At 42.9% G+C, this 1,137,811-nt stretch overlaps 5 protein-coding genes and 1 long non-coding RNA gene across 10 annotated transcripts; 4 read left to right on the top strand and 2 right to left on the bottom strand.

Moving 5' to 3' along the window:
• Positions 1-33,606: 33,606 nt before the first annotated feature.
• Positions 33,607-82,264, top strand: LOC137164152 (uncharacterized). 2 transcript variants are annotated; one of them, XR_010922954.1, is made up of 5 exons: positions 33,607-33,744; positions 57,438-57,529; positions 80,643-80,777; positions 81,609-81,660; positions 82,052-82,264. It is a non-coding gene; the product is annotated as an uncharacterized lncRNA (long non-coding RNA). The 2 variants fall into 2 exon arrangements; XR_010922953.1 differs by lacking the exon at positions 82,052-82,264 and having other exon boundaries at positions 81,609-81,725.
• A 20,694-nt stretch (positions 82,265-102,958) lies between these two features.
• Positions 102,959-111,450, top strand: SAYSD1 (SAYSVFN motif domain containing 1). Its single transcript, XM_067564767.1, has 2 exons — positions 102,959-103,137; positions 103,505-111,450. Exons 1-2 carry the CDS (start codon positions 102,973-102,975, stop codon positions 103,835-103,837), a joined length of 498 nt encoding a protein of 165 aa, XP_067420868.1. The 5' UTR covers positions 102,959-102,972; the 3' UTR covers positions 103,838-111,450.
• Positions 111,451-115,082: 3,632 nt separating this feature from the next.
• GLP1R (glucagon like peptide 1 receptor) lies at positions 115,083-233,464 on the bottom strand. The gene is made up of 14 exons (XM_067565374.1): positions 233,242-233,464; positions 180,174-180,270; positions 178,615-178,725; positions 149,955-150,064; positions 149,465-149,473; positions 144,355-144,461; positions 140,332-140,485; positions 138,514-138,673; positions 128,076-128,136; positions 124,086-124,155; positions 122,558-122,646; positions 119,269-119,407; positions 118,353-118,394; positions 115,083-115,250 (listed from the first exon to the last, which is right to left on the bottom strand). The coding sequence occupies exons 1-14, from the start codon at positions 233,317-233,319 to the stop codon at positions 115,083-115,085; spliced, it is 1,395 nt and encodes a 464-aa protein (XP_067421475.1). The 5' UTR covers positions 233,320-233,464.
• A 13,243-nt stretch (positions 233,465-246,707) lies between these two features.
• DNAH8 (dynein axonemal heavy chain 8) lies at positions 246,708-809,925 on the bottom strand. Its single transcript, XM_067565373.1, has 93 exons — positions 809,811-809,925; positions 801,547-801,681; positions 784,446-784,530; positions 768,487-768,635; positions 754,752-754,941; positions 754,212-754,375; positions 746,857-747,033; positions 740,350-740,463; positions 725,628-725,735; positions 711,723-711,824; positions 699,787-699,933; positions 693,404-693,601; positions 678,802-678,878; positions 678,337-678,436; positions 666,645-666,764; positions 664,784-664,919; positions 663,395-663,582; positions 657,224-657,304; positions 654,758-654,874; positions 640,642-640,761; positions 621,593-621,720; positions 621,026-621,033; positions 618,189-618,301; positions 598,851-598,957; positions 595,178-595,274; positions 579,644-579,839; positions 577,937-578,133; positions 566,955-567,081; positions 560,016-560,251; positions 557,104-557,208; positions 556,419-556,532; positions 554,449-554,511; positions 552,011-552,111; positions 541,730-541,867; positions 531,744-531,984; positions 519,564-519,763; positions 519,043-519,196; positions 518,778-518,941; positions 516,905-517,007; positions 516,428-516,532; positions 515,929-516,090; positions 503,130-503,354; positions 494,300-494,472; positions 481,354-481,532; positions 473,650-473,837; positions 464,133-464,219; positions 463,871-463,978; positions 460,554-460,688; positions 459,780-459,941; positions 453,237-453,483; positions 438,985-439,226; positions 437,520-437,660; positions 433,202-433,439; positions 417,933-418,075; positions 411,894-412,028; positions 399,189-399,311; positions 397,377-397,590; positions 392,158-392,267; positions 384,135-384,298; positions 377,902-378,094; positions 362,202-362,324; positions 355,028-355,158; positions 354,464-354,617; positions 350,192-350,356; positions 349,459-349,685; positions 348,850-348,968; positions 347,505-347,608; positions 341,266-341,442; positions 336,653-336,820; positions 332,067-332,279; positions 329,742-329,879; positions 329,017-329,144; positions 319,536-319,707; positions 316,600-316,755; positions 314,242-314,397; positions 312,540-312,722; positions 311,928-312,033; positions 309,574-309,826; positions 309,278-309,468; positions 305,427-305,548; positions 301,713-301,831; positions 293,067-293,269; positions 291,713-291,786; positions 288,683-288,835; positions 288,157-288,312; positions 271,682-271,798; positions 266,768-266,869; positions 265,908-266,068; positions 263,648-263,804; positions 255,537-255,689; positions 255,248-255,437; positions 247,749-247,870; positions 246,708-247,095 (listed from the first exon to the last, which is right to left on the bottom strand). Exons 1-93 carry the CDS (start codon positions 809,874-809,876, stop codon positions 246,808-246,810), a joined length of 13,821 nt encoding a protein of 4,606 aa, XP_067421474.1. The 5' UTR covers positions 809,877-809,925; the 3' UTR covers positions 246,708-246,807.
• A 6,217-nt stretch (positions 809,926-816,142) lies between these two features.
• On the top strand, positions 816,143-839,274 carry GLO1 (glyoxalase I). Its single transcript, XM_067564766.1, has 7 exons — positions 816,143-816,306; positions 827,286-827,526; positions 829,696-829,778; positions 831,965-832,105; positions 834,282-834,349; positions 835,625-835,714; positions 837,376-839,274. The coding sequence occupies exons 1-7, from the start codon at positions 816,302-816,304 to the stop codon at positions 837,462-837,464; spliced, it is 717 nt and encodes a 238-aa protein (XP_067420867.1). The 5' UTR covers positions 816,143-816,301; the 3' UTR covers positions 837,465-839,274.
• Positions 839,275-846,449: 7,175 nt separating this feature from the next.
• On the top strand, positions 846,450-1,136,827 carry BTBD9 (BTB domain containing 9). Of its 4 annotated transcripts, XM_067564763.1 has the most exons (12): positions 846,464-846,482; positions 850,651-850,744; positions 861,086-861,296; positions 864,000-864,363; positions 865,790-866,054; positions 868,430-868,649; positions 874,711-874,830; positions 1,019,968-1,020,077; positions 1,059,699-1,059,888; positions 1,068,168-1,068,275; positions 1,113,662-1,113,740; positions 1,132,759-1,136,827. In XM_067564763.1, the coding sequence occupies exons 3-12, from the start codon at positions 861,112-861,114 to the stop codon at positions 1,132,951-1,132,953; spliced, it is 1,836 nt and encodes a 611-aa protein (XP_067420864.1). In that variant the 5' UTR covers positions 846,464-846,482; positions 850,651-850,744; positions 861,086-861,111; the 3' UTR covers positions 1,132,954-1,136,827. The 4 variants fall into 4 exon arrangements, with proteins under 4 accessions (XP_067420863.1, XP_067420866.1, XP_067420865.1 ...); XM_067564762.1 differs by lacking the exon at positions 850,651-850,744 and having other exon boundaries at positions 846,450-846,482; XM_067564764.1 differs by lacking the exon at positions 850,651-850,744 and having other exon boundaries at positions 846,454-846,534.
• Positions 1,136,828-1,137,811: the final 984 nt, after the last annotated feature.

The following is a 1,137,811-nucleotide window of genomic DNA, read 5'->3' as shown; positions in this document are numbered from 1 at the left end:
AAATGCCCAGGTGACAGGACCTTTAGAGATCCCCTGTATTGATGTCAGGAATTGTTTCTGTTCTGTGCTGTATAAAACACTAAATTTAATCCTCATTATGAAACAAAGGTGACGTCAAGCCCACGTTCCTGTGCTGAATGCCTCCACTAACCAGACTTCTAACTAAAGGCTGAGGTGTATGCTTTTCCTGGTGGATGTACCCTCCTGTTGTGGGGCAATCAGTCAGCACAGTTAGAGTCCTTTGAATTTGGTAGGGGCTTCCAGTGGGTTATCTAGTCATCTCACTTGCTTCATGGCAGAACAGAGTTCATTATCCCTAACTAAGGAACAAAGAGCCGGTTCAAGCGTATCCCTGTGGACCACCTCATTTGGGGTCCTATTAAGAAATAGCTTCTTATCCTACCCTCCCATTAATTCATAGTGTCTTATTTAGTTATTTTATTTAATACAAATACTTATAACTTCCACAAATTAGGACAGGTTACCTGGGGCTGGAGAAGAGAGGGTACAGGGCAGGCTGCGTGAAGAGGGAAGACTTGGCTGGGGAGAGGCTGCCTGAAGGGAGGTCAGCTCTTGGGAGCGGACCAGAACGCAGCAGGCAGCATGAAGACAGTGGCCCATGAAAAGCCTCATCAGGGTCAGCATGAAGTGGTCAAAATGGGAGTGAACCAAAGGAAGCAGCAGCAGCTGGTAGGGGTGGGAATGAGCCCTGGAGAATGCCTGAAAAGGGGAGGCGGAACAGGAGGAAGTAGCTGAGAGGGGCATTCTCCAGTAGGGAGAAAGAATAAGGCAACTTGGAAGCCAACTGGGAAAAAAGGACCCTGATTCCCACCACTACTTCCCAAAGCAAAACATCTAATGATCTCCTTTCCTGCCGCCATTTCCTTCTCACCTGCCTTGCCTCTCACTGGTGTGGGGTGGACATTCTCTCAGGGCAACTCTAAAATCTAGGAAGGGCCTGGGGACAAGCAGGCTTCGTGTCTAGGAGGTGTAACACAGACTCAGCTTCCTCACACTCACTCTTTATGTGGCATTTGGAGGAGCGTGTGCAGGCTGTCTCCCTGTGAGGACCCCCTCCCCCACTCATAACCCCCCTTGCAACCATGACCTCTGTCTGAGCTGGCCCTGACCATGAGGGGCCAGCCTTAGTTGTGATTAGTGCCAGTGATGATGTTTCTACCACCTCCGTTGACCGGTTTCTCCGATGGACGTAATTGTTCTTAAGTATTTCCTAATAGAAAATCTCAATTTTTCTAACTGAAGTTTAATTTCATTATCATTTCCTGCCCTTGTTAGAAAGGGGAAATAATTGGTTCCTCTCCTCATTCTTATAATTATAACTTTCAGTTTCCGGCCACCCAGGGCCTGGAGGCCTCAGGGCACCAGAAAAAGAAGGAACTAAAAACAGAACTCATCAAAACAAAGCAGCATGGTTGAATACAGATCCCAGATCAGGAACAAGAAACCCTTAAAGCCCCAACCCTCCCTCCTTCAACATATAATGTGGATGACACAGGCTTTTAAAAGAAAAAAAAAGATTTCTTGTTCCCAGTTCTGACCGATGGCTGTGGAGTTGTGTTATGTATCTTAAACATTCATTAATGTACGTGTAGGCAATTATCAAGTGTGCCTTCAACATAGCCTTAGACAGACTGAAATATGTCCTCACTGTTTAAGTGATCGTGGTTAGTCAACGTGCAGCTACATAACCCACTTCAATGTGATCATATGGTTGATATAAGCACTCTGCTGTCAGGTCCTTCATCCTACACTGGTGCTGTATCTGGCTGGGATAAGCAAAACAGCTATCTGAGTGCATCTCCTGAGATTCATAGTGCTACAAATTACTGTGTCCCTTTTTGTTCGCATTCACAGGGTGTTGTGGGGCAACTTGTCTGCCCACTCGGGATTGGGAAAGGAAATAAAATAGGTCCAGGAAATGAATTTCCTGGAAGGACCCAACTTGTGTGGTGGTGTGCTGTTTCTGCTTGCCCCAATAAGCCAGGTGGTGTCAATGTTTCTTTCTTTTTTTGTGCCTTTACAGAAGCTTCTGCCAAGGATGGTGGACAGTATTTCAGAGGCTGCTTTTAGACCAGAGAAGATGGAGGCAGCAGAAGCACAACAATAAGAGCTGGGCATCATGAACAGATGGAGGCATGGACTGAGCAGATGCAGTTTCCCATGAAAGATGCTCCCTATGCAGATCTCTACTTCTAAATTAGGACCAAAAGCACACATTGTGATGGAAATATGGGATGAACAGCAGGGGGTCCAGAACTTTTGCATAAGGAAAGTCACGCTCCATGGAACTATGTGAAGAGCTTGCCCCAGCCCTTGAGTAGCAGAACTTCCAGATGCAAGAGACAATTATGATCCAGAAGTGTGGTGCTACTGCCCTGTGGAAGTTGGCAACCCCAGACTGTTACAGATCTGCTGGTAATCAGTTCAAGGTAAATTAATCCATGGTCCGTACTTTGGTGATGGAGATTTGCAAGGCAATTAATGCTGTGCTTTCCCCCAGGATGGGAAAACTGGAAATATTTCTGAAATAATTGCGGGGTTTGAACAGATGAGATTCCCAAGCTGTGTAATGTGATTAATGGGATTTATATACCTATCCTATACTCACCATGTCAAGCAATTAAGTACATTAATAGGAAAGGACACTACTCCATTTTGTAGATCTTTGTAGACCACTGTAACATATTCATGGACACCTACATTGGATGCATAAGGATCCATGATCTTCTGGAAGTCTGGCCTGTTTCAACAAGGACCCTACCATCTGGATTTACCCCTATGGCTCCTGGACCCAGATAGTATCTCAGATATGCCCCTTTCAAACTCCATGTCTTGGTCTCTCATCTCACAATCATAGTGAAGATACTCTGTCAGCAGTTTCTCCTCAGACTTCTCCTCCTTTGTTTCTCTTCTAACTTATATACCTTCCATCACTTCTTCAACTCCATGGGCTTTTTCTGATAAGATGGAGCAGTCCTTATGCACCTCCATGATTGTCATCTCTGGTCCTCCATCACTTTGAACTCAATTTCTGAAGACTGTCTGTCCGATGCTGAGTGGTCTCCTAGTTGGCCTCCCAGCCCTCAGTGAGATTAATTCTGTCTCACTTGATCTTGAGAGAGGAAAGAAAAGACTGTGCATGTCCTTGACTCCCTATTTTCATAATCGGTGTACACAGTCACAACTAAAAAGTAGCAACTGTTATCTCAAAAGAATGTCATTCTCTTTGCTGAGTCTCTCACTCAATGAACTTCTGCAAGCTGTGAAGCTTTCTAAAGGAGTTTTCTCAGGAGAATAAATGGTGAGTTGATTTTACCTTCCAAATCTCCCAAAAAACTCTTTTTGGGAAAGGGGAGGTAGGCATGGGAGAGTGTACTATGTCTTAGCAGACAGAATGGCAATTGGGATTATGTTAAACCTCTTTCAGGCAGCTGCAGCCTTACAAGATGTCGTTCTGCTTCATATTCCAGAATGCAATAGGGACCAGTTATTCCATACCTCAGGGAGGAGACATTCTCTACATGCAAAGGAAATCTTTCTATGTCTTGTGACAGATGAACTGATAAGTGACTGGATAGGGACTGCAAGTTACAACGGTGGAAGAGGGAGGCTTGCCTTACCGAGGAATCTCATAGACTGCCTGTAATATTTACTGAGCCAAAATAAATCCATTTTATTACTCTCCAGGAGCAGACCAAATGAAGATTAGCAATAAATTGACTTCTACACTAGTTGGAGTGTGCCTGTAGCGAGGCAGAGTTAAGTGGCCTCCCTCTGAGGCTGACAGGGAGGAACTGTTCTCCTCCATCTGGTGGGCGGAACCAGGCCAGGCCCACACCTCATGCTGGAAGCGGAGGCATGGAACAGGAAGTATAAGAGGCGGGGCCTCCATCTCAGTTGAGCAAGACCCAGGGAAGGAGCCAGACACCTCTGCCTTGCTGCTGGCCCCTGCACCAGGGGCCAACCCATCCTCTACCCATGGAAGAGCACCCCAAGAGAGGGGAACTGTGGGTACTGCTGGCTTCTGAGTACCCTGAGGAGACTGAGGGACCCACGAGCAATGGAGCCCTACAGACAGGTAGGAGTAGAAGTACTCCAGAGAAACCAGACATTAGTCCGGTTGTGTTGCTACAAGCACAGTCAGTGCATTTTGGCAGGATCCCTGCTGACCCAGTGGTGGAATCCCCCACCCCTGTTAGGGCCCTGGGCTGGGAACCAATGGAATAAGGTGGGCCTGGGTCCCCCTATCCCTTGCTGCCAACCCCACCCCTGGGGTGGCGCCAACCTCCCTTAGGCTGGACGGCTGTATTTGACTGTTGTCCACCCCAGCCAGGGAGCTGGGCTATAAACTGCTACTGCTCTGCCCCTCCCAGGGGGCTTGAGTCTATCTCTGTCTGCTCCAGCCCAAGAGCTGGGATGAAGATCGCTAATTGCCCTGCTCCACCACAAGCGGCCAGGACCCTAGACTCTTGCTGACAATTACTAGGCTAATCCCTTGTTAGTTGGCTCTCAGCCACTAGGTGGCATAGTGAGGCAGAGTGGCCTCGCTCTGAGGCTGCCAAGGAGGACCCATTCGAAGCCACTACAGTGCCCTAACATGACGGTACATTTCGATGGTAGCGTGTTGAATGAGTGTGTTCTGGCAAGCTACATTTTGCCTGGACTGGCTACAGCCAAGAAGCTTTTTACTTTTATATTAATGTTTTTCCATTAAGAAAATGGTATTGCATTCAACTGCTGTAAAATTGCTAGTTTGCAAGGGGAGAGGGTGTTAATCCTCTTCTACACCATTTTAAGCAGCATGGTCAGGAAAGAGTGAGGGATGAATGGATGGATGGACAGGTGTAATGACAGCATTTGCCACCAGTTGAAGCAGCAGCTAGGATTAGAGGTAAAACTCATCCAAATATTTTGTAATATCCTTCATAAAAACAAGAGATGGCTGTGCCCATCTTACTTGGCAGCGATACTAAGTCCTCCCCTAGTTCTTCTGTGTGATGCCCTTCCACTCCCCTGTGCTCTTCCTGGTCTGGATCAGGAAACAGTTCCTGTGGTGAAGGGCTGAGATAATCTCTGAACCTAGTGTCGTTCCCCACCTAGGGCTGTCCAGTGAGGTGGAGCAGAGCATGTATTCTTAGACATCTAAGTTCCAAACATACACCTATCCCAGCTCCAAAGAAAAGTCCATACTGAAATCAGGCTCCATACATGGCTCGCTTCTCAGAACACAGTCCAGTTCCTCATGAAATAGACAGGTTGTCAGGTAGCCCTGGATTTCTCATACTTGGCCTTCTGATACCTCACCTTGAGCCCCTTTATATTCTCCCTGCACTGCTGTCCAATCCATTTCTTCAGCCAGCAGCTGAGATATACTGTCATACAGTTCGAGGTGCTTCTTTGAGGAATTAAAGTCATGATTTCTCTTCTTCAGTCCAGAGCTGTATCAACATTCTGGTTTGATTATCCTTCCAGTTGATTGTACACTGATACAAGGACTTCTGAGTAGGCACTGTTCTGCTGTATCAAACACTGAAGATGGATGAAGCTAGAGAAACTGCAAGCAGGGTAGACCGAGTATGCTAAGCAGAGGCCTATGAAGGCAGACCACTTCAGGTTAGGAGTCTGATCACAGATAGATGGCAAAGATAGTGCAGAGGAATGGGTGCCCCAGAGGCTTGTGGGAAGTAACTGGAGGACCATGGAGATATCTATTCTTATAATTGGTTGTGGCACATTTTCGCTGCAGATATCTCAGGTTACCAATATGTAGAATAAGCTCACTCAGGATCTGGCCTGTACCTCAGGTCATGGCGTGTGCATTGCTATGCAGTAGAGATAAAGGCATGTGGATGTGGGAGATCGGAGCATGTTAAGGGGAAAATCCACTGTTAAACTCTAGTTAAGTCTGCAGCAAAGACAAGGCCTAAATTGCACAAGTCTAGGTTCTGCAATTTTTCCTGCAACTATGTTTTCCAAACCGCTGATAATTTTGCTGCTCTTCACAGCAAACTTTTTTTCTTTAATGTGGTGCCAAGAGTTGAATGCCAAGAGTTGAATGCCAAGGTCCAGTTAGGGCCTTCCCAGTGCAACTAATTACCTCATTGTTTTAATACCTTATTGTTACTCCTAACCCACTAATAATTCACATTTAAAGCTCATCGAGTCAATGAACAAAAGTTACTATCACTAGGAAAAAGAGAATCCAACCTCCCTTTGTATAGTAGTAACCTGCTGCAGTTCAGTGCATTTATTATTTGTTTTTGGTAGTGCCCACAATTAGCTAGGCACTTTTCAAATAAAAGCGAGAGCACAGTGCCCCATCCCGAGGACATTACAATCTAAAAGACAATGAGACAAACATACAAAAAATGTTTTTCATCAGTGTGGTTAGGATTAAAGACCCAATGCTGCAAGCACACTGAAGTCTGTAGGAGCTGCACACAGAGAGTTTGAAGAATAGAGTGAAATGAAGGACAATGGTATGAAAAAACATTGGACAGTTATTCTGTGGGGGGGCATCTCCCATTGTTTTTATTCATAATACAAAATCAGATTCTTATACCACAGTGTGTGAACCTTTGCATGTTGTTGGAAAATGAACTCTACTTTTCAGCAGATCAAATAGTTTTTAATAATTCCCCTACTGGAATCTGAACAGAACGCACAAACCAGCAGATGTCTCTTTACATTAGTGGTTACCCTCTGCTAAATACAAATAGGCCCTAGGTTAGTGTTTTAGGATGTTATACATTTTGTCATAAAGTAGGTTTATTCATTCTTATAAAACTAACTAGAGGTTAATGTTGGACTTTTGCTCATGCAGAATTTCCTAGGTGCATCATTCTATTGAGATATTTGTACTTTAAAATGAAACATAAACACATAGCAAAATATGACTATTGCTGGTAAGTGCCAGGATATTTCAACTGTTTTTAAGTCAGATCCAAACCAATACCTTGAGTCTGAACACCCTGAAATTCTGAGCTGTTCAAAATCCAGATTTGCACTCTGCAGCTTAAGTCCACTTCTAAAGAGGAGGTTGCCCCCTCCATGCAAGAGTCCTGTGCTCTCTGTTTAAGTACTGAGAAAACCTGCCTCAAGAAACTGCTCACTGCCCAGAATTGTCAGTTTCACCTGTCAGGGTAACTTACTGGAGTTTTGGAGAATTTTCCTACTGGGTCACAATTTTTGCAGGTAGGGGAAGGAGAGATGACTCGGTTTTCACACAGAATTCAGATCCACCTCCAAACTTCATCAACTCTTATACTTCTGTCATCTTCCTAGGAGGAGGTAATAACTTTCCTAGAAAAAGTGATCCCTTCCATCTGATTCCATTACTAGGGGTGTCAAACATCTGGCCCACCAACCTTTTTGGTCTGACCCCTGGCGGCAGCACGTGCTGCTGCAACATCTCGTGTCGTTGTAATCTCTGGAGGCGTTGCACGCTGCCGCCAGAAGGTATGACGCCATGAGAGCTCACGGCGTTGCGCGCTGCCACGAGAGCTGTGTGCTCTGGCAGCAGTGCGTGAAGTGCTGTGTGCACAAGACACAATGCTCCAAAAGTGCCTAGTATTATGGTATGTGTGGCCCACCTGAAGTATATCTAATTCAAATCTGGCCCGCCATAGCAAATGTGTTTGACAGCCCTGCATTACACTGAGAAGCTTACTCAAGAGTTTCAATTGTGCAAGTAAATGTGCTCATAAGATTATGAAGAAGAGCTCCGTGTGGCTGGAAAGTTTGTCTCTCTCACCAACAGAAGTTGGTCCAATAAAAAGTACTACCTCACCCACCTTCGCTCTGTCTCACATTGTGTAAATTCTTCACTTGGAACTGTCTGCCCTCTACTGGAATCCTATGTAACTACAAGAAGCATTGAAGGCAGCTGCTCCCTTTAGCTCTTCAAAAAGGACAGCATATGTCTATGTTGCAGGGGCTGCACAGATTGATGTAGCACAGGGGTAGCCAACCAGTCAGAGATGAAGAGCCAAAAAATAGCTATTGATAATGCTAAGAGCCACATTTTCCTTACCCTCCACATACAATTCGTGCTGATCCCTTATTTTTGGTAGCAGCTTGTCAATTTCACTTCTCCATTGACAAGCTGTAAATTTCACTTTCCCCTCCACTCTTACCCTTGGCAGACAATTGGCACTGATCGGTCAATTTCAGCGGCAGCTTGTCAATTTCACTTTCCTCTCTGCAGCTGCTTGTCAATTTCAGAACAAAGAGCCCCAAACACCAAAGAGCTGCGGGTTAGGGTTAGGGTTAGGATCGACTGAGTGTGCTGTGGAGACCCACTCAATTGATCCTGGAAGTCCTCTCCGGTCAACACTATTAATCCATCCCGGCCCCGAAAGAAGTAAGGCTGCATAGACAGGAGAGCGTCTCCTGTCGACACAGTACAGTGGAGACAGAGCAGTACAGCAAGGTAAGTAAGTCAATACATAGCATGCGTATCTCCTGTCAATGGCAGTATAGACCAGGCCTCAGAGAGAGACTTATTGCATCTCATGATCTCATTGAGTCTCATGATGATTATTGTTTTCCTTAAAACCCCAGCTCCTGGAGTCAAATGGATATGTGATGATTTCAGCCTTCATTCTTAAAGAAAAAGAAAGTTTCTAGTTCTTGTGGCTGTGGAGAAAGCTTCAAAAGGTGCCCTAGTGCACCCTAAAGGCTCGAAAAGCAGAAGGAAAATAAACAAACACCAAATCTTTTATTTTTACATAATCTCATGATTTTAAAGTCTATCTCATGAATTATGGTGAGCCTGACTCATGATTTTTGAACATTTGGGATTTGCAATACTGAGTGAGCAAGGAGATTTAGATAGCCGTCCACTATGAGACCACTCTCTCTGGTTACTGAATGAGAATCCTGAGAAGAAAGTTTGGTTCAAGTGGTGTGATGTCCTCAGAAACTTGGCACCCATAACCCTGTTTTGTTTCCTTGTAGCGGGATAGAACAAGGACATTTTGAACTGCTCCACCCCCAACCCTGCTCAGATTTCCATAAGAGAAAAATTGTGTGGGGGGAAGGGTAGTTTTTTTGTTTGTTTGTTTTTTAAATTGTGAGGTCTGATTACAAGATAGTTATGAACAGATCATTGCTGGATGGTGGAGGTAACTGCCACTTGTATTTCATACTGTTTCTTTCCTTTGTCTGCATAATGCAGTCCTATTGGTGAATGTGATGGTAAAGGAGAGATATCTGGGTCAATGATCAGTATGGCTCAAGATGTATTTGAGAACAGATCAATAATTCTATATAGCACTTTTTGTCCCGAAGGATCCCAAAGTGCTTTAACAAACTATAAACTTGGATCACTGCATTCACTGCTGAAATTAAGTGCCTAGAGTAGAATGCAGCTGCTGTTTAATAGCCTGTAGCAATAATACACAGCAGTTTAGGACTAAAAGCAAAGATATTCTTATCCATGTGAAACTACATGGGTAATTTAGGTTGACAGTAGAATCGCGTGAGTATATATAATAGAGGTTAGGACACTGTTTTTTGTGAAAATCCAAATCCCAGTTCAGATTTAAAACTCTGTCGATTCCCACCCTACAGCAAAGTTTGGAAGGGTTTCTGGATCCTGGCTTTTGGTTTGTGGCCATCTCTATTAGATACATTTCCCAGATATAATATACGCTGTAAAAAGAAACAGACAATGGCATGGGACAGTTTGTTTGTATAAAATGTTTGCAACAGTGAGAAGCTAATCTCAGTTAATTCCCTAGTTATTTACTGCAATCTCATTCATTTTAAAAAGAACTATTTAAAAAAGAACCACTTGCCCTGCAACTCGGGGTGCCTTACAATGCTATGCTGCTATAGCTCCCAGCCTGGGATGCTCACAACCAGCCTACAAGTCCCACACTGAAGTGTCTGTGTGCTAAATAGTCCTGATTCAGCAGCGCTGATCCCAGCAATCTGTTTACAACCCACAGCCCCACTCTGGCTTTCACTAGCCTTGGTTACAACCAGCAGGGTAACCTCCACACACACTCCTGGTCCTAGATTTCCCAAAATCTGCAATGTCCTGCCCTCTCCTAGACAGATCAGAGAAATAATAAGGTTCATTTGTTCCTCTAAAGACACAAAAGCAAATAGCCGCTTATTAATGTAATTGAGCTCAATACACCTTTCCCTTTAAATACAGCACTCAATTGGTTTATAGTAAACATAAAACAACCTATGTCCTATTGTTAATAAATTTAAGTGATGCCAAGTAAAGAATAAAATTAAAAGATTAAAAGCAAATAAAATGAAAACACGTCTAAAACTTAATCTAGTAAGGTACAAGCTTGACTCAAGTTGGTTTCTCCCATCAGTTCTTCTTCTGCCCAGCTGTGACTGAGTATCCCTCAGTTAGGACCTTCCACAGAAGCACAAGATGCCATTTTTCCTTGTCTTCCTAGGTAAAAGATCTTTGCCTAAGCAGGTCTCTCACCTACACTGAGTTCCCTGAGTCTTCAAACCCCCCCACTCACCACTGATTGAAGGATCCATCTGTCATGCTGTCTGGAGTGGCTCACAACTGTGAGTGCCTACCTCAGGGCAGACTCTCAGAAACAGGGCAGATACCCCAAGCTGGTAGTGTGTTCTATAATTAGATTTCACCAAGCCAGTAACAAATGTGAACTCATGGATCACTATTCCAGTCTTACCAAGGAGTAACAGACAGTCCCCGTCACCTCTCCAATCTATCTTGCCACCTAGACAAACTGAACTTTGTGATAAAAGATTAAAATAAAAAAATCACACCACATCAGGTTGCTCCCAGTCCCAAAGGACCAGCCACTTATACCAGATCAATTGATACTTCAGATCTTACACCAAAGATGTGGCAGCCAATTCTATAGTAGACTAGCTATAGGTTTATTAGCTACAAAAAAGGATGAGTTATTGAGAGGTTTAAGCAGGTAAAATATAATAACAGGTAAATCACAGTTTGTAAATCCAATGATAGCAGAGATGCAGTAATCTGCCGGTTTCCCAAAAGTCTCTTGGGGCTACACAGCATAACTCTGGGGATCTCCATCTTCTCATTCAGTTATTCCATCCTGTTAGAATCCAAACAGTCCAGAGACAATGGATCTCTCTTTGAATTGGCATTTATAGCTTCTTTTCCCAGACAGCAATCTGACAAATGTCTGTACCCACACAATGGCCAATTGCTTTGAATTTAGCACTCTTCTTCGTTTGCATTCAAAGTGTTAATAATCAGTGAGTTATTAGTTTTCAAATGATATCTCACAAGGAACATTTTCTACAGAGATCATTACAATAGTGTGTAAAGTGTGAATACAAGGGCATTTAGGGTCACAGTAATAAAATAGAATTTTTCATTCGGTAAACATTTCAGGTTGTCTTAGATTCCTTGGTAAGGCAAGCCTCCCTCTGCCACTCTGGTAGCTTGTAGTCCCTCTTCAGTCACTTATCAGTTCATCTAACACCTGACACAAAGAACTTCTTGGCATAAATGGAGGGTGTCATCCCTGATGTCTGGAAAAAACATTCTTTCTTCCCTTCCCTTTTAAAAGGTTGCAGCAGCCTGAAAAAAACCATGGAACATAATCATCATTGCTGCAGTGACTTGTGGCACTATGAATCTTGGGATGCGCTCCATGAGCTGTAGTGCTTGTCAGGGCCACAGACAGTGCCAGTGCAGATGAGGGACACCACAGCAGTGTAGGTGTATGGAGAACATGTCACATAGTTGGTCAGGCCAGTGCTTCTCAACCTGTGGTCAATGGACTCCTGGAGGTCCACAGACTATGTCTAACGCAGTGGTTATCAACCGTTCCAGACTACAGTACCCCCTTTCGGGAGTCTGATTCGTCTTGTGTACCCCAAGTTTCACCTCCCTTAAAAACGACTTGCTTACAAAATCAGACAAAATACAAAAGTGTTACAGCACACTATTACTGAAAAATTGCTTACTTTCTCATTTTATCTGTATGAAATTTTAGTTTGTACTGACTTAACTAGCTTTGATTGTAGTCTATTGTAAAACTAGGCAAATTATCTAGATAAATTGATGTGCCCCCTGGAAGATCTCTGCCTACCTCCAGATATACATGTACCCCTGGATGAGAACTGCTGGTCTAAAGGGTCTGTGAAAGATTGTCATTACCACAGAACAGTGGTTTTAAACTTATGGTCCGTGGACCCCTGAGGGTCCATAGACTATATCTAAGATTTCCAAAAGGTTCCACACATCCATTTGAAATTATTTAGTGGTCTGCAACTGAAAAAAGGTTGAGAACCACTGGGTTAGGCTACTGCGTGTTGACTGACCCATGATTGTTTAACCCCTGACTAACATACAGTGAAGCTGGGCATGACAGCAACATGATAACATTGGTAATGTGGTCACAAAGTAGCAAGGTGGGCTACCACACATTAACAAGCACATGATTACTTATCCTGTGCTTAGCATGCAGTGAAGATAAGACATAACAGAGTAAAGCAGAGACACTAAGATCTCATCTTCACTGCTAAAAAAGGTGTGTTTTTTACATCAAGGTAACTAAAGGTACGTCTATACTACAGAGACTAAATCAGCGTAGCCCTGTAGCGTAGTCGCAGCCTACACCAAAAGAAAGGGTTTTTTTTGTTGGTGCAGGAATGTCAGCTCCCCAAACAATATTAGCTAAGTTGATAGAAGTACTCTTCCATTGACAGCCGCATCTACAGTGGGAATTATACTGGCACTGCTATGCTGGTTGGGGGGTGGTTTTTCAACACCCCTGACTGATGTAGCTTTGCTAATATAACTTTCAAATGTAGACCAAGCCTAATGTGCATGAGCTATCCCAAGTTAAAATCACAGTGAAGACAAGGCACTTTATTTTTATCATGAGGTGAGGGATATAGGGCTGACCTCAGTAAGCTGACCTCACAGTGAAACTAAAGTGCCTGGTTTTCACTGTGTTTTTACTTAGGATCGTTCACAATTGTTACTTACCTTGAGTTAAAAAACACAGAGTTTTTAGCAGTGAAGAGAAGTCCTGGGTCATATTCAGCCATTGCATATGCAGACCCAACTCCTGTTGTCTTTGCAGAGCTAAATTTGCTCCATAGTACGTATCCTGAGAACGGAGTCATCCATCTCATGCTATTTAAAATCATCATAAGTGAACAAGGCCTTTTTCGGTCTCTAGTGGATGGAACACAGGACTGGGATTCAGGAGACATAGGTTCTATTCCCAGCTCTGACTCACCATGTGATTTTGGACAAGCCATGGCATCGTTCTATGCCTCAGTTTCCCCATCTGCAAAAGAAGTATAATACTCCATATTCACTTTGTGTAAAAACACTTTTAATTCTACAAATGAAAAGTGCTGCATACGTGCAAAGTATTATTATTTATTCAACTACAAATGCATCAATCACCTCTACACTCCATTTTAATTCATAAGAACATAAAAAGTGTATATATGTTTTTGTCCTCTGGTTGCTTTTCATTCCCTTTACAATGGTGGCCCAGCTGAAGTGGCTGCCCCAGAACAGGCAGGGTGGGCAGTGCTTATCCAATTTTTCAGTGGTTTCAGAGTAAGATGAAAAGGAGATGAATAAAAGAGAAGGGGCCGGATCCTGAGGAAATAACAGCACTGTCAGGTTTGCATCCCCACTTTCAGATGTCATTAGTCTCCACTGGCATTTAGACATATGTCTGATCTGGGGATTAGTTGTGAAAAAATTTAACTCAGTTGGGAGATTTAGACTATTGTATCAATAGCTCTTGTTCCTGTGTATATGATAATGCAGCTAAACCGGTATGTATCTGTCACAGGGTGACTGGCCGCAATACACCTGTGACTTGTCAGTTCCTAACAGGGTTTTAAGAGAGGGTACTTGGGCCAGATAAATGGGCGAGCCTGACAACAGATGGTATGAGTTAGGAGATTGGCAGGCAAGCTGCCAGAGATTGGGAAACTGGAGGATATCTCTGGGAGAAAACTCTGCAGGCCACCACTAGCGATAGGAAGGAATTGTTAGGAAGCCAGTTGAAGAGCTAACCTGATGACCTTTATGAGCCAGAGAACCAGGAGGCTGAAGAGGGCTAAGAGACCAATGAAGGAGCTAGCTTGTTGCCCTCCTTGAACTACAGACCCATGGCCAGAAAAAGTTCTAGAAAGCTGAAGGCTAAGAGCAGTGAGTATCAGAGGCAGATGTCTGCTGGCTCTCTGAGCTGGAAAGTTGAAGCTGGGGGGCCAGAAAGGACTGAAGGCTGGGTGGTGAGGTTTGCTGGGAGATGCTGGAACTTTACTAGAGAGCCTGAGGATGGTGAGAAATGCTGGGCTGTACTTAGTGTATTGATGGACTGTTGGGACTTGAAGACTGACTGTACTACTTGTACTATGCTGGAGAATGCTGGATTATGGTTGTGGGACTCTTGTGGTCTATATGCATGAGGCTTTCTGTGGTAACAAATTAATGCTGCAAGGGATATATATATATATATGCACTTGGAAAGCCTTTGTGGATTATTTTTGGAAACTACTGAAAGGGAAACTGAGGCAGGGGCATTTATTGTGCTGTAGCATGCTGCTGATGGGTGTCCTGGGTGGTGGGCTACCCTGTCACAGTATCATAAAACAGGATACTTGCACATAGCTTAAACTTGCTGTTCTGTGCCATCTGAAGTAATAATTACTGCACTGTATGTTGTAAATATCAAAGCAAAGGCATATGTTGTACATGCCATTAGTAACTGTAATATTCAGATGTGGCATATGGTGAATGAATTGTAGTGGGGCTGTAACTTCTCACAGCATTAACTAAAGCACATTCTTTCATAGGGAATCCTAAGAATAGCAAGTCAGAAGTACCATGGTACATGGTCGATGCAGGAAAAGATCATTGCAACATTGGACCAGTATTCCTGGCATAAGAGTTGAGCAACTAACTGGGTTGCTCATCTTAGTTAATAAGATAAAAAGGAATGAGACAAGCATTACTGATAAGTGAATTCCGACAGCCCCTGAATTACTGTGGTATCTGCAATATACTGGGATTGTGGTTGGAAAAGCTAGTCAGAAATCTTTGTGTTTGCTCTCAGAAGTAATGTGTTGGCCAACAAATATTGCATTAGGGTGGCTATGTATACGGAGTCAAATATTTATATTAATTTAGGATATAGGGACCAAAATTTGCCAAAAAAATGTAATGTGACAATCAAAAACAGTTTTACTTAAACAAATGAATTTACTCGCATGACCTTACTTTCCTCTGATTTTATTTATTTATTTGCAACCTAGTATTCAGGAAAACTTTCCCCAACCTCAGACTCAGTCTTTTTTAGTGTGAATTGTTCATGTTTTGAAACTATGTATTTTGACTAACTCTCAAGTGTCTGTTCATTGCAATTGACTGACTCCAACTCATTTCTGATGTGGCATCCTACATCAGCATAGCCCTCCTTCAGCTGCTCTGGTCTTCTCTCTGTGACTATAGACTTTAAGGCCAGAAGGGACCATCACGATCATCTAATGTGACCTCCTGCACATCACAAGCCACAGAACTTCACCCACACACTCCTGTAATAGAATCCTAATCTCTTGCCTGAATTACTGAAGTCCTTAAATACTGATTTAAAGACTTCAAGTTACAAAGAATCCACCATTTACTCTAGTTCAAACCAGCAAGTGACCTGTCACACACTGCAGAGGAAGGTGGAACCCCCCCTCTCCTCCCGGGTCTCTGCTAATCTGACCTGGGGGGAAATTCCTTGCCAGCCCCAAATGTGACAGTCAGTTAGACCCTGAGCATGTGGGCAAGGCTCACTAGCCAGACACCTGGGAAAGAATTCAGTGTAGTAATTCAAAGCCCGCCCCTCTAGTGTCCCGTGCCTGACTGTTTGGAGATATTTGCTAACAGCAGTCATGGATGGGCCATCTGCCAGTGTAGGCGGTCTCATCATACCAACACTTTCGTAAACTTATGAAGCTCAGTTTTGAAGCAAGTTGCTCCCCTTCCACTGCTCCCCTTGGAAGTCTGTTCCAGAACTACATTCCCCTGAAGGTTTGAACCCTTTGTTTAATTTCAAGCCTAAACATGTTGATGGCCAGTTTATATCTATTTGTTCTTTTGCCAACATTGGCCCTTAACTCAAAACGTCAGGGAGGGACAGGAGTTATTTATCCTTCTGATGTATTTATAGAGAGCAATCATATCTCCTCTCAGCCTTTGTTAGGTTAGGCTAAACAAGCCAAGCTCCTTAAATCTTCTCTCATAATGTAGGTTCTCCATTCCTCTGATCATCCTAGTAGCCCTTCCCTGCACCTGTTCCACTTTGAATTCATCTTTCTTAAATATGGGAGACCAGCATTAAACACAGTATTCCAGATGAGGTCTCACCAGTGCCTTGTATAATGGTAACAACATTTCTCTGTTTCTACTGGAAACACTTCACATGATGCATTCTAGGATTGCATGAGTCTTTTTCACAGCTGAATCATATTGGTAGTTCATAGTCATCCTGTGTTTCAACAATAGACTCAGGTCTTTCTTCTTCTTCTTACAGCTTTTCCTGCACTAAGCAGGGTCGCCAAAAAGGTTCATTATGGTCCTTCTCCATCCGATACGATCTTGTGTATCTTCTATCTTAAGTCCAATACTTTCCATGTCTCTCTTCAGCACATCCTTCCAACGGGTATTTGGCCTTCCTCTCTTCCATGGTCCAGGGGGCTCCATTTCTAACACTCTTCTCGTCACATGGTCCTCCTCCCTTCGCATTACATGTCCATATCATCTCAATCTCTTCTCCTTCAACTTTGTTGCTACCTCTATCACTTTTAGAGTCCCTCGAATGTACTCGTTCCTTATCTTATCTTTCTTTGTTACACCACAAATCCATCGCAGCATCCTCATTTCATTCACATTCAGCCTAGTCTCCTCTTTTAACGTTGTCGCCCACGTTTCTGCATCATATGTTGGAGCTGGTCGCATAACAGTTTTGTATATCTTCCCTTTCAGTTTAACTGGTATTTTCCTATTGCAAAGCACACCTCTACATTTTTTTTTCCAGTTGTTCCATGCTGATTGTACTCTTTGCTTTATTTCTTCACCCATACCACCATCCTCTTGTACCATAGATCCAAGGTACTTGAAGCTTTCTACCTGTTTGATTTCTCCTCCTTCAGTTTTCACTGGTGCCTCCCATTCCCTATGAGTTCCACTAAATTGACAGTTCAGCAATTGGGTCTTTGTTCTGCTGATCCTCATTCCTCTGTCCTCTAGTACTTTTCTCCAACATTCTAGGTTTTCCTCCATGTCGTCAGCAAAAAGCATAGTCCACGGGGGATCCTTTCTCACACCCTCGGTAACCACATCCATTACTATCAGAAATAGGAATGGACTCAAGGCAGATCCTTGGTGCAGTCCCACTTTTACCTCAAAGTTCTTCCCTCTTCCTGCTGAGCATCTTACCGAAGTCTTGGTTTCAGAGTACATATCTTGGATCAAGCTGATGTACTTCTCAGGAACCCCTCGCTTTCTTGCACATCTCCACACTTCCTCTCTTGGCACCTGGTCATAGGCCTTTTCGATATCTATAAACATCATTCTCAAATCCCTTTGTCCTTCTCGGTGCTTCTCCATTATCATTCTTAGTGCAAAGATAGCAAGATAGCAAAGACTCAGGTCTTTTTCCTGCTGCCAATTAATAGGTCTCCAGCATATAGCAAAAATTCTTGTTGTTAATCCTTGAGTGCATGATCTTGCACTTTGCACTATTAAATTGCATGTCATGTATATTATTCCAGTTTTCAAGGTCATCCAAATCTACTTTTTGTATAATATTCTGGTCCTCCTCTGTATTGACAATACCTCCCAACTTTGGGTCATCCACAAATTTTATTAGCATGCTCCCACGTTTTTTGCCAAGGTCACTAATGAAAATGATAAATAAGACTGGTCTTGAGTAATCTTTGAAGAACTCCACTAGTAAAAACCATCAGTAAAAATCATATTTTTCCTCGTGGCAATTGTTTGTGAATGCCGGGTTGTGAGAAAGGAGTCACACAAGCAGCCTGTCAGATAGATCTACAGCTGCTTGCCTTAAAATTGCCACAAGAGAACCCAAGTTGCAAAATTCAGAGCTGGATTTCAAATAGCCCAGTGTTTGTGGGGCTTGAATCTGAGGTGGTGGGTTTGGTTCATCCTCTTGTAGAGCTAGGGGGTCGAGTGAAAAGTTTACATCCCGATTTCAACCCATCCAACTCAAATTTTTAAGGGAAGGGGGTTAGGAACCAGTGTTTTAGCTCAGGCTGATCTCTATGCATAACATTAGTTAGCTTATCCTGTTAGCAGTCAAGGTCTGCCTGTTAGTTAATTATTAGTTAAACTGGGGAAGATAAGGCAAGCAGCTGTAGAATAAAAACAGGCTGCTATAAGTGAACTGATTAAAGGAGAGACTACAATGGGTCATGTTGAAAGGTGAACTTTACTGATGGTTTTTAGGCAGCTTTACAAAAAATAACAGTTCAATATTTCAATTGAAAAAGTTTTGTATTGGAAAGTGACACAATGGAAATGGAAATGAAGATGTATGTGAGAGGTTTCCATTTGTTTTGCTAGAGATGAAGACCTATATGTGTTTTTGCAGGATAGACTGGTATCTCCTGTTCTAATGCACTTTCCCCCTGCCCCTTCTGCAACTGCTTTGGAAGAAATAGTCAGAGCATAACTGCTGCTGTAATCTTAGTTGTGCAATGACAATAGATAAATATCATGTATGCAATATACCTCCTTCCCTCTCCCACCTCAGTATAGACTAGCCTCCTTCAACTCACTAATTACTGTGGAGAAACTTGGGACACACAAATCCCACTCCTTCCAAGGAATATACTATTTCCACCCAAATGGAAAGGAGGATTATTCTGTGGTGAGGGTGATTCATAGGATGGTGGCAGTGCAATCCACCTTTTAATGACTAGTTTAAACAAAGAAAAGCCTGCAAGACATACTGATGTCTTGCACTGCAGCAGAGAATGTTTATGGTTAACAGTGTTACCAGACACTTACATGAAGTTTTCAACTCACAAGTGTAACCAATTTATGCATGGTGGCAGCATTTTTGCAGGAGAGAGGGAAGATGCAAAGTTCTTGAATGCTTTGCCCCTCCATCACCTTTCATCTAAGAATGGACAAGCGCTTCATGAACATTAATGAAGCTTCTCAACACCCCTATAAGTAAGCATTATTAGTCCCATTTTAGAGTGGTAAATAGAGATACAGAGAGGTTGGTTTCTCAAGATCACATGTCGCTTCAGTGCCAGAGCCAGGAATAGAACACAGGGCTGACCCCATCACCACCCTTGATCTAACAACTAGACAACTCACACTAGGGATGAATTTAGCCCATTTTTAACTCCAATGATTTCAGTGGAGTTGTCAAAGGGACTAATTTGTCAGCCAAAAATATCGATATCAAGCTTTTTAAACAAAGACCAGTTTTGTATCTACTTGGAAGGATATCCATTTAAACCTGAAATAAAACTAAAAGAATTAATTGTTGGAGCTAGCTTGAAATTAGCATCGGTGAAAAACAGTTTTCCAATCCAATGCAAATTTTCTAGATGAAAAAAATGTCCTGTCCCAATTTGGAATGAAAAATCAATCTAAAAATATTCATAAACTGAAAATCTGGGGTGGGAAGAGGTCAACTTGAAACATTTCATTTCAATAATTTCAAAATGTGTAGTTTAATTTTTTTTAAAATTGTAATTGAAACTATTTTAGTTTAAATTCAAAATGATTTTGAACCAGAAAAATTACATTTTTTTTGTTTTGTTTTGGAAACTGAGACAAAACTTTTTGAAACTTTTATGAATTTATATATTGAAACTGATCCTTTCCTATGAAATGTTTTGATTTTTGACAAATTGGCATTTTCTGATGGAAAAACACTTTGCCAATTTCCCAACTGGTTGTACTTGAAATGTGGTTCTACTGTATTAATATCCACATGGAATGAGGAGCTCATGGGAAATGCTGCTGTAAAGTTCTGTCATAACTAGGGAAACGAATGAAGTTTGTTGGACCCCTACCAAATAATTAGTCCCACATGGAAAAAAATAAAATAAGAAACAAAAATGTTCTCTTTTAATTGATTATTCCTAATCTGTTACAAGAAAAGCTTTGAATCATAAAAAGCTCAAAGAGTAAGTGCTCTGTCTTTATATGATTCTTAAAACCTAAAAGAACAGTTGTATAACTGTATGAAGAGGTTAAGGAATCCAAAGGCTGGATATGTCAGCTCTTCCACGAGAGACAAGATAGGTTTTTTATTGCACCAACTGAAGAAGAGCCCTGTGTAAATTCTAAAGCTTGTCTCTCTCTCCAAAAAAGGTGGTCCATTAAAATGTATTATTTCACCCATTTTTGTGTCTCTAATATCCTGGGACCAACACAACTACAGGACTGCATACAATTCTTCCCTGACTCACCTTCAACTGAAGAGATCCCTCTGCACCATTAAGAGCTTGAGAAAGAAACTTGCATATCTTTTCAAAATATCTAGGAAATTGAAGTCTAATTCAGATTGTATTCTGGGTAAGAACGGCAAGTCTGAAAACTCATCCCACAGGAAGTTACACAGGATTTTCATTCAAAGCGTATATTTCTGAAGGAGCCTAAATGCTCATGATGGTTGTGCACTGTGAATAAGTTGAATTATACTTTGCAGTGAAGCAATCTGATCAAGCCCACTGCTGATGAAACACAATGGCTGAGAAAGTCTTGCAAAAGAAAATGTCAAAAGCAATTTAGTGGCAGGGATGATTCAACTTTTACAGTAAGAATAAATGGTCCAGGAATAGTCTATGCTAGTTGTTCTTTGTCTTTTGGAACACCATTACCAGTTTATAATACTGAGATCTCAGTTGTACAGCCATTGCCCACCACTCCCTATTTAACTGTGTTTGCTTTGTCCCACATCCTCCAACGCTCAGTCCTGTGATCAAACCTCACTGAATGGAGGTGGGCAGTGGCTGAGTATCACTAAACATTGTTAGGGGCCTGACTCATGAGGAGTAGTACTCGGTCATGAGATGGTGAGTAAGGCTGGCAGAATCATATCCTGTCAGAGTGGGGTGCCCCAAACTTTGAAATACTGGGCCCCAAACTCTGAAATACTAGCTTACTCTGTATTTGTATCTCCTGGAGTTAATGAGACTGTTCTTCTATAGTTCTTCATTGCTAGTTTGTTTTTTGTTCGATTTATAGATTTGGTCCAAAATACTGTGGGATCCCTTCTCTGGTCCTATCCTGTTAGGTGCTTAGAGCCTTCAAGTGCTACTGACTTTAGTGGAAGTTGAATGCATTCAATAGTTTGGAAAACTGGGCCCCTAAGTGAGTGGCAGCTGATACTGGAATGACTGAAACACTCATTCTGTCTCAGATCTGTAACCACTGACCGTTTCTGTGTGATTTCATTGTTGTCTTTTACTAGAGTTGCACCAACTGCATTAAAGAGACCAATCAAAACATTGTGGGGAAAAATGAGCTAATAAAGATTCATCACTGGGTCATTAGCATTGAAATGGCAAGGATGTTAAGTTAAAATTCAAGCATATAAGATTCTGGCTGAACAATGTGTTCCCAACAAATGCTGCTATTCAGTAGTTTGTAAGTTCTATTTGCATAGCAGCAATATATATAGAGTATCCAGCATAACACAGATATATATTTCATTACAATTGGAGACAGATTTGGTACTCTGCCCTACAGGAAGTATAACCCAGGGAGAGGGAAAACAAAGATGTTTTATGACCTCAGTCTGTCTTGGGCTGCTGCACAGAACCTCCATAACTCTGTGCTATGAACACTCCCTGGTTTTGCCTCTGCCATGCTCCCTACCATGGGGTTGTAAGAGGAGCAGCACAGGGCTGCATATGGCAGCTCTATGCTTCCCCTTCATGGAAGGAATTCTCCACTTGTTTACAGAACCTTTACAGCCCATGTTCACTGCCGGAGCACAATAGAGGTACAGGGCTCAGAACTGGCCCATTACATTTTTATTCAAGCAATTCACAGATCAGTAATGTGGAAAAAGATGGTTTGATTGATGTTCTTTGAGTTTTGCACATATGGGAAGTAAAATAATAAGAGAGCCTTGGTGTATTTTGAGAACAATCTAGACACACCATTGCAATAGAAATGCTGCTTTCTCATCTGTTCAAATGTCCCCTTCTCCATTTCAGTAATAAAGCAATCTGGATTAAACTTTCTTTTTAGGTGGGTTTTAGATGAGTTCCATCTTTTTGTAATGATGCATTATTATTATTTACAGTGTTGTTGTAGTTGTGTTGGTCCCAGAATGTTAGAGAGGCAAGGTGGGTGAGGTAATATCTTTTACTGGACCAACTTCTGTTGGTGAAAGAGACAAACTCTGAGTAGCTTGAAATGAAAGTATCTTTTTCACCAACAAAAGTTGGTCCAGTAGAAGATATTACCTCACCCACCTTGTCTCTCTGCATTATCAGTGGCAGTGTACTATATAATTGGGTCTTCAAATCACAATAGCCCTGGGAAACCAATGTATCCACGATCTCAATTCTCTGGGCATGCCTACATTGCTTTCTTAAGTCAACTTATGTTAGGTTGACTTTCAGCCATCATGTGGTGGCTGATGTCCACACTACCCTCCTTCTGTTAGTGGTTCATATTCTCACCAGGAGCACTTCCACTGACTAAAGAGGGGCAGTTTGGTGGGGCTGAAATACAGGGCTCTCAGCTCCAGGAGCCTAGCTGTCCCCTGGGCTTCTCACCTCCCTTCCAGGAGGAGGGGGGGAAGTTGCCAGGAGCTTCTTGCCTCCAGCAGGGAGATCTGCATCCAGAGGCCGGTTGGCTCCTGTGCTCCTGGCAGGGAGCTGGGGCAGCAGAGCTCCCAGCAGGAAGCCCAGGGTGCATCCCTAGCTTGGTGCGGAGAGACAGCAGCAGCCCAGCTGGGGAGCCATTTCAGGACTCCAGCAGAGCCATGAAATTGACAAGACCCCAACAATTGCTGTAAGGAATGCACTGTCTACACGGATACTGAGTCATCCTAACTACACCAACATAAGCCTCTCATGAAGGTGGAGTTATGTTGGTGTAGTAGGGCACTTACAGCATCAGGAGCAAGGCTGTAATGTAGACGCTGACATAGTTACGTCGATATAAGGCAGCTTATGTCAACCTATCTCTGTAGTGTAGACCAAGCCTCTATCAAGAAGTCTCTTCTATTACTTAATATTAATAACTTCTCTGTGTGCTCCAACCTCACCCAGTCTGGGTCTAACTACACAAGGGGGTATTCTATGGAACTTAGTGACCTGCAACCTCTCCAACATCTCAGGCTGTCTACACTGCCACGGGAAGTCAACTTTGTTTAATTCAACTTTCAGCAGGCAATTTTTAGAAATTGCAGCAGAGTGTACACACTATGGTGTTTGCACTGGTCTCTTGTGTTCACATGGACCAGCCTTAATTTGAATTAGAAAGCAGTGCAATGTGGGTAGCTATCCCACAGTGCAACTAGCCACAGTGGCTGTTGGGATGAGTGTCTTCATCCCAGGATGCAACGCTGCTTTCCCCACCCTTCCCCGCAAAAAAACAAACAGGAAAAGTGTTTTCGCATCCTTTTTTTACTCCCCACGATCACCATTGCTGCAGAGACATGGAGCCAGCTCAACTCTGCATTATAATTGTGAGCGTGACATAAGCCGCGATGTATTTCAGCGTTTATTTTCAAAATAGAGCAAGAAGTTGAAGCAGAGACAAGACCAATGCCACCGAGGCTGCCCTGCTAGAAGACATCGAGCAGAACAATTCCCAGTTGCTGCAGGCTGTAATGAGTCATCTGCAGTCCATGGAGCACAGGTTCTGGTGCAGGGAAACAAGCACAGCCTGTTGGGACTGCATCATTATGCAGCTGTGGGATGATGATCAGTGGCTGCAAAACTTTCAGATGCGAAAGGCAACTTTCCTGGAACTGTGCTCAGAGGTGGCACTGTCCCTGAAGCACGTGAACACTCACTTGAGACAAGCTATGACGATGGAGAAGAGAGTCGCCATTGGTCACTGGAAGCTGGCAACCTCCGACTGTTACTGCTCAGTTGGGAATCAATTCGGAGTTGGTAAATCTACAGTGGGCATAGTAGTGAATCAAGTGTGCAGTAGCATAAATAGACTTTTTCTACGAAGGCTAGTGACTTTGGGAAATGTGCAGGACATAGTGGAGGGGTTTGCCATGATGGGCTTCCCAAACTGCGGGGAGGCCATTGATGGGATGCACATCCCCATTTTTGCACCTGCCCACCTAGCAACCGAGTACATAAACTGCAAGGGGTACTTTTCCATGATTCTCCAGGGGCTTGTGGATCACAGGGGTCGTTTCACAGACACCTATGTGGGGTGGTTTGGGAAGGTACATGATGCTCGTATATTTTGTAACTCGGAGCTGTTCTCTAAGATGCAGGTGGGAACTTTCTTCCCTGACCAAAAATTCAGATTGGGGGTGTGGAAATGCCCATAGTGATCCTAGGGGATCCTGCTTACCCCTTGCTCCCTTGACTAATGAAGCCGTACACCAGTCACCTTGACAGTGACAAGAAGTGTTTTAATAAGAGGTTAAGCAGTTGCAGAATGGTTGTAGAATGTGTCTTTGGGTGTTTAAAGGGCAGATGGAGGAGTCTCCTCACTAGGCTGGACATGAGTGAGAAGTACCTCCCTTCTGTGATATCTGCTTGCTGTGTTCTTCATAATGTGTGTGAAGTGAAGGGTGAGCAGTTCCCCCAGAGTTGGGCTGTGGAGGCAGAAAGACTGGCCGCCAGTTATGAGCAGCCAGATGCCAGCACTATGCTGAGAGCTAACCGCAGAGCACTTTGCATTAGGGAAGCTTTGAAAACTAGGTTCTGCAATGAGATGCAGGACTGATTTTGGTTCCTGTATGTTGTTTGCCTTTGGTGTACCCTCCTCCCCCCCCTCCCCAGCAATATCTGTGCCCACCAAATCAAGATATGATTTAATAAAGAAACATGTTAAAATGATGCAAAACGTTATTTCTGAACATTCAAGTCAGGAGGAAGGGGGGGTGGAGTGTCCATTCACTTATCAAGGGGTGGAGTGGTAGCTTGCTGGCCAGCTATCAACATGGCCGCTGCTGCTTTCTGCTTGCCTCCACCGGGGTGGAGGAGAGCATGTACTGCATCCTGGATAATCTCCTTTGAGACCTCTTGGGGGCGTGGGAGAGAGAGGGCGGCAAAGCCCTCAGTTGAGAAGCGTTATGGAGGGGCTGCAGCAGGACTCTGTCCTGCCTCCGCTCCTCCTGAAGCTCCACAAGCCGCCGGAGCATCTCTGCCTGATCCCGCATGATTTGCGGCATTTCCTGCGTGGTGCTGTGATCATGCTCCATCATTTCTCGCCGACTTTCCCTGTCCATGTTCTGTGACAAGGTCAGCCTTCATGCTTTTTGCTCTGTCTCTGCGGCTGTTGACGCGTTCATGAGCTCCGCAAACATGTCGTCTCTGCTTTTTTTTTTTTTTTTTTTCCCTCTTCCTAATCTGAGACAGTCTGTCCGCAGCATTTCTTAAGGGTCGGTCCAGTGCCCAGGTGTCTACAGAATGAAAGAAAAGTAACAAGGGAGCCACAATTATCATAGTGAAGAAAATGAAACAAATGTAACAATTTAGATAATGATCCCCTGAAAAAATGTAGCAAATGTTTACAGAGAAACAATGTACACAATGTTACCATTAAAATGTTGCAAATGGTTCCCTTGATACAATGTAGCATATGATTCACACTCTGCTTGTATTTTAAACCATTATAGAGAGTAACTGTGGACAGCATGGTGGTGGGGGGAAGCTATGCTTAAAACACATGAAGCCATGATGCTGGCTACCTTGATTGCAGAGAAGAATCCTACGTGGAGGGAGGAACAAGGCAGCCCTCCTCTGAAAAGTTTTTCTCGGGATAACAGATTACATACATTACATTTTCCATGAGATATCAACTGATGATAAAAGTAGATTTCTCATCACAATACATTTTTTTCCCCTGGGTAACCACCCAGTACAGTCAAAGAAACGCCTGAGATCCCCTTCGTGTTCCCCCCCTCCCCCCAATGTACAAGGACAGAAATGCTAATAAGAAAGAAAACTCACCAGATGTGCCTTCCCCAGGATCATTTGTGCTGTCCTGTGTGCTGCTGGACTGCTCTGGGGTCAGGAATAAGTCCTGACTTTTGGGGAGAATGGACACCCTGCTCTCCTGCACCCTGCTTTCCTCAGCTTCCTCGTCCATGGAGTCCTCATCGTTGCTCATGGACTGTGACCTACCGGAGGCATCGATGCTGCGGGGAGGCACCGTAGTGGGATCCTCACCGAGAATTGCATGCACTTCATCATAGAAGTGGCATGTTTTGGGCAAGGAGCCAGAGTGGCTGCTAGCTTCCCTGGCTTTCTGATAAGACTAACACAGCTCCTTGATCTTCATGTGGCACTGCTGCGCGTACCTCTGGTGTCCCTTCTCCAGCATGCCCTGGGATATCTTCCCATAAATGTCCAGATTCTTTTTGCTGGCTCTGAGCTCCGCCAGAACGGACTCCTCGCCCCACAGCCCGATGAGATCTAAGACCTCTGGTCTACTCTATGCTGGAGCACGTTTGGGCTTTGCAGTAGCCATGCGGAGAACAATGAAAATGCTCTCTCCATGCTGGCAGCACAGGAAATGAAAATTCAAATCTTCCCTGGGCTTGAGGGGAGGGGACTTTTCCTGCTAGTGTGACCACTGAACAGCACAGTGTGACTGTCCAGAGCAGTCAAAACGGGGCATTATGCAATACATTCCCGAGGTCAATTAATTCAAATTAAGTTCTGTTGCGTCTACACTAACACTAAATTGACTTAAATTCAAATTAGATGCTATGTCACTTGCGGAGGTGGTCTTAAGTCGATTTTACAGGCACCTTAATTCGAATTAAGAGTGGTGCCAGTGTAGACATGGGTGTAATTAATTTGACTTAAGTGACTTTAAGTTGACCTAAGTTGCCAGTGTAGACGAGGCCTCAGATATTTTCTTTTCATGGGAGATGAATCTTTACTCATCTGTTTCAAGCAGGCACTAGTGGCACTGTGCCCAATACATAGCTTGGTGAGAAGCAAATATTTCTCTGAAGTTTCAGTTTTCAACTCTGGCTTTACCTGGGGCTTGTCTACTGAAGTAGCAAAACCCCAAGCTGTGTTCAGAGAAAGCAGAACATCAGCTTTGTTAGGCCCTACTGCAAATGAGGTAGCGCTAGTAGCTAAAGCTGATCGGCAAACAGGAGCTTTTCCCACTGAGAATGTCCCCCCCCAAAAAAAAAGCTTTTTAAAAAAATCATTTTCATCAAAATTTTCCATTTAAAAAACAAAATCTTTAGTCCAAAATCTGAATGTTTTCAAAAAATATTTCAGCCCCAAACCAAAAAACTGAAAATTTTCCATGAAAACCAGCCACTTTTTTTACACACACTTTTTGTTTGTTTGTTTGTTTGTTTTTTTGTTTAATCAAAAATGCAAACTTTTTAATGGAAATTTTTGACCAGCCCTCCCACTATCCCCATTTAATATAAACAGCCAAATCCTCTCCCCAAAGCCATAGTTTTAGGATCCCAGTTCTACATAAGAAGAATGAGCTTTCACTGGAGATTAATGAGACAGGGCTTTGCAAAGTGACAGGTAAAGCAAACAAGCATCCCCACTCCAGCTAGTTTCCTGCTCTGTTCCCCTCTGATCCTAGATAGAAAGTATTTGCAGCAGCAGTTCCTGTTTATTGTGGGAAATAAGACAAGCTCCTGATAGAGAGGGAATTTGTCTGATTCCATTACATGCCAGAACAAGTTCTCACACACATGCAAGTGACTTCATATGCAAACTTTATGTAACGGCAGCATAGGACATGACTTTACAGTCCACAGCATGCCCACCCTTGAGGATTTAATTGCCTGAATATTATTTCCTGACATTGTGCATGTCTCCATTTTTTTTCAGGGGCTTTTTCCTCTGTTGAAATGATTGTAGCTTTTCTCTGCTTTGAAGGAGAACAGCGTGTGAAATGCAGCACGTTTTGGAAACTGGGCAGTAACATATGGTATAAATGCTGTATACAGTGATTCTGATCATTCTGGGATCAGGTTCAATTTTAGGCTGTCAGGCCCATTGAGGCAGAATCCGTTCATAAAGTACATTTAGCATTAATGTGCCTTCAGTTCAAACTTCATGAAAGGGATGGCCACAGAGCCCAGACTCCAACCTGAGCCTGAATGTTTAAACCCCAATTTTACAGCCCTGCAAGCCCAATTCAGTCGATACAGGCCTGCCGCGGGTGTTTAATTGCAGCGTAGACATACTCTTAGAGACTGGAGGCTGATCATCCCCAGAACAGATAGATCATGGGTATGCATTCTTTGGGTAGCTCTTGGAGATAAAAATGAAAACTGAGCATGGGAGTGTTATCGACACCATTGTAGGCAATGTGACGGTGCAAAGGAATGCCCAAGGATCTTTGCCCTTTTAAGTTCTTGGGTGGAAGGGGTGTGCCCTGCCACAACCTTAACAGTCACTAACTATAGTTTGGGAAAATTTTTCTAAGCTTACCTTTAGTTTTAACCCCAGAGGTCCCAAAAAATCATGCTGGCTGTTTCCATCTCTACTGTGGTGTGTGGGAGAATGCACTGTTCTGTGATGTCAGAGCCACCATTAGGCCCCACTGTAGAAAGAAGCCAGTCATAAGGGTCAGGTAAGAGGCTCTTTTCTTCTTTTACTATATACCCTGGCTTTGAATCTTTTAAATTATTGCTTAATGCTCTTTGGTTGAATGATGAAGTTCACCAAGTTCTGGTATGGCCAGCCTCATTACAGACTTTCCCAGTAGCAATGCTGCTACTCTGGAAATAAAAAATCCCCCATAAAGAACTTAAGCTCCATGATGCTTATGCAGGCAAAACTTTCACTGAAGGGGAGGCAAGGCACTGAGGCGGGATGGTTGCTGTGGGAGTTTTGCCTCCATGAGGAAACACAGTATAAGGCCCATAGCAGACCATTGCTCAACTAAACCACAAAAAAGTTTTGTTTGTGGGTTTCTTTATAATGTGATGAGGTGGTAACTTATTTCTCTAGAAATTACTCTAGTCCATTATTCAGCACAGACATTAGCCCAGAGCAGTAAGAAAACTGGACACAAGGCTGCGGACAAACCTTCTAACAGAAGCAGCCAGTTTGAAAGTAACCCATGTCACTAGTGACTGAAAGCACTGACTCCTAACAGATGTCTACAAAGCCTGTGGCAGCAAGCCTCCCAGCTCAGGCAACAGACTTGGGCTAGTGGGACTTGCGCTGGAGCTGTAAAAAAAAAAAAAAAAAAAAAAGCTGTGGAGCCCGTGCTTTGAAGTTGAAGGTCAGGGTCAGGCTTGAGCTCTGAAGCCCAGGGAGGGGGTTGGGTTTCAGAGGCCAAGCTTCCAGCCCAATCCACAACATCAGAGCACTGCCCATGCAGCTGTTTTTAAGAGTGTTAGCATGAGTCTGTCAACCTGAGCTGGGAGGCTTGCTGCCTTGGGCTGTGTATAGGCACTCTGTGTGACATGAGTTGGTGGTTTTAATCCAGTCTGCAGTGGACAAGTGTCCAAATTACCAAACTGACACTAGTTTGTCACACTTTGCTGACCATCTCAGCAGAGGATTAAAAGAGCCATGGAGACTAAAATCCCCTCTCATCCTTTGAACTGATCCCTCCAAGTTAAGGCATATTGTCAAAGGCTGCGTATGAGAGAGAGAGAGTCTGTGTGAGAGAGAGAAAGAGAAGCTTGTACCACTTGCCCATGGTCTACCTCATCTGTGGATGGCCAGAGGCCTTGACTCTCCAATGCTATCTGTCCAGCAGCTTTCACCAGCAGTAAACCACTTGGAAAAAACTATTTTTGAAATGTTTAAGGATGAAATGCAAATTCAAGGTCAGCTGCTTGAAACAAGTTCTGATGTGGTGGGAAAGGTAGGAGAAGAGCATTAATAAGCAAATTTGTAGGTGTCAGATTTTTTCTGGACGTGTGTGGGATGCTGGGAAGGTTTGAGAGGGAACCACAATTTGTTTTGTAAGTTTTGTGCGGGCAAAAGAAGGAAATGGCTATTTTAGAAGCCAAACACATCACTAGCGGGAAGGAGAGAAATAAAATACCCACACCATGGAGACTTTTCATGGCAAAAGGCAGAAATGGGAAGTGTTTCAAGAAGCAAAGAGTCCAAGAAGAACTGCAGCTGTAGTTGGTGTTCCATTCAGATCAAGAAGGCAGGCTCCCACCCCAGGTCATATCCCCTTTCTGCCCTTTTCTCCCTTATTAGAGCAGGGAACTTGCCTTCTAAATGGCTAGCCTCTTGCTACATTCCATGCTCCCAGCATGTAGTACAAGGCACAGAATCTTCTGACCCTACTTCTTCCAGCTCTGGGGAGCAGCGCCAAGAATACATAAGTCTTCTGTGTTCAACTGGTCCTTATTCCACTGTTGGCAGGGATCCTCTAGCTGGCAGACTAGCTGGAGTCTTCTTTTCCATTCACCTGGCAGAGGTTGTGAATCTTGTACAGCATGTAGTCTATAAAAGTCTCTGCTGCAGTTAATATGCAGGACACAGAAGGTCTAGCTGTTATATTCCCTCCTCCCACTAGAGTGTCTGACCACCAGCTGCCAGCCCCATTTACTTCCAATAGATCAAACTAAGGGCATGTCTACACTATAAACCACAGTAATTGTTGCAGTGGCTGATGTCCACTCTACCGTCCTTCTGTCAGTGGTGTGCATCCTCACCAGGAGCGCTTCCACTGAGTGAAGAAGGGCAGTGTGGGAGGCTGAGAGCCAGGGCTCACAGCTCCCAGCCGGGAGCCCAGCTGCCCTCCAGCTCCTCGTCCCTAGCAAGGAGCAGGTTCCCAGCTGCCTGGGCTCCTCACTCCCCCCCGCACCTCCCCTGCCTCCCGGGCTCCTTGCTCACTCCCATCCAGAAGCAGAGTCCCCACTTCCCAGGCTTGTCACCCCCTGCTCCCAGCTGGGAGTGGGGTCCTGGCTGCCCAGGCTCGTCACAACTCTGTTCCCAGCTGCGGTCAGCCCTGCTCCCAGTATGGAGCAGAGAGCCAAGAGCGGGAGAGTTGGGAGCGGGGCAGCCGGGCTTCAGCATGGAGCGGAGAGCTGGGGACCTGGGGCAGCAGGGCGCAAAGTGGGCAGCCCAGGCAGAAGCCAGAGCCAGGCAGCACAGCTTGGAGCAGCAGCATAGCTAGAGAGCTGGCTTTCTTGTGAAATTGACAAGAATGACAGTCAGCAGCCGATGTAAGTAACAGCAGTGTCTGCATGGACAGTGTGTTGCCCTAACTACACTGACATAAATCCTATGCCTCTCTTGGAGGTGGAGTTAGGTCGACATAAGGCAGCTTATGACATAACTTTGTAGTGTAGACCAGGCCTAAGGGAAGGGGTGGAAGACTCTTTGCTTGGGCCATTTTACATCTGGGCCTAGATACAGGCCTCAAAAATATAGTGCAGAGAACAGTTCTACATTGGTAGGGGACAGCCATCACAATAACACAAAGTTTTTCTTCATTTCTAATTTATAGGATTCAATCAAAAAGACAATTTGAGAGTGACTGGGAAAATCCACGTGAACTGAGTAACTAAACCTGTAAATGTGGGTGCTGGGGGGGGGGGGCGGGTTGGTTTTGTTTTGTGGCCTTTTATTGGTAAGTCTGAAGAATTATATGATACATCAGTTCTGAGCTGCTGGAAATGTCTAGCACCAATAGGTTTTTGTTATTTTTTAGCCTTTAAAAAAAGTCATCTACAACTCTGCTTCCTGCTGGAAATGGATAATGCAGATGAAGTTTTCCTACACCTGATGATCGGTCTATTGATTACATATTGAAAACCATATGTATGAATGTGCAACAAATGAGGCTGATGTCTATGATAGAAAAGCATGTGAGGAGGATGGAAGGAACAAATAAAAATACCAAAGATGTTATAAATCAATAATGACAAATAGAAATGTAAGACCCTGGCCTGGAATAGCAGAGTGGGCTGCCAACCAGGATTGAGGTGTCTGTGTCCTACAGGGAGGAAGAGTTCTGTCAGATGGGATGTGCTGTAGGTTACCTGATCCAAATTATGTGACTGCCAGAGCTAGAACAGAATAAATTGTATTAGCACATGTGCAAGTGAGGAAGGCTGGAAGCTGAGATGCTATCTGTGATGGAGGGCAGAACTGTAAAGTTATATTGCTGTAATCTAACAGCAGTTGCCTCTGAAGCAGGAATGAACAATCTGGGTTATAAATAGTGGGATATGGTCACTGGTAAAAAGGAGGGATCATTTGAAGATTAGCAATATAAATAGTGGTGCTGGGACACTTGCAAATAAAATGACGTGATGCTCAGCAAAAATTAGGACTGCCCTTCTCGGTAATATGTGATGTGCCACTGAGGACAGAAATGGACAGAAAACATTTTCCCTGCCCTAGAGCAGCTCAAGTCTCAGCTGGTTACACTGAACCTGGAGGAAAGGTTTTACCTTAGACATTAAATAAACAAGTTCTTCCTTGCCTATCTCTCAGCCTGGCTGCTTGGTGTTGGCTGAGAAGGAAGCTCTGCCACTGTGGGGCCAATTTCCATTCCTCTGTCTGATCATGCATCCGGGCAGAGTTCCTCTGGGCCATGTCTGCTGATTCCTTAGATAATTTTGAGGAGCAGTGGGCACTGTCTGGAGTTCTCGGCTCAGTGACCCTTCAGGTTCCCTCTGTTTAACCCTTTGACTTTCACACCTGTTCCTGTTCTCTCATTTGCTGTCCCCTCAGTTGAGTCCCAGGCTCAGTAGCACCTCCTCTTAGGCTACGGGAGAGGCTTTTAGCCATGGGTGGGTGTCCTAGAACCCAAATAGGAGCCTGGCTGCTTGGTTTAAAGAAATGTGCTGAGTCAGAGTGGATGCTCACCCTGGTTTGGATAGGGCTTATTCTTACTTATCCTTTAGTTAGGGGGCTGGATTCACCTCCCTGCACTAACCTGGACATCTTCTCCTCAAGGGATTCATCCTGAGGAAGGGCAGGAGGTCCTTCTCACTTTGAGCTCTCCCTGAGGAGGACAGTGTTATTTTCTGCCTGGGTTTTCATAAAAGTCTTGCCTACAGATGTGATGAAATAACATAACTATTGCTGTGTCACTTCCTAATCAGTGCTGCCCCTTTCTGGGCTGCCTTTTATAGGTGTAACCATCATACCCCTGTGGGGGTTGCTGGCAGACAGGAAAACCAGGACAGCTGGATTTAAACACACCAGCCTGTACTGTCGGAGCTAAAGGTCTCTTAGCAGAGGCTGTAGCAGGCTCATCAACCTCTGTACGTGGCCCAGCTACCACTACAGGGGGACAAAGTGGTTTACACAGGCAGCAGTATTTTGTGCATTCAGCTTTCTGCTGATTATCCATCTGTCTCCTCTTCATTAGCTGCAGCTGGGCCTTGCCTCTGCTTAGGGATAATGACCATGAGGAAGTAGCTGTTGGTTTTGAAAACTGAGACTCTGACCCTTCCTGAAAGGGAGGAAGCTGCTGTTGCTTTCCTGATGGAGGGACACACATGAAAAAAGGGCTGTTTTCCCTATACTGCTGTGGAGTAAACTGTAGAAACCAAACTAGTGCAGCAATTTGAAGAGACAAAGGAGGGACAGGTAAGACTCAGCCCCTCCTCATCCCTATTACACTGATAAGCAGAAAGTTTTCCAGAGCTGAAGTGGCTACAGTGAAAGGGGCACATCCCCCCAGAGTAAAGAACAGAACTCCCCTTTCTGGGGTTCCTCGGTCATAGGTTACTACAGACGTATGAATGGGGAGATGGCAGGAATCTTCTCTGCTTCCTTGCTCTAACACATCCCTGGGAGTCGTCGTCCTCGTCAAGAGACCAAAGGCATTGAATTAAAAAAAACAAACAAAAAAAAAAAACTTTCCAAGGATCATTCATGCTGTATGAGAAGCTTTTATCCTAATATTGTGTTGTTCAGATAGAAAGGCTTCTGGGCCAGAATTGCCCCTAGCTTGACTCTTGGTTTTGCAAAACTAGGTCTCCTCAGTGCATTTCTAATGTGCTTAAAAATGAGGGACTAGATCCTCAGAACCAGCCTTGAGACCATTGCTCCTTGTTCTCTCAATGGAGCAATGGCCTCAAGTTGCAGTAGGGAAGGTCTAGGTTGGATATTAGGAAAAAAAATTTCCCTAGGAGAGTGATGAAGCACTGGAATGGGTTACCTAGAGAGGTGGTGGAATCTCCATCCTTGGGGGTCTTTAAGGCCCAGCTTGATAAAGCCCTGGCTGAGAAGATTTAGTTGGGGTTGGCCCTGCTTTGAGCAAGGGGTTGGACTAGATGATGGCCTGAGTTCTCTCCCAACCCTAACCTTCTGTGATTCTACAAACCAGCCAAATGAAGTTTGGGAGTAGGTAAGAGTGCACAAAGGTGGCTTTAACGTTGGCCAGTCTGACGGCATAACACAGAGCCATTCCAGCTCTCAAAGAGCACTCTAGCCATACCTACTTCCCTCTGGACATGATCCTGCACAGGTGGGGGCTGTGACAAAGAGCTATGTGATCTGGGGAGTCCCTGAGCAGGGGAGTGCCCTCCAGGAGACAAACATGCATGCTTTAGGACTGCTTGGTGGTGCCATAAAGGGACTGAGGCTCTGGCTCACATTTCTTGGCTTCATTTTCTCCAGCAGGAGGGCAGAGTCACTGTGCAACTATCTCTTGGTTTTGAAAGTGAGTGCATGTTTGTGGTGGCAGAAACTAAGCTCCTGTTTGTGGGGAAGCAGCTTTCAATAAGAAACTGTTAGAGTCAAGGCCAAATTGGACGCTCTGTGGTTTTCGGGTGGTTACAATCTGTCTCTTGCCATGTTACTTGCTGTAAATATCCTCAGGTGCTATGTTCTTATGATGCTCATTATCAAATATTGTTACTGAGGCTGCACATGAACTGTTTCCGTGCTCAGGACCCACTTTGGCACAGTACTTAGACACGTGAATTGGCCTGGGTGATCTAGGGCCTCAGGCTGTGAGGTTCTGAGTGTTCTCAGCTCCAAGCCCTTGCTGAGTGCACTTATCTGGAGAGACCCAGCCCGCCCTTGACATTCTGGTTCGTGGAAAGGGCAAGTCACGGAGCTGTTTGTGAAACTGTTGTCAAAACTCATGCCCACACTCCTTGTAACAAAAAGGGAAAATACCACTCAAAGGGCTGAATCTTGCAGACTGCTGAGCACCATTGAGGGATGCTGAATGCCTTCCACTCCCTTTAAGGCTAATGGGAGCTAAAATTCCTCAGCACCTCTCCAGATCAGGCCCAAAGAGTTTAAATTTATCCAAGAACAATGAGTATTTTATGATATCAAGCCCTTTTTTACTTTTGCCATCTTTGCTGAGAACATTGAGTGGGAGTGCTTCTGTTTGTGGGTGCATAGGCTTATTCTGTCTGTATCTGTGTTACAGTTCAACTCCAAAACCATCCACTGTCAGCTGGTAATTGCTTTAAACAGCAGCTATTTTCTGTGTTTCAGGGGAATCATTACAAAACCCTCTTAGGATGTGCAGTGATGGGTAATCTTCCCTCAATCCTATTTGTTTGAGTGGCACTGATACAGTGGATCAGACTCCAAGAGAAAGTCTTGATCACTAAGAGCACAGCTTTCTTTTAGATGGGGTCTTAAGGAACAAGCAGTAGTTTTTTTTTGTTTTGGGGGGGGAGGTGTAAGATTATAGCCTTGGAACTGCGGAAATTGATTTTAAAACTGACTACTTGGCTATCAAGAGGGTATTTTGATTTGCTGGTAACACATTATATTTTAGACATGTATAATTCCTTATAAAATGCAACTGCAGCATTCTAAAGTTCTGTCTCAAAACATAGCAGCTTACAGTGCAATGTGATAACTGCAGAGTACTGTAGTACTTCCTTTTTATAAGGGATGTTTTATATCTAAATTTAATCTTATTCCCCACTCATTTCCTCAAGTGTGTGCAAAACACCATCTCCTAGTCAGTAAGAGACCATAAGAGAGAGAGTTTCAAGATCCTTACAGACCTTCAGTTATTCTGCAGTTATTGTGAAGCTGCTATCATTCCTTGTCATATCTCCTCTTTGAGACATTCTTCTCTTATCATCAGCTCTTGATCTAACAATGTTATGCCTGTGCCTTGACTACTATATAATTTGACATGCTTGTTGCCATTGGAAGTTTTGCTATAAATCAACACCTGAAAATAGACTTCTCACAACTGGTTTTGAAATGATTGATTGTTTTATATCCTAACCTAAGCTGCCTTCATGATCTAGTAAATTTTACTAAGGTTTCATGAAGTCCATCAGGCTAAAGTGGTTCCTAGTGCTTGTGTGCCCATTAAAGCAAAAATCTATATTGGTTACATACACACACGATGTGATTGCAATTTTTTCTTAGAGCCATTGGATGTCATTTGGATTCTTACTTGAAAGTATCTAGGGATCTAATATTTGTTAAGCATGCAGACACTACAATATCAGTGACAGGCCAGTTCAGCTCTGAAGCTGCAGTTGTTAAAGCAGTGAGAGCAAGTTCAAATTAATTAGCATAATATCCTTATGAATTTCCTTTTGAGTTAATAATTAAGCTGGGGTTCTCAAGAAGGAAAGAGAGAATGCACTGAATATGTTTTTACAGAAGTAGTTTGCCTCTGCAGTGACAGTGCTTCCAACCGCAGTGAATTCCCAGAGGAGATACAAGTCTTTAAATAATAATAAAAAACAACAAAAAGGAAGGCTCCTCTATTTCTGGAGGCCGGTTAAAACACTCAAAGTTACCAGTAAATTTAAACCAGATGCTGTTGGTGAAACCAATCAGGCAGTTGGCACTATATATAATTTGCACTGAACATTGTATAACTGAACTTGGACAAATTTATAGCCTCTCCGAGAAATGCATTCATTTTTCTACACAATGTGAAATCTTGAGTGTCCAGAAAAATGTTTTCCCTGCTCTTCAGTCTCCTTTTCCCACAGGACCATTGCATTGTTAGATAGAAAGAATCCACACACCCCTACCATGGTTGAGAATTGTGCACTATGGCTCAGTGAACCTGTTTGGGGGTGGGAGGGAATAAGCTAGAACTTCATTTTTTTCCCCTCCCCACATCGAAGTTCATGTTTGAATCAGCTTGGAACATTGTACAGCCTCCTCTCCCACAAAATGAAAACAACTTTTTGTAATTTATCCACCTGTCCGCTACTATATGGGGAAGGCTGATTAGATGAAATCGTATTAGTAGGACTTGCATGCAAGGGGAAGCTCCTCCAGGTCAGGGCCAGCCTCGGGGGGTCCCCTCCCATTCAGCTGTCTCTTGTAGCTGTTCCCATCAACCAGGGCCTGGTGGCCCTTCCCAATCACGAAGGCCCAGCAGCCCAATCCAGTCAGTAGGGCCCAGGTAGGCCTTGGAGGCTCCAATCAGTCTGAACCACCACAGGGCCTGGGTCAGGTCTAGGCCACCACTTCAGAGAAGGCACATCCTTCTCCAGCAACAGCTTCACCCTGCCTGAGCTGCTAGGCCAGCATCTTGTACCTCCCCTTCCTGGCCTGACCCCGCCCCTCTGCTCCCGGGGTATTTGGTTTGTGGGGCCTTGATCTGCCCAGCAGAGGGGTTGCAGCTTGTCCCCAGACCCAGGCTCTGAGGAAGGCCACAGCGCCTTGCTACACTGCCCTTAATGCAATTTTAGGCCATTACTTCTTGTTCTGCTCTCTGTGGACAAGGAGAACAATTTATCCTCCTCTTTATAACAACCTTTTACATACTTGAAGACTATTATCACATCCCCACCCAGTCTTCTCCAGACTAAACAAACCCAAGTTTTTCAATCTTTCCTCATAGGTCATGTTTTCTAGATCTTTAATCATATTTGCTACTCTCCTCTGGACTTTCTCCAGTTTGTCCATATCCTGCCCTAAGTGTGGTCCCAGAACTGGACACAGTATTCCAGCTGAGGCTTTATCAATGCTGAGTAGAGTAAAAGAATTACTTTTCATGTCTTGCTTACAACATTCCTGCTAATACATCCCAGAATTATGTTTGCTTTTTTGCAATGACATTATGTTTTTGACTTGTATTTAGTTTGTGATCCACACTGGGCTCCAGACAACCAGATCCTTTTTTAGGCAGTCACTTCCCATTTTGTATTTATTCAATGGATTACTCCTTCTTAAGTATAATACATTTCATTTGTCCATATTGAATTTCATCCTATTTATTTCAGACCATTTCTCCAGTTTGTCAAGATCATTTTGAATTCTAGTCTGGCCTCCAAAGCACTTGCAAACCCTCCAAGCTTGGTATCATCTGCAAACTTTATAAGTGTCCTCTCTGTGCCATTATCCACATCATTTATGAAAATATTGTACAGAACTGGACCCAGGACAGATCCCTGTAGGACCCCATTTGATATGCCCTTCCAGCTTGACTGTGAACTATTAATTACTCTGAGTACCCTTTTCCAACCAGTTGTGCACCCATCTTATACTAGGTTTGTCTAAGGTATATTTCCGTAGTTTGCTTATGAGAAGGTCATGTGAAACAGTATCAAAAGCCTTACTAAAGTCAAGATATTTCACATCTACTGCTTCCCCCTATCCACAAGGCTTGTTAGTCTGTCAAAGAAGGATATTCGCTTGATTTGTTCTTGACTAATCCATGTTGACTGTTACTTATCACTGTATTTTCTTCTAGGTGCTTACAAATTGATTGTTTATTTGATTCATTATCTTTCTGGGTTCCGAAGTTAAGACGACTGGTCTATAATTCCCTGGGTTGTCTTTATTCCCCTTTTTATAAGTTGGTACTATATTTGCCCTTTCCCTGTCCTCTGGGATCTCTGCCATCCTCCATGAGGTCTCAAAGATAATGGCTAATGGCTCAGAGATCTCTTCAGCCAATTCCTTAAATATTCTAGGATGTATTTCATCAGGCCCTGTCAATTTGAAGACATCTAACTTGTCTAAATTCTTAACCTGTTCTTTATCTATTTTAGTCTTCAATCCTACCACATTTACACTGATATTCAATATGCTTTTGTCAGATCACTGCTAACCTTTTTGGTGAAAACTGAAACAAAAAAGGCATTTAACACTTCTGCCATTTCTGCATTTTCTATTATGGTGTTTCCTTCCTCATTGAGTAAAGGGCCTACTTTGTCCTTGATTTTCTTCTTGCTTCTAAGGTGTTTGTCAAATGTTCCTTTTGTTGTTGTTGTTAGCTTTTATGTCCCTAGCTAGTTTAATCTCATTTGGTGCCTTGGTTTTTCTAATTTTGTCCCTACATGCTTATGTTGGTTTTTATATTCATCATTCATAATTTGACCTGGTTTCCACTTTTTGTGTTGCTCTTTTTTGACTTTCAGGTCATTGAAGATCTCTTGATTAAGCCAGGGTGGCCTCTTACCGTGAGTCCTATCTTTCCTTTGGGATAGTTTGCTCTTGTTCCCTTACTAATGTCTCTGTAAAAAACTGCCTGCTTTCCTGAACTTTTTTTTTTCCCCCTTAGACCTGCTTCCCACAAGGTCTTAACTAGAAATTCTCTTGAATTTTCTGAAGTCTGCCTTTTTGAAATCCATTGTCTTTATTCTGCTGTTCTCCCTCCTACTATTCATTAGAATCATGAACTGTATCATGTCATGATCATTTTCAACCAAGTTGCCTTCCACTTTCAAATTCTCAACTATTTTGTCAGCATCAAATCTAGAACAGCCTCTCCCCTAGTTGCTTTATCTACCTTCTGTAATAAAAAGTTGTCTTTGGTCAATCCAAGAACTTGTTGTATAATCTTGCTGTATTATTTAAATACTTTCTGAAAACTCATTTCTTCCCTTTGCCCCCAAGCAGTGAGTTCATAATAACAAATTAAAATAATTGTTTGCTCTTCCTTTGGATTATGCAATGTGTCCTGTCTCCTCTGTATCTGTCTGCTAGACTGGAAGATCTTTGGGGCAGGTATTATCTTGGTCTTTGCGTTTTGAACAATGCTGCACACACTGCTGATGCTAGCCAAAAAATAAGACCAACATCCTCCGTTCAGAACCATTGAGTGGATCTCCACTCTAGTGTTCTGCCTTCCATGCATGTACTTTTATGGGAGGCCCTGGCTAGACTAGGACAATATGCTGTGTTTTAAGGCATATTAACTCACACATCTTCATTCGCACAATATTATAACTGACTTTACACCTAATGTAGAGGAGATAAGTTGTGTTTAAAGAGTCAGCTGGTCTTGATAAATCCCCTGGGTGTATAATCTTGTGTAAATCATGTTGGTTAAAATATGTTAGCTAACACATCTTAAAACACCTCTTTTCATAGTCTAATATGGCCTGAAAGGCATGTATGGAGAGCAGAATTTACAGCTGGGATCTGCCCTGTAGATCTGAAATGTGAATTTTGTCCTAACTTGGTGAGGAAAAAGGAAACTAATGTTGTTGCACAATACACTTGAACTTCCGTACTGGAATAAATATGTTGAAAATCCTTAATCAGGGATTTGCATTTTTTTTAACAGGCTTGTAAAAGTCCTGTGTTTGCAGATATTGCTGGCACTCCCCATTTGCACACACAGAATTGCCTTGAATTTGTCCATAAAAATAGAACAAATACTGAGATGCAGGTCCAAATGCAGGGGTTTACATGAATGGACTGGTTTGCTTGTAATTTCTGTAGCATATTGTTAGAAGCAAGTTTGAGAGTGTCTTCCTCACATTCCTGGTCATTCAAAATCCATCTGTTCAGGGTTTGACATCATGTCAGACCAATGTTCACAAGAAATGGTTGTCATTGTCTTTTCTATAGCAGTGGACTAACTCACACACCGGCATACTCTGGAGCTATTCCTGTAAAAATCAATGGAAATATTTCAGATTAACAATGGTGTGACTGAAAACAGAATTTGCTCCATTGCTTGTATATAATGAACATGGGGCAAATGTTGCTATAGGATGCATACATGAGGCACCCGTGGAAATCAAGGGGTGTTTTGCCCACACATCTGAGGAAAGAACATGGTGTGTTTTCACAAGTGATGGAAAAGCCACATCACTTTTGATTTAAAAGACAAAAATTATGAAAAATGTAAATACATTGACAGATCCGTAGATCCAGATCCTCAGCTGCTACAATATAGCTTAGCTCTGTGGAGCTGATTTGCACCAGTTGAGGATCTGGCTTTATGGATCTATTTATTTATGCAAAGCATCCATAACTCTAGTATTACTGAACAACAGAGAATTGAAATAAAAGGGGCGTTTAGCTCTCTGACGATAGGTACAGGTCACCAACCTCATTATAACATGCTGCAATAAATTTCCCAAGCAGTAACTGTTCAACAGGATATGTTTTCCAAGATCTTAATTATCCAGCTTCAGGGAGAGAGAATGGACAGTTCTTCTTCAATCCTGAGAAGCAGAGAATAACTATAGTGTAGTGCACTCCTACCCCAGCCTGGATCTATCCTTTACACGGAAGGCTGGGAGTGGGGTCAACATATAGACTTAATGCCAGTTCTATACCGTCTAGGGAGGCCTTTTGTGGAGAGGGTATTCTGAGGGGTTTGTTCTTCCCACCTGAAGGCCCCTTATGTTGCCTGAGTGGCATAAAGGGACATTAATTTAACTGAGAATCAATATCTTTATCCTCAGCACTAAATCTACCATGTTGGAAGCAGCTAAGTGATGTGGGACTGCCTCAAAAATATGAAATGGATTATTTCTTTTTCTCTGTACAGAGAAACTAAAACTTCAGGGGGGAAAAATATCCATTGATAGCAGCCCATCATAAAACCAAGATTAGAATCCAAACAAAACTTTCTTTATAGTCACAGTTATTCTCACTCTTTAAACAAGAAAGTTACCAGCCCACACAAACCACTCCACAGAGAGCTTCTAACCAGGTAATTAAGAAGCGAAATGCTGTTTTCAAGGTTTTGTCATGTATCACTCCCTGTTTGTTTTTATTGTGCAAGCTGGGTTGGTGCGATAATAAACTGTTTGCTCTATGGCCTTGCTGTGGTACATGGAAAACTTTCCATGACTGAATTGCTGTAGAACAGAAATAGCCAGGCATTTTCCAAACAGCTTTGTGAAATCCATTTTGGATCCTGACGGAAAGGGGGTTGTTCAGAGGCTCATCAGTATCCCATACATCTTAGTCGTTTTGTACAACTTCGGATTTCTTTAATAATAATAAAAAAAAAAAAAAAAAAGTTACAGACCAAGGGGTATGAAATATTGGGAAAAATGATACTTTCTAATACCGTATAATACTGTGATACTTTGGAGAATGGTCTTTTGCTTCCTCTGAATATCCTGCTGTGCTGAAGTAAGTGTCACTTTTTTCCCTTCTTTTCAGAAAACAAACGTTTCTGGGCTGGAGGCAGCTGATAAACAGACCTCTGTGAATCCAAACGTATCACAGGGTCTGAGGCCCAGACCTTTAAACATATTTAGGCAATAGTGTGCTCAGCATTGCAAAGCCTAACAGATTTAGGAACTGAAATCTCTTTTTCAAAAATGATTTAGGCAATTAATGCCATTGACAATTGGTGGGATTTAAGATCCCAGATTCCTAACTCCCTTTTGAGAGTGAGATTTAAGTCTTGAATCAGTTTGGCTTTGCAGTGCTGAGAGCAGCTATGCCTAAATATCTTTTGGATCTAAGGCCTAGCCTTTTATCATTGTTTCAGAAAATGCAATATTTAAATTAGACAAGCCTCGTTTAAAGTGTATTCATAAGGCAGAGTTCTCCCTCAGATATGCAAGATGATGCCCACATTCTCAACACATTTTCTCTCCCCTTTCCTCTCTCTGTCAGGAACGCTCCTGGGGAAGAGATCAAGAATGGGCTTATGGTTAAAGCACTGGACTGAGACTTGAGAGATCTGGGGGCATTTCCTAGCACTGCCACAAACTTTGGTATGACTTACTCTCTCTGTGAGTCAGTTCCCTGTCTTAAATTGGGATAATGATGCTCCCCTTTCTCTGACCCTTCTGTCTTGTCTATTTATACTGTAAGCTCTTGAGTGGGTGCATGAGGGGGCCAGTGACTATCTCTTCCAATGTGTATGTACAGCACTTGACACATTGGGATCCTGATCTGAGAGGAAGGCTTTGTTCAGAGAATTTAAGTTTTATAAGTAAAGAAAGTAAACTTCTGGATCCTGACTGTGGCTGCGCTTCTTCAGTGGTCTCTGACAAACTGATTGCTGGTGTGACAGGAACCAGATAAGAACTACATAACTTTGGCTGAAGGGAGAAAGAAGAGTTTGTGGTAAAGGGTCAGGAATAGGAGTGTGACAGAATGCTGAGATCTGACAGGTGGCTCAGCACTCTGATCACTGTAGCCTCAATTCGTTCCCCCATTAATGGCTGATTGAATAACTAGTTAATCTGGAGGAGAGGCTGGGGAGGTAAGGAACCAATTAGCTCTCGGCTGACCAACCTAAGACAGGAAGGAAGTGTTACGGGGGCAGGAGGATGGGGCTAGCTGGACTGGAATGAAGGCACTCCCTATAGAGGGGGAGACTTCCTCTCCCTTCTAGGGCCCGGCAAAGAAGGGCTGAAAGGAGGAGAGGTTAAAACGGTGAGGTTGCACTGTACTAGTGTTGGTGGTGGGGTTTAGAATAAAACACAGTCTGCACACATGACAATCTGGATTCTTAGCATCTCAAACTTCAGAATGTTTATCTGGGTTGTAAGTACCATTTTGAGTGGAAAGGGAGGAAAAAAATCATTGTAAATTTATTCCTTTGCCCCAGAACAAAGAGTGAAGTTCAACTTTGTTACACTGGTAGAGACCTGGACTAACTCCACTGAAGTTGAAAGGAGTTACCCTAGTACCATTGTACTGTCACTATGGTCTGAATCTGTTTTCACCAGCACGCACTGCTTTTAGGCTGGATTGTTACAAACAGAAGAGAGACAAGCCCCTGAACTGTGAGTTTCCTTTGGCAGTGGCTATGCCTGAAGTTGATACTACATAAACTGTAGTTTTACTAGGGATGTAAAAGCCTAAATGTTTAAACAGTAATCAGTTGTTAAATGGTTTAAACAGCTGATTATCATTTAGACTTGGGGAGGAGGCTGGGAGCAGCTGGACTCGGCTCCCTGTGAATGAGAGCAGCTGGGCAGCTCTTGCTCTGGGGAAAGCGCAGAGCCCAGCGGTGGGGGGAGCTGCAGCTGGGCTTGACTCAGCTCTGCGCGGTGAGAGCTGCCCAGCTACAGCTCTGCACGTGCGGTGGGGGGGCAGCTGCAGCTACAGCTGGGCAGCTCTCTCTTAGCAGTGAGGAGCCGAGCCAGCGCGGCTCCCCACCTCACCCGTTTAACCGTTCTATTTTTAGAACGTTTAAACGGATTCTTAATTTAAACAAATGTTTGCATCTCTAAGTTTAACCCTGCCTTGCAGGGTTGGGTTAAATGAAAGAACCCAAGGAAAAGGATTTAGTGGCAAAACAAGTCAACAAAGCCAAAGGCACAAGTGAGAGGAAATTACATCCCTGTCAAGACCTGAGATGTCATTAGTGAATTGGAAGGGACATGCTTTTTCACTGCAGCCTCACTGGAGAAATGGTGCTGCCCCTTCCCACCACCACTGGGGTACCCTGTGCGCCCACCACCATCGGGGACCCTGTGCTTCCCCTTTCACTGACCCCTTCCTTGCCTGCCCCACCGCCAGAGACTCTGCTCACTGCCCTGCTACTATTGGATGGGAGGATTGTATCCTCCTATTGTCTCAGTTGCTGATTTAATTGGTGGAGGCAGAGAGGGGGATGAGCCCCAGAGAAACACGGACTCCTGGAGCAGAAGATCTGGTTGCCCAGTGCTGCTGCTAAGAGTTCTGCCTGGGGTTGGGCATGCACTGGGGTATGAAACTCAGAGGAAGGCAGATGCCCCACCCTTTCCTCCCTATATGGTCCCCCTACCCCAGGGTCAGCATAGCTCTGGGGGACGGAGGTGCTCTGTGCCCCTGCTGATTGGGGGGAGGGGCTGTGCTTCTGCCTGCCCCCCCTTGTGCACACCCCTGAATGAAATTAAACTTGGATTTCTGTTCTGAATGGTCTAACCTGACTGTAAAAGGCGTCCACAATGAAAATATCTTAAAGGTTAGTTTAAAAAAAAATCCCCCCCTCCACTAGCCACTTTTTGAAATTTACTGGTTCTGTTGGTCTTCTCCAAATGGCATACATTGGACAAAGTCCCCAAAATACATCATTCAAGGACGTTAAATTCTGGGATTTCATCAGTGAACCAGGAAATACCAAGAGATGCCCTTACTTTTCCTGCACCCAATTAATCGTTTCCCTGCACCTTGTGCTGTCAGCTAGATCAGTGCAAACCATTCTGATTTGGTAGTCTCTTATACCCACTTTGCTCTGCACCTGTATAGTAATTTACACTAGTGCAGAGTGCATGCAATTGAACTAGGCCCTCTGTGTACAGCTGAGTCATACTACTAGAACCTTGTGTAGGCTGAGTCCACACTCCATGCAAGTGAAGAAGAGGAAAACAGTATCAGGAAAGATAAAAGCTCCTTGGTGAGGGGTGGGTAGTGAAGCAGTGGAACCATATTGGCTGGGACAGGAATTTAGAGATGGAAGGGAAGAAGTGGAGGGGGAGGGATAAAAAGATTTGAGATACTGGACATTTTTTTAAGTAACGTGGATTTTAGAGAACTGTCATCGTGGGGCTGGGGAATTAAGCGTATAATTTATTATTTGAGTTATTTGCTCTGCTCTTTTATTCTCTGGAGAGAATTGCCTCATTCACCAAGTTGCTCATAACATTCCTTTCCCCAAAGAACCTGGGAGCTCAGCAGTCCCCACAACTTCAACTTATATAAAAATGTCCCTGAAAATATTTTCTTAATAGGGCCTCTGTATGTAATCAAAAATGCAGGGCAGCCATTCTCTTATAAGCTCACATGAACACACAACTAACAGTCAACCTGTGGAACTCCTTGCCAAAGGATGCTGTGAAGCCCAAGACCATAACAGGGTTCAAAAAAGAACTAGATAAGTTCTTGGAGGATAGGTCCCTCAACAACTATTAGTCAGGATAGGCAGGGATTGCTGTTTGCCAGAAGCTGAGAATGGGGGACGGGATGGATCACTTCATGATTACCTGTTCTATTCATTCCCTCTGAAGACCTGGCATTGCCACTGTTGGAAGACAGGATATTGGGCTAGATGTACCATTGATCTGACTGAGTATGACCATTCTTATGGCAAGATTTTTGACACCTGCAAGAGAAGGTGAATGTTAATCTTTGTAAGAGGCTGAAGCAGTAGGGAGGGGACAGCTAATGTAAAGGACTTCTTTTCCTTGGACAAGTTGAATAAATGTTCATCCAGGATCTCATCCTGAGAGATGCTCAATACCTGCAGCTCCCACTGAAGGCAGCCAGGGTTAGGTACTTGGTACTACACAGAATGGAAAGTCATGAACTGTATATTTTGAAGAAAGCTCAGAAGCTGTATTGTAAAGCGGTATTCTTTATTGTAAAGAAAGTGGAAAACTACCAGCTTATGCCAAAATAATGCTGCAGCTCTGAGCAGGTGCTCGGTTGGGTGAGGGTGAGGGAAATGAAAGTTTAACCTTGAATGAAATTCTATCTAAGTATGTTATTGACCTTCTGTGGCAAAATCTTACGTCTTTTATGCACTTAAAAACAGATGGTCAGAAAGCTTTCTCCTTTTGGAAAAGTTTTGCCTGGAGCTATTATGTTTTTCCAAACAAAAGGAGTAACTTTTTTTCCCCAAAGACAAGAAAGTTACAAGAAATATTTTAAGCCTTTTTATAGTGGGCTTAATTTTCAGAGCTGTAGCCATGGAGGTCACACGCTCCAGTGCTGTTACAATTAACCTCTTCTCTACTGCCAGAATACACATGAATCTTGACAGCAAGGTTTTACAATAATGGCCAAAATTCTGGGCTGCATCTGCCCCTTTATGCTGCTCTAGTGGTGGATACCAGCCAGATCATCACAACAGGGAATATCTCCAATGTAAGGGGATTCCCTGGCACTTTGTAGGGCCAGTAGAATAGTTGTATACTACCTTGGGTGCCAAGACAAGCACAGGGGAGGGAAGGGAGACATTGAAGGAGGGAGGTACAGTAGTTAATGCTAACAAACATTGTGGAAAGGACATTAAACCTCATACTTCAGGGCTTAAGCCAATCTCTAACTATTAGAGATCAGGATCAGACTTAATATGAGGGGCATATTAACCCATAGCTGCCTATTGCAGATTTCTTACACCTTCCTCTGAATCATCTAACACTGGTCACTGTCAGAGACAGGATGCTAGACTAGATGGACCTTGGATCTGATCCAGTATGGCAGTTCCTATGCTCCTACTAAGTGGAGTATGACTATGTCATTAGAGACAAACTGGGCAAGTTCTAGTTGGAATGAGCGTAAAGAGAATTTACTGCATTACAACTTGGTCACTGCTTCCTAATGTGCTCAATCAGTCCATGGCATTTTAGCACTGTATTGTGTCTATTTACACTTAAAAAAAGAAAGAAAAGACTCTTCCTTGGAGTCACAGGGCCAAATTCTGCTTTTGTTGATTGCAGTGAAAGTTGGAGAAACTCCATTAAGATCAGTGGAGTTACTCCAAATTCAGACCATTCTTAGTGAGAGGAGGACTTGGCCCATAGACTTTGTTGAGTTTACTTATTGATTTTTTCAGTGGGATATATCTTGTGGTATTATCTGAGCATGCACACCTTTTGCAGCAAATGCACCTTTTTCACACACAAACTCTTATCAGAATTATGTCTTTTTCTTGCTAACAGGACAACAATGAAATAACACCCTACTGGAGTTGTCAAGAAAGGGACAACTGAACTAAGTAAGAATTACCCAGCAGTCCCTAATACGCAGTGAAGAAACATTTCTGTAAAGAGCATAATTTATTCAGAGTTCTATGACCTGATTTTTGCTCACTTCATTTAAGCTTTTATCAATCCTGCTCAAGGGGGACACACTAATGGAGACAAAACATTAACACTCTGAATCCGTAATAGAAGTTATCCAAACAAAACTTTTGTTAGGATGTCTGAAATCTCTTTCACTGATGGTCCAAGAGAAGACATTCAGGACTTTACTTTCACTTCAGTCTAAGAATTACGTTTTCTGAAATTAAAAAAAAAACAACTTTAAAATGAAATTAGGTCAAAAACTAGAAATATCTTTGGTCCCATTTTTAATTTTACTGTAGGAAAATTTTGTTGCCACTGCATGCAAACTGAAGACTTCTTCCTACCCCCAATCCTGTAGTGCCTAGTTGTACCCATGCAACAATCAGCAATTAGTGTTTGACGATGATGCACAAATCCAGCTTACTCTCCCACATCATTTTGAAAAGCAAGGACAGTAAACCAAGTAAATCATGCTGCTCTGGAGTTGTGCAGGTATCCGCAGGGATAGCCAACCTCAGTCCGGCTGTGCTCAAGCCTGAGCACTTCTCAGCAAGTTTCAGCTGGAGCCCCACTGGACCCTGTGGTGGAAAGCTTTGCCACTATTAGGGCCCTGGGCTGGGACGCAATAGAGTTGGGAGGGCCCATGTCCCCCTCTTCCCCTAGCTACCTCAATCCTCGGACGACCACTTCACCAGGCCTGTGAAGCCTCACAGGACAATAGACAGTTTGCTTGACCCGCCCTGCCTGAGGGCCAGAGCTATAGACTATTTACTTGCCTGCCCTCCCTGAGGGCTTGGGCTCTAAACTGTTTCCTGCTCTGCCCTGCCTGAGGGCCTGAGTTCATAGACTCCTTGAGAGTGTGCCTGAATACAGGCTAGCCCATAGCGATTTACTGCCCTACCCCACTGAGGGCCTGGGCATATAGACCTTTGAGGGGCTGTGTTGCAAAGTGGTGCACCTCCCTCTGAGGCCAACACTGAAAGTCGATCCCAATCTGTTACATGGCCCCAGACTAGCTTGTGATGGAGTACATCAATAGAAAGGGCTACTTCTCTATGGTATTGCAGGTGTTGGGTGGATCACCGGGGTCATTTCACTGATATCAACATGAGGTGGTCAGGAAACATGCATGACCCATGCATCTTCAGGAACACTGACCCATATAGAAAGCTGCAAGCAGGGACTTTCTTTCTAGACCAGAAGATTCCAATGGGGGATGTTGAAATGCCCATAGTGATTCTGGGAGACCCAGCCTACTCTTTGCTCCTGTGGCTCATGAAGCCTTACACCAGAAACTTTGACAGCAGAAAGGAGTGCTTCAACAACAGGTTCAGCAGGGGCAGAATGACCTTTTAATGTGTGCTTGGCAGATTAAAGGCTCACTAGTGCTGCCTTTTTTCCAGGATAGACCTGAATGAGAAAACTATTCCCATGGTCATAGCAGCCTGCTGTGCTCTGTATAACATTTGTGAAGCTAAGGAGGAAAAGTTTCCTAGGGGTGGAGCATTGAGGCGGATTGCCTGGTGGCTGATTTTGAGCAACCAGATTCCAGGGCTATTAGAGAGACTCAATGGGGGGCTGATTGAATCAGGGAGGCTTTGAAGCAGCATTTTGTCAATGAGCCCCAGTAATGTCTTTCTGTAATCCATTCTGCCAGGCTTTGCTTACTTGCCGCCTGGAATGACCCTTGTAATGATCGTGAATTGTAGTCTGCACATGTACCACTTGCCACTGTGTATGAATTCCAGCATTAACCAATGTGTGTAGGACAAAAAGATTCATTTTCTTTGAGTGCATTTTTATTAAACAGGAACACCTAATACACAGAATTCATTGTCTTAGAAGAGACATGACACTGAGGAGCAGTCTTTCCATGGAGGTTCTCATAGCTGTATGTAAGTCCAGCTGTCATTAGGGAACCTGTCTGAAGGGGTGGAGTGCAAGGGGTTCTGCGATGGGCCAGGAACATTCAAGGAATGTGTGTGGGGAGTTTTGGGGAGGGCATGGCATGCAGTTCTGTATGGGCTGCATCGGGAGGCAAGAGCTCTTGTGCTCTGACTGTAGCGCAGACAGGGTTGAGCATCTCAGTTTGGTCCTCTATCAGTTTTATCATCTGCTTCTGGCCCTCTAAAATTCACTCCTGGTCATGCTTCCTTTCTTGACTGTCTATTTTTAATTTTTCATTAATTGTCTCTCTCCATGCCCTGTGATCATGTTCTTTGGCATCAGACAATTGGGGCACCTCCCTAAACATGTCCTCCTTACTCCTCCTGGTTCGTCTCCTCATCTGGCAGGAGGTGCTCTGCCTGTGTGAAGGGGGTTCCCCTCAAGGGCACATCTGCAGAAGCCCAGGAAACAATAAACAGAGGTAGTATTGTGAGTGCACTCACAGCATTGAATCATAATAGTTTAAATACACCTCTTTCTCACCCTCACTTGGCAAGCATACAGCTCAGCAAGTGCCCTAAACATGGTGTGGTCAGCCCCGGGGTGTGGGGAGGGGCAGAGAAGAGCCAAGATGGGACAAAGGGTGGTTTCCAAAGGGGATCACTGCAAGCACCTAGGGACACTATTGTAAATTCTGGCACCATTTTCCACAGGCAGGGGTGATCAAAGTCAATATCTCACACCCTTGCATCCTTGATTACCCTCAGGAGTATCTCCTGCATACATACGGATTCAGACCAAATCCATGTGCTGCTCGCCTGTGTGCTGCTTTTATTACTGCAGAATAATTGCCAATTTGTGCAGCAAAGTTTCCTACAGCATGGAAGAAACAAAGCAGCTCTGCCAACGAACCTTCAGCAGAGGATTGCACAGTACCTCCAGGATAGTTTCCGAGAGCTCTCTATGGAAGATTCCTGTGAATCCTGGCCTGAATTAACAAACTTTTCCACAGGGCCTCCACTGCGTAGCTGCATAGGGGAATGGGAAGCAGACGCAAACCATGCTAGTCTGTTGATTTCTATCCCTTATCCCACTTCTAACATAACAAAACAAAAGACAGCTCTATCTGATGTAACCCAGCAGTATCAAATCAAAATGAGCACTTACCAGAGCTCCCCCTCTCCTGCATCATGCGTGCCAGAGTGTTGAGAGTGGCTTGAACCCTCGCCATGCTACTGGATGACCTGGTTGTCTGTCCAACTTCCTCCTCCAACTCCACTTCCTTGTTCATCATTTCATCCTCGGGATTGAGTCTGATGTCTCCAGGCTCCCAACTCCGAAGTATCCCCAGGATTCTTGGGGGTGGAGGTGGGGTCGCTGCCAAGGATGGCATCCAGCTCCTTGTAGAAGCGGCAGGTCTTAGGTGTAGCACTAGAGTGACGGTTTACCTCCCTTGCCTTCTGGCACTCCTGCCTCAGCTCCTTGATCTTTGCATGGCACTGATGCATGTCCATTCATGGCCCTTCTCCATCATGCCATGAGAAATCTGCCCATATATCAAAATTCCTACAGCTGGAGTGAAGCTGGGACTGCACAACCTCCTCTCCCCACAGACCCAGCAGATTCACAACTCTGGTATGCTCCAGGCAGGAATGTGTTTGCTGTGTGGAGCCGGTATGATCAACTGGGAACATGCTATGTGAATTCTTCAGGCCAAGCAAACAGGAAGTGGAATTTCAAAAATTCCTGGGCCTTTAAAGGGGGAGGATGCCTGTGCATCTGTTCGCAGGGCAGCGAAGTTCAAACTGCTCACCAGAGTGGTCAGAATGGGCATTGTGGGACACCTGCTGGAGGCCATTTATGATATAAGCAAGGGCAGTGTCTATACTGACACTGCGTCAATCAAGTTTTGTCGCAAAAAGCTCTGTGCCTCTCATCGAGATGATTTTATTTTGGCGTGGTCTATAGTAGAGGGTTTTATCGACAAAAGTCAAATGTTGTTGCCAAAACAGTGCCAGTGTATGCACTACAATCACCTCCCCACCGACAAAACTGCTCTGTTTTTCTGACAAACTAAAACCACCTGTATGAGAGGCGTAGGGCTTTTGTCGGCAGAGTTAAGGCGACACAGTGTCAATGTAGACATTGTCCCCTTAGAGCGGTGGAGGGGCTGTCATACTTGTCAATTTCATGGCTTGCTAGACCCCAGAAATTCACAAGCGGACCTGGCAAGTTGCTACTGGCTGCCAGCTGCGGGAGGCTGCTGCATACTGCGACCCAGAACTGGGAAGGCTGCTGCCCAGCTCCCAGTTGCGAGCTGGGACCAGGCAAGCCATGGGCAGCTGCTGCCCGCTGTAAGCCGGGGCGCAGGCGGCTTCCACCCTGCTGGTAGCCCAGGACGCTGGCAAGCCGTGGGCGGCTCCTGCCCAGCTGCGAGCCCAGGCACAGGAGACTGCAGCCCCGCTGGCAGCCCATGACACCGACAAGCTGTGGACGACTGCTGCCCAGCTGTGAGCTCAGGTGCAGGCAGCTGCCTCCCAGTTTCTGGCTGCGAGCTGGGACCAGGCAAGCCATGGGGGGCTGCAGCCCACTCCAACTCATATCCAGGACTAGGCAGGAGGCTGCAGCCAGTTCCTGGCTTGGGAGCAGAGAAGTCCCTGCGCCCTGTCTGAGATTGGGAGTGGTGGGGGAGGGCAGCCCACAGGGAGCGTCTCTCAGCTCCCCCCACACTGTCCCTTAGGTTGGTGGAAGTGGTCCTGGTGAGGACGCACTCCACCGACCCAAGCAGAGCCGTGTGAACATCAGCCACCGGTAGCTGAAAGTCGACATATCTTATGTCGACAAATTTTTGTAGTGTAGACAAGGCCTTTGTCGGCATAACAGGAGAGTGAAGTCGGGGGAAAGAGCATTGTAGCATGTACTGACTTTGTTGACAAAGCGGTATAGTGTAGACAAGGCCATAGGGACACCCAGAGCATGGGTTGCATCCCTGACCGCTTGGCTAATAGCCATTGATGGATCTATCGTTCATGAATTTACCCAATTGTTTTTTAACCCAGTTACACTTTTACACTTCGCAATATCCCCTGGTAATGAGTTCCACGGGTTGACTGTGCATTGTGTGAAGAAGTACTTCCTTATGTTTGTTTTAAACTTTCTGCCTATCCTACTTCATTTGGTGACCCTGGTCTTTTTGTTATATGAAGAGATAAATAAACACTTATTTTTTCAACACTAGTCATGATTTTATAGACCTCTATTATATATTCCCCTTTAGTTATCTCTCTTTTCCAAGATGAACAATCCCAATCTTCTTAATCTCTCCTCATATGGAAGCTATTCCATACCCTTAATCATTTTTGTTGCCCTTCTCTGTACCTTTTCCATTTCTAATATATCTTTTTTTGCCAGAAGCATCTGTGGCCACTCTCGCCTCCTCCCCACCCCCACATCTATGTGGGGCCAGAAGAGTATGACCTTTTCCCTCGATTGTGGACCTTGCACCACGTCCGTGCTTTGAGGTTAGTTTATTGCAACGCAACCTATATAAGGTTACACCTTAAATCAATTTGTAAGTCTAGTTTGGGGCAAAATGCAACTGGCCCTTTAACTGGGGTATCCCACTTTGATCTGCCTATCCATGGACTTCCAGGTGGAGCTTGAGATGTTGGTTTTGGCACCTGCATACCTCAGAGTCTGTCTCTTTCCCATGCCTTCCTGCCATAGATGCAGTCAGTGAAAGTACTCAAGCTGAAGCCTCCTCAGTTTAAAAGAGTAGGAGCTTTCTGCAGAGCATTCTCCATGAGGACACCTTGACTATAGTGTTCACTTCCCACCTTGGTCTGAAATAGTCATAATCTGCTGCCCTGGCATTTAGAGATGGTGAGGGTAGGGAGATGATAGAGATTCTGCTGTAGGATGGGGACGTCTTTGGTTTGTTGCTTTGAGCGGATTGATTATTTTTGTTGGGATTTGCTGAATGGAATGGCTCTTTCATGCGTTTTTAAAAAATGTGATATTTTAATTGGGATTGGGGCCTGTAGGGCAGCAGGGAGAGTACTTTTGTTGTTTGATTTCTAAATCTCAATAACAAACTTTTAATTGCCAGAGTTTGACCCTAATGCTGTAGGTCTACCAGTAACTCCTTCCACAAGGAGAAATGTCTTTTCTTCTAACCCAAGAAAGCTTAGGAGAATGATTCTCCTGTGGAATACATGTCCAGCCCTTGGATCACAACAGACCATTGAGTATTGCAATGTAAAACATTAAGCTTGTGACTGAGTTAAATGTTACATTGGCTGATGAATAAAATAATTTTTTCCCAAGAATTATTTTTCCTTTGGTAATTACTGTTGGCTGGTAAGAAAATAAACAGAGTATGAATACAAAAGACCAATTCTCAGAGGACTTAATATAATTCTCATATTACAGATGCCTTAGTGTTCTTTCATAGTTAACTCCTTGCTTGGCTGCTTTCTTCAAAGCTGCGTACACTTAGGATGTATTCTTTGACATTTGAATGTAAGGAAATGGAAAATTAAAAATAAGAACATAGGAAATTCCCATTAGAGAAATGTGGTATGTGCTTGGAGCACCTTTAATTGTTCATTGCATGTTACTGGCTTAATATATTGTGTTTACAGCTGGATCTAAACTGCCAAGATTGGGGGGTTGTTTTTGATTTGGGGCCATCTTTATCTTCATGCATGTCAATGTTTTGGGCCTGATGGTGGTTGACTCCTGTGCAGATGCACAGTGGAAGGAAAGGAAGCAAGAAGCCTGCCCTGCACATGCATCCTGGCACGGTGGCCAGTTATGATTCCTACTCTCTTCTGAGCATAGGGACTGATCCTTGCAAGTGCCTCCTGGGGCACAAGCTGTCCCAAAGGAGGAAGGAAGGGCATGGCCCTAACCCACTCTCCATTGGCCACTGGAGATGGTCTGTTGTACAGGGGGATATGTGGTTCAGCCATTGGAATGCTTTGCTGTTAAAACTGTTCTAATTTGTATACATAATTAAATGGCCATTGGATCAGAGTCTTGAATGTGGGTCTTCCTCCCACAATGACTATTTAATTCTTTATAGCTTTTGACAGTGACTGAGAGAAGAACCCCTCACTGGAATACTCTCTAACCCAGTGGTTAGGCCACTGTCCTGAAAGATGGGAGACCCAAGTTCAAATCCCTTCTCCACGTGAGGCACAGAAGGGAAACTGAAGCTGGGTCTCCCCCATATCAAGTAAGTGCTCTAACTGTTGAGCTAAAAGTAATAAAGGGAGATCACTGCCACCCAGAAGAATCCATTCTGGGTCAATTCATTTGATTAATTGCGGATTTTTTTTTCAATTCACTAAATTTTTTTGTAAATGTTTTTGTAGCTTTGGATTGGGTCTAACTGAACTCTTAGAATCATAGAATATTAGAGTTGGAAGGGACCTCAGGAGGTCATCTAGTCCAACCCCCTGCTCAAAGCAGGACTAACCTCAGCTATATCATCCCAACCAGGGCTTTGTCAAGCCTCAGCTTAAAAACCTCTAAGGATGGAGATTCCACCACCTCCCTAGGTAACCCATTCCAGTGCTTCACCACCCTCCTAGTAAAAAACTTTTTCCTAATGTCCAACTTAGACCTCCCGCCCTGCAACTTGACACCATTGCTCCTTGTTCGGTCATCTGCCACCACCGAGAACAGCCTAGCCCCATCCTCCCTGGAACCCCCTTTCAGGTAGTTAAAGGCCGCTATCAAATCCCCCCTCACTCTTCTCTTTTGCAGACTAAACAAGCCCAGTTCCCTCAGCCTCTCCTCATAAGTCCTGTGCTCCAGCCCCCTAATCATTTTGGTTGCCCTCCGCTGCACTCTCTCTAACTTGTCCACATCCTTTTTGTAGTGGGGGGCCCAAAACTGGACACAATATTCTAAATGCGGCCTCACCAATGCCGAATAGAGGGGAATAATCACTTCCCGTGACCTGCTGGCAATGCCCCTCCTAATGCAGCCCAATATGCCATTAGCCTTCTTGACAACCAGGGCACACTGCTGACTCATATCCAGCTTCTTATCCACTGTTACCCCCAGGTCCTTTTCTGCAGAGCTGCTGCCCAGCTCGTCGGTCCCCAGTCTATAGCTGTGCATGGGATTCTTCCTTCCTAAGTGGAGGACTCTGCACTTGTCCTTGTTGAACCTCATTAGATTTCTTTTGGCCCAATCCTCCAGTTTGTTTAGGTCACTCTGTATCCTATCCCTACCCTCCAGGGTATCTACCACTCCCCCCAGCTTAGTGTCGTCCGCAAACTTGCTGAGGGTGCAATCTACCCCATCCTCCAGATCATTAATAAAGATGTTGAACAAAACCGGCCCCAGGACCGACCCCTGGGGAACTCCGCTTGTGACCGGTTGCCAGCTAGACATGGAGTCATTGATCACTACTCGTTGAGCCCTATGCTCTAGCCAGTTCTCTATCCATTTTATAGTCCATTCATCCAACCCATACTTCTTTAACTTGCTGATAAGAATACTGTGAGAGACAGTATCAAAAGCTTTGCTAAAGTCAAGGTATATCACATCCACCGCCTTCCCTACATCCACAGAGCCAGTCACCTCATCATAGAAAGCAATCAGGTTGGTCAGGCATGACTTTCCCTTAGTGAATCCGTGTTGACTCTTAAAATATTTTTTGTCAGAAATGCCAGTGAATCAAAAATCAGTTATTTCTCCAGCGCTAGTAATAGCTACCCTTCATTCAAAATAAATGTAAAAAGGCAATTCAGTTCCTTTATGGAAAAGAGAGCTGAAACATTAGGAGCCTGAACCCAAAACACAGGCCACATGCAAGGCCATTGAGGAATCTTAGCTGTGTGGGTGGAGGGTTGTCTGGGGGTGAACACAAATAGCGGGGGAGGGATATTGTTTTACAGGGACGTGTGAATGAGGCAGCACAGGAAGCACCACAGAAGCACACAGAAAAGAAAGCCCAGGGATAGCCAGAGAAGCAGTTGTAGCATGATGCTGAGAAAACATTGAAAAAGAGAGCTTTCGGGTTGGGATCTGGCTGGAAAGAAGTTTGCAGCTGTGAGCAAAAAACCTGTTTCCTGCTGTATAAATCTTTCTGTGTTCAGAGAAACAGGACTTTGTGTATATTGTTTGTAAAAAAACAAGATTGCATCAAAGAAATACCTGACTCAAACAACAGTTCTTTTTCTAATGGGAACAACCTGCAAGACCCAGATTATTGGCTAACCACTTGGGCTGAAAGAGATAACAGATGCAACACAGGCACACTTCACTTGTGAACCTGTTTGCTCTAAGAGCTATCGTGCTTTCCAGGGCACCCTTTCAGGTGGGTTGCTCTGCATCATCCCCGAAAAAGGCTGTGGTGAAAAGCCACAACAGAGCATTTGAGACTTCTAATAGTCCCTACTGTCTGCAGGTCATGGACAGTTAAGTATCTGCATTCATTTAAAAGCAATTTTTTGCATCATATGACACCTTACTTTTACTTTGTACTGCCAGGTTCCGGAAACAGGGAGTGTCTCAGGTTTAAGAGTGACAAGAAGCTAAAAGTTTACTTTCAACCCTTCTCTGCATTTAGTTCAATTTCTCTGGTAAGTCCCTGATAATTCTAGATCTTTTGAGGGATGGGAAAGCTACATGTTTCTCTGGAGAACCTTGTGGGTTACAGCATATGTTTGAAGTTAAGTGGAGTTGTTCTACAGGAAATTTGCTCCTTCTCAATATTTGCATACTTACAAAAATATGATTAAAAACAACAAAAAATTTCTAAAAATGAACAATCCAGTTAATCCAATTATTCCTTACTGGAATACAGTGCTACGAGATCTTTCTGGTTGTCCTATCGGTTATATGAGAGAGAGAGAGAGAGAGTGTGTGTGTGTGTGTGTGTGTGTGTGTGTGTGTGTGTGTGTGAGCATCGCAAGTGGCAAGATTTAGTCTGTATGTTGATATCCTATAAAATGAGCTCTCTCAATCTTTGATCTTGTTGTGTTGGGGGTTTTCAAACAACATCACTGGGTTTTTACCTCTTCTGTCTCAGGAATTCCTATGACCTTGATGTTTTTTCTGCCTCCTTTGCTGTACAGATCTTCAGACACGCTTGACAGACATTTATTTCATCTGTGACTTTACATCCCTAAGTATGTCTACACTGTGCTCAAAAAACGCCCCAAAAACCACCAAAACACCAACCTGCAGCAGTGACTCTCAGAGCCCTCAACTGTCTTGGGCTCACGGGGCTTAAACTATGGGGTTTATAAACTCAGTGTAGACATTGCCACTCAGGTTGGAGCCCAGACTCTGAAATCAGGTGAGCTGGATGAGTCTCAGAACCCAGCCTTCAGACCAAATGAGTACATCTACACTGCTATTTTAGCCCTATAACCCAAGCCATGCAAGCCCAAGTCAGTTGACCCAGGCTCTGAAACTAGCTTCACTGGGTTATTTTTTCTCCCCTGCAATATTGATGTATCCTTAGTCAGTCTCATTCAAGCATAGGATCTTTAAGTCAGATGCTTTTCATTTCATATCTCTCACAACTGTTAAAAATTGAATGTATGTTGTTCTTGATTTCTTTTTTCCCCTCAAGCCTTTCAAATCTTGGGCCAGATCCTGAGCTGATATAAATTGATCAGGAAGAGACCCATCAGCTATCAACCTTTGAGACAAAGTATCATTGTAAAAAGTTTGGTTTAATTTTGGAGTCAGGGTAAGAATGAGCCCTTCCAAAATGCCACTACCCTGCCATACTCTACAAGTGGCATTCCCTGTCCTGTGCAACCAGATACATGTTTAATTCCACAAGCTGTTTTGATGGTCTTAGAAATCAGGTCTCCCCCTAGTTTTGCATAACTCTTTACTGCAGTCAAGATAGCAGTGTTGCTGTGTGTTTGTGTTTGACCCTTTTGAGAGTATTGTAGTTAGATGGAATGAGCTCGGTTGAAAACTGACCCAGAAAGTCAAATGTCCTTAGTAACATTTTCCCTAACAGTTGAAAGAAGATCTAGAAAAATCCTATGGGAGACACTGTCAAAGCTCAGAGTTCTGCACTTTTCTCTCAATCTCTATCATTGTCGTGCCAGCTGATTGCTGCAATAATTGGAATTGTCCCAACAATACTTTTATGTAGGGGATAAAAAAGGTATATTTCCCTCTTCTGTAGCTGGATAAGCCACTCATTTGTTTGCAAAAATTATCACCTCTTGGCAGTTCTGACTTCTTTGTTATTTTTTCCCTCCTAGCTTACCTGCAACCACAAGAATCTCTCTGATTGAGAACCACTAAATGTTAACGCCCCATTACAGAGCAAGTCATGTACTTTTGTATTCCTTAAATTTTGTGAAATAACCTAATCAGGCTGTGTGCCCATCATACAGTCACTGTGGACTTTACAAAGGGGCACAGAATACTACATACATTTCTGAAGGCCAGTGGAGCAGAAAAAGCACAGCAGCTGCTCAGAAGCGCTGTTGGATCCCAGATTGGTTGCATATGTGGTGGCTTAGTAGTTTCAGCTGGTTCTTTGATTCAGTGCCTAACACACTTCTCTTTAGACCAAACTCTCCTCTGACGTACACTTGTGCAACTCCTTCAAAGTCAGTGTGATAGCATTCATATAATGAGGCTTTGTCTACACTACAAGTTCTACAGCAGTCACAGCTGTAGTATAGACACTTGCTATAGCAATAGAAGGGATTTTTCCTTTGCTGTAGTAAATCCACTCCCTCCAGAGGAGGTAACTAGATTGACAGAAGAATTCTTCTGTCAGTCTACCAACTATCTATACTGGGGCTTAGGTTGACTTAATTATGTCTCTTAGGGGTATGAATTGTTCATATCCCTGAACAATGTAGCTGGGTTAATATATTTATTTAGGTGTAGAACAGGCCTGAGAGAATTTGGCTCCATTGTTTGATAGCTTTCATGAGTGCAGCATGGTTATCCTCTAGTTTCTTTGTAAAATGTTATCATCCCAAAGCAAAATACAATATTTTATTTCTAGACACCAACCCCAGCATGTAAGACACTGAACAATATTACAATAAAGATATTAACAGGCTAAAATGTTGCCAAAGTCAAGACTCCCAAGGTGGAAAGTCCTGGTTGGGGAAGGCTGCAGCAACACAAAATGACCACAACCTCCCTTCCACTGAAAGAGTCAATGCAACTGTCTCTCTTCCTTTTTCTTATAAAGTAATGTCCAGTTTTTTGCAGTTTGTCTTTAGTGGAAGATGTCTGTTTGCCAATGGTGTGGAAAAGGTGTGAGAGGATGGTCGGAGAGGGAAAAGCACAATATACTGGGAGCTACATATCCAAACCTGGCCTGGGCTTCTGTTGATTATCTTTATTACTTACTTACCATATTTGTAGATTTAGAATCTTCCACAAACCCATCTCTCTACATATAGATATGGGAGTCAGGACAGCCATTCACCATCTGCTATAATGCACTTCCTCGATTATGTTTGTATTTGGATCTTTGGAGCAGAACAAGAAGCTGATTTCTTGATCATTTCTTTTCGTTTCCTCCACAAAATGGTTGGCAATTCGATAGCATTTCACATTCCCTGTTTACATAGATGATTTGCTTCTTACAAGACTATTTATTTTATTGTTTGGAACATTTCATGAGACACATTATTGTTTATTCAAGTAAAGGTCTGGGGCACAATTTATCAGTTTACATGCTATATTAAATGAATATAAACAGCTTATTTTCTTTCAGCTATTCCTTTCTTTAACTTTATGAAAAAGTCTCATCAAATGATACCATGGGAGAAGAACATTCTCTGGATTCCTTAAATAATCATTATATCCTAGCATTACACAACCATAATGGCTGAAATTCTCTGAGCAACTGTAATGGCACTGTGATTGAACATCATTCATAGAAAATAGAGGGAAGGGGCAGAAATAGTCTACACTTTTCCTCTCTAGGTGCTTTTTTATTCAGCTTTTCATTTTCACCCAGTGAAACCCAATGATATTTAATAGAGCTGCAGTCAGCCACTTATCTACCAATTTATATAATCTCGGTAATGCAGGACTAGTTTGTTTTTCCTGTAGAGACAACCAGTTAAAGTACTTGCCTTGTGGCCTGCTAGTGCGCATGCTCTAGGCACAGGTAGGAAAGCACATTGCTAACTACAGGAACTTTTTTTAATTACTGTATTTTCCTCATTTTTATCCTATATATTTTGAACTTTTATGATCATGATTACACCCTTGCAAAATTCTATGCAACTATTTACGCCAGATAAAAGTTTGGTTGGTTGGTTTTACTTGATAGGCGATTAAAATATTATTTGTGTGAGTCCCTGCCTCGAAGACTTATCTTTCCATTTTGTGTTTGTACTGTGCCTAGCACAATGGGGCTTTGTTCCATGGCTGGGGTGCCTAGGTGCTACTACAATACAAATAAATAATAATTTTTGTTCTCTATCCTCATCCACCTTAATGTGGTGATGTGGTCATGTCAATGGGTGGATGAATAGATTTGATCCCAGAAAAAACTGGGAATAGAACAAAAACAAGAACACTCTTGCAATATAATATGTATCTAAATTTCAGATCCATGCACATAACATTAACTCTGGAGCTGAATTGCATTTCTCTGTCATCTGTGAATTTTATAGATGGGGAGACTAACTTGTTTATGGGAAGATTTTGTTTTTCATACACTTCATCTCAGGTGACAGAATAATCAAATCGCCTAGTACTTGGTCGCACACAATGATGCTACTGATTTGGTTTCCCACGCGAGCTTTAACTACATGGTTCGCATGAAACTAAACTTTGAAATGCATCATCCAAAGGGTTGCAAAACCTTATTGTAAGAGCCAAATACTTCCAGCTGTTGTTGTCTCCTATTTATTTCCCACAGCATCTTGGCTTAGGTCTGCTAGTGATCATTCTTCCTCAATGGCATGAGATATAGCAGAGTCATTGTTTATGCTGCAGAGAAGGATATTCCTCAGGCCTTACTTCATTAACAATTTTAAAAGCTTGTTATCCTGATTATCTTTAAAGAATGGAAACTTTTTTCATGTGGAAAAACTTGGACAGCCTTTATGTAGCTCTTGATAAGGAGGACAGAATACCAAGAGGCAATCTCTGTTATAAACTTGGAGATGTCATCCAGACTTCAGTTGCTTTACTGTGTTAAGAGACGAGAGATTATTCTATATATTAAAAATATATTTTTAAGAACTTTATCCCTGCTTCCTCCAGCCCATTGAGTGGTTTAATGTTCAGAATCTTCAGAAGAAAACAACCACAAAGAGATTTGATGATGATGGATGAGCAGAGTGGCCACTAAATTGATGAGAGGATTGTGGTGTAATATCTACCCAATCAGTGATGTGAATAGCTCAAAACAACAGTGGATGTCTTGGGATCAGCTATTTGCTATCATGAAACTTTGAAAATGGTGCTGATGAAGCACATATGATAAGCAATTGCATAAAGTTTAATTGTACGTGGTTTCTGTAGATCAGTCTAAAGTACTTTCTTAACCAGATGCTGTCAGGTTAACAGCACTCTTCAAAAACAAATTTCTTCTCTACTTCAAACAACTCTTTAGATTAGGTTATTAAAATGGTAGGATTTTTCTATCACTTTTGATGTGTGTTTACATTTTGCATCTTTTCTACATTGGGCAATGAAAATAGACTAGTCAGTCTAACTTTTATTTATAATTAGCATTTATATAGCATTTTATAATTAAATTTATTAATTAATTGTATCCACCTGCCACAGGAGGTGGATATTGTTTTTACGCAATTGAAATGTTAGGCCCAATTTTGTTTGACAGTGAATTTCCTTTAAAGCAGGACCAAGAGATTCACTATAAAGGATCAGTCACAGAAGTCAGAACTCTCAAGGGTGAAAATTTCTACCCCAGGAACTAGATGTGGAGGGAGTATTGCACTCATGGATTTCCATCTTCTTGTGTGGAAAATCCCTCATGGCACCTCCTCCCCCAGAACCCGTATAAGGTCTCTCACGGGGTCAGTATGCAGAGAAGAGCCGGGGCAGCAGAACCAGGAGGATATTGTGTCCTCTTCTCCAAACCTCACAGGGAATCAACCAAAAAAATTAACGCAGCCTCAGTCCTCACTACGTGCATCCTTTACCAAGGTCCTATGTGACTGCTAGAGAGCCAGAGCGGGAGCAGGGATTTATGGAGCCAGTACGGAGACACAAGGCCTTTGCCCAGATGTTCTGTGCCTCAGATCGATTACTTGGAATCCACATAGATTTGGGAGGGGTGGGGAAGTCAAACATCATGCATATTCATCAAGTTGAAAAGAGAAAATTCCATAAGGAGAAAGTGCCTTATTACTGATAGCAATAGGCAGATTCTGCAAGAGTCAGAACAGGATGTGAGTCCCTATTGTGTCCTTGGGTAGTGAGAGGTTGTGGTAGGAAGAAGTAGCTCTCGAGGGTAAAGTACATAAATTATTAAGTGCTGAGTGTGAAAACAAAATACTACTGCCATTTAAGCTCCCTGGTCTAGAGAGATCTCCAGGGCCTGGATTTCCAGCCTGGTCTTGACTTCTTCAGTGCATTTGACTATACTATTCCTGACAAATTACTCCTGGGACTGTTGTTTCCCTCTCTTCTTCAACAAACACACCATTTGGCCTGCCTGCTAGAGTTGATTAGTCGACTAAAACTGCTAGGTAGGGGAAGAGGATGATTTTCCAGTTGTGCTCATTTCCCCCACCCTCCCTTCCGCAACCTAGATGTAGCTAAATGAAATCAAAAGTTTTTGAAGAGGTTGTTTGTTTAATTTATTTACATTGTTCTGTTCTCTTCATTTAAAAGCTATGTATTTTTTGAAGTACTATTGCCAACTAGTGGTCAGATAAAATAGTCACCTTGTGACAAACCTGAATATTTTGGGGAAAAAGCCAGGCCTTATTGTTAATAAAAACTTGGATTAATCATAATGTAAGCCCTATGACAGCACAGTCAGCTAGATTTCATTTAATTTCATTAAGTGATTGATAGGGAAAAGACTTTGACACCTCTGGGCATTTACAATAAAATATTTGTTACATTGTTGTGATGTGTAAGTTATTACAAATCTATTATAAAATTAACATCATTATATATTGACCATATATTGTTCTATCATTACTATTTCCCCTCTTTTGCAATTATTTAAACCATAACTTGATACATGTATATTAACCATTCATATTAACTTTTTAAAACCTTTATCGTGAAGCTTACTGTTTTCAGGGGACCTAGTCTCAGAAGAGAGGAAGTATGAAAATTTAAAGAAAGGAGGAGGATGTAATTCCTTTATGTCCTCTTAATTATCGAGTTTATATCAAAGTATTTCAATGACTTCGGCATTTCTGTTGTGGTGTTTTCCTGTGCAAGATATACTATTATTTTTTATCCTTTTTTGGGGTGTGGAAAGGGTAGCAGGAAGTTTGTCTGGCATTTTTCTACAAAATATGTTAAGTCTTTCATTATTGGATATTTTGCTAACAGATTTTTCCAGTGAGCCAGAGTAAAACTGTTGCCTGGGTCCATAAATTTAGGATTGCTGCTCATTCTCTCCCACTCTCCCCTCTCACTCCAGTCCCCACACCATAAAGAGCAATAATAAAAATAGCTTCCTTATTTCTGGCTTAAATTTTTTCAACAGGCCCACTCCCGAGACATGTTTTTAAGTCTTATTCAAATTCTATCTCTGGTGCTTTTTATTTCTTTTAGGAGGGATTTCCAAAATATTTTTACCATCTAGCAGTCCCATGTCATGTGTATGAAAGAGACTCTAGGTATTTTTGCATTTTATACAAACATCTGGGGCGATATTATGTATTTTTACACAGAAATGGAGAAACATACATTCTGTGAACCAGCAATACAGAACTTATCTGCATTTTTTTCATTCCAGTCTTTTGTTGTTTTCATATTTACAGTCTGTACTCTCTAATTTAATAGCGTTATGCAGTGTGTCTTTTAAAAAGATAGTCATGAAATTATACATTCTAGATACAATCTTGATTGCTTAATTTATTTAAACAAACTTTCAGAAAAAAAAACTACATTAGAAAATATGTGGGTTTGACGTTTCAGCATTCTGTGCAATATAAGTTTATATTTTCTTCTTTTTTAATATATTGCTTACATCTACTTTTTTAAAGGGTTTTTCAACCTTCTTTCCACTTATTATTGTGTTATTACATCTTAAGTCCTTATTTAGCCCAGGTATGAAAGTGCTAATATTTCTTATTTTTGATATTATTGAGAGATGCTTTTTTTTTTTTTGGTTGGTTGGTTGGTTGAGTGCCTCTCATATGTCTAATTAGTAATTGCAGTTGTAAGTAACAAGTGATGTTTCAGAGCCAGAATTTTGGAATATGGGTGTAACATACATTTAAGAGCATAATTATGTAACTGGGTTTGCCAGTTTTTGTTCTGTCTGTATGCACAATGGCTTTTTGCCACTAGGCATTCATTCCAGTACTAGCCTGATTTGTGCTACCATATAGTATCTCTTGAAATTTGCTAATGCCCGTCTCCCATCTCAGCTGGATGTTACAGCCATTCTGTTTTGATTCTTGATTTCCAGCTTGACCATAGGAATCTTTGAATAATTTTTTTAAAATTTCTTCAAAGTTGGTGTGACGGGAATTATAAGAAAAGGACAGAGGACTCTGGGCAGTACATCCATTAAATACTACTAATCAATGTCCATGGTAATAATGTATGCAACACTGCTGTAGCTGTATCAGTCCAAATACAAGATCAAATAGATAGCTAAATAGCTTAGCATGAGACAGTCTGAGTACCTTTCTCAGACCTGAAGAAGAGCTTTGTGTAGCCCTAAAGCTTCTCTCTCACTAACAAAAGTTGATCCAATAAAATATATTCCCTCACCCACACAACTTGTCTCTCTAATGGTGGTAATGTCCACCTGTCTAGGTCATTGTAAATAGCTTTCATTAATGGCTCCATATTTAATTTAAACAGCTCCCCCCACTACAGGTGATATGTTAATGCCTAAGTATCTAATTTTATTATCCATTACATTCAGTGGGTATTTGTCATCTTTTAAGTATCTTTTTGGAGCTAATTTCAGGTAGTTTAATCTGTATGCAGATTCCTGACCAAACGCTTCAATCATTTCTTATAACAATGGCCATATTTTATCTATATCTTATATAAAAAGCATAAGTTTGTCAACATACAAAGAAACTTTGTTTTCTATTCCCAATACACTTATTCCCTGAATTTCTTCAGTGTCCCTGATCTTTTGTGATAATGGTTCAATAATTTAAAACAAATAACAAAGGTGATAAGGGACATCCTTGTCTTGTTGCTCTGTAAAATCCTATCAGCTCAGTTTCTTGCAACATTCCCCCAGATACGTGCATTAGGATTTTTATAGATTACTTTGAACCACATCTGAACGTGTTCCCCAAAACCATATTCCTTCAACATTCTGAATAGAAATGGTGTTTTATTGAGTCAAGAGATTTTTCTGTATCCCTGGTTAGAATGTAGGCCTTGTTGTTGTTAGTGCTCCTGGAGTGCTGTACCACATTGTATTAGTTTTCTTATACTACTTAAGGGGTTTCTTCCTTTTTATAAAGCCATTTTGGTTCTGGTTCATCAGTTCAGGCATGTTGTCTGGATGCCAGTATTTTAGTTCGAATCTTACTATTTATATTAAAGAGAGAGGCCTATAAGATGTTGGATCTGATAAGTCCTTATTTGGTTTAGGTAGCTAACCTATATCTGCCTGATAGAAGCTGTCCTATAAACGTTCTGTTGGCTCAAACTGAAGTGCCCTCACTAATGAGGGCACCTATGCTTTAAATACTTCATAGAATTTAGAGATGTATCCATGTTATCCAGGACTTCTCCCCACTTTCAATAATGAAATTGCTATCTCTTTTTTTTTTTTTCTTCTTTTATTGTTGGGCCAACTAGTAGAGCTCTTTCATTATGTATCAGTCAGAAGTTTTAAGATCCTGCAGTACAGTGTTCTATGCTTACGTATCAGCTAATATAGATCTCCTGAAAATATTCAGCTAGTATCTTGTAAATGCCTTTGTTTTTTGGAGTACCCCATGGCTATTCTGGGTCTTCTATTAGAAATCAGTCTGGGTAGTAACCTGCCTGACTTGTGCCCCATTTGATTAATAGATTCCAAGGCCAGAAGGGAGCATTGTGATCATCTAGTCTGACTTCATGTACAACACAAGCCATAGAACTTCCCCAAAATAATTCCTAGAGCAGATCTCTTAGACGAACATTCAGTCTTGATTTAAAAATTGCCAGTGATGGAGACCCCATCACAACCCTCAATACAAACTTTCTTTGACAAATAAAAGCTCTGGATTTTCCTGTTATCAGTGCTTCTAATGCTATTTTCACATTCCTAATCTTGTGGAACAAGTCTGCATTATTAGTTATGTTGTATTGCTCCTGCAAACCATAAATTACTTTGTCTGCCTGTTTTTTGCCTTTAGTCTCTCCCTCACCCCCCAAATAACTATTGTATGAGATAATATTCCCTTGCTACTGCTTTAAAGGCCTCCCACCTAATTCCCTGGGATATATCATACATGTGATTGTCCTTAATATAATTATCAATGTGGTTTTCCATTTTATTCAAAAATTATTTGTCTTCTAACCCTATATTACCAAATCTCCAGCTTCTTTCTCTTCATCCTGAATTGGATGAAGTGCATGTTCTGAGATGTATTATTTCAATTCCTACATTAAGGATTTTGTGTAGAAGATTCTTGATTATATTAAAAAAAAAAAAATCTTTGTTGGATTACCGTAGCAACTATTCTACTATATGTTTTGGCAGGTCAGGGAAAAAAGTGAAGTCCCTTCCAATAGGGTGTAGCAAGCCTCCAAATAGCCCTCACGTCCTGTTCTATATTTGCTGATTACAGTATTTTGAGGGTTTTTTTTTATTTTACATGGAGCTTTTTGCCTCTCTCGTAGCCCATTCTACAGCAGATTATGACAACTATTAAGTCACCTGCCACTCTTACCCATGAGTTCTGGATCACTGCCAATCTTTCCAAAAATATTATTGAAGAAAAAGGTATCCTTCTCATTTGGAGCATAAATGTCATATACTTAACAGACTTACACATCCCTGCAGCAAAATATTAAGCCCTCTAAATCTATTTTGATCTTTCTATATTGACATAGGAGAGATGGGGAGACTGCTGATTTGTAAAAGTCTTTCTGGAATCCAATTTAAAAGAACACAGTTCAATAGGCAGTCCAGGTGTAGCGTCTGTTCAAGTTCTTCCATGAGAATTCCAGGGTAATCGAGGGTAAACCTGGAGACCTCAGTTTTATGGCTTAGACCTTCCCTGTTAAAGTTTAATCAGACCTGAGATTAAAAGGATGAAGCCCAAAGCTTCCTTTATATTTGAAGCGGTTGGGTGCTTACAGGCAACTCCACCATATGGGCTTTGATGAAAGTGAGCAGACAGTTTGTGATATCTGTTCAATGGAGCCTTTCTCAGAAAATACATTAAGCAATAGTCATTCAAACTATCAAGACAGTTCACAGGTAGTTTACTATGTGGAATTACAAGATTTGAGGAGAGATTAGGACAATAACATTATTACACCACAAGTCCCATCTAAATGATAATATCCCCTTCTGATCCGAGTCAATAAAATATGATGATAAAGAATTATAAGACAAGAATAGGATTTAGCATCTATAAGATAATCAGATCACATTGTTAGATTTCTAATAGGATACAGGTAAACATAGACACATTTAACATTTGCTCTTTAATTCTCTTACAATACAGGCAAACAGGTTAAAAATTCCAGTCTACTTAACATAGTTTTGATCACTGTCTACAAGGAATGGCCCTCTTTACCATTACAGTAACCATTTGATATATCCTTAATGGTTGCTTACAGGACACCTAGCTTGCTGATTATTTAACCTTTGCTTGCTCAGTGTTACAACAGCATTTATCAGCTTCCCTGCAATTGCATTCAATATCTCTAATTATAACATAAAACCTAAACCAGATGGTAAACATTCTAACTTTCTCTTTCTCTTTGTACTATATTCTGATATCCTTTATTAATAGACAGATTTTCTTAACATTTAACTCCCACATCATTATTTGTTGAAAACTACTACTCAACAATATCTTCATTGATCTAATAAAAAGAACGATTCTGTAAACTTCTGCTGAAGCAGCATTTGTCTTACAACACATAACCATTATATTTTCATCCCCATTCCTCTTCCCTGATACTGAGTGAACCCTCAGCTGATATATACTTAACTTGAGTTTCATCAGTCTAACTACTTCTTGGTCTACTTTGTTTTGGTTCAAGCACTGAAGTCAAGAACTTCTGGGTTTCTCCTAGCATGTAGAAAGTGTGGCTTGACCCATCTGATATATTTTTAGTATTACTGGGAATATTTGTGCAAATCGAAGTTTCTCTTTCCTATGGAGCTGCTTGTGGACTTCTACAATTCAACCCTTCTCTGTACACCTATAAAATAATCTTGATACAAGAATACTTGGTTAAATACTAGAATGGGTGAACTTGAGTGCCTCTCATTAAATGAGGATATTGATATAATAGGCATCACAGAAACTTGGTGGAATGAGGCTGATCAATGGAGGACAGTAATACCAGGGTACAAAATCTATCGGAAGGACAGAATAGGCCGTACTGCTGGGGGAGCAGCACTACATATGAACAAAGCATAGTCAAATGAAATAAAAATCTTAAATGAACCAAACTGTGCCATACAATATCGATGGATAGTAATGCCATGCAAAGAGCCCCAGCAGATGCAGGAGTAGAGAGTGTTGGAGGTCCAGTGCAATTTGAGTTGCCTGACCACAGTCCTACAGGCCTAGCGTAGCTTCAGTTGCTTGCTTGGCTATTCTGACCCCTGTAGCATGACCTCTTTTGGCTGGCAGAAATGAATAGGATTACTAAGTAACCTTGCAGATGACTCAGTTTCTGCATACCACGGCACATAACAAGACAAAACACACAGCATGCATGCTTGCAGCTGCACATAGATAACGGTAATGAGAACAAGTAGTTATCCTTGAACATCTGGGGGTACACTTTTTCATTGCCAAGGGGCATATTTTTACACCACCCCTTCTATCATTAGATGTTGTTTTGACGACCCCAATTATCATGGTGAGAATGGAATGTAGTTAAGAGTGAAAACTCAGTGTAGGTAATTGGTATATATGATAACGAGTAGAGAGATAATTAGGTGAAAGCTGTTTATGGAAGGGTATAAGAAGTCACTACTTAGACAAAGGGGCACGCTCCATCAACACCTGACTCTGCGGGAGGTGCTGCCGGTCAGACCAGAGGCCACTGACTCCCTGGTGGCGCCCCTGAAGAAAGCCGTTCCTATATACAGCTTTCTGAGTGACTGCTTAACTCTCCAGGCGTAGTGAGTATGATATATTGTAGTTAATTTTAGGCTTTGTATTCAACTAGTATATCTATAGAAAACCTTGCACATTTAAACCTTATTAATCTGTAAATCGAACGTACTGTGTCTCACTGGTATTCACACTGATCACTAAGTGTCCGGTATCAACAGAGTTGAGGCTGTGGAAGCAGAGCTGATGTGGGAAGTGGGAGGACAGGCAGATATAATGCCCATCTTCAAAAAAGGGGAAGAAGGAGGAGCTGGGATACTACAGACCGATCAGCCTCACCTCAATCCCTGGAAGAATCATGGAGTCAGGTCCTCAAGGAATCCATTTTGAAGCACTTGGAAGAGAGGAAGATGATCAGGAACAGTCAGCATGGATTCACCAAGGGCAAGTCATGTTTGACCAACCTTCTATGATGAGATGATTGACTCTGTGAATGTGGGGAAAGTGGTGGATGTGATATACCTTGACTTTAGCAAAGCTTTTGATACGGTCTCCCACAGTATTCTGATCAGCAAGTTAAAGAAGTATGGGTTGGATGAATGGACTATAAGGTGGATAGAAAGCTAGCTAGATCATCGGGCTCAACAGGTAGTAATCAACCAGTCTAGTTGGCAACCAGTAATAAGCGGAGTGCCCCAGGGGTCGGTGCTGGGGCCGGTTTTGTTCAACATTTTCATTAATGATCTGGAGGATGGGGTGGATTGCACCCTCAGCAAGTTTGCAGAGGACACTAAGCTGGGGGACGTGGCAGATACGGTGGAGGGCAGGGATAGGATACAATTCTAGATAAATTGGAGGATTGGTTCAAAATAAATCTGATTAAGTTCAACAAGAAGTGTAGAGTCCTGTACTTATGACGGAAGAATCCCATGCACTGCTACAGACTTGGGACTCACTGGCTAGGCAGCAGTTCTGCAGAAAAGGACCTGGGGGTTACAGTGGACAAGAAGCTGGACATGAGTCAACAGTGTGCCCTTATTGCCAGAAAGGCTAACAGCATATTGGGCTACATTAGTAGGAGCATTGCCAACAGATCAAGGGAAGTGGTTATTTCCCTCTATTCAGCACGGGTGAGGCCACATTTGGAGTACTGTGTCCAGTTTTGGGCCCCCCACTACTGAAAGGATGTGGAAAAATTGGAAAGAGTCCAGCGAAGGGCAACAAAAACGATTATGGGGCCGGAGCACATGACTTATGAGGAGAGGCTGAGGGAACTAGGCCTGTTTAGTCTGCAGAAGAGAAGAATGAGGGGGAATTTGATAGTAGCCTTTAACTACCTGAAAGGAGGTTCCAGGGAGGATGGAGCTAGGCTGTTCTCAGTGGTAGTAGATGACAGAACAAGGAGCAATAGTTTCCAGTTGCAGTGGGGGAGGTCTAGGTTGGATACTAGGAAAAGCTTTTTCACTAGGAGGGTGGTGAAGCACTGGAATGGGTTACCTAGGGTTATCTATCTTTAGAGGTTTTGAAGATGTGGCTTGACAAAGCTCTGGCTGGGATGATTTAGTTGGGGTTGGTCCTGCTTTGAGCAGAGGGTTGGACTAGATGACCTCCTGAGGTCTCTTCAAACTTTAATCTTCTATGATCTGATATGAGATCTCCTGCAGGGGTAGAGCCAAAATCACCTTAACAAATTTGGGAGCATTGGCAACACTAAATTGGCCACACGCATCCACTGGGATGGGCAGGGGAGTTCAAACATCAAAAGATAAGATTATATTGCGGTTTTGGTTTCTATTTCTATTTTTTTACTTTCATGAGTTCGCAGCCTTTGGGGTTGGCAATACTGCTATGTATATGCCAGTGTTTAGGTAAATGGACCTCTCAGCCCTCCAGTGCTTCTGACACTATCCCAGTGGGTGGGAGCCTTCAGTCCACTCATCAGCTTCTTTGCTCCTGCCTCCTGCCTTATTCTTACTGGCTGTCTGCTCTTTGGGAATAGGGCAGTATCATCAAGCTGGGAGCTTTACTTGCCACATTCACTGTGATGAGGGAAGAGGAGAGTGGGAGCTTACCAAGTCTGCTTCCTCACTCTGCCATGACAGTCACACCTATCAGCTTGATATGTTAATACATGTATAGACACGCATGGACAGGCAGCATAGTCTAGTGGATGAGGCCCTGGGCTGGAACTCAGAAAATAGGGGTTATCTATTCCCAGCTGTGCCACTGATCTGCTATGTGGCCTTGGGGAAGTCCCTTCCCCTCTGTGCCTTAGTTTTCACTCCCAACCATTGTCTATTTAGACCCTGTAAACTCTTTGGGGTAGAGACTGACTCTTACTGTGTGTATGTGCAGCACCTAGCACAATGGGGCGCTGAGTTCATTTGGGAGCTGTACATGCTACTGTAATACAAATAGAACCACCATAGGTTTATTAGTATCAGTCTATTAAAGCTTGATCCATCTTTAATGTTATGTGAACCATGTTTCTGCAGAGATGGTTCACATAGCTGTTGGATTGGCTCAGTCACTATGAATTCAAAATATTTGTGGCATTTTAAAAATTATTTTCAGAGATTATATCATTGATGAGGCTCTGAGGGTGGGAGTTCCAACTGTTGCCCAAGCAAAGCATGTGGATGCACAATGAGCTACTATGCAGTGGAAGCAACCCCGGGGATAAGGGCAGATTGCAGTAGAATCCTTGGGATCCAGGCTCCAAGGTTAGAAGGGTCCTGGAGCAGGCACTGAATCAGAGACTGATTATCAGGCAGCAGCGATTGCAGCAGGCTGTTTGGTTGCTGGAGCAGAATGAGTGGGCTGATTCACATGGAAGGAAGATCAAGGATTTAAGAATAGAAGGATAACAAGAATCCCCATAGGTAGGGGAGGGGGGAAATTTTGAGGAAGGATCTGAAACTACGGTAGATCCACTCCCACCCTTCCATTTGGCCTTAATCTGTCATCCTGCTTAGTTTGAGTCTGTGAGACTTCATGTTCTTCTTCGAGTGCTTGTGTATGTCCATTCCATTGTAGGTGTGTGTGCACCTCCCTTTCTTCCCTTTAACAGAACCTGTAGGGCTGGCTCCAGCCCCACCTGGAGCCCCGCGCACATGCCGCGGGATATGAGGCGCTGCCAGCCCTACGCCCCCTCAGTTCCTTCTTTCTGCCTGTGACAGTTGCTGGAACTGCTATGACTTGCATCGCAAGTGTTCTCAATCACTTTTGTTCTCCTTGATCGTTTGTTGTTTGTCTTAGGTAGGTAGATTAGTCCTTAAGTGTTGTTAATAGTGGTAGTTAGTCACTTAGGATAGTCCTGGCTGGGACTTTGCCGGGAGCGGGGCATGCCCTGGTCACTGGGCTTCAAACCTTGTGCCTCCTGTGGGAAGGCCTTTCCACTGAGCAACCCCCATGATCATTGCCTAAAGCACCTGGGGGAAGCTTATTGTAAAGAAAAATACAAGATTTGTAAGGTTTTCAGACCTCAAACCCAAAAAGACAGAGATCCACTTGAAAGCCTTACTAATGGAGGCAACACTCAGACTGGCCTCCGAACCAACCCGTTCTACCTCGGTACGGAGTGTGGCATCGGTACAGAGCATGCTGTCAGCACCGGCCCCACCTCAGCACCGGACTTCTTCCTCTCTGTCGAGGAAGAAGCAGCAAAAGCAGCATGCAGAGCGAGGCCGTTCCCCTGCACCATCCAAGAAAGCAGGGTCTAGCACAGGGACACACCGAGGTCAGACAGTGAAGACTTGCTCACCACTACCGGAGCCTATGTCTCCAACCAGAGATCCACCCCCGACTCCTGGGGGTGGGAGGGCGTCTCTGCACCTGCCGGTGCCATCGACACCGGAGGCGTTTCATGCAGCATGGACCTTGTTGGCCTTGCCCACGTCGCCCCGGCCTCTGCCCAGAAAGAAGGTGTCGGTGTCGCAGGGGAAGCCCACGTTGGGACCCCCTGGTTGGCTTAGGCAATCCCTGAAGCCTGGGGGATGATCTCCAACAGCCCGGTCACTCTGAGTGGAAGGGTCAACATAGCACCATTCCCCGAGAAGTCGCTCCGGGTCACAGTCACTGGAGCACCCCGCATCAGTGGGGCAAGGAGCAAGGTTGCTCTCTTAGCACTGGGCTAAACTCATTCCAGGAGGTGGCACCTGTCTGGGTCGCCTGCAAGAGGCCACTCCCCAGAAGGAAGTCGGCACCTCTCCCTGGCACCAAAGATTTTGCCCGCACCAGCGCGGCGCAGAACCCAGTTGCCAGAGGCAGACTCGGCACTGAGGAGGAAGCAGTGCCATAAGTCATTGGTGCCCAGGCACCACTCCAGACATTCCAGTTCACAGTTGGAGCATGATTCCCCAAATTGGCACCGGTCGCGGCACTGGCACCGCAGCTCCTCCTCATCACGACTGCCGCCACCGAGAGGTTGTTCTCCAGAGTGCTAGAGCACCCACAGATCAGGTCATCACTCCCCCTCCACGCGGCACTGTACAGCAGAGCCTCCAATGCAGCCCCACCATGGTCATCTAAGAGTGAGTTGGTGTCCTCATGAGAGGACAGCCACTGGGAGAGTCGTCACTGCCAGCAAAAGATGCTGGAGCACCCCTCTGCTCAGGCAGCCCTGGGATGGCCTCAGGCAGTGGCCGCCCCAATGGCTGTATTGGGGACCTTGGGGGTTTCCATTAGGGCCAGGTACGCAGTCGTTCAGGTCATCTGGGGTGCAGTCTACACTTCACGGCATGGAGGCTCCATGGCTGAGCGCAGACGAGCGAGCCTGTTCAGCGCAAGCCCTGCAAATCCTGCTGGGTAACAGGAAACCTTCCACAAAGGTCACGTATCAGGCAAAATGGAAGCAATTTACCTGTTGGGCAGAGTCCCAGGGAATTTCACCTGTGGTGTCACTGATACAGGTGATCCTGGAGTACTTGTTGCAATTAAAACTCCAGAGACTAGCCGTGGCCTCCCTGAAGGTTCACCTAGCAGCTATATCGGCATTCCAGCAGCCTTGGGGGGAGATCAGTTTCTCCCACCCTAAGACAATTAGGTTCCTGAAAGGGATGGAGAGGTTCTATCCTCAGGTCTGTGACCCGGTGCCTCCCTGGGATCTCAGCCTGGTCCTCTTGCGGCTCACGGGGCCCCCCTTCAAGTCCATGGCTACATGCCCTTTACTGCTGCTGTCTTGGAAGGTGGCCTTCCTGGTGGCCATTACCTCAGCAAGGGGAGTCTCCGAGATTAGGCTGCTGACCTCGGAGCCTCCTTATACTGTGTTCTATAAAGACAAAGTTCAGTTGCGGCCACACCCGGCCTTCCTGCCTAAGGTGGTTTCCCAATTTCATTATAACCAAGATATCTTTCACCCCTTGATTTTTCCCAAACCGCATGGTTTGGAGGAGGAGAGGAGGTGGCATATGCTAGATGTTACACGGGCGTTCGCATTCTACATCGAGTGCATGAGACCGTTCTGGAGATCTATGTAACTCTTCCTCGTGGTGGCTGATTGGATGAAAGGCTTACCTGTTTTCACCTAGTGCATTTCATCGTGGATAACTTCCTGCATCAAGTCCTGCTATGAGCAGGAGAAGGTGCCGCTTCCAGGGATAATTACAGCCCACTCAACCAGCACTCAAGCTTCGTCCACAGCCTTCCCAGCGAGAGTGCCTGTGCAAGACATCTGCAGGGCTGCCCCCTGGTCATCTGTACACATCTTCACGTCCCACTACGCCAGCGTCCAGCAGGCGCGGGACGACGCAGGCTTCGGCAGAGCAATGCTGGAGGCAGCTCATCCGTAACTCCGGCCCACCTCCAAGGTATTGCTTGTGAGTCACCTACAATGGAATGGACACAAACAAGCATTTGAAGAAGAAAAGTTGGTTACTTACCTTGTAACTGTTGTTCTTCGAGATGTGTTCCTCATGTCCATTCCATGATCCACCTCCCACCCCACTGCCGGAATTGACAGCAAGACTGGAACTGAGGGGGCGTAGGGCTGGCAGCACCTCATATACCACGGCATGTGCGTGGGGCTCTAGGGGATGTCGGAGCCAGCCCTATGGGTACTGCTAAAGGGAAAAAAATTCCGGTAACCATGCACAGAAGCGCACACACCTACAATGGAATCGACATGAGCCACACATCTCAAAGAACAACAGTTACAAGGTAAGTAACTATCTTTTGCCATGGGGAGACACATAGTCTCCTGCTAGTGGGAGCAATTTGACTGGTGCTGTATGCCATTTTTCCTAACAGCTTCAGAAGTAAAGCATGAGCACAGAGGCTAACTCAGGTTATAGTGAGGAAAACAGTTGTCCCCAATGAAAGGCTTAAGTGAAAAATGAGACCTCACTCAATTAGTCTGATCTCCTGAGTCCCTCTCTGGGGATTACAAGATTCTTCTTGGTTTATCTTTATTTGGGACAATGTATGTTTAGAAGCCTGCTTTCTTTGACAGATAAAGGAAACAAGTTTTTTTAAAATTACAATTACATCAATATTTTATTAATGCCAGCAGCAGAACTGATCAATCATAGTTGTACTGTAATGAACAGGGAGTGAATGGCTGTACTCTATGGGATAGATTCAGAAGTACACAAATGTCAGCCGCTGTATGCCAAATAGCTAATAGAGACTATGTACAAATTGTCAATTGTGACAAATTTGCTGCCGTCTGATTTTTTTTTTTTTTTTTTTTTACGGTTTGATTGAGCAGCAGTGAAGACATGCTCAATCAATCCGGAAGTCGATTTAATATAACCACCTCCCAAAAAAACCTTGCACTGCATCGACGGGAACGCACTTACCATTGGCACAGCGCAGTGAAGACACCATGCTAAAGAGAAGTTAAAGTCGATGGGAGTTACGCAAACTATGCAGCGTCGACTGCCGCTGAGTTTTGCCGGCAGTGTAGACCTGCCCAGAGAGTCTCTTTTAACTCAAGCAGTATAAATTGGATTTTGGCTATAGGGTTGGTTTGTTTTGAACAGGAGGATCTGAATTCTATTCACCCTGACATAAGTGCTGGGGGTGCAAGAACACTCTTTGGTTCTCGTAGTGGTTTCCATTATATACAGGATTTACATTTTGGTTCAGTGGCTCTCAGCACCCCCACTATACAAACTGTTCCAGCACCTATGTCATGGTAGGCAGCAAAGGGACAGTTGTCAAGGCCTAGGTAGCTATATGTTGTTTGTATCTTAAATTATTGATGTTAAAAATTGAATTTCATTTTCATCATTTATGCTGTTTGTTGGCATTCTGCCTTTCACATACTTGGCGGTATAACTAGACAACACAGTTCCACTTTCTGGTTCTCCTGGCATAGCACCATGTGGCAGTGTTTGTGCTGCATGCATTATGGGGAAATGGTTACATTTTACAAAGCTGAGTTGCAGTGTTGATCTTTATTAAATTATCTCTGTTGCCACCGTGTTTTGATAACTTCCTTTCAGTAAAGATGGGCTCAATCTTGCAATGTTTGGATTTGGATCTGAGTTCAAAATTCACCAAAGGGCTGGAGTTTTTAGGTCTATAGTTCTGGTTTCAGTTAATCTCTGCCTCTTCAGACAGAGACCTATATGGGAAAGCTCGAAATCACTAGAGTGACTCAAGAGAGGCTTGGGAGGTGGGGAATAACAGAGGAAAGAACAAGCTTTTTGAAGCCCAGCACTATGGTAAATCCAGAATTACCTCCTCAAACTTCACCAACACTTCAGGCAATGTGTGAGCCCAACCTGCTCCAAGGGCTTGTCCACAATGGGGATTTTTCCACAAGTGAACTACACTAACATAGCTGCATCGGTGCAACCCCCTAGCAGAGATGCTGTTGACCTATGTAAAAAGTGACTTGCATTGGTAAGTCGCACCAGTGCAAGTGACTTTACACCACTGAAGTGCATTTATACTCAGGGTTTGTACTACTGTAGCTACAGTGATGTAGTACATTGGTGCAAAAATCCTCTGTGTAGTTCCATTAAAACATTACTGGTGTTTGTGTATTGAAGAAGTGGTAATTTGAGAGAAAACAAGCAAGACTCTTTGTCAACACAAATGAGACATTTATGGGAATGGGTAAACAATCTTGGGAAACATCTGGATTCTTTGGGGAAAAATGTTTGCATGTTCAAAGTTTTGTTCATTCAAAAAGATTCAGAAATGGGATCCTGTCATTCAAATACCTTTTGCTGCCTACGTGATAGTTAATGGATCAGTCTGTAAAAATCATGCTGACTGAATTGTTCCTCTGCATTGACTGGTATGCTGAGAAGGTTTGGCTAATATCTCACTGGATTTCAGTAATTTTCAGTGATAGAAAAGCACCCCAAGATATAGTACTAAATATTGCATACCATTTTAGGATGCTGGGCATGGAATAACTTTCCATCACTATCATAATATCCTGAAAATAAGGTTGTGCTGCTGAAAGTTCTGTTTTCCCCAAGACAATGTATACACTGTTTGCAAGCTTTTTGAAATCCAGAATAGGACTTTACCATTACAGTTCAAGCTTTAGTGGCTTGACTCATAAAAAGCTGGGGCCTGAGAATTTTCTTTGTTTTTGTGAGTGGACAGAACCCAAACCTGGTGCATCTGAGCTGTGTGGAAGAGAGGAATGCTTACTCTGTGATCCTCTGGAAACCCCTCTGGGAATGTGTTGCAGGTTTCAAATTCCAAGGGTGAGGGGATGGCTGCTGTCTGAGACATTCTTCCCTGCCTTTACCCTTGCCTTTAGCTCTGTGGGGGTAATTTACATACGATTATGTGGACCCAGCCAACATTTTTTTATACTGTATTGTATCCTATTCTAACTAAATCCACCTAAGGAGGAATTTGGGGCAGTGGCTGTTCAGAACCACATGAGAGCACGGCTCCTGAAGTAATGAGGAAGGACAGGCCCAGCGTTTCAAGATCTGAAAATAGAGTACAGAGGAGCCTCTTCCGCCTCCAATAAAAAGATAAGGTGGAAGCCTGTGAGTTGAAGCCAGTCATGGAGTTTCTTGTCCTCTATTCAGGTTTTTCCTGTTCAAGGAAGAATTGGACTCGTGATCATTAGCACATTTCTTTCAAGTAGGACTAGGGCTTTGTACATGTTCTCTGGGATGTTGCCATAATTCTGAAGCACTTTCTGTAATCTCAGTCATGATTTCTTGTTTCTAAATATAAATTCTGGTCACAATGGAGGGTAGATAAGAACACTTCAGTCCAGGTTTGTGTACATTCCAATGTTATTTGTCTTTACTGGAGGAGCAAATAATACTTTGCCTAAAAATAAAGTTGTTGTATTTTGTTAAGGCCTCTCTTGGTAACTTGACGTAGGATGTGTTTCAAGAAGTCCCAGAAAAGAATATCATAGAAATACAATAACGACTGAGCTCTGCAAGAAACCAAAGCAGTCACAGGTACTTGGTCATGTGACTCTGTCAGGTCACATTGGGAAGCAACATTTTAGTTTTGTAAAAACAAGATTTTACAAAACCTAAACTTAATAGGAATATTTTTTTTTCTTTTCATTCTACAAATTGTTTTTTAAAATAAATCAATATTCCCCTGCAGTATTTGGAACCCAAGCATGACAACATTGGATTATGTGATGGGGTATATATCGTCATCCTGCCTTTAAAAGGGTTTGTGTGGGATGAGAGGCCAATTAACTCACTGGCTACACCTGGAATGTGGACCAGCCCCAATTAAAAATGAGTCCCAGCTGGGAGAAGAGCGGTGTGGTTGCTATAAAGGCAGGGACTCTGGAGCAGAAGGGCGCTATAGGGAGAGAGGGAAGAATTTTACAGTGTCTCTGGGAGTAGAAAGTGGAGAGATGGGCATCAAAAAGGAAGCCCAGGGGAAAGTTAGCCCTGGGATCCTCTCCTGAGTAGCAAAGTCTGGCAAGAAGCCAGGAGAGACGCAGAGGAGCCACCAGAGTGGAGATAGCTCAAGGAGGTGGTCAACGAGGAATAGAAAGGGATGGAAGGGCAGGCCTGAGGGGGGCAGAAGTTGGTTTAAATTGACAGTTTAATTTGAGATTTATTAGTGGATTCCAAGAGGGAGCCCCATGAGTCCTAGCCCTGAAAAAAGGGTGAATTTAAAGAGACTGTTGGAAAGGCCTGTTCACAGGCTTAGTAGAACGGAGACCAGGGAGGTAACAACAAGAAGTCTGGTGCAGTGAACCTTGACTGTCCATCCTACAGTCCCTAGTCTGGAAATTAGTGCATAGGCTGGGCCTGGGTTCTCCTACCCAGATCCCACCCACTGGTAAGGTGGCATGAAGATCCAGAGAACGAGGTGGACGTTATAATATTTGTTGGACTTTCTGTTGCCCCAGGAAGCCTATGGACCAAGTCATGCCACCATGGGATTGGACTGACCATCCGCAGGGGGTGCTAGAGAGAGGAGCTCCTAGGCCAGGCCCACCTATGAGGGAGCACGCCAGTGATGAGTCCACCCTTCTACACAGTAGGTGAGAATCTGCAAGAGAAACCGATTGAAGTCTGACTAGAAACAAAATCAACTAGAGAACAACAAAACAAGAAAATGCCAAAAACTAAAGCTTGAGGAGAGAGCCCAGTATGTGTGTCTCCTGAGAGTCTAATCTAGACTGAAAAGAAAACGGCAGCCTGTCACAGATACACAGGATGAACTTGCCTCTGACAGCCTTTCTGGGAGGATACGCCTTTTAGTGCTAGGCCTGACTTTTTGGATCTCTGGCTTCAGCATCGTTGTTTCTCACCATGGCTCCTTCAGTGAGTCCAAAAGAGTTTGAACCCCTGTTGGAGACTTTACTCCTTTAGGAGCAATGCAATCCGCAGATGTTTGAAGTGACATGCGACAGCCTTTTTAAAGAATACAGCATTTATTTTAGTCAACTGGAATACAGTATGTATGGTTCTCTGCTTATAATGGGAAAGGAAATCTTACATGCCTGGACATGCTGGCAGCAGAACCTGCCTCTCTTGCCCAAAAATGTCTAGGATTTAAAAGTCTGCTCACACTTCAGTTCTTTGTTTCAGTTGCTCTGTTTTCGCATGTTCTGTGTCTCTTGGCTGGCAGTCATTAGTGACCAGTGCTTAGTCTTTCATTGTCTCTCCAAGATACCTCCATGTACAGGTTCTTGATAGTTCATCCCAACCCAGATGTGCCTATCTGACCAAAACCCCTCTTATTCCCCTGCCCCAGGAAATACATTACCTACTGGGAGGGAAGGAGGAGTTAACAGTACAAAAGTGAGTGGGGGAAACTGAGTCCTACTTATTTTTCATAAAAAATAACAGAGGCTTTTTGCACATTGCAGAGACCGGCTATGTGGAGAGAGTCTAAAGTTACAGTATGCAGAATACAAAGGTGTAAGTCCTGCTTTGAAACATTATTGGCATATCCTTTTGGGTCACTTCATTTAACTTCTTAAACCACTGAGAATGGTGCATACTGGTATTTTAAGAGGCTGGCGTAAAATTCTCCATGGATATGTTGCTTGCAGTGGATAATGTAAACAAACCGATGCACAGCAAATTTAAAAAAAGCAGAGCCTACTAGATGCGTTTGCAGAGCAAATGCTCCTGTTTGAATTACAATTCCCTGTGCAGTGAGGACATACAGTTCTATCCACTGCAGTAATTCCCTTCCAACAGATTGCATCCAACTCCTAAAATATACCAGTGTTGAAATTCTTTTGCAAGGTAAGAAATGCTGCAATCTCTCTAAATATCAAATTGATTGTTTTTGTGTTTATTTTAGACAATAGCAGCTATAACCATTAATACACCATTGCAAATGGCATTGGTTCAGACTGGACAGATCTTCCTTCTTCAAGTATGGTTAATATTTCAGCAGGAGACTAGGTTCTTTTAAGACAGAGACAGGTACCTGATCTTGCTCAAAGGGCAGGTTGTTTGGAATGAATCAATGTGTCTAAAAAGACAGTATATGCTCTGTGGAAAGGAAATAAAGAGGCTGGAACAAAACCACTAGATGTGAACAACCCTGAACTTTGGGATGTTTGAAAACTACATCCAGATCCACATTCTGTGTAAAATCCATCCCCCTGCATCAAGTCGTGGTATCTAGTATAATAGAATGTGGTAATTTAATTAGCTACATGTTCTTATTAACACCTTCCATGTGAGGATCTCAAAGCACTTTAAAAAACATTAAGTAATCTCTCACATTTCTAAAATGTCCTAGTGTCATGCACTGAGGTGTTGTCAGAATTCATATCCAGAACCCCTGATTCCAGACTCTGTCACTAGACAATTTGCCTTTTAAAAACAAAATATTGCCATTCATGTAAAAATGCAGGTAAGATTTCAATTACGTGCTCTAAAGGTATAAAATATTGAATATCCCAGTATGTACCTATATCTTGTGTTGCACTAAAGGTCAGAATGTTGATAGGGAAGACAAGATCAGATATTCAAGGTAGCAGTGTGAAAAATGCTCAAATAACTTCCCCCATCCCCAAAATCTTCCTAGTAAAATTCTCATTGATGTCAGTGTAAGCAGGATTTGATTTCAGAAGAAAATAAGTATTTTGGAATGTTTAGTGCTCCGAATAAAAATGAAAATCCCATGTCACTAAAACAATAAGTGCCCTTAATATAATTAAAGTTAAAATTAGGTTCAGGGAAAATCCCCAAAATAGAAATACAAAGAGTTTATGCTTCCACGAAGTAAAATATGGAAAATTAATGTATCACTGCCAAATTCTGCCTTCAAATACACAAACATTACTTTGATTGACTGAGGGTAGTCTTCAGGCTTCATTGTGCACAACACATTGTGGAAATGAAATGAATGGAAAACACTGAAAAGGTAAATTAAATGGAGCTCAAGATGGAAATATTTGGCAAGCAAAAAATGACCAATTACCTTGTTTAAGTTGAGGGAGTTAAAGCTAAGACACAGTAAAACATATGAAAAACAGGATCAATGCAACAGCAGAAAGTTAGAGAAGTTTACAAAAAAATAGGGGAGAGTGTGGGGGGAGACAGAAAATGATCAACAAAGCCACAAGCAAAAATGATGGGAAGGCAACAAAAGATGTGAAGATAAACAAAGGATTTTACAATTATGTCAAGAACAAAAGGTTTGTGGGAGACAGCTGAAGCCTAGGGGAAAAGAGAGAGGAAGTTGGTCATGGAAGAAGCAGATAATGCTGGGAAACCGAAAATTTTCTTTGCCTCAATGTTCACCAGGATGAATAGGGGAAACTTGCCAGAATCAGAAAGGCATTTCCTGAGGACAGAAAATGAAGAATTACTAAAACTAAGGGTCTCACCAATAGCAGGTGAAAAAGACATTAGAGCAACTAGAGAGAATGAGTTCCCACAGAAAACGGCCTGCATCCCAGACTCTTAAGAGATGGTAAATGAAGAAACCAAGAGAAGAGATCTATAACGCATTTCTAAGAATGGGAGAGGCACTTCTGGGACTAGAGAGAGCCTAGTGTGATATGTACACAGGAAAGGAAGAGACTGTGGGCATGTCTACACTGCCCACAGGAGCCAGCCTTCTAGCCTAGGCCAACAGACTGGAACTTGTGGGACTTGCACTACCACACTAAAAATAGCCATGTAGACATCGCAGCTCAGGCCGGCGCCTGAATTGCAGGAATGGGGATGGGCTTCAGAGTCCAAACTGCAAATTCAAAGCCCTGTCTATGCAACTATTTTAACAGTGTTAGCATAAGCCCTGCAAGCCCAAATCTGTGGACTTGAGCTGGGAGGTTTGTTGTGTAGATGTATCCATAAGGGCTCCTACACAATACCTTCACTTAGCTGTCCTCCTCTCCTGCTCCCCCACTTAGTGTTTTGCTTTAAAGCCTTAAAGGCCTTAAATCAATGTTGGATCCTTCTATTTCCTCTCAACAAAGGAGATTAGGAAGCTTGCTTGGTTCCGCTCAGTCAATGGAGCGGGGTCTGAAGACCTTTGAACTCTGCACTCAGAGCTAGCATCCTAAATCCTTGTTAGCCAAAAGCTTCAGGTGTCATCTGATCAAGGCTGTATTGTGTTTCTGAGGACAACCTTGCATTTACAAACCTGTACTCCAGTCCTCCAGAATGGGGAAAGGTTAGAGAGCATTAATTAAGGACAAGAACTAGGGCCAGCTGTAGGTTGCAGATTTATGATGAGGGAGAGAGACACAGTCCTGGGGGATGCATATGAATTTATTGGAGAAAAGGTACTGGATTTTGTCAGCCCTGGAGAATAATATTCTCTATTTAACACAGAACAAGTACCATACAGGCAATAACAGAGCAATCTCCCCCTTCCTCCCATGCCATTCTGCCCATATGCCTCAGCCCTGATTTGGAGAAAGCACCTCTAGGAACGCAGAACATAGGACTGGAAGGGACCACTTGGGGCATCGAGTCCAGGCCCCTGCTGTTACAGGCAGCCCCGTCATATGATCACTCAGCGTTAAAGGTGCGTGCAAGCGGTCTGGTTTATCCTGTGTCCAGTTCCAACAACTATGCATAACAACAAGAGCTTAACAGCACCCTGCCTAGACTCTCTGTCTGGGAAACTCAGCCCTTAAAGGCACACTCACCATATCTTCCCTTCCAAACCAAAACTTAATAGCAATTACACTTAACACCCTATATCAATATACGTAACACAAAATTACAAACACTTAGTACATCTATTTATTAAGCTGGTTATAACAATGTCCTATTTTAGCCTTTGAGGTGCCCTGAGTTATCACTTGGACCTGCAGGGTCCCCTGGAACCTCAGCAGTACTGCTGTCAGTAAGCAGCAAGTCCACGTGTTTTCATTGTTCCATGTCCTGGGTCTCCAATACCTCAACCAGCTGTGGTGGTTGCTTTTCTGAGACCCTCTTTGGCAAAACAGTAGACTCAATGCCTCTTATTTCCTTCCCTTCTGATATTTGGAGGAGGCGTCATCTATTTTTCCACAGTACGTGGCTGGCTGGGATGACAGCCTCATATGGCTGCAGGGCAACCTCTTGTGACACTACTGCTGTTGGCAACCATTGATTCCCTATAAGAATGGTGCACAGTACAGCTTCATTTTCATGAAGTGGTGGCAGCTCCTGTGACCCCCAAATCATACTGGGTTTTTTTATTTTATTTTGCCTTATCTGTCTCTCTATACATCTGAGTCCACAGTGACTCCAACATCAGTTTCTAACAGAGCAGGGAATCTTGTTTTCAGTTTTCTGTTGAATAAAATGTCAGCAGGTGACAACCCGTGTTTCATTGATGCTGTTCTGTCATTTAAGAGTACTAAAGATCGAGCAGACTCAGACTCGTTATGCTTTTTCAGTAGGTGTTTTATTATTTTGACAGTTTTCTAGCAAGCTATGGAATTGGGAATAATGGAGCCTAGCAGTTACAAGTCTGTAGCTATGTCTACAATGGAGACAATACAGCAGCACAGATGCACTGCTGTAAGGTCTCCTGCATAGCTGCTCTATGCCAACAGGAATGAGCACTTCCACTAGCATAATTAAACCACCCCCAACAAGCGGCGGTAGCTGTGTTGTGGGAGAGCATCTTCCACTGACCGAGCACTGTCCACACTGGTGCGTCTGTTGGTGAAGTTTATGTCCGTCATGGGGTATGGTTTTTTTCACACCCCAACCAACAAAACTTTTACATACAAAAATGCTAGTGTAGACATAGCCTAAACCTATTCTTTGCTGCAGACTACTTAAACTCATGCCCATTCAAATGTGGCCCATTGTCAGATATCACTATGTCAGGTGGACCATATCTAGCAAAAAAGATTTGATATGCACAAATGTGCCTGCCACAAGGGCAACTACTTTAGCAGCATTGACTGCTCCTTTGTGACATAGCAAGACCCATAGGGCTATCAATACACCCCAGTACTGGTACCTCCTAGAACCTCTGAAAGGGGATAGGACATTACAACCATCTTAGTACCCCAACAGCTAAACCTCACCACTCAGTACTGACTCCAGGTGAATGATATCAGAGTCCTCCATGCCTTTCCAGGTTCCTTTCTTCAGAGGATCTTATCTCTGATGAACCTGAATCACCTGTTATGGGAGGACCTACCAGCACCACCTTCACGGAACTGCCACAAAAGCAACAGGTTGTAACTGGTTTAAACCTCCAGGCTTTGGTATAGATTAGACCATTCGAGCCCCCACCACCACCCAACCTTAGTTCAGAGGAAGACTCCTCGGACTCAGAGATGTTGCTACAGGGATCCACCCTGGTACTGTACTAATCTATTCCCATGAGCCCCTTGTATGAAGATGAGCCTGGGGAACCAACTAGAGGCCACTGAAATAGGGTTCTATTCCAATTACTTCTTGGTTCCCAAGAAAGGCAGAAGGTGGAAACCAATTCTCAACCTTAGGAACTTGAACAACCAACTTCAGAATGATGGCACTAGCCACCATAATTCCAACCTTAGACTTTGGAAGCTGGTTCACTGCCCTCAACCTTCAGGATGCCTACTGCCATGTAGCCATCCACCCACCACACAAGTGTTTCCTAAGATTTGTGATAAGGGCAGATCACTATCAATACTGAGTTCTCCCCTTTGGACTCTCTGCATCCTTGAGGATGTTCACAAAGATTCTCTCAGTGGTAGCAGCTTGTCTATGTCAATGAGGAATATCAGTGTTCCCATGTCTGGACAACTGGCTTCTCAGGTATCTGTCACTTCAAGATGTCCAGGAGACCATATCCAGAACATTAACATTATTCCAGCCTCTCGGCATCTGCTTCAGACAAAACAGCTTTCCTATCTCAAGTTCAGAGAATAGACTTTATAAAAGCGATTCCAGATTCCACAACAGCAAAAGCCTATCTACCCAGGGAGAGATTCTCCACCCTATGCAACCTATTCTCAACATTACAGTGCAGCTCACAAACAACAGTAAGTACCTTCCTACGTGTCTGCCTCCATGTATGTGATTCCTCATGCAAGGATGCACCTCAGATGCCTCCAGAGATAGATAAGAACAGCGTATACCCCAAACAGACCCAGCCTCTCCAAATGTATCACAGTGCCTCGAAAGGTGTTAGACTCCCTTACATAGTGGAAGAATCCAGAGAAAGTCTATGTTGGAACTCCATTCTTGCATCCAGCAACTTCAAAAATTCCTGCAACAGATGCATCTCTGTTGTGACGGGTAGCTCACCTATGAGGAGACAAGGCAAATGGTCAGTACGGGAATTAGTGCTCCATATCAACGTCCTAAGACCAGTATAATATGCTCACTTCCTTCATGTCCTACGTGGAAACTCAGTCAGAGTAATGCTAGACAACAAGGCAGCAATGTATCATATCAACTGACAAGGCAGAGCGAGATTGCAGTCTTTATGCACAGAATCGCTAAGGCTGTGGAACAGGTACATCACCCATCAGATACTGCTGGTATTTCTATCTACCAGGCCTCCAGAATACAATTGCAGACTCCCTGAGCAGACACTTCTGGCCGGTTCATGAATGAGAGCTCAAGGACTCCATCTTCCACAACATCTGCCAGACCTGGGGTATGCCAGAGGTAGATCTCTTTGCCACCCCAAACAATGCAAAATGTCACCTGTTCTACTCCCAGGGAGATCACGGCCACAGCTCTGTAGGTGACACACTGGAAACACCAGGGCCCAGGACCCTTTTTTATGCCTACCCACCTATACCATTAATCCTCAAAACCCTTCCCAAGCTGAATCAAGAAAACCTTAATTATGATGATAGTTTTCATTCTAAGATTCTGTCACAAGTATTTTTACTAAAAGCCAGGGACAGGTTGCAGGCAATAAACAAAAATTCACAGAAGCCGCAACCTGTCCCTGACTGTTAGTAAAAATACCCTGTGGGAAGGGGGAAAACAGAGCTGCTGGGGCTTGCAACTGCTCCAGCCCCACTGCTCTGCTGCCCTGTGTCTGGCATGCCAATCAGCTGTTCAGTGGCAGCCCCACCCATCAGCTGTTCGGCAGCGGCCTGGGTGGTAACCCAGCCAATCAGTTGTTCGGGCCACAGCTCCGAGGCTGGCTGGCTGATCAGCTATATAGTGGCAGCTCCAGGGCAGACAGCCCTGCCCCCGAAGTAATTGAGGTCCTGGAAAGTCACGGAATCCGTGACCTCCTTGACCAAATTGTATCCTCAATCATAGTATTTGCTTGGTCGAGACAGGTGTGGTATTCAAATATCGTCCACCTCTTGGAGGTAACATTCTTTAGGCTTCCTATCACAAAGGATTTGTTGACACAGAACTCAGAGTCCCTTATTCATCCCAAACCCACCTCCCTGAATCTGCGAGCATGGCCCTCAGTGGCTTTCAGGCATGGAATTGACCTTTTCTAATAGAGTTCAATCTGTCCTCATATCGGGCAGAAAGCCCAGTACTCACAAGACTTACCTCCAAAAGTGAAAGCACTTCCAATCCTGGTGTTCCCTCCCATCTTCTCAAGAATCAGAAGTTCCACTTTCCAAGATCCTGGACTACCTGTTAAAGTTCAAGATACAGTCTCAATGAGCTCTATCAGTGTACATCAAGCCCCTACCACAGCCTTTCACTCATCCATCCAGGACTTCTCCATCTTTGCCCACCCTACAGCAGATAGATTTCATAAGAACATAAGAATGGCCATACTCGATCAGAACAATGGTCTATCTAACCCAGTATTCTGTCTTCCGACAGTGGCCAATGCCAGGTGCTTCAGAGGGAATAGACAGAACAGGTAATCATGAAATGATCCATCCTGTTGGCCATTCCTAGCTTCTGGAAAACAGCAATCCCTGCCTATCCTGGCTAATAGCCACTGAAGGACCTATCCTCCATGAACTTATCTAGTTCTTTTTTTAACCCCGTTATAGTCTTGGCTTTCTTGTGTGAAGAAATACTTCCTCTTGTTCATTTTAAACCTGCTGCCTATTAATTTCATTTGGTTCTTGTCTTATCAGAAGGAGAAAATAATACTTCCTTATTTACTTTCTCCACATCAGTCATGATTTTATAGACCTCTATCATATCCCCACTTAGTCAGCTCTTTTCCAAGCTGAAACCTCCTGGTCTTACTAATTTCCCCTCATATGGAAGATTTTCTATACCCCTAATCATTTTAGTTGCCTTTTTCCATACCTTTTCCAATTCCAATACATCTTTTTTGAGATGGAGGTGACCGGATCTGCAAGTAGTATTCAAGAGGTGGATGTACTATGGATTTAGAAAGAGACAATATGATATTTTATATCTTATACATTTCTTCAGGGCCCGTTCCTCCTGTTCGACAACTGGCCCCCTAATGGGACTGCAGCCTGGCTTTGAACAACCAAAAGAACCCATCCTCTTCAAACCGATGGTGACCTGCTCCTTCTTCCACCTTTCCCTCAAAATTTCTTTTCTAATTGCCATCACCTCAGCAAGGCAAATGGAAGAACTGGGCATGCTTATGGTGGACCCACTGAATACCACTTTTTACAAAGGCGAGGCTATATGATGTCCCTATCCTCATTTTGTCCCAAAGGTCTCTTTGCAACATAACATTAACCACGAAATTCACCTATCAGTTTGCTACCCCAAACATCAGGCCTCCAGAAAAGAATCAAGCCTTCATTCTTTGGATGTCAAGAGGGCCCTTGTCTTCTATCTGGACAGGACTAAACCATTCCATGCCTTTACTAGATTATTTGAACCCATCGCATATAGGATGAAGGGCCAACTGATTTCCACACAAAGGCTGTCCCAAGTGGCTTTTGGTTGCATCAAGACTTGTTTTGAGAATGCAGAGATACAACCCTCTTCAAGGAGTGAGAACACCTTCTACTACAGCTGAGTTCACATCTACAGCTCTGCTGAAAAATGTTCCCATAGCAGAAATCTCTGCTGCTTGGTCTTCTGCCCATACCTTTGCCAAACACTATGCCATCTTACCTGCTTCCAGAGATTATGCCACCTTCAGTGATGCAGTCCTTCGAACAGTCCTGGTTCTGAACTGAGCTGATCCTCCTCAGCATCCACCTCTTCTCTGACTTACTGCTTGGGGGTCTCCTACTGTGGAGCACACACAGTGACCTATACTCAAAGGAGATGTTACTTACCTTGTAGTAACTTGGGTGCTTCAAGATGTTTGTCCCTATGGGTGCCCTGCAACCCACTCTCCTTCTCCTCTGCTGTACAGTTAGGTTTATGGTCAAGAAGGAACTGAGTGGCGATGGGCTCAGACCTCCCTATATGCTCTCATTCATATGCGTTCTGCACAGGCCTGAGAATACTACTTTGTAGTCTCTAGTCAAGAGCACATGGGAGCATGCACATCCTACAGTGGAGCATCCAGAGGGACAAAACATCTTGACCTCAAATTACTGTAACATAAGCAACCTTTCCATCTGGTTGAACTAGAGCATGACTTTAGAAAGACATCAAATTTTGATTTAAAGAATTCAAGTGAGAAAGGATCCACTGCGTCCACAGGTAAGATGTTCCAAACAGTTTACTCTCATTGTTAAAAATTGTGTGCTTTATTTCCAGTCTGAATTTGTCTATCTTCAGTCTCCAGTTATTTATTGATTCATTGGTCTCTGTGCTGAGATTGCTAACAAGGGGACATGTTAGTTCCTGTTGGGCTAGTGGCTAGGTTGTCAAACAGCCATCAGGTTGTAGCAATTGAAGGCCAGATTCAAAGCAGCACCCTAGAGGTTAAAGGCCCTGTATCCTATTGCTCGTCTTCTGAGTGAGAACTTGTATGTAACAAATGACACTAGTTTTGCAGAGGTGACCAGAGAAGACTCAATTTTATTGGACTCCAGAAGTCTTTTGACATAGCACCATATAAATGTACTTGAGGTTAATTACATGATGCTTTTGATTGTGAAATCTTAAAATAGAGAAAGAGATGGGTTAGTAACTGAAGTGAGAGAGCAGTGATAAATGACTACAGATCGTATAGCAGGGAAGTAGGACGGCTACAGAGATTGGTGATTGAAGTCTGTCTTCTTTACATTATTTATCTGGGGAAAGGCACATGCAACAAAATGTACATGTTTGCAGAAGGATCATAAAGAACCAGGGATTTTTCTTGCATTGGCCAGATGAAATGGGTTTGTTCAAAAAGTAAATAGTTAAAGAAAGCCTGGAATGCCTGATGTTCGAGAGGCCTGTTTGTGGTTAATACACTGGAGAAATTGTTCAAGAACAGTTTATCCTTATGAAAATACTACCCCTGAGATGTTGCTACGGTCAGCAAAAATGAACGTGATTTCTGCCTTGCCTGTAAGCCGAACTTCCGAGCAGCCTCTGGGGCAGAAGGTCTCATTTGGATTGCCATACCTGGTGCCTTAGTACAGTTTCTGAATCTTTTGCTCTTGAGTCAACCATATCGTGTTGTTCTTAACAATTCCTTCCCTCCTCCACCCCCACTTTTCACCAAAGGCCAAATTCAGAGGTGGGCTGCATTGGGTGTAAATTGCAAGTTGGTAAGATTATCTAAAAAAGTCCAACATGGTGTAATTTATCCACTAAAGGGTTGAACTGTGGGTGTGAATTACACCAATGTATTTGTAACCTAGCAGCTTGGCACAAAGCAGCTGTATAGCTATTCCACTACCCCCTCTACTGAGCTTTAATGGTAGCTGGGACTTTACTATGCCCTTTTGTAATACTGGAAATGGAGGGGAGGGTTAAATATATGGATCAGATTTGTGCACCCACATAGCGGTGGATCAACTAGCCATTCTTTTGCACTGCCCTTCCCATGCCACCAGACTCCTCTGAATCCCCTTGGACTGCCTGTCAGTGCTACACAGTTGAATCATGGCTGTTTTGCTGAGTTGAGAACTCTTCAGAGCTTTTGTTTCTGTTTGCTTTTGTTTGATGCAGCCTGGTCACGAGTCCAATTCAAAGCAAGATCTTCACAACCATGAGGACTTGAAACTATTTAAAAACGAAATCTAAGATTCTGCAGAAATGGGTGGGGCATCCAGAGCAACGTGAACTGGCTCAGTCCTGCTCTTTTCTTTAGCCTTTTCCAAAATGCCTCATAGGGCTCACCTTACCCTTTGTGAGGCCCTGCAAAACACTGTGGCCTATTTCAGGAATGGCCCCTTTCTGTACAACTAACAGTGCACCTAGGGAACAGGACTGGAAGAGGCTAAAGGAGCCATGTGAAGGGGCTTCCTTATGGATTTTAAGACATCTCTAGTTACAAAAGACACTATCATTGCCCATGCTATGGCCCATGAACCTCTTCTTTCCCAAGGAAAGAGTCCCCTTCTTGGCAGAAATTCAGAGGCTCTTAAGATGCAAAATGTTTGCTGTAATTTGTCCTTGTATAAGTTTTTCCCAGCAAAAGGAGCATTTGCCCCTGGTAGACCTAAGCCAGTGGCTTTCAACGTGCGGTCCGCAGACTATGTCTAAGAAGTCCACAAAAGGTTGTCGTTACTATAGAACAGTGGTGTTCAACCTGCGGTCCATGGACCCTGGAGGGGGCAGAGACTATGTCTAAGATTTCCATAGAGGTGTGCACCTCCATTCAAAATTTTTTAGGGGTCCACAAATGAAAAAAGATGAAATCCAGACCTAAACAATCACTTTTACATTCTAGAAACACTTCATTGTTCTTTCCTCTGAAAATTTGTAAAAGGACATTTTCCTAGATGCCTCAATTTCAATTTAGTGAAGACAGGCTCTGAAATTCCATAGGATGCTCTTAACCAAATTTTTCTTGCCAATAATATGCCACCACTGCCACCTTGTGGACAAATATATTGTAGCTGCTGTGAGATATAAATGTATTTTGTTGTATATAGATGGTTTGTTTTCGGGCCATCTAGTTCTACTATCTACAGAGGTTTTCTGTATAAGACTTTACACAGGTGCTGCTGACTTGTCCGGAAAGAGGTTCAGATGGGCCCTGATCCTGTACTTTTTACTACTGCCATACTGTGGAGGCATAGATCTCAAAGAAAATAGAGAAAACAAGCCTCTAAGGTAGTCTGGGCAGCCCTAGTTCATGGCCTAGGGCTCATGGAGATTGGTGAGGATCTTTTCTCCCTTCAGATAAAGAGCTAGGAAGCACTGCTGTCAGTGTTTCATGTTGCAATTTTCTTGTGGGCCTATCTGCACTAGAATTGCCCCATATGCTGCCCCCTGTCAATTTTTGCCTATTTCTATTTAGCACAGTACTGTGCCATTCATTATGGGGTGTCTCAGATCCCGACTGATTATGCATAACACAGCAGCATAATAAATTCAAACAGTAGGGCAGCCAGGGCCAATAACTAATCCGTAGCATCTACAGGCTTCAACTGAGTCAGAGTCTCACTGTGCTAGACACTGTACAGATAGTAAAAGACAGTCTTTGTCCCAAAGAACTTACCACCTAAAAGACGAGTGAAACACACAAGCAGAGGGGACGTCTTTAGCACAGACTAGATGTATGTAGTTGTAATAAGTCAATCAGTACCAGTAATAACAGTAATCACAACTTGCCCTATCAATTATCAGCTGCCAATGGTCTGTAGGCATCACAGCAGTGGTGAGTTCTAAAGAAGGATTTGGAGGCTCAGATGGGGAATTTTCCTTTGCCTATCAGGCAACATGGGAGAACGTGCAAAAGTGCTTGTGGAAGAAGTGGTCTAACAGGTGGTAAAGACTAACGTTGTTGGCAAAGTGAAGACAGAGGGTGATATTGCAGTAAGGATAAATAGGTAGGACAGGGCTTGATTGTGAATGGCCTTGATGGTAAGGACAAAAACTGTGTCCAGTGCATTGGAGCCGGGGAACCAGGGGAAGGATTGAAGGGGGTGGGGGTTAACTTAATTAAAGAGACAGGCCAGGAGGGTGACGATTGCAGTAGTGAAGATGTGAGATAATCAGGATCTGTAAGACAGTGTTTGCAGTGTGAGCAGAGAGGAAAGGTTGGAACTTGGAAATGTTGCACAGCCTGAAAGCGTGGATCAAAAGAGAAGACTGAGTGAAAGGTGAAGCTCAGATTATGGGCCTGAGTGATTAGTAGGATGGCAGTGCTGGTCAACTGTGGTTAGAAAACAGGGATAGCTGAGGAGCTGAGTTTTGGTTACATTAAGTTTCAGCTGACAGCTGGATACCCATGAGGTCATGTTAGAAAGAGAGGCTGAGCTGCGAGGTTGACTAGAAATACCTATTTGTTTTATATTCTAAAATGAGGTGAAGGAATTTCCTCTGACACACACATACTTGGCGTTGTTGCAGGTTTCCGACTAACATAAACTGCCTCTGTACAAAGTTTTGAGTTTTAAACAGACTCTCAGAGAAGCTCTTTAATCACACCCAGCTCATTTAATTCAATGGATTTCCTCCACCAGCCTTCTCTTCTCAGGCTCCATTTGCCGCCATCATCACCCTCTGGACACCTCTAACATAAATGCCAGCCATCCCTCTTCAGGAGAGACAATCCCTACTTGTTAGAAAAATATTTAACATTTTCCCCAGTTACGTCTCTCTTAAACTCTATGTATTTCACTGGTAGTAGATAGCGTATTCCTATTTATAGTTTTCAGATATTAGCAGGCCAGTTTTCTGTCCTCTGTCTGAAGAAGCATTGACATAACAGTGCATTCTGCTCTGATTCTTCCAGGCCTTTTCCTACACATAAGGTCAAAAGAAAGAACTGCATATATAGTGCTCACTCTTATATGTTCCACTGACCAAAACATGGGGAGCACTTGCAAGCTTTCATAACAGTGTAGTATTTTACACCTGTTCAGTTCAGTACTTCTGCGGAGGACCATGGGACAGGTTCTTCTGAATTTATATCAAATAGGTAATAACCTACAGTAAACATGGCTGTAGATAGTAGAAACTGTTTATTTTCTTCAATCTGCAAGTTTCCTTCAAAGTCAAGAATCAACTGCAGATTTAATTCAGAGTCTTGTTTTGGCTTAAAATGTAAATTCTGAATAAGAAGGTGTCAGGGCCAGATTCTCAGCGGGTGCAAATTGGTGTAGCTCCACTAATGTCCATGGAGTTGCACCAATTCATACCAGCTGAGAATCTTGCCCTTGCTGTTTGTTTTAATTTGCATATTGCTTTATTTCACTGTAAATTTTTTGTTAAATGTGCCAGATAATGTTCTTGAAGAACATGATTTATGTGCTGTCATTCCAAATTACTACTACTTTGGAATCTCTTAATTTGGAGGCAAAATTTCCCTTAAGTAGATAACAGAGACATAGGTCAGATCTGTCCTTTTAGTTTTTTGCAAATAGGACGAATAGTTTGGGATCCTTGGGATCAGTTGTGCTAACAGCAACTATGTGCATCACAGGAAGCATGTCGTGAAAAGATTCTTTGCTGCAGATTCAGTGAGTTTACTATTGTATCCCAACCTTCTCCATCCAAATACAGTCCACAGATATATGCCCTTTCCTGTATATATAGAGAAAAAGTAGATTATGCCTAAGAAATTCTGTTAAATGATTGATTTTAAGACACTCAAGGCTAGTATATGCTAGTTTAGGCCCCAATTATGCAATTTGGTCCATGCAGGCAGACTTCTATGCCTCCACCGTGTCACACTGAAGTCTGCCCACAACGATCTCCTCAGAAGATCAAGGCCACAGTTAGATGCATCTGAGACAGAAAAAAGGGAGGTATAGTCTAAAACTAAATAATATGTACAATCTACAAAGTGTAATACAAATGAAATGAGTAAAGGTTGAAGCTCTTTAGTGCTTGAGTTCACCAATCAGAGGGTATTTTATAAAAATCATTCTGAAGTATTCCATGTACGTGAAGAAAACATTTGTCAACTGTTTCTCCAGCAGTTTTAAAATTAAGGAATTTGTATATAGAAAGGTTTTTGTTTGTTTGTTTTGTTTTGTTTTTTAAATAATCTTTTCATAAGAACATACATAAGAACAGTCAGACCAATGGTCATCTATCCTCAGTATCCTATCTTTCGACAGTGGCCAATCCCAGTGCTTCAGAAGGAATAAACAGAATAGGTAATAATCAAGTGAGCCATCCCATCGACCATTTTCAGCTTCTGGCAAGTAGCAATTCCTGCCCATCTTGGCTAATAGTCATTGATCGATCTATCCTCCATGAACTTATCTAGTTCTTTTTTTAACCCCGTTATAGTCTTGGCCTTCACAACATCCTTTGGCAAGGAATTCCACAGGTTGACTGTGTACTGTGTGAAGAAATACTTCCTTCTGTTCGTTTTAAACCTGCTGCCTATTAATTGCATTTGATGACCCCTCATTCTTGTATTATGAGGAGTAAATAACACTTCCTATTTATTTTCTCCACATCAGTCATGATTGTATAGACCTCTATCATATCCCCCCTTAGTCGTCTGTTTTCCAAGCTGAAAAGTCCAAGTCTTATTAATTTCTCCTCATATGGAAGCAGTTCCATACCACTCATCATTTTAATTGCCCTTTTCTGTACCTTTTCCAGTTCCAATGTATCTTTTGAGATGGGGCAACCAGATCTGCATGCAGTATTCAAGATGTGGGCATACCATGGATTTATAAAGAGGCAATAAGATATTTTCTGTCTTATCTATCCCTTTCCTAATGATTCCCAATATTGTGTTAGCTTTTTTGATTGGCACTGCACACTGAACAGATGTTTTCAGAGAATTATCCACGATGACTCCAAGATCTTGTTCTTGTGTGGTAACAGCTAATTTAGACCCCATCATTTTATATGTATAGTTGGGATTATGTTTTCTAATGTGCATTATTTTGCATTTATCAACATTGAATTTCATCTGCCATTTTGTTGCCTAGTCACCCAGTTTTGTGAGATCCCTTTGTAACTCTTTGCAGTCTGCTTTGGACTTAGCTATCTTGAGTAGTTTTGTATCATCTGCACATTTTGCCACCTCACTGTTTACCCCTTTTTCCAGATCACTTATGAATATGTTGAACAGTACTGGTCCCACTATTGATCCCTGGGGGACACCACTATTTACCTCTCTCCAATTTAAAAACTGACCGTTTGTTCCTAGCTTTTGTTTCCCATCTTTTAACCAGTTACTGACCCAGGACTCTTATCCCATGACAGCTTACTTAGCTTAAGAGCCTTTGTTGAGGGACCTTGTCAAAGGCTTTCTGAAAAATATAAGTACACTATATCCACTGTATCACCTTTGTCCACATGCTTGTTGACCCCGCTCAAAGAATTCTAGTAGATTGGTGAGGCATGATTTCCCTTTACAAAAACCATGTTGACTCTTCCCCAACAGATCGTGTTCATCTATGTGTCTGATCATTCTATTCTTTACTATAGTTTCAACCAATTTGCCTGGTACTGCAGTTAGGCTTACTGGCCCGTAAATGCCTGGATCTCCTCTGGAGCCTTTTTGAAAAATTGGCATCACATTAGCTGTCCTCCAGTCATCTGGTACAGAAGCTGATTTAAATGATAGGCTACATACTATAGCTAGTAGTTCTGCAATTTCACATTTGAGTTCCTTCAGAACGCTTGGGTGGATACCATCTGGTCCTGGTGATTTTCAGATATCAGATGACAACAAAGGGAGCTGCCATTTCTTCTTTAGTTTGGTTTAACACTTCATTATATATTGTAACTGAATCTACAACCCAATCTCTTCGTGTCTTCTTGCTATTAGGAATCCTGAAAAGTCAAGTCATAAAATGTAGTGAAATTAATTTGAAAGAGTTAGGTTTGGTGTACACTACAGCATTAGGTTGACATTAGACAGCTTATGTCAACCTATTTATGTGCATGTACACACTACAGCCTTACTCCCACTGATGTAAGTGCCCTACTATACCGACATAACTCCACCTCCATGAGAGGTGTATGTTGGTGTAGTTACGGCGATGTAGTGTCCATGTGGACACTGTGGGTTACTTACATCAGCTCTTGGCTGTCATTCTTGACAATTTCACAGTTCCATGCTAGACCTGTGAAATTGACATGAAAGTCGGAGGGGTCAGGGGCTCCAGCTGGAGCCCAGATGTCCTCAGCCTCCCTGCCAGGAGCCCAGCTGCCATGAGGGGCCTGCTCCCTGCTTGGAGCTGGGCTACACCCACCCGCTCACCTCTCCCAGCGAGGCTGTTGCCAGGATTCCCAGCTCCTCTTTCCCCATTGGGAGCTCAGCTGCACTGAGGCTCCCTGCTGGAGACCAGGTTCTGCCCCAAGACTCTCAGCTTCCTCCCACCCGACTCTTGGCTCCCCTGCACTGGCTCTCAGCTCTGCACCGGGAGCATAGCAGCCAAATCGAGAGCCCGGGAGGGAGGGGGCAGAAAGGGAGTACCATGCTCCCAATGGAGAGCAAGGAACCTCAGGGCAGTGGGAGCCAGGAGCCTCGGGGCAGTACCTGGGCTCCCAGCTGTGAATGGGGACCGGGAGCCTGAACAACAGCCCAACTCTGACCACAGAGCCTGGAGCCTTGTGGCAGCACCGAGGCTCCTGGCAGGTAGCAAGGAGACGAGAGCCCAGAAGGAGCTGGGCTCCCGGCAGGGAGCCATGGGGGCAGCCCAGCTCCTGAAGGGGAGCTGTGCGTGAAGCGGAGAGCCCAGGCTCTCACTGCTTCTCTGATGTTGGTGGAAGCGCTCCTGGTGAGGACACACACAACTGACAGAAGGGCGGTATGGGCATGAACCAGTGCTGTAAGTCAACCTAATAGGATTTTTCATGACCCCTGAGCAATGTAGTGACATTGATATAAGTTTATAGTGTATACCTGGCCTAAGACTGTAAGCCCCCCCAGTCTAGGGAGAAGTATTACCCAGTGTGAAATACTATTTTACCACAACAGGTGTTATCTCCTTCCCAACAAAAGAAGGCCTATAGCCACCAGAGGAGCCATTGTGGAACATTAGTGGACAAAAGACATTGCAGATTGCTTCCCCCACGCTCCTGAAGAAGGTATGTGCGCAACTCCTCATTCCATCACAGCTTGAATGCTAAGGAAAGGGGGAAAAATCATGTTAAGGTGAAATTGTTATCCCTGTGGTGCTTTAACTGTGAGGGGTAAAGATGTCAAACAAAGCAAGAGGTTCCCAGTTCAGCTTGGGTTATCCCTAAAGGACACACAGAGCTTGTATATTATAGCAGCTACTATCATCTTTTGGAACCTAACACTATATCTCATTTGTGTATGTTTACTATTTTGATCTTTTAAATTATTCTTATTCTTTTTTCTTTAGGTTTATTAACCTTTAATAAATTTATTATAGGATTGGCTACAAACATCTTTGTTTTGAGATCTAAGGTAGCATTGGGGTAAGTGACTGACTGGTCCTTTTGGACTGGGAGTAATCTGAATATTGATGTGATTTTTTTGGTGTAAGGAACCATCTATCACAAAGGCAAGCTTGTCTGGGTGGCAAGATAGACCAGAGTAACCAAGTGGTCTGTGACCCCATGTTAAGGCTGTTGTACTGCTTGATGAGTTCCTACTTGTTACGTGATTGATGAAATCTAATTAAAGAACATGCAACCTGTTTGAGGTTTGTGTTCTGTTCCTTGACAGTCTGCTCTAACGTTGGCTCTCAGGTGTAGCCAGAATTCATTTTTGGCAGGGCCTCTGGGTTGACACAGGTGAGCACAAGCCTTGTGTCACAAGCGAAACAGAGGCTGATAAAAATGTGGGATGAATTGCTTAAAATCTGATTGGGTGGGCCTGCTTTCAAAGTGCTTTTCAAAGGCCCACCTCTAGCTACGCCACTTGGTCTAGATAGCTTGACAATGACATCAAACCAGATCTCAATGAGGCAGGCAATGTATGGTGTTTCATCCAAAGTCAGATCATGAATGGTTCTGGTTTTGTTCACTGCCAACATTACATTCATCAGCAAGCGATTGAGGCGGTCATCTTCAGCTTCTCTGCTTGTTGGTGACTATGTTGAGTGTGATATGATGTCTTGCCATATCAGAGACACAAGTGATCTGAGAGGATGAAAAGAGTATTGTCACAGATCCCTTTGGAGGTTCCACTCCTCCAAAAACTATCATTTTACCAAGAAGATTTGCATGGTGGTCCTTATATGCATGGATCTAGTTGTAGGAGAATACAAGAGTGGCACATCAGTGTATGTTTGTGAAATTGAATAAAAAAAAAATAGACTAATTGTAAAAATTGGTGGTAAAACAAACAAAAAAAAATTGGCAGGAGGACTCAGGGGCAGATGTAGTACATTAAATACTCATTTAAAAAAATCAGCTAGATGCAAGTTGGTGTCCTTTTAACAAAAGACTTCTGAAAATTGTTTGTTTGATAAAACCTACATTGCTGCTTTGTCCTTTTGTTTGTTTTCAACATACAGTAATTTTTCATGTGAATAATTTGCATTTGTATAGCATTTAAGTGTCTTCAGAGTCAGAGAAGGCCATGGAAGAGAGATGATATAATGGTCTAAACATAGGATTTGGAACCAGCATCTCCAGAATTCTAATGCCTCTTCTGATACTCGCTCTCTTTGTGGTTTTGGAACCTCTCTACCATCTTGTTTTCCCCATCTGTAAAACTGGAATGACCTTTGCCACCTGATCCTCTACAGCTTTTCCACCTTGGAGTGAGCCAATCAGCCTCTTTTCTTCTACCTATCTACATTGTTATGTTGTGTTTAAACAGACTATTCTTTTAAAAACTTTGTTTAATAATTATAGAACACTTTTTTATGTTTAACTATTTATTACCACATCCTTGTGAGGCAGGAAAGCAAAGTATATTTTTCTCCCACTAGATATACTTTCTTCAAAAAGGAGGAAAAGCAATATTCTAAACCCTTAAAAGTTTATAGCACTTTGAATCACATCAAAGCTATGAGGAGAACAAAAATGTTTATAGAATATCATTTGAAAGTAATTGAATATTTCATCTTCTTTTCCTGTTAAAGCAATTTACTAGAATATCATCTCAAACCCTTACTAGCAGTACTGTCAGTTATAGTGTATTTGTCAACATGTTTTTCCTCTTAAAGGTGGATTCTCATGAAAAGTTAGCTAACTTTTCAGATTGCAGACTTATTGATGATTTCATCTAAGCTATGTCCCTAATGTTGAAAAACATACATTATTTCTTTATACACAAATACTGTTAAGTGCTCATATATTGCGTACACAAATACCTTTTTTTTTATATGCACACAATCCCAGCCACCTGAAATTTTGAAAAGCAGTCTCCGATCTTCTAATCTAATAAAAAAGGAACCAAAAATCACTGTCTTTAAAAGTTAAATCCCCCAATGCTGGAATTTTAAGAGGAAACATTTAATCTAAATTACAAGTTTTACAAAACAAGTGTTTCTTCTCTCCATTTACTAATCAGCTCTAAATAACCTATGCAAAAACCACTGCAAGGAATTAGACAAGCTCAATCCACCCCCTCCATTCTATTTAATACACGTTCTCATAACCCTCAACAACTAATGCTAATGCAGACTATTCTCCCTCAGCACTCTAGAATTAATAGTCAAGATCATTATATTAATAATCAGTTGCCTTTGTCTGAATTAATGGCACTTAGCTAGTCAGCATGAGTGGATGTTGATGTCATAAAAGAGAAAGTTCATATCAATTACTGAGAGAAAGTCACCTATACTCAAAAGAATTAATAGAATTTGATCATCAATATTTCAGAATAGCATGGAATGCACAAAATTAGACATAATTGATACTTTGTGGGGATGAAAGCGCTTTTGAAGCAGAATTTCCATAAAGAGTTGGCTTCTATTGAACAAAAGCTCTGATTAAGGCTTTATTATTGAAGAAATGAGTTGCGGCTCCTGTGGTGTGCTGATACTGTTTTAGTGGTATGTGCCTGTCTCAGAAAGATCATATCACATAAGTGTCCAGGGCATAAGTGCTTCTCCCTCCCTTTAGGTCAGCAACACCATGGTGTGGCCCAAGTGCTCCCAGGCACCAGGTGGAACAGATGAGGGACCTTCCCTAGAGGAGGTGCATGGCATGTTGGCTGTGAGCAGAGATGGGGCCCATCCCTTCTTCAGAGACCTGCCTGGTACTGAGCCCCACACAGTTAACTGTACGAGGTGGCTTCTGCACCCCTGATCATCAGGGTTTGCTGTGTGCATCTGGCTAAACTCTTTGCCTCACTGCCAGAGCGTGAGTGCCCAGGACTTGCCAGGGTTAGTCTTGGGCTCTGTAATGAGCTGCTTCCTTTGGTGGTTTTTTTTTCAAGGGGAAAAGGCACTTACACACACACACACACATTGTAAAGTTTGATATAAAACTTGTAATCACATCCATGCAAAATTTTAGCTAAGTTACTTATTTACATGGGTCAAAAAAATCCAGTTCTAACAAGCTTCTTTGTGCACATGCCAGGAGCATAAGCTTAGGGGTTCCAAAATTGTGGGGAGGGCATGAGCACTGCACAGGGCCAGGGTCAGGTAGGGGCTCTATCCAGCTGGGGAGGTGGACAAGATTCTGTGAGCCCCAGGAGGACAGAGAGAAACCCCTGCTGACCTACGTGCCAGAAGCCTGGGTGGCCTCGCTCCCCGGGACTAGAGACCGATCTCCAGCCGCTACCGGGGCGTGGCAGTGAAAGGAACCCGAATTCCACGCCCCCTCCCATAGCTCCGCCCCTATAGCTGGCGGGGGGCGGGGCTGCAGAGGGCTCCTCCCTTCCGAGCGTGTCGCGCCGAGCGACGTAGCTGGTCCGTCCTACGCGCGGCGCGAGCTCTCTGAGCGCGCAGCTGTGGGCGCGCGCAAAAGGGACCGTTGGTCTTCATGGAGCGGAGGCTGGCGCGGTTCCGAGCCGCGCGCACCGCGGCCCAGCGCGCAGCACCAGCGGGAACGGCCGCGGCTCCGGCTGCGGAGCTGGACCTAGACCTAGAAGCGGAGGCAGGCCCCCAGGCCAGCCCGCGGGTCCGGGAGCGGGACCGCCCCGCCCAGGTGAGATGGGGGCGAAGCGGGGGCCCGCCCCAGCCGCGCGCGGGAGAGGCGGGCTCGGAAGCCCGGCCGGGGTTGGCGCCAGAGGCCCCCCCCGAGCCGGGGCAGCGCTGCTGGCGGTAGCACGTGCCCGCCGCTGGCTCGGGCCGCCCGCCCTGCCCCGGGGTGGGGCCCCGCAGCGGGACACCTCGGACGCTGCCCCCCCCCCGGCTCTGGCTGAGCGGGCCCGTGCGCGCCGCCGCCTCGCCAGTCGGGCCGCTGGGGCGAGCGCTGTGTGGGTCCGTGGGGGCGGGGCGAGCGCAGCCGGTCACAGGCAGCGGGCCGCAGTGCCCCTCCCCCCGCACAGCCTGGTTGCTCTTCTCCCCCACAGGAAGGTCCTCGCAGGCCGGGACCCCCCCCGGACGCCGCTGCCGCCGCCGCCCCGTGGGGCGCCCGCGCTCTCCTGACCCACGTGGCCTTGCTGAAGTTCCTGCTCTGGCTGGTGCTGCTGGGGCTGGCCGCGGAGCTGCAGTTCGGGCTGCCCTGCTTCGTCCTGTCGCTCTTCTACTGGCTGTACGCCGGCACGCGCGGGCCCGGCCGGAGGCGGCCGGGGGAGATGAGCGCCTACTCCGTCTTCAACCCGGGCTGCCAGGCCCTCCAGGGGACGCTCACCGCGGAGCAGCTGGAGCGGGAGTTACGCTACGCGCCCGCGGCCGAGAGGTAGGGGTGGGCGCCTGGCCACCTGCGCGCACCTTCCGCCTCCCGGCACTTTCCATGCCGCTTTGGCTGTGTTTCTCCCGCTTCTGACGTGCGGCCTCACCGTCTCTTCAGAAACAACCGTTCCTCGCGGACTGAGCTCATCGCGCTCCCAGGGAGTGAATAGCGGTGGCTCGAAATAAGAAAGTAGCAATCTCGGTTCCAGGTGAAACGCCTTAATTGACGAGCCCTGCCTTGAAGTAATGGCCACTTCTGTAAGGTGATGTCGATTCTCATTGCCGTTTGAAGAAGGCTGCCTACAGCGGACTGATGTTGCCTTGTACATCACTTTTGCACACTTAAGGCTTCTAGTTCAAGCCTCTCCTCAGAGGGCAGTCCCTGACACCTGGCCTTTATTTTCTCATGCTTCTTGCCCATTAGTGAGAACACAATGTGTAAAAATTGTCATTTTACTATTAAGCAGCCTAAACAAGCATTGAAGCCTAGCCTGTCTTTTGGAGACTGAAGAAATGTGTTCTGGAGAGGCATGTAATGAGGACCCCATGTTCTCTGGGACCGAATTCCCCAAAATGTTAATTTATTCTATTAATTAATGTTAATTATTTTATTCTGCTGTCCCTGTTCATTCTTGTTTCTTCCCACCTACATATAACTGTGTCTCATAACAGAAAATATAGACAGATTAAAATTTGTTATGATTATTTTCACCGATATTTTTTATTTTGGGCAAAGGCTTTTTCTTTATGGTCTGCCTGGGGCCTGACACTCCCTCTCCTCCTCCTCCTCCCCCGGCATTTTTCCTGCCACATCCTCTCCCACGAATGTATATAAGGGAATGTGAGAGCAGACTGACATCAGTTGCTTTCCTGCATGGAACAGTGTAGAGAACATGTGCTATAATCCAGTTAATTCTCTGTGGTGGGGAAAGCTGGATCTCGAGGCTTTAGCAGGCAGGTACAGTGGAGGCAGACCAAATGTTGGGAACCTGGCTGCAGCAGCATAGCAAATTCCACTGCAAAAATGCTGTGTGTTGTAATATATTGGGGAAAATTCTAAATTGCAGGCCTGCAGAATCCCCAGGGCCCTGATTTCAATGAATAGGGTAATTCACATCTGTCAAGCTTTTTGCATCCTCAGGAAGACACTACTGCATTGCATTCCATTCCATTCATGTTTTGAAGGTTCTCTTTGTCAGAAACCAATGCTGTTTTTTAAATGAAAGTTAAGATTTGGGAGCACAGTTATGCAGCCAGGAGTAAATTTAGCTGCTGTGGAATCTCAAAATGCCCTGCTTGTCAGTAAGAACTGATAGAACTTTTATTTAGCTCTAGCTAAGTCTTTAATAGTATGATTGACTACTGTTTCTTCTCACCTGTATCATTGTACAATAGAACCTCTCAGAGTTACAAACACCAGAGTTATGAACTGACCAGTCAGCCATACACCTCATTTGGAACTGGCAGCAGAGACCAAAAAAGCCCCAAAAAACTGTACAGTACTGTGTTAAATGTAAACTACTAAAACAAATAAAGGGAAAGCTTAAAAAAAAATTATAAGGTAAGGAAACTTTCTATTCCTGTTTCATTTAAATTAAGATAGTTAAAAGCAGCATTTTTCTTCAGCATAGTAAAGTTTCAAAGCTGTATTAAGTCAATGGTCAGTTGTAAACTTGTGAAAGAACAACCATAATGTTTTGTTCAGAGTTAACACCCTGCAAGTGTTCGTAACTCTGAAGTTCTGCTGTATTTGCATTTCACCAGGCTGATAATGCTAAAATTATAAAGGGATGATGGCTGTAAATGAAGCACAGAACTGGTGATGGTGAGGGAAAGTCAGTTGACGTAATATCCATAACATTTTGCTGTACATATTAGCTTCTTAATTGTGCAGATTAAGGAATACATACTTGAACACAGGTATTGAGTCCAGCACAACACACTTCATGTGAACTCCCAGCCACATCCAGTGATACCTAGCCTTTTTTATAATGCTGCAGGGGGAATGGGCTGCTCTGATAGTCTGCACCCAGGCAAATTTACTTTACAGTCTGTAGTGTAGGGTTTGATTATCCATCTTCTTACTTAGTCCTTATGGGAATGTGATTTATCATCATAAAATAACTCATCCTGCTTTAGGATCCAGCCCAAGAGTTACTTATGGTTTCACAATAAAATGTGAAGTGTTTTGGGCTTCAGGAGATGAAAAATAACCATTAGAGAGCTTCAAGCTCTGCCAAGATTGCCTACTTAAAGAGCACCGATATGGTCTGTATTGTTAGACTGAGTTATTCACAACTGCGGGGGGAGCGGGTAGACCTAATGTAGGAAAAATTACAATAGTGCTATTTTGTCCTAGTTCATAATAATCTCCCATTTCAATAAATCATTTTGGTTTCTGGCTGGACAAAGACAACTTTTATCATCATGGGACATTTAACTTGAATTGGTGGAGATTCTTGCCTCTGGCAGATGCTGTACTTTACTATCCCTTGAGCTGTGAGAGATTCTTCTAGTACAGTGGCTCTCAACCTTTCCAGACTACTGTATCCCTTGCAGACATCTGATTTATCTTGCTTACCTCCAGGTTTCACCTCATTTAAAAACTACTTGCTTACAAAATCAGGCATAAAAATACAAAAGTGTCACAGCACACTAACTGAAAAATTGCTTACTTTCTCATTTTTAACCATATAATTATAAAATAAATCAATTGAAATATAAATATTGTACTTACAATATAAATAGTATACAGTATAAATAGTGTACAGTATCTACAAGTTGTTGTCTGTATGACATTTGTTTGTATTGACTTTGGCAGTGCTTTTTATGTAGCTTGTTGTAAAACTAGGCAACTATCTAGATGAGTTGATGTACCCCATGGAAGACCTCTGCATACCCCCAAGGGTATGTGTACCCCTGGTTGAGAACCACTGCTCTAGTATAAGTCTCCATGGAGGGGCTAAGGCAGATAATCTGTGCCATGGCTTTGCAATACTGGCTGATGTTAGTATGTTTGCCTCAAATGTATAACACTACGAGGAACCACACCAATAGAAAAGAAAATCAAAAGTTGGTTTTTCAGTGTAATTATAATTTATTTCCTCTGTGGAAAAAAAATGATGTAGTAGAATGATCCTTTGCAGTCCAAAGTTAGCAGCAGGAATTGGGAATGAAATAAGAATCCTTGAAGCATTTCTCCATTTGCAGAAGATAGTGAGATGCTCTCACTGAGTTAATCAAAGTGGAAGGACACTATTAGTAAGGATACCAATCATGCCTGAGCTACTGAGGATCTTTAAGCTGATCTCCAGCTAGCTTTTAGGCTTCTAGCATTGGATTGTGTGCTATGATAATTAGAAGACTGGTTTGATTTGCATGAGATATTAGTAATTCTTTCTAACAGCTACTCTACACTACAGAGTTTGTTGATAAAAATCAGCTTTTATTGACAAAAGTGTAGGTGTACACACTGCTGCTACCAATGTAACTCTGCTGCTATGCCAACATAATAAAACCACCTCAACGAAAGATATAGGGCTTATGTCCATGTAGTTAGGGCAACGCAGTGTCACTGTGTTCCTAACACTGGTATTTGGCTGCCCCCCACTCCTTTGGAGAGCTGACCCACTGAGAGTGGGGAGGGGAGAAACCCTAGGCTCCTGGGACAGGAGTAGGGGGGGTAGCTGGATCCCATGCCTGTGGGGGCAGTTAGACTCCCAGCAGGGAGCTGCCTGCAGAGCTGAGAGACTGGGCTGTCAGCTCCCCACACTACGCCACTTAAGTTGGTGGAAGTGCTCCTGGTGAGGACACACACAGTTGACCAAGAAAGGTAGTGTGGACATCAGCCACCACTGTAATTAATGTGGTGGCTGGCAGTAGACCTAATATAAGTCAACTTAGGCCTTGTCTACGTGACAAAGATAAGAGACTTTCTTACTATATGTGTTACTGCTACCTCAGTCAAACATCTTTTCTGATTCACACATCCTTCTGTTCACTTTGTATTCTAACACAGTAAATGCAGAGATGAGGGGGATCAAGAAAGTTATTAACACTGCAGGAGTAGAACATGTTTTTTAGGCAAACCAGTGGAGGACAGATTCTCAGTAAGTGACAATATCCACTATATAAAGGCTTTTCTTTTTCTTTGAGAGAACTATAACTTGTCAGTTCTCCTTGAAAATATTCCACCAAGTACTGTATAAAATGTAGCCAAAAGAAAGAAACAAACAACACTAGTAACAGCTTTATTGGCCAGGGGAATGAGATTCCAAGGAAAAATAAAACATCCATTTAAGGTGTACAGGGAGCTCATATAGTCTACACATGCATCTTCTATAGCTGCCTGTCTTTTTACATGCAAAGAAACCACATTCAAATATAAATTAACCTTTAAACATTCATGAAAGAGTACATATTCTTTGTAGCCGCAAGGATGGACAAAGCTTTCACTCAGTAAAACCTTAGTTACATAATCTCTGTGCATTTAAAGTCTGGCCTTCAAACACTTTGAAACAAATTATAACCAGCGTGAGTGAGCATGTTGTTGCAAGGCTCAAAAATACACATTCATGTGGCTTATAAATGCAGGTTAAAAAGATACTACAAATTATGAAGCATAGGCAGCACTCATACAACTGAGAGTAGCAAAAGTATTTTATTGAAGATGCCGCTCAAACATGGTGTAAAAACTCTTCTAGGAGCTGGTTGAAAAATGTTTATTTTTTTCCAAAGAAAGGATTATAAATTAGCCTAAATATTTGGAAAGGTTGGATCACTGATAACTAGGCTGGCCTGAGGATTTTTTTCATTGTAACTTGTTTTACCAGCAACTTCTCACAAAACTAACTTCATGCCTCAGAAGTGATTTGATTTTTTTTTCCTGCAGAAGAGGTGAAGGACTGAGCGCTTGTATTTTTTTTTTAAACTACTATATGACAAATAAGAGGATACTTGAAAGTTTCTCCAAAAATTATTTGTTCTTGCTTGTATTTCACCACAGAAGCATCAGGCATGATTCTCTGGTTCGCTGGTATTCCTGGTGGTTTTTTTGGAGTGCTCCCTTTAACAGTAAGAGGGAGAGAAGTGGCTATGGAACTTTCTCAACCCTTAATTGAGAGGGAGGTTTCTCAGTCTAACAAAAAGCACATTTCTTCCAACTGTTTGTCATCCTTTTGCATTAAACACAAAAATCTGCCTGCCTGTAATCTCTTTCATCACCCATCTCTGGACCCTTTCCAGTTCTGCTGTGTATCTTTTGAGAAGGCTGACCAGAAATAAACATGCTATTCTAGGCAAGGTATACTATTGAATTTGACAATGACATTATAACATTTGTTACTATAATTTTCTATCCCACTCTCTAAATAGCCCAATTCTCTCTCTCTTTTTTTTTATATGGCTGCTGCATAATATGTTGAAGTCTTCACTAAATTGTCCGTAACAACAGTCAGGTCTTTCTCCTGAGATGTAACATTGAATTTAGAACACAGTCATGCATGAGAATAGTTAGAAGATATTGCCCAGTGGAAGGAATAATTTATTTGTCCATGGTGAATTTCACCTGGCGTGATGCTGCCTATTTGCTTTGACCTTCATTTCAATCCATTCCTGTTCATCATAGTACTTAAGCATGCACTTTGCTGAATTAGAGCCTTTGTTAGGACTCTCTGAATTGCCTCCCAGGGCTTCGAAGTTGGGTGGTGAAAATAAGGCATGGAGAGACTTCCATATGAGGAGAGATTGGAGGACTTTAGTTTTGAGAGGACTAAAATAAAAGGGAGCATGATGGGTACACAGAAGGTAGATGGGGTGTTTCTGCTTATGTTTCCTTAAAGAAGCAAGACCACCACCATCAATGAAATGGAAAGGCAACAAATTTAAAACTGATACAGTGCTTTCTTTTCTTTTCCATGTAGTGCATAATTATTCTATGAAACTTATGCTCACAAGATACCATTCAGGCCAAGAGCTTTTATGGTTTAATTAGAATAACCAATTATATTACATAAGATTTTTTTTAAAAAAGGATTTAACATTAGGAAGGGCTAGAGTCACAAAGGTATTTAGGTGTCTAAATCTGAGACTTAGGTGCATAAAGCCCAGTTTTGCCTCCAGTGCGATCCGCCAAACTCCGGGCATATTCTCATTTGGTGCTTACATTTTCAAAGTAAAAGTTCCTTTGGTTCAGCCTCAGAGTGTGCACACTGCTGCTTTCTTCTAGATAGCCGGACGCCTGGCTTCCTGCCTATGCACCAGGACAATTCACAAACAAAGGAAGATTGACATTTGGCCAACTAAGTCACACACCAGGCCTGATCCGGTATGTGTCCCCAGAGGCTGCCTAGTGGATCAGATCCCATTCAGAATCTGAGCAGGAGGCACAGCCACCCTTATAACTTTTAGCCCAGTAATTAGATCACTAACCTGGGGTGTGGGAGACTCAGGTTCAGTTCCCCCATCTGCTTGAAAGGATGAAATGATTTGACTGGGGTCTCCCATACTTCTCAGGAGAGTGCCTAGTCAACTAAGCTATGAGATATTCCAATAGTGGGGGTGGATAGATGGGGAAAAAGGGGAGACAGATCCTTCAGTTGAAGCTGTTTCACTATGGATAAATAAGAGACTTTGGAGCAGGGGGACTAGACCCTGGGTTGGTGGATGCCCTAATCACCAGGATACAGTGTTGCTCTCGCTCAAGGACACTCTTATTTATCCACAGTGGAAGAGCTTCAACCAGAGATACACCCCTTCCACCTCCCCATCCCAGTCTGCCTGTCCCACAGGTCAGTAGTTAGCTCATTCTCACAAGAATCACTTTAGGCAAGCCTCAGCTGCCTTACTCCAGGAGAGAGGTTGCTGGGCTGTGCATCACTAGCAGAAATAAGTCTCTCCTTGCAGCCTGGAGTTAGGTGCCTATCTCAGTGAGAGAGGCAAGACTTAAGCCAAACCCCTATCATCAGCCTCTCCCATTAGCTAGCTTGCTTAGGCTGCTCTTCAGCTGCTGTTTGTGACTCGCAGTCTGAGGTGCTTATCTCACTTTGTTCATTGTATAGCAAGCCTAGGCACCTAACTCCGGCTTTGAAAATTGCAGTGTCCTTCCTATGCTTTCTAGGCATCTAAAGGTAAGCTTTGGGAATCTAACCTGAAGACACTTACCCTTTGGAGATGTTATTCTTTAATTGTGCACTATGAGGTTTCTTGCACTTTTCTTTGGAGCATCTGGTATTGGCTCATACTGGACCACTGGTCTGAGCTTATATTGCAATTCCTTTATCTTGACTAATCCAAACAATTCCACTACTGCAACATTGTTACCTCACTGCCACCTCGCTTTTTCAGCTCATTAGTAAATATATTAAAAAAAACCCAGGTTCTAACATGGAAACTTGTGGCATCGCTGTATTAACTTTTTGTCATGTTGAAAATCAGGTCCATTCTCTTCTCTCTGGATGAGAATTTCCCATATGCATGTAAACAAATGTATATTAATAAAGTACATAGATTTTTTAAATGTTTTAACATAATGCACATTTTATTATTCTCAGGAAGTAACAGCCACTGTGTAAAGGGAGACTGTAGCAGTTACAGCTCAACCTAAATAAAATTTTCTTTGAAATTTGCTATATTTTATTTTTTTCACGGCATGCGTGCAGAGGACTTAAATCACTGATTTATTGGGACATATCAAATGTGCTTATCAGCTATCTTGCAGCTATTTGTATGAAATAAATACAGTTAAATCATAACAATTTAATCCATGTTCACTTATGAACTCCATGAAGGACTTAGTAAAATCTCCATCGCACTAGAGATGTCCACTTTTATTACTACTCCCACCTTAGGAAAAAGTGAGCAGATATATGAGCCTTCTAGCACGTCCTGAGCTCAACAGACTCTGTTTTGCAGACAAGCTGAGAGAACAAAAGCAGAGTCTAAAGGTAGAGTCACAGAGGACATAGGTGTCCAACTGCCACTTCAGGTGCCACTGACATTCACAAACCTCCTGTTCAGCTGCTTTCTAAACTTGCAAGTGCCTAACGTCCCATGACACCTACGTTTCTACCAGTGGGCATACACAAAACCACCTAAGTCCCAACATAGCGGAGCTGCTTCACACCCTAGCTCATGCATAATACTGATGGGATTCTTAAATTAGGTGCATACCTATTGGTTCAGGCCTTGCATAAAAGAGAGTCACAAGCTGGCAGACCAATGGCTAAGGAGGTGGGAGACCCAGTTTTGAATCCCCATTCTGCCTGAGTGATTTGAAGCAGGGAGCTGAATCCAGGTCTCCCACATTCTTGATATATGCCCTAACCACTAGGCTGTTGGGTATTCTGGGATGGGTCTCTCTCAATCTCCTGTTGAAGCTGTTCCACTTTGTATTATTAATTATTGGAGCAGGGACTAGCAGCTGACTCTCCTATATGCCAGGAGCATGTTGTAACCAACAAAAAGTCATTCTCTCACTTTTTCTTTCTGGCTCAATGAATATGTATTTATACACAGCAGAACAGCTTCTACAAGAGAGAGAAACACCCAAGTCCTGACTCCAAATCAGGCTGAGCCGGGATTTTAAAACAGGTCTTCTACATGCAGGTGAGTGTCTTAACCATGGGCTTCTGGCTATAATGGGGGCAGGGTGTCTTATGAGAAAGGGCTCTCCTGGTTAAGGGATTTAACTCCAGGAGAAAGTTCACAGCCCAGAATTCTGATCAGAGGGAGGCATGTCCCTTTAGATCTTTCAGTCAGGTGCCTTTGGCTCAGATTATGAGAACTAGGTACCTAAGACCCATGTAAAACAGCAGCCGCAGGAGGCGGTTGTACCTTTATCTTAATGGTTAGAGCTCTTACCCAGGATGTGGGAGAACCAGATTTGATTCCCCCTTCTGCCTGATGTGGAGCAGAGATTTGAATTTGAGTTTCCCACCTCACCGTAACCACAGAACTATGAGATATTCTGGGGCATATTTCTCAATCTGCTTTGTTAAAGCTCTTCCACTTTTTAAATAAATATTCATTGAATCCGGGAGAGAATGACTCTAAACCGCAGTGGTTAAGGCACTCTTCTGGGAAGCAGGAGATCCAGCTTCAGATCTCAGCTCTGCAATTATGCAGAGGGGAGGGTGGAATTGAAGCCGGTTCTCCCACATCCTGGGAGAGTACTCTAGCCACCGGAATAAAGGTTATGGGGAGTTGGTTCTACTACTGTTACTACTTTTCCCCTTTGTGAAACTAGCCCCAAGACTGAGAAGGCCCTGCCACCTGCAGGGCATTTACACCAGGTTCACATTAGGTTGGGTATCTTGGCTGAATTCCACTGGCAGTAAACAACACAAGAAGAGAGGCAGGCCCCTAAGGCAGCCAGGAGTCAAAGTGTTGATCCTAACCAATACAACCAAAGCTTATTTACAGTCAAAGAGAATGAGTGGTATCTAGGGGGATCAATGTAGGGGGAAGAGGAGTATTTTTGCCAGCAGTGCAACATGAACTAAGTCATTAGGCTATTTGAAGCCTAATACATTTAAAACATTGGGCCTGATCATTCAGTCCTATACATACAAAAGTCTCAGACTTCACTGGGCTGTTTGCCTGAATGAGGACCACAGGAGTAAGTCTTTTCACACTAAGGGCAAGTCTACACCACAAACTTGCAGATGCAACTGTGCTGCTTTAGTGCTTCTGATGACGCTCTAAGCCAATGGGAGAGAGCTCTTCCATCAGCTTTTAACTCCATCTCTCTGAGAGATAGTAGCTGTGTCAGTGGGAGAGCTATGCAGCTGTGTAATGCAGGAGGTTAAGGTCGGTATAACTACATCACTTGGGTGTGTAGTGTAGACCTGGTCCAACTAACTGGAGCGAGGGGTATTAAGCTTCTCTTACTGTTCTTAGGTAGGCTCTGCTCTTCATAATGCTGAGCACCTTCAGCTCCTGTAGACTTCAGTGGGAGTTGAGGGCAATTAGCATCTTGATTAGGTCCTTGGACTGGATTCACTCATTTTTAGAAAGAGCTTTGAATTTACTATTTTTTTATTCATTCCTTTCCTCTTGCAACATTGTAAGTGCTGAGATTCTAAAGACTCATTTAGAACATAAATTTAAATAGCTCTAGCACTGAAGAGAAAGTACAGCAGGGAACTGTCCTCAGTGCTGAAAGCGTAGATACTAAATAAACTCAATTAACGTTTTAGTTCCTGGCATCATGAGTAAAGAACCTTGAAGATATATCATGCCAAAAGAAAACAAACAACGCAAGAGACAATGAAACCAAGAGACTACACTAGAAAACTCCAAGGATTCTATTATTTCAAAATGAAGAAAATTTGGCAAGATGTGTAATGGCCACAACATAACTTTTGCATGTTTGTACACCTATGAAGTAGAACATATCTTCAACAAAAAACATTATCCACTGCCAACCACTTACTCTGAGGTGCAACTCATTATTTCCATCCATATTAATATTTGTGCAGCCACTTGAAGGTGCAGAGTGCTATGTAAAAGCATAAGCTAATTTGTTATCTACATTAATACAAAGAACACAGCCATTGACAGAAAGATAGGCCCTTTTATACACAGATCATACTTCTCCAAATGAAGCTTTAAAAAAACCAAATTCAGGCATATGCAGAAAAAGCAGGACATTACTGTTCACCGTCATGGGCTTTATGGATGCCCCATATTTGCCCCTTTGCATCAAGCAGTTAACACATCTCCAGCCTTGATTTTGGGATGCTTTTGTTATTTAACTGTTGTGGCCCAGTGACAGTATCACAAAGAAATATGTTCAAGCTCCACTAATGTCTTTTTCTAAAAATAGTATCAGCCTCACCTTTCCCAGTAAAAGTACAAACATGGTTTATTGACAATAGTCATGTTCTGTATTCTTGTAATTTAATCAGTGGATCTCAGCTCACCCACCTACAGTAATAAGCCATTGACCCCATGGTTTGTGACTAGATCAATGCACTGCTTTAGTTTTGGCCACCTGGAGGCCTCAGGTGTTAATAGGAAGAAACTTTAAACTTACTTTAGACATGCTCAATTTATCCTCTGATGTGTTGATTACATTAGCAGACTGCTTTCCTTAGAAACTTTGTCCAGCTGCCTGCAGCAATGAGCAACAGAAGTTTAAGTCTGGGTCCAGCAGGTGTTTTTAAGCTGCTTGCCTGGGTGTTTGGGGGTCTTCAGGTGACAACTACAGTTCAGTTTGGGCGATCTGGCTCATCTGTATTTTCATCTGTAGAAATCCTAGCTGAATGTGGCTTGACAAGTGGCAGCATAGACACTGCTGCCTACTGTGCCTCCACTGCTTAGGCTGTTGGCCGGACATTTCAATGGTTTCATACTGCTGTCTCTCTGGACATAAAAATGTTCCAGCCTCCAGCGTTCCCAGCTTTTCCGAAACTCTGTTTGAACCTTATATGAGCAAAGGAGAAAACAAAAGCATTTAATATAGAAATAATCAGGTCTTGAAATAATCCCATTTTGGGGCAGGAAAAAATATAATGTAACACATTATTGAAGGACACTGGCAAGGTTTTAAGGCCCCCTTATTATTGCTTCAAATAGTTTCCCTAATTACTTTATTGGTCCATCACAGCATCATTTCATAAGTCAAATAATGGCAGCACTTACTCTTACCTCTATAAATAAACCTGTTTATGCTACACAGCAGGCACCAGCATGCCTTGTCTATATTACCTTGCTCCAAACAGTGCTCAGGTGCAGTTCTGAAACTGTTGAATGTGGTCTGGACTTGTCTGCACTTTGTTAGATAGTTTTTAGCACCAGTTCAGCAGCAACTGTTGCACATACCCATTGTCAGAAATGCATGCATTTTCTTACTGTAAACACAGCCAAAGTGTCCAAGGACTTGTCTACACTTACAGCTATTGAAGAACATTACATAGTACCTTTGACTATGCTGTCTGCAGTGCAGTTAAGCATAAAAATCTATCTGCATAATATAATAAACCATTGTGCCTAGTACTTTCATATGTTGGTTAATTGTCACATCTTAAATTGAAGTAGGGGATCAAAATGTGTCACATCCAGGTGTGGCAGCTCAGCATGCATGAAACTCACTGCTCCATGTCCCCTGTAATGGACTAGTTTTGTGTGTCTGAATGAGTCATGTTGCCCTCTAGTGACTGGGCCACAAAGAGCATAAGAAATCTACCAGAGGGATTAGTTAAAAGAGTTGTTGACTGAGACATCTGAGTTGTACCTGAACTGAGTTTTTGGATCTAAAAGGTAAGGATTCCAGTTCCAAATTCCTCAAAATGAAGCAAATCTGAGGCACTGTTTCAGGTAAACTACTGAGTCAGCAATAATCTTAAAAGGTAAAGTTCCAGCACTGAGATTTACCAGGTCCACAAGGTTTCTTACATATTCTTTTATAATAATATATAACAAATGGAAGAAAGGGGAAGTTGATTGTACTGAACATAAAATCAGAAGCTAAGAATTGTAGAAAATTGATAAGGGAAGCAAAGGGACACACGGAGAAATCTCTGGCCTGCAGAGTTAAGGACAATAATAAGGATGCTTTTAAGTATATTTGGAACAAAAAGCATCCTAGCAATGATATTGGTGCATTACTAGATGGAAATGGTAGAATTATCAACAATAATGCAGAAAAGGCAGAAGTGGTCAATAAATATTTCTGTTCTGTATTTGAGAAAAAACATGATGTTGTCATATAACACTGTTTCAATTTTACTAGTATCTCAGGAGGATGTTAAAAAGCAGCTACTAAAGTTAGACACTTTTAAATCAGCAGGTCTGGAAATTTGCATTCAAGAGTTCTGAAAGAGCTGGCTGAGGAACTTGCTGGACCATTAATGTTCATTTTCAATAAACTTTGGAACACTGGGGAAGTTCCAAAAGACTGGAAGAAAGCTAGTGTTGTGCCAATATTTACAAAGGGTAAGCAGGATGTTTCAGATAATTATAGGCCTGTCAGTCTGGCATTGATCCTGGGCAAGAAAATAGGGCTGCTGATACAAGACTTGATTAATAAAAAATTAAAGGACAGTAATATAATTAATGGCCATTAACATGGGGTTACAGAAAAAAGATCATGTCAAAACTTTTTTTTTTAATGAGATTACAGGTATGGTTCATAAAGATAATAGGGTTGATGTAATATGTCAAGACTTCCGTAAGGCATTTGACTTTGTACCACAAGACATTTTGATTAAAAAAATCAAAACGATATAAAATTTACACACCACATATTAAATGGATTAAAAACTCGCTAACTGATAGGTTTTAAAATGTAATTAGTAAACAGTGAAGGTTCACTGAATGGATGTATTTCTAGGGGGGTCCTGCGGGTACTGGTTCTTGGCCCTACCCTGTTTAGCACTTTTCTCAATAACATTGATGAAAAAATAAAATCGTCACTCCTAAAGTTTGCAGATGACAAAAATTGGGAGAGTTGCAAATAATGAAGAGGATAGGTCACGAATACAGAGCAATCTGGATTGCTTGGTAAGCTGGGTGCAAGCAAAAGTATGCATTGTAATATGGCTAAAAGTATAAGTACACATCTAGTAACAAAGACTGTAGACCATACTTACAGGATGGGAGACTCTATGCAGGAAAACAGTGATTCTGTAAAAGATTTGGGGATCATGGTGGACAACCAGCAGCACATGAGCTCCCCAAGTGTGACACTGTGGCCAAAAGGGCTAATGTGATCCTTGGATGCATAAATGGGAATCTCGAGTAGGTGTAGACAGGTTATTTTACTTCTATATTTGGCACTGGTGCAATCACTGCTGGAATACTGTGTCCACTTCTGGTGTCCACAATTCAAGATATTGATAAATTCAGAGAAGAGCCACAAGAATGATTAAAGGATTAGAAAAAGTGTTTTACAGTGATAGACTCAAGGAGCTCAATCTATTTATCTTAACAAAGAGAAAGTTAAGGGGTGACTTGATTACAGGCTTATAAGTGCCTACATGGGGAACAAATATTTAATAATGGGCTCTTTAATCTGTCACAAAAAGGTATAACACAATCCAATAGCTGGCAGTTGAAGCTCATTCAGACTGGAAATAAGGCATACATTTTTAATATTGAGCGTAATTAACCACTGAAACAATTTACCACAGGTCATGGTGGATTCTCCATCACTGACAATTTTTAAATCAAGATTGGATGTTTTTCTAAAAGATCTACTCTGGGAATTATTTTGGGGAAGTTCTATAACCTGTGTTATACAGGAGTTCAGACTAGATGACAATGGTCCCTTTTGGCCTTGGAATCTATGAATAGGTCGCATCAAGGAAAGTCACGACTCTTTTCCCACAAATACCATCCCTAAATTATGTAGCCTGAATCCTTTCCCATAGTCTATGTGATGAGAAGTTACCCTCTAATTCCCTCTAGTGAGTCGTTACTGTATGCAGGAGCCTAGAACAAACCCTGAACTGGTACAACTAATAGTTTGGGCCCATTTTCAATTTCTTTTTCTTCAGTAAATGATGTTCCTTGTGTCTCCCTTACCTCATTGTTGATGAAGCAGTAAAGAATTGCCACCATCAGTCCCTGAAATCCAACAAGACAACAAAAAAACAGTCAGAAAAACAACCCATACAAATGCTCCAAGTTTTGCTAATCAACCCTGCGGGTGAGGGGGAGAACATCTCACTCCAAAGGGGAACACTCCACAGTTAGAGAAAGAAAGAAAAATGGAAGAGTTTATTCCTCTCTGTTGAGAAAAATCTTGATGACATGACCCCAAATAGCTCCCACAGGACAAGTACATTTTTAGATTCCCCCAACCCTTGCTCCTTAAAACTCCCCCCAGGCTATTAATACTCCATACATCAGTAATTGATGTGGACATTGAAATGCAGGCTGTAGGTGGCTGTGGGGGCAGGGAGTTTAGAAGAATAATGGTCACCCACCACAGATTCCTATAAAGTGGTCACATGTGAGACAACAGCTGAAAAAGAATCCCTACAGAATCACCCACATCCTTTCTATCTATACTCCTTAACTATCTCCTCACATGCACAGTTACAGTCCTACAGAGGTGCCTTTCCAGGGTCAGATTTCCAAAAAGGTATTGTAGCAGGCATATGCTTTGCCCTAGGTGACACCATTACACTTTCCCAGGAGACCATAGACTATTTCTGTTTTTAAGTCTTGCACACAACCAAAAATTAATATGCAAAGGGGCCAGATCACTGCTGGAGATCTAGGAAGCACTGAAAAGGGGGAGTGTGTGGCATACCAGGAACAGGACTCCGGCCATCTGATTTTAGCCCTCTGGCTACCCTGCTTTTCCTAGGTTCATAAGCTAACATCCAGATCTGAATTAGTAGAGAAATTTAGGGAAGCTGCCATGAAAGACAATGTGGTCTCCAGCAGCATTTATCATACAAACTGGGCTGAATGAGTGTTTCCTGGGTGTTACCTGGAAGGAGGTGAAGGAGAGTTCACAAAATAGTTTCACATAGCGTAGCATCCCTCTGGCGTGCTCATCAGTAACAAAGGCAAAGATGACCTCATGGGTCCCTAGCAGCGGGATCAGAGTCAATGTAGACTTGGCCAGTCTAAAGTAATAAAGAATGGAAAGTCTCATAGCAGGCAGTATAGTGGCTACAGATTAGCGCTGAGATCTGGGAACCTGGACTCCTCAGTTCTTGTTTCTGACTCATCAGGTAACCTCAGCCAAGTCACTTCACCATGATATGCCTCAGTTTCCCCCTCTGTAGAATGGGGATAATATTTCCACATGACATATGGGGTTATGAGGATTAATTCAATAATGTTTGTAAAGCATATTGAGATCATTGGCTCAAAGGCACTATAAGCATGCAGAACACTATAAATTATTGTATAAAGAGAAGTACTGATTGCATAGCACTTTGAGATCATTGGACTGCAAGTGCCAGCAATGGCCAAAGGATTATTTAGCATTCCTTAGCACTTACATAGCACATTACATCTTCAAAGCACTATGGCTAACATTAACTGTAAATCACTGAGCTTTGTAAAATGAGAGACGTGAACTTAAAATAAAAGGGAATGATAGCTGATGATGTTTAAAAGGCAAGCTCCAAAGACCAGGGACCTGGGTAGTGAGGGAAAAACCCAAGTAAAATATCTTCTCCCAATGAAAGAGCAATGAGCAAAGATATGAATACACAGGAGAATGCCTCCAGAAACAATGGTTCTTAACTCTGATGAAAGGAGTAAGACACTGAACACCACAACCTGGTAATGAGATGCCTGAACCCTAAGATGGGAGTTCCTAGGCTGCCTGGGGCCAGAGAACCTTCTAACATGTTATCAACATCTCACGAGGAGTTGTCATTTGCAGACAAGATGCAAGTTGTTCCTCCAGCAAAGGGGACACAGAGGCTCCAGTGGAGTCACAGGACTCTCTGAGTCTATTGAATGCAGATTCCAATGCAGCCTGCTCGATTAGCTTGGCATTCTGTGTGCTGTGGTTCAAAGTGGCATGCAAGCAGAGGGGGATGGAGAACCGAAGCAGCTATTTACATCAGTGTGCACTTACAGACAGAGGGGAGATGCAGGATAACCACAGACCTAGGCAGGGGTTCCATGGAGTGGCTGAGAGGGTCGTTTAAAAGGGAAATCTAGCAGCCCCACTTGCCTTGTGATTAGGGCTCTGCACTGCCACCTGAGGGAGCCAGGGTCAAGCTTCTTGTTTCCTCATATGGTAGAGGCTCAACTTGCTCTAGGGACACCCATGGGGGAAAGGGAGGAGCACCTAGTGCAGCTGCACCTCTGGTTAGCCTATCAACAGTGCTAATGGGCTCCGAAGGGAGTCCCACATGGCTCTACTCAGCTAGGAGTCTTGCACAAGTATGGGAAAGACCCTTGTGGGAAATAAAGGGCCAATCTCCCAAGATAAAATTCTCAGGGACAGGCAGGAAGTTTCCCAACAACCTCAGACCCTCCACAAAGGAAAAAGCATTTGCTGCCATCAAGATCTCTCTCCATCAACAAGAGGCCTGGCAGGGAGGAGAAAAGAAAAAGTACTGAGAGGGACAAGGAGAACCTATCCTGCCTGACTCCAGCACAGATAGGCCCAGTTGCTTTCCAAATACCCTTGAATCTAATGCAGTGTATATCTAGGGCACCTAGCCTGGGTGTATTTAACTAGAGAAAAACAGCTATAAAGAACACAGCAAAAGTGTATAGCCTTTCAAACTGCATCAGTGCCCTGCAGAACAGAGGAGATGGCAGAAATGAAACGTTACCACTAACTTTTTGGAGAGGAGTGGAGAGGAATCCCTGGCCTTCAGTCTTGTTCTCATCACAGAAGCCGGCCTGATCTTGCTGGCTCTTGTAGTGAAGATGGAGCTTTCTAGGGCTCCCACCCAACAACTGTCAATGCACCCTCAAGCTGCATGAAGAGGAGGGGATCTTTTGCAAGGCAAGTCTTCTCCTGTTATAGTGAAACTCTGCTTATAATGAGTGTGTTGAGGGGTGTGTTGCCACAAAACCAAAACATCACTCAGAGAGGGTTACACTGTATTAAAGTTCATGATCCATAAACCTCCCTATTACTAGGGTCACAGATGTTGTCACAGCAAGAGATGATGTGTACCCAGATCCATCTTATCTCTCTTAATCCACCAAAAGGAGCCCCTTCTCCCATGCTGAGCACCAAATACCCATTAAACAGCCATGATTTCATGTACAAAGAGGCTGGCAGCACATAAGGATATCAGTGATTGCTGCAGTGAATTGTTATAGCAGAGAGAACAAAATGTGATTAGAAATGGCAAGGTCTTTAAAATTCCCATGGTCTTAGACTTAGCCACCCATCACATCAATGTTTGGAGATTCCTCTAAGTGGAGGAGAGAGTCTAACAATTAAGGTATCTGGGGCATACTGGGGCAAATCCAGACTAGTTCGGGGCTGGGTCCCACATTTGTTTTGCACTCTAGAGTGTCATGATGCTGCATCAACACATCATAATGTTCCACCAAAACGACAGTGGGTCACAGGATATTGTGACGACCCACGCTGTCATGCATCAATGCAGTGTCATGATATGCACATCATTAGGTGGGACAAGTTTGTGGGCCTCCCAAGATTCATATGTGGGAAGTATCTTAAAGCCCCAAAGACACAGAAACCAAAGGATGAAGAATATGCCTGTGAATGTTGGTGGAGTGAATAGCTGTCCAGGTGCAAAGACAGTCCACATGGAAAGAAGTCTGCAAGATATTAAAATCATGCAGTTAAAATTAAAATCATGCAGTAAGCCTGGCATACTGCATCAGACAAAGAGTCACACAAATATGCTCAGAAAACTGTGGACACAGGTCCTGATAAAAAGGGCACAGTAACTAGTGGAGAGGGGAAGTAAGAGGAATGATGGAAACATGGATAATAGTGCTTTTCTCTGTCTATATTTCTTAAAAATAATTGACTAATGGATTTTTTTTTTCAGTGCTCATGGAAGATTCTGGATTGACAATCCCAGAAACCAAGACCTCTGTTTTCCATAGAACAGGTACAATAAAGGCATTGACAGGGCAGGTTTCCCATAAGCTCTGCACCCATCACTGGACTTCATCTGTGGCTAGTTGTTCTGGACAATCATGGTGCCTCCTGCATACCACCCAGTGCCTGAAATCTTCACTCTCCTATGGCAATCCACTCCTGCTTGTGTCTCCCTTTTCAAAAAGTACAGAAAGTGTTAGTTCACCAAATAACTTACCTGCATTTTGTGTCAGTTTTGCACATCAGATTTGCTTGCAGCTTGGAAATGATGATACATATAACTCGGATAAAGATCAGGAAATTAACCTAAAAAAAAAAAAGAAAGAAGCCACTGATGTGTATGTGCAAGACACTGTGTGCATCAAAGCATCCATAGACAGGGCCCTGTGTATTCCATGATTCTGCAGCTGCAATTTGCTATGGAATGCAGCTCTTGTCACGGAACCATACTCCATAATCTATGTGTCTAGCTTTTATGATTGGAGAGTTCATCTTTAATATGTAAACTGAGCATAAATCTAAGTAGTGATCCCTGCCTGAATGTGCAGACTGCTGGAATCAGGAGTTCTACGTGGTATAAACTGTCCTATTCATCCCAATTGGTGACCTGTGCGCTCCATAATTCTGTGACTGAGGAATCTGGATTTATCATTTTGCTGTAGCCGTGTGTCTGGCACTGGGTTTTCTGCCTCCCTGCCCTACTGCCTTTTGCTCTCTAGTTTTCCTCACCAGGGGAGCTAATGGGATTCCAATGCATGTTCCCTGCTCCATATTCCATGGAGTCAGGCAGCAGTGGTTGGGGCGTCAGAGCTGGAGTCCAGCTTGTAACCAGAGAGCAGGGGAAGCCCAAAGGACAGACTAGTTAGCTGGGATGCTTGGAGAACAGTGCATTAGCTGATGCTCAGAGTACTAAGGAATGAGCTGCTGAATTGGCTAAAAGCTCCCCCCTTCTCTGGAACATGAGAAGGATGTTCTGGGCTGGGTCAGGTAGACCACAAGATGGGGCCAGGCCTAGAGTGCCGGGGAATATGACTGGGATGCCTGGAGATCATCTCAAAATATAACTATTATCAAAAATAATCAGCAATGTGTTTGACATGAGTTATTCTGAACTCTGACCAGAACTGTGTGTGTTGTGTAAGGGTGGAGGGATGGGGATGAAGTGTATTTTGTGCTGATAGAAAAGTCAATGTTGCTGCAGAATTTGATGCTACTGTGCTGGAGCACATTGGAGCTCTGTCTATATTTAAACCTTTAACATCAGATCATTTAAAGTTAATTATAAACACTGAATACAAGTCAGATTAATTATTTTCTAATTTGTATTCCACAAGCATAGCATGACAGTGTTTGCAGTATGTGGTCAAATTAAAGAAGTATAACATCATTTGGGAGTTCCTTTGCCAGAAACAAAATTGGTTTCACATGATTACGTTTCTGAACTGAAGTGAGGACCAATAACTTCCCACTTTTCCTATAGGACAGTGACTGATGAGCACCACCATTATCTTTCATACTGATTCTCACATTCTGTCTCAACCTTTAACCCATCCATTATGCAATCTCTCAGTTTTGGCCCACAGACGCTCCTTATAGTTTTTTCCCAATTGTTACTTCTGAAGAGCAGAGCTGCTGTACGGTAGCTTTGTTAGCAAAAGTGTATCCTCCAGCACTGGCCGCTCTGGTCTCTCCATCTGTACCATTGCATGCATGCTGAATCCCTATACCTGCTCCTGATCACTCACCCCAATGGCGATTAGAATGGGCAGTCTGATGATCAGCCAGTAATTCATGTTATGGTTTCTGGTCCAGCAACTGGGAAGGCAGCAGGGAGGTGAAACACAAAACAAAAAATTAAGAATATGCAGTAAGTCCCTTTTCTCTCATCATATGTCTCAGTAATGCAGACAAAAAACAATATAGAGAACCAGACACCAGAAAGGCAACTCATGCTGACATGGAAAACAGTGCAGATACTTAATTCTTAGAAACATTTGAATGCCTCACACTAAATTGCAGCACCCAACTGGGTGCTGTTAGCCTGCCTCTTTTGCATTATGATGACTAATCCCCCTACACAATTTTCTATAATTGAGAAGATATACAGCATTAAATCCAGGGTCCAAATATGTCATCTCCTGAGCAAGAATTGGTTAAAAGTCAAACACTTTGCTGCATTGTAGCTACCCTAATCTTTCCATTCAATACTATTTTTTATTCATCTTAAAAGTGCCAAAGTCAACTCTTCTTGTTACTTAGCTGTTTATGAAGATCCCATAGAAGGGAACTGCATTGTGTTGATCAGATTTCCAGCCTCCCTCTCTCATTTTTTCCTTCTTAGTGTTAAGATAAAGCATCTATATTTAAAAACCACAGTTCACTCACTCCAACCTGGGCTGTTTAATGGAGATCAGGACAAAGGGCGTATCAGTATATGCATAGGTTTCAATTCACAGAAATTTGAGAGAGAAAGTTATGAGCAAGCAGCATGAAGAGTTCCTAACATTTGCATAAATTGGAGTAAATAACTTTATTAATCTCCTGCCAAACCATACAACATTATTCAAAGGCACCAGTTCTTATTAAGACTAACAGATTAAAACATGGTGTTTCTAGGCCACACAGTTTTTGAGATATGACAGGCCACAAAGAATATAAAGACATTTCCCAACAGGTTAATTACACTTCAAGTCTTTTTCAAGTCTTATCAGCCAAAAACTATAGTAATCACATCTTTTATCCATGGCATATGAACATGCCAATTAAATTTTGGGTGGTGGTAGTGGGAGTAAGAAAAGGAAACTTACAATGGGAAAGCTATGGGTTCAACTTTAACCATGGAGAGCCTAGCAAACCACAAAACATTCAGTTGCACCTAAATGTCACTGTAATGGAGACATTAAAATACCACACAGAAAAGTGAAGCAGCTAAAGCTTACAGCATCGCAAATGTCCCTATCTTGCAGGTGCAACAGGGCTCTATTTCAAAGGGCTCTGCTGTTTTTCAATTATATTTCATTTTGGTGCACACAACAAACATATTTTTTCAACTCATCTGTTCTACTGCCAGACCCTGTTCTACTGTATTTTAGCCACTGGTGAATAGGAAATGTGTATTTTGAGAATAGTCAGAGCAGTTTAACTGGGACTTGGTTAACAGGAGAGCCACTTCAATAGTATGGATGACTGGGAACCAACTTCATGTAGCCTTTAAAATTAATTTTATGTGGATGCTCCTGAAACATGCTGGATACAGGCATAGCTGGAAGCAGAGTTTTAATTTCTCTGAGTAGCTGCAGTGGAAGCAGAGACGATTTTTAAAGTTCCCAGTAATGACAGAGGCTGAGAAATGGTTCTTTACATGAACTCTGCTACATTTATACATGTATTAATTGATTTCCACAGCACAGAGCAGCTTTAACTATTTTTAAATTTATACAAATCCATGTAATAAAAACATCATTACAATGCAATTAAAGTACCAGCACAATTAAAGTGTCCAGAAAATAAAACTGACATCTGTAAATTATTTCTTATCTATTTGTACTTTCTGGCATTGTTACAGTAATAGAAACATCACCATCTATTGTGACTGGGATCTATTCACTGGGAAATGAGCGTGCTCACCATCTCTTAGACCGTGTTTAGCAACTCACAGCATTGGGTCCCTAATGGGGAAGTGATCCAACTAACCGAATACTGCTGTAAAATCTGTTTTTCTTTCCCAAGCTTGTTTTCCTTTTTAAAAAAAATCTTCAGTGCACTTCTGTCTTGGTTTGGTGCAACTGAACAGCCCAATTATAAAAAAAGCTGCAATCCAGCCTGCCCCCCCCCCCCCCCCATTTTGCATCCGCAATTAACTTACAGTGCAGACGTGGGTGTGTGGGATGACTGTAAGTACCAGATCTGTGGGTACATTCCTATAATTAAGAAACATATCCTGTCTTTACTTTCACCCATAAATAACTGGACCCACAAAAACAAAGGTAGATTAAAAAAACAGGGGAGTCGAAATTGTCTTCTTTTATCAATTCTTTTTAACGAATGGCAGGTTTTAGGGGAACTCCACAGTTATAACCACAGTTGTGGCAATCCTGGTGAGGCAGGAAGGAGACAGTTTGCAAGTAGACCTCCTGTCCTCGCAGGTTACAATCCTTTATTCTGAGTGGTTACATTCTCAGGATTGCCTAGAACATTGAGCCACTGTAGCCCTGACCTTATTTATTTCTAGTTATGCCTCATAACTAGGGAGATAGTTGAGTCACAAATGAAATTTACAGCCTTCTGCACATCCACAGTGGCAGCACTATGGCAAATGGCATGAAAGATATCCCTAGACGCGCTAACAAATGCCAGCCTGAGGCCCCAGGCATAGAAATCTTGTCCTTCAGAGAGGAAGCTGCACAAGGTTATTTATTACAGTATTTTACAAATATTTATACAAGATTTAGAAAACCTAATAAGATGCAAAATTGCCCTTTTAGGGTCTGCTGAAGGCAGCAAGCAACAGTTTTCTTTAATAGAAATCATAAGTCAGCTCTGAGCATTGCATAATGCAGAAGGCTGAGTGAGAGCACTCTGAATACATTTTCCATACCTACAGAAAGATAGGCCTGCCGAGTGCTGGCTGTTCACGTTCTTAAGAGCTATACTGATCATCTGAACTAGACTTGCAACAGATCATTGGACCCAATTTCTTATTACAGAATACAGTAGAGACAGACTTGGACAGGATAGACAGAAAACCCTAGGATTATTTTAGCCTGGAAAGGAGAAGAGTTAGAGGTGCCTTGAGCAAACCATTTCGTATTATGAAAGACACAAATAAAAATTGATTCCTGATAACCAATCCCCTGAATACTAGTGAATTTTTACACCAGATTGGTACCTGTCTAGTAAGGAGTGTGTTTAAACAAGGTTTTCTAGGAAGGTGCCAGCAGGGCCCGAAAACTGAAATAGGGCCCAGTGAGTGGTAAACAGAATTGTAGAATTGTTTATCAGCACAAAGGACACTGGTCATGCATTATGTTAGTTCCATGCTCCCAGTCAGTCCCTATTGGAGGAAAGATGCTACTAGCCTGTTGCTAGAAATAATCTTTGGGAAAATTAAGTGATGCCACTAATTTTTCAAATCAGCCACTATGGTGAAAGTTAACAGAAAGCAAGTATTTCAAGCTCTACAGTATTTTCTTATGCAATGTAGTCAACCTGTGCAGTTCTCTACAATGCAAGGGCAGCCAGACAGAGAACATGGTTGTATTTTATAAAGGACTGAATAATGCAAACTAAAACAAGAATTGATAATCAGATGTCTGCTGCAAGGCATAAGCTGATCACTACAGGGGTCAGGAAGGAATAATACAAACATATAGAATAGTGTGGGAGGTTTTTGCCTTCCTCTGAAGCATCCTGGAGAGGCTATTGCCAGAGGCAGAATATCAGAGATAGTTGATTAGATATGACGACCTCTACAGTGGATATTGTAGCTGCTGAAAAAACAGATACAAATGACCAGCAAAGGAACAGATAAACTTAGACATACAGAAAATTCTGACCAGGAATGAGCTTGTGTGCCTTTCAGAAATGTTATGCAAGAGCTTCATACATAACACGAGCAACTACATGGAATTTCAGCATGTCAGCCATCGCCAAAGCAATCAAATCAAATAAAAATGACCCCCCAACACACACGCCCCACAAATGAGATGTCAGCTGGATATTTGAACTGAACCAACCCCTCATCTTCATAAAGGTACTTGACAATTCCCCAGAGGATAACAAACAGCATTGGTACACCTGAGAAGAGAGAAGACAAGATAGATACTGACAATCAGAGACAAGGAAAAGCAGGAAGAACTAAAATCTCATATGATGAAGAGCAACATAATTAGCCAGTGACAGGGAGTTGCAGTTCCCATCCAATATACCTACTCATCATTGTTCCAGGTTATTCCAGCCGCTAAGTTACCATCCTGCAGCTATTTAATGGCCTATATAAAATGAGTTAGGTTGACCAGTCTAATTCCTAGTGGATAGGTGTTCATGTGATGAAAAATCACCTCCAAAATTGGCACTAATTGGACCTCTTGTTGGCAACTTTCACTGAATGGGCCATGGAGACTGAATTCATGAGCTCCCTCTCGGTTAGAGTGGGAGGTGATATGTTGAGGAAGTTTGCAGTACTATTATTTGGTCTCAAGGGCCATCAGTCCAACATCTTTCATTTGTATTAAATTCACCCACATTTAAATACATGCTTTTAAAAAGTGCATCTGTCAACTGATACTCAGTGCTGGAAATGTGCAGAAATAATGCAAAGGGAAGAATGTTTCTTTAAATTAGGGAAGGAATTTCCAGAGAGGGATGAAACATTGTCCCAAGAATGAACCAGATGTCACATTTCCATAATTTCCTCTGTGAATCTATCCCTCCTTTCATACCCTTTCAGGTTCTGTACCCACATTAATGCCAATTAAGTTAATCAGGAATGATGTTGGTTTTGCAAGTGCAATGATTAGCTATCTTTAGAGCTACCATGAAAATTAACCACTGTATGTTCATGGTAGTAGTAGCATTGGCTTAGTACAGCCTTACAATGGGTAGCATTGTGGAGATACTGAAATGCTGTTCTTGACAACAGGTGCTGCAGAGAAGGCCCTTGGATAGACTGTAATGAGGCAGTGCAGAAGAACAAAGGAAGCCACTGCCAGGCAAGTAGAGGAAACAAAGAGAGAAGGGGCAGGAGATACATAGTGCATGAGGTAAGATGGGACAAGTCCAAGGAGTGCATTAATATGTGCTGGGGGGAAGTGGGGGGGAAGAAGTAATAAAAGTGTTATGATCCACAGAGGTCTAGAAATCTCAAAACAGTATCTGCAATGTGAATTATGCTGTAATAATTTTCTGTTGTGTTGTACTTTATTCTTTCCCAGCCATCCAGGAGAGCAGGCTGTTATAAAAAGACAAAGGGTCAATTATTCACTCGTCAGTAAGGACAGAATGAGAAGTAACAGGCAGCAGCAGCAGCAAGGAAACTTTCTGAAGAGTTTTATAACTAGACTAATCGTAAGGACAATGGAGCAAGCCGGCTAAGGAGAGGTTGCCTAGTCACCATCACTAAAGGTATTCAATTCTGACATTGCACAGCCATCTATCAGGATGGGCTAGTGAGAACTGTCTGCATGGCCGTGCAGTTCAGATTACGCGTGCGGAGGAGGAAATTGCAATGCGCACTTAAGTGCTGCCCTGTAACTTCCCCATATGGATGTTGCGGGTGCATTAACATAGTCCTGTTCAAACAGGATTGCATTAATGTAAACTAGAAACCTGTTAGTTTGCACCCCCAGTATCCACTCGGGAGTCACAGTGAAGCATGCTAGTGTCCGATGCAATTCACACCCCCCACTGTCCAAACTGCAGGGCCATGTAGACAAGTCCCCAGTTGTGCTATGATGCCTAGGAAATGGATTAGGTGACCCACTGAAGAACACTTCCAACCCAAAATGAGTCTTTGATTCATGGAAGCTATTTAATTAGACTTTGAATTTTTCCCTTCTGATTTTGCAGGGAATTAAGGCTGGATTAAAAGTCACCTTAATATGAAATTTACAAGATGAGACATGAACACTCTGAGAGAACAAGATGTATTTTAGTAAAGGAACAGATGTGTAGAGTGATGAGTACTGTGATTTGTGGAGATCTCCATATTTAATTGCATTACTTGACATTTGGATTCAGTGAGATTCAAATTATTAGGGATATATTTTAAAAGGGCCAAGTTAGAAAAAACCTGTCATTGCTGAATAACTTCAGTATTCTGATTAGAAAGTACTAGTTGAATTAAAGGTAACATGGTGACTAGCATCTCCTCCTTCTCCTTTCAGTTGCTATCCAGTGCTTGTGCTACTACATCAGTCATGTCCCATATCATTGCACCTTAATCCAAGGCCCTGAGACTCAATAGTATTGTGTATATTTATGAGTTTTTATTGATATTGTCTGTAGTGTGTGGATATACATGCAGCACTGAAAATACTTCCAAAGTTCTGTTCCAGGTGCTGCTAGCTCAGTATATAACCTTGGACAGACTCTCAGGATGGGTTGGGGGAGGGGGCGGAAGGGGTATGAGGGATAGAGTCTCTTTTATTGTTCTAAAGCCCTGGTCAGGGATCTAGTCAGGAGATGTCCCCAGGACATTACTTAATCCACATAAATTCTGTTTACAATAGACTGTATAATCTGAAGCGATGACTCTTCTGTGATTTATAGCACAGAAAAACAGTAAAATCTCCAACATCTCTGAAATGATTTAGTTTTCAAAGATCACAAAGGCTTTGTCTAGACAAGAGTTTGTGGTCTGGTCTTGATTGCTAATTAACTTGAGTTAATTTACATGATTGTGAATGTTAGTCTAGGTACTCCCCAAGCATCTGTGGTTTGCTCCAAGACTCAGCCTAGAGTAACTTTAGTGTAATGTACCAAGAGTGGCTGTTCATAGGAGGGAAACCCTAATTTTACATGATTTAGAAACCTCTACCCAGTGGAGAGGTTTTCCTTGTCATACAAACCCATGAGGTATTTTGGTGTGTGTATGTAGTTTATCTAGACTAAGAAAAGGAGTCAAAGTGAGTTCAGGGTTTCATAATGTGTTAGCACAGGGAACATATCCTTTTCTCCCTCTCCTTTTCCTCAAAATGTCCATTGGATCAGGGATGTAAAAGTTGTGAATCTTTAATTTTACCCACACATTTCTAAGATTACATGTATCACAGTACTCCATGGCAGTAAATCAACATTTACCAACAGATGCCAACCATCTATTCTCAGTTCAGAGGAAAAACTGTGGTCTCTCTCATCTTACTATGTGGTAAATGATGACTTTTTAAGTGGCAGCCACAAGATAAGATGACTGCAAATTCTATTAAAAAAGGAGATAAGCTCAATGGTATCTTTTATTAGATCCATAGTTACACTTTACATTAACATCTGTTTTGCTATGGACCCAAAAGTTTTTTTCCAAAAATAGATCTCTTAATTTAAACCACACTTGACCTATTATTCAGTTAACATTTCTTTCTGAACTGTTTCCATCAATTTGGTGCTCATGAAAGTGAGGGGTTAATAACACTGGGTTGAGTATTAGAATTTATTTGTATTACTGTATATTTTAGAAGCCGCATTAATGGATCAGGATGCCACTGTGCTAAGCGCTGTAGGCTATGAAAGCTTCTTACACACAATTCCACCAATACACTTTCAGCCTGACCTTCCCACGCACCCCAACTATTCTAATCCTAGGCTCCACATACAATTTCCCAAAGCAATAGATTTCCTAAAGATCTATCTTTTGAAACTTGAATGTCAAGCTCTTCTTGGTCTCAATCTGTCCCTCATATCACTAAACACTTCTGGATAGAAAACCCTGAGACAGTTCCTTTTCCATACTAAAAATTCTGAGGCCTTTCTGTCACAAGTTTGCAACAGTAATAGCTAATTTCATCAGTTCTTTACCAGATTTGGAGCAAGTGATACATTGCAATAGTCTGTAAAAGTCTGTGCCATCATATTGCCTGCAAGCTGATAATTGACTAAAAACAGTGAACGCTATATTTCTGGAAATGAGATCTGTCAAGCGTGCTAGGAAAGAAGCGTACTGACAGCCTGAGGAATAAACGTCAACGTCCAAATGTTGGGGCTTCAGAACAATGGGCTTCAAAAGGAAAGATTGTGGCTCAGGAGAGAGATGCCAAATTAACAGACAAATATTCCATTCAATAAATGCACATCTGGACCTACTGGTTCCACTCCATCTCACCTTTACAGATGTTCAGTCATTCTGAAGAGATGTAATTCACACCGGGTCTGTGCATGTCTGAGACATTATCCATATAAATACCTGATTTCCTTTTGAATCCTACTAAGCCCTTGAATTCAAATACCTTGAGGCCAAAGAATAGCACGTTAATACTATTTTATGCAGTGCTGAATTTCCGTTTAATTATTTCAAAATTTGTTGCTTTCCAGTTTAATTGAATATTGCCTTGCTTTTGCATTAGTAGAGGGTACACAAGAGTGCAGGGGCAGAAGAGGAGGGAAAAGGGACACACGCACGCACACATACAGCTTTCTGATGCAATCTTGACTTTTGTTCTTTCTTGTTTTGATGTCTTCTTAGGCCTGGTCTACACTAGGAGTTTACTTCGGTATAGCTACATCTCTCAGGGGTATGAGAAATGGACATCCCCAAAAGATATAGTTAAGCTAACCTAACCCCCAATGTAAACAACGCCAGGTCAATGGAAGAATTCTTCTATCTAGTTATCACCTCTCAAGGAGGTGGATTACCTACAGCGATGGGAGAATCTCTCCCATCAGTGCAGGCAGCGTCTACACTGAAGCACTGCAGTGTTTTCAGTGTAGACATGCCCTTAATCTAAAATAAAAGCATTTCTAATTTAAAGTTTCCAATTACTCTTTGTGTAGGGAAAAACACAGTGGCTGAGAGTTTCAAAGTCAACCAGGGGATTTAGAACACAACTTCAGTGTTCCTAAATCCCCATATCTGTTGGGAAAGTCACAAGCAACAAGAGCAAGGGTCCAAAATGCAACAGCTTGCAACAGTGTTATGTACTGCAGGACTTGTGGCCACTAGTGCAGAATACTTCAGTATTTTTAATAACGCTTTTGATATCCCTGTTTCTAACAGTCTTTTACTTGAAAAGAAGCAAGTTAAAAAGGAAATGGCTAATGAAATGAACACATCTAATTGCTACACTGAGTTTATACAAGGCTTTGATAGAAAGCGTTCCTCCTAGATCTTTTTCAATCAAATCTTCCTTACAATCTGACTGTAGACGCTGACAGCCTAGTTTGACTTCCCATATTTGAGAGCTTCATTCCCTCAGCTCTTTCTTCCTTGGAGTAGGTTCGGGTTGTCAGTTTTTCTGAATGACAGCTTCCCTACTGCAACCACAGCTGGGTGTAAAATTGCTGCAGGAGCTCAGAGAATCTGTTTGGCTTTTTATTACTATTTCCCTATTAGTCTTTAGTGCTGCTAATTGCCTCGTTGTGTCATTCTGCCTGCACATCCTGAACTCAGGCTTCATTATTTTCCACCCTCTTCTGAATGTAGAGTTTCCTGATCCAGTAGCTGCTGGTGGGCATATGAATGGGTTGAAGCGTAATATGCTGTTCTCAGAGGCTATTTTATACAGTGCTAATGTAGTTGCTTGGGGTTAGTTGGGGTCAGTGCCTGTTCACTCAGACGCTGACTAAAAGAACAATGTCTTGCTGCTTTGAATGCTATAACTAGAAATCTATGTATTTTGAAAAACAAAACACAAACACAAGTACTAATGTGTTCTCATCACCTTGACCACTTTACAAGTTTGGTGTCCCTTTTCCCCCTGCATTCCATGTTTGTTTTGTCTTTTGTGGATCATGAGGACTTTGGGACTCTTATGCTTATGGAACATGCAGTTCAACAACATTCTCTTTTCCACTGCAAATGAGCCTGCTGCTTCCACGTCAATATGCTGCTTAGCTACTGCTGTGCTGCCTTCTAGCCTGAAGGAAGTAACTCATGTACCTGTCCTGCCATTTGCCCAATATGGTCCATCAGAAAGTTTCTTTCTTGTTGATGATGCTGCTGCTTCTATTCTTGATACAGTATAATTTTTCTAGCAGCTTTGTATGTTAGTGACAAGGGAAGACGTGTGCTTTGGTTTATATATAATACATTACATATGTGAGTGTGTGAAATCACAAAAGGCAAAATGTTTTGCACAAGACTGTAAGCTTGTTGGGGTAAGGACTGTCTTTTTGTTCTGTGTTTGTACAGCACCTACCACAAAGGGGTTCTGGTTCATGACCGGGGCTCCTAGGTGTTAAGGTAATATAAATAATAATTCAGTGAAAGTAGCAAAAATATAATACTGCCCTCTCCACAAATTCCACTTTCCCCACTATTTTTTACAAGGATGTGGCCATTATAAAAAAGGAGATTCCTGACCCCAAAAAAAAAAAAAATCCAGGGATGCTTATGGAATCCTGTAAATATAAAAGTGATGTTCACATAAATGATTCCCAAATTTGTGAAACTAGGTGAAATTTTATCCTGCATTGTAGTTTACTTACATCATTCAAGAAAGGTTTTACATTTTTCCAGTTTTGCTATATTTGTTTAATAAAAATAAACTGAACAGAATTTTTTAAAATCAATGACTTTGTTTTTAACAGCAAAAGAAAAAAATTCAAATCTGCATTGATGTGAATGGAGCACATCATAATAAATAGTAATAGTAACAATAATCCATCCACATAATATTCAAATATTAACCTTTGGTTCAAATGTACTTGGAAAATTCTTTTAAAGTTGTTTGTAATTTACATTTTACTCCCTGTTTGTTAAGTTTTCCTAGAAACATAAAAGAGAGATACCCCACTAAGACTGCTTTTTCACTCCATTTGGAAAGCAGTTTCCCCCTGTGTTTTGAACAGAAACTAAATGAACATGATATTTTTAATTTAACAACCACTTTATATTATCACCCTGAAACCGCATGAATGACTCATGTCAGTACATCTCTGGGAATCATGTGATTGTTAGCTGCTGCTGCCAAGCCAACAGAGAAGAATGAAATGTTTTGCAGACCCTACCAAAATAGTAATGAAGGTTTTTTGTGTGTTTGACAGATCAGTAATAAGGAATTTGTTTCTAACGGCTATTGAGAATTAGGTAGATGTTCCTCACTAGCTTATGACAAACTTTAATAAAGCTCAGCATTTGGGCACAAAAAACTGGGCCAGATCCACTACAACAATTTACACCAGATGAGGATTGGCCCCTAAGTGCAGTCAAGTTTATCTAGGGTGTAAATTCCTTTATCTTCATATACATGAGGATGAATCTGACCTAGCCTATTTAGCTCTTATTTGTTCTGTAACTTCACACACACCAGTTGCCAAGCACAAGAACTACAGCAGGGCAAATACTGCAAAAAAGAGTATTTGCAAACATTCAGGGGAACAAAATCAGTGAGCTGGATTCAGTGGTTGCTCAAACACTCCAATGGTTCTGTTAATGTGGATGTCTGGGAGAAGATTAAACTCAAATACATGTGATCATACATAAATTAGGAAAGTTAGTGTTATAGCCAACCAGGAAGCAGAAACAATACCATGTGTCTTCTGTGACCAATCACATAGCTTAATTATAGTTATAACTAAAAAAGGGAGAAGTTGCTAATAAACAAATATTCACAGCAAATAGTTTGTGAGCAATCTATATATTGAAATTTGATGTAAAAACATTCATTGAACAATGGTGAGTGGTGAACAAATTAGCAGAGATTAAATATTCAACCAGCTCTGGTGAAAATCAGCAGATATTTGGTTTTTGGTTCAGCTTTTATCAGGTGTGATTCATCATATGCAATGTGCACTGCACTGGTAGATAACAGCAACCTTTGAGACCCTGGCCCTCAAGGCCTTTGCATGTCCATGATCCATGCCTAAACTCCCCCTTGTTAGATGGATGACATGAGGGAATAGTAACTGAACACACATCACTTCTATTTTTTTTTCCACTCCATTAATCTCTATCTGTTGCTAGGGTGATATTTTAACAATTGATAAAATATTTCAAGCTATACGACTCTTTCATCTAGAACAGGAGCATCTTGTCTCATTGGAGCAAACACTGAACATTACATCGAGAAAATCAATCTATTCAGATGACCTTCTGAGCACTAATGGCATAAAGAGATCGGAACCAGGATTCCATAGTCACAAAGAAAGAATAATAAGCAAGGCAGAGAGAGAGAGGAAGAAAAGCTATTCTTGCTTTATTTTGCCAGTAGTTACATTCACAATTGTTAACTCGTTTCTACATCAGCCTTATAAACACTTCTGAGGGCTTCCCAGGACAGGAATAGTAAAGACTGCTGTATTTGAGAATGAAGGTACATTGGCAGTGTTTTGTGAAAGTACCCAGGTTGGAATAGTAAGGGACTTTGCAGGTCAGGAGTCAACAGTGATGGCAGGAAGCTTGGATGAAGCCTAAACACTGCATGCCAACTCTGGCATTATCAGTCATTTTCACAAACTCAAAAATTAAATAAATCGACAGTAGTAAAACTTGAAAATGAGGCAGAACAAACAGGACTGTGTCATTTTTCTTCATCATTTTCCTCTTCTGTTCTTGCAAGAGGCTGAACTGAAAGCAGACATTTTCCAGACAAAATAAAAAAAAAACTATTTCTTTTACAAGATTTTTGGCATTTTGCTGAATATAATTTTGTTTTTATTTTAGTTCTGTTTTGCTCCCTGTGGTGAGTTGGATGCCTTTGGACTGGTGAATTTTATGAAGGGCAGGACTGCTCATAGGATTTGAGCTATGTATGTTTTTAATAATTATTACACATCATGTAGGTGCTGTTGCTATGTACACTATGTAAGACAGTAAAGAAAGGGATACAGCAGATATTTTTTGGCTTAAACAGTCCAGCAGGGATTTGTTATTCCTTACATTTATTTATTCCCATCAATACACCAGAATGCTTTCACCCTTCATATATCACTGTGTATTCAATAGAGGTGGATGAGTTATTTGCAATGGATCATTTATATGAATCTCACCAGTAAACTCGTTTGCTAGCATATTCACAGAAGGCAAACACAGAAAGAGGGAAGAACACAGTCTTTCAACAGCAGCTGTGGAAGCAAATAACCTAATTAATTTTAAGAGGGAACTAGAGAAGTTTATGAACAGGAATATATGATGGGGTTGCTTGTGATAGCAGGGGACTGGACTCAATGACCCAGGAGATCCCTTCCAGTCCTTTATTCCTATGTAACACAATCAAAGCTGTTGATAAATTGGAGAGGGTTCATAGCCGAGCCACAAGACTGGTTAAAGGATTAGAAAACATGCCTTATAATGCCAGACACAAGGAGCTAAATCTATTTAGTTTAACAAAGAGAAGATTAAGGGGTGACTTGATTCCAGTCTATAAGTACTGACATGAGGAACAAATATTTGATAATGGGCTCTTCAGTTTAGCAGAGAAAGATAGAACAAGATCCTACGGCTGGAAGTTGAAACTTGACAAATTCAGAATGGAACAGTGAAGGCAATTAACCACTGGAAAAATTTACCAAACACGTGATAGCTTCTCCATCACTGACAATTTGGAATCTAAGGATTTATGAAAGCGATTTAAAAATTCAAGCTAATATTTATGAAAGCGTTTGCAGTATTCACCCATTTTTACGATTCAGTTTTCCAAACAGTTAGCTTGCAATCTGAAAGAAAACTTGGGGGAATGGAGAGAGAGCACAGACAACAAAGAGATATGAACAAGGACAAGTTCCCTGTAAAACGACAACAACAACAAAAAGTCTTGCACACTAATACTGTTATACCTTAGTTGGACAGAGAGACTCCAAGCTTTAGCATTTCTACTACAGACACCTCTGCCTCAAGGGACTGAAACTTATCCCACCCATCACAACCCCTAATCTCTCTCACACATATTCACAACAAACAGTCACTGAACATCCCACTGCCCTCCAGAAGATAACCACTTGTTCTGCCCATATGGTAGAGCTGACTTATCATAGCCTTCATTTAGCAGCCCCAGTAATATTCCACATAGCTCACACAATCAACATGTATATTCCTGCACTGGTACAAGGAAAACCACTCACTTGCACCCTCGAGTGGCTAGTGTTTCCTCCAGGGGGTGCTGGTGTCTTCAAATGACAACAGCTGTTATGTGAAGTGGAAGCTTGACACAAGGGCTATTCTTGATTGCCCTGTTCCATCTTATTACAATTATACAGCACAATGTCCCATGGAGCCTGAGGTGTGAATTTACAAGATTTATGCATATTCATCACTTTCAGCAAAAAGCTCTCATATAAGAAACTAAAATAGTGTAATATCTATAAAGGATTTTAAAAGCATTAGTTCAGGGATTAGAAACAGAAAAGGAATGGGAAACAGGGCTTGAATTCAACAGGTATAGAAGAGAATATGATTAGACAAACAGCTTTTCCTATTTCATCTGTCCCAAAGCAATGAGATAAGAGTAGTCACCACAGCGACTGTGTAAGCAAATGAAGTCAGCAACCAGTAGATAACGTGAGAAAGAAAATGAGAGATTGACTTACCCCAGCCAATGCAGAGATAAAGCCGAAAAATTCTCTGTTCAGAAAAGACCGACAGGACCAGCAGTGTGTACAGGTACATGCCTTCCACCAACAGCCAGTAGTAGTTTGCAGCCACACAATATTGCATCATCACAAAGACCAGGCGACAGCTGAGTGACTCCTGCGAGAGCAGAAAATACAGGTCAGTGAATGTAGCAGGAGTGGCAAAAAAAAAAATAAAGACAAAAAACAAGTTCTAGTAACATGAGCGGAAGAACAGGATTAACTGTACACATCTCCACCAAGCCAAAAAATATCTTGACTAAACGGATCACATCTAACCGCTGGGATGATAAAGGGTCAGCTACTGTACTTCAAAAACACAGCATGTGAATTCCAAAGCAGACAGTTGTATAGAAGAACATTCACCCTTGTTTCTTTATGCATTCACTGCTCTGTGTATTCCCCTGTATATACTTCAAGTGGTAGTTTGCCAGTACAGCATAGAAGAAAGGAAGAGGAGAGTAGCTACAATATCCTCTCTAGTTACTAAAATCAGTCAGTGAAAACTTTCAGGTGACCCACAGCTGCTATATTCTACATACAAGAACTCCACTACTTCAGAACACCCCATTGATGCCACAATGTTGCCAATTCTTCAAAGACAAATGACCTGTGATACCAGAGCAGTATTACCCTGATGCATCATTTCTGACTGCAAAACCCTCCTGGCCATCTCTCCGAATCTTACAAGCCATCAGGAATCTAAACAAATACAATTAATTAATTCACTTGACCATCAAATCATGAAAAAAATCTGAACTACATAGCAGTGTTTACACAGAATGCAGAAGTACTTAGCCTCCCTGCTTGAAGGAAGGGACTGATAAATCCAGGAGGCCATTGCCAATCCTCACATTTATGATTCTATATCAGTTTGTTGGTGCACCCCAAAGTCTGTATGTTACAAATCATAAGAAACTGATCATCATATAGAATGCACCCATCTGGTCCCAATAGGTTCAATGGAAGCTGAAAAATGCCCAAAATTCCTATCACAGTGCCCAAGGAGAGATTAAAACCCCTTCCTGATCTTACATTTTCCAGTGCCTTTAACCTCATGCACATAACTGTGTCTGCTGTGATACTAGGTCAAGTATCTAGTCCCATTTAATTTCCAAATCACTTTCTCCCATGACTTGGTCACACTTTACATATCAACTCTCAAGGGGAAGAGAATAGAGGGAAAGAAAGAAAACAGTTCTCTGGTTTCAGCATAGTCACAGAATATTTGCATACTTTCTATATTCAGATTAAAGACTTTAAGTGACCTGTTTCTTTAGAGCTCCTTCCAGATTTGGACTTGCATTCAAATCAAATTACCATAGTACCATAGTACTACAGAGCACCCAAGAATGACCAGCTCACTGGATCACTTGACTCGCTGGACAATGTCACCTGCTGCAATGGAACATCTGTCAGAATGTTCTGTTGTCACCATTGGAAATAGTGAGTGTGGAGTGAGAGGAGGAGGCATGGGGCATTTACAAATACACAGGGGGGAAAAAACCCTGCTCTCTATGTTTCCTCTGCCTCATGGGGACAAACCTCCAATAGGACAAGACACACACTGGGGTAGCAGTTAGTGATTTGTAACAAGATTGGGACTGCATGATTAGAAATGTATGAAGTGTGCCAAGGAACGCAAAGGAAAACCCAGTGGAAGTGAAGAATATATTCTGGACAAACCCCAGTACATAGTTAAACTGCAGAGTTTCATTCAGATGATGGACCACTGACCTAAGAAGCAGCATGGCTCCTAGAACCACCATACACTACCTGGTAGGAGATGAGTCCTTCCCACTGGTGCTCATGTGTAGCTGTGTTGTACATCCACTTCAGCACAGAGTCCTTAATGAAGACAGATACAGCACGTAGAATAAAAGAGGTAAAGAGATTCAGGTGAATGTAATTCCTAGTGCAGTGCAGATGCCTGTAACAAGAAAGCAAAGCCAGATTCAGCGACTGTGTGTAGGCTGTAATGATACCATGGGTATCAGTGAGGGTGGAAATGATGGATTCTGTTCAAAATCAGTGGATACCCATGCAGATGAGTCACTGGTAACCCATTACTTGAGAATGGCTGCAGGGATCTCAAACTCTCTGTATGAAATATTCACCTTTGAGCAGAAGCCTGACCTGGAAAATTTCCACCCAAAAAGTGAATATTTCAGAACAACTGGAGTGTGCGAAAAATGAGGAGTTATAATGAAACATGATTTACAACCTTAATTACAGTGATCCCAGCTGAGGGAGCTAAAAGATTGGACTTTTTACACAATGTTGCATCTAAACTATTTAAGTGATTTTTCAGCAAAGCAAACAAAAGTGCACCAGGGTTACTTTGGAAGGGTTCATGTGCTGGTGTGCAGCACAGCAACAGACTCTGTCCCAAGGAAGGGAAATCATCATACACATTAATTATCACTTAGACAACAAGAGAAGACAACATTCATCTGTAGTATCCTGAGAAGATCAAACGCCTTCCATGAGTCTAAAAGAAACACGATTTTCACCTTTGCGGTGACGATAAAAAACAATGACAAAAGATCATCTTCTTTGTGAATTTCAATAGCCAGCTGCACAGACAAGAAAATTGCTACTTGTCAAAATGTGTTTTGGGTGGGCAAAGGAAATGGGAGTCATGTGACAAACTCAGCAATGAAGCGCTGTCAATATTTTACCAAAGTTCTCCCACTAATATTGTCACAAGCTGAGGGAGGAAAACTCCGTGGAAGCACATATATGCTGCAGAGAGGAGAGATGGGGGAAATCTATTAATTTGTTTTTTCATTTAAACAAAGACGCACTCTCACAACTAGGATCAAGAAAGTAGGCAGTGCCACTTGGAAAATTCACAATAAGCTACGCTCTGATGGAAGGGATTATTTATTATTCCTGAAAAATATACTCAACATATTATAGAGAAACCATGGTTGCTCCTATATTTTAAAACCCTATTTTTTCAGCCCTGCAACTTTGGCTTGGAAAATAGGTTTGGCCTGAAAATTAATATATTTATTCAGAATACAAAGAAGAACATTTCTGCAAAGCTTGAAGAAAATTCCTTAAGCCATATTTGAGTTACAGGTCATTTCACAGGTTAGTCATGTCTAACTTTTGTCACCCCCTAGCTCAAAACTAGCTTGTTGCTACCCCTTCAAACTTTCCATATTCTTAAATCTGCTTGAAAACTCATACACCATCTCTCTCCCTCTCGCGCTAAAGAAAATAGTTTGTAAGTAAATATAGTTACTGATTATCTCTATTGTGGGTAGTTTAGGTGCCCAATACTGCTCCCATTGATTTCAATGGGAGTTATGGGCCCTATCCCGTTTCCATTGCTGCGCATAGAACAGTGGTCCCCAAACCGTGGGGCAAGCCACCTGAGGGGGTGCAGAGGAACAGTCGGGGGGTGCGGCGAGGCCCAAGTCAGAGCCCACGGGGGGCGGGGAGGGAGTGCCATCCAGCTCCACTCTGCCCCCAGCTGTGCTCCAGCACTGGCTGCGCCCCAAGTCCCACCCCTCAGCTCTGACCGTGGCCCAGCTGGGGCTTTGCTTCTAGCCCCGGCTGGGGCTCTGTCCCCAGCTGCAGCTTCCCAGCGAGGCCCCCGGCCCTTGCCCTGATCATGGCCTCACTCCTGGCCTCAGCTCCCAGCCATGGCCCAGCCCCAGATGGAGCTCTGGCGTCAATACCCAGCTCCCAACCATGGCCAGGCTTGTGTCCCCAGACGCCGCTCCATCCCCCAGCCCTGACCACAGACCCGCTCCTGGCCCGGGCTCCTGGCTGTGGTCCCAGCTGCAGCTCTGGCCCTGACCGTGGCATGGGCAGATTATATTAGGGATAAGCCGGGGTGCGACTCAAAAAGTTTGGCGACCACTGACATAAAAGGTTTCTCCCATTGACTTCAGTGGGAGCAGGACTGGACAATATTTGTTTGTGAGCAGGTTGCCCTCTATTAGCTGGTTGCACCTTAGAATTAATACAAGGGATGTTCTATAACTAACAGAGATCTTCCTTTGGTTCAAGGGGAAAATCTATGTTTTGAAACTGTCGAACCAGGTTTCTACTCCCCGCTCTCTGAGCACGCAAAGTTACTACAGACAGTTAAGTGACGTTGCAGTCCGAGTCCAACTATAACATGGATATGAATTCCAAGGGAAAAGAAAAATCATGCTTCCAAATGTTTACGGTTAAGTCCTACTGACAACTAGAATTTGCCCTGATAATTATTCATAAATTGAACAAATACTTTCTAAAATTTTAAGACTTTAAAATGGCTCCTTTTTATGTTTTTGTGAAGCCTGTAACATTGATGCTACTCAACTTTTCATTTTCATATGTTACAGTACTCGAGTTTTATAAATGATGCAAAAGGCAAATTCATTTGTCACTTAGCACCTTAACTGTTTTTTGAAACTAAAGGTATTTGTTCTTGGATTGACAGCGGAACACAGTGCTCAGTTGGTGTAATTTGAACTGTGGAAGATTTTGAAAACACCAGCCATTTTGGCTCAATCCGCTCCATTTCAGCAGCAAAATAAATTGCTCCTCAGAAGTATTTTTATGAGTTCTAGGAGGTCATCTCTAGCAGGGGTGAGTTAGTGGTATCTAGAGAGCTATGATTCAGATTCCCTAAACTGTACTAGTGCCTAACATGTGAATCATAATAATCCTCCCGTGGCATTGATGGAGGCTGAACTTGTCTTTCAGCTCCCCACAAATCTCAGTTCAGCTGTAGTCGTAAGCCCTCTTTGGCATGCAAAGTGCAGTGACTGGTCCCATGTTTCTCAGCTGGAAGAAGGTATAATACAATAGAATGAGATCACATCTCTGCATCTCCTGCACTTTCTAGATGTCATTCCAAATGCCCACAGATCTGCACCTGCTGTGCTCCATATCCCCAAAATTCAGAGAAACCAGGCTAGAATCAGTGAAATTGCAGTAGGCATGCATGGTGCATTTATTGAAAGATCTATGATCTAGATCAGGCTGTCAGCATTTTTTGATCAAACCTAAGCAATCTAACATACGTTGCAGGATCCTTTCAATGGCTTCTAAATCACTAAACTGTTAATTTCTATCCCCTTCCAGAGAATTTGATGGAGTCATAATCCAGAGGAATCTAGTACATAGAGCTCACTGGAGGACAACAATTCTGTTTCATGGCACCTTTAAGCAGTTTTTGAGAAAAAAAAAAATCATTCCACAGTGGAACAAAACCAAAATCTGTCAAATATGTTGGTGAAATGGAATTGGATTGAAATGTCTGTTTTCAGATCAAAACCTTCAGGTGTCCATGTGGGGAGGCTGGTAGTGAAGGCACTGGTCTGGCAGGTTGGAGTCCCTGATTCTGAGAGATCTGGGATGAAAAACAGCTCTGAATCAGGCAGAGCAGGGACTTGAACCTGGGTTTCCTACCTTTCAGGCCAGTCCCCTCAGCACCCTAGAGTGTGATAGAGTCCAGTCTCTCCTCTCCTCCCTTCCAATGAAAATTTTGTCAAAACCAATAGAACTCCACAAAGCATTTCAGCTTCGGCAAAACAGCATATTTTGACAATTTTCATTTTGTCAAATATATTCCAGCCAGAGCTCCTAGTAGGGTCTAGTAGTTTAGAAGCTAAGTAAGTTTGAGAGAAATACGATGCAAGAGGGGACCAGGGAGGGGTGAGATGATGAAAACAATAGAATGAGGAGATGGTAGAAGGGACAAGCTGAATGTTTCAGTCAAAGCCTCGTGCTATTCAGACTGGGAGAATAGCATGGCCGCTTTGACTCTGCTTTGAACTGCATCAGGATTACCTGAATCCAAGAAGGATGGCAGTTGCTATTACAAGGGCAGAGAACGAAAGAGCATATCCAATGTTGTAGATGATTGACAGGTACAGGAGTTGTTCCTCTGGTGCATCCTGACAGCATAGAAGGAAAGAAAAGACAGCACTTGTTGGACCTGTTTCTCTTCTCCCATCTCCCCATTACTTTCCCTCCAACCCTACTTTGATGACGTACTATTTTTCCACATCTTTGTTAAAAATACTCAGGTACACACATTACAAATCAGAATCTGCCACCTTTTACATTCCCCAAACAAAGAAAAATCCCCCCCAACTTCCCATTCAAACACATGGGCTTTGCAGCAAGCCCAGAAGTCAACAAACCTGGTCTATTACAGAATAAGGCTGGAGGGAGTGAGGAAAGGAGTGAATCCCAAACCCAAGGGACACTGCCCTCCCATCTAGATTTCCATACAGACACACATCAATTCTGCAATAGCAGACGTAAATTCTGAAGCCACCATTTTCAAGCGGGGGTGCCTAGAGTGAAGTTCCTTAATGCCATACGTAGAGGCTCCTTTTATATCCAAGTTTGAAAATTTTGGTCCAAATCTTGAGGAGAAAAGATTTTTATGAAACATGCAATAACTAGGGAGAAGCCTGAATTATGATGTTTGGATTGGGGGCAGGATTTAGATCCTGTATGCTGATTGTGGCTCATCTGTAAACACAAACCTATTTCCAAGACTCATCCATTTTACTTCTCCACTTTGGGTTGATGACTCTACAATTACTGAGCAGTGTGCACTGTACTGTACTAAGGAAGAAACTTTCCCTGCTTCAGACACAGATAACACCATTCAGAGGCACATGGCAAAGCATGTGAGGGTTCAAACTGAGTGTAGAAGCCATCGCTGAAAGGTTTTGTGGAATAAGAATGTTTTAAAATAAAAGATTTGAAGACTGCTTAGTCAAGGAGGAGAGACCTTATCAGGGTCACAGTCTGGAACAACTTCTGAGACTCAACAGTTTGAAACATCTACACAGCCCAAACTGTTGTTTAATGTTTAAAGGATATGATGCCCCCCTCACCCATCTTGGAGGATGTTACATTAAAACAAACCTTAGAGTGATGGCAAAATGCTATCAGCATGTGATCTTTGTACAGAGCCTCCCTCCAACATTCCCAGTGGGCTTGTGTTTGGGGGATGCCCACTCACAACATGAGACAGTGACCTTTACCCAAACCAAGCCCTTGATGGTCTGAGGCATGTTGTGATAATTGGACCTAAAAATTTATCCTAATTGTGAGCTCAACTGTGAAAAGTATGTGAAAATTCATAAGATGTCACAATAACCTCTGCTAACATACATTGATGGGAAAAGATATGAAAGGGAGACAGAAAGACTGAATTAGTCCAAAAAGGTCTACTGATATAGCTCAAGGACTGTGTTAAGATCATGCCTGGTAAACAAAAAAACATGGAACCAGAAGTCAGTAAACCAAAATTGGTGTGTTGGGAACTAGGCCTCATTGGTGGACAAAATAACGAGGGGATGGACTGTTCCACCCACCATTCCCTTGATGGGTCCTTAAAGAAAGAAACTTTGGGGAGAAATATGGGCTACTGAACAGAGCTTTATGACCACCACCACCTCCTGGGACCCCACGCCTTTGTCATCCTGATCCTCAGAGATGTCTTGACCAGACTGGGGTCAGAGAGAAGAACTCAGATATCACTACCCTCACCAGCTCTATCAGAATCCCAAACACCATCTGAGATGAAACAGGATTGGACTTTTAACAGCAACAATAGCAACAGCAGCAGCTCCAGCCCATCTCAACTAACTTCTTCTTTTTACCCCAAAAGGACAGTTATTACCATCTTTGATACCATCTAAGACTGCCAAACAAGAGGGTTTTTCCTTCTAAAAACTCTCCAGCTACAGACAAAGGGAACAAGGGATGCTGTTAAAAAAATAAAAGCCTTAATACTTTATATTTCAAATGCTTTAACTATTTTTTCTTCTTTTCTTGATCTTTAATAAGAGGTTAAAATGATTTTTAATGGTGTGTTTGCCATGATATTAAGCAGACTCAGGTCTCGGTATACTAAATCCAAAACGTATTTAAGACAGTTTAATGTTGGTCAATGACTGGGCTGTGTTAACATCTTTAGTCCATATATTCTATCTACATTAGTACAACATGCATAAACATATCTGAAAAGCAGGCAATTAGGAGTTCTGCATCTGCTAAAGTGGAAAACAGAAATAAACATAGCAAGCTATTTACATGTCAGAAGATAACTATGTATTTTGGGTTTAACACCATTGTCCCCAGGCACCATTTTTTATGGAGATGAGATATGTACCAAGTGCTGCCATAAGGCATCTGTCTGCTTGGCAGCTTTCAATATATAATTAAGGAAGAAGCCTTAAACTGAAAGTGGGATAAAAATGGTCTAGCATGCAGTCTGTGTTAGGATAAAGCTGTGTCTTCTTGATGCTCTCTCTGGGATGCTATAGAGCTTTGAAGGAGTGGGATGTGAGATATGGCTGCAAGTTAAGGGAGCACTTACATTTCCTAAACTTTCCTTCAGATGTGCTGAATTCCTCTTCTTCCCTCTTGTAGCCCTTTCCCATTTACAAACAGCCTACTCCCTATGACGGGTTGTGGCATTGTAGAGCAGGGAATTCTGGGGGGAACAGTCTCCCGACAGTTTTGGGGATCTCCTATGTCTGAACTGTTTTGTCCATGTCTGTACTAGAGCATGGAGCTCCTTGGACAGGCATGGTACACTCATTAAATAGATTAGACGCAAAGGCCTACTCCTGTAGTGTGTGAGGGCTCTTTATTCCTCCCAAGATCTAGTGCATTACAGCCAGAAGTGAAATTGACCAGTTTAACTTTACTGCCCAAGTTCAGTTAAAGATGTAAAAGACATAAATCATAGAATTATAGAAATGTAGGACTGGAAGGGACCTCGACAGATCATCTAGTCCAGTCCCTTGCACAGAAGCAGGACTATGTATTCTCTAGACCATCCATGACAATTGCTTGTCTAACCTGTTCTTAAAAACTACGGCGATTCCACAACCTCCCTCGGTAATTTGTTCAGTGCTTAACTACCTTTACTGGAGGAAGTTTTTCCTAATGTCTATCCTAAATCTCAATTTAAACCCATAACATCTTGTCCTGTCCTCAGTGGTTAAGGAGAACAATTTATAACCTTACTCTTTATAACAACCTTTTACATATTTGTAGACTGTTATCACATCCCCTCTCCATCTTCTCTTCTCTAGACTAAGCAAACCCAGTTATTTCAATCTTTCCTCACAGGTCATATTTTCTAGACTTTTAATAATTTTTGTTGCTCTCCTCTGGGCTTTGTCCACATCTTTCCCAAAGTGTGGTGCCCATAACTGGACACAATACTCCCGCTGAGGCCTTAGCAGCACTGAGTAGAATGGAAGAATTATGTCTCATGTCTTGCTTACAACACACCTGCTAATACATCCCAGAATGATGTTCACTTTTTTTGCCATTGGATTGAATTGTTGACTCATATGTAGTTTGTGATCTACAATAAACCTGGACTCTTTCCTAAGCAGTCCATTTCCCATTTTGTATTTGTAAAAGTATTCCTTTCAAAGTGTTGTACTTTACATTTGTCCTTATTGAATTTCATCCTATTTAATTCAGACCATTTCTCCAGTTTGTCATTTTGAATTCTAATCCTGTCCTCTAAAGTGCTTGCAATCCCTCCCAGTTGGTTCCCTCCACCAACTTTATAAGTGTACTCTCTATGGCATTATCCAAATCATTTATGAAGCTATTGAATAGAACTGGACTCAGGACAAATCCCCTGTGAGACTCCACTCAATATGCCCTTCCAGCTTGATTGTGACCCATTGATAACTACTCTCTGAATACAGTTTTCCAACCAGTGATGCACTCACCTTACAGTAGATTCATCTAGGCTATAATTCTCTAGTTTATTTATGAGAAGGTCATATGAGACAATATCAAAGTCTTACTAAAGTTGAAATATATCACATATACTCCTTCCCTCCTACCCACAAGGCTTGTTACCCTGTCAGAGAAGGATATTAGGTTGATTTGACATGATTTGTTCTTGACAAATCCATGTTGCCTGTTATTTATTACCTTATTTTCTTCTAGATGCTTACAGATTGATTATTTGCTCCCATTACCTTTCTGGGTACCAAAGTTAAGATGACCAGTTTATAATTTCCCATGTTTTCCTTATTCCCCTTTTTATAGATACGTACTATATTTACCCTTTTTCAGTCTTCTGAGATCTCTCCAACCCTCCACAAGTTCTCAAAAATAATCACTAATGGCTCAGAGATCTCTTCAGCCTGCTCCTTAAGTATTCTAGGATGTACTTCATCAGGCCCTGCCAGCTTGAAGACATCTAACTTGTCTAAGTAATTCTTAACTTGTTCTTTTCCAATTTTAGCCTCAGATCCTACCCCACTACCTGATGTTTGCTATGGTTGTCATCCAGTCATTGCTAAACTTTTTTGGTGAAAACAAACAAAAAAGTCATTTAACACTTCAGTCGTTGTGTTTTCTGTTATTGTCTTTGTCTCTTTGTGGAGTAATGGGCCTATCTCGTTCTTGGTCTTGTTTTTGCTTCTCATGTATTTGTAAAATGCTTTCTTGTTATCCTTTATATCCCGAGTTAGTTTAATTTCATTTTTTGCCTTGGCCTTTCTAATTTTATCCCTACGATTGTGTTTTTTTTTACATTCATTCTTTGATCTAGGTTCCACTTCTTGTATGACTTTTTTTTAGTTTCAGGTCACTGAAGATCTCCCACTTAAGCCAGGGTGGCTTCTTACCATACTGCCTATCTTTCCTATTCATTGGTTTAGTTTGCTCTTGTGCGCTTAATAATGTATCTTTAAAAAACTGCTAACTCTCCTGAACTCTTTTTTCCCCTTCAGACTTGCTTCCCAGAGGATCCTACCTAACAATTCTCTGAGTTTGATAAGTCTGCCTTCTTGAAATCCACTGTCTTTATTTTACTATTTCCCCCTTAGAATCATGAAGTCTGTCATTTCATGATCAATTTATCCAAGTTGCCTTCCAACTTCAAATTCTTAACTAATTCCCCCTGTTTGTCAGGGTAAATGGTGAAAAGGATTATTTTTTAACAGTTCAGTTCATTTTAATCATGCTGCTATTAGCAACACAGGGAAGGACACATATTGTTTTTACCATGACAGTGTTCTCTTGTGGAAAGAAAACAAAAGAAATGAACATTAAAGTCTTCACCAGAGTGAGTTTACACTACTATATTTCAGCCTTGTGCAGAAAACCGAAGCAACTCGGTTCTCTCTTAAGGCTTTGCAGCTCCTAGCCTGGTACCACTGCGTGGATCAGCGTTATGCTAGGCTGAACTGGGCTTGTTTGGATAAGCTCTTTCAATGCTTTACCAAACACTAAGTCAGATTAAATGGAGAGCTTAAAATGTCTTACTGTTAGACTCACTGGTGCCAGTTAAAGAGATTGGGTTGAAAAAGCTGATTTCAGTAGGAATAATACAAAAGTGTTGACTTATTACAGTTTTTATAGGAAAAACCTCTTCCCCTTACCCTGTCTGATGCCTCACATTCAGAAAGGTTCCTCCATGGCAGGGTGGAATTCTCCTTCAGCAGCCAAGTGCCCTCAGGAGTGCAGAAGCGATAAACTTGTCCATGGAGCACTGCCAAAGACAAGGAGGAAAAGAACAGACTTATTGGGGAGAAGAATAGAACAATTGCAAAGCCTAACTTAAACTCCCTCCTTACCTATCGCCTTATTACAGCTGTTCCTTCACCTTGCTCCTTTCCTGTAACTAACACTTCCATTAATTCATTCTCACAGCCACTGTACAGATTCCAAGAACAACATTACAAAAAATACTCCAAAGAGCTCACCAGCTGTTCAGCAGAAGAAACCACCTACAGAAATTGTAGGTTTTGAAATTGAAACCTACAGAAAACAAACCTCCGTTCAGTGAAGAAACTGTGTGTATTTTGTTAGCAGAAGAAATGGATCTAAACTGAAAGCCCAGATTCAAACAGTCCAAAACTTTAGGAAAGTTTAAACTTGACCTTTGTGGCTTAATTCTATCTGTAGTGAGTATTCATATGTGCAGGTTCCTGCCAAAGTCTCTCTGTACGAGCCATTGCAAAAGGTAACAGTGGCAACAGGGAACACACAAAAAGAATATCCTAAAATGATCACACAAAAAAGTGGATGGCTGTCCAAACCTCTGCTCTAAAAATTGAGCCATAAGTCTCTCTCAGCTACCCACATATTTTTCGCTAATGCAAGAAGAGTAAAACCATTAACAAATCAAGAGTCCTTCAGAGGCTGTTAGCAGCCTAGTGCTATAAAAAGAGAAGATTAAATGGCATAAAATAAAATGAAACTATATTGAACTACCAAAATAAAAGTAGGAAGAGGGGTGAGCTTTCAGATACACTGCAGTAAAGGGAACTTTTACCAGCACAAAGTCTTATCCACGTATTTAGAATATACTTCCTCACTATGGTATGCAAACACACTGGAAACTGAAAAATTACCCACAAACAGGTACAGCAGCAGTGCTAACTGCTTCCCAAATATTGTAGCTTGCCTCAATCTAGAGACACAACCTCTTGGTTGAGAAGGTACCATAGTTTGATCACCATGGCCAATTCAGCCCTTGGCCTCTGCTGAGACAGCAGTGTGACATGGGCATATATTCACTAGAAACTGAACTGAAAGCAGAGATTCATTTTATACAGGTCATCAAAAATCCTTTTTATTACAACTTTCACTAACTACCAGTCTGACCCAGATTGAATCTATATCCCATTGCCAATACACTGAGCAAACCAGTTCCCTACTTACTACAAACTAGAGCTGGACGAAACTCCATTTCTGTTCTGTGCTAAATTCTGACATTTAAAAAAAGAAAGTTAGTTCCAAACTGCAGCACAAAGTCAACATTTTCTGTGAAAGAAATTTAAACAAAAAATCATCTTGAGTTAATCGAAACATTTTGATAAAACCAAAGTGTTTCAATTTCTACTTTTTAAATTTTATTTTAAAATTAGGATTTAATAATTAATTGTTGGTACTATAAATGGTAAATACTTGGTAATTGGGATTGTAATAAGTATTGTAATTGGAAATTGATATTCTAATTGGCATTTGGTATTTTATTTGGTCATTGGTAACTGGTATTGTAATTGGTCACTAGAAATTGGCATTCTAACATTTTAAAATTGGTAACTGGTTTATCCTCTAGTAATTGGTGTTCCAACAACTAGTAATAGATAATTGGTTTAGTACTTGGTAATTAGTATCGTAGTTATATTATATTATTAGGGCTAAAAATTAATCACGATTAATCATGAGATAAATAGTTGTGATTAATCAGTTTTAATCACACTGTTAAACAATAATAGAATATCATTTATTTAAATGTGGGTGTTTTCTACATATTGATTTCAGTTACAACATAGAATACGAAGTTTACAGTGCTCACTTTATATTATTTTTTTGCAAATATTTATCTTTTTTACAGTGCAAACAAAAGAGATAGTATTTTTCAATTCACCTCATATAAGTACTGTAATGCAATTTCTTTATCATGAAAGTACAACTTCCAAATGTAGAGCTTTTTGTTACATAACTGCACTCAAAAACAAATGCAAAACTTTACAGCCCACCAGTCCTCTCAGTCCTACTTCTTGCTCAGCCAATCGCTAAAACAAACAAGTTTGTTTACATTTACAGCCATCAATATAAACAAACTTCTCTGAGATAAGTGTCTCTCTCTCTCTTTCTCTGTGTCTAGGAAAGTGACAGAAAAAGAGGAGGCCTGTGTACAGAATATATTTCATATTCATTAACCACTTAGTTTGAATGCTTTGTCATCCACTCCCTTTATTTAGAACCTGTGAAAACTATTTCCCTCAGAGGGGATGTTGCTACAGTGTCAGAGATTTCTTGTTAGGTGAATAGTAGTGAACATAAAGGGTTAATGTTCCTCAAGAATTAGTGGATGACAGATTAGGCAGATGAATTGCTACAGAGGACATTAATGTGAGCATTGAAGAACATCTCCAGTGCTACTAAATTTAATCCAGAAGTCAGAATAATGGCTGAATAAAGGAAAGCACAACACCAAAATGAGGCAAAAAGCTGATGAAGTAGAGACCCTGGGGCTAAAGTATGAAGGGACATATGGTCCAGAGATTCTGTACAATTCCGTCACTGTGTGGACCAATAGATAACAGACAACAGGGAATTAAACTATTAAACCAAAAAGTACAATAGGACAAGACTGTTAAGAAATAATCATCTGTTATAAAAAGAAATTCCACTATATTCCTGAAAAAGACTTGCTTGATGATAATTGACTTTTTTACAATGTTATTTTACATTCACTAGGGCTCGGTCCTGATGGCCATGAATTCTTATGCTTCTTACTGTCAGAGTCTAGTTGGGATGAAAGTTTAACCTCCAGATTTTAATTTTCCCCAACTCCATTCATGTGGCAGTTTAATTTTGATTTTCTTGTTATTGATCAAACCTCCTTTGCATCAAGCAGAATGGGCAGGAGAGTTTATTTCAGGCTGAAGCCCAGCTGTAAATTGGAGTATGTTCTAGTACAAGAAGTTCCAAGGTAACTGGAACTTCAAATTTGCCTTCAAAAAGAAAGTCAAGTGGCTCCTTAAGAACAAACATTTTCCATCTTAATTTGTCACATTAGTTTGTAATTTTTGCTTTTGTTACAGTGCAGGCACATGAATTTAAAATAAAAAACAATAAAATTTTTATAACAAATCAAATAATTTTCTAAACAAGAAGTAATTTTAAAACAAAACAAAAAAATCAAAAAGGTTCTGTTCTGATAGGGACAAAGTAGAACTTTTCAATCTTATCAAAATGCTTTGTTTGTTTGTTTTTAATGAATTTTCATCAAAATTGTTATGTTCCTGCAAAATGTTTCCATGATGAAGCAAAATTTTACATTTTTGACCAGCTCAACTACAAGCACTTTATAAAGTTGCTTTTCTCCCACTCTAGAGAGGTGAATGTTTATGTTTATGCACCTTTATTTCCTCCTCTGTGTTTCCCCAAGAACATCCACTTAAAGCTTTACAGCTCCTAGCTGTCACCTCTCCTGGGCTGAGATCCCATGTGTCTCACTCCCTCCTGACTGGGGGTTTTAAGGCTACACAGCTCCCTGCCTTACCCCACAATATTTCTAGCAAACCAGGCTGTCTATGGGTACATCTACACTGCAATAAAAATCTTGCAGCATCAACTCTCTGAGCATGGGTCAATTGACTCCAGCTCACAGGTTTAAAAATAGCAGTGTGGACATTCAGGCTCAGGCTGGAGCTCGGGCTCTGAGACCCACCCCCCATCGCAGGGTTTCAGAGCCAAGGCTCCAGCCTGAGCCCAAACGTCTACACTGAAATTTTACAGCCCTGCAACCTGAGCCATGCAAGCCTGAGTCAATTGACCCTGGCTCTGAGACTCAGTGCCGTGGTGTTTTATTATACTCAATAAGACTGGTGCCTGTGTTTTGCTTGCTCTCCAAGAGCTATGGCCCACGTACTGCCAGCAGTTACAAGTTACCACTCAAATCCTTCTAAACCAGTGTTTCTCAACCTGGGGGTTGTGACAGTTTTAGAGGGGTCGCTGGTATTGGGGGTGGCAAGAAAGGCAATTGCCTGGAGCCACAGGGGCGCCATGAAACTAAGTTACATGCCTCAGCCCCGTGGGGGTGGGACTCAGGCTTCAGGGGTACAGTAGTTTGGAAAGGTTAAGAACCACTGTTCTAAACAAACACATTTATTCTGAAGGTAAAAGCATTACAGAGAAATCTCAGAAAAATAATTTTAAAAATTGACACACGCTAAAAAGCTTACCAGAGGTCACCCCTAACTCCGACATAAGGCTCTAGTAGGCGTCAGTCCTTCAAACCCCACAACTGAGTTTTCCTTGTGGCTTATATCAGTCTTTATATCAGGAACCAGAACAAAAGCCCCATGGCAGTTTAAGATCAAGCTATTTATCAGAAGTCCTTTCTTTGTCTATTGGTCTCTGGAGAATCCAGTTTGAACCAGAATATGCAAGCCTCTCCAGGAATTGGTACCTTTCCAGAGGTCTTATAACCTGAGTGATTTGCCTTTGTCATCCTCTACTGTTTTCACTTCTGAGAAGAGCTGTGGTAACCCTTCCACAATGGAGTGCATACAGTCCCTAGCCCACAATGATATATCAGCCATTCATACTCTTAATACAATATGGTCCCCGCAAAGACATTGAAGGAAGTTGCCCTGTCTGTCACAGTTTAGATTTTGATTAGTGACTGGCATGGATTTCCAGGAAATAAACTACAACAATCTGGTACATGCAGTTCTCTTCGGGCCACCAAAGAGGCAGCACGTGTGGGAGGCATGAGGCTGTCAAAGGCTGCCAGACAGTGCATTGCCCATATAAATACAGTGAGAGTCTTGGACAGCAGCAGAGTAATTAGGAAAATCTGAGAGAGCCATGTGTGTGGTTTGGGGACGGGGGTTTGTCTTATTATGAATCTTTCACTTATCTGGTTTTATTTGATGAGAGGATCAGAATTTAGACTAGAATTTGAAGACTGTATATACACAGAGGCATGTTTACCTTGGATACAGGAGACTAGAGAAAGCACACCTTGTGCAGGTAACAGTATTGTTGTGCCGAGGACTGTGATTCCTGGTCAATATTGTGAATGGAAAAACAAGTCTCATCATCATGGAATCAGATTTTATTTAACAAATAGTTAAAAAGTAAACAAATTGCATCAGCACATGGTAGAATTGCTGCCACTGGCCATAATTTCAGTGCAGACTCACCCTGCATTGCATTGTTCTAGCCCCTCCTAACTGTTTAACTAGGTTTCCTAGAAGTATTAGGCAAGCAGCCAGCAACCACTCATCTCTCTGGCTGCCTGACTCCAGTACAGACAGCTATAGGCTGCTGCTTCAGCTATGGAACAGGCTTCTTGATTGGCAATTTGGAGGAGAGTCCAGATTATTTTAAAGCTCTTCACATTGCTATTCCTGCCAGACTGGTGACTGAGACACAGAACAAAACCAATGCATGCCAGGCTAACTTTGCCTCAGCCTATCTCCATAATGATCAGCAAGAAGAACCTTAAATGGAGATTGCAGGTCTTGTTAAAAAAATGTGTTTTGGTGCAAATCACTAACAGCACAAGGGCCAAATTCTGCCCTTGATTATATGAAAGCAGCTCCCACTGAAATCAACGCAGGTGCACTTGAGGCAGTACTTAGCCCTTCACATGTAAATGTTAAGAGAATTGAAAATCTGAGTAGGTATCCCATATTCATATTGAATATTTTTCATGGAACACCTGAGCTTTGCCACCCTTAAGGGGCACTAAAATATTCCTCCTGGTTAGTGCATTGCAATGTGCACATTTTATTTAGTTTGAAAAATAATTTTCTTCTTCACTGACTCACTAAATCACGAGCTCAAGCCTTTATGAAGCCTCTGCTGGATATTTTACACTGCTTAAAATGTCTGGCCTTTTCCACAGTTAATGCACAATCCTGAACCTGAGAAGTGGGAACCAATTTTAAAATATTTTGTTTTAAAATATATTTGTATTTGAAAGCTTTACATTCTACACATAGTGTTAGTAACTTTGGATTTAAACAAAAGAGCAATTCACCTTTAAGATGCTACAAGTTCACCTTTAAATTATTATAAAACTCTCTACTCAAGTCATTTACAAGATGAGGAGTTAAAACATGAGGTGACCAATGTGCACCCACAGGCCAATGGAGTCCCACAAAGAGGCTCAGGCTCCTCTTATCTTTAACACAACACACTGTGAGATGCAGAGACTATGAGACCCAGCATGTGATGAGCAGCCTTGACCCAAGCAGCTTGGTACAGAGCAAGTATACTATCTTTTTAAAAAGTTAGATCTAAATGGTGGTGCCCTTTTGCTTCTTCAGGATCCCATTTTTGGACTGTAATTATATAGAATTTAAGATCAAAAAGGGTATGTCTACACTGCAGCTGGAAGTTGTAATGCCCTGCAGGGGTAGATAGGCAACTAGCCCATGCCACCACCAGTTCCACAATGTCCACACAGCTATTTTTAGTGCACTAAACTCTCCTTGAGCTAGCACAAGCCTATGCCCAAGCCCACGCAAACCCCTGGATCTGAACTCAGGCGGCTACCCCGATCAGCCACTTATGCTGCAACATCCACACTGCTAATTTTACCATACTAACTCAATCAGAGCTCATATGAATGTCTACCCAGGCTGGGAATCACACTTCTGAAGTGCAGTGTAGACCTTTAATGTTTAAGCTCTCACAAAGAATGTGAAATTCTAGAATTAGCCACTGTCATGCAGACTCATTAAAACCCATAGTCAGTGTGGATGAAACTTTGATTTATTCAGCTTGCATGTTAAATGAGTTCACTCAGGAAGTTACAAAATCTTAGAAACAGGTGCTTAACAGATCTTGTTTGTTTGACTTGTGTCAATTTCACTTTATTAAATGTTAAAAGATATGATTGGTGCCTAAAATTCAAACAGTCCCTGAATGCTGCAAAAAGACTGAAAGGAGAGGCCAAGAGTTATAGATGAGAACTTTATTGTCAGTTTTCTTATTCCTGGATGAGCCCGTAAATCAAATCATCTACTATATCTTGCTAAACACATATATACATGGGAAAATATGTTCTCACATGCCAGGAGGCTCAGAAATATTTCATTAGCTAGCTCCTTTATGCTGGAAATAAAAACCAAACTAAATGCTTTCCCAGTTTAAAACAACCAACCTGATCTGCATTTTACTACAGCTGGGTGTCAAGCACAGTGTGAGATTAGTCACCCAATTGTCCTTTATGATAAATTACCACATCATTTATCTTTTAAACAAACTACAGCATGTCTGAATAAAAGTGGCTGGATAAGACAGGGAGAGACAGAGAGAGGAGACGTTGAGGCAGAGGAAAGCACAGAACAGGAGAGAGAGAGAGAGAGAGAGAGAGAGAGAGGAGCTTTGCCTCAGTGTTGCATGTGAAGTGCCATAAGTCTTTCCTTAGTAAATAACTCTTCTTAATTCCTAACAGGGGAAATGTTCTGGAAAAGGTAACAGTTTTCTTCGCAAGGCAGCAGTAACTTTGTAGTGAATAAGTAATAACAGAACAATCTGTGGCAGCAAATCAACTTGTTCCCTGATCAAGTGACTCGACCTTTGATGGGGAAGTCAATACATTTTATTGGAGGAATTTCCCCTCCTCTGAAAAACTTCTATCAGCTCATTTCTAGCTGGGTTTATCATTCAGTGTGGCCTAAGCACACAGCTCTTTGGATTCATATATTCAGTCAGTTATTTGCTGTGGATGTTGCTGTTTAAATGTCTCTCACTGTCATACTTGGTTTCCTTTGCAATAAACATGCACTAAGTCCAGGAATCCTGCATTTGGCTTTGAAGTCCAAACTGCAGCTGACAGCATGGAACCCATGAGCTCTCTCAATTTGTTGGAGAGCAGGAGGGGTTCCAGCTTTTACTGCAATCCTATTTACCCAGATATATATTAAGAACATAAGAAAGGCCACAATGAGTCAGACCAATGGTCCATCTAGCCCAGTATTCTGTCTTCTGACAGTGGCCATTGCCAGGTGCTTCAGAGGGAATGAATAGAACAGGTAATTATCAAGTGATCCATCCTGTCAGCCATTCCCAGTCTCTGGCAAACAGCAATCCCCGCCTCTCCTGGCTGATAGCCATAGATGGACCTATCCATCATGAAATTATCTAGTTCTTTTTTGAACCCCGTTATAGTCTTGGCCTTCACAACATCCTCTGGCAAGGAATTCCATAGATTGACTGTGAATTGTGTGATAAAATACTTCCTTTTGTTCATTTTAAACTTGCTGCCTATTTATGCTGGACTCATCATCAGAGTATCCTAAATTATATTCTTAGCTCCTTCACCAGAGATATTTAAAATTGGGCTGAATAGATGCTGAGGACCACTCTTCCATTGGTCAGTGGAGATGCAAATGATCATATAACCTAGTGGCTCCCAACCCATGGCCCGGGGTCCAAAAGTGGCCCATGGGGTCTTTCAAAGTGACCCACCACTCCCCTCCTGCTGGCTGCAGAAGGGAGCTGCTGCCTAAGGACCCAGGCAGAGCACGTTGTCACGGGGCTGTAAGACTGGTGCAGGCTCCTTCTGCATCCAACGGGACGGGAGATCAGCGCTCCCCTCCCCTGGCGCCAGCAGGGAGCATGGCAAAACACTCTGCCTGGGTCCTTAGGTGCTGGGGTCCCTGCTGGAGCCAGAGGAAGGGGAGCACTGATCTCTCTTCCCCCTGGCTGCAGAAGGGAGCCACTGCCTAGGGACCCAGATGGAACACATGGGGCTACAGGGCGTGTGTGGTTTCCCTCCTGCAGCCAGGGGACGGGAGATCATCAAGGAGTCAGCCTCCTCTTGCTGAACTCCTTCCGTCTGGCTGCAGTGAAGGGAGGGGGGACAGAGCAGCCAGGACCCACCATGCTTGAGGAGAGAGGCAGGACTCTAAAAATCAGTGCCTTCCAGTTTGGCCTGCACTTTGCCGGCCACCCATTGTGCTTAGCTGCCAGGCCATGTGCTTCAGTGTGTAGTGACAGTCACTCATCTACACTAGTGCTTTGTCTGTGAGTGTGTGACACACTGAGTAATTTGTAGCTGTAAAACAGTGAATGTAAAAATGAGCACAGTAGCATCAAAATGTTTACTTTAATTATGTAGTGATTTGTAGTCCTTAATAGTTAATCAATACATTTTTAGGAGTTGATAGGCTGTTGGCCCTTCAAGGTTATAAAAATTATATTTGTGGCCCTCAAGCCAAAAAGGTTGGGAACCACTGTATAACCGATAAGGAATTTCCCATCACGTACTTCTGGCTTTAAAGATCCAGTAAGGATTTGTTTTACCTTGAATCTTGTATTCTATTTATTCTGTCTGTATATTGTAAAGTTCTGCTGTGAAGGGATGGGTGATCAACAGAAATGAATCGTGCTGCCTGATCAAGAGGAGGTAGCTGTGGATAGGAAGGGCCTCCTCCACAGCTTCATGGAGCTCCGTGATAGAAGCTCACATAGAACAATGAATGTTCTAACTGGACTAACCCTGTTCCCCATCAATAGCACATCAGACTCCCTATATGTGGGGACACAGTCTTAGTTCCTCAGTGGATCTTGTATTTTATATACACACACACAATATTATTATACCCATTAACTACATTAAAAGACATTAAGGAGGAAAGTCAAGCACTTGAAAGTTAAGAAATGCCAGAATTAAGGTTGCTCATACAATGTTTTAATTCAGCCTTCTTGTCCATATATATCATCATTCAATTTTTAATTACATGATCATTCACTGTTTTCCCATATGACCCTCCAGCCTCATTCAATGCCCCAGATGGATGGTGCTCATGGAATGGGTAGCTATTCCATATTTCTTTTTTTTTAAATCACTCAGTGTGCGTCTCCAGGCCTTATTTAACCACCCCATACAACCTCTGCAGGGAACACAGAACTATTAATTTTCTCATGGACTTGTTTATGGTGCTCTCATTGTAGTATCTTAGTTTTTTACAAAGATCAATGAATTAACTTTCACAACACCTCAGTGAAGTGAGGTGGTATTACTATCATCCCTATTTGGGTATCCAGAAAATGAGGAATACACAGTGGGCACCTATGAACATTTCGGTTGAAGTGACTTGCCAGCATCACACAGGAACTCTGTGGCAGAGGCAGGTATAGATTCCAGTTCTCCACCACAGCATTCAATTGCCTAAACCAGAGAGCCCAAACTGGGGGGTGCGCCACTATGGGGAGGCATGGAGGAATCTTCAGGGGGTGCAGCGGAGCCTGAGCCAACCCCCACGGAGAGGTGGGGAGGAAGCACCACCCAGCCCTGCTCTGCCCCATCTCTGCTCCAGTCAGGCCCCTAGCTGCAGACTCGTCCTCAGCTCGACCCCAGGGATGCAGGTCCTTATTCACAGCCTGGACCCCACTCCCGATCGTGGCCCTGGGCCCACTTCTGGCCACAGCCTGGGCTCCAGTTAAAGTTTGGCAAAGTTATAACAATTGAAAATAGGATCTTAGAAAGTGTCAGGCAGCCTTAACTGTAGGTATTGCTACCTGCACGGACAGCAATTATGGGCAGGTACTAACACCTCCAAGACAAACTTAATTTCCAGCCTAACTTCACTAAATGCAAACCTATCTTACTGAAGTTTTCCATCCCACATCCTCAGCCTAAGGCTGGATTCTCCTGTGAGATTCTATACCCAGTGTATTCAGCATTCTCTGCCTTTCATCTCATCCATTCTTCATTGTTTGTATGTAACTAGCCTCTTTATGGCTTTGAGAGCTTCTTTTCTCCTGCTGAGGCTAAAATCCTCTCTTTAAACATCAAAATTCACAGCTAGTGACTGCTCATGTGTATAAACTTGGAAGGGTTTGTTGTCACTCATCCACAAGGGTGAGGACAATCTCACAGGAGTTTCCGCATTTGTATTTAACATGACAGAGATTGTTTCCCCACTTCATTAAGCCCCAGGGACAGTCATCAAGCAGGTTTTGTGCATGCAAGCCAGTTTTTGCTGTAAGAGCAATTATACCGATTGAGCACTTGCTCCTGTTTTTCCCTAACTCACCTCTTGTTATTCTGATTGTCAGAAAGCAGAGTAAATTAGCTCCAGAAAAAGAAGATAAAGCTGGCAACAAGCCAGCACCACTGTCATTATCTTCATGGAAGGAGCCATAAAACTGGGTTCCCTGGTAAACATACCACCTATAAGGACTTCCTTCTTTTTCAAACAAAATTTAAGGAGATGAATACAAATTCTAAAAGTCAACATTTGGAGTGTGTTTGAGGAGGAGTCTTTATTTGCCATACTTCCAAAGTAAGTGGCAGGATCTCTTGGTGGGGGATTTCACCTATCACAGAAAATTCACAGGGGGGATGTTCCCAGCAAAATATGAGAGGGAAAGGGTAACAATGCAGATAAATAAGAGAGCCTGTGTGCAAAGCTTAAAGGAAAATTGCAGCCATTTTGCACAGCCTAGCACTTCGAAAGTGTTTGAAACTGTTTTGAAATGAAGGAGGATTGGGTTTTGGTTTTCTAAAAAAATTTTATAAAATAAAACTATTACTTTGTATTTTTCAATAAATATTCTATAGTAACATGTAAGGAATCCAACAATAAAGATGAATAGCACAACCAATAAAAAAAGGCAAAGAGTTCCAAATTCATTAAATCCTGGGCAATCTATAGTCACACAAGATCTGATTCTGCTCTTACAACTATGTAACTTTGTCTGATTTCAATTGAGTTACTTTTGTTTTACATCAGTGAGATCAAAATTAGAATCTCTGTGTGTATGTGTATGTGAGAGAGAGTATATGTATGGCTCAGAGGAAGACAAACTCTTAGAATTCAATAGTATTTATCAGCAGTGTTTCAGTTTAAACTAAATTTACATAATTAAAACAATAATCCAGTCTTTGGGGCTTGGAAAGTCAATCTTCCAACTAGTTGGCAACTTTCAGAAAAGGAAAATGAACAGTTAGATAACAGCCTTAGTCCCTTTTCAGCAGATCACTTGCTATACATGATTAAAGCTAATGAATGGAATAACATTCTCTCCCCTGAATACCTAGCAAGAGCATACTTTGCTTCTATTAATAGCTGTAATAGTCCTACCATGTATATAAGAAAGTACTGACATTCCAACAAACATACTCATACCACGCTGGTGCAGTTGCCCTGAATTGAGACACACATATCCCTCCATTGTGTATCTGATAATGGAATTTCTGCTGGTTTATTCCAATAGTTCATATTTCTATCCTTGAAACAAGAGTCCCATATATCTAGAGTTTACTGTCTTATAAAGAGATGTAGGTTGATAAATAAAGTCAGAGATAAACTTCCTGTCTGTACATTATTTTTCATATTATTAGCAAAGTGAACTTGTTGATTAGATTGAGACAACTTTTAGTTCAGAGAAGGAAAAACAGGGTTACTTACCAGTAACTGTTGTCCTTTGAGATGTGTTGCTCATATCCATTCCAATATAGGTGAGTGCACACCCGCCACCATGCACTGGTTCCCGGAACTTTTTTCCCCTTATCAGATGCCGTAGGGTCAGCGTAGGCAACCCCTGGAGTACCACGCTCATGCCGCGGTACATGAGGCACTGCCAACCCTGCGGCCCCTCAGTCCTTTCTTTCTGCCGACTCCGACAGCGGGGATGGAGGGTGGGTGTGGAATGGATATGAGCAACACATCTCGAAGAACAACAGTTACTGGTAAGTAATCCTGTTTTCTACTTCGAGTGATTGTTCTTATCCATTCCAATATAGGTGATTAAATAGCCATACCTTGGAGGTGGGTAGGAGTCAGTGTCAAGCTGCTCTCATCAGTACAGCCCTGCCGAAGCCCGCGTCCTCTCTCGCCTGCTGCACGATGGCGTAGTGGGATGTGAAGGTGTGGACCAACGACCAGGTAGCTGCTTTGCAGATGTCCTGCAGGGGCCTCGTTCTAGGAAGGCCGCCGACGAGGCCTGGGCTGTGGTTGAGTACGCTGAAACAGCTCCTGGAAGCGGCATCTTCGCCTGCTCGTAGCAGCTCCTGATGCAGGCGGTGATCCAGGCGGAGATGCGCTGGTGGAGACAGGTGAGCCTTTCGTCCGGTCCGCCACTGCCACGAACAGCTGTGTCATCTTCCGGAATGGCCGTGTCTGCTCAATGTAGGCCAGGGCTCGTCTCATGTCCAGCGAGTGCCATCTCCGCTCCTCCTCCAACCGTGCGGTTTTGGAAAACACACGGGGAGGAAGATATCCTGGTTATAATGGAACTGGGAGACCACTTTAGACAAGATGTCTTTATACAAGATGGTGTAGTGGGGCTCCGAGGTTAAATCTCTTATCTCGGAGACCCTTCTAGCCAATGTAATGGCCACCAGGAAGGCTACCTTCCACAAGAGAACAAGCAGCGGGCATGTAGCCATGGGCTCAAAGGGGGGTCTCGTTAGTCTGGCAAGGACCAGGTTCAAATCCCAGGGAAGCACCGGGTCACAGACCTGTGGGTATAGCTTCTCCACCCCTTTGAGGAACCTAACTGACATAGGGTGAGAAAATAATGACCTCCCTTCCATCAGCTGGTGGAAGGCCGAGATGGCCTCCAGGTGCACCTTCAGGGAGGCCAGTGCTAAACCCTGGAGCTTCAGGTGGAGCAGATACTCCAAGATTGCCTGTATGGGCGAGCAGCTCAGCGGGACGCCCTGGGACTCCGCCCAACAGGTAAACCATTTCCACTTGGTGCGGTACACCACCTGAGAGGAATGTTTTCTGCTGCCCAGCAGAATCTGTTGGACCTGTATCGAACAGGCTCGCTCTCTCTCCCTCCGTCAGCCACAGAGTCTCCAGGCCATCAGGTGGAGGAAGTCCAGGTCCGGGTGCAGCAGGCAACCCTGGTCCTGGGAGAGCAGGTCATAATGCCTCGGGAGTGGCACTGATGGGGCGATGGACAGGTCCAGCAACATGCTGAACCAGTGCTGTCTCGGGCAGGCTGGGGTGATCAGTATCACGTCCGCTTTGTCCCTCTTGATTTTCAAGAGGACCTTGGGCAGGAGCAGAATGGGGGGGAAACGCGTACACGAGGGTCCCCATCCAGTCAATGAGGAACATGTCGGAGATGGAGCCCAGCTCGCGAACCCAGAGTGAGCAGAACCTCAGGCACTTCCTGTTCCAGGATGACGCAAACAGGTCCAGCTGTGGAACACCCCACTTGCGGAAGATAAAAGTTATCACCTCTGGGTGTAGTGACCAGTCGTGTCAGGGTAGAAATGACCTGCTAAGGCGGTCCACCTCATCATTCCTGACCCCAGGGAGGTGAGAGGCAGATATATGGAAGTCGTGCCTCACCGCAAAGTCCCAAAGTCGAATGGCCTCCTGGCAAAGGGCCGAAGAGCGTACTCCCCCCTGCCTGTTCATATAGAACATGGCTGCCGTATTGGACGTGAGGACCTGTACCATTCTGCCCCTCAGAGCCCCTGAGTGCTCAGGTCGCTGCTATTGTGGGCCTCCCGCCCCACATTCAAAGCTGCCGTAATGAGGGTGACCGACGGGGTGAGATCCCGGAATGGGACCCCTCTCAGAACTTCCCCGGGAGTCCTCCACCAGTTCAGGGAGGTCAAGACCTGTGGGGGAACTGTGACCACCCTGTTCAAGGAGTGCCTGGCTGGTGCATACACCGAGGCTAACCATGCCTGGAGAGGCTTGAGTTTGAGGCGAGCCAGCCTCACCACATACGTGCAGGCCGCCATGTGCCCCAACAGCTGAAGGCAGTGCCTGGCCGTTGTCGTGGGGGACCTGTGAAGTTGTTCAATTATGGCAGCCATCACCTTGAAGCGAGGCTGTGGGAGGAAGGCTCTGGCCTGGGTGGCGTCCAGGGTGGCCCCGATGAAATCTATACACTGCACTGGGGTGAGTGGACTTCTGCTCGTTTATGTGCAGGCCTAGTTTGGTGCATGTCACGCAGGTGAGGGCTAGACTGTTCTGAACATGGGCCCTGGACCTGCCCCGGATCAGCCAATCGTCCAGGTAGGGGAAGATCTGCACCCCTCTGCAGCGCAGGTGGGCTGCCACCACCGCCATGCACTTTGTAAAGACCCTGGGGGCGGACGAAAGGCCAAAGGTCAGGGCCGAGAATTGGTAATGGAAGCCAGCTACCATAAACCGGAGAAAGCACCTTTGCCTGGGAAGGATGGAAATGTGGAAGTACACATGCTTTAGATCGAGGGCAGCATACCAATCTCCCGGATCCAGAGCAGGAATAATGGAGGCTAGGGAAACCATGCGGAACCTGAGACGCCTAATAAACTTGTTCAGTCGTCGGAGACCTAATATGGGTCTCAGGCCTCCTTTTGCCTTGGGGATGAGGAAATATCTGCAGTAGAATCCCCTCCCTATTTCCTGGGGGGGGACTGCTTCCTCCCGAGGAGGAGGAAGGAATTCACCTTCTGCAAAAGGAGTTGTTCATGAGAGGGGTCCCTGAAGAGAGACGGGGTGGGGGGAGAATCTGCAGGGAAGGCTGTAAACTGAAGGGCATATTCCCTGAAAACTATGCCGAGGACCCAGCAGTCTGATGTAATATTCTGCCACTCGGCGTAGTAGGGTCTGAGCCTTTCCACAAACAGAAGTAGTGGATCCGAGAGAAGGGCATTGGTGCCACACTCAGACGCACCATCAAAATTGCCTCTTAGCATTGGGCCCTTTAGAGGGTCCCTGTTGGGAGGCCACGGATGACCCCAAGCGGTTGCTGCGCCCGAAGCCCCGATTTCTATCATGGCCCCTCCGGGGCTGAGATGACCTGAGCGATGGCCATGGGGGCGGTTGGGCCTGGCGCTGGGGTTGTGGCCGAGACTGGTGACTCGAGGCCTGGGTTATGTTTAGACCCAGCGACTGGAGCGTGGCCCTAGAGTCTTTTAGGGCATGCAGCTTCTCCGCTGTTTTATCAGAGAAAAAGGCCTGCCCCATCAAAGGGCAGGTTCTGGATGGATTGCTGCACCTTCTGGGACAGCCCGGATGACTGCAGCCACGAACACCGCTGCATGGCAATCGCAGAGACCATGGCTCTGCTGGCGGTATCCACAGCGTTGCTGGCGGTCTGCAAGGCTGCCCCAGCGACCGTGGCACCCTCCCACAGAACCGTTGCAAAATCCTCCACCTGGTCCTGGGGCAACCCCTCTGCGAACCTGCGCATTGAGTTCTAAAGGTTCAGGTTATACCGACCTAGGAGCGCTGGTGGTTCGTGATCCACAACTGAAGGGCCCCAGTGGAATATACCTTGCGGCCAAATAGGTCAAGTTTCTTATTATCCTTATTTTTTGGCGTGGTGCCTTGGCCACCTTGCCTAGCTTGTTGGTTGGCCCCGTCAACCACCAGGGTCCCAGGAGCTGAGTATATAGGAATTCAAACTCCTCGGATGGTACATAGTATTTCTTCTTGCTGCCCTTTGAGGTGGGGGCAACCGAGGCAGGGGTTTGCCAGACAGCCTTGGCCAATTTGAGGACTCTCTTGTGTACCAGCAGGGCCACTCTAGATGGTCCCGCCAACCCAGGTATCCCAAAGAGGGGGTCCTCCTCCTCGGAGAGCTCCTTCATCTCAGTGTTCAGGTTGCTGGCCACCCTCTTAAGGAGCTCTTGATGGGCTCTGAAGTCAGGGAGGGGCACCTTATGATCCCTGGTGGCCTCCTCATCGGGGAAGAGGAGGAGGATTGTGGAAGGGGCCCCGTGGAGGGTCCTTCCTCAGGGTCCGATTACTCCTCCGAGAAATGGCCCTTCGCCGGTTGGCTCGGTGTGGGGGGGTACCGGGTGTGCTACTGAAGATGGGATAGATACAGTGCCCTGTCCCGTCTGTGCCCTGCATGGGCCCCAGTAAGGCCACTGCCACGGTCCTTGCGACCAGCCCAGTACCGGTATCGGTGCCGGCTGTGGTGCGGCGGTGCGAAACTTGCACTTGCGGGATCCTAAGCCACTAGAGCGGTGCCAGTGGTGCCTGGGGCTCCTGCTCGCCTTCGCCGGGGACCTGCCCCGCGACGACCCCAATGACGTGGAGGAGCGTTGGTGCCATCGCAAACGGTGCTGATGGGTGGAGTATGGCTCGACAAGTTTGAGGAAGACGACCTCTGTCTCGGTGCCGAGGACTTCCGGCATCGCTTCCCCTTCGAGGACCGGGAGCAGTGCCACCCATACCACCTTGGTGCCGAGCCCGACTCCGAAGATCGCAAGCGGTGTCGAGTCATGGTGGTCTGCCCCATTGGTGCAGGATCCTTCGGCACCGGAATCCACGCTGGACTCTGTTCCGGGGATCGGGACTGGTGCCGTGGAGGTGAAGGGCTCGGTGCCGGGGTGCGGGAGCTGCGCACACCGCGTGAGGCAAATCTGGATTGGCACCGCCTTGAACGCAAAGCCTCCGGTGCTGTGGACCTTCCTCAGTGCCGCGGTGAGGAGGAGCTCGACGACTCATAGTCGGAGCTATGAGGGGAGCCAGCCTGCTTTACCCTCTCGTCTCCCGCCAGACAACCATTCACCCCTGATGGCGGTCTCAACCACCCACCTGAGGCACCCAGCACGGGTTTACCTCAGGACACCGGTCCCTGCACCCTTGGCCAAGGGTGGGGACGGAGGTGTAGGCATGGCTATCAGGGTGCATGCTGTGTGCAACACCTCCAGCATCGACAGTCCTTGCAGGAGCACTCCCCCTCCCCCAGGAGCCGGGGGAGGCTCCCCGCGCGGAGATGCAGGCGCTGGAGTGGACTCAATGGGCCGTGGCTGGTACATCTGTCAACTCAACCTCAGCCGCACAGGCAGTGTGGGGGGAGTCTTGGCGCTTGGTGCCCTGGCGCTTCGTTTTCTTCGGCACCAGCAACTGGCAGCAACGGGTCAAATCCGGTGCCAGTGGAGCGCTCCGCATTGAGGAGACGCTCGGTGCCGCAGGGGAACGCGCCGGTTCAGAGTCTGGATGGAGTGCTGCCTCCATTAAGATAGCCTTCAGCCGGATGTCCCTCTCCTTCTGGGTCTGCGGCTTGAAGGCCTTACATATTTTGCACTTCTCCCGACAATGCTGCTCACCCAGGCATTTAAGGCAGTGATCGAGGAGGTCACTCACAGGCAAAGGTTTGCCACAAGCGGCACAGGCTTTAAAACCTGGAGAGTCAGGCATGGCGCAGCCCTAAGCCCCTAAGGGCGCTTATCTATTCTAATTCTAAACTATCTACACGTAACAACTATTTAACACTAAGTACTTAACTACTAACAAGAACAGTTCAAAAGGGGAATGCTGCTTGCTAGAAGGCAAGAAGCAGGACAGTCCAGTAACCGTCATGGGCGGAAAGAAGGAACTGAGGGCCTGCAGGGTCGGCGGTGCCTCATATACTGCGGCATGAGCGCGGTACTCCAGGGAGCGCCTAGGCCAACCCTACAGGGTCTGCTAAGGGGAAAAAAGTTCCGGGAACCAGTGCACAGTAGCGTGCACTAACCTATATTGGAATGGATATGAGCAATCATTCGAAGTAGAACTTAAAATTTGAATTGGTTAAGGGGCTGGCAAATGCAAATTAACATCACTTTTGGGGAGATAATCTGGCCCCTTTCCAGATCATGCTAACATATTTGAAAGCCTACTGCACTGTTAATTATATTGGTGTAAGAGGGGAAGGAAGTGTAATGAACCTTCTTGCCCACCTTTACTTTATGTCGTATTTGAAATGAAACTCCTTTCAAAGGGTATTTATATAATAAAGTGGTTCTTACTTCTGTAGAGGCCTAAACCAAAGAAACTTCTCAGGGAAACACCCTGCTCCATCCAATCTTATAATTTGGAACATCTATTTGGTTTCTACTATATAAAAAGGCTATGGGTGCCTAAAATGTACTAACAAGCACTGTGTGTGAGTTCTGTTTTTATGCTATCATCTTGACTGATTACCAGGCCATTGCAGAGCCTGCTGCTATTAGGCAGCCCACTGAATTAAATTAAAGTTATCCAGGATCACAGTAGATTAAGAGGCCATCTGAATCAGACGGCAGGTACCCCTTAGCTAGGAATGTATCCTGAACCAAAATCCTGGATATAATCTATCTATAAACTTCAGGGGAGTTTGGCTCCAGTTCTGAATTTTGTGAGCTAGTGTCATCTCTATTTATAACTACTAACCACCCATGTACGTATCAGTAGCAACCAAAAGATCTTTGATGTAGTGTTTCATTACAATCTACTTAATGCTTATGTTTCAAATAATGTAATTTAAATCAACAGACACACGCCCACAGCCACTAACTTCTGATCTACCTGAAACAATTAGAAGAGCGAGAACACATTAGCTGTCATGTAGTTCTGAGCCATGGCTATGCTCTACCAGGCTGCAGCTAACCTCTGCATGCCCCAGTATACATAAAAACAACTGATGTGATTACTGTGCACATAAGTTATGTTTAGAACTATCATCTCTGGAAGATTTTCTTTTTAAGAGGATTTAGTGCCATTAAACAATAAAATATCAGAATCCCAAAGGACATATAAATGTAAAATAAATTGCAGTAGCTGTTCCAAGCTTTCCAGGTCTGCACGGCATTATTGGCAACTGGCCTTAAATTTTACAGAAGTAACAATACCAAGATGTATAGCCAGTGACAGTAATTGGAAGTGGATGCCTTCTCTCAGAGGCACTGCTATTTTCCTTTAGTACTCCTAACTGATGGGACATCAAGGTACATATTTGCCCTCAGGTGTAACGCCTTGACTTCAGTGCATTCAAGAAATCACAGTATCTTCAGCCATGTTTTATGGTTACGAGTTTTCAACAGAGTTGCTTGGATGTTACTGCATACAAAATGTCACCTGTAGGTTTACTAGTGAGCAAATCTCAAAAATTTTGCCTCAGGCAGGAAGGCAGAAGTTTCTCTTAAGTCTTTGTGTTCACAAAGGGCCTGATCCAAAGGCTACTGGATCACTGAAAGCCTTTACCTTGGCTTCACTGACCTGTAGAGCAGGTCTAAAACTGAGTAGGAAACTTTATGGAACAGGTCCTCTAGAACATTTTATCAGGACCAAAGAAAACCACAAGAGCACTGTTTCACACTCTGTCAACATTTCCATTTCTTGTCTGAAACCAGGAGATGCAGAGGCTACTACAGAAATAAAAAACCAAGGGAAATATCTATCCCAGTATCTTCAGATTTTGAAGATTAAGTTTTGAGCAACAGTTCAGGTTAGGTTTTATTTTATTTGAAGTGGCTCAATAAGCACTATTACATGGCTCTTGAGAAGACAAACAGGTCATGTCTACAAGCACTGAAAATGAATCATCGGAAGGAGAAAGGATAGTCCAGCAGCTAAGGTGTTAGGTTAGGACTTGATACACCTAGGCTCAATTCCCTGCTCTGCTACAGACTTTTTGTGTGACCTTGGCCTTTCTGTTCCTCATGTAAAATGGGGATAATAGTACTTCCCTAGAGCACAGTGGTATTCTGAGGTTAAATCCCTTAGAAATCATGAGGTGCTAAGATGATGGAGCTCATACAAGTATCTAAAACACATGGGAAATGGAGATGGTTCCAGATTATCAAAGCAATAAAAGAGTTAGCTAGAGGGACTCCAATATGGTGTCAGGAGGCCCAATCAGAGCTTCATACAACAGAAATTTAAAAGCAAACCATGTAAATCGGATGCACATTTGCTATACAGGCTCAACAGGATAAAAGTTAAATTTCACGTAATTTTAGAGTATTTTGACTGAAATGCTGCAATCAGCAAATTCTCCCCATAGCAGACTCCCCTGAGACTTGCCCACACCAAGAACAGAAAACAGGTAAGCATCCCCCAAAGCATGTCTTGCTGTCACTGCCGCACACAGTCCTAGAAACATTATCTAGACAACTGCAGTATAAACAAGCACAAGCATATGCCCACAGTGCCATCTTATGCTGAGGCACTAGGGGACGCAGATGTTGGATACTTCATATAATGAAGACATGAATAAAGGTAGTACTTTAGTGACTGGTATGCTTGCCTCCTCATCCCTGCTGTGATGGGATGTGGTGCACAGCAGCTGCTCACCTTCCAATCAACATGCAACGAAGCACGGGCTGTCCGTCTAGCCAAGGTACTTGTATGGCTTCTGTCAGAATAGTATCGGACCCCCTCAATTTTTAATGCATTTTATCCTCATAAGCGTCATGTGAGGTAGGGCAGAACTGTTATCCCCATTTTACCGATGAGGAACTGAGATACAGAAACACTACAGCCCAGATTCAAAGATACGTAGCACCTAAGCCCCCGTTTTAGCCTCTGCTGCTATCCAATATATCCCTGCTCAGCTGCCACCTAACCCTGTAGGCAACTTACACTCACTTGGCACCAACATTTCTGCTGCAGAAATTCCCTAGGTGCCTGAGTTTCTGCCTCTGTGCATGCACAGGTGCACTGCTGCTTCACTCTAGGCATCTAGACACTTATCTTCCGCCTAAGCCCAAGAGCTATGCAGAAACCAGAGGAACACAGGCAGGCAAATGCCTATATTCCCCACCGAGCCCAATCTGGTAAGTGTGCCCTGAGCACATGGGTCAGGGCCATTCAAAATCCAGCTGGAGAAGGAGGAGGTGTAGTAGTGCCCAACTTGTAGACCATGGTTAGTGCACTCAGCTAGGATGCAGGAGACCTAAATTCAGTTCCCCTTCTGCCTGAAGGGGAAAATGGATTTGAACAGGAGTATCCCACACCTCTCAAGAGAGTGCTCTAATCAACTGAGCTCTGGGATACTCTGACGCAGGGGTCCCTCAAACTCTCTTGTTTAAGCTGTTTCACTGTGTATAAGTAGTCTCTGGAGCAGAGGAACTGGACTCTGGGTCTCTCACCTCCTAGGTGGGTGCCCTAATAACCAAGCTATAGAGTCATTTGCACTATGTCTGGCCCAGTGACTAATTATTTATCCAAAGTGGAAAAGCGTCAACAGGGGAGACTGAGGGCACTCCGTATCATAATATCCTATAGCTCAGCAGTTACATGTGCACTCGTTAGAGGTGTGGGAGGCACATGTTCAAAGCCTTCCTTCCCTGCCTCTGGCAGAGAGTGGGGAATTGAACCTAGATCTCCTCCATCCCAGGTGAATGTGCTAACCACTGAGCTAGAAGTCACAAGGTAGGCATCACTAACCCCAGCCCATTTCGGGGGCACAATATAGGTGTCTCACTCCTTCTCCCAAGAAACTATTTAGACACCTAAGCCCCTGTACTCCAAGAGAGATTCTGGTGGTGGATTGACAACAAAGATAGGTGCCTCCCTGCAGCTTGGACTTAGGCGCCAAATTCTGACAGGGTCAGGGCTTGGGACTTCCCTTGTTGTTGGCATATCCCATTGGCTAGCTTAGGTGGCTCCCCACCTAGCATGCTGGCCATTGTGGATTGCATTTTTGGTGCCTATTTCTCCCCATTCATTGTATAGGTGCCTCAAGTTTTGCGGATTGCAGTGTTGCAACACTAAGTGTCACAACACCTAGGCCTGGAACCACAAAGGGACTTATGTGACTTGCTTAAAGTCACACAGGAGGTCTGTGGCAGAACACAGACCTGACCCCAGGTCTCCCAAGTCCTTGACTAGTACTGTACTCCAGTGCTTCCTCCTGGCTCAGGATCATGCGTGACAACCCCACACTATGGGTTACAGCAGATTCAGCCAGGACCTTACTCTGATCAGCTGACATGTTAGCCTAGACAGCTTGGGACTGGGAGCTGTTGGTTTAAGTCTGGCAGAGGGCAAAAAGCAGATATGAAGTGTGGCTTTGTACTTCCCAGATTTGGGCCACTGTTGTTTAATTCACTGGAACTGGGGTCCTAATTCTCTTTGGCTCCTCTGAATGTTCATGGCTTGATGCCTAAATATAGATTTAGGTGCCTAAGTTTAGGTACATGGGTTTGAAAATGTAGGATTTTGTCTTCCCTCAAAGACTGAAGAATTTTCTTTCATCCCCCTATTTGCCCTGGAATAGAACAGCAGCTTGTTCAGACCCTCCCTGGACTGGGCTCTACAATATAGGCCACCATTTTGATGCAGGCAGAATTTCAGAAGCTACCGTGCTGTGGGACACAGTTACACCTCCCTGAGGAAAGTGAGTGGCTGCAGACAGTGAGAAGAGGAGACTGCTGACAGCAAAAGGGATTGGGCTAATGGCACAGCCATGTCTTCACTAAATGGATTAAAAACAATCTTCAAATCATTTTCAACTCCCCTGTTCTGCTAGTCACCCTGCGGAGCTACATCTATCAGCAAAGCCATCAGTAAGGCTAGTGCTAAGACTGATAGCCCACCAGAGTAGAGTGATGGAGGGAGAACAGACCTGTGAATGAGAAAAATAGAGTAGCTGCTCAAATACAGAGCTAGTCAAATCTGCAGTATTAACAAGAAGAGTTCCTGCATTACAAAATCTCAGTGCAAGCACTCAACAGTTTGGGGGCTTTTTCCAGCCCTCTACTCTCACTGGCACCAGTTCAGGCTTGTTAATGTATCTGGCTAAAAGGAATCCAGTTACCTTTTAACACAAATGATCATATTTAGCAATTACTTGAGAAGAGAAAAAAAAAAAAAACATCATATATCCCAACCCCTAATCTGATAACTATCTAGGTCAAACAGTACTGCAGGTTTTTTCCATTTACTTTGCTTTATATGTTCTGTTCCCAGCAGGAGCAACAATTCACACTTTCCATAGTGTCTGCAATGGCTACGGCCTCACTGCATGAATTGGGAACATAGGAATTGCTGTGTCAGATCAGTAGCCAGTAGCAGATGTCCAGACAAAGATGCAGAAAACCCTGCAGTTGACTGACCTCTTGATAAGAGAAGTTACTTCTTAAGGGTCAGTCCACTCTGAAAAGTTACACAGATATAGCTACCTTTCTCAGGGTATGAAAAATCACAACACTGCAAGATGTAGTTAAGATGGCCTAACCCGCAATGTAGACAGTGCGAGGTTGATCGAAGAATTCTTCTGTCAACCTAGCTACTGCCTCTTGGGAAGATGGATCAACTACAGCAAAGGGAGAGCCCCTCCCATTGCTGTAGTGAGTGTCTACACTGAAGCACTACAGAGGCGCAGCTGCACAGCTGTGCCACTGCAGCGTTTCTAGTGAAGACTAAGGCCTTGTCTATGCTACAGAGTTTTGCCGACACAAGTTATGCCAGCATACAGCCACTGCTGTAATTAAACTGCTATTGCATGGCCTTGCTATGCTCCTTGTGTCAGTGGAGTGCATTCACAATACCAGCTCTTGCATTGACACAGGGAGCAGTGCACTATGGGTAACTATCCCACTGTGCAATTCCATGCAGGATGCTTTGGGAAGGGTTTGCAATGACTCATGGGACAGGCACTGCATCACATGAGGAAGGTTTCTGAATCCCATCATTCCATGGGCATCCTACTAGACTGACAGCCACTTTTCAACTGCCCTGTCAGCCAAACTGACATTGCTGAATACAAACACAAGAAGCCCACAGAAGTGTGTGAGCCGGGGTGTGTGGGTGACAGGGTGTGAGTGTGTGTGTGAGAGAGACAGACACAAATAGAGTGTGTGTTGGGGGACAGTGAATATGTCCATATGCTGTCTCTAAGTTCAGACAGCAGCCAGAAGCAACTAATCCTGAGGCAGAAGCTGGTGCACAGACACCTGGTGACCCCCTAACCCCCCTACCTCAGCTCAGCAGAGACCTGTACATTGGCTGAGGGAGGGGACCCCCTGACATAGAATCATAGAAGATTAGGATTGGAAGGGACCTCAGGAGGTCATCTAGTTTAACTCCCTACTCAAAGCAGGACTAACCTCAGCTAAACCATGCCAGCCAGGGCTTTGTCAAACCGCACCTTAAAAACCTCTAAGGATGGAGATTCCACCACTTCCCTAGGTAACCTATTCCAGTGCTTCACCAACCTCCTAGCGAAAAACATTTTCCTAATGTCCAACCTAGATCTCCCCCACTGCAATTTGAGACCATTGCTCCTTGTTCGGTCATCTGCCATCACTGAGAACAGCCTAGCTCCATCCTCTTTGGAACCCCCCCTTCAGGTAGTTAAAGGCTGCTATCAAATTCTCCCCACTCTTCTCTTCTGCAGACTAAACAAGCCCAGTTCCCTCAGCCTCTTCTCACAAGTCCTGTACTCCAGTCCCCTAATAATTTTTGTTGCCCTCCGCTGGACTCTCTCCAATTTGTCCACATCATTTCTACAGTGAGGGGCCCAAAACTGGACATAATACTCCAACTGTGGCCTCACCAATGCCGAATAGAGAGGAATAATCATTTCCCGCAATCTGCTGGCAATGCTCCTACTAATGCAACCCAATATGCCATTAGCCTTCTTGGCAACAAAGGCACATTGCTGACTCATATCCAGCTTCTTGTCCACTGTAACCCCCAGATCCTTTTCTGCAGAACTGCTGCCTAACCAGTCAGTCCCCAGTCTGTAGCAGTGCATGGGATTCTTCCGCCCTAAGTGCAGGACTGGGTAACTCCATTTGGGGGGACAAGTTGTGTACATATTAACAACGTTGTGTTAAATCCTGGTTCTCTCCTGCAGTAATGGTTTCAAGTGGTGTTAACAGTCACATGACTGCATATAGTGTCTTAATATAATAAATGGGTTTGCTCTTGAGAAGGCGTTTAATCCTATAAGTAGGTTATTAGATATCCAAAAAGATGATAGTTTATTGGAAAGAGTTCTGGAGCATCTGATGGGCTTTTAGGTCAAATAATTGGGAGGTAAACATTCATTCTATGCCAGCAGTTCCTAACCTTTTTGAGAGTGTGGACCCCTTTTCAACCTCCAAACATTTCGCAGACCACCACATGCTACTAGCTGTTTTTAGAAACTATATGAAATTATTTTTTATTTGAAATTGTACATTTCCTTGGTGAAGATGTTATTTTTCTTTTCCGCAGACCTCCTGTAGTAGCCTCACGGACCACCAGGGGTCTGCAGGCCATAGGTTGGGAACCGTTGTTCCATGCATTAGCAAAAGAAAATCTTTAAATAGCTTTAAAGATTAAATATCTGTTTATGTCCTCCAGCTCATTAACGAACAGCCTACTAATTCACAGATGATACTAAATTGATAGTTGCTATCCACAACAGAGAAATAATACAAAAGGGATGTAAGGAAGTCAGAAATATGGACAGTAAAAATGATATTCACCTTGGACAAATGCAAAATAAACATCTTGGGAAAAAATAATCTCCAACATTGATATTTAGCGTGAGCAATGTATGGTAAAGGAGTAATGCAAAAAGTATAAGAGTCATTGCAGACAGCAAGGGAAAAAGAAGCAACTGTAACAGAATATACTCCTGTTTTCACATCCTACACACTATTGTTATCATTTTTGTACAAGATATGCCTTGTAAGGTATCATTTGAAAACTCATAATTTGCTGGTTAGTATTATCCTGGTAAAATAGATGTGGCAACATTGTATGTGAAGTTATAAAATTCCCCTATATGGCATTATTACACATTCCAAACCCCACAGTCCCACCCAAACAAGCTGGCAAACAGGTCTGTTCTAAACAAAGGAATGTGTGCTCTGCTTCATTTGCATTTAAGCAGTAAATAGAATCATCAAGTAGGAAGGGAAGACAAAGGAAGTTCAAATAGGTGAAAAAACCAGCAGGGAATATCCTTCCACACAGACTCTTTGGCCCCTGGTTCTCAGCTGGAAATGTTTTTCCAAGAGGGGGACTGAAACTATAAAAAGGAAGGATAAACACTCCATCCACCCTCCCTCGCATTCACTGCACCTGAAGAGACAAAGGAAGCAGATGTTGGACTCTGGGGGAGGGGTTCTGACCTAAAGAGTTTGGTCAGAAGACTGCTGAAAGCATGTGGTGAGGAAACTTTGCTTTGAATCTAATGTAGTTTGTTAAAACGCTTACTGATGACTAACTTCTTTATTTCTTGTTACCATTTCTGACTTTTATGCGTCATTACTTGTATTAATTTAAAATCTCTCTCTTTGTAGTTAATATACTTGTTTTATTGTTTTATCCAATTGAGTATGTTCAGGTTGAAGTATCTGAGTAATTCCATTTGGGGTGACAAGTTGTGTACATTATTCCCTTAAAGGAATAACGGACTAATATATTTGTACAGTCTAGGAAAGGGCTGGGCAGTACAGGCCATATGTTTCTGTGGGGGAAAATATGACATTGGGAGTGTGTTGGGGTCACCCTATGGAAATTTTTAAGACTACTAAGAGCCAAGGTGTGGCTGGCTTGCTGTAGCATACACACAGCTGGGAGTGACTAACATGCTGGACGCTGTTTATGAGGAGCAAGGCATTGTAAAGGGCACCCCAGGTTACAGGGGAGGGTTGACATGGCTACTCATTACTCTGGATTGTACCTGGTATGTCACAACAACCCACTACATGGCAACAAAAATAATTTGCACCTCTGGGCTGTTCAGGCAAATAGAATGGAATCTGGTCATTTCTCCCCAGCCGAGGATTTTCCCCAGAGTGTGAGGAAATCCCCAGACCCAGTGCAGCTAGATCATATATCACCACCTTGCAGCCCCAATGTAGGATACACTCGACACAAGCAGGTGTGCAAGCTGTGACCCAGCAACTCCCAGCTGGTAGACGGCTTTTTAGTAATTTACCAATTGACAGAGTTTAAAGCAAATCCCCCAATTATTCTAAATACCACTAGGACTGCTTAAAACTAGCCAGAGAATCAGTGGGATGCAACGATCTCTGGTCTCCCTCCCACTTTTCCCCACAATCCACTGTACCCAGAATCTGAATATTTTTGAGTGTTTCATCTACTGTACTTAATTCAACAGAAAGGATAATTTAATTATTGGAACAGATCATCAAGGGAGGTGGTAAATTCCCAATATTTGGACTCTAAATCAGAGTTGAAGGTCTTTCTAAAGAGACATGCTCTACAAGTCATTGGGCGCAATACAAGAATAACTGGGTAAAATTCCATGCTCTGTGTTATGCAGGAGATGAAACATCATCATCATAATGGTCCCATCATAGATTTTTAAAGCCAAAATGTTCCCAGTGACAACTTCCTCACTGACCACATTCTAACAAACCAGACAGCAATGAACCCCAGAAATTAATGCAAAATGAAGGAAGGAACATTAAACACTTTCTCCTCAGTCTCTTTCTATTTATCTAATATATGTTGCTCTGTCTTTCATCTGAACAGTTTCTATCTAGGTTTCTAGGACTGTACCCACTTAGCTCTTCTTCTCTGAGAGGCATCACGTTTGGTTAGTACAAGGTATTACTTGATTATTAGCTCCTTGCCATTCAGTTGCGCACATACTTACTGGGACACATGATCCAATCAGAGCATAATGCTTTTTCTTTAACAATTTCCCCACCCTCCTCCTCTACTGCCAACCACAAAAGGGAAATGGCAAAGTACTTTGCAATAGTGGGCTAGGATCACTATCCTTGTATCGGAACCTTTAAATGTCCTAGCTACACTGACAATGATCTGAACCAATCCTGTCCATGCAATAGCTGTGTAAATTTAACAGGCTTCTGAGAGACAAACATCTCACGTTTGGGATTGGATTTGCCCAGAAAGGACAAGCCCTTACCTGTGCTGGCCCAAGGGAGGTACCAAGGGCAGCTCACATTCACATAGGTCCCAGGTAGCCCATCAGGCCAGCAGGCATAGTCATCAAATGTCCTGTTGCAGAACTTGCCTCCTACAGAGAGATGGAGAATGAGGTCAACCACTGGCCTTGAACCATCATCACTGTGAGAAGCAACCATGGGAGAACAGGAGGAATGAAGATGAAGCATATGCACCACATAATTGTAAAATATTGTGTTTTATTTTAGGAAGGGGAAGTAAATACCATGTATCCTCACCCTATACAAGGATAAAGGGAAGGGACTGAACCCCTGCTAGGATGCTCTTTCACTGACTAAACAAATGGGCAGATTTAATGTGGAGGTGACATCATAAAGATTCCATGCCATGGTGCCGCAACAGCTGCAACCAGAGGCTTCCATCCTGCCCTAGTGCCAAGTATCCTTCTCATCTTTCTGCGCTGGTGTAGCCCAGTCTCATGTTGGTTCTCTCAGTAGCTCATATTCTTGTTCTGAATGCTGTATGTAATCTTTCTCGGAGAACTGGTTGCTGTCACGAGGTTGTGAATTCTAAACTAATACATTGATACATTGCTGAAATACCCACACAAATGACCACAGATCAGCATTACAGCTTATTCAATGTGCTAATGCTACAGCTTCACATTTATTAAACCGTCAGCCTTGGACGGCAATGCTCTGAGCATAATGGAACAAAGGGAGATGAATGTCTCCCTCCCACTATTGCTATCACTATATTGCTATCACATCACACTCCATTGTAGCAATACAACTAACAGATGCAGCTAAGGGGAAATAAATAACATTTTTAAAAACAGTGTTTTAAAAACATAACTTGAGACCTCTGCGGTCCTTTTCAGAGCTTTGCCGTAGCACGAGGTACTCTAGCAGCACCCACACTGTGTCCAGTGGTGGGCTGTACTGGCAAATGGCTAGAATCCACTGACCAGCATAATATCAAACAGACTGCAGCTGCCCTTATCATTCTGCAAGATTCAGCCCACAAAGACCATGACCTACATTCTCATTTACATTAAGGCCCCTTTACACCATGCTGGCAGATAAAGGGCTCTTGGAGAGAATGTAAATTAAAGGGTCTCAGTGTAAATGGAATATGGCCTTATATATATATATCCAAGTGCAGGACTCTTCTTGAAGATCCCTGTAGAGCACTCCTTGCTAGGATCCACAGTCTTCCTCAGGCTGCTTCTCCGTATTAAAGGCTGCAAGCCACATTTCAGAACTCCACGGGTGGCATTCATCTTGCAGGTTGTGCTGGAGATACCACTGCATAACACTTCGGGCCACGGCGATGAATGGTTTTATAGCTAATCCATTTAATGTAATCTCCTCTCCCACGGCCTACATAGAAACCTATTACCCCAAGAAGCAGCCCAACACAAGCGGTGGACTGAAGAGAGTGGGAATAAATGGAAATGGAGTTATGGAGAGGGAGGACTGTCAAGCCCATAAGAGTTCCCTGCCAAAGTTAGCAGATGTTTTATAAAGTAAACATCCCATTCCTGCCAAGCAGGCTTACCTGCCTCAAGAGGGGGTGTCTCGTAGAGATACTTCAGGCACTGGAGCTGATATTCTTTCCACTTCTGCATCACTTCAGAGAGGGAACCATCTGTACTCTGTAAGAGAAAGGTCTCCGGTATGTTAAGAGCCAAACCGGCTGCTTCACAGATAAATAAAATAAAGGGTAGATCTGTCTAGGCTAACTGGGCTACAACTGCAAGTGCCAGAGCAGCGTTTCCAAGAGCCCTATGAAGAGGGAGGAGCACATACATGTTTCATGGTCATAAAGAGCATATGTTTCTGTTGCATGTTTGTCTCAGGACCACCAATGATGTGGCCAATTAAAAACACACAACTGAAAACATTTTTGTACCCTATCTGACATGATGTGGAGATTTTCCATGAAAAGGGCACGGTCAAGAGTGATGCTCATTATCTGATTCATTATCTCCAAACAAACCTTTCCAGTGAGCAGGGATACCAGTGAGCCTCCTTGGAAATGACTTCTAGCCAACAGCAACCTTCTGTGATCCCAAAACTGAGGTCAAGATAACCCAGTGCATTCAGCTGACGTTAGTCCTGCTTTGGAAGAATACGTGGACAAACTTTTCCCTCTTTAACTGCCTCTTGTGCATGGTAGCTTCTGCAACATCAAGCATGCTTCTCTTAGGGTGGGGGAAAAGGCAGGAATCTCCCTCTGCACATCCTAATTTGCACAGACACCTACTGCCAGCTACTCAGAATCTAAGGAAGAGAAGTTTGTACATTTGGTCACTGATGATTCATGTAACCATAGTGAAGCCAAATGAAATAAGTAGTAGGCATCCTAGCTGGCTTAGACTGGCCCAACTTGCTGCCTGCATTTCCCCGCATTGTCTTTTAAAAACATCAAACTAGGAAAAACTGAATTATGAACGCAAGAATTATCCTGTAAGAGACCAATGGTCCATCTCGCCCATCATCCTGTCTCAGAGAATGGCCCAGCACGGATGCTTCAGAAGAAGGCATAAAATCAGCAGCATGAACCTAATTGCGCAATACTCTAATATTGGGTGGGGAAAATGTCATCTAACCCCAGCTGTTGATCAGGTTATGCTTTGAAGCATGAGGATTAAATAACCCTTGTAATTTTATCCTAGCTGCTTTAACTGCCCTTTGTTTTTTATCCCTTCACATATCTAAATCTTTTTTGTGGGAAGGGAGAGATGCCAAGGGCCTGCAAAATATCATTTTAAGCTGGCAAACAAAACCAAAAAAGCCATTTTTAATTATACAAGAGTTTAAAAAGACAATGGGGCTGGATTGCTTCCATTACACCAGTGTGACTCGACTGACGGCAATGGAATCATCCTGCATTTTACACTAATGTAAGCAAGAACAGAGTTAGACCCTAAATTTCTAGAATATGGAGCTTTCAGGGTACCCCCACCCTCACAGTACTCTTTCCTATCATTCAATACATTTAAAATGTTTGTAAAGAAAAATTTGCACATCAAACCTCTGCCTTGAGCAACTGACCCACCCAGAATAGGGGTCACTAATGGGAGCGCATCACAATCAAGCTCAGACATACAAGCATCTCATAAACATGAATTATGTGAGGGACTGGGGACCTTATTGGCCAATGCATGCATCTAGGTGCTCCTCCAGTCTTGACTAACACATTAGTAATGTTCATGAAAATCAGAGCTCTTGACAAAAACAGCGGATCAGACTGAGCTCCTCATGAAAACAAGCTACTCTTCTGTGACAAACACCCCAGAAGCCCAAATGAGCAGCCAATAAAGCTATCATCATTACATTCATTCAGAAAGATGCTCTCAGAAAGCATAATGAGGAGTGGGACTGAATTGCCAGAACACAACACGGACATTTATTAAGTAACTTTATTTATGTGTAGATTTTAATAGCAGTTACAGTCTTTGTCTAGTTGATGCACAGCACCCTGATCTGCATCTTGCCAACGAGGGCTGTGTTGCCAGTCAGATTTCACCCATAGTCCTAACTGAAGGACTAGAATTCAATCATATGGATTTTTATTTCATACATGTGTCTATAGACACACAAAAGTCTGTACAGGACCTTACATGCTCTGGATGTCTGGGGGGGGGGAGGCGGGAGGAGGACAAAAAAAACCCCAAACACCACTTATTTGGGTGCTTAAAGTTAGAAAAATCTACCCTTCTCCTTTATTAGGCTAGAAAGCCATTCACAAGCCAGAGCTCATTTTCTTCAATTGGATTAATTGTTTCCGAGTATTCACCAAATAACCTGCTGAATGAGTCATTTTCAGACTATGGGTTGTGTACAAGTTGTTCATTGTAACCAGTCACTATTCTTGTTGTGTGGTTTGCCTACTAAAAATCACATGGTATTGTTTCAGCTCTTTCCAACTGCATGGAAAAGATTTTAGAAACAGAAAATGTAGCATCTCCAAGATAAGCTTTTGAACAATAATCATTTGCCCTAAATTTGTGAAGCTACTAGGATTCATAAATATTTTCATGGAATATTTGACAATCATCCATACACATGACCCACACCCCCAAAATCACAGCAAACCAAATTCACTTCTTTATATTGGAATAAAAGTGCAATTCATTTTAAAAAAAACTGAAAACCAGTTGTAGTTAGTTGTATAAACCCAAGATGATTCACAGTAAGGTCGTTAGCTTTTCCAGAACACACTAGGGTTTTTTGTTTGTTTTTATTAAAGAAAACAATCATTTTGGAAAAGAAAAAAAAGAGGGGGTTTTTTTTGGTAGATTTAAATCATTGTTTTTATAAAACATAGGAATAACCACCTTTAATAATGACTGGGCGAACTGAAATTTCTGTCCACCTGTTTAATCAGAAGTAGATGTTCTATCTGCAATGATTTCCAATCCTGTGCTAAGGCAGCTCTAACACAATTATTAGCAAAATATAATAGGAAAACAATCAGACCTGTTCTCTTTAGTGAAGACTCATTTTGGGGATTTTTTTTTTTTTATTACCAACATCCTGCTGCAAAGTACACAATCAAATATAATCCATTGTACAGTATCTTTATTGCTCTAGCCACTCAGTAGTTCATAATCTGGTTCAGCAGAATACCATTTCTCGTTACTCAGGTGAATGCCAAATTAGTTACTGTATGTTAAATTTTGTACATGCCATCTACCCTTTCATTAAGGGGTTTAATACCAGGTGAACAATAATCAATATGATTTACATAGCACTATAGAAGTGCAGTGTAATTAATTACTCAAACTGGAGACACTAAATCAATAGATTACTATTATTTGCATAGCATCAGTGTGTTAGACACTTTATAGACAGGTATGAAGACAAGGCCCCTGCTCGAGGAGGCCTATACCTAAATAGACAATGCATACAGTGGCAGGCAACAAGTAATGTAAACAAATAATGTAATTAAGCACGTCTTGTAAGTATCAAGATTTTTATTATCAGTTTGTTGCCATCTTGCAATTATGATTTTCAGTTCTTTACTAAGTACTTAGCAGCAGAAGGAGAAACACTAGAGGTAAATAGCCTCTCTGTGGAAGAGATGTGTACTAAGGAAAGATGGAGGAGAAGACAGAAGCATTACAGATTAGGTTGAGGTGGTGGGGCTTCAAAGCATATGGAGGCTGCATGAAGTATGAATGGATGAAGCACATAAAGGAGGCAAGTCGTGATGAAGCTTGGGTGGCATGAAATGGATTCAGGAGAATTAAAAGAGACAAGTGGAGTGAGCCATCCATCGCAGTAATATAATTAAGTGCAATTAATCGCTGGTGATAAATCATCCCATTCAGAAAAGGTTGAGGAATGAATTCTTTATAAATCAGTGATGCCTTTATATGAAATCCTTCCCATGATCACAATTTGTCTCAGCAGTTTTCACTGCACAAAGACGCATTTTTATAACTTTCCAGTATCCTGGAGGCTACTCCTGCAATACCAGGTAATTTCATCTATTTGACCCCAACGCAATTCTTGCTACGCAAGTGCTCTTCCATGGCATAAGAGACTGAAACTGCAGGGTGCTCAGAAAGCTCATTTCTCGTTGAAATCAATGGGAGCAGAGACTGCTCAGAATTTCACAGAACTCATTGGTCATTTTGCAGGATGGGGCAAGTTCTCTCCCAGTCTGACGCGGCTTGGAAAAATGGGGCCTTTTATCAGAACCCTACTGAGCTCCCTACTTTCTTGTCTGTGCATTCCCTGCCCCAGCCTTTTGTGTGAAAACAAAAGTCCTTCTAGATGAGTAAACTGAGGCCAATTCCATTCAGCTGTTTCCCATTCCAGCATGTGAAATGTTCCCAATTCATCACCAGGGACCCAACTGTTATAACATGATCCAATGCTGGAAAATAAAGCTAGACAAATTCAGACTGGAAACTGGCATACATTTTTAACAGTGTGAGTAATTAACCATAGGAACAATTTACCAAGGATCACTGTGGATTCTCTATCACTGACAATTTTTAAATCAAGATTGGATGTTTTTCCAAAAGATCTGCACTAGGAATTATTTTGGGGAGGTTCTATATGGTCTGTTTTATACAGGAAGTCAGACAACATGATCACAATGATCCCTTGTAGGTCGGAAATCTATCAACTGTGATGACAAAGACTAGGTGCTAAGAGCTGCCAAGTTCTAATCTCATCTCCCAAAGCGACTCACCAGGTGACTGTGGCAAGTAACTTCACTTTCCTGCTTCGGTTTCTCTATCTGTGAGACAGGAACAACGGGTAGGTCTTTACTGAACAGATAGATTTATCCAGATCAATTGGGCGGAAGTGAAGACGCAATCAATCAATCCAGAAGTCAATTCAATAAAACCACCTCTGAAAAAAGAGTAATGCTGCATCAATGGGTATGCATGTCCTGTCGGTGAAGCATAGTGGAAACGGCACGCAGAATGGACTTTAGGAAGACAACGTAAGTTATGCAAGCTACATAGAGTAGCTTGCGTATCTCCCGTCAACTGCCGCCAGGTAAGTGTAGAACAGACCAATATCATACTTACGTTACAGTGGGATTGTGTAGATGCATATAGGTTTATGCTCATATAGTTCTTTGTAGATGTGAAGTGCTAATAATAAACAGTATCAATATGACTACCCTTACAGTAAAATGTTCAGGAAAACAGGTTCCCAGCAACACCTAATTTCCAGGCCATTTTGTTCATCCCAGGTTTGGGGGACTGAGGAGCTTATCTGTGAACCTTTTAGAGATTTGCCCATTACTAGTTAGGTTTTTTAAAAGAGGCAAAGAATGACAAGCCAGAGTAAAAAGTCTAATGAAAGGGTCTCTAAATCAGCATAAGCTAAGTGTCTGCATTAGAGAAGCTGCCACTCCCTGAAATGGGCAATTTGAGCCTGAGACAATTTGAGTCTATTAATAACAGATATAGGCTTGAATTTACAGCACTGAGCTTTGTCCTCTGATCATATCCCTAAATGAGCAGAGTATAGCAATGCAGCCCCAGAAAGTCCTCTGTAAACAACTATCATCTTGAATCCACAGGGGATGAGAGTCTCCTCTCTCAGGGGAGGGCAGTTCTCAGGTTTCATTTTTGTTCTCAAGTTTAAGTGAATTTGGTGGTGAATAAATCCTTCCAACCACAGATCAGGCTCCAACACATCAGCATTAGCACAAGCTTCCCTCAAAGTGCCCCCCACCCAACAACATGCCTCGGCTAAGACCTGGACACCGTTTCTTGAAGCATGAAAGTAATTCATCCTCTGCTCTTTTCCTGCCTACGGCTTCATAGATAATTGACAAATCGGGTTGCCACTTGTCCGGGTAAAACCCGGACAGTCCAGTTCTTGGTTTCTGTGACTGGGTACCATATATGGTTGCCAGGTGCCTGATTTTCAACTGGAAAATCCAGTCAAGAGGAGGACCTGGCAGATGTACTGACTGGACACCAAAAGTCTGGTTATCGCAGGGTGGGGGAAGCGTCAGGTCATTAATCTGTGCCAGCCCCTGCTCAGCCGGGTCTGCCTTCCACTTGCAAACAGGCTTTTTGTCAGGCTGCAGCAGCTCCCATCCCAGCGCCTGGAGCAGAGGGACTCCAGCTTTGGGGGAGAGGGACAGGGAGGTGGAGAAAATCCAGCAAGCCATGGGGGGGAAAAGACTGACATCCCTACCCACTCTCCAAACTCATTTAACACAGGCCACCAAACAACCTCCAGCTGGTAATAGCTTTTAGTCACTACTGGCCTGGACTGGATTAAATCCAGTGGTTAGAAAGCAAGAGTGTCAGCATGCCCTTACTGCTTCCCTGTGTCAATCTCTGCCGCAGTTCTCAGTTTCTCTCTAGTGTGGTATTGTCTTTTTTAGACCCAAATATGAATATTTTTCTCTTAAGATTTTAAAAACCATTTCTCTGAAAGAGATCAAGGGTTTGTGGGTTTTTTGGGTTTTTTTTGCGCGCAGACCTGTAGCGACAGCGTAATTAAGGATGAACTCCAATTTCAGTAATAAGGCAGATTTCCCCCCCCCTACACCTTTACCTTTCATGAAAAGGTCAACAGATCCCCTGATAATTGGTTAGGAGGCTCCTGTGCCAGGGTATAATAGGTCTTGAAAGTCTGAGAAAAAGTAAAAGAGGCAATGACCTGGAAAAAACAAAATCTTCACAGATAAAGTTTGCAGATGATACAAAAACTGGTGGAGGGTGTTAAATAATGAAGAGGACAAGTCACTGATTTAGAGATATATGGATCACCTGCTAAAGTGGGTGCTAGCAAACAATATGCATTTTAATATACATAAATGTAAACATTCATCTAGGAACAAAGAATGTAGGCCATACTTATAGGCGGGGAGACTTGATTCTGGGGAGCAGGGATTCTGAAATTTCAAAGATTTGGGGGATCATGGTACATAATTAGCTGAATGTGAGTTCCCCAGTGTGATACTGTGGACAAATAAAGGATTAAAAAAAAACCATTCCTTATAGTGAGATTGGAAGAGTTGAATCTATTTAACATAACCTATTCTTTGTTATGTGGTGATTTGATCACAGTCTTTAAGTATTTGTATGGGGAACAAATATTTAATAATGGGCTCTTCAATCTAGTAGAAAAAGGTACAACACAATCCAATAGCTGAAAGTTGAAGCTAGACTAATTCAGACTGGAAATAAGGTGTAAATTGTTAACAGAAAGAGTAATTAACCATTGGAACAAGTTACCAAGGGTTGTGGTGGATTCTCCATCACTGCTCATTTTAAAATCAAGATTGGATATTTTTCTAACAGATCTGCTCTACGAATAATTTTGTGCAAGTTCTGTGGCCTGTGCTATACAGGAAGTCAGACTATATGATCGTAATAGTCCCTTCTAGCTTGGAATCTATCAATTTCTAGTAGTATTGAGGAAAGCAATACTTTGACCGCTTTGTCATCATTCATGGGATTTGTAATACACCAAATTTCATGTTCCTTTTGCAGACAGATAATGAATGGATCAGAGGGTGGGCTGTAGACATACATTATCAATGGAGTGTCCCATAGCAGATTTATTAAGTGCAGTCCTGTAGCTCTTATTTTCAGTGTTGGAGAGCTGCTTTATCTGACGACTGTGTTATCTCTTCATTTTGGATGAAAATACAGGGCAGAATTAAGGGCATTTAAGAGATTAACTGTGGTTTTCCATGATTTCACATCTTTTAAAGCATAATTTCATTTTAGAAACCATGACTTTCCACTGTATTATTTCGCCTCCTTCCTCAGGTTACGATGTGCCTTCAGTTTTTTTTCCCTTGGAGTTACGACGCCCACTTTCAATTTTCACTCCAATTTAATGTGGTCTTCTTGATTTAGGCAAGACGCAATGCCTCTCTGAGATGAAGTAATTATTATTACCCTGCCTTTGCAACTGCTTCACTGATCAAATGAGCTAGCCTTAATTATGCCTCCCAAGTCATATTTTACAAGTTACTTGGTTGGCAGCTGGGTCATTCTGGATGAACCCCTCAGAAATGACAAGCACTGAATCAGAGCAGCCCTTCATTCAGAGAAAAGTCTTTATTGCCAGCTTTCAAGAATGTTTTACACAAACATTTCTGGTTCGTTAGTAATCAAGGAAAAATGACTCCAGTAGCTGGAGAGCTAATTTTTTTCCCCCCAATGTTCTCCCTTTCTGATTTCCTCTCTTCTCTTGCTGGGAGCAGTAAGTGATGAACACATAAAGGGAAAGCACTACAGGAGTTACTGTGAGATTTCTGCAGCAGCTTCCTGCATACACCTGCCATTTGGCTCCTCTGAGAAGCAGAAGCTCAGCATTCCTCCAGCACTTAGTCTTTTCTTCTCTTCTGTAGCACACTGGGCTCCAGGGGATATCCTTTTCTATGGGATCTGTCTCCTGGTCCCAGATTAGTTGCTGGATTAGGGACAACACATCTGGCATTCTAAGGCTCTCAACAAAACAAAACATTTCATTTCAGTTTTCTGCATGATTCTTATTTTCACTGAACTAGTTTACTGGGCCCAACTTAAGTGGCAATTCAATAAAGTATTACCTTACTAACTAACTGCACCTTCAGTTTCAGCACAGTCTAGAATTAAGAGATATCCTCTAGTAACGTATGCATTGAATGCATCTCCTCTGATAGGTCAGGCTACCTCTGATAGGTCAGGCATCTCCTCTGACAGATCAGAGGTAAGAAAGCTCTCCTCTGCTACATGGCTTTGTACTGGGGAAGTGCCATTTTCTATTGCAACTGTCCTCAGTGATGGATAGGGTTGGGATGGAGAAGAATTACCAGAAGTCTTTACTCCTGCTCCTTGAAATGTCCTCCGGCATTTAGGTTGGGATGGAGCTCTGCCCACTGGTCACCATGGGAACCAAGAATCAATATGCTTACAGTGGAAGTGGACACAGATTTAGTTTGACAGCCATTGTTACCATCAAATGTTCTTTTCATTACAACTTCTTTCATCTGTTCTGGCAAATGTTCCTGCTGAGGAGTTATTGCCTGGGCTAGTAACAAATCCAACACAAGAAACGACTGTGCACTTAAGCAAAGGCACAAAGGAAAACCTCCAAATAAGCAAACCCCCTTCCTTGGGGAACTCTGGCGACAAAGACTCAGAAAAAAAGATGCAGCCACAGCTATTAGGACTCCAAAAGAAAAGAAAGTAGCCCCATGATTCCAGCCGAGTGCTGGACATTTCTGCGGCACTCCTCTCAAAAGGGGATGATACACACCCCCTATAAAAAGAAGTTAGCATTACTGAGCTGCACTTGGCAGTATAATCTATCCACAGACCAGGTTTATGGAGTACTTTACCTGCACTGTAATTCTTATTTTAAAGGAGTTGCACATTTCTCTGGCCCAAGGCTGTAGTGTTAGCAAAACTGTCAAAGGAAGAGGGGGAGAAATAAGAGCTCTGCCCCAATTCACTTGGCTGGACTGTCAGAGGTTAGGAGAACTGTAATTTAAGGCCTTGTCTACCCTATGGAGTTGTCAACGCAAGTTACACTGATGATCAAAAAGTGCTAAAATTACAAGGCTATAATTACATGTTACAGAGCATACTGTGCTTCTGTTAGCGGAGCACATCCACAGTTGGTGCTCTAGCATCAACAGTGAGAGAAGTGCACTATGGGTAGCTATCCAACTATGCACCTAACCACCTCCTGTAACTAGGAGTTGTGGGAAGGCAGAGTGAACTGCAGTGCATCATGGGTGTGGGCTCAATGTCTTGAGATGCAATTTTTCCATCCCATGGGTTTCTGACTGCGTTTCAAGCCATTTTTTTCAATAGCCCCTGTTCCCTGTGCGCCTGACATCTGTGTGTGAAAGGATGGATCCTGCACTGCACTCCACGGTTATGAACACATCACAGATCTTCATGCACTATATTGTGAATTCCCAATCTGAACAGGAATCATAGGTGCCTGACTGGCTGTGTGCCATAGAAAGAAAAACACCAGATTACTTTTGGCATTCATGGAGCAGCTGCACATGGTGGACCGTCGCTTTTGGGCTCGGGAAACAAGCACTGGGTGGTGGGATCACATCATTATGCAGGTCTGGGATGAAGAGCAGTGGCTGCAGAATTTTTAGATACAGAAAGCCACATTCCTAGAATTGTGCGCGGAGCTCACTGCAGCACTGTGGCGCAAGGACACCAAAATGAGAGCTGCCCTCCCAGTTGAGAAGTGCATGGCGATCGCTGTGTGGGAGCTGGAAACTCCAGACTTCCACCAGTTTGGAGTCAGGAAGTCCACTGTCGAGGTTGCGTTAAGGCAAGTGTGTAGGGCCATTAATCACGTTCTGCTACAAAGGCCTGTGACTCTTGGAAATGTGTGTGGAATAGTGGATGGCTTTGCAGCAATAGGATTCCCTAACTGCAGGGGGAAGAGATGGCACACACATCCCAATATTGGCTCCAGACCATCTTGCGATGGAGTACATCAATGGAAAGGGGTACTTGTTTATGGTATTGCAGGTGCTTGTGGATCATCTGGGCATTTCACGGACATCAATGCGGAGTGATCAGGGAAGGTGCAGAACATACGCGTCTTCAGGAACACTATCCTGTACAGAAAGCTGCAACAGGGACTTTCTTTCCAGTCCAGAAGATTCCAATGAGGGGTGTTGAAATGCCCATAGCGATCCTGGGAGACCCAACATACCCCTTATTCTTATATGGGAAACCTGGACGGCAGCAAGGAATCCTTCAACAATAGGCTCAGCAGGTACAGAATGACCACAGAATGTGCAGTCTGCAGATTAAAAGGTGGCCAGATGTCAATTTTATAGTGACAGTCCCAATATTTGGGGCTTTTTCTTACATAGGTGCCTATCACCCTCCAGTCCCTGTCCTGACTTTTCACACTTGCTATCTGGTCACTCTAGTTGGTGCTGCCTTTATGGCAGGTTAGACCTAAATGAGGAAAATATTGACATGGTCATAGCAGCCTGCTGTGCACTCCATAATATTTGTGAGTTTAAGGGTGAGAAGTTTCCCCTGGGGTGGGGCATGAAGGCGGATCACCTGGCAGTTGATTTTGAGCAGCCAGATATCAGGGCTATTAGAGGGGCACAACAGGGGACTTTTCAAATGAGGGAGGCCTTGAGGTACGATTTTGACGATGAGCACCAGTCGTGTCTTTCTAGACAGCACTCTGCCATGCTTTGTTAACTTGCCACCTTGCATGAAAATACTGGTGATTCCTAACCGTGATTTGTAGTCTGCAAGTGATCCAATTGCCACTGTGTATTAATTTCAGCAGCAACCACCATGAGTAGGAGACAAAAATGATTGATGATCTTTCAGAGAGTATATTTTTATTAAATACCAATTAACAAAACACAAAACACTTGGAGGGAAGGGAGATAACAGTGAAGGGCAAGGTAGGCTCTTATAGCTGTGTGTAAGTCCAGCTATCATTTTGGAAGCTGTCCAAAAGAGTGGAGTGAACGGGGTACTGAGATGGGCTGGGAGGTTGGAATGAATGGATGGGAGGAGCTTGGGGAGGGCATCGCAAACAGTTCTGTATCAGCTGCAGTGGAGGGTGGGGGGGAAACAAACATGAATTCTTTCTGCAGCGTGATTAGAGACTTCAGTATTTCCGTTTAGTCCTCCATCACTTTTATCATCCACTCCTGGTCCATGAAAATTCACTCCTAGCTTTCCTTTCTGTCCTGCCTGTCTATTTTATAATTTTCATTTAAAGTCTCTTTCAATGCCCTGCATTCTTGTTTTTTGGCCTCTGAGGTTTGGAGCACCTCTCGAAACACGTCCTCCTTGCTCCCCCTCAGTTACTTCCTTATCTGGTGGAGGTGCTCCACTGGTGTGTAGGAGGGGTTCCCCTGAAGGCCACATTTGCAGAAGCATAAGAACCAACAAACATAAGCATGATGGTTAGTGCACACACAGCTTTGAATTATTATAGTAAAATACACCTTTTAAATACGAATCAGTTTCTCACTGTCCCTTGGCAAGCACACAACTTGGAAAACACCCTAAATATGGTGAGTTCAGCCTAGGGGATGGGGGCGGGGGAGAAGGAGGTTGCTCAAGATGAAGCAAAGAGTATTGGTGGTTTTGTGAGGGGATCACTGCAGGTGACTAGGGACAAAACTGTAAACTCTGCCATCATTTTCCACAGGCAGGGATCATAGAAGCGGATATCTCACTCCTGCATGAACTCCAGCATGTGAGTGGCTTCAGACCGGGTCCATATGCTGCTCACCTGTGTGCCACTTGGTCTCCACACAATTGATTGCAGATTGGTGTGGGAAAGTTTCCTACAATGGGGGAAGGAACAAAGCAGCTCTGCCAAGGAACCTTCAGCTGATGGTTGGCGAGTACCTCCAGGAAAGTTTCCTAGAGATCTCTGGAAGATTCCCATGAAATCTCCGTGTGTATTAACACACTTTTCTGCTGCACTGCTTAGCTGCCCAGGGGAATGTGAAGCACATGCAAACACAGTTAATCTTGTACATTTCTATCCCTTCACCCATTACTACACTATAACAAAGCAAAGGACAGCTCTACTTCATAACTGAGCAGCATCAACGCCCAAAAAAAAAAAAAAAAAAAAAAAAATCTTACCAGACCTCCCCTCCCCTGTGTCATGCATGCAAGAGATGGCGTGCTGGGACTGGCTCGAATCCTCTAGGTTTGAGAAGAGGTCCTGGTTTCCCATGGTAGCCAATGACCCTGTCAGCTGTCCCATCTCATCCTCTAACTCGACCTCCTCGTCCACAACTTTCTTTGGGGTTGAGTCCACTGTTTCTTCGGGGTGGAGGTTGGGTCGCCGCAGAGGATAGCGTCCAGCTCCTTATAGAAACAGCAGGTCTTCGGCGCAGCACCAGAGCAACAGCTTGACTCCCTTGCCTTCTGGTACACCTGTCTTAGCTCCTTTATCCTCGCATGGTACTGATGCGTGTCCCATTCCATAGCCTTTCTCCAACATGCCACAAGAAATCTGACCATAGGTCTCAAATTTCCTAAGGCTGGAGTGCTGCTGGAACTGCACAACCTCCTCTCCCCATATACTCAGCAGCTCCAATAGCTCCAGCATGCTCCATGCAGGAGAGCGTTTAATGCGTGGAACCACCATGGTCAGCTGGGAAGATGCAATGTGAGCTCTTCACACCAAGCAAACAGGAAATGAAGTTTCAAAAATTCCCAGGTCTTTAAAGGGGAAGGGTCAGATGCCTGTGTACCTGGATGCAGGGCAGTGGATTCAAACTAATGACCAGAGCAACCAGAATGGCATTATGGGACACCTCCTGGAGCCCATTTACCGCGACATAACCAAGCATGGTGTCTACACTGACACTGTTGATATAACTTTGCTGCAAAAAGCTCTATGCCTCTCATCAAGGTGATTTTATATTGTTGGCAAAGCCGGAGAGTTTTGTTGGCAGAAGGAGTCTTGTAGTGTGTACACCTCCACTGTTTTATTGACGAAAGTTGACGTTTGTTGGCAAAACTCTGCAGTGTATACAAAGCTTAAGTCACACACAGACCCACCCACCCCAAAGGGAGGTAAACCTAGTCCTCTATCAGAAGGGTTATTATAACATGGAATCTTTGAAGGAGTGCAGCAGGGCAGAGGGAGAAAGGGAAAAGATTGATGAACAGAAGAGGTATTTGTAGCAGTGCATCAGTGGCGCTGTAAAGTGCAGAGATCTGTGAAGTTGAGGTCAGCAGCTTCATGTGACAGAGAGGAAAGGATGCATCTAACCAAGTAGGATCTTTGTTTCTTTTTGCTGTGGTTTAAAAATGCAGTGAGTCAAATAAATTCGTGGTGACTTCAATGGGCATACACCCTGGAAATATCTAATCCAACACCTTCTGAAGTATGAACATTTAAAGCACCTCAGCCACAGACACAGAAAAGCCTATGCTGATTAGTTCGTTCATTTGTAACAGCCACCGTCTTTCTAAAGTGATACAGGCTGGCAGGCCATCAGGGAATAGGCAAAACAAGAACAGATAAGGAAGCTATAATGATGTGCTGCAGGCCACCCCCTGTAGTTATGAAACTGAGACATTGAGTTGGGGCGGTAGGGGATTCCCTGAAAACATTTAAGTTTCAAGAAGAAGAGAGTGTTCCCTTTAGGAGACAATATGCATCTCAGTTCCAAGAACTGAGAAAATTTGCTGCTACACAGTAGACGCCTATGGTGATTTAACAGGACAAGGGCCCTCAATTTATTAACTGTTTGCTCTTTGCTAGTGCTTTGCATCCAAGAGTTTCAAGTGGTCTAACAAACCATTAGCTAAACCTCACAAATACCATTGTAAGGTAGGCAATATTCCCATTTAGACAGATGGAGGAAAGGGATGCACCGAGGTTAAGTGATTTGCCCAGGACTGCAGCAGCAGAAACAGATACAGAAACCAGGTCTCAGTCTTTTACTGTCATTTCTAGAGTCAGATGCTTAGTGGTCAGGGGGAAAAAAGAAATCACATCAAAATCTTAACACCCTTCTTCCACTCTAAATACACACCCCAAATTTGTCTTAAATAAACAGTGAATCTTCAGAGCTGAGTCACCAGTTTTGATAAGAACACATCAAAAATCTTACCTCTGTTGTTGCTGGTTGCTCAGGTGCATGGATATGAACTTTGTTTCCAATTTAAACAAGTGATTTGAGACAGTAAAAGAATAACCACAAAGCTATTAAAGAAATCTCTGGTACATAATTTCATGGCTCCTGCATCTACTAATCGTAACTGATTTCAAGAGAAGAATGTGATTACCTCTCTACAGTTTTTACAGTTCCAGCTGAGGGAAGCTAGTTATTTCTGTTTTAATTAACCAGTAGCAGGGTAACTCGTTTGCAGCTCGTCACCACATTGAAGGTCGGCTGTCCAATTATCTGCTTAATTTATTTTTCGTTGTTAACCATCCCTCTCCCAAAACTGCCTACATGCAGTGGCTTTGTAAATTTTCAGCCAAGAATTTAGCAATTACAAGAATGACTTGCGAATGGCGCCCACAGAAGCAGAAGTCTCCAAACTACATTCCTCTCAAATTCTTGGCTCTATTAATGAGAAGTATCCCCTTGGACAGTCCACTGTACTTCTTCCCAATATAAAAATAGTACAGGCCAGCCCTTACAGCATACAGTGGCATGGGTTTATTGTACAGAACAGCATAGCAGACTCTCAGGCAGGCTTTGCTTATGCTGGAGCATATACACTAGATTCCACACATATTTGGATGCATGCAGTGTTTGCATTTTACAGGTCAACATATACATTACACTGTGCAGGATGTAACAGACCTGGCTGCAGTTTCTACACTCCAAAAGACTTGTCTTGTCAAAATTAGGAATCAGCAAACTCAATCAGGATTAAAAACAAAGAAAGAGCCCTTCATGTCAGTTTGCTTCCCAGCTTCCACATGGTCCCTGATCCAGCCTACAACAACCTCTTAGAGTACCTCTCATGGAGTGAGGTGTCTTAGAGGAAGGACAGACAATCAGAATGGACCCACAGGCTTTCCTCACTCTGGAACTTTACCTGCAGCAGTTGTGGGGCAGCACCATCACCACAAGGACCAGATGGACTTTTTCAGACTTGTGAGAATTCCTATCTCAAGGAATTTTACAAACAGAAGCATCATAATGCCTTTGTCAGATAGACAGCTATTATCCCTCTTTCACAGAGAGATGTGTTAAGGCACAGAAACATTAAGGGAGTTGACAAAGGTCACACATTGCATAAGTGGCAGAGGTGGGAACGGAATCTGGGAATTCTGACTCTCAATCCCCTATTTTTTCTGTGTTGCTTATGAGATAAATGCAACACCAATTCCCTGAAGTCACTGTTAGGAGAAAAACTTTTATGTATATACAGTCCTTAAAATAATATTGAAATACTCTATGTTTCAATGATGAGCTTTAAAATAACTTTTCTATCAATGATACAGATTCCAAGAGATAAGCTTTTTGATCTATAGTCTAGTTCAAAAATAGGAAAGTAGAAGGAGAATTTGAGACTGTAATCTGTATTTCTGAAAAACAAGTTGTCAAACTTCTGCTTATCAGGATTGATCTGTTAAAGCCTGTATAATATCATCTCAGTTTGGAGTGGACAGGAGGGAGAAGAAAGGGTTAGCCACCACATAAGAATTGTATTCTAAAGAGGAAGTGTAAAAACTCTCTGAGTTTGTGGTTTAGACATTAGATAATAGTTTGGTTTCAATATTAAGATACTTTCCCAAGTTATAGATTTGATTGACTTTGCTTGTGAATCCCAACTAAAGAGTTTTACCAAACAGACAGCCTCTTTTTTACAATCCTTCTTAGAATTTAAGGATGGATTATTTTTGTATTAGTTTGACAATTTAATTCATTTGACTATTTAATTAGATGATTTAACTCCAATCTAATAGAGACTCACTCATCTGATTTGATCTTGATTATATTCTGATTTGACAAGGCTTAATTTTTAGTTTAATATTAATAATTTAGTTTTGTAATATGTTTTCTTGATTTGATTTTAGGGTTTTGTTTTTTTTTAAAAAAGGAGTTCTAATAGATTTTGTAGACGCTTACTGAAGTCATATTTATTTCAAGCTGCAATATGGGTCTAGAACTTTTGAGGGCTTGGGTGGAGGATACCATCTGGTCAACCTAAATGCCTGACTAGCTGCCCCTAATGAGTATGTCTACACAGCAATAAAAATCCCATGGCACCAAGTAGTAGAGCCCAGGTCAAGGTGTGCCTGCTGATTAGAGAACTTTGGTAGTAGTGTCCATTTGGCCCGCACATGCATTACTCCTTGCTTGTGTTCTGCCACAAGGCTAACCAGTGCTGTGCAGGCGAACCCCCCTCAGTTCCTTCTCAACCACACCTGGCTAGAGACAGAGCCATAAGCAGTCTGTTCATCAAATCGTTCTCTATTAGAATTCAAATTCGAATTAGGGCTGGTCTATACCACAGAGTTTCGTCAACAAAACAGTGGAGGTGTACAGACTTAAATGTTCCTCCCACCAGTGTAACTCCCCTGCTATTTGCTGTCATAATAAAACCACCACCACAAGAGGTGTAGGGCTTATGTTAGCTTAGTTAGGGCAACGCAGTGTCAATGTAGACATTGACTGCCCCACAGCTGACATAAGGGATGCATTTTTGTCAATTTCACCACTCAAACAACAAGAAAGCCCACTGGAAAGCTGAGTGGTGGGGAGTGGGATGAGAAGCCCGGGCGGCTGGTCTCCCTCCACTCCTGCCTGGAGAGCAGGAAACGGAGAAGCTCTGGGAAGCTGACCTGCATTGCCCTGCAAATCGGCAAATATCTGGGGACCATTTTTGCAGATCGCGGACGGATGGGATCCAACTTTTATATCTACAGCCCTGCAAATCTGCAGATAACCGCAGATCATTTTTGCAGATTGGCTGTGGATACAAATTTTGTATCCATGCAGGCCTCTATTGACCTGAGCAACTTCCCCCAGCAGGAGCCAGGCAGCCTGGTCAATTTTATGACTCAGCCATGAAACGTAAAAGCTGCCCAGCTCCCAGCAGGGAGCGGGCTAGAGGGAGGGAGGAGGGGAGAAGAAGCCAGGGCAGCTGGACCCCACTCCCCAAGAGAAAAGACTCAGATGGCTTCCCCTGGCTCTTGGTGGGGAACAGGGAGAGGAGAAGCCTGTGACTGGCTCCTAGCAGTGAGCTCGAGGAGTTAAGGGGGAGCAGCCCACTGGGAGCCCAGGAGCCTCTGGGGCTCCTGGCATGGAGCTGAGAGACCAGGCTGTCAGCTCCCCACACTGCCCCTCCTAGGTCGGTGGAAGTGCACCTTATGAGGACACGCCCCACCAACCCAAGAAGGGTAGTGCGGGCATCAGCCACCACACTAATTATGTGGTTTTTAACCAATTAGGTGGTTTTATTATGTCGGCATAGCAGGAGAGTTACACTGGTGAGAGGAGCATTTAAGTCTGTACACCTCCACTGTACATTGACCTATGTTAGGTTGACTTATTTTTCTAGTTGAAACAAGGCCTTAGTTTGAGTTTCTCTAGTTTTTTTCCTTTTCTCTTAAAAAAACTCCCAACCCCCCCCCCCCCCCCAAAAAAACCCTTATTTTCCCTCTGTCTGGGGTTTGCCTCAACATGGGGTATGCTCAGTTCATTAGGATTTAAGAGGTGCCTCTCATGCAGAGAAGAGACACTTCTAGTAGCAGACAAACATTCCTGCTACATCCATTGCCTTGGGGAAAGCCACATTTCCCAAAAGTATGGTCTCTGCCAACAAATCCAGATCTCGGAAAGACCGAGAACTGAGACTAAAACTCTTCCTCATGGAGGCAGCCCTTCAGTCATCCCCAGACCTGCGGCAGGAGTCACCCAGATGTCAAGGGCTGTGGGGAAGATTCCTGTCATCTCAGCACTATGAGTCGAAGAAAACCGCCACGAACCCTCACACGGAAGGCTTTAAATAAAGAGAGAGCTGAGAGTCCCAAGTGAGCCCCAAGCAAGCTGAAAAAGAATTCCAGCACATTCAGTATCGTCTGGCACAGAAGCCATCAAAACATGGTACCCATGGCTCACGAGGGTCTGGTGCGGCAGGTACCATTGATACCTGAAGTACCTCAAGTAATACCATACCATGCCATCCTTCCTTCCTTCCGCACAGCTGCTGGTGGCCGCACTGCCTTCAGAGCTGGGTGCCAGGCCAGCATCCACTGCTCTCTGGCCACCCAGGTCTTCAGGCAGCACAGAAGTAGAAGTGGTACTACTGTGACCACCCCTACAATAGGCTTGCAACCCCCTTTTGTGTCAAAACTCCCAGTTTGAGAAATGCTGCCTTAAACCAAGGAGCCCCGCATTTGTGGAAATGCCAGATGTGAGTCATCTATGAAGAGAAAACGAAGCAGCTATTGCTTAATTTTGTCACGAACTGCAGATGTGGCTGTTCTGAAATAATTTTGTGTTTGTTGTTTGGTTTTCAAAACCAGTTAAACAGCCCCACAACGACAAAAGCCATCCATCAAGTTTCAGAACATCCTTAAATATATCTCAGGGACACGTCATGGAGTCTTACATATTTCATGCCCATCGGTGCAGAGATAAAAGGGATGTTTGTTCCTTAGAAGTAAGCTAGATAGGCTAGAGCTTACTCCCACATCACTCTAATATGCCTTGTGTTTGGTTACAAAATAGCATCTAGTGAAAAGGTCCCCAAACTGAGGGGTGCATCCCCTAGAGGGGCACAGAGGAACATTTGGGGGGAAGGGAGGCACACAGCAGGGCCCAGGCCAACCCCCAGGGGAGGTTAAGAGGGAGTGCCACCCAGGCCAGACTCCCCCAAACTCTGCTCCAGGCTCATCCCTCGGCCTCAACCCTTGCCCCGTCATGCAGTCCCTGGACATGGCCCAGGGCCTTCCCACTCCCAGCCTCATCCCCCAGCTGCCGCAGGCCCACTCCCTGCCTCATGCCGGGGCCCCCAGTCCTGGCTGCCCTACTCCCAGCCCTGGCCTCCGCAGCCCCGCTCCCACTCTCAGCCGCCCCACTCCCAGCCCTGGCCTCCGCAGCCCCGCTCCCAGCCTCGGCCTCAACCATGGCCCTGCTCCCAGCCGCAGCTTGGAGGGACATGGTTAAAGTGGGGTCACAGGGTAAAAAGTTTGGGGACCACTGATTTAGTGCAAAATGATCAGTCATCAGCCCCAGCACCCTCTAGAACAGCGGGGCCAAAGCAAGGGGGCACCAGGGCTCTGGGCACCAGGACTTGGGGAACCACAGACCCCTGAAACCAGCTAGTTGCCCCCAGGGGGCCACAGATCCTCACTTGAGAACCGCTGTTCTCGAGCCCTGCACCAATACAAACAATACAATCAGAGATGCAGGTATCCACGGATTTGCAGGACTCTATTCATTACCAGATTCCTGAATGGAAGAAAGGGCTCAATTTTGGAATTTTTTCCCCCGTCTCTCCTTGTATGCCCTCAAGCGTGCATGGGGAGTATAGATAAGGTGCTGAGATGAGCAAAGCCAGCCCTGGAATGGAGTCCTACTTGCCACAAATGGTCCATTCTTTGTGAAATGTGCACAATGTGCTCTGAACAGAGGCTTATCTGTCTTCTCTGTTCTCCCTGCCAGGAATTGGAATGCACTTAACTACACTCTTGCTGGAATGTTTGGGAAGGACACCAGAGCTCACTATCTCATGTCTCACCTACTGCCCACTGGAAGAGAGAAATTCCTCTTTGTAGCCTGGGGCACAGCAGCCCTCCAAAGTGAGGGTGAGGAGTGACTCCACCTGCATGGAATCCTTAAAGTGATTAAGGTTCTCAAAGCACTATCTTCTCTCTAGAGATGTTAAGCAATTACCACCACCAAACAGAAACATGCATGCAATATGCATTTCACTGCCCAGCATGGGCCTGGGCTTAGTAGCGGCACAGCCAATTCTCTCTTGATTGCAGGGCCACAGATTCCAAGCGCTAGCATCACAGGCCAAGGAACTGCCCGAACAGATGTCGGCAGCCCTGTGGAATCTTGGCTGCTGGAAGCAGCATCTGCAGCCCAGGGAGTATGTACACCACACACCATTTTAGCTTACACAACGGCATTTGAAGAAGTCCAGGCATTCAGAAGGGCTGTGGGTCTATACAGAGCCTGATTTATACCAGAACCTCAAATCTGGCAGTTCCTGGTCTTGCTATAGCTACCTGGTTAGCAGGGGTGGCCTTTTACTGCAGGTCTGTATGGCACCTGGACCCATCAGGATTCATGGTCTGCAGGATAATGCAGGGTTGGACCCAGGCTGCCAGGATATGGAGCAACGTCGAAGTCCGTGACCTTCAGGTCCTTCGGCAATTAGTTGAGGATCTTCCTCAGGTCTGCTATTTGGGGGTGGATAGGAGGAAAAGGGGTGGAGGATGCAACTTTCAAGGTAGCCTTTCTGTTGGCTTTCTTCAGGGCCTTCTATGTCAGTGAGATGGTCCCTTCAGTCAAGGGAGACTCTTTCAACTACAGAACGTGCAGTGGGTAGGTGACTCTCTCTAACTCATGGTTGTCAGGTCAAAGACCGATCAAACTGGAATTGGCAAGGCTGTTGCTCTACACAGCTCTGGCGAGGTGGACCCGTGTCCTATATGAGCACTGCGGGCATGTGTGGCTCAATAACTACCCCAGGATGGTCCCTACTCCTGTAGGGGGGACCGTTCCTTCCTAATCAAATTAGTTTGTGGACGTGTTTGGGAAGGGGCTGTCTTCCTTGGGCTTGCCACCACTTGTTCTGTACAGGGGCCACAACAGTGGCTACTCAATTGGGTCTGGGTACATCAGAGGACCAAGCTATAAAATGCTGGTAATCCAGGGCCCATAAATCCTACATGCAGCTGCCTGAGGAAAGGCTGACGGAAGTGATGGGCCATAAGTGCCACTGGTTTTTTACCCATATCTGCAGCTTTCCCAAGTCTATCATATAGAATTTATCGGAGCACGTCCACAGCTGGGAATATGAATTTGCAGACACAACATCATGCACTAGGCTTACAAGAGAACATGTAATTTAGCGAGAGGCTTGCAGCTGGGCCTTAAGCTGGACACCATTCTGTTTTGGTACGACAGACGAGGTGTGAGCTGGGACTACGTCATGCCTCAATTGCATGGGCAGCTGCCATGAGATGACATGCTGGACATCTTTGTTATCTGCCTAAGGGAGAACAACTGGGAACGTTCTCCAGGCTCTAACTGATTTAGAAGATAAAGCAAAATATTGGACTCCTGGCAGACAAGTCAGAAATGCTGGCCCACAGAGTTTGGTAGACGGCTGTCCACCCACAAAAGGTGGTCAGGGCCTGGAGAAAGGCCAACCCGAAAGTATCAGCATGGCTGGAGTCCTGAGGTTCTCAGTTATCTGACATGGCTGCATAGCCCAGAGTATGACTGAGCTTTAGCGAGAAGATGGAGTGCACCTCTCTGGTACAGGTGCCAATATGATCCTGGAAGATCTTGGTATTGGGTCAGGCAAACTCCTAGGAAGCCCATGCAGCGTGGAGTGGAGACAGCCAAGCTGATGCTGACACCTCCTTGTGGCAGGTGCCCACTGCAGGACCTCACTGATTTAGGCTCCAGATCCTAAAAAGATAACATAGTAGGCATCCCAAGGGAATCTCCTTAAGAGAAGGGCAACAGGTCTCATCCACCTGGGGGGCAAATGTGAACCCCAGGGGACTCCCACCAATGTGCTTTATGGTGGGGCTGGCTAGCAGGGTCAAAGTCCCCTTCTGGGATGCTAGCAGGCAGATGGAGGCATCCAGAGAACCTCCTAATGTGACTGGCTCCCCTGAGGTCAGAGCACCCCTAGACTTGGCAAAGGTTCAGTGGGATGAAAGTGACTGCACTGGGTTGTCCCCCAACAGGAATCTTGGATGCAATTTGTCTAATAAAAGTTGCAGCCTGCTTAAAATCCATACCACGCATCCTGGTCTTGCGTAGGGTGAGCACACAAAATTCTCAATTTTGCTCCACCAACCACATTAGTAAGTTACTCCAATGGTTAATTGCCCTCACTCTTAAAAACTTGAGCTTTATTTCTAGTCTGAATCTTAACCCTTCTGGCCACAGATTTTCACTTATACCTTTAGTTTCCAATATCAATTGCCTGCATTTCTTAACTGTTGATTTGTACTCATTTCTATCAACTTCCCCATCTTTCCATTTGGTATATATTGGATTTGTAAAATTATTTTAGTTGCTCTTTGCACTTCCTCGCTTAACCTGAAGATGCTTTTTTTTTTTTTTTTTTTTTTAATATATCTATAAAATGAGATAGTTTGTGCGCTTTTGTTTTTAACCTACGAAGCCTTCTTATGAGATTGCAGAATTCTGGGATTTTGGAGCATCTAATAAAGCATTCTTAGAACTCCCTCTTATCAGACATTTTTATATTACATTTTATTTCTCCCACTCAATTTCAATAATATTTTTCCTTCAGTTTTACATCAGATGATGGCTTGTGTTTCCTTCAGTGTATCCAGTACTTTCTATTGTGTGTATACATGAAACTCTGCGAATGTCAATGTTATGATACTGGTCCTGCATATGCTTTCTGGTTCCTGACATCTATAAGAACTTTTATGGCATAGGAGATCTTCTCAGCAAGTTGAATGACAACTCCTTACAGCTAGTGATGTCATGTTCAGTGTTAGACTGTAGGCAATCTGGATTGTTAAAGCAGTTCTCCACGTTTGGGCATGTTTTGACAGTTACAATGAGGGGGAGCGGAGTCTTAGCTTTTGTAACAATTACAATATAGGCTTGGAAAAATTCTTTGCACTTCATTCTGCCCCAGCCCAGTTTTGCCCCCAGCACTGATGCTCTAGTCCCTTCCCTCATCTTTTTACCTGGAGGATGCAAGTCACTCAAAAACCATGACAACAATCAGCACCTCTTGCCCAAAGAAAAATCCAAATTCTTCTTCATATTTTTAAATCTATTGCAGGTTTTACCAGAAAGTTCCATTTGGTATTACTGCTAGTCAGCACAACAAGGCACTTCCAGGACTTAGTTTGCCAAATTATTCAACATGTTTTATTCACCCTGACAACAGCAGAAGCCATTAGCTCTATTCACACAAAACCATACAGTATCAAACCAACCACCACATGCATGCAGTTCCTATTAACATTGAGAATCTGGTTCCATCATCGGGCTGGGTGTCAGCTAGGACTTCTACCCACTGATTCACTGTGCGACCCGGAGAAAGTTACATCTCTGTGCCTCATTTCCTCAAGACACACCTACCTCTGATATTGGGAATAATATTTAGCCTGTGTGTTATGATTATTTCATTGGTTATTGTTAAGCACTCTAAGATCCTTTATAAGGAGTGCTAAAGACATGCAACATATATTATTGAGGGAGAAGACTTTTTCTGTAAGTATCATACACAGAAACACAAGCCACTTGCTCTAGTCCTGTTTGACACTCTCCAATTCTGCCCTCAAGACTGATCCCCATTGAGCTGTCTGGGAGATGTTCTTGCAATATGATTGAAAGACCTTTTATTTTGTTTTCTTTATTTTAAGCTATTCACTTGTACAGCTTCTCTTCCTTTCATTACTCACTGAGCCCATACTTTTGCTTTCAGCCTGAGAGCTAGCCAGGAATATTCCTGGACTAATTTGTTATGTTAAGTCTTATCACTTGAAGGAAAAATCCTCAGCATTTCATCCTGGTTTATATGAATTAACACTTAGAGATTAAACCATTTGATTATCCGGACCAACCCACACCATGGACCACAACTTCATGGACCAGACCTAATTCTACTGAGAATGAAATGCAGGTAGTGAGCAAGTGATAGATATAAAGAGTGGGGGATAACCAAACACACCCAACCTATTACACCCATATTTCCAAGGAAACACATGGAATCTTCCTTCACACTCTGAATGTTCTTTCTAACATTTAGATAACATTACAGGAGACCTCAAGCACAGAAGATAGGCAAGAAGTGGTCAAGAGTCTCAGAGCAACAATGTTGAAACTGGGTGGGGGGGCATTCCCCCCACCTTTTAACAAAAGAAACGTGCCCCCCCCCCCCATATTTCTGCCAGAGTCTGTGGCCAGCAGCAGCTTTTCAGCACTGTGCAGGCAGGAAGTGATGGGAGCTGCTTCTAGCTGCAGAGGGGAAGGGGTGACCAGGCCTGTGTCTTTGTAGAGCTCATCCCTTCCCCCTCACTCCCCCCTGCAGCTGAAGCAGCTCACGTCCCTTCTTGCCCGCACAGTGCCCAAAGGTAGCTAACACCTCCGGGCTGCTGCTGGCCACTGTAGGAGGCTATGAGAACTATGGTTAAACCAGTCGGAGAACACTTCCATCTCCCAGGACACTGTCTCGGACCTCAAAGTTGCTATACTTCTACAAAAAAAACCTTCAAAAACAGACTTCAAAGAGAAACTGCTGAGTTAGAAATTATCTGCAAACTTGACACATTCAAACTGGGTTTAAACAGGGATTTGGAATGGCTATTACAAGAAGTAATTTGCTCTGATCACCCATTCTCACCTCCTACTCAATGGTTGTCATTAGGCCTCAAGTATCCAGCTTTCATCCACCTACCCCATTGTTGTCTATGCTTTTGGATACGTATATGTTGCCTCCTCTATATGTTGCCAAGATTTGCTTTATTATTTCTACCAACTGCATCTGATGAAGTGGGCTGAAGCCCACAAAAGCTTATGCCTGCTGAAATTAAATGTGTTAGTCTTTAAAGTGCTACAGGACTCTTATGGTTACCAGAGAGGCTTGCGCAGAGCTAGCCCTGCTACATGGCGAGTGGTGAGCAGGCAGGGGCAAGCCTGGACTCCGCAGCAGCATCTTGTGGTTGGGTGACACTGTCAGCAGCAGGTCACCGTTTGATTCGGCTCTTTTACGTTGAGCAGCAGCTGGTCCTTGGGTTCACACTTCGGTTAGTGAGGGCACTGCTCTGGGATCGTTGCTGGGAAGCAGCTTGGCAAAGGGTGGGGCAAGCAGAGAGCCGGGTTTTTGACTTCCTTCTAAGCCGATGGGTCAGCGGTGGGGCTGCAGGAACTGTGGGGCAATGGTGCCAGAACTGGAGTGGGCAGGGGGCCATGGTCCTCCCACTTCTACAAAGGTTCCTGTGCCCTTGCCTCAGAGCCTACAGCACAATTCATGATATACAATGGAAGTAACAAGTGTGAGAAAAAGCAAGATGTGCATTCAAGCCCTGAACGAAAAGGCCCCTCTTCAGATCTTCCTGGTCGGATATCAGCAGTAACGGAGCATGATGATGATCATATTATTAAACACACAAAAACTAATGTCAATGCAACAATAAGGTTGCAGAGTTAAAACCTGGCAGTGAAAAGATGCTGACTTAACACTGCTATTGGAATCTTCCACGTTATTATTATTAATAAACCATATCTGTAAAGACTATTAGAGTTGTGCCTAGAAGCCCTGAGATCAGGACCTCTAGGCTAATGCTAATGTGATGAAGGGATCTCCTGGTGCCAACTGGCAGAGGGCATGGGATATATAGAGGTACCAGGATCCCTTGGGTTTGGTGGTCTCTACATCGTGTTGCCCATGGCTGGTGGAGTTGGGGAGCTGACTGGCAGCAGGCACAGACAAAGCTGCCTCACTTAAAGGCAGATGGTAGTGAGATGTCTCAACACCCTGAGGATCCCCAGGAAGCATCACAGATAGACACAGTACAAACACATATTAAGCATCAGTCCCTACTCTAAGATCTTACAGCCCAAGTTACAGATGTGCAAGAACAGGAAATTTTGTGCTTAAAAATGCATTTCTGAAATATTTTTCATTCCAAATTGCAACAAAAAGTCGGAAATGCAGAGTTTTCCCTGCAGAATTGGAGTCTTTCAAAACATTCCAGGCAGTGAGCTGGCCAGCCGAGGGAGGAGTTCGGGCAGCCTGCCTACTGGCTGGCTGAGAGTTTCAACTTTTAACAGAATAGACATGTTCCTACAAACTGTTTCTACCCTGGCAAATAAGCATTTTCTGACAGAGAACCAACTGATCTTTAGAAAAGGGGGAAAAGGAGGAGCAGGGAAGCTATAGAACAGTCAGCCTGACCTCAATACCGGAGAAGCTACTAAAGCAATGTATAAGACATTCAATTTGCAAATACCTGGAGGATGAAGGGGTGATCCTTAGCAGCCAGCATGGATTTACTAAAAACAATTCATGCCAAACCAGCTTGATTTCCCCTTCTTTGACAAGGTGACTGTTTGGTGGATGGGGGAATGTGGTGGACATAATATATCTGGACTTTAGCAAGGCTTTTGACACAATCCCACATAACATTCTCATAAACAAACTGAAGAAATGTGGGCTCAATAGAACTATTAAGTGGATACATAATTGGTTTTAAAAACCACAAACCAAGAGTAACTATTAATGGAATGATGTTAGATTGGAAGGTCTCAAATGGGTGCCACAAGGATCTATTTTGCATCCAGCACTATTTAACATCTTTATTAATGATCAGTATGTTCTCTATTCCTACATCCAGGTCAAATTTGCAGATGACACAAAGCTAGGGGGATTGCAAACACTTTGGAGGATAGACCTAAAATTCAAAGGGATCTTGATAAATTGGAAAACCAGGCTATAGACAACAAAATGAAATTCAACAAAGACAAATGTAAAGTGCTACACAGAGAAGAAAAAACAAATGCACAAATAGAGAATGGAGGATAACTAGCTTGACAGCAGCAGTGCTAAGATCTGGGAGCTGTGGTGGATCACAATCTCACATGAGTCAACAATGCAATGCTGTTGCAAAAAAAGCAAATGCAATTTTGGGTTCCATTAACAGAGGCATAACATTCAAGTCCCAGGAGTAGATAATACCACTACTTGGCATTGGTTAGGCCTCAGCTAGAGTACGGTGTCCAATTTTGGTCACTGCTGTATAGAAAGGACGTAGAGAAATAGAAAGGATCCAGAAGCAAACGACAAAGATGATCAAAGGGATGGAATGCAAGCCATATGAGCAAAGGCTGAAAGAACTGGGTATGTTTAGTTTAGCAAACAGGAGATTAAGGGGCGACACGATGACAGTCTTCAATTCAAATAACAATTTTTCTCCTTTTTTTTATAGCCGCCTTTTAAGTTCTCTCTTGCCACAGAGGGCAGCACAAGCGCCAATAGGTTCAAACTACAGCATAGCAGTTTTAGATTACATCTCAGGAAAAACTTCTTAAGTGTAAGTATACTTGGACAATAGAACAAACTGCCTAGGGAGGTTGTGGAAGCTCCTTCACAGGAGGTTTTCAAAAAGAAGCTGGATAACCATCTGTCTTGGCTGGTTTAGATACAACAAACCATGCATTTTGGCAGGGGTTAGACTAGATGACCCTTGCGGACTCCTTCTAACCCTGATTCTAGGATTCTATGACTCAGTTCATAGATTCCAAGGCCAGAAAGGACCATTGTGATCATCTAGTCTAACCTCCTGTATAGCACAGGCCACAGAACTTACATAAAGTAACACCTAGAGCAAATCTTTTAGGAAAACATCCAATCTTGATTTAAAAATAGTGAATGATGGAGAATCCATCATGACCCTTGGTAAATTGTTCCAATGGTTAATAATTACTCTATCAAAAATGTATACCTTATTTTCAGTCTGGTAAGTTTATGACCAACTCTAGCCTAATCAAACAAGGCAGAAAGGATGAGAGGAGAAAAAAAGTCAGAGAGGTAAAGTGGCTTGCCTAAGATCACACAGTAATGCCATAAAACAGACAGCCTGCACCATGTAGCAGATTTAATGCTAGATCAGTTCATTGCACTGCGACCCCTTTGGGACAACAAACATTACTACACAACCCCAGGAGAGGGGACCAAAGCTTGAGCCCAAGCCCTGCCGCCCTGGGTGGAGGGGGAAGCAGGGACAAAGCCGAAGCCTGAGCCATCAGCCCCATGCGGGGGTCGGGGAGGCCATAATCTGATCCCCACCACCCAGGACTGAAGCCAAAGCCTGAGCCTTGCTGACCAGGGCTAAAGTCGTCGGGCTTTGGCTTCAGCTCTAGCCCAGGGCCCCAGCAAGTTTAACGCCAGTCCCAGCGACCCCATTAAAACAGGATCGCGACCCACAGTTTGAGAACCACTGCATTGGAACCCAAGCATTTCAGTTCCTGCCACCGTGTACTTGACAGCATTCAGACTATGAACAAGGTTTGTAATAGCAGCGTTCAGATCTTCTCAGAACCCAGCGCACCAGGCTGCAGCTTCTCCAGCCAGGACCTAAACGCTTTCCTCTGCCGTGATCCCAGTTGTTCATTGAGCAGAATGCAGGCACACAGGCTCAACAGTGTAACAAAAAACAAACATGCATTTACTTCCAGCAGCTGCTTTTTCTCCAAAAAATTCAGGGGGCAGCGGGCAGGGGAAAGAAGAAATAAGTGAGGATGTAGTCATAAAGCGTACACAAAGCCCATCCATTATTTGTATTCCTGGAGAGCCCAGGGTCCCTACTCACGAACTAGAGTCCACTGTGCGAGGCACCTAATAGCATCACAAAGAAGATGACCATCTTGCCTGGGTGCAGTTTGAACAAGCACTAGATCACATTCTCTTGCTATACACACAGCCCTAGATTCCCAAGTAGGGATTTGCACTAAAAATGCCATTGAATGCTGTACATGATAGTGAAACATTCAGAGCTGCTTCCCAAGGATGGATTAGATGTTTGTTGCCTCACTCATTGTTTGACTTTGCACTGCCTGGGGGAGGAAAGGAAAGGTGAGAACAGTGTCAGAAAACAAGCCAGAAGCTCTTTCTGCTGTGACTCACTGAGAGGAGGACTGCATATTCTCTGCTTTCCTCTCTCTAGCTATCAGGTGTTTCTAAGGCACCTGTCACCTTGGTAGCTAAGCACTGAACAGTTACGTGCACAAGCAGCATCCTAAAGGTGTTATCCTGTCTTCAGCGCACCATGGTTTCTACATTCACTCTCCCTCCCCTTGTTTTTAATGCTCAAGGGAAAAAAACAAAAACATACTCCCTCTCCCAACAAGGGAAGGAGCAGTGATAAAACATGCACTCAAGGTGATATCATGCGTCTAACGCATGTCCTTTAATGTGAGAAAACAGCTATTGCTGAAAACATTGTTGATTTTGGCCAGGTTGGGCAGGGGTCATGGAACAGCACATGACTCTCCGGATTCCTTGTAACAGAAAGCTCAGGCAGAGCAAGAATAGATCTTGAGCCTCTCCTTTGAAGTTTCCTGCCATTACAAGCTTGCCGCTCCAGTGGCGTTCTCATGAGAACCAGCCATATGTGAACTGATGCACTAGATGTACATGGAGATTTGGCATGCACATAAATGCTCCAGTCATGCTCTGCTTCCTTCCACACACTCTGTACCATCCTCTCCCCCGAAAGGGCATCGCTGTCTGCTCAGTTGAGGGCTGTAATGGGGTAGATGTGGGACCAGTTGGATATAAGCTACAGGAAACAGGAGAGAGAGATTCAAATAGTCTTGTAAGCGAACAACCTTGATGGCCCCAGTGTTACTGAGGAGCCCTTAGATGGAACTCTAAGCAGTTGCTTACTTGATTATCTCACCTCTCTTACTAAACGTCTGAACCATCGATAAGAGTTGCAGTTCTACACCCATCTTCCCTCGCAGAGGCTTTGCAGAAAGCTTTAGCAGCCATCTCTTAGGATGCTCTATTGCATTCTTTCCCTGCCTGTCCCAAGAGGGCAGAAACTGGGCCTGCCTCCTTTCCTGAAGGAGTCTTCCACTGGGCTTGTAAAGAGAACTGATCAGAAAATGGATCCCCTGCTATCCCTCAGAACATTTAGAATTTTTGCCAGTAGATTTGAAATATTTCAATTCAGAAAAGCTTCTGTGGTGCTTTCTGGGAGCTGTAGTTTGTTACTTACTGCTCACATTCTCCTGTATAGGCTGGGTTCCCTTTCCCATGATGCACCCTGTTCTCCCCTCAGAGAGGGGAGGTGGGGCATTAGGGAAATCCCTTTCTGCAGTGCATCATGGAACATGTATTCTGGCTGGGGAGTCTACCCCAGAGAGAAGATCTGGGATGAGGCACTGTTCCCATGAGGCATGCAGCAGCAATTTTTAACCAAAATACTTTGGTTTTCAAGGGTGGGTATGTGTGCATATAAAGCAGACAGATTTCATGAAAAAGTTTCAGTGAAGCCCAACTTTGTCAAAAAGTTGGCAGAAGATTTTTGACCTGCCCAACTGTGAATGACCTCAGCACAGTCTTGGTGAAATATTTCTTCTGGAAAAGCCAAATGCATTAGGAATCTGTTTTGCTTTTGTTTTTTCCAATAAATCCTCTGCGAATGCAGTCTCATTTCTTTAATGTGCAATTTATAACCTGCAGTATCACTGAAGACAACGTTTAGTATGTTACCTGTGGGAAAAGAGTTGGACAGGATTATTCTGCATGCAGCCTCATATAGTTAACCAGGAATGCTGCTTTTATTAGAATGATCCATTTAAAATAGCACTGGATCATTTGGTTTGTTTTCTTAGTTAAGAAATTGTATATGAAAGGGACAAGTCAGGGGACAGACATCACAGCACCTGGCAGAAGCCAAGGCTCAGATATTTTCTTGATAACCAGAGTACTTCAGGCAAAACACTCATCACTCATCAGCAAGAAACAGAAGCAGCAGAAGATCCATTCTGACGAGTCATGTGGGGGAACTGAGCCAGGAGGAAGCACAAGGAGGAGGATGCAACAGTGGAGGCCTCCTGATTCATACTGAAAAAGTAAGGCAATTGGCTAGTTATCTTAGGTACCTGTACATGAAAGCAAGAAGCCTGGGAAACAAGCAGGAAGAATTGGAAGTCCTGGCACAGTCAAGGAACTATGATGTGAGTGGAATAATAGAGACGTGGTGGGGTAACTCAGACGACTGGAGCACCGTCATGGATGGGTATAAACTGTTCAGGAAGGACAGGCAGGGGAGAAAAGGTGGAGAAGTTGCACTGTATGTAAGAGAGCAATATGGCTGCTCAGAGCTACAGAATGAAACTGGAGAAAAGTCTGTTGACAGTCTCTAGGTTAAGTTTAGGGGCGAGAGAAACAAGGGTGATGTCGTGGTGGAAGTCAGCTATAGACCACCAGACCAGGAAGATGAGGTAGTTGTCTGAAGAAAGTTGTCTAACAGAAGTTTCCAGATCACAGACCCTGGTTCTCATGGGGGACTTCAATCACCCTGACATCTACTGGGAGAGCAATACATCAAAGCACAGACATTCCAGGAAGTTTTTGGAGAGCATTGGAAACAACTTCCTGGTGCAAGTGCTGGAGGAACCAACTAGGGGCCGTGCTCCTCTTGACCTGCTGCTCACAAAAACAGGGAAGAATTGATAAGGAGTTATAAGTGGATGGCAACCTGGGCAGCAGTGACCATGAGATGGTCAAGTTCAGGATCCTGACAAAAGGAAGAAAGGAGAACAGCAGAATACGGACCCTGGACTTCAGAAAAGCAGATTTTGACTCCCTCAAAGAACTGATGGGAGGATCCCTTATGGGAGGATCCCCTGGGAGGCTAATATGAGGGGGAAAGGAGTCCAAGAGAGCTGGCTGTATTTTAAAGAAACCTTATTGAGGGTGAAGGGACAAACCATCCCGATGTGCAGAAAGAATAGCAAATATGGCAGATGACCAGCTTGGCTTAACAGAGAACTCTTCGGTGAGCTTAAACACAAAAAAGAAGCTTACAGTAAGTGGAAGCTTAGACAGATGACTAGGGAGGAGTATAAAAATACTGCTCAAGCATGCAGGAGTGAAATCAGGAAGGCCAAAGTACAATTGGAGTTGCAGCTAGGAAGGGACATGAAGGGGAACAAGAAGGGTTTCTACAGGTATGTTAGGAACAAGAAGGTGGTCAGGGAAAGTGTGGGCCCCTCACTGAATCGGGGAGGCAACCTAGTGACAGATGATGTGGAGAAAGCTGAAATACTCAATGCTTTTTTGGTCTCCATCTTCACAGACAAGGTCAGTTCCCAGACTGCTGCACTGGGCTGCATAGTATGGGGTAAGCAGCCCTCAGTAGTGAAAAAACAGGTACAGGACTATTTAGAAAAGCTGGATATGCACAAGTCCATTTGGCCAGATGCAATGCATTTGAGGGTGCTGAGAGAGTTGGCTGATGTGATTGCAGAGACATTGGCCATTATCTTTGAAGACTCGTGGCAATGGGGGAGGTCCTGGAAGATTCAACAAAAGGCGAATATAGTGCCCATCTTCAAAAAAGGGAAGGAGGAGCAGCCAGGGAACTACAGACCAGTCAGCCTCACTTTAGTCCCCAGAAAAATCATGGAACAGGTCCTCAAGTAATCCATTTTGAAGCACTTGGAAAAGAGGAAGGTAATCGGGAACAGTCAGCATGGATTCACAAAGGGCAAGTCATGCCCCACCAACCTGGTTGCCTTCTATGATGAGATGACTGGCTCTATGGATGTGCGGAAACCGGTGGACGTGATATACCTTGACTTTAACAAAGCTTTTGATACTGTTTTCCACTCTACTCTTGCCAGCAAGTTAAAGAAGTATGGGTTGGATGAATGGACTATAAGGTGGACAGAAAGCTGGCTAGTTCATTGGGCTCAACCGGTAGTGATCAACGGCTTGATGTCTAGTTGGCAGCCAGTATCAAGCCAAGTGCCTCAGGAGCCAGTCCTGGGGCTGGTTTTGTTCAACATATTAATTAATGATTTGGAGGATGGGGTGGATTGAACCCTCAGCAAGTTTGCAGATGACATTAAGTTGTGGGGAGTGGTAGATACCCTGGAGGGTGGGAATGGATACAGAGTGACCTAGACAAATTGGAGGGCTGGGGCAAAAGAAATCTGATGAGGTTCAACACTGACAAGTGCAGAGTCCATGCACTGCCACAGACTGGGGACCAACTGGCTAGGCAGCAGTTCTGCAGAAAAGGATCTGACAGTTACAGTGAATAAGAAGCTGCATATAAGTCAACACTGTGCCCTTATTGCCAAGAAGGCTAATGGAATATTGGACTGCATTGGTAGGAGCATTGCCAGCAGATCAAGGGAAGTAGATTATTCCCCTCTATTCAGCACTGGTGAGGCCATACTTGGAGTATTGAGTCCAGTTTTGGGCCCACCCCCCACTACAGAAAGGATGTGGAGAAGTTGGAGAGTCCAGAGAATGGCAACAAAAATGATTAGGGGGCTGGAGCACAAGACGTATGAGGACAGGCTGAGGGAACTAGGCTTGTTTAGCCTGCAGAAGAGAAAAATGAGGGGGGATTTGATAGCAGCCTTTAACTACCTGAAAGGGGGTTCCAGGGAGGATGGAGCTAGGCTGTTCTCCATGGTGGCAGATGACAGAACAAGGAGTAATGGTCTGAAGTTGCAGTGGGGGAGGTCTAGGTTGGATATTAGGAAAAAGCTTTTCACTAAGATGGTGGTGAAGCTCTGGAATGGGTTACCTAGGGAGGTGGTGGAATCTCCATCTTTAGAGGTTTTTAAGCTGTGGCTTGACAAAGCCCTGGCTGGTATGATTTAGTTGGGGTTGGTCCTGTTTTGATCAGGGAGTTGCACGAGATGACCTTCTGAGGTCCCTTCCATCCCATATCTCCTATGATTCTATGAACATAGTAACCTCTCCTCCAATGCCATAGAGCCCTCTATATGAAATCCACATTTGTTTGCATGAAGGATGGGGAGCTTAGTATAGGCATGACTAGATAAAGCAGTGGGGCACTGGGCCTGAGGGAGCCATACTGCCATGGGACAGGAGGTACCTGGGCAGCAAAGAACATCAGCCTTCTTGAGGTGTTGCAATAACTGCAGAATATCCTCCGGGATCTTGGGATAGCTGTGGCTTAAAAGTGCTGTGTTTCCCACCTCTTCTGATGAGGTTGAAGCGAACATTTCCTTTTCTTCACCCTCCCCCAGTTGGAGGATGTAGAGTAAACTTCTTGAGCTGAATCCCAGTTTTCCTTGCCTTGAGGAGGCATGATTTGGTCCTCAGTATGCAGAATTCTCACAGTTAAGACCTCTTCCTGTTCAAGACTCACGGTCTGCACTGAAGTCTGACTATGGTCACATAACAGATTGCTTATGTTGAAGCACGTTTTTTCACTGGCACTGCTTAGGGCCTATTTGCTCAATAATACATAGAGGGTACAGACGGGTAAAGTCCCATTAATTGATCTTTAAAGTATCAAGACAGCAGACCTTTTGTCTGTTTGTTAAGATTGATTTGAATACACTTGAGATTTTTAAACCGAATCCGTGGCCACGTTTGTGTGACTGAGCAACAGATTTCCAGTCCTTATTAAAGAGACACAAGGGTGGTCTAGTGACCCGTCTAGATTGAGAGAGGAAATTCCAAGTAGTAATCCTGGTTGCAGTACTGACTCACTGCATAGTCCCTGAGAAGGTGATACTGATTTGTGCCCCATGTGGTTTGTAAAGGTTCAGAGGTTTGAAAATATAGAGTGGTAATTATTACCATCAATACACTCTCCTAACAGAGAGCAGGAAGAGGCCTCTACTCAACTTCATAATCTTTGGCCACCTTTTTATGTTCCATACTAGCCCAATTCTTTGAACAATAAATGCCTCTCTACTATACAAGAGACACTCAATGATACAGTATGGAACACTAGACGTCATCTTCCAATATTGTGATTTCCCTCCTACCAAGAGGGCAATCCTAGTTCTTTGTTTATGGAGCATCATACCCAGAAAGCAGATACTATGAAGCTACTCCAGCATTATTTCCACACACAGAGACAGCAGCATAGGAAACTATTTCAGAGACAGAGATCACACTTTCTCTCGGGCGAGGTGAGGGAGCTAGACATATTTTAGGCAATTTAAGAAACATGACTTCCAATCCCTCTCCCACTTTTAAAAAAATAGAGAGGAATGAGTAAGATCTTCCCAAACTAAGATTATTCTAGACTAGTGGCCCTAGCCCCTGCAGTACAACAAGTGCACATATGGATTGTTTGGAACAATTATAGCATACCACAACTGATTGTGTTAATTTAAGGTATGTCTGCACTACAGTTCAAGATGAGACTGCAGCATGGGTAGGAATACCTAAGATTGCACTGCTATTTTTAGCTGAGCAGACAGGGAGCCAGGTTAGCAATATGGTCACAGCATCCTTATACAGCCTGTGCAGATGCCCTTGCCACTGCACCAACACTGTTATTTTTAGCTATGCTACCCATGCTAGCTTTACTAACATTATGTCTACCCATGCTGCAATTGCACATCAAATTGCAGTGTAGACATACCCTCAAATGTGATTAGAATTAAATAGACTAAGGTCAGAAGGGACCATTATGATCATCTAGTCTGACCTCCTGCAGGCCACCAAACCTCACCTATCCACTCCTGTAATAGACCCCTAACCTAGGACTTAGTTACTGAAGTCCTCAAATAATGGTTTAAAGACTTCAAGGTACAGAGAATCCACCAGCAAGTAACCCGTGCCCCACGTTGCAGAGGAAAGTGAAAAAACCGCAGGGTCTCTGCCAATCGGCCCTAGAAGAAAAGTCCTTCCGACCCCAAATATGGTGATCAATTAAACTCTGAGCATGTGGGCAAGACTCACCAGCCAGACACACAGAAAGAATTTTCTGTAGTAACTCAAAATCCACCCCATCTAACATCCCATTGCAGTCCATTGGGCATATTACCGCCAGTAGTCAAAGATCAGTTAATTGCCAAATTGGGCTGTGCCATCAATACCATAGTTTATTTAAAGAAAGGGCTGTCAGTCCACACAATGTATGAAGACATGCTGGATTATCTGACTTTATTCTCTATGCTCTGATATAACTCTGTAATCCATTTGTTTACCACCAAGTTGTAGACAGCAGCTGTGTATTGTGGTAATGCCTGAAAACCCAAGTCAATCTCAGGGCCCCACTGTTCTAGGCACTGGACAAACATACAGATAGAAGCAGTTCCTGCCCCAAAGATTTTACAATCTAATCTAAAAGTTAGATTCAACAAGTTTTAACAAACAATACAAAGGAAGACTAGGAAGAGGAGGATAGCCACCTGTATGTATTCTTGTTATCTAGGTGTTTTGAATTGTTTAAGTGTTGATATTTATTAATCCACAGATTCCTCTGCAACTTTCCCATTTCTACTGTCTAATTCAGCATGAGGTGACCAAATATCAGGACATCCTTTAATGTCTAGGGTTACATATTTCTATCCCCTTCCTTGTTAAGTATATACACTACAATACTTTACAATAATTGTCCCAAACAGCTTACCATAGCATCATTGCAGAGTCCAAGATTATTTACACTCAGAACATTGCAGCATTTGCTGTAAAAGTGTGATCAGCCAAATTAGGGTTTGGGGGCTTTGTGTGTAAATGAGAATCTTGTTTTTCAGGACAGCAATCAGATCAATTCTCGGGCTACATTTAAAACGTCATTAATTTAAACTAATTGGATTGCAATTAAATAAAGCAATATGCAGTATAGTCAGAGAAGCAGCTTCAGTTTCCTGACTGGAACAGAATGTAAGGAAGGATTAGAATACCTGATGCTGTGCTACCTGGGCACAACAGCATAAGGCAGTCAAACCCACACAGCACCTGGGTGTAGCATGTTTCAATTGCCAGCATCAAGAGAACATAACAGACAATTGCATATTGTTTTACAGGGTGTTTTTGCCAGCAGGAGGCCAGACACTCCAGATAACCATCACCCCTTAGGGTATGTCTCCATTGCAGAGCCAGCCCAGGTTCATACTCATGTGTTGTCCCTCTCCTCTCTCAACCCCCAAAAACTCCCTCTTAACCCAGGCTAGTGGGCACAGCTAGGGAAACAGGTAAAAGCCCAGGTTACACTTTCATTCAGGCTGCTAACTCACCAACTTTGTAATTTGGATGCAGGCTAAACCACTCAGTGGTGATAGCCCTCCACTGCCTCCCATAATTCCCTCTCCCCCAATGTGCCCAGAAGACAGAAAAGTTTCCCCAGAATTCTCTGGGAAGGTCTCAGAGCAGCTCAGCTTACTGCAGCACTAAGAACCATGAGGTATGCCCCCAGCCGTCCCAGTGACATACAGAGGCGAGTGCAGCACCAGTGAGCAGTAACTCTGGTACGACTTTGTGGTGTGGCAGCTCACACCTAGCCACAAGCATCCAGGCTCACTCTACAGTCGAGTCGTTCATGAGGTGGCTCAACTCCCTCTGGGTACATCCAGCACAGTAATCACACCAGAGGCCCCCTCGGCGCAGCAGGCAGCAGCACCAGCAAGTGAGCTTTCTGCTGGCTGTGCTGCACTTTGCTCCTGGTTGGGAGTGACATTCTGTATTTCTCATGTAGCAAAGCAGTATTACTTGCACTAACAGAGCTAAGCGTTGCAATTCCTAAATCAGTTTGGGATCTGGGTGGAATGAGAAAGTTGTGGCAATAGAGAGGCAGGAAAGAAGAGGGAGATCTTTTAGAGTAGACAATCAGGAAAATTGCTTTGTTTACACTGGAGAGTGTTGTCAACACAAGTTACATTGGTGATCAAAAAGCGCTGTAATTACAGCACTTGTGTCTGTCCACACAGCACTCTTGTTGCCAAAGCACATCCACACTTGGTGCTCTAGCATCAACAGTGAGAGCAGTGTACTGTGGGCAGCTATCCCATTGTGCAACTCCCCACCTTGTGCCGCTAGGAGTTGTGGGAAGGCAGAGAGGAGCGCAGTGCATTATGGGTGTGGGCTCAACATCCTACGATGCATGGATTTCCGTCTCGTCATTCCTTGTGTTCCAGACTGCGTTTTGTGGCATTTTTCAATGGCCGCAACAGTTTCCTGAGCGCCCACCAACTCTATCTGAAAGTGTTGCTGTCAACGTTCTGAACATATCGTGGCTGATCGCACAGTATAATCAGGAGCTCGTAATCAGAACAGGAATATGAGGTGCCTGACCTGCTGTGTGCCATGCAAACCAACAACAACAGATTACTTTTTGCACTCGTAGAATGTCTGCACACTGTGCATGCCTCTTTTGGGCACATGAAACAATCACTGAGTGGTGGGATCGCATCATTATGCAGGTCTGGGATGACGAGCAGTGACTGCAGAACTTTTGAATGCGCAAAACCACCTTCATGGAACTTGGTACAGAGCTCGCCATTGCCCTGCGACACAAGAACACCAGAATGAGAGCTGCCCTCTCGGTGGAGAAGCGTGTGGCGATCACTGTGTGGAAGCTGGAAACTCCAGACTGCTACCGGTCAGTCGCTAATCAGTTTGGAATCGGGAAGTCCACTTGGGAAAACTGACTTGCATGCAGGGGTTAGATGTGAAGGGGCACAGTGTAGGGGTTATGGGTACGGGGGCAAGGGGTCACACTTAGAGGCTTGCTGTGTGAAAAGGGTCACCAATACAAAAAAGGTTTGAAAACTACTGCTAGCTAAAGTCATAGAATCATAGAGTTGGAAGGGACCTCAGGAGGTCATCTAGTCCAACCCCCTGCTCAAAGCAGGGCTAACCTCAGTTAAATAATCCCAGCAAGGGTTTTGTCAAGCTGCAGCTTTAAAACCTCTAAAGATGGAGATTCCACCACCTCCCTAGGTAACCCATTCCAGTGCTTCACCATCCTCCTAGTGAAAAACTTTTTCCTAATGTCCAACCTAGACCTCCCCCCCTGCAACTTGAGACTGTTGCTCCTTGTTCTGTCATCTGCCATGACAGAGAACAGCCTAGCTCCATCCTCCCTGGAACCCCCTTTCAGGTAGTTTAAGGCTGCTATCAAATCCCCCCTCATTCTTCTCTTCTGCAGGCTAAACAAGCCTAGTTCCCTCAGCCTGTCCTCATACGTCTTGTGCTCCAGCCCCCTAATCATTTTTGTTACCCTCCGCTGAACTCTCTCCAACTTCTCCACATCCTTTTTGTAGTGGGGGGCCCAAAACTGGACACAATACTCCAAATGTGGCCTCACCAATGCCGAATAGAGGGGAATAATCACTTCCCGCGATCTGCTGGCAATGCTCCTACTAATGCAGCCCAATACGCTATTAGCCTTCTTGGCAACCAGGGCACACTGCTGACTTATATCCAGCTTTTTATCCACTGTAACCCCCAGGTCCTTTTCTGCAGAACTGCTGCCTAACCAGTCAGTCCCCAGTCTGTAGCTGTGCATCGGATTCTTCCATCCTAAGTGCAGGACTCTGCACTTGTCCTTGTTGAACTTCATCAGATTTCTTTTGGCCCAATCCTCCAATTTGTCTAGGTCCTTCTGTATCCTATCCCTACCTCCCAGGGTATCTACCACTCCCCCCAGCTTAGTGTCATCTGCAAACTTGCTGAGGGTGCAATCTACCCCATCCTCCAGATCATTAATGAAGATGTTGAACAAAACCAGCCCCAGGACCGACCCCTGGGGCACTCCGCTTGTGACCAGCTGCCAGCTAGACATGGAGCCATTGATCCCTACTCATTGAGCTCTATTCTCTAGCCAGTTCTCCATCCATTTTATAGTCCATTCATCCAACCCATACTTTTTTAACTTGCTGATAAGAATACTGTGAGAGACAGTATCAAAAGTTTTGCTAAAATCAAGGTATATCACGTCCACCGCTTTCCCCACATCCACAGAGCCAGTCACCTCTTCATAGAAAGCAATCAGGTTGGTGAGGCATGACTTTCCCTTGGTGAATCCATGTTGACTGTTCCTGATCACCTTCTTCTCTTCCAAGTGCCTTAAAATGGATTCTTTGGAGGACCTGCTCCATGATTTTTCCAGGGATTGAGGTAAGGCTGACCGGTCTGTAGTTCCCCGGCTCCTCTTTCCTCTCTTTCTTAAAGATGGGCACTATATTTGCTTTTTTCCAGTCATCAGGGACCTCCCCCAATTGCCACGAGCTTTCAAAGATAATGGACAATGGCTCTGAAATCACCTCAGCCAACTCCCTCAGCACCCTCGGGTGCATTGCATCCGGCCCCATGGACTTGTGTATGTCTAAGCCTTCTAAATAGTCTTGGACCTGTTCCTTCAGCACTGCGGGATGTTTGCCTCCTTCCCATACTGTGCCGCCCAGTGCAGCAGTCTGGGATCTGACCTTGTCTGTGAAGACAGAGGCAAAAAAGGCATTGAGTACCTTAGCTTTATCCACATCCTCTGTCACTAGGTTGCCTCCCCCATTCTGTAAGGGGCCCACACTGTCCCTAATCTTCCTCTTGTTGGTAACATGCCTGTAGAAACCCTTCTTGTTCCCCTTCACGTCCCTTGCTAGCTGCAACTTTAATTGTGCTTTGGCCTTCCTGATTTCATTCCTACACATTCGAGCAGTATTTTTATAATCCTCCCTAGTCATCTGACCAAGCTTCCACTTTTTGTAAGCTTCTTTTTTGTGCAACTCTCTTTGAAACAGCCCCAGGAGCCCAAGCCAGCTGGCACAGACCAGCCATGGGTTTTTCTTTACTGTGTAGACATATCTTTAAGTACCTTTCCCAGACCTGAACAAGAGATCTGTGTATCTCGAAAGCTGCTCTCTCGACAACAGAATTTGGTCCAATAAAAGATTACCTCACCCACCTTGTTTTCCTAGCAATAAGGCATTTGCCGCTATGTAAAGTTACTTGTGCTAAGACTAATAGAACTAATACTTGCCTCAAGATAGCATGCATGAAGACCCTATTAATAAAGTTTCCATACCCCCATCTCTATTAAACCATTATATGTTTATAAACACTGAACACAAAAAGATGGAATACTTTAATGCATTGAGTTGGCAACCTAGGACATTGCGGAAGGAAACATTTACTTTTCCAAGGACTGCCCTGAGCAATAAACAAATAAAGATGCTTTGATGTCAGAGATAACAGTTCCTGCTGAATGGCCAGCTACTTGGAGGACATACCACCAATACAGCAAATTAAAGCTTAATTTAGCTAGTCTGGCTCACAGGAACAGGATGCGATACAGCACCATTTTTAAAAAAAATTGATTTGGTCATCAGTGCCCAACCCTTACACATCCTATAACTCAGACTCAGTTTCCTTAGCCAAGCTGTATGACAGATGAACCTATAGCCTCTTCCCAGGGCAGGAGGTTTCACCACTCAAAACTCCATTTCCCCATAGTCATTCTTAAAGAATCCTCTTCCCCCAAACACATACCTCCTATGTATGAAGGCAATACCCATGTAATCCACTGTACAACACACATTTATCACTTGTACTCTGCCCACTAGTTCATCTCAAACAGGACTATTTCTAAGATATCCAAACTCTAAACAGCTTAAAGCACCTGCCTATTTACAGACAAAGCATTTGTTACTTCTTTCACTCATTACACAGATTCTAGTAGCAGGATGGGAAATACAGGTCTAGTCCCTTGACAGGTTTAGAGTACAATAACTTTCTACTTATTCTAACTAGAAACGGAACTAAATAGCAACAGAAATGGGAATTGCCTCATCTCCTATGGGAATCACTGCACTTGTTTCTAATCCTTGTAGGATCCCAGATATTAGGACTTTCTTTTTAAAAAGTCACAATATTAATTTGTATAGAAAAACTATTTCAGGCAATTCCAGAAATTTCTAAAAAATGAAGTTATTTCTCTTTAAGGCCTACACAAATTGAATTTGTGGTGTTAATGCACCTGGCTTCATGGCACAAAGATACTGCGGGTAATTTTTCATAAAGTCTCTAAAACCTCACTAAAATATAGTTTTTGTACAATGTTAGATACAGAATACATTAAGGTTTCTCATAAAGGTTTCAGTCAGCCCTCTTTTGGGATGCCATGCATAAACTCACTTGTAGATTTGTCACTTGTAAGTAACAGTGCCATCAGATAATATGGACTAAAATGTTTAGATATGTTTTAACGTGAAAGACAAATCTTTAACTCCCAAGAAAGTGGTTGGCTCCAAGGGGGAACATCAACCACAAACTGGCTCTTTAGATATAAATAGATAAGAAACACACAGTAGTAAAGAGTATCAGAGACTTTGTTTCAGGGTGGATTGATTTAAATCACCAGTTTTAGTCATGATTTATATCAGCAAGGAAGAAACACTGAGTTAAATTATTGATTTTAATAGCATTTTGCATTTGTACTTCTAATTATCTTGCTAAAGAAAGACCGATTGTCTCTTGTTGATAACCATTAAAATGTACTGATTTGTAACTAAAATAGCCTTTACACTAAAATGATGCTTCCTTTTACTAACCTGGAGGACACACTATAACTATACATTGTTATTTAGGCCAGCAGTTCTCAACCGGGGGTCCGTGGCCCCAAGCCAGTTTCAGAGGGTCCATGAAGCAGGACCAGCATTAGACTGGCTGGGGCCAAGGCAGAAAGCCTGGTGCCCCATAGGGCAGAAGCCCCGAACTTTCCCGCCCCGCCCAGTGGCTGAAGCCCCAAGCTTGTCCCCCACCTCCATGGCTGAAGCCCCAAGCATGGTCCTCACCCCTTGCTGGGCCCTGGAGTTTTTAATAGCATTGGGGGTGGCCTCACAAAGAAAAAGGTTAAGAACCCATAATTTAGGCAGTTATATAGCTTTGCTTACATCTATTCAGATTCTTAATTTTTACTTTATTACGTTAGAAAATGGTAAATGATGCATTTCTTATTTACTAGATGATGATTAAATTGTGATTTGTCTCAAGCTGTATTTGGATACTCAAATTCAATTACAATTCACAAAAACATTTTGTTTAAATTAATTTAAACTACCTGAAATATGCTGGATATACAAGAAAAAAGTATATTTATCAAAACACGTTTTGCATTTAAAACCAACCAATTTATTAAATAAAAGTACCATCTGTAATTAGTGAATTGAACTGATTTTTTCTGAGCACCATGTCCTTCAAGATTTTAGAACTAGTATACCTCATCTGCTCTCACCTAGATTTTATTCATAGATTGGAAGAGAACAAGCTTTCCTGCTTTTTCAGCTCTTAGTTTCTTAACTTTGAATGATCTGTACATTGAACTGAACTAGTTGAATAAACTGAAATGAAGAAAATATTCTCTGCACTAGCAGAAGTCGCTACCACTGTCAAAAGCTGGTTCAGCACTTCAACAAACACTGGTTCCAGGTGCTTAGCCAGTGACTTCCACCAGTTCAGTGGTTTGACTTTATTACTTAGCAGCAAACACGTATTGCTTAATATTATTTTTATATTTAATTCAAGTGATTTTAATAGATTATAGTAAGTTTAGGCCTTTAAATACAGGTTGATTTTTAAAAAGAAACCTGTATTTAAAATTTAAAAATACATTTTTGAAATCACTGATTTTTAATCCATCCTGCCTTGTCCACACTAGCCTTTTTCTTCAAGTTTCCCCACTGTTGCATTGCCAGCATGTAGCTCTACTGGTGGTAGCAACTAGGGGAGCACCATAGGTGATGCAGGGGGGGCATGTGGGGTCAAGTGCCTCCTCCTTCTTCCCCCTCCCCCCCGATTTCTGCTCAGCCTGCCAGGGGAAGGCAGGAAAGAAGAGGGGCTGTCCTTCTCCAGCTGTGCCTGTCCCCTGGCACATTTGGCCCGTCCCTGGCAGCCGGTTCCATGCGGGGAGGAGAAAGGGCAGGATAGAACTGCTTCTCACAGAAGCGGAGGGTGGCTGCTCTGGGTTGCTGCTTTGTGTGGCACTCCCCTCTAGCACATTTCCAGCTCACCTGGCCCCAGCAGCCAGGCCTGGGTAGGGAGCGGAGAGGCCAGACTGCTGCCTCCCCTGCTGGGCTCTCTCTCAACCCGCCACCATGCTGCACAGAGGCAGCAACCTGGAGCAGCTGCCCTCAACTGGTGTGAGAAGCGGACTGCTCCCCGCCCGGACCTGGCTGCGAGAGAGAGCTGCCATGAGCCAGAAATGCGCCAAGGAGAAGGAGGGGGAGGGAGGAGAGGTGCATCAGGAGAAGGACAGAGCCCTTCCTCCCTTCCCCCAGATAACTCTGGTGGGACAGGGAGAGTGTGGTGGTTCCAGCTGAGTGCAGGGCAGGGGTCACTGGGGAAGGCACCAGGAGCCAGTTTCTTGGTCTCCGCTCAGTCAGAGATAGGGGCATTGTCCACGGCCTGCACCTTCCCTGTTGAGGTGTCCGTGAGCTCCAGGGAGACACCGGTGCCATGAGTTTCCCTGGGCCAGGGCTGGTCCCAGAGGCATGTGCTCCCTGCTTCTGTGGCTCCAGCCCCCCCAAGAAGCTGGTGGGATTGGCTGTCCTCGCCCAGGGACATGGGGCTGCAAGTTCCTCCCAGAGGCAACATGTGGGACGGTCGCGTGTCTCTCCCCCACTTTACTTTGTGCTTCCCCCCAGTTTGAGGAGGCACAAGTCATCTATGCGAGCACTGCTGTACACCAGCCTCCACTAATGAAGACACTGCTCACCAACGTACACTAGCACTATCATTACTCCTAGCACTGGTGAGGCTGCAGTGGGAGTGCTGAAGAAAAACGCTAGTGTAGATACTGAAGAGTTGCTGGCCAAGGAGAGACAGGGCTGGTCAAGGCTCTTGCCATGAGCAAGTCCTGTGCTGTGTCCCTCCTCCCATCTCCAGTCCAGGCACTCCAACTCCCTGTTACTGGTTTTTGACCAGATCATCAGTCCAGGAACAGCAGGGGGCAGGGGTAGGACCATGGCCCAAGAACTTATGTCTGCAAGCACTGGGGGAGGAGGGGAGGGAGAGAGAGAAATCAAAGTAGTTTACTTAGCCTCAGGAAGAGGGGAAGACCCTTTATCCAGTTGTGCAGGGAGGCAGGGGGAGGTAAATGTGAATGTGGTAGAACACAGGAGCTCTTGGCCAGATACTGAGAATTGTCAGTAACACAGCAAGACTTATGCAAGTGCACAACTGGGATTTTTGCATCAAGCGTTGCTAAAAATCAAATCCCAATACAACTTTTAAATAGCTTTATTAAAAGCTGCATCTCCGCCAGTGGAATGTCAGGATTTAGAGAGGATGCTCATAAAAAACTATCCGCTCTTAGGAACCCACACTGCAGTTAAAGCAGAGATGGATGGTGCTAACTGGGATAGCAAGCAGGTGCATCACTGTCAATGGTGGTCTTTAGGAGGACGAGTGACAAACACTAACTACTTCTGCACCCATTATCAGCTGCTTCATGGAGCCATACTAGTGCTAAGAAGCTGCTGCTCGGTCTTCCAAACCAGACATCAGGCTTCGAAATCCCAGTAGCTTGTAAGAGAAGAGACTAGTTGCAGAATGACAGGTACCACACAAGCTGTTTTGACTTACTAAGGGGATGTGGAGCTTGATACTAACACAGCATGCCTGTGTTTCAGCATAAGAAGCCTCAGTAATAAGAGCAGTGCGAACAAGACCTGTAACCTTTTAGTTGAACTATACTGTGTGATTGTAAACTCCTGGAGAGATGCACATAAACAACACATTTAGGGCTTGTCTACACTTATCTCAGAGATTCAGCAGCAGTCAACCGGAGTTACGCAAGCCACACAAAAAACTTGCGTAACTCCCGTCAACTTCTCTACTTCTGTTCTGTGAGCCATCTTCACTGCACTGCCCCAACAGGAACACGTTCCCGTCAACACAGCAGTACGCCACTTGAGAAGGTGGTCTTAATACGTCGATTTCTGGATCGACTGAGCGGGTCTTCACTGACCGCTCAGTCGATCCAGAGAAGTCGATCTGACGGCGGTGACTTTGCCGCCGTCAGTGTAGCCATAGCCCCAGATGCCAGGATGGTTTGAAGAGCAGAATCATGGACTGAAAAGACAGCAGAAAAGATTAATGTTCGTGCCACAGTTTCCCCTTTCTGCTTCCTCATGACATTTGCTTAATTTTCTCACTTTATTTATTTGCTCTAGTCCTGCCCAGAACTCAGAGTATGCATCAAATACATACAAATGGGAACCAGTGTCCAGGTCTATCACCCCTCCTTTTAAAAGCCTGGTTTTGTAGTATATAATCCCACTGTCCTGCCTCACTTCAACCCACTTCCAGATTTGGGCTCTAGTGACCCTACAGGTAAATGTGTGCCAGAATCAAAGACACTTCCCTGAAGATGCCCTGCCCATAGCCCTCTTGGTTTGAAAGAGGACTGTTGGCTTCACCTGGATTTATCTGGGGAGAGAAGCAGGCCTCTGAAAGACTCAGAACACAAACTATTTGTGACTTTATGGGTCTGTAGCCAAGCTGCTCAGAGTGCGTCACTGCAAGGATCTGCAGGGGGTGCAGGCTTGTATGCGATAGCGAAGTGACCACTCACAGTAGAAGCTCAGTACCAGCTCTTTACAGTTTCACTATCTTCAGTGCAACAGGAAAAAAGTAAAAAAAGTGTGAATAAGATGTCGAGAAATTGCTTAGAGTAATGGGCAGGTTTAGGAGTAGTCCTCTCTCACAATCTCTCTTCCTCCCCATTCTATCCCCTGTCCTATCCCCCTGGTTCCCTCCTTTCTCTTGTTTTGTCATTGGGCTAATCTCTTTCTCACAAAACCCCAACCAAGAAGAGTTTGTTTTTTAAACAATGGCTCCACCATCACATTGCTCAGTCTCCCTACCCTGAGTCTGTCTTGTCAATTTAGATTGTAAGCTATTTGGGGCTGGCACTGCCTAGTACTGTCTGTACAGTGCCTAGCTCTGTACAGGGACTCCTTCTCAGTCAGTCCCTAGGCACTACCAAAACAAAATTGAGTAATGGGATGGAGTTAAAGGGAACATTTGCACTGAACATCAATCAGGAAAAACTCATGGCAGCAAGATCTCCAGTAATGGAATAGTCTGCCAAGAGAAACAGTCAAAGTCACACAGCTGTGGACATTTAGAACTGGACAGAGCATGAGGAAGCGTACCACAGGAAATATCCTGCATTGCCCTGGGGACAGACCAGATGGAACCAAATAGGACTTAAGTTTTTAACATGTATGTTTTGACAGACAGTATTACTAAGATCAAACCTGAAGGGTAATCAAGAGGAAACCAGTGATACTGCATTTCCAACCCCTCCTCGTCCCAGCCAAATGAGAGTTTGTTCAGACTCATTCTGCAGGAGTCACACATTTCATTTTGCTTCTCTACCATCTGTGTCCTGCTCACAAGCTCAGTCTTGCCCTGTGGTATTATGCACTCTCCCCCCCCCGCTCCACCCCATTTCTCTGAGCATTGTAGTTCTGCAGTACATTCCCTCATCCTGTACCGCAGGCCGGCAGCAGCCAATTACTATATCAAGATTAGGAGGGCTAGAGAGGAAAACTGAAATTCAGTTGCTACTACAGATTAGAGAAAAGTCGTAATACACTTTGTATTTATATAGAGCTTTTTATGGGGAGGATCTTAAATAATGGTCAGGATAACTTACTTGGTGGGGTGGGCAAGAGAATTATTTTGCGCAGAAACTTTAGTTCCTGTTCTGAAGAAAACCCCCATATTTAGCTCCAGTAGCTGCGGCAAATACATAAAATATCTTCCCTCCCATACTATCTTCCTTACTTCTATTCTTCTCCATTATCTGCCCTATCATGAACGCCCACAATCTCCTCTCAGTTTCCTCTCTCCCTCACGTAACCTCTTAACAGTATCTCTTATGTTCCTACTGCTAACATGCCCTTGTTCTGTCACTTGACTTCTGTAGCCTTCTTCTCCCTGGCCGCTCCTCCCCCCGCTGTTGGCCTTTCAACTAGGCTGCAGTTATTTACTCTATCCAACACACCAATAATATCACTCCCTATTTCCTTTTCTTTTGTCACACCATTTGCCTCATTTTATTCTGCATCATATCCAAAGATAGGAAGTATAGCAAGAGACCATTCTGGCTTAACCAGGAGATCTTCAATAATCTGAAGCAAACAAAAAAATCCTACAAAAAGTGGAAACTAGGTCAAATTACAAAGAATGAATATAAACAAATAACACAAGTATGTAGGGACAAAATTAGAAAGGCCAAGGCACAAAATGAGATTAAACTGGATAGAGACATAAAGGGTAGCAAGGAAACATTCTACAAATGCATTAGATTAAGAAGCAAGAGGAAGACCAAGGACAGGGTAGACCTGTTACTCAATGGGGGGTGGGGAACAATAGAAAATGTGGAAACAGCAGAAGTGCTAAATGACTTTGTTTCAGTTTTTACTAAAAAGGTTAGTAGTCATTGGACATCTAACAGTGAATGCCAGTGAAAATGAGGTAGTATATGAAGCTAAAATAGGAAAACCACAAGTTAAAAATTACTTAGACGTCTTCAAATCACCAGGGCCTGATGAAATACATCCTAGAATACTCAAGGAGCTGAGTGAGGAGATATCTGAGCCATTAGTGATTTTATTTGAAAAGTTATGGAAGAGGGGAGAGATTCCAGGGCAAATATAGTGCTAATGTATAAAAAGGGAAATAAGGACAACCCGGGGAATTACAGACCAGCCAGCTTAACTTCAGTATCCGGAAAGATAATGGAGCAAATAATTAGACAATCAATTTGCAAACACCTAGACAATAATAAGGTGATAAGTAACAGTCAGCATGGATTTGTCAAGAACAAATCATGTCAAACCAACCTGATAGCTTTCTTTGACAGGGTAACAAGCCTTATGAATGTGGGAGAAGCAGTAGATGTGGTATATCTTGACTGTAGTAAGGCTTTTGATATTGTCTCACGTGATCTTCTCATAAACAAACTAGGGAAATACAACTTCGATGAAGCTGTTATAAGATGGGTGCATAACAGGTTGGAAAATCATTTCACAAGTAGTTATCAATGGTTCACAGCCAAACTGAAGGGGCATATAGAATGGGGTACCACAGGGATCAGTTCCGGGTCCAGTTCTGTTCAATATCTTCATCAATGATTTAGATAATGGCATAGAGAGTACACTTATAAAGTTCACAGATGGTACTAAGCTGGGAGGGGTTGTAAGTGCTTTGGAGGATAGGATTAAAATTCAAAATGATCTGGACAAACTGGAGAAATGGTCTGAAGTGAACAGGATGAAATGCAATAAGGACAAATGCAAAGTACTCCTCTTAGGAAAGAGCAATCATTTGCACACACAAAAATGGAAAATGATTGCCCAGGAAAAAGTACTGCAGAAAGGGATCTGAGATCACAAGTTAAATGAGAGTCAACAGTTTAATACTGTTGCAAAAAAAGCAAACATTCTGAGATGCATTATCAGGAATGTTGTAAGCAAGACACAAGAAATAATTCTTCTGCTCTACTCTGTGCTGGAGTACTGTGTCCAGTTCTGAGTGCCACATTTCAGGAAAAATGCAGACAAATTGGAGAAAATCCAGAGAAGAGCAACAAAAATGATTAAAGGTCTAGAATGTCTAGAAGGTCATGACCAATGAGGGAAGATTGAAAAAATTGGGTTTGTTTAGTCTGAAGAAGAGAAAACTGCAGTGGGACATAACAGCTTTCAAGTATAATAAAACTGTTACAGGGAAGAGGGAGAAAAATTGTTCTTAACCTCTGAGGATAGGACAAGCAGCAATGGGCTTAATTGCAGCAAGGGCAGTTTAGGATGGACATTAGGAAAAACTGCCTGTCAGGGTAGTTAAGCACTGGAAAAAATGGTCTAGGGAGGTTATGGAATCTCCATCATTGGTGATTTAAGAGGTTAGACAAACATCTGTCAGGTAGGGTCTAGATAATGCTTTGTCCTGCCGTAAATTCAGGGGACTAGACTAGATAACCTCTTGAGATCCCTTCCAGTCCTAGGATTCTAGGATACTAATTCCTCATCTGAAAGTATAGATGATACCGCAGACCCTGCCTATACCTGGTCTACTAGTGTCCAGCTCCACAGCCTGCCCCTACTAATGTTCAGAGCAGTTCCAGGGAGTGAAGAGATTAACATGAATGTCAGTTTCACAGCTGCACATAGGATTATGAACAGCAGCAGCAAAACTAAATAGAATTTCATTCACTTCACCTTGCTGTTGCCAGAGGAAATGGCTAGAGCAATCTGACTGGAGACTCAGGAAGACAGTATTGCATCAGGTCACACTGTCAGGTTCTCTAACATAATGACTGCACTTTTTAAAAAAAAAATAAAAACCAATACCACAGGCCTCAGTGTCACAGCCCTCTCCTCCCCCGACCCCATCACTAGAAAAAGTTTCTTACTTGCATTTTCCAAACCCTTCAGTATCCCAAGCAGTCTCATTCTTCACCACATCCCTCTGTAAAACTAATTTCTTTCAGGGCCTTCCACTGCTAACAATCCAGCGCTGCCCTTATGCATCACCTGCTAATGGTTTAATTTGGCTCACATCACAACATAAATATATATTTATTCCAGGAGTAAGGGGGCAAATGGGGGGGGGGGGAGAGAGAAGAGAATAAAGAGTTACTCCGGGACTAACAAGATGGTAAATTGGTCGTTTTACTTTTCTGTTGCATATCTTTCACTCCATTTAGATTGCAAGTTTGTCAAGACTTGTACTTCACAGATAAAGAAAAAGAAGATACACTATTGGGACTGTGCAAATAATAAAGGTAATAATATCACTTGTTCATGTTCTGTCTCTTTACAATCTGAACAGGAACTAGATTTAAATTATGTCACAATAAGATAACTACATTATGGCTATAAAGATAGAGGCTTTATCTCCATGCAACCTAGAACTGAAACAATTAGATCGGTTGCAATTCACACCTCTAGTTATGTTGGTGCAAGTCTGTGTGTGGGCACTTTTAGATCAGATTAAAAGTGCCCTATTGCAATATAATTAGAGTTGGCAGAATTCAATTTCTTTTATAATATCAATGGACAATATCCATGCTTATTTTTAAGCATTTTTTCCAATTTTTATTGATTTAAATGTTCACAGTTACTGGAATTTATAGCAGGGCCAAATAATTATTTAACGATGGATAAGATTTAAAAAGTTAAAGCTTTATAACCATTACAACACAAATTGTATATTTTGATATGTAATGTTGACAAAGTAAATAGCCTTAAATCAGACTAATAATTTCTCAAGCTGCATTTTCCTTATTTTGCTTATCTGTACATTTTTATAATTATCTACAGAAATATATTTCATTAGTCTGTGTACCATGAAGTTGATGTTTACTGAAACTTACTGATAAAAAATCTTAGCGAGACAAGATGGGTGAGGTAATATCTTTCACTGGACCAACTTCTATTGGTGAGAGAGGAGCTTTTCTTCAGGTCTGGCAAACTAACTCAAAGTATAACTGCTCAATACAAGGTTTGAACAGATTGTTTAGCAGAAGTAGTTAACACATATTACAAGGAACCATTCAAGATGAAGTGGCCTGTTAATACCCTCTTCCCCCACTCCTGCTAGGAAGAAAATAAGGGGCAGACACTGATAATAAAATCAGCTGGGGACATAGCAGTTTATAGATTGTTTTAATAAGCCATAAATCCAGTGTCTCTATTCAATCCATGAATTTTAATGTCTAGCAAAGTTATGAATTTAAACTCCCAGACTCATCTTTAGAAAGTGCTGTGCAGGTTTCCTTTGAGGATGAGGACAGATAGGTCAAATATAGAACGAGCGCTTTGTGAAAAGTCTTCGCCCACAGGTGATATGGTGTTTTTGTCTTTTATCATTTTCCTGGGTGAGTTCATTCCAGAGCATAGTGATTGTCCGATTTCACCCACAAAGTTGCTATTGGGGCATTTAGAAAGCTTGTCTTTCTCACCCACAGAAGTTGGTCTAATAAAAGATATTACCTCACCCACTGTCTCTCAATATTCTGGGATCAACACAGCTAGAACACTGCATGTGATAAAAATCTTATCCTTCCAAGGCGAAGTTTAATTTAAATCAATTTTGTTACCTACTTAAATTACACTGAAATAGGACTGGCATTCTTAATCTGAAGATAAGAATGTCCACATTAAGACTTGCACCAAAGTAAGCATAGAATTACAATTTATTTAGTTGTTTCAATTCCAGTTTGCTAGAGAAGCCCTATGAAAACCCAAGCAACGGGGCAGAATATTCTGCACTCACCTTCCCATCCATCCCCCAGTCATTCCTTAGTAGCCAGGCTTAAATCTGTGGACACTGAGCCCAGGTGCATCCCAATGCACACTGTTAGTCACAAAGAAGACCATACAAAAGATGATGGAAAGCCAGCTCCGGAAAAAAGGAGGGAGTGGTGAATCAGAGAGAACTTAGCTAAGAAGCAGAGGGATCAGGATTCCTTGCCATCCCAAGGTGGAAGGAAAGGAAGCGGATGTGGCTTCTCTTGAGCCATACACAGGGGAGCTGGAACAACTGATATTAGTGGGGGTGCTGAGAGCCATTGAACCAAACTGTGAACCCTGCATACAGTGGAAACCACTTGAAGCCAAGGGATGCAGGACGACCCCTAGTTCCAGCACCTGTGGCCATGTGCAGGAAGGAGCCTTGATGCCTCCTGCCCGCTAAGGCAGTTTAGCAAAGGGATGGGAGTGAAGGCACAACCCCCACCAGCCTCTCCCCACTGACACCCCACGTCCCCCTCGCCCGCAGGTCCCCGCTCTGAGGTGTGGGGGAAAAACTGCACCTCAGCGACTCCCTCGAGAGCTGGGTCCCAGGACAGGGAGGGGAGGGGAGGAGGGGGGGCCGCGTGTGAGCGCCAAGAGACCTGTAGCCCCGAGCGCCCTACCCCAGCCGGGGGGGGGGGGGGCACCTTTCCCAGAGCGCGGACGGACTCACCTGCCTCATGGGGACCGACTGACCCGCGACCAAGAGCAGCAAGAAAGTGAAGGCGAACGGAGCCGAGGAGAGGCTCATGTCCCGCAGCAGCCGGGCCGGCGGAAGGGCTGAGGAGCCGTCTCCGCGCCCGCCGCCCCGCTTCCCTGCTGGGGGCTGCCAGCCGGGGAACAGGCGACAGCAGCGGCGCGTCTGCAGAGTGCGCCCCGGACTCCCGCACGGCGAGAGACCCCCGCTGGGGGAGGCGGCGGCCGGGGCTGGCTCCGCTGGGGGCGCGGCGGAGTTTGATTGAACTTAAGCGGCAGCTGGAGCTGGAGCTGGAGCGCGGGGCCGGTCCTGAGGCGAGAGCCCGCAGCCCTCCTCTCTCAGCCCAGGCTGGCCCGGACCAGACAGCGCCCTCCGGCTCCGCCGCTCCTTAGCTCGCTCTGGTCTCCACGCACGCGGGAGAGGAGCGGAGCGCAGCTGGCTGCTGCGGGTCCGGATACAGGGGAGGAGCGAGTCCACCCAATCGCCTGGGGAGGCCGAGCACTGGCGCGTGGCTGGCTTTATTAGCGTGGGCTCCCCCGCGCGCGCAGCCACTGGTGGAGTTCCCGGGTGGAGCGGAGCAAAGCCAGGCGGGTTGTATAGTTAACCAGAGGGATCGTTTTTATTGTAAAACGTCGCAATAAAATGTTGCTTTAGACTTCATGGTATTGTCCCTTCACCATGAAAAAAAAATCTCCCTCTATGCAGAAAGTCTGTCATTGGGTTGGCTGGGTTGAGCATCCTCATTTGTTGGTCATTATCACATTCGAGCTGTGTTAGGTCTGACTTTTGTGTGATTACTGATTAATTATATGGACTACTGGAGCTATACTTGTACTAGGACTAGAGTCCTGATCCTACATAGTCTCAGGCACAAATTTAACTTTACACTAGTAGTCACAGTATATACGTTTTTGCAAAGTAGAGTTTAGTTACCTAGCGGAAGGGCGGTCTAACTTTCCTACCCATTCTGTTTTATTTTTTGTCAGTACTTTTTGAGTTTACATTGACACAGATGACAGAAAGAAAAAAAAACTTGTTCTTTAACTGTTGGTCTTTGAGATGTGTTACACATGTCCATTCCACTTCCCAAGCAGTTTGACAAGGTGGAGGGTTTCAGTCTTCCTGAACAAGGACTGCAACACTACTCTCCCAAATCTGGCATCATCTCATGAGGCTTGGGAGATAGCATATTATTAGTGAAAGTTTGTACCTATGACCAGGTTGCAGCCCTGAAAATGTCACTGATGAGCACCTGACCAAGAATGCTTATGTTCACGTAGAATGTGCTGGAACTCTCTCAGGTGAAGGAAACCTTAGCAATGTCATAGCATAAGAGGAATCAGGATGAAATCCAGAAAGATATTCTCTGCGGAGACAAGGCCACAATGGACCAAAAGGAGATGCATAAGGGTAAGCCCACCCTTTTACAATATGTTTTATAATCATCCTGAACTGCAAACGACAATTTGACACTGTTGCCTCTTCCAGAGAGGATGAAGATGAATTCAAGAGTGGTTCATAGGAACGTCCTGAACTGGTAGGTGCAATGAGGCTGAATCAGTTGGGCCTGGATCTGGCCGGAAGAGCTCTGGAACTTGATTGGCATCCCTTCTTTTCTCAGAAGTGATTTAGCAGAGCGAGGTAGCAGGAAAGCATGGGAAACTGGTGACATGCCCCATGGTTTCCAGAATGGCCTCGGATAAGGTATTGGACCCTAGTTAAAAGTATCCTATGGATCCTTGTCTCTAGATTTGCTCTTGAGAGACTGTTAGTACCGAGATTTGAATCTTCACAAGGGGGATTGTGAATTACAAGACCTTCTATAAAAAATTAGGTTGTGACTGATCCCAACTCTGACTCCAAAGAAGAGTAGGAATAGTCAGAGAGCCATGAAGATGCAGTGCCAGGCTATATAGAAGGGATTGGCGATTGAGATCTGTAATCAGAAATGGTGAGTACAGGGAGAAGCATCGCAGGCTTATCAAGGAACAGTACCAAACAATTAGGTTGCAGCTGCACATAGGTCTTGCTCATTCGTACTGACATTTGCTGCATCGAAGCCAGAGTCGAGTGATACAGCAGCAAAGATGTAGACAGTAGATGTAAGTAGAAGAAGAAGTACTTTGAAGAAGTAGATGGAACCAATAACTCTACCTCCTGTATAATCAGAGAATCTGGAACTAAAAGGCAAAGTAAGTCTTTAGCTGCTGCATATGCTTCCAGTGTTGTCAATACCAAGAGCGTCATATGCCACATGCTGGAGTGATGATGTCATAGACAGCCTGGGCAAAGGAGTCAGTCTCAATGGTACTGAGGACAGTGAAGGAGAGAACTACTCTAGCTGAGCAGCTGAGGAAGTATGTGGCACCAGGGAACACCTAGCTAGAGTTGGGCCTTACTCCTGTACACGATTTACTTGTGAAAAGACACACTGGAGATCAAGACCTCCTTGATGAGGAAGATCTCTTTGACTTCAAAGCAAGTGAATCATCCATGTTTTCTGTCTCTTGCGCAGTATTGCAGAGGGAGAATGATGCCACCTTTCTGAATCCCTCTGACATAGGGAAACAGCAGTGTCCATAGGCACGCTCCCTCATGGAGCAGAGCCTGTGGGTCTGCACACTGAGTGGCTAGTCCAAGGGAGGCTACAAGGTAGCTTCTATCAGTATATGAGGAAGGCTCACCTCTCTAAATGTTTTAGTCTAGTCTTGAACCCCTTGCAAATCGGACACTTATCTCAAATGTTCCCCTCACCCAAACACTTCAAACAATGAAAGTGAAGGTCATTGACTGGCATAGATTTATTACTGCTAGAACAGTGCATAAAGCCCAGGAACTTAGGCATATCCTGGTATCAAATATCAATGTTAAGTACAAGTCCAACAATCAAAACAAAAAATTATAAAAAGCGAGTACCACTATCAAAATTAACACTGAAACAACTTTAACTATTTAAAAAGTTTTATAAAGTTTCTCTAAGAGATGAAAAGACAGATTGAGCAAGTAGGCACACACTATTGACCATGGGCAGTGAGAACAAACTAAGGGAGGCTCAGGGCAGCTCCATGTCTTTATACTATTGGCTAACAGGACGAGCAGGCAGAGGGCACATGCACCACCTCAACAGATACCAATATGGGAAAAAGATCTCTGGCTTTGGTGCTCTGACTGCACACATACCTGATGTGGAATGGACATATGAAATCACTTAAAGAAGTGGAAACCCATTATTGACTCAGCAAAGTTGGTGTGATTATATATTTAAAAGAGAAGGAATAAAGCATTCAAAAACTAATAGAATTTAAAGGAAACTCTGAATTTTGATTGCATCATAGGATCCAGAGTCCGCTCAGTGCTACTGCAATATAAACATACATAAGTAATAAATAACAAAACAATTGCTGTTGTATATACACATTTAAATTAAATTAAAATAATCATCAAAAGATCACTTTGCAATAATCCAGTTTTCCAGTTATACTGATAAAATTTCTGATGTGGTAAATGTGGTGTTGGCTGTCCTTGGAGCTGTACGTGGCATGTGCTTGGAGAAAAAGTATTTCATCAGCTAGAAAAAAAGGATCTCTATAATTAATTCTAATTTTTAGATATTTTCAAATAAGGGATGTGTTGCTGGAGAAACAGTAAATTTCTTTCCATTTGTTAGCAATTAGACTACATAAATGAGTTAGTTGAAAGTGAAAGGAATTTTATGAGTATTTATTGCTGGATAATGGATATCTTTAGAAAAATATGAAGAAAAAAGGAAAGTGATGTGGAAGATGGTGTGAGGAAAGATTACATTTTGACTTAGTTAAAAGGATTATTTACAAACATTAAGCACTAACAGCTACATTTTAATTATGTCCATCAAGGAACCATAATCCAATTTCAGAATACTGCACAAATCCAGTTATCGTAAATCACCATGGTATAACAGAGGGTTCTTTCCTACAAATGGTAAGGAACCTGTCCAATAATTAACATCTTTTGGGAGGCAGTGATGGAAGACATCTTTAAAGTGGTGGGAGTAGATGTTTCTGTTAGAGCTTCTCTGCGTTTATTGGTGGATTTATTAATGTTAGAAATTTAACTTAATCTCCCACATCAGAATTATTGTAAGGGAAAGAAGAAGAAGAACTTTATTGAGGAGATCCAAATGAAGCATTAGAGATGATGCATTGCACTGTGCTGGGAAAAGTGATAGAGAAGATTGATCAAAATATCCAAATGAAAGATGGGAGGGGGGGGGTCTTTTCATAGTTTTATTTGAGAAATATGATCTAATTGAAGTCTTTTGGGCAGATGCAATATTTTCCCTCTTGAATGGAATACTAAGTTAGTTCAAAATTCTTAAGATTTATGATGGGAGGAAGGTATCGCTCCAGTTCTACAATGACAATGGATGTGTTAATGTCTTCTGCTAAGAAACAACTGGAAAACAGCTGTAGCTGTTTGTACTGAAAAAGTGACATGTAACGTGAAACCTCTAACATTCAAATTAGAACAGAATAAAATTCTAGACAACTATGCTTCATAAAGAAAGCAGTTCTTAATCTGGCGGCTTTGGTCTTTCCTATATTTATGTCTGATGGATATACACTCTGCTGATCCTTCTGGGATCAGGTCTTGGATCAATATCTGGGAATCCAGTTCAGATCTGTGTTAATTACCAAATCTTCATTTGCATTCAGTAACAAAACTAAACACCCAGTTGGCTGTAAAACCTCAGCAGAAACATCCTGAAATGGCTGAAGTCCTTTAACTCAGACTACTCCATGACTGTGATGGTCAACAACTGTTCTTTCAGCTCCACAGAAACCACCTGCAGTGTTCCATAGGGCTCAGGCCTGTCCTTTATCTGAAATTCGTAGTTCATTAAAAACTCAGGGATGGGCTGTGGAAAGTGGACTTGTTACATGATGCTAACACTTCTTTATTTCAAGATGCTAAATTACATTGCAATATGCTACACATAATATTACTTTTACTTTTCCATGCAAGCAATTGCTGTAATTGCTATGAGGATGTGTCATCATGAATCAGAGGGGAGATGGTACATGCAGTTACTAATGGGTGAGTTGATGGTCCATAATGTGAAAAAGTTTGAGAATCACTGCCCTCTCTTATTCAGTATTTACATGAAACCATTGAGGGAGTTGGTGAGAAAATATAGGCTTCAGTGCCATTTGTGCAAAGATGATACCATATTCTGCATGGCCTTTATGTCAGACAGTGGGCTGGTGCACTGATTTCCTAGTTGATGAAATAAAATAGTCAGGTAGCCTTCAGTTACTTGTGGTCCCTTCTTTCCAGGGACACCTTTATGAGAACTTATAAAGAATCCAACGAGAACAAAAAAACAGCAATAACAAAACACAAACAGCAACTGCAACCAGCAGTTTTCCTATACAGACCTGTGGTCAGGCCTCCAGTCACACCCAGCTGTTTCCCAGGCAGCCCTTTATATTTCCCCTGCTCCCTCTAGTAGGTCAGGGTTAATTGGCTGCTGCCTTAACTTTTTAGGGTGCGCGCTAGGCAGTGCCCTCCAACTTTGTCACACAGACATAAATACCTCTTAGCAAAATCAGCACTTGGATGAAGAGCAATTGGCTGAATCTGAATCCGAGCACCATTAAAGCAGTGTTGGTAGGAAAAAGGGAAAGCTTAGATGAACTCACTTCCTCTACAACATCAATCTCTGTTCAGAATACCTGCCCATAGATTGTCATTTCACAGCTTATGGGTCATGTTAGTCTCCTCATTACTTCTGAATGCTCCGATAGCCACAGCTAAAAACCCCTTCCAGTTTCATCTGTGACTAGCCAGAAACCTGCGTCAATCATTTCAGACACAAATCTGGTCATCATGCACTTATGACAGTCAGACTTGATTACTGCAACTCATTATAATTTTGAATAAAACTACACACCTTGAGAAAGCTGTAACTGGTATAAAGCACAGCAGCCCATCTGCTAAGAATCACAAGTTGCCATGAAATTATTACCTCAGTGCTCCACTCTGCAATGCCTTCTCATTGAATACAAAGTCCAATTCAAGGTCACAGTCTTGCTGCCTGAGAGGTTACCTCAGCATCCACAACCATGTTCCATGAGAACAATATAGACTCATAGACTATAAGGTCAGAAGGGACCATTATGATCATCTAGTCTGACTTCCTGCACAATGCAGGCCATGGAATCTCACCCACCCACTCCTGCAATAGACCTCTAACCTAAGACTGAGTTACTGAAGTCCTCAAATAATGATTTAAAGACATCAAGGTACATAAAATCCACCAGCAAGTGACCCATGCCCCATGCTGCAGAGGAAGGCAAAAAACTCCCAAGGCCTATGCCAATCTGTCCTGTGGGAAAATTCCTTCCTGACCCCAAATATGGTGATCAGTCAAACCCTGAGCATATAGGCAAGACTCACCAGCCAGACACACAGAAATAATTATCTGTAGTAACTCAGAACCCAACCCATCTAAAATCCCATCACAGGCCATTGGGCATATTTACTGCTAGTAGTCAAAGATCAGCCAATTGCCAAATTAGGCTGTCCCATCATACCATGCCCTCCATAAACTTATCAAGCTCAATCTTGAAGCCAGCTAGGTTTCTTGCCCCCACTGCTCCCGTTGGAAGGCTATTCCAGAACTTCACTCCTCTGATGGTTAGAAACCTTCATCTAATTTCAAGTCTAAACTTCCTGATGGCCAGTTTATATCCATTTGTTCTTGTGTCCACATCGGTGCTGAACTTAAATAACTTCTCTCCCTCCCTGGTATTTATCACTATGATGTATTTATAGAGCGCAATCATATCTCCCCTCAGCCTTCTTTTGCTTAGGCTAAACAAGCCTAAGGCACATTTTCCATTCCTCGGGTCATCCCTGTAGCCCTTCTCTGCACCTGTTCCAGTTTTAATTCATCTTTCTTAAACATGGGAGACCAGAACTGCACATAGTATTCCAGATGAGGCCTGACCAATGCCTTATATAATGGTACTAACATCTCCCTATCTCTACTAGAAATACCTTACCTGATGCATCCTAGGACCGCATTAGCTTTTTTCACCACCACATCACATTGGAGGCACATCACATTGGAGGCTCATTCATCCTGTGATCAACCAATACGTCCAGGTCCTTCTCTTCCTCTGTCCCCAGCTTATAGCAAATGTTCTTGTTATTAGTCCCTAAGTGCATGACCTTGCACTTTCCACTATTAAGTTTCATCTATTTCTATTACTCCAGTTTACCAGGTCATGATTAGTAGGGGGAAGCTCTTGCATATTAGAGACAGTGCTTTCACAGGATCTAGAGCTTTCACAGGATCTAAAGGTTAGCACCACTTGAAAAAAGAGTGAGCACTAATCTCAGTGTATTCACAAACAAATGGAAAATTAATTTCTCCAATTTACCTTTCGCAGATGATACAAAATTACTCAAGATAGTCCAAAGTCTAAAGCAGATTGTGAAAGTTATAAAGGGGTCTCACAAAACTTGGTTTCTGGGCAACAAAATAGCAACTGAATTTCAATGCTGATAAATGCAAAGTAATGCACATTGGAAAACATAATCCCAATATTACATACAAAATGATGGGATCTAGATTAGCTGTTACTAATCAAGAAAGAGATCTTGGAGTCACTGTGGATAGTTCTCTAAAAACATCTGCTCAGTGTGCAGCGGACGTCAAAAAAACAAATAGAATATTAGGAATCATTAGGAAATGGATAGATAATAATACAGAAAATATAATGCCACTATATACATCTATGGTAGGCTCATACCTTGAAAACTGTGTGCAGTTCTGGTCACTCAATCTCAAAAAACATTAGAATTGGAAAAAGTTCAGAGTAGGGCAACAAAAATGATTAAGGGTATGGAACAGCTTCTGTATGAGAAGAGATTAAAAAGATTGGGATTGTTCAGCTTGGAAAAGAGACATCTAGGAGGGGATATGAGATAAGTCTATAAAATCATGAACAGTGTGGAGAAAGTGAATAAGGAAGTGTTATTGACTCCGTCATCTAACACAAGAACTAGGGGTCACCCAATGAAATTAATAGGCAGCAGGCTTAAAATAAATAAAAGAAAGTACTTCTTCACACAATGCATAGTCAACCTGTGAAACTCATTGCCAGATGATGTTGTGAAGGCCAAAACTAGTCCAATCCTGCCTTGAGTGCAGGAAACTGGACTAGAAGACCTCTCAAGATCCCTTTCAGTCCTACAATTCTATGATTCTATATTGGGGTTTAAAAAAGAATTAGATAAATTAATGGAGGATAGATCCATCAATGGCTATTAGCCAAGATGGTCAGGGATGCAACCTCATGCTCTGGTGTTCCTAGCCCGATTGTCAGAAGCTAGGAGTGGACGATAAGTGATAAGGGATCACTTGATGATTGCTTGTTCATTCCCTCTGAAGCACCTGGCATTGGCCACTGCTGGAAGACAGGATACTGAGTTACATGGACCATTGGTCTGACCCAATATGGCCATTCTTATGTTCTTATGAAGCTCTTGAATATAAGGAACAGTGCTTTCACAGGATTTAGAGATTTCACAGGATCTAAAGCTCAACACCAGTTGAAATAAGAGTGAACACTAATCTCAGCGCATTCACAAACAAGTGGAAAATTGTTTTCTCCAGTGTACCCTTTCCATAAGAAGTTCTCCACATTCACCCCCCAAAAACTCTTAAAAAAAGGAAAGTGCTGTTTGTTAGGGAACCTGCACAGCATTACTATGACCTTAGCTGGAGGGCAGACATTTCCCCAATAACATTCTAATGATCCTTTTTGGTTTCCATTGACATTGTCTTTGCTTTTGTAACTACCCTCTCATTTACTGTATGTTTGTACAGAGCTAGTACGAGTTCCCAGTCTAGTCAGTTTACCTAGGTGTTACCACGGTACAAATAGATAATCAAACTCTTAGTTAAACTACCTCTCTTTCTCCACCCCATCTCACAATCCATATTGCAGAGTGCAAAGCCACAGGCCACCTAAATCCAAGAGATTTAATTTGGGGATGAGGGAATTGCTGTCCCAAGCAGTGGCTCTAAAAGTGTAGCACAAGTGCCTTAAATAGTGTTAACTTTTTGGTGCTTCAGATGAAGCTGATTTCATATTGCTACTAAGAAAAATCTCATGCTCTGTAATTGGTATCTGTAGCAGCATCATGTGATTGTGAATTTCAAGCTCAATTCATTCTTTGCAGAGACAACTGGAACTACCTGCAGAGTTTTCTCAAAGCTCACTAAATGCTATTACACCTCATGTGAGAACCAAGGCCTCTGATTTGGGGCACATTACTGAAGCTATTCAAATCATTTAGATAACTGAAATATATATTTAGGAACTGAAGCAGAAGGATTTTACTGTTGAATCATTATTACTGGGTTTGGGTGTTTGGGAGACTCTGGTTCCTACTGATACTTTGTTAAGTGAGTGAACAAGTTCAGCAGGACTAAATCCTTATGTACACCTGTATGAGAAATGTATCTCATAGCAATACTATACAGTAAGTGGCCCATAAACACATGTTCATTACAGTTACTATTATTACAAGCCCTTTGGCCTTTAGAAGGGAGACGCAGGTGCCACTGTTTTCTTTGGGCTCTGGAATGCTCCAATGGATGTTGTTACAGTTTTTCACAGTTGAAAAGCTCACTTTGGAAACCAAATTGTCTGACTTCAGAGTCAAATACTGGATTTTTTGGGAATGTGACTTAGCTAGCAATGTATTCTTTTGGGTATATATTATTTATATAGCATTCATGACATCTGCAGACAAAAGATATTGGAGATAAAAATGTTTATGTTTTTAAAATCCAGCTGCAATAAAAACATAGAGATTATAAATAAGACCTTTAACCAATTATTCCTGTCTCCTATGCCACACTCCTAAACCCCTTACCCTGCCTCCTGCAACTGTAATATCTCATATGGCAAAAGAAGGAGCCAACCCTAAAAGCAACTAGACAACTGTGTAATGAATTAGGGTGTGGGGGATTTCTTTCTGATCCTGGTCGTGATGGCATTATATCTTGAAGCATGAAATCTCATTACTCCTTATCTTAATATTCCTAACTATCAATGGAATTATTAGTTATAAAGTTATCCAGCCACTTAGTGGAGAATATTATCCTTGGATGAAATGTTCTCAGAGCTACTTCAGGATTAACTATTATCTAGATCATCCCTGACAGCTGTTCATATAATCTGTTCTTAAAAACCTCAAGTGAATTTCCACAACCTCCTTAGGTAATTTCTTCCCACGCTTAACTATCCTTGCAGTTAGGAAGTTTTTCCTAATGTCTAAGCTAAATTTCCCTAGCTGCAATTTCAAGCCAAACAACCTTTTACATACTTGAAGACATGTTCTCATGTCCCCCCTCTGTCTTCTTTTCTTCATACCAAACAAACACAGTTTTTCAATCTTTCCTCATAGGTCATGTTTTCTAGACCTTTAATCATTTTTGTTGCTGTCCTCTGGGCTTTCTCCAATTTGTCCGCATCTTTCCTTAAATGTCGTGCCCAGAACAGCACACTATACTCCAAATGATGCCTTTTCAGTGCTGAGTCGAGTGGAAGAATTACTTCTTGTGTTTTGCTTACAACACTCCCACTATTACAATCTAGAATGATGTTTACTTTTTTTGTAACAGCATTACACTCTTGACTCATATTTAGTTTGTTATCCACTATAACCCCCAGATCCTTTGCTGCAGTATTCCTTCCTAGGCAGTCATTTGCCATTTTGTATTTGTGCAATTGATTATTCCTTTGTAAGTGTAGTATTTTGTATTTGTCCTTATTGAATTTCATCCTATTTTATTTCGACCATTTCTCCAGTTTGTCAAGTTCATGTTGAATTTTAATCTTGTCTTCCAAAGCACTTGCAACCCCTCCCAGTTTACTATCCTCTGCAAACTTTGTAAGTGCACTCTCTATGCCATTATTCAAATTGAATAGAACTAAACCCAAGACAGATCCCTGCGGGAGCCCACTCAAAATGCCCTTCCAGTTTGATTGTGAACCATTGATAACTACTCGCTGATCATACTTTTCTAACCAGTTGTTCACCCATTTTATAGTAAGCTTATCTAAGCTGTAGACATGGGTCTAGATAGATTTCTTTAAATCAGCCTTGTCTTCACAGATAGCAGCCATTAGTTTGGAGTGTTTCTTTGATGCCCATAAGTAAGACATGGACTTCATGCAGGAGGTGATGAGACTCTCACTTATGGATGCAAAAATGTCTTTGTGCTGAGACAAAGTTCACGATCATTCAAACTTGTGTACTATTGGCATTGCTGTACGGGTCAGAAACCTGGACCCTCTTACAGGGAGACTTGGAGCAGCTAGAAACATTCCACCAGTGCAGTCAGCACCACATTCTAAGCAGAAGCATTTTCACTTTGTGCAAAATGTCTTAATCTTATAGAGATCTGCCTTCCTTCAGTCACTCATTATATTCAAAAGTGGTGTTACATGCTCTTTGGCCACGTTGCTAAGATAGACAAAAACGCCCTAGCACACTGTGTTCTCAAACTCTCTATTGACATGCAAAGGTGCGCATGCCCTGCACTAACCAGGCACTACCCACTCGGAAACCCCAGAGATTCATGGATTTGTAGGATTGAGCCAGATCTGGGAACTTCACTGCTCGATGACTGGTGCAACCACATCAAATGTGGTCACTCTGGCTGGCACAACAGTCCTCAGTAGACTATGTGTGTTTGATGACAATTTGATGTCCAGACATGCTGCAGGTTGTGGAGAAGCAGAGAACCTGATAGCACTATGAGAAAGTCCCTGTACAAGAGAAAACACCTGGCAAACACCACCTCAGAGTGGGAAAGCCAAATGATTTAAAACCTGATTTTTACATTACTAGCTGAATAAAATCACATAACAGCTCCTTAAGAAGGGGATGCTTGCTTTTGCCATTTTAGACCTGGAATTTATGGAGGTTTGCAAAACTTTACTCCCGACTAGCTGTGTGTGGTCCTCTCCTTGGGAATCCTGGTTCTCCTGGTTGAGCTTTCCCAGCAGAATCACAGCTTTTTTGAGGGACAAGGCCCTAACATGCCAGGTGGACTCACAGCCACTGTAAGTCAAGACAAAACAAAGGTGGCTGACTAGCAGCAGACAGGGTATATCTCATCCTCAGAAGTTCTTGAAAAGCTGCCTTAATCACATAGCATGTCTTGAACTTGGTTCAGTGCTTGCAGGACTACATGCCACTGTGGAGATGGGGCAGAGGGAGCTTAGTAAAGAGGTGCTATTCTAGAGGGTTAGAGCCTCAGTTCTCTGGTGACTCCTAAGCCGAGGAGAGGGAGAAAGGAGCAAGAAGCTAAAATTAGATTGCCATTGTCAACCCCTCAAAAATTAATACGATAAAAAAAATTGGTCCAGAGAAACTGAATTGCTGAAATGTTCCACTACTGCAGGCAGAACTTTTGGTGACTTGCTATGAGATGTGGGCTTAGTCCTACAGCCCCCAGCAATGACATTGGATTGCCTCTGGATTCCATAAAGAAGAGATTAGCACATTTATGGAAGATGAATGGAGAAGCTGTGTGGGTTTTTAAATGGGATGGTGAGAGTGGACATCTTGACTACCTTTTTGCTCAGTACTAACTCCACTCATGTATGTACACCAGGCAGTGTAGGGAAAAAATGCTGTGATCTGCACTCCAAGTGTTCTTGCCTGTGCACCAATGAAGTGTTAAACTGGGATGTAGGAAGGGCAATAATAATAGCTGTACATAATTTGGACCAGTATTTCAGTTACAGTATCACTGACACTAAACTAGTCTGCACTCTACTCTGCTTCTTCCAGGTTTGTTTCTACATATATCAGGATTCCTTTTTTCCTCACATATATCAGCTAAACTGAATACAGGACATATTGCTCACTGTCCAATGGACCAAAGTGAGCTTACAAACATTCACAGTGCAATTTTGCTACATCTACATAGTTTAGCACTGTGGAATGATCCATGAAAGACCCCTGCAGAAAGCATAGATCAAGTTCTCTCTATGTTAGACAGAAACGTTTTATGTTCACATTTATGATTCACTGTCCAATATTACTTTTAAAACTTATATCTGGAGTAAAATAAAGTTTCATTTTATAATGTTTTGTATTGCATTGTTTTCTTCTAATCTCACTGAAACCTGATATGAATAACAGGAAGCAGAAACAATGAGAAAGCAACTCTAAGTTTTTCTTTTTAATAACATTGTCCACTAATTTTATTATTTAAACCAATCTTTACTTTGCTTTTAAGTATAGTTTTGAGAACTTTTAAATGTTGCAATAACTGAGATATTTGACTTTAAAAACATCACCAGTGAAATAATAATTTCCATCACTAAGTCAACAACTTTCTTTGAGGGAGAAAAACATCAACATACATATTCATATTAAATCCTTAGAACAAAGGCAACTTAGGCTAGGTATAACTGGTTACATGTGCAGTCTATAAAATTTCTGTCATAGTCTGAAGGATAGGGTTTACTTGATGTCACACAGGAGCGCCACTCCTCTCAGTATCCAATGGTCTGGAGATACGATTGTCCTTAAATAGATCACAGTGATGTAAGTCAGATCCGTCCTCCTGGGTTTCTTGTAAATAGGACAAACATAGAGTTTGGGATCCTTGGGACCAGTTGTGTTAACAGCAAATATGTGCACCACAGGGAGTATTGTGAAGAGAATCTTTGGTGTCGGTTCAGTGAGTTTACTATTACGTCTGTCCCAGCCTGCGCCATCCAAGTATAGTCCGTAAATATAAACCCCTTCCTGTGTGAGAGTGAGCAGGTATGTTATGCATGCATGTTATCCTGTTTAACTTATAAAATGAATAATTAATTTAAGCTACTCAAAATAAGTAGGTGTATTATAGTTAGAAGGGTCTGCAATAAGAAAAAAGGGAAAATCATCATCCAACATTAATAACTTGAAAAATTTTCACAGAGTAATGTGTTTGAAATTAGGAGATTAGAATTGTTGAGTATTTGAGTTCACCAAATAGAAGATACTATCTAACATTCATTCTGAAGTACTTTACCTAAATGGTAAAAATATATGCCATAATTATTCCACGGCTGAAGAACTGATATTTTGACAGGTGTACCTTTGTCCCATTTTTTTTTTTTTTTTTTTTTAAGCAAACAGCACACATGTTTTCAATTTCAGTTCAATACAGAACCTAAGAGAATAGTTTAGCTTAGTGTGAATATTTCTTTAATAACTTATTTTCATAAGCTGCAAAAGAGAAAGTGAGAATTCTCACATTTTCTGTGATTTGTATTTAATTTCTAAAATGGGTAAAAACTGTGAGGCAAATACAGTGTCAACATTTACTCTAGCAATTTGAAATGCCTTAATTATGAAAAAATATATATTAAATACAGAATTTAATACAAAAATATATCTTCATATGTCATACATACAGTAGGGGGTGTTGTGATTTCTTCTTTAGATTGCTTTAAAACTTCATTATGTATTGTAACTGTATCTAACGCCCAGCCTTTATGTGCTCGAGTTGCTTCTTGTCTCATTGCTGTCAGGAATCCTGAAAAATCAAGCCACTGGATTTAGTGTAACTCATTTTAGCAAAAGAACTGACTATATATTACACCCCTAAAAGGGGTCAACATGATGGATACTCCCCAGGCTGCTGGACTGGACCCAAACCTCAGGTTTCATCTGCTCTTGGCTTGCTGGGACTAGGCAGAATTTAGACATTGGCTCTGGGCCTTTAGGTTCATACTCCAGGTACAGAACTATGTTTGACACCCCTATTGGGTGGCGAGGACCCGCCTAGGTCCTGAAATTAGTGCCAACTCTCTCAAGCCTCTTCAGTAGCTTTTGCATGCTCAGAGTTCCACCCAAGCTGTGGACCCCCTGAGCTATTTGACAGCATGAGAAAATAATATACAGACTTTGCAAAGGAATTTCTAAACACACAAAATTTACTCTTAAACAGCACAAAAGCTATACAGATCTATGGAAAAACAACCCAGTATACAAATCCCTGTCTCAGATTCCTCATCCCTCCAAAAACTCTTTGGGATTTAGTCAATGTCTATTCAAGAGATCCAGGATTCTCTTCTCTATTGTCTGCTTCTGGTCCTGGTCTGCTTTCCTCGCTCCCTCTCTATGCTGGAGTGAGTCCTTTTTAGTAAAGTTGCAGTATCCTTTTTCAGGTAACCAGCCTGAGTTGCTTCAAGTCCCTCATCGGGTGATCCACTGCTTGATTACAAGGCCACCTGGGACAACAGGTTTCTCTGGGAAGCAGCTAACCCTGTGTCCAAAGATGCTGCCATTTGAATAGATCCGTCAGGTTAATGACCCTTGATTGCTCTGCGTTGTTTGCCATCTGTCAACAACTCCAGGAATCCCAGTCCAAGATGGAGGTGAAAAGACAACAGTGATGGTACTATACAGTTTTACAACCAAAATGATGTTCATAGGAACTGGATAGGAAAAGGCACAGAGATGCTTGTGAAAGAAACAGAAAAGCAAAAGTTAGTGTTTAATGTTGTGGAGAGCGGGGGCATCACTAGAAAGGCTTGAAGAGGAGGTGATGTGATCAAAGCAATGAGCTAGGAAGATGATTTGGAGGCAGTGTTTTGAATGGACTTGAGGTAGGCAGATTGCAATTATCAGTGTTGAAGCTTAGAGTATTTTATATACCAGATTATAGGATCGGGGAGAGAGTTTTGGCTCTCTAGACAGTGAGAAAGTTTGGAGGAATTATGAAGGAATGAAAAATTTCTTACCTGATCATTTCCTATCTACTAGCAGAGTCTCCCACAATTCTGATACATATGGACTATTCTCCTCTTGTCTGCAATTTCTGGAGGTGGTTCAAAGCTGCAGCACAGCCTTTGCTAGCCACGCCCCTTCTCCTGCCTGCTGCCAGATAATTTATTCCAAAACTGTGAAAAAACTCAGAAAATTACTAGTAACAATAACTTCATTGCCAACTAATTAACTATGTAAGTAGGCCACTGCCTACATGGTGACTATCCAAATAAAATGCTGACCTGGGTGGGTAGAATTGTGGAAGATACTACCAGCAGAAAGGAAATTATTGGATTAGGAATTTTCCATTCTGCAGACCAGCATCCCCCCCCAATTCTGATAGGTATGGGATGCATTGAGCAGTAAACAGGAAAACAGGGATAGAAAAGTGAACATAAGAAATAGGAATGACCCCACTTTTTGAATTGCTCAAATGTCATGGTTATATCTGGACCAGTGAGGGCAGCACCTTCCTGTCAAAGGGGGTGTAAGCGTTTCGGGTTCCGTGGGAGGCCACAGTGGCTTCCTACAGGGGAATAGCTCGCGCTTGGCGAGAGATCAGTCTATGCAATTCGCCCTCAGGCCGGGCAAGCGAGCAAGGAGTCTCTTGCTCCAACCCCTAGGCAGGGTGAGTAGGCGGATCGCTCAGGCCCTCAGGCAGGGCGAGCGAGCAAGGAGTCTATCGCTCCAACCCCTAGGCAGGGTGAGCAGGCAGATCACTCAGGCAGGGCGAGCGAATAGGGAGTCTATTGCTCCAACCCCTAGGCAGGGTGAGCAGAGGAGGCAACAGCTTCCGGCGGGGTCAGGAGATCAATTCTCCTGGGGTGGCTAGGGCAAAGGGGAAGGGGAGGGGGACGCAGGCCCACCCGTCTCCACTGCGTCCCAGCCCAGGGCCCTAGCAGTGGCAGAAGCGGCTGCCACTGTGCCAGCGGGGCTCCCGCCGCAATACACCGGCAATACGGCGGCTTCAGCCACAGGCCATGGCTGTCCCTGGGCTACTTCCTCCCCACTGACCCTAGTACCTGTTGCCTCCATGTCCCAAGGATAGTCCACCTGGGGTAGCGTTGTTAGTCCTTCCTCGTCGACCGGGGGTAAGGCAGGAAACTCCTCTTCAGGGGGCAGCTCCTCCAGGTCGTTGTAGGAGGGGAGCGGGTCGGCCTCAGGCAGCTCCTCCAAGTCCTGCCCCGCTGCAGGGAGGGGCTCGGCAGCCGGCAGTTCCTCCAAATCCGGCCCAGCCTCCGGGGGTGTCCACCACTCGGGCTGCTCTGGGATCTCGGCCCAGTCTGGTGGTCCCAGAGCACGGCCCCGGGGTCGGGGTAACTCGGCCCAGTCGTCCTGGCAGGGTTGCCTGGTCCAGCTCCTCGAGGGCCCTATCCAATCCCCGGGCCCAGGTGGGGCCGGGGTTCGTCGGCGGAGGCTAGGCTCCGGCCTAGGCGTCTGCTGGCGGGGCAGCACGTCTGCCTCTGCCGGCAATCTGGGCCCTACTGAGTTCAGGGGCTAGGCTTTTGTATTTCCCCTTCCTGTTGGGGCTCCGCCCCGGGGCTGCCAATTGGCCTGGCCGGGTGGCCCTATCACGGCCCGGGTCCCCTGTTGCCGGGCAGACTCTGGGGCAGGGTGTGAGTTGGGCCAATCAGAGCTCTCGGGCCCTTCCCCAGGCTCTGGCTCCGTAGGAGGCCACAGTGGCTTCCTACAGGGGGCCTCTGTAGAGAGGGGAAGTTCACTCTATAGTGTCTTATGATCATCAGCTAACACCTCCATAGGTACCTCTACACAGTGATAAAAAACAAGGCTCTGAGTTTCAGAGACTGGATCAGCTGTCTTGGGCTTGTGGAGTTTGGGCTGGAAAGCAAAAAATTCACACTTGGACTGGAGCCTGGGCTCTGAGTATCTCCACCTTATGGGATCTCAGAACCTGGGCTCCAGCCTGAGCCCAAATGTCTACATTGCAATTTTATAGCCCCACAGTCCAAGCCCTGCAAGCCCCAGTGAGTTGATTCAGGCCATCCTCAGCCATGCAGCGGGTCTTTATTGTAGTGTAAATATACCGCATGTGGTTGCTCTGCAGATCTCTGTGGTGGAAGTACATGTCCCTTTAGTCTCCAAGGTTGGATATCACAGAATGCATCTTGATTCCTTCTAGAATAGGCATGACAGATGGCTTGTATATATCTCAACAATGCATAGGCTGATCCATCTAGTAAGGGATAGCTTGTATACTTAAAATCCTTGGCATCTTGGGATGAAAGGAAATGAACATGCAGCCTGATCTCCTTGTGGATTTTGTACACTTGATATAAGTCTTTAATGCTTTTCTGATATTTAGGGTGCACTACTGCTTTTTGGCTGGGTACTGTTACCGTGGGCAGAATGAAAGAAGTCAGAGGGACAAACAGGGTAGGCCCCACTTAGGGAAGATCAGTCTGATCGCTGGTCTGGCCAGTCTGATTGCTCTGAGAAATCTGGATACCTGAGGATTCTGACAAGGATCTCAAAGATCCTGAAAATAGTACCCTACTTAGGGCTGATACTTGGTGTGCTATGGTGCTGGGCTGAAGGCCTTTATCTGCAGCTTCCTGAAGGAAGTCCAGAGTGGACGGATTCCTAGGATCCCCTGGATCTGCGGTGCTCTCTTGGCACTACAAACTGAACTTGGTCCTTATGGAGAAGTAAGTTTTTAGCATGGAAATTCTCCTGGATGAGAGTAAAGTCTTGATCACTTTGGAAGACAGGTCAAGTACAACTAACACTTCCCTTTCAATAACCAGGCTGTCAATTGAATACCATCTGAGTCAGAATGGAGGAATGGGCCTTGGAAAAAAGATGTCAGCTTGAATTCTATAAGATCAGAAAACCAGGTTCTCCTTGGCCAGTACCCTTACTTCTTTTCACCTTATCTTTTGGATTACCTTCCCTAGGAGAGGGAAAAGCAGGAAGGGATATACCTGGCCTTGCTGCTATCTGCGTAACAAAGCATTTTTGTCCCCATGGACTATGGGTTTGCTTTCTAGGTGAAGACTTTTGGCCATTTTGCATTCTTACAATTGGCAAACAGGTTGACTGAGGAAGGGACTAAATATCTGTGAGATCAAAGTAAAGACTCCTGGTTCAGGCATCACTCCAAGTAGTTGACTTTGCATCTGCTTTTTGGTTCTGCTCTCCTTTTATGTGTATCACCTTTAGGGAAAGAAGACTCTTGTTTACCCATTCCATTGTCTCCAATGCTTCTGCATGTAGAGCTATGCTCCTTGTTTCCCCTTGGTTGTTTATGCATGCAACCATGGTATATCGTTGTCTGGTTGGACCAAGATGGGATTGCCCTGTAGGTAGCTCCAGAATCTTAGCAGAGCTAGTTTGACATCTGTGAGCTCCAAGAACCTGATGTTTTTCATCTTTAGCAATACCTTGGATAGTAGAGGAATCAGTGGAAAGGCACAAAAGAAACCTGTGTTCCAAAGTAGGAGAAAGGCATCTCCGAGAGAGTGATGACTCAGGCTGGCCCTGGAGTAAAGTTGGGAGTACTTCTTGTTTCTGGCTGTGGTGAATAAATCTATCTTGGGGACTCCCCAATGTAGAAATATGTTGTGAAGAATGGAGGCGTCTATTTCTCATTCGTGATCCTGGGAAAAATTTCCTGCTGAGAGTGTCCACTATAGTGTTCTGTATGTCCAGGAGATAAGCTGCTGAGATGTTGCTGTGGTGACAGATGCACCAATTCCAGAGTTTCACTGCCTTGGCACAAAGGGAAGATGATTGTTCTAATTCCTGATGGTTTAGGTAAAACATACATGAAATTTTGTCTGTCATAATCTTTATATGCTGCCCCTTATCAGTGGTAGGAAATGTGTACAGGCATTCTTGACTGCTCTGAGTTCTAGTAAATTGATATGTAGTTTGGATTCAATTGGGGACCATTTGCCTTGAAACACGTGGGTGTCCAGGTGGGCTCCCCATCCCAATAGGGATGCATCTGTTATCAGTATTAACGTTGGTGTTGGTTGAGTGAAGGGAACACCTGCACAGACATTGTGAGGGTCTTTCCATCAGTCCAGGAAGATTTGACTGACAAGGACATCAATAGAAATTTGTTTAAGCTGTGTTTGTTTGGTGTGTGCAACATTCTGAGCAATCCTTGAAGGCAGCACATGTGAAGTCTTGTGTGACTTATTACAAAGGTGCCTACCACCATATGTCCTAGTAGTTGAAGTCAGTTTCTGGCTGAGGTCTGAGGGCTGACCTGACCAGTGGCGATTAAGTTGGCTAAGGTGTTGAACCTCTGTGAGGGAAGGAAATCTTTGGCTTCTACTGCATTTAGGTAGGCCTCTATGAATTCCAGATGTTATACTGGAGTTAATGTGGACTTTTGGACATTTAACTGTAGTCTCAGCTGGAGAAATAGGTCCATAGTCTTTTGTGTGGCTCTCAAAGTGTCATCAAAGGAGCATGCTTTGAGCAGGCAACCGTCTAGATATGGAAATATCATAATTCGTTGTTTGCGAAGATGTACTGTTGCCACAGAAAAGATCTTTCAGAACACTGAGTGTGGACGATAGACACACGGGAGCACCTTGTATTGAAAGTGGTCTTGTCCCAAAGTGAATCTTAGAAACCTTTTGAGGGATGGGTGGATTGTGATATGAAAGCCAGCATCTTGTAGGTCGAGAGCCAAGAACCAGTCCCCCTGGTCCAGAGATGGGATTATTGCTGCCAAAGTAACCATCTTTAAGTGTTGTATCTTTACAAATTTGTTGAATGATCTTGGATCCAGAATGAGTCTCCAACTGCCGTTCTTTTTCGGTATCAGGAAGTATTTGGAATAGAAGCCCTTCCCCCTGTGTTGGATGGGAACTGGTTCTATAGCATCTAAGTTCAGAAGATAGTTTGTTTCATGACATAAAAAGGTTCTCATGAGAAGGGTCCCTGAAGAGGGACGGGGAAGGTGTGGGCAGAAGGGAGGGAGACAGGTAAAGTGGTTTGAATATTCTGTGAAGATGATGATCTCCAATACCCACTTATCTGTGGTTATATGCTTCAAGTTTTGCTAAAAAAGAGTAAGGCGGTCACCAAAGGGGTGAAGATGTTTGGGTTGTTGCTGCAAATAAAAGTGGGGGAGGGAACCTGGGGCCTCAACCAACACATCAAAACTGATGTTTAGATGTAATTGGCTGTGATGTTGATGATTGTGGGGCAGCTGGTCTTCACTTTTGTACTCACTGTCTTTTCCATTGGGCTTCATGATGCCTCTGGGAAGGAGGAAATTGAGCAGGCCGGGATCTCTGTGCCATCTGGGAATTACTATATCTTCTTTTTTGTGCAAATATGTGAATTTCCAGTGAACACAAAGTGGCTCTGGAGTCTTTTAGTGTGTGGAGGGATTCATCCATCTTTTCTGCAAATAACGTGGATACTTCAAATGGACTGGACTTCCCTTGGAAAGCTAGAAAGGTGAATCCAGGAAGCCCTCCGCATGACCAATGCTGTTAAGATGGAGTAGGCAGCTATGTCAGCAGTGTTTGGAGAGGCTTGCAACTATGTCTTTGAGAGAAGCTGACCAATAGAGGACAGGATATCAAGATGTATGAGGTGCCAATTGCCACTGTGAGAAGTCAAGAGATTTGTCTTTTGTGGAATATGTACATAATAGGTTCTCATTACTACTATTTATTTACATAATATGGCAAATGTATGTGGCACTTTACAAATAACAGTAAAATATATTATTTGACTCAAAGAGTTTACATTGTAAGCCTGGTAGCTTATTATGAAAAGAGAGGGTTCCATCTCCAGCCTATAATGAACCAAAATTGGTTCCCTTGCAATGTGCTCATATCTGTGCAGTTTCTAAATTACTTGTTGAAGCAGAATGCAGCTCTCCAGTACCTGCAACTTGCAATTTAAAATGAGATGAAAGGTCATAAGGAAACCAGGAAATAAAAATGTATTTTCTTTAGGAGCTATGTTATTAATTTTTGCTACATTTGGTCCATAATCCAGATTCTGATATTCCTGCATTGAAGAAAACTACTCATTATTTCATTATTTTTTATCTACTATGTTCAATTACATATGTAATGAAATGCATAAAATTGTGGTTAAACATAATACACTGTACTATAAATATTAGCCAAATCCTACCAGTACCTACCTTGTGGATTAAAGAATCCAGTCATCCAAAACACATGTGGTCTCCCTTCAAATATCCAGGTATGGAATTGAGTATTTCTTTCCAGGAGTTCAGTAAACCAGAATCCAAGTGTTGAAGAATCCCAAGATATCCTTTTCCACAGTTGAGGAATTCGAGCATCATACATATTATCAAGTGCATCTCTCAAATTCTGAAAAAGTAAAAATAATAATATATGAATTAACTGAAACAACTGAACTGTGTTAGTTATAAAGTGAGTATTTTTTATGATAAAGATGAATATACTCACTTCACTCATAATAATGGTTCCCTCTATGGCTAACTTAAGATCATTCAGACTGTTTCGGAGTATTGTAATAACCTTTTGCATTCGGTCAATTTCTTGACGAAGAAAAATATTCATAGAATTAAGGTGTCCCATCTTTATTAAACGGGCTTTTACCTAAAATACAGCAAGTGTAGAGAAAACAAATCAATTACATTTTGTAGTTTTGCAAATAATATTGTCATATATGGTAGTCTAACACTTTTTTTGGTACCGAGAAAAATAAATGATAGGCCTATAACTTTGGACTGTGGAAAAACAACCCAGTGGGATTTTTAGAGACAGGAAGGGGAGCTCAAGGGAAGTCAGTCAATATTCTTATTGAACCCATCTTTTTCTAAGAGAATCAGATTCTAACAAGAAGAAATCAAGGAGGTGGTGACAGCTCCTTAGATGGCTGAGTTTGCATCAGGATATGGTTTCTTAGAGCAGCAAAGCAGAAGTTAGGCAAAAAAGACCTGGTGAAGTTTGAGGAAAGTAAACATTTGTGACAGTGAAAGTAAGCAGTGATAGTGAAGCACATTGGTTCATGAAGTCCAATAGCTGAAAGCATGACTAAAGTTCTGATTTTCATCGGGCTGGTGCACATCTAGATGCCAGTAGATCTGATACAGCATGAAGTTAACAGGAGTAGTCTGCAGCTCAGAGGGTGAAGCTTCATAACTTCCACAGAATTAGAAGGCTATGTTGGTCTACTACCAGTTAACTCAGATTGCAAAATATTATGGTACTTACCAATGGAATAATGAAAAAAAATTAATCAAATAACTTAAAAATAGCATAAAATCTATTAAATAAATTATTTAATTATTGTTTGATCAGCTCTGCTTTGTAGTAATTGGAGTTCTCCAAATACATTGCCTCCACACAGTCTTGCACTTCGAGTTTGTATGCCTTGCTTCAAAGATTTCAAAACCACTGCAAGTAGATAGTCCTTGAAGAGACTCATCTACTACGGGAAACCTTTCATTTTATTACTGCAGTATTCCCTCTGTGCTCTGAGATGCTCTTGATTCTAAAACCTCTCAGATTTCAGCTGGTTTGAGTTGCTCATTCTTTGGAGTTCCTTAGTTTCTGCTCATGTTAAGGGACATTTAAATAACTAGCACATTCTTAGATGGGCACTAAAATAGACTTTCTACAACTTTCAAAGCTGCGAAGTTCTTGTGATAATTGTAGTGCCATCCTAGGATTTGTGACAGTCTGGCCCATCTACTGTCATTGGAGTCTAAGTAAATAACACCTGTCTTATAATTAGCAACAACTGTAAATTTTAAATGGGTTTAATACCAAATTAAGACACAGGTCTGGGGACTGCCAGAGAACTGTGTGCACATTCTGGTGAATTTTAGGTTATTTTCTAAATAAATAAAATGGTCAGTGCTTCAAAACTGATAGTTTTTAGGGATTTTTTAATTATCCTTTTTGCTGACATGATATAATAGCATATACCACACTAGTGGCTCTGTTATTCCCAAGAAAACCTGGCTCCTCCTACTTGTTGCCTTGGGAAAAACTTATAGGGCTGCTCCTCTATCTCCCAGGATGAATCAGGCAAACTTCATCTGACAGCCTTGTTTCAGGTGGCATCTCTGCAGACTCAGGAAGCTAGCACAGAATCCATTCACAACCAGAAGTTTACCTTCACAACCAGAAGGACTAGAAGAGTATTTTTAAAATAAATTAAAGTTAAATTATGTTGATGCTGATTGAAAAGAGGTGGGTTGTGCTCTCCTGGATCTGTCAAGTATAGGGCCACTTATTTACAGAAACGTTCTAAAACACTTAATATTTTTCTTCTAACTTCTGATATGAAAACTGCAGAGAGAAAACCCAGTTACTAATCTTTTGTAACTGTTGTTCTTTGAGATGTGTTGCATGTGTCCATTCCACTCTTGGGAGTGCGCCTGCCCTGAGCTCAGTCTCTGGAAATTTTTTTCCTCAGTAGTACCTACTGGGATGGCTTGAGCACCCTCTGCTGCCAGCGAAAGGGCAGCGCTGAAATGTTGCACCGGCGAAAATGGGCAGCTAGCACAAGTATAAGGTTCTGTGATTTCGGCCCCTCACTTTGCTGACCCAAACCTCCTCAGTTCCTTCTTTCTGAAAACACCAATGTAGAGTGGTAGGAGGACAGGTTGTGGAATGGATATGTATAACGCATGACAAAGACCATCAGTTATGAAATGTTTGTAGTCGTTTTTTCTTCTTCAAGTGATTGCACATGTGCATTCCACTCTTGGTGACTCCCAAGCAGTTAAACAGGCAGAGGGATCAGAGTTTATGTATGCATAGACTGTAGTACAGCTCAGCCAAATTTGGCATCATCCACTCTCTAGAGTACTGGGTGATGATGTATTGGGAGGAGAAAGTGTGCATTGGATGACCAAGTTGCTGATGTCCAGAAATAGGGATCTGCACTAGGAATATTGTTGAGGATGGTTTACAATCTTGAGGAGTGAGAAGTCAGCTTGTCTGGTGGTGAAATGCCTGCCAGATCATAACAAGTGCAGATACAAGAAGTTATTCAAGATGAAATTCTCTGTGAGGAGATTGGAAGACCTTTCATTCCATCTGCTATACCAACGAATAGTTGGGAGGATCACCAACATAGTTTGGTCCTGTCTGTGTAGAACGTCAGTGCTCATCTAATGTCCAATGTGTGTAGCTGTTCTCATCCCTATTTGTGTGTGGTTTTGGGTAAAATACAAGTAAGCAAATAATGACTGATTGATATGAAAATCTGAGACTATCTTAGACAGAAAACTTGGATGAGGGTGTAAGTACACCTGTTCTTTCAAGAAGTTTGTGTGTGGTGGATTGGATATGTGGGCGCACAGTTTGGAGATTGTTCTGGCAAAACTGAAAACAATTAGGAAAACCACCTTCCACAAAAGGTGCAGTAAAGAGCACATTGCTAAAGGCTCAAATAGTGGTCCCATAAGTTTAGACAAAATTAAGTTCAAATTCCAAGGGAAAACGGGCTCTCTTAATCGAGGGTACAATATTTCCAGGCCTTTAAGCAATCTAATTGTCATGTAATTAGAAAAAAAGAAGCTGTTATTCACACAAGGGTGGAAGGCTGATTTTGTTTCCAGGCGAACTTTGATAGAGGAAATTGGTAACCCTTGCTATTTCAGATGTAGCAGATAGTGAAGTGTATGTTGGATGGACGAATGTATTGGCAAGACCTGTGGCTGAGAGCAGAGGAGGATTCTGTAATCAGATTCCAGACCAGTGTCGATACCAAGGGTCAGAGTCTGAGTCAGGTTTCAGGGTTTAAGTCAGGAGGTTTAAGTCCATGTTAAGATAAGGTCAAAGCCAGAATTTCAGGAGCAAGGAGCATGGGAGCTACAGGAGATGTATACTGTTGCCTAGATACTTCCTGGAACACCCCTTGGGTTTATATAGGGCAGAAAGCCAATCAGGAGCCATGAGGCTGCTCTTTGTCAAACTCTTGAGGTGGAACATCCCATAGTCTGTGTTCACAGCAGGTCAAAGGAAGTGGCACATAAGCTGGCTACAGCTGGGTGGCAGCCTGGGAAGGTCAGCTGCTTGGTAGCTCTGCAGGCCTAAGGTTTAGACCTATGTGGTCTTACAGGTGGTGGGCCTTCCGCTATTTAGTAAGACCTGGTGAACTTTCTCCAATAAGACCTGCTCTTTGGAATTTAACCTGTTAAATGAAGGGACTGTAGGTTTGTGTGGAGCAGCCATCTATGGTCCTGAGAGATTAAATCCAGGTGCAACAGGAGTGAGATTGGAGTTGCCACTAAGAGGTCCAGTAGAGTGGAGAGTCAGCATTGGTGGGGCCACACTAGGTCTATTAACATAACCCGGGAGTGGTCCCGCTTGATCTTTAGCAGCGGTCTGTGTAAGAGTGGGATTGGCATAAAAGCTTTTTTGTCTAGGGTAGCAGGAAGGCATCTCCGATGGAGCCTGGACTGAGGCCTTGTGGGGAGCAGAATTGGTAACATTTTCTGTTGTACTTATTTCCAAATAGGTCTATTTGGAGAGTCCCCCACTCTTGAAAAATGCATCTGGCAACATCCAGGCAAAGACATCATGACTGGTAAATGACCTGCTCAGGCTGTCTGCTGCACCCCTGTAAGATAAGAAGGCCTCAAGGTTGATAGAACGGACTATAAAAATTCCCATAGGTGAATTGCTTCCTGGCAAAGGAGAGATGCGTGAGCTCCTCCCTTCCTGGTGAGGAAAACATTGCCACAGTATTTTCAACAAATAGAAACAAACAGGTTTCTCCCCCTGATATTAGGTAGGAAAGCCTGACAGGCAAGGCGAATCACCTTGAGTTCTCTGAGGCTGATATGAAGAGCGAGCTCTGTTTAGGATCAAAGATCCTGAGTTTGAAGGGAATGCCTGCACAAACACTGAGAGGATCAAACCACCAATTCAGTGAAATTAGAACATGCAAAGGTACCATGAGCAGTTTCCAAATGAAGATGGCTTGGCAAGTACACTGACACCAGCCACTTCTGGAGGGGTCTGGGGTGCAGCCCTGCATGTTATACTACATATGTGCACAAGGTCAAGTGCCCTAGAAGACTCATACAGTTTTGGGCTGTTGTGATTGGAAGAATCTTGAGTCTGTCATGCGAGATTGAATAGGTTGGAATCTAGACTTTGGAAAGAATGCTCAGGCCTGGGTAGAGTCCAACACAGCTCCTATAAACTCTATCTTTTGTTCTGGGCAAAGAATAGACTTGCCTGCATTGATCAGTAGGCCTAAGGTCTTGAAGGTTGACTGAATGAGTTGAATGCTGGATATAACCTGCAGTTTGGACTGGCCCTTGACTACCCAGTCATCTAGGTAAGGGTAGACCTGCACTCCCAGTCTCTTGAGGAACACTGCTATCATGGCCATACATTTTATGAAAATGTGTAGCTGCAGACCGGTTGAACAGAAGCACTGCGAACTGTTAATGCAAGTGCTTCAATATGAATATGAGGAACTTTCTGAGTCCTTGGTATATTGATACATGAAAGTAGGTATCTTTTAAATCAAGGATGGCATATCAGCCTCCAAGATCCAGAGAGGGAAAAATGGATGGCAGGTGATCATGTGAAACTTTATCTTTTGGAGATAGTTGTTGAGCCAATGCAGGTCTAAAATAGATGTGAGATCTCACTTGGCTTTCGGGATTAGGAAATAATGGGAGTAGAATTCCTTCCCTCTTAAATTCTGCAGAAAATCCTCTATGGCTCCCACCGGAAGGAGAGATCGAACCTCCTGGACCTGAAGTTCTTTGTGTGAGTTGACCCTAAAGAGGGACAGGGAGGAAGCATGAGAAGGAGTAGTAGAAATAAATGGAAGGGTGTATCCCACTTCTACAGTGCTTAACACCCAACAGTCCATGGTGATGCAGGACCAAGCACTGAGGAAATGGAAAAGGCAGTTTGGAAACAAGGGAAGGATGGGGTCTGGCATCTTGGGAACTGGTACAGCATCCTTGAGCATCCCATCAAAATGCCTGCTTGGAGCCCCCTGGATGTCTAAGTGGGGCAGGCATTGATGCAAAGGTAGAAGGAGGAGATGATCTATGCCTATAATCTCTACTCTTCTTTCTCTGCAGGTCCTGTTGGACAGTTGGAGCAGAGTACCAGAGGGGTTGCTGAAGCCTGAATTGCTTCCTGGAAGGGGCTGGGGTGCACATCCAAAGAACTTTAATATTACCCTCAAGGCCTTTATCCCATGGAGCATAGCATCAGTCTGCTCTGAAAAGAGCAAGGGTCCCTCCAAGTGAAAGTCCTGCTCAGTCTGTTGGACCTCCTGCATGAGCCCAGAACACTGCAACCAGGAACTCCTACACATGGCCATTGCAAAAGCCATGGACTTGACTGCTGAGTCAGCCACATCCAGAGCAGCTTGCAGCGAGGCCTTTGCCACTGATTTTCCCTCATCCAGTAGGAGGAGAATGCCTGCGTCGCATATTCTGGGAACACGTCTTTACATTTTAGCATGGAGTCCCATAAGTTAAAGTAATACTTGTCCAAAAGTGTATGCTGGTTTGCACTCCTGAGCTGCAACTCCCCAGCACAATAAACTTTCTTATAAAAAAGATCTAACTTTTTTGAGTCGTTTGATTTTAGGGTTGCACCCAGATGCTCCAGCCTTTTTCTCTCTCATTTGTAGCAGATGCTATCAGGGATACAGAGGAAGGGGATGGGAGTAAAGGAACTCATTACTTTGGGTGGATACATAATATTTGGGCTCAACTCTTTTGAAGTGGGGGGAAGGGATGCAGGGGTCTGCCGCAAACCCTTAACTGGGTCCATAAAGGCCTCATTGAGAGGCTCGGCCACTCTGGAAGGACCTGTAGTGGCTAAAATATTGACCAGGCAATGAGAGGATTCTTTTACTTCCTTCACTTGTATGTATGGACTTAAGAAAATTCTCTAACAATTCCTGGTGCATCTGGGGGAGGTGACATGTCCACTCTGAGACTGCTTCTTTAAGGGAAAAGGAAGATAAGACCAGCACAGCTTGCGGCTTTTTCTCCCTTTCTTGATCTGCAGGATCCTGTTGAGCTGGCTCTTGATGTCCAGTATTTGGCTCAGTACCAGAATCAGGAACAAATGCTGACAGGTGAATAGGTGCCACACACCATTCCAATGCCAGTGAATAGGAGTGCCTGGAATATGATCTTGGAAACAGGCTGAAAGCTCCCTGGATTCCAAAAGGTCACTGGATAGGCTTAAGTACCCAGTAACCCAGCCAACCACTTGATGGTACTCTTGTGACTGGATCCATGGAAGGATGGAAACTTTTGAAGAAGGGGTAGTGAGAGTGGCTCCCAGGACAGGAAATGTAAGACCTGGCCTCCAATTTGGAAGACTTTGGCTTTCCTTCCACTGGAGTCATTCCAGATAGTGCTGGCGACTGGTTTTGAGGTGGAGAGGCCTGCAGAGAAGTAAGCATCACAGGTTTTCCCTTTGATGGTACCAAAAGACAAGCTGTCAGGGGTGCATGAGGTTGGCATGGTACTGAGTTCTGTAGAAATTCTACTGATTCTCTTGTGACCATTGGCACTAATAGTGTCAACTTTTGTACTGCCAGCAATACCAGCACTGAAAGGATCAGGAGGTCCCTGGAAGCTGCAAATGCCTCCAGCATAGCTGGTACCGAGATAGTGTCAGTATGGTGTGGTGCCACAAATGTGGTAGGAGCTCCTTCCAGTTTCAGACTCAATGGAACATGCCTAGGTACAGAGTTAACGGTATCATCTTCGACAGTACCAAAGCAGAGGAGTGCTTAGACTTAGGCTGCAGTCTACTCTGATCCCCAGACGTAGCAGACTTTGGTGCCAGGGATCACCCTCTTTTGGCAATCTGCTTTTTATGCCTCTTCTTAGGCACTGGGAATGGTGAGCAGTGTCAGGACTCAGGCATAGCAGGGGGTGCACTCCTTACTGATGCTCTGATGCTGAGGCACTTGGTACCAAGTCTGACTGACCTGGCTCAAATGGAGGGCTCAAGGCCATCTCCATGAGTAGAAACTTCAGTCAGGCTTCCCAATATTTCTTTGTACGAGGCTTAAAGTCCCTGTAAATTTGGCAACACTCCCCAGTATGAGCTTCCTTGAGGCACTTCAAGCAACTTGAGTGCAGATCACTCATGGACATAACCTTATTGTGGGAAATGCAGAGCTTGAAGTCTGGTAACCAAGGCATCTCTCAGCACCAGGAATCAACCAAAATCCTCAGATGGGATAAAGAAAGAAAGACAGTCAGACAGACAGACCTAACTAACTAACTAACTAACTAAACTATTTACAATAAAATATAGGAGAACACAGTCCACTGAGAGTACTTGCAAAAGCAAGAAGAGCAGTTCCAGCAACTGTCATGGGTGGTACAAAGGAACTGAGAAGGTTCGGGTTTGGCTGAGCCCTTTACATCAGCACCAGCAGCACACAGCAACAGAGGGCGCTTGAATCACTCTGACAGGTACCACTGAGGGAAAAATTTCCAGCAACTATGTGCAGGGCATGCGCACATCCAAAAGTGGAATGTATGTGTGCAATCACTTGAAGAAGAAATAAAAAAACAAGACTAGCTTACCTCATGGGGTACGTAATCAGGAGGCAGTTTATCCAGCATATCTTCAGCTAATCGGTATACAATGGCTTCACGAGTTTCTCCTGCTCCACCTCCACTTTCCTTCGGTTGAATATTGGTAATGGTGTCTAGAACATTGGCTGCGGTGTTACTTTGATACCTTAGAGGAATATTAAATCATTAGGAATGTTTCAGAAATTACATAGCTTCTTTACAGCTAAACGACATGCTTTGTAGAATCACAGAAGTTAGAAAATGGAAAAACACCTATTAGGTCCTCAGCTAGACTGTGAATCCTCATGGTAGAGATTGTTTCCCAGTGCTGAGCGTACTGAGCATGCAGTCAGGTACTATGGGACCTATGTGTGACCTCTGTAGATTTCTGCTTCAGGAATAGGAGGTAGAGCAGGTTCCACATGGCTATTATTCCAATTTATCAAGAAGACGTAAGGAGAGGGCAAAGCCTTGATTCCTCTCCTGCAGTGTGCTGGCATTTGGATGGAGGAGGAAGGAGAGAAGTCTGTATCTATGAAGGAGCCGTAACAAATTATTTGCCATGAAGAAGAAAGGAAGGTTTGTGGCTAAGAATTACTTTCCTTGCGCTGTTTCTTGGAGGTGTGGGGTGGGACAGAGCTATGCACACTGTCCCCATTACACAAGGCTAGATGTAAAGGCACAATCTATCCCTTATTAAATAGTAAATCCATTCTACCACAAGGCAATACAGGATTGATGGTAAAAACTCTTGCATTTACAACACTGGAGATTAAAATCCAGTTGGATGACAGCTAACATTTCAAGTTGTTCTGCCAGGGATGATGTAAGTATATGTATGGACAGTGTACATTCTGTATTATCACTGTCTATCTTACTGAGTTGGGGTGTTTGTGACAGTGCTAAATGTATTAAACAACTATTTGTAAATAATAGAAAAAGTTCCTATAGTGTGAGTGTTGCAGCTGTACACATTGAGGTTCCCAACTATATAATACTTTGAATAATACTGGGTCTGGTCTTGGAACAAGAACCTGTCAACCCTCAGAGTGATAACTGGGAATTCTTAAGTAATCAATATAATCAATATATAATCTATAGATCAGGCTATAACCTGGATCAGTGGGTTCTAAGCAGAGCTGACATTAAGGTGGTGTGCCATTCTCCCAGTATTCCTGTGATATTGGCACTCCAATATACCATGGTGATGAGTCCATATAAGAATCACAATAATGAACATTTGTGCTTTCAGTGATGGCACAAAACAGATCAGAATCTGTACTTTAAAGCTGAGGATGAAGAAAGTGCAAAAACGATGTTCTGAACTAAAATTCTAGACAATACTCGGCTCATAAAACTATATCACATTTTGAATACCATGTGTTTAACACTTGTTAAAAATGCAAATGAAACATTTGACCAGTTTATAACAGTCCTGGAAACAATGAGTATGAACATCTTGTAAATGACATAATTTATGACAGAATTATAGGAACTGCAGGAAAAAAACCCAATGATAATTCATTATATCCTGCTAGAGATTGTACAATATTAGATGAAGGAAATAAAAACCAAGCTGTTGCATATACTGTTTGCAGATGAAAAAGTGAATAAGTGAAAGACAAAAATTAAAACTGTGTGGGTACTAAATGATGCCAAAAAGCCACTTTTAAATAATGGAATTGTGTAAATATACAAGAAAGATGGAAACAAAGCGTGTAAAGAAAGTATTGCCCCAAGAATCATTTGGCAAAAGAGTGTATAGGAGCAAAAAAAGTGTATGAATTAGAAGCATGAGCAGCAGAATGCAAACATTACCAACTTTCTATTGTTGAACTGTGTGGTTCCTGGTACTGTAAGTTATGTACATATTAATACAAATCTGAATAATTTTATAATACACAAGTTAGTTAACGTTAGCAGAAATCAAAAACGTCTATGACTTTCATTTAATTGTTTTTGGAACTAAATGATTGCTTTAAAAGAATAAGTAAATTGTTACTGGAGATATACTGTAAAGCTGCTAGACTGCTCTCTTTGTCTACATGTACATTACTACAGGTGGATGTTTTGAAAAAAGATGTTTTAAAACTAAAAACCATGGTTTTCAAAGAGTCCATAAAGGTTTCCTTAGGCAGTGGACTCCCCACAGGTCCAAGATTTTCCCTGTAATATGTATGCTTTCACTTAAATATATTTGACAGGGCTCCGACTGTTTTCAAAAATTAAAAGAAAAAGTCCTTAGCATCATAATGTGAGACCCACTTACGTGATGTCAGCATTTGGGTGAAGACCAAAGACTTCTGGGCTATCCATGGCAGGGAGGGTCTGAATGTATTCCTGATACTGATCCAGAGTTTTGCATACTGGGATTTTATATCCAGTATAGAAACAGAATGTGCTCTCAAACATCTTTTCACTGAACCATACCTGTGCAAAATACAGGAAAAAAACACTTAGGGAAATCAAAACTTCAGATAACTTTGCCATTTTACACAGGGATTTCAACCTTGTGTTTATTTACTTCAATCTTCTTGGGAAGTTAGAATTCTAGTTTGGGCTAAAACGAGTAGTTTTACTCTAAAACAAAAGTAAGGCTATGTCATTACAAAGTGATCCCTTCAAAACTTGAGTTCAAGTTATGTAAATTAATTTTCTTTTTAATAAATGTGCATGCTCCTATTTTAAGAGGGCTGCTCAAGGAGGAGGACCTCATGGGCTAAGAATGATAGTTTATATACTTTACCCACAAGGCAAGGCTTTTACAAGTAGAGTACTGAGGAAATAAAAACCCACCAGAAAAACAGAATTACTTACCAGTAACTGTTCTTCGAGATGTGTTGCTCATATCCGTTCCAATATAGGTGAGTGCACGATGGCGTGCACTTACCTATATTGGAATGGATATGAGCAATCACTCAAAGTAGAACAAGAGTTCTGACTCTCTAGATGATTCTCTTCATGCAATATAACTGCAGTATTGACTTAAATATTCACTTCATGGAATCGAACTGCAAAAATCACAATATTTTTAACAATCACATTATATATTTTAGCAAAAATGAATATTGATACAGCTGTTACATTTTGTTTATAATGACAAAGAACTGTATTTTCAAGCTCTCTTACCCTTGCAAAACAATTAAGAAGACGTTTATCATAATCATCAGTGACCCGACCTCCATATTGCACTTCTCCAATCATGTATCGTACTGTGCTCCACGATATACCCTAGATACAAAATAAAATAAAATACTGTAGTTATAATCTATACCCATCTATGGCAGTGGTACCCAACCGGTAGCTTGGGGACCTACCTGTAGTCCTTGAGGCACTAAATGGTGACCCTCAAGGATGACTGTATTTAGAAGACAAAATTTGATCACAAATTTCAAATATATTCCCTGAACCATGTCCTATAATTTTTAAACTAAAGTATTAGAATTGGCCCTGTCATGACTAGGAGGATTTGCCTTCCCAAATACCTCCCACCACTTTCTTTTCAGTCCCAAAACTAGCTCTGATGTGGTTTGAAAGCATTCTGAAGAGTTGCTGTCTCTTCCTCACTTCTCAGCAGCTCTCTCACTTGCCACCTGATGCATTGCAGAAACTGGCTATTCCATTACCTGCTTCTATGCACTAGATTGTGGGAGCCTAATGAGAACAGGATAGGAGTTTGGCTTTCTCAGAGTCTAAGGGAGTGTTTAGCAAAGGATGGCTTCCCTCCCTGACACAGCCACCCACAGAACCCCAGGAGAGGGTAAAAACAGGAGAAGCTGAGGATTCTCTGACCCAATCCCATCACAGATTTAAGCAGCCTGAGATTATATACACATTTGGGGGATAATCAGAGTTCAGTGTGCTCTAACTATTCCCTCTCCCTACACAAGGGACTGTGGAGAAGGAGGTGTAGGAAACAGATAAACTGGCTCTATGCATGCAAGGGACTCCTCCGTGCTGAGGAAAACTCCTGCAGGGGATTTGTGGGTGGTTTCACCACCTAAGCATCACAAAGGGAGCAGAACTTAGTAGAGATTCTATCCCTCGGTTGCCCTTGACCACTCTGAAACAGTAAGTTAGTCTCTCAGGATGACAAAGTTGGACACTATGAATCAAAGGCTATAAAGTATTAGAAATACTCAACTAATGAAGTCTTAAATGACTATTTTTAATTTTATCATGAACAAACTAAACCAATTTGACTGAAATGCAAGTAACTTTAGACATGTAGTTTATCTGCATAGTTTTTTTCATATATAGACATGTGACATGAAAACATTATAGGATTATAGAATTCCCCATGCTATTCATGCACCAAGTAAGGCTGCCTTCTTAAATCAAATTTCTCACTTCATTAATTTATTGGTTTATGATCTTCTACATATGCTTACTTAAAAACAGAATCAATCTTAACCAGTTATTGTTCAAAGTCATTCATACTTTAGATAGAGTGTTGAAACTACAAGATCAAATTCTGAAGTCTTTAACCAGAATTCCTATTGTAGTCCATGGGAGCATGGGCTAAGTAAGAACTGCAGTATTTGGCCTATAGTGACTGATGATCAAATACTTAATGTCTTTTCAATAAATTTGTAATTTTTTGTTATAGTTTCCATGTGGATAACAGTGTCCATACTAGACTGACTGTCCCTCAGAGCTGATATTTTGGTCACTATTGGTTTGGATGAAAGAATGAGTCCTGGTCTACAATGACAACATAGGTCGACGGAATGTGGCTTCTGTCAACCACATAAAGTATCATCTCCACTGGCATGTCAGTTCCGTTGACCTAAATTGTGGTAAAATTTGCCTTAATAAAACCACCCCAAGTGCTGTAGCACTGAAGTCGAATTGTATGGGTTGAATGAGCATCAGTGTAGGCAGAGCGCAACATAAATCAACGACATTGGTCTCTGGGAGGTATCCCATAATGCTCTGTTGTGACCACTCTGGACATTTGCATTCTGCTGCACCATGGCCATGTAAATAGGAAACAGCTCCTCCCCTCAAGTCCCAGGAAATTTTGAATTCCCATTTCCTGTTGGGTCAGCCTGGAGAGAGCTTGCCAGCATAACTGATCATGGTGACTGCAAGTCCCAAATGCACTCCAACCTGGAGCCGACCTGAGGTCTTGGATTGCATCAGTCAGTGGGGCAGAGAGTCTGTTCTGGCTCAGCTCCGAGCCAACAAAATAAATTTGGATATCTACGAGAAGATATCTCATGGCATGTTGCAGAAGGGGCACAACAGGGACGCACAGCAGTGCCGCATTAAGATCAAAGAGCTGAGGCAGGCGTATCAGAAAACTAAGGAAGCTAACAGTTGTTCTGGTTCATCACCTAAAACATGCCCTTTTTAGGAGGAACTGCATGCAATTCCATGCAGGCAATGCCGACCACTATGCCTCAATGCAGCATAGATACCTCAGGGAAATCCAAGGCCAGGATGAATGCAGATGACGAGGAGTAGGAGGATGAGGAGAACAGGATGCAGATGAGTGGGGTATCCTTTCTCTCTCAAAGCCAGGTGTTGTTTGCTACACAGGAGCAGCCCAGCTGGACGCAGGAAACCATGACTGAATGGGATGCTGGGGAAGGCACATCTGGTGAGTAGGCATTACAAATTGCATTTCTTTGGTTATATCCCCAGTTGACAGTGGACAATGTGGCTTTCAACACACCATCTCATACTCCTGCAGAGCACCTGTTGCAGATAAGAAGGTGGAAAAAAATCCTCGGGATGACATGTTCAATGAGATAATGAATGCCTCTGTGGCTACTGACACAGAGCTAAGAGCGTGGAGGATTTCATTATCAGACAAACTGAACATAGACAACAGGAAGGCAGCACAGGAATATAAGTGTTCAACACAAGATGAGATGCTGTATATAATGAGTGAATAGTCAGACATGTTGAGGTTGAGCTTCAAGGAAGCTCAGTGGCAGGAGAGACTCTTTTTGCAGCCCCTGCAAAACTCTGAGCTAACACACTCTTTCCTAGCCCTCACCCTCAAGCGGTCTAGGAGGAGGTTGAGCAGGATGCAGTACATGCTCCACTCGTCACCAGTTGAGGGGAGCAGAAAGAGGCGACGGCCCCCTTGAGGAGTGGGAATGTGTGATTCTTTCCTGTGTGCACAGCCAAACTGGGCTCTGTATCCCCTCTCAATCCCCAGACAATGCATGCGGAATATTAAATTATCTTCCTTTTCCTCCCTCTGTGAAGAATCACCAATAAAAAAGTACTGCTTTGCAATTCATTACTATTTATTTATTGATAAGAGGGGAATAAAGGGAGAGGGATGGTGGAGGGTGAAACTGTATCGGTGGGGGATGGGTGGAGGATGCAAAGTGAAAGCACAGCACAGATAAACAATGCACATTATTGTTGTGTCTTGTTGCAAAAACAGGTTTTCAATGTTTCCCTGAGGCGCAGCACTCAACAATTGGCTCTCAGCATTGCAGTGGCATCTGGCTGCTCAAAATTAGTGGCCAGCCTATCTGCTTCCACAACCCAATCCAACGGGAACGTCTCCCCCTTTGTCTCACATACATTATGGAGCACAAAGCAAGCAGAGATAACTATTGGGATATTTCTTTCACTGAGGTCTAACCTAGTTAGCAAACTGTACCAGTGTGCCTTTAAACACCCAAAAGCACATTCCACCACCATTCTGCACTTGCCTATTATTGAAATGCTCCTTCACGCTGTCCAGGTGCCCAGTGTAGGGTTTCATTAGCCAGGGGAGCAAGAGGTAGGCACGATCCCCCAGAATCACTATTGGCATTTCAACATCGCCAATATTTATTTTTTGGTCAGGGAAGAAAGTGCCCACCTGCATCTTTTTTAACAGACCTGAGTTCCTAAAGGTGCATGCATCATGCACCTTTCCAGACCACCCCACATTGATGTCAGTGAAGCATCCCCTGTGATCCACAAGGACCTGCAACACCATTAAGAAGTATCCCTTTCGATTTATGTACTCTATAGCAAGGTGGACCAGTGCTAAGATAGGATGTGTGTGACAACTATGCCCCCCCCCACAGTTAGGGAACCCTATTGTGGAAAAGCCTTCCACTATGTCCTTCACGTTTCCCAAAGTCACTACCCTTCTTAGCAGAAGTCTATTAATGGCACGGCACACTTGTATCACAGCTGCTCCCGCAGTGGATTTACCGACTCTGAATTGATTCCCAACTGACTGGTAGCAGTCTGGCATTGCTAGCTTCCACAGAGCGATGGACACTCTCTACTGTCAGAGCAGGTCTCAAGTGAGTATTCATGCGTTTCAGTGCTGGGGAGAGCTCTCTGCAAGTTCCAAGAAAGTGGTCTTTCTCATCCAAAAGTTCTGCAGCCACTGCTCATCATCCCACACCCTCATAACTATGCAATCCTAACAGTCACTGTTTGTTTCCCAGGACCAGAAGTGGCGCTCCACCAATGGCAGATGGTGCATGACAGCCTGCAACAAGCGGGAATTGTTTCATTCTATGGCTTGTAGCAAGGCAGTCTCAGTAAGATCACAATTTTCATCACTGTGGCTCCTGTCTCACCCCTGAAAATACTGTAGAATAAGTGGTGAGGTGTTTGTGATGCTCATAATAATAGTGCAGAGCTGAGCGGACTCCATTCCTCTCAGGCAATGGCTTGCGCGCGGCACAGAGTGAAGGGTTTGAAAAAATGGCGCGAAAAATCTGTTTGTTTGGACTGGGACAACAAGAGAGGGGGGAGGGAGGACGTTGCATCATGGGAGGACAAAAATCTTCCCAAACACCTCTGTGGGTAGCTGCACTGTGGGATAGCTACCCATAGTGCATGGCTTTGATTGCCGATGTAAGCGCGGATGGTGGGGACGCAATCTTCGAATGCAATGAGCATGGTGTGATCACATTCATTTGAATTCTGCGGCTCAGCAGGTGAAGGTTGATTTAAATTAAATCGACCACTCCTCGGTGTAGACATACCCGTAAATATTCTTCACAATATAAACAGAACTATGTGATGTAAAAAGGAATTATACATACTGTATACATAAATATTACTCACTTTCTTGATGTCACATTCATCTAGGTGATTCTGTATAAACTGAACACTGGCTGTAAAGTCTGCAGAGTTGAACTCATAGGGAATATTCCAACCCAAAGGGCCAAACTTGCGTCGTTCCTTAAGTATACCATTGAAAATAAATAGTCAGTCTGTTTTCTTCAAATTTACTTACTATGCTGTTTCATTACTATTTCTGGTGAAGTTAAACTGAAATTAAAGATTACAGTGAATAAACGACACAATCCAAACACACCATTATGCATTTCCTCTGTGGCATTAATAATTAAAAATGGTCTTCAGCTGCTGCATGTTGGAACATGTGAAGGAAAAACAACAAAAACATTTATCACTACCCAACCTACTGATCTTAATAGCCCTGGTTTTTAAAATCTCCCATGTCTTTATTGCTGGATCAGGATGATAGAGTGTATGTTAAGTACTATACTTGGCCTAATTTTCAGAGGTGATGAGCACTTCAGTTCCCATTGACTTCAAAAAGTCAGCACTTCTGCCAATCAGAGTACAAACCTTCTTTTTTTCTATGTATGGTCTATTTGCTAAAGGTAGTTTAGATTTTCCAGTTTTATATTATGACACTGAGTTACTCAAGTGCACTTAGGTTGTCCCTTTTGCCTTAATTCCTTCTCTTATGCCTTTTGATTTATATGCCTTTCAAAATTCTCACCACTTTTACATATGGTAAGATCCTTCATTATCAATGTTTCAGGTTAAAATTGTATCTGTCTCTCTATCTGTAAAACGGATTTCTGTGAGACCAGTAATCTATACTAACAAGTTCTCTTCTCTCTACAGGTGATTAACAGACAAATGACATCACTAAAATGAATTAGAAGAAGCTGTTACTAGTGCACACTGGAACCAAAGGCAATTTGCCTAGAATTCACACACTAATGGAACTGGTTAAAATAATAGCAATCAGGTAGGTGTATGGAGTATTAGTGGTAGTGAAAAACTCGCTTTTTGACAGCAAGTAGCTGTAGAGTACATGGGCTTTGCTACGGTCAATAGGGTCAAGAACACAAGCAAGTGTCTCTGCAAACATGCAATTTTGCCTTTTCCCTTCATAGTTTTCACAGCATACTAAGAATGAGGGGAAACAGAAGGGAAGGCACAGAGAACTCTGCAATTCCAAGAAAGTGACTGTGTCTATTCCTACTAGATCTCTGATGCTTTGGAAGAGAAGTAATTTGCAGTTGTGGCTTGTGTTAAATAAGTTTATTACTATAATTCCACATATCATGCAAATCAGATGAAATACTTGTGGACTGATGCTACATTCCCCAGTATGTACACCGGAATGGATGAGCCATCCTGCTATGATTTTGAGTTTCCCAGCTATGTGGCTATGTGGCATTTTTTCTATCCATTTCAAGATGAATACAGTTTTTGAGTATGGCTATGTTCTCAGTCCCTCCTCTATTATTGAGATAAGACCCCAAATCAGAACTGTCTGAACAGACTAGAACTGAATTCTGAAAAATCTGTCTTAAAATGTAAACATGCTAGGCGAATAGCTTTCATTTCCAGTATGCTAAAATAAAGGTCTTTCTATTCACTGACCACCTGCCTGGCACAGGCCCCTGGTTCAACAATCCTCTGAAGCCTTGTCTGATACAAATTCACATAACTCTCCTATGTTAGGAAGTGAGATCCCACATAAGTTAGATTCTTTGATGGTTCTAAAACACTTTTTTGAATATTCATGATAAATCTCAATAATTCATTTGTAACCACAATCTGAACTTTTAGAAGAGATGTATCAATTACGAGCTAATCTTCTAAATATAGAAAAATGTGAACTTCATCCTGGGGCAGCTACTACTGCAATCAGAGTCTTCCAGAAAAATTTAGAGGCTATAGCAAAATTCAAAGGACAGTGTACTGAAAATATTGATTGTTGATCTTAAACATTGGGCACTTCTGACAAATGTAGCAGTAGGTATATAGAGATATGAGTATTGCAAAGCTATGGATACTAAAACTTTTCTTGGCTGTACAGCTTCTATTATAGACTAAAGACAATCTTTTTTGGATTTCCTGTACTCCAAAAGGCAGTTAAGCCATCTGAGAGCCAAGACTTCTGTGAAGCCTTCTGAATGCCTTCATCCAGCTCATCTTAAGGGAAAGGAAGAAAAGCATAGATATCTTGTAGTTGCTAAATACGTTAGCATCACTCTTTATAACATTTCCTGAGTAGTCAGGCATATTCTACATAGTAACGGTTAGAATGACAGAATCCATTTGTCTGATGGTATGTTTTCCTACTCTGAGAAAAAAGGGTAATTATGTCCCCAAAAGAATGAATGGGTTCTTAGTTTGGATTTACTAGGATGAGGACCTTCTAAAACCCTTCTCACCTCTGCTCCTCTGATACTTATTATAGTTCCCTGAGATGCAAATAGCTGTTTAATGTTAGTATGATCATCTAAAGAAACTCATTGGTTCTGAACAGAAGTGTATTGAATTTGGGACTTTTTTTTTCTTTGCTGAAGAAAGAACTGCAGTTACAAAAGCCTCTCACTGCTTTATCTAGGTCATTATCAAAAAGCCCAACTCCCCAAAAATGCAAGAAAGAGAACCTTTTGTTTGTTCTGAAACTTGATGACTCATTGGGAAAGCGAGAGCATTATGTGAACCACCACTCCACTCCACTGGACACAGATGGGGGATCTGATCCAACTCCAGTAAAATAAATGAAAAGACTTAAATTGATTTGAATGGGTGTTGGATCAGGCCTTTTACAAAATGTTTTGAAATGTCTGACGTATTTGTAACAGCAGCTACAAAATCATTAGTTAAAAAGGCATGAATTTATTTATTTATTTAAATTTTATCCTGGATGGTCAGTGGCCTCTCAACCAAATTCTGAGATGTGATGATAAAAAAGCTTTAGAGATGTTCGGGAGGCTCTAACCCCTAAATGAAACACCTTGTTATTTTACTATTATTATTTGTATTATCATAGCACCTCAGGATTCTAATCAAGGATCAAGGCTCCACTGTACCAAGCACTATATAGCCACATCATAACGAAGACAGTTGGGCCTCAAAAAGCTCACAATCTAAATAACAGACAAGATGCAATAGGAGGCCAAAACAAATAGATCGGGGAATGGTGAGAGGATGAGATAAGAAAATGAGTAGAAAACCAGAAGTTACCACTCATCAACTGTCCAATCATGGCTCTTTCCATCCTTCACTATTTTTCTTATGACATTTAAAGGGAGGCTTTGTGAAGGCTTTGTGAGGCACATTACCAATACCAGATCTAAGAAGACAAAAAAGCAGGAACACTGCCAGATGGCTGAGAGTAGCATGTGGAAGCAATGGCTGAACTAGAGGACACACACAGTGGCTATGGAAGAGGAAGCAACTGACATAGTGGGTTATACCTATTTTTCTGTGGGTCTTCTCAGAAATGTGCAGGGAAACGGTTTATTTGTGATAAAAAGAAAGTTTATCTGCCTTATTAGACCTTGCAGCTGGCTGAGTCTTTGGCTGGAGGTCTGACTCTACACATTTCAGACCCACATGAACAAAATGTTCACTAATCTGTTCTGTGACTGTTGTTCTTCAAGATGTGTTGCACATGTCCATTCCAGTTCGTGTGTGTGTGTGCCCAGTGCACCAGAGTCAGAGGGTTTTCCCTTAGCAATACTCCAGCCTCTGCTGCGTCGTGCTTGTATAAAGGGCAGAGCCACTCCCATCCCCTCAGTACCTATTTACTGGACAGATTCCGATATTCAGGGGAAGGAAAATGGGTCATGGAATGTACATGGGCAATACATCCTGAAGAACAGAACAGAACAGGTTAGTACCCACTTTTTCTTCTTTGAGTGATTGCACATGCACTTCAGGTGAATCACAGGCATTTCAATTTAGAGGTGGGTTCAGATTCTAACTGAACAATGACTGAAAGACTACACATACAAACCTTGCATCATCTCTAGACTGTTGAGACATGGCATAATGAAATGCAAAGATATGTACTGATGTCCAGTTGCAGCTTTACAAATGTCCTGCATAGGCATTTCAGCTAGAAATACTGCATAAGGTGCTTCCAATCTCATTGAGTGTGTTACCACTATGTTTTGTAGAGTGACATTGGCAATGTCATAGCACATATATATGCAGGAGAAAATCCATGATGAGATTCTCTGAATTGAGACTTGGAAGAGTTCCCAACTGCCATGAATAGTTGTGAGGATGACCTAAACGGTTTTGTCCTATCCAAATAAAAAGATAAGGTTCTCCTGACATCAAAGGTATGGGGTCTCTCCTAATCCTTATTATCATAGAGCTTAGGAACGAAAGTTGGTAAGTATATTGCCAGACTGATGTGGAAGTAAGAGACTACTTTAATCAGAAATTTTGGATGTGGGAGTAAGTATACTTTGTCCTTGTAAAAGACTATATGTATAAGATGAGTCAGCTACCAAGGCTCACAGTTCTCCCACTCTCCTCACAGAGGTAATCACCACCAAAACGGCTACTTTCATTGAAAGATGAAGCAACTACCAGATAGCCTGTGGTTCAAAGGGTGGAGCCATCAGCCTTGTTAACACCAGATTTAAGTTCCAAGGGGGAGACAGGATCCTTTACTTGGAGCAATAACCACAGGCCCCAGAAGAACCTGTGACAGTGGATTGGAGAAAACGGAGTGATTAGCAATGGGAGGGTGGAAAGTGGAGATGGCTGCTAAATGAACTCTGATGGCACTAATGGAAATATATTGCTACTTCAGGTGGAATTATGTTGTTTAGAATAGAAAATTATACCATAACCTCAGAGGCAAAGTTTTAGGTTCCAAAACCACTGACTCCCAAAAAGTGTAAATGAATGAGATGGGACAGAGAAGAAAATTTTAGCAAGAGCAGCAATGAGAGCAAAGAGAGAGGACAATTGCAGGGTTACAAATCACAAGCACAGCAATTTCAGATTAAGTAGAGTACTGATTGTGAGCAAAGCCTAAACAGAGCCCAGTAAGCACTTTCTCCTTCCAACAGTTGAGGATTTTAGAGCTTAAAGGGAAATAACACATTATATGGAATGGATAATTTTCTTTCTGTTACCAATTTCTCTCTGAATTCACTACTCATGGATTAATGCCCCTCACCTGTGGAATTCAGAGATGGACCAATGTTGTGATGGAGGCTCCAGAACTAAGCTCTGCTCTTCAGTTCAGGCCACCGGAAGAGCTCTTCTGTAGCTGTAGAAACACTCCAGCAACCAATTATTAGCATGAAGACAACCTAATATAATGTATTAAAATACCCTTATGGTAATTTCTCTCTTTAGAGAAGAATCCCTTAAGAGAAAATTTTCAATGTATAGTCATGTTATTTACAAGCCTACCAGGATGGGTTGAATTTGAAGAGAGACTACTAACAGAAAGGAAATTATCAGGTAAGGAATTTCTAATTCTGTTACACAGCTTCTCTCCTCATTCATAACTGAATCCCAAAGGGAGGGATGGAATGGATAATCAGAGTTTAATTATTATAGTAGAATAATAGGCAGCAAAGGAAGTTTCTCTCATATAAAGCAAGAGCTTCATAAACTAGGATGTATGCAGGAACCAACCCAATAGCACCTCCCTACCAAAGGATGCCATTGCAGAGGAATGGAAACTTACTTTGAACATCTTTCTCAGATGAGGCTCATATACTTTTCCCATAGTGCCTCTAGGGACTTCTGTGAATAGTTTCCCAGATGTGCAGCAGGCCAACTGGCGCAGGGTTTTTACATCTTGCCTGCAGCAACCTTCAGTCCCCAAGACCTTGCCAATGTGGATAGAATGAGATGAACAGTGTACAACTGGCATATGTACACCATATACCTGAGATATATCTTTAGAGCTCCAGGAATGCCCATTTATGACATAATCTTCCAAGGGTTAGAACAAAATGATGAGAAAACTATTTTCCAGGAATTACAAAAAGAGGAACTTATCTTGAACTGAAAGGTTTCTGAAACTATAATCTTTTCTGCATGACAAAGGCAGTGTTGTTACTTATATAGATGTGGGACCTAATTCCAAAATTTGCCTTTTGGAGGTCATGGCAACTAGAAAGGCTAGCTACAGGCTTGTCTGATTTGTCACTGTGATTAAACTTAGCACCTGACACTCAAATGGAGGATCCAATTTGCCTTGCTATAAAATGCTGCTATGGCTGGTACCCACGTTTCTACAGTTCTTGGTTAAGGGCCTCCATCCAAACTTCCTCAAGAAACTCTAGTGTGGCTGAGATGACCAGACCTTTGGAATTATTACGATATTTCTATCACTATAGCATCTAGAAGTCATAGCTCCTTTGTGCTAGGCACAGCACAAAGAGGCAGTCTCTGCTCCAAAGAACTTTCTGTTTCCCCTTGATTGTGGAAGTATCTTGGTAGATGTCCTCAGGAGCCTGAAAGGTTGCCTGCCTGCTCCCACAGGGTAGTTAGCACCCAAATAAGTACAGTAGAAGCCATCTATTACCATTCAGGGCTTTACTTATTAAATAAGGATAATTTGAACGTGGAAAAGGATTTATCACGTGCCTCCCTGTAAGCCCACGATGATGCACCTTTGTGGGGAGTGGAATCCTTATGTGCCTCTGTTTTGGTCACAGACTGTCTGAAGTGCTCCTAAGGCTTTAATGAGGAGCCAGCCTATGGTATATGGGAAGGGTGGAGACAGAGACTCTTTTCTCAGCTTTCAGAGTTTGAACCTCTTTCCCTGGTAGAACAAGGGTTTATGGCTGATGATCAGAAAGTACAACTCCCATTCTGCTGCTCAAATCTGAGCTTTCTCCCTAGCAGAGTCCTCAAATTGAAAGCCAGACAGGTTAAATTTCTAGTAAACTGCAGCCTGAAGCAGACCTGCAAAGGAGGACCAGGCTTTTCATACTGGGAGGAATGGGGGCTGCGTAGGAGCCCTGCTTCTTTCCCTAGGGAGCTGTGGACCCATGTCAGTATCTGTGATGGCGAGGGTAAGGATTCTAGATCCATTCAGGGTTTCCCTTATTCCCCCCCCCCCCCACAGCGGACATCTGGCCAGATAGTTTCCTCCTCATCCTTAGACTCCCTCCCAAAGAGCTCAGAACCTGCTGATAGGGATTTTCTGTATTGGAGTGATGGCTTTTCAGGGCACAGTGAGGACCCGACACACTTGTCTGAATGTAAGCCCCATGCACTGGCAGTACAAAGGTCAGCTCACTGGCAACAGGCAGGGCATAATTCACCATCTGTAGAGCCTGTAAGTGCTGCCTCACTTAGGGAACACTGCTTTAAATCAGGTGTTTAAAGGACATTTCTGCCATGCCTGAGTTGGGACAGAGGAATCTGGCTGGGTGATGTTGCAACTGCAGATCCAGATGGTTGAAACCACCAAATTGCTATTTACCTGATTCAGGGGAGGAGGATTATAAATTGCAACTACATGAAAACAAATTGAAATAAAGATTTTAAAATGAAATGATCGAGAGAAACTGAACTACCCATTTGTTGCATCACTGGAAGTAGAAGATCTGGTGGCCTGAGCTGAAAAACAGCGTTACTTACCAGTAACTGTTGTTCTTCGAGATGTGTTGCTCATATCCATTCCAATATAGGTGAGTGCACGCCACCATGCACTAGTTCCCGGAACTTATTTCCCCTTAGCAGACCCCGTAGGGTCGGCCTAGGCACCCCCTGGAGTACCGTGCTCATGCCGCAGTATATGAGGCACCGCCCACCCTGCGGGCCCTCAGTCCCTTCTTTCTGTCAACTCCGACAGTGGGGACGGAGGGTGGGTGTGGAATGGATATGAGCAACACATCTCAAAGAACAACAGTTATGGGTAAGTAAACCTGTTTTCTACTTTGAGTGATTGCTCATATCCATTCCAATATAGGTGATTAAATAGCCATATGTTGGAGGTGGGGAGGAGTCAACGGTGAGCTGCTCTCATCAGCACAGCCCTGCCAAACCCCGCGTCCTCTCTCACCTGCTGCACGATGGCGTAGTGGGACGTAAAGGTGTGGACTGACGACCAGGTCGCTGCTTTGCAGATGTCCTGCAGGGGCACTCATTCCAGGAAGGCTGCCGATGAGGCCTGGACTCTGGTTGAGTGCGCTGAAACAGCTCCTGGAAGCGGCACCGTCACCTGCTCGTAGCAGCATCTGATGCAGGCGGTTATCCAGGCGGAGATGTGCTAGGTGGAGACAGGTGAGCCTTTCATCCGGTCCTCCACTGCCATGAACAGCTGTGTCGACTTCTGGAACGGCCTCATCTGCTCGATGTAGTAGGCCAGAGCTCATCTCACATCCAGCGAGTGCCATCTCCGCTCCTCCTCACAACCGTGCAGTTTTGGAAAAAACACAGGGAGGAAGATATCCTGGTTATAATGGAACTGAGAGACCACCTTAGGCAGGAAGGCCGGGTGGGGTCTCAACCGCACCTTGTCTTTACAAAAGATGGTGTAGGGGGGCTCCGAGGTTAAAGCCCTTATCTCGGAGACTCTCCTAGCCGAGATAATGGCCACCAGGAAGGCTACCTTCCACGAGAGGATGAGCAGCGGGCATGTAGCCAGGGGCTCAAAGGGGAGTCCCGTTAGTCTGGCGAGGACCAGGTTCAAATTCCAGGGAGGCACCGGATCACGGACCTGCGGATACAGCCTCTCAACCACCCTTGAGGAACCTGACTGACATAGGGTGGGAAAATAATGACCTCCCTTCCATCAGCTGGTGAAAGGCTGAGATGGCCACCAGGTGCACCTTCAGGGAGGCTAGCATTAAACCCTGGAGCTTCAGGTGCAGCAGATACTCCAGGATCGCCTGTATGGGCAAGCAGCTCGGTGGGATGTCCCGGGACTCCGCCCAACAGGTAAACCATCTCCAATTGGCCCGGTACATGACCTGAGTGGAAGGTTTTCTGCTACCCAGCAGAATCTGTGGGACCTGCGCTGAGCAGGCTCTCTCTCTCTCCCTCCATCAGCCACAGAGTCTCCAGGCCGTCAGGTGGAGGGAGTCCAGGTCTGGGTGGAGAAGGCGACTCTGGTCCTGGGAGAGCAGGATGTAATGCCTCGGGAGCGGCACTGGCGAGGTGATGGACATGTCCAGCAACATGCTGAACCAGTGCTGTCTTGGCCAGGCTGGGGTGATCAGTATGATATCCACCTTGTCCCCCTTGATTTTCAAGAGGACCTTGGGCAGTAGCAGAATGGGGGGAAACGCGTACATGAGGGTCCCCGTCCAGTCTATGAGGAACACGTCGGAGATGGAGCCCGGCTCACAACCCCGGAGCGAGCAGAACCTTGGGCACTTCCTGTTCCAGGACGACGCAAACAGGTCCAGATGGGGCACACCCCACTTGCGGAAGATAAGAGTTCTCACCTCCGGGTATAGTGACCAGTCGTGTCGGGGTAGAAACGACCTGCTGAGGCAGTCCGCCTCATTGTTCTTGACCCCTGGGAGGTGAGAGGCAGATAAATGAAAGTCGTGCCTCACCACAAAGTCCCAAAGTCAAATGGCCTCCTGGTAAAGGGCCGTGGAGCACGTTCCCCCCTGTCTGTTCATATAAAACATGGCCGCCGTATTGTCCATGAGGACCTGCACCATTCTGCCCCTCAGGAATCTGAGGAACACTTTGCAGGCCAGACGGACTGCCCTGAGCTCCCAGACCTTGATATGAAGGCTCTTCTCCTCCTCCAACCAGAGCCCCGGGGTGCTCAGGTCAGTGCTGATTTGGGCTCCTCATCCCACATCTGAAGCGTCCATAATAAAGGTGACTGAAGGGGCCAGATACCAGAATGGAACTGCTTGCAGTACTTCCCTGGGAGTCCTCCACCAGTTCAGGGAGGTCAGGACCTGTGGGGGAACTCCTGTTCAAGGAGTGCCTGGCTGGTGCAAACGCCGAGGCTAACCATGCCTGGAGAGGCCTGAGTTTGAAGGCGAACCAGCCTCACCACGTATGTACAGGCCGCCATGTGCCCCAACAGCTGCAAGCAGTGCCTGCCTGTCATCGTGGGGGACCTGTGTAGTTGTTCGATTATGGCAGCCATCGCCTTGAAGCGAGGCTGTGGGAGGAAGGCTCTGGCCTGGGTGGCGTCCAGGGTGGCCCCGATGAAATCTATACACTGCACCGGAGTGAGAGTGGACTTCTGCTCGTTTATGAGCAGCCCCAGTCTGGTGCACGCCGTGCATGTGAGGGCTAGGCTGTTCCGAAAATGGGACCTGGACCTGCCCTGGATCAGCCAGTCATCCAGGTAGGGGAAGATATGTACCCCTCTGCAGCACAGGTGGGCTGCCACCACCGCCATGCACTTCGTAAAGACCCTGGGGGCGGATGAAAAGCCAAAGGGCAGGGCCGAGAATTGGTAATGGAAGCCAGCTACCATAAACCAGAGGAAGCACCTGTGTCTGGGAAGGATGGAAATGTGGAAGAATTCATCCTTTAGAACGAGGGCAGCATACCAATCTCCTGGATCCAGAGCAGGAATAATGAAGGCTAGAGAAACCATGCGGAACCTGAGACACCTGATAAACTTGTTCAGTCGTTGGAGATCTAATATGGGTCTCAGGCCCCCCTTTGCCTTGGGGATGAGGAAATATCTGGAGTAGAATCCCCTCCCTATTTCCTGTGGGGGGACTGCTTCCACAGCCCCGAGGAGGAGGAGGGAATTCACCTCCTGCAAAAGGAGTTGTTTGTGAGAGGGGTCCCTGAAGAGAGACGGGGTGGGGGGAGAATCTGCAGGGAAGGCTGTAAACTGAAGGGCATATCCCCTGAGAACTATGCCAAGGACCCAGCGGTCTGATGTAATATTCTGCCTCTCGGTGTAGTAGGGTCTGAGCCTTTCCACAAACGGAAGTAGTGGATTCGAGAGAAGAGTATTGGTGCCACCCTTGGGCGGACCATCAAAATTGCCTCTTAGAGTTAGGCCGTTTAGAGGGTCCCTGCTGGGAGGTCGCGGATGACCCCGAGCAGTCGTGGTGCCTGAAGCCCCTATTTCTATCATGGCCCCTCTGGGGCTGAGATGACCTTGGGCGATGGCCTAGGGGGCGATTGGGCCTGGCGTTGGGGCTGTGGCCGAGACTGACACCTCGAGGCCTGGGGTGTGTACAGACCCAGCGACCGGAGTGTGGCCCTGGAGTCTTTAGGGCGTGCAGCTTCTCATCCGTTTTATCAGAGAAAAGGCCTGCCCCATCAAAGGGCAGGTCCTGGATGAATTGCTGCACCTTCTGGGAGAGCCCAGACGACTGCAGCCATGAACACCGCTGCATGGCAATCGCAGAGGCTGTGGCTCTGCTGGCGGTGTCCGCAGTGTCGCTGGCAGTCTGCACGGCCACCCCTGTGACTATGGTGCCCTCCTCCAGGACCGTTGCAAAGTCCGCTGCCTGGTCCTGGGGTAACCCCTCTGTGAACCTGCTCATTGAGTTCCAAAGGTTCAGGTTGTACCGACCTAGGAGCGCTTGGGGTTCGCAATCTGCAACTGTAGGGCCCCAGTGGAATATACCTTGCGGCCAAACAGGTCAAGTTTCTTATTATCTTTGTTTTTAGGCGTGGTGCCCTGGCCACCTTGCCTATCTCGTTGGTTGGCCGCGTCAACCACCAGAGTCCCAGGGGCTGGGTGAGTGTATAGGAATTCAAACCCCTTGAATGGTACATTTCTTCTCAGCGCCCTTCGAGGTGGGGGCAACTGAGGCAGGGGTTTGCCAGAGAGCCTTGGCTAGTTTGAGGACTCTCTTGTGTACTGGCAGGGCCACTCTATATGGTCCCGCCGACCCAGCTACCCCAAAGAGGGGGTCCTCCTCCTCAGAGAGCTCCTTCATCTCAATGTTCAGGTTGCTGGCCACCCTCTTAAGGAGCTCTTGATGGGTCCTGAAGCCAGGGAGGGGCGCCTTATGGTCCCTGGTGGCCACTTCACTGGGGAAGAGGAGGAGGACTGTGGAGGGGGCCCCATGGAGGGTCCTTCCTCAGGGTCCGATTCCTCCTCCGAGGAATGGCCCTTAGCTGGTTGGCTAGGTGGCGGGGGGTACCGGGTGTGCTACTGAAGACGGGACAGATACAGTACCCTGTCCCATCTGTGCCCCCCATGGGCCCCAGTAAGGCCATTGCCACAGTGCTTGTGGCCAGTCCGGTGCCAGTATTGGTGCCAGCTGCGGTGCGTCGGAGTGGGACTTGCCCTTGCGGAGTGCTGATGGTGCCTGCGTCTCCTGCTCATCTTCGCCGGGGAACTGCCCCGCGACGACCCCGACGAGGTGGAGGAGCGTTGGTGTTGTCGCAAACGGTGATGATGGGTAGGTGTGCAGCTTGATGAGCTGGAGGAAGACAACCTCCATCTCGGTGCCGAGGACTTCCGGCGTCGCTTCCCTTTCGAGGATCGGGAGCGGTGCCGCCCATGCCACCTCAGTGCCAAGCCGAGCTCCAAAGATCGTGAGTGGTGTCGATTCGCGGTGGTCTGCAGTGTCGATGCAGGATCCTTCAGCACCGGGATCCGCGCCGGACTCCGCTCCAGGGATCAGGACCGGTGCCATGGAGGCAAAGGGCTTGATGCTGGGGTACGGGAGCAGGAGCTGCGCACACCGCACGAGGTAGATCTCGATTGGTGCTGCCTCGAATGCAAAGTCTCCGGTGCCGTGGACCTTCCTCGGTGTTGCGGTGAGGAGGAGCTTGACAACTCATAGTCGGAGCTATGAGGAGAGCCGGCCCGCTCTACCCTCTCTGGCCATCTGGAGGGAGACTTCGCCCCTGACGGGGGTCTCGACCACCCACCTGAGGCACCCAGCATGGGTTTACCTCAGGACACCAGTCCCTGCACCCTCAGCCGAGGGGGGGATGGAGGCGTCCTTCATGGCGCATGCCGCGTGGAACGCCCCTGGTGTCAACGGTCCTTGCAGGGGCACTTCGCCACCCCCAGGAGTCAGGGGAGGCTCCCCGCATGGAGATGCAGGCGCTGGAGTGGACTCAATGGGCCGTTGGTGATGCATCTCCTGACTCAACCCTGACCACGCAGGCGGTTCGGGGGAGTCTTGGCGCTCGGTACCCTGGTGCTTCCTTTTCTTTGGCACCGGCAGCTGGCAGCAACGGGTCGACTCCAGTGCTGGTGGAGCGCTCCACACCGAAGAGATGCTCGGTGCTGCGGGGGAACGTCCTGGTTCAGAGTCTAGGTGGAGCGCTGCCTTCATTAAGATAGCCTTCAGCCGGATATCTCTCTCCTTCTGAGTCCGCAGCTTGAAGGCCTTATATATTTTGCACTTGTCCCGATGCTGCTGCTCACTCAGACATTTAAGGCAGCGGTCGTGGGGGTTGCTCACAGGCAAGGGTTTGCAGCAAGCGGCACAGGCTTTAAAACCCAGAGAGCCAGGCATGGCCCGACTCTAAGCCCCTAAGGGCACTTATCTATTCTAATTCTAAACTAACTACACTTAACAACTATTAACTCTAAGTACTTAACTAGTAACAACAATAACAGTTCAAAGGGGAATGCTACTTGCTAGAAGGCAAGAGACAAGATGTTCCAGTAACCGTCAAGGGCGGAAAGAAGGAACTGAGGGCCCGCAGGGTCGGCGGTGCTTCATATACCGCGGCATGAGCGCGGTATTCCAGGGGGCACCTAGGCCGACCCTACGGGGTCTGCTAAGGGGAAAAAAGTTCCAGGAACCAGTGCCCGGTGGCATGCACTCACCTATATTGGAATGGATATGAGCAATCACTTGAAGTAGAAGGTGGAGCTTCATCTTGGTGCCTCCAGCAATAGCACTGGACTGCTTCTGAATTTTACAGGTGGGGGGCATTAGTCTAGAGTATGAATGAGGAGAGAAGCTATGCAACAGAAAAAGAGAGGCTTAAAACTGGAGGACTAAGATATTTGCTCTATGCTTCCATGTGAAAGAACAAAATATTGAGCAGAAACATATCATTGGAAGGTTGATCCTTATTTGCAATGGCTGACAGTTCTTTGTGCCTGCTTGCTTCCTAGTAGGTGGAGATATATTGTCTGTTGGATACCTTCTGTTTTAAGAGGCAGAAGAGGAAATGTACACCAGAAGAGTCAAAAACACCAAACTGAGCTTGTGGGGTTGAGGGTTTGATAATCTATTAAAAAATACAGCTGCATTTTTTAGCATTAGTTATGTAATTGAATAGTCAAGTTTAAGTTATGCTTTTGTTTACTGAATTATGATTTATTTAAAAGGACTAATGGTTTTTTCTGAATGTCTTAGAAATCACATCATTTGAGGATAGATTTTAATATGAAATAAAGTGTTTTCATTATATGTATTGAAAAAAATGACAGAAAAGAAGAAGGCATTTTCTTTTTTCATGATATTTAATGTATATATGACTTTCAAGAGGTTTAACTTTTAGAAACTTCCTTTTAATATTTGTTAACAATTAAAGGAGTTTTGTGGAGAAAATGTTCACATTTGATTCTAATCAACATTTGTGTTACTGCCTCAAATAAATGGTTTCCACTGTTATTTAAAATTCGACTTTAAGTAAATCTAGAATGACTCCATTGTTTAGTTATTCCAGATGTACACATTGTAACTGAGCAGAATTTGCTCTGAGTTTTAGGTTGCAGGGACAAGTGTTTGAATTAAGGACTGAAAGAACAGTTAGCTACCATTGAAATTGTGAAATGAGCAAATCACCTCAATGAGCAATTGGGGATGCAAACAATTTTCCTTCTATTTTTCCTAAGTCAAATATTATTTAGTATGAGAAAATAAGACAGTATTAACCCTTAATACCTTAAGGATGAATATATTGGTTCTTTGTAAATTTTCCTGAATTATCGAGTACAGTATACTGATCTATGGAATCTTTGTCGCTGAGGGGTATCAGGAGGTGGTGAGTTTAAAGGTATACCAGGGCCTATACAAGTATGGTGACTGGCACCCTTTAAATCCCTCATCTGGATTGATGAATATCTACAGTATTTCCAGAAAGTTCCTGCTAGCTGAATAAGCCTGGGATACTCTAGCACTACCAGTACAGTATCTCTATGAGGCAGCACACAGCATAGCTCACTCACTCACTGTTCATATGAGCTGAAAGAGGAGTGAGGAGAAAATATGTGCAAAAACCTGCCTCCCTGTGGGGGACCCTTACAAGTTGTGGCCACGTGCCACAGCAAGAATATCAGCAGCTTAGCCCATGTAGTAAGAAGTGAGAGCTTAAGGCCTGTAAAACAGGCTAAGGCCTAAATGGAAAAAGCCAAGTGAACAGAAATATAAGGGGTCACTCAAGTTAACTGAAACTGGTACAGGAAAGTGCTGATACTGCAAGATTGTAAGACTGCCAAAATATTACTAAAATATGTAGCAGGTATAAGAGGTACCAAGATACTAACTCTCTGAAATGACACTTCTATGGATAGAAATGATACATGGAGTGGCGGTGCCCAAATCAGCCAATCAACGGAAAAAGGTGGTATTAGACTACGTCAGGAGGGTAGCAACTACCTACGTCAAAGGGGGCAGAACGAAAGTGTAACAGTGTATAAAAGAGGGTGTCAGAGGGAATACCGGCGTCCGGTCTAGGGGATAACAGAGAGTCCCGCCGTTGGGCCGAGACCATTGTAACGCCGCCTATGCAAAACTGACCCAGAGATACTCTTAAGTCATTTCTCATTGTGCCGCACGCAATAAACCTGGCCTGAGTGCCTTCGTTGCTCAGCTAATCTGTGGTCGTGTCGACTCATTCGATCGTGAGAGCCATCTCAGTTTCCTGATCAGAACTGGGACAGCATCTACACAGGGACACATGCACGCAGCCTACACTGATAAACATCAGTGACCAACACACCAATTACCACAGCCCTGTTCTACACTACAAACTTATCTTGGTATAACTATGTCACTCAGGGATGTGCAAAATCCACCTCTGAGCAACGTAGTTATACCAACCGAACTCCTGGTGTAAAGGGCTCCCATCGACATCGCTACCACCTATCAGGAAGGGAAGTATCCACACCAATGGGAGACGCTCTCCCACTGGCACAGGCAGAGTTGTCACTAAGTGCTATAGAGGCACAGCTGCAAGCATAAACAAGCCTTCAGAAGATACTGTAAGGTTTAATTAATGTTTGTAAAGTGCGTTGAGATCTGTGGATAAAAGGATCTATATTCAGAAAGTGAAAAATGTTAGTATATTACTCTCATGACTACCATATCTTTAAATTATAAAATATGGTCCTAGTCCTGCTCATATTGAAGTCAATGGAGAAAAATGCCTATTTACATGAATGAAAGCAAGATTGGGCTCTAAATTCTCAGAATATAAAATCTGCCTGTAACTTAAAAGAGAATAAATCAGTAAGGTACATCTGAAAAGGAGGCCCCAATCCTGCAATGTGATGCTCCTGGAACATGAAATAAGAAACTTTCATATTACAATAAAGATACAAATATCTACTTTTTATCCAGAATCCCAGTGAAAAAGACTCCACTTAATATTAAGTTGACCGCACAACCTATATGAAATACCTGGACAGTGGAGTGTAGGAAAGCTACAGTGTAAAGCAGAGGTTTCCACATAGGCATATTGCTGACATCTAGTAGATCTTGATTAATTCCTGAAAATGTTCTTTTCAAACCTGCACGTACACCCTGGGGAGGTTCATTTGTGAACTTTATAGAAATCTGTCATGTAAAAAAGGTGAAACAATTAGATTTACTTACTCAAAACAAAACAAGGGTCTATTTCAAATATTGCAACTTTTAAAGTTACAAGTCATACAATTAAGAGATGTGTAGCTGAAATGCAGCTGGTCAGAAACCACACAACATGAACATATATTGGAACCAATAAATTAAAGTCCTAGGATATAGAGTATTTTAAAAATATTAACATAAGACTTTTGAGAATCCTTCATATTTTGCAATGCAACTTCCATTCCAATGCCAGTTTTTTCCTTCAAACTTTTAGTTTTACTAATTATTTCATTTTCATGTACCCAGTTTATTTAAATTCACTTAACAATACTAAGTCTGACTAAATATTTGAACCAACCTGTAGCAGCGTAATTGGAAACTTATCATGTGGCTCAGTGGTTATCCAAACTCGAAAGGTCTCATCAGGAATCTCAGCGGTAACAAGTGTTTCCAATAGTTCATCCATGAAATCCAAGCCTAGATGACAGTTTTGAAGTAACACCCAGCCCCCCTGTATAAAAATAATTTATGAAATAATTTTTAGTCAGTAAACCATTGTAGCAAGGCACTGTGGCCTTCCTCAGAGCTTGGGCCCAAGGAAGGGTTGCGATGCCCCTGCTGGACAGAACAAAGCCCTGCAGGCCAAACAACCTGGGAGAAAAGGGGTGGAGCAAGGACAGAAAGGGCCAGTATAAAAGGCCAGCCTAGCAGCTCAGTCAGGGAAGCTGCTGCCACAGGCAGATGTGTCTTCTCAGAGGCTGCAGTCTAGGCCTGACACAGGCCCTGCAGCTGTCTGGAGCAACTGCCCCACCAACTGGAGCCTCCAAAACCTGCCCCAGGCCCGAGTGACTGGGAGCAGCTACCCAAGCCTGCTGGGGGAGAAACCCCCTGAGGCTGGCCCTGACCTGGAGGAGCTGCCTGATATCGGGGACCCACAGGAGCGGACTGAGCCTCATGAACTGGAGGAACCCCTGGGACCCTGTGAGCTGGAGGAGCTGCCCTCCAATGATGACCTTGAACTGTTTCTGGAACTGCCACCGGTTGACGGTGAGGGACTCGCAGTATGCCCACTCGCCATCTACCTCAGTGACCTGCAGGAAAACGCGTGGATGCAGGTACCCAGGGACTGGGTGGGAGGAAGTGGCCCAGGGACAGCCGACTAGCAAGTAGCTGAGGCAGGGGCTAAACCCTGTTAGCGTGTTGCAGCTGGAGCCCCGCTGCAAACTGCTTTGCCACTGATAGGACCCTGGACTGGGACGCAGTGGAGTCAGGTTGGCCTGAGTCCCCTTACCTCCATCCCTAACTCGCCCGGGAGTGCTTGGCTTCCTCTGAGTGCCCAGAGTGGGCCGAGCTTTACCAGCCCTGCCTGCCAAAAGGCTGAGGGCTTTAGACTATTTTGCCTGTCCCGCTCGCTTGAGGGCTGGGGGCTAATGACTCCTTGACCAGCCCTACCCGGCTTAAGGGCTGGGGACTGTAGACTACTTTGCTCACCCTGCCTATTGGAAGGCCGGGGGCTACAGACAACTGAGCTGGCCCATCCCACCTGTTCCAAGGCTGGGGGCTACTGATTACTTCACCAGCCTAGCCTGGCTTGAGGGATGTGGGGGTGTAAACTGCTTACCTGCCCCACCCACTTGAGGGCCAGGGGCCACCGTCTACTGCACCAGCCTCGCCTGGCTTGAGGGCTGGGGGCTGTAAATGGCTTTGCCTGCCCTACCCGGTCTGAGGGCCTGGGGCACCAGATTACTTGCTAGCCCAGCCTGTGGGAAGGCCGGGGGCTATAGACTGCTTCGCCTGCCCCGCCCCACCTGAAGGCTGGGGGCAATAGACTGCTGGCCTGCCCCACCTGTTGGAAGGTGGGGGTCGTGTACGCCTTACCAGCCCTGCCCTATGTGAGGGCCAGGGGGCTACAGACTGCCATTTTGGCCTTAGCCCCTAGTGGGGCAGGCTTCTGACTACTATGCCGTGAGCTTATCCCCCTAGACCAAGGCGCTATGGCTTCCCTTGGAGCCTGGGCCCAAGGAAGGGTTGCGCCGCCTCTGGCTGGACCGTGCCACCAGCCTACAATCATATTGTGATTTTTATAAAATAAAAATACCACATAAAATTGTTAGAATCAGATTTGGTCACATGCATCTAATTACTTTGAATTCTTGTGGGGTTGGTATGTTTTTTGGCTACATAGTATCATTTCATTTGGATATTGGCATAGTTTTTACAACTAGCAAAAGTAAATTTGAAGTTATTTTTGTATGCTATAATTCAGACAGAAAATGAAGTAACTGGATACAATGTATAAGCAAAGTAGCAGTGCCATCAAGTGGCAAAAGTAAATAATAGAAAGCCAAACTTGGCAGTCCTTATCCCAGCAAAACTTCTATTGACTCAACTGCATAATCAGCTCCAAAAAGTCTCCAAAGAGTGAAAATATTCCAGATGAAACCTAACACACATCTGTTCTTTTTAATTACTAAGTTAAAGGGTCTAATGTCAATGTAGAGAGAGTGAGGGAAGATTAAACTTTTTCTGTGATAACGTACAGTTACTTTCCAATAAGCACAATTTGGTGAAATTCAGCCTTGTGCAGACAGCTAGCCCAAAGTCTTATGGACCCCTTAAGTACAACATACGCTGTCTTTTGAAGGTTGGTCATCTATAAAGGAATGAATTTCTTCTACTTGTGAATTTAAAAAATTAGTCTTTTCAGCCTCACCTGTGTTACTGTTAAAATGAAAAAGCCCAATGTAAATATTGGAGACTGTTAAATTAATTCCAGTAACCTACATGGATTTTATTACAATTTATAATATTATAGTTGCAACTGTCTGTGTTCATTTACATACAAATGAACTATGTCTGATGAACAAATTTAGTTAAAATATTTCTATCACCATTTCATATATTTTGGTCAACTGAAACACAGTGAAAATAATAAAAATAACTATATATATATTTTCTTTTAAAGAGTTTCTTCTAATTTGGGAGGAAGATAATTAAACTCTGTTACACTTCTAAATTATTATGATATATTTATCATTTGTATTACTGTAGGATCTAGGATCCCTACTCATGGACCAGGACTTTATTATACTAGGCAATGTACAAACACAAAACAAAAAGATGGTCCCTTCCCTAGATAAAACTAGCCTAATTTTCAGAAGTTTTCTATTGTTCATGCTGATTTTCTGTATCTAGTGCTGCACTGCATCTTCAGCTTTAGATATAAATACACTAAGCTGATGTGAGACTTTTTATATTCTGTTTTCTGACCTTGAGATGAGCATGTAACCCCAGTCAATTTTACATAGAAACTCTAGGTAGGGAGGGGTATAAAGGGCATAAAAAAGTAACACAGAACCTTAACTGGAATTTCAGTGTTCTTTCATACCTGCTGCATTGACATCTGTGTTAGCTTGCGTGCATGAACTTCTTGTCCCTGACCCATAGAGATAGTCCTACATTCTACAACAGACAGAACAGCATGTTAATGAATGTACATAAGTTAGCTTCTTCAGTTAAGAGCAAGTGAAATTAAAATGATTATTTTAAACTGATATTGGGAAAAATTCCTGAAAGGCATAATGAAGCACCATGTTAATATACAAATATAATGTATAAATTGTATTCCTATTTATTAAATTGGTATACATTTAATTATGTTTTTCTCTGAGTGTAATTTTCTATAAATATTAAAAGTCTGTAATGTAGCACTTGAAACTGTATATTCAATAGGCATACTATGTATTTATAAGGGAATACATTTGGCTCACATTACTATGGTTAATGGGAATTTGAACAAAACAATTTCTCCTACTTACATGCAAGGCAAGATTTTCAAGAACTTTAGATGTGCAACTAGCAATCAAATTTGCAGGCAAAATTACAATTGTGCACACAAATCAGGTAATTGTACACACTAATGTGACTAATTAGCATAAATATATGTAACCACTTATACATGTAACTACTCAATTTGTATGTACATATTTTAGACACATAATATATGCACAAAGTCTAGATTTTTTTAAAAGCTCCTTTTTGTTACAGAAATAATTTCATAAAAGTAAACAAATGACTGATTATCTTATTTGCACAAGGAATTTTTCAAATAGTACCATCAAAAGACAGCACTCTCAGCTTGTTATGCAAAACTCAAGGGCTTGTCTACATGCGATGTTACTGCGCAGCAAGCCAGGGTATAAACCTACAGCTCACTAGCTGGCCACACAGCAATGTCCCATGTTGACACTGCTATTGCACACTAAAATGTCTGTATAATGTTCTTTGATGTACTGCTGTTTGAAATGGTAGTACATCTAAGTCCACTACAGAACTTCTAATGCACTACAGCAATGTCCACACAGGATGTTATTGCACAGCCAGCTAATGCACTCTACATTCACACCCTAGTTTGCTGCACAGTAATACCCTGTGTAGACAAGCCATAAAACAGAGTAGGAATCTATCATAATTACTTACAATTATGGAATGAATAATCTCATGGATTGGAAAGATAACTACGAAGCAATGTAAATACTGAGAACATGTTACTGCTGCACTCCCTAAAGAATAATCTTCAGCACTGCTGTATTTATTTAAAGTATGGATTATTTTCTCCATTTCTCTGAGAAAGTTTCAGAGACAACTAATGGAAAGGCAGATTTAACAAACAGTTTTCTAGAATAAAATCCCCAAAAGTTATATTTCCTTTTTATGATGAGAATGAATAATTCTGTTCATACCCAGTTTAAGTTTCCTTGCCAAGGCGTCAATTTGAATAGTTGGGTCAGACCCCATGGACAAGAAACAGATAAGGGGTGTTCGTGTATCACTTTCTTCCCAAGTCTTCTCTAAATTTAAAATGACTGGTTCTGTATATTTCTCTTCCAATGAATCAGCAATATACTTTCTGGCTTGGGAAAGGGTGCGATCTGGGCACCAAGACCTAGGAATACACATATGTAGTGAGATACAAATTCAGTGTCTCTTTCCTTTATTTTATTCCATATCAAGGTTATGGAGGGAAATTTAACACTGTGAGGTTATATATCAGACAAAATATGTTAAGGAACATTGACAATAAAATTACTTAAAATATTCTATTCCAAAATAACATTTTTAACTATTTCTTTTTAATTCTTTTAACAGACCTTATCAATGGGTAAGTTAGAAAACCCAGCCCTGGAGGAGTCAATAGTAAACTTTTTAACCCCTCCCCCCCACAATTAAACTTACATATACAATTTCCTCTCTGTCCAAGTGGAACAAGAAATGTGATATATTAGAGAACCCTGCTCTGTTCATAATAAACACGTTACTGAAGCCATGTTACTGCAAGCTCTATCAGCTGGATTAGTTCAGTTGTGAAATTAAAGCAGTGTCAAGAATTGGCTAATGAGAAACTAACTTCAACTTTAATTTTGTGGAGACTCACACTAGATAATATATAATACTAGTTAATGTATATGTTTTGACACAGGCACTGCTGGTGGTGCTGCTTACACTTGCAAATGTCCAGTAATTTCCTTTGTAAGTTCCTATTTTAAATTGCTTATAACTTTGCACACTTTAGCTATTTAGACTGAAATTTTCCATGCTGGGAATAACAAGGTTACTTACCAGTAACTGTTGTTCTTTGAGATGTGTTGCTCACATCCATTCCAATATAGGTGAATGCACACCCTGTGCACTGGTTCCCAGAACGTTTTTCCCCTTAGCAAGCCCCATAGGGTCTGCTCAGGTGCACCCTGGAGTGCCGCACTCATGCCACGGTATAGAAGGCGCCGCCGGCCCTGCGAGCCCTCAGTCCCTTCTTTCTGTTGATTCCGACAGCAGGGACGGAGGGCAAGTGTGGAATGAACATGAGCAACACATCTCGAAGAACAACAGTTACTGGTAAGTAATCCTGTTGTCTACTTCGAGTGATTGCTCATATCCATTCCAATATAGGTGATTAAATAGCCATACCTTGGAGGTGGGTAGGAGTCAGTGTCAAGCTACTCTCATCAGCATGGCCCTGCCGAAGCCTGCGTCCTCTCTCGCCTGCTGCATGATGGCGTAGTGGGACGTGAAGGTGTGGACCGATGACCAGGTTGCTGCCATGCAGATGTCCTGCAGGGCCACTCTTTTCAGAAAGGCTGCCGCCGAGGCTTGGGCTCTAGTTGAGTGCATTGACACAGCTCCTGGAAGCGGCACCTTCGCCACTCGTAGCAGGTCCTGATGCAGGCAGTGATCCAGGCGGAGATGCGCTGGATGGAGACAGGTGAGCCCTTCATCCAGTCTGCCATCGCCACGAACAGCTGCATTGATTTCCAGAATGGCCTCATCCGCTCGATGTAGTAGGCCAGGGCTCGTCTCACGTCCAGCGAGTGCCATCTCCGCTCCTCCTCAGAACCGTGTGGTTAAGGAAAGAACAGGGGGAGGAAGATATCCTGGTTATAATGAAACTGGGACACCACCTTAGGCAGGAAGGCTGGGTGGGGTCTCAGTCGCACTTTGCCTTTATAAAAGACAGTGTAGGGAGGCTCCGAGGTCAAAGCCCTTATCTCGGAGACCCTCCTAGCCAATGTAATGGCCACCAGGAAGGCTACCTTACAAGAGAGGATGAGCAGTGGGCATGTAGCCATGGGCTTGAAGGGGGGGTCCCGTCAGAGCGGCGAGGACCAGGTTCAAATCCCAGGGAGGCACCGGGTAACAGACCTGCAGATACAGCCTCTCCACCCCTTTAAGGAACCTGACTGACATGGGGTGCGAGAATAGTGACCTCCCTTCCATCAGCTGGTGGAAAGCCGAGATGGCCACCAGGTGCACCTTCAGGGAGGCCAGAGCTAGACCCTGCAGCTTCAGGTGGAGCAGGTACTCCAGAATCGCCTGGATGGGCAAACAGCTCGGTGGGATACCCCGGGATTCCACCCAACAGGTAAAGTGGTTCCACTTGGCCCAGTACACCACCTGAGTGGAAGGTTTTCTGCTACCCAGCAGAACCTGTTGGACCTGCACCAAGCAGGCTCTCTCTCCCTCCATCAGCCACAGAGTCTCCATGCCGTCAGGTGGAGGGAGTCCAGGTCCGGGTGCAGCAGGCAACCCTGGTCCTGGGAGAACAGGTCGTAATGCCTCGGGAGCGGCATTGGCGTGGCGATGGACAGGTCCAGCAACATGCTGAACCAGTGCTGTCTCGTCCAGGCTGGGGCGATCAGAATGATGTCCGCTTTGTCCCTCTTGATCTTCAAGAGGACCTTGGGCAGCAGCGGAATGGGGGGAAATGCATACATGAGGGTCCCCATCCAATCTATAAGGAACGCGTCGGAGATGGAGCCCAGCTCGCAACCCTGGAGTGAGCAGAACCTCGGGCACTTCCTGTTCCAGGACAATGCGAACAGGTCCAGTTGGGGAACATCCCATTTGCGGAAAATGGAAGTCACCACCTCCGGGTGCAGTGACCAGTCGTGGCGGGGTAGAAACGACCTGCTGAGGTGGTTCGCCTCATCGTTCCTGACCCCCAGGAGGTGAGAGGCAGATATGTGGAAGTCATGCCTCACCGCAAAGTCCCAAAGTCAAATGGCCTCCTGGCAACGGGCCGAAGAGTGCACCCCCCACTCGCCTGTTTATGTAAAACATGACCGCTGTGTTGTCCGTGAGGACCTACACCGTCCTGCCCCTCAGGAATCTGAGGAACACCTTGCAGGCCAGGCGGACTGCCCTGAGCTCCCAGACATTGATGTGGAGATACCCTCCTGTGCCGACCAGAGCCCCTGGGGGCCCACATCCGAGGAATCCGTGATAAGAGTTATCGATGGTGCCAAGTCTCTGAAGGGAACACCCCTCGGTACTTCCCCTGAGTCCCTCCACCAATCCAGGGAGGTCAGTACCTCAGTGGGAACCGTGACCGTGACCACTCTGTTCAATGAGTGCCTGGCTGGCGCATACACGGACGCCAACCAAGCCTGGAGAGGCCTGAGTTTGAGGCAAGCCAGCCTCACCTTGTATGTACAGGCTGCCATGTCTCCCAACAGCTGGGGACCAACGAGCTAGGCAGCAGTTCTGCAGAAAAGGACCTGGGGGTAACAGTAGATAAAAAGCTGGATATGAGTCAGCAGTGTGCCCTGGTTGTCAAGAAGGCTAATAGCATATTAGGCTGCATTAGGAGGAGCATTGCTGGCAGGTCGCAGGAAGTGATTATTCCCCTCTATTCGGCATTGGTGAGGCCACATTTAGAGTATTGTGTCCAGTTTTGGGCCCTCCACTACAAAAAGGATATAGACAAGTTGGAGAGAGTACAGCAGAGGGCAACAAAAATGATTAGGGGGCTGGAGCACAGGACTTATGAGGAGAGGCTAAGGAAACTGGGCTTGTTTAGTCTGCAAAAGAGAAGAATGAGGGGGGATTTGATAGCAACCTTTAACTACCTGAAAGGGGGTTCCAGGGAGGATGGGGCTAGGCTATTCTCGGTGGTGGCAGATGACAGAACAAGGAGCAACGGTCTCAAGTTGCAGTTGGGGAGGTCTAGGTTGGACATTAGGAAAAAGTTTTTCACTAGGAGCATGGTGAAGCACTGGAATGGGTTACCTAGGGAGGTGGTGGAATCTCCATCTTTAGAGGTTTTTAAGCTGAGGCTTGACAAAGCTCTGGCTGGGATGATATAGCTGAGGTTAGTCCTGCTTTGAGCAGACGGTTGGACTAGATGACCTCTGAGGTCCCTTCCAACTCTAATATACTATGGTTCTATGATTCTAAGTCAATGCCTGGCCGTCGTCGTGGGGGATATGTGGAGATTGTCTATTATGACAGCCATTGCCTTGAAGCGAGGCTGTGGGAGGAAGGTTCTGGCCTGGGTGGCATCCAGGGTGGCACCATCAAAGTCTATGCACTGCACCAGGGTGAGAGTAGACTTCTGCTCATTGACGAGCAGCCCCAGTCTGGTACATGTCGTGCAGGTGAGTGCCAGGCTGTTTCTCACATGGGCCCTGGACTTGCCCCGAATCAGCCAGTCGTCCAGGTAGGGGAAGATCTGAACCCCTCTGCGGTGCAGGTGTGCCGTCACCACCGTCATGCATTTTGTGAACACTCTGAGGGTGGATGAGAGGCCAAAGGGTAGGGCCGAGAACTGGTAGTGGGAGCCAGCTACCACAAACTGGAGTAACCGTCTGTGACCGGGAAGGATAGTAATATGAAAATAAGCATCCTTTAAGTCGAGGGCAGCATACCAGTCCCCTGGATCCAGAGCAGGAATGATGGAGGCTAGGGAAACCATATGGAACCTGAGGCATTTGATGAATTTGTTCAGACGGCGGAGGTCTAATATGGGCCTCAGGCCCCCCTTTGCCTTGGGAATGAGGAAATATCATAAGTAGAACCCCTTTCCTGTGGAGAAATCTCTTCCACAGCTCCGAGGAGGAGGAGAGAATTCACCTCCTGTATGAGGAGTTGCTCGTGAGAGGGGTCCCTGAAGAGGGATGGGTAGGGGGAGAGCCTGGGGGGAAGGCCGTGAGTTGAAGGGCGTAGCCCCTGCGGACTATACTGAGGACCCAGAGGTCTGAGGTGATGTTTTGCCACTCGGTGTAGTACGGCCTGAGTCTGGGTGAACGGTAGGGTCAGATCCAGTGGGACGGTGAAAGTGCCACCCTCGGGCGCACCATCAAAATTGCCGCTTGTTGTTATGCCCCTTGGCTGGGCCTTGTTGGGGGCCCACCGAGGATCCCTGGTGGTCGTGGCAATTAGGTGGCCTATATCTGTCTCGACCCCTCCTGGGTTGAGCGGGTCTGAGAGGCAGCCTAGGGGCAGGCTGGGGCTGGCGCTGGGTTTGTGGCCAAGACTGATGCCTCGAGGCCTGCGGTGTGTAAAGCCCTAGCGACTTCAAAGTAGCCCTGGAGTCTTTGAGGGCATGCAGTTTGTCATCTGTCTTCTCCGAGAAGAGGCCAGCACCATCGAAAGGTAGGTCCTGGATGGACTGCTGGGCCTCTTTTGAGAGCCCTGAAGACGGCAGTTAAGCACACTGCTGCATCACGATGCCCGACGCCATCGCTCTGCTAGAGGCATCTGCTGCGTCACTGGTTGACTGCAGGGCTGCCCCTGCCATTGCAGCACCCTCATCAATGACTGTGGTGAAATCCCCGCCTCGTCTTGTGGCAACACCTGCGCGCACCTCTGCAAGGAGGACCAGAGGTTCAGATTGTAACGGCCGAGGAGCGCCTGGTGGTTGGTGATCCTCAGCTGCAGGGTCCCCGTAGAGTAGACCTTGCGGCTGAAAAGGTCTAGCTTTTTATTATCTTTATTTTTGGGGGTATTGTCCTGGGCCCCCTGCCTTTCTCGTTGGTTGGCGGCATCAACCACGAGAGTCCCCAGAGCAGGGTGGTTCTTCTGCGTACGCGGCTTGAAGGCCTTGCAGATCCTACATTTGTCTTTATGGTGCTGCTCCCTGAGACAACGGAGGCAGCGGTCATGAGGGTCGCTCACTGGAAAAGCCTTGCCGCAAGCGGCACAGGACTTGAAACCAGCTGAGCCAGGCATGGCCCAACCTTAAGCCCCTGAGGGCTTCTATCTATTGTCTAACTATCTAACACTTAACTTTTCAAACTAAACTGCTATACTTAACAACTATTTACTAATCAACAATGAACAATAGGGAAGCTACTTGCTGTTAGCAAGAGATAGACGTTCCAGCAACCGTCAACGGGCAGAAAGAAGGAACTGAGGGCCTGCAGGGCCGGTGGCGCCACATATACCGCGGCATGAGCGTGCCACTTCAGGGGGTGCCTGAGCCAGCCCTTCGCGGCTTGCTAAGGGCAAAAAACGTCCGGGAACCAGTGCACGGGGCATGCACTCACCTATATTGGAATGGATATGAGCAATTACTCAAAGTAGAACAGTCTTAGTTTGAATTTTTGTTGAAAGTTTCAGCAAAAGCACTTCAGCCATGTTCAAGAATACAATTATGGGAAAATAAATTGTTTGGCCCATATTAAAAAAACCCTAAAATTGTTTAATTGAGACATTGAAGTGCCTCCATGCTTTGACATTTGGTAGAGCAGCTTCCCTTTGTGTCAGAGGGGTAGCTTTTACTGTTCCTATGAAAAATGCATCCAAATGTGGCCAAGTTATAAACATGCTCAGTAGGGACTTGTTAGAGATTGTTGCCTGTGTAACTTTAACTTGTCCCCTTATGCATATGCTTTATGATACAGTCTTTAATTATATAATCACATACTACTTTTCCACAGGATCCCTGCTTCCTTCATTGCACAGAATGGACTTTCTCTGAGGGTTAATAGAGGTTGTGTAAAATTAATGATGTTTATAAGATCTCTGCCCATCTGCAGAAGTTGGACAGCAGGTATTGAATGAGGCAGTGGATTGCAAGTAGAGAAAGGCTAGTCATGGTTAAGGCAGCTGAATACTGCCTTGGAGAAATGGATAGTATCCCTCCCTTTGCCACAGAGCTCTGATGTATTACAAGGCAAGTCACTTAAACTAAACTTTTCACATGTGATAACTAAGTATTAGTTCATTTTCTGGGTGCCCAACTTGAGACCCTGGGGTCTAATCTGCACAACTTCTGAACACTCCCAGCTATAACTCATGTCAATGGGGTGGTGCTTTGAACAAATAGAGTACTATGTAAAACTAAATAGAGTTGGTCACTGAATCCTTCTTTCACTGCCACTGTACCTTTCATTTTTTTAATTGAGTTGCAATCTTTTTCAGTAGGATGGATAAAAAGTTATTTAAAAAAAATTAGATTTAAAAAAAATTAAATCAGTTTTTTAATTTAAATTAAATTTTATTTTATTTTTAAAAACTAAACCTACTTCAAATTTGAAATTGACAAACTATATTAATGCCTAAATGTATTATAATATATTAAAATCATTTAAATTAAATGAAAAATAGCATTAATCAGTACATATTTGCTGCCCAGTTTTAAAGAAAGTCAAGCCACTGAACTGGTGGAAGGCACTGACTAAGCACTTGGAACCAGTTTCCTGAAGTGCTAAAACCAGCTTTTGACAACAATAGCCTCTTCTGCAGATACAGAGTGCATTTTTTCATTCAATTTTATTCAGCTGTTTCAGTTCAATGACTAGTTCATTCAAAACTACAAAACCAATTCAGAGTTGAAAATTCAGGAAAGCTTGTTTTCCTCTTTCAATCTATTAATCAAAATTAGGTGTAAGAGGCTGAGATCTACTACTTCTAAAATCTTGAAGGATATGGTTTAGTTCATTAACCACAAATAAGTCTTCCTTTGTTGAATAAATCAATTAATTTTAAATGTAAAACATGTTTTGATAAGAAAAAAAATTATCTAAAAGTTTATGTATCCAGCACTTTTAAGGTAGTTTTCATACTAAAAACAATTAAAATACTCCTTTTGTGTGTTTTTAATTACATTTGAATTTCCATCCAAATAGCACTTGATACAGAAGGCAAGCAAAAAATTAATTATTTCGTAAATACGAAGTACATTTGCCATTCTTTACCATAATAAAAATGTAAAGATTAACAATCTAAATAATAAAAACTAAGAATCTAATATCTTAAATAGATGAATATACATATATTGAATCCCCTTGGTTACCAAAAGAAGGACCAAAATTTAATGTAAAGGCTGTGTTTATTTGCATATAACATGTTCTAATAGTTACCAACTAATGAGAACCAACCTTTCTTTAGAAAAGTAATCTAGAAAAATAGAATCTAGAAAAATTAAAATCGATGATTTAAGCCAAGGTTTCCTACTTGCTGATTTAAATCATGATTAAAATTGGTGATTTCAATCATTTTAATTAAATCAATCCACCCTATTTTTAGGGGGTTTTAATTGTACTGACAGTTCTGATTATCAAGTTAGTCAAATACTGGGATTTTTAATAACCTGCTCCCTTTTTAAAAAACTCTGTTTTCTAAAATTACTTATTTTGAAAACAAAAAATTAAAATAAAAATTAGGATAAAAATTTCCGCACAAGTTTTTGAAAAACAAAAAATCATTTCATTTGGAAAATATATAGAACTAAAATAATTTTAATATTTTCAATAATTTTTCTGAGGGGAGGGTGTAAGCTGTACACCCCCAGCTCTAGAGTTCTCTTCCTATTCCTATTTAGCATGGTGATCCTTCCTTAATATTTAAGGCAAAGGTGAAGAACGGTGTTTTCAGGAAAACAATTAACTATATACTAATAGATGATTCCAAACATAAAGAGTTTACTTCTTCAGTGAGTGGCTGTAAAGTGAGTGAATCTTAATTGTTAAAAATTATTACATACCATATATAGAAACTTTATACAGTGCAGATACTGTTATCTACAGCACAATGATGCATTTCAACATTTACTTCAATAAGTAACTTATCTCAGTAATGAATACTGCTCCAAAATGTATGATGCTCACCTGATAAGCAAAAGTTTGCGACAGGTATCTAGTGAGTCATTATATCCATCAGGAATAACTTCTTCTTCAGGAGCATCTTTATCAAACCAACTTTTCCATCCCTTCTCATTACGAGATATCTAAATGTATTACATGAATAAATACATAAATAAACTTTACCTATAAGAGAATGTACAGTTATTTTAGAAAGTTATGTAACATCCTTCATATTATTATGCTATGTAGAATATGTCACAACATGGGGAGATTCTGTAGCCTTTCTGGAGACATGTTCACATGTATTGTGATATTATATTTGTGACAGATCCATTTGGCCTTCCCCTGGCTGGTCACCCACCAAACTGCGGTCAGGGTACTACAAGCCTCTGAGTCCCTGGGTCCCTAGGTTTTTTTAAACCTCCAAGGCATGAATGGAATCCAGCCACTTCCCCTATATTCAGGTCCCTAAACACACTCTTGGGGCACAGACCTTTTATCACCCCAGATGAGAAGTCTGCTGTTCAGCTGCCTCACCCTTGGGTGCAATAGTGACCCTTCAGATTCCCCATATTTAAATACACTCTCTCCCAGAATTTCACCTCAAGGTGTGAATTTTCTTGTTTATTGTTTAGCTCTCTCAGGAGGCTTTTGCGGTAATTGTGAAGCAGATCACACACATACACTTTGCACAGGAATTTAACATTTCTCTTTTACTTAATCATATAAAGCACAAGAGAATACAGAACATTTAGAAAACACTAAGCATCCTAACTGCAGTTCCCTTTATTAGTTCACCTTCCCTTGAGCATCTGGCCTCAGGAAGAAAGGCAGGGTCCCTGTCTATGTAGGCCCCTACATGCTGCAATGCTTCTCTCTCCTTTTGAGCTAGAGACAAAAATGTCCAAAACCTCCAATGCCCCCTGTTCTTGTGTATCTGCCTAATTTTTGTGCCCCCCTTTCAACACCTGGTTTTCTTCATTCTTCTTTTGATAACTTTCCACTACTCTCCTCTTCCCCCCCCCCCCCTCTCAGACACAAGAGGAAGTGTCTCTTCCCTCTGGATGCAGTTTCTCTTTCAAATAACTATTGTGGTCAAAGCAAAGTTGTTTAAAGTTAAGTACTTTCCTATAATTCTAAGTGTGAGGAAGACATGCTTTTCAGGCAGGTAAGGCATGGTAGATACACATACCAAGAGGCATTCATGAAACAGCAGTTTTGATAGTAACTGCTCATGATAACTTCATAATGTCAGCATAAATTGTATAGACAGATTCCCAAATCGTATACTGTAACATTAATAGATTCATAGATTGCAAGGCAAGAAAGGACCATTGTGATAATCTAATATTAAGATATTATAATAAAATATTGTGATACTGAGGTATAGTCTCAAAGAATTTGTTTTAGAATAGATTACTATCCAAACAGAGAATTATATTCTATGTAGGAAGCTCATCTGTTTGGCAGTATGATTCGACCATACAAGCATGGAGGAAGAAGAGTATTATAATTGATATGTCTCTCTTAATAATAAAGTGCTAAGAGATAATAGCTAAAACTGTCACATATGCCTCTATGGGCCAAATGGCCAAAGATTCCCAAGTCAAAAATAACAGCTGATGCCAGCCTACAGTCATCATATTATACACCTTTTGAAATGCCAACTGAGAATAAGTCTGACCAGCAGAGTGAGCAAAATTTAACCCTCTCCTAGAATATTGTCAAGAGACATAAAAGGCTACGAGAGTGAGACCACAACGATGGTCACTATATAAAATCCTAAAATACAGAGACAGAATTGGGACCTTGAATGGAGTGACTGAAGATACATTTACACTGCACACTTCTTTTGGCAGCATGTTGTGTACATGTGCACATAGCCCCCCATGCATGGGTATAAACAACAGTGTAGCCAGTGAGGCACGGCTTAGGCAAGTAGAGTAAAGACATGCATGAAGGATGTGGGAATGTACACAAATATATACCCTACACAGCTCTCTACTCAGCTAAGCCATGCCTCCACGTCTACACTGCTATTTTTAGCAGTGTAGTGTCCTGTTCCTTCCTTGCTGCTGGAGTCTTTCCTGGCCACAGGAAAAGATTCTTGCAGCAAAGAAAGAGTCTGGCAGGTGGGGAGACCATGAGGAAAGGCTTGGGCAGCTTCCCACTGCTAGAGCCTTCCCTCACTGCAGGGAAAGACTCAAGCAGTGAGAAGCAGTGGGGAAAAGCTCCACCAACTGCCCATTGCTAGAGCCTTGTCCCACCACAGGGAAACACAGCAGTAGAGGGGTAAAGAGGAAAGGGTCGGGGATTGGGTGGGAGGAAATGCCTGCTATGTTCACACTCCCAGAGCCTTTTCTCACTGCAGAAAAAGGCTCCAGCACCAGGGATCTGATAAAACCTTTCCCCCTGTTGCAGTCTCTCATGGACATGTGGACACAGCTTGCTTTTCACTACATCATGTACACTACATGCCACTGACACTAGTGTGTAGTGTAGACCTAGCCTAAGAGGGAAAGTCTTCTACAGCAAAGATTCTCAGATCAGTGCAGGGAAAACAAGAGGCATGCTGAGACTATCAATTCTGGGACAACATTTTTTATGTATACTGTATTTAAAAAAGGGCTGGCTGCTAACTAGGCCTTGGACTTTCTCAGGCTTCAGAAGTACAATTTCCATGAGGCACAGCCTGCTCGCTCACACCTCATATAAACTGGAGGAGGAGTGAGGAGCAAACATGTGCATAATTCTGTCTCTTTATGGGTGCCCTTCCCAATCTGGCATTGCCTGAGACCGGCAGTTTAACAACAGCTTGGAAATAGCTCTGTGTAGAATCTTAGCCTAACTGCAATCTAAGCCAGAGAAATGCAGATCTTATAATCAAATAATTCAACTCTGAATTAATCTCTCTTTCTTTATAATACTAAATATTACATGTCTGTTTAATATCACACCTTCCTTAGCCACAACTGGATGTGGTAGTAGTGGGGAAGGGAGTGAGGTATCTGCATCCCCTCATCTTGAACTATAGGGCTAGGCATTCCCACCAATGACACCAGACTCCACCTTGCCTCAGCATGACATTCTGGGCATGAAGCAAGCCTTCTAGGCACAGAAGTTAGTTTTCTAGAAACAGATGGGAGCAGCAGAAAAGGAAAAGGTCCCCATCTCCACCTCAGATTTTCACAGCCCCAAGACAGCAGTGAATATAGCAGAATGTTTTCTAAAATTTGAATTCTGCATATTTTCTGTTTGCCCCAACTACCTTCCATCGTCTCCCTTATAGTCCCTTCACAGCTAGATTCATACTTCCTGCCCTCTATGAACATCTACCTTCCTCCTCCTCTCCCTCTTCTTTCCTCTCACTTTCATTCCTTATGTCCCTCCTTCCCTTACTTCTTTTTTCCCAATCCCTTGCTTCTATACCCACTCACTCTACCTCCAACACGCCATACACAAAAAATATTTTTAAAAAAATGTTATTTTTCTTTCAGAAGGGAATACATAGAATCAATGGGCCCATCACCATTCTTATCACTTTGCTTCTATGTTGTGCTCCTTTTCCCCAGCCCTTTTCTATTTTTGTCTTTTTAGAAGACAAGTTCTTCAGGGTAGTGAAATTGTCTTATGTGTCTATACAGCATCTAGGATAATGGGACCCCAATCCTGATGAGGACCTTTGAACATTAATACGATAAGGATAAATAATTGTAACAACAACACCACCACCACCACCTGATTCATAATTTCTGCAAATTGTGGAAGTTTGCTCAATTCCACCAGATTCAGCCATGTCATGTCAAGAATCCATCGGAATGGTTTGGGAGGGCAAGCTTTTAGATCCAGCGCTGCACCTCCTGGAATAAAATATTGTGATTAAATACACATGAATTATGCTTAATAGTTCTGTTCCATTGCAATGAAATACTATAGGAATACCAGTAAACAATACATGCTGTGCTTTTGAACATAGGGGCTTATTATGGCAGAGGAAAAGCAAAAAAAAGGACGGGGAGTTTTTCTGCTCACATTTTCTCTACTGTTTCTTTTCAGACTGGAAGAGGAGGATATCATCTAAGATTTCTAAATGTTTTCAATGTGAGCAGCTGTGTCCACATCTCTAAGATACTCACTCACAAATTAAATTTCTGTATTTATCTCACTTTCTGAATGCAGGTTTGAAAGTATTTGTTGTTAACACAGTATGAAATTATTTAATTTGGAAGCTCGTGCCCTTAAACAAATTTGAGAAACTCCTACTAAGTCCTAAAGAATGTATGTAGTATTAATGATGAGCAATCAAAATATGTTGCCCTTGAACCAGAGTATACAGTGGACGCAGTTAAAAGTTCTCTGTTTTGAGATATCATCTATGTTAAGAAAGGGAACTGCTCTCTGAAATAAGTAGAATCTTTCAAAATGAAAGAAACTTTTCAAGTGCAACTATTAGATACTCCCTGCAATATCATGTAGGTATTGCCACAACCAAAGCTGAACAATATGTGAACACAGTCAGAGCTGACACCAGCTGGAAAGGCACCTTAGTTTTAAGCATTATTTTTTTTTATAATTAACTTGAAATATTTGTTCATATTTAGGACATATTCCTAAATCCATGTCACAATCCTTCAGATCTAGAATTTATAATCAGTTTTCTTTTTTACAGTAGTGTACCTTGCAGTTTTGAATATTTATTTTATTACAAAATGATTTATTGCCCTGACTTTATTTCCTTGATTATTTTAGTGCACGGAAAATTCTTTGAATAAATTAACTTCCCTTTCATCTATGATGATGATTCAGTGTAGATTATTTTGTGTTTACTTGTAAGAAGAGAAATATTCCTTCATGAAGAATTCTCTCAAGTATAGACATAAAGGTAAAAGGGAATTTTATATTGTCAAAAACAATCCTTCACCATCACTGCTTACATGTTCAAAGAACAGTACAAGCATTAACCAACTAATCCATCAGCGATTACTGGAAAGCCAGGGAAGGAGGAAGAAATTTGGAAAGGTAAAAGAAAAAGCAAGCTTAGACCATCCTAAGAGCTTAATCCTGCATGTAGATCAACAAAAGGCCTAGATAGCTAGGAGATAGTTGACCCTCATTGTCTGACATGTAACTGAGGAAAAAATGCAAGGGTACATCTCTGGAAGAGTGGTAAAACCCAATTGTTACAGACTGGGAGAGGGATCCGGATACAGAATAAAATTTCTTACCATGATTTCCTTTTTGTTAGCAGCTTCTTCCTTGATTTTCCACAAATGTCTTTTCTCTGTAGAACCTGAAGGTATTCCAGTGTTGTTGCTCAGGGGCTCCAAAACTAACTACATCCCCCACTTTAGACTACCAGAATTGGAGAATTTATGATTGCTTGCCTGTAAATTTTTCTTTATTTGAAGGAATACATCTGTAGCTGTAGGAGTCAGAATCAAAGCTGACTGAACAGATGATGAGTGACTAGCTCCCACCTTCCAGAGACTCCCCCTTACTTTTGAGATGCTTCCAAAGCTAGCCCCTCTGGACTCTGGACCATGAAACACAAGATAATATCTTGTCCTGCATCAGCACCTTGCAAATATAAGTTTAACAGATCTCCCTTTTTCAGGGAAGTGCTGGATCGGTGGACTTATCTCTTCAAAGAAGGGAAAGTTTTCAGATAAGCAACCATAAATTCTCCCATTATCTCTCAGGGCTAGGTCCACCGAGTTTCTGTGTGGGATTTTGTCAGCAGGGACAAAATTCCTAGGGAGGCAACAAAATGTTAGTCAGAGAAAGGCTTTCCATACTCTAAGGAATCACTATAGTGTGCAAAACCCACTTGCCAAAAGCTGTATTGGCTGAAGATTGAGTATCTATCTTGTAAAACTTGGTAAATGTATGCAAAGATGATCAGGTTGCAGCTTTACAGATTTCACTGTAAGGAGCCACCCTTTCTCAGCCCATGATACCACCATTGTTCATACTGAATGGATTCTGGAGGATTAAGTCCTTTTGCTCTATATGCCTCAGCAATGCATCAGTATGTCCATCGTGAGACCGATGATTTAGATGCATTGACACATCTTTTTCTTAGATGAAATACAATCAGTAAAGGTGCTGTTTTTCTTATGTTCTCAGTTCTTTTCTGATAAAACTTTAAGGCTCACCATATACCAGTAAATGCCATAGCTGCTTCTTTGGGTGAGAAGGATGTGGACAAAAAGAAGGTAATGAGAACTCCTGGCTCAATGAAAAATTAAAATTTATGTTTGGAATAAAGAAGGGAATCATTCTCAAAACCACCTTATCTTTGTAAAAGATGAAGCAGGATGGATCAACTGAGAAAGCTCCCAATTCTGATGCTCTTCTTGGTGAAGCGATAGCAGTCAAAAAGGTAATTTTGATAGCTGAGTAATACAACAAAACTGATTTTTCAGGTTCAAAGGGTGCATGTGTTAAGGGCATTGAGCACAATGTTCAAATCCCAAGAAGGAGCTCCATGCAACTTAGGAGGATGCGGTAGTTGAAATGACTTATGTCCTTATGGAAGACTTTCTGGATACACTCAAAATTGCAGACAGTGCAGAAACATGTACTTTTAAGGTATTAGCCTCCAAACCAATATAAAAAACATCTAGTAAAAACTCCAGAACATGAGCTATTTTGGCTACATGATGCTGAATATGTCTCTATCTACAACAAGTTTTGAATTTAGACCAAATCCTTGACTAAACCCTGTTTGTTGATTTTCTCCTACATGCTAACAGAGTTTCAATGAGACTAGCAGAATAACTGTTTGGTTCTAGAAACTTCCTTTCAAATCCCAAACTGCTAGATTTAACTTGTTTGGATCCGGATGAAGAACTGGACCCTGGGATAACAAATCTGGCCTTGGATTCAGGAACAATGGTGGCTCCACTGACACATTCAGAAGGTCAAGAAATCAAGGTGTCCAAAGCGAATGGGGGACCACTAAGATCACTTCAGCTTCTTCCTTTCTGATCTTCTATATTACCCTGGTGATGAAGGGCACTGGGGGAAAGCATAAAGGAAGCCGTCTGACCACTAAGCCATAGGGCATCTATGCTTAGGGCTCTTGGCCTCTTCAAAACAGTCTTAAAGTAACTCTTGGACTTTGCTTAATGCTTGCAGGACTACTATGCCACTGTAGAAGAAATCCTCAATGCTTTAGTGATTTCCCAGATGAGGGGAGAGGAAAAGCAGCCACAGGCAAAATGAGATTGCTACTCCCTGAGGAACAAATAAAATCTATACAACAAGCTAGTTGGGAAGACCTGAACTGCCATCTTATTCCACAGACAGAACTTCCCATAGCCTAAAATGGAGGGTGGAGCTTAGTCTTGGAGTTGCTCATAACAGCCATGGACCACCTCAAATTCCACAGGGAACAGGAGTAGCCCAGTTGTGAGAAACCATGGTAGAAGCTGTGTACCTAAAAACACACTTCAATATAATATAAATCAGAAGATACAAACCATGTTTACTTTCTACTATTTATAACTTTAAAAAGCCTAAAAGCTCTCCAAAAGAAATTCAAATAATTATTATTTTAAATACAACACCTTTTTTGAATGTTTTACCTTTAATAAGTGCTTGGAACTCTTTGGATTTGACCTGCCCTCTCTGTAGATCAATTTTTAGTGTCAGAAGAAGGGTAAAAAGAAATTTGTGGTTTTCATAAAAGCCTCTGACAGAATATGTAAAAGTTTCAAATGTAAGATACTCAATAATATTTGAGATTCTCTTCTGGGGCAAAGGAGACTTCTCAGATCTAAAGCAGGAGAACAAAACACAAAGCAATAATGTAATTAATATAAATATTAACTGGAATGGAAAGAGAAAATGTTAAAAGATAGAGAAATCTATATATTCTTACTTGGCCATGGACTGATCAAATAACTTTAGGAACTGAGCCAGTGAAGTTTGGTACATGTTATTGACCATACTCATTTCTGTGATAAGAAAATAAAGAATGCTTCCTCGTGTAGCAGCAGGTCGATATTCTTCTTGTGCAGTGTTAATCTTCACTTGAGTTTCTGCTGCCACGTATAACTTTTCAGAGACTTCAGCAGCTGTTTGCTTAGTTGTTCGCAGTACGCCAATCAAAGATTCATCATCTACTAAAGAACCTAAAAGGGCAAAAATGAAATATGATTAGAATTTCCTGTTTGTAGAACTTAAAAATGAAAATTACTGAAATGATTTACCTCAATCTGACATGATTTATTGAGTTTTATAACTTTTTAAAAATGCAGGTCAAGAAAAACAAATAAAAAAAATCAAAATACTAAATTTTGAATTTAGTATGTTAAAGAACTGCACTGCGGCTGATGATGAAAATTGACTATACCCATGTGAGCTACAATAGTGCTGTCTGCTTTCACGTGCATCTATTGTACTGTATTATCCATACACAGCACTCCTTGAAAGTATTTCAGGTTCTGTGGATTGTTGTAAAGTCTCATTGTAAAAATCAATGAGACTTAATTTCCTAAATTGCTTAGGCACTTTAAAAATGTTGCTTCTTATTCTGCAATCCCTAAAGCAGACGCATTCTGAGTAATTTTTAACTAACACCTTGTCTACATGGGAAAGCTTTTTTGACAGTTTTTCCTCACTATAATGATACAGGTATAACTAAACCAAAAGGTTATGTCCACACTGATTTGTATAAAGTGGTTTAAGATACATCCCTTGTGAATCACAGCAGACATAAAGTGCTCCATTTTTTGGAAATAACCACACAACATTCTGGGTATATATTCCAGGATGTAGTATTCCACAACTTGGGTAGTTTATTGCAGTGGACTGTGGGATACCTACCAGAACCAACTGGATTTCTAGGACTTGTGGTCAAATTTCCACAATTCTGTCAATGGTATCCAATAATTCATTTGGTTTTCACTAGACAGTGCTATTTTCAAACTGTTACAATTTCAAGCTGCTGTCAGACTGTACAGAGGAAGCACTGCAATCGTGACCATCATTAATATGTATTTATAGGCAGCTCTAGATGTATAGGCAGTCATGCAGGCCAGTGGCCATATAGAAGATGGAAGACTACCATTACCATAATCACTGCGATGCTATGCAGATATTGCTAGAGAAAGAGGAGGATGAAACCAGGCAATGACTTCTGCATGACATTTTCCTGACTTGGCTTCATTTGGTGGAGTGCTGCTTCTGGGCCTGGCCATCGAGCACTAATTGGCGGTACAGGATAGTATTGCAGACCTGGGGTAAACAGTAATGGCTGCAGAATTTCAGAATGGAGAAGGTAATTTTCCTGGAAAGCTGTGTAGAGCTTACCCTGGAGCTGCAATGCTGGACCAACAACATGCAAATTCCCCAAAATGTGCAGAAGCATGTGGTTTCATCCCACCAGGTCTCGCAATTCCTCAACAAAAATGAGTATTTCTCCATGTAAATTTCTCCCTAGCTGATCACCCTGGCAAGTTCACTATCCTCTTGGTGCTTACAAACTGATGGTTCAAAAATTTGTTCCATTATCTTTCCCAGTATTGAAGTTAGGCTGACTGGTCTGTAATTCCCAAGGTCCTCAATGCAATGTGGAAGAGCAGTGGAAGGACTACCTGAAGTGGCATAACTGTTATGTAATGGTGATGCAGCTATATGAACTATATAGCTCATTTAGAACTAGAATCAAGTTGCTTCCATGCAGATTAATTATAGTGGGATAAGACACAAGATAAAGCAAAAGATCATTTGTGTTTGAATGCCAGGTGGTTTATGCAAAAAAAAAAAAATCTAAAGATATACTTAAAACCATTTCCCCAGTAGACAAGACCTCAATGTCCTTTTCTCATTGTTCTTATTTAGATATCAGGAGACTGGGGCATGCTGCTGGCAACTCCCAGGAGAGTCAGTCCACTAGGATACATGTGCATAGTGAATCTAACTAATGAATTTGGCTTTTATATCCAATCACGACAAGTATTTTTAAGAAAACTGCTCCATAATCATGCTCTTTTTATTGCACAATGGGCTGGTATAAATGTGGCTAGTTGCATTAATTTCAGAGTTACACCAGTTTACAGCAGCTGAATATCTGGCTGAAGTAGCTTTGCTACTTTCCTTAGATGAGCTTCTGCTAAAGAGTAAGTACAGTTTAATATACAATTCCTTTTTTTTTTTATTATCGTTCACACAAAGGCCTGGTTAGTTTTATTTTCCCTACAAAAATCCCTGTTTGACTGATTAATACATAACCTTTAGTTGCACTTAGTTTATAGAGAAGATTGTCCTCCAATTCTTTCATCTTCCGCTTATTAAAGGTTACATCTTCCATGAGTTTAATTCGCTCTCCCTCCAGCTCCTAGTATCAGAAATCAAGAAAATGATACAACTGTTTATTGGCTGTAACTCTGCATCATAATTAAAAAGCACTTATCCATACTGCAGCTTACTAGAGCTTATGTTTTATTTTAGTTATTTTATGTTTTCCCCATTTAAATAAATGCTATTTTTATTACTTATTTTATTTCTTTGTTTTAGCAGCATGGTTTTTTCCTGTGTTTATCCAGCTTTAACTATCTTAATAAATGCCAAATGCCAGTATATGATTTCTAATGCTGATATTGCCACATTGGCAGGCCTCTTTTCCACAAGTTCTCACTCTTCAGAAAAACCCCCACAACTGTGTATCTTTGTTGTTTAGAAATATCATTTCTGAAACTTAATAAAATATTAGAAGATTGTCAGTTTGCCCTTCTCTACTTGCATTTTTCTTCCCATATATTAAAGTAAACAAATAATAAATAAACAAATAAGTATAACTATTGCACTATTAGTATTGCACTTTTGTTCATCTTCCTACCTTACCTGTTTCTCAGTAAGAATGACTCTTTTCAGTAATTGATTCTCAAGTCCCTTCATTGTAACAGTAAAATCAATAACTGATGTTTTAGCATTGATCTCAGGTGTGAAAGCAGGATTGGGTAGTTTTGTGGTAATATACAGTTTAAATGCAGTCATTACCTCTACTTCCTTATCACCAACTTTCACCTAAAGAAAAAGTTAACAAGTGTCAAGCGAAAGCAAATGAATTTGATTTTAACCTGTAATGTTAATTGACCATGTACAAACCCTGGGAACATTTACATCTTTGCAATAACAAAGAAGACAATTAGTATATTTGTTTCACAGGTCAAGTTTGTTATGAAAAAAAGTCAAGCTGCCTCAATAAAGGTCAGGGAATAAAGAATGATATAGCAGTTATGGTGAGTTATAAAAGTAGCATTATCCTCAAGATGCAAGCAGGGACTACTTCCAATACGGAGCTTCAGTGACTTCAAAGGGCATTATAATTATAACCTTGAACTTACACAAAACTAATCACAGCTCAAGACTGGAATCCTGAGAAAATGCTGACCTTTACAGAATTCATATTTCTCTCACGAACAGGATAGGGGAAGAAATGAATGAATCCAGCAAGGTAAGACAAAACTTTATTAATTCTATCTTTATTACAACAAGGTGAATTTAAAGTGTCTCTGCAAAAATAAATATCTTATTCCTCACATTTATAAAGTACTGCATACATCAGTTACATACTCTAATCACATAGCTTTTTTAAACCTACAAATCATTTCCAATATTCCCTAAAAGCTGCATGTGTGAGCACTAGTGCAAGGAAGTTTAAGCAGTGGGTATGAGTTCCCCTGTCATGCATGCATAAGCTGACCAGGACTACTTCAAAACACTAGCTCTGGGGAGAGTGGGTTAGGGAGGAGGTATCCCATGTTGCCTACCCTGCTCTGGCAACTCAACCAAAATAGCAGCAAAGAATCTTTAAACAGTTTTGTAGAGACAATTCTCATTACCATCAATAATCTGGATTACAGCCTCTGTCAAGTAGTCTTTTGCTTCCAGCGCAGTTATACATAATTACACTGAACATTAATAAAGATAAAAATGCCCCAAAGACAAATAATTATTTTGAGGTTTTTAGGATTAAATGGGATATAGTTATTTTAGTTTGGGATGCTTTTGTTTTTCCCCTTTTATAGTTTATAAAGGTGACTTTCTTGGTCTACAGAAAGTCACAATGGAGGGGGAGAATCACAGGGAAAAAATGGTAGCCATAATGTATGCTAGAACAAAAATAGACACCTCCCTCATTTTCTGTAGGAAATTAAAATTATATGTGTATGCTGTTATTTCACTAAATTAAGGGAAAAGGGATTGAATGAGTCATTTGAGCCCAAGAATAAAAAGACACAAGAGGAGGACAGATATTTCTTATTATCAATAAAGCACACTCCAAAAAGCATGAAACCACAGGAGTGACCTCTGATTAAACACAGATTCCTTACACATCATCACGTTACTCTAATACTAGATCAACATGCCATCTCAAACATCACATTTTATTACTTCAGTTTGTCATTTTCAATTAATTGGTATTGGCCCATATAATATAAAACATATTCCACTTAGTACAGTTTCAGAAAGCTAAATAAAAAACTATATTATTCAACACAAAATAAACACTTTATTATAATTCTTTTTTTAGGTAACTAACCTTGAAAGAGGTTCCTGATTTAATGAAATTCTTTTCTAATATATTATCCAGTGCTGGATCCAACTCTTCACTTATATCCTCAATCACAAGTGATCTTCCCAGTGAAAGACTGTCCTCTAAGTGTGTGCGGAAATACTTGTGGTTCAAAGTTGTCACCTTTGAAAGGAAATAGTCCATTATTATAAAGACAGAATTGTGTTCAAAGTCCTTTATGAAAACCACAGGATTTACTAGCAAAATTGCTTTGCTTTTTCTTGCATTTAAAAGAAAGCAACATATTCATTTAGTTTAATGTAGCAATCAGTTCTTGTGGCAAGAAATATTTTGTCATATATACAGTGAAATGTATTAATAATACAATTTAGAATTAAAGAAGATGATTCAAAAGATTGGTTGTAATGGGATATGGAGCTTTTCACTACTAGGTCACCAATGTAAGTCTGATGCAGATCATTAAGGAACTAAAGTTGTTACCACTTTGGTTGTTTCCAACCCTGCTACGGTTTCACTATTCTGTGCCTCCTCCAGACCTAGGTTCTCTGCTTCAGCCTCCATGTGCTGAAATATTGCACCTGAGGCTTGAATCCAAACTCATAGATATCAGGGATGCAGCACTATACACCCCAAGCGATGAAAAATCATAAGTCTCAACTCAAAAAACAAATCATGAAGTTGGGTTAAAAAAAATCAGTTAAAATAAATAAGCTTGAGGTTCTTTTTATTGCCTTCTAGGTTTTGAGCCTTCAGAGTGCACAAAGATAACATTTTCTAGCTTATCTCCATAACCATAGGGGCTAGAAATTTACTTTTTTATTAAATTAAAGCTGAGATTCTCACAATCACTTGACACTAGGAGCTTGCTCTTTAGGAAAAACAGCAACTATAAGAGAGACACCATAAAATTGCAAGAGGTAGCAACAAAGCTACTCCAGCTAACTTTGGCTTGGGTATTCTTTTATATTAGGCTTTGATATCACTGTGGTCAACATTACTTTTTATGGTTTTTGATAAACTGAATATTAGATTGATGACTTAAATATTAACTTTGGGCTCCCCAGACTCTGGCCTGTGTACGTGGTCCTCATCACCTTTACCTCAATTTACTCCAACCACATCAGCTCCATTTATGAGTTTCTTCTCTGGCTCCAAATTTATTTTGGTATCAGTTTTAAATGTTTTGCCTACACTTTCAAGGCTCTGCACAATTCTGCCTCTGCCTGTATCTTTTCAAAAGCTGCCTACCTTGTTCTGTTCAGATTCTACCCTCTGTCAGTTGTGTCCCTTACACTCCTTTACTACCCTTTCACCATGCTGCCCCCTCCACATGGAACTACCTCTCTGATCTTTACACTATACACTCTCCATCTCCTTCAAATCCATCTTCAAAACCTACCCCTTTTCCAATTCCACAAACAATAATCCTCCCATTCCTTATTAAAAAAGCCAAATGGCTATTTGTTTAAATAGAAAAGGAATCGACATGCTGTTGATAGCGTGCTTCCCCAGCAATCCTGTAAACTAATCTGTGTATCCCTTTCTCTATCCCCACTTCTCTGTTATTTGCTTTTCTCCCATTACTCTGTCTATATTTGTTTGCATAGGGTCCAGCATATTTTGGGTACTATTTCAATAAAATCAATAACAAACTAGTAATCAAGCACTTCTTTCTCTTTTGATTACTCTTTGCTTGTTCCTTTGTTTTTCTTTATAGTGTCTTTGTTTTGCTTTCAGAGATATTCTGAAAAGAGTAGAAACCAAAAACATATCCAGATAAGCTTCCTTCTTTCAGACATACCTATCTATCATTGTTCTGTAAAGATATGCATACTTATAGACTACCACTGTCCCTCCTTCTTTCCCAGACAGCTAAGACTTCTGTGATTTGCTCTTTTTACTTTCTCTTTAATTTCCAGATTCTTCTGCAATTATATCTCCTGCTTTAAAATGAACCAGCTTAACTACTGTAAGTAGCCTGGCCACATCAGCAGGAGCAGCATGTACCAGAACTATGAACACCAGGAGCACCCATCAGGGCTTTGAGAAATAAAGGGTGGGAATCTGTCAGAATAGATATTTTTTGTGGGCAACTAATCATTTTTCCTAGTAAACAGGGCGATATTCAGTTTGCAATATTAGAAGCTTAGTTATTTTATGCTGGATTGAATGTTTTAATATTTATTTAATATTTTATATTGTAGTTCTCAGAAATCACATCAGAAATTGACTGTTCTGTTCTATGTTATCTGTGAACATATATGGAGATACACATCCTGCCCCAAAAAGCTTACAACCTAAAATGACAAGGGTAGAGGGAGAGCGATACAATCAAGTATATTTATTTAAAACTTTGTTACTTACTTGTAATTCATTACCCTTTTCTTTCTGTTTAATCCAGGTTTTTCCTTGAGTTTGTGGATCTATCAAAAGTGGGTATCTGGTTGCCTTAGTAACAATTATACCATTCTGAATTGAGAGTTCATCTCCTGGCAGCCCTTGCAGATTCCATTCACTAATCTGGGCAAAGGAAAATCATCAACTCAGTGTAATTCTGAAACTTTGGGCAAAATGTATAAATATGGCCATAATGGGTTTGGGGTGGTGACAAAAATATACATTTAAATGTGCAAACCAGCATCAGCACATGCAAGTTGGGAAACTGTGCACTTTAGCTACATTTTTCACATTTAATCATGCTCCTTAAATGTAAAAAAAATGGGTTTTCAAGGCACAATGGGCTAGGGACATTTTCACAGGGAATCCTTTGCATCTATCCTACAAGGACCTCATGTGATATTACTTTACCTATGGCCTATAGTAATGGACCTGGGTCCCTTTGAAGTCCAACAGAAATGATACCCAATGTGGGCAGAGACAATCACACTACTATAAGCAATAATCGCTCCTCCTAAGGACTAGGCTCTTAAATAATTTCTCTCCCCAAATACCTTTTAGCTAATTTTTAAACTATGTATTTTTGTGTAACAAGATTATAAACCAAATCAATGGGAAAGCATTAATAATTATAGAAACATTATACAAATTTGATTTGCACAAACTGACTACAACTATGCAACTTCTTTCTTATGAAATTATGTTGCATCTGTAATGAAAATATAATTTCTAGTAAATAAAAAATGACTGTGTGTTGACTTTCACTGCTTGGTATTTCAGCACAACACACTTTTATTTGGTAGTATTTGGTCACAGACATGTTATCTCCAGTATTAAATGTAGGTTTGGGATTAGGAATCCATACATGGACAACATGGTCATGACCAAAAGTTACTAATAAAATGTAATACTGTAAGTATGATGATAATGCTGCTGTGAAATATTTATATCAGGATTATCTGGACTGTGGCAAAGCTGATGTTCCAACATACCCACTGCTGGTTAGCTGTAGCACTGCAACAACTTTTGCCTCAATTTCCCCTCACTGTCCTTAGGCCTACTTCATCCATGGGAGTGTTGTAGCCCTGCACTTTATAGAACCCTGCCACCTTTTAGGACCTCAGAGTCCTTTATCAAAGTACTAAAATAATGTATACAAAAAACAAGCTTTCAGCCAAGCTGACAGTCTCCTCATCACAGGCATAAGTCTGCTGCCTTAGACTGTCCGGCTGTGCCTTAATCTAGCCCACAAAATCAGGGTCTGGCCCACTCTTCCCACAATTAGGCTTCTCCAGTTATGATCTGGTCTTCTATCTGTTCTTCTCCCCTTTTTCCTTCTCAGCCTTCCTTCAGGATGCTCCTCAGAGAAAGAAGATCCTTCCCACCCTCTCTCTTCTGGGTTTCCTCTTCTCAATTGGTGCACCCAACTCTTCCTGGAAACAAACCCTGGTCTTCCCCAATTTGGCTTTATTTCTATTTAGTCCTGGCCCATCTTTCAAATGTGAGCTGGCAGGCTAATTGGCTTCTTAGGCTGTCATTATTTCAGGCTGACCTGGCATGCCCCCGTGCAGGCAGGTAAATGTTGCAGGTCAGCCCAGACTTGATTTTTCTTTTACCCAGGGTACCAACATCTCCACACAGATTGTTAGATGCTAAAGAGCACATTCTTGTGGAGCATGTTGTTTATTAACAGAAAAGCCAATGCAACGCATAAACATAACTTTCATCTCAACATCTCACATGGGTGACTGGGTCATTCTTAGTCCATCTGTCCCCCCTTGAATCAAGTGCTTGCCTCTACCCAGGCTCCTCCCCTTGGGGTTCTCTCAGTTCCAGTCTTTGACCCTGGTGTTAGGCTTCTTGCCTCTACTTGAATAAGATCCTTTTCTGGATTCAGGGGAAGTCCATCCACTGCAACTCTTCTCCAGGGACAGCAGGTGATCCTTATCAGGCCAGGCTTCTGGCCAGTGTCTGGGAGACCCTTGGCTGAGACCAAGCCCTCTTGGATGCTCGCTGACTACAGCCCTCCATCTAGGAGTTCTCCTTCCTAGGACCACCTCTTACAGGACCCACATTCTTTGTAGGCTCTCCAAAGAGCTCACCCTCTAGACTTCCTGTTCAGACCTCTTCTAAGAGCTCTTCTCTACAGGAATTTCCTGTTTCCTTTTGGGGTTCCCTGTAACTGAGCTTGGGTAACCTTTATTAGGTCCAGTCTAGGTGCTAGTTTACTAATCAGCCACATAGGGCAGTCAATTACCCCCAGGTGGGGCCTTCCTACAGCAGTCATGTGCAGACTATGCCCAAACTCTCCATAAAAGGCAGCTGCCCTATGACCCAAACACACTTTCAAGGCATATGTGGAGGAAATGTCCCATCACATGATCCATACCCAACTTGTTAGTAATGTCTATCACTTCTAGTTGCCTAGTATATATCTGTCTAATCTATCTATCTACATCTTGCTCAGCACTGCGATATCTGGTAGGAACCAACCAGTAACAGCTTTGTCAAGCTGTACCATACTGATGAGCAATAATAGAGAAACAAGTGTCAGTGATTACATATCTGTCCTAACACTTTCTCCAACATTAAGGATTATTTTAGCAATGCTGGAGATAAAAATGCCAAACAAAAATATTAAGATCTGTGTGCCCATTTGCATGCAAGCTCTGACAATACTCTTATTTGTATAGTAGTGTTGGTGTCTGGAAATATACCAAAAAAGGTTTAGTGATACCTGAATGCACTTTCAGTTCTTATATAGCAATATTGCTTATAAAATTCTCCAAAAAATAAAGAAATGTTTTTAACCAAGATAATGCTAATTAGCAATAACATACTGAACATTACAAACAAGAAATTAAAATTAAATCCACAACAAATTAACAGTATGCAAAGCTTACTGTTGGTTGATCCACCAACATTGAAATCAGGTTCAAGTTCTCAGTAAAAGGGATTTTTCGGACTCTCATCTCTACTTCCCATAAATCTTTAATCAAAAGGTTCCTAAAGATCTGATTAAAAGGGCCACAATATGAAAGGAACCCTGTGCAGAGTAAAACATCTCCCACGAGTCTAGAAAAAGGACAAAATCAGAATTATGAGAGAATCTACAATTTGTATACCATGCAGTTAAACCACCAAATTTTGAAATGTGTATATCAAAAAAGTTACTTACCAGTAATTTGTTCTTTGAGAACTGTGTCTGTGCATTCACATTTTTGGGATATAGTGCTCCTGGCACTGATCTGAGGAACTACTTTGAAAATAGGTGTCCATTGGAGGGTGCACAAGCAATCTTGTGTGAGAATGGCATCATCATTCTACACTATAGATAGAATGAACCCTGACCATCTCAGTTCCTTCTCCCTTGACCACAGAATTCTGAGGCAGAAATGATGGTGGGTGGGTAGTGTGAATGCACAAAGGGGACTCTCAAAGATCAACAGTTACTATTAAGTAAGAAGTTACTCACCTTGTGCAGGAACAATGGTTTTTTGAGATGTGTCCCCCTATGGGGGCTCCACTTTAGGTGTGCTTTTGGTAGCAGTATCGGTTAGTATGTGCTGTCCCTCCTCATTCCCTGCCATGAGGCTAACTAGTGCGTGCAGGCTTGAGGAGGGCAACAAATGAGGTTTAAGGAGTGTGTGTATATCATCTGAAGGCATCATGTTGCAAACCTGATAGCATTGTTTAAAGCAATTTCAGACCCTCTTAGACAGTCTCTGTAGATATTGCTGAGCCCTTGGATCTTTCTGCAATAGAAAGGAAAATCTTAGGAGACTTTCTAAAAGCCTTCGTTCTACCCAGGTAAAAGGTCAGGGCTCTCCTAACATCTAGCGTGTGTTATCACAGTGAGACTTGAGGTAAGAAGTTGGAAGACAGTTCAATTGGTTCATGTGAAACAGGGAGGTCACCTTGCGGGTGAATTTTGGGGATAGTCTGAGTGTGACCTTGTCCCGAAAGAATACTGTGTAGGGGCGATGTGCCATCAGAGCTGCTATTTCTCCTATTCTTCTGGAATAGCCTCACCAGAGGAACCCACACTCAAGCACAGAGTTATGGATGGAGTTACTGATATCCATGCCAACAAGTACTCCAGGTGCATCAATTCCTAGCTCCAAAAAAGTTTGAGAGGAAGGTGATGTCAGCACTGGAAGAGAATTGACAAAGCTCATATGCAGTGGTGGAAGGGGAGAAGAAGGGGAATGATTCCTCTTCTTCTTTTTCTGTTTATAGCCCTCTTGGGGAGCAGAATCCTTCTTCTTCTCTTTCCTCTTACCTTGAGGAACTTCAGAAGGGAGTTTAGAAGCTGGAGAAGGAGCCTCAATGCCAAACAGTGCCAATGAACATCAGTGCCGGAAGAATAGTAGACATTGATATAGGTTTTCCTGCCTCATAAGCTTAGACCCAGAGTTCATCTGCGATGCTGGAGAGGCTTTCAGTGCTGCTGTTGACTTAGCTGCTGCCAGATGTGCAGAGCAGCAGATTCAGTCTCAGAGGATGCTTTTAGACACACAGATCTCAGGCCCAATATGATATGAAGGGACAGTGTGGAAACTGGGATTATAAAAAGTGTCTGAAGGCCCGGTATCAGAAGACCTTAGCACAGAGGTTGGCAGTGCTATTCTTGATGGAGCAGCTGGTGTTATCAGCTGTATGCTTTAGGAAGTATGTCTGAAGCATCATATGTCTCTCCCTTCTCATGTGGAGAGTGAAAGCATGGCAAATCACACACTGGGATACATAGTGGCTCTTTTTTCAGGCATACCAATCATCTCACATGGACACTAACAGAAGTTGGTCAAATAAAATATATTACCTCACCTACCTTGTCTCTCATGGGCAGAGGTTGTCAAACTGGGGGGTGTGCCTGGGGGGGGGAACACTCGGGTGGTAGATGAGCAGTAATGTCAGGTGGCTCAGTCCAGCCTCACATGGTGCGGCTTGGAAAGGCAGCGCCACTTCCACCCCGACTCACCTTAGTGGGCTACCAGCCTATGGGTCAGTGTCAACACTGCTGTACCCAGTGTTGGCTCTGCCCCTGGAGACCGTTGCATGTGCTTTCCCCCACTCTGAAAACCTAGGTGAGGAGGGGCAGGTATTGGGGGGGGGGAACAATCAAAATTGTAACTCAAAGTGGGGGCTCAGCTCAAAAAGTTTGAAAACTGCTGCTTTTGAGGAAAATGCCAGTATATTACATCAAATTATATTCTGGTCATTTATCTCATTACCAGAGTGGGTTGAATGAGGATAGATGATGTTAACAGAAAGAAAATTTTGGGGTAGGAAATTTCTCATTCTGATGCACAGTTTCTGTCCTCATTCATCACTAATATGAAATAGTGAACAGTGAATTACAGAAGTAGGCAGGAAAGGATAAGCAGAATTTAAATTATTATTATAGTGTCAGAATAATATTATAGTGGCAGAAATTATTATAGGCAGAAATGGAAGTTACCTTTATATAAAACAAGACCATAAGGAATCATGTGAGAACCAACTAAACAGCACCTTCATACAAAAGGATGCCGCTGCAGAGAAATGGAAACTTACTTTGCAAATCTTCTTCAAATGAGGCTTGTACTTTTTTCCACACAATGTCACTATAGACCTTGCAGAGGGAGCCTTGATTCCTACTCTGTTTCCCAAATTCCTAGCATGCCAGCTGGTGCAAGATTTTTACATCTTGCTTGTAGCAACTTGAAACCCTAAAGTCTTGGCATTTTGGAGGGAATGAGATACAACTGGAATGTGTTTTCTGTATGCCTGAGATATAACTTTTGCGTAATAGGAATGCACATTTATGCCACACCTTCCAAAGGAGTGCTGTGGATTGGAACAAAATGATGTGGGGGACTATTTCCCAGGGATTGTGAAAATAAGAATGTACCTTGGACAGAAAGGTTTCTGGAGCTATAAGAATAACCTTTTCCTCACAATAATAGCAGGATGGGTCTTGTATAAATAAAGGAAGTAATTCCAAAAACCTGTCTTTTGGAAGTAACGGTGACTAGAAAGTCTAGTCACATGCTTGTCTAATCCATCATTCTGATTAATATTGACACCTGATGATATATGGGTAATCTGATGTGCCTGCCTAAATAATGCCATTAGGGCTGGTACCCACATGTCTATAGTGCTCAGTTGTAGAGCTCCAATCAACTATCCTAGAGAAAATGCAGGTTACTTACTTGTAAGTGGAGTTCTATTAGATAGCTCTGCATATTCACACTTATGGGTGTTGTTCTGCCTAGTGGTGTCTAACAATAGAATCTTTGCCAAACGGTGTCTATGACAGTGCTCTTGTGCTTTTTCCCATTCCTTGCCTCTGTGTCTCTGAACATGCTGAGTGTAAAGCTATATAAGAAGGTGTAACACCCTCTACCCCCTCAGTTCCTTCCTCTGTTAAATCAGAGACACAGAACCAAAAGGGACTCTGCAAAAGAGGGGAAGGTGGATGGGAATTGTGACTATGCACAGCCATCTCAAAGAACTCCAGTTACAAATAAGTAATTTTCATTTCTTCTTCAAGTGGCTCTGCATATTCCCACTTCTGGTTAGGCTGATAAGCAGTGCTGAAAATAATGTGGAGAAGGGAACAGAGTCTTAATTGAATAGAGATTGAAGCACTGCTTAACTCTGGGTATGTTTACACTGATGACGGTAAATTTGCTGCTGTCAGATAGATCTATCTGGATCGATTGAGCAGAAGTGAAGACCTGCTCAATAGATCCGGAAGTCAATCTAATAAAACCACCTCCAAAAAAAGCATAGCGCTGCGTTGACAGGTATTCATTTCCCATCAGCACAGCACAGTGGAGATGTCATAGCTTGCACGACTCCCATCGACTGCCACTGAATTTCACCGGCAGTATAGACCAGGCCTAAATCTAGCTTCAGACCTTGAGGCCAACTCAAGAGCATAATGCTTTGTAAAAGTGTACAGAACTCCAGAGCACAGATCTGCAAACTTCAGTAACGGGACTTGCTAAAGGCAAGAAAAAACACTGCCACAGTTCTATTGGAATGTGATTGCACCATCACAGGTACAGGAATTTCTGATAACATGTAACATTTGACATTAGATTTGTTTAATAGTCTGGGAAGACACCATATAACCCATGTTATTCTTTGCACAGGATACCAATAATTTAGATGATTTTCAAAAACTTTTAGTTCTATGTAAATATGCAAGAACTCTGTGTGCATCCAAACAGAATCCCCCTTATTAGGGTGTGGTTTTTGAAAAAATTCTGGAAAATTAATTGTCCGATTGATGCGAAAATCAGAGGCTACTTTTGTTAAAAGCATGGGATCAGGCCTATGAACCACCTTATCTTTATGAAAAGATGTAAATGGTAGATCAGCCATGAAGGCATTTAATTAAGTCACTTTTCTGGCTGAAGTTATGGCAATAATGAATGCCATCTTAAGAGATAAATAATTTAAAGAACTCTCAGCCAAAGGTTCAAAAAGTGGCTTCAAGAGTGTAAGTAAAACCAAATTAAGATCCCAAGGAGGGACAGGATTTCTCAGAGGGAGATACATATTAGATAACCTTTTCATAAACTTCTTATCTGTATTATGCACAAACAGCAATTTGCCATCACTAAAAAATGGCAAGCCGAGATAGCTTCCAAATGAACTTTCGAAGATGAGTTAGATAACTCCTCAGTTTTTAGGTGTCACACACTGGGATACATAGTGGCTCTCTTTCAGCCCCTCTATCATTGGCTGACTCTTGTGCAACCTCTCTAGATCTCCATTAGGCCCCTAGAGGCCAATGTGGGACCACTTCAGACAGAGTATTAGGCACCACTAGCTGAGATGCAGTTGCAGCTGATGGATTTGGATCAAAGCACTTCTTTACCACTGGATCCTTTACATATGAAACATCAACTCTCATTCATACAGAAGATATATGAAAAATTCCTGTGGCGACCCCTAATAAGACCATGGAGCCCAGGACTGCCAGTATCCCCAGCAACTAGGATTTGGGAACACACCCACAGGAGGAGGACCAAAAGAAGAGCTGAACCAAGAGGAAACAGGTCTTTTTATTCTACTTCTATCCTCCTCTAGAGACATATCTGTGTCAGATCCATGATGAAAAGCACCAGAGACAACTGACCCAGAGGGAGGGCAGAAATAGAGAGAAAACTCTTTATGGAAAACCTGTAGGAGTCTTAGGAGGAGGAGGTATAAGCAGATCAGGAGAAAGGCTAATTTATCTTCTCTTCTCTACTTTTCTCAGGTGAAGAAGATTCTGACCTCAGAACTGGGAAAGTCTATCTCTTTATCAAGACTTTCTGATTCTCACTCAGATCTAAGGAATGCCCAGACACTGATCAGTGCACATCAGCTACCAAAGTAAAAGTCTTCTTCAGAACCAGAAGATGGACCCAGAATCAGAGCAAGGGTTATGGCCAGAGCCAAAAACTTTGGAAGGCACAGGATCCAATTAAATATCCAAATCCATCTTCTTGACTCCTAAAGCTGAAACCAGAACCAACCTTATTTTTGTGACTATAGAGGCTCTGTCAGAATTGGATGGAACTGATAAATCTGATGGTTGGGATCCGGCACTGCTCATAGTGGCTGTCTTTTCCCTAGATGACTTCTTCTTTGGAACTAAGACAGCCAGAGCTGACAACGTGGCCCTTGGTTCCAACACAGGCAATTTCAAAGGCCTGACTGCTGGAGGAGTGGGAAGTGCAGCAGTACCCAAAGAAGATTCCAATTTCCTGGAACCCTTAAATTGCTTTGACTTACTGAAGTAGTCACAGGACCTGAGACTGGTCTCTTTGACCTTGGAGCCAATGGCTGCCCAGATCCTAAGGGTTTAGTTTCAAGAGCCTCATTTTAAGGAGGAGCACCTGGAATCTGTTCTGCCTCTCCTTGTAAGCTTTGGGCATAAAAGTCTAGTAGATGGAACACACAGAAGGAAAACGGACCTCTCCCAACCACTTGAGGCTCCTAATTGGTCATCAGATGCCAGGAAGACAGCAGAGCATAAAGCATATCCCTGGAATCCCAGCTGCTTCTTCTTCAGTTCCACCATAACCTGGAACCAAGCTAACAACCTAGCAACCTGTACTATCATTAAAGTGCAATACTAAACAACTAACAATTAACACTATGACTGGAGGAAAAAAACATGGATCTGAATGGACCGGAGCTGTTCACCTCCATTTAGGAAAGCAGTTAGAAGAAACTGAGGTGGTGCATTCCATTATATAGCCTTAGCCTCAGAATGTTCAGAGGCGCTGAGGGGAGAAGTGGCAGCAGGATGTGAGAGCACTGTAATGGACACTGTATAGAGAAGATTCTACTATTAGGCACCACTAGACTGTGCAATACCTATACGTGGGAATATGTAGAGTCACTTGAAGATGAATTCTAGTGTATCTGAGATCACTAGAACTTTGTGGCTATTATTATTATTTGTATTATAATAGCTGTTAAGGCCAGGGTCCATTGTGCTGGGCAATGTAAAAACAGAGACAGTCCTTGCCTCAGAGACCTATTTGTTTCCCCTCACATCAAAAACATAATTTGAGCAGATTAATTAATGAAATGTCCTGGTTTAGTTCTGCCACGATACAAAAATGTATCTGTGACGCTAATGAATTACACTTCTCTTCTGATGCCCAAATGTGAATTGTAAGTGGCTCTGGCCTGTGCAGTGTAGGGCTAGGAGGAGGTCTTCAACTCTCCCTTTTCCATATCCTTCATGTTAATTGTCTGGTAAGGTTGGAATGAAACCAAATTTTGCAAAATTTCCTGCGAACTGGAAATTCAGTAAAATTTTTGTTTTGGATACACTGACAGATGATGTTTCAAAAAAGAAATATGTTCCCTGGGATCCTAGAAGCAGCTGAGTGAAACTGACATGATTCGTTGGAAGCTTCTGCTCCAGATTTTTCCCTCTGCTAGGGGAATATTTTCTTTTTGAAGTCCCTTGGTGTTGGCTGCTATGCTGGCTTTGAAAGTGAGATGTGAGACCTCTTTGTAATCTCAGCCACTAATTTCTCTAATATTTCCCCCAAACAGTTCCTCATCAGTAAATCTGATGCACAAGGTATCTGTTTAGGATGACTGATTGATATTCACGGGTATAACATGAATTCCCTGTAGCCACCAAGTTAGAAGCCATTATTATGTCAAAAATCACATCAGGGATTTGACCAGGGAAGAATTTAAAATGATTCATTCCAACAAGAATCAAACCCTAGATGATGAGCATTTGCTTTCCACCAAGTAGGTATTCCTTACCAAATACAGGAAATTTTTTGGTCTGAACGATTAGAGCTGAAGCTTTGTAATTGCTATGTAGTCTGTCCTCATTGTTTTGGTCTGTGGGATCTTTTAGAAGGAAGTCCCCTCCTGAAGGTCTGATTACATCTTTCATGGGTCGAGTTACTGCTGCACCAGTCTAAGACTCTCAAAACTCATGAAATCTCTTTATATTTAACATTCACTTTTAATCAGAAGTCCTCATTTAGTTCTTAAGATGTCCTCAAAAGAGGTGACGATGGGAAACCATGTATCTAATAAAGTTTGAAGGTGAAGTCAGTACTGCCTGAAAAAATTAAAAATATAAAACAAAATGTTTGGGAGAAAAAGAAATGTCAATTTGTTCTGATGCCAGAGGCAGAAAATCTGTTGGTTTAATTCTGGGGCTACCTGCAATAACGTTGGACAACCTCTGAATTCCACAGATGGGGGGCATGAATGAGGAAAAAAGCTGTGCAGCAGTATACTTCACAACTTTTAGCCAAGAATCTCTCCCCAGTGCATAAGAGGCACTTTTCATGCCCATCTAGAGAAAGAAAGACAACTGCACAAAAGAAACACTTACATTCTGTATTCAGAGATGAAACCATCACTTTAAGGAAAGGTCCAAAGAGACACTAAAACAGTACAGTTTAACAAACGGCTGATAAACTCTAAAATTTACTCTAAGACTGAGTCTATACTGTACATAAATATCTGAACTAGTTGTGAATTATTTACAACTGTTTTATGTAAACTCACATGACAAAGAAAGGAAGATGTTAGTTCTGTAACAGCTTCATCAGTGGAAGAAGAAGAACAGAGGGACCTTTAGACAGGGACCTTTAGACAGACCTTTATAATTTTTATCAATGGAAGTAAGTCTTCAAAAACCTGTAAGTAATTCTAAATATCAATTACAAGCAACTTTTCCTACAATGGAGCCTTGTTGGAGACAATGTCATGAAAGGAAATTAAATTTTCATTACTCGATCATAGAATCATATCAAATAAATGGGATAAGCCTATTGGTACTCATTTACAGTTTTAATCCTGTGTAGATATTTGACTATGTTTTTTACTTCTGTAAGAAATAATTTTTTCCATATACAGTATTCATATTCTTTGCATACCTGTGCCTGCTGGTGTACTGACCAAAAAGTTAGTGGCAATTTTAATTTCAATAAAGTGCTAGCATGCACTCTCTTGGCCTCTTCCCATGAAAACATGTCTCTACCACATTTATTTTAAAGCTAATGTACCTGTTGCTGTTTTATCTTGGTGTCCTATACATAAATTACATTAAAATTACTTTAAAAGTACATTAAGATTGCAAAATCAGCACTCAAAAGTTAGGACATGCCAGAATCAAGGTTGCCTACGCAGACAACATTATGATACAATATTCAATTGCATGGTCACTTACTATTTCAGTCCACAGAGTTTCTAGGCTGTTTGGTTCGCAGGCTGCCAGGCTGCCTTGCTCTCAGGCTTCCTGGGCAGACCCGCCTCTACAACCCAGGAGTTCCCCCTATTGTCAGCCAGGGGTTCCCACCCACTCCCATCATTTAACCTGGGGAGTTTCCCTCCACTCTCATTCTCTTCCATCATTAGCCTAGGAGTTTCCTTCCCACCTCTTTGTCAGCCTAGGGGTCTTTCTTTCCTCCCATAGGAGGAAAGAGCAACACTGGGGGACAAGCAGGCTGACATAGGAGGCATTAGTACATTCCTAAATCATAGAATCATAGAATATTAGAATTGGAAGGGACCTCAGGAGGTCATCTAGTCCAACCCCCTGCTTAAATCAGAATATTCCCTTTCATGGGACATTCCAATGCCTGAGGTTTTGCTCTAATTCAGAATGAAAACACTCAAAAAAACATTTGGAATTTCCTGTGGGAGAAAAATTCCATTTTCCAGACATCTTGATGTCATTTATTATTATTTTGTTATGATTTTTTATGAATTCCATGCAAAATACAGAATATAACTAACAAAGTTTGTGCACTGACAGCTACCTACTTTTCCATGGAAGGATATTTTATTGTCAAATAGTATCTTTGTATTTTGTAGACATTTTGCTCCTTTGTCTAACAGATACTATACCTGTTAATCTGAGCTTTGAACTCCTTACTTTGCTGAGTCCATCTAACTTTCTCTCCACTCAGTCCATCTATAAGTGCAGAGGCTGCTTGCATCTTTCTCCTGCACACATCTGCATCATTCAACAGGTCCTAAAATTGGACAAGTTTTCCTGTCTCATTAAATTTTCAAATTCTATTATTCAAAGATCTTTACTATATTCAAAAATCTATAAACTAATTTTTCTCAAGAAAAAAAAAAGGAAAACCGAGGAAGTTGATATCTGAGACCCTACTGGGTCTTCAAAGCACTATGCCCTGAATGGATGTGCAGCTTTTATCGATTCCTAGTCCCAAAGTTTCAGACAAATGGCTTTTAAAATACAAATTTTTCCAGGCTAAGTTTTAAAACCTTCAGAATTAAACTAAGAGAAGCAAAATGCTGTTGCATTAAAATTCACTTTAAAATTCAAATTAAAATTCACTTTTCTATACTCTTTTCTATACTCACTTTTCTATACTCCTTGAGCCATTGCATCATCAAAAAGAGGGGTTTAAATGGCGCTCGCTTTCGGTAATTACACGATTCTAATGTTTGCCAGGCAAATATGAATATTCCAGCATATTTTATGTCTGTTTTATCTTTCATTGTATTCTGAACAGACTGAACCAGTAAACACTATCTATATAACTCTTTAAAGTTTCAGTGTGCAAAGAATTTTTTATATTCATACAATATTTTTATCTCACCATTTTCTCCTTCATTGCTGCATCAAACTTTGCCTGCACTTTATCCAGTTCAGCTTGTTTTTCATCTAATAACTCCTGAGCTGTGGCTAACTCTGCATTAGCTACTTTCAGGCGTGCTTCTTGTTTTGCTAAATTAGTCTAAGAATAAAGCATGGTTAGGCATTAATCGCATACAATATAAAATCTATTATTTTAGATCTGCTCCATTGTTAGTCAATAGGAATAGAGATACAACTCTGTGCACAATAGCATTATTAAATAAACACCGTAAAATATATATTTAAATGATTTTCTTTTCCAAACAATGTCATTTAAATCCATACTTTAAAATCTGTACTTATGTATTAGCCACAATAATATAAAAAATTAGCTTTCTGCTCCAGGGTGTCAATTTTATTTCTATTTTAAAATAATATTCTGGTCTGGGAAAATATCAGATGCCTAACTGACAAGACAGAGGCATGTTGAAAAGATCATTACAATCAGGCTCCTGGAAAAGAGAACATCCCTTGGGGCTTTATTGTGCAGGCCTCTGTTTTATTTGATTTATATAATTCATGTGTTCTGCAATGGCAGCTAATCATGAGTTTCGGAGATTTGTCCAGGATCATAACCTGACAGTTCTTGAGAAATATAGCCCTAGGCCAATAAGCCACTCAATTGCTGCCAAGTAGATATTTTTACTAATGAATCCTTTTGGTAATTAGCCTTCAATGAGGGAGCTAAACCTTTCAATAATAGAGCTACTGCTGAGTTGGCTGTAGGTACCAAAATTAGTTTGTATAATTTAGCAGATTTCTGTACATTTTTTATATAATATTAGTTTTATCCAGCTTTATCCAGCAGTTTCCATTCAGAACCTATGATGTCTTCAATGCAGAAGACTAAAGGAAAATCTGTATCTAAATTTTTTTTGCATGAGGAAAACTTCCCGTAGTTTTTTAAACTTCTTTCCCTATTTTGCCTGGTTACAATTATTGTCTTGTGTCTCTAGTATTAAAGTATTCAGGTGGAAGAGCCTTTTGTGGGTTTCTGGCTCTACTATTATAGCTGGACCACAGTAAAAACAGGCAACTTTAATTTAATTTGCTGAAGAGATGCTTGATACTAAGGGTTTTGGAGCAGAAGTGCTTGATACTGCATGTTACTGGTTACAGCAATGAAAGAGGTTTCTAGAGAGCAGACTGACTGGAAACCTAGATTGGGCCAAAGATTTTGCTCTGTAAGCTAGACCAAACATTATGCCATGCTGGAAGACAAACCAGAACCCTGTTATGCAAAAAAGATAGAACTAATTCAGCCAATTGATTCATAAACATCAAGGCCATTGATCAAGAAAAGGATCATGCTGAAGTAGCATATTAGTTTAGGACTGCAGCTGCCACTGACAAGGGCCCTCTGCCAAAAATATTATAATGAATCAAATGATTTATTTTCCTTTTTCAAATGTTTTTGAAGAAAGTCTTGGTTAAAGACTTGATTAAAACAAGAAAAAGCAAAATTGCTCAAACAAGTATCATGCCAAATATCACTTTTGAAGATTTTGACATTTTTCTCTCAAAGACAAAGGAGAAATATGCCAAAGGAAAACAATCACTATGGAAGTGTCAGAGCATCCCAAACACAAATTGTGTTCTCTGTTAGGGACATTTTTGTAGCATAAAATGCACCTTTTAAATTCTGATTTCTTATCACCTTCAGTTATAATGGTCTGAAGACAAATAGGTTTGAAGAAACTAAGATTTCTAAAATATCAGAATTGGCTAATCACTACTAAACTCAGTTAAATTAAATTACAAAACAAACAAGAAAAAGCCTTCCTCTTATTCTGAAGGAAACATGGAGAAAAGAGACCATTTCTTTTGAAAGTCCCAAGATTCATAGGGTATGTACACATAGCAAAGCAATATCCCCAGCTGGCCCATGCCACCAACTCAGGCTCATGGGGCTTGGGCTGCAGGGCTGTTTCATTGCTGTGTAGACTTCCTAGACTTGGGCTGCAGCCTAGGCTCAAGGACCCTATGGTTCTAGAGCTTTTAACATTTCAGAGATCTCCCTGGGATGAAGCAGATACAATTTCATGGAGGAGGTTAAGATTACTCTGTGTCTTTGAGGAGGGGAGGGAGAGTGAAAATCCATTTATTCATTCACATGGACTATTTTCAGCCAATTTAGAAGGTTTTTCTTATGTATAACAACTCTTGATATGTTATTTCTTATGGACAACCCTGATAGTATATTTCTGCTACAAAATGAAAGAGTATATATTGTTGTTTTTTTTAATTCACTAATTACAAATCTAAAAAAACAAAGTTTATATTTTACCTTAAGAGGTAACACTTCTCTGTTAATGCCATAAAATGTTGCCATGGCTAGTGTCCAAGACAGGAGTCCTGCCACATTACCACACACCTTTTTACCATTTTCAAAAGTATAGTCATCCATGTTAAAATAAGGCTGTAATAATTCTACTGTTTCTTCATTGATACTATCCTTAGCAAATTGTTGGAGACTCTGCAGAAATGGACCACTCATGAGCTGCAAAACAAAACAAAAATCAGCTTTAGTAACTATTTCATATTCTACATTTAAAAGTTCAATCTTTCATGTTTGAGTAATTGTTAGAAATGACCCTAAAGTACAGAAAGAGCAATCTGGCACAGTTATTATGATGAGGACAAACTTTATTGCACTAACTTCCTTTTGCATTTTTATTTAAATATTCTTTCAACTGTTTTAAAATTAAGAGAGGTTACTTTCTAGTAATTGTTCTTTGAGAGTAACCTCTGTGTAATCTAGCTTCTGGATTCTGGATGGTGTCCCCTGGTGATGAGTTAACATAGTTCTCTTCAAAGACTTGTCTGTTGAAGGATGCATAAGTGTTCCCTCATGGTAGTGAGTGATTGGTACCCACATCTATTTAAGTAAATGCAGTGCCTCAACCACCTCAACTCCTTCTCTTGAACCACAGAGACCTGTCTATATGAAGAACTCCAAGGTACAGAAGAAGGTTGGTGGGAAGTGTGAATGCTCAGAAGTAATTCTTGAAGAAATTAAGATTATTCACCTGTAATCAGAGTTCTTCAAGATGACATCCGCACATTCACACTCTGGGAATGTACTGACTGTGCAGCTTGGACAATAGAATCTTTCCACAGTAGTGCCTGTTGGACTGCTTTTGTGTCCCCGCTGTCCATCTCATTGTTCCTGAACAAAATAACTACTTTTATGATGGAGCTTGATAAATTTATGAACATGATTATATGATGGGATTGCCTGTGAAAGCTTGGGCCTGGACTTGATGACCCAAGAGGTCCCTTCCAGTCATGTGTTTCTATGAATATTCTAAGGGAGAGGCAATAAAAGGGGCTGAAGTGCTCTGGCCATCTACATTCTTTCCTCAGGTCTCTAAGAAAGAAGGCAAGAAGGGCAGGGAGTATGAATGTGCAGAATCCATCTTGAAGAACTCTGATTACAAATGAGTAACAATCATTTCTTCCTCAATGCCTCTGCACATTCCTACTCTTGGAGTAGTTTGATAAATAGTACTTTTGTCTCCAGATGGTGGGACCCTAAGTCTAGTTAAGCAACTACTGTAATACTGCATTACTAAACTGAGAGCCAATCTGGGTGTTATATTTAGAGAATAGTGTTTTGTAAAAGCAAGAATTGAGTTCCAAATTGCAGTTTTACAGATCTCTAAAATTGGCACGTGTTTAAGGTATACCACAGAAACTGCCTATGTCCTTTTTGAGTGTGATCTAAACCCTTCTGGTAGAGGGAGAGAGGTTTGTTTGTAACTTTCCTCTATACAAAGCCTACCCCACTTAGACAGACACTGTGATGTAACTGATTGTCTTTTACTATTATCCCCATAAGAGATAAAGTGTCTTGATGATTTCCTAAATTCCATGCACCAATTTAAATAGAAAGCTATAGCTCCCATGGCATCTAACGTGTGTAACTTTGTCTTACTTGAATGAGACTGAAGTCTGTAGAAAAATGTTAACAAATGAATGGATTGATTGAGATAGAATTCTGTTACCACCTTGTAGCTCGCTCGCTCTTATGGAAGATATAATGGCCACAATTAAAGCTCTTTTCACTGAAAGATGATATAAGGAACATTCTTCCAATGTTCTGAAGGGAATTTCATGATCTTATTAAGTACTGGGTTGAGATCCCATGTTGGTGTTGGTTCTTCAACTGGAGGGTAACCATTCATTAGCCCCTTCATGAATCTTTTAATTCTGTTATGGGTAAATATAGTCTAGTTATCAGTACATGGAGCACAGAAATAACTGATAAGTGCACTTTTACAAATGATATAGACAGTCCTATGGATTTTAAATGAAGCAGGTATCCAATATAGAATGGATGTAGGCTGACGCTGGATTTATGTTACCCGGGGCCAACATGGCTACAACAACACTGCATACATATTATTTGCCCAGACAGAAACGTTTTTCCATTTAAGATCATAGCATTTGTGAATTGACTGTTTTTGGCATCTAGAAGAATCTCTTGAACTTTTTCTGAGGAGAACATTTCCAGGTGTGTCAGATCCCTATGACTCATGCTGTCACATGAAGATATTGTGGGTTTGGGAGGTATATCTGACTATTCCTCTGGATCAGTAAATCTGTGGTTATTAGGAGAGATGGGCTTCTAGTAATAGTTGCACAAGGTCTGGCAACCACAGCCTTCCCATGGTACAGTCACTGCTTTGGGTGGGAGCTGAGTCCCTTCAAATCTGTTTGATTCAAAACCCCATGCATCTTGTGGCAACAGGACATAGCTCTCTCACTCAAGTCTCATGCCCTGGCAGAACAAGAGTTGGTGGTTTCTGCAAGCAGGGCACATCTCTCCCTCTGAAGTTCTTGAAAAGCCACCTAACCTACCTGTTGATTTGGCTTGATGCTTGAAGGGCTTCCCAGCAAGCAGTATTGGGGGCAAGGGAGGCAGAAGGATCCTGCTTGAGAGGTCCTGTACCAGAGAAACCAGATGGTTAGAGCTGCAATATTCTGGAATTACTCACCTCAGAATAGGAACAGAAGAGCTAGATACTAAAATGAAGTCACTACTGCACGAAAACTAATACAATTTAAAGATATAAAACAACTATCAGGAGTATCTGAACTTTGAATTTGTTCAACTGCCAGAAGCATAAAAATCTGGTGGACTGAGATGAAGGACAGGGCTTAATCCTGGAACCTCCAGCAACAACACTGTATCATCTTTGAATTCCACAGGTGGGTGGCATTACCCATTAGTCAGGAATGAGGAGAGATGCTGTGCAGCAGAATGGGGGCACTTAAGCAAGGCTCAGAAGAATTTGCCAGAAGTGGTACCTGCCCGGAAACAGAAGAAAGAGTAGGAATCTGGGCTCCTAATGTTGACCTAATTAAGAGTTGGGCAGAAGGGAATGAACTCACTAGCTAAAGCCGAAGACAAAGGGGAGCCAGAGCTTCCAGTCTGGGACCACTGTTATGGATCTTGCCATAAGAGACCCTTCTGCTTGCCTTGAAAGGAAGGGAGCTTCCAGTCATCTTTGAGACCGCACAAGGATGAGTTGGACTCATCACAATTTTAGCATCATGAGTCTGCCACTGAAAAAATTTGGGCACAGCAACATCTATTAGAGTTCCAAATGGTCTCGATAAATTAGAGAATCGGTCTGAAATAAATAGAATGAAATTCAATAAAACAAGTACAAAATACTACACTTAGGAAGGAATCAAATAACTGGCTAGACAACAGTAGAGCAGAAAAGGATTTGGGAATTATAGTGGATCACAAATTGAATCTGAGTCAGCAGTGTGAAACAGTGTGAGGCAAATATCATACTTAGATTTTTAGCAGGAGTATCATATGTGAGACATGAGAAGTAATTGTTCTGTTCTACTCAGCACTGGTGAGGCCTCAGCTGGAAGAAAGCATAGAAGCCAGTCTGAGAAGAAGTGCAACTGGACAAGGAGAAAGTGTTTCTGAAGTCATTCTGTCCAGCATGTTCAAACAGCAATGAAAAAACCTGTTGGCCCAATGTATTCAATGAGTAGGAGCAGATTTCAGATCTCTCAGCTCTCAGTTACGACTCAACGATAAGGTCAACCACGCTGTCCAATCCGTCACCCATGCTTTGTGGTGTGTAGTCCTTCTATTAGACCAAAATATTAATCTGGTGTAAACTGGCATAGCTCTATGGAAGTCAGTGGAGCTACACTGGTTTACACTAGCTTAAATTCCTGCCTGTTCTGTTTTCCTTCCTATTTTATATTATAAGCCCTCCAGGACTAGGATATTGACCATACTTTTCAAATGTAGGCACCTTAGGCCTGGTCTATACACAGATTTTGTACTGATAGGACTATGTCGATTTGGTCTTTATTTTACTTTTTTACCAAAACAGTTATACTGATAAAACTGCCTAATGTGAATGCAGTTATACCAGTATAAAAGTTTCTTATACTGGTATAGTTTTTTCTTCTTCCCATGTGAGAATAAATTATACCAGTATACACATATTTATCTTGCTAAGCACCCAAAGTTCCTAATAAAATTAACTAACTGGTCCAATGTCATAGACAAGATTAGAGCTACAGAGATAATACATTTCCTCACTTATTCTTTCTTGCAGTTTTACACTGAAGGATTGGACACAGCCCTTTATGTGTTGGTGCATCGAAATTTTAAGCAACACAGTTACCACTATAAGCACATAGCAAAATTTGTGTTATCAAACAGAATTTGTTTGCATATATACACTGCTCTAAAAGCATATGTTTGTGCTTATGTTTTAAGGATGTATGTCCCTATTTTGAGCAAGGATTTAGCACCATAATTCACTGATGTTAATTTTTTTTATTATTTTAGAAAATGTTCAAGGTATGCTGCTTGGAAATTCTACTTACTTTTAGTGACTCTCCCCAGGATGGTTTACAGGAAGGCTTTTCTGGATCCATTGTAACTTGGTCTATTTTCTTTTGGAATAGCAACAGACAGCAATCCATAATCCTCATGATTAGATGAGGGGGTTTTGCAAGTTTCCGAACTGTAGCAATATCCACTGGTTTGATAGTCTATATTGAGGGGGGGAAATGTACTTATTGCTTAGTAGCATCTCATAGATTTTTCATTCAACATCATAATATTACTATTATTACATTATTATTACAATTTTCATTTTTGTGATTGTGGGAAGTTTGATTTATGAATGTACAGTAGATATGAATTATTGGGATTACTTTACTAAACTTTGTAGTTCTATGCCCCTGAAGTTTATTTAAAGAAATATATACTGAACAACTATTTATTTTCTCCATCCCACAAAAGGAATGTGAAAATCAAAATTAAATACAAATAATACAGGCATTATGGAATTAAGCTGTTATATGTAATATTGAAAAAAAAATGAATTGTAAACCAGTGTTACTTAAAGTGTAATGTTCATGGCAGAAGAACATACAAGGCCAAGAAAATGAATTGTGTGGGCATTTGGTAAACGGAGGCATTTATTGTGAAATAAGAATAATTTATTTTCTTGCCTTGAGATGGCATTAAAGTCCTATATTGCTTCTCTTTGACTTCTATTAGTGTCATTTTGAAGTCACTGCTTAGATGAATATTTATTCAAATGAGAAACCTATCTGTAAATGAAGTGATGTGATTAGACAAATATTGTGTCAACAGATCAAAACTAGCAATCTAATCTGTGCCTGCAAAATATATGCATGCTGCTATTTGCAAAGCAAAGAGGTAATTACAGCAACAAAATGGAATTTTCAGGATGCATCCAACAGTTTAGAAAGTCTGGCCCATCCTATCACCAATGTGGATTTCAATGGTCCTGAGTGGATAATGCTTGATTTTTCTTGCTTGTGATTGATTGAACCCTTCTCTTGGCATAATTATTAGTAATTGGAGCAGGAGATAATTGAGTCGATATGACATATTGATGCTTTTATCTCTCTACACCACTTCCTCCTACCGCCATGGTTCTCTGCTTGTCAACTGTTCAGAACAGTGACATCAAGATCTGAACTGCAGTAATGCATCATCATTTGTTAACTGCTCTTCTTACGATCCCTCTGACCTGCTTTGTTCCTTTCTCTTTAGTTCCAGAAAGATCTACATAAAATCCATTAATGGGAGAGGACTCCACTCTTGCTAAGGAAATAGGGAAAGATATGAATATTCTACTAAGACAAAGAAAGGCCATTATTTTCACACTAAGAAGAGAATACTTTCTAAGACAGAGTGGAAGGCATTCTAGACTCTATCGACATCTGTAAAAAATGGTTACTAACCTTCTATAACTGCTGTTCTTTGAGATGTGTTGTACATGTCCATTCCACTTTTGGTGTGTGCATGCCCAATGTAGAGTTGTGGGAAATTTTTCCCTCAGTGGTAACCACTGTAGCAGCTTCAGTGCCCTCTGCTGCCATGCATTAAGCATACCAGTATAAAGGGCCAAGCCACCCCCAAGCTCTCTCAGTTCCTTCTTACTGGTCAACTCCGATGAAGAGGCGTAGGAAGGTAGGTCATGGAATGGACATATGCAACACATCTTGAAGAACAACAATTATGGAAGGTTACTAATAATTTTTTCATCTTCAAGTGATTGCATTCCACTCTTGATGACTCACAAGCCATAAAGTAGGAGGAAGGATTGGAGTTCATGTACACACAGATTGGAGTACAATTCGTCCAAATTTAGCATTGTCTCTAGAGTACTGAGTGATGGCATAATGTGATGAGAAGGTGCGAACAGAAGACCAGGGTGCCGCTCAACAAATTTCCTGGATAGGGACATGTGCAAGGAACACTACAGAGGCCATTTATAATCTTGAGGAATGTGCTGTCACTTTGCTTGACAGGAAAATGCTTGCCAGATCATAACATATATGAATGCAGGAAGTTATCAAAGACTAAATTCTTTTGGAAGAGACTAGGTGACCCTTCATCCTATCTGCAACAGCCAGGAATACTTGGGTTGACAAACAGAATTGTTTAGTCCTGCCTTTGTAGAACACCAAAAGTCTCCTAATATCTCTGGTGTGCAGGCATTGCTCCTTCCTATTGGCATGTGGTTTTGGATAAAAAGTAGGTAAGTAAATTGACTGGTTAATATGAAAATTAGACATCACTTTAGAGAGAAATCTTGGATGAGGGGGGAAGTGTACTTTACCCTTAAAGAAGATTGCATAAAATTGTTTGGATGTCAGTACTCGTAAGGCACTCTGAGCACAGAGTTCAGAAGGTGATGAGTTGGCAAATAAATGGAGGCCGGCCAACTTTGAAGAGTCCTGAGATGTAGTCTGGCATGGTGGACTACGTATGTGCACAAGGCCACATGCTCCAGGAGCTTCATAGTTTCCAGCTGGTGTGATTGAATCTTGTGTCTGGAAGGAAAACTCTGGCCTGAGCAGAATCCAATACTCTCCTATTAACTCTATCCTTTGAGCTGGACAATGGATTAATTTGTCTGAGCTAATCAGTAGACCTAGAGCTTTGAAGATTGATTGGATGAGATGTACACTGGGAGTACCTGAGCCCTGAACCAGTCTTTGACTAGCCAGTCGTCCAGGTTGGGCAGAATTTTACTACTAGTTTCTTTAGGAAAGCATCTACCACTGATATACATTTTGTGAAAATTTGAGCTGCTGACAGGCTGAAAGACTCTATGGTGAACTAGTAATGATCATTGTAGTGAGACGGTGTAGTCTCCCTCCAACCCAGAGGGGGAGGAACCACCCTCCCTACTCAAGTGGGTGGAGCTAAACCAACTTTGCCCCTCCCACTGGAAGTGGGTGGTTGGGACATAAAGTATAAAAGCCAGGGCCTCCAGATAAGTAGGGGCTGATACAGCAAGGGAGACAGATGCATCTGGCTCGCTCCAGGCCACTGTCTTTGTCGATGCACCCAGAGGTGCCCTACCCACTGAGGAGTCCGTGCCTATGGGGGAACTGCCAGGACTACCACTGGCCACCTACCCCAGGATAACTGAGGACACCCCGTGGACATAGGTGCACACTGGGGAGAGGGTAGGAAGTAGCCCAGGGTCAGCTGACTGCAATTTGGCTGTGTAGGGGCCTGTGCCCCAGTCAGTGAGTTATGGTGGGATTCCCCGCTGACTCAGTGGTGGACCACTCCTCCATTGTGAGGGCCCTGGGCTGGGTTACGGTGGAGTTGGGCAGGCCCGCGTCTCCCTAGCCCTCCTGCCATCTCCGTCTGGGGTGACAGCAACCCCCTACCTGAGCCTTAGACTGCAGAGGTGCTCAAATCCCTGACAGGGGCCATAGACTGCTTCACTTGCCAGACCCTGCCTGAGTGCCAGGAGCCATAGACTGTTTTCCTAACCCACTCTGCCTGAGGGCCGGGGCTAAAGACTGCTTACTTGTCCCGCCCTGCCTGAGCACCAGGGGCTAGAGACCACTGCTTGGCTCTATCCCTGTCTGAGGGCCCAGAGCCGATAGACTGGATACTTATCCTGCCCTGCCTGAGGGCTAGGGATTCTGGACTGCATAGCTGCTCAGCCCTGCCTGATGGCTGGAGCTCCACTAACAGCCTATTGGCTAATTCCTCCTGTGAAGAGACTGTGATCTAGTGAGGCGGTATGGACTCTCTCTGATCCAGAGGGGGAGGGACACCTGACGCCTAACTACACTTTGTGGAGAATGCAAGCAAGCTCGATCCCACCCATGTGAGTGGGGGTACTAGGCGAGTCATGCCTGACCATTCTGATATTCACTAATTTCTGTGACCTTGATAAATTGCCACATGAAAGAAGGATCTTTTAAACTAATCTCCAGGATCCTGGTCTTGGACAACATGAGAGGTGCACTCCTAAAGCACTAAATGCCCAGCAGAACACATGCAGGGCTTAAAGCCCTGTGACCAAGGCACCACTAAGTATCAAGAAATGGAAAAACCACCAAACTAGGGACCAAAAAAGACCTTATACTATCTACACTATTAACTTAAGTACTGATCACTAAAAAACTATCTATAATAAATTTACAATGAGCGCACTGAGAGCACGTGCTAAGGCATGCTAAGCAGTTACAACAACCGTCACAGGTGGTAAAAAGGAACTGAGGAAACTTGGGGGTGGCTGGGCCCTTTATATCGGCACACAGTGGAGCCCTCCCAATGGATACCACTAAGGGAAAATTTCTGACAACTGTGTGTGGGGCATGCTCACAGCAAGAGTGGAATACACGTGTGCAATTACTCAAAGAACTTTTGGGAAGATTTACATCTAAGCCTTTATAGTGATTAAAGATGGCTAGATGGAAACAGGATCTGGAGAGATATTCATTCCTCTCTCTTAAAGAGGAGATCTGGATGCACTTGGAAGTAAAATATGGACTCCACAACTATTAACATTCAGCTTGTGTACTAAAACTGACAAAATCAAATAATGTTTATGAAATGAGGTGAAGCCTTGTCTGACTGGCATTAGCCATTCTTTCACAGGAGACAACTCCTGGTAGACTGGTGAAAATATACAAGCTTTACTCACATTCAATGCAGCTTCTGCTTCTTCTAATGCTGGTCTAGCTGCCTCCAGTTTGGTCTCTGCTACCACTTTTTCTGAATCAATTTCATCTACAATCTTTTGTGCTTTGTCCTTCACTCCCTGGACTTCATTTTTTACTTTAGCTGAAGCCTCAGCACTTACTGTAACTTCTGCCAGCACCTAGCATTAACAAAATATAATAATAAGTAAAACTATGCATATGTGGGAACAAATTAATATATTTGCAAATACAAAGAAATCAGAATACAAAAGGGTTATTTCTTGGTTTATGTTAGCTACACATGATAAACATAGAATTTTACTATGTCAACTAGCAAAATTCCCACAATAAAAGAAACATTACTAAGGAGCTGTCATTTAGACAAGGAGTCTGATGGTATAAATTGGAATTATTTTACAATGGATGCAAGCGGGGAAGGTTCTTGGTATGTCTGTGGCCTGGATATCCTGATGGCATGAGAGGAGGAGCTCTGAGGGCAAGTCCCTTCCTTTCAGTTGTTGATACTTTATTCAGGTCCTGAGCAGAATAGGTGCAGGTGTAATTCTGATCCCATGTCTAGCACCAGTCTGGGGTGCCCCCATTGGGCCTACGGTTGAGATTCTGTTTCCTCTTGTGCCGTCCCCCCACCTCGGAATCCTAACTTCCAATCTCCCCATCAACCATTTCTGATAACTTGACAACTGTTTGCTCAAGTGTTATAATCCTGGCAGAGGAAGGGCTACAAGGAGAATCTGATGAAGAATAAACCAATTTCAAAAGCGAACAGCTTCCCAGCAGAGGAGAGATGATTGAGCTTTCCCTTGTCTATTCACACAGAACATTGCCACAGTGTTGTCTGTCAGAATCTGTCTCATCCATGCCTTGGATTATGGGCAGAAATGCTACAGAGGCTAACCGAGTAGCCCTGACTTCTAGGAAATTTATGAGTAGGTGAATCTCATCATGAGACCATAGGTTGTCAATCTGATGTTGGTCTAATGCACTCTCCACTTGAAACTGGCAGCACTTACATCAGCATTTTCACCGGTAGAGGTGGTGAAAATGATACCCCCTCTACTACCTGACCATCATCCTTCCACCAGTTTAATGATGAGAAAACTTCTCAAGGGACCTGCATTCTTACGTTAATGTGGCATTTGTTTGGATAGTAGATGGATTTCAACCATCCTTGCATGCAATGAAGGTGATGTCTGGCATTCTGTGTTACATATATATGCAAAAGACCATGTGATGTCTTAGACACATTCTTACCAGTGTTTGAGGATGATTTTGTAATTCCTGGATGAGATCCATCACAACTTTGAAAATATCTTGAGGTAGGTATGTTCTTGCTGTTGTAATGATATAGAGTCTATAACTGTCTGTATAAATTCTATCCTCTGGGCTGACACTAACAATGATTTTTCTTTGTTGATGGTGGTGAAAAGCTGAAGAGTCTGACTAAATGAATCTTTCATCTACTGAGGTGAACTCCCTCAAATGAGCTAATAAAGATAAGGATAAACTTGTATTCCTTGTCTTCTTAGATTTGCTGCCATGACAACAAGGCATTTAGTAAAGGCTCTTGGCATTGCTGATAAACCAAATGGTAGGACTCAATATTGAAAAGGGGAGTTGCCCCATTTGAAACTTCAGGTATTTCCTGTGTGCCAGGTGGATAATTATATGAAAATACACATCCTGCAGTTGAGAGATATGAACCAGTTCTGTGGATCTAGGGATGGGATTATAGGGGTCAAGGTTACTATATTGACCTTGAATCAACAAATAAAGGCACTGAACCATCTCAACTCCAGAACTGGGCACCATCCTCCTTTTTTCTTGAATATTAGAAAATAATGGGAGTAATACTAACACTACTCCTACACTATACACTAACAACTGTATATAACTAGTGAAAAAGAGAAAGTGAACACAGCTAGCAGTTCTGTCTCACAGCCACTGGTGGGAAAATGGAACAGAGCAACAGTTGGCTCTGCTCCACTCTCTATGTACTCGAAGTGGGGGGAACAAAGTCGCAGAAGGCATTACCCCAACAGATATTGCTGGCCAAAAGATTCTAATCTCAAATGCCTGGGGTGCATGCACACCAGAAGTGGAATCTATGTGGACAAGCACACATAACTTGAATAGCTTTGCTTTTAGAGGCAGGAATATGCACATTTCTATGTCCAGGTATCAGCCACTGGTCCATAAAAGCCAGCTTGTCCCTAAACTTCCAGAGAAAGTTTCCAATGCTGGAAGAATATATGAAACACAACCAGGAGGGATAAACACATAAAGGAGGGATGTTTTGAACTGGCAGAGGATCGCTGCAATTAACAGGTAAAATAAACTTGATCTACTTTCATATAGTGGTCCTTCTTATAATCTGGAGAGAATTACTGGGAAATAGCAAACAAGAAAGTAATAGAGAGAGGGTACGACACTACTGTTAAATACACTCCAGAATGATGTTGGTCTTTTTGCAATTTCATCACATTGTTGGCTTATATTCAATTCATGATCCACTACAACTCCCTGATCCTTTTAATCAGTACTACTGTCTAGTTATTTTTTCCCAATTTTGCAGTTGTGCATTTGATTTTCCTTTCTAAGTGTTGTTCTTTGCACTTGTCACTGAATTTCATCTTGTTGATTTCAGACCAATTATCCAATTTATCAAAGTCCTTTTGAATACTAATCCTGTCCTCCAAAGGGCTTGCAACCCCTCCCAGGTTGGTGTCAGCTAACAATTTTATGAGTATATTGTCCATTCCATCACCCAAGTCATTCCTTTCCTTATAATCATGAAATCTATCATTTCATGATCACTTTCACCGAAATTACCTTCAACATTCAGATTTACAACCAATTCCTCTATTTTGGTTGGAATCAAGCCTCAAATTGCTGTCCCGCTAGTTGCTTCCTCCACCTACTTAAACAAGAAGTCATCCCCAATATATTCCAAGAATTTACTGGAAATGTTGTGTTTTGTCATATTACTTTTCCAACAGATATTTGGATAGTTAAAATCCTCCATTATCACCACATCTTGTGTTTTGGATATATCTCTTATTTGTTCTAAAAATGCCTCATTCACCTCTTCTTCCTGATTTGGTAGTCTATGGTAGATACCTATCATCATCCCTGTTTTTCCCCTCAACTTCACCCAGACACTTTCAGCTGGTCTGCTTCTCACATCCTTCTGGACCTCAGAACAGGTGCATATGTTCTTGATGTATAATGCAATATCTTCTCCCTTTCTTTCCTGTTTGTCCTTCCTGAACAAGCTATACCCCTCTCTATCAATATTCCAGTCATGAGATTTATCCCACCAAGTCTCAGTAATGCCAATTAAGTAATAATTTAGCTTACATACTAATATTTCTTATTTATTTCCCATACTCCTTGCATTGTGTATAGAAACCTAAAATGTTGATTCCCCCACTGTTTTCCCTGTTGTTGCTCTATGACCCTATTGTAATTTTCCATTTTCACCATTCCCCCAACATCTAACCTTTTGTTAAAGTCATCTTTTTCTATACCTACCCATGTGCTTTTGTCGCCTGCCCCATTGAAACATAGTTTAAAGCCCTCCTCACTGTCACTGAGGTGAGTTGGTGTCCAAAGATAATCTTACCCTTTTTGATCAGATGGATGTCATATCGTCCCAGCAGTCATGCTTCCCAGAAGAGCTTCTCAGAGTCATGGAAGTCAAAGCCCTCCAGTCGACACCATTTGCATAGCCATGTATTCATTTCCAGACTGTGTGTGTGTCACTTCATGGGCTCTTACTCCAAACCAGTGATACTCGGACTGTGGCTCGGGAGTAAGTGGCTCTTTAATGTGTCTCTTATGGATCTTTTCAGCACATGATATTAAAATACTTTCGGATTTAAATTATTAACTAGTCTAATTTATTAACCAATCAGGATGCTTTTACTAGGTCAGTCATTTTGCTGTGAGAATTATATATATATATATATATATAATAGCAAATTAAACAATAAATTCACACTATTTTGGGTAATGTTGATCGCTAATTTGGTTCCTGAACCACTGATGTCTGACTATCATTGCTCTAAATCTTACCCTCTATCTTGAACAAATGTTTTTTTTGGGGTGTAATGGGGTTTGTGGTTTTGTTTTTTGACATAATCCAGGCAGAAGATATGTGCACCCAAAGGAGGCACTTGATGATGTCATATCAACTCAGACATGTTTAGCGCTTGAAAAGAGGGACAGATATTGCAGTAGAGCTAGGTCTTGAGGAAGCGTCTCTTTTTTTCTATCATGTTCCACTTCATGTTCATGCCAAATAAAGTTCAGTCTGTTCCAAAGACCACTCCCCACAGTTTTGCAGATGTTTCACAAATCTGTCATAGGGTCTCAGTAGTTCTTTGCTTGGCCTCAACAAGATTCTATTTACAAATCTCACAAGTCTGGGTCTTCCCCAAGAAAGGGGAATGAAATGCCCTACACAATAAAATGCAATGTTATTGTAGCCATGTTGGTCCCAGGATATTAGAAAGACATGGTGGGTAAGGTAATATCTTTTATTTGATCCAATAAAAGATTTTGCCTCATCCACTGTGTCTCTCTAATGAAATGAAAGGCATACTGACCTCGTGTTTTTCTTCAGGCAGCTGGTCCCAAGTGTAGAAATTTTACTTCGAAATTATTGTGTGCTATTATCTTAATTACTTCCATAGTACTTATGTACGCAAATCACTTTATAGACAAATAAAAAATGAAGTCTTGACTCAAATAACTTTGTTTTGTTTTCTGTTTGATGGATTTTTACTTACACACACATACGCCCACACACATGTGCATAGTTAGTTGTGTGGCTAGGAGACAGTGAAGAAAATAAGGCAAGAAGTGAAGAAAGATGACAGCGGAGGTAAAATGGGGCTACTTTGAGATACAGAAGACCTAGCTGCAAAAGAGTAGTTTTTGTGTCTTAGTTAGTCCAACCTTCAGGATTCTCTGTCTCCAGATGCTGACCAGAAATATTTCCTTCTTCTGACTTATCTAAGGCTGTCAATTCAACCAAGGACCACAGAGCAGGGTGACAACAAAAGCACTAGAATCCCTGCTCTGTTACTTGATAAAGTCAATCTCTTTGCCATAGCAAGGATCAAAGTCAGACAGAACCGGAAGTCTTTGCTGGCTCAAGTATCCCTTTGTTTGTGGAAGAGATATTTTGCCCTTCTATTTGAACTCCAGGATGTCAAACAGTCTGTGCAATTTTTCCTGAACTGCCAACACCACAAATCTTATAATCATTTGGTGATTAAATGGGAGCAATGGCTAAGCTGTTGTCTTCTGAGGTGGAGGAGGGCCTACACTTTTGAAACAGCCTTATAGTTATCAACATGTTCCTCTTCTTCTTCCTCTTTGAAAGCAGTTTCAAAAAGACCATCACCAAGGCTGATTAGTAGTGTGGAATATCCTTGAGACAAGAAGATGCTACATCTTCTACTAAGCCAGAATAACTTGATTCCCCACAGAAACACTTTCTTTAATGCCAGATCAGGTTCCTCTGTGGTCTCTTTCCTGACCATCATTTTTTAAATTGTGCTTATATGCACAACATACTGGATGAGCACTGTGCAAGATCACATGGACACATTGTTGCAAAATAAGAACCACTCAAACTTGTTTTTTCTTTCTGGATCTACCATGTTAGGGCTGAGAAGAACCACACAATGACACAGAATTACCTAACACAAAAAGGTCCAGCTACTGAATATTAACAAATTGTCTTGGTTTAATACATAAAACTTAAAACAAAAATTAACTATTAATAGTCCCAGAATGAAGATGTACTACAATAAAGAGCACTGAAACAAGCAATGAGACCTGCTGCTTTTGGAGGAAAGAAACTAAGGAATGCTGGGGACCACAATCCTTTATATAGTTTTTCCACTACCTCCCTCCCCAGTGGGTTCTACCAGAGCAGCTTTAGCCTCTGTTGGGGTTCCTCAGGAACCTCTCTGGCAGGGCCAGTGTGTGATCTGTGCTGAAACAGCATACACAGGTGCCCTTGCTGCATCCCCTCCTTGGACAGCGACATGCTGTTTTTGGATTACACTCATTTCCTACCAGTTTCTTTATAAAGAGGAGGTTGTGGACCTTTTACACTACCATAGTTCCCCCAACATATTTTTTTTTGCCACCAGAAGACCCTTCAGTGAATCTAGAGTGCAAATATGTTTAGCAACTAAGTACATACTTTATCTGCCTTTATAGAAGCCAAGGCAAGTTCCTTCTCTTTCACTGCCAAGTCCAGAGAGAGTTTGGCAACAGATTCACTGGCTTCCATCAGCTTAGCGAGACCTATCAAATGTAAGATAATAATGGCAGTTCAGAAAGATAAAGATTGTTATATTTTTGTTAATTCCCAACTCTTCTCCAATCTGTCCCCCCACATCCACCCTCCAATTGTTTCCCTCTCTGATTCACTTGCCTACTAGCTCAGAGTCTCCTACTGTGGGCTCCTCATTCAGTCTTAGTCTTCTTCCCCTTCAATCTTCCCAGGTACTTGTACTGGTGCTCCTACTTCCCTGGCTCTCCATCCCAGTCTTCTTGCCCAGTCAATCCCAGCTTCTCTCGGCCTCTGGTTCGTTTCTAACCCCCTGCCAGACTTCACTTCCCACTCTCTTCTCCCCACTAAGGTCCTTTTCTCAATCTATTCCTTCCACCTTTCCCAAGTCTGACTCTTGCCCCTTCTGCATGCAAGTCAGGAACCTTCTTCCTCCATGTTGTCTAGGTGCCAACAGGGGTAACACTGAGAGAACAGAAGAGACAGTCTCCCTGTTGTCAATTCCAATGCCCAGCCTCAGCATCCAGGAGCTGCAATTGCATGGAAAGTACTGCTCATGCCCTGGGCTGAAGCATACTCAATTGCACTGTGGGGATGTCAAATGAACATTTTGGTTAAATGCAGGAGCTGTGATAGGCTGGAACATGTTCAGTGCAAATGGAATCTTCAGAGATTTTAGTGGTGAAGCTCTAATACATTCCTACTGAGCATATGCAAACTGTGGTTTTACCAAGTGTTATAACTTAACCAAATTTAGGTGACTTTTCATGGGAACATTTCAAAGGGCACATTCCTGATACAAATATAACTCCTCCTGCTGAATTTTAAATCTCTGCTACAAAGCATGGGGGACTATATCTTCTTAATGAAATTTTTTAATATGGAAAAAGAGCCACATGGTTATTAACCTTTCCATAACTGTTGTTCTTTCTGTTACAAAAGTTAAATTTGGAATATTAAATATTTATGTTTAATAGAGGGAATGCTCAGATGGACGATTATACTAATTTTAATCTGCTTGTCTACCACTCTTTTCACAGCAAGGGATTTGGCCAATTGACGTTACTACCATTTCAGTACTCTGAGAACATCATTTCAGTTCTAAGGTTTAACATATACACTTCAGGTTTGGGCTATTTGACTGTAATACAAAAGGGGAAGGATCCTAAATGATCTATGAACAAGAAACCCAACAATAAAACAGAGATCATCTGGGACCATATATAAAATGTATCTTTACCCCTATTTATCTTACCTATTTGCATGCGTTCAGCTTGTTCATTAATGTTTCCTAGCTTTTCAGAATAAACATCTTTGTAACCATTTATGAAAGAGAGATAAGATTTTGGTGTGACATGCGCTCTTCGTCGATACCTGAAAGGCGGAAATTTGATAAAATTATAATTTAATATGTAACTTTCACATAGTATTAATTTGAGATTTAAATAGCCACACTACTGTCTAGGTCTTCAATTTTAACTGAATTACTTTTAAAACAGATAGCAAATATTATATGGAAAGCATTTCATGCAGTGAAAACACAGCAACACTTCACAATGACAATACTTAATGTCACATTTTATGTCCAATTACATCTGTCCTTATCAAAACAAGCTATATTAAAGTTTGTTGTACCTTTTTTCATTCTTATCCTCCATTGGGAATAAGGTTAATGGAGTTGCCATATACTTGTAATTATTATGGATGGCTTTTGAATTTATCAAATACAAACAGAATTTCTGTATTAATAAACTTGAAAAAAACAATTATTGCTTCATATGCCACAATATCATAAGCATTATTCAAAAAATAATAGCAATATTTTTTGTGGTTGCTCAATTTTTACATTTGTATAAAACGTTACCTTTGGAAATAATTCTCACAGCTCTCAGAAACTATATCATGAAAGAGGCCCATAGTTTCTACTACTTGTGCTTTAACTTCAGAAGAACAGACAATATTAGATTCTGAAAGGAAGTAACTGGCTACAGCAACAAGAGCTTCTTTAGGCCACCGATTGAACCAGTCCATAGTGCAGCCTGATATCAGACCAGGAAATTTCAAAGAACGTGCACGGAACTTCTCACCAACCTAGCAAGAGTAATAGTTTTAAAACAAAGCTTAATATAGTGTACATCATACCATATCTGATTTTATCCAAAATGTTTAACATGTACATAAAATGTAAGCAATTTTTTTCTAATTTTGTTTTACCCTTATAACATCATACAGAGTTTTTACCCTAAATCTGCATCCTATTCTTTTTAATTGTCTTGATATCATCAATATAATTAACAAAACCAGAAAAAACCTTGTATTAAAGATGAAAGCTACTTAGTGTTTTAAAACTTCAGTTAGCTATACATTCTTTTCAACTAAAAGATAAGGCTTTACAGCCACTAAAACCTGCTTCAGTGGTTTTTGTTTTTCTGGCAACAAGTAAGGACTTCAGTAAAAGCTAAAATAGTGAAAAACTGCATTCACTGCTTGGCATCTGTCCTGACTCTTCAAATTATAAATCTTGAGTGATTACCGCATGTTTCGTAGGGGAATTTACACATAGAAATAAACAAGATAGTTATAAAAAGGAAACTCACTGGAGAAAAGCAGAGAACAACATGCAAATTCTTCTTTGACCGTGATATAAAATATTCATAAAGATTATCAAATGTAGGAGGAAATCGAGGCAGCTCTTTTTTCATCACAGATATTAATCCTTGTGTAATTTCATCCAGCTCATCCCGAGCAAATAAATTGGAAATCTGTGTATAAAACAAAATTGACAGGAAAAGAAATTGCATTAATTGAATTGAATTATAATATATTTTGTAACTGAAATATATATATATCTATTTAGTCTATCTAGCTATATCTGTCTCTACATACACAGACATAGTTTAGATGAATTAAAGGCCAAATTCTTCCCTGATTTACACACTATGCAACTCCATTAAAGACAATTGATGTTAGGAAAAAATAAAGCCCTAACCTAGCAAGGACACTCTTAGGTAATAGTGGCTTTTGAAATGCCCACCTCACTTTTTTTCTCCCTAATGCTTACATAATCTCTCCTACTCAAGTTCATATTGCAGAATGGCTGGGAGCACGTAGTAGTAAAGAACATGAGTAAATACTGTACTTTTATGAGCATCTTGTAAGAGTACTGATGTAAATCCTGAATTTTATACTGAGATTCTTTTTTTGCCCTGAATGTCCCAAAATTTGAGATATTTGGGTTTTAGAGTTAGTGGGGCCCTGTGCGCAGCTTCATTTTTGGCCCCCACCCTCCCCGCCTCGGGACCCAGCCAAGAAAAAGAACATTCTCTCTTATTTCTGCCCCGTTTTTCATTCTTTTTTTCTTCATCCTCCTCCTATATTATAGGTAATAAGAAGTAAATGAAAATAAAGTGAGATACCTTGATTGTTTTTGTAATCTAACTTTTTTTTCACAGACCACTTGAAAATTGCTGAGGGTCTTGGTGGACCACTTAATGATCTTTCCAAATGTTGTTTGTACCATTAGCTAACTATTGTAAAGTGCTTTGGATAAGAGCGCTTTATAAAAATCTTTAATAACCATTCCTTGGTTCACCTGAATGGAGTTTTCGGACCATAGTTTGAGAACACCTGGTCTAGATGAAAGCTTGTATTTGCATTACGCTAATGTGAAATATGTGTAAAAATAAAAAGTATAGATGATGCATGAATGGAAAAATAAAACAACTTCCTGTGAAGAAACTTATTCAAGTTGAAAAAAAAAATTCAGATAGCTTTTTTCCTACACCTTTTCTTTACAAAATTGTCAATTAAGTCAGCGTAAGTAATATTTTGTAAAGAAGCACTTTCAATTGTCAATATTGCCGAACTTGTCAAATGTTCCTGACTCATCATATTTCGCAAATAATTTTTAACTCCTTTCAGTACAGAAAAAGAACATTCACCAGAAGCATTTGTGACAGGTATTGTTAAAAATATTTTCAGCATGGTTTCTACATTTGGAAAGGTTGCCTGAAAACCATTATGTACAAGTCTATACAAATCAACTGGTGATCTCGAAGCACAGATCTCATCATTTCGCGATAAATGAATTAAATGTTTCACTTCATTTTCAAAAAGATTTGTGTCTATGTCCTTTTGATAGAATTCACTTAATTTCTTACTATAGTGGCTTTTAGCATTTTCATCCATAATTCTGTCAAAAAACATGCAAAAGAAATTAACAGTTTTCTTTAGAGATTCACCTCCCCTCTGCAATTGCACTATTATTGTGTCACAAATAACACTGAAGGTCTCAACAATGATCTTCTCTTTCACTTTTAAATTGATTTAATTGTCTCTAGTTTCATTGAAAAATAACTTCCTTTTACACTTTTTTTTACACTTCTCATCAGATATATCAGAGAAACTTATATTTTCTGTTAATGTTAGTGCCTCTGCTTCCACTGAGCTATAGTCATTTCGAACTTCCATGACAAAACTTTGAACTGATGCTAACAATTGTACAGCATTCAGTAAATTTGTATCGACCTTTTGCAGAGATTTGCTGATGGCATTAATTCTTTGAAATAAACGGTTCCATAAAAGAGTAAAAACAGCAATATTGTACTTTTCAAACTTATCTGCTAAGGATTTTGCTTCAGTTTTTGCATGCAATTTTTCAGAATTTGATGTGGCTATGTCTAATAAGGTTTTCTTTGTATCATTATAACTCATTTTCAAAGTCAAAACAGCATCTGCATGAGCAGACCACCTGGTGTCACAAACTCTTTTGACTGTCAAATGTTTTTCATTTTCCTGCTCCAACCGTGATTGTAGCACACTCCACCGAAGCATGGAAACCAAAAAAAAAAAAAAAGGCATAAACATTTTGAAAGAAGTCAAAAAAAGGTGTAGCTCCCTCACAAGATTGGGCTGCAATGTCGCAGATTAAATTTAAGGAATGGCTGGAACATGGTATGAATAAAACAGGGGTCTTGCATTGTTCAGTCTTGCCTGTAGAACTGAATATTTTCCTGCTATATTTGCGGCATTATCAAAACTCTGCCCATGACAATTTTTGATGTCCAAACCTAAATTTGCAATGATTTCCAAAATAGTTGTGTCTAGACATTCAGAAATGTGGGATTTTAGTGGGACAAAACAAAGAAATCGCTCTACAACTTCACCATTGCTGGTCACATATCTTTAAATGAATGTTAATTGGTCTACATGACTCACATCTGGTGTTGAATCCACTGTTATGGAATAGTACTTGGCATCCTTTCTTCTTCAGTGAATTGGTTTCTGAGCTGCTCTGCCATTATAGTCATGAATTCATTGTATGTTTGGTGCATTAAAAAGTTGGTCTTTTCTGAGCCACAATACTGATAATTTTTCAAATGTTCTTTGAGAAAACCGTCACATTCACTAAGATATTCAAGGCAGGTTAAAAAATTACCTTTTCAATTTGACAATAATGACTCATCATGTCTTCTTAGAGGTAGCCCCAAAGAAGACAGTTTGACCATGGCAACAACACGTCTCAGCACTTTCCTCCAATAAGAACACTCCTTTTGAAACTGAGCCAATAACACAGAATCAATTATTCCAGATAATTTATACCTTTGAATGAACTTACACAAAGCATTAATATGAGCTTTGGAAATTTCATGATCAGCAATATCTCTTGCAACCTTTCTCCAATTAGTGTACCCATCAATGAATGTTTGTTTTTCTTTACTATGGTCAGGGAATAATTTGCAGACATAATAGTAAACTGCCTTAGTGGTTTCCAAAAAAATCAACCAAATTCTCATTTCTGTCATCCTATTTTTCTTCATCCTCAGAAAATGGGACTCAGGAAGACCTCTAAATTACTTTCGTCCTTCAACCTCATGCTCTTCTCTCACATTTTCCATATCACCTATATTTTTTGGTTTATTTACTAATAAACATTCCATCATATCCAACTAAACAGATTTTGGCCAAAATGCAATGTCTTCAGGGTAGGTTTTTTTCCTCACTTCAATAAAATTATCAATATTTTGTGGTTCCATTGTCACTTCAGAGTCCACTTGTTCAACTTTTGCAGTCGTTGTGGTATCCCCACACCTCGGCAAATGTGATTCAGATGTATTCTCGCCCATACTTTTTGATGAATGTCCACTATTCAATATTTCAAGCTTTTTAAAATAAGATGACAAACTGTCTTTTTGCTTAGCTTTGTCTTGTCTTGCCTTCATTTTTTTGCATTTTTGACTGCCAGTCTAATAGTGTTGCTTCATTATTGCTAAAAAACTGATGTTGATTTTAGGCAGATTAAAAATCTCTGAAAGACATTCACTTCACTTTACTTAGCCATGGGTGGGCTGGGTAGGCCTTGGACCATCCAATTAGGTTTAATGCAGTTAATCCCGCGTTTTTATCAGGCTCTGTAGAAATGGGATTTTGAACCATTATATACTAGTGACAAATCACGGGCATTGTTGCAAAGTGCAGGGGAGGGTGCTTTTGTTCAACTGGATAATTGGTCAAGCAGACAGACTTTGACTGGCAAATGATGATTTCCCCTAGTTGCTGTTATGCTACTGCTGAGACAGCGAAAAAATGGCAAAGCAAATTCTTTGCTAGACTAGTTCAAAAAACCACATTTAGAGAAGTTCGCAGAATAATTTTGCAGAATTCAGAAAGCCTGGACTGCTTCACGACTTGCAATGCTTATTAAGTTCAATCATTTGTTAGATTTGTCGTACATTTCACAGTTTATTTCATGGTAAATCTGCCACTGTCTAGCCCCATTAATTATTACAAAAAATCTATGGCAATCAGGTGTTAAGAGCAAATATTGAAATTTTTATTGCTAAAGTATATTGCTATTTTGAGGCTCTAACCTCTCCTGAAGATAGCAGATTGTTAAGATATTCCAAAAATGCCTCATCTTTTATTTCATTATCCGTGAAAATGAAAGTGATGCCTTTTCCTTCTGCTCCAGCTACTCTATATAGAAGTTTTAGATCATCTGTCAGATTGACAACATTATAGGATCTATGAGGAAAAGAGAAATTACAAATTGCTTAATACACAATAAAGAGCCACTGCAATTTTTCAAATTATATTTAATATATACTTTGTAGAAACAATATGATTATAATATCCACGCACTTGAACTAGGGCAAGATCTAACGTCCCGGGAAGCCATTTGAAAGACTCAGGCTCAATTCAAGAAAGCATTTCAGCATACGCTTAAGAGCATTAATGAATAACTATGGTTTGATGAATCAGGGTCCTTGTGATCAGCCAATGATGCATAAGTGAATCAGAGTGTAAAAATATTTTTTGGTTACTGTTTTTAAAGATAGTGTTTAAAATAAAGATTAAAATAATTATGTTTCCTCAAAAACATGAGCTTCTAGATTTGGAGAGACAAATAACACAATATTGTTTTCATTTCTTACCTGGTTAAAGTTATCTGGAATATTCTGTATCCAGCTATAAAAGAGGCCAATCTTGAAAGACTCTGTTTTCCAGAACCACCAACTCCTACAAGTAAAGCATTTCCACATGCGGTCCGAATTATTCGTGAAATCTATACAGAAAAAAATACAAGTAATCTGTGCTGTATTTAACTAGTTATAGAAGATTAGCAGAGTCAAGTATCTGTTTTATTCCAAATCTCATTTGGGAAAGTACTCTTGAAGTCTCAAAAAACAGCAGAAGGACGTATGTTTTTGTAGAGGATCTTTCCCTTAGAGAAAAATAAGGACCCTTCTTCCAAATAAAGTAATAGTATCTGAAGAGATTCATGAGACATAAGCAAAAGAGCTACATTATAAGAACACAGCATATCTCTTCTAACTCATGAGTCATATGTGGGATTTAAAATAAATATGTTTAGAATTTGAGTTTCAGTCTAGGTTCAAGGTTGAAATTTTCCAAGTTTTGTCTCTTCCTGAGTGGGACTTTAAAAAAAAATGTGCAAAAGACATTTTTAAGTAGCAGAAGAGTGAAAAAACCCACACTTTCCCTTTATTAAAAATGTTTGCAATTTTTTTTCTAAAAACATCCCTTCATTAAGAGGTAGACAAATTAAAATATAGCATGGAAATATCTCTCAATGAAAAGAAGCGCCTTTCAGTGCTCTGGTGAAAACTGGCTTTCCTTTGACCAAGTTATGAGCTTTTAACAATTGCATTCTAACCATATGTGGCAATTCTCCAAAAAGAGCCATATTATTGTAGTTTAATGTACCCACTCTACACAGACCCACATCATATATTACTTGAAAGCTTATATTATGTACATTTAAATGAGGTATAATGTGGAGCTGCCACAAGGTGCCATAAGCCTGTAGGCGAGGAGAAACAATGGTACCCACAATGAGGTGTCTTTTTTTTGCAGTTCCAGAAACACTGCAATATGATCATAACAGTTTGTACTATTTAAGTTAATTTCAACACCTTAATGTGGTGTTTATTGGTCAAAACTAACAAAGGACAATGTATTAAAAGATGTTTATTAGTTTTGCATGGGCAAGTATTTTTTTCAGAAATGATTAAACTGTTTACTATGTGGCAAAAATAGCATATATCAACATTTTGCAATATAGTAACATTAAATATTTTCACATCCCATAGTCTTAATTGTCAAAGTAACTCATATGTGATTACAAAAGTTTTCTATATTTTCAATTGAAATTTGCTCACCAGAGAAGTCTCTCACTTAAGGTTGTGCATCAGTAGCAGTAGATTGCATGCCCATAGTTTGTACTCCATAGTGGATAGAAATATCCATGAATTCCTACTGTAATGCTTCTCCATTTGTAAGCTTTTGTACATACATTGTAGCATCTAGTCTGCCTGATAAAAGGTTTTAATTTGTGACTGCCTACGCATGCAGTACTAGCATTTGAAATATTCTAGAAACTAGCTTTTTAATTCCTTGACACATGCATCGGTCAGTATTAGTTTTAGAGATGATAATTCACAGCTTCATAGTGGGTTTCAATCAAAGTGCTCATTTAAATGTTTTATTATATATATTGGGAAATTCTGGGGAGAAGCCAGATTGCTAGACCTTGTTGAGTCTAATGTCTATGCAGCTTGTACTGCAGATCAAATGCTTTCTGGTAAGCAATTCAACCATGCTCTGTGTGGCTTGACTCCAGCATGTGAAGTCCTGAATGCTCTGAAACTTAATTCATTTGTTAAATGGTGTGAGTAGAAAGACGGTACTCACGTAGTTCCAGTATTTGTCTGAGATGTTTGAGTCTGAAAACAGTGATTCATTACAACATATCATTGAAGAGCTTGATGATGCTGTAATTCAGCATATGCTACCACTGCTGGAGGAATTTCAGGCGTAGGGGTAAGACCAATCTCCCACATTAAAGTTCTGGAATAATTTTCTCCAGGTTATGCAGATACTACTTCTAAATGTCCATCCAGAGTGAGAGTACATCCAGAGCAGAAAGTTGTGGTGGCCACACTGACTGCTGGCCAGCAAGCTACCACCCTACCCCTTGAGACAGTGATTTACCTTCCCTCATGACTTGAATGTTAAGAAATAAAGTTTTGCATCATTCCAAAACATTTCTTTATTAAATCATATCTTCTTCAGGAGGGATTTGTCGGACACAGATATCAAAGGGGGATGGATGGGGGATCATCAAAGGCAAACAACATACAGGAACAGAAATCAGTCCTGCATCTCATTGCAGAAGCTGGTTTTCAAAGCTTCCCTAATGCAAAGCTCTCCACAGTTAGCTCTCAGCGTACTGCTGGCATCTGACTGCTCAAAATTGGCAGCCAGTCTTTCTGCCTCCACAGCCCAATCCTGGGGGAACCTTTCCCCCTTCGCTTCACACACATTATAAGAACACAGCAAGCAGATGTCACAGAAGGGAGATACTTCTCACACATGTCCAGCCTAGTGAGGAGACTCCTCCATCTGCCCTTTAAATGCCCAAAGGCACATTCTACAACCATTCTGCAACTGCTTAACTTCTTATTAAAACACTCCTCATCACTGTCAAGATGACTGGTGTATGGCTTCATTAGCCAAGGGAGCAAGGGGTAAACAGGATCCCCCAGGATCACTATGGGCATTTCCACACCCCCGATGTTAATTTTTTGGTTGGGGAAGAAAGTTCCCACCTGCATCTTAGAGAACAGCCCCGAGTTACGAAATACATGAGCGTCATGCATCTTCCCAGACCACCCCACACAGATGTCAGTGAAATGACCCCTGTGATCCACAAGCCCCTGCAGGACCATGGAAAAGTACCCCTTGTGGTTTATGTACTCGGTCGCTAGGTGTGCAGGTACTAAGATGGGGATGTGCATCCCATCAATGCCCCCCTTGCAGTTTGGGAAGCCCATCGTGGAAAACCCCTCCACTATGTCCTGCACATTTCCCAAAGTCACTAGCCTTCATAGCAGAAGTCTATTTATGGCACTGCACACTTGATTCACGGCTATGCCCACTGTAGATTTACCGACTCCGAATTGATTCCCAACCAAGCGGTAACAGTCGGGGGTTGCTAGTTTCCAGAGAGTGATGGCGACTCTCTTCTCCACCATCATAGCTTGTCTCAAGTGAGTATTTATGTGCTTCAGGGATGGTGCCAGCTCCGAGCACAGTTCCAGGAAAGTTGCCTTTCGCATCCGAAAGTTTTGCAGCCACTGATCATCATCCCACAGCTGCATAACGATGCGGTCCTACCAGTCTGTGCTTGTTTCCCAGCACCAGAACCTGAGCTCCACTGACCACAGATGACGTTACAACCTGCAGCAATCGGGAATTGTTCTGCTCGATGGCATGAAGCAGGGCAGCCTCGGTGGCATCACTGTTGTCTCCGCTTCGCCTTCTTGCTCTATTTCTAAAATAATCGATGATAAACCGTGATGTATTTGTCATGCTCACAATCATAGTGCAGAGTTGAGCTGGCTCCATGTCTCTACAACAATGGCGATCGTAGGGAGTAAACAAACGGCACAAAAATACTTTTCCTGTTTGTTTGGGGGGGGGGGGGGAGCAGCATTGCATCCTGGGAAGAAGACACTCATCCCAACAGCCACCGTGGCTAGTTGCACTGTGGGATAGCTACCCACATTGCACTGCTTTCTAATTCAAATTAAGACTGGTCAGTGTGAACGCAAGAGACCAGCGCAAACACCATAGTGTGTACACTCTGCTGCGATTTCTAAAAATCGCCGGCTGAAAGTCGAATTAAACAAAGTCGACTTCCAGCGGAGTGTAGACATAGTCTCACACACACAATGTGCCACTCTTCCATACTTCTTTACTACATACAGGCCCTGATGGATACCAGTCTACATTCCTGATATGCTAAATCTCCCTGAAGAAGTACACAGTGCCTTTGAATCTGGGGAATTTGCTGTGCATCGAACGCCTGCTTTTTTCAGTGGAATCTGAAGAGACATGAGAACAGAGAAAACTGTCATAAAGACTCAAAAGGCAGTAATGGGATCGTTGGCTTGACAAGAAAGAAGTCTACCCTTGCCAGATGGACACTCACAAGATATGTCCTGAATGAATATGCACACACTGTAAGAGAAAGACAAGGCCTAACAAGAAGCATTGAAGACAAAGTCCACAAATAAATCCTAGCCTCTGCACTGAAGAGGGATGAAAAGCATGTTACAGCTCTTGCCAACCATGTCATCAACAATATGACAAACCCATTTGACCCTGAATCACATCCAGAGGTGCTTATCAACATATCTACTGGTTTGCATGTAACATCAGATGTACAAGAGTCTATACTGAAAATAGGAGATGTTTAAGTACAAGTACAGATATTTGTGCAAGGTACACTTGATTCTGATGGGACTTGTAGCTTCTCCAGACCAGTCAAGAAATCTGGCATCAAAACATTTGCTGACATGGCTAAGAAGACCAAATTTAAGTCTGGCAAGGAAGAGACAATCACAGCAGCTATCAATCCATAAATTGTTTCCCACAGATTCCTATTCGTAGCAAGATATAGAGATGATGTTTCAATGAAAACTGTTCTTAGTCACCCAACAGGTCCTGTGCCTAAGTTCCTCTTCCATACTGATGGAACAGTGAGAACAGACAAAGTTGAATATGGGCATCAGCTGGAAGCTCAAGGTGAAAGAATCCATGAGCTAAGAGCATGCAACAAAGAAACCACAATATACGTCACAGATGACATGGCTGTCACTCAAATGATGGCTGAAGACTAATTCCAAACATTTGATGAATTGGCTGCTGAATACTTGAGGCAGGTCCTAAAAGGATTTGATAAAGATAATTTTGTAATCAAAGTCTTTGAGAGATCTGACAACAATAACTCTGAAAACTGCAGAAAGACAGCATCAGACATCTAAGGTTGGATGCAAGGAATATCAAGAGTTTGGTGAATACCCTGTATCTGAATGGAAAAAGTGGCATACAAAAAGCAGTCATCTGTAAAATTCCTCTGTGAATATATGGTTCAAAATGCACCTGAGAGTCTAGGAGCACACCTAACACAAACACTCCTTCTTGCTAGAGGCTTTTCCAATGGTGAAATAGCGAAGTTTATCACCAGAAGTGGCGTTGAAGAAGTCTAAGACATGTACAGTACTCAACAGGAAGCAGCACCAGAATGCTTCTGTACACCATAAGTGACAATATGTCTCTTGAGTCTCTTGGCATCAAAGGAACCATAGTAATTGGTTACTTGATACATATGTTTTGCTTGCACCTCAATCTAGTCATCAAAAAGTATAAATTATTGGCCAAATCTCCACCGTTTGAGAACAATTGTGAACAGCATATCAAAAGAACATCTTGGTGAACAAATAATTTGGATAACTTTGCATATAGATAAACCAGACATTGGATCACAATAGTAACATCGATGGAAAAATATGGACAATGAACTATTTCTTCTATTCTTCAATGGCCCAATGGCACCTGAGCTTCTAAATGACCTTATTTGTGCCTGTACTAGTTGGAGTTACTGCAAAATCAACTGGGTTTGTAGTAAGGAACAATCTTCCCAGGTCAGAACTGTGTACATGCCAAGACAATGAAGACTGTGGTAACCCACAGATTCTCGACAGAGATCATAATGATGAAAAAGATGGTGATGATGTTGACTAGAAATGTCACCAGCACTCTTACATTTCATTGATATCTGTATAAATTATAATTAGATTTTGCTTAACCTTTTAGATTGCTGTGATGCTTTGAAGTCACAAATAAATCCAATTGTATGTCTTGAAATAATACACAAAATCATTAAACAAACAAAAACAAATGCAAATATTTCAAAGTGGTCATTTTTAACATGTTGATTGTATCACTGTTTATTCCCGTTTGTATGTAATAGCACTCCTTGACAGCTCCATATCACACGTTATCTTAAAGAAGACATAATAAGCTTTCATGTATGATGTGCATGTGTGTAGAGAGGATACATTAAGTGAACCAAATCGGTGGCATCTGCCGTTCACCAAATATGTATAACTTTTTCCAGAGGGTTTTTGGTTAAGCTGATAAAATTGACATCAATGGAGCCAGGCCAATTTATATCAATTGAGAATCTGGCCTAAAATGTTTATGTGGTATTGTGCACAGTAAATCATTAAAAATACATTCATATTATGGAAAAAGTAGAGAGGAGGACAGCATGGTGCACTGAAGTCAATGAAGCTCCCTGCTGCTGGAACCTTTTCCTACTGCAGGGAAAGACTCCTGCAGTGTGGAGCTGCCAGCAGCTTTCCAGGCAGTGGGAAAAGGCTTTGGTGTGCTCCACTGCTAAGTCTTTCCCCACTGCTTCCCCCTGCTAGAGCCTTTCACTGACATGGGTCGCTACACACCATAATGTGGATGCTGCCTGCTTTTCATTGCAGCATGTAACTATACATACCCTACATGGCGCTGCCAGACATATCCAGTGGAGACATTGCATAAGAGTGCCTTTTTGCAGTTTAGCTTAAGCCGAAGTGGTATGCTTAGTGCAGAATAATAGTGTATACATTGGCAGTTAGTGTGGAAGAGCTACTGTGGTTTAAATTCACACTCTAGCTTATTTCATAATAGTTTCTCCATGTAGACAGCCCTAAAGCTTTGCAGTTTTTACTGTTGTCAAACAATGAAACCATCAACAATGAAACCATCACTCACTATTATTGTATAATACATCTGCCTTCAATGCTTCCTTTAATACAGTTATTTGATATATATTGTCTTCTTAATATCTCTCAGATGCATAATTTTACATTTATTTAAAAGGGATTTCATATTCCATTCTTTACTGATTTCTTTATACTGTTCAAATCCTTCTGTATTTTCCTCATATCATTCTTTATATTAACACCTACCTCTGTATTGTCTTTGCATGGTAATTTTTGAGATTATGCATCTTGCTCCATCCACTATATAACCTATGCAAATTGAAAAAGACTGTTCCCTATATCAAGACTTTTGAACGCCACTCACTGCTTCCTTCTAAGAGCATTTAGTTTAATGCACATCTACCCTTTATACCCTACCTGACAATTCCAAATTCAGATGATCAGTTTAGTACTATTCATGTGACTCATGAGATCTAGTCATCTAAATTAAATGTATTGTTAAATGTTGTAAAAACAAAACCTTAACAAGATGTGTCATTGCATCTTTAAAAAACACCAAATCGAGAAATGATCCCCTAATAGATTCATTGTATTGTCTCTGGTACATTTGTAATTTTTCACACAGAAATTCAAAGCTCGGGATCTGAAAGAGAGAGAAAATAAAGAAAGAAAAATAATAATTTTAATAGATAAGTCCTAGAATATTAGTGTAACTACAAAAATAAAAACACTTATCTTAATAAAATTATGTAGAAAAACTTTTTGGCAAACTCCTTTACTGAATTACTTACCAGTAACTGGAGATCAATGAATTTGCTGTATCCATAGACTCTCTTTTAGAATTGTGTCTCATTATGTAGCCAGGAACTGTTTACAGAACTAAAATAGGCTTGCATGCTCCGACATGGTACATAAACTGCATCTTTACAAGAAATCCTGCTCTCAGCTTCTGCTTTTTTCACCTGTTCTCATATCTGGAGCACTGGTGTTCTTATTAGTTTCTTCAGGATGTGTTTGCTTGTGACTTATTTATATTGGGATAGATTCACAGCTGTTCTGAATTTACATTTTGCACTACTGAGGAAAGGAAGATGAAAAGGTGACCCAAACGCCACTTTTTCAGCTCTCCTGATTCTTGGACAAGCTGTGGGTTGAAACAGTTCTGTTATTCACAGAGCTGAAGAAGACTACCCATCCTTGGGGAGGAGTCTCTGGAGTGGTCTCAGCTTATGTGGATGAATGCAGAGACCTCAACAACTCATCCAGACTCTCAACCTCCCGTTCTGGCAGACTGATGGCTGGAAATAATGGCAAACATGAACTTGGAACAATCATGGCAGTATTCCCCATTTGTGGCTTCTGAGAGGATCTCATTATAGATGAAATAACTCTTAACCTTTGGCTTGCTCCATTTGAGCTGCTTCACCATGATGGGGGAGGGAGAACAGATGGAGAAAAAAAACTTGTCAGGGGATCTTATTTAAAGAACAAAGCCCCAAAAATGTTGGCCCCTAAAGGAGAACAGAGAGTAGGGGAAAAGAAAAACAGGGTTACTTACCAGTAACTGTTGTTCTTCGAGATGTCTTGCTCATATCCATTCCAATATAGATGAGTGCGCACCCCATGCACTGGTTCCCGGAACATTTTTGCCCTTAGCAAGCCCCGGAGGGCTGGCTCAAGCACCCCCTGGAGTGCCGCGCTCATGCCGCGGTATATCAGGTGCCACCGGCCATGAGAGCCCCCAGTCCCTTCTTTCTGCCGACTCCGACAGCGGGGACGGAGGGCAAGAGTGGAATGGATATGAGCAACACATCTCGAACAACAACAGTTACTGGTAAGTAATCCTGTTTTCTACTTTGAGTGATTGCTCATATCCATTCCAATATAGGTGATTAAATAGCCATACCTTGGAGGTGGGTAGGAGTCAGTGTCGAGCTACTCTCATCAATACGGCCCTGCAGAAGGCCGCATCCTCTCTCGCCTGCTGCACGATGGCATAGTGGGACATGAAGGTGTGGATCGACGACCAGGTCGCTGCCATGCAGATGTCCTGCAGGGGCACTCTTTCCAGGAAGGCCACCAATGAGGCCTGGGCTCTGGTTGAGTGTGCTGACACAGCTACTGGGAGCGACACCTTCGCCTGCTTTTAGCAGGTCCTGATGCAGGCGGAGATGAGCTGGGTGGAGACAGGTGAGCCCTTCATCCGCTCTGCCACTGCCATGAACATCTGTGTCGACTTCTGGAACGGCCGCGTCCACTCGATGTAGTAGGCCAGGGCTAGTCTCACATCCAGCGAGTGCCATCTCCGCTCCTCCTCAGAACCATGCGGTTTAGGAAAGAACACAAGGAGGAAGATATCCTGGTTATAATGAAACTGGGACACCACCTTAGGCAGGAAAACCGGGTGGGGCGTCAGCCGCACCTTGTCTTTATAAAAGACGTGGGCATGTAGCCATGGGCTCGAAGGGGGCCCCCGTCAGACCAGCAAGGACCAGGTTCAAATCCCAGGGAGGCACCGGGCCATGGACCTGCGGATACAGCCTCTCCACCCCCTTGAGGAACCTAACTGACATGGGGTGCGAGAATAGTGACCTTCTTTCCATCGGCTGGTGGAAGGCCGAGATGGCCGCCAGGTGCACCTTCAGGGAGGCCAGTGCTAGACCCTGCAGCTTCAGATGGAGCAGGTACTCCAAGATCACCTATATGGGCGAACAGCTCGGTGGGATACCCCAGGACTCCGCCCAACAGGTAAAGCGCTTCCACTTGGCCCGGTATACCACCTGAGTGGAAGGTTTTCTGCTACCCAGCAGAACCTGTTGGACCTGCACCTAGCAGGCTCTCTCTCCCTCCGTCAGCCACAGAGTCTCCATGCTGTCAGGTGGAGGAAGTCCAGGTCTGGGTGCAGCAGTTGACCCTGGTCCTGGGAGAGCAGGTTGTAACGCCTCGGGAGCGGCATCAGCGTGGCAATAGACAGGTCCAGCAACATGCTGAAACAATGCTGTCTCGACCAGGCTGGGGCGATCAGTATGATGTCCACTTTGTCCCTCTTGATCTTCAAGAGGACTTTGGGCAGCAGCGGAATGGGGGGAAATGCATACATGAGGGTCCCTGTTCAATCTATGAGAAACGTGTCGGAGATGGTGCCCGGTTCGCGACCCCGGAGCGAGCAGAACCTCGGGCTCTTCCTGTTCCAGGACGACGCGAACAGGTCCAGTTGGGGAACACCCTATTGCAGAAAATGGAAGTCACCACTTCCAGGTGCAGTGACCAGTCGTGGCAGGGGAGAAACGACCTGCTGAGGCAGTCCGCCTCGTCATTCCTGACCCCCGGGAGGTGAGAGGCAGATATGTGGAAGTCGTGCCTCACCGCAGGGTCCCAAAGATGAATAGCCTCCTGGCAAAGGGCCGAGGAGCGTGCCCCCCCCCCTTGCCTGTTCATGTAGAACATGGCCGCTGTGTTATCCATGAGGACCTGCACCATCCTGCCCCTCAGGAATCTGAGGAACACCTTGCAGGCCAGGCAGACTGCCCTTAGCTCCCGGACGTTGATGTGGAGACACCGCTCCTGTGCCGACCAGAGCCCCTGGGTGCTGAGGTCGCTGCTGATGTGGGCCCCCCAGCCCACATCCGAGGCATCTATGATAAGAGTTATTGATGGTGCCAAGTCTCTGAAGGAACACCCCTCAGAATCTCCCCTGGGTCCCTCCACCAATACAGGGAGGTCAGTACCTCAGTGGGAACCGTGATCACTCTGTTCAACGAGTGCCTGGCTGGCACATACATGGAGGCCAGCCACGCCTGGAGAGCCCTGAATTTGAGGCGAGCCAGCCTCACCACATACGTACAGGCCGCCATGTGTCCCAACAGCTGCAGGCAGTGCCTTGCTGTCGTCATGGGGGACCTTTGGAGATTGTCTATTATGGCAGCCATCGCCTCGAAGCGAGGCTGTGGGAGGAAGGCTCTGGCCTCGGTGGCATCCAGGGTGGCACCATCAAAGTCTATGCGCTGCACCGGGGTGAGAGTGGACTTCTGCTCGTTTATGAGCAGCCCCAGTCTGGTGCATGTCATGAAGGTGAGTGCCAGGCTGTTCCTCACGTGGGCCCTGGACCTGCCCCAGATCAGCCAATTGTCCAGGTAGGGGAAGATCTGAACCTCTCTGCAGCGCAGGTGTGCTGCCACCACCGCCATGCATTTTGTGAACACCCTGGGGGCGGACGAGAGGCCAAAGGGTAGGGCCGAGAACTGATAGTAGGAGCCAGCAACCACAAACTGGAGGAACCGTCTGTGACTGGGAAGAATAGTAATATGAAAATAAACGTCCTTTAAGTCGAGAGCAGCGTACCAGTCCCCTGGATCCAGAGCAGGAATGATGGAGGCTAGGGAAACCATACAGAAAGTGAGGCGACTGATTAACTTGTTCAGACAGCGGAGGTCTAATATGGACCCCAGGCCCCCCTTTGCCTTGGGAATGAGGAAATATCATAAGTAGAACCTCTTTTCCCTTTCCTGTGGAGGAACCTCTTCCACAGCTCCAAGGTGGAGGAGAGAATCCACTTCCTGTATGAGGAGTTGTTCATGAGAGGGGTCCCTGAAGAGGGACGGGGTAGGGGGAGAGCCTGGGGGGAAGGCTGTGAGTTGAAGGGCGTAGCCCCTGCGGACTACACCGAGAACCCAGCGGTCTGAGGTGATGTTCCGCCACTCGGTGTAGTACGGCCGGAGTCTGTAGGTAAAGGGCAGGGTTAGGTCCAGTGGGACGGGAAAAGTGCCACCCTCAGGTGCACCATCAAAACTGCCGCTTGTTATTATTTCCTTTTGCTGGGCATTGTTGGGGGCCCGCTGAGGATCTCTGGCGGTCACGGCGGTTAGGTGGCCTATATCTGTCTTGACCCCTCCTGGGTTGAGTGGGTCTGGGAGTCGGCCTAGGGGAGGCTGGGGCTGGTGCTGGGTTTGTGGCCGAGAGTGACGCCTCGAGGTCTGCGGTGTGTAAAGCCCTAGCGACTTCAAAGTAGCCCTGGAGTCTTTGAGGGCATGCAGTTTGTCATCTGTCTTCTCCGAGAAGAGGTCAGCGCCATCGAAAGGTAGGTCCTGGACTGCTGGGCCTCTTGTGACAGCCCTGAAGACTGCAGCCAAGCACACAGCTGCATCACGATGCCCGATGTCATCGCTCTGCTAGTGGCGTTTGCTGCGTCACTGGTTGATTGCAGGGCCGCCCCTGCCACTGCAGCGTCCTCATCGATGATCGTGGCAAACTCCCGTGCCTCGTCTTGTGGCAACACCTGCGCGAACCTCTGCAAGGAGGACCAGAGGTTCAGATTGTAACGGCTGAGGAGTGCCTGGTGGTTGGCGATCCTCAGCTGCAGGGCCCCTGTAGAGTAGACCTTGTGGCCGAAAAGGACCAACTTTTTGCCGTCCTTATTTTTGGGGGTGTTGGCCTGGGCCCCCTGCCTGTCTCGCTGGTTGGCGACATCAACCACGAGAGACCCTGGGGCAGGGTGGTTGTAGAGGAAATCGAACCCTTCCATGGGAACATAGTATTTCCGCTCGGTGCCCTTGGACGTAGGAGCAACCGAGGCAGGGGTTTGCCAGAGGGCCTTGGTCAGCTTCAAGACCCTCTCGTGTACTGGCAGGGTGACTCTGGATGGCCCCGCCGACCCAGACACAACAAAGAGGGGGTCCTCCTCCTCAGAGAGCTCCTTGAACTCGAGGTTCAAGTTGCTTGCCACCCTCTTAAGCAGTTCCTGGCATGCCTTTAAGTCAGGAACTGGCCCCCTACGGTCTCTGACGGCCGCATCGTCAGGGGAGGACGAGGAGGATTGTGGGAGGGGCCCCGTGGAGGAACCCTCCTGAAGGTCCAATTCCTTCTCCGAGGAATGGCCCTTGTCCAGCTGGCTCGGAGGGGGTGGTACTGGCTGGGCCACCAATGACTGGACCGAAACCGTACCCTGACCCGTCTGGGTTCCCCAGGGCCCCCAGTAGGGCCACTGCCATGGCCCTTGAGGCCACGCTGGCGCCGGCCCTGGTGCCGACTCGGAAGCGTCCTGATAGGCACGGGACCCCAAGCTCCTGGAGCGGTGCTGACAAGACTTGTAGCCCCAGCCCGACCTTGTCGACGACCTGCTCCAAGATGACGAGGAGGAGTGTCGGTACCGATGTCTGCAGTGATGGAGGGGGGGCGAGCGGCTGGAGGAGCTGGAATCTGATCTCCGCCTGGGTGCTGAGGTCTTGTACCAGCGCTTGCCCCGTGGAGATTGGGAGTGGTGCCGGCCATGATGTCTCCGTCCCGGCTCTGACTCCGAAGATCTCAAGTGGCGGCGCAGTGCCAGAGGCGGCGTTGGTGCCGAGTCTTTCAGTACCGGGATCCGCGCCAGGCTACGGGCCAGGGATCGGGACCAGTGCTGATGCTATTCTTCCGGTGCCGGCAGGCACACTGGGGATCTGGAACGGCACCACCTGTCCTTGTCGGCGGGTGCTGGGATCCGTGCTGGGATGCAAGCCGGGGATATGGACCAGGGCAGAGCTCACTTGGTCTCCCCAGGTGACGGGAGCCGTGGCGGACTGCAGGTCTGGAGTCAGGACCGGTGCTGTCAAGCTCTTTCTGTCTCCGGGCTCCATGCAGGGCTGCGTGCCAGGGAGCGAGACCAGCATCGGGTCTGGTCGGGAGCCGGGATCCGCACCGGGCTGTGTGCCGGGGATCGAGACCGGTGCCGTGCGGGACTCGGTATTGGGGTACAAGATCCCGAAGTGCAATCCCCATGCGAGGCAGAACTGTAGCGACGTTGCCTCGCGCTTGGGCCTCGGGACCGCCCACAGTGCCGAGGAGCTCGACGACTCAGCGTCGGAGCTGGGAGGGGAGCCTGCACTCTCTACCCTCCATGACTGTCTGTGGGGAGACATGGACTCCTGCCTCGTCCACCCACCGGGGCAACCCAGCGTGGGTTTACCCCCAGACACCGGTCCCTTCACCCTCGGCCGAGGGGGGGATGGAGGCGTGGGCATGCCCATGACAGCGCATGCCACAGTGAACACCTCCGGTGTCGACGGCCCTTGCAGGGGCGCTCCCGCACCCCCAGGAGTCGGGGAAGGCTCCCTGTGATGAGATGCCGGTGCCGGAGTACTTTCCAAGGCATGTGGCTGGGGCATCTCCTGACTGGCCCACGGCCTGACCGGCAGCGTGGGGGAGTCCTTGTGGGTGGCCTCCTGCTGCTGCTTCTTCCTCAGCACCGAACATTGTTGGGACGACTCCAGTGCCAACGGGGCACTGCGCACCGAGGAGACACTCGGTGCCGCAGGGGATAGCACTGGTTCAGAGTCCGGCCGGATCGCGGACTCCATCAGGATGGCCTTCAAGCGGGCATCCCTCTCCTCAGTCCGCGGCTTGAAGGCCTTGCAGATCTTGCATTTGTCTTTACGGTGCTGCTCACCGAGACAACGGAGGCAGCGGTGGTGAGGGTCGCTCACAGGGAAAGCCTTGACGCAAGAGGAATAGGCCTTGAAACCGGCTGAACCAGGCATGGCCCAACCTTAAGCCCCTGAGGGCTAACTATCTGTTGTTCTAACTAATACCTAACTATTCAACTAAACTGCTATAGTTAACACTATCACTAACAACAACGATGAGAACAGGGATTGCTACTTGCTGTTCAGCAAGGGGCAGACGTTCCAGCAACCGTCAATGGGCGGAAAGAAGGAACTGGGGGCCCTCGGGGCTGGCGGCGCCTGATATACCGCAGCATGAGCATGGCACTCCAGGGGGCGCCTGAGCCAGCCCTATGGGGCTTGCTAAGAGCAAAAAAGTTCCAGGAACCAGTGCATGGGGCGTGCACTCACCTATATGGGAATGGATATGAGCAATCACTCGAAGTAGAATTTCCTGTTGCTGTCCCAACATTAGCATTAAAAGCTAGTATTGCAATGGATAAGGAGAATGCTGAAAGGTCACTGGCAGAGAAGTGGTCCAGTAATTTCAGGAAAATAGGTACCGTCCAAATGTCTCAGACTACAGAAGGGTTCCTTAGGAATCAGACATTTGCTAGAAATTTAGTTTAAAATTTTCTTTGCTTAATTTCACCTATCATGCCTAATTATATCTCTTTGTATGACTCAAAAGAATCCCTCTTTTCTTTTGGGGTTTACATCCTTCAAATACTTATACACAATTATATTGTCCCTGTCTGTTGGCCAAGTAACAGTATACAATTTTATTTTTTTTAATCTTTCCTCATAAATCAATCCTCACATTTATACTGCTCTTTTCTGCATTGCTTCCAGTTTTTCAATAACTTTCTGATAATTAGCTGACTAGAATAGAACTCATTATTTTAGCTGCAGTTCCAACAGCTGTAGAAAGGGATAAATTCCTCCTCTGCTTTGAGATGCTTCTTTATATACAGCACAAAATCACTTTGGCATCTCACATATAAATTTGCTGTCTACTGTCACCTCAGGTCTCTTTTATCATTACTGTTTTCCAAGAATCTCCCCCCACTGATTTGTGAATTGGATTATTTCCCCCAGATGTAGTAAGCTTGCACTTTTCCAGAATGGAACTTATTTCATTATTTCTCTAAATGTGCAAAACCATCACCCAAGAGTAAGATCACAGTTTCAGCCCCTAACTATGTTCAAAATGTACTTGTGCATATAATACGTGGTCAACCTCCCGGCCTGCCTGTAATTTTTCTCTCATTTAGGTATATGATTGGTTTTACACTCTTAAATGCCACTTAATCAAGAAGTTTTAGTGCCCAATTGGTATACAAATGCCTATTTTACATATATATTCAGGCACATCATTTTGAAAACATAGCCTTGTGTGAAAATATTTCCCATAGAGGTCCGAACCTGACTTAAATTGACTAATGGAAGCTACCACAAAAAGTTGCTAAGTCAATATTTTCTAGCAGGAGAAAAATGTCAGCTAGAAAATTTGCTGCCAAAAACAGATAAACCATATTAATAATTAAAATTTACTTAAAATCAACAAAGAAAAATTACATTTGAACTATAACACAAGAAAAATGCATCAGACAAAAGTAGCTCCAAGTCATGGTCAGATAAAAAAAAGTAAAACTGAGGAGGAAAGGAGACTGAATATCCTCTTATTTAGAAGGTCTTGGAGTGACTGCATTAAGGCCTGAGAAGGTACCTTTCTCTTCCTTCTTCAACATCAACCTCCTGCCTAACCTTGACAATGATTTCTCTGACTTTCTTTTCAAGTGAAGTAACACATGTGGCAACTGCTGCTCTTCCTGAAATAGCATTATCTTGCGTGTCATGGAAAAAGAAGGAATGGTTACTCACTTAGTGCAGTAACTGATGTTCTTCAAGATGTGTGTCCTTATGGGTGCTCCACTTCAGGTGTCATCGCATCCCACGCCCTTGATCAGAGATCTTTTAGCAGTACTCATCCGGGTTGCGCGTGCGCAGATTCCGTCTCATGGCACCTTTGCCGCATCTTTGGTGAGCGCATGACACGACCCCCTCACTTTCTTATCTCCGTAGAGTCCCCTAATCAAACTCTGAAGTAGAGGGGAGGAGGGTGGGTAGTGGAGCACCCACAGGGACACACATCTTGAAGAACATCAGTTACTGCACTAGGTGAGTAACCATTCCTTCTTCTTCAAGTGATGTTCTTGTGGGTGCTCCACTTTAGGTGACTATGTAGCAGTGACCATCAATTGGTGGAGGGACTTCTGCGTACAGACGAAAGTACGGATAGGCCTATTGTGACATCGCTGACGGATGCCTGATCTATTGCGTAATGTCTGGTGAATGTGTGGACTGAGGTCCATGTGGCTACCTTGCATATGGCTGTGACAGGAACATTATTTAGGAAATCGCTCTGGTTGAGTGAGCTCTTGTACCTGATGGAGTCTGTAGGTCTTTTTGTTGGTAACATGTATGGATACATTCTTTTATCCACTTGGATAGCCTTTGGCTGGATATGGCCTTGCCCTTTGTACGTCCAGTCAATGAAATAAACAGTTTATTTGATTTCCTGAATGTTTTTTTTTTCCCTGGTAGAACGATAAAGCCCATCTGACATCCAGTGTGTGGAGTGCGGCTTCCTGTGGATTCGCATGCGGTTTGGGGTAGAAGGTAGGTAAATGAATAGGTTGGTTAATATGGAAATCTGAGGCAATCTTTGGCAGAAACTTTGGGTGGGGTCTAAGCATGACCTTATCGTTATGAAATATCATGTATGGGGGATTTGCCATGAGTGCACTGATCTCCTCTACACATCTGGATGATGTGATAGCAACCAAGAATGAGACTTTCATGGACATATACAACAATGAGCATGTTGCCAGCGATTCAAACGGTGCTCACATAATAGCCCTTAATACCAATTAAGAACCATGCTGATAAGTGTAATTTGTGTATTTCTGGGTGATAACTCGACCGTCATCTTGTGAGAGGAGATCTTCCCTGGGGGAAAGTGTGATCGGTCTGCGTGCTGATAGACTGAGTAAATCTGAAAACCATGCCTGCCTGGGCCATGCTGGTGCTATCATGATGACGTCTGCTTTGTCAGTCTTGATTTTGTGGATACTCATGGATATTGTTGGGATGGGGAGGAAGGCATAAAGTAGTCCCTTGTTCCTGTTGAGCAAGAATGCATAGCTCATGGATCTTGCTCCTAGTCCTGCTCTGGAACAGGATTTTGTTTTGTGGCAAATAGGTCGATTATAGGAAGACCCCACAGTCGAAAAATATCGTATAAGATCTCATTGTTCATCTGCTGTTCGTGATTCTGTGGGAAGTGCCTGTTTTGTCTTCCTCGTAGGTATGCCACTGATATTTGGATGTTGTGTTGTATGACCCAGTTCCATAGTCTTATTGATAGAGAACATGCATGCTATATTGTCCGTCATTATTATTTACTGATTTTACTTACTGGTATTATTTATTGATTTGTTTCTTATGAAGCATAGATAGTGTCAGCAAGCATTGCGGACTGCCCTGAGCTCTAGCACATTTATGTGAAGAGTGGTATCTGGTTTTGACCATCTGCCTTGTATTGTGTGATGGTGTAAATGTGCTTCCCAGCCTATAAGGGAGGCATCCGTCATAATCATAAGTGTTGGTTGAGGCTGTGCAAATTGGATTCCAGGCATCATATTACTTTCATGTGTCCACCACGATAGGGAGTCTTTTATGTTCTTTGGCACTGTCAGCTGTTTGTTGAGGCCGCATTTGTTTGGTCTGTAAACCGTTGCTAGCCACGACTGAAAGGCTCGAATATGTAATCTGGCGTGTTGGACAACAAATGGCATGGCTGCCATGTGCTCCAAAAGCTGTAGAGCAAAACATGCTGTCACTCTTGGTATGACCCTCACTCATGATATTAGGTCTATGATAGCCTGAAACCTGGGCCCTGGTAATGATGTTCTGGCTGTTATCGAATTGAGCTGTGATCCAATAAATTCCAGTTCTTGGGTTGGGTTCAAAGTGGACTTTTCGGTATTTATCTTGAGTCCTAACTGGTGGAATAGTGTTATAATTTGTGCAGTAGTGTGTCTCACTAAAGTTTTGCTGGTTGCCCTTATTAAACAGTCGTCCAGATATGGGAAGATTTTAACACAGTGTCTCCTTAGTGTGCAATGACGACTGCGAGCACTTTGGAAAAAATCCTCGATGCCGTAGAAAGGTCAAATGGCAGCACCTTGTATTGTTAGTGGCTGCCTGACACCATAAATCTTAGGAAGCGTCTGTGCGCAGGGTGAATCGTAACATGAAAATAAGCATCTTGGAGGTCAAGGGCTGAGAACCAGTCCCCTCATTGCAGTGTTGGTATTATCGCAGATAGTGTGACTATCTTGAACTTCTGTTGCCTCACGAATATGTTTAGTGCTCTCAGATCTAGAATGGGTCTCCATCTTTTGTTCTTTTTCTGTACAACAAAGTAGTGGGAATAAAATCCCTAGTCTCTGTGTTGAGGCGGAACATGTTCTATGGCCCCAATTTGTAGTAGGTGGTTTATTTCTTGGTGCAAAACTTGCACATGAGTTGGGTCCCTGAAGAGGGATGGGGAAGGATTGTGGGTGGAGGGGATGGATATAAATGGGATAGTGTATCCTGAGTTGATGATCTCTGTTATCCATTTGTCCGTTGAAATCATTGACCAATTTAGATGGAATTATCTGAGGCAAAATCTGAAATTTGTTATGGATAGTTCTGGTTCTGCATGCTGAGTGGGATTTCTCAGACCCTCAACCAAGGACTCAAAACTGCTATTTGGATGGTGCAGATTGAGTTTCTGAAGATGTTTGTCGAAGATGTCTATGTCTACGACCTCTCTGTTTTCCCCTCTGTGACTCATAGTGCCTATACTGGTAGTGAGGCTGATACCTGCGGGTATAAGGTTGGAATCTATACTGCTTTTTTTTTGCTATAAATGTATAAATTCCTAGGGTCTGTAGTGTGGCTCTAGAATCTTTCATCGAGTGTAATATGTCATCTGTTTTTTTCTGAAAAAAAGCTGGTATAGGGCGCGAAAGAATATTGTAATGCGAGAACAGTTTAGTATGGCAAGAGCTAGGCTCTAACAGTGACAATAGGCTTATGAGCAAGAGTTAGGCCTCTCGAGAACCAGACTTGAAACTGTCCTCCGGAAAGCCCCTAAGGATAAGGGGATCTCTGGTCTGGAAATACCCTTGAGATGAATACAGAAGCCAGCTGACCATAAAGTCAGCAGAAAATTAGCAGCTTCAGCAATAAATTAGCAGCTTCAGCAATAAAATCAGCAGTTTGAGTGATAAACAACTAACATCACCTCATTGCGAAAAGCCCCTAACTAACGACCAATAGATTAATGAGAAATAAGTGTTAAGCCCAATCCCCTTGTGGATTGAGATATACGTCACCCATTACTAGGTAATGCTTATTCCAAGACCTAAGGGAGCAGGGGTATATAAGAACTCCGAGACCCTTCCCTGCCTGAGATTCTCCGTGGATCTGTCAAGGTACTCACAGCTGCCCCGGGCAAGTCGGTTCCCCGGTCGCCACTTGCTTCATAAGGCGAAGAATGGGTCTCCTCGCCTTCATGTTGGCAAGAGCCTTCTTTCCTGCATGAATAGGTCGGGGCGTAAGTGTAAGACCCCCCAGTTTGCTTCCTTAACACTAATGGGCCCCCAGGTGATTATTGCCGTAAGCATCCTCCTGGTGGGCATGCTCTTTGCTCTCTTAATTGCTAAATGCTGTTGCTGCTCAAGCTCAAATAATACCAACAACTGTGGGCACTTCCCTCTGGTCTAGGATGGACTGTCCCATCCTTCTCATGGCAAGTGCTCTCTTTGGACTCTGAGTAGCTTGGGCAATAGTGCTTTGGCTTTTGTGCAAAACTTGTGAGGATTTGTAATCCTTTTACTTAACTTTAAATAAATCTTTGCTTGGGTATTGCCTTGTCCGATTGTTTCTCTTCGCTACCAAGATTCCAAAATATGAACTGTCCGCCTCAGCAGAATACAGCTGGGTCTTATCAAACAGGAGATCCTCTATTTTTGTTTGTAGATCTCTGGGAAGAGTGGTTGCGTGAAACCAAGAGGCCCTGCACATCACTATGACTGTGGCCATGGTTCTAGCCACCGTATCTGCTACATTCAACGAGGCTTGTAGCAAAGTCCTGGCTACGAGTTGTCCCTCAGTGAGTAGAGATTTGAATTGTTCCCTTTTATTGTCAGATAATTCATTTGTGAATTGGGCTAGTTTCTCATAGATTGTATGGTCATAATTTGAGAGTAGTGCTGAATAATTTGATACTCTCATCAGCAGGGTAGAAGATGAGTATACTTTTCTTCCTAAGAGCTCAAGACTTCCAGTCCTTGTCCTGCGGGCTTGAATTATAGCTTATTTGTTTTCCCCTCTGGTTTGTGGCATCTGTGACTAATGAGTTTGCATGTGGATGTGTGAATAGAAATTCCATCCCCCCTGGCTGGGATATAGTATTTTCTATCGTTCTTCTTGTTAGGAGGCAATTGTAGCTGGCATCTACCATACGATGTTGGCTGGCTCCATTAATGCCTCATTCATAGGGAGTGCAATTTTTGAAGATGTCATGGTATGCAGGATTTTCAGTAGTTTATGATGAGACTCTGTGACCTCTTCTAATGTGATCTCTAGCTCTTGTGCAACCCTCTTGAATAAGTCATTAAACTGCTTGGGATCCTCCACAGGAGTGGATTTAGTTGGAATGACTGCTTCATCTGGTGATGAAGATGAGTCATGAATAGGGAGGGATGTTTCCTGTTCCCCACTTGCCTCTGTTGCTTGTGTTTGTTCTACTGCCTTAGCAGATGTAGTTGGATGTGATTGACTAGGTGATCTGGCTCTACTTGCATGGGAGCTGGTAGGTCTATCGTATGCTCTAGAGTAGGTGGAACAGGTTTACCAATTGTGTCATCCCATTTGGCATGGCATATGGGGAGGAAACCATGGTAGTTCGTTCCATGGATATGGCATATTACTCCTTCGGGTAACTCAAAGTAACTTCATGACTCCATCGATGGCCTGGTGGGTGAAGAGTGTTCTGAGGAAAATTGGGCTTCCTTTAGGTCACTGACTCCTGAAATAATAGAGTGCACTGAGGAAAGGGCCTTGTTGTAGGCTTAGTGCATTGGAGATTGCTCTATATCTGATTGTAAAGAAAAATTTAAGTGATGTTGTTTATGTGTGTTCTTTATGGGTAGTGCCATTGTCGGTGCCGGGTTTGTCGTTGGCCCCATACTAACAGTCGGTGCCGGCTGTGGCGACTCAGTGATTGCTGATGCTGTTGTTGGGTCAGGCGCCGACCTCGGTGCTGCGACTGTCTCAGTGCTGACTCCTTTTCAGGTGCTGCACTTGGGCCCGTGGTCTCTGACAGTGCCATAGTCAGCACTGTTGAGCAGTGCTCAGGAGCTCTATGTGATGAATCCGTTTTCAGTGAGGTGTCAGAGGAGGAATGCTTTTGTTTACTCCTTAACTCCTCACCCGGACGTTTCAAGTCTTTGGGCAGCATGGACCAGGTTTGTACCCAAGGGACCCATCGCCTCATTGGTACTGCATTTTGGAGACAGTGTCTTAGGCAAGCACCTTTTTTTTAACACTATGGTCTCCAACCGAGATGAGACTCTCTTTCTGGAAATGTGTGCCGTGTTGTCAGAGGGAGGTTTGTCTGGTCCCGGATCGGAGGAGGGTCTGAGGGACTTTTCCATGAGGATAAATTTTAACCTCAGGTCTCTATGTCTCCTCGCCCTTGCCTTCAAGTTCCTGAAGTGGGTGCATTTTTGAGGCACATGGGTTTCCCCTAGACAACGACACATTGGGAATGACCGTCTGAGGCAGGCATAGCCTCTCTACACAAGATGCACCTCTTGAAGCCTGGTAAACCGGGCATGTTCAACCCTAACACTATTCTAATAACGTAAAGGAAAAAGAAGAAAACTGAAACTTATTACTGTTGTCTTCTTCTTCTTCTTTTTAACAAAAACTAACTAAATACTGACTAAAACTGACTAAAGTATGAGTAAACTAACTAATTTTTTAATTAATTTTTCTGTCCAGTATGAGAAAAATTTCTCTGCTCTTGATGTTCCATCTCAGACTGTGGACAGTTGAGAAAGAACTGAGGAGATCACATCGCATGTGCGTTAAAGACGCGCTGAAGGTGCCGTGAGATAGAATCTGCACACGCGCGATCCAGACAAGTACTGCTAGAAGACCTCCGATCAAGGGTGCGAGACGCGACAACAGCTAAAGTAGAGCACCCACACAGAGACATCACTCAAAGAAGAATCTCAAATTGTTGAATCTCAACCCCAAAAGAAAATAGTAATTTGAGATCCTCTATTCATCCGTCAGGATTTAAAATTTCACTGATATTCTTCAGTGCTGTCGTAAAGGGCATACTGCAGGCCACACAGGAACACCCAATCCTATTAGTTCTTATAAATGTTTCACTGGTCCTGTGTAGCCAGAAATATGTCTCTAAGAGTAGAGAACAGTGCTCAAGTGGATAAATGAACATATATATCAGGTGAACTGCTTTCCACATTTTAAATAGCTTTTCAGTTATGTAGATTTACATGATTAATTGTCAACTAACTTGGCAAATTTAAAAATATATTCCCTAAACCAAAATTTGTGCATTTATTTAATAAAAGTTTTAATATGATCTCAACAATATAGCACATTTAATAATTAAAAAAACATTAATGTCTAATTTTTTAGTGTAAAATAAAATACCATTTCATAAACTTTTGGTGCTTCAAATACAAAATCTTCAGGTTCATCACCAGTTGGTTCAGGCATATCCTGTAAAAAATCTACAAAATATGGTTCAGCCTGGAGAATTGTTGCTAATCCTGGATCCACATGTTCCTCAATTGCTCGAGCAGTGATTTTATCAAACCAAGCTACATCTTCATCATTAACAAATCTACAAGATATAGATTAGTATAATTTAAAAGAATGGAAAGACTTTTTAGCCAAAAAGGAAGGAAAAATATGTAATTAAACACTGAAATGTTTTAGTGAAGTAACACTTTAGTGAAACACAAATTAGATAACGATAGCCACTGAAATTTTAGTTCCCTTATGTTTTACAAGTACAACAGTCATATCTCTATAACACAGAATAATTTAATTTTGTGACTTTCACACAGTTAGGACAGAAATTTTAATTTATCAGTTAAATAAAGGGAAATGTTTCACTGATAACCATGTTTGTCAGAACCTTACCTTTTTCTCCCATTTTACTATGAAATTCAATGCATCTAAAGTCATTATGCCATCTCTCAGGCAGCAAGGAAACAAAAAATAATAAAAAGAAGAGGATATATACCTGTATAGGCTGATTTCACTCCACAGTCCTTCAGACTGCTCTTATACCAAAATCCACAAACAGCATAGGAAAGACAAAGAGAGAAGAAAGAATACAGATGAGACAAACGGATGAATGCAAGATGGGAGAAAACTGAGAATACTGATACAGTTATTGGTGAGGAATTTTCCCTAGTTAAGCATCCTCCTCTGCTTCTATCCTGCATATGGATTCAAACAAGCTATCAGACTTATCAAGCAGTTCCTTTAATTGTGGGAGCATGATTACTTAAGAATCAGCTAAGAACTCTCTGCTCGGTAGGGTATTTAAGAATGTGAGATGGGGACTACTTCAGGTTCTAGAAAAAGGAAACATGGGCAGACAAGAACAATATTGAATCCCAGATATTTAAATTTCCTTCTTTTCTCCTCCTTTTCAGTGATGAACTATATTATCAGTGTTGAATCAGTATTATTATTCAGTGATGAAGGAGAATGGGACAACCCTAAATGAGACAGCTGTGAGCGAAGCTCTGTGTTTTTGGATGAAGGGCAAAAAACATTGAAGAACTGAGGGGTGGAGTTAGCCTGTATATAGCCCCTATATCTCATTATTAGTCTAGTAGCATCTGGTAGATGGCATCATAACACTAGCTGTACTGAACCCAAATCAGAGTAGGAGAAGACAATGCATGAACATTATATAAATACATTAATCTTTCATGTCACTTTGTGTACTTTGGTATTGTCTAACCAATGCAGAATGTGAACATATTCAGTAAACTGATACCACATAAATTGAATACCAAAAGTAATGTCTCCCACTTTATAGCTGGCTCTCCCTAAAAGGGTTTTATTTTGAAGCTTCATGACATAATATTTTATGGGTGGATATGGTCCTGACTCCACATTCAAATTGAGTGTCATCTTTCTTCTTACATGAAACAGGGCAGTAAAGTATGTACAAATACATACTTTTGTTAATGTATACTTTTGTTTCTCATAATATGCAGCAAGCATAATTTAGGACACAGAAATTTGTGTACAGATAACGTACTCTACATTTGATTTATGTAGAGCTGTTTTTCTCATACTATGGGGAAATGAGAGTGTCTGGCTTGGGCAGGAAACTCTTGTCTTACTTTTATTTATAATCTTGAGAATAAGAAAATGCAAATGTGCTGCATAGGATTTTAGATTTCATCTATGAACTCCCTCAACTCTGCTGGAATCTCGTGCATTCAGAGGGGCTGCAGAAACTGAGCAGGGTTTTCCACTAAGTGACTCTTTCCACCCCATAAGAGCAGCTGTGACACCAGCACCGAACTCAGGGAAACTGTCTCCCTTCCTCCATGCATAGTTCTCCCCTGCTGACAATCAGCCAGTGCTGAGTTGTCTTGGGAGTAGGGAAAGGCAGCAGCCAACGGATTCAGAGACTATCAGAGGCAAGCATTGTGAAAAAGAGGTTACTCACCTTGTGCAGTAACTGGAGTTCTTTGAGTTGTGCGTTCCTGTGGGAGCTCCACTTCAAATATGCATGCATCCTGCACCTTTGATTGGAGATTTTTGGTAGCAGTGCCCATTTGATGCATACATGTGCCTTACATATCTTCGAGTCCCATACCGAGGCTATATAGGGCTGTGCAGGCAAACTGCCCTCAGTTCCTTCTCTACTGCAAAGTCCCACAGAGGAAACAATGAAGCAAAGGGGAAGGAAGATTGATAGTGGAGCACCGACAGGGACAAAATCTCAAAGAACTCCAGTTCCTCTCCTTCAAGTAGTGTCCCTATGCATTCTCCACTTCAGGTGACAGCATAGCAGTAACCCCTTAAGGAGGTGGGAGTTTTGGAACAGAGTCTATCAGAAAAGAAAGAACTGCATAGTCTACCGGAGCATCTGATCTTGCAGAATGAACCAAAGCATAATTGGTAGAAAATATAAGCACTGAAGATCATGTGGCAGCCCTGCAGATTTCAGCAACTCAATGTCCTTAAGTAGGGAAATGCTGTACATTGTGATCTAGTAGAATAAGCAATCACTCATAGAGGAGGTGGAAATTCAGCTGAACCATAACAGGCAATAAACACATCCTAAGATCCGGTGAAAAAGTGGAGACAGAGGCTTCCTTAGGCCTATCTGTAATACACACAAAGAGTCTAGGTGTGCTAGAATTCCCTAGTGCTGTCCAAGTAAAGGGTTAATGTGGAAGGAAGATTCCTGTGTAGACTGAAGTGGTTTAAGAAATAAAACTGGAAGGTGAATAGTTTGGTTAAATGTGAAATTCAGAAGAAACCTTAGGTAAAAATTGTGGATGGGGTCATAATGAAACCCTCTCCTTGGAGAATACAGTAAACAAAGGGCCTGCCCCCATCTCCCAACTGAGCAGGAGTAATGGTCACCAAAAAAGTCATCTTCATAGACAACAGCAAGCACATAGTTAATGGCTCAAAGGACTGTTTCATGAGCCAGTTAAGAACAAGATTGAGATCCCAAAGCAGCATAAGGGCTGTAATCTGTAGAAAAAGATTTAGAAGGCCTTTTAGGAATCTCATTGTGGTCAGATGAGCGAATAACATGAAACCTTCTACTGCCACATAGAAAGCTGTTATTGCTACTAAATTAACCTTGAAGGAACTCATAGAAAGGCCTGATGTTTTCAATTCCAGCAGCTAATCCAAGATAGTGTAAAGTTGACTGGACAGGTGAGAGATGATGCCGGTTACACCAGAGATATCTTCTTCATTTCTGAAGGTTAGTTTGTCTTGTAGTTTCCTTTCTTCTGTTTAAAAGTACATTTTGTGCTCCTGATGAACAGGCTGCCTGAGAACCACTGAGAAACCATACTTGTTTTTGCAGAACATTCAAATTGGGGAGAAGCAGCTGACCTGCATCCTAAGACAACAGCTGAGGTTTGATAGGGAGCTGCCATAGAGGGTGAGAAATGAGTTTGAGGAGGTAAGGAAACCAAACTTGTCTTGGTCAAGTTGGTGCAATCTAAATGACATTGGCTTGGTCCAATCTGATCTTGATGAGGAACTTTAAAAGCAGTGGAATTGGAAGATACGTATAAAGAAGACTTTTTGTCAAGGTAATGAGGAAAGCTTCTTCTAGAGATTGAGGATCAAGTCCCCCTCTGGAACATAATTTCCTGCACTTTGTATTGACTGCTGTGACAAAAAGTTCAACCTCTGGAAATCTCCAAGATAAGAATATTTTGTTGTGGAATTGAGTCCAACACCCATACGTAATTTAGGGAAAAATGTCCACTGAGGTTGTTTGCCATGGAGTTTTGTATACTTGGAGGGTAAAAAGCTGAGATGACTATCTAGTTGGCTATGAATCAGTTCCAAAGTTTTATTGCTTCAGAGCAGAGTGAGGGAGGAACATGCTCCAGCACCCTGATAATTGATATAATACAAACAAGCTATGTTGTCTGTCATGATCTTGATGGATTTGTTTTTGACTAGGGGAAGAAAGTGACAGCAAGCATTTCTGACTGCTCTTTACTCCAACAGATTGGTGTGCAAGCATTGTTCCTATTGTAACCATTTGCCTTGTACTGTGTCAAGAGCCAAGTGAGCTATACATCCCAAGAAGAAAGCTTCTGATGTTAACATAACTGTAGGGGGACTCTAGCTGAACAAGACTCCTGCACAGAACCTCACTAGCACCTCTCTCAGGGCCTGAGGTCTCCGGTGTCTAAGTTTTCTTTGCGGAACTCTCTGTTCAGCTCCTCTTAACTGCTCCTTAGATTTTGAGTGGGAAGCTCTCAATACTGCTAGTGTGATTATCAGCCTCATTCATGGAAAGTGTCAGAGACCAGAGCCTTGATGCTGTCTTCACCTTGGAAGGTCTTGGTGACTATGATCTTGACATCAACACTGACAGAAGAGGAGGGCCCGTGTGCAGGAGAATTTTCTGCACCCAGATCTGAAGCTGGTCTTAATGCTTGCTACATAATTAAAAATCTGTATGTTATTTCCCTGTTCTTATGGGATCTTCCCTTAAAAGAAGTGCAAATCTTGAACTTGCTAGGTATATGAGAGTCTCCAATACAACATATGCACTGGGAATGCCCATCACAGCTTCTTGACAGGAGAGCCATGTTTTAAACCCCAGGGAGCCTGGCAACCCAGACAGAAGAAAATTTGTTTGGACCCCTCAATGGGGAAAAACAAAATATATATATAATTCTTTTGGGAACATAATACAAAAAACAAACAGGAACAACCATTCCAATAACTATAAGTTATTAAACTTACTAGTAATATGGAACTATTACTAATACTATTACTAATATAAAGAGCAAACAGATACACACTAAACTCCATCTCTGGCCGAAGGCAGATGAGATGGAACTGAAGGCAGTTCACGTGCACAGCCCTATATAACCTCGCTCCAAGGTACAAGGACATATAGGGAAAATGCACAGGTCAAATTGGCACTGCTATCAAAAATCTCTGATCAAAGTCTCAGGCCACATGTGCACCTGAAGTAGAAAACCCACAGGTACACTTCCCGAAGTAAAATCTTGCTTTTTGGTACTTCAGAGACTCTTATAATGCCACAGGCTAAGTGTTTATGAGAGAGAAAGAAACACACTTTTTTGTACTCATGGCTTTGCCAGTGTGGAAGTAGAGAAGTAGCAGTGTGTGAAATCTATTATGATGAATAGTAATGTTTATATACCCAACATTTTAATATAGATACATTCATCTTATGAAGATATGATCTATAAGTATGGCTGCTAAAAGTATAAAAGAAGATACTGGGCATATTCTATTGATGTCACCTAAATCTTAAGAACTTACCATTTCAAGGCCTCTGAGTTTAGGACTAATTAGAAATAAAAACAAGACAGCGTGTATTCTTTATTACATACTGTCTCCTGTTGTATCTGTAGCAAAGCATTTTTACTGCATCCACGTTGTAACATATACATGAAGAAATACAATATATATACGACTGTTTATAAAAAGTTAACATTTATTCACAGTCACTAATCTACGGTATATGAAATATGAAATAATTTCCCTAAGGAATTAGAATAGGAAATAACTGCCTTATCTGAGCTATTAGTAGTAACTGTGAGTAAATGTTGATTTTTAATGGTGACCACTGTACTCCAGCTAGAATTTTACTATGATTCCTGAGTTAACACTCCTACTCTTGAAAATAGGGCCATGACCTTTAATAATTCAACCTCTGTTTTATGAATCATTTGAACATGCCCATGGGGAATGGGGCCATTGATTTATTACAGGGCAGTCAAACTCATTCTGTGGAGAGGACTAAATTACATTTTTAATTATGGTCTGCAGGCTAGTGTATAAATTTAGTTCATCATACTACCTTCTTTTCACAGCAGCTCTACCTCTGATGTCAAGCAGAGATCTGCACAGAGATCCAGGTTAGAATACATTGTTTGGTGTTTCTTCCATCCAAGTATTGACATAACCCATTTAGACCTAAATTGGTATTCGTTAGGATAAAAGAACAAGGTGGGATGGTTGCAGAAAACTAAATATTTTAAACTTGGCCCTAGACTACCGATTTTAATCCCTGAAGAAACAGCAAGAGTATATGACCATAAATATAATGGTCTCCCAATACTACTAAATATTGTAATACATATAACATTATAGAATTACTGTACCTGTCAGTAATTACTCTATTGCACTCATGTTTAAAAAGTGCCATAAGGATAGTGATATCCTCACATTCTTCTGCTTTTATAGTTAACATTCCTTGCCAAATTCTGGAAAGGTCTCGAAGATTGAAGATATAATGAAACTTGGATGGTGTGGGCAGCATCTTTACCTAAAGCAAAAAATACAGTTATTGTTCAAACTCAAAGACATCTAAAAGAAAACAAGAGTAATAGAAATGTCAAATAATAATAATAAGACTTGCTTTCATATATCCCAGTCTGGGCTTCCTCCTCCTCCTCCTCCCAATGAAGTCAGTGGCAAAAATCTCATTGATTTCAGTGGGAGCAGGATTAAGCTGTGCATGTAAAACGTCAACACTTAGAACATATAACTAGAAGTTCATATATTTTTCTGGTTTTCATTAAATAAAATTGATAACTTACAAAAGACATCTCAGTCCCACATCTTCTAAAATATATTGATTAATGTCTTGGTTTTGCCCAGTCCTGGCAGATACAGAGCTACTGGGGTGACTTAATGGCAGATGCACCAGTTCCAAAAGCAAACAGCTTCCTGGAAAAGAGAGGACAATTGAGCTCCTCCCTGTCTGTTCACATGGAACATCGCTGTCATATTGGCTGCCATGATTTGTATCATGAGAAAAAATGCCATGCAGACCAGGCAAATCATTCTGAGTTCTAACACATTTATGTGAAGGCATTCTTCAGAGGTCCATAGGTCCTATATTTGATGATGATCCAGGTGAGCACCCCACTCAAACGTAGAAGTATCCTTCATTATGGGGCCAAGGTTACCATCCTGAACTTGAAGTTGCTGATGAAGGCACTGACCCACCTCAATTCTAGAGTCAGGCACCATCTCCCTTTTTATTTTTAAGATTAGAAAATAGGTGGGAGTAAAAACCCCTCTCTTTGAATTGCAAAGGAACATCTTCCATTGCTCTGAGATGCAAAAGTCTTTCCATCTATTGCTGTAGGGAGGTCCCTGAAGGAGGACAGAAAAGTGGAATGAAGGAAGGGAGTCTCTGAAATGGTATAGAATACTCCACTCTGACAATCTCTACAACCCAATGGTCTGAGGAGATGAGGTCCCAGACTCCCTGAAAATAATAAAGGTAGTCTCCAAAAGAGGGAAAAAAGAGTATAGATCCTCCAGATTTTCTAGAGAATGGCTCTTGACCACAGCATCAAAATTGCTGTTTCAAAGTGAATGCAGAGTTTGCAGCAGAAGACACAGAGGCAGAAATGAAATCTTTGAAATCTTTGTCTCTTTCTTAGTGGCTCTGAGGTTCTCTGCTGAGAGTACTAATATGCAGACGGCCTCTCTGTGGAATAACTCTGAGTCCTGGCTTTCTTTCTATTAGGCACTATTACAGAAAAGATTTTTGGGTTCTATCTCACAGCCATGGGCAATAAGAAAGAAGAGAGTAATGGTTGGGCACACTCCTTTTTTATGCCCATCAGTGCAGCGAGTTGGGGGGTTGTACTCAGGGTGCAAGCATGGTCCCAACAGTCATTTCTGGACAAAAGATTCTGATCTTGCACACATGGAGCACATGCACACCAGAAGCGGACTATACATGGACAATCACTCGAAGAATAACCTGAATTCCATTCTTGGCTGTCAGAGAGGAGTGTAGTCTAGTGGTTAGAGCAGTAGCTATTGACTACATAGAGAAACACAGAAGTTTGACAATTTCTTTTTGAGTGCCAGTGTAGTGTCTGCTATAATAGAGAAATGGAGTCTATTCCCAGCTCTCCTATAAATTATCTTGTGCATCCTCTCAATTAACTTATGTGTCAAATGGAGTAGCTGATATTTGACCTTCTCTTAAGGTACATGTAATGCTTAATGTGAAAGTGAGGACACCCCAGTAAAGATGAACATCTCTTGGCTGTTTTGTTTCTAATTGGACTGAGGCCACAGACAGCCTTCAGCGATGATGGCTGCCCCTTACGCTCTATCATTAGAAAACTGTGAGGAGACAGTCTACATCATGAACATCAACTCAGTTGTGTAGCAGTGTGGTTGCCAGAGAAAAGCTGTGAGGTCTAATCCAGTCTTGCTCTGTAGAGAAGCTCTGAAGTTTGGACAAGTAGCTCTTCCTCGTTTCTGAATGGACTGGCTGGCCTAGACAGACAGATGCAGCATATGACAGGCCCCTCCTGTCCCAGGAATGCAACCATCATTGTACTGAAGTCAGAGGGCAGATATGGATTTGCTGAGCCCTCCTATATACTTAGCTCCCTTCTGTTCCTTCCCTATATTGCTGTGTCTCTTTTCCCATCTCAAACATCACCACAGTCTCCTTATCCTCACACACCCTAGGAAAAGTAGAGGTACATCTTTTTCTCAATTTCATGCCCCCCTAAACCTGTTGTATTAAAACTTTATTTAAAAAGGATTAAGGTTGGTGAAGTGTGACTTCCTGTGATGGGGAGCCTCCATTCTTATCCTCTTTTCTTCACACAGACCATTCAGAAACCTTCCATTCTGCAGACACCTCTATTTGGTTTATTTATATTGGTTCACTCTACAACCTTTACATACTAGGACAGTTGCAGTATTTATGTTATCCAGCTTCACTACCCCTTCTCCTCAAAGGGTGAGGAAAGGGGTTAAAGGTGTCTCCACCTACAGAATGCTGTTTTCTCAGGCCCTGCTAACCTTTCTCTCTTCTGCTTTCCACCCACCTCTTGCACTTCCTTCCTGTGCTATTTTATCCAGTTTCCTTGTTAATGGGCTAATTAGCTCATTAGCTTCCCAACCCCAATCTGATCAAATAATCAGGAATTCCTCTCTTTAATCAGACCCTGCCTGGTGCCTGATTGGTTAAACAGTGACCAGAGTGCTGGTTCAGTTGCTGATTCCCAGCACTCTATCACACACCTCTACACCCTTCTTTCCCTGCACTCTTCCCACTTTACTAGAGGTACTACTTGGCTTCAACCTTTCTTTGCCCACAGAATGGTAACTTAGAGTCCTTTTGTAAGGTCTGTCCATTCTCCACCCACAAAAATCAATTTTAGTGGATGGAGATTGCCCTCAGTTCCAGATCAGCCCATAGGTTCTTGCACTAGGAGCAACCTGAGGGACCAGTCTCCTCGTTCTCACCCCTTTTATTTTGTGGATGGGTCTGCTGGTGTCCCTCTTCCTCCTAACCACCTGTGGTTGCTTGTTCCCCCAACCTTCCATACTGCTCTAAGAGTCCCTTCCTTTGTCATTCCGAAGCAGGAGTTCTGATAACTGCTTGACCACTGTTAACGAACTTGGGCTACTTTCATCCTCTAAAATCATTTCCTTTGTTTTTTTTCTCTGTATCTCTCAGGGTACTTCCCTTATTTTACTTTCTCTTTGGCATGTGTTCTCATGGATAATATTTTCCAACCCTTCTAAATTTAACAGCTATTTCCCCTTTCCTGTGAATTTCACTCCTTCCCTCTGAGGGAATGCCCCTTTGCTCATATAGCAGGAAGAGGTTCCAGGCTGTTCATAACACCAGGGGGGGTGCAACCCACCCACTCCCCAACCAAATTCCATTTAAATTCCACTGAACTTCCAGGGGCACCTGTGCCACAGGTCAGAGTTTCTTATCCCAATATATACATTCAAGTGTCACTCTTGCTCTGGGAAGTATCCAATAGGGTTTCATCAACTCCCACCAGATTAATGAATATGCTGAGGCAGTGTCCACCAGACCCCATTTGGTATCTCCTCTCCAACATTACAGAAACGATGGATAGTCTTCTTTCTCCCTGACTGGGAGTCTTGGCTTAAATCCAGACTGTTGTAAACCCACACTCCAAGTATGGGCAGTCTCTTTTTATATGTCCCTGCTGCCCACACCAGTAACACGAAAGAGCCTGAGACTCTGTCAGTGTTTCCCTGGGCTGCTCCTTCTTCTATTCAGCACCATTTCATAATGTAAATTCTCCAGACTTCCTCTCCTGATCCAGTTTCTTAAACTGCCAGCCCTCTCTAGGAATGTCTGCCTCTACAATCTCTTGCATTACTTTAATTACTGAATGTAGGGTAATGGGTTGATGCTGCTAGATCCATATAGAGATATTCTCTGAGAGGCTTTGAAGGAACTGTTCAAGAATGACAGCGTCCATAATATCACTGTGACAGGGTGCTGGGAGAAACCAGGCTGATTCAGCCTCCTGCCACTGGAGCCCTAATTGAAGGGAATTGTAACAGGCTGAGTAAACTTGCACAGAGTGGGCTAACGAGGAGCAACTGCCGGTCTCATTAGCCAAGCACTACAAAGACTCCCAGGAAGGAAATGGAGGAGAGGGGGAGGCAAACATCCAGCAAAGGGAGAAGCCACAGGAGGAGGGTGAGCTTCCCTTGAACAGTGAGGCCCCTGGGGCTGGTAAACCAGATTGTGTATGAATAGATGGTGGTGGGTAACAAGTTGTAAATAAAGAGCACAGGTGGGAGCATGAAGCCAAAGTCTGTGGGTGGTTTGTGGGCACAGAGGACATGAGCAGCAGGGGGGGCCTGTGCGAACCTGTTACAATCACCCACACCTTGAGGTGATGTTCTGCCATTCGGTGTAGAATGGTCTCAGCCTGTTTAGGAATGTGAGGGATGGATCCGGGAGAGAGGTAGTGGTGCCATCCTCAGGCACAGCATCAAAATTGCTTTTTGTTATTGGGCCCCTTGGGGGGTCCTTGCTGGGATGTTGCGGATGAGTTGGAACGATTACGTCGTCTGAACCCCCTGTTCTTTCTCTGCCCCTGCCGGGCTGAAAGGGTTTAGGCAATGGCCTACGTTGTTGCTGTGGCTGATGCTGACGCAGTGTGGCTCGCGAATCCTTAAGGGTGTGCAGCTTCTCATCAGTCTTATCCGAGAACAGGCCCACCCCATCAAAGGACTGTATGGATTGCTGCACCTCTTGGGACAGCTCCGATGACTACAGCCATGAACACCGTCTCATCATTATTGCAGAGGCCATGGTTCTGCTTGCGGTGTCCACTGCATCACTGGCAGTTTGTAGCGCCGCCCCTGCCACAGTGATACCTTCCTCCAGGACCATGGCAAAGTCCGCCGCCTGGTCCGGGGGCAACCTCTCTGCGAACCTCCGCATGGAGCCCCATAGGTTAAAGTTATATTGTCCAAGGAGGGTCTGGTGATTTGCTATACGGAACTGCAGGGCCCCCATGGGTATGCCTTTCTCCCAAACAAATCAAGTTTTTTGTTATCTTTGTTCTTGGGAGTGGCCCCCTGGGATCCCTGCTGTCCTTCTGGTTTGCCGCATCCACCACCAAGGTCCCCGGGGCTAGGTGGGTAAAGAGGTATTCAAACCCTTCTGCCAGGATGTAATCCTTCTTTTTGGCGCCCTTAGACATGGGGGCGACTAAGGCAGGGGTTTGACACAGGGCCTTGGCCAGCTTAAGGACCCTGTCGTGTATGGGCAGGGCAACCCTTGATGGTCCCTCTGACCCAACAACACCAAAGAGGGGGTTCTCTTCCTCTGACAACTCCTTAATCTCTAGATTTAGGTTAGAGGCCACCCTCTTTAGGAGCGCTTGGTGCGCCCTGAAGTCCGTCAGAGGCGCCCTGTGGTCTCTGGAGGATGCCTCATCTGGAGAGGAGGAGGAGGACTGTTGACAGGGCCCCGTAGAGGGTCCTTCCTCTGGGTCCGATTCCTCCTCTGAGGAATGGCCTTTACCCTCTTTGTCAGGCATGGGGGGCACCGGCTGCGCCACTGAGGACGGGACTGACACAGTTCCTTGCCCCATCTGTGCCCCCCGATGGTCCCCAATAAGGCCACTGCCAGGGACCTTGCAGCCAACCCGGTGACGGCATCAGTACTGGCTGCAAAGTGTCTGGGTGGCCTCGGGTGTCTTTTCCTTTCCGGAACCCCGAGCCGCTGGACCGGTGCCGACGGTGCCATCTCTGGCTTTTCGTGCTCCTAGTTGGAGACCGGCTTCTAGACGACCCCGACGAGGTGGATGAGCATCGGTGCCACCGCAAGCGGTGCCGATGGAATGACACGAATCCCGACGAGCTGGACGACGTCTGACGCCTCAGCACTGACGACTTGCGGTGCTGCTTGTGCCTTGGGGACTGGGAGCAGTGCCGCCTGCAGTCCCTCGATGCCAAGCTGGAGTCTGAAGACCAGGATCTGCGACGCACTGCAGTGGCCGGGTCTTGTGGTGCCGGGCTCCGTGCTGGAGACTGGGTCCAGTGCTGTGCTGGCGAAGGGCTTGGTGCTGGGGTGCAGGAGCAGTAGCTCTCTCACCGCTGCGCGAGGCGGTCCTGGTACGCTGTCGCCTCAATCGCACTGCCTCCAGTGCCGTGGCCCGTCCTCGATGCCACAGGGAGGATGAGCTTGACGAGTCTGACTCGGAGCTGTGAGGGGAGCCTCCACGCTCTACCCTCGGTGACCGTGAGGCGGGAGACTTTTCCCCAACTGGGGGTCTCGACCAGCCTTCAGGGTGACCCTGCGTGGGTTTTCCCTGGGACATCGGTCCTCTCTCCCTTGGCTGAGGAGGGGGGGTGGAGGCGAGGGCATGGCCATCAGGGCCCGTGCCGCGTGGTAAGCCCCGGTATCGACAGCACCTGCAGGGGAGCTCCCCCACCCCCAGGAGTCGGGGGAGGCTCCCTGCGCGGAGATGAAGGCTCTGGAGCAGGCTCGATGGGCCGTGGCTGGTGCACTTCCGCACTCGACCTGCCCGCACGCTAACGCCTCTTTGTCTTCGGCACCGGGGATAGTCTGCGTCGGGTCGACCCCAGTGCCGGCGGAGTGCTCTGCACTGAGGAGACACTCGGTGCCGAGGTGGAACGCGGCGGAAGGGAAGCCGGTCGGAGCGCCGCCTCCGTCAGAATAGCCTTCAGCCTAATGTCACGCTCCTTTTGAGTCCTAGGCTTGAAGGCTTTGCATATTTTGCATTTCTCCCTCTGATGCTGCTCTCCCAAGCACTTGAGGCAGCGATCATGAGGGTCACTCACTGGAAAGGGCTTGCCGCAAGCGGCGCAAGACTTAAAACCAGGTGGGCCGAGCCATGCCAAGCCCGAAGGGCTTCTATTCTAATACTAACAAACTTAAACACACTACTTAACACTATCTTAACACTAAACTACTCAAAAAACAACAACAAAGTCTATAAGGGGAATGCTACTTGTGAGAGGCAAGAGATGTTCCAGCAACCGTCATGAGCGGAAAGAAGGAACTGAGGGGCCGTAGGGTCAGCAATGCCTCAGATACCGCGGCATGAGCATAGTACTCCAGGGGGTGCCTAAGCCGACCCTACGGGATCTGCTAAGGGGAAAAAAGTTCCGGGAACCGACGCCATCGTGCACTCACCTATAGTGGGGAATGGATATGAGCAATCACTCGAAGTAGAATATACAGCCTCTATACATGAACTGCCTATATGAATTATAACCTATGAACTAATTCTTGAAAAGAACTTTTGCAACCCAGCTTACCATCTCTACTATGAAACTGACCTATGGACTTTACTCTTATCTCTATGTATAATGATCTTTTTAACCAATACTCTCTCTTCTTTCTTTTTTAATAAAACTTAGTTTAGTGAATAATTGACTGTAAGCATGTATTTGGGCAAGATCTGAAATATTCATTGACTTGGTTGGTAATGTGTCCGGTGCCTTGGGATTGATAGAATTTTTATATGATGGACAAGACTTTCAGTAATCCCCCTCATATTTGACTTGGCTGTCTAGGTGGAAGGCAAAGGGTTGGATCATTTCAAGGGGAGTGTGGTTTTGGCTTCTGGATAACCAGTAAGATATTTTAGAAGCTATTTTGCTGCTGGATTGGTAAATCTAATTCTTAGAAATAACCACCAGTTTTGGAGAATTATCTGCCCCTTTCTTTCCAGTTTGCATTTATTAAGCAATCTCAGCGTGGCCCCTCCATCGGCCAAGGTCACAATATGTTTTTTTAATTTTGTAATAAGTGCCTAACTTATGGTAATAGGCACTCAGTTAATAAATAGTGAATACATCTCCATTATTTCCTGCATTCTGTACCTTAGTCCATTGCCACAATATTCTGCCAGCTGGAACTAATTTCTTTATCATGTCACATATTTCAGGATTGAATTTTCTGGATGGATGAAAGTATCCACAGCCAATTATTCCTGAAAAATAAGATGCAATATACAACTTCAGAAAGATTGCAAGTTATAATTCATTCCACTTCTGGTGCACAGGCTGCTCATGCATGTGAGATTAAATTTTTTTGGCCAGCTATGTCCATTGGGGCGGTGACTGTGCCCTAGATGTTCTTGTCCTCCCCACCCCGCCCACCTCAGGGAACATAAAGGGTAGAATGGGCTTAACCATCTTTCAGTTCCTTTACCATTACTGAATTAAAGTGATATATAACTCTTAAGTAGCAGATGAAGAAGGTGCATCTGTGAATCAATGGGGACAATACATCTCAAAGAACCACAGTTACTATATGGTAAGTAATCATTTTTTCTTCTTTGAGTGATTGTCAACATGGATTCCATTTCTAGTGACTAGTAAGCAAAAACCTCATAATCAGGAGGTGGGTGCTAGGAATCCTATTTTAATAACAGTTGCAGGACAGCTCTGCCTAAGAGCTTGAGGCCTCAACTAAGGAATATTGCTGAGTAAAAGTGTGCACTGATCCTCTTGTAGCTGCTCTGAAAATTTCTGAAATTGATGTTCTTCCCAAAGAAGCTGCAGAAGTTGCTTGAGACCTGGTGGAGTGGGTTCTAACCTAATTTAGATAATTCATTGCATGATCTAGTACAATCAGATATTCATTTAGATAGTCCTTGAATGGATATTGTCTGACCTTTCACCCTATCTGCAAATGCTACAAACAGCATGGGAGAGCACCTGAAGGTCTTGTTCTGTCAAGATCACATGAAAGAGCCCCAACCACATCAAGTATGTGCAATTTGGTATCCCCTTACTGAAGTGAGGCTTGGGAAAGAAAATGGACAGTGAATCATTTGACTCAGATGAAAATCTAAAACAATCTTTGGGTAAAATTTAGAGTTAAGCATCAGGTCACTTTGTCTTTATGGAACACTATGTCAGGTGGACCATCCATGAGGATCTGAATCTCCCCTACCCTGGAGCTGATAATATAGTTACAAAAAGGCCATTTTCATGGATAAGTGGCATAGACAGCAAATTGCTAGGAGCTCAAAAGGAAGTCATATTAATTCTATTAAAGTCCCCTGAAGGAGAGGCTCCTGGAATGCAGAAAATACATGAATAAGGCCCTTGAGAAATCTAGCAACTGTGGAGTGGTAAAATATGGTGTGATCCTGGACAGGAGGATGGTGATTGGGCTGACAAATGTACACTTATGAAGCTGATGGATAGCCCTAAATGCTTTAGTTATAACAGACAGCCGAGAATAGTAGGTATAGGTTATTCTAAGGGAGATAAGTGACAATATAAAGCCCAAAGAGAGAATCTCTTCCATTTGGCTGCATAACTGAGTTCTTTCTGCTATTTATCAATATTAGGGAATTCAGCAGGAGCAGCATTTTGACAGTAATTGACCAGCCTATATCTATGTTGTCAGATACAGGGATGCTGGGTTTAGGTATAGGATCTGACCTTTGTTCTGGGAGATCATATCAAGTAAGACAGGTAATGTTATCAGAGGGTGAGCTGACAGATTAATTAGTACCAAATACTAAAACTGCCTGGGTCAAGCTGGAGCCAGCAAAATCACTATTGCTGAATCCTCCTTAGGACCCTAATTATTAACAGTATTGGTGGATAAACGTATCATTGTTCCCAGAGACCATGAGATGAGTACAGCAACCAACAGAAAGCCTCCACTTAGACCTTCCCTTAAACAGAATGTTTGGCATTTCTTGTTCCAATCTGAAGCAAACAGACCATCTGTCAGGTATCCCCACCTGCGAAGCTGCTCAGTAGGATGGAGTCTTTGACAGTCCATTTACAGTCATTTGGAAATTGCATGCTGAGGTGGTTCATTGGGACACATTTTAAACCTGGTAGTTGCAGAGCTACTTGTTTGATTCAATGATGAATGCACTTGTTCCAGAGATGAACGGCTTCTTGGCAAAGTGTGGGTGGGGGAGGATTAATGTGCCTGTCCCTGTCTGTTGACATAAAACTTTGTTGTGTTGTCTGTCATTATCTGGACTGTCCATCCATGTACCATGGGAAGAAATGTTGTGCACACTAGACAAATATCCCTGAGTTCTAGAAAGTTTATGTGAAGGTGATTATCTCCAGGAGTCCAGAAGCCTTGTGTTTGCAAGTAGTTTAGGTGAACTTTCCACCCAAGTGTGGAGGAGGCTGTCACCAGTTTCTTGGTAGGTTGGAAGGAGAAAACAGTACTCCTTGCATACCTGGAAAGGGTCCGTCCACAATACAAAGACTTCTCAGGGAACCTGAACCCTCATGTGCATGTGATGTCTGTTGGGTAAATACACAGATTTCAACCACCTTGCATGGAATGTAGGCGAAATCTAGCATGCTGTGTGATGTAAGTGTAAAAGGCCATATGAACCGGACATCTAAGGCTTACTCTTACAGACATTTGTGGGTAAGCCCTCAGCTAGCTGATGAGATCTATGGTCTTGAGTCTTCCCTGTGGCAGATAAACTCTGCTGATGTGGAATCCACTAGCACTACCCCAGTGAACTTCTATTCTATAGGCTGACAACAATGATGACTTTTCTTTGTCGTTTCTGAGACCCAGTGTGCTGAAAAGATGTAGGATTTTGTGAATGGTGCATTCAATTTGTTGAATGAGGCAATCATTGAGGAATGGGTATACCTGGCTCCCTTGGGTCCTTAGATAGACCATCATGATTGCCGAGCATTTGGCGAATACTCTGGTATGTGCAGCTGAAAGACCAAAGAACAGAACACAATACTGATGGTAGGAAACTCCCACTTAGAATCTCAGGTATTTTCTGTGCGCTGAATGAATGGATGTGAAAGTATGTTTCTTATAAATTGAGAGCCACAAACCAGTCTACATGACACTGTTGTAGCTGGCATTGCAAGGTACTTACATGCCAGATATGCTAAACGTGTATTCCCCTTCATGCTTCGACTTGTAGGTTCTAAAGTTTTACATCGTTTTGCTTTTGAGTGCAGTTATTTTTAAAAAAAATTCTATATTTGTAAGTTGCACTTTCATGATAAAGAGATTGTACTACAGTACTTGTATGAGGTGAATTGATAAATAATAAATAAATGTAAATTGGTATTCTATTATTGTTTAACAGTAAGATTAGAACTGTGATTATTCGTGACAATTTTTTTTACTCTCGCGGTTAATTGCGACTGTATTTTTAATCATTTGACAGCCCTAGTTCTAGCCTTTGTCCATTTGCCTATGACCTCAACGGACTGTTCAGACAGCCAAAATGAGATGAAGTTTAAAAACACTCCAACCACAACCCTTTTACCCCCAGCCATGTCCCTATGCTATGGGCTGCACAGTGGTGCAACCTAGAGCCACTGCACCTGCTTTACTCCATTCAGAGATTCCCCCTAAGGTGTAGGATTTCCCAAGTAGCCAGTTAAGCTGGCTTTATGTTCCCTTTGCACCCTAAGAACAAGTTGGGTCCAATGTTGTTTCCTACTATTCATGTGAATTACGAGGGATTAGTGGAAGGAGGGGGGAGCTGAAAATCATGACTGTTTGCAAGTCTATTTTCAGTAAATAGATTTTGAAAAATGTAATATAATAGAGTCCTTCTTGTTAACATGGAATTTTCTATTTTGTAATTCTAAATTCTCTTCTGAGATCTGAAATTAATTCTACAGCCTATCCAAACAAACTCCACAAATAACACAACTAGGTCATATCTACCAGAACCTGACAACTATTAAAAGGGACATTTGGTGAGAATAATAGGTACAGATCCTCTACCTCAGATGAAACACATTTGACTGGGAAAGAAATTGAAAGGAACAGAGTGGAAAAATAACAGATACTTTGCTAAAATAAATAAAGGCACTGCTCAACTTAAAATGATATGATCAGATGTAAATTGAATTACGAGTTAGTGAATTAAACTTTAACAATTAAAATACTGGGGTCAAATTTTATTATGTAGATGAACTGAAAAGGCTGTTTACCTGCAAAGTCTGAGTTCAGAGTTCTGTATTTTGTAATCATTTATTTTTTTAACAAGACTAATTGCAAAGTAAGATATAACTCAAAATGAGCATAAGTGGCAGAATCTGGCCCATAATAAATAATTTAAAACACCAAAGGCTAGACTAAATCTGTAATCCTACACAGCTCTATGTAGGCGGCTGCGTGGAACACCAGCAAGAACTTAATTCCTGGCGCTACTCCTCACACAATCTGGAAATCAATCTGTTCCATCTAGTGCATAGGGAGCTAAGACTCCTGTTGTGAGCAGGACCATTATAGGGAGCTATGTTCCTTATATTGCTTTAGATGTTAGCAATATTACCAACTATTTTAGAGGAAATTATATTGGTCAGGTATTGTGAGGTAAGAGAGGAAAGCATTAATTAATTGCTAATTTTTCTTAAAATATGTTTATTTGCAATTCAGAAGCATACACATATATTTTGTTAGGGTGGAATTCACCTAATTTCAGAGAGCCTACACAAGGCCCTCACCAGGGACATAAGAGGTTAACTGGGCCTTGTATGGGCTCTTTGCAATATGGCAAATTTCACCCTAAATGATTTGGGAACTGAAAACTTTTAAAAAGTTCTTTTGAGTATTTAAAATTAGAAGAAGTATTTAGTTCACCTTTAAATCATAAATCAAATGAATTTGACTATCTCATTCTAGACATTGACAATGTTTAACTGAGAGAAGTTTAGAATTAAATGGGAGCAGGTACTGCAGATCAGGAGAGTAGTGCATTGACAAAGCTAAGAGGGCTCAGAACTTGAAAAGCAGGAGATATTGAAGGTCAGCAGTGAAGTGGATTGGCAGTTAAGTTTGAGCAATACCTGTCTTCAAGTCCTTAACTGCAGATAATGAAATAATCCTCCCATTTTCACATATGCTATACTCCCCCACAAATATCAGAAAGATAGAAACAAATGAAAGGACCAATTCTCCTCCCAGTTGCACAAATTTACACTAGTACAACTCCAATTATTTCATTGGAATTACTCCTGATCTAAATTCGTGTAAGAGGACAATTGGGACTCCAGTTTATAAATTTTACATGGATTAGCCTACAGTAAAATAAATCAAAATTACAAAAAATAATAAATACCAAAAATTTTGTCTATGGATGCATTGGATGGTAGTGTGCAATTAAACACAGTAAACTGCCTTTTTAAACGCTGTGGGATATCATTACGGCCTCCTCCAGGGTGAATCATAGCTGCTACTAACTGTACATCAACAATTGTAGTGAAGTCTCCAGGTTTATCCAGACTGTACATTCCTTCCATTTCCATCATCTGACGAACTATTTCATTTGTCACCTATCAGATTATAAAACAAATATTAATTACCATTTCAAAAGAAGAAAATGGAAAATATGATCATCTTCTAATTTTCTTTCTTCGAGCAATCTTTCCTTTAATCCTCAGAGAGATTTGTTTCTGCCTTACTCTAGACACAGAGCACAGAACCTCTAAGACTTTCAAGATCACTTATGAGGTTGCCTTCCCTACATGACAAACCACCAGAAAAATTCTGAGCTTTAAGATATTACTAAATGACAATAAAAACACTGTCTTACTTACTCACTTTGACCAAATAAAGAAATATTGTCTTGTGGTTAAGGCACTGACTTGGTACTCAGAGGACCTGGGTTCAGTTTCTTACTTTATTACAGACTTCTGTGTAGCCTTGAGCAAATCACTTACTTTCTCCATGCCTCAGTTTTCCATTTTGAAACATGGGGAAAATACTACTACTTGCTTTCTCCCGATCTTTGTCTATCTTTTCTATCTAGATTATAAGCATTATGGGTAAAGACATCTTCTAATTATATGAATGTACTGTGCTTAGCAAGTAGATCCAGCCTTGGCTGGGGGACCTAGGCTCTACCATAATACAAATAATAATGATAAAATTAGCTACATATATTACCAATAAAAGATCTTCATGCTAACTAGAAAATATATCAGTTGATCTTCACATTTGGTGGGATGTTGTGGTGATAAAAAGGAAATTATTAGGTAAGTATACTTAGTATGACCCAGCATAATTTCTCCATTACTCATTGATGAGGAAATGTATCTGTCCAGTAAGTTACTGCTGACCTTGGGAAGTGAGTGGGTCCTAAATGCCCTCAGGGGTTGGGTTTCCTAAAGACCTATATGGTTCCACAAGGCAATATATTATGTACCTGGTTATGGAAATTTTGATGACTTCTTTCCTTTGCTTTTTGGGTAGAAAGAGACATACTAGGCTGTGGGGTCTTTCTTAGTGCTGTGTTCAAGAAAAACATATTCTTTGTGCTCTTTGCAAATCTATGTCATGCCATCTATTTTCTGTGGTGTGAACTGGCTTTGGATAAAACAAGCACAGTAGAATGAGGAGAGTACAATATCTTGGGAAATGTGGAATGGAATATTCTTCTTTTAAATAAATCTAGAAGCAATATTAAGTAGTACTTAGAACTAACTTTGATTGCATACAAAATACCATATGGCTTTTCCACAAATAACACAGTGATCTTTTGCAGAAATGTATGGTTTATTACAAGTAACTGGTCCTGTCCATTTAATGTCGGGCTGAATGTTTAAATAACATGTTGTTTTGGGGACTATACTGTTTTCATTAGGGCTTTTAAAAAATTGACAAAGTTGAGGATAATATATGAAATATGACTACTATATATCTTCAGAATATCTATTCTACTCCCTGATATTTGCTTGATAAATACACCATAATTATATGGCTTTTCCATGATTTACTGTTTAATAAAAACATTGCATTGTAAAAAGGAGTAAAATGTTTACTGTACATAAGAAAAAAATCTGACTGATAGAATCGGAGATTCAAATATTTTTGTTAAATACAACAGAACACATTTTAGTCATATGTTCTTATATGAGGTTTTCTTCTATACCTGATCTCCCCATTCATTAATTATGGGCATATTAATATCATCAATAAACACCGTCATTTTTCTCCCGCCTGGTGGTCCATAAGTACTTCCCATGCGTTTGTCCACATAACTCTCTATTGTTCTCTGAAGAGAAAGAAAAAAATCTTATTTAGTATCTACAATACTAGAATATATATATATATATACCAGAATATATTATATATAACAGAATATATATATATATATATATATATATATATATATATATATATATATATAAAAACATTTGCTACTTGTTGCCTTCAGAGAATGGAAAATTTCTTATCTGATAATTTTCTTTTTGTCAGCACCTTCTCTTTTCATATAGGCCATGTCACGCCCGCTCCCCCATGGAAGTCAAAGGTAGTCTTCAAATATTCTTGCAGGATTCAGGACTAAGTCCCCTCACCTCATGCCACTAGAAATTTTTTCCCAAAGCTGTAAAAAGACTCCTAACAACTGATTATTAAGACAATAACTTCAAATTATATTAATTATCCTTAAGATGTGTTGAAGTCTCCCTGTAGAGAAAAAAATCAATTTGTTTTGAATTGTATTTTGGTCATTTAACAAATTACTAGGATGGGTAGATTGAGGAGAGGAGTTGCTAACAGAAAGAAAATGATCAACTAAGATATTTTCAGTTCTGCTGCACAGCTTCTCTCCTAAAATTTCACTAATGGGCAATAGACAGTAATGAATCACTAAAGATGAGAAAGAATAAACTAGAATTTTAATTATTAATTACAGTAGAAAAATAAGCAGAAATATAATTTCTCCTATATAAAACAAAGGCTTCTTAATTTAGGGAATTATTTGGGAACCCATGTAGCATCTTCTTCCCAAAGGATGCCTCTGTAGAGGAACGGAAACTTACTTTGCAGAGTTTGATATATGCATTTTAAGAAGGTCATGATGCTACTCTATTAATTTTCTCTGAGGCCTACAATTTTCTACTTCCAGTTCCCTATAGGTCTTCTAGAGGGTGCCTGGATTCCCTTTGGGAACATTTCCTCGGTGTCTAGTATGCCAAATGACAAAGGATTTTAACATCTTGCTTGCAGCAACTTTAAGGCCCAAAGACCCTGCCATTTTGAACTGAATGAGAAACAGGTTATGATATGCATATGTACTCTGTATGCTTGAGATGTATCTTTAGAACTCTACAAACGTCCAGTTATGCCTTTCCAAAAGATGCTTGGGAATTGGATAAAATGACAGTAGAATTATTTCCCAAGAAGCATAATAAAAAGAATTTACTTTGGGTCATAAGGCTTTTTAGATCTGTAAGGATAAACTTTTCCTCATTAGAAGTACAATATGGATTCTTATTAAGATAGAAGTATTAATTCTGAAACCTGCCTTTTGAAGGGGATGGCAGCTAGAATAAAAGGCCACAGTTTTGTCTAATCTGGCCATTCTGATGAATCTTGACACCTATGAATATTCAATTGAGGAGTCCAATGTGCGTGTACATTGTGTATACACAATGCACACACACAATGTGGTGCTTGGTTGGTATGGAAAGATAAGTTCACCTTTGGCAAGAAACATCTGGAGTCCTCAACATCACCTCGTTATCATGGAACATGCAATGTTGTTCCTGCACAGATAAAGCTGCTATTGCTGAAACTTCTCTAGCAAACATGATTGTGACTAGGAAACAGATTTTAAAGGATATAAAAAATGGTGTGACTGAAGTCACTGGTAGGTCCTATATAGCAAAGATTGTCCTGACCATAGGACTAGCCATTCTGACTTTTCTGAAACATCTTGAGACTCGAGGATTCTCTCCATGGTACTGGGCTGAAGACTTGAGTCCATGCAATTATGCAGACAATCCAGAATAGATGCAATACCATGATCTTTGTGGCTTTTGCTGTTTTCTTGACAATATGAGCTAAATCTAAAGCAGGTGGAGGAGTAGGCTTTTAGCATCAAAAGACCATTCAAAGGATACTACATCCCAATCACTTCACCAGACTGTCAAAGTGCCATCAACACTTTCCTCTCAGTAGCCATGTGACAGCTGGAGATTATTTGGATGGAAGATAGCATCTTGGTGAAGGATGTTCAATGTCAATGCTAGATGCCGTAGGAGTTCTTACTCCAGATCTACCAGATCTGAATACTATGATCTCCTCAGCCTGTTTGGGTCCCATTAAAAGCAATAATTTGTAATTATGAATAGTAAATTGGTATAAATAAGGTAACACTTAAGCCAAGGCCTTGTCTGGGATGAGAGTGAGAATCTTTAGGCTGGGCCGCCAATGTTTCCACATCACCATTGGAATCCCAGGCCAGGTTTCAACAGGAAGACCCTGTGAACCTAGACACTGCAGGAAGTACCACCCAGCAAGGCTTGAGTTATGGTCCCTTGATTGGCTCATGCCAGTATATAAACCAGGAAGTGTAGCCCATAGGGCTAGCATGCCTTTATCATATTCACTGACTTGCATTATATTTTGCTTTTATTATATTCAGCAGTAATGCAAGGAACCTACCGGTCTGTATCCTATAAGACATTAGCTTCAGCGAGTTAGCATAAGACTTGAAGCCTATAAACTTTGAACAGATAAGCTTTGAACAGATAAATGGCCCAACAGAAACCCCCAAGTATTGGGGAGCTGAAAAGAGAGGGTTACTCACCTTGTGCAGTAACTGAGGTTCTTTGATATGTGTCCCTGTGGGTGCTCCAGTTTAGGTGTCGACACATCCCTGCACTGTTGATCGGAGATTTTTGCTAGCAATGCTTGTCCAGGTTGTGCATGCCCCGTACTGGTCTCACAGTGCCGTTGGTGCCCTTTTCAGCACATGCAACCTGGCCCCGCTTGGTTTCTTCTCTACTCTGGAGCGCTAATATTTGACTCCAAAGTAGAGGGGAGGAGGGCAGGTAGTGGAGCACCCACATCTCAAAGAACCACAGTTACTGCACAAAGTGAGTAACCCTCTCTTCTTCTTTGAGTAGTGTCCCTGTGGGTGCTCCATTTTAGGTGACTCTCAAGCAGTACCCTTAGACGGCTGGAGGGACTTCGGAGTTGAGAGGTTTAATGGAGGAGAGTACTGAAAGAACAACGGCCGCATCTGATTGTGATGCTTGGTCAATCGCATAATGTTTAGGTCCAGGTGGCGGCTTTACAGATTTCTACTATTGGTACATTCCTTAGTAAGGCTGTGGATGTAGACACAGCCCTTGTGGAGTGTGTTCTAATTGTCTGAGGTGGTAGGATATGTGATTGTTCGTAGCATGTATGGATGCAGACTGAAATCCATTTTGAGAGCCTTTGTGTGGATATGGCTTTTCCTTTGCAACAATCTGTAATTGATACAAACAGTTTGGGTGATGCTCTAAATGGCTTTGTTCTATCTAGATAGAAAACTATAGCTTGTCTCATGTCTAAGTCGTGGAGAAGTGCCTCATGGATTGGCGTGTGGTTTTGTGTAAAAGATGGGTAAATGAATAGGTTGATTTAGGTGGAAAGGGAACGTAACTTTGGGAACAAATTTTGGGTGAGGCCTAAGGGTCACTTTGTGGAGTATTGTGTATGGTGGATGAGCCATGAGTGCTCAGAGTTCCCCTAAATGTCTTGCTGATGTTATGGCCACTGAAAATGATACTTTCATCGACAAGAGCATTAGAAAACAGGTGGCTAGTGGTTCAAATGGCAGTTTAGTGATGGTTTTTAGGATTAGGTTCAGGTCCCACGGTGATGTGGGACAAACGTCTGAGTATAAGTTCTGAATGCCAGACATGAAACTCTTCACGACTGGATGTGTGAAGACTGTGTTTTCGTCAATGTGGTTGTGGAAGGTTGCGAGAGATGTCAGGTGTAATTTAAGAGAACTAACTGATAACACTGTTTTCTTCAGGGTGAGAAGGTCTTCAAGTATGGCTGCAATTGGTGAGCATATGGCCAGAATCTGTCTCTGTTGACACCAGGAGGCGAATCTGCACCATTTTTGGAGGTAAGTCTTTCTGGTAGAAGGTTTTCTTATGTTTAGTACTACATATTTAACGAGTTCTGAACATTCTAGCTCTGCTTGCTGAAACCAGTTAGGAACTAGTCTGTTAGATGTAACTTCCCCAGATCTGGGTGAAGAATGCATTCCTTGTTCTGGGATAGCAGATCCTTGAGGAGAAGTAGAGAGATTGGTGTGCGGGCTGACATCTGCATCAGGAAAGTGAACCATACTTGTCTGATCCACACTGGGGCTATCATTATTACCCTCATTTTGTTCTGTCTTATTTTGCATAGGGCCTTGATTATTAGAGGGATGGGTGGAAATGCATAAAGGAGCTCCCTGCTCCAACTGAGGAGGAACGCATCCCCTCTTGACTCCCTTCCTAGCCCAACTCTTGAACAAAAGTGAGCGCATTTGCGGTGATGGGTCTTGGCGAATAGATCTATTGTAGGGTAACCCCATTGTTGAAAAATGTTTTCCAGGACTCTGCTATGCTGGCTGTAAAGGGAGTCTAGGTGTGCCTCTATGAATTCTATTTGTTGAATGGGTTTTATGGTGGATTTCTTGATGTTTGTCATCAGCCCAAGCTTTTGAAAGAGTGAGATTGTAAGTTGTACTGCTTGCCTGGCCTGTAACTGGCTGCGTGCCTTTATCACGCAATCATCCAGGTAGGGGAATAGGGTGACTCCTTTCCTGTGTAGGTGAGCTGCGAGGACAGCAAGTATTTTGGAGAAAACCCTTGGGGCGGTAGAAAGGCCGAAGGGTAGCACTGTGTATTGATAATGATTGGTTCCTAAAGTGAACCTGAGAAATCTCTTGTGAGCAGGATGAATAGCAACATGGAAATATGCATCTTGGAGGTCGAGGGCTGCAAACCAGTCCCCTTGTTTCAGCACCGGGATTATGGTAGACAAAGTGACCATCCTGAATCTTTGTACTTTTATGCATTTGTTCAGGTTTCTGAGGTCTAAGATTGGTCTCCAACTTCCATTCTTCTTTTGGGTCAATAGGTACTCGTGAGATGGGTCCCTGAAGAGGAATGGGAAAGGGGTTTGGGTAGTAGGTGTGGAGATGAAAGGGATAGTGTATTCAGATTGGACAATCTCCAAGACCCATTTGTCTGTTGTGATGTTCACCCAAGATGGATAGAAAGGCTATAGTCGATGGATGAAGAGGATGATGTTTGTCTGTTTTTCTGGAAACTCGGGTAGGTCTAAACTGAGGTTTAGAAGGGGCAACCTGGGATATTGATGGCTGCTGAGTCGATTGCCTGCATCTTTGGGTTCATTGTCTATTACATGGCGGGTCATACCTCCTGTGTTGAGGGTGCCATTGGTACCTGGAATTGTATGGCTGGTATCTAAAAGGTTTTCTTCTAATGGCAGGTGTGTAGATGCCGAGGGTGTGGAGCATGGCAAAAGAGTCCTTCATGGTGTGCATCACATCATCTGTATTTTCAGCAAACAACTTTTTTTTATCGAAGGGGAGGTCCTCGATGGTGATCTTGAGTTATTTGGGTGAAGACGCTGAATGTAAACACGAAGTTCTATGCATGACCACCACTGCTGCAACTGTCCTGGCTGCTGTATCGGTCACATTGAGGGAGGCTTATAGAGCTGTCCTTGCGACCAATTGCCCCTCCTTTATGATGGACTGAAATTGTTCCCTCTTGTTGTTTGAGATATGTTCAATAAATTCAGATAATTTTTCGTAGTTATTGTGATTGTAATTCGCTAACAACACTGCGTAGTTTGCAACTCTTAACTGCAGGGTTGCTGAAGTATATACCTTTCTCCTGAGTAGCCAAGTCTCTTATCGTCCTTGTCTTGAGGTGTAGACTTTTGGTATTGCTGTTTATTCCTCTGGTTGGCAGCTTCTACAACCAGGTAGTTCTTTGGTGGGTGGGTGAAAAGGTATTTTGTGTCCTTGATGGATATATAATATTTTTTGTTGGCCCTTTTACAGGTGGGAGGAATGGTAGCCATTGTTTGCCAGATGTTATTGGCATGCTCCATCAGGGCATCATCCAAAGGGATAGTGATTTTTGAGGTGGCTGAAGTTTGTAAAATTTTTAGGAGCTTATGCTGTGATTCAACTAGTTCTTGGAGTGGGATCTCTAAATTATCAGCCACTCTTTTGAATAAGTCCTGGAATTGTCAAAAGTCATCAGTGGTGGTTGGCAGTGGAGAGATTATGGCCTCATCTGGGGAGGAGGATGAATTGTGCGGGGGGTGATGTTGTTTCCCTCTGTGTGCTCTCTTCTGTGACCTCTGATGGCACAGGCTCAGTTGCTGTTGGGGCCAACTCAGGTGGTGACCTGGATCTTTGCCTATGGGAGGTGGAAGGTCTGTTGCAGGAAGCAGAATAAAATGACAAGGTGTCTGATCTTGGCCACTGCATATGGAAAGGTGCAGGGGGAGCAAATCATGGGGGCCCAAACCATGGGTGTGGTGGCATTTTGGTGTGTGGATGTCGTTTGACAACCTGCCCCGTAGGAGAGGATAGCTGAGGGGAGAATGTCGTCTTTTCTCCGTCATAGTCCTCATCACGTGAGAAAGATACAGGCAAGATGGGCTTGTCCTGAGAAAAATGCGCAGGAGAGGTATCCGTGCCATACAATGGAGATATGGTAGAGGATGTTAGAAATTCCTTCTCACATTCATGGTGCCTGCACTTCTCTATGTGTTTCCTCAGCGCCAGTGTAGTCAGTGTTGGTGCTAGGATTCTCTCAGTACCGGAGGTTGGTTCAGAAGAGGTCAGTGGCACCGTTGGTGCTGGAACATGAGACTCGGCAGTTGTCGGTGCTCTGACTCTGGTTGGTGCCGAGATTTCTGACAGTGCCCATGTCGGGACGGTTTTTGTTGTTTTGTGGACTGTTAGATGCATTGGTGCTGTGTCAGGGTGGGGGTCTCCTGATTTATCCTTCTGCTCCACTGGAGTGAGAGGGCTTTTTAGGTACCATACTCGATAATGTACCTGAGGAACCTGTAGCCTCTTTGGTACTTGGTTGTTTAGCCACCGGGGTCGGTGATTTTCTTTTCTTGTGCTTGATGCCAGGTGAGGTTAAGTTCCTTTTCCTGGTGGTCTTATGTTGTGAGACCAGTTTTTCCTGACCAGGGTTGAAGGTAGGTCTAAGAGATCTCTCCATTAGAATTAGCTTCAATCAGAGGTCTCTGTCCAGCCTGGCTCTCAATTTTAGATTTTTGCAGTGGGAACATTTCTGAGATATATGTACCTCTCCCAGGTATCTGATGCATTCAGCATGCCTGTCAGACACTGGCACTGCATCCCTGCATGAGAAGCAGCATCTAAAGCTAGGAGAGCCCAGCATGATGCCTGAATCGGTAAGGAAAAAACTAACTAATCTAAGGATAAGTATAAATTTTTTTTTAAACAGGTAACTAGGGTAAAAACTAAGTTAAAATTGAGGGAAAACTGACTAAATGCCTACAAAGAACTAACTAGAAGGATATTTTGGACGAACTGTGAGGAACTGCTAGAGGCTCTGTCTTTGACCATGGATGGTTGAGAAGGAACTGAGGGGGGCCAGGTTACGCATGCTGAAAAGGGCACCAGTGGCACCATGAGGCTGGTACAGTGCATGCATGACCCGGACGAGCACTGCTAGCAAAAATCTCCGAGTGACGATGCAGGGACGCACTGACCCCTAAAATGGAGCACCCACAGGGACACTACTTGAAGAAAAATAGAATATTTAAGGGGAATTTCTGACCACAGTAACATGACCCAACTACAAGAGCGTCATAGCAATGAATTAACATACATAACAGGTACATGAGCTACAGCCGCAGATACCTAATCATGAGAGGGTCATGATAACAAACTGACATATATGATAATAAATTGAGATCATTGATATACTAACCTATAGGAGAAGGACACTCCAACATTAGTAAGATGACAAAATGCAAATAAAGAAAAGGGAGAAAACTCCTACTGAATATGCATCAGATATAGTGGCATCAGTGTAGCATATTATAAAAGTTGCATCCCAGGCTCGGGGCAGTAGCAGAAAGACATATAACTCTTAGGAGTGGCCAGAATGATGGCCACTGGTGATGAGGGAGAAGGTGATGGTGATGAGGAAGATGATGGCTAACATTTCAGATTGTTTTGCAGGAAATGGTGTGAGTATGTGGATGTGCAAATGTACATTCTGTAGTATCTCTGTCTACTGAGTTGGGATATTTGTGACTGTTCTAAATATGTTAATAAACTATTTGTAAATATGGAAGAGTTCCTATAGTCTGAGTGTTGCAACTGTGTACATTGGGGTTCCCAACTATATAATAATTAGAATAATACTGGGCCTGATCTTGGGACAACACTCAAAGTGAAAATTCTTAAGTAACCAAAAGAATGAATACATAATAATTTTTAAGTAATCAAAATAATGAATACATAATCTATAGATCAAGCTAAAGAAGCCCTCATGGGGAGCTGTGTGAGCAACAACACAGACCACCTGCTTGCTTCCACTCCAGACTTTGCCTTGCTATGAATCCTAGACTCTGGCTTCTGAGTCCAGTTTGTCTCCAACTCCACTACTTGCCTCCTTCTTTCTTCCAGTCCAGTTCTGCCACAAGACTATTTCCTTGTGTTGGCCAGATGTTTCCTCCTCATCCTTAGATCCTCTCTCCAAGATCCACAGAACCTCCTCATCAGGTGTTTCTGCATTAGAGTCATGTCTTCTAGGGGGATGGGGTTCTGACATACCTGTCCAACTCTCAGCTCTGTGCCTTGGCAGTGCATGGGCTGGCTGTGAACAGGCAGGGAAAAATCTACTCTCCAAAGATCCTGTAAACACTGCTTTTCATACCGATCATCACTTTGATTAAGCTCGGTGTTTGAGGGAAAGCTTGGCCATGCCTGAGGGTAGCAGACAAATTCTGGCAGGGAGGTGCTGCAATGATGGATTCACAAGGCTAAAACTACCATGCTGCTGAAACTACCATGCTGCTTTATGCTTAGAGGAGAAGGAGGGGAAAGAGTTAAACTGACAAAAATTTGTGAAGCATTTTGATATTATCAAACTTGCATTTGTCATTGAAAAAAAGTTTTGTATCAAAAACTTCACCCAGCTCTACTTCAGTTACAATCTGCATTGCCTCTAGTGAGTGGTTATATCTCCTGAAAAATAATTTCTGTACAGATGTTATATGAAGTCATGCCAAAGAGGAAACATCAATGTATGGCATGAACAATCCTAGCCATAAGAGATATTGGGCTGTGCATGATGGCTGCCTTTAAACCATTGATACAATCGAGTTCTGGATTTTTGGAAATCTTCCCCTAGGTGATAAAATACTGGCTAGAGCCATGCCTATTTCAAACCCCTGGGTTAGCAATTGTCTGCACTGGAGTAAAAATGTTCTTGATTTTTAATAACCATGGATCTGAAGAATTTTCAACATCTGGCTAGCTTTGAGTGGGTCTGTTTATCTAGATAAGGGATTGGGATGTTGTCCATGAATGACAGCCTTACTGTGACTTTTACTAGATGTTTCGTAAGACTCTGGATGCACAGGATAGACCATAAGTAAGAGTCATATATAGGAATAAGAAGCTGCATGATTTGTCATGCTGCAGATTTGTTGGACTGGGAAGAAAGTCTGTCTGAGTCTCCATTGGGAGCTTCTGCTCCAGATTTTTCACTCTGCTGGGGCAGAGTCTCTTCTTGAATACATTTGGTGTTAGCAGGGACTAATTGATTGCTATGCTGAATTTTATAGTGAGGATTAAGGCTTCTATGTATTTTCGGCTACTACTTTCCCCAAGGTTTTTTTCCCCAAATAACCTTTCACTTGTAAATTTCAAAGTGCAGGGTATCTGTTTGGGATGATTGCCTGCCATTCATGGGTGTAGACACAGCTTGCTTAATGTCATTGAGTTAGAAGCCATTGCTCTTGCAGTAAATCACATTAAGCCCCAGGAAAGATTGCAAAAAATATTTTATACACCACTGCAATGAGCTGTCCAGCATCCAAGATTCAACAATCCAAGACTGCTTGTACTCAAAATGATCATATCCAGTGAACCACTTACTTGTCACCAGGTGGACTTTCCTGACATATACAAGGAACATTTTTTACCTCAATGGCCAATCATTTCTGTAGAGTGCCCTCCCTCTTAAGATCTCTCCAGATCGTTTTGAAATAAGTCCCTTCTGAAGGGTTAACTATGTATTTCAGTGCTGGAGTTACTGCTGCATGAAATTTAGGTACCTAAGTTAGTTCCCATAATATATGATAGTTAGTTAATAATTAGTTAGTTCCCATATGCAAACCCCTATATTTAATTTTGCTTCATGGGGAAGATATTTCCTCTTAGCTTTGAGACCTTAGCTCAGATCCACAAAAGTACTTATGCACCTACACCCCAGATTTAGGCACATAATCCCATTTTAGGCTCACTGCGAACCACAAAAATCCCATGAAGCTGCTGTCTAACCCTATAGGTGCCTAAACTTCCCCAGTGCCTAAATTTTCAGGGTAAAAGTTCCATAGGCCCTAAATTTCTGCCTCTACGCTTGAACACTGCTGCTTCATTCCAGAGGTCTATCTCCTGCAATCCACAAAGCAGGGAACGATAGGTGGAGGAGCCTCTGGGACCCAATCTGGTATGCAGCCTCTGATCACACCTATTGGATCAGGTCCTGTTCAAAATCTGGGCAGAAGAGGAGGTAGTGCTCACCTTATGATGGTTAGCCTAATCACTAGAGCATTCACTGGGGATGTAGGAGAGCCAGGTTCCATTTCCATTCTACCTAAGAGTGAGAAAAGATTTAAATAGGGATCTCTCTCACATGTCAGGAGAATGCCCTAGCTACTGCACTATGGGATATTTTAATGTGGGTTTTCCTCAGTCTCTTCTGATGGAGCTGTTACAATTTCAATAATTATTTAAAGAGTCATTGGACAAAAAGAAAAAAAAGAGCAAGAGAGAGAATGATTCTATAGCCTGGTGGCTAAGGCACCCACGTGGGAGATGGGAGATCCAGGGTTCAGTCTCCCTGCTCCAATTGAGAGTCTTGTCTTCCCATCTATGGTATTACAGTCTTGAGTTGAAGGAACCTCCTGAGTGTGCAGGTGTAGTGGTCATGGTCCAATTCAGGTTGCTTACTTTCTCAAGAGAAGAGCTACATCAGGAAGGAGGAATGATGTCTATTTTATTTTTTATTACTAAGTTCTTTATGGGTCACTGCATCCTTGTTGCAAGGAAAGAGGGGGAGTTATTCGTGTTTGTTTTTTCCAAGGAGGGTAGTATATATTTTTTATATTTATTTTTTATGTAAATAATACTGAACAAAGCTCTAGGCACTCACATGTCACCATTATAATGGTTTGCAGACTATTCAACTGAGCAAAGTCACTGGAGTGTAGATCCTGATTGTGGGAATAGACCTGGGAATGTGAAAGAATGCCTGTCTTCCTCATCTCCAAGATAGTCAGCATCCATTTGAGAACTTTAGGAAAGTTCCCCTAGTATAAAGCAAAAGCCCCAAAGTACCATTTGGGGCTTTTCTCAGAAAGGGGGAAAGGCAGAGAAGAGACCCTTCACTCCTCTAAGATTCTAAGCCCCTGGCTGAGTGAGGATGGGTACATCAGACTGAGAATGAGTTATACATAATTCCCATTAGTGGGAAAAGTAAAGAAGAAAAGGTCTAAACCCTGATTTTTATATGATTTTCTCATTAAAGTTATGAATTAGGTTTTTAAAAGAGGGTGCTTAATTTTGCCTTTTTGGGACCCAGAGCCTGCGGAGTTTGCAAGACTTACCCCTTGAGCAGGCTGTTTGGCATCCCCTTCCATTCAAAAACCCTTGAAAGAGGAATCCTTGCTCCTATTTGAGGCTTTCCACCATGGTGTCACTGCTTTGAGCAAGGAGACCAAAGCACCAGTTAGCTAATTCAACTTGGCGGTTGCCCTGGCAGAGCAAGTGTCAGGGCTTCCCTAGCAGCATGGCATAACTTGCCCTCTTGAGCACCTGAAATGCTCCCTATAGTACCTGTTAAATCTGATTTGATGCTTCCATGGTTTATCTGCAGCAATGATTGGAAACAGAAAGAGTCTGCTAGAGTAGTGTTGCACCAGAGGACCCACAGGATTAGCGTCTCAATGCTCTATTGATTCCTCAAGTGAGGAAAAGGAGAGAAGAGCTAATGGTTGAAGTTAGATCATTACTATACAAACATAAATTAAAGCTAGAAAACGAAGTGCCTGGAAGAAACTAAACCATCAAGTTTTTCTATAGGATTTTCTAGTGATCTGAGGTGAGGGACAGGACTTAGTCTTGGAGCCCCTAGCGAAAACAGCAGTTGCAGAGTTCCACAGCCCATTCATGAAGAATGAGCAAATCTGTGCAGCAGAATTAACTATTTACTGTATTTACTAATCTTTAAAAGTGATTTGCTGTGGAATTGTCTAAAGTGTCTAAGTGATTTAGGAGAATAAGACCCATTGACTTTCATAGATTCCAAGGACAGAAGGGCTCATTGTGCTCATGTAGTCTGACCTCCTATACAACACAGACCATAGAACTTCCCCAAAATAATTCCCACAGAATAAGTCAATAGGCTTGTGTTCCTAAATCATTTAGGATATTTTTAAAAGCCCAGCCTTTATCATCAGAACTTTAAAGTACATTTTAAATATTCATACAAGCAAAAAATACAGTAGTACTGTGTAAGATCTATGATTTTACCTGAAACATAAATGGTTCTGTGGCAGAGGAAAAGTTTAAACATTTTGACAAATGTTCTTCAGGATCATATTTTTTCAAATAACTTTTAATCATTACAGTCTTTGCAGTTCCCTGTTCTCCTGTGAGCAAAACTGCCTGTAATAAAAATTATAAAAAGATGGATATTATCAAAACTGCTAATTAAATAACTTACTACATTGACAATTATTTTAAAGCAAAGGATATTTTAAAATAATAAACTATTGTATTGATTTAGTAATGTAATTATGCTTTTGGGCTGTCTGTGTTATTGTGTGTATTGACTATTTCTATTTCTATCCCTTCCAGTTTCCCTGACACAAATTAATTACTGAAGTTCGGATGTTAGAGAGAAGGAATGAAGTGAAAAGGATACTGGAGAAAGTTCTACAAACTTTATCAAGTAATCTCAGTTTATCCCATATTTTCTGACATATTTGCTGCAAAAGCCTCCTTAAAGTGGGCTTGTCAGTAGAAGTAGTCTGAGTCAGAGAATAAATATTGCTTAGAGTATTTATATGATTTTGTTCCCTTTTTGTGCTTCCTGTGTTTTAAGCGCTTTTTCCCTGTTTTGAAGAGGTCCCTGCGAGGTGGGGTCTCTTGTAGTGCTTTTTATCAAGGACCTCTAGATATGTCCCTGTCTGGCTCCAAGTCCCACTGCTTATGGGATGGGGTCTCTTCATAATTAATCCCAATTCATAGTAGGAAAAATGAGACTTGGGTAGGAGGCCTGCTTCTTTCCCCAGGGAGCTGAGAACCTTCTTTAGTATGTATGTGTAAGAAACTTTAGTTGGGCTTGTCCTTCTGCCACAGGCATTTTGTGGGACTTCCATCCTGAGCTGGCCAGACGATGTCGTTCTCATCATTAGACTTTCTTCCTGAAATGCTCAGAAGTTCCTGATCAGGCTTTTCAGTGTTGGAGTTGCTGCTCCACAGGGAAGGGGACGATTCAACATGCCCATCCAGCTGTGAGCCCCATGCCCTGGCACTGAGAAAATCAGCTGACTGAAATAAGTAGGACATAATTTCACTCTTTGAAAGCCTGTAAAAGCTGCCTCACATTTAGAACATTGTTTTGGCTTAGCCTGGTACGTGCAGGGGAGGTGTTGCAGCAGTGAATCCAGGTGGCTGAACCTCATGCTGCTAATTAACTGATCCAAAGAAGGAAGAAGATGAGGAAGAAGAGCAATTTTAAGTTGCTCACCACTGCCTGAAAACATAATAAAATCAAAGTTGGCAAAAAAGTTTGGGAGCAAAGAAAACCGCCACTGACTGTTGCTGTGGAGGCAGGAGAACTGGTGGGCTGCTTGACATGGGGGAATGGCTAATCCCAGGGACATACTGCAATGCTAAAATACTTCCTGCAACTGCAGACAAAAGGGACAGCCTATGCATCACAGAACTGTGGGAGATGCTGGACTGTAAAAATCCCTTTTTGAAGGGATCACCATTATTATCTGTTATAATGCTTAGAGATGGGGGTCCTACTATGCTTCACACTGTACAAACACCTAGGAAGAGCGAATCTCTTTCTTAAAGAGCTTTCAAACTAACAGACAAAACAAACAAAAGATGCAGGAAGGAAAGATTATTATCCTCATTTTGCATATGGGGAATTAAGGCACAAAGAGATTAAGTGATTTGCCTTGGGTTATATGGAAATTCTGAGGCAGAGTCAAGAACTGTACCCCTATCTGCTAAGTCACAGTCCACTGCTTTAACCACAGGACACTCCTTTCTACTTTTACCAAGGGAGACACCCATTGCATTCAACTTTGGGCAGTGGCGGATTTAGAATTAGGGGGGCCCTGTGCACAGCTTCATTTTTGCGATCCCCCCCTTGGGAATCAGCCAAGAAAAAGAACATTCTCTCTTATCTCCCCTTCCTCCCCCAGGTTTTTCATTCTTTTTTTCTTCATCCTCCTCCTATATTATAAGTAATAGGAAGTAATTAAAAATACAGTGAGGTATCTTGATTGTTTTTGTAGTCTAACTATTTTTCACAGACCACTTGAAAATTGCTGAGGGTCTCAGAGGACCACTTAATGATCTTTCCAAATGTTGTTTGTACCGTTAGCTAATTATTGTGAAGTGCTTTGGATAAGAGCGCTTTATTAAAAAAAACTTAATAACCTTTCCTCGGTCCATCTGAATGGAGTTCTTGGGCTATAGTTTGAGAACTTCTGGTCTAGATAAAAGCTTGTATTTGCAATACGCTAACGTGAAAAATGTGTAAAAAGAAAAAGTATAGTTGAGTCATGAATGGAACAATAAAAGTTAACTTCCTTTGAAGAAACTTATTGGATTTGAAAAAAAAAATTAATCAGAGAAGCTTTTTTCTACACTTTTTCTTTACAAAATCATCAATTAAGTCAGCGTAAGTAATATTTTGTAAAGAGGCACTTTCAATTGTCAATATTGCCAAACCTGTGAAATGTTACTGACTCATCATATTTTGCAAATAATTTTTAACTTGTTTCAATACAGTAAAAGACCGTTCACCAGAAGCATTTGTGACAGGTATAGTTAAAAATATTTTCCGAATGGTTTCTACATTTGGAAAGCTTTCCTGAAAACCATCACATACAAGTCTATACAAACCAACTGGTGATCTCAAAGCACAAACCTCATCATTTTCGATAAAATGAATGAAATGTTTCACTTCATCTTCAAAAAGATTTGTCTATGCCCTTTTGGTAGAATTCACTATTTCTCACTGTAGTGGCTTTTAGCATTTTTGTCCATACTTCTGTCAAAAAACATGCTAAATAAATCAGCAGTTTTCCTTAGAGATTCACCTCTACTCTGCAGTTGCACTATTATTGTGTCACAAATAACACTGAAGGTCTCAACGACGATCTTCTCTTTCACTTTTAAATTGATTTAATTGTCTCTAGTTTCATCAAAAAATAACTTCCTGCTTTTTTTACGCTTCTCATCAGATATATCAGAGAAACCTATATTTTCTGTTAATGTTAGTGCCTCTGCTTCCAGCAATCTATAGTCATTTTGAACTTCCATGACAAAACCTTTAACTAACGCTAACAATTGTGCAGCATTCAATAGATTTGTATCAACCTTTTGCAGCAATTTGCTGACGGCATTAATTCCATGAAGGAAACGGTTCCACAAATGAGTAAAAACAGCAATATCATACTTTTCAAACTTTTCTGCTAAGGATTTTGCTTCAGTTTTTGCACACGATTTTTCAGAATTTGATATGGCTATGTCTAGTAAGGTTTACTTTATATCATCATAACTCACACGTGGTGTCACAAATTCTTTTAACTGTCAAATATTTTACATTTGCCTGCTCCAAGCATGATTGTAGCATACTCCACCATTGCATGGAAACCAACAAAAAGGCATACATGTTTTGAACTAAGTCAAAAAAATTTGTAGCTCCTTCACAAGATTCAGCTGCAGCGTTGCAGATTAAATTCAAGGAATGTCTGGAACATGATATGAATAAAGCAGAGGGGCTTGCATTTTTCAATCTTGGCTGTAGACTTGAGTATTTTCCTGCCATATTTGCAATGATTTCCGAAACAGTTATCTCTAGACATGCAGAAGTGTGGGATTTTAGTGGGACAAAACAAAGAAATCGCTCTACAACTTCACCATTACCAGTCACATATCTTTAAATTAATGTTAGTTGGTCTACATGACTCACATCTGGTGTTGAATTGATTGTTATGGAATATTATTTGACATCCTTTACTTCATCAGTGAATTGGCTTCTCAGCTGCTCTGCCATTATAGTGATGAATTCATCATAGGTTTGGTGCGTTAAGAAGTTGATCTTCCCTGAGCCACAATACGGATAATTTTTCAAATGTTCTTTGAGGAAATTGTCACATTCACTAAGATATTCAAGGCAGGTTAAAAAATTACCTTTTCAATTTGACAATGATGACACATCATGTCTTCTTAGAAGTAGTCCCAAAGAAGACAGCAGTTTAATCGTGGCAACAACACGTCTCAGCACTTTCCTCCAATAAGAACACTCCTTTTGAAACTGAGCCAATAACACAGAATCAATTCTTCCAGATAATTTACACCTTTAAACAAACTTACACATAGCATTAATATGAGCTTTGGAAGTTTCATATCAGCAATATCTCCTGCATCTTTTCTTCAATTAGAATGCCTGTCGACGAACGTTTGTTTTCCTTAACTATGGTCAGGGAATAATTTGCAAACATAACAGTAAACTGCTTTAGTGGTTTCCAAAAAAATCAACCAAATTCTCATTTCTATCATCCCATTCTTCTTCATCCTCAGAAAATGGGACTCAGGAAGACCTCTAAATTGCTTTCATCCTCCAACCTCATGCTCTTCTCTCAAATTTTCCATATTACCTACATTTTTTATTTATTTACTAAGGGCTGGTTCACACTGACCGCGCGATTCGGCGGCAGTCGACAGGAGTTACGCAAACTACGCATAGTTTGAGGGGGTGGACTTATTCAGTCGACTTCCTTATTGATTGAGCGGGTCTCACTGACTGCTCAATCGATCCTGAAAGATCGATCTGGCGGTGGCGATTTTGCCGCAGTCAGTGTAAATGTAGCCTAAGAAATATTCTATCATATCCAGTGAAACAGATTTTGGCCATAATGTAATGTCTTCAGGGTAGGTTTCTTCCTTCACTTGGACAAAATTACCATTATTTTGTAGTTCCATTATCACTTCAGAGTCCACTTGATCAACTTTTGCAGTCGTTGTAGTATTTCCACAACTTGGCAAGTGATCAGATAATTCAGATGTATCCTCGCCCATACTTTTTGATGAATGTCCACTGTTCAATATTTCAAGCTTTTTAAAATAAGATGACAAACTATCTTTTTGCTTAGCTTTGTCTTCTTGCCTTGCCTCCAATTTCTTGCGTTTTTGACTACCAGACTCATAGTGTTGTTTCATTATTGCTAAAAAATCGACCTTGAGTTTAGGCATATTACAAATGTCTGAAAGAGCAGGGGAGTAGCCCTGGGTGAGTCTGGGTGGGTCGTGGACCACCCAATTAGTTTTAATGCAGTTAATCCTGTATTTTTATCAGGCTGTGTAAAAATGGGATTTTGAACCATTACATACTAGTGACAAATCACGGGCTTTGATGCAAAGTGCAGGGGAGAGTGCTTTTGTTCAATTGGATAATTGGTCAAGCAGACAGACTTTGACTGGCAAATGATGATTTCCCTTAGTTGTTGTTATGCTATTGCCTAGACAGTGAAAAAATGGCGACGCAAATTCTTTGCTAAACTACTTCAAAAAACCACATTTAGAGCACAGTTTGTAGAATAATTTCACAGACTGCAAAAAGCCTGGACTGCTTTGTGACTTGCAATGCTTATTAAGTTCAGTCATTTGTCAGATTTGTCCTGAATTTTGGGCCCCCTGTTGTTGGAGGGCTCCATGCCACTGCACAGTTTGTTTCACAGTAATCTGCCACTGATTTTGGGATAAATCTGGTGGTTTGCTTCAGGTACTAAATTCTGTAATACCTTTTTGTTTGCTTGGACAAGTGTTATCCCTTGTACTTTTATGACAGTTGGGATCAGCTATTGCTTTCCTGTTGAAAGAACCTCATACAACAAGGCTGTTGGCAGTGTGTTTTAGCAGATGGCCATTTACTCTGAAATCCACCTTCCCAATTCGCCTAAGTCTGTTGATACTCAGGAAATTATGTAAGTATCTTTCCTAGTCTTTTTCCTGAAAGGAAAAAGGGAGAGTTATTTGGATTATATTTATGTTTTTGTGTATGACTAATTCTATTGATCTATTTAACAATGAGGTTTTTTTTAAGTGTTTTATATGGACCCACAGATATTTGTGAGGGGCAAATTTTTAGATAATGAAAATAAATAATGTAAGTAAAAATAAATAAATGTGCAATCTGATTGAATCTGAGTAGACTGAGAATATAAAGAGGGATTGTCACATTCCTGTTTTATGACAGGAAGCCTCTTTCCATTACCTCATACACTACCTTTGCAATTAAGTAAGAAATAGCATACTTACTTTGTGTTGCTTTGCAATTGTTTCTACCAAAAACTGAGTTCTGACATTGTCTACATTTGGAACCAGAATAGATGCATAGTCTGGGACGCTATCTGTTGGATAGACATATTCCTGAACTCTTTTATTCCAGTGTTGCCAGTCACCTAAAAAGAGCAACGAATGGAAAATATAGTACTTAATAATTCTCTGTCTGTATTTAGTAGCTTCACTAGTCAAAATATTTTTTCTCCTCTCTGCAGTGGACCCAAGGACAGCTCAACAACATGTGGTTCGGTAGCAGAAGAAACTATCTGAGGAGTGAGGCTGTCAGACTCAAAGAGAAGCTTTTCTCTTCCATGCCTCTTACCAAGAAGACAAGGAAATGCAGGGTGTGTAGGGAGGCTTCATACTTATTCCACTTCTCTCCACAAAGTAAAAGCAGATGGTGAGCTACACCAACTCCTTCTTGGTGTAGCAACTTGAAGTTATGATGGGAGAAAAGAATAACTTTTAAAATGCTACATTTTGAAGTGTGACCCATACACTGTTGGGATGGGAGTTTGCAGCTGGAGTTGGTTCTTTGGTATTTCTATCTGTTGCCAATAGACAGGGCCTCACATAGCCCAACTGGTCTAAGATCTGATAGAATACCTTCTATTTGAGGAACTATTCCAACAGATCTATTGTTTGTTGCTTAATCAATCAGCCCTCATGTTCAGTTTTCCTTTTATATTTTTATGCTGGAAGATGTTAATGGCTGCCATCAAGAGGATCTTTGATCTACAGAAAGTCACAGACCTTCTTAAAAGCAAACCCTCTTTGAGACTCAAGGAATGGAGCAATTAAATGTCATTTTATGTAATAATAGCTGGAAACAAAGAAAGCAACTCTCCAAGGCACTAGGTCACATGGCAAAGATATGCAGAGCTAAAATATGTAGGCTGAGGGGTTTCCCTGGGACTAACTGCAAATGCTGGGGTTAGGATTAGATTGTTTTCAGTTGTGGGTGTGAGTAGCAGAAAGCCAGCAGAAAGCAAGAGAAGCTGTTGTGAGCTTGGCCCTGGGAGGAAGCTGAGTGACAGAGCTTCTTTTGGGCTCAGTACTCAGTGGAAGGGCAGACTTGGATTCTGAGACTGCTGCTGTTTCTACTGTATTCAGAGAAATGGGACTTCATGTACTTTCTTTGAAATAAACAGTATTTTACCAAAGAAATACTTGACTTTTCAGCCATATTAATAAATGGCATCATAGTTCCATAAGACGGGAGGAAGGGACTTCGGTGATGAACAAAAGGTAATAAAGTAATGATTAGTTGACTATTATCAACCTGAAATAATAAAGTAATCCACATGGACGGAAACATAAAATGATACTAAAATATCTCTGGAATTCCTAAATATTATAGATGATAATTTCCTAACTCAAAAAGTGTTGCATCCAACACATTGAAATTCTATTTTAGACCTTGTCTTGCCAGATAAAGAGGAAATGATCACGGAACTAAAATTAGGGATAGTTTATGTACAAGTATTCATGACTTAATCACATTTATTATGTACCGATAGGATAAAGTCCAGGCCAGCAATTCATATATACTGCTTTAAAAGGGCCATTTTCACAAAGCTGAAAACAATTATGAGCCAAATCAGTTGGAAGAGAGAATTTAAACAGAAAAATGTTAATGTCAATTGGGAATTTGTAAGAACATTTTACTAGATATCCCAAAAGCTACAATCTCACAGTCGAGAGAGAAGGCCATAGTGGTTAAAAAAATAATGATAAAGAGAGGAAATAAAGGCAGCTATAAAAATAATTATTACATATATATAAAAGCAAGGGGAAATTGATAGTAATGAGTATAAAGCTACAATCTCACAGTCGAGAGAGAAGGCCATAGTGGTTAAAAAAATAATGATAAAGAGAGGAAATAAAGGCAGCTATAAAAATAATTATTACATATATATAAAAGCAAGGGGAAATTGATAGTAATGAGTATAAATCGGAAGCTAGGAACTACAGAAAATTGATAAGAGAAGCAAAGGGACACAAGAAAAAAAAACTATGGTCAACAGACTTCAGGACAATAAGGAGGAGTTTTTAAAGTATATTAGCCCCGATCTACACTTACCGGGCGATTTGGCGGCAGTCGATGGGAGTTACGCAAGCTACACAGAGTAACTCCCGTCAACTGCTGTGCTTCCCTTCTGCGTGGCGTCTTCACTGCACTGCGCTGATGGGAACCGCGTTCCTGTCGACGCAGCACTACACCACTTGAGGGGGTGGTTTTACTGCATCAACTTCTGGATCTACTGAGCGGGTTTTCACTGACCGCTCAGTTGATCCAGATAGGTTGATCTGACAGCAGCGACTTTGCCACCGTCAGTGTAGACATACCCTTAGTAACAAACAACAACAACAAAATTCTAACAATGGTATTGCTTCACTACTAGATGGAAATACTAGAATTGTCAATAACAATGCAGAAAAGAAACGTGTTCAATAAATATTTCTGTTCTCTGTTTGCAGTAAAACAAGATGTTGTAGTCATATTATATGATGATGATTAAATACTGTTCATTCCAATAGTTACTCATGAGGATGTTAAGCAGCAGTTACCAAAGTTAGCCATTTTAAACTCAGTAGGTCTGGATAACTTGCATCAAAGAGTTTAAAAAGAGGATCTTGCTAGACTGTTAATGCTGATTTTCCATAAGTCATGGAACAGGGGAAGTTCCAGAAGACTGGAAGAAAGCTAATGTTGTACCAGTGTTTAAAAAGGGTAGCTCGAACATTTGGATAATTACAGGCCTGTCAGGCTTACATTGATCCTCGGGAAAATAGTGACACGTGACTCAATTAATAAAGAATTAAATGTTACTAGAATTAATGCCAAACAACATGGGTTTATGGAGAATAGATCCCATCAAACTAACTTTATATATTTTTGATGCATTTTACAAATTTGGATGATAAAGGAAGGAGTTTTTATGTAATAGACTTCAGTAAAACATGTAAGTTGGTGCTGCACAACATTTTGATTAAAAAACTAGACTGATACAAGTTAACATGGCACACATTAATGGATTAAAAACTGGCTAACTTATAGATCTCAAATGTAATTATAAATGGGGAATCATCATCGAACAAATGTTTCTAATGGAATCTCTAAGGGATCGATTCTTGGCCTTCTGCTATTTAACATTTTTACCAGTGACTTGGAAGAAAACATCAAATCATAACTGATAAAATGTGCAGATGACAGAAAGATTGGGGGAATGATAAATAATGAAGAGGACAGATCACTGATACAGAGCAGTCTGGATAGCTTGGCACTAGCATGCAAACAATAAGTAAACTGGGTGCAAGAAAATAATATGTATTTCAATATAGTTAAATGTAAAGTTCTAAATCTAGGAACAAAGAATTCAGTCCATCCTAACATGATGGTGGACTCTCCACTGGAAAGCAATGATTCTGAAAAAGATGTGGGAGTCATGGAGGATAAGAAGTGCTTTGAGATTTACTAAACCAAAGCGCAATATAAAAGCTCAGTATTATTAATATTATAATCACCTGAACATGATCTTCCAGTGCAATGCTGTGACAAAAAGGGGTAATGTGAGCATTGGATGTATAAGCAGGGGAATCTTAGCTAAGTGTAGGGACGTTATATTACCTCTGTATTTGACACTGGTGAGACCACTGCTGGAATACTGTGTTCAGTTCTGGTGTGGTCAATTCAAGAAGGATGTTGATAAATTGGAGAGGGTCCAGAGAAGAGCCACAAGAATGATTAAAGGATTGGAAAACATGCCTTATAGTGAAAAGCACAATGAGTTTAATTTATTTAGCTTAACAAAAGGAATATTAAGGGGTCACTAGTTCACAGTTTATTAATATTCACATAGGGAAAACAAAATTTGATAATGGGCTCTTTGATATAGCTGACAAAGGTACAAAAATATCTAATGGCCAGAAGCTCAATCTAGACAAATTTAAATTGGAAGTAAGGTGCACATTTTTAATGGTTAGGGTAATTAATCACTGGAACAATTTACAAAGGGTTGAGGTGGATCCTCTATCACTGGCAATTTTTAAATCAGGATTGGATGGTTTTCTAAAAAATATGCTCTAGTTCAAACAGGAAGTTCAGGGATTCAGGGAAATTCTAAGGCCTGTGCAGGGGTGTGCACAGGAATTTAAATCTGACCACTTTTGGAGGGGCACGTTAAAAACACACAAATTAAAGGCTTGTGTGACCCACTCCCTCCCACCCCATTTCTCTGGATACCTCTAGTGGGGACACCCAGCAACAAAGAGGCAGCAGCTCCCCCTGGCAGTGGCACTCTTTGTGTCCCTGAAGCCTGGGAAGGGAGGAAGCGGCAGGATGGCTGTCTGACTCTTCCTCCCCTCAATTCTACAGCTGCTGCTTCTCCTTTTCTGCTGCTGGAGTCCCAGTGCTGCTGTCTGCTTTGCAGACCACACGCTGAGGTGCGTCAGAGCATGGAGGCAGAGGCAACATATGGGACTACAGCAGCCGGGAAGGAGAAGCAGCAGGCTGAAGCTGTAGGAGTGGGGTAGAAGAGGAGCTCAACCAGCAGCCACCTGCCCTGCTGCTTCCTCCCTCCCTGGGATTCAGGAACACAGAGATTTGGGGGTTGGGGCTGTGACCCTTTTTGCACCCCCTTGTGTTATGCCTACAGTGATCAGAGTGGTCTCTTCTGCTTTATAATCTATAATTTATATAATCAATTTCTCTTCCTAAATGAAACAACCCACCAATGGCCCAGATATTGACTAATTGTTTGGGTCAAAAGGGGGAACAACATGAATAGTTTTTAAGGACAAGAAGTACACCATTTGTTTGTATGGATTCCTCATTTAAGGCACTGATTCTTGTGCTTCCTTATTATTTGTTTGATTATGACACCATTATGGTATTTTCAGTTTGTATTACATATGGTTATACAAAATGACTCTCTGAAAGTCAAACAGAAAGAGATTATTTGCTCATAATTCCTGAAAATGTACGTCTTGCTTCCTTTCCTATTTTCTTCTACAACCTGAAACTCTGTCCGTGAGCACCATCTCATTCTATGTGTGCATCCATGTGTATTACTTCATAATTTGGGACTATAATGGTTGAACAGTCATTATTTGGTTACTTTTTGTTTATCACTGGAAAGGAATCCCATGTCTTCAATAGAAACCCATGAAATGACTTCATGTGAAACTCAGCCCTAGGAGTAATTTCTATGCATAATGCTATTGTGCTTGGTAGCTGCAGGCAGAGTTGAATAAAAGATGTTTTGCTCTGATGTATTTGAGCAATCTGAACCTGTAGTTTGGAAAATCTTTCTTGAGTTGGGATGACTCCATTTTGGGCTGAGTTCACCTCTACCCTAGGACACATTATCCTTTCCACTGGCTGAAGTATTTTTTACTTGAGATTTATCACATAGCTCTGTGACTGCAATAGATTCAAGATTCAGGATGTCACTTCTCTGCTTTCCTGTACAAATATAGCTCTAATTACAATGAAATGGGTATAAGTGTAGGCCCTGCACTCTAAGTTTAGTTATGACCACTGTGAGGGTCCTCGTAAACTCTTAGGGGCTGATGACAGATTGAATGATACCGTGGTGTATTGAAAGAGATACACAAACTTTAAGTCATTTGTATAGTGTCATGCCTACTCTATTTCTATCTTAGTTAAACTATATACACTTTGTGGAAGTGACTGTCTGTATTCTGTGTCCTATAATTTGTAAAGCTTATTGTTGGTGCTTAAAAAAACAAAAGAACAAATAATAGTATTATGTAAGAAAATCTAATTGTGAAAAAACAGCTACTTATCTGTACAGTAACTGTTGTTCTTCAAGATGTGTTGTCCACATATACATTCCATTGCAGGTGTATGCATGCACAGTGCACTCGAGTCACAGACTTCTGCCAGAGTTACCACTAGGCAGCACATGGGCCCGATCTCCTTGTGCTCTGAGACAAAGGCATAAAAAAGACATATCCACAGCCTCTCTCTCCATTCCTTCACATCACTGTATGTAATATCTGAAGTAGTGAGGAAAGTGGAAGGGCTGTGGAATGTATATGTGCACAACACATTTCAAAGAACAACAGTTACTGTACAGGTAAGTAACCTTTTTTTCCTTTTAGTGATTATGCACATGTACAGTCCACTGCAGGTGACTCATCATCAGTTCCCTTAAAGGTTGATTTCAGGTACAACACATAATCCAGCAAATGCTTAACCTCTGTGTGATGGGTGATAAGTGTTGAGATTGCGCTTAACTAGACAATCTCTTCTACTTTGGCTCTATTGGATTCTTTTCTGCTGATCACCAAGATGGCCCGAATATCTCAAAAGCACAATTTCTCATGATAATTCAATCAGAGATCTCCATGCCATGAGGTGGAGAGATTAGAAGTTGGGATGCTGTGGTTCTAAGACAAGAGATCCTCTACCAGAGGTAAAGTTATTGGTGACCGTACAGACAGCAGATGTAGGTCCATGAATCAATACTGTCTTGGTCAGTCTAGTCTCATTAGGATTAATGTTCCTTTGTCTCTTTTCAATTTCCTGAGTACCCTTGGAATGAGAGGAACTGGAAGGAATGCATATAGAAGATGCCTGGATCAAGGGTAAAGAAAGATCTCTGTGATGTAGTCCTGGCTGTGGCCTGTGCTGGAACAACATTTTCTTCACTTCTTCTTCTGGTTGGTCACAAACAAGTCCATTACTGGGTACCCTCAGTGGTAGAAAACATCTGGAGAACATCCTTTGTGATTAACCACATGTGTTGGTCTACGAAACCCATGCTGAGGGAATCTGCAATTGTGTTTCTCAGTCCTGGAAGGAGATATGCCTGTAGGGAGATTTTGTTTCTCAAACATAGGTTCCATAGGATGACAAATTCCTGGTATAGCTGAGATGATCTAGCCCCTCCCTCTTTGTTCAGATGAAACATGGCTGTGGTATTATCCATAAGAACTTGTATCACCTGTTTATTGATTATGGACATAAACATCTTGCAGGGCTGACAAATAGCTCAAATGTTCTGGCAAAGTGTTTCTTAACCTTTAAGATGCCAGGGACTGGCTTACTCTGGTTTACTGCCTTCCTAAACTATGTCAGGGAGGTCTCAGGAACCGACACAGGTCCATGGACCAGTCATTGAGAAACACTGTTCCAGCACATTTATGTGGAGCAAAACTTATTGGGGTGATCAAAGCTTGAGCCTGAAGTGCACCAAGACAGGCCCCAGCCTCTGGCAGATGCATTTTTTTTTTACCATCGTCACAGTTGGTTCTGAGGACAGAAATGGAACTTCTTTGCACACATTCCATGGAATTAATCACTAATCCAGAGACTGAAGCACTTCTGAAGGTGTGCAAATTGACATGTTCAGAGGGTGCTTGGAAGGACAATATACTGAATGGAGCCAGGCCTGCAGACAGCGAAGGTGAAGTCTGGCATATGAAGTTATATAAGTGCACAAGCTCATGTGGCCTAGGAGCTGTAGGCAGGCACATGCTCATGTCACTGGGTTGGACTTGAAACTTTCTGAAAGAAAGGCAATAGACGGAAACCTTTCCCTTGGAAGGTAAGCCATGGCATTCATTGTGTGGAATTCTGCTCATCTGAAGGTTATGCACTGTGTTGGCTGTAACTATGATTTGTCCAAGTTATATTTCACGTCCAAATGAGAGAACAGCTGTCTGATGACAAAGATTCTGTTTTAAACTTGGTTGCTTGATGCTCTGTGAATTTGCCAATTATCAAAGTAAGGAAATATTTGAATGAATAAACGGTGCAGGTGGCCCACTATCACAGCCATGCAATTGGTGAAGACCCTTGGTGTTGATAACAACCTGAAGGGAAGTACCGTGTACTGGTAACACAGTTGCCTGCTATAAATTAAAGATTCTTCCTGTGATCAGGATCTATCACCACCAGTATGCACATTGAGGGCAGCATTCTAATCGCCAAGGAAAGAAAATAAAAGCCACGGTGACCATCCTGAACTTGATTTTCTTGATGCAAAGGTTCAGCTTCCTTTCCCCTAGCATGGGGCAAAGACCACCAGATTCTTCATGACCAGGAAGTACCAGGAATAGAAGCCTTTCCCTCTTTGTTGATAAGAAACTTCCTCTATCACTCCAAATTCTCAAAGAGATTGTACTTAGAATAATACAGTCTCATGAGATGGTCCCTGAACAGGATAGGGAAGATGGGTTGAGAAAAGGGAGGGAGGTGAATTAGGTAACATATCCCTCCTTGACTGTGTGGAGGAATGATGAGATATTTTTCCAGGAAATATGGTTAGTTTGCTGTTCTTGATCAGGAGGCTGTGGTTGTCTGATGAGAAGGGCCTGATATAGACAAAGGTGGTGGACAACATTGAGGACATCTTGACCTTCCCTTTGAGGAATCCCATGACCTCCACTGGAAAGAGGATCTATAGTAAGAGTGTGGCATGAATTGTTATTTCATTGTAAATGGAGTATAAACTCCTAGTGAGCAAAGTGTTACATGGAAATCTTTCAGGGTGTGCACAGCCTCATCTGTTTTCTTGGAAAATAGTTCAGACCCTTCAAAGCATAAATTTTTAATTGTATTTTGCAACTTCTTTAGAATGCTAGAAAGCTGCCGCCAGGAAGAGCACCTCATGGAAATCATGGTAGCCATTGAATGTGAGATCATACCAGAGGCATCAATAGGTATTGAAGGAATGTTCGAGCCATGAGTTGCCCCTTGTAACTTATATTTCTCCAGAAACTTGTCAGAATACTTAGAAGTTGCAGAGAAATTAATAAAGAAATCCTTAGACAAGAGATCCTGATAGTCACTTCCATTTGAGGAGTAGCAGTGGAATAAGCCTTTTGGCCATATAAATCCAGACTCTTGAATTTTTTGTCTTTGTGAGTGGTTTAGGATGGGATTGACAAGACCACTTATTAGTGGCCATGACCACCAAGGAATCAGATGGCTAAAAAAGTAATCAAAATCTTGCGGTAGGACTTAATATGGTATAGAGATGGTATGGAATGGATGTGAGGTGATATAGAGCCCAGGATCTGCCAAAGGGGTTTCACCAGCTCCAGCAAGACTTTATTTATGGGAAAGGCAACTGTTCCCACAGCAGAAATCTGTAAAATATCAAGGGGACTGTGAAGATTTTCTTGCACACATTCTGCCTACACTCCTAGGGAAGTGGCCACCATCTTGATGAGGTCTTGGAAGACCCTGAAGTCTTCTGTGGGAGGTGGAGGTGAGTCACCTCTGGAGTGACAGCTTCATCCAAAGATGAAGATGAAATTTTGGGGGGGAATATCCAGGAGGAGACTTCTTCCTAGAGTGTGATTGTGATGGAGGTCTACAGTCCCTTGGAGCAGCCCAAGACCTGTAAGACCATGAAGGATACTCATTGTCTGAGTCATACACAGTGAAGGACACCACGCTGGAGCCTCTTTATAAGAAAACCAGTCCTGGTCCTGAGGTCTGGTAATCCTGGTAGGAAGTCTATAAGGAAATCTAAAAGACTGTGAAGGTGATACAGATTCATCCCTTTCGAGCTCGAAGAAGAAATGTAGGTTATTTGAGAACAGGGAGCAGCATCCCATGTTGCGGTTTGTGGGTATGGCAGATACCCAGAAATCCAACAAAAACAAGAATCGAGGTGGTTGAAATGCCGACAAAGTGATTGGTGCCAGCATAATGGTCAGAGAGATGGTACTGTCTTCCAAGAAGCCTGCAATGCTGACTGTTCCATCAGCGCCGATGACACCAAGTGCATCATTGGTGCTATGTGCACCAGTGGTGCCAAGTGTGTTGTCAGTGCCAATGACTTCAAGTACACCAGGTGCCATGTACACCACCAGTGCCAAATGCACTGGTGGTGCTGAAGACACTCGAGTTTCTTTAAGTGGAGTTGGTGTGGCAAAGGAGCGCCCAGCAGGGGGAGACACAGAACATCCCTTGCTGACAAGAAGGCAGGCAGAGTAGAGGGGACCAAAACAAATAAATGTTCATCCATCAGTGCTGACAGTGCTGAGATAAATTGGACAGGCTGGAACGATGAAGAGGGACACAGTAAGGGTGAAGACATCAGTCTCAACAGCCCTGAAGAGGCTGGAGTCAATGGTGCCACCTCCAGATGCAGCCAATGAGTGTCTAGATTTATGTAACTGGAATGGGTACTGGACGGATTACTGCAAGTCTTCTTAGAAGAAGATCAATTTTGAGCACTTAGCATGGAAAGCTTAGAGTACTTTGAGGAGGCTGTGACATTTCTCACAATACTTGTTCTTTGAATCATGAGCAGCCAAAGGGACACTGCTTGTGGACTCTGAACCTGGCACTTTGCTGTGGAGGCCACTTCTGATGGGGGACACATTACCTCTTTCATAAGATAAACTCAGAGACAGAAATCTCTGGGTTTTTTGTACTGGTGGGGAAGGAGGTACAAAAACAAGGTTACTTACCAGTAACTGTTGTTCTTCGAGATGTGTTGCTCATATCCATTCCATTATAGGTGTGTGCGTGCCCCGTGCACAGATTCCCGGAACTTTTTTCCCCTTAGCAAGCCCCGTAGGATCGGCTCAGGCGCCCCCTGGAGTACTGCGCTCATGCCGTGGTACATGGAGCACTGCCGACCCCGCGGGCCCTCAGTCCCTTCTTTCTGCCGACTCCGACAGAGGGGACGGAGGGTGGCTGTGGAATGGATATCAGCAACACATCTCGAAGAACAAAATTACTGGTAAGTAACCTTGTTTTCTCTCTTCGAGTGATTGCTCATATCCATTCCATTATAGGTGATTAAACAGCCATACCTTGGAGGTGGGTAGGAGTCAGCATTGCGCCACCCTCGCCAGCACGGCTTTGCTGAATCCTGCGTCCTCTCTCACCTGCTGCATGATGGCGTAGTGGGACGTAAAGGTGTGGACTGACGACCAGGTCGCTGCTCTGCAGATGTCCTGCAGGGGCACTTCTCCCAGGAAGGCTGCAGATGAGGCCTGGGCTCTGGTCGAGTGCGCTGTTACAGCTCCTGGAAGCGGCACCTTCACCCGCTCGTAACAGGTCTTGATGCAGGCGGTGATCGAGGTGGAGATGCGCTGGGTGGAGACAGGTGAGCCTTTCATCCAGTCCACCACTGTCACGAACAGCTGCATCGACTTCCGGAACGGCCTGGTCTTCTCGATGTAGTAGGCCAGGGCTCGTCTGATATCCAGGGAATGCCATCTCCACTCCTCCTCCGAACTGTGCGGTTTAGGAAAAAACACGGGGAGGAAGATATCCTGGTTATAATGAAACTGAGACACCACCTTAGGCAGGAAAGCCAGGTGGGGCCTCAGTAGGACCTTATCCTTGTAGAAGACCGTGTAGAGGGGCTCCGAGGTTAAAGCCCTTATCTCGGAGACCCTCCTAGTCAATGTAATGGCCACTAGGAAGGATACCTTCCAAGAGAGGACGAGCAATGGGCATGTAGCCATGGGCTCGAAGGGGGGTCATGTCAACATGGTGAGGACCAGGTTCAAGTCCCAGGGAGGCACCGGGTCGCGGACCTGGGGATATAGCCTCTCCACCCCCTTGAGGAACCTAGCTGACATGGGGTGTGAAAATAAGGATCTGCCCTCCATTGGCTGGTGGAAGGCCAGGATGGCCGCCAGGTGCATCCTAAGAGAAGCCAGGGCTAAGCCCTGTAGCTTCAAATGAAGAAGGTACTCCAGAATTGCCTGTATTGGCAAGGAGCTCGGTAGGATGCCCCGGGACTGAGCTCAACAGGTGAAACACTTCCACTTGGCTCGGTACACCACTTGGGTGGAAGGTTTCCTGCTGCTAAGCAGGACCTGCTGTACTTGCATGGAGCAGGCTCTCTCTCCCTCCGTCAGCCACAGAGTCTCCAAGCTCTCAGGTGGAGGGAGTCCAGGTCCGGGTGGAGCAGGCGACCCTGGTCCTGGGAGAGCAGGTTGTAATGCCTCCGGAGCGGTAGGGGCGTGGTACTGAACAGGTCCATCAATATGCTGAACCAGTGCTGTTTCGGCCACGCTGGGGCAATCAGTATGATATCCGCCTTGTCTCTCTTGATCTTCAAGAGGACTCTGGGCAGCAGGGGAGTGGGGAGAAATGCATACATGAGGGTCCCCGTCCAGTCTATAAGGAATGCGTCAGAGATGGAGCCCGGCTCGCGACCCCAGAGCGAGCAGAACCTCGGGCATTTCCTGTTCCAGGACGACACTAACAGGTCCAGTTGGGGAACACTCCACTTGCGGAAGACGGAAGCTACCACCTCCGGGTGTAGTGACCAGTCGTGCCAGAGAAGGAACGACCTGCTGAGGCGGTCCGCCTCATCGTTCCTGACCCCTGGGAGGTGAGAGGCAGATATACGAAAGTCGTTTCTCACCGCCAAGTCCCAAAGTTGTATGGCCTTCTTTTTTTTTTTTTTTAATGGGAGATCTCGTATGGTCTGCTGGACCTCTTGGGACAAGCCCGACAACTGGAGCCACGAGGATCGTCGCATGACTATGGCCGAGGCCATAGCCCTGCTGGCAGCGTCCGCTGCATCACTGGAGGAATGCAAGGCCGCTCCTGCCACTGCAGCACCCTCCTCGATGACAGTCAAGAAGTCCGCCGTTTGATCCTGGGGTAAAACCTGTGGCAGGATCTTAGCGAGTCTCTGCAGTGAGGACCAGAGGTTGAGGTTGTACCTCCCGAGGAGCGCCTGATGGTTCGCGATCCTCAGCTGCAGAGACGCTGTTGTATAGACCTTGCGGCCAAACAGGTCTAGCTTTTTGGCTTCTTTATTTTTGGTGGTGTTACCCTGCGCCCCCTGTCTATCCCTCTGGTTCACCGCATCCACCACTAGCGAGCATGGTGCAGGGTGATTATATAAGTACTGAAACCCCTCGGTGGGCACAAAGTATTTCTTCTCGGCTCCCTTGGCAGTAGGGTGAACTGAGGCGGGGGTTTGCCAGAGGGATTTTGCTAACTTGAGCACCCTCTCATGTACAGGGAGGGCTACTCTAGATTGGCCTACCATCCCAGAAACCCCAAATAGGGGGTCCTCCTCCTCTGAGAGCTCTTTTAGTTCTAGATTCAGGTTGCAAGCAACTCTTTTTAGCATGTCCTGATGAGCTCTGAAGTCAGGCAATGGAGTCTTACGGTCCCGGGAGGTCACATCATCAGGGGATGAGGAGGATTGAGGAAGTGGCCCTGTGGAGGGGCCTTCCTCTGGGTCTGATCCCCCGTCGGAGAGATGGCCCTTATCCGGCTGGGTCATAGGGGGTGGTGGTGGCGGGGCCACTGAAGAGTGGAGCGAGGCGGTAGTCTGTCCCATTTGTGTACCGACTGGGACACCCGGTGCCAGATCTGGATCCGGAGCCGCTGGACCTCCGCTTATTTTCCTTTGCAGGGGAGCGGCTCCTGGAGGATAATGAAGGTGAACATCGGTGCCGTCGTGTGCGGTGTCGGCATGGAGAGGAACTACTGGAGCTGGAATGTCTCCTCCCTCTCGATGACTTGCGTCGACACTTCCCCCCCTGGGAGCGGGAGCGGTGCCGTCGGTGCCGACGCAAAGATCGGGACTGTGAAGACTGGGACCATGAAGATCAGTGCCGACCAGAGGAACGGAACCGTGAGGAGCGGGACGGCCCGCAAGATGTTGCCGGTGCCAGTGCCGATGCCAACACCAGAGGTGTCGGTGCCGGAGGAGTCAGTGCTGGCAGTATCGGTGCCGGCAGTGTTGGCGCTAAAGATGTCATTGCCGGTGCCGGCAGTGTCGGTGCTAAAGATGTCAGTGCCAGTGCCGGTGTTGCTGGTGCCGGTGCCGAAGGTGCTGGTGCCAAAGGTGCCGGTAACAATATGTACAGCACCGGGATCCGCACTGGACTAGGTGCTGGGGATCAAGACCGGTGCCATGAACTGCGGTGCCGAGTTGGGCTCTCCAGGGAGGACTGGGAGGTAGCCCTACGTGAACTCCTCGACCGCCCTCGGTGCTGCGGTGTCGAGGAGCTCGACGACTCGGTGCTGGAGCTGGGAGAGGAGCCCGCACTCTCTACCCTCCTTGACCATCTGGGGGGAGACTTGGACTCCTGTCTCCGCCAACCACTGGGGCCACTCAGCATGGGTTTACCCCGAGACGCAGGTCCCTTGGCCTCGGCCGAGGGGGGGACGGAGACGTGGGCAGGCCCATGAGGGCGCGTGCCGCGGCGAACGCCTCCAGCGTCGACAGCCCTTGCAAGGGCACTACCCCACTCTGCAGAGTCGGGGAAGGCTCCCAGCGTGGAGATGCTGGTGCCGGAGTAATCTCGATGGCACATGGCTGGGGCATCTCCTGACTCCCCCGGGGCTGGGCAGATGGTGCGGGGGAGTCTCAGCACGTGGACTTTTTGCGGCGCTTCGGTGCCGGGCCCTGGGTCGACGATGCCGGTGCCAGAGGAGCACTCCGCACCGAGGAGACACTCAGTGCCGCAGGGGAACGCACCTGTTCAGAGTCCAGGCTCTCCTTTCGTGAGCTTCAGCTTATGCCTGCTGAAATTAAATTTGTTAGTCTTTAAGGTGCTACAGAACTCTCGTTGTTTTTGCTGTGTACAGACTAACACGGCTACCCCTCTGGAACTCTTATGTATGCTATAGGAATTTTGAAATACTGGTTAATCAAAGCAAATGCTATGGGGGGGCTACTACTCTTTCCATGGGGGTGAGAAGGATCTGAGAGGGACTCAGTGGACATGCCCTTTTATGCTCTCATCTCAGGTCATGAGAAAAGCAGGGATGCATGCATTGCCTAGTAGTACTGCTGGCAAAAGTTTTCAACTTGAATGCATTGGGTGCACATGCACCTGTAGTGAAATGTATATGTGCTCAATAATTGAAAGGAGAACCAGTAATGTCTATTTGAAAAAAATGTGCAAGATAAATTAAACTTAATCTAATACAGAACTAACATGCACAAAAAGTATCTATGATTTGTAGACTACTTAAGGAACCTCAATAGAAAGAATCCATGAAAACCTAATTAAAAACAAGAGGTATAAAAATTATTACCAATCCAAAAAGTCCTCAACTCCTCTACTGCTTGCCTCCAGACACAACTTGCATTCAGATTCTATAAGATTAGTGTGTGCTACCAGAGACTTAGCAAAAAGGGAAAGCTCTGACCATGTGACCAAATAATATGGAATTATGGAGTACTTTCATATTTCTAACCAACGTTATTTATTTGCAAAATGTCAATAATTATCAAAAAGAATGTCAATATGTTTTCTCTTACCATAATCAGTAACATGAAACTCATACATTGTTTGATTGGTGTCTTTAGGAACTTCTGGTAAATCTAATTTGCTATCATTTGCTCGAATGAAGGCTTCAAGTTTATCCCTGCTATCTAACTCCAGAAGAGCACCTAAACTCCACATTAGTCCAAAGGCAAACAATTTCTGAAGATGTGCTGTAGATGAAATACCGCCGTCTTCCTTTGAGGGAATCAAACCCTCCAAAAGATTAATAGACTAGAAATATTTAAAAAAAACCATCATTAAGAAAATACTACAGTCAGTTTTTAGCTTCATATATATGCAGACATTAAAAACACATTTTGAAAATCAATCAAGGTTGCTAAAGGACAGTGTCAAACTCAAAATTATAAAAACAAGGAAATACAGACTAAAGATATATATAATGGGTAAAATTTTCAAAGAATCTCAGTGACTTAGAAGCCTAAGTCTCATTTTCAGAAGTGACTTAAGCACTTAGGAATCTGTCTCCCTGAAAATCAATCAGCTAGATTTTAAAAGGTTTTTAGGGGCGAGATTCACAAAGAAACATTGCCAACTAACTTTTAGTTGACTAGAAAAACACTGGGATTCACAAAGCATGAGTCTGGCACCTAGGATCCCTCTAAAATGTCTGGGGAGAGACAGGCATCTCAGAAAAGGATTCTCAAAAGCCAGCATGCTATGAAGCTCCTCGCCTAAAATAGCCAGTATTAAGCCCCATCCTTCTCTTAGAGACAGGTACCTAAGGTGAGGGTGCAGGGAGGTGCATCTTCTGCTTGGGATTCTCAGTGGGAAATCCTGTCCTGGCTTTAGGAACCTACCCCATTTTAGCAAGAAGCCAAGGAGAACGACGAGAAGGAGATGGTGGTAGCGGTGCCTGACTTATAACTTTCAGCCCAGGGGTTGCAGTACTCATCTGAGATGTGGTAGATCCCTGGTTCAAGTGCCCCCTTCATCGCAGGGGCAGAAGGGAATTGAACTGGAATCTGCAACATCTAAGGCGAGTGCCCTAATTACTGGGTTATAGAATATTCTGATATAGGGCTCCCTCAGTGTTTCCTGTTGAAACTGTTCCACTGTGGATAAATAATGAAAGAATCATTGGCTCATCATCAGGCCAATTTATGTAAGCTCACCTAAAGGGACTGATCTGGTAGGCAATGTCTGAGCACGATTACCAGACCAGGTCCCACAGGCAAGTTATGCAGAGAAATGCTGATCTTTCTCTAGTATGTGTGCCAGACTTGGGCTTATGCATCCAGACACCTGGTGTGAGGCTGCAGCATGCATGCTCAGAGGCAGTAACATAGACGCCTAGAGAACTTTTACAGCAAAAAATTTGTGCACTGAGCGAGTTTAGATGCCCACAGGGCTTGGCAGCAGCTGAATGGAGGTTTTATGAATCTCAGTGGGCCCTGACTGTGATTTAGGCACTTAAAGTGGCAGTTAGGTGCCTAAGACCTTTTGTGAACACAGCCCATCGTGCTTAAATCTATGTCAGAAGATGAAAAAGTAATGCTCATCCGTAACAGACATTTTTCTGGTACAAACATATCAAAACACTGTTTGAAAACACTGGGATTCCTTCCATCTTGAAAAGGAAACATGCACCAAAGTACAAGAGGCAATGCACCAAATCACCTCAGAAAGAACACAAGTGTGCACAAGCATGCACACACACAAGTGCCTGATACTTAGTGAATGCACTGAAACATCATGACATATATGCCAAAGCACAAACATAATGCACCAAAACACTAAACAAAATGCAAAGACACCAAACAAAAGTGAACTTGAAATGTCAAGAGTTGAACAAAAACAGAACCAATTCCATGCTGACAAGTAAGAGAGATTGCCACAAAGCTGAGCTGCAAAAGGTGTTCCTGGAATCAAATAACTTACAGCATTATGAAAGGCACACGAGAATCAACAAAGCTGCTAATTTTATAATGAATATGATGACCTACATGAACAAAGCAAAGGCTACCTAGAGAAAGGGAGGGGGGTTGAGAGAGCCTAAGTGGCAATCTCTGAAGTTGGAACATAGTTCCAGCAGGGAACTTTGCTGACTGTGATCAAGAAGGGACTTAATGGTTCTGAAGTCTGAGATAGTGGCAACTGGTGGTTACATAAAGAAGAGAACACTTGCGCACTACCCACCATCACTCTCTTTGCCTCACAAGGACAACAATCTTAACAGTTAGAGGAGGTCCACTTCATCTTGCAATGTAAACATGAGACCCAAGAGTGAGAATCGTGTGCACAGCATCTTTAAAAAATCCAATTTACAATTTACTTCAGGTTCCTGAAGATCAGAATGAATGGGCTGTGTCCAATAGTACTTTATTGTCCAAAAAGAAGGCTATTCATGACAACCAGATAATACTTAGTTTTACTATCCTGGATAACATTTCAACAAGGCACTAACAATAATTCAGTATTACCTTTAGTACAGATTGAATGTGAAGTGGCTGTCTTTCCAACAATAAAGCTCTGGTACTACTGCTCCAAGCCCAGAAAACCTTACTTTGCCAGGAAAAGGGATTAAGAGACTGCATGACTTATTGATGTCTCTGTGTCCCTCCACACCAACTGAGATTCCTTCAAACATCTTCACAAACTAGGCAGTCCTCACCAATCAAATAGTCTCCAGATGTAAGATCTAATTTCCCACTGAACCCTGTGTTCCAATCCACCTCAAAAGGGAAAAGCTCCAAGGTCCCATCCATTTCTCAAGTATGTAATTGATTTACTTGATGTACAGTGTCTGACCCTCTGCCCCATGGGTTAAAACTCATAAAGGAGCACCAGATAAGAAAAGAGACTGATCACCTAACAGGAATGACCAACCTCTTTCCAAAAGGCTAAACAAACCAAAGGTAAAAACCCCAAAGTCTTTCCAGGTCTTCATCTGGTTCCATGAGTTCTAGTTTCTCCCCTGAACAAGAGGAATGCTCATCTTTGGATCATCATAATCCTGAGCCAGCGAAGCAGGAGAGATTTTTCCTCCAGACATATTTGAATCCATGGGGAAGAATGTGGTGGCCATCACTGAGATCTAGCCAGGACATCAAACAAAGAGGATGAGCAGGCTAAAGCCAAGAGAGAATACCTCCAATCAAAAATTAAAATAGAATACAATTTGCCATCTTACTATATTCATCCTTCAAAGAAGTGAATAAGAAATCAGAAACTCCTGACACAAGTGAGGCTCATTTGGCAAGTCTTGAAATTCTAGAAGAGTCCTAGAACACAAAGATTCTTTATTCATCCTCTCTAAAGCTGATGCAGCAGTGGCAACCCTGGCAAAGGACTTGGTAATCCAAATGAATAGAAATAATTCTTAAAGCACTAAACAAGCTGGAGGGGGACCGAGTTGAGCAGGTATCTTCCAGCTTTCCTCTTCATTTTGGAGAGTTTTTCTGTCACATTGGATCCTAATTCAGGAGAAGTGATGTTGCATGCACTACACCTGGGTACTCCAAAAGGAGAGAAAGCCTTAAGATAAAAGTATTTTGACTCAGAACATTTAAAGGTTTTTATTTGCTGTGTAGAGTGGTACAACAAGTGTGAATAATGCTGAACGTGCAGTAGGATGAATGAACAGGAGCTTTTCCCAAAAGAAGAAGTGAAACTTACTTTGTGTGGTCAATAAGTCTGGTCCTACATACTGTAGATGTAGTACAGAGGAAACCCCGTAACTGGAATGGCAAGCATGGTTATAATACAGAAAACATTGTTCTGGAACATTCTTGGGCATTTGAATTTACTGAAGATACAACTCCAACTGACAGTAGAAGCCAGGGTCTGCAATGAGGCTATGGCACCAAAACTTCACAAGTTCACCTTCAGAGGGTTTACCCATTCATAGAATTAGAAGCATAATTTCTAGAGGTATGTAGGTAATTAACTATGCCCATTCCTTAGCCCCTCTGCTGAGACTTCCAACAGGGAAAGTCTGTCAATTATTATGAGGTACTTTGGTGATGGAGGAACTGGAATGAGACCATTAATTGGTTAAATATATGTTTCTGAACAGCTATGGACTCTACAACTTTCAGTCAATGATAAGTTGGGCTACATTCAAAGTGGTAACCAGAAGTAAAGATTCTACTAGTCATCCAATCCACATACAGTATGTTTGTTATCTTTTCAGTGTGGGATTGTAAAGAACATGCCAGGGTATATTCCTTTGAAATGGAATTTTATTGCCACTTTAATCAGTACTCAAGGAAGTGAATGTTCTTTTTGCTATTTCTGCACACTTGATATTAAACAGTGAATTCTTGCAAGAACACAAAATATCTATTCTACCTGCATAATGTAGTTACATTCTAAAAGCTCCATTTTTGGATTGAGGCTTAGTTTCATATATGTATATGCTGCTTCAAAGTTTCTATCATATAAATTCTGTAAAATATCAGCTTCTTGCGTAGTACGTTTCTTTAGCCATGCCTGCAAAATAAACCAAAGTAAAAAAGTCTAAAATTTGTCTACATACAAACTACAACAAAACAAAATTAATAAATAATATCCCTCTGTAGTGAGGGGGCATGGCCTCCTTCTGAGGCTATGTCTTCACTGATGGTGGCTAATTCACCGCCGCCAGATTGACTTCTCTGGATCAACTGAGTGGTCAGTGAAGACCCGCTCAGTTGATCCAGAAATCGATATATTAAGACCACCTCCTCAAGTAGCGTAGCGCTGAGTCGACGGGAACAGCACAGTGCAGTGAAGACGGTGCACAGAAGAGAAGCAGAGGAGTCGACGGGACTTAGGGAAGCTTTTTGCGTAGCTTCTGTAACTCCGGTCAACTGCCACCGAATCTCGGAGGTAAGTGAAGACAAGCCCTGAGACTGACGGGGAGAAACCACTCTCCATCCCCTGGTGGATGAAGCCAGGCAAACCATGCCCCCTGGTGGAAGCAGAGGGGTGGGACAGGAAGTTTAAAAGGTGGCCCTGTGGCTCAGTTGTGGAAGAGCCGTAGAAAGAAGCAGATGTTTCTCGCCTGCTTCTGAGCCCTCTGGATGGAGCTCTACAGCACCGAGGACCCAGAGGAGATGCCGTGACTGCCAAGTGACCAGTACCTGGAGGAGCTACTGAGAGTTCCACTGGCCAAATACCCCGGGGAGACAGGGAAACCCCAGGAGACTGAGTTACACCCAGGAGGGGTACTAGGAAATAGCCCAGGGACACCAGATATTAGTCTGGTTGTGTTGTCAGAATCTAGGTCAGTCTGTTTTGGTGGGATCCCCGCTGATGCAGTGGAAGAGGCCTCTATCACTCTCAGGGCCCTCGTCTGGGACCCAGTGGAGTAGGGTGGGCCTGGGTCCTCCTACCTCCTGGGGTGGCAGTCTACCCACTTTAGGCCAGGCAGCCTGTGTTTGCTTATTGCTTATTGCTCTGCCCTTCCCAGAGGGTTAGAGCCTCTAGACTGCTTATTGCTGTGCCCTGCCCAGAAGGCCAGAGCTCCCTAAGACTGCTTATTGCTCTGCCCTGCCTGGAGCACCAAAGCTCCCTAGACTGCTTATTGTTCTGTCCTGCCCAGAGTGCCAGCACTCCCTAGACTGCTTATTTCTCTGCCCTGCCGAGAGGGCCAGAGCCTTTAGACTGCCTATTGGTTGGCCCTGCCCAGAGGCCAGAGCCCTTTGACTGATAATTCCCCTGCTGAACATTGCATCCACAGGCATAACGTAGTGAGGGGGCATGGCCTCCCTCCGAGACTGACAGGGAGGGATGGCTGCAGACCACTACACCCTCCCCTCAGTCTTAATCTTACTTGTAATATTGGTCTCCAGCTGAGGGCAGAAGAACTGATGTAGACCATGCCCATTCTAGAAACTGTTGCAGGAGAGGCATTCTCAATGTTGTGAACCTCAAATAACAGTTTACAGGTAGGAGACATAGGAATTCGATCACCATTAGCTAAAGTGAGAGTCTTGTTATCATCCAAAACAGAATTCAGATTCTCAATCCAAATTGCATCCACAGGACCATCTAAAATCAGAAAGATATTCTCACCTGGAAACAATTGAAAAAGAAAGAATTAATATTTTACATAAAAATGGGAGCAAATATATTCAAAGGAGGATCCTTTAAAGAGCTAAACTAGATGTATAAAAGATGTTACTTACCTACAATGAAGGAAAGTTATTTACCTATATATTAACTGGAGTTCTTTGTAATGTGCTGTCCATATGCATAGCTCACTTATGATCTGCAGGTATCCTAGATCAGTGTCTTTCAGCCAGCAGTAACCGTTATGGCCATGCATGTGTTCTGAGTGCCCTCATGCCCTACACCAAGGGCACAAAAGAGCAGAGTGGGTCAACCACCACTCAGTTTCCTTCTGCTGCAGAATCCTAGTGACAGAGACTCTAAGGTAAAGTGAATGAAGGACAGGCCATGGAACATCAATATGGTCAACACATCTTGAAGAACTCCAGTTATTGTACAAGTAACTTTCATTTCTTCTTTGAGTGATTGTCCATATGCATAATTTACTTATGGCGACTCAAAAGCAGTGGACTGATACTATGGAGCTCAGAGTCTTAGGAGAACAGGGATTGATTGTAACATACTTTTACCAAATGCATCTGATCTGGAGGTTTCAGTAATTGCATAATGCTTTGAAATGTGTGAATAGACCTCCAGGTGGCTGCTTTACATATGTGCATAATAGAAATATTCCTCTAAGATGCTGCTGAGGCTTCCTGTGCACTAGTGGAGGGAGTTCCAAGAGAAGCAGGAGGGTCCACTTTGGGTGCTTCAAAACAGGTTCTCATACAGTAAGATAGGTAAATTTCTTACCTAGTTATTTCATTTCTGCTAGCAATGTCTGCCACAATTGTGATACATACAGGCTATTCTCCTCCTGTCTACAGTTTCCAGAGGTAATTCAAAGTTGTAGCACTGCCCGTGCCAGCCACATCCCCTTCTCCAGCGTGCTGTTACATGATTCATTCCAAAGCAGTGTAAAAACCTGTTGAATAGGATTAGTAACATTAACTTCTATGTGAACCAATGAACTATGTACAGTAAGCAAAACTATCAAAATTAAATACTGTCCTTTGGCTAGGAAGCCAGCTAGGAGGGTAGAATTGTGGGAGAAGCTGCAAGCAGAAAGGAAATTATTGGGTAAGGAATTTATCACTCTGCAGCTCAACATCTCTCACAATTTTGATATATATAAGTAGTAGTGAGCAGTGAAAAGACGTAGGGAGGGATAAGAAAACAAAATGAGATAGGGAAGACCACCAGAGTTAATTACCTAAAATGGCAATGCTATTACTGGATCACTGCCTGCAGCACCTTCCTGCCAAATGAGGCCTCTGCAGAGGATAGAAAGTCCACTGTATAATGTCTAATAAAGGTATCAACTGACAACCATGTTGCTTCCCTGCAGGTTTCTGTGGTGGAAGCACAAGCTCCTTCTGCCCACAAAGTCCTCATGGATCTTGTGAAGTGTGCCTTGATACTATCTGGAACAAGAGCATCTGACACATTCTATGACTCTATGATGCATGGCTTGATCCAGTAGTTTGGATACCCTGAGCCTTTGGCACTTCAGATGAAAGAGGAAAAACAAGGAGCCCAATCTTCTGATCAATTAGGTGCAATTGATATAGATCTTTAGTGCTTTTCAATCTTCTAAAGTGTGCCACAGCTTTTCTGTCAGGTACTGTGCTTTGGACAGAATGAAGACAGGACCATCTCCTGGGAGGTATCTTAAGCAAGAACAATCCTGAGATTCTTAGCACCACTTGTCATTATGGAACACACAGTGGGGTTCCTGCATGAATAAAATTGCCAGTTCAGAAACTCATCTGGCAGGCGTGATGTTGAACAGAAAACAGTTTTTGATGGATAGGTAGAATAGAGATACTGATGACAGAGGCTCAAAAGGGCCTGTGGTTAGGGCTTTTAACAACAATGGTAGGTCCCACTTAGCTAAGATTGGTCTAACCACAGATTTATCCAGTCTGACTGCTCTGAGAAAACTGGATACCTCAAGGCTCTCTGTCAAGGAACCAGAAGAATCTTGCAAACAGGAGACTACTTGTAGCTGACATCTGGTGCTTTAGATCTGGGCTAAAGAACCTTGTCTATGCCATCCTGAAGAAAGTCCAAAAAGGGTGGGATAGCAGGATCCTTAGGAATTTTGTTGTTCTTGACACCACTACTTAACTTAGTCCAGATGGAGGAGTAGGCCTGACACTGACCTTTGGTATAACTGTGATTTTCAGAGAGAGGAGTACCAGCGGAGGTACATATAGAAGCATATCCAGATAATGCTTGATGTTAACACACCTTAGCCAGCCTGTTCACACACAGATGTAGTCTGATGTATGTGCTTTTACAACTTGTACGCCTGCTTATGCATTTGCCTTTCTCAAAGGTTTCCCATTCTTCTTTGTTCACATCTTGGAAGGATAGGTGCAGCAGGACTGCTGTCTCAAGTGAGGATTTAGAATGCTGGTACTTCCCTTTAGGCTTGTCCTGTACCACCTGTTCAGGTTGGATCTGGACTATGGATGCAACCCCTTTGCAAAGGGTTTCAAACATTTCTGGGGGAAAAACTTTTGTTTCATATTTTTTCATGCTCTTCTCAGAGACTGACTCTGAGAGCTCCCCTTCCTCAGTGGAGGAGTAGGTGTCTGAGTCAGGGGACTCTTAGGTTACTTTATACCTTTTAGAACATAAGAATGGCCATACAGGGTCAGAGCAATGGTCCATCTAGCCCAGTATCCTGTCTTCTGACAGTGGTCATTGTCAGGTGCTTCAAAGGGAATGAACAGAACAGGAATCATTGAGTGATCCATCCTCTGTCATCCACTCCAAGCTTCTTGCAATCAGAAGCTAAGAACACTTAGAACATGGAGTTGCATCCCTGACCATCTTGATTAATAGCCATTGATGCAACTATCCTCCACAAATTTATCTAATTCTTTTATGAACCCAGTTCATGTGAAATTGTATAACTGAGATATGGAAAAATGCATCTTGAAGGCAGAGAGATTCAAATCAGTCCCTGTGATCCAGAAGGGGAATTATCAAAGTAAGCATAACCATCCTGAACTTCAGCTTTCATATGAAGGTACTGAGACTTCTGAAGATGAAGATGGGCCACATCCTCCTATCTTCTCTGGGGTGTGGAATTATTTGCTGTGGAATCACTTCCTCTGATACTGAAGAGGAACACTTTCTGTCACTCCAAGAGACCTAAGCAGGAGGATTTCTTGAGGTAGTTGTTCTTTGTGAGATGGATCCTTGAAAAGGGACAGGGAAGGGGAGAGATAAGAGTAGACACAATATGGAACTGGACAGAATATCCTGTTGTGTCAGTGTTCAAAACCCTCTGGTTCAAGGTGGAGGACCATGCAAGATTGAAGGTCAAAAAGACAGGGTTGATGGGTCTGGACCTTTGGAAGTAGTTTTCACGTCTCTCAACTGACCCACTAAAACGAATGTTTCTCACTAGGCAGTTTGAAATGTATAAGCAGAGGAAGTAGATGGTTTCTTCCTATGCAAACATGGCCTCTCTCTGGGCAGTTCTGCTGGTCTCTGGTGGAAAAAGGGTGGTGAAGGAGCAGGTCTCTGCAATGTATAACCTGGTTGTCCGATATGCTTTCTTTTAGGGGCAGGAATGTAGACAGCAGGAGATCAAAATTTGGTTCAGAAATCCTTAAGCAGATGAACAGAATCATCTGTTTAGGAACTAAAAAATTCAGCCCTTGAAATGGCAAGTCTCCTCCTGTAAAATATACTTCCTGTGGGAAGGTAGATACCTGTAGCCATGGGACTCTTCTCATAACCACTGCTGTCACCATTAATCTGGAGGCATGTTAGCAGCATCAAGTGCAGCCTGTTGCATAAGTGCATCAAGTTGGTTCTGGCCACAAACTGTCCTTCTGTCAATGGAGAAGAAAACTCCTCTTTAGGACTCATGGGAAGTTTGTTCATAACTTCTGATAATGTCTCTTTGTTCAGAAAATCGCATCTGGCTAGGAGGACCTGATAATTTAAAATCCTTAACTGTAAAATGGCAAACGAATAAGATTTATGATTAAAGAAATATCATCTCTTTGGCTCCCGGTCTTTTGGTGTGGTTTTGAATTGTTGCCTGGATTTCTCATTTGCAGCTGTCACCACAAGAGAACCATGCACCAGGTAAAATAAAAGAGTTCAGCTCTCTTACAGAGAATGTGATATTTCTTGTCTGATTTTCAGAACACTGAAGCTGCTGAAGTGGGAGTCTACCAAATAATCTTTGCAGGGTCTATAATTGCTTCATGAAGCAGAGGTGGTCCATCCCCATTAAGGGTAGTAGGGACTAGGGGTCAGACAACCCCTGTTCCATGGTATGGCAGTAGTATTGATGTATATGAGGGCCTAGGAAATAGCAGAGGCAGTTCCTGGGAGAGATGTATGGGTCCTGGCAAAATAATTAGTGTATGGGGAAAAAACTGTGTTTCTCCTTTAAGGGCCTGGGACCAGGACCATTGTAGAGCAGGGTGGGGCAAGTCTCTCCTCTCTCCCAGCCAACAGGACAAGCCCTGGGAAGGAGAGCAGCATACATGTTGCCTCCTCCATCATAACTAGGAGATTCTAACAGGTGGCTGCTGCCCGGTGATCCTTCCCCAACGTAAATGTGAAAGGACTTAATGGAAAGGGAACAGCAGAGAGAAGCTGACTGAGGGCCACATCAGGCCTCATTTATAACCCACATCCAGGAGGAGGGCTGTGGGACTCCTGAACTTAGGAGAAGTAGCATCTGAACCTGGATCCCAGAAAGGTTTGACTTGAGGCACTTAAGAAGAATTTTGTACTCTGTAAAAGAGTTAATAAATGAGTAATTCAAAGAACTACTCAGAAAGTGTACCCTACTATAACTTATTAATTGGAAAGGCTATTCTTCTAGCAGACAAGATTGGATAACATCAATAAGTTTATTAATGTCTTCCAAAGGGATTCCAACACCCTTTTTAACAAATCTGGAAAATTCTTGAAAACATCTAACTGTGGACTAGTGGGAGGAAGCACAGCCTTATCCAAGAAAGACAACAACATCCTGGTAGGTCCCAATAAGTCAGCAGAGAGGACTGGCAGCTCCTCAATAGTATTTTCAGGTTTAGAAGTGTGTTTCTGCAGAATGTGTAGATCCTCCAATGCCGTATATGTCATTATTAATGTACAGCACAGTGGGAGAAACAGCAGTGCTGAAGTAGGAGCTAAAGGCTGCAGTACTGGAGCAACAAAAGTAGATGGCACCAGAGCAGGAGTCACTGTAGTTGGTAACAAACTACATGAGGGAGAATCTTGAGATGGTATTTACTAGCCACTGTTTTCACCCAGTGTTTCAGTGCTGAGGCCTCAGTAACAATATAGGAGTATCAGCCACATGGGGCAACAAAGTCTCTCTTGAAGTGCAATGGTGTATTGAAGCCACTTTCTTTTTTGACAGACTGATTGGAGAGCTGCCTCTCATCTTTTCCTTATAATGCATCTTCTTCACAGCGGGAACACCATCAGTCTTTCTCACATTCTGGGCTAAAGAAGCAGCTGAGGAATTTCAGACTTCGTAGATCTCTTGCTGACTGGAGCACTCCTATAACCTATCAGATCAAATAAAGAGGGGTCAAAGACCTCAGTTCTAAAGATGGTCTTATGAATCTGCCCATTAAAAATATTTGGAGGTGAGCCACCCTAGTTTTTCAGTTCCTATGGGTAAAGGACCTACAAATTGTACATTTTCTAGGAATGTGGAATTCTCCCAAACAAAATAAGCGCTTTACATGCCCATCATTCAATGGCATTACTTAAAACTGAGAGACATAAAAGACACCATCTCAGTATCAGGAGTAAAGATAACAATTTACTGGTAAAAAAGAAACCTACGCTAAATACAAACAGCATATCAAATGGGCAAATAGTTAACTATTACTGACTATAAAATTTACCTATAAAAATAGAGAAAAAAGGGGCAGCAGTTCACTGAAGCAACAAACTATGAGCAGCTCTGTCTTGAAGCCAGGAAGCGGTGAGAGTAACTGAATGGCAATTGGCCTGCTCTGACCTTTTAAGCCATCAATTTGGGGCATCAGGACACTCAGAGTGCATGCTCAGCCACAAGAGGCATCGATGGACATAAAGACTCCAATCTCAGATGCATGGGATGCATGCACAGCACGAATGGAATATGCATATGGAGAATCACTCAAAGAAGAACTCTTTTCTTCCAATAGTATTGATTCCATAAACTCCCACTGTAGGAATTGGATGCCTAGCCAGGGAACCACTTCTGAAGCAGTAGCTTGCAGCTGGGAGGGTGGGGGGTGTAAATGCATGTCTCCTAACCCCTGTACCTCAAAGACAAGTATAAATAGCCCACACCTTTTAACAGTTTCTCTCTGCCTCTTGAAATCCTATAGAGTTGGGCTCTGAAGTAAAAGGGAAGGCAGAGCAAGGGTCAGTGTGGCTTGCTGAAAGAATACAATCAGAAAACAAGAGTTACTGTAAGTAAGTAACATCCTTTTCTTCCTGGTACTGCCTTCACGGAGTTCCACTGTAGCAGATTAGATGGCACTGAATTCCCTGGCTTGACTGAGATGCACTGCTACTGTAAGTCAACAGTGATTTAAACACTTTTCTCTCAAAACCAGTACCTGCTCTTATTACAATATTCTATATAGTTCTAAATGCCAAAATTTTCAAACTTGGGTGCCTAAAATGAGAAAATTATCTACATTTAGGCAACCAAATAAAAGTGGCCTGCTTTTTACAGGTGTTGATTACTCACAGCTCCCACTACAGTCAACAAGAGCTGTGGGTGCTCAGCAACTCTGAATATCAGGCCACTTTTATTTAAGTGCATTCATATGGATGTAGATGCCTAATTTTAGGCACCCAAACTTGAAAATGTTGGCCTGTATTTTGGTTTTTGACATTACAGTTAATTCCAAATATTAAAACAAATGTTCCAGAAACTAATATTTCCTTCCTCCATCAAAAATATTTTACAGTTTCAATTTGAGATCAATATACATGAAGAGGAATTTTGCAACCACAGATCCTATCAAAGCAATAAATGTTAAAAATTAATGTTAAAAATGGAAAAATGGAAAATATGTTATTTTAAAGCCACTAAAAAACAAGGTTACTTATCAGGAACTGCTGTTCTTTGAGATGCGTTGCTCATGTCTATTCCACTGTAGGTATGTGCACGCCACCGTGCATGGTTACCCGGAACTTTTTCGCCTTAGCTGACCCCGTAGGGCCGGCTCCAGCATCCCCTGGAGGCCTGCATACATGCTGCGGTATATGAGGCACTGCTGGCCATATGCCCCCTCAGTGCCTTCTTTCTGCCAACTCCGGCAGCGGAGACGGGGGGTGGGCTGTGGAATGGACATAAGCAACACATCTTGAAGAACAGCAGTTACTGGTAAGTAACCTAGTTTTCTTCTTCAAGTGCTTGCTCCTGTCCATTCCACTGTAGGTGACTAACAAGTAATACCTTTGGAGGTCAGAGTTACCGATGAGCTGCCCTCAGAACTGCTCTGCCAAATCCCACGTCCTCTCTCGCCTGCTGGACGATGGCGTAGTGGGACATGAAGATATGCACTGATGACAAGGTGGCAGCTTTGCAGATGTCTTGCACGGGCACTCTCTCCAGGAAGGCTGTAGACGAGGCTTGAGCTCTGATTGAGCGCGCTGTGATGGTACCCAGAAGCGGCACCCTCGCCTGCTCGGAGCAGAACTTGGTGCATGATGTAATCTACGAGGAGATGCGCTTGGTGGAGACAAGTGAGCCTTTCCTCAGGCTGACCACTGTTACGAAGAGCTGCGTTTCCGGAACGGCTTTGTGCACTCGATGTAGAATGCCAGGGCCCATCTCACGTCCAGCGAGTGCCACCTCCTCTCCTTCTCTGAACTGTGAGGTTTGGGGAAAAACACGTGGAGAAAAATATCCTGATTACAATGAAACTGGGAAACCACCTTGGGCAGAAAGGCCAGATGTGGCCTCAACTGAACCTTCTCTTTATAAAACATTGCATAAGGGGGCTCCGAGGTCAGTGCCCTAATCTCGGAGACCCTCCTAGCTGAGGTAATGGCCACCAGAAAGGCCACCTTCCATGAAAGCAGAAGCAGAGGGCATGAAACCATGGGTTTGAAGGGGGCCCCATAAGTTTTGAGAGGACCAGGTTGAGATCCCAGGGAGGCACCAGGTCATGGACCTGCGGATAAAGCCTCTCCTCCCCCTTGAGGAACCTGACCGACATGGGGTGGGAGAACAGGGATCTCCCCTCTAGCGGCTGATGGAAGGCCGAAATAGCTGCCACATGAACCTTCAACAAAGCCAGCGCCAGTTCTTGTAGCTTTAGTTGGAGCAGATACTCCAGGATTGCCTGTATAGGCGAGAGGCTGGGAGAGATACCCCGGGATTCCGCCCAAGAGGTAAACCATCTCCACTTAGCCCAATAAACAACCTGCATAGAAGGCTTCCTGCTGCCAAGCAGGACTTGTTGGACCTACACCGAGCAGTCTCTCTCTCTCTCCGTCAGCTACAGATCCTCCATGCCATGAGTTGCAGGAGTCCAGGCCCAGGTGCAACAGGCGGCCATGGTCCTGGGACAGAAGGTCGAGCCGTCTTGGGAGCTCCAGGGGTGGGGCGATTGAGAGGTTCAGCAGCATGCTGAATCAGTGCTGTCTCGGCCAGGCTGGAGCGATTACTATAGTGTTTGTTCTCTCCCTCTTGATTTTTAATAGGACCCTGAGCAGGAGTGGAATGGGTGGGAACGCGTACATGAGGTTCCCCAACCAGTCCATGAGGAAAGCATCATAAATTGACCCCGTTTCTCAACCCCAGAGAGAGCAGAACCGTGGACACTTCTTGTTCCAGGCTGACATGAACAGGTCCACTTGGGGAACACTCCACTTGTGGAAGATCATAGACGCCACCTCTGGGTTTAGTGACCAATCATGGTAGGGTAGAAACGACCTGCTGAGGCGATCTGCCTCATCGTTCCTCACTCTCGGAAGGTTAGAGGCCGCCAAGTGGAAATCATGTCTCACGGTAAAGTCCCAAAGACAGATATCTTCCTTGCAGAGGGCTGAGGAGTGCAGTCTCCCCTGCCTGTTTATGTAGAACATGACTGCGCTATTGTCTGTCAGCACCTGCACCACCCTGCCTGTCAGGAATCGGAGGAACATCCTGCATGCTAGGCGAATGGCCCTCACCTCTTTCACATTGATGTGCAGGCGCCTCTCCTCCCTTGACCAGATCCCCAGAGTGTCTAGGTTGGCACTGATGTGGGTCCCCCATTCTATGTCTGAAGCATCGGAAATTAGGGTAATTGATGGGGCTAATTTCTCGAATGGAATGCCCTTCAGCACTGCCCAAGGAGTCTGCCACCAGTCTAGGAAGGCTAGGACGGGTGGAGGAACAGTGACCACCTGGTCCAGTGGGTGTCTGCTCAGGACAAATACCGAGGTCAGCCATGCTTGAAATGGTCTGAGTCTCAGACGAGAGAGTCTCACCACGTAGGTGCAGGCCGCCATATGACCCAACAGCTGCAGGCAATGCAGGCTGTTGTCATGGGGAATTGGTGCAGCTGGGAGATGATGGAGATCATTGCCTTGAAGCATGGCCTGGGAAGCATCCAAGATAGCCCCAATGAATTCTATGAGTTGAACTGGGGTTAACGTGGACTTCTGTTTGTTTATGACTAGACCCAGCCTGTGGCACATGGAGCAAGTAGGATCACGCTGTTCTGCGCTTGGGACCTGGACCTGCCTCTGATTAGCCAATCATCCAGGTAAGGAAAAATTTGCACACCTTTTCATCTCAGGTGGGCAGCCACTACCACCATAAACTTGGTAAACACCCTCGGGGCCGAAGATAGGCCAAAGGGCAAGGCTGTGAACTGGTAGTGGGAGCCAGCCACCATGAAGGAAAGGAAGCACCTGTGGCTGGGGAGGATAGATATATGAAAATATGCGTCCTTGAGATCGAGGGTGGCATACCAGTCTCCTGGATCCAGGGAAGGAATTATGGAAGCTAGGGAGACCATGCAAAATTTGAGTCTCTTGATATATTTGTTTATACGATGCAGGTCTAACATGGGCCTTAGACCCCCCCTTTCACCTTGGGAATGAGGAAGTACCTTGAATAGAACCCTTTCCCCCTTCTGACCTGAGGGACCGTTTCCACCGCTCCCAGACTGAGGAGGGTGTCCGCCTCCTGTATGAGGAATTATTCGTGAGAGGGGTCCCTGAAGAGAGATGGAGGGGGAGGGTTGTTGAGGGGGTAGATGTAAACTGTAGGATATAGCCCACCAAGACTACCCCAAGGACCCAGCGGTCCGAAGTGATTTTGGCCCACTTGGAATAGAAGGGCACTAGCTGGTTTAAAAAGGGGCGGGATGGATCCAGGAGAATGGTCGAGGTGACACCTTCGGGCGCACCATGAAACGTGTCTCCTTTGGTTGCCCGACTCCTGGGAGGCCCTTGCTGGGGGGCTGAGGATGAACTAGGGGCTGATTCTGTCTTCTAGAGCCCCTGTTTCTGTCCCGTTGCCTATAGGACTGGAATGGCCTAGGCTGAAACCTTGGCTGCTGCTGTGCCTGGGGGTGTGCCTGACACCTAGAAGACTGAGGTGTGTAAAGACCCAGGGAGCGAAGCATGGCCCTTGAGTCCTTCAGACTGTGCAACTTCGCATCAGTCTGGTCCAAAAACAAGGCCGATCCGTCAAAGGGAAGGTCCTGGATGGACTATTGAACCTCCTGGGACAGCCCAGAGGATTGGAGCCACGAGCACCTTTGCATGCAAATGGCGGAGACTATAGCCCTGCCCACTGAGTCAGCCGCATCCGAGGATGCCTGGAGCACTGCTCTAGCTACTGCGGTACCTTCCTCCATGATACTGTTAAAATCTATGGCCTGGTCTTGGGGCACAGCCTCAGCAAAGCATCTCAGGGAATCCCACAGGTTAAAATTATATTTGTCCAGGACAGCCTGCTGATTGGCAATCCTAAACTGGAGACTTGCTGTTGAATACATTTTTCTCCCAAACAAGTCCAGCTTCTTGTTATCTTTGTTCTTGAGAGCCAACCCGGGCTGACCCTGCCTATCCCTCTGGTTGGCGGTGTCAACCACCAGGGTCCCGGGGCGGGAAGAGTAAACAAATACTCAAACCCCTTGGCGAGAACGTAATATTTCTTCTCGGCCGCCTTTGATGTTGGGGAAACCGAGGAGGGGTTTGCCACAGGGCCTTCACTATTTTAAGGACCCCTTCATGGACTGGGAGGGCTATTTGAGCTGGGGCAGCCACCACCAACACATTAAAGAGACTGTCTGCAGCCTTTTTTAGTTCTTCCACCTCCATCCCCAAGTTGGAGGCAATCCTCTTGAGCAGCTTCTGGTGCGCCCTGAAGTCATCCAGTGGTGCAGAGTGGTCCTGAGAGACTGCCTCATCTGGCAAGGAGGAGGAGAATTTCAGGGGTGCAGCCTGAGGGTGTGCACCCTCCTGGTGACGTGCGATACCCACTGAGGTTCCTTCATGCGGGTCTGACTCCTCATCCGAGGAGGGATGTTGATTGGCCTTCTCCGGTACCGGAGGCATGGACTGCACCCCTGAAGATTTGAGTGATTGGGGTCCCGCCCCACCTGGAGACCCCAGGGTGCCCAGTAAGGCTATTGGGGTGGCCACTGTCTTTGGGGCCATTTGGGGGCTAACTGCAATGGGGGCTCTGGCACCTTATGAGAACGTCAGCTCACCAGACGACTACCCCCCTTGGAAGACCCTGAAGCAGCATCAGAGTCCGAGGCCCTAGTCCTGCAGTACCCTGCTGGGGGGGAGCAGTGTCCTAGGCCACGGGCGCTCTGTCTCACTGGAGGACATCTCCTCGATGCCTCCGACCTGGAGGATGACGAAAAATGTCTTCATCGCCGCAAACAATGCCGATGAGCAGGGTTGTGCTCCGAAAAGCTAGAAGTACCGGAGTGTCACCTCGGCAAAGACGATTTCCGGTGCTGCTTGTCCCCGTGGTTCCGTAGAGGCTTTTGGTGATCAGGTTCGGCACTGCCTCGGTGCAGGCAAACTCCTCAGTACCGAGCCAGACTCCGATGACCGGGTTCAGAGCCACCTCCACGCAGGCGAAATCTTCAGTGTCGGGTCTTCCTCCGACAACCAGGTTGTGCGCTGCCTCGGTGCGGGCAAACTCATCGGTGTCGGGTCCTCGACGACGACTGGGTTCTGTGCCGCCTCGGTGCGGGCGAACTCCTCGGTTCCAGTGAGCGAGAACGGGAGCTGTCTGAGTGTTGCCCGGCGGGGGACCTCAACCAACGCCGTCTCCTAACTTGAGCCGCTCCCAGTGCCAGGGATCGACCTCAGGGTCGGGAGGGAGACTCTTGCCTGTCAGAGCAGGTCGGCTTGACGCCACTGACCTGGACCGACTGCTAGGGGAGCGGCTGTGCTCTACTCTAGGTGACCAGCCGTGTGACCAGCCTAGGTGACCAGCTTAGTGACCAGGGCATGCCCCAGCTGTGCGAAGTCCCAGCTGGGTCTACCTTATCTCTAACTACTCTATTAACAACTACTTAACTAAACTATCAGCTACAAAACAGAATAATCAAGTCCAAACAAGGAGAATAGTACTTGTGATTCAAGCAAGGCTAGTTCCAGCAAACTTCATGGATGGAAAGAAGGAACTGAGGGGGCATAGGGCCAGCAGCGCCTCATATACCACGGCATGTGCGTGGGGCTCCAAGGGGTGCTGGAGCTAGCCCTACAGGGTCTGCTAAGGGGAAAAAAGTCCCAGGTAACCATGCACGGAGGCATGCACACACCTACAGTGGAATGAACATGAGCAAGCACTCGAAGAAGAACTAATCCATATAAATCTTGATTATAACTTTGCAAAAGCAGAATATCATCCATATGCTGAACTGGAAAGTTGAAGTGACTAAGTCACAAGTAGGTTTTCATTAAAATATAATATGATCATGTAAAAGTAAGAAATACAGAAACTATTGCCTTCTCACAAGGAATGCACCTTACCCTTGTTAGCAGATGAATCTAACTCCCCACGGTTCTTTGTATATACAGCCCCATAATACCTCGTGCATGAATCAAAGTGTTTTATATCTATAATTCTAGTTTTCTAGGGACTCTGTAAGTAGGTTAAATTTAATATGTGACCAAATGTTGTAATGTGTATAATATTTTTGTCTTGACCCTGCTGACCCATGAAGAATGTGCCCAGGTGTCCAGGAAGGGACCACTTGTAAGAGACTTTATTGCAAATGTCTTTGGAGATTTATGAGATAATGACCCATTAAGAGATGTATTTTAGCTTATTAGCAATTACTTATTTCCACAGGTGTTTTCTATACTAAGGACTTGGTTACAGATATCTCTAGTTCATTGATTAGGTATGCTGAGATACCATAAAGAACAGCTATCTTTAGCTTATTGACTTCCAGCGCTGCTGCGTGAGCCATTCAGCAACAAGATGGCCTCTCTTGCAGCTAGGGGCTCATCCTCTGCTTCCTCACACTCCAAGCCAGAGAGCTCTGCTCTATTACCCCAACCTCCACATATCTGAATCCTTTCCTTGTCCCTCCGCAGCATGTATCTGATGTTAGGGGCCAAAGAAAGGGATTTGGATAATGTGGAGGTTTGGATAATAGGGTTTCGGATAAAGGGGAGTATGTAGTATATAAAAAGCACAGTTCCTGGGAGTGAGCTGGAAGTGAATAGAGCTGGAGTCACTTTCCAGTTTCCAGATAGCCTTCCTTTCTGTGTTGTGCTGTATTAGCATTTATTAATCAAAGATTGTTAGTCAAAGATGGAGGCACCCTGATTATGTTATCTCTTATTAATAACAGCCCTGAACTCAAATCCCTCATCATTATAACTATATTTCTTCATTCAAGACAGAGTATGTTATAGTACTTGCAAATACTAGATGCTTTTATAAGGACAGCACGGATTGGATATTTTGATCTTATCACATACAATATATTTGCATACCCTTTTTAGCTTTTAGTGTTTTCCTCCACAGTGTAGAAAAGATTCCATCTGTCCAGTCATTAGTTGCAGTATCTAGTTTGCCAAACATCTGAGGAGCAGTAATAGCTTTTGGGTTCATACGCATTTCTCTATGAGGACGTCCACACTCTGTCATTGCCCTCATCAGCATAGTTATAACTGTTGTTTTTCCAGATCCACTGGGTCCAAGTATCATCAACCCATGGCGTACTTTATAAGTTTCATATAACTAATGGGGGAAAAAAGTGAACTATTTTGAAAAATATCATGCTTATTCTAAAAGGCTATTTTTGCAGAGATTTACTCATATGATCCAGAGACAGCACTTATAAAATTACATTAAATAGAAGACACCTATTTGATGGCAATTAGAAAGCTTTACAGATGAAGTACAAACTTCAAAATTTAAACTGCTTTGGATATATTCCTAATTACTACTCTTTGTAAAATGCTACTGACTAACATGTAGCTCCTAAACTGATGAAAACCAAATGTGTTTATTGTGAAACATACTTTCTCGAGGGAAGTCAAGTCTGAGCTCTTCAGAGCAGCTAAAAACAATTTTACTATAACATTTTAAAAAGAATTTTAATGCTGTTGATAGAGAAAAATGAATGTTAATACAAAAAAGGTATAGCAAGAGAATGGTTAACCATTGCACTGTTAAATAATGTGAGTGTGTAAGGTAGACATAACACAGCAATACTTCTTGTATCCTGGTGATCACAGGAATTTCTGTTATCACAGGGAGATTTCAAATACAGAAACAGTTAAGATTTAATCATAGGACCCGTCCCACCAAGATTTGCAGACACCACATGGTAATATATCAACAATATTAACTCAATACTTGTTTACCTTTGGATATTCCATGTGGGGAAGCATTCATTGCTTGAGATTTAGTTTTAGACCTAATCTCTTTAAGAAGGACAATACGTCATCCATCTTGGAACTAAAATCAGACTCTTTTGAAGTCCTAGCCAAAATCCTGGCCTGAACTTCAGGATCAAGGTCAAATTAAACAGCCAGTAATGGTATTTTATTGTAGCCACAAACATATTGTAAATACTGAATCTGAGACACCATAAACTGCCTTGGTCTCTAGTTCTTTTTGCTTGTTTTCTTAAGAAACTACCTAAAATCTCAAGAAGGAGACTTTCTCTATAAGAGGTAGTCACAGTCATAGCTACCCATAGGAGCCTGGTAAGGGAAAATTACTTATTCTGTGATTTACTTTCTAGTAGTAGTATCTCCAACAATTCATTATGAATGAGCTATCCCTTTTCCCTGTGGAATTTGGCTGTGGTACAATTTTGATCCCAAGGGGTCTTGGAGAGTTCTTCCCAAACTGTAGAGATACTCAGATAGCTGTCTGCCAAGCACATTATTAACTTTGAAATTGAACTAACTTTTAACTATATGCATGACTCGTATTCCAAAAAAGAATCAATTACCAGGGTAGACTGAATCATGGGGGACATTACTCTAGATAGGAAATTATTGGGTAAAAAACTTTCCACTCTACCACATAGTATCTCTCACAATCTGTGGCAAACGAAAAGCAGTGAGCAGTGAATTATGTGAATTGGGACGGAAAGAGACAGTTTTGATACCCAGAGCCCTTGGCACTTTGGGTGAAAGAAGGGAAAGAAGGAACCCAATCTTCTTGGCAAGATGGTGTACCTGAGACAAATCTTTAGTGGTCTATGAACACCGAGATTATGCCACAAATTTTCTGTACAATGCTATGGCTTTAGACAGAATAAGGGGAGGTCATCCTGACCTCCTGAGAGGCATAGAAAGATGCATTCACCTTTGCCGAAAAAGATCCTGGGGTCCTAATCCCCTTGTCATAGAATACATAATTAGGTTCCTACATGGATAAAACTGCCAACTCCTAAACTCATCTAGGAGGCGTGATAGCAACCAGGAAAGAGCTTTTGATGGACAGGCAAGACAGTATGACTGATATAAATGGTTTGAAACAGTTGTAGGTCCCATTTTGAAAAGACTGGTCTGACTACAGGTCTAGCCAGTCTGATTGCTCTGAGCAAACTGGAAATTTGAGGATCCTCTTCCAAGAAACCAGAGGATCTTGCATGTAAAGATGCCACTTGTGGCCGACACTTGGAGTGCAGTGGTGCTGGGCTGGAGTTCCTTCTCCACACCATTCTGAAGAAAATCTAGAATAGCTGGAATACTAGAATGTTTGTTGTTTTCTTGATACCATGAGCTAAACCTAGACCAGATAGAGGCCTTTAGCATCAAATATCATCTGGAAAACAGTACAGTCCCAATCATTTTGGCTATCAACACTTTCCTCTCAATAGCCATGCTGTTAGTTGGAGATGGTTGGGTCTTAGATAGAGGATAGTACCTTGATGAAAGATGTCCAGTCTCACTGACAGATACAGTGGGATTCTCAATTGGTTCCACATGTGAACTAGAACTCTGAGTTCTCCTTGATCGTTGAGATATACCACAGTGGTAGAGTTGTCTGACTGGACCAAAATGTCCTGGGCCTTTATGGTAGCTCTGGAACCTTCATATGGCTAGCTTGATAGCTCTGTGCTCCAAGAGGTTGATTCTTTTCATTGGAGTTCCAATTACCTTGTGCTATTCTATGTCCCAGATGTGTCCCCTTTCCTATTAGCCTAGCATCTGTTTTGAGTTGCTGCTGGTATCAAAAGCATATGGGGAGACCCTTGTGGACATTCTCTGAGACTGTCTCCTATGTAAGGGAATTCAGTACCATGATTGGGACCAGCACCTGATATTGCATACATTTGGATGACTGGATCCATACTTTCAGGAAAAATGCCTTGGAGACACCTGACATGGGACGTTGCTCATGCAGTGAGACCTATGCACAAAACCAGAAGGGCCAGTAGTTGGAGACACTGAGCTATGAATGGCCTTGTGTTCCTTACCAACATAGATATCAGATTCTAGTTTTTCTGGAATCTGTGCTTTGGCAACTCATTATTCCTCTCACCCATTTGTCTGTGGTCAATACAAACCATTTTCCTAAGAAGTTGCAAGTTTTGCCTCCTAGATTCAGATCTGGGCAGAAGCACATTCATTCTTTGTCATAATAAGCCTGTAGTGAGGTGAAGTGGCCTCTCTCCCTAATCAAGAGCAAGGGTTTTGCTTCCTGATCCATGATTCCAGGGCTTTCCCCAGTGAAATCGGAACCTGCCATCTTTCCTCTGATACTTTCGAGAAGCGGATGGACAAAAGGAGCATTTCTGGGTGTTACTGAGCTTGTAGTCCGTCCTTGAGATGCTACATGGGGATTGGAGGCATTGCTACAGTTTGGAGGCCCTGTCTGCCATCATCTCACACAACTTTTCCCCAACAGGAGATAACCTGTTGTGACACAGAGGCCCATTGGTGGTTCACTACTTTGTCAGCAACTTGTTCCGGGACTGACATAGTCCCTACACCTAACACTCTCTTGTCATGATATATTCCCAAAAAGTGGCATGTAATATATCATTGTAAAACTAACAACTCACTGATCATTACTATTCTTGCATGATGTATCAACCTAGGAAATGAGGGAGATTAGCCTCTTGTGGGGATCTGAAACTCAAATGATAAGAAATTGAATCCACCGATCAAATACAATATTACTGTATTATAAAAATGTATCAAGAAAGGTATTTTGTGAAAGCTAATGACTCACTGGTGATTAATATTACTGTAAAGTGTATATATTAACACTATGTGAGGAATTATGAATATTCACTGATATTATGCTTAAAGTTTGTGACCAAACTAAGGGAGAATCAGGTTTCCTCCCAGAGAAGAGGGAAGGCAGCTATTTACCTGTCTCCAATGAAATTAAGCAAGGTGTGATAAAAAAACAATGGAAGCCCCATTTACATACAAATCAGTAGGGGGTGGGAAGTCCACAGGAAGGGAAGAACAGCATAAGATCATCCTGAGTCTGGGAACAAATCAGTGAGTTTGGGAAGATATAAGGAGGGAGAAAAAACTATCCTGGCATCCATCACTGAACAGATACAATGGGTCAGACTCAGAGCTGTTGCAAACTGAGAAAGATTAATCCTTCAGCCACCAGGGATGAAGTCTCTGGGAACTGAATATAGATGAGAAACCTGATAAGGCAAACATCTTTCATCTACTAGACAAGGAAAACCAGCATCTTATACTTCTGTGTAAGATTCTGAGTGAGAGAAAGTCAGCCAGGGATAGAAAGAAAAAGATTAATAAGAAATCTACCTTGAACCAAGGCAGTAGCTTGTTAAGTCTTAGCCACTAGAAAGAGTATTTTACTTGTGTTCACTTGTATCCATTTTGTCTTTATCCCTTGTACTTGAACTCCCTTAAAATTCCATCTCCTTTTATTAATAAACTTTTTCACTTTAATCTAAAGTAACCCAGTGTGGTATTTGAATTGAGGTGATAGTTAACTCCAGTTAATGTGATAAACTATACTTCTGTTTCTTTAAAGGAACAATGGACCTTATTACTCCTCTGAATGTTCCAGGAGAGAGCTGGACATTTCAGGGTAGACAGTTTGGGGGAAATTTGGGCCTGGGAGTGTGATGGGATCATTTGACTAGCAGTAATCAAGACTGGTGGAGACCAGAGTGTGGCTGTGGTGTAACAAGTTATCCAGCCTGAATTCTGTGGCTCTTGCAAAGCAGGTAATGGCCAGGGATGCTCAAATGATGGCTGAGGAAACCTCATGATGGCTCTCACTTTTCCAGGAGCTATCTCTTGGGGAAAAGATCCCCTTTGGATGGAATTATCATCGTTTGCTAAATATGTCACTACAACATTCACCTTTGATTTTTCTGTCATGGCTTGTTTTAGCTTTTACATTTTATAGTATCTAAGTGGATGCTTGCTTATGTGTTCTTCCCAGTAGGTGTTTCTCATTCCTCCCTGATTATGTCCACAAAGGCTGGGTGCAGCAAGATGGCAATGTCATGAAGAGATTTGGAAGGCAGGTATTTACCCTTAGGCCTGTCCTCATGTGCATGCTCCAGTTGATCTGAATGGCAGATGCAACCTTTCTATACATAATCTCAAACTTATGCTCAGAGCCAGAATCTTAGATCTCTCCTTCCTCAGTAGAGTCAGAGGATAAATACCTTCTAGATTTCTTGTATTTTTTCCCTTTCCCTTTTTATTCTTTTTGGAGTTTTTGGCCTTTTTCACCTACTTTTCAGGAGTTGCCACTCTGTTCATGGGCTCTCTCTTTATGTAGTGCCTTGATCTTTCTGGATATATCTCCAGCTGTGTCCTCCCCTCAGGGTCCCACTTTCCTGCCTGGGGGTGGGGGTCTCATCACTAGAGTTCCCAGATTTGTACTGGGAAGAAGAGGAGCTGTGTAGGAACCCTGCTTCTTTCCCCAAGGAGCTGAGTACTCACTTTGGTATCAGATGGGGGAGGAGATACGCATGGTGCCCCTTAAGGGTATTTTTCTTCTGGCTCACGTCTGCTCTGGGACTTACCCCTTGAACTGGTCAGATAGTATCCTCCTCATCTTTGGATTGTCTACCCAGTATGTTCTACATTTCCTGATCAGGTTTTTCTGCATTGGAGTTGTGGCTCATTGTGAGGGGTCGGGGGGACCTGACATACCTGTCTGGCTCTAAGACCCTGCTCTGGCATTGTGAGAGTTGGTGGACTGTGAACAGGCAGAGAATAATTCACCTTCTGAAGAGCCCGTAATTCCTGCCTCACATATGGAACATTGTTTTGATTTAGCCTAGTGTTTGCAGGAGAGCTCTGCCAGGCCTGAGGTTAGGGCAGAGGAGTCCAGCAGGGAGGCCCTAAAGTAATGCATCTGAGTGGTTGATACCACCATACTGCTATTTATCTGATCCAGGGGAGGAGGAGGAGAAAAGGAGAGTAAAGGCTGCAAATGACTACCCAGAAAACAATTAAAATTAAAGCTGGCACAGAAATAGTTGGGAGCAAAGCAAACCAACACTGAACTGTTCCTATGGAGGCAGAAGATCTGGAAGTAAGCCAAAGAAGGGGGAGTGATTAGTTGGGGCTGTGTTTTGGTGTTTACTGATGTTTGGCGACCCTGGAAACTGAAGACAGGAGGGGATCCATACATCTCAGAATTATTGGAGATGCTGGGCTGCAGAAAAAGATTTCTCACTTACCTCTGTATAAACCAATTATGGTGTAACTATATGGGAAATGGAGTCCTTCTGTGGCTCTGTTGTGAGCATATGCTCCTTGTGCTCAACTGTCCAGTCAGTGAAAAAGAGGCAAGACCCCTTCCTACCTCAGAAACACAGATCCCTATTCCCTGACAGAGTGAGTGAAACAAGTTGAGAATCAGGAAGGCACAATCTAATCCTAGATCCCCCCAGAAAGAACAATGGGCTACTTCCAAATTCCACAAGGAAGAGGCATATCCCATTCATTATGGACTGAGGAGAATGTGATATGCAAAAATGGAGATAAAGATATCAAGAGCATCTATGACGATCTATACTTTGTTTGAAGGCTTTGTGAGATAAGATGCTCTACCTGAACAAGCTTAAGATTCCAAGGTGGATGATTAATCAATCCTGCCTCTTCAACCTGGTTGGTTACTGCAGCCTGCAGTTCAACATATGTACTACTGTCCAACTGTAGCCCAGGGAAAAGGTCATTGATGAGACTAAGAAATAAGGGCTCATCTTCATCTACCTGAAAAATGAAACAAAAAATGTTTAAAAATCACATCTGTGCATAGTAGAGTTTTCTTTTCTCATAAATCAAAATAAATCATTATGTTAAAATAAAGAGTATTCAACAATTTAGGAACTGATTTCTAAATAACATATGCTGATTATGGCCCTAAATTCAGGCTACCAAAAAGGAGGCACACCATTTTAAGTAGATGCACACCAACTTTTGAGTATTCCTAATCATGAGTATTTTAGATGCATACCCATGTACAAAAGTGTGCACCACTGAGCGGGCTGATTGTAAACAGCAATCTAGTTAAGTGAGCAGTCAAGTTAATGTGTTCATTTATGCCAGGCTCGTTGCCCAGTGCACATTTAATTTAGTAAAGAAAATAATATACTGCTCATGCACAGTACACTAGTTTTATTTATGATCTGGAACATTTTAAGCTTTGTTTTCAAATTTGATAAGCACATTCTGCTCATGGAGCTGCATGTCAGTTTGAATTTTAAAAATGGAGTTTTGAAGTGCTTGAGATTAAAAAAAAAAGTATCTGAAAAAAACTGTCAACTGTGAAAAACATCCAGGACATTCACCCATACAATACTGAAATATTAAACTGATTCTCACCAGTTTAGAGAGGTTCATATCCCTTAGTCCTCTCATAACTGTACTCAGTTCACTGTCATCTGGTCTGGCCCTTTTTTGAGCTCCAAGAGTCCTTAACACTGAAAGGATATTCCTCAGACCAAAGTCATAATGAACCTAAAAAAGGAAAAAAATAGCTTACATACCAATAATTGGAGGTTTCCACATTTATTTCCTCAATAGATCTATAACTCAGGGTGTGTGCTATGCCACGCAGGCCTGGACATATAAAAAAATTAGTCAAACCAGTGTTAGCTAACTCAATGAATGCACAAAGACTATAGCATAAGTCTGCTCTCACTGGAATTAGTGTAAATGAGGAATGATTCCATTTAAATAATTAAAAAAGGAGAATTGGGCCTTGTCAGCAAAGTTCTCTTCTGGTGTAAATTGGTGCCGCTTCAATGACTTCACTGGTGTGCATAACCTCGAAGGCTAGACTACAGTACTTACATTGTAGCCCTGCCTAAAGGGAAGGGCAGAGCCACACCGTTCAGGAGGAGCACCAGTGATATTATACTTCAGTTTGCTCCCTCTGATGCACTGATCTCTCCCCATGGTCTAGTATAGGAAGGGGTGTCAAGGGTCATGAACTTCTCTTCTCCCTATCCTGTTCCAGTATCTTGATACTCCAGGGAGGAACAGAAAAAAGCAGTCTCTGCATTCCTCAGAGACAGATACTGTGGAAGACCCATACAGAGCTGCACAGAGTGGGAGAAGGTGTGGTCACTTAAGGGACCATTTGCAATCTGATCCTCAGTGTGCATGCTAGTGCCAATATCTCAGTTCAAATAAAACTAAGCTACATCCACACTATGAGCTAAGACTGTGAGTACTAGCTTCTGTATACTCATCAAGCTAACATGAATATAAATAGTAGTATAGCTACGGTAGCATGGGCAGCGAATTCAGAGGCTGGGTAGCTGTTCCAGGCACAAACCCACCTGCAACTGGTGGGTACACATGTGGCACAGCTAAGTCATGCTGCTGCCCCCTGTGCTACTGCGGCTGTGCTATTTATACTCGTGCTAACCTGATGGGAGCTAACACAAATATGTGTACACAAGCAGGCAATCATACCCCAAACTTGTAGTGTGGACTAGTGTAGACATAGTGTTAGATAGCTGTTTGCAGCAGGGACTGTCATTTACTATATACTCAGTGACAAACAACTTCATTAACATAGAATTAAGATTGCCCAGTAATGTCTCAGAACATCAAGTTCAGCAAAATCTCTGAAAACAAGAAAATAAAGAGTTAATATATTACAAATATAAACATCTGAAAACCAGGAAATACACAGTTATGGCACATACCAACACAACCTGTTCATGCTTTGCAAAGTTTGTAGGATGAAGTTGCTGACAGGGCCAGTGTGAGAAATCACATTCATGGTTTATGTTCAAAATTTTGACAGTTTTATTACACAGTGATTACAGTAACTTGATGTGTGAGAGAAAATATCGGTATGTCTTTCTTTTCTTCCACCCTTACTCCACCATCACCTAAAACATACAGCCCCTCCCTGCAACAACGTTTCCAGCAAAGTCTCCCATTTCTGCCCCATAAACCCATTAGAACTTTAGAATCCATTAGCATGTAAAAAGTTTCTTGCTGTCTAGTGCCCTTTGCTTCATAAACATATCACAGACAGTAGCTTACTGCTTATTGGAGGATCAACAATCCTTGGTTAGGTAGTCCAAGCTACGAACTGAGCTGGACCCCAGACTTCTACTATACCCTCCACAGATCCCAGCAAACACACTGGGACAGGAAGAGGCACTCAGATTCCCTCCCCACCCACCCACCTGGAATGTTAGGCCCCCTGAGATCCTAGCACACACATGGGAAGAGAAATATGGAGCTGACAGCTCCCCCTGGATCTAATCCTCCACCCTCATTGCCACAGAGCCCAATGTCCAACTCTCACTAATCCTCACTCTCTCCTCTACACCTGAGCTCCCCAACTACTCTCTCTTTCCTTATCCATTCCCAATTTATCCCTCTCCCCATAATACCTCCTCCCCTTTTCTCCCCTTGTCTTCCCTCACCACATCCCCAAACCCCTCTCCCTCTAGTCCCACATTCTTCTGCCCCCAAGCTCCTTCTCCTCTCCCAGCAATCATTCATATGAGTCAATTATTTTTGAAAAACACTGAATGAACTTCTGAATTATCTTCTGTATAGTCCCCCAAAACAACAACCCTCCTTGATTGAGGCTAATTGTAGCCACATAGCTATACTTTATTCTCAGATTTCTTCTGATAGTAGGTTTCAAACTTAGAGCATCTAGATGCATGGTCAAAACATGTCCCCTGGAACCACCCAGGCCATGGGAAAACATGCTGAACTTGGCCATTTTCTCTGGTCATGTGCATTGCAATCTTTTTGGGGCATGAGTGTTTAGCATAGGCTAATCTAGACAGGCTAACTTTTTCTTTAATAACAATTTCGATATTGCGTCCCCAAAGAGGCATAGTATGCCATGCACAAGTTGAGATAAATGATGAGCAACTGAGATCAGTTAGAGGATGATCTATAATACTTAATCCTACCTCAGTGCAGGGGACTGTTATAGATGACCTATTGACGTCTTTTTGCATCCTATGATTGTATGATGATTGTCATGGTTTGAGCCCCACGTGTGTACAAAACAAATTGGTAGAATCTGTAAACTTTATGAAATGTTGGTTTTTGGGAGGGCTTTGGGTACACATTGCCCAAATGACCCCAAATGTAGATCACTCACCCTAACTCGCACCCTGTGAGGCAGAGCTAATTTCAACACAATCTGAGTAAGCATGCAGATTTTAGGGCCCTTAAAAGACTTGTGCTTTAAACAGGAAGTACCAGACAACCCTAAACATAGTAGAACTGGTGCTTCACTATAATACTTGTATAGTGCTTAGCCCATGTGGTCAAATCTAACTGAGGCATTTAGGTGCTATTGCAACATATATGTTAACATAAAATAATAACAATAATTTTTCATTGGTTCACATACAGATCCAGAACCAAATCCATATATGTGTATTTGTGTAGGAGGCTGAAGAACCAATATTATTATAAACTATTATTTATAAACAATTATTACAAAATATGAATAAATATATTTAAATGGGGTGAAAGATAAAATAATTGTTTGTTCGTAGGTATTATATACTTTATAAAGTGATTTTTTGTTTGAAATATATTTCAACTTTAAACATAAAATTAATATTCCAACAGAGAACTCCATACATCATAAGCGAAAGCCAAAATTGTACTGTAAAAACTGTAAGACTAGGAAACATTAATACCTGCTTAGTGAGCTGCTCCTCACAAAGTTTGTAAAGAACGAAGAATTTTTGAGCTAAGACCACATTATCAATAAATCCACAGCTTGCAAGTTTAACTCTCATAATAATCTGAAATATAATATACAGCATTATGAATTCCATTAATTTTTCTGAAAATTTTGGAAGGAAAGGGAAAAAGAGGTAAATGGGCATATTTTTTTTAAAATATAGCCCAATAAACCTAAAATATTTGGTTTCTCTTTAGCTAAGTAATTAGTTGTACCTGTCTATCTGGAACCATCATGGACACAGTTCTAAATTGAATTTTTAGATTTTCTGGTAGCTCCTGACGTCCAGCATACCCAGGATTCTATAAATGAAAACATATACTGTACAATATTCTTACTTATAATAGTCGAGTAATTTTTTTAGTGTTTAGACCAGATACTTAAGGAATGTTAATTATGATTTAAATATTTAAGGCCTGATTCTGTTCCAAATTACTGTAGACTAAGGTAAGTGAGATCAGAATAAGTCCTTTGTTTACTGTTTAATTATTAAACTATCATGACAAAAATTTTGACAAATAGCTATAAATTAATAGCTTATATAGCATTGTTATAGTTATGGCTGAAAATGCATTTTCATTATAAACCAGTTTTCAGATGCTTACAATGGAATAAAATATATATTGGGCCAACATTTTTCTTCATTAGTCTCACTCCAAAAGAGAATATTTTAGTTAAGTTTAATAAAATTCCATCCAACATTTGAGTTCTATAAATTTGCAAAGGTGCTTTTTTCGTAATATAAGAAAATATTAATTATTGGCATTTGGATAATTGAAAAATGGCTATTTAAGTTGCCAAAACACAAATGCCTACACTTGTTTGGAGAAATTTCATTTTCAAAAACAGAAGTTGAAAGCATTAGAAACTTGCATGGTGTATTTATTTTTCTACTGTTAAGAATGTACAGTGCGAAAGTGTGGAGCTCCAAATATATGCATAAAGCAACATTTGAATTACTAGACATTCATATAAATGTATATACTGAGTTTATCTCAATATCTGATCTCATATAATTCTGGTATGGAAAACCTAGGAGTGCCAGTGCCTTGATTAAATATACTAAAGCATCAGAACCAATGTACTCAGTGAGGAATGGATCTAAGTCCTATTTGGTCCTCTTTTGGTCTGAAATACATTTAAAAATGCTGAGATATCTTGACTAGTTGTTGTAAGAACATTTGGTGTCAAAGTACCACAAGGATGTATGTTCTCACAGAATTTTGGCTGAGAACTTGAAAAAGAAAAAATGATTATCTACCTTCCCATAACTGTTGCTCTTCAAAATGTGTTGCCCATGTCCATTCCACCATAGGTATGTGCACACCTCCTGCACAGTTGTTTGAGATTTTTCCCTTACCAGTCCCTGTGTGGGCAGCATAAACTTCTTCTGGTTCCCTGTGCCACTGCACACAGGCATAAAGAGCTATGCTGCCCCCCAAGCCTCCTCAGTTCCTTTCTACCAAGAAGACTCCGACAGAAAGGGGAAGGGAGTGGGTCATGACATGGACATGTGCAACACATCTCTAAGAAAAATATTTACAAAAAGGTAGGTAACCGTTTTTTCATCTTCGAGTGATCACACATCTATTCCACTGTAGTTGACTCACGGGCAATTTGAACTGGTGGTGGGCTTTGAGTCTACTTGAACAAGGATTGAAGGACAATTTGTTTGAATCTGGCATCGCCCTTCGATTGATGAGAGATGGCATAGTGAGGGGCAAACATATAGAGCAATGACCAGGTAGCTGCCTTACAAATATCCAGAATGGGAATCCTAGCCAGAGAGGCAGTGGAAGTTGCTTGCAACCTGGTCGAATGCGCCATCACTCTATTTGGAGGTGCAGTGTTGGCCAATCAGTAGCATAAACAAATGCAGTTGGAAATTCAGGTGAAGATCTTCTGGGTGGATACTGGATGGCCCTTTACTCCATCTGAAATGCTTACAAAGAGTTGAGACGAAGACCTGAACAGCCTAGTCCAGTCCAGGTAAAATGCCAAAGCTCTTCTAACATCTAGAGCACTGGTTTTCAAACATTTTGAGCTGAGCCCTTGCCTGTGAATTACAACATTTGGGGTGAGTGGAGGCACATGCAATGGTCTCGGGGGACAGAGCCAGTGCTCGGCATAGAGGCTGATGGGAGCAGAAATTGGCACAGCCCCGGTGGATGTTGAAACTGACCCACAGGCTGGGTGGCGTGCTGAAGTCAGTCAGGGGGCCTGCCCCTGGCGTTGCTGCTCACCCCCACACATTCCTCCACACACCCCTAGAGGGGCACACTCCACAGTTTGAAAACCTCTGATCCACAGTATGAAGTTTTTTCTCCCCTTTGTTCATATGGGATTTTGGAAAGAATGTTGGTAGATAAATCTCTTGATTTAAGTGAAATTTGGAGATCATGTAAAATAGGAATTTAGAGTGAGGCCTTGTCCTGAAAGAAAATTGTATAAGTAGGCTCTGATACCAAATCTTGCAGCTCTCCCACTCTGTTAGCTGAGGTTATGACAACCAGGAAAGTTACTTTCATTGACATGTGTAACAGAGAACAAGTCACTAGCATCTCAAAGGGGAGACCCATCAACTTTACTAGTACTAAATTTAAATTCCACTGAGGAACCAGATTATAAACCTGTGGGTATAATCTGAGCAAGTCCTTCAGAAATCTGATATATGTAAGGTTTGAAAAATTGATCAGTTATCCACAGGCAGGTGGAAAGCTGATATAGCCACCAGATGGACTCTAATGGAACTAAAAGACAATCCTTGCTGCCTTAGAATCAAAAGATAGTCAAAGATTGGCTATTCAGAGCTTTAGCTAGAGGAATACCTCTCTGTATGGACCAAAAAGAGAATCTCTGCCATTTATCAAGTTAAGTAGACCTACTCAAAGGCTTCCAGCTATTCATTAGGACTTCCTGTACTGCCTTAGAGCAAACTTGTTCTGAGGATATCAGCCATGAAGCATCCACACAGTCAGGTGGAGGGCCTGAAGGTTGGGATGAAGAAAGCATCCACCTCTCTCAGGAGCAACAGTGGAGGTCTGACAAATAGTGATAATAGAGTTGAAAACCAATGCTGACAGGGCCACACTGGAGCTACTAGAATAACATAAGTGGAATCTTGCTTGACCCTAGGCACAAGCAGAACTGCAGAGAAGGCATATAGTAATCCTCTCAACCAGGTCAGGAGGAAAATATATATATTGGCAAACCAGGGCTGAGGCCCACTTAGGAACAAAAAAAGATGACTTTTTTGTTTTCTCTTTTTGCAAACAGGTCCACTTGGGGAGTTCCCCACCCTGGAAAATGGATCTGGAGATGTCCGGTGGAAGAGACCATGTGTATTGGCCTGTGAAGGACCTGCTCAGGCTGCTACACAGTTTTGAACTCCCAAAAGGTAAGTGGCTCTCCGGTTGATGGAACTTGTGATGCAGAAGTTCCACAGGATGATTGTGTCCTTGAGTAACTTTGTGGATTGTGTCCCTCTTTCATTGTTTACATAAAACTTAGCTGGCGTGTCGTCCATGAGTACCAGTAAGTTGCAACCCCTAATGTGTAGGAGAAATGCCATCCAAGCCAGGCAGATGGCTCGGAGCTCCTTAATACTTACATAGTGAGTCAGATACAGGGGAGACCAAAGGCTCTGAATTTGAAAGGGACCTAAGTGAGAAAACCTGAGGCCTGGGCTGACCGACCAGCCAGTCATCCAGGTAAGGAAATAAATGGACTCCTGCCTTTCACAGGAATGCCACTTTTATAGCCAGGCATTTTGTGAAAACGAGAGGGGCTGTTGCTAATCTGAAAGGCATTATTATGAATTGGAAGTGGAGTGTGTTGACTGTGAACCTGAGAATTTTTGATGGCTCTGGTGAATGGCCATATGAAAATAAGCATCCTTTAAGTAGAGTGCAGCATATCAATCCCTGGTGTCAGAGGAAGGGATAATAGACACCAGAGAGACCATCGAGAATTCTGTTTTCTTTAGGTACTTGTTTAACTGCCTTAGATCTAAAATAAGCCTGAGACCCCTCAGGATAAGGAAGTAACAAAAATACAAATCCTTTCCTCTGAAAGACATGGGAACTTCCTCAAGGAGCAGAAAATGGACCTTCTGAAATAGCATACTTTTGTGGGAGTGTCTCTGAAGAGAGATGGGGAAAGATTTGAGAGGGGGGTAGAAGTAAATGGAAGAATGTATCCCAGTTCCACCATGCTTAAGACCCACTGATCCATAGTGATGCAGGTTCCAAGCACTTAGGAAGTGGGGAGGCAGTTTGCAAATATTGGGGATGAGAAAGATGGCACTGTAAGGAGTGATATATTGCTCTTGACCAATAGGTCAAAATGATTCTTTCAAATATCTAGAATGCCTGGAAGAGCTGGCAGCTGTAGAGAAAGGTTGAGGAAGAGGATGTCTTTTGAAACTCTTGTGCCTCTTTTTGAAGTGGTAAGAAGGGCTGGAACCGTTGGGAATGCTGTGGATGGAATGGCTTTCTTTTTTTCTTTCTTTTTGCCACCAGTGTATAGATTCCCAGAGATTTAAGAGTTGCCCTGGAGTCCTTAAGGCTATGAAGACCCTCATCTATTTTACTGGAAAAAAGCAAGGCACCTTCAAATAGGAGATCCTGAATCATTTGTTGCACCTCCAGGGGGAGGCCTGACTGGCAAACAAAATGAATGCCGCATCATGATGGCAGAGGCCATAGCTGAAGTTGCAGAGTACGCTGCATATAGGCTCACCTGCAATGTCATTTTGACAACTAATTTGCCTTCTTCCACCAAACAAAGAACTCATGCTTTGCATCATCAGGAAACTAGTCCTTGAACTTTAGGATATTATTTCATGCTAAAATTGTATAGATCCAGCAAAGCTTGCTGGTTCATGATCTTGAGCTGTAAACCTCCTGTGGAATAAAGCTTCTTCCAGAACAAATCCAGTTTCTTCACATCCTTTCCCTTTGGAGTACAGGCTTGATGTCTGTGCCCCTTCTTTTCATTGGCGGCTATGATCCAAGGGAGCCTGGAGGAGGGTGGCTGTAAAAATGTTCAAATCCCCGTGGAGGGACACAATATCTTTTCTTCCCCCTTTTTGGCCAAGGGAGGCAGGGAAGAAGGGGTCTGCCATAAAATCTTGAGAGGCCTCTGGATAACCTTATTAATAGGGAGAACTACCCTAGAGGGCCCTGCCAAGGCTAAGATGTCCACAAGTCTGTGAGACTTTTCTTGTACCTCTTCCGGCTGAACATCTAGAGCTTCAGCCACTCTCCTCAAAAATCTAGATGAGTTCTAAAATCATCAGGAGGGAGAGAGGTAGATTCAGTCACTACTGTCTCACCATGGGACGAAGAAGAGGAAGCTAAAGGTTGTTGAGGAGGTCTTTCCTCTAATTCCTTCACAGGGGAGTCCATAGCACGCAACTCCACCTGCATGATAGCAATACTGGGGGAAAGAGAATGATGAACTTTCTTTAAATTCTCCCAGAACCTGATTGACACGGAAGTGTGGAAAGGGAGAGGATATCTGGACTGCAGAAGGAAGCCCCGGGAGATCCAGAAGGGCAATTGGTATGGAGGTGGGACTCAGTTCTGAGAAGGCTATTTACTCCTAAGATGCTGTGGATGGTACCAAATCAGGCAGGCACTCCACTGGGGCAGTTGGGCAAGCTCAATACGGGACCTAACTGATCCAACTTCTGAGTCTGATGAGGAGTCCATTTCCTCTGACCATGCGGGAGGTGAACCTATTGGTACAGAGGAGTGAGGCTCCAAGTTTGGAGAAAGGGAGACCAGCAAAATCGTAGCGCTCTGGAGCTGGAAACAGAACTACAGGAGCACGTGGTTCCAGTGTGGGCACCATGCAAGGCTCTTGAAATGCAGGAGAAAATAATACTGACAAATTAAATGACTCCCAGGCTGCCTCAAATGACTTGGGTGTCAACAGCATCAGAAAGGGTTCCTGAGCCTGTGGCACCGAGAGACACATCATCGTTTCAGGGATTGGTCTCAATGGATCCTTCTTGGGTTCTGAAGTCAGCAATCCCTCCTGACTCATAGATTGCTCCTGGGGTTGCACCTTTTTAGGGTGCCCCTGAAAGTCCTTGTGAGCACTCACTGTCTTACTCTTAGAGGGTCCTGGTATGGAGTTCTTAGGAGACTTATACAGTCTCTTCTTAGGCACTGGTGATGCAGATCTGGCTGATGACTCTGTAAGAACCAGAGAAGCACTCCTAACAGACTCGAATATGCTTGGTATCCATTCAAAGTGGGTGCATTCTGACGGCAGACAAAGCACTTGAGTCTGGCATCCATATTCCTTTTCGAATGGGGTTTGAACCCCTCTACAAATGTGACATTCGTCACTCACATGCAACTCTCCCAGACACTTGAAGCAGCTAGGGTGAGGATCTCTCATTGGCGTAGACATGTTACATGAACCACAGGCCTGGAATGCAGGAAAACAAGGCATCAGTGCCCAACCAGGCATTGATAATCCTACACTAAAAAGATGATATTGCAAACTTATACCTATAACTATTCACTGAACTAGTGACTAAAAACTAACATTACAGATACTATTTATGCTAAGGGAAGAAAGATCTGAAGAATGCAGATCACAATGATCACAGACTGGCTCTAACAGTCCTTGATTGATTAGCATAGCCAGTCTTGCTGGCACTGAGGAGTGCATGGTATCTAACAGTTTGTGAGAGTTGTCACGTACCACTTCAAATGGTATTTCTGATATCACTGCCATTCATCAAAGGAGGTCTTGAAATGCCTTGTAGCTATCAGGAGGTGATGGAGTAGATGGGACCACAGCTTCATTAAATGACGATGATGAGACAGTTCAGTAGGCTGATGGAATTCCTCATCAGAAATTTATAATTGCAATTACAACTGACACCTGGGATTGCTGATACTATTGAACCCTAAGGGGAGGAAAATCTAGCCCAGGAAAGGGCAGAGGAAGTGGGCTTTCTGGCATGTTGAAAACCCTGTGATGCTCAGTGTGGAAACGGAGAGAAAAACTCTCTGATAGGTTCGGTTTGGGATAAGGGGGGTTAAGCGAGACAGTGATGATTCTGGGGGTTTGCTTAATCAATAAACCCTTTATTTTACAATAAACAATCCTATCCTTATAATAAAACAGTTCTATTCCTATAATAAACAGTTTCACAGCAAGCAATTGCACAGCAAACAGTGATAGCAAAGGGCAGGAGAACTCCGTGCACGAAAGGACAAAATGTGCCACCCAAGACTTTAGCGTTTTGTGATCTCTCCTGGATCAACACGTGGCTGCCAGCATGTGACACTAGGGTGCCCGGTTTTGGAGTTCCCCAAAGAAGTTACAAGACAAACACAACAGAAAACAGTTAATCCATACTCACAAACATTATATACAGATATACTATGCTGGCTAAATTCAGTTGCCGTTTGCTTTAGATACTGCAGACGGGAGAGAGCCACTGTGAGTGATCAGTTCACAGTGAAGCGGGCTGGGGAAGATGCGTCAGCCCGCCGAGCCGACACAACCAAGAGATACACGGGGTGCCAAGTAGTTTCAATTCCTCTCTGCCTTCTGCCACCTGGGTTTGAACTTTTATAGTTTCCTACGGTCAGCAGAGGCTAAGCCCCATTGGTTGCTATTTGCTGCATGACCTTCCAAGGTCATGGCTCGGAGTTTAGCCAACCAGGTGCTCCTGATTTCCTGGGCAGGTATGGACCAGCCAACCAGGTGATTACAATTATCCTGGGCAGTTGCTGACCACGCACCAGCAGGTGGGGTCACTTCATTTCCTTATAAGGAGACAGGTACATGCGGCTTGTGCTGCTGAGTCAACCCTCCCTAGGCTGCCTCTTTATCCACGTGGGGGGGGGGCAGTGCATGTGGTGCTGCAGACGCCACTATGCAATTCAGTCTCCACACTCAGTATGGCCAAGTATGGGAGCCAGAAGTGAAATGAGCAAGGGACTGTGGTGTAGGATACCAGAGAGGGATGTCCTTCCTTATATCTCTTTTGTCTACTAGGGTAGCTTCCCCCCCCCACCCCTGCCACTGCAGTCTGAAGCAGATGTGGAAAAGTAATAATCCTCTATCGATGGAGGAGCTGATTTGGTAGGGGTCCCAGAGCCCGATGAAGAATGCTTACCAGCACCAAGATGTAATCTGGTATCTAAGACAGTAGTGGTGACTCAGGAAGGACAGATACCACTAGATGCACCCAGTGCAGTGAATCTTAGTGATAAGACAGCTGGTACTGTGAACCATGACAGCACTGGATGGAAGTTGCTGACAATATTGACACGAATATAGCCAGTACTCGTAGAGCGAGTTCCGATATCAGTATTGAGAGCTGCAGAACTTGTGCCAGAGACCATATGAGGTTGCTCGATGGCTAATATTGATGTACAGTGACAGGCATTTTAATGAATTCCTGAATGACCTAATTCAGGCCTTGTACTACCCTTGACTGAGGAGGATTGAGGCAAACTCTGCCTCTTTTTCTTAGAGGATCTGTGCTTGTGCTTTAGAAGAACAATTCTGTGTCCTACCCCTAATAGTCAGTGATGTGGACTTAACGACATAAGCAACCAAGGAGTGTGTTTCATGGAATCAGGAGCCCAGGACCTGGCTGCAGAGCTTGAGCTCACTGGTGCATTTCAGGAAGAAGAATGCTCAGGTGTGGTGTATCCTGTATATCTGGATCAGAGAAAAGCCTCACAGACTTGTTGAGAAGACAAAGTTTTAGGCAAGCTTCTCTCACCTTTTGTGTCCATTTTGAAAATGAATGACAGATGGAATATTTATGCATAAAGTGTCCCTCACCAAAGCAAAACAGACAACTTTTATGACCATCACTGAGGGATACAGCTATCTCACGTGAGGAACATCATTTGACTTTTTGCTCATCCGTAAGGGCTGAAGCCCTGCACCAGATAACCAAAAAACAGAAAAATATTTACCCGTAACAGAATAACTAATAAACCTATACTAATCTTAACTACTAAAACTATTTTAGAGTGTTAATTATATACAATGAATTTGTTTTACCTATGCATATGCACAATAGAAAGAAACTCTGCTTGCCATTCTACCTTGCAATCACAGGAGGTAAGAGGGAGCTGAAGGTTGGTTGGCTCCACTCTGACCTTTGTGCCTCAGTTGTGGGTGGGTGGGTAGGTGGGTGGGGATGAGGGAGGGATGTGAGAGCACTCAAAAAACAGGCACAGCCTAACAGACATTGCTGGCCAAACTATTCCAATCTTGAGTGCTTGGGATGCATACACACCAAAAGCAAATATATATAGGGAAGCACTTCAAGCATATTTTATTGCCAGGGTTCAGAATTTTTATACTACTCAAAATTAAGACTATTTTTTTCAAGACCTGTGTCAATCTTTTTAGAGTACTAGCCATAACTATTATGAATTAAGAAACAAAACCATTAATATATTCATAGGTTATTCACATTCATGATTCATTATATAGAAGTTGCATTCATTTAGGCAACAACCTCTGGGCTTTATTTTTGAAAAAAGTCCAAAAAATGTTTTCAGGAAATAGTATGGTGGTGTGTTACTGCATACTTATTTTGCAAAGTCATTATTATGTAGATACCACAATGTAATTACCAATATGCATTATTTTCAAGTAACAATTCAAGTAACTTGTATAATTTGTCTTCTTTTATCAAGGATTATCAAAATTACACTCTTCCATTCATGTATTTACCATTGTAAGAAAAATTCCAAACTCTGGGTTTAAATCCACACAATCTCCATCAGAAAAAATGAACTGCTTTTTCCTTTCTTTCCTTGCTGTTAAAATAATATAAATTTGTTGCGCTGCAACTGACAAAACAGGTAATTCAATTCGGTTAAATTCATCAAAGCATCCCCAGGAACCTGACTGTGCAAGACCTACAACAGGAAAAGGAAAATCTACTTGATGACATGTTTTCTGGAAATGATTCCCCCATAAACCTAAGCTATTTGGTCTGCACCTCTCTTCCTACAAATACTGGATGCAGTTCAGTATACAAGCTTCTTAACAATGAATTCAACCAGAATAAATAAGATTCGGGTTCTTTTTATCTGCCTTCTGATTTTTGAGTTTTCAAGGTGCACTTGAGTCACACTTTCAAGCTTTCCTTTGTAACCAAGACATCTAGAAACTTTCTCCTTTTTTTTAAAATTAAAGCTAAGGTTCTCATGTAATCAATTATCTCTAGTAGTTGGGACTTTAAATAGAACACAACAATCACAAGACTCATGACAAATTGTGAGAATAAAGACGTAGAATGTGTGATTAGGATTACTTGTATGTAATCTATTTTTCTAAAATCAGTCAGTCACACTATCTTCGTCTTTTTTCTGAGCAGGACTTCAGAAGCTGAACAGCTACATGGCTTCTCCCTGTCTCAATATCTACTACTTGTATTCCTGTTCTCTTACTTTCTCCTATAAGCACAGCTCCCAAATTTCAGACTTTCACCATGAATAACTTCACACAGATTTGTAAATGTAATTTTTAAATTGCATGTTATCTATCTATTTGTTTTATATGGCTACCTATTACCGCAACATCAAAGTGCCTTTCATACTAAATCAATACCAATAGTGAAATTGCTAATGGACTTCCCGGAGTCTCTGACTTTTCTTTCTTTTGTGGGTAAAAACTCTACTTAGGTCATGGCTTTTTCATTTTATTTTTTGGTTGATCTGTTTATTTTAGGGTGGTGGGTGGTTTTTTTCCTATGGGCAGAGTGCTTGGGTGGATGAGGGTGTCAATGTTGTGAATGTCATTCTTGCTATAGTAGAAATGTACTTTGGAAGAGGAAATTTTGCAGTACTTCCTAAAGTTGGTGAGACTTTAGATTCACCTAATCTCCAGATCCCAGCAATCAAGAATGCTTTCTCTCCAGTTCTCACACATTTCCTTCTGGGATTTGTTATTGTACTTCTTTAAAAAATTAACTCATCTCTCTCTTTATGATATTCATGGAGTTCCAAACAAAGCAGTATCTAGACATTTTTCTATTAAACTACAAGAATCTGACTAACATCCTAATTATGAAGCTTTAAAAACAAAATTATTATAGGCAAGGCTGGTAGCACCATCTGTTAATGTTGCTGACACTTCCCATTATAAAGATCCAGTTTTCAGTTCCTTACAGCTTTACCAAACCTTAATTCTTTCAGTTGAAATGTTCCAGGATGAGTGTCTATCTCAAGTTGAATGTTTTTAGAAAATTTCAGCCATTTCCAAGAATAAGTTTAGGGGAAAAGAAATGGTTATTCACCTTTTTGTAAGTGTTGGTCTTTGTAATGTGTTACATATGTTCATTATACTGTAGGCATGTGCAGGGATGTGCTGGAGATTTTCCCCTAGCAGTACCTGTAGGGCAGCCACACCTGTGCCCTGGCATCCCATATCCTCTGAGTCGAGGGGATAAAGGGTGGAGTCGCCTTGCTCATCCTTCAGTTCGTTCATACCAGAATCTTAGAAATTAGATCCTTATGCATTGGGGAAGGAGGGTGAGTTGGGTAATGGACATATAGAACAAATCTCAAAGAACAAGAGGTACTAGAAGATAACCATTTCTTCGTATTCAAGTTATTTTATATGTCTGTGACATTGTAGGTGACTCCCAAGCCATTTTCAATGGAGTGAGGACTAGAAGCATCACTGGAAGAGGGTCTGCAGGACCACTTTCCACACATTCATATCTTCCTTTGATTCATCAATAATTGCACAGCACCTAGCAAATGTGAGTTCCAATGACCATGCTGCTGCTCTGCAGAGGTTCATGATATGAACTTTTCCCCATAAACAATGGGGAGTCTGACTACTCTACATGTTCTGACAGCTTCTTAGGAGCACAATACCCTTGGCAGCGTAGCACATGATAATGCAACTGGTGATCCATTTGGAGACAAGATGACCCATCATTCATTCTGCAGAATATAAAAAAAGTTTGGAAGAGACTTGGAAGATCTTTGGTTTATTCAAGTAAAAAGCCAGGGCTCAGCAAACATCTAACATGTGGTGCTTCTGTTCATCTTTGTGAGCATATGACTTTGGAAAGAAGACCAATAAGTACTTTGACTAATTGAGATGGAAATCAGATACTACTCTGGAAAAGACCTAGAGTGTGGCCTAAGCTGCATCTTGTCCTTTTAAAAAATGGTAAATGGAGGATCCCTTGCCAGGGTACACTGTTCCCCCATTCTCCTTGCAACAGTGATGGCTATTAAAAAGGTTACCTTCACCAAGAGGTGTAACAACAAGTAGGAGGCTAAGGGCTCAAAAAGAGGTCCCATAATAGCAGGCAGTACTAAGTTCAAGTCCGACGGTGGAGTAGGATATCTGATAGTGGGAACAACCTCTTTAGATGTTTTGGGAAGCTAGTAGTCATAGGGTTAGAAATACAGTCCTGCCTGAAATTTCAGCATTTCTCCCCTGTATTGTGGCCAGATTCATCGTGATGGAGCTGGCTGCCAGACCTTTAAGGTGTAACAAATCATCCAAAATCTTTTGAATTGTAGAATGCATAGGAAACAAACCATGGCTAGTTGCCCAGATAGAGGAAACACTTTCAATTACTAAGGTAAGTAAATCTCTTGGATGGTTTCCTACTATTGAGCAGGACTTTCCGAGCTGCTGCCAAACAGTGCACTTTCTCTGGGTTTAATCACTGAAGAACTATGCCATGAGCTGCAGTGACTGAGAATTCAGGTTCAGTACATACCCATGATTCTAGGATATCAGGTCTTTGACTAGAAGTAGGTTCTTGAAGGGATGGCTTGCGCAGATCTGAGTACCACACTTTCCTCAGCCAGTCTGGAACAATGAGGATAATTTTGCCTCATTCTTGCTTCACCATGACAATAACCATGGGGATAAGAGGTACTGGTGGCTATACATAGCAGGTCCTTGTTCCAGGGCAGAGGAATGTGTCCGAGATGGACCTATGGCTGTGACTTATGATGAGCTGCAAATGAATCTACTGCAGCAACATCCCCTACTTGAAAAATTGATCTTAGAATAGCCATCCAGAGAGACCATTTATGATCCAAGTTGAATGACTTGATCAGACAGTCTGCTAGACATTCTGGATTCTCAGCAGGTGTGATACTTTGAGTTAGTAAATTCCATATGCAGAAATTCCACAGCTTGACTTCCTTCCATTTGCAGACAGGAGCAACCCCACAGCAACCAGTCATCCAGGTACGGACACCTTTGGACATCCCAATGGTGGAGGTAAACTGCTATCATCATCATGAATTTGGTGAAATCCCTCAATGCGGATTATAGGCCAAAGGGTAGAAGAGTGAACTGGAAGTGATCTCTTCCAATTATGAACCTTAGGAATTTCCTGTGACCAGGGTGGACTGCCACATGGAAATAGGCATCTCATAAATCAAGGTCAGCATACCAATCACCTGGCTCGGATGAAGGGATAATAGTTTCAAGGAATACCATATGGAACCCTCAGCTTCTTGATGTTCAAGTTTTGAAGGTTATGTTTGTTCAAGTTGTATTTGTTCAAATACTGAAGGTCTAGAATTGGCCTGAGACCTTCTTTCGTTTTGGACATAGGAAGCAGTAAAAGTAGAACCTCCTGACCTGATACAGAGGGGGTACTTCCTCTGTAGCCTCCAAAGAATGGAGAGTCTGCACCTGTGAGATGGGTCCCTGAAAAGGGACAGAGAAGGGTGAAGAAATAAATTTCAGGGTATATCCACATTCCACCATGCTTAGCACCCACTTGCTTAAGGTGATGGACTGCCACACACATAGGAAGCAGGAGAAATGCTGTGAGATTAAATCTGACAGGTATGTTATCCTTGACAGAGGATTCAAACAGGCTTCTTCAAGGCCTGCAACTTCCTTCATGTAATGACCACAGAGATGGATGGAGTAGGCCTCCTTTATATTGTCTGTGTTTGTACCTGGACTGGTCTAGGTGTCTGGGAGGGAAATACTGCTGTTTCAGTTGAAACTGAAGCTGAAACATATTAATTTCCAGGCTGGCATATAAAAAACAGTGACTTTTGCACAGCCTTCAAGTATTTCAGTATATGGACTGCCATATCAGTTTTAGAGGAAAATAAAGCACAGCCTTCAAAGAGGAGGTCTTCAAGAGTCTGTTGCACCTCTACAGGAATCCCCAACGAATGAAGCCATTATAAATGGTGCATCGTTATGGCTCTCACCATGACCCTTGCATCTGAGTCTGAAGCATCAAGAAAAGTCTGAAGAGCAGCTTGGGAGATCAAACGACTCTCCATCAGAAGTAACTGAAACTTGTTCCTACAGTCCTCAGGTAGCTTGTTTAGGAATTCAAACACTGCATCCAAATTTGAATAGTTGTATCGGGCTAAGAGAATCTGATGGGTAGCTATATGCAGCTGTAATAACCCTGCAATTGACCTTTTACCAAAAAGTCTAAGTTGTGTGTGTGTGTTTTTCTTTGAGGATAGATTTTATTTTAGCTTGGCGGTGTCTTTCCTTTACCACTACCATAACCTAAGAGCCTGGCATGAGGTGTTGATAGAAATGTCTGTATGTCTGGGACAGAACCTGGTATTTACATTCTGTGCCCTTTGCCACAGGCATGATTGATGAAGGGGTTTGCCTTAGGGACTTAATGGGCTGCATTATCATCTCACTTACAGGAAGGGCAACTTTCCCTGATATAGCTGGGTATAAAATGTCCATGAGCTTATGAGGATTCTCCTCCATGATCTCCATCAGGATACCAAGAAAGGTAGCCATCCTTTTCAAGAGCTTTGGGTAGAGCTTAAAGTCATCCGATAACAGAAGACACTTCCATATTATAGTCTCATCTAGTGACAAGGATGAGATATTCAAAGAAGGCAGGGTAGAAACCTCTTGAGGCTGGTCTTGCATCACCAATATAGATGGCTGGTTTGAGGCAAGTTGTGGAAAGTCCCACTCTTGGGTGTCTGGCAGCTGCTTGGTACCAACCATGAACGACTTCTCGGTATCAGGTGGGGAACCCTTCATTCTTGGCAATTTACTTCTGTAGAGTAGTGTGGAAGCAGACTTGGTCACTGGAGACATTCTTCAAGGCACCCACAATGGCCAATTATAGGGTTGGTATTAGACTCCAATTGTGCCTAGACCAGGCACTCTAATCTTTCAACCTGCTCTGGTCAGGGTGTCTATGAGAGCAGGAATGAGTCCTGGAAGATGCTATGGATTCCCTGAGGCGGGAAACAGAGGAAGCCACTTCAGCCTCCAATGAGGAGTAAGAATATTCCAAAGGCACAGGTGGTGCGGTACCGGAAGGTATCGTCAGAGATCAGGACAGTGATATATGACAGGACTGCAATACCAGTGGTATCACTGGAGGCTTCCTAGCTATTGGTACCATGCACTGTGGCAGAGCAGAACCTGTAGTCTGGGTGAAGTCATAGAGGAGACGGAAGAAGAGGATATCTGACCTGTGATCACAGTTGCTGTATGAGACTCCAATCTCTTTTAAAATGTCTGCTCTACATGTGGCAGCCCCAGCGAGGTGCAGTTGGGTTGGATGAACAATGAAGTGGTATCGAAAGGCACAAGAGATCTTTTGTAGCTACCTAAGCCTCTGGCATGGTCAGTATCGATAATGTCCACTGCCCTGCCACTGGCAGTGATGATGAATCTACTGTTGCCACTGATGAAGTAGCCAGTCTCAATCGTTCTGGAATGGGTACAGAAGTCAAAGGCTCTTCTCTAGGAGAGCTAGTATGGGGTAGTACCATGGAGTGGCAAGCCAAAAGGCATGCTCTGCCTTCAGTATTGGAGTGGCTAACCTCTGGGCAGTGAGGATATTGAGAAAGTTGAATTGGTTGTCTTTTCGGGCTTTAGAGGTCAAAAGTGCTTTGAGCACTTATGATTTTTAAAGGATTGCCCCAGTAAAGAGGATAAAATAGTTACTTGTATTGTAACTGTTGTTCTTTGAGATGTGGTTCACCCATATATTCCACTCAGGTGTGTATGTGCCCAGCATGCTGGAGACAGGGATCTTTCTGTTACAGTACCCATCAAGGTAACACATGCCCCCCCTGCACCTCCTCAGGGCACCTTCCAAGGCTGTATAAGTGTGATGCAGCCCCCAACCTCCCCTTCTTGACCTCCACCCTCAGTTCCTTTACACTGGAAATATAGTTGAAGACTCCAGTGCAGAGGGAACATAGCGCAGGTGGTGGAGTACACATGTGAACCATATCTCAAAGAACTGTTATAATGGGGAAAGTAACCATTTTTTCTTCTTAAAATGGTTGATGGATGAAGCTACAGAAAATGCATAAATGGTGGGACTGAGGAGCTGAGCAGAGACATATGAAGGCAGATGACAAGGTAGATGACAAGAAGGTAGATGACAAGATGATGAAGGTAGATGACAAGATGATACACAGGACAGAGTGCTCAGGGGGCTTGTGGGAAGGGATTGAAAGATTATCATGTACAGATACTTCAGATTGGCTGTGACTGCACATTTTCACTGCAGTTATCGCAGGTCAGCAAAACAAGGGATAAGCTAACTTGTGACCATGTAATTAAAGTGTACATTGTAACGCATACTTAAAAGGGGCTAAATTAAGGTGGCACAGGAATTGTGCCCAGGTAATTCTGGCATTTCTTAACTTTGAGTTCTTGACTTTACAACGTTAACAATGTTCCTTTATCTTTTTGTGTGTGTAAAATATCTATATTATTAAAAAAGACTAAATTAATATTAACTACCTCAGAAAAGTATATGATAAGCCTCAATATTTAAAATGACTTTTTAAGAAACAGAACGTGAAAGTACAAGCATGAGATTGACTCTATAACCTGGTTCTTAGCACACCCACCCTTGACCTAATTCCCCTGCTCCAATGATTCTTTATTTATTTATCCACAATGCAACAGCTTAAACAGGTGAGACTAAGGAACGCCCTACATAGCCCAATGATCAGCCCAGTCACCTGAGAGGTGGCAGATCCCTGTTCAAAATCCCTTCTCCCCCTTAGGTGGAAAAGGGACTTGAATCTGGGGTTTCCCATCTCCCAGATAAGCCCATTACCCACTAGGCTAAAATTCATAATGGAAGGCCTCCTCTCCTACTCCTCCAACTGTTTGTGTAAGCTCGCCTAAGGGGGTGTGATGCAGTAGGCAGGTTCTGATCATGCCTATCATGCGTTTGAGCATTCAGTCCTAAGTAACTTAGAAACCTAACTCTCATTTTCAAAAGTGATTTAGGCACTTTAGATTAAGTAAAAGGACTCTTAAGTGCCTAAGTCACTACTGAAAATGAGGGTTAAATGAATGGTTATGAAATGAGGGTTATGAAAATTTTATCCTATTTGACTATTATAATTTCATAAAAAAGTAATTTTGTTCTTTGTTTCTCAATTCATGCAACATCGAAAATCTTACCTTTGAAAATCCTACCCAAGCCTCTGAAGTCCATTTGATCAGAGCAGTTAAATACTACTACATATTTTCCCAGAGCCTTTCCCATGTCTTTTGTAGTTTCTGTTTTACCAGTTCCGGCTGGTCCTGCTGGAGCTCCTCCCATGTTCATTCCCAAAGCTTGAGCTAAGGTTATATAGCATCTGTAAATGTTAATTCAAATGTATAATTAAGTGTAGATGAAAGTGAGAAATAAAACCTACATGTGTATAATAAAGCAGTAAGTGTGGGCTATAACCCTTACATTGAATAATGCCTTACTCTGAGAGCAGTACTATCCCCAAATAAGGTGCTACTCAACATCAGTGAGAGTGGCAGTATGTAGCCTTTAAATATCCATGTCATAAAAAAATCTTAACCTGATTCACCTACAGACTGTAACTACTAAATAAGCTACAATATATACTGCCTAAAAACGAAGCAGTAAACAACCTGAAGAATCACAAAGAAATTTCATTATCAAAATTCTTAGCTGCTAGTTTTTGAAGAGCAGATTCTGTCATGTTTGCACATGTTAAGCAGTACCTTTTATGTATATAGTCCGATTAGCCTAGAGTGACGTGGACTAAATGCCCATGTAGAGGAAAAAAAAAAGGAGTAAGAACCACCTCCAGTGCAAGTGGGTGGGAAATGGAAAGAGTCTTGGCTCAGCTCTCCTCAGCATGCCCACCAGTATAACTGAGCCAATACAGTTCAGGGGGTGTTGTAAGCTGTAGCTAGTATAGAACAATAAATTACTAACACCCTACCCACCCATCCATCTTTAGGAAAAGGGCGGAGCAGGGAGGGAATTGTGTGTCAGTGATATTTCTCTGAGACACAATGCCTCCTGGGGCAAGTGCAGTTAAAGTCAGAATGCAGCCTTTAAAAAAAAAAACAGGGTTACTTACCAGTAACTGTTGTTCTTCAAGATGTGTTGCTCATATGCATTCCAATATAGGTGAGTGCACGTCACTGTGCACGGTTCCCGGAACTTTTTTCCCCTTAGCAGACCCCGTAGGGTCGGCTTAGGCGCCCCCTGGAGTACCGCGCTCATGCCGTGGTATACGAGGCACCGCCAACCCTACGGGCCCTCAGTCCCTTCTTTCTGCCGACTCCGACAGCGGGGATGGAGGGTGGATGTGGAAGGGATATGAGCAACACATCTCGAAGAACAACAGTTACTAGTAAGTAACTGCTTTCTACTTTGAGTGATTGCTCATATCCGTTCCAATATAGGTGATTAAAAAGCAATACCTCGGAGGAGGGTAGGAGTTACTGATGAGCTGCCCTTGGCACAACTCTGCTGAAACCCGTGTTCCCCCCTGCCTGGTGAACAATGGCGCAGTGGGACGTGACGGTGTGCACTGATGACCAGGCGACAGCTTTGCAGACGTTCTGCAGGGGCACTCTCTCCAGGAAGGCTGCAGAGGAGGCTTGAGCTCTGGTTGAGGGTGCTGTGATGACACCCAGATGCGGCACATTCACCTGCTCATAGCGGCACCTGATGCAGGATGTCCTCCATGCGGAGATGCTCTGGGCGGAGACAGGTGAGCCTTTCATCTGGTCCGCCACTGCAACGAAGAGCTGCATCGATTTCCGGAGTGGCTTTGTACGCTCGATGTAGAAGGCCAGCTCATCTCACATCCAGCCAATGCCATCTCCTTTCCTCCTCCAAATCATGCAGTTTGGGAAAACACGGGGAGAAAATTATCTTGGTTACAATGAAATTGGGAAACCACCTTGGCAGAAAGGGCAGGTGTGGCCTCAACTGCACCTTATCTTTATAGAACACTGTATAAAGGGGCTCCGAGGTCAAGGCCCTAATTTCGGAGACCCTCCCGGCTGAGGTAATGACCACCAGGGAGGGTACCTTCTGTGAAAGTATGAGCAGAGGGCAAGAAGCCATGGGTTCAAATGGGGCCCCATGAGTCTAGAGAAGACCAGACTGAGATCCCAAGAAGGCAACGGATCACGGACTTCTGGATAAGCCTTTCCACCCCCTAGAGGAACCTGACCGACATGGGATGGGAGAGCAAGGATTCTTCAATGAGGTCAGCACCATACCCTGGAGCTTTAACTGAAGCAGATACTCCAGGATCTCCTACAGAGGTGAGAGGCTGGGCAGAATGCCTCGGGACTCCGCCCAAGAGGTAAACTATCGCCACTTAGGCCAATACACAACCTGTGTAAAAGGTTTTCTGCTGCCCAGCAGGAGGCACTGGACCCACACCGGGCAGGGTTTCACTCCCTCCGTCAGCCACAGGGCCTCTGGGCCATGAGGTGCAGGGATTCCTGGTCCGGGTGCAACAGACGATCACGGCCCTGGGAGAGAAGGTCGTGCCGCCTAGGGAGCTCCATGGGCGGAGCGATCGAGAGGTCCAGTAGCATGCTGAACCAGCACTGTCTCAGCCAGGCCGAAGCGATGAGTGTGACGTCTGCCCTATTCCTTTTTATTTCCAGTAGGACCTTGGGCAGGAGCGGAATGGATGGGAATGCATACATGAGGGTCCGCAGCCAGTTGGTGAGGAATGAGTCGGAAATCAACCCGGTCTCGCCCGGAAAGAGCAGAACCTTGGGCACCTCATGTTCCAGGCCGACATGAATAGGTCCTGTTGGGGAACACCCCACTTTTCAAGGGTCATAGCCACTACCTCCAGGTGCCACAACCAGTCGTGGAGGGGTCGAAATGACTTGTTGAGGCGATTAGCCTCGTCGTTCCTCACTCCTGGGAGGTGAGAGGCAGTCAAGTGGAAGTCGTGCCTCATGGCAAGACCCACAGATGGATAGCTTCCTTGCAGAGAGCCAAGGAGCATGTCCCTTCCTGCCTGTTTATATAAACATACCTGCGGTGTTGTCCGCCACACCTGCACCACCCTGCCTGCCAGGAACCGGAGGAACATCCTGCACACTAGGCGAATAGCCCTCAGCTCCTTCACGTTGATGTGCTGGCACCTGTCCTCCCCCAACCAGAGCCCTTGTGTACTCAGGTTGGCTGATGTGGGCATTCCGTCCCACATCCGAGGTGTCGGAGATTAGGGTGACCGGCGGAATCAGTTTCCTGAAGGGGACGCCCTTCAACACTGCCCTGGGTGATCTCCACCAGGCTCAGGAGGCTAGGATGGGTGGGGGAACTCTGACCACCCAGTCAGTGGGTGTCTGCTCTGCACATACACCAAGGCCAATCATTACATGGGGGCCACTATGTTGCCTAACAGCTCTAGGCGGCACCTGACTGTTGTCGTGAGGCATCGGTGCAGCTGGGAGATAACAGAGACCATCGCCTCGAGACGTGGCTGAGGCAGGGAGGCTGTGGTCTGGGAAGTGTCCAGGAGAGCAGTAGGGAGTCTCGGTGCAGCAAACCCCTCAGTGCCGAGGCCTCCGACGATGACCAGGTTCTATGCCGCCTCAGTGTGGTGAACTCCTCGGTGCCGAAGATCTGGAGCAAGAGCTGTCCGAGCACCGCCTGGTGGACCTTGACCGGTGCCGCCTCTTAGCGTGTGCTGCCTCCAGTGCCAGGGACCGACATCAGCACCGAGAGAGAGACTCTGCATCCTGAGTCGAAGCAGGCCGGCTCACCGATGCCGACCTGGAGCGACTGCTGGGGGAGCGTCCTTGCTCTATCCCCAGTGGCCGTCTGGTGGGAGATCTTCCTCCCTGTACTGGAGATCTCCACCGCCCTTCGGGGGAACCCCACGTGGGCTTGCCCTGAACACCGGCCCCTTCTCCCTCTGCAGAAGGGGGGGCGGAGGTGGCATAGGAAGTCCAACAAGGCTCTTGCCGCCTGAGAACCTCCGGTGTCGACAGCATCGGCAGGGGCACTCTCCCACTCCCAGGAGTTGGGGGAGGCTCCCTGCTCGGAGATGCAGACACCGGAGAAGACTCGACAGGCCATGGCTGGTGCATCTCCGCACTCGACCCTGCCCATACCGACGGCACAGGGGAGTGTCCATGCTCCACACGCTCTCATCTTCTTTGGCACCGGAAATGTTGCTAAGTGCCGAGTCGAGTCCGGTGCCATCGCTGCACTGTGCACTGAGATGGCGCTCGGTGCCAAGGTGGAGTGGGACGGCTCAGATGCCTCCATAAGAGCAAGGTTTTTAACCTGATCTCTCTGTCCTTCTGAGCCCATGGTTAAAAGCCCTGCATATCTTACACGTCTTTCCTGTTTGCACTTCCCCCAGGCACTTAAGGTACCGATCCTGGGGGTGACTTAAATCCAGGCGGCCGGGGTATAGCTCAGGGACTCTTATCTAACTGCACTACTTAACAACTACTTAAAACTAACTAAAGTACTTCAAATAACAAAGGGGAATGGCACTTGCAGAGAGCAAGGCTAGTTCCATGCAACCATCACGGGCAGAAAGAAGGAACTGTGGGGCTGTAGAGTCGGCAGTGCCTCATGTACCGCGGCATGTGTGCGGGGCTCCAGGGGGCACTATAGCTGACCTTACGGGGTCTGCTAAGAGGAAAAAAGTTCTGGGAACCGTGCACGGCGGCGTGCACTCACCTATATTGGAATGAATATGAGCAATCACTCGAAGTAGAAGCTAACTTGTGGTCTTGTTTTGGTTGGCCAAGCAGGAGCATCAGGGAGATTAAGGCCACCCAACCCCCATTGCTTGATTTACCCAGATCTTGGGTCTATTGTAGAGTACAGCCCTTGTTTTCTGGATACTCCTCCCTATGAGACAGTGGATGGGAAAAGATGGAGAGACAGAGTAAGCAAAACCTTAAATCAGAATAGGTGTTCATAGGAAATAACTAAGAAGGACCTTTTCAAAGGCTGCAGTAATTTACACCGAGGTTAGGAGTTACTATGCCTCTCTGAGTCACAATTCCTTTGTAATGCTACTCTTAGGGAGGAGCAATTAGTTATAAGTCACCTCTTGCTCAGGGCCAAAACTGAAGATTTAATCCAACCCCAAATGAGCAGGAGTCCATGAAATATAAATGAATTTTATGGTTGAGATAAAGAAAATATAGGTTATTTGAACAATTAAGGGAAAAGTAGGTTACTGGCCTGCAAGTACATGAACCAGACAACTTTTTGGTACCATCTGGGTGGGCAAGTTCTCTTTTTTTTTTAAATGTCCATGAATACATATTACATAAATATGTGGTGGACCTTTCTGCATGTGGTGGACCATGGAAACAGTACTAGTAAGCAGAGGCACTGGGTGAACAATAGGTATAGGTCATATTTTGACTAAAAATGAATACATATTCACCCAGTTTTGGGTAATTACTTTTTTATATTAAAATAATGAAAACGATGAATAATTTATCTCATTTGCATAACCGTAAATATGGCAACTACCAAACACCTAACAATGGAGGTCATGCTTCACATGAAAACATATTTTGATTCTACAGGCATTTCTGAACTTAAAATAAATTTGTAGGTAGTTTTTGTATACAGTAAGACATTGTGACCTAAGATTTACATGTTTTTCCTCTGTTTGCTTCAGATTTGACTGTGATGCTGTTGTAACTACTGTATGAACAATGGAATCTGATTCAAAAGTTCTCAAAAAGCATTTACAAACTGAGCAAAGGTCTAAAAACATGTGTGATATGTGATGTGGAAGCTCCTTTCACAGAATTGGCCAAACTAATAGACCTGGAATCATGCAGGAATCTTTTAAGTCATAGAGATAAAAAAATGTACCGACACTATGCAATATATAAACACACCAATGAAGTCACTAATATATTTTATCACCTAAATGCAAAAAGATCTTCACACACAAGAAAACTCCGCAATAGCTTGAAAAACAGGCAAAATCTTCCATGTGTAGGGAAAAAGTTTGCCATAAACCATGCAAATTAATAAAGGGAATGAGAGCATCATCCACCAGAGTATATGAAAATATCTGTATATTTTATGACAAATTAGCCAAGTATATGAAAGGGACCAAGTTCTGAAAGCCACCGTGTCAAGCAGTAGATCTCAGATCAAATGGGAATGTACAGAAAAGAGCAGAAGAAAAAATTGACAGAAAGATATTGGCTTTTACACCAAGAGAGATTGTAGCAGCAGAAGCAAACGATTAAAGATCTTCTCTGAGCCTACACAAGACCAACTGAGAAGCTTAAGTGTTTTCAAGGTGAAGATGATGACGACAATACATATTTTATTAAAGAAAAAACATATGGTAAGCTATTCACAGTTACATTCTCATTAATTTGTTTTCAAAGCTTCAAGTTGTATCAACGGTGAACATCCCAGGGAAACTGGTGGCCAATATGAGCTCTTTTGATATTGAAAAAAATCAAGCTCCAAAAATTTGGAGAAAATAGGAAGCAGTATTCAGTAATAGCCTGGAGATTATATCAAATAATAATGGCAAACTTGTGGTGATATCAGAAGCAATGTTAGTCAAGGACAATCTAAGAAAGGCCTGTTAGTTGGATTCACTTTGGTCAAAAGACCCTGATCAGATTTCGAAGCAAAGTGCCATAATCATACAGCTGGATGTGAAGGAATCCAAGATTGGTCAACCATGGCCTCTATAGCCAGAGACTTGATAACGATTACACCCCAATGCCAATATCTCTCATGAACTTCCTCAAGGTGTTAACACGGGACACAAAAGAGAGCACACAGCCTCATGAATGCAACGATTCACAGAGTCATTTCTGCAAGATTATATATATGACATTAGTGGAGGTGTCCAGAAACCTGCAAAGCTGATCCTGTTACCATAGGTAATGAAATCCCCCATAGGCAACATGGAGTTATTTAAAGTCCAGGAAGAATTGGTAGAGGAAGTAGAAGTGGATGGTAACCTCGGCAACACTGACCATCAGATAGTAGAATTCAGGATCCTGACAAAAGGAAGAAAGGAGAACATCAGGATACAGATCCTGAACTTCAGAAAAGCAGACTTTGACTCCCTCAGGGACTGGATGCGCAGGACCACCTGGTAGGCTAATATGAGGGGGAAAGGAGTCCAAGAAAGCTGGCTGTATTTTAAAGAAACCTTATCGAGGGCGCAGAAACAAACCATCCTGATGCTCAGAAAGAATAGCAAATATGGCAGGCGATCAGTTTGGCTTAACAAAGAACTCTTCAGTGAGCTTAAACACAAAAAAGGAAACTTATAAGAAGTGGAAGCTTAGTCAGATGACTATGGAGGAGTATAAAAATACTGTTTGAGCATACAGGAATGAAATCAGGAAGGTCAAAGCAAGGTTGGAGTTGCAGCTAGCAAGGGACGTGAAGGGTAATAAGAATGGTATGTTAGTAACAAGAAGCTCATGGAAAGTGTGGGCCGCTTACAGAATGGAGGAGGCAACTTAGTGACAGATGATGTGGAAAAAGCTGAAGTACTCAATGTTTTTTTTTGCCTTTGTCTTCACAGATAAGGTCAGCTCCCAGCCTGCACTGCATTGAGCTGCACAGAATGGGTGCGGGACTCCAGGGGGCGCCTGAGCCGACCCTACCAGGACTGCTAAGGGCAAAAAAGTTCCGGGAAACTGTGCACAGAGCGCACACACATCTAAATGGGAATGGATATGAGCAATCACTCGAAGATAGAAAAACAGGTTCAGGACTATTTAGAAAGGCTGGACATGGATGATTCCATGGGACTGGATGCAAAGCATCCAAAGCTGCTGAGGGAGTTGGCTGATGTGATTGCAGAGCCATTGACCATTATCTTTGAAAACTCGTGGCAACTGGGGGATGTCCCAGATGATTGGAAAAAGGCAAATATAGTGCCCATCTTCAAAAAAAGGAAGGAGGAAGATCTGGGGAACTACAGACTGGTCAGCCTCACCTCAATCCCTGGAAAAATCATGGAGCAGATCCTCAAGGAATCCATTCTGAAGCACTTGGAAGGGAGGAAGGTGATCAGGAACAGTCAGCATGGATTCACCAAGGACCAACCTGATTGCCTTCTATGATGAGATGACTGACTCTGTGGATGTGGGGAAAGCAGTGGACGTGATATACCTTGACTTTAGCAAAGCTTTTGATACAGTCTCCCACAATATTCTTATCAGCAAGTTAAAGAAGTATGGTTGGATGAATGGACTATAAGATGGATAGAAACTGGCTGGATCACTGGGCTCAACAGCTTGATGTCTAGTTGGCAGCCAGTAACAAGCGGAGTGCCCCAGGGATCGGTGCTGGGGCCAGTTTTGTTCAACATATTCATTAATGATCTGGAGAATGGGGTGGTTTGCACCCTCAGCAAGTTTGCAGATGACACTAAGCTGGGGGAAGTGGTAGATATGCTGGAGGGTAGGGATAGGATACAGAGTGATCTAGGCAAATAGGAGGATTGGGCCAAAAGAAACCTGATGAGGTTCAACAAGAACACGTGCAGTGTCCTGCACTTAGGACAGAAGAATCCCAGGCACTGCTACAGACTAGGGACCGACTGGCTATGCAGCAGTTCTGCAGAAAAGGAGCTGGGGGTTACAGTGGACAAGAAGCTGGACATGAGTCAACAGTGTGTCATTATTACCAGGAAGGCTAACAGCATACTGGGTTGCATTAGTAGGAGTACTGCCAGCAGATCGAGGAAAGTGATTATTTCCCTCTATTTGGCACTGGTGACGCCTCATTTGGAGTACTGTGTCCAGTTTTGGGCCCCCCACTACAGAAAGGATGTGGACTAATTGGAAAGAGTCCAGCGGAGAGCAACAAAAATGATTAGGGGGCTGGATCACATGACTTATGAGGAGAGGCTGAGGGAACTAGGCTTGTTTAGTTTGAAGAAGAGAAGAATGGGGGGGATTTGATAGCAGCCTTTAACTACCTGAAAGGAGATTCCGGGGGGGATGGAACTAGGCTGTTCTCAGTGGTAATAGATGACAGAACTCGGAGCAGTGGTCTCAAGTTGCAGTGGGGGAGGTCTAGGTTGAATATTAGGAAAAACATTTTCACTAAGAGGGCGGTGAAGCACTGGAATGGGTTACCTAGGGAGGTGGTGGAATCTGCATCCTTATAGGTTTTTAAGGCCCAGCTTCACAAAGCCCTGGCTGGGATGATTTTGTTAGGGATGGTCCTGCTTTGAGCAGGGGGTTGGACTAGATGACCTCCTGAGGTCCCTTCCAACCCTAATCTTCTATGATTCTAAGATACTCAACCAACTAGATCATGTATATCCTATAGTCAGCTAGAGGAAATTGACACAGATGATGAATCAGGTGTGGCAATACTATCTAACATTATGCCCTGCATCTCCACAACTTTGTCGTATGATAACATCAACAGACTTGAGGAGCACACTCAGTGGTGCAGGGACATCACAGAGTAAATGGTATTGCTGTGCAGTCTGAGATACCAACTGTTGGACAAGCCAAGAAGCTTCCTCATGCAGAGAAAGTAAAAAAACACAGCATCGCTCCTCCACCATTACTACTTCCTCTTTATAATGCTGGCCCTTCTGTGATGGAACCAGTGGAGATACACTATAAAAAGTCCATTCACAATGCTCAAGTTAAGAATGAAGTATGGTCTCTGCTCAGTCAAATAGATGCAAATAATCAGACAGTCAGCTCTGGAACTGACTTCAACATTCAGACATGCAACAAGATCAGTATGATTCAGGAAAATGTTGGGTATTTACCAATTATGAATGTACCACCAATGGAAATGTCCATAATGTACAAAATCCTTAATCAGATTCTGATTAAGCCTTGACTGACTGTTGTACACTGGGCTAGGGCCACTAAAGTTAAAAAAGTGAGTAAGCTGAGATATGCAAGTTGGAACACAGAAATTCTGACTGGAAGAAACTTGGAGTTATGTGAGATCTTAAAGAGGAGAAGAGTAAATCTGGCATGTGAACAAGAAACTAAATGGAAAGATTGTAAAGTTCAGATATTGGAAGAGGGTTATAAAATCTACTGTTCAGGGAATTCAACCTCCGCAATGGTGTTGGAGTTATTCTGGATGAAACCATGCAGAAGCATGTGGTAGATGTTACCAGAATGACAGATGTGTTGAACTTTGGTGGGAATAGGTAATCCATACCCATACTTATACCATAATAGGGAATCCATATAGTAAGTTGATAAGTACCACAATTAGGAAATTATCAAAAGGTAACAGAGGAGTTTTTCAGTGTATTGTTGTGCCTTATTGAAAACATACCACCCAATGAGAAGATAATTATCAGAACAGATCTAAATGCACACATTGGAACTGAGAAATCTGGATATGAAACAATACATGGAGCGCACAGCATCAGACCCAGAAACTCCAAGAGAGAAATGGCCCTACAGATGTCTCTAGTATTGTAAATACGCAATTCAGAAGAGGAAAAGCCACCTCATAACTTATGCCAGTGGTGGACAAACATCCCAAATTCATTTCTTTTTAAAAAAAGGAAACGATAGATCATGAATCAATTGTAAGGTAATACCCGGTGAGTGTGTTGTGAACCAGCACAGACTTCAGAATGCAGAGACTTCAGAAACATCTGAACCCTTGGACATTGAAAAGGCCTAAGTGGTGAAAATGTAAAGATGGGAATGAAAAAAACTATTAAGTAAGAAGTAATACATAGACTTCCTGACTACACACAGGGATGTATGGAGGATAACTAATACAAACTAATGTTAACATTGCTAGTAATGGTACACGAAGTCCTAAGATTGACTAAACCAGTATCAAAAGGGATAAGATGAGAGACTTGGTGGTGGAATCCTCAAATTAAAGGATCAGCTGAGAAGAAAAAGTAACCTTTATAAAATGGCAGACCAGCTTGCTTGAGCAGTAATAAAATGGTTCATATGGAGGCCAAAAGAAGACCAAACGAAGGTTTCCAACAGCTAAAAATTTGACCAGTGATGAGTTATCTAACCAACTAAGGGGTTTTGAGGGAGAAAAGACCATATACAAACTCACTATGGCAAGAGAAAAAATGATGAGGGATGTGAACCAGTTTGTTTGTATTAGAAATGAACATGGTATATTGCAAATGAATAGTGAGTCAATCAATAACTTCTGGAATGATTATTTTGAAGAGCGATGAATGAGGAGAACCCAATGGAGAAACTAAGAACATGGGAGCAGAACCAGGCCAGGATAGAATCCATATAAGAAGGAAGAGGCTGTAGAGGTACTTAAGAAAATGATCAGGGAGAAAGCACCTGGGCCAGATGAAGTACCAGTGGATGTGCTAAAGTCATTGGGAAGGGATGGCAAGAAGGATTTTACAAGTCTGTCTAATGATATTCTTAAGAAAGAGAAAATGCTGGATAAATGGCATAAAAGCTTTGTGGTGCTCATTTTCAAAGATAATGGAGATATTACACTGTGTTAATTATCGCCCAAGTACGCTGACTTCACACACTATGAAAGTATGGGAGAAAATTACTGAAAAGCATTTGCATCATACAGTTTAAATTTGGATGCATCAGTATGGATTTATGCCAGGGAGGAGAACAATTTATGCCATATTTGCTCTATGAATCCTCCTGAAGCACAGAGAAAAGAGACAGCAACCGGGCATGGTCTTTGTGGATTTGGAGGAGGCCTATCATGTATCAAAAGAATTAGCTTGCTGGGGTTTGCGATGGAGATGTGAGCCAGAAGGATATGCCCATCTTATTGAGGATATGTATAATGGTGACTACTGTAGTCAAAACCAAATGGGGCTATAACAGAGAATTTCCAATAAATGTTGGTCTGCACTAGATCAGCACTGTGCTCTTTTTTGTTTGCAGTGGTCTTCGAAGGAAGCCACCATGGAATATGTTGTTTGCTGATGACTTGGTGATATATGCGGGAGATTGTGAGACTCTGCAAACCAACTATGAACAATGACAACACAGTTTTCAGTAGGCAGGACTTAGAGTGAACATTGGTAAAATTGAGGCTGTGATAGCTGAGGGAGGAAGGCCCACAATAAAGGATATTATAGGCAGAGAGCTTAGAAGAGTACAAGAATTTAAATACCTAGGATTAATGGTTTCTGACTCTAGCACCTTTCTAAGTGATGCCTAGCATTGTACCAAAGCTACTTAGTGTAAATGGTGGGAGCTAACCCCTGTTCTCTTTGATAAAAAGAGGTCAATGAAGTTAAAAGGTATGGTGTACAAAACTGTAATTCAACCCATCCTAATGTACGAAACAGAGACTTGGCCAACCACAAGAAAAGAAATCATCCACCACAGAAATGAAGATGTAGAGATAGTCAAAGGGTTGTATGCTCTGTAATAAGAAATGAAATGAGGTTGCATGGCACCTACTGCGTGTTGCCCCAATTAAAGACAAGTTAAGTGAGACTAGGCTACATTGATATAGACATGTCCAGTGAAGACCCAAGAGCTATATCGGTAGGATGACCCTTGCAATGATTGTGGATGGAAGATGACAAAGGGGGAGGAGAAAGACTCAGTACATGGACCAAATATCAGTGAACTTTAGAGAGACCAATTTGCTTGACAGCCAGGCATAAGTAAGTACAATCATAAGTACTGGAAGAAGGTTATAAAAATTGCTGACCCTGAATAGGAAGTGGTAAGAAAGAAGAAGAGATTTCTAGGTCCCCCACATCAAAATGTTGGGCCATACCGGGGAGCTTTTTGGGCCCCAAATAACAGTTCTACCTTCAAATTATCATTATATAATGTAACGTTTCCTAATGATAAAATACATATTATAGTAATATAAACACATTTCTGCTGCTAATTATATCATTGTTCAGAAGTGGAGAGAGATCATTATATTTCTTGTAGGAGTTATAAAGTGTGTAAATTAGTAAGATTCTATCTAATTACATGAAAAAGAGGTGTGGATGCCTATTCAGCAAACATACAGGTAGACATTTATTACATGTTCTGGGACACAATGTACAATTTTACATTTACAGCAGTCCAGATTATGACTTTCTGGAGATCTTATTATATAAAAGAAACCACTCTGCATGTTAAACAGTTTTATAGCTTTTTTCTGTTTGTTTCTCACCTATCTGTTAGAGGAGTTATAACCAGACGATCAGTGCATCCCAGAAATTCATTTTGGTAAATAAAATCAACATTTGTAATGGATACCCAAACTTGATCCACATCTTCCTTAAAATAAAATCTACTCTGCTTTAGCCATTCAAAATCAGTTACTGACTTGATATGCATTTTTACCTTAAACAAAAAGGAAGAAAAATAAACCATAAATTACAGATATACAATATCTCATTATTGTGTCTTATATAACGAATAATGGCATTAGAATAATAGATGTAGAAAATTTAATTATACTTGCATACTATACCTGTTTCAAGTTTTGGTGGAAATAAAACTGAATACATTTCAGCACTGCATAAAGAACATATTTTTAAAGTTTAAATTAAAATTCAGAAAATGTTCTGATCATTTGAATCGATATAAGAAACCTATTACTCATGTAGAGTAAAGCTAACAGAGTTAACAGGAACACAACATACAAAGCAAGATCATCAGGGACAAACAAAATGCAGAGATCCTAAATCAGCAGCTGATGTGTGCAACTGCTTTAAAATTCTCCTTAGTTCTTCTGTTTCCCTTGCATTGTGTCAAAACAGTCTGAAGCCCAAGCTGCGACTGCCATAAATGAAAAAAACACAATAGGAGGTCAATGTGCAATACGGATGTCCAGAACTATACCTCTTTTTTCCAGACATCCTTTTCCCCCCTTCGCCTTGCTATGCCAGCAGTAATAAGAGTAAGGATATGTCTACACGGCAATCAAAGGTGTGCTAGTAACACACATAGGCATACTTACACACTAACATTACCTGTGCCAGCATAGATAAAAATTGCAGTGCAGACGAGGGCGTACAGGTTTCAGTAGCTGCAACCACACCTTAGATTACAGTGCTGAAATACCCTAAATGTATACAAGCCCTTATGTCCGTTCCATGCTTCTGCAGAATCCTCTCATTAAGTGGGCCGGTTAAAATGGGTTTACAAATTGTTCATGCCAGAGGTGCAGCATACTTCAGGCTAACTCCCACAGATGCAGAGTACTTGCAACATATTGTTATTCTGCTGGTGGGGAGAATTAGGCAAAACCTCACTGAAGCTGGTGGATGTAACTGATGCTTTTTATTAATTATAAACGTAAGAAACAATGAAATTATTTTATGTAACAATAGGAGACAACCCCTAAAACACACACACATAGTAAAGCTTGAGTAGAAGCTGAACCATCTGACCCAATGTTTTTTGCTGGTGATTGATGTAGCAAACACAGTGGCTGAGATTTTGATTGGTGGAGCTCTGTGTCTCTGTGTGTGAGAGAAGCAGCAGAAACAGAGAGAAGGACACTGAGAAAGAGCAAAGAAGAGAGAGACAAAGCCAGAGAAGTCCTGATAAAGTGACACTGAGGAAAAAAAGCTAAGAGACAGACTTTTTTGGGTAAAGTGCAGGCTGAAAAAGGCATGGAACTGTGAGCAAAGAAAATATTTCCTGTATAATTCCTGCAGTGTTCAGGGAAAAACAGGGTTACTTTCCAGTAACTGTTGTTCTTCAAGATGTGTTGCTCATACCCATTCCAATATAGGTGAATGCACGCCACCGTGCACTGGTTCCCGGAACTTTTTTCCCCTTAGCAGACCCCTTAGGGTCGGCTTAGGCGCCCCCTGGAGTACTGCGCTCATGCCGTGGTACATGAGGCACCACCGACCCTATGGGCCCTCAGTCCCTTCTTTCTGCTGACTCCAACAGCGGGGACGGAGGGTGGGTGTGGAATGGATAAGAGCACCACATCTCAAAGAACAGTTACTGGTATGTAACCCTGTTTTCTGCTTCGAGTGATTGCTCATATCCATTCCAATATAGGTGATTAAAAAGCCATAACTTGGAGGTGGGAAGGAGTTACTGGTGAGCTGCTCTCATCAGCATGGCTCTGCCGAATCCCGCGTCCTCTCTTGCCTGCTGCACGATGGCGTAGTGGGACGTGAAGGTGTGCACCGATGACCAGGTAGCGGCTTTGCAGATGTCCTGCAGGGGCTCTCTCTCCAGGAAGGCCGCAGACGAGGCCTGGGCCCTGGTTCAGTGCACTGAAACAGTCCCTGGAAGCGGTACATTTGCCTGCTCATAGCAGCACTTGATGTAGGCGGTGATCCACGTGGAGATGTGCTGGGTGGAGATAGGTGAGCCTTTCATCTGGTCCACCACTACCATGAACAGCTGCATCAACTTCCAGAACGGCCTTGTCCTATCGATGTAGTAGGCCAGGGCTCGTCTCACGTCCAGCGAGTGCCATCTCTGCTCCTCCTCCAACCCATGCGGTTTTGGAAAAATCACAGGGAGGAAGATATCTTGATTATAGTGGAACTGGGAGACCACCTTAGGCAGGAAGGCTGGATGGGGTTTCAACCGCACCTTGTCCTTATAAAACACGGTGTAGGGGGGGTCCGAGGTCAACACTCTGATCTTGGAAACTCTCCTAGCCGAGGTAATGGCCACCAGGAAGGCTACCTTCCACGACAGGACGAGCAGCGGGCATGTAGCCATGGGCTCGAAGGGGGGCCCTGTTAGTCTGAAGAGGACCAGGTTTAGATCCCAGGGAGGCACCGGGTCTCGGACCTGTGGGTAAAGCCACTCCACCTCCTTGAGGAACCTGACTGACATGTGGTGGGAAAATAGGGAGCTCCCCTCTAGCGGCTGGTGGAAGGCTGAGATAGCCGCCAGGTGGACTTTCAGGGAGGCCAGCGCCAAACCCTGGAGTTTCAGGTGGAGCAGATGCTCCAGGATTGCCTGGATAGGCGAGCAGCTCAGTGGGATGCCCGGGGACTCCGCCCAGCAGGTAAACCGTTTCCACTTGGCCTGGTACACGACCTGAGTGGAAGGTTTTCTGCTGCCCAACAGAACTTATTGGACCTGCGCCGAGCAGGCTCTCTCCCCCTCCATCAGCCACCGAGCCTCCAGGCCATCAGGTGGAGGGAGTCCAGGTCCGGATGGAGCAGGCGATCCTGGTCCTGGGATAGCAGGTTGTAACGCCTCGGGAGCTCCATAGGCAGGGCGATCAACAGGTCCAGCAGCATGCTGAACCAGTGCTGTTTCGGCCAGGTTGGGGCAATAAGTATCATGTCCCCTCTGTCCCTCTTGATTTTCAAGAGGACCTAGGGCAGGAGCAGAATGGGGGAAATGCATACATGAGGTCCTCGTCCACTCTATGAGGAACGTGTTGGAGATGGAGCCTGGCTCGCGACCCCGGAGTGAGCAGAACCTCAGGCACGTCCTGTTCCAGGATGATGTGAACAGGTCCAGTGGGGGAACACCCCGCTTGCAGAAGATAAAAGTCACCACCCCCAGGTGTAGTGACCTGTCGTGGTGGGGTAGAAATGACCTGCTGAGGCGGTCCGCCTTGTTGTTCCTGACTCCCGGGAGGTGAGAGGCAGATAAATGAAAGTTGTGCCTCACCGCAAAGTCCCACAGTTGAATGGCCTCCTGGCAGAGAGCTGAGGAGCATGCTCCCCACTGCCTGTTCACGTAGAACATGGCCGCTGTATTGTCCGTCAGGATCTGAACCATCCTGCCCCTCAGGAATCTGAGGAACACCTTGCAGGCCAACCGGACTGCCCTGAGCTCCCTTACATTGATGTGGAGGCTCTTCTCCTCCTCCGACCACAGCCCCTGGGTGCTCAGATCAGTACTGATGTGGGCCCCCCATCTCACATCCAAAGCGTCTGTGATCAGGGTGACCGATGGGGCCAGATCCTGGAGGGGAACCCCTCTCAACACCTCCCCAGGAGTCCTCCACCAGTTCAGGGAGGCCAGGACTCTAGGGGGAACCGTGATTACCCTGTTCAAGGGATGTCTGATCAGTGCATACACCAAGACAAACCACGCCTGGAGAGGCCTGAGTTTGAGGCGGGCCAGCCTCACCACATACGTGCAGGCAGCCATGTGCCCTAACAGCTGTAGGCAGTGCCTGGCTGTCGTCGTGGGGCATCTGTGTAGCTGGGCGATTATCGCGGCCACAGCCTCGAACCGAGGCTGCGGGAGGAAGGCTCTGGGTACCGTCCAGGGTGGCCCCAATGAACTCTATGCGTTGCACCAGAGTGAGAGTGGACTTCTGCTTGTTTATGAGCAGCCCCAGTTTGATGCATATCGCACAGGTGAGGGATAGGCTGTTCTGAACGTGGGATCTGGACCTGTCCCTGACCAGCAGGTTGTCCAGGTATGGGAAGATCTGCACCCCTCTGTGGCGCAAGTGGGCCGCCATTACCGCCATGCTCTTGGTAAATACCCTGGGGGTGGACAAGAGGCCAAAGGACAGGGCCGAGAATTGGTAATGGCAGCCAGCTACCATAAATCTGAGGAAGTGCCTGTGGCTGGGAAGGATGGAAATATGGAAGTACACATCCTTCAAATCAAGGGCGGTATACCAATCTCCTGGATCCAGAACAGGGATAATGGAGGCTAGGGAGACCAGGCGGAACCTGAGATGCTTGATAAATTTGTTTAGTCGGCGTAGATCTAATATGGGTCTCAGGCCCCCTTTTGTTTTGGGGATGAGGAAATATACCTGGAGTAGAATCCCTCCCTATTTCTTGTGAAGGAACTGCTTCCATCGCCCCAAGGAGGAGCAGGGTATTTACCTCCTGCAAAAGGAGTTGCTCGTGAGAGGGGTCCCTGAAGATGGACGGGGTGGGGGGGGGATTCCGGGGGGAAGGCCGTGAACTGAAGGGCATATCCCCTGAGAACTACGCTGAGGACCCAACAGTCTGAGGTGATATTCTGCCACTCAGCGTAGAAGGGTCTTAGTCTGTCTGCAAACGGAAGGAGTGGATCTGGGTGAGAGGTAGTGGTGCCACCCTCGGGCGCACCATCAAAATTGTTTTTTATGGTTGGCCCCTTAGAGGGTCCTTGCTGGGAGGCTGTGGACGAGCCGGAGCGGTTGCGTCGTCCGAACCCACTGCTCCTGTCTCGGCCCCTACTGGGCTGAGAGGGTCTAAGTGATGGCCTAGGGGGTGGCTGTGCCTGGCATTGGGACTGTGGCCGAAACTGATGCGTCGAGGCCTGGGGAGTGTAGAGTCCCAAGGAATGGAGCGTAGCTCATGAATCCTTCAGAGCATGCAGCTTCTCGTTGGTTTTCTCCGAGAACAGGCCCGCCCTGTCAAAGGGCAGGTCCTGTGTAGGTTGCTGTACCTCTTGGGACTCATGGCTATTGCAGAGGCCATGGCTCTGCTAGCAGTGTCCGCAGCGTCACTGGCGGTTTGCAACGCTGCCCCTGCCACCGTGACGCCCTCTTCCAGGACCGTGGCAAAGTCCGCCGCCTGGTCCTGGGGAAACCCCTCTGTGAACCGCCTCATAGAGTCCCAGAGGTTAAGATTGTACCTCCCTAGGAGGACCTGGTGGTTCGCAATACGGAGCTGCAAAGCCCCAGTGCAGTATACTTTATGCCGAAACAAGTCAAGTTTCTTGTTATCCTTGTTCTTTGGCGTGGTGCCTGGGCCATCCTGCTGTCCCTCTGGTTGGCCACATCCACCACCAAAGTCCCCGGGGCCGGGTGTGTATACAAAAATTCAAACCCCTCTGCCGGGACATAGTATTTTTTCTCAGCGCCCTTGGACGTGGGGGCAACCGAGGCAGGGGTTTGCCAGAGGGCCTTGGCCAGCTTAAGGACCCTCTCATGTATGGGGAGGGCCACTCTTGATGGTCCCGCTGACCCAACAACTCCAAAGAAGGGATCCTCCTCCTCCGAGAAATCCTTGAGGTCTAGGTTTAGGTTAGAAGCCACCCTTTTCAGGAGCTCCTGGTGTGCCCTGAAGTCTGGGAGGGGAGCCCTGCGGTCTCTGGTGGTCGCCTCATCTGGGGAAGAGGAGGAGGACTGTTGAGGGGGCACCGTGGATGGTCCCTCCCCAGGGTCTGATTCCTCCTCCGAGGAATGGCCCTTAGCCTGTTGGCTTGGTGGGTGGGACACTGGCTGTGTCACGGAGGATGGGACTGACACAGTCCCCTGTCCCATCTGTGCCCCCCATGGGCCCCAATAAGGCCACTGCCACGGCCCTTGAGTCCACCCCGGTGCCGTTATCGGTACCGGCTGTGGAGCGTTGTGAGGGCGGCGGGTGCCCTTGTCTTTGCGGGACCCGGAGCCGCTGGACCGGTGCCGACAATGCCTGCGGCTTTTACTGATCTTAGTTGGGGACCAGCCTCTCAATGACCCCTACGAAATTGAAGAGCTTCGGTGCCGCTGCGAGTGGTGCCGTCGGGAGGACACGCGCCCCGATGAGCTGGACGATGCCAGGGGAGGCTCCCTCAGTGGAGATGCAGGTCCTAAAGCAGGCTCAACTGGCTGTGGCTGGTGCATCTCTTCACTTGACCCCGTCTACACAGCAGAAGGGGTTAAAAATTTTACATTTGGCATAGAGAGAGTTTAAATATGTTTCTTTTTATGGTCTGGGATATAAGGGTTTAAAAAGCATCTCTCTTGCAACATTAGCATTAATCCCTATATAATTAAATATTTACAAAATCATAATAAAATATACAACTGGAGAAAACAGTGGACATGGCTCACTGAGTTCATTTTACAGCCAGGAGTGGTTGAAAGGAATTGAGTGTCAGTTGATCACTCCACCCAGTCATTGAGGGGAGAGGGACTCAACATCATCAGCAATCAATGGACACTGCTGGCTAAAGTATTCCAGTCCCCAGTGCATGGGATGCATTCACACCAGAAGTGGAACACATGTAAACAAGCACTCAAAGAGGAATCCCTAGTTCTTTTCTCCTATCCTAAGACTTTCCCAGGCCTCAGAAAGGTAGCTAGTGGCAGTCCCAGTCTAATGATAAATTTACGGGAATTTAATCATGTGACTCTACCACCAGCCACACTTGTGAAGGCAGAGGGTTTCAGGAGGAGGATGGAATAAGAGGAAGAATCAGTGGGGATTGTGTTAGGTGGGGAGAAAGAAGTAGGGCTGGTAATGTGGGGAAGGCAGGCTGGACTGCACAGAATCCTGTCTCCCATAGCTATACCTAAGGCACTGGCTCCATGGTTAAAGGCTTTTCCATCACCTGCTCTTGCCCACCCTTCAACCCTCTCTGGTTTCTATGTTTCCCAGCTGTCTATTTCTCTCTGAACCATCAGCTCTTGTGACACCCAGCTCTCTGGTCCCCAGTGTCCTCCGTTCTTTGAATCATTCAGTCTACAGTCAACTCCTTTCCCTGCATCTTAGGGTGACCTGTCAGTTTCTCCAGACCTAAGAACCCGCCTGTTCTGTGGGGCATGGAATACCAACAGCAGTGATCCATCAGCCCAGCCTGCCTTTCCGCCCAGCTCCACTTCCTTCCTTCTTCCCATCCTCTACCACAATCTTGTTTTTTATACCTAGCCCCTTAAAACTTCAATTGGCCTTATAAAGACAAGTGGCAATCCCAGTCTAATAAATTTCCCATAGTTCATCAAATAAAACCTCCCCATCTGGCAAATCAAGGAACATACATCAGACTGTGACTGCCACTGATTGCCCTTCTCAGGCCAATAAAAGCCTAATGGGTGTAGGAAGTACAGAGACTGTGATGGGAGAGTTGGAAGCAAAGTGGTGCTAGAAGGAAAGGTAGACTGAGAAAAAAGGAATCCTGTCTGTATTCCCTCCCCTCCATCCCCTGGCTTCTCCACTCATCAATTTTCTATTCTTTCTCTTGGCTCACCAGCTCCTGAGATCCTGCCCAGCCCAATCTCTACCCAGCACTATCAGTCCTATTTCTCCCCTAGCTGTTTCCATCTCCACAATCCCAAGAAATCTGCTGTTTCATTAGCAGAAGACTGCAGGGAAACTGAGAAACCCTCAGAAGCCAGTGAACAAGGTAGTCATTGAATTAGAAGGAGGGCAAAGTAGCCCATGAGTGAAGGAGTGCTGGGGAGCCATTGTACCTGCTTCCCACTCTGCCTGAAGCCCCTCCCAAAGCAACACTTCTCTTCTCCTCCTCTACACTCACATCCATTTGAGAGCTCTTATCAGTCTCATAAGGGGTGTAGCAGTCCTAGTCTGACAAACTTCTTTGTTTGCAGTGTTGTAGACATGCTGGTCCCAGGATATGAGAGAGGTAAGTTAGGTGAGGTAATAGCTTTTATTGGACCAACTTCTATTCGTGGAAGGTACCAGCTTTCAAACTACATAGAGCTTTACTTCTGAGGAAGGAAATAAAGTGTATGACTAGTATTTAGCTCAGACACTCTGCTTTCTTCCCCAGAATTGAAAAAGAGCTCTGTGTAGCTCGAAACCTTGTATCTTCCACCAACAGAAGTTGGTCCAATAAAAGGTGTTACCTCGCCTACCTTGTCTCTCTCAAAATGTCTTTGGTTCATTAAATAGAATTCCTCCTCTGGTGAATCAAGGGAAGTTGGTCAGAAATACAGATTGAACCATGCTTTTGCCTGTTACCGTACAACCCATCCAATCCCCCATTGCCTGCCTCCGGAAGATTCTCTGTGACAAAGGTGAGATTGTCAGAAGGCAATTCCAAAAGGAACATTTTGAAGATGCTTTTGCCAAAATTTCTAAATCATTTAGAAAAAATATATAAAGTTCAAATAGTGTAAAAAGAGTAAAAATGTATAGACTAAATTCAATCATAGAGTGATGGATGGATTTTAATTCTGCTTTAAGCAAAAGTCTCATCACAAGCAAAAATCTAAATATAATCTTAACTCTAGGGAGAATACTGATGTTTCCATATTAACACACACACAAATACAGTTTGGGATCCCACAGATAAAAGCACTATATAACTATTATAATTATTAAGTTATCATTATGACAGAAACTATATTTGGTTTTCAGAAATTAAAATCTGTACTTTACCAAGTCATCAAAAATATCTCTCTGATGCACATGAATGGTAACCAGGGTTTCAAATTTCACTCTGTCAAAGCTGGAGAGATCATGTGTTGTCTGGCTGATAAGTGTGTTTAGTATATCCAGAAATTTCTGATTGGTTACTTGCATGATTTTCCTGTCATCTTTGGCATTGTGTAGGGCTTCTTCTGATTCATGTGTCCACAACATCTGAATTCCCAGTAACCCTACCTATGAAATATAACAAGTAAACAGACATATAAATGAATCTTTATTGTAAGCTAACATTTATAATAAAAGACTTGGGTATTCTACTTTCTAAGTATATTTTTAGGGTAATTTATTGGAGGGATTCAAAGTGATTTCTCACTAAGGATTGCCTGTGTAAGTAAAAAGAAAAACAGAGTTTCAAGAGTGCATTTCTCTATCAGATCTTATTTCACAAACATTCAAGGAAATCCAGAAGTAAATCTATAAATTATTTTATCATAATCTCAATCACACAGTGAGGTACACAGATATATTGGACATGATTCTCAGTTACATTTAAGGTCCTTTTATGCTGCTCTGGCTACATAAGCATAAGTGGGTCTTAAAATGGGTGGAAATAGCGCTGTGAAAATATCCCATAGGCAGTGCAGAGCTAGTGTAAGAATTTGATATCCGATCTGCTGCCTGCCCCCAGTGCAGGGGATGGATTGAAGAGATATTTGGGTGCATGGGTATACTGAGCTATAGCTAATTTTAAGTCCCTGGTCCCATAAGAAGTCATAGGAAGCAGAATATAAATTACAGCCTCAGGGAGGCTCTAACTTACAACACAGCCCATTGCACTGTCTCAGAATGCAGAGGAATTATATGACTTAAAACCACCTTTGATCCCGCACTCTCCATCAGTATCCCAAAGTATAAGAAAAACTAAGGTTATTTATCTGTAACCAGGATTCTTTGAGATTGGCTCTGCATATTTATGCGTTTGAGATGCACCAACCAATGTAGTTTCTGGTCTCAGTGCCCATTAGAGCATTCACACTCCACTCCTTTTCCCCTTCCCTTCAGCATTTGAGCATGTTCTGAGGACGAGGCTGTTAAAGGGGGTGTGCTACCACCTATCACCTAAGTTCTTTCCACCACTTCTGTAGAGTTAAGGACTAATTAGGGCTCCACAGAAGAGGGAAGGTGGGTGTGGAGTGTGACTGTGCAGGGTCCATCTTAAAGAACTCTGGTTACAGGTAAATAATCTCCATTTCTTCTTCCAAGTGTCTTCTGTGTATTTCCACTCTTGAGATAGTTTGGCAAGCAGTATTCTTTAATGGATGGAGTGATTACGAGTCCTAATTAAAAAATGACTGAAGTACTGCTTTCCCAAAATGAGCATCAGATCTAGATCCCAAATCTAGAGTGTAATACTTAATAAAAATAACTCAAAGTGGCAGCCCTACAAATTTCAACAAGCAAGAAATGTCTGCAACATGCTAAAGTGGCAGCCATTGTAGAGTATGGTTTAAGTCTAGTATGGGGAGAACTTGAAGTTTTATAATTCTCCTCTATACATTGTCTGATCTATGCAGACAATGACCGAGCTGAAATAGCCAAGCCCTTTTAATTTTCAGCATAAGAAATGGACAGTTTAGGAGAGATTCTAAAGTCCTTTATCCTATTCAAGTAGTAGGACAATGCTCTTTTAGCAGACTCTCCTTTATGAGCATGTGGTCTAGGAAATTAAAAACAGATACGTTCATTGACTGAATTATGTGATAGTCAGATACTATTTTTGGAAGCAATTTAGGATGCGGTCCAAGCACAACTTTATTCTTATGAAATACAGTAAATGGGGGTCTGCTATAAGAGCATGTAACTCAACAATTCGCCTAACTGATACAATGGCTATTATGAAAGATAGTTTACTAGATAAATGAAATAACAATCAATTTGACACAGGTTCAAATGGTGGAGTCATGAGCTGTATCAATACTAAATTTAAATCCCATGAAGAAAAACTGAATTTGTCATGAATTACCAAGTTCTTCAGAGACCACTCATGCAAAAGAGTCAGATGTCTTCTCAGTTGATCCTCAAGTTCGCTGTATTCCCCAGCTACATGCAGGGTAACTGAGTAAATGCTGTGAAGGATACACCAATCCCAAAGGCTGATTTCCCTTCAGACATGAGAAGAGCATATTCCCTCCTCTTTGTTCAAGTAATGCACTGGTGTTATAGTGTCCATAAGAACGTGCATCACTCTGTTCCAAATATGAGGCAGAAACAATATGAGAGACAGATGAATCACTCTAAATTCTAGCATATTTATATGAAACATAGCTTCTTGATGAGTATAATGATATCGAAGAAACAGACAGACTGGAACTTATTATAGATGCCTTCAGCGTGCACTGGTATAGTTCACCCCGGCCCTTCTTTTCTTCCTTGCCATAAATTTAGATACTTGCAGCTGACTAAGTGAGTAAAATGAACTGAGTAAGAAACCGCACAGAAGGAAAGAAAAGAGATTATAAAAAAATTAAAAACAGAGAGAGCTACACAAGATTCTGCTATGGTCTGACTGAAAGACTGGAAAGAAACTGCCTGAGTATGCAAAATGGAACAGCAGGTAACCTGACAGACATACTCATTTATACTCATTGAGGATGCCCAATACTTAACTGAATCAGAGGGACTAATTAGTTTATTCTTGTGACAACCAAGTCACAGAAAAGGATTTGCTATACAGCTTTGTAGAATCCTCTAGGGTTGGTACATTCCCATCAGGGGTGTGTTTAATATTGAAGACAAACACCTGTGACAATTTGCTGCCTCACATGATCTTGAGTCTTTACTCAACTTTGTGGTGTTTATGGGGGAAGGTGACACCAGTTTGACCAGTAAAGAATTGGGAAGACAGCATCAACCAATCTGCAAGATCAATGGGAAGATCATTTCAAGATGCTTCTCAATTGTCCACTGCCTGCATTCCCTCCTCCCATTTTAAGATGGGCAGAAACTTCTCATAAAGCTACATTCATTAAACCAAGAAAAGACCTGGATAACAGTCCATAAGCTGAAATCTGGGAAGGCACCAGAGGTTTTTAATATCACCCTTGAACTTCTGAATACATTGCTGTACCATGGCTACACAGGCTGTTCTAGACTATGTGGCACACTAATATCATCCCCAATGACTGGAAGAAGGGTTTTGTTCTGCCTCTGTTCAAAAAGGGCAATAAGGCCTTATATATAGCAACTATATAGAGGTATTATACTGTTGTTAATTCCTGGGAAAGTCTTTGTTTCCCTGTTAATGTCTTGAATCAATGACACACTTTACAGCAAAGGCTGGGCTACTCAGTGCAGTTTTAGATTTGGTTGTTCTAATGTTAATCACATCTCTACCCTGAGTCAGCTTTTTGAGAAGATGACTGAATTTAATAAGCTGTGCACAGCACTTTTTAATAGATTTCCGGCAGGCCTTTAACTAAGTGCATTGAGCAGCTGTGTAGGAACCGATGTGGTGATTCAGTAACTCTGCGAAGATAGTGTAATTGAAACAAGAGCTTCATAATGGAACCAAAAGTTGTGTTCAAGTCAATGGCAGATACATGACATGGTTTCCTTTTTCACGGGAGTTAGGCAAGTCTGCATTTTGTCATCACTTTTGTTTAATATCAGCAGTGATTTGTTAATGGATAAGCTTGAGGAGGCAGTTGTAAGAAGCTTTGAGCTGAACAACATTCTGCTTCACGATCTTGCATATGCTGATGGAATTGTCTTGTTTGCTCAGTTTGATGAATCAGAGAAGCTGACTACCAGTCTGGCCAAGCAAGAAGCAGCATGCATTATTCTGGTTTTTATTCAGATAAAACTAAGTCCCTGGACATTACCATCAAGCAGCTCTAGCTCCAGATTACATCTAGCTCAGTATTAACCTGTCCAGACAGTACATTGCGCAGGTAGCAATTATCAAATACTTGGGAAACATCACAAAGAGTGCTGGAGGATACTCAAAAGATGTGAACGTTTGTATAGCAGCAGCTGCTGCCATGTTTCAGACCCTCTGGGGGAATATCAGAAAATCAAGCTTGATATGAAGCTGCAGATCTTCAGAGCCACAGCTCTACCAACTCTATTGTATGGCAGTGAAATGGGGGCATTTAGGAAGGCTGAAGAGCACCTGATTGACATTTTCAATTTTCATCATCTTTTTTAGCTATTAAGTGGCAGGACACCATCAGAAATGAGGCTACCCAAAGCTGAACGCAACAACTGCCTTCATCAGCAGTGATTCAATTTCAGTGGCTTTCTTAGTACAGACACATAGTTAGGATGGAAGACCAACAATTTCCTAAATCTTTTTACCAAGGAATGCCATTAGATGGTCAGCAATCTTGTGGTCACCAAAAGATTGAGTGACGTGATAATATCACCAGTGATGGATGTAAATGGAATATACAGCCAGACCACCTTCAAGACCTAGCTAGAGATTGATCGAGGTGGCACTTGAGCTGCAAGGAGAGTACATCCTTTTGGGATTTGCCATGATGATAGTGGTGTGCGAACCAACAAAAGAATGAAATCTTATAAAGTTAATTCTGGTGACGTAATATGGTTTCTAAAAAAGATTCTACCAAGGTGAGATAAAATTGCCCACTGGGGCAATGTGAGTGCCCTCTAGTATTGCACCACTGCATGCAGGTATAAAGTGCCACACTGCCCCTGACTCCCCCTCAATTACTTCCTATTGGAAAGACTGTGATAGAAAGGGGAAGGAGGGTGGATCTAGCAATCTGGAGGCTGGCTCACAGATTGCTCTTGTAGGTGCAAATTCTTTGAGCACCCCTCCGAGTCCTTGTGTCCATTTGGTGCCTTCATAGTAGACTTGAAAACCCTGTTACAAGTCTTTAGGAGACTTATGCAATCTCTTCTTAGGCATTGGTTATGCAGACTTATGCAGTCTCTTCTTAGGCATGGACTCAGTTAGAAGAGGGAGCATTCCTAATCAATTTGGATGTGCTCAGTAACTGTTTGCAGTAGAAAGGTTCCAGTGGTGGATGAAGTGCAGACTCCATAAGCAGGTATTTGAGTCTGGCAGCCCCATCCTTTTTTGAGGAGGGTTTGAATCCTCCACAAATGTGACATTTGTCACTCACATGTGCCTCTCCCAGACACTTAAAGCAGCTGGGGTGTGGATCACTCATTGGCATAGACCTTTTACATGAATGACCGGCCTTATATACTATGCAAAAAACAGGGTTACTTGCCAGTAACTGTTGTTCTTCGAGATGTGTTGCTCATATCCATTCCAATATAGGTGAGTGCACGCCCACAGTGCATGGTTCCCAGAACTTTTTTCCCCTTAGCAGACCCTGTAGGGCCGGCTCTGGTGCCCCCTGGAGTGCTGCGCCCATGCCGCAGCACATGAGGCTCTGCCGGCCCTACTCCTCCTCAGTCCCTTCTTTCTGCCAACTCCGACAGTGGGGACGGGGGGTGGGTGTGGAATAGATATGAGCAACACATCTCGAAGAACAACAGTTACTGGTAAGTAACCCTGTTTTCTATCTTCGAGTGATTGCTCATATCCATTCCAATATAGGTGATTAAATAGCCATACATCGGAGGTGGGTAGGAGTTACCAGTGAGCTGCCCTCAGCACGGCTCTGCCGAATCCTACGTCCTCTCTCACCTGCTGAACGATGGCGTAGTGGGACATGAAGGTGTGGACCGACAACCAGGCGGCTGCTTTGCAGATGTCCTGCAGGAGCACTCTCTCCAGAAAAGCCGCAGATGAGGCTTTAGCTCTGGGTGAATGCGCTGTGATGACACCCGGCAGCGGCACATTTGCCTGCTCCTAGCAGCACTTGATGCAGGATGTGATCCACGCGGAAATGCGCTGGGTGGAGACCGGTGATCCTTTCATCCAGTCCCTCACCCACGGCGAGGAGCTGCGCCAATTTCTGGAACAGCCGTGTCTTCGATGTAACAGGCCAGGGCTCGTCTCACGTCTAGCAAATGCCATCTCCAAACCCAGACCGCGCGGTTTGGGAAACACAGGGAGAGATCAATCGTGGTTACAACGAGGTTCGGAAACCAACCCAGGCTAGGAGGCCGGGCATGGCTTCCACTGCAGTTTATCCGTATAGAACAGTGTATAAGGGGGCTCCAAGGTCAAGGCCTTAAGTCTGGAGACCCCCCAAGCTGAGGTAATGGCCGCTCAGAAGGCTACCGTCCACGAAGCGCGGCAGAGGGTGTGAAGCCATGGGTTCCAAAGGGGAGGCCCCTATGAGTCTCGAGAAGACCAAGCTGATATCCCTGGGAGGCACTGGGTTGCAGACCTGGGGATACCACCTCTCCACCCCCTTGAGCACCCTGACCAACGTGGGATGGGAGAACGGGGATCTCCCTGCTAGCGGGTAATGGAAGGCCAAAATAGCTGCCAAGTGGACCGTCAACGAGGCCAGCACCAGACCCTGGAGTACTCCAGGGTCGCCTGTGGAGGCAAGAGGCTGGCGGAATGCCCCAGGACTCTGCCCAAGAGGTCAACCATGACCACTTAACTTGATACACGACCTGTGTAGAAGGGTCCCTGCTGCCCAGCAGGAGTTGTGGGACCTGCACCGAGCAGGCCCCCCTACCTCCATCAGCCACAGGGCCTCCAGGTCGTGAGCTGCAGAGGATCCAGGACCGGGTGCAACAGGCCACTGTGGTCCTGGGAGAGATGTTCATGCCACCTCGGGAGCCCCATGGGCAAGGCGAACGAAAGGTCCAGCAGCATGCTGAGCCAGCACTGGCTCGGTCAGGCCTGAGCAGTGAATATGACATCCGCTCTGCCCCTGTTTATGTTCAGTAAGACCTTTGGCAGGAGTGGAGTGGGCGGGAATGCATACCTGAGGGTCCCCGTCCCATTAGTGAGGAACATATCTGAAAGCAACCCAGTCTCAAGACCCCGGCACAAGCCGAGCCTTGGCACTGCGCATTTCCAACCGACATGAACAGATCCGGTTGGGGGACACCCCGCTTCTGGAGGATCGCAGTCATTATCCCTGAGTGCAGCGACCAGTCGTAATGGGGTACAAACGACCTGTTGAGGCGATCTGCTTCATCGCTTTTCTCCTCCATGAGGTGAGATGCACTCCAGCAGAGTCGTGCCTCATGGCAAAGCCCCACGGACGGGTAGTTTCCTTGCAGAGAGGCTGGGAGGGTGCCCCTCCCTGCCTCTTCATGTGAAATGGCTGCAGTGTTGTCCGGCAGTGCCTGCACCACTGTGCCTGTCAGGGATGGGAGGAACAGCCTGCACGCTAGGCGAATGGCTCTCAGCTCCTCCACAGTGACCTGCAAGCACTTTTCCTCCACCGACCAGAGCCCCCAAGTGCTCAGGTTGGCACCCATGTGGGCTCCCATCCCACATACGAACCGTCGGAACTTACGGTGACTGACAGGATCAGTTCCGTGAAGGGAACGTCCTTCCCTACTGCCCTGGGGAATCTCCACCAGTCCAGGGAGGCTAGGACAGGTGGGGAACTGGACCACCCAATTCAGTGGGTGTTTGCTAGGCACATATACCGAGGCCAACCATGCCTGAAGCGGCCTGTGTCTCAGGCGAGCTAGCCTCACTATGTATGTGCAGGCTGGCATGTGGCCTAACAGCAGTAGGCAGTGCCTGGCTGTTGTCGTGGAGTATCGGTACAGCTGGGAGATGATAGAGACCAGCACCTGAAAACATGGCTGACGCAGGAAGGTTCTGGCCTGGGGAGCGTCCAGGGTGGCCTCAAGGAACACTATGCGTTTCACTGGGGTCAGTGGACATCTGTTCGTTTATGAGCAGACCCAGCCTGCTGCACGTGGAGCAGTGTAAGTCGCACTGACCTGCACTGGGAACCTGGACCTACCCCCTATCCACCAATCGTCCAGGAAGGGAAAGATTTGCACACCATTTCGCCTGAGGTGGGCCGCCATTACCGCCACGCAAGTTGTGAACACCCTTGGAGCTGAAGATAGGCCAAGGGGCAGGCTGTAAATTAGTAGTAGGAGCCAGCCCCTGTTGGATCCGGAGGATGGACCCATGAAAGTATGCATCCTTGTAGGGCAAGGTGGCATACTAGTCACCTGGATCCAGGCATTCTGGATAGATTGCTGCACCTCCTGGACGGGCCTGATGGTAGCAGCCATGAGCACTTCCTCATGGAACTTGCGGGGGCTATGGCCCTACCCGCTGTGACAGCAGTGTCGTTTGACGTTTGGAGTGCTGCCTTAGCCAGCGTGATTCCTCCATGCAGGATGGCGGATCAAGGTAGGGGCCCCGCTACTGGGCAACTCCTGGTGTGCCTTGAAATCTTTCAGTGGCGCAATGTGGCCCCCGGAGACTGCCTCGTCCGGGAAGGGGTAATAGGACTACCAAGGCAAGTCTTGCGGGTGGCTCCCCTTGCTGAAGGGATGCACCCGTAGGAGGGTGTCTCCACGGGGTCTGACTCCTCAACCAAGGAGTGGTGTTCATGGGCCTCAGACTGTGCCAAGGCACGGACTGTACCCCTACTTCAGGAGCCCCACTGCCGCCGGGAGCTCCAGCCCTGCTTGGGGCAGTGGAGCCGGCGAGAGCCCCGCTGCCACCGCCTTTTTTTTTTTTTTTTTTTTTTTTTTTGCGGAGCCAGCGGGAGCTCAGCTGCCACCTGGGGCTCTGGCACCACCTGGGGGTCCCATGCCGGGAGAGAGCCCGCACCGCCGCTGGGGGTCTGGTGCCAGGAGAGCCCGCTGCCGCCACTGGGCGTCCGGTGCCAACCTCCTGGGGGAGCATCCTCGCTCTACCCCTGGTGACCACCTGGTGGGAGATCTTCCTCCCCGTACCGGGGATCTCCACTGCCCTTCGGGGGAACCCACGCGGGCTTGCCCCGGGACCCCAGCCCCTTCTCCCTCGGCGGGGGGGGGGCGGCAGAGATGGCATAGGCTGGCCAACAAGGCTCATGACGCCAGCCCCTGCGTTGGCAGGGGCTATCTCCCACTCTGAAGAGTAGGGGGTGGACACCTGCACAGAGATGCAGACCCGGAGGGGACTCGACAGGTCGTGGCTGGTGCATCTCTGTCCTTGACCCTCATAGAATCATAGAATATTAGAGTTGGAAGGGACCTCAGGAGGTCATCTAGTCCAACCCCCTGCTCAAAGCAGGACTAACCTCAGCTACATCATCCCAGCCAGGGCTTTGTCAAGACTCAGCTTAAAAACCTCTAAGGATGGAGATTCCACCACCTCCCTAGGTAACCCATTCCAGTGCTTCACCACCCTCCTAGTGAAAAACTTTTTCCTAATGTCCAACCTAGACCTCCCCCCCGTAACTTGAGACCGTTGCTCCTTGTTCTGTCATCTGCCACCACCAAGAACAGTCTAGCCCCATCCTCCCTGGAACTCCCTTTCAGGTAGTTAAAGGCCGCTATCAAATCCCCCCTCATTCTTCTCTTTTGCAGACTAAACAAGCCCAGTTCCCTTAGCCTCTCCTCATAAGTCCTCTGCTCCAGCCCCCTAATCATTTTTGTTGCCCTCCGCTGGACTCTCTCCAACTTGTCCACATCCTTTTTGTAGTGGGGGGCCCAAAACTGGACACAATATTCTAAATGCGGCCTCACCAGTGCCGAATAGAGAGGAATAATCACTTCCCGCGACCTGCTGGCAATGCCCCTCTTAATGCAGCCCAATATGCTATTAGCCTTCTTGACAACCAGGGCACACTGCTGACTCATATCCAGCTTTTTATCCACTGTTACCCCCAGGTCCTTTTCTGCAGAACTGCTGCCTAGCTCGTCGGTCCCAGTCTATAGCTGTGCATGGGATTCTTCCTTCCTAAGTGGAGGACTCTGCACTTTTCTTTGTTGAACCTCATGAGATTTCTTTTGGCCCAATCCTCCAGTTTGTTTAGGTCCTTCTGTATCCTATCCCTACCTTCCAGCTTAGTGTCATCCGCAAACTTGCTGAGGGTGCAATCTACCCCATCCTCCAGATCATTAATGAAGATGTTGAACAAAACCGGCCCCAGGACCGACCCCTGGGGCACTCCGCTTGTGACCGGTTGCCAGCTAGACATGGAGCCATTGATCACTACTCGTTGAGCCCTATGCTCTAGCCAGTTCTCTATCCATTTTATAGTCCATTCATCCAACCCATACTTCTTTAACTTGCTGATAAGAATACTGTGAGAGACAGTATCAAAAGCTTTGCTAAAGTCAAGGTATATCACATCCACCGCCTTCCCTACATCCACAGAGCCAGTCACCTCATCATAGAAAGCAATCAGGTTGGTCAGGCATGACTTTCCCTTGGTGAATCCGTGTTGACTGTTCCTGATCACCTTTCTCTCTTCCAAGTGCCTTAAAATGGATTTCTTAAGGACCTGCTCCATGATTTTTCCAGGGATTGAAGTGAGGCTGACCGGTCTGTAGTTCCCTGGATCCTCTTTCCTCCCTTTTTTGAAGATGGGCACTATATGTGCATTTTTCCAGTTCTCAGGGACCTCCACCTGTTGCCACGAGCTTTCAAAGATAATAGCCAATGGCTCTGAAATCACCTCAGTCAACTCCCTCAGCACCCTCGGGTGCATTGCATCCGGCCCCATGGACTTGTGTATGTCCAATCCTTCTAAATAGTCTTGGACCTGTTCCTTCAGCACTACTGGATGTTCGCCTCCTTCTCATTCTGTGCCACCCAGTACAGTAGTCTGGGAGCTGATCTAGTCTGTGAAGACAGAGGCAAAAAAGGCATTGAGTACCTCAGCTTTCTCCACATCCTCTGTCACTAGGTCGCCTCCCTCATTCTCTAAGGGGCCCACACTGTCCCTAATCTTCCTCTTGTTGGCAACATACCTGTAGAAACCCTTCTTGTTCCCCTTCACGTCCCTTGCTAGCTGCAACTCCAATTGTGCTTTGGCCTTCCTGATTTCATTCCTGCATGTTCGAGCAGTGTTTTTATAATCCTCCCTAGTCATCTGACCAAAATTCCACTTCTTGTAAGCTTCGTTTTTGCGTTTAAGTTTGCCAAAGACTTCTTTGTTAAGCCAAGCTGGACGCCTACCATATTTGCTATTCTTTCTGCACTTCGGGATGGTTTGCTCCTGTGCCCTCAATAAGGTCTCTTTAAAATACAGCCAGCTCTCTTAGATTCCTTTCCCCCTCATATTAGCCTCCCAGGGAATCCTGCCCAGCAGTTCCCTGAGGGAGTCAAAGTCCGCTTTTCTGAAGTCCATGGTCCGTATCCTGCTGTTCTCCTTTCTTCAGGATCCTGAACTCGACCATCTCATGGTCACTGCTGCCTAGGTTGCCACCCACTTCTACTTCCCCTACCAAATCTTCCCTGTTTGTGAGCAGCAGGTCAAGAGAAGCACGGCCCCTAGTTGGTTGCTCCAGCACTTGCACCAGGAAATTGTCTGCGACACTCTCCAAAAACTTCCTGGATTGTTTGTATTGCTCTTCCAGCAGTTGTCAGGGTGATTGAAGTCCCCCATGAGAATCAGGTCCTGTGAACTGGAAACTTTTCCTAGTGTGGAATCCGGTGCCAACGGTGCGCTCCGCACCAAGGGGGAGCAGGACGACCCGGACACAGAGCGGAGCACTGTGCTAGGAGCAAGGCTTTAAACCTGATCTCTCTGCTCTGCTCACTGTTTAAATCCTTGCATAACTTACTCTTTTCTGCTGTCCCCCCAGGCACTTAAGGTACCAAGTGGGGAGAGGATGGGGGGGCTTAAACCCAGGCGGCCGGGACATAGCCCGGCCACCTTAAGTCCGCCAGGGACTTCTTCCTACTTAAACTAACTAGGTACTTCGATTAACAAAGAGATAAAAGAAGGGGAATAGCACTTGCAGAGAGCAAGTGCTAGTTCCATCCGACCGTCACGGGCGGAAAGAAGAGACTGAGGGGGAGTAGGGCCGGCAGTGCCTCATGTGCTGCGGCATGGGCGCGGCACTCCAGGGTGCACCAGAGCCGGCCCTACGGGGTCTGCTAAGGGGAAAAAAGTTCCAGGAACCATGCACTGTGGGCGTGCACTCACCTATATTGGAATGGATATGAGCAATCACTCGAAGATAGAACTAAAAACTACAGTTACTATATACTGACAATGTATGTAGATACATATATGTAGATACATATATTGTACTACATAACTGACAATATATGTAGATACAAATATCACAGCTCCAACAACAACCATTCTGGTGGTAGGAACTAACTGTGGGGAGTTGGGGCAGTGTGGCCCTTTACACCTGCATGGAGTGGCGTGAGACACCAGCGGAAGCTGATGCTGTCCCAATAAATACTGCTGAGGGAAAAATCTCTGAGAACAGTGCACAAGACACACTTACAATGGAATGGACATGTGTAATCACTCCAAGAACCTACATTTCTCAGCACTAATGCCCATGTCACAAAACTAATGTAAGAAGCGAGTGAATTCATAACGAGATAAGATCGCTAGCTCCAATGTGAAGTATGTAAGTATAAAGGCATGTTTGTGGCATAGTTTGGAATAATCTATTTTACATACATAAAAGCATTGTTTTATTAAATATTTGTGTCATTAGGATGCAGAAGTCACCCTATGATAATCTTACTTTATTTTTTTCCCCTTTCCCCTACCTTCCACCTCAACTTTTTAGGTGTATAAACTCTTGAGTTCCAGAACAACATTTGTATCACACCAAGCACATTTTCAGCACTGCCTAAAACAAATAAAACTGCTAACAACACGAATTGTACAACTTCTGCTTTTCTCAGAAGATTGCTTGTGATCTATACATATATGCATACACAAACATATATACACACCCCTGTTCTTACCTGTGCGGGGAAGTGATAAAGGAAGTTAAGCAGCTGGTATCCTGGGTCACTAATTTGATAATATGCTGCCCTAATTACACAGTGTAATGAAGACTGTTGCATGCGCAACAACTCTAGCAACCAAAGTTCTACAGGTCCTTTTGCATTCACTGGAGCGTCCAGCTGAAAAATGAAATATATGAAAAAATGTACACAATTATATGTAGCTACCAAATACCTATTATTTATTACGGTGTTATACATTTTATACAATTATGGTTTCGATTTTAAATATTAAAAAGCATATTGCCAAAATATGTAAGACATTTATTCTGATCATTTTTTCAAATAAATCATCTAATTAACCATTTATTCATAATTAACTTCATTTAACTATCTACGTGTGTGCATTCAGCAAAAGAATGGTTTCTCATGTAATAAGAAATAAGATTACTGACAAAAACTAAACAATGAAACGTTTTAAATTAGTGATAGATTGATAAGACATTAACAGTATTACTGGAATTTTCTCTCCTTCTCTTGATATGACTGCCAATATGCGATCATAATCCTTTGGGTGAAACTGTACTTCATTTATATTGTCAGATATGGCAGGAAGATGAGGCTAGAAGGATAATTCAGAAAGTAATTCAATGTAAATATTTAATATTAGTAGACATATTAGAAAAATAACTATTGACTTGATCCTGCAAAAGAATTTCACAAATGGAGTTTTATATTACCCAGATTATGTAGCAGGATAATATTATAATGCGCTAAATATTGTAGAATTAAGTTACTCTATGTTTGTTTGTTTGAAAGTAAAAGCTAAAGGCTGAAGAGCAGCTGAAAATATTGCTCTGAACAAGGTTTGCAAGAAAAAGAATTTGTTATGTTTACAGTTTAATATTTACTTTTGCTTTTTACATGTATTATTTATTTAAATATTTTCTTCAAGGCCTTTTTTGTTAGCATACTAACTTTAAAATAGACTTACCTGAATGGTGTGTGAATCACTTGCTTGTCCAAGAATTTCAAGAAGGGCAGGATCAGAGACGAAGAAGAATCTGGGAAACAGTAGCCTTTTCTTCTCTAAGTATCTTAAATATTGTGCAAGATTTTTATTACAAAATGTATTCTATATGAAATTGTGAATCAGATTGAGAAATACAATAGCAGTTTAAAAAAAAACCATTTTCTTCATCCCTCCTACACCACACTAAAGCTCAATTCAGAAAAGGATTTAAGCACATGAGTATGTCTCTATTGAGTACATCTCTATTCAGGATAGTACTTTAAGTACATGGTTAATTTTAAGCACATAGCTAAGTGCTGTCCTGAATCAGCAGTTTCACAAATCAGGGTTTAAATTATCCAAAAGCTGTAGCTCACTGTCACAACATTATGTGCCAGGGCAGACTGATTTGAAGCAAAGTAATTTAAATCACCAATTGTAATCATGATTTAAATCAACTAGCAGGAAACATTGATTTAAATAATTTATTTTTGCATTTTGTTTTGCATTTGTACTTTTTAGTTATTTTCCAAAAGAAAGGATGATTCTCATTGGTTGATAACCATTAAAAATGTTGATACGAACTAAATAGAGCTTTTACGCTAAATTGGTGCTTACATAAAATGAGGAAGTTAGTAAAAGAAAAATTAAAAGGTACAGTGCCAAAAGTGAAATCCTTGCAAGCATAGAAACTTTTTAAAAACACCATAATAGAGGCTCAATTTAAATGTATACTCAAAATTAAGAAATATAGTAAGAAGACCAGTTTAGCCACTGTGGCTAAACAACAAAGTAAAAGACGCAGTTAGATGCAAAACGGCATCCTTTAAAAAGTGGAAGTTAAATCCTATTGAGCAAAATGGAAAGGTGCATAAACTCTGGCAAGTGAAGTATAAAAATATAATTAGGAAGACCAAAAAGAATTTGAAGAACAGCTAGCCGAAGACTCAAAAAGTAATTTTAAGTATATTAGAAGCAGGAAGCCTGCTAAACAGTCAAAATGGCCACTGGACTATTGAGATGCTAGAGGAGCACTCATGGAAGATAAGATTATTGAAGAGAACTAAATGAATTCTTTGCCTCGGTCTTCATGGCTGAGGATGTGATGGAGATTCCCAAACCTCAGTCATTCTTTTTAGATGACAAATCTGAGGAACTGTCCCAGATTGAGGGGTCATTAGAAAAGTTTTGGAACAAACTGATAAGCGAAAGAGTAATAAGTCACCAGGACCAGATGGTATCCACCCAAGAGTTCTGAAGGAACTCAAATGTGAAATTGCAGAACTACTAACTGGTATGTAACCTATCATTTAAATCAGCTTCTGTACCAGATGACTGGAGGATAGCTAATGTGACACGAATTTTTAAAAGAGGCTCCAAATTAGCCATTACTGCTCAAGAAACAGTTCTTGGAGTCATTGTGGGTACGTCTCTGAAAACATCCACTCAATGTGCAGTGGCAGTCAAAAATTCTCACAGAATATTGGGAATTATTAGGAGAGAGATAGATAATAAGACAGAAAATATCATATTGTCTCTTTATAAATCCATGGTATGCCCAGATTTTGAATACTGCGTGCAGATCTGGTCGCCCTATCTTAAAAAAAATGTATTGGAATTGGACAAGGCAAAGAAAAGGACAACAAAAATGATAAGGAATATGGAACAGCTTCCATATGAGGAGAGATTAATACGACTAGGTCTTTTCAGCTTGGAAAAAAGATGACTAAACAGGTATATAATAAAGGTCTATTTGATATTAAAATAAAATAAAACATTACTGACTTTATATAAATTATGAATCTATAAATTTATAAATTTATGAAATAATCATATGTTTAAAAAAAGTTCTTACCCTGTAAGTGACTTCTGACACACCTCCAACTGTTCATGTAAATGAGGCAGAAGCTGTCCCATAGTCTCATCTCCAACACAGCAGTTAACTACATTAGGATTCTCATGAGCTCGTTGCATTATTTTTATCCATGATTTGTCAATGTTCTGAAAACGTTTTGCTTCCTAAACATAATTTAAATCAACAACATGATAACATACTCTCTTGTGCATTGTTATTTAGTTAAGTTTTTAGACTATAAATATGAGTAAATATATAGATTTACCTGAGGTAATTGCTTTGCAATATCTCCCCCTACAAAAACAGCTTCAAGATAAACCCATAGGTTTTGCACCACCAACCACTCTTCAATGATATCACTGGAAGTGCTCAGTTTGTATACCCAGCTCTGAATATCTTTTTTAAATGGCGTATTATATCTAAAACCAGGGATGAGAAATAAGAATAATTTTAAATTAAAATTATAACATCAAATATTTACAGAGGGAGTGAAACAAAATATGGATAAATTAGAGAGCAAAAATGATCTCTTGAAAACTTGAATATACAAATTTCATTTTATTCAAATGCATCCAGAGAATAGATTGCTGTACAATTGTGAGCTGAGAGAAGTTATCTACAGTAACAGTATTAATATACTAACTTCCAATCAAAGTAATAAAATTTCATCCACATTTATTGCTGAAGTGTCAGTCTAGTAATAGGGTTGCTGACTTAATCATAGTGTGCTTATTATCAACATGTACAGAATGTAACAAATCCAGAAAAAAATCACTTAATAATTACCTGTTACTAAGTAAAGAGCCCAGGACCATTAAACTGTCCTCCATAAGTGTAATAATTTCTGCTGATTCAGCTCCCTTTAAGAGTAGCTCTCCTCTGGCTTTGAATGATGAAAAACTCAAATTCTGGCCTCCCCAACTTTCAACTATCTGAGACAATTTAGCTTCAATATCCTTTTCCTTTATAGCAGATATGCAGATATCCTGCAAAGTACAAAGCTTTTGTTTAATCTTCATTCTCCAGATGTGAAACCCTTCCTAATACTACATATCTAGATTTTAGTTAAAATATTTAAAATAAAGTGTGTACATGCAAGCCAGATTTGAAATTATGCAATGTTTTTAAACACATACAGTGCAGAGGTGTGACAGAGCATCCTGATCTTTTTAACTGCAAGCTCATTGACATTAAATGTATTTTTAAAATATAGGAGTATGCAGACCACAACAAATTTGTGCTGGAAAATGTGTCGCTACAGCTGCATGTCTATGGTTCTACTTTATGATATTGGCAAGACCACAGACTTTCTAAATCTAGATTTCTATACCAGTGACAGATGATGATGTCATGTGCTGATATTTACATGAGCACTCTGTCTCCTCAAATTTAGATTATGTTTCTGCTCTAGGCACGTGTAACTGAATGATCTTGTTCAAATGAAGTATTAGTACAGCAGGCCCACTATAAAGCATGTTTACCATATGCACTTCCCAGGCTCCAATGACAAACTTCTCCAGATTCACTGGGAGGAGAAGGGATCTCTGAAGAGGATTCTAAAGGAAATATTCCTTGGAAGTGGCTGGTTTAGAAGGGAGTATAAAGGTCTAGTAACCTGGCCTGTTGAATTAAGAAGCCGAAGTTCTTCCTGGTTAAACTTCATGATTTTGTCTGGTATCTTTTTAAACCACTAAAAAGTCAGAGACCTAGAGCTGGCAATTCTCTGAAGATGAAAATTCATAATTCTATTTGTTGCTTTTTCTCTTTACTGGAGTAACATAGAGCAGAGAGACATCCCTGTTCAAAATAGGGGAATACATATGACTGGGCTTGGCCTTACCTTATCGTAGATTGAGTCACAGAGTTTAAGGCCAGAAGGGACCACCAGATAATCTAGTATGACCTCCCTATATCACACTACCCAGCACCTGCACACTAAACTCAACAAACAAATGTAGACCAAAGTATTACAGCCCACAGGAGACTAGACTATTATGTGCCACAGGGAGAAAATGTGAGGGACCAAGACGTACCAAAGCCTGAGGCTCCTGCAATGGCAGGGAAATGATTAAATAAGATATACACAGATAATCCTGGCAAGAAATCTACATCCACATGCTGCACAGGAAGGTGAAAACTCCCCCTAATTACTACGAATCTCACCTCAGGGAACATTCATTCTCGGCCCTACATATAATGATCTGTTCAGGGGTGGGCAATAATTTTTGCAGAGGGGCCACTCCACAAATTTTGGTAACTTGTTGCAGGCTGCACATTTCCACTATATTAATGAAATTATCTTACTATCTATTGTATAAAGACCCCATTATGTTCTTTCCACAACCAAGTAATTAACTGAATACATGTTTATCCAAAGCTTATTTTAGGAGGCAATTCATATTGCAAATCGTTTTGTGAACAATTGTAAAATTTGCAATAATAACACTAATACTTAACTTTTACTTACAATTTACGTTTAAGCACTTCCCGAACTGCCTTCTTCTGGTCACATGACCAGAAGCAGGGAGTTTGGGAAGCCACCAGCCGAGAAAGCTCCAGTTGAAGGTAGCTGAAGCGGAGCTTGAGGCCTGCTTTCAAAGTGGGTGGCCCACCCATAGCTACGCCCCTGCATAGAGGAAAATTCTAGTAGTTTCCTCAATTGCCAGGAGTCATGGCAGGCCAAATAGAAATGTTAGATGGCCGGATCCAGCTGGTGGGCTGTTTTTGCCCACCCCTGTGTTAGACCCTGAGCAGGTGAGCATGAACTAAATATTTGAAAGAGAGAATGCTCAGTGCCACCTCAGAGCCCTGGCACACACTGCCCAGTGTTGCACCTCCAGCCGTGGACATCCCTGATGCTTCAGAGAAAGGAGATTTAAAAAAAAAACACATTGGGGAGAATCCCTTCCTGATATCTGCCGGTTGCTGGCTGAAACTCTGAAGCAAGAACTTTAAGAATATACGACGTAAACAAGAATTGAGCCCCAAGGCTGCACTCCCAGAACCTCATCCCGACAATGGTAAGAAATATTTTTCTAATTTCTAGCTTGAATTTGTTCATGGCCATTTTATACCTATTCGTTTTGTGCCAACATTGTCCTTTAGCTTAAATAACTCTTCACTCTCCCTGGAATTTAACTCTCTAATGTATTTATAGAGAGCAATCACATCCCATCTCAGCCTTCTTTTTGCTAGACTAAACAAGCCAAACATTTCCAGTCTCCTCTCATAAGATATACCATCCCAATTCCCCTGATCATCCTCGTAACTCTTCTCTACACCTTTCCAAGTTTGAATTAATCTTTTTTGAACATGGGTGACAAGCATTGTACATGGTATTCCAAATGAGGTCTTACCTTACCAGTGCTTTGTACAATGGCATTAATACTTCTCTATATTTACTGGAAATGCCTCACCTAATACCTTATAGGATCGTGTTTGCCTTTTTCACAGCCGCATCTCATTGGTAGCTCACAATCATCCTCTGATCAACCACACATTCAGGTCTCTCTGCTCCTCTGTTGTTTCCAACTAATGAGCACCCAGCTTGCAGCAGAAATTCTTATTATTAGACCCTAAGGGCATGATCTTGCACTTTGTACTACTGAATTTAATCCGATTTCTGGTAGTCCAATCTTCAAGGTTATCCAGATCTTCCTACACAATGTTCTGATTCTCCTCTGTATTGATGATACTTCCCAACTTTTTATCCTTGGCAAATTTCATTAGAATATTCCTACTCTTTACGCCAAGATCATTAATAAAAATATTGAATAAGACTGGTCTCAAGACAGATCCCTGAAGAGCTCCAATAGTAAACTCCTTCCAGTCTGATCACTTTCATCACAACCATTGCTTTCTCCTCCTTATCAAATTCCTTATCCACCTTACAATGCTTGTACTAATCTCCATCTTCCCTAATTTAACTATTAATTTCCCATGATGTACCATGTCAAATGCTTTCCTGAAGTCCAAGTGTATTAGATTCACCCCACTTCCAATATCCAAAAAATCAGTTATTTTCCCAAAGAAAGAAATCAGGTTATTCTGGCATGATCTACCTTTTACCAATTACCTCCATGAGTTTAATTATCATTTCCTTCACCATTTGTTCTAAAGCTTTGCATACTATTGAGGTCAGAATAACAGATCTGTTATTGCCCAGATCACCTTTTCTTCCTTTTATTAAATGTAGGTATGACATTAGTTAATCTCCAGTCATATGGTACTACAGTAGATGCTTGTCTGCAGCAACACTTTGTAAGAGCAACTGCCTCTTACAAGCAACATTTCTCCTGGGAATGCTTTCCCTACCATGAATTGTCCACTTGGTGAAAGCAACATAGTCGCCACATAAGAGCAACATTTGTGACATTGTGACATCACATCCAGGGGTTGAGATGGGGGGGCATGTATGGACATTGTCCCCCCCCAACTACATCTGTCCATTACCCTCCCTACCTTGACCCTTAAGTGCAATGCCAGGGCACACAGCCCTGTCCACTCGCCCTGCCTGACAGAGTCTGCATGGAGAGCATGTATGGGGGGACAGGAAGAGAGGGATTTTTTTGGGGGGTTGGGAGGGAGCTGGGGTTGAAGGAGCAGCAGAGGCACAGCTGGAAGGTTTCCTTCTCCTTTTCTCAGCATCTGGCTTGGAGGCGACACAGCCTCCCCAGAGCACTGTCTGTCCCCTTCCCCACTCCCATCTCCACTGTTGGTGCTAGTGCTACCTCTCCTCCATTGCAGGCTGCACATAGTACCCTCCCCAGCTATCCATTCTTCGCCAGGATTAAACATAAAGCTGCCAGCGGGAGCATTCTTGGACTGTCCCTGGAAGCTGGGTTCCAATCACATATACCAGTCTCTGATCACATATACCAGTCTCTTCCTCGTGTTGATATAAATCTGTCTTAAGCTCTCTCTTACAGTCCCCTGTATATCATTCTCATTCTTCCTTAGGCTCCAGTCCCTGGCAATCTCCATCATCTCTTTTATAGGGAGTGGCTTCCTTTCTTCTCTTCTTCCCCCCCAACCTGTTTCTCCTCCTTGTTCCCCAGTTCAACAAACCTTCACTCAATTCAATTTCATCACAACTAGTTGGTCTCTACCTTTGCCTTGTCCTCATGATCAATTCTTCCATGGACCAGCCTTCTTGTCTGCTAGTTCTCCCTCCAGGTCTTTTTGTTTAGCATGCATCCACAAATCTTGTAATCTCTACCACTTCCTCTCTCCTCCTCTGTATTATACCTTCAAATCACTGTCTGAATTCCATCATCATCTCCAGCTGCATCTCTAATCTTTGGATCATCTCTTCCATGAGCTCTATCAGGTGTCATTTCATATATAAGTAGCTTCCATCAGATACTCTCTTAAGGATGATGATGCACCTCCCACAGCTTCTGCCTCTGACCATCATCTTTGACTCCTTTCCTCCTCGCATCACTTCTACTGCAGCCTCAGTAGCCATCATGGTCTTCTCTTTCTATATACTTTTCATAGGGAAAATAAAGGGAAAAAATTCCTCCCCCAAAACTCCCACTTATAAACTCCCACAAAAATTATGATGCCAGCTGTTTTCTGCTTCAGTTTCACTAATGACTGGCTTTTAAACCTAGCCAAAGTAGATCAATACTACTTCCTCATTAGGGGATATCAGCAAACACTGAATCAAGCTTGATCAGGCTGACATTTCTGAGGTGTCTCCTCTATGCCTGAGCCACTATTACTAAAGTCAGGGGAAAATGGTTACTAATATTTCATAACTTTTGTTCTTTGAGATGCATTGCACTTGTCCATTCCACTTTTGGTGTGCATGTGTCCCACGCACAGTTAGCAGAAATTTTTTCCCTCAGTGATTGTTCTTGAGGCTCAAGTTGCAGTACAAAAGGCCGAGCCAATCCCAATCCCACTCAGTTCCTTCTTTCCAGAAACTCCAGTGCAGAGAAGTAGGAGGGCAGGTCATGGAATGGAAATGTACAATACATCTCGAAGATTGACAGTTATGAAAGGTTAGCTGCTGTTTTTTCTTCTTTGAGTGATTGTACATGTTCATTCCAATCTTGGTGACTCCCAAGCAGTTAAATAGATGGAGGGATTGGAGTTCATGTGCACAAATTACAGTACAGCTCAACCAAATCTGGTATTATCTCTTGAATATTGAGTGATGGCATAATGGGAGGAGAAAGTGTGCATGGATGACTAGGTTGCTGCTTTACAAAAGACCAGGATAGGGATCTGCACTCGGAATGCCATTGAGGCACTTGCAATCTTCTGGAATCAGCAGTCAGCTTGTCTGGCAGCCTACTAGATCATAACAGGTGGATACAAGAAGTTGTCCAAGATGAAATTCTCTGTGCAGAGATTGGAAGACTTTTCATTCTGTCTGCTTGGCCCACGTACAGTTGGGAGGATTGCCAAAACAGTTTGGTCCTATCTATGTAGAATCCCAGTGTTTGTCTAACATCCTATGTGTGTAGCCATTGTTTGTCCCTATTTGTGTGTGGTTTTGGGTAAAATACAGGTAAGTACATTGATTGATATGAAAATTTGATACTATCTTAGAGAGAAACCTCAGATGAGGGTGTAAATGCACCTTATCCTAAAGAAGACAGTGTACGGCAGTTCAGATATGAGAGTGCATAGTTCAGAGAGCCTTCTGGCATAAGTAACAGCAATTAGGAAAATCATGAAAAGTATAGTAATGAGCACATTGCTAGAAGCTCAGATGATGGTCCCATAAGTTTAGACAAAACTAAGTTCAAATCCCAAGGGGAAACAAGCTTCTTTAGTTGAAGGTGCAGTCTTTCCAGGCCTTCAAGGAACCTAACTTTCATGTTATTAGACAAAACAGAACAGTTATCCAAGTAAGGGTAGAAAGCTGATACTGTTGCCAGACAAGTGAACCTTGTTGGAAAAAATCAGCTGTTTCAGGTGTAGTAGATAGTCAAGCATTTGTTGGATGGATGAATGTATTAGCGAGACTCCAGTTTAACAAGTCCAGAGAGAGAACTGTTTCCATTTCGACAGATATGTGGCCCTGGTGGAGGGCTTTCTGCTACCTAGTAAGACATGGTAAACTTGCTCTGAGCAAGCCTGTTCTTTGGGATTAATCCCTGGAGCTTCCAGGCTGTTAAATGAAGTAATCACAGTTTTGGGTGGAGCAGTCAACCACGATCCTGAGACATGAAATCCAGGTGCAATGGGAATGAGATTGGAGTTTCCACTGAGAGGTCCAGGAGAGTGGAGAACTAGTGTTGGTGGAGCCACACTGGGGCTATTAATATAACACAGGCGTGGTCCCACTTGATCTTTAATAGCACTCTGTGTAGAAGTGGGATTGGGGGAAAAGCATAATAGAGCTTTCCCATCTAGGGTAGCAGGAAAGCATCTGTGATGGAATCCAGACTGTGGCCTTGTAGGGAGCAGAACTGGCAACATTTTCTTTTGTACTTATTTGCAAATAGGGCTATCTGGGGAGTCTGCTGGAAAATGCATGTGGCTACATCCGAGCAAAGGGACTACTTGTGACTGGAGAAAGAGCTGTGCAGGCAATCAGTTAGCTCATTCTGCACCGCTGGAAGGTAAAATAACTTGAGGTTAATTAAATAGGCTATGCAAAATTCCTATAGGTGAATACTTCCTGACTGTTAGGTCCGAGTCATGGGCAGCCACACCTAGTGGTCAGAGCCAGAGTTCAAATCAGGAGTCAGCTGGGTCAGGATACCAGGAGGTCAGGAGCCAGAGACAGACTGAGGATCAGAACCACAAGTCGATAACCACAGTCAGACCAGGTCAGGACATCAGGAGGTCAGAGGCAGGAGACAAACCAGAGGTTAGAGCCACAAGTCAAAGGTCTGGAGCCAAGCCAGGTCAGGAAAACAGGAAGTCAAACTGGAGGAGCAGGAGCAAGAGCATGTGCAGGAGGCAAAAGATACACAATCCACAATAGGGTGGATCCCAGTTGTTTGGACAGCTTCCTGTTCCTGTTGCTAGCTTAAGTAGGGCCAGAGGGTGAATTTGCTGCTCCAGGACTACCAATGGGGCACCAGGGATGGAGCCTCAAAATGGGGCTAGGCTTCATGGGTCCTGGGTCAGCAGCTGTCAGCGCATGAACCAGTGGAGGAGTGCAGCGTGATTGCACCTGTGGACCCAGGTTTAAGGTTGGTAGGTTATGATATTGACACAGGAGAGATGACTGAGTTCCTCCCAGACCGTTGAGATACAATATCGCTGTGATGTTCTTTGTAAGGACAAACAACTTTCTCCCCCTGATATGAGGTAGGAAAGCCTGACAGGCAAAACGAATTGTCCTGAGCTCTCTGACATTGATATGAAAAGTGAGGTTTGTCAAAGGACCAAAGACCCTGAGTTAGAGGGGTCACAGGCAATCTCCCCACCCAAGATACATCTGAAACCAGAATCATCAACGGTTTCAGGCAGAGGAAGGGATAGCCTGAACAAACATTGAGAGGATTCAACCACCAATTCCATGAAATTAGAACCTGAGAAGGTACTGTGAGCACAGTGTCCAGATGCAGATGGTTTGGTGAGTACACTGAGGCTAGCCACATCTGAAGGAGTCTGAGGTGCAGCCTTGCATGTTGTACTACATATGTGCATGAGGCCATGTGCCCTAACAGCCTTCATAGTTTCAGACTGTTGTGATTGGACGAATCTTGAGATCAGATAGATTGGAATCTTGACTCTGGGAGGAACACTCTGGCCTGGGTAGAGTCCAACAGAGTCCCTACAAACTGAATGCTGTGTACCAGGAAAATGATAGACTTGTCTGCATTGATCTGTAGTTGTAAGGGCTTGTGAGTTAACTGAATAAGATGAACACTGGATATAACCTGGGTTTTGGACCGATCCTTGACTAGCTAGTTGTCCAGGTAAAGTTGACCTGCACTCCTAGTCTCCTGAGGAATGCTGCTACCATGGTCAGACATTTTGTGAACACCAGAGGAGCTGCAAATAGGGCAAATGGAAGCACCATGAACTGGTAATGCAAGTGTTTCACTACAAAGCTGAAGAATTTTCAATGTCCTTAATATATCAACATATGAAAGTAAGCATTTGCTAGATTGAGGGTGATGTACCAGCCTCCAGAGAGGAATTAATGGATGCCCAGGTGACCATGCAAAACTTTATCTTTTGGGGATAGCTGTTGAGCTGATGCAGGTCTAAAATAGGCCTGAGACCTCCCTTAGCTTTCAAGATTAGGAAATAACAGGAGTAGAAACCCTTCCCTCTTAAATTCTGAGGAAACTCCTCCACAGCTCCTACCTGAAGGAGAGATTGAACCTCCTGAACCAGAAGTTCTTCATGAAAGGAGTCCCTGAAGAGGTAGGGTGGGAAACAGGGGTAGAAGTAAACTAGAGCGTGTATCCCATTTCTACAATGCTCAACACCCAACAGTCCATGATGCTATGGGGCCAAGCACTAAAGAAATGGGAAATGCTGTTTACAAACAAAGGAAAAATGGGATCTGGCACTCTGAGAACTGCCATAGTGTCCTCAATCATCCCATCCGAACATCTACTTAGAACCCCCTGGATGTTTAGATGGGCCAAGCATTGAAGCAGAGGCAGCAGGAGGTAGTCTATGCCTATAATCTCTACTCTTCTTTCTCTGCAGGTCCTGTCCGACAGTTGGAACAGAATACCGGAGAAGTTGCTGCAGTATGATGTGCCTCCTGAAAGGGGTTGGAGTGTACAACCCAAGAGACTTTAATGTTGCCCTCAAGTCTTTTAACTCATGGAGCTTAGCATCAGACTGCTCCAAAAAGAGCAAGGATCCTTCGAAGGGCAGGTTCTGCACAGTCTGTTGGACCTCCTGTGGGAGGCCAGAGGACTACAACCAGGACCTCCTATGTATGACCACTGCCGAAGCCATGGATCTGGCAGCCAAGTCAGCTGCACCCAGAGCAGCTTGCAGTGGGGTCCTCACGACCAATTTTCCTTCATCCACTAGTGAGGAGAACTCCTGCCTAGGATCTTCTGGGAGCATGTCTTTAAATTTCAGCATGGAGTCCCATACATTAAAGTCATATCTGCCCAAAAGTGCACACTGGTTTGCAATCCTGAGCTGCAACCCACTAGTAGAATAAACTTTCCTACCAAACAGGTCTAACTTCTTTGAGTCTTTTGATTTTGGGGTTGCGCCCTGATATCTCTGTCATTGACAACAGATACCATCAGGCACCCTGAGGGGAGGATGGGAGCGAATAAATGCATAACCCTTGGCGGGTACATAATATTTGCACTCACCTCTCTTTGAAGTTCGGGAAAGGGACGCAGGTGTCTGCCACAGTGCCTTAACTTGGTCAATAATGGTCTCATTGAGAGGCAGGACCATTCTGGAAGGACCTGCAGTGGCTAAAATGTTCACCAGGCAGTGAGAGGATTCTTTTATTTTCTCCACCTGTATCTACAAACTGAATGAAACCCTCTTTAACAATTCCTGGAGTGCCTTATAGTCATGTGGGCCACCCCCCTCATAACATCCCCTCTCAGACTACCTCATCAGGGGAGGAGGAAGAGGCGGCCAACACTCACTGCAGATGTTCTTCCTCCCTTTCTTGATCTGCAGGGTCCTGTTAAGCCAGCTCCTGGAGTCCGGTACTGGGCACAGTACTGGAGTCAGGAACAAATGCTGCCCAGTGGGTAGGTGCTGCATACATTTCCAAGGTCACCAAACAGGAGTGCCTGGAATATGACCTGGAAATGAGGGGAAAACCTCACAGTTTCCAAACTTCACAGATTCCAAAAAGACCACTGGACAGGAGTAGACCGCCAGTGGCCTCCTAGTCAACGACTCGATGGTACTCCTGTGAGCAGACCCACGGAAAGGTGGAAATATCTGGAGTAGTAGCAAGAGTGGCTCCGAAGACAGAAATGAAAGACCTGGCTTCCGATTTGGAAGATGATGACTCTCCTTCCGTTGACCATGTAGGTGCGATTCCAGACTTGCCAGCAACCAATGCTGAGATGAAGAGGCCCACAAAGAACTGAGCATCACAGATTTCCCCTTTGATGGTATCGAAGGATGAGCCATCAGGTACATGAGGTTGGCATGGTAGTGAGTGTTGTAGCAATCCTGCTGTTTCTTCCTTGTCTGCCAACACTGATAGCATAATTCTTGTACTGCTGGCAATACTGGCAACAACAAGGTCAGGAAGGCCTTGGCAACCACAAATGCCTCCAGTGTGGTTGGTTCTGCCAGTTCAGTGAGGTGCCACAGATGTTGAAGAAACTCCTTCTGGCTCCAGATTTGATGTAATCACAATCAATAGTGCTATTTTCTGTAGTACTGAAGCAGAGGAATGCTCAGAGTTAGACTGCATTTAACTCTTATCCCCATGCCTGGCAGACGTCAATGCTGGGGATCTCCCCCTTTCAGCAGTCTGCTTCTTATGCCTCTTTTTAGACCCTGGAGTTGGTAAGCAGTGTTGGAACTCAGGTACAGTAGGAGTTGTGCTCCTTTACTGACACCAGTGCAGTCAGCGTAGCTTCTGACTAACCGGACTCAGATGGAGGTCTAAAGGCCATCTCCATGAGTAGAAACTTTACCCTGGCTTCAGAAACTTTCTTTGTGCGATGCTTACGGTCCCTTCAAATTTGGCATCGCTCTCCAATATGAGCTTCCCATAGGTATTTCAAGCCCCTTGAGTGCAGGTCGCTCACAGACAGAGCCTTATTTCAGGAAATGCAGGGCTTGAAGCCTCATGACCAAGGTATCCCTCAGTGCTGGGAGTCGACAAACTCTGAGATGGTAAAAAAAAAAACCCAAAACCTAACTAACTAAATACTAATAACCTTAATAACACTATTTACAATACAAGAGAACACAGTCCATTCACAGAACTTGCAAATGTAAGAAGAGCAGTTTCAGCAACTGTCACAAAGGGTAAGAAGGAACTTAGGAGCGTTCTTGGCTGGGTCCTTTATACTGACCTCATTGGCACGTGGCAGCAGAGTGCATTTTAGCAGCCCCAATGGGTACCAGTGAAGGAAAAAATTTCCAGCAACTATGTGTGGGGTGCATGTACACCAAGAATGGAATGGACATGTGCAATCACTTGAAGAAGAACAGCACAATTTGAGGGAGTGTTCACTCTGGAGATGAACAGCTCCTGAATCCACACTGTTTTCCTTTCCAGTTATTGAGAAGTGCATAGGGCTTCTAAGAGAAGGCTTCTATAAAAGCTTGTGCTTCGATAAATGCTATGAGGATGAATATGACTAGGCCCAGGTATACCTCATTGAGTGGTTCCAAACTGGAGTCTGAAGCTGCCAGCACTTGTGTTGTGAAAGGGTTCTAACGCCAATATGCCTATCTGAAGTATTAATGCAAGTGGACAAAGAGAAATTACAAGTACTGTGGGCTCTATTGATCAGGCTTCTAAACAGGAAAAGGTAGCTATTTGGAGAGAAAGGGTTTCTGTGGCTGTGGTAACTGAAACTATTAAAGCTGTCTGTCATGTTCCATAAAACAATGAAACTGCTGGAAGCAGAAAAGAAATTAGTGTCTCGTGGCTGAAAAAAATGTTCTGCTTGGTGAACAGTTTTTCAATCAAATGGAGACCAATTCGTCCACTGATCCAGCAGATTGCTGTGGGGACGTAAGGAATAGGAAAACCCAAATTATCTGAAGATATTAGGAAGAATTTTCTAAATACAAGGATAGTTAAGTACTGAACTAGGCTACCAAGGGAGGTTGTGGAATCCCTGTCATTAGAAATTTTTAAGAACAGGTTAGACAAACACCTGTCAGAGATGACCTAGTTGTACTTGGTCCATGGGGAGGATTGGACTAAATGATCTCTAGAGGTCTCTTCCAGCTCTACAGTATTATGATTCTATAATGGACAATAACTATGTCCTCAAATGCATCACAAATATAACTTTTATTTTGTTCTTTCCTGAAAATATAAAATGAAGGATCAAAAGTAATATGTGTACTTACCTCAATATCATCCTTATGTTTAAGAAGTGGTGCTTCCATGATGTTTCGAAGACAAAAAGAATCTGATTCCACATCAAATTGATGTCCTGTTGTTTCAGCAATGCGATTCCAGTGTCTCTGCTTCATTGCTTTATTTGTCATCATTTCCAACAGTGGACATGACTCACTAAAATCATCTATTCTTTTCTTGAGGTCTAAAAATGCTTGCCAGTCTTTAAGTCCTTTGGGAAGTTTGCGACACCTTTAATTCAGTAAATAATAATAATTGATGCAGTAGTACACTTCTTATATTGTTGATTTAATATTTTATCAAAAAAGGATCTTCACATATTTTTATGCCTATTTGAAACCAAATTAGGAGGTTTAAAGCAGACATAATTGTTTCACTCAAAATTATATTCTTAGTAACAATGGCTAAAAATTAGTCTGCTGACTTATATCAATTTCATTTAAAGGGTGTATCAGTGATATTGCTGTCTATCTTTCCTGCAAAAATTATTGTAAGCACTGTTCTAAAAAGCATAATGTTATTCCTTCAATCCTATTCACACAGGTGGTGGATTAAACAGAACTCCAACTAAGTAATCTTCTAATGCAAATGCAAGATTTATTATCCAATCATTTTCTGTTAGCAGTTTCTCCCCTCATTCATTATTAATGGATTATTTTAAATTTGGAGAGAGTTCAATATAATTGCTGAAGATTTCAGAACTAAATCTAATCCTACAACTCAGATAATCAGTAATATTCTTCCAAGTTGTAGAAATATTTCAGCAATTTATTAGTAGCATTAAGACACATACTTGATATATTATAGCTAATTGTCAGGCAAATATATATCTAATTCTCCCTTTTGAGAAAAAAAAAACTGTTTGTTACAAATTGTATTCCAGTTGTTTACCAGATTAGCACAGTGGATTGAAGAAAGGAGAACCTGCTAGCAGAAAGAAAATCAGGTAAAATATTTCACATTCTGCAGCATAATTTCTCACCTTGTTAATGGGAAGTAGTGAGCAATGAATCACATAAGTAGGAGGGAAAGAAAAAAAAGCAGTTTTAAGTATTAGAATAGTATAATAGTTGAAGTCGAACTGTCCCCCCAAATAAAGCCAGAGCTTTGGAATTTAAAGAATTATTTGGGAACCAACCCAGTAATACCTTCCTACCAAAGGATGCTTTGTAGAGGAATGGAAGCCTACTTTGCAATTCTTCCTCAAACTGTTTTCCACAGTGCAACTAGAGACTTGTAGATGGAGTTCTTTCTCCAGAAGGAATCCTTCTCCAGAAATATTTCCCAGATGTCTAGCATAGGGGCTGATACAGGAATTTAGCATTTTGCCTAAAGCAACTTGTAGCCCTAAGGCCCTGACATTTTGGATGGAATGATATGTGCAGAGTACAACTAGTGTCTGCTCTGTATATTTGAGATATATCGTTCGCTCTCTAGGCATGCCAGTTTGTGTCACATTATTACTGCAACTGTGTTGTCCCAGGATATGAGGCAGACAGGGTGGATGAGGTAATATCTTTTATTGGACCAACTTCTGTTGGTAGAGAGGACAAACTTTTGAGTTTCACAGAGCTTTTCTTCATATCTGCAAAAGGTAACCAGAGTGTACAAGCGAAATACAAGCTGGGATAGATTGTTAAACATCAGGGATTCACACATGGCACTTACATCACTCAGGGCTGTGGATTATTCACTCCTCTGAGTGATGTAAGTTATACCGAAGTAAGTTCTAGAGTAGACAAGGTCTGGTTTGAAAGCAAATATATTTACATGAAATGAATAGAATAAATGCATATGAATGGAAGTCTCTGCACTGGCAGTAGCAAAGCCAATGGCCAGGACATTAACACCTAGTGAGCTACAACCAAGAGTAAATTTAGCTTCTTCCTTTAACAGTCTGCAGGGATGCACAGTGAAAAGACCACAGATAGAAAGGATTATGTTGGCAAGGGACTATTTTTAAGGATGTCACTGGACTCACACAGATATACACAGACAGAAATTTGGAGCCAAGATGGGTCTCAGAAGACATGGCATCTTTGGGCCATTGCTCCTACCAATATGAACTCTGACGTGAGTTTAGCTTTACCATGCTAAACCAAGGACATCTAGATGCTGTATTCCAGTTGACTAAGAAATGCTATCTCATTTTGAAAAGGCTTCCCTCTTTCACTACAAGTATTCAATTTCCATTGCTTCTTGAAGGTATAGAAGTCCCTATGGAGTCTGAACTAAGATTGAGTCATTGTAAGAGCTCACAGTGAGAAACAGGGTTTGCTGGAGCCCAAAGGCCCAATCTAGTAGTAGCTGAGGCTGTGTGGCCTGCCCTTGTGAAAAATGTGGACCCTTGGGATCTGGCAGACTAACGGGGTTATTCCTAGTGGACTGTTTAAAGGCCGGAGCATGGCATAGACCCTGTAAATCCATGACAAGTTATGTAAAAGACTAAAACAAATGAAGGAAAAACTATTTCCCAGGAATTTTGGAAAGAATATACTTTGAACAGAAAGGATTCTAGAGCACTAAGAAATTAAGGGTACACACCTGTAACCGAGGTTCTTTGAGATGGACTCTGAATATTCCCATTTTTGGGATATACACAGACCAGCACTGTTGAACGGTGCAGCTTTCTACAAGTAGTGCCTAATCAATTGTTCACACACCCCTCTCTGTCCCTTCACTATGCATCTGAACATGTTCTGAGGGCATGACTATAAAGGAGGGCATGACAGCAGTAATTGCTTCAGTTCCTTCCATCGCTAATGGCAAGCCAATGGAAGACAGTGGATTGTGAATGTGCAGAGTCCATCCTGAAGAACCATGGATACAAGTAAATAACCTTAATTTCTTCTTCAAGTGTTCTTTTCATATTCCCACTCTTGGGATTGTTATATAGTTAACCAGATGGTGGGTAAGGTGTCCCAACTAAACATTGACTGAAGAACTGATCTACCAAACTGGGCATCCTACTTGGTTGCCAAATCTAACAAATAACGTTCAATAAATGCATGTATAGTACTCCATGTGGCCACTGTATAAATTTCTACTAATGGGACATGTTTCAAACATGCTCCTGAGGCCACTATTGAACTAGTGGAGTGCACTCTCAGCTGAACAGACCATGACTTTCCTTTATATTTTGTCCGACCCATTTAGGAAATTTCTATGCAGAAGTGAAATTCCTTTTATAGTTACCTGCATATGAAACAATTAATGTGAATTTCTAAAATCCTCAGTCCTATTGAAATAGAATGATAAAACTTGTTTTGCATTCAAACATTGTAATTTTGATTCACTATTATTTGAATTAAGTCTGGCCAAAAACACTGGTAAAATGATGGACTGATTGATATGGAACTCAGAAATGACTTTTGAAAATCTTGAAGGTGGACTTTTGAAATCTTGAAGGTGGATGAAGAACTACCTTGTCTTTATAAAAACTCATATATGGAAGGTCAACCATTAAAGTATGAAGTACACTAATCTTCCTGGCTGATGTTATTGTTTAATAAAAGCAGTCTTAAATAAGGAACAAAAAGATAAGGACTTAAAGGGTAGACATAAACTGGGACAATAATAAATTCTAATCCCATGGTGCAATAGGATCTCTTACTGGGGGGATACAAATGTAGTAACTCTTTAGAAAACTTATTTAACATCATCATGTCGGAATACTAAATTACCATCAATTTGCAAATAAAAGCTGCTATTGCAGCTAAATACCCCTTTAATGATGTAATAAACTTTTATTCTTTAAATATAACAAGTACTCTAATATAGATTGAATAGGGGCTGACACAGGATCCATATTCTTACCAGATACCCATAGCGAAAATTTTAACTCATAACATTTCCTATTTGATTGTCTTCTAGAAATTAGTAGAACATGTTGTATATTTGCAGAGAAGGATTTATCTAACTTCATCCAAATCCTATTGCCCTTGCTGTCATATGCAATGACAATGGATCTGAATGGTACACTTTCCCTTGTTGTTGTGTCAGAAGGTCTGTTGACACTGGTAAGCATCTGAAGTTTTCTTTGGAAAGAAGGAGCAAGGCTGTGTATCACTGTTGTCTCAGCCATGCTAGGGTGATCACTATCATCCTTGCCGAGTCCTTTCTGATTTTTTTCACAATTTTCAACATTAGCAGGAATGTCTGGGAAGCATATATTAGCTGTCTGCCCCAACTGAGGAAGAACACATCTGTTAGAGACTGAGTATCCACTTGAACAAAAATACTTGTACTGGCATTTTGTGTTGAATTAGAAACAGATCTATCTTTGGAGTACCCCAAAGAGCAAAGAAATCCTCAATCATGGAATCTTTCAAGGACCATTCATCTGGGAAGATTCCCTGTTTAGTTGGTCTGCTAATCTGGGTTGAACAATCCTGCCAGATGTATAGCAACTGGATACACTTCATGGACTGAACACCAATCCCAAAGTTTCACTGCCTCCTTGCAAAACTGTGATGATTGGGCTCTTCCCCGTTTATTTACATAGTAGATTGCTGTAATATTGTATGTGTCTGCTTGAACCACCAGCCCTTGTGTCTGGAGAAGAAATTATCTGAATGCCAACATAATTGCTCTTAACTCTAGAATGCTGATATGCAGATGACACTCCTGGTGATTCCAGAGACCTCTGGTTACAAACTTGTTGAGATCTGCACCCCAGCGTATTTTTGTGGAATCTGTTGTAATTATCATAGATGGGGAGGGAGGGCTGAACATCACTACTCTCAGAACATGTTTCTGATCGATCTAACATCATACAAATCTTTGGATTTTCCTTGCAATGATAAGTGTTAGCTCCATGATCTCTGCTGCCAGTCTGTAGCTCTTTGCCAATCAGTTCTGAAGCGGTTTCATCCTTAATACTGCATAAGGCATGACATATGGAGGATGCCATCAACCCATTAATGATAAAAAGAACTTTAATTTCTGAGATGGACATTGAAGTAAAGATTGAATGGTTCATTTTATCTTCAGGAATTTTTCCTCCAGAAGGTAAGCCTTTGATTTTTTGGAATTGAGAAGTACTCCAATAAATAGAACATTCTTTGAATGGGTTAATAAGGATTTCTTCTCATTTATTAAGAAACCCAAACTTTGGAACAGAGAGCATGTGAATTGTGGGGCCTTTTTCAGCATGTCCTCTAAAGTTACTTTTTGAAGCCAATCATCTAAATATGGAAACACAAAAATCCCTTGTCTTTGGAAAAAAGCTACAGATAGACATTTGTAAAGACTCAGGATGCTAAGGATGCAATGGCCTATATTGCAAATGGTCCTGCCCTATGGCAAAGCGAAGGTGTGTGATAGTCTTTTCGAAATATGAAAATAAGCCTCTTTGAGGTAGAGAGCAGTAAACCAATCTAGACTAGATAGTGAAGGAATAATGGGACCTAGATTTAACATTCTGAAGTGAATCCTTCGAGTGTACTTGTTTGGCTTAAATCTAAGATCAGATGAAGACCTCTATCTTTCTTTGGAACTAGGAAATAGTGGGAGTAGAACCCCAGATTCCTGAGATTTATTGGAACCTTCTCCATTGTGCCCTCTGTTGGTAGGCAGTTGATTTCAGTTTTTACCACCAACTTGTGAGTGGGGATCCCTGAAAAGAGATGGAGAGAGGGGATTGGTTTGGGGAGAAGGTGTCAAACTAGATAATATAACCATTTTTAAAATGTCCAAAACCCATCTGTCAGTGATCTTTAGCTACTCAGTGTAACATTGGCTTAAATGGTCTCCAAATGCAAGGGAAATAGACTCCAAGGTTGGTTTGCTGCTCTCAAACATCATGTCAAATCTGCAGACTAACTCAGGTAAAGTAGTGGTGAACACATTCATTTGCTTCATCTTGTATCTAAATGGGCATCTGTCATATGACTGAGAAGTAGAGGGTTGTTGTAGTGGTAGTGTTGTCTACCCTTGAAGTAAATCAATGATGATGACAAAGAAGAATTCTGTCTTTGTTATCTGAAAAGAGGTGCAGGAAATCTCCTCTTGAAAGGTTGCAAGGGACATAGGAATTTAGTTGCTGATCTTGTCTCTTATTTTTTCCAGTACTTCATCCATTTTTTAACTAAACAGACCAATGCCCTCAAACAGTATGCCCTTAACCTTAAACTTTGTTTCCTAGGGAAGAGAAAAGGAATGCAGCCAGGCATTTCTTCTGAGAGACAGTTCTATTGTTTCCGATCTTGAAGATGTGCATGAGACATAAAAGGATGCCCTCGGTTTAATGAGGACATTTGCTAATCCAGAGTGTTCATCAGAAAGGTTCTTGTGAAAAGAGATATTTTGTCCCACATAATGGCCTGGAAGTTAGCTATTCTTATGTATAGAGAAGATGATGAGAATAGCTTCCCCCACAAGGAATCCAATCTTTTCCCTTCTCTGTCACTGGGAGTAGAATGTAAAGTTATCCCAATCTTGATCTTTGCATTCTTGCAGCCTCCACCAGAGAATTAGGTGGAGGATGTACATGGAAGAAAGAAAACTCTTCTTTCAGAATCTGTTAAAGCTTATCCACCTTTTCTGCAGTTGGCTGTCAAGAAGATGGGGGTATTCCATGCTGATTTTGCTGATTGCCATAGACCTTCCAAAAGGGGCAGATAACCCTTGTTTGAAGAAGTATTTTCAAGTATGTAAAAAACAGGATGCAAAATTTCCTCCAATGAAACTGAGGCTAGTTTCAACATAGAAAGCATTCTGCTGACTAATTTTTGGAATTGAACGGCATCCTCAGAAGCAGCTTAGGCTACTTGAATGTTTTTTGCTGGAGAGGATCTGCCCATAGGGTCCTGGTTGTGCAAATATTTGTCTGTAGAGGAACCTCAATTTTCTCTTCCTCATCATATAAAGCATCTTGAATTAGAGTAGGGGATTTGTCTCCTGTTATCAGATCTGTTAGCGTAGAATCTAAATATCTTAGATCTGAATATTCCCTCAAGTCTGGGTGTCTTGAATCTGTATAACTTAGATCTGAATGCTGCAGACCCGCAAAAACTCTCCGGTTTCATTCTGAACCAGAGACATGATTTTGGAAGAAGATTGGTACGGAAGGCCCAGAGCTGGCTAATAAAGCCAAAGAACCCAGGAAAGCACTTGCCAGTTCCACCAATTTGCCTAGTTAGTATCATGTGAGAGTCAGGGGAATCCACATCCTTGGAATTGTCAGTATCTAATGAAGATAGTGTCATTGGATCCAGTTCTTCTTCTGAATGTGGATCCGAGCCCAGATCTGACAATGACATGTTCAAGAATACTACCAAGGTTGGTATTCTTAACATTGACACAGGAGATATCATTCTCCTATGAAATCTAGAAGGTGTCCTGGGAGGTGGAGGCAACATTACAAAGGGGTCATCTGAGTTAGAGTGTAGAGACGGATCCTTATCAAGGTCTTTCTTCGCTGTAGAAAAATCAACTGGACCAGAGGCATGCAGTTCTGCAGACTCCTGCATTAGATACTAACAGTGCTGGTATAATATCTGGACTGTAGATTTCCTCAGAACTGTCCAATGAAAATGCTCAGTGTTCTTAGAATCCCCTTCCTTGTGTCTCTGATCTGCATGCTCATTATCTGAGGGAACCAATTAATCTTCAGAAAGCTGTTCTCTCTTGGCCTTTTTCTTCCTCAAAACTGAGGGCCCTAGTTCCATAGAATTTTCAAACTTGATTTCCTTGATGCTGGTATTTTCTTTGGAGCCAGGTCAGAGGACTTTGTTACTGAGTGCTCAGACTCTGGAACTGGAGCTTGGTGCCCAGATTGATGGTTTAACCACAAAAGACTTTGTGGAACTGGAAGGGCTTGGAGCCAAACCCGGCCTCTTGCTTTTATTATCTGGAATCTTAGCAACCTTGGATCTGGAGGTTTTAATTGATAAGGTTATGCCTGTTCATCCTAGTTCATAATGTGAAAATACCACACATCAAGCAACAAAAAGGAGAATGCCCTGCTCCTAAATGTCTTAAACAGCAAAAACAGGTATCTGATTCTGAAAAAACTGGCGGACATAATCCATCTTTTAAAACCATGCTTCTTGATCTTTGAATCTGCAATAACAAACAGTAACTAGCGCTAACACTAAGTACTAACTATGTAACTATTAAAAATAATAAATACGGCATCTATAACTAATTCTCTTAAGGATTTTAAATTCCAAGAAGGCTCACATCCATCCATTCAGCAGTCGGAAGGAACTGAGATGGTAACCACTGCTGCATCCCCTTTTACAGCCACGCCCTCAGAACATGATCAGATGCTGAGGGCAGGGGCGGAAAAGGGCACATGAATCATCAGACACTATTAATAGAAGCCTGCACTGTTCAACCGCACTGGTCAGCACATATCCCCAGAGTGGAAATATGTAGAGGACACTTCAAGAAAAATAACCTTTTATTCACCTTACCTCTGAACATCATAAGAATCCTGATTCATCATGAGAGGACAATGGCTGTGTAGGAGCCCTGCTTTTTTTCCCCAGGGAGCTAAGTTTATACTTCAATATGAGGTTGAGATAGAGGTGCGACTTCGAATCCTTTCAGATGGTTTTCTACTCCAGCCCAGTTCTGACATTGGACTTACTCTCTGGGTTAGATAGATAATGTCCTCCTCATCCCTCTTCCCACAATTTTCAGAACCTCCAGGCCTTTGTGTATTGGAGTCACAGCTCCTGGGAGAAAGTGGTGTCCTGACATGTCCATCCAACTCTGAGCCTTGTGCCCTGGCTATGCAAGGGTTGGCTGTAACAGGCAGGACATAATTCACCCTCTGTAGTGCCATTACATGCTGCTTCACATAGGTAACACCACATAGATTTAGTGTGGTGTTTGTGGGAGATCACTGCCTCTGAGGAGGGCAGGCAAAGGAATCCAAGGGGGGGGGGCACAGCAGTGACAGATACAGGTGACTGAAACCACCACACTACCAAATACCCTATCCAAGGGAAGAGAAGTTGGAAGAAAGATTATAAATTACTGCTGCACAACAACAAATAAAAATTAAAGTTATAAAACAAAGTGCACAGGAGAAATTGAATCACCAATTTATTATAACCCCCAGAAAATCTGGTAGTTTGAGTTGCAGGATGAGGCTTAGCCCTGGAGCCTACAGCAACAACTTTGGACTGCCTCCAAATTCCACAGGTGGGGGGCATTAATCCACTAGTGGTAAATAAGGAAAGAAGCTGTGTTGAAGAAAAACATCTACTTTGTCCCATAAGCCTAGCCCACATCCTCCATGCTATATTACCTCACATAATACTGAAGTGTGTTCAGTGTCTCAAGTCATTTTAGATTACCTGTATATTTTAACAATAGTAAATAATGTTTCAAGAGATTCCCAAATTTTAATTTTACAGTCAATACTTTAAGCTAGTGAGCTAGCTCAGTAGCCCACCAGATAGGATAAATGTCACACCAGAGTCTGTTGCACACCCTTGCCTCTGGGCACAGTTTACTGACTAACAAGTAAAACTTAGGAAAAATACCAAAATAAATAGTTCACCCAACAGTGTCTATAGTTCCTACCATCCTTTCTCTCATCTCTCTCAGTGCCTCCCTATCCCCATCCTTGCCCTGACCCAGGGATTCCTGCAGGAGCCCTTCTAATCCCTGCAGTTCACTCTCTAAACCGTTTGTATGGGAATCACCTAATGATTGGGTTCTTTCCCTGCAGTTTTCCAGCCCTGAGCTCTTGTTGGCCTTTATAAGGAACAGGTACTCTTCAGGTTGTCATCTGAACCTAGTCCCACAACCTCAGCCAGGCAGCACCCGATTTGTAACAGCTGGGGCTGGGACCCATCTCCCCTTAAAGGGATCAGATACCCTGTGACAAACACTATTAACAAATTTCCCAAATTTATACATATCAAGTTGTTTTAAAGATATTAAGTTGTTCTTAATGCAATTATCATTATTTATATTCAATTCTATCCTGGTAAAAAGCTCAGATTAGGAAAAATACCTGTTTTGAAAATCCAGAAGTTCAGCATTAATTTTTTCAATGTCTACATCTGTCCAGAGTATCTCATAATACCCACTGATATTGTTCATTACAGTATCATATAATCCATATAATTTCTGAAGCAATCCTAGCTCCTTCCTACAAGACAAAAACCATATAAACAATAATCAGCTTCTGAAACACAGTGTAATAATTTCTGCTAATTTATTATGAGTACCAGAGTATAACTGAAATTTTTTTAGAGTGCGATCTTTTGAGGATAGAAAGCTGTGTCTTCTATGTACTCTAGCACTGAGAACACTAACAGCACTCAAGTAATAAGATAATGTGAAGTACTAGTCAGAATAGCCCGATATTTAAGTTGTTTAATATTAATAACAATATTGCAAAAGTTTCAGATAGACTAATTAGGGGCTTGTCTACATGGAAGGAGGTATACCAGACTGACTTGATGCACATTAGTTAAAAACAACAGAGAAACTGAACTAATAGCATGCACACAAGTTGGATATGCCCTCTTTCAATTTGCATTGCGTTCACACGGTAGCAGCTTTCTGCGTACTAGGCACATGGCATTCTCTGAGGATATCCTATGGTCCTTTACTTTGCCACTGAGCAGTATGCATTCTGGGATTTTTCTCATTATGCATAGTGGGATGCATAACAGAAGCCAGGTGGGTTCAAATTTTTAAAAATCCCCATGCTTCTTTTCTGGATGAGCAAGAATAATTTTCAAACTGCTGTTGGCCAGCACAGATCCAACAATGCTCTATAAAACTGTGCTGGTAACCACAAATTTACAGAGGCTGCTTGAGCTATATTTCAGCTCTTGAAGCTAGATAACTTTGGTTTTGGTCTTTGCCTGGTGCACCACCAAGCAGATGATGTGGCAGCAACAGAAGCCTGAGCTTCAGCTGCAGCAGAGGAAGCCACATGAGGATGAGGAAAAAGAGAATGACACCAAGCAACTACTAATACAAGAGCTGTTCCTGTAGCAGCCTCACACCATGCAGCACTGTTTCTGAGTTCAGGAAACCAGCATCAATCAGTGGGGAAAAACCGATGTGCAGACCTGCAATGACTTACAGCAGCAAGAGAATTTCAGAACGATGAAGGCAACCTTTTTTAGATATGTGTTGAACTAGCCACAGAGCTGCAGCAGCATTGTGTCAACGAGGTGCTCCATACCTGTGGAAAAGCAGGTTGCCATGACTGTCTGGAAGCTTGCCACCTCTGAATGCTACCAGCCTGTAGCCAACAAAATCGGCATAGGAAGGTGAACATAAGGGCCATTGTCATGAAGGTGTGTGATGTCTTGCATAAGGTACTGTTGCACTGGGTTACAAACCATGGTAACCCAATAGATTATTGATGGCTTTGCATGTATGGGGTTCCCAAACTGTACTAGGGCAATTGATGGGACCCATGTGTCTATTATTTCCCTCCCTCCTCCCCCAGGGCTCAGTAGTAACAAATAGCAATGGGTATTTCTCCATGGTGTTCCAAGGACTGTTGATCACCATGGCAGATTTACAAACATAAATGCAGGATGGTCTTGAAGATCTATGATGCTTTGATTTTTTTAAACTCAGTACTATTTAAATTAACAGAGAAAAGACTATTCGCTCCCAGGACCACTGTGGACATTAGTGTGTGGAGATTGCTCTGGTTACCCTGGAAGACCACAGCTTATCCTCTGCTTCCCTGATTAATGAAGCCATTCAAAGGGCACTTGTGTAATGGAACGCTAAATTGTATTATACTGCTCAGCCACTAGGTGGCACTCTGATATCAGACCTTATTTAAGCTAACCTGAGCCATACAGGCAGAACATTAAAGCTCTTGTACTGAATATGCCTGGTGTGTATCTCACTAAGAAGAAAGTTCTATAGCCAGTCAATATCTGGTGAAGGAGCATGACATGATGTCAGAAGTAAACAAGGCTAGAGGAGAACAGAAAAAAGATGAAAAAAGCAACAAAGGTTGCAAACAAAAGGAAAAAAAGCAACAAAGGTAGCAGGATCTCATCAGCATGTGACTCTTTAATGCCCCAGAAAACTTCATTGTGAAGGTTCATCAAAGCTGGACAGATTGGAAGCGGTATTTTCAAGATTTTGAATTGCCACAAAACTCCACTAGGAAAGTGTAGATATTCAGGTATCTTCTTTAATTTATGATATGAGGTTGAAATCAGAGTGTATCTTTAAATCCTTTGAATTTACTGAAGACTCTAACAAAAATAACCATGAAAGGGTTCTGGATACATGTGATGCATACTTTATACCCCACATAAATGTAGTTTATGACAAAGCATGTTTCCACCAGAGAATTCAAGAACCAGAGGGGAAATGTAGAATGTTTTATAAAAGCATTTCACACATTGTTTAAAAACTGTGATTTGGGTTCTGGAAAACATGAAAATACCAGAAACAGGCTGGTTATTGGATTAACAGATAAAAAAATCTTTCACAACAGCTACAATTTAAAATAGACCTAAGTCTATCCACAGGTATACAGATGGCAAAGCAGTCTGAACTAGTTAAATAGCAAAACAAAGGAGTTCACTCATATTACAGACAACCAAGAACCATTGTTCCTGGAATTTATCAGCGGTGATGACACAGAGCCTGCCTGGAAAGTGAAACTCAATAATCATGGAAAGGCTATTGACTTTAAAATTGACTAAGGAGCTGACGTTACAATCATCTCAGAAGGATTTAAAATCACCTTCAACCCCTCCCAGAGCTGAAAACACCTGACACAATACTGACTAGCCCTGGAGGTAGTTTGAACTACATGAACCAGTTCAACAAAGAAACAACTTATGAAGACAAAAGATTTGCATTCAGAGTATATGTGATTAAAGGATGAAAGACCAATAGCCTTCTCAGCTGCTGTGTGGCAGCCATGATGGGCCTAATGAGAAAGGTGGAAGAACTCGATTGAATATTTGTTGACATGAGACATTTGAAAGGAGACCTAGTACGAATAACCATAAGAGGCAATGCTGAACCATATAGTGTACACACACCTCATACGATTCCTATCACAAATTGGAAACCGAGTTAAAGAGAATGGAATGAGTTAAAGAGAATGGAATGGATTGGCATAATCAAGAAAATCTCTGAACCAACAGCCTGGTTGTATTAGTTATAAAGAAAAATGGGAAAATATGAATCTGTGTAGATCTTAAAAGACTTAATGAAGCAGTTGTGAGAGAAAAATATATCACAACACTGGATGACTTCCCTCCCACAGTGAAAGGAGCTACAATATTCTCCAAGAGGGATGCCTCGAGTGGATTCTTGCACATTTCTTTAGCCCAAAAAAGTGCTAAACTGACTACATTTTTCACACGCTTTTGGATATTTTGCCTTTGAAAATTACTTTTTGGGATTACCGCTGCACCTGAAATTTTCCAAAAAAAAGATGGCAGAATAATTAACAAACACAAATGGACTCGTAGTTTTTATGGATGATATTTTACTATATGGGTTGTTGATGGAAGAACGCAAAAAACTCTCTACGAAGTTCTAAGTCCAATCAGTCAGTCCAGACTGAAGCTAGTCAAAGAACAGTGTATTTTCCACCTACTCCAAATTGAGGTTCAGAGACAGACAATAAACAAAGGATGAATCAATAATAGTCCTGAGAAAGTAAAAGCAATTCCTGAATTGAATGCACCAACTAACTGATGTATATTGGGGATGGTAAATTACCTTGGTCAATACCAACAAGACCTTTGTACTATGACAGAATCACTAAATGAACTATTAAAGTCCAACACATCGTGGCTTTGGTGGTCAAATCAAGAAATTGCCTTAAAAAAGGTAAAATAAATTATCTTAACTGCTCAATTCTCAAGTACTATAATGTGAACAAAGTCACAATAATCAGTGAGGATGCAAGCAGCTGTAGCCTAGGTGTACACGTGTAGCCTAGAAAACAACATGGATTTGAGTGGAAGCCAGCTGCATTTTGCTCTTGCACACTCACAGAAGCAGAAAAATTATATGCACATATTAAAAAAGTGTCTGGTAAGCATATTGGAATGTGAGAACTTTTACAGATAATTGTGTGGAATGGATTTGTTTACACTGATAACAGATCATAAACCATTTATAATCCTTGCCAATGAAAAAGACCTGTATCAAGCACCCCAGAGATGCTAATATCTATTGATAAGGTTAATACAATTTAACTCAATTGTTAAATATGTTACTGGAAAAAATCCAGTAGCAGCAGACACTCTCACAGAGCCCAGCACCGCATTCAACTCCTTGTGACTTGAAAATGACGTAAGGTGTACATGGATGCTGTGAACACATACAGACCAGTTTCAGAAAGAGACTACACCAGGCTTAACAAGCAATCTCAACCAACACATGTCAGGAACTTCTAAGTTGCATTGGCATGGCTAGCGCAAGCATCTAATGGACACTAAGGAAGTGATTAAACTACTTTCCGGTGCATGGACAACTAAGTGAATCAAATGGACGCATGATTAAAGGCAACAGCATTGTAATTTCAAATGAAATGAGAAGAGAAATTCTAAACCTCATCCAAGAAGGACATCAAGGATTAACTAAATGCCATGAACAGGCCAACCAGTCAGTGTAGTGGTAAGTCATCAGCAAGGACATAAAGAATAAAATATCTTCATGTGGGAATTGCAGAATTAACAGATCAACACAACACAAAGAACCTTTAATAACAACACCTCTACTAGACAGACCTTGGCAGAGACTAGCTGCAGATTTGTGCCAATTCAGAGGACATCATTACCTGGTCATGATGGACTATTCTTCCAGGTGTATGGAAATAATGTACTTGAAAGACATAAAATGTGTTATCGAGAAATTAAAGTGCACTTTTGCTCACTTCAGGATTGCTGAACAACTAGTGATGGACAAAGGAACACAATTCACTGGAGGACAATTTAAGTCATTCCAAACAAAATATGATTTTGATCATATTACTAGCAGCCCACATTACCCACAAGTGAATGGAGAGGCTGAGAGAGCAGTATAGGCAGCCAAGAAAATCCTACAGGAGGAAGATCCATTCTTTGCTCTTCTGAACTACAGATCAATACCAATCAATTAACTACAGATCAGTACCAATAACAGCTACTGAATATAGTCCAGCAAAACTCCAGACGAGAAGATTACTCAGAAATACTGTTCCAACTTTGGAACAGATGGTTCCAAAGTGGCTGGACATGAAGAGAGTACCCAAATTGAATAAAAAGGCTAAAAGAGCTTATGAACTTTTACAATGCACGTTGCTCAGTTAAAGAATTGCCAGTTCTAGAACCCCATGACCATGTTTGTCTCAAACTGGATGGAGAAAAGAGATGCACAACTCCAGCAGTCATAAAGAAAAAGATTCAGTCCCCAGACCACATGTGATCAAGATCAAGATGGATCACTTGATAATTGTCCCGTTCTGTTCATTCCCTTTGAAGCATCTGGCATTGGCCATGTCAGAAGAAAGGATACTAGGCTAGATGGACCATTGGTCTGACCCACAATGGCCATTCTTATGTTCTTATAATAGTGGAGAATTCAACAGAAGAAATGTGCAGTAACTGTGGTTACTTGTGCAGTAACTGTGGTTCTTTGAGATGTGTCCCCCAATGGATGCTTCACTGTAGGTGTATCCGTGGCCCTGCGCCTCAGATTGGAGATTTTAGGTAGCAGTGTCTTTTTGGCCTGTACCTGTGCTCTCCCTGCCCCGTGTCCTGCCTTTAGGCTATCTAATGCTGCACGGACAAACCGCCCTCAGTTTCTTCTCTACCACAGAGCCTGTTAATGAGAACTTTCAGGTACAGGGGAGGAGGACAGGTCATGGAGTACCCATAAAGACACATCTTGAAGAACCACAGTTACTGCACAAGGTGAGTAACCTTTTCTTCCTCTTTGAGTCGTGTCTCTATGGGTGCTCCTGTGTAGGTGACTCTACAGCTTTACCCCTGATGGAGGTGTGGGGCTTTGGAGTCAAGTCTAATATTGATGATAATACAGTGGAGCCAAATCCGGTGTCTGATGCTGAGTCATGGATGATTGCACAATGCTCCGCAAAAGTATGAGCAGATCCCCAAGTTGCTGCTTTGTATATTTCTGTAATGGGAACATTTTTAATAAAGGCTACAGAAGTGGAAACTGAGCTGGTGGAATGCGTTTGAACTCTAGATGAAGATTGCAGATTACGGGTATGATAGCAATAGGTAATGGAGTTAGATATCCAACTAGAGAGTCTTTGTTTTGAGATTGAGGATCCTTTGGATCTTTCTGCAGTTGAAATATTTTAGGAGATTTTCTGAAGTCTTTCATTCTATCCAAATAGTATGCCAAAGCTCTCCTGACATCGAGGGTATATAATTGTAGCTGGGAGGTGTGGCCTTCCTTGGAGATTGACGGCGAGGGAAAGCCAAACCTCCTCTGGCGGGAGGAGCCCAGGAGTACAACCCCAACTGACCAGAAGTAGAAGTAGCAGGAAGTATAAAAGGCAGGTCTTCCCACTCAGTAAGGGGAAGGTGGCCAAGGGAGAAGGACGTCTCTTCCTTGCTGCCGGGACCTGGGCCTGGACCAGACCATTACCCGGAGGAGAGGCTGCCGGAGCTGCTAACTTCCTGGGGCCCTGAAGAGCTAGGGGAGCTACCTGAGCCTGGCAAGCCAGAGGAAACCCCTGGATCTTGCAACCTGAAGGAGCTACCCAAGCTGCCAGCCTCCTGCAAGCCAGAGGAGACCCCAGGACCCTGCGACTTAGAGGATCTGCCCTCCACAGATGGCTCTGAAGAGTTCCCGGACCTGCCATTGAGCGACGAGGCTGAGGGATTCTGGAACTTTCCTTGGGCAGAGTATCTCAAGGAAATGGGGAGCAACTTGAGGGACCAGGTACTCTAGGGAAAGGGGGAAAGGAAGGAGCCCAGAGGAGCCAGGCACCCGTCCGGCTGTGTTATGACCTGTAGTCGGGTTAGCACGTTTCAGCTGGAGCCCTGCTGACCGAGTGATGGGACAACCCATCACTGCCAGAGCCCTGGGCTGGGACGCAGTGGAGTCAGGTGGGCCTGCATCCCCCTTCTTACCCTGACCTATGGGTGATTGCCTGCTAAGGGCCAGACACTGTTTCCCTGCTGCCTGCCCTGGTTTTGGACTATTTAAGGGAGTCTTTGACTGTAGAAGGCATTGACAGAAGTTTGTTCAATCTGTCTCTGGTGCGTATACCATTTTGAACCATTCCTGAAGGCTACTCATGTGGAGCCTTGCATGATTTATCACAAAGGTGCCTGCCACCATGTGCCCAAGCAGTTGAAGGCAATTTCTGGCTGAGGTCTGGGGGCTGGTCTGAATGGTGTCAATTAAGATGGTTAGAGTGTTGAACATGTGTAGTGGGAGAAAAACTTCGACCTTCTCTGCATCGAAATAAGCTCCTAAGAATTCCAAATGTTGAACTGGAGTCAGAGATGATTTCTGAGAGTTCATTTGTAGTCCCATTTGTGTGAATATATCTGTAGTCTTTCACGTGGCCAACAGGGAATTGTTGAAGGAGTGTGTCTTGAGTGGGCAGTTATCTAGATACAGATATATCATGATTCCTGATTTGTGAAGGCAGGCTGCTACCACAGATAGAACCTTAGAGAACATTCTGGGTGCAGATGACAGGTCAAATGGAAGTACCCTGTATTGAAAATGGCCTTGACTGAAGGTGAACCTGAGAAACCTTCTGTGGGATGGTGGAATCACAATCTGAAAGTAAGCATCTTGTATGGTTCTCAGGCCTCGACAGTCTCCCTGGTCCAGAGATGGAATTATTGCTGCTAATGTAATCATCTTGAATTTTTGTGTCTTTATGTATTCATTTAGTGCTCTCAGACTGAGAATGGGTCTCCATCATCTGTTATTTTTCAGTATCAGGAAGCAATTGGAGAAGACATCCTTCCCTTTTGTTGATTGGGAACTGGTTCTATAGCACCAAGGTTTAGGAGATGTTTTATTTCCTAACAGGCTCTTATGAGAAGGGTCCCTGAACAGGAACTGGGAGAGAGGATGGGTAGGAAAGAGGGAGGTAAAATGGATTGAATAACCATTGGAGCTTATCTCCAGTACCCATTTGTCTGATGTTATCTTTTCCCAGTTTTGTTGCAAAAGAATAAGGCAGTGTCCAAAGAGATATAAATGGTTAGAGTTTTGCAGCAATTCATGGTGGGAGTGGTGTTCAGTAACTAGGTGATGCTGTGCATAACACACCTTCTTTATGCTAACCTCAGCCGTATGGGCAGAACACTAAAGGATCTTATGCTGAACATCTAGTATGTATCTTGCTCTGAAAGAAGCTCTATAGGCAATCCATTTCTGGTTCAGAAGCATGACAACTTGGACAAAAGTAAGAAAGTGATTAACTCAATAGTTGAGGAATAATAGTTGAGTGTGCATTTGGCCATTTGAAAAGAAGGTGGCATTGTTTGTGGAATAGGCTGGAAGCTGCAAAAAAGATATGCCTAGGATTATAGCTGTGTATTGTACACCATATTTGTGAAAGTGAGTAAGCCTTAATGATATGTGGAAGGCTGAAGGACTAGGGGAGAAGGATGTTCACCAGGCAGGACAGATGCAGAAGGAGGAAAGGAAAATAGGTAGATAGACGATGGTGTGGGCTTCAAAATGGTTGATAATCAGACCTTTAACGTGAGACAGAGGCCAGTTTTCTGGCATGAGCAGCTGCCGTTTTGAAGAAGTGTATGGGAGGAGGAACCAAATGTGTGAGGTGAAGGAGAGAGTTGAGGTGGGGGCTAGAGACTCAGCCGACTAGCCAAGCCTCAGCGACCAGCAAGTGGCAGGAGCCAGCAGATGGGAAGGCTAGCCGAGCCCCAGCAATGGAGAGGTGAATAGTGCAGCTACAATGGTTGATATGGGAAAGGGGAAGCAAGAAGGGAGAGGAAAAGGACACAGCACCCTGTATTCTGGAGTAGGGTGGGTTCTGCTCATGGTTTTTTGAGTTTATGAATCCTGTTTGCACTATTTTCCCAAACTTGTGCTGAGTTACTTCCTTCCTTTTATTAAAAAAGTTTACTTTCTACACTCAGGCTCTGTGCTTGAGAGAGGGGAAGTATTTTGCCTTTTGGGGGCACCCAGGGAATAGTGTGTAATTTCCTAGGTAACTGTGTGGGGGCTCGAGATGGTTTGGTATTGCATCTTTGACAAGAAACCCTTGATATTGAGCCCAGCCCTTGTTTCTGCCAACTCCATCTGGCAGAAGGTTACACAAGCATCAAACAGGCAAACGCAGAGAGAAATGAGTGAGTTCAATATATTCTATGAAAGGCCAACTTTTAGAACAATTATATGAATAATGGTAAGGTTTTAAAGTTTCTGGGCCTGATCTTTCAAAGGAGCTATGCTGATTCACACTTGCTGAGAATCTAATCCTCTGGATTTCGTTACAGGGCCAAAGTTAAAGTTCTATGGGTGTTAAATGGTCTGTGTATATGTACTGAGTGTTAAAAACAGCAGCAGAATTGTTTATGTAACTTTAGTTTTCAATTGCTATGGTTTTTAATACTTCTGGGTTTTACATATATGTTTAATGGTGTATGTTTTCTTGAATTGTACTATGCAACTGTACCTGCAAATTAACAAAGATTCTGTGTTGTAATCTCCCTTGGTGGATTGTTTTGTTTTGTTTTGTTTTGTTTTGTTAATCTAGACTATAGCTGCAAAAACCTCTGTGAGCCATCCAAAGGAAACTTGAATACTGTTCAACACTTTCTGTGACAGGCATGCAAAGATTTTCCTGGAGTACATGTGATTTCTTATATCATTTCCCCAGGCATACCAATTGCTCAAACCCTCAGGCTGTCTCCGTCTCTGCATTCCCAGCCCATCCCCCTTGCCTGGCTCCAGATCCTAATCATTCCTCACTCCCCAACTGGAACACCACCTCCTGGCTCTAATCAGTACTACTTTCGAGCCCAATTGCAGCTTTTACTTCCAGCCAGTCCCACTCCCTGGCCAAAGTGCCCAGTTAGCCATGACTCTGCAGCTCTAACTCCAGACCACATCTGGTCTTCATCTTCCTTCGGATCCCTCAGTTCATTCTCCTGCCTCTGCTAAGAGTTGTGGGAACCCTGCATCTTTTATACCACATAAGGTCTGCCAGAAATGATGAGATAAGTAAATATAATTTTGTATAAATGTCCTTTTTCAATTCACCCCAGTATTAAAGCCTTTGTAAAATACTTAACATATTCTTGAAGATAGCTCTATTTTCCATAGTTACCTGATTTTATGTAAAACTTCATAGTCTGTGACAGGCAATCCAAAAAGCTGTTCACCAGATGAATAAGTGACAAATTTCCTCCAGAGTTCATCAAAATTGGCCTGAAAAAGTAAGATTTAAAAATGCAAACAGGATATGCATTTTGTAATTAAGAAATCCCCTAAACTATCATAAACTGCTGTCCAATTCTAAAGCTATCTTAAGTCTGCAGTATACATACAAAGAAATACCTAGCAACATCCTTTAGTCCCCAAAGAACGTACATTTGATTTTAAATTCTGTTCCATTTCTACCTACAGTGGGCAGTGTTTTTTCTAGTGTCAACAAGCAATGCCGCAATAGGGGCAGATTACAATTTAATAAGATTTTTTTTAAAAACATTCTCATTTAATATAACATATGCTCCCGCTCAACAGAGAAAATGTGACAAGATCTGAAGAAATATTTTATAAAAATGGATATGCAATTAAAGCCACATTATACCATCCAGTCAGGAGAAATTAAACATTTTATTAGCTGGTGTGGACACTGCCAGAAAAAAACATTGAACAGAATCAAAATTATATAACTTGTCAGGCAAGGTGTACTGTTAGAAGATTGATGAAAAGCAAATAAAGATTTAATTTTTAAAAAGGAAGGATGAGTGATTCTGACAATTATTATCTTGTAAGTGTGGAGAAATAGGAAATATTTATATTACTTTTCATAAATATCATATGCCTCTGAGTTTATCTGAATGATACTACCCTGATACTATGAAAGCATAATTAGATCAATAGAGGTTGTAAGAGAAGGAAGGAAGAAAAGGATAACCAGTAGCCTAGCTAAGACTCATCCCCTCACACACAATAGCTATGTTTATAGCCATGAAGAGGGACTTCTCAGATCCAACCCTGGTGACAGGGACTGTTTGCCAAGACTGAGAATCTGAGGATCAGAGAAGAAGGGAGGAAGTTTTCAGAAGCCGCAGACTGACATGGAGACATTGACTGGGAGTGAGGGGTCTGCACAGGCAAACTGTAATTTGGTCCTTCAGAGAACAGGGGATACCAAGGCTAACTCATGTCTATGTAGGGGCTTGCAGAGAATGCCAAGTATGCAGAGAGGTCTTTTATTTTAAATCTATTTATCTGAGTGATGTGAACCTTTTAGCAAACAAATCATACTTCGTTTTGAAGAAACTGTTTCTGTCTCACTGCATATTGTTACTTTCCATAGGTTCCTGAAGGAAAACTCTTACAAAGTGCCAAGACCATTGGGACTGCTAATAAATAAGACAGCTGACAACCAGGAGGTTGTAAGCTGGAGGCCCAGACAGAGAGTGATTGCATAGCAGGATCCTTCCTCAAAGAGAAGTTGAGGCATGGAGCTATCATCTGAAACGGATAAATTGTTGGATTTGTAAAGGGTCTCAGAAAAGACAGCCTATCCACAGACCATGACAATAAGTATAACTTATTTCCTTTGAAAAATAATGGAATCAATATTATGGAAAAAAATAAAAAACTTAGCACATAACTAATGAAAAACCAACTTGGCCAGACAAAAATCACTCAACCTATAGTATGTACGATACCATCAGTGTGGTATTTAAAACCCTTTTGCAGCTTTAAATTTGACTGCATTTTTGACAGCACAACAATATAGAAAGAAGGGGTAAAAGCGTCATATGCTTGAATTTTACCAAAGCATTAAATATAGTGGGCCTGTACCTTGCAAAGTGTAATGCATTACTCTTCTGATCTGGTAGCACATTACGTACAATTTGTACTTACTCTTCACAGATACAAATGACTACACAAAATACAGGGAAGTAGAGAAGCAGGTCCAGTTTCTCAAAACTATTAGTCTCAAAATTACCATAATTCAAGCACACATGGACAGGAACAATGTTGCATAAATTGAAAATTGACGTTAGGACCATAAACTAATGGTAATGACAAATGGAAGCTATCAAGCTTGGCAGCAAGTGTCTAATGAGGAAACAAAAATTCTAAAGGATGACTGTTTTGAAGAAAAGGCACACAGTCATTTGATTGTAACTAACAAAATGAAGCAAAGGTACACATCAACTATGTATTTTTGCTTCATAAATCAATCCTTACAATCCCTTGAGAATTTTTTTTGTAATGAAGAAAATGTCTGTAGAAAACACATTGAAAAAAATGAAGTCTTGTTCTTGTTGTTATTGTTGTTAATATTTACATTACAGCAGTGTTTAAACATCCCTGGTGAGTAAAGGGCCCATAGAGCTAGATGAAGTATAATCACATAGAAAGAGACAATCCTTGCCCTGAAGAGTTTATGATCTAAGTAATTTACAGAGTAATACTCAAGATTGTATATCAAGTTGCATGTTAATAGATCTTTTTCTACAATCATTTTGATTCACAGCCATGACTCTCAATTTAACATTTCAAAATTAACTTTTTACTTACCTGGAATATCTGTAACCTATTGCTAGCTTCTTGTGGTGGTGTATTTGGAACCATGGGTCCTTCCTAAAGCAAACAAATTATAACAAACAGTGAATATTAACTCTTTAAGTGTGTTAAGGCACATTGTATATTTACAGACCATTAGCACATACAAAATTGTTTAAATAGTCAAATTCAATGTAAGGGGCATATGAACCATTCAAGTGTGCCCATAAATTCCATTAATGACAAAAGAGTTAGAAAAGTGTATCAAAGGAAAAATATTTTAGATAAAATAGAAATTTCTGTAGTCTAATCAAAATTAGTATTAGTATATAATATACATTCCTGTTTTCCATATTTTTGTCCTGTAAAGAATAAAGCAAGAATGCCCAAAAAGTGGCTTGAGAAAGTGGCTTTGAAAATGTTACTCTCAGTAGTGTGAGAAAAAATGAGCTCATCATTAAGGACATTCATTCCTTTATAAAAGCTATAGAGCCTGATCTTTAGTTGGTGAAAATCAGGGTAACTTCACAAATTAAGCACAATTGCAGTCTTCACTGAACTTGCTAAAGGAGTCAGAAAAATCAGAAAATGCTTGGAGAGAATGCTGAGCCAATACCCTTAGTAATCATCTCATGCTACTCTGCAAGATACTCCAACAAGGCGTATCCAATTGTGCTCTGACCAAACAATGGGTATGTTAAAAAGGGTTACTGGAACTGGGAAACCAGTTAGTCTAAGTTTGTGTGCAGGGAGAGAGCTTGGAGGCTGAAAAATCCCTAAACATCAGAAGAAACCAGGTGTTAATGATAGGATTTAGATTTATAAACCCAGAAAAACTCCCAGATACACTCAGGCAGCTTGGGGCAAGGGAAAGAAGCAAACGGAGTATGCTTTCCAAGAACAGGGAACTTTTTCTGAGTATGGGACCAGCCAACATCAAAGGAAGCTGACCTGGAAGAGAGACAGAGAGACTCCATGATTCAGAGGAGAAGCCATGAACTGCAGGAAGGGGATCCTGAACACCCTAGGAACTCTGATCTAAGTCCAGATCATGCTTCAGGATGGTGATGAAAATAAGATGAGGAAATGCATGTAGGATTTCATTATTTTTTTCTGGATTGTAGTAGTTTTTGTCCTAACTAAAGCAAAGAGTAATTGTGTTTAGAAACCTTTGTAGAGTCTTTGTGTATTATATACTTCACCTCTCATGAGTCCCTGAAGAGTTAAACTGTATGGCCAGAGTGCCCACAAAGTTGGAGTTCTGGGAGATGGTGTGGTTAAACTACTGAGAAATCTGGGAAGAGAGAAGGGGAGACACAACACTGGTCCAGGGCCTAGGCCAGCTGGGCTGCGCAGACACATTTCCAAGAAGGGGTAACAGAGAGAAAGTCTATGCCCAGGAAGTGCACCATTGAGACCAAGAAAAGAGGCAGTGCTGCAGCCCACTCAGATGAAAGGAAGCTTAAAGTACATGGGGCTCAGTGATATGGCACCGAAACACAGCAGCCTGGTGGGTGTCCAGGAAGAAGAACTTTACTAGGGTTGTGTGACAATGCATATAGGCCTTTTTTGTTGTATATCTTTGGGTGAAAGAATAAATAAAAATGTATTTTGAAGAAGTTATTTTTGAGTCATATTACCTCCCAGAGAAAAGGGCTTACACATGCTAAACTCAGTAGGGCCTGTCAGATAGACATGGTTGGGAAATAGTGGGGCTGCAGCTGCAATTAAGAGTGGTAAAATGGTGTGGTTAAACCCTTGAAAGAGATTAAGCAGCCGGGCCTATAAACTGAAGGATGCACTTAAGAAGGATTAAAAGGGACCTAAAGTACAGCTGACCTAGTAACAGTGACAGAAAGTCTATTGGGTAACCATGCCCTCAGGAACACACAGGGAGATCAAAATTTTGGCACCCAACTGCTGCAAGCCATGTATTCCAAGGAATTGAACCACAAGCCCAATAGATAACTTCCAAATTTAATTACCGTTTCATATGATGTGTCAAAGTTTGCCACATCTTCACAAAAAATTTCAACGGACTCTAATAGATTACTCTTAAATTTGGGCTGAACTTGAACCAACTCATCTTGAACACTGACCTAAAATATAAATGAATGTCAATTACAAATAAATTATTGCTACAAAGTTATTTCTTTAAAAAATAGTAATGAAGAAAGAGATGTCAATTATATATAATCAATTTGATTTCTTACATTAAAAAAAAACTACAGAAGCATTGGACAAAAAATAGCTTTTTTTTCCAGACAGCTATATATGAAAACAGTTTTTAAAAAATCAAAACAAAAAATCTAGACACCTTTAAGGGATTATTCTCTTACAAGATGCTGTAATTTATACATCGGTAGAAAATTCAGAGTGAACAAAACAAACAAACAAAACAAAACCTAGACATCATTCATATTCAGAGATTTTTTTAAAATGTATGGGGGGAGGACAACACAAAAGGATAGGATTCAGCTGCACTCTGACACTATGAAATGTGGGAAGTAACTGACCCTTTTCAATAACATACTAAGAGGTGAGCAATTTCTATCTTGGCTACTCTTAGAGCAGTACAGTTTATGTATCAGTCTCTTACTCTCATCTGAGCTTAATGACTCATACTATCTTCTGATAAATAGTAGCAAAAGGACAATTTCAGATACTTACAGCTTTGGTTTGTAATTTGTTAAAAGAATACCTAAGTGTATCAACTCCTTCTGATTCTTCTTTTGTCACCTCGACTTCAAATCTATTTAAAATACTATAGGCTTCCTATAAAATAAGAAAACATAATTATGATACAATTCAGCAGGAACACAACATTTGTTAAATATACATTAAAAGAACAGAGTCAAATTAGATTTGGTCCAGAATTTACATTTTGCTGGGGTTTTTTAAAGGTTTTTGGATGAAGAACAGCCACTCTCTGAGCAAAGCAGATGCAACAACCAATCCTATAATGAGTACAGTTATGTAAAATATTAGAGGCAAATTTAGAAACACTAGGCATTGACTGTGTTAATGTTCACAGAACTTTCTAAAAATGTAGTGTTACATAACTTTTTTTCATGTTAATTACATTTTTTCAAAGTAGACTATTAATTTTTATACTTTCTGGATATATAAGTAAATTTTGAGAAAGGTTCCCAACTCTAGATGATTATCCACACCATACTGCATATTTCAGAGGTTTCCTTTCACTCTGTTTATAAGGAATATTATTAAATATGTTCAGATTGGTTTACAAAGTGGTTTCACGTATAATAATGCTAGGATGCGGCTGACGTTTGATTTTTTTATGTAATTTCGTTCTGTTAATACTGTGGTTTACATATTTTCTATTTTAGTACCCTCATTGTAGAAATAGGGCACAAATTATTTAAAGAAGGAAATGGGATAATTAGTTTAGTTTAAGGTTCACCATTGAGCAAGGAAAAATTATAACCAACTAAGATAAATGACTGAGTGAAGTACGTAAGCTACCTGTCTGCTGTTGTGTTCACTGCAGCTTATGACTGCCTGTGAAATCTCACTAAGGAACAAGTTGGCTTATACTTTCCTAAAACTACAGCTGTTGCTGAAGATATTGTTCTATGTCTCCACTTGTGCATATATGTCTCTTGTCTAAACTCTACATATTATTTTAATCTTGCTGTTGGTAGTATTTGCTGCTACTATTGGTGCTGCTGGCTTAAATTCCATCAGGGAGCTGTGTGGATGAGACAACTTTCCTCATAATGAACATGTGGACATTGGTCAAAATACAAATTACATGTGAATCCCATTAGATCTTGTTTGGAAGACTAAATTTGGACAGGGCAAATAGGACAGTAATAGCATTAGATTCTCTCTCTCTCTCCCTCCTACATTCTTTTCACTGACAAGAAAAGTATGTTGGCTACCAGCAGCTATATCCTTTTTATTCGAAACATCTATGACTATGACATTTCAAGCCATTTGTCTTTTTCAAATTTGCAGAATTCAAAACAAAAAATAACAGAAAACCACAGCATTATATCAGTCAAAATCTTGCTTGTTCCTCCTTATATGTGGCAAAATAAGAAGAGAACAATCAAGTTTTGAGTTGCTATAGCAATAGAAATTCCATATTTGAAATAGATTAGAACTCTTGGATAATGGACCATTAGAAAAGAATGTAAGAATCTTGGCTCTACCGCAGAACACAAAAGAAAATGAATGATTTGTGTACCTAATTTGAAAAACAGACACTAGGCTTGTCTAAATTATGAAAATTTGCACCAGTGTAACTACATCACTTTAGTTACATTGTGCAAACCCCTAATGTAGACATGCTGCACTGGTGCAATACTGGGTTTCCACTGCAAACACAATGTGTAGTTATACCAATGCAAATTTCCCTAATACAGACAAGCCCTTATTTGAATTTAACATCAATATCCTTCAAACAAGCACGAGAGAATCCCAATAAATGCACTAAACCAATGGAAGGACTTTCCTGTTTTATGTATGATCAGGACAGAATAATGCTAGAGACATGAAAATGAAACATAACTCCTGACAACACTGTGTTAGGTGCTTTATGGACATGTAGAAAGATATGGTTCCTAATTCCAGCATATACAAACTAGGCAGACAATACATAACACAGCAACAAGTTAAAGGGGATAACAAAACAGCATAAATGAATACAGTAATATTTGTGTTAGTTCTGTGGAGTTTTTATTTTTTTATTTTTAATAGAGGCTGTGAACCTGTCCATGAACAGAGAATTGAGGTTTGTAGGGATATTGAAAATACTCTTATTCTTTAATGTCAGTGACATCCAACATAAAGAGCTACTCCCTCAAAGAAAGCAATGAAAGACTCAGCCTATTTTATCTGACAAAATTCAAGGTACAGGCACACACATTTATTTTGAGGTATTCCTTTGGTAAACGCTTACTTAAGCAACCTTGAACATAGAGAGATGTGTCGGAAAGGTGACCCTGTGACTGAAGATGTGTCTATATGCATCTAATAACATTGAACTTTGTTACATTGACCTGTGCTTTTCCAGACTATGCCTCTATCCTTATGTTTATACTTTTTGTACTTTTATACTCATTTGAAGTCTTTAACCACCATCTGTTTGGTATCATGGTATTCTTCATACTATTCTTCAGAAAGGAAAATGTTAGTGTTTAGTCTTCTCCCTCCTTCCACAAACGATGGACAAATAAAACAAGGAATTAGAAAACTGGGAAAACTAAAAGAACTAAAACTAGAAAAACGATGCATATCCTTTTGACAGTGTATTGTGACTTCCTAAATAAAAAATGGTTCTGTGCACTGGAATCTGGAAGGCAGAAATATAAGATTGCAAGAGGCTCTATCTAAGCATACAAAAAGGGGTAGGAAGGAGAATGTCAAGGACAATAAAGGGGTTGTTGCAGCGAGGCAAAATGAGAGAAATAAGTATTTTGTTTCCCATCCCTCAAAGTGTAGATAGGAGGAAAATATACTCATCATTAGAATTCTCCAAATTTATTTTAAAAATCCAAAATTCTAAATAAATTATTTTACTCCAAACCAAAAAAAAAAAAAAAAAAGTATCTTACTTCAATAGGTCCTAAAGTCATATCCATTTGTATTTCACTGTCCCGTATGTTAGACAAAGCTTCCATTGCAAATCTGACATCATCTAAGTCACGAATAGGTCTAGATAATTTCTTCAAATATTCAGTTATAAATGATATCATGTCTGTCATTTTCTTTTTGTATTCCTCATTTAAGTAACGACAAAGTAGCATCTTCCATGCCTTGGCTTCAATTGACAAAGCAAGTTTCAATGGTCCTGGTTTAAAAAAACCCAACACTTTATTGCATCTAAACTTTAATTCTCTGAAGGCAACCACACTATTTATACACAAGAAATATGTGTACATGTTTAAAATATAATTATAGTCAGAAAAATTACTGTATAAAGTAAACTGAATTACTTCATTCTATTGTTTCATAATCATTTTAAAATTAATTCATTTAATCTCTGGTTGCTTTGTACATTTTATCAGCTTTAAAGCATCTTTATAAGTTTATCTCACTAAAAGAATAAACATATAAGATGACTAACAAAATGAGAAAATTATTCACTTATACCGCTTTGTTTCAAATTCTCAGTCAATATCCTCATTTCGTGTAAATTGGTATAGCTTCATTAAAGTCCGTGGAGCTAAACTGATTTACATCACCTGAGGATTTGGCATCTTGGGCCTACATTCCTTTATATGAATGCATCAGGAATACGCCGCAACTAAAATTTTGAATTGTTACATCATATCATTAATAGATAATACACACACACCCGACAGTGAAGTAGAAGAGCCAGCGATTGCTTCAATTGCTAGTTAATTTTGGAACAAGTAAGAATTTCAATAAACAACACTTCTGAACTGTGATGGAAAATGAGTAATTGCTAACTTAATATAATCATTATGTTCATAAAACAAGAATTGAATCTAAGTTATTACCTCTTCTATTATATGTTAGCCAAAAAGTTCTCATCTGAGCACCAAACAGATGAATTTGAAAGGGCATGTTGATGACCACAGTTAGAACTTCTGGAAAGAGGCTTAAAATTTTGAACTAAGGTGTTGAATGTTTTTGTGGTCCATACATATAAGCAGGCTTTTTTAATCCTCTTAGCTTCAATAATATCTGTGACTATGAGTTTCTCAGGCTCATTGTGCATTGTGTACAAAATATTTCCTTTTATCAGATATTTGTTTTCTTTCCATTTAACCGAATATCCATTATTCAAAAAGGTGAACTGAAGTGCCCAATCTACCTTCTCTATACCATTCATTATACCTTTATCCTGTCCTTTCTTGTTCACTTTCTCTTTAAAATAAACGATCCAATTTTTTTCAATTTCTCTTTATATGGAAGATTTTTCCAGACCTCTAATTAATTATTTTTGCCCATCTTTCACTTCCTCTACTTCTGCTTTTTGACTATGAACAGCATTCACAGGATGGAGGTAAGTCCTTCCACTCCCTCAAACGTAAGCAGATTCTGATTCTCAAAAAGAGAGGAGGCCTTGATTCAGTACTTGTCCTTGAACTACAATATAGACTGAGCAGGATGTTTGAATAGTTTGCAAGTTGTGTTGCATCAGAAGTGTCTCTTGGGATAATAAGGCAACTGAAATTTGAGATGAATTTTGTTTGGAAATCTAAAAATATGAAAATTTACCATATGAGGTTTTGCTCAAAGTTCTAGATTTTTCTTATTGGTCATATGAAAGTGTCCTTAAGATTTAGTCCAGGTTATCCCTAAAAAGATAACCACCTTGAAAGATGGAAGCCATCAGCTGGAACTTAGAAACAAAGTCCTCTGTCCAGGTATTTACCAATAGAAAATGGGAAGTTACCTGTATAGTAAGTGGAGCTCTTCCAGATGTGCTATCCATATACACATTACACCTACAGTGCACAAGCCCTATGCTCTCGAGTTTGGAGTCCTTTGGCCAGCAGTGTCTGTATGGCATGCATATGCTCTAAGAGTGCTCATGCTCCATGTTGAGGGCAAATAAGAATTGAGTGCACCAGTTGCACTCAGGGTATGTCTTCATTGCCGGATCTGCAGTGATCGATCCCAGATGGGCTCACCGGTCGACGCTGGTGAGCCACCTCCTCAAAAGGAGTAAGCTATGTCGACAGGAGGATGTCTCCCATCAACGCAGCACTGTGAAGACACCGTGTACTTGAATGTAAGTATGTCGACAGGAGATACACAAGCTACCTTACATATCTTGCATATCTCCTGTCGAATGCCGGCGGCAGTGTAGATCAGGCCTCAGTGTCTTCACAAATGCAAAATCCCAGGTACAAAGGTCTCTGCGGTAAAGGGGATAGAGGATAGGTTGTGGAATGTGCATATGAACCACTAAGGTTACTGCTTGATCTTTAGGGTTCACTCAGGCCACATTCTCTACAAGAAGACAATCTTATCCAACATTCCACCTCCAGAGACAATCTCCCTCTCTACGACAAATAAGGAGACTGGCAGTTCATCACACGGAGGTTGCTGTACCAATGCTAGCAATGCTGATTGGGTTGGCTGAAAGGTGGATGTCAATGGAGTCATTGGTGCCAAGGAAGGGCATAGTACTGAGAAAGACATTGACACCAAAGGAAGATATAGTACTAGAAGGGACATTGGCAACAATGATAGTGGCAATGCCAAAGTTGAGGCTGGATTCAACTTGATAGCCTCCAGCAGGACCTTCCTGGACTCCTGAATGTCAGTTCACAACAGGAGCTGGAGAGGGCCTTGAATAAGGCCCTTCCACAATGTCTATATATATATTGTGAGGGAAGATGACTGGGCTCCAATAATGGAGATGGTGGGCCTTCCATGATCATATTGATATATCATATTGAGATATCATACTCCACGGAGATTCTGTATGGGAACCAACAAATACTGGAACTGCACAGTCAAGCAACTGAAAGACCTATAGAGGCATAGCGAGCAGCCTCAGTGAAGGGCTTCCAATAATGTACAGAGCTATAATTGGTGTGACTGGTATGCACACCAAAGAGTATTCCATATTTGATTATGCTGAAACTTCTGGCCCCAGTGGTGTAGAAACCAAAGGTGATGTGGTATTAGCAAAGGATATTTGGAGCTGACATGCATTGAAGGAAGTGAGGAAAGAAAACAATGTGTCTTCTTTTTCTGCTTATGACCCTCTAACGGACCAGGATGCTTCCTCTTCTCCACCCTCTTGATCCAAGAGGTTTCAACAGGGATTTTGGAGACAGAGCCTTGATGCCAGACAGTATTAATGATGTTGCTGGCACATGGGTACTCAGCTCCGATGAGGCCTTCTTCTGCCTTGCAGAGTGCCAAGAAGCCTTTGTTCAGCAATGGAGGTGTTGGGCAGCAGGTTCAACAACACAGGATTGTCTTGGAGAGCAGACCGCAGGCCTGATATGGAGGGAATGATGAGGTGATTCTTAGGTCTCTTACTGGAAAACTTCAGCACAGAGGCTGGCCTTGCTACTAGCTGCACTAGCCCTTGCTGTACACTCTAGAAACCATGTACACATAAGGAATCAAATGTCTCTTCCTCCAGGCACAGGGAGTGAAGGTACAGCGAATTTCACAACAGGACACAGAATGGGTCTCATCCAGGAATACAAGGAATCTAACACTGGAGTCCACCTCAGGAATTATCATTGAACAGGATGCAGAGTTCTTAAAGCTCCTATGGGACTTAAGGGTAGAAAGGCCTGGGGCTCAAGGTGGTTTGGCTACCTAAACTATGTTAACACTATACTACATAAGAAACTAAATCTAAATAATTAACAATATACGAGAGAAAAATTAGACGTTGAGGAAAAGCTTGAGGACACAAAAGGTAAGTTCCATTGGCTCTCTGTGGCACCAGCAAAGGAACTGAGGCAGTAAGGAGATGTACTCTCTTATATGGAATATGGTGATGACATTGCCTACATGCAGGACTACTATTGCACCCCATATCAGACATGCCTTTTCAAGGCAGTTCCAGTTTGATGCTAGGAATACGATTTCCCACAAGTAGGAATGCACAGATACCATCAGAGAAGAATGATTTTTACCTTCTCTGTAAAGCACTTTGAGATCTACAGATGAACATTGCTAAGAAAGAGATACGATTATTATTTTAGGCTACACCCGGCCCTGTTAAGTTCCAGGTCATCGTTAATTAAATTACATTTCTGATGAAATCTAGATCCTTGAAGAATGATAATTAAGAAAATGGTAATGCCCTACATTTTTTGCCTCTGTCCTTTTCAAATCCAAATTGCACTTGTTTTTGCGGAGGTGGGGATGGGGAACTACAAGGACTACAAAAAGGCTGAAAAGGTGGGGGACAACTCTGTGAAGGAGATGAGGGTTGTTTCGTGGCTGTGGCCATGGACTGTTAAATAGTCTTGTCCACCTAAGGATAGTATTTCACTGTAAATTCCTCAAATAAAAAAATTCCATGGTCCAGAAAAGTGACACTTAACAAAGAGACAAGGATGAGAACTACTTTTCTTCTACTATTTCTGATTAAGAAAGGAGAGTAAGCTGGGGTACGGAATACTGGAACATTATGGCATTACAATATGAGAAGGCACTGGAAAAATACAGAAGAAATCTGTTACTGCACATGTGCCTCCCAAATGGGAGTAAGAGTTTCAGATTTCCTAACATCAGCTCAGGAAGGCTAAAAGGAGCTTGATTTGAAAGGGAGGTATTGCCTTATAGATCAAAGATGTATATATTTGGACTGAGGTACAGATGGAAATAGGAGACAGATTTGTTGAAAGTCTCTGGTAAGGATAAAAGGCATAAAAAAAGACAAAGGTGATGTCACGGTAGGGGTCTACTACAGACCACTTAACCAGGAAGAAGAGATGGATGAGGCATTTTTTTAAACATTTAACAAAATCATTTCAATGCACAGGACTTGGTGGTGATTGGGGATTTCAGCTACCCAAACATCTGTTGGGGAAAATAACACAGCAGGGCACAGATTATCCAGAAAGTTCTTGGAATGTTTTGGAGACAATTTTCTATTTCAGAAAGTGGAGAAAACTACTGGGGAGAGACTGTTCTAGATTTGATTTTGACAAATAGGGAGGAACTGGTTGAGAATTTGAAAGTGGAAGGCAGCTTGGGTAAAAGTGATTATGAAATGATAGAGTTCATGATTTTAAGGAACGGTAGCAGGGAAAACAGCACAATAAAGATAATGAATTTCAAGAAGGCAGACTTTAGAAAACTCAGGAAGCTGGTCAGTAAGATGCCATGGGAAGCATCTCTAAGGGGAAACAGTTCAAGAGAGTTGACAGTTTTTGAAAAAGTTATTATTAAGGGCACAAGAGCATAGGAATTATAGGAAGTATGGCAAGATACCACCCTGGCTTAACCAGGAGATCTTCAATGATCTGAAACTCGAAAAAAAGAATGTAACAAAAAGTAGAAATTAGGTTAAATTACAAAAGATGAATATAAATAAATAATACAAGTATGTAGGGAAAAATTAGAAAGGCCAAGGCACAAAACAAGATTAAATTAGCTAGAGACATAAAGGGTAACAAGAAAACATTCTACAAATACATTAGAAGCAAGAAGACCAAGGACAGGGTAGGCCCATTACTCAATGACCGGAGAAAAATAATAACAGAAAACATGGAAATGGCAGAAGTGCTAAGTGACTTTTTTATTTCGGTTTTCACCAAAAAGTTTAGTAGCGATTGGACATCTAACAGTGAATGTCAATGAAAATGAGGTAGGATCAGAGGCTAAAATAGGGAAAAAACAAGTTAAAAATTACTTAGACAAGTCAGATGTCTTCAAGTCACCGAGGCCTGATGAAATACATCCTTGATTACTCAAGGAGCTGAATGCGGAGATATAAGAGCCATTAGTGATTATCTTCAAAAAGTCACGGAAGATGGGAGAGATTCCAGAGGCTTGGAAAAGAGCACATATAGTACCAATATATAAAAAGGGAAGTAACAGTCAGCATGGATTTGTCAGAACAAATCGTGTCAAACCAACCTAATAGCTTTCTTTGACACGGTAACAAGCCTTGTAGAGAGTGCGAAAGCAGTAGATGTGGTATATCTTGGCTTTAGTAAGGCTTTTGATACTGTCTTGCATGACCTTCTGATAAACAAACTAGGGAAATACAACCTAGATTGAGCTACTAAGTGAATAACTGAGTGCATAACTGACTGGAAAACCGTTCTCAGAGAGAAGTTATTAGTGGTTCACAGTCAAGCTGTAAAGGCATATCAAGTGGGGTCCCGCAGAGATCAGTTCTGGGTCTGGTTCTGTTCCGTATCTCTATCTTCATCAGTGATTTAGATAATGGCATAGAAAGTACACTTACAAAGTTTGCAGATGATACTAGGCTGGGAGGGGTTGCAAGTGCTTTGGAGGATAGGATTAAAATTCAAAATGATCTGGACAAACTGGAGAAATGGTCTGAAGTGAACAGGATGAAATTCAATAAGGACAAATGCAAAGTACTCCTCTTAGGAAAGAACAATCAGTTACACACATACAAAATGGAAAATGACTAACTATAAAGGAGCATTGCGAAAAGGGATCTGAGGGTCATAGTAGATTACAAGATAAATATGAGTCAACAGTGTAACACTGTTGCAAAAAAAAGCAAACATCAATCTGGGATGTATTAACAAGAGTGTTTGTAAGCAAGACACAAGAAGCAATTCTGTGATTGGCAAGTCTGCACTATATGTTGCATTAGAACAGAAAGTATCCCAATGTTCCAGATTGCTGACTGGAAGAAGCAACACAGAGGCATAAATGAAAAAACAAACATTAGATATTTGATCATTTCTAGTCATATTATGACAATTAACTAGAGTATAAGCAAACATTGATCTGTTCATTTCACTATAAATAACAAATCAGATAATTTAGAATATAAATATTATATTCATTTATTACATCATATATTATATACTAAAAAAAAAGATAAATAGTCATACCTGTATGTAATTCAATTGGACCTACAAGAATAGTAGGTTTTAAATCCTCAATCTCTTGTTCAAAAGTAGCATAATGTAGAATTTCTGCTCTGATTTCAGTCAGAGAGGGACTGCTAGCCAGAAATTGCTGTGGGTAGTTTAAAATATCCGTTAATAAATGTTCTTTTTTATCTCATCAGTAAAACAAGTGTTAATATTGTATTATTACATCAAACATTATATAACACATTTTGAATTGGTAAAAGTTGTGAACCTGAAAGGCCAAATTTTGAAAATCCAGCTGTGATGTGGTGTTCACCACACACTGGGCTTCTACAGTTGCACTTGATGGGAAACCAGGGAAGTATACATAGTAATTGCAGATGAAGCCCAGCTGGGGGAGAAGCTGGGAAACGATTATAAAAAAAGGATGTTTGTAATACCGGGCGGAGGCAAGGATACAATCTGCAGTCACTCTCCAGAAGCAGAGGTGGGGAGGAGGAAATCCAATGGGGAGAATAAGCCCTGGAATCCTAGCCCTGGAAGAAGGGTCAACCCTGTGGGGAAAGAAAACCTGAGAAAGCCAGATAACAACCAGCCCAGAGAAACAGCAACAAGGAAGGGGATTGCATAGACCAGTGGTTCCCAACCTTGGGGTTGTGACCCCATTTGGGGTCATAACGATGAAGAATGGGGTCGCAAAGACGCTCAACAGCTCCCGGCCTGGAGCACTGGGCAATGCAGGGTGGGACTCCAGCCCGCTAGGGACTGGAGCTGCGCTAGCCAAGCTGGGTCATGGGCAGGCAGCCTCATTTCTCCCCTTTCACTTTGTGTCCTCCCCGCCCACATGCCCTCCCTGCCACATTGAGTCCTGGGCACCTCGCGACACCCAGCAGTGTCCAGGTTGGGGTAGCGGCCCTGGAATAGAGGGAGGCACTGCTGTGGGCTGGGGCAGGAGACAGGCACACTGTGGGGGGGGGCATGAGAGAAGGGGAATGTCACAGTGCTGGGTGTGGTGGGGCTGCCTGGGGCAGAAGAGTGGGAAGGGGGGGTGTCACAGTGCTGAGGGATTGCCTGGGGCAGAAGAGATGGGGATGTCACAGTGCTGGGGGGCTACCAGGGGCAAGAGAGCAAGGGGGTGTCACAGTGCTGGATGTGGGGCTGCCTGGGGCAGGAGAGTGGGAAGGGTGTGTGGTCACAATGTTGTGGATGGGGCCTAAGTGAGATGAATGAGGACTGTCACACTGTCTGGATAAGGGGGGCCCCTGAGGTGTATTCAGGAGCTCTGATTACTCCCTTCTACACCAGTCTCATGTTGGGGTGTCATGCAGGCTGGCTTGGGGGGCGGGGGGTGTTTACTGTATTGTGTAACATTAATATGTCAAAATCATAACGATTCATGTGGGATATGCCATTTCAGGCGCTGTTAGAAAGGATGTAATGCACTGAGAAAGGTGGCAATACTTATGTTCATGTGTTAGATCTGTGATGGAAGTTATGGACATATTTGATGTACCTGTGTTTCAAACAATGCTGTATAAGACACACCCCAGACAGACAGGTGTCAGGACAATAGCCTGCTTAATGGCCCATCAAAACCTTTACAGAAGCAAAGGGCCCAGGAAGAAACTAACGGTATACCTGAAGAGTTACCAGGATTGGCCCATGTGACTCTGGACTCCACTTTAGTTCTTGTAACATTCCACAAGACAGAATGGCCAGGGTCAGAGGGTATATAAGGCCAAGCCACAGAAACCATTTGGTCTTTGTTCCTGTTCAGCTACAGACACATACCTACTTCTGGATCAATTTTGCAACTGAACTGAAGGACTAAGACCCATTCAGGTGTTGGATATATACCAGAGGAATTGTACAAGCTTGCAAATCCACAGTTCTCCCAGAAACTGGATGTATATGGACTTTCAATCATTTGTATATATCTGATTTGCTTTGACCCTTTAACATTTCTCTTATGGTTTATTTCTTTCTTTTTACAACAAACCTTTAGTTTTAGTTACTAAAGGATTGGCTGGCAGTGTGGTATTTTAGGTAAGATCCAAACTTATATTGAACTGGTACTGTGGCTGACCCCTTGGGTTCAGAGGGAACCTTTTTAGTAAAGAGCATAGAGTTTAAATAAGTGGTCTCTTTACGGGACCCAGTGGCTAATTGGGAGCCAGAATCTGAAATGCATTGAGGGAGCTGTGTGTATTTATGTACTGGCTTCTGTGGGGATCCAGAAGCGCAGTTTGTGGCTGGTTGGGAAGCCTGACTTCAGGGTCACCCACCAGTGTTGGGAGAATCTGCTCTCTTTTTACAGCCTGCCTTGACCTTGGCATTGTCAGGTGGCTACCCAGGGCACGGGACAATTATTGCAAGGCACTACAAAGGTGGAGCACAACAAAACTTGCAGCCCAGGGGAAAAGAAATAAGGTTGCTTTAAGTCATTTTGTAACCTCTGGTGTCTGGGCTGATCTGGGAGCCAGAGCTACCCATGGGAAAACTGAGACAGCACTGGGGAACAGCCTACATTACAGTGGTCTGTTGCTGGATACCTATACTTAGGTATAGCAGTGCCCAGAATCAATTCGGTGTGCCCCTTCCCCACACTTTTAAGTCTCAAATTAGCAACCATGAAATCTAGGGTTATTTAACAGTATGACCACACAGTAAATATAATCTACAGTTAAAGCAAAAGTAATAAATGTCAGATAAATAGATTTAATAGCTATTTTAGGCTTTGTATTCAATGTTGCATTTTTTATTTAAAAAACATTAAAATCATTTTAAACGTTTTAAATGAAAAATGTAAATACCATAAGCATTGCAATGCCCTGACTTGTCTGCTGGGGTTGCCAAAAATTTTCAGTGTTTAAATGAGATCACACTGAGGAAAAAGTTGGGAACCCCTGGCATAGACTTTGGTTGCTGTGTCCCTGGGCTTCTTCCTGCCCTACCTTCTCAGACTTTCCTTCTCCACCCCTCTGGGCAAACCCCATCCCTCAGGGTCAGTATCCCAGGGTTTCTGCTCCCCCCTGGGGTTTCCTTCTTCTCTCCTCAATAAGTCCAGAGATTGACTGCAGACTTCCACATTGCAGCCCTCTTCTGCTCTCACTTCCTTGCTTTATACAAGCCTCATCTAGTCCTGCCCAGATAGGCTCCATCTTCAATTAGTGCTTGTCAGCCTGGACTCAGTTTCCCTCCAAGTGCAATTTACTAGATTAACTGACCCCTCCTGGGCCACCTTTACCCTTTCGGGTCAGTATGGGGTGAACATTCCATCATAACTATACAACAGAAGAGCTGCATCAAATATGTGTACTATCTTCAAGGGCAAAACGTCCCTCAATTGTATGGATAATTTGAGTAATTCCATGCACACGTATCAGTATGTACATGCAACTATAGGATTTTGCCCCGGCAGTGGTGTATGTGCTTGGCTTGATCATTACACAGACCTTTGAAAATTTGGCCCTCAGTACATTAAAATAATAAATTATATATTCATTGTTGTTGTGGATGCATTAATTATCTGGTATTTCTCTTTATACTGTACATCTTGTAGTAGTGTAATTTTTTAATTTTTCATGTGCAGCTGGCAAAGTACTTACTATTTTGTTGAAAAAAAGCAAAAAAAAACAGGCGGGCTATAAAATGACTCAGTATTAGCCATTGTACACCATACTGTTATGTCATATTTGAGCACAAAATTCCGCTGGAAAGATTTAACCTTTAGAATCTGGAGGACAAGCATACTCCACTTCTTCCCCTGAAGTGGTCCCACCTCCCTCCCACTGCTGAGTGTCCCACCTCTCTCTCCCCATCTCAATGGAGTATAGGAATTCCACTAGGCCTCACCTTGTCTGAGTATCAAGTGATGAAAGCTCCTCCCTACACTCCCAAGCTCTTATCTGAATACAGGGCAACTTTAGGCTCCATGCCAGACTCAACAAACCCTCCATATGTCTGACACCTCTCTCTTGCAGGCTTCTTGCATCAGAATGCATACAGGACAGGCAGTGAGAGGAAACAGGACATATTGGGAAGATAAGCTACATGAACAGGGAATGGTTCCCAGCAGGTTTGACATGGAGCAAGTCAGGATTTTCTCTAAGCAAAAGTCCCAACTGTGCTCAATGTGCCACTGAAAGAAACCCACACTCGTATTTTCTAGTAATAGCACCCCTCAATCGTTTAAACACCCCTCAATCAGTGTTTAAATGGGGTCACACTGGTCAGTCATTTTTCTGTGAGAAAAATATATTTCCCCATCATACTGTTTAAATATGAATATATAGTACTATAGTAAATGAAATGAATTCAAACTACTGTGGCTCTTTTGGGTAATGTTGATTGCTAATTTGGTTCCTGAACCACTGATGTCTGAGTATCACTGGTCTAGGGTAACTGGAATGCCCACAGGATCAAGTGAATGATGCTGGCAATGCACCCAGTCTGAAAACCACCACCATTTAGCTAGGAAGCAGAATCTAGTGGAATCCTTCCAGCTTTGGGACAGGATTCCTGAACAGGGGTGGAGCATAAGTCTTCTATCTCCAACACCCAGCCGAACGCCAGGCCATGAAGTGGAGTGTGCTCAGATTGGGGTGCTTGACTTTACCCCCATCCTGAGTTAGGAGATCCTGAAATGCGTGGATCCTGATGAGGGGCATGTGGACATTGTTAGGAGCTACATGACCCAGAATTATCTGGGCCAGTAGGGTGCTAGGATGATGATGACTCTGTCCTGACAGTTCTTCCACATAATTTGCATGGGAGGAAAGGCATATCTCAGGTCACCTGTCCAGGAGAACAGGAAAGAACTGCCCTGGGATTCTTGGCCTATGGCTCCCCTGAAGTAATACATGGGAAGCTTTCTCTTCATCTGGGATGCAAAAAGGTCCCGTAGCGGAGTCCTCCATCATGTGAATATGGTGGTTAGGACTGTGCCATGGATCTCCCATTCAAGCAAAGAAGCTTCTGCTTAATCTATCTGCTAGGCAGTTCTGAACACGCAGGAAGTAGGCAGCCTGTATGGTGGTGTGATTTCTGATACACCAAGTCCAAACTCTGATTGTTTCCAGGCAGAGGAGATGAAATCTCACTCCTTCCTGTTTGTTTATATAGACCATTGTGGTGATATTGCCTGATATTATTTGTACGTGGAATGAGCATATGAGGGGAAGGAAGGCCTTGCATGCCAGGTGAACCACTCTCATCTCCAGCAAGGGAGTCCGCACCATGACTTTGTTTGCATTGGAGCACCAAGCAAGGGAGGTCAGAACCCTGGAGGGAACAGTGACTTTAGAGTTGATGAGATCCCTGTTTGGTTGATAGGTCAAGTGGAGCCAAGCTTGTAGTCATCCCAAGTGGAGTCTGGCGAAAGGTGTCTTGTAGGTGCACATGGCACGATAGTTTCAGTTTTGCAGGCGATGCAAGAGGTCAGGTTGCTCATTGCACAAAACCTGTCTGCAGGGAGGAAAGCTCTTGCAAAGATTGAATCCAGCCATTCATCTATAAAATGTAAAGAGACTTGTCTTCATTTAAGCAAACACCTAAGGTGGAGAGGAGGTATCAAAGAAGATGGCAAGGAGGTACCAAAGAAATTCTGTGGCTGATAAAACTTCTTGGCAAGATTGGCCTAGCAAGTCATAGAGGTATGGAAATACAGTATATCCCTGACATCTCACCTAGGCTGCTACCACTGCAAAAACTTTCATGAAGACACTGGGTGCCATCGCAAGTCCAAATGGAAGGATGCGGAACTGGTAGTGCTCTCGGCCAACCAGGAAATGCATGAACTTCCTGTGCAATGGGTGAATGTCCGTTTGGAAATATGCGTACTTCATGTCAAGAACCACACTTTTTTTTTAAGGGAGGGGGATTACAGATGTCAAAGTAATCATCCTGAATCTTAGCTTTCGGATAAAGATGTTGAACTGCCAAAGGTCCAGGAGGGGTCTCCACCCTGTCTTTTCTGGGGATTAGGAAATATGGGGAGTAGAACTCTCTCTCCTGGTACTGAAGTGGAACGTTCTCTGTCACCTCAATGTTACAGGGATTCCATGTCCTGTTGAAGAATCAGTTGGTGAGACAGGTGGCTGAAGTGGGGTCAGAAAGGTGGTTTGTGAGGAGGGAAACAAAGAAAGAAACTCCTGATGGATAATCTCCAGAACCCAAGTGTTCATGGTGAACTTGTTCCAGCTCTGGGTGAAGACAGTAAGGTGACCTCCAAAGAAGTAGATGGCATCAGTGGTGGTACCAGGGTCTTGACATGCATGCTAAGCGACACTTGGAGTTTGTGGCAAATGTAAAACTGGGGGAGCTGAGAAATGGGACCTCTAAATGCTTTGTCACGTATGATGAGGTTCAAGTTGATGCTGGGAGTATGGGGTATGTGAAGAGGGTAGCTGTGGTCTAAAGCTCTTTCTGGTGTTTCCTTCTGGGGCTACAGCATAAATTCCCAGGGATCACAGGGTGGATCTTGAATCCTTTATAGAGTGTAGAGACTCATCTGTCTTTTCATTAAAAAAGTTGGACTCGTTGATGGGGAGGTCTTGTATAGTATTTTGGACTTCTCTTGGAAAGCCCAATGACAGGAGACACAAGTCCCTTGCATGACAAGTCCTTTGGCCAAAGATCTGGATGCTGTATCTGCTCTCCACAGCCTGGAGAGTCCCCTTTTGCTACCAACCTCCCTTCGTCCAGAGAGGATAGGAACTGGGTTCAGTCTTCCATGAGGAGTTTGTCTTTAAATTCCACAAGCATAGTGTAGGTGTTAAAATCATATTTTGCTAATAAAGCTTGGTACTTAGCTATAGTAAATTGTTAGACCTGTGAAGGAGAAAATCTTCATACCCAGAAGGTCCAGTTTCTTTGACCATTTATCTGGCAGGTAGATTATCCAAGCTCTCTCTGTACCCACCTGTACTATCAATGACTTAGGGGCAAATGGGAAACCAAGAAGTCAGCACAATTGGCCTGCACAAAATAGCATCTTTTGGCTTTTTTCGGCATTGGGACACAAGCTACTGGTATGCGCCAGATACTCTGTTTTGTTCTAATATGACCTCATTGATTGAAAGGGCCATGCTAGTTGGTCCCTGTGGTTATAATATGTCCAGGAGTTGATATTGAGGGTCCTGGACCTCCTCTAACAGGATCTGTAGATCATAAGCGACCCTTTGCAACAATTCCTGATATTGCCAGTGGTCATGTGGTGGAGAGGTCGACAAAGGAGTGACAGCAGCATCCGGAAGCGATAAAGAGGCCTCCATCAGAACTGGCAGTACCAGTGGAACCAGATCTGGTTCTTCCTCCTCATACACTGATGGAACCGGCCGATAAAAGGAGGAGGAGTGGTCCGACTCCTGAGAGGGGTTCAAGTGCCTGCCATAGGAGTCTCAAGGGCCCCAATAAGGCCATGGAGGTGTTATAACTGGAAGAATAACAATGCCTTGACTGTCTGTCAGTAATCTTCTGCCTTTGCAGAGATACTAGTGCTGCTATCTTCTCCGACTTCTCCAATTCTGAGGACAGTTCCATTGGTAGCTGTGGTACTGAGACGCTACTGTCTGATGAACAGAAATCGGACCTCTCCTGAGACAACTGTAACAGTTCTTCCTCCAGGGTAAAGACGTCTCTCAGGAGGGAAGGGCCCAAGAGGAGTGGAGACTCTGGGTAGGGGAGGAAGATATCCTCTGGCTTTACAAAGGTCTCCATACTGTCCAGAGTCCAAGGAGTTGCAATACACATGCCTGAAGGGCCCATTCACGTGACACAGCGAGATGGACTTTGGAATGATGAGGTGGCACCTGCACTTATAGATGGGATTGGAAAGTGTTTATTTTTCCCTGTCAGTCACCATACCTCTTTTTCCACACCTTCTCCAGCAGTCTGGGAGTCTTCTGTAGAGTCAGTTCTGAGGGTTCCATACACAATGTCTCGCCTAACCTGGACCAGTTCAGGGAGGAAACCTGTTTCTTCTGAACAGTCCGATGCAGGGATCTGTCATTATGCCCATGCAAGTGTCTCTTACTCATATGGGGAGCCCTGTGTGACGAGTCCTTGGGCTTCAATGTTAAGGGCTCTGCTCCAACACTTGTGCTTGGAGGGGCATTGCTGGTCGGCTGAAGCCGATGTACAGAGGGGTTTCTCAGATCCAGATCATTTCAAAACTGAACACAATACTCCAAATGAGGCCTCACCAGTGCCAAATAGAGGGGAATAATCACTTCCCTTGATCTGCTAGCAATGCTCCTACTAATGTAGCACAATATGCCATTAGCCTTCTTGGCAATAAGGGCACACTGTTGACTCACATCCAGCTTCTTGTCCACTCTAACTCCTAGGTTCTTTTCTGCCAAACTGATGCCTAGCTAGTCAGTCCCCAGTCTGTAGCAGTCCATGGGATTCTTCTGTCCTAAGTGCAGGACTCTGCACTTGTCCTTGTTGAACCTCATCAGATTTCTTTTGGCCCAATCCTCTAATTTCTCTAGGTCGCTCTGTATCTATCCCTGCCCTCCAGCGTATCTATCATTCCCCCCAGCTTAGTGTCATCTGCAAACTTGCTGAGGGTGTAATCCATTCCATCCTCCAGATCATTAATAAAGATTTGAACAAAACTGGCCCCAGCATCGACCATTGAGGCACTCCACTTGTTACCGGCTGCCAACTAGACATCGAGCTGTTGATCACTACCCATTGAGCCTGATGATCTAACCAGCTTTCTATCCACCTTATAGTCCATTCATCCAACCCATACTTCTTTAACTTGCTGATAAGAATACTGTGGGAGACCATAACAAAAGCTTTGCTAAAGTCAAGATATATCACGTCCACCGCTTTCCTCACATCCACAGAGTCAGTCATCTCATCATAGAAGGCAATCAGGTTGCTCAGACATGACTTGCCCTTGGTGAATCCATGCTGACTGCTCCTGATCACCTTCCTCTCTTCCAAGTGCCTCAAAATGGATTCCTTGAGGACCTGTTCCATGATTTTTCTAGGGACTGAGGTTAGGCTGACTGAGGTTAGGCTGACAGTTCCCTGGATCCTCCTTCTTCCATTTTTTGAAGATGGGCACTATATTTGCCTTTTCCCAATCATCCGGGACCTCCCCCTGTTGCCACAAGTTTTCAAAGATAATGGCCAATGGCTCTGCAATCACATCAACCAACTCCCTCAGCACCATTGGATACATTGCATCTGGCCCCATGGACTTGTGCATGTCCAGCCTTTCTAAATAGTCCTGAACCAGTTCTTTCACCACTGAGGGCTGCTCACCTCCTCCCCATTCTGTGCTGTGCAGTGTAGTAGTCTGGGAGTTGATCTTGTATGTAAAGTCAGAGGCAAAAAAAGCATTGTCTCTGCATGACATGTATCTTTTAAATCCTAATGAATCATGTATAACAGCAGGTTCCCTGAGGGAAAAATCTATTCTGCTCTATGAGGATTTTTTTTTAAACTGGGTAAATGGGGAAAGGTAAGTAACTAACTAACAACTAAACTCATACTATATAAATGCTATTTAATTGTTAAGGTGAGCTAAAGATAGGAACTGCTGTGGACTCTATCTTGGATCGCAAACAGTTGAGAAGGAACTGAAGGGGTCTGGTCACACACATGCCGAGCGAGATGCCAACGGCGCCGTGAGACAGGGACAACATGTGTGACCCAGACGAACACTGCTGACAGAAATCTCAGATTGAGTACACAAGGATGTGCCAACACCTGAAGTGGAGCTCTCACAGGGACACCACTCATAGAAGGACAGGGTTAACAAGCCAGCATCTAATAGGGCAGAGAGTCAAAGACAACTGCAGAGACTATGCAACAGTGTGGAACTAACTATATCTATCTAACTTAATTACAAAAACAGAGAACACAAAAAGTAGCTCAATACAAATGGTTATTCTGGAGATTTTTAAAATGAAAAGCCGATGAAAGATCAAATGTGAAGACTGGGGCATCTGACTTGAAGTTAACAGAAGTGAGGAAGAACGGAATGACAGCTGGTGCTAGCCACAATCATAGCCCCAGAGGACACTCCACTTCCAAGAGTTCTATCAGAATGCACCTTGAGGAATCTGCCTCCTGAAGTAGGAACCCATACTTGTGATATACAAAGCAGAAGCTATAACAGTTCAGTCTAATTTGTATCCCTTCCTCTAGTCACCTCCACTTTTCTTCTTTTTTCAAGAAACAGTCTCACAAAATGTTATTTTATCAAGAAATATATATCCTTCTCTAATGATAAGTATGCTGGGAGCCACTCAATTCTGGACATTAACTACTCTAAATAGTTTAATTAATTGCAGTATTTGAGGTATTTTTAATTCTAAGCACAATTAATTGAAAATGCAGTCATAAAAGTAAATGCAAAGATTATGTGGTAGCAAATTTCCATTATTTTAGTACTGCTCACTATGTTATCAGACACTGATATTCTGGCACCCACGTTCCCAATGTGTGACTGGAGAAGTCTCGTAATTCTAGTGCTATAAAGTCGTTAAGGGTATTCCTACACTGCAATTAAACACCTGTGGCTGGTTCATGTCAGCTGACTCAGACTCATGCTACGGGGCTGTAAAATGGAAGTGTAGAAATTTGGGCTCGGGCTGGAGCCCAAGCTTTGGGTTCCCGCAAACGAGGAGAATCCCAGAGCCTAGGCTCCAGCCTGATCCCAAACGTCTACACTGCAATTTTACAGCCCCACAGCCTGTGATCCATGGGCCCAGTCAGCTGACCCAAGCCAGTCGTGAGTGTTTAATCGCAGTGTTGACATGTACTAACTCACCTCACTTGGGGGGTGCTCTTGCTTCGGAAATATACTATATATATTATTTACCACTGTTGTTGTAAGGTCATAGTGATTTCTTTCATCTGTTAATCAATTTATTTCCACATTCTTTTCCTCCAGTCTTCCTCAGTGTCTTTTTATTTCAAAAGATGAAGAGACTTATAGAGGATACTCCCTTAGAAATGCTCATCAATAAATTTACCTGAACTTTAGCATCTCTGTCTTCTGTCCAAAGAACCTTATACTTCTGAAAGTCTTGCAGTGCTTCACTAGCTGATTTTCTTACAGAATTTACAGATGAGGAGAGGAGCACCACTAGTTTAGAAATATCTTTGTGTTCTGCAACACCTGGATAAAAATTTCTTAGCTTTCTTACAGGAATGATCTCATCAAGTACTTCTGTAAAATAAACAATTTACATAAAATGTTAATGAACTATTAAAATCCACCTTCAAACTTCCAAAACTATAAAACTATAATCCTCTCCCAATATATTTTTAACAAAATAGAAGAGAGAAGAGTTAAACCAAAAAATACCTCTGAGCAAAAGTTGTGGAAGTGTCAAAAACCTGTAAAGTGTACTAACTTCATTACTGCTAGGGGTGTTGCATCCCATTCCCCTATCCTCTGTCTATCAGTTGCTTGTTTACATTTTAAATTTTCAGGGACTTTGTCTTCATTCTTCTCGCGAAATGCACACCTAGCACAGTTTTGATGTTATATGATGTAAAGTGATATTTGTTAACTTCATTAAAACCATTTATTTCAAATATTTAGTCACACAAGCTCTCTCAGATAGTATGAGGTACTTTATCTCTTATATGAAACACCCTTGTTATTCCATTAAAGGTCCTTTCTAAGCAGATATCCATCTTTATCAAAATATGTAGGTTAAGGATCTGAAAATGTCAATTGTCACCCAAGAGACACATGTTAACTTCAATTTTTGTGTGTGAGAGGTTAGTACATATAATTTCCATACAATTTTACAACAGATTTTTAAAAGCATGATTCCCAGTATTTTTGTTGCCAATTATTGATATGCTATTTTCTCATCTTTTCTTTAACAGAGTCAAAAATATTTTCAGGAAGATAATGCTTTATGCCTTCCTACTTCTCTCATATCAATGCATATTAACTTAAATTCTTAAAATTCTGTGCAACATATGCCCCTCATAATTTAAATGACATAATCCAGTCATCTAATTTAAGTACTCATATGGCCATCATCACCTCAGCATCTGACCCTCCCACAATCTTTAATGTATTTATCCTTACTACACTTCTGGGAATTACAAAAATACCTTCCCCAATTTACAGATGCAGAATTGAGGCACAAACAGAAAGCTTGTGGTGGGGTAGGTAAGTGAACCCATATCTCGCAAGTCCTACCTAGTGCCCTAACCACTCCAGCATCATTCCTCTCTCTTAATAATTCTATTAATAGTACAATTCTGCATATGTTCACGTTAGGAATGAAGATAATAATGAACTCTTTCAAATGCAATGTCAGTAATCTAAATCCTAATAATAGCACTGCCTCTCTTTCCTGTTTTAATCATCCACTGAATGAAATCTGCATAACTCTTTATGTTATCCAATAGCACTATTATGGGCTACATTCTTCAGTAGTAAGAAAGTAGGAGCAGTATAAAAAGGTAACACTAACAATTTTATGTTGCTTGAGGTTAAAGGCGAGACTCATACTGTGACACTATTTCTATAATGCAATATTTTATCTGATTATTTTGTAGTTTCCTACTACTTCCATGAGTATGAAACATCCACTTCTGTTAAATACAATGGACTAAATTACAGTAAAAATAACCCAAGTGAGAATAATCATGAAATATTCAGAAGCAAAGACATTTTATTAAAAGAAAAAAGTTAAAGTAAGCAAAAACCTTACTTTCTTCTTTTTTGACTTGTTTTCCTGACAATATACTGGGTGACGAAGAGACAACAGGTACATTTCTATCCAATAATATACTAGATTTTTGTAAGTGTTGCTGTCCCCAGTGTGCGACTCCACGACTTACTTCCAGTGTTAATTGGATCATGCGATTTATGGCTTGCTGAATATCATCTAAACTAGGAACCATTACCTGCACAAAATATAAAAAATGTTTAAATAAATGCACCATAATATAATTTTCCAAGGGCTACACTGAGCCTTTCATCATAGTCATTGCTAAGGGGTTCTGCATGACTGTGCCACCCCAGTAGGAGCTCCAAAAAATTGTGACTCAGAAGAACCCCTCTGAATCACAATTGTCCAAAATTCCTGTTTTACTCAGGGATGAACAGGTGCTACATTGCCCCATTTCCAGCCACCCCCTTTCTGAACCTGAGACACTATCTGTTCACGTAAAGAGTCAGTATGAAGACCTTCATGTCCCAACAACATTATCTCCCCAATATACCAATCAAACACAGCCGCTTGGTTACAGAGCTGTTCAAACTTCCTAATAATTTTTATTCCATAAGAAACGTCTTTAAATTATCCACACTGAATCCTTTTAAAGCAAGGCCATACACATTTGAAAAGCTGAGGCAACTAGAAAGTGAACCAAGTCTATCAACACATAAATCGTTGCTTTCTATAGGCAATCATTCATCCTGAGCTAACTCAATCAACTCATTTCCACACCACTCATTTGCAGCAAACTGATTACAAAAGCTACATGAGGTTTTATTCCTTCAGGAGCATTTTCAAGCAACAATCCATTTTCCACGGAAATTCTGTCCTTTCCCTCCTTAGGTAGGGGTTACTCTAAAGAAACATTCAACATTCTTCTGAACAACAACAAGCTCTTTCTGAGTTTCAGTTAAGTCCAGAACCAACTCTGAGACAACAGACACATCCTCAATCAGCATAAGCTGAAAGGCACATTTTGTCTGCTCCTCAGACAGAAGATTGAAGACAAACTCTCCCTCAGAAGATAAACTGCTATTCTTAAAGAGTTTGAAATTCCCTCCCCCTTGTCCCAGCCACATGGCTGTTCACAGATAAACATTTGGAGACTGGAGTGACTCCCTCTATGGGGAAGTCACTACCCCTAAGAGTACAGGCTTAGGAACACTTCCTTCCTGGATATTAATTAAGTCCAGTACCATATCTGGTACAAATAACAAATCCTCAATAAGCATAATCTGAGAGGTATTTTCCGTCTGCTTCACAGGCAAAAGACTGAACACATTATCTCCCTTAGCAGATAAACTGCTTTTCTGAACAGATAAGCCACTATTTTCCACAATGCCAAGGCTAGAGATACTCTCTTCTTTGTCACACCATACCTGGCTAAACACAGACAAATGCTTAGAGTCATGCACCCCCCTTCACTAATTTCTCTGTTGATTACAGGTAACACAGAAGTTTCTGATTTATACCCTCTCTGGGACTGGGTTATGGCATTAACCTGGCTAAACTAAGGCCTGATCTACACTGACAATGTAGGTCAACAGAATGTGGCTTTCGTTGACCACATAAAGTATGCGTCTCTACTGGCATGTCAGTTCCACCAACCTAAATCATGTAAATTCGACTTAATAAAACCACCTCTGAAAGTGGCGTAGTGCTGAAGTCGAATCGAATGGGTCAAATGAGCGTCAGTGTAGGGAGAACACAACATAAATCAACGTCATTGGCCTCCAGGAAGTATCCCATAATGCTCTGTAGTGACCACTCTGGACAGTCACACTGTGCTGCACCGTGGCCACGTGCACAGGAAATAGCCCCTCCTCTCAAGCCCTGGGAAATTTTGAATTCCCATTTCCAGTTTGGCCAGCATTGAGAGAGCTCTGTAACTGAACTGCTCATGTGACTGCATGCCCCAAACACACTCCAGCATGGAGTCAACCTGAGATCTTGGATCTCATCAGCCTATGGGTGAAGAGTCTGTTCTGGCTCAGCTCCAAGCCAGCAAAAGATTTTGGATATCTACGAGAAGGTATCGCGTGATATGGTGGAGAAGGGCCACAACAGGAATATGCAGCAGTGATGCGTTAAAATCAAAGAGCTGGGCAGGCATATCAGAAAACTAAGGAGGCAAACAGTCATTTTGACTTGTCACCAAAGACATGCCGCTTTTATGAGGAGCTGCATGCAATTCTCGGCAGTGACCCCACCACTGTATCATCACACAGCATAGATAGCTCCATAGAATCCAAGTCCAGGATGAATGAGGAAGACTCTGTGGACGAGGAGGAAAAAGAGGAGAACAGGGGGCAGGCGAGCGGGGTATTAATTCTCCCTGAGAGCCAAGACCTGTTTGTTACCCTAGAGCAGGCCAGCCAGATGCAGGACAGTGTGACTTACTGAGATGCCAGGGAAGGCACATCTGGTGAGTGTGTATGCAAATTGTATTTATGTGGTTATAGCCCCAATCCAGATTCTTATTTTGGAGAAAAAAGGAGTCTGTGTGTTTGTGGGGTGGGTTTCCTGCGTGTTGGTCTAGTTAATCAGAGGGTTACCCCCGGAACAGACTATTTATGTGCACAGGGATGCTCCAAGAATCCTCCGTGGATATCTCCAGGAAATTTTCATGTAGGTACTCTGCAATCCTTTTCAGAAGGATTCTGGGGAGGGCAGCCTTATTTCTTCAGCCACGATAGGACACTTTTCCCTGCTACTCTGCTATTAAATGAGTAGGCATCATTGCAAACCACAACATAGCAGCATAAGAGGCAGGCAGGTACCCAGATGCTTGCAGCAAATCTTCCCTTTCTGCCCGTGTTACTCTCAGGAGACTGATATCACACATGGTCATGTAGGGAAGATGGTGCAAGTTGACAATACCTGACCAATAAAGTCACTGCATGTTATTCCCCTGTCATGGACAGTGTCCTGGGACCCAACACAGACAATTCCTAGCCATGAGATTGTTGTCCTGAGTGTTTAGGGGTCCAGGAATGGGTGCCCCTAGGTTTTCTACAGCAACACTTCACCCACACGTTCCTCCAATCCACTCCGACTTGTGCAATATGTACAGATTAGTATGCGGGTCTGGCGTTGCCTTGTGAATATGAAGGGGAGTTCTTTTTACATTGTAACATTGCTTTTTGTCCATGGGATGAGCTAACAATGGAAACTTTGTGCTTTGATTGCCTTACAATGGACAGCTCAGTTTTCATCCCAGCTTCCACTCCTGCAGACTGCCTTTCCCAGATTAGAAGGCAAAAAACCAACAACTCAGGATGACATGTTCAACGAACTAATGAATGTCTCCACAGCTGCTGACACAGAACTCAGAGCCTGGAGGATGTCATTCTAAGAATAATGAAACATGGACATGGAAAACAAAATCAGCCCAGGAGCGGGAGCGTGCAATGCAAGAGGAGATGTTGCGTATTATGAGGGATCAGTCTGACATGCTGAGGCATCGGGTAGAGCTCCAGGAAGAGCAGCGGCAGGACTGACTCTCTCTGCAGCTCCTGCAAAACACTCAGCTAACAATCTGTTTCCCAGTCCCCATGCCCAAGTGCTCTATGAGGAGGTTGAGCAGGGTGCAGTACGTGCTCCGCTCCACTCCACACCGGTGGAGGGGAGAAGAAAGAGGCGATGGCCTCTATAAGAACTGGGAATGTGCATGCTTTGCTGTTTACACACTCACACTTTGCTCTGGATCCCCTAACAGACTTATGAGAATGTTAAATTATCTTCCTTTCCGCCCACAGTAACGGATCACCAATAAAATTCTACTGCTTTAAAAAATATTACTCTTTATTCATTGAGAGCTCAGAGATTGTCGGCGAGGGAAGAGGGGGAGAGAACGATGGTGTGAGGGTGGGAGATGGGAAGAGAAGGGACAGTAGTGACAGAGATGTACATTACTGCGGTTCATTACAAAACTGGGTTTTCAGTGCTTCCCTGAGGTGCAGCGCTCCATGTTTGGCTCTCAGCATTGCACTAGCATCTAGCTGCTCAAAATTTGCAGCCTATCAGTCTCCATGACCCAACCCACCAAGAACTTTTCCCCCTTTGTTTCACACAAATTATGGAGCACACAGCATACAGAAATAACAGTTGGGATGTTGCGTTCACTGAGGTCTAACTTAATGAGCAAACTGCAACATCGGGCCTTTAAGCGGCCAAATGCACATTCCCCACCACCATTCTGCACTTGCTGAGCCTATTATTGAAACACTCCTTCTCACTGTCCAGGTGCTCGGTGTAGGGCTTCATTAGCCAGGGGAGCAAGGGGTAGGCAGAATCCCCCAGGATCACTATTGGCATTTCAACATCACCAATATTTATTTTTTGGTCAGGAAAGAAAGTGCCCACCTGCATCTTTTTTTAACAAACCTGAGTTCCTAAAGATGCGTGTGTCATTCACCTTTCCAGATCACCCCACACTGATTTCAGTGAAGCATCCCCTGTGATCCTCAAGGGTCTGCAACAACACTGAGAAGTATCCCTTTCAGTTTATGTACACTGTGGCAAGGTGGTCTGGTGCTAAGATAGGAATATGCATGCCATGCATCGCCCCACCACAGTTTGAGAACCCCACTGCAGGAAACCCGTCCACTATGTCCTGCACATTTCCTAAAGTAACTACCCTTCTTAGCAGAAGTCTATTAATGGCCCTGCACACTTGTATCACAGCAGCTCCCACGATAGATTTACTGACTTGGAATTGATTCCCAATGCACTGGTAGCAGTCTGGGGTTCCTAGCTTTCACAGAGCGATGGCCACTCGCTTCTCCACTGTCACAGCAGGTCTCAAGCAAGTATTCATGCTTTCCAGAACTGGGGACAGCTCTGTGCAAAGTTCAAGGAAAGTGCCTTTTGCATGCAAAAGTTCTGCAGCACTGCTCATCATCCCACACCTTCATTACAATGTGATCCCACCAATCAGTGCTTGTTTACCAGGACCAGAAGCAGCACTCCACTGACTGCAGATGGTGCGTGACAGCATGCAGCAAACAGGAATTGTTTCGTTCTATGGCTTGTAGCAGGGTGTCTTCAGTAACATCACAATTTTCTGTGCTGTGACTCCTGTCCCAGCCTTGAAAATACTGCAGGATAAGTCGTGAGGTATTTGTGATCCTCACAATGACTGTGCACAGCTGAGCAGGCTCCATACCTCTCTGGCAATTGCATGCATGCGGCAGAGACGGGTTTAGAAAAACAGCGTGAAAAAAGTTCATGTTTGTTTTAGACAAGAGGGGAGAGGGGAGGGAGCACGTTGCCTCATCAGAGGACAACAACCTTCCCAAAAGGCACTGCAGGTAGTTGCACTGTGGGATAGCTACTCACAGTGCACTGCTTTGATTATCAATGCAAGCATGGCTGGTGGGGACACAAACCCCTGATGCAATGCACGTGGTGTGATCACACTCCTCTGACTACTTATGTTCGGCAACTGAAAGTCAACTGAAATTAAATCGACTTCACTCTGCAGTGTAGACATACCCGTAGTTACCATATTATTACCAAATATGCCAAAATTGTTATAAATTGGACAGATTCTCTCCCAATCTTTGCTGTTGAGAGGAGTTGGACTTCCAGGATGATAGTTTCTGCTGTTTTTTATTACTTTGATGTAGAGTTTAAGTCTAGAAACTCTTGCATCAGCTTCGAGATCAGTCTTCTGGGCTCTCTCTTCAGCTTCTCTTTCCATATCAACTATCTTTTGCATTTCTTGCATTCAAAGTTCTGACTTTCTTCTTTCATGCTGAAGACACAAGCTATCTCTCAGGGCTTGCAGTTTGATTGCTTCATATGATTGTGGATCACTCATTATGACTAACTTTAACTATCTCAGAATCAATTTTTAAATTTGGAATAGCATGGGTTCTGATCCAAAACCCAAAATGATCTGGTTTTGTGGATCCCACCAACTATGCCAATGTGACCCGGCTATGCCTGGAGTAGCCCTCTTGAAAATGCCAAAGTCAGGGCAAAGTGCAAAAGGAGAGCAGATTTTCCCAAAACTGGTAGGTAACACTGAAGTTAGATTCACTGAGCACTCACAAACAGTACTCCTGATTTCCCACACTGGTTATCAAGAAGCTACAACAAGAAATACACAGCCCTCTTTACTGCATTTCCACCTCTGGCTCCCCTTCAGCAACTGGGTCTGATAAGGAGATAAGTTATTTAAAACTCCATTCCTTTTACCAAAATGTTCTCCTGATCCCCAAAGGGTCAGCCACATTACCAGATCAATATAAGTTTGGATCTTTCCCAACATACCATGCTGCCAGCCAATCCTTTAGTAACTAAAACTAAAGGTTTATTATTAAAGGAAAGAAACAAATAAGAAGAGAGATGCTAAATGGTCATAGCAATCAGAAACATACAAATGACTTTAAAGTCCATTTATATCAGATTCTCAGTAGAATTGTGGACTTTGCAGGTTTGTACAGCTCCTCTGGTATACATCCAGTACCTGGATGGGTCTCAGTCCATTGTTTCACAGCCTCAGTTGTAAATGAGTTGATCCTGAGGAAGGAAGCAGGAATAAAGGCAAGATGGAGATGGTGCAGCTGCATTTTATAATTTCTGCCATGAGGCTTATACTTCCTTTGTCCCAAACACAGCCACACAACACATGATATGGAAAAGCCTGAGAGTTCCCGTTCATTGGCATGTTCTTACATGTCCTGGTGACTCGTAAGGTGTAGCCCCTGGGTTCTTCCACTGGATTTATTGTACATTTGAGTTCCCTTGATGGGCCATTAAACAGGATTAGTGCTGCTGCCATTCTCTTTGGGGGTGTCACTCAGAAACAGACCACAAGTTTGAAATACAAATATACCGCACATACTTGGAACTCATGATACAAAACTAATACATACATGAGTGCTTATCAATTTTAGCAAATCATGATTTTTCCATCTGTAGCATGCACAGCATATCCTATACAATATTTATTGCAATTCTTTAATATTGGAATCGGTAATATTATAAATGATCATTCATATTCCGCACAGCAACACACTTTTTACAAGCAGCACCCATTAGAATGCATGTGTGCCCCCTCCTGTTGCTCCCCTCAGTGTAGCTGAACATTTTGAGAGTGAAGCTCTCTCTCTCTCTATATATATATATATATACAGGAGTGCTGTGCTGTCTACTGCCTCATTTCCTTCCACTGCCAACCCAGGGAAACCATAATAGAACTCTGAAAAAGAGGGGAAGGTGGGAGGAAAGTGTGAATATACAGAGTGATCTAGAAGAACTCTGGTTACAAGTAAGTAACCTTCATTTCTTCTCTGAGTGGCTCAACATATTCCCACTTGTGGGTAGTATGGCAAGCAGTGGTGAAAACTTAGGACATGGGAACAGGGTACTAATTAAATAAAGTATGAAGTACCACCAAATCTAGAATCTGCTCTTGAATCCAAATCCAAAGCATAATGGTTAGTAAAGATATGGATTGACTTCCCAGGAGCAGATTTACAAATTTATTCAATATGAAAAGATTCCTATTTATTCAATAGGAAAACAGCAAAAGATGCTACCACTGCCCTAGTAGAATGAAACCTTACATCAGTTGGCACAGGGAATATTGCTAACTCATAACAATAAATGATACATTGTTTAACAATCCTGGAAATAGTATGAGCAGATATGCTAAGAATCATACAGGTCACAGTGTAAGAAACAAATAACCAACTTCCTAAAACTGGTAGTTCTATTGAAATGATATGCTAAAATTATCAGAGGCTTTGTATCTATCTATAGGTGATCTTATTGAGCTTCCCATCCTCGAATGGAGGCAGCTATCACTAGATTATTGGTAGGCAGAGATCAGGTGAAGTGAACTTCTTGCCCATTTGATGTGGGTCTTTCTACCATTCTGATAAGGATAGAACTCCATTTACAAGTGCCACTTGCATGTTCATGTGATTCTTGTTGGGAAAATACACTGAATTTTAACAACCCCTGTATAGAGCATAGGTGAAGTCTAGTAAACTATCATGTAAATTCAGAAGACCATATGTCCCAGAAGCCTGAGGCATACTCTTTTTGATGTTTTTGAGTGAGCCTGTATTTGGGTAATGAAGTCCACTATAGTCTGGAACCTTTAACATGGGAAATAGACTTTTTCTGACTTTGAATCCAGCACCATCCCTATCACTTCTATAATAAGGGTTATAGTGAATGTGGACTTCATTTATTCTGAGCTTCAGTGAGGAGAACAGACTGAGGAATCTTTGAACTGTGCTACTTGATGAGACGATTTCTCTCCATTCAACCAGTCACTGAGATATGAGTAAATTTGGGTGTCTCACCTTCTTAAAGGCTGCTACTACGGCCAGCACCTTGAAGAAAATCCTTGGTACTGTGAAAAGGCCAAAGGGTAATACCTTGTATTGGTAGTGATTGGTTCCCAGTGTGAATCTTCAGAAGTGTCTGTGCCGAATGGATAGTGACATGGAAGTAAGCATCTTGAAGGTCAAGAGCTGAAAACCAGTCCCTGCCATTGCAGTGCTGGTATTATTGTAGGTAGTGTGACCATCCTGACTTTTTGTACTTTTACGAACTTTTTCAGTCTTCTGAGTTCTAAAATGGGCCTCCATCCTCCATTTTTCTGTTGGATTACAAAGTAATCTGTGTTGGTGAGGGATGTGTTCTATTGCACCTAGAGTAGTAGAACTTCCACTTATTATTTTAATAGGTGCTCGTGAGATGGATCCCTGAAGAGGGATGAGGAAGGAGGTTGGGTAGGACGGATGTATGTAAAGGGGGAAGTGTATCCCGACCAAATTATTTCTAATACCCATTTGTCTGTTGTAATAATCACACAATTGTGGTGGAAAGGGAGTAGTCGATAGTCAGAATGGGTGGTCGTTGCTATTGGCACTGGATGGTGAGGGTGATCATTCAGATCCTCAACCAAAATGTCAAAATTAAGGCTTGGAAGGTGCCGCCTGGGATGTCGACTGTTGTTGGTGTGTCTGTCTATCTCTTTGCTGCCGCTGTCTATTCCGTGGAGGTTCGTAACATCTGTGCTCTGAGTATTGTTGGTAACTTTAAGGGTAAGTCTGATACCTATATAGTCTCTGACTTGTTGCAGGTGTATATATTCCGAGAGTGCGCAGAGTGGCCTGTGGGTCCTTCATGGTGAGCAGGAATTCATCAGTTTTTTCAGCAGAGAGTTTCATCTTGTCAAAGAGAAGGTCTTCTGTGATGGATTGCAGTTCTCTGGGAAAACCTGTGGAGTGGAGCCACAATGACCTATGCATGACAACTGCCATCACTATTGTTCTTGCAGCTGTATTGCGGCTATATTGGCCACATTGAGGGAGGCTTGCAGCAGAGTTCTTGCAACCAGTTGGCCCCTGTTTATGAAAGACCTAAATTGCTCTTTTTTGTTGTACGGGAGATCATCAATAAATTCTGAGATCTTTGTATAATTTGTATAATTGAGCCTCCAGGCTGTGAGGTGCAGGGAGTCCAGGTACGGGTGGAGCAGGTGACCCTGGCCCTGGTAAAGCAGGTGGACAGGTCCATCAGCAAACTGTACCAGTGCTGTCTCAGCCAGGCCGCTCCATGTTCGCCCTGTCCCACAGTTGAATGGCAGAGGGCCAAAGAGCGCACCTACCCCTGCTTGTTGATATAGAACATGGCTGCGGTATTATCTGTCAGCACCTGCACCACCCTGCCCTTCAGGAACCTGAGGAACACCTTGCAGGCCAGTCTGACTGCCCTGAGTTCTTTTACATTGATATGGAAGCGCCTCTCCACCTCCGACCATAGTCCCTGAGTGCCCAGGTCGGTACTGATATGGGCTCCCCACCCCACGTCTGAGGCGTTGGAAATCAGGGTGACTGACGGGGTCAGATCCCTAAAGGGGACGCTCTTCAACACTGCCCCGGGGGTCCTCCACCAGTTCAGGGAGGCCAGGATCGACGGGGGAACTGTGACCACCCTGTTCAAGGGGTGTCTGCTCGGCACGTACACCGAAGCCAACCATGCCTGGAGCGACCTGAGTTTGAGGCGAGCCAGCCTCACCACATATGTGCAGGCTGCCATATGGCCTAACAGCTGTAGGCAGTGTCTCGCTTTCGTCGTGGGGCACCAATGCAGCTGGGCAATAATTGCTGCCATAGTCGCAAACCGAGGCTGTGGGAGGAAGGCTCTGGCCTGGGAAGCATCCAGGGTAGCCCCAATGAACTCTATGCGCTGCACCAGGATTAGAGTCGATTTTTGCTCGTTTATGAGCAGCCCCAACTAGTTGCATGTGGCACAGGTGAAGAATGCACTGTCCTGTATGTGGGACCTGGACCTGCCCCTGATTAGCCAATCGTCCGGGTAAGGGAAAATCTGCACTCTCCTGCACCTCAGGTGGGTCGCCACTACCACAATGCACTTGGTGAATACTCTGGGGGCAGATGAAAGGCCAAAGGGCAGGGTCGTAAACTGGTAGTGGGACCCAGCTACCATAAACCGAAGGAAGTGCCTGTGGCTGGGAAGGATAGAAACATGGAAATATGCATCCTTCAAGTTGAGGGCGGCATACCAATCTCCTGGATCCAGAGCAAGGATAATGGAGGCTAGGGAGACCATGTGGAACTGAGCCGTTTGATTAATTTGTTTAGTCAGCGGAGGTCTAATATGGGCCTCAGGCCCCATTTTGTCTTGGGGATGAGGAAGTATCTGGAATAGAATGCTCTCCCTATTTCGTGCTGGGGAACCGTTTCCACCGCCCCCACGTCGAGGAGGGTCATTACCTCCTGTAAGAGGAGTTGCTCATGAGAGGGGTCCCTGAAGAGGGATGGGGGGATGGGTTGTTTGGAGGGTAGGCTGTGAACTGTAGGGCGTAACCTCAGAGAACTATTCCGAGGACCCAACAGTCTGTTGTAATATTTGCCCATTCTGTATAAAAGGGCTTTAGCCTGTTGAGGAAGGGACGGGATGGATCCAGGAGAATAGTAGGAGTGCCAGTCTCGGGCGCACCATCAAAATTGCTCTTTTTTGTTGCCTGACCCCTTGGAGGGCCCTTGTTGGGAGGTTGAGGACGAGCTAGGCCGATTATGCCATCCTAACCCCCTTTTTCTATCTCTGCCTCTACTGGGCTGAAAGGGTCTAGGCGGTGGCCGAGGCTGTTGCTGTGGCCGAGACTGATGCCTCGAGGCTTGGGGTGAATAGAGGCACAAGGAATGCAGCGTGACTCATGAATCCTTAAGGCCGTGCAGTTTTCCATCGGTCTTGTCTGAAAACAGGCCCAACTCATCAAAGGGGAGGTCCTGTATCGACTGCTGCATCTCCTGTGAAAGCCCTGATGACTGCAGCCACGAACACCGCCTCATGGAGATGGCAGAGGCCATGGCCCTGCTCGCCATATCTGTGGCGTCGCTGGCGGTTTTTAGTGCTGCCCCCGCCACCGTGACCCCCTCCGCTAGGCCTGTGGCGAAGTCCGCTGCTTGGTCCTGGGGCAATGCTTCGGCAAACCGCCTGAGGGAGTTCCAGAGGTTGAAATTATATCAGCCCAATAGGGCCTAGTGGTTAGCAATGCGGAATTGTAAGGCGCCAGTGGAATAAACTTTTCTCCTGAACAAGTTCATTTTTTTGTTCTCCTTGGGAGTGTAGCCTTGATACCCCTGCCTGTCTCTCTGATTGGCCACCTCCACTACCAGGGTTCCTAGGGCCGGGTGAGTAAAGAGGAACTTGAACCCTTCTTCTGGGATGTAGTATTTCTTTTCAGCGCCCTTGGAAGTAGGGGCAACCGCAGCAGGGGTTTGCCACAGGGCCTTAGCCAGCTTAAGGACCCTGTCATGCATGGGCACGGCCACCCTTATGGTCCCTCTGCTCCCAAAACACCAAAAAGGGGATCGTCCTCTGAGAGCTCCCTGACCTCCAGATTGAGGTGGGAAGCCACCCTTTTCAGGAGTTCCTGGTGCACCCTGAAGTCTCTCAGCGGCATCCTGTGGTCCCTAAAAGCTGCCTCATCTGGGGAGGATGAGGAGGATTGTGGGTGCTCACCCCCTTGTTGACAGGGTCCCATGGATGGTCCCTTCCCTGGGTCCGATTCCTCGTCCGATTCCGATTCCTTGAGCTCTTTGTCTGGTGCGGGGGGCACCGACTGTGCTCCCAAGGATGGGACCGACATTGTACCCTGTCCCATATGAGACCCCCATGGGCCCCAATAGGGCCATTGCCAGGACCCTGGGGCCAACCCGGTGCTGGGATCGGCACCGGCTGGTGAGTTGGCTGGACCCTTTAGCATCCGTGCCTTTCTGGGACCCCGAGCCACTGGAGCAATGCCGTTGAGCCCGTCTCCGGCTCTTGCTGCTCCGCGCTGGGCACCGGCCCCTTGATGACTCTGAGGAGGAAGAAGAATGCCAGTGCCGCCGTAAACAGTACTGACGGGAGGAGGTATGCGCCGAAGAACTTAAGGACGACTTCCGTCGCCTCAGAACTGCTTGCCCTTGGGAGACCAGGAACGGTGCCATCTGGAGCCTTGCGGTGTTGAACCTGACTCCGAAGACCGGGATCTGCAACACGGTGAGGTGGAAGAGCCCTTCGGTGCCAGGCTCCGTGCCAGTGATCAGGTCCGGTGCCACCTTGATGAACGGCTCGGTGCTGGGGACTGGGAGCGAGAGCTGTCTCTACACTGCGAGGCGGTCCTCAAGCGGCGCTGCCTTGAATGTGTTGCCTCGGTGCTGAGGATCGGCTTGACGAGGAAGACTCGGAGCTAAGAGGGGAGCTTCCACGTTCTACCGTTGGTGACTGTCTAGCGGGAGACTTATCCCGTCGGGGGTCTCAACCAGCTACCGGGGGGACCCAGCGCGGATTTGCCCTGGGACACCAGCCCTCTCTCCCTCAGCAGAGGGGGGGCAGAGGCATGGGCAGGGCCATCAAGGCTCATGCTGCCTGACAAGCCTCCGGTGTCAACGACACCTGCAGGGGCACTCCCCCACCCCCAGGAGTCGGGGGAGGCTCCCTGCACAGAGATGCAGGCACCGGAGCTTGCTCTACAGGTCGTGGCTGGTGCATCTCAGCACTCGACCCTGCCTGTGCAGGTGGTGCAGGGGAGTGTGAGCATTCCACGCACCGCTGCCTCTTTTTTTCCCGGCACCGGAGATGTTTCCTTGCGCCGAATTGACTCCGGTGCTGGTGGTGCGCTCTGCACCGAGGAGATGCTCGGTCCCAAGGTAGAACGAGGTGGCTCGGAGGCTGGTCGGAGCGCCACTTCCATTAGAATAGCTTTCAGCTGAATGTCCCGCTCCTTTTGAGTCTGAGGCTTGAAAGCTTTGAAAATTTGGCACTTTTCCCTCCGGTGCTGCTCTCCCAAGCATTTGAGGCAGCGATCATGAGGGTCACTGATTGGAAAAGCCTTGTCACAAGCGGTACAAGGCTTAAAGCCAGGTGACTCAGGCATGGCCTTGCCACCCTAAGCCCCTAAGTGCTCCCATTAAATCCTAAACTACTCTACTTAACTATTCAACATTTAACACTACGAAACACTTAACTAACTACACACAACAAAGCTCTAACAGGGGAAGTACTTGAAAGAAGCAAGAGACGTTCCAGCAACCGTCATGGGCGGAAAGAAGGAACTGAGGGGCCGTAGGGTCGGTGGTGCCTCATATACCGCGGCATGCACGCGGTACTCCATGGGGTGCCGGAGCCGACCCTACAGGGTCTGCTAAGGGGAAAAAATTCCGGGAACCCGTGAACGGTGGCGTGCACTCACCTATATTGGAATGGATATGAGCAATCATTCGAAGTAGAGCTAACTACTAAGTATTTTGATGAGTTAAGTACTAACTACTGAGGGCTCCATCTTGGACCACGAACGGTTGAGAAGGAACTGAGACGGCTGAGTCGCACATGGCAAAAATGATGCCAGCGACACCTCAAGACAGGGACAGCACATACGCGACCCAGACAAGTACTGCTGTCAGAAATCGCTGATCAAGAACATGAGGATGTGCCAGCACCTAGAGTGGAGCACCTTGTGAAGGGAAAAGAAGATGGGGTCTCTGTTTCTTATCAGAACTGATCAATAGAAATGGCTGCAAAAGCCTGAGATTGAAAGTGCCTTTCTAGCAGGTGTTTAAATCATAGAATATTAAGGGTTAACAAGATAGTTATGGAACCTGGGCGCCAGCAGTGATGGAATGCAGAGAAAGACCTTGTAACTTAGATAAGGAAAGTTGAAAATACTGAGCTAGAAAATTCCTAGATAAACAGTTTTTTTAGTATGTATGACCATGGAAACTGTGACGTATAAAGACTTGTTTGTGTCAGCCTATAAAAGTTTTTAGAATTTTATGTTAAGAGTTGCCCCTTACATTGAAGGGACCACCTTCTTTACGCAAAGAATAAACTTTGACTTTACTAATCTGTTGTTTGGCTTATTCTGACCTATCCGCTGGGCAACGGACTTGTAAGTAAGGACCCCTGAGTTTGGGTTCTTCCACAACCTACAGGGACACTACTCAAAGAAGAACCAGGTTGACACAGCCTAAGTTCTGTCTCAGCTGCCACTGGTGATAAAAAAAAGAACCGAGGAACAATTGGGCCCACCATTTATGCCCTCAGGTGGGAATATCAAAACATGTAGGGTGCAGGTGAAGCCCCAATGGACACAACTGGTTAAAATAACCCAATCTCATGTTCATGGACCACAGGTGCACCTTGAAGTAAGACCCATGTGCAAAAAAAATCTTCAAGAAGAACATTTGGTTTGGGATAATTACACCATCCCTGTAATGTATTTAACTCCATTTTAACCCAATTTTTGTCAGAAAATTTCAATTTTGGTTTAATTAAAATTTTCATACATTAACACTACATAAGAAACTCAAACAATGCTACCATGTGACATTCCTAAAGATTTTAAGATACATAGTATTAATCTCAAATCCCATTTTAAATATATAACTTTCATGGCCAGATTCACCAGTATGCTTCAGCTGCTTTATGCCACTCTAGAGCAGCACAAAACAGCCTGAACATATTGGCTAGTTATGCTGGATTAAAGCCACTTTGTATTGCCAGATCACTGCAAAACAGCTTGAAAGTATATCCCAGTTTCTCCCTTCCTTCCTTTCCTACAAATTCCTTCCAGTTGCATCTCCCTATGCTTCCCTGTATACTTCAGTCTCCCTCATGAATCCCTATATACACCCATTCCCTAGTTTGTTGATCCCAGCTACCTTCCCTGTCGAACAGATCTGGTGAAAAGAAGTATTTAGTATTAATGGTAATTTTTGCCATTAGTTTTCATAACTTAAAGTTTAGCTGTCAGCACAGGCTGTGTATACAAGCTTCTTCAGAGCAACCTATGCTCTTTTTCCAAATGATCACCACTTCCCATTGTTCCCAATACAAGTGAGGTCATGTGCCTTTAAAGAGCATGGCCATGACAAAAACACCACAACAACAAAAACTATCAACACAATCACATAAACACACCAAGGGCTGAAGTCATAGAACAGCCAGAGTCAACATAAAAAAGAACTAATAGCACAAGTTGCTTACCACATTAGGAATAGCAAGATGCACTTCAGCTTTTAGAAAAGAAACAACTTCTTCGGATTTGTTTGCCTGAGCAAAAAAACCTGTGCGTCCAAAGGTGCTGGTGCTGAAAATACAATTGAAATACATTATATATACTCCACCATACAACTTTTAAATTATATTGCCTCCATCATTTGAGTTACTATAAAAGGAAAGTACTTCCATTAAAATTTGACATCTCTTAAATTTAGAAGTCATCTTGGAGAATTCTTATCTTGGACCTAGCCCCTGCCCTTACAGCCAGTTAGTACTTGTTTAAGTGGGATGGAAGGCTCCCCAAAATAATGAAACCTGCTCACCAAACATTTCAATCAGTTCCTTCCATAGGGTGGGAAGTGAAGTTCCCAGGATGATAAAAACTAATACTAAATGAGCAACACATGATTAAAAACATACCCAAAAGAAAAAATTAAAACAAGTTGCAAAAGAATCAAGACAAATTAATACAGACAATTTGCAAATTCTAAAATGCAATGGATAGGTGAGTGAGAATTCTGCAAGCTGATATATTTAGTGAAGCAGAAAAAAAATTAAGTAATTTCCTTCTCTCAAGATTCTATCTGTGCAGGGTACCTGTGCTAAAATTCTGGCTCTACTGAAGTGAAAGTCAAAACTCCTACTGACTGCAATGGGACCAGAATTCCACTTTGTAGCCAAAAGTGTGAGGGTTAATCTACACTAGAAGTGCTATATCAGCCTAGCTGCACCGATGCAGCTGTTCCGCTGTAGCACTTTTGGTGAAGATGTTCTATGCTGATGAGAGAACTCTCTCCCGTCGGCATAGTTACTCCACTTCTGCAAGAGGCAGAAGCTATGTCAGTGGGAAAATGTCTCCTGCCAATGTAGCACCAGTGTGGACAGCACTTAGGTTGCCGTAACTTGCGTCACTCAGGGTGGTGGCTTTTTCACATCCCTGAGTGATGTAAGTTATATCGACTTCAGCAATAGTGTAGACCTGCCTTGAGTCATGTCCCAAAAGAAAAAAATGGGTAAAGCTGCTATAAGCATAATGACAAGACACCTCTTAAACATCCAACCCAAGAAATTAGATACATTAAAGTCTCTATGAGGAGACAGTAATTAGGAAGAAAAACTACTGAAAGAGATTGGCCAAATAAAGAAAAGCACATCCTGAAAAATCTTCTTTTCTTGGCAGTGGTGGTGGGGCTTTACTGAGCACTTTGACTTCCCTACTTTGGAAATAAATGTTGGGTATGAGAAGCCTGAAGCTAGAAGCCAAATCCAAGCAATAACACTTTGTAAAAGTGTGAAGAGAGTTCGTAGGTGCTTTATATATGTCTGCAATAGGAAGATCTCTGAAGGCAGGCAGATGATTTCCAAAGTCCATTTGTCTGAGGTTCAACTCCATGCCATCGAGAAAACAAATAGTCAGTGCCCCAGAAGAAAGTGGAAGGAAAATTAACACCTGTAAGTTTAGTGTGCCCTTAGATTTGCTTCTCTGAGAGATTCAGAAAATGAACCAGACAAAGACTTCTGTTTCTGTAAATGGCTATTTCACTGAAGAACCTGTGGAGCAAGCCATAGTCTGCTATTACTGTTGGCCCTTATATGGAAAATGGAATAGGGTCTTCAATAGGAAGGTTGGTACACAAACCAGGATCAAGCAGGAGTCCTTTAGTTTCTGGAGTGAGGAGTGTCTTTTCACTGAACAATTACAGCCCTCCCAAAGGGATATCTTCCATACTTGTTGCATGAAATGGGGGTGGACCAAGCTCCTAAGCAAGTCAGCTTCCCCACAGCATCTGCTGTGGTTACAGATCTGGCCCAAATATCTGTGGATAGTTTATGCCATCTCTAGGGGGCATGTGAGATAACTTTAGTTTTGGAGTCCTAGGTCCTGCTCCAAGGATTGCATCTGCAATCCAAGAAAACCTGCAAGAAAACCTTTCTCTGGTATCTTTGCCCTGAGTATGAGCAAAAAGTTTTCCTTTGCCTATAGGAAAAAACAAGGTTACTTACCAGTAACTGTTGTTCTTCGAGATGTTTTGTTCATGTCCATTCCAATATAGGTGAATGCACGCCACCGTGCATGGGTTCCTGGAACTTTTTCCCCTTAGCAGACCCTGAAGGGTAGGCTCTGGTGCCCCCTGGAGTCCCACGCGCAAGCCACGGTATATAAGGCACCACCAACCCTACGGCCCTTCAGTCCCTTCTTTCTGCCAACTCTGACAGCGGGGATGGAGAGTGGGTGTGGAATGGACATGAGCAACACATCTCGAAGAATAACAGTTACTGGTAAATAACCCTGTTTTCTACTTCGAGTGATTGCTCATATCCATTCCAGTATAGCTGATTAAAAAGCAATACCTTGGAGGTGGGTAGGAGTTACCAGTGAGCTGCCCTCAGCACGGCTCTGCCGAATCCCGCATCCTCTCTTGCCTGTTGAACGATAGCATAGTGGAACGCGAAGGTATGCACCAACAACCAGGTGGTTGCTCTGCAGATATCCTGCAGGGACACTCTTTCCAGGAAGGCCGCAGAGGAGGCCTGGTTGAGTGCACTGTGATAACACCTGGAAGTGGCCATTCACCTGCACCAGAGCCGACCCTACGGAGTCTGCTAAGGGGTAAAAGTTCAGGAAACCCGTTCACGGTGGCCTGCACTCACCTATATTGGAATGGACATGAGCAAGCACTCGAAGGAGAACATGTATTCTCTTCTTGCTTTGTTGGCTGAGAGAGGAAGCACTTGTTTGGGTTGAGGCATTGTAAGCCACAATTTTTTCACCATCTTTTCTCAGAAAAGCAGGGATTCTTTGAACTTGGAAGCACAAAATATTTGCTTAGAGCAGTGTTTCTTAACCTGGGGTTTTAGAGGGGTCGCAAGTGCAGAGCTGGTATTGGGGGTGGCAAGAAAGGCAATTGCCTGGAGCCACAGGGGCGCCATGAAACTAAGTTACATGCCTCAGCCCCGTGGGGGTGGGACTCAGGCTTCAGGGGTACAGTAGTTTGGAAAGGTTAAGAACCACTGGCTTAGAGTGTTTGCTCACTATCTATGGATGAAGCCAGATCTGGCACTTGGCTTTGGAGTTTGAGGTCACTGTCCTAAATTCAAAGCACATGGTGTTCACATATACAGCTACTATGAAGACTGTCACCAGAATGACCCTCCTCAGCATTGAAGGAAAACCCTGGTGATTCTCATTACATAGGCCCTTCCACCATCTACCAGGCAGCCAATTTGTTGTTTCTGTCCATAGCCTTTGTTAATCTGTCTGTCCATTGTTAGAATGTGAGATATGTGAAGCAGGATCATTCTTTCTCGAATTTCTGGAAACCACCTAGTGTGTGAGTGCCACTAGAAAAAACAAACATAAAGTAATGAATTTTAAATATGTTACACTGCCAAAACCCTTTATTTTGTGTAGCTCCTATTGAAAACAGGGAGGTATATTAAAAGGCAGAAGGCTTTGGTTCATGGAAAAAGGATATGTAGCATCTCTTGGTACTAGAAGAAAAGAATTATAATCAATGAATATAAATGCTTTTTTCCCTTAGTGCTCCATATAAATTCTTGGTAACAAAGATAAAGAAACTAAATGGGTTTTCATAATACTACCTCAGTATTACTGTCTAAATTGCTTTAATGAAGTAATACTTCACTTGCAACTTACGTTGAAACAAACATTCTCTTTTTTAGAGTATCCAAAGATAGTCGAGTGGCTTTCAACAGACTGTCAAGTAACTGATGGCTGAAATATGCAATTACCTCTTTACATTCCTGCAACAAATAAAAATATTTAGATGCTGTACATATATAATCCAAAGTATAAAAGAAATGAAAAGGAAGTAAATTGGAGAAGGTAAAATATAGGGGAAAAATCTGAGTCATTCAATGAAGTTTTGTTTTTTTAAAAAAAATGAATCTCTCTCATTTTAGTGATTTTAAATAATTTACCTGTCTTTTTAATTCCTTCCACAGTGCCTACACCATGGGAAATGCTCCCCGCAGCCAGAAATGGTGTGTTTATGTCCCCCCTTACACCATCTGAGAACCAAAGATTAATTACAGGGGAGCTTAGATGATACCCAACAAAGTCCTCAAAGGTTCTGGATCCATACTGCTTATTGAAATGTGATTCAGTATCTTTTTATAAATTTTATTTTAAACGTTTAAACGAAAGTAAAATCAAGAAAACCAATCAAAGCTAAGCTGCTAATATTAATATCAAACTAAAAATGGAACATTACAACAATCAAAATCAAATCAATAAATTAGATTTTATATTGGATTGGAATTTAATAATCAAATTAAATGAAATTAATACAAAAAAATCAATACTTATACACTGTAAAGATGATTCTACAACGATAGCTTAACAGTTGGTTATAAATCCCAACTAAAGATTTTTAACAAAGACAATCAAATCTTTGGTTTAAAGCAGGTTCAGAGTTTAATATTGAAAGCAAATGGTTTAAATTTCTAAAACAGAATCTGAGAAGCCAATTACAATGCTTCTTTCTTAGAATTCTATTCTTATGTGAATATGTGAACTTTTTCTTCCTTCTCCCCAACAGAGATATTATAATACAGATTAACAAAACAATCTTGAAAAGCAGAAGTTTAGGCAACTCTTAGTTACCAGAAATTGCCAATAATGTAAGGTCTACCAGGACTTTTAAACATAGAACAAACTATAATGAATAATTTTATGAGACAATATTTAGGGCTGTTTAAACCTGGGGATCTTTCCTTTTTCGTGCCTTCCCCATGTGTTCTTTATGGGTAGTCAGACACACATGCTTGTATGTATTACACTTTTACACCCTAAAATTAAAGAATATAAAAAGTTGGGATGATTCTTCACTAAAAAAATAGAAAGAGGAAAAATAAGATACTTAAGAAACAGAGGGTTGCAAACTCTTCAGCTCTCATAGTCTTCTGATATCTTGTAGAGTAAGAGCTGGAACTACAGTCAAGGAGTCAGACAGTAATGTTCTGCTTGCACAATGCTTCTCACTACCAGACCTTCTTCAGATGCAGAGAGATTGGTCAAAGGCTACCATAACCTGTTTGTTGATGTTGTGACTTCCTCTCCACAAGGTCTTGGAGATTCTGGAACATCTTCATGTGACTTATTGACCCCAAAAAATTGACTTCTCGGGCTAATCCTTGATTCTTATGGTTTGCAAATTTTGCTTATGCCACCTTGCAGCACCTCTCTCCAAGCTATTTGAACTAATCAGGTGCAAGGCCTTCCAGCCATGGAAGTTGATCTAATCAGGTTCCAATTAGGTCAAACTTAGACTTGGAAAAGTCTCACTTAAATCAGCAATTTTAAAAATATTTGGTGTTTTGCATATCAACTGACATCTGTGAACATCCAAAATATCAAAAATATAGATTCATGAGACCACTTTTGAGAAAACTGTCATTGTCTTATCTGAGTGAAAGACCTGAGATGACATTGTGTCAATAGTTTACAGAATGTTCATCATAAAAATCCTACAATAGCTAACTGTGACAGAGTGCTGGGCAGCAACCCCTTAGCCAGCGCTCTGTCACGCCAGCCCTAATTAAGTGAGGTAAATTGGAGCGGGCTAGATATTCCTGTACCTGATTCGTGAATGGGAAGCAGCTGTCAGCCTAATTAGCCAGGAGCTATAAATGCCCCAGCGATGGAAATGGGGACTAGAGGGGAGGGAAGAAGCCAGAGAGTAAAAGGTAAGCAGAAGCTTTGCCTGCCTGCCTGCAGAAGCTGAGAAGTCCCTGAGGTAGCTAGCCTAAGTTGTGTACAGTAAGAAGGTGGTAGGACTGCATGCTGTAAATAAACTGGACTGGTGATTCCTGAACTGGATGGTTTCTGAGTGGTTGGTGAGCGAGGAGAAGGTAGGGGCAGAGGAGCCCCTGGTGGCATATGGCTACACTAACTGAAATAGAACTCTAGCAACAATCAATCATTAAATATTCATCCATCAGCAAGATTTAAAATAAGTTTGAATAAACTTATGATCAGTTGTCAGTTTCATCACCTTCAGTTCCTTCTCAAAAATAGGGGATTTATAATAATATTTCTACTTGGAAACTGGTCTGTAAATCAAACAGCGTGAAGTCCAGAATCTTGATCTTGATAAAAAAAGATACTTTAAATCCCATCAAGATGAAACCCACTTAAAACAAACAAACTAATTTATATAACATCTGCATTCCCACATAAGATACTACTCTCACAGGCACACTAGCCCTTTTACCCAGCACAAAGGGGCCAGAGGGACAGGGTGAGGCTCTCACTCCAGATTTCTTGTTTTCTTTCTCCAAGCCCATATGCTAGCTTCCCCAGCCTGGACGCTTGAGGTACTATAGCCACACTGAGATCCCACACATTCTGCCATAGTTAATACACAAAAAAACTAAAGAACTAAAAATGATAATTAAAAACGCTTGTCAGAACAGGAGAAAATGTGTATTTAAATAAAAAATGTAAAGTTTTCTAAAAACATTTTCTCTCACTCATCCTTCAGATTCCATCAAACCAAACTAAAAAAGTAGCTTCCATGCTCTTTCACTGAAGCTTAGAACAACTTTGATTATGCACAGGATGGATTCTGATGGAGCAGCATTTACATGGTTGGAGAATTACAGGTAAAGAAACTAATTTTACCTTCCTGTCATGTTGCAGTCTGGTACTATGTGAGTCTAATAGTGATAGGAAATATCAAACAGTAAAATTATCACCCAAAAAGAGAGGGAAGGAATAAAATAGAGAACCTCCTCCCACAAACAATGATGGGCCAAATTACAAAGGGCAATTTTGTTTTTACTTTTTAGTTTTAAAAAAAAATCATCTTTCCTTGCAGGATACCAAGAAAGATCGGATAACTTTTTGTCCAAATACTATGTGGATGAGCTTAAAGCATCTTTGCTGTACATAGCAAAAAAACTGCATAGTAAAGAAAGAGTCATTGCATGGTATATCACAGTGTAAGATGCTCTGTGCTACTCTGCCCATGAACAAACCAAATAATTGACTGAGGAAGCCCTTTTGGTTATGAGAAGTCTTCACTGGACAATTTGGAGGCCTAAAAAATAGCTTTCTGGTAGCTTACCAGTAATTGATGTTCTTAGAGATGTGTTGCTCATGTCCATTCCACTATAGGCAAATGCACAACACCGTTCCCGGAACTTTTTCCCCTTAGCAAATCCCATAGGGCTGGCTCTGATACCGCCTGGAGTCCAGCACAAATGTGCGGTATATGAGGCACTGCTGCCCCTACGGCCCCTCAGTCTCTTCTTTCTGCCAACTCCAGCAGCGGGGACAAGGGTGGGTTGTGGAATGGACATGAGCAACAGATCTGGAAGAACATCAGTTACTGGTAAGTAACCTTCTATTCTTCTTCGAGTGATTGCTCATGTTCATTCCACTACAGGTGACTAACAAGCAATACCTTGGAAGTGGGTAGGAGTTACCGGTGAGCTGCCCTCAGCACAGCTCAGCCAAATCCCGCGTCCTCTCTCACCTGCTGGACGATGGCGTAGTGGGATGTGAAGATATGCACCGATGACCAGGAGGCAGCTCTGCAGATGTCCTGCAGGGGCACTCTATCCAGGAAGGCTGCAGAGGAGGCCTGAGCTCTGGTTGAGTGGGCTGTGATGACTCCTGGAAGTGGCATCTTCGCCTGCTCGTAGCAAAACTTGATGCAGGATGTGATCCAGGAGGAGATGCACTAGGTGGAGACAGGTGATCCTTTCGTCCTGTCTGTCACTGTGACAAACAGCTGTGTCGATTTCCGGAACGGCTTTATCCTCTCGATGTAGTAGGCCAGGGCTTGTCTCATGACCAGCGAATGCCATCTTCGCTCCTATTCTGAACTGTGTGGTTAGGGAAAAAAACAGGGAGAAAAATATCTTGGTTATAATGAAATTGAGAAACCACCTTGGGCAGGAAGGCTGGATGCGGCCTCAACTGCACCTTATCCTTATAGAATACTGTATAAGGGGGCTCCGAGGTCAAGGCCCTAATCTTGGAGACCCTCCTAGCTGAGGTAATAGCCACCAGGAAGGATACCTTCAATAAAAGGATGAGCAGAGGGCATGAAGCCATGGGCTCAAAGGGGGGCCCCATGAGTCTCGAGAGGACCAGGTTGAGATCCCAGGGAGGCACTGGGTCACAGACCTGCGGATAAAGCCTCTCCACCCTCTTGAGGAACCTGACTCACATGGGATGGGAGAACAAGGATCTCCCCTCTAGCGGCTGATGGAAGGCCGAAATGGCTGCCAGGTGAACCCTCAGGAAGGCCAACGCCAGACCCTGGAGCTTTAGCTGAAGCAGGTACTCCTGGATCACCTGAATAGGAGAGAGGTTTGGCGGAATACCCCAGGACTCCGCCCAGCAGGTAAACTGGTTCCACTTAGCCCGATACATGATCGGTGTTGAAGGTTTTCTGCGCCCAGCAGAACTTGTTGGACCTGCGCTGAGCAGGCTCTTTCTCCCTATGTCAGCACAGAGCCTGCAGGCTGTGAGGTGCAGGGAGTCCAGGTCTGGGTGCAACAGTCGACCATGGTCCTGGGAGAGAAGGTCGTGCTGTCTCGGGAGCTCCAGGGGCGGGGCGATCGAAAAGTCCAACAGCGTGCTGAACCAATGCTGCCCCGGCCAGGCCGGAATGATAAGTATAACATCCGTCCTGTCCCTGTTTATTTTCAGCAGGACCTTGGGCAGGAGCGGAATGGGAGGAAATGCGTACATGAGTGTCCCCATCCAGTCGACAAGGAGTGCATTGTAAATTGACCCAGTCTCACAATCCCAGAGCGAGCAGAACCTCGGACACTTCTTGTTCCAGACCGACGTGAATAGGTCCAGTTGGGGAATGCCCCACTTCTGGAAGATCATAGTCACGACCTCCGGGTGCAACAACCAGTCGTGGCAGGGTAGAAACGACCTACTGAGGCGATCCGCCTCATCATTCCTCACTCCTGGGAGGTGAGAGGCAGTCAGGTGGAAATCATGCCTCACGGCAAAGTTCCACAGGTGGATGGCTTCCTTGCAGAGGGCCGAGGAGCAAGCTACCCCCTGCCTATTTATGTAAAACATGGCTGGGGTGTTGTCCGTCAGCACCTGCAGCACTCTGCCTGCCAGGAAACGGAGAAACACCTTGCACGCCAGGCAAATGGCCCTCAGCTCCTTCATGTCAATGTGTAGGTGCCTCTCCTCCCCCAACGAGACCCCCTGAGTGTTTAGGTTGGCTCTGATGTGGGCTCCCCATCCTACATCCAAAGCATCGGAGATTTGGGTGACTGACAGGTCCAGTTCCCTGAACAGAATGCCCTTCATCACTGCCTTGGAAGTCCGCTACCAGGTTAGGGAGGCTAAGACAGGCAGGGGAACTGTAACCACCCAGTCCAACAGGTGTCTGCTCGGCACATATTCCAACGTCAACCATGCCTGAAGCGGTCTGAGCCTCAGGTGAGTCAGTCTCACTACATACGTGCAGGCCGCCATGTGGCCTAACAGCTGTAGGCAGTGCCTGGCTGTTGTCGTGGGACATTGGTACAGCTGGGAGACGATAGAGACCATCGCCTCGAAACGTGGCTGAGGCAGGAAGGTTCTGGCTTGGGAAGCGTCCAGGGTGGTCCCAATGAATTCTATACATTGCACTGGGGTTAGTGTGGACTTCTGCTTGTTTATGAGCAGTCCCACTCTGCTGCACATGGAGCAAGTAAGGGTCATGCTCTCCTGCACTTGGGACCTGGACCTGCCCCTGATCAGCCAATCGTCCAGGTAAGGAAGACTTGTACACCTTTTCGTCTCAGGTGGGCAGCCACTACCGCCATGCATTTGGTGAATAACCTTGGAGCCGAAGATAGGCCGAAGGGGAGGGCCGTAAAATGGTAGTGGGAGCCAGCCACCGTGAAACGGAGGATACGTCTGTGGCTGGGAAGGATGGATACATGAAAGTATGCGTCCTTGAGGTTGAGGGTGGCATACCAGTCTCCTGGATGCAGGGAAGGGATTATGGAGGCTAGGGAGACCATGTGAAACCTGAGTCGTTTGACATATTTGTTTAGATGATGCAGGTCTAATATGGGTCTCAGACCCCCCTTTGCTTTGGGGATGAGGAAGTACCTCGAATAAAACCCCTTTCCCCTTCAGCTTTGGGGGACCATTTCCACTGCCCTATGTCGAGGAGGGTGTCCATCTCCTAGAAGAGGAGTTGCTCGTGAGAGGGTCCCTGAAGAGGGACGGAGGGGGAGAGTCGTTGGGGGGGGGGGTTTGAAGTAGACTGTAGGGCGTAACCCCTTGAGACCATCCCACGGACCCAACAGTCCGATTTGATCTTTGCCCATTTGGGATAGAAGGGCCTTAACCTGTTTAGGAAGGGGCGGGGCAGATTCAGGGGAGCAGTAGAGTCGTCACTCTCCGGTGCAGCATCAAAACTGCTTCATCTGATTGCCCGACCCCCTGGGGGGCCCTTGCTGGGGGGCTGAGGATGAGCTGGGGGGCTGATCTCGTCTTCTAAACCCCCTATTTCTGTCCCTATTTCTGTAGGGTTGAAAGGGCCTAGGCAGAGACCTTGGTTGCTGCTGTGCCTGGGGCCGTGACTGCCGCCTGGAAGCGTGGGGCATGTACAGGCTCAGGGAGCGAAGTGTGGCCCTGGAGTCCTTCAGACTTTACATGCAGCTTTACATTGGTCTGATTGGAGAATATGGCCGACACATCTAAGGGGAGGTCCTGAATCGATTGCTTCACCTCCTGGGACAGGCCCTAGGATTGTTTTGAAGAGGAGGTGCAGAATGGCTATGAGAAGGATTGGAGGGCATATCACGAGCTGTGACTGGTAAGGATACTGGGTCTATCACATCCAAATAGGAGCAATCACAATGATATGGGATCCATCTCTTTTTACTTTCAGCAGGACCTTCAACAGTAGGGGAATGGAGGAAAGACTAGAGAATGTCCCCGTTCCAGGAGAAGAGGAGAGCATCACCCAGGGAATTTTGGAGTAGTAGCATGGACATTTCTTGCTTAGGTGACTGGTGAACAGGTGTGTAGATGATGTTCCACCTGAATAGGTCATGAAGTACAGTCAGGTCTATCTCCCACTCATGGTTATGTGAGAATTTGCAACTTAGACTGTCTGCTATCAAGTTTTGCATGCCCTGGAGGTAAGCTGTAGACTGTGTGACCTCATAAGAGATGCACCAATTCCATAGCCTCATTGCTTCTGCTCATAGGAAGGGCTACCTGGCTCCCCACTGTCGACAGATGTAGTGCATACAGGCTATGCTATCTGTTAGGATCTTCGTGTGTAATCCTGTGATCAGAGGGAGGAAATGAGTGCAGGCATTTCTGACTGCTCTCAGCTTGAGGAGATTGATGTGGAGGGACATCTCCTTGGGTGATCATTTGCCTTGTATCATAAGGCCATTTAGGTATGTGCCCCACCCTATAGTGATGCGTTGGTGGTGAAGAGGAACAATGATGAGGTTTGCGAGAAGAGGGTCCCTTTGAAAATGTTGGCAGGGTCCTCCCACAAGTCTAAGGAGTTTTTTATCTCGGGAGGTGATGGATTTGTCCAGTCTGTTTCTGGTTGTTCTATAACCAAACTGAACCACATTTGGAGGCATTGTATGTGAAGCCTGGCATGTGGTATCATCACCATGACCGCTGCCATATGCCCCAAGAGTTGGAGGCAGAATCTGGCTGGCATTTGTGGACTGTTTTGAACAGTGTCTATGAGCATGAGTAAGGATAGGAATTTGTGTTAAGATGCTTTTGGCCTATAACGAGTCAAGGTCAGCCCCTATGAATTCCAGATGTTGTACTGGAGTGAGGGTTGACTTCTGGGTGTTGATCTGCAGGCCCAGTTCTGGAAACAAGTGCATCGTAGCTCTTGTGACTTGGTGAGCCTCTTGGAGAGACTGGGCTCTGAGGAAACAATCATCCAGGTAGGGGTAGATTATTACCCCTTGGAAACATAAATGAGCGGCCACCACTGACAGAACCTTGGAAAATACTCTTGGGGCCGATGATAGCTTGAAGGAGAGCATTCTCTATTGGTACTGGTCTTATCCCAGAATGAATCTGTGAAATTGTCTGTGAGCCGGTAGGACCAAGATACGAAAATAAGCATACTGGAGGTCAAGAGCTGAAAACCAGTCTCCCTGTTCCAATGTTGGAATGATCATTGATAAGGTGACCATCTTGAACTTCTGAGCCTTGACAAACTGGTTGAGAGCTCTGAGGTCTAGAATAGGTATCTAACCTCTCTTCCTTTTGGTTATTAGGAAATAACAAGAGTAGGACCCCTCGATTCATAGATATTGAGGTGCTGGTTCTATGGCTCCTAACTGGAGATGACGATCCACATCTTGTCATAGTAAACTCTCATGAGAAAGATCTCTGAAGAGAGACAGGGAAGGGTATTTTGGAAGCAGTAGGATGGTAAAATGGATGGAGTACTCAGTTAACTGATCTCTAGGCCCCACTGGTTCAGTGCTATACATTCCCAGGCACTGCGGAATGCTGCTAATTGGTGACCAAATGGGTGTGGAATGATGGTCAGCTGTGTCATTTGAGGGGAGTGGTCTAACAGTGCCTCGACCTGCCAGTCAAAAGTGGTGCTTATACATAGATGGCTGCGATGAAGATTGTTTGCATTTAGGGAATTTCCCTTTCTTTGTGGCTCATAGTAGTGTTGAGATTGGGACTGAGACATGTGTGGTCTATGCTGGGATTGAAGAATACATTGTTTCTTTTTTCCTGGTGTATAGATACCCAGTGTCCAGAGGGTAGCCCCAGATTCCTTCCAGATGTGAAGGGAGGCATCAGTCTTCTCAGCAAAATGCTTTGTGCCCTCAAAGGAAAGGTCCTCAACTGTGGACTGTACCTCTTTAGGGAAGCCTGACAAATGGAGCCATGACACTCATTGCATCATCACAGTCATAAAGATGGATCTAGCTGCAGTGTCAGCCATGTCAAGGGCAAATTGTAGCGATATCTTTGCCACTAATCATCCCTCTTGAATAATGGACTTAAATGAGTCGTGATGTGCTTCTGGCTTCTTGTCAATAAAGTTATTCAGTTTCAAGTAATTTATGTGATCATATTTTGCCATGAGGGCCTGGTAGTTGGTGATATGAAATTGTAGAATGGCTGAGGAGTACACTTTTCTACAGAAAAGGTCAAGGCACTTCCAGTCCCTATTGTAGGGGGTAGCCCTTGCCTGGTGTTGTCGGCTGCAGGAGTTGACAGCGTCCACTATGATGGAGTTGGGTGATGGATGGGAGAATAGGAATTTAGATTCCTTGGTGGGGACACAGTGTTTTTTGTCTGCTCGCTTGCAGGTTGGTGCCACTGATGCTAGGGTTTGCCATATGGTCTTTGCTGGATCTAAAATGGCCTCATAAATTGGGAGGGTAATCTTTGGGGAGGACTTAGAGTGGAGGATGTCAAGGAGCTGATGATGGGTGTCCCTGACTTCCTCCAATGATATCTGGAGGGTGTCTTCCACCCTCTTTGCCAGCTCCTGGAAGAGATGAATGTCATCTGCCAAAGTTAGTAGAGGAGGCATGACAGTTTCATTGGATAATAGGAAGATATGATCCTTGATGTTACTTCCTCCTCGGTACCAGCTTCCTGTTCCTCTGTCTTGAGGTGGTTCCAAAGACCTGGATGCTGTGGCCAAAGAGGTGTGCCTTGAGGGTTCTCAGGCAAGGCCGAGAGGCATGCTGGCAGTGTGCCATCCAAGGGTCCCAATATGGCAATTGGGATGTTAGTGGCATACAGCCTGGAGGTGGCCATACCAAGATGGTGGTGGGGCCATCTGTGGATATATACTTGGGCTCTGTTGGTAGTGAACACCATATGGAACTTGGGAGGAGTACTGTGACACTACCTCCACTGGCTCACTGTCTGAACCCTCACTTGAGGGAGGAGGGGTATGGCATGGCAGTGGAGATACTTCTTGTGCTTGGTGGAAGTTCGGTGCAGAGGTCTCAGTACCGAGAGGGAGGTCTCCAGAATGGTGGGATTCTGCTGGTACCGATCATGCAGCATTGGTGATGTAACAGACTTTCCCGCTGAATTCTTATGGTATCCCCTCTACTGCTCCCAGCTGTAGTATGGAGTTGACTTCTTGTTGTTGAATGTCTCATGAGAAGGGTCCTTGAAGAAGAATGGGGGCAGAGAGGAGGACATGGGATCAGTCTGAAACTGGATGAGATACCACTTGATTACAAATCTCAAGGACTCACTCGTCAAAGGTAATCTCAGCCTAAGCTTCCTTGAAATAAAACAAGCCAAACTGTTTTGCCAAACTGAGTAGAAGAGAATGTATCCATAGATGGTCCAGCTGGGCTCTTGAGAATCATATCAGTGGTGTTTTCTGGGCTCTTGTTCTTGCTGTTTGCCCCAAACTAACCAATCACACAGGTAAGGAAAGATGTGAATCCTTTAAAATAGGGAAGCCCACCACCACCAGGCATTTGGCAAATATGTGTGGGGCCCAGGACAGTACAAAGGGAAGAACCTGTACTAATAGTGGTGACTGCCAACAATAAATCTCAGAAACTTCCTGTGGCTTGGTTGCACTGCCACATGAAAGTAGATGCCTTGAAGATCAAGGGCAGCAAACCAGTCATTGCAATCTAATGAGGGAAAACAGGGTTACTTACCAGTAACTGTTGTTCTTCGAGATGTATTGCTTATATCCATTCCATTATAGGTGATTAAATAGCCATACCTTGGAGGTGGGTAGAAGTCAGCGTTGTGCCACCCTCGCCAGGACGGCCCTGCCAAATCCTGCATCCTCTCTCACCTGCTGTACAATGGTGTAGTGGAACGTAAAGGTATGGACCGACAACCAGGTTGCTGCTCTGCAGATGTCTTGCAGGGGCACTCCTCCCAGGAAGGGCGCCGATGAGGCCTGGTCTCTGGTTGAGGGCGCTGTTACAGCTCCTGGAAGCGGCACCTTCGCCCGCTCGTAACAGGTTTTGATGCAGGCAGTGATCCAGGTGGAGATGCGCTGGGTGGAGACAGGTAAGCCTTTCATCCGGTCTGCCACTGCCATGAACAGATGCGTTGACTTCCGGAATGGCCTGGTCCTCTCGATGTGGTAGGCCAGGGCTCGTCTGACATCCAGGGAGTGCCATCTCCGCTCCTCCTCCGAACCGTGCAGTTTAGGAAAAAACACGGGGAGGAAGATATCCTGGTTATAATGAAACCGAGACACCACCTTAGGCAGGAAAGCCAGGTGGGGCCTCAGTAGGACCTTATCCTTGTAGAAGACCATGTAGGGGGGCTCCGAGGTTAAAGCCCTTATCTCGGAGACCCTCTTAGTCAATGTAATGGCCACTAGGAAGGATACCTTCCAAGAGAGGACGAGCAATGGGCATGTAGCCATGGGCTCGAAGGGGGGTCATGTCAACATGGTGAGGACCAGGTTCAAGTCCCAGGGAGGCACCGGGTCGCGGACCTGGGGATATAGCCTCTCCACCCCCTTGAGGAACCTAGCTGACATGGGGTGTGAAAATAAGGATCTGCCCTCCATCGGCTGGTGGAAGGCCGAGATGGCCACCAGGCGCACCCTAAGAGAGGCCAGGGCTAAGCCCTGTAGCTTCAAGTGAAGGAGGTATTCCAGAATCGCCTGTATTGGCGAGGAGCTCGGTAGGATGCCCCGGGACTGAGCCCAACAGGTAAAACGCTTCCACTTGGCTCGGTACATCACCTGGGTGGAAGGTTTCCTGCTGCTAAGCAGGACCTGCTGTACTTGCATGGAGCAGGCTCTCTCTCCCTCCGTCAGCCACAGAGTCTCCAAGCTGTCAGGTGGAGGGAGTCCAGGTCCGGGTGGAGCAGGCGACCCTGGTCCTGGGAGAGCAGGTCGTAACGCCTCGGGAGTGGCATGGGCGTGGTTATGGACAGGTCCAGCAACATGCTGAACCAGTACTGTCTCGGCCAAGCTGGGGCGATCAGTATGGTATCTGCCTTGTCTCTCTTGATCTTCAAGAGGACTCTGGGTAGCAAGGGAATGGGGGGAAACGCATACATGAGGGTCCCCGTCCAGTGTATAAGGAACGTGTCGGAGATGGAGCCCAGCTCACGATCCTGGAGCGAGCAGAACCTCGGGCATTTCCTGTTCCAGGATGACGCGAACAGGTCCAGTTGGGGAACACCCCACTTGCGGAAGACGGAAGCTATCACCTCCGGGTTTAGTGACCAATTGTGTCAGGGAAGGAACGACCTGCTGAGGCGGTCCGCCTTGTCGTTCCTGACCCCCGGGAGGTGAGAGGCAGATATATGAAAGTCGTGTCTCACCGCCAAGTCCCAAAGTTGTATGGCCTCCTGGCAGAGGGCCGAGGAGTGCGCTCCCCCCTGCCTGTTCATATGGAACATGGCTGCTGTATTGTCCGTTAGGACCTGTACCACTCTGCCCTTGAGGAACCGGAGGAAGACCTTGCATGCCAGGCGGACTGCCCTGAGTTCCCTGACATTGATGTGGAGGGACATCTCACCCGGTGACCAGCGCCCTTGGGTGCTCAGGTTGCCAGTGATGTGCACTCCCCACCCCACATCTGAGGCGTCCGTGATCAAAGTCACCGACGGCATTACTTCCCTGAAGGGAATTCCCTTCAACACCTCCCTTGGGTCCTTCCACCATAATAGGGAAGCCAATATCTGGGTGGGCAATGTGACCATCCTGTTCAGAGGGTGTCTGACTGGGGCGTACACTGATGCTAGCCACATCTGGAGAGGCCTGAGTTTGAGGCGAGCTAACCTCACCACGTATGTGCAGGCTGCCATGTGTCCCAACAGCTGGAGGCACTGCCTGGCTGTCGTCATGGGAGACCTGTGGAGGTCGTCTATTATGGCAGCCATTGCCTCGAAGCGAGGCCTTGGGAGGAAGGCTCTGGCCTGGGTGGCATCTAGTGTGGCCCCAATGAACTCTATGCGCTGCACCGGGGTGAGAATGGACTTCTGCTCGTTGATGAGCAGCCCCAGGTTGGTGCACGCTGCGCACGTGAGCTCTAGGCTGTTCCTGATGTGGGCCCTGGACCTGCCCCGGATCAGCCAGTCGTCCAGGTATGGGAATATCTGAACTCCCTTGCGGTGCAGGTGGGCCGCTACTACTGCCATACATTTTGTAAATACCCTGGGGGCAGATGAAAGGCCAAAGGGCAGGGCTGAAAACTGGTAGTGGCCACCAGCTACCATAAACCGTAGGAGCCTTCTGTGTCCTGGGAGGATAGAAATGTGAAAGTATGCGTCCTTTAAGTCGAGGGCAGCATACCAGTCCCCTGGATCTAGGGTAGGAATGATAGAGGCTAGGGAGACCATCCGGAACCTGAGGCATCTGATGAACTTGTTCAGACGGTGGAGATCTAGAATGGGCCTCAGAACCCCCTTGGCCTTGGGGATTAAGAAATACCGGGAATAAAAACCCCTTCCCCTTTCCCATGGAGGAACCTCTTCCACTGCTCCTAGCTGGAGGAGGGAGCAGACTTCCTGAGTGAGGAGCTGCTCGTGAGAGGGGTCCCTGAAGAGGGACTGGGTAGGAGGGGAGTCTGGAGGTAAGGCCGTCAGCTGTAGGGCATAGTCCCTGCGGACTATACCAAGGACTCATCAGTCCGAAGTAATGCTTTGCCAGTGGGCATAATACGGCCTGAGTCTGCGGGCAAAGGGCCGGTTGAGATCCAGGAGGAAAGGAAGAGTGCCACCCTCGTGCGCACCGTCAAAAGGATTTTTTATTATTTTGGCCCTTATTAGGGCCTTGCTGGGCCCCCACCGAAGAACCTGAACGGTCATGGCGGTTGGGGCCTCGGAACCTCTCCCGACCCTTCCTGGGTTGAGCGGGTCTGGGGGGTTGCCTTGGAGGCGGCTGAGGCTGCCGCTGGGCCTGAGGCCGAGACTGATGCCTTGAAGCCTGTGGAATGTAGAGCCCTAGGGACCGCAGCGTAGCCCTAGAATCTTTCAGGGCACGCAGCTTGTCATCAGTTTTGTCCGAAAAGAGGCCAGCACCATCAAATGGGAGGTATGGTCTGCTGGGCCTCTTGGGACAACCCCGACGACTGGAGCCACGAGGATCATCTCAACACTATGGCTGAGGCCATCGCTCTGCTGGCAGCATCCACTGCATCGCTGGAGGAATGCAAGGCCACTCCTGCCACTGCAGCGCCCTCCTCGATGACGGTCGTGAAGTCCGCCGCTTTATCCTGGGGTAAAAGCTGCAGAAGGATCTCAGCAAGTCTCTGCAGTGAGGACCAGAGGTTGAGGTTGTACCTCCCGAGGAGCGCCTGGTGGTTTGCGATCCTCAGCTGCAGAGACGCTGTTGTATAGACCTTGCAGCCAAACAGGTCTAGTTTTTTGGCTTCTTTATTCTTGGGGGTGTTACCTTGGGCCCCCTGTCTATCCCTCTGGTTCACCGCATCCACCACTAAGGAGCATGGCGCAGGGTGATTATATAAGTACTCAACCCCCTCGATGGGTACAAAGCACTTCTTCTCGGCTCCCTTGGCAGTAGGGGGAACCGAGGCAGGGATTTGCCAGAGGGATTTAGCCAACTTGAGCACCCTCTCATGGACGGGGAGGGCTACTCTAGATGGGCCTACCATCCCAGAAACCCCGAATAGGGGGTCCTCCTCCTCTGAGATCTCCTTTAGTTCTAGATTCAGGTTGCTAGCAACTCTTTTTAGCATGTCCTGATGAGCTCTGAAGTCAGGCAATGGAGTCTTACGGTCCCGGGAGGTGACATCATCGGGGTATGAGGAGGAGGATTGAGGAAGTGGCCCTGTGGAGGGGCCTTCCTCTGGTTCTGATCCCCCTTCGGAGGGGTGGCCCTTGTCCTGCTGGGTTGTAGGAGGAGGTGGTGGCGGGGCCACTGAAGAGTGGAGCGAGGCGGTAGCCTGGCCCACCTGTGTACCCCAGGAACCTCAATATGGCCACTGCCAAGGCCCCTGAGGCCACGCTGAAGTTGGCTTCGGTGCCGACTGGGATCTGGACCCGGAGCCGTTAGACCTCCGCTTACTTCCCTTCACTGGGGAGCAGCTCCTGGAGGATGACGAAGGCGAATGCCAGTGCCGTTGTGTGCGGTGCTGGCGTGGAGAGGAGCTACTGGAGCTGGAATGTCTCCCTCTCGACGACTTGCGTTGACGCTTCCCCTCGTGGGAGCAGTGTCGGGAGCGGTGCCGCCGGTGCTGACGCGAAGATCGGGACTGCGAAGATCGGTGCCAACCAGAGGAACGAGACTGCGAGGTGCGGGACCGTCCGCGAGATGTCGCACAGGCCGGGGCTGAAGGCATAGCAGGTGCTGACATCAAAATAGATAAACAATTTGGTGCTGAAGCTGGAGGCACTAGACAAAGCATCAGAACAGATGTCCAAGACGGAGACCATACTGATCTAGTAAACAGTGGTACCCAAGTTGGTGCCAGGGAAGCGTATTTATTGTCTCTCCATGCGGAAACAAGTGCCGTTACCATGGGTGGATTGTGTATATAAGTTGCAGAATTGGATGGAACCAGAATGGCTGAAGATAGATCTTCAGTCATAGAATCTTGTGCCATTGGAAAACTTGGTACAGATAGGCCAAGCAGGTCAGATGCCACTTGAAAGTCCTGTGGGGTTAATGGTGTCAAAAGGATCAGTATTGAAGTCAATTCTGGTGGTACTGAACTCAACTGCTACTCCTGTGCCAGTGTTGAAATCGATGGTATTGTACTGGTACAGAACCAAGAAGACATGGGATGAAAGCTGGGCTCTACCCTGTGTGCCAGAGGAATCCTGGCAATGTTCAGAGTTCTCTTTAAGGTAGAGGGGAAGTCTCTTTTGGATTTGGAATGGCTCCTATCTGGTTTATGGGCTCTCTTTCATGGAGGGCATGTAGATAAGGATCTATCCCTTCGCCTTTGTGGAGAGGAGTCTGTCACAAGCCTGTCTGAGACTTCTTACCATTCAGAAGCCAGTTGTGAGGCTAGATTACCAGCCAAAGATCCTAGTGCCAAAGAAGGTCACATTAACTGCTTCATGAAGTGCTGTTTGAGGCATAAGTCTCTAGAGTTTTGTGTTCTCCTTTTAAAGGAACACTCTCTGAAATGCACCTCACCAAGGCATTAAGAGACAGAGCGTGTAGAGATCACTGTTTTGGATAGCTACCCTCAATGTTTGAAGCTGGTGACAGTATGCCATCAGGCACAATCCTCTTCTAAAAAAACAAAAAGTACCAAACTATCACTAAGTACAGGTAATACTACAAACTATCACTAAACTAGAAAAACTAACAATACTAGCAGATTTAGAAAGAGAATTTCTAACTGCGTAGTAACCATGAGATAACTGCACGGGGAGTTCTGACTCAGGCCACTTGAGGTTAGAAGAAAGTGAGAAGGGTCAAAGCAGTGCTGCCCTTAAATAGCCTTGGAAAGGACCATAAGGAAGTGCACGGTGCATGGACCGCAGTGATGTGTACTATTACAGAAAACTCTCCAGCTCTGGGCATTCACTCAACAGAGTGGAATACATGTGTAAACAAGTCAAAAGAAGAATAGCCCATATGTGCCACAAAAGTGGGAGATGCTAGGCTGCAGAAAACATTAATGTTAGAAATTACTTTGGTCTCCTGAAATCCTGCAAAAATATCCTCTCCCTAAAAGAACTGCTGCTAGACCAGAGTGAGGAGAGCCTCCTCCCCAAAAACCCACCCTCCTTGGAAGAGGACACACAGATAAATCCCTGAGAAAACTCAGTTTGCCTTGATAAGAAGCAGAAGAGTTGGTTCTAAATGGGTATATCTACCCGGCATACTAAGCCTGGGCTCTGATTCAGTTTTGAGTACAAGCCACCCTTTCATTTACACAAAAATTAGTCTGACTCTGGTTAGCAAGCACTCACAACCCTTGTCCTAGGACTTTGCTAAGGAGGGGGGGCTCAGAACCTAAATCCTTGCTGTCACTCAAGTCCAAGCACTGTCACTTTGCAGTCTGGACACAGGTCAAGCCACAGACGTGAGTCAGAAGGTCTGCATAGCGCAATACAGATACATTAGCACAGCTATTAGACCCAGGTCTAGCAACTGTAAAATCAGTTTACAATACAGAGGGCTTGGAAATACTAAATCTACATCCCAAAGACCTGAACTGAGTATGCAGTGTAGACATACCCAATGTAATTGTAGTAAGATGCCAGCAAGAGAAGCCAGCAATCATTTTGGGGGTAAAAATCACAAGGATCTCATGTCTATCTCTGAAGCAAGAATCAAAGGCACAAAAGTCTAATCATACTTGTCATGCGGGCTGACTTGAGAGGGGGGGCAGCTAATATATCGTGTGACATCAGCAGGACAGAATCATAATAATCCATGTGGGATATGCCATGCCAGGTGTGGTTAGGAAGGTTATGATATGCTAAGTAAGAGAATATTACTTATTTCCATGTGTAACATGTGAAAGGGAAGTTATAGATGTATTTGAGATGTCTGTGTTTCAATTGTGCTGCCTGGGCAACACCCCAGATAGGAAGGCTGCAGAACAATGGCCAGTGTAATGGTCCATTAAGGCCTTCCCAGGTGCGAGGGGCCCAGAGAAAGAAGCCAGCATCACCACTGAGTCACCAGAACCTGCTTACGTGACTGGACCCCAGGCACACCTGAAGAGTCACCAGGATTGGCCCATATGACTCTGGACTCCATTTTAGCTCCAGCAAAGTTCACAGGCCACATGGCGAAAAGACAGAGGATATATAAGATCAAGCCAGAGAAACCATTTTGTCTTTGTTCCTGTCCAGTCTGCAGACACACACCTATCTCTGGACCAATTCATCTTGCAACTGAACCGAAGGACTTAGACCCATCCAGGTACTGGATGTGAACCAGAGGAAACTCTACAAGCCTGCAAATCCACATTTCTTCCAGAAACCTGAAGTATATGGACTTGTAATCATTTGTATATCTGTGATTTACTTTAACCCTTTAACATTTCTCTCATGGTTGAATTCTTTCTATTTACAATAAACCTTTAGTTTAGATACTAAAGGATTGGCTTACAGCGTGGTATTTTAGGTAAGATCTAAACTTATATTGCTCTGGTGCTGTGGCTGGCCCTTTGAGGTCAGAGGGAACCTTTGTAGTAAAGAGCAGAGAGTTCTAGTAACTGGTCTCTTTACTGGACCTGGTGCTGATTTGGGAGCCTGGAGCTGAAATGCAGTAAAGGGGGCTGTGGGCATTCGTGGACTGGCTTCTTGATATCCAGGGAGGGGTAATCAGAAGCAGTTTGTGGCTGGTTGGGAAGCCGGGCTTCAGTGTCACCCACCAGCGTGAGGAGAATCCGCTCTCGTTTTGCAGCCTGCCCTGACCTTGGCATTATCAGTTGGCTACCCTGGGCACGGGTCGTATCACAATACTGAACTAAAGGAGTTAATAGGAAAATATTGTTCAATCCACAGGACCCATGAGCACCATGTACCTGTAAACAACCCAGTCGCTATTCACCACAACACTTTACAATCATCTGCACCCAACTGCTGTAACCCCTGGCACTACCATTAGCACTTAACTAAGCTCTTAAGCTTCAATTCCCTTCACCATGGGAGATGAAAAAGAGAGTGGAAGCCTTCCTGTACTGGCTGCCAGAAAAATATAGTGATGGACTTCCTGAAATGAAGGGGGGCAGTAGGGAAATTAAGAGAATGGGTAGCTGGTTGTACTGTGAGGAAAAGGAGAATGCGTGTTTGCCTGCACCAGAGGAAGCCAGTCTGTTATGGCCTCTTATAGCACAACATCCTGGACTGCTGCCCAGCCAATTCATCTCAGGCTCCATTACTTACTGAAAATATGGTTAATGAAAGCCACACCATAGTATAGAATACATTATTTGAAAGATAAGACATTTTTAACCTTATGAACTACACTTAAAAGTTGTGTGGTGGCTTCAGTTATTCAGTTATGAAAAATAAGGCATTTTCTATTCAGTTCTAAAAACTTTTGTTATGAAATTCATAAATTATTTTCTCTTTTTATAATGAAAATACCTTTTTAAACTCATCTTCTTTCTCATTATCCTCAGCATCCTCACTAAGAATACCTGAAGAACCATCAGTATCTCCTTCCTCTCCATCAGCCCCAAATGCCACATGTTTCCCTTCTACTGTAAATAAAAAATAAGTAGAAGACTTAATACAAACTAAAATAGACTATAGAGTTATAACAAATATTAAATTATGTAACTGTATTTCTTATAACTTGAAGATTGTATTCTGTTTTAAAACATTCTGAAATCATTCCATTCACCTTAATAGGAGCTGGACCAGGTGTTTGATTTGCTCTTCACACCTGTGGTACATAGAACTTTATTAGCCTAAGGATGACATGTGTGTGTATGTGACCTCATCCACACCCACACTATATACACACATACACAAACATATTAAAGTGAGGTGATATCCAATTGCTAAATTACAGAGCTATCTGATACATTTATGATGAATTTCTGATTGCCACACTGACCTTGGCCCTCTAAACTTCTCCCTTAGCGCTTACATTAACATTCCAAACACCTTCAAACAGCTACAATTTTAAAAAGATTAACCTGCCACCAAAATGTTTCCTTCTTCTTCAATAATATGTGCCCCTTTTGCCTGGTATGTGATTTTAAAATGAAATACAGAAGGACATAAATTTTAAGGCCAGAAGGGACCACTGTGATCATAGGGCATAACAAAGACTAAAAGGCACCTTTACATATACATATATAATATATCAATATATATATATACACCTTTATTTTTTCAATGCTTGCAGGCATAGTAAGGCACAGACTCTATGACCTTCACCCCAAACCGCAATTCTACCTGTGAATCAACAAGCCCACCTATGGACTGCCCCCTGAATGATTCAAATCCTCCTGCTGAAAGCAGTGGAAGACCAGGCTCCTTGTCATGTTATTCTTATTACCCAATTAACAACCTGAGAAAGGACTATGGATCTTGTTCTCTTATAGGTGGAGGGGCACAAGAGTGTTCAGGCAATTGGATCCCCAGAAGATTTGTGATTGGAGAAAATGGCCTTGGCAGTTCTCCCCAGCACTGAGGAGAACAGTTATGTCCTTGTAGCAGTAACACAGGAGGAGTATCAGCTGGTACTGGAAGAGTCAGAGACCTCCACAAACCTCCAGATTCTGAGCCCCCTCCCATCTAAGCAAGGGTCCATAGGCTGAAAACAATTGTGACAGAACTCCCACGCTGGAGCTCCTGAGTTCATCTCCTCACAGATAGAGCACCTTCTCACCTTTTGCTTACAAGCAAGGGGATGAAAATGGAAGAAATGAACTCCATCTTGTGCAAGTAAAGAAGCTATTTTAAAAAGCTGCCCCAAGAAAAGGCAAAAGGCAAAGGGAATGGGATTGCTTACTACTGCTCAAATTTGGTTTTAAAAGCTGGGAAATAGAAAGGAAAGGAAGGAAACCTCAGTCACTGGTGTATACAACTGGCTGGAGGCAGATAATGGCATAGCCAAATGCCGCTGCCTTCATAGAGAAGATTATTACAGTATATGCTGGAACAGAGATACAACACCAATATGTCTAAAACTGGGAAAGAGGATCCAGAAAGTCCAAATCTGGGTCCTGATCTGAAGAAGGAAGGCAGAGTCAGCCCATCTTAGACCTCAGAAAATTGAATTCCTTCGTCATGAAGTTCAGATTCCATACAGTGACCCTTGCATCCATAACTCCCTCCCTATCTACCCTAGATTGGTTCAGAATGCTCAACTTAAAGATGTATATTTCCATACATTGTTCATACCTTCACATCGCAAATACCTGTTTTCTAGTTGGGGAAGCTCACTAATAATACACGATCCTCCCCTTTCACCTTTCTACTGCTCATCAGGTATCAAGATGCCTCTCAGCCATGGCAGAGCATTTAAGATCACAAGGTATTCACATATAGCCCTGTTTGGATTACTGGCTAATAAGGACTTCATTTCAAGAATCCATGACCATCAATATGGACTGTACTTTAATTCTTCTTGAGAAGCTGGACCTCAGAATACGTTGGAAGTAGTCACATCTCTTCCTACACTAAAGATCCCTTTCAGTGAAGCAATTTTAGATTCCCAAGATGGAAGAGCCTTCCTTCCAGAAGAAAAACTCCTAAAGATTGAGTCCACCAGTGAAACTCCAAACCAGATAGTAACCTTCATCAAACTGATGGGCCTCATAGCTTCAACAACATATGTAACTCTATACACTCATCTCAGAATGAGATTACAGCATTGGCTAGCAAGAAATTACCAGTCAAGTCTAGATAGCATTTGCATAAAACTGTCTCTCCCAAAAGAAATGCTTTTTTCATTTAAATGGTGGACCCAGAGCTCAATATTCTGGAAAAGGTATCATTCAATACTTCACTGCATCAGCAACTATTCCTTTGCATGTATCCAACCTATGATGGGGTGCTCAGTTCAGTAAACACAGTCACTGGAATCACTTTGAGAAATATCTACATATAAACATGCTGGGACTGATGACAATCTAACTAGGTCTCAAATCTTTTTTACCTCTTCTCCAAGACACAGTAATTGAAGTACTAAGCAGCAACATGGTAACTATGTTCTATATAAACGAACAGGAGGAGATCACTCTTCACAGCTTTGGAAAGAGACTATAATATAATAAGACTGGTGCATTCATCATAGCATTTATCCTATAGCACTCCATCTAGAACAATGAGACAATATTTGGCAGATCAACTCACAGCTATGGGGAAGAAATACAAGAACGGTCCCTGAAAAAAGACAGAAAATATTTGCTTTCTGGGGGCACCCAGAAATAGATTTTTTCACAAAAAGACACTGCCAAATGCCTCACGTTCTGCTCTGTAATTCAGTGCTTGTTACTTCTCATTAGTGATGAATGAGGAGAGAAGCTGTGCAACAGACAGAAAATTATCTAGTAAGAAATTTCTTATTCTGTTAGCAGCTTCTCTCTTCATTCAACCCACCCTGGTAATTCGGTAAATGATCAGAATACAAATTGAATTTTTTTCTCTCAAGGAAGACTCAGATGTATAATTGTTGTAAAATTAATATATCAAGTTGTGGACTTAATGCTAATAATAGATTGCTGGAGTGTTCCACAATTTTGAAACAGCTTTTCTGGTGGTGTGAGCTGAAGGATGGGGCTTATTCCTGGAGCCCCAGCAATAATGTTGGACAATATCTGAATTCCATAGGAGGGGACCACTAAACCATTAGTGAGAATGAGGAGAGAAGCCAGGCAACAGAAGGGGTTGGAGGCAGAGGTCTAAAACAACCAGCTTTTTTTGGTAAGAAATTCTACTTTGTCATGTACTATCTCTTTTCTCAAAAACTTAGGGTAGAAATTACACATACTGCACATAAATACACATACTAATAACTACCTGGCAATGAGTACTTTTTTAAAGTTTTCTTAGAATCTTTAATTTCATAAATTGTCTCAAATATAGATATCAGCTCCTGGACAGCATCTTCTATGTGCATACTTTTGTGGTTCAGTATTTCAGCCCATTCTTTGGTGTAAGTCTGTTAAAAATATATACAGTAAAGTACCTTAATATAAACTGTCACTTAGTCATATGTTTAGTACACTGAATATGTTTTTAATAAGAGTAAAAAAATGTATTTGCACAAGATTAATGATCTTGCTCTCAGATCATCTTTTCTAAAAGGTACTATTGCAATAGGAAAATCTTTTAAAAGCATATATACGGCTAATGAATGTTAGCCAACCAAAAGCCCCAGAGTTTGGAGTCTTTTTCTTTTACAGAACAAGAATATATGAACAGCAGTGCAAGCTTCTTTGCACTGACCTGTCAAGTGCCTTAACCCTGATCTGAAGGGATCCTCCCTAGGGCTTGAGGGGGAAATCAAGGGATTGGATGGAGAAATGTAATTTATATATTTACCAGTGCATGTTCTATTTGAAATATGAAATACTTCATTAAATTTGGGTAACAAACCAACTTAACTCCATCATAAAATACTGATTATATGCTGGTACTAAATGTTAGTTGTAATATATGCGCCTTTTAATGTAAGTACTTCTACTAGATATAGGTTGGGACTTCTAAAAGATGAACAAACAAGGACTCTTATGTGTTCGCCAGTCTCACTTTTAATTTTTTAAATCTCTCTCTTTTATGGTTGCAGACAAAACCTTAAAAACAAGACCCTGAGTGTGAAGGAGGCAACAATGTGTGCCTGAGTTTACAAAGTGCCTGGAACAATAGTTCTGAGCTTTGAAATGCCTCGTTCCTTTTAATGGGTGTTAGATTTTAAATGTCAACATTGTTTACTATTTCACTACTTAAAGCATATAAGAAAGGAGAGGATGCATCATATTATGAAAACTTAAAATATGGGTATCTCATTAAAACCATGTCGGGGCTGAAAGGGGTTGCGATTGGTTTAATTTTCTCAGCTTTTAAAAGTTTAGAGAACACTGCTGTAAAGATTTTTTTCCAGTTCTCAAATATTTCCTGCTGCGCATCTCTGAACATAAGAACAATCATATTGGGTCAGAACAATGGTCCATATAGTCCAGTATCCTGTCTTCCAACAGGGCCAGTGCCAGGTTCTTCAGAGGGAATGAAAGGAATCCATCCCTTGTTGTGTATTCCCAGTTTCTGGCAAACATATGCTAATAACACTTCAGAGCATAGTTTTGCATCTGTGCACATCCTGGCTAATAGCCATTAATGGACCTATTCTCCATGAACTTATCTAGTTATTTTTTTTAACCTTGTTGTGGTCTTGGTCTTCACAACATCCTCCAGCAAAGAGTTCCACAGGTTGACTACGTGTTGTGTGAAGAAATACTTACTTTTGTTTGTTTTACACCCGCCACCTATTAATTTCATTTGGTGACCCCTACTTTTGCATTATGAGAAGGAGTAAATAACTCTTCCTTATTTACTTTCTCCACACCCCAGTCATAATTTTATAGACTTCTATCATATCCTCCCCAAGCTTTTTCTATCATATCCTCCTTTTTCTATCTTATCCTCCCCAAGCTTTTTCTATCATATCCTCCCCAAGCTTTTTCCAAGCTGAAAAGTCCTAGTCTTATAAATCTCTCCTCATATGGAAGCTTTTCCATATCCCTAATCATTTTAGTTGCCCTTTTCTGTACTTTTTCCAATTCCAATATATCTTTTTTGAGATTGGGTGACCAGATCTGCAAACAGTATTCAAGATGTGAGTGCACCATGGATTTCCACAGAGACACTATGATATTTTCTGTCTTATTAGCTATCCCTTTTCTAATGATTCTGAACATTCTGTTAGCTTTTTTGACTGCCGCTGCATACTGAGTGGATGTTTTCAGAGAACTATCCACAAAGACTCCAAGATCACTTTCTTGAGTGGCAACAGCTAATTTAGACCCCCATCATATTATATGTATAGTTAGGATTATGTTTTCCAATGTGCATTACTTTGCATTTATCAACATTCAATTTCATCTGCCATTTTGTTGCCCAGTCATCCAGTTTTGTGAGATCCCTTTGTAACTCTTCATAGTTTGCTTTAGACTTAACTATCTTGAGTAGTTTTGTATCATCTGCACATTTTGCCACCTCACTGTTTATCCCTTTTTCCAGATCATTTATGAATATGTTGAACAGTACTGGTCCCAATACAGACCCCTGGGGGACTATTTACCTCTCTCCATTCTGAAAATTGATCATTTATTCCTACTCTTTGTTTCCTATCTTTTAACCAGCTACTGATCCAGGAGAGGATCTTCCCTCTTATTTTGATTAATTTTCTTAAGGGCCTTTGGTAAAGGACCTTGTCAAAGGCTTTCTGAAAATCTAAGAGCACTATATTCACTGGATCATGCTTCTCCACACACTTGTTGACCCCCTCAATGAATTCTAGTAGATTGGTGAGGCATGATTTCCCTTTACAAGAACCATGTTGACTCTTCCCCACCAAATCAAGTTCATCTATGTGTCTCATAATTCTGTTCTTTACTATAGTTTCTACTAATTTGCCTGGTACTGAAGTTAGGCTTACTGGCCTGTTATTGCTGCAATCGCCTCTGGGATAGAAAAATGCAGCTTCTGTTTCAGGTGTTGACTCTTACTTGTAACCTTACTGCTGGAGAAACACAGGCATGGCATATGTTCTTATTAGCCACTCAGACATGGCAAATTTATAACAGTATCAGGTTGTTTTGATCATTGCTTTTAATGACTTTGTAATCTAGTGTTTAGGACATCCACGAGGCTGGTGGGAGATCCTGGGTTCAGTCGCCTTTCATTATTTATCCATAGTGGAATGGCTTCAACATAAGCAACTGAAGGTGCCTCACAGTAGAATATCCCATAGTTCAGCACCCTCTTGAGAGGTGGGAGACCTTTGTTCAAATGCTTTCTCCTGCTCTGCCTGACGGTGGAATTGAACCTGGATCTCCCATACAAGGGCTCTAAGCACTGGGCTAAAAGCTTATAAGGTGGGCATGGGCACAGACATTAGCACCATGATGTGCTGTGTCACAATGCTGAACTCCTCTTGTGCATTCAGGCCTTTGAAAAGAAAACCTTGTGCATTCGGTCTTGAATACATTCACTTCTCTTGTGCATTCAGGCCTTTGACAAGAAAGCCCAAGCCTGGGTTGCTGCAAGCCCAGGCAGCTAGTTCCCGCTCCCGGCTGGAAAGCCAGCCATTTAAATTTCACAGCTCAGCCCCAGTTCCCAGCCCTGGCTCAGCCATGCAATTGACAAGGAGAGAGCAGTTCTTTGACCAGTAGAAATCTAATTATAGCTGGATGAGAAAAAATATATGCCCCTCAATGGGAGAGATGAACAGAGAGGGTAGTGAGGTGAATCCTGCCTGATCTTACTACTAGTCTATATGTTTCAGATCACATAAATATTCAAGAATAATAGGGATCTGAGTGTCCTGCTCTAATACAGAACTCGGCTGATACAAAGAGGAAAACCATGTCCATTTAGCCATGTAAACTTGCTTTGTGGAATTTTTCTGCTATGTAATAACATGTCTTGCACAGTATCAGAACAAGACTTCTCTAGATTCGGCAACTGTCCAACAGGAGGTGGAGAGACTGTTGATATGGATGAAAAATTCTCCCATCATTCTGCAAGAGCAGGTCTGGAATTAGAAATAGAGGTAATGTCATTGGCAGGCTGACTAAGAGATTCTGTATGTTGGGGAACTAAAACTGCCTAGGGCATGCTGGGTCAATTAAGATAATATTGGCTGAGTTCTGTCTGATCTTGCATAAGACTCTTGGGATCAACTGAATGAGGGGGTATGCATACAATAGGGTTTTTCAACCACAAAATCAGGAAAGGATCTGAAAGGGAGACTCTTCTTCAACAGAGGCCTGACACTTCTTGTTTCTGTCTGTCACAAACAAGTGTACCAGAAGATATTGCAAAGGACAGAGTCCTTGATCTCCCTTTCATGATTTGAGAAGTATCTGCTCAGTTTGTCCACTGAGATATTCTGATCTTGAATGTATGGTGGGAATCCCTAGCAAACTCTGAGTGCCACACTGAACTCCAGTAACTCTATCTGCATCTGCGATTCCTGCAGAGTCCAGAGGCCTTGAACCTGAAGGTGGTTCATGTGTGCTCCCCATCCCAACAGGGAAAGCATCTGTCACAATAGTCTTGGATGAAAGGGGAGCTATTAAGGGCACTCCTTTGCACATATTTCTGGGCTCCTTCCACTACTTCAAGGAGTAGAGAACCAGTGGAGGCACACACAGGCATGACTATAAATCTTAAATTCTTCCTGTGCACTATCATTGCAATATGGAAATATGTATCACATAAGTCAAGGCAAAGCAGTCCCCAAGATCCAGAGAGAGAATGATGGAAGCTAGTATGCCCATCCTAAACTTTACTTTGTGAATGAAGGTGTTGAGTCTTCCTAAATCTAAGATGGGTCCCCACCCTTTTTCAAAATGAGGAAATATCTGGAATAAAAACCCTTCCCTTGGTATTAAGATGGAATGGATATTCCAAGGGACAGAAGTGACAGGACTGCTTGATGTAACAGTCCCTTATGAGATGGGTCTCTGGAGAGAAACAGGGAAAGGGGATTTTAGGTAGGCACAGTCTGGATCTGGATAGAATATCCCAGTGTAATTATCCCTATTACCCACTGGTCTAACATGATAGAGGCCCATATATGCTTGGAAAAACATAAACAATTTCTGAAAAGAGGGGATGAGTATTCTAGATCTTTGGAAGTGGATCACTGGGGTGGTGAGGAAAAAAAGAAAGGAAGTGAATCCCTGCAGAAGAGATTATGGAGATAGCCAAGGACTGGAGCCTAAGGAAAAATGAGCATTATGTATAGGGGACTGAGAGAGAATACATAAAACAAATTGATATCAACACCAGGAAGAGGCAGGTTGATATGATTAGAGGCTCCCTATTTAGAAGAATCCACAGGACTATCACAAGACCAGATCCAGAGAACAGAAGAGAACGCTGTTTGCCAAAAACCAGGATATGACATGTGGATGTGAGGTTGAAAAGGATCCTGATGGGAGCAGAGGAAAATCGACTGAATGCACTGCATGTCACAATGAATGACACTTCTAGCTTCCCACTGCAATGGATTAAGGATGACTATGCTCGGCTGAGTGAGATGCTTAAAGAAGTGGAAGCTTAGGTGATTTTCAGCAGAAACTGGAACTACTAGTCCAGGAGGTCAAACCATATATTATAGAGATTACAGAAGTATGGTGGAATAGCACTCATGACTGGAATACAGGTATTGACAGAGAAATAGGGATAAAGATAAAGGTGGTGGGGTATATTCTATGTTGTACAGCAACACGGAAGTAAACTGTAAAGAAATAAGAACTGATAGTATGCAGAAAACTGAACCTGTTTGGCTCAAAATCACTTTGGGGAAGGATTGTAAAAGAGGTGCTACTGGGATAGTGTGAATGTTCTGCTACAGAACCCCAGGGTCAAACTCAGATATGGATAGTAATTCCTTGTATTATGGATTATTATGGAGGCATTTCTAGTAGAGAGAGAGAAGTATTAACGCCATTGTACAATACACTGGTATGATAAAGCCTTACTTGGAATACTGTGCACAATTCTGATCATCCATGTTCAGGAAAGATTCATTCGAACTGAAACAGGTGCAAATAACCGTTATGAGAATGATCAAGAGAATGGGAGGCCTATCTTATGAGAAGAGACTCAAAGAGCTTGGTAGTTTAGTCAAGGAATAAGAAGGCTGAGGGAGGATGATTGCTCTTCACAAATACATTAGGGGCAGTAAATACCAGGAGGTTGAAGAGCTATTTTAGCTAAAGGACAATTTTGGCATAAGAACAAATGGGTATAAACTGGGGGCCATGAACAAATTCAGGCTGGAAATTAGAAGATTTTTAACCATCAGACAGGTAAGGTTTAGGAACAGCCTCGCACTAGGAGTTGCGGGTCCAAACCATTAGTTTTTAGAGGATACTGGACAAATATGAGTACAATTGTTTGATGGAGTTGCTTGTGATGATAGCAGGCAGGACACAACAGCAAGGAAGCTCGTTTCCAGTTTCTCTTATGTTCCTAAAAGCTCGTGCTTTGGAGTTTCAGCCAGCCACCAGCAGAGGTCAGGAAGGGATTTTTTCCCCACAGTGTGTACACTAAGAGAGGATTTTTTATTTTCTTCCTCTGAGGCATCAATGATTACCACAGCGGGAGATGAGACATTGGACAGTGAGGGTCAGGGCTCTGAGGTGGCACCAAACAGTCTCTCTTTCAGGTGCTTGGCTGAATGGTTCTTGCTCTAACAGACCACCATATGTGAGGTCAAGAAAGAATTTTTATCCAGGACAGATTGACAGTGATTTTGGGGTGGTTTTTGTCTCTGTGGCATGTGGGTGCAGGTTGCCTGCCAGGATTATCTGGGTATATCTCACTTAATAATTTCCCTGCCATTAAGAGGGCCTAAGACCCTGGTGCACCTCTTCCCTCTCCCCCCTTTATCTGCCTGCGGTGTGTTAGAATATAGATATTTAGGCGTGCCTGTAAAGGCCCATGATTTTTAAGTATATTCTTATTACTTAGCTAGTTATAAGGATATAGAAACAAAGAATCAAAACCACAGGCCACCTATCTATGGGCCTTCTCTCACTGTGACAGTCTGAGGTCTTTTACTTTGGCTAAGCAAAAACAGAAGCAGCAGGGGCAGCCATAAGGTGGGAAGCATGCAGTCACATCCACACATTCCAAACAAATTACATTAAAATAAGGCAATACCAGGTTGTTAAGAAGGTGATCCAGTCTAATGCCTCCAGATAAAGAAAAGATCCTAGACTGTTTAAATAAAACTTTGATAGCAATCTATCTGGTTTTTAAACACTTGTCAATAGTTGTGATTGTAGAATCTACACTTCGTATTGTTTGGTCATTATGGTACCCACTTTCCTAATAATTTTTTTCTGATTCTTTGATTGTTTCAGTCTGTCGCATAAAACATGGTTACTTATCAGTATCTGTTGTTCTTCGAGATGTGTTGCTCATGTCCATTCCCATATAGGTGAGTGCATGACAGCGTGAACGGTTCCAGGAACTTTTTCCCTTTGGCAGACCCCGTAGGGTTGGCTCTAGTGCCCCCTGGAGCCCTGCACACATGCCACGGTTTATGAGGCACTGCTGATCCTACGGCCCCTCAGTCCCTTCTTTCTGCCAACTCCAACAGCGGGGACAGAGGGTGGGTTTCGAATGGACATGAGCAACACATCTCAAAGAACAGTTACTAGTAAGTAACCATGTTTTATCCTTTGAGTGATTGCTCATGTCCATTCCAATATAGGTGACTAAAAAGCAATACCTTGGAGGTGGGTAGGAGTTACTGGTGAGCTGCCCTCAGCACAGCTCTCCTAAATCCTGCATCCTCTCTTGCCTGCTGAACGATGGCATAGTGGTACGTGAAGCTGTGCACCGACGAACAGGTAGCGGCTTTGCAGATGTCCTGCAGGGGAACTCTCCCCAGGAAGGCCACGAAGGAGGTCTGGGCCCTGTTTAAGTGTGCTGTGATGACCGCTGGAATTGGCAAGTTCGCCTACTCATAGCAGCACTTGATGCAGGATGTGATCCACGTGGAGATGCGCTGGGTGGAGACAGGTGATCCCTTCATCCAGTCAGCCACTGCGATGAAGAGCTGTGTCAATTTCCGGAACGGCCTTTGTCCTCTCGATGTAGTAGGCCAGGGCTCATCTGAAGTCCAACGAGTGCCATCATCTCTCCCTTCCGAATCATGTGGTTTGGGAGAAAACATGGGGAGAAAGATATCTTGGTTAAAATGAAATTGGGAGACCACCTTGGGCAGGAAGGCTGGATGCGGCCTCAACTGCACCTTATCTTATAGAATACGGTGTAGGGAGGTGCCGAGGTCAAACCTCTAATCTTGGAGACCCTCCTAGCCGAGGTAATGGCCACCAGGAAGGCAACCTTCCATGAAAGGATGAGCAGAGGGCATGAAGCCATGGGTTCAAAGGGGGGCCCCGTGAGTATAGAGAGGAACAGGTTGAGATCCCAGGGAGGCACCGGGTCACGGACCTGCGGATAGAGCCTCTCCACCCCCTTGAGGTCCGACATGGGGTGGGAGAACAGGGATCTCCCCTCTAGCGGCTGATGGAAGGCCAAGATGGCTGCCAGGTGGACCCTCAGTGACAGACCCTGGAGTTTTAGCTGGAGCAGGTACTTCAGGATTGCCTGAATAGGAGAGAGGCTTGGTGGAATACCCCGGGACTCCGCTCAGCAGGTAAACCTCTTCCACTTAGTCCGGTACACGACCTGTGTTGAAGGTTTTCTGCTACCCAGCAGAATTTGTTGGACCTGAGCCGAGCAGGCTCTTTCTCCCTATGTCAGCCACAGAGCCTCCAGGCGTGAGGTGCAGTGAGTCCAGGTCCGGGTGGAGGAGGCGACCACAGACCTGGGAGAGCAGGTTGTGATATCTCGGAAGGTCCATGGGCTGGGCGATCAACAGGTTAATCAGCATACTGAACCAATGCTGCCTCAGCCAGGCCGGGGAGATGAGTATCACATCCGCCCTGTCCCTCTTGATTTTCAAGAGAACCTTGGGCAGGAGCTGAATGGGGCGGAACGCGTACGTGAGGGTCCCCGTCCATTCGATGCGGAACGCGTCGGATATTGAGCCCAGCTCGCGATCCCGGAGCGAACAGAACCTCGGGCACTTCTTGTTCCAGGACAATGAGAACAAGTCCAGTTGGGGAACACCCCACTTGCGGAAGATGGAAGTCATGACCTCCGGGTGCAATGACTAGCCGTGGCGGGGTGAAACGACCTCCTGAGGTGATCTACCTCGTTGTTCCTCACCCCCGGGAGGTGAGAGGTGGACAAGTGAAAGTCGTGCCTCACTGAAAAGTCCCATAGGCGAATGGCTTCCTGGCAAAGGGCCGAAAAGTGTGCACCGCCCTGTCTGTTTATATAAAACATGGTTGCTGTGTTGTCCGTCAGCACCTGCACCAGCCTGCCTTTCAGGAATCTGAGGAACACCTTGCACACTAGTTTTATGGCCCTGAGCTCTCCTCCCCCATCCAGAGACCCTGAGTACCCAGGTTAGCGCTGATGTAGACTCCCCACCCCACATCCGAGGCATCGGAGATCAGGGTGACCGACGTGGCCAGATCCCTGAAAGGGACGCCCCTCAACACTGCCCTGGGGGTCCACCAGCAGCTCAGAAAGGCTAGGACGGATGGCGGGTACATGACCACCCTGTTCAAGGGGTGTCTGCTCGGCACATACACCAAGGCCAACCACGCTTGGAGCGGCCTGAGTCTGAGGTGAGCTAGCCACACTACGTATGTGCAGGCTGCTATGTGGTCTAACAGCTGTAGGCAGTGCCTGGCTGTTGTCATGGGGCACCGGTGCAGCTGGGCGATAATCGCAGCCATAGGAACCAAGGATGAGGGAGGAAGGCTCTGGCCTGGGAAGCATCCAGGGTGGTCCCAATGAATTCTATACACTGCACCGGGGTTAGAGTTGATTTCTGCTCATTTATGAGCAGACCGAGACTGCTGCATGTGGCACAGGTGAGGGTCACACTGTTCTGCACGTAGGACCTGGACATGCCCCTGATTAACCAGTCATCCAGGTAAAGGAAGATCTGCAAACCCCTGCGCCTCAGGTGGGCAGCCACTACTGCCATGCATTTGGTGAATAAGGGGCCAATAAGAGGCCAAAGGATAGGGCCATAAATTGGTAATGGGAACGAGCCACCGTAAAATGAAGGAAACACCTGTGGCTGGGAAGGATAGATACATGGAAGTATGCGTCTTTCAGGTTGAGGGTGGCATACCAGTCTCCTGGATCCAGAGCAGGGATAATGGAAGCTAGGGAGACCATGTGAATCTTGAGACACTTGATATATTTGTTTAGACTACGCATGTCTAATATGGGTCTCAGATCCCCCTTTGCCTTGGGGATGAGGAAGTACCTGGAGTAGAATCCCTTCCCTTTATCATCTTAGGGGACCATCTCCATTGCCCCCATGTCGAGGAGGGTGACTACTGTCACGCTGGGTAGATGGGGGGGAAAGCATTTGTAATATTATTTGACATCAATATGTCAAAATCGTATTAATTCATGTGGGATATGCCATGTCAGGTAGTTAGAAAGGATGTAATGCTCTGAGAAAGATGGCAATACTTATGTTCATGTGTTAGATCTGTAATGGAAGTTATGGACATATTTAATGTACCTGTGTTGTAAACTATGCTGTATAAGACACACCCCAGACAGAGAGGCGACACGACAATATCCTGCTTAATGGCCCATCAAAACCTTTACAGAAGCAAAGGGCCCAGGAAGAAACTAAAGGCATACCTGAAGAGTTATCAGGATTGGCCCATGTGACTCTGGACTCCATTTTAATTCTTGTTACATTCCACAAGACAGCATGGCCAAGGCCAGAGGGTATAGAAGGCCAAGCCACAGAAACCATTTTGTCTTTGTTCCTGTCCAGCTGCAGACACACACCTACCTCTGGATCTATTCATTTTGCAATTGAACTGAAGGACTTACATCCATCCATGTGTTGGATGTATACCAGAGGAATTGTACAAGCCTGCAACTCCACAATTCTCCCAGAAACCTGACGTATATGGACTTTTAATCATTTGTATGTATCTGATTTGCTTTGACCCTTTAACATTTCTCTTATGTTTTATTTCTTTCTTTTTACAGTAAAACCTTTAATTTTAGTTACTAAAGGATTGGCTGGCAGCATGGTATTTTAGGTAAGATCCAAACTTGTATTGAACTGGTACTGTGGCTGACTCCTTGGGGTCAGAGGGAACCTTTTTAGTAAAGAGCATAGAGGTTAAATGACTGGTCTCTTTACTGGACCTAGTGCTGATCTGGGAGCCAGGAGCTGAAATGCAGTAAAGGGGGCTGTGTGTATTTGTGGACTGGCTTCTTGATAACCAGTGTGGAGAAATCAGAAGCAGTTTGTGGCTGTTTGGGAAGCCTGACTTCAATGTCACCCATCAGCACTGGGAGAATCTACTCTCCATTTACAGCCTGGCCTGATCTTGGCATTTTCAGGTGGCTGCCCTGGGCACAGGATGGGTCACAACTATCTCCTGCAAGTTGCTCATGAGAGGGGTCCGTGAAGACACGAGATGAGCTGCAGGGCATATCCCTTGAGGACTATGCTGAGGACTCAGTGGCCCAATGTAATGCTCACCCATTCGTTGCAGAAGGGCCTTAATTTGTTCAGGAAGGGGCGGGGCGGATCAAGGGAGAGGGTAGGGGTGCCATCCTCGGGCGCACCATCAAAATCACCCCTTCTTATTGCCCGATCCACCTTCCGAACCCCCAGTTGCTATCCCGGTCCCTGTGGAGCTGGAAGGGCCTCGGCAGCGGCCTCAGTTGTTGCTGTGCCTGCGGCCGTGACTGCTGCCTAGAAGCCTGTGGTGTATACAGGCCCAGGAAGCGGAGCATGGCCCTGGAGTCCTTAAGGCTGTGCCGCTTCTCATCAGTTTTGTCCGAGAACAGGCCCGACCCGTCAAATGGGAGGTCCTGGATGGACTGCTACACCTCTTGCGACAGCCCCGACAACTGCAGCCAGGAGCAGCACCTCATGGCGATGGCAGAGGCCATTGCCCTGCTTGCTGAGTCTGTGGCATCGCTGTAGGTTTGCAGGGCCGCCCTAGCCACTGTGATCCCTTCATCAAGGACCACAGTGAAGTCCGTGGCCTGTTCTTGGGCAAGGCCTAAGTGAACCACCCGAGGGAGTCCCATAAATTGAAATTGTACCGGCGTAGCAGGGCTTGGTGGTTGGCAATCCTAAACTGTAGGGCTGCCGTGGAGTACACCTTCCTCCAAAACAAGTCTAGTTTTTTATTGTTCTTGTTTTTGGGAGTGGACCCCTGATGGCCTTGTCTGTCTCTCTGATTGGCCACATCTAGCACCAGGGTCCCCAGGGCCAGGTGAGTAAACAGGAACTCCATCCCCTCAGCCGGGACATAGTATTTTTTCTCAGCCGCCTTAGATGTGGGGGTAACCGAGGCAGGGGTTTGCCACAGGGCCTTGGCAATCTTAAGAACCCTGTCATGAACGGGAAGGGCCACCCTTGCTGGGGCATCTGCTCCAAGCACATTGAAGAGGGTATCCTCTTCCTCCTCTATCTCTTCGATGGCTAGGTTTAAATTCGAGGCCACCCTCTTGAGGAGCTCCTGATTGCCCTGAAGTCTCTCAGCGGCGCCATGTAGTCCCTGGAGACTGCCTCGTCTGGGGACAAGAAGGAGGACTGCCCCGGTGCATCCTGTGGCTGGTCCTCCCCTGACAGCAGGGCCCCGTGAAAGTTCCCTCCCGTGGGTCCGATTCCTCGTCCAAGAAATGGTCCTTATGCCTCTTTTCCTGTGCGGGGGGCATGGATTGAACCCCCGCCGACATTAACAACTGTGGCCCCGGTCCCATGTGGACGCCCCACAGGGCCCAATAAGGCCATTGCCGCTGCCACTGCTGTGGCCAAGTGGGTGCGGTACCGACAGAGTTGCATCATGGTGGCACCGGCTGCCCCTCTGGGAGTCTCAACTTCTCCAAGACCCCGAGCCGCTGGAGCAATGGTGCCAAGCCCCCTTCCGGCCCTCAGTACCGCTCCGTGCCGGAGACTGTCCTCTCGACGCTGCCAACGGGGACAACGCCGAGGACCACCTTCTTCTCGACCGGTGCTGGCGAGTTAGGGTGTACTCTGAAGAGCTCGACGTGGATGACCGGCATCTCAGCACTGATGACTTGAGGTGCTGCTTGCACCATGGGGAACAAGAACAGTGCCATTGAGAGCTTCTCAGTACCAAATCACCAGGGAGAGACCAAGTCTTTGAGGGCGACCTGTTATTGCGCCTCAAGCTCCGCAGTGTCAGGCTCCGCGACGGCAACCAGGTCCTGTGCTGCTTCTCCACGTGCAACTTCCTCAGTGCCGCGAACTGGGTGCTGGAGCTGCCCCTGCATCGCATGGCGGACCTCAACCGATGCCAGCTTCTGCGCACCCTCTCCGGCGTCAAGGACCAGTCTCGGCACCGAGGGGGAGACTTTCTCAACGAGGTACCCTCGGAGCCGTCAGTAGGGGAGTGTTTCCGCTCTTCCCCTGGTGGCCGTCCGCAGGAGACTTTTCCACCTCAACTAGGGGTCTCCACCGCCCTTCGGGGAGACCCATTGCAGGCTTTCCCTGGGACACCAGCCCTCTCTCCCTCTGAGGAGGGGACAGGGGAGGCATGGGCAAGGCCATCAAGGTTCGTGCCACCTGGAATGCCTCTGGTGTCAACGGCATCCCACTCCCTTGAGTCGGTGGAGGCTCTCTGCCTGGAGATGCAGACACTGGAGAGGACTCAACGGGCCGCAGCTGGTGCATCTCCCAACTCGGCCATGCCCTTTCCAGCGGCACAGGAGAGTGTTCGTGCACCAGGTGCTGCCTCTTCTTTTTCTGTGCTGGATATGACTCTCGGCGCCATGGCAAGGTCGGTGCCGGAGGTGCGCTCTGCACCGAGGAGACACTCGGTTCTGAGGTGGAGCTGGTTGGCTCGGAGGCCGGTCAGAGTGCTGCCTCCATTAGCAGGACTTTCAACCTGATATCTCTGTCCTTCTGAGTCCTAGGTTTGAAAGCCCTGCAAATTTTACACTTTTCCTTTCTGTGTCTTTCCCCCAGACACCTAAGATAGCGGTCATGGAGGTCACTGAACGGGAAAGCCTTCCTGCATGAAATGCACGGCTTAAAGCCAGGTGACCCTGGCATGGCCCGGCCACCTAAGCCCTTGAGGGATTCTAATCTAACTCTAAACTACTCTACTTAAAAGTCTTTAACAGCCATTTAACTAACTAAATTACCAACAGCAGTTATTCAACAAAGGGGAATGGTACTTGCGGAGAGCAAGAGATGTTCCAGCACGGGCGGAAAGAAGGAACTGAGGAGCCATAGGGTCAGCAGTGCCTCATATACCGCTGCATGTGCGCGGGGCTCCAAGGGCCACTAGAGCTGACCTACGGGGTCTGCTAAGGGGAAAAAAGTCACCTATATTGGAATGGACATGAGCAATCACTTGAAGGAGAACTAATTGTAATCAATTAAGGTGGTGGGGTAAGATTGGTTAGAGAATTATGTTACAATATGTTAGAATTGGTTAATGAATCATCTTATAATTTTTAAAAAAAATAATTGGTTAAGATACACTATAGTGAGGTCAAACAGGAAGTAGGGTGAGGAAAAATTACTGATGTGAAAAATTGGAATTGATGTTTGCTTGATTATTGCAATAAACTGATTGTATTGCCTGCTGCTGGATTCTGGACTTCTGTTTCTCTGCAGAATGTGGGTGCAGGTTGCCTGCCAGGATTATCTGGGTATATCTCACTTAATAATTTCCTGGCCATTGAGAAGGCCTCAGGCACTGATGCACCTCAGCCCCCCTATTATCTGCCTGTGGTGCATAATAATCTAGTCTCCTGTGGATTGTAATACTTTGGTCTCATTTCAATTGTCAAGATTAATACGTGGGTGCTGGATAGTGTTGGTGGCCTCTGATATACAGAAGGTCAAATTAGATAACTTAGTGCCCCTACTGCCTTTAGTCTAAGGATATGCCCACACTGCAAAAAAAGACCAGCAGCTGTAAGTCTCAGAGTCTGGGCCAACTGACTTGGGCTTACACTACTGGGCTAAAAATAGCAGCATAGACATTCAGGCTCAGGCTGAAGCCCAGGCTCTAAGATCCATACCCTCACCAGGTTTCAGAGCCTGGGCACCAGCCCAAGACCAAACAACTACACTGCTAATTTTAGACCCATAGCATTAGCCCCATGAGCCCATGTCAATTGACCTGGACTCTAAGACTCACTGCCACAGGTCTTTTTGTGCCGTGTACACATACCCTATGACACTATGATTAAATCTACTAAAGTCATGGAATTTCTCCTGGGGCAAGTAAATGTTTGCTGTTGTTGCATCCCGGACTGCTCCTATTAAATGTATTTTTTGACTGGGGACTAGAATCAATTTTCCTTTTTGAACATAAATCCCAGGGAGGCAAAAAGATAGAGAATCTATTAAGTGGTGTTGACCATCTATTGAGGAATAAGTCACCAAGGTATGGATAAGCTACGACTTCTCATTTTCTCAGGTAGACTGCTACTACAGCCAGGCATTTGATTAATAGTCTTATTGCTGTGCACAGTCCAAAAGGCTGTATTGATAATGGAAACTGTTGACTTGAAACCTTAGATATTTTTTCTGTGGGCAGGATGGAAGTATTATGAAAATACAAATATTGAAACTAGAGAACTGAGTACCAGTACCAGTAGATTCAGGGAACGAATTACTGAAGCCATAGTTACTTGGACTTCAGTCAGTGGATGAAGGTGTTCAGCTGTCTCAAGTGCAGAATTGGGCATCAAATCCCCTATTTCTTTGGTATCAGAAAATAGTGGGAGTAAAACTACTCCTTTCTGAATTCTGATGGAACTACTTCTACTGCACCAAGAGCTAGAATTCTACTTCCTAATTTAGTATGCTTTGTGAGGAGGCCCTCAAAAACGGATGGGAAAGAGGAGTAGGAAGTGGGAAAGATATGGAATTGAATGGAGTATCCCAGTTCTGTTATCTCCAAAACCCAACAGTCTGTCATGGTAATTTATACCCCATGGAAATGAAAAAGGCAGTTGCCAAAAGATGGGGAAATAATAGGTAAATCTATTTTAAATTGCACAGAACTCCTGAGTGCCAAGTCAAATTTCCTGCCTCAAGGACATATCTGGATGTGCAGATGACACAGAGAATGCTGATGGTTTTCTCCTCTGGAACCTCTGAAGCTTTCTTGGAGGGTTAGAAAGTCTGTGTTGCAGTAATAAGACTCACTTGGATAAGACTGGTGTCCAGCTGGTTTCCTCTTTGAAGCAGTAATATATACCCTCCTCAAGGATCTTAGGTTTGCACAGGAATCATCAGACCTCATCAGTCTTGGAACTGAATAAATTATGTCCCAAAAAAGGCAGATCATCTACATCTTCTTAGGAATGCAAGAAGGTTAGTATAAGGATGATTGTATCATGGAGATCAACACTGCTGTAAAGCTGGTGACTATATCTAACACATCAAGAGCTGCCTGAAAGGAAGGATGTACTACTAGTTGACTTTCTAAACTTAAAGATTCTTTCCTACAGTCCTGTAGGACTTTGTCAGCTAATTTGGAGATATTGTCATAGTTTACATAGTTATATGTCTCCAATAATGCCTGCTAATTGGCAATTCTCACTTGCAGGTTTGACTGAAAAGTCCAGTACTGAAGACGTGATTCAGTTCCATGTGACTGGTACCTGGCAATTTTTTACACTCTGAGGAGACTAGTATCAAGGTTCAGTGTCCAGAGCTTGAGAGGGTTGCAGAGGGACCCTTTCTGGGCCTTGTGGTATCCTTCTCCAAGGCCAAATTGGGAGCTCTGTTTTTCTGAGAGTCTCATGAGGGAGATTTAAATCTCTTCCCCTATCTGTCAGAACGTTCCTTTCCCCCCCCCCGTTCTAGAGCTATTACCAACTGAGGAGGAAGCTCATTTAATGACATCCACATCAGAGGAATGAACTGATGAAGTGACAGATTCACTTTTAGATAATTGCTCTAGATTTTCAGCCCCTGTGACTCCAGAGTCTGAGAATGGACGCATTGATTTCTCCATCAAAAACATTTTGGTGTGTTTCTCTAGCTTTTGGTGTTCTCTTTGAGAAAGACTTACAAGTTGAGCACCTGTCAATATGCCCTTTTCCTAGACATGGAAGGCACAACTTGAAAGGCATTAATGACTCACAGAAAGGGCAATTCTTAAACTTTCATGGGGATGAGATATCTATAGGCCAAATGTATGTATTTTCAATTGCCTTTACTCTGTTCAGCATGGAATGAGGATGTTGCCATGTATTTTTCACCAACCAGTCCAGAATAGGGTGCAAAGGCACTGCAAATATATTCAGTAGAGGAAACTAGTCCACTTACCTGCCAATTTCACCCCAACGAACTATTGGACAGTAAATAAAATAAAGTCAGTGACTGCAGTGATCCATTCTAGAAACTGAAGACAGACATTCTTGTTGTCCTCTTATCCTAGGGATATTTTCTGATCTATGAAGACTCAGTCCCCTCTGTATTCAAAAATCACTTTTAACCATCCCAATTTGAGTGTATATTTCAATCTCAAGTAGACCCTGAAGAATGATAGACCAATGTGGGGATGGGAGCGCCTTTACTGCCAGAGCACTTCAACACCAACTACACAGAAACCATCATTACATGTGGCAACAGCATCAACTGTTTCACAGGCACAAGAATCTGATGTGTGGGTTCTGCCATTGACACCACTGGTACTATTTATTTATTTGGCATATGCAATCCGGTCAAGCCCAGTCTCAGCATTCTTATCAACAATGCTCAAGGCACAAAGACTTCCAGAAAATTGAGTCATTTTGCAGTCCTTAACAATATGCGTCATGGTTTGTGGCTGCCCACATCTGTCTCTAAAATGCCACCAAAATTCCACTGCAGCACAAATTCCTTGTCTGGTGCGAAATTGGCTCAGAAGGCGCCATTGTCTTTGTGGTAAACAAACTCAGGTTGACGTTGAGTAGGGTCCTAGACAAGACAATTATTTGATCATGAAGCTCGCCACGCATCCTCTACCATAAATCTCTTATCCGGTAAACTTGTCCACAATGGGCGCCATGAGAGCAGATGACTATGTGGTGGATTAAACACTTCTTTAATTAACAGTAGATGTGGCATATAACGCAATTTCATCATGAGCTTTGCTACACTTTCCTCTCTGTGAACACTGGACAGAGCAATATAGCAAAGAACTGAAAACTATGGTTAACTTAAGTGTGCCTGAGATAATATGTATGGTTGAATTTAGCTGTATGTCAATCATTTTTATGTGATATTAGCGAGCCCAAAGTGCTGTACTTTGTTGAGGAATAACAGAGTGCTAAGACTGAAGTGTGTAATGTTTGGGCATTGGTGTCCCATATCATTTCGGCCACTTTCCGAGCAGGTTGTTGTGCATTTTGAGCTTAGTCACTGTCTTTGTAAGATGGTCACGATATATGAGAGTTCTATCCAACGTGATACTTAGATAGACCAGGTGTAAAGTAGCACTGGTACTTCCACAGCACTATAAAGAAGGAATGGCAACATGAGGTTTAATTCAGTGAACTTCCAGTTAATACGTCAGAATTCCCCAGATCTAGCAAGGAATTAATAATCTGTACTGCTAGAAAGCCTGAGCTGTAACTGCCTCATGTCACCAGTTCTTCTATTATCTGCCTTCTTTTCTTCTCACCTCTAGTTGCAGAACTGGGAAGAAAAAGAAACAGTTAGTAGAAGTAAAATTAGAATTGAGAACTAATAGGGGCTTTTTACTTTCAGAACACAACAAGTAAAAAATGTAAAGGGAAAGTAGTAAGGCTGGTCTTTTTACACTAAACTTGACTGAAAGACTTTGGTCCTCTTTGTGTGTCAGTAACTGAAATCATAATATTTAATGTAAGGATTCTATTGTAGGGTGGGGAAGAGCAGACATATGACAAAAATAATTAATAGTTGATGATGCAAGTAGATGTAGACCTCAATAAAAGATGGGTGCATGCCAGCTAGTAGAGATAGTTAATAAATTTAAATTCTACATTCAACACTGCAATCTCAGTAGATCAAAGACATAGACCAAGGACTATAACTATAAAAGAATCTACTTACCTTTACAAAACTTGTAAATTTATTCAAAATATTTTAATCACAAAGGAAATACTGTTATTTTAAAAAACTGTTTCTTTTGTATTGCTAAGGAGAGGGAAAACCCTTTTCTAGATAAAAAAATGTAATTAAACATTATTTTCTAATGTACACAAGGATTCAGATTCTAAGATGTAAAATGATGTATACCTCATTGCAGGCCAGCATATCCTCCACTTTGATAGGACCATCCTCTGGCAGGACAATTAAAAGAGTATTTGATATGTCTTTCATTATTAAATCAATCTGCATTTCACATAAGTCATTAACCTAAAGAAAAGTAAAAATTAATTAACAATATATTTATTATGTAAATTGCTATGTAACTTAAAAGTGTTAAGCACCATTATTATTTATACCATGCCAACAGTATACACTGAGTTTTACACACAAATATAAATGACAGTTCTTATTCCCCATGAATCTATAATTTAAAAGACTGATCCTACAAGGGGCTGAATGCTCAGAAATTCTGAACTCCTTCAACTCCCATTGACTTCAATAAGAGTCAAAGATACAAAGGTTCTCTCAGGAGGTGCTCAGCATCTTGCAGGATCAGGCCCTAAATAAGACATAATGCAACAAGGGATAATAATAAACAAAGGATAAGGGAAGAATAGACAGCTACAACACTGAAAGATAAACCTATCAGGGCCAGTGTGGGGTTTGTGCTCCCCATCACAATAGCCAAAACAACAATATCTACCTGAGTCTGCAGCCAGCCAGAAACAATAGTTCTGACACAAATGAACTGTCCCATGGATCTCAAGGTTTTACTCCAAGGCCCACTAATCTGGAGGCTTGCAAAACCACACCGAAGAGTGATGCATAGCAAGAGAAGAATGCAGTGGGCCCAGAACAGTGACACAAACACATACGTCATCCAGCAGCTAGGGTTTTATCAACTAGAACTAAGATGAAAATACTATTGGGTCGAGTTCTTGAATAATCAGATTACCTTTGTGAGGATGGAAAATAGACCTTCACCACTGCAGAGGGTGCAAATGTGGTCTGGCTACAAGGGCTGGGTAAAGGCATGAGGTTATGGGAATTTCTACACTGCAATTTGACACCTGTGGCTGGCCCATGCCAGCTTACTCAGGTTCCTGGGGCTTGGGCTGCATAAAGTGAAGACCTGAGTAACCCTACTGAAACTAATGCTTTGCAAGATTGGCCATAGTGAATGGCATGGCTAAGTAGTACTCAGCATGTCACTGTACAGACACTGGACTAGAATAGAGATTATTGCAGACAATAGATTAGAAGAGCAATGGGAGTGGAGGCTCCAGCATGGCAGTGAGAAGCGCAGGCCACTGGCTGCACAGAGGTGGGGGATCACCCTCTCACCCACCCAGGACTCAGCGATAAGGCACAGTGTAAGGTCCATCCCTGCTCCAGAAATACCCTGGGGCCCTGCCCCTCTGTGCTGCCCATACTGCAATAACAAGCAAGAGAGACAGAGTCTTGCATGCATGCACACCCAGCCCGGCTCCATGATCCAGGTATAGGGAAAGCAGACTCAGCCCAGCAGGATTCAAGTGCAAAGGGGCTTAATGTGGGGGGATCTAAGTGTGAGGTGAGAAGACTTTGTGTGTTGCAATCTGGCTGCGGGCAGCTCAGTAGGGGTGTCAGGGTACAGGGGGATCTGGATGCACAGGACTCATGGGGGGGTTCCAAGTGCAGGGGAAATGGGACTCTGCGGAGAGGGGAGTCCAAGTGAAGATGGTTGGGGCTCAGCAGGAGGGTCTGGGGATGGGGGTTTGGGTGCAGGGAGCTCAGTGGGGGGTGGGGTCCAGGTACTAAGAGAATAGGGCTTGGTGGGGTAAGAGACTGGGTGCAGCTGAGTGGGACTCAGTGAGGTGGAGGTCCAGGTGCGAGGGCTTGGCTCAGTGGTTCAGATGCAGGGATGTGGGACTCAGTGGAGTGGGGGTTTGAGTGCAGGCAGCTCAGTGGGAGAGTTTGTGTGTGGGGAGGGGTCCGGACACATGGGGATTGGGCAACTGGTGGGACAGTTCCCCATGCAGTGACCTGTTCCCCTGCAGTTGGGGAGTGATGGAGGCAGGAAGTCAGGGGAGGGGCAGGGGAGGGTGTGCAGAACTTCCTACAGCTGGGAGAAGTTCCTGGAGCTGTGTCTGACCTGGCCCTGGGAGCAGCCTATGCAGGGGAAGAGAAAGTCTCCCCCCCACCAGCCAAACCAGAACTAACAAGTGAAGCCCAGTTGCATGGTAGAAGCCACCCCGTCCCTAGCTCTGGACGCACCGCGATAGCAAGAGGGACTGTCTCTCACACATGCCCAGCCCCGCCCTGAGATGGTGATTTATGTGTCCCCCAGAAGCTCCCAATGCTTAAACCAGACACTCCCACTTGGGACCGCTGTCCAGGAAGGGCACATGAATCAATTATTCTGCAAGGTGTGACACACTGTACCTCAAAGCAGCACCCTGTGGCCCCCATATTCATCATTCATATATGGTTGTGATATTTCATATGAAGCATGTCATGTAAGATATTTTATGAAAGGTCATGATCTGCTGAACCCCATTGTTTTGTCAAAATACGTAGATAATTAGTGTGCACCAACTTATGGGATTTTGCTCTATGGTTGTTACTGAAATATGTTGTAAGTCTGCTAGTGATATACAGAGGAGACAAACCATTCCCATTGTGGAGTTCAACGATCATTAATCAGCAGGGGAGTTGTAATTAAAGGATTTACAATTCAAGGCAGTAAGCACAAGCACCACACAATAGGGACTGTTCAATTGCTCAACTGCTCAGTGTCACAAGAGTACACCAGTTCAACCCTGTGACTCAGCAATTCCATCAGGACATGTCTGAGCTAGTATTTTCCAGGCATATGGACTGAGTGTATAAAATAAGGAACAGTGGTATCATGCCTTTGCCCTTCTCCTCCCACACCTTTGCTGGAAGCAACAAGAACCCTGGGAAGACAAAGATTTCAACTGAGGAGACTGGTCCTAGGCTTAAAAACGGAAGCCCATGTATTAAGAACTAAAACATCCAGTGAGGTGAGAAAACTGCTTGATTTAAATACTGCCTAGTGTAATAATGTTTAAGATTGAGATTGTGCATTTACCTTTTATTTTCTTTGGTAACTACTGCTGACCTATTATGCCTACTATTTATAATCACTTAAAACCTTTCTGTAGTTAATAAATCTATTTCATATTTTTCTTAAAACAGTGTATTTTGGTTGAATTGAGTGTGAAATCTCAGATCAGTTTGCAAAGGCTTGTGTGTGTCCTCTCCACATCGAGGGAGGGGCAGACTGGCTAACAGACTTACATTGGTCAGGCTTCTGAGCAGGGCAAGACAGTGCAATTCTGGGGTGCAAGACTGGAGAGCTGGGGGAACTGGCTGATACTTTTCTCTACGTGATTCATTAGTGGGTCTGGGAGCATTCATGCAATTTAGCTAGGTGTGGGACTCCACATGTTGTGCTGAGTGATAACAGAACCTGGAGGGGTTTGCTGATTGTCTCTAGCAAAGCATTGTGAGAGAGCCCAGACTGAGGAGTTCCCCCAGTTTCACGTTGTAAGCTGGGAATCCCATTATACGGGGAAAGAAAAAAATCTTCAGGGGACATTAATTAGGCACCAGAATTGATACAGAATTCCTCCAGGAGTAATAGTAGTTCACCAAAGGATAGCATATGAGGTCTCTAATGATAGCCAAGAACTCAAAATTCGTCAAAATCATTGTAAAATGTATCTATGGATAATATTTAAGGAACTGTGTATCTATATGAAAAAACAGGATTACTTAACCAGATTGTTCTTCGAGATGTGTTGCTCATATCCATTCCAATATAGGTGAGTGCATGCCATCGTGCACTGGTTCAGGGAACTTTTTTCCCCTTAGCAGAACCCGTAGGGTCAGCTTAGGCACCCCCTGAAGTACCGTGCTCATGCCGCGGTATATGGGGCACCGCCGACCCTGCGGGTCCTCAGTCCCTTCTTTCTGCCAACTCCAACAGCGGGGACGGAGGGTGGGTGTGGAATGGATATGAGCAACACATCTCGAAGACGGCAGACCCATCCTAGCTTACAGACAGCCCCCCAACCTGAAGCAAATACTCACCAGCAACCATACACCCTACAAAAAATCCAACCCAGGAACCTATCCCTGCAACAAACCCCATTGTCAGCTCTGCCCACACATCGTCTCTAATGACATCATCACTGGTCCTAACCACATCAATCACACCCTAAGGGGCTCATTCACCTGCATATCCACTAATATTATATATGCCATCATGTGCCAGCAATGCCCCTCTGCCATGTACATTGACCAAACTGGACTATCACTACGCACAAGGATAAATGGACACAAATCAGACATAAAAAATAATAACATCCATAAACCAGTGGGAGAACACTTTAATTCCACAGGGCATTCTGTCTCTGACCTGAAAGTTGCTGTACTTCTCCAAAAAAACTCCAAAAACAGACTTCAAAGAGAAACTGCTGAGTTAGAAATGATCTGCAAACTTGACACATTCAAACTGGGTTTAAACAGAGACTTGGAGTGGCTGTCTCACTACCGAAGGTAAATTACTTTGCTCACCCATTCTCACCTCCTACTCAATGGTCGTCATTAGGTCTTAAGTACCGGACTCCACCTCCCCCATTGTTCTCAATGCACCTGGATATCTAGAAGATGCCTCTGTATTACCTATTTTCTGTATTACTGCATCTGAAGAAGAGACCTGAAGTCTCTCGAAAGCTTATACCTACAAATATTAAATTTGTTAGTCTTTAAAGTGCCACAAAACTCTCGTTGTTTTTCCTGTATACAGACTAACACGGCTACCCCTCTGGAGTTACTGGTAAGTAACCCTGTTTTCTACTTCGAGTGATTGCTCATATCCATTCCAATATAGATGATTAAATAGCCATACCTTGGAGGTGGGTAGGAGTCAATGGTGAGCTACTCTCATCAGCACGGCCCTGCCGAACCCCGCGTCCTCTCTCGCCTGCTGTACGATGGTGTAGAGGGACATAAAGGTGTGGACTAATGACCAGGTTGCTGCTTTGCAGATGTCCTGCAGGGGCACTCATTCCAGGAAGGCCGCCAACAAGGCCTGGGCTCTGGTTAAGTGCGCTGAAACAGCTCCTGGAAGTGGCACCTTCGCCTGCTCGTAGCAGCACCTGATGCAGGCGGTGATCCAGGCGGAGATGCGCTGGGTGAAGACAGGTGAGCCCTTCATCCAGGTTGCCATTACCACAAACAGCTGTGATGTCTTCCGGAACGGCCGTGTCCTCTCAATGTAGTAGGCCAGGGCTCGTCTCATGTCCAGCAAATGTCATCTCCCCTCCTCCTCTGACCCATACAGTTTTGGAAAAAACACGGGGAGGAAGATATCCTGATTATAATGGAAGTGGGAGACAACCTTAGGCAGGAAGGCCGGGTGGGGTCTCAACTGCAACTTGTCTTTATAAAAGACGGTATAGGGGGGCTCCGAGGTTAAAGCTCTTATCTCAGAGACCCTCCTAGCCGATGTAATGGCCACCAGGAAAGCTACCTTCCACGACAGGATGAGCAGTGGGCACGTAGCCATGGGCTCGAAGGGGGGTCCCGTTAGTCTAGCAAGGACAGGTTCAAATCCCAGGGAGGCACCAGGTCATGGACCGGCGGGTATAGCATCTCCACCCCTTCCAGGAACCTGACTGACACAGGGTGGGAAAATAATGACCTCCCTTCCATCGGCTGGTGGAATGCCGAGATGGCCGCCAGGTGCACTTTCAGGGAGGCCAGCGCTAAACCTTGGAGCTTCAGGTGGAGCAAATACTCCAGGATCACCTGAATAGGCAAGCAGCTTGGTGGATGCCCTGGGACTCCGCCCAATAGGTAAACCGTTTCCACATGGCCCGGTACACAACTTGAGTGGAAGGTTTTCTGCTGCCCAGCAGAATCTGTTGGACCTGCGCCAAGCAGGCTCTCTCTCCCTCCGTCAGTCACAGAGCTGCCAGGCCGTCAGGTGGAGGGAGTCTAGGTCCGGGTGTAGCGGGCAACCCTGTTGCTGGGAGAGCAGGTTGTAATGCCTCAGGAGCGGCACAGGCTGGGGGATCGACAAGTCCAGCAGCATGCTGAACCAGTGCTGTCTCGGCCAGTCTGGGGCGATCAGTATCACATCTGCTTTGTCCCTCTTGATTTTCAAGAGGACCTTGGGCAGGAGCAGAATGGGGGGAAACGCATACATGAGGGTCCTCTTCCAGTCTATGAGGAATGCGTCGGAGATGGACCCCGGCTTGCGACCCCGAAGCGAACAGAACCTCGGGCACTTCCTGTTCCAGGATGATGCGAACAGGTCCAGCTGGGGAACACCCCACTTGCGGAAGATAAAAGTTATCACCTCCAGGTGTAGTGATCAGTCGTGGCAGGGGAGAAATGACCTGCTGAGGCGGTCCACCTCGTCGTTCCTGACCCCAGGGAGGTGAGAGGCAGATATATAGAAGTCGTGCCTGACCACAAAGTTCCAAAGTCGAATGGCCTCCTGGAAAAGGGCCAAGGAGCGTGCTCCCCCCTGCCTGTTCATCTAGAACATGGCCGCTGTATTGTCTGTGAGGACCTGCACCATCCTGCCCCTCAGGAATATGAGGAACACCTTGCAGGCCAACCAGACTGCCCTGAGCTCCCACACGTTGATGTGGAGACTCTTTTCTTCCTCCGACCAGAGCCCCTGGGTGCTCAGGTTGGTGCTGATGTGGGCCCCTCACACCTCACATCCAAAGCGTCCGTGATTAGGGTGACTGATGGGGCCAGATCCCGGAAAGGAACCCCTCTCAGTACTTCCCCAAGAGTCCTCCACCAGTTCAGGGAAGTGAGGACCTGTGGGGGAACTGTGACTACCCTGGTCAAGGAGTGCCTGGCTGGTGCATACACCAAGGCTAACCACACCTGGAGAGGCCTGAGTTTGAGGCGGGCCAGCCTCACCACATATGTGCAGGCCACCACGTGCCCCAATAGAGGCAGGCAGTGCCTGGCTGTTGTCGTGGGGCACCTGTGCAGTTGGGCGATTATGGTGGCCATTGCCTCGAACCGAGGCTGTGGGAGGAAGGCTCTGGCCTGGGTAGCGTCCAGGTAGCCCCAATTAAATCTATGCGCTGCACCGGAGTGAGTGTGGACTTCTGCTCATTTATGAGCAGCCCCAGTTTGGTGCATGTCGCGCAGGTGAGGGATAGGCTGTTCCAAACATGGGCCCTGGACTTGCCCTGGATCAGCCAGTCGTCCAGGTAGGGGAAGATCTGCACTCTTCTGAGGTGCAAGTGGGCCACCACCACCGCCAAGTACTTTGTAAAGACCCTGGGGGCAGACGAGAGGCCAAAGGGTAGGGCCGAGAATTGGTAATGGCAGTCAGCTACCATAAACCTGAGGAAGCGCCTGTGGCTGGGAAGGATGGAAATGTGGAATATACACATCCTTTAGTTCGTGGGCGGCATACTAATCTCCTGGATCCAGAGCAGGGATAATGGAAGCTAGGGAGACCATGCGAAACCTGAGATGCCTGATAAACTTGTTCAGTCAGCGGAGATCTAATATGGGTCTCAGGCCCCCTTTTGCTTTGGGGATGAGGAAATATCTGGAGTAGAATCCCCTCCCTATTTCCTGTGGGGGGACTGCTTCCACAACCCCGAGGAGGAGGAGGGAATTCACCTCCTGCAAAAGGAGTTGCTCGTGACAGGAGTCCCTGAAGGGGGACGGGGTGGGGGGGAGTCCGAGGGGAAGGCCGTAAACTGAAGGGCATATCCCCTGAGAACTACACCGAGGACCCAGCGGTCTGACGTAATATTCTGCCACTCGGCGTAGTAGGGTCTGAGCCTTTCCGCAAACGGGAAATGTGGATCCAAGAGAAAAGTATCGGTGCCACCCTCAGTCGCACCATCAATATTGTCTCTTTGAGTTGGACCCCTTAGAGGGCCCTTGCTGGGAAGCCTGCGGATGAACCAGAGTGGTTGCGGCAAACAAACCCCCTATTCCTGTCTCGGCCCCTTCCGGGCTGAGAGGGTCTGGGTGATGGCTTAGGGGGCAGTTGGGCCTGATGTTGGGGCTGCAGCCGAGACTGGCACCTCGAGGCCTGGGGGGTGTAAAGGCCCAAAGACCGGAGGGTGGCTCTTTAGTCTTTCAGAGTGTGCAGCTTCTCGTCTGTCTTGTCCAAGAATAGGCCTGCCCCATCAAAGGGCATGTCCTGGATGGATTGCTGCACCTCCTGGGACGGCCTGGATGACTGCAGCCACGAACGCCGCTGCATGGTAATTGCAGAGGCCATAGCTCTGCTGGTGGTGTCCGCAGAGTCACTGGCGGTTTGCAATCCCACCCCTGCCACCACGATGCCCTCTTCCAGGACCGTGGCAAAGTCTGCCGCCTGGTCCTGGGACAACCCCTCTGCGAATCTCTTCATCGAGTTCCATAGGTTCAAGCTGTAACAACGTAGGAGGGCTTGATGGTTCGCTATCCTCAGCTGTAGGGCCCCGGTGGAACATACTTTGCAGCCAAACAAGTCAAGTTTTTTAGTGTCCTTGTTTTTTGGCGTGGTGCCCAGCCACCTTGCCTATCTCTTTGGTTGGCCACATCTACCACTAGGGTCCCTGGGGCTGGGTGGGTGTACAAGAACTCACACCCCTCAGCTGGTACATAGTACTTTTTTTCTCAGCGCCCTTGGAGGTGGAGGCAACTGAGACGGGTTTGCCAGAGAGCCTTGGCCAGTCTGAGGACTCTCTCATGCACCGGTAGGGCCACTCTCGATGGTCCTGATGACCCAGCCACCCCAAAGAGGGGGTCCTCCTCCTCGGTGAGCTCCTTAAGGTCAATGTTTAAGTTGTTGGCCACCCTCTTAAGGAGCTCTTGGTGGGTCCTGAAGTCAGAGAGGGGCACCCTGTGATCCCTGGTGGCCGCCTCATCAAAGGAAGAGGAGGAGGATTGTGGAAGGGGCCCCGTGGAGGGTCCTTCCTCAGAGTCCGATTCCTCCTCCAAGGAATTGCCTTTAGCCAGTTGGCTAGGTGGGAGGGGCACCAGTTGTGCCACTGAAGACAGGACAGATATGGTGCCCTGTCCCATCTGCACCCCCCATTAGCCTCAGCATGGCCACTGCCAGTGCCCTTGCGGACACCCCAGTGCCAGGATCGATGCTGGATGCGATGCGTCATGGTGTGACTTGCTCTTGCGGGACCTGGAGCTGCTGGAACGGTGCTGACGGTGCCTGCAGCTCCTGCTCGTCTTCACCAGGGACCTGCCTCACGACAACCCCAACAAGGTTGAGGCGTGTTGGTGCTGTCACAAATGGTGCCGACAGGCAGATGTGCGACTCGACGAGCTGGAGGAAGACGACCTCCGTCTCGGTGTGAAGGACTTCCAGCACCACTTTCCCTTTGGGGAACAGGAGCAGTGCCGCCCATGGCGCTTCGATGCCAAGCCAGACTCCAAGGAATGCGATCGGAGACGTGTGGAGGTGGTCTGTACTGTCGGTGCCGGGTCCTTCGGCACTGGGATCTGCGCCGGGCTCCGCACCAGGGATCAGGATCGGTGCCGTGGCGGCGAAGTGCTCAGTGCCAGGGTATGGGAGCGGGAGCTGCGCACACTGCACAAGGCAGACCTGGATCAACGCCACCTCAATCATGATGCCTTCGGTGCCACGGACCAACCCCGGTGCTGCAGCGAGTAGGAGCTGTACAACTCATAGTCAGAGCTATGAGTGGAGTCGGCACGCTCCACCCTCTCCGGCCATCTGGAGGGAGACTTTGCCCCTGATGGGGGTCTCGACCATCCACCGGAGGTACCCAGAAATGGTTTACCTCAGGACACTGGTCCCTGAGCCCTCGGACGAGGGGCGGACGGAGGTGTAGGCATGGCCATCAAGGCATGTGTTGTGTGGAACGCCTCTGGCGTCGACGGTCCTTGCATGGGCATTCCTCCACCCCCAGGAGTCAGGGGAGGCTCCCTAAGTGGACATGCAGGCGCCGGAGCTAGCTCAATGGTCTGTGGCTGGTGCATCTCCTGGCTCGACTCCAGCCGCGCAGGCGGTGCGGGGGAGCCCTGGTGCTCGGTGCCCCGGTGTTTCCTTTTTTTGGGCACCGGAGACTGGTGGCAGCGGGTCGACTCCGGTACCAGTGGAGTGCTCTGAACTGAGGAGATGCTCAGTGCCACAGGGGAACGCGCCGGTTCGGAGTCCGGGCGGAGCGCCACCTCCATCAAAATAGCCTTCAGTCGGATCTCTCTCTCCTTCTGAGTTCGCGGCTTGAAGGCTTTGAAGATCTTACATTTGTCCCAACGGTGCTGCTCCCCCAGACATTTAAGGCAGCGATCGTGGGGGTCACTTACAGGCAGGGTTTGCCGCAAGCAGCACAGGATTTAAACCCAGGAGTGCTGGGCATGGCCCGACTCTAAGACCCTAAGGGCACTTACTATTCTAATCTAACTATACTAAACTTAACAAATACTTCACACTAACTACTCAACTATTAACAACGATAACAGTCCGAAAGGGGAATGCTGCTTGCTAAAGGCAAGAGGCAAGACGTTTCAGTAACCGTCATGGGCGGAAAGAACGAACTGAGGGCCCGCAGGGTCAGCGGTGCCCCATATACCGCGGCATGAGCGCGGTACTCCAGGGGGTGCCTAAGCCGACCCTACAGGGTCTGCTAAAGGGAAAAATGTTCCGGGAACCAGTGCATGGTAGCGTACACTCACCTATATTGGAATGGATATGAGCAATCACTCTAAGTAGAAAGTATGTTCTTAAGATCTGGGAGTTAAGGTAGATCACCAACAGATCACACACCTTGGAAATGTTCCTTTCAGGCAGGTGGTAGCAGACACTTATCTCTCTGTCTGGCTATGTGTGTATTTTGTAGTGTATATCTTACGATGGATGCATGTTTGTATACTAAGACAGATACCAGTAAAAAAATGGGAAATCTACAAGAAAGAACCTACAAGAAAAAACATTCAACTGGAGGATGTCCTGTTTAAGATTAATATAAAAGGATTAGTCTGGTGCATCAGGGAATGCAAAGAAAGACACAGGATCCTTCACTAACAGCATGTTTGTCTTATGAAATGGGGTCACAGCCAGCCTGATTGTAAAGTGCTGTGTAAGCAATATTTTATTAGACCTGAAAGTATCCTGCTAATTAAGTCTAGGCTCTAGAACGCACTGTGATTTTATTTGACAGGTAACCATTTGTTTCCAATACTTCTATTTGCTATTACCTGAATTTCTGTGCTTTGTTAAATAAACTTGTAATTGATTTCACCATAAACATTTCTAATTGCTGGGTGTTTTAAGTGGAGTGGTGATCTGGGGTGGAACTGGTTAGCTGCGGCGTACTGTTTCTTTAGAAGCAGCGGATCTATGAAGAATGTGACTGTCCAGTGGAATAGGGGCTGGACACTCCTAGGAGAAGTTCAGAGGAGTCTGCCTATCATTAAACTGTAGAGAGACAGCAGGGTCTGTGAAGGCCTACAAGGGAGTGTTTATGTCACCTGTGGCCAGTGGAGTCGGAGAGCTGATCCCTTCACGCCCGGCAGATCCAGACAAGGTTTTCTCCCATTAAGGGAGGTGGTATGAATTGCCTCGCAATTCTGGATACCCCAGGAAATGTCACAGATACCCAACTCTAGACTTCAAGGAACTAAATGCTGACTTCTGTTCATGCTTTTGAGGTTGGGACTCTGATTCCCTGAGTACACAGTCCCAGAGACAGAGATCTTCTGAGGCCTCTTTCAGCTGATACATCTTGGGGAGCACTTTGGGAAGGAGTCTTCAAAGACCTTCCCTTAGATGACTGAAGGGGCTGTGACACTGATCTAAGGGCGGCATCCATGAGGATATATTGGAGGCACTCTGGGAAGGAGTCTTCCAAGACCTTCCCTTAGACGACTGAAGGGGCTGTGACACTGATTTAAGGGCAGCATCCATGAGGAGATATTATGGAGGAGATGGTATGATGAGACAGCCTAGTTTGGCAATTGACTGATCTTTGAATACTAGTGCTAGATATGCCAATGGACTGTGATGGGATGTCTGACGGGGTAGGTTCAGAGTTATTACAGAGAATTCTTTCTTAGGTGTCTGGCTGGTGAGTCTTGCCCACATGCTCAGGGTTTAACTGATCACCATATTTGGGGTCAGGAAGGAGCTTTCCCCTGGGCAGGTTGGCGAGGGCTCTGAAGGTTTTTCACATTCCTCTGTAGCATGGGGCAGGGCTCACTTGCTGGTGGATTCTCTGTACCTTAAAGTCTTTAAATCAAGGTTTGAGGAATTTAATAACTCAGTCATAGGTTAGAGGTTTATTACAGGAGTGGGTGGATGAAGGTCTGTGCAGGAGGTCAAACTACGTGATCAGATTGGTTCCTTCTGACCTTAGAGCCTATGAGGCACTACTCTCTCTAACATGGTGCTTACCCAAACACTTGTGGCAGTGTGAATGAGGGTCACTAACAGACATAGGCTTCCTGCAGCCTACAAAAGTTTGAACTCTGGGACCTTGGCATAGGTTTTCCAGGACCAGGCAGGGTGTGCAGACCCGCAACACTTGAAAAAACCCAAAAGAAAGGCCAAATCAAAAGAAATAAACATAAAATTATAAAAAGAATAAAGAAAAAAGACTTTTGAGCAACACTAGGTAGATCAAATATTTGTTCACAAGGAACACAAATGTTCCTCTGACCACAGATGGGAAGAAGGAACTGAAGGAGGGACTCAGACCTTTATACTCTCACTCGCACCACAATGAGCTTGGCAAGGGACAGGGCTGCCCCTAAAGATATTGTCAGAGAAACTCCCTGGCACCAGGGCTCACGGCACACACACATCTACAATGTAATGATCATAAGCAAGCAATCATAGAACACCCCAATTTAATGAAGGTTCCCCAGTGTCAACTCCTTTTTAAGATCTGTCAACTAGCCAGTGCTTACTTTATTTAATGTGGGCTTTACTGATATTGTATAGTGTTTATTTTTTACAAAGATGTTGTGCAGTACTAAGTCCAATTCCTTACACAAGCATAAGTATATTACATCTATGCAGTTATCTTTATTAACCAAACTTGTAATCTCATCAAAGAATAAAATCAGGATTATTTGACAAGACCTGTTTTCCATATAATCATGTTGACTGCATTAATTCTATTCCTATCCTTCAATTCTTTATCAATTTAATACCACATCAACTTTTACATTATTTTGCCCAGGACTGATATCAGGCTACTAGATAGAGCATTATCAGTCTTTGAAATGAAGAGTTCATGACCTTCACAAGGCCAGTGTTCCAAAGCTGGGATATGTACCTGTCTGAGCAAGCCCAGTGGGCACTTTTCCAGAAGGTTACTGAAACTCTGCAACTCTGAGGGGGAACATCCCCCAAGATTGAATACCCAGAGACCAACCCAGAGCACTTCTTGCTCTGTACATGTGGAAGGGGCAGTTCAATCAAAAATGCCCTGAAGAACTGGAGAGGGGGCAGCTTCAAAAGCAGCCCTGCAGAACTGGGACATTCAGGGTTCCTAAGTTGTTGGACCAAAAGCTGGAATTCCTGAACCTTAGGCAAGCTTATTAAGGCAATTATCAGCAGGGAGGAAAAGATTTAAAAAAGAAAGGATTCCAGAAGGAGAGCTGAAGAGAAGATATTTCTTATTCACCAGTGGAGCCAATGACTTGGACTAACACAATACTAGCCTTCTCCAGCAGGAGGAGACTAGAAAGGGCAGAGAAGCAGTATGCAGAGTTGCCTCTGTAGACAGCTGGGATTACCAAGGTAGTGGTCTGAGAAATAAGAAATACTTACCTTGACCTTCAAACTAAAAGGGGAGGGAACTGGCAAAAATTAGGGACATATTCTGACAAGTAATCAAGAGTACTAGTCACAGACATTAGTAAGACCTAATACAAACTCAACTGGAAGAAAATGTCTATCTAGGGTTTAAGGGTGGTAGCAGGGACGTAAATATGGAAAAACTACCAGAACTTTAGCATTCTTTCAAAAGAAATGCAAGTGTACAACAACATTTGCTTTAAAAAAACAAAGACAAATATTTCAATGTTGCAAAACATTATAACTAAGTGTTGTTAATAATTTAATTTTAATCTTAACTAAGAAATTTCTTACATGAAAATAGAAGTTAAATCATTAACTAAGTTTAAAGCACAGGTACTTTTTGCTGTGAAAAACTTCTAAAATGAAATGAAAGTGTATTTGAAATTTCTTCAAAAATGTTGTTTTAATTAATTTTGCAAATATGCATACCTTTTTCAGAAGCTGCTTAAACATATTCATAACTTCATCAACTTCTTGAAAAAAACTATCTAATGTCAGAGATGACCAGGTTAATATAGTAAGTCCTTGTCTCAACACAGATTCCACCTAAACAAACAATAAAACAAAACAAAAATTGTGATAACTAAAATATAGAATTAAGAATATAATGTTAAGAATATAATATACAACATGACTGATGATTAGCAAAATGAACAATGGTCCTGTGCTCATTACTGAAAGGAACAGATTCTGTTAATATGCATCCATGTTTTGTTACTTCAAGGAAAACTGCAGAGATTTACTCAATTGTTTATTCCGGTTTTTGTGTGTATCACAGCCATATTCACCTCTATGCTGACAATTTTCAAATGTACATATCCACTGCTGACCTCTTTCTTCCTGTCCAGTCTTGCATCCCTGGCTGGTTCTCTAACATCTTCTCATGCATGTTATTTCCTTAAATTAAAATAAAATCTGAACTTTCCATGTTTTCTCTTAAACCCTGTCCTTTGCTACACTTCTCCAACACTGTGGACATACTGACATCACATCTCTGAAACTCATGTGAATTTGTAGTTTTTTACTCTTCTCTTTCCTTTTTTTAATCACATCCACTTTCTCACCAAATCTTGGTGCTACACTCGCTATACTATATCTAAAATCCTCCCTTTCCTCATCAGCCACATCCCTACTTTTTGCCCAAGGTACTCTCAGATTTTTATATCAAACAGGTCATTCAACTGTCAGTTTTTCATCCTAAACGTCCCCTGACTAGGAAGCATGCTGCTCTTAACACCTGGGATATCACGAGGGCATTGGCTTTCTATTTGGAAAGGATTAAAGCCTTTAGGGTCTCTCCCAGACTGTTTGTCTCTTTCATAGACAGAATTAAAGGAGCCCCTGTTTTAACCCAAAGACTCTCCCTTAATGGATTTCTGGTTATATCCCCTCTTGCTACAGGGCTGCTAATGTCCCGCCCCCTCCTAGGGTTATAGCCCGTTCTACTAAATCACAGTCTACTTCTGTAGCCCTGATGAAGAACCCATCCATTGCAAAATATGCAAAGTTACCATGTGGGATTTGATCCATACCATCTTTAAATATTATTCTTTAGTACATGCCTCTAGGGCACACACCTCCTTTGGTACTTCAGTTCTGCAAAGAGTCTTAGAAAGGGCTCAAAAGCACCCACTTTCTTCAGAGATTATTGCTTCAGAGTCACCTGAAATGGAGCATCCATGAGAACATTCTTCACAGAAGTTACTTATCCTGTACAGTAACTGGAGTTCTTTGAGATGTTTATCCCAAGCAGGGTGTTTCACTATTCATCCTCCTTCCCCTCTGCTTTCGAGTCTTTACCTTGCAGGACTTCACAATAGAGAAGGAACTTGTTCATCTGACACCACCCTATAACGGCTCAGTACAGGGTACCCATAGCGACATTCTCGAAGAAGGACAAGAATTTCTGCTATATGCTGGGGGCTCATCAGTGGGAGGAGAAAGAGCTGGGTGATCACAGGATGACTATGAACCACCAATGTGATGTGGTTGTGAAAAAGACAAATGCAATCCTAGGATGTATGAGAGGAGGTGTTTCCAGAAGAAATAGTAAAGTGTTAATGTCACTGTACAAGGCACAGGTAAGCCCTTATCTGGAATATTGTACACAATATGGTCACCTATGTTCAAGAAAGATTAATTCAAACTGGAATAGGTCTACTAGGATGATCAGGGGAATGGAGAGACCTATCTAACCAGAGGAGACTGAAAGAGCTTGGCTTGTTTAGTCTAGCAAAATGAAGCTGATATGGGGACATGGTTGCTGTCTACAAATACATCAGGAGGGAAACATAAGGGATGGAGAAAAGCTATTTAAACTAAAGAACAATGCTGTCACAAGAATAAGTGGGTATACATTTGTCATGAATAAATTTAGGCTGGAAATTAAAAGAAGGTTCCTAATCATTAAAGGAGTGAACTTCTGGAACAGCCACCCAATAAAAGTAGTGAGGGCAACCAATCTACCTAATTTTAAGATGGAAATTAATAAATTTCTGAACAGGATTAATATGACAGAATTGGCTGCAATATAAGGGGACTAGATTCAACATCCCAGGAGGTCCTTTTCTGGCAGTGTAAACTGGCTTCGAAGTGGGAGTAAGTAATCTTTGTTCTGTACTGCTAAAGTGGTGTAAAGTGACCTGACTAGTGAATCAGGCATGTTGTGTTATTTACTTGCTAAATAACAGTATTACATAATCCGAAACCGGTCTCCCATGCATTAGTGTGAACTCTTGTCTCCCAAGCATTAGTGTGAACTCAAGTAGACTCTTGTCTACTGTGTAGAACTTTTAAACTTGGGTTCTTAGATGTTAAGAAAATTACAAATAATTCTAAAGCTACACTAAGTTCTGTCTGCTATATTCAAAATAAAATATATTTAGCATTACCAACCTTTCTCATTTTTGGTGCCATCAAATTTACAAACACTGTTGGTATTTCCTGACACAAATCTTCGTAACATTGCAGAAGGTTCTATTAATATTAAAAATGACAATTTCATTAGCAATATTTTTTAAATAATTTTCTTTATTAAAGATTTTCATAGAAGCAAATCAATAGACATAAAAACAGATCATTATAATAGCCATAAGGAAACAGGAAAATGGTACAGAACATATTCCCCTAGAATATTTCTAAATGCAAAATTTGACATGAATACTTACAGCATTTATCTATTTGATATCATCAACAAAAAACAGCAACATTGTGTCTTCCTGTATGGGGTGTGTGAGTGCAGAAAAGGAAGAAAGAACAAAAGATAATTCCCATCTCTAGTCCCTATGCACATGTCCCAGTCAGATTACCAGTCCTTGCACTTAGGAAGCACAAAATACCAGTACCTGCTCAAGACTAGTAACATATGTGGCAGCAGCCCCCCCTAGGAAGCAGAGAGAGGTAGAGCCAGGCCCTCTCCCACACTGAACTAGAGGCACTAGTTCTTGCATATGGTAGTTAAAGTTAAAACTTAGTTCCTGTTATCAATCCAATTTTCAGCACCCTCCCATACTGTGTCCTATCTTCAACAACAGAACAAACAATCCTTCTGAAATTTCACATTCTACATCTCATCCTCATGGTAGAAGTTTTCTGGCAAATTTGGTACAAATCCCACAAGAAGTTAGGGTTTTTGGCTCACCATATCTCCAAAACAGATTTACATAAAAATTTGAAAATATCTTTGAAAAAGTGTGTAAAAAGATTGCAGAGATTTTTAAGTATCACCAGAATAGAAAAACACAGATATACACACTTAAAAACACCAAAAAAAAAAAAAGTATAGGCAGATGTATTTTATGAAGTATATATACTTGTATATTTTAACAAATATATATATAATAATGCATGAACTGGTTTATTGCATGCTTTGCAAAGTGTGCATTGCACATCTGGAAGGACTGTCAGATAGGAAACCACTTGTAGTGCTATCAGATCTAGCCTAGAAGGAGACAAAAAGAGGAAAAGTTACATGGGGAATTAGTGTGTCTACATGGGAAACAAGAAGAAAGTCATATGTAGAATCATAGAGTTGGAAGGGACCTCAGGAAGTCATCTAGTCCAACCCCCTGCTCAAAGCAGGACTAACCTCAGCTATATCATCCCAGCCAGGGCTTTGTCAAGCCGCAGCTTAAAAACCTCTAAAACTGGAGATTCCACAACCTCTCTAGGTAATCCATTCCAGTGCTTCACCACCCTCCTAGTGAAAAACCTTTTCCTAACGTCCAACCTAGATCTCCCTCACTGCAATTTGAGACCATTGCTCCTTGTTCTGTCATCTGCCACCACTGAGAACAGCCTAGTTCCATCCTCCCTGAAACCCCCTTTGAGGTAGTTAAAGGTTGCTATCAAATCTCCCCTCATTCTTCTCTTCTGCAGACTAAATAAGCCTAGTTCCCTCAGTCTCTCCTCATAAGTCTTGTGCTCCAGCCCCCTAATCATTTTTGTTGCCCTCCGCTGAACTCTCTCCAATTTCTCCACATCCTTTTTGTAGTGGGGGGCCCAAAACTGGACACAATACTCCAAATGCGGCCTCACCAATGCCGAATAGAGGGGAATAATCACTTCCCGCGATCTGCTGGCAATGCTCCTACTAATGTAGCCCAATATGCTATTAGCCTTCTTGGCAACTAGGGCACACTGCTGACTCATATCCAGCTTCTTATCCACTGTAACCCCCAGGTCCTTTTCTGCAGAACTGCTGCCTAGCTCATCGGTCCCCAGTCTGTAGCTGTGCATGGGATTCTTCTGTCCTAAGTGCAGGACTCTGCACTTGTCCTTGTTGAACCTCATCAGATTTCTTTTGGCCCAATCCTCCAGTTTGTTTAGGTCCTTCTGTATCCCATCCCTACCTTCCAGGGTATCTACCACTCCCCGTAGCTTAGTGTCATCTGCAAACTTGCTGAGGGTGCAATCTATCCCATCCTCTAGATCATTAATGAAGATGTTGAACAAAACCGGCCCCAGCACCAACCCCTGGGGCACTCCGCTTGTGACCAGCTGCCAGCTAGACATGGAGCCATTGATCACTACTTGTTGAGCCCTATGCTCTAGCCAGTTCTCTATCCATTTTATAATCCATTCATCCAACCCATACTTCTTTAATTTGCTGATAAGAATACTGTGAGAGACTGTATCAAAAGCTTTGCTAAAGCTTTGCTAGAGATGAGTAGTTTTCTGGGATAGACTGGGGTTCATTTCTGGGAAGTTAGCAAGATCCACCAAGGTCCATGCAGAACTTGCAAGGTCCACTGAAGTCTGTGCATGGTTTTCCAGGTCTGTTGGAGTCCTAAAAGGCAAGGCATTTTGACACTATGCAACCTTAAACATTAAGGGAAATTCCCAGGCAAAAAATTTTCTTAACTTGGAGTATAGTTTAAAGAACCAATTGGTTCTTTCAGCAAAAAATCTTAATGAAACATTTTAGTTTTCTAAAAACAATCCACAAATTTTAGTAAGCTCTGAAATTCCAAAGTAAAGTTCTGCTGTACAAAAAAACCTGTAACAAGAAAAACCTAAAAACAACCAGAAATTTAGGACAACTTTATTCATCCATCACACAGATTAACTAAGATTAAGATATTAGGATCTGATTCAACACTATGTTACTTCAGTTTTACATCAGAGCAACTCCATTTTGGATTGTTTTAATGGGGTTAGACTGACATAAATCTGGTGTAATGCAATAGCAAATCAGGGCAAACTAGCCTGGCATATCTTGCCCCAGTATAAAGATAATCCTCTGGTGTTGCACAGCCAGAACAGATACTCCAGCATTACTCCCCTCACAACTACTACCAGCACAGGAGGCATGGTCAGGAGAAAGGGAGAGGAAGAATGATTTTCTGGTTATGGCACTGGACTGAACTCAGGAAAAATTCATAACATAAGCCAGAACACCTTAACCTTAACGTTATACATAGGATTGGAAGAATTCGATTTTTATCAGTAAGTATCAGTAAACAATGATTTCAGCATATACACACAAACCAATAAAAAAAATCTTTATTGATAATGATAAAAATTTACAGATATATAAAGTAAGAAGAATGCTGCTTGAGAACTTATTAGAGTTTGATGTAAGGATATTTACTTTGTATATTTTATGTGATGTTGACAATTTGTGTTTCAATGGTTATGTAGGAAGGTGCAGTGGCCTTCCTCAGAGCCTGGGCCCGAGGAAGGGCCGAGGAAGGACCGCAATGCCCAGAGCAGACACTGAAAGGCTCACTTGGGCCAGCAGCCCAGTCTACCCGGCAACTGGGGAGCCAGCTAGTGATAGGCCCCGCTGGCCGAGCAATCTGGCAACAGAGGGGCGGAGCCTCAGCCGGGGCTGGGAGTATAAAGAGCAGGCCCCACAGCTCAGTGAGGGACAGGCTGCCACTGAAGGCAGACGTGCTGTTTTGCCGGCTGCAGCCAAGGCCTGAACCCAGCCGTGCCGCTGCCCCAAGTGAGCACCTCCCAAAGCATAGGACCCCGGAACAGCCCAAGCGACCAAGCCCTAAGGGTTGGATAGGGCCTCCAGGCCCCGTAGACTGGCCTAGGCCTACTGGCCCCCAGGACTGGACCAGGCCCCTGGGCCCCAGTGACTGGACCAAGTCCCCTGAGCCTGAGGGCTGGGAGATCCCCGCCGAGGCCAGACCCAACCTGGAAGAGCTGCCTGACGCTGAGCCCCCAGAGATGGGACAGGACCTGGAGGAACTGCCTGAGGCCGAGCCATCCCCTGAGCCCTGTGACCTGGAGGAGCTGCCCCTCGCAGAGGAGCTCCCAACCTTGCCACCTGTGGACAAGGAGGGACTGGTGGGTCTACCCCGGGCCGTGTACCCCAGCGACCGCGAGGACCTGGCGGACACAGGTACCTGGGGATACAGGGAAGAAGTGGCCCAGGGACAGCCATATCCGTGGCTGAGACAGGGGCAAGCCCCATTGGCGTGTTGCGGCGGGAGCCCCACCGACTGAGTGGCAACGCCTTTGCCACTGCTAGGGCCCTGGGCTGGGACGCAGTGGAGTCGGGTGGGCCTGTGTCCTCCTCCCCTACTCCCTTGTCCACGCCATCCAGGGAGTGGTTACGGTACCCGGCTCTTCTGACCAGAGGACACTTCTTGCTCGCCCGCCCTGCCTGAGGGCCTGGACTGTGACATATCCGGATGCTAACATTCCCCTTTTGGATGGTGCAGTGGCCTTTCTCAGAGCCTGGGTCCGAGGAAGGGCCGCAATGACCAGGCCAGGCAGGAGCCTGTACTACAGGTTATAAAGATTTAACTTTTTTAAGTTTAACATCTTCTATCATTAAATAATTGTCTCTCCCACACAGTTGTCTGACACCTCTCCCATAATTTCCCACAACTGTGAACATTTAAATAGAAAAAATGCTTAAAATTAAACATCAATATTATCTGTCAAAATTTGAAAAAAAAATAAAAAATTGAATTCTGCCAAGACTGGTTACATGGTTAAGCACCCAAAAGTCAGCAAATGGCATTATTAAGGATGCACGAGCAAGCTTAACCCTGCCCTTTTGTGTGTATGTGTGACAGGCTGTACCTGGCCCTTCAAGGCCCCTGGTGGAGGCTCCATGGTCCTACCACACCCTGGCCAAGGAAAGGAAGCAGCCAATCAGAGCCCAGCAGGCTCAGATAAAAGGAGCTGCAGGGCCTGACCTGGTCAGTTTTCTGGTTGGGACCATACAGGCTTCTTACAGCAAAGCGTTATTTATTAAAACAAAAGCATTTCAGAAGAAAACTACTCTTAGAACAATAAAACACACTTTACACATGTCTAACTTACAAGGTATCTAATCATGTTCTACATGAGGACTCTGGCAGCTCTGAGATTCCTATAAACCCTCCAAGACATCTAGGGGACCAGAGGGCATAGTACAAGCCCTTAATTCATAAACCATTTCACCCCCCTAAAACCTTAATTGTGTAACTATACAAGGCTAACTAAATCTAAATATGTTAAAACTTGGCACTTAGTCTAAGAATTCTTGACCAATGATCCAGAGAGGTTCCTAATCTGTCATTGAGTGTAATTGGAATGAACTGAAGAAGGTGGAATACCACACCCTCTTTTAAAGCCTCGCCTATAGAACTTTCAGGAACAGTGAAGTGAGAGGAACAAGGGGGCACATGAGTGCTCCAGCAGGCACTGCTAGCTAAGTTTCCACCATCAAAGCTGCACCAGGCAGTCCATTCCCTTAGTGGGAATATGCAGAGGACAATCAAAGGAGAAGCGAATGTACAATAACTTTATCTCACTGAGCAAGTCACCCACAGTAGTCATAAAATCATTACATCTTAGTATTCTTAGTTTATTACATAGCATCTCCACATCCATCATAAAGATGACAGTACACAAAACAAAAAAAAATGGTATGGAGAAGGTAGACTGCACATTTCTGTTTTCATAGATTCATAGATCTTAAGATTAGAAGGAACCATTAGATCATCTACTCTGATTTCCTGAATATAATGGAACATTACATTTCACCCAATTACCACAAAACTGAGCCCAATAACTTGTGTTATTCTTCCAGAATATCTTCCAGAAAGTATCCAGTCTTGATCTGATGACATCAAGAGATGGAGAATCCACCACTTCCCTGGTAGTTTGTTCTAGTTTAATCAACCTCGCTGTTAGAAATTTGTGCCTAATTTTAATGTGATTTTCAATTTAATCTTCCAGCCACAGATTCTTATTATACCTTTCTCTGCTAAATTAAAGAGCCCTTTAGTACCCAGTATTTTCTCCCCGTGAAAGAACTTGCACACTGTAATCAAGTCACCTCATAATCCTCTTTTTGATAAACTAAACATATTGAACTCCATAAATGTTTCACTGTCTTTTTCTCCAGTCTATGTACCATTTCTCATAATCTCAGAAACATAAGAATATTCAATTAAATTGAAAGGCAACACATTTAAAATGAATAAAAGGAGATATTTTTCACAATACAATCAGGTTTAGAAATGTGGTATGAAAAGACAAGTATGCAGAGTATGTTACTATACCCTAGAAAATATTAGTTATTTCTTTTACAAAGTAATAGTGGGCTTTTTATCTTACCTCCAAACACAGTTTGTTTGTCTTCAGATTATTTTCTATTTTTACCACTCTTTTTGCTTGCTCTGGTACTTCCAGATCCATCTTTATCATACACTTAGTCTCTCGGACAATCTCTAGAATTTTGGGATCAAAGTTAACAAGCAACTTCCCAGTTTCAGGGTGACGTACCAGTAGTGTAGCTTGTAATGCTGCAAGTAAATTGAAGTATATATTAAAATAAATATCCATAATACCCTACTGATCGTTTCTATTTCATAATGAGTCCTTATTAGGCTTCAGAGAAAATGTGTATGTTTGAGTATGAAGCAATTATGGGTTCGATCCTGCAAGGAAGTGAGCCCTTCAGGAGTTGCTCAGTATTTTGCAGGATTCAAGTCCTACAAGAAGATTATACTGAGAAAGGAAGATTTAGGAAAAACAAAACCAAATAAAACCCAAAATGTAAGGATAGAAAAATGCTAAAATCCAATTCTGGAGCTGCTGTCACTAGGATGCACTAGGAAAGAAAAGAGCCTGCTGTGCCTTAGCCTGACCACTAGGCAGCACCCCATCACAACATGGGTTACAGAAAGAGAAGCTAAGAGTTTAAACCTTAATTTAAATGTTCTAAAACAAAGTATTTGAAAAAAATGTAGTAGAATTAGAGCTGTTTAAGGTATATTGAGATGTCCTGATTCATAGTCATATATTTTAAGCCCAGTTATCTGTTGCTCTCATGTTGCATCATATCTACAATATGATCGTAAGCTTTTCAGAGCTGGGACCATATGGTTAAGCATGTACTTAACTCTTTGTAAGATCAAGGCCTTCCACTGTAATCTCTTCAGGGATGGACTGCTTTGTTTTATGGTGCTTAACACACTTTTGGAAGCTCAATGAACAAACAAATTAATAATAATTAATATTTTAATTGGCTATTATATGCTTAAAAAGTCAAGTCATATTATGTCTGGGAGATTTCCGTTTTCTTTTACATACTACTACTTTCACTAATTGTATTATAATTATTATTATTACAATATAATCTACATAACTAAAAATGTAATGTAATAGTAGGGTAATTATGCTTTACAAATCAATCAATGACGGACCCCAGCCTGCAAGTAGATCCATAATGCAAACCTCTTCACCCACACATTGGTCCATTGAAGTCATTCAAGTGCAGGCGTCCCTGCTATCACATATTCTTGCAGGAGCAGGACTATAATTTGCACGTTTTAAAGGCAAATAAGTTTTTAAAAAATATTTTAAAGTTGATTTTATGTGAATCTAGCAGTTGTCCACAAAAGATAACAACAAATTGCAATAAAACATTATTACACGCTGAACAAGCCTGATGTGAAAAATTTACACACATTTATTAAAAGTCTTTCACACCTAACTACTCACCATATTGTAGCTGTGAAATTTCCTTCACCCAAGCCATATGATAGAGTACCTCAAATTCGACCAATACATAGGAAATTTTATTGAATAATCGAACCACTGCTTTACCTTCTGGACTTGTCAAGATATCTGAATTTTTCTATTAAAACATTGCAAATTAAAATTATAAACATATCAAACTGCAGTTTAACCTGATATCAAATTAATTTGAATTTTTGAAGCTTCAAATCTCAAATTAAATTTACATTTAAAGAATGCTATCAAGTAGCATATGATCCAAATGTATGACCTGCTGAAGTCAATAGGAGATTGGCCTGAGTAAATTACTTTAAAAAACCCTATGCCTTTTCTAAAGGAATAAATTAAAAAGTGACAATTACTATACTGTGCAAAGGACCTATAACTTCCGTTGAAATGAATGCTTAGCACCACTAATGATTTGGCTTAATGTGAATAAAAGAGATTCTTGAAGCCACACACACAAATTTTACTTTTATTATTCTTTTAAATAATTACATGTAAAGCAATAAAATTATTAAAATAATCTGGATTACAAAAAATGTCACATAAAAAGCTATTAATCAACTATCAAGGTGCTGTGTTTTTTTTAAATACGATTAAGAACTTTTATTTATATTATTTGAAAATCAAACAAGACAGCTCTTTGCTAGATGATAGATAGAGCATAAGTCCTTCCTTACTGACAGGTCTCATCCTGCCTAACATGTGCTATTGTCTGGAATGATGAAATATATCATCAAATGATACTTTATCCAAAGACCTGAAAACATTTAATCAATTCTCTGAAAACATCTGCTCAATGTACAGTCGCAGTCAAAAAAGTTAACAGAATGTTAGGAACCATTAGGAAAGGGATAGATAATAAGATGTGTCATAATGCCATTATATAGATCCATAGTATGACCATCCCTTGAATACTATATGCAGTTCTGGTCACCACATCTTAATAAGATATATTAGAATTGGAAAAAGTACAGAGAAGAGCAACAAAAATGATTAGGGGTATGGAACAACTTCCATATGAGGAGACATAAAAAGACAGACTGCACATCTTAGAAAAAAGATGACTAAAAGGGAATATGACAGAGGTATAAAATCATGAAAGGTGTGGAGAAATTAATAAGGAAGTGTTATTTACCCCTTCCCATAACACAAGAACCAGGGGTCACCCAATGAAGTTAATAGGCAGCAGGTTTAAAACAAACAAACAAAAGCAAGTACTGCTTCACACAACACACAGCGAGCCTGTGGAACTTCTTGGTAGGGGATGTTGTGAAGGCCAAAGGTATATTTGGTTCAAAAAAGAATTAGACAAATTCCTGGAGGATAGGTCCATCAATGGCTATTTGCCAAGATGTTCAGGGAGGCAACCCCATTTTCTGGGTGTCCCTTAGCCTTTGACTGCCAGAAGCTGGAACTGGATGACGGGATGGATCATTTGATAATTGCCCTGCTCTGTTCATTCCCTGTGAAGCATCTGGCACCAGCCACTGTTGGAAGACAGGATACTGGGCTAGATGGACCATTGGTCTGTCCCAGTATGGCCATTCCTATGTTCTTATGACTGCATTTCCGGCAATTCAATGCCTGCTACCAGAATGCTGGACCACTGGTTTAATAGTGAGTGAAATACCACCACTTCCTGAATCCCCAGAAGTGCTTCTTGCAGAACCATTGTTTTCCAAGAAATTTCACATTCAAATACTGATGTTGCTCGCATATGAGAAGTGACAAGTTCACAGTCAGAGGCAGTCTTGTCACAGAACCAAGTAAACCAAGTACGGATTGTTCTATGATTTATGAAATATATTATTTTTCCTCACATTAGTGATGATTAACTTACATAGAAAAAGTTGATTGGTTCACTTATCCGCCGAAAAAGCTGCCTTACCCACAGTATCTTTCCTGCAACAGGGGGCATATTTCGAGCAAGAGGAGGGTCATCTTTTTGAGCCTGGTAAAGCTAAAATAAGTTCACTATCAGTAAATATAAGGAAACAAAATTGTTGAAAAATTAAAATGGTTTTCTCTACCACTTCTGATTATTATCTCTTCCCTGACCCAAATTTAGGGAAATAATGGAGTTGCCACTAATTCTCTTTTCACTAAAATAACAATATACACTGAACAGATATAGCTTCTGCATGGATCAAATGCTCAAATTGCTGAGAAAAATGGCTGGGCCTTCCTCAGCAATGTCGTATTCTAGAGCTAGAACTAGGAGGACACTCTGAGGCAGGTAAATGCTGTGCTCTAGTCCCTCAAGGAGGCTGGACTAACAGAGAACCCTGCAAAATGCTGTATAGGCAAAGACAACACTACTTACCTGGAATATACAATAGGGAACAGCCACGTACAACTTTGTAGACAAGGTACAGGCTTTGAAGGTTTGCCCTATTCCCACCTCAAGAAGTCAGATTGTCAGGCCCTGTGGGTTTTGAACCCAGGTCTGCAGAGGCCCTATGAATTTTCACACTCCAATCCTCCACCCAGCAGCTCACAGACAGCAGCTGAGACTGGGGTCCATGTAGCCCAACCAGGACACAAACCTTATCCCTACACTCTGACTGGGAGAGCTCCAAGACTTCTGAATTTACACCAGAGGTGGAAAGAGAAGGTTACTCATCTTGTGCAGTAACTGAGGTTCTTCAAGATATGAGTCCCTGTGCTCCACTTTAGGTGTTTGTGCGCCCCTGCACTAGTAACTGGAAATTTGTAGTAGCAGTACCTGGTTGGGTTGTACATGTGTGTGGTCCCTGTCTCGCACCACTTCAAACATTTATCTGGCACTGTGCAACCAACCCCTCCCCCCGCCCCATTCCTTCTCTACTGCAGAGCTATTAGTGTAAAACTCCAAAGTAGAAGGGAGGAAGGAGGGTAGTGGAGCACCCACAGGAATACCCATCTCGAAGAACCTCATTTACTACACAAGGTGAGTAACCTTCTCTTCTTCTTCTTTGAGTTATGTCCCTGTGGATGTTCCGTTTTAGGTGACTTCAAAGCAGTGCCCTTTGGAGGAAGGAGGGGGCTTCAGAGTTGAAGTCATGGCAGATGACAATATAGTAGGTCCAAATAGTGCATCAGAAGTTGCATGCTGTTCTAATGCATAATGTTGTGCAAATATATGGGCTGAGGCCCAAGTTGCCGCTTTACAGATATCTTCAATGGGGATGTTGTTAAGGAATGCTGTCAAAGTTGCTAAAGCCCTGGTGGAATGTGTGTGAATCCCTGTAGGGAGTTGTAGACTATATTGGCAATAGAACAGTTTGATACAGTCTGAGATTCATCTGGAAAGTCTCTGTTCAGATATGGCGTCTCCTTTTGTATGTTCAGTGATTGAGACAAATAATTTTGTTGACTTGAGGATTTATTTTGTTCTGTCTATGTAAAATGCCAGCACCCTACGGACGTATTCCCATCTGCTCCCATGGTGTTTCTGGTAGAAGGTTGGTGGGTGGAAGGGTTGGTTGAGATGGAATGATGAGGCAACTTTAGGTAAAAACTTGGGATGCGGTGTTAGGGTAACTTTATCTTTGAAGAAGATTGTATAGGGTCAGTCTGCCATGAGGACTTCCAGTTCACCCACTCATCTGGCTGATGTGATGGTGACAAGAAATGCAACCTTCATTGAAACGTGGAAGAGGGAGCAAGTCACCAATGGTTCAAAAGAGGGTCCAGTGATATCCTGGAGGACTAGTTTGAGATCCCATGATGGGGTAGGCTTTCTTACCTCTCGGTAAAAGTTGTTGAGGCCTTTCAGAAACTGGTGATTGGGTGTGCAAAAATTGATAGATTGTCCACTTTGTGGTGGAACGCTGTGATAGCTAAAAGGTGTACCCTGACTGAACTCATGGAAAAGCCTGATTTCTTAAGTTCTAGTAAGTAGTCCAGTGGGGGGGAGCAGAAGCTGGTGTGACCTATTTGTTTTGGCACCAGTTATCAAATCATCTCCATTTGTGTAGATATGTGTGGTAGGTAGTTACTCTGCCACTATTTAATAGGATGTTATGTACTTCCTCTGAGCAGGTTATTTTGGGTCCTTGTAGCCATCGAGTAACCACGCCTCGAGATGGAGAGTTTCTAGATTTGGGTGAAGGATTTGACCTGCATCCTGGGAAAGGAGATGGGGGAGAAGAGGAAGGGTACGTGCTCAACACACTGACATTCTGAAAAGGTAAGAAAACCACATTTGTTGAGGCCATATGGGGGTTATCAGGATTACTGTGGATTTTTTCAGTCTGATCTTGTGAAGCACCCATGGAAGGAGGAGGGAAGGCATATAGGAAGGGAACGTTCCATTTGATCAGAAAGGCATCATCTAAGGAATGATGGCCCAGTCCCGTTCTGGAACAAAATTGTGGGCATTTGGCATCCAATCACAAAGAAGTCTACAGTTGGGAACCCCCATTGCTTGAATATGTTTTGTAGCACTCACATGTCCAAATCCCACTCATGGTCTTGAGAAAAGTTCCTGCTTAGTGCATCTACTGTGGTGTTTTGGCTTCCAGGTAGGTGATGTGGATGTTGTGTGCAATGCCCAGTTCCAGAGCCGTATGGGTTTCGTGCACAGGAAATATGAGCGTGCGCCCCCTTGCCTGTTTATGTGGAACATGCATGCTACATTGTCTGTGAGGATTTATATAATTTTTTCCTTGATCATGGGTAGGACATGGGAGCATGCGTTGCAAACAGCTCATGGTTCTAGGAGATTTATGTGTAGAAGAGATACCATTGGTCACCACGACCCTGCATAGAGTGTGAGTTTAGATGTGCTCCCCAACCTAAGAGGGACGCATCACTCGTGATGGTCATCACTGGCAAGTTCTGTACAAAAGGTACCCCAAGGCAGACACTGTCTGGTTGTGTTCACCAGAGTAGTGAGTCTTTTATCTTGTTTGGAGGTGTTTGTTTATGCTGTGCATATGTGGGGAGTAGGTTGTGCAGAGCCAGGCTTGCAAGCTCCTCATATATAGTCACAAGTGTGTGACAATTAAAATTGTTGCAGCCATGTGGCCCAATAATTGAAGTTGTTATGTGAGGACTGTTTAGTGTTGTGCAGTTGAGATTGGTCAGAGTAAGAAATTGTTGTGGCAGAGAGATCGTAGCCTCGGGTGAATTGAGACAAGTGCTGATGATTTCCAGTTCTTATACTGGGTTAGCATTGACTTTTTTGTATTTATTTGAAGGCCTAGTCATGTAAAGAGAGCTACCATTTCTTCGGTCACCTATAACTCTGCTTGTCGAGTTGATTCTTTCAGTAAGCTGTTGTCCAAGTATGGGACTTTCATGATTCCATTTTTCAGAGATAGGCAGCCACAACAGCAAGGACCTTCTAGAATACTCAAGGGGCAGTGGATAGGCCAAAAAGAAGGACCTTGTATTGAAAGTGATCCAAGCACAGAGTAAATCGAAGGAACCTGCAATGTGACAGATGACTTGCTATATGAAAATATGTGTCCTGGAGGTCGAGGACCAAGAAACAGTCCCCGCTTTCTAGTGTTGGAATTATGGTGGCTAATGTGACCATCTTGAAGTGTTGGGTCTTGACGAATTTGTTAAATTGTTGTAGATTGAGAATGGGTCTCCACCCTTTTTCTATGTGAGGAAATAATGTGAATAGAAGCCCTTTCCCCTGTATTTTGTTGACACTGGTTCTACTGCTCCTAGGTGTATGAGATGTATTACCTCTTGTTGCAGATGTTTGTGAGAGGGTCCCTAAAGAGGGACGGAAAAAGAGGGTGGGTAGAAGGGTTGGAGCTAAAAGGGATGGAGACTCAATTATTTCTAATACCCAGTCTTGATTATTTCTAATACCCATCTATCTGTTGTGATAGTTTGCCAGATTGGGCAAAAGGAATCAGGTGAACTCTGAATGGGCAGGAGATGGTAATGGTTCCAGTGTTGAAAGATATGGGGTTGTCAGGCCCTCGACCAAGGTTTCAAATTTGCTGTCTTAATGTTGATTGTTGAGATATAGTAGTTTGAGGTGGAGGTTGTCGTCTCCTCATGGGTCTCTGTTTCCACTCTTGATGTTTGTATTTTCGGTGATTCTGTGTATAGGAAGTGGATGAGAACCCCTATGAGGTATAATATTTTCCCTATCTTTTCTTGGTTTGAGGTGTGTAAATGCCTACGGATCTCAACATCACCCTTGAGTCCTTAAGAGAGTGGAGGGACCAGTCTGTTTTGATTACAAAGAGTTTTGGTCCTTCAAATGGGAAATCTTCCACTGTTGATAGCAACTCTCTGGGGAATCCAGAGAGATGGAGCCAGGATACTCTTCTCATGACAACTGCAGTGGCTAGGGACCTTGCTGCCGTGTCTGTTGAGTCCAGGGCGGCCTATAATGCTGTTCTGGTTATAAGGTGCCCTTCTGAGATAAAGAACCTGAACTATTTTGGGTTTTTTTTAAGGAATAACTTTGATAAATTCCAAAAGTTTGGAGTGGTTATTGTGATCATACTTGGTAAGTAATGTCTCGTAATTGGCAATCCTAAAGTGTAGAATCGCCGAGAAGTAGGCCTTACAGCCAAAGAGGTCAAGCCTCTTCCAGTCTTTGTCATATGGCATGTTCCTGAGGTGTTGTTGTCTGCCCTGTTCATGGACTGCATCCACCACTAAGGAATTCAGTGTGGGGCGCGAGAAATGGAACTCCATTTCCTTTGCCGACACCTAGTGTTTTTTGTTAGATCTCTTGCACGTTGCTGGGATCATTGCTGGGATCAGTCAAACTAATTTAACTAGTTCCATAAGTGCACTATTCATAGGCAGAGCAGTTTTGGATGAAGTGGGTGTCTGGTTAACAGTTCATGCTGTGCTTCCTGGACATCCTCTAGTGAGAATTCAGTGAGTTTGTGACTCTCTTATAGAGGTCCTGGAACTGTTTGAAGTCATCCCCCATATTGGGAGGTGGGGGCATGATGGTGTCATCAGGGGAAGATGAGAGGAATTGACTGTTGGTGCCGTCTCCTCATCAGAGCCTTCCTCTCCAGCCACCTCTTCTGGGGGTTCAGAAGAGGACCAAAGGTGAGGGCGAATGGTGTGTGCTCACCTTGGGTGGGCTGGGAGATTTGTGGTGGTGTGGGTGATATGCTGCCCATAGGCTCCAATAAGACCACTGTGGTGGAAAAGGTATTGGTAGCATCCATGGGTGTCCCTCTTTTCAGTCCAAACCGGGAGACTTGTAGCCAGTTTCTTTTTTACATCTTCTTAGCAGGTTGGTTCTGAGTCAGAGCTGTGGAAGAAGGTTCTCTGTCATCGGTTGCTGTCGGTGATCTCTGCCCAGGAGGGGGTCGTACGTCTGGGTCAGATGCCAGCCTGAGAAACTTTTCCATGAGGAGCATTTTAAGTTGTAAGTCTCTCACCTTTCTGGCCCAGGCTTTTAGGATGTGGCAATGTGAGCACTTTTTGAAGCATGTGTGTCTTGCCTAGGTAATGAACACACTGTGAGTGACTGTCTGTCACCAGAATTGACAGGTGAGGTAGCATTTAAAATCCAGGAAACTGGACATGCCCCGCAGAGGAGTGATTCCCCCCTGTAAGGAGAAAATGAAGGCTCTACTCTAATGGTTATCAACAGAAACCTAAACTTCTATTGTGAGGGAAAACAAAGATTTTTTTCTGAGATATAAGAAATTAAATGGCGAGAGAAAAAATAACTATACCTAATACAAACTAAGTCTAACTAGTTAAAACTACACTAAGAGATTAGGCACAGAGGTGCTGCTTGACACTTCAACTCAGGCCAAAGTAGTAGCCAAAGTAGTAGAGAAGAAACTGAGGGGGCGTTGGTCGCACAGCACCAGATAACCACTTGAAGCAGTGCAAGACAGGGACTATGCATGTGCGACACAACCAGGCATTGCTACTACAATCTCCAATTATAAGCACAGGGGCACACGAACACCTACAGAGACATCACTCGAAGAATAGGAAGTTGTCTGTACAACTGGGCTTCACCCTGCCACAGACTGCTGGTCTGGTGTTTATCTGCTCTTGTCTTCTGTTCCTGACCTCCTGGTATCCTGACTCAGCCTGACTCTTGGTAACTGCCTCCTGGTTCCTGCCCTCCGGTTCCTCTCTTGATTCTGATCTCCTAGCATTCGACTCAGCCTGATTTTAGGTAATTGCTTTCTGATCCTTGAACCCATGCCTGACATTAATCCCAAATTCAGGCCACCAAGGCCCCAGCCCTGACAAATAAGTTTTTCAGGATGGCAGGATACTATCGCTGGTTTGTACTAGGGATATCTTTTCATCTATTGCAGGCTCTCTCATCAATCTGCTCAATGACAGCAGCCTGAGAAAGATCCACTGGACAGAGCCTGTGAGAAGGCCTTTCAGACACTAACAGTTCACCCCTGTGGGGAGCCTGTTTTCTTTCTAGAGCCCAGACTTCACCAAGGAATTCCTCCTACAAATTGATGCCACTGAAGTTGAGTTGGGGGCTGTCTCATCCCAAGTGCTCAATGGCAAGGAACATCCTGTTCTTTACTGAGCCACAAACAGTTCTCAAAGAGAGCTAAGCAGTGAAATGGGTCAGGGAGGGACTCCAATATAACCTTCTCAGCAGTGAATTCATCCTTATCACTGTCCACACCCCTGTACGATGGCTGCAGGACTATATTAACATTCATTAGATATCTTTTAGTTCATGCCAGCAGCATCTACATGGGACAATTATAGTGTTACACATTAGAGCATTCTGCAGTTCACACCCCAGTGAACTGGTCTGTGGTACCATGTACACAAGCCTTTAATCTAATTTTCAAATCATTGACTCTCAATGTGATTTTGGCTTATAAATGCCTAAATCCCTTTTGAAAGTGAGAGTTAGGATACTAAATCAGTTAGGCATTGCAAAGCTGAACACAGCACACTTACATATCTTTTAAAATCTGGGCATCAATCTAGAATTCTGGGATGTTTTAGACTTATCTGGGCCTCTTCTGGAGAACCATCTCTGGGAGAATATTCAGGTGAGGCATTTTCACTATGTTGGGAATCAAAGGAAAAATCTGACACCCCTGACTGTAGAAGTGGAGTAATAGGAAAAAGGTTATCTTAAGATTTACCCTAATTTGCAGAAAGTACTAGGGAAGAGAGTAGTACTGACAGATGCATCATGTTTCACCTTGGTACCAAATGCAAACTCCCTGAGAATAAAGGGGATTCAGTCTCATTGTAAACCCCCATCTCCCGGTACCATGTTCCAAACCAGTGCCATAGTTGGAAATGTTAGTTTCTGTTAGTAAATATTAATCCTTTTAGTCCTTTTCTCTCTGTATATTTGATTCATTTATATATCTACTATTCTTTAGAATCTTTCTGATATTAACAGAGTGTATGTTGAATTCTAAGACCCAGAACATTGGTCCTTGACTGATAAATAACTCTATTCAGGAATTCTGTGTGTTAGATTGTATCTAATAATCTGTCATGTCTTCATGTCTATAGAACTCTAGATAGTCTTGGAAACTGTCCCCTTAACAGATAGATGATGGAAGATGGATAGATAGATCATTCTTCCCATATATAAACCTGGGAAATTGATAAAGGATGATGGTTACAGCAGATGTTTCATAGTAGGGAATCAACAAGGAAGAATTATTATGGGGAAGAAAGACCCCACTGAAAGATATTGTCTTGAAGAATTGCTAGTCCTCTCAGCTGTAAATAATTATGCCTTCAAACATAAATCAGGTAAACTGAGTATGTATAGAAATGACATCACAACATACGTTTCTTTTGGCAAAAAGGTTTCTTTGTTTAAAAACCCAATATAATGACAACAGTGTTGGAACTAAGTTGGGGAATGAAATTGCATGTCTCTCCAGTTGTAGTGAAGAAGAGACACAGAGCCAGCTCTTTATCCCGTCAAAAAGTGGTAATTTATCTATTTTTTCTGTATTACATACAGCACTGTACTAATTGCTGATCTTTGATTAAATAATCCCAACTGAGCCTGTTATTCGATAATCTTGACTTGTCATTAACTCAGACATACTCCAAGAGAGTACTGGTAGAAATCATGCACAGATCAAATGAGCACTGATATAAAAAATCTCAAAGGCCCTCTCTACACACCACTCCTCATCTTTCTGCAAGTAGGGAGTATTGGGCATGCAGTCCATGCTCTCTTTTATGTCACAGCAGAGAAGGAGGGAGGCCATGCTCCCTGCATGGCTGCATTACAGTTAAGTAAAACCTCACTCTATATGATTGAAGATCTTCTGCATTAACCAGAAGATCTTCAATGATCTGAAACTCAAAAGAGAATTCTACAAAGTGGAAACTAGGTCAAATTACAAACAATGAATATAAACAAATAACACAAGTAAATAGGGACAAAATTAAAAAGACCAACATACAATAAGATTAAATTAACTAGACACACAAAGGATAACAAGAAAACATTCTACAAATACATTAGAAGCAAAAGGAAGACCAAGGACAGGGTAGGTCCATTATTCAAAGGAGGAGGAAAAATAATAACAGAAAATGTGGAAGTGGGAGAAGTGCTAAATTACTTTTGTTTCGGTTTTCACCAAAAAGTTTAGTAGCAACTGGACATCTAACTTAATGAATGCCTGTGAGGATGAGGTAGAATCAGAGGCTAAAATAGGAAAAGAACAACTTAAAAATGACTTAGACAAGTTAGAGGTCTTCAAGTTACAGGGCCTGATGATATGCATCCTAGAATAATCAAGGAGCTCACTGAGGAGATATCTGAGCCATTAGCAATTATCTTTGAAAAGTCATGGAAGACGGGAGAGATTCCAGAGGACTGGAAAAGGACAAATATTGTGCCAATGTTTAAAAAGGGAAATAAGGATAACCTGGGGAATTATAAACCAGTAAGCTTAACTTCAGTGCAGGAAAGGTAAGGGAGCAAATAATCAAGCAATCAGTCTGCAAACACCTAGAAGATAATAAGGAGATAAGTAACAGTCAGCATGGATTTCGCAAGAACGAATTATATCAAACCAACCTAATCACTTTCTTTGACAGGGTAACAGGCCTTGTGGATGGGGGGAGTGGTTGTTGTGGTATATATTAACTTCAGTCTCACATGACTTTCTCAGAAACAAACTGGGGAAATACAACCTAGATGGAGATATTATAAGATGAATGCATAACTGGTTGGAAAACTGTTACCAGAGAGTCATTATCAATGGTTCACAGTCAAGCTGGAAAGGCCCATCAAGTGGAGTCCAGCAGGGATCAGTTTTGGGTCTGGTCCTATTCAATGTCTTCATCAATTATTTAGATGATGGCAGAGAGAGTACACTGTGGTGAGGTAGGCCTGTCTGGTCCCATGAGTCTGTGCTCCCTTCGGCTACGCCGGTGGTGTGGTTGGGTGGGAGCGGGGGAGCCCAGTCCCGCCCTCTACCCCGGGCCCTGATCCAGGGAGGAGTAGCCTCAAACAGCTTAGTCCATGGGCTACTATCTTCCCTGGGTCGCTTGTCCGCGGTCCCCCTGCTTTTGGTCCTCCTTCAGGCTTTTGGGACCAGCGTCCCCTGGCCTTGCCCTGACAGGCTTCTCCTAACTTCCCGTGGCTGGGTGCTGTCGCAACACCCACACTAGCTCCAAGCCTTGTAGCAGCTTTGCTCCGCTCCGCTCCTCCACTAGCTTCAAGTCTTGTAGCAGCTCTGCTCCGCTCCTCCACTCAACTTCAGCTGCCCCTGTCTGCCTGAAACAGAGGCTTTTACCTGCTGTGGCAAGCTTCTTAATTGGCTCTAGGTGACCCAATTAACCTGGAGTAATCCTGGCTGTGTTACCCAGGAAACAGGGATTTGGTAAACCTGGGGCTGATATATATGCCTTCCAGCACCCTCGTATAGCCGTCAGGGCTGGCCCCGTCACAACACTTACAAAGTTTGTGGATGATACTGAGCTGGGTGGGGTTGTAAGTGCTTTAGAGGACAGGATTAAAATTCAAAATGAACTAGACACTTGGAGAAATGCTGTGAAGTAAGTAGGATGAAATTCAATAAGGACAAATGCAAAGTACTCCATTTAGGAAGGAAAACCAATTGCACACATACAAAATGGGAAATGACTGCCTAGGAAAGAATACTGCAGAAACGGATCTGGGTGTGATAGTGGATCACAAGTTAAATATGAGTCAACAGTGTAACATTGTTGCAAAAAAAGCAAACATCATTCTGGCATGTATTGGCAGGAGTGTTGTAAGCAAGACACAAGGAGTAATTCTTCTGCTCTACTCTGCGCTGATTAGGCCTCAACTGAAATATTGTGTCCAGTTCAGGAAAGATGTGCACAAATTGAAGAACATCCAGAGAAGAGCAACAAAAATGATTAAAAGTCTAGAAAACATGACCTATGAGGAAAGATTGAAAAAACTGGGTTTGTTTAATCTGGAGAAGAGAAGACTGATGGGAACATGATAACAGTTTTCAAGTATATAAGAGGCTGTTACAAGGAGGAGGGAGAAAAATTGTTCTCTTTAACCTCTGAGGATAAGACAAGAGTCGATAGGCTCAAATTGCAGCAAGGGCAGTTTAGGTTGGCCATCAGGAAAAACTTTCTAACTCTCAGGGTAGTTAAGCACTGAATAAATTGCATAGGGGAGTTGTGAAATCTCCGTCACTGGAGATTTTTAAGAGCAGATTGGACAGACACCTATCACAGATGGTCTAGATAAGGCTTGGTTCTGAGTTAAGTGCAGCGGACTGGACTAGAAGACTTCTTGAGATCCCTTCCAGTCCTATGATTCTATAAACATATTCCATTTTTTCTAGGCTTGGACAAACTAAAGATGGATTTGCCACCCAATTCTCTACTTGGGAGCTCTTTTTGATCCATAAATAGTTTGCCTTAAAACAATTAAAGAGCTAACCAATGACACTAATTAAATAGTTCTAACCAGTCTGTGTACTGGATAATAGTTTACTCAGTTAGACACCTACAGATATCTATATCATTGACAAAACTGTAGTCAACCATATTCCTGCAATTAATAATCTATAAATAACCATAAGAAAGGTAAGAAGTTTAAGGATCAGGTAAACATAAAAGTCTTTCCACAAGCTCTGAAATTTGTTATTATTAGACATCTATAGCCTGATTCTCATTTGCACTACTATAAAAGAGTAAAAAGTGGCCTTGTATAAACAATAATTAGATTTATAAACATCATGTTATAACTAGGAAAAAATCTTTGGCATCAAATGTGGTCTTCTGTTTCAATACTGATGTGTAAAATCAAGATATGGTTGTTGCTAAATGATTATATATTTTCATTTTGCCTGCCAAAGTAATAATAGTATAATGTTTAAAGTTGGTTTTAAATTGTAGCATTTTCATGAGGGACCATTTCTTGATATGTGCCTAGAAAGGAAAAGTGTGCCCATGTTTAGACAGGTTTTTTTCTTGAGTAGAATTAGGAAAAAGTATAATAAATCAAGGCTAATATAATAGGCTAAAAAGTAAAGTATCGGAGTATTTTTAATTGTTGGAGATTTTATTCTTACATACTATTTCAAATTTCTAAGTACAAAAAAATGAATTACCTTTTTAGTAGCTTCAAGTTCTGCTACATAATGTTGAAGAATAAGTCCAACAGTATGTGCTATTTCCTGCTGAAGACATAGCATATTCAGCTTCTGAAACCTATATTAGATTATAATCAAAAACAAGACATTAGAGTGCGTTCCTGTAAATGATGTTTCTAAAGATCTACTAATCTTGGCTGGAACTTTGCAATATATAATGTTTATATGAGACATATATAAAAACTAGAATATGGCAAACATTTTTTTGCCTGAAGGATAAGTCCTAGCAAACCTTTTCTGAGATTATCATTAAATTAAGAAACAGAGGAATGTTTAAAATATACTGGAAAGCCATTACTCATCCATGGGCTTTCAAAGTTTGCACGGTCCATAAGGACACAACTACATTTTTCTAGACTAGGTGCTTTGTTTTTAAATTAACAGTATGACTTAAATATATTTTGTAAGCATAATTGCCATTACCTTTGAAGTAGCTGAAGTGAATGTTGTGAAGATAAAATTCTCCCAAAACAAGTATTCATAAATGTCTGTATCTGCACCTAAGACAAATATGAGTATTTCCAGCTATATTACATTTTATGGACCTGATTTAATCATTAATAATTTACATATCTATCTATTAATTTACTATAGTTTTCTTACATGCTTAATAAAAGTATTTTAGAATAAATATACCTTCTTAATGTAACAAAAAAAAAGGCACAGGAAGACCACTATAACAATCTAGAAAGAGAAAACAGGGAAGATCATGACAAGAAATCATCGCTGCTTTTATGTAGTTTCAAATCTTGAGTATATATTTTATATGTTGAATGTTCAACATAGAAATAATTTCCTCTGAATATTTTCTCTGAGTATTTTTGATAGCAAAAATTGTAACAACAGTTCCTCCAAAGGTGAGTTATAAAAAAAATAGATCCCACCTCCTGAGACCATGCTCCTAATGTCAAACTAGAAGTGCAACATAGGGTCTTCTGGACCCCCAAGCTCAGATCCTGAAGACTGCTAAGGATATGTCTTCACTGACGGCAGTAAATTCGCCACCATCAGATCAATCTATCTGGATTGATTGATTGAGCGGGTCTTCACTGCTGCTCAATTTGGAAGTCAATTCAATTAAACCACCTCCTCAAAAGGCATAGCGCTGCACCGACAGATAAGCTGTTCCCGTCGGCGCAATGTAGTGGAGACAGTGCACAGAAGAGGATTTAGGAAGCCGACGCTGAATTTTCCCGTAAGTATAGACCAGGCAGCAAAAGCAGACAAAACCCATACCTCCAGACTGAGCCCCTTTATTAAGCCCCTTATTACAGTATCTATAAGTCTTACCTACACCAAAACTCTGGTAACTCTATTATATATCCTGGGGAGGGTATCCAACCTGCCCTGATCTAAAAGTGATAGCACCTTATCAGAGAAGGTAATTCTCCTAGCTATAATTCTAAAGGCATTAAACCCTCCTAATAAGAGTCAGGAGCAAGACCACTTGCTGACAGAGTAAAGCAAAATGGCAAAAGTTATAGGGCTACACTGAATTTTGTAAACAAATACATATATATGACTAGTATCAACTAAAATTACTTTATAAAGTGCTAGAAAATATTAGCTACATATCTGAACAAAAAAGTACTTCCACTCATTTTAGCTTGATGAATTTTATTTTTGCAATAATTCAAAGAATCAAAGGACAACTGTTCAAAAACACAATTTTAATTAGTCACCTTATTAAAGAACTGAAGACACCGCAGTAAGTTGAAGTTAGGAAGTCGATGGAGATACGCAAGCTACTCTAAGTAGCTTGTGTATCTCCTGTTGACTGCCACTGACTTTCGCGGCAAGTGTAGTATAGTCTTAATATCAGGAAGTTATGCTTAACATTCACCCTAAATTTTCCCTTTCTTATTTTCTTTCCTTTCCTCCTACATATATACCCTTTTACTGGCCTATAACTCCCCATTGAATGTATGTAACCTTAAATGTATGTAGTCTATTATTATATCAGACATCCTCCACCCTTAGTTATCACTTAGCCAAAGTATACATTTTTTTAGCACTTGAGACAGAGGGCTACCACATCCTGTCCTTCTATAAGACGTCTTAGGGTATGCAACCCAAACTGCATTGCAATTTTTTGTTGTCTTACTTAACTATAAATCCATGACTAATTTGCAATTCATTCTCATCCCTAAATCTCTTTAAACAAATCTTTTCAGAGTTCGCTCTCCCATTGAATATGTTCGTTTCACATTATTTATCTCCCAAGGCATTAGAGTTCATTTTTACAAGCTAAATTTCATTGTCTTATTTTCTTTTCATATTTCTGAACTTTCTAGACTCGTCTGTATTATTTAGCCATCTTCCCAGGTATTTTTAAATTTAGTATCTGTGAGTGCTGTTAAGATGAAATGTAACAACTCTTTCATATCATTCATGGAGACACAGATGTTGATGGTACCTTCCTAAACATCTTTGCCTAACTTGATATTTTGTCTTTTATTATAACCCTTTATTTGTAGTTTTTCAGCCACTTGTCAGAGCTTACAACAATGTATTCAAGACAACTTGGATTAGTTTTGACAGTCTATTTAAAACTTTACTAGCATCATCTACAAGCACAATTTCTTATACTATTTAGCGAACTAGATTCTCAGCAAGAAACAAAAAGGATATCCTCTCTCCTGTCAACTTCTGAGAGGTGAAACTGGCTACCTATAGAACATAGACTTAGGTGTTCATAGTGCTGAGACTGAACAAGTTGAAAAATGGTTACTTGCCTGTTCTTCTTTGAGATGTATTGCACATGTCTATTCCACTTAAGTGTGTGCGTGCTCAGTGCACGCAAGTCAGAGAGTTTTCACTAGTAGTACCTGTTGGGAAGATCATGTGGCCTGCATCTCCTCATGCCTCCACGGTAAGAGGTAGAGCCACCCCAACCTCCTTCAATTTCATTCACACAGGAATCATGATGGTACTAGATGTCAAAGCAGAAGGGAAGGAGGGTGGGTCATAGATTACGCATGTACTACATATCTCAAAGAACAACAGTACAGTAAGTACCAGATTTTTCTTTGAGAGATTGCACATGTCTATTCTATTTAGGTATAGTAGTACTTCTTGGTGGGGCGTGGAGTCTACTTAAAAGGATATTGCAGCACACTTTGTCCAAAGTCTGAATCAGTTCTAGAAGTAGTGGTGATGGCATAATGTCTGACAAAGGTATGTACCAAAGACCAAGTTGCTGCTTTACAGACATCAGATATAGGTATATTTCTTAAGAAAGCCACTGAAGGAACTTGGGCTCTCATGAAATGAGCTGAAAGCTTAAATGGAAATAAAGTGTTAGCTACCTCCTAACCAAAAGTTATGCAAGCAATTTTCAGTTAGAAAGTGTTTGAATGGATATTGCCTGTCCCTTAATTCTCTCTGCAAAAGATACAAATAGCTGAGATAAGATTCTAAACAACTTCATCCCATCTATGTAAAAAGAGACGGCCTGTCTGACGTTCAGTGTGTGAAGACTCTCCTCATGCCTATTCATGTGTCATTTAGGAAAAAAGTTAGGCAGAAGTATAGTCTGATTAAGGTGGAAATCAGAGACCACCTGAGTTAGAAGTTTTGAATGTGGTCTCATAAAGACCCTTTCTTTATAAAATATTCCACTAAATGAATCTTGATGGAACTCATAGAAAGGACAGATGTTTTCAATTCCAACAGGTAATCCAATAATGTGGAAAGAGAAGACTAGATAGGAGAAAGATGGTACTGGTTACATCAAAGATTATATTCTCCATTTCTGAAGGTAACTGTGTTTTGTAGTTTTCAATAGCAGAAAGGAATCTACAATTTGTAATTCTGAAAAATAGGCAGCCTCTAGTCCTGAGAACCACTAAAGAACCATGCTTAAAGTTGAAGAAATTTCAGACTGGGGTGAAGAATACAGTATGACCTACATCCTGAGAGAACAATCAAGGTTTGATTGGGAGCCACCATGGAGGCCAAAAGGTGAGTTTGATGCAGTGACGAAATCAACTTGTCTTGGCCATGTTGGTGAAATCAAAATGACCTTGCCTTGGTCCTGTCTGATCTTGATATGGACGTTTAAGAGAATGGAGTTGGAGGATATGCATAAAAAAGACCTTTTGTACATATACTGAGGAAAGTGTCTCCCAGAGACTGCGGATTGAGTCCTCCCTCTGGAACAAAATCTCCTGCACTTTGTGTTGGCTGCCATGGCAAAAAGGTTGACCTCTGGAAATCCCCAAACTAGGAGTACTTTGTTGAGGACCCAAAAGTCCAATTCCCCCTTCGTAATTTAGAGAGAAATGTCTGCTGAGGTTGTCCACCATCGTGTTTTCTATACCCAAGTGGTAAGTAGCTGAGATGACTACCTGATTGGGTATGAACCAGTTCCAAACCTTTATTTGCTTTGGTGCAGAGTGAAGGAGAATGTGCTCTACCCTCACAACTGATATAATACATGAAAGCTATATTGTCTGTCATGATCTCGATGAATTTGTTTTTGAGTAAGAGAAGAAAATGAAGTCAAGCATTCTGATCATTCTTAACTCCAACAGACTGATGTTGTGGAGGGAAAAGAAGAAGGGGTCTCTGTTTCTTCTGAGAATTGATTTATAGAAATGGCTGCAAAAGCCTGAGATGGAAAATGTCTTTCTATCAGTTATTTAATCTTAGAATGTTCAGAAGTAATAAAATAGTTATGGAGCCTATGTGCCAGCAGGGATGGAATGCAGAGAAAGACCTTGCAACTTAGATAGGGAAAGTTTAAAAGACTGAGCAAAAATTCCTAGATAAGCAGTATTTTTAGTATGTATTGCCATGGAAACTGTGACGTAAAAAGACTTGTTTGTGTAAAAGCTTTTTGAATTGAATGTTAAGAGTTGCCTCTAGCATATAGGGACCACCTTCTTTACGTAAAGAATAAAATTTGACTTTGCTGATCTGCTGTCTAGTTAATTGGACTATCCGCTGGGCAACGGACATGTAAGTAAGGACCCCTGAATTTGGGTTCTTCCACAAATTTGGCACCCCAGATGGGACCTGCCTGGCGTGCAACCTCCTCGTCCCGGCTCCATTGAACTACCCAGCCGGCACCAGGTGAATTCACCTATTGGCGTTACTTCTGGGGAGCTGAGACGGTGGGGAGGCAATAAGGTAAGGTCCCTTGTTTATTTTATTAGCAAAGTCTACTGTTATAATTCCAATCTGTAATTCCCTGTGTGGGTCAGAGTTGGTGAGCAATTTTATAATTCCAATCTGTAATTCCCTGTGTGGGTGAGAGTTGGTGAGCAACTTCTGATCAGAAACCTCAGTTATGGGTGAGGGCAATTTTCTCCCACCCCTGGGAGTCCTTTGGACTATATGGTTAAAAATTTTAAGTCTATTCCAGGTTCTAAGGGTTTGTCTGTAAAGCGCTTAATTTTGTTATGTAAAATTATATGGCCAGGTTGTTTTTCTGGAGATTCTAGTAAACAATGGCCACAGGAAGGTACCTTTGACTTAGACAAACTGCAGTATTTGAAGGGGTTAATAGAAGATCCACACCCCAAGCAAATGGAATATTGGTATCTGTGGGATAATGTAGCTTTTAAACGCCGTACGGAAAATCAGCTAGCTAGCTATAAATCAATTGTGAAGAATTTAGAAAGGAAATTGGCAACTGTTGTGCCGTAATCTGCACCGCCGATTTCTAACACCGGTGAATTTATTTCAAAAATCTATCCTTCTCTTACTAATCCTCTGCCATACAATAAAAAGGGTTTACAAGCAGGGAAAGCAGAGGAGGAGGATTGGCCACCACCTCCTTGCTGTGTGTTTGAGGGAGAGGGAGAGTTTAAGACCCGAGAGGAATCCTCATCTCCCCCCACTGCACCCCCTTGTATTACTCCCAGACTGTCAGATAAGCCTGTCAGTAAGGGAACTAGAGCTCAGGTTCGTCACAGAGTTGATGAAGAGCCTTCCTTTTCCTTTTCCCCTAATTTTCCTATTACCACTGTTCAGGCTCCATTAAGAACTTACCCTGTCCCTATTGGAGAAGGAAGCATTCAACAATCTTTTGTTCATATTCCTTTTACTCCACAAGATCTGCTCTTATGGCAGCAGAGTACTCCGTATATACGTGATGACCCAGAAACAGCGTATAAAAAGTTTAAAATTATTTTTTCTACTTATAATCCATCTTGGGCAGATGTTACTCAGTTGTTAGACGCTCTTTTGACAGAGGAGGAAAAATTGAAAATTATTCAGGAAACTACTAAGCAGGAGGGGGGGCAGGTTACCCACCCATGGCCCATGGAAGATCCCTCATGGGATTATAATAATGATGCAGGGAGAAATAATTTAATTAATCATCATTTAGACTTATTGGAAGCAATTAGGAGAGCAGCAAAAACCGGAGTTAATTGGACTAAGGTAGAATCATGTACACAGGGTCCTGATGAACATCCAGGAGACTTTTTTGAGCGATTGAAGAAAGCCCTCAGACAGCATGGGGGATTAAATCCTGATTTACAGGAAAATCACCCTATGGTTACAGGTTTTTTTGTGAGGCAATCAGTTGGGGATATTAGATCTTATTTTTATCGTAATGCTCCAGGTTGGCAAGGGAAATAATTGTCTGAGGTTATTTCCATTGCCACATATGTGTTTCATGGGAGGGAAAAGAAAAAGCAGAGAGAAACTGAAAAAGCTACTGCCACTTTAATTGCACTTTCTCGGTATCCTAATAGGGGAGGGCTCCCTCAAGAACGCCGCCTGCAAGGCATAAGGCAGACTGGCCGGAGACAGCCTAATGTAATTTATCAGAGGCAAGGGAGAGAGAATGCGGATGCTTGTGATTATTGTGGGGAACTTGGTCATTGGAAACGTGACTGTCCTGTAAGATATAGGGGGCTTCCACCACGTTTAAATCAACGACCCCAAAGTGAAAATGTTCTGACCATTCAAAGGGAGGATGATTTAGCATATATAGACTAGGATGAGGAGGGAGACTTCACTCTGCTAGCTTCGCTTGCTGTTGTTTCATTTCATTTAGATTCTTCTGATCCACAATTAAAAATTCAGGTAGGGGAACAACTTTATTGTTGTTTAATTGATTCTGGTGCGAGTCAAGCTTACTTAAAAATTCTGAGGTCCCTCTGGACCCTAAGCATTCTGTTCCGGTAGTGGGGGGTGTCAGGAAAAATACACCGTGTTTCCCAGACTAAACCTACACTTGTTCGTATAGGACCTCTTACAGAACAACATGCTTTTTGATTTCTCCAGATTGCCCTCATCACTTGTTTGGGAGAGACTTGTTATGTAAATTGAATGTCACTATGATTTTTACACCAGAGGGAATTTCTCTGTCTTTTCCTAGTTCACTGGTTCCTTTATTTCAGGCTTTAATTACTGAAGCTGTAGTTAAACCGTCTTTCCTCACCCTGAATTAAGTGAAGTACCTGAAGGGTTATGGGCTCATACTTCTACTGAAGTGGGGTTATTAAAATCTGCAGACCCAGTTAAAATTACTGTCTATCCTGGTCCACCGCCTTCGGTGCCTCAGTATCCTTTATCTCAGGAAGCAATAGAAGGAATTCGCCCAGTGATTCAAGAGTTTTTAAAGCAGGGTATTTTAATACCTTGTCTATCTCCTTGTAATACTCCTATACTGCCTGTTAAGAAACCTAAACCAGGTCCAGACAGAAAACCTGTGTATAGATTTGATGAGACAGGAACGCATAGAGCGGGGTATGCGGTATGTATGCCACATGGAGTTTGGGAAGCTCATTCTTTACCTAATGTATTTTCTGCTCAATTGGCTGAATTGATTGCTCTTACACATGCTTGCTGTTTAAGTGTAAATTGTTCTGTTAATATTTATACTGATTTTCGCTATGCATTTGGAGTTTGTCATGCTTCAGGACAAATTTGGAAGCAAAGGGGTTTTCTTACTTCTTCAGGACAGCCCATAGCACATGCTCAGGCTGTGAATAATTTGCTTGTTTCTATTATATTACCTTCTTACATTGCTGTTATTTTTTGTAAAGCTCATACTTCTGCTTTGGATGAAGTCTCCCATGGAAATGCATTTGCAGATCGAGCTGCAAAGGCTGCAGCCAGGTACACCTTTTCCCCTCTGGGTATACAGGCAGTCTGTGCCTCCTGGGCAGCTCAATTTTCTGTCTCCCTTTTGGAGATTTATGATTTAGTTCCATCTTCAGAGTTGGACAATTGGAAGACTCTTGGGGCAACTTTTTCTGATAATATATGGTGGTCACCTGATGGCCACCCAATGGCTCCTAAGACTCTTTTGCCTAAACTTGCCCGCTTTGCCCACCAAAGTGGCCATGCGTGCAAAGGGGGGGATAGCTGATCAGGTTCTGCGATTTTGGTGTGCTCCAGGTATTCATCAAGTGGCTAAACAAGTATCTCAAGGTTGTGTCATCTGTCAAAAGTATAACGTGGGACGTCACCAGCCACAACAGCTGGGGGCACCAGAATGGGTCTATGGCCCATTCCAGTATTTGCAGATAGATTATATGGATTTGCCTGCTTGTAAGGGTTTTAAACATGTGCTGATAATAGTATGTGTGTTTTCAAAATGGATTGAAGCTTTTCCGACCAGAAAGGCTGACACGGCGGCTGTTGTAAAAATATTAGTGAAAGATGTAATTCCAAGGTTTGGCTGCCCTCTAGTGGTAGAATCTGATAGAAGACGTCATTTTGCTAATCAAGTGATGCAATCTTTAATGAAAGCATTGGGAATAATTCAGAAATTACATACTCCATATAGACCTCAGGCATCAGGCATAGTTGAAAGATCTAATGCAAAACTGAAGAATCAACTATCTAAAGTTATGGATGATACCGGATTATGTTGGGTGGATGTGTTACCATTAGCTTTAATGCATCTAAGAACTATGCCAATAAGAAAGACAAATTTATCTTCCTATGAAGTTCTTTCTGGGAAACCATTTCAGCTGGGGGGAAGCCTGACACCTGCACACGCCAGTCTCATGGGTGGAGATGAGAAGTTGGTTGCATATGTTATAAAATTACAAAAGACGCTTACTGCTATTTTTAAGTTTTCCAGAGATGCTCAGAAAATTCCTTTAGACGTGGCTGTGCATGACATCCAGCCGGGAGATTGGGTATTGCTAAAGAAGTTTTCACGCAAGAATTGCTTAGAATCAAGGTGGGACAGTCCTTACCAGGTGCTGTTAACTAGGTACACTGCTGCAAAGCTACAGGGAAAGGAAGCCTGGTACCACTGCACCCATCTAAAGAAAGTAAAATCACCTGATGCTAATCCTTAAAAGGAGCAGATTTCCAAATGCAACGAGGGAGCTCCGCTGGACCGAGGTCCCAGAAGCAGACGTGGAAGGGTGAAGAACCACGGGCAATCCCCTTGTGGTTGCTCTGAAGCAGACGTGGAAGGGTGAAGAACCACGAGCAATCCCCTTGTGGTTGCTCTGAAGTAGACGGTCGACGGAGTCAAGAGGGCACCAGGAAAGAAATACTAATGAACTTTATTATGTTTATAATATTTTTAATCACTTTGTTGATTATTTTATGGTGTGTTTGTTATATTAAGGGGATAAATTGTTTTAGAATTAGTGTAGAAGATGGATTTGTTATTCTTGATGATGTTTTTAACTAATTTAAACATGGGCAATACAGATTTTAAAGCCAATTCATTTTATATGTTGAAAAAGAATTTAACTGCATCTTGGGAGGTCAAAGATTGTTGGGCGTGCTCCTTTATGGCAACCCATCATCGGGAAGGAATACCCCTAATACCTATTCCTGTGCCAGTTAATGAATGGGAAAGTTTGGCCTGGACTAATCCCATGGCAACAGTAATAGGGAAAGAACACCGGTTGGGAATGAGGGTTGATCCCAGAGACTTAATTTTCCCGGGAAGGAAACCAGCAGCACCAATATGTGTGCAATGGACACAACCTGTACCGGTAACAGAATCAGACAAACCCTGGTTAAACGTTACCTCTGAAGTAAGGAATGTAGGGAAATATTCAAAATGCAAATACATTGTCCATCTACCTATGGTGGAAGGGGAAAAAAATCAGTAAAACTTTGATACAGAAAAGAGGATCAAATATCACTCAATTGAATGAGAAGAGAGTTTATGATTGTATGCTAGATGCCACCCGAGAAATTAGGTGTAACAAGACCCACAAATGGTGGATGAAGCTAGAGAATATGAATTTATATAAAAATGACTGGTTTAGAGAAGAGGTTTGGAAAATTCAAAAGGTTACTACCATCAATCAATATGTAAATAATACCTGCTTTGAATGGGATAACATCATGCTACATGTGCTATACCAAGCTCATTCCAACAGTTGCAGAGGAGTTACTCCAATAGAAGAAGCTATATGGTGGGCATGTGGAAATTGGGCGGGAAAAACTTTACCACCAAGGTGGAGGAGAAGATGTACCCTAGTATATCTCTGGCCTGGAGGTGTGCATCCAGTTCCTGTATATGAGGTTGTGTATAATCACCAACCTAACAGAAGTTTTAGGCCCACCCTGGATGCTCACCATTATAATCCATTAACTGAACACTCTTCAGCATTCTGGAGAGGTTGGAGAATATTTTTGCCCTGGCAAGGAGTGGGTGATTTGGAGTATGCACTAAGAAATTTTTCAGCAGAATTTGAGATATTTGCCAATGTAACTGGAGATGCTATTTTAAAATTACAGGCTGAAATTGAATCATTGGCACAAACTAATTAATGAGCTTGCATTGATCAAGAGGGTCTTGAGCAGTGTAAGGCGCACAGTGTAAGGTGCACAGTTCTGGGATGCAAGACTAGGGCTGGGGAAAATTTGCGTGACTCCCTGTATACAGCTCCTGAATGGCTTTGAGAGCCTTCATATAACTTTGCTGGGTGTACTTCTGCGTACTGATAGCTGAGTGAACAGAGCCTGGACAGGTTTACGGTTCACCTGCATAGCAGTGCAAGATACAGTCTGGGAAGGAGAGTTAAAGGGGGCACAGTGGTTCCACAGTCCAGATTGTACCCCGCGTGATGTCACAAACATGTAAAGCTTGAAGTGAAGTTTTCGCCAAGAGCTGACCCTCTTTTATAATAGCACTGAACTCTTTGGGATTTTCCTTTGGCAAATGGTCAGTAAAAGCATTAAATGTCTCATAATTCAGGTAGTCATATTTTGACATCGGGTGATTAGCTTTCCTGAACTGTAATGTTGCTGACAAGTAGCTCTTACAAACAAAAAGGTCTGAAGGTTTCTAGTCTTCATAAGGGATGGCTTTTGTGGTATGTTGCCCATCCCTTTCATTGACTGGGTCCACAACACAGGAATTTGACGCTGGGTGAGAGAATCAAAACTGTGAATTCCTTGCCGGGATGTAGTATTTTTTATTCAACCTGCTTATATATATATGTGTGTGGGGAGGGAGTGTTGCTGGGGTTTACCAGATGGACTAAGCTAGCTCAAAGAGGGATTCATTAATTGGCAATCGCACCTGTGCTGAGGAACAGGTGTGCAATATATCCAGGAGCTTGTGATTGGAATCCCAGACTTCTTCACTGTTCTTCCAAGATGTTCCTTTAAAAGGGCAGATCTTGCACTTGCTGCGAATATGAGAGTCCCTCAAACAATGAATGCACTGAGTGTGCCTGTCACTAATGGGGTTTGCTTCTCAACAAGAGAGGAACTTTTAAAGCCCATGGGATCTGGCATCCCCAACAAGCCCCTCACTAGGGGAAAAAGAAAAAACTAAAATGTATGTGCATGTTTTAAGAAAAGAAAAAAGAAAAGAGGTTCCAACAACCATAAGGTACGAAACCTACTACTATTAAGAACTAATGATCAAAGCTAAACTACTAATAAAATAGGAAACAGGCACATGGCAAACAGACACATGCTAAACTCTGTCCCTGGCTGAAGTCGCTTGAGAAAGAACTGAGAGTGGTTTGCCGTTGCAGTCCTATATAGCCTTTGTATGGGGCATGAGGATGTGTAGGATCTCTGATCAAAGGCGCAAGGATACATGCACACTTAAAGTGGAGAATCCAGAGAGATACTACACACAGAAGAATCCAGGGTGCCCAATGGGGCCAATGTGTGTATACATATGGCATAAGAGACCAGTGGGAAGAATCCCATCATGCTCATGCTATACCTACTTCTATAGGAATGTGTAATTCAAGAGCAGGACTATCTCCAGGTGGAGGATGGAGTAAAAATCTAGATCTACTTGATCTCAATAGAGATATCATTCTGCTAACCTGCAAGGACAAATATGAATAGTTCATTGGCAAGGGTGGAGACATACTAAGTGGAGTGTTCAGTAACCCGAGCTAATATAAAACAGGGTTACTTACCAGTAACTGTTGTTCTTCGAGATGTATTGCTCATATCCATTCCAGTATAGGTGTGTGCGCACCCCGTGCACAGATCCCCGGAACTTTTTTCCCTTAGCTAGCCCCGTAGGGTCAGCTCCGGCGCCCCCTGGAGTACCGCGCTCATGCCGTGGTACATAGGGCGCTGCTGACCCTGCAGCCCCTCAGTCCCTTCTTTCTGCTGACTCCAACAGCGGGGACAGAGGGTGAGTTTGGAATGGATATGAGCAACACATCTCGAAGAACAACAGTTACTGGTAAGTAACCCTGTTTTCTATCTTCGAGTGATTGCTCATATCCATTCCAGTATAGGTGATTAAATAGCCATACCTTGGAGGTAGGTAGGAGTCAGCGTTGAGCTACACTCGCCAGTACTGCTCTGCCGAATCCTGCGTCCTCTCTCGCCTGCTCCACGATGGTGTAGTGGGACGTGAAGGTGTGGACCGACGACCAGGTCACTGCTCTGCAGATGTCCTGCAGGGGCACTCCTCCCAGGAAGGCCGCCGATGAGGCCTGGGCTCTGGTTGAGTGCGCTGTCACAGCTCCTGGAAGCGGCACCTTCGCCCGCTCGTAGCAGGTCTTGATGCAGGCGGTGATCCAGGTGGAGATGCGCTGGGTGGAGACAGGTGAACCCTTCATCCGGTCCGCTACCGCCACGAACAGCTGCGTCGACTTCCGGAATGGCCTGGTCCGCTCGATGTAGAAGGCCAGGGCTCGTCTGACATCCAGCAGGTGCCATCTCCTCTCCTCCTCCGAACCGTGTGGTTTTGGAAAAAACACGGGGAGGAAGATACTCTGGTTATAGTGGAACTGAGACACCACCTTAGGTAAGAAGGCTGGGTGGGGCCTCAGTTGGACTTTATCTTTATAGAAGACCGTGTAGGGGGGCTCTGATGTTAAAGCTCTAAGTTCAGAGACCCTCCTAGCCGATGTAATGGCCACGAGGAAGGCTACCTTCCAGGACAGGATGAGCAGCGGGCATGTAGCCATGTGCTCAAAGGGGGGTCCTGTTAACATGGCGAGGACCAGGTTTAGATCCCAGGGAGGCACCGGGTCACGGACCTGGGGATAAAGCCTCTCCACCCCTTTGAGGAACCTAACTGACATGGAGTGGGAGAACAGTGAACGCCCCTCCATCGGCTGGTGGAAGGCCGAGATAGCTGCCAGGTGCACTTTCAGGGACGCCAGTGCTAGGCCCTGGAGCTTTTGGTGGAGTAGATACTCCAGTATCGCCTGTGGGACACCCCGGGATTCCGACCAACAAGTAAAACGCTTCCACTTGGCCCGGTACACCACCTGGGTGGAAGGTTTTCTGCTGCCCAGCAGGATATGTTGGACCTGCGCCGAGCAGGCTCTCTCTCCCTCCGTCAGCCACAGAGTCTCCATGCCGTCAGGTGGAGGGAGTCCAAGTCCGGGTGCAGCAGGCGACCCTGGTTCTGTGAGAGCAGGTCGAAATGCCTCGGAAGTGGGAGCGGCGTGTCGATAGACAGGGCGAGCAGCATACTGTACCAATGCTGTCGTGGCTTTGTTTGGGGCACCTTATGAGAAAGTCCTGGTGAAGGGGAGTGCCTCCTCTTCTCCCAGTGGTAAATAGTCTTTTCAGCTTTGTGAAAGTAATCAGACAAAGCTGTAGGAGCACTTCTAGTGAGTTTCAAGTCAAAACTCAGTATCTGTGAGAGGCCAGCATTAGAAGATGGGTTGGGGGACTGCATGAACAGATACTCCCTCAAGCATGCTGCCCAGGATGTTTGCATTCTTTGTTTGCATTCTTTTAAGAACAGAATAACTAATGCTGCTTTTTTCTCTGATGTGTCCTTCATCCTGGTATAGCAGCCAGCAAGTATATGGGTTGTTTGTTGGCATTGCGATCTGACAGGAGGGGCAATGTTTAAATGTTCATGGGGACTTTTGTCTTTCAAAGCCAGGACCAAGCATCTCAGGCTTTGAAAAACAAAGATGGGGACAAAAAATGTGGAATGACACAAAACTACTAAGTGTTCTATTTACACTAACTACCATTTACCACAAAAAAAGGAGTGAAAAAGCATACACAAAGTGCACAGAGACCTTACACTCTTAGCCATAGAAGGTGAGAGGAACTGAGGGATAGTCAGGTCAGCTCCACCATTCTGCCTACCAGTGAAAACTCTCCAACTCAAGTGCATTGGGTGTGTCCATACCTAAATGGAACAGACATGTGCAATCACTTAAGAAGAACCTGTCTTTTCTGGCTAGAGATAAACCCAGAAAGAGATCTGACTCTTGCCCATCAATGGGTGTCAATAATAAAGAATGTTTACAAAACCCACATATTTATCTTTATCACAATGTTTGAAATATTTACCTATATTTAGAATGCTTCCTGAGATACGGTGGTGAATTTAATTATCACAGGTGGTAAGTGTGCACTTTTCCATGGTGCCCACTGTATAAACATTTTCCCAAAGTGAAAACATAACTCCTGTAATATTAATGAGAGCTATGTGTACACAAGATCTGGAAAACTGCAAATACTATTTCATTATTTTCCTAACAAATTCTACCATTCACCAAACAAAGCCAAATCAGTATAGCCCTTTTTCAGTCAAAACTCTCACTGAATTCCAAGGGGTTCTGAATAAGTAAAAATGATGAGATTTGGCTCTGAATAAGTTACAGAAAACAATGGTACTTACCTCTAAACCTTCAATTTTTGTCATGAAGTCTACAAAATCTACATCAAATTCTGTTTTTCGTGGGTCAAGAATATCGTATTGTTTCTTTTGAACACTTTGGTAGATATTTTTGAACTTTATTGCCATAATATCTATTCCTTCAATGGTAGACATACTAAGTGCAGAAAACGTTTGTACTATAGTAATCATCTCTGTAATCTGAAATAAAGAAATATCTTTTCATACTCAAATCACATTATGAATTCATTTAGTTCACTTGTGGTGCTTTCTGTTGCCAAAGGAATAACTACAACCTAGGCTAAATTGACTAGACTGAGACCAATGGCTAGTCTGTTCTGATTGATTATTTCACTTAGAATTCCTCATCAAAATACCCACACCAAAACATTGCTCCCTCAGCTTCTGACACTAATCCTCACCATTAGTTAACCTAGTCTCAATTGTCTCAATATTTTTCCTCTGTTTTTCTTGGTAGCTTGAGGAAGGTGTCATGCGGGCTGGCTTGAGAGGGGGGGCAGCTAGTGTATTGTGTGACATCAGCATGGCAGAATCATAATAATCCATGTGGGATAAGCCATGTCAGGTACTGTTAGGAAGGTTATGATATGCTAAGTAAGAGAATATTACTTATGTTCATGTGTAATATGTGAAGTGGAAGTTATAGATGTATTTGAGATATCTGTGTTTCAATTGTGCTGCCGGGGCAACACCCCAGATAGGATGACTGCAGAACAATGGCCAGCGTAATGGCCCATTAAGGCCTCCCCAGGTGCAAGGGGCCTAGAGAGAGAAGCCAGCATCATTAATGAGTCACCAGAACCTGCTTACGTGACTGGACCCCAGGCACACCTGAAGAGTCACCAGGATTGGCCCATGTGACTCTGGACTCCAGTTTGGGTCTTGTGACTGTCTGCAGACCGCATGGCCGGGGGAGGGGGTTTATAAGATCAAGCCACAGGATCCATCTTGGTCTATGATCCTGTCCAGCTGCAGACACACACCTACCTCTGGACCAATTCATCTTGCAACTGAACTGAAGGACTTAGACCCATTCAGGTACTGGATGTGAACCAGAGGGAACTATACAAGCCTGCAACTCCACATTTCTTCCAGAAACCTGATGTAAATGGACTTTTAATCATTTGTATATCTGTGATTTACTTTATCCCTTTAACATTTCTCTCATGATTTATTTATTTCTTTTTACAATAAACCTTTAGTTTAGATACTAAAGGATTGGCTGTCAGCGTGGTATTTTAGGTAAGATCCAAACTTATATTGATCTGGTGCTGTGGCTGACCCCTTGCGGTCAGAGGGAACCTTTTTAGCAAAGAGCAGAGAGTTTAAGTAACTGGTCTCTTTGCTAGAACTGGTGCTGATTTGGGAGCCTGGAGCTGAACTGCAGTGAAGGGGGCTGTGGGCATTCGTGGACTGGCTTCTTGATATCCAGTGTGGGGTAATCAGAAGCAGTTCGTGGCTGGTTGGGAAGCCGGGCTTCAGTGTCACCCACCAGTGCAGGGAGAATCTGTTCTCCTTTTGCAGCCTGCCCTGACCTTGGCATTATCAGTTGGCTACCCTGGGCACGGGTCGTATCACAGAAGGTTTAGTTAACTTTTACATTAATATCTGAGTGTGGTGGGGAAGGGCTCAAAAGTCGAGGCACCCCAGTTTAGGGTATATAAACTGGAACTTCCAAGCACAACAGACAGACCCCAAGCACTAGCATATGCAGTCTATGATTACTGAGGAAAAACATACCAGTGAATCTGAAAACCCCTGCACTCTGTTACAGTTTTATAATGGAATTATCCAAAGGCCCCATTTTGGATTGGGGGCCCTTTGTGTTAGGAGTTAGAGAAATATATAGGTAGACATGGTCCCAGACCAAAGAGTTAAAATCTAATTAAAGAAAAGATACAACAAATGAGTAAAAAACAAAGGTGAAGAAAGGGAAAGGGAGGAAGACAATAACAGTGATAGCAAGACGTTCCAATATGAGCTTGCTAATAAATGGGCAAATTTGATGGTTCTGAATCATTTAAGTATTTTTAATCTTTTTTAGACTATCCCCAACCTCCTCTCTACTTGTCATTCTTTGTTTTTTAAAAAATGTAAACTATCCCATAATTGACTCAGATTAGGAAATAAGGTCTTCTATTTTGTGCTATAAATTACAGTGGTTAAAAGGGAAAAAGTATCATTTTTTTTCACTGTGGGATGAATCAAAGCATATATTTGAAAAGAATTTACAAAGTAAAACATATTATTTCTTTAGCAGGAATGAAGGCTCACCACTAAAAGAACAGCAATTACATGTACTTAAAAATAGTCCACATATGAAGACACCTGTAATATTGTGCTGTTATTTTCAATTCACATTCTTTCCAACTAGTATGGCAGGACTTCCTAGAATTTACAGACACTGTCTTGGCAAAAGAGTTTTTCAAACTATGGTTGCTCCTCTTAGTAGCTTTACTAAGGGAACCAAATATTCTATTCTATTTAGATTTTGTTTGTCTTTTTACCTCATCCATCTCTGTGATTCCTGAAAGCCATCCGGTGGTGCAATAAGCAATGTGACCAGCATCTGTCACATACGGCTTTTTTTCCCTTATTCTTTTCCCCAGGGAGCAATTACATGATTTTCTCTTAATATAGTTTTAATTTTTTTATTTATTTATCATTTGTTGTGCGCTTTTATTTGGAAATACAAGGCTGAAGAAGTATGCATAAGTTCTTTAACATCCTCTTGGAAAAATATATTATCAAGCTCTTCCCCCATGTTTAACAGAGGATAGTCATTTTATTATAGTACTTCCTGATAATCAACAAGACAATAGGACTGAGGCCCAACTATCTTTGTTCAATATCTCTTTGTCTTGGATTCTATACTGTGCTCATTATTATAACATCTGAGCACCTCCACTGTATCTGATACCTCAGATTTTATCTGGTCAAGGAAAAGTTACAAAACAGTATGTCAAGAAAGCATTCAAAAGGTGGCTGGCAATGTGCTTTGAATGGTTACTGATACAGTACATGTACATCGGGATGCATCTCAAACGGAGAATTTAACTCAGATTTCAAATGGTGAAATGAAACAACCAATTCAATACCATCAATTCCATGCACACAAACCTATGAGATTTTGGCATTGGCACCTGTGATGCAGTGTACATAACCCACAATAATGCAGGTGGTTAAACTATTGATGGCTTACAAAAGGAACTAGGCAGAGACTTGCTGTGCTTTGGAGAAGATATTCAATTTTTGTGCTAGAAATGGAGTGTCCCCAGCTGTCTCTTTAGGAAAAGGATATAAAGAAGTAGCAATGAGGATTAAGAGAAGGGACAAGAACAGAAGCAGAAGCTCCTTCTCTCACTCTCCTCATTTTCTCAGGCCATAGAAGAAATATCTGGGAAGCTCCTAGGTCAAACCCAAACAGGGACATGAAAAAGAAATGAAAAACTGAGCATCTTGCTGTGAAGGAGTGTGCCACCTCTTTGAGGATCAGCCTGGAGCTCACAAGCAGAATAGCCTGGGTTCAATTAGCCCTTGCTCTGTCCTAGTGACCTAATTAAACAGGAAGAGAAAGGAAACTGAGTGGGGGGAACAGAAGTTGAATATCCTGCAGGAGGTGAAAATCTCCATTCAGGTCTGGAAAGTTAGCCTGACCAGACACAGAGACAGCGTTTTGGACTTTTCTTTTGAGAGATCCGAACCTGAGCCCTGAAGTAACTTATCACATGTGCTCCTTCCTTTGGGCTTCATTAAAGCAGTTGATGAGTTTGGTCTGATTTCTCATTGCCCTGATTGGTGCAAGTGGATTGGCTGACATCCAGTTGGGAGAAATTAAGGTGGGGCTCACCAGCAGTGTCACATCTGGCTAAAAAGGGGGAGTTTAGGGTGGTTCCTGTTGGAAACCATGATGGGGATGGTCAAACTTAATGGTCAGAGCCATGCTAATCAGGCCTAATGGTCTGAGCCAGGGGGTCGGCATCAAAATCAGGCATCCAGAGCAGAGTTGGAACAAGAGCAGAGCAAGAACAAGGGTGGAGCAGAAATAGGAACTAAGGAGCAGACTAAGGCTTGGGAACTCTGTTATCCATATCAGGCAGGAGATAGTGCCAAGCCGTGGAGTGATATTCAGCAGACTGAGCTGCTGTTCCTTCTGTGAGGCTTACATTTCTTTCTGGAGAGTCACCAGAGCAGTTCTTCGCTTGTGGATTGACTGGAGGCTAACCCAAGAGTGACTGTGCAGCACTCTACTGCTTATAAAAGATTCTTTCTGTAAGTTAAAGACTTTCTCTCCCAGCTGAAGCAAGTTAGTCTGTGTTTAGAACTTTTCTTTGTTTTGGGGCTAGGCTTCAGTTTTTACTTTCCAGTCATACTCAGATATTGTATCAGGGTAAAGAAACATTCTCCACAAAGATGCATATGTCTTAAAGTGGTAGGACACACTATTTTATTGTTTAGTTTCTATTTCCCACATCCCCCTTCCTATTTTTTGTATGTATAGCCTTGGGTTGCACATATACTGCACAATATGTGTTTATGGAAAGCAAGCAAGCATCAAAGTTACTCACTATGCTAGACTTCCCGGGGGCATCCTTTGTTCTGACTTATTTTTTAAACTGTCTTCAAGGCAGACACTAGTAATCATTTTGTATCTTGCTCATCACTAAACCCATTATCAGTGCTTTAAAACAGTTCTAACAAAAAGGCTTTGTGACCCTGTAAATGAAAAGTTCTGAAGAAGTGCTCTAGAATCATAGAGCCAATCTCTTTATTAACAAGATGTTCTAAGGCCATGTACGTCCCAATGATGTCCACCCCACTGCATAGGAGAATAGAAACTTATCCTCCTTGGTTGCAAGAGGCTTAGATCCAGTCACTACCTAGGTGTTCAACATATTAGGAGCATTTGGTCTGGAGTCTTTATTGTTTCATCAGAGGATCTCAGTTGACATTTGCAGGTAATAATGATGGTGGAATAATAGGGTCAGAAGGGACCGCAAGGGTCATCTAGTTGAACCCTCCCCCCCCCACCACCACCACAGCTGAGGAAAAGTTCACCGGCTGACCTTCTCATGCAGGCAGCCCAATCATCAAGGTTTTCCAACGCAATTGCCTTGCTTTCAAGACTCAGAATACCAACTCATCTGAGACTAAGGACCACTTGGATCCACCTGGAGTTACTTCATGAACCTGGGGCCTCAGATATGAAAGTCTCCTCTTTTGGTTTCCCATGTATTCCTGACAATTCAGCAGTGGTGTACTTCCGGCATTGCTTCCACAAAGTCTTGCTACAGCAGTGGTGTGCCTAGCCCTGGAACCTTTCTAAAAGAGTGGATGGTAATTGCAAGTGCATATATTTCCCAGGATTCCCAGACAGCCTGGGTTTCTCAGAGAATTCTTTAAATGCTTCTTTCGCGTTCTTTGTGAATGGGATCAATCTGGAAGAACTGATCCTAAAGTGATTTTGTAAATGTACTGATTAATGCAGATGACCCATGCAGCTGAGTTAGCCAGATGTTACTGAGGGCAAAAGGCTGTCATGAGTTCTCACCAAGCCATATGCATGGAGCTAATTCACCACCCTCTTTCTCCACATTCAAATCCCTCCTAAAAAATCTCTCTTATACAAAGCCCATAGGAAACGAACAACAAACAAAAACAAAACCACACAACTCTAAGACAATCCTTCCTTTGTGTTCCCAGTCTTGATTTCTCCATTTTTTTTTAACATCTTGATCCAAATCCCATAAAATTAATAGAACTCTTTCCATTCATTTTGGAAAATGTGGCTATAATATAAACTCCTTAGGACAGGTGTATCTTTATTATTTTGTCCTATACAGCACAAATAATGCTATTGAAGCTTAATAAATAAACAAATTAATCATAAAAATCATGTTTGAAGATTTAAAGTACAAGGCATGTGTGTTGTGGGTCATTTTTTCTTTTTTAAAATAACCTTTTGGTTAAAAAAGGCCGTATGTATTTTGGCAAAATACACTTACTATTTTTTATCCTCCACTCATCTAACTTAGATTCAGACTAATTGATTTCTCAACCTTTTCAAAATTGAGTTTCAGGCTGAGACTAAGCATAGAAATCCAAACACAATTTTTAACAAGTTATGAGCGAATAAAACTAGTGAATTGCAACTCAACTACAGCTTTCACTATTTGTAAAAGTTATAATAATCTGACGGTCTAAGAAGCAAAGAGAAATGCTGTATTTATCCAAAAACAATGACATTTTTAAAAAAACTTTCAAATTGAAATACAGCAATTCTTTATTCAACCTACAGAAATAGTTATTAAAGGATTGCATACTTCATTTTTATTTTAAAAATTTTTAAATGTAACTTTACTTACTTTTTCCAGTCTTTTACAAAAAGCTTCAAATTTGCCAAAAATATACATCTCTGATACTTCAAATGTCTTTTCCCCGAGAGCTTCCAAAATCTGTTTCCTTGTTTTATGAAAACATTTCTGATATTCTTTAAATAAATAAATGCAGTCCTAAAAAAGTTGAGAAACAAATATCAGATGAAAAGAAACATGCAATATTTCTTATGTACAAAATATTCTGCTGTTTCTGTTGGCTGCTCCGTATTTCAGAAAATGGTATATTTTCTAATTAGTCCACATTGTCATTTTGATATTAAAACAAAATATTACAATAAAACTTATGATCTGTTCCGTGTGTCCCACAATGACGTGTAGAAAACCCTACTTCAGTTCTTCTTACTGAGGACTTCCTATTCTCATCTCAAAAAGAAGAAAGTGGTGAGGAGAAAGTGTAACATAATGCCTAGAGTGAAACACCAAACTAATAACATTAGGTGGATGACCAATAAGGATTTCTATATCTATCTATTTTAATTATAAAGTAAGAATAATTTACTCAAAACCATCACTGCAGAGAGCTAATCCTTACAAAATCCCATATCACCGTTGCCCTTGAACGTCCCAGATCCTTCAGATTATTTTCTTACTCTTGCTAGATGTTTCTTGTCTTACGTCTGATCCAGCAAAGATTTAGCATGCTTTGCCTTCACACTGAATAGTTCTACTGATTTATCCTTCCCTCTTGCTGAAGTATTAAGTATTATTCAAGGTCCCTAAAATTAAGCACGTGTGTAAATCTTTGCAGGATCAGGGCCTTGGATCATAGACCTTTCAGAGTGGAGACTTTTACCAGGTGTTTGTACAGCACCTAAAATAAGAGGGCCCTAAGGATGGCTGGAGGCCCTAAGAGCACTACTGTCATAATAATAATAATTAGCAATAATACTTTAACAAGAGGGGTGCAGGACAAGAAGTGGTATGGGAAACAAGAAAGATGAAAAAAAATTGACACACAATGGCTGTATCAAGAAGCTAAAGCAGAAAGCATAGTATTAGCACTGTGTGGTTAAACATGCTTTGCCAATATGTGCATTTCCAGTTTAAAATGTAGGGGAAAAAAGGTTGAAGACAGCAGCTCTTTCAAATATCATAGCTAGTGTAATAGCCCTGTTTTGTCTGTCCAGGAGTAGAAATCCACATAAAAGCCACTTAAGTACATGTTGAACTGCAAGCACATGTTTAAGTGATTTAGTGAATTGGGGCCTTAACTAGTTCACCAATTAGCTCATGTAACTAACAAAAGAAAGCAGTCTTCAAACAAAATGTTCAAGTTTTTATTCTCTAGAATGTTTTATAATAGATGGTTTTTGTTAAATCTATAGAAACCATTAGCACTTTGTTGGTCACCTCTACCTAATTTAAAGAAGCAAAACCAAACTCATCAATAACTCTAGTTCAGGGCCCTACATGACAGCAATGAAGTCAAAGTCCCATGTATTCCAGGATTCCATGGAATTTATTAGGAAGTCATGCCTTGTGCAGAAAGCTGCTTCAGGATCTCAGCTTTCATTTTAAAAAACTGTTTCTAGTCTTTGTGGTTTCAAAGAAAAGCTTGCAAATGTGGACCAAATGTAAATCAAAGTAGTGTCTTCCAGAGTTTGCATACTGCTTGAAAACATAGCTCAGAACCTGTGAAATGCACCATTAAATTAATGTGTTGTTAATGCTGAAACCTAAAGACAATCTTTAGTATACTGAAAATGTGGGGGGCAGTGTAAAATACACAGAAATTTAATATCAAAATAAATAACCTAGGAGCTACTTTAATTTTTCATTTTCATACTTAATTCACTAAAACTAATTTTTAAAATTATTCTTAAGCAGCTGCAGAATTTTCATCAGAGTGCTACTGAATATAGGACCTATCTGCAAAATATAGGTCAAACTTGCTGCTGAGTCATAAGGCCTTCATCACAGCCAATTTGAATTTGTTTTCAAGTTACTTTATGTAATGCAAAATGTCAAGTGTTTTAATAAAGATATTACCACTATGTTCCCTACATGTACAATGTTGTAATTCAATCAAAACGTACACTCAATGATTCGAAGGTATAACTTTATTGTTCATAGGTCCATCATCCTCAAAGTACTTACAGATGGAATAATATTTTTACTTTATTTTTCATCCATTATGTTTACCAATCGGTGATTTCCAGAATCCTTCTTTCCACACTGTTCCCTTTTGTATATATTAATGAGACATTTGGGGGTGGGGGATTCCTCCAGTCCTTTGGTACTGGACATATCCCTGGTTCTCAACACATCCCTTGTTTTCCATTATTTTTTAAAAACTATATAGCTAATCATTAAGAGAAAGATTGCAAGTCATCTTAGCACATGTTGATTGCAAGGCAGATATTTCAACAGGAAGTTGAAATGGTTGAGGCGCCCAGAAGAAAGGAGAAATTACCTTTTTTCAGGCTCCTTCTAGTCAAAGGAAGAACTGATCCAGTCACTTGATAGAGCCAGATTAACTGAAAAGATATAAGACCCTGGAAGCAGATTGCTTCATTTCTGCCTGAGGTCTGCATTCTGCTTGAAAAGGCTCACTGCTGACTGTCTGATTTCTTGTCTTTGTTTATAAGCACCAAAAGAAACCTGCCAGGGGTGTGGCAGTAGACTTTTCCACTGACCACAATGTGAGGGAAGCCTGAGTCCATATCCTTAGAAAGAGGATGCAGTCTGAAAGGATGTTATAACTGGAGGCAGCAGGCTTTAAAGAGACAATATTATAATTTTCCTTTGTGACATTTTTCCTTTATTATCCAAGCCTGACACTACAGCTTTGGCCCAGATTTGTACACTTAATTACAAAATTTGTGGCTGGAGGAAACAGCAAAATATTTTAGTGTCAGTAAAGCATTTGATGTTTCTTACAGAACATTACTCACAAAACTAATTTAAACTGACCTGCACATAATCATCGTCATGTGGAAGAAACAGATATTACCTCTACAATAAACACTGTTCTTCAAGATATGTGGGGCCTACATACGTTCCACTGTAGATATATATGTGTACTCAAAGTACCCAAGCCGGAGACTTTTAGGAGCAGTACGGTTGAGGCACTGCATGCGCCAATGATGTCCTTGTGCCTGCAGCCAAGTGCATTAAAGAACCTCTCTTTAATTCCGTTGCATTAGAAAGATGACAACACTTCCAAATGAGAAGAAGCGGGAAGGTTGTGGAATGTACGTGTACACAAACATATGCTGAAGAGCAACAGCTACTGTAGAGGTGTTTTTCTTCTTTGAGTGATTATGCACATATACATTTCACTGTAGGTTTCCCTACAGGAAGTGGGACTTAGAAGCTACTTGAACAGGGAATGAAGTACAGACTTACCAAAGTCCACATCCATTCATGATGCCAGAGTTGATGACATGGTGTCTGAAAAAGGCTGATGACCATGTAGCCACCTTACAGATATCCACAGTCTGTACATTATTTAGAAAGGCTGTTGAGGTAACTTGAGTCCTTGTAGAGTGGGTAGTTATCTTTGTTAGAAAAGTTACATTTGCCAATTTGAAACAGAACATTATGAAAGAAGATATCTGAGCTGAGATTGCTTGCCCCTTCACTGTTTCTGTGTTGGTCACAAAGAGTTTAGGAGACTGTAATAGATTGGGGTTGACCCTCAATGTTGGCCTCGGAGGGAGGCCGCACTGCTTTGCTACACAACCCGTCAGAGGTCTATGCAGCCAGGCCCTCAGCAGGATAGGGCAATAAATTGTTACGGGCTAGGCTGTATCCAGGCAGTTCCTCAAAGAGTTTATGAGCCCAGGCCCTTGGGTAGGGTGGGCGCCACACAAACAGTCTAAAGCCCCCGGCCCTCAGGCAAGAGGGACAAGTAAATAGTCTATAGCCCTGGTTCTCAAGTAAGGCAGGGCAAACAAGCAGTCTGGAGCCCCAAGCCCTCATGCAGGGAGGGGCAAGCAGTCTGGAGCCCTATGAGTCTTCACAGGCCTGATAAGGCTGTCACCCCAAGGTTGGGGTGGCAAGGGGGGAGAAGGGGAACGCAGGCCCTCCAGGCTCCAGCACATCCCAGTCCAGGACCCTAACAGTGGCAGAGGGGCCAGGCCACTCCTCTAGGGTCCTGTCAGTAGGCAGCTCTAGCAGATCCTCAGTGGTGCAGGGGTTGGGCTCTAGTCCCAGCCCTCAGGGAAGAGATGTCCTTTTCCTTCAGCAGCTCTTCCTGGACTGAGCTACAAGGCCTTGCTTTTATACTTCTCCTTCCTGTCCTGCCCCTTCACTTCTGGCAGGCGGGAGGCACCATACACAGGCCTGTCCACCAGGTGGCGTGGGTTGGCTACTCAGTGTCGGCTTCGTAGGAAGGCCACACTGCTTCGCTACAGAGACACTCTAATGACTTATTTCTATGGATGTAGGAAGATATGGCCCTTCACACATACAGGGAGTGCAGTCTCTCCTCACTTTTGGAAGTATGAGGCATTAGAAAAAATAAGGGTAAATGAATAGTTTGGTTCAAATGAAAGTCTGAAATCACTTTTGACATGAATTTTGGATGTGGTCTTAAAAGATACTTTATTCTTGTGAAAAACAGTGAATGGAGATTCCATCAACAGCGTTTGCATCTCAGAAACTCTCCTGGCCAATGTAATTGCCATAAAATGCAGTTTTGACAGAAAACTAGAACAAATAGCAAGACTTCAGACTCAAAAGAAGGGCTCATTAGACATGACAGGATTAAATTCAGCTCCCAAGATGGAATAGATCTCTGATAGGAAAGTATACATGAACAAGCTCTTTAAGAAATCACATTACCTTCAGGTGTGAGAAAACTGACAAGTCTTTAATGGAAGAGTGAACGGCCATGATGGTGGCTAAATGAACTCTAACGGAGCTAATGGAAAAGTTTTGTATCCGAGATGTCCTGAATTCCGGCTCCAGTAGGACAAAGATGATGAGAAGGACAAAGATGATGAGAAGCAGCCTAGATAGAAAAATCTCTCCCACTTAACTAAGTAGGTAGATCTCGTGGAATCCCTTCTGCTAATATGAACGGTTTGGATCTCCTGAGAACAAGCTCTTTCTAAGGAGTTCAGTCATTTCTCAGCCAGGCCATGAGATGCAGACTCTGTAGGTCAGGATGTAGTTTCTCATCTTGATTCTGAGACAAACAACCTTCAACTATGGCAGTGTTATTGGTGATTGGATTATGAGCTTTTGGTGATCTATGTACTGATACTGCCCTGGCCAAGCCAGAGCTATCAGTATTAATGTAGCATGGTCTTATTTTAGTTTCCTTATACCCTTGGAATCAAAAGAACCAGTGGAAAGGCATAAAAGGCCTGTTGACCAAGGAAGGAGAAAGATATCTGCTACTGAATCTGGACTCCAACCAGCCTTGAAACACACCTCTAACACTTGCAGAGATCCACAGAGGTGGTCCCTATTTCTAAAACATGTCTGTCTGTCTTCAAGGACCACTCATGATGATAATTAAAGTTTCTGCTTAAGGAATATATTGTGGAGTTTCTCACCCCAGCAAATAGAAGGCCTCCACTGTGATGTTCAGAAAACAAAACTCCAGAGATGTAAGGTGCGGAAGACATTGTGACATGAATACAGCATAGTGGCAATGCTAGGCCCAATGACCTAGATATGAACCTGAGATAAAGCAGAAGTAGGCTAACCACAAAACTGGTTTGAATCAGCTAAAGACGTAAACAAGTACCCACACCTTATAGTGGATTGAGCACTGAAAAAACACCAATAGTAAGAAACATAACAGGTGCCAGCAACCAATCCCTTAATGAATTAAGAAGTAACCAATAGGCAGATTGTTAGGATGAGGGAAAAGGTTATATCAGGGTAAGGGATGACACACTGCTGTGAAGCTCTCCGTAGACCCACGGCCTGCGAGGGTGCTACGTGGCAGGTCCGCTCCTGGTGCAGCTCGCTTTAGGGGGAAACGGGGCTTCCTTCCCTCATTGTGGTAAGCGCCTGAATTGTATTGCTAGCAGCTTAAATAAACAGATCTTGTGGGCACTGGCTCACCCAACTGCTCTTTTCTCACCACCAAGATCTCAAACCACGAACCCTCCATTTCGGCAGAGAACAAGAGATGAATTGATTCTTCACATAAGTCATTCGACCAGGTAGTGTTATCGTCCATGAATACTTGAGTTATGTGCCTTTTGATTACAGCTAGGAAGTCTTTGCTTGCATGACATGTAGCTCTTAGCTCTTAAGATGTTTATAGGGAGTGAAGCTTATTGAATTGTTCAAAGAGTTTGAGTTTGTAACTCCCTTGTGTGGACAATCTAGGTGAAGTGGATGCACTGTGCCAAGAGTCATTGCTGATTCTGAGAGGAGAAGGGAACTCCCATGCAGATGTTTTTGGGGTCCATCCACCAATCTAAAGATGAAAGCACTCATACAAGTATATATATCAGCATGTCCAGAGAGTGTCTGCTCAGTTGTGGAGTGGAGCTAGCCCTGCATGCATCTGAGGTGAAGTCTGACATGCTAAATTGCATATGTGCATGATGCCATTAGATCTAGAAGTATTAGGAAGGATCATACCATTGTCCTGGGTTTGGCCTTGAAGTTTTTGCAAAAGTTGACAATGGCCAGAAATCTGTCTTGAAACAAGTAAGCAGTCACTGTGGTAGCATTGAGGTCGGCTCCTACAAATTCAATCTTTTGGACTAGGATTAAAGTTTACTTTTTTGCATTTATTCTCAGTCTCAGATGAGCAAACAGTGACATTTGAAGAATGCTGCTCACTACTTGCTCTTTTCACTGACCTCAAATCAGACAATCATCCAGCTAAGGAAAAATCTGGATACCAGAACATCAGCCTATTTGGGGAATGAGGAAGTAGTAGAAATAAAACCCTTTCCCCCATGTTGAAGAAGTACTTCCTCTATGACTCCAATGTAGAGGAGAGACTGCCCTTCCTGAAGCTGTCTTGTGAAAAGGGTCTCTGGGAAGGTGAGTGGGGGAGAAATTGGAACTGTATGACATTTCCTTCATTGGCAGTCCTCAGAACCCATTTGTCTGAAGTTACGGAGGTCCAGGCACTGAGGAAGAGAGACAAATGGTTCTCAAAGGGAGTTAGTGGGTATGAAAGATACATAGTGACTGGTCAATTGTACTTGATGTGCCATCAAATTGACTGCTTTGAAGAAGCTGACATCTGGTGAAAAGATCCTGCAATTGCTAGCGCCTCAAAGACTTACTGCATCTCCTTCAAGGGTCCACATGTCTAGGCAGATAAATGGGTCATTCATACACAAATTGAGCTTTATGGTGTCAGTATTTAGCAACAGAGAACAGACTTCCAAAGAACATAACATAGCCCTACAGTCTTTTAGAGTATGCAAAGCATCACAGTTTTTTCTTCAGAAAACAATTTAGAGCCTTCTAAAAGCAGGTCTTCACTTGTGTTTTGTAATTCTCTAGGAATACCTGAAGGAATGTCTTGTAGATATATCTGTGGCCACAGATTGAGAGGCCATGCCTGCCGAGTCATGTTAAGTGACCGTCAGCCACGATGGCAAGAAATTGCTCCTTAAATTCCTCAGGCAATTTATGTGCAAATTTTGATGTAGAGTTCCAATTAATAAAGATATATCTTGCCGGAAGAGCCTGATATTTGCGACTCTCATTTGCTAACTAGCTGTTGTATAGGATTTCATGCCATGCAGGTGTAACCTCTTCAATTCTTTGTCTTTTGGTGTAGATTTTGTCTGTGACTGTTTTGCTATGCAAACAATCACCTCCTTGGGAGGGCACTTAGTAGCAACTGTCAGCCCTTTTTGATAGCAGCGATAGGAAGGCCAGGGTCTGCCATAAAGTCTTAGCAGGATTGAGAACAGGTTCATTGATAGGAAGAGCCATTCTTTCTGGAGCCAAGGTTTGAAGCATGTTCAGGAGTTTATAAGAGTTATTATGAACAATCTTGGCCCATACCCATAATGTGGATGTCACCTAACTCATCAAATCCTGAAAAGTTTTAAAATCCACCAGAGGAGACTGTGATGAGGCGCTGGCCCCACACTGGTTTGTAAAGGGTTAATAGAGCCCTAGGGAGGCTGCGTGACAAGCAGCCAATAGCAGAGGGGCTGCAAAGAGCAGCCAATCAGGGCCAAGCAGATGAATATAAGAACTGAAGGGCAGAGCAGGGTCAGTTATTTCCTGGAGTTCAAGGAGGGAGGACTGGGTGCCTTACAGATGGAAAAAATCTAGCATCCTGGACAGGGCAAAGCAGTGCATGGTATGGCAGGAACAGGGGAGCGAGAGGGAGTTCCTGGATGGCTGTTAGGACTGGCATGCTGAGGCCCTGAGGTAAGGGTGAAGAAAGTCCTGGGACTGTGAGGAAGTGGCCCAAAAAAATGCACTAAGGAGTTGGAGGGGATGCAGCTTGTGCCTGCTATATAAAGTGTCCCTGGGCCAGGACCCAGAGTAGTGGGCGGGCCCGGTTCCCCCGCACTTGCCACTTGGGAAGTGGCCAGACAATTGGCTGCAGTTGCCACTGGTGGAAATGGCTGAACAGTTGACTGCAGGAACAATGGAAGGGGGAGCACAGATCATGACATGGTCCCCGAGAGATGTCGGTCCAAGAGCAGATGGGATGGCAGGTAAGGCACTATTGGGAAAGGGTGTACTGCTCTGCAGAGCTAATACCCGAGATACCCCGAAGGAGGTGCACCCATGGTGAGTGGAGAACTTATAGTGCTGTCTGATGTCTCACCTTTGAGAGCTGTGTTGCTGCACCAATTCTGCCATGACCACCCCTCGCCCCCCCCACCCATTCGGTGCTAACAGTCAACCCATGACCTGACCTTATTAGGGTATGCCTATGCGATCGGCTATGCCTTCGGCTCCCACGTCATATATGGGAAACAAAACTTAACTGACCATATATGGGAAACAAAACTTAACATCAACTAGGAAACAAAACCTATTGCATGTATCCCCCAGCTAATCTGGTGCTGGCATGAAGCCCATAAAAGGGGTCTTACCCAAGCCCCTGCTGAGAACCTTCCCGAACTACCAGCCTGATCACCTGGTCCGGACTCTCCCGCTCCCGTGTCCCCTCCCCGAGCGCGAATCATTTGTTAGCCGGCCAAGTTCGAGTTTTTACGTTTATTATGCTGTGTCCCCTTCTCGCCTGGATGGTAAGGAGTTAACTGTCAGTCTGGGTTGCAGCTTTACATTCCTCTGCAGCTAGCTGCCTGTGTTACATTTCTCCCTATCAGTCTGTAACTTGCAGTTAACTGTTTGTTGTCTTTTTAAAATTAGTTTGTACCTGGCAGTTAACTGTCTGTTTAAAATCAATCTGTGTCTTGCAGTTAACTGTCAGTTCAAATTCAGTTTATATTGTATAGTAATTGTCTGTTTCATATTCTACTGTATTAGTCTATAAATAGTTAAAAATCTACATTATTCCTGTTGTTTTATAATACAATTATAATTATAATACAATTTAGTCATTAATCGACTCATTATTGACTCTCGGGGATCATTAACCTGTCGGAACAAGCTGAAAAGGAAAACTTCTTTGGTCTTGATTTAGACAAAACAAATCCTGCATGTTGGCAGGGTAACGCCTAGATGACCCTTGTGGTCTCTTCTAACCATATGACTCTGACTCGGACAAAACAACAGACGTCTTTGGTTTGAAGGAAGCAGCAGGGGACAAAGATAACCGTCTCTTTTCCACAGTCTCTCCCCTATATGTAGAAGAGGTAGCTGAAATGTTACTCTTTGTGGGGTGGAAGAGATTTCAGCTCTCATGAACAACGTCATCAGATTCTGAGGAGGAGGAGGCACACTGCTTTTTCCAACAGGTGCTCCATGAGATGAATCTCTCATTCTTCATCCTTGACAGAAAAGACTTACAAGTGAAGCACTTATCTTTAACATGTCCCTCTCCTAAACAAAACAAGCAACTTAATGCCCATCAGTTGCAGGCACTACTTTACAATTTGAAACCTGAAGATCTCTGTATTGTAAACAGAGATACTCTACGAGCAACAATTGGGGGGAAATGAAAATAATAATAATATAAGCTACCTAATTAACACTAAACTAGTACTAACTATTAACAGTATCTACAACTATATACAATTTCAATATGTAAAGCTGGCTGGAAAAAGACTAAGTTTAAAAAGCAGTGGGAAGCCCCAGTACTTGCCATGGGCAATAAGAAAGAATAAGAGGGAGTCAGGGTGGCAGTGCCTTTTATGCCCTTTGCTGCATCACAAGGACATCCAGAGAACATGCGCTACCATCATGGTACTGCTGGAAAGAGTCTCTGACTCAAGTTAATTTGGGTGCACATACACCTAAAGTGGAATATATATATGTGCAGAGAAACTCAAAGAAGAGTAAAAACTTACTGAAGAATTAGGATTATTAAAAGTAATGATAAAGAGCAATACAAATTGAAGTGTAGTGGAATACTATTAGGTCCCACCTTATTAAATATTCATCATTGATCAAGAAAAGGAGATCAGCAGAAGATGAAGGGAAATTCTGGTCTTAACCTGAAAACTTAGTTTCTACAAAGGACAAACTTATATTAGTATCATGAAGCAGGTTGCGCAACCTTCTGACTGGTTATTAATTTTTTGGTGCTTTGCACCCCCACACATAAACACACGACCTCTCTCAACCAAAGTCTTTGACTCCTCCATTTCCTTCTCTCCTCACTGGGTTCTCACCAAATTCTTTTGCTTCTCTCACTAACATTTCTGAAAATCTCTGCCTTCCCCTCCTCTGACACAACTCTGGTTCATGCTATATAGTATTTTTCTCATCAAAACTACTGACCACCTCCTCTTCAATCAACACTGAACTGCAAAAATAATCTTACTCTCCTGCTGCTCTTACCATGTCATTCACTTTCTAATGTACTTTCACTGGCTCCCTGTCTCATTCTACATAAAATCTGAACTCCTCGTCGCTTTTAAAATTCTCCCTTTACCTACATCTCATTATCATCTATCACCCCAACACTCTACCTATTCTTGCTTCCTTATTCTATTTGTCCACTGCTGTCACTCTCGCCATTGTGCCTTATCCCATAGTACTCCTGAGTCCATGGAATAACATTCCTCCTCCTGTATATCATACATCCTCATCCTGCCCTTCTAAATTCTCTTGACTTCTACGTCTGTGATATCTACTCTTGTCATTCTATGTTACTCTCATTTTCTATTTTAAAATATCAGAATTCATATGATTTAGCTTCCTATACTGTAATGACTTATTTTTAGTTGTTTTAAATGTCATCCTTTTTCATTTGTCTGCTGCTTTCATGTTCTTTGACTGTCTACCTTACACTGCACTCTAAATACTGGTTCCAGAGGGGTAGCCGTGTTAGTCTATATACAGAAAATGAGAGTTCTGTGGCACTTTAAAGACTAACAAATTTAATATTTGCAGGCAAAAGCTATCGAGAGACTTCAGCTCTCTTCTTCAGATGCAGTAATACAGAAAATAGGAAACACAGAGGCATCTTATCCTGGAAAACTATAAGATGCCTCTGTGTTACCTATTTTCTGTATTACTGCATCTGAAGAAGAGAGCTGAAGTCTCTCGAAAGCTTATGCCTGCAAATATTAAATTTGTTAGTCTTTAAAGTGCCACAGAACTCTCGTTGTTTTTTCTAAATACTGGGAATGTCTCTTTTTTAAATTCTATGAAGTGTTATATGTTTATTTTTAACAGGAAGAAATCAACTTTGAATAATTTATTTAATATGATATCTGAAAATTTTTATAAAACAAAACAGTGCATTCTTTTGTAATAAAAAGTCAGGACATTAGTGCAGTCCACTATAAGCAAGTGCTTACTAGGTGAAATAAGAACCCAGAGCAGAAGATAATCTGAACCAGTGAAAACAACAATAACACTATACAAACCTGAATTTTTTTAATTACTACAGGTGTATCCTGGTCCCATACACGAGATAAACCACCATCAGTAATATATGCCTTACACGCTGTAACCATTTGATTTGTAACCTAGTACATACAAATGAAAAACAAATAATATATTTTGTTAATAATCTCCAAAAAATTTTTACATTACACCTTGAAAAAATCAAATTATATATCTATAATTGGAACTTTTCAATCACATTTAGGTAAAATGTCCTAACATGTGACTATAGGACAGCAGTACAGTATTTCAGATACTTCTAGACCTGGTATATTATTTGAACAAGTCTCAGGCATATAAGGAAAAGATGCTTGCTTGTAATTCTGCTTCTCAAGAGATCACTCTAACAAGATTCTCACTCCTGGATCTTAGTTTCCTATCATGAGAAAAGAAGAATTACCAAAGTTCTTAGAACTTTTACTCAATAGGGCAGTGGTAGATGTGTAGTATGTGAGCCAGGACCTCCACTAGAAGCCATGCATCACTCCCACAGGTATGTGTATCTGTCTATCTACACATACACACACACAAACAAAGAAGAAAAGACACCATGTTTGTTGTATGTTTTAAACACACATACACAGAGTCCACCCAGTATCACAACTAGAGATGGCTGCATCCATGGGTTCAGGGTGCATTGGTGGGTGCAAGGCAATGTCCTGAGAAAAGAGAAATTTACTCACCCTGTGCAGTAACGGAGGTCCTTTGAGATGTATGTCCCTGTGGGTGCTCCACTCCAGGTGTTGGCTGTCCTCGATCGGAGATTTCACCAGCAGTGCCCATCCGGGTCATGCATGCGCCGTCCCTGTCTTGCAGTGCCATTGGAGCCCTTTTCAGTACGGGCATTGCAGACTCCTCTGTTCCTTCTCTACTGTAGAGCCGTGTGTTTGACTCCAAAGTAGAGGGGAAGAAGGGTGGGTAGTGGAGCACCCATAGAGATACACATCATAAAGAACTTCCATTACTGCACAGGGTGAGTAACTTTCTCTTCTTCGAGTAGTGTCCTGTGGGTGCTCCACTCCAGGTGATTTCGAGCAGTGCCCTCAGTTGGAGGAGGGAGCGTCAGAGTTTTTAGGTTCAATAGAAGAGAGTACTGATAGTCCGATTGCAGCATCATGTCTCGATGCTTGGTTGATGGCATAGTGTTTTATGAAAGTGTGGGCCAAGGCCCAGGTCGCTGCCTTGCATATTTCGGTAATTGGCACATTATGCAAAGAGGCAATGGATTAGCAACTGATCTCATTGGGTATGTCCTGAGGCTTTGGGGTTGCGTCACACCTGAATGTGTGTAGCATGTTGGATGCAGGTAGAAATACAATTTGAAAGTCTTTGTGTGGATATGGTGTTACCCTTAGAACGTTCCGTAATTGACACAAAGAGTTTAGGAGATTTCCTGAAAGGTTTAGTTCTTTCTATGTAGAACGCGATGGCTTGTCTAACATCGAGCATGTGGAAGGCCGCACCCTGTGCACAGGAGTGTGGTTTCAAATAAAAGGTAGGTAAATGGACGTATTACTTAAGGTGGAATGCTGACGTTAATTTGGGGAGAAATTTTGGATGAGGTCATAGCATCACCTTATCTTTGTGAAATATTGTATACGGTGGGTGGTCCATGAGTGCTCCGAGTTCACTCACACAGCGTGCCAATGTGATAGTGATGAGAAATGCCACCTTCATGGACATGTATAGCAGTGAACATGTCGCTAAAGGCTCGAAGGGTAGCTTGATAATCGCACAGAGGACCAAATTGAGATCCCACAGTTTTATGGGAGGACGTATGTCTGGGTACACGTTTTGTATACCAGTCAGAAAGTGTTTGACAATTGGATGCGTGAAAATCGTGGTATCGTCAATGAGATCATGGAAGGTGGTGATAGCTGCTAGGTGTACTTCAATTGAGCTAATTCAGATTTTTTTATTTCCAGGAGATAGTCAAGTATAGTGGGGATTTATGCTGTTAGTGCGCTGACCTGCTTTCATTGACACCATGAGGAGAATCTACACCATTTCTGGAGGTAAGTTTTTCTTGTGGGAGATTTTCTATTGTTCAGTAAAACATTACTTACTTGTTCCAAACGTTGTAGTTCAGCTTGTCGGAACCAGTTAGGAACCATGCTCTGAGATGTAAATTCTCCAGGTGCATATTGCATATGGTTCCATTGTTCTGGGAAAGGAGATTGTTGACTAGTGGGAGAAGTATTGGTGCGTGGATCGACATCTTTGTGAGGTAAGTGAAACATGGTTTCCGGGGCCATGCTGGGGCTGTCATTATCACAGTTGCATTGTCCCTGCGTATTTTGTGTATGGTTTTTGCTATCATGGGGATAGGAGGGATCACGTAAAGGAGACCTGTGTTCCAGTTGATGAGGAATGCGTCTCCCAGTGAATGTGCCCCTAGACCTGCTCTCGAGCAGAAGTAATGGCATTTGCGATTCTTCATTGTCGCAAATAGATCGATTGAGAGGTAACCCCACTGATGGAAGATGCTTTGCAGGACTGTGTTGGGTAATTCTCACTTTTGACTGTTGCCAAACTTTCTACTTAGGGTGTCTGCAGTGGTATTTTGGGTACCGGGTAGGTATGCTGCTGAAATGTGGATGTTGTGGAGTATGCACCAGTTCTACAGTCTCATTGCTTCAGAGCACAGAGAACTGGACCTTGCATCTCCTTGGAGATTGATGTAGAACATACGGGCGATGTTGTCTGTCATGATCTTTACAGTTTTCCCTGCTATTAGAGGTAGGAAATGTGTACATGCATTGCAGACAGCTCATAACTCCAGTAGGTTTATGTGTAATTTCATTTCTTGTGGTGACCATTTGCCTTGAATAGTATGGTCTTGTAGGTGCGCTCCCCATCCAATTAGTGATGAATCTGTTGTGAGCATGATTCAGGGTGTTTCTGTTATGAATGGAATTCCTGCTAGAAGGTTGTTGGGCTGTGTCCACCATTTCAATGATTGTTTGATGTTTTTTGAGATTGATACTGTTTTGTATATAGAATGTCTCTATGGTTTGTACACTGTTGCAAGCCACATTTGAAGTGGCCTCATGTGCAGTCATGCATTTTGCACTACAAAGGTAGTGGCTGCCATATGACCCAACATTTGAAGGCACATACGAACATCCAGCATTGGGCTGCTTTGTATTATAGATTCCAGATTTACAATAGTCTGAAATCTGTTGTTTGCTAGGAACGTCCTGGTGGTAATGGAATTCAGGTGCGCCCCTATAAACTGTAGTTGCTGTGCAGGTTCCAGGGTGAATTTTTTGTCATTTATCATAAGGCCTAGTGTGTGAAATACTGACCTTTTAGTGTAAACTGCATGTACAACTTCTATGTAGGAACGTGCCCTTATTAAACAATCATTGATATAGGGGAATATGGTGACACCTAATCTGTGAAGATATGCTGCTACTACAGCAAGGACTTTGGAAAAAACTCTTGGAGCAGTGCAAAGGCTGAAGGGTAGCACTGTGTATTGATAGTGAATGTTGAGGAATCTGAATCTTAGCAATTTTCTGTGGGCTGGATGAATAGTAATGTGAAAATATGCATCCTGAAGGTCAAAGGCTGCAAACCAGTCCCCCCATTCCAGCGCCGTCAATAGAGCATCCACAGTGACCATCCTGAATTTTTGTATCTTTATGGACTTGTTCAATTTTCTTAGGTCTAAAATGGGTCTCCAACCTCCAGTTCTCTTTTGGGTGAGGAAATAATGGGAATAAAATCCTTTTCCTCTCTGTTGGGAGGGAATATGCTCTATGACACCTATCTGGAGTAAATGCTCGGCCTCCTGCTGTAAAAGTTGTTTGTGAGATGAGTCCCTGAAGAGGGACGGGGAAGGAGGTAAGGTTGTGGGTATGGAGATTAAAGGGGATGGTATATACAGATCAGATGATTTCTAGTACCCATTTGTCTAATGTTATGTTCGCCCAGTGTCAGTAAAACGGGCGTAGGCGATGGTTGAACAAGATGGAGTCTGGCTGTTGAAGGCAGAGGAGGTCATACAGACCCTTGACCAAAACCTCAAAAATGCTGCTTTGGAGGGGCAGCCTGGAATGCTGATGGCTGCTGATTATTTTGTTGACGTCGTTGTGCTGGTGTTGACGGAAGCGTGACTGTTTGTATCGTCTGTTCTGCGAGTAATGTTGGTATCTGGAATTATAGGGTTGATACCTGAATGGTCTTCTTCTTGTTGCAGGTGTATAAATTCCAAGGGTGCGTAGCGTAGCTCAGGAGTCCGTCATAGTGTTCATGACTTTGTTCGTTTTCTCTGCAAAGAGCTTCACTTTATCAAAAGGAAGATCCTAGATGGTTGCCTGCAGTTGTTTAGGCAGGGCTGCAGAGTGAAGCCATGATGCCCTACGCATGACGACCACAGTTGCTACAGTTCTCACTGCAGTGTCAGCCATGTCAAGGGAAGCCTGCAGGCCTGTTTTGCGACCAATTGGCTTTCTTTGATCAAGGAATGAAATCGCTGTTTTTTGTCATCCAGGAGAAAGTCAATAAATTCAAATAGTTTTGAATAATTTTTGAGGTCATAATTTGAAAGCAAAGCAGCACAGTCTGCTACCCTCAACTGGAAAGTGGCTGATGTGTATACTTTTCTTCTCATTAAATCCAGCCTTTTATCGTCTTTCTCATGTGGGGTTGACTTATGATGCTGCTGTTTATTCCTCTGGTTGGACGCTTCTATAATCAGGGAATTAGGGGCTGCATGGGTGAAGAGGAATTCCAAATGTTTGGCTGGGATATAATAATTTTTATCAGCCCTTTTACAAGTGGGGGGGATGGTGGCGGGGGTCTGCCATATATTATTTCCTGGCTCCATAAGGGCATCCATAGGAAGGGCGATTTTGGTGGAAGTTGAGGTCTGCAATATCTTAAGCAGTTTATATTGCAACCCTGCCACTTCCTGGAGAGGGATGTCTAAACTGTCAGCCACCCTCTTAAACAGTTTCTGGAACTGTTTAAAATCATCTGCAGTTGTACGGCATGGGGGAACTATGGTCTCATCTGGTGAGGAGGATGAGTTATGTGTGATAGGCAGCCTTTCTTGCTCTACAGTTATATCCTGTTCGTAGGCAGGACCAGTTAGTTCAGATCCTCTCTGAGTAGATCTAATAGGTGACCTGTTTCTACAGGTGTATGAAGTTGAGGGCCTACAATGTGGTGGTGAGTAAGTAGACCAGGTGTCCCAGGCAGGCCAGTGCATATGATATCGCAGGTCAACCCAAGGAGATGGAAACCATGGATATGGCGGTTGTCTATGATATCCCCAATGTCTAGATAGGTGGGCTCTGGGTGATGATAGGTGGGGACAGAAGGTGGGGTGTTCAGCCACATCCTCTTCATCACCAGAAAAGGGGATGGGATCCATGGGCTGCTCTTGGGTAAAGTGCACTAGAGATGTGTCGGCGCCGTAGAGAGGATGATGGGGAAGATGATAGAAATTCCTCCTCAATATCATGGTGTTTGGTCTTTTGAGCATGTTTTCGTGGAGCAGGAGTAATGGGTTCCATTGTAAGTGACTGTACCGAGGTGCGCTCTGTATCGTTTCTCGGTATGGATGTTCTCGTAGGTGCCGTTGGTACGCTCAGGGCCATTTGTTGTCCAGGCTGTATCGGTGCAGTCGGGGCCATGGGGGTTTTCAGTGCCAACATAGAGGTATCGGAATGTGTCAGTGCCTTATAGCTTGTTGGTGCCCAAGGTCTGTGTGGCCCGTTTTCTTAGATGGCATTGTGGTGCTTCTCAGTGCCAAGGTCCAAGTTGGTGCTGTTGTCGAAGCAGTTACAGCTGTTGTGCAGACCGCTGCTTTAGGCGGTGCCGTCTCTGTATGTGGTTGTTTGTTTTTCTCTCTCAGCTCCTTAGAGAAGCAATGAGAGTCTCTCATTGTCAATGAGGTCATAGTACCGAAGGAACCCACAGCCTCTTTGGTACTGAACTCTTTGTTCTTTTCAGGACACCTTATTCTCTTGGGATGCTCCATTATAAATGGAGTAGAATGTCTTTTTCTGATACCTTCTTGTGGGGAGACACTCTGCCCAGGATCTGAGGCAGGTCTCAGCGAGCACTCCATGAGGACTAGTTTCAGGCGGAGGTCCCTGTCGTGCCTGGCTCTGGCTTTGAGGTTTGTGCAATGGACACATTTCTAGGCAACGTGTCCTTCCCCCAGGCATCTGATGCACTGAGAGTGTCTAACTGAAGCTGGCATAGCGTCCCTGCACGAAGTTCAGCATTTGAAGCCGGGGGAACCTGGCATAATCCTATCTATAAACTAAAGGGTAAGTCTGAGGGAAATTTTTGGGGTGGGCGATGGAGGGAAAGATTAAGGTAAGGTACACTAAACTACGGGTAAACTGAGTAACTTAGGAAGATAGAAAGAAAAGACTTATCAAGGATTTCTAGCAGGCTATGAAGAACTGCTGGGAGCTCCGTCTTGGACCACAGACGATTGAGAAGGAACTGTTGCACACGCCGAAAAGGGTGCCAATCGCACCGCAAGACAGGGATGGCGCATGCATGACCTGGATGGGCATTGCTGGCAAAATCTCCGATCAAGGACGCGAGGACGCGCCAACTCCTGGGGTGGAGAACCCACAGGGACACTACTTGAAGAAGAACAAATGTGATATCTTCTCTGCTTGGGTTTTAGCTAGTGAAACTCAGAAGTTCTGGACAGGGTACTCTAGCCGTGATTCTCAACCAGAAGTATATGTACCCCTGGTGATACACAGAGGTCTTCCAGGAGGTACATCAACTCATCTAGATATTTGCCTAGTTTTACAACAGGCTACATAAAGCTCTAGCAAAGTCAGTACAGACTAAAATTTCATTCAGACAATGACTTGTGTATACTGCTTTATATACTATAAACTGAAATGTAAGTACAATATTTATATTCCAACTGATTTAATTTATTATTATATGGTAAACATAAGTAAGCAATTTTTCAGTAATAGTGTGCTGTGACACTTTTGTATTTTTATGTCTGATTTTATAAGCAAGCAGTTTTTAAGTGAGATGAAACCTGAGGGTATACAAATCAGACTCCTGAAAGGAATACAGTAGTCTGGAAACGTTGAGAGCCACTGCTTTAGGGTGCTTCCTGTTTAGAGAGAGACTAGAAGCTAGGGCTCTGGGTCTCCTCAAAGAGAGAATCTGAGAAAAGTTTTGGAATAACCCTGTGAAGGAACCTGGGAAGAGCCCTAGAGAGACTGAGTAATGTATCCTGACAATGGGGTATCATTGGGCTAGACAGCCAGTCATAGACAGGTTCTGAGAGAGAAGCTATAGGACAGTATCAGACTCAAAAGGTAAGAAGTAGAGAGCATTCATGCTTGAACCTGCCACTTGTTTTGTCCAGCACTAAACCTCTTGGAAAAGGAGGATAGAAAAAACAGGGTTACTTACCAGTAACTGTTGTTCTTCGAGAGGTGTTTCTCATATCCATTCCAATATAGATGAGTGCAAGCCACCGTGCACAGGTTCCTGGAACATTTTTCCCCTTAGCAGAATCCGTAGGGTCGGCTCAGGCGCCCCCGAAGTATGGTGCTCATGCCGCGGTATATGAGGCACCACCGACCCTACGGCCCCTTGGTCCCTTCTTTCTGCCAACTCTGACAGCGGGGACTGAGGGTGGGTGTGGAATGGATATGAGCAACACATCTTGAAGAACAGTTACTGGTAAGTAACCCTCTTTTCTACTTTGAGTGATTGCTCATCTCCATGCCAATATAGGTGATTAAAAAGCAATACCTTGGAGGTGGGTAGGAATTACTGATGAGCTGCCCTCAGTATGCCTCTGCCAAATCCCGCGTCCTCTCTCACCTCCTGCACGATGGCGTAGTGGGACGTGAAGGTGTGCATGGATGACCAGGTGGCGGCTTTGCAGATGTTCTGCAGGAGCACCCTCTCCAGGAAGGCCGCAGACGAGGCCTGAGCTCTGGTTGAGTGCGCTGTAATGGCCCCTGGAAGAGGTACATTTGCCTGCTCATGGCAGCACTTGATGCAGGAGGTGATCCATGTGGAGATGCGCTGGGTGGAGACAGGTGATCCTTTCATCCGGTCCGCCACTACAACGAAGAGCTATGTCGACTTCCAGAACGGCTTCATCCTGTCGATCTAGTAGGCCAGGGCTCGTCTCACGTCCAGCGAGTGCCATCTCTGCTCCTCCTCTGACCTGTGCGCTTTGGCAAAAAACACGGGGAGGAAGATGTCTTGGTTATAATGAAACTGGGAGACCACCTTGGGCAGGAAGGCTGGATAGGGTCTCAGCCACACTTTGTCTTCATAAAACACGGTGTAGGGGGCTCCGAGGTCAAAGCTCTAATCTCGGAAACCCTCTTAGCTGACATAATGGCCACCAGGAAGGCTACCTTCCAAGATAGGACGAGCAGCGGGCATGTAGCCATGGGCTCAAAGGGGAGCCCCATTAGTCTGGAGAGGACCAGGTTAAGATCCCAGGGAGGCACTGGGTCACGGACCTGCGGGTAAAGCCTCTCCACCCCCTTGAGGAACCTGACTGACATGGGGTGGGAGAACAGGGATTTCACCTCTAGCAGCTGATGGAAAGCCGAAATAGCCATAAGGTGGACCTCCAGGGAAGCTAGCACCAAATCCTGGAGTTTTAGCTGGAGCAGGGTTGCCTGGATAGGCGAAAGGCTCGGACGGATGCCCTGGAACTCCACACAGCAGGTAAACCTTCTCCATTTGGCCCGGTACATGACCTGTGTTGAAAGTTTTCTACTGCCCAGCAGAACTGTTGGACCTGCGCCGAGCAGGCTCTCTCCCCTTCCATCAGTCATAGAGCCTCCAGGCCGTAAGGTGCAGGGTGTCCAGGTCAGGGTGAAGCAGGCGACCCTGGTCCTGGGAGAGCAGGTCGTATCATCTCGGGAGCTCCATGGGCGGCGCAATCGACAGGTCCAGCAGCATGCTATACCAATGCTGTCTCAGTGAGGCCGGGGCAATGAATATCATGTCCGCTCTGTCCCTCTTGATTTTCAAGAGGACCTTGGGCAGGAGCGGAATGGGGGGAACGCATACATGAGGGTTCCCTTCCACTCGATGAGGAACGTGTCGGAAATGGAGCCCGGCTCGCAACCCTGGAACGAGTAGAAAGTCGGGCACTTCTTGTTCGTGTCGTCCTAGAACAAGTCCAGTTGGGGAACACCCCACTTGCGGAAAATGGAAGTCACTGCCTCCGGGTGCTATGACCAGTCGTGGCGGGGTAGAAACGACCTGCTGCGGCAATCCGCCTCGTCGTTCCTGACCCACAGGAGGTGAAAGGCAGACAAGTGAAAGTCGTGCCTCACTGCAAAGTCCCACAGTCGAATGGCCTCCTAGCAGAGGGCCGAGGAGCGCGTTCCCCCCTGCTTGTGGACGTAAAACATGGCTGTGATATTGTCCGTCAGCACCTGCACCACCCTGGCTTCAGGAACCTGAGGAATACCTTGCAGGCCAGCCTGACGTCCCTGAGTTCTTTCACATTGATATGGAGGTGCTTCTCCTCCTCCAACCACAGCCCTTGGGTGCCTAGGTCGGCACTGATACAGGATCCCCACCCCATGTCCGAGGCGTCGCAGATCAGGGTGACTGATGGGGCCAGATCCCTGAAGGAGATGCCCCTCAACACCGCCCCAAGGTCCCTCCACCAGTTCAGTGAGGCCAGAACCCACGGGGAAATCGTGAGCACCCTGTTCAAGGGGTGTCTGCTCGGTACATACACCAAGGCCAACCATGCCTGGAGCGGCTTGAGTTTGAGGCGAGCCAGCCTCACCACATATGTGCAGGCTGCCATGTGCCCTAACAGCTGAAGGCAATGCCTGGCTGTCGTTGTGGGGCACTGGTGCAGCTGGGCAATAATCGCCGCCACAGCCTTGAACTGAGGTTGCGGCAGGAAGGCTCTGGCCTGGGAAGCATCCAGGGTGGCTCCAATAAACTCTATGTGCTGCACCGGGGTTAGGGTCGACTTCTGCTCGTTTATGAGCAGTCCCAACTTGTTGCATGTGGAACAGATGAGGGACACACTGTCCTGAACATGGGACCTGGACCTGCCCCTGATCAGCGAATCATCCAGGTAAGAGAAAATATGCACTCTCCTGCACCTCAAGTGGGCCGCCAGTACAGCCATATACTTGGTGAATACCCTGGGGCAGATGAGAGGTCAAAGGGCAGGGCCTTAAACTGGTAGCAGGACCCAGCTACCATAAACCGAAGGAAGTGCCTGTGGCTGGGAAGGATAGAAACATGGAAATATGCATCCTTCAAGTTGAGGGCGGCATACCAATCTCCTGGATCCAGAGCAAGGATAATGGAGGCTAGGGAGACCATGTGGAACTGAGCCGTTTGATGAATTTGTTTAGTCGGCGTAGGTCTAAAATGAGCTTCAGGCCCCTTTTTGCCTTGGGGATGAGGAAGTATCTGGAATAGAATCCACTCCCTATTTCGTGCGGGGAGACCGCTACCACCACCCCCAGATCGAGGAGGGTGTTCACCTCCTGTAAAAGGAGTTGCTCATGAGAGGGGTCCCTGCAGAGGGATGGGGTGGGAGTGTTGTTTAGAGGGAAGGCTGTAAACTGAAGGGTGTATCCTCGGAGAACTATTCTGAGGACCCAGCAGTCTGATGTTATATTTTCCCATGCTGCGTATAAGGGTTTTAGCCTGTCTAGAAAGTGACGGGACGGATACAGGAGAAAGGTATGAGTGCCACCCTCGGGGGCACCATCAAAATTCTGTTTTGTTACCCAGCCCCTTGGGGGGCCCTTGCTGGGAGGTTGAGGATGAGCTAAGCCAACAGCGCCACCCGAACTCCCTATTCCTCTCTCTGGAAGGGCCAATGCAGTGGCCTAGGCTGTTGTTTCTGAGGCTGCGGCTGAGATTGACGCCTCGAGGCCTGGGGTGTGTAGAGGCCCAAGGCCCAGCGTGCCTCGCGAGTCCTTAAGGGCATGCAGTTTCTCATCGGTCTTGTCCGAAAACAGGCCCGACGCATCAAAGGGGAGGTCCTGTATCGCTTGCTGCACCTCTTGGGACAGCCCCGATGACTGCAGCCACGAACACTGCCTCATAGCAATGGCAGAGGCCATGGCCCTGCTTGCGGTGTCCGCGGCGTCACTGGCAGTTTGTAGCGCCACCCACGCAACCATGATCCCCTCCTCAAGGACCACCTGGTCCTGGGGCAACCTCTCTGCAAACCGCCTCATGGAGTCCCAGAGCTTAAAATTGTAGCGGCCCAATAGGGTCTGGTGGTTGGCTATGCAAAACTGCAAGGCCCCAGTGGAGTAGACCTTTCTCCCAAATAAATCGATTTTTTTGTTTTCTTTGTTTTCGGGAGTGGTGCCTTGGTACCCATGCCTGTCCCTTTCATGGGTCGCGTCCACCACCAGGATCCCTGGGGCCAGGTGGGTGAAAAGGAACTCAAACCCCTCCGCGGGGACATAGTATTTCTTTTCGGCATCCTTGGATGTGAGGGCGACCAAGGCAGGGGTTTGCCACAGGGCCTTAGCAAGCTTAAGGACCCTGTCATGCATGGGCAGGGCCACCCTTGATGGTCCCTCTGACCCTAAGACACCAAAGAGAGGATCCTCCTCCTCTGATAGCTCCCTGACCTCCAAATTAAGGTTGGAGGCCACCCTTTTCAGGAGCTCTTGGTGCACCCTGAAATCTGTCAGCAGCGCCTTGTGGTCCCTGGAAACCACCTCATCTGGGGAGGAGGAGAAGGAGGATTGCGGGTGCTCGCCCCCTTGTTGGCGGGGCCCCATGGAGTGTCCCTCCTCTGGGTCCAATTCCTCCTCTGAGGAATGGCCCTTGTGCTCTTTATCTGGCGCGGGGGGCACTGACTGTGCACCACAAGATAGGACCGAGACTGTGCCTTGTCTCATATGAGCCCCCATGGGTTCCAATAAGGCTAGTGCCAGGGACCCTGTAGTCAACCTGGTGTTGGCATCGGCACTGGCTGCTGTGTCTCCTGGTGGTGTCGGGTGTCCTTGCCCTTCCGGGACCCCGAGCCACTGGAGCGGTGCCGACGAACCCATCTCCGCCTCTTGCTGCTCCTCGCCGGAGACCGGCCTCTTGACAACCCCAAAGAGGTAGAAGAACGTCGGTGCCACCATGAACAGTGCCGATGGGAGGAAGCACACTCTAACGAACTCGAGGATGACGTCCATCACCTCGGCACCGACGACTCGCAGTGCCATTTGCACTGGGGGGACTGGGAGTGGTGCCGTCTGTAGCCTCGCGATGTCGAGCCCAACTCCGAAGACCGGGATCTGCAATGTGCTGAGGTGGCAGAGTCTTTCGGTGCCGGGCTCCATTCTGGAGATTCAGTCCGGTACCACGCTGTCAAAGTGCTCGGTGCCGGGGTCTGGGAGCGGGAGCTGTCTCCACTTTGTGAGGCGGTTTTAGAGCGGCACTGCCTTGAACGCGTTGTCTCCGGTGCCGGGGACTGTCCTCGGTGCCACCGGGAGGATACACTCAATGAGTCAGACACGGAGCTATGAGGGGAGCTTCCATGCTCCACCCTCGGTGGCCGTCCGGCGGGAGACTCTTCCCTTGTCGGGGGTCTCGACCAGCCTCCGGGGGGGACCCAGCGTGGGTTTATCCTGGCACACCAGCCCTCTCTCCCTTGGCAGAGGGGGGCCGGAGGTGTGGGCATGGCCATCAAGACTCGTGCCGCCTGGCAAGCCTCTGGCGTCGACCTGCAGGGGCACTCCCCCTCCCCCAGGAATCAGGGGAGGCTCCTTGCACGGAGATGCAGGTACTGGAGCATGCTCTACAGGCCGTGGCTGGCGCACCTCTGCACTCAACCCCGCCCACGCAAGCGGTGTGGGGGACTGTGAGCGCTCCGCGCGCTGATGCCTCTTCTTTTTCGGCACCGGGGATGGTCTGCGTCGAGTCAACACCGGTGCCAGCGGAGCGCTCTACACCAAGTAGATGCTCGGTGCCGAGGTGGAACACAGCGGCTCAGAAGCCGGTCTGAGCTCTGCTTTCATGAGGATAGCCTTCAACCTAATGTCCCTCTCTTTTTGAGTCCTGGGCTTGAAGGCTTTACAAATTTTACACTTTTTCCTCCGATGCTACTCTCCCAGGCACTTGAGGCAGCGATCATGAGGGTCACTGACTGGGAAAGCCTTGCCGCAAGTGGTGCAAGGCTTAAAGCCAGGTGAGCCAGGCATGGCCCAGCCACCCTAAGCCCCTAAGGGCTCCTATTAAAACCTAAACCATTCTACTTAACTACTTAACACTTACTCTACAAAACACTTAACTAACTATACACAACAAAGCTGTAACAGGGGAAAGTACTTGCGATAAGCAAGAGACATTCCAGCAACCGTCACGGGCAGAAAGAAGGAACTGAGGAGCTGTAGGGTCAGTGGTGCCTTATATACCACGGCTTGAGCGCGGTACTCCTGGAAGCGCCTGAGCCAACCCTATGAGGTTTGGTAAGGGAAAAAAAGGTCCGGGAACCCGTGCACGGTGGTGTGCACTCACCTATATTGGAATGGATATGAGCAATCACTCAAAGTAGAATCCCCCTTTTACAGTGCTACAGTCCCTTCTCATTTTGCATGTTGAATAGTATTTGTGGAGTAAGGGACTACAAAATATAAAGATGACATAATCTAGACCTTTATGAGCCTATATAAAATACTATAAGAAACAAATTGCAATTGAAATGCCTGATATTTTCTTTATGCTTGATTTATTTTATAATATGAAAAACGAAGTGTTATATATTTAGTAGTGGACATCAGTTTTATAAAATCCTTACCACTTTTCACCAAGATACTGGGCTGACTGAAGTAAAACAAGAGTTTCAACAACCTCAGAGCTGTTTGCTTTCATTACAGTTTATATAAAAGAAGCCTTAATGTTAATGTGCTTACCTTTATAAACAATGATGTCATTCTCTCTGAAGTATTGTAATACCTTGAAACACTGTGAATCATTCTTATAGCATTAATCAAATTTTGTATTCCATGTGCCATGGACACCTAAAATAAAGACTTTTTTTTAAATTATGTGAGCTTCTCTACCTTAAGAAGTTTCCTATTTGCAACTTCTACATTACATTTTTCTTCAAATCATGCATATCAATCTTAAAAAACTTGTCTCAGCTCTTGCACAGAAGTGAACTCATTTAAATTTTCTTATTAAAAAAGTAGTCAGGCTCATAAAATTATTACTGAAGTAATTTTAACAGACATATATGGTAAACCTCATACATCCTCTGTCAGTGGTCAAATTAATGAGAAGTGTAGATACACATATCTTTACCTGTCAATATGATTATTATAGTCTGGACACTGAGTCACAATATAGAGATTCTTCTTGCATTCAACACACAAAAGGCAGCAGAATCAGTCAGTGGCTGATGTTAGAGCTCTTTCTGACCAACCCTGGCTTCTCTTTAAGGCCTGGTCTACACTAAATAAACTTTTTGTGGTTAGCATTTTGGTTTTCCCCCAGTACAACTATAAAAGGTCCTCCAAACACAAAATCCTCTCAATTGTTTATCAGTCATGGTACAAGTCATGTTGAGTAGTCTAGGGGTTTTGTGGTGTGTGAAGGGGAATGACCACTGGCTGTGCTGTCTATTCATTTGGCCAGGGTGTGGCAGGTAGTCTTTCTCCTGGGCATCTCCTTTCTCACTATATCTCTGCTGTGTGGTGGTCTGTCCTTTAATGACTCAGCTCTCCAACCAGGTCACACATTCAAGTACATCCCTTTTGGGGTATACATAAAGAGTCCAATAATGTGGAAGTCTTCAGAAGTCGCCAGGGGTTTTAGGGCTTCCCCTGTGGGTCAGGGTCTTGCGGCCTAGACCCTTACACCTTCAGGGTTTTCCCCAACTGGGTTCCACTCCAAAGGATAGACTTCTGTCATTGTTCCTCTTTAAGGGTTGATAGAGGAGCCCAGGCCCACCCTCTCCACTCCCCTCCAATCCAGAGCCCAGTGGTAGATAGTTAAAACCTACACCATGGGGTGTAATGCAGCTGACTCCCTGGATTGCATCCTACCAATGCCCATTCTTCCCACAGAGCAGAGGAAAAACTGAACACAAAATTAAAGTTTCTGATCTTCAAAAGTCACCAGCTCCACCTTTGCAAGCTTGGTCAGATCATATCTCCAAGCCTTAGGCAACAAGAGCTGCTGTGGTGCTCCTTTCCAGGAGTTCAGAGCACAGGTCAGCTCACTTCCTCAGTCTGCATGCCACTGAGCTACTCTGCTTCCCTTTTTAAGCTCGACCTCCAGCTTGTGTAGGCTTTGTAGGTGCAACGCTACATGGGCCCAGAGCAGTTCCTTAATCCCTTCTTCTCCAGTGTTCGTTTTGTATACCCCATCACAGAGGGTCAACTTTCATTAAGCTTCAGTTAATTTAGTCTCAGCTATTTAATTCCAGTGTGGCTGAAGGTCACTGTCATGTTACCTCAAACAATGCAAATGGTCATCCCAGTGAAGTCTCATATTGCACCAGCCACTGCAGAAATAGTCTGATCATCTTTTTACACTCCACTGCCTTGTCGACCTGTCTGGAAACCACATATACCTACAAATAGTGCAGCATACACAAGTCGACCCAGTTGTGAACTGCTTCCACAGTAACCAACTTCCTTTAGCAACTGATCTTCAATCCATTCTCTGATCTGAACATCTTTTCAAAGACCATGAGATCTTATTGCCAACTGGCCATCTGCCAACAGAGTGTTTATCACCTTATGGTTCTAGGCAGCAGTACTTCATCATATAACTCATAACAGAAAGGAGAGGTTACTCACCCTGTGCAGTAACTGTATTTCTTTGAGGGATGTGCCCTCATGAGTACTCTACTTCAGGTGTGCATGCACCCATGTGCCTTTGGTCAAAGATTTTAGGTAGCAGTGCCCGTTTGGCCTGTGCATATGTTCTACACAGCCTCATGCTCTGTATTGAGATTAGATAGAGCTACGCAGGAATACCTCCCTCAGTTCCTTCTCTACTACAAAGCTCCATAGCAGAAACTCTTAAGCAGAGAATAAGGAGGTTAGATAGTGGAGCACCCATAGGGACACACATCTCGAAGACCTAGATCAAACAGTCTCCTTATGAGGGCTCCACTTCAGGTGTCTACCAAGCAGTACCCTCTAAAGGAGGGGGAGCTTCTGAATCAAGTCCAACACTAAAGTAGAATTGTAGAGCCAAACACAGCATTCAAATTTGACTCATGGATTACTGTATACTATTTCAAATAGGTGTGTATGGAGGTTGAAGGTGCAGCTCCACAGATCTCAAAAATGGGGATGTTCTTAAGAATGTCTAATGAAGTAGAAAGAGATCTCATTGAATGGTCTAATACTTTAGAAGGAGGTTGGAGATTGTTGGACTGATAACAAAAGATAGTGCAAACAGATATCCATCAAGAGAGTACCATTGCTATCTGTAAACACATCAGAGGGATAAATATCAGGGAAGGACACAAATTATTTAAGTTAAAAGCCAATGTTGACACAAGAACAAATGGATATAAACTGGCCATCAACAAGTTTAGGCTTGAAATTAGGTGACAGTTTCTAAAGAGGGAGGTAGCAGGTGTGTCTTAGCCAAATAGCAGCAATCAGGATTACGTAAACTCTGTCCCTCTTTATCTTTAGCAGGACTTTCAGCAGAAGAGGAAATGGAGGGAAGGCATAAAGGAGGTCCTTGCCCCAGGGGAGGAGGAGAACATCACACAGAGTGCTGTCCAATTGCTGTCTTGGAGCATTATCATGGAAACCCCTTGTTCAGATAAGTGGCAAACAGGTCTGTGGATAGTGTTACCCATCATGTGATCAAGTCATGGAGTACTGACAGGTGCATCTCCCACTTGTGATCATGCAGAAATTGCGACTGAGGTTGTCCACTATTGAGTTCTGTGTGCCTGGGAGGTAAGCCACGGACAAGATGACATTGTGAGAGATACATCAGTTCCATACTCTCTCCGCTTCTGTGCATACGGAGGGCGACCTGGCCCCCTCGGCTGTTGATGTAATACATGCAAGCTGTGTTATCTGTTAGGATTTTTGTATGTGATCCTGCTATCAGTGGGAGGAAATGGGCACTGGCATTCCTAACTACTCTCAATTCAAAGAGATTAATATGCAGGGATATCTCTTCAGGTGACCATTTGCCTTGCGTTGTGAGGCCATTTAGATGCGCACCCCAGCCTATTAGCAATGTGTCGGTGGTAAGGAGCAACGATGGTGATCCCTTTGCATGCGTTGCCTGGGTTCTTTCACCAGTTCAGGAAACTGTTGATCCTGGTAGGTAGTGACAGGGGTTTGTCCAGACTCTGCCTGTTTGGTCTGTTAATTGAACTAAACCATAGTTGAAGGCATCATATCTGGAAACTGGTGTATGGCATCTCCACTGTGCTCACTGCCATATGTCCCAGGAGTAGGAGGCAGAGTCTGGTTGGTATTTGAGGACTGCATTGAGCTGCCTCTATGAGTGAGACCAGGGATAGGAACCAGTCTTGTGGTAGGAAAGCTTTAGCCTGTAGCACATCTAGGTCAATTCTTATGAATTCCAGGCATTGCAACGGTGTGAGAGTCAACTTCTGGGTGTTGATCTGGAGGCACAGTTCTATGAACAAGTGTATTGTGGTGCTGGTGGCTCGATGAGCCTCCTGGAGTGACCAGGCTCTGAGGAGACAATCGTCCAGATAAGGGTAGAACATTATCCTTTGGGAGCGTAGATGAGCAGCTACCACTGAGAGAACTCTGGAAAATACTCTCAGGACTGATGAAAGTCTAAAGGGAAGGACTGTATTGGTAATAGTTGTGTCCCAGAGTGAATCTGAGAAATCATCTGTGAGCCGGTAGCATGGAAATATGAAAGTAGGCGTCCTGTAGGTCGAGGGCTGAAAACCGGTCTCCCTGTTCAGTGGAATGATCATCAATAAGGTGACCATCTTGAACTTCTGAGCTTTGAAAAATTTACTGAGAGCTCTGAGGTCCAGAATGGGTCTCCAACCTCCCTGGTTTTTTGGTATTAGGAAATAATGAGAGTAGAAATCCCTTCCCTCGTAGATGTTGAGGTACTGGTTCTATAGCTCCTAACTGCAGGAGTTGATCTATCACCTGAGGTAGTAAACTCTCATGAGATGGGCCCTGAAGAGGGACAGGAAGGGTGTTGTGGAGATGGTAGGGAGGTGAAGTAGATGGAGTATCCAGATCAAATGATCTCTAGGACCCATCTGTCCAATGTTATGTGCTCCCAAACACTGTGAAATGCTGCCAAACAGTGGACGAATGGATGCATGGTCACTGGGAGCAGTGGGGAGTGGTTTCACAGTGCCTTGACCTGCCCATCAAAAGTGCTTAGTGACAGGGGGTTGGAATGAAGATTGAGAACCAGGAGGTTTCTGTTTTGTGAATTTTCCCTTTTTGGGGGGGGCTCATAGTGATGCAGTGATGGAAATTAAGATGAATAAGGCCTGTGCTAGGACTGGAGACTAAAACATCTCTTTTGCCCTGGTGTGTAGATTCCCAGTGACATGAGGGTGGCCCTGGAATCCTACAGAGACTGGAGAGAGTCATCAGTTTTCTCAGTGAAGAGCTTCACACCCTCGAATGGGAGGTCCTCCACCGTGGTGTGCACCTCCTTCGGGAATCATAATAGATGGAAACATGATGCTTGTCCCAATCACCACAGCCCTAGAGATGGATGTCAGCCAGCACCAAGGGCCAACTGCTACAATATTTTTGCCACCAGTGGCCCCTCTTGGAAGATGACCTTAAAGGAATCACAGGAATTCTCCAGCAGCTTGTCAATAAAGTCCTGTAATTTATTGTATTTTGTGTAATCGTATTTTGCTGTGAGCACCTAGTAATTGGCAATATAAAATTGTAAGGTGGCCTTCCTATCAAAGAGATTGAGGTGTTTCCCGTCTCTGTTTAAGGGTGTTGCTCTGGAATGGTGTTGTCATCCATGAGAGTTTACAGCATCCACCATGATAGAACTGGGTTGTGGGTGGGAGAAAAGGAACTCTGATTCCTTTGTGGAAACATAATATTTCTTGTCTGCCCACTCACGTGTCAGGGCTACTGATGCTGAGTCTAAGATAGCCTCCTTGATAGGGAAGATGATTTTCAAGGTGGACAAAGAGTGAAGAATGTCGATGAGCTGATGGTGTGTGTCTTTGACCTCTTCCAAAGGTATGTGGAGGGTGTCCACTACTTGTTTCATCAACTCTTGAAACATCTGCCATGGTAATGTGGTGAAGACATGACTGCTTCATCCACTGAAGAGGAGGATATGGCTCTAGGTGTTATCTCCTTCTCTGTGTCCCTTTCTTGCTCCTCCATTTCTTGAGGCTCTGAGATTCTGTGGCTGAGGGAGCATGTCTGGGGTGTTGTTGGGCAATGCTTGAAGCCTGTAAAGCAGGCTGCTGGTGCACCTCCCATGGATCCCAGAGTGGCTATTGTAGTGGCATACGGCCTGGTGGAGGTGCCCATGGGTGGCCATACCAAGATGGCAGTGGTGCCATCTCTTGTACATTCTGGGAACCTATTAGTAGTGGGGAGAAGTACTGTGAAATCCCCTTCGGCTTACTATCTGACTCCTCCTTTGATAGAAGAGGGGCATGGAATGTTTGCAGGGAGATACCCCATGCCCATCAATGGCTTGGCACGGTGATCTCAGTATCGAGAGGAGTCCCCAGCCCACTCCTTTGATCTATTACCCTTCGAAGTTGAAGGTTAAGGGAAAGACTCACACCTGCCAGAGGGCTGTGGTCAAAGAGCCATCTCTATAAAGATGATTTTTTGGCAAAGTTCTGTCCTTATGGGATCTTGCCCAGAGTTGTTGGCAGAGGGAAAACTTCCACTGCCAGAGTTGTTGGCAGAGGGAAAACTTCCACTGTATGTGGACCTCATTGCAGTGAATACACTGGGAGTGCTTGTCCACGACCAGGATCACTTCACTACAAATGTGGCACTTTTTGAAACCCAGAGAGCCAGGAATACCCTTGTCCAGGGGGTCTCCCCCAACTAGGGATTGACAAAACGATCTTTGTCTTCTTTTTTGTTTTTAAGGCATGGCCAAATAAAAAATTAGAAAAGGAAAAGAAAAAAATGGAGCCTTCAAAGGAAGCTAAAATTTGCAAATCTAAGAGAGTTAATGATCCATGAATGGACAGCTAAGGCTCCTCCGTCTCTAGCCAGGGGTGGTTGAGAAGGAGCTGAGGATGTTTAGCACATGTGTACTGGCAAGTCTAGTGGCACAGCATGAGAAGAGATCGTGCACGTGCAGGTCCAACAGACACTGCTACCAAAGTTCTCCAATCAGCAGCACAGGGACACAGACACACCTACTGTGGAGCACCCATAGGGATACTACTTGAAAGAAAAGAGACAAATATGTCTCCATGCAGAGATACTGTCATACCCTGAAACTATTAACACTTATGACACAATGAGGTTTCATTACAGGGTCATACAAGAACACAAAGTGCACTATGGTGAACTTATCAACTGTTGAAGATCTATGTTGCTATCACACTATCTTGAAGACAGGGAGGAGCAGGCTCTATTTTTCTGAAATTTTCCATGAAATATGCTTTGCATAAGCTAAACCACTCTGAGGGGAAAAGGTGAGGCTCTACCCACATGCAGCGGGAATGTGAGGAGAAGGCCAATTGTATGAGCATATCTATTTACATATGCTATTAAAGCTAGGGTGATAAACCAGAGGAGGGTAGCTGGAATACCAGAATTTTTTAACACTACACATCTAAATGGGTAATACAACACTGGCTCTATAACCAAGATGAGTTATGTTTTTTATATTAGAAGATGGGGACCATAATGGAAATGTCGAGATGATGCAATCAGATGAGTAGGAACAGAAGTTCAGGACCACAATAACTTGAATGGAGCAGCACAATCACATACTTGGTTCATGAAAGGAAAAGGGAGAGAAAGGAGATCTTCCAAGAAAGAATGCCACTGAAGGAGGAATCTTTGAAGAAAACAAAGGTAAAAAACAACCCTTCAGAATAAGGTTCACTCAGGCTACAAAGTAGACCATGAGCTGTAAAATAAATCTGACTGGAATAGGAGAGGAAGGAAATGGGAAGGAAACCACCAGGAAAAGCTGGGTCTTCTAAAAAGGAGCACACATACTCTGGATTAGTGCGCAATCAGTGGTTCTCAACCTATTTACCATTGTGGGCTGCATATGCAGCTCTCTATGTGTTATGTGGGCCAGAGCCACACAATATATGCACTACCTGTATGGCCCTGAGGATGTCACGTGGGCCGCAGCCATGTGCTGGTTGAGCCGCAAGTGATTTACAGGCTGCGGGTTGAGAACAACTGGCCCTAATTCACCCCTCTTCCTAAAAACAAGGTTACTTACCAGTAACTGATGTTCTTCGAGATGTGTTGCTCATGTCCATTCCACTATAGGTGTGTGCATGCCTCTGTGCACGGTTACCCAGAACATTATTCCCCTTAGCAGATCCTGTAGGGCCAACTCCGGCACCCCCTGGAGCCCTGTGCACATGCCACGGTATATAAGGCACTGTCGGCCCTACGCCCTCTCAGTCCCTTCTTTCTGCCAACTCCAGCAGCAGGGACAGCTTGTGGCTTAACAAAACCCTCGCTTGGATTATTTAGCTGAGGTTAGTCCTGGTCTGAGCAGGGGTTTGGACTAGATGACCTCCTGAGGTCCCTTCCAACTCTATGATTCAATGACAGGGGGTGGGTTGTGAAATGGACATGAGCAACACATCTCAAAGAACATAAGTTACTGGTAAGTAACCTTGTTTTCTTCTTTCAATGCTTGCTCATGTCCATTCCACTATAGGTGACTAACAAGCAATACTTTTGGAGGCGGGTAGGAGCTACCCTCAGCACCACTCTGCCGAATCCCGCGGCCTCTCTCGCCTGCTGGACAATGGCGTAGTGGGACATGAAGGTATGCACCAATGACTAGTTGGCAGCTTTGCAGATGTCCTGCAGTGGCACTCTCTCCAGGAAGGCTGTAGATGAGGCTTGAGCTCTGGTTGAGTGCACTGTGATGGTTCCTGGAATCAGCACCTTCGCCTCCTCATAGCAGAACGTAATGGATGATGTAATCCAAGAGGAGATGTGCTGAGTGGAGAAAGGTAAGTTTTCATCTGGTTGGCTACTGCGACAAAGAGCTGCGTCAATTTCCGGAACAGCTTCCTACACTCAATGTAGAAGGCCAGGGCTCGTCTGACGTCCAGCGAATGCCATCTCCTCTCCTCCTCTGAACTGTAAGGTTTGGGAAAAAACACAAGGTGAAAAATATCTTGCTTATAATGAAATTGGGAAACCATCTTGGGTAGGAAGGCCGGATGAGGCCTCAGCTGGACCTTGTCCTTATAGAATACTGTATAAGGAGGCTCCGAGGTCAAGGCCCTAATCTCGGAGACCCTCCTGGCTGAGGTAATGGCCACCAGGAAGGCTACCTTTCATGAAAGCAGGAGCAGAGGGCATGAAGCCATGGGTTCGAAGGGGGCCACCGTGAGTCTCAAGAGGACCAGGTTGAGATCCCAGGGAGGCACCGGGTCACAGACCTGCGGATAAAGCTTCTCCATCCCCTTGAGGAACCTGACTGACGTGGGATGGGAGAACAGCAATCTCCCCTCTAGCAGCTGATGGAAGGCCAAAATGGCTGCCAGATGAAACTTCAATGTGGCCAGTGCCAAACCTTGGAGCTTTAGCTGCAGCAGGTACTCCAGGATCGCCTGTATAGGCAAGAGACTGGGCGAGACCTGGGACTCTGCCCAACAAATAAACCGCCTCCTCTTAGCCCGATACACGACCTGTATGAAAGGTTTCCTGCTACCGAGCAGGACTTGCTGGACCTGCACCAAGAAGGCTCTCTCTCCCTCCATCAGCCACAGAGCCTCCAGGCCGTGAGGAGCAGGGAGTCCAGGTCCAGGTGCAATAGGCAACCATGGTCCTGGGATAGAAGGTCATGCTGCCTCAGGAGCTCCAGAGGTGGGGCAATCGAAAGGTTCAGCAGCATGCTGAACCAGTGCTGTCTCGGCCAGGCTGGAGCGATGAGTATAACGTTCGCCTTGTCCCTCTTTATTTTCAGCAAGACCTTAGGTAGAAGAGTAATGGGCAGAACGCATACATAAGGACCCTCATCCAGTCCATGAGGAACGCGTCGGAAATCAACCCAGTCTCACGACCCCGGAGCAAGCAGAACCTCGGACTCTTTGTGTTCCAGGCCGACGCAAATAGGTCCAGCTGGGGAATGCCCCATTTCTGGAAGATCATAGCCACCACCTCTGGGTGCAACAACCTGTTGTGGCGGGGTACAAACAACCTGCTGAAGTGATCCGCCTTGTCGTTCCTCACTCCCAGGAGGTGAGAGACAGTCAAGTGGAAATAGTGCCTCATGGCGAAGTCCCACAGATGGATAGCTTCCTTGCAGAGGGCCGAGGAGCACACTCCCCCCTGCCTGTTTATGTAAAACATGGCTGCGGTATTGTCAGTCAACACCTGCACCACTCTACCTGTCAGGAAATGGAGGAACACCTTGCATGCTAGGTGAATGGCCCTCAGCTCCTTCACGTTAATGTGCAGGAGTCTCTCCTCCCCCGACCAGACCCCTAAGTGCCTAGGTTGGCGCTGATGTGGGATCCCCATCCTACGTCCGACACGTCGGAAATTAGGGTGACCAACGGCACCAGTTCCCTGAACGGAACATCCTTCATTACTGCCCTGGGAGTCTATGGGCCTTCTCCTGTACTGGACACATGGACTGCACCCCCAATGCCATAATGAATTGGGGCCCCGGCCCCATCTGGATACCCCATTGGGCCCAATAAGGCCATTGTTGCAGCCATGACCCTGGGGCCAACTTGGGGCTGATTGTGCCACAGGCTGTGACCCTTTGTGGGGGCATCAGCTATCCTGACGACTGTCCCCCTGGGAGACCCCGAGTCACTGGACTGCAGTGCCGTGTCTGTCCTTGATCCCGGGTGCCCTTCCATGCTGGGGACCGCCCTTTCGATGCCTCTGACCTGGATGATGAGGTCTGCCTCCATCGCCTCGAACGGTGTCAACGAACAGAGGTGCGCTCCGAAGAACTAGAGGTACTGGAACGTCATCTCAGAACCGATGATTTCTGCTGCCGCTTCCCTTGCAGCCCTGCAGACACCTTAGGTGACCAAGGTCGGCGCTGCTCCGAACTCCTAGGTGCCAAGCTGGACTCCGGCAACCAGGTTCCGCATCATGGACTGCGCGGTGCCGGGTCCTCTGATGGCGACCGGGTTCTGTGCCACCTCGGTGCGGGAGAACTCCTTGGTTCCAGGTCCTCCAATGGTGACCAGGTTCTGCGCCGTCTAGGTACGGGCGAACTCCTCAGTGCCGGGGATCTGGAACGGGAGCTGTCCAAGCCCAGCCAGGCAGACCTTGACTGGTGCTGCCTCCTGGCATGCGCTGTCTCCGGTGCTGGGGATTGACATCAGCGCCATGAGGGAGATTCCATGTCCTGTGCTGGAGCAGGTCGGCTCAAAGATGCCGACCTGGAGCGACTGCTGGGGGAGCGGCTCTGCTCTACCCTCGGAGACCGTCCGGCGGGAGATCTTCCACCTCGTACCGGGGATCTCCACCACCATTCAAGGGGACCCAACGCAGGTTTCCCCTGACACAGGCCCCTTCTCCCTCAGCGGGGGTAAGAGGGCAGGCAGAGGTGGTGTAGGAGAGGCCAACAAGGCTCTTGCTGCCTGAAAAGCCTCCGGTGTCGACGGTGTCGGCAGGGGCACTCTCTCACTCCCAGGAGTCGGGGGAGGCTCCCTGACCAGATATGCAGACACCAGAGAAGACTCTACAGGTCAGGTCCAGTGCATCTCCGTACTCGACCCTGCCCATACCGACAGCGCAGGGGAGTGTCTGCGCTCTGCACACTGCTTCTTCCTCTTCGGTGCCGGCGATGTTGCTTGGTGCCGAGTTGAGGCCGGTTCTGGCAGTGTGCTCTGTACTGAAGTCACGTTCGGTGCTGAGGTGGAATGGGCTGGCTCGGACGCCGGGGGGAGCGCTGTCTCCATCAACAGGGCTTTCAACCGGATTTCTCGGTCCTTTTGAGTCCTCGGTTTTAAAACCCTGCAGATCTTACACTTCTCTTTTCTGTACGCTTCCCCCAAGCACTTAAGGCAGTGGTCATGGGGGGTCTCCTTCCCGCAGGAGGCACACGGCTTGAATCCCCGCGACCAGGGCATAGTCCGGTCAATCGAAGTCCCCGCAGGGACTTGCCTTATCTCTAACTACTCTTAAGAACACTTAACAACTACTTAACTAACTAAAACTAACTTAAAATAACAAACAATCCAAACAGGGGGAATAGTACTTGCTGAAAGCAAGGCTAGTTCCAGCAACCGTCACAGGCGGAAAAAAGGAACTGAGGGGGCATAGGGCTGGCAGTGCCTCATATACCACAGCATGTGCAAGGAGCTCCAGGAGGCGCCGGAGCCATCCCTATGGGATCTGCTAAGGGGGAAAAAGTTCTGGATAACTGCACGAAGGCGTGCACACACCTATAGTGGAATGGACATGAGCAAGCACTCGAAGAAGAATGTCTTTTTTTGTCACTTGAAATAAAATTAACATCAAAGCTCAATTTAAGCTTTCTCTTCCAGTCTAAATTGTTTATAACAGTTTCACAATAGGGCCTCTAATCCCAGACCTAGGTCTTTCTACACAAGGAGACAATCCCACCTTCTTTATATCCTGGATAGAGTCAACAAACTGCACATCAAAATGAGTCAGCAGGAATCTATGACCACCATTCCTCTTACACCTGGCTACAGAAGATAAGAGAGTTTGATTAAACTTGAAAAAGGAAGGCCTTGCTATATATGTTTCCAAAAGCATGATTTCCTTATATTCTCTCCCAACTGATTAGGTATCCATGATTCATAGCATAGTGATTGATTTTGTCCCTGAGTTAGACAAGAATAGACAGTGGATAATGTTAATAGATGGGGATATGATGGCAGGATTGTATCTTTTAGGTTGACTGAGCAAAAGATAGGATGACCTGAAGTGGACCTGGGAGTTTCTATCTCAAATCATGATTGGCATATCTCTAGTGAAGAAGAGAGAAAGAATGGGATAGAAATCCCTGCATCCCTCCACCTTGTGTGTCAGTATATGAAGGAGTACAGAAGGAAAAAGCCCTACTTCTCAGAATGAGAGAATCTGGGCAAATACTTCTTTGGACAAATGATCCTGCCTTTCCAAGAAATTGAACTGTTCTAAGTCCAAGGGCCAAGCAGCGCAAAACTCCCCACTAATGGTGGCATGGAAGAAATTGAATTTTATACATGGACTGACTGGCTTCCGTGCCTGCAGTCTGAAGAACAGGGGAACCAAACACTACAAATTGTGTGAGAAAGAAGACTGGTTAGGGTGCGAGCCTGTGACTTTAGAGACTCAGGTTCAATTTCCTACTCTGCCACAGACTTCCTGTGTGATCTTGGACAAGTCAGTTTACCATCTGTAAAATACAGATATTTCCCTACCTCACAAAGTTATTATGAGGTGCTCAAATATGACAATCATAGAATTGTAGGACTGGAAGGGACCTCTGTTAGGATACAAGTATATAATTTATGTTTATATAAGTATATACATGTGTATCTGCCTGAAATGGTATTTTGGGCCTGCTTGCCTGCCTGAAATCTTAGGTTTTTAGATACGCATTTAAACAAAGAAAAAAAACATAGCGTGTTCCTCTTGCCAATGCACAATCAAATGGGTTTACTTTATTACTGTGAGAAGAGATAAGAGATGTAGTTAAAATGTTTTGAGGTGTAGTAAGTGTTTGATATATGAATGTGCAAATGAAGGAAGGCTCTCACTCCTCTTCAAGACAGATGCCAGAGGAAGGTCAAGCAACCGGTTGGGAAGAGCAAGGGGAGTAAAGGGAAGTGTGAGAAAGAAATGCTATAGGGCAATAAAGTGACCATGGCCAAAATGTAACCTCGCTCTCTACCCTGCCCATGAGGAACAAAAGAGGTGGTACCAATGCCCCCAGACTCAAGACCCTCTAAAACGGAACATGACCATAAGGAAGGGGTGGTATCAGGAGTGGGAGGGGCACTACAGATATAATTAAGCCTACCAAGAAGAAGGAGAAGGAGGGAGCTCTGTCAGCATATGGAGCTATGGTTAGGAGAAGAGGGAGCTCTATGGGATTATAGAGCTATGGTTGGGGTGAAGGAAACTCTACTGGCATATAGAGATACAGTTATGGGAAAGGAAGCCCGACTGGTGTGAAGAGCTATGTTTTATGCTTACTTGTTTAACCACAATAAACATTGCATTGCCTGATGTTAGGACTCTGGCCTGCTGCTTTGTCTGCATACATCTGGGAACTGAGAGAGACGGGGCAGGGGAGCCCTAACAACCTCGAAAGGTCTTCTAGTCCAGTCCCCTGCACTCCAGGCAGGACCAAGCAGTAAATAATGCAATAATGGGGCCATACATGAGGGCGCGTGCCGCCACGAAAGCCTCCGGTGTCGACGGCCCTTGCAGAGGCGCTCTCCCACCCCGAGGAGTCGGGGGAGGCTCCCTGCGAGGAGATGCCGGTGCCGGAGTAACCTCCTCGGCACGTGGCTGGGGCATCCCCTGAGTCGCTTCCTGCTGTACCGGTCACAGGGAGGAGTCCATGTGTGCAGCCTCAGGCTGCATCTTCTTCTTTGGCACCGTTGGCTTCAGTGCCGGTGCCGTCGGGGCGCTCCACACCAAGGAGACGCTCGGTGCCGCCAGCGATCGCGATGGCTTGGAGTCCGGCCGGAGCGCGGACTCCATCAGGATAGCCTTCAGTCGTGCATCCCGCTCTTTCTGGGTGTGTGGTTTGAAGGCCCTGCAGATTTTACATTTCTCTTGTCTGTGCTGCTCTCCGAGGCACCGGAGGCAGTGGTCGTGAGGATCACTCATGGGGAAAACTTTAGCACACATGGTGCAGGCTTTAAAACCGGTGGAGCCAGGCATGGCTCTAACGTAGCCCCGAAGGGCACTTGTTTGCTATCCACTTATCTACTAAGGAGTTGTAAACTATCACAATCAACTAACAAAGAAAAGCACTAGAATGCTAAGGGAGGCTCCCTGCGATATGCAAGAGGCAGACGTTCCAGCAACCGTCACAGGCGGAAAGAAGGAACTGAGGGCCCGCGGGGTCAGCAGCACCCTATATACCGCAGCATGATCCTGGCACTCCAGGGGGCACCTGAGCTGACCCTACGGGGCTTGCTAAGGGAAAAAAGTTCTGGGAATCTGTGCACGGAGCGTGCACACACCTATAATGGAATGGATATGAGCAATCACTCTAAGAGAGAATACAAGTTTAAAAAAAATGTTTGGACCCTGTAGGAATTAGATAATTTCTATGCAAAGAAGGTACAGTAATTAATATCTCATTGTATCTAGTCTAATAAAATCATGGTTTAAAAATAACAAGTTACACAAGCATTTAAAAAAATTAATTTTCTGATGTACAACATCCCATAAAGAAGATTACTTCTATTCTAAAGTTTACCATTTTTCTATGCATTCTACATGAATATTTAAACTGTGTACTGAGAATCAGAAAAGGTATACTTACAAGATCATAGTTATAAAGTGGCTGACATACTTTTTCAAGTGTGTATAGATATCTCACATTATCTTTTGATTCATTTGCAGTGTCTGTGATTCTGGCATCCAACTCTCGCCACATCTAGAGGGAAAAAAACTATAAAAAACTTCATACATATCAATATATTGTTGTCAACATTCAGATGTGCAGAATGTACACATTTGTAAAAAATGGTCAACTGCCTTTCCATAACTGTTGTTGTGTGCCCTGTGCACAGATGATGGAAGCTTTTTTTCCCTTAGCAGTACCTGTTGGAGTGGCTTGAGTGACCTCTGTTGCAATGTGCCACTGAGTGCTGATATAAGAGAGCAGAGCTGCTCCTGTCCCCCTCACTTCCTTCGTATCAGACAGACTCCAATACAGAGGGCAGGGTAGGTGAATCATGGAAGCAGATGTGCAACACATCTCAAAGAACAATACTTACGGAAGTTTTTTCTTCTTCAAGTGATTGCACGTGTCAATTCCACTGTAAGTAACGCACAAACAAACAAGGTAGGTTCTGAGTCTATCTGAACAGTGATTGCAAGACTACCCATCCAAAACTGGCATTGTCTCTGTACTGAAATGGCATATTGAGAAGTGAAAGTGTGGAGTGATGACCAAGTTGCTGCTTTACAAATGTCTAGAATTGGCACTTGTACCAGAAAAGCTATAGAAGCTGCCTGAGCTCTAGTAGAATGTGCCAGCAATTTAGCTGGCGAGATTGAATTAGCCAGTTGGTAGCATAAGCAAATGCACAAAGAGATCCAGGAAGAGATTTTCTGAGTAGAAACTGGATAGCTCCAACCTCTGTCTGCAACTGCTACAAACAGCTGTGTAGAGGATCTGTAAGACTGAGCACGCTCCAGATAGAAAGCTAAAGCCCTTCTGACATCCAAGAAGTGAAGGTTTTCCTCATACCTATGTGTATGGGGTTTCAGAAAAAATATGGGTAAACAGGTTGTTTGGTTAACATGAAAATTAGAGACCACTTTTGTAAGAAATTTCAGGTGAAGATGGAGATAAACTTTATGGAAAGCTCTAGAGGGGGGTTCTGACACCAGAGATCTCAACTAATCCACCCGTATGGCTGAGGTAATTGCAACCAAAAATGCTATTTTCACAGAGGAGAAGGCAAGTTGCAAGGGGTTTGAATGGAGGTCCCATCAATTTTGCTATGACTAAGTTCAGATCCCAAGGAGGAATGGGATCTCATAAATAAGGGTACAATCTGGCCAAACCCTTTGGGAATTGGGTGACAATGGAGTTGGAGAAAAGGGATTTATTATCCAACCAGATGTGGAAGGCCGAAATAGCTGCCAGATGCACCCTTACAGAGCTAATATTCAAACACTTTTTTTAGACCTAGTAGCTGGTCTAGTATGAGGTGCAGGGTGCCCGCTCTGGAGATGCATCTGTCCTGCGAGACCAAATGGAAAAGAATTTCCATTTAGCTAAGTACGTGTTTCTAGTTGACAGTTATCTGTTACACAGAAGCATTTTTTGCACATCCTTCAAGCAGGATTTTTCATGGATGGAGCAAGCCCCAGTAGTCCCAGTAGATTATGTTTGGATCTAATGGGAGAAACAGAGGAGGCTCAGCCGACAAGGTTAGGAGAGTGGAGTACCAGTGATGAGGAGGCTACATTGGTGTTATAAGGATGAGGCTAGCATGGTCTCGTTTTATTTTGAATAAGACCCTGGGCAGAAAAGGAATTGGAGGGAAGCCTTGCAGAAGATAATTCTTTCACCATAGGAGAAAAACACCTGTCAATGAGCATGCACTGAGCCCTCACCAGGAATAGAATGGATGGCATTTTCTGTTGGTTCTTTCTGAAAACGGATCCACTTGGGGAGTCTCCCCACAGTTGAAAGATGGACCTGGCCGCATCTGGACGTAATGATCAGTTATCTGTACTACAGAAGGATTTGCTTAGCTGATCCGCTAGCGTGTTCTATTTCCCAGGAGGATAAGAAGCTCTGAGATTAATTGAGTGGGTTATACATAAATCCCAGGGACAGATTGTTTTCTGGCAGAGTTGATTTAACCGTGCTCCTACTGTTTATGACTGTTTATGTAAAACATAGTCACTGAATTGTGTCTCAGAATCAATCCATTTTTCCCCACTATGTGGGAAAGGAAGGCCAAGTAGGCTAGACATACCGTTTTTAGCTTCCTGACATTTATGTGAGACTGTAGATACTGAGATGACCAAAAGCCTTGCATCTGTAGTGACTCCATACGAGCTCCCCAACCAAGAGAAGATGCATCTGTGACTAATTGGAGGATTTTCAGGATTTGTCACAATTTTCTAGGAAACCCATTTTACTGAATGTGAACAGAACAGTGGATACACTGCATAGGATTTGAGCCTCAGACCAACTCTGATCCACCAGTCGTCGAGGTAGAGGGAACACATGAACACCTAATTTTCAAAGACGGCTGCCACCTCCCACCATGTACTTCATGAACACCACAGGAGTGGCTGGCAGACTGAACAGTAGTACCATGAACTGATAATGGCAACCATTCACCACTTAAGGGAAAAGGAAGTAGCTGGAACAGAAGCCTTTTCTCCTGAGGCACAGCAGAACTTCCTCAATGAGCCCTGCCTCAAGAACAGATTGACCGTCATGTTCAAGGGCAATCTTGTGAGAGTGGTTTCTGAAGAGGACACAGGAAAGGGGGTTGGTATACCCCCATTCCACCATGCTTAAGACCCACTGATCTGACGTTATGTAGGATTGAGCACTTAGAAGGAACTAAGCTAGATGGTACACCATCCTCTATTATCCCTTCACATTGTATGTTTCGAAGAGAAAGCTGGATGGGATGAGCCCATTGGTGCTGAAGAGGAGGGAGGTGAAGGGCACCTCCTATAACCCCTTCACTTTTTTCTTGGTGGATCCTGGAATCGAGAAGTTAAATTCTGTGCCTGAATGGCTGCTGTGGACAAAATTGCTTCCTTTTAATTGCTGAAGTATAGATTCTGAGCCATTCCAGTGTTGCTCTGGAATCTTTGAGGCTATGAAGCCTGCCATCCCTTTTCTCTGAGAGGGGCCTTCAAAAGGAAGGTCTTGGATAGTCTGTTGGACCCTTCAGGGTAACCCAGACAACTCCAACCATAAACACCTTTCATACTAATGGCTGATGAAATGGTTCGAGCAACTGAAACTGCTATCCAAACAGGACAGCCCTGGCAACCAGTTTACCCTCCCCAGCCATTACTGAAAACTCTTGTCTAAAGTCCTCTGGAAACTGCTTTAGAATTTTTTGATGTTCTCCCAGAGGGTGAAATCATGTCTATTCAGGAGCATCTGTTGGTTTGCAATCCTGAGTTGCAGACTTTCTGAAGAATAAAACTTGCAACCAAACAGATCCAGCCTAATAGACTCATAGACTTTAAGGCCAGAAGGGACTATCATGATCATCTAGTCAGACCTCCTGCACATCGCAGGCCACAAAACCTCACCCACCTACTCCTGTAGTAGACCCATAATCTTTGGCTATGTTACTGAAGTCCTCAAATTGTGATTTAAAGACTTAAATTTAGAGAGAATGCACCATTTTTACTCTAGTTTAAGGCCACAAATGTCCCATGCTGCAGAGAAAGATTAAAAAAAACCCAGTATTTCTGCCAATCTGACCTGGGGGAAAATTCCTTCCTGCTCCCATATATGGCAATCAGACCCTGAGCATGTTGGCGAGACTCACCAGCCAGACACCTGGGAAAGAATTTTCGGTAGTAACTCAGAGCCCTGCCCATCTAGTGTCCCATCGCCAGCCGTTGAATATATTTGCTACTAGCAGTCACAGATGGGCCACATGCCATTGTAGGCAATCTAATCATACCATACTATCCATAAACTTATCAAGCTCAGTGTTGAAAACAGTTAGGGGTTTTTGCCCCTTTCCATTTTCATATTAATCCTCATCTTCTCCAGTTTAATAATTTCCCATGTGTAACTATTAAATGCCTTACTGAAATACAGATAGATTAGATCTACTGCATTTTCTTTGCCTAAAAAATCAATTATCTTCTCAAAAGAAAGAGATCAGGTTGATCTAGGATGATTTAACTTTTGTAAAACCATGTTGTGTTTTATCCCAATTACCGTTTAACCAGAGGTGATGCTGAAAGGGGGAGAGGGGCATGCAGGATCACATGCCCCCACAGAATGCTCAGTCACATGATGTAGCCAGGCTCCCTCCCTGCAGGGAAGCTGAGCCAGTGAACTGCACTGGGCAGGGAGAGGCAGAGGCAGGAGGAACACCTGGAAGCTGCAGGGAGTGGCCACTGCTTTATGGAAGAGGCACTGCTTTCTGGGACTTGACAGCCCCCTCACTATCAGCAGGCACAGGTTGTTGTCTCTGCATTTACCTCTATGTCCTTAACTACTACTTCCTGTCTTTCCTGCTCATTGGTGGCTGCCATCATAAGAGAACCTGGGTTGAAGGGGTGATACTAAAAATGTCCATACCCTTTAGAGGGGACAAAGTACCTCCTCTTGGCTCATTTTGCTGTAGGGGTAGGAAGGAGGGTGTCTACCAAAGAGCCTTGACTGGATCCATGATGGCTTCATTAGTTGGTAGAGTCTCCTTAGCCAAGGTTGCCAACATTAGGATGTCTACCAACTTGTGAGACCTTTCAAGCACCTCTTCTGCCTGTATGTCAAATACAGAGGCCATTCTTTTTAAAAGATCTTGATGGGTTCTGTAATCCTCCAGTGCATAACTTCACAGCTCAATAGACTCATCTAGTGATGAAGACAAGGAATCAATTGGTATCAGAGTTGGTGGCTGAGGCTGCACAAATGAGTTCTGGCTTCTCTCCACTAGTCTCAGTACTGGGTATCAGAGAAGGGTAATCTTGAAGCTGGTGTCTCAGGTTCACCCTCCACAGCTGCATCCAGGAAAGTTGAAAGAAGGACCTCGCTGGAGAGCCACAGTGTGTAGAATGGTCATTGATCGTTAGCCAGGAGCCAATGCTGGGATTGCTGCATATTTGGTCCCAACAAATCTGATGCGGGGGTGTGCTGTGTCCCAGATGGAATAAAGAGAACCTCACCTCTGAGTCTGAGGATGGCTCTGACAGAAGAGAGGCCAATCCCGATGGGACTGGTGAGAGATAGACCAAGCCCAGGGATTGCAGTGGCGAGGAAATCACAGGAGGCTTTCCTCTCAAAAAGACAGGCTTCTGTGAAAGTTTGAGTACTACAGGATCTCAGAGTGGTGATGTATGAGCCACAGGCATCAACACCAGCTTCATGTCTTCGGCTGTCAGTGGTACCAGTACTGAGAGGCTAAGCAAGTCTCTAGCAATTGCATATGCCAATGGTGTCATTGGGATTGGCACCATCTGCTCGCTCTGCAAATGTCCTTCAGGGGACAGACTCAACAGATCTGGAACAAACTCTGGAGGCAGCAATCCGCTCTTGAGAGGTGAGGAGCATTTTAGGGATGGCATCTCTCCCAAATGCTTTGTGGAGTGTCTGCCTCTGTCTTGCTTCGGTACCAATGCAGAAGCAGAAAATGAGGAAGGTCTGAGTCTTTTCTTCAGTAACGGGCAATGGGACCAAGGAGCCAAAGATATCACCAGTGGTGCACTCTGTACCAAAGTTGACGTATTTCAGGCGCTTTCCCCATGTGATGACGTTAATGGGGGTTAAAGTGCTGCTTCCATAAGCAAGCACTTAAGTCTCGCTGTCCTATCTTTTTCTGATTAAGGCTTGAAACCTTTACAAATGAAATGTGAGATTCTTTGAAACATTTCAGGTAGGTTGCAAGTGGGTTGTTAACCAGGATAGGCTTTGCGAAAGTCTGGTAGGACTTAAACCTCAGCAAGCAAGGAACCCTTCTGGTACAGTCCCAGTACTAAAAGAGAAAAAAGGTCAAAAGGGACCAAAAATGGTCACCAAGCCCTAAAACTATGTAAAATTGAGTAAAGCTATTATAACTACTAATTTACAAATATATACAAAGAAACATGAGGGAAGCTCTTGAATTAATCAAGTCTGTAATAGTTCCAACAACTGTGACTGGAAATAAGAAGGAATTGAGGGGGAGGGAGGCAGCTCCACTCTCTTATACCAGCACACAGTGGCATGCAGCAACAGCAGGCATTCAAGCCACCCCAACACGTACCATTGAGGGGAAAAAATCTCTGACTTCTATACATGGGGTGTGCACACTCCTATAGTAGATTTGACATGTGCAAACACTCAAAAAACATAATGATATTCAGAAAAAACAATGTCAAGACAGGCCCTGAAATTATATAGTTATTTTCAGTGACTGTAAATTATTTCTACATCCCCTAATATCCCTTGCTATTTCTCTCCATATATTATGTGCTCTACCTCCTCCCCTATGTTTTCCTTTCTTCTCCCACTTCTTCTTGCAAAGTCCCTCACAATACCATAAAGTAAAATAAATATGACACGTCTAGCTCGAAGAAATCAAAGGAGGTTGTAAAAGAATGAAGTAAGAATTACCTTTAATAGTTTGGAATGTCCAACATTTAGAACATTTATGACAGCTTTGCAACTTGGTCCTTTGATCTGCTCAATAATAAAATTAAATTTAGCAGACATACGTTTCCAGTGTTCTAGTTCAGTCAGCGGCCCTGAATCATCAGCCTCTTTTCTCATCTGCTCACTCTCAATCAGAACCTGCAATCAATAAAATAACTTTAAAAATAAAACAAAGTTTATATTTTTAGTTTAGATATATTATACTCTCTGTGAAGAAATGTTACTTATCCTACAGTAATCATAGTTTTTCAAGATGTGTTGTCTACACAGGTTCCGCTTTGGTTTGTATGTACCCCATGCACGAGATTGGATTGTTTGGAATGGCAGCCTTCACTGGAGCTGCACCTACACCCTAAGCACCCTCTGCTTCCCATAGTAGAGGGCATAAAGGGCAGAGCAGGTCATAACCCATGCTTAGTTTCTTTGCTAATAAGTAAAGGTACAAAACGGTCATGGAGGTCACGGATTCTGTGACTTTGTGGGACCTCCGTAACTTCTTCTGGGGCAGGGCTGGAGGAACTGTCAGGCATGGGGCCAGCGGTCAGCCTCAGGGCCACTGGAGCAGTAGTTACTAGCTGCCAAAGCAGCTGGGTGGCACTCAACCCTGGGGCCACCAGAGCAGCAGTCCCCAGATGACTTGAGCAGCAGCCGGTGATCAATCTCGGGGCCCCTGGATCAGCGGTCCCTGAGGCCGCCAAAGCAGCAGCCCCCAGTCATCCCTGAGGTTGCTGGACTAGTGGTCAGCAGCCAACACCCAGGCTGCCAGAGCAGTGGCCAGTGGCCAGCCTGAGTTGCCAGAGCAGCAGTCCCCAGGCCTCTGGAACAGTGACCGGCCCTGGGGCCACTGAAGAAGCTGGCTGGCAAGCTGACTGCTGGAGCAGCAGTCCCCAGACTGCCAGAGCAGTAGCCCTAGGTTGAAGCAATGGCGGGGCTGGAGCAGCTGCCAGAGGTCAGCCCCTGGCACCACTCTGACTGTTAATCCCCCAACCTCCAGGGTATTTTTAGTAAAAATCAGAGACAAGTTGTGGGCTTCCCAGAATTTTTTATTATTGCCCATGACCTGTCCCTGACTTTTACTAAAAGTACTTGTGACAGTATGTTAACTTTACTAATAAGAATCCCTCAGTAAGAGGACTTTAATCAGACAGGATAGAGAGCTGGATAATAGACTCACAGAATCATAGAAATATAGGGCTAGAAGAAACCTTGAGAGGTCATAAAAGTCCAACTTTTTGGTGTACTTTTCTCAGAAGTGTACTTTGCCTGGCCCTATAGTTTTGACTTCTTGTAGGCTGATTGGACTACGAAAGTACCTAGAGAGGTGTGCTGATAGATATACTGAACCCCTTATCAGGGACCTGATACTTCCCGTCAACCCGCTTTGATGTAGCTGGAATGGACACAGGTATCTGACATAGCAAGTTGTCCTGATGAGGACTGTAAAATATCCAGCTGCTTTATTTATGCTGCTTCTACTGGATGACTGCAGAGAGATGTCTCTGCCATGCACTGAATAGGTCCTGGAAGACTTTCAGCTTGTCCACTAAGGCAGATGATGGTAGGTTGACCACTTTGTCTGGCAAGTAGAATGAAATGACCATGAGCTGGTGTGCTGCAGGAAAGTGCTCCTTCCCTGCTGTAATCATTCTCTCCCTCTACCCCTCACAGCTGACCAGGGCCTACTGGAGATGTTTCTTTAATGTGAAGGATCTGGCATGGGAAGCCACAGATGGGGCTGGTTGTCTGGAATATGGGTTCACTCCCCATGGAAAGAATGTTCATGGTTGTTACAGACCGTGTGGAGAACACATAGGCAGGTACCAGAAGGGCTGTTCCCTATATGACCCCAATAGCCTTCCAGTTCCCTAATGGATCTCTGTCTGTACTCCCTGTCCAACTTCCCTTACATTGTTGGAGGCCCAGCATAATTTGAATTGCTTGACCACTGTCCTACAGGTCTAGCACAGTTTCAGTTGCCTAACTATTCTGACCCCTGTAGCATGACATCTTCCGGTTGGCAGAGATGAATGGGACTACTGAGTAACTTTGCAGATGTCTCAGTTTCTGCATACCACGGCACATAACAAGACAAAATTCACAACATGTATGCTTGCAGCTGCACTTAGATAATGGTGATGTGAACAAGTTATCCTTGAACATCTGGGGATACATTGTTTCATTGCCAAGAAGCATATTTTTAAACCGATCCTCCTATCACCAGATGTTGTTTTGATGACCCCAATTATCATAGTGAGAATGGAATGTAGTTAAGGGTGAAAACTCAATGTAGGTAATTAGTTTATATGATAATGAGTAATTAGTGACTACTTATACCCTTTCATAAACAACTTTCACCTACTTAGACAAAGGGGTACGTTCTATCAACACCTGACTCCGCAGTAGGTGCTGCTGGTTGGACCAGAGGATCCACTGACTCCCTGGTGGGGCTCCTGAAGAAAGACGTTCCTGTATACAGCCTTCTGAGTGACTGCTTAGTTCTCCAGGCTTAGTGAGTATGATATATTGTAGTTAATTTTAGGCTTTGTATTCAACTAGTATATCTATAGAAAACCTTGCACATTAAACCTTATTGATATGCAAATTGGGCATACTGTGTTTCACTAGTATTCACAGTGATCACTAAGTGTCCAGTATCAACATACATCACCCAAATAGGGGAGGTGAGATGCTCAAGGGAGGATGCTCTGTTGTGTGCCTGACATGGAAGACAAGGACCAGTCCTCTTCCATTAGGAGAGCTGAGATCTCTGACAAACTCTGTCTCACTGTCGGTGACAAAGAGAACTGTGATCAGATAGCATTGCCTGAAGCACTCTCCTGCAGCAGGCCATAGCATTCCAGCTATGCCTGCCTCAGTTTCTCCTTTCAGATACCCCCAAGGACTCTCTTGCCTCAATAATACCCGTCCTTGGGGCTAGTTTTTTTTTTACAAAAACATAATGCATATATTCTACAACCAAAAGTCCTAAACATAGTCCATCGCCAAGCCCCAGTGTATATAGTTCTTATAACCCCATTCTTTCCAGCAGGAACCACACCATCCTCTCTGATAGAAGTGTGTCTGCTATCTTCCGTCACACCTACACTCCTTGTCAGTTCTCTTCTTCTTTCCCTCTCCCAGGACAACCATTGCAGCACTTCCAGCTGGAGGGCAACTTGATGATCTTTATCAGGGGTGCATCCCTAACTTCCCTTGGCCCTCTCACTGTTCTCCTGAGTCCAGTTCTCCAGTGTGGAGACATCAGTGACTTATGCCCCTCTGCTGCTTCATTGCCTTCAGCCCTCTCTGACTCTTGGCTCCAGCTTAGAGCCAGGAGGCACCTCCCTCTGCGGCTCCTCTTACGTTCAGCCCTCTATCTTGGGGAAGTCAGTCAGCAAATTCCTCTTGCTGTTCTCCTTGTCTTCATCCTTGCCCAAGGAAACACCTTCTGCTTCCTTCTCGGACCTACCACAGTCCTCTGGTTCACCAAGTCTCTCTCACTGGGTCTCCTCACTCAGATTCTCACTGGTTATTTATAGGTACTGCTACATCCTCTTAAATGGTCAAATGGTAATGGGTTTTGGCATAGGGGAGCTGTATCTACTTAATTTACTGGAGCCAGCCACACTGTGAAAGGAACATTGTAACAGCCTCTCGAAGCCTCTCAAAAAGGAGTGAGCTCTGTACTGGGCCTGCCTCAAGGTCTCTTGATATAGTGTATTTCAATAGTGCCAGTGAAGGAAAATCATGTCTCCACCAATGTCTCTATCAGTGCCCAGATGGGTAGCACAGAAGTCCTCACTGCAGTCACAATACTTGCTGCTGTCTTTGATGGGGCCGAAGTGCTAGGCATCGTGACAGTCAGTGCCAGGATTATAGGGCCTCCTCTGTGCTGGTGGCTGCATGGTCCTTATGTTTAGAGGAGCCTGTCAATGCTGACTTTGGTTTGGATACTGAAGACTTGTATGGGAATCAACCTTAAGACCTCTCAATGTCCAAGTCTAAGGGGAGGCTTTCTGTCCCTGTTCCATGCAAGGGAGTCAGTACCAGCTCCACTCACTAGAGAGATGTTCCCTGTGACTACACTACAGTACCATCACTGGTGTGGCTGATGCAGAAGGCTTGTATGAGGCAGAACATGAGCTCAGGATGGCATCATGGCTAATTGGAGCCCTGACCACATGCAGCATGCCCAGAGCTGCTGTTTTTTCTGAGCATCTTCCTAGTCGAAGGCCAGTTGCATCAAGCATTCCAGTTTTAAAAGCTTCATCTTCACCTCCCTGGCCTTCTGAATCCTCTTTGAGAAGGACTTACAGATAGAACAGAGTGCCAGAACAAGTCGTTTGCCAAGGCAAAGCAAGCAGCAAGCATGGCCTCTCTGACTGGCATGGCAGTATCACAAGACAGGCAGATCTTGAAGCCCAGTAACTTAGGATCTACCATTTGAACTATGTACTGTTGGGTAGCCCCCTGTACAGTGGGAGTATGTGCACAGGACAGAGAGAGGTAGAAATCTCTTACAGTGAGGTATGTGCCAAGGAAAGACCCTGAATAGAATAGAAAACATCTCCCTACTACTAACTAGGATTAAAAACAGCAAACAAACAAACAAAACGTCAAATGGCATAGAAAGTCTAACTATTAAAACTTTAAATTTGAAAAACTAGCTAGTTCCTCGCAAAGCAAGGAATGTGAGTACTGTGGGTTTCATCTAGCAGCCACAAGCAGTAAAAGGGAACTCAGTACAGTTTATAGTCACTCTGCCCTTTATACCCTCTGCTGCAGGAAGCAGGATGGCACATTGGGCATAGGCACATCTCCAACAGACACTCTATTCAAACAAAACTGATCTTGCACACATGGGGCACATGTGCATCAACAGTGAATCCGTGGGGACAATCACTTGAAGATAAATCATTATTTATATAAATATTCTAATTCAAAAGTTAAAACTGAAACATTAAAATCTCTTCTTGTATGCATTTGGTTTCTCATAAAAGAGAGAGACATCCACCAGCCCACATGAATCACAAACATCGCTAGGCTGAAGATTATATTTGACACTAATGATTCCTTTATAGGCTGGATGAGACATTCCACAGAGCACCAGGACAAACATTTCAAAGATATAAACTAAAAAACAAAATAAAAAAACCCACACACTGCTAATGGCATAATGACAGTCCTGATTCAGGAAAGCATCCCTATTCAGGATAGCACCAAATCATATGTGACCAACCTGACTGCTTTCTATGAAGAGGTGACTGGCTCTGTGGATGTGGGGAAAGCGGTGGACGTGATATACCTTGACTTTAGCAAAGCTTTTGATACGGTCTCTCACAGTATTCTTATCAGCAAGTTAAGGAAGTATGGGTTGGATGAATGGACTATAAAATGGATAGAGAACTGGCTAGAGCATAGGGTTCAACAAGTAGTGATCAATGGCTCCATGTCTAGCTGGCAGCCGGTCACAAGCGGAGTTCCCCAGGGGTCAGTCCTGGGGCCGGTTTTGTTCAACATCTTCATCAATGATCTGGAGGATGGGGTAGATTGCACCCTCAGCAAGTTTGCAGATGACACTAAGCTGGGGGGAGTGGTAGATACCCTGGAAGATAGGGATAGGATACAGAAGGACCTAAACAAACTGGAGGATTGGGCCAAAAGAAATCTGATGAGGTTCAACAAGGACAAGTGCAGAGTCCTGCACTTAGGACGGAAGAATCCCATGCAGACCTACAGACTGGGGACTGACAAGCTAGGCAGCAGTTCTGCAGAAAAGGACCTGGGGGTAACAGTGTATAAGAAGCCAGATATGAGTCAGCAATGTGCCTGGTTGCCAAGAAGGCTAATAGCATATTGGGCTGCATTAGTAGGAGCACTGCCAGCAGATCATGGGAAGTGATCATTCCCCTCTATTTGGCATTGGTGAGGCCGCATTTGGAGTATTGTGTCCAGTTTTGGGCACCCCACTACAACAAGGATGTGGAGAAGTTAGAGAGAGTCCAGCGGAGGGCAACAAAAATGATTAGGGGGCTGGAGCACAAGACTTATGAGGAGAGGCTGAAGGAACTAGGCTTGTTCAGTCTACAGAAGAGAAGAATGAGGGGGGATTTGATAGCAGCCTTTAACTACCTGAAAGGGGGTTCCAGGGAGGATGGAGCTAGGCTGTTCTCAGTGGTGGCAGATGACAGAACAAGTGCAACGGTCTCAAGTTGCATGGGGGGAGGTCTAGGTTGGACATTAGGAAAAAACGTTTTTCACTAGGAGGGTGCTGAAGCACTGGAATGGGTTACCTAGGGAGGTGGTGGAATCTCCATCTTTAGAGGTTTTTAAGCGGCGGCTTGAAAAAACCGTCTCTGGGATTATTTAGCTGAGGTTAGTCCTGCTTTGAGCAGGGGGTTGGACTAGATGACCTCCTGAGGTCCATTCCAATTCTATGATTCTATGACTCTAAGTCAATGGGACTTAACCAAGTGCTTAAATGCTGTCCTAAATTAGAATGGACTAAAGCATGTGCTTACATGGTTTCCTGAATCAAAGACTATGAGTTTTGAAACTAATTGATCATTTATTTTTAAGAGAAAACAATGAGGAAGAGAATTGTTTTAATTAGTAAACTTTTTTTTAAACTTTTCTTCTCATGTGGCGGATTTAGGCATTCATGTACCAAGGGAATTCGCAAGCAGCTTGATGATGCTGCAAGGCCTATTCTGCTGTGATATCTACAGTAAGCCGCCAATTGATAATAGCTAAGTAGATAGCTGATGGGGACTCAAGGGAGCAGATCTTCAGCTGATATCAATTCTAAGAGCTCCATTGGATGCAACAGAAAAATGACAATTTATAACAGCTGAGGATGAGCCTCCTGATCTTTATCTCATGTTACCAATATCTCACATAAATAGAGATCTGTCCCCTGATATTTATCTTTTCTTACTAATACATTTACATAAATGAGATAAATATCAGGGGACAGATCCTGAGGGTGTAAATTATCACAGCTGCATCTAATTCAGCTACTAGTATTAGACAGACAGATATTAAAAGATTTTAAGCCATCTGGCTGTACACATAGCTGGCCTGTGTCAACATATGTCCTCCTTGCTGGTTCTCTTTTCCTTCTATCACCTCCTTCCTACTGTTTATTATATTTACTGTTGAAAAACTCTTGATTCTAATTAGATTGTGATAAAGACTGTCCTCTTACTTATCTTGTAAGTGCTTAGCAAGTGCTTTTATTTGTACACTTAGCACAAATTGACTCCAGACACATCCTTAATTCTATACCAGATGATATAAATGTTAAGACAACTTACTTGTTCAATCTGTTTATACCATATCATAAGCACTTCCTCTAGCTGATGAACTATATCAGAACTAGCAGCTGCTGCTGTCACTTCCTCAAAGGACTGAAGTTTAGAAAAGTCAATGTGATCTATCTTTTTTAACTCAACAGTTCCCTCTATGCTTACTCTAGCACCTAAAATAAAGCAATTAAGATAAAGAACATATTCAGACTCCACCATTTGTTTTTACCAAGGTGAACCTCTTCACTTTACTTTCTCAAACCAATAGTTAGTCTTGCAATATAATAACCATTTTACTGACTCACATACAACAGAAAAACATGATGTTAAATATTATGAGACCCCTACTTAAAAATTTAATATCACTAAAACTGAAAACTGTCAAGTATGTAATAAATCCAAATATATTTGGTTTTTCACACTTGAGTTAGTTATCATTTTAATCTTTCTTTTAGAATTAAAGAAATGTTCTCACATGTTTATAACAACTTTACTGCTTTTAAAAATAATTTTTAAGCAGAATGATTGTTTACTCAATCTAATTCTTACCATCTAAAAATGAAAGATATCTATTAATGGTTTCTATGAAACTCTGTTTTTCAATTGTCCCTTGTGTGGTTTGACTTAAAGCACCCCAATTATTTGTTGCAAGGATAGCTGGTAGAAAAATATTTGCTAGCATATTCCTAGTCCCACGTAAGAGTCCTTCAGTTGCATCCAGTACACAAAAGTATATGTCCTATAAATGTAACAACAGAATGATTATTAGCAATGCAATCAGTTATAATGAAAACATGACATTTTTAGAACATAAAAATCTTCCATATAGATCCATTAAATTTCTGACTACAAAAAGAAATGATTACTCACCCTGTGCATTGACTGGTTCTTTCAGATGTGCATCCCTACAGATGCTCCACTCCAGATTTGCTAGTGCCCTCTGAACCTTTGATCGGAGATTTCTCATAGCTGTGTCCGTTCAGTCCGCGTGTGCTGGTCAACTTTGTGCCCCATGTGGTTGTTATACAGCACTGTGTGAGTGAACTGCCCTCAGTTCCTCCTCTACCACAAAGCACCATAGCAGAGACCTCAGAAGCAGAGGGGAAGGAGGGCAGTTAGTGAAACATCTGTAAGGACAAACATCTCTAAGAATCAGTTACTGCAGAGTACACTTCTTCAAGTAGTGTTCCTATGGGTGATCCACTGTAGGTGAGTACCAAGAAATTCACTCTAAGATGTGGGGAGGAGGTGATTCAGAGTTGAATCCAGTACCAAAGAAAGCACAGCCATGCTGATCGCAGTATCAAAAGCAAAGTCATGAGTTATTGAGTAGTGTTTGGCAAATGTACGTATAGATGCTCAAATAGCAGCCTTATATATTTCAATAATGGGCATAGTTTTGAGGAATGCTGTAGAGGTGAAAATGGACCTCGTAGAGCGAGTACATATCTTTGAAGGTATTTGAATATTACAGGATTCGTAGCAAGAATTAATGCAGACAGATATCCACTTGGAAAATCTTTGATTAGAGATTATAGACCCTTTTAATCTATCTGCAAGCAAGAAAAACAATTCGGGGGTCTCTCTGAAGGGGTTAGTCCTGTCCAGTTAGAAGGCCAGGGCTCTCCTGGTGTCAAGGGTATACAACAGTGCTTCTTGATTATCTAAGAGAGGTTAAGAGTGGGAAACCAGCAGGTGAATGAATTGGTTAATATGGAACTTGGAAGAAATTTTAGGTAAGTATTTTGGATGGGGTCGCACATGACCTTGTCCTTAAAAAATACTATGAAAGGAGGGTCCACCATAAGGGCCCCTATTTCCCCAAACTGTCGAGCCAACCTGATGGCTATCAGGAATGTCATTTTCATTGATAAATGGAGCAATGAGCAGGTAAGCCATCAGTTGAAATGGTGATCTTGTGAGGCATTTAAGGACCAGATTAAGGTTCCAAAACAGGAGTAGGGCACTTGACTGGTAGATAGAGATTTCCGAGTTCCCTGAAGAACCTCACTGCTGTTGGGTGAGCAAAAATAGAATAACCCTCTGAGTGGAAAGCCATGACGGCTGCCAGGTGGACTCTGACGGAGCTCAGCGAGAATCCTGAACTTTTTAGTGTTAGGATATAGTCCAGTATATCTGGCAGCGATGAGGTCATTGGTGGAATATATCTGAAGTCACAACGAGAGACATATCTTGTCCTTTTTTGAGAATATGTAATGTGAATAGGCTATTTTCTCCTGTGTAATAGTATGCTTTTTACTTCCTCTGATCAGGTAGTCTCTAATCCCGTGAACCATTGACCAACCATGCTTTGAGATGAAACACTATCATATTGGGGTGAAGGAGCTTCCCATCTTCCTGGGAGAGGAGATGAGGAGTGACATAGAGAGTGATCAGGGAGTGAAAGGCCAGTTGTATTAAGTAAGGAATACATGTTTGTCTGTGCCATGTTGGAACTATTAGGATGACTCTGACTTTGTCTCTTTTTATTTTCAGGATAACTTTGGCTATTAGAGGAGTCAGTGGGAATGCATAAAGGACATAAGACAACCAATGAAGGTGAAAAGCATCCCCCAAGGATCAGTGACCCAGTGTTCCTCTCAAGCAAAACTGGGCTCTTTTCTTGCTTAACTCTGTGGCAAACAAGTCTGAGGGGTACCCCATTGATATACTACATGATGCAATATGCTGGGGTCTATTTCCTACTCAAGGCCTTGGAAGAAGTGCCGACTAAGTGTATCTGCAGTCACATTTTGAACCCCCAGAAGATAGGCTGCTGCGATGATGACCTGGATGTGTATGCACCAATTCCAAAACTTGACAGCCTTTGCACAGATGGGAAGAGGTGAACCTTGCTCCTCCTTACCAATTGATATAAAATATGCATGATATGTTGTCCATCGTGATGTGTTTATGGTGATTGCCCCTGATTAGTGGTAAAAACTGGAGACAGGCATATCTGAGTGCTCTGAGATCCAGGAGGTTGATGTGCAGCATGGTCTCTTGAGACACCCACTTGCCCTGGGCCATGCAAGCATCTAGATGCACTCCCCACCCTAGCAGAGAGGCATCCATCATTATGACAGCCACTGGGGGTGGATGTGCAAATGGGACTCCTGGGCATGTGTTGTGATGCTCTTTCCACCAGTTGAGGGATCGTTTTACTAAATTGGATATGGAAAGAAGCATATGTAAACTGTGTCTCTTTCGTGAATAAAGAGTCCTGAGCCACCCCTGAAGGCAGCATATTCAGAGTTTTGCATGGTCTATAACAGAGGTACTGCTGCCTTGTGCCCCACCAACTAAAGACAGTTCTTGACTGGAGTTTGGGGACTGAGTTAGATTGTATTGGCTATGTTGGAAAGGGCCACAAACCCATGCAGAGGAAGGTAGGCTTTTCCTGTTACTGAACTGAGATGAACCCCTATATTTTGCACAGGGGTCAAAGTGGGTTTTTGAATGTTCAGCTGCAGGGCCAATTTGAGGAAGAGATCTATGGCCTCAGAAATTGCCTGTGAGGTCCAAGAAAGGGAATTCTAAAATACATTTCCTGCAGAGCTGTGCTGCCACCACAGACATGACTTTCAAAAAGATCCTCAGGGTAGATGACAGGCCAAAGGGGAGTACCCAGTACTGAAAGTGGTCCTGACCGACAGGCATCATTTGAGAGATGGGTGGATCACTATGCGGAAATAGGCATTCTGAGGGTGGAGGGCTGAGAATCAATCCCCTTGCTCTAGTGATGGAATTATCACTGCAAGTATCACGTTTTGAATTTTTGTACCTTCACATAAGTATTAAGTAGCCTCAAATCTAGGATGAGTCTCCAATCGCCATTCTTTTTTGGTACCAGGAAACACCTGGAATAGAATCCCTTTCCTCTGTGTTGCATGGGAACTGATCCTATAGCCCCCAAGCATAGGAGAGAATCTGTTTCTTGATGAAGCAAGCTCTTGTGAGAGAAGTCCCTGAATAGGTATGGGGAAGGAGGGTTAGTTGGGGGAAGCATAGTAAAGTGGATGATGTACCCTGTGGAAATTATCTACAAAACCCACTTTTCTGTAGTGATCAACTCCCCAGGCCACCTGGTGAATTGATGCAGTTGGTAAGGAGGAAGATGATAATTCAGGCCCTTGAACAGCCTGTCAAAATTGCTACTTGGAGGTGGAAGGGTCCAATATGGAAGGCTGAGAGGTAGACGATTTCCTTCTCTGGAATCTGTCTCGTTTGATGTGGTTCATATGACTTCTGGGTGGTCAGGAATTGAGCAGAATGGGATCTCTGAGCCATCTGGGACTTGCTGAGTTTTCTCTTATAGGCAGGTGTATAGATACCAAGAGAATGTAAGATACCCTTAAAGTCCTTTAATGTTCACAGAGTTTCATCCATGCTATCTGCAAACAATTTAGACTATCAAAAGAAAGGTACTCCACTGTATTCTGGACCCCTTTTGGAAACCTGGAGAATTTAAGCCAGGAAGCCCTTCTCATAGCTAGCACTGTAGTAATCAAAACAGGCAGCAGTATCAGTGACATCGAGGGAGGCTTATAGAGATGTTCTGGCAAGTAGTTGTCTGTAGCAAGGACATGTGGCCTCCCTCGGAGACGGATAGGGTGAGATGTCCTAACCCCTGGTGGGCAAAGCCAGGACACCCACGCCCGCTCTGCCAGAAGCAGAGGGGCGGAACAGGAGTACTCCCAGGAAAGGGAATAGAAAGGAGCCTAGGGGAACCAGATAATTGTCCAGTTGCATTGTGGCCTGAAGTTGTGTCAGTGAGTTTCAGCTGTAGCCCCACTGACCCAGTGGCGGAACATTCCGCCACTGTTAGGGCCTTGGGTTAGGAGGTGGTGCAGTTGGGAGAGCTCGCACCCCCTTCCCTCTTACCACCCCACTCCTGGGGTGACAGCCTCTCCTCTGCCTGTGAACCCTTGGCTGTGCTCAACCCTGCTGCTTGTGACCCCTCAACTCTGCTGATGCTCACCCACTGCTTGTGAGCCCTAGACTTTGCTGATGCTCACCTCCTGGCTTGTGAAGCCAAAGACTGGTGGTGCTCAACACCCCCCTGGTTGTGACCCCGGAGACTGCTTGAGTGCCCCACCCAGTCTAAGAGCCTGGGAACATTGACTACTTGTCTGCTCTGCCCCCTGTATGAGGGGCCAGAACCCTCAAATGCTAATTTCCACCCTGTGAATCTCAGTACCCACAGCCGCACTGTAGTGAGGGGGCATAGCCTCCCACCCAGATGGACAGGGAGGTACGGCCTAACCCCTTATACTGTCCCTCTGCAGTGATTGTCTGGAATTGCTCCCTATGCTCTGTTCGTAGGTGTTCAACAAAACAGTTCAGTTTAGTGTAATTTACATGATTATATTTTGCCATTAGTGCCTGATAATTGGTGATTCTAAATTATAAGGAGGTTGATGATATTGATTTCCTCCCAAGTAGAACTAGACATTTATGGTCTGTTCCATGGGGTGTGGTTTTAGCATGGTGTTGTATTCCACATTTGTTAACTGTGTTGAATACCAAGGATTTAGGGGAGGGATGAGAAAAAAAATTCTGAGTCTTTTGCAGGAATGTAATAGTTCTTAACCACTCTCTTGCATGTAGGCAGGATAGTAGCTGGAGTGTGCCAGATGATCATTGCTGGGTCTAGAAGGGCATTGTTGACAGACAATGCTATGCAGGCAGATGAGCATGAATGAAGGATATTAAGCAGCTTATGACGAAATTCTTTAAACTCCTTGAGAAGGATCTGCAAGATGTCAGAAATTCTCTTGACCATATCCTGGAATTGCTTAAAATCATCTGCCAAAGATGGAGGAGGAGGCATGAAAGTTTCATCCAGAGATGAAGAGTAGATGGTGGCCATAGGAGAGACCTCTTCATCGACTCTAGCTTCCTGCTCCTCAAAGGATTCTTCCTGAGGGTCAGGTCTCCTAGAGGGAGCAGGCAATGCAGGTTGCCCATCTCTGTGATGGGTGGTGCACAACTCCCTGGAAAATTGTTGGCGATAGGCCACCCAAGGATCCCACTAGGGCCATGGAGGTGGTGCATATGGCAATGGAAGAGGCAACCATGAGCACTATGCTCATACCAGTGAGATGAGGGTGGCAATCTTCTGCTACAAGTAGTTACAGGCTAATCAGAAATTTCTGGAATAGGGCTTCTATAGGAGTGAGGGGGAGAGCTCTGAACTGATATTTGGGATACCAATACAAAGTCTTCATCAGAATCCTCTTCCTCAAACTCATTCTGGAATGGAGGAGTGCCTGGAGAAATTTGAGGAGAAATAATTGAGCAAACTTCAGATGATCTCAATGTCCTGGGTTTGGAAAGTACATTGGAGCTGAGTAGCAGAGAATCAGGAGTCTCTGATACAGCCAGGTCCTGGGGAAAACGGAATTTCTGCAGTACCAAGCATGCTGACTGTACAAAGTCCATGGACTGCACCGAGATGATGATGGTTGAGGGCACTGACAGTATCATGGGTCTTGCTCCAAGAGAAGTGCCAAAGACACTGATGACCTCAGCTTTTTAGAGGTAGATTCCCTACCTAGTAAGCCTGGGGCACGGTCCTTGGAGGACTTATGAGAGGGGCCTTGTGTCTTCTTAGATGCCATGGAGAAGCGTGGCTCAGATATAGTAGAGATGGTAGATGTGCTTGGAGACTCGCGTAAAGGTGGGGTCCACTGGCCTGGGTCAGAAGCTAGGTGTAGAGAGCACTTCTTCAGGAGGAGATGAAGTTTTAAATCCCTATTTTTTTAGGCTCGGGATTTCAGTACCAGACAGACAAAGAAGTTACTCACCCTGTGCAGTAATGATGTCTCTTTGAGATGTCTGTCCCTATGGGTGCTGCACTGCAGGTGTATCTGTGTTCCTGCACTGCTGATTGGAGAACATTGATAGCAGTGTTTGTTGGGTTTGCACATGCGCTGTCTCACCTCATGCTGCACCATAAGGCTACCCAGTGCATGCAGACTAACTGTCCTCAGTTCCTTCTCTATCACAGAGTCAACTACTAGACTTCAAAGTAGAGGGGAGGAGGGGAGGAAGTGGAGCATCCATAGGGACACATATGTCAAAGAAACATTGTTACTACAGGGTAACTTCTTCTTCAAGTAGTGTCCCAATGGGTGCTCCACTGTAGGTGACAACCAAGCAATACCCTTTTCAGAGGGCTGGGTCTTTGGAATAGGGTTAGTCACCATTGATAGTACTGTGGAGGCAAAGATGGCATCAGAGACAGAATCCCCAGTAATCATGTAGTGTTTCGCGAAGGTATGGATTGATGCCCATGTTGCCACCCTATAGATCTCTGAGGTGGGAATGTCCTTAAGGAAGGCAACAGATGAGACTGATCTCATGGAATGCATATGGATCAATTCCAGAGGGAAGATATTACAGATCTGGTAGCACTGTTTAATGCAGTTCAAGACCCACATGGAAAGCCTTTTGACTTGTATAGCTAAGCCCTTAGATCTTTCTGCAATAGAAAAGAATAGTCTAGGGGACTTTCTGAAGGGTTTTGTCCTATCAAGGTAGAATGCCAGGGCTCTCCTGACATCTATTGTATGCAGTATAGCCTCCATATTGTCTCAGTGAGGTTTAGGGCAGAAGGATGGAAGATGAATGGAATGATTCATGTGGAATGAAGAGGTAAATTTAGGGATGAACCTTGGATGAGACCTAAGTGTGACCTTATCTGGAAATTATATTCTTTATGGGGGATGTGCCATCAGGGCTGCTATTTCCCTGATTCTCTTAGCCAAGGTGATTGTGATTAGGAAGAGCATTTTCATCGATGGATGTGACAGTGAACAGGTTGCCACAGGCTCGAAAGGGAGTCTCATCAGACCTTTCAGCATCAGGTTCTAATCCCACAAGGAGGTAGGAAGGCGAGATTGTGAGAAGAGGTTTGTTATTCCCTTCAGGAACTTCTTAGTGGTTGCATGTGATAGGTTGGTGAAACACTGTGATGGCTCCTAGGTGAACTTTGAGGGAGCTCAGGAACAACCCTGACTTTTTAAGAGTCAGGATAGAAACCAGAATATGAGGGAGAGATGCCAAGACTGAAGAGATTTGCCTGGATGTGCACCAAGCCTGAAACCTGGACCATTTCTGCAGGTAAATGCAGTGTGCGGAGGGTGTTCTGCTATCTAGTAGGACCTCCTGTACCTCTTTTGAGCATGCTGATTCTAAATGTTGGAACCAAGTAGGAGCCAAGATTTGAGGTGGAGGATCACCGAGTTGGGATGCATAGTACATCCCTTGTCCTGAGAGAGAAGATACGGCATGGGCGAGAGGGAGATTGGTGGGCACATCGCAAGCTGCATCAGGTAAGGATATCAGGTTTGTCTCGGACACATGGAAATGATAAGGATCACATGGGCTATGTCCCTTTTAATCTTTAACAGGACCTTTAGTGGGAGAGGAAACGAGAGAAAGACATAGAGGAAGTCCTTGTCCCAGGAGAGGAGAAGAGCATCGGCCAGGGAGCACTGACTGATTTCCACTCTGGAGCAGTACTGCTTGCATTTCCTGTTCTCCTCAGTGGCAAACAGGTCTATGGATGTTGTTCCCCCAACATGCAAACCCATCATGAAGGATTGTTGGGAGCATTTCCCACTTGTGGTCGTGTGCGAATTTGCGGCTTAGACTATTCACTACGGATTCTGTGCACCTGGGAGGTAACCTGCAAATAGGGTGATATTCTAAACGAGGCACCATTTCCAAAGCTTCATTGCTTCCGAGCATAGGGAGGGTAATCTGGCCCCTACATGGTGGTTGATATAATACGTGTAAGCTATATTGACCATAAGGATCTTTATGTGAGACTCTGTTATGTATGGTAGGAAATGAACATAGGGATTCCTGACCGCTCTCAACTTGAAAGATTGATATGTAGGGATATCTCTGAAGGTGACCATTTTCCTTGTACTTTTAGATTATTGAGATGCATCCTCCCCCCATCGCATGAGGGATGCATTGATAGTGAGTAGTGCCGAAGGCAGTATCTGAAGAAAAGGAGTCCCCTTTCCAATATAGTCCAGGGTCCTCCATCAGTTGAGGGATTCCTTGACCTTTGGGGTAGTGACAAAGGTTTTTGCAGACTGTTCCTGTCTGGCTTGTACATTGAGCTGAACCATAGCTGAAGGCATATCATATGGAGCCTGGAATGGGGGACCACCGTGGTGCTGGCTGTCAGATGCCCCAGGATTTGGAGGCAGATTCTGGCCAACACTTGAGGGCTGTGTTGAGCCATGTCTATAAGTGATATCAAGGATAGGTACCTGTCCTGGGGAAGAAAGGACTTGGGCAGTAGGGACTCCAGGTCAGTCCTTATGAACGCCAACCACTGGACCGGTACCAGGGTTCACTTCTGGGCACTGATTTGGAGACCTAGCTCCATGAACATGCGTACCTTATCTTCTGTGGTGAGGTGTGCCTACTGTAGCAATCAGGCCCTGAAAAGGCAGTCATCCAGGTAGGGATAGATCATAATCCCTTGAGAACATAAGTGAGCGACTACTACAGAGAGGAGTTTGGAGAACACTTTCAGAGCTGATGACAGTCTGAAGGGCAGGACTCTGTATTGGTAGTGATTGTTTCCTAAGGTGAACCATAGAAAGCGTCTGTAAGCTGGTAATACTGAAACATGAAAATAGGCATCCTGTAGGTCCAGAATGGAAAACCAGTCTCCCTGCTCCAATGAGGGAATGATTGTCGATAAGGTAACCATCTTGAACTTCTGAACTTTGATAAACTTGCTGAGAGCTCTGAGGTCTAGGATGGGTCTCCAACCTCCCTCCTTTCTTGGTATTAGGAAATAATGAGAGTAGAAACAATTTACTTCCTGCCTTAGCAGACTCCTGTGAGAAGGGTCCCTAAAGATGGACGGGGAAGAGTATTATGGAGGGGGTAGGGAGGTGAAGTGAATGGAATAACCAAGATTGATGGTTTCCAAGACCCATTTGTCCGTGGTTACGCATTCCCAGGCACTGTGGAATGCTGCCAAATGGTGGCCAAATGGGATAGATGGCAGTCGGGAGTGGTCTTGCAGTGCCTCAATCTGCCCATCAGAAGTGTTTCTGAGTGGATGGTTGGGTATACAACTGGGCCCCTGAAGGCTTGCATCTAGAGAATTTATTTCTCTTTCTATTGTGGCAAATTGTCAGCTCTGCTATGGTGGGTCCTGCGCTTTTCTCTCATGTGATGGGTCAGGGCACCGACTGTTGCCCTTGTCTCTGATAGTGCCCAGTGAGGTGAGAGAGGGAAGGGAGACCCAGGCCCGCCCTCTACTCTGGTACCAGCCCACGGGCCCTATGAATAGCAGCTATGCACTGCTGACAGTACTTGGGACTGCGCTTCTTTTCCCTGGGTTACTTCCCCCACTCTGGTCCCTTGTACCTTTCTCAAGGCTCATCTCTTGTTCCTATGGTCAACTGCAGCACTCCTTCCACACTACCACCAGCTCTCTTCACTCTCCCTCTGTCTGGCTGGAGCAAGGGTTTTTATTAAGTCTCTGGCTGGGCCTTAATTGGCCTCAGGTGCTCCTAATTAAACTGTAGTAACCCCTGCTCAGTCTACAGGGAACAAGGTTTTGATCATTCTTGGACTTATGTATCTCCCTTCTACCACCCTCCTGCTGCCCTCTGACCCTGCTGTCTCTCACTATGCATCTCTTTTGTCCTGGTGTTAGATGCCCAGAGAACTGGGAATTGCCCTGGAATCTTTTAAGGAATGGATAGAAACATCAATCTTATCTGCAAACAGACTCACATCTTTGAAGGGAAGGTCTTCGACTTGTGGTCTGCATCTCCTTTGGGAATCCCAAGAGGTGGAGGCATGACACAGAGATGGGGGTGGTCGTGGCCGTCATATCAGCGATTGTAGGGCTGTCTTTGCCACCATCGCTCTTGGACGTTGGCCTTAACAGTGTCCCGAGAGACTTCTGGCACTTTCTCAATAAAGTCACTGAGTTTATTATAATTGCTGTAATCATATTTTGCTAGTAGAGCCTGGTAGTTGGCAATTCTAAACTGCAGGAAGGCTGACAAGTATACCTTTCTGCCAGAAAGGTCCAGGTGCTTCCAGTCCCTGTCATATGGTGTGCTCCTAGAATGATATTACCATCCCTGGTAATTGACTGCATCCACCACAATGGAACCGTGTGGTGGGTGGATGAAGAGGAATTCTGAGTCCTTAGCGGGGACATAATATTTTTTGTCTGCCTGCTTGCAGGTGAGGGCTACCAAATCCATGGTTTGCCATATCACCTTGGCTGGGTCTAGAATGGCCTGATTAACTGACAGGGTGATTTTGGAGATAGTAGAGGAGTGTAAGATGTCTATCAGCATCCTTCACTTCATCCAGGGGTATGTGGAGGATGTCAGCTACCAGTTCTTCGAATTGCCTGAAGTTATCCACCAGAAAGGGTGTTGACTCCATGACTGCGTCATCATAGGAGGAGGAAGATATAGCCTTAGGTATGGCCTTTTCCTCTGCTTCCCTTTCTTGCTCCTTTGCATCTCGTACTGAAGCTCGTGATGCTGTGGCCAAGAGAGCATATCTGGGCAGATCCTGGGCCACACTTGGCACTCAAGAGGTTCTCAAGTATGCTGCCCAGGGGTCCCAATAAGGCCACTGTGGTGGCATAGAGCCCAGTGGAGATGCCAATGGGTGTCTATAACAGGATGGTGGTGGTGCCATCTGGCAGTACATTCCTGAACCCTGTTGGTAATAGGCCCCATATGAAGCCTGGGAGGAGTACATGGAAACCTCATCTGGATCACTCTCCAATTCCTCACTCGAAAACAGTGGGGCAGGATATGGCTGAAGGGAACTGCACGTTGAGCGGCTGCAGCATGGTTCTGGAGATGTGGTACTGGGGTGCAGAGAGTTGGGGTTCTCTAACACCATCTGGTCTTTGGACTATTGGAAGTAAGCCAGTACCAACCACCTCGGTGTCAGTATTAGTGCTTTGCCCATGCTGACTTCTCTGGTGCTGAATGGGCTGGTATTGCTCACGGTAACAATACTGATTCACATACCAGGAGCATCTTAGGGCATTTTCCCTTCTCCTTGTGTACCATGGATTCAGTGCTTGTGCCCAAAGGGTTCTTGGGCTTATTAGTGGAGCCGGGAGGTCAGTTGGAGTCCTGGGTACCGGACTGTCTCAGTGTTAGCACTCCTGAGGATACCTAGCTAGATGGAGATCACTTTTGGTTATCCCTGGGCTCCTGGCTCTTTTCTTCGATTTATGAAAGGAGTCCCCTGACCATCTTTTTGACAGGCTATCCTTCGATGTAGAAGGTGGCGGAGAAGACTCATGCATGTTTGAGGGCTGTGGTTGGAGAGCTGCCTCCATAAAGATCCTTGTCCAGGGAGGTCCCCCCTTTGGAGTTGACGTACAACAAAGTATTTTCTTTTCTTTTTCTTTTACACATGGCCAAATAAAAGGTAAAAAAAGCCAAGTAGAGGGTTTACAAAGTAAAGATTAACAATTGAAAGGGAACTTAACGATCTGCTAACAGGCAGCTAAATGCTGCAACTCTAGCTAGCGGCAGTTGAGAAGGAACTGAGGACGGTTTAGCCTGCACGCACTGGCTAGCCTCGTGGGACAGCCAGAGGAGACAGCGGATGTGCAGGCCCAACAAACACTGCTACCAAAGCTCTACGCTCAGCAGTGCAGGGACTCAGAAACACCTACAGTGGAGTACCAATAGGGATGCTACTTGAAGAAGAAGTTACACTTCTGGGCAATGTGTGATTCCTCAAGGCAACAGATACAGCAGGAGTTCCTGTCACTTACTAGGATTACCTGCAAGCACAACAGACAACATTTGAAATCAGGAGAACTGGGCATAACCTCCCAGTAAACAAGAACTATCTAAATATATATGAGAAATTTTTTTAAATTAGGAAGATAAAGCTACTACTACTACTTATTAATTATGCCAATGCTAAGAACTACAAATAACTAATAGAGTAAGAAATGAGAACAAAGTTGAGGAAATCTCAGTGGGGACTGTCTCAGGCTGAGGCAATTGAGAAGAAACTGAAGGCAGTTCGACCACACAGCACTATATAACAACAGCATGGGACACAAGGCTGACCAACACACATGTGCAGGCCAAACAGGCACTGCTATGAGAAATCTTTGATCAAAGGCACAGGGACTGCTAGCGCACCTATATTAGAGCACCATAGGGATACTACTCACAGAATTTTAGTTTTAAAAAGATGAGAATATTTATAAAATAAAGACACAATGAGAATACTTAATAATGTTACTGAACTTTATCTGCAACAAAATAGCGGAGTCAACAAGCCATTGTCTAATGATTCAACACATCTGAAATGGTTAATATAAAGGTTGCTAGACTATATTTATGCAATTTCTCTGTCATTCAGAAGGTTTAGGAAATGCTACAGTATGTGTGGAAGATCTTTTCAAAAAAGGTGTCTTACATGATGTAATAAACTACATCTCTTTAGTCCCATTTATCAGTTTTGAACATTTCATCTGCACTCTGACACTAAGCTGTCTGAGCTATGACTGCTTTTATCATTCTAAATTTTTAAGCAGTTTCAAGTTACCAAACTTTTACAACTTCCTATAAGTTTCCTTTTCCCCTCATGAATCCAAAATATGGAATTCCTCCCCAAAAATAATACTTGGGTCCAAAACTAAAACTACTAACAGTATAAAGATCCTGAATTTTATACACCACCAGTGCTTTATTCCTTTTGATGTCTGGGAATCTAAACTTACTAACAGCATAATTATTACTTTACAAACAAAATTATTACTATTTATTACTCATGTAGCTCCATAGTGTGTATAGCAGTACACTACAAAAGACTAATGACATATTTCCTATCTTAAGAGTTTGAAATCACAACCGATTAGTATATATATATATATATATATATATATATATATATATATATTAGATATAGGCCTAATTCTCATTTACAGTAAGGACCTTAATACTGACAGAGCAGTATAAATGGGCCTTAAAGCAAATGAAAATCAGGCCCATATATCACTAAAATCATTGTAAAATAGAAACATGAATTCTACATAGTACATTCCAGAGGCACAATGCCCTCCAACAACAGGATGGTACAAAGAGGTATGTGCTGCACTTTAGCACTCAGAAAAAGACTTTATAATGGGGTAATAATATGAACCTTCACAAAACATTAGCAATTTCTTAACTTTTTTATTTTTATTTTGAGTAAAAGTAATATAATTAGTAGGAAAAAATGACAATACCTCATGTATACTTTTTGCATTTAGAGGAATGTCATTCCTATAACGAACGAAAAATAAACAGAGTCCTTTGAACTTGTCTGGGGCAGTCTCTAAATACAATTTCATAATTTTAGTTCCTTTTACAACTCCTGGAATTGTTCGTCCACATTCTAAAAATAAATTAAAGAACATTACTATTTTTAAATGTATGTATACTACAAAATGTTTAAAACTACTACATTAAAATAGAATAGTTGCAACTCGAAATTATTATATTTATTTTCTCCCTTTTGTGCATCTCAGACACAACCCAGATAGTTTCCTTCTTAATTGTGCTTGCACATGTGAACATGATTCATTGAAAGGAACTGTGAAATTATATCATTAAATAGGTTTTTCTATGGTGAAAACTATGAAGTTTATGAAGGATTTATGAACTATTAGTGACTAAATACAAATTTCACTCCTCTCCAAATATATCACAATTTCATAAAATATCTTTGACAACATCCATCTTCAAAATATAATGGGACAACTGCTGATCCCATTGTTTCCTGAGCACAGAACCACAGCTCCACAGCCTAGATAGGCTTTGCATCCTCAAAGCAGTTTTGGCATCTATAGTTATGAAGCTTTCCTTCTGCAGGGTCAAGAACTTTCTTGGAGGATGCAAAGACCCATTGTCTCCCCTGGAGGTAGGGTCCATGATTGCACCACTCCAATTACATGTAACATTGGAAGTCACTGAATAGTGGTTTTAGGTGAGAGTGGTCCAAACCCCAGAGTAGCTGCTGAAGAATTGTTCCATACAGTATACTATGCTGGTGTAATTATCTTCAGGACCTATCAAGCCACTGATGATCTCCCATCTGCTGGAGTTAGGGGCCTTCACGCCTCATAGAATTTGGCCCAAACTATGAATAGGGAAACAGCACGATAGTCACACAAAAATTGGATAAATATGATACACCACAATATCACACTGCTTATTTCTACCAATAGGCTACAACATTTTTATATAGTGTTTACTAACAGAGCTCTATAACTGTCAGCCAGTACTCCACCCAGAGTCCATTATGAGTAATATACTGCCATTTGCCTCACTGTGTGTACAATACACACAAACACAACCACACCAGCCTCTTTTCACACAACCACACAGAAACCAGTACAAAATTGCTCTTCTTGTCTGCAAAATTCTTCCTGGACACACACCTACCGGACTCATGGATATTCTCTTTCTTCTTTTTCATGTTTCCTCTAAGGGCAATTTGGCAATGGATTTCTCTCCCCATCCATACAATCCCATTAATGTTGTTGTAATAGACTTTCTTATCTCTCAGTCTTACTGACTCTCTGCCTTATTTAAAATCTCAGCAGAAACCTCTTTTCTCTTTCAACTATTGACTGTGAGTATGCTGTATGTAGGATGGAACTCTTCTTTAAGAATACTTCCAAGCCTTTCATTTAAAAGGAATACTTTATCTGCCTGCATTATTATACTTGTTCCCAAATGCAGTGGCTCTAAAGTAGGCATCAGATGAGTTTCGTTATTAATTATAATGAACCACAAGTCGCTCAGAAATCTGCTGTTACTAATGTCTCCTTTTTGTTTTAAAGTTGCCCAAATAAGGATGTCATCTGGAAAGAAGTTATCATTTTTCCCAGGAAGATATGAATATTCTAGATTTAATTATCTTATGCTGAATTTGTTCTCCAAGTATACTTGTTCCTGGCCTATAGGCTGAATATGACTCTGGTTCCACCTAATGCCTTTGATTCTACAAAAGAGGCCGCATATACATCTTTTAAAAAGATTATTTTCCTATAACTGAACTTCCTAGAGATATTCCTCTTCAGATCCATATTGTTAGAACACTTGCAACCTCTGTGCTGAAAAATCAGAAATTTCATCACATAGAACCAAAATAAACCACTCACATGGTCATCAGGAGAATATGAACCCAGGACTTTCTGATCTCTATCATCTGATCTAAGTGCTAGCAATAATACACAATTTTCCTATAGGTGGAATAGCCATTGGAGGAAAGATGCAACACGTGCTTTGCCAGTGGGTTACAGACAGCAGAGTAATATTGAGTATTAGACATAGGAAGGGACTAAGAGCATAACATCTGAACATCTACAACATCTACAACACATACACCAGGTATTGCAGCACAATTTGCAGTAACAGAAGCAGTTCTACAGAATCAATACTTGTGCTAGACTTGTGCCAAGGGGCAGTGCTGACACAGGGTTACAACAACCAGTATGGAAGCTTGATTCTGGTCTTTGCCTCATGGCTTAGGCATTCTAGTGTGATCATGCCAGACTTATCAGAGCTAGCAGAGAGAACCAGAAGATCAAGGTAGTTTTTTCTAGAAGTGGATTGTTAATTGATTAAGGCTTTGGTACTATACTTCAAAGTAATGAATGGATCAAACCCCAGCTATATTAAACATGGGATTTCAATCTATAAAGCACTAAGTTACCTGCGGCTCCACTGGGACAATTCAGATCACAAAGCCCAAGATAAAATACATGAGAGCTGTGCACACAAAACCTTTAGTCAAAGGGATTCTACTATGGAACAAGTTTCCAAAGGAGATTATGCAAATTGAGAATCAGACCATTGTCTTCAAGAAATGCTACAAAATCTTCCTCCTCTTTGAAAAGTAATTCCACCATAAGAATGACACTCACAACACTGACATCTTCTTCAACCCAAAAAACATCAATCAAAAACCAAAAAGACAACCAACTGTGGAACAAACTAAAGTACAATTATATTATATATAAATTAAACAAAAACTCAACTCCAAGAAAAGTTTTTCACCCCAAAAAGGAATATTTCTAGCCTCCATGAAATCCACTAGGAACTTTTCTGATGCTATTCATTTTATTTAAAAGATGCTCAGATAGTATGATGCCCAGGTACAAACATCGAGAATATCAAGTCTTCACTCATCCTTGTGCGTTTGCGACTTTGGGAAGAAATCTGGCAGATAGACAGATTGATTCGGGTGGAAATCAGAGCCCACCTTCAAGAGAAATTTAGAGTATGGTCTAAGCTGAAGCTTGTCTTTGTAGAAAATTATGTATGGTAGATCAGTGACCAATGCATTCAGTTCTCCCATTGTCCTTGTGGAAGTGATGGTCACTGAAAAGGCTGTCTTTGCTGACAGATGAAGAAACAAACACAATAGCAAAGGCTCAAATGGAATGTCCGTAAGCACAGCCAACACGAACTCAAGTCCCAGGATGGTATTGGGTCTCTGACAAATGGAAATGATCTATCTAGATCTTTCAGAAATCTGATAGCGACAGGGTGAGTGAGAACTGTCTTATCTTTTACGTGAAGTAGTCGACAGATAAACCGTGATGGAGCTCAGGGTTAGACCTCACTCCTTACGATTATTGAATACTAGCCTGCATTAGGGACACATTGTGGGTGGCTGCCAAGGTGCAGAAATGCTTGCACTTACTTAAGGAGCTCTTTTGGAAAATTTCCTGCTATTAAGAAGAACATTTCGGACAGATGCTGAACAATGTGCCTCTTTTGCATTCAACCACTAGTGAACCATGCTGTGAGACTCAACACTTGAGGATTCGGGTACAGCATCCAGCCATGGTTCTGCATCAGGAGGTCACTGGTTATTGGTAATGGCTGTCAGGATCATGACTGGGACATGGGAAGTCATCCCTAATGGTCAGAGCCACAGGGGTGGCCAGGCCTGGAGGACAGAGCAGAGCTGAACCAAACCAGGATCAAGAATCGGCCCCAGAACACTCGAGGGCATAGTTGAGAGCATTGCTGAGGGTCAGACCTAGAGCTCAGTAGCCATATGCCCGAGACATTGGGCAAGCTGAAGAAGTGGTCACAAAATGGCAGTGCAGATCAGAGCTAGGAGTATCAAGGATGGAGAAGGGCAGGAACTGGAATGGCTGCAAGAGCAAGTTAAGCAGGAGAAAACGCAGGCTGGATGGGAGTGGGAACAAGCACAGGAAGCAGGATCACATGCAGCCACAGCATGGGACACATTGAGTTGCTGCTGTGTTAAATAGCTTAGCTCTGCCCCTCAACCAATCAGGAAGTACAGTCAATAAGGCAGCCCCCTACATGGATCAGCTATGTCCAGTGAGTAGCTAGGAGACTGACCCTGTTTGCAGCTGGCTCCGTGACAACAATACAGGTTCCTGAGAGGACAGTTTGCAGAGGTCTGAATGTGATGTTTATCTTCTCAGTTACACTGGGGCTATAAGGATCATTCTGCCATGATCTTGCTTGAGATTGAGAATGATCCTGGCAGTCAGGGGCACTGGTGGGTATACCTAGAAGAGGTCCTTACCAACAGAAACAGGAAAGTGTTGGATATTGCTCTGGGGCTGTGACCTGCCCTGAAACTAACCTTATGGAGTAACTGAGGTTCTTCAAGACATGTCCCTCCTGGGGCCTCCACTGTAGGTGCGGCAGCACCTTTGCATCTGGAGTCAGAGATCTTCAATAGCAGTGCCCATCCAACCACACAGGCACACCTCTGCTGCCTCATGCAATGCACAGGAAGTATAAATAGCACTGTGCAGTCCAAATACCCTCAGTTCCTACTCTGCCACAGAGCCATATGTTATGCACCAAAGCAGAGGGGAGGAGGGTGAGCAATGGAGCACCCATGGGGACACACATCTTAAAGATCCTCAGTTACTGCACAAGGTGAGTAACCCTCTCTTCTTATTCGAGTGATATCCCCTTTGGCTGGGGTTTTGGAGTGACTTGTATAGTTGAGGACAAGACTGTGCATCCCAGGATAGTGTGGGCGACGCTATATCGAAACAACATCTTTCTAAATGGATCTCACCATGCATATGTTACTCATATGAACTCCATAATGAACAGGTTTCTACCTCAATAAGAGCACACTCCACACAAGCACTGTCAACTTTCACTGCATTTCTGAACAATGTTCCAATTAGTGACATATGTAAGGTGGCCACATGGGCATCCTCAGATACATTCAGTCCAGCACTATGTCATTATGCAGGATTCCTCTGCAGACACTTTCCTGGGACACACAGTTTTGTCCCCAACTCTGCAGAATGACATCATTGGCCCTCTCAGTGGTGGACGTGAACAGACAACATGACTTTCTGAGTGGTCTTGTTCTATCCAGGTAGAAAGATAACGCACGCCTTACGTCCAGTGTGTGGAGAGCTGCATTTCATATACACTTTGGGGTGCACCAGTGTAGGGATCTATTCCATTTGTGAGAATATGTGCATCTGATAGAGTCACAACTGAATGGTAAGGGAGCTGTGTAGTAAGATGTGTTTGCATCTGATAGAGTCACAACTGCTGTGTAGTAAGATGTGTTTTACTTGGTCAGAGCAGCCTATTTCTGGACCCCTGAACCAAGAAAGAGACATGCTTTTAGGTGGAGTGTTTGTGAATTGGGGTGGCAAACACACCTTTTGCCCTGTGAAAGGAGCCAGGATACCGAAGTAAGGTTTATGAGTCAGCAAAGCAACATCCAAAGAAGGTAGGTGTACCATACTTGTCGGGGCCAAGTTGGGGTTATTAATATGTGAGATTGGTCCTATTATATTTTATGTAAGAGTCAGAACAGAAGGAGAAAGGGGGGAATGCATACAGTAGTGGTCTATTACAAATCATGAGAAAGGCATCCACCAATGATGCTTGTCCCAGTCCTGCTCTGGAGCAAAACTGAGCATAGTGAACATTTTATTGGGAGGCAAACAAGTTTATGGGAGGATGGCCCCACTGGCAGAATGTGGGTCGTAGTGCTCTCATATTCAGTTTTCATACGAATTCTTGAGAAAAAGTTCCTGCTCAGTGTGTCCACCATAATGTTCTGCTGTCTGGGGAGGTATACAATATGGAGATGTTGTTGTGGATACAAACGTTCCATAGCTTGATTGCTTCCAAGCATAGGGAATGGGATCTCACTCCTCCTTGCCTGTTTCCAGGTGAGATTGCCCATCATCACTCTTAGTCTCTGGTGTATGAGGAGTTGTAGGAAGTGTCGGCAGGCGTTGCAAACCGCTCTTAGTTCTTGCAGGTTGATGTGTAAGGTGGATTCAGTGGGTATCTATCTGCCCTGTATCTTGTGTTCCAACAGATGTGTTCCTCAGCCAATGAGGGAAGCGTTGGTGGTTAAAACCATGGTAAGCAAGGGTTGAAGGAAAGGGACCCCGGCACAAACGTTGTTGGGATGTGTCCACCAGAACAGAGAGTCTTTCACTGATCTTGGCATGGACAATAGTTTGTGGATGTTGTGTTTGTGTAAGAGATACACAGTGTGGAGCCAGCCCTGGAGACAGTGCATATGTAGCCTTGCATGTCTGACTATGAAAGTAGCTGCTGCCATATGTCCTAAGAGCTGGAGGCATGTGTATGCTGAGATCAGGGGGCACACTTGTGCATTTGAGATCAGGTGTGTTATAGTTGGGAACCTGTGAGATGGCAGAAATGCTCTTGTTCATATGGCATTGAGGTTAGCGCCAATGAATTCCAATGTTTGCACCAGTCTCAAGGTGGATTTTTCCAAGTTGATAAGGAGACCTAAGTTGTTGAAAAGGTTTGTGGTTGCATGAACCGCTCAGAGAGCTTCAGCCTCGGATGGGGCTTTGAGGATGCAATCGTCCAAGTATGGGAAAACGGTGATTCCTCTCTTTCTTAAGTGGGCCACAACCATTGCAAGTACCTTGGGAAAAAAAAAAGGTTACTTACCAGTAACTGTTGTTCTTCGAGATGTGTTGCTCATATCCATTCCAATATAGGTGTGTGCGCGCCCTGTGCACAGATTCCCGGAACTTTTTTCCCTAGCAAGCACGCAGGGCCAGCTCAGGCGCCCCCTGGAGTGCCGCGCTCATGTTGCAGTATAAAGGGCGCTGCTGGCCCCGCGGGTCCCCAGTCCCTTCTTTCTGCCAACTCCGACAGTGGGGAAGGGAGGTGGGTTTGGAATGGATATGAGCAACACATCTCGAAGAACAACAGTTACTGGTAAGTAACCTTGTTTTCTATCTTCGAGTGATTGCTCATATGCATTCCAATATAGGTGATTGCGTAGCCGTACCTTGGAGGAGGGTAGGAGTTATCGGTGACCTGCTCTTGACAGCACGGCTCTGCCGAACCCCGCATCTTCCTTTGCCTGCTCCACGATGGCGTAGTGCGACGTGAACGTATAGACCGACGACCAGGTCGCTGCTCTGCAGATGTCCTGCAGGGGCACCCGCTCCAGGAAAGCCGCAGAGGAGGCCTGGGGTCTAGTTGAGTGTGCCCTCACCGCACCTGGAAGGGGCACCCCTGCCTGCTCGTAACATGTTTTGATGCAGGCGGTAATCCAGTTGGAGATTCGCTGGGTGGAGACAGGTGAGCCTTTCATCCTGTCCGCCACAGCGACGAACAGCTGTGTCGACTTCCGGAAGGGCTTGGTCCGCTCAATACAGTAGGCCAAGGCTCACCTGACATCCAGCGAATGTCCTCTCCTTTCCTCCTCTGAACCGTGGGGTTTTGGAAAGAACACAGGAAGGAAAATATCCTGATTACAGTGGAACTGGGACACCATCTTAGGCATAAATGCCGGGTGGGGCCTCAGCCAGACCTTATCCTTGTAAAAAACTGTGTAGGGGGGCTCCGAGGTCAATGCCCTTAGTTCGGAGACCCTCCTGGCCGAGGTAATGGCCACCAGGAAGGCTACCTTCCAAGACAGGAGGAGAAGGGAGCATGTGGCCATGGGCTCAAAGGGGTGTCTCATCAACATGTTAAGGACCAAGTTGAGGTCCCAGGGTGGCACCAGGTCCCGGACCTGGGGGAAGGTCCTCTCCACCCCCTTAAGGAACCTAACTGACATGGGGTGGGAAAATAGGGACTGCCCATCCATCGGCTGATGGAAAGCCGAAATGGCTGCCAGGTGTACCTTGAGGGAAGCCAGGGCCAGGCCCTGCAGCTTAAGGTGCAGTAGGTATTCTAAGATAGCCTTTATGGGTGAGAAACTCGGCTGTAAACCTCTCGATTCTGCCCACCCCGAAAACCTCCTCCACTTAGCCCTGTACATAACTTGCGTGGATGGTTTCCTGCTACCCAGGAGAATCTGCTGGACTTGTAGGGAACAGGCCCTCTCTCCCTCCGTCAGCCACAGAGTCTCCAGGCAGTAAGGTGGAGGGAGTCCAGGTCCGGGTGCAACAATCGCCCCTGGTCCTGGGAGATCAAGTCGCATCGTCTGGGTAGCGGAATCGGCTCGGTGATGGAGAGGTCGAGCAGCATGCTGTACCAATGCTGTCTCGGCCACGCCAGGGCGATAAGGATGATGTTCGCCCTGTCCCTCTTGATCTTGAGAAGGACTTGGGGCAGGAACGGAATGGGGGGGAATGCGTACATTAGGTCCCCTGTTCAGTCTATAAGGAATGCATCGGACAGCGAGCCCGGCTCGCGACCCCTGAGCGAGCAAAACCTCGGGCATTTCCTGTTCCAGGCTGATGCGAACAGGTCTAGATGGGGAACACCCCACCTTTGGAAGATTAAAGTCACTATGTCCTGGTGTAAAGACCAGTCATGGCGGGGTGAGAATGACCTGCTGAGGCGGTCCACCTCATCGTTCCTGACCCCGGGGAGGTGAGAGGCAGATAAGTGAAAATCGTGCCTCACTGCGAAATCCCACAGGCGGATAGCTTCCTGGCAGAGAGCCGAGGAGCGTGCCCCCCCTTGTCTGTTCACATAGAACATAGCCACCGTATTGTCCGTGAGGACCTGTATCACTCTGCCCTTCAGGAATTGAAGGAAAACCTTGCAGGCCAACCGGACCGCTCTGAGCTTGCGCACATTGATGTGCAGAGCCCTTTCCTTGGGTGACCAAAGCCCCTGGGTGCCCCGGTTGTGACTGATGTGGGCTCCCCATCCCACATCGGATGCATCTGTGATGAGCGTCACTGACGGGGTTAGGTCTCTGAACGGGACTCCCTTCATCACTTCCCGTGGGTCCCTCCACCAATTGAGGGAGGACAGCACCTGTGGGGGAACCATGACCACTCTAGTTAGAGAATGTCTGTTTGGCACATACACCAAGGCTAACCACGCCTGTAGAGGCCTAAGCCTAAGGCGAGCCAGCCTCACTACATACGTGGAGGCTGCCATATGTCCCAACAGCTGCAGACAATGTCTGGCCATCGTCGTGGGGGACCTGTGGAGATCGGAGATAATGGCCGCCATTGCCTCGAACCGAGTCTGCGGGTGGAAAGCTCTGGCCTGTACCGCATCCAATGTAGCTCCAATAAAATCTATACGCTGTACTGGAGTGAGTGTGGATTTCTGTTCATTAATAAGCAACCCAAGTCTGGTGCATGTCTCGCAGGTGAGACCTAGACTACTTCTCACGTGGGCCCTCAACTTCCCCTGGATCAACCAATCATCTAGGTAGGGGAAGACCTGTACCCCACTGCGACGCAGGTGGGCCACCACCACTGCCATGCATTTAGTAAAAACTCTGAGTGCTGAGGAGAGCCCGAAGGGTAGGGACCGAAACTGGTAGTGTCGCCCGGCTACCATGAACCATAAGAACCTCCTATGGGCAGGTAATATAGAGATGTGGAAGTACACGTCCTTCAAATCCAGGGCAGCGTACCAGTCCACGGGGTCTAAAACCGGAATGATCGTGGCGAGGGAAACCATGCGGAATTTAATGCGTCTGATATACTTATTCAGACGACGTAGGTCTAAGATGGGTCTAAGCCCCCCCTTCGCCTTGGGGATCAAAAAATATCTAGAATAAAATCCCCGACCTTCCTTGGTCACCGGGACTTCCTCTACCGCCCCAAGCTCCAGGAGTGAATCAATCTCCTGCACCAAGAGCTGAACGTGGGCAGGGTCCCCGAGGGGGGACATCCTAGGGGAGGAGTCGGGGGGGGAAGACTGTGAGTTGGAGCGTATAACCCTTGGCGATCACCTCTAGGACCCACCGATCTGTAGTAATGGCTTCTCATTCTGTAAAGAAGGGACGGAGCCTATCTGCAAACGGTCGGTTAAGATCCCGGGGAGAAGGAAGAGTACTACCCTCCTGCACAGGGTCAAAAACGTTTATTAGCATTACCCCCTTTAGAAGGCCCTTGCTGGCCCCCAGCAGAGGACCCCTGCCGGCCTCCTCTGTTGGGCCCACAATAACGCTCCCGACCTCTCCTCTGTTGGGCGGGTTGGGGAGCCTGCCTTGGTGGGGGTAGCGGCTGCCTCTGGGCTTGAGGCCGGGACTGCCGTCTTGAGGCCTGTGGGGTATACAGCCCGAGGGACTTCAGGGTAGCCCGAGAGTCCTTGAGGGCATGCAGTTTTTCATCCATTTTCTCCGAAAAGAGCCCTGAGCCGTCGAAGGGAAGGTCTTGTATGGCCTGTTGAACCTCCTGGGACAGGCCGGACGCCTGAAGCCAAGAACAGCGGCACATGACGACAGCGGAAGCCATCGCCCTGCTAGCAATGTCCGCCGCATCGCTGGCAGACTGCAGGGCCGCAGATGCCATTGCCTCCCCCTCCTGCAACACCGTGGCAAAATCCGCCGCTTGGTCAGGCGGTAATGTGGCTGCAAATCTTTGCATCGAGGCCAAGAGGTTTAGGTTATATTTGCCTAACAAGGCCTGGTGGTTTGCTACTCTAAACTGCAAGGCTGCAGTAGAGTAGATTTTCCTCCCAAATAAATCCAGTTTCTGGCCTTCCTTGTCTTTGGGAGTATTCCCCTGGTTCCCTTGGCGGTCTCTTTGATTGGCCGCATCAATCACCAAAGAGCCTGGCGCAGGGTGGTTGTATAGAAACTCAAAGGGTTCCTTGGAGACATAGTATTTTTTCTCTACCCCCTTGGATGTGGAAGGTAGGGAGGAAGGGGTCTGCCAGAGGTTCCTGGCGATCTTCATGACCCTGTCATGGACTGGTAGGGTTGCCCTTGATGGCCCCACAGACCTTGAGGGCCCAAAGAGGGGGTCCTCCTCCTCAGACATGAGCTTAAACTCCACGCCCAAGTTCTCAGCTGCCCTTTTAAGGAGGTCCTGATGGGCATGGAAATCAAACAGGGGAGCCCTGTGATCCCTGGCCGCCGCATCATCCGGGGATGAGGAGGAGGATGGAGGTATGGGTCCAGTGGAGGGTCCCTCCCCTGGCTCAGAATCCTCCTCTGAGACCTGCCCTTGTGTTTTAGAGAGTGGGAGTACCGGAGGGGCCACCGCAGATTGCAGGGACACTGACCCCTGGGCCATGGGAGCATTCCATGGTCCCCAATATGGCCATTGCTATGGCCCTTGGCCCCAGCCCAGTGCCTGCAAAGGTAGTGGCTGCTGCACCGTAGCCCGTTTGCCTCCAGAACCTCCCATGCATCGCTTGCCACTCCGACGCAGAGAGCGGCTGGACAACAAAGATGTCGACCGGTGCCGATGTCTGCGGTGCCGGTGGGAGGACAAGACCGGGGAAGATGATGATATCGAGGACCTGCCCCTACGTCAAGACGACTTGCTTTGCCGCTTACCCCCTCTAGAGCGGGAGCGGTGCCGGTGATAGTGATGTGGAGGAGACTCTGTCCTCCAAGTCGTCGGTGCCGGGCCCATCGGTGCCGGGCCCATTGGTGCCGGGCCCATCGGTGCCACCAGTGGTACTGACACAATGTCCGGGGCCAGCATGGAGGGAGACTCCCGGATTTCCGGTGCCGATGATCGTGGGCTGCTGTCCCTCGATATGCAGGACAAGGATCGGGACCGGTGCCGGGACGGGCTCCGCACCGGAGTTTGCGAGCCCGAACTACGGCCTTTGCCGGGGTCGGAGCTGGATCGTTGGCGACCCCGGCGATGGACTCGGGACCGCCCACGGTGCCGCGGTGCCGAGTCACTCGACGACCTAGAGTCGGAGCTCGGAGGGGAGCCGACGCTCTCCACCCTCCGTGACCGTCTGGATGGAGACTTAGATTGTGAATGTCTCCACCTACCGGGGCCACCCAACGCGGGTTTGCCCCGAGACGCAGGTCCCTTGCCCCTCGGCCGAGGGGGGGACGGAGGTGTAGGCATGGCCATGAGGGCGCGTGCCGCAGTAAATGCCTCCGGCATCGACGGCCCTTGCAGGTGCACTCCCCCACCCCCAGAAGTCAGGGGAGGCAACCCGTGTGGAGACACCGGGGCCGGAGTGATCTCCACGGCCCGTGGCTGGGGTGTCTCCTTACTCACTCCTTGCTGCGGTAGCAGGGAGGAGTCCTTAGGTGCGGTCAGGGACCGTGCCGTCTTCTTTGGCACCTTCAGTGCCAGGGTCGGTGCCGAGGACAGTGCCGGTGGAGGGGCGCTCCGCACCGACGACACATTCGGTGCCGACGGTGATCGAGATGGCTCGGATGCTGGTCGGAGCGCTGACTCCATCAAAATAGCCTTCAGCCTAGCGTCTCTTTCTTTTTGAGTCCGAGGCTTGAAGGACTTATAGATCCAGCACTTGTCTCATCTATGTTGCTCCCCGAGACACCGGAGGCAGCGGTCGTGTGGGTTGCTGACCGGGAAGGCTTTAGCACAGAGATTGCAGTTCTTAAAGCCTGAAGAGCCCGTCATGGCTCCAAGGAAAGGAACCCCGTTAGGGGTACTTATCTCTAACACTTAACTATTAACAACTATCAACAACTACTTAACACTAAATCTTAAAAGAACAGTCAATAAACAAGCTAGGGTACGAATGCTACTTGCAGGCAGCAAGAGACAATAGTTCCAGCAACCGTCACTGGTGGAAAGAAGGAACTGGGGACCCGCGGGGCCAGCAGCGCCCTTTATACCGCGACATGAGTGCAGCACTCCAGGGGGCACCTGAGCTGGCCCTGCAGGGCTTGCTAGGGAAAAAAGTTCCAGGAATCTGTGCACGGGGCGCGCACACACCTATATTGGAATGCATATGAGCAATCACTCAAAGATAGAACTCATGGTGCCGCTGATAGACCAAAAGGTAGAACTTTGTACTGGAAGAAGAAGAGCCCAGTGTAAGCTTGAAAGCTTGTCTCTCTCACCAACAGAAGTTGGTTCAATAAAAGATATTACTTCATCCACCTCATCTCTCTAATATCCTGGGATTGACACAGCTACAACAACACTGCATATGACACTGAGCACCTAGACAGTTTTGCCCTGAATGTGAGGCAGGAACTGCTGACATCCAAGGAATATTGCATGCAATTTGAGAATGTTTACATGCATTCTGGTTTCATGGACAGTCCACAAACCTTGAGCCTGAAGATTGCCCAAGTGTGCTTCCCCACCCCAGTGCAGCTTCTGTTACCAAAGCCACAGGAGGGAAAGAAGGAGAGATGGGAACTCCCCTGCACAGGTTGTCTTGGCTCATCCACCAGGTTGGAGATATCATCCTGTCGATGATGCATACTGGTTTGTCTAGATTGGGAATCTGAGGAAGACAGATTAGCCTGAGCCATGCCTTCAAAACTCTGAAATGAAGCCTAGTGTCATAGTGACATGTATGTGTCACCATGTGATCCAGGAGCCTGAAGCAATTCCTCGCAGAAGTCTGAGGGTGGTATTTTAGAGACATACACAGAGATCCTATATATCCTGATATCTGAAAAGTGGCATTAAATTTTATGACTCTATGACACTGGAGCTCTGGCATGGGCAAAGATAGAATCCAGTTCTCCAGGATAGCAGTTAACTGCTTTAGCCATGTCCCCCTCCTTTGTCTTCTTGCAATCCCCTGCCTCATTCACTGCACACATTTCAACTTTTGCAACAATGAGGCAAGAGTCCAACTGACAATAGCATCTTCCCTACAAAACCTTGACTCATTCACACAGCAGGTTCACTGAGTGAACTGAGTAAGGCAGAGAACTTGTGGAAAAAATAGTATGTGATCATGTAATTAAACATGTAAATATTTTTGCAAATTCAGAATTTTTTCTTATTCCATACCAGGACAAAACTGAGACCTTTCCAAGTTTTTCCTTTGAAAAAACAGAAAAAGAGACCCACCCCAGAATAGCCTTGTGGTGAAGGCACTGACCTAGGATGTGGGAGACCTAGATTCAAATCTGCTTTGCCAGATTTGGAGCAGGAATTTGAACCTACTTTGCAGGTGAGTATCCTAGCCACCAGACTATTGGCTATTCTTGCATTTAGGGGAGGGAAGAGGGGCACCTCGCTCAGTCTTGCCCATTGGAGTTGCTCCACTTTGTCTAAATTATTAAGTGGGCCCCATACTGACTCTATGGTACTCCCCTGGTATAAGTGAAATCTGGATTCTACTCCCTACTTCAAATAACTTCCCAGGTAAGTGCCTTTACCCCCATGCTATTCTGGAGTCTGTCTCTGGTTCTGACTAGAAATTCCATCCTGAATGTTAAAAACCTTTCCCAAAGAAATTTTCATCAAACTTAGTATGTTTCCACAAGCAGTTTCATTGCAACAATTCACCAATTTCCAATGAAACACCATTTTGGTGAAAAATTCCTGACCACCTCTAAACATAAAGCATACACACAAGGTGACCTTAACGCTGGTATTTCCTAACTTTTGAGAGCTTGACTTTGCAACTTTAATGTTCATTTAATATCATTTGTGTGTAATATTCTAGTTTTTTTAAAAAGCAAACTGAAAAAACAATCATACTGACACCCACATGGGTCATCAGTAGAGCTGGAATCTTTAGATCCACCACACAAAACTTCTGCCATTTGAGCATACTGAGGAACAGACAGAAGTAATAAGTTATCATCCTCTGAGTCTATGCAGACCAGCAGTAGAAGGGGATAAAGAACACTTTCCCAGTGGGTTTCACAGATATTTGTTGACAGCAGAAAAATGGTGAGACTCAGAAATCTTAGGTTCCATTCCAGGATTTGGAAGGGAGTGTCTACAGGTCAAAGACCCTTCTGTTGATTTTCTCCAGCTATGTCTGCTTTTGAACCAGGCCCTTCAATCTGTCCGAAGCCTGTCTCTTCCCCACCTTGGCTCCTTGTCCCCATCCCATTCTTCCTGCCTACTCAGTTTCAGTCTCCACTCCTCAGACTTCACACAGTAGTTCCAGTCTCCTTCCACAGTCAGTCCTAGTCTCATCCTGTGGGCTCTCCACCCAAGTCCCAGTATCTCCACCTACTCCCAATTCCCCGCTCCTTATATCCCCTTCCTTCCAACCTCTAGTTTTTTCCTTCTCTTCTCCAACTGTTTTCCCCATTCCTGTCTTGCAGTCCCTTTCACCTTGCTCAACCCATCCCTCACACAACAACTCCCAGTCACAGGAGTCTCATCTTGCTCCTTTTTCACAATTCACTTCTTTCCCTTCCCACTGGCCTGACTCATCACCTCTGCATTCATATCAGACCTGGGCACCAGCACAAATGTGTCATTGAAAGCAAAGAAGAGACAATCCCCCTGATCTCAGTTCCAGTGCCTAGGCCCACCCAAGACCAAAGCAGCAATTACAGGGGAAGCAATTTTGCCTGTGTTGCTCTGGGCTGCAGCATACTCAGATACTCTGTGGAGATGTTGCATGAACAGTACAGTCATGCACAGGATATGTGAAGGGATGAAGCATGCTCAGTTGCTCTTTGGATATAATGCTGCTTTGAGGGGATGGAGCATATACATAGAACACATGGAAATTTCAGCTGATAAACTTTAAGAAGTCTTTACTGAGCATGTGCAAACAGAGATTTTGCAAAGATTTGGCCAACTTTGGACAGATTTTCAGAGGAACAGCAAATATCAAGTCACCAGATTTTTTTTAACATTGTAAAAATGTATTGTTCCCAATCCTCATTCTCAAAAACAACTGAACTGTTTTGGCTGATAGTTTCCAAAACAATTCAGCCTGAGGCAGATACACAACATGAAAATTTCGGCCCAAATGGTTAAAGTTGGGCAAAGTTATAAACAACTAAAATAGGGTCTTATAAAAGACTCCTTAACAACAGGCAGTGCAACCAGCCCCACCTTTAAAAATATTGTTAAATATCAATAGCATTTACCTACTCCTGGAGCTTCTCCTTCTTGATATAAGAATTTCAAAGTTCTACTTCCGTCTTTGGCAAAAAAATTATCAAATGCCTGTAACTATTAAATCAAAAGGAAGGTTACTGTAAATCAAATACTGTCAAATTACTACATTTTAATTTGTCTTAAAAAACATATAATATTGTTTACTAGAGATCTGTTCAAAATTTTGGTGAAGTGATAAACACTTTATCCTATACTGGCAGGGAGATAAACTAGGCAACATAATAGTTTTTTTCAATCTCTAACTTCAATTGCTTGAAATTTAGCAAATGTTTATAAAGAACCTGAACACACATAAACACATATGCACATGGTGTTTTCTAAGTAATTTTGCCGAGTATCATCTTCAAGTACTAATTTATTTTACTTGTTTAATGGCTTGCAAAGTACTTATCACCACAGCAACTAGGCAATAATACATAAAAAGAACAGACAAGAAAGAGGGGTAGGGGGGAAGTTACTTATGAATAAACTGCAGTTCTTTTGAATAGATGGTCAGGATAGATCCACACTCTTGGAGCCCCCTGCACATTCAAGGTCAAAGTTAGAACCCTCTGAAAGACCATGACTACTGGGGCTATAAATATGCTCTCTTCCAACACTAAGTGTTCCTAGTAAGCTTATATAAGAAGCTGTGATTACAACCCCTTTGGTTCCTGCCATATACACAGAATCTAAAGTGCAGTCTGAAGAAACTAGGGAAGGAAGGTGGAAAATGAGGCTTTGTACTGATAATCTGCTCAAAATAGTAAGGTAAAATAAAAAATAAGAAGAGAATGAAAGCTTAAGTACTGACAATACAGATTTCCACTCTTGGGAGATTAACTTCTAGTAGCAGCCCTCCAAGAGGATGGGTCTGAGAAAACAAAGATTACAAAGCTATTCTCCCAGTTTAGTCTTCTGATCTGAGAGCCAAGTCAAAAGATTAATGCTTATGCTCATAACACATTTGTATACACAAACTTATCTACTGAAACATGCAGAAAATGTCTCAACCCCCGCAACTACTTCTATATTTTACAAATAGACCAAGATTTTCAAGTGGCTAGTTCTTTTGGGTACCCAAATTGAGGCTCCTTAAAGGTTCCTGATTTTCAGAGATTGGGGCTCAGAACTTTCTGAAAATCAGGTGGCTTTAAAGTGGATCAAGTTGGGCACCCTAAAATAGAAGTAACCCAAAATTACTAGTCACTTGAAAATCTTTGCTCTGCTGTCTTTTTCAAGATCTCAGTCCTTTGCAAATAATAGCCAAAAGTTCTCTTGACATTGAAGATATATTGTTTAGCTTCCACCGGTAAAAAGAGTGGGTAGGGAAAAATAGAGGCAAGCTTATGAACTGATTTTGGTGAAACTCAGAGATCACTAATGGTAAGAGTTTGGGGTGCTAGTATAAAACACCTCTACTTTACAGGGCTCTGTGCATAGAGGTTCAGTGACAAGGTCTTGAATCCACTAATTGCTGACCCAAGTTTTGGCCATTAGGGATATTGACTTCAATGAAATATAGTATAAGAAGCAGTCTGTAAAAGTACAAATGGAGAATCCATTAGCTTGGTTGTTTACTATGATTTTTTTTAATTATTATTATAATATAGTGTAGCACCAAGAGGCTGAATCAGGAGAATTGTGCTGTTTACTGCACACATACTAAGAGTAAATCTCTGCTCTGAAAGGTTCACAAAGTCTTACTTAAGAAAAGATGCAACTAGTGGTGTATGGATCTTTTAGTATCACCAACCAGCCTCATAGATTGCCTTACGAGCCTAACAAATAAGATAACCACTGCTTGTTGTAGCAGAGAAAACCACTGCTAACTCCGAGTTCAGATCCAAGAAATGGGTGTATTTCAGCATAGGCACAGAATACCACACCCCAATGATCAATTGGGGGTGACCGGCTAATGGTTTCTACATGAATAAACAAAGCCAAAGGCTCAAATCTATATACAATCTTTTAATACCTAAGATGACATCCTACTTTTTATCAGCACTCCCTCCTCTGATTTGTTATAAAATAATACATATCTGTGACCAAGGCTATGTCTTGGAAAATGGACAAACAATATTTGCATAGAGACTTGGTATATTGGTATGGCTGCCACGTGAATCTCAAACAATTTACTACCAAAACTTCAGGCTTCTTTGGAAGATAGCATGTACGCCAGAATAAGACAAATGGAATAGCTCTTTTTTTTTTTTAGCCCTGTGTGTAAGTCTCTTCCATTTAGCTACTTAAATTTCCACAGTAAAGGATTTATGACTGCAAAAAATCTACTGAATCTCCAGGAAACAAACACAGTCCAAACCTGTTTTAAGGTTCTGTGTTCTAAACAGCTTTTTACAAAAAGTTCAAATCCAGAGGGAAGATTTGATCTTGCTTCCAGAAAAAGGGATCTACAAGATCTGAAAGATGAAATGGTGACTCTACAACAAACTCCAGGAGAGTCAAGTACCACACTTGATGTGCAAAACTGGATCTTGCCACATCTTTTCTTTCTGAAAATGCTGAGAATCAGTGATATCAGAAGAAACAAATAAAGTCCTCCTTCAATCCTAGAAGAAAGCATCTGTCAGGAAATCAATTTTTTTTGGTCCTCTGTGTAAGTGGGGGAATGGTCCCACTATTATGAGGAACTTTCCTGGATTACACATTACCCTAGTGAAATTGGTTAGCAAAAGGATCTGAGCCCTTGCTCCCACTCCCTTTACCCAGAAGCCTGCCTGATCTCAAGGACTCCTGTGTGGCAGGATTCTTGTAACCCTGTAGCCCAGATTCCTGGGGGGGCTTGACCTCCAATCTTGTTGTGGTCACTTAGGACAAGGTCTAGGGTGTCCCCACTCTGGGGTATTCTCTCCACAATGGACACTTCCCTGACCCGTTGATCATTGCATACAATTCAAATTAAAGCAAATACAGTTTATTAAACAGTAATCAATAAAAAAATGAGGAAAAAATGGGAAGATTAAAGTAAAACACCTAATGCTGTCCTGTATGAATATGGACACCACACATAGCATTTCTGGGATGTAAGGGAAGTTCACAGTTTGTTTTTCATGTGTCCCAAGCCTCCTTCCCAGGCCTTGGCTGTGCTGCAGAGGTGCCATGGGTCAGACACTTCCTCTGGCAGTCATCACATACCCGCAGGTCCTAGGTGGCAGGACCCTTCTTCCCAGCATTGGCCCCCTGTTGGGGTCATGATCACCCTCCAAGTCTAACCTGCAAGACCTCTTGGCTGGTGGCGTCTCCATGCACTGGACTCTCTGCCCAGGGTCCCTCTTGCTCTCCCCAGCTGCTCAGCACACTCAGCTCCAGACGGCTCCAGCCTCAGCTCCACTCTGTCTCAATATAGCCACTGCTTTGCCTCAAGCTCAGCTCTGAGGACTTTTCCTCTGGCCCCCTCTCGCTGCTGCTCTGGTTCTGCTCCCAGCACAGCTCTGCTTCCTGGGCAGCTTCTCTGGCTCCGGCTGCTGTGGATCTGCTCAGCTCAACTTCAAAGGCTGCTTCTCTGGTCCTTCTGGCTCTGGCTGCTGTGGCTTTGGGTGCTGCTTTTTTCCTTAGCTGAACCTGCTCTGCCCAGGCAGCTCCAGCTCACATGGAAGACGGGACACCCCTGGCCTCGTGAATCCCTCATTGGCCTGTCCACCGTGTCAATCAGGTTGACCTGGACATTGGCCTCTGCCCATTGATCACGGGGACTATCAGTCTCAGGGTCCTGATTTCTCATCGACCCTTCCCCTTTCTTTGGTACTGGGAGATGGCCAACCAAAAAAACCCACTCAGTTTCAGTAAGTGGCCAACATTCCGCTTACATCTGCAAAAGAAACTACTGGCTTTTACTGCTTTTCATGGTTGCAAACAAACATATCTGAGACGTTCTCCTCTTGTTAAACATGGTTTCAGTTATGAAATCCTTCAGATGCCACTTACGTAGAACACAACATTTATGTTCAGATAGCCTATTAAGGCATTTTAGCTTGCCTGGAAGGTAAACATGTGGGTAATGGGAAGATGAATAAAACTCTTTCAAAGTCTCACTATCTCCTGACATAGAATATGGATTTAAGCTCTTGGTGTGCTCTAAAATCGTCCAATGGGACAAATGGGCCTGTCCAATGGGACAGATGGGCTTGCCGTGACTGTCCCGTCTGGGGATGAAAAGGACGACTGCACTGGTACCGGGGCGGGAGGGGGGCGATGATATATTTCTGCAGCAGGGGAACTGATGTTGATATCCCCTCCTGGGGGTCAGAGCCTGCTTCTGGCACTGAGTCCCAACCCTTCTCTGGAGCCACTGGGGCCACTGGCTGTTTTTCTGACTGGTAGGAGTATGGTCCCGGCACCATGGGGAACCCCCATGGGTTCCAATATGGCCATTGTGCAGGACATCAACCCTGGGGCCAACCCAATGTTGAGGGTCCTGAGCCTTGATCTTGGGTCCTTGGGATGCGGCAATGGCTGGAGTGGGCAACAGGTCTGTCCTCTCCAGAGAAGTAAGACTTGCTTGCTGAGGACCACAGGGGGACTCCTGCTGACTCCCTCTGGCTGTCCTGGGGCATCACATGGCGTTGTCTAGGAGACGGGGATCGGTGTCTTGACCCTTTAGACCCATGATGGACCAAGGAACGATGACGCGCATCATATGGCATCAGGGAACGGAACGCCGGGGACCGGCGGCGGGACTGCCCAACCTGGTGCCGCAGGGACCCATGCCGGGAAGTGGAAGAGTGTCCCGGCGCCAGGGATCCATGACGGTGCCGACTGTCTCTAGGAGAGTCTCTTGGCAACGGTGACCGCTTTGATGCCATACGGTCGCAGGAGAGTCTATCGATGCTGGGGACCAGGAATGGCACCACTTCACCGCCAGAGACCTTGGTGTTGGAGAGCAGGTTCAGCGTCGCACCGAGCTCCTCCATGCCAGAGACCAAGATCGGCTGCATTCCCTCACTGGAGACCATCTCCATCCCAGAGACCTTGGATGGTAGTGCTCAGTCGCAGGGATCGACCCAGTGCCAGTGACAGGGATTGTGACCCTAGAGATCAGCGTCTAGATGGTAGAGATCTTCTCCACAGAGATCAGGTCCGAGGCAATGCACTTCAAGGCTTAGGTGATCGGTGCAGCCAATGAGGGGGTCCCATCATGGGCTTCCCCTTCGATATCGGAGCCTTCTCTCTTCCCAGCGCTGGGGTAGGCTTAGGAGTGGGCGACAAGAGGAGAGCCATCAGGTCTCTCATTGCTTCAAGTGCCTCCAATGTTGATGGCACCGTGAGCTGGAGGGGCCCTTCCACTCCCAGGAGTCGGGGGTGGTTACCTCGGAGAGCTTGGAGCCCGGAAGGATGAGTCCTTCTTCAGTGTGGGGGAGCAGTCCATATCATGGCACTGCTTCTTCTGTCTCTTCTTTGGTGGAGAAGAAGGATGGTGCCACAGTGTCTCTGGTGTCGGTGAGGCACTCTGCACCAATGATGTACTCAGTACCGAGACGGAACGGGGCAGTTCCGAGGCCGGTCTCAGTGCCACTTTCATTAGTAGGGCCTTCAGGCAGATCTTCCTCTTTTTTTGAGTTCTCAGCGTGAAGCCCTTTCAAATCCTGCACTTATCCTTCCTGTGTGATTCCCCCAGACACTTTAAGCAACTGTTGTGGGGGTCGCTGAGCAGGAAGGGTTTGTTGCAAACTATGCAGGGCTTGAAGCCCAGAGACCGGGGCATGCTCCGCTCCCGAGCGGAGGTCCCTAGCAGGTCTAACTCTTAACACTAACTATTTACACTACTTACTAACAAAACAACTACTCTAACCTAATTAACCTAATAAAATGACTATAAGAAACAGGGGAACTGTAGCGCTTGTGGTAGCAAGCAAGAATGCAAAGTTCCAGCAACCGTCAGTGGTGGAAAGAAGGAACTGACGGGGCGCAGGGCCAGCAGCACCTCAGATATCGTGGCATGTGCGCGGGGCTCCACAGGGCTCCAGAGCCGGTCCTACAGATACTGCTAAAAAAGTTCTGGTGAGTGCATGGAGGCGCACACACACCTAGAATGGAATCAACATGAGCAAGCACTCAAAGAAGAACAGGAAGTGGCCCCGTCATTGTATGGATGCTGCCCCGACTGCAAACACTTTTGTGAATACCTGCAGTGCAGTAGCTATCCCAAAAGGGAGAACACGGAACGGATAGTGTGATTGCCCAACTTGGAAGCTGAGGAATTTGCAGTGGGCTGGGTGGATGTCCACATGAAAACAGGAATCTTTCATATTGAGAGCCATGAACCCCACGATTGAGGGAGAGGGTGATTTGTGGTATTGTTACCATTCAAAAGCGGACTTTGCAGATAAATTCGTTGAGCATAAGTCCGGAATGGGTCTGAGATCTCCCCCGTTCTCTGGGATGAGGAAGTAAGGGGAGTAGAACCCATGGTTCCTGTAGCAGGAGGGGACTCGCTCTATGGCCCCTTTTTGGAACAATGCTAGAATCTCCTGGCACAGGAAATGGATTTGATTTGCATCCCCCTTAGTGGCTCATGGTGGGTGGCAGGGCAAGAAAGTGTGGCACTCTGGAGTAGCTTTGTTGTACACTGTCTAGTACCCATAGGTCAGTGGTAATCCTGCTCCAGTTGTTGTAAAAGGGAGCAAGAGGGCCTTCAAATCGAATGGGGCGGGGCTGAAGTCGGGCTGGGGAGGGGTTCACAGTTCTCCTATTGAGAGTCAAAATAGTTGTCTTGGATGTTGGTGTGCAGTAGAGGTCGCACGCGAGGTGGCTGGGGAGTGGTGAGGGCGTTCTGAGCTGGCAATTTCAGGGTTGTTGCCATATATGTAAGGAGCTCCTAATATTGGCCATGATGATCTGGGGGATATGCGGATGGCAGAATGATGTCGTCGGCTGGTGACGACAAAGCTCCCATAGAGGGCAGTGGATCCATCAGTCCTGATGGACCCGGTGATACCGGTGGTGCAGTGGCCCCTGTGTGTTCTCCAAATACTGACAGTGCGGTATATACTGAAGACAGATGAGAGGTTGTTGCCTGGTTGTAATAAGGATCTCATCCCTGCCAATGGGATCTGTCCGAGCTTGTATGTGGACCCTGTGAATATCTAAACCATTGTTGTTATGGTGGCATTTGTAGGGGTGCATAGTATTGTCATGGCCTGTGTTCTGGGGAGAAATCCTGCTTTGGTTCAGATGACAGGTCAGATTCCAATGGTTCCAGTAATGGTGGTGCTGTTGGTGCATGCGGATCTGATGGAGCCTGCGGGAATTGTGACAGCAGTAGAGGTCATGGGACCAGCTGTGGCTGTGGAGCCAGCGGTACCATTGGAATAGTAAAGTATGGTGGTACCAATTAGTGGTGCGACAATACTGAATCATCAGCCAGAGATGGGGGCTCTCTGGCGTCCTGAGTCTCCTTGTGAGCAGAGCCCTCCATCGGTTATAGGAGTTCTGCCGTGGGAGTCAACAGTGACAGGCAGCCCAGACTGCAGGGTACCAGTCCAGTAGACTGATTGATGGTCTGTAGTCCATAAGGGCTTCAGAGGGGGTTGGGCTGACAACATGCTTCATTTTCTTGTCTGCCTTAGCCCTTTTGGGCACTGGGGCCATCAAATCCACTTGCAAATTCTCATCTGGCTGATCGTGGCTCAGGGAGGGAACACAGCATTTAGAGGTGCTCCCTCTTGGGGATCCGCTCTTATCCCTGTGGCCATGTCTTTTCATATGTGTTTTGGCCAGTGTTGACAATGCAGCTGGTACCGGTGCGGCTGGTGGCACTGGAGTCACCAGTTTGGATGGGCACTCCAGCGAGTCCGCCAGTACCACCTCCTGGTGCACACACGGACACATAGCTTCTTCCATAAGGAATTTTCAAAGGCTAAACTGCCTCGCTGCTCGTGTTCTCAATGGGAAGGAGCGGCAGATAGAGCACCGTGAAATTATATGGGATTCCCCCAAACAGTATAAGCAGCGCTGGTGCTTGTTGCTTACTGAGAAGGACCAAGGGCATGTGAAGCAGTTCTTAAAGACCGCTTACTTTGGCATGCTCCCCCACACAAACAGAGGGGGGAAAAGCCTTGGAAATGTATCTAATTCTAACTTTTAACTTCTACTTTTTTTTTACTATGCTAAAATTAATTACTAACAATTACTAACTATTTTAATTGCTACGCAGATCTAAGGAGAAGATGTTCTAACTCTAGCCAGAGGAAACTGAGGGGGTGTCAACCCACATGGACACATAAGACCTCGGACACACCACGTGTGCGACGTGAGGCGTGCACGCAGGTTGACGGACACTGCTTTCAACAGCTCTAGCTCTGGTGCATGGTGCACATGCACATCCACAATGGAATCCATATAGGGACCATCACTCGAAGAAGAACTGGGCTAGTCTGTCTCCAAATAAAAGAGATTGCTCCTTGCTGATTGGTCAATAACTTTCAATCCTCACATCAAATATGAGGTCTAGTGTTTCCTGAAAACAAAGAAAAGAGTTGATTGCTTCATTTTAGGTCAAAATTAGAAAGATACCTTCTTATGCTGGGTATGGACTGAAGACAGAGTTTGCTGTTGTGACACCTCTGGTTAGAGGAAAAATAATTAGGTGATTAAGGATAATATTGCCTCCATTTTGAAAAGAAGGAGTAGAAGGACTCACTCTGACCAAAGGATAGAGACTGAAAGAATGAGCAGTGGATCTAGTTTCTTTTAATCTCTCTAACAATTTGTTAGTTTTATTGCTGAAAAAAATATCCCCCTTTAAGCGGAGGCCTTCCACTTTGAAATTTGACGTCAGCAGCCAAGGAAGATGAATGGAGCTCAGTGTGCCTTGTCAAGGAGACTGTGGATGCCAAAGGTCTGGCTGAAGAATCTGAAGCATCAAGTGATGCCCTGAGGGCATGCTTTGGCTAACGTTATTCATACAGAAGGACAGAATGTGGCAGTCTTCTTTTATGCTCTGGCAACTCTTGAATAAAGAATGCCACTCTTTCCCACAGATGGAAATGATAAAGGGCTTTCACTGCCTGGTAATTAGTCTTTTTAATTCCCAGAGAACAGGAAAAGAAAACCTTTCTCCCAAGCGCATCAATCTTCCTTCCCTCTTTATTCACAGGGGTAGAGTGAATTGGGCCAGACCATAAACATATTATTGGCATCAGCCACCACCAGTGAATTTGGTACAAGATGGGTGGGAAAATAAGAGAAAACTTCCTGCAGAATCTGATACAGATTGTCTGTTTTCTTGGAAACAGGCTAAAAGAAACAAGGAGCTGACCAAATAGCTTTAGTAGACTGCAAGAAACCATCCAAAATAGGAAGCAACCTCATATTTATGGAGGTAATTTCAAGAATGTCAAATGCTGGAAGGGAGTTTCCTCCATTGTGACCGAAGGTAAGTTCAATGTGGCTACTATGAGATTCATAAAGTCATGAAATTGCAAAGCATCCTCAGAAGGGAGGATGCCAAAGCCACACTCATATGCTCATCAGCTGACAAACCTGGATCAAAGTCAGTATCCATTTGCTACTATTCAAAGAAAAGGAGCCTCTTCTTCAGACAGAGTACCTGTTACCATTATCTTGACTACTGATGGATCCAGAGGAACTGGATATGAGAATTGTTGAGCCACTAGATCCTTAACAGATGAAATGTCACTTCTCCATCCATAAGGAGGACGATCCAAAACTTGTTGAGATGGAACCCAATAGGATCATGAAAAAACAAGGTTACTTAGCAGTAACTGTTGTTCTTCGAGATGTGTTGCTCATATCCATTCCAATATAGGTGTGTGCGTGCCCTGTGCACAAATTCCCAGAACGTTTTTCCCTTAGCAAGCCCTGTAGGGTCGGCTCAGGCACTCCCTGGAGTGCCGCGCTCATGCCGTGGTACATAGGGCGCTGCCGACCCTGCGGGCCCTCAGTCCCTTCTTTCTGCCAACTCCAACAGTGGGGACGGAGGGTGGGTGTGGAATGGATATGAGCAACACATCTTGAAGAACAACAGTTACTGGTAAGTAACCTTGTTTTCTCTCTTCGAGTGATTGCTCACATCCATTCCAATATAGGTGATTAAATAGCCATACCTTGGAGATTGGTAGGAGTCAAAGGTGAGCTGCTCTCATGAGCACGGCCCTGCAGAAGCCCGCGTCCTCTCTCGCCTGCTGCACTATGGCGTAGTGGGACGTGAAGGTGTGGACCGATGACCAAGTCACTGCCCTGCTTCCCAGGAAGGCCGCCGATGAGGCCTGGGCTCTGGTTGAGTGTGCTGTCACAGCTCCTGGAAGTGGCACTTTCGCCCGCTCGTAACAGGACCTGATACAGGCAGTGATCTAGGTGGAGATGCGCTGGGTGGAGACAGGTGAGTCTTTCATCTGGTCCGCCACTGTCACGAACAGCTGCATTGACTTCCGGAACAGCCTGGTCCACTTGATGTAGAAGGCCAAGGTTCGTCTGACGTCCAGCGAATGCCATCTCTGCTCCTTCTTCAAACCGTGTGGTTTAGGAAAGAACACGGGGAGGAAGATATCCTGGTTAAAGTGAAACTGAGACACCACCTTAGGCAGGAATGCCGTGTGGGGTCTCAGTCAGATCTTATCCTTATAGAAGACTGTGTAGGGGGGCTCCGAGGACAATGCTCTTATCTCGGAGACCCTCCTAGCCAATGTAATGGCCACTAGGAAGGCTACCTTCCAAGAGAGGATGAGCAGCGGGCATGTAGCCATGGGCTCGAAGGGGGGTCCTGTCAACGTGGCGAGGACCAGGTTCAAATCCCAGGGAGGCACCGGGTCACGGACCTGCGGATACAGCCTCTCCACCCCCTTGAGGAACTTGACCGACATTGGGTGGGAGAACAGGGATCGCCCTTCCATTGGCTGGTGGAAGGCCGAGATGGCCGCCAGGTGTACCCTGAGGGAGGCCAGTGTCAGGCCCTGGAGCTTTAGATGGAGCAGGTATTCCAAAATCGCCTGTATGGGCGAACAGCTCGGTGGGATACCCCGGGACTCCGCCCAACAGGTAAAACGCTTCCACTTGGCCCAGTACACCACCTGAGTGGAAGGTTTTCTGCTACCCAGCAGAACCTGCTGGACCTGTATGGAGCAGGCTCTCTCCCCCTCCGTCAGCCAGAGACTCTCCATGCTGTCAGGTGGAGGGAGTCCAGGTCCGGGTGGAGCAGGCGACCCTGGTCCTGGGAGAGCAGGTCGTAGCATCTTGGGAACGGGATCGGCGTGTTGATGGACAGGTCGAGCAGCATGCTATACTGCCTCGGCCAAGCTGGCGCAATCAGTATGATGTCCGCTCTGTCCCTCTTGATCTTCAAGAGGACTTTGGGCAGCAGTGGAATGGGGGGAAACACATACGTGAGGGTCCCCGTCCAGTCTAGCAGGAACGCGTCGGAGAGGGAGCCCGGCTCGCGACCTCGGAGCAGAACCTCGGGCACTTCCTGTTCCAGGACAATGCGAACAGGTCCAGTTGGGGAACCCCCCACTTTCGGAAAATTGAATTCACCACCTCGGGTGCAGTGACCAGTCGTGGCGGGGTAAGAACAACCTGCTGAGGCGGTCCGCCTCGTCGTTCCTGACCCCCGGGAGGTGAGAGGCAGAAATGTGGAAGTCGTGCCTCACAGCAAAGTCCCAAAGTCGAGTAGCCTCCTGGCACAGAGCCAAGGAGCGTGCCTCCCCCCGCCTGTTCACATAGAACATGGCCACCGTGTTGTCCGTGAGGACCTGAACCATCCTGCCCCTCAGAAACCTGTGGAAGACCTTGCATGCCAAGCGGACTGCTCTGAGCTCCCTGACATTGATATGGAGAGCCCTTTCGTCTGGTGACCAGAGCACCTGGGTGCTCAGGTCTTTGCTGATGTGGGCCCTCCATCTCATGTCTGAGGCGTCCGTTATCAGAGTCACTGAAGGAGCCAGGTCTCTGAAGGGTACACCCCTCAGAATCATAGAATCATAGAATCATAGAATATTAGAGTTGGAAGGGACCTCAGGAGGTCATCTAGTCCAACCCCCTGCTCAAAGCAGGACTAACCTCAGCTATATCATCCCAACCAGGGCTTTGTCAAGCCGCAGCTTAAAAACCTCTAAGGATGGAGATTCCACCACCTCCCTAGGTAACCCATTCCAGTGCTTCACCACCCTCCTAGTAAAAAACTTTTTCCTAATGTCCAACCTAGACCTCCCGCCCTGCAACTTGAGACTGTTGCTCCTTGTTCTGTCATCTGCCACCACTGAGAACAGCCTAGCCCCATCCTCCCTGGAACCCCCTTTCAGGTAGTTAAAGGCTGCTATCAAATTCCCCCTCATTCTTCTCTTTTGCAGACTAAACAAGCCCAGTTCCCTCAGCCTCTCCTCATAAGTCCTGTGCTCCAGCCCCCTAATCATTTTGGTTGCCCTCCGCTGCACTCTCTCTAACTTGTCCACATCCTTTTTGCAGTGGGGGGCCCAAAACTGGACACAATATTCTAAATGCAGCCTCACCAATGCCGAATAGAGGGGAATAATCACTTCCCGTGACCTGCTGGCAATGCCCCTCCTAATGCAGCCCAATATGCCATTAGCCTTCTTGACAACCAGGGCACACTGCTGACTCATATCCAGCTTTTTATCCACCGTTACCCCCAGGTCCTTTTCTGCAGAGCTGCTGCCAAGCTCGTCGGTCCCCAGTCTATAGCTGTGCATGGGATTCTTCCTTCCCAAGTGGAGGACTCTGCACTTGTCCTTGTTGAACCTCATTAGGTTTCTTTTGGCCCAATCCTCCAGTTTGTTTAGGTCACTCTGTATCCTATCCCTACCCTCCAGGGTATCTACCACTCCCCCCAGCTTAGTGTCATCCGCAAACTTGCTGAGGGTACAATCTACCCCATCCTCCAGATCATTAATAAAGATGTTGAACAAAACCGGCCCCAGGACCGACCCCTGGGGAACTCCGCTTGTGACCGGTTGCCAGCTAGACATGGAGCCATTGATCACTACTCGTTGAGCCCTATGCTCTAGCCAGTTCTCTATCCATTTTATAGTCCATTCATCTAACCCATACTTCTTTAACTTGCTGATAAGAATACTGTGTGAGACAGTATCAAAAGCTTTGCTAAAGTCAAGGTATATCACATCCACCAGTCCAGGGAGGACAGTACCTGGGTGAGAACCATGACCACCCTGTTCAGCGAATGTCTGGCTGGTATATACACCGAGGCCAACCACCCTTGGAGAGGCCTGAGTTTGAGGTGAGCCAGCCTCACCACATATGTACATGCCGCCATATGTCCCAAAAGCTGGAGGCAGTGCCTGGCTGTCGTCGTGGGGGACCTGTGCAGATCGGCGATTATGGCGGCCATGGTCTCAAATCAAGGCCGTGGGAGGAAGGCTCTGGCCTGGGTGGCATCCAGGGTGGCCCCTTTAAACTCTGCTGCACCGGGCTGAGCGTGGACTTCTGCTCTTTGATGAGCAGCCCCAGTCTGGTGCATGTGGTGCAGGTGAGAGTCAGGATGTTCTTCACGTGTCTTACTAACACTAATCTATCAACAATCAACTGTAACAAAGAAATGCACTAGAATGCTAAGGGAGGCTACTTGCGATATGCAAGAGGCAGACATTCCAGCAACCGTCACAGGAGGAAAGAAGAAACTGAGGGCCCGCAGGGTCGGCAGCGTCCTATGTACCGCGGCATGAGCGCGGCACTCCAGGGGGCGCCTGAGCCAACCCTATGGGGCTTGCTAAGGAAAAAAAGTTCCGGGAATTTGTGCACGAGGCACGCACACACCTATATTGGAATGGATATGAGCAATCGCTCGAAGAGAGAACCAGGGTTGCCAGTGTCTCCAGTAGCTGGGATCCAGAAACATACCCAAGGGAGGAAGCACAAAAGGATAATCCAGGACAAAGTATGTCTCTTGATTCTTCCTCTATCTTCTCCTAAAGAAGAATCTGATCTTGGATCTGGTATGGATCTCAATGGAGAGAGCATAGGAATCACATAGTGAAAAGAAATAAAAGGTGAGAAAGATCTGTCTGGAGATCACGTAGGAATCTTAGGAGGCGGCAACGAAGGAGCCACAGAAAGACTAACAATCTTCTCTAGTCTCCTGCTCTTCTCAGGTGACAAAGAAGCAGATAGTGGAACTGAAGAAAACTGCTTCTTCTTCGTTACCAAATTTCTCTCAGTCAGATCCAAGGACTGCTCAGGTGCAGGAAGATGAACATCAGCCACTACTGTTAACATCCTCTTTGGATCCAGTGATGGTTCCAGAACCAGAATAGTGGACAGAACTGTTGGCACAGACCTGGAAAGCACCAGATCTGGGGAAATACATATCTGCACAACACTTAGCTTTGATGTATAAACCAGAATAGACCTGGACTTTGGAGTCAGACCCATGGAGGCCATGTCAATATCACACAGATCCAATAAGTCTGACATGTGGAATCTAGCAATGCTAACAGTGGCTATCTTCTCCTTCAGCTATTTTTTCTTCTGAACTGATGCAGCTGGAACTGACATGGCTTTAGGTTCCTTGACCTAAGTTATCTTTTATCCCCGATGCCTTTGAAGCCTTACAGAGAACCAGAAATTGGCACCAACAAACAACCCAATGACTTAGAACTCTTAGTCTTGCTAGAGGAAGCCACTGGAGTTGAATCAGCCCTCTTAGTTTTCGGTTCCAGCGATCCCAGGAACCAGAGTGGCAAGAGCTTTCTTAAGCAACAGTACATGAAGTCTGGTCTGCCTAGCCTTGCAAACTCTAGGTGTGAAAGTCCAGCAAATAGAATGCCCAGAGGGAGAGTGTCCTTCTCCTAGGCACTTAGGACACCTCACATGTTCATTCTACACAGGGAAAACTGCAGGCACAAAGCAGATCTCTTAAAGCCCAGCTTCTTCTTTTTCACTATAACACACTGAACCAATCTAACAATGCATATTAAACTATTTATACTATCCTATACTTAAAACTACCTTATACTAAAACTATACTAAAAACAACAACTTTATAAACTAACAAGGCATTACAAATGGAGAAAGCCACAGATCCAAAGGACCAGAGCTGTTCCACTTCCATCTGGCATGGCGGCTGAAGGCATTGAGGCAGCAGAGGGTGCAGCACTCTCTTATATAGCCTTGCCCTCAGAAAGTTCAGCGACACTAAGGACAGGTGTAGGAGGCAGCATACTTGTGCTCCAACAAGCATTGCATGGAGACAGTTTTACCATTGGGCACCATCAGGTGGCACAGTACCCATAAGTGGGAATATGCAAAATTACCCAAAGAAGAACCTTGTTCTATAGATATTGTATCAAGCTTATTCTACTCAAAATTAATAGGGAATAAATCCAACTTCTCAAAGGGATGCAAAAGGGAAGGCTTCTGCCTCAACAGTTTATCAAACTGCTAGTATAGTCCTGGGAAGGCCTCAAGGACAAAACAACTGGGTTGATTAGACATCATCTGGAGCACTGGTTCTCAAACTTATTTGATCAGGACCCCTTCTTTGTGTCTGTAGTTGTTTATGCCCCCTCTCATCCAATACATATACCACCACCCAACTCTGAAGGCAGAGCGGAAAGTAGAGGCAGCTGGCCAGGTACCCAGCTATGAAGGCAGCACAGCACCAGCGCAGAAGTAAGTGATATTCATCAATATCATTTTTCACAGCAGACTTAGTGCTCCATTGCCACCCTTACTTCTACACTGCTGGTGACACCCTAGGGTGGACAACCAGAGCCCTGCTGCCTTCAGATGAGGGTTTGGGGCAAGGGGAAAAGAGATCCTGAGCCCAGGCTGCCTCCCAGTGAGGGATTTGAGGGGGCAAGCAGGAGACCCTAAGCTTGAGCTGCCTCCTAGTGAGGGATTGAGGGCAATGGGGGGGAAGGGGAGGAGAGCGTGAGCTTTGGTGGCAGGGGTCCGGCTATCCCCTTTATCTCTGCCTAGTAGGTGTGCATGGCCCTTCTGCATGAGCCCCAACCACCTGGGGCTGACAGCCAAAGCTCTTAAAAAAAAAAAAAAAAAAAAAAGACACACAGCTTGCGCTTCCCTTGACACATTCCCACACCTCCTTTGGGAGGCCCACCCAATAGTCTGAGAACCACTGATCTAGAACACCAACTTTAATTAGTCAAGCTCAGTTAAAAACATAATCCATTTAGAAACTGGTACACAGGCTGGTAGTAGAGAAATCATTGTCAATATCTGAAGCAACTCTGCAGTTTCATCAGATGAAAAGCCAGGAATGTTTAAAGACCTGTTACCAGGCATAAATGAAGGAGTGAGAGACAAGGTTTTAACAGGTCTCTTTCTTTTAAATGGCTTCATGGGATTGACTAAATGAGATATAGCTTTATCTGATTGAACTCTAGCTGCCATTTAAGTCTTCTCTAACAGAGAAAATAAGTATGTTCAGTCAGAGAAGGGAAGGGCCAAAACCTTTTGAGTAAAACAAAGCAGAGTTGCATCACTCTGTCAAAAGAACAGTTTAGCAAAAATCCATTCAGAGACATTGTCAGCTCTGAGAAACACATCCGCAATGCTATACAATAGGGTCCACTACAGGTTCTTGAGCTTTTATGGCAGCAATCCATAGACTTTGGAACTTGCTTGCCTTGGGAATCCATTTAATCCTCTCTTACCACATTTAAAAAAAAAAAAAACACAACACTTGAAAAGCTTTTTAGGGATCTTTTCAATTGAAATTACCCTCCTTTCCTATGTAGGATTCCCTCTCCCCTTTTATTTTAATAATACTTAATTACTGTTTGGCTTTTTAAATATTTTAAATTTTAACTGTATTTTATGTATTTCCCCAGCACCTCAAGCATCTCGGTGAAGAGGTGCTTTACAAATAAAACTATTATTATTTTAAAAAATAATATTTTTATGCTGGGGGTCAGGTAAAACCTTGTTGAAGCTGTTTGGCATGACAACCTCCCTTAGTTCAGGATAAATGCAAAAAGCAGTTAATCCACCCAAAACACAGCCCACATGCAAAATCAGACACTCAGTTGAGTGGAATGGAATCGCTAAGTATTTGGGTTAAAAGGGTAACAATATATAATTACACTAACACTAATAAACAAAAAATATTTAAATCAGACTTACTGAAGGGCCATCCAAAATCATCTCTTCCACAGTTGTTGTATCTAAACCAAGTTTGTCCCCTAGGACTTCAAATATGTATTTATATGAAGCACCAATTTTCATCTTTCGACCTTCCCTTGCATCTCTATATCGTGCCTAAAACATAAAAAAAGTTTAAAAGAACTAAAAACTGCAAAGTGTTTGCAAAATTATTTGTTAACCTGACCCATAACTTGAAACTAATACTATAGTTTACTGTTTATGTGAAACTCTCCTAATTACTCTTTAAAAATAAACTATATTTTCATTAAAGTCCCCGGTTCTCACAGCTTCTGGACAGAAGTGATGGCCACCAAAAAAGCTGTTTAATGGATAGGTAAAACAATGAACATATGGCTAACTGGCTCAAAAGGTGTTTCATAAGGCATTTAAGGACAAAATCCAAATCCCAAATTGGGATAGATTCTCTAATTTGTGGAAGGCTTTTCAATTTTTGCTCACCACACAAATGAATCAAAGGCTGTTACAGCTGCCAAGTGAACCTTGACAGAACTTATAATAAGACCTGATCTTTTTAATTCCAGTGAGTTGTTCCGGATGGTGCAAAGAGAAGAGTGAACAGGAGAAACTTGTCAATGGGTACACAAATGGTGAAATCTCTTCCATTTCTGAAGGTAAATATTTTGTGCAGATACTTTTCTGTTATTTAACAATACCCGTTGTACCTCTGTTGAACAAGTCTCTGTCCTTGAGAATCACTTAGGAGCCATGCCTGGAGCTGCAGAACTTCCACTTTGGTATGAAGTGTCTGACCAGACAATAGGCAGAAACTGATTGCAATTCTCAGCAGTGGACGAGAAGTGAGTTGAATCACATAAGGATAACCGAACCTGTCTCGGCCAAATTGGTGCAATCAAAATAACCTCATCCTTGTCCAGCTTGATCTTGTTCCGTACTTTCAAGAGTAGCGGTGGTTGGTAGAGTTGGTCAGTATGTGTAATGAAGGCCCTTCACTCACGAAAGGCTACTTCTAGAGACTGAGAATCCAGTCCCCTCTGAAGCAAAATTTTTGCATTTTGTGTTGATAGCAGCAGCAAAGAGGTCCACTTCTGGAAACCTCCAGGTTGAAAATATGCTATTGAAGACTTGTGAGTCCAGCTCTCATTTGTAATTCTCAGAGAAGTGTCTGCTGAGGTCATCCACTGTAGTGTTCTGTATACCCAGGAAGTATGAAGCTGAGATGACTATCTGGTTGGTTATGCCCCAACTCCAGAGCTTTATTGCTTTGGCACAAAGCAATGGAGAGCTTCTTCCCCCCAACCCGGCAAATACCATAGAACACAAAAGATGCATTGCCTGTCATGATCTAGGCAGATCTGGCTCTGATCAGAAGGAAATGAGTGCATGCATTTCTGACTACTCTCAGTTCTAGAAGGTTTATATGAAGATGACACTCAAGAGACCATTTGCCCTAAATGATGTGTGACCCTAGGTGTGCTCCCCATCCCAAGATGGATGCATGTGTTGTTATTACAATGGTAGGAGGAGGCTGAAAGAAAGAAACTCCTGTTCAGACCTTGTACGGGTCCTTCTACCAACTGAGTTAATCCAGAGCCTGATGAGGAACAGACACCTGCTTATCCAGACTGTACTTGTTTGGTATATAAACCATTGAGCCAACCCTGGAAACATCAAAGATGTAACCTTGTGCACTGGGTTATGAAAGTGCAAGCTGCCATATGTTCTAATGAGTGGAGACAATTTTTGTCAAGGTTTAAGGACTTATCTGAACCCTTGAAATGAGAATTTTTAGGCTCACAAACCTGTCCATAGATAAGTAAGCCCTGGTTGTCATGACATCCGGAGACACTCCTATAAAATCTATCCATTGTACTGGGGTCAAGTAGGACTTTTTCAGATTGAGTCAGACGTCTAAACTGTGGCCTAAACTGACTGTTTATATTGCTAATAGAACCTCATGGTCAGACTGACCTCTCAATAGTCCATCATCAAGATAAGGAAAGACAATTATTCCCACTCGATACAGGTCAGCAGCTATGAATGCCATGATGTTGAGAATACTCTTGGGGCAGAGGAGTGGCTGACTGGGAGCACACGGTACTGGTGGTTATCATGCTCGACTGTAAAACTGAGACCCCTTCCTTTTAAAGGGGTGAATTGCAACATGAAAATATGGGTCCTGAAGGTTAAGAGTCAAACCAATCCTCAGAGTCTTAGGAAGGAATTATAGCTGCGGGGGTCACATCCTCACTTTCTATGGTTTCACTAATTGTTTAGATGCCTGAGAACTAATATTGGTCTCCATGCCTCATTCTTTTTGGGGATAAGAAAGTACTGCAATAGAAACCCTTTTCCCTGTGCTGGACTAGAACTAGTTCTACAGTCCCTAAGCGTAGAAGAGAGGCAACTTCCTGTCTCAGCAACTGATCAAGATATGGATCCCTGAAAAGGGAGGGGGAAAATGAGTGGTAGGGAATGGATGGAATAATAAGATGTTTGACCTCCAATACCCATTTGTTGGACATAATTCTCCCCCATGCAGGTTGGAAATGGGAAAGGCAGTATCCAAAGGGGGATGGGGAATAGTGGGGCTGTAGATTACTGTAGAGGACGTGATTCAGACTCTTGACCAAACCATCAAAACTGGCATTTAGATAAAAGGGATAGCTGGGATGAGGTAGCTGTTGCAGTCAGTGGCTTTCTCTTTAAGTATCTACGTCTTTTGGCAGGGGATTCAGAGTGACAGAAATTAGAGAAGCAAATTGAGCAAAATCTCTGAGCTGTTTGAGACCAACTAAATTTTCTCCTATTCTCAGGGGTATAAATCCCACAAAATCTAAGTGTGGCCCTTGAATCTTTTAAAGTGTAAAGAAACTCATCACTAGACTCATAAAGTAGCTTGAAAACATAAAAAGAAAGATCCTCAGCAGTACTCCATACTTCCCAAGGGAACCTAGACAACTGGAGCCAAGAAGCTCATCGCAGTGTGATCAAGTGGAAATGGACCAGGCTGCACATCAGCTGCACCTAAGGAAGCCTGCAATGATGTTTTCGACAGGAGTAGAACTTCATTTAGGATGGCCTTAAATTGCTTACATGCTTCTCTGATAAGTGTTCAATAAAACTGTTGAATTTATTGTGTCATGTAATCATAAATGACATCAGCACTTGGTAGCTATCGATTCTGACCTGCAATGTTTCTGAGAAATAACTCTTGTAGCCAAAGGGATAGAGTCACTTCTGGTCCTTGTTGTAAGGGACAGACTTCATAGGGTATTGTCTACTGTGCACATTAACTTGAGCCTACGACAAAAAAATTCCAGATCTGTATTTTTACAAGTAGGGGGTGCTGTAACTGGAGTCTGACAGATGGTCCTAGCAGCCTCTAGTAAAGCCTCATTCACAGGAAGGGCCACCTGTGCATATGCTGAAGTATGCAAAATGTCCAGGAGCTTATGAAGAGAGTCCTGGACCTCCTCTAAAGGAATTTGAAGCATATCTGTGATGTGCTTCATCAGCTTCAGAAATTGTCTAAAATCATCTGCCATTGGAGGTGGTGAAAGTACTACAGCTTCACCAGGGGATGACAAGGAAATGTTTCTGTGAAGTGTTACCTCCTTGTCAGCCCTTGTCTCCTGTTCTTCATAGGTCTCCAATAATGGCTCAGATTAATGAGGTGGTAGTGACAGTTCAGGAAAATGGCTTTCCCTGTGCTCAATCCATGAAACTCAGGACCCTTAATAACTGTTGGCAATATAAGGCCCACGGACCCAATAAGGCCACTGAGAAGGCCCACAGCATACAGGAGGAGGCATCAATCAATGGTCACACCAACTAAAGGGAATCTAGGTCATCTGCCCCCAACAGTCTTTCTCTCAGTAGAAGAGTAATGTGTCATACAGTAAACTGGAGATCCCTGAACCGAAATCTGAGTCAGAAGAATCATCCTCAACATAGTCCAAGGGAGGTGATAACTGCTCACTCTGGATGGTCAAAGTTGGTGAAACAAGTCTCAATGAAAAATGTAGAGTTGGTGACTGAGAAGATATCAATATACAGGATGGTACCAGTAAGTAATGGAGACTCCATCTCATTGAATCCATAAAGATCCCTTGAAAATCAAAACTCCTGTGGATAATAATTTCAAGATGATTCATGAGCAGGGATTGAATAGGATCCTGAGGAGGTCAGCATTGGTACCGAAGCACAGATCTATCCAGAAAATGTCAGTGCTGTGGATACTGAATACTTTGATTGAGTACATCCAGAGTCAGACTCACGTGGTACTGATGTAGCAGTGTGGGATACCAGTGTTGGTACCAAAGGTATAGAAAAGTCTGATCGTGCAGAGTTCTGTGAAGTGGAATGTCTACTGGAATGGACATGACCACCTGATAACAACAAAGTCTTCGGTACTGAATTCAACTTAGTGGAAGAGCAACTTTTAGAGGAAGCCTTGGACAATCTCACTGTATCAGAATCACCTGGAGCATTAATAGCATTCCCGCTAGGACTTGAGGTCTCTTGAACATTCTTTTCAGTCAGTGACCAAAACTTCTTAATAGGAGACCTACCACTACTGCTCCTCTTGTCAGTACCCACAGTCTGACTGTGCAGCACTCTTGGTACCACTGCATCCCTTTGTTTTTGGTGACTGAGACCCAGAGATGGATGGGGTACCTGAAGCTGTATCCCTCAAGGCTCTCAGTAACCAGTACCCTGAGTAGACAGGGCACTAAATGTGCTCAGAGGCCGGTGTACAGGGGGGTTCTCAGAGCCTGAGTTGGAGGCTGGTCTTAGGGTTTGTTCCACCATTAATAAATGTAAATGTTATATTCCCAATTTTTGCAACTCCTCTTGAAGGAGGAGCAGATCTTACACTTCACTGGTATATGAGTTTCTTCCAAACAATGAAGGTACTGAGAGTTTCCACCATGACCAGGCTAGATTTCCAGCAGGAAAGACAGTGCTTAAAGCCTGGGGATCCCATCATACCCCAGAAGCATCCAAGTCCAGAACTCTTCAGACAGGGAAAGAACAAGGCAGATGGGGGGACAAACAACCCCCAAACTAAATACTATAACTAAATTGAACTGAGTAAACAACTAAGAAAACTATGTTTAGCTAACTACCTACCTACATATAAATGAAGCAGACATGCTTGACTTTCCAACTCAGGCCGAAGGTAGCTGAAAAGGAATTAAGGTGGTTTGCCCATGCAGCTTTATATATCCTTGGTATGGGGCATGAGGATGTGTAGAGGATATGCATGGGCCAAAAGGACACCACAGAAAATCTCTAATCAAAGACACATGGGGGTGCATGCACATCTGAAGTGGAGCACCCACAGGGACACTCATAAGTGCTGACTTCATGGGTGCTCTGTGGCTGGAGCACCCACAGAAAAAAATATTGGATGCTCAGCACCCACCAGGGCGGCCCATCAACCGGGTGCTGCGAATTGGTTGTTCAGAGACAGCATGCTTCAGTGGTGCCATGCAGATCAGTTGTTCAGCAGCAGCGATCAGCTAATGGACGGCACTGGTGATTAGCTGTTCCGCAGGCATTTGGGGCCAGCCCTGACTGTGACCCTACCTGCATTTGGCCTGCATTTTGTGCTGTTGCTTTTTGGGTGTACGTGTGTGAAACACACAATATACACCCTACACTCAAATGTTTGCATGGTATCATGTGATAGCCATGTTTTCTTATCAACTGTTAAGTTACAGTAGTGAATTTTGAAGGGAAGACTTGAACATGGACAAATATTTGAAGAAAAAAAGATTCTGGAGCCTCCACATCTACTTTCAGTGATGAAGATGAACATGAATGTGAGAAAATCAAAGTGGTGAGCTGATGTTACTGTGAGAGTTATTTGCAATTTGGATTTTCATTTAGAGGTGAATCATCTTGCTCTCTTCGACAATGTTTTGTGTGTGGGGAGAAATGCTCAAACCATGCAATGGTGCCACAAAACTTAAAACAACACTTTACTAGCAAACATCTATCCCTTGCCAAACCTGTGCAAGTTAAGTTTTTTCAAGCCTGACTAACATAAAAAACAAACAAAGAGAGCATCTGAGATCAGTGGAGCAAGAGCTCTTAGTTGCACTGTCAACATTTCCTGCCAGGATTAAACGACTCTGCATATCAAGGCAAGCTCAAATTTCTCATTAAAAGTAAATTTTGTTATAATAATTTTAGCACAGAGCAGGAGTGTGCTGCACAAATCTTTGATTGAAGTAAGTGTATCTTAGACTGGAAAAGGCTGGGAAACACTGTCTTAGTTGCATTCCATAAGGGAACATTTGTGCTGGAAGTGTCTCAATTCCATGCAGTGATGACATATCATCTGTCCATCACAAATGGAAAGCAACATACCCCAGATGGCTTGAGTGCAGGGTGAGGGAGGTACTGGTTCCCCTGATTGGGGCTTTTGTTGCAGGCAGGCCCCATTCTGGAATTTTGGTTGTTCTGGTCCCATCCTCCATGATGATGTTGCTGGGCCCCAACTGTGTTGTCTACTGTCACCATTCTTAGCCAGGCCAGCCCATAATGGGCTAGGTTTTTCTCCCTAGGTGCCATGGCCTCCAGGAGACTCTCAGTCATTTGCACAGATGCTGCTACAGATGGCAACTGAAAGCACTGGACCCAGGCTAGCACCACAGCTGGGAGGATGTGCAAATATTGGTCCAAGATCATATTGTCCATTAGTTCCCCCATGGACTTGGGTCTCTGGAGCCAGCCACCAGGTGGCGAGATACTAAAATCACTGGGCCACAGCACATGGGAAGGCTTTTGTGAAAAACTACTCAGCCCAAAATCTCCATTGACATACCACTGGGGAAAGGCTGAACCAGTCCATTATAGCCATCTTTAGTGCAGTATAAGACCTTGCTTAATCCTAACTCAGCATGCAGTAGGCTACTTGTGCTTCTTTGTGACGTAGGGGGGCAGCTGTACTACTCAAGTATTTCTTTTGCAGCCCTCTGGGATAGCAACCTGTTTAACCATGGTCAAATAGGCTTCCAGGTCAACATCATGACCACTCCGCTTGGTCAGAGTGAATCTCAGGTAAATGCGATGGAGGATGTCCCCTTCCAGGATGGGCCGTTACGCTGCAGACTGCAGGGTGAGCAGCCTTGTCATGTCTGACTGAAACTGGTGGTTCCACTCCTGCTTGGCATGTAGCATATCCTGCTGTTATTTCTGGGTGGCTATCTGCTTCTCCTTTTAATACTGTTGAACCACCAGCCATGATTCTTGAAATTGGTGTTTCCTCTGTGCTACCTGTGCTTCCTGTATGTGTTACTAGGCAGCCATCTGTACTTCCTGGAACTTGCAGTTTCTGTCACTCTCTGTCTGTTGTTGTTGCAAGAATAAGCAGAGGTTCTTCTTCATGACCCTTCTTGGAGGAAAGGGGCTCTCATGGGATCATGCCAACTACACTACATGTAGAAGATCCAAGATGGGAAAGGCCAAAACCAAACTAACAACAACAAAAATAATCATGTTCTCTTTTAAGAAGGCCTCCAAACCAAGTCCAGCCAGCAGAGTTCCTAGTTCTCTCTTATTATTCTAGGAATTAGGCAGGTTTTCTCCTTTTTCTTTAGGCATTAGGCCAGGGAAAGAGCAGTTTAATGAAGTTCTTAAGTCCTCAGAGCATAAAGTCAGAGCAACCAACTTCAGAAAACTAAAATCTCTAGGGCCCAGGTCATAGTGCACTAGTGCTAAGGGGGACTGCAACCTATAACCCAGTGTGGCTTCTGATCCCCATCTCCCACAGTCCTCAGGCTGATGGAAAGTACTCCTTAACTGAACCCCGGCTGTCGTGTCTGTAAGCTACAGATTGTCCCTTAAAAGGGCAGTATATTTCACAATTTACCTCCAGGAATACTTTACTGAATTTGTGTTATATGTTGACTAGTACTCTCCTTTCACAATTCAGTATTCAATTACTATTGTCCCGATACAGATAAAGAAAGATCACTTACCAGTAACTTTAGTGGGACTACTCACAGTACATAAAGTTAACACATGAAAAAATATTTGCCTTACTGGCTTGTGAATGTTTTCTGCACTTTTGTATTCATTATTTTAAAATAAAAAATGAAAATACTGCAAAATAATATTTCTAAGACAAAGTCAGCCACATTCTATAAGGCAGATCTTCCTAACAAAAATTGATATAATAAATTGAGAAAAGAAACAGAACCCTAAGAGAGAAAACAACGTTGTTACAGATGTAATATTTTATACTAAACCTGTTTTTCTTTTAAAGTTTCTTGTAGGGACTGAACTCCACTAGTACTCCGGCGAAATTTAGACATCCTGCGGTTACTCACAGAAGGGATAAAAGACTCTAAGGGAGGACGGAGAGATGCCATTTGTCTAGCACGAGCAACAGGGCCAGGCCCGCCTTCCTCCGGCGGAACGGGGCCGGGCCCGCCTTCCTCCGACGGATCGGGGCCGGGCCCGCCTTCCTCCGACGGAACGGGGCCGGGCCCGCCTTCCTCCGGCGGAACGGGGCCGGGCCCGGCTTCCTCCGGCGGAACGGGGCCGGGCCCGGCTTCCTCCGGCGGAACGGGGCCGGGCCCGCCTGCCTCCGGCGGAACGGGGCCGGGCCCGGCTTCCTCCGGCGGAACGGGGCCGGGCCCGGCTTCTTCCGGCGGAACGGGGCCGGGCCCGGCTTCCTCTCCAGTGTTTGGGCTTTTCATCTGATCTCCTGGCGACTCCTCCATCTTGAAGCCTGAAAGTTACAAACAATTCACTTATTGTAACAATGCTTTAGAAACACCTTTGACTATATCCTCAAGTGAGAGTAGGAAAAAAAAGTAGTAGACCTCTAAACTCATTCACCAAATGCACAATCATAACATTCCTGTCAAGCTCTCTCTAAATTGTTAAAGATAACTTACTATGGAACTTATATAAATTTCTACAACACAAACATTATGTGAATCTGATTATTGACAATTTTAAAAAGTATTTTCCAAGAATTTATATTTATTTTTCACTAGTGTTTTCCTATATATTTTAATCAATTTGGAATTTATTAAAATATAATTAGAATAGTCTTTTATTCTACCCATTATCAGATTACCTGTAAATAAACAGAATAGCCTTTTGTTCTACCCAATATCAAATTACCTTTAAATATCAGGATGAATAAAAATGTGGAGATGTCCAGAGAATATTGATTGGTTGCCCTTTTACACCAATTTGGGTGCTAAGCTTTGAACTTGATCCTTACATTTACTTAATGTCTTGGGAGGTAAGGAATTTAATGTATTCATTTGAGCTGTATGACTCTATTCTAATTTGTGGGGTTGCAGTAGTATTTCTTGTTATACTATTAACATTTTTAATTCATCGGTAAAGATGCTCAGAGTATAAGATAAGCACCTTTTTCACTTTAATATCTCAAATAAATAAAGTAAAATTGATTTGAACAAGCATAGCTGCACGAATGAAGTAAAGTAACAAGCAAGCAAGTTAGCTTATTGTAATTAAAATTTATTTTTGTCATTTTTCAAATTCCTTTTTTACTTATGAACCAAGTTCCTTCATACCTGTTAAAGGTCTTGACTCTCAAACAGATTATATGGAATCACTGAATATTTATAAACATTACATGTATCTTTATGGGCTTGTTAACAGTTATTGCATTCCTGCTTAAATGGGCAAAATAAAGAATGCTTCCTACAGAAATTACAGAAAATGGGGGATAATTAATGCAAATCTCCAGTACTGAAACAATACAGTAAATGACCCAGTCTACCCTAACCTTATGATTCTTTGTTGGTGAACCAAGTCCCATCATGTCTCGTGTTTATAATTTTTTGTATTTAAATTTAACCTAAAATAATCTTTAGCTAACGTTAGTGCTTTGTGTTAAACTAGTATTCATGAAAATGTCTGTAAACAGTAGGACTGTACTTAACTATCCACTTTGTTTTTTACTCTGAGTTAACTGATCTACTTCAAATGCTCAAAAAGGGATCACTTGTAACTGATATGGGGCAAGTATTTTTTGCGATTAATCAAACAATCTATCTAAAGATTATTTTAGCTTATCAATTATATAAACCTGAAACCATGAAAAAAGCTTCACGGGTCAATAAGTCATTTTCTCGATCTCTTTTCTGTAAACATGCATAGCATATAAAGGGATGCTTGTCACTATAGATGTGTGTTGTAATGGACAAAATGGTGTAATTGATAAGGAATACTCAAAATATACTGTAATTGATAAAATTAGTAATTGACAAAATGGACAAAGAATATTTGATAAAGCAGGTGTGTACTTTAATCAATGTAACAGGAAACCACTGATTAATGTCTAAGTCATTAACAGCTAAATATGGTTACAAATGTCATTATCTTATTGAATAGCTTAAGCAGAGAATAGCTTAAGTAAATGAATGTCAGAAAACCAACCTTGCAAAAAATCATGAGAATGGTTTTCTGAGTTCAAAACTAGTATATAAAGGTTGAGTTTCGGGCAGTTAGGAGTGAAACTGAAGTAAGATCCCATTATTTCTCCAGTTATAGAGAATAGGTAACGTATGTTTTCCTTTCTGTATAGTTTTGTATTAAGTACTGATTGATTGTCATACTTAAATAAAACTTCAACTGAGTTAGTTATTTGACATCATGCCTTATTACATTCAAATGTACAACAGAAAAAGTACACATATTAGTTTGACCTATTTCAAAGGCTTTAGTAGACAAAGAACTTCAAATTTAATAAAAATTACAGCCCTGATCTAGGGAAAGACACCATTCAGAGCGACAGGCATGAGACTGTGATCAACAAAAACAGGCTCTATGGAAGGACCTGAAGTATTTTAGCTCTACCAGGGCAGGGTCTCCATGTAGAAGACGGATGAACACCTGGTAAGCTAAGGATGCATATAAACTATTTATTGTTTTTAGAATATGTTTTTTTCTGAAACACTTTTTCTGAATAAATAATATTTTGCTTTATGAAAGCTGGCTGATTACTGGATAATCCTGTCATTACCCTGAGAGATCAGAACTGCAGACAATGAAAACGAATCACAGGGACCTGCAACCTAAGGCGCTAGTCTGCGAAAGGTGATGGCTGGAGGCCTGAGACCTACATAGGGTGCCTCAATGAGACTATGAGGAGTAAGAGTTGCAGCTGATTTGTGGACTGTGACAACCTCGTTGAGGATTTAGGCCCCTATCTTGAAAACAACTTATGCTTCTACTTAACTTTAAGCATGTGAGTAGTCCCACTGATTGGATCTACTCTTTTGCTTAAAATGAAGCATGTGCACATTTACTGAAAGATTGCTAGATTCAGTATATGATGAGATTAATCAGAGTGTGCACTCTTCCTGGACAGAAAACCTTTACTGAGTCTTGATTGGTGGAGTGATATCTGCAGTGTTCCATTCATCATGAAAATCATGTGAAATAAAACTATAGGTTTGTATGTTTGGAATAAACATTTGTGACACATCATGCTATGTCTACACTGCTCAGTACTTGATAGAATTAGCAGTAAACACTATAACTATAACTGTGAATAAAAATTCAAATGACACATGGACAACTTAGTCCAGACAAAGTTTCAAATGTGCCAAAGAGGAAGAAGAAAATCATAAATCAGAATAACGAGGTAAACCTGGAACTCATTACACATGTTTCAGTATTCGTGTATCCTTTACACAAAGAATTAGATACTCCAGGAATAATGGAAAATATTGCTGAAACTGTAAAATATTCCAGGTATAACCACTTTGCCTCATGTTCATCTAAGACACGAGGTTCAAAACTTACTCTCCCATAAGATGTACAGTGGAATTTGGTGACTGATTGTGTTGAATAATTTGTTAATAACCAACCTATTCTAATGATAACTGGTAAAGCAGACTGTGACAAAACAGATGTTACCATCACTGCCAAAGTAGTAAATGTAAGACTAAAGATACACGAAGATGTGCTGAATACACTGCAGTCTATTTGCTTTGCTTTGGACAAACTAGATAGATATTACTGTTGACATATGGAAGGAATATCAGGAAACATTGCAAAAAGAGATATATAAGGACAGGTGAATAACTGATTGAACTTGCTTGATTAAAAAAAAAACCCACACTGATTTAAATCAAGTTGAGGCTTTGTTAAACTAATTTGAAAATGGGTGCTACTGCAAATTTATATTAAAATGTATAATTTACTAAAATATAAATGCTGGTTTGTTTTTTTTTTAAAAAAACCTTCACCACTGGTAGGATATCTTATTTCAATTTTACAAAACTGCTATATGCAAACAACAAAATATTGAAAATTAAGGACCTGATCCTGCACACTTAAGCAGGACCATAACTTTAGTGACATGGATAGTCCCAATGACTTTATACCACTACTCCTGCATTTAAGTTAAGCATGTGTATAAAAGACTGCAGCATCAGAGAATAAAACTATATTTTTATTTAAAACTTCCCTCATAAGGGGTGTGATAGTGTTTACAGAACCCATACAATAGTTAAGGGAGTAAATGGGCAGTACTGGGCCAAGAGAGTCCTGTTCCTAAGCGGCTGCAAAGCATGCTCCAAATGGAGGATCTGCTTAAAAGGGGACTATGTCCATTAAGCAGGGAGAGAGTGAAGGAGAGGCTGTCTGATAGGAGGAAGCCCGTTTGCAATTTCTGGGACAGAGTTATCCACAGAAGATTCTGTAGTGTGGGTAACACCCAACTGGGAGTCCTGCGGCCTTACCCTTTTCCCTCCCCTGTTCCCTGCCAAGGGTGAATAACTGGACACTGAGAAGTGGGCTGGGGAATACCCATTTGACTATCTGAACTTCTGAGACTGATTGGGAACTCTCCACTAGGAGGGGCAGAGTGCTACAATCATGTCCCAAAATGAAGAGAGAGAAAGGAGGTAGGAAGTGGTCCAGGGGAAGCTAGTCTGGTGTATCAAGAAGAGGCAACTGAGATTGTCACTCCTTGACCCTTCTTCACAGTCTGGGACCCTGTGGAGAGGAAGCGCCTGGATTCCTCTATCTTCTACAGCCAGGAGAATTCAGGGAGCACTGAAGAATGAGGCCCATACCTCAGCTGCCAGGCTGCCAGACTCCCAGCAAAACCATCCTAGGTTTGTGGGGAGAGCTGAGCCATGGACTGCCCACTAGGCCTCCTGGCCTCTGAGTGAAGTCTGCTAAGCGAGGACAAAATCTTTTGTCATTTCAAGACATAATTGTTCCAGTGTTAACAATGAAAATTTACTTAAGATTTCAATACATCGTCAAAGTTATTGTAAACATTTTATATCAAGTTTTCTAGGCCAATTTTTTCAAAAACAGGAGCCTACAGTTAGGCACTTTACAGTAGGATTTTTCCAAGTATCTAAGTGATTTAGAAGCAAAAGTCCCACTGGTTTCAAACTCTAATAGAGTATAGACTGGTGCAAGCATTACACCTTTGTCCTATAGTTATCAGTAGCGCTCTTATGCACATATATTTAGCTTAATGCACATGAGTAGTCCTATTGACTCCAATGAGATTATGCATGCGTAAAGTTAAGTGTGTGAGTGTTTGTAAAACTGAGAAATCTGAACCACTAAACTGATGGAAAATACTGGCCAATCATATGTACACATCTGACATAAGCAATAAACCAGCTTTTTCCTCCCGTGGTATTTACTGCAGGTACAGAAAGAACATTTTCTAAACTTGGACTAGTCATTCTAATATAAGAAAATGACTAGATGTAAAATAGCCAGAACAACACAGTCTTATTTTGCTAATCATTATACAAATAACAGGTGTAGATGAAGATATTATATTCTAGAAATTTTCTCAGTTCTGTTTCTCTCATTTATTCAGTTTTCTGAAACTTATTTTGCCTTTACCTACTGTATATTTTTACTGTATAGCACATAAGCAAGTTTTATTTCAATGTACAGATTTTGTTTTGATTTTTAGCCATTCAGAAGAATGCTGTGGAGAATGAAGAACCAGGTATGACCTGTATTAACATTAGTGAGACTTAGTCATAGTTCGTCACGGGATAAAAATTATTAGTCACTATAAAAAAAATCCATATGATAATGTGAACGTGTAGAATTGTTGCATAACTTATACATGCAATAAAGCAAAAATGTTTAAAACATGTTGGTTTCAGTTTTTCAGTTTAATTCTGTCTATCTTAGGTATGCTATAATTTGATTTTTAAAAAGTTAATTTCTAATCATTAGAAATGTAACATTCACCAATTTTTATTGAAACAATAAAGCCTCTAAAGAAATACATTTTGGCCTCCCCTCCTACAACTCCTTACCTATAAGTACATGGGTAGTATCATTCAATTTCCATAAGAACCAGACAGATTAGTATCTGGAACCATAGGAAATGTAGGCTGCTGAGGCTGCTTTATCACCACTCAAATCTTACACTAGATTACCATTGAAAAACCCTGTGAATCTAGGCTTTGCAGGAAGTACTGCCCAGCAAGGCGTGAGTGGTGGCCTCTCACAGTCCACTGATTGGCTGATGCTAGTATTTAAGCCAGGAAGTCAGCAGAAGGAGTTGTCTGAGCAGCAGTGGAAATGGTCTGGTTGCTTTTGCTACAGGCCTTTTGTGCGGCAGACTCTAAAATGTGGTTTCTGATTCTATGTTGTCCTCAACTTTGCCTGCTGACTATAATCTAGTGCTTGAATCCAACTTCCTGGTATCCTGACCTGGCTTGAGCCTGACTCTGCTATTTGCCTGCTGCCTGCAATGTGGTATGTGACCTGACTTTCTGCCATTCTGACCCTGCTGGATTTGTGATCCTGCTACTCATCCTGACTACAAGGCACCACTTGATTGGTGCAGCCAGGCCACCCAGCCCTGAGAACTTCAATGGAATTACTCGTGTGTTTACAGTGATGCTCTTGCATAAGCATTTGTGGGATCACAGCCTTAATGACTGACCTAAAATCCTTACATCAGTGGTTCTGAAGCTGTGGCCTATGGGGTCTTTCAGAGTGGGCTGTGGCTCCCCTCCCACTGGTGGCAGAAGGGAGCCACTGCCTAAGTACCCAGGCAATGCACGTTGCTGGTGTAGGCTCCTTGCTGCAGCAAAGGGGATGGGAGATCAGCAGCGCTTCCCTCCCTTTGGCTGGAGTAGGGGAAAGCGCTCTGCCTGGGTCTCTAGCTGCTGGGTCCCTCCTGGAGCCAGAGGGAGGGGAGCAGTGATCTCCCATCCCCCTGACTGCAAAAGGGAGCTACTGACTAAGGCAGTGTTTCTCTGTTGGGGTTCCGCGGGAACTCTGTTGGGGTTCTGCGCCGCCAAGAGCAGGTGTTCTCCGCACCGCCGAAAAAGGGAGGATGTCTCGGATTTTCCGGCGGAGGGTATCCAGTGTAAGTGTAATTTAAGTGAGAAATGCTGACCTTTGCTTATTTGACATTTGAAGACTGCTAAGAGTTTGGGGGGTTCCGCAATTATTTATGGAGTTCAAAAGGGTTCTGTGGCCAAATTTAATTGAGAAACACTGGCCTAGGGACTCACATGGAACAGTTTCCCTGCTGCAGCCAGGGGCTGGGGGATCCTCCTGGCTGAACTTCCCTCTGGCTGCAGTGGAGGGTGGGGGCTGCTGGCAGAAACTGGTGGCCCTTCAGGGTTGTAAAAACTATCTTTGTGGCTCTCAAGCCAAAAAGATTGGGAACCATTGCCTTATATCAATGGGCTTTGGATCAGATCCTTATTTAGTCAAACAAATAACTGCCTATACATGGCATGTAATGCTTAAAGCATTGGTTTTCAAACTGGGGGTCATGATCCCTAAGGGGGTCACAATATGGTTATGTGGGGGTTGTGAGCTATGAGCCCTGACCCTGGCCAGGCATAGGGCTGAGAGCCTCCCTGTTTCCTCCCACTGGAGGAACATAGGGGAGGGGTCGAGCGATGACACACAGACACTGCTCACCCACCCCATAATGTTCCTCCACGTCACCCTAGGGTAGTGTTTCTCAATTGGTGTTCCGTGGGAACACCGTTAGGGTTCCGAGAGCAGCTGTTCTCCGCCCCGCCGAGAGCAGCTGTTCTCCGCCCCGCCGAGAGCAGCTGTTCTCCGCCCCGCCGAAAAAGGGATGATGTCCCAGATTTTTCAGCGGAGAGTATCGAGTGTAAGGAAAATGTAAGTGAGAAATGCTGACCCAGTTGTTTGAAATTTGTTATATAATTTGCTTATTTTGACTTTTTTTTGGCCCCATATGTAAAAATACTGTTAAGAGTTTGGGGGGGTTCCGCAATTATTTATCGAGTTCAAAAGGGTTCCGTGGCCAAATTTAATTGAGAAACACTGCCCTAGGGGGTTGTGAGGCGGTAGCAAGGAGCAACACTAGGGCTCGCTGTATCCAGGTCACTTTCTCCCCCTGGATTATGCTGTGAGGCGAACATCAGGAGCTGCTGCTCTCTGCCCTCCCGTTATGTAGCCAAGGTGGGGAAAGTGACCTGGATGCTGGGAGCCACTCCTGCTCCTCACTCCCCTCCTCTCACAGCCCCCTAGGGGTGTGTGGAGGAGCAGCATGCAAGGGGTGAGGAAGCAGCAATACCAGCGGCTCTGTGTATGTAGGGGTGAAGGGGGAGTAGGAAGCCCATGAGGGCCAGACATGAAGGGAGAAGTGGGAGCCCATGGGTGCCGGGTGCCCTGGGAGCTGGGGCAATAGGGGGGCACGCATGACGAGGCACCCATCGGAGCCAGGGGGTCGCACTCAGAGGCCTCCTATGTGAAAGGAGTCACCAATACAAAAAGTTTGACAACTACTGGCTTAAAGCGTGCCATGTCACAAGGTATGGCAGACCCAGGAAATCCAACTTCTATAACTCTGAAGCGTGCATGTTACTGTTCTGTTTGAGGTAATCCCCTTGTGGTGGGCTGCTTTCCTCACTTGCTCACTTTTGGGGGAAGAGGAGCCAATCAAGGCTGCTGCAGTATGAAGGCAGAGCTCTCTCCCCCTTCCCTCAGAGGAGAGACTGTTCTCACAAGAGGGAAGGGGAACAGAAAGAGGCTGGCAGCTCTCCTCCTTTGAGCAGAAAGACTGCTCCTCACCTCTCCCTCCCTGCACCTCCCCACCCGGAAAAGGGGAGAAGGGACATTGCTGTAGTACCACCCAGATTTGGGGTAGGAGGTGAAGAACCACAGGAACTGCAGGAGTAAAGGTGAGCATGAGGCAGAGCTGATGTGGAGGCTATGGGAAGAATTAATTGGGGGAGGGATACATGGGCACAAAAATGTGGGGGCAAAATTGAGGCAGTGGGTAGAACTGATGTGGGGATTCAGACAAGAACAGATTTAAGGGGCAGAATTGATAGATGATAGGGAGAGAGGCACATATGATGTTTCTTTCATTTCTGTAGAAAATGTATTGACCCCCCTCACATTTAAAACTACTTCTAAGCAGTGACTCTGTTATCCAACACTTTTATGCTTTGTTCTTCAAGATCCCAAGTCACTCTGAACTTCTGTTTCTCCACAACCCTAACGGCTGTTTAATGCTTTGTGCTGAACTGAGGATATACTTAAAGACGGTAAGAAGCTCTGTGAATATGTCCATTTCACTTAGCTAGAGGTTTTTCCCTGTATTTTAGATGTTTTTCCTCTTTTGAGTCCTTTTCTCAATTTCAATTGGAAACAGTTGTATTTTTGTTAAGAAAAGTCAGGTGTGAATTACATGTTAATATTAATAGCATACACATGACATGGAGCAGATCATGTTCCACAACAATTCCTGAAAGGCAGGATTATCCAGTAGTTAGGGTACTAGCCTATGACTTGAAAGACATGAGTTCAATTCTCTGCTCCACTATAGACTTTCTATGTGATCTTGGTCACTTAGACCCAGAGCCTCAAATGTATTTAGGCACCTAACTCCCACTGATCGATGGGAGTTAGACAGCTAAATACCTTAGTCTCTCTGTTTACTATCTGTAAAAACAGAGAAATACTATTACCCCCATCTCACAGGCATGTTGAGACAGATATGTGACAGATATAGCAATTTCCTGCAATATCTTTGAATAATCTTATTAGATTTCTTTGGCGTTCACTATATTAAAGGCAAAGTTTATGTATTACTGTGGGCCAGGACTGTATGTAACCTCTTTCTAGAAGGGAGATGTGATGTGAACCCTCAGAAGTGTTGTAAGTTTCAATGGACTATAGTGAACAGTGTGCCAGATGAGAATGGACTTTTTGGGGAAATAATGTCCTGTCGTTTGCCTGGGGAATTTCTAGAGGGAATGAAGGCTATTTTTACACTAGCATTTTTGTCAGTAAAACTTTTGTCGGTCATGGATGTGAAAAAAAACCCATCCCTGACTGACAGAAGTTTCACCAATAGAAGTGGCAGTAATGATAGTGCAGTGTCTGTGGGGGACACTCTCCCATCGACATAGCTACCACTGCTCATTGGGTGTGGCTTGATTATGCCGGCAGAGGAGTGTTCTCCCATCGGCATATAGCGGCTACACGGGAGACCTTACAGCAGCGCAGCTGCAGTTGTACAGCTCTGCCGCTGTAAGATCCCTTGTGTAGATGTAGCCGAATACTGCAAATTCCTCACCTTAGTTATGGAAAAACCCAGACTTTTGAAGGTATGCCCTGAGGAGAGGATCACTGTTCCTCAAAATCTCAAGATCAAAGGCCCAAGCTGTCCTCTCTTCCTGGAGGGGACTAGTTCTGAGCTGCAGTTGACCACAGAAAAAACACTTGTGAAGTTTAAGGGACTGGCTGCTACCAGAGTCCTTGGAGTTAGGGGATAAGGATGATTGCTGGTAAATCTTATTAGTGTCTGTGTAGGGTCTCTTATTGTCTAATATATTTTCTCTGTAATGCTTTCACTTTAAGAATAAATATGCTTGCTTACGAAGAGCTGTATGGTAACTTGACTGCCAGCATTACAGTTGTTTGTAACCTTCACAGAGAAAGCAAAGCAAAGCACAGACACAGGCCTGTTTAGTAGTCTGGCTTACTAGGAATATCATAGGGTAAGCAAGGAACTATACAGCCTGGAAAAAACCCATTCAAGAGTGGAAGAAACACAGGTCTCTAACTAAGAGTTATGATAGCTGGAGCCTGAAGTGGGTGCCCTTGAGGGACTATAGAGGGGGAATACAAGTGCAGTTGTGACAAAATAAAGATTGTGAAGCATTTAGATACTATCATGATGCAGGTCCTATAAGTACCTAAAATTGCCATTCTAGAGATTAATTTCAAAATAAAGGACTTAACACAGCAGTCCTTGAGAGGGTCTATGGAATCTAACATACAAGCACATCCCCCAGAACTGGAGTTGTTCGTTCTTGAAAGAAAACAGCTGAGATGGTAAAGTGTGTGTTTTAATTAAAAAAAAAAAAAAATCCTGATGCAGAACAATCTAGGGTGAAGTCCCAATTTCATGATTATAGTTCAATTCCTTACCCTGAACCCAATCTTTATCCTCCGTTTCAGATAATGTATCCATTTCTATTACTATCTCTTTCTCCCTGCTGAAGGATGGGAGTACACCACATCTGCATCTGAGGGGAATGGGTCAGTGATCCTTCTCTGTGTAAGGCTGGCAGTGGGATAAAAGTTAAGTCTCTTTCTCACCTGAGGCTGACTAGAGTGGATTGGCTTGTTTATTTCTTTCTCTATCCCCTCCCCATGAAGCTGAAGGGTCTCAGATAGTGTCTTCCTCTAGTGCCCAGCTGTGTAGGAGAGGATTGGTCTCTTTCACCATTCCCCTGGATACCAAAGGATCAGTCTCTCTCCACTGGGCCCCAGATCAGCTGTTTGGTTTCTAATACATTCTCTCTCTCTCTCTCTCCCCCATCCCATTCCCAGGAGCTTCCTCCTCCACACCATAAATTAGAGACGAGTGGCAGTCTCCCTCTGACTTGAGAAAGGACTGGAGGGGAACCTCATTTGGTCTCTTTTCTCTTGTAGATGGGAGAGAGACTGATGGATCTCTCCCCATCCTTGCAAGAGGGTGCAGAGATAGTCAATTCTCTTCACTGTTCCCCTGAGGCTAAAAGACAGGGGAAGGGGCATTTTTTTCTCTCTCCTCCTACAGCTGTTTCGCTGTATGTCCATAGGGCTAGGGGTATCAATATTCCTCTTTCTCTTTGAGACTAGGGTTGAGGTTGGTCAATCTATCTGTAACCTAGAATCAGCAGGGTAGGTCTATCTCCCCCTATTGCTGAAGGGGAGTAGTTGTATCCCTTTCACCACAGGGCCAAGGGTGTGCTTTCTACACATTGTGTTTGAGATGGAGGCAGGAGCACTGGAACTAGCAGTGCTGGGGGGTGCGCTAACACTCGTTGGTTTTGTAGAAATAAGAGCAACCCCACGCATGGTTTCCACCATATACAGGATTTAGTTTTGTACAATGGCTTTCAGCACCCCCCTATAAAATTCTTCCAGCATCCCTTAATGGAAATCTTTACTTCTTTTCCCCTGAGGGTGGGTGTGTCAATATATGCCCCTCCAATGTGACCTGCAGCAAGGTACAGGTGTAATTATTCTCTCCCTTCAGCGTAATTGGTCAGGGTCACTTTCTTGTTAGGGAACCTGTGGATGGTCTCTTCCCCAGGGAGTAGGGAGTTAGTCCCTTTTCCATGACAGTGGGGAGTCTGACTCCAATCCACAACTTTCATTTCTTACTCTTTAGGCTATAATGCTGGGTCTTTCCATCCATGAATTGTCCCCATCAAGGATATGCACAGTCTTGCAGCATCTAGCATAGGAGTGTGCCAAAGGAGGAAAGAAGGGATATAGCAACAGCACTCTTGATATTTTGGGGGTCTGTTCAAGCCCTGGTATATGCAAGTGGCCAAACCAGCCACAACAAACTCCAAATCCCAGACATGCAAAGATGACAAAGCCACAGCCTGGAGTCGGTCTCTTCATCTACCTCTCCCACCTTTCAGGGGCTTGCTTTCCATTCCCTGGCAGTGGTGGCTGGGCTGTTTCAGTGAGTCTCTCTCTCTCTCCCTCTAGCTTCAGGACATTAGTGTGCCTCTTTTCCCCACAGGCTTGGGGTGGGGAAGTTAAGAGGTGAAATCTTGGCTCACTGACATCAGTGGCAAAAGATGGGGACAGGATTTTGTCCACTTTTTCCTAACTCAACCCTGGAGCTAGGGCAGTGTTTCTTAAGCTGGAGTTTTAGAGGGGTCGCAAGTGCAGAGCTGGTATTGGGGGTGGCAAGAAAGGTAATTGCCTGGAGCCACAGGAGTGCCATGAAACTAAGTTACATGCCTCAGCCCCGTGGGGGTGGGACTCAGGCTTCAGGGGTACAGTAGTTTGGAAAGGTTAAGAACCACTGAGCTAGAGGGAATGCCACAGCGATGAATGCATTGGTTCTTCTCATCCCCATCCTTTGGAAGCTCTCTCCCGCTCCTCCAGTCAGCGGGGGAGGTGGGGTCGGCGTCTCCTTTTTCCCTGCAGCAGGGGTGGGGCTCTTTTTCCCACCCCTTGGGACCCTTGTGGGGACGGGGGAGCCGAAGCGCTCTCCTGCTTCCCGGGAGAAAGGCTGGCTGTGCTGTCTTGCCCCTGTAGCAGGAGCGGGCGGCTCAGCCTCTCCTCACACCCACCCCGGGCTCCGTGTCTGGGTGGGATGTGTATGGACAATGGCTTCTCCTTTCTCCCAGACCAACGTCTCTTGCTGCTTCCTGGTGTTGGTCTGACAGTTGCTGGGGGGGGGGGAGTGTCTGGCTCTTAACTTTCCCTGCTTTTGAGTTTGGGGGTGTCTCGTCTCTTTCTCCTCCTTTGGAGAAGCAGGGGGGTGACGGCCTCTCCCACACCCCAGGCCGCTCCCCTCACTGACCTGCCTGGGCACTGGGCCGAGCAGCTGGCCGGACCCCACGAGGGAAGCGGGACACGCACCTTCTCCTCAGCCAAGCGTCGAGCGTTTCCCTCCCAGTCCAAGACAAGAGGAAAATGAGTTCCGCCGCGCTTGTCAACCGCCGAATCCCTCCACCAGCCAAAACACCACCACGGGGCAACCGCCGCTCCCAGGCTCGAGCGCCGGGACTATAAGCGCCGCGGAAGGATACTTGGAAGGGGCGATTTCGAAGTTGTTCCTGTCGCGCTGGCCGTTATGGAAAAAATCGTCGGCGCGCGACTCAGCGTTGCCTGGGCGCCATCCGCCTCATGTAAAGTCGCGGCCGCGCTGTGTCTGACACCACCCCGCGCGGGGCTGCAGAGCGCCCTACATTGCCCCGCCAGGGCTCAGCACCTGCCCCGGCTCTGAACGCTGACTTGCAGCCTCTGATCCCATCCCACAACTCGGCTCCAGCCAAGTCACTGTCCGTCCCCCAACTTGCTCCTTAGCCATGAGCCGTTAGCCTCAGAAGCTCTCTCCCCCTGTGAGGGAAGCTCCTGCTGTGCTGTGGGTGCCTTAGGGTCAGACCCCCTGTTGCATGTGCCCCGGGGCAGGCTTCATTATCCAACCAATTATCTGACTTGCTTTATTGTCAGGTTGAATGATCCCTCTTTCATTAATCACGAGAAGTGCACACATTTGATGGACCGTATTCTGTCCAGCTCAGGTGCAGCTTTCATATCCACTGCAAAAGCATCATTACTACTTTCCTGTATTGTGACCTGCATTACCCCCCAATCTCTCCCTGCCCCAAGAGGGAACAGGCCATGTGATGTGGGCTATTTCCCCAGGCAAAATCACACACAAGATGGTTTTTGTCTAAACCCCACTCACAGCTCTTGTACGGAGGTGCCTACAGAGATGCTTTTCCTAGCTTTTGGAAAGAAGCAGAATCAGGGCAGTAAGCTTTAACCATGTGCTTCCTCTGCCTGCAGTTTTTAGTGGGCACCAATGTGCAGCACCACCACCCCTCTCTCATTCCTACTATCCTTTAATTATGTAGTCAATATCCACCCTCTCCATATGCAGCTCTAAGGGTATAGTTTGGGCCAACAGTAATTTAATTAATAGGATTTATGGACTGTCTCCTACCCAAAGATCAGTACATGTCAGAATATCAAAGGTTACTGTGCTTAATAAATACATTTAAAACATTCTAACAATATCCATGAATTTTGCCCCAAGCATGAAGTCAAACAACACTCCCTAAAAAATATTAAAGGGCCATTCTCAGTTTGAAATCAACTCATGAGTCCCCACTCAGTTTTTGTGGATTTAAAATAACATTTTCCTATTTTAATCATATATTTCTTTCCCCGACTGCTGTATGAAACAAAAAAGGAAACTGACCATGGCTTCACACCTGCAATCAGATCTGTGCAAGCAGAATCATATTGTGATCTAGGGATGTTTCTGTTCATCTTTCAGTATCCACATGGGGGAGTTAAAGTACAGCACTTTGGTTCACAATGCTTTTCACATTCTAAACTGCACGGCAGTGTAGACTTGCCCAATTTCTGAAGTGCTTGCAACTGGGTTGACTCTGTCTCCTATGCAAGTATACTGACAGGAGAGACAAAGTGCCTGCCTCTCTCGCCTCTTTCTAGCATACTTGAACAGAATGGTCATAATTTGTCTATATGTTGTGTAAGTTTTAAAATTGCAATTAAACCCATTTTAAAATAAAGTAACTGAATCAGTTTTGCTGTTACTTACTTGCCAAAACCTGTGATCAGGGGACTGTATTTCCTCAGCAAACACTGATGACGCTACTAAATATCTAAAACAAGGTAGGAATATTAAACACCCACTAAAGCTTGTCAGGGAAACAAAACATTTACCTAAAGCAAAGCAGGGAAATGTGATGTCCATCTAATACACAGCATGGAATGCTTGGGATACCTTAACAGTGCTTTCCAATTTTTGTATCTGTTTGTTTTTTAGATTTTGCCCTAACTTGACACTTCCTAGCTTTAAAAAAAAATTAGTTTAATTTTTTTCCTCTTTAATTTATATATACCTGTACTAAAATAAAATAATTTGTTTTATATCTTTCAATTTAGTTCTGAGGGTCTTCTTTTTTTTTTAATTCACTTATCTGTTTTGAATGATATTCTTTGCATTACCAAGCGAGACAGGGAAACAGCCATTCCTCCCACTTATTTAAGAACAAGATCAGCCAGGTGAACTATATTCTGCAAATACTTACACACAGGCTTAACTTTACTACCATGAATATACTCAATGACATTTTTCATGGTAGTAAAGATAAGCTCATGCATAAGTGTTTGCAGGATTGGGGTCTAGGTTGTATGCAGGGCTAACTGAGGACATTTTTAAGTGATATTTAAACTTCATGTTTTATAAAGGTTGTTGTTTTTCTTCATTCTTTGCGTGTATTCTGTAATACTCATACAGCAAAAAGATTGTACCACTGGACTGTAGCTCTATTATGACTTGGAAATGCTGGCAATAAAAACTATATATACATTACCAATTTATACTCTGTGAGCCTTAATTTTTCTTCTACAAGATTTTGCAGGAGGATATATAGTAATCCAATATTTTTGTGGAGGGCAGGGGACCAACATTTCTAATTTCAATTGATTATCAGTATGCCTTTGTTCCACCTGCTAATGCTTTTTGCATTTGGCTTTTCTTTTGTTCTCTGTCAGTTTGAGGGAAAAGTTATGGTTGTTCTTCTCTACTCTTTCTTTATTTCATTAATATTTAGCTTTTCAAAAATCTGCAATCCAGGGCAAGACAAAACTAGAGTTTCCCATAGATTAAATATGACTCAGAGTTCTAAAATGCAACTCACTTTCTCCTATTTTAACTATTTTCTGATTCCATTAATATCCTTTTCAGATATGTGATGAAATTTTGACTCACTAGGATGACATTTTAGCACAACAATATTATAGCGTGTCATGATATGCTGATAAATCATACTTTCTCAAATTAACTATTTAATGAGAGACAACTTTGTTGTGTTGGACAACTAATAAATGTGATAGTCCACAGTAAATTCTAGGCCATATTATGTTCCATTATGCTGGAGCATTACCTTTCCTAGATTCTAGAATCTGTCATCTCCTAATCAAATGTTTATTGTCAGAACAAGGTTTTATATACAGGCATTGACAAAGTGTGAAAAGAAATGAAATTTGAGAGTTGCATTTCAGAGATAGATACAACACATGGAGCATCTTCCTGGGAAAGGCTCTTACACTATTGCTTGAAGGTTTGAATCATGTCACTTTTGTAGTATTGTCCAATTCTTATTTGGTGGTAGATCACTAAATAGCATAATGCTCTATATGCTCTCTTTCCTCCCAGAGTAGTTTTAGTTGCTTCTTGCTTTTTAGACTACGAGTGGCATTCAGTGCCCGTGTTGATGGCATTGATCCTGCCAAAGAACTTAACAGAGAGGACTGCCTGCTAGTTGCTGTCTGATTGATTTCTTCCTTATTTGATAGATAATAGTTTATAATACCATTTGAGGACATATCTTTCTCACACTCCTTGGTATCTTGGAAAATGTGAACATGTACCTAATCTTGACATCCCTTTGTTTTCTGTCATACTGGTTGCGCAGCTCTTCCACATATCTATTGCACAATATCTAAATGGACTCCATTCAATGGAGTATTGCATATTCCGGATCAGTATTTGCTACACCATTACGGAGCACTGAATACTTGCAGTTTCGTTTAAATTGACTGCTTAAGGCGGCATTGTAATTTAATCCCAAATTAAGAATTGCATGCTGGGAGTTGTAGTAACAGAGAGTCAGAGACCAAATTGATGGAAATATTACATCACCGTGACGTATCCTAATTTGCATTGTTTGCAGTGATTGGCTGGGACGCTCCTCGGTTCTTACTCTGGACAAAGCTGCTGACGAAACGCCCCTTGCCTTAAATTGGCCTCTAGGCTTTCACACAGCCTCCAGCAGAGACAGAGTTAGACGCTGGCTGAAGCCGGTGCGAGTCTCTTTACGGTGTGGTTCCAACATGTCGGAGCAGCAAGCGCTCAGCGGCCTGAGCGATGAAGCAGCCTGCAACGTCTGCTCCAACCCAGATCCTAGTACCAAGGTAAGTTCGGGACTGGGAGACAAGGCTACTGATGGAAGAGGAAGTCTGAGGGAATAGGGGACGGGAAGAACAGGGTGACGGTATCCCCTGTGCAGTGCTAGTGGAGTGGGGAATCCCGGCCTAGGGAAAATGTGGAGTGAGTGAGACAGGGAATCTGGTCTCTGAAACTCTCTAGGGAGCAGGGGGAGACAAGTGCAAATTCCTGTAGCGCCCTTAGATGAAGGGGAAAGCTTTTCCTATACAGCCCCTGATGGTGGTTTCCCCTTTCACCTGCATTTCTCTACAGTTGCGTAACTCCGCCTGCATACGGTTGGAGGGTGTCTCCCGCACACTATAAGTGAGGGGGATCCTTGGTACTCACTGCATTTGCCAAGGCTGGTGTAAACTTTACTAGAGGATTGGATCGGAGCTATGTGACCCACATAAAAATGTATCCAATCTGAATCTTTTTAAACTTTATTTTTTTTCTCTTTTTAACCATGGGTCCTGTCACTTGTCTCAAACACAGTGCAGAAAGGATGAACCTCCCATTTTAAAGTTCATAATTACAGCCAAGAAAATTCAGTTGTGGTAGCAAATCAACAGGATCAACTGTGGAAAGGCACACAGACTGTTAGTGTGCTGCATTTAAATCACACTGGGGGGGCAAAACCTTTAGTAAAAGGTAAGACTCAAACTCTATTTTTGAGCTCAGTTGCAATTTAAACACAGTACTTCACAGGATCTTTTACTCTGCAAGTGAGGTTTGGCTGGGGAAAACTCCACACAGACTAGTTTTACATGATTGCCTTGTTTTGGAGGGGGTCTATGCAATAATATTTGAACTGTTCTAGATATGAAATGTTATCTTTTAAATTGTTAGGGCTAGACTCCTGAGGATTGTTCCCATTTTACCTCAGTAAGTGACTTCTTATGGCCATGGAATAACTGAAATTTCCCTGTGGTCTGATAAGAACACACTTAAAATAATGCCTGCAGTTCTGGGGCACAAAGCATTGTTTTTTTCTGAATGTCTTCTAATTTGCCAATCTATTCAGGAGCATTAACGGGCAAAAAGAGATTTTGAGGGAGACAGAAAAAAAATGCAGGATCAGGGTGTTGCTATGTATTTATAGGTTAGCCAGACATCAAAGCTTCTGCTTCAGAGCTTTGAGTGGTCACCTGCAGAATCAGGAAGGATTTTTTGCTTCCGTGCACAGTTGGCTAGATGTATTTTGATACCCACTGCCACCAGCACCTTCATCTGAAGTATCAGAGAGTGTTCACAGTTGGAGACACAACAGGATTGGATGGATAAGGGCACTGAGGTGGTAGAGAGATGCCTGGTTCCTGTGTCTTGATCACATGCTCAAGGTTATACTGATCACCAGATTTGGCATCAAGAAGAAATTTTTCCTGGGTCAGATTGGCAGGTACCTGGTTTGGGGGTATTTTTGCCTTCCTCTATACCATGGATCATTGTTCATCTGCTGGGATCATCTGGGCATATCTCACCTAATCAATTCCCTGCCATTCCAGGGACTGTAGACATTGGTGGCATCTTAGCCTCTCTTGTTCTGTGTCTGGGGCACACAACAGTTTAATCTCCTGTGGACTGAAATGCTTTGGCCTAACTGAAGTCTTAGGGCTGAATATAAAATTATCTGGGTGTAATTTAATGGCCTGTAATATAAAGCTGGTCAGTCACTAGATGATCTGCTGGTCCCTTCTGGACTTACATTCTGTTAAAATAGGCATGCATATAGGGAAGTAGTTTGGCCCCCAAAAGTAGTTCAAATGCAGGAACTATGAATTGGAGACAAGGATAAAGTGTGCTAGTTTTTTTGGTTTTTAATTTAAGAAACAACATACCAAAGCAATTATCATTGGTGAGGGAAAGCAATTAATTTACACAGTACTGTAAATTTACATAAAAGATATTAGTCTGTAAAATTCTATCAATAATCATATAAGCCCCGTAAATGTTTGCGGGATACGGGCAATAGATTTATAGATATAGACATATGGTATATGTAACTATGTTGTAACTTTTTGGTCCTACTGACCTTGACAATATCCTTCTAAATTATTGATTCACAATAAAAGCCCAACTTCATGTAGTTGTATTGACATCTTAAAGTGCTTTCCTGAGTAACTGATACATTCATAAATACTATAATTTTTCTGTAGGATTTTCTATTGCAACAGACAATGTTAAGAATAAAAGATCCTAAGAAGTCATTGGATTTTTATACAAGAGTTCTTGGAATGACGTGAGTAAAAATTGCATGAGATAGGGTTTGTTTTAAATATATTTTCCTCTGTATATTTTAACGAACCATTCTTCTGAAAAGCAAACCTTGGCATTTAAGTCTGATTACCTAAACCATGTTGAGTCATCAGGTAATGCCCAAGTTTGTTGACTCACTTGACTTAATCTCCATGACTGAGGATTTCTACAGTACTCTTACATTTTAAATTGCAAAAAGTGAAATCACACTAGTTCTAAATCAAATTTTATATTGGGCAAACGATCAGCTTTTTGTTGCCAGTTTTCCTAATTGCCAAAGCTGTTTGCTTATACATAGGCTTGGAAGGATTAGATTTTTATTGGTAATTGTTGGTAAGTGCTGATTTCACTGTACACACACAAACTGAGGAAAAATATTTCCATCAATGTTAATGGAAATTTAGATAGGCAAAGCAAGAAAAATGCTGCTTGACAACATATTAGTTTGATTTAAGGAATTTTTTTGTTTGTATATATTGACTTGTGATGTTGACTATTTGTTTTAATGGTTAAACCAGGTTTAACTTTTTGAATCTCATCATCAATGGTAATTAATTCTTGTCTGACCCTGTTATTCTGTGATTCTTCCCCATGAGTTCCCACAACTCTGAAAACTTAAACCTATAAAAATAGAAAGAAAAAACCTTTAAAACAAATCTTGAAATTATCCATCAAAATTATTTTAAAAAGTAAAAATTTAATTCAGCTAAGTCTCTTTATATAAGAGCTTGCACGCTTTCTTCTCTTTGATCCTGTAGTTAAATAATCATACAGAAATTGTGATATTGCTATAATTTCCTTAGTAATAAAATTCTCTCCTAATCATGATACTCTGATTTAATTGCAGGATAAACCAGAAGCTGAACTCTTAGGACTATTAGAAGGCTTTTAGAGCTACGTTGTTTGCCCTAGCTTTCCAGTGTTCTGGACTCTTACGAGTTTGCCACAGAAGGTGGTTGGTACGCACCCCAGCCCACTTGTGTGGGGAATGCTGCTGGGAGGCTAGTGCCCTGCAGCAGCTTTAGTGGCATTTAGTGGCATTTTGTTTGTGCTAAAATTCATTTCAAACAATTTCAATTCATTTCAAAGCAGTGGGTATAATAAGAAATGAGAACTGAATGAATATCTCTGATCTATTTCATATAAATGGTATTTGTTACTTAATGAGAAAAAAGTGATTGAAACAGAGTACGTATTAGTTTGAGAGACGTAGGCCTCTCAGAGGAGATTTAGGGTTGGCTGAAAAAGATTGGATCAACAGAAATGAATAGGCATACTGAGTCAGGTATTTCCTTTACTGTTTTTTGTGTTGCATGAAAAGTGGACACTAAAATATCTTTATTGCTGAAAGGAAGATTAAATTTAATATGGATTCTCTGAGTACAAACCTTGATTTATTTTCCTGAAGCTAATGGATTTTCACAGGAAATGCCATACTGGATTAGACTAGTAGTCTGTATCTAGTACAGTATTCTGTGTCTGACAGTAGCTAATATCAAATGCTTCAGAGGACAGTGCATAAATACCTGTAACTGCCAATAAAAAAAACAAAACTTCCCTTATGGGCAGGTTTTCCCAACCCAAGGCATCTATTAGCTGGCTTATGCCATGAAATATGAAGGTTTTATATTCTGTTGTTTTCTATCCTATCTAATGTAACTGTGAATGTTTTCATCCATCTAAATGTATGTTGTGGGTTTTTTGTTTTTAATTCTGCTAATTCAGTGATATCTTGAGACAATGAGTTCAACAAATTAATTGTATTGCATTTAAAAATACATCCTCTTACCAGTTTATTGCCTGTTAAGCTTTTGGTGAAAAAAAAAATAAGGGCGCTTTATTGAAACACCTGTGGCACAAATCATTGACTACCAGTCTTAGACTTGAGATTTTCTTCTGGTGTGCCTACAGTTACTAGTTTTCAGAGGTTCATAACTTTTTTTAACTGATTTCTTTTCGAAATGTGTTTAATTGATGTAGCTCTCAAGTATATTTACATGCCTTGTTTCAAAATTGAACCACTTTTGAGATATTGGGCGGAGGGGCAGGGAAGAATGTAGCCATCATTCTCTAAAGTGGGGAGAAAGTATTTTTTTAATTTACATGCAGTCTAGTTGCAACTTTAAAAATACTATCAATTATGATTTATTTCAAAATGTTGCCTTTTAGATTACTCCAAAAATGTGACTTTCCCACTATGAAATTCTCACTTTATTTCCTGGCTTATGAAGATAAAAATGATATCCCAAAAGATACAAAAGAAAGAACAGCTTGGACTTTCTCTAGAAAGGCTACACTTGAACTGACACAGTAAGTGTTAACTCCAGCTTTTTACAGTTCACTTCTGCTCTTATTTAATGGACATCAGTTACAACTGTGTGCTTTGCACTAGGTTATGTTATTGTGTTATGTTATTGTGCTTGTGTTTCATCTGATCATGAGCTGTATATAATTAACATAGTATGGAAACACTTTCTTTTATACCACAAAAAGTGTGGTTTGGATGCTGGATATCTGAAAAAATAGAACTGTGTCTTTTCTCAAGATTCATTAGCCCTAACGTAGCATAAAGAAGAAGGGAAACTGCTTCCTGAGGAAAAAACTGATTAAAGGAGAGCAATGAAAAGGAAGATGAAGGGGTCAGTGTACTACGAAAGGAATTTCAGAGGACAGCTATGAGGTGGTTGTTGTGTACTGGATTGAGGACACAGTTGGGAGTCAGATCTGGATTCTGTCCCAGCGCTGCCATCAGCTCACTGTGTGACATTAGAAAAGACATTTAAGCTTTAACTGTATAGAGTACTTTGAGATTGATGGATGAAAAGTGATGCAGAAGAGGGAAGTGAAATTATTTTTCTTACTGTTTTTGGAATGTATGTGGCTCTTAATGTCAATTTATCATGTAATACAGTGATGTGAGAAATTTGCTTGAAATCTCAATTGTTACACAAAATGACTAACTGTTTTGTCACTGTACCACCATGTGTTTTTTGACAGGGAAAAAATGTGTTCTAGCTGTTTTGACACATCTGGTATTGATAAATGCTATGGTATCTTATGTAGAGACATAGAAAACCTCCAAAAGAGACTAGTACACAAACTTAATATAACACATTTGTACTCCCTCCTAGTGTTAAAGGTCCCTCTTCCGTTCATCCCCAGTGAACAGCTGAGAGCTGACTCCTGCAGCACCCCACCCCTTCCAGAGTTGAGCCTGAACCCTCAAGAGGAGCAGAGACTCTAGCTACAGTAGTAGTGGGAAGCAAGCTGGGCTCAGTCTGCCTGCTTCCTGGTGTAGGGAATATACTTTCAAGGTCCCTGAAAGGTTGGCAGTAACAGATGACATGACTGACAAACTGCAAATGTGTGCTAGGGAAGGGATTTTCTTCTGGGAGAGTACATTGTAATGACTCTGGAAGAGTGGCTGAGGGTAGCCTAGGGAGGCAGGGCAAAGGGATTTAGTATATTTAAGTGTGAGTGTGGGGGAATCTAATAATAGTGAAAGATGGATTATTCAGTAATAGGAAGCAGTCAGGAATTCAGTTTCAGTGAGCCAGAAGAAAGAAAATGAAAAGTAGCGAAAGGTAAACAATTATAAAACATCCTACAGCTTGTACTTATATTGAGCTATAAGATTTGCAAATAAAAGAGCTGAATAATTGTGTGACCTCTTATACTGCTGTTTCCCCATTTCCATCTGCTGCATTGCCTATTGTTATGACTGTTTAGCTCTTTGGTATGGGATCTGTCCCTTAATGTGTGTTTGGACAGACCCTAATACAATGGGGCCTCAACTCATATTGGGATCCTAAGATACAACTGTAATAAAATTAATATAATACTATTTGATATGAATGTAGTAAATTCCTACCTGTGAGTCCATACATTGTACAAACTCCAAAAAGTTTATCTTAAATATTGAATGATAATTTAAATGTCAATATCTGAAAACCACCTAAGTATAAGAAAGCATTGTGAAATTGGAATACATGACAATGATTGCCAGAATGATATAAGTAAGTCCTCTGATACAAGGCATCCATCTCTACAGTAAGTACCCAGATAACTACATTTTATGTTTAAAGAAATATATGTCTCAAATTGTTTTTATCTTGTGGATGAGGCAAAAGAGAAAATTTTAAACATTTTTTCATGCCCTCATTGTGATATTTATGTCCTTCTGCAAACAATGTTCAAATTCCAAACACGAGAATTTCGTACAGAGTTCCATCTGTGGATGGATTTCTAATTCATCCAACTCTGTAGTACGTGAGTGCTGTAATTTTTGGGAGAATGTTCTGATAGAATAATGATTATGAATGAATACAATTGTCCCTGAACTGTAGGGATCTAGACTGTAATGTATTATTTGCTTTTGGGAATTCCATATATTTCTAAATATTCTTTGATTCTTCTCAGAATTTTTTTTAAACAGCATGCAGCTCTTCCTTTTTATATTAATTATGTTTTCCTCTTTCTCTTGTAGTAATTGGGGCACTGAAAATGATGAGAATCAGTCTTACCACAATGGCAATTCAGACCCTCGAGGATTTGGTATGTTTTAGAGAAATCTATGCACTGCAGGCATTTTTCTTCTTTTCAGTCTCGAATATGAATCTCTAGTTTTGTTTAAGTCTTTAGAAAATTGAATTGAAGAAATTTTCATATATAAAATTGAGCAATAAAATGTGTGCAGATTATTGGTACAGTTCTATTACAGACTTTGTTATGATAACGGTAGAATAAAATGCTAATAGCGCGTGTGGATGAAGTGACTCAGCATTACAGATTAGTTTAAATAAAAAGTACGAACTTTGGAAACTTGAAGAGTTTCTGAAATCCAAAATTTTACCTCCTTTTTCTGGTATACAGACCCTTGAAAATTAGGAATAAGACCTTGTGGGTAAATACATTGTCTAAAGAATAATGAGCCACAATTGTAGTTTGTACATAAATTTTGACTTCTAAAGCAAGTGAACCATTGTTTCCAGTACCCATTTTAACACTGATTTTAATAAAAGCTAATAAAGTATTATTTTATCTCTGGTTGCTTCCAGTGTTGAGACTTAGTTAAAGAACATGAACTTGGATCTTGGTTGGAACTCATGTAATTTGGAGAATATTTAATTTTTTAAAATATAAGGTTGAGTTTTGCTCACATATATGGGTGAGAGTAGAATTTGGCCCTGAGGTGGGGAGGAAATCTGTGATTTGATATGCTGAATAGTTGAAAGGTCTTTGGTGTGATTTATCAAATACAAACTTCAGACTAGACTATCTGATTTGACATTTTGAGTTTCTGAACTGATCCCTGAACTTTGGGAATAAGTGATTGATTTAGTATACTTGCTTTTATAAACACAATATTAGTGTTTAAATCCTTACCCTATTTAGTAAAACAGAAAACTTCCTGATACCTGAACTTACTGTTTTTATTAACACTTTCTCTTTTGTCTTTACCTCTCAATATCATTTTTCTTCTATTCTGATTCTATTGTGTGTATCACAGTGTCATTAGAATATTCTGTGGAACATTTTAAATTTGAGACCCTTATTGAGCTTATTTGAGCTAGCTTATTGGGAAAAGAAGTAACAGTCAAAAATGATAGAACCCTTAACCTTAATACATTTTTTCCAGAAACTAAAACAGGCTTTCCTTGAGTTAATTAAATGTGTTACATTTTAAATGAGATAATTATTTTAACTTGGAAGGTCTTTGCATAGATTAAAGTGCCGATCATATTTTGATGTTATAACAATCCATTTGTTATAATTTTTGCTCATCTATGCACTGTGTAATCTGCCTCCACTTACTCTATTGTTGCATAGGTCACATTGGAATTGCAGTCCCTGATGTACCTGCAGCTTGTAAGAGATTTGAAGAGCTGGGAGTGAAATTTGTGAAGAGACCAGAGGATGGTAAGTCTTCATCAAGTCATCTTATCATTCTAACGGATTGTTTTTTTGTTTTGTTGTCGTCGCACCACGCCGTGCCCCCCCCCCCCCGTAAGCTGTGAATTCATCTTCCTTTCATGTATTGTTAGGGAAGGTGTCTAAGTGATACGTTTTTAATAGCTGCTATGCTGTCTTGAATTTGCTCATTATCCTGGAGTTTTGCTAGAGCTGGTCAGGGTTTCTCTCTTTTATCCAATAGGAAAAATGTACATTTAGTCTGCCTCAGACCAACATCTGAAAATCTGGTCAACTATCTATGTGCTTTACATTAGTTTGACACATTCTTGGCTTAAGTTTGTGTACTTTTGTTGCTACTTCAATTGACCGTGTTGTGATATCTCCTCTATTCCGTATAGAATTTTGTATTCCCTAATCTGAGGATTGCTACCAGTTTGTCCTTTGTGTAGGGCTCTACCAAATTCACAGCTGTGAAAAATGTCATGGACCATTGCATCAGACCACCCCCATTAAATCTAGCTATTGGAGGGGCAGAGCTGGGGGCATCCCGGCTAGGGGCTCCTACTGTTCCCTGGGCTCCAGCTGCTAGTCCCCGGGCTGGAGACTGATGGTACTTACTCGTGCCCTGCACAGCTGCTCTCAGGGGGAGATCAGACCCACATCTGGGTACCTCCCCCTGCTGCGGGAAGCTGTGGGGCTGGGCACCAGCCATGGAGCTTCCTGCAGCCAGAAGATGCTTCCAGAAGTGGAGGTGGGTCTGATCTCCCCCATGCTGCTGGGAGCACCCCAGCAGGGTGCTGCTAGTCCTGGCCAGGCTGGGAAGGGACAGGACTTACTCTTCCCTACACAGCTGATCTCCAGGGGGAGATCAGAACCACCTCCACTTTCAGGAACCCCCTGTCACTGCAGGAAGCTCCAGGGCTGCTGCCCAGCCCAGTGTTTCCTGCAGCTGGGGGAGGTCCCTCGAGGTGGGTCTGATCTCTCCTCGAGAGCGGCCTTGCAGGGAAAGATCAAGTCCTGTTCCTCCATAGCCCAGCTGGGACTAGCAGCTAGGAGTCCCTGGCTGGCATGCTCCCAGCAACAAGCGGGAGATCAGATCTATCTCCACAAACCTCCTGTGGCTGCAGGAAGGCCCGCAGCTGTTGCCTTCAGAACTGGGCTCTGAAAGTAGCACAGAAGTGAGGGAGGCAATCCTGCTACCCCCGTACAACAGTGCAACTCCACCACAAGCTCGTTTTGGGTCGGGACCCCATGGTTACAACACTGTAAAATTTCAAATTTTAAAATGGCATTTTATAACATTTTTCCAAGTTTTGTAGTTAGACTGAACTAGAACATGACAGGGCTACAGTGTCACTTTAATTATGTCTGCACATTATCATATTTAACTCGCAGTAATGCTATCTGCCCTTAGTTTTAAAGCATAAGTAATCATATGAACTGCTTCCCTGTCTTTAAAAGTCTGAACTGGATCCTCAGGGTCGGTGATGAAATATGATCTTAAACACAGTATTTGAACTGCTTGCTCAGTCTGCTACGCAAGGAAAAGAGGAAACCTTGAAAGATAAATCTATGTAGTTTTTGTCAGTGTAAAATATGAATCTTAATCTTTAAAGGCTATTAAGATTGTTCTTAACTATATCTGTATATGTATCTCTTTATTGTAGGTAAAATGAAAGGACTTGCATTTATTCAGGATCCTGATGGCTACTGGATTGAAATTTTGAATCCTAACCATATGGTGACCCTCATCTAGTTTTAATAGGTACAAGTGTTCTCCAGGAGGCTGAAAACATACTTGACTATTCATGAGACATACACTTGATTGAGAGGAATTAACCTCACCCACAAATAGTTATTTAGTAATCCTGTTAGAACCTCATCTTGCTTGGATTCCCTTTTGTAGTCGTCTTTTGTTTTCTTTTTTGCGATGCTGTTGCTGCTTCTTTGTAATTAAGAGAGCACAATACCAACTGTGTTCTGAAAGTGCACTCATGAGGATTCATCTTTTATGCAAAAATTAGTATATTTTCCCCTTCAGGGCTGATTGAGTTAGCTATATTGTGCAGCCAAAATTTCATTGTTTGAACCAGTCTGAGAACTTGTGTGTTGGGGGTGGGATATTTGAGTAAAAAGACTGCTGTATCTTACGTTGTGTAGACCTACCACCAGCAACATGTTTTTTGTTTATTAAACTTGGGGAGCAGAGAAAACACTTTAAACTATTTTGTGTAATCAAAATAGAATTTTGCAGTCTTTTGGGCCACATCTTGCTCAAACTGGAGTCAATGGCAAAATTCCACTTGACTTCAGTGGAAGCAGGACTGGGACCTTTGTGTGCACAGTCATATCAGTGAGCAGTAGACTTTCAGGAGCAACTTGTAGGCATTCAAGCTGCCTGAGACTAGAAAATTAATGGCAGTGCCACATTGAGTCCAGCAGAGAGAGTTCAGTCTGTGTTGCATTTGAGCACCTATGGCTGTTGACTGTGAGTAGGCAGAGGAGATCAGCAGACTTGTCACTTACTTTCAAGAGTGGGCATCTCAGAGCACAGAGTCTGAACATCTATTCTGAAAATCAAGGGGCTACACAGCAACTAGCTTACAAGTAAGGAGTAGCTGAAAATGCCATGACTCCCAACTCAGTGACTCAGTTGCCTATTAACTGGCTGAGAGCTAGCAGACACTTATTCCTTATCAGTGATTGGATGTGGTACCTTGGCTTCTGTTAAATACAGTGCATTTAAAAATATATCTCTTATATCAAGCTACAATTTGATATAGGGGTCTGGTTAACCAAAATCCTAGCAGTTTGTGAAACCGCAATACTGCTGTTATGACAAACTTTTGATCTGCCTTTTTTTAAAATATAAAAAGTAATGGTTGCAGTTAGGGATGTAACTATCAGTTACAAAAGGTAACCATTTAAACTATTAAAAAGTATATCCGTTAAATGGTTAACCAATATAATTTTGTGTGTCCCCCCAGCCCCCCTTTCACACACCCTGCCCCTCTCCTTAGCCACCCAGTAGCGCCCCCAGCCTGGCTCTGCGGGAGACCCCCATCTCAGACCCGTGTTCCCTGGTGTTCTGCAGCAGGGCACTCCGCAGCACCTGCACCAGGGTCTTGGCATTTTTGGGCAGCAGCAGCCGTGGCCCGAGGCCATGGAGATGGAGAGCCTGCACCGCCAGTTAACCGGTAAGTATTAGTCTTAACGGTAAGACTAATACTTAACGATTAACTCTTTAACCGTTAAATATTTTACATCCCTAGTTGCAGTTATACTGTCTTAAATAACAGAAAACACTTCAGGTTTACAAATCCTACATGTGAACCAGTTTCATGTTAAAGTGTTTCAGTAGCACTGAAATACTCACTTTGCCCCACAATAACCAAAACCCAAACCCCATAATAAAACGATCCTAGTATTTAGTGCATTTCTAGAAGCACTTTCTAATTCTGTTGGGACAGAACAGCCCAGAGTGATGTGACTGTTGAATTGGATATCCCTGTGGCATGAGATAAAATTATTTATTTCCAAATAAAGCATCTGCGAAACTTTCAGAATCGTTCTCTAAAGTCATGTGACATATCATACTTCATTACCCACTAAGTTTTATCCGTTTGAAGGTTTTTGTTGAGTAGAAGTAACTGATTGGAAAAAGTTAAAAGTAGTGAACCTGAGTTAATGGTCACTTGTAAAGAGTGTAGGGGTGACATCCATGGAAATGAGAGGCTTCTGACTAGTAACAGATTACAGTAACAACTCTGCTACTATAGTAACTGTGGGCTGTATAAGAATAAGCAGAGATGTGTGGTGACTTTCTACTATGGGATACACTTAAAAAAAAGCCAAAAATGAAATGTTGGTGACTTTATAAAGAAATGTGACAGATTGTATATTTACTGGAAAAGTTCTTATTTTCTAGGTCTATAAGTTTTAATAGAAAATCATTCTCCAGGAGCTGATAGGGACAGAGGAAAGAAACTACACTTCAGCTTGTTAGAACATGAACAAGCACTGTTAGTGCAAAAATAAATAATTAAAATAAAAAATGCAGCACATTCTTCAGGCAACAGACACAGAAGAATCTAAAATATTACAAACTGCTATGTGACTCATAATATAGATGAGCCCAGTTTTTAATAGTCTGCAATAATTTTTACCCATTCCTGGATGATAGTTAATAGAATGGTGCAAACATGTAGGGACAAATTCAGAAAGGCTAAGGCACAAAACGAATTACACCCATTAAGGAACATACAAAACAATAGGAAGAGGTTTTATAAATATATTAGAAGTAAGAGAAAGATGAACTAAAGTGTAAATCCACTACTTAGCGAGGAAGGAGCTAATAAAGGATGACATCAATAAGGCTGATGTGTTTAATTTCTATTTTAAGAATATAAGAATGGCCACACTGGGTCAAACTAATAGTCCATCTAGCCTAGTATCCTGTCTTCCACGAGTGGCTGGTGCCAGATGCTTCAGAGGGAATGAACAGAACAGGGCAATTGAGTGATTCATCTCTTGTTAATTCAGCCCAGGCTTCTGTCAGTCAGAGGTTTAGGGACACCTGGAGCAAGGGGATTGTGTACCATTTTGGCTAGTAATCATTGATGAACCTATCCTCCATGAATTTATCTAAACCAGTTATAATTTTAGCTTTCACAAGATCCCCAAGCAGCGAGTTCCACAAGGTATCTGCATTGTGTGAAAAAGTACTTCCTTATGTTTGTTTTAAAACTGCTGTGTATTAATTTACCAGATTCTTCTGTTATGTGAAGGGATACTTCTTTATTCACTTTCTCCACACCATTCATGATTTTCTAGACCTCTATCTTATCCATGCTTAGTCATCTCTTTTAAGATGAACATTCCCAGTCTTTTTAATCTGTCCTGGTATGCAAGCTGTACCATACCCCTAATCATTTTTGTACCTTTTCCAATTCTAATCTATCTTTTTTGAGATGAGGTGACCAGAACTGAATACAGTATTCAGGGTGTGGGCATACCATAGCTTTATATAGTGACATGATACCTTCTTTCTTATTATCTCTTTCCTAATAGTTCCTGACATTGTTAGCTTTTTTTTTTTTTTTGACTGCTACTGCACACTGAGCAGATTTTTCAGAGAACTATCCAGGATAATTCCAAGAAATTTCTTCAATGACGACAAGTAATTTGGAACTCACCGTTTTGTATGTATAGTTGTGATAGTAATGCACATTAGAAAACAATGTACTTAACAACATTGATTTTCATCTGCCATTTTGTTGCCCAGTCAACCCAGTTTCGAGAGCCTTTTGTGACTGCAGTCAGCTTTGGACTTAATTGTCTTGAGTAATTGTGTATTGTCTGCAAACTTTGCTGCCTTGCTGTTCACTCTCTTTTCTAGATCATTTATGATTACTGGGACCTGTGCAGCTCAACACACAGATCCTGGGGGGACCCTGGTATTTACTTCTTTCCATTATGAAAACTGACCATTTATTCCTACCCTTTGTTTCCTTTCATTGAGCTGCTGATCCATAAGATGAACTTCCTTCTTATCCCATGACTGCTTACTTTGTTTAAGAGCCTTTGGTAAGGGACCTTGTCAAAGGCTATCTGGAAGTCCAAGTACACTGTATCAACTGGATCACCCTTGGCCACATGCTCGCTGACACCCACAGAGAATTTGAAAAGATGGATGAGGCATGATTTCCCTTTACAAAAGCCGTGTTGCCTCTTCTCCAACAAATTGTGTTCATCTTTGTCTCTGATAGTTCTGTTCTTTATTATAGTTTCAACCAATTTGCCAGTTACTGAAGTTACCAACCTGTAAATGCCAGGTTTGCTTCTGGAGCGTTTTTAAAAATCAGCATTACATTAGCTATCCTCCAGTCACCTTGTTCAGAGGCTGAATTAAGCAAATGGTTACATAGCCACAGTTACAAGTTCTGCCATTTCATATCTGAGTTCCTTCAGAACTTCTGGGTGAATAGTATTTGGTCTTAGTGATTTATTACTGTTTAATTTAACAGTTCCTCAGATTTGTCACCAAAAAATGGCTCAGGTGTGGGAATCTCCCTCATATTCTCTACAGGGAATACCAATGCAAAGAATTAATTTAGCTTCTCTGCAATGGCCTTGTTTTCCTGGAGTGCTCTTTTATCACCTTGATCATCCAGTGACCCCACTGAGTGTTTGGCAGGCTTCCTGCTTCTGATGTACTTTAAATTAAAAAAAAAAAAAATTGCTGTTAGGTTTTTGTGTCTTGTTAGGTGCTCTTCAAATTCTTTTTTGGCCTGCCTAATTATACTTTTACAATTGACTTGCCAGAATTTATGCTCCTTTCTATTTTCCTCAGTAGGATTTGACTTCCAATTTCTAAAGGATGCCTTTTTGCCTCAAACCACCTTTTTTACTCCACTGTTTAGTCATGGTGGCATATTTTTGGTCCTCTTACTAATATTTTTGATTTGGGGTATACATCTAGTTTGAACCTCTATTATGGTGTTTTTAAAGTTTCCATGCAGGTTGGGTGCATTTCACCCTTCTGATTGTTTCATTTAACGAGCTTCCTCATTTTTGTGTAGTTCCCCTTTTTAAAGTTAAATGCCATAGTGATGGATTTCTTTGGTATTTTCCCCTCTAAAATGTTAAATTTAATTACATTTTGGTCACTAGTACCCACTTGTTCAGTTATATTCACCTCTTGGACCACATCTTGTGCTCCACTTAAGATTAAATCAAGAATGGACTTTCCTCTTGTGGGTTTCAGGATTAGCTGCTCCAAGCAGCAGTCATTAATAATGTCTAGAAACTTTATCTTTGCATCTTGTTGTGAGGTGACATACATCCAGTCAGTATGAGTATAGCTGAAATCTCCCATTATTGGGTTTTCTGTTTTTGTAGCCTCTCTGCGCTCTCTGAGGATTTCAAATCACTGCCACCATTACGGTGGTTGGTAGTATTTTATTCAAGCATGGCATTTCTACCGATAAAGATTCTATGGTACAGTTTAATTTAAAATTTTTACTACATTTGACTTGCTGCTTTCTTTCACATATAGTGCCACTCCCCACCAGCATGACCTGCTCTGTCATTACTATATATTTTGTATCTTGGAATTACCATGTCCCATTGATTATCATCATTCCACCAAGTTTCTGTGATGCCTATTATATCAATATCCTCATTTAATATCAGGCACTCAAGTTTGCCCAGTTTAGTATTTAGCTGTCTAGCATTTGTATAAAAGCACTTATAAAATTTTGTCAATATGTAGTTGTCTATCTTCATATGATGTAATTAATTGGGGCTCTTTTTCATTTGTGCTTTTTAAGTTCCTACCTATACTTTATCAATTTCAATCCTATCATCTTTACTAGGATACAGAGTATCCCCTTTAATAATTTCTCCCCTGAGGAATGTCCATCTGAATGGTGTTTTCCTCTCCACCTGTCAGCTTTTTTCTAATTTTACATGGCAGCGATCTGGTTCCATTTTGGTTTACGTGGAACCCATCCTTCCTGTATAGTCTCTTCCTTTCCAAAGTTCCTAATAAAACTCCAAAACCTTCCTCCCAATACCATTATCTCACCTGTGCAGTGAGACCCTGCACTTCTGTCTGTCACTGCTCCTAGAACTGTAGGCATTTGAGAGGTCCTGGACTTTAGTCTCTTACCTACCAGCCTAAACTAGGCCTCCAGAACCTCTCTCCTACCTTTTCCTATCTCATTGGTACTTACATATACCACACTCACTGGCTTCTACACAGCACTGCACATAAGTCTATTTAGATGTCTTGAGAGGTCTGCAATCTTCTCACCCATCATTCAATTAATCATGCAGTTCTCACAGTCATTACAAACCCAACTATCTCTATTTCTAATAATCAAATTCCTGCCATTACTATTACTTGTCTCTTTCTAATAAGTGGGGTCACCTTCCATGAAGGGATGACCTTAGTGTGGCGATACTGTCACATCATCTGGAAGGAGGGTCCCAAACTATGGGCTCATTTCCCTCTGCTTCAGTGTGATATTCTCCTTTCCCGAGACTTTCATCCTCCTCAACAGCACAGAGGCTGTCAGACTGGAGATTTGGGACCGTTCTACTGTCTCTGAAAGTCTTGTCTATATACACTACTTCTCTCTGTCTCCCTTAGCTCCTCCAGTTCAGCTAATCTGGTTTCAGGTGCCTGGACTTTGTTCCTGTGGGCCATGAGTTGCTTGCATTGAATGCACACAAGGCAGGTAATCATAAATGCTGCATTCAGTGCAATAAACTGGATAGTCTCCACTCTGCTGCTGGACTTCTGCCTACATTATTTTTACTATTTGTAAAAACAGAGTGGGTTTTTCGGGGAGTGGTTATTGGCCTAAATTTAGAGGATGTCAGGTGTATCTGCCTCTCACCTGCCTTCTCTCAACTCCCTCACAAAACTGCCATTTGATTCTCCTGTTCACTAGCTCCTTCGGTTTCTTTAGTCTTCACTAAAAAGGTAAATTATGACCAGATACTTAACAAAATTAATATTAACAAGAGCAGGGAAGGAACACCAACCAGAATATGGAAACAAGAGGTTCAAGAATATTAGATAAGTTAGATGTATTCAAGTTGGGAGGGCCTGATGAAATTCACATTAGGGTACTTAAGAAATTAGCAGAATCAAGCTTATAACCATCAGCAATTATCTGTGAGAACTCTTGGAGGAAAAGGGCAAACATAGTACCTATCTTTAAAACTGGGAAGAAAGAGGACCTTAGGAATTATGGACCAGCCAACCTAACTTTAATACCTGGAAAGATACTAGAACAAATTATTTAAACAATCAATCTGTAAACACCTAGAAAATAATAGGGTTACAAGGAATAGCCACTATGGATTTGCTGAGAAGATTCATGCCAAACCAACCTAATTTCCTTGGTTGAGAAGGTTACTTGTTTAGCATGGGGGGGAAATGCTAGATATGATATATATCTTAATTTTAGTAAGGCTTTTGGCACAGTCTTCTAGGATGTTCTCATAAGGAAACTAGGGAAATGTGGTTTGAATGAAATTACTATCAGTGGCTGAAAGACCATACTCAAATAAGTTATCCATGATTTGCTGTCAAACTGAGAGAACTTATCTAGTGGGGTCTGTTCTGAGTCCAAAAGTATTCAACATTTTCATTATTGACTTGGATAATGGAGTGGAGAGTATGCTTATAAAATCTGCAGATGACACCAAACTGGGAGAGGTTGCAAGCACTTTGGCGGACTGGATTAGAATTCAAAATGATCTTCACAAATTGGAGAATTTAAATCAGTATGATGAAATTCAGTGAAAACAAGTGCAAAGTACTACACTTAGGAAGAAAAAATTAAATGCAAAACTACAAAAGGGGATTAACAGGGTAGGTGGTAGTACTGCTGAAGAGGGGCTTGGGGTTAAAATGAATCAAATGGTTTATGAACCAACAATGTGATGCAGTTGAGAAAAACGCTCATATTCTGGGGTGTATTAACAGAAGTGTCATTTATATGACAGGGGAGGTAATTGTCATGTTCTACTGTGCACTGGTGAGGTCTCAGCTGGAGTACTGTGTCCAATTCAGGCCACCACAGTTTAGGAAAGATGTGGACAAATTGGAGTTTAAGTCCAGAGGAGAGTAACAAAAATGATAAAAGGTTTAGAAAACTAGACCTAGGAGGAAAAGTAAAAATAACTGGGTATGGCTAGTCTTGAGATAGTAGACTGAGCGCAAACCTCATAAGAGTCTTCAAATATGTTAAGGGCTTTTATAAAAGAGGATGGTGGTTGAGTCTTCTCTACGTCCACTGAAGGTAAGACAAAGAGTAATGGGCATAATCTGCACCAAGGGAGATTTAGATTAGCTATTAGGAAAAAGCTTCCAATTCTAAGGATAGTTAAACTCTTGAATAAGCTTCCAAGGGAACTTGTGTACTCCACATCACTGGAAGTTTTAACAGATTAGACAAACAGTTGATGAGGGCTGGCTTAGGTTTACTTGCTCCTGCTTCAGTGGAAGAGGATGGACTAGATGACCTCTTGAGGTCCCTTCTAGACCCACATTTCTAGGATACTAGGCCATAGACGTTGCCTAGAAAGGGCTGTGTGTCAGCTTTGGTGCTACCTCACAACAAATTACCCAGCTCCTTGTGGTGCTCACCTGAAAGCAGGTGGTGGGGGTTGTCTTGGCACTACCTGCAGACTGGGCTAGCCAGGAAAGGAGTAGGAGGCACCGCAGATGATTATACAGCTTGCCGCGCAGCAAGGAGCGTGTGTGTGTGGGAGGGGGGGGGGGCTCCTATCCAGGCGGGGGTCGGGGCTAAGGAGAAGGCCCCACCCGCCTCCGTGGTCTCGCTCACTTTCGCCGCGCCAGGGAGCGAGGAGCACTCCGCCATTCCCACGTGCAGCGCGGCCCCGGGCGAGAATATCACGCGGGGCCGGGCACTAGCGGGGTGCCGGGCTGATGGGAACCGGCCCGAGCCGAGCCCCGACCACACAGCACAGCACAGCACAGCACAGCACACTACACTACACTACACTACACTACACTGCCCTGCCCTCCCGATCCTCCTCGCCACCAGGCTTGAGTCCTCAGGCCTCGCCCCTTGTTGCCGCACGTCAGCAGCACGCCGGGGCGCGGCGGTTGATGGGGGCGGTCAACACGCAGCCGGACGGAGGGGGAGGGGGGCGGATGACGCAGGACGTAATAACGTCTCGGCGCTGCGGGAGGGGGCGGTCGCTGCTGTGGCTCCGGTTGGTGACGGTGACGGTGAGTCGGGGCGGTATCGCTGCGCTGACCCGGCGCAGCATCGCCCAGCGAGGTCCTGTCCCTCCGCCCGCCCGTCATGGGGGCGCGCAGAGCCCCGGGCCAGGGATGTCATGGGGGGTGGGGCGCCCCTACCCTCCCCTCCCCTCCCCGCCGGGCCCCTCCCCCCCGGGCTCACGTGCGTCTCGTGCCCTCCCTCTTCGGGGACTGCGGGGTCCCGCTCTTCGCCAAGGCCGGGCCCAGCGCGTTGGTGCCTGTGCGGAGCCCGGCGTCGGGGCTGGGCGGCCGCCTTCCCGTCCGTCAAAGGCTCAACGCCGCGTTGGGTCGGGGTGCCCGGGCTGTTCCGCCCCGACCGGCCCTTGGCCGAGCCGCTGCCTCCTCTTCCCTCCCCCCCGGCCGCGGCTGACATCCACCCGCCGCCATGTCAGGGCCGGGGAATGCCGGTGCGGATCAGAGCGACTCCGCCCGGCACGGCGCTGTGTGGCGCCCAGTCGTGGTCCCCCGTGCTGGGGAGCACAAACGGGAAACCCTGCTGTTGTGAGAGAGGGCAATGGCTTGTAGCCGGGACCGGGACCAGGGGCAGGCGGACTGTCCATAGTCTGACACTTGTTCTGATGCCACTGTAGGTAAAGCTGCATTACGACGTCTGTTTGAGGGTTGATCTTTCCAAATACGCTAAAATTGGACCGATTTAGTTGGATTCCTTTGAAACTTAGTGTGCCTGTGGAGAGTGCAGGGTCGTGTCAAATACTTGGAGTCATTTGAGGTAGAGGTTGTGGTGATATAAACCCGGGGGGCGGGAAGGAGACTGCTTGGAGCTAGGGATTAAACTATTGATGGTCTCAAATGGCCTCAGTCTGAGTTTTACCCAAGGTAGTGCATGGCACCTGCTAAGTCTTTGGGGACCCAAATTGAGGACAGTATTTAAGATATTGGTTGTGGGGTTTTTTGTTTGTTTGTTTTGTTTTTTTGCAGTGTACGTGCACCAGTACAGAAAAATGGCACCATTTACAAGAATTGAACTTTACATCATATAAAGTGATCTGAAATCCAAAGGATTACTGAGATTTCTTTGAAATTTGGTGTGTCTCAGGAGGGTGCAAAGTAGTTTTAGTAATCCAAATTTGGGATCATTTGATCAAGGGAAGGATTCCCACGTTACAAGCCTCTCCCCCTCATCTCTTCCCCCCCCCCCCCGTCCCCATAAAAACCAGTTTCCATTGTCTTGTACAGTTAAATAGAGAGGTACTAATGACTGGATGAATCACAGACCTTTTTGAGTCTGTCTGTGAACTCACCCTTCAATTAACATAACTAAGGCTGTGTCTACTCTACAGACCTTATAGCGGCACAGCTATATTGCCTTCTACTGCACTATAAGGTCTCCCATGTAGCTGCTCTGTGCCAATGGAAGATAACTCTTTCGCCGGCATAATCAAACCACCCTCAATGAGCGGCAGTACCTATGTTGGCGGGAGAGTGTCTTGTGCTGACATAACGCTGTCCACAGTGGTGCTTTTGTTGGTGAAATTTATGTTGGGGTGTGTTGTTTCTATACCTCTGACTGACAAAAGTTTTACTGACAAAGTGCTAGTGTAGACAAAGCTTCAGAATAACTTCTGTTGTTGTATGCAGTGATGTTGTAGCTGTGTAGGTCCCAGGACATTAGAGACTAGCTGGATGAGGTAATATCTTTGGCTGGACCAACTTCTGTTGGTGAGAGACAAGCTTTTGAGCTACACAGAGCTCTTCCGCAGACCTCTGTGTAGTTTGTGAATTTTGTTTTTTACCAAAATAAATTGATCCAATCAAAGATATTATCTCACCCACCTTATTTCTCTAATAACAGAATAAGTTAATCACAAATTCCCACCTAAGACAAAAGGAGTATTGGGTTAAGGGGTTGAAGGTTTGGCATAACTTGTGAGTTATAGGTGGCAATTTCATTTTGGAGGGTGTAATTGAAGTCTTTAGGAGGAAAAAATTAGCCATGATTGCTTCCTGGAAGGAGTATTGGGAGCGGAGGAGTGAGAAAATAGAATAAGAGAGGGGTTTGGATCTGTAGCAAAAGGAGGGGGATAAGTAGTGGTGAGTAGTAAGTAGGGAGACGGTTGGGGCTCTCAGGTAGGGGTGGCTTGGGGCTTATGGGAGGTGGAGGGATGGGACACTGGGAAGGAGGGTGTGGAGGTGAGTGCCAGCAGGATTGGGGGGAAATTGATGCTAGCGCACCTGTCAGCCCCACATTCTCCCCTCCTGTATGTGTGTGTCCCATATGTGGAGGGCTCTTGCCCCTTTAAGAGGGTCCGAGCCACCCTTGCTGCTCTATCATATAAGCTGGGATATAGAGGGGCTTGCCTCTCTTGGGGTGTCTGAGCCAGGATCTGGGGGGCCCGTGCCCATATACAGAGGTTTGACACCCCCCTCCCAGTTCCTGTCCTGTCCCATGTGAGCCAGGTGTTGGAGAGGTGGGAGACCTTTTGAGAGAGTCTGATCTGAGGCCTCCTTCCTGACCCCACATGTGAGCCAGAATATAAGGAAGTCCTGGTCCTTTGTGTTGGGAGCTGAGAATGGGCATACTTAATGCACATCATGGGCTCTGAAACACTTAAGAGGGGCATGGGAAAACCCACTGAGATAAATGGAGTGGTTCACATGTCTTGGAGTTATTGGTTCAGGTTGTATTCATCTCCATTCAGTCAAGAACATCACATTCAGATGAACGGGCCGCTTCACAACTTTCAGAGCCTTCTATGATGCTCTTTCCCTCTATCTGTCCTATTTAAAGGTCAGTGCTTAGGTGGTATAAAAGCCACATGTTTTCATGGGTTTTCTTGAAATTTGCTATCCCTTGTGGGAGTCCAGAGTAGAATTAGTGCCCCAAATTGGAGGTCATTTGAGCCAAGGGTTCTGGAGACATAATCCGAAAACATAGCAGTTAAAAAAAAAAAAAAGTAGGATGGTGTGTGTACAGCTTTTTGTTTTGCTTTGTTTTTTTTGGGTTTTTTGTGCCATGCTAATGATCAAACTATTGCTGTGATGTGTGTCAAAATGGCCTCAGTCAATTTTTGACCCATGATAGCGCATGGCACTAAGTTTTTGGAACCCAAATTGCAAACAATATTTAAGAATAATTTCACCAGTTGGTGAAGAGCATTTATGTTTCAACACCTTTTACAACTCCTTCATTCTCAGAAATCGCAGGATTCAATCTAAAACACTCTTAAAGGATAAAAAGGGAGCCGGGGAGGAAGGTTGCCCATGTCACTTTCCCTCTACCCTCTTCAAGCAATGCCTGAGTATGCACATAGCACAAGTCACGCTATCCGGTGGCACTATAAGGGCTTCTCTTCACATACAGCGCTACAGCTGCGGAGTTAATCAACCTCCATGAGAGGCGGTAGCTATGTTGATGGATGAAGCTCTCCTGTTGACATAGCGCTGTCTACATGAGGGATTAGGTCACTATAACTATGTCTCTTAGGTGTGGATTTTTCACACCCCATGTGTGGCGTAGTATACCAATATATATGTATAGTGTAGACCTGGCCTAAGAATCAGGAGGTTCCAGATCCTGGTCTACATTCACACAGACACTTAGCCAACTCCCCAAAAAGAATACCCCACATGTACAATTTAAGAACCACTTCACAGCCTTTTGCAACCCCCTTACACTAATTCACAGGATAACTTCTCAACCTGTACTTTCACTAAACCATCATTTAATTATAGCATTAAAATCCTTTTATATTTCACCTCACCCATGACAATAACTCTTGTAATAAAAGCCCTATACCTTGCTACTGACAACCTACATAATTCTGCATTAAACTGATTCATAGTGGATCCCAAAGGTACACGTGCATCTTTTCCCTTTGCTCACATACACTGAAGGGTGCAAAACAGATCTCCTCAGATTATAATCACAGCTGTGTCATACACCTCCAGGTAATCCACACATGTCCTCATATCACAAACACACCTTTACCAACAGGGCCCAACTACTATCTCCACCCTTTACTGAAGGCATGCCTAATGCCTAACACGCTGACGGCACCTAGAATGTATGCAAATAATTCTCATTGGCTACTGCTAGCTTCAGGGGACCAGAGGGAAGATAGCTTGGGCAACCTTTTTTTTTTTCTTTTTTTTATTCTTTTTTGTCCTTTAAAAGTGTTAGATGGACTCCAGTGGGTGAGAGTGAATTGCTTGCAAGAGGAGATGAAGAGCTTGTACATTTCAGCAATCATGGCACTGGCAGAGCAAAGGTATGGGTGTTAACAAGGCCTATTGCTGCAAGAGGAGAGAGTTAAGGTTCCATGGGCAACCTTAACTGTGCATTTCCTTGGTTTCTGAAGTTTTGAGTTTTGCTCAACTCGGTGTTCTGCGTTGCTAGAATGCTGCATTCAGCATTCTAGCCCAGTATCTTGTCTTCCGACAATGGCCAATGCCGGGTGCTTCAGAGGGAATGAACAGAACAGGCAATCATAAGGTGACCCATCCTCTGTCGTCCACTTGCAGCTTCTGGCAAATTGAGGCTAAGGACACTCAGAGCATGGTGTTGCACTGCCCATCCTGGCTAATAGCCACCTATCCTCTGGGAACTTCTGTAGTTATTTGTGAACCGTGTTATAGTTTTGGCCTTCACAACATCCCTTGGCAGAGTTCCACAGGTTGGCTGAGCATTGTGTGAAAAAGGACTTCCTTTTGTTTGTTTTAAGCCTGCTGTCAATCAATTTCATTGTGTGACCCTGTAGTTCTTGTGTTATGTGAAGGAATAAATAATATTTTCTTATTCACTTTCTCCATCCCAGTCAAAATTTTATAGACTTCGATCATATCCCTCTCTTACTCATCTCTTTTTCAAGATGAAAAGTCCCAGTCTTTTTAATCTTTTCTCATATGGAAGCTGTCCCACACCCCAGTCATTTTCTCTGTACCTTTTCCAATTCCAATATATCTTTTTTGAAATGGGGCAACCAGATTTGCATGTAGTATCAAGATGTGAGTGTACCATGGATTTATATAGAGGTATTATGATATTTTCTGTCTTATTATCTATCTCTTTAATAATGGTTCCTAACACTGTTAGCTATTTTGACTGCTGCTGCATATTGAGCAGATGTTTTCAGAGAACTATCTACACTGACTCCAAATCTTTCTTAAGTGGTAAACAGCAAATTTAGGCCCCATCATTTTGTATGTATAGTTGGGATTATGTTTTCCAATGTGCATTACTTTGCATTTATCAACATACCACCAACCAACCTCAACTTTGTGTCAATGTTGTTTTTTGCCACTGAATTGTATAGACATCATTACTACAGAGTCTAAAGATTAAGGAACTCAAGGGAGGTTTGAGTTCAATTCCTGACACTTAACCTCTGTGTCTCAGTTGTCCAACTTCTGCTTGTATGTTGCATTCCTTTCTCCCACACTTCATCTGCCTTGTCTATTTAAAATGCAAACTCTTCAGGCAGGGACTGCTGCTTACTGTGAGCCAGTATAGCGCCTAGCACAGTGGAGCCCTAACGTTCGTTGGAACCGCTTAAATGCTGCTGGAATATAAATAACAGTGTGTATATATAATTTTAACAGGTGCTTTCTGGATCTAACTATCTGTTACCACTGTACATTGTGGAATAGCTGCTACTTAGAAAAAGCTGCTCTGGGCTTGTCTACATGGGAAAGTTAGTGCAGAGTAGGTGGTGCACCCTAACTATTCTGGGCTATTTTCTCATGAAAACAGGCCCTGTATGCAAATCATGCCTGTAAAATAAGTGTTTATATTATTCCTCTCTGAAATTTTTATGTGTATTGCAAAGAACTTAGGCACTTCTGAAAATTTCATAAAATAATTGCCAGATATTGAAATACCCATCTAAGGGAATCCACAGAGCCATAAACCACATACATACCATCACACATAGGGGGTATTTCATGCACTGTTTCTGGAACAGAGTACAGTTGTTACTGTGCACCTGGGTATTGCTGAGTAAGACTTCCATGGGTTTGTCTCAGTCATTTTGTTGTTCAAAATGGCAAAGAAACTAGCTTTCAGTAAGTTACTCATATATCTGTAGGCTATATCCACTGCAGATGTCCATGCTGTTTTCCTTGTAAGAGAAGTGAAAATTTTTAAGACCTGAGTTATCCCTGCAGTAAAATGGCTATCCATGCTTATCTGCCTTTTGTTATACACCTTGTTCTTAGAGTGTTTTTCGTGAAAAGTAGTGATTTTATACGCATGTTAATAAGATTACTGAACTCTATAAATCAAATTTTCCAGGTGGTTAGTTCTCATTGACGGCTAGTCTCTGAGCCGATTTTGAATTGGAAGACTGCTCTTGCATAGAACTGTACAAAACATCCAGTAAATTTAAAGTTAAAATACTTATGGAACTAAATTATATAGTTTTTGACCTTGCTACTGTAAGATTACACAGTTAAGGTAGTAGAGAGAGAATAGTGAGCTAATCTCTTTTTCCTTTAATTTCTTCCTCCCACAAAAAGTGAGGTTGAGGACAAGGCAAACTAAAACAATTTTTTAAAATGTAACAGTGTTACAATTTTAAATTCTGAGAAATCAGGAGATTTCAAAATCTCAACTTCTGTGATGTACATAGTACGTCACTTGAACTCAAGTTTTGAGTACACACTGTATGAATTACTTTGAGTTGCTATTTGTCATTAGCTAGGGCTAGTTATGTCCTCAGTTATGCAGACACAGCTCCAGTCGACTTTAATGGGAATTGCATGGATGTATCAGGATAAAATTAATTGCTACATATGCAGAGTGGAGAGACATAATCTGATCTGTTTTTTTATTGTTTGTTAATTAAAATTATACCAACACAATATTTTTGTTGTATTCATAGTAAAGTTTTCATATAGACTGCAAATGATATCAGTGATATCTTCTATAGTGGCCAAACTTACTGACCCCCCCGAGACACCCCTCCTTGCTGGGCAGGATCTTTTAGCCCCACCAGCCTGCCACACACACCTTTTTTTCTTCTCTGTACTTATTTTGAAGATTCTCACAGGGCCAGTGTCAATGAAAGTGTTTTGTTTCTAGTCCAGTGGCATTTATAATTTTATTGCATTGCATTTTAAGGACTTCTAGACTTGGTACAATGTCAGTGGAAAGTTTGATTTTTGTTTTTCCAGTGAAATGTCTTAGATTTCATGCTCTGACTTCTAACTATTCCATATGTGTGTGAGATTAATTTGTTTTTTTCCACTCATTTTACCAACTTCAAATAAATGAAGTATCCCAAAGCTACGTTAAAATAATTTTGACAAAATGATTTAATCCAGCAAAGTCAAGGTTATTCAGAATTAACGAGTTGCTAATGGTTCATTTAAAAATATAAGACATTTTGGTTAAGGATCATCTTGCTTATGTACAATATTTTCTCTTCATACTTTTTAACTAGAGATGTATTTATATGAAAACAATTACATATGCCTATTCAACACTTGAGATCATCTCTGTTACATCAATATAGTTCTGACTATTGGATAAGATAATGACTACAGAAGAATATCAGGAGCATATGAAACAAAGATTTTGTTTCCATGTAAATATCCCAAATAATATGAAATTATAGGAAAGGGAGAATTCATTTTAGGAAAAAATATTCTTTGAAAGAAAAGATGACCAGCTGTAGGCATTATATGGCTAGTATTTCAAGGGCAGAATTGCAATTGTCTTATTGCTAAAGCAGAGTAAAACAGGGATGGTATTGTGAATTAAATCTATTGTGTCTTCTGATTGTCCTTCATGTGGGTACAAATAATATAGCTAGATTCTCACTGGAACGTATCAAAGGAGACTGTGCCAGGCTGGGGAAGACTCTTAAGGAAAGGCTCAGGTGATCTGCAATGGGATTCTGCCTATCCCTAAAGAAGGACAACAAAGGCGTGACAAGATTCTGATGATCAACAGATGGCTCAGGCAATGGTGCTATAAGGAGGGCTTTGGGATGTATAGAAACTGGGAGGCATTCATGGACAGAGGACTGTTCTCTTGGAAGGGACTGCGCTTGAGTAGGGAGGGAAATGCACTTCTAGGATGGAGGCTGGCACAACTGATTAAGAGAGCTTTAAACTAGGGAGCTGGGGGAGATGGTTGGGAGATGCCCACTCCTGATGATATTGGCAGTAGAATGACTGTGCCAAATCAGGTAAGGAATGTGAGCGAAGCCAAACAGCAAAATTTAAGATGTTTGTACACCAATGCGAGGAGCCTGGGTAACAAAATGAAGGAACTAGAGCTACTGGTGCAGGAAGTGAAACCAGATATTATAGGAATAACAGAAACATGGTGGAATAGTAGTCACCACTAGTGTACAAGTATTGAAGAGTATGTGCTGTTTAGAAAAGACAGAAATAAAGGCAAAGGTGCTGCAGTAGCACTGTATATCATTGATGAGGCAGACTAAAGAAATAAGAAGTGATAGAATTGATCAGACCGAGTCTGTCTGGGTAAAAATCACATTGGGGAAGAAAACTACTTGAGTTTCCGCTGGGATAGTGCTTGGGATGTGCTACAGACCACCGGGATCTGATTTGGACATGGATAGAGAACTCTGTAAGGCTTTTAATGAAGTAAATACTACTGGGAACTGTGTGATTATGGGAGACTTTAACTTCCCAGATATAGACTGGAGGACAAGTGCTAGTAGTAATAATAGGGTCCAGATTTTCCTGGATGTGATAGCTGACGTATTCCTTCACCAAATAGTTACTGAACCAGCAAGAGGGGATGCCATTTTAGATTTGGTATTGGTGAGTAGTGAGGACCCCATAGAAGAACTGGTTGTAGGGGATAACCTTGGTTCGAGTGACCATGAACTAATTCAGTTCAAACTAAATGGAAAGATAAACAAAAATAGACCTGTGACTAGGGTCTTTGACTTCAAAAGGGCTAACTTTAAAAGATTAAGGGAATTAGTTGGTGAAGTAGACTGGACTGAAGAACTGATAGATCTAAAGGTGGAGGAGGCTTGGAATTACTTCAAGTCAAAGTTGCAGGAACTATCTGAAGCCTGCATCCCAAGTAAAGGAAAAAAATTCACAGGCAAAAGTTGTAGACCAAGCTGGATGAGTAAGCATCTCAGACAAGTGATTAAGAAAAAGCAGAAAGCTTTCCTTGCTGATCCCTCCTATCTTCCACTCCTTGTAGGCTATCTCTTGGAGGTCAGAACATGTACAGATAAAGTGAGAAAGGCCAAAAGTCAAATAGAGTTGGACCTTGCAAAGGGAATTGAAACTAATAATAAAATGTTCTATAGCCATATAAATAGGAAGAAAACCAAGAAAGAAGAAGTGGGACCACTAAGCACTGAGGATGGGATGGATAAGGATAATCTAGGCATGGCTGAATATCTAAATAAATACTTTGCCTCCATTTTTAATGAGGCGAATGATGATCTTGGGGATAGTGGTAGGGTGGCTAATGGGAATGAGGATAAGATTAAATAGATAGAAATTACCACATCCGAGGCAGAAGCCAAACTCAAAGAGTTTATCCAGCCCACCCAATTTAGTCCCTGGATAATCTCCATCCAAGAACATTAAAGGAACTAGCACATGAAATTGCAAGCCTGTTAGCAACGATTTTTTAAATTAATCTGTAAACTCAGGGGCTGTACTGTATGACCGGAGAATTGCTTAACATAGTTCCTATTTTTAAGAAAGGGAGGAAAAAAGTGAACAGGGTAACTCAGGCGTGTTAGTTTGACCTCAGTAGTATGCAAAGTCTTGGAAAAATTTTGAAAGAGAAAGTAGTTAAGGACATTGAGGCTAACGGTAATTGGGATAAAATACAAAATGGCTTTACAAAAGGTAGGTCGTGCCAGACCAACCTGATCTCCTTTTTTGAGAAGATAACAGATTTTTTAGACAAAGGGAATGTAGTGGATCGAATTTACCTAGATTTTAGTAAGGCATTTGATACAGTTCCACATGGGGAATTATTAGTTAAAGTGGAAAAGATGGGGATTAATATCAAAATTGAAAGGTGGATAAAGAACTGGTTAAAGGGGAGACCACAAGAGGTCATACCGAAAGGTGAACTGTCAGGCTGGAGGGAGGTTATAAAGGAGTTCTGGAATAGCCTTCCAAGGGGAGCAGTGGGGGCAAAAAACAGCTGGCTTCAAAACTGAGCTTGATAAATTTATGGAGGGGATGGTGTGATGGGACAGCCTAGTCTGGCAATTGACTGATCTTGGACTACTGGTGGTAGGTAGATATGCCAATCGCCTGTGAAGAGAAGTTAGATAGGGTGGGTTCTGAGTTATTACAGATAATTCTTTCTTGGGTGTCTGGCTGGTTAGTCTTGCCCACATGCTCAGGGTTTAACTGATTGCCATATTTGAGGTCAGGAAGGAATTTTCCCCCAGGGCAGATGGGCAAAGGCTCTGGGGCTTTTTAGACCTCCTCTGTAGCATGGGGCACGGCTCACTTGCTGGTGCGTTCTCTGTACCTTAAAGTCTTTAAACCATGATTTGAGGACTTTAATAACAGTCATAGGTTAGAGGTTTATTACAGGAGTGAGTGGGTGAGGTTCTGTGGCCTGCATTGTGCAGGAGATCAGACTAGATGATCATATTGGTCCCTTCTGACCTTGGAGTCTGAGCCTATGTAATCCCCTGGGGTCAAAAAATGAATGTAGTGTAATGTCTCTAATAAAAACCTGTGTTAGACTGGTCCTCATAACTGTTGAGAAGTATGTTTTTGGAAAATACTTTGAGAATTATGTATTTATATACTAAAAATTATGTTCTGTAGGTCTATAGTTAAAACAGGTCACTGAAAAGTAGGGTGTCTTGAGACAGAGTCCTCCAGACAGAGGGATGGGAGGCGCACATCTCCAGGGGGGATCATTAGATATTGTATGTCGTACAATAGGATTGTATTAACATTCTAAATCAAAAGCTAATGAAGAGCTGGCAGAAATTTCAGAAGAAAACTAACAGAAAAAAAGGTAAACAGATCTGTTCTGGTATATTTGGGATTGCAAAAATACACCCTGGCATCCTTCATTTAGGAAGTGAACTGACAAAGGTTGCTTCATGAAAAAGGGATCTCAGTCAGGCTTGGTTGAAAATGCTGGAGAGAACTTTGGGTGACAGAAATTTCTTTAGATAGAAGAATAACTTGTTAGTAAAGTTTAGGCTTTAGTATGTGTGTTATGATGTTTTTATGTAACCATTTGTTCCCATCTCTCACACTGGCTTTTAGTTGAATCCGTGTTCTTTCTTAAATAAATGTGCTTTTGGTTTATGACTGAACTCAAGTGCTGTATGTGATACAGGCGCAGTGATCTAAGGTAAAACTGGTAAACTGTGGTACACTGTTCCTTTGGGATCAGAGGATCTGGGATTTCTATCGGTAACTAGTGATCAGGGGCTGGACACCACAAGGGTACATTTTGTAGGAACTTGGAGGCTGGGGTGAATCTTTTATCAACCTGCCAGGCAAAGACAGGGCTGATGTGGTGGTTAATAGGGCTAATAGGGTGGTTATGTTAGGCAACCAGAACCTGGGTAACACAGGCAAGACTTCCTTGCATGGAGTTACAAGGTAACTCACCATTTGAGTGCCGGCCATAGTTACCTACCATTGAGAATCAGCTTTTCTTCAGGAATATAACTAAAAAGTCTGAATGCAAAATGATATCAGAATTGTTTGCTGATTTAAATCACAATGAAAATTGGAAATTTAAATTGCCTTGATTTAAATCAATCTACCCTGGTTACAATACCCAGCCACAGCATACATACATTTATTTTAGGACAAAAGCAATACTGAAAAAATATATAAGAAAATAGTCTACATACTAGTTTACCAGGTGTTGTCCATCTTCCACATGGAAACCCTAGGAGATCTTCAGCTCCTTCAAACCCTTCCAGCTGGATTTTGCCTTCTTGGTTACAATCTCATATCAGGTTTTTTTTTTTTTTTTTAAATCAAAATGAAGGATGTTTGTCAATTCAGGCCTTTTTATCACAAGCTTGTTCTTTGTTTCAGAGCCTCTTGAACTTAGTCTGAACCAATATAAGTAATTCACCCCAGGAGGTGGCATTTTTCTGAAGTTGCTTATCTGTCAGTAGGTCTATAGTATTTACTTCCTGCTGGTTTTTAGTTCCTGAAACGAACTCTGTAACCCTCTACCGTGGAGCTAGAATGCAGTCCTAGTTCACAAAGATACAGATTTCACTTAGAAAATGAATGCAGTACTTTCAAAGATACTGGATAAAAAGCTGGATATGAGCCAGCAGTGTGCACTGGTTGCCAAGAAGGCTAATAGCATTTTGGGCTGCATTAGTAGGAACATTGCCAGCAGATCGCGGGAAGTGATTATTCCCTTCTATTCGGCATTGGTGAGGCCGCATGTGGAGTCTTGTGTCCAGTTTTGGGCCCCCCACTACAAAAAGGATGTGGAGAAGCTGGAGAGAGTCCAGCGGAGGGCAGCTAAAATGATTAGGGGGCTGGAGCACAAGACGTATGAGGAGAGGCTGAGGGAACTAGGCTTGTTTAGCCTGCAGAAGAGAAGAATGAGGAGGGATTTGATAGCAGCCTTTAACTACCTTAAAAGGGGTTCCAGGGAGGATGGAGCTAGGCTGTTCTCTGTCGTGGCAGATGACAGAACAAGGAGCAATGGTCTCAAGTTGCAGGGGGAGGTCTAGGTTGGACATTAGGAAAAAGTTTTTCACTAGGAGCGTGGTGAAGCACTGGAATGGGTTACCTAGGGAGGTGGTGGAATCTCCATCTTTAGAGGTTTTTAAGCTGTGGCTTGACAGAACCCTCGCTGGGATTATTTAGCTGAGGTTAGTCCTGCTTTGAGCAGGGGGTTGGACTAGATGATCTCCTGAGGTCCCTTCCAACTCTGTTTCTATGATTCTATGAATCTATATGCCTATAGTATCTGTCACGCCCACTAATTGTCAAGTCACATGAATTGAAGCAATTTTGTCATTGCTAGGGTGACCATACATCCATTTTGGCCGGGACAATCTTTAAGTCCTGTCCCGGCCATCCCAACTTTTTTGGGTAAAAGTGGGCATTTGTCCCCTTTGCTTTTGGAAAGGCCCATTTTTGTGTGTGCGTGTGTGTGTGGGGGGAAAGAGTGTGGAGGAATATGCCAGGGGCTGGGGGGCGAGACAGAGGGTATATGGGGGAGCAGGGCTCAGGGTCCGTGTGCTGGGTGAGGGAGAGGGGGATACCTCAGGCCAGCCCCAAACAGAAGTCCCATTTTCCCTTTGGGAAATATGGTCACCTTAGTCATTGCAGTAACACTATTGTATTAACGTCTGCTATGTAGTAGACTACATTAATTGAAAATAGTTTTATATTTGACGAATTTAACAATGTTCTGCTGTGCGCTGCTTAAAACTTATTTAGTCTTTAAAACAGAGCAAAATACTTCGCTAATAAAAATAAGAATTCACCCGAATCCTTCTCTCACTGACTCTTAACTCCCTAATTTTCAGTTTTTTGAAATTATGGGACACTAACAATTGAGGCTTAGGATAGAATGGCCATCACTGCCTTAATTTATGGTATAATATAATATTGGAATTTCCTGTAAGAATGTTAATAAAGTCAAGGACATATCACCCTTTATGGCTGTCTGCATGTTCTGTTTAAGCTTGGGGATTCCAGAAGTAAAATGTATGGCCAGAGAATCAAGTGGGGGTAGGTTTCTGATCTGTTAGGTAAGAAGAAATTATTCAAAGGTGTATTTTCTGTTTAAATGTAGACAGCATGTTGTTTCTCTCCCCAAGTGATGTTTGAAGTTTAAGGAATACTACTTCAGATTATACACCTCATGGGTTCACAAACAGAGTGAAATAAATTGCTCAAACCATATGCCTTGTAAATGCCATTTCTCCTCTCGAGAGATCTTTTAGACTCTGCAATTGAAGAGCAGGGTTTTTTTTCCCCATAAAGCCTCTTCAGTCTGAAAATACACTTGGTGGAAATGGCTTCCTGGGGACTCCTCCAAGTCTTTTAAGGACTTATTGCAATCTCTGCTGCTCTCTGAACAATCTTCATATATTAGTCATTAAGACTTCTGGAAAGTTAATCTGGATCCAATAAGAATATGTCATGAGGACCCATAATCTGGCTAATTACTGATGAAAACACGTTAGTATAGATTTCAGTATTTAGACTAAGCCTGTTTACTCAGATAATGATTTCTCCATCCTTGGTCAGTCAACTAATTTTAATTTATACAGAGTTTTTTTTTCTTTTGTGAATCATTTAATTGTACAGAAGCTTTACAGCCTATTGAGTTACTTTGATTTGTTTGATGGAGTCTTGTTGATTTAGAACAGATGCATTGGCAGAAAAAACTTAAGAGTGGAGATATCTGAAATCTGGTTCCATCAAACTGAAATATAATTTTTGAAGCAAGTTGGGTGGGTTCCCTTTGTACCTGATTTTACAAAAACCTCACTAAACAATTGTTGTTCCTTATAATTGTCTAAATTCAATCTAATTAGTTTTTTTTGTAATTGTAACGTGTTCTGAGGTAGTTTCAGTATCCAGTTTTTAAAATGTTTATAGTTCTGTTCTTTTCTGTCTTCCTATAGGCTGCCAGTACCTTCACTTCATCAAGATGAGTAACAGTCACCCACTCCGTCCTTACACAGCTGTGGGGGAAATTGACCATGTTCACATTTTGTCAGAGAATGTTGGTGCTCTGATGAATGGGGAGGAGTATAGTGATGTTACCTTTATTGTAGAAAAGAAACGTTTTCCTGCACATAGAGTGATTCTGGCTGCTAGATGCCATTATTTCAGGTGATGTATTGCTTTTTGTCAGGCTTACAGAAAACTTTAATGTGTATGAAATATACCTGGAAAGTTCATAGAGAGATACTCCTGTAATCTGCTAGTCACTGAACATGACCTTGTGTGAATGCTTCCCACTGCATCAAAGTATTTTGGTCAACTATTAAAAAATTGGAAAATACCATGACATCATAATTTTTTTGACTATAATTAAATTGGTCTTTCAAGATTAATTTACAGATTCAAAAGAAATAAACTTCAGAACATAAATGGGATGGTGTAAAGATGATGTTGGTTTTCTCTCTAAAGTAAAAGTGTAAATTCAGGTAACATTTGTATAAACTTATTTATTAAAAATTAGTTTTAGCATTTCTTCTTGAAATTGTTCATTTAGAAGGCTCTATCTGCTACAACATGAAGTAGGAAAATACTGCAAGTTTAAAAATTGGGTTGAAACTCATGGCTGATTTTAACACAGCACATCTGGTTCCCATTCTTAAAACATACCTAATAAAATTTCAAGATTAATTCTCTCATATGAATGCCAGAGGGGCTGGCGATTAAACTAAGATGCATGTGTACAGCATGCTCAAATTACCTATCATCTAGAGAAAACGTGTTGGAAACTTTTTGATTATTCTCCAGTCTCATCACCTAGGGCTCCAAGGCTGTCCTATGCTAAAGTTACTAGTGGGTAGAGCAAGGAAATGGGAATTTGGACTCAAATTGCCAATTCTGCTATTCTTTCATAGTATGAGTGTTAGCTAGTCACTACCTCTCTGTACTTGTGCTTCCCCAACTTTCAGTGGGGTTGTTCAGTTGTGAATAAGAACATATAGTAGAACCTCCAGAATTATGAACACCTTGGAAATGGAGGTTTGTAACTCTGAAACATTTGTAACTCTGAACAAAATATGGTGGTTCTTTCATAAGTTTACATTTGAACATTGACTTAATACAGCTTTGATTCTTTATGCAGAAGAAAAATGCTGCTTTTAACCTTCTTAATTTAAATGAAACAAGCACAGAAACAGTTTCCTTACCTTGTCAAATCTTTTTTTAAACTTTCCCTTTATTTTTTTAATAATTTACATTTAACACAGTACCGTATTTCAATTTCAAGTAATTTCTCTTGCTTCTTTTTTAGTGTTCATTATCCTTGGGGAAAATATTGCCAACACAAAAGCCCACTGATTTAAATGTCCATTCAAATAGCAATAAAAAAAAATGCTGTAGCAAAATGTTCTGGCACTAAAAAACAAAAACAAAAAGAACGTATCTTTTTTGCTTAAGTACTACAAGATTAAACTATTTAATCTTGAATGGTACAGTCCTCTGCTAGAGGTTGCTAACATGCCTTTTTTGCTGCCAAAGTGCATAGCTCTTGAAGCATCATTAGGATCATTGCTGTGACTTCAGGTTATTCAAATCTTTGAAGATCAGTAGTGAAGAACTCTTCTGCTCACATGTTTGAGATCTTCTTGGCGTTCTTCATCCTGGGCTGCCAGTGCTGGGGGGGGGGGGGGGCGGAGGAGGGAGGGAGATGGGCCTGATAAATGCAGGAGCCCAAGCTGCTGCTGCTGTGAGGGTATGCTGCGTGCCAGGCTCCTGTTCCCCCTCCTATTCCCTTCTCTTCCCCATCCTATCCATCTTACCCCTCCCCTCTTCCTTCCCCTCCCCACTGCCTCTTGTCCCTATCCCCTTCCTTTCCCATTGTCTCTTCTCCCCCACCCCATCTCCTTCCCCCAATTCCACTGACTCATCCTGCTCCCCTTGCTGTGCCCCACTGCAGGCACTCACTGTAGTACAAGAAACAGGATGATCGCCATGCAGGGCATTCCAGCACACCAAAAAGGGTATGATGACTGGCACTAGGACCCAGGAGCTGGCATCCAGCTGCTGATGCAGGAAGCTGCAGTAGCCACCCTCCCTCAACTGGTAGGAGACAGACAGGACTCCATCCCACCCTCTGCTTCCTTTCTGGGCCTGGCTTGCAGGGAGAGGGGCCAAGCGGGCTGGAGACATGTGAGAGGGAGGTGCAGCCGTGAGAACTACAGAGCCCTGCTCCCCTCCAGCAGGCTGAGCAGAGCAAGCACTGGGCAGCTTGGTGCTCGCAGAAAGGGGGATGGCATGTGACACCTGAGTCCCCCACCATGTTTTGCCTTTGTTTGGGGGGGCAATCCCCCCCACCATGCCATGTGCAGGGGTTGATCGGTTAGTTCGTAACTGGTGTTTGTATCTCTGAGGTTCTACTATAATTTGGTCTGAAAGCTCTTACTGGTGGTGATATGTGAGTTGGAAAGAACCTAACATAACTTTCAGATCCCAGGGTGAATTTTCAGAGCTGAAATAAAAAACAAACAAAAACTTACCTCCCATTCTTTTTACCTGTAACCTGAATAAACAGTATAGAATAACTGAGATAATGATGAAGAGACCCCAGAGTGCTGCTCCTACATAGATACTTTCAGAATAGAGCTGAATTTTCAGCTGTCCACATAGCTTTCATTTCAAATTTTCAAAACCATTATTTTTTTTCATTTTACGTGGTCTTTTCTGAGGAGCCACTGCAAATGTATCTTAATTTATTCTTTAATCTGGCATTTGGATACACTCTAGGCTGCTTGATTTATTTACTGTACTGTTTAACTATATATAATAAGGCACCCATTATTAGGGTGTAAGTTTCTCACATTTTCTTTCTGTCTCTAGAGCATTATTATATGGTGGCATGAGAGAATCTCAGCCTGAAGCAGAAATCCCTCTTCAGGATACCACTGCAGAAGCATTTACAATGCTGCTGAAATATATCTACACAGGCCGTGCTACATTAAGAGATGAGAAGGAAGAGGTACTTTTGGATTTCCTGAGCCTGGCTCACAAATATGGATTCCCAGAACTGGAGGATTCCACATCTGAGTATCTTTGCACCATACTTAATATTCAGAATGTTTGTATGACTTTTGATGTTGCCAGCCTCTACTCACTTCCCAAACTGACTTGTATGTGCTGTATGTTTATGGATAGAAATGCTCAAGAGGTGCTCTCCAGTGAAGGCTTTTTGTCACTTTCTAAGGTGCGTCTTTGTAAGTTCTTTCAGACATATTGATTGTGGTTTATAACACTGATAAAATGCTAATAGTGGCCTGAAATGGAGAAGAGAGGTATAGACAGAGTAACAGGAAACTCTTTAATAGTAAGGTCAGTTAGCGGTGAAATTGCCATTGCTGGAGGTACTCAAGGCAAGATGAGATGAATAACTACTATTTTCTGTAATACTATTAACATATACATTGTGGTACAGTAATAAAGAAACCCTAAAGATTATTCCTAAATACAGTATCTATTGAGCTACTTAATTGTGACCACTTATAAAAGTTAAAAGTGATTCTTAACAGGACAGTGATTCTTAACTGTCAAGGATAGGAGTAGAAGACATGCCTTTCTTTTCTTACGTATGTTTTCTTACATATTTGTAATGTCTGTGCTGTTCTTTGGACAGTGAAAGTGTACTAAAGTTTACATAGTAAAGGTTTGGAGGAGAAAATTGCAAAGATGGTATAAAACTCAGTTTGCGTTCATTCTCCTGATCCTAGGGCTCCTATGTTAGGATCATTCCCCCAGCATAAGTTAGAGCAGCCTTTGGGTTGCTGTAATTTACACCAACTGCTAACTGTCCCAACAGTCTGAAACCACAATTGTGGATTATTGAAGTGCTGTCCTCTGGTCACAACCCCTACATTGTAGTACAGGTAGTTGCAAAGAGCTTGGAGAGGGTGATACAAAACCTGCATCTAATTTTCACACCAATGATCATGTAGCTACCTAAATTCAGAGGGTGCTACCAAAATTTAACTTTAGTGGCCCACTATATTACTACATCTAAAAATCACTTTATTGACTCTTTCACCCATCAGCACCAAGAGGTTAAAGTACGTTGGGATAGAACTAATTTGAGTGGCTTCACATTTCCATTCTAAGCCTATTTCAGCTGGTGATGGTAAAATCATAACCTATTATTTAAATAGAAAATCTAGAATACTTGCATAAATGATTTAAAATGAGTAAAAGCAAGCAAGCTATAACTAAATACAATACTCAAAATAAAAACTGAAATGCCAGGGATGTTGCTCAGTCAGAGTATCATAGGTGAGCATATAGTGTTTTCGCCTCTGACCAAGAAGATTTAGATTCAAGTATGAGGACTTTGGCTCATACTTTGATCTGAGAGCGCAGGGCATTCACTCCTTTGGGGATAGAGGTGCCATCCTCTAGACAGGCATTAAACCAAGGTCCTGACCAAAATTCCTTTTCTCCGTGAAATACTTTTTAATGCCCTGATTACATCTGAGCTATTTATGGCTATGGTGTTTTGTCTATAGAGTCACTGTCCCACTAGGGTAATCAAATTTAGTAAAGAGTTTTTCTAGCTTTACCAGTTAAAGATCTGTTAATTTTTGCTATACTTTAGACATGAATTTTCTTGGATGTTCTCTACTTAGGCTGCTCTTCTAAATGTTGTGCTGAGGGATTCATTTGCAGCACCTGAGAAGGATATTTTCCAGGCTTTGATGAACTGGTGTAAACATAACCCCAAGGAGAATCATGCTGAAATCATGCAGGCAGTGCGCTTACCCCTAATGAGTCTGACAGAGCTACTAAATGTTGTAAGACCTTCTGGATTGCTGTCACCTGATGCCATTCTGGATGCAATCAAAATTCGTTCTGAAAGTCGGGACATGGACCTCAACTACAGGGGCATGCTAAGTGAGCATCAGTACTTTTTAAACTTGTTGGGGATAGACTTTCAAAATGCATCTGTTCAGTGGGTTTGGTTAATCTGTTCTATTATCTTGTAATTTACTAGTAAAAATGAGTGGTACATTACTGATTCCTAATTAATTACTAATTACTAAACCATCACCTACTTACTTAGGAATATCTGAAATTACTTTAAGTGAGGGTGAACTTTTTATCTGGCCCTGGAGACAGCAAGAGTAATGAAAAATGTAACTGGAATAGTTGTACTACACTTTAATTCCTTATTTTTTTTGGGGGGTGGGGGGGAGGTGTGGAGGGGTGGGGAAGAACTACAATGGCAGGAATGGCAAACATTAAATGGAAAACAGGAAAAACATTAGATGTTGCTCCAGCATGTAAATTACAGCGGGGTGCATTTTTAATAAAAATTCTTAATTATTTTTCCTGAAGGAAAACCATTTGCAAAAATTTAAATTTGATGCAGGCATCTGTCACATTTTTAATGCTAATTTTTGTAATAAAAATAATTTGTAAATAATAGTTCTTCTGTTTAGATTCCAAATATTTTGTATTTGATTCTTTTCTTGTCTGTTTGCCTACATAATGTATACAATGAAAATCAGTCCCTACTCCAGAGAGCTTACATTCTAAATATGAAAAGAGACGAAAGCATTTCACTTGTTTGCTGTAATAGGAATCTGTCTCCAGCACTGTACTAGATTAGTTGTATCATTTGTGAATTAGGTTCTAACCTTTTACAGTTGGCAAAGTGTTTTTATAAAACAGTTGTGTGCTGCAAAGTTACAATTACATAGCACAGATTATCTACCCTGCAATTGAGAATAATGTTGAATACTCTTAGGAAATATTCTGTATTGTATTCTCTTAAATTATGCAGGGATGAGCTCTCCATCACAGGAAATTGCTTTCTTAACAGCTGTCCCTTCAGCGTTTTCATTTTGGAAGCTACAGGGCATTCATGTTGGGATTTTTTTCTCAATTCTGTCATAAAGGGGCATTTTTTATAGTATGATGAGCCAGAAGTTTACAAAGCTTGGCTGTTGTCTGCAGATCTCCTCTTTTTCTGCTTAGTCAGTTGGCTAATTGATAGCAGGCACCAAAGCTCATGATTTCTCACCCTGTCAAAAATATAGCTATTTTAAGAATTGACTTCCTGTGTCTGTTCCTTAAGTACTAACTTTGAAATTAAACTATTAACTATCATCAGAAAACTATTCACTTCAAAATATGAAAGAATGCATCATCAAATGTCTACAGTTAGCCCACTTAATTATTACTTCTTTAATGAAAACTGAAAAGATTTCCAGAAATTCACAAACAGTTCAGAATAGAAAGACAACGATTTTAACAGATCCATGTACATTCTCTCAAAGTTGAGACTGCCATGTTCTGCACCAGCCTTCCTCTTGCCAATAAATACCTGTCTTTCAGCCTTGTGGTCAGACACACCATGTACTCAACGGCATGCTGGACCTAAATTTTGCAGTAAGGTCCATAGATTCTGCAGCAGCTTCATTTAAATCTTAACAAGTTTGAAAAATTAAATATGCATTTAAGCTACTGTTTTCATTACTTACCTTTATTTTTATATGAAGTTCAATTTATTTTATGCTGTCACTCATGTTTAATCTTCAATATGCTTGTAAATATTCGTATTGACAATAGAAGTGCATTGTACAAAATTAGTTGGGGTGAGTGCTGCTGGAAGTTGTGATAGCTGGATAAAAGATAAGTTGGATTTTTGGCATTTGTGGAAGCAAGAGAGGCTGTTTGTAATTATGGGAGCAGTATCTTAGCTGGGTGGTTCTGCTAACATGTTCATCAATGAAATAGTTAAAATGTAGACATTTTAACTATATTCTTTAGGTTGTAGACCTAACACCAAATTGAGATGAATGGGAAAACTTATCTCAAAGCTATTGTCAGCTTGTCTGTAGAGTCAGGAAGACAACATTGCATTTTGCTTTCAGGTCATATTTTCAGCATTTTCTTTACAATTATGAGGGCTAGAAACATCATTTTTAAAAATATTTATCTCAACGCTTTTCAATCATATATCTCAGTATTTTACAAATGAAGTTACGGATCATCTCCAACTATTTTGATAAAAGACTATATTTTGTGGCACAATTCTGTGGCAATGGTCGGATTTTGCTGCTTTGGCATACAAGGGGCCCAACTTGTAAGTCCTGGTTCAAAGACTATGAAGCCAATAGACTCCCATTAACTTCAGTGGCCTTTGGATTAGGCTCACACAGCCCTGAAGCAGCCTGGAGGGTTGTGTAGCCTCCAAACATCTCTGCTAATTTGCTAGTGCTATAAGCTTATAACTGTAAGCAATTCTTTCTTTCTCCTTTTAGTACCAGGTGAGAACATTGCAACTATGAAATATGGAGCCCAGGTTGTAAAAGGGGAGCTGAAGTCTGCTTTGCTAGATGGGGATACACAGAATTACGACCTGGATCATGGCTTTTCACGACACCCAATTGATGATGACTGCCGTTCTGGCATTGAAATTAAACTAGGTCAGCCATCAATAATCAACCACATACAAATACTACTCTGGGACAGAGATAGCCGGTAGGTGACAAGTCACACTGATTTAAGAGAAATTTAAGACTGATTAGACCCCACCATCCTCAATTATACAATATTGAATTATTAACTTTTATTGAATGCCAATAAATTGCACAGTTCAAACAACATATGATTGGTAGGGCATTGATAATTTTGAATGTTAATGTTTGACATTTGCGTAGGCTTATGGATGTTTTTTGTTTTTGCTTTGTTTGTTACTTACGTAACAAATCACTCTTACTTTTCCAGGTTAAAATTACTAACCTTTTAGGCTGTTTTCCACATGTTTTAGTTAAATATATAAAACATCTGGTACTACTACTAACTGCTTAAATTATTAAAATAATTTTAAACAAGCGGTTGATTTCTCTCCTTTATTCTGTCTACATTTCCCATTTTAATTTGGACAATGATGTTGGGCTGGTAAGTTTCACTTTCTGGTTCTCCTGCAGTGACATGATACTGTTATGTTTGGGTTCACAAAACTGCAAGAGAATTTTAAAATGAATTATTTTGATTAAAATATTTTAATGAAAAACATTTGTTTGTATTAGGTTTGTGATAGTAACCTACATGTCATAAAATTGTCCAGATTGGTTATTACCAAGTTATGAGTATAATTATTAGAGGACTGTTTAAGGAGACTTGAGAAGGATGAATTATCACTGGCCACTTAACCAATATAACTATCCTACCTCATATTTTATTCTTGCTACTTTATGTTCTTAAAGAATCAAATTGCACCCAAGTTTAACACCCTAACTTTAATTGTAAGCCTTTTTTCTTCTAGAAAAAATATATAAATTTGATACTCGCTATCAGGAAGGGGTTTTTTTATGCATTGTGACAGGGTCAGACTAGATGGCTACTGGAGAGTGCTAGAAGGCCAATATATCAGCCCGAGGCTCAGCAAGTCCCTTTTCCCTGGTAGCTGAGCAGGGGTTACTCCAGGTTAATTAACACATCTGGAGCCAATCAAGGCCTTGCTTAGGACTTGTTAAAAGCCTATCCTCCAGAGAAAGGGTGTGGCTGGAGATGTGAGTGTGAGGCGAGCTACCAGAATGTGTGAGCAGGCAAGACGCTATCAAGAGCCAGGAGGGTTTAGGAGAAGGAGCAGAACGCTGGCAGAAGAGAACCCTGCAGGTACAAAGATTGGGGGAGAGAAAACCCTGCCCAAAGAGAGCAAAGGACCTTTCCTAGACCTGGAGGCCTAAGGGAAGAGACCCTGCAGGAGGGAAAGATTGAACTGGACATTTGGTTTGGGCACTACCACGCCCAGTGGTGCTTTCAGAGGTCAAGAGCCTTCCCTGGCAAGGAGGCCAGGAAGGACCCCTGTCTGAGCAGGGTGCAGACATTAAGGCAAGGGGCATGGGGAAGTAACCCAGGGAAGCTAGCAGCTTTCCTGAAGCCACAGTGCGAGGCTGCTACTTGTAGGGTACCTGGGTTGGGGCCTGGAGTCGAGGGTGGGACTGGGCCCCCCACCCCACCCTGCTGGCCATTCACTGGAGGGGCAAGAGCCCCAGCGGAGAGGCAAGGGCCTGTGAGAACCAGAGACAGGATTGGGAGCCAGCAGAGAGCAGCCATCTTAAAGAGGCTGTATTACCCCTGCACCACTAGAGGGTGGAAGAACACTAAAGATTGAAGCAGTTCCCTGACCTACCACTAGAAGGAAGCACTGGACCTACCAAGGTAGAGGAAGAGCTTTGTCACAGTATTAATAGTCAGTTTCCTTAAATCATACAGTTGTTTGCAAATATCTTTATTCTGTTAAGCAAGAGGAAAGTTATCATGCCTCTTGTTTTTCACAGAGCGATGAGCTTTTCTACATTGAAATGGTAGTGTTGTGTATATGGGGACTTAACTCAACTTAACTACATTGCTCAGGAGTGTGGCTTTTTCACATCCTGAGCAATGTAGCTGATTTAATTTAATTTTCTAGTGTAGACCAGCCCTGTGTTAAACTACTCCCAGGACTTTAACAATTTACACTAGGTAAATTGTCACCCAGACACTGGATTATTTTTTAACCAACTCTAATTTTAGAATAGAAAATATTAACATTACTAATTCTTTCAAATAACATTAAAACTCACTTTTAATCTCAAGTGCAGTTATTGTCCTTTCAAAATAATGTGCTGATTTTAAGAAGTTATCTGTTAATCTAAAAGCTGAACTTTTATTGTTGAGCATAAGTTCCACCAACACAGGACTATTGGAATTTATATATATATTTTTTTCTTTCTTCCTTTGAAATATAGAAAGGCAACAGATTTAAAGCTGCTAAACAAGTACTTTTTATACTATGCATAAATAACCTGTTTAACTAATTGTGACAAGATATCAACCAACTAAGCAAAGAGCTTATGAAAATTTTAAAAAGGATTTGATAATTACACAGGTAATTTGGCAATCCACAGTTACATTACAGATAAAAATTATAAAATATATGAATCCTTATGCTCCAAAAACATAAGTCAACCACTAACTGCCTGAAACTAGAAAGAAACTTCCTTTGTAGAACGTCATTCCAAAATACTGGGTTTCATGTATCTTCCTCTGAAACTTATGGTACTAGCTACAGTTGGTGACAAAGTACCAGACTAGATGGGTCTCTGATCTGATTTGGAATTACAGTTCATATGTTCATTATAGAAATGTTCAGGTTAGAATTAATTTGGACTTCATCACTAAGTTTATCCCCTTCAGCTGTCTTAAAAATTTTGTTTTTCTGTGAAAACCTAGATCTCTATACTCCTCCTAGTCCATCCTGCCCCCTAAACAAGTTACTTAACCTCTACCTCCCTTTCCCTCAGCAGTCTTTTACCATACTAACCACACTCTCTGAGGCCATGAACCCAAGGGAAGAGAGGACTGATCTAACACATTCTCACACTGAGCAACAGTTTACGCTGTCGTATGTGTTTGGTGGAGGTGTTTCTTAGTAACTGCACAGGTGCACTGTGGCAATCCTGTAGGATGATACTGCAAACTTATCCTCCCCTGTCCTTCTCTTTAATTTTACTCCCCTAAAGCTGGCCAAGTGGGTGTATTTATGCAAAGGGGTAAACTTTTAGCTATACTGAATGCTCATTTGCTGGCACATTTTGCACACACAAAAAATGCAGTTGTATTTTTATCCATGAATTGTGTGCATAAATATTAGTACTAGGATGGATAACAATCCAAATTGTGCCCGCAAAAGAGAGACCAATCTTCTGAAAATGTAGGCCATTATGTTGGCTGTATGACAGCTGGTCCATGTTGCTAAGGTGAATTATTTCCCATTTGCCTCCCCAAATCGGTAAATTAGATGCCAGTAAATTGAGTATCAGCTTTGCATTAAGCAAGAGGGTTGTGTAGTGGGCAATCCCTCTGGTGTTGGTCTCCCTAATTCACCACCTCTTGACCTTCCTCCTGGAGTATAGAGAGTCAGAAACTGCTGGATTCAAACTGCACAAAAGTATCTTGGGTCCATAGGAGCTCCACAAGGGTATAGCTGCCCTTCTGCCAGTTTCAAATACCATACAGAATTTCTAAGGGCCAACCACACTGCAGATATAGTTCGTGTGAACTTTTAAGTTCAGTAAAACCACCATAAGACTCTATTGATTTCCTTCCGGATGCATAACTCTTTTGAGTACTTTTGTAAATTTCAACTTCCATGACTACACCTCTAAGTCTTTCTCTTTCTCTTGAAAAAGCCAAAGGCACCACAATACTCATAAAGACCAGCAAATCAAAACTAAGTGGGAGTTTCTGGATGGAAAGGACCTTAAAACTGGAAGATCTAACCATGGTTTTTAAAAAGTGATGTGAGCAAGGAATAACAGCTCAAACAGTGCTGTTGAGAGCTACCATTGGTGAAGATTGCAGATTAGCACTTCAAGAGAACTTGCCGTTCACTCAAGTAAAGCCTTTTAGAACAGAATCCAGGGTTTGCCAGGAAATAAAACATAGGTTCACACAGCATTCAAAGAGAAATACCAATACTGTAGATGAGAGTTGGAAATGGATGGGTGAAGGATCTGAATAACACATCCCCACTTCCAGAGAACCCTTTATCAATGTGCAGTACCCTTATGTTCTATAGCTAACAGTGCCAGGAGGCTGGAATTCCTGATGTGAAAGGGAATTGGGGTCTGCAGCATCCCAAAGTCTAAGAGTGGGTATGATCATCAGAATCTCAAGGTCTGAGGAACAGGGGTATTGTACTAGAAGGAAATAGGCTAACTTCTTGTCTGGTATTGTCTGAACTAGCACAGGTTCCTTAAAAACTCACTCAGAGAATGACACCTCTATTCACTTCACCCGAATCCCAAAAGCATGTCTGTTTTCATAGAAATGTATGGCTGAAAGAGACCTCAAAAGGTAATCAAGTCCAGCTCCCTGGACTGAGGCAGGACCAAGTACACTTAGACCATCCCTGTCAGGTGTTTGTTCAACCTGTTTTTAAGAACCTTCAATAATAAGGGTTCCACAGCCTCCCTTGGAAGATTGTTTCCATAGTTTGTTTATGAGCATATAGTGTTGGACTATGTGAAAAACCTCACTAAACAAGATATATCATGTCTGCTGCTTCCCCCCATCCATTAGGCCAGTAATTCTGTCAAAAAAGGAGATTAGATTCATTGAGAAGAAATCCTATCAACACAATCCATGCTGGCTGTTCCTTATAATCCAGTTATCCTTTAGGTGCTTGATTGTTTAATAATTTATTCCAGGTTCTTTCCAAGTATCGAAGTTAGACTGACTGATCTGCAATTCCCCAGGGCCTTTGTTCCCCTTTTTAAAGATAGATACTATGTTTACCCTTCTCCAGTCTTTTGCAACCTCACCTGTCCTACATGAATTTACAAACATAATTGCTAATGGTTCCAAGGTTACTTACGTTAGTTCCTTAAGTACCCTAAGATGAATTTCATCAGGCCCTGTCAACTATAATACATTTACCTTATCTAAATATTCTTTAATGTCTTTTTTTCTCTATTTTGGCTTGTGTTCCTTCCCCGTTATTGTTAATGTTAACTCTTTTTTAAGTATTTGGTCTCCATTAACCTTTTTAGTGAAAGCTGAAGCAAAATAGGCATTGAACACCTCAGCCTTCTTGATGTCTTGTTTTATCTATTAGGGGATTATAATTTTTAAGTAAACTAGGAAACTCAGGTTGGTTTCCTGGCTGAGAACTAGGTAAAATTAAAAGGGATCTTGGAACTTTTCCTATTCTGCAGAAAACAAGAGAGTCTACATCTGTTTCCATCTAGCCTGAGCATTTGTCAGATTAGTGTCAAGTTGGTCATTTCTAATGTTTCCCCCGCTCAAGGTATTTTCTGTTGTCACCCGAATAACACAGCAAAGCAGTGCAAATACCTAGTAGGGAGGGCTCCTGGAAGAACTGACTGAAGGATGGTTCTGAGTCCCAGCAGTCCTGGGGTTGCTTCCCCCAAATGCCAAGATTCTAAATTGGATATAATGGTGGGGGCCGGGGTTTGTTTTGGTTTTGTTTGTGTGGTGGGTAGCTAGAAACGTGTTTCACAGATAGTTAGTTAGGTTCAGCAACAGTACCTGACTAGGTCAAGACTGATAAAGAAAATCAATGAAAAAGATGCCATGACACAAAATAAACTTGCATTCTCCAGTTGAGTGTTTCAGGCTAACGTTTATGATCTGCTAAATTTTCTCTCACATCTTGTTGATATTGCAGTAGAAGTAATTGCAGTGCTAACTTTAAAATTAGACTACGAGGGGGAACACAAATTTCTTTATGGTTTATTCATTTAGAATGTCTAAATTTTATGTCTCATAGTGTCTTCTGAGAAAAGGCTGGCTTATCTTATTACTGGGAATTGTGAATTTGGCCATTTTACATAGTTCTGTAAATCTGTTTTAACATATGATTACATGAGATTTTTTTTAAAGCTAGTTTATATTGTAACCTCCTTATAGAAGTCTGGATATGGGTCCCTTTGTGAAAATATTTTTTGCATAGACACCAACTTCCAGAAAGCAGGTTATTTCACAAATATTGGCTGCTTCTATACTAATTATTATTTTTGGTCATCCAAAGGTCTTATTCCTACTACATTGAGGTGTCCATGGACGAGCTAGACTGGATCCGCGTGATCGATCACTCTAAATACCTTTGTCGGTCCTGGCAGAAGCTGTATTTCCCTGCCCGTGTCTGCAGGTTAGTTTATGTATACATAATCCTGTGTGTATCTTCCCAGTTCTTAGGCACCTAAATAAGTGGCTTGATTTTCACAGGTGTTAAGCACTCACATTTGATAATGATTTCAGTGAAAGTTGTGGATGTCCGTTATCTACAAAAATTAGACTAGTTTTGTAGGATGCATAAATATTAATTTAGTTGCTGAACTTTAGGGAACCATGTTTGAAAACATTGGTGCTCTTCTCTCTTTTTTTTTCTCTCTCTCTATATATTTATAGCATAGTTGAACAATAGTGTATGTATTATTTCTCTCTTCCTATAGTCCAATGAGGTAAAACTGTTACTTTTATTGAATGAAAAAAATATTAAGATTCAGCAGCTGTGTGTTTGCTGAGAATTTTGAAATGTTTTTAAATGTTCATGATACACACTCTCACTCTTTTTAATAAATAATCTCTTTTTCAGTGGTGGTATTATATTTTAAAATTTAACTATTCAGGAAAAAGGAGGGCGTTAAGATGAACTAAAATGAAACATTTTATCATTGGAAAAACCTGCTCAGTTAGATATAAAAGCAAAGTATGTGCATGCGCCATATCAAGTATATGCCTTGGCAAGTAGAGTCTTTTCCCAGGAGACAGCCCTTAGTGGTGAGGTGCCCCTGATAATGGAGGGAAACAGAAATTTGGGTACAGGGGGTACCTCATTATAAAGTTCTCTTCCTTCCTTTCCCCATTGCAAGTAGAGGTTTTCTACAGGAGCAAGGCCATTGTACTAGGAACTGTATAAATACCTATGAAAAATTGGTTCTTCAGTCCAACAGCTTACAACCTCTAAAAAAGATGAGAGAAAAGGTGGTTGAGGGCTTAGGGTGCTAGTCTGGGACCTTGGTGACCTCTGTTCAATTCCCTACTCTATACAGCTTCCCTGAATGAATTTTAGGCAAGTCACTTAGTCTATTTTTGACTCATTTTATTGTATAATGGAAATAATAGCATTTCCCTATCTCACAGAAGTGTTGAAGATAAATTTTAAATTATGAAGCACCCTGATACTGATGGAGCCATATCATACCTTGATAAAAGAGAGAGAAAAAGTGATGGGGGAAAGGGATTCAACATACAGCATGTTTCTTCTTTCGCTGATTGTCCACACAGATTCCATATATGTGCCTCAGTTGCATCAGTGATGCATTCAGACAGGGGCTGGAAGGGGCATGACTCCCTGGACCAAGGCAAGCACCAATTTATTTTTTCCCCTTCTTCAGACAGAACAGAAAGCCTCTCCTAAGACTCACTCCTCCAGAAGCCTTAATGTGGAGTTCTGTACTAATGCCCCAGCAGTGATGGTCTCTTCTGATTCCATGGACCGCACTTTGCTCTCGGCCTTCAAGACACCTGTTTTCACGTCTCCAATACGTTTTGCTCAGGGAGAGAACCTGAGATTCTTGGTTGGAACTTCACACTATCAATAGAGTCCTTTGATCTCTACATAACCCCACAGGTATTCACCAAAGTTTTAGATGTGTAGCTGCGCATCTGAAAAGACAAGAAGTCTAAGTATACTACTCCTTGCATTATGGAAACACCTCCCATCTCACCTCCCAGCAAATGACTGATTAACTTCAGAAGACATTAAACCTCTTTGTTACACTGGGACTGGGGTCAACAGAGAAAATTCCATACTGATCACAATTTGGACCATGGAGTTTATTGGGACACTCTTAGATTCCAAGTCAGCAAGCACGTACCTACCTCAACCCAAGTTTCAGACTGTTCAATCTAATAACCAATTTCAGATTCATCTATAACACCAATGAGAACATGACTCATACTTTTGGGGTCACATGTCAGCATGCCCACACGTTGCAAAGTATGACAGATTTCACCTTTTGCCCTTGCAAGATTGAGGTTGAGATCAACATAACTTCCAGATACTCACAGCATGGCCCAGGTGGTCACATCTCCTCAGGAAGTCCTATTCTAATTAGATAGGTGAAGGGATAAAACCCAGGTGTGCAGCTGTGTACCCTTTTTCAGTGTTTTAACTAACAAAGACTCCAGAAATGGACAGCTGCACTCAGATAGAGAGCTCATCTTAACCACTTGTAGATTCAAAGGAAGTGATCTGCCCATGAGACTTTCCTACACACAAACATTCTGGAATTCAGGCTGACTGGCATGCAGAGATTTCCTGCCCCTCATCTAGAATTAGACAATACAAGTGCTTATGGACAACGCAACAGTGATGCACTATATCAATAGGCAAAGGGGAGCCAGATCCTCTCCTCTGTGCCAGGAAGCTATACATCTCTAGGACTGATTCATCCATCATCTTGTTACTCCATCAGCTCTACACCACAGTGGTAGGCCATCTCAGTAGAGACTTATCCAAGAACCATAAAGATTCCCTCAAGACCTTGGTCTTCCTAAACATCTGTTACAGATTGGGATTCCTACAGGTGGATAACTGTCCAAGGTTCTGCTCCAAGTGAGACATACGTCGGGGCTCCCTCTCAGACACCTTTCTCATTTTGTGGGCTCCTGATTTGATGTACACTTTTCCATCAATATGGTCATGAGGAAACTCAGGCAGGCTGCAGGTCATATAATCATGATAGTCACAGCATGGGCCAGACAGTTTTGGTATTTGGACCTAATGAACTTGTCAGTATGGTAATCTATTATCTTTATTACCTTACCGTAGAACTGTAGGTCCTACTGGATCTTGTCCTGCAGAACAATGGCTGGATCCTGCACCTGGACCTGAATTCCTGGATGCTGGCTGGCTGATAACAAAAAGAACTTTTCTTCTTCTTCCAGTTTTTGTCCCTACGGGTGTTCCATGTCGTGTGTGCGCGCGCACCCGTGTGTCTGATTGGAGATTTTTTTTCAGCAGTGCATGTGTGTCAATTTCATGTCCTAGACTTCCCTCATGCTTTGGACCCAGGGTATATAAGGAGATGTGGACCTGCCACCATTCCAGTTCCTTCTCAACCACCTGTGGATAGAAATGGATCATTGCAGTGTCTCCTGACTTGCTAGCTAAATGCTACTTTTCTATGTTTTTTCCTTTTATTATCATTTCCATTTTCAGCAATTTTGTTTTCTTTCCCCAGCGTGAGTTTGTGCCGTATTTAATTTTGCAGCGGTTGATTGGGCCCTTCCTTTCAATTGGCCCCCTTTTCAACTGTGGCTTCCTTTCTGCAGGTTATGCCCAAAACCCCAGAATTCATACTGTGCCAGACCTGTTACAGGTCCGTCTCTTTCTCCCATGGTCATTCTGGCTGCCTCTGCTGCTTCGGAGAGTCCCACACCCTGTCAAAGTGCAAGGTCTGCTCCGGATTTAATAACAAATATCAGAAGCTGATGGGAGGACAACTTAAGTTTCTCCTCACTGAGATCTCCGGGATCCAACATGGCCTCTGCTGTGCAAAGTATCTCAGTGACCTCTTCATCTTTGGCTCCAGCTCAATCTCTGAGACCTCCGAACAGTCTAAGGAATATAAAGGCCTCAGACCTCTGATAATGACTATAAAGCTCAGGGAAAAGTTGCCTCAGAGATTATGGTTTAAGGAAACCTTGCATCCTGCTCTATGTACTACTGAGTCTCTAGTTTCTTTTGGTGCCGAGACCCTTGTACTGCTGAAAAGGTCTTCTACCATTCCGCATACCAAGAATTCTTTCAGTAAGCAATCCTTTTTAGCATGGGTCTCAGGACCTTCAGAGCCCTCCAGTCATAGGGACTTCAAAGAAATCATTGGGCCAGCTTGGCTACCCTTGGAGCCTTCCAGTCAAATGGACTGTCGGCCCCGTCTTCAGTACTCTCCAAGGGCTGTGAGCATAAGCTGCATGCAGGAGGATGCTCTTGTCAGTATCAATGTATCCAACATATCAATTGGTGCTGCTGCTCCTGCCCATGAAAACTCAGTCACTGGTATCAATTCAGATGCCACGACCTATTCAACTACCAGTACCCATTCGACCATTGAGGCTGATCAGATTGCTTGTGCCAACACCTTGAGCTTCTCCAATGGATGCAGTGGAGACATGTCTTCAGAATCCAGGATCTTTATCCATGATTTCCTTCTCCTTCCAAACTACCTCCCCAGCTGTGTGCTCTGAGAAAGACACTTCAGCAACCAGTTGTCACCAACCCTGGCAGGCACAACCTTGGCGTCCTGCTACGTTCCCTCATGCCCCACCGCACTGGGCTTTCTAGAATCTTTGGGCCTCCCTATGGTGACGAGTTCTGTGGGGTGCCTGCTTGTAAATGGGTCCATCAAGATGAGCCTCTTCTCCAGGGAGCCCCCTCCCCCTTCTCAGGAGGACTTCAAGGAGAAACAGCAGCCCAGAGCTAACGAGGAAGCATCTCCCCCAACAAATCTCGTCATCTATGAATGAAGCTATCATACCCTCTCCATGATCCTACACAGTTGAATTTAAAGTTTTTCAGGACTTGATGAAGATTGTAGCCAAGACCTTAGAGGTTTCCCTGGCGGAGATTCAGGAGTCCAATGATCCCTAGTGGATATCCTCCCCACCGCATCTCAGGGCAAACTAGCACTGCCCATCAGCACAGCTGTCCTGTCATCAGCCTGTAACATTTGGCATATTCCTGTCGTCATTGCACCCATGTGTAAGAGGGCTAATTTTTAAAAAAAATTAAATTCCAGACCAGGGCTCCAAATAGCTTTTTTTCTCACCCTACCCCCCAACTTCCTGGTGATTGACGTAGTCACCTGAACATTCTCTTGAAGAAGGGAATGGTTTCTTCCCTGCTGATCAGAGTCCTACTCCTATGGGATTCTTATCGGTGAAAGAACAGGATGCATGAGTTGTGTCCACTCTCCCCTTAATGCTCTCAGCTCTGTGGTGCAGGAGGGCACTCCATGCAGGCATGGCTCCAATGAACACTGATTTTCAAAAGAATCCAATCTTCTATGCAAGGGATGTGTGAACACAAAGAGTAGGATATCTGTGGATAACACATCACAAAGATATGTAAAGGAAAACTTAAGCTAAATATCAGGCTAAAATTCACAACAGTCTCATGGAAGCCCAGTTATTTGAGACTTTTTAAAAACAGATTAGACACTATACTAGTAAATATACTGTATGAAGGGAGCAATCCTGCACTGGCAGGGAGAGGGAGCAGATGATTCTTTCTCCCTGTAATTTGATGCTTTCATGATAATATGACAGTTAGGGTCTTGCTCATCTTTTTCTCATTTTAAATTCTGTTTTTAAATCAGCTCTCCATACAACCAGAGCAATGTAGTAAACATACATGTACGAGAATTCCTCAACTATAAATTGGTTCTTTGGCATTTGAATGAGGTGTGGCCAACAGCATTCTTCACTACAGACTTAATATATGGACAGAGGGAATCTCTTCTGACCATATAAGGTTACTGTCTGTTTGAGTATATTCTCTCTTCCCAGCATATTTTTGTTCATAAGAATTGTCTGTTCACTTGCTATTTAGCAAGATTCAGTAACATGTATATGGTCTCCAAATCATTGGTGAGGTTATGCTGTTTAAAATATATTATAACTCTGCATCTAATTGCAAAGAAGAAATAATTTTAAAAGTTTAATACTAATTATATTACATACGTTCATTATTAAACATCTGTGATAACTTTCTAAAGAAAATATAGAAAACATGAACAGAAAAATCCCACTACAGTTTAGAAGCTTGTCAAACACAGTCCTCTAAACATACTAAATCAAAGAGCAATCTGAGAAATAACTAGAAACTTTACCAGCACAGGAACTGGGTAATTTATCATAAATATGGTGGGTATATAAATGTCTAGCTTATAAAGCAGTTTAAGCACAACTGTAAAAGTGATTTTTTTCAAATTTAGAACTATATAAAATCAGATGAAATAAAAACTTAATCTGAAATATGTTTATTCTCTATCAGATTTTTTATTTAATTGTTCACACAATGCCAATTTATTATATGCAAATATTTTCCTATCTGGCAATCTCGCACAATTTAGTAGGGAACACTGTAGAGGCAATGATACCGAAAGAAATAAACTCAGATCTTAAAAATATAATTTCTTCCTCCTTTGAATCTTTGTCAGTCTTATGGTACCAGGAAGTATGTAGGTTTTTCCCCTAGATATTTCAGGTTTCCAAAATGCTCCAATGACTATCTTTGTGTGATGGAGATGGAAGAAAAATATTGAAAAACTACAGAAGAATAATTAAACGTGGAGATGTAGATTTTAGCTGTGTTCAGGAAGGATAACAGGACTCCTTGGGGAGCAGAGTATTTTATCCCCCTCTTCTATGATGTCCTCCTTTGGGGAGATGAACCAGAAAGCAACAGTAACCTCAAAAATGTTAAAATGAAAGGAGGAAACTCAGTGTTAAGATAAGTAGCTGATGCAATACTGAATGCTGTTTATATTCTTCCTCCCTTTCTCAGTGGTTAGGTACAGTTTAAAATGGAAACATAGTAAGACTAATCATTCATCCAAATTCATTACCATTTTGATTTAGGGTAAAAAAAACAAGAAATACAGCTTGCTGTTTGAATGCATAAGAAAACAAGGAACTCAACCTTGCTGCAAGCTGATTTTAAAAAAATAATTATTTAATTTTTTTAAACCATTGTTTAAAACTTCAAAGGGTGTGTATCTGGAAAAAAGTATCACTCCAATGAGGAGCTGCATTTTCTGACCTCTTAACGTAGTCATATTCTTTCAGCCAGGAGATCCAGTCTGATGTTGTTGTATTGGTAAAATAAACATTCACAGGCACTAGGATGATTTATATTTTCAGAAATGTTGAAAAACTGACATGTTCAGAAACAGTGCTGGAAATTCATTTCTTAATACACAGTATATTTAGAGCTACTTTGTGTCCTTGTTTTTCTCAGCCAAGCAAGGGAGTAAGGCCCTCCCCTTGCTCAGAAAGCAAGTCCTACCCAGAATGTGGGTATATGTGTCTGGTACAGAGTATAGCCCTTGCTCTCTGCATATTCCCCTTTTCAGTCAAGTGGACAGGGAAGGCTTAAAGTGCTCTGCCCCTCCATGTTGACTTGTTAGAATAGTTTCCTGGAGGAGGAGGAGACGGCACTGGGGGGTATGTGTTCAATAAGGAAGGATGACAGTAATTTATTCTGCCCCTGCCCAACCTGTTCTAGAGCAAATTATAACCGTCTGAGTTGCAACTCGGCTACTCGTGGGCAGCACAGCTATTTGCTGCTCCCTACTGAGGGTGGAGCCTAAACGATCAGTCTGTTCCTTAATTGTGTATCTAAAGTCCTGCAGTTTTTCTTCAATGCAATCTGCTTTTGCTGGAATCTCCTGATGCATTAAATGGTGCTACCTAAAAATCTGTTGTGCACAGTGTCACTGCACACACTCTATCAGTAATTAGACTTGGAATACTTTTGTGCTAAAATGGAGAAAAAAAAAATAATTTCAGTTCCCAACAGAAGGGAGTAAAGTACAATTGCAGAAGGTCTGCTATAGTTAGTCTTCTATTAAAACAAAACATTTCAAAACTATATTAAAAAAAAAAAAAAAAAAAAAAAAAAGATTTGGATCAAGACTCTTTACAGCACCATTGTTTAATATACTTTGTGATGATTCAAGGAGAGCCTAAGCACAAGGGGAGGTGGGGCTATGTTTTTATTGGGTGCAATTATGGTTTTACTCTCTTAAAATAAATAAATAAGTTGAAAAAGATAGAGTCCATGCTTGATGTTGAAAGATATCATGTTTGTATCTAATAGACCAGAGAAATTGTTCAAATACAGCTCATAAAGAAAATACTAACCCTGTAATACTGGCCAGGATAGTTATCTGTCACATAAATATCAGTCATGCAAGGTGAGAGCTGTCCAGGGCTAGACTATCATACACCTGAGTTTTAAGAAAATATACAAAGCCTTTTTGTTATGAATAAACATTGTTGAATAAATTCTCCACTCTTAAACATGCAATTCTCTTCATTCTCTGCTCACTTTTCATCTTCTTCAATCTGCATCTGTTCAGTTATGAACCCACGTTTGTCAGTATCATTACCAGTTTCATATGAGCTTCATTAGAAAGGCATGCTGTGTGAATGAGTGTTCCATGCCCAAAATTCTGGTTAAGTTAATACTTGAATGTGCATAGTTTTTTCACAAAAAACACAGACTGACTGATTGATTCAGTCAGCCGTAATCAGTCATTCATTACATTACTTGTAATGTATTGTAGCTTCTATTACAGTCTGAAATTGTTTTGTGTAGCCCTTTAAATATCCAAATTAACTTGTGAAGTAAGGATGCTGTTGTACTTCATGCGTAATATCTCAGTTGGCAGTGCACTGAGCTGTCCAAACTGGTTTGTTATACTTTTTGACATCTTAGTAACTTAATATGGCTAGTGATACTTTTCTGATTCAACACTAATGGCTTATGTTTTCCCTTAAACATGTATGATAGGCATTTTCTAGGTTTGTAAGAATATTGCTTGTCCTGTTTCAGTAAAGATGGGGAAGAGAGGGGTGGTCAGAGACCCTCCCCCCCTTTTTTTGTACTCTGAGCTGTTGTACTGGAAATGTCTTTGCTGGGTCATGGGAGTCAGGCAGTTCCATGGCATAGGTGAGCTGCCAAGTTTCCTTCATATACACTGCAAATTCTTGATTGTACCGTTTTGTGTACATACGGCTTGAGATATCTCTGGGGATGACATGCAAGTCCTTTGTTTAGGGTTCTTTGTTATTTCTAAGGAGCTAGTCTGTGGGCATTTCCCAGACTTGCAACATGTTTCAGTAACAAACATAGCACAATTTTCTTAAGTTCATATACAATGATGATACACACATTTTAACAGGACATTGCTGTTTAGGAAATTCTGACTTTCAAATGATACTTCTGTAGGCTGCGGAAGATGTTTGTAACATGTTGGACAGAGATAGGGGCTTGACGGGTCTGGTCAGAACCGCTTTGATAAGCGGCACTACTTGGCCTGGTAAACAGGCTGTGCAAGGCTGTGTGAATTTGACTGTGGTGCCAAAAGAGGAGGAAAGTTAGGAAGCAAGATCATGTGCTGTAAATTCGCCAATGATTGCTGTTTCCTAGAGAATGCTGTAGAAAAGCTTGAAATGCAAATTGTGCAATGAGACTCGGCCATGAATCCACTTGGATTGCAAGGCAAAATCCCCCAGCAGCCCGCTTCGCAGCTCGCACTAGAGTCTCCCATGGCTGTTTGGAGCGTAAGCCGTGATTAAAGATAAGTGTACCTAACTGGTGTGGGCGTGTTTTTATTCCTCACCTGGTATCCAGAACCTGCAGTGATCAGCAGTGCCTGGCATAACAACTTCACAAGGCATACTATGTACAAAATATATCATAATCATAACAGTGGTGAATATGTGGGTATATGGGATACAGTATGTCCAAGATGGTTCAAATCTCACATCCACAAGAGACTGCTTGTTGCCTGCACCCCAGCTGGGGATAATCCTCAGAGATGGGAGATTGGTAAAAGAATGAGACAGTGGCCTCCATCTCACCTCTCTACTCCTTCATCTCTGTTCATGAAATCAACGACTCTCCAAAAACTGAACTGAAGGGGAGGGGTCCCAAGCTGAAAGGAGAGCCAGCCTATGAAATTTCTTGCACTGTATGATGAGGAAAACCTTTTGCTTTTAAATTTATTTAGCTTATTAAGTTAGGAATTAGGTTGTTTTTTATTTTTTATTTGTTTTTTAACCTATCCTGACTTTTATGCATCATTACTTGTATTCACATAAAATCTATCTTTCTGTAGTTAATCAATTTATCTTATTGTTTTATCTTAACCAGTGTGTTTGGATTAAAGTATATGAGAAACTCCATTTGAGATGATAAAGCTGGTGCGTTATCATTTTCCTTTGATGAAATGACAGACTTCCTATGAGCTTGTACTGTTCAGAAGAGTACCGAGCTGTACAAGATACACATTGCTAGAGGGACAAGGCTGGGACTAAGAATTTGCGGGTATCGCCCTGTATGTAATTCATTACTGGCTGTTCATAGTGCTCATGTATTCTAGGAGTGAATCTGCATGCTGAAGAGTGAGCAGGCCAGGAGTGGATATTCAAACAGCAAGGCAGTGTAAAAAGCAAGGGAATTAAGGGGACACAGCTGTGCAGTGGTCCAGATTGTACCCTGGAATATGGCATAATGTACAAAGCTTTCTTTTTTTAACTACACAAAATAGTATTTTTTTAGAGGTTGTTTACTATCACTGAGTTCTTTGATTTTGCAATAATTCAAAATTTTCTTACCCCTTACCTGCTACTTGTTCAATCCCCTTAAGTGGTATAGATCTATCACTTACTGCACTGAAAAAGCAAATAAGAAAGAAAATACAGGGATATTCGTTTTAAGAAATCTGTCTCCTTACCCCTCAGAACAAGCAATCTCTGTCTACATTTCATAATACTTTGCGCATACATAGCAATTTTCACCTAAGGAGCTGTGGGGTCTTCACAAAGACAGGGAAACGAAAAACAAGTTAAGTCACTTGCTTAGAGTCACTAGCAGAGTTAGGAGTAGAACTCAGCTCTCCCATTTCACAATTCCCTCCACTAACGATTAGAGCAGCGGTTCCCAACCTTTTTGAGTGTGTGGACCCCTTTTCAACCTCCAAACATTTCGCGGACCATCACATGCTACTAGTTTTATTTGAAATCACACATTTCCTTGGTGAGGATGTTATTTTTCTTTTCCACAGACCCCCTGTAGTAGCCTCGCGGACCACAGGTTGGGAACCGCTGATTTAGAGAATGCAGAAATCCTGGAGTATGAAGACTTGTGCAGTGCATATCCTTCTTGTAATCCATTCTTTCTGCTTGAGAAATTAATGTTCTTCGAGTGCTTGCTTATGTCCATTCCACTATAGGTGTGTGCACGCCTCCGTGCATGGTTACCTCGAACTTTTTTCCCCTTAGCAGATCCCGTAAGGCTGGCTCCGGCGCCTCCTGGAATCCCGCACACATGCCGCAGTATATGAGCCGCTGCCGGCCCTACGCCCCCTCAGTTCTTTCTTTCCGCCCGTGCTGGTTGCTGGAACTAGCCTTGATCTCAGCAAGTACTAGTCCCCTTGTTTGGACTTGTTTCATATTCTAACTTAGTTTTAGTTAGTTAAGTAGTTATTAAGTGTTGTTAAGAGTAGTTAGAGATAAAGCAAGTCCCTGCGGGAACTTCAACTGACTGGGCTATGCCCCGGTCGCCGGGATTCAACCCGGGTGCCCACTGCGGGAAAGCCTTCTCGCTCAGTGACCCCAACGACCGCTGCCTTAAGTGCTTGGGAGAAGCCCACAGTGTAAGATCTGCAGGGCTTTTAAACCGAGGACTCAAAAGGACCAAGAAATCCAGTTGAAAGTCCAGTTGATAGAGGCAGCGCTCTGCCTGGGGTCTGAGCCGGCCTGCTCCACCTCGGTACTGAGCATGACCTCAGTGCAGAGCGCACCACCGGCACCGCCCTCGACTCAACACCGCGCAACATTGCCGGCACCAAAGAAGAAGAAGCAGCGTGCAGAGCGCAGACACTCCCCTGCGCCGTCGGTATGGGCAGGGTCAAGTACGGAGATGCACCGGACCCAGCCTGTCGAGTCTTCTCCGGTGCCTGTATCTCTGGTCAGGGAGCTTCCCTCGACTCCTGGGAGTGGGAGAGTGGCCCTGCCGACACCATCGACGCCGGAGGCTTTTCAGGCGGTAAGAGCCTTGTTGGCCTTGGCTACGCTACCTCTGGACCCCTCCCCCTCCGCTGAGGGAGAAGGGGCTGGTGTCACGGGGGAAACCCTCATTCAGAACCCCTGAATGGCGGTGGAGATTCCCAGTATGGGGAGGAAGATCTCCTGTTGGACGGTCTCCGAAGGTAGAGCAGAGCCGCTCCCCCAGTAGTTGCTCCCGGTTGGCAGCGTCGAACCGACCTGCTCTGGCATAGGACGTGGAGTCCCCCTTTCGGTGCCGACATCAATCCCCAGCACCGGAGGCAGCGCATGCCAGGAGGTGGCACTGGTTGAGGTCTGGCAGGCGGCTCTCGGACAGCTCCTGTTCCAGATCCCCGGTACCAAGGACTTTACCAGTACCTAGATGGCTCAGAACCCGCTCGCCGTTGGAGGACCTGGCACCGCACAGTCCACAACGCGGAACCAGCTTTCTGGAGTCTGGCTCGGCACTGAGGAGTTGGGAGCGGCACTGATCTTGGTCACTGAAGGTGTCTGCAGGGCTATAAGGCAAGCGGCAGCAGAAATCATTGGTACCGAGACAACGTTCTGGTACCTCTAGCTCTTTGGAGTGCACCTCCATTCATCGGCATTGCTTGCAGCAACGGAGGCAGTCCTCATCGTCCTCCAGGTAGGAGGAATCGAGAGGGCAGTCCCCGGCACGGAAGGGTGCCCAGGACTGAGGATGTAAATGGCACCGCCGGTCCAGGGCCTCTGACTATGAGGATGACTCGGGGTCTCCCTGAGGGCACAGTCATTGGGAGAGCTGACACCCCCACAAAGCATCACAGCCTGTGGCACAGTCAGCCCCGGGTTGGCCCCAGGGACAGTGGCTGTAACAATGGCCTTATTGGGTCCCATGTGGTATCCAGGTGGGGTCGGGGCCCCAATCCATTATGTCATCGGGGGTGCAGTCCATGCCACCGGCACAAGAGAAGGCGCATAGACACCACTCCTTGGACGAGGAGTCGGACCCCATGGAGGGACCCTCAATGGGTGCAACCCTTCGCCAGGAGGGGGCGCACCCACAGGACGCACCTCGGCAGTCTTCTTCCTCCTCACCTGACAAGGCAGTCTCCTGGGACCACTCAGCGCCACTGGAGGATTTCAGGGCACACCAGGAGCTGCTCAAGAGGGTGGCCTCCAACTTGGGGCTGGAGGTGAAGGAGTTAGAAGAGGCCGAAGATAGCCTCTTTAATGTGCTGGCGGTGGCTGCCCCAGCGAGAGTGGCTCTCCCAGTCCATGAAAGGGTCCTTAAGATTGTAAAGGCCCTGTGGCAAACCCCTTCCTCGATCGCCTGTACGTCAAAGGTGGCTGAGAAAATATTACGTCCCAGCCGAGGGGTTTGAGTATTTGTTCACTCACCCCGCCCTGGGAACCCTGGTGGTAGACGCAGTTAACCAGCGAGGCAAGGTCAGCCAGGGTCCACTCCCAAGAACAAGCACAATAAGAAGCTGGACTTGTTTGGGAGAAAGGTTTATTCCACAGTAAGCCTGCAGTTCAGGGTTACCGACCATCAGGCCCTCCTGGGCTGATATAATTTCTACCTGTGGGACTCCCTCATGCGGTTCGCTGAAGCCCTGCCCCAGGACCAGGCTGCAAACTTTAGCACCATCATGCAGGAAGGAACCACGGTAACTAGGGCAGCATTCCAGACATCCTGTGATGCTGCTGATTCGGTGAGCAGGGCCATAGCCTCCACCACCTGTATGCGAAGGTACTTGTGGCTGCAATCATAGAATCATAGAATATTAGAGTTGGAAGGGACCTCAGGAGGTCATCTAGTCCAACCCCCTGCTCAAAGCAGGACTAACCTCAGCTATATCATCCCAACCAGGGCTTTGTCAAGCCTCAGCTTAAAAACCTGTAAGGATGGAGATTCCACCACCTCCCTAGGTAACCCATTCCAATGCTTCACCACCCTCCTAATAAAAAACTTTTTCCTAATGTCCAACCTAGACCTCCCCCCCTGCAACTTGAGACCGTTGCTCCTTGTTCTGTCATCTGCCACCACCGAGAACAGCCTAGCCCCATCCTCCCTGGAACCCCCTTTCAGGTAGTTAAAAGCCGCTATCAAATCCCCCCTCACTCTTCTCTTTTGCAGACTAAACAAGCCCAGTTCCCTCAGCCTCTCCTCATAAGTCCTGTGCTCCAGCCCCCTAATCATTTTGGTTGCCCTCCGCTGCACTCTCTCCAAATTGTCCACATCTTTTTTGTAGTGGGGGACCCAAAAATGGACACAGTATTCTAAATGCGGCCTCACCAATGCCGAATAGAGGGGAATAATCACTTCCCGTGACCTGCTGGCAATGCCCCTCCTAATGCAGCCCAATATTCCATTAGCCTTCTTGACAACCAGGGCACACTGCTGACTCATATCCAGCTTTTTATCCACCTTTACCCCCAGGTCCTTTTCTGCAGAGCTGCTGCCCAGCTCGTCGGTCCCCAGTCTATAGCTGTGCATGGGATTCTTCCTTCCTAAGTGAAGGACTCTGCACTTGTCCTTGTTGAACCTCATTAGATTTCTTTTGGCCCAATCCTCCAGTTTGTTTAGGTCACTCTGTATCCTATCCCTACCCTCCAGGGTCTCTACCACTCCCCCCAGCTTAGTGTCGTCCGCAATACTCGGGCCTGTCCCAGGATGGGGGGCAATCTGTTCAGGACCTCCCCTTTGATGGGTCGACCCTATTCTCCAACCAGAGTGATGCGAAGTTGCATGGTCTGAAGGACTCCAGGGCCACGCTTCGCTCCCTCGGCCTTTACTCGCCCCAGTTTCCCAGGAATCAGTCACGGCCCCAGGTGCAGCATCAGCCAAAGCCTCCACTCAGGCCTTTTCAACCCTATAGGAATAGGGGGTTTAGAAGAAGGAATCAGTCCCCTAGCTCATCCTCAGCTCCCCAGCAGGGGCCGCCCAGCAGGTCGGGTAACTAGAGGACGCAGTTTTGATGGTTCACCCGAGGGTGGCGCCCCAACTGCTCTCCTGGATCTGCCCCGCCCCTTCTTAAACAGGGTAAGGCCCTTCTATCCTGAATGGGCAAAAATCACTGGACCGTTGGGTCCTTGGGATAGTCTCAGGGGGATATGCCCTACAGTTTACATCTACCCCCCACCAACAACCCTCCCCGTCTGTCCCTCTTCAGGGACCCCTCTCACGAGGAACTCCTCTTTCAGGAGGTGGACACCCTCCTCAATCTGGGAGTGATGGAAATGGTCCCCCAAGGAAGAAGGGGGAAGGGGTTCTATTTGAGGTACTTCCTCATCCCCAAGGCGAGGGGGGGGTCTGAGACCCATATTAGACCTGCCTCATCTAAACAAATACATCAAATGACTCAGGTTTCGCATGGTCTCCCTAGCTTCCATAATCCCTTCCAGGAGACTGCTATGCCGCCGTCGACTTCAAGAACACATACTTTCATGTGTCTATGCTCCCCAGCCACAGGCGTTTTCTCCATTTCATGGTGGCTGGCTCCCACTACCAGTTTACAGCCCTCCCCGTTGGCGTATCTTCGGTTCCAAGGGTGTTCACCAAGTGCATTGCGGTAGTGGCTACCCACCTGAGACAAAAGGGAGTGCAAATTTTTCCTTACCTGGGCGATTGGCTCATCAGGTGCAGGTCCAGGTCCCAAGTGCAGGAAAGCGTGACCCTCACTTGCTCCACGTGCAGCAGGCTGGGACTACTCATAAACGAGCAGAAGTTCACACTAACCCCAGTGCAACGCATAGAATTCATTGGGGCCTCCCTGGACGCTTCCCAGGCCAGAACATTTCTGCCTTAGCCACGTTTCGAGGCGATGGTCTCAATCCTCTCCCAGCTGCATCGATGCCCTACGACAACAGCCAGGCACTGCTTACAGCTGCACGTACATGGTGAGACTAGCTCGCCTGAGGCTCAGACTGCTTCAGGTGTGGTTGGACTCAGTATATGGGCCGAGCAGACACCTATTGGACCGGGTGGTCACAGTTTCCCCCGCCTGTCTTAGCCTCCCTAAACTGGTGGCAGACTTCCAGGGCAGTTATGAAGGGCGTTTCGTTCAGGGAACTGGTCCCGTCGGTCACCTTAATTTCCGAAGCGTAGGACGTAGGATGGAGAGCCCACATCAGCGCCAACCTAGGCACTCAGGGGCTCTGATTGGGGGAGAAGAGGCACCTGCACTTCAACGTGAAGTAGCTGAGGGCCATTGGCCTAGTGTCCAAGGTGTTCCTCCAATTCCTGACAGGCAGAGTAGTGCAGCTGCTGACGGACAACACCGCAGCCATGTTTTACATAAACAGGTAGGAGGGAGCACGCTCCTCAGCACTCTGTGAGGAAGCTATCCATCTGTGGGACTATGCCGTGAGGCACAATTTCCACTTGACTGCCTCTCTCCTCCCGGGAGTGAGGAACGATGAGGCGGATTACCTCAGCAGGTCGTTTCTACCCCGCCACAACTGGTCATTGCACCCGGAGGTCGTGACTACGATCTTCCAGAAGTGGGGTGTTCCCCAACTCAACCTATTCGCGTCAGCCTGGAACGTGAAGTGTCCGAGGTTCTGCTCGTTCCAGGGTCATGTGACTAGGTCGATTTCTGACACGTTCCTTATCGACTGGATGGGGACCCTCATATACGCGTTTCCTCCCATTCCGCTCCTGCCCAAGGTCCTTCTGAAAATAAAGAGGGACAGGGCGGATGTTACACTTATTACTCCGGCCTGGCCAAGACAGCACTGGTTCAGCATGCTGTTGGACCTTTCGATTGCCCCGCCCCTGGAGCTCCTGAGACTGCACGACCTTCTCTCCCAGGACCATGGTCGCCTGTTGCACCCAAACCTGGACTCCCTGCACCTCATGGCCTGGAGGCTCTGGCTGACAGAGGCGGAGAGAGCCTGCTCAGTGCAGGTCCAGCAAGTCCTGTTTGGCAGCAGGAAGCCCTCTACACAGGTCGTGTATCGGACTAAGTGGAGGCAGTTTACCTGTTGGGTGGTGTCTCGGGGTATACAGGAGTACCTGCTCCAGCTAAAGCTGCAGGGTCTGGCGCTGGCCTCATTGAAGGTTCACTTGTCGTCCATTTAGGCCTTCCATCAGCCGCTAGATGGGAGATCTCTGTTCTCCCACCCCATGTCGGTCAGGTTCCTCAAAGGGTTGGAGAGGCTCTATCCGCAGGTCCATGACCCGGTGCATCCCTGGGATCTCAACCTTTCCTCTCTAGAGTCACGGGGCCCACCTTTGGGCCCATGGCTTCATGCCCTCTGCTCATCCTTTCATGGAAGGTAGCCTTCCTGGTGGCCATTAACTCAGTCAGAAGGGTCTCCAAGATTAGGGCCTTGACCTCGGAGCCCCCTTATACAGTATTCTGTAAGGACAAGGTTCAGTTGAGGCCTCATCCGGCCTTCCTACCCAAGGTGGTTTCCCAATTTCATTGTAATAAAGATATTTTTCTCCCTGTGTTTTTTCTCAAACCTCACGGTTTGAGAGGAGAGGAGATGGTATTTGCTGGATGTGAGACGAGCCCTGGCTTTCTACATCGAGCGCACAAAGCTGTTCCAGAAATCGATGCAGCTCTTTGTCACAGTGGCCAACCAGATGAAAGGCTCACCTTTCTCTACCCAGCGCATCTCCTCGTGGATTACATCATGCATTAAGTTCTGCTACGAGCAGACGAAGGTTCTGCTTCCAGGAACCATCAGAGCGCACTCAACCAGAGCTCAAGCCTCATCTATAGCCTTCCTGGAGAGAGTGCCCCTGCAGGACATCTGCAAATCTGCCACCTGGTCGTTGGTGCATACCTTCAAGTTCCACTACGCCATCGTCCAGCAGGCAAGAGAGGCCGCGGGATTCGGCAGAGCAGTGCTGAGGGCAGCTCACCAGTAATTCCGACTCAACTCCAAGGTATTGCTTGTTAGTTACTTATGGTGGAATGGACGTGAACAAGCACTTGAAGAAGAAAACAAGGTTGCTTATCAGTAACTGATGTTCTTCGAGATGTGTTACTCATGCCCATTCCACAACCCAGCCCCCGTCCCCACTGCTGGAGTTGGGAGAAAGAAGGGACTGAGGGGGCGTAGGACCAGCAGCACCTCATATATCACGGCATGTGCATGGGACTTCAGGGGGCACTGGAGCTGGCCCTATGGGATCTGCTAAGGGGAAAAAAGTTCCGGGTAACCATGCACAGAGGCGTGCACACACCTATAGTGGAATGGACATGAGCAACACATCTCGAAGAACATCAGTTTCTGGTAAGTAACCTTGTTTTTCTATTATCTTCTTCATATTCCTTCTCAAAATACTTTTGCTTTTTATTATTAATTCAACACTCTAAACAATACTACTATTCACTTAGAAAGAAAAATTATGTTTTGGTTCTATTGTAAGCTTCTTGGAACCAGGTCCTTATTTGCTCCATGTTCTTGGCAATGCTCAGCTCATGTGTCATCTTGACAAATTGTTACAACATTCACAGAGAGGATCTATATTGAGGTTATTCTTGATGGCCTTTGAGGCCAATAAGCCAAATACAGGGCCAGGAACAAAGACTTTCTTCCAAAAATGTAGGACTTCTCACAATTAATAGTTATGGAAGTAATGATGGCAGTCAGGACCACCATCTGTGATTCTGACCCAGTGCTCTTCCTGGATGGAGAAAGAGAGTAGAGGATACTTGTAACCCTTACAAAGAAACTGTGAACATGTCCTTTAAAGAAAAACTGCACACTGCAACATGCAGTAGTTGACCAGTATTAAAGAAACCATTACTTGATGCCCCGGACCTCACAAACTACAACCCATTGTCTAGTAATCTTTTTCTAAGCAAGCTAATTGCGAAACTAGCAGAAAAAATCTCCAATGCCACATGACACTGCCCATATCCTGGATCCTTCTTGGTAAGGCTTCCGGCCAGGACACACTACAGGGACATAATGCACTTTCACTTTCTTCTATAATCCATAACATAGTGGTGAAAATTTTTTGGGAATTGGGGTTTGGATAGACGATTTGATTAAAACAGAGCAACTCATTTCACCTACAAGATATTGCATTTTCTTCAGTCCAGCTCTGTTTTTATGTTTTGTAAGTAAGTCTTTTTAGTTTGTTCTGTTGCACCAATTTGCAAGAAATTTGGTTGGGATTTAGATTTTTAAAAGAAAATTACAAGACAATGCCAAATGTACTGAGAGTACTGTCCCAAAATAATATAAAGCAAAATGTAGCCACATGGTGTCGCTATAGTATAACTTTTCTTTCACTTGTAGTGTGCTTTTTACTGTTTTTGACTAGAAACCTTTGAAATTTTTGATTTATGTAGTAGTGTGTTTAAACTATTGTGTGTATATATGGACCTTCCCTGATAGACTTCAGAGCTTCTATAATCATTCAATTTTTGTCTTGTTGCTTTGGAAATTAGAAGGGGTAGAGACAGGAGATTAGACCATCCTCAGAATCCTCAGAAGTATCCTTCAGACCCTTCTCTTAACATAATAATTGGAGTAGTCACTTTTTGTATTGAGCGTTTTTCTGAGTTTTCTTTAAAAAACATGGCTTGCAAATTGAAAGTAAATGTTTTTTCTTTATTACTATATAGTTAAATAATTATATATAAATGATATATATAACTATATAATTGCAGCCCTTATTAAACAAAACTGAAGGATGGCATACGGACAGTTGCAGAAAATAATGTAATTGTAGAAAATAATTTCAAATGTGCTTTTCTTGTTTCATACTTTGACATAGAATATTTAGATTTTGATATCTTATAAGACGGCTATTTTTATTTCGAAATGTCAGATGGTTTGGAGATGTCATATGACTAAGTACTCATTGATTTATTTCTCTTATTAGGGCATTTAGCTTCTATAGCAGTGAGTGTAGTGTAAAATGTCCTGGAAAAAAAAATACTGAATTTAAAAAAAAAGATACAAAATTGTTCTTTAGAATCCATCCATCCATCCATGAACAGGGAATTCCCTTCCTTTCTTACTATCAGACAAATGGGCCAACAAGAACTACAAATTTTTTGCCTCATTCCACAACAGCTTATTTCCCAATAATCCTATTATGCCCCAGCCCCAGCTTTGCAACAGCTGAATTAAGTGGAAGACCATCTTTTTCGAGAGATGTCCACATGGGTGCTCCACTGTGGGTGTGGCAACACCCCTGCATCTAGAGTCAGAGATCTTCAATAGCAGTGCCCGGTGGACTGCACATGCTCACCTCCCCCATCTCGCACATCTCACAGGTAGTATAAATAGCACTGTGCAGTCTAGCTGCCCTCAGTTCCTTCTCTACCACCTACGGTCTGGAGTGGAACTTTAGCAGAGCCCGTTTTTCCCCTCAGAAACCTCGTTACTTACCTTTAAATTAGATAGCTAGATCTTTTCTTTTCTTTTCTTTCTTTCCTCATAAAAAAACAAACAAACAAAAAAAAAAACTCTCAACTACTATACTTCTACTATACAGTTGTTAGTTTAGAGTAGCATTTCATCTTGCCATACCTTCCCTATAGGGAGGCTAATTCCTCACCCCATGCCCAGTTCCCCCGGGTTTAAGAGGTGCCTATCATGCAGGGTCGCCTTTTCATTAAAGGATGGCCACACACATTGTATATGCTGCCTGGGAGAGGGACATAGTCCCCACAAGTGCTCTCACTGCCTCAGCCTGAAGCCAAGGGCAAGAAAAGACAAGGACCTTAAACTAAAGCTCATCTTAATGGAAAAGTCTCTGCGTCCAGCATCGGACCCAGGCTCTTAGTCCTCCCCTGAGACACCTGCACGGTTGGCAAGATCTTCCACCGGCCCTCTTGCCTCACACCCGACCAAGAGAAACATCATCTGACCTGGCTGAGGGTACAAAGAGATCCACTCCCTCTTCAGCGTCTGAGACTCGAACCTCCAGAATTCCATCCCTGGCTAGGTCTGTGGTGTCAATGGCTTCTGATAGGGGTCACAATGCGAGAAAACACTTGTCCCCTCAGTCTCTTGTGGAAGATCTGAGGGATGCGTTAGTGCCAATTTACAAACACGAGAATCACCCTCTACTTATGCTGCTCAAGTGCAGCCTCCTATTCAGTTCCAGGTCTGATGACGTTTCTGACCCCAAAGAAAACATTGGCACGGACATTAGCACTGTCAAAAACCTTGGCACCGTCTAAATCCTCTGCCACAAAGACTTCAGCACTGACAAGATCTTTGGCACCAAAAGCCTTCGCACTGTCAAAAACCTCAGGCCCCAAAAGCAGCTGTGCCACCAAAAGCCCCGGCACCAACAAAAACCCTGGCACCGGCGAAAGCCTTGGCTCCAATTAAAAACAACGGCACTGACATCAGCCGCGCTACCACCTCCAAGCAGCCCTTTAGCTCCATCTGCTGACCACACTATGACACATTCTCTCACACCATGGATGCCTTATATACCACAAGAATTCAGATACTCTTCAGATCTAAGAGTATCTGATACCTTGGAATCCCCACTTCTGAGATGTACCATAGTCCAGGATGGGTATCTTCAGACCTCTTCAGACTCAAACACAAGATGAACAAGAACACCTGGAAGAACAGGAGGATGAACAAGACCAAGAGGCCTCATTTACGCTACATTTCTCATAATCCTCACTGGATGAGGCCATTATGTCACCTCCCCCTATGGTAGCCGATGACTTTAAACACTTCCACGAACTATTCCGCAGGGTTGTCGACAACTTAAATATACAACTGGAGGAGGTCAGGGAGCAACAAAACAAACTTATCGACATCCTCAACACCTCTTCTACTTCAAAAATCACTCTACCCATTAATGGGGCACTCCTGGAACCAGCCAATCTCCTATGGCAGACCCCAGCTTCTATTGCCCCCACATGCAAACGAGCAGATAGAAAATATTATGTGCCAGCAAAAAATGCAGAATTTTTGTTTTCTCACCTTACCCCAAACTCTCTCTCATGGTGAATGCTGTGCATGAGAAGAATCATCCATACCAACCCCAATCTTTTCATTCTTATAGGTCGAGTTGCTTCCAGTCTCTATTTGGCAGAAAATCCTATTCTTCTGCAACACTCCAGTTTCAGATTTCCAACTATGAGGCCCACATGGCCAAATACAACTATAAGAATTATTCCAAGCTGGAGGAATTATGTCAGGACCTCCCACTGACCAAAAAAGAGCAGTTTTTGCCTCTGATTTCAGAAGGCCATCTCATAGCTCACACTGCTCTACAGGCCTCCCTGGAATCAGCCGATACAGCAGCCAGGTTTATCACCACTGCTGTAGTAATGAGATGTGTGTCTTGGCTACATCAGTCGGGATTCCCAAAGGAGGTACAAACAACAGTTGAGGACCTACCATTCGAAGACCAAAAACTTTTTTCAGTGTGCACGGACAACTCTTTACATTCTCTGAAGGATTCCAGAACCATATTAAGATATTTGGGCATGTACACCCCACAACCAAAGAGAAGATCGGGAAAATATCAACTCCCTTCCAGATCCAGACTTCAGCCATACTACACACACAGGCAATTTGATAACCAATACCGCCACCAACGCCCTTCGAATAACCACAGCAACCGTAGACAATCTGCTGCACAAGGGGTTACATCCCATGCACCTTCTAGCAAACAACAGTTTTGAAGGTGTGGTCGAGGGTCTGAGAACACCCCATCTGTTCCAGTTTACGCCGCAAGGAGACCATTAGTTTGGCAACTGGTTAGCTTCATTCCTAATAACCTGGAAGGTTATCACTTTGGACCGCTGGGTCTTGGAAATAGTCAAGGAAGGTTATTCCATCCCCTTCCTAAAGTTACTATCCTGCCACTCCCCCTCCCCATCCCTCTTCAGGGACCTCTTTCATGAGACTATTCTCAGAGAGGAACACAACCTACAATTGGGACCCAAAGAACCGGTCCTCACACAACACAGGGGCCGAGATTTTTACTCCCGTTACTTTTTGGTTCAGAAAAAATCTGGAGGGTGGCGCCCTATCCTGGACCTCTGCAATCTAAACAAGCTTGTCAGACTACAACGCTTCAAGATGGTCACCTTATCCACCAGCATTGGAACAGGGAGATTAGTTCTCAGCTCTCAACCTACAGGATGCCTACTTCTACATTGCTATACATCCTGCCCACAGACACTTCCTAAGGTTCAACGTCAGCAACAACAATTTTCAGTATAAGGTTCTACCCAGTGGCCTGTCGACAGCACTGCAGGTTTTCTCCAAGTTGCTAATGGTGGTAGCAGCCTACCTGAGGAAGATAGGAATTACCATTTTTCTATACTTAAAGGACTGCCTCCTCAAAGCTCCATCCGAGGCCGAAGCCCTTCAAGCAGTTCACACTAGATTGAATACCTTCAAGAATTTTGCCCTCCTCATCAACCTAGAAAAATCCACTCAAAGATCCATTCAAATACTGAAATTCATTGGAGCTCAACTTGATTCCATACGAGCCAGAGCCTTTCTACCACCACACAGATTCGCAGTTATAAGGGACCTAATTTCCAACATCCTCATATGTCCTCAAGTATCATCACACACGTCTTCAGCTTCTTGGACATATGGCAGCAGCCACTTTCGTAGTAAGACATGCCAGGCTGCATATGCGCTGTGTCCAAGGTTGGCTCCGTACAGTACACATTCCCTATAGACACAGCATCCAGAAACTGTTATGAGTGCCAAGACTGGGTCAAAGACTCCTTGCTATGGTGGATGAACCCCAGCAATGTTTGCATAGGGGTCTCCTTCCTTCAACCATCTCCTGCTATGATTCTAATCACAATGCCTCACCTATCGGTTGGGGAGCCCACCTGCTAGACCATAAGACTTAAGGCATGTGGACACCCACCGAGTTCGCTCTTCATATCAACCTTTTAGAGCTGAGAGCTGTTTGCAATGCTTGCCAACATTTCCTGCCACTGCTCATACACCAAACAGCAAGAGTAATGACAGACAGCCTCGCCTGCATGTTTTATATCACCAGACAGGGCATAGTGATGTCCCATTCTCTGTGCTCGGAAGCAATCAAACTCTGGAATTTTTGTATCCGCCACAACATCTCCATTTCGGCCACATACCTACCCGGACAGAACACTAGCATCGTGGATATGCTAAGCAGTATCAACATCCATCACTTTTTTTGAACTATGTTTCCATAGTTCCATAGTTCCATGTCAACATATGTAAGGCAGCCACATGGGCATCCTCCGATACCTTTGCTCAATATTATGCCATTATGCCAGACTCCGTGGCAGACACAATCTTTTGGACACACAATACTGTCCACCACTGCACCAGCTGCTCCAGAGCCTCAACCTTCCAACTAGGGGCACTGCTTTGTAGTTGCCCACCATGGAGCACCTATGGGTATATCACTCGAAGAAGAAGAGAGAGTTACTCATTTTGTGCAGTAACTGAGGTTCTTCAAGATGTGTGTCCCTATGGGTGCTCCACTATGTACCCTCCTCCCCTCTGCTTCGGAGCTTAACTTAAGACTCTGTGGCACAGAAGGAACTGAGAGCAGCTGGACTGCACAGCACTCTTTATACTACCCGCAAAATGGGGAAGGTGCACATGTGTGGTCCACTGGGCACTGCTATTAAAGCTCTCCGACTCCAAATGCAGGGGCACTGCTGCACCCACTGTGGCCCACCCATGGGGGGACACATCTCGAAGAACCTCAGTTACTGCACAAGGTGAGTAACTCTCTCTTCTGTCTCTCCGGGTCCTTGAAAAGACATGAGAGAGAGCAAAATAGAAAGGGATGCAAATACTTATGTAGCAACACAGATCTAACTGTTGGGATGCCAGGTAATTGTTCCTTATCTACTGTGCAGACCCTCCTGTGAAAAGCTGTGGCTTTCATGTATGGACCAGAAAAGAAGTGTAATTTTTTCCCCATTCTTTATCTGTTCTTGGACAAACAACCTCAGAGAAGGTTCTGAAATTACTGTAGTGAAGTACAGTCATTTTTCCTTCTACTTACGGGAACCAATGCAAAACAATTATCATTCAAGAAGCTGTGTTTCACTTTCAGGCTTATCTCTAGTATAGTATCTAAGTATAGCAAACATAATTTTAAGTATAATGATCCTATGCCTAATGAATAATGAGAGTGGTGATAATTTGTACACAAGCATTAAGAAAATAGTTCTAATTAAGTAATTTTTGAGGGATGCTAATAATTCCATGGGAGTAGAGAAACTTTTACAAGCATTTAAAAACAAACCTGGAATCTGGGGAGGAAAGCAGTGTCTACAAAATGACGGAGCACTAGTTACTTTGAGTAAGTGATTTGTTTCTATAGAAGGTTATGTTTACTTGAAAAATGTATGCAGCATTCCAAAAGAGATTTGTAAAGTTTGATTTAATTTATAATACCGCTCTCAAAGACTTGTGATCTGATTGAAAAACATGGGAAAGGAGTTGCAGGCAAGGAGTTCTCTCTTAAGACCTCAAAACAGCCCAAAGGCATTTTAAAAGCCCTTTGACAAAGGCTTGACATTAATGTCCATAGGACTTTTGCCTTCCAAAGTCAATTCAGAACCAATAAGAATAAGCATCCCAAATATACACATCTGATGGCTAACTGCCATCATCTCCCAACTGCCTTAGTCTTTCCACCCCTGGCATCTTGTCTACCTTTTTTCAAAGGTTTATCAAAGTTGACTTTCTTCCACTGACTCACCTTGGCCTTGGGCAGGTGGCAGTACATCTTTGCCTCAATATCCCCATTTGTGAAATGAGAATTACTTGTTAAACATGGGTGTTTTGATGACTAATTAGTACTTTGTTTAGTGTTTTTGGATGTATTGACTATTTAAGTACTATATTATTTTTTTATCCTGCAGATATGCCATTTTAGGATTAAGAAAGCAAAAACTAATTTGAAAAAATAAGACCCAAAAATATTTACTGAATATGTCCACAGTAGTCCTCCTTGGTTCTCCTCCCTCTCATGTAATTGGAACACTGACAGATTGGCTTTTCATTTTTCTTACCTTTCCCCCAACTAGTTGTCTGGATCTTGAGTGTTTGGTAATGGTCAGATTTAGGTAGTGCCTACTGCCACTGCTGTCAGTCACCCATAGGTTATTGAGTTGAGACTGACAAACTCATTCCACTTCTAGGATCATATGGAATACGGTGAGATAAACGATGAGATAAACAGCAGCTTGGTTCTTATTACTGAATAATATCAACATACATAATATCAAAGGAAAACATCAAGACATAATTATTCTTAATTATCTGGCTCCAGCTTTGGACCTTGGAATGTCTTGTCTCAAATCACTCAGTATAAGAAGAGAATTCAGCCCCTCTCACAGAAGCACCTTTCTTTGTGACAACGTGATCACTAGTGACTCTCCCCAGTATATGGTCACTGTCTTATAGGAACCTCTCCCAACTTGTAGTTCCAGTGGCTTGCCTTTTATTTTGTCAAATACAAGCATCTGCATTCCTCAAGTGGCCATTTTGCACCAGTTTTCTGCTTGCTGCATCTTCCTATTGTCTAGCTGGTAAGCATTCCTAACTACTACCAATTTTCCACTAATATTTCCTTTTTTTTCCTGAACTGACGACATAGCCTTACAATCCTCAAGCTGGTACCGTTCTCAAGTGGTCTCCCTAGAAACACCCACAAGATTAAGCAAGTTTTGGCCTTGACCAGGAAATTATTCAGTGATTACAAGATCTTTGTTCATCTGATTTCTTGAGTACATTTGATCTATGAAACCTATGATCATAATCAATGAAACAGTCACCAAGAACTTTTTGGGTTTTTTTTTTGTCAGATCCTTTATCAACTACTATCATAACAAATGCTTGTACTTTAGCAAAGGGAGCCCTTATTGACATATGGTCAGCTCGGGGAAGGAGCAAAGTCAGTTAACATTTTGATCATCAAAAGCTTTTGTCAATGTGCCAGGCTGTATGCTTTCTGAAAATTTTAATCTTTCAATATGAAAATAAGATTCTGTCTGTAAACAGTGCTGCTGTTGTGTCATGAGTTATAATTATTCTTATAAATGATGTAGGCCACACATATTTTGCATGATGGAAAGCTGTGGGTTTCTAGTCTAATATTCATAGGAATTGTGTGCACTCGTGAATTATTTTTAAATGTAGCATCTGTTGTTAGGACCAGTTCACTCTACAAAAGAAATATGTGATGAGTTTTTATATAGTCGGAAAGTTAAACCTCTAGTTACCCAATGAATTAATTTACATATTGTAGATATTAATAATTCTACAATATGTCACAGGTTTTGAAGTTTGTGTGCAAATGTTATTTTTTACAGGAAAAATTTTATAAACGAAATTTGTTTTGCTGGATTCATAAGTATTCTCGTTTACTTCAGTTAGCTGATTCAGTAAGGGCCATCTGTTGAATTTGTTTAATGTCAGTGTCTAAAGCAAACATGCTTTTCCTTATTTCTAAGCATATGATGGGTATGGTTTGTTGATGTTTATCTAAAACAAACCATACCACACTTAAAAATCGCACTTGAAGTGCAAAGCAGATAACGATTCCATTTCTAGGTTGTTATGAATATTCAAATCCGATGTACAAAAACAGAGGCATACATTGATGTGGATTTGCTCTTCAGTTTCAGGATCCAGGTTTTTTAAAGCCAGCTGTCAACTCACATTGGGCCATAGTCATCTTTGGTGTAATTCAGCTGAAGTTAATGATGAAATTACTAGGGGTAAATTTTGTTTAAACTTAGATCCCTGTTAGGAAGGTTCAGGGCACATTCTGTGTATAAACATATTCCTTTCTTTGTTTTTAAGGTAGAATCAATATGGTGAGTAGGAGTGTCATATTAAATGCATTGTAGCACACACCAGAACTTTTTCCTCCCAGGAATTTTAAACTTACCTGTAGGGTTTTTTGCTCCCCCTTGGATGGAAAATCAGCTGCATTTTAAAATCATATTATAGTGGTTTAAATTAGAAAAGTTATCTACAGAATTATTATTCATTAACTTGTTACAGATTTTAAAGCAGAACTTTCTAAGGATTTTGTTAGTGTCATTCGTGTGAAGTCTAATCCTGATTTGACAAACTACAGTTGCTCTTCATTTCTCTGCTTCAGAATAGGTCAGCCGTTCTCAAACGTCATTGCACTGTGACCCCCTTTGGACAACAAAAATTACTACACAACCTGGGGAGGGGGGACCAAAGCCTGAGTCCAAGCCCAAGCACCTCCACTCAGGGCTGAAGCTGAAGCCTGAGCCCCACTGACCAGGGCTGAAGCCCTCATGTTTTGGCTTCAGCCCTGAGTAGTGGGGTTCAGGCTTCAGTTTCAGCCCTGGGCAGTGGGGCTCAGGCTTCGGCTTCAACTCCAGGCCCCAGACTCTAACGCCAGTCCTGGCGATCCCATTAAAACGGGGTCCTAACCCACTTTGGGGTCCCTACCCATAGTTTGAGAACCACTGGATTAGGTGATGCCATCTTGTTTAGCACAGTGCCAGGTCACTTTCTTTCATGACCACTTGTAAAATAGTATAGTGGTTAGAGGGCTGTCTCCACTTTATACAAGACCATATGATTATCTAGGATTTCTTTACTGAGAGGATATAAAAAATAAACTCTTTGCTGCAATTCCCTCCCACTGACTCTTCCACCATATTCTCCCTGTGGCTCCCTCAGTAGTTACTGCCACACCTTTCTCCCCCACTCCCAATCCTAGCAGAGGCTCAGCAGAATCTGTGCTGAACTTGTAATTGGGGCGTGGCTCACTCTTTTTCTTGTCCGAGACTAAACCAGGTATAATAGGCTGAATTGATCAGTCCATCTGGTCTGTAAACTGAACTGAATGTCTTTGCACTGCAGATACAGAAAAAGGATTCACCTTTCGTTGTAAAGATGCAAGTGAGGGAACATGTGTGTGTGTGTGTGTACACGCGCCCTCTAGTGAGGACAATGAGTGTGAATAGAATGATGGAGAGGATAAAAAAGGAAGAGGGACTGAGGGGCAAGATGATAGAGAAGAATGGTGAAATTTAAGGGGACAAAAGAAATGGAAAGAACACAGAAAAAGGCAGAGAAAGGAGCTGCTCCAAAGAACAGAGAAATAAAAATGGAAAATGATAAAATTGCCTTTCTTCAGTGTATAGAAAACAGGAAAATGGATGAAAAATATATTGGGGTATACAGCTAACGGAAGAAAATTAGGAAAGGAAAGGAAAACATAAAGGAAACGTAGCAAGTCTTATAAACAGCTGCATAATCAAGGGGTAGCATGTTGTGTATTTTCTTGAACTTAAAACTTATAAAGAAATTATTTTTGAAAACTCTAATCTTGCCACAGAAATAAATATTTTTCTAAGCAACACGTGGCAAATACTTTAACAAAAATAATCAATTATTACTAGGGTTTGGGCAAGTGCCTTTTATAACTAGATTAAAACATACCTTTTCAGTTACAGAAAAATGCTAAAAGGAAAAAAATATTAAAGATGGCAGTGGGTGGTTTGAGGGGGCACACAAGTTGAAGTTTGTTGCAGAATTCATTATTTTCCCAGGCTGCCACTGGAAACAACTTATCTGGTACTTACAATACCTAACCAAAGGATGGCCTTTGGTTAAGTCAGTGGATTCAAACTTGAGAAATCTGGGTTCAGTTTCTGTTGCAGACTTCCTTTGTGCCCTTCAAGTCACTTAATCTTTGTGTTTGTTTCCCATCTGTAAAATGAAGATACTTCCTTACTTCATAAAGGTGTTGTGAAGTTAAATTCATTAATTTTTATCAGGCACTTCATTATTATGGTAAACACTTAAACCAGTAACCTTAGCAACTTTTCACTGTACGTTATTCTTTATTTTTCAGATGAGAGAATAACCGTAAATAAAATCAATATTTAATGAACATACTGTAAAGTGTGTATTCCATTCAGGAGTATTACACTGTCTTTTCATACAGAGCTTCAGTGGTGATTAATCTAGCTTTGTGCTGATTTAAGTTTTTGAAAGATCCTTTGCACAAATATCACCACTTCCACGCCCTTCCATACCTGTATACTCTCACATTGTGGCCTACTTTTGAATTTGTAAGCCTTTAGAACTGATAAGAATAGAAACCAACACCTCCCCACCCCCATGCTCTGCTGGCTGTACTCAGTTTTTGACTCCAAAAAGCCATTCTGCTCTTTCTCTTGGCAGATGTTAATCTGTTGATTTCTTTTCATACCCTCTTCTGTATTATGGGGAACATATAAAAACCGAACTGGTGTCAGAGGTTTTCCAGCTTACTTTACTATGTGTTTCTGTGGTTAAAAAAGATCTGCTTAATCAAGGGGGCAGTTTAGTGTATTTTCTGGTACTTAAAACTTACAAAGAAATTATTTTTGAAAACTCCATTCTTACCTCAAATATTTTTTCTAAGCAATACATGGCAAATACTTTAACAAAAATAATCAGGTATTACTAGGGTTGGGCATGTGCCTCTCCTAAACTAGCTTAAAACATACCTTTTCAGTTACAGGGAAAATAGGCATTCAGGTTTGCATTGTGTAATTATTCTTATATTTTTATACTTTGAGTTTTTCTCTGACAGACAGACAGTCAGAGACTAGTGTCTATCTCCTTTCTCTATCTGGCACCCATCACAGTAGCATCTGAGGTTGTTGAAGTCTTTCATGTAATTATAGTCACAAAACCTGAGAGTTGGGATATACTATTCTATTCATTTTACAAATGGGAAACTGAGGTACAAAGACTTAATAATAATAATTAATAATAAAGACTTGTCCAAGATTACACAGAAAGTCTGTGGCTCATTGTGAGTTGAATTCAGGTCTTCTGAATCCCAGTTTAGTGTCCTTCCTCCTCATCTGACATGTCCTCTACCAGTGTAGAGTTCCCATGCTGTAGCTTGCAGGATTTTATGGAACTTTGTCTTCTGTGGAACAAAAGCACATCGTGAAGCCTGTGGTCTGAGTTGCTATATTCTATTCTTCGTTCTAAATAACTAGTCTTGAAAGGATTAGACTTTTACTGGTAAACGTCAGTAAATGCTCATTTCACCATAACACATTGTAGCACTGTATCAGGCTTCACTAGAGGCCAGCAAGTCTAGTGGTAAGGTCGCAGCCAAACAGTCTCCCAAACCTGGAGATGGCTCTGTGGGGGCAGTCTCGGTGCCCAGCAGCCAAGCTACAGTTCATCGCCTGCACCGAGTCCTCAGGAGGGAAGAGGGAAGGATAGGGGAACACCAGCCCTCCCTCTCCAATGGATCCTGGCCCAGGACCCAAAGGGAGAGAGACGAGGGGTGGTTCAGTCCCTTCTGGCTGCCACTCGAGATCAGCTTCCCCTCAGCTGCTTCCTACCTTCCCTGTTTCCTTTAGTGTGGGGCATGGCCCTGATCTTCTGTTTACACAATCTGAGTAGTTCAGACTAGGGCTTCAGCTGGGGTTGGCAGGAGTGGGAACAATAAGGATGAGCTGGAAAGCATTCCTTCCTTCGAGTCCACTTACATGCGCAGTCAGGGAGAAGAGGGATTCTGGTGGAGTATTACACCCCGTCCTTCCCCTGTAGATTGCTCTGCCTCAGCGGCTGCAGCATGCCTGCTTTTGTGAAGCCAATCACTTTATACTTCCCCCTTGCCGGACTTCTCACTCTCCCTTTTAAGCAGGCCCTCCATAGGGACCATGCTTGGCAGCTACTGAGGGGCAGGGTCTTCTTGGCCCAATATCGTTCTACCACTCCTTTTACCTTAGTGTGGGGGTTTAGAAATCCCCATCACATGCACAAACCAACAAAAAAAGTATTTTCAGCAGTGATCATCAATATTTACAGATGGCAAAGTGAGGAAAAATGCTACTTGAGAATGTATTAGAGTTTGATTTAAGGATCCTTATTTTGTATATTTTGACATTATGTTGACAATTTGTGTTTTAACAATTAGAAAGCTTTTAACTTCTTGTCTCCTGTCATAACAGTGGCCAGGGAGTTCAGACAATTATTTAATTTCTGCTAAGTCTATAAATAACTAGAACTGAGCCAGTAAATAATAAGTTCAGGGTTCTCTAGAGAGGAATTATATCAAAGTCTAGTACTGTGGCATTAAATTTTAGAAAAGGAGAATTTAGAATATTAGGAAGCCTGTCAAAAAATCGCTGTGGTATTTACATAGCTCTGTATTATTTGAGCACCTCATAATCTTTTAAATAATTTATCCTTGCAACACACATGTGCTGTACTACAATCCCAGATTTGCAGATGGGGAACCAAAGTTCAGAGAGGCAGTGACTTGCCCCATATCAAATAAGAAGTTTGTGGCAGAGCAGGGTCCTGAACCCTTGTCTATCAACTTCCAGACTAGTGTGCTAACCCTTGGACCAAAGTTCATCTGTCAAGACCTAGTAGTGGAAAAAAAATAAGGATATTTAAAATATGAGATATAGAAGCTATTTCAGTATATGATGAGTCAGAGAAAGTATTCAGACCTCTAAACAAGTGGAAAGCCACAGAGTATGTTGGGAGATCGTTACTCTTTTTAAAAATCTTTTTTCAAGTAATAAAGATTAGGCACTGTTGAGACAGGTGTCCAATTTGAGATGCTGGAACAAAGTGGTAAATTAAAGAGAAAGGGGCTGCCAGGTGTGTGTGTTGTGCATCCAAGAGCTGTGAAGAAACTTAAGAAGCAGTTGCTGAGCTGCTAGCAAAAATATACAATCTCTCATTAAAGTCAGCTACTGTTCCAGAGGACTGGAGACTAACAAAAGTTGTTCCTATTTTTTAAAAGGGTACAAGGAGTATTCCTGAGAAAAAGCAATCTTTCAATATGAGGTAAACCAGTTGAAGCAATAGAATTATAAAATACAGGAGAATCCCATTTATCTGACCCTCCCTTAGCGGGCTTTCCCCATTTACCAAACAACCAGGACTCTATGGCCAAAAGAGGGCCATATCTCCTGTGGCCACTAGATGGTGCTGCAGCATCGAATTCTTCCATTCTCCCGTTTATCCAAAGTTTTGATGATCTGATCTGGCCTCAGTTCCAATTAGACCAGATAAATGGGGTTCTACTGTAGTTAAATAACCATATGAATAGGCAAATTAAAATAACTTCTATAAAGGAAAATGGTGCTTCTCTAGGATAGTACTGTTTAAGCATGGCAACAATATACTGGATAAACAAGACCTGACTGAATTTTCAAAAAGCCTTTGACAAAATTCATCTACAAAGGTAAACTAAAATAATGGGATGAGAGATAAAGTACAGTCATGGATTACAGACAGAAAAGATCAGGAATAAATGGTCATCTTTCAGCATGGTAAATGGTTAACAATGAAATGCCCAGCAGGACTGGTGTTTTAATATATTTATTAATGACTTGGAAAAGGGGGTGAATGCTGAGGTGGCAAAACTGGCTGATGAACAAAATTGAAGCTAGTTGAGACTAGAAAAGGCAGTGAGGAACTTCAGAGGGACCTAGCATAACTATGTGAATAAGTAAAAGGATGGCAGATGCATTTGTTTCCACTGAATTTCAACATAATGCATACTGGAAGGACTAACTTGAACTCGTTATATACTTTATTGGGTTCTGAGGGTTTGTTGCTTTTAGTTTAATCTACACAGGAACAAAACCTCTGTTCCAGCATAAGAGTGTCCACACCCAGAGTAACTCAGGAATAGATGTTTGTGAACAGCTCCATGTGTAGACAAGCACTAAATTAACTATAACCATGCAGGAAAAAGACCCGATAGATATACTGTAACATGGCAGTGAATTTGGGGGTGCATGCACACATCTCAGTGTGACTGTTAAGGCCTTGCTCTCATTTAAAACTTGGAGCTGTAGTTGCAGGGCACATGAATGGGAGCCAACATAATTTACAGGAAACCAAGTATAAGGCTTCCTGCCTCTGGGTTGGGGCAGCAGATTGGCTTGAGATCATAGAGTCTTAATGTGGGAGTCTCCATGGTAGCCAGGAAGGATTATCATGGGGGAAGAATATGTCTTCTTCCACTTGATGAAAGCTGGGAAAGCCTGAGACGATTAGTACATCCAATATTTTGAGTTTATGTGCTCTTGTTTTGGGCTTTTGTTTGAAAATAAGACCAGCCCTGAGGAAAGGGTCTTGAACTAGATGTGATGCTGCCAACTCTTGTGATTTTTGTCAGGAGTCTCATAATATTTGGTGTTAAAGCACTGGCTCCTGGAATCCTATTATTGCATGGTTTCAGCTTTCATAAAATATATGTACATATTATTCTAGCTCTCATAGTTGCAGCAAAAAGCTTGAATATGTGACACAAGTGTGTAATAAAAGTTCAAAATTAAAAGGCAAATATAAAGAACCCTATGTTTGAAATGTATAAAAATGTAATTTTTAAGTTAGTCTCCACTCTTTTTGAGGGTGTGACACATGATTTTTTGAATGCTTGGGATTGTAAGTACTGGAAAGGTTGTTAGAAGCTTTATTCTACTTTCTGAGCCAGTGAGCTTCTGCCTGCTTGCTTCCATGTACAAGGAAAGACATGGAGAAGGTAAATCAGTGCTCTGGTATACCGTTTCTCACAATATGAGTTCCAAGACAACATTCAGCTAAACTAAATGGCAATAAGATTAAAACGGATTTTAAAAAAATAATTTGTGGAACGCAGGGCTACAGATATCATTGAGGATATAAGGTGCTAATGATTCAGAAAAGTATTTGACTTTAATGCAGTTGTGGATGTTATACTCCTGAGGGAATTCTGCAACAAATAATTAATAATTCTGTGCACAATATTTTAAAGTTCTGCATATTTTGTCAAAATAACACAATATAATCATGCCATTTTCAATTATTTTAGTTATTTATTTCAAAATACCTGTTAGCAAGTATGTCTGTAACAATACAGAAAACAATAAAGATTCAGGAAATTATTTTTGACAAATAGATTCCTTATTAGGCATATTAGCACATCTATATGGTTCCACAGAGCAGATGGCAATAGTAATATTTCCATGTATATTAAGCACAGAAAACTTTAAGGGTATGTCTACACAGCAAAGAAAAACCTGCGGCTGGCCCATGCTAGTCGACTCGTGCTCACGGGGCTCAGGCTATGGGGCTGTTTCATTGCTGTGCAGACTTGTGGACTCGGACTAGAGCTGGAGCTCTGGGACCCTCCCTCCACGGTCCTAGAGCCTGGGCTCCAGCAATGAAACAGAAAGACCCCAGGGCCCTGCCCCTCCACGTTGAGGGCACCATGATAGCGAAGGAGAGGGTCTTACATGCACACTAGTTCTGCCTCGTTCCAGGTGTGGGGCAAGCAAGCTTAGCCAGGCAAGATCCAAGTGTGAATGGGCTTATTGTGTGGGGGATCCAGGTATGGGTGTCTTGGTGGTGGGGTCTAGCTGCAGGGGGGATCTGGATGCACTGGGGCTCATTCAGGGGTTCTGGGTGCAGGGGGAATGGGATTCTTCAGGGGGGTCCAGGTGAACGTGGTTGGGGCTTAACATGGGGGGTCTGGGGATGGGAGGTATGGGGCTCGTTGGGACGGTCTGGGTGCTGTAGAAGTGGGGCTTGGTGGGGTGGGAGTTCAGGTGCAGCTGATTGGGGCTCAGTGGGGTGGGGGTCTGAATGCAGGGGACTTGGCAGGGTGGTCCAGATGCAGGGGGAGTGGGCCTTGGTGGGGCGAGGGTTTGAGTGCGGGAGAGCTCAGCTGGGGGTGGTCTGGGTGTGGGGGAGGACCGGATGCATGAGTGTTGGGCGGACAGAGGGGCAGCTTCCTGTACAGTGACCCCTCTCCCTGTGGCTGGGAGCAGGAAGAAGGTGAGATGCAAAGCTTCCTGCAGCTGTAGGAGGTTCCCCGGGCTGGGTCTGACCTGGCTTTGGGATCAGGGGAAGAGTAAGTCCTAACCCCTTCCTACCCAGCCGGAACTAGAAGGTGGACTGTCCAGGGTGTCCCCAGCCTGCCTCCCCTTGGCTACAGGTGCACTGCAATAGCGAGCAAGAGGGACAGAGTCTTGCTCGTATGCATGCCAACCCAGTCCCTTTCTTACCCCATGGTGATTTACATATCCGCTGGTTGCTCCAGGTACCCAAAGCAAGGCACCCGCCCTGCTGGGGAGGGGCATGTGATCGCTCTTGTGGCTTCCCTTTGCTTCCCCATCAGAAGTCATTTTAATGTGGAGAAGCAAAGTAATCTGCGGGAGACATGAATTCTGCACATGTGCAGTGGCTCAAAGTTCCCCCTAGGAGTGATGTTGTTATTCACATAAGGTAGTGGATAAATAAACATTTTTTAGAGGAGGAATCTAAACCATCACAGTTCAAGGACTTAAGTCAGCCAATGATTAAGAGGTTAGGAAGAAAGTTTGTTGTTAAGTAGGTTATTCTAGAACTGTCCACAAGTGAATTCTTGCACCTTCATTTGAAGCATCTGGCACCTGCCACTGCTAGAAACAGGATACAGGACTAAATAGAACTAATAGTCTAATCTTCTAAGGCCATTCCTATGTTCTTAGTTAACCAATATTTCCACTCAGTGGCAGTGTGTGTCTCTGATTTCTTTTATTTTACTGCAAATCATGAAAGATTTTTACCAGTCTCTGTCATTACAATGTCTGTTTTATTCAAGAGGCATGTTTAAAACAAAAACTCCCTGAAATATTCAATTTGTAAATTGGAATTTTACTCATGTTGTAAGATGAAGAGGTTAATTAACTTATGAACTCTTTATTGATGTAAGATTTTCTCTTTAAAATACTTAATCAGTTAGAAGGAAGACCTATACAATGCTGCCTTAATATATTCAATTTGCTGTAATGTAAATATCTTTATTCTTGTTCTGTATGTGCTTATAGAAACTCAATTTAAAACTTCGCTCTCACAAATTGATTCTAATGTTGAAATATTTCTTAAATGATACATAAAAAGCAATTGGATGGCCATTTTTAAAACTCAGTGCTTTTATATGAGCTGCCCTAAAAGCAAGATCTATAGCTTCTGTATAGACCTGATGACATTTTTCTTCTAGCACTAATGATGCTCTATAAACTGAAGAACTGTTTTGGCTATTAAAGTTTCTTGGATGGTCATGTGACCTACAAGAGCCTGGCAACCTTAGCACAATTCTTACCATGTTTATCTTTAAAAAGCAGGATTTGGAAGTGTTCCTTTGGGATAAATTCAGTGCAGTGTTTACAAAGGTAGATGCTCTGGAGTTCTTCACAGAGCTGTGACTTATTGATTTTTATTTTTTCTACAATCTCAGTCTCTTAAGCTGATCCATATATTTTCTTACATTATGTAATGATGTTTTTAAAAACCTGAGCTGTACATTTTGTATGCTTTTTTTTTTTTAAATTAGCAATTGGGGGCATTAGATCACTTTAAATTAATGGAATGTTCTGAAGCTCAAGTTATTATTTTCCTTCAAGTCCTGTGTATTTATTTATCCTTTCAACTGAAGACTGGGAAAGATTTTTCTTGTTGGTTATTTGTGACCAGTAACGTAGAGAGCTCTATCATGGATAAATAGAAATCTACAGGAAATTTGGACAGCATATTTGAGGATTTTTCCACAGACTCTGAGGAATTTTTGAAGCATTTCATTCTCCAAATCTGCAGGATTTTTGTACATGGGGAAGTTATTTTAGCTTCCTAATCAACTTGTCCCAATTTTTATTTTCTCAAATAATCAAAAATAAAACAGAACTCTGCTTTAAATGGAGTTAAGATTAAGAGTACATATGAGTAACATAGAGGTAAAAAAAATATTACAAGGGTGTTTTAATTGTCTCCAAAAAAGTGTTACAAATAGTAGAAAGTAACACTAGCTATTGAAATTTTTAAATATCCAAATAAGTTAAGGTATGGAAATGTTGTATTAAGGCACCCAAACAACCTTAACTGTGGTCTGTGGTGGTGCCAGGCAATAACTAATTATGTTTTAATGCGTATTAGTATGTTTGTTACCAGGTAAAACTAATGTTTAAAGTCACATTTGGATTTTTTTTAAAACTTTTTTCCCTTGTAGCATCATTAGAGGGACAAATTAGTTTGGAAACTGAGTGTGTGAGCATTATAATGTTGGCACAGGAGGGCACATAAACTAACCTTTTTCTGCATATTCAGTTAGTGTAGTATTAATGTGGGGACTTCCTTAGTGGCTTTTTTTCTGTATTGATAAAAATGCACTTGAGTGTTCTTAGTTTGTTAATGCGCACTAGGGAACTTTTAGATGATGCCAGTAGGGTCTACACAGGCCAGTGAGTGTGGAACACATTGGTGCACTTTAGAATTCACACCCCTCTATAGTTCATTGCTGCACCGTGTAGACAAGCCCTAAGTTTACATTGGGGATGGGAGGTTATTTTCTGTTTAGATTTTATTTTTCTTACAAAGAACAAAAAAAGGGGGAAAAATGTATTTAGTAAAATCTGGTTAGAAAACCTCAATAGAAACAAATATAATAGAGTGAAAGATGGGAGGAAATTATTGTTGATTACTTTAATTTCTAGTAAATTACAAAGCATACATAAACTGTAAAGAGAGTATTTTCTGTGCCATACTTCATTCTACCTTCACAGATAAGTGTATGAATGAAGGGGAAACAAATTGTTGCAACACTGAAAATCTATACTATTTTTTTGGAGTGAAAGTGAATGAAATTGAAATAATTCACTCTTGGCTGAAACTAAAAACTATAAATGTATTTTTCCCTTACTCTGGATTGACATCTTGTAGATTAATAATAAGAGAATATTGTATCAACAATGGGCAACAACATATTTCAGTTCTGAATTACAGTCAAGAATGGGAGTGCACAACAGTTTCATGTAATTTTTCATGGAAAAGTGAAGTATTCATTTTCATAGAAACAACTGTTTACTGCTAAAAAAACCAACATATTTTCCAAGCCTTCTTAAACCTTGTTGTCCCATTGAAAAATGGGAAATTATATAACAAGAAATTTCTGTTCACTGTATAAGTCCTTCTGGATCATCTGAGCAGTACAAAGGTATTAGAGTGGGTTTGCAGCACTCCGGTTTATCCCATAGTGGGTAAAGAGCCAACTCTTATATAATCCTCCCCACAGCCCTCTGGTGCAGGAAACATGTCATGGCAACGAGGTTTGGGCTAAGCAGCATGCCTGGACACAATATACTTCATTGGTCCTCAGCTGGTGAACAGTTCCTTGGAACCTCGCAGAGAATCAGGGAATTGTAAATGGCAGCGGTTGTATCATTCTGTCACAATATGGAATGTATGAGTTGGGCTTCTGATGTTTATAGTAATTATATTTTTTTCCTCTCCATTGAGGGGTCCTTGTTTCTGTGCTAAATTTTTCATATCCACTATAGAGTGGCAGACAGGATTGAGTGGAGCTACCTTTGCTGGTAATTTAGGGGACAAATTTCAGATGCTTCGGTTCTTCAGTCTCTCTAATGGGCATGGGAAGACCAGATAGAAAAAGACCATCTTCTAGACATTGGCTAGGTCATTAATATTTCTCAATTATAGTTGTTTTGCCTTTGGAGCTCAAGGCATTAATTATCAAGGACCATGATCAGCAGTTCATATTATTTGGTGCCAGGATGGTTAACCCTGTTAATAATTATCCATGATTTACACATCATCCTGAATACTTGTATTATTAGAATTTTAGGAGGCTCCTTTTTTAACCTTCCTTCCTCAGTTAGATAGTTCACCATGAGCAGAAAGAAGGCTAGGGAACTGAATTTGCTCACTTTAATTTGAATCTGGCATATGTGGTGTTCCACACAAAACTATAGTCAATATGTTTACCTTCTATTTGGTTCCTAAGGGCAAATTTGGGAGCAGCACCATCTACCTCTACAGATAGATGTCCTACATTTCATGGATAAAGTTAGTCTGATTTAGACTTGGTTGGCAGAGCTATTTCTAGAGGAAGCAAATGCAATATTGGCCTGTATCAGGGATTTTGCTCACTGTGGTTCTGGTAATGCTTTATATCCATCAACCACCTATTACATTTTCAAACAAGCACTTATGTGCTTACTTCCATGTTGCCTCTCATGTTTGGGAAGAACTGCCTGTAATCATCTGCATAGCTACCTAATTATCCTCCTTCAAATCCCTCCTTAAAACACTTCTCCCCTGATGCCTACAAAAAACTTGACAATGGTGAAGTTGCTGACATGCTAATACCACTGCCTATTATGCTGACTTATACTGTTTCATTGTTTACTTGCCCCCCTCTATCTGTTTGTGTCATCTGTTGTCTCTTGTCTATGACTGGGCCTCCTAGGCCCTGTGGTAATACATGAGTTGAAAACAGGGCAGTTTGTGGGAGGGCATTTGTGGTCCTTTGGGTCTTTTTTGGTTTGGTTTGGTTTGGTTTGGTTTTTCTTCTTACTTGACAGGAGTTGAGGATGAAAGGCTGTTGCAGCTACAGTGGCAGAAGTGGTAGTGACCCAAAGAATGGAAGAGACAGTGAAGATGTCTGGATGTGGAAGGTGTGGGATGTACATTATTCTGGAGAGGGTACCTGAAAGGTGCTTTGTTTGCATGATGTGCTGCCTGATAGATCTGATGCACAAGATCTGAGGTTTGGAAATGCAGGTAGAAACTATAGTTGGGTTTTGAAGGGGATTTGAGTGGATGATGGAAGAAAGAAGAGAAGAGGCTGAAGGGAAATCCCAAGACTTGCAGATGCATGCTGGACCAGAGAATTGTGATGGTAGGCTGCTGGATGAGAAAATGAGCCAGTGGAAGCATATGACTGTGAGACCACAGCAAAGGAAAAGACCAGCTAGGGAAGGAGAAATAGAGCTGAGGAACAGATTTGCTGAGTTTGAAAATTAAAGGAAGAGACAGGCAGTAACAGAAGCTGTGAGAGTAAGGAAGAGGAGAAGAGCATCTAGTCCTACAAGAAGAGGGGAAGACACAATGGAGATAGAGTTTGGAGCCCCACGAGGATAGAGGATGACTCTCAGAAGATTGCAAGTGAGGACAGAAGGCAAGTAGACTTGCAGTAGAAAAAAACAGAAGTGGAAAGGCTGGAGAATCACACAGATATCAGGAAGAGGCAGATCTATGTAATTGGGGACTCCCTAGTAAGAACTAAAGACATGCCTGTCACTAGAGCTGATCTGAAGAATGGAAAGGTGTGTTGTCTGTCAGGGACTAAGACATGGGATGTGGACCTGAGGCTGAAGCAGATTCTAATGGGAGCAGGAAAGAATGTAGTGATTGTCCTTCATGTGAGAACAAATGATAATGATAGATTTTTGCTGGGACACATCATGGAAAACTATGGTAGGCTGAAGATTGCTTTTAAAAAAAGGAAGCTCAGTTGAACTTCAGTATGATTCTACCTGTCCTTAGAGGAAGAGAGTGAAGGTGACAGAAGATTATGATGATCAACAGGTGGATTAGGCAATGGTGCTATAGGAAGGGCTTTGGAATGCTGGGAGGCATTCACAGACGGGATTGTTCTCATGGGACAGACTTCACCTGAATAGGGAGACACATAAATTTCTTCAATGGAGGTTGGCACAGTTGATTAAAAGAACTTTAAAATAGGAATCTGAGGGACACAATTGGGAGATGCTCATGTAAACTCCACACCAGATTTTAATATTGAGCAGGAGGAAAATCAAATAAAAGAGGATACAGCAATAGAGAAAGGAACAACACAGGGTAGGAGAATGAACAAGAGGAAAAATATTATCAGTACCACGGACAGTGACAGTTGGGTAGGCAATACTGACAGTAAAATGATTGTACATAATTGGATGTGGAATCATTGAATCCAAGCGGAAACAACTAAGATGTCTATATACCAGTGCAAGGAGTCTAGGTAACAAAGCGGAGGAATTAGAATTACTGATGCAAGAAGTGAAATGAGATATTATAGGAATAATGAAAAATGGTAGAATGGAAGTAATGACTGGAATATAGGTATTGAGTATATGCTGTAATTTCCAAGATATAAACTAGTGAACAAGTGCTACTACTAATGATAGAGCCCAGATAGTCCTGGATATGGTAGCCTGACAGATTTCTTCACCAAATAGTCACTGAATCAACAAGAGATGAAGCCATTTTAGATTTAGTATTGGTAAGTTGCGAGAACCTCATAGAAGTGATAATGAGTTAATTCTGTTTAAACTAAATGCAAGGATTAAGAAAAATAGGTCTGCAACTACGGTCCCTGATTTGAAAAGGGAAAACTTAAAAACATTAAGGGAATGATTTAGGGAACTGGACTGGTCTGAAGAACTCAAGGGTCTGAATGTGGAGGAGGTTTGGAGTTACTTTAAGTCAAAGTTGCAGAAACTCTGAAGCCTGCCTCCCAAGCAAGGGGGAAAATGTATAAGGAAGGGTTGCAGAACAAACTGGATGAACAAGCATCTAAAACAGGTTATTAATAGAAAGCAGAAAGCTTACAAGGAATGGAAGAAGGGATGGAGCAGCAAGGAAAGCTAAATCTTCCTTGGTCAGAAAATGTAGAGAAAAAGTGAGAACTGTCAAAAGTCAAGCAGAATTGGATTTTGCAAAGGAAATTAAAGCCAATAATAAAAGGTTCTTTAGCTATATAAATGAAAAGAAAATAAGGAAAGGAGGAGTGGGACCACTAAACGGTGAGGATGGAGTGGAGATTAAAGATATTATATGAATGGCCCCATACCTAAATTAACAGTTTGCTTCAGTTTTTAAAGAGAAGCTTGCGGACAATGGCAGGGTGGCTAATGGGAATGAGGATATGGAAGTAGATATTACCACATCCAAGATGGAAGCCAAACTCAAACATCTTAATGGGACCAAATCAGGTGGCCCAGATAATCTTCATCCAAAAGTATTAAAGGAACTGGCATGTGAAATTGCAAGCCCAATAGCAAGGATTTTTAATGAATCTGTAAACTCAGGGTTTTATGCTATGACTGGAGAAATCCAAATATAATATCTATATTTAAGAGAGGAAAAAAAAGTGATCCAGGAAACTACATGCCTGTTAGTTTGACCTCAGTTATGCAAGGTTTTAGAATAAATTTAGAAAGAGAGAGTAGTTAAGGACATAGAGGTCAACAGTAATTGGGATAAAATACAACATGGTTTTATAAAAGGTGGATCATGCCAGATCAACCTGATCTCTTTCTTTGAGAAGATAGCTGATTTTCTAGACAAAGGAAATACAGTAGATTTAATCTACCTGGATTTCAGTAAAACATTTGATACAGTTTCACATGGAAGATCGTTAGTTAAATTGGAGAAGATCGGGATTAATATGAGAAGAAAGGTGAGTAAGGAACTGGTAAAAGGGGAGACTACAATGGGTCATACTGACAGATGAACTGTCAGCCTGGAGACTAGATAATTATTGGAGTTCCTCAGGGATTGTCTTCGGACCAGTCTTATTTAACATTTTCATTAATGACCTTAGCACAAAAAGTGTGAGTGTGTTAATAAAATGTATGGATGAAACAAAGTTGGGAGATAATGCCAATACAGATATCATACAAGAAGATTTGGATGATATATATAAATATATAAATGTGAAAATTTAATGGTGCTGTAACTGTGGGGGTCCTGACCCAAAAGAGGGTCGTGGGGGTGTCGCAAGGCTATTTCGGGGGGGGGGGTTGCAGTATTGCCACCCTTACTTCTGCATGGCTGCTGGCAGCAACGCTGCCTTCAGAGCTTGGTGCCTGGCCAGTAGCTGCCACTGTCCGGCCACCCAGCTCTGAAGGTAGTTCAGAAGTAAGAGTAGCAATACCACGAACCCCCCACCTAGAATTACCAGAGATCTCATGGGGGAGACCAGATTTCACAGTACATGATGTGTTTTTCACAGATGTGAATTTGGTAGGGTCCTACCCGTAAGATGAATTCAAACTGGAACCAATGCAGAGAAGAGCTACCAGGATGATCAGAGGAATGGAGAACCTACCTTATGAGATGATACTCAAGAAGCTTACCTTGTTTAGCCTAACCAAATGAAGGTTGAGGGGAGATATGATTGCTGTCTATAAATACATCGGTGGAATAAACACCAGGGAAGGAGATGAATTACTTAAGTTAAGGGCCAATGTTGGCATAAGAACAAATGGATATAAACTAGCCATAAACAAGTTTTGGCTTGAAATTAGACACAGATTTCTTCCCATCAGAGGAGTGAAGTTCTGGAGTAGCCTTTCAAGTGGAGTAGTGGGAACAAAAAAACCTAACTTATTAAGACTGAGCTTGATAAATATATGGAGGGAATGATATGATGAGATTGTCTACAATGGCATATGGCCCATCTGTGACTGCTTGTAGTAAATATTTCCAGTGACCTGAGATGGAACACTAGATGGGGAGGACTCTGAGTTACTACTGAGAATTCTTTCTTAGATATCAGGCTGGTGGGTCTTACCCACATGCTCAAGGCCTAACTGATTGTCATATGTGGGGTTGGGAGGGAATTTCCTCCCAGGTTGGATTGGCAGAGATCTTGGTGCTTTTTGTCTTCCTCTGTAGCATGGGTCACTTGCTGGTTTGAGCTAGAGTAAATGGTGGATTCTCTATACTGGAAGTCTTTAAATCAATATTTGAGGACTTTTAGTAACTCAGTCAGAGATTATGGTCCTAATACAGGAGTGGGTAGGTGAGGTTCTGTGTCCTGCAATGTACAGGATGTCAGTGTAGATGGTTATGATGGATCCTTCTGGCCTTAAAGTCTATGAATACAAATAATAATTTGATTAGCAGAAAATCAACCGAACAGTGGTGGAAGAGATTAATGCATCCTTTCTGGAAGAGGTGCTGAATTCCTTGAAATAAGTCATGGTTAGGCCCTTGCTCAGGAAAACACCTTTTGATATTGGCAAACTTGATACTGACAAAGCTGTCTCTGTTTATCCCTTATTGGGAAAGTTCTAAGAACAGCTTTGGTGAATACCATGTAAAATCCTATAACCTTGATTTATTTATTTATTTTTAACTTTAGGATTGGGTATGGTATAGATACAGCATTGATCTCACTGTTCTGTGTTATTTTCCTAGCAAAAACAATTTTGTATTCAGATTCCTTTGACAGCTGACTTTTAATACTGTTGATCGTTCTATTTTGTTGACTTGCTTGTGGACTTCAGCAGGGATGAGTTTAGCTGGGTTTCAGTGGTTCTGCTCTCTTCTTTTGGGAGTGCTCCTAAAAAGTATTGTTGTAGCAATGTTTCTCTTCCTGTTCGATGTGTGTGTGAGGCTGCTGGTGGAGGTAAACTGGAGTCTTGTGTCTCTTACATCCCAAGGTGACTTTACTTCATCATGGGGAGATCTTTCTGCCAGCAGGACACTTATTGTTGATCAGCCCATTGAGCATCCACAAAACACCAGTCATTCACAAAACACTTACTTTGTTAGACAACACAAGGGGAAAAAAAAGTTAGAACTTCAAGCCATTTTAATCCTCAGATGCTATCACACCTTTTTAATAGTTTTTATTCACTATTGTTTGTAGACTAGAAAATAACGAAAATATAAATTTTAATTTATCGGAGTGGTTGTCTATTAAAAAAATCGAGAGAAAAATTTAGGAGGTGAAGGATGTTCATCACATTTTAACAATTTTAGTTCATTTTTTAGATTCAACTTCTTGATATTGTCCTTAAGAGAGATTATTTTATTTACTAAGGAGCATTCTATGCTTCGTGGCTCTGTTTATATTTGTATTCATAGACTTTAAGGCCAGAAGGATCTATCATAACCATCTACACTGACACCTTTCTGCAGAACAGAGCATTTGTGTGGGCTTTGCGATTAGCTTGATGTGTGGAGCAAAAGAGGTCATGCACAACCATTAGAGCCCTTCAGCCATTGATAAATTTTACCTCATTTATGCTTTAGTTTCATGGACTTTGCCTTAAAAATACTGCCCATCTACCAAATGTAAGCTACATGAAGATGAAATAGATTCATATGAGTCATTTGGTGAACAAAGTGAAAATTATCTCGGACAAAAGAGGAGGGGATCAGAGTAAAAGAAAATAGGAATTTCCTCTGACTAATCCTGTCTTATGAATGAGAAACAAATATGGATATGTAAATTAGACAACCATTCAAGCTGGTGAACATTTTCATTAAACTTGCACTACCGTAAAAATGTTGTGCATTCATACATCATGTTTAAAGTTGGATTTCTGTCATAACTCTTACAGATACAATGCTTTTCATTTTTGTGTGTAAAAACAAAACAATCATCTTGTGTCAACATTCTGCAGAGGCTTTTTTGGGGAGAACTGGCAAGATTGCATGTGTATTGATGGATATGAGAGCTGTAACGTTAAAACCTCTGAATGAATGGCTGAAATAGACTAGGAGCTGCAACAATATTACAGACAGTATGAAAGACAAGACCAGGGAAACTCAAAAGATGCAAGAGTCTTGGCACCCACAGATAAATGTTTTTCATTGAGTATAGGAGACTTGTATATTAAAATAAAAAAGGAAGGAAAGAAAGGGAAGGATTTCTGTGAACTTGACTATCAAAAAGGCATAGATTTCCCTCCACACCACATCTCCTCACCAGGATATACCCTGCCATATTTTGTGTTTCAGTGGAGGATGCTCTTTCCTTTACTAGGTAAAAAGCATACTGCCTCTACTGCCAGGGGACATAGATCACACATGCTTGCATCTGGAGAATGGTTCACCCTAGAGATCAACAATTATCTCAAGGTTAAGGTTTACTTTGGTGATTAACCTATCAATAATAATATACTTCATACCAGTTTCAAATAAGGTTCACCACAACATTTGTTCCCCCTTTCTAGATCTTGGTATCTGGTTGCTTGCAAAAACAAATTACAGAACATGTACCTGCCACCCTAGCATGGTCTAACACCTGGTTCTGAAATGGAGTTTTCTTGGCTCTGGATTCTTCTTTGAATTCTGTCTGTTAAAAACTTGAGATTCAGCAGCAGCTGCTGCTTTGTCCAGTAATACTGAATATCTTGGTGTCTGTATAATTCTAGCACTCCTCCTTTTAAAAGGAATGAATTGTTTATGGTCTGTTCTTAAAATTACAGTAAAAAAAATCAGCCCTCTCATGTTGGATTTAAAGTGGAATCTCAAAGCTTTTGTGCCTTGTACAGCACTTAGCACATTGATCAAGAAATGCAAGCAAATGAATGATAAACATACTGGATGAATTTTAAGCAGCAGGCCAGCTTCATTTAACACTGAGGAGGGACGTTATGCCCTATGCATACCAGGTATTTAACTGAGTCCATTGCGGTGTTCAGGATTTTCAACATACAACTAGTGACGTGCGGTAGATCCACCGAGGCCCACTCCTAGGACTCAGCTTACTTCTAAATACTCTCCACCTCCCCATTTGTTGGGGGAGAGAACTGTCGGTAAGAGGTTATCAAGGGAGGACCTTGGTCCATGAATACTTCAGGTCTCCCCTTTTTCCAGTAGGCAAAAGGACCACCAGTGAAATTCCAGGTCTCATTTACCTCTGTGGGCTGGTCCCTTTTAGCCTTATCCTCGGTGGATACCAGCCACAAATTGTAACAAGCTAAATGGTCTTATTTTGGTATTACACTTCAAGTCTTATTACTATAACCTAACTGTGCCCCCATGATACTGTGAGGAAGGCAAAAAAACCCTCAAGACCTCTTTCAAATTTGGTTCAACAGGAGAACTTCCTTCTTAATCCTGTAATGGGTGATTGGTCAGGGCCACAACAACCTAAATAACACAGCACAAATACTACACTAAGGGAAGGAAGGGTGGGATAGCTAGCTAGAATATGAAACTTTTAAAAAGCCTGTGTTAGCTTCAATGGGTGGGGGAAGGCAGGTGGTACAAGCGACTATTCCCCCTTCTTCCGTCAAAGGTGAGGTGGAGGGGAAGGGGAGGATGGAGACAGACCCCCTCCCCCACCCCCGCCATGCATGCATTCACTTATGTCAGCCCCCACACCCTCTGAGCTAACTGCAGTGGGAATGGTGTTGGGGGTCACTGTCTGTACTTTAATCTTTATTAAGAATAATTTTACAAAATGAGAATTGTCTTAACTTAGGTTTATAGGAGAGGAAAAAGTTGGACGTGATATATTTTGACTTTAGCAAAGCTTTTGATATGGTCTCCCACAGTATTCTTGCCAGCAGGTTAAAGAAGTATGGGTTGGATGAATGTACTATAAGATGGATAGATAACTGGCTAGTTCATCTGGTTCAACAGGTAGTGATCAATGGCTCAATGTCTAGTTGGCAGCCTGTAACAAGTGGAGGGCTCCAGGGGCTGGTTTTGTTCAGCAACTTCATTAATTATCTGGAGGATGGAGTAGATTGCACCCTCAGCAAGTTTACAGATGACACGAAGTTGGGGGGCGTGGTAGACATTCTGGAGGGTAGGGATAGGCTACAGAATGACCTAGACAAATTGGAGGATTGGTCAAAAGAAATCTGATGAGGTTCAACAAGGACAAATGCACTTAGGACAGAAGAATGCCATGCACTGCTACAGACTGGGGACCGACTACCTAGGTAGCAGTTCTGCAGAAAAGGATCTGGGGGTTACAATGGACAAGAAGCTGGATATGAGTCAACAGTGTGCCCATATTGCCAAGAAGGCTAGTGGCATATTGGGCTTTATTAGTAGGAGCATTGCCAGCAGATCGAGGGAAGTGATTATTCCCTTCTATTTGGCATTGGTGAGGCCACATTTGGAGTATTGTGTCCACTACAGAAAGGATGTGGACAAATTGGAGAGGGTCCAGTGGAGGGCAATGAAAATGATTAGGGGGCTGAAGCACAAGACTTATGAGGAGAGGCTGAGGGAACTAAGTTTGTTTAGTCTGCAGAAGAGAAGAGCGAGGGGGGATTTGACAGCGGCCTTCAACTACCTGAAGGAGAGTTCCACGGAGGATCGAGCTAGGCTGTTCTCAGTGGTGGCAGATGACAGAACAAGGAGCAATGGTGTCAAGTTGCAGTGGGGGAGGTCTAGATTGGATATTAGGAAAAAAAAATTTCATTAGGAGGATGGTGAAGCACTGGAATGGGTACCCTGTGTAGGTGATAGAGTCTCCATCCTTAGAGGTTTTTAAGGCCTGGCTTGATAAAGCCCTGGCTGGGATGATTTAGCTGAGGTTAGTCCTGCTTTGAGCAGGGGGGTGGACTAGATGAGCTCCTGAAGTCCCTTTCAAGCCTAATATTCTATTATTCTGTGATAGTCTAGTGCTCCGATATTCATGCTGTAGGGATCATTCATCATGGAAATATATTTTGAATAATCTTTTCTAAAATTCTTTTTTTACCTTTTGTGGCATCTTCCTGGTAATGTCTGGCTTCCAGAAGGTATCCTGGAATAAATCATTCTGTGATATGACAGATAATTCCGTGAGTTTTAGTGAGATTTTGTTAACTGGTTCAGTGATACATAATGAAGCATTGAGGGACAAAAATAATCAGTGAATCAGGGAAAAAATTCATGGGAGAGAAGGGGCATGGCTAATTTTTTTTTAAAGTTGGTTTAACCTGTTATCCCAATTTTGCAGATGGGAAAAATAGAGGTAAAAAGATAATGACTTGCCTGAGGCTACAAAGCAGTCAAAACAAGGAGACTTTCACTTCCAGTGCTCAAATGAACAAAGGCGAAGAAGCCATGTAATAAATAGAAGAGTGAAAAGTATGGGTTGCTGGACTGCGTAAGTAGGAAATAAAGGTGAAGTAAGACAGAAAAAATGGTCCGAATATGTGGAAGTGGAGAACTGGCAAATGGCAGATGATTCTGCTTTTGTGGCATTTAGGGAACAAACAGTTAAGAAGTCTGATGTCGAATGTTGTTCTATGGAAGGTTATCCTCTAGCCCATGTTGAGACTGAATGTTTTATAGTCTCTGCCTTTTGGTCTATGACACCTTTGGTTAATCCAAAATTAATCCCAGATCTAGCTAACATCACTTGGCTGTGCATGGAATATCAAGAATGATTGATGAACCTGTAAAGATATAGTGTCTTCTTTTTGAGGTATTAGTCCATGGAGGTTATAGTCTTTATGGAACTGGAAACCTGATGAAAGCATATTGCAGTGAGAGAGTTAATAGTCAGCTAAAAAGAAGTGGAATAGTGGTAATAGTGCAAGGGAAGGAGTGAGAAATTAAATGGTATCTTTTTAGAAGTCTGCCTTATTGCTGCCTGCATTGCTCCTCTGGGATTTTTCTACTGAGTGCAAGAAAATCAGCAAGCACTTCTTGAAAAACCTAGATGAAATTACTGCCATAAATTTTGATTTTTCTTATGGTGTAAAAACTTAATTTAGGTGGGGAGGGTTTATTACCAATGTTTTCTTGGCATAGCTAAGTTCAATTAATTTTAGATGACATGCTCCAGGGTTTTCTTGCTCTTATTTTTTCTTTCCTTTCCCCCCCCACTTTGTAGAAAGTTCAATTTGTTATTGGTTTGCCTTTGGCTCTGGAGACCTCATTAAGGGCTCAGCAAAGGATTTCTATCTCTTTTTCTTTGACACCTTTCTGTTTTCTGCTGAACTCGGGCCATTTGCATTGTCACATGAAAAGGAGTATAGGGGCTTGAGGATAAAAACTGTTGTGTTTATACTGCTTGCTTATTGATTAGAAATGACTATAGCAAATTTTAAAATTGCTATTCTTTCAGTGTTATACTAAAATATGAATCACAGAGTCAGATCATGCCTGCATTCCTGTTTTAGAGTTATTTAGACAGGAGAACTGATGTAGTTTTTGTTGTTCTGACAGTTCACATGTAGCATATCCATTTGTTTGGTAGCAGGGAAAAGATGTGTGAGTAAATATATTTTGACTTCTGAGACATCAAAAGCTGCTATTTCAAGTTCTTGTTCCTATTAAAATACTTTACTTCTGCTTGCAGAGGTGCTCTTAATCTGTGGAATTTTTTTAGATTACATAATAATACAAGATATATATAAAGGGACTACAGAAGAGTCACAAGACTTGTTACGGTTTGTAGTGTGTACGTATACAGTGAATTTCTGCGGCAAAAGAGAATGTGCATGTGATAATTTATTGTACTTGCTAATAAAATTAAAATGCATAAATAAAGGCATGACTGAACCCTTAAAGGCATAATCTTGCATTGTGACTGCCTATAAATGTCTCAGTAGGAGTTTTGGGAGCCATTGTGCTACAAGTACACTGAGAGAATGTATCCTGAAACTCCACGGAGCTCCACTGGCTGATGAGGTGGGAAGCAGTAGGGTTAGCCCTCTTGCCTCTTTCTCACTCATTTCACTCCCTGTGGGTTCTAGCATCATATAGTCCTTGTAATCTTGAGTGCAAGAACCGTGTCTGTCCGTGTCCTTTTATCATGATGCAAGTGGACAAAAGCTGCATTGGCTCAGAGCCAAGCACACACTCACTTTAACTAAGGTGTTTTGGAAGATAAATGGAATAAATAAGTTATTTATTCCATGTATAAAACTACTGTAGAATATCAGTTTATGTGAAATATAAAGGGTTACTTCTCATTGATAAGCGGACAAATGGAATTAAATGTGCTGTGCATTGTCTGGTTGCTGGCCAATGTAGTGTGGTACAATCTAGTAATGGGGTTTAAACCAATGTTCCTATTTCAAAGGCAATATACAGCATTTTACAGAATACACCACAGAGTTAAAAAAATCCCAAGATTTTGGCATAAATATATTCAAGAAAAAGAATCAGAATTAATTGATATTTTATCCCTGTAGTTTTTTCTGGCAAGAGAGAATGATTTTTATGGTGAATGCAGAATAGGCTGTAGGTCTGAGCATTATCTACAGTGAGAACATAAAGAATATATAAGGCTTTTCAGTATGTTCTCAGGAAAACTAAACAAAGGCCCTTTACAAATGAAATGAACAATTTGTTTACCCTTTGCAGTGTGTTAATTTAAAACACTTTCCAAAAAGCCTATTTAACAAAATTAAGGAAAAACTGAGACTGTTGAGTGCTTAATTAACCAGGTACTACATATACTGACCTTTTAAAAATATCTATTTTGATAATGTAAGTTGTAGAGTTAGGATTTGTTAAAATGTTATGGATAGAAATTTCATGAGAACTTCATCCTGGTGTTTACACAGTTAATATCTGTATTAGAAAGAAAAAAAGACAAAGTAATAAAGATGAATGTTTAGTTTGTTTGGAAAGTGAGGCTTCAGACAGGAAAGAAGACTCATAAATCACGTTAAGACCATTTGAAAGTATACTGGAATACAAAATCAAAACTGTTAATTAAACATAAGGAGGGAAAAGTTTGTTTAGAAGAGGTCCACTATATGCTGAATATTGAATTTGTCAAGAATATGTGTAAAATAATTGCTAATAAAGATAGGTACATTACACAGCCTACTATTTTTCCAGAAAGGATTGTCAGATGCTGAGTTTTCATTTTGTCAAAAGAATATATTCCTAAACATTGTGATAATCAAAAGGTTAGATGGGGATAGTAACAGCTTAGTATTGCTGAGCTGTTGAATCTGTAGTGGTTTCAAGTCTTCTGATATTAAAATGTAGAGGGGTTCTTGTTGGGTATTTTAAACTGACACATTTAAGATCAAATGTTGAAATTATCATACTAAAAAAAAAAATCTTAACCTCAAAGTAGTTTCCCGCAAATTCTGCCAATTTCCTGACTATTAAAATGTGTTTCTACAAACTTGCTGCTTTGACCTTCAGTTGGGTGCATGCTGCAACCAACTTTCATATAAGGATTAAAATGCTAAAGTTATAGTAAACTGTGATTTTACATAATAATCTTGAATGCTGTGCATAAAATAGTTGCTAAGCATCTTAGATATTCATTAGCAACTGATATACTCCATTGTCTGCTGTCAGTTTATGTAGTCTATTATTTTGTCATTGAGAAATGAGAACTCTGAAGCACAAGAAAATCCACATTCTCTACTGTGGAAATAGAGGGAAGCAAAAAATCATAGAATAATAAGTCATAGAAATGAAGGGATGGAAGGGACCTCGAGAGGTTATCTCGTCTAGCCCCCTTCGTTGACACAGGACCATGTATACCTGGGCCTTCTATCTTGTTCTTAAAAACCTCCAATGACAGGGATTCTAAGGAAGCTAATCCCATTACTTATTGTCCTACGATCAGCAGACATGGAGAACAATCAATCACCATCTTCTTTATAACAGCCTTTAACATATTTTGAAGACTATCAAGTCCCCACCTCAGTCTTCTTTTCTTAAGGCCTGTTTGGGCATAGCTCAGGTTTTCTAAACCTTTTATCATTTTTATTGTTTTCTTTTGGACTCTCTTCAGTTTAACTACATCTTTCCTAAAGTATGGCAACCAGAACTGGACACAGTACTCCAGCTTTACCAGTGCCAAGTAGGGCGGGACCATCACCTCCAATGTCCTACATGAGACACTCCTGTTAATACACCACAGAATGATATTAGCCTTTCTCCCAGCTGGATCACATTGTTGGCTCCTATTCAGTTTGTGATCCACCTATGACTCCCAGATGCTTGTCTTTAGTACTACCACCTAGCCAGTTATTCCCCATTTTGTAGCTGTGCATTTGATTTTTTTCCTCCCTAAGTGAATTGCTTTGAACTTGTCCATTATTGATTTCATTTTGTTGATTTCAGACCAATTCTCCAATTTGTCAAGATCATTTTGAATTCTAATCCTCTCCTCCAAAGTGTTTGCAACTCTTCCCAGTTTGCTGTCACCTGCAAATTTTATAAGCACGCTCTCCATTCCATTATCCAAGTAATTAATGAAAATATTGAATAGTATTGGATCCAGGACAGACCCCTACAGGAATCCATTAGGTGATTTCCCCCAGTTTGACAGTAAACTATTGATAACTATTCTTTGAGTACAATGTTTCAACTGGTTCTGCACCCACCTTATAGTAATTTAATATATTCAATTATGGAGATGAGGTAGGGAGCATGGAAAAAGGGGCAATAACAAGAGAAGGTGTGGTAAAAGCAGCAGTAAGTGGGCAGGATCCAATCATGGTATGGATTTCAAGGGAACCCTTCTGCCAGGAGGGAGAGGGCTCAATAGTCACAGGTTGGGAATAAATTTTGCTATAGATCCCTGGGCTCTACAGGTTTAAGCAAGCCATATCTCTTCCTTCTCTGTGGTTCCCAGGCCCTTTATCCCATGAGGAACATTAGAAGAAGACTGTGCAGTTCCCTGGGAATTTTGTCCTCTTCCAGTGGATTTTTCCTGCATGATTGTGTGCTCTAGTCTTAAAAGTCTAGTTTAAGATAACCTATCCTCATGTCAGTATGTGGCATGACCTTGTAGTTATATCTTTATATGTAGAATTTTAGAAAAAGCACAAACAGATCAGGTCCTATTTCCACAGTGTGTCTTCTAATGTGGCCTGTAGTTATGCAGCTTTTTATAAGGACAAGTGAAAAGTAATGGTGGATTGCACAAGATGTGTAATTGCTTTCCAGGTACATAAGTTACTCCTGGGGGAATACTGCGCGGGTGCAGAATTCAGGTCCCTCTGCAGATTTCTTTGCTTCCCCACAGAAAATGATGGAAAAGCAAAAGGAAGCTGCAAGAGTGTTCATGCGCCCACGTGGTTTCAGGTGCCTGGAGCAGTGGGCCTGGGGACGCTCATGGGCATAGTTGGGGGAGGGGGCAAACAGAGGCAAGGTATGAGGGGGTACACGCAGGGTCATGTGCCACTACCCTCCCCTCCATTTCTGTGAGCTCAGAGCTATAGCTTACTCTGGATGCCTCCTCCTGGGTCCTAGTGCTGGTCATGCTCTCCTTCTGTGTGCTGAGAGCCTTCCTGTTTTCTGTACAAAGATGAGTGCCCATGGTGGGGCAAGGAAAGGGGGGCAGGGTGGGACAGGGAAAAGATGGGTTGTGGGAAGAGGCAGTGGGGAAGGAAGGGGGTGGGATAGGGCAGGAGAGGGGATGTGGAAGTGAGGGGAGGGGAATGGGGCAGGGGACAGTGGGAAGAGAAAGGTGGAGGGGAGGAGGTGGGGAAGAAAAAAGGAATGGGGGAAAGTGGGATCCGAGCATGCGGTGTCCCCTCAGCAGAAGTTGTGGCTCCCCCGTTAAGAAGGCCCATCAGACCCCCACCCTGATGGCCCCCTCCATCCCCCCACGCTTGGACCACCCTGACAAGCTCCCAACCCCATCAAGCCCCACTCCCCCAGCACCTGGGCCCTCCGCTAAGCCTCAATCACCTGGACCCCCCTGCAGAGTCCAATTGCCCCTGCACCCGGGATCCCCCAACGAGCCCCTATGCATCCAGTTCCCCCACTGAGCCACCTGAACCCAGATTGCCCCACACAGAAGCCTCTCACCCCACAACTGGATCCCCCACGCTAAGCCCCTCCACACTTGAATCCTGCTGGGCTGAGCCTGCCTGCCCACACCTGGTGCACCTGGTGCAGAGGGGTAGGGTCCTGGGGTGTTTCTGGGGCAGACCCAGCCCTTGCACTGTGTCCAGGTAGGGTGTAGTCTCACCGCCGAGTCCATGTCCCAGGGGGAGGAGGCGGGGAGCTGTGTGTGTGCAGGTTAATTTCCCACCTCCGTGAAGCCAGGGGCTTGTGTTCCCCACTGCTATGCTGGAGCTCCACATTTATTTATTGACAAATAAAATTTGCAGAATTTTAAAATGTGTGCAGAATTTTTAATTATTTTGGTGCAGAATTCCCTCAGGAGTAGTAAGCTTAGAGTATAGCAGTCCAGTTACCATCACCGTACCACAAATATACCATTTCCAAGCTTGTTGTTAAACCACCATGTCAGCTGTACAAAAAAGAGTATGAAATAATTCTTTTTTTTTATAGTTTGTTGTCATAATGGTATTTCAAGAGAGTAAATACACATATTCACTTCCAGTAAATAATTTCTGAAGAGGATAATGTGTCCACAGAATGTATGTCTTGTTGTTGATGTCTTATTGGAAAGGCTTTCTTCATCAGCTTTCATAGCTCAGATTTATATTCTTCTGGTTTTCTTGTTGTACCGTGAGCTTCATGGGCAATAAAGCTTAATAAATCTGATTTGGTTCTAAAGAGAAACATCCCTCCCCCTTTAAAAACAAAACTAACACACAGCACCACGCTGGCAGACAGCTATGCTTACAATATCTCGTATTCTGTTTTTTGTAATTATGTTTTTAAAATGAATATTTTATATGATTTAATTACACTAGCAGAAATATTATAATGGCTAGAAACTTTAAGGTGTGGTTTAAAGCCACTTTGCAGAATTGTCATGATAATTTATCAGCAGATGTATAAAATCTACTTCCACCCTCTTACATGATGATCATAATAAAAACAAATACTTTGTTTGCTGATCAAATAAGTTACTTCTTCCAGCTAATTACAATTTTGCAGGGTTGAGCTCATATTATACCATAAATGAGAACTTTTGAGCCATAAACTTTAATCAAATTAACAGGTATTGGTCATTATTTAATGAGTTAGCATGGAATATAATAAACTGGTGATGTGTGTTCTGTTTTGTGTAGGTATATTAGACATATTTTTAAGAGAGGTAGAATTCAAAATTGAAAGAAACAAGATTTAATTTATTTCTTAATTGTGACACTGAGATTTGATCTTGCATTTAAAAACAGCATGTGAGGTTTTATCAGTGTGGCCCACATCTTTAATGGTGAAGATTCATGGCAGAGACGAGGCACACCCATTGAAAATCAACCCTTAAAATAAAAAAGCAAGGATTTATTTGAAAACAAATAGATACCTCTATTGGACTTTTTCAGAAACCAGAAAATGTACTTTTTTCCCCTCCAGTGTCATACCTTTCTGTTCCCCAATAAGGCAAACAATTTTTGTATATCATGTATACTGCAACAATAGCAAGATTTTTTAATAAAGAAAAATGATAAACTTTAAAACAAATTGAATTTGTTTTATAATTAAACTTCTTTCCATAGCTTAAATCATTTTCAAGAAGATTAATGGAAATAACTATTTTATATATTTGTATACATACTGTATATCATATGTATCATATATCATATCACAAGGCTGAAGTTGGTTACCTATTTGTGTCCAATTCCTTTTTCATAGTCTGTAACCTTCTTTAACCTCACTAATAGTGCTCTATGTGTGCATCAGAAGCAAACTTATCAGTTCATAATCACTGTTATCTTTAAGAGGTTCAGTGAGGTTCTTATACATGTGTTCTGTGCTTGATGAAGAAAAGGAATGTGAATTCTAATAACAACGCAAATCCTTTCTACTCTGCCATTTATGCAAGTTTTGAAAAGAAGCTGTACTCACCCTGATAGAAAATAGCAAAAATTCTTTAAAATATATAGATTTTGTTTTTGTAAATCTTCACGAAGGAAAACAAAAGCTGATGTTGAGAATGTGATGTTGAAATGGTAAGAAAAGGTGCACTTAGGCAGGGCAGGGAGGGTATCTTCCTGTTTGTTTGAAAAGCACCTAGCACATTTTAGGCACTACTTTAATAAAAATAATACATTATTTTCGCAGTCTTAATGTGCACAAATTATACACTTTACTTCAGAAGTCTTATTTAGCTTGACTACCTTTTGGCCACTAGAGTGTGCTGTGCAACTGCAAACCTCTTCTAACTCAAGAACAGAAATTCTTCAGTCTCTTCATTCCATGTTCCCACTAAGCAGATAAAAGATTTATATTCTTGTAATGCCGAATCAGTTCATATATAACATGCAGACTTTAACTGTGGAAACTTATTTGAATGACAGTAATAGCGTCATTGCAAATTACTTAAATATTTAATGTTGTATAATTTACTGAAATGTGTATAATCCTTTACTTAACTAGATCAAAAAAATATACTGTTAACATTGTTTTTAGCATTAATTAATATTGTTAATTAAATTTAAAATACTACAGCCAATCTCAGTGGGTTTTTTTCTGTGATCATTCTTATGAGAGGTTATTTGCGTAAAAATTTGAAATTTAACATGTTTTGAAGATTTTTTTTTAAATAAGCTTTTTCTGATTGAATAAATTATTCTCTTCCTTCTCCCTTCACTTTTCCAAGTCCTGCTGTGTTTCTAACTATTTCTGTTCCAGTAGACTCACAGCTGCCATTTGAGGCAGAAGTTGATTTCAACTGCACACTCCCTTCTTCCCTTCCTGCTAAATCTTGATTTTGCAAAGCAGTACTATGGACATTTTGATCTATGTGCTCCTTCTTTGAGTAGAAGCAAATGCCATGTTGACTGAAATATCAAAATTAGTGTAACTACCAAGTAAGGGGAATAAATTGTTGACTTATCCAACAATGATGGTACTATACTTGTTCTCTTCGGTCACAAAAAATGTAACTTCAGCATTAGAGCTAGCCACCTCGGCAGCACTGCTACTGCTTATGTTACAGATTCCAGATATTAAAGGTGTACAAAAGCAGTTTACTGTGTAGTTTTCAAATGTCTGAATTTACCCTGTGAAATAAAATAAATAAGGAAGCCAGCTGAAACCATTATAGCATTGTATTTGTAATGCAGTAGGTTAAAATTCTGTCAGCACTTTCTATGACAATATCCTGTTTTCAGGAGATCATAAATACAGTATTAAAAAAATCCCTCCTAGATGAATGTTGACAAAAGAAGTATAGCCTGAAAAGGGAGTGGTTTTAGTTATTTAGTTTTTGACAGATGTCATGTTTGAAGATGAGTCCTTAGCCAATAGGAAGTTGTCATCTTTAAAGCGTTTGTGTGGAACCTTGTGGGCTTAACTGCCTGCTCTCCTTCACTGAGGTAAAAAAATTTTTTCCCCTTTTTGTAAGTTTAAAGAAATTACTTGCAGTAGCTTGCCCCTCAACATAAATCTTTCTCTCAAGTACATACACTCTTTCCTATTCTATCCACTAGCATCTCCGGCCAATCTTTCACCCCAAATTACATATTAGTTTCCAAACTAAATTTTTTAATCTGTGCTCTATGGCTTTATTTTCCCCTTTCCTGAAACCCATGGTATGACTTCACCCATACCAGTAGATGTCTCTCCTCTCCCTATCAGAATTCTCAAGAATGCCTCATTTGCCCTACTCTCAAGCCCCAAGTGGTAACCATCATCCGTCTTACAAATTCTCTTTTACTGAACCTCCCTTTGGAGCCACTCAGTGTCACTCTTTAATCTAGTGGAGAGGGTCATTGTTTAACAATGAAGGTGCACCTTCCCCACCCATCAAGGAGTTCGGGGGACTGCAGCATGACTTTTTGTATTTCTTTCCCTTTATTTTAAAAGAATGCTAAGTAGAATCAAGAGAGAAAATAACAAAAGCAAAGATAAAAGTGAAACTTGCCATATGTCCTCCCATATGTAGGCATAAGGGAATATCACTGTAATGGTTCTCTTAAGGCAACCTATTGTGATTAGGTATTGGGAGGATGCATGATGTATTTCTTCCTTAACTGTAAATTTCCTTGCTTTTACTATCATCTGTCACAAGTGTAAGGTTTCTTTTAATGTGGTTTTTGGTGTGTGATAATAGATACGGCTGTTCTATTTAAGAGATGCAGTGTTAGCAGTGTTTGACCGATAAGACTAAATTAAGCCATAAATTAGGATGTAACATTTCCTAAAGACATTTTATGTTTTAATGCGGACTGAAATGATATAGGATATACAGCTACTGAAGTGGTAATGAGAAAGGAGAACGAACAGGTGTGGTAGTTTTTGGTAAGGAATTTATTATGTTTACGTGTTGTTTTTATATTTAATTGTTCATCATGAAATGCCAAAGCTGAGCTTGACTGTACAACCATTCAATCCCCCTGAATGTATGCATTAAAAATTACAAGACAATCATTACTTGCATCTTCACGTACTGTTTCTTAAATAATACACTATAATATCATGTATGTCTTCTACAGCTTTAAGCATATTTGTGTAGTATTTTGTAATGTCTGTTTTCATTATGTAACTATATTACATTCATTATTATAATGCTATAGTATATGTTTATTGACTTAATCATTTTACACGATAGATTCCCTTATCTCTCTGGTATTATAATAGTCCATTCAGCATTCATCTACTTAATATACACTTTTTTTTCAACCAGCAGTGCCCCTGAAGTTTTCTAATTCAGGGGATAAGGAAATAAATGTTCAAGCTAATTTAGCTCTGAAATATGGTAGCCTATGCAAGCTACTAAGTTTTCACTGCTATTTTATTTTGTTGTCTGTCATGTTGTTTAATTATGGTTTAATCTAGCATTTCCCAAAGTGTTGGATACATCCCTTTGAAGGTGTGCGGGAGATGCAGAAGATCTATAAATTAATATGGGTAACCCCTTAACGCATAAAGAGACTGAAGGGGAGCAAGACTGATTTAATTTCCTTTGTGTGGGGCTCCACTCCCAAAACTTCGGGTAATGAAATTTACTTTGTACTGCTTATTATAGAGGCACTGAGCACAACTCCATGTTTGACAGCTCTAATTTACACTTAAAGCAGTGATACAACCTCTTGTTTTGTATGAAAAATTCTGTATTTCTCCCCATACTTACGGCACTTACTCTGAGTACAGAATGAATTTTCTGAGAATTTAAAAGTAAATTTTAGTCCCTAAGTAAAAATTCAGATTAAAAACTGTCCTTTAAGAAATTTTTCATGTGGCAATCTTTTCTTTGGTCTGAATGATCTTAACACAATAAGGCAGATTCTTCAAACTTTCCATAGTTAATGTTAATTGAAATCATACACACAGGCTATATTTGAAAAAATTAGGTTGTAATTAAACTAAGTTATTAATGATTGTTGTATATAATTGCTTTGGTTATATAGGCTACAGACTAGTTCAGGTAACTCTTAAGTGAGACCATTGCGACATCAAAGGTAATTGATCAGATATCAACCATTCGCCACCCTTTCAGTACAATTAATTTGCATCCAACAGTTCTATTGGGTGTAATGAATCAGTTATATGAGGAAGATTAGACATGTATCAAGACTATTCACTGGTGTATTACTTTGCCTAAATGACCATGCTCCTTAAAGATTTTATGGACACATACTAGCTTGAGTATCAGTACTTGGAAGGCTCCCCGTGGCCCTGCTGCGTTGACTACACTATACATTGAGATGGCAATGGTGCGGGAACTGGAGCAGGTGTGTAGGAGAAATTCATAAAGAACAAACACATTGGGATTTGGGGATTGTGTTCTCTTTTCTCATTGTGCCAATTAACACAGCCATCTATATCTATAAGTACATTAATATTAAGGGCTACATTCACCAGATGCTTCAGCTGCCTTCCACAGTTCTGGTAATGCAAAGCAGCTGTAAATCCAGTTTATCTGGCTGGAGCACTCTGGGAACTTTGCATTGCTTCAGTGAATCTTCCATTTAAAAATTTAAAAATATTGAAGAGTGATACTACATATCATCCTACCACTAGATATATTGCCTGGTAACATTCTCTTTTGGTTTCTTGTTTGGTGTTCTGTAGGATATTTTAAATAATGTTTTAAAAACTAATAAAATTCCCACTATTGAAATAGGGATAACATAAGAGGAAAAATATGGGGGCTGAGCGATCTGGGCTATAAATATTATTATACCTTAATCATAATTGTATAGTTACCACATGAAATTAACATAAGGCAGAGTTTAACATTGTTTGGGTACCTTAATTCTGCATTTCTATTAGGTATAACTTTCATTCTGAATTTTCTGAGTTTCTAATGCTTGATTTTAGGATGATTATAATGTAATGTTTTTACCCTAAAGTTACTGATACAAACTTTTAAGCTTAACGAATTTTTTTCTTTGTGGGACTTTCATGGCATATGCTACTCATTATATCTAAAAAGTTTTTGATGTGATTAGGATTTGAGAAACAATATGGGATCATGTCATTAAAGACTGTATTGCATTGGTTCTCAGATTGAGTGTCATGATGTAGTTATGTGGGGGTTGCGAGCTATGAGCCCCGACCCTGGCCTGGCAGAGGAACATGGGTGGAGGGAGTGAGCAGTGACACACACATATGGTTCACCCATCCCAGCATTCTTCCGTACCCGCCCCCACCCCAAGGGTTGTGGGGGGCGGGCGGGAGGGAGGAGCGAGAAGCAACACCAGGGCTCCTTTTTTCCATCTGGTCAGTGCTGTGAGATAAGCATGAGGGGCTGCTGCTCTCTGCCTTCCCGTTATGCAGCCCAAGTGGGAAAAGTGACCTGGATGCAGGGAGCCCTGACATTGCTTCTCGCTTCCCCCTTATAGCTCCTTAGGGTTGTGTGGAGGAGCAACTTCCAAGGTGGGAACAAGCAGCAATACCAGCTGCTCTGTGCATGCAGGTCTGTTTCCCCAGGTGGGTACAGGAGGGCGAGTACAGAGGTTAGGGGTGAAGAGGGCTCAGTACAGGGTGAAGGAGAAGTGGGGAGCCCTTAGGGGGTTGCATTTAGAGGCTTGCTGTGTGAAATGGGTCACCAATACAAAAAGTTTGAGAACCATTGCTCTATTGTAATTCAGACATTAAAGGAAGTGGCTTTAAGGTAGCTCATGAAAACTTTACTTGGATAGTTTATACCTTTTGAATGTTTAGCAGTTTTAAAATATTTTTTATGGAATTTCTTACTTAAAAAAAAGGAAAAAGAAAGAAAAAAGAAAAGGGCATCTAAAATACATTAAAGAAAAGGTGTCAGTGTCCAGGACTTTGATGTTCAGTTGGCTTTCAGAAAATAGCGAATAGCATAAGTAAATTCCATTAGTTGGAGCTGTCTGGCTAGGCACTGGTTGAATGAAGTCCTTTCCTCCATACCCTTTAGGAGGTCAACAGTGGCCTGCCCACCTTAGTACTTCTGCAGCTGTAGAGTGTTCTGGGCATTTTTCAGTGATTCTGCACTCTGCAGCAGTAGAGACTCTTCTGCTAGATCTTAGGAGCTCTGCCAGCCAAATAGTTTTCCAGCTTGCAAAGCTCCGAAGGTGATTCCACAGGTATTGCCATCTTTATAGGTCTGCAGGAGCCACTCCCTTAGTTACAATTTTCCCTACCAAACTGAAGCAATTTACAAGACTAATCAGTTAACTGCAAAGCTAAGTTAACTATAAATGCATGTGCTGCACATCCACCTGTAGGTGTGTGTGAGGGTAGTTGACTCCTGAATTGCCACTTGATTGGAGAAGTGATAGCATATCCTGGTACCTTTCCATTCCCCAATTTGTCCTGTCTGGAAAAAGGAATTGGGAAAAGTAGTATCCAGTTGGTTTCCCCCAGAACTGCCTAGGAGGGGATTAGAGATCTGTGAGCTCTCTCCAAGAAGACACTGAGAATTGCAAGTGGAAAGGAGATGAAGGGGAAAGGAGGTGCCAGACTTGTGCCTAATTGATGTCTTCTTTGGATTTAGATACCACAGAAAATGGACACAATATAAATAATTAAACAGAATAGTTTAAAAAAAAAATCTGGACAGTGATTCTAGATCCAATATGCTTGATCCAAAGACACACCCTCTCCCCAAACGTTCAAGGAAACTCCCTTTGATAGATATATTTGTTGTTATTTCAAGTGTTTGATGTTATTTGAAAACATACCTTATTATTTTGTAGCCAGTGGAGTAGAATCCATAGTGCAACAATTGAGTTTACATCATAATTGGCATTTAACTATTTTATTCTGACCCTTAATCTATCAGTTTATCATATTTACTGCTATCTGTTATCTTGGTTTCTTTCCTGAAATGAAATGATAGATTTTCATACCTCTAAATCAAACAGTTACACTGCAGGACACCAGAAGACTAGAGAAAGAAAGTACATCATTTTGTTTATGTTCCTGTGTGATTTGTGTTACAAATATAGATGAAAGGCACAAAATTATTACAGTGGAAATTTTAAATTTCTGTTTCATCACGTCCCAGGACCTTGTGTCTTGACGTATCAAAGTTCTATGTCAAGTTTTCTTATGTAGAAATCGGAAGAAATTTTAAATGCTGGAAAGATAATGAATTTATTCCCAAGTGAATTATGACTGCAAAAAATTCCTGAATTTTCTATACAGAAGGTATTGTAAACCAATAGTTGAAGACATCTTGCTAGTTATGGACTTTAAAAGAGATCAAAGCTAGATCAAGGAAAATAAATAGGATCGCTGGTAATGGAAGTGTTTACTGAAGAAGAAATTATATCTAAAGTTGTTGAGATAGAACAACAGTATGTTGCACTGTCATGCAGGAGGTCTCGGCTCAACTTCATGGCTACTATTTTCCAGGTTGCTGTATATCATCTATGGTATGAAAATGACTTACACCCAGTCCCTCCTGGTCTGTAAAGAGGCGTTGACAACAGTTTCAAAGCTGGCTTAAAGAGAAAGTTCTATCTTCGAGTGATTGCTCATATGCATTCCAATGTAGGTGTGTGCGCGCCCAGTGCACAGATTCCCGGAACTTTTTCCCTAGCAAGCCCCGCGTGGCCAGCTCAGGCGCCCCCTGGAGTGCCGCGCTCATATCGCAGTATAAAGGGCGCTGCTGGCTCCGCAGGTCCCCAGTTCCTTCTTTCCGCCTGTGACGGTTGCTGGAACTATCGCCTCTTGCTGCGTGCAAGTAGCTCATTCCCTAGTTTTTCATTACTGTTTCAAAGTTGTGTTCATTAGTTGTTATAGTGTTAGATAAGTTAGAATTAGTTATAGTGATAAGTTTAGAACCCCGGACGGGGTTCCTTCTACAGAGGGAGTCATGCCGGGTTCCACAGGCTTTAAGAACTGTGACTTGTGCGCTAAAGCCTTTCCGATCAGTGACCCGCATGACCGCTGTCTCCGGTGCCTGGGCGAAGAACACGGTCGAGACAAATGTAAAATTTGCAAGTCCTTTAAGCCTCGGACTCAAAAAGAACGGGATGCGAGGCTAAAGACAATTCTAATGGAGTCGGCGCTCCGTCCAGCTTCTGAGCCGTCCCGGTCTCCGTCGGCACCAAGTGTGTCGTCGGTGCAGAGCGCCCCCCCACCGGCACCGCTTTCGGCACCGCAGCGGGCCTCGAAGGGGCCGAAGAAGTCGGCACGGCCCCTGGCCGCACCCAAGGATTCCCCCCGGCCTTTGCAGGGCGAAGGGAGTACAGAGACGCCCCAGCCAAGGGCCGTAGAGTCTACTCCGGCACCGGGGTCTCCGCGCGGGTTGCCTCCCCCGACTCCTGGGGGTGGGGGAGTGCACCCGCAAGGGCCGTCGACGCCGGAGGCGTTTACTGCGGCACGAGCCCTCATGGCCATGCCTACGCCTCCGTCCCCCCCTCGGCCGAGGGATAAGGGACCTGCGTCTCGAGGCAAACCCGCGCTGGGTGGTCTCGGTGGTTGGAGACGTTCCCAATCCAAGTCTCCTTCCAGACGGTCACGGAGGGTGGAGAGCGTCGGCTCCCCTCCGCGCTCCGACTCTAGGTCGTCGAGCGACTCGGCACCGCGGCACCGTGGGCGGTCCCGAGTCCATCGCCTGAGCCGCAGGTCCAGCTCTGACCTGAGTGGGGACCGGAATTCGGGCTCGCAATCTTCGGTGCGGAGCCCGTCCCGGCACTGATCCAGGTCTCTGTCCGCCGTCTCGAGAGGCAGCGGCTCGCATCCAGCGGCACCGATGGACCCGGCACCGATGGCTGGGCAACTGGAATCCCCTCAGCGTCGCCATCGTCGGCACCGCTCTCGGTCCCGGGGGGGCAAGCGGCATCGCAAGTCCTCTCGCCGCAGAGGCAGGTCCGCTACGTCGTCGTCCTCCCCGACCTCCTCGTATCGCCGGCACCGCAGACGTCAGCACCGGTCCACATCGTCCTCATCGGACCGATCCATGCGTCGGCGAAGTAAGCGACGTACGGGAGGCTCCGGCGACAAGAGGGCCGGGAGACTATAACAGCCTTCCCTGCAAGTCCCCGGGTGGACCCAGGCGCCTTGGCAGTGGCCGTATTGGGGACCCTGGAATGCCCCTATGCCCCAGGGCTCAGTGTCCGTTCAATCTGTGGCGGCCCCTCCACTATCCCCTCTCCCTAAGGCTCAGGAGCAGGGCTCGGAGGATTCGGACCCGGGGGAGGGACCCTCCACTGGGCCCTTACCCCTATCTTCCTCCTCGTCACCAGATGAAGCAGCAGCCAGGGATCGCAGGGGCCCCCTGTTTGATTTCTGGGCCCACCAGGACCTTTTAAAGAGGGCTGCTGAGAACTTAGGCATGGAGTTTAGACTCATGTCTGAGGAGGAGGACCCCCTCTTCGGGCCCTCCACTTCTGTGGGGCCATCACGGGCTACCTTACCGGTGCATGACAATGTCATGAAGATCACGAGGAAGCTCTGGCAGACCCCTTCCTCTCTGCCTGCCACATCCAAGGGGGTGGAGAGGAAGTATTACGTCCCCAAGGAGCCTTTTGAGTTCCTTTATAACCACCCCGCGCCAAGCTCCCTGGTGGTCGATGCGGCCAACCAGAGGGACCGTCAGGGGAACCAGGGGAACACTCCCAAAGATAAGGAGGGCCGTAAGCTGGACTTATTTGGGAGGAAGGTCTACTCTACTGCGGCGCTGCAGTTTAGGGTAGCTAACCACCAGGCCCTCTTTGGGAAATATAATAAAAATCTGTGGGCCTCAATGCAGAAGTTCGCCTCCCAGCTACCCCCTGACCAGCAGGCGGACTTCTCCACGATACTCCAGGAGGGGGCCGCGGTGGCTGCCGCTGCGCTGCAGTCAGCTAGCGATGCGGCGGACACCGCCAGTAGAGCTATGGCCTCGGCGGTCGTGATGCGCCGCTGCTCGTGGCTTCAGGCCTCTGGCCTCACTCAGGAGGTTCAACAGGCCATACAGGACTTGCCCTTTGATGGTCTGGGTCTGTTTTCAGAGAAGACAGATGACAAGCTGCATGCACTCAAGGACTCTCGGGCCACCCTGAAGTCCCTCGGCTTGTATACCCCCCAAGCCTCCAGACAGCAGTCCAGACCACAGGCTCAAAGGCAACCTCCGCCTCCGCCCAGACCGGCTCCTCGACCCACCCAGCAGAGGAGAGGTCGTGAGCGCTACCGCGGTCCCAGCAGAGGAGGCTGTCAAGGGTCCTCTGCGGGGGGCCAGCAGGGGCCAGCAAAAGGGGGTAATACTAATAAACGGTTTTGACCCAGAGCAGGAGGGTACTACTCTTCCTTCTATCTGGGATCTTGACCGGCCGTTCGCAGATAGGCTTTGCCCTTTCCTTACAGAGTGGGAAGCCATTACTACGGACCGGTGGGTCCTGGAGGTGATTGCCAAGGGGTATACCCTCCAACTCACAGCCTCCCCTCCCAACACCCCTCCTGGGCTGTCCCCGACGGGGGATCCGGCCCTAGTTCAACTCCTGGTCCAGGAGATTGAGTCCCTCCTCTTGCTGGGGGCGGTGGAGGAAGTCCCGCTGGCCGAAGTGGGTCGGGGATTTTACTCCAGATATTTCTTAATCCCCAAGGCGAAGGGAGGCCTTAGACCCATTCTGGACCTACGTCGCCTAAATAAATATATTAGGCGTATTAAGTTTCGTATGGTCTCCCTCGCCACAATCATTCCGGTCCTTGACCCAGGGGATTGGTATGCCGCCCTTGATTTAAAGGATGCTTACTTTCATATCTCGATATTGCCTGCCCATAGGCGGTTTTTGAGGTTTGTGGTAGCGGGACGCCATTATCAATTTCGGTCCCTACCCTTTGGGCTCTCCTCAGCACCCAGGGTTTTTACTAAATGTATGGCCATGGTGGTAGCCCACCTGCGCCGTAGCGGAGTTCAAATCTTCCCTTACTTGGATGATTGGTTGATCAGGGGGAAGTCAAGTTCTCATGTGAGACATAGTCTGCTCCTCACACGCGAGTTGTGCACTAGACTGGGGTTGCTTATTAATGAGCAAAAGTCCACACTCACTCCGGTGCAATGTATAGAGTTTATTGGAGCCAAGTTGGATGCGGTACAAGCCAGAGCCTTCCTCCCTCAAACGAGATTTGAGGCAATGGCAGCCATCATATCTAATCTCCACCTGTCCCCCATGACGACAGCCAGGCATTGCCTGCAGCTGTTGGGACATATGGCAGCTTCTACATACGTAGTAAGACTGGCACGATTGAGGCTTAGACCTCTCCAGAGGTGGTTGGCTTCGGTGTATGTACCGCACAGGCATTCTCTAACTAGAATGGTCCTGGTGCCCCCACAGGTGCTGTCGTCCCTCGATTGGTGGAGGGACCCGAGGGAAGTGATGACGGGCGTTCCCTTCAGAGAGTTTATCCCATCTGTGACGCTCATCACAGACGCATCCGATCGGGGATGGGGAGCCCACATTTCTCACAACCAGGGCACCCAAGGGCTTTGGTCACCGGAGGAGAGAGCTCTGCACATCAACGTACGCGAGCTCAGAGCGGTCCGGTTGGCCTGCAAGGCCTTCCTTCAATTCCTGAAGGGCAGGGTAGTCCAAGTCCTCACAGACAATACGGCAGCCATGTTCTATGTGAACAGGCAGGGGGGGGCACGCTCCTCGGCACTCTGCCAGGAAGCTATTCGCCTATGGGACTTTGCGGTGAGGCACGGGTTTCATTTATCTGCCTCTCACCTCCCGGGGGTACGAAACAGCGAGGCGGACCGCCTCAGCAGATCCTTTTCTCCCCGCCACGAATGGTCCTTACACCAGGACATAGTGGGTTTCATCTTCCAACGGTGGGGTACTCCCCGTCTAGACCTGTTCGCTACAGCCGGGAACAGGTAATGCCCGAGGTTTTGCTCGCTCAGGGGTCGCGAGCCGGGCTCTCTGTCCGATGCCTTCTTAGTACCCTGGACAGGGGACTTGAAGTATGCATTCCCCCCCGTCCCGCTCCTGCCCCAAGTCCTCCTCAAAATCAAGAGGGACAGGGCGAACATCATCCTGATCGCCCCAGCGTGGCCGAGACAGCACTGGTACAGCATGCTGCTCGACCTCTCCATCACCGAACCGATTCCGCTACCCAGACGATGCGACCTGATCTCCCAGGACCATGGGAGATTGTTGCACCCCGACCTGGACTCCCTCCACCTCACCGCCTGGAGACTCTGTGGCTGACGGAGGGAGAGAGAGCCTGTTCCATACAGGTTCAACAGGTCCTCCTGGGCAGCAGGAAGCCGTCCACACAAGTAAGATATAAAGCTAAGTGGTGGAGGTTTTCGGGGTGGGCAGAAGCGAGAGGGTTACACCCAAGCCTCTCACCTATACAGGCTATCTTGGAGTACTTACTGCAGCTTAAACTGCAGGGCCTGGCTTTGGCCTCCCTCAAGGTACACCTAGCGGCCATTTCGGCCTTCCACCAACCCATGGAGGGCCGCTCCCTATTCTCTCACCCCATGTCAGTGAGGTTCCTTAAAGGGGTGGAGAGGACTTTCCCTCAGGTGCGGGACCCGGTGCCACCCTGGGACCTTAACTTGGTCCTCAACGGACTGATGGGTCACCCCTTTGAGCCCCTAGCCACATGCTCCCTTCTCCTTTTATCGTGGAAGGTAGCCTTCCTGGTGGCTATCACCTCGGCCAGAAGGGTCTCCGAACTGAGGGCATTAACCTCGGAGCCCCCCTACACGGTTTTTTATAAGGATAAGGTCCGGCTGAGACCTCACCCGGCTTTTATGCCTAAGGTGGTGTCTCAGTTCCACTGTAACCAGGACATTTTCCTTCCTGTGTTCTTTCCAAAACCCCACGAGTTGGAGGAGGAAAAGAGAGGACATTCGCTGGACGTCAGGCGAGCCCTGGCCTTCTATATCGAGCGGACCAAACCTTTCCGGAAGTCGACACAGCTCTTCGTAGCTGTGGCGGATAGGATGAAGGGCTCGCCTGTCTCCACCCAGCGAATCTCCAACTGGATTACTGCCTGCATTAGAGCATGCTATGAGCAGGCAGGGGTACCCCTCCCAGGTGCGGTAAGAGCACACTCCACTAGGGCCCAGGCCTCTTCCGCAGCCTTTTTGGAGCGGGTTCCCCTGCAGGACATCTGCAGAGCAGCGACCTGGTCGTCAGTCCATACGTTCACGTCGCACTACGCCATCGTGGAACAGGCGAGGGAAGATGCGGGGTTCGGCAGAGCCGTGCTGTCAAGAGCAGGTCACCAATAACTCCTACCCACCTCCAAGGTATAACTACTCAATCACCTACATTGGAATGCATATGAGCAATCACTCGAAGAGAGAAAACAAGGTTACTTACCAGTAACTGTTGTTCTTCGAGATGTGTTGCTCATATCCATTCCAAACCCACCCCCGTCCCCACTGTCGGAGTTGGCAGAAAGAAGGGACTGGGGACCCGCGGAGCCAGCAGCGCCCTTTATACCGCGATATGAGCGCGGCACTCCAGGGGGCGCCTGAGCTGGCCCTGCGGGGCTTGCTAGGGAAAAAGGTTCCGGGAATCTGTGCACTGGGCGCACCCACACCTACATTGGAATGGATATGAGCAACACATCTCGAAGAACAACAGTTACTGGTAAGTAACCTTGTTTTTCACAACTAAGGGACTGAGCAGCCTACAGAAAAGAGGCTCTTGAATGTACAAGTGTCTAATAGCTCTCTCCAGCGGGGAGTCTGCCATAAAATTAAAAATGTAAGTTTTTCAATCTCTCTACATTATACTAGATGCCTTACATGAAAAAATACGCTTGCAGTTTAAAACAGCCATTGGCATACAGGACCATTAGAGCATCATCCGAATGTGTACACTGAAATTAATGTTCCACAGTAGCTCGAGGATTGTGTGATATGCTGTAAGGTATATCAAAATCAAAGGTTCTTTTAACTGCCTCCATTAAGTATAATGAAATGAGCAACCCTCTCAGAAAAAACACAGGTAAAGAGATTTTTCATTCTTTAATAATTCCTTAACCCATGGACATTATCATTGTTATCATTTTCCACCTTTCTCATAGACTTCAAACCCAGAAGGGACCATCATGATCATCTAGTCTGACCTCCTGCACATTGCAGGCCACAGAACGTCACCCACCCACTCCTGCCTGTAATAGACCCATTACCTCTTGCTGAGTTACTGATGTCCTCAAATCATGATTTAAAGACTTCCAGTTACAAAGAATCTACCATTTGCACTAATTTAAACCTGCAAGTGACTCAGGCCCCATGCTGCAGAGGAAGGTGAAAACCCCCCAGGGTTTCTGCCAATCTGACCCAGTGGGAAATTCCTGCCCAACCTCACACATGGTGGTGAGTTGGACCCTGAGCATTTTGGCAATAACTCAGAGCCATGTCCATGTAGTGTCCCATCACTGGCCATTAGAGGAATACTTTCTACTAGGAGTTGGCTACATGCTGTTGTAGGCAGTCTCATCATACCATCCCCTCCGTAAACTTATCAAACTGGAAGCCAGTTAGGATTTTTTTCCCCCACTGCTCCCCTTGGAAGGCTGTTCCAGAACTTCATTCCTCTGATGAGTAGAAACCTTCATCTAATTTCAAGTTGACAGTTGTTGATGGCCAGTTTATATCCATTTGTTCCTGTGTCAATATTGGCCTTTAACTAAAAGAACTCCTCTCCATGGTATTTATCCCACTGATGTATTTATAGAGAACAATCATATCTCCATTTAGCTTTCTTTTGGTTAGGCTAAGCAAGCTACTCTTTTAGTCTCCTCTCATAAGGTAAGTGTTTTCTTTCCTCTGATCATCCTAGCTTCTCTGCACCTGTTCTAGTTTCAATTCATCATTCTTAAACATGGGAGATCAGAATTGCACAAAGTATTCCAGATGAGGTCTCACCAGTGCCTTCTATAATGGTACTAACACTTCCCTACTACTAGAAATACCTTGCCTGATTCATCCTAGGATTGCATTAGCCTTTTTCACAGCCACGTTACATTAGTGGCTGCCCTCTTGCTGCCCTCTCCTCCTCCCTTCCCCACTCAGTCCATCTGAGCATTCATGATATGATTCACCTATTCTCTCTTGTCTTCTCTGTTAGGATTAACTCCCAGGCTTATTCGCTATACAGGATGACTCTTCCAGTTCTTTCTCTGTCAAGCTGGTGACTAGTACAGGGAATCTACCAATACCAGGACAATCTACCAGTACCCTGCCTATACACTGGCCTTCAGTACCGGCCCTTCTGCTGGCGCCTGGCCGCTAGCCGATGCAGTGGCAGTACTGGAATGGCAGTGGGGGTTTCCCCCAGTACTGGGCCCCATGTCCCACCACTCAACCTCGATGGTGTGAGAAAGGCTGGCTACCACCTCTTCCTGTCCAGCACTGGACCCCGACTCCAGTACCAACTCTGGTGCTGACATCCAGGAAATGACCCCAATGGATGTGGTGCAGGTAGGGGAGGAGGCTGGAGGCCCACCTCCAGTGCAGGCCTTCTCCTCATCATCTCCAGACCAGGGGTAACTCACTCCTGTCAGATGACTTCAGGGCCCACCAGGAGCTCCTGAAACAGATTGCAATGAACTTGAATGGCCTGGAAGTTGAGCTTAAGGAATTAGCATGCAGCCTGATTAACATGTGACTGCAGTGTCTCCCTTCAGGGTTGTCTTACCCCATTAAGTGATGTGTCCGTCAGGACACTATGGCAGACCCCTTCTTCACTGGCCCCCACCTCAAAAAGGGTAGAGAAGAAATACTATGTTCCAGCCAATGGGTTTGAGTACCTTTACTCACATTCCTCCCTCCCCTCCCCTTCCACTCTCCCTGCTCCCCCCACCCCCCGGGTCCCTGGTAGTGTCGGCGGCAAACGGGCAGGATGGGGGCAACCGAGTGCCACCCCAAAAAATAAAGAGGCCAAGAGACTGGATTTGTTTGGTTGTAAAGTTTATTCAACGGGCAGCCTCCACTTGCTTATCTCCAACCAGCAGACCCTGCTGTGGAGGTACAATTTTAATCTGTGGGTATCATTGTCCAGATGAGGACTCCCTGCTGCAAGAGTTAAGATAGGAGTTCACGGCCATCCTGAGGGAGAGCAAGTCGTCAGTGGTCAGGATCTCCCTCCATGCAGCTCTGGATGCCGTCAACTCAGCAGTCAGAACTGTGTCATTGGCAGTCACCATGAGATGCTGTTCACGGCTCCAATCCTCTGGCCTCCCTCATGAAGTTCAGCAGTCCATTCAGTACCTCCCCTTTGAGGGCACTTCCCTATTCTCTGAACAGATGGACTTGAAGCTTCATGGCCTCAGGGACTAGAGGGCCACCCTTCCATCCTTGGGCCTTTACTTGCCTCCAGCTTCCAGGAAGTACTTTAGGCCCCAGCAGCTTCCCAGGTTTGTGGTGCCTTCCAGGCAGGAGCCCTACAAAAGAAAAGGGAAGGGTTATAAGTGATACCAACCACCCCCCACCCACTTCAGTCTTCCATTTGGGCGCTCATAGATATTCTGGAGGAGCCAGACAAGACGTAGGGCGATATACCAGTTTCAACTCCAGATCCATCTCCCCCCTTTGTTTTCAGACCACCTGTCGCACTTCAGCCTAGCATGATCATATATAACATCAGATCATTAGGTACTAAGCACAGTAACAGTGAGTTACACCCTCCAATTTTCGTCTCACGATGAGTGTTCTCTTTACTCAAAAGTCGTCAGTATTGTCTTCCAGAAGTGGGGGCCTCCCCAGGTTGACCAGTTTGCCACCAGTTCTGTTCACTGCATGGGCATGGCATGGGCTCCCTCTCCAATGCCTTCCTGCTCTTGTGAGCAGACAGCCTACTGTATGCCTTCCCACCTATCCTCTTGATTCACAAAGTCCTCCTAAAATTCAAATGGGACAAGGTGAAGATTATACTGATAGCTCCAGCGTGGCCATGCCAGCATAGGTTCGGTATGCTTCTGGACTGCTCAGTGTCAGCTCCACTTGCATTTCCACCCCGCTTGGACTTGATTCCACAAGATCACAGACGGTTGTTTCACCCAAACCATGCCTCCCTGCACGTGACAGTGTGGTTGCTGCGTGGCTGAAACCTGAAGAGCAGGCCTGCTCGGAACAGATTCAGCAAGTCTTACTAGGTATAGAAAGCCTTCTACCAGGGCTATCTACTTGTCCAAGTGGAAACGTTTCACTTGTTGGGCCTCCGAATAGAATCTCTCTCCATCCCGGTCTTCTCTGCAATCTATATTGGACAGTCTGCCCCACTTGAAACATCAAGGTCTGGCTCTCTCATCTATTAAGGTTCACTTGGCAGCCATCTCAGCCTTCCACCCTCCAGTGCAGGGCAGATCAGTGTTTTCCCATGAGATGATGGTCAGGTTTCTCAAGGGACTGGAAAGACTCTACCCTCAGACTTGTAATCCGATCCCCCGTGGGACTTAAGCCTGGTCCTGTCAAGGTTTACAGGGCCTTCCTTCAAGCTATTAGCATTGTGCCCCATACTGCTTCTCTCTTAGAAGGTCACTTTCCTGGTAGTGATCACCTCAGCCAGAAGGGTCTTTGAGATCAAAGCCCTGATGTCAGAACCCCCTTATACGGTGTTCTTCAAGGATAAAGTCCAGCTGAACCCCCATCCGGCCTTCCTACCAAAGGTGGTGTCACAATTCCACAACAACCAGGACATTTTTCTTCATGTCTTCTTTTGAAAACCTCACAAGATCTCTGAGGAACGTCGGCTTCATACATTTGGTGTTAGGTGGGTCCTCACCTTCTGTATTCAGAGAACTTCCCTTCCACAAGCCCACGCAACTCTTCATAGTAGTAGTGGAAAGGATGAGAGGGCTGCCTGTGTCATCCAAAATGTGTAAGTCCTGTATAACCACCTGTATCTGAGCTTGCTACAAGCAGGCGAAGGCTCCACCTCCGGCCATCGTGACCACTCATTCCACGACAGCCCAGGCTTCGTCAGCAGCATTCCTCACTGAGGTACCAATCCGCTACATCTGCAAAGTGGCTACATGACCATTGGTTCATACGTGTGTGTCCCATTACTCAACAGGCCTATGATGATGCCAGTTTCAGGAGAGCAGTGTTGCAATCAACACCTCCGTGAACTCGGAACCCACCTCTGGGGCTACTGCTTGTGAGTCAGCTAGAATGGAATGGACATGAACAAGCCCTCGAAGAAGGAAAAATGGCTACTAACCTTCCTTAACTGTTGTTCTTCGAGATGTGTTGCTCATGTCCATTCCATGACCCACCCTCCTACCCCACTGTCGGAGTTACTAGTAAGAAGGAGCTGAGAGGGCATAAGGTTGGCGCCACCCCTTATGCCAGTGCAGACTCATGCAGCTCCAGAGAGCAGTAGAGCTGGTCCTACGGATACCACTAAGGGAAAAAGCTCTGGTAACTGTACGTGGCACACATACATCTAGCATGGAAGGGACATGAGCCACACATATTTTAGAACAGTTTTAGAACAACAGTTATGGAGGGTCAGTAACCATTTTTTTCACTGTTTTGTAGATGATGTACACCTTTCCCCAAGCCCTGAAGGAGTGTGTTCACTGGAAACAGTAGCATCTGAGCTGAAACTAAACAAGCAGCACAGATAGTGTGTGTAGAGGAAAAAGGGATTCCCGAAGGAGATGCAGACCACAAGAGAGGACCTTCCTTTTGAAAGTATAAATCTCTTTGCAGAGAAGACCGATGCCTTGCTATGCTTCTTAAAGGACTCCAGGGCAAATATCCGGTTTCTAGACACCTATATGCCAGGACAAAAGAGACATTTTAGACATCAGTACCAACGGAGACCATACCTGGCCCAATTTATGCTTCAGCGTAATTACAAGCCTCACAGGAAGAGAAATTCTCTAGATGCAAGTCTTCCAGGCCTCAGTCCTCTACCCAGCAACCTGCCCAGAAGCACTTTTGATGAGCAGGTTGAGGCACTGCGAGATTACTCCCAACTGCCATCTACCCCATTTGGCCACTGTTTGGCAGCATTCTGCAGTACCTGGGAGCACATAACCACAGACAAATGGGCTTGGAAATCATCGAGCTTGGTTACTTCATTCACTTCACTTCTCTATCTTCTCCACATCCTCCTTTTCCATCCCTCTTCAGGGACCCTTCTCATGAGAGTCTGTTATGGCAGAGATACAGCGCCTCCTACAACTAGGAGCCATAAAACCAGTACCTCAACATCTCTGAGGCAAAGGGTTCTACTCTTGCTATTTCTTAATACTCAAAAGGAAAGGAGGTTGGAGATTGACCTTGGATCACAGAGCTCTCAACAAGTTTATCAAAGCTCAAAAATTCAAGATTTGTCTACGATCATTTCCTCATTGAAACAGGAAACTGCTTTTCAGCTCTCAATCTACAGGATGCTTATTTCCTTGATATTACCGGCTCACAGATGCTTCTTGAGGTTCACCCTAGAAAACCATCACCATCAGTACAGAGTGCTTCTCTTTGGGCCATCATTGGCCCTGAGAGGATTCTCCAAAATCTTCTTGGTGGTAGCTGCCCAGCTGTGCTCTCGAGGCATTATGATCTATCCCTACCAGGATGACAGCCTCCTCAGGGCCTGATCACTACAGAAGGCACACCTAGCCACTGAAGACATGGTACACATCTTCATGGAGGTAGGTCTCCAAATCAGTATCCAGAAGTCGACCCTGGTATTGATCCAGTGGTTGGCATTCATAGGGGCTGACCTGGATTCCCTACAGACCATTGCCTTTCTTCCCTATGACAGTTACCTATCCTTGATATCACTTATACACTCCCCAACACACACCTCAAGTGTTGGCCAGAATCTGCCTCCAAATCCTGGAGCATATGATAACCAACATTGCGGTGGTCCCACATGCCAGACTCTACATGTGATGCCTACAGATATGGTTCGGCTCAATGTACAAACCAAACAGAGACAGTCTGCAGAAATCTTTGTCATTTCTCCCGCCCCTCCTCCCCAAGTTCAAGAAATCCCTCAACTGGTGGAGGAACCTGAACTATATTGGCAAACGGACTCCCTTTCTTCAGATATCACCATCGACACTCCTCATTACTGGCGCATCCCTCATGGGACACATCTCAACAATCTAAAAGTACAAGGAAAATGATCACCTTTGGCGATATCCATACATATCAATCTCCTAGTATTAGGGGCGGTCAGGAATACCTGCACTCATTTCCTACCGCACATAACAGGGTCTCACATAAAAATTATTTTGGACAACATGGCTTGCATGTATTATATCTGTTGCTAAGGGGGAGCCAGATCACTCTCCCTGTGCTTGGAAGCACTAAAGCTGTGGAATTGGTGCCTTGCTCACAATGTCACCCTGTCTGCAGCTTACCTTCCAGGTGCACAGAACATAAAAACAGACAGTTTGAGCTGCAGATTCCCACATGATCACAAGTGGGAACTGCTCCTGACGGTAATTCATGACATGTTTGCATATTGGGGAATATCATCCATAGACCTGTTCACCACCCACCAGAACAGGAAATGCATGTGATGCTGTTTCAGAGCGGGTATCAGCCAGCATTCCCTGGGTGATACCCTTCTTCTCCCATGAGACAAGGACTTCCTCTACGTCTTCCTGCTGTGTCTCCTTTTTCTGACGGTCCTGATAAAGATAAAGCAGGACAGAGCCCATGTAACCATTATGGATCCACTGTGGCCGAAACAAACCTTATCTGTTTCAGCTCATGATATGCCCACTTACCTCCTTTCCAGTTATGCCACATCTCCTCCCTTAGGACAAAGGATGCATCACGCATCCCAACTTGGAGATCCTGCACCTCAAAGCTTGGCTCCTACATGGTTCCAACATTTATAATCAGCATGTTCAGAAGAGGTACAGGAGGTTCTGCTCCACAGTAGAAAGCCCTCCACACATTGCACTTACTTGCAAAAATGGTCTAGATTCCAGGCTTGGTGCGTAGCCAGACAAATCCCTCCAGTCTCGGTATCTCTTCCTCACATTCTAGACTACACCCTGATTCTTTAAAAATCAGGGCTGTCACTGAGCTCCCTAAATGTCCACCTAGTGGCTATTACAGCATTTCACCAACCTATAGAAGGACACTCAGTCCTCTTGCACCTTGCTACTAAAAGGTTCCTGAAAGGAATAACAAACTTCTTCCCACAACCTCCCTTCCCCATTCCCTTGTGGGATCTAAACTTGGTGCTGAAAGGACTGACAAGACCCCCTTTGAACCTATGGCCAGTTGCTCACTGTTACATCTATCGATGAAAATGGCCTTCTTAGTCGCAATCTCTTTGGTGAGGAGAATCAGGGAAATAGCCTTATGGCTCATCTCCCACACACAACATTCTTACCAGATAAGTAATACTTCATCTGCGGTTCATTCCTAAGGTTGCTTCATCGTTCTACCTGGATAGGACAAAACCTTTCAGGAAGTCCTCTAGATTATTTTTGTTCAGCACCGAAAGAGCCAAAGGCTCAGCTATATCAACCCAAAGGCTTTCCAAGTGGGTCTCGAACTTCATTAAACTGTGCTACCAAATTCATAACATGACCCCTCCGGACTTGATCCATATGCATTCCACGAGCTCAATCTCCTCACTCATCTGTCTCCTTCCTTAAAGATGTCCCCGTCTCAGAAGTCTGTAGAATGGTGACATGGACATCAGTCCATACCTTCGCGAAACACTATGCGGTTACTGGGAACTCTGTGATGCCATCTTCGACTCCACAGTATTATCAGCAGTAACTAACCTGCCTTAGAAGCTCCAACCTTCCTAAAGTGGTACTGCTCAGTAGTCACCTACAATGGAGCATCCATAGGGACACTATTGAAAGAAGTAGTAGTTACTCATCCTGTGCAATAACGATGTTTCTTTGAGATGTGTGTCCCTATGGGTACTCCATTCCCTGCCCTCCTTCCCTCTACGTCAGAGTTCTAATGATTGACTCTGTGATAGAGAAGGAACTGAAGACAATTAACCTTCACACTGCTAGGCTCGTAGCGCAACGCGAGAAGAGACCGTGCATGTACAAGCGCAATGGACACTGGTACCATAATTCTCCGATCAGCAGTAGACACATCTACAAAGGAGCATCCATAGGGACATACATCTCAAAGAAAAATCATTACTCTGCAGGGTGAGTAATTACTACTTCTCTCTCTCTCTCCGGGCATGCTATCTATTTAAAAGATTTCAGATTTTTTTTTATATAACAATTTTTTTAAAACTCAGGTTATCTCTTCCTTTTTAATGTTAGCAGGCTTTTCCCCAATGGATGGCAACCCCACTACATTTTTATTTTCTAGCTCCTCTCCCTCATTGTGATATAGAGGCTATATACAAGTTCCTATGAAGAATTTGACTTGCACTACAACTGATGCTTCTGAGCGTGGCTTTTTAGTCCATTTGCACTAGAAAAGCTTGCCCAGAATTTCAATAACAACATAAAATTTGGGATGACATCTGTAGAGCCCTGTTATCAAAGGAAATGGAAATTCCTCTAATTGGCTTTTCTGTAAACCCCTCTGTTAAAGAGGCTGGTGCAGTATCTCTACTTTCTTTCTCCTCCCTCCCTTGCAACGGAACTTTATAATGATGGAGGTTGGTGAGAGAAATGAGTCTCAAGTACCATCTCCTGAAGCCATCATAGCAGGTAAATCACAAATGGCTCCATCCATCTGTTAAATTGTATAGTTACTACAAAGTCTATATATGAACTGTGGCTGGCTTTTCCTCCTGAAGACTGTTTAAAACATGAGTCTGTTTTATGCTGACATCCTGGTCATAAATACAATCAGGGCATAATTTGATGGTATATGCTCTAGAAACTTTAGTACATAGGTGCCTCTAATGTTGCTTTGATGAGCCACCCTGAGCCAAAGAGAAAAAGTCCTGGGCTGCTCATGTCATTGAGGCCAGAGAAAGGACAATTTTAATTGCTGTTCACCCTGATGTTAGGCCCTAAACTTGCCAACATTTCTTACTTCTCTTGCTCCTGTCAGCACCTCTTCTGACTTTGGAGTTGGGTGGGAGTGAGTGTAATTGTTGTTCAACCCTAAACATTAGGGCGGCATCTTCCTCAAAATGAGTTGGCATTTCCTCAGGGAGGCACATTTCATAGCTTAAGAATAGTGTTTTTCTACATTGACTGTAACTGAGTCCCAAGGGCATGCCATGAGCAGTGTAACTGTTCTTTGAGGGTCTGAAAAGTGTCACAGCTTGATTTGACCTCATGTTTTGTCCTGAATGCCAAATCTTTTTGAAACACTTCTGCTTGTCCACAAAGTAGCTTCCCAGAATCAGTTAGGAAAAAAAACTATTAAAAAGGCTGAAAGAAGAATTAATGTTCTGTAATAACATTTTCATATTAGTTGCCATATTGGCATTGTGCAGAGAAATCTGTTAGAAAACTGTTTTCTCTTTTCCTCTGTGTCCACGCTGAATAACTGCAGAGTTAGGTATGCTGTCTTTTTTGTCTAAAACCTGTCATATGCTTTAATACCTGGCTTGACACTTATCTTTTCTAGTGCAAAGAGGAAATTGTCAGCGTTTGCACCAGTAAAATGGCTCCTTTGTTACTTTCATTATTTTCACTGTAAAGTATTCTCCTCCCCCCGCCAGTCTCTTGGTAAGATTGTAGTTTACTCAGTAAAGATGTTGGCAAGACATGAAATGCAAGTAATGTGGACAGTAGCAGGGCAAACAGAATTCAAATAACTTATTAATTGCTGTTCTTTTATTTTAGTAGAAAGGAGCAAAGCCATGTGATCAAAGCGTAGCTTAACTCTTTAGATTGCATTGTAACTTCTTGTAGGCAATTTTATTCTAGTAAATTTTTCCTGTATTGTCTTAAAAATGGTGATGAGTTACTGTCTGTTTCACAGGAATGTCATAGTTGCCTCCCCACAAAAGTACAATTGACTGTCTAGTTAAATATTCTGTCTCTGGCAGTGACTTATAGTATGTGCATCAAAAGAAGGCATAAACTTCATGCATTGTTCCTAATTTTGCAATAATTTATGGGGAGAATTTCTTTATGACTGCAGTTGATGTTTGCCGTACGCTCCCAAGTTTGAATAGCTTTTTTATTTCTACTCTATTTACTCTCACAGCTAGCTATTATTTGCATGAACATTTTTATTAAGATTTTTAAAATAATAATCTAATTTTCCTTAATATCCTGCAGAAGTTTATTTAAGGTAATTGATTTTTTAAAATCATGATTTTGTATTTAAATCTGATTATTTTTATAAATCTATGTTTTAAACATTTAAATCAGATTTTATATTTTCATGTTATTTTTCTACTTCCCATTTTAGAGTTTCAAACTGATGATATAGATATTTTGTACTTACTTCTTTAATTAATTTTCTAATTGTTTACAGAATTTCAGATTTTGTGTAGACTTTTTTTATTACTAAGAAGTTTTATACATAAAATGTTCATCTTTGCTGAAAAACACAAATCCAGGCCCTCTTTAGCATTCTTACTATGAGAACAACACAAATTCTTAACATAAAATTTGATAAGCATATAGCCCATTCTGCATTTTGCAAACACCATAACCACCACCTTTCTATGTAGTGAATTCCCACAAGTGAAGAAATGTGTGATGCTTTCACCAGGATATATACCAACATCAGGTTATGCAGTTTTAAGACAATGAGATTTATACTCCTAAATCACCTAGATAGTCTTGATAATCCCACGCTTAGGTGCCTAAATATGGATTTAGAGCCTAATTTTCAGCTCTTGTTTTTTAAAATTTTGATCTGTTTAAATATGTTCACAGTGATTTTGTTTGTGGATTGAAAGTCTAACATTTCATTGTTAACACTGAAACATTTTTATTTTGAGGTGAAAAATTTTATGCCACTAAGAGAAGTTTTTTTTAATAATAACACAGTTTTAGCCCTGATGTTGCAAACATCTATGTACATATGCAGTCCCATTGAATTGAATCAGAACATTCATAGGAATAAAGTTAAATATTGTACATAAGTGTTTGCAGGATCTGGACCTTAATTGTTGATTTTTTATTTTATCTATAGCAGTTTTGTAAAATTAAAATACAATACCTTACTAGCAGCACTTAAAAAAACAAAAAAATCAAACAAGATTTCTAATTTAGTTTTTGGTAATTTTGAATCTAAATCTATATTAACACAAATTTTTAAGTAAGTTTTATAAATCAGTTTTATTTGTTTTGCACCATTTCCTGTAAAAACAAAGAGGGATCTTACTGAAGTTACAAAGAAAGCATCTCTTTACTGCATGATCTTTCTCATTCATTCATTTATTTATTTAGAGGAAGAACAACAAGGAGCCTACTCAAGGCTCTAGGCATCCCTGCCATAAATTAGAAAAACAAACAGTCCTCAGAACACAATTCTGATTTCTCTCAAAAGGCCATATCTGCAGCAGCTCATTTAAATAGAGTTTCAGTGTACACTGGAACCTGGTCTACATTGTCAGCTGCCATTGATGGGAGATATGGAAGTTACGTATTGTAGCTTGCGTATCTCCTGTCAACTTACTTACACTTCCTTACCGCGGTATCTCTATTGCACTGCATCGACAGGAAAGGCCCTCCCGTGGACACAGCCTTACTCTTTTCTGGGGGGTGGGGATTTACTGCATCAGCTGGAGAGCACTTCTGGGATCGATTGAGTGGGTCTCCACTGTCTGCCCAATCGATCCCACTACATCGATCTGTGCAGCCCTGGTAGTGTAGATATACCCTTAGAGGTTGCTAGACTAATGCTATTTCATACTTGAGGGAAGCTTGCTCCAGAGCTGATGACCCCTCATATATATAATAAAATAATGTACATATATCAGAAATGTACATACAAGGTCCAGGATTTCACTTATGAGGTTATTTCACCCATACATTAATGTGTGACCTTTTAGGTTATCCAGAATGCTATGGACATGTGTGCCTTAGTTCCTGCTTTCAAAGACCTGTGTTATAGGCGGGGCTGGTAATACCATCTATTATTAAGGTTGCTCAGCACTTTCCATTAGAAGGTCTTGTTTTCAGTTGCTTATAACTTTGAAAATTAATTATTTGGGCTAAAATATTCCATATCACGTGTCTGCCTCAGGCTAAACATTTTGGAGAACTTCTTCCAAAATGGTTCAGTCATTTCTGAGAAGTTTAGGAAAAATTAAGTTTTCCTCATGTTAAAATATCTTGCTATGCAATGGACCTAATGGTTCCCTTCATGCTGAAGACCCATGTGGGTGTCAGTATGATGCCACATGATGGAGTTTAAAAAAAAATCAAACTGAAAAAATCAAACTTCGGAAATTACGGACACATGAGAACTGTGTTAAAAGAACCTTATTAAAGTTGCAAAATCAAGAAGTCCAAAGTTAGGAAATATCAGAATTAAGGTTGCTTGTGCATTGTGTATTATGATACAGTGTGTAAATACATGATCCCATACTGTGCATGGTGCTTGAGAAATTTAAGTTTCCTTGGGTAAGGTGTTCAGTACAGGTAACCCATCAGGCCCACCTCAGATACAAACCTCAGGGGTGGACTGGGGAACACGCATTTTGATATGAATCCATTTTACTTTTTTTACATTTAATGCACTAGACCCTTTCTCTTGTTCGTAATTATTAAAGATAGTTCCATACTAAAAAGTATGCTGATGCCAAAGTGAAGTTGAGAATTTAAATACACAAAAATCAGGAAATTTCTAAGTTATGGCTCCCACGATAGTGTTAACTCAGGCACATTATAGTTCTATGCATAAATGTATTCACATGCAGCATAAAGTAATACCAAATTAAATTGATACTATATGCAAGGGGATGAGTTATGATTGCTGTGGGGACCATACATTAAAAATTCTAGTCTTCATTATGTTTAAACTTTCAACCTTAACGTTTTATTGATATAGGGTGAGGTTTTTTTAAATCTATAATATACACATTTGAAATTTTAAAGCTGACATCCACCCAGCAGGTTTCCCGTTAAACATTTATAACAATGAAAGATAAATCTGTTTTGTGAGATTCTTGCAAGTTTCAATAGTACTAAAATGCCATAGAAATAATGAACTTTTCTTGTTGACACAAAGCTTAAAAATAGAATAATTTTAATGGAATAGACTGTAGACAATGTTTTGTAATTTATTGCCTTGTTCATTGCATGTTAAAGAAGAAGCAGTGAATCATATAATTAAATGTGACTGCAATGCTTCTCTGCTGCGGATTTCAAATTGTTACCCACTGGCATTTTAGTTAGTCTTTTTGAGGCAGGAGCTTTTCAGAAGAGCTACCATTCTGTAAAAAGAAAATAAATGAGGGAGAATCATTTTAGCGCAGTTTGACACTTAATATTGGCTTGACTTTGACCCTAGAATTATTTATCCAAAATCACTGATATCTCTGTTCTGTTCCTGGATGAATTTCTCTGCAGAATATGGGAAGTGCACAAGTTAAAACAGGAGCTACTGTCTTCTGCATTCTAGACAAAAGAGTAAGACACCAAGTCTGATTCTTTTCCAGTCTTTCTGTGTGGTTATCCTTAAAGAATAAATAGTGTAACTACAAACTGTTTTCAACTATTTTGAGCATTAATTCCTTTTATGTACATTTTGAAGTTGTTTTCACTTCTGAAGGAGTAAGAAATGGGAAGGGTCTATTCTGAGCTGTAAACATGGTTAGTGGTAGTACTTGGTTGAGCATACCAGGCCTTACACTCAACTTGATGGCATTTCTCTGTCTGGATGTAGAGCCATAACTTCAGAATGCTGTATCCCATCAATTCCAAAATTTCAGGAAACATTCTAGGCATCAATGGGCAAAACTGTATTGATTTTGGTTAAAATGGGAAAAGCCAAAAAGAGGGGAAAAAGAGGACACATGAAGCCCCTGGCATCTGGTTAGCAGAGCTACCTGATTCATCCATCTCTGTAATTGTCTGTAGAGCAAAGAACTTGTTGATGGCAGCTATAAACATATTCTGGCATAACATTATCTCTCATTTTAGTTACTTCTGTTCTCCCAATAGAGTTTAAAAACATGGACACCCTGAAAGAGAAAGAAATGGAGAATAAGAATGGTGGGGGCACATGGGGAAATTGGGGCTGCACACACAGTGATCCTGGCATGGAGGGAGAATGGGAAATTCTGGTCTAGGTGGAATGGGGGATGCACACAGCCCCTGGCTTGGGGAGAAGGAGAGAACTGGGGTGCACATAACCCCTGGAATGCATGAAAGAAGAATAAGGGAGCTGGGATGGAGGGCATACAGAGTCTGTGATGGAGAGGAGAATGGGGTACCCTGATATAGGGGAGTGTGTGGCACACGTAGCCCCTGGCATGGGGCAGAATGGGGGCGTCACAGAGAACCCCCTGATGGGGATGAAATGGGGGCCCTGGTATGGGGAACATGGGAAATTAGGTCACATAGAGCCTTGGTCTGGGAGGGGTGTGAATGCAGACCAGGGAAAGATGGAGGCACACAGAGCACCAGGAATGTTGGGGTGTGGGGAGGAGGGAGTTTTGCAGGGAGTCCCTGAAACAGAAGGGGATGGGAAGTTGGCATGTAGGGAGCTTGTGGAGGAGAATGGATAAGTGAAGAAACACCTGGTGTGTGCAAGGAATTTTGCCTACAGTAGCAAGGAAGTGTGTGACTCCCTTGTGGGCCCAATTCTGCCACAGTAGTCACTCTGGCTTGTAGAATAAGGGGGTTTGAAGTGTAAGGGTAGCAGAAACAGGCCTTCTAATAGTTTTAGAGTATTGATGTCCAAAGTTTTCCCAACCCAGGGCATCAGTGGTAACTTGCCAAAATTTCAACAAACTTGTATAAAACAGCATATTTCTTTTATGTGGCTGTTGAGGCAATTAAGACTGCAGGTCCCTGCTTTCAGTGCAGCCTAAAATGGAGCTTATATTGCTAAGATTTTAGTCTCTATTGTTCAGATTTCTGCATGAATGATGGAAGAGTATGGTAGCATTTTGGAATTCAAGGGCCACACTTAGGCCAACTTCTCTATACAGAAATAATCAAGAGAGAGCCCATGGCTATTGGATAATATCAAGATAAGTGTTTAAATTATATTGTGGCTCACAACAAGGCTCTTCTCTTTGTCATACATAAACTACAACAACCATTTTCTTTTCGGTAATCCAGCAAAAGACTCCCTGTAGACTCTTCTGACAGCAAGTATGCAGAGGCAATGCATTGTTGCATGTAGGAGTAGGGGAAAGAGGGAAGGAGCAGGGGGCAACACAATTCTCATAATTAGTGTCAGTTTTCTCTGGCATTAAGAAGAACAGATATTATATGCCAGTAGCAATTAAAAATTTACACTTGGGGCAAATGATATAGCAAAGGAGATTCCTTGAGGAAGAGCTATCTCTACTTTGTGAGGAGCTGTTACTACAAAGATCAAAGAAGAAATGCTTCTCTTTGGGAATTTCTGTGTGAAGAAGTGATATATTTTCTTTAACACCTATTGCATACCTTGTTATTCAGTGAATAATAACTCTTTGCTTCAATTTTAAGATTATGACATGAAGAGGTCAGAAATAGATTAAATGTCTCTCAAAAAAAAAATTTAAAAGCAAAAATTATAATTCAGTGAGCTGGGTGACCCCTCCCTCTCTACATTGCACACTAACATATTATTTCTGCTTCCTATAGCCTTTTCTTACAGAGAAGTGAGCATAACCTATGTAATAACGCAGATTTTCCTAGGATCAACAGTAGTCTGCAGACCCATTTGAATACTAGTACAAAGATACTGGAGCAAATTATTAAACAATCAATTTGAAAGCACCTGGAAGATAATAGGGTTATAAAGAACAGCCAATATGGATTTATTAAGAACAAATAATACCAAACCAACCTAATTTTCTTTTTGACAGGGTTCTGGCCTAGTGCATGGGGGAAAAGCACAAGATGTGATGTATCTTGATTTTAGTAAGGCTTGTGACACAGTCCCACATGACATGCTCATAAGTGAACTAGAGAAATGTAGTCTAGAGGAAATTGCTGTAAGGTGGGTACAAAACCAGTTGAAAAACCATGCTCAAAGTGTAGTTATTAATGGGTCGCTGTCAAACTGGAAGAGCATCTCTAGTAGGGTTTCGCAGGGGTCAGTCCTGGTTCTGGTACTATCAATATTTTCATTAATGACTTGGATAATGGAGTGGAGTGTATGCTTGTAAAATTTGCAGATAACACCAAGCTGGAAGAGGTTGCAAGCATTTTGGAGGGCAGGACTAGAATTCAAAATTACCTTGACATGTTGGAGAATTGGTCTGAATTCAACAAAATGAAATTCATTGAAAACAAGTGCAGCATAGTTCATTTAGGAAGGGAAAATCAAATGAACAACTACAAGATGAGGAATGACTGACTAGGTGGGTAATACTGCCAAAAAGTATCTGTGGGTTATAGTGGATCACAAACTGAATATGAGTCAATGCAATGCAGCTGTGAAAAAGGCCAATGTCATTTTGGGGTGTAAGACATGGGAGTACTTGTCCCACTCTACTCAGCACTGGTAAAGCCTCAACTCTAGGTCTGTGTCCAATTCTGGATACCACACTTTGGAAAGATGTGGAAATACAGGAGAGAGTCCAGAGGAGAGTAACAAAAATGATAAAAGATTTAGAAAACCTTACCTATGAGGAAAAGTTTAAAAAACTGACACATTTGGTCTTGAGAGAAGAAGACTGAGGGGTGACCTGATACTACTCTCCAAATATGTTAAACGCTGTTATAAAGAGGATGGCAATCAATCGTTTTCCATATCCACTGAAGGCAGGACAAGAAATAATTGGCTTAAAGTATAACAAGGGATATTTAGGACAGATATTAGGAAATACTTTATAACTATGAGGGTAGTTAAGTTCTGGAATAGACTCTTTGGAAGGTTATGGAATACCCAGAATTGTTTTTAAAATCAAATTGGACGAAGCCCTGTCAGGGATGGTCTAGGTTTACTTGGTCCTGTCACAGCACAGTGGGGTGGACTTGATGACTTCTGGATGTCCCTTCCAGACCTACATTTCTATGATTCTTGGACAACAAGCTATATTTTAAAAACATGATGAATGATCAGTGTATCTCGAAAAATGATCAGATACCAGTGGTGACAAACTAGCAGATCCATCATATTCAAGGATATTCATTATTCAACTGAAACATATTTTTATTTATCTTATCTCTTGATGGTATTTCTCAGGTGCCCAGCACCTTAGCATCTAAGCACCAATATAATGTATATGTTGCTGTGAATTGCTATATTTAATTTATATAGAGATATGTAGGAGTTCCATGTCTGACTCTATGCTCCCTGTTTTCTCTTGGCCTGATATAAGTCCCAAGTTCTCATTAGTGAACATAGCATTTTTTTATTTTCCTTTAGCAGTGATATCCTTGTAGCATTTTCTTTCTAGCTGAGGCAACAGTGAGTGGCTCAAGAGCTGCTGAATGAATCAGCTGAGAGGGTTCTAAAAATGTAGTGGCAACCACAGGTTACATGACCTAGTGTGCTCTAGCTGTTCTAACTACCTCCACATCAGGTCACTTCTAGAAAATCTACTATTTAAAAGCACTGAACGTGTGATATAATAAAGTAGCATTTTAAATGTTTATCTTTCTTTGCATTACCATTGGTTTTGTTATTTTAATTAATGCTATGTGGGAATTAACAGCTAATCATATCAGTACCCATAAAATATACAATTAACTGTGGAACAGAATAATTAGGTCAGTAGATGAAGAGTGTTGTTTCAATTGAATTCATAGTAGTGGAGTTTGCCCAGAAAGCAAAAGTAGAATTAAAGAATAAAGAATTAAGTAGCAAAAGAAAATTAAAAGTAAGAACCACATTTTGAAAATAAAACAAAGAAAAATATCTAGCAGGAGAAAACTATAATGAACCCCATAACAGCTGAAAAAGGTACAATAAATTCTGAGAAGAGCTTTCCATTTTCAGTCCCTTTTAAAATTCTAGTACTGTACTCTATTAGTAGTCTATATAAAATAATGAGAGATGAAACCCTGCTGATATAAAACTATTACTAATCTGTTACTTTACATAAATTTGTACTTCAAAGATTGGCTAAGGACTTTCAGTAAAGACCTGTTACACTGTTTCCAACTAAACAGATGAGCCCTATTACTCATCTTTGAATAGTTCAAACTAGAATTTGCAGACTTCACATTTCTGAAAAGTGGAGTAAAACATATTGGTAGAGAGAGACAGACATTTTTTTCCATTTAGAAATCAAATATACCCATATCAAATTAAAATACTGTAATTATCTCTATTTTTAACCATTTTATGTAATTTCTTTTACTAGGTTCAGATGTTGGGAGGAGCGGGAAAAGATTAAAATCTTGTGTCAGCTTTTTGCAAAATAATTAATATAAATGCTTCCTGACCACTGGTAGTTTTAGTTTTTGTGACTGGTATTACGGGCTGCCCCTACTTGTCTTGATGACCTATGGTAGGCCCCAAAACCTCTTTGTTGCACATCTCACATTCAGTTGCACAGTTCTAATTCATTATGGTCGTTGGCCTGCTTTTCCTGATTACAATATGGAAGTGTGGAATTTTACTGTGGGCTACAACACTTAATGTTAAATTAGAAGTAAGAAGAACTGGTTGGTACAAAGAAGGTTTTAGTCTAGTAAATTAATGGTTGCCTGAAAAGGTTGGGAACCATTGTAATAAAAGATAGTGAAGTCTATGGTTTGGTCTAATTTGTTACAAAGAACAAAATGCAATCTCTGATCCTCATAAACAGATCAGGAGTCAATAAGGGAGAAGTCAGACTATTTGTTTCTGTTGCTTGCTCAGTTTCATTATCTGTAACTGTGTAAGCTTTGAGGGCGCTAATTGTACATGCGTTGAAGTCTATGGTTTGGTCTAATTTGTTACAGTGAACAAAATGCAATCTCAGATCCTTATAAACAAATCAGGAGTCAATAAGGGAGAAGACAGACTATTTGTTTCTGTTCAGTTTCATTGTCTGTAACTGTAAATAAGCTTTGAGGGTGCTAATTGTACATGCATCTTGTACTTAGAATTCACTTTCATAGTAAATGACCTAGACCTTTACAGGAGCAGCTAACACATGCAGATAATACTGTAAATTTAAGTAACTTGAGTCCTGTAGAAAATGATAGGAAATAAACATAGAATTGGTACCCTTCAGGGTTGTTGAACTAAAGCTATGTGAAGCCCACCTGAGCTGTTCAATATGCTTTGTACTGCGCTTTATTTGCTGCATTTCTTTCTTGACTTTTGTCGTCCACTGAATTTTAAATTATACCCTCAGTAGATTTGGAATACTAAGCAGCTCAGCTCAGTGTGAAATTTTTGCCAAATGATGCCCCCCCTGGGAAGGGAGGTAGTGTTTCTCCTTTTCCCAACACTGTTTTGTGTGGTGTTTTTCCTTCATCCTGTTACTTTGGCCCCTCAGAAAAGATGCCTAGCTGTCAAAGATTGTACCAGAGTGCAGTTGTACTTTAAATAGTCTGTACTGATTAATTGTCCTTGAATTTTTCCATCCTCACTCCCTGAGCACTGTACTAACTTGTTCTTGTCTGTTACATCATTTGTTTATTCTTCCTTTGGTGGCTTTTCACTGAAATAAGAATACCACTGGGCTTTCAATCATCTCAGACATAATTTCAAAATATAACTTTTATTGAAGTTTTTTCCTCCTGATTGGAACTATTTGTTCCTGATGCCTTTTGGTGCTTGTTATAATTTTGATTGAAAAGTCCTTTGAGCCTAGTCTTGGCTCTTTGATCCTGTTATTGGTAACTGAGCTGAAGCATCACACTGTATAGACCAGCTTAAATTCTACACCATTAATTAATGGGATGTATTTAGCTGATGTGTTTAAATATCAGCAGAACTCTTTCTGTGGCATTACTCTGGTGCAGTTTATTAACTAAAGATATTGATTGACTTTTGCCTAAGACCTTTGGTTTACAGTGTTTTAATGTTGTTCCTTTCACTTACTATTATAAGAATCATTGACAGAAGTTCCTAGCAATGACCACTCTTCAAAGCCCTTCAAAATTACTCCTCAGTCATATTTTTTGAGATGCTCATGGAAAGCATTACCTCCTCCCAAGGACTGAACACCATGCCTCTATGGCAGTCCTGGTCTTCAGCACAAGAGGAAAACAAGCCCAGGTCTCCTGCATTATAGTATAGGACACAACTATTAAGCCATCAGATCTAACAGGTCTTTGTATGTTTAAACATTTTTTCTAGAGTTCTAATTTTTCAAAATAGCCTTTTATTGTTCTGGTTCCTATAAAGCTATGTATAGATTCATGCACCAGATAGAGGAGAGGGAGAGAACACAAAGTAACAGGATTATGAAATGATTGAAACATTCTTTAATTAGAGAAGTATTGACTGCTCATCCTGTGGGAAGGAATTAATCCAGCAGAACACTGATATTTCTTTTACTCTCTGACTATTGCTATCAATGTACATTGTGTAATTTGTAAATGTGATGGGGTATACAAACCTCAAACTGGGCAACAAGGGGTTAAGGGATTATTTTGGGTCCTGCCAGCCCCACCCTGCCACATCTGCAGGAAAATGCTTCATCTGATGGAGGAATTAAAAGACACGGAAACAGCTCATTTGAGGCAGACCTGCAGCCCACAACTCCAGAAGTGCAGAGCGGAGGGCTGAAGTCTCTGACACAACTGCCCTAATGGAGCTCTCCCTGAGGGAAGGAGGACTCACCCCAGAAGCATTCAGAAAGGGAAGTATTCCCCTCTCTCCCACATGTGGACCCTGGATCCTGGTAATCTCTCATTTTCTTGATTTGGACTCCCCCAGCAGGGAAAAGACTTGGCCAAAGCTGAATGCGGGCAGGGGGAAAGATAGGAAGCAGCTCAGTGAGGACAACCATAAGCATCCTCAGTTGACAGATACCCTGGGTCAGAGCCCGGTGGAGTGGGAGGGCCTGGGCTCCCCTGCCAACAACCCCTCTGCCAGTCACGCTTCCCAACCAAACCCCGAGTGAGGACTAATACAGTAAATTAGACTTACTAATGAGTACTCAGTCATTTTCTAAGGAATGTAAGAAAAGACAACATCTCTTATCCTGTGAATTTTTTAGTATATTGCTATTTGTGGCATATGTTATTACTAGTAAACATACAGTATGTCAAGTCTGAAGCTCCAGACATTAGAATCTCACATTACACACTGAAGTGTGTGTTTGTTTAAATGTGTGATCAGTTAGGTGTACTTTCATTTTTTCTCTTAAAATCTTACATATTTGGTGGTTTGAGTCTCTCTTACACTTGTGTTGGTTTTGGGCCAGGAATCTCACATACAGTTTTTCTTACTAACCCAGGGATTCTTGTGTGCAAATGTCACAGTTAAGCACCCTCCTATGTACAAAAAATACAATATTTCTCTCATAAAAATTGCATAATAAAACGTGCATATCTATTAAAACAATATTAAAGATGATTATATTAGAAATGACAATGAAAAAGTGGTTCTCACTACTGTAGTTTCCTTTTTTTTGTGTGTCTGATATTTCTTAGAATGTTAATGGACAATCATCAGACACAGAGCATATGATATGTTCATGCTCAAGTATAACTTTAAATCATAGAATCATAGCATATTTGAGTTGGAAGGGACCTGAGGAGGTCATCTAGTCCAATCCCCTGCTCAAAGCAAGACCAACCCCAACTAAATCATCCCAGCCAGGAATTTGTCAAGCCAAGCCTTAAAAACCTCTAAGAGAAATAGAAAATAGAAAAATTAAGTTGACTTAATTCAAATGCAGAATTTGTGTGTGTGTATACTTTCATTTCTGTGATATTCTGTTATTTTTATCAATATTTTAAGGGATTTGGAGGATAATGCTATGTTTTAGTCTAAATCGTCATGTCCTATCTTTGCATTGAAATAAGATAATGAATAGAGAACATATATTATGCACATATAAATCATATGCAGCCTTTTTAATACCTAATATTTGGTTGTTGTTTTATTTCTACATATGTTTGACAAAGGATTATTAGAAATCATCCCGTACATTTTCTAAATGTTACATATGAGTTCATATAAAATGAGTACAGCTATATACTTGTATGTCCTGGATGTACTTGGATTTCAGAGTCAATTTGCTGGTACTCAATAGTTGCAGCGTATTCTGGTTTTAAATGTGTTTTTACATGCAGATCTGGTCTCCCCACCTCAGAAAAGATATACTAGAATTGGAAAAGGTACAGAAAAGGGCAAATTAAATTATTAGGGGTATGGAAAAGCTTCCATATGAAGAGAGACTAAATAAGAATGGGACTTTTCAGCTTGGAAAAACAGACAGCTAAGGGGAAATATGATAGAGGGTCTATAAAATCATGACTGGTGTGGAGGAAGTAAATAAGGAAGTGTTATTTACTCCTCATAACACAAAAACTAGGGGTCATCAAATGAAATTAATAGGCAGCATGTTTAAAATGAAGAAAAGGAAGTATTTCTTCACATAAGTCACAGTCAACCTGTGGAATTCCTTGCCAGAGGATGTTGTGAAGGCCAAGACTATAATGGGATTCAAAAAAGAACTAGATAAGTTCATAGAGGATAGTTCCATCAATGGCTATTAGCCAGGATAGTCAGGGATTGCTGTTTACCAGAGTCTGGGAATGGCTGACAGAATGGATCACTTGTTGATTACCTGTTCTATTTATTCAATCTGAAGTACCTGGCATTGGCCACTGTCGGGAGATAGGATATTGGGCTAGATAGACCATTAGTCTGACGCAGTATGGCCATTCTTATGAATGATTGCTTATACTGGCACCGCCCAAGCATTTGGGTTCATTCCCTGAGGTTGGGTTCCTGAATTTTGAAATTGCAGTGAGAAGAACATGGGAGTATTTCCATGAGGCAGATGAACACAACAAAGTATTTTTGCCTTTTTTTCCATCCAACCCTACCATAATATGTGGTTTTTCCAAGAGGAACAGAGTTTCCCCAGGCCATAATTTGTTTGGTTTCTTTTGCAATGAAGCAAAGTTACATGGCTAAATGGTTTCACTCTGGGTACTGCATGCTTGATATTACTCTCAGCCACCCAATTTCCTTTTTTTTTTTTTTTTTTGATAACACCTTTAATAGGTATTATTATTACAAGCTTTTTATAATGTGCCGTGCACCATTGTGCAAAGTGTTCAATGACTGTTTGATATAGCATACAGCTTCCTATAGCCCGAAAATGAAGTCTATAGGCAGAAAATATTAACTCTGTCACGAATGATGGATAAACTTTACAAATATATTTTCATGTAGGCCAACAGGTCAGCTGTGGAGTTTTCCAGAGCTTTCAGTTAACCTACATTGTTGCTGAATATGATTGTAATTGACTGTTCTGTATAGATCCATGCCAGTGTGGTGGGCTTTTGGGATTGGGCTATTTTTGCTTGTTTGTTTGTTTGTGTTTTTGGAAAGATTAGTTAACCACTACAGGTAGAATTTTTGTCTTTGTATTTATACCTCAGTGCTGTGTGTCTTTTTGTGGGGAAGAGTATTTCCCTGGAAGACATATTTTGAAGGCAGTATGTAGTTTCAGTTAAGGTCCTCTCCCCTCCACCGTATTACCCCCTCCAGTTTTTAATTTGGGTTGCACCTGAATTTTTTGATACAAACCCAATATTGCACATTGAGGTCAGGGTCTCAGATAGAACTAGAATTATCTGTCCTATTCTCTGACCTCTGGCTCTCACAGCCACCAGTGGCTACTAGTTGTAGCCACCACTACCACCACAGGTTGAAGAAGATTGTCACTGAAATGCCTCATTTACAGTAGTAAGTGCTTCAAGTCACTCCTAAAAACCAACATGGCCCACAAAGCTACTTTATGTACTATTACTGGTATCTGTTCTGTGCCTCATAGATTATAATCTTCAGGGCACAGCCTTTCTCATTTATTTTGAAATGTGCATACTTTTTCTATTGTCAATCGCTGATCCTAAATAATACTAATTTAGATTTGTAGCATTTACTTGAACAAAGAGGGATTTCATGATTTTTTGCAACTGATATTAAATTATTTTTCTAGATAGTATAATATAAAATTAAAAAATTGTGAAATAAATTCCATAGGCATCTTATAATTAATCAGCTGTAGATGGTAGAGATGGGAGGGGCAGGAGAGAAGAAATGTAAAAATAATAATCGTAATTAAAATGGTAATTAAAAATATGTAGTTATATAGAGCTGGGTCCAAGGAAATTAAACATCATATAGCCTAATATTTATTTAGATGTAATAGCAACTAGTTTGGACCATAAAAATAAATTAATATAGTATCTTACAGTAGATTGTCTCCAGAGCTTTTGGTGTGAGGTTCAAATTGATGATTTCTGATAACAGCATGTTGAAAAACAATCATTGTGTCAGTAAATACTGTATCCTGAACCTCTTCTTCCTCAAAACCTATTCTGATTCTCCTCTTTTCTACACCCAGTCAGCTTCACATCAAGAGTTTGTAATGACCATTAGGTCATCAATCCATTCCTGGGAGACTGAAGCAGGATTGTTTCCTACAAAATTTTCTCTAGTGGGGTTCCAAATAACTTTGTTTATAGGACTTTCTTGACTATCTTAGTACAGTCTGATAAATCTTAGTATTAGTAACTCTTTTGTGAATTCATATTTTCCTTTCATTTCATTCCATTAGTCTTGATTGTACCTCAGTGGAAAAACATAGAGTTCCTCCTTTGTGATTATACCCTACAAGATAGTTGTTGGTTGTTTTTATAGTCTTCCTTATAATCGGGTACCTCCTAGCCAGTTTCTAAGTGGGCAATAGTATAGTGTTAACAGTCATAGTGTGCAGTACTGACAAATACTGTAAATGTCCAGAAAATTAGTCTTTTTAGGTTTTAATGTATTTGATGAAAAATATCCCTAAACAAGTGCTGGCATTTCTGCTCAATAAATGTGTCCTAATTATCTCATGCCAGTGACCTTTCTCCATACTAAACTCTGGAGGAATGGCTTGAAATGTTACAACTGCAATTCTTTAATAAAAAATAAATAACAAACTGCTAAATGAAAAATGCAGGCTCCAGATGGAAGATGTCATGACCAAGCTACATTTTTGTTATGATATGCAGAAGATGGAGCCTCTGAGCAAGGCTGTTTTCCTCTCAGAAGTCACGTATGTGCTAATGGATTGAGAAGAATTACAGCAACGATTATGCAAGGGTTAAAATAAATAATCAGAACCTATAATTGATTTTCACAACTGAAGCTTCCTATATTTAGTATTTTTGAATATGTTTATTATTTTTCATTTTAGTCTTCTGTGAGATTTGTAGAAGTGGGAACAAGTTACTAACACTTTCTAGAATCAGCTCAGATCTCCATCTCCAGTAATTTCATTTTACTTTGTAATTAATAGATGCGATAGTAAATGGATATAAATAGAAAATAAAAGAGAAAATTTCATTGAACTGAAATAATGGTTCCAATATTTTCTTTATGTCTATTATGTAGAAAACAAAAATCTGGATATGTACTCAGATACAACACCTGATTTTCATGTTTGCTGTACACAATGACTCGTGTGTGTTCATTCTCAAATAATTATCAGTATTAATTTGTTCTTTTCTTCTCTTAATTTGAGAGACAATAACCATATTTGGGAGATAAGGCCATTTATAAAGATCTACAACTAAAGTGATTGTGCCACCAGGTTCTGCTGCTCCATTTGCTTTCATCTTGCCTACTTTCTTCAGTCCTCTATTGATGGATATGATTCCCCAGTCTTCTCCAGTTGTACTGAGGTTAAACCTCTTTATTAGAGCTGGCTGAAATTTTTAGCACAAAAAGATTTATTGAAAAATGGCTTCTTTAAGAAAATGAAAATTTTAATGAAAAATGGTCATCATCAAAATTTTCTGTTTCACAAAACTGCAACATTTTTATTCATATCTGAATTAAAGTTTTATCAATCTTTCTAAATTGTAATCAAAATTTTTAATTTACTGAAAAATGCATTTTCGTAGTAAAAACCAAGTTTTTGTTAAATGAAAAAATTCAATATAAATACAGATTTAAAAAAAAATGAAAAACAGAAAAAGGATAAATTCAAACCCTGTGGAACAGAAATAACTTTTATAATTTTTCATAAAATTGCTTTTCTACCAGCTTTATTCCATACCTCTTCACTCCCTGATGTTATCTGGTGATGAATGAAGATAAGGTGACTTTTCTGCCTTATTTATTTAAGATCTATCAGCTACTTTTAGTACTGTTTACCATGGAACAAGAGGTATTGCTAATCTGCATATGAATTGTAGCCAGAGTAGATGGAGTCAAGAGCAGTTCCATTGCTTTTATGAGAGAGAGCCCACTGGCAATTGTTTATTTGCTCGGGGGGCGGGGGGTATTATTCAGGTTGCCATTCTGTTGCCCCTCCCTCAACATGTATATGGGGCCACTAGGAAGGTCAGTGAGGAAATATGAGTTGCATTGTCTCCAGGATTTCAATTCAATTCTATGTCTTATTGGATCTGATTGGTCCAGGTCTGTCATTTATCAAGTGCCAAACCATTTCCTCCAGGATAAGGAATAGCTGGCTGAGACTTAGTGCAGACAAGGCAGAGCCAATGAAGTTGAAATGGAGTAAACTTGAAGTTATCATGAATTTTTTTTTACACAATGCATAATTAATCTGTAGAATGCATTGCCATTAAATATTATTGTCTAAAAATTTAGTAGGGTTAAAAAGAGACTTTTATATATATGCATAAGGAGAACATCCACAATTTCATTAGATAGATAAAACATTTAACATGGATATGCCATAAATCCTCATGCTATGGGTACAAGTCCATCACTAACTGAAATAGTTAAGAGAATTATTCCAATTGGCTGCTATTTATTCTCTAATTGTCTATTGAAGAATTTCTTGAACCTTCCTCTGAAGCATTGGATACGGGCCGCTGTTAGAGGTGGGATACTCAACTTCATGGACCATTGCTCTGGTATATTGACAGCAACTCCTAAAATTTTGACTGTGAAATTAGATTGGTTAACCAGTTGTAGCAAATGTACTAAACTGAATGGCAATAGTTCTCTCTGTTCTTGTGTTTAGAAAATGTAACCTACTCTCTCTTCAAACAAAAAATACTGAGAGTTAGATGAAGCAGACGCTTCTCTTTTCATGCTTAGAAATCTGTTACATTCATTGCATTGTTATATTTCAGCCATCCATCCACATGATTCACAATGGAACGAATTAAACTTGTTTATACATAGTGTCATATCATTGGTTCATTCAGAGGTTTAAAGAGCCCAAAACAAAAGAACATATATCTCATTAAAAGTAAGAGAGTGGGAACAGAATTGAAGTAGATAGTATCAGTCAGGCCCATTATATGAAAGACTATACAGATTAAGAAATCATTGGATTTACATGTATACTGTTGAAGGGTGTTATGAGTTTTTCTGGGGTTTTTTTTTGTTTTGTTTGCTTTTGGTACTGGATTTAATGTAGTCCACAAACACATTTGGACTCAGAGATAAGCAATTTGCCATTTCGAGCTTGCATGCAGAAAGGATCAGTGACATAATACCAAGGAAACATTAGAAAAAGTAAAAGGAAATCATTGTACACTGGTTAATATATGAAGATCCATCTTTTTCTCACTTTTCCATTTTATGACAATTCCTCCATCCCCTGTTCTTACTGTAAAGTGGATATATCTTTGGAGATGTTTCTGAGGCACATTTCCTAATATTTTGGTGCATTACGAGGATGTGTTAGGAAAAAATAAAGTAGATCAAAATAGCAATAAAGAAACATGCCTGCTTATGGGTACCAGCTCTGTGCTTGTTTCCAGATATCAGCTGCCTGCCCCCAGATATCAGTCAGTTGTTCAGCATTCAGAGTCTTTGGAGGCTTTGAAACTATAAATAGCTTGATTTCATTATGAACTTTCCGTAATTTAAGCAAGGGCTTGTTATCTCTTGTGTTTTGCTTCTATTGCAGAAAAGAGAAATTTGCAGACACACATGAGACATAAGCCATTGTTCTGTTTGTCAAGGCTTAAAATTCAGGGAGGAAAGTTACTTACCTAGTAAACTTAGTTACAGGCTGAACAGTAGGGAGAGAAGTTTGACAACATATTTTCATCTTCAGGACCTTCAAAAGTAATAGATCTATGTGGATAGCATTCCAGAGACAGACAATTGAATATATTCATTAATACTATAAGCAAAAATATTTTTGCTACCCTACATGGGTTTTTTTCCCCTCTCCCTCCCTTTCTCTCTCTCTATTTTTTTTTATTTATAATTTTTCTTTTCCGGGTCTGTTTCTTCTTCTTCTGTCCTACAGCTTCCCACTTCATGTGGGGGCGGGGCAGGGTGGGGTGGAGTGTCATGATTAAAGAGCAGAGAATATTGACCATCCTATTCTTCCTATTTGCTAAATGGGAAGACCATCATGGATAGATTGTGGTTAGATAGGGCAGGAATCTTGGTGTGGAAAGAGAGAAAAATTGAGAACCACTGCCTTATTCCATTTTCTTTCTTTTGTTTTTATTTATTCAGTCTTCCTCCTCTTTCTGTCTTTGTATATTCCCCAGTCCAGACACTGTCAATTTTTCACTGGAAATCTTTTATAATCCACAATAGCACTCCTTTCCTGTGGTGATCTTACCCCATTTTTCCTTGTTATCTATTGTCTCTTCTGACCTTTATTTTTTTTTGGTTTTACTCTCTTCGCCTTTCCTTACTCTTCTTTTTCTCTTGTTGGATGTCTCTCTTCCTGATTCCTCTACTTCCTGTTATACAATCTTGTGCTTACTCTCCTTGTTTTCCCCTCCTCATGGTCTTGGTGATATGAATATGAATTGAGAATAATATAAAATGCATATGCATGGCACTTTGGGGAACTTAGGTAAGGGACAAAGCACTTCAAAGCTTAAAGTTTGATTTAGAGAAGACAAAACATGGGACAACAGCTTAGGTAAAGGTGTATGTGGAGGTTTAAATGGTGAAGATCCCCATGTAGGTAAAATTTGTGGAAGAAATATGTTTTTAAGGAGTGACTTGAAGAATTAGAGAGCTTTTGGCAGATAAAACGTAGGGAACTGTTCTAAGCATGGGGTCAACATAAATTAAGACATGGAGCTGGGAATAGAAGAACAAGAAGGGAGTAGTGATGACAGATAATTGGAGATGAGTATTAGGGATCAAGTGGGGTGTGTGGAATATGAAAGCAGAGATGTAGATAGAATTGAGATTGTGCAGAGCACTGCAGGTAAGCATTGGGTGCTTGAATTTGATCAGCTAAGGCAGTGGTTCTCAACCTTTTTGTCCCGGTGACCCCTATGCACTTAAAAAAAAATTATGACACCCCCTCCCCCCCACACTAAGACTTGAAAAAATTGAGACCCCCCCCCCACCTTAAATATCATTAAGTAAATTATGAATAATACTCAGGGCAGCCTTAGGGGTTGGCAAGCAAGGCAATTACCTGGGGCCCCATGCCAGAGGGGGTCCTGTGACGCAAAATTACATGCTTCAGCCCCCGGCAGTGGGGAGCTTGGACTTTGGCTTCAGCCTCAGGAGGTGGGGGGGCGGGGCCTCGGGCTTCAGCCCCAGGTGGCAGGGGTCCCAGGCAATTGCCCTGCTTGCCACTCCCTAATGCCAGTCCTGCACTTGAGACTCTCCTAAACCTGTCCCACGATCCCCAGGTTGGAAAACATTGAGCTAAGGAACAGTGAAGCCAGTGATAAATTTGGAGATTGATGGAGGAATATTCTCTTTTCCCTCTCCCCATTTGGTTCTCTCCCTGGTTGAATTAAATTGCTCACTGTACAGAAGATTTCAAATTAGGTGCCTTGCTCCAAAAAATCCTGCTTTAAGGCAACTAACTGATCGGGATTTATTCTAAGTGCTATAAGAAATTTAAATTTGGACTTCGTTAAAGAGTGTAGCATTTAGACTTGTCTCTTTCTCTCTAGGACATGTCTTTAAAAAATATGTGGAAGGGGACAGGCTGCAAAGATAGAATTGGGATATCCCAAATATTCTTCACCTTAGTGACATGTTAAAACCATTCTGTGTCAGAAGTGATGAATAGTTTTAGTGGGTTCTGAGCAGGTTCCTGATCGATCGGTTGTTAGTTAATGAGGGAGAAGCCGGGTAAAAGAAGATGAAGTCCAGCTGCCTGTGCAAGAGCCCACCTGCCTTTTCTCTTTACTTCATTTTCTCTCTAATGAAAGAACCAATTGCTTTAGAGAGATCAATGCTGACCTGTTACGATCAGACACTGTTCTGGCAATTAAATTCAGCAGCGCAAGGATTTTTTTTTTTTAAAGGCCAGAGACTTTGAATTGAATAAGAACTACATTGATGTTGAAAGTAAGGAAAAAATACAGTGCAGTTGAAAAGAACCAATCATTATCATGTTGTCTGTTCGTGAGATCAGGAATCAGAAGATCATTGCCATTTTTCCTTGGATTTCAAAGTCACTGGGTCCTGCTTGTATGACTGGAATTTTCCATGTATTGCTACATATGGACATGGAGGAGTTGAGTACACTTTAAATTTTTACGTTAGCTTTTTTCAGAACATTTTTTTCCAAGTAATCTATCTCTGTGTACATTATTAAAGTCTTATTCACTGTCCAGCTGCATCATACAATTAATTGTTAGGCATCTAACTGAAAAAGAAATCCTAGTAAAGAGTCCTTAGATTTACTCACTGTGAAATGATATGTTCAGAAAGTAGTCGGTTTTCTCCTCAGATGTAAGTGGGAGTGAAGGAGGACAAAGTGCTTGAGTGTCTGGAAACTTTTCTATTCATTTTCTTGCTATTTTTAAAGAGAGCGATCCCTCTCCTCTGGGATTTCCGCCTAGGCAAAACATACTTTTTTGGGAAGATGGAGTTAACATGAGAAACACAAGGTGATTGATCACTTCGTCTTCTGTTGCATCATCTACCCTCTCTGAATTTATTGAACATGGACATTAGCTAGCAGTAACATTTATATCACAATATCAAATGTAAGGATGTGCCGTTTTTGCCTCCCTGCGTGTTTAGAAGATGGCTAATACATCAGTCTGTACTGTGATAAATTTCAACCATTTTGAATCCACCAATTTTTATTTTTTCAAAAACTACAGAGATACCTGCATATGATTCAGACCTTTATCTATCTTAAATATGTCTTGTGTGTCTGACTCTAATATCTGACCAACAATATAAAATTTTGTATTTCACAGCTATGATGTTGTCAGAGGATTTTATACCATTAGAGACAATGGAGAAAATTGTAGCCTTGTTCCCCCCAGGACCTCTGAGCTATGCAGTAGGATTTTTTTGGTAAATGTTAAAAAGTTAAAGGTCTTTTCATTAGTATTTACAGTTCTGTCACTTTAAACCATACCAAGCCCAATGTCCTTTAGTGTACAAAAGATTTAGTGTACAATCAAAAAGATTAAAAGACCCTAATTTTATTTTGTTAAAGCTTTTAAAACTTGATTGGGGGTATGGAATCGCTTCCGTATGAGGAGAGTTTGAAAAAACTGGGACTTTTCAGCTTGGAAAAGAGACGATTAAGGGCTTGTCCACATTCGTGGTTATGCAGCAAAATTTTGGTCGCTTAGGAGTGTAACCCGCTGATAAAAAAACACCTAAACGAGGGGTGGTAGCTATGTTGATGGGAGAGCTCTGTCAGTGACATAGCGCTGTGTAGACTTGCACTTATGCCGGCAAAACTTATGTCATTCAGTGGGGTGTTTTTTTCACACCCCTTAGCTACAAAAGTTTAGCCGATATAAACTCGAGTGTAGACAAGCATTCAGAGGGGATATGATAGAGGTCTAAAAATCGTGACTGATGTGGAGAAAGTGAATAATGAACTGTTATTTACACCTTCACATAACATAAAAACCAGGAATCACCCAATGAAATTAGTAGGCAGCAGGTTTGAAACAAACAAAAGGAAGTACTACTTCTTCTAGTAGTGTACCTATGTGTCTATATTCCTGTGTTATTAATCAGAGAACTTTGGTAGGAATGTCTGTTCAGCCCGCCCATGCGCTGCTGCTTTCCTGCCACAAGGCAAGCCAGTGTGCACAGGCGAACCCTCCTCAGTTCCTTCTCAGTGGGCTCTGGCTGGAGACGGAGCTATAGATGTCCATTCGCGAATCATTAATTCTTTAAGAACTGTTAGTTTATAGCTTCCCTTGAAGCTTTTTTCCTTCGTTATTTTGTATTTTATTTGGCTGTGCCTTAAAAAAAAAAGAGAGAGAGAGAGAGAGAAAAGAAGAAAGTATTTGTCTCCTGCCAACCTTGTTGTGGGGGTCCCCCTGGACAAGGGTAAGTCCAGATCCCCAGGCTTCAAAAGGTGGCTTAGTTGCAGGGAATCGGTTCCAGTTACTGACGGACACTTGCAGTTCGTTCACTGCCTAGGAAAGAAGCACATTCCACAAAAGTATGGCTTGTGTCCACAACTGAAGCCCAGATCCAGGAAAGACCGACAGCTAAGACTCAAACTCCTACTCATGGAGTCGGTCCTTAAACCCCCAGACTCTCACTGTGACCCTCTACTTCGAAGGTAGGTGAGCCCAGAGAGATGAGCCAATTACACAAGGCCTCTAAAAGAGGGTCTGTGAATCCCCATAGTGAGCCCTGATCAAGCCGAAAATGATCTCCGGTCCATCAGTTGTCATCAGTACTTATGGCACCAAAGCCATCTAAATCATATACCTAGGACACTTGTGGTACCAAGCCAACGGAACAAGTTGGACTGCCCAAAGACCGAATGGGCATGGGCAATGAAGCACAGGGTTGCAAAAAACATACAAGATCTGCTCTGGGGAAAGCTCTGTCGGTATGGACGTCAGCACCATTACTGACCTTGGTATACCTGGCACTGACGGATCTCACTGCCACGTCCACATCTCTGACCCCACTGGTGCAAGCCGCTTGGCTGACAACCACCTCCAGTACCAATGCCGTCCACACCACTGGATTTCTGGTGTGCTATGGGTCTTTCGGTGTCAAGTGTACCAGACTTGCCCCTACTCAATACTGGGGTCCTGGTACCAAGTTCACCCAGAGCCCTGGACTCGCCGAGATCTTTCTGCCAGGCCTTCCTTATAGTTGGAATCAGAAAGTGAATGAGAAGACATGGGTTCCTGCCGCTTTTCTCACCTGCCATATGGGACTCAACTTCACTATGGACATCAGGTGTATTGTCTGCTTGATCCACAGCCTCCTTGGTTTGGTGAACCATGGTACCAACCATTGGGCTCCTACCACCACAGTGGCCATACTGGAACACTTGGCAGGCTCACAGACATAAGCCTTCCATGCCGCTAGTGTGGCATATCAGCAAACATGGAGACACCCTCCTTCAGCCATGGCTTCGAGGGCTTCTAAACCCCCTGAAAAGTCAGGGGAGGATGTAGAGGCTGGTCATCATCACCAGATGAGACAGTGATTCCCCTTCCTCCATCAATGGCTGATGATTTCAAATTATTCCGGGACCTGGCACAGAGGGTGGCAGAGGCCCTCCAAATACCGTTACAGGATGTGACCGAGTCTCACTACAGAACTGGAAAAGTTTGGATCTGTTAGGCAGGAAGGCATATTCATCAGCCAACCTCCAGTTCCATGTAGCAAACTTCTAAGCCTTGTTGGCAAAATATGATTACTAAAACTACACAAAACTCGGTCCCTTTACTGAACAACTTCCTAACTCTCACAAAGACCAATTCGAGGCCTTAATCAACGAGGGCCAACTGGTGGCTAAACACCCCTCCAGTCTGCACTAGATGCGACTGACATGGCGGCACACTTGATTTTTACAGACATTGTTATGAGACAGGCTTCTCCTTTACCCGGCTTCCCCTAAGCGGTCCAAACTACAGTGGAGGATCTTCCTTTTTAAGGGATGAAGGTTGCTGAGAAGACTCATGCATCCCTGCACAGATTGAAGGATTCTAGGGCAACTCTTCGGATCTATACTCTGGCCTACAAGAGAAAGTACAGCCCTCAGTCACCATTCAAGCCTTGCTCATCACAATACTCTCAATATTCATCCCAGTACTCCTCTCAGAGATCTTATGACCTGAGAGGAGGAAGCCTAGGTTCCTCAGACGAAAGCAATCAGGATCTCAACCAACCTTCTCCCAGCGCTCAACATCGAAGAGGCAGTTTTGACAGGTTGGTCAAGATACCAGTGGAACGTTCTAGTCATCTCACACTGGAATACCCCATGCAACCCTTCGGAGATTGTCTTACCCTGTTCTGCCGCACCTGGGAACAGATAACCTCCAACAAATGGGTGCTGGAGACCATCCGGGATGGATACATCATCCATTTCTCCTCCCTACCCCGTCCCAAACACCCTTTCCCATTCTTCTTCAGGGACCCTTCTCACAAGAGTTTGCTAGGTTAGGAGATAAACCATCTACTTAGTGTAGGAGCCATAGAGCCTGTGTCCACACATCTAAGAGGCAAAAGCTTCTACTCTCACTATTTCCTAATACCAAAGAAAAAGGGAGGTGGGAGACCCATACTGGACCTCATTGTGCTCAACAGATATATCAAGGCATAGAAGTACAAGATGGTCATTCTGTTAACAATTATTCCAGCATTAGAAAAAGGAGATTGATTCTCAGCCCTTGACCTACAAGATGCATACTACCACATTTCCATCATACTGAGTCCCAGATAATTCATGCTAGGCTATGACCACTACCAGCACAGAGAACTCCCTTTCGTCCTCTCATCAACCCCCAGAGAATTCTCCAAGGTCCTCTTGGTAGTAGGCCCACGTACGCTCTCAAGAGTACGATGATTTATCCCTACCTGGATGACTGCCTTCTCAGGACGCCTTCCTTCGCCGAAGCCTAGTGAGTTACCCAAACTACACTGAACCTGCTGCAGAATCTAGGCCTATAAATCAACACACAAAAATTGATATTAACAACGTACAGAGACTAGAATTCATAAGAGCTGACCTCTACTCTGTTCAGGCGAAGGCGTTCCTCCCACATTACAGATTCCTCAGCCTTTCCATGTTGGTAGAGACAGGACAATCCAGCCCCCAAATTTCAGACAGATACTGCCTCCAGCTTCTGGGGCTCATGGCCGCGGGCACATCAGTCATAGCTCATGCCAGATTGCGCATGAGATGCCTCCAGGTCTGGTTCAGTTTGATTTACAGGCTGAACAGAGACAACATAAACAAACAACTATTTATGCCCACCAATGTCAAGCAATCCTTGGATTGCTGGGAAGACCCAGTAAATGTACATCTGGGAATCCCATTTATTAAGCCTGCCCCATCATTACTCCTGATCACTGATGCATCCCTCTTAGTATAGGGTGTGCATTTCAATGGTCCCACGATGCAGGGCAAATGGTCACCATCTGAGACGTGCCTTCACATCAACATGTTTGAACTCAGAGTGGTCAAAGACGTGTGTGCTCACTTCTTCCTGCTGGTCAAAGACATGCACGCAAAAGTCATGATGGACAATGTGGCTTATATAAACCATCAGGGATGCACCAGATCATACTCCCTATGCATGGAAGCACTAAAACTATGGAATTGGTGCATTTATCACAATGTCATAATTTCAGCGGCATATCTTCCCGGAGTGCACAACACGACCGCGGACAACCTCAGCCACAAATTCCTGCTCGACCACGAATGGGAAATAAATATAGTGGTCCTACAAAATATATTCTGGCAATGGGAAACATCAACAGTTGGCTTGTTCACTATGTATCAGAACAAGAAATGTCCTTAGTACTACTCCAGAGCGGGGATCGGATGACACTCCATAGGGGTCGCTTTCCTCCTCCTATGGCACAGCACTCTTCTTTACACTTTCCCCCATTCCCTCTAATTCTGAAAGTCCTGTTGAAAGTGTAAAAAAAGAAAGCAAACATCATACTGATTGCTCCCACCTAGCCCAGGCAGATGTGGTGCCCTTATCTGTCACAGCTGACACTATGTTTACCGATGACTCTTCCAATCACTCTGTACCTGCTGTTGCAGAACGAGGGACGCACTCTCCAGCCCAACCTGTGGATCCTGAAGCTGAAAGCCTGGCTCCTTAGTGGTTCCAGTACATAGAGACATTATGCTCTGTGGAGATGCAGGAGGTGTTATCTTCTTCGTATGGCATTGGTTTGGTTTGTAATGATTAGTTTATATGTCAATATCCAGGTTTGAAATCCAGTTCATTGCTTCAGAGGTAAGTTGGTGAATGTCAGTAAGTCCTACCCTTAAACAAATGCTTATGGCAAGAAGAGTATATATGTTCCTTGGTTTGAGGCACTGGTCCACAATCACAGTCTGGGCTACTTCTCATTTTCCATTGGAAGAGTTTCTGGGCACATCTTCCATGCAATGTTCTTATGCAGTTAAGTATGCAAAATTCTTTCTGTCGAAGGTCAAAGCCTGGCAGTTCTTCAGTAGGGTCAGTAATAAGGTGCTTATTTGGGACTGATAGATATCCCAGGTTGCACGCCATTGATTATTACCATTGAAATCCATCAAAGTACCACTGTGAGGCCAAAGGGGGTTCCTAGATTTTAATCTTGTTCTAGGAGGATTCTTCAGGTCATCGTGCAGGAGGAATCTGGTATTCTGGTTTACATTGGAGAGGAAATTGGAGGTTTGAGAGTCCCTTCGTATTTTTGAAGGATGTATATGGGACATATTAATGTTGTGAAACGCCAAAAAAACAACAATCAAGCTAAAGGAGGTATTATTATACAGTAGGAAAGGAACTACTTGTTGTACCTACTCACTGCAAAGGTGACTTCTGCTTTTCATATTAACCAGTTTATTCAACTTTAAACCTTTTATCCTAAACTTCATCAAGATAACAGGGAGGCTATCCTCCATATGCCCGACGTGAGGAGAGCCTTGGCCTTTTGTTTGGACAGAACAAGAGTTTTCAGAAAATCTCCAAGACTTTCTCTCCATTGCAGATAGGTCAAAAGGTACAGCGATTTCTGCTCAAAGACTCTTCAATTGGTCTCAACTGTATCAGGTTCTGTTACTAGATGTATAATGTAGCACCCCCGTCTTCAATACATATACACTCGACAAGATCGATCTCCTCTTCCATTGCCTTCTCCAAAGGTATCCCTATATCAGAAATCTGTAGAGCAGCTACTTGGGCATCTAACATGCCTTTGCAGAACATCATGCCATCCTTGGAGACTTGGCTGCAGACGTGAGATTTGGTGCCACGGTGCTATCATCTATAACAGACTCAACTCTGAAGCCCCAGCCTCTAGTGGTGGGCACTGCTCGGGAATCACCTACAGCAAAGCACCCATAGAGACACTACTTGAAGAAGAAGATGAAGTTACTCACCTTGTGCAGTAATGATGGTTCTTCTTCGAGTGCTTGCTCGTGTCAATTCCTAGCTGGCATGCGTGTGCTGCATGCACAGTCATCAGAAGGTTTTCCCCCGTGGTACCCGTCAGGTCGGTGCAGGCATCCCTTGGAGTGGCACCTCCATGATGCTGTATATAGGGGCCTGCAACCAGCTGGCTCTCCAGTTCCTTCTTACTGCCTATGATGGTCATTGGAGCTTCAGTCTTCTTGCTTCTGCAAGCTTTCCCCGTTGTCCTTAGTGGTTCCTGTAAATAGTTAGAAAGTTAGAGTTAGTCTGTTGTTTGTAATTATATAGTTATAGATAAGTGTTAAGTGGTGGTAAGGGGTTTCCACGTTTCTGGGACTCCCCTACCTGGGACCCCGGGGTATGCCTCGGGCCCAAGGTTTCAAACCCTGCGGATCCTGCCACAAGTTTATACCGAAAGGCAACCAACACGACTCTTGCTTGAAGTGTTTGGGAGAGTCGCACCAAATGGATCATTGCAGGATCTGTTAAAGTTTTCGCACAAAAAGCCGTAAGAAGAGGAATGTGCGCCTAAAGCAGATCCTCATGGAGGTAGCTCTTCAGCCGCAATCCCAGAGCCAGCACTGGGGCGCATCAGTGCGCAGTGCCCCAGCATCAGTTAGAGGCCCAGCGCCAATGAGGTCCTTGGCGCAGAGGGAGCCTTGTCACTGCTGGATTATCTGTCGTATAAGAGTGTGTTACAAGCTAGCCAAGGTGCCAGCGCTGGTTTTCACGGCACATTCCATGAGGGCTCAGGCCTTATCAGCAGCATTCCTAGCTCACATTCCCACACAGGAAATCTGTAAGGCGGAAACCTGGTCTTCTCTACACACATTTACTTCGCATTATGTGATTACCCAGCACACCAGGGACAATGCAGCATTTGGTAGAGCAGTGCTCCAGTCGGCAGTCTTGTGAGCTCTGACCTCTCCTCCGTTGGTCTGCTTGGAAATCACCTGCTTAGAATCGACATGAGCAAGCACTTGAAGAAGAAAAAACAGTTACTTGCCTTCTGTAACTTTTGTTCTTCGACATGTTGCTCATGTCCATTCCAAGACCCACCCTCCTACACTTCTTGTCGGAGCTGTTTGGCAAGAAGGAACTGTAGAGGCAGTGGGTCGGCAGGCCCCTATGTATAGCGCCATGGAACAATGTCTCGAAGAGCAACAGTTACAGAAGGTAAATAATCATTTTTTTGTTCGAGATGTGTCCCCCTGAGGATGCTTCATGAGCCACCCTCCTCCCCTCTATTTTGGAGTTCTTGTAATTGACTCTGTGGTAGAGAAGGAACTGAGGAGGGTTCACCCATGCATGCTAGCTAGCCTTGTGGCAGCAGAGGAGCAGCGCATGGACAGACTGAATGGACACTGCCACCAAAGTTGTCCAATCAGCAAGATGGGGAAGCACCCATAGGGGGACACATCTCAAAGAACCATCGTTACTGCACAGGGTGAGTAACTTTGTCTTCACAGAACACACAGTCAACGTGTGGAACTCATTGCCAAGGGATGCTGTGAAGGCCAAAACTGTAATAGTTCAAAAAGCAACTAGATAAGTTCATAGAGGATAGATCCATCAATGGCTATTCGCCAAGATGGTCAGGGATGTAAACTGCATGTTCTAGATGTCCCTAAACCTCTGACTGCTGAAAGCTGGGACTGGATTATAGGGACTGGATCACTCGATAATTGCCTGTTCTGTTCATTCCTTCCGAAGCATCTGATGTTGGCCACTCTCGGAAGACAGGCTACTGGGCTAGATGGACTATTGGTCTGATTCAGTGTGGCCATTCTTACATTATGATTTTTTATGGGAACTGCATAGTTGAGTGGTGTGCTAAAATTACCCCTGCCCTTTGAATGCCTGAGATTCAGAACTGTAGTTCACACATTCCATCTTGGATTTTAGACTGTTTTTTTGCGCATGTCCTTGTGTCTGTTTTTAAAGCCACAAGTGCTTTTTATTTTAGATTGGAAAGTCCTCTTTGAGCATAATCAAGCTTTTCCCAAATGAAAAGAAAATTATTAAACCAATTCTGTTACCCAGTGGAGCCAATTTCTAGTGGTATGTTTTACATAAAAATAAACACAACCCAGGAACATTTTATGAAATACGGTTATAAAGACATCTAGTGATTCTGAAGACTTTATTGTTAGCATGAGAGCAAAGTCTGAGTGGTTTATAAGGATACTTGTTGTCTGTGGGCTAAATTGTAGTTTATGTCCATGGGGGAAGGAAGAAGAATTTTAGGAGCCTTCTTCCTATTCTTGTGCACCCTGTGCAAAGGTGAGCCACAGTTGTGGTCTCTAATCTACTATTTCTATCTCTACTTATTACATGTTTGGCCTTCTGTAAATGTTCTACTTCAAGATAGAATAGCAAATGTGACAACTTATGAGGATATTTTTGTGTTATAATATCTGAATTTGATATTCAAAAGGAAAAGTTTCTAACTGTGATAACATGTCCTGAATGACACCATTTCAAGATATAATATAACACTAACCTCCAAGCTTGTACACAATATTTATAAGTCTGTACAGTTACCCAAGTATTGCGGGAAAATAAATTATTTTAATGTTAGTTTTCAGACCATATTTAACATATTGTAAGAACACTGGAGCGTTTGCATTAATTGTGAACTAGTAAAGTAACTGTCATGCTATCTGGAGTGGCTCAGAAGTCTGAGTACCAACCTCAGGACAGACTGTTAAGAAGCAGGACACAAGCCCCAAACTGGTTATACTATACTTAGATTTCACCAACCAAGTATCAAGTGTGAATTCCTCAAGCACTGTAACAGCCTTGGCATGGAGTCACAGACAGTCCCCTTGGGTACTCCGGTCTATCTTGCTACCCAGTTAAGCTTGCTTTTTTTATAGATGGTCCCTTTACACCAAAAATCACAACTATATTCAGGTTACTCCCAGTCCCAAAGGACCAGATCAGTTTCACCTTAGATCCTATACAAAAGAACGCATGTCACCAATCTTATAATAAATTAACTAAATATTTATTAATTAAGAAAAAGAAATGAGTTATTTACAAGTTTAAAGCAGGTAAACATACACACACAAATGAGTTACAATCTTAGGTTTCAAAAGGTGATAGAAACTGCTGTAATATGCAAGCTCTCTATGTCCTCTAGGGTTAACCCAGGCTAAGCATCTGGGGATCCCTTGTTTATGCTTAGAAGTCTTGCTCTCCCAAAGTCCAAGCAGCATAGAGATTCAGTTTCCTCCTGTTAGGGATTTTTATTCTTTTCCCCCAGAGTTCAAGTTGATGAGACAAGTCCACATGCACTTCTCCTCTTCATGGATGTATGATGGAGCAATTAACAAAGTCTTCGTTCTTTGATGTTTCACAATGGCTCATTTGGTTTCAATGAGCCTTCTTGGTGGGCAGGACTTAACACCTTCTGTAGTAAGCCCAACATTTTACATTTCCTGATCTGTTTGATGACTTACATAATTACAGAGGTTTACAATGCAAACACTCAATAGAACATTATAACATGGGGACAGATGTTATAAATGAGATTACCACATGCAGTATCCTATAAGCATTTCATTAAGTTTAAACACTGAACAATTTCTTATAAGCTTAACATCTATTTTAACAATGCTAAAACATAGGTGAACCAGACTGGTCTACAGCTATGTATTAGTCAATGTTCAGTTGAAGCCTAGGGATGTATTAATCTATATAAATGTAATAGCAGACAGACCAGTTAGTCAGGCATGAACTCTTCCTCAGATGAGAACAGTTCAGATTGCATTTCCATAGCAGCAAGAGTGGTATATTCCCTGGCAAAAAAAAAACAACACATTAATTACCAGTGTCAGCCTGTGCTTAAACAAATTCCAGATATAGTTGAAACCTTCTACTAAAATACAAAACTGGAATTTCACTCTCTAGAAAGGACAGCAGTGCACATCACAAAATAAAATATATGTTAATTCCTTTTAAAATGTATTTTTTATGATGATGCTTTAATATTTCAAAAGTCATGAAGGTTTTACTTTGAGTTCCATTTTAAATATTTCTCATGTGTTTGGAATTAGTATTTATGAGAAGTTGAGTCATTTCAAGGTTGAAGTTTTAGGAGTAGAATAGGCATTTTCATACAAAAAGATTATATAAGCTTTGAGCCATAGTGTAAATGCAGTTACAATGTTCTCCAGTTATAATGGACCAAAACACATTCCACCACTACATGGAATTACATATTATTTTCTTTTTATTTATATATGGGCACTAGTAGTGCAGTGAAAAGATGGCAGAAAAACTGGAACAGTAGGTGCAGAAATCAAAGTGTCAACAAAGGATTTTCCCCCTTACAAAATTATCATTCTGTAGATGTAGACAATTCTGAGTGATAAAAATATTTGACATGCTTCTCAGGTGAACATTACTGTTAATGTCTGGTTCAGGTATTGTACAAATTGCACTCCATCTGTGGTGCAGGAAAACAACTGTTTTTATTATGTTATAAGGAACAAAGAAAGTGTAGGAATGCCCTGTCAGTGTCCACATATGTGATTTGCCCACAAGAGGTGGGTTCCAACCAAATAAAATGTAAACTGTTAAGTCATTGTGCCATAGGAGGTAAATAGTTCTATTGAAAGACTTTTTTCACAAAATTCGGTAAACGTGAAAATTTAAAGCCAAATATGTTCATAGATGTCACTTTTTGCAAAGAAGAACTGTAAAATCAGATCTCACTTGAATGAGGGGAAAATATTTTTTCCATAATTGACCTTTATACCTTGAGATTACATTTCACTTTAAAAAAGCCTTTTGGATAATTATTAGAAAGGGTATCTGAGAAAGGAACAAGTACATAAACTCAAGATGATACGGACACAGGTATTTTAAAATTAAAGCTATGCTCCTAGGCATTGAGAAATGTGGAATGTTGTGCATGTTCATTACACCATATTGTTCACTCTGCTTGTTATACCCTTGTTTATTTAGATCATAAGCTTTTTGGGGCAGGAGCTATCTACCACTTTGTGTTTGTACAGTAACTAGCACAAAGGGGCCACATTCTTGATTGGCCATTAGGCACTACCATAACAAACGTGATTAGTATCGATGCTTAGTCTTGGTTGGATTTTCATTTTTTCCTTTTCCTGACACTTCCCACTAGTACTCACTCTTTCAGTTGTATTCCATTTTCTTATTCTGAAGACAGGTACCATCCCTGATATTTGAATAGATAACAAGTCTATTACCATCACTAGTTCTTTACTTACTTACATGTAGTAAAATGGATAATGCTATTTCCCAAATGGCTTCTTATGTACAGGTTATACCCCCTTTAAATAATATCTGATTGAATGTAATGTTTTCTTTAGTAGTTGCTGTGTAAAGCTGATAATTGAAATAATCACAGAAGATAGAAATCATGCTTTGGGTAAATGATTGTTACTATTCCAATTATACAAAGGTATTGACCTTGGAATTTGTCCAGATCTCGCTATACATGTAGTTCTTGATTCTCCTTCTTGAAAAATCAGCTACTGTTTAGAGTAGGTAACATAACAAGCTATGCAGTGACATATGCCCTTCAGATATGGATCAAGCTTCATCTCAGACCAGATTTAAAATGTTTCCATAAACAATTCAGATAGAAGAATGTAAATTATCTAGGGACAATAAAAGGAATTTATTTTCTGTTCAGGCTCCTCATGTACAGGAAAAGCTAGATCAAGAAAGGACTATAAGGTTATACCTTTAAATTGGATGAGATCACAGCCATTTCCTAGTTTGAAAACTCTGTAACCACATTTTAATTCATCAGTAAAGAGAAACTCCAGTATCATCACTTACGAAGAATTCGTAACTCAGAAAAGAATGATTGTTCAGTACTAAATTTCTAGTGAAGACAAAACAGTTTGTGAAGGGCCATGGGCTTGTAGAAAACATAAAAGTGAATTTATACCTGACAGCAAATTTTATCTTTTTTAATATCATTTTATTGAATTCTTCATAACAAGGAACTGTTCATTGAGGCTGAAGATAGAAAATGTGGGAGCTATGAGTTCAACACAATAGAAGTTAAATACACTAGAAGGATAATAAAAATATTATGCAGTTCAATGCTTTTTGTTTGTGTGTAGTTTAATGTGCTAGATTGCAAGATGTTTGCAGAGAGACTCAGTTGCAAACTAAAGGGAATAGGAAGATGTTAATGTGACATTTAAAGAGGGAAATTGGTTCAGCTGGGCTAGAGGATTGTGTGGCATCTCCAAACACATGTGATGGTATAATTGAGAGTGTCTCTAATGTGAAACATTATGGGTAGATGACAGAAGAGGACAAGATTAGAAGCATAGATGAAGAGGGCTGGGAAGTGGGAATTGATGGATGTCATCTTAAAGGGATTTGGTGGAGATTGGGAGAGTTCTATGATCAGGTAATTGGGGAGGAGGTGGGTACCGTAGAAACATATACACCGTAGTTGTGAACACTAGACTGGTTTGGATTCACAGGAAGAATGAAACTGCTGGATTTGGAGGCAATGACTCTAATAAATGTTATAGTGAAGGCACACAAGTAAATCATTAACTTCAGAATGATCTCAAAATTTAATACAAAACCATGTGAGATAATCATTCTGACCTCATTCTGGATATTTGATATCTCTGCATGATTGTTACCTTACATCTGACTTTCTGGGCGGTGAGGGTGGAGGTTGTAGGAGATAAGTGAGAAGCCAAGTATAGAGGAAGTGGATATGAGGTCAGAATGGTAGAGTAGATAGAGTCGGAGTTGAGAAAATGAAAACTGAAATTTTAAGCTGGAGCTGATATAGATGTGAAGTCAAGAAAGCTGATGGAGCAAGAGAAGTGCTATGGTCTCACTTTCTGAAGTAAAAGAATAATCTGAACACAACTTTATAAACTCTCTGAAATGTATCCAGTGTCCCCTGTAATTTTTAGCTATTCAAAATTCGACAATAAATAATATTCAATATCCCTGCATTCAGATAGGAGGAATTATTTCATTAGGTTGGGAATAATAATATTCAAGCAGAAAAGATAGCATTAGCCCCATAATAGTTGTCTTGTCATAACTGACATCAGTTACCACTGGGAATAAAACATTAAACAACAATGAAATGTGTCTACCTGCTGAAATGTGTCTTCTGAGAATTAATATATAAAAAGACAAGGCATAGAACTCTTCTACTTCAGTTTATCTATATATTGAAATAAACCAGTACCAAGTACAAAATTAAAATTTGTTCACTCACCAAAATGAACATGATGGTTATAAAAAAGTAATAACGAAGATTCAGATGAAAAGACATGACATGTTAATGAAAGTTAAATCTGCAGACTCCAGATTTGCACAGATTTCATTACAAGTCTTTTAGACTATGGGTATGGATACACTGTCGGGTGCTGCGTCGGGCAGTCGAGACCTGAATAATCAATCCCGAAAGTGCTCTATGGTCGACACAGTAAATCCACCTCTCCCGAAAGGAATAAGGCTACGTCGACCGGAAGGCGTTTCCTGTCGATACAGCACAGTGGAGACTCTGCGGTAAGGGAATGTTAGTAAGTTGATGGCAGTGTACACCAGGCCTATGTCGACATTGCCGTGCATACTCAAATTTTGGACCATGTACATGCTTGTGCATGCTCCCCACATTATGCTGTTCTGGACATAGATATAATGCTGTGTACATGCATATACCTGTGTCCATATTGCCACCGTGTTATGTGACATTAGCACTGCATTTTCAGTTGTGGTATCCCAGGCTTCTGTGTGGACAGGGAGACACTTCTTTTGTATCTGTGACGTTGTACACATTAAAGACAATAATAACAGGGCGTCTCCACTGGATTATCATGTTAGGGTTGAGTTTGTGCTGTGGAGGTGGTGGCCGAGTTATGATATGGTTGTGCAGTATTTTTGTCTTTACTATTCACACTTGTTTACAAATCTCTCTATCTTGAGAGTATGCATACAGACAAAATTCTAGCTTTATTTCTAAATGAAGAGCTGAGACAAATTACTGCTTTTGTGCTAAACAAGGCACTTTTTTTTCTTTTACTTTTTTTTTTCCTGTTTAAGATTGTCCAGCTCAGAAATTTACAGAAAGTATCCTTTTAGTAATAGATGTCATTGCCTGACTGAAAGTAATCTTGTTATTTCTGTTTTCACTTTTGTTTTAGCGTGCTTAAACAAAATAGTCATATGATAAAAAAAAAATATATTTAAAATGAGTTTGAGGATATAGATTTGCAGACTCACAAATGTTGTGAGCATTGAGTAGTTAAACATTGCTAATTTAATAATTCCTCTTTTGCTTGAAATTACTACTTAGCCAAACATCTGAAAAAGTTCTTGCCAGAATTTGTTTGGTCACTTGCCACCCTTTGTGATGGGTGTCACAGTTCAGGGCAACTGCATTTGTTTTTCCTCTCTCTGATCTAGCAAGGGTACCCACTATTAGGTTCCTGACGCCTCATCCATCACTTCTCTTGGGCAAAGATTCATGTCTCACTCCCTCCTGACTGGGGTTTTTCCAAACTGCACAGTTCCCTGCCTGCACTGAGAATTCCCCAGCAAGTCAGACTGTCTAAGCAGCTGCTTTGCTTTCTCCTCAGAGTCTATAAATAGTGTACTTGCACAATTAGGTACCACCCAGCTTTTCTTAAGCAAGAACATTTATTCCTAAAGTGAAAGCATTACAGGAGAAAACATATTAAAACACAAGAACCTACACAAATGCTAATAAACTTACCAGAGATCACCCAACCCCAACAAGGGCTCTGGTAGGAGTCAGTCTTTCCAACCCAACACTGGTTTTCTGTGCTTATTAGTTCATAATACTTTTTGCTCAGAACAGGAACACCCATGAATTCGTGAGTCACCCCTTTATATAGCTTGGGCCTCTGATCTTGTCCTCTTATAACTGGTGATCAGCAGAGAAAGGTCCCTTCCTCAGGATAAAGCTTCAAAAGGTTGAGTGCTTGCATAACTAGATGGGGTACAATTGCATATGGCTCCCATTAGAGATGTCCTGGAAAACCCGCTAGACTTTAAAAGTTTATTCTTGTCTGGTACATTGTTTCAAATAATCCTTTGAAGCTCATAACACTTCCCAGTGTTTACATTAATCATGTTTCCCTCTTAGAATTGTTACATATAATTCCAAAATAATACATAAACATTTGCAGTTTTAAGATACTTAAATTTAATTCAGTAAGGTTCAACTTAATTCAATAAGGTTATTTCAGGATATTGCACAAAATTATTATGTATTTCATAATGGGTATATAATTTTTGTCTGGAATTAATTGTTTATGCTGTTTGAGGAAGGAAATGATTACTGTGTATTTTCAGTTATCATGAAGCAGAAGTATTTCACTGCAGTCATTATAGTTATCCGAAAAGCTGTATGTATATTCCTGTACAGGCCGTTAGTGGCTCTTTATTAATGCTCTCTTTGATTTCACATAGGACTCTGCCACTGAGTGGAAAAATATGCAGTAGCTACTCAGTGGCAAAATATGCAGTACTAAGGAAATGATTCAAGGTGGATCCCTTGATATTATTGACACAGATATTCAGTTTGATTCCCTTTAACTGGGCTTGGTACTGTAGTAAAATTCTCTTTTTAAAGGTTCATGCATTGACTGTACACTCCACTGCAACATATTTTGTAATTTTTTGTTAATGCTGTGGCATATCATGTCAGGCTATGGTAAACTAAAAGTGTTGTGCAAGTCAGTGTGCTTCCCAAACTGTGAACCAAGGTGCCATGAGTATTTGGAGGAAAAAAATGTTAATCAATATGCCTCTTTTTGGTTTTTGGTTTTTTTTTTTTTAATTAAAACTATTAAACTAGGCTTAAATATCATCTCTGTCTGATGCTGCTGCTAGGGCCAGGAGACTCTTTGTGCTCTCCACTCTTGCAGAAAGTCTCCCTGCTAGAGAGAATATTCAGAATGAAGTCTGTTGGCTGAAAGCCCGCTGCTGGTGCAGAGGGCAAAAAGAAGCTCACAGTGTTGGCACAACTAGCTGTTAGGAGACGGTGTCTGAGGAAGAGACAAGTGTGTCTTATCTTTATAATAGAATGATTTTTACCAAGTTCTAAGCCTATATGTAGCAAATGTTCAGCTGAAGAAGATGATGATTGTAATAAAGTTAAGGAAAGGACGAAAAGTAGACAAAACAATGATAACATTATGTTTGGATTTTTGTGTCTCGATATTAGTGCAGAAAGTCCATAGCTGCCGTGTGTAATTTGTTTTCAGGTTTTAGTAAATGAAAGTGTGAAGCCAGAGAATCTGCAGAGACATTTAGAAATCAAGCACCCAGAATTCAAAAACAAGCACTACGATATTTTTCCTTCAGAAACCAGAAGAATTATAACAGCAAAAAAAAAAAATTCATATCTAGAGAACCAGCTGTTCCTCAAAAAGCCTTAGAAGCATTTTAGGTTGTGGCCATATGCATCCCAAAATGCAAACGAGCACATGCCATTGGCAACATTCTTCTATTTTTAGCAGCAATGAACATATGGAATTATGATTGGGGAACAAGCACCCATGGCACTGAAAACGATTCCTATGTCGAATAATACCTTGTGTTGATGCACTGATGACCTTGCTGACACTGCCCAGGACCAGTCAATAGACAAGTTAGGAAAAGTCAATATTTTGTAATGCAGCTTGATGAGTCCAGAAATGTAGGCATCATGGTTCAGTTTCTTTGTTATGTGAGATTTTTCAAAGCAGTTATAATAGTTGAAGAACTCTTATTTTGCAAAGTAATCCGAACCAAAACAACTGGTTAGGAAATATCTAAGATCTTTGTTAACTTCATCATGGATGAAGGTCTTAACTGGGCAATGTGTGTGTGGCTGTGCACTAATGGGGCAGCAGAACAGTGGGGTTGCAGTATAAGTAAAGAAAGTGTCACCAGCAGCTATTAGGACACACTGTCTGATTAATCACTAATCTTTGGCATTGAAGTAGTTACAACCTGAAGTGCATGAGGCCCTCAACATTGTTATTAAAATTGTTAGTTTTATAAAATCTCAGGCAATGAAAATATATCGTTTTAGCATGCTGTACAATCAGATGGGCTTTGACCACACTCAGCTTCTGTTTCACTGTGAAGTCAGGTGATTGTCCAGTGGGAAAGTGCATCTTTGAATTGTATGATGAAGTCAGAATTTACTCTTTGTGGAACTAAACCATGCAGATTACAGATGTAATGTGGACTTCTTATTAGCTTACCTAGTGGACACGTTTAGCAAATTGAATGCACTGAATGTAAAACTTCAAGATAGGAATACAAATATGCTAGATATGAAAGAGAGAATCAAGGGACTGATGAAGAAGCTTTGGCTTTGGAGGTGTCATATTGAAAGGGAAATTACTAAGGTATCTCCAGTATAATCAGCCTCTTTAAAAGAACAGAGTGAAAGTGATAGAAATGTTATTAAATACCAAATATTAACTCATTTTCCAATTTTGAGGCCTATTTTTCTGGAGTTGGACAAGATTTTTCCAAATAGCAATTGGATTAAAAAACTCTTCTCGGTAAAGAGTCGAGTCCATTCCCAACATAAGTACCTTGGCTCCAGAAAATTTCTTCAGTTTGTCATGTGATCACATGCCGAAGACCAAGTTTTCAAATCTAACAAACCACGAATTCTGAATTTCTGTTAAGAAGAGTACAAAGAACTCTGTGATGATGCTATTTGGTTTTCAGCAATGATTTCTGTGAATTGTAAACACACATCATTTAAACTTGGAAAACAACTTACATCTGGTGCTATCAGAGATTCATCCAAACATTGCGCAACCATGCAGTTTGAAACAGGCCCATTCTTCTCACTAAAATATTTGGCTGTATCTGAACATACCAAAAAATCTTTACTTTCATATTATAGTTTTAAAAACCCAGAATATATTGGGTTATAGAATTAAGCAATCTGTATGTAGTATATGTATGTATGTATAAACTTGTAAAACTGTTCAAATTCTGGTGTCCTAAACTATTGAACTTAGTGTCCTGAACTGGTTATAAAAACCCCAAATAAACAATATTTGCTTGCGGGGAGCCACCAATTTTTAAAATATCTATAATGAAGTCACAGTACTAAAATGTTTGGGAACCATAGCTATAAGTGACAAATTACTGTATTCGCCCCAATGGAGTCTCATTCTTTTCTAATAATGTGGGTGATAATTTGCAACAACTTTTACAGGGAACAAGGTTATACTGTAACTTCAGTGAAATGTTATTTGAACTTAAACACTTCCAGACTTCTCATTTTTCCAGTGGAAATGAGTGCTATACAGGGACACTATCAAACAGAAATTCTGTTGTTTAATGCCTAGAGACAGAGTGAAAGGGGAATTTGTTCATTCGGCTCCCTTTCCCAAGTACATTTGATAACAGATGGACTTGTAGGGATTGAGTTGCATACATTATCAGAGTTAGTAAAAGCTTTCTGGTAAATGTTGGAAGGGGGTTACGTTAATGTGGCGTTACATGTGAAATTTTAATTTATTTCACTGATGCTTTATTGCACCTGTGGGTAAAGATGCTCAGTCTTGCTTCACCTGAGTTGTGGCCAACAACAGACTTGTACCCAATAGAAGTGTGTGATTAGCTTAAAAAATAAGAGATGCCAACCAAGGACACAGACAAGGGCAAACTGACTTCCAAAAATATATATTCCATTAATTTTCATAATTTTGATAAAAACCCAACAGCTTCTGCTGTTTTTATTGAAAGTGCATGCTTTTAACAGAATGAAACTGTCTGGCTAATTCTCAAATACCAATTTACTTAGATAATGACTTGGAGATGTTAATAACTGAGTGTAATTATTCTGTAGGTGAACAAATCATGGAAAGATTAGAAAACTAAGAAATTCATTTATTTTCTATTACATACAAAACAGGAGTGTTCTGGTCAAAAATCTTTTCTCCCTTATTTCAGTGATAAATAGTCCTGCTGGTCTTTCCCTTTCTTCACAATTACGTGAATATTGATGCATTGTATTAAAAACAATTTCTTTGAAGATTTGGCCATGTAAAGGTGCTATAACATTGGTGTGGCTTGTAGAGAGCTGCTCTAGGACTCAGGAGATCTGGGTTTAATTCCTGGTTCTTTCATAAACTTCCAATATGAAATTGAGGAACAGAGATATTAGGTAAGTTGCCTGATGTGTAAAACCAGGATAATACTAACTTTTTCCCACCCCTTGGTTGTTTTGTCTATTTAGATTAGTAGCTGCTTGGGACAAGGGTTGTCTGTTGCTATGTGTACAACACCTGCCACAATATGGGTTTCCAATCTCAGTGTGGTATCTAGGTGCAACTGTAATACAAACAGATTATGATAATAGGTGCTTCCTAAAGTTTGACTTTCACTGCTACATGTTGTTAGAACAGTTTTAGAGCTAAAATATTTTAGGGTCGTAGAGACAGAGTTTAATTTTAGCAAAAGAAAATTCTCTCTTGTACAATACACAAAACACTAATCTACTTTAGCCTGATGAGTACCCTTCAGTGAACCAATACCCACTGTAATCTATTAAATTGGTGAGGTGCTGCCAATTGTTCCCATTGTGGATTCATCAACTTCATTTTTTTGCTGACTCTTCATTCAGTCAGCAAGAGAAATGTGATAAGCTGTAGATGATAAACATGGTTTTGTTCTACAAATAAAAGGGGTCACAGCAGAGAAAGAAAGATGTTTGAATTGAGAGAAATAAGTAGCAAGGAGAAGGGCTTTTTATGTTAAGTAATTGTTATTACTGAATATGTGCTCTGAAGAATACTTTAAAATACATGTGTGTGTGTGTGTACACAGATATACACAAAAACACACAACTTGTTTTCCAGGAGTTGAATTTTGGGTGGGTTTTATATAGCTGTTCACAGACTATTACGATGCAGCCACCTTCCACCTCAACAATCTTTCTGGGTCAGAAGGAACTGCTCTTGCTGAGGTAATTGGAAATGTTTGTTGCAGGTTAATGTAGACTTGCTGTTAATGTGAATTTATTGTGCTCTTTTGCCGTGCCATCTTTATTATTTCCAGTAAAATACAATTTGATTTAAAAATAACTGGTCCTATGACACTTTCAAGGTTGAATCCAATGCACTGTCTATATCTGATGAATAACCCCCTAAATCATTTATTCTTTTTGTCATTTGTGCATTGCTTTTTTCAGACCTGCAGTAATTAGCAGCTAGTTCTTAAGTGTACTGGAAAGTACAGAAAAGGAATGCAGACTATAAAATACTTACTCATTAACTGGAATAGACAACAGTACAAACTATAGACAGGTAGCAATGATTTTACTAAACAGTATAATGCCAAATTTCTTTCATAAGTCACAGAAGTTCAAAGCTCTAGAAAGAATTAATTGATATTTTATTTTATATATTTTGAAGAACTTCTGGAAGGTTAAAGATAGGGTAGTTTATTTGAAAAGGGTGAATTTTATGGTTTATGTTGAGTTTTGCCTCCATTTTATATAGTGTGTCATGTATACTTCCCTATATATTTGATTCCTTGATTCATAGACTTTAAGGACAGAAGAGACCAATATGATCATCTAGTCTATTTCTTGCATACAGCTGCTAAAATCCAGTCTAATCACAATAAAAGAAGCCAATTTATAAACAAAAAATCATCATTGCATTCTCTGAAAAAGTTGTCTGTCAAATTTCATGCCCTTTCTGCTTTACTTATGAGTTTTCAAAAATTGTAATCAGCCCCACCATCCGAACAAGCCCACCATTAAAAGAATGAAACCTCTCCACATGTTGACTTAATAGATATAAACCTCCATGCTTCAGGATACAAAACAGCCACAGACTGATCAGCATTGGAAAGAACTTCCCTTATAACCTGGTTACTCCAAAATTACCCTTAACAGTGTTTTTTAAACTTTGTTCTGCTGCACGTTACTGGCCTCTGTCTGAGACCTCTTGCTGGACCATTGTTCTGATCTAGTAACAATTTTTATGTTCCTATGCTCTTATTATTACTATTTTATTATTTATTCTGGTAGCTCCCAAAGATTGGGGGATGATTGTGTTTGGTGCTGTACAAACACAAAGATGGATATAGTTCTTGTCCTGACGTGTTTGTAAACTAAAGCCCTAGTCTTGAAATCAGATCCATGCAGATAGACAGAGCCCTGTTGACTTCAGTGATAGTGATACAAGCATAAGAGTCTACCCAAGCAGATTCAATTACATGATTGGGGCACATTTTTTTTAATTGCTAAGAAATAGTGGCCATCAAGCAGAGCACTTATTGGCAGTTTTTGGAGGAGTTGAAGACTTTAGTTCAATCACTTTAAAAATAGATATACAAAGTAAAAACAAACAATAAAGAGTTCAACTACACAGCGTCACAGAGATGGTGTATTGTAACCAATAGGAAATGAGGGCTTTGGTGGTTTTAATAGTTTTATTATATTTGTAGATGGGAAAAATAAGGCTCAGATAAAAGATAAAAGCAAAACCAAAATATATATAGCTAATAGTGTGTGTGTGTGTGTGTGTGTGTGTGTGTGTGTGTGTGTGTGTGTGTGTGTGTGTGTGTGTGTGCGCGCGCATAGGTAGACACACGTGTTCAATTACTGTTTTTGTTTTCTTAGCATACACAGTTTTGGCAGGGGGTTATGAAAATACAGAGCTTACAGTTCTAGACATAAGAGTTCTTTATAAAATGAGGAAAGAAGATAAGTAAGCAATATACGTTATTGGGTGCTCAGAAGGTATTGTAAATATATTAACAGTTATGTAACTCAGACGAGTTCAATAAATTAATGAGACAAGGTAGGTGAAGTAATATCTTTTATTGAACCAACTTCTGTTGGTGAGAAACACAAGCTTTTGAGCCATACAGAGCTCTTTAGGTCTCTCTCACCAGCAGAAGTTGGTCCAATAAAAGATATCTCATTCACCTTCTCCCTGATGTCCTGGGACCAAAATGGCTACAACTACACCACATACAATAAATTTTAACATTTTAAAAAAATTATATTGATAAGGATATAGGTTGTTTTTAGTGGAAATTCAGATTATTGGATCAATTAAAGAGCATGGACATCATTTTCAACTGTCCATTCTAAATTCTGGTTTTATAAATTTAATGTGTGACTTCATAACATGGGTTTGGCTGAATCTTTTTGTTGTTATTATTTCAAGTTCATAATAAGAATTGACCCATCTTTAGCTAGTACAGTTGATAACTATAGTCACTTAACAGTATGGTACAGTTTCCTGAGATTTTATTTCCTGCTCAGTATAACTTGCAATAATCTTAAACTTTTTCAGTCATAATACAGACCAGTTTGAAATAACACCTAATTTAAATAACACCTAATTTTATGGAATCTAATAACAATTTCATCATTAAGATTGTATTCAAAATTGGTCTTAAAATGGGTCACAAAGTCTTGGATATATTTTCTTTTCTTTTTTTGGCAGGGCGGAGTTGGTTTTTTTAGAAGTGTTGGGGCGGTTTTTGGTTGGTTGGGGTTTTTTGAGTTTTTTTTTTCCCCCTCTATAATAATAGCCTGCCAATCAATGTGAAATTTCAAACAGGATTAATTTTTGTACCCTTTGAATTTTTTTGTAGGTTTTATTGCATTCCTTTCATAATTTTTAATAGGATTCTTTGAAAATTGGGTTCTGGCTGAAATATGTCCTTGACAATCTAACCTTTCATTTTGAATGAATATCTTAAACTGGTTTTTTTGTTTTGTTTTGTTTTGTTTTTTAACTAGGCAAAATTTGGTAGAGTGGTGTTTCCTCGGTACATCTGGTGCAACATACAGGGGGTTTTTAATGTCTGAATTTTGGGTCATTTAAGTCATTATTTGTTGTAAATGAAAATTTATGTGCCTGATGTTACCAGTGGAAAAAATTTATGTGCTGTATGCCATGCACATAAACTTCTTATGCATAAATTTTATTTGTGGTGTGAATAGGCTTTGTGTACATGAACTTTGTGCTGGTGCACACATTAAACCTTTTCTATTATATATAATCTTCTCTTTGCATTTGTGCCAGATTTCATCCTGTAATGGAGGTTTTATGTGTCAATTAGTTTGAACCAGTGCTGAACCAGGACTAGGATTCAAGTACAGATTTGATCTCATTAGCCATTCTAATGTGATTTCTGCACCCAAATGCCAGAAGTCACATGAGATCAGCTGACATTACACATCCAAATGCCATCAGAAGAACAGGCCCATTCCATTTTGGGATCTCACCTGAAACTAAAATACCAGATACAGGTTCAGATCTGAGGATTTGGATATTAATGCATACACTTTCACATATAAGTTGGAAGTTCAGATATGAGAAAATTCCATGATTTGATCTTATCTCTAGTATTTGGCAGGTTTATTGTTTTATATTTAGAAAATTAATCTAAAGTTAGAAATAAAGAATTATTTAAAATTTTTGTGTAACCATCACACAAGTGCATCAATGTTTTTATTCCTTCAACTGATCAGGCAAAAGCAGCAATATTAAGGGTTGGGGTAAACAGTTTAGTGAATCTACTGGGAAGAATTCATTAAGATAATGAAACCACTTACTACGCTGTTGCTTGCATCTGAATCAGTTGCGTAGATTACATGTTTTTGCTCCTGTGCAATGTTTACAAGTTTAGATATGCAAGTGTTAAATGGTTGAGTTTGGTGTAAGCATTTTATATGGTTCACCACCATTGTGAGCTATTTCATATCTTTGTAGCAGGGGTTTCCATTCAGGTCAAATGGACTCTGCATGTTTTTTTAAGGAGATTTTCCTTTCCAAGTATATTTGCTCCTGTGCAAAATTGTTTTCTGTGATAGGAGAGAAACTTATTTACATTTGTTCTGGCTTCATCCCTTTTTTAAGGTATGATGTGCCCATTTTGCACGTGGTTTAAGGCCAGCAAGGCTTTTTTCCCCCTCTCATTCTTTTATCTTTTTTCCATGAGTCTGTTGGTTCAGCTGTTTGAATTTGAAGGATTGTGTCTTTGACAGAGTTGCCAAGAAAAAGAAGCTTGTGATCGTGAATGACATTGTTTCCTTTTCTAGTAAGAAATAAACACAGAATGACCTTTTAATGCCCTTGTCTGCTGGGCGGTACATGATATAAGCAGAAGAGCATCTCTGAGTCAGGAGCAGCTTTGTAAGATAAGGAATGTAATGATCAGAATGTGAATGCTACTTGTTTCTAAATAGTTATAAGGTATATGAGCTAGGTAGGACTGGTAGTGGCATTCTTCCATAAATTGTCCCACACATGGAAAAGGAAACCCAAAATTGACTTGGACCTATTTTGTATATGTATCAAATTTATTTTTCTTTGGCATTGACCCACTTTGTCAAAGGCAAACAGAACTGTATCTGCTCTCTGTGCACTAGATAGTAAGTTAGAAAGGGATACTGCTGCAAGATATTTCTCATTCATTCCTTCTCCACTTTTTAGATAGTTTTCTTGTTCACTGTTCTTAGGAGCTTAGAATTTATGCCTAAACAGTACCAGTGTTTGTCTCCATTTTACTACTGCTGTTACAACTCTAAGGATTAAAGGGGATCTACAATAAGTACATTTTTGTGCTTTGGCACGCATGTCCCAAGTACTGTTCTGAGGCAGCTGACTGAGCTGTGGCATTAGGAGTCCTCCAGGATATCCACAGCTGAATGAATCTATGGTGTACTTAGCAGCTGCTGTTATGTGAACCAAATGTGGCAATTGTAAATGAAAGCAGCAGAAGTAAGATGCAGTACAAATGTTTAGAAAAATACCAGAAGTATTTGTATCTGCAGTAAAGTGTGCAAGTCACTGTAGTTGCATGTGAAGTTAGAGAATTGTTTTGGGTGAGGGGTAAAGGTTGAGGAGATTGTCTTTCTACAGATGATTTGTAAATCAGTCCAGGTAGTTCATTCGGTTGTTTATGGATATATATTCTACCAAGTGGGCAGCAGAACTTGTTTTTTTCCTGCAATTAAAGTAAATAACTTATTTATTGTATTCACATTAACATGAAACAAATTTTGTATTAAAATAAGGACAGTTTTAACAGTAGACCTCCATGGCATTGCTGTCATGGGAATTGGTGAGCAAAATGGAACATGACCAATTGTGACTAGAGCAGTCTGCAAAAAATATAAGCAAAACCTTTATAATTTATAAGTAGCTGGAAGTAATCCATTATTCTCAAACAGAATCAAAGCACAAAATTAAATGTTTAGTCAAATTGCAAAGATTTGATGGTTCAGTACAGTTCCCTTCACTATGGAAACATCTTGTAAACACCAAAGTGATAAAGGTTTCCTTTTATAAAAAGAGTATTTTTTCTTTGTGTTTGGGTGTTGGTGTCTGGGGATGGGGGTTGGGATTAGGGTGTCAGTTGACGGGAGGTCTAGTATAGCCCTTGAATTGTGGTTCTTTTCCCTTTAACCCACAGGAAGATTTATAGAAATTATGTGCTGTATGAAACTGCTGCATTTATGACAGGAAGGTGCACAGTTTCTAATTTCACTGGGAAAACTGCCTGTAGTGTTTTTAGTGTCTGTACTCCCAGTTTGTGTCTCATTACTCTGAAAGAGAGAGATGTAATTAAAATTCACAGTTTGGCTCCAGGTTTTTGGCTGCACACTTCATTCTTTACCATTCCTGTCTCACAGACCAAATCAGTTATGTCCAAGTTTACATGACTCTCTAACACACAAGCACATAGTATAAGGATTTTTTCCCCCTCTAGTTGATAATCAGACCTTTTAAAGGAATTTACAATTCAGGGTGCACAGGTTACTCTATGCAAGGATTTTGTATACAAAGAGACAAACTTTTTAACCAGTGATACACATCAAGCATGGGGAATGGCAGAAGAATGAGTTTGTATGGATTCAGATGATAATTAATACACTTTATGTTGATTTAAGCAGCATAAAAGATGCCTATTCCAGACTTCAAGCACTGTGCCATCAACTAAAAATATAGTCTTTGTGTTTTTTATAGTTCAAAACTCTATAACAAATGCAAACATATGTCTGATAAGCTGGGGGAAGGCTACCCATTTTAAAGCTGAATCTATTTGTTGTTGTGAATACTTAAGTTGGTGAAAGTGTAATTTTAAAAAATGCCAAAAATCACAACCAAATATTGAACTTTTTACATTTTACTTTTAGTCTTCAAAATAGATAAGATTGTTTCAAATATATTTTGAACAATAAAAAATATTTAGTTTGTTACCACTTGGGTGGATTTGTTGTCCAAAGCACAGAATGGATTCAGGGCAGGAAGCCGTTACTGGTCCCCAACACTCTCACCCTGCTTATTTATTACATTTGGTTCTCAAGCTCCAGACAGAAAACAACCAAGATAAACAAAGGAGAAAATAAATGAAACACTTAGGATTTATTTTAAGTTAAGAAAAAAATCAACTTTCTTTCCAAGACAGTGTATTTGAATGTTAGGTCGTTAAGCTGTGTACTTATATATATCACATACAAAAAAAACCTATATTAAAAGAACTTTAAGATTGCAAAGTCAAGCTCTCAAAAGTTAGTAAATGCCAAACTTAAGGCTGCCTGTGCAACCTTAATTGGGCCGTTTTGTGCAAATTAATTTTGATACTGTCTATAATTATATAATAACATTTTTATTTCTGCAGGACCCCTTGTCTCATTCATTGCACAGGATGGACTATGCTCACATGATTGATAGCCATTCAGTATATCTTTTTATCCACGTCATTCAATGTGTTGGCCCCAAGCCTTATTTTTCCAAACACTATCCAATCCCTGCACTGAATGCAACATTATTATTTTCCTCATGAACTTTTCTGTGATGTTCTCAACATAGTATCTAAATGCTTCTCAAACATTAATGAATTTATCTTCATAACACACCTGGAAGGGGGAGTATATTTTACCCTTTTTTGGCAGAATGGAGGGAACTGAGGCACATTGAGTTTAAAGCTAAAATTGTCAAAAGTGACCACTAATTTTGAGTGCCCAACTTGAGACAGACACCTAGGCCTGATTTTTCAGAGTACTTAGCATTTTTATAGCCTTTTATATGTTAAAAGCATAGCACTAATTGTCTTCAGGTGCAGTTGTGAGCTCTCAGCACTTGTGCAAATTTGGCTCCAGGTGTCTGAAGCTGAGCATGCAGAAAATAAGGGACACAGAACTAGAGGACCCCAGTAAAAAGTTTGATTTAAACAACTTTCCCAGCATCACACAGGAACCTGTGGTAGAAGCAACGATAAAAACCAGTTTTCCAGAATGGCATTCAAATGCCTTAACCACAAGACCAGGCTTTCCATTTCTAAAGTTCCTTGCCCCATTAACAACACCTTTCCAATTTACTAGAACAAGTGAGGTAGGGGTCCTCCAGACAACAGCCTCCTTCATGACACAACCCTGATTTCATTCCCTGAGCAGCATCCATTCTGTGCACTGAATGAAGCAGGAATTCGGTGGAAAAAATAATATATGATCATATAATTTAAGATTGTATCATAATGCATACTCACCACGGCAAGTGGATAAATTAGGTTGTATGGGCAACCTTAATTTTTCCATTTCTTAACCTGAATGCTTGACTTTGCAACCCTATTTTTCATTATTTTCTTTTAACATAGGAAATTATACAAAAACTTCTAGATTAAAAAAAAACTAACACCAAACTGACCCTTTCTCTGAAATTCTATTATGGGGAGCCATATTGACTCCCACATCGATTATCAGCATGGTTGGAGCCTTTAGATCTGCAATACAAACCCCTAGCACTTGAGCTAATGGAGTTTCTGGTAGCAGGTTGCCATCCTCTATGTAGACCAACCACTAGTGGGAGATAAGACACAATTTTCCAGTGGGTTTCACAGCTATGTGCTGACAGCAGAAGATTATTGAGACTAAGGCTATGTCTATACTGGTGAGGGAAGTCGACTTACTTTAAGATGACTTTCAGCAGCTGATATTTAGAAATCGCAGCAGCGTGTATATACGACGCTGTTTGCGCAGGTCTCCTGCGTTTACACTGACCAGCCTTAATTCGAATTGCAAAGCAGTGCAATGTGGGTAGCTATCCCACAGTGCAACTAGCCATGGTGGCTGTTGGGATGAGTGTCGTCCCATGATGCAACGCTGCTTCCCCCACCCTTCTTCCCCCCCAAACAAAGAAGAAAAGTATTTCCGCACCGTTTTTTTACTCCCTGCGATCGCCATTGCTGCAGAGACATGGAGCCAGCTCAATTCTGCACTATTATTGTGAATGTGACAAATACATCGCGGACTCTGTCCTGCCTCCGCTCCTCCTGAAGCTCCACAAGCCGCTGGAGCATCTCTGCCTGGTCCTGCATGGTTCGCAGCATTTCCTGCATGGTACTGTGATCAGGCTCCATCATTTCTCGGTGAGTCTCCCTGTCCATGTCCGTATTCTGGGACAAGGTCAGCCTCTGTGCTCTTTGCTCTGTCTCTGCGGCAGCTGAGGTGCTCATGAGCTCGCCAAACATTTCATCTCTTCGGTTTTTTTTTTTTCCCCTCTTTCTAATCTGAACTAGTCTTTCCGCAGTATTTCTTGAGGGTCAGTCCAATGCCGAGGTGTCTACAGAATGAAAGAAAAATAACAAGGTAGCCACTGTTAGGGTAGTGAAGAAAATGATACAACTGTAACAATGTAGACAATGATCTCCATGATACAATGTAGACAATGATCTCCATGATACAAGGTAGAAAATGATCTCCATGATACTAGGTAGAAAATGATCCCCATGCAATGCACAGGGCAAACACAGAGCCTCATTCTATTCCTGACATCCTAGAAGGGTCTGCTTGCTGTGCCATTACAGAGAGGATCTGAGGACCGCGTGGTGGTGGTGGGCGGGGAGGGGGCGTGGGAAACTCTGCTGGTCTTTTAAACTTCTTTTACAGAGAGGAACTGCGGAGAGTGTGGGGGGGAAGTCTATGCTTAAAACACAGATTTGCTGGATGCAGCGGGGTACCAGCAGTGTTCCACCGTGATGCAGGGTCCCTTAAGATGATAAACGTAGCATTTCTCATCACATAAATCAACTGCTCTTGTGTCTCTTCTCTAGCATGCTCTGAGGTATCTTTCCATAAATGTCCAGATTCCTTTTGCTGGCTCTGAGCTGAGCCAGAACAGATTCCTCGCCCCACAGCCCGATGAGATCTAAGACCTCTGGTCAACTCCATGCTGGAGCGCGTTTGGGCTTTGCAGTAGCCATGCAGAGAACAGTGACAAAGCTCTCTCCACGCTGGCAGCACAGGAAATGAAAATTCAAAACTTCCCGGGGCTTGAGAGGAGAGGACTTTTCCTGGTAGTGTGACCACTGAGCAGCACAGCGCGACTCCAAAACGGTCAAAACGTGGCATTGTGGGATACATTCCGGAGGTCAATAAATTCGATTTAAGTGACGTTGTGTCTACACTGACACTAAATCAATTTAACAAATTCTGTTTAGGCGCTACACCACTTGCAGAGGTGGTCTTATTAAGTTGATTTTCCAAGCACCTTAATTCGAATTAACAGTGGTGCCAGTGCAGACACGGGTGTAAGTAGGTCGACGTAAGTGACTTTGTCGACCTAAGTCGCCAGTGTAGACCAGGCCTCAGAAATTCTCTATTTAGTTCCAGGTTCTGGAGGGGAGTGTTCTCTCTAGTGGTTATAGACCCTTCTGACCCTGTCCTCCAAGCCTATCTCTGATCTCTTTCAAGCACCAAAGACTAATTAGGAGGAGCTTTTAGGTTGACCAGCTGGCACTCATCCCAGGACCTTACTTTGGCCTATGTTGCTTGATGAAAGAAATGTAACACAGTATCTCTGATAAATTTTATTAAAACACATAAAAATTAAATAAAGAAAACTTATCACCAAAGCTAAACTACTATTCATACTATTAAACTAAAGTAATCATAAAGCAATACAACTATTAAATCAAGGTCCAGTCAGCAAATTACTCTCAATATTGGATTGGGATAATCCTCTAATTATTTTACTATTTTTAAAAAAGCAATCCCAGTTCTTATAAATTCCAAGAAGGTGGTTGTTTGTTTCTTTATGAATCCCAACTAAAGAATTTTACCAAAGACAATTAGATCTATTACTTGAAGCTGGTCATGTACCTTAATAGTGAAAACAAATGATCAACTAATGTCTAAACCATAATCTCAGAGCCAACTATAAACCTTCTTTCTTAGATTTCAATTCCGATGTAGTGGGTAACCCTTTCTTCCCATTCCAGCAGATATATAATATAGACTTCAACAGAACACTCCTGACAAGCAGAAGTTTAACAGATTTTATTTACCAAAAATTAGATGACAATCTCAAGCTTCTTAGGCTTTTAAACATAAAACTCAGAACACAATCCAATGAGTAATTTTATGAGACAATATGTATGGCTGTTCACAGCTGAGGAACTTTTCTTTCAGGTGTCTGCCCCTTCTGAGCTTTATGGGTGCACATACACTCAGGCATACACATAGCCACACTTTCACTTTCATACCCTAAAATTAAAGAGAATAAAAAATCTGGGACATCTCCCAGCTAATCAAAACACAACAAAAAAAATAGAAAAAGAAAAAATAAGATACTTAAGATACCCTTGTCAAGCTGTCTGATGTAGCTCATGAATGTGAGTTACAGCCTCAAGGCAGACTGCCAAGAAGTAGGGCACAAAACCCAAATTGATTGTGAGTTCTATACTTAGATTTCACCAAAAAAGTAATGTGTGAACTCCTCAGGCACTATAGCAGCCTAACTACGGAGTCTCAGTCCCCTTGGGTACTCTGATCTATCTTACACCCAGGTAAACATAGACACACACACACACACAAATGAGTTACATCTTCAGTTCCAAAAGATAATAGAAACTGCTGCAATATACTAACTTTCTATGTCCTCTAGAGCTAACCCAGCCAAGCAGCTTGGGGATCCCTTGCTTATGCTTAGAAATATTGCCCTCTCTAAATTCCAAACAGCATAGTGATAGTTTCTTCTCCTCAGGGATTTTTATTCCCTTCCCCCAGAATTCAAATTGGTGGGACAAGTGTTTGCGTCCATCTCCTCTTCATGGCTGTGTGTGGGGGACAATCAACAAATTTTTCCTTTGATGTTTCACAATGGCTCATTTGGTTTCAGTGGTTCTTCTTATGTGCAGAATCAGCATTTTACCTTCATTAATGCTTCTTTCCTGTTTGGTGAGTTAGACAGTTACAGAGATTTACAATGCAAATACTCAACATAACTTTTATAAGATAGGATACAGATGTTATAAGTGATATGAGCATCATACAAGCATTTTATCAAATCTAAACACTAACCAGATTTTTATAATCTTAACATCTGTTTTAACAACACTAACACACAGGTGAGCCAGAGTGGTTTCCAGCTATGCATTTGTCAGTGTTCAGTGAGGCCCAGGGGCCTTGGCATGAGCTGGCACCTGATCTGTCAGCATCACTATCTTATTTTAAGGGGTTTGCAAACTCTTCAGCTCTCAGTCTTCAGAATTCTTGTAGAATAAGAGCTGAAATTGCAGACAAGGAGCTGGACATGATGTTTTGCTGACATCGCACTTCCTCACTAGTGGGTTTCCGTCATGCGTAGGGAGAGCCTGGTCAAAGTCTAGTGTAGCTTGTTTGTTGATATTTGTGGCTTCTTTTCCACAAAGTGGACAGCCTTAGAGATTATAGAAGGTCAGTCTTCCCTCACTGGCCCAAAAGGCGAGGCTTCTTGGCATTCTTACCCTTAATCCTTATAGTTTGCAAACTTTATTGACTTTGTCACCCAGCACTTCCCTCCAAGGTTTTCAGACAGATCAGGTGTGAGACCTACCTTGAAACTAGTAAAAATGTAACTGTTTAAATGGTAATCAGCTGTTTAAACATTTTAAACAGTTGATTACCATTTAAAATTGGGGGGGAGGGGAGAAGCAGCTGGGCTCAGTTCCCCGCAGAGCAGCTGGACAGCTCTTGCTGGCAGGGAGGCTCGTAGCCCAGCGTTGGGTGAGATAGCCTGTAGCTGGGCTCAGCTCCCCACAAGTGGTGGCGAGGCACAGAGCCCAGAAATGGGGGGGAGGGTAGCCCACAGCTGGGCTCGGCTCCCCATGCGGGGGGGCGGCGGTGGTGGTGTGGGGAGGAGCTGCAGCTGGGCAGCTCTCACGTGGCCGTGTGAAGCACAGCTCCCCCCCATGCGTTTAACCATTTAAACATTCTATTTTTAAAATGTTCAAACGGATTTTTAATTAAACTAATTTTTACATTCCTACTGGAAACCATACAGCTTGGTCCAGTCAGGTTTGAATTAGGTCATCCTTAGGTACCATCAACTTGAAAAAGTCCTACTTTAATTAGCAGTTCAAAATATTCAGATTTGCATACCAGAGATACTGATATCTGTGACCTCCTAAAAATATGAAAAATCCATATACATCAAACCAGTTTTGAAGAAGCTAGCATGGTCTTATTGGGGTGAAAGGTTTTAAGATGATATTATATCACCGGTTTATGAAATGTTCAATATTAAAATCCTACAAAATAGCTAATTGGAAAAACCCTAGCACATCCAGTCACTCAATATCCATTCATCAGTAAAATTAAAAATAAGTTCTAACTTATATCAGTGTCATCACCTTCAGTTTCTTATTCTTGAAAACAAATCAATTAGAGTAACCTTCCTAGTTATCAAAGGTTCACAGTCAAGTTAAAAAGGCGTATCAAGTGTGGTCCTGCAGGGATCAGTTCGGAGTCTAGTTCTGTTCAATATCATCATCAGATATTTAGATAATGGCATAGAGAGTACACTTATAAAGTTTACGGATGATACCAAGCTGGGAGGGATTGTAAATTCTTTGGAGGATAGGATTAAAATTCAAAATGATCTGGACAAAATGGAGAAATGTCTGAAATAAATAGGATGAAATTCAATTAGGACATATGCCAAATGTTCCATCTTAAGTGGAGTAATCAGTTGCACACATACAAAATGGGAAATGATTGCCTAGGAAAGAGTACTGCAGAAAGGGACCTGGGGGTCATAGTGGATCACAAGCTTAATATGAGTCAGTAATGTAATGCTATTGCAGAAAAAGCAAACATGGTTCTGGGATGTAGTAGCAGGAATTTTGTAAGCAAGACACCAGAAATAATTCTTCTGCTCTCCTCCACGCTGATTAGGTCTCAACTGGAGTATTATGTCCAGTTCTGGGAGCCACATTTCAGGAAAGATGTGGACAAATTGGAGAAATTCCAGAGAAGAGCAACAAAAATGATTAAAGGTCTAGAAAACATGACCTATGAGGGAAGATTGAAAAAACTGAGTTTGTTTAGACTGGAAAAGGGAAGATTGAGGGGGGACATGATAACAGTTTTCAAGTACATGGAAGGTTGTTACAAGGAGGAAGGAGAACAATTGTTCTCTTTAACCTCTGAGAATAGGACAAGAAGCAATGGGCTTAAATTGCAGCAAGGGTGGCTTAAGTTGGATATCAGGAAAAACTTCCTAACTCTCAGGGTAGTTAAGCTCTGGAATAAACTGATTTTTAAGAGCAGATTAGATAAACATCTGACAGGGGTGGTCTAGATAATGCTTGGTCCTGCCATTAGTTCAAGGGACTGGATTAGATGACCTTGTGAAGTTCCTTCCAGTCCTATGATTCTATATGTCACAATTTCAGTCCTGAAGATGTGTGACATAAGCAATCAAGATGTGACAAATTATCAAAATTTGGAACTTCTGTGTTTTCTTGCATTGCAGCATAATTTACTGATGATAATGTTTTTAACTATAAAATGTGATTTAAATAAATTTTAGAGAATTTAACTTCTCTTAAAATGGAAATCTTTGTGAAACTTTAACTATAGTTGCACTACTGCATCATCATTAATACATTTCTGAGCTCTCTCTCTCCAGTGTTTATGTGATTGTTTATAATTACTTACATGAAAGCAAACTTCTTCAGTGTAACTGGTTGACCAGTGTTCATATGAGGCTTTTGAACCAATCTCCTTATTGAATATAGCTGTGTATTGCTGGTATTTATCATTCAGACATAGTTAGTTTGTCCATTACCAAGATGTACCAGACATTCTGAATCCATTCTGCTTCGCTTAGAGGGAGATCATGTTTCCAGTCTCAGGCAATGACATTTTTTTGCAGTTTGAATCAGATGAAAAATAGACTTTAATTTATACCCCTGAGCTGAAAATATGATTTAAAAAATCAGGGTGCCAGAATAAATTGTTAAAGATGTGCATTTAATGATTTTATATCTAGAATAAATTTTTACCACATGGAAGAATGCAAGATTAGGGCAGAAAATAGTGTTGCTTATTAACCTAATGAGAAATCCAAGGGAAACAAAATACACAGTATTTATTATGAGAAGGTCTTGGTACTTATATTGTTAATTCCCTATTATGGTAATACTACAGTAAGTATCTTTTGTGGTAATAGTATTTAAATAATCTAAGTATGAAGATTAACATAGAAATATATAACCATTAGCTGATGGAATAGGTTTTTATTATAGATTATCACAAATGTGAAATACTCTTGGCTATTATTCAAGATAAAAGACACATTCTTTGGTGTGTAATTATAACATATGTTCCTTTTCCTTTTTGAATGAGAACACTGCCAACCTATTTATTGTATGTTATATAGAATATTCTTGGATCATATTAAAGCAGCTGCTGCTATCTCAAACTGTTTAAAGTTGGTGGCATGATTCTGTATGAGGTTCTCTTGCTTACTTGGTTGATATTTTAAAAAAGGGCAAGAAAATTTCTGTTTTTCCCTTTCTTCACCAGGTTTGACTAATGGCATCACTTGGTAAATATTATACAGCCCAAAATTAAAGCAGAATAAGGATTTTCATGCTTATGTGAAGCAGCATCTAATGTTAGTGTAATCTTTTTCTTTTATTTTAGTTTATTTTTTCTTCCTTTCCCAAATTTCTTAAACCAAAAGAGCAGAATCTGTGGTTTCTGATTATTCCCATTAGTAATGCTCTGTTGATTAGCCTAGAGAAGTTTCTGTATGAGCAACAGTTCTTGCCTGTTTCCACATTATTCTCACAGATAAAGTTGGATTAGCTGCAACATACCAATCTCCATTTGCCTGAGAGACAAGAGTTTCAAGTCACTCTCTAGACCTAGATCTTCAGCTTGCTAGTGTGCTGCATTACTCCCCCACCATGAGCTGAATGGAAAATGTGACAATTTTGAATTGCATTTTAGTAGGTACAGTTATTTTCACTTCAGGATTGCATGTTATAAGATGACCTTGCTGAGACAAAGTGTTTGATTAAATAGTGCACTGCAACTGCATTGAAGCCATACTACTGCTGAACTCTAGGTTTAATGCTCAGTGAATACAGATCACTTAAATTATTGTAGGCAGTCATTTTCATGAGTTGCTGTCCTCATACAGCCTGTGGAAGGATGTGTCAGTGTTTGTGATTTGGGAGAGAGACTGATTTTCAGCACTATACAAAAAAGCTTAGTAATTCCCAAAAGAGAGGCTCAAGCTAATATGTAGAAACGTGACAGCCTCCAGAGCTAAACATTCCTCCAGAGTACAGGGGAGCTTACTACTGAGTGCAGAGCAGGGCAGTCACACTTTTAGTTCCATGTTCACTTTAATTATGACCTTTGCATTAGGGCTTGAATGTTGGGCTCACAAAGGGATGCCTCTCTAGATGACGCATCCCAGTGCTTAGATCAGAGGGTCTTAAACTTTTCAGGTACCTGTACCAGATTGACTTCTCCCAGTGACTTCTGCCTTCCATTCACTTGTGTACAATCTGAACTGTAATGAAGTATGAGCTGCTCCAAACCCCAGTCTCTCATCCCACATAACCAGAGCTCCATTTATTTGTTGGCGCTTAAACTAATGAATGGAGGAGGCAGGCACTAGTGGTACAAAAGAGCACACCAAAGGTAGAGGCTTTTTGTTAAGGTAAGGAAGGGGCCATCTATACTATGGCTGTTGGAAGTAAAAGTACATGTATCTCTGAATGATTGACCACCGATTTAGATACTCCAACTTCCTCTTTGCTCTGCCTCTCATAATTTAAAATAGCTTGAAAGTCTCAAGTACTTTCCAGCCTTTTCCTGTTTGTCTACTCTGAAGTATATTCCTGTCCTAATCTTCATTTGTGCCTGGAACCCACTTGTTGTGTAGTATTGGTTAAAGGAGAGAAAGATAAAAATGGAATTGTAGATAGCTTGATAAGGATTTATGCCTTTAGTTAATTCATTTGGATCAGAGATGGTCAGTTTGTTGCATATGTACCTTCCCTATCCTTGTTTAAGTTTAATTATCTTCCATCTGGCTAAGCTGTTGCAGAGGACCTTAGAGATACCAAGGAACATCCATTCTATTTTTCCTGCATTGTCCCTCTACAGACTTGATGAAGTCAGTTGTCTGCAGTGCCCTTATTATCAGTTTAAATCTCAGCCTCCGGTGTATTTGAGAAATGACATTGAAAGAGGAAAAGAAACAAGTAAAATCCCCAGCTTTCATTCAAAAATAATTGTCTAGAAAGTGTTGTATCTATTGTCATTGTTCCTGTGCCATGACCTAGAACAGAAAGCTTTGAACAAATTCATTCTTTTTACTGTAAATTGTATAATAAAAATAAATGCAGACCATTCTGTTGATTACTGTGAGTTACCTGGGGGTTTATTTTAGGGATAAATGGATAATGAGACTTAGGTTTTGATTCAGGCCTGGGATCTGGCATTAATTTTGTATCCCAGGTGCTTAGCTATAAATACTGACTATATTTTAGTGTGGTTGCTATTGTTCTTTTATGGAGATGATTTTTCCTGTGACACCTCCTGCTGGACAATTTTAAAAACATTCTTTCCCTTTGCTCAGTTCAACTTGTAAAGGGTTGTTGATTTATTTTTAAGGTGGAAGTTATTTTAAAGTACGTCATACATTTTTTAAATTTTACATTTAATTTTCTGAGATTACAGTGAGTGCTGTTAAAGGTGAATAATTAAGTGTGTACCAGTGTAGACATTATATTCACAAATTAGGTGAGAGTAATGGTGTATTTGGCCATATGATTATGCATTTAAGATAATATACTTTAATATCTTACATTTATATATCTCCTTTCATCCTGAAATATTCTTAGATGCTTTCCAAATTCTATATAATATATTGTACATGTTCTGGAAGCACTGATTATGATTCCATAGATAAGTTTGAGTTATATTTTGCATTTAAAGCAAGGATTCAACTTCTTTATGTATGAAAAATGTGACATATATATATATAGGATGTATTTTCCATACATAAACACTGTTTCATACTGAAATAAAAATTCTCCAAACTTTCCACTTAGTTAAAATTAATTGCAATCCTGTGCATACACTATATTTGAAGAAATTTAGATGTAATTAAGCTATATTATTGATGATTTTTATCTAATTGCTCTTACGTAAGCAACAGGAAGGATAAGGTGAACAGCTTAAGTAATTTTTATGTGCGGTCTTTGTGACATCAGAGTTAGCTCAACCAATCACCATCTTTCCTCTTCAGCTAATTTGCACACAGTAGTGCTCTTGGTTGTAATCAGTAAGTGGTCTGAGGGAGATTGGACAGATGTGAAGAGTTCTCGCTTGTAAATTACTTGGCCCAATTGTCATTGCTTTTTAAAGATTCCTTCACCACGTGGGCATTGATGCAGGGAGGTTTCCTATGGCCCTGCTGGCTTGGCTCCACTGCCAGCAAAAGTGAGACGGGAGAGCAGAGGACCCCTTAAAGCACAGAGACATTGGAACCCAGGGATGAGGCACCCAGCAGCCTTCCTTTCACACAGCATGGGTGTGGTAACATAGCCCTCTAAAACATTTAGTCAGTTGCAAATTAAGAGCCAGATTCACAAGTAGATTTCAGTAGCATTGTGTCTCTCTAGAGATGCAAAGCAGCTGTAAACCCAGCTTAATTAGTTTGGTTGCTTTGCAGTGCCTCTGGTATATCAATGAATTTGTCCTTTGAAAGTTAAAATTTTAAAAAATGATTCAAGGTTGTTGTTATGTATTATCAAGCTATTAGAAATATTATACAGAAACATTCTCTTTGGGTTTCTTATTTAGTGTTCATGTATGAAACTTTTAATAACTTTTTAAAAAATAAGGGAAAGTCAGGCAAAACTGTGATAAAATGGAGTTGTGTGAAAGTATATGCAGGAAACTTAATGGTGAAAAAATATTAGAGATGTTGCAATTATCCCAAAACCAGGTATTTCAATCCCAGAAAATTCAGAGCTAAGATTACACTTAAAAGAAATCAAGACATGTTAAGGTACAGAAAAGCAGAGTTCAGGCATCCAAATAGCCTTAACTTTGCCCTGTAAATATATCAGGAGGTAAAAAATATTTGTGGGGAGGAGAGGGACGGGGAAATGATCTCTAAATACCAGTTTAATCTGGAACCAAAAACTAAAATGTTCATTTCATGGCATCACTAGGGGGCAGTAAAGGTAGTTTGGGTGCCACAACTCTGCCTTTCTATACCTTTTAACATGTTTCAATGTCTTTTAAATGCAACTGTATCTCTGAATTTCCTGGGGTACTAGTACTTGGTTTTGGGATAATAGCAACATTCCTATAATGTATTTTACTTTTAAGTTACTATTATGTACCCTCAACATTACCTCCATTTCAGCATAGTTCTGTCTTAGAATATATGTACACAGGATATACATAATCACTTGAGCTGCTTTTGGTGTAGAATGCAATGACTTGCACACCATCAGTACGGAAGTCTATAGGACAGGAAGTGAAGAAAAATACCATATCTAGTTGAAACTGTTGGGGGAATTTAAGGAGGCAAAATTTAATTACCTCTGCTGGAATTTGATCAGGATACATAAGTTAACACCCTTGCTCTTTGAAACTTTCCTACAACATTGTTTTTTACAGTTCATATTAAAGAGAGTAACCATTGTGCTAATAGCCATACTGGGAGGGGGGAGTTGCTCAGTACTGACTCAGAAGGAAGAATATTGTCTACTAAATCAACTGTTCCATTTCCTGCAACCTGGATTTTTCTTTGGAAGCATCCCATCCAAATGTTGATCTCATTCCTGTTAGCTGGTAAAGAACTGGTACAATCACAGCAAAGCATGATATGTCTGTTATTGCTAACTCCAAAAGTGAAAAAATCATGAGTCAGACCCTGCAAAAAATCAGATCATGAGATTGAAATAATAATAATTGAATAATGGTTTTGGCCTGCCTAATTTTTTAACTCCCCCTGCCCACTCCCAATATCTGTCAGACAATTTAGAATGTTGCCAGATGTTGCAAATTTATAGTGAATTATGCAATGTTGATCCCCACTGCAGGAGCTTTTACAAAGACTCAGCTAAAATTAGGGCCCAACTCACTAGGTCCTGTACAAGCACTTAATGAAGCATTTACAATTTAGTCCTAAGTGTAGTGGTGAGTTTGTGATGTGGGAGCTGGAATTTAAACCCACCAACAACGAGAGTCTGTAGGACCTTAAAGACTAACAAATTTCTGCAGGCATAAGCTTTCGTGGGCTGCAACCCACTTCATCAGATGCAACCCACGAAAGCTTATGCCTGTGGAAATATGTTAGGTGCTACAGGACTCTCCTTGTTTTTCCTGTATACAGACTAACACAGCTACCCCTCTGAAACTTTTCACCTTGGAATTTCAGTGTTTATTCTAAATTTTAAAAACAGTGAAAGTAAATAACCTAAAACAAAGGGCAGTGGGAAGGAAAGGGAAAGGTATGTCTGATACACACAAAGGTCAGGAGTGGGGATTACTGGTAATGTAGTGGTTGGGTGGTCTCAGCTTTTGGCAATGGGATCCCTGCCCTTCTTGCTGCGCCACTACACAGAGGAAGCAAAGGGGTTCATGCTGAAGGGCTGTGAGCATTGACCCCCTGCCGCAGCTCATAGGATGCAGTCTTTGGCTCCCCATTCATGGAGCCCCACTGGCTTCCTCAGTGCACGTGCACAGAGGAGGGTAAATGACAGTTGATAGCTGCTGCACCTGCACCATTGGAGAGCAAGAAAGGTAGAGAGCCTGGTCCTGGCAGCTGAGACCATCCACAAAGAGCCCTGTTTGCTTTTTGTGCCAGACAGTATCCACTCTTGACCTGAGCCCTTCAATGTGGGCCCGGGAAGAGGACAAGGCCATGCTGAAGGGCTGGGGTTAGCAGGGTGCTCAGTCGATGGGTGGAGGGTCAGTACTCCTGGGGTGCAGCCTTCTGTTCCCCTCCTGATTCTGGTCCTTCAGCGTAGCGCTGTGTGTTTCCTTTGCATAAATATTTCTGGGTCCCAAATTTGCGTGAAAATTGGTAAAACCCAAATATTGGCTTTTTCAAATCACAGACATTTTTTTGAGAAAATCGGTAAATACCAAAAGTGAAGGGCTTTGTTCATTAGAGATATCCAATGCCCCATAAGTTCTAATGTTGTACTTTAGACAGTGATGCTTGCCTTCTGAAAGATAGGTTTATTATAAGTTCTGAATTTTTTGGAGTTTACACAGGCAGGTTCTTTCCCTCTCTGGACTCACCAGTAAAATCTCTTGCCCCTACTTCTCAATCTGAAGGACACTTTACAGTGGAATACCTCACGCTGTTCTTAAGGGACAGATACAAACACTAGAAATGTAACAATAATACAATGATTAACACAACACCCAAATTCACCTCTAAATACAATGTTTTGCAATATAAAATCATGCCAATAGGTGCTCTAGGGTTGTTTCACTAACTTTTACACATATAGGTGTATATGTTTTCACTCCATATGGGCCATAAGCAGGATTTGAATCCACAACCTTCAGATTCACAGCACTGATCTTTCCTACTGTACTTTAGGAGTACAGGAGTGGAGGAAAAGAGCATGCTGTTATTCTTTATATGAACCAACCTACACCGGAAGACAACACACACTTTGCAAGCATTTTTGAGACAGCAGTAGAATTCTGGGCATCAGTATTTTGGTTTCTGTTTCTGGCTCTGGGAGCAGTGTGATCTGTGAGTTATAGTCAGGAAAGACAAATGTAACAATGCCTCTGTTTGGTGACACAGAGCCACGCTATCTTAGTATAGTTTACTAAGCACCTGATTTTACACATTTCTTCTGAAATGCTGTGTGGCAAAGTGGATGATATTTGGCTCTGTTATATTAGACTGCTGGGTTCTATTTTCAGCTGTGCCTGAAACAACCTTGTGTGAGCTCTCAGTTATCTGTATGTGAAATGGGTGAATGATAGTTCCTCCCCCCCCAACATAGTGGCATGAAGACTTGTTTCATTAGAAGGATTGTGAAGGGTTCAGAAATATTAATAGCATTCAAAGAGCTGGGACTAGAAATTTGGTCTCTAGCCCTGGATATAGTACACCTTCCCTCTATGAAGGAGTTTCATTTCGTTTCCCTCAAAAATCATAAGAATGCTTGAGCTTTTTGTGTCATCACAGGACTGCCAGCAGCAAGGGCCAAAGTTGTGCTACTCACAAGAGTTAACGTTGTATGTCTTGTATCATGTCTAGGGTAGGTGCAGGCGTACGGCTCCCTGTTGGAGAAAGTTCATAAATTCAATATGCTTTAGCACCTCATATAAGTTGGCCAAAAAGTGTATTTACTGATAACTTTGAACATAAGTGAACACTTTGAAACAGTCAGCAGATAAATAAATGTATTTGCTGGTTCTTAAAGATAGACTAAGATTCTGTCTGCAACATAAAATCAACAACGTTAGCAAATTTATTTTAAAAGTTGATCCGCTTACATAGTCTTGCCACCTTTGTGAATGGAGTAAAAGTTTCTTAAAACACTTATTTAAAACCATTTTTAAAGAGTTCTACTCTGCTTACGCTAATGAAAAATACATATTAGTTAAAACAGTTATCAATACTGGTTTTTAAGAGTTGTTCTCCTAACACAATCATTTTAGAATGTAAATGGGGCATAAATAAAACTAGAAGGGAAAATAGCTCCCAGTACAAAACGCTTTCTTAGTTCAAGGCTAAAAAAATCATCATTTACTTTTTCTAGTTAACTTGGAGTGATGAAAAATTTGAGCCACGATTGCTGTATTAGCAAACAGCCATTAGGTTAGAACTAAAATTATATTAGATAAATGAAAGGTTATTTTACACAGCAGAGGGAAAGATATTGCTAAAGTCATATAGATTCTGCTTTCTTTTAATTGAAATCTGTTCATTTAATATGCACCTTCCTTCAGTGTGGATAATTCATAATTGGAGAAATACTATAATCTATTCAAGTCATTTTCCTGGTTGGTTTTTTAGATCCACCAAGACAGTGTATAGTATCCCACTTGGGATTTTCCAAATCTCATAATAGTGACTTCAGCTCTTCATTAACCTTTGAACTGTCAGATCCCTTTGGAAAATGAGGGGAGCAGATTGATTCAAGGTTAATACTTGTTTGTAAAAGGTGAAGTCTCCAAGGTAATGCAAAGGGTGAATAGGCCACTTTGTTCAAGAGCCCCTCCATGTGACTTTGCATTAGCGTTCAGAAGTGCAAGCTATACAGACAAGAATGAAAACCAGATGTAGGTTTGTCTAACAAAGCCTGACTGCTCAGATAACTTTTCTGTAATTAATAAAAGTACAGCAACAAAGAAGTTGGTGTCTGATGTGTAAAAAGTTAATTTACCAATCTGGAATTAGAAGCAGCATTATAATAAAAGAGAATTTATGGCATCTGTAGGGAAGCAACATTGATTTCTTGAGTCTGTCTCTAGCATATGAAATCTTTCATTGTGGTAGAAAGTAGTTGATAGTGAGATATATATAGATAGATAGATAGATATAGATATAGAAAGAAAGAAAGAAAGAAAGAAGTCTCCATAGCTATTAGTAGAACCAGGAAGCTATTTGTAGTTCCCAGATGTGGTTGTATTATAGACAAACAGTTGTATTAACAGCCAGTGTTTGAGCTGGATGATGTCTCATTTTGATTTTCTTGGTAAATCTAATCCAAATCTTTTAAAATTCTGATAACTTTCACAGCTCTTCAATTTGCTATAATTCTCCTAAGATGTGTTGGAGCCAGTACTTCTGAGTAGGTGCAATATCTGTAGTCAAATCTATAATCTTCTTTACAATTCTCTGGTTCTTGTGGCTGTGCAAAATACGTTGCTAGAGAAAGAGCACTGGCAGGATCCTAGTGAATCATTGGTAACTTTGGAAGGGGGTCTTCATTGTCTTTAACTTGTTTTTCTTCTCTTTTCTCGTAGGTATATCAGAATAGTTGGTACCCACAACACGGTGAACAAAGTTTTCCATATTGTGGCATTTGAATGCATGTTTACCAACAAAACCTTCACTCTTGAGAAAGGTCTAATAGGTAAGAAATACAACTGTTTTTTAATTCTGTAGTTATCTCTACTGTATATAAATTATTAAAGACGCTTTTGTTCTCAGTCATTTCAGGTTTATTGCCTGAACTCATCTTGTCCTTGCAAGCCTAGAAGCAAAACGCATTTGTTTGTAAGAATTTTCCTGTGCTGGCTTCCACTGTACGTGAGCTAAATGACTTTAAGGTTGTGTTGGCATTACATAGCCTATGGTGACATAGCAATGCCTTCATACCCCCTAGTGTAGACACAGCATACATTGACAGAAGGAGTTTTTCTGCTAATGTAGGAGCACCACCTCTGCAAACAACATTGTCTTTGTGGACAGAAGCACTTTCCTGGCTGCATCTACATGGGGCTTTTGTCGGCATAATTATGTCAGTCAGGGGTTGTAGTGTTACCTCTGCCCAGCATAGCTATGCTCTCATAAATTTTCAGTACCAGCCAAGCCTAAAAGACTTACTGTGACTATCTGCTGGAGGTCCCAGCATTGTGAGTTACTATATTATCCCTCTCAGCCCTAGCAAGTGAGAGTTTTGCTACAGCTAAGCTGTGTGACAACTCCCTGATGCACCAGCTTATCTGCCCTACCAGCAAATTCTTCAGGATTCTGCCAGTCCAAACCTTGCCTTGCAGGTAACAAACAATGAGCTTCAACTCCTGAGTTCTTCAGAGATGTCTCCCTGCAATGTCCAGCCCAGTCACTGAACACTTACAGAAATTAAAGTTCGTTGCTCCCTTAAAGAGGCAATATACTGTGGCTTATTAATTTAACTGGGGGGTTGACAAATGCTCTTATTTTAATCACACACTGAATTGGTTTATAGTAAAAGTAAAACAAGTTTATGTTAACAAAAGGATATAAGATAAATGATACTTAGTATCAGGGATAAAAATAGAAAGGGTTATAAGCAAACAAAAGTAAAAATACTCCTCTACCACTAAACTTAATTTAAGCACGTTACAATCTTTGCCTAAGCAGGTTTCTCACCTAAAACTCAGTTCCCAGAGACTTCAACACCTTGCACTGACATTCTGTGATTTCAAGAGTTTCTTTAATCCCCTAAGTGATAGATACCAAAATGGCTTCTGTTTCCGCTTATATCTTCCAAAGTTCATTGACCCTGTTACAAGAGATAGGAGGGCTACCTGCTGTTTTTCCTTTCCTGTTGACTTCCCATCCCCCGGTTGATTTGTATGTAAATGGGACTTCCATTGTTTTGATTCCATAATGCTTAATTTACTTTGGAGACAGGAAGATAGCTTCCTTCCCTCCTGTCTGGGAGAAAACTTGTTTCTCCCCATGTTTGGTCATGGACTTTAAAGCATAAATCAGCTAGTGTCTTTAATATCATTAAATGTATGCATTAACACTATATGAGGAATTAATCTCTAATGTGTCACAGGCTTTCATAAAAGATCTTACTCAATACACTTTTATAATACAGTAATGTTGTATACAATCAATTGATTCAATTACTTGTATTGCATACAATCAGTTGATTCAAGTATTTATCATTTGCGTTTCAGAACTTTTGTCTTTATAGCTCAGTAAACCTTTGAAATTTATATTTCTGAAATGAATCCCCGGATGAAGTTTCTCTCTCTTGATGGGATGTAGATGTCATACTGTCTTCTCCCCTGCTTGTTAGCTTGATAGCTTTGTTTACCTTATATATAAATGTACTTCCATTGTGTCTGGCTGAGGACCAGGCTAGACAGACAAGCAAATACCCATTCCTTTTTTTAAAGGCAAACTGCTTATGCATTGCTTGCCAAACACATTTTAAGAACATAATTTTATCACATATTTATAACTCTTTGTACGCACCCCATACATATATCACGCAAGAATATTAATGATCAGTGAGTTATTAGTTTTCCAATGATATATTACATGCTATCTTCACTGTATATATCATGACAACACTATGTTAAGTGTAGTGAGTATGTCAGGCTTGACATAGAGTAATGAATCACCAGTAGGCCTGTGTGTCACACTTACTGTGCTCAATGACTAGAGTTACTGTTACAAAATAAAGTTTTATAAAGATTATTTGAGACTTCCTGAAGCTGCTGTGTGACAACATTTGAACAAATTTCCTGTACTCTCTATCCCAGACAGGAAGTATTGCTTCTTTCAGAATATTTCAGTGCTTCTTGGGATAGTAAGACCCAGAATTCAGAGGAGGCCTTTCAGGGTTCACAGAATTTTTAAATTTTATGCATGCAGCAGTGAAGGTGGAGGAACAACAGTCTTCAAAAAAGGGGGAAAAATTCTAGTGGGACATTTCTCTCCAAAGTTTGTCATGTAAAACACCAAGTTTTGACTGTGGAGAACTAGTCTCTGCGTCTTTCAGTCCTCTATTTACCCAAGTACTGTGAAGAAACAAGGGAATTTCACAATAACTCTTCAACATCTCACAAGATTTACCACAATATCTCTCTAAAATGTCCTTTTAGGCTTATAATATGTGATAAGTATAAGTAAGTATGTGAGAAGGCAGCCCCCTCGGCTCCCGAGGAGCCCTCTTGCAGCAGGCCAGAGCACAAGTATGCCTGCCTCAGTCTCCCCTTGGTCAAGTCATCATAAGAGCACAGTCTCTCTCACTGTCCAGTTCAGAGCCCCATCTCTGGGCACATTTTATTCATATATACCTGCAATAATCCATAGAATCCTCATGCTAAAACCATTCTGTCAATTCCCACAGTAAAACGTAGAAAGGTATAGCAACTTTTCATTCCCCTTTCCAGAGAGATTACTGGTAGGTCACTCACTTGTGGCCTCCACTAGTCTCTGGCCTTCAGCTCTTTCCAGTTTCCTGTCACTGGCTCTCAAGCTCAGGAAGGCTAGCCCCTCCATTTGTCTCCTAGCCAATTCCTCCCTATTCCCAGGTAGTGCCTGCAGAGACTTCCTGTATCTCCCTTTCCTTGCTCCTCCCAGGCAGCTCTCACCTGCCTCTTTCTGTGTTCCCTCTGCTCAGGCCCAGATGGCTTGACTTAATTAAACCCAATTGGGCAGCAGGTTATCAGTCACAGGTCCCCTGGACACCCCGTCTCTCTGCCCGTCATGCTATGACAAAGATACATGAAAGTTCAGGCTAAGTCTTTTTAAATTTTATTTGACATGGTCCAAGAGTGTGCAACACGCCTCATAATACTGATAAAAAGACCTTATCTGTGCCCTGAGGAATTATAAAATAATATCATAGCTGTTGTCAGCAAAGTAGGGTAATAAGGCAGTACAGGGAGGAATTGCATTGACAGAAAAAGTGCAATATCAGTAACAGTATGCAATTACTCAATAGAGGATAGTATACAGCATGATGGAGTAAATACTTTAAAGATAAATAAATAAATAATGTCTTAGCTAATTTAAGGTGCTAAATCTTATGTTAACTCATGCAAAGCCATGATATTACAGAGCGCAAATCAGTAACAGTACATACGTTTTATAGTATTAACAGAGCTGGCATTTTAAGAATTACTTAGGGTGGTGTTTTGGGTTTTTTACTCTAAGATTTAGGCCACATGTTAAAATGTTTGATTTCAGTTATGAGGTGAGAGCTATATTATTTAAAGGCTACTTTGTCAGACCAATAATTAAGAGAATGAATGTGTGTGTGTATACGTGTGTGCTTAAATCCTAGTTCACTTGTCTTTCAAATAGTCTCTCTCTGACACTTGGTCTGGTTTTAGCAGAGTTCTGGTGCGACATGTTGCTGTTTTCTTTGTCTGTTTTAGGAGTTGCATGTCAGTGGATGCCTGATAAAAGCAGTTGCATTTCAGTTTCAATCTCAGTTTCAAAGGTGGAGACTCTTGGTTTTGCTCATTCTCTATTGCTCAAGGTTATAAAGACTTAAATATCTTTTTTATAGCAATATTAAATGGTAAATTCCCCTGTTAAAGTCACAGTGAGATTATGCCAAAGAATAACAGTATATTGAAAGCATGCCATTATCTGTGATACAATTAGCATATAAATGACAGAATTCTGCCTGGAAATTATTTGAATTATAGCCTGATGATAACAGAAATAGCTAGCCTGATCTTTATTGACTTTGTTTTCCATGTTACTGTTATAATACAAAACTGAAAGTGCAATAAATTGAAGTGTAAATGTTTATGTTGACCATAGGAAGCCCTAAGATTTGTTCTAATGTTTTGCAAACTTCCTTGGAACCCCTTAGGATTGTTGAAATGCATTATATTACAAAAAATGTAAGATGTTAAGGTTTCAATCAGAAATATTTAAATCATATTTGCATACTTTCACTTCTAAGCTTTTTTGGAACAGCAGGGACATGCCCCCACTGTCTAACTTTAGTTGCGTGTTTGATACAAGTTATTTGGAAGATTTAGTCAGAGCTGTGTGTCTTAATGTCATTTGATGTTTTTATTTGTGCATCTTATTAATAATTCAGTTCAACACAGAGCTCTAGATTTATAGATTAATGGCTAGATTTTCTGTAAAATCTCAGTCAGAAGGCTCTGCAGATGATACATCTCCCCTGCATTCATTTGAGACAGGCTTAGACTCCAGCTTCTTTATACTCCTCCAGTCATGTTTCCTCTGCTTCTCATTCCAGAAATTACAGTTCAGATTTTATGAAGTTTTTGTATTGTGCTGTCCAGTCCTTTGAAATGAATCAGAGGAAGAGGAAACTGGGTAGCTCCCTGTACCACTACAGCTGCCACATTCCGCCTGTGCCTGGGAACAGCCCATGAATCATCGCAGATTTAAAAGCCCATCTCTGGTCATGCCCATGATCTCCCAAGCACAGAAGGGTTTGGGGCACAATGCTCAGAGGTTGCCTAGGGGATCAGGCCCCATTCAATATCTGGGCAAAGGAAGAAGTGGTGGTTTCCACTATATAACCATTAACCCAGTAGTTAGAACACTCACTTAGGATGTGGGAAACCCAGATTCAATTCCTCTCTCTGCTTGAGGTGAAGGGAAATGGTTTGAACAGGTGTCTCTCACATGCCTCTGAAGAGTGATCTTACCATTGAGTTATGGGATATTTTGATATGGGTCCTTCTCATGTTCAAACTGTTCCTCTTTTGATAAATGCTTAAAGAATGATTGGAGCAGAGGAACTGGACCTTGGGTCTCACACCTCTCAGGTGGGTGCCCTAATCACCAGGCTATAAAGCCATTCTCTTTCTCCCTCTGACCCAATGATTATTTAGGTATTTATCCACAGTGCAACAGCTTCAACAGATTGAGAAACACCCTCATCAGACTATTTCATATGTCGGGGGTTAGAAGACTCATCCGAGAGATGGGAGATGCTTGTTCAAATCCTTTCCCCTCCTCTCTTCCTATCAAGCAGAGGGAGTGGAAATTGAACCAGATTCTCTCGCATTTCAAGTGAGTTCTCTAACCACTGGACTAGATGTTATAAGGAGGTCGCCACTGCTGCTGCTTCCAGTGTTTTATGTGAAGTTAGCCATGTGTCTAACTCATTCTCACCAGAAACTGCTTAGGTGCCTAAGCTGCCAGACTCCAGAAGAAGGATTCCCAGTTGTGGATTGCTAGCAAGATAGGCATCTTCCTGCAGCCTGAAGTTAGGTGCCTAACTCTGTGAGAGGTAAAAGGCTTAGGACACACCTCTCTTGTTGGCATCTCCCATTGGCTATTTTAGACATCTTCCTGCCAGGCATGCTGGCTTTTGTTCATTGCATTCTTAGGCACTAATCTCCCCCTGTTCATTGTATAAGAGCCTAGGCATCTAACTCAGGCTCTGTAGATCTCTGTGTTGTTTCAGTGATTTTCCAGTGACTGACAAACAGTTAGTGTGTGGTAATTTGGGATGTAAATATAAAGCACATTAGCCTGCTGCTCACTAACTGTCCATGTAGATCAAGCTACCATGGACTACAAGTTTCCCTAATGCACACTGACCTACTCCTGTTTCAATGGGGAGTGGCTCAAAATGCACTAAAGAATTTTAGGGCAAGGTAGCAGAGTCCACATGGACAATTAGTATGTGGCAGGCTAGTGCACTGTGAATTTACAACCCAGCTTGCTGTGCACTGTTTATTTAGACTAGCTCTTAGATACAGTTACTGCACTGACTGTGTAGACAACACCGCAGCCATTAAATACTACACAAGAGATTACAATGCAGTCATTATAAGAGCCTGTTTGATTAAGAAAATGAATGTTGGCTAGTCCATCAGGGGGACACAGCCTTTTTAGGAAGAGCTATATGACCTTTAACAACTTCCTGGACAGTCACCAGAAATGATACAGAAGGGACCTCTTATTTAAAGCATCAATCAAAGGAATAACAAAAAATTGGGTCAGTGAGAGACTTTTTTGGGGATCTCATGCAACTGCATATAGGCTACATTATTTAATTTCTTTATTGGACGTATTCAATTGGATCAGGAAGCTATCCTTACAGGGAGGATCATTTGTCAGACATATTATTTTCAAGTGTGTAGCGGTTATATAATGGCCATTACTGTAAAGTGGAGATTAGGAGCCTGGCAAACAAGTAATAAAAGTGAAGTGTCATTTCATGCAGTAGATTGATAATAGCAATTTTATGTTATTGTGTTTTACATACAACATTTTCATGTCAAAACCATTAGCTCCCAACGTATGACATTTAAAAGTTAATGTGAGGAGAGAGATGTAAAATAGGTACTGTAAGCAATACCCAAAAATCTTTATGGCTGTTGGCTAGCAATTTTAAGGGACGGCTAGATGGAATTGCTCCTTCTAGCACTACTTGTTTTAGTGCCAGTTTACAATTCATTGTCCTGATAAACAAGTTAAGTGATAGAAATGAATGAGATCTTGTGAAATTGTTCCCTGATGCAGATGTGTGGGTTGAGGTTTAATTTTCTTTATGGCACATTGTTAGTCTGTAAATGTATATATTTGTTAAACAGCCCTACATGCAGAAGGTATTAGATGTATCATTCTGTATAGAATTGACATAAATATTTTGCTTAATAAGGACATAAAATTTAAAAAAGACACAGTGATTGCTTCAGCGAACTTCACCATCAAAACTTCTGAACAGCATTGAGTCTGAGACTTTATTTAGAAATATAAGGAAAAATATACCAATGTCTTAGCAAATGACAGCTATTAGTTTGGATGCAGAGTCAGGACCCTCTGATGAGATGACCTTGCTAGAGCTCTTTAACTGCCCAGTGACAAGGGTCTACTACAAAGGGCGATGAGGTTCCTTATTCATTTGTTGTCTCTTCTTGCCTCAGAGCTTGCTTTTGCCCTTTTCTGCTTTGGAGTGAAGAGAATTTGATTACCTAAACTCAGTCCCAGAAGAAAATAGTCAGTGTTATAATATCTCTGCTGTACTAGACTCATAAACTTTAAGGTCATAAGAGACCATCATGATCAACTAATCTGACCTGCATGTCGCAGGCCACAGAACCTTGCCTACCCATTCCTGTAGTAGGCCTGTTACCTCTGGCAGAGTTACTGAAATCCTGAAATCTGGCACTATTGGCATCTCCTGCTTAGTGAATGTTAAGAACTATACAAGCACAGGGGTTTGAGCAACCTCTCACCCTACCTTGCCGTCTGGTTCAGGTCATAGGGAGTTCATTCTGAAAAGCCTATATTATATGTTGTATTTATCTCTATCTTTGCAGGCCTGTCTCAATTTATAGGCCTATCGTTCTACTTCTACATAACACACCAAGGGGAAAACAGTGAATAATGTGTAAAGAGCAGTAGATGGATATAAAAAATGGAATGTCCTTGGTTATCCTCTGGGGAATGCTATTCAGAATTTATGAATCACTGTGAACCCTCATTTGCAGACCATCCTGCACCTTATGAGAAATTGTTTTTTTGTTTTTTTGTTTAAAAAGGAAGAAAGAGAAAGAAAGAGAGAAAGAAAGAAACAGAATAAATAATCATTCACTTGTCATTTGCTCAATGGCAGTTATTTAAAAAATAATTTAAGCATATAGCAAAGGGAAAACAGCCAAATCAATTTCCTAGTAATGCAGTTCAGCTTTGTGAAGTATTACTCTCTTCCCCTCATGGTGAAGCAGTGAGAGGTGCTGTTTTCTTGTCCAGTTTAATGTTTAATGTCAAATCTACACAAAGCTGTCGTATCTTGTTCCCTCTCCCCTTTTTAAAGGTTAGCTTTCTTTCAAAGTTGAACAGGTTTTTCCAGCAACATCTGCCAGCTTTGCAGTAAGCGTACCCTTAGGAAATTATGAAAATTTTAAGATTATCTAAATACTGCTGGGAATTTTTTTCCCTCTGCAGTAAAGAACAACCACATGCCCAGTTTTATTTCCTGCTGCCCATTTCTCTGGAGATCTAAAGATCTGTTCAGATGGTTTAGGTTTTCTTTCTTCTCTGTTTCCAGTGCTGTGGCAAACAATGTTCACTTCCTAAGATTTTCTGAAGCAATAGCTGTTTCTGAAAGCAGGCTACAGGTAGGCCCTCATATTTAATGAAAAAGCTCTATTAGCAATTGTGGTGTTAGCGAAAAGTCTGTTTCATTCTAATGACTTGAATGCTCTTGATCTGATTCATTGGCTCAGAAACAGCAAGTCCCAACTAATATTGACCAGAAAAAGCAGACTTCTCTTTTGTTATTCTAATTGCATGCAACACTAGCAAGTGTTTCTAGTTTTTCTCAGCTCAGTAGAAACCTTATTGATTCTAACTTCATCTCTCTTTTCTTCCAGTTAGCAAATACAACTACATAGGAGTATATAGGAAGATTCACATTCCTGTGTAATACCCAGGGTTGTGTTTTCTAATTACTAATAGTTGTAGAAAAAAACAGCCATCTACAGCAGATGATTTGTCAAACCTTGGGTTTTCAATATTTAAAGGTGGGAAGGACCATTGTTAATCTAAAAAATCAGCATTGTTTGGTGGCTTGAGCACAGGACTGAGAGCCAGGATCTTCTGAATTCTAATCCCAATCTGCCACTGACACACTGACTAACTGTAGAGAAATATCTTAATCTTTCTTTGTCTTTCCTCATGTGAAATGAGGCAAATAACACATACCTATCAGAAAGGGTGTTGAGGATTTATGTTACATTAATAATATTAATATCAAAGTATTAATAAACACTCCTAATATAATAATTAGCATTTAATGCGGATCTCAAAGAGATGTACGTAGATGATGAAATATCATTTTACAGGTGAAAAAACGAGTTTCAAAGAAGTTAAATGTCTTTCGCATGGTCACACAGTGAATCACTGGCATATCAGGGGTCTAAAATCCAGTCCTCCAGATACCCAGTGTGATCGTCTATCCACTAAATGAAACTGCCTTCTATTAAGTGCAATGTAAGTTTTTGGCAGGAGATTTTCTAAGGAACAAATGGGAAGTAAGCATCAAACTCCAAAGAAAGTCAGTGGGAATCAGATGCTTGTTCCTTAACTCCCAAACTCCCATTTGGGAATTTTGAAAATCTCCCTTTTTATCAATACTCCAGAGGAAACTAGGTTTCAGTAATAATGCATGCTTCGAAAGAAAGGACATGTCTTATGATATTATGACATGATACCCATTAAGTTCTTAATTAGTGTGATCTAGTTTACATAGATATAGACGTATAGACTTTAAGGCCAGAAGGGACCATCCCAATCATCTAGTCTGACCTTCTGCACATTGCAGACCACAGAACCTCACCCACCCACTCCTGTAATAGACCCATAACCTCTGGTTGAGTTACTGAAGACCTCAAATCATGATTTAAGAACTTTAGGTTTCAGAGAATCCACCATTTACTCTAGTTTAAACTCGCAAGTGATCCAGGCCATCATCCTGTGATCAACCAATACACCAGGTCTTTCTGCTCCTCTGCTGCTTCCAACGGACAAATAACCAGTTTATAGCAAAAAATTTTGTTGTTTGGTCCTAAGTGCATGACCTTGCTACTTTGCAGTATTAAATTTCATCCCATTTCTATTATTGCAGTTTTCAAGATCTTCTTGTATGATATTCGGGTCCTCCTCTGTATTGGCAGTACCTCCCAACATTGTGTCATCCAAAAATGTTATTAGCACTCTCTCACTTTTTGTGCCAAGATCATTAATGAAAACGTTAAATAAGATTGGTCCCAAGACTAATCCTTGAGGAACAACACTAGTAACCTCCCTCCTGCCTGACAGTTTATCTTTCAGCATGACTCATTGTAGTCTCCCCTTTAACCAGTTCCTTATCCACCTTTCAATTCTCATATTAATCCTCACCTTCTCCAATTTAACTAATAATTACCCATGTGAAACTGTATCAAATGCTATATTGAGATCCAGATATATTAGATCTATTGCATTTCCTTTTGTCTAAAAAATGAGTTATCTTATTAAAGAAAGAGATCAGGTTGGTCTGGGATGACCTACCTCTTGTAAAACCATGTTGTATTTTATCCCAATTATTGACCTCTATGTCCTTAACTACTTTCTCTTTCAAAATTTGTTCTGAGACATCACATACAATTGCGGTCTGTGGTTTTCCGGATCACTTTTTTTCCCTTTCTTAAAAATAGGTACCATGTTAGCAATTCTCCAATCCTTGGGTACAACCCCTGAGTTTATTAACTCATTAAAATTCTTGCTCTTGGACTTCCAGTTTCATCTGCCAGTTCCTTTAATATTCTTTGATGGAGATTATCCACCACCCCCGATTTGGTCTCGTTATGCTGTTTGAATTTGACTTTGGAAGTGGTAATTTCTACTTCTGTATCCTCGTTTCCATTAGCCACCCTGCTGCTACTCCTAAGCTCCTTGTTACACTTATTAAAAACTGAGACAAAGTATTTCTTTAGGAGTTGGGCCATGCCTAGATTATCTTTAATGTCCAACCTATTCTCAGTGTTTAATGGTCCCATTTTGTCTTTCCTTGTTTTCTTTTATTTATATGGCTATAGAGCCTTTTACTATTGGTTTTAATTTCCTTTGCAAGGTCCAACTCTGCTTGTTTTTGGCAGTTCTCAATTTTTCCATATACTTTCTGACTTCCAAGCAGTAGCTTTCCTTACTGATTCATTGTATCTTCCATTTTTTGTAGGCCTGCTTTTTTCTTCCTGTTTGAAATGCTTGTTCATCCAGTCTGGTCTGTAACCCTTCCCTCTGCATTTTTCCCCCTTGCTTTGGATTCAGGCTTCAGATAGTTTCTGCAACTTTGAGTTAAAGTAATTCCAAACTTTCTCCACATTCAGATGCATGAGTTCTCCAGTCCCAGTCCAGTTCACTAATTTCCTTAATTTTTTAAAGATTGCCCTTTTGAAATCAAGGACCCTAGTTGCAGACCTATTTTTGTTTATCCTTTCATTTAGTTTAAACTAGCTCATGATCACTCGAACCAAGGTTGTCCCCTACAACCAGTTCTTCCATGAGGTCCCTACTACTCACTATAACAAATCTAAAATGACATCATTGCTTGTTGGTTTGATAACTATTTGGTGAAGAAATCTGTCAGCTATCATATCCAGGAAAATCTGAGCCATACCATTATTAGTGGCACTTGTCCTCCAGTCTATATCCAGGAAATTAAAGTCTCCCTTAATCACGCAATTCCCAGTAGTATTTATTTCATTAAAAAAATTAGAGGTCTCTATCCATATCCAGATCAGATCCTGGGGGATCTCAAGCACTATCCCAGGGGAGCCTCTGATAGCTTTCTTCTCCAAAGTTATTTTGACTCTGTTTTATTCACTCCATCACTTCTAATTTCTGTACAGTCTTCCTCATCATAAATATTTATCATGCTACTCCACCACTTTTATTTCTGAATTTCTTATTCCTGAACAGCACATACCCTTCAATACCTGTAGTCCAGTCATGCCTACTATTCCACCACATTTCTGTTATCCCTATAATACCTGGTTTCATTTCCTGCACCAGTAGGTCTAGTTCCTCTTTTTACCCAGGTTCCTTGCTTCTTTTTTCTTGGGTACACCATTTTTCTCTACCCACACTGGCACTGCACAGTGGAGACTTGCATAGTTGAGGACCACACTGTGCTGAGCCTTGCTCAAAGCAAGCATAGTCTAAATGGTGGTTGCAACGTCTGTGCCTTCTTGGGAACACTTTTGTGTGTTGTTGCAAGGTGTGTTTCAGGTGTGCTTTAGGGACCACATCAGATTTCTCTTAGAACAAAAGACAAGTTGATTGATACTAAAGTGACTTTTACATTTTCAGAAGTAGCCAGAATGTGGGTGTTTACATTCCTTGACTGCAAGGAGGGGCAGGATAGCATCATAGAATCATAGAGTTGGAAGGGACCTCAGGAGGTCATCTAGTCCAACCCCCTGCTCAGAGCAGGACTAACCCCAGCTAAATAATCCCAGAGAGGGTTTTGTCAAGCTGCAGTTTAAAAACCTCTAAAGAAGAAGATTCCACCACCTCCCTAGGTAACCCATTCCAGTGCTTCACCACCCTCCTAGTGAAAAACTTTTTCCTAATATCCATCCTAGACCTCCCCCCCCGCAACTTGAGACCATAGCTCCTTGTTCTGTCATCTGCCACCACTGAGAACAGCTTAGCTCCATCTTTCCTGGAACTCCCTTTCAGGTAGTTAAAGGCTGCTATCAAATCCCCCCTCATTCTTCTCTTCTGTAGACTAAACAAGCCTAGTTCCTTCAGCCTGTCCTCATACGTCTTGTGCTCCAGCCCCCTAATCATTTTTGTTGCCCTCCACTGGACTCTCTCCAACTTCTCCACATCCTTGTTGTAGTGGGGGGCCCAAAACTGGACACAATACTCCAAATGCGGCCTCACCAATGCCGAATAGAGGGGAATGATCACTTCCCACGATCTGCTGGCAATGCTCCTACTAATGCAGCCCAATATGCTATTAGCCTTCTTGGCAACCAGGGCACACTGCTGACTCATATCCAGTTTCTTATCCACTGTTACCCCCAGGTCCTTTTCTGCAGAACTGTTGCCTAGCTCTTCGGTCCCATCACACCTCAGTATGGCTGGAGTATGGCTCAGTATGGCTGGATGCAAGGTGGAGAGCACCCTGGCTTCTTCTGCACCTACTATTACTTAGAAGTGTGTGTGTGGTCGAGGAATAGAGACTGCACCCTTTTAAAGGTCCTGAGTATGTTCCCCCAGTGCTCTGGCTACATTCCATCTGCCACAACACTCTTTAGGCAGAATTCCTCCAGGGATTGCTATCTGAGGGTATGTCTACACTGACGGAAGCATATTCGCTACCATCAATTTTCACAATCAAATCAATTTATCTGGATCGATTGAGAGGAAATGAAGACCCGCTCAATTGATCCAGAAGTCAATTTAATAAAACCATCTTCCCAAAAAGCATAGTGCTGTGTCGATGGGTACGCATTTCCCATCTGTGTAGAGCAGAGGAGACAGCACACTAAACGGAAGTTACAGAATCAACGGGAGTTACGCATGCTACTCTGCATAGCTTGTGTAACTCCCGTCGACTGTCACTGAATTTCGCCGGCACTGTAGATCAGGCCTGAGTGTTTTTTCTCTGCACCCCTCCTCACCGGACCTATGGCTGCAATTGTAAAAGCCTCCATCTATCCCTACATTAATATTGCCAACAGTCCATTTTTACAAGGGACATCCCCTATTTTTTTCCATCTCTGTACAATAAGATCAGGAGTTGCTCAGTGCTGCAAAAAGCAGCAAGAAATACCCCCAATGAATGTAGATGAATACTGCTTATTATTAACAAAATAATGATAGTAATAATAACAATATCAGGAGGCGGGATGGACAGGGGTGTTAAGAAAACAGTCCCTTATTTTTGAAATACTATGTTGGCAACCCTACTCTACATATCTAGCTAAAGAAAATAAAATCTACACCTTCAACACAAGAAGGCAAAAAATATCTAAACAAACAAATAACTATATTGTTTTGTGTGGTCCAATAAAAGAAAAAATTTATTGTTGCTCTTCCACTTGCTGTGTAGCAGAGGTTAAGTAGCAAATACACTATCCCCAGGTCTGTGCTGGTATATTTGCTTTTCATGCTCAAAAATGTTTTGGACTAATACAACATTAAAACTAGCATAAAACAAAACTAACTGTTAATTTTTTATGTACTATGGTATTGCAACAGGTGCACACCTAGGAGACCCAACCAGGCCCCATTGTGCTGGGTGATGAACAAACATATCAGACTGCCTGCCCTAAGGAGCTTACGATCTTAATGGGAACAAGATGCAAGAGGGGGTGTAAAACCATGTATATGGGAGTCAGGGAAGACAGTGGTGACACGTTTTCATACATTAGTTAAATGTACAGTCTGGATACTTAATATTATTTATGTTTTAATAAATGAACAAGAGATGTTCATTTAATCTCCACTCAAAATACAGGTAAAAAACCATATGTTTGCCATGTGGAAAAAGATTAAAACAATGTGGCCCAACATCATTTTAATTATAGTAACATAATAGGACAGAGCAAAACTAGTTACAGCAATAGCAACCCTAATTTTCTTATTTTTCTTTTCTTTGTCCTCAACATTAAGTGTTTGCACCTGTAGTTTGCGAATGAGGACATTTTAACCTACTGGCATGTATGCTGAATAGAGAGAAAATACAATTTTGCCTCTGAAGTGAGGGAAGGTAAATGGGCATTCTAACAAGCAATAGAAGGAAAAGGAATGTTCCTTCACCTTTTAAAAAAAATCCTTTCGTCTGGTGTGATTGTATGTTGATTGTTGTCCTTACAGTCTGTGGAGAAATAAAGTTCTTTTAACTGAAATAATAGCTCTGTGATGGATTGAAATGTATTCAGATACTGTCTCTGAGAAACCCTGACTGACATTTATGGACCTTCCCAACTGCATATCAGTAGCACAATTCTGTGGAATCTGAGTGATCCATTCTAGTAACTGAACTTTTTAGCCCAGAACCCCTGATTGTTCATTTGTAAGTAAAGCCTATATCTCATCAGAAACACTTCCAAGAAATAAGGTCTGCAGTATCTTAAAGTGAGTTCTCTTATGAAAATATTATATAAAAATGGTACCTTCTTACTCAGTATATCTGCTTTCTCTGTGTATCAGAGTCATATCTACTTATTTATTAACTACATTAAGTTTTTATTACTCCTGTTAACCCGGAGAGCCAGAACAAAAATCAGGTGAATTCTGTCTCTTCCTTTTTGTTCATCAGCAAAATTGTTTGCTAATTACCAATCACTTACACCCATGATAGTCAGTTGAAGGCACTGAGGTTGCACTGGTTTCAAAGAGGGCAGAATTTGGCTTGAACAGACTTATTATTACTGGTGGTGATGCGTGAGATGGAAAGAACCCAGCTTTAGTGTCAGATATGGAAGTCACTGAGATATAAATATGGAAATCCAGTGTTGCAAAGTCACTTTTCAGAGTAGAACTGTACCTTAGGGACCAGTTTTTCCTACAGAAAACACTGGGTGTTAAAAATAGTTATTAAAAAAATACCTCTTAATAAAAAAGAAGGGAAAAATATATGTATCTGACTGACATTTTTTTCCACCACTTTCTCTCATGGGTGGAAGGGAGTTAAATAAGATGTCAGTCTTATCTTTAAATATAGTTGGTATATGTGGCCTTCTGGTCATGCCCTGGAAATATCACTGCCTTTAAAAAAATTATTGTGCCAGAATTAGATATACTGGCAAGCTGTTTTTGGCCACTCTATGCTGCATCATAACAATGGGGAACAGTACAATCATTTTTAGATAAGTATTGTCTTGCTGTTATCCACTGTCTCAGTCATTTTTACTTGTTTGCTTACTGAATGTGCACACTTTGTTAACATGCATCTTTGCATTCCATAACAGCAAATTAAATTTGTCGGAACAAAATTGCTATGTGCACAGAAGGCGAAAAAGTAATTTTCATCCATGTAGTCATTCCTCTTTTGCTTTCTTTTGAAGCTTGGGTTACTGTAATAGTTGAATAGCTGAAGCATAGAAGAAGAAACACAGAAAAAGACAGAAACAAGACAGTTGTTTTTGGCAGTTCATTTTTGTAAACAAAGTGACACAAATTGAGGCAGAAATTCCAGTGGGAAAAAGGAAGAGAGCTGGAAGACTGAAAATACAGAACAGAGCAGAGTCCCATCCAGATGGTGTTTTTAATAAATTTATCAAGCGGGTATGAAAGACAAAAATGAACATTCAAAATGGGGAGTGGCAGACTCCCTGTGAGAGCAAAAACAGTATGGCATCTTCTGTGTGTTGCAATTAGAATCACTCTTTAATTTACCACTTTAAAAAGGACCACAGTATTGCATTCAGTGTGTAGCAAAATGAGTTTCTGGGCAATTATTAGGAAATGCAGCTAGGCAAGGTAATAGTTTTTTAGGAGTGAGGAGGTTGTGGAGTAGTTCAAAAATCACTCAGTGTGACAGAGGGTAAGGCCCTTGGTGTATGCAAGTAAAATATTAACTAAAGTTGAGGTATGCAGTGCTAAATTAATGTCTTGCACAGTTCACAAAGTATCTAGGAATTGGATATAAAACCTCAAACCACAAACTGAAAGTATTATTGTCATACTATCATTGCCCCACTGCCTCTTTTTTAATCCAAAGATAATTTTTTCCCCTTAAACTGAAAGTAGCAGTCTATTTTCTTAATCCATTTAATATGGTCTCCTAGGAGAGAGAAGAGCCAAACAACTTTCTTTTTTGGTGCCAGCACTTGTACTTTGCTCAGGGAAAGGGCAATTTCATGTCTGTCCACAGTCACAGATTTCAAGTCCTTCCAGTGTTTGCCACAATTTTATTGATTTATTTTGCTTATAAATCAGGAATTTGCTGAATGCCTGTTTTCTCAGGCATGGAGGATCAGATAGTTTTTTGGATGTCATGTATGGTCACTTGGTGGCTTTTTGTCATGGACCATAGGTTTAGTATAGGGGCTTCCTGTATAGGTACTGCTTTTGTCAGAGCAGTGTATAGTGGGTTGTCTTAATAATAAGAACAGCCATTTTTCCACTCCTTTTTATGAAGGCTCTGTCTTTGCTGCTGTCAGCAGCATAGTAAAAATGGGATTCTAGGGATGCTCTTCATTTAAAATTGATTTAAATGTTTTTTAGAGCTGTGGAGTTTTATGGGTAGTTCTCCAGTTTCACATGAATGTGTTTCAACCATTTTCAAAATATGCAGTAGTTCTTCGAGTGCTTGTTCATGTCCATTCCATTATAGGTATGTGCATTATAGGTGATACCTCCATGCACGGTATCTGGAACTTTTTTCCCCTTAGCAGATCTCATAGGGCCGACTCCGGCACCCCCTGGAGCCCCGCATGCCATGGTATATGAGGTGCTGCTGGCCCTATGTCCCCTCAGTTCCTTCTTTCCGCTTATGATGGTTGCTGGAACTAGCCTTACTCGCAGCAAGTACTGTTCCCCTTCTTTAAACTTGTTTGATATTCTAAGTTAGTTTTAGTAGTTGTTAAGTGTTGTTAAGTGTAGTTAGATAAGGCAAGTCCCTGCGGGGACTTCAAGTGGCTGGGCCATGCCCCGGTCGCCGGGATTCAAGCTGTGTACCTCCTGTGGGAAGACCTTCCCACTCAGCGACCCCCACAACCGCTGTCTTAAGTGCTTGGGGGAAGCCCACAGGAAAGAGAAATGCAAGATCTGCAGGGCTTTTAAACCGAGGACTCAGAAGGACCGAGAGATCTGGTTGAAAGCCCTGTTAATGGAGGCAGCGCTCCGCCCAGCATCCGAGCTGGCCCGCTCCACTTCAGCAACGAGCATGACCTCGGTGCAGAGCACACCGCCAGCACCGGCCTCGACTCGGCACCGCGCAACATCGCCGGCACCGAAGAGGAAGAAGCAACATCCAGAGCACAGACACTCCCCTGCGCCGTCGGTATGGGCAGGGTCAAGTACGGAGATGCACCGGACCCGGCCCGTCGAGTCTTCTCCGGTGCCTGCATCTCCGGCCAGGGAGCCTCCCCTGACTCCTGGGAGTGTGTGTGCGCCCCTGCGGACGCCGTCAACGCTGGAGGCTTTTCAGGCAGCAAGAGCCTTGTTGGCCTTACCCACGCCATCTCCACCCCACCCTCCGCCGAGGGAGAAAGGGCCGGTATCATGGGGGAAACCCATGTTGGGTCCCCCTGAATGGCGGTCGAGATCCGTGGTACAGGGAGGAAGATCTCCCACCGAACGGTCTCCGAGGGTAGAGCAGAACTGCTCCCCCAGCAGTCGCTTCAGGTCGGCGTCGTCGAGTCGACCTGCTCCAGCACAGGATGTGGAGTCTCCCTCTCAGCGCCGACGTCAATCCCCAGCACCGGAGGCAGCACATACCAGGAGGCGGCACCGGTCGAGGTCTGCCAGGCAGCACTTGGACAGCTCCCGTTCCAGATCCCTGGCATCGAGGAGTTCGCCTGTACCCAGACGGCGCAGAACCCGATTGCCGTCGGAGGACCTGGCACTGAGGAGTTCACCCACACCGAGGCGTCGTAGAACCTGGTCGCTGTTGGAGGACTCAGCACCGCGCAGCCCATGACGCAGAACCCAGTCGCTGGAGTCCGGCTCGGCACCGAGGAGCTCGGAGTGGCGCTGACCTTGGTCACCGCAGGTGTTTGCAGAGCCACAAGGCAAGTTCGTCCATTCGTCGGCACCGCTCGCGGCGACGGAAGCAGTCCTCATCGTCCTCCAGGTTGGAGACATCGAGAGGGCGGTTCCCAGCATGGAAGGGCGCCTGGGACCAAGGAGGGACACGGCACTGTCAGTCCAGTGACTCGGGGTCTCCCAGGAGGGATAGTCATCGGGACAGCCGACGCCCCCACAAAGCACCACAGCCTGTGGCACAGTCAGCCCTGGATTGGCTCCAGGGTCAATGACCGCAACAATGGCCTTATTGGGCCCCTTGGGGTATCCAGATGGGGCCGGGGCCACAATCCCTTATGTCATCGGGGGTGCAGTCCGTGTCTCTGGCACAGGAGAAGGACCATAGACACCACTCCTCGGACAAGGAATCGGACCCCATGGAGGGACCCTCAATGGGTGCAACCCTTTGCCAGGAGGGGGCGCACCCGCAGGACGCACCTCAGCAGTCTTCCTCCTCCTCACCTGATGAGGCAGTCTCCCGAGACCACTCAACACCACTGGAGGATTTCAGGGCACACCAGGAGCTGCTCAAGAGGGTGGCCTCCAATTTGGGGCTGGAGGTGAAGGAGTTAGAAGAGGCTGAAGATAGCCTCTTTAATGTGCTGACAGCTGCCCCAGCGAGAGTGGCACTCCCAGTCCACGAAAGGGTCCTTAAGATTGTAAAGGCCCTGTGGCAAACCCCTTCCTCGGTCGCCCTTACGTCAAAGGTGGCCGAGAAAACATATTATGTCCCTGCCGAAGGGTTTGAATATTTGTTCACTCACCCCGCCCTGGGAACCCTGGTGGTCGATGCGGCTAACCAGCGAGACAGGCAAGGTCAGCCAGGGTCCATTCCCAAGAACAAGGACAATAAGAAGCTTGACTTGTTTGAGAGAGAGGTTTATTCCACAGCAAGCCTGCAGTTCAGGATTGCCAACCATCAGGCCCTCCTGGGCAGGTATAACTTCAACCTGTGGGACTCCCTCAGGCAGTTAGTTCGCTGAGGCCCTGTCCCAGGACCAGTCTGCAGACTTTAGCACCATCGTGCAGGAAGGAACCATGATAGCTAGGGCAGTGCTCCAGACATCCTGTGACGCTGCTGACTTGGTGGGCAGGGCCTTAGCCTCCGCTATCTGTATGAGAAGGTGCTCATGGCTGCAATCTTCGGGCCTGTCCCAGGAGGTGCAGCAGTCTATTCAGGACCTCCCTTTTGATGGGTTGGCCTTATTCTCCAACCAGACCGATGCGAAGTTGCATGGTCTGAAGGACTCAAGGGCAACGCTTTGCTCCCTAGTCCTGTATATGCCCCAGTTTTCCAGGCGCCAGTCACAGCCCCAGGCGCAGCAGCAGCCAAGTCCTCTGCCTAGGCCTTTCCAACCTTATAGGGATAGGGATAGGAATAGGAATAGGGGGGTTAGAAGGAGAAACCAGCCCCCCAGCTCATCCTCAGCTCCATAGCAGGGGCCCCCCAGGAGGTCAGGCAACCAGAGGAGACAATTTTGATGATGTGCCCGAGGGTGGTGCCCTGACTGCTTTCCTGGATCCGCCCCACCCCTTAACCCTGGATTAAGGCCCTTCTATCCCGAAGGAGAAAAAATCACTTTGGACCGTTGGGTCCTTGGGATAGTCTCAGGGGGCATAGCCTACAGTTTACAGCCATCCTCCCCAACAACCCTCCCCGTCCGTCCCTCTTCAGGGACCCCTCTCATGAGCAACTCCTCTTGCAGGAGGTGGACACCCTCCTCAACATAGGAGTGGTGGAAATGGTCCCTCAAAGCAGAAGGGGGAAGGGGTTTTATTCGAGATACTTCCTCATTCCCAAGGAGAAGGGGGGTCTGAGACCCACCTTAGACCTGCATTGTCTAAACAAATATGTCAAACGACTCAGGTTTCGCATGGTCTCCCTAGCCTCCATAATCCCTTCCCTGGATCCAGGAGACTGGTATGCCACCCTCGACCTCAAGGACGCATACTTTTATGTGTCTATTCTCCCCAGCCCACAGGCGTTTTCTCCATTTCACGGTGGCTGGCTCCCACTACCAGTTTACAGCCCTACCCTTTGGCCTGTCTTCAGCTCCAAGGGTGTTCACCAAGTGCATGGCGGTAGTGGCTGCCCACCTGAGACGAAAGGGTGTGCAAATTTTCCCGTACCTAGACGATTGGCTCATCAGGGGCAGGTCCAGGTCCCAAGTGCAGGAGAGCATGACCCTTACTTGCTCCACGTGCAGCAAGCTGGGACAGCTCATAAACAAGCAGAAGTCCACACTAACCCCAGTGCAATGCATAGAATTTATTGGGGCCACCCTGGACTCTTCCCAGGCCAGAGCCTTCCTGCCTCAGCCATGTTTTGAGGCGATGGTCTCTATCATCTCCCAGCTGCATCGATGCCCCACAACAACAGCCAGGCACTGCCTACAGCTGTTAGGCCACATGGCGGCCTGCACATACGTAGTGAGACTAGCTCGCCTGAGGCCAGACCACTTCAGGCATGGTTGACCTCGATATATGTGCCGAGCAGACCTCATTGGACTGGGTGGTCACAGTTCCCCTGCCCGTCTTTGCCTCCCTAAACTGGTGGCAGACTTCCAGGGCAGTTATAAAGGGCGTTCCGTTCAAGGAACTGGTTCTGTCAGTCACCCTAATTTCTGACGCTTCGGATGTAGTATGGGGAGCCCACATCAGTGCCAACCTAGGTACTCAGGGGCTCTCATTGGGGGAAGAGAGGAACCTGCACATCAACATGAAGGAGCTGAGGGCTATTTGCCTAGCGTGCAAGGTGTTCCTCCGATTCCTGACAGGCAGAGTGGTGCAAGTACTGATGGACAACACCGCAGCCATGTTTTACATAAACAGGCAGGGGGAAGCGTGCTCCTCAGCCCTCTGCGAGGAAGCTACCCATCTGTGGGACTTTGCTGTGAGGCACGATTTCCACTTGACTGCCTCTCTCCTTCCGGGAGTGAGGAACGACGAGGCGGATTACCTCAGCAGGTCGTTTCTACCCCACCACGACTGATCGTTGCACCCAGAGGTGGTGGCTGTGATCTTCCAGAAGTGGGGCATTCTCCAACTGGACCTATTCACGTCAACCTGGAACGCGAAGTGCCCGAAGTTCTGCTCGCTCCTGGGTCGCGAGACTGAGTCAATTTCTGACGCATTCCTCATGGACTAGACAGGGACTCTCATGTACGTGTTTCCGTCCATTCCGCTCCGGCCCAAGGTCCTGCTGAAAATAAAGAGGGACAAGGCGGATGTCATACTCATCCTTCTGGATTGACCGAGACAGCACTGGTTCAACATGCTGCTGGACCTTTTGATCACCCCACCCTTGGAGCTCCTGAGGCAGCACGACCTTCTTTCCCGGGACCATGGTCACCTGTTGCACCTGGACCTGGACTCCCTGCACCTCACAGCTCAGAGGCTCTGTGGCTGACAGAGGGGGAGAGAGCCTGCTTGGTGCAGGTCCAACAAGTCCTTCTTGGCAGCAGGAAACCTTCTACACAGGTCGTGTATGGGGCTAAGTGGAAATGGTTTAGCTCTTGGGCGGAGTCCTGGGGCATTCGGCCCAGCATCTTGCCTGTACAGGCGATCCTGGAGTTACCTGCTCCAGATAAAGCTCCAGGGTCTGGCGCTGGCCTTGCTGAAGGTTCACCTGGCGGCCATTTCGACCTTCCATCAGCCGCTAGAGTGGAGATTGCTGTTCTCCCACCCCGATGTTGGTCAGGTTCCTCAAGGGGGTGGAGAGGCTTTATCCGCAGGTCCGTGACCTGGTGCCTCCCTGAGATCTCAGCCTGGTCCTCTCGAGACTCACGGGGCCCCCCTTTGAACCCATGGCTTTATGCCCTCTGCTCATCTTTTCATGGAAGGTAGCCTTCCTGGTGGCCTTTACCTCAGCTAGGAGGGTCTCCGAGATTAGGGCCTTGACCTCGGAGCCTCCTTATACAGTATTCTATAAGGATAAGGTGCAGTTGAGGCCGCATCCAGCCTTCCTGTCCAAGGCAGTTTCCAAATTTCATTGTAATCAAGATATTTTTCTCTCCATGTTTTTTTCCAAACCGCACGGTTCGGAGGAGGAGAGGAGATGGCATTTGCTGGACGTCAGACGAGCCCTGGCCTTCTACATCGAGCGTACAAAGCCATTCCCGAAATCGAAGCTGTTCTTCGTCACAGTGGCTGACCGGATGAAAGGCTCACCTGTCTCCATCCAGCGCATCTCCTTGTGGATTACATCATGCATCAAGTTCTGCTACGAACAGGTGAGGGTGCCACTTCTGGGAACCATCACAGTGCACTCAACCCGAGCTCCAGCCTCATCTACAGCCTTCCTGGAGAGAGTGCCCCTGCAGGACATCTGTAAAGCTGCCACCTGGTCATCAGTGCATCCCTTCACATTCCACTATGCCATCGTTCAGCAGGCAAGAGTGGACACGGGATTCGATAGAGCGGTGCTGAGGGCAGCTCACCAGTAACTCCTACCCACCTCCAAAGATATTGCTTGTTAGTCACCTGTAGTGGAATGGACATGAGCAAGCACTCGAAGAAAAAAACAAGATTACTTACCAGTAACTGATGTTCTTCGAGATGTGTTGCTCATGTCCATTCCACAACCCACCCCCCATCCCTGCTGCCAGAGTTGGGAGAAAGAAGGGACTGAGGGGCCGTAGGGCCGGTAGCACCTCATATACCGCAGCATGTGCATGGGGCTCCAGGGGGTGCTGGAGCCGGCCCTACGTGATCTTCTAAGGGGAAAAAAGTTCTCGGAACCATGCACGGAGGCGTGCACACACCTATAGTGGAATGGACATGAGTAACTCATCTCGAAGAACATCAGTTACTGGTAAGTAACCTTGTTTTTAAAAGCACATTATAGAGATAGCACTTGCAACGCTATAATTAAGTGTGCATTCTGACATGGTCTTATAATGGAGAATAAATTCCAGTTTTTACCTCCTTATAGGCAGTCTTTCTATGAGAAATTTTACATAGTGTTAGTTTATTATGCCCTCAGAATTTTCTGTGTAGTTCTTCTTTGGTTTCTTTTCATACATTTTTAATATGAAGTGTTTGAAATTGGTTTTCAGGAGAAAGTTGTCTTTGGCCATTAGTCTTTTAGTCAACTGATATCTTTAAAAAAAAAAAAAAAACACTATTAGCTACACAAAATTGGTAAAATAATGAATTTTGAGGAGATCTAATGCAGTGGTTAGTTTTAGAAAATAAATATTTAGCCCTTATTCTTCATCACAAAAAGTGTGTCCTTCATCAGGGGCTAGCATGTAAAATCTTCTATGTCAGATAAATTAATAAATAACGCTTTTTCAACAAATTTACCATCTCCCGCTGTTTTCAGTGAACCAGAGGCTGCCCTGAATTAAGAGGGTTGTGTTTCTCTTCAACCTGTACAGTAGAAAGTTTAGGGTGCATGTTGCTAAGATGGTCACTGTCTTCCATTTTTCTGAGAAGGAGTGAATCCAATTTGCACCTCTGAAGAATAAGTGAATATTAGAGGGCAGAAGGTAAGACAAGTACTAGGGGGTATGTGAAAGATGAGATTATGAGGGTTCATGGAGTGGGCATATGTGTGGAACAGAAGACTAGGTAAAGTAGGGAGAAAGACAAGAAGGAGTGGGCAGGGAGGATCAGGTGAGACAGTTACAGGGGCTGGGGATACAGAAGGACAGAATTAGGAGACAATAAATTGAGTCCCCCTTAAAGCATCCAACAAGGAGGATTGCTTTAGTGCGTTTAAACTTGACTTTTGAACCTGAAATAATCCAATACACATTGGGGGTAGGTGCTTCACCCACGGGATATGTCTTCACTGCAGAGTTGAACTGACCCCTTCCTCCCTGTCCACACAAAAAATCCTCTCAGTCAAGCTTGATGGTGTTTTCAACCTGGGCTAGCTGGTTCATCTGAGACTCTAAGTTAAAGCCCAAGTGAGTGTTCCACTCAGGCTGATAACATGCCCACCTTGCAGTGAGGATGCAGACTAAAACATTTGAGTGCTGATAGTCATCCAGTGCCTTCCCCTAATTCCCCTCATGTGCCCATTAAAAAAACAAGTCCCCCATAATTTACTGGGGAAGAATCATAAAGGAACTCAGCTTGCAGCAGCACAAAGTACCATGGGATATGCCATGGTTTTAGCAATACACATGTGCCCCCAAAGAAGAGAAAAAAATTCACAGGCAAGAGTTGCAGACCAAGCTGGATGAACAAGCATCTCAGAGTGGTGATTTAGAGAAAACAGAAAGCCTACAAGGAGTGGAAGATGGCAGGGATCAGCAAGGAAAGCTACCTCTTGGAGTTCAGAACATGTAGGGATAAAGTGAGAAATGCCAAAAGCCAAGTAGAGTTGGACCTTGCAAAGGCAACTAAAACCAATAGTAAATACTTTTAAAGCCATATAAATAAAAAGAAAACAAAGAAACAACAAGTATGACTGCTAAACACTGAGGATGGCGTGGAGGTTAAGGATAATCTAGGCATGGCCCAATATCTAAACAAATACTTTGCCTCAATTTTTAATGAGGTTAATGAAGAGTTTAGGGAGAATGTCAGGGTGGCTAATGGGAACGAAGATATGGAGGTAAAAATTACTGCAGCTGAGGTAGAAGCCAAACTCGAACAGTTTAATGGGACTAAATCAGAGGGCCCAGAAAATCTCCATCAAAGTATATGAAAGGAACTGGCACATGAAATTGCAAACCCATTAGGAAGGATTTTTAATGAATCTATAAACTCAAGGGTTGTACTGTATGATTGGAGAATTGCTAACTTAGTTCCTATTTTTAAGAAAGGGAAAAGAGTGATCCGGGTAACTACAGGCCTGTTAGTTTGACCTCAGTAGTATGCAAGATCTTGGAAAAATATTTGAAAGAGAAAGTAGCTAAGGGCATCGAGGTTAATGGTAATTGAGACAAAATACAATATGGTTTTACAAAAGATAGCTCATGCTAGACCAACCTGATGTCCTTCTTTGAGAAGATAATAGATTTTTTAGACAAAGGGAATGTAGTGGATCTAATTTACCTAGATTGCAGTAAGGCATTTGATATGGTGCCATATGGGGAATTATTAGTTAAATTGGAAAAGATAGGGATTAATATGAAAATTGAAAGGTGGATAAGGAACTGGTTAAAAGGGAGACTACAACGGGTCATACTGAAAGGTGACCTGTCAGGCTGAAGGGAGGATAACTGGTGGAGTTCCTCAGGGATCAGTCTTGGGACCAATCTTATTTAACCTTTTTATTAGTGACTTCGGCAGAAAAAGTGGGAGTGTGTTAATAAAGTTTGTGGATCACATAAGGTTGGGAGGTATTGCCAATATAAAGAAGGACTAGGATATCATACAAGAAGATCTGGATAACCTAGTAAACTGGAGTAATAGGAGTAGGATAAAATGTAATAGTGGAAAGTGCAAGGTCTTGCATTTAGGGACTAATAACAAGAATTTTTGCTATAAACTGGTTGGACGTGACCGAGGAGGAGAAGGACCTGAGTCTGTTGGTTCTGTGTTCGTCAAAAAAGCTAATGTGGTCCTAGGATGCATCAGGCGAGGTATTTCCAGTAGAGATAAGGAGGTGTTAGTACCGTTATACAAGGCGCTGGTGAGACTTCATCTGAAATACTGTAAGCAGTTCTGGTCTCCCATGTTTAAGAAAGATAAATTCAAACTGGAACAGGTGCAGAGAAGGGCTACTAGGATGATCCGAGGAATGGAAAACCTGCCTTATGGGAGGAGACTCAAAGAGCTTGGCTTGTTTAGCCTAACCAGAAGAAGGCTGAGGGGAGATATGACTGCTCTCTATAAATACATCAGAGGGATAAATACCAGGGAGGGAGAGGAATTATTTACGTTCTCCTTTAAGAAGTCTTCAGTGAACTTAAACACAAAAAGGAAGCTTACAAGAGGTGGAGCTTGGTCAGATGACTAGGGAAGAGTATAAAAATACTACTTGAGCATGCACGAATGAAATCAGGAATGCCAAAGCACAACTGGAGTTGGAGCTAGCAAGGGACATGAAGGGTAACAACAAGGGTTTCTACAGGTATGTTAGCAAAAAGAAGGAGGTCAGGGAAAGTGTTGGCCCCTTACAGAATGGGGGAGGCAACCTAGTGACAGATGATGTGGAAAAAGCTGAAGTACTCAATGCTTTTTTTTTTTTTTTGGCCTCTGTCTTCACAGGCAAGGTCAGCACCCAGACTGCTGCTCTGGGCAGCACAGAATGGGGAGAAGGTGAGCAGCCCTAAGTGCTGAAAGAACAGGTTCAGGACTATTTAGAAAGGCTGGACACACGCAAGTCTATGGGGCTGGATGCAATGCATCTGAGGGTTCTGAAGAAGTTGGCTGATGTGATTACAGATCCATTGGCCATTATCTTTGAAAATTTCTGACAATTGGGGGAGGTCCTGGTTGATAGGAAAAAGGAAATATAGTGCCCATCTTCAAAAAAGAAAAGGAGGAGGATCTGGGGAACTACAGACTGGTCAGCCTCACTTAAATCCCAGGAAAAATAATGGAGCAGGTCCTCAAGGAATCCATTTTGAGGCAGTTGGAAGAGAGGAAGGTGATCAGGAACAGTCAACATGAATTCACCAAGGGCAAGTCATGCCTGACCAACCTGATTGCCTTCTATGATGAGATGACTGGCTCTGTGGATGTGGGGAAAGCGGTAGACCTACATCGTGACTTTAGCAAAGCTTTTGATATGGTCTCCCCCCGTATTCCTATCAGCAAGTTAAAATAGTATGGGTTGGATGAATGGACTATAAGATGGATAGAGAGCTGGCTAGATCATCGGGCTCAACAGGTAGTGATCAAAGGTTCGATGTCTCATTGGCTGCTGGTAACAAGTAGAGTGCCCCAGGGGTCGATCCTGGGGCTGATTTTGTTCAACATTTGCATTAATGATCTGGAGGATGGGGTGGATTGCACCCTCAGCAGGTTTTCAGATGACACTTACCTGGGGGAAGTGGTAGATATGCTCGAGGGTAAGGATAAGATACACAGTGACCTAGACGAATTGGAGGTTTGGGCCAAAAAATATCTGATGAGGTTCAACAAAGACAAGTGCTGAATCCTGCACTTAGGACGGAAGAATCCAATGTACTGCTACAGACTAGTGACCAAAAGGACAGAAAAGGACCTGAGGGTTACAGTGGACAAGAAGCTGAATATGAGTCAACAGTGTGCCCTTATTGCCAAGAAGACTAACAATATATTGGGCTGCATTAATAGGACCATTGCCAACAGAACAAGGGAAGTGGTTATTCTCCTCTATTCAGGATTGTTGAGGCCACATTTGGAGTATTGTGTCCGGTTTTGGGCCCCTTACTACAGAAAGGATGTGGACAAATTGGCAACAAAAATGATTAGTGAGCTGGAGCACATGACTTATGAGGAGCGGCTGAGGGAACTAGGCTTGTTTAGCCTGCAGAACAGAAGAATGAGGGGAGATTTGATAGTGGCTTTTAACTACCTGAAAGATGGTTCTAGGGAGGATGGAGCTAGGGTGTTCTCAGTGGTAGTAGATGACAGAACTAGAAGCAATGGTTTCAAGTTGCAGTTGGGGAGGTCTAGGTTGGATATTAGGGGAAAAAAATTCACTAGGTGGGTGGTGAAGCACTGGAATATGTTACCTAGAGAGGTGGTGGAATCTCCATCCTTCAAGGTTTTAAATGTGCGGCTTGACAAAGCTGTGGCTGGGATGATTTAGTTGGGGTTTGTCCTGCTTTGAGCGGGGGGTTGAACTAGATGACCTCCTGATGTCCCTTCCAACCGCAATCTACTATGATTCTCTGATTCTAAATTCAGCACCAGTGTAGACACAAGAACAAATGGATATTAACTGGCCAACTGGACGTTTAGATTTGAAATTAGATGAAGGTTATTAACCATCAGAGGAGTGAAGTTCTGGAACAGCCTTCCAAGGGGAGCAGTAGGGGCAAAAAACAAGATGGATTCAAGACTGAGCTTGATAAGTTTATGGAGGGGATGATATCACGAGACAGCCTAATTTGGCAATTAACTGATCTTTGACTACTAGTGGTGAATATGCCCAATGGCCTGTGATGGGATGTTAGATGGTGTGGGTTCTGAGTTACTACAGAGATTTCTTTATGGATGTCTGGCTCGTGAGTCTTGCCCACATGCTCAGGGTTTAGCTGATTCCCATATTTGGGGTTGGGAAGGAATTTTCCCCTGTGCAGATTGGCAGAGGCTCTGGGGGTTTTTCGCCTTCCTCTGCAGTATGGGGCACAGGTCACTTGCTGGTGGATTCTCTGTACCTTGAAGTCTTTAAACTATGTTTTGAGGACTTCAGTAACTCACTCATAGGTTACAAGTCTATTACAGGAGTGGGTGGGTGAAGTTCTGTGGTCTGCATTGTGCAGGAGCTCAGACTAGATGATCATAATAATCCTTTCTGATCTTAAAGTCTATGAGTGTGTATTCAGCACCAGTGAGGACACCGTAACTCAGATGTGGCTTTGTAGAACCAGGTGCTGACCAGCAAACTTAACAATGCAGTGAAGTCATATCCCTAGACTCAAAAAGAGGACACAAACAAAAAATGTAATTTAAAAGAAATATACACATCTAGCGCTTTAAGTGAATCTCATGACTTTTGGGGGTTCTGTTTCATGGTGTTTAGATGATTGTGTTTGGCAATACTGCTTCTCTTGCCCTTCCTCATATCTCCAACCATAATCCACACTTACCACTTTACTCTCCAGATCCTGTTCTTTATGAAACTTAAAAGTTGCTACACACATAATATACTTCACAAAACCACAGAGGCAAGGAAATGAAAAGTTAGCCACCCTCTACTCCTTCCCCTCAAGCTCACATCTTAATACCACCACAGCTATCATACACTGTGGATCACAAGCCATAATCTTAACTCTTTATTTTTAGGGACACCAGCCTTCCAGTACCCCCTATACCAAACACCCACAACTAAAAATATGTGGAGCTGATAATTTAGTGAAGAGAGTGTGCAGAAGGGAAAGATGAGGGAGGTAGTCTGGAGTGATTTACTAAAGGTGGCACTGAACAGGTGGTATTCGTAGCAGGGCAGAGTTAAGGTTGTGGAGTTACAGTAGTTACACTAGTTGTCCTATTCTGAAGGGTGTTTTTCATTTGCTCATAACTTTGTTAAATTTTTAGTCTTTGGGCTAAAATTTTGCACATTTGTTCTTAGTTCTAGTGTGAGGAAAGGGGATAGGTTGGGTTGAGTTTTTGTTTTGAAGGCCTGAGCAAAAATGGTTCAATTGTTTTCAAGAATGATGTACACTTTTGCCATTATGAAACTGTTCTCCCCCCCGCTTTTTTTTTTAAGCATGAGATGTTTAAAAAAAAAAAAAAATCTTGGATGGAACAATAGGTTACTGATGTGCCTTTCAGAGGCCTTTGAAAAGTCTGTTTTAGTTTGGTTTAGTTGTAAGAGTTTAAAAAATACATTTTGTATACGTGCACTTCCTTTTTGTTATATATTATTGGCACTGCACATACAAATAAATTAGAAATTTATGCAAATAAATTAGAAATTTTCAGGCAGTACATGATCTCTGAACAACTATTGGTTCTGCACAGGAACATGTAAGAAAGTCAGGTGGAGATTTTTTATTTTAAATGTGTATGTACTTGTGGAATATGATTTGTGAGGGTACTCGTGGAATGAGGCAGGGATGCAGCATCTTTCCATATAATGGGCTTGTCATCAGTATGTTGCCCCGTAAGCTGACCCTTCTTCATGTACAAAAATCTCTACCTTGAGTTAACTGGTGCATTAAAATTGAGATAGCTGGCCCTCCGGGAGGTATGGGTTAAAGCTGAGAGCTGCCGACAATTGCTTTGTTCTGCTAATCTAAACACCAGCAGCTTGAGTACTGTTTTGTAGTGTGACCACTCTGAGTTGAGCTGAGGTTAGTTCTGCTTTGAGCAGGGGGTTGGACTAGATCATAGTTTCTCAACCTGGGGGTATGTGAGACACAGGCAGGAGGGTACGCAGCAAAAAACCTAATGAAGGGAGGCAAGCGGCAGCCGATGACTTCTGGGGAAGCCAGGTGGGAGCCCGGAAGCAGCCTCCTGCGCCTTGCAAGCTGGGCTTGTAGCTGGGTGGCTGCCACCAACACCCTGGCTCTGATCCAAGAGACAGCCTCCCTTGTTCTGGAATGAAGATGATTAGCAGTTTTCTGCCACCTGCCTACATCCCCGGGTCCCAGCCTGAGCAGAAACCTCCACCCCAGCTCGGAGCAGGTGGCCGTCACCCACCTCCTGGGCTGGCAGCCAGGCGGCAGCAATCTGCAGCTTGCCCAGGTGGCAGTTCCTCTCACTGGCTCAAAGCCCAGTGCCCAGAAAGCCAAGCAGAGAACCCAGCAGCTTGCCCAGGTCTGGAGCCAGGCTCTACCCGCAGGCTTACTTGTCAATTTCACTGCACCAGATTTTACCAGTATAAAAATGTTGAGGGGCCCACACAGTATGATTTGCCCCAGGGCCGCACCCCCCTAGGCATGGCCATGGGGAGCACTGTTATCCATTCTGATGGGCCGCTAGTGCCTGCTCATACCTCACAAGTTCCCTCCTGTGTGAGAACACCATGTGACTCTGCCATCAGGCCATGGTGTTTGGCTGGCATTGACCTTTGCTTCTATATGGAGGAAAGGGAGGAGGAAGAAGGGGAGAAATAGCAGGGGGTTTTGTGATCTGCCACAGCCATACCATACTGCAGAACTCAGAACTCTGCTGTTTTACGAGAAATGCAGTTGTCCAGCAGTAAAGGGGAAAAAGATTGTATTCCTCAGAGTGAAAAATTGAGTGTTGGGATACTTATTAAAATTTTCAGACGTTAGGGGGTACTTTTACTTAAAAGATTGAGAAACACTGGACTAGATGACATCCTGAGGTCCCTTCCAACTCTAATATTCTATGATTCTATACTTTAACTCAAGAGGAGTTAACTCAAATGTTGATAAGTTGAGCTAACACTATAGTGAAGACAGGACTAATATATGAAGGGGAATATTGAAGGAGCCATACCTCATTCTGTATAGTAAGTGAAGGTGCTTATGTAGTGAAGCAGGATTATATGATGATTCACAGTACATGTTAGATCGTGTGTAGCGTAACAGGGAAAGGGCTATATAGCATGCTGTAAATAAGACAAGGCACCACATATTAAATAGTGAGGTGCTATATATATATAAAAATATAAAATTGAACAGCTGCTTTATTCACTGAGTAATATCTCACCTGCATACCAAAAGAGGCAGTGGCCCTGCCCAAAATAATATCATATAATTAAATTGTGTATCATAACACATACATGCAAGTGGGCAAGGTTAAGGATAAACAAGGAACCTTGATTATTTCAATTCCAAATCTGAGAGCTTCTTTTTGCAATCTGGGCATTCCTTTAACATAGTTTTTGCATTTGCGGTGGTGGGAGATCAAAATATGAAGGGTTTAGATAAAGAAAGAAGGAATATCTTAAGACCCACGGGTTCACTGTTAAGAAGATGCTGGACTTGAATAGTAAATCTTTAATGAAGGGATTTCTGCCATCTTTGTAAATGTAAAAGTGTATGTATTTGTCTCTTTACTATTAAGATGAAATTTGAAAACTTGACAGCAGCTTTTAGGCCAAATGAATTATAGAAAGGAACTAGTTAAGAGAGCACTATACTTGGTTAAACATTGCCTAAGGTAAATATTGGGAAATTCAAGAAATAAGAGATTTTTGTGAAAGCACTTTGTAAAAAAACAGTGTAGAAAAAGCACTCCGTGCGCACACAAGCACAACCTACCCTTTCAATATGCTCTGAGAGGAGTTAAAAGCCTTCACATTATTGTTGTATTGATATTTGGGGAAATTGCTCAGATGGCCTCTACCCAGAACTAAATTACTACTGTAATGATCTGGGTTTGCTTTGGGAAGATGGGGAAGCTGTTTTAAAAGGATTAAACAGATTGAGGTCCACTGAGCATGTAGTCCTAAACAGAACAGAATGAGTAAGAAAAGAACCAGTCCATGCAAAGGAACAATTGCTAAGGTGGTGTCTTTCCTGAATCAGAGGAAAATGCCCCTAACACTCAAACATTGTTTTATTCTGGCACAAATGAGTTTGTAAGCTTCTTAAACCTTTAAAAATGTTACAGAAAATAGTTTTAATTCTAGTTTTTAGTTTGTTATAGGTTTACTGTCTAACCTTGATTATGTGAAACTCTGTTCTCATAATCACTCATCCATTCATTACGTTGAAGGTTCCCTCAATTTTCTGTACTTATTCACTGTTGCTGTGACATTCAAATAATTGCAGTTCTACAACATGAGAGAGGTGTTTTATTAACAATTATAATTATTGTATTAGCAAGGCCCCATATTCTCCAGGAAACCCTTTTACTTTGTGACAGCAGTGATACACTGGCATTTTTGCAGTTACATTTAAATGGACAAATGATCTAAAATGAGTTTTCGATAAAAATCTATATAAAAAGGAAAATAAAAATCTCATAATATCCCAACGCTTCTCTCAGGAGGGAAATTAGCATCTTCTCTCTTTTCGTCCACTCCCATTAAGTTAAGATCCATATGGTCTCTTTTCTCCTCTCCTTGCCAGGAGACATTATAACTTCCTCTAAGCAGGATTTGCTTTCTTCTCCTTCCTGGCTCTGCTTGATTGGTGGGGGCATGCTCCTTTTACGGACATTCCATTCACTCTTCCTGAGCCTGTGCGTGCTTTGCTAACAGACCTATCAGCAGTGGGCTTTCACATCAACAGGGAATGAAGTAGAATGTTAATGTCCCAACTGTGGTGTCTCAAATATTAGTTCTCTCTTCGAGTGATTGCTCATATGCATTCCAATTTAGGTGTGTGCGCGCCCCGTGCACAGATTCCCAGAACCTTTTTCCCTAGCAAGCCCCGCAGGGCCAGCTCAGGCACCCCCTGGAGTGCCGTGCTCATGTCGCGGTATAAAGGGCGCTGCTGGCCCCGCGGGCCCCCAGTTCCTTCTTTCCGCCTCTGACGGTTGCTGGAACTTCTGCCACTTGCCGTTGCAAGCAGCAGTCCCTAGCCTTTTCAGTCTTCTAGAGTTATCCAGATCAGTTAAGTACAAGCTATTGTTATTCAAGACAAGGACAGTTAGTGAAGCCGCTGAACTTGAAGTTCAAGGGCCCTTTAGGTCTTTTGACCGGAGTCATGCCAGGCTCCGCGGGCTTCAAGAGCTGTTCGCTCTGTACCAAGAAGTTTCCTGTCAGCGACCCCCATGATCGCTGCCTCCATTGCCTCGGAGAGCAGCATTGCAAGGAGAGGTGCAGGATCTGCAAGTCCTTCAAACCCCGCACCCAGAAAGAACGGGACACGAGACTGAAGGCACTCCTCATGGAGGCTGCGCTCTGACCGGCATCCGAGCCATCTCGATCACCGGCACCGAGTGTATGCTCGATGCAGAGCACACCATCGGCACCGGCACCGAAGGCTTCGGTGCCGAAGAAGACCAAGGTGACCAGCACCGCCTCCAGAGATTCCTCCCAACCATCGAAGCAAGGAGAGGAACAGGAGACACCCCAGCCACGTGCCGTGGAGGTCCCTCCGGCACCGGTGTCTCCTTGCAGGGAGCCTCCCCTGACTCTGAAGGGTGGGGGAGCACCCCTGCAAGGGCTGTCGACGCCGGAGGCATTTGATGCGGCAAGGGTCCTCATGGCCTTGCCCACGCTTCCGTCCCCCCCTCGGCCGAGGGGCGCGGGACTTGCGTCTCGGGGCAAACCCGCGCTGGGTAGCTCCGGTGGGTAGAGGGACCAACGCTCTCAACCCTCACCCAGACGGTCACGGAGGGTGGAGAGTGCATCCCCTCCGAGCTCCGACTCTAGGTCGTTGAGCGCCTCAGCACTGCGGCACCGGAGGCAGTCCAGAGGCCTGAAAAGCCGGCGCAGAGGGGTTAGCACCGACTCTAGTACCCGAAGGTCGGGCTCGAGCTCTCCGGAGCATGGAAGGTTGCGCTGTAGCGCTGCTCGGGAGACCTCCCCTAAGACGGCACTGACTACATCGACACCATCTGGTGCGGCTACAGTGGAGGCGCCGGCACCAGGGTTGTCAATGCTGCCAGAACCAACAGGGCAGCAGGCTTCCCTGACATGGTCGACGCCGTCCATGCCTCTGGCTCCTCTGGTGTCCCGACCGCTCTTGACCCAGATGTCGACTTCTGGACTTCAGGCACTGACTCTACTGACACCGGCACCGGCACCACCGGTACAGACCTTGTCGGCACCGTTGTATGCGGCACCGAGCCTACTGGCACCGATGCACGCACTGCTCGCTTCGACGGCTTCGGCACCGAGCTTTGCGCTGGGATCAGCGCAACGTCCACGATCCGTGTCATTGACGCGTAGCCACAGAAGCCATCGCTCCCGCACCCGGGGCGGGAAACGCAGTTACAAGAAGTCGGGCCACAGACGAAGGAGGTCCACTAGCTCATCTAGCCGGTTCTCCTCCAAGAGGCATCGTAGGCATCGACGCCACTCTTCCTTCTCATCTCAAAGCCTCTCCCCGCAAAGGCGTCGTAAGAGACGGTCTTGGGACTCGGGGTGCCGAGGTCACCAGGGGGACGCACTGCAGTTGCCTGTGCCAGGGTGGCAGCAAGGACCATGGCACTGGCCGTACTGGGGTCCATGGGCAGCTCAGCCGGGTCAAGGGGCTGATTCGCTCCACTCTGGTGTGGTGCAGCCTCCACCTCCCCCTTCACAGCTGCCACCTCACATTCCCTCTGAGGGGGAATCAGACCCGGAGGAAGGTCCCTCCACAGGGCCCCTCCCCCGTCCTCCTCTTCATCCCCTGATGAAGGGACTTCCAGGGATCATAAGACGCCCCTTTTTGATTTTAGGGCGCATCAAGAACTCCTTAAGCGGGTGGCTAATAATCTAGGGCTACCGCTTAAGGAGATGTCTGAGGAGGACGATCTATTGTTTGGCTCTTCGGGGTCTTCAGGCCCCTCACGGGTGGCCCTCCCAGTCCATGACAGGGTCATGAGTATTACCAAGGCCCTATGGCAAACTCCTTCCTCCATCCCTGCTACATCCAAGGGAACGGAGAGGAAATATTATGTGCCCAAGGAAAATTTTGAATTCCTCTATAGCCATCCGGCCCCAGGAACTCTGGTGGTCGATGCGGCGAATCAGAGAGATCGCCAGGGTGGCCAGGGGCGTACCCCTAAAGATAAGGAGGGGAGGAAGTTAGATTTGTTTGGCTGCAAGGTTTATTCTACAGCAGCATTACAATTGAGGGTGACTAACCACCAGGCCCTCTTGGGCAAATACAACCAAAATCTATGGGCCTTGCTACAGCGGTTGATTGCCACCCTTCCCCTGGACAAGGCAGCAGACCTAGGCACGGTGGCACAGGAGGGAGAGGCCGTGGCTCAGGCAGTGTTACAGGTGGCCACCGATGCAGCCCGATACCGCCAGCAGGGCGATGGCTTTGGCCATCGTCATGCGCCGCTGTTCTTGGCTACAGGCGTCGGGGCTATCACTGGAGGTCCAGCAAGCCATCCAGGACCTCCCCTTTGAAGGCTCCGCCCTCTTTTCGGAGAGGACGGATGAGAAGCTGCATGCCCTTAAGGACTTGAGGTCCACCCTGAGGTCCTTAGGGCTGTATACCCCTCAGGCAGCAAGACGCCAGTCTCGCCCACAGCCTCAGCGGCAGCCACCTCCCCCACCCAGACCAGCCCCTAGACCCGCTCAGCAAAGAAGGGGGCGGGACCGCTTTTGAGGGCCCAACCGCCAGGATCGGCAGGGCTCCTCAGCGCGGGCGCAGCAGGATGGAAAGACCGGCGGAGCGACTGGTAATAAATGCTTTTGACAGCGATTATGAGGGTGGCGCTTTTTCCTTCCCCCTGGGCCCTAACCAACCTTTCGCGAATAGGCTTCAGCCATTCTATCATGCTTGGGAAGCAATCACTATGGACCTTTGAGTCCTTGGAGTTGTCCTCAAGGGCTACGCCCTACAGCTTACGACTTCTCCTCCAGAGACGCCCCCCACCCCGTCCTATATGGGGGACCCCGTGCATGAACAGCTCCTGTTACAGGGAGGTCCACTCACTCCTGGAGCTTGGAGCGGTGGAGGAGGTTCCGAAAGGGGAAAGGGGTTTTATTCTAGATACTTTCTGATCCCCAAGGCCCACATGCACCAGACTGGGGCTGCTCATTAATGAGCAGAAGTCTACACTCGCCCCGGTGCAAGGCATAGACTTTATAGGGGCCACCATGGATGCCATACAGGCCAGAGCCTTCCTACCTCTCCCGCGTTTTGAGGCAATGGGTTCTCTTATCACAGACTTACAGACGTCCCCCATGACGACAGCCAGACGCTGTCTGCAACTGTTGGGACATATGGCAGCCTCCACGTACATGGTAAGGCTGGCCCGTCTTAAGCTAAGGCCCTTACAAGCATGGCTAGCTTTGGTCTATGCACCCTCTAGACACTCACTGACTAAGGTGGTTACGGTTCCCCCACAGGTGCTGTCCTCCCTCAATTGGTGGAGGAATCCAGGAGAGGTGCTCAAGGGAGTTCCATTCAGAGACCTGACTCCGTCTGTGACCTTTATCACAGATGCCTCGGATGTGGGACGGGGAGCCCACATCAGCAGAGATCTGAGCACCCAAGGGTTATGGTCACCGGAGGAGAGAGCTTTTCATATCAACGTTTGAGAGCTCAGAGTGGTCCGGTTGGCCTGCAAGACCTTCCTCAGATTCCTGAGGGGCAAGGGGGTTCGGGTCCTTATGGACAATACAGCAGCCATGTTCTACATGAACAGGCAGGGGGGAGTGCGCTCCACGGCCTTGTGCCAGGAGGCTACGCGCCTGTGGGATTTCGCAGTGAAACACGATTTTCATTTATTTGCCTCTCACCTCCTGGGGGTCAGGAACGACGAGGCAGACCGCCTCAGCAGGTCGTTCTCTCCCCGACACGAGTGGTCCCTTCATCACGAGGTAGTGACTTCAATCTTCCGTGTGTGGGGCACTCCCCGTCTGGACCTCTTTGCGTCCGCATGCAACACGAAGTGCCCGAGATACTGCTCGCTCAGCGGTCACGAGCCGGGCTCCCTGTCCGACGCGTTCTTAATAGAATGGTCGGGGTCCCTGATGTACGCCTTTCCCCCCATCCCACTCCTCCCTCAAGTCCTCCTCAAGATCAAGAGGGACAAGGCGGAGGTCATCTTGATCGCCCCGGTGTGGCCGAGGCAGTTTTGGTACAGTACGCTGCTCGACCTATCCATTGCCTCGCCACTCACTCTCCCCAACTGGTACGACTTGCTCTCCCAGGACCAGGGGTGCCTGCTGCACCCAGACCTGGACTCCCTCCATCTGACAGCTTGGAGACTCTCTGGCTGACAGAGGGTGAAAGGGCCTGCTCCTTACAGGTCCAACAGATTCTGCTTGGTAGCAGAAAACCCTCCACACAGGTTACATACCGGGCGAAGTGGAGGCGCTTTACGTGTTGGGCGGAGACCAGGGGGATCACTCCTACCTGCTCTCCCATACAGGTGATCCTTGAATACCTTCTATATCTTAAACTCCAAGGCCTGGCCTTGGCCTCCTTGAAGGTACGCCTGGCGGCTATATCGGCGTTTCACCAGCCGATGGAAGGGAGGTCGTTGTTTTCCCACCCCATGTCGGTTAGATTCCTGAAAGGGGTGGAGAGAGTGTTCCCACAGGTTCGAGACCCTGTCCCTCCCTGGGATTTAAACCTGGTACTCACCATGTTAATGGGACCCCCATTTGAGCCTATGGCTACGTGCTCCCTGCTCCTCCTCTCTTGGAAGGTAGCATTCCTGGTGGCCATTACTTCGGCCAGGAGGGTCTCTGAGTTAAGAGCGCTAACTTCGGAACCCCCCTATACTGTTTTTTACAAGGATAAGGTCAGGATGAGACCCCACCCAGCCTTCCTGCCCAAGGTAGTGTCCCAATTCCACTGTAACCAAGATATTTTCCTCCCGGTGTTCTTCCCAAAACCGCATGGGTTCAGATGAGGAACGGAGATGGCATTCGCTGGATGTCAGGAGGACCCTGGCACACTACGTGGAAAGAACCAGACCCTTCCAAAAGTTGACACAGCTGTTCGTAGCAGTGGCAAAGCGTATGAAGGGCTCTCCCATCTCCATCCAGCGAATTTCTTCTTGGATCACGTTGTGTATTAAGGCGTATTACGAGCAAGCGAAGGTGTCATTACCAGGAGCGGTAACGGAACATTCGACGAGAGCTCAGGCCTCATCGGCGGCCTTCCTAGAGAACGTGCCACTGCAGGACATCTGCAGAGCAGCCACCTGGTCGTCAGTTCACACTTTCATGACCCACTATGCCATTGTTCAACAGGCAAGAGACGACACGGCGGTTGGCAGGGCCGTGCTGAGTAGAGCCGCCCGTCAGTGACTCCTACCCGCCTCCAAGGGTATGGCTACTTAATCACCTAAATTGGAATGCATATGAGCAATCACTCGAAGAGAGAAAACAAGGTTACTTACCAGTAACTGTTGTTCTTCGAGATGTGTTGCTCATATCCATTCCAAACCCACCCCCTGCCCCCGCTGTCGGAGTCGGCAGAAAGAAGGGACTGGGGGCCCGCGGGGCCAGCAGCGCCCTTTATACCGCGACATGAGCGCGGCACTCCAGGGGGCGCCTGAGCTGGTCCTGTGGGGCTTCCTAGGGAAAAAGGTTCCGGGAATCTGTGCCAGGGGCGCGCACACACCTAAATTGGAATGGATATGAGCAACACATCTCGAAGAACAACAGTTACTGGTAAGTAACCTTGTTTTATCCCAAATGTTAGTTATTGATACTTACTTTGTCACACAACTACACTGGAATCAATACTGTAAAAATTGTACTGCTTGGGTTCAGAGATCTCATTTGGTTTTAATCTATGCCATGAAACAGATCCATAACTCCCTGTATTAGCAATAATTCTTTGCTTATTTTTTATTCTTCACCAGAAATAAAAATTGTTAACGCTGGAGAACGTATTTGCTGTCCATTTGATCACATTTGCTTTCTTTGTGTTTTAATTCACAGTTCCCACTGAGAATGTTGCCACAATTGCAGATTGTGCCAGTGTGATTGAGGGTGTAAGTCGAAGTCGCAATGCTTTGTTGAATGGAGATACAAAGAATTATGACTGGGATTCCGGGTACACATGTCATCAGCTAGGCAGTGGTGCTATTGTGGTACAGCTAGCACAGCCATACATGATTGGATCAATACGGTAAGAAGATTTTTTTTCTCTAAAGAGCCAGCAGCAATGAGGCTTCAGCAGTCTTACAGATACAATTACTTTCTTGTAAATCAGCTTTAAATTTGCAAAATTTCCTTGTCAGTAATTATATCATTGGGATATTTTAGTGTTTTCTTTTTGTTTTTTGTTTCAATGTAACATGGTATGTTTAATTTCTCAACATCTATCAAATTTTATGTCAAAATACAGTAATACAATATCAGAACAAAAGTAAAATTTACAAGATGTCAAATGGCTGCCTCATACATCTATCTGTATGGATATCACCAAAATACAACAGTAAGATTTTAAAAAAATGTAAAAAATTGTGTACTGAATTAAACCAGAAACTTAGTTGCAACCTTAACTATGGAGTAGCTAGATGCAGGTCCTCTGTAATACATGTTAGATAAAAACGAGAGCAGCAACTGAAGAAAGGAGAGAGCCATCTTAAGATCATATGTCCACTCTTATGATATGTCTTCACTGCTGAGTTACGATGAACTCTAATGCCTTAGACTAGAGAGCCTGAGCTCCAGCTCAAGCCTCAATGTCTATACTGCTATTTTAGCATGCTAGCTCAAGCTCCCCTCTGTCTGCCCAGGCTGGGAAGCTCACTCTCACCTACAGTGCAGACTTACCCCATAGAGCTGATTGTTTTCATACTAAGGGATTGTCTGCACATGAAAGTTAATTTGGATTAAGATAGGGTAGGAATTTAAAGTGCAATAGTTATTCACATGTAACTCCATTATTTTTCAAATAAGAGTGCCTTGTTCCTGTTTATCATATTCCACTTTCAAAGTGGATTATGCTGAGCCAGAACAAGGCTCTCTTATTCTGGAATAAGAGTGCCTGCACATTGAGCTATCCCAGAATAGCTATTTGGAATAACTCAATATATAGACAAGCCCTAAACAGGTAAGTGAAACCTTGTATTATTGCCTTAGTGTTCTTTGTAATTCTGTAACATTATGTTGTCAAATACCGCATTTGTGTCTCATAAGACATGATGAAAAAGAAGAGAGAAGGTTTCTGAATTTACAGTGCATGTGGATGAAGCTGGAAATCTTGGCACCCGTAGTGGTTAGCAGTAGCTGATCTGCACAGGCAGACATGTATTGCTAGAAACTAGATCTGTGCCTTCTCCCTATTAAGACAGGTACCTGGCTGGTTAGCCAGTGAGAGTCAAATTCCTTGTAGCAATTGATTCTCTTTTCTGTCTATTTTTAATTTTAAAAAAAAATCTGAGACATTGATCCAACCTGAAGGAAAATCTCAATAAAGGCATAAGGAAAAGGTCTGAGACAAGGAGTTTCTCTTGTGTCCTGTCCTCCTTTTATTCACATTGTACACTAACTGTGTGTACATTTGCATTTTTGAGAAGTGGAACTATTTTTGGATGAATGCAGAATTGGTGAACCACTTATTTTAGTACTTCTGCACCTTACAAATTTCAGAAAATATCTACTGTCCTCCCGATAAACTTGTTTTCTAGTTTCAACTTGTAACAAACTATTATGGCAGTTATAAAACTGAAGTTAGCTGTATAGGGGTTAGAGATCCTGACAGATTCTTAACCATAACAGTAGCAGTTATAATAATACTGCTATAGAAATTACACAGATTTTGAGTCCAGAGATGCTGCTGGTGAACATTCAGTGAGCAATGATATTACAGTCAGTACCTTTCAACAGTGAACAATTACACTTTTTACAATTGTGTACAATTTACACTTTTCAATTTGGGGTTTTGTATCCTCAACCGACTATCACAGCTTATATAGAAAAAGGAAAAATACAGTACTCAGAATGTCTTAAAAGTTGGTGTTTGAGAAATAATTACATCATTTTCATGCCAGTTTTAAAAATTTAAAATTTAAGAAACAAAAATCTGTAGAGGCTCGACCACATAAAAAATTAGGGGACAGATGTAATCAGTAATATATATAATTTTTCAGTTTATTGTTCCTTTGATTGCCTATCATGAGACTTCTTATTATCTCTCAACTGGCTAATTGTTATATCCCTTTCAGTATTTTCAGGTTAGTGCAAGAAATTGGCTATTTTCTGTATTAAGCTATGTGCTACCATCTATTGTCTTCCAGCAGAACCAATTTTAATAATTCTCATTATTAAACAGTCTTAGATGAATGGTAGCTTTTTGGGCCAGAAAGTGATGGTTATATAATTGGTTTATGTAATAGCATAATTAAAATATGAACTATATTATTCCATATTATAAAACTAATAGTCAGTTGTAATGAGAGTGGACTTTGAAAACATGGGGTCAATTTCTCAACTCTCACTCTGCCAGCTTTTTGCTGCTGCAACAGTAAAATCAGATGGAAAGCTATTCTAAAAATTCCTCTGACAGAGAAGAATCTTTGGGTAGTGTAGAGTTAACCGAGCTAGTGTTAAACCACTCATCTCCTTGCCCCCCCTTAAAAAAACAAAACAAACCACATTGGCTCTTCATAGACCAAACTAAAACCAGACCCGTAGTTGGAGCAGATAACAGATGCAGAATATAAAAAGACCCTTTAGCGAGTTTCTCACACTCTGTTTTCTACTTGGATTGAAAGTATCTTTCACATTTTCCCCTTTGGGTAGTCCTTATCAGTAACAAAAAAAAAAAGTTATACTCCCATGAGGAGCAAAAATGTGGTAAATTTATGTTTGCCATGTTAAATATACATACAAGAGCCCTCCTGTTTAACTGCTGAAACTGTTTTTAGTAATGAAAGTGCTGCAGTATCAAAACCAGCTGAGTAGCTGTAACTCTCTTCCAGTAATCCTTGACTTGAGGGTTTTAATTATATTATAAATTCCATATTTGGCTAATAACCCTATAGATTTTTTTTCTACAGGTTTTCCAAAGGGGAAGAAAAGACAACCCACGCGTACATAATTTTTAACAGTGTAGATGGTATTTGCCTGCATCTTAATTGCTTTCTCATAGTATTTGTTCCTCTTTAATAATAGTAATAGGCACATATATGGTGCTTTTCATCTTCAAAGTACCATCTAACATTAAAACTTCTTGGATTAATTTGTTAATGTTTTCTGTGTATTTCATCACCCCCATACCCCTATTATATTTCCAAGTGTCCCATGCAGTTTCTGCTAATTATCACTTTTTTCCTTTGCTACTAAATCTTCTGTGTTCCATGCCCAAGGAGCTTTTTGTCTCTCTCCCTCATAGGGCTGACGACTGCTTCTCTCACTGTCTGCTGGTCTTTTTCCTCCTGTCTTTTTACTTCTCTCACATACATCTTGCCAAATAATCCCCTAGACTGTACAACTGCAGTCAGGGAATCCTTTACTAGGTTTAGCTTCTGATCCTTAACATAGGACCTATTGCCTTGGGTGGCAGCTTCTATTTTTTCCAGCTGTGTAACTATATAAATGGGCTTAATTGCTCCTTTTATGGATCCTGAAAGAGGGATGCTTAGCATAACTATCAGCTTTAACTAGGTCTGTGATTATCTATAGGTCAAAAACCCATTTGTTGGCAGCCATTAACACCTTCCAGCATAACTGTATTTACAATGTACATTTCTTAAGCATGAGGACAATGTATAGCAGCCTGATGCCAGTTGATAAGACACTGACTAATAAACGATGCATATCCCTGCATATGCCTGTGAATATCAGGGATACTAAATGTGTGGGGCTACTCTGTGCCTATGGCTAGGAGAGAGGACACTTGGATTCTATGCCAGGCTTTGTCCTGGTTTTGCTGCATGGATTAGGACAAAACACTTAATCTGTGTGTGCCTCATTCCCCCACCTGTAACATGGAAATTATTTACCTACATTTTAAATGAACTTTATAAAGGACAGAGTGTTATCAAATTTGTAATATAAATAAACACTACCTAGTTAAATGAATAATAGGAGAAGCCTTGGGCTCCCAGGAAAGTTGATATAAGAGAAACAAATGTTTAATACTCCTGATATTGCAGGGAATAAGCTGCAAGAACCTTCAGTGCACTCAGCATTTCTCTCTCAGCCCACAGGGCAAGATTTACTAATGAAAGCTAATGTAGCATTTTATTTTAATATGGGAAGCCCCAGTAGCATCAGCAGCTTTGCCCATGACTGATGTATTCCTATGGTGTACGCAACTCTGCCTTCTGTAGTTAGACATTCTCTTTTAAGCCATCCCATGTTCATCACAACAAAACACAGTTTCTCAACAGAAGTTTACCCTAGTAGCTTGCCTGGAATATGTTTGAAGGATTAGTGTATGTGACATGAGAAGTGGCCCTTGTGCCCAGTGTGCACTGGTGAATATTCATGCAGGTGTCTGGGAGGCTTTTGCTTTTTCTCTGAAAAGGCAGCTCATGCAGAATAAATTCCAAATAAGGTGTATGTGTTTCTTTTCTCTTTGTTCTTCCAAAAAAAAAAAAAAGGTGTGTACACAAAGGCTGAACTCTTATTTTGCATTTTTCACAAATCCCAAAGGATGAAGTGTCTTTTTTATCATTCATGTTAAGTCTCTTTGGGAGTGGCTCTACCTTCTTAAATCTATACACGTCCTCTTTCAAGCAGTTTAACCTGGGCCAAGTTCTGGTGAGAGGAGAGCAACTCATATCTTCTTCTTTGTGAGGAGTTGGCCATTTAGCCTTTTGCTCTGAATCCACACCACTTGTGTTTTAATTAGAGCATTTAGCAGTTCAGAATATGATAATTACCAGAATGCTATTGGAAATGTTTGAATTTTAAACTCCTGATCATAGCTTTAAAGATCTGGTACAAAAAAACTGCATTGAGCCACCACCAATGATGAAAGGAGTCCACTGAAAAACATAATTAGCTACTTTTTTTACAGCCTTTTTAAAATAAAACAATTTACATATGTTTTTTTCTTTTTCCCTCTTTATAATCCTTCAAAAGATTTAGCCTATAATTAGAAGATGTTAAATAGATTCAGTATCTGTTGTTTATAAATACTCATCACATCTAGGATTCTACCCTTACATTGTCAGACTTTTAACAAGGAACTCTGCTACAGTGAGTCATGCCTTGAGCAAGCAAAGGACCTTAGCAGCTGTAGAAAAGCAGGGTGTGTGAGGATCTGAGGAAGCAGAATTTCTGATAGCTGAGTCTTTCTTCTGACCAAGTCCTGAAAAAGATGCCTCTGGGAATTTGACCGAATCAGCTCTGAATTTTTAATTTGCAGATAGAGAGCACTAATGAGAGTTAAAAGGCTTCTTTTGGAAGCCTTTTATTTTAGCTTCTTAAATCATTATTTATTTAATAATATTAACAGCCTGGGTTTGAGCTGAGAGATTCTGAAGAGTCTCTTTAAAATCTATTTGTCCAACCTACCTGAGCCCAAATTTTCTGAGATTCAGAAATGGGAAATACAATGCTAAACCTAAAATGTTACCAGGTTCTGATTAGCACGTGATCATGGAAACATGAGGCCTTAGCACTATTCTTGGGTCAGAGTTTGGACCCATATATTCCTAGTGAATGAATTCCTAAAGCAACTCAGGTTTAGCTATGGACAGCATTTTCCCCATAAGGAAACGGGCTCCATATTCAGTCCCCAGCTAGGCCATTTTCACCTCTCTACCAGCAGCCTTGTTTAACTCTGAAGAATGGAATAATTTAACAGTAATGTTTGTCACAGCAGAGGTAGCAGCTAAAAGCAAGAAAGATTGCCTCACTGGGGAGAAGGGAAATTATATGAGACTTAAGCATTCTGGTAAGATATCTTTAAAGACACACAAGCTTTGATATTTGCTACTAGAAAAATGTGTAATGTGACCGAGTTTCTTTTCTTTTAGAATTTAATTAGCTCAATTTAGATGTTTCTTGATATTTTCAGTGACAGGCAACAATCCTTACCTACAGTAGTTTGAAAAGGGTAGGTCTGGAAGGGTTTGCTATGCATAGTTGAGGAAAGAACCCTGGTTAGCCCCATCTGTTGGCTGTGCTAACTAGATTCTATAGTTTTCTTTTTACTTGTATGTATAGCTCTTCTTATAGTAATTTAGATGGTAAGTGTAGTTCTAGCTGTTTTGATTGGATGGCTAGTTGTGTTTTGATTATTGTGATAGGAACAGGTTCTGTTGGGTACCATAGTAGACAGCAGGTGCAATCAAAATATACCAGCCATTGCTTACAGTTAAGGCTTGTCTGCACTTACACCAGTGCAGCTGCATCACTGTAGCGCTTAGTGAAGACATTACCTACGCCAACAGGAGAGCTTCTCCTGCTGGCATATGTACTGTATCTCTTAGAGAGGCAGTAGCTGTGTTGACAGGAGAAACCCTGCATATCGGTGTCTACACTGAGGGTTAGGTCAGTATAACTGAGTCGTTCCAGATGTGTATTTTCCACATAGTTATACTGACAAATTCCTAGTGTGGACCAAACTTTAGTGTTAGCAAAATTTGCTGACAAGAATCTGCAGGCAAATGATCACAAAGACTGAAATACTTACACCAGTGTATTGCACAAACTTCGGCACATTGCATTACAAATACAGAGAAGGCATTTTCCATAAGCTTAAAGGGGCGCCCTTTATAAGCAAAGGACTTCAATCTTTGTAACTCTTAATCTGATAGAGAATTAATCCCTTAAGGAAAAGAATGGAAGATTTAAAAAAAAAAAAAAAAAACAACACATTCAGCACAACATAGCTTGCCATAACATGAATAATGCAGGCTTTCCAATTAGAATGCTACAATTTAAAAACTTGGTTCACAGACTGATGAGAGAGCAATTATTTTAAAGAAGGGGAAGTGCACTCTGTTGAGTTTGCCTACAGTCACTCTTAACTCAAACAGCAAAGATAAGAGTTTTGAAAACATATTTGCTATTGAGTTTTGTATCAAAACAGCAGCAAAGAAAGCAATTAGTTGTTGTAAACTGAGCCCCCGCTAATCAATGGTATGCAGCCAGCCCAGGCATTTGTGTTAGATAAAAGCAAAATCACATCTACTAATCAATTTTAAAAAATGCTTCACTACCTCTAAAGAAAAATCTGTAGTGAGATTGCCCGCACCATCCCCAAGCCTCAGGCCTGATCTACATTTAAAATTTAAGTCAACATAGTTACAGCATTTGGAGGGTAAAAAAGCACACCCAAGGGCCATAGTTATGCCAATGTGACCCCCAGTGCAGATGCAGCTCGATCAGTGGAAGAATGCTTTCATTAACCTCACTATCTTTGTTTGGGAAGGTGGTGTTCCTGCAGCAATGGAAAAACCCTTTCCATCATTGATGCTTGCAACTACACCACAGGCTTATGCCAACTTTGCTACAGCGCCATAGCTATGCTGTTCTAGTCCCTGTAGCATAGACATGGCCTCAGAGCTGGGAAGATTTTGTCTGGACCAGCAGGGGAAAGAAAACGATTGGTCCCTTCAAGGATTGCACACACCCTCTGCTTCTCAGGCCTTGAAGGGGGAAGGAGGTGGATCTCTGTGGCTCATTCCCTAGACAAAGGTTCAGCACAAGCCTATTGACTCCCATGTATCCAGGAGGAAGGTCTGTAAACCTTTTCTCCTGTCTGAGGATACCATTCTAAATGGGGAGGAAACTCATTAGGTACGAAGCACGCTCATTAGGTAGCATGAGTAGACGAGGGGGTCCTTCTTAAGAGCTGACTTGACTTGACTTGTATAGGCTAGTTCCTATTTTCTCTCTCTCTGCCAATTTAATCCAAGACTCCTCATTTTATGAAGCATAGAGATGAGGAATTCCCATTTCATATGCAGGCCTTCAGTTCTCTGTTAATGAGTAATACTTGTGTGTTTGCCATAATAAGAGAATATGTGCAAGAAGACAGTATTCCTCCCAATCAGAAGGATCGACTTTATTTTTCTTCTGGCACTTGTGCTGTGCTTTCTGTATGCAGCCACATTATCCAAACGGATCTTCAAGTCAGTGATACACTGGCACTTCCACTTGGCACTTGAAATAGTTCATATATTGATTTGTAAATAAATTAAAAATAAATTGAATGAATGTTGTAGAATAACTATAGGAAAGGTATTATAGATTGTTTGCTGGAGTTAACATAGAGTGTTAACAGTGTAATAGTGGGGATGTGGAGGAATACCCAAAATAATGTGTGAAAGGAAAAGGGTATCAGCAGGGAGCACAGAGTATTAGAGGCACATTGTAGAACAAATAGTTTAGCTAAATAAATATTAAGAAGATAGAAAAGACTGGAGAAAAAAATCATGAGCAGCCTGGTTTAATGATCATTTTACTGATCATTTCTGTATTTTATTTCTCCCTGTCCAGGTTACTTCTCTGGGACTGTGATGATCGGAGCTATAGCTACTACGTTGAGGTTTCCACTAATCAGCAGCAGTGGAACATGGTGGCTGATCGAACAAAAGTTTCCTGCAAGTGAGTTTAATTTTTTTCCACTTATTTGCCCAAGGGAGAAACTAAGCAAACTATTCTCCCATTGATCTGTGAGAGATTTACATGGTTACCTCTCACTAACACCAGTTGAAATTATACCATTATCACTTGCAAATAACTGACATTAGACCCCTACAAATGTGATTTTGGGGAATGGAGACTTCAAGTGTATCTCAAAATTCATCCTTTCAAACCAAAACCAACTTTTGAAGATGCTGTGGATCAAGCCAGTTCCACATTTTTCCAGATTGGTTTGCCAATCTAATATTTGTTAGCAAACAAAAACAATATTTAGTTACAGTTAAGGTTACAGTAGGACACACTCCATCTACCCAAACCCTGACAAGCATGGTGTCACAACCTGGCCTAGTCTTCCTCTCTGGACAGGCACCCGTCTGTTGTAATGGGTCCCAAATTCTGGGCCCTTGTATTTCTAAGACCCCTGTATCAGGATAGAGACTGATCACTGTTCCTAGCTCTGGGTCTCTCCAGCGCACTCCCAGATACAGACTCTGTGTCTCACAACATGACTGAGCTCCCACTTGATTAGACACTTTCCTCCAGAGTCCTTCTGGCTGTGGGACTCTGATTTCTCAGTTAGCCCTTCAGGTACAGGAAAGCAAGGAACATAGCCCTAGCAATAAGAATTTCTTAACCACAGATACTTGCTTCTTAACAAAGCACACGCTAGAGCGTTACAGATCTTTGAAAAACAACAAAATCCTGAGCACAGTCCCCAAGCCTGATCTTACCTCTCCTGTAAGTCTGAGGCCTGGTCAACATCCTTAGGCTTGGCAGCACTTTCTGTCCTCCTTAGCCCAGTGGTCTTGCATGTCCTAGTGGTCTGGCCCCTGGTTTAGAAAAGTACCCTTCTGTTAAAACAGCCAGTGTCCTCTATTTACCCATGTGGCTATTCCTAGGAAAGTTTCAGGCTCCATAGCCCCCATCAGCTTTTGTGCTGAGAGTCATTCAGATCCAGGGGTCCTACCCATAGAAAACCCAGTAGGGATTAATCATTCAATATTGTTGGCCTTGATTGTTCTGTCATAGCTTCTCAGACATAAGTCTCCATTAGGTGTCAAGCCCCTGTGTGAGGGCCAAGCATCCTAGCAGTTAGTGTCATTGGCTCCCCATCCCCTTGCATCTTTCAGCATAGTAGAGATGCGTGGTTCCTGACCCTAATCTGGAAATCTTCTGGCTTCCACCAACATGTGGGCAACAACCCTTAAGGTGGTGTGCTAAGGAATCCAGATCCTGGCCCCCCCCACTCCACCAGGGTCCTCCCTGCAGCAAGTCTGAGTCCATTACCCTGGGCTACTTCCTACCTATATGTCCCTTCAGTTTGTGGCATGGCCCTGATAGTCCAAACAATCAATCATTTAACAAAAGAGTCCAAAGAAGCAGGTACCTTCACAGGGAGTGGTGGTTGGAGAAGGCATTGCCTGTGAACCGAAGGATTCATCTGTCCTGCAACCCATCGCACCAGCCTTTGCATAGGTTGCTCAGCTCCTTTTAACACATTTCTCCAATAGGAGTATGCTCAACAGGCCTGGAGGGGCAGGTCTACCTGGGCCCAGTATTGCCTTTTAACCCCTTCAAGCCCAGCGTGGGGTTTGTACATCCCGTTACATCCAGCCACAAAATGGATACACAAGAGAGGTTACAATACAAAGTACAGCCTCTGAACCAAAATGGGATTCGCAAAACAAAATGAAGTTTACACATTGACACAGATATATCCACAATCTGTCACACATGGAAATAAGAAGGGAATTGACTTGTGTATTCCTTTCTGTCTTATTGTCTATGCACTGTCAATAACACACTCCAGGGTTTCATACAGCTTTCACTTCTAGCTCAAATAGGTACACATAAGCAATACCTGGCTTCATCAAACTGGCCCTATAATGCAAAACCTTGATAGTGGATTTATATGTTTTTATAATAATTATATCAACAGATCAGCACATTTGACTATCCCATAATCCATGCGGGAAATGATTTTGCCTTAATATTGCTCAGTCACTGTTGTGATTCTGAATTACAACCCTTGTTTATAAGTAGCCTTTTCTCTGTGTGCATCACATGCAACCATACCATCCCTTCACATAGATCAGCATTAGGGTTTGAACTTCATGAACTACAGATCCCTCGCTTAGGCCCTTATTGTTTGAGCTACAGGAGTAATTGCTAGAACTGTTTTAGACTAGACACGGGAGGGAGACTTGACACACACGTTTACAGTGAGTTACCCAGCTATTTACTAGTCAACAGAAGAATATTGGTGATCAGGAATCCTGGAGTCCTATCCCTGGCTCTGGGGGAGAGGATGTGGTTTATAGTTATTATCGAATGGATATCTAAAACTGGTTTAGTCACTCTAAAAGGCAATGTGATGTAGTGGATAAGACTAGTTACTGTCACGTTAGAGACTTGGGTTTTCTGCCTGCAGTGATCTTACATAATGTCTATGCTAATTTATTTTTGAAAAAGGTGTGGGAGGGAGATCAATGTCTCTTCCTTAACTGTCTTCTAGATTGGGATTTATGGTTGTAGTCAGTAATAAGGGTAATTAATTGCATGAGAAAATAAAATAGCAGTTAGAAGAAGTGAGATTTGAACTCTTGGTCTCTGCTATCCTAATTCAGGAAACTTTTCCTTAAGTTGCTAGGGGTATTTGGTGAAGGGGTGTGTGTGTGTGCGTGCGCGTGCGCGTGCTGTGCTGTGCTCTGCTCTGCTCTGCTCTCTCTCAGTGAGTGATAGCATTCATGCTACAGCAAATTTGTCATCAAATTAAAATTTGGTGGATTCACCTTGGCTCACATATTTTCTGTTATAGGTAAAAATGTATAAATGATATTCTTGGAATCAGCACATGAGGAGCAACAAAGTGGCCAAAGAATGGGTGTGTTATTTCTTGTAAAAGGGTGAAAGGGTGATTTTTGAATTCTTATTAATCTTTCTGTATTGATTCGTTTTTCATCAAACCACCATGAAAATTCAAATAGTGCTCCAAGTTTATATTTTGTTAAGGTTTTTATCATTTCACTTCAATTTTTACAAAATAAAGGTTGAAAATACCTGTTAAATCTAAACTCTGTAGCGCAACTTTAACTATAGTGTAGCTACCACTGTACCAAAATTTCATTTAAAAACTACATTGAAAAAATATTAAGGTTGCAAGGTCACAGTCTTGCAACCGTAATTTGCCCCCCTTCTGCATATGCATGATGATAGCTTTAATTACATGATCACATACTGTTTTTCCATCTGTTTTATTTATTTATTTTTTAAATAAACCATCCAAGTCTATCCTTCTCCCAGGCCTGTGTCCTGCCCCTTGCTCCTCATTCCAGTTTTCACCCCTTGGACCCAGCCACTCCCAGTCTGTCTCATCCAACCTCCTCACCTCGCACAGGTTCCTCATCCCAATCTACTCCCTCTTCCACCATCCTGCTCCTCGTAGGGTTGCCAACCGTTCAGGATTGTCCTGGAGTCTCCAGGAATTAGAGATTAATCTTTAATTAAATATTGCATCATGTGATGAAACCTCCAGGAATACGTCCAGCCAAAATTGGCAACCCTACAAGTCCCAGACCTGGCTTTTGTTCTGCTACATTCAATTCAGAATGCATCATCCTCCATGATGTCTGGTCATTATTAGGGGGAGGACTGAGAGCACAGAAGAGACCGTCTCTCTGCTTTCATTCTCTATGCCTGCTACCTCAGTGCCCTACAGCAGCCAGAAAGAGCAATTGCAAGGGAAGAACTACTCAATCTCTGCAGCCCGGAGCTAGAGCATGGCCAGTGCAGACAGTCTTCAGATACTTTAGCTGCCAAACTATAACAAAGTTTCTACTAAGCATGTTTGAACTGAGATTTTTAAAACCTTATAATGTGGCCAAATTTGGGTGTATTTTTTCTAACACAAGAATAGCAAATGGCAGTTCTCTGACACAAGGGTGATACCTTCTCCGCTACCCAATATCAAGCCTTAGATCCAAAGCATAGAAATGCTAGAAGTTCTAAAAGAAATAGGTTTATTAATTGTTTTAACATGAGTTAAACAGTATTCACTACTCTCATACTCAGAATCTGCTGAACTTTTTTTTGATGAAACTTGCCAAAAGAAATTAGCCTGAAGCCAACACCTGGCATGGAAAATAGACTGAACCATTTAAGTTTGGCAGTGTTATAATCAACTAAAAAAAGGGTCATATAATGGGAAGTGTTGGGCCAGGGCTAAGCCTCCACTGGACACCAGGGCCATAGTGGCCAAGCCTCTTCCCGTCCCTGCTCCGCCCCTTCCCTGAGACCCCACACTATGGACGGCAGGTAATGGAGGCTGGAGGTCCAGGCCACGGCAGGGCTCAGAATTTCTCTGGCCAGCCAGGACTCAGGGCTTGGCCCCAGTTGGCCAGGACTCAGGGCTCCTACGGATTGCTCTGGGTGCCAGACAGAGTTTGGGCCTCCACCAACAGGCCAGCCAGTGAGAGCAGGAAAGGGAGCAGAGTGGGGGTGGGGCCTCGGGCAGAAAGGGTGGGAGAGGGGGCTAGCTTTCCAAAAGGGGGTGGGAGGACTTCTCATGCCACCCAAGTGTTGAGCCACCTTAAGTATAGACAGAGCTATCAGTTCCCAGATAATGATTTGTGCTAAACAAATAAGGCTCCTGCCCTGAAGCTCAAACTTACAAAAGCACAGTGGATATAAAAACAATCCAATCCAATGGAGTTAATAAGATTTAAAGGAACACAGTCAACTTGAAAAATCTCCTTTCAGTCTAAAATTTTTATACCTTCTTTAGTTACAATTAATTCGTAACATCAGTATAAACAAAAAAATTAAATGCAGGGGAATGGGTAATATTTTGGGGTTTTTTTTTTCTAGTTAACTTACTTTGTATCTGACTTTGTCTACAATCATGTTCACCCTTTTTCCTGCATACTAAGTCATTTAGTCACAGAGGTGTTAGTCACAGAGTGTTAGTCTGTATACAGCAAAAACAACGAGAGTTCTGTGGCACTTTAAAAACTAACAAATTTAATATTTGCAGGCATAAGCTTTCGAGAGACTTCAGCTCTCTTCTTCAGATGCAGTAATACAGAAAATAGGTAACACAGAGGCATCTTATAGATATCCAGGTGCATTGAGAACAATGGGGGAGGTGGAGTCCGGTACTTAAGACCTCACCTCCTACTCAATGGTCGTCATTAGGTCTTAAGTACCGGACTCCACCTCCCCCATTGTTGAGACATCATCAGTGCCAAGTAGAGCAGGACACTTCTATTAATACACCCCAGAAAGATATTAGTATGTTACTATTGTATTCAGAGCTTTTCACTGAATTAGTTCTTATCTGATAATTGCTAATAAATTCATAGAATGCAGAATAGTGTTTTTGGGAGAATACAAAGCAGTCCATCTACTGGGTTTGAAAAATACGCTTGCGGATCATCTTGATCATCATTTTGTTCTCATCATGAAAGGTCCCTCCACCAGGAGGTGGCCAACAGCATTTTTCAGAGATGGGGAAGTAGATCTCTTTGCTAAGTAGACCTTTTTGCTAGCAGGGAGAACAAGAAGTGCATCTAATACTGCTCTCCCCTGCGGTCGGAGGATCCCTCCCTGTCGGATGCTTTTTCTCCTGTCGTGGGCAAGGGGTCTCTTGTACGCTTTTCCCCCTGATACCTCTTATACACAGAGTCCTTGTGAAGATCAAGAGGGAGAAAGCACGGGTCATCCTGTTAGCCCTGGCATGTCCCAGACAGCATTGGTTCGGGATGCTATCGGAACTTTTGCTGGCCCAGCCATGGTTGCTCCCACTGAGGCCAGACCTTCTCTCTCAAGACTGGGACCAGTTGCTCCACCCAGATCTAGCCACTCTGCGCCTTACGATGTGGATGCTCCATGGCTGAGCAGGGACGAGTGCCATTACTTAGCCCAAGTCCAGAGGATGCTGTTGGAGAGCAGGAAGCCTTCTATGAGGGCATCTTATTTGGCCAGATGGAAACTCTTCACCTGCTGGGCATTGAGTCAGAACATCTCACCAACTAAATCCCCTATTCAGGTGATCTTGGAATACCTGCTTCATCTGAAGCAGGAGGGCCTGGACTTCTCATCTATTAAAGTGCACCTGGTGGCAGTTTCGGCCTTTCACTTCCAATTCAAGGCAGGTTAGTTTTCTCCCACAAAATGGTGTCCAGGTTCCTCAAGGGCCTGGAGAGACTTCTTCCTCTGATACGGGACCCAGTCCTTCAGTGGCATCTAAACCTCGTCCTCTCAAGACTTATGACACCACCATTTGAGCCATTGGCTTCTTGCTCCCTCACGCATCTGTCCTGGAAAGTGGCATTCCTGGTGGCGATCACCTCAGCATGGAGGGTCTCCGAGTTAAAAGCCCTGACTTTGGAGCCACCATACACCACTTTCAAGGACAAGATACAGCGTCATCCCCACCCAGCTTTTTTGCCAAAGGTAGATTCCCACTTTCATGTTAACCAGGACATATTCCTGCCAGTGTTCTATCCGAAGCTTCACAAATCCAGTGAAGAAAAGCGTCGTCACTCTCTCAACGTGAGGAGAACATTGGCTTTCTACATAGACAGGATCAGGCCATTCCGCCGCACCATGCAGCTCTTTGTTGCGATCGCTGACGGATTAAGGGATGTCCCTTGTCATCCCAGCAGATCTGGTCCTGGATTACGGCCTGTATCTGGACCTGCTATCAGTAAGGGCGGGTATCACCCCTGGCTTCCCTGTCCACCCACTCCACAAGGGCACAGGTGTCTTCAATGGCCTTTCTGACGTGTGTACCCATTCAGGACATTTGTAGAGCTGCTGTGTAGTCCTCGATACATACGTTTACGTCCTACTATGCTATCATACAGCAAGTGTGGGACGACGCTGGGCTTGGCAGAGCAGTACTGCAATCTTCATGTCTATGAACTCCTGCCCGCCTCCAGAGGCACTGCTGATAAGTCACCTAATTCTGAATGGACATGAGCAAGCACTCGAAGAAGAAAGAACGGTTACTTACCTCATAACTGTTGTTCTTCGAGATGTGTTGCTCATATTCATTCCACAACCCACCCTCTGTCCCGTATATTGGAGTTCTAGCAAGAAAGAACTGAGAGGGAAGAGGGCCTGTGGCGCCCTATATCCAGGCGCAAACGCGTGCCGCTGCAGAGAGCGCTAGAGCCGACCGTATGGGTACCATTAGAGGAAAATTTCCAGCACTGGTGCATGCAGCATGTACACACCAAATTCTGAATGGACATGAGCAAAACATCTTGAAGAACAACAGTTACGAGGTAAGTAACCATTCTTTATTATTAACAACTAATAAATTTAGCTAACTCCATTATCCAAAGGGACTTCATTAACTTACTTCATCAGTTTATCATTCATTTTGATTGTCCTTTCACTGTAGCCAACCCCCGGCTATAATGAACAAAAGGCTTAGATCCCAACTGGTTCATTATAGTGTATTGTATTATTATTAAGCTGAAATATTTACTCTCAGTTGAAACTTGGCATATAAATTCTCATTCTGAAAGAGAGCATTTATATTTAAAAATAAATAAATCATATATGTGTGCAAAGTGGGTGTGCAAAATGCAGGTCATTTGTGGTTGTCTGAAATTCTCCAATTACTCTCTTTAGCACAAGTTCTACAGTTAATACTGTTCTCTGTTTTGAACCGTAGAAAAATGAGTGATGTCTATTACTATGCAGCATATGTTGCAAAGAAAAGAAAATGGGGAGAATTTTAGCTTTAGAAAGAGTTTGGAGAAAAAGTGGACATTTAGTCCAAAACAATTAATTTTGCTAGAGATATTCTGTATTCCCTTTGCTGTTCTTAAAGATGTGCCTTGGATAAGAGCTTTTTCCCTTGCACCTGGCTTGTCTGTCTGCCTAATCCTGCACTGACATTCTAAATCCTTTATAGACTGTTGCCTTGAAAGTGATTATGAGGTCCCCAAACCAGCCTGCTGGATTCCCAGCAGGAGGACTAGAACAAACTATAAAGGTAGCAAACTCAAACTTCAACAAACATCTTTGATGATCAGTAAGAATGGCAAAGAAAATAAGAAACAAAAGGAAAGTAAATTGAATTTTGTTTAAGGAGCATATATTGTATTTGATAGTCTATCCAAGTGTGAAAGTTCCTTTTAAACTCTGAGTATGTTGCCTTTGGTTAGGGTAATGGTATTTTAATGTAGTATTTTGCCTGAATTAATAATTCAGTGCTCAAAGCCTCCAGTGACAGGTTATTCCTAACCTCTTCTCTCTCACTCAGTCTCAAAAGACTGAGGATAGAAGTCAGGGTGTTTGTTATCTTCACAGGGAAAGCTTGCTGTTCTTAAATGGAAGCCAATTAATGCACATTGATTGTGTAATTGTCATTTTAAAGATGCTGCATGTAGGCTAAATTTTTTCCCTTTTCAAACTAAACCCTGTTTTTCTCTACGCAGTGTGATGGTAATGAAAATCAGTCAGGTTCTGTTATGGTTTTTTTTAAAGGGCAGACATTTGTGACAACTTTGCCTGAGATTGTTAGTTTTGAACAAAGAAACGTACTTGTTAGAAGAATTTGCTGACAAAAAGTCTGAAATTCAGATTAAAAACAAAAGAAACTAAAGGCCAATAGGAGTCAGACCTGCGGGTTAATGAGTCTTACTTTTTGATAAAATAAGTACCATGATTAAAAAAACCGAAACAGACTATCACCAAGATTAATATCAACTGAAGTGTTGGTCTTTGAAGTTCTCTCTTGTATTGTTATTGTAAAATGGATTCTAATCTATGATAGGTATTTTATAGTGCTCAGTTTCCCAGTGGAAAATTCTATCCAGCACTTTTATGGAATTAGTTAGTAGATAAGACCAAAGGTATGGCTTATGCATATGCAATTCCTAGAAATTTGACACCAATTATCTGTGTGACTATTTCAGTCCAGTTTTATCTTTTTCATAATGGAAGGTACTGTTTCACTATTGCAAAACTAATGGCACATTATCTGTGTTTATCCTTTTTCCCAGCTTGACTTATTTATTTTCCATAGTAGAGTCCTGTGTTTTGGTAAATGTTTAAAAGTTTCCAGACCTCTTTGTTATTGCAACATGCCCATATTGTTTACCATGGCTATTCCACTTCTCAAATTCCAAGCTCAGTTCCCAGCATTCATTTCCTATGTAGATGCCATTTACACTGAATCAGTGAATCCCATGTAAAAATCTGTTGGCAGAAGGATACTTCATAAATCCAATTTTTGTATTTTTACATTTTTTGAGTGGGATTTAAATATACTTTTCCCAGTGAAGTTATCTGTCCATCTGCAGTGTTCCACTTTTCTGTCCTTTTCCCTATATACAGTGATGGTAAATCATCAGGTGTTGGGAGATGCAGAAAGATCAGTGGCTGAAAGCAGCTAATGTGTATATGCCGTAATTTTTAACCATATTTAAAAAAACATGGTTTGGCCTTTTCCAGATTATTCAAATGCTAAAAATGGAGCAGGATAAATGGAACTGCCCCGTATCTCTCGAGTCAAATATTGTAAGTTTTTGCCATAATTATGTCTTTTTTGCATTGAATTATCCTCACCCCAGTATTGTGAACTCCAGAATGTGTTGGCCAAGATTCTGAAGATTCACTGATTAGCCTTGTTTGTTGAATGAAAAAAAATAACACAAATTACAATAAGATGGCTGGGAAATTGTCCCATTGCTTAGCTTACATTCAAGTCTCACTTGACTAGAATAAACAAAGTCTTCTCATTAATCTGTTCATTACACTACTGGTAGTGTTTGTGTTGGAGCAAGTCAGACAGACATAAAGGGGTCACTTTGTTTAATAATTGAACTTAAGATCCCTGAACAATAGAGCACTGAACTACATATCTGTTCCTTGTGTTAATATATCTCTGTAAAGGATTCTCCAGGAAGCAAAGGGAAAGAAAATGAGCACCAGCCTCAAGTGACTGGTATATTAAAGGGAGAGGGCATTTTGGAATAAGGTTTCACAGATAGAAAATAGATCTGTATTACATTTCAGTATTTAAGGAGGCACATAGAAGTCTGAATATTCTGTTTTTTAAAGTTGCATTAGATAGCTTTTATTTTAAACAATTCTGATTGGCTGAGGTAACATCTTTTTCTCTGTGTCCTCTAAGGTGACAGTCTCTGGTCAGACTCAGATGCTGTTTTCTTCATTGTCTGCTTTTACCCGATACTCTTCATTGCTGCTGTTCAGCTACAACAATCTGTGGATTTTCTGCAGGCACAGTGTATAAAGGCAGCATAGAGGTGCAAAGTATTATCATTAAAAATAGTCAGGTCCTTGGTTTTATATCTCTTTTCAAAGACATCACAGTAACCTTAGCATCATGCTAGGGTATTTGTTCAGTATTGTCTCAGAGAAAAGAGGGCACTTTATTGAATCAGCAACACCACTGCCTGCAGGTATTTTATTCTAACCCACGTACTGATCTGTCCTTATCCTTACAAGCTTGTAAAATCTGACAAGATCACAAACCAGAGTGGGCTGGATGCATATTTTTTTAAATGTTTCATAACAAGAAACGTGCATGAACTGAAAGTCACAGAATTTTTTTTTTAGAAGGAATCCATTTTGATGACAAAAGGCAAACTTATAGTTAGTTAGTATCCCAGAGGAGAGGAGAATGTAACTTAGGCCCTATCTACACTTAGCTGTGAGATTCGGCGGCAGTCGACGGGAGTTACACAAAGTACGCAAAAAACTTGCATAACTCCTGTCGACTGCTGAGCTTCTCTTCTGCGCTCCGTCTGCACTGTTTCCGTTGACGCAGTGCTACTCTACTTGTGTAGCTAGTCTTAGTAAGTCGATTTCTGGATCGACTGAGCGGGTCTGCACTGACCGCTCAGTCAATCCAGAGAAATTGATCTGACAGTAGCGAATTTGCCACTGTCAGTGTAGCCGTAGCCTTACTTACCCTCAACAGCATCACTGAAAACACATGCTGCAGTGAGTGCAGCTGTGCTCACTGGGGTAAATTATATTTGTTCCTTCTCTGGGTCTATAAAAATGAAACCCGAAAGGGTCCCTCCAAAAGCTCAATGTTCTGTGGTAATGGGCAATATTGCTTTAACAATACTGAATCAATCCACAGGCCATTATTGTTTCTTTTGTTGTTTCAAACATAACCTAACCACATGAATCTTGAAGAACTAAATAGGTTTTATTCCGGCAACAAGATAAGTGGGATGTTCAGTTTGTAATACTGCAGAAAAATTGATAGTTTTCCACTTGCCTTTGATAATGAGGTTTGTACTTGCTTTCCATGGTGGTAAATATATCAGATGTTTATGCATTTTTTCCAGCTAATATATTGAATTTTTAAATCTGTTGGGGTTTTTTTTGCAAAGATTGACAAGAAATTGCAAAGTTTAAATACATCCAGTGTGTCTAATGCTTAATTTTGCATTTAAAAACAAAGTCAAAATATTCAGGGGGGAGCAGTTTTTAGTTAAATTCGTAAACTAGCTTTCCTAATGGCTTTGACTTTCTGCCTCTCATGGGATATGAATCTTGAAGATTAGCTCAACAGCTACTTTGATAATACTGCTAACTCCTAAGTTATTTTTAATTCCCTACAAGTGATTATATCTTAAATACAAACTAGCTCCCTCTATCCACAGTTAGCTCCCACTGAGAGCTTGTCAACACTTAAAACACTGCAATGGTGCAGCTGCACTGCTGCATTGCTTCAGTGAAGACACTGCTTATTTTGACAAGAGGAATTCTCTCATTGGCATAGGTGTTCCACTTCTCCAAGATGTGATAGCTAGATCAACAGGAGAATTGTGCCGTCGACCTAACAAAGTCTACACCATGGGTTAGATTAATTTAACTGCGTCATTCTGGGGTGTGGATTTTTCACACCCCTGAGTAATATAGTTATACTGACTTAATTTCCTAGTATATAGACCAAGCCTATGAGAAAAAGAGACAGGAGCATTGTTCAGTAGATATATTTTCACTTTTCTTTGAGTAACAAGGCTTAGCACTGAAGGAGGGAAAAGGTTTTTGCATTTTATAACACCAAATTGTATTGCTAGTACACAAATGCATTCTCTCTTCTTCTCCCTCATTCTTCTTCTTTTTGAATTCCTAGTGGATATTGGCTCATAAAGCATAATAATGCTTTGGTTTGAGTAGTCAGAAATTTGTTTTCATGTTTTGAATATAGGTGGTTTTGTCTCTCTTGCTCTCCTTCTCTCGTATCTGTCTGCGGCACTTATTGGTGACACTTATTGGTCACTTATTGGTACTCTTTGTGACAGTACAGATACCCCAAGGGGAGAACAGAAGGTTTAGGTCCCAAAAACAAGCCGCTGAACCAACTGGTTGAATGCTGTATTATTGTACTATCGAAGTATATCAAGTAAGGTCTTTTGTGAAAGCTTGTAATGCTCTGAACTTGAAGATCATTTTGATTTATGTATAAAGACTAGTTATGAATTTTTGTATTTGTGTATATACAGAACTGTGCTCGTAAACTTTGGCTCCACTTTATAGCAGGGCAGTGAGTGCTCAGACAGGGAGAGGCACTTCCCAAGCCAAGTATTTACACAAAACTGCACTCATGTAATGAGCCTTGTGCAAACCAGGAAAAGACAATGGTGGATCATTAAAGTTAATGGGAAGACATTGAGACTTCCTGGCTATCAACTCAAGAGGGAATTTACCCCACTCTGAATAACCATGAGTCACCATACCAGGAGAGGGGGAAAAAAGTGGGTGGGATGGGGAAAGCCTTTTAAAAAGGAGCTTGAAAGTGAAGTTTTCATTCAGAAACGGAGGGACAGGAGGCTGTCTATGAATGCCGGATCCCTCCCTAGAGCTATCGGGTATACTGGGGAACTGCTTTAAGGCAATAAGAACCTTATATTAGAAATAGGATTTTATCTAATATGAAAGTGGTAAAGCCTGAGGTTGCATCTTTATGTTTATTTTCTGTGTAACTTGGATATATTTCCTTTCCCTCACTATTTCACCTTTGAATCTGTGGTTATTCTGTTAAATAAACTTCGTTCATTTTTATCCCAAGCAGGTTTCTGGTGTGCAGACTGTGTGCAGACTCTGTGTGTGTGCGTGTGCGCATCGAAGTGAACTGATAACTGGAGAACTAGTTTCACCCCATCAGGAGTGATGAACCAGAGGGGAACAGACCAAGTGTCTGGTACTTAAGAATTCAACTAGAATGGATTTGGGAAGACTTGGGACTGGAAGGGCTGTTGGTGTCACTTGCAAGGAGTAACTAGGTTGGTGGAAGCTAGGGTGAGACCTTTGCTTGTGGACAGGCCACTGTAGTCAGGGTGTTGAACCATAGCCTCATGGCACCAAGGCACCCCAAAGTTATAGGACAGGCAATATGCAAACTCGTTTCCAGTCTGAGTGATCTCCAAAACATCATAGTGTCATAGTCATTAAAGCAGTTGTACCCCAATATTAGCCTACTGAGGTTCACACTCCAAACGCTTGCTAAGCAGACCCTAATGGATTAAAAATGAGCAAACAAAGTACAGACTTAAGGCTTGCTGTTTTCTTTTGTTTATTTTGGGTTAAGGGAAATACAACACAGAATGGGGGAAATTAGTCAGTTAGGTTCCTTGGACACAATGGATAAAACGTCACTTGGGAGCTAATGTTTGAAATATGGTTTACTACTGAAAGGAAGATCAGCAGAGGATTTGAGAACCTAGCTCATCAAGTATTTTGAGCAACAGCAGGTGGAGAAGGAGGAAGGTGACCCAGGGCTGGGAAACCAGCCAGACACTAAACCCCTGCAGGAGACTGCCAGTCAGGTAGATCTGGCCAAATTGCAGCTCCACAGAGACAAAGACGCCTGTGAACACCAGGTGCAGATGGCGGAGCTGAGAATCCGAGAGATGACAGCATGAGCTGCTGCACAAGAAAGAAAAGTTGCAGTGGAAGCAGAAGCTCTCCAGTGGTGCTTACAGATGATCGAGGCAGCGAAAGCCAACAATGAGGCAGAGGAGTGACGAATGGAGGTGACTTAGGCAGCCAAGGCCAACTAGAAAGCAGAGGACAAATGGCGACAGTCAAAGTAGGAGAACATACAAGTGGCAAATGGAGGCATAGGCAGCTCTGAGTACTGAAGCAGCAGAACGGTATTTCCCAGCCTGTGGGTAATCCATCCGAGAACTCACCCAGCTGGGACAGACTGTGCCCGCCTTTTAAAGACTCAGACTGCACAGAAGAATATTTAACTGCTTTTGAAAGAATATTCCAGGCTAATGGCAATCCTAACGACAAACTAATGTCTGTAGTGGTCCCCAAAATTTTGGGTTAAAGCTTTCCAAGTCTTTACTGGCATTGACTGGGGGAAGCCATGACCTATGATAAATATAAGGAAGCTGTGTTGCTAAAGTTTCAGATTACGCCAGGGTCATACTGTTTGAAGTTTAGAAATCCAAAGGAACATGACAGTATCAATCATGAGGAGTTTATGCATAAAACATGTGATTATATGAAAAAATGGGTAAAAGGTAAAGGAGAGAAGGGTACTGTGGGCAATTTTGATTTGTTTGCCCAAGAACATTTCTTTAGTGCTTGTTCAGATGAAATCAGAGCTGCCATAAAGGAAAAGTCTCCTGACACAGTGCAGATGCCTGCTTGGACTAGTGATTTGCATGTGCAAGCCAGAATGGGTATTGAAAGAAAGCCCCAAAGAGAAGGGCAGCAGCCTGTTGTAAAAGGGTTCTGTAAGCCGGTGGCACGGTCCGGCCAGGGCGTCGCGACCCTTCCTCGGGCCCAGGCTCCTTGGTCTAGGGGAATAAGCAGTGCCTGTTACAAGTCTGTAGTCCTGGCCCCCAGTGTGGTGGGCTTCCTTCCCAGTCTGTAGCCCCCTGGCCCTCCTGTAGGGCAGGGCTGATAAGGGGTCTGTAGCCCCAGCCTTCCAACAGGCGGGGCAGGCAAGCAGTTTATAGCCCCCGGCCTTCCCACAGGTGGGGCTAGCAAACGGTCTGGTATTCCCAGCCCGCAGGCAAAGCAGTCTGGAGCCCCTGGCCTTGCAGGCAGGCAGGGCTAGCAGAGCTTGATATCCTCTGCAAGGCAAGCTCAGAGGAGTCAGGCACTCCCGGGATGGTTAGGGAAGGAGACACAGGCCCACACGACTCTATTGCGTCCCAACCCAGGACCCTAACAGTGGCAAAGTGGTTTGCCACTAGGTCAGTGGGGATTCAGCCGCAACACGCTGACAGGTTTAGCCCCCGACTCAGCCACTCTCTAGTTGTCTGTCCCTGGGCTACTTCCTCCCTCCCTTTCCCCAGGTACCTGTCTCCAATCATCTCCCTCCAGGTCTCTGGGGTAGACAGCGAGCAGATATCCTGCAAGTCCCTCACCGTCGACCAGTGGCAGGTCCAGAAACTCCCCGGGGTCGTCAACGTAGGGCAGCTCCTCCAGGTCAGAGGGTCCCAGGGGTTCCTCCAGTCCACAGAATTCAGTCAGTTCCAGGGGGTCCCCAACATCAGGCAGCTCCTCCAGGTCAGGGCAAGCCTCAGGGAGTTTTTCCCACCCAGTAGTCTCAGGTGGCTCCTCCCAGCTCCTAGGGCTCAGCAGCCCTACCCAGTCACTTGGGCCCGCCGGCCCTCTCCAGTCACCAGGGCCCGGCAATCCAGGTGGGCTTTGGAAACTCCGATCGGTGGGGCAGTTGCTCAAAACAGCCGTTGGGCCTCCGGCAGCAACTTCCCCCTTACTGAGCTGCTAGGCCTGCCTTTTATTGTTCCCTTTCCTGCCCTGGCTCCGACCCTCTGTTTCCGGGTAGTTTGGCCTGCAGGGCCTTGTTCTGCCCAGCAGGGGCATCGCGACCCCTCCTCAGGCCTAGGCTCCGAGGAAGGTCAGAGCGCTTTGCTACAGGTCCCAGATTTGTTCGTGGCAAGATGGTGGGAGAAGGCAAAGCCAAATATATCCCAATCAGATACCCTGTAAGTAATCCAGTTACAAACTCCCAGCCCAGGATAAGTGCCCAAGAAAATGCTTTGTGTATAACTCTGCTGAGCACATAAAGAGGTATTGCCCCAAACATAAACTCATCAAAGTTCAGGGCAAAGTTAAAATCTGTTACACAGCTGGTACAGCATAATCTGCCAACAGGTAGAAAAAAGCCAAGCTGTACAAAAAGCATGGTATGACAAAAAGGCATGTGAAAGAGCCTTTGATATAGATGATTTGGTACTGGTATTAGCCCCTGTAAAAAAACATAAAATGTAGAACTCAGCGGAGGATCCCTATGAAGTAATAGAGAGACTAAATGAAATGCATGTACAGAAACCTATGGTCAGGGCTTACCCCAAACTGCTCATATTAATATATTGAAAGCATACCATAAGAGGGAGGCTATAAGTAAGTATGATGTTCTATGCAGATGAGGGTCGCAAACTATTGCCATTCCTAGACTTAATGTTTGAGAATAAGGGGAAGACCCCATTAGAGAGCATTAATTTAAGTGAAGGGCTAACCCCACTAGAAAAGAGAGAAGTCATGGCTGTGTTACAAAGCCAGAGAGGGGTGTTTTCTAATAACCCCTTATGCTTTTGTGTAAGCTGTAAAAAAAACTCAGACCCTACCTGTTCAATAGGTGGTTCTGAGTGTTAACAGGCCACTTGCCATTATTAAAAGGAATTATCTCCAGATTTTTTCAAGGAAGCATAGCTTTGAAGGAATATGATATGGAAATTAAACATATTCAGGAGTTGGACAACAACGTAGCCACACTGCATTAGCCATTCATTCATTTATATATTCATCTTGCAGCTACTTATCCCTACTGGGTTTGAACAAGGCCAGCAGCTGCTGGAATTGTTGATTTTGTGCTGCCTTGTAAGTCTTGTAAATCATGATGATGAGATGCCATGGTGCTTTCATCACAAGCCATTGCTGTCGTTTATCTGTCTTGTACATGGCCCTCCTGTAGATTTCTTGCCTGCTGTTTTGATGCCTGTGACTTTTAAAAAGTATTATGCCAACATGCAGTTGCAGTTGATCCGCTGAATTTCTATAAATTGGTCATGTTCAGCTGATAACCTTCTAAAGCAAAATCGTGGATTATAGAATCAAACTTGTTTCTTCTATTATTTCTTTTTGTATACAGCTCATTATTTTCCTTTCAGACTTAGTGACTTTTCTGATTCACTCTCCACAGAAGTAATTAAATACTTTCTCTCATACTCATAGTTTAGCAGAAAGCTCTGCTTTGACCACCTGAATTCAGGTGCTTTTAAAGAACAGCTTTTTGTTAATTTTATGAGAGTTATAATATCTGTTCCATTTTCTTGATAAGATAAGCAATTTGCATTTATTTTAAACTACTTCACCAGCTGTGTTTCTTATGCCTTTGATTTTATACAGATAGACCTGTGTATAGCTGTGAGATACCAGCCCTATTACAGGCTTGTCACTGTATTGTTCAGATCTGCATTAGGCAGATTTAGATACTCTTCTGTTGCTTCAGGATGTCCACCTTCTTCCTCAGTCCATTTTCTTTCCACTTTCTCATAAGGCATATTGATTTAAATAATACATTTTAATCTTGTTTTGAATTTGTACTTTTTAGTTATTTTTCTAAAGAAAGATTGATTCTCACTGGTTGATAACCATTAAAACATGTTGATTTGCAACTCAGTACAACTTTACACTAAATTTGGTACTTCTTTTTGCTAACCAGGAGGATACATGGCATCTGTACGCATTTATTTAAGCAATTATATAGCTGAACATATATTCATTCAGAGACTTAATTTTTACATTGTTGTTATATTAGAAAATGGTGAATTGCTTATTTATTAGATTTTTTTTTTTTACTCATGATTTGTCAAGCTGCATTTGGATGGAAATTTGAATTCAATTAAAAATACACAAAAACAGAATTTTAAACTAGTTTTTAATTAATTAAGTAAAACTAGCTTAAATGTGTTGGATACGTAAGGGGAAAAATCCAGTTTATCAAAACATACTTTGCTTTTAAAACTAACTGATCCATTAAACAAAAGAAGTGTTATCAGTAGATACCGAATTTAACTTATTGTTTCTAGTCACCATGTCTTCCAAGATTTTAGAATTAGTAGATTGCATCCTTTCATACCTCATTTTTATTCATAGATTGAAATAGGAGAACAAGCTTTCTTGCTTTTCCTAGTCCCAGTTGGTTTCTCAACTTTGAATGAATTTGCCATTGAATTGAACTGGTTGAAAAAACTGAAATGAAAAATATAGTCTCTCTGTATCTGCAGGAATGTCTTCTGTTGTCAAGAGCTTGTTTAGCATAAACTGTAATGTCAGAAGAGACCAATATGATCATCTAGTTTGATCTCCTGCACAATGCAGGCCACAGAACCACACCCACCCACTCCTGTAATAAACTTTTAACCTATGACTGAGTAATTAAAGTCCTCAAATCATGGTTTAAAGACTTTAAGATACAGAGAATCCACCAGCAAGTGAGCCGTGCCCCATGCTACAGAGGAGGTCTAAAAAACCCCAGAGCCTTTGCCAATCTGCCCTGGGGGAAAATTCCTTCCTGACCCCAAATATGACAATCAGTTAAACACTGAGCATGTGGGCAAGACTCACCAACCAGACACCCAAGAAAGAATTCTCTGTAATAACTCAGAACCCACCCCATCTAACATCCTTTCACAGGCCATTGGCATATCTACCATCAATAGTCAAAGATTAGTCAATTGCCAAACTAGGCTGTCCCATCATTCCATTCCCTCCATAAATTTAGCAAGCTCAGTTTTGAAGCCAGCTAGGTATTTTTGTCCCCACTTCAACAAACTCTGATTCTAGGTGCTTACACAATGACTTCCTCTAGTTCAGTGGTCTGACTTTCTTTAAAACTTCAGCAACAAATATGTACTACTTGAATATTCTATATTTATTCAATTTAAATAATTGTAATAGATTGAGGTAAAATTATTTTTAACATAGATTGTAATAATTTCATATTTAATTTTAAATAGGTTTAGTTTTACAAAGAAAATGTCTTAAACTTAAATCTAAAAAATCCAATGTAAATTTTAAAAAGCTTTTTCCCTACACCCACCCCCTTAAAAAAGTTATTGGGTTTTATCCAGCCTGCTTTCTTATGCCATCTGGCTTCATTTAGCAAAATGTCTGTCTGAGGGAAGACGTTTCAGCATTTTAGATCATTTAACTTATTCTGTGATAGCTTGATTTATGCAATGGCTGAAATAAGAAATGCAGAGGTGAAAGCAGTGCTTAAGTTGTACCAGGACTGAGTCCCGGCACTTCCAGACTTGGCAGTTCATAGCCCCAGCACCTCTGGGCTTGCCAAGTCAGTTATGAAAGTAAAAAAATTGCTTGAGCCCTGGCACCTAATTGCCTGAGTCTGGCACCTCTTTCATTACAAATTAAACAAGGCTAAATTAATTAATTAAGGCAAATTAAGAAAGGCTAAGAGACCAAACTATGGGTGGAGGGTCATTCAGCTGTCCGTTTTCAACAAATTTGGAGCTTGATGCTCCAGTCTTTACTCAGGCAGAATGCTCATTGAAGTCTGGAATGTTGTGTGAGTAGACACTGCAGGGTTAGGACCATGGTTTTTAATCTGTGTCAATACTGCCATCTGTATGCAGGCACAATTCCTGAATTCTTCGAGAGCTTGACCTGAATAAACAATTGTTGGATTTAGCCCAAGTGAAAGAGCCAAAGCCTTGTATGGAGGAAGTGAGAATCTTGGTGCATCCTGGCATCATTTTCCCTTTATCACAAGGAAAATGGCTCATTTAATCTAGAAACTGTAATTTTGGGAAAATTTTAAAGATACAACAAGAAATCTCAAACTTGAAGGTCTCATTTCCTTTAAAGAGCAATAGGTTCTCAAACATGAGGCTAATAAAGATCATTCACTTAAAAAGGGCAAAGAGGTTAATATTTTGCTGTATAAAATTATGAGTTTCATGCATTGTAATTAGTCCCTGACAAAAGTGATATCTAGGAGAGTCTTCTCTAGTTTTTTTAATTATTTTGGTCCTCTGTAAAAGTATGTTTATGTTATTGCTGGCTTTATCTGACGTGAAATACTTTTGGATGTTTATAAATGAACTAAGTATATTGTTTTTATTGTTGTCTGTTTTTACTGAAAGACAGCTTTTTGACTTCTGTAGACTTTTAATATCAATGTGATTTCATTTTTTAAATGTGTTATACCCAATAATTTCTTAATTCTTTTTATCTCAAGTATACAGAATAGTCATATTTTCCTGTTAGCCTAAAGAACATGGCCCAATAATCAGTGCTCAGATAAACATGTGAAGTAACATTGGATTTTTCCAAAAAATAGATGGAGAAGATTTAACGCTGAGTTGCATCCTGATCAGTGCTCCTCTCTCACTAGAACACAGTACTTGCCCATTTCTACCACCTTCCATCTAAAGATCTCAAATTACTTTATAGTTGTTAATGAATTAAGCTTCACAGCACCATTGTTATATATGTAAATATTATCATCTGCATTTTATAGATGGGGATACTGAAGTACTCTAAGGTTGTGACATACCCCATTTCTCACAGAAAGTCTGTGATCTTCTTATTCTTAGTCCTGTGCTTCAACCACAGGATTATCTTTGGCTTCTCCTCTTTGCACTTGTTTTACAGTTTGGGTTCCATTTCACTCAGTCAAGTGTCTCTGTGACTAAAAGGAAAATCAGTACAATGTGAAAAACATAATTTTGTTAATTCAAAGACAGTTATATTAATTACAGAGATATCAAAATGTAAACAGTTCCCCCAACCAAATCAACTTTTAACTTTTCATATTTATTAAGTACAGTTTGCCAAATTTCTGTCTATGAAACTTTTTCTCCTGAAAGACCCAATGTCTGACTGCCCTCTTAACAAAAAAAATTAAAATAAAATAAAAGCCTCTCCTCTTCATGATTTTTTTTATTACATATCTTTATTCTTGGAAGCAATTACAGTAACCTTTCTATTTTAGCTTCTGCCATCTACATTTTGATAAAGTTACTTTAAAACTTATCAAGATGTGATGCATATGAAATATAAAATTTAAAAATTATATATTAGGTTGCCATCCTTTTAAGCTATTCTTCTCTGCTGTTATACCTTCTTCCATCCTAACTCCTGTCCCTATCCCCCACCTGAAACTTTACTGTTTGAACTAAAGGACCAAAACACCACACTGTGTTAGCGTAGGTTACAAGTGCATCTTTTCAAGTTCTGTACAAAAAAAAATGGTGACATTCTACCATTGTAACTTATGTTATCAGTACCAAGCCTTGTGGATAGGGGGGAAACAAAAGATATGGTATATCTTGACTTTAGTAAGGCTTTTGATATTGTCTTGCATCACCTTCTCATAAACAAACTAGGGAAAAACCACCTAGATAGAGCTACTATAAGGTAGGGACATAACTGGTTGGAAAACGGTTTCCAGAGAGCAGCGGTTCACAAGTCAAGGTGGAAGAGCATTATTTAGTGGAGTCATTCAGGGATCAATTCTGAATCCAGTTCTGTTCAATATCTTTATCAGAGATTTAGATAATAGCATAGAGAGTACACTTATAAAGTTTGCAGATGATACCAAACTGGGAGGGGTTGCAAGTGCTTTGGAGGATAGGATTAAAATTCAAAATGATCTGGACAAACTGGAGAAATGGTCTGAAGTAAACAGGATGAAATTCAATAAGGAGAAATGCAAAATATCCTACTTAGGAAGAAGCAATCAATTGCACACATATAAAATGGGAAATGACTGCGGAAGAAAGAATACTGCAGAAAGGGATCTGGGGTTCATACTGGATCACAAGCTAATTGAGTCAACTGTAACAGTGTTGCAAAAAAAGGAAACCTTATTCTGGAATGTATTAGCAGGAGTGTTGTAAGCAAGACAGGAGAAGTAATTCTTCTGCTCTATTCCACACTGATTAGGCCTCTGCTGGAGTATTGTGTCTAGTTCCTCATGCTGTATTTCAGGAAAGAGGTGGACAAATTGGAGAAAGTCCAGCGAAGAGCAACAAAAATGATTAAAGGTCTAGAAAACATGACCTATCGGAAGATTGAAAAAATTGGGTTTGTTTAGCCTGGAGAAGAGAAGACTGATGGGGACATGATAACATTTTTCAAGTACATAAAAGGTTGTTACAAGAAGGAGGGAGAAAAATTGTTCCCCCTTAACCTCTAAGGATAGGGCAAGAAGCAATGAGCTTAAATTGCAGTAAGGGCGGTTTAGGTTGGACATTAGGGAAAACTTCCTAACTGTTAGGGTGGTTAAGCACTAGAATAAATTGCCTAGGGAGATTGTGGAATCTCCATCATTGGAGATTTTTAAGAGAAGATTAGATACACACTTGTCAGGGATGGTCTAGATAATGCTTGGTCCTGCCATAAGTGCAGGGAACTGGACTATGTGACTTCACAAGGGCCCTCCCAGTTCTACCATTCTATGATTCTATAATTCTGCATGCAGAAGCCTCAACTAAATTTGGGTGCTCAATTAATGACTAATCACAGTTGGGAAAGGTTAAAATCTGTAATTTGTTTAAATAGATGGTGCCCAACTACTCCTCCCCACCAGTGTTCTCTGTTTTTTCTGGTGTTTCTGGCTTCTTGTTTTGGGTGCAGTAGTTTTACTACTAAATGTCACCTGGAAAGAATTAAAAGCACTCATAAGTGCAACTTGCACACATCTATTTAAAGGTGTAATTGATGCTTTTACATTTGCAACATGAGCAGATCTTTTTGAAAATATAGTCTACAATCTTTTATCTTCTGTTTTGTTCTTTTGATAATTTGTAAATGTTAAGCAATGTAAATTATGGGGCTTGTGTAGCTGAAATATCCACAGTGAAGATCAAAATGTTAAAAATTCTTTCAAGGGATATAATATCTCTTCATACTGGTTTTTTTTTTTTTCTTTTCTTGATTTAACCTGTTTTCTCTTTAGATTATCATAGTAGATGTAGAAGCAGCAGCCATAATTAAGGTTGCATAAGCATATACTTTCTAACTGTAAATTATTAAAATGTATACTTTAGCAAGATGAGAATTTGCAGTAAAGTGTAAATCAATAAAGATACACTGGACCATTATGACAATGAAAGTAAAGTATACAAGAATGAATGGTATTACAAGATGCTATTCATCTCTGTCTTAATTTGAAAGAAAAACTTCAGGAGGATATATGGCTTTATTTGAGCTTTCTATATAAAAAAGGTTTTCTAGAAAGCTAAGACACATAATGCCTGACTTGAAAGTACTTGTAACAGGGGAAAGTGGGCCAGTTATAGTTAGTTTTGCTCTCTAATTAAGTTGGATAACTTTCTTTACTGAATAACTAGCCAACCGCGTGTATGCCATGGCTCTCTCAATTTTTGAAGCTCTCTGGTTTGCAATTTGGGTTAAGATGTGGACTATTGGCAGTGGTGTCACTGGCGAGGGAAAATAACACATCTGTGATTATGTGACCAAAGTCTGTATTACAATGCATCTGCAGAACAGGGCATGGTTAGGGTTGGAACTATAACCTTACCTTTGGCATTTCTTGACATTTGAGTGTTTAATCACACAATCTTAATATCCTCTTTACATAGTTTTTGGATGCAGTTTTTCTTTGTGTTACAAATCATCCAGTTTTTGGGAGTGACTCATGAAAGAGCACTTTCATAACTCTACCAAGCTGTTAAGCTTCTTGATCATATCAAGCACTCTTAGTTATACGTGTAAACTTTCCAGAGCTTTGGAAGATGGTGAAAGTGTTCTAATTTCAGCTGAAAATATTAGCTGTTCTGAAACTATATAGAAATACATATGTTTGTCTGCTGATTAAATCTGTTTCTGTAATTGGGTTACATTACTACAGCATATTTAATAAGAAATATCTCCCCTTTACAGACCCATTAAACAGGGTTGACCAGCTGTTCCAAATATTCTATAGTACTATAAAGCCAGCCGGCTCTAAGCCATAGTGGAATGGGGACTCTCTAACCCAGCCAAACACTGGGTCTTCATTGGACAGGAAAATTGTGGCAGTGTAAATATCGCTATGCTACCATGGATTAATAAAAAATCACAGCCTCCAGAAATTTACACACCTCTTTTAACAAAGGCTACTCTTTAGGTCTGGGATAAAAATAAGATAAGTTCTTTTCCCTGGCCAATGATACCCACTGCTAATAATCTACACCTTAACCTAAATTGCGAACCAGAGAGCTTCAAAGATTGGGAGAACCATGACATACACCATTGGCTAGCTATTTCCAGCTTAATTAGAGAGCAAAACTAACTATCACTGGCGCACTCTCCCTTGGTCCCAGTACTTTCAAGTCAGTCATTATGTTTCTCAGCTTTCTAGAATACCTTTTTTATACAGACAGCTAACGTTAATAGAAATAATGGCATCTGGTCAATTAGGAAACAAAAATATTATAACATTTATATCAATCTTTGAAAGCAGGTTTCCTAACAAAATGTTTGCATACATGACATGCTGTGATGAGAACATGGAGAGACAAATAACACCAGAAGAATGGTTTGTTTGATCTGGAAAAAAGGACCAGTAACCTTAGTCTGTAGCACAATAAAAGATAATTTCTTTAAAATACTGTTTCAGTGATACCTCACACCAGTCACGTTAAAAAATGTATAAAGATTGAATGCAGATACATGTTGGAGAAATTGTGGTGAAAGAGAAGATGTAAGACATATATGGTGAACATGTCCAGTGATTAGAGAGTACTGGGATGCAATCCATAACCAAATATTACAAATTGTTGGATTTTATTGCCAACAGATCTTTTGGTAATCCTCCTAGGGCTTGCTAGTGGAAATGACAAGAGGAAATGAAAAATTAATCTCTCATCTGCTAGTAGCTGCTCAGCTATTGGTAACCTCTCTTAGGAAAAAGAAAAATAGTCCAACTATAAAAGAATGGTTCAAATATATGGGAGGTTGTGGTTATGGAAAAATTAACACTAACTATGTACCCAGTAAAATAGACATATATATTTAGATATTTGGTTATCTTTTATTCAATACTCAGACATAGTACATTCACCTTAGAAAAAAACATAAGAATACATGTCCAATTTTTTAATATTAATATTTGATAGACATGCCTGGTCTGTTTAATATGTGTATATTGAAATTTCACTCAATAAAATCCTTAGAAATGCCATATTGGTGCTCACTCTGTAATATGGTAGCACCCAGTTAAATAGAAAGATCTGATGATTGTATTCTCTATAATGTTTCTTTAAACAAAAGCAACTGTTGTAATGATTGTTTTGTTTCTAATATTTACATGGCAAGCATTTGTAAACTTGTTAAAAATTCCTAAATAAATAAATAGTATGTGTGTGTGTATATATATTATAATATATAAAACACACATACACACCCTTTTTGAATTTGTTTAATCAATTAAGGTAGATTTCTTTCTACATTAAAATTTAGATTATACAAAAACTTAAACCAGAAGCTACTGGAGAAATAAAGAAATATCCTGATGTTTTAATCAGTTCATTATTTGACTGATTCTTATCTAGTTAAAATTCAGCAGAAATTGATATGGTGTTGCCAGTCAGCTTCCCATTCTATAAATAAAACCTAAGAGTTAGAACTATATGAAAGCAGAAATGACTTGCGCTGACACACAAGAGAGCATGGCCTCTGGCATGCACAGTTCATTAGAGAAGGGAAGACTAATGCACTAACTGCCAGATGTACAGCTGATCTGTCATTAAACAGAGAGATTTTGACTTAGTTGCTAGCAGTCTCTCAGGCTTTTCAAAATATTATATATTCTGTGCAACAAATGCTGGAGTAGAGAACTCATATATTTTAGAATACTTTGAACTTATTGTAGTCATCATTTTCTTTTTTTGCTGTATGAGCTCTCACTGCAATTATTTAGGTCTTCTTCCATGGTCATGAAGATAAGATGTATAAGATTTTTTTTAAATGTTCTCCCTCAATATTTAATCCTTTCAATTTTGCTGCTTAATCAGTTAATGAGGGCAAAAGACTCACCCTCCCAGCTGAGTGTGTTGCTTCTTTGACACACACAGCTTCTGGTTTACAATGTTGGATTCATTCTTTATCACACTCGGAATTGCTCATTGCACAGTTCTGAGCCATTAGAGAATAGTATCATATTTAAAATAAACATTCTGTAGATGTTACTCAGAAGTTTAATGTAGTTAAGACCTTAATACCTTGTTTTGAAAAGAAATTTAAGGATATTGAAGAAATGGTGCAAAGCAGAGAAACTTAATATATGGCCTTTTTTGCAGATATTAAAGAATTAAGATGTTGAGAAACTGAGATGGCCACCTGGGGAGAAATACGAGGTTCTTAGAGGTGTCCTTTGTGATCTGGAGGAGGGAGGAATTAATACATTCCTTGTAAATTGCATCATGAATACATGTTTTTCCCTTTTTAAATTGACCTGTGTCCAGTCTCATATTTGAGAAGCCCTGTCAGGTGGAGCTTTACATATTCTTGTGGGACATGTAACTCTTTTTGTCATGTACAGCTAAGTATTTTAAAGATGGCAATACATTATGAATACATCTTCCAAGTCTCATGGATATTTTGTTAGCCAGATTAGACTCGTAGGTCACTTATGAGCAGGGAGCAATTATGCCTTTCAAAACAAAAGTCCATGGCCCAGGATTTTGCACGGATCTGTCTTTCAAAATGTAGAATTGTTTTCAGTGGCCAACTTATTTTAAATGTGCTAAGTGTTGTTATTTTAATTAATTCTCATGGAGAGACTTTTCTACCATCTAATACAATTTGCCTTCTGGAAGTTTTTCCCTGTCTTAACTTCATCCCATTACTCCTAGTTATACTCCCACGTATTATACTAAATAATCTCTCTCTCTCTTTCAGATATTTGTAGCTGCTGCCATGTTCCACCCTTCAGTCATCTCTGGCAGGCTATGCATATTTAAATCTTTCCTCAAAAATCTAACCCTCCAGCTCCATTTTTGTTGCTCTTCTGTAAGCATTCCCCATTTTGTCAATATCTCTTTGATAACAAGGTGTCCAGAGTCAGTGCAATATTCCAAGTGTGAGGTGTGGGGCCAATATGTGATGCGATTTTTTTATATGCTACAAGTGGATTGGTCTTGCCACCAAATCATTTTCAAGAGCAAAGAAATGGTTCTGCACAGTAACTTGCTGGGTGGACAAGCCCTTAGTTTTCTTTTGATATCACTTCAGTTCCAACCTGTTCCTTCCCAGGAAATATTTGTGTGTGGCATTATTTTTTCCATAGATGTATTAAATTGAATCTCATTTTATATTACTTCTGCCCATGTTCCTAATCTCTCTAGGTTCATTTGTATTATTTCTTTATCATCATTTTCCAAACTGATATAATCTGTGAGCCTCCTTAACATGCTGTTAAAGTCCACCCCCTGTTCATTAGCAAAATCAGAAAAAACACAGATCCCTGGGGTATCCCACAAGACATCTTTCCCATTCTTGAGATTTTGCCATTTACTGTTTGTTTACATTCTTTTTGCCAGTTTCCCATCCATGTGATAGTGTTTTTATCCAGACCAAGTGGAATTAATTATTAGAAGTAATATGTCACAAATAAATCTGAGTGAATAATTGCTATAGAAAAACATATTACATGAATTTTATCTCTTCAGTTTCTGAATTGTCCCTAAACAGATTATGATCTTGAATTCATCTTTTTTTTAAATTATTCACTGAATAATTCTGGAGAATAATTCTTGTTCTATAGAGTGTTTATGAACAATATTCTGTATTGGTTTGATGAATTGAAATGTCAAATTCTATCTGTTTTAATTGGACACTTAGGCCCAGATACTGAATTGTGGCCAAGGAGCACTTGGCACATCTTGAGAGACTTGGACAATGGTGGTTTCCTGTGCCTCTACTCAGGAGCCTTTTGGGCAGTAGGATGCTCCCCAACATAGCGATGTAGGTTGCTCCATGTTATCAGTGGCCCCAATGGCCATTTTAACACTCAGAAATCAATTGGGAGCGAGGTGGCCTTGCTCACACCCACTTCCCTTGTTAACTGAAGACAGAAGTTAGACTCCTGGACAGTAATTGCCAAAATCGTTCTCCTTCCTTTTTTAAAGATTAATACTAGATTGGCTTTTCTCCAATTTCTTGGTACCTCCCAGTTTTTTCAGTAGTTTTCAAAAATGATTTCCAGTAGCATATATTAAATTTATTTTGCTTAATAGCCTCGAATATAGCAAATCCAGACTTTGATGGGTCTGATTCTCACTTATACTGCCAGTGAGGTGTAAAAGGGGCCTTTGTGTAAATTAATCAGTTCCTTATGTGTTCAGACTTTCTACATATTTCCTAATTGCATTTTATTAATAGCTATTTTTATAATGTCTCATCACTTCTTAATTGTCTGATCTTCTTTCATTTATTTCGTTACAGAAGATATTTTTTGAAAGGAAGTTAGTATCTCAGCCATTTTTAAGTCATTAATTTATGTGGTTATTAGAATGGTGGCCATCTCTGACTAAAAGCCTTAAAATTCTTGACTCATTTATTCTGGATGAATTGGTTTTAAATAACTTGTTGCTTTTTTTTTTCATTACTGAGAGAGTATCCTGTTTATTCAGTGTATCTGATTCTGCTGTGCCTCTGACTTTAACTGTACTCCCAAGATTAGAAAATTTGGAGCACAGTCCTGGACCGTTGATTTTCCCTTTTTATACATCCATATCTTTCCTGTTTTAGTATGCCTATTGCCAACTCCTGAATATTAGCAGATTTTATCCCTTACTCAGTCTTGACAAGAAATCCATGTTCATACTTTAATTACCTCTCATTTCAACTATTGCAGTTGCCGCATTATGGTTTTCTTAAATCCCTACTTTTTCAACTTCAGGAACATCACAATGCTGCAGCTACTTTATTCTTTTTTTTACTTGAAGCAAGATATTTTTCCATCTTGCATCACAGTTGATGGCTCCTTAGCCAAAGCCAATTCAAAACTATACTCTTGGTTTTCATAACTTTGTGAACTTGCTATACCATAGCTCTGTGGCTCTCCACCATTGTGGTGGTGTCCTTTCACTTAAGCTACCCTTTCCTCTTATGTGGAACCCACATGATCTACTTTTCTGAACTACAAAGTCAAAGTTTTTTCCTTTTCTCGATAGCTAGTGATTGACAGTCTCTAGCTTAATCAAGCATTTGTAATATTCTTATGATAAATTGTGTGTAAATTGAATTGTACATTGGTCTATGATGAGATGACTGGCTCTGTGGATGTGGGGAAAGTGGTGGACCTTATATACCTTGACTTTAGCAAAGCTTTTGATACCGTCTCCCACAGTATTCTTGGCAGCAAGTTACAGAAGTATGGGTTGGATGAATGGACGATAAGGTGGATAGAAAGCTGGCAAGATTATCACTCTCAGTGGGTAGTGATCAGCGGCTCGATGTCTAGTTGGCATCCAGTATCCAGTGGCGTGCCCCAGGGGTTGGTGCTGGAGCCGGTTTTGTTCAACATACTCATTAATGATCTGGAAGATGGGGTGGATTGCACTCTCAGCAAGGTTGCAGCTAACACTAAGCTGGGGGGAGTGGTAGATACGCTGTAGGATAGGGATAGGATACAGAGTGACCTAGACAAATTGGAGGATTGGGCCAAAAGAAATCTGATGAGGTTCAACAAGGACAAGGGCAGAGTCCTGCACTTAGGACTAAAGAATCCCATGCATTGCTACAGGAAGGATGTGGACAAATTGGAGAGAGTCCAGTGGAGGGCATTGAAAAACCTTAGGAGGAGAGGCTGAGGGAACAGGACTTGTTTAGTCTGAAGAAGAGAAGAGTGAGGGGGGATTTGATAGCAGCCTTCAACTACCTGAAGGGGGGTTCCAGGGAGGATGGAGTTAGGCTGTTCTCAGTGGTAGCAGATAACAGAACAAGCAGCAATAGTCTCAAGTTGCATTGGGGGAAGACTAGGTTGGATATTAGGAAAAATGTTTTCACTAGATGAATCACTGGAATAGGTTTTCACTGATGAATCACTGGAATAGGTTACCTAGGGAGGTGGTGGAATCTCCATCCTTAAAGGTTTTTAAGGCACGGCTTGACAAAGCCCTGGCTGGGATGATTTAGTTGGGGTTGGTCCTGCTTTGAGCAGGGGGTTGGACTAGATGACCTTCCGAGGTTCCTTCCATCCCTAATCTTCTACGATTGGTCCAGAGTTTCTTGTTTATAGTTGTGCAAATAGTATTACTTTATAGAAATTCTTTTTCAATTTGGGCTTGCTTTGTAGCGGGTACAAGTGTCCATCTATTTAATATTCCATCATGCCATGTTTTTTGCATATGTTTTATGTTTTTTTTCCATACTGTTTAATACAGTCATAGGACCAAATCTAGAGATAGTGAATAAGGTGTTTTAAAGGAGCCTAGAGGACCTTTTTCTGGCCCCGGAGCATGTACATTATAATAACTTAGACTCATGGATTTATCACTGGAGATTCAGGGAACTTCTATGGCCTGTGCTATGCAGGAGATCAGATGAAACGATCACAATAGACCCATCTGGCCTTAAAGTGTATGAATCTACTTGTATGTTGCAACCTTGACACATCACATCTCAATTTGCCTCCCAGCCTTGAGCAGCTCTGGAGAGGTCTGCTAAAACTTTTGGTAACTACAGTAGAACCTCAAAGATACGAATACCAAAGTTACAAACTGACCGGTCAACCAAACACCATGTGGAACCGGAAGTAATCAATCAGGCAGCAGCGGAGGGGGGTAAGGGGGAAAGAAAGCAAATACTATACTGTGCCTGTATTGCATCTTAAAGGTCGGCATGCAGAACAGAAGCAGCTTGGGGTCTGCGCTGTTTCCTGTAAACCAAGGGTGCTGTTTCACCCTCTCTCTGGGAGGGAGAAGCTGTTTTCACCACAACCTCCTGTTAGGAGGGGGACAAGCAGTCCAGGAAAGAAGCTGCCACAGGGAGCTACTGAGCTGCTGCTGTTGCAGCCAGAATCTCACCTGGAACTGGAGTGGGAGCCAAAGTCTGAGGCTCAGAACTGCTGCCTGTACACTGCGCTCTGGATAGTTTTAAAGGGCCACAGCCTGTGTACTGATGCGGCCCAAGCTTTGACTGTGGCTGCACTCCTGGATCCTGCCAGCACCTCTGGGAATGCAAGTGGCAGGAGAGAGAAGGGCACTGGCAGTGGACTGGCACCAACCCCCTGCCACATGCTGCCTCTGGAGCCTGGCAAGCAATGCACAGAGCTGAGCGAGTCCTGGGGAGAGGTGACTGAGGGCTGGGACTTGTATTGCTAAGGATGCCCGCCTCAGTTCAGCTCAAAGGCAAGAAATAGAAATAGGGCAGGGAGCTGCTTGCAAATCAGGCAATGCTGCCAGGTGCCACTTTGTAGAGCTCTCTCCCAGCCTCAGCTGTAAGACTTTGATTGCAGAGTACTGTACCATAATGTTTTGTTCAGAGTTACAAACATTTCAGAGTTACGAACAGCCTCCATTCCCGAGGTGTTCATATCTTTGAGGATCTACTGTGTTGCCAACTCTGGTGAACCTAACAAATATTAACAGCTTGCGAAACTGATCTTTGTGTTACTGAAAACTGTGCACCTGAAGCCTAAACACACCATTTCCACTAATCAAGCTGCCCATTCCTTTGTCAAAGGTACACTCACAATTGATGGAATAGGGGTTGGAGAGCATTGGTGACTGCCTGCCCATATTTGAATAATTGGGGAAGTGCTGAATGGAGTTCCTACTCTTTTATCTTCAAAGCTATACTGGACTAAACACTAGAAAATATAATAGAAATAATCTTGCATTGGTCCCTGGAGTGGTAGTCTAAGTGGAATCTAACAGGTCTTTTCCATCTCCGACTTGTATGATTTTATATCACTGGCTTTTTTCATGAATTACATCTTTTATTTGCTAATTTATTTATTTATTCCTTTTCTTCTTCCATTTGATGATTGCATGTTTTAAATAATGTCATTTTGGGTATATTTGGATCTGTAAGGCATCTCATGACCAGGCATATCTTGAGAGACTGCCTTTGCTGAGCTGTGGTATCCTGAAAATAAATATTTTTTTATCCTGAATATAAAAAAACGTAGACACCCATAATCAACTGTATTGTGATTAATTGTTACCAGAAAATAATAATCCAAATATCAGCCATTCCCTATGAGAGAGGGCTGATTACCCTCTGGTGTAAAGGAAAAGTTGCCGGATGTTTAAATTATTATTTTGGGGGTGGTGTTTATTTGCTGTGGAGTTTATTGTTGTATCATACAGTCATTTAACAATCTAATTAATAGAAACTGTCTGAATGTTCCTGAACTAGGTAGTAGGTTGCTCTTCCAATGCCTGATACCCATAGTGTTTGCAGCTGCCCTTTGTTACAGAAGTGGCCATTAAACCACAGTGACTGTTAGAATCACATGTATAGACATGAACCTAGTCAGAGGTTAATCTATCTTGTGCTAAGGGTGGAATTCTGTTCTCTTCCTAAAGATTTGTCCTAATTACTGGCATGCAGGATCTAATTTCATTACACCCTTGAAAATCACAATTTTGCCTTGGCTGACCAAATCATATGTAGTTTTTGTAGCATTGTAAACACCACGTGGCTGACACAAAATGCTATAAAGCATACACAATATTAAACTATTGATTCATTCCAGGTAAAGTTTCTATCAGTACAAATTAAATACATGAATCATAGAAATTAGAGATGGAGCAGAATTATTAGGTCTTCAGATTCATCCCTGGGGGGCTGCAGCAGGGTTGTTCCCTACAGTATATTTGCTAGAGTTATATTCAGTTAGTCCAATTTCATATGACTCAAGTGATGGGGCTTTCACCCTTTACCTTTGGTAACTACTCCCCAATTTACTAGATTTCCACCATTAGTAATCTTTCCAGATATTCAGCCTGAATGTCTCTATCTGATTTCACTTCATTGCTTCCCCTGTATCACGCTTAAACAATCACTCTACCTTCTTGGACTTCACAATCTTCCAATAGCGTATTTATAGACAGTCATTCTATCCATCCCATCACCTTAGTCATTACTTAACCAAGTTTAACTAATGTTTAGTTTTTAATCTTTCTTCGTAAATCAATCCCTCCAGCCTCTAAATCATTTTTGTTATCTTCTCTGAACTCCCTTCAGTTTGTGTACATCATTCGTATTGAGGTGCCGGGAATTGAATGAATATTCAAAGTATAGTCTCACCCATCGTATGGAGATAACTTATCACCTCCCTGCTCTGTGACATGATGCAAACGAAAAATTGCACTCCTTTTTTTGGGCTGCCATATTTCATGTCTAAAATAGTTCAAATTTTAATCACCATGAACTCGGGTCAGTATTTTTACTGTCCAAATTGCACAAGTCTCAATTGCAAGCTGAGTGGCCTTGTTTCCCAAGATCAGTTTAATAGCTAATTCAGTGCAGTGAAATAGTGGGGGTGGAATTTTCTCCTTTGATTAGCAATCTGTAGCATGTTTGTATGTTGTTACAGGGAGACAGATGCTAATTTACCATTTTACCAATTCATTTTCTTCTTGGAGGTGGCACTACAATTTACTGCATTCTTTGGTAGTTTGACATGTCAATTAGATGTTATCGGGGTCAGTTGCTGTAAACGTGATGTTTTTATGGGTAGGCCATGAAATGACACCCCAAAGGAGAGAGAGAGAGAGCAGAGGGATAAATATCGTGTCACTCTGCACACAAAGGAACTGATTAATAGGGAACATGATTCTTTCTCTCACACCAAAATGTTATTTATTCATTTTCTGTCATTCAATTTTTCTGTTCTAGTTGGCTGACAAATTAAATAATAAAGATTGGATCACATATTGGGGTCGGATGAAAATCTGCTCTAAGTCATAAGCTGCACATTGTTCATTCTTATGTTACTGCATATATTATTACCTTGTTAGAGCCCTTCATTACTTTTTGATGGTTACATGAACAACAGTTACACAATCCATCAAAAATAGTGGAAATAAATATACACAACAAAACGTTCAATATGGGATCTGCTTACCCTCCAAAATTGTGCTTGCAAATTTTCTGCCTGCAAGAATTTGTGTGCACAAGGGGTGTGCCAATCAGGTGGACATACAAACTCTCTCTCTCTCTCTCTCTCTCTCTCTGTTTGTGTTTATAGACACTCATGTGGGTGCATATGTACATTTTGTGTGCATAAGTTTTGAGGCAAAGTTTGAAAATTTGGCTCCTAGTGTTTTGTTTAACAAAGTAACATAATAAGGAACAGCAGGATTTAGGGCCAGATTTTCAAAGGTATTTAGATGCCTAAAGATGCAGATAAGCACCAAGCTACATTTTTAAAAGCTCCTAAGCAGGTTAGGTGCCTATCTCTCTTTGGGACTTTTGAAAATCCCACTATGCACTTATCAGCATCTTTAGGTTTCTGAATACCTTTGAAAATCTGGCTCCTGCTGACTTGGCTCTGTTTTATTATTGCTCTACTTTAACTGTTATAAAATTTTCTTTACTGCTTTTAAAAAAACATTTTATTGTAATAATATTACACAGGGGTTGTGAAAGGAGAGATTACGAAAAGAGGTGGTTTTTTTCATTAGCAGCTTTTAAAAGATGTCAGGAAGTCAGTATAGACTTCATTAAATCTTTCATAAGTTGATCTTTTTATTGTAATAAATATGCATTATCAAGTCTGTGTTTTATGTCTACAATAAATCACACTCTGTAAAACTATATCAATTCATTAAAAGATCCCTTGTTGATAGTTGGGTATGTTTTTGTTTTGGTTTTTTTAATCCATGCAGGAACAATAGCTTCAAATCCTTATGCAGATGCTTAAAGGATTGCATGTCTTCCATAGAGGAAATATATTCAGAATAAAAACCCTTTTGAGGATTGTCAGAAGCTTTTCTCCATAAGGAAATGATCACAGTAGCTTAATCTTAGAAAGCCCAGAATAAAGCCCCGTTCATATTGGACAGAATGCCAAAATTAGGTTGTCTGTTTTGTGATTACCCTCTGGTTTTGAAGCCTCAAATATATCCTGGGAACCAGTAAGTCTGTGTGCAGAGAAGTAAAATATAAAGAAGTATAAAGAAGTATAAAGTATAAAGAAGTATAAAATATAAAGGAGTGTGGGTCCAGAGTTCATTAACATCTCATCTCACATCGTTCCCATTCACTTCACAATAGCCCAGTGAACTCTGGATGAAAAGATACTCCAATGATAATCAGTGGGCTGCTTTTAGATTATGTTTATTTTTAAATAAAGTAGTTCCCTGAGTAGTTTGTCAGAGTATTTTAAACACAGACAGCTGCCTCAATACGTGAGTTTGATAAAGTGTATTAAAAATAAATTAGCCAAAGAGAAGCTAATTGCTAACTCTTCAGGGAAAGCAGAGTTTATGGTATTCTGGATGTAGTGCCACTGAGGAATGATGTATAATGTTTACTGGAATGCCATTCTTGTTGGTGTTTTTAATTAATTTGTATGTATATATTTTAAAGTTAAGGTACTTCTTCAAAAGAGAGTAACGTATGTTTACTTCTTAATATATACTGCAGTTATGTAACAGATATTGCCATTACTAATATGTAGTGCTTAATCTTTGAGTGATATCACCATGGATGTTCCACTGTGGGTGCGGCAGCACCTTTGCGTCTGGAGTCGGAGATCTTCAATAGCAGTGCCCGGCGGACCGTACATGCGCACCTACCCTGTCTCGTGCATCTTGTGGTAGTATAAATAGTGCTATGCAGTACAGCCACCCTCAGTTCCTTCTCTACCCCTTACGGTCTGGAATGGAACTTTAGCAGACCCTGCTTTTTCTCTTCAGAAACTTCATTACTTATCTTTAAATTAGATAGCTAGATCTTGTTTCTTCTCTTCTTCTTCTCCTCTTCTTTCTTTCTCTCCATCCTTTTCCTCCTAAAAAAAACAAAACAAAAAAACCCACCTTTTTTCCTCTCAACTACTGTACTACTATATAGTTGTTAGTTTTGAGTAGCATTTCATTTCACCTTACCTTCCCTATAGGGAGGCTTATCCCTCACCTGTATGCCTGGCTCCCCCCGGGATTAAGAGTGCCTATCATGCGGGGCCGCCTTTTCATTAATGGATGACCGCGCACATTGTATTCGCTGCCTGGGAGAGGGACGTATTCCCCACAAGTGCTCCCACTGCCTTAGCCTCAAGCCAAGGGAGAGAAAGGAAAGGGACTTTAAACTAAAGCTCATCCTAATGGAAAAGTCCCTTCATCCAGCATCGGACCCGGGCTCTCAATCCTCCCCCAAGAGACCTGCACTGTAGGCAAGATCCTCCACCCACCCTCTCGCCTCACGCCCAACCAAGAGAGAGACATCATCTGACCTGGCTGAGAGTACGAAGAGAGCCACCCTCTCTTCAGTGTCTGAGGCTCAAGCCTCCAGAATGCCGTCCCTGACTAGATCCATGGTGTCAACGGCTTCTGATAGGGGTAACAACCGCAAGAAAACACCTGTCCCCTCAGTCTCTAATGGAAGATCTGAGGGACATGCTAGTTCTGATCTACAAACACCAGCATCATCTTCTGCTTATGCTGCTCAAGTGCAGCCTCCTGTTCCAGCTGTGGGTCCAACGGCATTTCTGACCCCAAAGAAAGCATCGGCACCGTCAAAAACCCCGGCATCGTCAAAATTGTTGGCCACAAAGACTTCGGCACCGACAAGATCTGAGGCACCGAAAGCCTTGGCACCATCAAAAACCTCAGCATCAAAAACAGCTATGCTGCCGAAACCTCAGCACCGCCGAAAACCGCAGCACTGATTAAGACCCCGGCACCGGTGAAAGCCTCAGCTCCAATAAAAACAACGGCGCTGACATCAGCCACACTACCACGTCCAAGCAGACCTTTAGCGCCATCTGCTGACCACATGGTGACATATCCTCTCAAACCATGGATGTCCTATACACCACAAGAATTCCGATACTCTTCGGATCTAAGAATATCTGATATCCCGGAATCTCCACTTCTGAGATGTACCATACCACAAGTCTCACCATCTCCTAGCTCCAGCCACACGTCATTCTTGCCTGCAGGCACTGCTCCTCCATTTCCTAGCGATGTAGAAGAAGAGGTGGAAGATTCAGAATCCATTGCACTGTCAACTTCAGGCCAACTTCCACCAGTCCCACCTGCCTACCCCTCAACATCTCAAGGAACATAGTCTTGGCAGGATCCCCCTCGGATGCAGCCCCATATTCCCCTCCCACTAATTTGGCCCTATTGGGATCCATGGGCCATATATAGAGCTCAGTTTGACAGCCCTCCACCACAACAGGTACAACGCCCACCGTCCATCCCATCCTCAACTCTCTCCAGACTTCCACAGACACAAACACAAGAGGAACAAGAACAGGAGGATGAACAAGATTCAAGAGGCCTCACCTATGCTACATTTCTCATCATCCTCACTGGATGAGGCCATTATGCCACCTCCCCCTACAGCAGCCGATGACTTTAAACACTTTGAAGAACTATTCTGCAGGATTGCCGACGACTTAAATATACAACTGGAGGAGGTCAAGGAACAACAACATGAGTTTATCAACATCCTCAACATCTTTTCTACTTCAAAAATCGCTGTACCTATTAATGGGCCATTCATGGAACCAGCCAGTCTCCTATGGCAGACCCCAGCTTCTATTCCCCCCACATGCAAATGGGCGGATAGAAAATATTACATGCCAGCAAAAAATGCAGAATTTTTGTTTTCTCACCCTACTATAAACTCTCTCATGGTGAATGCTGTGCACAAGAAGAATCGTCCATACCAACCCCAATCTTCTCATTCTGATAGAGACTGGAAGTGACTCAACCTATTTGGCAGAAAATCCTATTCTTCTACAATACTCCAATTTCGGATTTCCAGTTATGAGTCCCTCATGGCCAAATACAACTGTAAGAATTATTCCAAACTGGAGCAATTATGTCAGGATCTCCCACAGACCGAAAAAGATCAACTTTTGCCTCTGATTTCAGAAGGCCATCTCATAGTTCGCACTGCTCTACAGGCCTCCCTGGACTCAGCCATACAACAGCCAGATCGATTGCCACTGCTGTAGTAATGAAATGTGCATCCTGGCTACATCAATCGGGATTCACAAAGAAGGTACAAACAACAGTTGAGGACCTACCAATCGAAGGCCAAAAACTTTTTTCAGAGCACACAGACAACTCTTTACATTCTCTGAAGGATTCCAGAGCCATATTAAGATTTTTGGGCATATACATCACCCATTAGCCATCACCGCCTTTCACCACCCTATAGAAGGACATTCTCTATTCACCCATCCGCTCATTAAACGCTTCTTAAAAGGCATTCAGAACCTTTACCCACACGTATGAGCCCCCAATCCTATCTGGGACTCCACCCTAGTCCTATGGTCACTAATGAGACCCCTCTTTGAACCGATGGCAACATGTCCACTCCTTCACTGGCTATGAAAACATGTTACCATTACTTCAGCCCTCTGCTTCAGAGCTTAACTTATGACTCTGCAGCAGAGAAGGAACCGAGGGCAGCCAGACCGCACAGCGCTATTTTACTACATGTGCGAGACGGGGGAGGTGCACATGTGCGGTCTGCCAGGCACTGCAATTGAAGATCTCCGACCCGATGCAAAGGTGCTGCTGCACCCACAATGGCACATCCCAGTGGGGACACATCTTGAAGAACCTCAGTTACTGCATAAGATGAGTAACCCTCTCTTCTTGCATTTACGTCAGAGATTTCATTATATCTTTCTTCAAACACTTTTATTACCATCTGAAGTCCTCTTGCTCTACTTTTCTTGTTTGTTCATTACTACCATATCAATGGAATATAACAAAAATGTAACCATGATGCAATATTAGATGGCTTTTAACTTAGAGTCTACTAAAAGAGAGTTACAGAGGGAAAACAACTACTTGAAGCTGGCACCCTTACTGCTACTTTTGAAGTACCAGGTTTGAGAGTCCTCTTTTTATGGGAGGATTTTGCCAAACTCTTTGAGAACTCTAACATCACAAATGGGTAGAACCTGAGCTGCAGCTCTCCTCATCCTCAACTGAGGGAGGTGAGGGGAAAAGGGATGCTGAGTATGACTTCAATTAAGAAATAAATTAATTAAAAGGGCCTTAACATTTACTATAAGGTTCCCTTTGGAATATAATTTTCTCCCTTCCCTATGCCCCAACCTACTCTGTGGCTTCCAGTCCCTGCTGGGCACCTAGGGAGGAAGACTGAGCTTGATTCCCTAACTTGGCTGTCTTATGTTGTCATGCAGCTGCTGGGTCTACCCTGATCTTATGTTGAAGTGCTAAATTAGAGATTTATCTGGATGGGCAGTTTGGGGGTTATTTAATTTTTTTAATTTTTTTTTTGGCACCGTGATAACTGAAAGTGAGCTTTCTTTTTTAAACTGGAAATTTATAGGCCATTAGTCTATAAAGTGGTTTAAACTCTTTTGGTGTTTAAAAAAAGGGAAAAGATAACTGCCAGTCTATTAACATTTGAAAATTGGCTGCTGTGCAACTGCAATGACTATTTTCATAGCATTTTTAGTACACATATCTATATTAATTTTATAGTTGTGCCGTGGTAGAAATTGATATAATATTGGTTATAACACAGGAGGAAAATTATTTATGCAGAACTTGCTGCAATGCTTGCTGTAGAGACACAATGGGCTTGCCTTTTGTGTGGTACACACATTTTTGTATTTAAAAATGACATTTTGCACATACTAGGTGGGTGCTTGATGACCCATTTTATGTTAATGCAATTATTAGATGTATGTGTGCAGAGACAGGAGATCATTTGAAATTTTTACTCATCCTATTGTCCATTTTTAGCATTGTCTCCTTATCACCAGAACTCCAGTAGGAGCTACTTGTATATACATCAGTCACAACCATTGACTCAGTCATCAAATTTTTGAGGTTGGTTCCCTGTGACTCCTCAGACCATCTAGAAGAGTCTAGGAAAGTGACATTCCACTACTGCTACCAGGCCTGGGGACTGATACTTCTGCTTCTGTCCTGCCTCACTGAGAATAAATAGAATTTGGATCTCCAGTTTAGCACCATAGAGCAGCGGTTCTCAACCTTTTTTTCCCCGAGTACCACTCAGGTCAGGTACAGTCAGGTCAAGTCCGAGTGGTACTCAGGAAAAAAAAAGGGGGGGGGGGAGGGGACTTGCGGCGGCAGGGTTTAATCATATTAGAAAGACTGCATCTTTTCAGATGACTTACCAGGCAAGAGTTTAAACTGGGGAGAAAAGCCATTAAACCTTGTAAGAGGTAAAGAGCCATAATAGAGATACACACTATTATTTGTCTAGGTAGTATTGTCTCTTCCATTCTTCTTCTCCCACCTATCCCAATAAATAAAAATGTAGGTATAAACATGAAGAATTTTTTTTCTGAGTCGATTGCTGGATCTGCAAAGCCATTGAGTTTTCTAGTGACAGTTGTTGCTGTTGGAGAGATGAAAGCACTTGGCCCGACAGTCTGTTTATGTGTTTGAGCAGAGAAAGCGATTTTTGTTGCAAAGAGCTCTAAGTGAGACAGACAGAGTAAGAGAATAAGAGAGTGAGAGATAATTATCTAAATTATGTTCAGGCTATTATCGAAGAAGAATATAGTTAAAATGTAATTAAATATGACGGGCTCACAGGATGGAAGCTTGGCATTGGAATGCTAATTATCAATTACTGCATCTCCTTAGGGGAGTCGGGCAGAATGAGAGAGTTGGGGGTGTGTGGCTGAGGTGAGATATAGGGTATTAAATAAAACACCCTAGGGCTGTAACAAGGCTAATTTCTTTTAAAAGATGAAGCTGTGGTGCCAGGGGAATTCTGCCAGCCAAGCAACTTGCATTGCTGCCTTTCAACTTGAGGACCCTAGTGTAAGTCTGAGTGTAGGCTGCTAGTCCCTAGTCTTTTCTTCAGGATGTAGCCCTCAGTTGGAGGTAATGATTATGTCTACTGTTAAACTGATAACCAGGATTGGCTCAGCTTGAGCAGCAAATTAAAATGAATCAACCAGTCAGACACTGTGTGAGAGTACAAAAAGATCAACACTCACATAAAGTTTAAAAAACAAAGATGAGGAAAGAGGAGACACACTGAAGTGGCATGTTCAGCAGATTCTTATATCATTTCTGGAAATGTTTGCTGCTGAGTGATTGTGCTGTATTAGTAACTTACCCTGGAGGAATCCTCATCCAGCCCTCCCAGTTATAATTAGCCACACAGTGTCAAATAGCCTACCAGTAGGTCAGGAGAAAAAGGGAGATGCATACTGGGTGGTTGTTTCATAACTATGAAATTTATTCTCTAATGTTGTAAATAAGTGCTGAGCCAATATGAAAATAAGTGATGTGTGCATAAAAAAAATAGTAAAGATGCTCTGGACCAACTTTAATAAAAACCCTGTATCCTGTCAAATCCTCAAGAAAATTTTCAAATCTTTTACATCATCTTTCGATTTGTTTACATAGGCAATTGTGGTACTTTTACAGTCACAGCTTTATAGCAGCCAATAAGGATTCGCCTAGCTGCCAGTGATGGAAGCAGTTGTGAGGTCACTGCAGGAGGCAATCTCCTAAAATGTTGTTGAAAGGATCTTTAGGGACTTCTATTACTTGTTCAAGGCCTTTTAATGTCAGTCACATCCCACTGCTGCATGACTTGGTAAATGTGTCTTTCCCATTGTCCCCACTTCATCTGACAAATTTATTGTTTGTTTATTTATTATTTATTTGCCTTTTGAGGGGATCTGCATTGAAGGATGGCACTGTTATCTGACCTGTGCTCAGAATTGCTGTAAATAGATATATTTCTACTTATAGTGTATTCTAGGATCCCTGAACTAACTCTTTCTGGGTTCCATAACGACAAGTTTTCTAGCTTGGGAAACCAAAAAGGCATAGCCTCTTCCTAATAACTTAGCATTTTCCACTCCTTCACATAGCATAGTTTTAGAATATTTTCCAGATCACTGTGGAGAGAGGCAGATCTAACCTTTCCAGTATCACTTCTTCAGTCTTCTCTTCTTCAGTGTTCAGTCTATAATATATATATTTCAGTACATAAATTGCATATACATAGATGTGCAAGCACATGCATTAATGCAAATTAAAGTGATGGAATATTACTAGTAAAAGTCCCACAATTCTCCAAAATAACACAGAAACTCAACTTTGGCAGACCATGAGTGCACTTAGGTGCTGTACCTCTGGGGGGCTTCATTCATATCTCACTTATGTAAATCATGAATAATTCCACTGAAGTCAATGCAATGAAACTGGTGTAAATTAGATCAGATTGAGACTCATAATCGCCTCTAAATGAATAAAACTTCACGATGATAAAACTAGTAAAACTTTAACCTAGATACAGTAATACCATCTTTGTGAAGAAGAAATTGATAGTTTACTATCATGATAAAACTCTAGCTCCAGTCAAATGTGAGCAGCACAGCTGTTATAACAGGCTGATTCCGATGTGCCTGTCACTTTTTCTGTTGCTATCTTGTTTCTTCTATGAACATTTGAAGTTATCCTAAATAAATTCAGGAAAATGTTATGTATGTTTGTTTTTTTCTCTTCAGGAAGTTCATCAAATTGTATTAATTACTTTTTTATCATTCAAGTCCCTTTGTAATGGTGGTTTTATTGAAGGTTAATTTTGTATCTAGCATTCATGTTGTGTTACTGAAAATACATTCTAATGCAATTATGTGTTAATCCAGTATAATGTTTTCAGTGTTGCTGAGCTGACGAAGAGCTCTGTGTAGCTCTTCTCTCTCACACCAACAGAAGTTGGTCTAATAAAAGTTTTTACCTTACCTGCCTTGTGTCTCTAAAATCCAGTATAATGGAAGTTTTCTGTTAAACTGAGACCTTCAGATCATATTATTCTTTCCTGTTCCTCCTCCTTCAGTTTCAGCATGATATGTGATCTTGAGGGAATGGTGGGAATCAGGGTGCTTTGCATATTGTTTATTGGGTTAACCCTACTCTATTATATTGGGGAGGTGAGATTTCACACTCCCGTGCAAAATCTGCAACACAACGTTACGACCCCCCAACCCCTCCACACATAATTTTTGCAAATCAAATATTCTTCTTCAAAAAAAGGATTATATTCTAAAAGTCAAAGTGGAGGGAGCAATTTTCTTTTTAAAAATCATAATGCTGGGGTGTTTTTACAGTGTATCAAAAAAAATTAGGATTTGTGCTATGTACATGTCTTTTTTTATTAATTGTTTTAAGTAAACGATCTGGAGTATAGGAAAGAGCGAGGACAAAATATAAACTGACTATAGTTCCAATATACACAATTTGTCTGCTGCATATAAAACCAAGGTTTATGTAAAACTAAGGGAACTATATCTCTCTGGGATTCTGTAGTCAGCGGGATCCCTAAAAGTGAAAGGAGAGTAACTTGTTTCCAGAGTCTCCCATAGTGTCTCTGCTATTCTAAATTGAGATAGCTTTGATATAGCTAGTTCAAAGATAGCATTGGTATGTGTGCGTGTGCTTCACTTCCACCTCCCAACTGTAGTTTAGACATACCCTATGATTTTCTACCTCTTGCCTTTCTTAATAACTGATACATTTAACTTGCTACTTATTCTTCATTATAACAAAGTGAACATGTTGAGTAAATGATCTTTCTCTTTCTATAAAATTGCTTTATATAGTGAGTTCAGCAAAGGGCCCAGAGAACAATGAACTTTGCACCTGACAAATATAAATATAAATTATTTTTTAATGTTCATTAGTAATTAGTAATAATCTCCGAAAAACGTGTGTCTGCAACTATCTGATGTGGGAGGAAGAAATCTAATTATAGACTGCATTTCTTTTAAATAAAATTACTATGTGATTTTTACAATTGTGAATGCCAACATACTGATTAGAAATATGCTGTGTAAACTGTGAAAATCATGATACTAATCAAGGATTTATGGGACCGAGATACCATGGTCATGGATGAGCTAAAAATGAACAGATAGATAACTGAAACTTTCAGGTACCAAGCAAACAAAGGGTATGTCTACACTGTAATTAAAAACCCACCGCTGGCTCTTTCCTGCTGATTTGAGCTAAGAGGCTGTTTAATTGTGCTGTAGACGTTCATGCTCAAGCTGGAGCCCAGGCTCTAGGACCCAGCAAAGTGGGAGGGTCCCAGATCTTAGGTGGCAGCCTGAGCCCGAACATCTACACTGCAGTTAAACAGCCCCTTAGTCCGAGCCCGCAAGCTTGCATCAGCTGGCATGGCCCAGCCATGGGTGTCTAATTGCAGTGTAAACATACCCTGAAAGACTTTGGTGGTTTCCAGGGCCAAATATAGGTACTAAAGACCAATATGAATGATGTAATTACTTCAGAAAAATGTTTGTAGTCCTCATGGCTGCAAAGACCCTGAAGCAATAGTTTTTTAGAGGGGTAACTGCCCTGTGCATCTCAGTGGGATGTTAATTTCTAAGATCCACATCTCTGTGGGGCTACACTAATACCCTCTTTCCCTCCAACACAGAGGATTGTGTGTGTGGCAAGAGGAGAAAAATACAATAGACCCAGTTTAGCCTACCTGCCCAACATTTACACCTCAACTCCTGCCCCTCTGAGATGATGGGGGGTGTCTGTTGTTCCCAATGGGATGACGGTCGCTCTTGCCACTCCTGGCTGAATGAAGGTGACCCCACACCACTGTCTCTAGAAAGGGAGGGCGGCACCACTGCCACTTGAAAGTGGGGAATGAGGCCACAGCACTGAGGATGAGGCCATGGATGGCGGGGGTTCACGTCGTCATGTGCCTACAGCTCTGATTTGCCTTAATCCAGCCCTTGTGATTCCTTTGGTTTCTACGTGTAGTTAATGCTAACATGCTTTTCCTCCTATGTATTTCTATTAGTGATGCTGTCAGAAATTAATATAAAAGAGCTTTAGAATTCTGACCAATAATCTTTTCTGTTAGTTTTTTTTTAAAGATCTTTAACAATAGTTTGAGCTTAACTCCAGTGTATTAATTTTTGTACTGAATTGTGTGTGGACTACACCTAAGTAGAGTTAAGGCACTTAAAAAATCTAAACTGAACCAAGACTGTTGGAAATTCAGGCCATGAAAAGTGTCTCCCCCTTCTGGCCCCATTAAAGGTCAGCCTGTTTTGTCACTTCAATGGATTCTTTCGGTATTTTACTGCAACCTGTGATGCCTCTGCTTAATACTGTATGTCCTGCTGCTTTCTTTTGTAGATCTTGGCAAGCAATAACTTTTGACAGACAACCTGCATCTTTCATCAGAATAGTTGGAACTCACAATACAGCTAACGAGGTATGGGACTGTTTTTAAGAGAGGAAAAGCTGTTATATTCTTGATGGATATAGATTTCATCCTATTTCCATAATTAACTGTTAATGCCTAAAATGTACGCATGTTTATTGCTACTCTAGCAGTCTAGTAAAGAAGAGTATTTGTAAATTTTGTCATTATCTTTCCAGACTGTACAGGTTTCTTCACAGCCAAATGTAAAACCCACTGTGGCACTTTAAGAGGTTGTAAGGAGCAGAAGAATATTGTAACGTGAGGTCAGCTTAGTGTGGCAAGACCTAGGCCCTAGAAGTGGCAGCAGGCTTATGAGCAAGTTGTTAGGCCTCTCAAGATCCAGACTTGTAAGGGATAAGAGGAACTGTCTCCAGATCTGGAAATATCCTTGAGATTAATATAGAAGCCAGCTGACCGTAGGGTCAGCAGAAAATTAGCAGCTCCAGCAGCAAAATCAGCAACTTTAGTGATAAACAACTGACATCACCTTATTGCAAAAAGCCCTTAGCTAATGGTCAATAGACTAATGAAAAACGAGTATTAAGGCCCAATCCCCAGGTGGGTTCAGATACACGTAACCTGTTGCTGGGCAAAGCTTATTGTAAGGCTTAAGGGAGAGAGGGATATATTAGGAGCTCCCAGGAACCGCCCTGTAGAGGCTCTCCGTGGATCCATCAAGGTACTAGTGGATGCCCTGGGTGAGTCGGTTTCCTGGTTGCAACTCCTTCGTAGGGCAAAGTATGGGTCTCCTTGCCCTCGTGCTGGTAAGCGCCTGGATCCCTGAATTGTACTCCTAACAGCTTAGCAGCAGCCCAAAATCTGTAACCTAAGTGCTGCGTGAATAAACTGCTGTTCGGGCACTTCCTGTCCGCCTGTCTCTTCACCACTGAGATCTAAAAATACGAACCGCTCCATCGCCGTGGAGCACAGAGGCAGTAGTAGCTAGGTTGACAGAAGAATTCTTCCATCAACCTAGCACTGCCAGGGCCTAGGCCATCTTAATTACATTACAACAGGGCATGAAATTTTTCACAGCCTTAAGCGATGAAGTTAAGCCAACCTAACTTTAGTGTAGACCAGCCTAAAGTGTTTGTCTGACCTTCATCATGGCATTGTTGAACTTTGCTGTAGGTTAGGTGTATGTTTATTTTTAGAGATGATCACACAATTATATATGCACTGGGGAAGTAACAGACTCTGATTGCTTGGTTTTTATCACACAATATTAAGATGCCCTATATATAATAATAATAAAAAAGTCTCGTTTTCCAGAAGAAGATCTTGTATAAATAGGATTATACTACTTATAAATCAGTGAGCCAAGGAATTAGTCAATGATGAATATGCTGTGTGGTAATCAGGATACCTGATTTTATATATTTATTTGTTTGGAATTCAGATTATTTGGAAAGATCAAGTTGTGCCCTAGCTAACCTGCAGTATGTAACCATGTGATCTTTCTGTTATTCTGCTCCTTTCATCCCTCCTACAGTTTGGGACACTCATTACATATAGTCTCAAATCAGGCTCTGATTCTAAAATTAACTTTATTGGAACCACTCAGAATGTGTAAAGGTAAGTAAGTACATGTGTACATTTTAACAGAATCAGGGCCTTAGATTGTAAGCTGTTTGGGGCAGGAACCGTGTCTTCCTGTGTGTTTCTGATACAACACAATGTGGTCTTGATTGTGTTTGTGGCCTTTCATCACGATTATAATACAACTGTAATACAGACACTGCCTGTGACCTCTCTTACAGAGGACTTTTACACTCCCTGCATTACACTGTGGTTGCAGTGTTGGTCGTCTTCTCTTCCATTCATGCCACTTCTAACACTCCCCTTCCCACCATTTTGCTTCTTTTGAGCAACACTGCATTCAACACTATTTTCCTGTCCCCCTTTATGTTGCTGTCATCTACCGTCCACCCACCTCCTCCCCATCAGCCACCCTCTCTGATTTCGATTCCTAGCTCTCTCTCTTGCTTCCTTACCTCACAGTCTCCCACACTCCACATCGCTGACTTGTTCAGCTTCCATGTTGATGGACCATCTGGCCTCTTAGCTGCAAATTTCCACACCCTCAAGTCTTCATTTGTCCTGCAGCCCTAGTTCAATTCTCCCACTGAATAAAAAGGCCATTCATTTGACTTGGTCTGCCCAGGCACTGCTCTCTCTCTCTTCCATTTCCACCTTTGATGGCTTTGTTGATACTCTCCATGCTTCACTGTCCTCCACCCTTGATTCTTTTGCCCCTGTCTCCCATCACAAGGTCAGCCCCCCAATCCACCCCCCAGCATCCGCTTCCTGTGCTCCTACTCTCACAGTGCAGAGCATCTCTGGCGAAAATCCTGTGACTGGGCTGACTTCCTCCACTGCAAATTAGTTTTCTCCTCCTTCAGTTCTGCCATCTTCCTAGCTCAATAACTTCAGTGTAATTGAATCTCACACTCATAATCTCAGCTTCCTTTCTGCCACCTTTGACTCATTCCTCAAGTCCTCTCTCCTCCTGCCTCCATTTCTCTCTTTGCATAGGATCTTGCTGACTTCTTTCAAGAGAAAATACGTGACCTTCCGCAATACAACTCTCCTCTTTCTCCCCTGTTACAGATGCAGAAGTTTCTTATCTGCTCCCTACCTCGTAGCCCTCAATTTGCCCTTGTGACCCCTTCCCAGCCCATATCCTGATAACTCTCATGCCCACTCTCATCCCCTGTCTTACTTTTCTCCTGAACTCTCACTCTCCTCTGGCTCTTTCCCCTCTTAGTACAAGCATGTTTTAATCTCTCCCATCTTAAAAAATAACCAGCCTTGACCCCAGTTCCCTCTCCAACTATCCCTTCTCCCTTTCATCTCTAAGCTCATTGAATGTGCTGTCTACAGTCCCTCTCCAATTCCATCCTCATGTCTCTCCAATCTGGCTTCTGCCCATTGTATTCCACTGAAATCGCTCTCACCAAAATCTTGGCTACCTTTTCCTAGACAAGTCTCAGAATCAGTACTCCATCCTCATCCTCCTTTACCTGTCAGCTGCCTTCATCACCATCGACCATACACTTCTATCTGAAATCTTGCCCTCTCTTGGCTTCCGTATCTCTGTCCTCTTTCGGTTCTCCTCCTACTTCTTTAATTGCTTCTTCAGCATGTCCTTTGGCAGATTCTCTTCATCCCCTATCCACCTTCTGTAGAGGTTCCACAGGGCTCTGTTCTTAGTCCCCTTTTCTTCCTCTACACCTTATCTTGGGTACTCTCATTTGTAGGGCCCTACCAAATTCATGGCTGTGAAAAACGTGTCACAGACCATGAAATAAGCCCCTTCTCATGAAATCCATCTCTCTTATGTTGCTGTGTGCTTCTGTGCTGAAGGCAGCACGGAAGTGATGGTGGCAACCTCGTGACCCCCCCACAGCAGCTTTGTAATCCCTCCCACAACCCCCTTTTTCGCTGGGACCCAAAGGGTTACAACACCATGAAATTTCAGATGTAAACATCTGAAATTGTAAAATTGACCAATTTTAAAAGTGGCTGGCTGTTAAATCGACAAAAATGGACAATGAATTTGGTAGGCCCTATTTGCAAACACAAATTCAAACTACTATCTCTATGTGGAAGACTTACAGATCTACTGCTTTATTGCAGACCTTTCTTCTGTCCAAATTAAAATTTCAGCCCATCTCTCTAACATATGCTCATTGATGTCTAGGCATCAACTCAAGCACAACATGGCTAAAACAGAGCTCTTAATCTTCTCCATGCCTTCTCCACTACCTCCTTTCTTGATCATTGTGGATTCCACCACTTTCATGCCTGTAACTAAGGCATCATCTTTTACTCAGACCTCTATGTCTTCACATCTAGGCTATATCTAAGTCTTTCAGATGTTTTTGGTATAACATTTATAAGATACAAACTTTCTTATCCATCCACACAGCTAAAGCTCTCATCCAGGCTCTCATCATCTCGTGTCTCAATTACTATTCTTTGGAGTTGACAAATGCTGTCTGCAGCACTCATAGCCATTCAGAATGATGCTGCAAAGATTGTTTTTCTGTCCCATCACTATGATCATGTCACCACTCTCTTTAAATACCTTCACTGGCTCCCTCTTCTCTATTGTATCAAACATAACCTATTTATCTTCACTTTCAAGGCCCTTCACAGTCTCTCCCCACCCTACCTATCGTAGGCTGACTCATAAGTTTCGTAAGGCTGACTCCTACCTCCAATCAGCCCATGATGTCAGCCTCTATCACTTATTTGTTAAATTTTCAAACAAGCACTTTCAGGCTTTCTCCTATGCTGCCCCTCATGCTTGGGATGAGCTCCCTGTACACATCTGCAAAGCGACTTAATTATCCTCCATCCAACTCTCCCTCACAGTGTTGCCTTCAAAAACAATGACAATGGTTAGGCTACTGGTGTGCTGAGATCATTGCCTAGCATGCTGACCAAATTTATCTTGTTCTTTCCCGTGCCAGTTATCTGTATCCATCTGTTGCCTCTTATCTGATGCTTAGATTGTAAGCTCTTTGAGTCAGGGACTGTCTTTTTGTTCTGTGTTTGTACAGTGCATAGCATGATGGAGTCCTGGTCTATGATGGGCTCCTAGGGTGATACGAATAATAACGATAAGTAATCATTAAAGTGTATTAAGTGACTATCAGGTGGACTCTCTCAACTGTAGTGGCACTAGAAGTCAAGATTTCTGATTTTATTTACTATATGGGGATGTTTGTCCTAGGCAAGGCAACAGAAGGAATTTGGAATTTCATAGGTCAGGTCAGTATCAATTGCTGGGGCAATGGTTGGTATCATGCATACCTTTCTGAATCAACAGTCAACACTGCCAATGCTCCACAGAAGTTTGGAAAGAGAATGAGCGGGAGACTGAAATGGGAAGAAATACACCATTGGAACAAAGTTCAAAAATATTTTAAATACTAAAAATATTTTAAAGACCTACATCTTGTTGTGAAGCTCAGTTTTCATCAGTGAGTTCTAGAAATTTGGAGCCAGGATCCTTCCTGCCTCCAGTGGATTTGTTGAAAGCACACCAGGAAAGCTTACTCCATTTCTGCTTTATGTAGACTGTCATATTTACACTCGTCAGTCTCTTTTGGTTATCATCTCTTTACTAAAGAGCACTAATATAGATTTATTCCTGTAAAATGTGAACAATTTTTAACCACAAAATAAATAATGTATAGCATCAGTAAGCAGAAGCTACAAATAGAAAGAGAGCAATTATGCAGTTTTTTAAAATATCTCTACATTTTTCAAAATAGGGAACCAAAGCAGTGCTTTAACTCAATGAATTCTTTTATACAAGCAGTTGAATATCTCTAAAACCAATAGTCTTACATGTTCCTATTCGTATACTTATAACATTAGAATTCTGGGGACATTTTAAATGTGATACTACATTGGACTTGGAGACTGCAAGTGAAATGGTGATAAAAGTTAAATCAATTCCCTTTCCCTCCAAAATTCATCTGTACTAGCAGCTGTGATAAAGCAACAGATGAATTAAATATGTAGAATTTACTTTAAAACTGTCAATCAGCTCTGTGATTACATTCTCATTTGGGGGCTGAATATCAGTGAAAGAATATTTCATAAATTTGGCTTATCATTTCCAACATCTGTTTCTTGTTTTTACTTTATTTCTAACTGATTTAATTTTCACCACTGAATACTTTGTCCAATTATACAAAGGTGCTCAATGCACAGTATTCTGCCTACAGGGCAAATTGCACCTTAACCCCCTTTCTTCCTCCTAGAGAGCACCCTTCAGGTGAGTGGAACCATGCAGTCCAACCACTCTTAGACTGGATTTCTGGTCTGGAACCCTCCTGTTTTCCAAATGTGTTAGCAACACAAGTCCAACTTCATTTTGCACCTGTAATAATTTCTCTTCAGGAGCATGTGATAGTATAAGTTTGTACGTTCACAGAAACAGTACCTTCAAACAATACTTTATTTGTTAATTCCTTAAAGCACAAAGCAAGAGAAGCAAAGGCTAAAAACAGTAAAAGGCCTGCACGAATGGGTCTGTCTTACACCTTCAGCTTTCCTTGCCATCTTTTATGAATTCCCCTCAAGCCAGCTAACACTTTTTCTGGCAGGGAAAGCAGCCAGTCCTGCTGCAGCAGGCTATGCATCTGTGTGCCTCAGTCAATCTGTCAGCTTTCACTGACACGCCACTGGCTGTTCACTCAGTCTCTCCTTTCTTTTCTAGCATTTGTGAGATTTAGGATCCCCTTTGATCCTAGGTTCACCCTTGGGAAGAGTAAACCATTCTAGTCTGAATGGAGCCAGATGGGATATACTCCAGTTTATAGCTCTCCCCATTTTTTCCTCAAGGAGCCTTACTTTTGTGGGTTTCATTCTTTACATCCCCCTTTGATTTAATTGCTGACATTCAGGAAGGTTAATATCAAGGAGATAACTTTCATTCTTCACACACCATAAATGAAGTTTGAAGTAATTTAGGAACATAGGAGCTACCATACTGGATCAAACCAGAGATCAGTTTAGTTGGTAACCTGTCACCAACAGTATCCAGTATCAGAAGCCTCGGAGGAAGTGCAAGAAACCATGCAGTAGGCATTTATGGGATATTCTGCCCATAGGATAAGTTACTTCCTGACTCCCAATAGTTAAAGGCTGGTTTAAGTCCTGAAGCTAATGGGGCTTTTTAGTGCAATTCTCTGTAGAAATTGGTGCTATTTCTAAGGAACTGTATAGTAGTTTATGTATAGCACATTGCCTCTGGTGAAAATTCCTTCTGTATGTGCAAATTCACTGCTATTCACACTGTAGCTTGGGTTGGAATTACAGAAACAGGTTGGAAAGAGACTGTGGTGCCCATTTAGGTTATTCCCTCTTTTGGCATTAAGAACTGTACTCCAAAGTAAACTTTGTTCCAAATAATTATTTTACTTCTGTTAAATTCTACAAGAGCAATATTATATGAGTTGCATCTTGTTGAGCCAAGGACCAATTCAGATCAATTCATGAGCCCACAACTGGGCACCCAGTGACCATGCCAGTGAAGACCAAAAAGTCAGTATCTTCAATGCAGAGCTATTGTTTATTGAAAAGCAGATATCAAATAGACAAATAGAAAGTATTATACAGTGCCACTCCTTAGTAAGCCTCAGTTTCTCAAGAATAAACCCTCAGTAACAATGCTGGCCCCACACAGTATCCTGATTGGTAAGCAAAGCGGGATAGCTACCACTCCTAGATGATGACTGTCTCTTCCTCCTTCAGGTTCCCTCAGGTCCTTGGTCTATTTTCTGAGTCCCTCATAGTGGGGTCTTGGCTACCCCGAGGCCCTCTGATCTATGATCCCTCGGAGCAGGGTCTAGGGTACCCTAAGGCCCTCTGGTCTTAATCCTTATTCTGTCCTACAGTATCGCTGGCCCTCTTGGATATATGACATATAAATAGAAAAGCTAGATACCATGTGATCTTCCCAATACTTATACCCTCTTCCCAAAGAAGTCACACGTCCACAAAATATGCAAAATATGCTTTGCCAGAAAATTATGTGGCATATCTCAATTAATTCATAATTTGGGAGAGGGCTGCAGGGATTGGCTGATACTCACTTTTCATGGACTACTCCCCTCCTGATGTCACATCATTCTATAGGGTCAGTTGACTCAGGTCAGCTCGCCCCAGATTCGCCATTACACGCTTCTGTGTACACACCAGGCAAACTGGCTATTGGCTGACCGTGACCATTGGTCCTCCACATCAGCATAGCTGCTTACACAGGATCTGGACAAACACTTGTGACACATATTGATGCCACGTGCAAATTTGGCCTGTATTGTAATTTTCCACAGTCTAGTGCTATGAGGCCCTGCTCTAGCACTCAGGCTCACCAAAATTTGTCCAATGTGATACTATATAGTGATTCAGCACCATCCCAACACACCTATCACTACACTTGGTTGTTTTGCTATATATTAAGGAACCTGTCAGAAAAATTCCTTATTGCCTGCTTTACTAGGATTAAGTTGTGCCCTCTTTTCTTTGTGATTAACAGCTATAGAATGTATTGTATCTTGTCCATTGCCTTCATAATCGTGTACAATTATGGTAATCTATGAAATCCCATCTATTGTTTTTCTAAAGAACACATGTAGACTTCTCCAACTTTGGAATTGTTCAGGTGGGGTAGTAGACAGTAACATTGTAGATACTATCGCATAGGGCTTTACAAAAAATAAAACAGAGGGATCAAATGCTATATAAATCAGAGGTGCAGTGATCATTGACGTTGTAATCTTTTTTGGTTTTCTCCTGAGTTTCATATCTTAAATTTCTCTGCATTTACTAAAATGCAATGAATTGTCTTGAATGAAATGCAATGAATTGCTCCTCTGCTCCTACTCTACCAAATTCTGAACGTGGTGTACCTTTTGTTTGCCCCCTGCACAGTCCTACGTCATCTGTTAATACCATTAGCTATCTCTTCTTCTAAGTCTCTGATATGTACAATATAGTGTACAGAATTATTCCTCTAACCCAATAGCCTCTTCTGTCTATCATTCACTCTCTCCATTTGGTTATACCTTAATTGTTGTCACTTAATATTAATTTACATTAAGGGTCTATTACACTGCTGTGACAGTGTACAACGGCCCAAAGTGGGTGTAAATTAAATTTACACAAAGTTTAAGACCACAAATATAATTTACATCCATTTTAGGGCCATTTTGTGCTTCTAGATGGATATAAAGGGGCCTTAGTATAAGTGAGAATCAGGTCCTTTATCTTTTGTTTACCTTAATCTTTTAGTTCATAAAAGCCACTAATGTACCATTTTTTACATATGGTTACAAATCAGGAAAGAAGAGGTTAAGCACTCACATACTGAACTTTTCTTCCTAAACTGGCTCTGTCATGCTGCACAGTATCAGAAACTTTTCTCTGACTAAGAAAATTGTTTACTGCTTGCCTTTCCCCTCATCAAGTATTTCATTTCTTCAAAATAAGATAGTATTTTTTGACGTGATCTTCTTTTTGAGAATGCATGGAGATTTCATTAATTCACACCTATCCAGATGTTCTCATATTCTGTCTCTGATTAACGTTTCCACTATTCTTCCTCACATTGAAGATTAATGTTGCAAATCTATAGTTCTAGATTTTTGTTGATTGTTACTAGGGCTGGTTTTAAGGTTTTCAACAGCATGTTGCTGCGCATGGCATTGTCAGAATCAGCAGTCATGTGAAAAACATGTAAAAATGGCAATGACTATATTTTATGGTGTTGAAGTAGATGTACAAGACCAGTGCAACAAACTAAAGAAGCAGAATGGCCTAGTAGAATGAATAAAGGACTGGGAACTGTTAGTATCAGGATGTGGGTGGTCTGGCCTATTGACTGGAGCAGGGATCACATTTAGTGGTTAGAGCAGGAGTCAGGCCAGGAATCAAAGTTGAAGGTCAGAGCTGGGTTAGCTGGAGTGAAGCAAGACTGGATCCAGGGCAGGAGCAGGGCTGAAACAAATCTGGCAACAAGCAGGTGCAGGAGCTATTGCTGCTGTGGGTAAATGCTTTGAGCAGGCAGTTGCTCTTCTTAAGAATAGGTCTGCTGATCCCCTCAGCCAGTCAAGCAGTTTGGCCAATGACACAGCTCTATTGGGACCCAGCGGTGCTCATTAGACTGGCTGAGGGTTAAGCTAGCTGATAAGCAGGCTAGCTGCAGGACCTTACTCCGGACAGTATCCCCTCCTTGAAGGGTGCTTCACTGACTTGTCAGAAAAGTTTTTGTGTCACTCCTGCAGCAGGTTTGAGGCATGAATATTTTCCACTTGTTCCTAGGATCATTCATCCAGACCGTAACCATCCCAGTCCACTAAGTACTGAAGTTTCCCCCTAATATGTCAGAGGTGATAAGTGGGAGGGGTGGAGTGGACCAACCCAAAAACTGGTTCTCAATATAAAGCTTCAGGAAGGAGACATGGAACACTGGATGGATCCAGAGGGACTCAGGCAATTGTAATCTGAATGCCACTGGATTGACCTGTTCCAGAATCTTAAAAGGACCCGATACTAGTGGTCTAATTTAGCCAACGGGCACGTTGACCTAAGTTTCCAAGTAGCCAAATCTTGTAGCTTATGACAAGGGTGGGGGCAGCCTGGCAGCCCTGGTCAGCGTGGGGCTTGTTAAACCTCATTAGCAAATGTCAGGTGTTCCTTTGATACTTTCTAGAGGTGGGAAGTTAATCTGAAGCAGCAGGTACCAGAGACTTCAGAAAGATATCTGGGTAAAAACAAGGATGAAACCCATAGTTGGCAAAGAAGGGACTTGGTTGGGTGGAGGCATGTATGGCATTATCATACACAAATTCAGCATAGGGAAGCAGAGAAACCCAATCATCTTGATGATAGTTCAAAAGCAGCAACGGTATTCTTCAAGGATTTGGTTGACCCATTCTATTTGCTAGTTGATGTGTGGGTGATACATGGATCAGATGAGGGATTCTATGCCCAGAAACTGGAGGTGAACTGATGGTGCTGGTCCAACACAATGCCTGTTGGCACTCTGTGGTAATGTAAAACTCTATGAAAAGACCAGCCATTTCTGGGACAGTAGGAATGACACAACACAGGATGATTTGAACCATCTTGATGACAAACTAAACCATTACCAAGATTGTTGTGTACCCCTGAGAGCAAGGCAGCTCTGTGATGAAGTCCATGGACACGGTGATCCACGGCTGAGATGATGGAGATGGAGGAGAGCAAGCAGTTTCAAGCACAGGCTCTTGGTTCAGACACAGAAATCACAGGGTGTTATATTACTTTTTAACAGAGGTGTGCAGGCCCAGCCACCAGAAAGTCCTTGATGCCAAGTTCCAGGTCTTGAAGTGGCCAAAGTGACCTGCAAGTGGTGTATCATGGCCTAAAGCCTAAGCTGTCCCTCCAGAACATAAATACAGCCTTTCTGGAAGAGGATGTCGTTCTGTAATCTAAACTGAGCAACAGGTTGGGTACCAGCATCATCCATGGCTGGCTGGATCCGAACGGTGAATGGGTCATTGGGCTACAAGGAATGGATGGAAGATATCAGGTTGCTGTCCATTGTCCCATTAACAAAATTGGACACCTTAAGAACAGTTGAAGGAGTTCCCCTGCCAGAGTCAAGGTACTCATCCTTACAGATAGGGTGTTGGCCTTTCTGTTTCTTGGTCCCAGATGAAAGGTGATTATGAAATTGAACCAGCAAAGAAGAGGGACGAGCAGACCTGGCATTGGTTAAGGTGCCTGGCTTTCCAGAGGTATTCCAGGTTTTTGTGATCAGTGAGGACTTAGACAGGGAACCTAGCTGCCACCGCGCCACCCCCCACCCCCCGCCCGAAGATTATGCCATTCCTTAAAGGCTGTCTTTATGGCTAAGAGCGCCTTTTCCCATATATCGTACTTTCTGTCTGCCTGGATTATTTTATGTGAATAGAAGGCAAAGGGGTGCAGTTGTCTGGGGTGCCTGTTGGCTGGGACAACATGCACCCAGAGCAAAGTTTGACACATCGACCTCAACTGTAAATGGTTTTGTGGGATATGGATAGATCAGGAGGTGTGCCGTGGTGAAACTCTCTTTTTGTTACTTGAAGGTGGACTGGGCTTCTGGGGACTAGGTGAACCACGCTCCCTTGCTTAGAAGGGCAGTCATAGGCTGACTAAGCTAGAAAACCCCTTGATAAATTAACTGTGAAAACTGGCAAAGCCCACAGATTGCTATACCCCATGGATGTCCTTTGATGTGGCCCAGTTGCATATGGCCACCACCTTTCTTTAGTCCATGATTAGCCCTTTGGGACAGATGATATACCTGAGGAATTCAAATGTATCTTGGTCAAACTTGCACTCTCAGGCTTAGCATACAGACAGTTCTGACAGAGTCTTTCTACTATGTTGATGAATGTGAAGGGCCTTATCTTCCAAAAAAATGAGGATATCATCAAGGTAGATAACTGCAAAACGGTGTAGCATGTCCCTGAGGATATAATTGATGAAATACTGGAATATTGCCAGGGCATTACACAGGGCAAATGCATAGCTAACTATTCAAAATGTCTGTAACAGGTATGGAAGGTGGATTTCTATTCGTCAACCTTCCTAACCCATACCAAGTTCTAAACTCCATGGAGATCTAACTTTGTGAACTTTGGAAGAGCGGAGTCATTGAAGAAACTCGTTGATAAGGGACAGGGGTTACTGATTCTATTTGGTAACTTTGTTTAGCTTGCTGTATTCCACACAGGGCCACGGAGATCCATCCTCCCATCCATCCTCCCAGTCAGAGATGTGGATGGACAGATGAAACCATTTTGAAGTTCTTTTGAAGGTAGCTTCAGAAAGAAAGTATGTGTAACAAAAAGAGATCTTTGCTTCCAGATGAAGATCAATGGGGCAGTCATAAGTGGATGGGTTGGCAAGGTGTCCCCATTCTTCATATCAAACACGTTAACAAATTCTTGGTATTTAGTAGGTATCATTTTGGTGGTAGGAAGACATGCGGAGGGTACAGAGATTCGCTCTGAACTAATGGCATCAGATTCCCCCAGGAGACAGAGTGAGCCACAGAGATCTTCTGGCCCATGGCTGGGTTTTGGGAGATAAGACTGCTGACAATGCAGGGAGCTGAAATGTACTACACATGCCCACCAATGGCTATGCGGATTGTGAGTGGCGAACCAGAACATGCTGAGGATAATATGAGAGTGTGGCGCTCAGATGAGCCCACACTGGAGGATTTCTTGATGACCCTGGAGGGTGGTAACCTCCAAGGGGATAGTCAGGTGGATAACCAAGCACTACAAGAGGAGTGACCCTTTGATACACTCCATCAAGTCTGGAGAGCTTTCACAGTGGATGGGTATCACATGTGTTCATGCAAAGTCCAAGTCCATGAAATTACTGAAGGCACCCAAATCCACCAGCGCTTCCAGGTGGACCTCAGACATGGTGGGGTGTCCAAGTTGGAGGGGGTATTGGAGGTGTGTTGGGTTCTGGTTAGCCATAGCCAAAGTACTAGCAGACAAATATTGATATCAGGTATTGGGGGGAGGGAAAAAACACCAGCCTGGACACCTCTGTTGGGAGTTGTGACATGGTATTTGCTGGTGGCTTGGACAGCCCAGTGCGAAGTGTCCAGGTTCTCTGCAGTACAGGCATAAGCCTACCATTTGGTGTCTTTTTTTCTCAACATCAGAAAGACATGGACTGAGCTTGGTTAATTTGCATGGGGTCAGTCTGTGGGCACACAGCGGTTTTCACTCTTAATGCACAGTTTGATTATGTTGTCCAGGTTGGACAGGGACTCCATCTGCCAGTTCCTCTTTAATTTTTTCATTGAAGCCAAGCTGGAAGTGGTAATGCTACGTGGGAGCCTCTTTTCATTCAGTGTCTGCTACCAGACACTGATATTCTGTGGCAAATTTGGCAATCAGTCAGCCCTCTTGACACAATGCTTGAAGTGCGGCCTCTGCTGTGCATGTGTGGTTTGGGTTATCAAAGATTACCTGCCATGGCTTGCACTAAGTTTCCAAACTGACTCAAGAGCAGACTAGATTTTTCCACGAGCGGGCAAGCCCAGGTCATGGCCTCCTCAGTCAGCAAGCTGATGCTAAATCCTACCTAAGCTTGGTCAGTGGGGAATGCTCTCGGTTGCAACAGAAACAGAAGCCAACACCGATTCAGAAATCCACAGAATTTGCCACAGTCACTGTTGAATTTATCTGGCAGTGAAAACTTTGGTTTATGGGGAACTGGCGGTCAGAGCTGCAGGATGCACGGCTTGTGCTTGCAGGTCCTGTACAGCACCCACTATCTCCAACAGGGAAGCATTTGTCATGGTGGGATCTATGCCAGAGAGAACCCGACCCCTCTTCCTCTGATGTGTTCCTCTTGGTGGGCTGCTCAAACATTTAGGGACTGGGAAATAGGCAGCCATGCATGGTAGTTGTAGCAAGAATCATACTTAGTGGTTGGAGCAGGAGTCAGGCCAGGAATTGGAGCCGAGAGTCAAAATCAGAGTCAGAAGTCAGGAATCAGAGCTGAGGATCAGAGCAAGATTACCTTGAGTGAGGTAAGGCTGAGTCCAGGGCAGGAGCAGGGCTGGATCTGAGTTTGGAACAATACAGGAGCAGGCTTGGAACAAGGCAGGAGCAAGACTGGGAACAAGCAGGCACAGGAGCAAGCACAGCCATGAGTGAATGTGTTGAGCAGCTAGTGCCTTGCTGCTGCTGCTGCTGATCTTAAGAGCATGCCTGCTGATCTCCTCAGCTAGTCGGGTGGTTTGGCCAATCAGGAAGTTCACAAGCTGCACTGGTTAGACTACCTGGGAGTTGATGGCAGGTGAGCAAACTAGCTGGGATTCCTTATTCCTGACAGGAACCAAGAGCTGATGAATGAAATTCTGGAACCAGTAAAATCAGTGGCAAAACTTCCATTGATTTCAGTGGGGCTGGGATTTCATTCCATGTGTTCTAATCCCAGGTTTACCATTTCCATGTTGTGTGGCTTTGGGCAAATTACACTCTTCCTTCCTATTTTCCTCATCTGTACACTGGTGAGTAGTACTTGCAGCATCCCTGTAAGGTAGGTGTGTAAGAATTATTACCTAGTTAGTGCTTAGCGTTTTGAAAATGTAAAATGCTATATATCAGTAAGCATTAAGTAAAAGAAAATGTTACACAAATACAAAGATATACAACTTTTCATGAGCTCAAGAATACCCTAATTTGAATCGCAGCCTGGTACAAGGCAGGCTGCCACCTGCATGTTTTGAGTATCTGATCCCTGTTTAATTATAGGTATTACACAAGCTTCTCTCCAGTATGCCACTATCTTCCCTGTTTCCAAAACATTTAATATATGTCTGAAGAGTGTTAATATTTGCCATTTTCTTTGGAGTTTTGGTCTTGATTGCATGTGATGGTGAAGTTTTTTACTCTTTGGATGTTTTCTTTTTTTTTTTTTTTTTTTTTTTTTAATTATCTGTTCAGCATGATTCTGATTTATTTCAGCATTTTATCTGCCTCTAGCTCTCATCTTTTGTGAACACTGATCCAATCAATTCATTACATTTTTAGCAACATTTACTGTTTCTGTCAGATTCCCCCTAATGCTGTCTCTTGGAGGCCTTAGTGCCTTCTTCACTGACCGCTTGTTCCTTATGTACTTAGAATTGCTCTGCCATTCATTTATCTTAACTTCTTATTAAATATTTCTTTTATTCTCCACTTCCACTTTTTTCCCTCTCCCCTAATTTCACTTTGTAATCCTCCTTTGAACTTGATGTTGTATATCTCTCTCTGACTGTATGCCTCTTCCTTTAGTCTTGATTGTATTTTATACCATGTTAGCATTTTTCTTCCACTCTTACTGGGCTTAGCACTAGATGGCAGGCATACGTTAATATATTTTTGAAAACTTCCTATTTCTCCTCTGTTCTTTCCTTTTTTATTTGATCCCATTTGATTTCTCCCAACCTTTTTCCACATTCTTCCAAAATTTGTTAATCAGTTTTTACCATGTCCTTTTATCATGTCTCAGAAGTCAAGGACTGCTCTTCTTAAAGGGATGAATTCTTTTCCTTTTGAAATTTGATGGCCAAACTCCGATTGGCTTCACAGAGAGAAGAATTGGGTCCCTACTTCCTTCCTTTACATAACACGCACACCTAAGTTGTTCTTACCACAGCGTCTATAAATATGTTACTCAGTTTATTCTTTCTGTTTAGTGTGTACCAGTTTGTTTAGATTATTGATATACAGCAGTATCTCATTGTTACAGCTCTGTTCTTTTCACAAATCTATTTTTATATGTTACATGATTTCCTCATCCTTTTAATTGTTCAGATCAGATACAATTTGGCAGATTCTTACCATTGACTTTCTGCCTTTATCGTATTTATATTCAAGACATAATTTATTCTGCTGCTTTCCTTTTATTCCTTCAGGATTTCTTATCTCAGTTACATAGGACACTATTGCTTTGAAATTAATCTGGGCACGTGCTGCTTGTGTATGATTATTTTTCAAATGACCAGATTTTGTTCATAAGTAGTAGACTTCTTGATTGAAACAGTGTAATTTTAAACCAAAGGGGCTGCTGACAGCCTGTTCTCAATGAGGATTCCTTAACTCTAGCATATGCTTCTCTACCTTGTCCCTCAGAGCCTAGATTTTATGATTTTTAGAGCATGATCTGTGTGTTTTCCATGCTTTTCTCAGGATGGCAAGGGATATTGAGTGTTTTTTGTAGTTGGGAGAGTCCTTTGACATTGAGCCATTTTGTTAATGTTTTTGTTTCATTCTTATAAACTCTTCTCCCCATTCCTGTGTTTTCCTTTTGCTGACAGAATTGAAGGCCTCAGTTTTCAGATGAAACATTGTTTTTTTTGCATATTTCAGTACAAAAAGTTTTCATCAGTTTTTTCCTTGTACTTGTCAGTCTGTTTTGTTTTTTTTATTTTAAATAAGAAAAAAATAATTGTTCTCCTCAGGCCTTTTTGTCATTGGTTTATTATGGCTGACAATTTTGGATGATGTCCCTGATAGACCAGTGCCATTTTATCTTGTTTTCCCCCTTCAGCTTTAGTGGTCATAGAAAGATGCTTCAAAGTCTTCCTGCTGGGAGAGGCCTCTTGTCCTCATACTAATATAGACAGGTTTGGCTCTTCTTATTTGGTTCTTCTTATTTCAGAACTTTATCCAATCTCCAAGAGAAGCACAGGAAATCTTCAGATTCAAGAATAATACTGAGCCCTTTGGTTCCTGATTTTATAAAGTAGCACATTCATCATTGTTTATTTTATGTTAGCTGAGGTTACATATATAAATCAAATACTGAGTGGAACTGATGCATCCAGGACTGTTCTTCTGGATCCTCTGTCCCCTTCAGCAGCACTGCTCTATGGTTCTAAAGTGAAACAATGATCAAACAAATCTTAAATCCACAATAGTGTTAATGTGGCAGCTTTTGAGGTGAACATTACAGCCTGGTATGAAAGAGAAATGGTAACAATGAAAGATGTAATTTAAGAGCCAGGTCTTTCTGATTTTATAGACTGATATCAGCTAATAGTTATTAATATCTACTGTATAAAAATATGCATCATTATATAAATAAAAGATGAAATCTTATATGAGAAACACTATTTGTATAGGATGTTGTAGGAGCATGGAATGTGTTGACTTTCAGACCTGTGCCTTACCCGTTGTGACCACACCACCTTTAGGAAAGCAATGAACTATAAAGATGCATTGATCAGTTATAGTACAGTTCCTTTAATCCTGGCACTTATAATGGAAGCTGGAAAAATGACAGTGGCTGTTACCTTCAAAACTTTAAAGCCTGGCAAGTAATCACAGTCTTTGAGGAATCTATTTAATGAAAGACAGCACAGCAACACGTGCAAATCCAGAGATTAGTTGACTATACAAAAGAAGCTAACATGTTATATATATATATATCACACCTAGAAATGGAGAGAAAATAACAGAGCAGACTGCAAAAAAAATTTCAAGAATTCTGGCACCACGAAAGACATAAGAAATTATAATAAGAGAGCTACAGAGAACACGACTGTGAATAAAGCACTAATGGTTTCATACACACTGTTGGGTTCTAAATTAGGTAGCAACTCTCAGGAAAAAGATCTAAGGGTTACTGTAGACAGTTCAATGAAGATGTCTGCTCAATGTGCAGCCTCAGTGAAAAAGGCTAATAAGATTCTAGGTTGTATTTAAAGAGAGGATAGCAAATAATGGACAATATTATAATGGCCTTTTATAAATCAATGATTTGTCCACACTTTGTGTGCTTTGTTTGGTTTTGGTCACCTGACCGCAAAAAGGATATTGCTGAACTTAAAAGGCCTGGGAAAGGACTGCTAAGATTTGAAGAGGTTTCAATGGGTTTATGTGGATATGAGATGAGATTTAAAAGATTTGGACTATTTAGGAGGAGAATAAGAGGAAACGTGATAGAAGTATACAAAATAATGAATGGCTTAGCAAAAACTGATCAGGAATCCCTCTTCAGTCATTTCCATAACAGAAGAACAAGGGGACACTCAATGAAATTGATTGGTAGTGAATTTAAAATTAATAGAAGGAAAGATTTCTTTACAGAGTAGGTGGTAAATCCGTGCAATTCACTGCCATGGGAAAATCATTGAGGCAAACAGTTTAATGGCATTTAAAAGAACCCACTGGATAGCTACATGGACAGGTGTCATATAAGCAGCTATACTAACCTCAGAAATATGGTGAAAAATGTTTAAAGGGAAATTCTATTGTTTCAGGACTTAAACTAGTCACCTGCAGGGTCTGGAAGGAGTTCCCTTATGTATTGCTTGCACAATGATCCAGATGCATCTTGAAACATCAAAAATTGACTGCTACTTGAAGCAGGATACTGCATTTGATGAAGCAGTGGTCTCCTTGGACCTGGCAAATCCTATATTTCTGTGTACTGCAAAATATTACATCTGCTGAGGTGTTGCTGAATACAGTAGAGGGCAGTCATGAGATAGCATCAGCTGCATTACAATTTAACTTTAATTCATAGATAATGTGAACGTTCAGCCATTCTGGAATTTAATTAAGTTACTTTCATTGCCATTTGATGACTTTCAGAATACAGATATGCTGCTTTGCAAACTAAAGGATTTTTCCAAATCACCAAAATGTCCCCATATGCCTCAGAACAATCTATCTGATTTCAGGCTTAGCACCTCAAATTGAAGCTACCAGACATGAAGGCTTAGAAACTAAGGCCTTCTTCCCCTAATGGCTGTTATTCACATTTGTTTCAACCATAGCAGTTATGGGTCCTGAACAGAGGTTGTTAATCCCATGATGAAACATTCCGGCTTGGATCAGCCCTTTGCCACTGGCACATTTCCTGCGTACTTCATTTAAGGTATTATTTAGTTCTGTTCAGACTTTTGCTGTGTATAATTGTTTTGCTTTATTTCTTCATTATTTTCCAGGTGTTTCACTGTGTGCATTTTGAGTGCCCAGCACAAAATAATGCCCACAAGGAAGAGGGTAGCGAGGAAGTGACAACAACAGAACTGGGCGCTGGTGCACAACAGCTTGTTTCTTGCCCAGTTCGAGCCTCAAGCACCAGTTCTCTGCACTCCCTCACTGGATCCACCTCACGTACACATGCTCACCAACCATAAAGGAGAGTGGAAAGGAGCTTTTGCAACTTCCATGTTGCTATATGAAATTATTCACAACCTTTTTGTACAGGCACCTTTTTTCTTGTTCTCTCAGTGAACAAAGGGGACCATGCCTGGCAGCAGGAAATGCTGAAATGGAAAAGGCTTTCCAAGGACACAAAGGGGCTACTTCACTCTCTTCAATTTGTTCAAATCAGGCTGGTCTCCAGGGGGAGAAAATAGGTCTTCAATCTATATCAAGTCCCCCATTAACACCCTACCTCTCTAATCTCACTAAGGAAAGGAGAATGGAAGGAAATAAAAGGCAGAGCCACATTGGAATACAAAAATGGCATATGAACAGTAGACTGGAAGGAATATAAATTAAGTATTTGTTGCCTGAAGCCACCTATTAGGAAATAGAATGTTTATCTTTATGAAAATAAAGAAAATAGATTGTTTTTATTTTTTTAAATTATTCTTAATCCATATTCCTTTGTAAATGATAAATTGTTTTCTAAATCATTTTGACTGGATGTCCTACTCTTCCCTTATTTTCAGCTATAGCACATACAATACAATAGATTAGGAAAGTATCAGGCATGTATATCACCTGGTATGACAAGGAAAATCCTCATGATAAAAACAGATCAATTTGTGGATGCTGTAATTAATTCTGACTTTACTTGAATTGTTGAGTTATGAAATTGTCATTTCTTACCTATGTTCAAAGTGGGAAATTCCTAGTCAAGCTCCCAACTTGACAAGCAGATAACTATCTTTTTAATTTAAAGATTCTTCAAGTTTTACTTAAACTTCTACAAAAATTACTGTAATTTGTCAAATTTGTTGTTTGTGTTTTGAAAAGCAGATTTACAGCTGACCGATGACATGATGATGATCAGACTCAGGAATACAAAAATGAGAATTTGCCGTCAAAATATTTTAAAAAGAAAATAATAAACTACAATGTTCAACTAGGGATTTAAAAATCCACTTACAAGCTTTTCTCATAATCTTCATGGAAGAGATTTAATTTAAATATTGTAGTTTGATCTGACTCTTCACTGGTTCTTGCTTCAGTAATTTACATCACAGTGTTAACTGTCCTTTGTAACTTGATCAGATTATCTGCTTTTTTTCTCATCTTGAGCATTTTCACATTGTGATCATGCAGGGTCCTCCAATCTCCAATCCATGTGATTTAGCAAAAGCTCCGCACCTCACTGGGCTTGCCAGTGCGTGAAGAAGAGGTTCTGCTTTTACACACAATATTGATGTCATTGGCAAAAATAATTAGGAAAGATTGATATTTCTCATGAAGTACATGATGTTTGGAGCATCTACTGTCCCAAGTTTATGAACCTGGAATTTTTTTTTCTGTTGGTCTAACCTACCTTTGCCAGAGCAAAACAAGATGACAAGTCAGAATTAGTCAAGTTAAATATGATTTTCCTCTGCTTGAACATAATGATATAATGATATCAATCTATCACACTGCTTAACCTGAAAGAATTTCCTTATGAATACCAGTTGAGCTAAAAGCAGGAAGAAACTGATAGCACGGTGGTTTGAAAACAGCAGAGACTGGTCAAAGAAGAAAAGAAATGCTTCCTCTTTTTGATACATTTCCTGTGAAGTTGAATAACTTTGGCAGTTATATCTTTTTTTCCTGATCACTAGATCCATTTTCAAGTCTTCTCATGTTAGCCCTTGTTTTCCCTCCCCAAACCCTCTCCCCCCCATTGTTTGAATCAAGATGTTTTTCATTGGAGGTGCGTGGACATTACATAATACATTTTATTAGGTGTCATGCTACCCCTCACAGTTCTTAGTAGAGGTGTTCTGCATGTGGGGTGTTACTCATGAGTAAGGTTAAGATTTTGTCATGGTTATTTTTAGTACAAGTCACAGCCAGGTCATGGGCAATAAACAAGAAATTCACGGAGCCCGTGACCTGTCTGTGATTTTACTAAAAATAATGGGGCAGATTTTGGGGGGAGGAATGACAGCTTGAGCCCCATGGGGGGGGCTGGCCACCCATCAGCTGTTCTGTGGCAGCTGTGGAGGGAGGGCTAGCCTGGCCACTGCCATCAGCTGTTTAGTAGAGGCCCAGGGAGGGGAGCTGGATGCTGCTGATCAGCTGTTCGGCAGCAGATAAGCGGTAGGCAGCCTCCCATCATTCCCCCCCTCCCCGCTGCCAAATAGCTGTTCCGCGATCCAGGGCAGCTGCTGCTCTGGCAGACCCTGGGGTGATAACTGCTTCAGCCCTACCCCAGAAAAAGTCATGGAGGTTCCAGAAAGTCATGGAATCTGTGATTTCTGGAACCTCCGTGACAAAATCGTTTCCTTACTCATGAGCCATCAGGTAGCAGTGGCTGCTGATTATCATGTTCATTCAGCAACTGTTAGTATGATGGAATTCAGACCAAATATGGGTATAGAACTCTTTGATTAACTTCAAGTACAGATGTAGAAAAATTTAGACTAATTTTTTCTTTAAAAAGAAACAAACAGAAACCCCATGACAAATATAATCTTTGCTGGACATATTGAGTTGCATGGAACCTGCCTTGTGTTTCTTGGGATCCCTCAGTGTCAGAGTTGATGACATTGGCAAGAGACTACATATGAGCTGACAACTGATTTCACTATACTCAGACTGTGAATAAACAAAGCAAATCATTTTCCAGCTTGGTTAGCGCTAATTGCCACCATTGTAGGGAGTGTTGTAAAATAAGAATTAAATAAATCTGTACCAATTGTCTTTGGGTTTAGACTCTCACAGAGAAAGTACAGGGTTTTGAACTATTACTTCCCAGACTTGGACAATTATTTTGTAGAATATAGCTGAGCCAAAAAAAGACTCTCTAGAAGCCATCAGTCTGCACCCCTCCTATCATTCTCTCTGATCTTGTCCTTAGAGGCTTCATAGATCAAACATATCTGCATATTCTAGATTTCTCATTACATATACTAGCTATCCAGGACTTTGTCCACCCCAGTTCTGAGACATGAAGAATCTGAAAGATTAGCCTATAAACAGAGGACACGTGAGAGAGATTCTCAAAGTGCAGAGCAATAGAACCTGTAGAACTTCAAATATCCAAGAAAACTATTTGTGAGCCACAGCTGAGGTAAATCACCTCATCCTCTCTCACAAACACACAGAAATTTTTTAACATGATTCCCAGTCACATCATGCCTCTCACACACTCTAGTCCCCTTTCTGGCAATTATTTGTGCTTTGAATCTGTCTCTGAAGTGAGTCATTGTGTCTGTGTTGGCACAGCGTTTTCAAACCTTTACAAACCAAAATAACCCCATCACTTTCCATGTTGTGGTTTGAATCTTTTAAACTAGTATAAAAGGAATAATGTTAATGGTTTTGGAGTTATGTTATTGAGCATCTCATTTTTGCTCAGTCTTTAAAAACTCACAAAATCTATTTATTGCCTCGTATACTTGTCTGCCATGAACATTCTCTTCCCCATGTAATGCGCCAGTAGTGAGGCAGAAGGAGGGAATCACACAGAATTAATTTATATTTTGATGTAAATGTCCTCAGCTTTTTCCAGTTTTTTATAGGATTTTCTTCAATGTGGGATTGCTGCTTAATTGAATTCTGGTATTCATGTATGGTTTTTGTCAACCCTACGCTGAGTTTTTATCTCGTTTTCTGATGGAAAGAACTAAAAGATCAGTTGAGCTGTTAGAATGTACCATCAAAAAGTGCGTCACTTCAGGATGATGGGATATATACAATTACTCTGAACTATATACCTATTTTGTTGTTAGAGCTCTATGTTAATAGCATTTGTTTATATTGTCATTATAGAACCATTATTTCTATTTAGCACTTAAGTGGACTTTGACATTAAAAATGATAAACTTCTTCTGATTTTCCCTATTCTTTTTCATTTCTTCTGTTTTCTCCCAATACTAGCTTCTGTTTAGACTAGCATTAAGCTCATGTGGTGCTCAGGAAAGTTATTTTTAAAGTTTATTTTTTTAATTAAATGTCTGTTTCTTCCAAATACATTAAAAACACTTTTATTTCCTGAAATGTCTGGCACAAAACCAAACCAAACCATATTTTCAGCAAGAGTAGGCTGTATTTGTAAAACTGATTTCTCTGGGAAAATGAGTTTTTGAATTGAGCAAAAATTGCTCAGCTCTGTTTTCCAAACCATTGTCAAACAACCCTAAAACAAGCTCCTGAAAGATGAGTTTAGACTTTCTTTGATTTAAAAAACAACAAAAATATGATTTTGTCTTTCTCTAGCAAAGGAAACTAGTGTACCACTGAAATAAACAAGTATTTTTATTTTTCCATAGAGGGACATTTGATAATGCAGAGACACAGTTTCCTATTTCATGAGACTTCAGTTAAGAAGTTTCTTTTGACAATGAAGCAATGTGGTAAAAAGCAAAGAAAATTAAATTTGTTTTCTTCCAGGAATTTGTAGTGTGCACTTTTTATTTTTATGTTATCTTCTGCAAAAGTGACATGTTCCGTTTGAATTATAACAAGACAAGTTAATCCAAGGCTGATGTGACAGGTTTAGCACAGAGGTGAAATCACCCTTTCTCATGTAGAGGGAACCTGGCACTTCAGTGCAGTTTGCTTCCTCTAGTGCTCTATTTATTTCTCTTTCTTCAGAAATCAATTCTGCATGTTTTTCCTGACCACAGCTCCCACTGGAGCTCAGTGCTTATTAGTGGTGCTGAAAATTAAAATGCAGTGAATGTATCTTCACCTTAACATATTTTTATTATTATAACATGAAATTAGAGAATTTTATGTATGGTATCTGCCTTGTTAAAATGGTAAGTTCTTCTCATAGAGGAAGAAAGTGAAAGGTCATGATTAAGGCCC

Source organism: Emydura macquarii, unplaced genomic scaffold (assembly GCF_026122565.2).
Source record: "Emydura macquarii macquarii isolate MOO-44397 ecotype Brisbane River unplaced genomic scaffold, CSIRO-AGI_Emac_v2 contig_2676, whole genome shotgun sequence".
NCBI lineage: Eukaryota > Metazoa > Chordata > Testudines > Chelidae > Emydura > Emydura macquarii.
Note: the sequence above shows the minus strand (reverse complement) of the source record. Positions and strands in the feature narration are given on the sequence as shown.

Bases quoted from the DNA above. Each gene is read 5' to 3' on its own strand.
- SAYSD1 (XM_067564767.1), top strand. From the start codon at position 102,973: ATGGAGCGGAGGCTGGCGCGGTTCCGAGCCGCGCGCACCGCGGCCCAG. The intron at 103,138-103,504 runs GTGAGATGGGGG...TCTCCCCCACAG, and splicing joins AGCGGGACCGCCCCGCCCAG to GAAGGTCCTCGCAGGCCGGG.
- GLP1R (XM_067565374.1), bottom strand. From the start codon at position 233,319: ATGAGCCTCTCCTCGGCTCCGTTCGCCTTCACTTTCTTGCTGCTCTTG. The intron at 180,271-233,241 runs GTGAGTCCGTCC...TTTCTCTTACAG, and splicing joins AGTCGGTCCCCATGAGGCAG to AGTACAGATGGTTCCCTCTC. The intron at 138,674-140,331 runs GTAGTGTATGGT...CTGCTCTCGCAG, and splicing joins AAGGACTCATCTCCTACCAG to GAGTCACTCAGCTGTCGCCT.
- DNAH8 (XM_067565373.1), bottom strand. From the start codon at position 809,876: ATGTCTAAATTTCGCCGGAGTACTAGTGGAGTTCAGTCCCTACAAGAA. The intron at 556,533-557,103 runs GTAAGTATCTGA...TTTATATTTTAG, and splicing joins ACAAATTACAAACCAAAGCT to GTCAGTGTTCAAGATGAGTT. The intron at 518,942-519,042 runs GTAAATCTATAT...AATTATGTTTAG, and splicing joins TTGCAAAGCAATTACCTCAG to GAAGCAAAACGTTTTCAGAA.
- GLO1 (XM_067564766.1), top strand. The intron at 832,106-834,281 runs GTAAGTGTTAAC...TTTCTCTTGTAG, and splicing joins GCTACACTTGAACTGACACA to TAATTGGGGCACTGAAAATG. The intron at 835,715-837,375 runs GTAAGTCTTCAT...TCTTTATTGTAG, and splicing joins TGTGAAGAGACCAGAGGATG to GTAAAATGAAAGGACTTGCA.
- BTBD9 (XM_067564762.1), top strand. From the start codon at position 861,112: ATGAGTAACAGTCACCCACTCCGTCCTTACACAGCTGTGGGGGAAATT. The intron at 864,364-865,789 runs GTGCGTCTTTGT...TTCTCTACTTAG, and splicing joins GCTTTTTGTCACTTTCTAAG to GCTGCTCTTCTAAATGTTGT. The intron at 1,113,741-1,132,758 runs GTATGGGACTGT...ATTATTTTCCAG, and splicing joins CTCACAATACAGCTAACGAG to GTGTTTCACTGTGTGCATTT.